The following is a 1,137,280-nucleotide window of genomic DNA, read 5'->3' as shown; positions in this document are numbered from 1 at the left end:
TGACATGGACTTTGGAACAGGGCACACATCCTGAGGTCTTACCTAGGCTCATCAGATACATAATCTCTGGTGGGCTATTACATCTCTGAACAGGTATAATTCTTCTAGGTCAGTTGCAAGGAAAAAATTGATGTTTTATGAAATAAGTATGACAGCTCTGTAAAGTGTATGTCACAGTATTTTGCTCGCCTAGTATTCGTGCATTCTCTTCTAAACTGAGGAACTGGCTGCCTATGGTGGCATGTCCCTATAATCCCAGCACTGGGAGGTAGAGGTGAGAAGATTACCAGTTTGAGATTACCTTTGGCCATCCAGAGAGACCCTGTATTATTCCCCCACACACCCCTCAAAAAAAAAAAAGTGTTTCTGCTTAGAGGATGTCAAGATGAATCTGCACAGCTAATCTCTCTAGATTTTTCCTTATTCCTCTGACTCCACAAAAATCTTGAATCCTGGATTTTACAGACCAGCTTTTACTCAGGAGTTTGCACTTGCATGTGTCTGTGTGTGTGTGATGCACACATATGAGTGCCCACACACGTACAGGATCTATTTGTCTCTGTCCCCTGTGCTGGGGTTATAGGCATAGGCTGCTGTGCCTGGCTTTTGACATGAATGCCAGGAACTCAAAGTGAAATCCTCAAGCTTGCAGAGCAAGTTCTTAATTATTATTATTATTTCTTGAAAACACTTTTGTATTGTACTTGCATCAGTGTTTCTCTGAACATATGGAAGTGAAACACATGCATGCCTGGTGCCACTAGAGGCCAGAAGAAAGTATTTGTACTGTAGTTATATAGGCATTTTTTTAGGAGCCATGTAGGTGTTAGGGACTTGAACCAAGGTCCTCTGCAAGAGCAGCAAAAATCCCAACAAGTGCCCTTAACTCCTGTGCTATCTCTCCAGCCCCATCCAGGCCAGTCTTAATCAAAAGTAATCTACTCTGGTCTTCTATGATGGTGTTTACTTGTGAGATCAAATATTGCCTTGGGCATGTCAATTTGGATTCATTAAATATGGAACTAACTTATATTTCAAGTTTCTTCATATTTCTTCATTCATGCTATAGTTAAATATGAGCTTTCCCGCCTCAATTTCTCTGGGTGAATTTTTTTTTTTTTTTTTTTGTAAGACAGGGCTTCTCTGTGCATCTGTGGCTGTCCTGGAACTTACTCTGTAGACCAGGCTGGCCTGGAACTCAGAGATCCAACTGCCTCTGCCTCCTAAGTACTAGGATCAAAGGTGTGTGCCACCACCACACCTTTGTGTGCTAGGATCAAAGGTGTGTGCAAGGATGAACTTCCTGTTGCCAATTCTACCTAAGTAAGTATCTAACAGAGATGCTAGGGGTTTTTTGTTGGTACACTTGTGGTTTTGTTTTGATTTTTGAGACAGGATTTCTCTATGTAGTCCTGGCTGTCTTAGAACTCTCACTGTAATCCAGGCTGGCCTTGAACTCACAGAGATCTGCTTGCCTCTGCCTGCCCAGTGCTGGGATTCAAAGCATTCACCTCCCCCACCAACTGACCACAGATGCTAGTATTACTTATAAAGTAGAAGAACTATATTTTTTCAATGAGGAAAGCTATCTTTTCTGTTTAACCACTTCATTTTTCAGATTAAGACCAAAATATTCACAAGACATTTCTAAAGTCATAGATAGAAACTCACATCATTCAATAGTTTGAGAGGTCCTAGTGTTGATTAGTTTGCATTTGGGCCTTTGGAAAGTAAGAGAAATGTAGGAAGGGGAAGAGGTATGTCAAAAGTCAAATAATAGACTATTTTATTTAGGGAAAAAGTTCAGGTTGGCCTGAGAAGTAGAAATGAGTGTCAAAAAGGATGACGTGGGCTGGAAAGATGGCTCATCGGTTAAGAGCAGTGGCTGTTCTTGGAGAGGACTTAGGCTCATTTCTCAACACCCGAATGGCAACTCAAAACTATCTGCAACTCTAGCTCCAGAGGATCCCGACCTCCATAGGCATCAGGTTCTTGCCTGCACACAATGCACATACATACACACACAAAACACCCATATACATAAGCTGTGTGTGGGGGGGGTTCCGTGGGAGAGCATTTTCCTAGCATGCTTAATAAGGTTCTGTAGTCCAACCCTAGGACCAAAGAAAGGGGAGACATGTATCCATCGTGAATGATCCACTTGGGATAGCATTGATAACCATGTTGATTAATTAGAAGTTTTCCATTTTTATTGATGGTCAGACAAGAGCAGACTTGTTTCTCTTAATTCTCTCAGTGTCCAAGCTTAGGTATACAAAGTTAAAAGGCAAAACCCACAAAGGCCATAATTTACATTTAAAAATAGAGGAGGGTCATAGTGACCTTGAAACATTTATTCATGGCACAGTGTAATACTTATTTCAGTGGTAACATGATGTTTGTTTGTTGTTGTTGTTTCTTTTGGCTTTTTGGAACAGGGTTTCTCTATGTAGCCCCCTGGCTGTCCTGGAACTTGCTCTGTAGCCCCAGGCTGGCCTTGAAAGTATTCATCTGCTACCTCTGCCTCTTCTGGGATTAAAGGCATACACTTTACCACTTCCCAGCATTCTTTTATTTATTTATTTATTTATTTCCCCTTGACACAGGGCTGGTGATCTTCTAGGCTCTGGCATGTATTTATATTAGGCTGGTTCTGTTTTTTTGAGACAGTCTCAGGCTGGCTTTGAACTCCTAATCCTCCTATCCCACTGCCCCTGTGCTGGAATAATGTGTACATCATAACACCTGGCATCCTCTAGCAGGTTTATTCCACATGGTCACTCCCTGGACATGCCACCTCCTGGAGGTTTGAGAATCTGTATTGAGGATGTGGGTTAACACAGCTGCAGACAACTTTGGTAATGGGAATGCAAAACTACGTTCCTGAAGGGCGCTCTCTGGCCCTAGGAGGGGACACGAAAGACAAGGACAAGAAAAATTATGAGACCCATGTGGGTTTTGGTTAGTTTCTTTAATGAACCAACGAACCCTCCTCTGAGTATGGCAGGGAAGGTTCCTTGGGGTAGGGTTGGGGCACTGTTGTTTCAAGCATCATTTGCCAAGAGGGGCCCTCCCGTGAAACTCTCAGGGAGAACTGGAAATGGGAGCGGAGAACCCGTCCGCGTGTCTGCGGTGCGGCCAGAGTGGAGACCCCGGCAGAGAGCCAGGGAAGAGAACCCCGCATGATCCCTAGGGTGGACCTCGAGGCTAGGGGACCGAGGAACGGGTGCAGCACTAAAAGAGGGTGGCGCCGTTGGGCCTGGCCGAGCTTCTCGGCCAATCAGCCCCATTTATCAGCACCCTTAGGCGCAGAGAACTGTTCGGAGTGCCTCTAGGATTCCACACAGGGCCGAGAGGTGAAGACGACAGCTGGCCGGACGTGGGAACAGCGCGGTCCTGTCCCCAGCCGGGAAGGGCCTCGGGGCGTCGAGGGTTGGGGCGGGTGAGCGGGCGGAAGAGGGCCTAGGCGGGTGGGTGGGGCCGCGCGTCGCAGACGACAACGCGCGGCTCTTGGGGGTGGAGGCTGCGGCGCCTGCGAGCGAGAGAAGGGCGGGGGCGCAGGGCGACGCGCTGGAGGGGCGGGGGCGGCCGGGAGGGGGGCTCGGCTGCGTGTGCCAGAGCCGGCGGGGGTGGCGGTGCGTGCGCATGACGCGGGGGGCAGGGCCCCGGCCGCGCGCTCCCGGTCCCGTTGTTGTTGCCGCTGGAGGCATCTCCGAGGCGCCGGGATCTCAGCGCCGGTAAACGCCGGGCGGCGGCCACAGCGTGCGCGGCCGCGCCTTCTGGCCTCGGCCCCGGGCCTCATGCGCTAGCCCCGCGCCGCGCGCTTCGTAGTTGGGGTCTCGCCAGCCCCGCGCGCCAGCTCGCCGCCGCCGCGCCGCCCCGGGCCCTGGCTGGGCCCGCTTCGGGCCCCGCGCCTCCGGAGCCATGAACTTCCAGGCGGGCGGGGGCCAGAGTCCTCAGCAGCAGCAGAGCCTGGCTGCTCCGGGGGGCGGCGGCGGCGGCGGCGCGGGGGGCGGCGGGCAGTTCGGCGGCGCGGGGCCGGGAGCCGGGGGTGGTGGCCCCTCGCAGCAGCTGGCCGGCGGGCCCCCCCAGCAGTTCGCGCTCTCCAACTCGGCCGCTATCCGGGCCGAGATCCAGCGCTTCGAGTCGGTACACCCCAACATCTACGCCATCTACGACCTGATCGAGCGAATCGAGGATTTGGCACTGCAGAACCAGATCCGGGAGCACGTCATCTCCATCGAGGGTGAGCGGAGCCGGGGGCTGCGGGAACTGGGGCGCGGTGGCCTTTGCAGCGCGGGCCGGGGGCTCCTCGGCCCCGGCCCGGCCCCTCTCTGGAGCTCGTGGTCTTAGGGAGCTGAGGTTCGCGATTTGCTAATGCGCGCTGCAGAACCCTGGTCCACGTTTTTCCATGTCTCACACAGGAACACTTTTTTTTTTTTTTTTTTTTTAAGGGGCGGGGGTTTCGGTCCTGTGCTAGTGGGCATCTTTTTTTTTTTTTTTTTTTTGCTTTTCGTGACCCGGGATGTGAAGGTAGTTGTCGCTCCAAAGACTAATGTGCGAAACCGCCAAGGACCGGAGGGCCTGGGGCCACATCAGGCCACATCTGGCCAGCCATGGTCCGGCCCGGTGGGCGCGCGGGGATGACCTTAGTGGGTCGTGAAGGTGGGGCAGATGCTTGGGAGTAATCTTAGTTGCTGTCCTAGCCCATCCCGGCAGTAGGGGTGGAGGATCAGAGCCTCGGCTTAGTGGATGGCAGCCTTCCTGGGCCTCTCCCGCAGGCTTCGGAGGGTGGCGCTCCCCGCGGCTCCGTCTCCCGACGCACACCCACCCCCACGCTTCTGCGGCCAGGCGGGCCTGGCCTGGCGCAGGGCTGGGGAGCTATGGCCGCGTGGGAGGCCCTGGATGGTCCCTCTAAGCGCTGGCTATGCCCTTTAACCCCCAGGACATTCATGCCTCCTTACCCCCAGGCATACATCAGGCTACCGGATGCTGACTGACCTCCACGGAGGTCGGGCCTGGATCTAGGGGGGGACTGTAAACCCCAGGCCATGTGTTGCTCCTAACAATGCTTCTTCCTGTGAGCACTTGGGCCCTGAACTCTGTCCGCCGAAGGGCACATTAATTGGGGGGCTCACTGCTGGCAAGAAGCCCTAAGATATCTGGTGTAGTGGAGGCTGGCTGGCAGTAGCAACAGGCACCCCGGTGGCAGTGTTGACCTTCTAGCAGGCTTGGACAGATGGGCCTCGCCCTAGTCCATCTGCTTCCTTTTCCAGCTCTGCTTGAAGGGGGACGCCCACCAGCAGGTGGTGGGTTTTGCTTCAGTGGCAATGCAGGGAGAGCCAAGGCCAGTTGCTGCTGACATGGAGTTGGGAAGAGCATGCCCTCTATTTGAGCCCTACAGTTCAGATTGTAAGCACCTTCATCTTGTTTGAGGGTTTGGAACCCTCTGCACTTAAACAGCCCTGCTTTGCCTTTTGAGGAGCTACCCATAGCTGATGAGATCTTTTGTGGGTAGAGCCCCCCCCTCCACCTTTAGATCTGGCCCTTTTATTGTAACATTCCTGTCTGACTTCCTTTTGATCTTTTCCCAGCCTCTGTTCTTCTCTTTTCTCTCAAGGCAGAGTTCACTGTGAACTAATTAGGTGAGAGAAAAAAGTCATTAACATGGATTTGAGTAAATGGCCTGATTCACTGGAGATTGGGAGGTGGCATTTGTGTGAGCCCAGGGTCTTCAGAAGAGATAGATTTTTTTTGTTGTTTTGTTTTCTTAGAAGAGATTCTGTTCTGGTTTTGTTTGTTTGTTTGTTTGTTTGTTTTTCCTTAGATTCAGAGAGGGTGAGGTCAAAAAAGACTGTTCTCAAAGCTTCCCTGTTCTTAGAGGAAGTATGGAGTTCCCCAGTGATTTCTTCTGCCTTTTTGGGAGAATGAAGCAACTTACTGGACTCCCAACAGTGAGAGACAGGGACAGGGAGAAGGAGAGAGAGAGAGACAGAGAGAGAGAGTTGGGGAATCAGCTTTCTCAGAGACTTTCCAGAGTAGAAAAAGACTGGCTGAGCAGGCTCCACATCTAATTCCTGTTTATTAGTGTTATTAGCAACCTAGGTCATCCCTACTCACATACCAGATTGGGCATCTTCAGTGCAAGTCATGGGCCCAGGAAGTACTTGGTTTGGTTTTGATCTCTGTCCCCAGTTCAACATGATAAGCAGCATTCCCCCTCCCAAAACCCTCCCCCAGACAGCTTCCCCATTGTGGTTTGGAAGTTCCCTACCATTCCATCTGCCTAGCCTAGAAGCTTTGTATCACCATCATGAAATCCTGGGACCTGACGGATCATTGTCACCAGACTGACCCAGCTGCCTGTCATACACCGTCCTCAGTTCTGCCGTCCCCACCCTGCCCCTACCCTTCTGTCTGGGAGCGCCTCCAAGCACCTTCCATTTTCCCTTTCCAAGCCTTTCCTGGGAACCCTTTTTTATTTTTATTTTTTTACCCTCGCCCTACTGGCTTTCACACTTCTGTCGACCCAGCTTTTCTAGTGACTGCAGGCTAAAAAAAAGCCCAAACCCAACCAGCCAGACTCCTTCTCTAGTGTTCAGCCCTGTATGCTTCCTGCTGTAGAATTCTCCATCTGCCTAACCATATTGATCTATCTGTTCTATAAGGCAGTGTTCCCACCTTGCCCAGAGTAGAGAGAGAACAGCATCTTGGGCATATCCTTGCTCTTTCTGTTTAGACTGGGCCCCCTAAGCCCAGCAGACTTAGGCTATTACATAAACATAGGAGCCTGTGTTTTAAAGGATTGAGCTTCCTTGTGCAAAGGGCTGACTTTTCACTGTGCTTCAGTTAAACTTTGAAAGTCTTATTTGTCTTATCAGAAGGTGACTGCCAGAGCCATTTAAAACATTGAAATTCCTTTCCTACTCAAGAGGGAACATCTGCCCATCACTAGGCCCCAGGGAATGAAAGAAGCACCACCAGTCTGGGCCTGGAAGCCAGACTACTTGCAGGATCTTTGAGTCACTCAGCCTCACCAGTGAGAAACTGAGGCTCAGAGAAGGGAGGCACCAATGGGAACCCAGCCTGATACTTGGCTTGCGATTGGCACATTCTCCCTGCCAGGGAAGAGTAAGTCTCTTGGCCGTGTCCTAGAAAGAACACAGGGACACCAGGGTTTCCACTGATGGCAGTGAGGAGGGAAAGCAGACACTAGACCTAGCCATCCAGGAGCCCAAAGAAGGTGTTGGGAGAAGCAGCTTCGGCCGTCCCTCCACGAGGTTTAGGAAGGCACCCTTGAGTGGGTGTATGTCTGTGGGGGTGGGGTAGCGGGGCCTGCAGCCCAGCTCAGTTTCCGTTTTGGGCTCTGGGCCTGGAAGTGGACAGTGCCTATGTGTGCATGCCATATGGCTATTATTGTGTATGCAGGAACCCAGCTTTGTCTGCTGCGTGAAACCTCTTTGTTTTCCCCCAGTGTTTGTGTTTCTTCAGAGAGGGAGAAGTTCCGTTGAGCATTCCTGCCATCTCCCTGGATTGTTCTCAGCCTCATTCACGCAGTTCCCACTTTGCCTGCCTTCCTACCCAGGGTGTGGGTTAAGTGATATCCCAAAGGAACCGGAAGGAAGAGATGCAGGCGTCTTCCTGTTCGGTTCAAGCCTCTGCCAGACAGAGAAGGGGCCAGGTGTATTGGGAAAGCCCAGAGGGAGCAGCAGGAAGAGAGGGTTTCAGCCATAGTCCCTGCCTGACCGGCCTTGGATGTTAGGGCTGCCTTTTCCCATTGTTCTGCAGTTTTTCTTCCCATACCCCTGCCATAAGGAAAGGATGTGGAAGCTCCTGAGCTCTTAACTTTGCTGAGGTTTTCCTGGCAGCCCCAGCTTGTAGGTCAGGAATGGGCTGGAATCTACTTCTATCACTCTATGAGTCCTGCAGTTAACTATTTTAGTGGGGAGGGCCTATTGGGGGCATGGCTGCTTATGTAGGACTTTGCACACAAGGGTTCTAGAAATTCTGAAAAAGAGGATATCTATGTGAGGTACAAAAAGTGGGGTAGGCAGCAAAAAGTGTATTTGTTCCCAATCCATCTCTTTAACTCCTACTAGGTGGCCCAGTTGTATCTGGGACCTCAGAACACAGGAGAACAAAGGGGAGGAAGGAAGAAGAGACACAGTAAGGGCTGGGCCCAGCTGCCCTTGGGGCATGGCTCAGCAGGCAGGAGGTGTCAGAGGGCACTGGGAGTGGTAGCAATGAAGTGGGGTGTTCTGAAACCAGGGCGAAGGTGGGAGCCCTGCTTCAGGGTTCGAAAGGACAAAGGAGGCCATGCTTTCAGACTGTGACCTCAGGAAAACTTCCCTGCTCCATGGGAGCCCAGTGCCTGTTCATACCTCCCCCATCAGGGAAGCAGTCTTTGTCACTGAGAAACTGAGAACCACCTGCTTTCATCCCTGCCCACCGTCACTTCTCTCCTCAAGTGTGAGCTGGGCATGGTGGTTGGGAGCGTTTCCCACCCATGGGGGACAGGATTGTGTTGGGAGCGTTCTGAAAATGTATATGTGGTGGTATTCAGGGTGTATATATATATAAAGTGGGTCTCTGTGGCTGGCCTCTGTGTTCACAGAGGACAGATGAATGAAATGGGCAGGGAAAAATCTTCTTTTGCAAACTTTTTTTCCCTACAATATAGTTTGAGCGTGTTTTTTACCCCTTCCTCCAATTTCTCCCAGGTTGTCTCTATCTCCCTACTCACTCAACTTTATGTTCTTCTTCTCTCCTCTTTAAAAAGTTAAAGAAACAAACACATATACCAATCCCCACGAAAGCAGAAACTAAAATATGCAAGTAAAAGATCAAGAAGAAAAAATTCCCAGCTGGGTGTGATGGCACATGCCTATAATCCTAGTACTTGGGGAGGCAGAGGCAGGGGTATGGCTGTGAGTTCAAGGCCAGCCTGGTCTAGAAAGAGAGTCCAGGACAACCCAGGCTGCACAGAGAAACCCTGTCTCAAAAAAACAAAAACAAAAACAAAAAAAAAAAAAAAAAAAGAAAAGAAAAAAAATTTCCCATAATGGGCAAAAATACCACAGAGTTTGTTTTGTGTTGGCAAATTACTCCTGGACACGGGGCCTGCTCTGAAGTGTGGTTAATACACCCCATCGGAGAAAACTACATTTTCTTTTTGCTAGGGAATATCAATTGTAGATAGAGCTCTTGGCTAGTGGTGAAGCCCAGGTCCACTTCCTTCTCTCAGCACTGGGACCCCGTATGTCTTGAACCTGTACAGGTGGTGTGTACATTCTCACATTCTCTGGGAGTTTATGTGTGCATCAGTGCTGCTGTGGTGTCTGGAAGGCACAGTTTTCTTGGAGTCATCCATCACCTCCAGCTCGCACAGTCTTTCTGACTCGTACATCCCCTGCTGAGCCTTGAAGTTTGATAAAGACATCCCGTTTAGAACTGAGTGATCTAAAGTTTCTTGCTCTCTGCATATAGTCTAGTTGTGGGTGTCTGTTAGCTGGGAAAGGAATTTTTAATGTTTTCTCCTATTTTTTATTTATTCCCATCTTCCAAGATCTCAAGAAACCTTGGGAGTTGATGCTTCCTTCTGCAGGACATAGGTGGCCTGGGAGGGTTCAAGCAAGAGTGAAGCAGTCTTGCATGAGAGTAGTCCCCACCCACCATGTGCCTTTGAGGCCTTAGCCAGCTGTTAGCACATGTCATGTTGGCACACATGAGGGGAGCTCTAAACTTGACAGGCAGGTGTCACTAGGGAACATGTTCTTGGGTTCTTGGGGAGACAGATACCTTCCTGCTCCTCATTGCCTGAGCATCAGTCTGTATGGCCACATCCTCTTTGTACCATCGCTCTGCTCTCAGGTAGACTGAAGTTAGTTTAATCCTATTGGTTTGCCGTACCGCAATCCTCCACCTCACAGTGTGGGCCCAGGACAAGGAGCCAGTTCTGGGGTGAAGGGAGGACAGGAAGGTGAGTGGGCAGATGGGGCAGGTGTGTTTTGTACCAGTGCTATCCATGCTCCTTGGTCTTCAGCTGTGTCTTGAAAGCAAGGCAAAGACTTCCTCGGAATTGCAGAGTTCCCCCTGGTTTTCCCTCAGTGTCCTTTCCATTTAGCACATGAGGTATCCTGGTTCTTAGACTAGCCTCCCGGAGGCCCCACTACAAGCCATGGAGCCTTGCCCGGTGTTCCTGATCCTCGCTGAGTGTACCAGAGAAGGTTTGGCCAGGTGGGCACATGGTTGGCCCACGTATATGGCTCCAAGGGAAGCTTTTGCAATTCAAACTGCCCTGGAGTTCCAACTATTAGAAACTTGTAGAATATAGAGCTAACAATGATCCAGGGCCTCCTCTTCCCTGGTATACTTTTTTTATGGCTATCTCGAATCCTCGACTGAAGCACGGCTTCAGTTATCACTTTCACTCAGCCGAGTGCATGGAAATAGCATACATGCAGAGATGCTTGCCCCAGAAACATAATAGAACATGTTCTTTAAAAAAAAAAAAAATCTCATTTGAGGACTGGAAAGATGGTTCAGCAGTTAACAGCACTGCTGCTCCTCCAGAGGACCCAGGTTCAAATCCCAGCATCCAAATGGCAGCTCACAACTGTCTGTAACTTCAGTTCCGGGTGATCTAATACCCTCACACAGAGATGCATGCAGACAAAACTCCAATCACATAAAAACAATAATAACAAAAATAAATACATCATTTAAAAAAATCTCATTTGCGCCACCATCGTGGTGCACACCTTTAATTCCAACACTTGGGAGGCAGATCTATGTGAGTTTGAGGTCAGCCTGGTCTGTGTAGGGAGTTTAGCCATCTAAACCTTCATGGGGAGACCCTGTCTCAAAGTAAACAAATAATAAGCCTTATTTGAAGGGCTGAAGAAATGGCTCGGTGGTTAAGAGAACTTAGTGCTCTTTCAGAGGACCTGGCTTAGTTTCCAGCATCTGCAGTGCCGTTCACAACCATCTGTAACTATAGTTCTAGGGGAGCTGATAGCCTTGTAGGCGTCAGACACGCGCGTGGCACACATATACATGCAGGCTGTTCCAGTTAGGTCTCTGTTGCTGTGATAAACGCCAGAACCAAAAGGCACTTACATCATCACACAGCTTATAGTCCATCTGGGGGTGGGGGTGGGGGTGGGGGCGGGGTCAGAGCAGTCACTAAAGGCAGGAAGCTGGAGGCAGGAATGAAGCAGAGACCACAGAGAGGATTGCTGCTCACTGGCCTGCCCTCCAGGCTTACACTCAGTTACTTTTCCTCATTTTTTTCTTTCTTGCTTTTGTTTTCAAGACAGGGTTTCTCTATGTAGCCCTGGCTGTCCTGGAACTTGCTCTATAGACCAATGCTGGCCTCGAGCTCAAGAGATCCTCCTGTCTCTGCCTCCTGAGTAGTGGGATTAACGGTATGCCCACCAATATGGCTGCAGCTCCCTTTCTTAGTTAACTCCCAGGACCATCTGCCCAGGGTTACAGCACCTGCAGCTGTGCCACCCCAGAACGAACCACATGCTTGCCCCCAGGCCAGTCTGATGGGGGCAGATTATCAGTTGAGGTTCCTGATGCTCAGGTGACTTTAGCTTGTTTACAGAACTGTCTAGCACACAGGTAAATATGTACACACAAATATTTTTTTAAATATCTTGTTTTAAGTCAGACACAGTGGTGCACTCCTGTAATCCCAGCGCTCCTGGAGGCAATCATAGGCAGATCGCCATGAGTTCGAGGCTACCCTGATCTATAAAGTGAGTCCAGGACAGCCAAAGCTACACAGAAGAAGCCCTACCTTGAAAAACCAAAAAAGAAAAAGAAATCTTGTTTTAATACATGCTTATGTGCTAAAAATAAGTATGTGTGTGTTATAACCAACTCATACAACAAGGGAAGTTTAACCATAACTGTCCTGCCTTCCTACCTGAAAGTGGCTGTCAGGAGCATCTACCATGCTTTTTTGTTGTTGATGATTTTTTGTTTTGTTTTTTGAGACACAGTTTCTCTGTGTAGCTTTGGCTGTTCTGGACTCACTTTGTAGACCAGGCTGGCCTTGAACTCATGGAGATCCGCCTGCCTCTGCCTCCCAGAATGCTGGGATTACAAGTGTGTGCCATGCACCCAGTTGCCATGCTTCCTTTTTAGGCTCTTTTTCCTCTGTGGCTTTTGGTGGATTTTTGTACTGCTAGTTTTTACAGAATTTTTTGGTTTGGTTTGGTTTTGTGGCATGTGCACCCGAGTATGTGTGCACCTGTGAAGGAAGGAGACATCGGCAGTGAATGTCTTCTGCAGTTGTTCTCTGACATTTTTTGAGACAAGGTCTCTCACTGAACCTGGCCTCACAGATTGAGCTAAGCTGGCTGGCCAGCAAGTGTCAGGGCTACTCCTGCCTTATGTCTCTCCCCAGCGCCGTGATTCCTGGTGCAGTCACCATGCTCAGCTTTCCTATGTGGGTGCTCAGGATTAAATTCAGGTCCTTATGCTTGGCTTCTTTGAGACTCACTGTGGTCCCAGCTGGCCTAGAACTTGCTTTGTGATGGAGGATGACCTTGAACTTCAGCTTCTCCTGCTTTTTCCTTCCCAAGTGTTGGGGTTATAGGTGCACAGCATCATGTTGGCTTTGCTCTTTAAAAATACTTATTTTATATGCATGAGTTTTGCCTGTGTATGTGAGTGTACAATACTATGTACATGCCAGGTACCAGAGGAACTGGAGTTATGGATGGTTCTGAGCTGCCATGTGGGTTCTGGGCACTGAACCCCAGTCCTCTGCAAGAGCAACAAATGCTTTTAACTAACCACTGAGCCATCTCTCCAGTCCCCTCACCCCCACCTCTGTTGGTGGCTTCTGTTTTGTTTGTGGCAGATGATGCCAAAGGTCCAGATACTTATAACAAGATACTCATGCCAGTTTGTTAATTGGCAGCTGCCTGGGCAGGGAGTGAGGATACTGGGTCCCTGTCACAGCTCTGCTTATGCTGGGCTGGGACAGTTCACTCCATGGCTCTGTGCCTATCTCTCCAGAGCTGTATTTCAGTTGTGTCCCCCTAACAAGTGTACAGTTAACAGTATTTGGAACCATTTCAGGCTTGGCTCTTGGGACAGCTGTTAAGTAGGGGACTGAGGAGGACTCCATGCTCAGTACAAAGCCTTCTCTTTGGTGGCTTCTAAAATGTCTCACCTTAGAACCCCCAGGGAGCTCACCAATGGAATAGAGCCCGTGGGAAGAAGGAGAGCTTCTATGCCTCAGTTGGCACATTTGACATGTCTCAGTGTGCTGAGGACAACAGGATCATACATGAACGAGGCCAGTGCCTGGCACAGGGCCAGCCCATGTTGATGGTAGTCTTATTCCAGAAGGCTGTGTCAAATCCTATTTATGGTAAGGGCACACTGTTTATTACCTAGCTGTACATTTGTCTGATCATTTCCTTTGGATGATTTCCCAGATGAAGATGGTAAGATACAGAGTGTGCACATTTTGAGGACTTCTGCCACTGCTCTGACTCCCAGGGGTAGAGATAGCCTTTTCCCCGCCCACTTACTTCCCCGGCAGAGGAGAAAAAAGCCAAAAAGAGAAAGATGAAATGGCTTTTCCTGTTTCCACCTGCATTTTTTTGGTTATGGCTTATTTGTTTTGCTACTTGATTGACTTTAGTAGGAATCATTAAAGGTTTGTTGGGCAGAGGATAGAATGCTTGTTTATCAAATAGAGTCCTGGCTTCTATTCCTGGCACATCACGCGCGCGCGCGCACACACACAAACACACACACACACACACACACACACACACACACTTTACACACACTTTATTCTCATTTGATTTAATTCTGCTCCTTTGTACAGGTTGCTTTGTTACTCCTGTATCTGCTCAGGTTTAAAGTAAGTTTAAACTCTCTTGGTATTGATTTTTCTTAATTGTTAGTTTCTGTTTTCCAGGAGTCATCCCCCCGCCCCCACACACAGGGCTTTCTTGCCCGCACTTTGCACTTTGTCCCATGGTGCCGTGAGCAGGGCCCCTGATGTGTCTTCATGACCATGCTGGTGCCTGGTGCTTTGTTTGACAGTGTTACTTTTTCTTTCCCCAGCTCCCCTCCTTGCCACAGTTGGGTACCACCCACAGCCCTACCTCTTGCTTTTTAATTTGATGTTGCAGTGGCATGTGTATCCAAACCCAGCTCAGGAGTGGGATAAAAGCCCAACCCTGAGACCAGGAGCCAAGATGGAGGGTGAGAGGAATCTAGATACCTCAGGTCTTCTGTGTGTTCCTGCCAGGTAAGGCATCAGAGGCACAGCAGTTCTGTGACAGCAAATGTCACTTTTTTAAAAAAATATTTACTTTTTTTTTTTTACAACTTATTTATTTTATATCCTGATTGTAGCCCCCTCTCTCAACTCCTCCCAGTCCACCCCCTTCCTCCCACTTCCCCCATCCCCTTTCCCCTAGTCCACTGAAAGGGGGAGTTCCTCTCCCCTGCCATCTATGCCTTGCTTATCAAATCTCATCAGTACTGCCTGGATCCTCTTCCTCTCTGGCCTGGCAAGGGTGCATCACCAGGGGCAAGCGTTCAAAGAGCAGGCAACCGAGTTCATAACAGAGGCAGCTCCTGTTCCCCTTACTCGGGTACCCACATGGAGACTGAGCTACCTATGGGCTACATCTGAGCAGGGGGTCTAGGCCCTCTCCATACATGGTTCTTGATTGGTGTATCAGTCTGTGCAGGACCCCTGGGACCAGATTTTTTAGCTTTGTTGATTTCCTTATGGGGCTCCTGTCCCCTCCATGTTCTTCTATCCCCCTGTTCCCATCCCTTCTGCCATAAGACTCTCTGCTCTCTGCCCAAAGTTTGGGTATGAGTCTCAGCATCTGCAAATCCCTGCAAATATCACTCTTGTTTGGAGGGTATTTCCTGTTAGAGACAACTTAGCTATCCTATAGTTCTTATTCTGAGGAGAAGCTTGAAGATTTGTTTCCCATGCTCATGACTCAGAGCCCTGCTGCTTGTCTCAAGATTATTCTCCAGTTTCTACATTGGAAGAAATAGTGAAAGCTTTTAAGGAATGGCGTCAAGAGCCATGTTCCATGACTGGTGAGGTGGCTCACAGTTTGAAAGCACTTGTTGCACAGGCCTGAAGCATCTGAGTTCACTCCTCAGAACCCACAGTTGAAGCCAACTCCTTAAAGTCACCCTTTGACCACCCCACCCTGGAGGATACACTTGTACGCGCACACAAAGTGTCAATGAGATGACTCAACCAAGCCTAACAACCCAGGTTTAATCCCTGGGTTCCACGTAGTAGAACCAGCTTTTGCAAGCTGTGCTCTGACCTCCAGTGTGTGCTATGACTTGCATGTGTGGATGTGTGCATGTACACAAAATAAATAAAATAAATGCGTGGTAAAGTGATGAACAAATAGCTAGAACTGTGTTCTGGAACCAGACTGAGCAGTTTAGAATGTCAGAGCTACCCTTCTGCTCTGCAGCTCTGTGACCTGGGATGATTCCCGCAGCCTCTCTCTGTTGGATTCATCTTTGATGAGATGTGGGTAATTGGCATCTAGTTCACAGTATAGGTTATGAGGCTTAAGTAACTAAAAATAGCTGAAGCTGGGGAGAAGACAGAGCCAGGAGGGCCTTTATTGCAACGCAGGCTAGGGGGTTACTGGTTTTGGCAAAGCTGCTAGGAGATAAGGACCAAATGAGATCTCAGGGGAAATGCTCCCTATTCTGCAGGGCAGTTTAGGGTGTTCGGGGGTAGCCCAGGAAGGTTCCGATGATGGGTACAGACTCAGGAGCCCTGGGTCTTTGGGCTCTGGGTCTTGCATACAGCTGCAGCACTTGCTTTTTCTGGTTTTACCTCTAGATGGAAGCCTTGTTAATCCAGCGCTGTCAGTGAGGCCTCTAAGGTTGTCCTCAAACTGACAGTGACCTTGACGGCTGATACTGCCTCTACCTCCCAAGTGCTGAGATCACAGGTGTGCACTACCATGCCTTGTTTATGTGGGCTGGGGCTGAACCAAGACTTTGTGCGTGCTAAGGAAGTATTCTGCCTAATGAGCTACATCCCTAGTCCTGAGTTCTCAGTGTGCCTATGGCTGGTTTTCGTGGTACAAGAAAACAGTATTAGTTACTTTACTGCTGCTGTGATAAAACACCACAACCAAGACAACTTTCAGATGGAAAAGGTTATTTGGGCCTGCCCAGTGGATAAGAGTCCATCCTGGTGGGGAGGCACGGCGGCTTACATCTTCAGACACAAGCCCAAAGCAGAGAGGGTGCTGAATAGACACGGTGTGATCTTAGAGCCCACACCAGTGACACACTTCCTCCAGAAAGGCTGTGTCTCCTAACCTCCCCAAACAGCACCACTAAATAGGAACCAAGTGTTCAAATATTGTGGCCTGTAGGGGACATTTCTCATTTACCCCACCATAGCATGGAATTTGTAAACTATAAGATAGCCTATACTATTTGGTTGTGAAAATTGAAAGCGTAAGCATGTTGTTGTTTTGATTCACCCTCTCAACGTCTTGAATTTAAAATGCAAACATAAATAGGCCTTTTCTATAAATATCCATTTTCAGTCAGTCATTTAACTAGTTTCTTTTTTAATGTTAAAGATTTACTTTTATTGTGTGTGTATATGTGTAGGCTTATGTATACAAAAATCTATATGCATTAGTGTGTAAGTATTCATGGAGGCCAGAAGAGGGCATTGAATTCCCTGGAATGACAGGCAGTTGTGAGCTGTCCCATGTGAGACCAGGAACTAAACTCGGCTTCTGCAAGAGCAGCTCTCACAACCACTAAGCTGTCCCTCCAGATGGTAACAAATATTTTTACTTACTTTTTGTTGGAGGACGACACAGTCTCCCTATCTAAGGATAGCTGGCCTCAACCATGCAGCCCACATAGCAGCCTTCCTGCCTCAGTGGTGCAAGGGCTTGGGATTACAAGCAGGAGCTCCCATGCCCCACCCACTAAGTATTTCCAGAGCACCCACCAAGGCGACTGACAAGGACATCCCCCTAAGAGCACTACAGTACACCCCAGTAGGGCGTTTTTTAATTCATTTATTTGTGTGCCCGTGTTTGCACACACATGTGCCATGGTATGCACACATGCAGAAATAAGAGAGCCACATTGGGAGTCAGTTCTTTCTATCACGTGGACCCGTGGATTTAATTCAGGTCGTCCTGCTTTGCAAACACCCTTACCTCTACTGCGCCATTTTGCTGACTGGCCTTCCTCCTCTCCCCACCCTTCACAGCGCGTAACCCTCTGCGACCCAGAAGTGTGACTTTTGTTTGGAATAGTTCAGATGTTAAGGGCTTTCCTTGTTCCCAGTGTGGGAGCCGTGCTTCCCACCTTTCTGCCCAGAGAGAGATGGACGGTGACTCTGCCCTGCTCCTGGGAGACTTACGAAGTGTGCCAGGCTGGAAGGCTGTGTGGGATTCGCATCTGTCAGAGCCTGGTTACTTGTTAGGGTCTTCCTGGGAGTGGGTGAATGAACTAGAAGCCTCTCCCATTCTGGCATTGCAGGCAGGGACTATTGTAAGATCTTTTGTTTGTGGTAAGAAATGTCAAGGCTCTCCCAGCAAGCTGGTACTTTTCTCTTGGAAATGGGAGGCACTGAAGGAGCCCCCCAGCCCTCCCCAAGGTTTGTTCCTTGCTTTGTCTATTACCAGTTCCTGGCAGCCTCAGTGATAAAGGAGAGAGTGCTAAGCCAGGGAGTGTCCCAGCATGCTGCAGCAGCACGTGCAGATGCCAAAGCTGAACCCAGCAGCCAGCAGGGAGCCTGTGGATGAGTCGGACTGTGTCATCCTTGGTCATGCTGATGTGACACCCCAAGCCTCCTTCAGCCTACTGAGGCCTGAGTGATCATCTTGTTAAGAATTAATTCTTGCCATCTTTGTCACTGTTAGGGGAGATATGGTCCTGAGCCTGTTTAACACATTCAGCTCCTTAGCACATCTGCTCCAGAGACCAGAGCCAGCTTCCTGCCAGACCTAGAGCCCAGAAGATTCTTGGTGTGTGTACTTCTCCTGAGCCCTTAGAACCCATCAGAAAGCCTTTTATGTGTGGGAGGAAACTCTCCTAGTGGCCACACCTTTGTCCATGTACACTGGGCTCGGTGTCCAGCATCTACCCCAAGTCCATCTTCAGTTTGTGCATCCAGCCCCTTGCCCTTGCCTGCAGCCAGGTGCCACCTGCCCTGCCCATCACTCGGACCTGAAGTGGCCATCAATTAAGAGCATTCTTCTTGGGGCTGGAGAGATGGCTCAGTGGTTAAGAGAGCACTAGCTGCTCTTCCAAAGGACAGGGTTCAATCCCCAGCACCCACATGGCAGTTCACAACTGTCTGTCACTCCAGTTCCTAGGGAGTTACACAGACATACATGCAGGCAGAACACTAATGTACATAAAATATAAATAAATACATTGTAAAACTTAAAAAAAAAAAAAAAGCTGTTCTCAGCTGTGTTGCGGTTTGGGGGAGTTGCTCTCCTGGACTCATATGAGCACATTGTCATAGCACATCTTGCTCACATTTTGCTTCTTCTGGCAGCTCCTCACCCAGCCGGGTTCACGTTGCCTGTCTCAAATACAGAGCCTTCCCTCCTCTGATAATGTCCTGTGACCTGGAGCAGCTGTTGCCATCCCTAGCTTACCTCTGCTTCCTGATGGAGCCTGAACTCTATACCTGTTGCAGAGCTGCCCAGGCCACTCCAGGTCCCCTACCCTCCCCAGGCAGGTCCCCTGCCTGCTGTGGTGGGTCCTTGAACCTCCAAGGAGCCTCTCTGATTCCTCGTTGGGTCTTCTGAGCCAGTTCCTCGGGCACAGCTGAGGAGAGGCCTTCCCGATCAAGGAATCATGCTCTGGAATCATGGAAAGGGCTGCTGTAGGGACTGTCCTGCATCAGCTGCATCCAAGGCGTGGGTTTTCCTAGGCTACCACGCCAAGGACCTACACATCCTTCTCTATGGGCTAGAGTCGGAGAGGCCATTTATGGTGGCTGATGTGCTCCTCTGACTCATGCCTGTCCATGGTCAGAATGCCACAACAGCCAGTCACAGTAAGAGTGCCAGAACAGCCAGCCATTAAGTCTTTGGTTGTTTTTTCCTTTTTTGAGACAGGGTCTCCATATGGCTCTGGCTGTCCTGGAACTCACTATGTAGACCAGGCTGGCCTCAAACTCACAGAGATCTGCCTTCTCCTGCCTCCCAAGTGCTGGGATTAAAGGTGTGCACCAGCATACTTGGCCATTCATGAGTTGTGACTAGCCCAGTAGCTGTGGTCCATCTTAGGTAGGACCAGATGGCCAGGGGAAGAGTGATACAATGAGTACCCTCCATGGGTCCAGACTTGGGACTGGAAAATCACAAGAGCCCTGCTTTTGAGCTTAGGCTAGCCCAGGCCTCAAGGTGGTACTGGGAGGAAAGCCTATAGGAAGCAGGGTACTGCCCTCCTTGTTTGGTCCCTGGCCACTTGGAGGTGGGTAAGCAGCTTGGCGATTCAGGTCATTGATGGGGTCAGAGGACTCAGGTGACAGGTGGAAGTAATCAAGAGAAAGAAGGAGGTTTACGGAGTGGTGGCCATCTTTCTGTGTGGGGTGGGGGACGGTGAGCCTCACAGAGACCCTCTGAGTATGAGTATCAGACAGGGAGAGCCCATTGAGTCCAGGGAGGGGACTACCCATAGCATCAATGCAGAGACCAGGCTCAAGTCCTCATGGTTACACATGAGCCCTCCTAGCTGAGGACAGCATGGGCCATCTCAAGTTTATGTGTTAGCATCTTCCTTCCTCTGAGCTATGAGACCTCCTTCCCAGTGTCTTAGCTCTGCTGACAGGGATACATCCCATGGGCCTTGTTAAGCAGTAGACCTTGATAGTGCCTGGGGTAGGGTAAGGAGAAAGACTGGCCTCTTCCTTATAGGAGGCCTAGAATAGGCCCAAATTTAGGAGGGTGGGGACAGCAACCAAGGGAGCTTGGCAGGGGATCACTTCCTGGATACTCTGACTTGGCCATTCCTTTTTTCCTGGGAAGCCTGGGATGGACTGATACAGTCCAGGAGGAGAGGACCATGGGGAGAAACAGGGCTGGCCGAGGTGAGGTGTAAACATGGAAACAATAGTGTCAACAGCCTTTTCTCAAGGTGCCCCAGACTGGATCAACAATACAGTCTGTTTCTGTGACAAGCTAGAATATAAGTACTGAGCCAGGCACCCAGGCCGGAGGTGGGTTGTGTGAGTACTCTCTCCTTGCTGTAAGCAGGAGATGGGCACACACGGATGTTAGTGTGATGGTAAGCTGGCATCAAAGAAACACTGTTTTAAAAAGACAGCAAAGTATGTTGTGTTAGCAGGATCCCCAGGGCACAGAATTAGGGCTGGGGGTGGGTGCTGCCTAGTGGCCCTGGGGGCAGGGTGTCTGAGCGGATGTTGCTAGTGGTTACTAGCCTGCCACTTTGACAAGCATAGCCAGACGCAGTTTTACTGGAGTAGTGATTTCGTTATGAAAATTGCTGCCGTAATGTGTTTTAAAACCACATAAACGTGCCACCCCTCACCCCAGCACTTTTTGTGTTTGTGCTGCAAATGTCACAAGATTGACAGCTCTTGCTGTGCATGATGAGGAGCTGCAGGATTTTATGCTGGGGCTTCGGGATCAGTTCTGACACCTCAGGTAGAAAAGCAGTGAGAGAGGGACATTGGTCTGGCACTTGTGGTGGCCCAGATACTGCCATTCTCCTAACAGTGTAAGTTTTGGGTCTTTTTCCCCAAGGTATTATCGACTCCATTTTGCAGGTAGAGAAACTGAGGTATGGAGAAGTTAAAGAAATGCTTTAGGCTCATTATAAAGCGTTTGAGACTGGGTAGTAGCAAGCAGGTTTCCAGAGCTCAGCTCCTGCCCTGTGTAAGGTAGGTTGTGGGGGGATACTTCCATACCCTGGAAATAGTGTATGCAGCCCTTCCCTCATGGCATTAGTGTGTCTTGATGGTCCTACCCTGTGATAGTAGTCCTGCTGGCTGTGGGTGGAGAGACTGCCTCTCCCTCTCCCTGGACAGACATCGCTCCTGTCTGGCGGATGGCAGTGTTCACATGTTTTAATCCATTACAAGCCTATCAGTATAATTACCTCCCTCATCATGCAGTGTGCGTGTACTGGATAAGCAGCTAACACGCTCCGTTTTGCAGAGAGCTCCTGCAAGCTGTTCAGAACCAGGTTTGAAAAACCCGAGAGAAAAGGAGGCAAAGAACAGGACGAGAGAGACATGAAAATGAAACTCACGTAGTCAGTCACCACAAAAAGATGCTCTCTCCTAGCAATCAGAGAAGCACATCCATGGAGACAGGAGCTGCTGCATGCCCTGTCCACTGAGCGGAACTGGAAAGGCACGCAGCGTGCTCACGTATAGCATGGGTGCATTCCACGCTGCTGGTTTATGACTGGGATTTTGGATGAGTCCCATAACGTTCATGTAGCTGGGGTGACCCTGAACTGATCCTCCTGCCCCACATCTCCCAAATGTTACGGTTTTGAGTATATGTCATCGTCGAGGGTTCGTGGGGTCCTGGGGGCTCCTGTGTGCATCTAGACAAATGTTCTACTGGCTAAGCTCTAGCTTCACCTGCAGACCCTTCACTTTTTGAGACAGGGTCTTCATTATGTAGCCCTGGCTGGCTGGACCTGGATAACAAGCCCTGGACCTTGTTATCCTGTCTCAAAAATAAACGCACTCAGCTAATTCCTGGAACTTCAGTGCCTTTTTAAAAACAGTCTCACTCTAGTTGCCTGGCTCCGGGGAGCCAGTCATGTCAGTCCTGCCTCAGCCTAGGATCCTCATGACAAGCTGTGTGTGTTCAGTTTTGAAGGAAGAGACCATTAAAAACATTCACACAAAAGGAGGAACTGGTGAGGGATGCTGCCGCAAGACCACTCCCTTCGGCTCACAAGGATCTGAACTGGGATAAAGAGGAAGAGCAGGTTGGTCCTCTACAGCACGTGAGAATACACTATAGTCTCCTGCAGTTGCCAGGCTGGCCTCAACTCACTGTGTAGCCAAGATTGATCCTGAACTTAGCTCCTTCTGCCCTCCGAGCACTGGGACAACAGCTGTGCTTTAAGGGGCTAGTTTATGCTATGCTTCACCAGAACAGAGCTACATCTCCAGCCTCACCGTGAAGATGTACATTAGCATGGTTAGGCCCAAATGTCCCCTTTTCGCAAGGACACTTGTCAGGGTCAGGTGCCCACTGCACTCCAGTTTGACCTCAGCATCTTTTTAAGAAGGTGTACAACAACACTGTTTCCACATGTTATGTCTGAGATCTAGATGTAGGGCCTCAAATCTCCAGCGCACCCAGCTTAGAAGGCTAGAGTAAAGGTAGAGGGGGCCACCCTAGGCTTGGCTGCCTTGGCAGGTGTGAAACTACAGGCCTTGGGCTGAGTTTCTACCTAGCCCATTAGGCATGGGGCACCAGTTTTAATCACTCACATCTTCGTGACCCTTACCTAGGGGTCCTGAACCTTTTACTGCTCATCTGCTCCCCACCAGGCCCCAAGAGCCTATCATTGCTCTGTGTACAGCTTGAGCTGGGAAGGTGGGAGTCTTCCGTTTTATATACCAGATCTGAGGTTCGGCAAGGTTGTGATGAGTGTAGGTGGTCACATAGCTAGTAGGTGCCTATATTAGCTGCCTTTTGTGTTGCTGTGATCAAATACTTGGCAGAAAGCAGCTCCAGGAAAAAAAGGTTTACCTTGGTTTGCATTTGAGTGTGCCATCTGTCACAGTGGGGAAAAACAGAAATGTGGGCACAGGGCATCAGAAGTCGGGGAGCACGGAGAGATGACTGCTGGTGTTCGACAGTGTCTTTACTCTGTCCAGGGTCCAGCACATGGAATGGTGCCTTTCCATCTGTGCCTTTCCACCTGAGGAGTCCTCACAGACAGGCTCACAAGTTGATAATCAGTGTTAAGCCATTACAGTGCTGGGAGGTGAGTTTGAGCCCAGGTATGCCCTTTGACTTTGGGCCTGGGTGGATTGTACCACTGTGACTTGCTATCAACACTCTCCCCACCAGAAACTCTCTCCTCGAGGCCCAGCTCCTTCTTAAGGAAGAGTCCTGGTACACAATTCATGTGTTGCTAAAACTCCAGTGGGGTTCTGCTGGGAAACCAGACACAGTGAGGAGTGCATCTCAGAGTGGAGAGTTAGGGGATGTTGACAGGAATCACTGAGATCCTGTGGTTTTCCAAGGGGAGGGACAGTCCCACTGAGACCCAGGTGACCAAAGGACAAGGTATAGGTGGAGATTGTATCATGAAATAGAGGCAAGGGGGTGATAAGTGAGACCAAGCAGGGTCAGAGACATGAATGGGATACAGAGTGTTCTGTTGGAATACCACAACTGCAGGCAGTGTGGTAGCAGATGGGTGTAAGACCACCATTAGGAAGAGGATACGGTGGCATAGGTGGGCTACTGTGCAGAGGACGCCCTTGTAGGAGGAAGTGCTGATAGAATGGCTAGGATTTTTATGGAGGTGGTGGGAACAGGCTTTGAGTGCTTTTGCTTCTTTGGCTTGAGCAACTAGGGGCAGATATCTGCCGTTTGCCTGGGAGGAAGCAGTTTGGAGGTGAGTTGTTGCTGCAGTTTTTAAGAAGGCAGTGTCCAGTGACTGGTTTCTTAACCCAGAGACTCTTTACTTGAGTCCCTGACATCTGACCTGGATACATGTGCTGAGGGAAGAAACCCCCCCCTACTACCCCAAGACACATCAGTCCTACCCACCCTGGAGGTGGTGGTACATCACATGCCTTTACAACTTAAGAGCTGAGTGTATCCAGCCCATGGGCCCTGCGGGGCTAGCATGCCTGCTGCAGGGAGATGCTCTGCTGCCACCTTGTGGCCAGAAAGAATCTGGCTGGTCTTGGCGGCCATACCTGAAGACGGCTAATGCCCATCCACTCCACAGGAGGCAAGGTGTTTGCAAGCTTTGGTTTCCAGGCAAAAGCTGTTCCTTCTTTGTTTTGTAGAACGACAGCCACCAGTTTGCTGTGGATAATATAGGCTGTGGCAGTCACTGTGCTTATCAGTGCATTAGCAAGCACTAGGTGACTGCAGACCCAATGGAAGCCAATGGGAGTTAGGCATCGCTGCTCTTCTCTGCTGAGCAAGCAGTGTTCTCTTCCCAGGTATGTCTCACATCTCATCCCTGCCCATGGGACTGCTCTGTGCCGAGACACTTCTGTGCAGGGGTCTTGAGGCCCAGGCTGAACAGGGCCAGAAGGCTTGCTCAGTGCTTGCCTGAGCACACTCTGGCCAAGGAAGAAGTTGCTCATCCTGACCTAGAATGCATAGTCAGGGTCTGTGAGAAATTCATCACTAATCCTTCAGAAACATCCAAAGAGCCACTCAGCCCCTGTGGGACAGATGCAGTCTGGCTGTGAGAAACGGCTGCCCTGAGAGTGCTGGTTTTGTGAGGTTTGATCCTGTTGAATAGTTCCAGTACAGAGCTTTCAAGGTCAGCCTTATTGCTTATAGGTAATGGCTGTGTGGAACAGAGCTGTGGTTGTCACGAGCATTCAGAGCAGGTGTGAGTGTGGGTACATAGCTAGAACCCGTCCCACCCAGCTGTTCTCTCTTTGCTAAAGCAACCCACCCATTAGGTATCTTGTCCTCTATCCCCTTAAGTCCTCAAAGACTGGCTTCCCAGCTACTGTATTGTGCTTGCATTCTTGGGGTGGTGGGCTGTAATGGTAGTCTTTTCTTCTGTGAAAGAACAGTTCCTGTGTGTGGGTTAGACAGGATCGATAGATGAAGGCAGGGCACTTAGTTAGGGTTTCTATTGCTGTAATAGACGCCATGACCGTAAAGAACTTGGGACAGAGAAGGCTCACTTTGCTTACACTTCCACAACACAGTCCGTTACAGAAGACAGTCTAGGCAGGAGCTGAAGTGCTGTTTACTCATTGGCCTGCTCCTTCTGGCTTGCTCAGCCCACTTTTTTTTTTTTTTTTAATTCTCGCATCCCTACCTCAGCTTCCACTTCTTCCATTCCTTTCCCTCACTTCCTCTCACCCAGATCCACTCCTCTGTTTCCATTCAAAAGACAGAGCAGGACTCCCAGGGATATCAACAAGGCATAACAAGTTACAATAAAACTAGGCACAAACCCTCACATCTAGGCAGGACTGGGCAACCCAGTAGGAGGAAAAGGGTCCCTAGAGCAGGCAAAAGAGTCAGAGGCACTCCCCACTCCCACAAGACCACCACACTACATGACTAAAACATGTAGGCAGAGGACCTAGGGCAGACCCATACAGGCTCCCTGATTGTCACTTCAGGCTCTGTGAGCCCTATTCAGTGGGCCGTGTTCTTGTGGTGTCTTTGACCCCTCTGTCAGCCCACTTAGAGTACTCTGGGCCATCTGCCCAAAGGTGGCACCGCTCAGATCATGAATCAAGAAAATGTCTCCACAGATCTGGCAGTCTTTATTTTTTAAATTTACTTTTATGTGCATTGGTGTTTTGCTTGCATGTAGGTCTGTGTGATGGCGTCAGATCTTGGAATTACAGTTTTGACCTGCCATATGAGTGCTGGGAATTGAACCCGGATCCTCTGATACAGCATTCAGTGCTCTTAACTGCTGAACCATTTCTCCAGTCCCAACTTGGCAGCCTTTTTTGTTTTTTTTTTTAAGACAGATTTTCTTTGTGTAACCTTGGCTGTCCTGGACTTGCTTTGTAGACCTTGAGATCTGCCAGTTCCGTTACAGAGACCTGCCTGCTTCTGCCTCCCTGAGTGCTGAGATTTCGGGCATGTGCACCACTGTTACCAGCTCAACTTGGCAGTCTTAAGGATGCATTTTCTCAATTAAGATTTCCTCTTGCCTGATATGTCTAGGTTTGTCGAGTAAACAAAACCAAAATCAGCACAGCATGTCAAAGTAAAAAGACTGCATTTTTCTGGTTGGCTTAGGAAGGTCGGCTGACTTACATTAGAAAGTGTGAGTCAAGATCTCTGGGGTTGTCTGATCCTGGGCCTGCCTGAGATCCTGGGAAAGGCTCCTCTGTGGAACCGCCTGTTACATCTGTTGTTAGGAACAGGGAGGCAACCATCCTCTCCACTCTTAATAACTACTCCCACGAGAATGCAGAATGCCCCAGAGATCCAGCCCAGGACTTGAAAGTCCCCAGCTCCCCCTTCTGGGAGCACCTTGATTGGAGGGGCCCTGCCTTCCCAGGCATTCCCCTCACCCCAGCCCCCTCAGGAATGTGCTGCTCTCTTTCATCTCCTAGTTCTCATAGGGACCATGGGATTCTGGAGCTGAAAGGAACTTGGAGTTGGGCTGGGTTGGGTGGAGGCCACCTGGGAGGATGATCAGTGTCGGGGTCACTCAAGCACTACCCTAAAGTGGTTTCTTCCGTCTGTTCCTGGTGCCAGTGGTTGTCATCTTTGGATGATGGAAGCTGGCTGTCTGGGCCAGGAGAGGAGTGATATGGCTGGTGCAGTGTCTGTCTATCACAGAGTGGAGCATTTGCTCCGTCCTGGGATGAACCTGAATTTTCTCAGGACTGTGTGCAGCCCACATCCCTGATGCCAAAAAGCCATTGGAATTAGGGGTGCCTTAGTTTACAGTGTCAGCCAAGGCAGGTGAGGACCACAGATTCTCCCACTGCTGTTACCTGGACCTGGCTAGGTAGCAGGGTCCTCGAGAGTTTCTCCTGAGCACTGAGGTTTACCTTTCACTTTTTCCGCTTGCCCTTTGGTCTAGTCCAAGCAAAATAGTGTCTTCTGAGTTTTATAATATCCAAAGGAAAAGTCTGCCTCAGCAACAGCAGCTGCTGTAGCATCAGAGCACTGAGATAGGGTCACTTTGCTAAAATTTCCAGTCTGAAGACAGCAGTCTGCAGCTCAGAGATGGCATAAGATTTGTCTATATCCTGGCTCAGAATTTGGGCTTCTAACGAATTTGTCTGCTCTGGAGACCTTGGTCCTTCCTCTTTGAAGAAGGGGGAAATGGTTCACTTTTCTACAAACACTGTGCCTTGTGTAGGGTGTGCTTGAGGACTGTTATTTATTTGGTGTGCTCTTAATGACAACTCCTCACCTACCTGCCTAGTCCTAGGAGGAGCCCTGGCTGGAATTTCCTGTTTTCTGAGCGCTCCTAGGGGCTGCCCTAGCAGGCCGGCTGTGCTGCGCCGCCGTTCCTGGGTGTTCCAGGCCAGACTTGCCACCTCTCCTGGTTAGGCTGGCTCTAGGCCCTTCCAGGTCTGGGCTTGCAGGCTTGAGGTGGAGGAGTTGAGGGACTCTATAGGCCCGCACCAAGGTGCCCAGAGGCCGGAGGTCCGTGCGCCCCCGGCCGCGGCCCCGGCCCGGGCCCAGCCCCGCATCCCTCGCCATGGGCCTGGCCTTCGCCTGTGGGCCCTGAGCATGGAGCGGGGCTGGCCGCCGGGGGAGAGCTGCAGCGGGGAGCGGCCCGCCGTCTGCCGCCGCGCCCTCAGCGTCTGCGACTCGCTGGACCTGCACAGCTCCCCGGCCGACCGGACCGCCGCCGCCCTACAGGCCGCCTTGTGCGCCGCGCGCGAACAGCCTGCGCGCCCACGGAGCGTGTGCTCCGGGACTCGGGGGTCGGCGCCCTCTGGCGCGCGCAGCCTGCTGCTCGGCTTCCTGCGCCCGCGCCACGGCCGTCGGGGCCCCACGCCCTCGGAACCTCGGGGCTCGCCGCCACCCAGCCCTGAGCTCAGCCCCGCGCCTACCCGGCGCAGTCGCGGCCCTGGGGAGCGGGCGGCCAGGCCCCGGCCCACCAGCATGACGTTCCTGGAGGTGAACCGTCTAGAGCTGGCGGCGTCGGAGGCGCCGGGCGCGGGGCTTGGCCGCACGGGGAGCTCGGGCTTCCTGCGGGGCGCGTCGCTGTGGAGTAGCCAGCGCTGGCAGGTGTTCCGTGGTGGCGGCGGGCGCGGCGCGGAGAATCCCCGGCGCGGTTTGTCTGCGCTCAGGAAGAGCTTTAGCTTCCGTCTGCGCCGCGGCCAGGAGATCCGGCGCTCCGAGTCGGGGCTGCTTGCCCGGCCACCCCGCGCACGCACCCGCAGCGACGGCGATGCCAGCTCCCTGGGTACTTTCCCAAGCCGCCGAGACCTGCTGGGCGCTGACGCCCCGTGCGCGCCACCGGAGCCCGGCCGCCCCCGCGCCGCCGCCAGCCTCTGGAAGCTGCTCACCAACCGCTTCCGCCGGAGGGAGCCCGCGCCCGCAGCGCCGCTGTGGAGCCGTCGGGCAGCAGGGGCCCCAGGACTCCTGGGCGGGCAGAGCGGTAAGGGGGAAGGCTGTGCGCCGAAGTAGCGTCTGGTTGAGTCTGGCAGAAATCAGTTTGTGTGAGAAACTGTCGGAGCCTACCTGATAGAGACGGGTGGGTGAGCATTGCCTTCGCCGGCCAGTTGGTATGTCGAGAGTCGTTAGAAGGGCCCAGAGAAGAGAGCAGTGGTATAGAATTCCAGGCAGTGGCACTGCCCATAGCATCCTGGAGTGGCATCCTAAGAGACCTGAGTTCCAGTGCCATCCTCTTTCTATACTGTGGATACAGTATGGCTGGCTGCTCAGGAAAGAGGTTCTCTACTGGGATGAGAGAGTTTCCTAGCTGGGGCTTGACCTCTCTAGCTGCCTCTGAAGCTGAGGTCAGGGACTGATTGTGGACTTAAGCGAGATAACACTGTGAAACATCTGTGGGCCGGGCCAATGAGTGGGAGCTGGGCAGGACAGCAAGTACTGCCCAGACAAAGCCCAGGCCAGGCCATCTAGAACTTGCTGGCTCTCAGGTCACAGGCACCTAGGAGCAAGAGGTTTCCCTTGGAAGGACTTTGAATCTAGGGGCCCAGTGGTTTTGAGTGTGGTCTAATGAAAGGGAGCCTGGAGGCTGTCTTCTGCAGAGGTGCTGGGGAGAAGGCCTAGCAGGGCCTGGTAGATGTGCCTCATTGGACCTGCCTTTACAGAACAGGGCTAGGCGAGGCTCCTCCCTCTTCGCCCTGGCTCAGGAATGTGGTAGGTGGCCCCACCCTTCGAAGGGTGAGCTGTTCCTACTCGCAGGAAGGAGACTGGTCCCCCTTGCCAGGGCCCTGCCCATTTTGGGTCTGGTCTGAGACCTGCTGGAGTAGCCTCTTACCTGGGTGAGAGGCATCCAGGCAGCAGGCCAGGTGAGCTCATGAGGAGTCTCCTAATGGACCAAGCAGGGTCAACAGACCTAGTACAGGCAGGTTGAGCTTCAGCTCACAGTCCTGCCCTGAAGACTCTTTGTTCCCTAGGGAGTTAGGGGTGAGGGTCAAGGCCTCCTGGAGGACAGTAATGTCTGGTCTTGACTGAGGGGTGTTATAGGTGGCAGGTGTGAAGATTCGGGCAGGTGTGTGTGTGCCACAGTGGCCCTGATGGATGGCTCTGTCTTTGCAGATTCATTTGTGAACAGCCAGGAGTGGACCCTGAGCCGCTCTGTGCCAGAGCTTAAAGTGGTGAGTGGGCCCAGGGAGGTCCAGAGGCCCTGTGGCTGGGTGGGCCAGGCTTCAGGTTGTGGTTCTGCTGACTTCCACTCTTTCCCCTGTTGCCTTACTCCCTCCCCCTGGCGTTCTCTGGGCCTCTCTCTACCTTTCCAACCTGCACATTCCTTCCTGAGCCCCGGGCTCACCTTTTCCTCACGCCTTCTGACCATGGCTTCACCCGTTCCTCTTCTGCAGGGCATAGTGGGGAACCTGTCTAGTGGGAAGTCAGCCTTGGTGCACCGATATCTGACAGGCACCTACGTCCAGGAAGAGTCCCCTGAAGGTGAGCATCACAGGCCAGGCCGCCCAAGAGGCTGGCCAGAGGTTGCCTCTGCCCCCACCACGTGTCTGTGGAGGCCTCTCACTCCTGTCCCGGCCCATCCTCTCCTCTTCTCCCCTGGGAACCAGGGCTTCTGCTCATGCCCGCACACGTGCATACCCTCCCCCCATGTTCTCCTTTCTCCACATTTGGTCCTGACCTGTACTCTGTCCTAGGGGGTCGGTTTAAAAAGGAGATTGTGGTGGATGGCCAGAGTTACCTGCTGCTGATCCGAGATGAAGGCGGCCCCCCTGAGCTCCAGGTGATGCGCCTGCTGACTTGCCTGCCTAGTGCCCAGCTTCCCCAGGGCCAGCGGGTGCTCACTGTGCTTATCTCCGCAGTTCGCTGCCTGGGTGGATGCGGTGGTGTTTGTGTTCAGCCTGGAAGATGAAATCAGCTTCCAGACGGTGTACAACTACTTCCTGCGCCTCTGCAGCTTCCGAAATGCCAGCGAGGTGCCCATGGTGCTGGTGGGCACACAGGGTGAGGCAGGGATGGTGGTGGATGAGTAAAGTCTCCAAAAGCAGGCCATGAGACCCCAGCTCCCACTCCCTGCCCAGCAGACTCCTAACTACCATGGGACTTAAACCCGTGGTCCTTAATTTGCTTTTCTCTGGATGATTCCCAAATGTATGTGATTATTGTGTCCAAAGTTGTTATTGTTGTTACTGGAACAAGGTCGGTCTCTGTAGTCCAGGCTGACCTTGAATTTGTGGTTCTCTTGTCTTACCCTCCCAAATCTAAGATTATAGGCATGTGCCACAACACTGGGCTGTGTCCACATTTGTTTTCAGTGCATGAGCAAGGACTCATTATAAAGCACTGGTTTGTTTTTACTCAAAGAGGCAATAATCGAATGAGACAAGGTCTAGGCACCTGAGTTCTCCATGTTCTGTGCACCCCGCTTGGGCCTCTCTGCTGGCCCACCAGTGCATAACCCTCTATTGCTTCTCAGCCAGCTGAGTGAGTCCCCATTTCCAACAGATGCTATCAGTGCTGCCAATCCCCGGGTCATTGACGACAGCAGAGCCCGCAAGCTGTCCACAGACCTGAAGCGCTGCACCTATTACGAAACCTGTGCAACCTATGGGCTCAATGTGGAGCGAGTCTTCCAGGATGGTAACTCAGGACCCCAGAGCTGGGTGCAGGGTGGCTCCGTGGCAGGCGCTGTGCGTACCCGGGGAGCTGCCGCGCTGGACAGTAACTCCTTTCTCCGGCAAGTAGAGTTGACTCTGCTCTTCCCTGCAGTGGCCCAGAAAGTGGTAGCCTTGCGGAAGAAGCAGCAGCTGGCTATCGGGCCCTGCAAGTCCCTGCCCAACTCGCCGAGCCACTCGGCCGTATCTGCTGCCTCCATCCCAGCTGTACACATCAATCAGGTGCGGTTGCCTGCCTGTACCCCCTGGTCTTGTTTGTGTGTGTCTCAGCACCTCCGGCTCATCCTCACCCTTGCTCATATCTCTCGACTCCTAGCCTTGCTTGTGGCTCCAGTTCAATTCTGTTTAGCCTGCATGGCTGGCCTTGGTCTGGCCTTCTCCTTGTGGTGACTGCTCCTTGTCCCAGTCTCTATCTCCTTCACTCCACTGGCTTTCCTCTCAACTACTCTACTACAACATCACAAACACGTGCTTGTATGAACTCCATTACATGGCCTCCTGAGCGACTGCTTATGAAAGCCTTGCTTAGCAGGCACAGAGAGAAAAGAAAGTTCTTTCCGGAGTGCTTACCCTTCTTCTCTAATGGGCAAACACTTCCACTTGGTTGTAGGTGCAGTGCCGTCTTCCCAGAGAGGGGGAGGCAGCTCACATCCCCAAGCCCACTAAGCACCTAGGCCGGCCCTCTGCCCAGTGGCAGTCTCTGTGTTAGAAGGGCAGCACATCCTCATGAAGGTTCTTGCCTTCAGCTCCACTTGGAGTATGCCGAATCTGAGCCGGTTCCTGCCATTGCATGTCCCACCATACCATTTGGACACTTGTCTGTACCTGGGTTAAGTTTTGGCCCTTGACATGTGGACCAGTGCCTTGTTCTGTAGCTGCACACCCTTCCTGCTCTGCCTCACTGCCCTTTGCAAGCCCAGAGTCATCCACGGTGGTCAGTGATCAGCTACTGTGCTTTCCAGTGGCAGCTTGGCCACAGCGCCAGGGACTCTTCTTAGGACTTCTAAGGCACGAGGATTCTTACACCGTCCCTCCATGCAAAGGCGGGATGAGGCTGAGGTGTAACACCCTGCCCCTTTGCGGTGGGCCTGATCATGGGAGGCTGCTGAGGGCAGGGGCGGTGCACTCCCTTGGCCAGTCTAGTGTTGGAGATGGGCCTGGTGCTCTGGTGAGGCCTGATTTCCATGCACCATCTCTGTGGTCCTGGAAAGACACTTCTGTATACTCTCTCCATCCTATAAGCATTTTTGGCTTTCTCGTCTCCTTTTCCATTACCCATCTGCAACGTATTGTGCCCAGCAGCTTTTGCTCTGTTCTGCGCTACACTTCAGCCTGTTCCTGATGCCTTCTATGTCATAACACTTTGTCAAAGTAGATCTCAGACTGCCCAACACCCTGAGCCCAGCCCCAGCTCTTGGAACCCATCGCCCAGCCTTCTGCCTCTGACTTTTGAGGATTCAGAAAGGGTGACCTACTTTCTTGTCCCAGACCACCTGCAAACCATGATGCCACTGTTTGTTTACTTTCAGGCCACATCCCTGACTTTGTAATGTTAGTTTGTGCCCCTGTTTTAGCTCTCAGGTTGGCACAGCAGCAGCCCCACCCACCCAGTTCCTTCCAGAGCCTTGGTACAAAGGTGCCAAGTTTCCCATAGTGACAGCTGGATGCTGTTGGCCTCCAAGGAGATGCCAGCTCCCCATAATGCCACCTTTAGGAGCCAGTGGCTCTTCTGCTGTCTCTTGTGCTGTGCCCTTTTCCCTCTGCTCCCCAGGGTCACTCTCAGCAGCCCTCTCTATTCTTAGGCCACGAATGGCGGCGGCAGCGCCTTCAGCGACTACTCATCCTCAGTCCCCTCCACCCCCAGCATCAGCCAGCGGGAGCTGCGCATCGAGACCATCGCTGCCTCCTCCACCCCCACGCCCATCCGCAAGCAGTCCAAGCGGCGTTCCAACATCTTCACGGTACGTGCCCCATCCTCCTTCCTGCCCAGCCGCCATCACAGCGCAGGCAGGGCTGCACCGAGCTCCCGAGCAGGAGGGCAGGCCGCCCCAGGTCAAGAGGACGCAGTCTCTCTCACACTTAGATACACAGGGCTCCTCGGTTCCTCACTGGACCCGCAGCATCTTCCAGGCCATGCCTCTGAGCCCAGAAGGGGCTCCCCTCAGACCTTCCCCTGTGCACATGCTCACCCCCTGCAGCCTCCCGCCCTCCCAAACCCTAGAGTTTCTGTATCAGCTTGGAAGGAATCTTTGGATTTGTGGCCTAACTTCCCTGACCCCCTTTGATTCAACAGCTAATGAACCGGAGGCCGGAAGGCTGTTTGCCCAAGGCGACACAGAGGGTTAGCTGGCCGAGCTAGAGTCCCAGCCAGGCCTCCCAGTCCGCCTTCCGGCTCTTTTTCCGTTACCCCACTGCCGAGGGGAACATTCATGCTTCCCACCCACCGCTGTGATTGGTTTAACAAAGGCTTAGCCATCTTTTCCTGGGCTTCACCACGCTGCCTCGTGCCTCCCGCTCAGGTTTGTCCTGTCTCCTTGTGAGCTCCTTGCCCTTCCCTACCAACCTCATGCCCCTACCCGGGGTCCACTGAACCTCCCTGCTCAGAGTCAACCCCTCAGCTCTTTGGCCCCTGAGCTTGCTGCTCCCCATCCCAGTTTTTACACACCATGCCCACCCCGCCCCAGCTGTGGCCCTTCTGTGGGGCTCTGGCTGGACTGTTCCAGGAGCTGTGGGCAGACAACAGGTGGGTGAGCAGCCTGTCCCTCTGTATCACTCCACACCTCTTTCTGAGAGCCAGGGTTTGGCTCTTGGCCTGGGCCTGTATCCAGCTGGCCAGGCTAGACTTTCTGGACCCTGCCCAGACAGAGCCAGTGCCCCTGGGCCTCTATCCTCCATCCTCACATCTGCCCTGCTTGACATACCTCTGCCCTCATCCCTCTGTCCGCTGGCTCCTGGTGTGCGCGCTCACTGGCCTCTTTCTGCTGACAGCTGCTGCTGCTGCTGCTGGGGCGCACTGTGCTTATGCAGCTCCAACCCTCCCAGACCCACAGCTTCTCCTTTCTGTTCTGTTCCATCCATTGAGATATGCAGAGCATTGGTGGCTGCCTGCTTGTGTCCACACCTGCTGCTGCTACTGCTGCTGTAAAGCCCTTGGGTGCCTCTGTCACAGTGACCACCATTGGTGCCCTCCACAGCCTATTCCCCAACATCAACATCCTGTCTCAGTCATCCACTGCCTTGATTCCATTCTTAACATCCTCCCATCTTTCCCCACTGGCTGGTTCAACATCAGGGCATCCCTGCCTCCCTGCTTGGCCTTCCATGCCTGACTCCATGGCCTCTGAGTGCCACAGGACCTTCGGGCTCCCTCCATGTGTACTCTGCTGCCTGCCTGCCTCAGCTGTGCTGCCTTGCCCTACCACACCCCTTGCTGCTTCAAGCACGGCCTTCCCTCCAGGCCTTTCCATTTTCTCCATCTTCACAGTAGCGACCTTATTTTTTTCTTTTCATCGTTTCCATGGTGAGCTCACTTGCGCCATTGTCCCTGAGGCAGCCTCAAGGCATGGTCAACTCTATGGGTGTATCTTGGGAATTCACCCCATCAAGGCTGTTGGGGCCACCCTTCCTTCATCCCTCCTAGAGGAGTTACTCCTGCTCCAGGGGGATCCTGTTTTGTGCTGCCTGTTCTGTGACTGGTGACTCCTTGGTGGGCATGGTTGTGATGTCCCCGGTCTCCCCTTCATGACTCCATGTATTTATTTGTTGCCACTCTTGCCCTGGTTCCAGTTCCCACCCTTCATGGGGAGGTGCCACTCTGGGCTCCTGGGATTTTCTGGTAGTTGGCAGCCCCTTGGCTTACCAGCCTGGCCGGGGTAGGCCTCATGACATTCATCCTGACCAGCAGTTCAGTCTGGAAACCCAGTGACAGCAGTCCATCCTCTCTCCTCGCAGGGCCAAAGGGGCCCGAGGGCTTTATTTAGCCCTGGAGGGTTCTGGAGGCAGGAGCTGTCTGTGGAGCTGCTGGGCAGCGATTTAATCTTTACCAGTTTGGCCCAGTTCTTTCTGCTCCCCCTGCTGGGCTTTCTCCCACATTGCAGTTGCAGCCCTTTGTCCCGCCCCTGTGCCCTAGCTGGGCTCCCGGCAGCCTGGGAAAACAGGAGGGACGGGGCCCGGGCAGCAGAGTGGTGAACATTCCCTGCTGACATGGACTGCTGGGCCACAAGTGCCCAGCAGCTGGCGGCCTCCTCCTCCTTTCCTTTACCTATCCTCCTCCTCACATCCTCCTCTTCATCCCGCTGCTGCCTCTCCCCAGGCGCCTGGGTCTCTGCCCTCACCAGTGCTGACCGACTTTTGCGGGGCTTAAGTATAACTTGCCAAAATCTTTATTCTTTCGATATTTGCAGATATGTGCCACTGTTTCCAACTTTTCATCAACAAAAAGGCCTTTCCAACTCCTTCCAAATTAGAAGACCAGGTGGTGACACACAGCACCTCTGGACATTCCCCCTGTGCGGGGCCGGAGGCGGGCCGGGCCCTGGGACTGCTCTCAGATGAGAAGCGGCCGCCGAGCTCCCCGCTCCAGAGACCCACAGGAACCTTTGTAACTAACCCTACCCCCAGGGAAGGCTAGGAACGCCGGAGCCCGCGCTGGGGGCTGCCGGGGGACCAGGCCCGGCTGGATGCTGCGCCAGGCTCGCTGAATGGAGAAGAAGGGAGCTCGGCCCACGCCGGCCGGCCAAAGCGACGAGGCCCAGAGGGGCGGGGTCACTCAAGCCCGCTGGCCCAGCTGCTCCTGGGGGGAGCTTTCCTGCCCCTCCCCTCCTCTGCTCCTTCCTGCATGGACTTCTGCCGTTCCTGCTCCTGCTCCGGAAGCCGCCGCCACCGCGCTTGCCTTGCCCCCTCTTTTTGGCCCCTCCCCCTGTTTCCTAGGATCCGCATTTGGGTGGACTCTGCCCCAGGAGCTTGGCAGGGTGCAGGGCCTCTTCTGGCCTTTCTCCTCTCTCTCTCCATCCACTGTGCCCCTCGGGCCACACCGACGCGCTCGGTGCCATGTGGTGTCTGTGCCGCAAACGAGCACCTGCCCGCTCACTTCTGGACTTTGCTATCCCTGGTTGTCGTGCCCTGTGCTCCTGGCCAGCCCTCAGCCCCACCGGGCCACCTCTCCTTGCCCCTCCCTTCACTTAACATAAAACTCCAGACCCTGGGCTGCGTGCTCATCGCGCCCTCCGTATTTCATGTCCTTGCTCTTTGTGAGGGGCGGGCCCGGCTCAGTGACCTGTGCTGCTCTGTATGGTGCCGTGTGTAAGAATAAACCCATTGGAATACTCGTGTCTCGGTTCCTTCCCGACCCGCCGCCCAGGCCCAACCCAGTGCTAGGGCTGCCCAGGAGAGGGAGGAATAGGGGAGGGAGGGGACGTGCAGGCGGGCAGTTCTCCCCCAAAGGCCCCAGACCTCTAACACTTGCCTTCTTTTCTCTTTCAGTCTCGAAAAGGTGCTGACCTAGACCGGGAGAAGAAGGCTGCTGAGTGCAAAGTAGACAGCATCGGGAGTGGCCGGGCCATCCCCATCAAGCAGGTCAGCACCCCGTCTCCTCTTGGCCCAGGAGTCTTCCCAGGGCCTCCCAGGTGGTCCTTTTTTACCAAGGGACAGGTGATCCTGGTCTGAAGATTGAGGCTCAACTATGCGGTCCCTAGGCAGCTGCCTTCCCTCCTCATTACCACTGGAGAGCAGCAGAGAGCCGCCTGCGGCCCTCAGTTGCCTTCCAGACCTGATGGGTCTTTAGTGCAACCTGGAGAGGTGATCTCCTGGCCTCTGAGCATGAAGAGGCATGAGGGCAATAACGTAAGCGGCTGGGCGCGGTGGTGGCACATGCCTGTAACCCCAGAACTTGGGAGACAGAGGCAGGAGTATCTACAGTTTGAGCCAGTATGAGCTATATAAGGAATCCCAGGTCAGGTCCACTTCATAGCAAGACCCTGTCTTAAAAACACAGTCCAAAAAGGTGCATGAGTAAAAGGCAGTACTGAGTGATGATCCCATCCGGGGATGCACTTTTGCAGTTGTGAGCATCTTTTTTTTTTTTCTGATTCCAGTTACTGTTGCCTCTGTGTGGACTCAGGGCTCACTGCTTAGGCTGCAGCCTATCTGGGTTATTCCCTAAAGAAAACTGGTTCCCCTTCCTCAGCAGCATCCCTGTCATGTCCCAGGAGACACTCTCTTGGGCATCTGGCTCCCGCAACTTTGTGTCCCTTCTTCTGTTCCCTAAGCCTCAAGTGTAGGGGTTGTGTTACTGATGTTCCATTTAAGGCTGGGCTTTCCATGGTCATTTAAAGATTTATTTTTCTGTCTATCTGTTGATGTGCCTTGGAGTTTTGTCTGCATGTATATCTATGTGAGAGCGGTGGATCCTCTGGAATTGGGATTACAGATAGCTGTGAGCTGGGAATTGAACCCAGGTCCTCTGGAAAATCGGCCAGTGCCCCTAACTGCTGGGCTGCCTCTCCAGCCCCTGGCCTCCTCCCATGGTCATTTCATTTCTTTTGACCAGCTGTGCTTCACTCTAGCAGCTGCACGTGGAAGCTTCTCTGATCGGGGTGAGAGGTGCTTAGCGAGAAAGCATGTGACTTTCTGTGGCGCCTTTTCAAGAAAAAAATTAGAGATGTCATCGTGTGATCTCTCTACCACCGCCGTTCTGAGAGCTCGAGGTCATCCAAGCCTCCTGAGGGGTTGCATGGGGCTGATGAAGGTGGTAGTTCGAGTGTCGGATAGGAGCCCTGGCCAGTGTTACTGAGTGGAGGGGTGGTGTTTGAATGAGCAGGCCTCTTCTAGGAATTTGGTGTGCCAGATGGACCTTCTTGGTACTGCTGTGGTGCAGGCCGTCCAAGTATCTGGTGGCTGCAGACGGACATGTTGCCTGGTTTTGACCCGGGCAAAGAGCACTAGAGCCAGGTTTGGCCAGGACCTGTGGGTAGGTTTAACCCTTCCAGGGTCCATCGGCAGTGTGAGCTCTTGGGAGCAGCCAGTCCCAGTGTCTGCATCATGTGTTAAAGTTGGAGGGTTCTGATGCTCTGTGAAGGTGTATTTAGAAAAACACATTCCAGGAGGCTAGTGAGGGTCCAGAGGGTGGGGCAGGGATGGGGCCACATGCACACCCTGCTCTTTCTCCTGCTTTCTTTTCTTCATCCCTCTGTTGATTGAATTTATGTCTGTCGGGGGGCCATTCCAGCTTGGACAGTCTCCTGGGAGGAAAGTCGCCCGAAAAGGCTGCGGGCACAGAACGGCAGCAGTGAAAGCCTTCTCCCTCCTCCTGTCCCTCTGTCCGGCAGTGTGTTCCTGTCCTGTTTATGGCTTGATTCCAGGAGGCAGGGGCCTTCTGTTGCTGGTGCGCTGTGGCTGCAGCCTGGTCACCTGCCTGTGTGGGAGGTGGCTGGGGGAGGATGGCAGGCCCTTTCAGAGTGGTGCTGTAATGTTAGCACACACACCCAAACAGGTTTGATGAGCGAATGAGAACACTCTTCTGCCTCAGCTCCCACTGGCCTTCCTCTGTGGGGCTTGCAGTAACTGAATGAAGGGTGGAGGGGTGAGGGTGTCCCGTCAGCCTGCAGCCTGGAAGTCAGGTGGTCGCTTGGGTTTTACATTCCCTAAGCTTCTCAGAACGGGCCCTCCCGCATTGAGGCCCCGGGAGCTATCAGGCCTGTATCTGTCTTTTGTACAGGAGATGCTATTGCTCGCTATTGAGTCCACCTAGGGAAGTGGAGGGCTACTGTTGGAGAGGCCCCGCCCATGAGGGATGGGGACCGGCGCTCTCCGCTCTCCGCTCTCCGGAGCACCCATTCGGCCCTCCAGGGTTTGCTTCGACCTTACCCACCTATCAGGTCCCAACTCCGCCACGTTCGTGGCCCCTCCCCTTCCCCCGCCCTCTTGTCCTGTGCTCCCCGTTTCTGTTACTTCCCCTCCCCCTAGCTCCTGCTGGGAGTGGAGATTGCATTTCAGTTGCCATTTGCATTCCCAATCAATCCGGACTCCGCAATTAAGTCGGCTGGCGGAGCTGGGAGGGAGGCGGCGGCGGGAACTGGTCCTCTGGGGGCTGTCGCCTCCGCACCGCTCCCATTCCGCCCCAGATTGCTTCCTGCTCCGCGGTGCGCAGCCGGCCGGCCAGGAAGGGAGCGGGAACCCCGCAGCTTCTCTTCTTCTTGGAACCCGGGCTGGAGGGTGGGGACAGCAAGGCTGGGCTGAGGGCGAGGGTCAGGGTCGCTCCGCCGCCCCCTAGCCCGCTGGTGAGTCCTGGGCGCCCCGCCTACGTACCTTGCTAACGAGCCTCATTAAGCAAAAGGGGGCCGGGCGTCCTGAGCTGCCTCCGCAGTCTCTGACTTCTGACCCGCTAGCCAGGCGGAGGAGGACCTGGGTCGGTCCGGTGAACTTAAGACGGCTCTGGCCCAGAGAGGCTCGGAGCTGTTGTGGTTTTTGGATGTTCCCAGCCAGCTGGTGACGCGAAGGCAATGCCCATCATCAGTGACGAGTGCAGGGTTCAGGTGTGAGAGGCCTGGAGCTGGAGGTTGGGTGAAAGGAGATCCCCGTGTTGAGCAACAGCAAAAGTCGTGAATCTTCTGAGGTCTCCCAGGAGACCTACTGTCCCTCCTCTTTTCCTGGTGGATGGCTGTCCTCAGAGGCCGCTTGCCCTTGGGAGCCATTGCTAAGGGTCAAGGAGAGAGAGTAGCTTGGCTCCCCTCCGCTTCTGTAGCTGGCCAGTGGCAGAAACACTACAGCCACAGGCAGGGCACCAGGCAGTTTTCAGGGCTCTTCACAGACGGTAGTTACGACTGGGAAACGGATGGCTTTAAGAAATACCTCAGGCCGTCTTCAGAAGCTCCTTTTGAAGGTTGGGTTCTCACCATCAGGAAGCAGGGTATGTCCCAAACTCTGCAAGTGTCATTGCATCTCCCGAAGTGACAATTGTCTCTTGGAGATGGTGGGAGGAAGAGGAAGGTGGGGGGGGTTAATTAAGGATTTGAGACGGGTTGAAAAATGGGAGCTGGGAAGGTTTAGCACCCTTCCTCAGCTCCAGTTTGCCCCCTAGTGGCCAGGGGTGAGAGCACTTGTAAATCCTTGTATTTTTATGTAATCTTGGCTGGCTGGCTGGCTGGCCGGCCTGCCTTGCCTGCCTTTTAACTTGTCTTGAGCCTCAAACTCTCAAGCCTTGGGGCTACAGGCAAGTGCCACTGTTCCCGCCCTTAATCACATGTTCTAATCTCATCCACTAGGTCAAGAAGGACCCAAAGGGAAGTGTGTGGTTGAATCTGACACTTGGCCTGCTCATTGGCATCCCTCCATGGCCATTTTACTGGCTGGCTGAGGGCAGGGGCTGCTGTTTGCCTTCACAAATGGGCACTATCACCCTTTACTCCCCACGGGGAGACCAGAATGTACTTTTCTGCTGTCCCAGCAATGTCTGTCAGAATTCCTCCCACCAAGTCTGGTCTGTGAATCTAACCACATGCCTCTTCCTATCTGTACTGGGTTGGAGGCTTTGGGGACCAGGCCCCAGGTGTCCGTCTGTAGTGCTCGTGGTCCCACCTGTTCTCCTGTGCTGTGGTCTCGGAGCAGTTCAGAGGGTATCTTTAAGGACTATCAGAGCAGGTTTCTCCCAGGAAGGAGGAAGGAAGGCTGTGGGTGGGTAGTGCCCACCAGGCTCTATATTCTTCCTTCGCTTCTTGATAGCTACACAGCACAGTCTTGGGGAGGGGTGTCTTTTTCCATTCTTCCAACAGACACTTCTGAGCATCTGCTATGGCCCAGCTGTTGTGCTCGGTGTTAAGAATTATTAACAAATAGCCCACCCCTTCCCAGAGGCTCTGGGCTTGCCTCAGTTGGTTTTATTTAGGACTGGGCATTCTATGGTCATTTAAAGATTTATTTATTTATTTGTCTGTCTGCCTGTCTATTATTATGTATGTCGTGTGAGGGTGTTACTCTCTGGAACTGGAGTTACAGATAGTAACTTACCATCTGTAAGTTACAGGGACTTGGTTTCCCTCCACGCCACCCAGAGCTCTGGGCTTGCCTCAGAGGGTCCCTAGCCCATCTTTAAGTCTGCACACGATGTCGGGAAGGCCCTGCCTGACAGGCACCAGGGTTTGCATTTTCTGACCATTACCTTATGCTCATGGGCCTTGCTCTCGTCCTGGCCTGTTGGACTTCCACATTTGAAGAGCCTAGAATGGCAGGCCTTGTGGTGTAGGCTTGTAATCCCAGCTATCCAGGAGGAGGCTCAGTTCCCTGGAGTGTAGAGTGTGTTTGGAGCCACCCTAGGCAGTTTAGTCAGAGCCTGTTGTAAAAAGAAAGCTGGGATATGGCTTGGTGGGAGTTTACTAGCCAACAGGTGCTGGGGACAGGGAACGGCTTGGCTTACATAGGTAGTTTGGTGGCTGAATGGGAGGCTTGAACTTCTTGGTGCCCAGCATGGGGTCTGGGCATTGTTGTGACAGCTAGGGGATTTTTCTACCTGGAGCTCCTTTAGGAAGTAGATGATGACAAGAAGCCTTTGCAGTTGTCCTTCTCTCTTGTAGAGCCTTCTAGCATAACAGTGGCTCAAACTGCTTCCTATTGGATGGCCATGGGAGTAGGGCCAGTGGGAAGACATGTCTTCCTGCCCTCCCTGGTGCAGCTGGAAGGCCTTAACCCCTCTGCCCAGATGCAGACACAGTAGTTTCAGCAGGAAGCAGGGTGAGAGGTTGAGTTACCTAATCATGCCATGCCTTCCTGTGCTGGCCTGCCTCCTGGGCTCTGGTCAACTCCCTGGCATCAGAACCCAGAGAGATCTTTGGGATGGTCTCTGCTTGTGAGAGGGCCCCTGACCCTGGGGCACAGTGCCCCACAGGCTGACTTCTGGTCTGTAATTATACCTCTGTTCCTAGGGGATCCTGCTGAAAAGGAGTGGCAAGTCCTTGAACAAGGAGTGGAAGAAGAAGTATGTGACGCTCTGTGACAACGGGTTGCTTACGTACCACCCCAGCCTGCACGTGAGTCCGGGAGAGGGGTGGGGCGAGGGAACATGACAGAGTAAGGACTCCTGATGATCCCATGGGGTTTCCTTGGAGAATGCATACCACAGTAGTTTGGAAAGGGCACAAGACCTCGGCTTTGCCCTTCCAGTAGAGCAAGCTTCCCCACCAGCTCTGCTTAGCTGGTACTGTGGGGCTGTCACGGCCAGCCTGCCCCTCCCTTGCCAGCCATGCTCTGTGTCCCATGTAACTATAGAGCTTCTGTAGCCAAGGGTGTGGATGTTGTAAAGCAAGCATCGGTAGTTGGCCATGGCAACGAGAAGCACTAGGTTCCTAGGGATGATGAGTGAGCCAGGATGTTGAGTTTAGCCTAGGAAGAGTAGAAGGCTCTGGAGGACACATGTCCCGTGCCCCAGCAGTGGGGACATGGGTGTTCCAGTGATTGTAATGTGGCCCCTGTGGCAGCTCTCCCTACCCTCCTTCCTTCTCCTCCCCTCACTGCGTGGCTCCAGCACACAGCTGTCACCAGAATCCATCTCTGTCACCACCCCACTGTGGGGCTAATGAGTTCTCCTGTGAAGCCCCTCGAGCACAGCACGTGGGCCAACCCCACCTCCCCCAACCCCCGCCCAGAGGCTCTGGGCTTGCCTCAGAGGGTCCCTAACCCATCTTTAAATCTGCACACGATGTCAGGGAGGCCCTGCCGACAGGTGCCAGGGGTTGCATTTTCTGACCATTACCTAGTCCTAAGAGGCCTTTCCAGACAACCCTCCAGAGAAAGAGACCCGGTGTGGACGTGGGCCTGGGCAGGGCAGACCTTGGGGGCTCTCCATTCAGGCCAGGTTATAGCCTGGGACTCCTATTGGTCTAACGCTCTCCTGATTCCTTAGGGCACTGGCCTTTCCCCTTAGCTCAGGGAACATCAGTTAAATTAATCCTCTCGGTTCCTGTGCCAGAATGCCAAGTAGGCATGGTCCCTGAGAGATGGAGAAAGGCCCACATCCATCTCCTCCAGCAGGCTCTCTTCTCAGCTTGACCTACCCTCTGTCTCACACAGCCCTTAGCCACCTCCCATGCCCTCAAAAGACAGGAGGAGGCAGTTGGCTTTATTCAGGTGGCACTAACTGCAGAGATAAAAAGTCTTAGGCCAACAGAGTGCCCTCTGCAGGCTCCTTACCATGGAGCCATGTACCTAGGGAGGGCTTTGTGCTAGACAAACAGTAGATTCGGAATCTGAGGTGTCCTCCGCAGTTTCAGGAGAAACTGGGCTGTGTGTTGAGCCAGAAGCATGCTAGCACCTGCCAACTCTCATGAGTCATGTCTCACCCTCCGTCCACCAGGCAGGCGGCATATGTTCTCTGCATGTTTACATCTGGACCAAGGAGCTTGAGAACTAGCTGACTAGGACTGCTGCCTCCCTCCTGTGTGGGTGGCCTCAGCCTCCTCCTGCCCGCATCCTCAACAGTGGCTTTCTGTTATGCAACTACGGCTGGCTGTGGTGGGGTCTGTCCCTTTTGCTAGACCTTGTACCAGGCATTGAAGGGAGCCAGGGTGAAGAGGGACGGAGACCTGCAGGGTTGGTCAGTTATCTCAGGCTAGGCTCTGGTTTTGGAACCAGAAGGAAGTAGGGAAGGAAGTAGAAATGTTGTCTCTACAGCCACAGCTGGAAAGTAGTGGCTCAGTGGGTATGTACCATGTTAAAGCCACCCAGCTAGTAACTGAGCCACCATGTGGGTCCATCATCATCGACGTTACCCAGATTTGCCAGTTTTTGCCAAGAACACTTACTTCTTGTACAGACTGAAGAGTCAGAACAGACAGTAAGTCAGGTGAGCTGCCATGGTCCTGGCTGGGCATCGATTCCTAGGAGTCCTTCTTATCATACTTGTTACACTGTGTGCTTCAGCGGCCTGTGACTTGCAGACCCGTCCTGATGCCCATGCAGGGTGGACTGTAAGAGGTGACAGCCAGCCCATTGGCCTGGCCTCTTGGGTTCTAGCCCTCCAGGTCCCCTTGGGTCCTGTTAGGATTGTGTGGCCAGTGCCCTCAGTGGCCCATCAGCAGCTGCTCCTCAGGCAACCAGAAAGCAGATCCTTCCCACTGGATGTCAGGAGGCACTGGCAGAGCAGGCAGCCTGGCCTTGCCTTCTCGTCAGAGTTGCTAGCTCCCTTGAAAGCTTCCTCCTGGACACAGCAGGAAGTTATGAGGCTGTGCCTCAGGCCCAGTTTGTCCCTGCACTCCTCCATTTCCTCTTCGCCTGGCCTGTGGCTTTGGCTTATCTGGCTCCCCTCCTGCTGATGCTCGCTTGCCTCCGTTTCCCATCTGCTACCTTCCTTTAACTTCAGAAGAGCTTCAGCACAGCAGTGACCTAGCAGACTAACCTGCAAGAATTGCAGCTCCCTGAGATGCTGGGATCTTAATCTTGACACTGAGAGAGAAAGGCCTCATCGATTCTCAGCCCTTTGGGGCGAGATCAAATGAGAGGAAGGACCTCCAATCACCAGAGGCCCCTCAGGACTTGGGCCTATCCGGCTGTCCTAAAGGGGACAGGTCTCACCTGAGAACCAGGACCACAGCATTTCAGCCCCTCCTACTAATGGAGGTGGCTGGGCCCAGCATGTAGAGCATGAGTTGGTGGGCAGGCCACAAGCTTCGAGCCTGAGAGCCCGAATCTCGACTCTCGCCTGGCCCAAGAGAGCCTGCCACAGCCTCCCCCGTTTTGCAGCCAGCGGAGCCATTCACACAATCACCTTCTGTTAATTCTATCTGCAACATCAATTAAATTGTTTGTAGAAACTAATTGAATGTGGCTTAATCACACATCTTAATAGCTTTCCACGCTCTGAACTCGTTGTTAATTCCAGTAATAAAACGAGATGAGAACGCTGGCTGGGTAATTAGCGAGGAGGCTGGGGAAGAAATTGCTGTTTGATGGTGGGTAATAAAGGCAGCCGTGGTGACCGCTCTCCCGAGCAGCCGCTGCCACCACCATGCTCCCCTGTTCTGCTGACGGAGGGAAATGCTATTGCTATCTGCCTGAGGTCCCTGTTCCTGCTGCTACTCCTCCAGGCTCCTCACCATGTCCTCCAAGTCCAGGCTGTGTCGTGCAGCCCAGCACTTGGCCCAAACTTCTGAGGACCCACAGGATATGGTGTAGTCAGATGCAGAAGTTGGGCAGTCCTTTCTCTGCCAGCCAGCTTGTAGCTCCTTGGCCCTGAACAAAGTCCCTCTGCGCAGCTCTTGTTCTTGGCCTAGGGTCATTTTCTTGTGCTACATCCCAGCTTTGAGCATCTCAGAGCTTGAGTGGGGCCTGAAGACCATTATAACTGCTGTGACCTCCTTGCGAACTGGAGCAACCCAAGCCCCTCCCTCAGGAGAGGGACTACAGCTGGGCCTTTGGCCCAGCCAGCTGTTGACAGTTGTCTGGAGCAGCCAGTGCAAGATGTGGTTATGATGAGGATGGGCAGGGTCCTGAGATGAGACTTAAAACATTTAAATGGAGATAAAGATTGAGACAGTGAAGTTACATACTGAACATGAAAATAAAGACCAGTGCCTGGTGGGGCAGGGAAGGGTCAGATGAGGCACAGCTGAGCTCTGGCCCCCCTGCTGTTTTGGGTGCTGGTTACTTGGAATGTGACCTCTGGTGTAGTCGGGTGCTGGTGAGGCCCAGAGCTCAAGCTAGAGCTTTGTGGCTATATCACCTTGAGGCCGGAATTGTCAGGGTCTTCCTAGATTGGAAGGCTGTTCTCTGACTTCTTGGTAGATTGTTCTGTGGACCCAAAAGATGAACAAAATCTTGGAGCAAGTGTGCCTGAGCCAGGCCTTGTCACAGGAGAAGACAGAGCAGGGAGGCACAGACACAAGTCAGGGTACTAGGAGCAGGAGTTGTTCCTCCCTGAGCACACCTGATGGAGGAACAAAAGTTGGATGGTTCTGAGCCTTACTTCTCTCAGGAAGTTATATAACACCAAAGGAGAAATTTTTGTTGTGCAATATGGAGATTGAGAGCTTGGCTATCAAGGAGTTTGATAAGGATGTGGAAGTCAATGTCTGGAGAGAGGTGGGAAGTTATAGTCAAAGCCAGTATAGTCAAAGCCAGGCTCCAGGTCAGGTCCAGCTTTAACCAGAAACTACAGGAGATTCTGTAGTGTTGGGGCCATGACTAGTAGGCAAGCCAAGATTGCTGGCTCAGAGTGTCATATATGAAGGACAGCTTTGGGAGTCTGCAAACCAGAGCTTGGTCCAGTTCCAGTACCTGCTGTGACCTTGAGCAGATTAACATTCCTAAGCCTCAGTTTCTTCATCTCCAGCATAAGGGCAAAGAACACTCTGGAGACTGAGACAGGAGGATTGTTGTGAGTCTGAGAGGAGCCTGGAAACTCCTCAGTCAGTTGGTTGGGATTTGAAATAATATTGATGATATAATATTAAATGTAGATATATTGTGCATAACACACAGTCCAGGACAGGCAAATGACAGTCCGATGATGACAAGTCCTACTGACAGAAAGCCCTTTGTGTGTGTTAATACACTCCCAAGTCCTGCAAAGAGCGGCAAAGACTGTTCTATAAACTATTCATAAATTGTTATCTGGGGCAATCCTAAGAGTTGGTTGCTCCTCAGTGCCCAGGTGGGGGTGGCAGCTTGTGATAGGAGCATCCTGGGAGCTGAGGGCTCCGCAGCCACATGGGAACTCTGTCCAAACTTTTATTTCTCTACCACCTAAGCCATCTCTGCTTCTGGCCTAAGCCTTAGCTCAGCTCAGCTCCAGAGACCTTTGCTTGCCCTTTCGTCTTGTCTTCGTAGCTGAACTCCACCCCTTTGGGCACCATGGAGACTTGGGTGTAATCCACACTTGTAGATTTGGTTGGGCCTCAGACCCTGCTTTTTGAGACCAAATGTGGCCCCCTATAGACAACTCCCACACACACCAGTTAGCAGTGAGGGAAGGAGAGGCCTAGACAATGAAGGACAGTCAGTGCTGGAGACAAGCTAAAGAAAGCCTAGCCTAAAGCATCTTCTGTCCCCTCTACACCTGTAGGATTACATGCAGAACATCCACGGCAAGGAGATTGACCTCCTACGGACAACAGTGAAAGTGCCAGGGAAGCGCCTCCCCCGAGCCACACCTGCTACCGCCCCAGGCACCAGTCCCCGTGCCAATGGGTTGGCCATGGAGCGGAGTAACACACAGCTGAGCGGGGCCACAGGTGAGGTGGCTGCTGCGTGGAGAGCACGGCAAGTTTGGGAAACTCGGGGAGTGGCTGTGAATGGGCCTAGCAGGACAGGCTGCTTCTCAGACACGCACAGCAGCCAAGGTCACGCTTGAAGATCCTCTTCACCGGGAGTCATGGCCAACTTACAGACCTGGTGGAGCTTGTTGAGGTAGCCTTGGCTGTCAAGTGGGGTGTAGGAGCCTTGGGCCTGGGGTGTGGGGACAGCTAGTGATCCTAGGACCCACCTCCTTGCAGTTTTAGGTAAGGCAGGTCAGCAACTCAGCTTGCCACAGGAGAAGCTTGCCTGGGGAACCAGGGAACCATCTCAGGTGAATGCAAGGTCTCCGCACAGAAAGCACTGCATCTAAACCCACTGGTTCAGACAGCAGCACTGTCCTCTGTCCACCATGGGGAATAGAGTGTCAGGGGCTACAAGTTGACACTTGTGTCTGGGCAGCTTTTCTATGTCTATGGTGTGTCTGTGTGTGCGCGTATGTGCACGCATGCACGCACGAGTGCAGGTGTTCGTGGGGCCAGAGGCATCAGATCCCCCAGGCGGTTGTGCATCACCTGATGTACATACTGGGAATCAAACGTGGGTCCTCTGGAAGAGCAGTGTGTGCTTTTAATCACCGAGCCGTCTTCTGGTCCCTGGCCATACTCTCGCCTCTTCATGTAACACTGTGGTTTCGGGGAAGGCCTTCTGTCCCCAAGTCCTGGTGCTACTCATCCTCCCTGGACCTCCCTCCCCTCACTCACTTCCTTTGCGCACTTTCTTTAGCCTGGGCTCCTGGGCGCTTCTGCGGAGCTCATTGTCCTCCACTGTTACATCTTGCTTCCCCTGAAGCTGCTGCTCAGGACACAAGTGTCTTACCAGTGCTGACCCTGTGCTTTGCCCCAGAAGTCCACTCATGGCAACTTGGATTTTCCCCTAAGATGTGCCGCTTTACTTAGGGGCAAGTGAGGAGGTGGGGAAGGTGTGTGTCATGGATCCCGAGTGAACATGGGTGTGCCTGAGGATACTGAGTCCCGTGGATGGACAAGACAGACCTAACAATAAGGACTTGTGGACTTGGCGGGGATGTGAGCCAGGGCCTTGTGCACAGTAGGCAGGCGCTCCAGTGCTGACCTCTAGCCCCACCCTCTATGAGTGCTCCTTGTTTGAAGCTAAGGACCTTATGTGGTTGGTCATTCTGAGTGGGCTGGAGGGGTGGAGAGGTGAAAGGTGGGCCAGATAGTGGTTGTCTCTGAAGCAGGCGCTGTGGTGATTATTGTCATGTTTCATGAGGAAACAAAAGCTCTGGAGAAGCGAATGAATCCGTGTGTGAAATCCTGCTGTAAGCGTGGGATCTGGGATTTACTCTGTTGCTTCTTTTAAACCACCTGAGCTGAAAATTGGGAGCTCTTGAAGTGTATGCAGGGAGAGCTCTAGTGGGCAGCGGGAGGGAAGCAGGCCAGGGAAGAGGCAGTCCACCTCTGTGAGAGCCTGCTGAATGGAGTAGGCTGCAGAGCCTTTCTTGGGGCAGAAATACTGGGTCATATGTTGTCCTCGGTGCCAAGCCACTGGGAGGCTTCCAGAGCCCCATGCGGTCAGCCTCAGCATGGGCTTTCTTAATACCACAGGAGGGAATAAGGAGGGCAAAAAGCAAACCTTTCCTTGAAGGTGGGTGCCCAGAGGAAAAGTGGGAGAAGCAAGATGATGCCCCTGGCCTGTCCCATCACCTCCTGCGCCCACCTAGCCATCACCTAGGGCATGCGGGAGGGAGCCCCAGCAAGTTGCTCCTGTAATTACTGCACCCACACACAGAAACACATGGATGACGCTTCCCAAGCATGAGTTCCCGCTGCCGCATGCTGACACCGACCCTCATGCACACTCACACATGTCTCTCGCTCACCGGGCGATGTTAACATCTCATTATCTTTGTTACTGTAATTACATTATCCGCTGCTTTATGCAGAATTATCCTCGGAGGACTAATTGATGGCTCCATGTTTAATTCATTAATCATTAGCATCAAATTCGACAATTACAGTGCACACTGATTGTGGGATTGCAGGCGTAATGAGGGGAGAATTAACAAAGAAAAGGGAAAGCACTTTCCCTCCCTCAGGGTTTTGGGTTGGGGGCTTGGGGAGGAAGTTGGGCCTATGATACCTTTGGTGGGGCAAGGGATTGGGGGGGTGTTTCTTGGATGCTTTGGAATCCGAGAGGTACAGGGACTAGGAGGAAGTGAGGGAGAAGCAAGGGGCTGGACGTGGGAGGGTGGGACCCGGGACCCGAGGGTGGAGGCTGAAAACTGGGTGTTGGGTGTGCTGCAAGACTTAGTGTATCCGGTCATCGTGGGCGACACAGCAAATACACCTCATCAAACTCATCCCTCCCTTGAAGGGCCACCGAGCATCTGCAGGATGTGGCCTCCCCTCTCTTCCTCTTGCAGCTACTGCAGCCCCCTTGCTTTCTTGTGCATCCAGAAATCAGGTTCACATGCTTGCCTGCTGGGCCGCAAGGCCTCGTGTTTAGTATTTCCCCTTTCCGCTGCCTACCTCCTCCAGCTCTGGCTGGCTCCAGGTTTCACTCGAATCTCCACACTGGAGCTTCTCAGGAGGCCTAGACCATTTGGTCCTAGGTGCTCTGGCCATTTCTTCCTGGCCTCATCACCTCCGTCAGACTTGGGGACACTGAGGAAGGAAGGAAGGAAGGAAGGAAGGAAGCATAGATTCCTAGGCCCTGTAAGTGACACGGGCTCTGAGGCCCATGGCTGTTGCCAGGCTCTCTGCAGAAGGCCTCTGGCTGGGCCCTGGGTGAGGTCAGAGAAGGCTGAGTGTTCACCCTTTTTGCCCATGGAGGGCTGTTGCCTGCCCAGCCTGGGACTCCTTAAGCCTTTGATTCCCCTTTGCTCTGCCATTCTTCCCTGATGGGAACCGAAAGATTAATTTTCTCCAGCCCAACAGGATAATTACTAATACTAATTAGACATAATTACTTGAATTTGATACACTTATTTCTCGTCAGAATGGCAGCAAAGCTGAGGCAAAGCAAATGACATATGTGGACCAAAATGTTAGATACAGGGACCTAAGTGTGGGGCAGGAGTAAGGGGTGACAGGTTGCAGCACTCAGCCTTGGCCGGGAGACCTCAGGCATGATGAGCCCTTGCCTCTCCCAGCTCTCAGTCACAGTGACGAGTGTGGTCTTCATATTCGTGTAGAAAGGAGGGTGTTAGGCTAGAAGTCTCCTTCTGGTGTGGAGTCTGCGGGAGGCCTTGGAAAAGCCCAGGCCATCCTTTCTGGTCACTGTCCTCCTGGAGTTAACTCGGGCTCTGCCCTGCCACCTGTTCATAATGTTATCTCTGCAGCCCCCGCCTGCCCCTCCTCCCAGCCTGATCCTTCCCCCCTCCAGGTGCCCCCTACTCGGCCAGCAGCACATCCCTGCATTCCGAGCGCCCCCACAGCAGCTCAGCATGGGCTGGCGTGCGCCCAGAGGGGTTGCACCAGCGCTCCTGCTCGGTTTCCAGTGCCGACCATTGGAGTGAGGCAGCTGCCCTGCCCGCCAGCTTGCAGCACCCTGGTGAGTGCTGGCTCCGTTGCTCCCCACCTCTCCTGGCATCTGCCCAGATGCCCAGGAGCCTGGGAGACTGATGGGGCGGGGCCCAGCGGAATCTTTGAGGGCTTGTTTCAGACTGCAAGGCAAGATACCTCGGGCTCAGTCTTCTCCACCAACAAGCTTACCAGCTTCTCTGGCCCCAGGCCTAGGCCTGGACCCTCAGCAGAGACTGCAGGCCTGTGCTTTGTAGCTCCTCCTTGCTGGTGGCACTGCTGTATCCCCATCAGCCCCCTGTGCAGTGAGCTCATCAGCCTCTCGGCAGGGGTCAGGGAAGCAGAATAGGGAGACTGGAGGCTTGTACGCAGTGAAAACCAGTCCGGGGCAGCACGGACGGGCCACAGCGACGGGGTCCGAGTCCCTCCAGGGATGTCCTAGAAGGCCCTCTTCTCAGGCGCTACTCTCTTTATTGGGCCTGCCCTGTTCAAAGAGCAGAAACTGCCTCTCATCCTGTTTCCTGTGCTCCTCCCAAATCTTACCTCCTCTTACCCCCTAACTTTTTGGCCACAGAACCTTTCTGCCCTGTTTGCCCGCCCTCCTGAGCCCTACTCACTTGGGTACTTCTGCTTTTCTCCCAGGGACCTTCCCTAGACACTCCCCGCCCCCCACCCGACCCCACCCCACCCTCCATGTGCTGCACCGCTCTGTTCTGTGCACAAGAGCCAGCAGAGCCGCTCCATGTCCCCATCCGAGACCACCCTGGGGAAAGCAAGGAGCCAGGGGCCATTCCCTTAGGTCGCAGGCCCATGGCCTGTCTGGTGTTGGTAAAGTCCCTCTGTTGAGTCTGGAAGGAGTTAGTCAGGGAGGGAGGGAGTGCGTCTGCCTCTAATGAAGTTTGACATTTAGTGGTGAGCGCCGGGCGGGGTGTGGGAGCCGAGCTTGATTAGCGCGCTCTAATTGACAGTAATTAGGCAGCTCCCTGATTGTTTCTAATTCTGCTATTAATTGTGAGGAGCGGGGAGTGTGATTGAGGATAAATTTGGTGCGGAGCTGCTGGGGCTTCAGCTCCTGTGAGTTCCCTGGGCCGCCTTCCACCCCTCCAGGCTGCAGAAGCACTTCTCTGCCTTCACCCCGCTCTGCTCAAGTTCCCAACTCTTCTTAGTTTCCCTCCTTCAGGGCACAAAGCTTTGGGGCTGGGAGGCCTGGGCAGCCCCGGCCCTCCCCACACCCTGTGCCCCGCCCTCCTCCCTTCTCCCACACTTCTCCACCTCTCCCCTCACCAGCCAGTGACCCAGCTGAGGTACTCAGTTCCAGCCCCAAGCTGGAGCCTCCCCCATCTCCCCACTCCAACCGGAAGAAGCACCGCCGGAAAAAGAGCACCGGGACCCCCCGACCAGACGGCCCCAGCAGTGCTGCTGAAGGTTAGGGGGACCCAGAGGTGGGCAGTGGGACCTGGGTGTAGTACCCTAAAAGCACAGTTGTTTCCAGGGTAGCTGGAGGAAATATTTCCTATGAGTGAGCCCTGAAGTGAGAAGTTCACAGCCCTCTGGAACCTAGACTCCTCTTTACTTGGTCCCTTCCTGTTGAGCTTGCTTCTGTCATTCCTGAAGGCAGGCAGCAGGGCTGGTTCTCTGCGTCTCGAGTTAGCCATGAGTGTCAGGCTTGCTGGGGGCATGGCAGGTGCCTCACACACGGGTAGGGTTGGCTGGTGCTCTCTGTAGACTCCTGGGAGCAAAGGTGTTCCAGCTCACAGTGTTCTTCTGGCCTTTCTCATGGTGTCTGTTGCTATAACACCTCTCCTCCAGTGTCTGCCCAACCCCTCCCTCTCAGGGAGCTTTTTGGTCTTTACCTAAGTAGCTTCTGTGGACTTGCAAGTTCTTGTCTCTGTTCTGACTACTCTGGGGATGGGTGTAGTCAAGTGAGTCTGTGACAGTGATGCAAAGTCATGGTGGCACAGTGTCCACTGTGGTCTCGGAACCCAAGACCCACAGAGGGGTAGAGCTCACGGAGTTTAAAAGCTGAGTGTGAAAGCAAGGGACGTACCTGGAGAAAGGAGGTATCAGTTCATACATGGGAGAAGGCCGCTTTCTTAAGGGTCCTCCGAGGAGGAAGGTGAAGATTGCCAGGGGTGTGGCATCACTGAGGCGAGAGGCTGAAGGCACAGAGAAGGAACAAGAACTTCGGTTCAGGGATGGCCTGGGCAGAAGGCATGGCTCACCCTAGGGCCATATAAGTACTGTGTCTCTCTGGCCCCCATGACAAGTCACACTGCCCTTTGGCAGTTGTTTGGGGCAGTGGCCTCTAGGAATAGATCTGTCTGTCTGTCTTCCGGGCATCTGGGGGAGCAGAGTAGGATGGTAGAGCGCGATCTCTGGGGTCACAGTGCAACCCCAGGGCTTGTTACTACAGATGTCCTTGGTTCTTGTTGGTTCCCATCCTCCAGTTCTCCTGGAGAAAACATCTCTCCCCCACCCACTTGCCCTTCCTGCCTGCCTGTGCCAGGGCAGTGGGGGAGGGGCCCAGATCCCAGGAGCCCTGTGCTGACGCCGTCCAGAATATTGGGTTTAATGAGCTGCAAAATGAGGAGGCTGCAGCTGACACGCACGGATGGTGCTCGCACCCGCCTCCTTGCCCAGCATGCGCCTTCTAGCACCCGTCGCATCCTTCTTCAGACACTTAGCTCGTCTCTCTCCAGGATGCCCCATCATGGTGTCCATTCCTGGTAGTATTTAGGAAGCCAAGCACTGACACCCGCCATTTCCCAACTCCACAGGTGGTTACAAGCAGGGGCTCAAACTGGTCTGGAGCAGTCACAGTTTCCCTGCTTGCAAATAGTCCTAAACAGTGTGGCCCTAGGGCTGCGATGGGCATTTTTGAGGGTGAGGGTGAGGATGAGTGTTGGCAGAGGAGGGTCTGGATGGAGTTATGGCAGTGGTGTACCTCTGGATGTGTGTGCTGGCCAAGAGCCCTAACAGGGCAAATACCCTCTCCCCAGAGGCAGAGGAGTCCTTTGAGTTTGTAGTAGTATCCCTCACCGGGCAGACCTGGCACTTCGAGGCCTCAACAGCAGAAGAACGGGAGCTGTGGGTGCAGAGCGTGCAGGCCCAGATCCTCGCCAGCCTCCAGGGATGTCGCAGCGCCAAGGACAAGGTTGGCATTGGGGTGGCAGAGCCTGGCCGGGGTGGAGCCGGCGGAGGGGTCTTGAGACTGATCGATTACCCTTCTTTCTCGTGCCTCCTGGCAGACCCGGCTGGGGAACCAGAACACAGCCCTGGCTGTGCAGGCCGTCCGCACGGTCCGTGGCAACAGCTTCTGTATTGACTGCGAAGCCCCCAGTGAGTACAAGGCCAGTGGAGCTGGGTGTTCAGGGTTCAGGTGGCCAGAAGAGGTGGAGGGATGCAGAAGGCCTTCTACACTGGCCCTCTATCGGTGGCCCCTGCCGTAGCTTTCTCCTTCTGCCCACCTAGATCCGGACTGGGCCAGCCTGAACCTGGGCGCCCTGATGTGCATCGAGTGCTCAGGGATTCACCGACACCTGGGGGCCCACCTGTCCCGAGTCCGCTCCTTGGACCTTGATGACTGGCCACCTGAACTGCTAGCTGTCATGACTGCGATGGGCAACGCCTTGGCTAACAGTGTCTGGGAGGGAGCCCTGGATGGCTACTCGAAGCCAGGCCCCGAAGCCTGTAGGTGAGCCAGTCTGCCCGAGCGCTGCCCGGGAAGGATGCCGGGCTCCCACTGCAGGGGCCGGTGGAACCTGTGGCAGCAGCAATATTACAAGGGTTAAACTGCTGTTGCTCGGCTTGGCGGTTGGACCCTGGGGGTATCCCTCCCCTGCTGGTGCCTGTCACTCAGGCGCCTCACAACAACAGGGCCTTTTCTGAGCCGTTATCGGCAGGTCAAGGGCCAGCAGGAGGCGCATGCGCAGGGTCCATATCGCGGTGTGCCTCCTGTGTCCAAGCCTGCATGCTGAGATGGGGAGAATGGGTGGTAGATAGGGTGGCCACGGCCCCCTCTCAGGCTGTCACCTGCTTTGTTCCAGTGCCACCAATCTCAAAGAGTTCAGACAGCCTGATAAGCTGCCATGAAGGCCTGCTTGGAATCCTTCTGCTCTCTCTGTCCTCATGTCCCTACTGGCCCCAAGGGTTTCCCCTCAGTGTCCCACCCTTTTTTGCTCAATACCATCCCGTTTATGTGACCCCCTGCCCCTTGAAGGCCCTGGAATCCCTGGGGCTCCTCTCTGCCTTCATTCTCACCATTGCAGTTGTCCTCCCTGTTCCCTGCTTAAATGTCTGCTTCCTTCCTGACTACACACACACACACACACACACACAATTTGGACCGTTTCCTTCCTTGCCTCATGCCTTGACGGACCTGTGCTTGCAGAGAGGAGAAAGAACGCTGGATCCGGGCCAAGTATGAACAGAAGCTCTTCTTGGCCCCGCTGCCAAGCTCCGACGTGCCACTGGGGCAGCAGTTACTCCGGGCTGTGGTGGAGGACGACCTGCGGATGCTGGTGATGCTGCTGGCCCACGGGTCCAAGGAGGAGGTGAACGAGACGTACGGTGATGGCGACGGGAGGACAGCCCTGCACCTGTCCAGTGCTATGGCCAACGTGGTCTTTACGCAGCTGCTCATCTGGGTGAGTCTGGTCCCCTCTGGCCTGTTCTGGTCTCCCCCTTCCCGCCTTCGAAAGTTGCCTCTCTTCCCTGATAGCTAGGGTCTTTTTTCCAACATGATGCCAACTGCGAATGTGCTTTCTCCTGCAGTATGGGGTGGACGTGAGGAGCCGTGATGCCCGGGGCCTGACCCCACTGGCCTATGCCCGCCGGGCCGGCAGCCAGGAGTGTGCGGACATCTTGATCCAGCATGGGTGCCCTGGGGAGGGCTGTGGGTTAGCACCCACTCCCAACAGAGAGCCTGCCAATGGTACCAACCCCTCCGCAGAGCTGCACCGCAGCCCTAGTCTCCTATGAAGCTCAGGAAGAGGGCAGAGGGACCAGAAGGACTCCGTGGCCTGGAGGAAACGGATGGAGAAGCAGGGACGTGCAGTGAAGAAAAGGAGGAGATGACAAGGGTCGGGGATGGAGGAGAGGTTTGGGATCTGAGCTGCAGCAGAGCAGGCGTGTGTTGTTCAGCCCTCTGCCCTATGGTGCCGTTAAGGGACAGAACCCTTCGGAGGTACCTGTGAGGAGATGGGGGGCAGGACCTCTCCCTCCTCCAGAACCCTGCCTCCTCGTGACAGCTCCCACAGTCCTTCCCTGCAATGGGTGGGGAAGGACAGGACACAGGATGGGGGTGCCAGATGAGAGACAAGGGGCCGGTATGTGAGTCCCATGTAAAATTTGTACATTGGAATATTTATGTTCGTGTATATATGTGGTGTGTGTGTATGATGAGCCAATAAACCAGGCTGTATGTGTGGCCTCATTTCTCCTGTGCCTTGGTACCCCGACCTTGCTGGCCCCCTGCTCTCCTTAGTTACCTCCTTCCGCCAGTTCTTTCAGTCTCCCTTGGCAAGGGTAAAGCATGACAGGGCAAAGCTGCGTCTGCCAGAGGCGGCATGCCCTGCCTCCTCCGATGTGCGGTCTTCCCCTCCCTGCCCACTTCTGAAGACCCCCAGTGGTCTCTACTGTGGCAGAGCTCTTAGTGACCACACCCTGCACTGGCCAGTTTGCAAAGGCAAGGCCTTACTCCCTCCACAGAGACTGCAAGAGCCCCGTGGCCTGTGCTGGGAGAGACACTCGGGCAGCATCCAGGACCTCCAGCAGCCTTCTAAGCTTAGCCTGCACAGGGCGAGTGCCCAGATGCCCTCCTCTTCGTGCTGTACCTCTTTGTTCTTGAGAGAAACCCCAGGGAAACACCTCTTCTAGCTTAGGAGGGATGTCTCCTCTTCCTGGGATCACCTGGCTGAATGGCCCAAGTTTGTGCCTGTGTGGTAGGCTGGTGCTCTGCCTACACACTCGCCCACGCATCAGTTAATAATCAAGTAACGATACTGAGAGGAAACCAGATTTTATTTTTTTTTTCATCCACATCTCCCTTTTCAAGTCTGTTAGGAGCCGAGTCAGGACGGTGCCATGAGTAGGTAGGGGACTGACTAGCTCTAGACTCCCTAAGGACAAGCTGCGTAGCACTGTTGAGGCTTTATGGGAAGCTAAAAGGCCAGGTGCCAGCCACTCCCCGGCTCTTCTGCCCAGTGCGCATCCCCCCTTCTCTCAGAGCCTGGACAACAGCTCTGCCGAAGAACAGCTTAACCCCTGCCTTGGCTTCTCCCATGTAGATCAAGCATATGGGTCAGAGAGTTGACTCTGAGGTGTACCTGGCTGGGAATATGTTTGGGTCTGGACTACATATTCAAGATTAAATTCCCAAGTGACACCGAAAGTTAGTTTTCCAAGGACAAGGGAGAGACGGCCTATGCTAGATCTATGTCCTCACCAGAGAGTTGCTTGGGAGAAAATGAACTGCCAAGGGCAGACAATCTTGGTCTCATACGAAACATTCAACGTAACTGAATGTGACATTGACTAGTTTGCCCCTCTTGAGTCTCCAGTGGCCAGAGTGGCCTGTGAGGCAGGCCAGGGATATGTGTGGGTTGTGCCTCCTCGCCTCCCTTGTGGGTAATTGCCTTATCCATAGCTTGTTTATTCTGTTTTCCTAATCCATACAAGTCATGTTTCTCCCCAAAAACCTAGTTACCACAACCACAATGGCAGCCTCAGTGGGGCACCGTAACAGTCTCCTTTCCCCAAGGTCTCTGCAGATAGCTAGAGCTCTGCTACTGGGATTTGCTTTGTCTGCCCGTAATCTCTGCCCCAAACCTTCCCAGAACCATCCTGGGCTCATTCTCGTCCTATCAGTTTGGCAGTGGTGCCTCTTAACCCGTCTTCTTCTTTAGTAGAAGAGGCTGCCGGGAGCCTAACCCTTCACAATGTAAAGGACAGGAGAAAAATGACTAAGGTTGCAAGGACAGATAGGCTATGGGCCTCTGCCCCAGGCCCTGGCGTGTGAGCTAGCCACGGATGGCAGTGATGAGGCTGTGTCCCCCTGTGCTCAGGTGAGTGAGCCTCCGGTCCTGCCCTAGTCGCTGACAGGACAGTGTCAGCTGAGCTGAAGTGAAAGTGAAGTGAGTCCCTGAAGCGAGCCACCTCTCCTAACGAGAAGACACCAGGGGCAGACAGGTTTACCTGTTCACCGGAAGTAGGGGCACAGCAGCCCCCGGTGGGGGTGGTGTGCGCTGTGGAGGGATGCTTAGGAATGGAAGAGGGGGCTGCTGAAGACCCCGTGTTGGTCATGACAGTTCCGTTTCACGCCTCGGCACGCCCTTCCACTAGAGAGCAGGAAGATGGCATCTTCACAGAGCAGTAGGATGGGACAAACGGGGTGAGGCTCAAGGAAACAATTTTCCCAGTCTCCCTTCAGGGTACAGACAGACGAAGACAAAACAGTTCCATATATACAAACTTTACACAAAATAAATAAGGAACTGTGGCCCCAGGCTGGTAAGCACCCAGGACTTCCTCCCCCTGCCAGAAGCTATCCCCTCAGGCCTTAGCCGAGGGACCCTCTGGGCCTTGGGTATTTCTTATCCCCACCCCAGGAGTTCACTTCTGCTTCAGAAGCTCTCTGGGATCAGATTTTGAACGCTGCATCCCTTGAGACCCCTCATTCTGAGGTCTCTAGAACAGTTTCAGGCCAAGTCCTCATGTCTGCAATCCAGGGAGTGCAGCTGGCCTCCCCCAGAGCAGGCCCCTCTGTCTGCAGCATCCAGCGAGGCTTGGGCAGGCACAGGTGCAGATCCTTCGCCTTCCGGTCCCCAGGAGCCTGGTCGGTCAGGGCCGGGCTCCCTGCTCCATCTGTTGGTGCTGGCTGCGCACAGCAAACCTGTTGACATGCACGGGAATGGGCACTACAATCTTGGGGTTTCTCACAGGCTCCCCAGAACGACTGCTCACATTGCCAGCCTTGATGCGCTTCCACTTGGCCCGGCGGTTCTGAAACCAGATCTTCACCTGCACCTCACTGAGCTTGAGGGCGTGGGCGATCTGGGAGCGCTCGGTCAGGCTCAGGTATTTCTTACAGTGAAACTCCTTCTCCAGCTCCAAAAGCTGCTCACTGGTGAAAGCCGTTCGCCGCCTTCTGCTTTTTCCCCCAGGCGTGGTGACTCCCGTGGCCACTGGAGCCCCCTCCTCAGCTCCAGTCCCCAGGCTTCCCTTCAGCTTCGGTTTAGGTCCCAGAAGAGCCCCTGGGGCCCCTGCAGAACTGTCCAGGAAGCTGTCCTCGCTGTCACCGCCTGAGCCCTCCTCCTCCTGCTCGCTGCCTGCTGGGTCTCCTGCTGGGACCTCCAGCTTCTCCTCATCTGAGCTGTACACCTTCCCCTCTGCTGTGGAGGTGGGGTGGGGCGTGGAGAAACCAACAGATGGGGAAGGAGAGGGCAAGGAGAAGGTGGTTTGGAAAAGGCACATGGAAGCATGGCCAGGAATGAGCAATTGACAATAGGAACAGCACATTCAGAAAGTTAGAGATGGGTCAGAAGGAGAGAGGAAGGACATCGGGGAGGAGTGGGAAAAGGTTTAGGAGAGACAAAGAATGGGAAGAAAGGTTTTAACCAGCAGACTTCACTACGGAAAAGCAGAGAGGCAACGTGTAAGGCAGTGACCCCTCAACTTTCCCACCACCCCACTGCATGCCCCTTACCATCTCCCAGCTTCCTCCAAATGTGGTACCATCCAAGATCCAGCACGTTCACACCCTCCCTCCAGGCTGGCTGGGAGGGGTAGGGCTACACATACACATAGCCTTTGTGTCCTTCCAGGAATCCTCTACAGACCCTGGGCTGTCCTGGAATCACTTTGTAGACCAGGCTGGTCTTGAACTCACAGAGATCTAGCCTGCCTCTGCCTCCCTGAGTGCTGGGATTACAGGCGTGTGCCACCGAGCCCGGCTCCTGGTTCCTGTTGTTAACCAGACCGCCCTGGTGGACAAGCCCCAGCACAGCCACTTTCTTTTCTGTGGCCACACCTTTTCCCTGTCACTGGGTCCCCTGGTCCCTTTCTAGGGCTAATCCTTAATTTCAGCATGCCACCATCTCTTTTTGGCACAGACACCTGGCCACGGCTGCCTATAGCACCAATGGTGACTTCTTGAGGATCCATAAAAAGAGCTTGGTGTCAGCAAGGGAAGGCTGGAGGGAATGTGGGGCTGCTGGAGAAAGAGGCAGGCAAGGGGAAACTACAGAAGGGAGTGTGGGAAGGCATCTTGACTCTAGTGGGTGACTGATCCCAGGATATAAACATTTTAATCTGTACTCAGTTCTAAATTTAAATCAATGCCTGGTTTTATTGTATCTACTGATGTCTTTGCCATGAGTGGAAAGCAAGGCATTTCAAATGCTTTCAGGGCCAGGGAGATGACTCAGCAGGTCAACGCCTGCTGTACGAGGAGGAGGGCCTCAGCATAGACCCTCATAAAATGTGGTCAGGTGGTGGTGCGTGCCTAGAACTGCAGTTGTAGGACCCAGACTGGCAGGTCCTGGTGGCTCACTGGCCGACCAGCCTAGCCGAAACATTGAGCTCTAAATTCTGGGAGAGATCTGTCTCAAAAATAAAAATAGAGGGCCAGAGAAATGGCATAGTGGGTGTTGTCAAACCTGATCACAGCCGGGTTAGATCCCAGAGACCCACACAGTGAGAGGGGAGCACCAGCTGTACTGACATTCAACACTTTCACACACACACACACACACACACACGAAATTGCCTTCATATGTACCCACCCATTCAGTCTAACACACCTGCATACACTGTACGCAGGTACATACCACTCACACATACACACTACACACACACAGACACCCGAGTGCACACACACAAAGTAATTTCCTTTGAATATTTTTTTTTCAGTGTTTGAGTTTCTACAAACTTCTCTATTTTCTGCCCAAGGAAACAACAGAAATCCATCACCCAGTAGGAAGAACGTGGAGGCTGTAAATTAGGAGTTCGGTGAAAGTTAAGGCCGGATGGGAATAGTAAGGCGACCCTCATCTCCACATCACCTACAGGATGTGCACCCTCCCAAGGCGTGCTCAGAGCTGAGACTCCAGCTCAAACTGGACCCCGGGTGCAGTGAGTGGTGTGCAGAAGGGGTGCACGAGGGCAGAGCGCCCCACAGGAGGGCACGTGACAATGCTCCTGCTTTTTGCAGCCCCTCCCTCTGGGCCCGGAGTCAGCAAGCTGCTTCCTCCTCCCAGTGAGCCCACACCTGTTTCTCCATGCCTGCTCCTTCTCCTCGGGATCCATGGAGCCTTTTGCCTCAGAGGCCGTGTTCTCCGACTCCTCTACTGCAGTCAGCATCTTCAAGTTGCCCTTGCCCCAGCTTATAGCAGCCAGCCAGGCTCCAGACAGCCCCTTACCTCCCATAAGCAGCTTGCCAAGCAGGGGCCTCGTGCTGTCTAAAAAAGTGCCAACCCCCAGGGATGTCCCAGAAGTAGATGACGCACCTTATCACACTCACTCATCACCCATGCTTTCTTCTTTAAGCCTTGGCCACAAACATTTTGTTTTCTGCAGGATTTGGGGCCCGGGGGCTAGAGAGATGGCTCTGTGATTACAAGCACTGGCTGCTCTTGCAGAGGACCAGAGTTCTATTCCTCGTGGTTTACAACCATCTGTAACTATATTCCCAAGGGATCTGACGCCCTCTTCTGGTCTACATGGAGACTGCATACAAATGGGGCACAGACATACACGCGGGCGAGCACTCACATACATAAAATAAAAACAAATACATCTTTTAGTAAAGATTCAGGACATAAACCAGGCGGTGGTGGCAGATGCCTTTAATCTCAGCACTCGAGAGACAGAGGCAGGTGGATCTCTGTGAGTGCGAGGCCAGTCTGGTCTACAGAGTGAGTTCCAGGACAGCCAAAGCTACACAGAAGAACCCTGTCTCAAAAACAAAACAAAACAAACAAACAAAAGATTCAGGGCATGGGTGCACTCCTTCATCTTGCTAAGGGATCATGTTCACATTCTTTTTTTCTTTTTCCCCCCCACAGACTCAAATTTCTCAAGTCCCAAATGGAAATCTCAACCTTCCTCCAACCTTCCTTTTGCCTTTATCATTCTTCCCGACCTGGCCTATCAGCACCCCTCCTCCCCATCTTCAAACTACACCACGACACTGCTCTTTATTTCTCCCTCTCATGCCATCCACAACTCCCACAAATCCGCCTTTCAGAGCTGGGCCCTCCATCATCACCCCCTCGCCAGCCTCTTCCAGTGGCTTTCCTGTCTCCTGCAGCCTTTGTCCCCAGCCCTCTCCGTGTCAGGGATACCCTACTCCCTCCACATCAAGCACTGGCTCCTTCCCTCGCTCCTTCTTCCTTGTCATCCCCTTAGAGTTAAGATGCTTCTTGGACTCATCTGCTGACGTAATATGTGACATCAACTTCATTCGCTTTATTTAAAAAAAAAACAAAAACAAAAAACAAAAAAAAGTCTCTTCCTATTAGAATATAAGTTTCATAAAAATATGGATCTCAGTCATATTTTATTCACAGTTGTAGCTTTGCTATCTTAAAAATTACCTATAGAGCAGGCATTTAATAACTGCTTAACAAAACAAAACACCTATTTCCTGTGCATGAATGCATGCTTTACCCCCCCACTCCTACCTCCTCTTCCCCTATTAGTTCCCTTCTCAGCTCTCCTGAGATACTCCCTTCAACTCTGCCCATTCCTAGCACCGGCTCTCCTCCCCTGCTATTACCCCCCTACCCTCTGTCCAACGTGCCTCAGACTTTCCCATACGCAGAGGAATCCTGTGGGACCTTATGGTGTTAAAAGAAGTGAAGAAAATCTCAACACCATGACTACGTCTTACGGCCTCAATTTTTAAAACATACTCTGTACTAATTAATAATACGTTAACAAAAATTTAGCCCAGTAGCGCAATGTTTTAGACAGTATTAAAAAGGCAGAAACTGGCTTTCAGGGCTTGAAGGAAGGAACCATTTAGTACAGTGCCAAGCCCCCCTAGGGGGGGCATCCAATAAATCTAAATTGATGATGATTGAGAGGAAGCTCCCAGCTCCTCAGTCTGGCAGAGGCCTCCTGAGATCAGCTCATCCATCCCTCTGTCTTCAGACAGAGCCAGAAGCTCCAGCCCACACAAGCAGGCCACCCTCAGCACCGCTTTTGAAGCCACACAAGGAGTGAGGGTTCATGGCCTCTCTCTGTTTCTTGGTCCCGGTGGGACACTGAGTGGCAGGGGCAAGAGTTTCTGTCTGCGCCTTTCTGATGGTGACATTGAAGACTCTGATAAGCTACCTCTAGACCGAGATGGGGGCGGGGCAACCGAGAGGAGCACACAACCACAGGCCTCAGAGGACAGCTTTGGAACAATGAGGAGAGATCCGTAAAAGGGAAGGAGGAAGGAAAGGAAAGGGAAATGCACGCAGAAAGGAGCCCGAAGCCAGAGAGAAGTGGGGTTGGGAAGTGGCAGAAAAATTAAATGGTGGGCCAGACAAAGCGAAAGGCTGAGTGTCATGCAGAGATGGGAAAAATGGGGGTCGGGAGCTATTAAACAGTCACATTCCACTGTCACTTGCCCTTTGCTCCACCAGACGGGGACGTGCTGAGAACCAGGATGGAGTCAGAGACCAGGAATGAATGAGTGACTCAGCGACCCCCGGAAGAGAGGCCCTTGGCAGGCAGGTGGCCCACACAGCTTACCACTTCCACATAACTTAGTTAAGGAAAGAAATGCAGGAGTTGGGGAGCTAGCTCATCACAACCACCTTAATTCCAGTTCTAGGGGACAAGATGTCCTCTCCTGACCTGCCTGGGCACCAGGGATGGATATATTCTGCATACACACATGCAGGCAAAACACTCACAGAAAATAAAATGAATAATTTTAAAAAAGAAGGAAGGAAGGAAGGAAGGAAGGAAGGAAGGAAGGAAGGAAGGAAGGGAGGGAGGGAGGGAGGGAGGGAGGGAGGGAGGGAGGAAGGAAAGAAGGAAAGAAGGAAAGAAGGAAAGAAGGAAAGAAGGAAAGAAGGAAAGGCAGCTGGGTGTGGCAGCACGCACCTTTAATGTCAGCACTTGGGAAGCAGAGGCAGGCAGATCTTCATGAATTCTGGGCTAGTCTGTTATATACAGACACTCGGTCAGGACTATAAAATAAAACCCTGCTTTTAAAAAGAAGGAGGGAGGCCAGGTAATGGTACACACCTTTACTCCCAGTACTTGGGAGACAGTGGCAGGCAGAAGGAGGAGAAGAAGAAGAAAAGAAGATGAAAAATGCAAGCTACTTTCATTTTATCTGCCTTATAATGGATATTACTGAGTTAATGGTAAAGGAGTCAAAACAAACAAACAAACAAAAATCACACATTTTTGCTGATGACTGAAAACTAGCAGAAGCAATAAGCCTGTTGCTTACTGAGACCAAGTCTCTTAAAGCAGCTCTGTGCTTGGCACTCAGGCTGGCCTTGAGTTTGCAGCGGTTCCTGCTTCTGCCTCCTGAGGGATTGCATGGGTTGGCTGACCATGTCTAGCTGTCAAACCTTTCTGATAAGTTTTCTATTTGCAAAATTTGATTTAGAGATGTCAGATCCACAGAAGCAGGTTTCCAGTTGAAAATAGACTTAGTTGAACATTTAAAAAATTATTTTGATTGTTGTTGCTTTTTGAGGTGGTGTCTCTCTAGATAGCTCTGGCTGTCCTGGTACTCTGTAGACCAGGCTGGACTCAAACTCACAGAGATCCACCTGCCTCTGCCTCCCCAACGCTGGGGTTAAAGGTGTGCGCCACCACAGCCACCTTCCATTGAGCATCTTATAAATAATGATTCTGTGGAGGAAATCTTCAACAAAATAAAAAACGTTTTAAAGTGAAAGTAACCTGACTGTGCCAGGGAGGTGGCCAAGAAGGCAAAGTCCTGACCTCACGTGGAGAATGTTAAGGCAGGCGCCAGAGCATGCACTAGGCTCCGTGTGCATCCAGAACCTTCGGAAAAGCCTCTGTCTCTGGACAGCGTAGGAGGCAGCGAGGAAGGCTGATTAGGAAACAGGCAGAGTTCGTGGGACTGTTCCTCATGGAGTTATTGTCCTGGGAACCAGAACTCCACAAAGCTTACTCCGAGAGTTGATGGCAAGAGGGAATGTCCCCCCCGCCAACTGAAGGCAGAGACTGTGCCCAGGCTGCGCTGTGCACCAACATGTGGACAGTGGCTGCTTCCCAGGGGAAGGACGGCAGCTCCAGAGACTGAGCAGCCCCTCAGAGGGAAAAGGCCAGTGTGTCGAGGCCTCAGTGGGCTTTCCCTCCCACACCCACTAAACTGCGGGCAACTAAGAAATGCTGAGCATGGGAGAGACAGTCTTCTCCAGAGAAGAGCCTGCCAATTGGTTATCCAGTAACAAGTGATCAGCCCTGAAAACATACATACGAGTAATATTATACAGACCAAGCAGGTTGTATTCAGTAATATGTATGTATATGCATATGTACATCTAATAACAATCAATGAAAAAAGAGGTCATTAATTAGAAAGAGCAAGGAGGGGAATATGAGAGGCTAGGGAGGACGGAAAGGAAAGGGACATGGTGTAATTATATTATAATCTCAAAAACAAAAGGGAAGAAGGGATCAGTCAAGCTAGAGAGGAGCGCAACAGCCACACAGAGTCTGTGGGAGGTAAGGGCATACACAGCACCAAGACTGAGCATGGCAGTGCGTGTCTGAAATCTGGGAACCAGGGAGGTCAAGGCTGGGCAGTGGCGAGTTGAGGCCAGCCTGGAGCAGCACCAGACTCGCCTGCTAAAGAGGGAAACCCTGCCCTGGAGTCACCAAGGATGTATGCCACTGGAGGAATGACTTTAGACTCACTCCTCAGGAACACTCCCAGGCAGAGCTGTCCCAGCTAAAGCCCTGTGGTTGCTTAGCGGAAAGCAGCTGTCTGCATGACTGGAAGAGCCCCATAGTTCTGACTTCTCTCTTCTTGAAAAACAATAGCACTCACACTTCCCTACCTAGTTCCCAGGACAAAGACCCTCCCTCCTAGCCACTCATTCGTTCCCCAACAGGTGGGGTCAAAAGGTGGGAGAAACCCCTGGTCATTTCCCCAAAGAGCCCTGCATTTTGCAGTCCTCAGGTCCGTGGCCTGCCAGGTACTGTTACTGAACCCCTCCTTTGAGGGCCAGCTCTGTCCTTGCTCATGCCTCTGACTTGCGCAAGGGCAGCATGGCACTGTCCCTCTTGATATGCCATAGGGGCATCCATGACTTTCACCTCTCGCTCCACATGAACAGGAGGACCTTCACTACTCATGGCCATCCTGCCTCTCCCAGCTTTGCGACAAGCTCAAGGTACTTCCAAGTTCCCATGTGACCCAGTTAGTTTTTCTGTCTTGACACAAGCCAGAATCATCTGGGAAGAGGGACTCCCAGTGGAGAGATTTCCTCCATCAGATTGGCCTATGTGTATGTCTTTGAGGATACACACACACACACACACACACACACACACATCTTGGGCAGGCAGTCTTGGATTTTGTAAGAAAGCAGGCTGAGCAAGCCGTGAGGAGCAAGCCAGGAAGCAGCACTCCTCCATGGCCTTTGCTTCAGTTCCTGCCTTGGGTTCCTGTCCTGGTTCTCCTTGGTGATGGACTGTGATTAGGACATAAAAACCATATAAACCCTTTCTACCCGAATTGCTTTTGCTCATAATGTCTTATTGCAACAACACAAAGCAAACTAGGACACCACACTTTTTCAGACCCAGCAACCTTCCAGGGCACTGTACCGTCACCATTGCCCAGAATGCCCTTGTGTAACCTTGCACTTTTCAGGTGCTTCTCCATGTTTGTTTCTTTTACCTTAAGCCACTTGCTGACGTACAGCTGCTCAGCTCCGTCAGCACAGCTGGCAGAGCCACTAATCCTATCTTCCCGTGAGGGAAATAGAATTGCAGAAAGAGCAAATGATTTTCCTAAGTCCCGCAGCCCAGGACACTGTCCAGCACCTCAGTCTCCTAGCATTCATCCACGTCTTTCCAGCAAATTTTGTCCCGCACTTGAAGGAACAGCTCTTTCCTAGTCGCCGCCACCTCCACCCCCAAATCTGTAAAAATGCTGTTTATTTTATGTGTGTGAGTGTCTTATCTGCAGCCATGTCTTTGTACCAAATGTGTGCCTGGTGCCCAAGGATACCACAAGAGAACATCCCCTGGGAACAGAGTTACAGACAGCTGAGCTCCGACACGTGGGTGCTGAGAATTGAAGCCAGGTCCTCTGAAAAAGCCACCAGTGCTCTTGACTGCTGAGCCATCTCTCCAGCCCTAAATAGTCTTCTTATCAAATCCAAGGGTGAAGCCTCATTTCTTTCACTTACACACAGACTCTAATTTCATCACTAAATTACACCTAATGCGTTCACAGAGATTCCTGAAATTGCCACAGAAGAGGGCCTGTTGCTAGACGTCACCTCGTCTTTAGCAGGTGAATGCTCCCATTCCTCCCAAGACAAAATCCCCACCGAGTCTTTCCTGCCCTTGCTAGCGTGTGTGGTAGAATTTTAGCAGTTGGTGTTCTTTTTCCTTGAAAATATCTTTTCAAGGTCTGGAGAGGTCAGTCTGCGGCTAGAGGCACAATCTTCTCTGGCAGAGGTCCTGAGTCCAGTTCCCAGGACCCACTTCAGGTAGCTCACAATGGCATATAACTCCAGGGAGATCCCCTGTGGGCATCTCGTTCACATCCACGTATCCACAGGCACACAAACATATGCACACAGCCACATACAGAGACATACACACTCACACATATACATACCTCCCCCCCCACACACAGAGAGACAGAGAGAGACAGAGAGGCAGAGACGCACACAAAACCACACAATTAAAAGAAAGTTTTTTTAAAAGAGAAAAATAATATGGTGGTGCACACTTGTAATCCCTGCATCAAGGAAGCTGAGGCAGGAGGATGGCCAGCCTGGCCTACAGGGTAGGACTGTCTCAAAAGAGGAGGAGGGGCTGGGCTGGAGAGATGGCTCAGCCTTTAAAGGCTGGGTTCCCGACCAAGAAAGGAGGAAGGTGGAGGACTGGGGCTGTAGCTTACTTAGGAGAGTTTGACTAGCGTGCATGAAGCCCTGAGTTGGATCGGCAGCACTGCATAAAACCGCATGTGCCGGTGTGTTTACCTGCACAGTGGACTGAAAGCCAGTCAGGAATATACGGGTCTGTCTCGGAAGGGGAGCTTGCGGGGTGTAGCAACAGTGAAGAACACTGCTCATCCAGAGGATCTGGGTTGGTTCTCAGCTCCCATGTTGGGTGGTCCACAACCTTGTGTAACTACTTTCTGGGAATTTGATGCCCTCTTGTGGCCTTTTTCAGAACCACACTCATGTTGCCGACACACACTCATACTCATACACACACATACACACACACACACACACACACACACACACACTATAAAACAAAAAAGATTTAAAGGCCAGCTATGAAAACAATTTCACTTTAGTATCAGAGTTCTGTGCTTTCTCTTCTGCCTCATCCCCAGCAGAGCTTCCTTAGGTCGGAATCAGAACAAAATGTCACAGCTTTGTTGAGAGGTAGAAGTTTTCCAACTCTGCCTTCCTCCTTGCAGGTCTGTCTCTCAGAAGTCCCCAGCCCCCGAGCTCTTCTCAGTCCTCGGCTGGCCCTAGAGGAACCTGGGCTCCTCTCCACTGCGCTTCTTCCCCACCCTGAAAGACACTAGATTCAAGGTTGCTTCCTGCCTCATTTCTGGGCCAACTGGACTCTGTGCTTTTTCCTTCTCCTTTTGCTCAGTGGCAACACCCTTCCTTTAGGGCCTTGTCTCTCTTGGATTACCCGGAACCAGGTAGCGTGTCAACCACATGTCTCTATGCTTCTGCTCTCGGGTTAGCTTGTGGCTGGGTGACACCAATAACAACTCGTTATCCCCTGAGCATGCGCACCATCCTGACTTGCACACGCAGGAATTTTTGAGTAGGATTGCGACAGTTGAGAGCTGCTGGTGCCGTGTCCTCTCCACGTCCCTTTAGATGGAAGAGAGTAAGGGCCTTGAAAGAGAGAAGTGAGGAGGAGCCAGACTGAAGACCTAACTTCATCTGCAGTTTGGGTGTACTCAGTACTTTGCAGTTCCACGAGTCAACAAATGCCCATCTGTTAAGAGCACACGCTGCTCCTCCGGAGGCCCTAGGTTTGGTTCCCAGCGCCCACATCCGGTGGCTCACAACTCTGGTTCCAGGGGATCTGATGGCATGTGGAACACACACATACACTCTCTCTCTCTCTCTCTCTCTCTCTCTCTCTCTCTCTCTCTCACACACACACACACACACACACACACACACACACTCAAGTGCACACGCATATAGTAAAATAATAAATAAATGAATTTTTTAAATTAAGGTTGAGCTACCATTACAAGTAATCTATGTGGTATAGTTAAATAAATGCTACCATCAGCCTTTACTCGCAGCACTCGGGAGGCAGAGGCAGAAGCAGGCAGATCTCTGTGAGTTCGAGGCCAGCCTCATCCACAGTGAGCCACAGTGAGAGTTTCAGGACAGCCAGGGCTACACAGAGAAAACTTGTCTGGGGGTGAGGGTGAATGCAGAAACAGCAACAATCAGACACAGAGGCGTGAGGCCCTCCACCCCACACTCACAACACCCCATCCAGCACCCTGGCCTTGTGCCCTGGAGCTGTTCCTCAGAGCGCCACCTAGTCCAGAATTCATTTGGACTCCAACCGTCTCTGTAATCCAGCAGAGTAAGATTAGCATCATCGAATCAACAGCTTTGCTCCTAGCACCAAACTGAAACATGGAGATAAGCCTGTCGGGTTCTGGCGGAGAGAAAAGGCAGGAGAGGAAGGGAGATCAGGCTCCAGCACGGGAGAGGCCCTGGGCCAAAATAAGAAACAGGGAAGTTAAAGAGAAAGAGCCAGATACCGACACGACGTGGTGGCTCACATCTGTAATCCCAGTATTTGTGAGCCTGAGGCAGGAGGACCGTGCTCAGGGCCAGACTGGCCTATAAAGTCACTGTGTCTGCTCCCTCAAAAAGGGAAAATTGGAACCTGCATTAGAGTCGGCATGACGTTCCATGCTGCCTGTGCCCTACAAAGTTCTCTGACGACTGTGTCCATCATCATCCCAGAGATATCCGTCTTTCTCAGTACTGTTCCCTCTTCTACACCACCCCCGGTAAAGAGGAAAGCTACTAGCTAACAGCTAAGACAATGACAAGTCTTTTCTTCTATCTATCTATCTATCTATCTATCTATCTATCTATCTGTCTGTCTGTCTGTCTGTCTGTCTGTCTGTCTGTCTGTCTGTCTGTCTATCTGTCTGTCTATCTTTATGTGTGTTGGTGTTTTGCCTGAATGAATGTCTGTTTTGGGCATGCATGCCCGCTGTCCATGGAGGCCAGAAGACAATGCTGGATCCCCTGGTACTGGAGTTACCAAAGGTTGTAAGCCATCATGTGGGTGATGGAAATAGAACCCAGTGCTCTTAACTACTGAGCCATCTCTCCAGCAGCTCCCCCTTTATTATAGGTTCATATAGTCCTGGGCTGTCCTCAAACCCTCAAACTTAGCATTTGTTAAGGATGACCTTGAACTTCTAATCCTCCTGCCTCTACCACCCTAGTGCTTAGATTCAAAGTATGCACCACCACACCTGGTTCTGGGGATCTGGCTCGGGGCTTCATACATGCTAGGCAGGCAATCTGCTGGCTGCTTAGCCCTCCAGAGATACTTCCTTTAAGTCCAGGACTCAGCGTAAGGGTCTTCCTATCTACCTGGTAACTCTGAGATGACCCTCATTTTCCTGTAAAGGCCACTGGGGTTTTACAGGTTAGCTGGGCCATCTTCCTCACGGAGGCAGCAACACTGGGTCTGTGCCTACCGTTGCCAGGCACCACCTGTCCCGGCGACGCTGCACTCCTCCCTTTGCTAATACTCCATTCCAGTGTTAGCTGACACACAAACTGAACAGGCAACCACAGGAAGGCTGGGCACAGTCTCCACAGCCCAGCTGGCTTCTCCTGCTCTTGCTGCAACCCTCCACCTACACCAGGGCCACAAAGAACCCACCTCCTCTTTTCAACAGCTTTGCTCTGACAGCTATGCACAGCCATAGCCTGGTTCCTCCTCCCTAGTCTCTCAGCCTTAGACCCAGGCCTGACCTCACCACTTCATGCACACAGCCAGCCTGCCCCTCCCTTCTCCATGGCCACTCTATGTTGGGAGGCACAGAATTCTCTCAGACCCCTTGTTCAGGGTGCCTTGAATATATATTAAATATCACACACACACACACACACACACGAGCTTCTGGGTATCAGAAGAGGCATTAGGTCGCCTGGAAGTGAAGTTACAGGCAGTTGTGAGCCACCACATGGATGCTGGGAACCGAATCCAGGTCTGCTGTAAGAGCAGAAAGCGCTGTTAGTGGCTGAGCCTTCTCTCCCCCCAACCCCTTTTAATAAAAGAACAGCTCGTCAATAAAGGCATCTTTAAAGATCCAGCAGAATCGTAAACCAGGCTTGATGGCTCGCACCTCTCACCCCAGCTAAGAGAGAGACTAACACAGGAGGACCGTGAACTCCGGGCCAGCCTGGAGCTCTTACGGAAATAAGCAAATAGACAAGCAAACAAATGAACAATAAACTCAAGCACATTAAAAATAAAACACTTGCACAGCTGGAAACAACCTTAAAGATAACTTAATTCAAACCCCTAATTTAACCGATGAGGAAGAAGAGAGGCGATGTGGCCAACCAGCTCAGCGCTCTGCACATAGGTGCATAATTTACAGGATTCTGGCTCCCAGGGCTTTTCCCTGTCTCTCCCTACAGCTTCCCATGAAAGTTCTAGCTTTGCCATGACCCCTATTCTCACCCCTCTCTTCTGCATTCAGTTCAGAAACCTGCTGCTGCTGCCCAGCCCAGAAGTGTTTTGCTGTTTGCCCCCAGCCCTCAGCCTATGGTTGCACAGTCCTATTCCTAACTCATGGCTTTGACCAGCATGGACCCGTCTCTCCTGAGGAAGTCTGAATTCAACCTGCTCAGTCTGCTCACAGTAAGGCTGCGCCTCTCTCCCTTAACCTGCCTTCCCCCGCAGCCTCTGCAGCCAGTGGCCCCTCCGAATTCCTCCAAGCCACTAACTCTCCCCACTCGTTCCCCTTCCCTGTGTCTGTGCGCGGGCGGGCTGTGTTAGGCCTCCACCTCTAAACCACCCCCACCCCCACCCCCCACCCCCGCTTACACCCAGCTCCTTCCCCCCACCTAGCCGCTAAGTCAGTGCTTCTCAGTCTTCCGGATGCCACCAGCCTTTACTGCAGCTCCTCCTGTTGTGGTGACCCCAGCCATTAGGTTACTTCTGTTGCTGCCTCGTCACTGTGACTTTGCTGCTGTTGTGAATTGTAATGTAAATGTCCATTGTCGGATAATCTTAGGCAACTGTGTGAAAGGTTGCTCAGCGCCCAACTCTTCCAAGTAACGCTGTCACCTCCACCTCAACTCTTCCCTCATCATGCCCATATCAGCCTCTTTCCTTGTACACCTGATTTCTATTTCCTAATGTCAAGTCAGCTAATGCAAAAGGCCCAACTCTTCTACTACGTTCGAGGGAGAGCCCTTGCCTGCAGCTTCTTACAGTGGCCTTTAGCGCAACACAAAGCACTTTGCTCGCAATATTATCACGCCCTCTCCTTTCCAACAGAAATATTTTCATCATCATCATCATCACCACCACCAGCAGCAGCATTGAGTCAAAGGCTCACTGTATAGCCCTGGCTGGCTGGGAACCTTCTATGGAAACCAGGCTGGGCTCAAACTCACGGAGATCCACCTGCCTCTGCCTGTGGAGAGCTGGCATTAGAGGCATGCATCACCATGCCCAGCCTTATTACATTAGTATTTCTTCTTCCTCCTCTTCTTCTCTTCCTCTTCCTCCTCTTCTCATTTTTCTCCTCCTTCTCCCTCTCTCTCCCCCTATCTCTCCTTTGAGACAGGGTCTCATGTAGTCCCAGGCTGATGTTAAACTTGTTCAGAAGAAGAAAACCCTTGACTCCCTCCCTCTATTCCTGGCTGGTTCCTCCAGCTGTCCTTGCCTTTCCCTCACTGTCCACAGTCCATTCGTCCTGCCTATTACTCCGAGAGAAAGAAATTTTCTTTTTAAACTGGGAGTAGTGGCAGACGCCTTTAATCCCAGGCAGGGGCTGGTAGATCTGGACAGCAAGGGCTACACAGAAAAACCCTGTTTTCAAAACCGAAAAGAGAGAGAGAAAAAAAGAATCCTCTTCCTCATCTTCTGTAGTAAATGCCTCCACACTTGTGTGTGCGGCTACAGAAGCTACTTGTCCCCACACAAGTCAAGGCGTCACAGCACTGCCAGCCCCCAGCAAGTCTTCGCCGCTGCCAGAAGGGTCAGACTGCAGGCCTGAGGGGTTCTCTGTACCACGCACTCCCTGGCAGGTGGAGAAGGCACACCAGCCCCTTCTCAGCCTCAGCGACACAGCAGAGTACAATCTGATGTCGGAAACACAGTGATCAGAGGCTCAGAGTGTGAACGCCTCTTGGAGAGGCCCCTGTTCTGTCCCTGCAGCCTCGCCTCTACCTGGAGCCAGGTACAGAGCATCCGCTACCTCTTCTGACCTCAGAGGCCGTATTCATGTGCAAATACTCACACACAGTCACGCATGTATACATATAATTAAAAATAAAATAGCTTTCTTTTTATTTTTATTGTGTAAATTTGATGGCGTTGTCTGAGGCAAGGTCTCAACCATGTAGCTCTGGCTGGCCTAGAACTCACTATCTTTTTTTAAAAACAATCTTTTAAATTTATTTGCATGCACCACTATGCCTGGCAAGAGCACTGTCTAAGAGCCCAGGCTGGGTTCCTAGCATCCACGTGGTAGCCCACAGTCATCTGTAACTCCATTTCCAAGGTATCAGATGCCCTCTTCTGTGGGCACCAGGCATGCACATGGTGTACATACATACATACATACATGCAAAACATTCACATGTATAAAAAAATTTAAATAAAAATTAATTAAATATAAAATCTTTAAAAATAGCTATCAAATATTTAAACTAGAGCTTGTCATAAAAATCTCGATTCTTCATTAATCCAAGAAGCATTGTCTCTCCAAAGAATGTAAACTTTCATGAAACATGTTTCTATCCATGACAAAAACCTGCGTACTGCTAATATGTAACTGCCCTGTCCTGTCTACAGATTCCTGACAGGAGGCCCTTAGAGTTCAGATCCCTACTTTACACATTTGGTCTAGGGATTGAAAGGGACAGCAAAGGTCCCCTCCCTGGCCGGGCATGGCACATAACTTTAGTCCAGAGGCAGATAGATGACAGTGGCTTCACAGTCAGCCTGGGCTACAGAATTCCAGGCCAGCATGAGTCTGTTAAACAAACAAACAAACAAAGCAAAATGATAACAACAAAAACGCCATCACCACAACAAACAAACAAACCCCAGGCAAACAACACACATACAAAAGCAATGAAAACTTTTGATCTAGATGAGGAAAGAAAAGCCTAAAGAAGTTATGGGACAGTGGCTCTCCCAAAGTGTCTTGAACATCCTAGTCTATACCAAACAGACAAAAAAATATTCTCTAATTGAAGCAGGCATCTTAGCAAAATAACACGGGGAAACAGTGACAAAGCTGAGGCAACTCCCTGTGTCAGAACTGCTAAGTAAAAGTTCCTTCAGTCACATTAAGCAAAGGCAACGTTGGCCTTTTTTACATTTTCACAATTCTGTGACTGATTTATTTAGGTGTCTGTGTGTGCATGTGTATGAATGTCACCGGACAACTTTTGAGGGTCCAGCTTTCTCCTTTCACTGTGCAGGTCCCAGGGCCTGAACTCGGGTCTTCAGGCTTGACAGCAATAGCTGACACCAGCTCTCCCACCCCAAATTCATCTTTAAAAATTAATGGAGCTCTGGGTGTGGTGGTGCACACCTTTAGTCCTAGCACTGAGGAGGCAGAGGCAGGTAGATCTCTGTGAGTTTGAGGCTAGCCTGGTCTACAAAGCAAGTCCAGGACAGCCAAGGCTACACAGAGAAACCCTGTCTTAGTGGTTAGGAGCACATACTGCTCTTCCCAGCACTCATGTCAGGTGACTCAAACTGCCTGTAGCTGCAGCTTCAGGGGACCCAACACTCCTCTGGCTTCTGTACACATATACGCACGTAATTTAAAAATAAAATATTTTAGAAATATAAAATAAAAATAAAATGTAAGAAGTCAGTGGAGCAAGTGGAGCAGAGTGGTTCACACCTTCAGTCCTAACCCTTGGGAGGCTAAGGCAGATGGAATGCCGGGAGTTTGAGACCAGCCTGGGCCACACAGTGAGTCTGAGGTCAGCCTGGGAAACAGAATGATGTACTGTTTTAAAATAAACAAGAAGTCAGTGGAACAATCACTCTCTCTGTGCACTTTCTCAAATGTTCTAGGAAGATATATTCTAGGTCTTTGTCACTTAAAAAAATCCCCTCAGCTGAGTGGTGGTGGCACACGCCTTTGATCCCAGCACTCGGGAGGCAGAGGCAGGCAGATCTCTATGAGTTCGAGGACAGCCTGGTCTGCAAAGTGATCCCTGGACAACCAGGGCTACACACAGAGAGAGACCCTGTCTCAATAAAATAAAATAAAATAAAATCCCCTCTTGTTTTTAACAGCAGAAGTTTCTGGCTCTATAGCATGTCATCTCCCATTTCCTTCTCATAAGTAAATATCGTATCTTGACAGTCATAATGGGCACCTATTCAGAAATGAATTAATGGTCATCTAAAAATGTTCCCTAGCTATAATCAGGAGCTTAGCTTACGGCAATCAGCTCTTGAATACCACACTCCTCTGAAGTTTCTTGGTCTCCTTCGTGATTACCATTATTACTGCAATCTCCATTCGGAAATTAGCAAATCCTCACCTGTTCAGTTTTTAAAAGACAGTGCTCATTCCCTGCCACCTCTCAGGGTGGCCGCTCACACGCTGTCATCCTTCACACCACCATAGCTACAAATGTTTTCATTTGTTCAGCGTCCAACATAGATGTCACGTCTCCCGTCTCCCATCTCCCTGCATTTTTATCACCCACCCCCACTCACTGTCTAAGCTTTTTCATTCAGGCAGTCCAACCTTCGAGTAGAATTCTCCAGATACTCTCGGTTTGAAGTCTTGCTCTGTGTTTTCCCCGAAGGACAGTTTGGTGTGTGTGTGTGTGTGTGTGTGTGTGTTTTCCCCAGCACACAGCATCCTTTCCAGCAATTGGCTGAGTGCTGAACAGTCATATCTGGCACCCAGGTCAGCTGTGACTGTCTACTCTCAGCCAAGGGCTCACACACTTTTTCAGACCCCCCAAGACCAGCTCTGAACCTCCAGGTTGGCGTTGAATCTGGTCTTGTCCTTGGAAGCTCCCTGCAGTCTTCTGCATGTTTCCTGAGGTGCTGAGGACCTGCAACCCCATCTCCTTCCTCCCTTGCTCTTATGAGTCTGTGCTTACAGATCCTTAGGATGTGCCTGAGGTACCTCCCCATCGGTACCTTAGACAGGGCTGGCTTGAAGAGAGCTGGGAGGTAGAATATGAACTGGCTTTCAAAGAGGGTGGACAGAGGATACAAACTATGCCACTCAGATATTTACATGCATTAAGCTGAGATGATATTTTGGACATATTTGATCAATACGATGGTCATCATTCATTGCCCTAGTTTCGTTTATCTTCTTAATTTGACAAGTGAAAACCTTGAATATACTTAGAATATACATATTAATATGTGGCTCCCTTGACATTTCTAGTAGTCAGTTATCACTACTTTGGGGTCTTCTGTTGGCACACACATGTGGAAGGCAGCCATGTGCGTGCGTGAGAGCATGTTTTGTGTGTGTGTGTGTGTGTCTGTGTGTGTGTGTGTGTGTGTGTGCAGAACTCAATATCTCGCCCATGCTGGGCAAGCATTCTACCACCCCGATCTATTGATCCATATTTAATCCCCACTACTCACTCAAAATTCTCTCCTCTCTATCATACCTATGAAAAGGCTGCCCCCAACTAGCCACACTCTAAGCCTAAAGCTCTTTCCAATCTACCATTCTTAGTGCTTTTTCTACCCATCATTTCTTCACATAGTTCTTCTTTCTAACATAGCTTTTACCCACACACTCAAATTATATTGAAGTTCTGGGCTTTTTCTTCCTCGGTTTGCATGAAGAGTGACATCTTTCTTAATTCTTAGCCAGTTGAAATTTTTTTTTCATGTATTTCCCAAAGAATAGAATTTTTTCATTCTCCAAAATGGCCTATCTTCACTATAAGCTTCCCCACCCCCCTTCTTTTCTTTTCCCTTTAAAGCTAGGATTTCAAGTCACCCAGGCTGGCTTCCAGCATATGTTTGACTTTGAACTCCTCATCTGTCAGCCTCCACCTCCTAGTTAGAGGTGCCAGCACGCCCAACTATTCTATAGGGTCACTTAAAGGGGCTAGCGATTACACATTAAGCATTCAACAAGTGTGAAGGAGCAATGACTTCAGCCAGGGCCACCCAGCTGTCCCCACTAAGACAACAGCTCTCCCTCTTGTCATTTGAAGAACTGTGTTCTTCCCAGACTCTTTCTGTGGAGGTTCCCGTCTCATGAGGTGCAGCGGAGAACTCTCTCACTCCATCCATCCCAAGCCCTCCAAGACAAGCCTCCCATAGAAGGTTCCATTTCCCATCATCCTCAGTGGCCATGTGCTGCTATTCTCCAGATGCATTTTATGCCCAACATTTCGGTAACAGCATTTTCCTTTCCGCAGCTGTGTCAGGGAAAACTCACACCTAGAAAGGTGGATGAGAGGCTGACAAAGGGCTGGGGCAGCTGTGCAGGGAGAAGACAGGTTCCAGTCCCAGGCCAGGACCAAGCCGGCGACCCTCGGGTGTTTCCTCTGAAGCCTGCCTTCTTTATTGCTCCTCTAGCCCCTGAGGTGATGCTACGACGGTGGGGCAAGACCTTCAGAACCCTCCCGTTACATAGCCAACAAAGCCCATTCCCCGTGTTCCAACACCAGCATACTTTCTCCTGTTTTTCAATCTTTTTTTTTTTTTTTTGGTATGAGTGCGCATGTGTGGATTACAACATTTTTTTTTCTTTTTAAGATCAGGAAATCTGTTCTCCATCACTTTTTTCTGTGTCCCCAGCCACCCATCGCCCTCAGCCCTGAAACCCCCTGTAAAGAACAATACTCCTGGTGCTGACGCTCTCATCGTGGGCTGGCACCCTTAGTTAGCTCTCCCCCAGTCTTCCAATGACAGGGCTCTTTCCTTCACACACTTTTTCAGTGAAGTTTCTCACTTTTCATTCAGCCCAGAGTTCCTCTGCCCACAGACAGCCCGTTCCCTGTTTGAAATCTCCAGACCCCTCCACCAACTTGTCACAGCTCTTTCCTTATTTCTTTCTTCTCTGAATTCTCTTCTCTCCTCTTCCCCTCTATCGATATATTTGGTTGAATAACCAGCATTGGGTTTGTTTCAGAAAAGAACCCCTGTTATACATACAGTGGAGAGAAGGGCTGAGGGCCCTGTCAGTGTGTTCTCCCGTGGCAAGGGAGGGCCCCTCAGTTCTGTTCCACCTGTGGGTTCCCTCTTACTTTCCCTCAACTCTAGGCTGAGCTCTGTGCCTGGCTCTGCCCCCTGGCTCTGTGGCCTCCACAGCGTCTCTTCAAAATCCAGAACTATCCCGACCCTTCCTTCTGGTTTCCATCCTCCCTCTTGTCCTGAAGACACTGCCTCCTGTCTCCAAGATGTTTCTGTTCTGCTTAGGGTCCTCCTGAGGAGCCGCTGCTCTGCCTTCTGATCCTCTTGGACCAACCAGTTTGGAAAAGGAATTCACAACAGATGAATCCCCTCAGCCAAAAAGTCCAGGAGCAAATAAAAAACAGAAGAAAGGCTTCTTGACAGCACCCCCGGTGTCTGAAAGAGCAAACAGCCCTGCGGCAGTTTCACGGCAGAAACTTGTTATCAGGAATTGTCTGTCCTAGCAATGACTCTGGGACGCTGCTCCTGCTCCTGCTACGACCAGCCTCCGAATGCATTGGGTCATTTTGACCGGCTGAGCAGATGCCATGAATTGTGGAGCAGAAGTGGGTTCGTCCTCGTGTGGAAGAAGTTTAAGCTCTCTATCCTTGCACGGGCTTTTTTTCTTTCTCTCTTTCTTAATTAGAACCCACCAGATTGCATAAGCCTTGATCCCAGCGCACCTGCCTCCGGCTGCATAGGAAAAAGCCTTTCGGCTTGAGGGTACCGAGGTCAGGACGAGAGGGCTTCAAGGGAACGGGTTCTGACCAGGGTCCGTTAACTACACCCTCTCTCTGTGGGGAGGGCGTCCTCCCAAGGAGAGCCCAGGGCTCTTGAATTACCTGTCGGCTGAAGCTTAGAGGGATTCTCAATTCCACGTCTTTATGCCACACCCAACTCAGCCTTTTGGCATCGCCAGTCCTGGCCAGCCCTGGTCCAACAGCCAACATGTTCCGGCAACGTTTAGATCTAGCCTAAACGAGAGCTGGAGAGTGACCTCTGCTAAGGTGAAGCCACAGGCTCAACAGACCCTCCTTTTGCCCTGCGTCCACAAAGCCCGCGCCCAACCGTTTGAGTGCTGAGGGGTCGACCCAGAACGCGCCCCCACGTCCTACAGCGACAGCTGCCCCAGCATGCTGTCTGTCACCCTAGGGTCCTGCTGGGGCCCTCGGGGATCCCTCGAGAGAAGAAAAACGAAGGGATCCGGAGAGAGAGCCGGGGCAGGGCTTGCGGACCACAATGCGGCGGGAAGGGAAGCGGGCGAGGCTGCCGGCGCCCCGGGGCCAGGGCAGGGCGCTGGGCCCCGGAGGCGCGAGCTGGGGTCCGGCGCCCCAGGACCTCCGCGCTGGCGGCGGGAGTTCCGGACGGCTCCCGGGCCTGGGGGGGTCCTGGGTCTGGCCCGGGCGGGTCCCCGCACTTACCCGGCAGACTCGGGAAAGTCTCGGAGAAGTGCGGAGGCTGGGGCGGCGGGGGCTCAGCCACTTTGTCGCGCGCCGGCAGCGGTTCGTCCGAGTCCAGCGCTCCGTCGGCGCGCCGGGCGGCGGGCTCGGGGTGGCCCCGGGGGGCGGCGGCGGCGGCGGCGGCCGACAGCTCCGGGGGCCCGTAGTAGGCGTCCGGGGGCTCAGCGAAGCTGGGCAGCGCGGTGGTTAGGGCCACCATGGAGGGCACCGCCTGGCCCAGCCCCGCGCAGAAGGTGTTGCCCAGGCGGCCGGCGAACGAGGCGAGCGGGGCCAGCGGGGGCAGGCCGGCGGGCAGCGGCGCGGGGGCCAGCGCCTGCGGCAGCACGAGCGGCCGGTAGGGCACGAACATGGGGTAGCCGGTGTAGAGCAGGTGGCCCGAGCGCGGGGGCGGCGGCCCGATGAGCGAGTCGATGGAGAAGGCGGCGCCCGGGCCCCCGCCGCTGCCCCCGGGGCCGCCGGAGCCCGCCGCCCGCTGCATGGCGCTGCCCCGGCCCCGCCGTGCGCCCCGCGCCGGCACGCAGGGCTCGCCGCGGGCGCGCGGGCCGAGGTGGCGGCGGGGCGCGGGCTCGGCGCGGTGTGGCTCCGGCGCCGCGCTCCCTCGCTCATAAGGAGGGAGGGGGCGGGCGGGCGGGCTGGGGGTGTCGCCCTCCGGACTCATCCATCTTCCTCAAATTACGCTTCGCTGGCTCCCTCCGCCCGCCCGCCCGCCGCCGCGCCCGGCTCCCGCGCCCCGGGGCCCCCCGCGCGCCTTCCCAGACGCCCGGCCGGCCCGGGACCCCCGCCCTCCCCCCCCCCCCCGCGGCCCACCCAACTATTAGTAATGCAGATTGATGAGGCCGGGCCCGCCGCTTTGTGAAAGTTTGCGGCGGCCGAGGAGGAGGAGGAGGGGGAGGAGGGGGCGGCAGCAGCTGGCCCGGGGCCCCTCCCCGCGCCCGGACCTGCTCCGGGTTTGGCCCACGAGGCTCGGGCTCGGCGCGGCTCGGAGGGCGAGGGGGGCTCAGTGGGGCGGGGGTGAGGGGGTGCCCGGGCCGCGGGGACCGACACCCGCCCGCATCCCGCCCCGGGGCGCACGGCCCCGCGGTCCCGGGGATCCGGGCCGCGGCGGGAGACGGCAGGGGGCGCGCTCTCTGCCTAGGGCCCCTTGCGCGCCTGGGGCCCCTCGTGGGCGACCGCTCTCCCACTGTGCGCCCAGCCCCTTAGCACCCTCTGCCCCAGACTCGATTCTCCAGGCATTGGCTCTCGCCTCTTTTCCCTCCCTTCTCTTCCGTCTCCAACTCCTTGCTTCCGCGGAGATCCCTGGGCCCACACTGGGCCAAGTGTTTAACCTCCCTTCACCTTTCCCCCTCCACCTCTCCCCGACCCTTTCCATCCTTTCCCTTCCTCGCGCCCTTTCTTCCCTTTTGGCCTCCTAAATTCTGATTCCTTTTTTTTTTTCTTTTTCCTCTCTCCCAGTTCATCTTACTCTATTTTCCCTGTTTTCTCATTCCCTGCCGTTATCCGTATCCTCTCTCTCTCTCTCTCTCTCTCTCTCTCTCTCTCTCTCTCTCTCTCTCTCTCTCTCTCCATTAATTTCCCTGATTGGCTCCCTGGCTCCAGCGCGTCTGATGAGCCCTATTCATTGTCGGGCCTGACGCTCTCGACCTGCCCTGGCTGATTGCTGGGGGCTGGCCCCAGGAGCGCTGATGAGCCCCAAGGGTCAGCGGTGCTAATTATCTGCTAATTGTAGATGACTCTGCTCACCTCCCCCGTACGGCTTGACTGTCCCCCTCCTCCGATTCCCAGCAGCAAGATTTGTCGTTGTGGAGGCAGAAGTCATTGGCTTTTGGCTGCATAAGCACCTCGGGTCAGAGAGCGAGAACAAGACAAGCCAGAGTGGCGGCTCAAGCTCGCTGCAGAGCAAGCCCGACCGACAAAAGTGCAGCCTTTGGACCGGGGACTTACGCAGGTGGGGTCAGGAAGAGCCTAATGGTTGAAAGGAGCAACAGCAAAGCCAGACAAGTTCAAAAGGGTGCAGTTTAGGGGAGCGAATGATCCTAGTTAGGTCAAGAGGAAAGCCTGCAGACGCGGAGCTCCGGAGCTCCCACAGGGGACAGAACACAGTAGAAGGGAGTGCTGGATCTCGGTGGATCTGTGTGTCCCAGGCAGAAGTGCTGCGTTCGCTAGTGTGCTGAGCTATTGTCAGACCGGTGTACTCAAAACCAGCGCCCTGAAAGATACTGCCAGCAGGGTAGCACCAAGACTGCGGGCAGGGTGAAATGAGACACGCTTTGAGCTGGTTTTGTGGTAGCCCATGTTGGTACTCAGGGTCAGGAGGATCAGAAATTCAAGGTCATCTTCAGCTACCTAGTGAGTTCTAGGCCAGCCTGAACCTGAGGCCGGGCCGGTTGGGTCTACACAGTGAGACCCTGGGTGGGGGGGGAAGGGAGAGAGAGGGGGAGGTCATGCCTTCAAAATTCATCAGAGAAGTGAGTGGAAGATGGTGTCATTTCTGTGTACTCCTGATACACTTTGGGGACTATATTCACTCAATGAAAAGACTGGGGAAAAGACACCATCTGAGAGAGAGAGAGAGAGAGAGAGAGAAAGGTGCTTTAGCTTAGGTCCCCCAACACACAATAAAGAACTAGAATGTAATAAAGATGGTCTTCCGAGCAACCTTTGTGAAGTTCACCAAGCCCTCCGCAGTACTGATAATGAAGACCAGATTTCAAAAGTGTATTGTCCTTAAGGAGGAAGAGGTCAAGTGCTTGGTTTGATGGCTTTATGGTGCTGGATACATAATAGAGGCTTATTGACTTGATGAATTATGGAGGGAACTTTGAGCTACAATTACTGCAATTAAAGCTGTATGAACAGCTTCCGCACCAATCAAATAACACACGGAGAAGAGCCATTTTTAAAAGTAATTGCATTCATTTTTTTGCATAGGTAATAACATCACAGGGAACAAAATTTCCAAAGCCCAAAAGGACACATGCTACACCATCTCTGTCCCGAAGTTCTGATAGTAAATGCACACTTACACAAGCCTGCATTTCTCTGTGGCACAGAACAGACTGTGCGCCCTCAGGGACTCAAGAGGAAAGACCTTCTGAGCTCAAAAATGTATGTCACCCACCTCAAGCCAAGAGCTTATTGTCTGGCACTTGTACTCAGAGCAGTAGACTCCCTACTCAAGCTGGCAGAGAGGTGCAGTTTTATATTTCGGTACCAGTAAATCTCAGGGAGCAGCCCGCTCGGAAAGGAAGAGGCAAGTGGGAGCTCAGGGGCCTTGTGTTGACTGGGCGTACGTGCCAGATACTGAACTCCGCAACCCATTTATACCTTGCCCCGCTGGGGTCATGAAGAGTGACCGCCTCCGTCTTTGATGTTCAGTAGCTAGTATCACCTGTTTAAGGGTGACTGCTGCAGTCTGCTTTCTGTCCCTTTTATTCAGGGTGAAGCTGCGACTACACAGTAAGGGAGGGGGGCTTTGCTGGGGACTTTCAAAAAGACTTGGAAGCAAGATCTGGCTCTCCCAAGCTGTGTGGCCATGGCCTTCGATTTGACTTCTCTGAGTTTGAGAGAGAGAGAGAGAGAGAGAGAGAGAGAGAGAGAATGATCTACTCTGACTAGTTAAAAAGCAACAGTTACATGCGTGTGAGGCTGTCTCCTCCTATGAGCGTTCTGCAAAGGAAGACTATACCTGCTCTATCAGAAGGGACTCAGTCAGCAGCACTTCAGGACCAAGGCTGCTGCCGTCAAACCCAACACCACCGAAGAGCTGGCTCTTCGCCAGCAGAAAGATGGGGTCTTTGCTGCTGAACCTCTGACCATCTAGCACCTGGCCTTTCCGAAAATGGAGCCAAGGTGCTTGAGAGGTGGTCCAGCCTTAAAGAGCACTGGCTGCTCTTCCAGAGGACACGGGTTCTGTTCCCGTCACCCACATGGTGGCTCTCAACTTCTTGTAGCATCAGTTTCGAGGAATCCGAATCTCTCTTCTGATGTCCCTGTGGTGGCCTCCTCTCATGGTTTGGGGAATGTTCCTGCACAGCAATTTATGTTTTTCAGTTTTCATTTCTTTTTTGGAAATAGAGTCTCAAATGTGATTACTTATTTATATGTTTGTTTGTTTGTTTGTTTTAAACAGGACCTCACCTTGTGGCCTGGCTGGCCTAGTTCTTGCTATGTAGACCAGTAGACCAGACTGGACTCAAATTCAGATTCCCCCTACACTTGGATGAATCATTTGATCTACCTTTTTTGCTTGGTCCTATGTCAGGCCTCATCTTCTGGCCTCTCCTTCACATGCTGGCGTTGCACCTAGACACAAGGAATGAGCAAAGTGCTCTAAAGCCAAAGCCAACAGGTCCATATCTGACTCACTGAGGCGGAGTATCCTCCCACTGTGGGCCTCGTCCGCGTCTGTCCGCGAGTACCCTCTGGTGGCACTAGAACGCAACTACAGTTACTCGAGGGAGGCACGGCGTGCCGCAGCGCCCCCTGGCGTTGGTCAGGACAGGCGCCGAGGGCAAGGGAACTGGAACCAGCCAAGAGACCCGATGGCTTCTTGATCCACTGTGAGTGCGGGGTTCGGAGCGAGGGTTGTACACGAGTATCTTGAAGTCTAGTGCGCATGCATGTAGGCATTGCACCTTTATGGCGGCAAGGTTCTCGAACTCTGGCTATCTGCTGTGTCGAATGTGTGTGGTACGTGTGAGGCCACCCGTTCACAGGCGGATAGGTTGGTAGTGGGGAGGTCTGCGCCTCCAGTGCAGGGCGGAGTCCTCACGGAGGCGTGAAATTGGTTTGGAGCAAACACATTACGGAAAGCAATTACCAGGGAGAGGTTCTGGGCCCGCGGGACCATCAGCCAGGAGGCTGGGGAGGAAGCTCCCTGGCTTGCAAGTGTCTGGATGTCTAAACCTCAGAAAGGGTCTTCCTAATGCTGCTTCCTTAAGGGGCAAGGCGTGAAGTTAGGTACAGCCTCTTCGAACCGAACCAACTCCTCCGGACCTCCTTTTTTGTCTTCCCTTCTCAGCCGCTTGAAAAGGAGCCCCACACCCAGTGTCGCCCAGACCACTCTCACCCTCACACCTCGCTCTTTGTATTCTAACTAGCTCACGTGTGCTTCGTGATGACTGCGTGGCTTCTCTGAGGGCAGGGCCATGTCTCACAGACTTACACTTACTGCCTTAACCCCGGCAGTTAGGAAGCACAAAACGAACCGTGTGGAAGGGATTAAACAGAACCTCATCCGGAACCCATTAACAGGGTGCCTGAAAAGTTGTGTCCAGGGCAACAAGGTCCCCTTGGAACAGGCTCTTAAACTCATGCACTTCCAGTCCGTCGGTCCATCTGGCCTTTGTAAGCATGTCTTCTCTGAGATGTCTAACAGGTTACTCCGGCTAACACAGACCCCACCAAATCCCTTACCTTAGTATTTCCACCCACCTAGTTGTTCAAGCCAAAACAAAACAAAACCCCTGAGGCATGCTGGGTGACTGCCACACGCAGCCCATCAGCAAGCACTCTCCATCCACCACCCACAAGATTCCAAAGCTAGGCCACTGTCATCTCCCTCACATCCCACAGTGGCTGCAAACCGCTCCAGCTTGGATTCTCCGTGCAACCCCTTCCTCAAGCCAGCTACTCTTAGCCGGGCAGCCTGAGAAACACGGGCCCAGGGACTTCTCTGCTTTCCCCCACATTCTACTTACACGCTGGCTCCTCCTTGTCATTCAGATGTCAGGTTAATGCTGAGACTTCCTCAAAGAATCCAAAACAACTCCCCATTGCTGTCTCATCGCTGTCTGCTTCTGTCTATACTTATTACTGTGTGCAACTTTTTCTTGTTTGCCTAGTGTTTTCCAGCAGAGTAGGGGGGATAGAAGGCTGGCCCTAGCATCCCCTGCAGCCTTGTGCTTGCTCAGCTTAAAACGCAGGAGGCACAGCAATTATGGACAAATAAATGAACTTGTGACATCCTCCAGAACCCCTCACCTCAGGGATAAGATAGCATCTCCAGAGAGACCCACTCCGGTTGGAGAAGGACTTTCTGCAATGGGGCCCCGTCAAAACCTGGAAATCGTCTTCTGACCTCCACCTTGGGAGGTGCAGGCCTGCTGGGACCAGATAGTCTGGCTTTTCCATGGCTAAGGCTATAGACAAACCCTGGACCCTCTGGTCGTACCAAAGGCCGCTCTCCAGTCCTCAAGCCACGGGATAGCACCTGAAGCTCAGGCTGGAAAAGTGTTCTGAAGCCTGGGAACTCTGTCCAGTGGCTCTTGCCATCACAGACAACAGCATACTCGCTCAGCGCTGTGTATTTAGGTTGCTCCGCCCCTGGCTTCAAACAACCTGGCACTGCAGGGCGGGCGGTGGCACTCCACTCTGCCCTCTTACAGATGTGGAAACCTCAGAGGCTTTTGTTCCACAACAGGCTGATGGCAGAGTTGAAGATAGACCCCAGATCTGGTGACAGCTCACACTCTTCCATGACAAAACTGCGTTTAAAGAAGTGGGTTAAAGGGGCGGAAGAGATGCTTCAGCAGTTAAGAGCACTGGATGCTCTTTCCAAGGACCTAGGTTCAGTCCCCAGCACCCACATGGCAGTGCCCAACCATCTGTAACTCTAGTTCCAGGGGATTTGACTCCCTCTTCTGGCCTCCAGGGGCTACAGGAATATACATTCTGAACACACATATATTCAGGTAAAACATCCTTATGTAAAAAAAATAAATAAATAAAGCAGGTTAAAAAGCACAGAAACCAGTCGTGCCCCTGGACCTACAGAGTTGGGCGGGCAGTGGGTAAGCATGGTTATTTCTCTACACCCGGACCCCTGGTGCTTACCCAAGCCATGGCTGCTCTGTCTCCCACATACACGAGCCCTTTCCCAGCACCTCTCATCTCCAGCCCCCGGCCAGCAGCTTCCTGTCACACACCTGCCTTGCCTACCCTTCAGGCCACCTCTTCTGACAAGCTCTCACTCTGGAGGCCATTTACCTCTGCCTGTGAGGAGAGGAGCAGGTTGGCCTGAGACCCGCTGGTGGTTACTGAAGGGAGAGGTAAGCTAGCTTGCACAGGGCAAACCCATCCTGATTCTATGTGAGAAAGTCGCCTCAAGGATGGCGGAGGCGGCTTGGCAACGGTACCAAATCACACAACCTTTAGAGCTTTGGTTTCGTTTTGCTTTTTTGTTTTGTTAAGAGAAAGTCTCACCACAGTGCCGTGTGGTCACTCTCCACCCTCCTGCCTCTACCTTCCAAGGGCTAAGATAACCCCTGCACCACTGTTTCGGCTTCAGCCTAGAGATTTCCAGTGTGCATACAGGTTTGCACAGTTGCTCTCTCTCCATCAGTCTCAGCTGGCTGCTGACCTGGCCTCTTCCCTCAAGTGTGGGTCAAGGCATCCACTCCCGGCTTGTGCTGGCAGGATGGCCTCTCTTCAGTCACGTGCTGCACAGAGGCGCCCTTGGGGAGCCTGCTTTGTTCTCGAGGCAGTGCACACCTGGAAAGAGAGCCGGGGCATCAGACAACTGCAGTGGCCTTGGAAGCAGCTGGTTCAGGCCAGACCTTCCTCTTGTCTCCTGCCCCCCAAGCACAGCAACTGTCCCCGGCAGCCAGGGCTGTCCCCAGCAGCCAGGGCTCACCTAGTAGAGCACGTCCTCAAAGTCCAGCTGCAGAAAGCGGAGCAGGCGGGACGGCAGGGGAAGCCGCGGCAGAGCAAGAGGCAGGCAGTCCTCCAGGTGAGCTCGGAGGGCACATCGGCAGAGATGCTGCAGCGAGCGGGGCTGCCTCACCAAGGCAAAGAGGGAAGAGTAGAAGTGATGGTGTTTCTGCAGACAGGAGGAGGGACTCAGTGAGGACAGCCTTGGAAAACTGGTACCCATGACTCACGGCGACCACTGGGAGCCTCATAGAAACTGCCAGAATTCACTCCAGAAGGTATATTTCTCTAGATACGAGTGGGCTGCTGGGTAATTTCTAGAGAGGCCTGACAAGGCAGCCCCTTAGGGAATCATGTCTCTCAGGGCCAAGCTGAGTGATGTGTTCATGGTCCTGGATGCTGACCTGTAGAATTTCAGATGGTACCAAGCCCTTGGCCTCCTCAGGAAGCTGCACCACACAGTAGGTGTTCATCAGGACCTCGATGGTCCGCGGGGACGTGCACCAGCGATCCAACACCTGCAAGAGCAAGAGACAGGGGACCCTGTCAGGCCACGTGGATGACTGGATGATGAGAACAGCAGCTGTAGGGTCCCCAGAGAGTCTGTAGTTCTTAACACCTGATTTGTGTGTGACCTCATTTGAAAATAAGGCTTAATTTACTTGATTCTTTTTTCTTTTTTAATTTGCTTGTTTTGCCTCTATGTATGGCTGTGTACCACATATGTGCAGTGCCGTGGAGGTCAGATGAGAGCGTTAGAGTCCCTGGAACTGGAATGAGGGTTGGTTGTGAGATGGTTGAGTCGCAACACCCACAATGCCATGCTCTTCTGGATGCCAGAGGCCCAAGGAGGAGTGGCAAGACCTTGAAACTGCCAAGCCATCTCTCTAGCCCCTCTCCACAAATGTATCAAGACGGGCTCAAGCGCGCAGAGAACCACCTGACTTTGCCTCCCAAGCACTGGACTTAAAGATGTGTGCCACCATGCACTGCAAAATATTTTTAAATTACGTGTCTACGTGTCTGTGTGTGTGGGTGCTGGTTTGTGGGTGCCTGCAGAGGCCAGAAGCAGGGGGTCAGAGTCCGTGGAGCTGGAGTTACAGGCTGCTGTGAGCCACCCAGTGTGGCAGACCTGTCATTCTGGAATGCTGGAATCACAGATTTGCACATGCTCAGTTTGGAAACAGGACTTTTGCAGATTCAGTCAAGCTGATAGTCGTTAGGATGGTCTCGATCCAAGACGGCAGTTATTCTTACCTGAATAACAGGGCTTGGATAGAGTTTAGTAGTTTGCCTAGTGTTCATGAGACCCTGGCTCAACCCCCAGTACCATATAAACCGTGTATGTAATACCTGCAGTCCCAGTAACTGAGAGGTGAAAAGAGGAAGATCAAAAGTTCAAGGTCATCCTTAGTTGTATCCCAAGTTCAGAGCCCATCACAAAGGTGTCCCAATGAGAATATCAGAGTGATATGGGCACAAGCCAAGGAATACTAAGGAATCACCAAGGCTGGTGGAAAAAGCCTTGTCAGCACCTCTGTTTCAAGCTCCAGGGGCCAAACCTGGGAGCAGAGGGCTTCCATGGCGGTAAGTGGGGTACCCCATGGCCCAGTGTGGGGTACTTGCTTGGAGCAGCACCAGGAAATCAACAACTGTGGTTCTTGTGTTCACCACGGCTTGTGTTCACCAGATTCTTTTCCCAGCAATTTGCAGGCACCAACCCTTAATCCTTATCTCGATCAGAGATGGGCTGCTATTGTCCCCAATTTCTAAGCGAGGGAAACTGAGGCACAAAGAGGTTAAGAACCTTAGCCAGGTTGCAGTTTTAGCGGGCGTACCCGGCACACTGGCACCCTGCTTCTAATCACCACACCATCCTCCTCTCCCACGCCTCTCCAGGGCTCTGTCCTGGATTTTCCTGATGGCTAAAGATTAGTCCTTGGCCGGGAAGTGGGCTCCTGAGCAGATTGAAAACATCAGAGCTGGGGCTCGAGACAGCTCAGAGCTTGTCTTGCATACACAAAGCCTCTGACTCCGCGGTAAGTGCCATATAAACTTGGTGTGGGGTGCAGACCGGACTTCCTAGCATGGAGGTGGGGCTAGACGCAGAAGATCGGAAGTTCAAGGTCATCTTTGGCTACAGAGAGAGTTGGAAGCCTGTCTAGGCTACATGAGACCTTTATGAGACCCTTCTCATAAAAACAAAAGCCCTGACTGCAAAGATGCCTCAGTGGTTAGAGGTACTCGCTGGTCTTGAGGAGGACCAAGCATCTACATGACAGCTCACAACCATTACAACTATGGTTCCAAGGAATCCAACGCCCTCTCCTGGCTTCTGTAGACACCATATACCTGAAGGCACCATATTCCTGCTTCAGCCATATACCTGAAGGCAAAATACCCACACGACTAAAAATATTGTATGTTAAAAAAAACAAAAAAAAAAAAAAACAAAAAAAACCAAAACTCAGGTATGGTGGCACAGGCCCTTTAATCCCAGCATTCAGAGGCAGTGAAACTGCAGTGTGCTGTCTCCCCAGGGAGCATTTCCACACATAACCTGCACCTACTCCATCATAGGCATCAGCACATGCGCCAGGAACTTGCTTCCCAGGATAGTGCCAGTGGGCAGTGGAGCAGGTGGAAGGACCTCGTTTGGGCACAGGGGCTCCTGGAGCCAGCATTTTATGTGCTCGACGCCTCCATTTCTTGTCCTGTCCCTGAGAAGTGCTTATCAGAACTGTCTCAGCTCAGTCTGCCCCAGGCGTTGCGTTACATCTCTGCTGGAATGCCTGCTCTGTTCCCTCCCTCTCTCGAAGTCCCTATGCCAAGTCCTGCCTCCAGGAAGCCCAGGCAGTCCCCCAGCCCTCACCGAGGCTGTGCCAGCTAGCTTTGCCCTCTCTTTGGCCTGATCACTCCTTCTATTGGTATGCCTGGCAAGAGCATTCTCATTGCATCAACTTCACCCGACAACACTAGCCAAGGCGCCCTGAGCATCATACGTAGGCCACACCCCGTCCTAAGTTACACCTACACTAACCCTAGAATGTAGAGAACCCTGTTTTACAGACAAGGGAGCAGGCCCAGGAAGGTTAAGCAACAGGCACATACAGGTGTCTGGCAGAGCCTACTCTGTCTTCTCTCTCCTCTCTCTCTCCCTCCCTTTCCCTTCCTCCTTCCCTCTCTTCCTCTCTCTTTCCACTCTCTCTCCAGACAGTTTCTTGTGTAGCCCTGGCTGTCCTGGAACTCATTCTCTAGACCAGGCTGGCCTGGAACTCCAGAGATCCACCTGCCTCTGCCTCCTGGGTGCTGAGATTAAAGGCGTGGGCCACCACTGCCAACAGAGCCTATTCTTTCCATGGTCACCAGGCTTGTATCCTGCTGGTGGCGCACAAGGCCTCATGGGCACTGACTCTCTCTGTGACACTACAGCTTCCCACTTTTTCAGCAGACGCTATATGCCATGCTGGGAACTCAGGAGCCAAAGACTTTCAGCGACTCCCTTACACCCACAGGAACGAGTGTCGAAGTGGGACCCCGCCCAATCCAGGTCTCTTCAGCATCAGGCTTCTGGAGAGCTGCTGAAGCTGACAGGCCCCATACATGAGTCTCAGAGTCACCCTTGCTGGGAGAGTTGGGATCCTAGCCAAGGCTACAGGGGCTGCAGACTGTGAGAAAGAGACAAATGGTGTCCTTTATTCTGTCCCCTTCCAGGACAGCTAAGGGCCAGAGTAGGCTGGGGGCAGAGGAGGGAGGGGTCTGGAGATGTCTATCTACTGTACCAGGTCCTCTTCCTGGCCCTGCCTGGCGGGGAAATCATTAGCTGTCAGAACCGCAGTCAGATTACAGGGAATTGCTCGTCTCCTAATTATCTGGTGTTAATAGGAGATTAATTAGTGTTAATTGTTGATTTTCTTGTATTTTCCCAAAGGGGAGACCAATCTGCCGAACTCTCGGGCTGTTTAATTATTTGGTCTTGCTTAGGAATCCAGACAGATGCTGCTAGGTTTATGAGCAAAGGGGAAAAGCAAGGACAGCGGTGATGGCTTGGGGGAGCGGGGTAGGGTTAGCAGGGACCTGCCCACAGCCACCGCCACCCTCCCAAAAGGCCAGTTTAGCTTTATTCCCCTTGGAGAAAAACTGTCTCCACTCCAGGCCCAGCTGTCTCGTGTTGTAACGTAGCTCAACTTAGCATGGGACAGAGCCCCTTCTCAGGACACCCCAGCCCCGCATCTCAAGTAGAACTCGCTTCATGATTGAAACTGGAAGATGACAGGGAAAAGCTTTTTCAAAGTGTAGTGACAGCTAGCAGGGTGTGTGTTTAGGAGGGGGCCCTAAACTTTCAGAAGGCAGGGTTATGTTCCTTCCCCAATGCTCAAGGGTCTGGAGCCTTGTGGAGCAGATTCAAGCTCTGCCCTCGGGGAGGCTTGCCCACGCCCAGGGCACAACTCGCTCCACTGATTCTGCTGCCATGGCAGATGTCTTCAAACTATCTTCCTCAGCTCAGGGCCTGAAGAAGGCCCCTAAGCCCTCACTGCTGCCCTCAGCGGTCCTGCTTCTTCTGTCTTCCTGATCCTTTGTAACTGTCCCACTGCCCTCCGTCTACCTTCTTCAAGTGCACACACGTGTGTACCCACACGCACACCTGTTTGCACGCACCTGTTGCTGCGTCTCTTTCCTTATTTTTAAGCTTTCGCTTACTTGTTGTATGAAAGAAGAAACTCATCTATCTGTTCAGCTTGCTCCAAGTTGCTTTGAGAAGCAAACCTGACCCAGGTAATGGCCTTCCCCCCTGCCTCCAGCCCCACATCCCCTGTACCTTGGGGAGCGCCCCTGGCCAGACCCGGACAGCACCATGGTTGAGCAGAGCTCGCACCGTGTGCTCGGGGCTGTGGGCCAGGGCTGTAGCCGGACCTTGCAGAGCACAGTGCAGAGGCATGTGACCCCCATAATCCATGGCATTAGCGCTGACGCCTCGGGACAGGAGCAGCTCCACAACAGCTGTATGGCCGTGGCGGCAGGCCAGGTGCAAGGGCCGCTGCTGGTCCTGGTTGGCCGCGTCCGCGTCTGCCCCAACTGAGATCAGCAGGCGGCACAGCTGAAAACAGCGGGCGGCGGCGGCCTGGGCCTCCGTGGGGGATGGACCGCGGGCGTCGCAGGCAGCCAGCAGTGGGGTCCAGCCTTCAGCGTTGCGGGCGTCAGGACAGGCGCCCCATCTCAGCAGCAGGTCTGCTAGTTCCACGTGGCCCAGCCGGGCAGCTGTGTGTAAAGGGGTCTCTTCTTCATCCTCAGTCCGACCATCCACTTGCGCCCCAAACTTCAGGAGCAACTCCACACACCTGATCAGGGAGAGATGGTAGGTGAGGAAAATGGGCAGCAACCCTGCTTTTCTGCTGGTCTGAGCACAGCTAACACCCCGGGGAGCTCTGGGGAACCTCGTGGTTCTACACCCTCCTTCCATCCAGGCTTTCTCAGAACGTGAGGCAGAACCCACAGCGGAGGCCCTATACTTGCTCTCTGACTAGTGAATTCAAATGATCCTCTTGACTCCAAAGTTCTAGGATTACAGGCACCAGCCATTAGAGACCATGGGACACCTCTCTGGGTTTTGTTTTAAAAGATTTCTTTTTGTTATTTTTAATGAGAGAGAGAGAGAGAGAGAACTCAAAAGCATTAGATTCCCTGAAGCTGGAGTTATAGGCAGTCATGAGCTGCTTGATGAGGGTGCTGGGAACTGAACTCAGGTCTCTGAAAGAGTGGTACTTGCTCTTACCTGCTGAGCTACCTCTTCAGCCCCAACATAGCAGCTTTAAAAACAAACCGAGTGCTGGAGAGATTGCTCAGCAGTTAGGAGCACTGGCTGCTCCTCTTGAGGACCCAGGTTCAATTCCCAGCACCCCTATAGTGGCTTACAACCATCCAAACTCCAGTTCTAGGAGATCCTAGATCTAGGAGAATCTAGGAGATTCTGACCTCCTTAGGTATATACGAGACATACACATGTTATGCAGGAAGAACATTCACACACATAAAACAGAATAAATTAAAACCCCCAAAAAACAAAACCCCACAGCCCTGAGTTCCTCCTGCAGGATCATCCCCTACATCCCCGTGAGAGGACGAGTCACAAGCAGTTACCATGTTCTGCTGACGGCCCGGCTTCAGTCCCTGGGACTCTCATTACTCTCACATCCCAGAGGACACCAAGACTGCAAGAACTGAGGATCTTGCAAAGGTTTAGACTCTAGTCAGAGATGCAGCTGACGGGGCCTAGCAAAGCGAGCGCTGGCTGCTTTCCCGAAGCACCCTTCTTTGCTTTCCTGTACCCATGTCATTCCACCATGCCCGGCATGGAAACTTTTGTATTCTATGTATTAATTGAAATTACATGGGTTTTTTTTTTTTGGGGGGGGGGGCTTTGAGGAAACTTTAAATTACATGCATGGTTCACTCTTTCTCTCTGTCTCTGGTTCTTTGAGACATGATCTGACCTGAAACTTGCTATGAAGCCTACACTGTCCTAAAAAGCCAGGGATGACCTTGAACCTGGATCCTCGTGCCTGCACCTGCCTATGCTAGGATCACAGGTGTATGCTACTCCTCCCCGATTCGCTTTAGATTTTCACCAGACTGAGGTGGCACAGAACATCTCAACCGTAATGTGACTAACCCCATGAAATCCTCTGGAGGTGAGTGAGTTTAACAAGGGGACCAGGTCCTTAGGAGGGGACTCAAGAACGGATGACTTGCCCCTTTCTGCAAGGCATGCAGGGGTGGAGGGAGGGCTCGACTTCGTGGGTTTCCCAGGCCCCTTCTGCTCAGATTCCATGCTGACTACACAGTGGTAAGTGTGGTCTCATCTCTCCTGAATCACATGTCACAATTACGTAGGTCAAAGCAAAGGAATATTTCCCTATAAAAGATGAATCACAGACACACTTGCATGTGTCAGTGTCTTATGAGCTAAAGTTTACTATTCTGTTGTGCTTGGGATGGGACCCGGGACGCTGAGAAGACTATGCAAGCACTCCCACCAAGCCATAGTCCCAGCCCTTGAACCTAGTCCTTTTCCCCTTCAGTATGCGGCCACGGGTAACTGCAAACTCCTAACCCTCCTGTCCCCATCTCTCAAGATGCTGGTCTTACGAGCCAGCCAGGCCTGGTGATATTGGAATCCAGTCTGCCCACTGGGACTTCCTCAAGTCCTGTACAGTCTGTTGGGGCTATAGAACACCAAGCTCTCTGAGGGTAGGCCCATGCTTAGCACAATGCCCGGAACATCAGAGGAGCGCAGAAAACATTAAAACTTCACAGCAATACTGTCTTTTCCACTTTGGAGCTGGCCAGAGGCCTCAGTGAAGGCCATGAGGCTGGGTGCCTGCCCCAGCTCTCCACTCTCCCCCAGAGGAGCAGAAAAACCATCTCAGATTGAAGTTGCTGCAGTTTCTCGAGTGAGACCAATGGATGGATATCTCAGGAACAACTACATAGCAATACTACCAGCCCTTGTCCCCTTGAGAGTGAGTCCAGGATGAGAGGTCACTCACTCAAGGATCCCGGGCCCCCGGCAGAGGTGCAAAGGGCGTTTCCCATCCTGATCGGGGAGGTTGGGATCTGCTCCTGCCACCAACAGCACATGAACACAGGCAGTGTGACCTGCAGCACAGGCCTCGTGTAGGGCAGTGCGGCCCCCGGGAGCACTGTCCGGCCTTGCTCGACGCCTCAGCAGCAACCGAAGAACTTCAGTGTGGCCACGGCTGGCTGCCACATGCAGTGGAGTGGTCAGCTGCTCTTCGTATGTCAGAGACCAGAGTCCTAGGAAGGGAGAGACAGAGGCCTCAGATCCTAATGGATGATAAAGAGCTGCCAGTCAAGGGGAGGAGGCTGACAGAGGGAGAATGAAGGAACCCAGAGCTCGGTCTGCAGCCTCCCCTCTCCCACTCAGACCCTTTCACACCCCACATCCCATACTCAGAGCACGGATGTTGAAGCGGAAATCTCTCCATCGCTCTGGGTCGCTGGTATCAAAGACAGAATCAGGAGCCAGGCCAGTGCTGGAGTCCGCGAGGATTCGAGAGACAGAGCCCACATCCCCAGCCAGAACTGCCTGCCAGAAGGCCAGGGCAGGTCCCGAAGCCGTGCGGGTGATGATAGGTCCCAGGCCAGGCTCAAGGTGCTCCTCAGACCCTCTGTCAGGCTTTTCCACCAGCCGGGCACAGAGGGTATGCCTGTCACCCTGAGGCTCTCTTTGGCCCCTGCACTCCTCTGGGGACCAACTCATGACATATGGGGAAGGGGATAGTGTCAGAAGGAAAGAAGAAAAGATTATAGGCAGAGAGGACGAAGGGAGAGAGACACAGGCAGAGAAGGCAGAGGCCCTGTGTCACTCGCTGGAGCCTGACCTGGCCACGATGTCCAAGCAGGAGCTATTCTAGGCTCCACATGATTTCTATCTTGGGCCAAAGGCTAGGTTGTTGGGAAGGTTTGGTGTAGGGGAACAGCAGCTAGGGACTTGGGCTTGCCTTCAGTTCTTGGGACCTCTGTTCCCAAGGCAGCCAGCCCAGCTCCCACCTCAGGCCTCCCGACCCCCAGCTGCCTCTCACCCCTCTCGTGGCTGCTCCAGCGAGGCTCAGCTGCCCGGCTCTCCAGCAGCAAGTCAGCTGTGCTGTGAGGGGGGAACAGGTCCCGTAGCCTTGTCAGGTCCCCGGTGTATAGGGCGTTCTGCAGAGCCATGTCACGGCACAGCAGCGGTGATGACCGAGAGGTCCTTCGGGCCGGGCAGGACTGAGATCTCCAGATCTGGTAGGCAGGGGCAGTGGGAAGGCACCCCAGATTGTGTCTCCTGTGGGGAGGGGAGCTCCTTCCCCAAGGCATGGCTGGTTTCTAGGAGAGGGAGCCAAAGAAGCAAGACTTGGGCCACGCTGAAGTTGGACTGTTCAGGCAGTGCTGGGCTCCAGCCAGGAGCAGCCTGGTATGGGAGGAGCCAGGGAGCCACAGGCCAGCCGTAAATAGCACCGGGAGTCAGTACCCATATGAAAGGTTCCTGCTGGAGAGAAGGGAGAAGGGGGCAGAGCAGAATGGTGGGGAAGCAACTCAGAGCTTCACTTCCACAGAGGAATGGCACCAAGGTTGAAGCTCTGTTCTAGCCATTGCCTCTCAGACAGGAAAACATCCCAGAGAAGGAAAGGTGTGCCTAGAGCCACACAGGTAACTTGCCCCAGAGCCAGGACTGGAGCCAGGATTCTAAGCTCCTTCTTGCCTGTCACTTGTTCCATCATTGAGTCAGTTCCAGGTGACTCATCTGTGACCTCAAGGGAGGCTGTTGGTTCCTGTTCCTCGAATACAACCTTCCACTCCTGAGCCACAGCCAAAGGAACCTGGTAGAGATGGGCCTCAGAGACTCTGTGTGAGGCGTCCTCAGGGCATCTCTGCTTCTGTCCAGGAAAACAGGGCTTGGTCCTCAGGCAGCAAGAGAATCAGTCCTGTGCCCATCCCAGACATTGACCCCGCTCTGATCCTCAGTGCTCATCCTAGGTGTTGACGTCCATTCCCATCCCAGGTACCAACTCCCTGGCCATCCCACGTTCTGATTTCCACCCACTCTTGGTGCCAACCTCCTCTGCCCATCTCAGGTGCTAACTTCACTCCCTGGGTTGCCGGGGCCAGCCGGGCAGAGTCGAACGGTTCTTGAGTTGGGTGTGAGGATTAAAATTAATAAAATAAACACACAGCACACAGGAAACTTTTTAAAGGTCCAGACTCGACGGCTTTTGCAAAAGGCAGACTGCTGCAGCAAGCAGTGCCAGCAGCCAGTCTCCAGTGCTGCCTCATCCTCTGTCTCCAGCCTTCTGACCACTTTATTTATTTTGAGGAGTTACTTTAGCCAGTAAAACATCTCAGAACAATAGGTCAATTTACACAAGGAGCCTGAGGAAGAGGTGTAACCCTCACAAGCTATCCCACCTGTTGTCACAAACAAAAGAAGATGGACTTGCAAGTTCTCCTCTGCCATTAGTAAAGGCCTGCTAAAAGCCATCTCTCCGCCGAGATTTAAATATCAAAGCAGGCCGCTGAGTCACGGCTCCCGACACTGGGTGACCCCCAGCGTCACCTGCATGGCATCTCTATCCCGCCATCTTTGCATGGGCATCTTAGCTGGAAGCAATAGAGGAAGCAAGCCTTTCTGCCTGGTCATCAGCATAAGATAGACTGCTTTGGTTGAGGAAGGTGGGGGTAAAAGGCAAAGAATGGAAAAAGGGAACACTGAGGTGAAGCCGGTGGACTCAGCTCCATTGTGTCTGCCAGGCCCAGGGTCTGGGTTGCTCTAGCTTTGGGGCTCTCTTCTGGTCTGGCTCACTTTTCTCATTTCCTCTCTACAAGGTTGGCAAGTCTGCCTTCTGAGAAAGCACGGTGTCTCCCTCAGCCCTTGCTGACAGGTGGTCCTGGCCTCTTGAGTTTGCTACCCACTTTGCAGGGACCTTTGAGGAGAGAGGTTGTAACAGGTACTTTTTGCCTTGCCTGACTGAAAACAAAAAGAACAAACAACCCTCACACAACAACAACAAACTTGACAGAAACAACTTAAAAAATACAAGATTTATTTTAGCTCACAGCACAAGGGAACACAGTCCATGAGGTTGGGGCAGGCACAGAAGCAGGTACAGGAGGCGGCTGAGAACATTGCTTCAGCCATCAGAACGTACAGAGGAAAGAATACCAGTGCCCGGCTTACATTCTCTTTGATTTCAGTCCAATACCCCACGCCGCGAAATGGTTCCACCCACATTTAGAGTAGGCCTTCCCACCCCAAAATATAAAACTCTCTCCCGGGTATACCCAGAGACTATCTCCAAGGTGATTCCAAATTCTAGATCATGTCAGGGTGACCGTCAATGTCAATCATTATCCACCACAGAGGGGAAAGGCCCCGTAGTGGGCATTGCCCTCAGCCATCTCTATGGTCCACCACGGCCCCTCTAGCCCATTCCCACCTTCCTCAGGCCCTCACTCTGTCGATGCTTTGGCAAGCATAACTGAGTCTCAGGTCAAGAAGGATGTCCTGTCCAACATCTCCTCCCTTTGTAGAGAAGGAAACCAAGGTACAGACCGGTTATACAGGGGATGAGTGCCAGCGGGCTAAAGCAAAGTCAACTAACTCCCTTCTAGACACGGCATTTGTCCCTTTGGATCTTCTCTCCTCTGCCCTTCCCTTCCTGTTCTTTTTTTTTTTTTTTTTCTCCTCCTCCCTTAAGTACCTTGAGCAAGTGGAGAGCCAGCACAGGAGAAATGACAAGATAAAAGTCACAGGTGTGGTAGGAGGGGCTCTGACAGCCAGAGGTGTGTTCAAGGAGGCAGGGTCCAGGGTCAGGAAGACGTAAAGATGATGAACAGAGAAGAAAGCCCTCAGCAGCCACCTGGGTCTTTATGTATCTGTCCTGCCCTTAGCCCTGGAGGCTCCACTCATTCACCACCAATATACCATCACTTCTTTTTCTTCTTCTCCTTTGCCAGTCTGGCCTCCTCAGCCTCCTGTTGGTCCCTGCTAAATTTTATATTCTTTTTTGCCAGTGGAGTGTTGAAAAACCATTCCTGGGTTGGCAGAGAAGTGGAGATTCAGTTCGCTGCATACAACCCTCCTTTACCCTACAATGTTCTCCCATCATCCTCTCTCGCTTGGCACAGCAGGGGATTCTCCTAGTTACCTGTCATTACTTCAGGCCATAGTGTCAGCCATTTTTGAGAGGCATGTCATGTTTGCTTCCCTTCACCCCTACAGGCCTCTGTGACTCCTAAGGTCAACCTTCCTCCAGAGATGGTGACCAAATCAAAGTGCTGGCTAGTGCCGGCAGCCCGGCTGGTCCTTTCCGGCTTCTTTCCTCAGGTTCTTACACCTTAGCCCCTCCTTAGTATTAATTGTCTCTTTCCCTACTGATGTCCAAGTTCATCTACCCTGACCATCTCCTGGCAATGTAGGGGGATGGTAGGAGGAGCCCCAGGCATGAGGAGGGCTGACTCCAGGCTAGCATTGCTGAACCCACTGACCCTGGCCTAGCAGCTTCACCTTTAGGGACTCCTCCTCTTCCCTGTATACTGGATCCATCCTTGCCAGGTGCCCCACAAACTCAGACGCAACCAGTGGCCTCTTGGACATCAGAAAGAGCCGCCGTTCAGTCAGCGTCAACTGGATGGCGTGTAGAATGCGACCGGCTGTGTAGCCATCAGACACCCTAGACAGGGCACTAATATCCAGATTCTGGCCCAGCTGTGTTCCTGGTCTCCGCTTCTCTAGCAAGCGTTTCCAGAGCACTGCAGGAGGAGGAGAGAATGGAGCTTAAGGGTCAGAGAGCAGCAGAAAAGCCGAGTCCATAACCTCTGCCTGTGTCTGAGGCGATCTGGACCCCTGGAGAGCAGCATGTCTCTCCAGGAAGGTGTGGGACCTGGAGACAGGGGTGCTCTTCTAGTCACACAGCCAGTGTCCATTACACGGAGGTCAGGAGCCAGAGAACTGGACTGCTAGTATATGGCTTTTCCAGGCTCATCATTTGGTGCTGGAGCTGAGGCTCAGGGCAAGAGTTGGGGGGCGAGGAGAAGGCAGGGGCTCAGAAGGCTGCTGGTCCCTGGGTTCCATTCCTGGCCTCACCATAACGAGAAGCATAATCAGGCCGGGGTAGGAAGAGGATGCGCTCGTAGAACCGGCACAAGCCCTTCATTTCAGCCAGCTGTGGGCGCTCCGTAGTCCCTATCAGCATCACACGGTCGCCAGGGCTCAGCTGTTTCGCGGCCTTCAGGAGGTCTTTCTTTATTCTCTTTGGGTCCATCTGCCCCAAGGAGAGAAGTCTGTGGGTTTGGGGCATGGCAACAGAAGCTGTGGGACCTCTATTCCCAGAGCACACAGGCTAGGGTAGGCTTCACATCAGTCCTGAGAGCATCAGGGGGAGCCCTGTGTCCAGCTCTGAGGCAAGGAAAGTAAGCCTGATGGTGAGAGGGGGCTTGAGCAAGGTGTCGGAGACCTTTTCACTGACTTGAAAGAATTCAATGACTTGAGCAGGACTGCCAGCCTTGCCCCAGGCTCTGGGTGTCTTCACAGCCTTTCTGTCCACCGTCCTTACCAACTTTTCTTCCTTTGGGACCTTCTTGTAGAAGATTTTCTCAGTATTTCCAATCCAGATGACAGAGGGCTGAAGGACTCGGGCCACCTGCAGAAACCAGATGTCAGACATCCCTGAGCAAAAATCCCCTCCCCCCAGTCAGACCCCAGCAGCTGACCTTGGAGCCCCTAGCTTCTACTTGCTCTCCTCTGCCTCCATCTCCTCCCAGTTCCCCAGCCCAGGGGCTTCAGAGGAACCCCAGGCTCCCACAAGGGCTTGCTGGAAGGATGTCAGTTCAGATCCCTGTATCTCAGTACACCCTAAGTCACCCCCAAACTGTTAGGAAAGCTCCCCCTTCGGTTATCTCTTTCCTGAGAAAGCAACACGCTTTCAAGCTCAAGGCTGCAGACCTTAAAGACTATGTGCACCAGCAGCTGCGCCCCATTCTTTCCCGGGTATTTGCCCATCACGTTGTCAGGCGACAGGTCAAACAGGTTGGCGCCGGTTTCCGTGCACACTGCCTGGACCAACATCTTCTTACCCATGCCACGGGGTCCCACCAGGAGGAAGGATCGGACATGGGGGGCCATGGAATGGATGTCGTGGGAGCCTGGCAGGAAGGAGACAGAGCTGGAGAGGGCCAGGGAACAAAATGGGGTGGTAGGTGGCAGGAGACCCTGGAAGGTTCTGCCAAAGCCTGGGGCTAAGAGGGTGAGGCTTGGGTCTGGGATGTACTGCCTTCCCCAATACCTGAGCAGCTTCCCCAAGTCTGCCTCAGAACCCTGCATGGTAGGGAAATGTGTGTGGGGCCAGGAAGGAACTCTGCTTTCTTATGCCATACACTTCCGCTCCTGGATTATGGTGGGTGGTGTTGAAAGGCACATGATTTGGAAGGCTCATCATCCCTGGCATTTAATAAGCTTGCAGGAATGGCCTTCTGGAAACGAGACTGACTATAGGATGTCAGTTGAGACTGAGTCAGCCATGGTCTCACTTATCTCTAGGGTGGCCCAGTTTGAGTGTGACTGCCAGAAGGATCTGCGGGGGTCAGGGGTCCTGCATCCACTAAAGTTAGGGAAAAGCAGGCTTGCACAACCCCCCTTAGCCATGCTCCCATGGTCCCAACCAGATCTGGCTTTTCGCTCCCTTGGGATCCTCACCCAGCCGAAGAACCCCGTACAGTGCCACGTTCTGTCGGATGTCAAACAGGGATGGCATGGGCATCTTGTTTGCCACCCCCAGAGAGGACCCAGCATAGAGGCAATCACCTGAGGGCACAGGGAGGCGAGATCTGCTGGAAGGAGAGGCCTCAGGAAGAAGGGTGGGGGTAAGGGCAAGGGTCAGGCCGCCATGCTTAGATGCAGGGGCCTGGGAGGGGGCCTCACCAAAGTAGTCGCTCAGTGACACCAGCAAGTTCTTCTTTATGAGGCCAATAACAACAAGCTCTTCAAACAATGAGTCCACAGACCTGGGGAAGAATGGTGCAGGAGGACCCCACAGACATTAGTGAGAGGGAAACAGGGAAAAGGAAGTGGAAATGGGGGACTTTGTAGGCACAAGAAGAGAGGACAAGGGGGTGCCGAGGTAACATTCTGTGATCAGAAATGTCGACCTAGCTTCTGGGCAGCCAGAGTCAAGAGATGAGGTCCTGAGCACTGTGCCAAGGCACAGGTACCCCGCAGTGGGTACCCAGTAGAATGTGGCAGAAGCCAAAGCCCCCTGTGACAATGCCCACCAGCCTTTGGTGTCCACCATTTGAAATCTGAGTTCAGAACAACCTTTTTTTTTTCTTCCTTCTTCCCAAACAAAGTGTAGGGTGTGAATCCTCTTGTGAGCTGTGGCCCTTAAGCAGCTGGCAATGGGGGTGTTTAATACAGGCAGATTGAAGGGAGAGAACCAGTCAAAGGTTGGAGGGATACTATGTATGATGATTGTAAGCCCCATGCGTGTTGTTCTGCTTTGTCAGTGTGTGTGCGCATGTGTGTGATGTTATACAAACATGCAAGTGCATGGGTATGAACATGCAACTTGAAATCAGAGGCCAACGTCAGGTCGCCTTCCCTTGATTGCTTGCTCTCTACCTTTACTCTTTGAGACAGGGTCTCTTGCTCAACCGAAAGCCCTTCAATTTTGTTTGACCAGCTAGCCAATGAGCTTCAGGGATCCTCTTGTCCACCCCCACACCTCACCCCCTTGATTCACAAGTGGGCAATCGCCATGCCCAGCTTTTGTTCATTTGTTTATTATGATATGTTTTCAAGACAAGGTTTCTCTGTGTAGCTCTGGCTTGTCCTGGAACTCACTCTGTAGCCTAGGCTGGCCTCAAACTCACAGAGATCCGCCTGCCTCTGCCTCCAGAGAACTAAGATTAAAGGCGCATGTCGCCACGGCCTGGTGGTGTTTTCATTTTTAAAGGCAGAAACTTGGTGGACAAGACTAGGGGGTTGGACGAGGTGAAGTAACTTCTGTTCTCACATAGCAACAGAACCAAGCCCAGAAGTCAGGCTTTCCATCCCGGACCTCCTTCCCCCTACACAGAGTAAGGTGTGTGCCGAAGGGTCTGCTACCTGTCTGGGGTCAGATCTTTTTCCTTCTTCCTCTTCCCACTTCTTTTCCCAGGTTTTTTCTGGTGGGAAATGAGTATACAAGTGATTGTCTTCTATTCCCAACTCACCTCTCAGCACCCTCCCCGCCTTCCCTCGCCGGGACCCTTATCTGCCTTTGGAGGCTTCAGGAGACCTCTGGTCTCCTCCTTGTCCACAGCCAGACGCAGATTCTTCAGTTCCTGTCGCATCAGCTCATCCACCTGGGTACCCGTGAGAGGTGAGAGCGGGAGGAAGAGGAGTCTCAGCAGAAAGTCAGGATGGGAAGGAAGGGGCGATACAGCGACCAAGGCTTTCCCAGTACAGACTGGCAGGGCTGCTTCCCTTCACTGCTCCTGCCCACACCTGATCTGAATCCGCATTTTGCTCTCCATGTGATGAGGGAAGCCACCCTCACCAGCCATCAACTTGGGATGGAATTCACAAAATAGAGTCGGAGCCAGAAATCTACCCCTTAATAATCCCGGTGACCTAATCGGCTATGGGCTTTATGTGGGCTCCTAGAAGTCAGCCTCCTACCACGGATGGGTCTGAAAGATGACCTATTCCTACCCGCAGACAACCCCATCATGAGGATTAGTGTCTAGGGGTGGACCCAGGATGCTCAGCACCATGCTCAGTCTGACCATGGCTCTAGGGCCCTTCCCCTGCCCTCTCGTCCTTATTAGTCCCTGAGGGGAAAGGGTCCATTAGAGAAGCAGGGATAGTGTGGGTGATGGTACAGCAGGGAGAGCCTGGCCTTCTCACAAAGAGCAGGGGTTCACAGAGGACTGGATGCCAGGGTGGGGAACTGAGGACATGGGTAGTGAGGGGTCTGCAGTGGCTAGGCTTTCCAGGGGTGGACAGAGAGTATGAGAGAGCATCTTGAGACAAGCCTCAGGCTGGGTACCCACCTGTGCCCGGATCTCCAGTTCCACCTCCTTCCTTTTCTCCTCACGGAGGGTCTCAGAGTCAAAGTTCTGGCTGGGGTGCTTATTGTCACACCGGTTCTTCCATAGAGCTGCCCACATTTAAAAAAGGGGACACACACACACACACACACACACACACACACACACACACACCACAGTCCCCTCCTGGCCATGGCTAGCTGCCCAGCCCTGCTCTAGGCTGACTGCTTGGCTCTAGAATTCGGAAGAAAACCAGTAACGTTCCCACCCATCACACACTCCTTTAACACCTTGCCTTCTCATCCTTCGGTGCCACACCTATAGCAGATACCTGCTTTCTCCATGACCCAGGGCCCTGAGACACTCCATCCCTAGGCTCAACGCCTAGTCCCCACCCCTCTCCCCTCTTACTTGTGAATTCCTCGTGGCCAGCATTAATCACAGGGATGAATTTGGATGGCAGTGCTTTCAGCGTCACATCTTGTTCCTAGAATGGAAAGACAAGACCAACATTGCCTCCTTACCTGTGCCTATAGGTGACTGGGAGATCTTTCCAGGAATTGTCTACAGTGAAGCTGCAGGCTCTCCCGCCCTGCCCACCAGTTTCTCTGCTAACTAACCTTCTTGGGCTTTTCCTCCTTGACTTTCTTTTTTTGCTTCTCTTTTTTTTCCTTCTCCTTTTCCTTCTCCTTCTCCTTATCTTTATCCTTACTCTTCTCTTGTTCCTTCTTTTTATTCTCCTGGGCCAGGGCCTCCAGTTCTAGTTTCACCTGGATCCAACAACAAGCAGTGTTCTGGAGACCTGAGGGGATTTCACAGCAGTGGAAGAACCCAAAGCCTGGCACAGGCAGACCTGAGTCTGGAAACTGCCAAAGGAGAGATGGCTGTGAATGCAGAGATGGCACTGGGGGTCAAACAAGAAAGGAGCCCTGGGAAGGACCAATCTCCTCAGAGCCACTGCCCACGCCACGTGACTCTGGAGCCTCAATGATCTCACCAGACCACTCCTTCTTCTGGGCCATGACTGCCTTCAGCCCCATCCAGTCTCTTTAGCCACTCATCTTTTTTCTGGCCACAGCTATCTCTGTGCAGGCTGGTCCTTCCACACCCACTGCCACCCTCAGCTCACATTCATTGCTGTCTGTGTCTGTCCCCATCTCAAGAGTACCTGCTCTGGAGTCTTGTCTGAAAAGATCACGGAGGATCCCCCTGAAGCCTCATCTGGATAATCAGGGAACCGACCAGTAAGGGCACTGTGTGGATACAATAGAGTTAGAGACACAGAGGAATGGGTAGAGGGAGGGATGGATGGGTAGATGATTAACTGAGTTGACTGACAGATGAATGGATAGTCACAGAGATGGGGTGGATGGAGAGATGGGAGGAAGGAAGAACAAAGGGATGGAAGAGAAATGAAGGATGATGGAAAGGATAGGTGGTTTCGAATGGGTACCAGGGCTGACTGCTATAAGGTCGCTCCCATTACTCTTCCTGTTTTGTTCTGTCACCTTCTTTTCTCTCAGGGAAATGGGAAGTCAGGTGTGGAGATGGTCCTTAGAGTGGGGCTTGAGGTCTAGACCAGGAGTGTTAGAAGAGGGTGAGAGCTGCTGGAGAAGGGGGTAATCTCACTAGAGAGAATAGGTTGGAGGATGTGGGGGAGCTGTTTGGGGGACTGGAATAAGAAAGGGTAAGGTATGAAAGGTGGGTCGGTCGCAGCTATGGACACTGACTGGCACTCGATAAACCACTGTCGTATTTGATCCTTCATCCTCTCCTTCATGTCGGGTCCCTCAGTCTCCTTGAGAGAATTGTGGGTCTTCCCTATGGCATCCTGGAATTCCTCTTCCTTTTCCACCTGCCGGATCCTTCGTGACTCCTCCCCGAGGAAAGCCTTGTTAAGGATGTTCATTGTCGGTCCTGTCTTGTTGGTCAAGGGGATCTAGGAGAAGCAGAGAGGCCAGAGGGCTCAGGGTTTTACATAGGATGGCCCAGCCCCTATGTCTAGACACACACATGCGCCCCCACTCAGTGCCCAACACAACTACACACACATACACATATGTCTTGTGCACACACCCTCATGAACAACGGGCGTGCCTGCATCAGGAGAAATTGTGTTTGGAGTCGAAATTTGTCTGTGTAAATTACCCCGGTAATGAGTTTGCTAGATGCATCCAGGCTGCCCCCCCCAGCCCTCCCCCGTGAGCCCGGGGCCCCAGCCCCCATGCATGCTCCGCCCGTCGGCCGAGTTGGCAGCCGTTCTCACAGCCACTTTCCCGCCTCATTGGCTCCCAAATGTATTTTAAATATCACTCTGCGCAGAGACAATTACTGAAAACGCTGAGTTCACACTGTTGATGGGCCCGGGCGGCCAGGCTCATTCCTCACCACTGCTGCCGCCTCCACCCCGTTCTCCCTCCTGGGGGGTCCCTAGCAAGTCTTTGACCTCTACTCCTACACGGGCGGCCCCTAGTAGTCATCTGCCCGCACCCCAGAAAAGGCTTCCTTTTAGCCCTTCCGGCTTTAGCCTCGGCCCCCTTCCCAACCCTCTGCCTTCCAGGGCTCTTCAGGGTCCGTCCAGGGTGAAGCCACAGTGTGACGCTCACCCTGTCAGGGCCTTCGACAGAGACTGGTTGGATGGAGGAAGGGTTTGAGAGCAGAGGACACTTTAAGAGAATGGGTCTTTTTCACCCCGACTGGACACAAACATGGGCGTGTGCAACATGCAAGGCCCTGACATCCCCCATGGATGGTCGCTCTCAGCAGGGAAGAGAGGCTCCTTTGGGCTCCCAGAGCAAGCGGGGGAACCTGCCATCTCAGAAGTCCCAGTTTAGGTGGATTCCTACCCCAACATAGTTTCCAGTGTTTCCCCGAGACAGAAGAGGCCTGAGGGTACTATGGAGTGCTCCTGTTGAATCCCCTTCAGCCTCTTCTAGCTGGGGCAGGGATACAAAGTCTGGGATGCTCTGTGCCATCACTTCCCTGTCTCCACCCTCAATATTTGAGATGCTATGGGATGCCCTAGAAGGGGGAAGGATGGGAAAGCCCAGTGAGTTCCTCATCCTTATACTTCTTTCTCCCCCAGAGTGTCCTGTCCTGCCTCAGGGGAGGGAGTGGACCCCAGGACAGGGGTGCAGAGGACAAAGACAATGACAGAGAGGCCCCGGGTGGGCCAGGGAGGACTCACCATGCCAATGAACTCCATCTCCATACGCCGATTCTGCTTAATGCGTTTCCTCTGCAAGTAACCTTTCCACACCTGGTGTCAGAGACACATGCCATTTAGATACCCTCCAGGCCATGTGGCCTCAGGCCTAGAGGGGGAGCAGCAGGGGTGCCTCCTGCCGGCTGATGTGTAAAATCTTGGCACAGGAGGTTAGGGTGGGATTGGAGGAAGGAGGATGGTGGGAGCTGCTGTGTGGTGGCTAAGAACCAAACTCAGAGCCTCTGCGAGAGCGGCCAGTGCTCCTAACCTCAAGACACCTCTCCAGCCCCGACCAGCAGTTTTGACCTAAAGGAACTGGGCTAGATGTGACACACACCTCTCCAGGACTTAGCCACAGCGTGGACCAGCCTGCTTCCCAAGGTGTCAGGCACACCTGTCCCAAGACACCTTTGCCGCTTACCGTCTTGGGCTTATTGACAATTAAGGTCCCAGCTTTGGCATCAAGCTGTAGGACCACAGGCTTGAGGCACTTTCACTTCTGGGATTAACCACCGTGGCCAGCTCTGACTGGGAGAGGTTAGTCTGCCCGACCTGCTTTCTGCCTCCCACCATTACCTTCTGTATGACAATGGCTCCCTGGTCCTGACTGAATTTCCGTTGCCCAATATCCTGACTCTTCCGGTCCCGTTCCTCCTCTTTCTTAATCTCTCTCATGAAGGTGGCTCGAAGTCGGCCCTGCCTGGCCCGCTCAGCACTTTGCACTAGAATTATGGCCTCAGTCCGGCCCATTTTTCCTAAAGCCTAGCCATAACAGGGGCAAACAAAACAAAACAAAAATAAACAAACAAAAAACACACACACAAAAAAAAAAAAAAACCAAAAAACCAGTAAGACATGAGGGAGAGCTTGTACCCAGGGTGGCTGCTGAGAGATCAGTCACCAAGGATGTTCTGGGGGCATAGTCCTAGCTGCCTGACATCTGCCCTGCAAAGTGTCTGAGAGTTTCAGAGAATACAAGGGCAGCCTGCGAGAGGCTGTTGACGGCCAGTGAGCACTCTGAGGTGGGAATAGGGTAGGACAGGGCCTGTCTGTCTTGAGAAGAGATGTCGGAGGAGTGTGGGAGGGTGTTCCCCATTTACAGTAAACATGCTGGCAGGCATGAAGATGCCCTGAAGAGACGCCGGGGAACCTCTCTTTGGCTGTCAGGCAGTTAAGACAATGGACCCCAAGGAATTGGAATTTACTCCAAGAAGATCATGGAAGGAAAAGGGAAGCATTGGGAGCTAGGTGCCAGCCAGAGGGCAAGCTTATAGGCCAGAAAGAGATGCTTCCAGAGTTGTAACCATTGTCAGACCACCTTGTAGGAGAGACTGGAGCCCAGAGCATGGTGATGGGAGGACTTTAAGGGACTGCTGAGCTACAGCCTCTCATTATGTTACGAGCTGGAAGGTGAAGTCAGCATTTTTCTGTTGTGCCTTGTCCCGCCGAGGTGGCCGCACTGAGTACATCTTTTTCTGCTCTTCCCCATTAATCTGTCTAACTAGCCAGTTGAGGGCGCGTAACTGAACCTGCCTAGCTTCTCAAGATTTCCAGGATGATTCGGGCACTCTAGCAACATTACCTCCTGATGCATTAGAGGCTCCAGTCTGGCCAGAATATCGGCCAGCATCTTCTGCCGGGCCTTCACCGTGCTAGACTGCTCCAGCTGAAAATATTTGGGGATGGTAACCTCCAGGTCTGCCTTTAGCACAACATGGGGAGGAGGAAGATCAGAAACCGGAAAACCAGGCCCTCTGGCCCATCTTCTGGGTTTTTAAGCCACTTCTATTTCCCTTTCACCTAAAGACCTGGGGTTTCCCTGGGGTGGGAAGCTTATGGATTACTGTTTGGGACCCACGAGTCACCCCTTGCTTCTCCTGTCCCACATCTGGCTGAGATTAATTCAGAGAGCACCAAACCCAGCCATGCCTCAGGATCAACAGGAAAGCATTAGGGAACGCCTTTGTCAGCTGGCTGAGGAAACCTTGAGACTCCTTTGGCTGTAGAGCAAGGACTGAATCCTGGCCTCAACGGGACAGAACAGGAGAGTGCATAGCGCTGTGCTCTGGCCAAACCTCTAGAACTTAGCGGTGCTCAGAGATCTTCCACGGGTGTTTTGAGTGTCAAGCGCAGGTCTAGCTGGTCTGAGATATATTATGCATTGCCAACAAGCCCCTAGCTGATGGTCAGGGATCATCCTTGGAGAAGGAAGCCTCCAGAGGAGCCTCCTCACCCCTTCTCTGAGGTTCCCAGGTCTTCTCAGAGGCAGTATGGGAGGCCGACAGTCTCAAAAGCCCCGGAGTTCCTGAGAGTCTAAACGCCAACTGCCTCAGGTCAGGGCCCAATCCCAACCCAAGGCTCGGCAGGGACGCAGCCAGCCCACCCCCACCCTGCCTTGGGTGACTGCTCCAGCACCCACCGGGGTCAGCTTAAGATCGTGCAACACGCGATCCAGGTAGTGGGTCTCACACATATCCACGCGCACCAACTCGTCCTTGAGCTCCAGCACGCGGCCCGCCACTCCGTCCAGCAGACGCCGCAGCAGCCGGCGCTTTTGCGGCTGCACCATCTGGTCGTAGGCCATGTCGAAGCGGCGCAGCAGCCCCAGGTAATACAGGTAGAGCACTGAGATCCTGTACTGGAAGCTCTGCCGCTCCTGGCTGGGCACGGGTTCCAGCAGAGCCGGCTCTTTTTCCAGTGCCTCTTGCAGAGTCACGTGAGAGTCCTCCCAGAGGCGTTGGTAAGCTCTAGGGAGAGTGTGTGCTCATTGCGGGGTCTGCCAGCACCAAGAGGGGACAGTAGGGACAGGGGATGGGTGACTGCCTTTAGAGGACTATGAACTGGGGTTTCCAGAGGGAGTGATGCTCATCATGGTTTCAAAGCGGGCTTCCGTGAAGTGAGGGATTGTTGGAGAATGAGTGAGCACAGGTCTAGCTTGGAGGTCCAGGATACGGGGTTTGAGATCTCTGATGGATGGATGGACAAGGAGAGCAAGGACCGGTCCCAGGTTTGAGAGTCTGTGGAAGTGATAGGCTGGGCCTGGGCATTGAGTCTAGAGTCCTTTGTAAGTAAGGGTACCATCCCATCCACTCCGTGGTAATGGTCTGGAGTAGTGGGTGAGGAATAAACAGAGAAATCCATTTGCTCCCCAGAGTCTTGGAACTGGAGTTAATAGTCCAGGGGAAGTTTTAGACTGACAACCAGTTCCGGGAAGTGCAACCAAGGGGCTGTGGAAATACCCAAACCCACCCAGGGCCTGGCCACACCCAGCTCCCTTCTCTGCCCAGGCCTCTCAGGTCCAGCGAGGTCTCTGCTCTGCGCCCCCTCCGGCCTTCAGCTCACCCCTCAGACATGGTGTCTTCACACCTTGATGCTCTTTGTGAATTGGGGGACCCCGCCGAAGCTAGGCAAGGGGCAGAACAGTCTGGCTGGAAGAATTCTGACCCATTGTACCTATGTTCTAAAGCTGAGGGGTGGGGCTGGGGTGCAGGGCTGGGGTGCACTGGTCTAGGACGGTATCCCTGGGGCTGTGCACTGATTGGCCATGACTCCAGGAACGTCAGGGCAGAGCGTCAGACAACTCTGATCGTTGTTCTTGTGCTTCTCAATAAAGCAACCCTTTCTGCCTGAATGCTGGGGACCCACATAAGTGCGTGTTCCAGAGGCACCATTCCAACCACAGCTTCTCACCCGGAGGAAACTTCTGGTGGAGTCTCACTACAGCTTCAACTCCTTCCCCCTCCTCAGCCTCCCGGGAAGCAAGTGTACAGTTGCTCGCTATTAGTTGCTTTTCTGTGGTTGTGATAAAACCCCACGACCAAAGCAACTTGTAGAAGAATTTATTTTGGCTTATGGTTCCAGGGAGCTGAAGTCCATAATGAGCAGGTTGGTGGCTGCAAGCAGGCATGGCTACTGGAGCAGGATGCCGAGAGCTCACCTCTTCAACCTCAAGCACAAAGCAGGGAGAGCAAACTGCAAATAGGGTGGGCCTTTAAGCTCTCAAAATCCATTGGGATACTTACTCTAATAAGGCCACGCCTTCTAACCCCCCCAAACAGTGTCACTGACTAAGCACCAAATATTCGAAAGAGGTAGACCAAAAAAAGACATGTTATCCAACCACCACATACACTAAGACTATTCCCCCCCTGTGCTCTGCAGTCTGCCTTTAACTCCTTTTGGGAGGAATAAAGCATTGGGAATGGATCTAGGGCCTGGTACATGACAAATGCACATTCTAGCCATGGGCCACTTCCTCAGCGTGGTCTTGACTCTGAAGTATGACCTACCTGAGGTTTGGATGGTAAGAGCAAGGAAAGGCGCTGGACTGTGGTCAGAAAACCTCGAACTCTCACACTTTCCCTGGCTTTGGTTAGGGGTGGGAGACACATTTTTGGCTCAGTATTAAGTGTGGACAAGAAAGAAGGGAGAAAGTGATGGAGGAAGAGGTAAAAAAGGAAGGCAGGAAGAGAGAAAGGCAGGAAAGGGGCAAAGGCCCAGGAGGGAGGGAAAAGGAAGGCAGCAGAGGGTGAGGTGGGGCTGAGTGAGGCTCAGGCCAGATCTGGGCCTCTGGATTCTTCTGCAACTGTGGAACCCAAGTGTGAATCGCTGAGTCTCACCTTGTGAAATCTCAACATGAGTCCTTTAAAACATAAGCACTCAGGAGGCAAAGGTGAGTGGTCTGTGAGGTATTTCCTTGATTGCTAATTGATGGAGGAGGGCCCAGTCCACTCTGCACAGTGCTATCCCTAGGCAGGTGGGCTGTGTAGATAAGGAGCTGAACTTGACGCTGAGGGCAAGCCTGGAAGCAACATTCCTCTGCAGTTTCTGCTCCAAGTTCTTCCCTGTCCGGAGTTCCAATCCTGACTTCCCTCAAGGATAGAATGATTGCAAGCTGCAAACGGAAATAAGTCCTTTCTTCTCTGAGTTGTTGTTAGTCTTGATGTCCAACACAACAGGAAGCAAACTAGGACAGAGTTCATGATCAACCCCATGGCCTTGGCAAATCTCTTCCTCTTCTCCTTTCCTCAGTGTGCCTTACGCCTAACTCGGCTTCTCTCCATGTCTTCTCACAAGACTTTCTAATCAAGTGATTCCTGGCCAAGAAACAAAAGCAAAATCGTCCTGTTCCTCAATGGATTCAGAGAAAAACTGGTAACAAAATCAGGTAAAACTCCAAGCAAAGACACTGGAGGAGAACGAAGCTGGGTCTGTGAGGAGTCACACAAGGCAAGACTGAAGGTTTGTGCTGAGTCATGGTTATCAATCGATCCTACCAGATGGAGTTTTACATTTTTAACCTGGAGACTTGGAGACTTGATGGAGTTTGTCCAGTAAAAAAATGCAGAACCTTTCAAAAACAAAAACAAACAAAAAAAAAAAACAAACAAACATGTTTTCACTGGGGCTGGAGAGATGGCTCAGAGGTTAAGAGAACTGGCTGCTCTTTCAGAGGCCATGAGTTCAATTCCCAGCAACCACATGGTGGCTCACAACCATCTCTGCTTGGCATGCAGGTGTAAATGCAGACAGAATACTATACATAATAAATAAGTAAATCTTTAAAAAAAGTGTTCTCATTGCTTAAGAAGAGGCTGTAAATGCAACTTTATTTTTATTTCTACATATCGTGTGTGTGTGTGTGTGTGTGTGTGTGTGTGTACATGCCATGGTGAACATGGGAAGGTCAGAGAGCACACTGTGGGAGCCAGTTCCCCTCTGTCACTGTGTGGATACTAGTTATCAAGTACTCATCAGCCTTGGCGGCAAGTGTCCTTACCCTCGGAGCCATCTCGTTGGTCCCGTACACAAAGTTTAAACACAGTCTATGTAACTTCAAAGTGGCGCTACCCCTTGTAGGTCAGCCAGCATCTTTAGTTAACAAATGGGCAGTTAAGCAGGGCACCATAGTGCTCGCCTATAAGCCCAGCACTCAGGGAGGCAGAGGCAGGCAGATCTCTGTGAGTTTGAGGCCAGCCTGGTCTACAAAGTGAGTCTAGGACAACCTAGACTGCACAGAGAAACCCTGCCTCAAAAAAAAATGAAAAAAAAAAAGAGAAAGAGAAAAGAAAGAAGGAAAGAGAGAGATAAAGAAAGAAAGAAAGAAAGAAGGAAGGAAGGAAGGAAGGAAGGAAGGAAGGAAGGAAGGATGGGGGCAGTTACACATGCATTTTGCTTTTTCCTCCATTTGTGTGTGTGTGATTGTGTCCGGGTCAGAGATCAACACTCAATCATTTCCCACCTATTTTTTCCTTTATTATTTTTATGCGTATGGGTGTCATTTTGCCTGAACGTATGTTTGTGTGCCACTTGCGTAGAGTGTCCCAGGAAGCCGGAAGAGGGCATAAAATTTCCTTGGTTTTGAGTTAGAGAAGCTGGGAGCTACAACATGGATGCTGGGAATTGAACCTAGGAATTCTGTAAGAGCAGCAAGTGCTTTTAACTGCCAGGTCATCTCTCCACCATATATAAATTTTGACGGTATTTATTTATACAAGCAATGTCCCAGTCCCAATATTTTATCATCCTAGAATGTTCTTTTATGCCCTTCCCCCATCTCAGGCGTCTGCTCTTCCCACCTCTCCCTCCACAGTTTAATTTGGCGTAAACAATTTCACACAAATGGCTTATGTAGTACACATTCCTTTGTGTGGGATAGTCTTGTGATCACTAATTAAGGAGGGAGGACCCTTAGGCAATGCTCTCCCTAGGCAGGTGAGCCTGGTGTAAGGCAGCTGAACTTGAACCTGAGAGCATGCCAGTGAGCAGCTTGTGTGGGTGTGTCTGTGTGTGTGTGTGTGAGGAAAACTGAAAAATGCAGGGGCAGGGAGACAGAGCCATCAGACCCGAGTCCACAGGGCTGAGATGGCTCAGAAGGGCTTGCTGCTCTTACAGAAGGCCATGCTCAGTCCCTAGTACCGACCATGGTGGGTGGCTCACATTCATTTCTAGCTCCAGCTCTGTTTGTGACTTCATCTCTCATCCATGTCACTGTAGCCTATGGCAACAGCCACTGTGCTGGGAGATAGCCCAACACAGATTTAGTTGTTTGGGGAGTGGGTGTTGGTAGTGATTGAATACAGAGCCTTACTCAAATCTTGTTGTTGTTGTTGTTTTTAGACATGGTTTCATGTAGCCCAGGCTGGCTTCAGTCTCCCTATTTTGCCGAAAGGATGCTCTTGAGCTTCCACAGGCAGAATCCTAACACGCTCCATCTGCAGCTACAGCTCCTGTGAACACAGCAGTCCCTGACATCAGTGTGTCTGCCGAGGCCATGGGCTGACCTTGATATGGGCAGTACTACACCTAGGCAGGGATACGACAGTCACTATCCATTGCCAAGAATATGACAGGAGGAGTTAACAGACACCTAGCCTGTTTCTTTGTGTCAAGACTTGGCTCCCTGTTGCCATTCTCCCCGAAAGCCATTAACACAGTGTTCACTGCAACCAGTATCTCTGCCGAGGCTATGAGCTGGCCATGAGCATTAATGTCCACAGGGCTTGGTTTGGATCCAAGGCTTTGTTCATGCCAGGGAAATAGCCTACCACTGAACTCACCTCCAGTTTGACACAATTTCTTTTTTTTGAAACAGATTTTTACTCTGTAGCTTGGGCTGGCTTTGAAATTGATGTGGACATGCATCATCAAACCTGTTTATTTTATTTTATTACCCCCCCAAGACAGGTTTTTTTCTATATGGCCCTGGCTGTCCTGGAACTTGCTCTGAAGCCCAGGCTAGCCCTGAGCTCAGAGATCCGCCTACCTCTGCCTGCCAGGTGCTGGGATCAAAGGCACACACCACCAATGCCTGGCTTTGTATATACATTTTGTGGAAATATTTGAGGTTCCCCCCCCCCCCATTTCTTTTGGTACTTAGCGTGATTTGAGTGGATCTGATGGACTACAAGGTTTTCCCTTGTAGGATCTCTCACTGAATTTAGAGCCTATAAAACTGAGCTAGACAGCCTGGCTAGAAAGCCCTATGAATCCTCCTGACTACTTCCCCAGTGCTTACAGGGATTACAGGAATGAGTTGCTGTGCCCAGCTTTTTCATGGCTGCTAGGGGTTCATAGTTGGACCTTTTTGTTGATTTTATTTTGTGTGTATGTGGACATGCATATGGTCCCTGAGACTCCGGAGATGGAGCTACAGATGGTTGTGAGCCACCCAACATGATGGGCACTAGAAACTGAACATGGATCTTCTGTAAGAACAGCAGGTACTGAACCGCTGAGCCATCTCTCCACGGGTACTCGGGTCTGACCATACCGTCTCCCCTGCCCTTGCATCTTGCTGTTTTCATCGGTTCATGAACACCGGTACATGGATGAGTGATAGTTCATACAAGAGTTGCTGTGTGTTTTGAGAGTGCTGTTCGACAGGATTCTCAGCCCTGAGCGAGGAGTTGAATCATCCCTGGAGATAATGCTCTTAGAGGGAGGACTGCCTGGAGGACTCCCTAGGTTTGTCACTTGACCTGGTGTTAGCATCTGTATGGCAGTCGTTGAAGCGCTGGGCCAGGAAATAGGTGACTTTGACTGTGACTAAGGCTCTTCCTCTGTGCTAGTCTCTTTGCCCATCACAGACGCTTCTGGGTGGGTCTCCTAGACAGGCGGTAGGGACCAAGGACAACCCAAGAGGTGAGTCAAGGGGCTTGGTCAGTGTAAAATGGGGAAGTGGCTATCAGCAGGGAAATGGGAGCTGAGGTCTTGCCATTTATTCCTGCCAGAAGGCTGCAGCTAGTCAAGATCTTGTCATCTTCTTAGGGCCGCCTGGGTGAACAGCAGATCAGCTTGATCAGGCCATCACCCACCCTCTCCTGAGTCCATGCCTGACCCAACCCTTCTGTCAGATTTTGATCCCAAAGTGAAGCCACAGGTACTTGAATACTGTGACTATGGAAACCTAGAGCAGCTTGGAAAATAGCAACTTTCTGAAGAAGAGGGTCCCACAAACCAGAAACTAGTGGTTGTGCATAGGAGGGGGAAGACAGCAACAAATGCCACTTGCATGCATGTGGCAGATAGCACTGCCACCCCTGCATTTCACGAGGCACTGTGACAGCGTAGCTGCTGTTTGCTTGAGGCCAAGGGCAGTTCTGAATCCCAAACACAGCCTAGCTAATTTTAGATAACTTGCAGACTTTCTAGGCATTCTTAAAAGGGCCAAACAGGTTTTCCCCCACTGAGTGGGTGTAGGTGACAAATAGGCTGATGGGTTATGAGATTGAGCACACTTCCCTTCCTCCAGATGCTAAGCCCTTCCAACCCTGAGCTCCAGGGACTCCGGTTGTTTTTGGTTTTGTTTTGCTTGTTTTTTTTTCTGGTGGCAAAGGAGAGCCAGGAACTCGGGCTAGACTCAAACTCACTAGTGGTGGGATTCCAGGCCTCTGCCACACCTGGTTCTGAGTTCCTAATGTCAGGAGGTGGATTTGGTGGCGAGTAGTTCTGTTGAAAACCAAGTCTGGCTTCTTTCTGAGCCAGTATCGCTCCTCTGAACATAGTGAACATTCCTAAGACCCATTGGACACTGTGGAAGAAATGTGGCAAGCACCAACCCCACAGTGACACAGTACAAGGGCAAGGATTCTTTGCCTGCCCTGGGAAAGTGGTGTTGGGACAGGAAACAGTGGCCATGGTGGGCAGATTAAGCCTATTTTTCGAAAACAGGCTACAGTTACAGAGGAGATTGTGCTGAGACATGGGTGTGCTGAGCCCAACTGCAGAGCTAATAGAATGCTGGCTATGAAGAGATCCATTTTGAACTGGAAGGCGATAAGGGCCAAGCGATCCAGTTCTAAGCCAATTTTGTTATGAAGACAATAAAATCTTCAGAAAGAAAGGAAGACAGACAGACAGAAAAAGAAAACCAAGTCTGGGTGCTCAGGACAGGCTGATTTAGACCACTTTGCTCCCAGCCCAGCTAAAGACAGGTTTCTCTGGGGCTATGGTGGAACACAGTCCAGCAGTGGAAAGGCTTGGTCCCTCCACTTAAGCAGCTCTGGGACCTCACATTTTTTTTTTCTTCCTCTGTGACAGGGTTTCTTTGTGTAATCTTGGCTGCCCTGGACTTGCTTTGTAGACCAGGCTGGCCCCAAACTCTGAGATCCACCTGCCTCTGCCTCCCCAAGTACTGAGATTACAGATGTACGCAGACTGCACCTGGCCCTTTGTCACTTTTTCTTCCCAAACAGAAGTCCCATGTCTCCTGAAACACAGGTGTACGGAAAAGCATGATCCAGAATGGGGATGGAGAGGAACAACACATTCCTGTAGCTCAGAGGGCCAGACTTCTGCCTCATCAGGTCTACAGCTTGCTGAGGAGCCGTGAATACTTCCTACAGGGTGGAAAAGGCTCAGAGACCCAGGTAGGAGGTGACTGTAGCTTCCTCTTTCTTTATTGGACACTTTGTAGATGACACACAGATCTACAATGTTAAATAATTATTAAAATACTGACCAGGACTAAGGCCCTGGCCCAGAGCTCCAAACCAGAAGCAATAAGGAATGGGGGTGATGGGCTGGCGGTAGGTATTCCTCCAACATCACCAAAACCCATAAAATGAGGCTCTTGAATCCTTCCAGGGCCAGACCAGGGCTTGGGCCCTTGGGTTAACCCAGGTACCCCTGGCTGTATCTTTCAGGGCAAGATAACCAGCAAGGGTCTGGAGGGAACAGCCAGCCAAGTCCAGACAGACAGACCCAAATGGAAGGAGGGTGGGAAACGGACAGGTGCTGTCCAGCTGGAGAGAAGATGCAGCGAAGGCAGGCTGAGGGGAGAGGCTAGGGGCAGTATTGCAGCAATGCGGGAGTGCAGCCCCAGGGTCCTGTCCTGAGTGGCTGGTCAGGTGTCAGCTGGCAGTCTCCAGGTGGCATTCCTGACCCAAGCCTGGCAGAGGGCTCACACGTTGTGGGTCCTCTTGGTGAGCTGGGGCTCCTCATCTACCAGCTTGGACTTGAGGTGCTCCTTGTAGGCCAGGATGTCTCCAGGCCATTTGGTGATTGTCTGCTTCTCACAGACCCAAATCTCCTGTGCAACCTGGAAGCAGATGTTGGACTCAATCTGGCCAGTCTTTAGCACTCTCCCTACTACCCGCACTGTACTGGGCTTCCTGAAAACAGCTTCCCTGAGGCCTCACCCAAACCACACGCAGCTCACTCACACTACCTACACAGGTTCTTTGGGACATCTTACCTCAGAGTACCATAAGCAGCATTCTGGAATTTTCCAAGCCAGATCCTGCTGTGCCAATCCCTATCAGGTACCCAGCAGGCTCCTGATCAGAGGCTTCACAATCCACTCATTTTTCTACCCTAGCTTCTTTCCTCCCCCTAATCCAAATCCTTCTTACCACAACACTTTACTGCCCTCACAGAATCAGGAGATATGGCTGTCACCAGGCCACATGGACCTGAGCCTCTTCTCTCCATTTAGCAAATGTTGTTATGCCCTCTGTTTGCCACAGCTGTGCTTCACACAACCCTCTACCCTATACTCCACAGTGCACCTCAGGGCACACCTCACCTGCTGGATGAGTCTGAAGTCATGGCTGACTAGCATCATGCCACCCTCAAACTCATTGATGGCATCTGCCAGTGCGTCAATGGTCTCAATGTCCAGGTGGTTGGTAGGCTCATCCAGAAAGAGCATATGAGGGTTCTGCCAGGCTAGCCAGGCCAGACACACTCGGCACTTCTGCCCATCCGACAGGTTACGGATTGGGCTCACCTAGAGAAACCATGACATACGGAGTTGGTGCTGGTGTTACACCTGCTATGAACATGAAGCATGGGACTTCTCTCCTCTCTGGCTCCGTTACCATACTGTCGTTGCCCCACCACCACCACTTCTGCAAGACATGAGTTTAGGATTCAAGATCATACAGCAAGACAGTGGCCATGCCATTAGTCCTGAGGCCTGACAGGGGATAGCTGGAAAAATGACCACTCGGACTCTCACTCTTAGCACTGATGCAGTAACACGATCAGGTAGGCCCACAGCTTCATGTCTGTTTTCTAGGTTGCAGTTCCTTTTGCTCTCTTCTCAAGCACTCTGGCTCAAGAACCTGTCAGGGTCCCACTTACTGTCCCTTCCCGCAACCCCAGAGCACATGACACTGTACAAGAAAGGAATGAAGCAGGCTCTGGGATCGCTTCCAAACCTCGGTGTGAGGACAGTGTCCCTTGACCATCTGGCCATAGCCTCTGTTGGTCTTTCCCACCCCTCCTCTCTCACCTGCTGTTTCCCAGTGAGGCCATATCTCCCAATGATCTTTCTCATCTCTTCCTTCTCCTTGATCTCCGGGTAGCACTTCATCATGTACTCCAATGGTGAAAGGTCCAGATCCAGCTGCTCCTGTAAGTGCTGCAGAGAAAGACCACCACATTTGGAGGAAACCTCTTCAAAAGGAGGCCTAAATGGGGCCTGCTCCAGGAGGCCACCGGGACATTTGCTCAGGATCCAAGAAACAGGAAGGAGCTTTGTTTCTAGGAGTGGCTTGGACAGAAATGGTCCCTTCTTCCACCCTGACCCTCCAACCTTGACCCCAGGTACGTACCTGATGGTAACGCCCTATCTTAACATGAGAATGTTTCCGGATCATTCCATCTGTAGGCAGAAGCTAGGAAATAATATTAAATAGAATCAGGGGGGAAAGAAATAAGCATGCCAAAAAGGAATCCTAGACTAAAGCAACAAAAACACTGAGCAGGGCTCCAACAATATCCTAATCAATCTACTTCACTTAGACACAGACTACCTAATTCAGGCACTCGGTGTTAGGAAGGGCTGGGCAGATGGCAACAGATACAGGCACGGCTGCCAAGTCTACAGCCTGAGCTGATCTGGAACCCACTTCCACAAATTGTCCTCTGACTACCACACATGAATGTGCATACAATAAAACATGTGAAAGCATCCATTTAGAAGACTCACTAACACAGGCTCTTAAGGGAGGCAAAGACACACAGTTTAGTAGGTAGACATGAACAACACATCAGTAAGACACTTGATGCAGGACACCACACATTTTCTCAAAAGACACCCCGTAAGGTGTCTCTGCAGCCTAACTTAAAACACTGTCACATGCATGCGTTCACATGCACTCTGGTCATACAGATCCCCTGACCCCCGAGAAGACATCAATGGCCTTAGCACTGCCATAGGCCCTCCAGGTGGCTCACTCCACCACCCAGGCACTTCCCTTCTCCCTTAATGAAGATACTGGTAGGAGCCATGACTAAGTCCACCTTAGCACCATACCTCTCCAGTTAGCAGCTTCAGAAGCGTGGACTTCCCTGCGCCATTGGGTCCTACCAGAGCCACTCGTGTGTCAAGGTCAATGCCAAATTCTAGATTATTGTAGATGCAAGGCTGAAGTGGGTAAAGAGAGAAAGAATCAAAGGCTTGAACTTGGATCTACTCTGCCTGGCATACCAACCCCATAAGTAGAAGAACAGAAAGGGAATTACTGTCAAAGCTGACTCCATCCCACTGCTTCCATCCCCTAAGCCTGAAAATTGTCTCCGGGCAAAAGTCAGCAGAAACATTCAGCAAAAATGCGAGAGGCTCCTACTGCTGAACCTGCCTGTGCCAAGTGCACCGGCCCCCTTACACACAGGTTCCTGTGCATGTGCTCTGGCCTATACTCACCCCATCCTTTGTATACTTGAAGCTCACGTTCTGCACCATAATGACAGGTGGTGGGATCTTACCACACGGTGGGAAATAAAACGACAGTGTCTAAGAAGAGAAGCCATTTTCAGGTCAGTACTTTTTTTTTTTTAAATCCATGATTCAGCCATCTAACCACACCCCATCAGACCTCACCTTGTCACTCACAACCCTTTCTGTCAGTCCTGATGCCATCATTTTCTGTAGTGTTTTCTCTTTGCTTTGAGCCTGCCGGGCCAGCTTGGCACTGCCATGGCCAAACCTGGCAATGTAGTTCTGCAAGAGACCAGAAGGGGTGACTGGAGTGTGGGCACGAGAGACGGGAAAAGGTGTGAGGTGCACAGAAACCAGAAGCAGCAACGCAAACACAGAGTACAAAGTGACGAACTTCTTCCTGGCCTCCTCCAGCCCCTTTGCTTCCCAACAGGCGGAGAACGGCACCGCAGCTTCCCTACCTTCATGTGTGCTATCTGGTCTTGCTCCCAGTGAAACCTCTTCATCTGGTTCTCTTCCAGCTCCAGTCGGGTCTTCACATACTGATCATAATTACCCTGTAGGAAACGCCCCAGGCAAGTGCTCAGTCCTGGCTCCTGCTCTGAATCTGAGCAGTAAGAGAGGAACTGCTTTAAAACAGCAAAACGCTAACCTAGAACCTGGTTTATTTCTGCAGTGCTGAGGCACAACCCAGGGCAGGGCTCATGTTAGGCAAGGGAACTGGGAATGTATGGATGTACATTTTTATTCTATGCCTCTTGCTCAGCCAACCCAAGCCAGGGTCCATGGCAAATTCTACGGTTAACCAGAGGACACAGTGTGTCAGCAGAAGCCCTTAGCTCAGGCATGCTTACACCATGAAGCTCAGAACCTTAACCACCTCCAACTGCCCACACCACAGGCTAATGCCTTTTATGAATAAGGGTTGTCTCCCGCGAGGGAAAACAAACCAACTAGATGCAGGGTCATGCTAATTGGATTGCCATGGTTTCTATCTGAACCGAGTAAGCCCAAGACTCACGCTAGCCATCCCTTAAAAAGACTGAGCAAACAGGCCTCAGAATATGCACACAGCGATCACACTGTGCAGTCACTAAGACCATACGCTCTAGAAAGCAGTTACTAACTTTAAGTTACCTGAAGAACAGACTGATCATTAAGGATTACACAGAGAGGCTGAGATGGCTCAGTGGTTAAGAGCACTCTTTCAAAGGACCTCAGTTCAATTCTCAGCACCCACATGGTGGCTCACAACTATGTGTAACTCCAGTTCCAGGGGATGTAACGCTCTCTACTGGCCTCCATGGTCACTGCACATATGGGGTGCATATACACTTATGTAGGCAATGAACACCCACACGCAAAAAAAATTAGATTCTAGATTAAAGATAAAGGATGTATGCAAATGGATATTTTCTACAAATGACTGCAAATAAGCAGTTTCGAAAGGCAATATAAGAAACTATTAGTACTCTGCAGTGACTGTGACTATGAAACGGCCTATTTTCCCTTTTCCCATTTGAGACTGATGCTCACCATGGGATCCAGGGATCCTGGTATGACCCTTACACTTCAGCCAACACAGTGCTGGGGCCATGTAGGGACCATCACACCTGACTACTTTTCATTAGTAAAGTGTTATTACTTTTTTCTTTCTTTAGTGGTGTGTGTGCTCATCAGATGCTCAGCATCCCCATCTCTTCTAACCCCAGCTCCAGAGGATCAACACTTCTGGCCTCAGCACCCACCTACTCTCATCCACACAGAACTGCACACAGGTACACACAACTAAAATAGTAATAAAAACAAGTATTTTAAAAAACAAACAACAGGGACACCGCTGCGATAATTTATTTTCCTGTGTAGCAAGCTCTCACAACAGTGAAGGCAGCAGCACACAAGCTACAGCAGGGTCAGAGCCTTTCCCAGGCAGAGAGAAGCCAACTTCTTTGCCATAAAGCAAGCGCACACACACACACACACACACACACACACACACACACACACACACCAGCAGCCAGCTGTGCTATGATCAGAAGCAAAGGCTTTGGGACTAAGATAAAATGTGCTGCAGAACATCTTTAAAGGGCTACTTTAATCTTTAATGACAAATTCAAAGAATTAGCAGGCGCAGGAGCCAGGCACACTCACCGTGTAGTACTTCAGTTTCTTGTTGTGCATGTGGATGATGTTGGTACAGACTCCATTCAGAAAGTCCTGGGAATGGGACACAAGGACCAGGATGCGCTTGAAACTGTGAAGCCAAAGAGCCAATCAGAAAGGTCTCAAGCCAGAGCCGGTTCACAGAAAGCTACATAGCCGGACCCAGGTATCCCTCATCCTCTCCCACCCTCACATGAACCCAAGTGCCCTTGCAGCTCCTGCAACCAGCAGGGACCAAGGCAATGCTGCATTCTCTCTCTCCAGGAATCTTTTGGACAGCCTGAGCCAGAGTCTACTGTTCTGTCAACAGAATGGAGTAGAGATGGGAGTAGTAGTGATGTCAACAGTCTGTATATGCAAGTATTTAAATAAAAGGTATCCAGAACTGTGGGTGGGTTCGGATTCAATAAGAGAAACATAAACCCTTTCTATTTTCTTTTTTTCCCCAAGAGGCAGGACTTCTCTGTGTAGCTGTGGCTGTCCTAGACTTGCTTTGTAAACCAGGCTGGCCTTGAACTCACAGAGACCCAACTGCCTCTTCATTTCCAGTGCTGGGATTAAAGGTATGTGCTACCATCGCTTGGCATAAGCCCTTTCTTTTTGAAGTCAGCAATATTCAAAGTCTCTCAGTTCTTTAACTACAAAAGAACCATGTCCATATTTGCTATTATTTTTCTTTATCACATCATGAATTTAAGCATTAGACTCACTTTAGATGATTTATGTACATGTGTACACACACAAAATTAAACAATATCTTTAGCAAAGGTGCTATATTTTGGACCTATATATGAAAAACAAGAGGCTCATTTATTTCAGACATATTTCAAAAGGAGAAGAAAAAAAAAAAAAAACCCAAACCAAAAACACTCCAATGAAACAAAAAGGGTCTCTCTAACTCCAGTTGACACTGGCCCCATCTGGCCTGACTCTGGCCCCCTTTCATACTCTCCTCAAGGCAGCCCCTGAGCACCTATTTGCTTTGTGTTCTGCTACTGACCCCCTTGGGACTGAAGCTCCTAGACCCAGCCCTTACGTCTTAAGTTCCTCTTCCAGCCACACACAAGCATCCAGGTCCAGGTGGTTGGTTGGCTCGTCCAGAAGCAGCATGAAGGGCCGAATAAAGAGGGCTCTGAAGGACACAAGAGGAAACAGAGGCATCCTAAGTGCTGAACGGAAGGGGAAGCTTTCCTGTCACAGTGCTGGTCAGGTCTGCACTGAATCCTCAAGCCAATATGTTTTCTACCTGAGAGGAAGGAGGGGCTCCAGAGTGCAGCCTGACAGAGAGGTGGAAAGTGGGAGCTACAGGAAAGCAGCTTGTAGGCAAGGCTAAGAAGGCCTTTTGCACCTGAGCCTTGTGATGCAATAAGCATCCAGGTTAAACTATCTGATGGCGGTACCAGACTCTAATGAGCGGCTAGAGAATGCCCTTTTCTTACACTGGTAAAGTAAGGGACAGTCTAATGCTCTGGCTTCCAGACTGCAGTCACCTGTTGATATAAGGAAAGAAAACCCCAACTAACCGTTATATTTTACCAATGAAGACTCAGGAGCCAGATGCTGAGGTGAAAACCTACTAGCTCAGAGAGGCAGAGAAAGCACCCAGCTGATCTTACTCAGCTTATGTCCCAGAAGGAAAAGGCCAAACACCCAAAGCTAAAACCTTCCTAGCTCAGCTGATTGCCCAGGAGGAAAAAGCCAACAGCTAAAAGCCAAAAGCTAGAGGGCTAAAGCCGCCCTTCTTTTTCTCCATGCTGTCTTAAATACTCTTCAATTCCAAGTCCCTCCTTTCTGTTAATCCCCGTTAGCTGGTTACTTGCTCAGCCTCTTGATCTAAGGTTAACTTTATTATTATTAAATCCTGTGTACACAAAACTCTTAGATTAAATGTTTGTTAGGGCTGAACCACAACAAGCAAAAGATAGGTTTCTACAATTCACAATCTCAGGTGTCACACTGGAATCAAATATCCTGTAACATTTCCCTCTTTTTGTCTAAATAAACTGTTTCTCCAGCAAAAATAAACTATATACTCTCTGGTAATATATACATTCAAAATGTCCAGTCCATATATATTTAGCAACCTTAAAGAAAGTACTCTATTATCTATCCTACTTTGGTGAGTCCAAAGTTCTATACCTAAAGTTTTGTATCATAATTGCATTATAAATCAAAAACATCTTTTTTGATTTAAAAAATCTTGTTAAATCTTTTTTGTTTTGTTTCTTTATTATTTTTTTTATTCTTCTTAAATCTTGAACAGCTTGAGTTTAGTTGTAAGCCTATAAGTACCCAGTCTCCAATCCCATCAGAGAAAGATCCTGCAACAGCCACTACTCTTGAGAATGTGGAAAGAGTATGTGGAAAGAGTATTTTTGAGCACCACAGTCCAGCCAGCCCTGAGAGTTGTGTACAAAGCTCCTAAGCCAACCGGAGCAGTTTCTCATTAGCAAGTGGAGCCACCGCACTCCTGTTCAAAGTCACACAGGCAACCTTCAGGGGCCATGGGGCAGCCTCACCAACCTGCTTCCCAGGCCCGGACTCCCCACTGACAGGCATTAAGAGGGTAGAAATGCATCTGAATGTTGGTGCTCAGGTAAGGCCTCTGTGCAAGGTGAGCAGGATCAGGCAAAGTCATCAGGACAGAATCCAACGAGCACACATTCATCGCTTTGTAGGGAGAGACAAGACGACAGACCATAAAGCATACACTATTCTGCAGGACTCTCTAACAAAACTACCATCAGATGGGGCCTCTTGGCCTTGTTCCTCCAGAATCATGACTCAAAACAAGCCTCTTCTGGTGATAAAGTGTGCAGCCTCAGATACTTTGTTACTGTGATGGCAATCAAATGACTACACCTCAGTTCTCTGGGGAGGGGCACTGGCATAGTGCTAGACTACAGAAACTCACTAGATGCACAGGTTTACAGAGGTAAAAGGATAGGTGACATTAATGCGGTCTAGTATTTTACTATCATAAAAATTAGCAGGACAGAAGCACAAAAGGGAAGAAGGGCGTACGTGAAGGTGAAAGAACTTAACTACCATTTCTCTTGGGTCTCCTCAGAGTACTACTGGACCACGTGCTGGCAGCCCAGCACTGAGCACACAAGTGTTCTTGAGTACTTCAGCCAGGACACTCAGTCCAGTCCACACACCTATCCACACATCACTGATGGCTATCTCACCTGACACATGATCACTGAACATGATCCCTGCTCTATGGTGCTACCAGGGTAAACATTCCGCCTGGAGAGATGGAGGCTCCAAAGGATGAGAGGAGGAAGGAAGCTCACCTGGCGAGAGCGACTCTCATCCGCCAGCCACCACTGAAGTCTTTTAGCTTCTTGCGCTGCATGGCAGGCGTGAACCCCAAGCCGTGTAAGATCCTTGAGGCCCTCATCTCAGCCTTGTCAGCGTCCAGCTCCTCCAGCCTCTCATAGAGTTCCATGAGCTTCTCACACTCCGCTGTGGGCAGCACGCAACCATCAGCTCCCTGAGGCTCCCAGGAGGAAGCCATCCCATCCCCCCTGGGCGTGAAACCATACCATCCTCATGAGCTAACCGCTCAGCCTCCCTCTCCAGCATGGCCCGCTCTGTGTCCACCTCCATGACACACTGCAAGGGTGTTTTTTCGCTAGGAGGCATCTCACGAGTCAGATGGTAAATGTCGATGTGCTCAGGGATGGGCACTTCTCGTTTCCCGATAGCAGAGAGCAGCATGGACTTTCCTAAGGGGGTGACAGGAAGACAGCCAGCCACGTCATCATCATTCTTTACACCCATTCTTAACAGGCAAACCAGGATTCCCATTCTTTAAGTGCCTTCCTTCTTTTTGCTCACTCAAATCCCACTATCCTCTGCTCTCAGGATTCCCTTTCCAACACCCTTCAAGTCTTGTCCTACTGGTCTTCGTGAAGTCCTGTTCATTTACTTCATACCACTGCTCTCCGCCCCACTCGATTCCCTTACCAACTTCTCTAGCATCTTCTGTCAAAAACTACTCACACGGTACTACACAGCTCTGTGTCATGAGCCACTTGTTCCAGGCATGCCTGGTCCCCTCCTCACATGACTTATTTCTTGCTTTGCTAGTGCTGAATACCTACTGAGTGACAGACAACATGAGAAAAAGAAACCTCCCACCTCCCCCTGTAAGGGCCTCACCAATTCCGTTTAAGCCGATGAGGCCATAACGACGGCCTGAGTTTAGTTCCAGTTTGGTGTCACTGAGCAGCTCTTGGCCATGGAAGGTGAGCGAGAGGTTGATAATGTGGACGTCAGTACTGTTGGGGTGAGAGGCCAGGACACCGGTGACAGCTCGAGCAGCGGCTTTCTTCAGCTCAAAGTCCTCCAGCTCCTTGGTCAGCAAATCCACTTCTGGGACAGAAATGTAAGTTGGGAAGGGGCTGTGAAACAGACTCAGATCTGGTTCACAGAGGCAGAGCCCCACAGAGGCTGAGCTCAAATCATATAAAGCAGACTCAAGAGTCCCGAAAGCTTTATACCCAGTGCATGTGACACAGACTTGCCCAACACCCTACTTTCACAGACAAGTTTTACTTTGCAGCCCTTCTGATTCTAAGCTCTCTTGTCCTTCCAATGTCCTATCCCTCCCATTATTTCCCTCCTTCCCTGTCTTCCACAACTCTGGCCAGAAATAAAACTTCCCCATGGCCTAACTTAATCACACTAGATGCCTTCTAGAATTCTTATTTTGGTGCAAGTCACACACACACAGACACAGACACACACCCTACACACACACACATACCCACACATACAAATCATGGTTCCTGCAAATCAGAATAAACAACTGCAATGACTAAAGTAGACATAAATAACACTGCAAAATGACACAGGGGATAGTGAATGGGAACACAGCCATGCTAGGCGTCATCAGAAGGCACTGCCATATTGAGCTGGACTTTGAGAGAAAGTAGCAAATACAGCTTGCACAAACACTACGGTATAAGAATGTATAAAAGGACAAAAAAAAATGTGATAACATTCAAGGGACAATGAGTAGTCTACAATGAGTAGTCTACTATGCAGGAGTTTTTATGGGCACTGAAGAGATCGGAATTAGACTCTGACGCTCATTGTTTTCACTGCCATGTTTCCCCCATGTCATAGTTACCTTCAGCTGTCAATTTCACAAAACCAGGGAAGAGGGACCAAACATCAGTAGAAGAATTTTGGCCAGGAGTCATGTCTATAAGGCATTTTCTAAATTGCTAAGTAATGCATAGGGTCCACAGGAAAGCTGGCTGGCTGTGGTTGTGCACACCTTTATAACCAGCACTCAGGAGGCAGAGGAAGGGGATCTCTGTGAGTCAGAGACCAACCTGGCCTACAGAGCGAGTTCCAGGACAGCCAGGCCATTATACAGAGAAACCCTGTCTTGAGAAACAAACAAAACAAAACAAAAAAAGTCCTTCCCTTACTTCTCTCAAAGATGGACCTGGGAATATAAGAGGAAATAAACTTTTTCGTCTCAAATTAGTTTTGGTCAGAGTGTTTCATGACAGAGACAGAGAAATAAATTTTCAGAGGGCAAACTATGTTTATAGTGTGAATGAAAAGCATTATCGAATATGGAAAATACGCAACCAATCTCGAAAATATAAATAACCACAGCTATATTCTCAGAAAAATTACATAATGCAATATGTAACAACAAATTATTCTCATCGATTTAATCATTATCCCCATGACATTAACAGTACCATATTGAAGGGGAAGAGAAGGAGAGATGGCTCAGTGGTTAAGAGCACTGGCTGCTCTTCTAAAGAACCTGTGTTCAAGTCCAGCACACACATGGCAGCGCACAACTGTTTATAACTCCAGTTCCAAGGATCTGACAACCCCACATATACATACAAATAGGCAGAACACCAACCTACATAAAATAAAAATAGTTTTAACTAACTAAATAAAAGAGTACTATATGGGCCAGACGGTGGTAACTCACTCCTTTAATCCTAGCACTCGGAAGGCAGAGGCCAGTGGATCCAGCCCAGCCTGGAACTACAGAGTTCCAGGACAGCCAGGGCTACACAGACAAAAGCCCTCCCCCCACCAAAAAAAAAGTACCATATGGTAAACTGACATACATACTCACCACCACAGCTAGGAATTAAAACAGGAAATAGCAGAAGTTGCCTTCTCTTTTATTGTCTATTGCCCCACCAGGGTAGGGCAACACTCATCTGTGTTTGCCACCTCAAGTTCAGGCTCCTTGATCAGTAACAAGGTGGCACTATCTTTAACTCTAAGGCTTTGATTGTCACTAAGAAGTTTCATGGCATATAAACACATATGTCTGTAGGTTTTTCACTTTGGAAAAAAAAGAAAAAGAAAGAAAAACAAAGCCCAGGCTGACCCTCCATCTTTTTACCTTAGTCTCATTGCTGGGATTAAAGACTTAGGCATTTGCAACCAGCTCAGGAAATTCACTCAACCCACCTCCATCACCTGTGGTCTCTCTGCCATTGGCCTCCTCATTTTTCTCCTCTGCCACCTGAGGTTCTGTGACAGTCTCTCCATTTTCTTCATGTCCCTTTCTCGGCCGCTGTCGAGCTTTGGCAGCTTCCTTCTTTTTGGCTGCCTTCTTCTTGGCCAGGTCGGAAGGCATGGTGATGAGCCACAGGGGTGGTTACTGTTCTTTCGGGAGTCTGAAGAAAAACAAACAGATACTCCAAAATTCTAAACTTACTGGTAATTATGTCTGAGCCGTATCCCATCCCTCCTTGGAATTTTCCTATCAAGCCTCTGGTGCCCTACTCTTGTCCCCGCCAACTTTGTCGGGGTTTCTCACCCTCTCGACCGCTCCTCCAGCCTCATCTCCTTCCTTAGGGCTCGCGCGCCAATCCCCACCGCCCGCTGCACTTGGATGCGCTGTTCCCCCGGGGCCTTCGGTGACGGACCGCTCAGCCCCTCGTCTCTAGTTACCGAACTTGGCGCTCGCGCACCTCAGCCGGCCGCCTCCTTGTCGGATCTTCGCCAGGAGTTCATCCCGGACCTCTCTCGGTCCCTCCCCTCCACCCCGCCGACTGCTGCGCGGTTTCTCTCCGCGAGCCACGCGTCCTCCCCAGCGGGTCCCTTAGGGTCTCCGCGCTCGCTGCCCCTAGCCTCCCCCACACCCTGCTCGCCGGTGTCTCTGCCTGGGCCGGTCCTTTTCCCTTTTGGCCCTTTCCATCCCGACCCTGATCTCTCTTCCGCTTCTCCTCCCGCTTCCTGCTCACGGGTCCGTACTCTCCTCCCCTCCGGCGCCCCTTCCCCCTCAACTCACGGGGGCCTCGCCGCTCGGCCTCTGTCGCAACAGAGCTGCTCCTTGAGCTCCTCCGCGTGCGGCCGGCTCGCCAGCCAATCACGGCCCCGGGCGTCTCTTGGCGCGCTGCCGCGAAGGCTGCTGGAAAATGTAGTTCTCGAATCGTAAAAACTTAGGGCGGGACTCTCCTCAAGAACTACCACGAATCCCAGGTGTTGCGCGGTTCTGAGACGTCATCAGAACGCGCGAGGCTCCGGCTTCGGGGAGGATTAGAGAGCAAGAGTACTGTCCCAGTAGGCCTCCTTGAACAGCTGGAAACTGCAAATCCCAGATTGCTTCTCGGAGAGGTGGGCTGAGCTTACAGACAGTACCCCACCTCTAGCGGATAAGTTTACCCGGCTGCTCAACTGGTTTAGCCAGCAAGGAGTGAGACTACACTTCCCAGCATGCATCCTAAGAGAGCTGGTCCAAACAATGGGAGTAGAGAGGTGGAGGGAAAAGAAAGAGTGAGATGCAGAGGCGTCACTAAAAGTGAGGTCGTCCTCCGCAGACCACGCCAACAGAGCTGTGTTCGAGAGAGGCATGCTCGTTTCATGAAATCGAAATTGCAAGAGCTTCGTCCATCGCTAACCAAACTTTTAGAAAGTGCCAGACGTTGTTCTGAACCTTGGTATCGTAGGCGAGAGTTTCTGGGTTCCACCAGAGCCATGCTGGAAAGAGTCTAAAGTAAATGGCCCACTTTGCTGAGTTTAGCTCTGCAGACGCTTAGTTGTGACTCGTCTTGTTTCATTTCCTTTGGGTCTCACTGTCTGAAATCTCTAACAGACTTAGTGTTAGGTACATTATAAAGCCTACACCTGTAGCCTCAAAAACAAGGCAACTCTTTCTGACCCTTGTTACCTCTCCAGGGATCTGTCCACTGGTTACTTATTATTGATGGCACTGGGGGAAGCAAACCCTTACTTCCTCTGAGTACACTCTCAGGAAGTGAGCCTTTTTCCTCTGCCGTCACCACGTCCCCACGCTAAGTATAACTTATACATGTAGGTCATCGAGGCTGGGCATCATAAGCAGCTTCAGAGGCCGCCTCCTGTGTCTTTGGTAACACTAATTTTGTGAAAGAAGACTCACCCAAGGATTGCTACAGATGAGAAAAGGGAGGAAGGTGTAGGGAGTGCTTTGCTGAGACCTACTAACAGAAGTCTATTTTCTTCTGGTAAAGGTTAGCTATCTTACAGACAGCCACCCACAGCCTCCGCTTTAATTCTTTTTAATGTGCTATTATATTATATGTAGTTTAAAGAATAGACCCAAAGTTGTATCTTCGGCCCTAGGTAGAAACAAGACTTTCTGAACTGACAGGAATATTATAAGATTACTATTTAAGCAAGAGGCTTTTTGGTAATGAACAAAAATGTACTATTGCCTTTTCCTTTAAGAGTTAATTCAAGGACTGGAGAACCGGCTCAGCTGTTGTTATTGTTTTTGAGATAGGGCTTCTCTGTGTAGGCTTGGCTCTCCTGGACTCGCTTTGCAGAGCAGGCTGGACTCAAACTCACGGAGATCCGCTTGCCTCTGCCTCCCTGAGTACTGGTGTTATAAGCATGCACTGTCACCAAGCCCTAGGCTTAGCTTGCAGAGGATTAATTTTTGATTCCTAGCACCCACACCAGGTGGCTAACCTGCGAATCCAGTTCCAGAAGATCTGGTGCCCTCTTCTGGCCTCTGCAGGCATTAGCACGCACGAGGTAAACAGAGACAAGCAGGCAAGGGCTGCACATACCCACACACCCACACCCACACCCACACCCAGCTTAAAAAATTAAAATAAAAAAAGTAAGTCCAAAATGAGCTGTCAGTCACCTAGACAGGAAAAGCTAGTCCTAGACGCTAATAGTTTAAAATGCACCCACCTATTGTTCACTAGTAGCCCAGGAGAAATGTTTTCTCTTTACAGTGTTCCTTTTTGGGTCCACTGTCCACCGCTGCTTTTGAGGGTGTCCTCTTTTTGCGCTATGGTAAACTGTCTCTACTACTCTTTGCGCCTTATTGGAATTATTTAACAGAGATGACAATGAAGGGGAAACCTAGGGGAAGTCAGAGTAAGATCCCTATAACAATAAAACTCAAGAGCCAGGCGTGATGGTGCTCTAAGCCCAGCACTCAGGAGGCAGAGGCAGGTGGATCTCTGTGAGTTTAAAGCCAGCCTGGTATACAAAGCGAGTCCAGGACACCCAGGGCAGTTACACAGAGAAACCCTGTCTCCAAAAACCAACACACAAACAATCAAAACAAAACAAAATTTCAGAAAACTGACCTCACCTCTCCCCCATAATAGAAATGGCTTTCCTACTTTATTGCCTTCTAGTACTTAGAGTCAGAGATAAGTCATTTAAACACCGTTGACCCATGTTCCTAGAATAACCTCCACCAGCTGAATAGTACCGTTGGCATTTTACAATTGCGCATACACAGATTAAATACAAAGTAGCAAGAAAACTTTATTCAAAGGCCACATAACAACACAGATCATAAATATAGTCACTCTTGACCAGAATGCACTCGAGGAAAGGGGCCGGGTACTAAGGAGTGTACTACAAGTGGTTCTCCATTTTGACAGACAGATTTGAGTTACGTAAGCTTTTGCTCACTGTACATGTCCGTTTCCCATAATGCATCTGGTCTTTAAAATAGCATTTGTTCGTTTGTTACCATGTGTAGACCACGTGCACATGGGTGCCAGAAGACAACCTTCTGAACTGATGTTCTCCTTCCACCATGGCGTCCTAGGATCAAACTCAAGTCATCAACCTTTGCTGTTAGAGAGTTGTTTTTTTTTACCTGCTGAACTATCTTACTAGCCCTTTCAATTTCTGATCTGTGTGTGTGGTATATGCTCATATGTGTATATGGGTGTGTGCACCCATGTGTGTGTGGAAGCCAGAGGAGGATTTTCAGTGTCCTGTTCTGTCACCCTCTGCCTTATGCCTTATTCCCTTGAGGCAGATTCTCTCACTGAACCTGAAGCTAGGCTGGCAACTAGCAAGCCCCAGGAATCCTCCTGCCTCCACACCACCCTTCATAGCACTGGGGTTACAGGCCTATCCAGCCATGCCTTCCTTTCTATATGAGCTTTGGGGCTTTGGGCTCAGGTCCTCATGCTTGTGTGGCAAGTGTTTTCAAATGCTGAGCCATCTTCCCAAACCCCTGCATCTGATTTAATCATGTGCAATCCCAAATTATGCATAAGCATAAAATGGTAACAGGGATTCTCCCTAAAATGTGAAAGGACACAGTTTCTCCTATTGCACATGCACACAAAACCATTTCAGGCCAGATTATCCCATCTCTCTTGTTTTCAGGATGTGTCCTAAGACATGTCTAAATAGAAATAAGAAGTAATCAAGGGGTCACTAAAGCATATAACTTATTTTGTTGGGTTCGTGGTGGAAGTTGAGAAAACTCACTTCAGATACAGGAGCTTAAAATGAAAGCTTTATTTTCTGAGCTCAGGGAGGCAATCAGTTTGGGATCTGAACTGAGTCTCTGAGGGGAAGCTGTATTGCATATTTAAAGGGTGAAAACCGCAATTAGCTCACAAGGGAGCATGGGGATGGGGGCACAGTAGAACAAGATAGTCATCTCTCAAGTTATTTTTACTATCTAGACAAGCAATTCTAGCTGACCTTTAGTTTGATTGGTCCAAGTAATGTTTATGGTTAGGGCCAGCTGCACTTATGGTTGGGGAATTTCTGGGAACAACAAGGCCGTGTAGCACACTGAACATAAACACAGGTTTTGGTCAACCTGACCTGTACAGAGATTCTTTTTTCTTTATCAGCATCAAGCTGAGATGATGTGGCTGTTAGGCCTAAAATATAAGTAGCTATAGTTTTGCTACCCCAAAGGAGCAGGCTCATCAATTTTCATTGTTTAGAGTTGGTACACTTACAGGCCTGTAGAGATGGCGGTCCCAGATTTCCAACAGGTTGCTGAGTGCATTGCTGGTAGAGATGTCTGTGTAGGGGTTCTAGGTTGCCAATTGTTAGAAGATTGAATAGTCCAAACTAAGAGGAGTCTGAGGTTGCTGAGCTGATCCCTATGCTCGCCTGCCTCCTTATTAATGAAGCTCACATGAAGCTTCAGTACTTAAAAGTTATTCCTTGATTCCCGGGGAAGCTCTTAAAGATGAAGCCTTATTGAAAAGACCACACATCGGCAGAGCAGTGGTGGTGCATGTCTTTAATCCAGCACTCATCGGATCCCTGAGTTCAAGGCCAGCCTGGGCTACAGAGCAAGTTCCAGGATGGCCAGGGCTACACAGAGAAATCCTGTTTTAAACCGAGCAAGCAAGCAAGCAAGCAAACAAACAAACAAACAAACAAAAAACAATTTGAGGGGGCGGAGGGAGAGGGAGAGAGAGCTCACTGACTATACAGAAGAGTGAGTTTTATAGTCACATTTTCCACATATATATATGTCAATATGTCATCATTCATCTTCATTACTTTTTCTTGTCCTACCTTTTAACATCTTTGCCCATCATACTTTTTTGTTCATTTTTATATTTTGTGCCATGTTAAGGTTTGAAATGAAGGCCCCATCATTGCTTCACATATGTCTACATTGAGCACGCACATACACATAGGCATACAACTGGCGATGAGGCTTGTACCTCAGCCTCCAAAGTAGATAAGATGGATGGCTGAGATTGTGAACCTGTGTTACCAGGATTTTTTTCAGGGTCCCATATAGCCTCAAACTGTATAGTTCAGAATAACCTTGAACTTGTGAACCTCCTGTACCTCCTGAGTGCCGGAGTTATGGGCATGAGCAACCGTGCCTGAGTTTATATGTTCTGGAAATCAAACCCAGGGTTCCATACTTACTAGACAAACCCTCTACCAACTGAGTCATCTCCAGCCCTCTTCTCTTTTTAAATTTAGATTTTAATACATGAGAAAACATTAAATATTTGTCTTTCTAAGTCTGGCTTTGCTTAACATGACGTCCAGTTCCACCCATTTTCTTACAAATAACATAATTGTATCCTTCTTTAAGGCTGAATAATACTCCATTGTAAGACTATATTCCATTTTGTTTATCCATTTGACCATAAACTGCCTACTGTGGATAATTTAATTCCAATAAACTTAGGTGTCTTCACCTTAGCCTCGGGCAGATTTTTTTTTTAATTTATTTTATTATGTATACAATGTTCTGTCTGCATGTACAGCTGAATGCCAGAAGAGGGCACCAGATTTCATTATAGATGGTTGTGATCCACCATGTGGTTCCTGGGAATTGAACTCAGGACCTCTGGAAGAGCAAGCAGTGCTCCTAACCTCTGAGCCATCTCTCCAGCCCCCAATTTTTTTTTTTTTTTATAGCAAGAGTAGAAAGCAGCCACATTCCTCACCAAAAATATAACAAGAACAGTCTGTGGCCCAATGTTAATATCCTTCTCCTTTTAACCTCTTGAGCTGAGCCCCCTGCCCCAGTTCAAATCACCCTCAGCACCACTGTCTTCCATGCACCTACTAGGGTGGCCCATTAAGCAGCACTTAAATCATTCAGCTGCTTTTCTAATCCAAAGTCCACCTTCCTCCAAACAAAAGCATGGTCAGGCCTGTCACAGCAATACCCCAGTTCCTGGTACCCACTTCCCTCTTGGTTAGGTTTCTATTGCTATGTAGACACACCATGACCACAGCAACTCTTATAAAGGAAAACACTTACTTGTGGCTGGCTTACAGTTTCAGAGGTTTAGTCCATCACTGTCATGGAGGAAGCACGATGGCACAAAAACAACATGGTGCTGAAGGAGCTGAGAGTTCTACATCTTGATCGGCAAGCAGCAGGAAAAGACAGTAAGCCACCAGGCTTGAGCTTCTGAGACCTCAAAGCCCACCCCCTAATGATGCATTTCCTCCAACAAAGCCATACCTCCTAATTGTGCCTCTCCCTGTGGACCTATGGGGGTCATTTTGATTCAAACCCCCACACTAGGTATACACTTATCTCTATTATACGGTAAGTGTGAGTCCTTTAGACATATGCCCAGGAGTAGAGTCTACTATGATCATATGGTAGTTCTACTTTCAGATTTTTAAGGAACTTCCTTACTGATTTTCCAGTGGTCGGGCTAATTTACATTCCCACTGATACTATGTTAGTGTAGAAAGGCACTATCCTATGTCTTACCTTTTTCGGGAGCACTTATTTTTGTTTTTGTTTATTTTTTGTTTTGTTTTGTTTTTTTTTTTTGAGACAGGATTTCTCTTTTGGCTGCCCTGGAACTGCTTTGTAGACCAGGCTAGCCTTGAACTCTCGGAGATCCTTACAGGGAGCCTCTGCTTCCCAGCGCTGGGATTAAAGCCCTGTGCTCAGCATTATTTTTGTTTTCTTGACTATGGGGAGATGGGATCCTGGTGTGGTTTGGTTTGCGTTTCCCACATAGCTAAGAAAAGTTAATTTTTTCAAGTGTTTATTGGGCATTTGTGCCCTTTGAGAGCAGTCTGTTGAGTTCACTTGCCCATTTACTGATAACCCTGTTTTTTCCTTTGATGGTTAATTATTTCAGTTCTTTATATAGTTCTTTATAAATTAATTGTTTCAGATCAGTAGCTGGCAAAAATTGTCTCCCATTTTGCTGGCTCTCCCTTTATTCCAGTAATGGTTTCTTTTGCCGTGAAGGTTTGTCTTAATGTGACGTGATCTCACATGTTAGCTCTTGCACTATTTCCTGAGCTACGAAGAAAGAACTTTTGAAAAATAAATAGACCATGACACCCAGGCATAAGTGCCTTAGAAGTGACCCTGTGTACCAAGGAGGCGAGGCTGTCACTTGGTACAGCATATCAGGCAGGTAACTCCTGACACGCTCACTGCTTTGTTCAAGCCCGGCTTTCCTATTCAGAGTTTGACCTTGGGCAGAGTGCATATTTTCCTCTGCGGAGAGAGAATGACATAGGACAGTACTTGCCTCCTGTATTGGTTAGAAAGATTGTTAGTTCAGTTCTTAGGTGTCTATTAGCCAGTGAGTTCCACCAGGCCACATACACATACACATACATAAACACTCGCCCAGGCACCTGAGCCTCTGGGGAGCATGGTCTGCAACACGTCTCTGTGCTCTCAGTCTCAGAGCTGTGAGGTTCCTGGGCTCCCATGTCTCAGGACACCCTTGGGACTCTGTCCCACCTCAGAGCTGGGACACCTTCCCAATCCTCATAGGTGTGACTCAGATTTGCAGCCCTGAAGATTTGTGAGTGGCCTTTCCACCAGAGTAGGAAGGCAGGCCAACACACAAAAATAACAAGAGGAGATGAACTGAAGGTTAAATATGAAAGCGCCACAAAGAAGTCACAGTGCAGCAAGAACTGATTATAGGTTCACATTTGTCCTGGTTAGTTTTTGTCAACTTGACACAAGCTGGGGTCATCCGGGAAGAGGGAGCCTCAGGTAAGAAAACACCTCCATCATATTGGCCTGTAGGCAAGTCTGGGAGGGCATTTTCTTGATTAGTGATGATGTGGAAGAGCCCAGCCCCCTGTGGGCTGTGCCATCCCTATGCAAGGTAGTCCTGAGTTGTATAAGAAAGCAAACTGAGCAAGCCAGTAAGCAGGCTTCCTCCGTGACGTCTGTGTCAGCTTCTGCCTACAGGTTGTCTGCCTTGGCTTCCACGGACAACAGACTATTATCTACAATCCAAACACCCCTTCCTCTCCCAAGTTCCTTCTGGTCATGGTGTTCTATCACAGCAACAGAAAGCAAGCTAGGACAACATTCAAAGCCAGCCTGGGGCACGGTTTTTAGATCTTGTCTAAAAACTAACAAAACAAACAAAAAAGAAAAACTAAGAGGAAAATATGAGGAAACTGAGACCTAAGGAAGGAAATATCTTGCCCAGTGCTACCTAAGGAGTTAGTGACTAAGAAGGGACTGGAACTATAGTGCTCAGTATCTTAGTGTCTGTAAGTAACTATGATGGCTCACGTTGCTTGTCAACTTGACAGAATCTAGAATAACCTAGGAGACAAACATACTGTGAGGGATTGTTTGGGGTGGGCTTATTGATGTGGGAAGACCTACCTAAAAGTAGATGGCAGTGTTCCCTGGGCTTGGGTCCTGAATTGCAGGAAAAGGAGAAAATTGGCTGAACACCTGCATTCAGCTCCCTTGGTCTCCTGATGCAAGGGGATCAGCTGTCTGGAGCTTCTGATGCCATACTGGAGCATAGTAGGACATACCGGAGCATAATAGAACATACTGGAACATAGTGAGACATACTGGGACATCTGGGACATACTGGAGCATAATAGGACATAATGGAACATAGTGGGACATACTGGAGCATAATGAGATATACTGGAACATAGTGAGACATAGTGGGACATACTGGAACATACTCAGACAGACTGAAACAGTGAACCAAAACAAACCCTTTCTACTTATAAGTCGCTTTTGCTCAGAGTATTTTCTCACAGCAACAGGAAAAGTGACTAGTTCTGAAAGTGCCAGGTCCCTAAGATACAGCCGGTCAGAATTAAGACAGCCTGTCCGCCAAGCCCAGTGTGGTGGTACAGACTAGTGTTCCCAGCACTTGTGAGACTGAGGCAGGAAGATGGGGGTGATGTCAAGATCAGCCTGGCCTACACAGCAAGGCCTTGTCTCAAGGAAACAAAGCAGATGGCACACGTTATAACGGTAAAGCAGTTTCCTGTAAAGCAGGATTTCAAAGTTTGCGTATGGAAAATGTAAAATATCACTCCAGTACCTTTTCATAATGATCATATGTTGAACTATATTTTATTTATATGTAGCACAATAAAATTAATAAAAATTAACAAAATAATAAAATTTGTAAAAAAACTAATAAATTAATAAAGTTGATTGCACCTGTTACTTTTACTATAATAATTGTGGCTATAGCCAGGTATGTTGATGCATGATTGTGATCCTAGCACTGAAAGGGCAGGGGCAGGTGGTTCTCTGTGAGTCCAAGGTCAAAGCCATATGATCAGACCTCATGTCAAAAATACATTATAAAATTATGGTTTCTTTTTTCTTTCTTTTCTTTTCTTTGGTTTTTAGGGATAGGGTTTCTCAGAGTAACCCTGGCTATCCTGGAACTCACTCTGTACACCAGGTTGGCACAGATCTGCCTGCGTCTGCCTCCTGAGTGCTGGGATTAAAGGCATGTGCCACCACTGCCTGGCAAAATTACAGGATTTTTGGCCATAACAGAAAAAGAAGGAAAAGGAAACCTTGTGTAATGAAATAATATTTCAGTATGCTCAACAATGAAGGCGAGAGAGAATATCATGAATGTGAAAGCACACATGTATTCTGAACACTGATGTACATCTCTATAAATGATAGAGTTCTCCAAAATGGAAACTTAGTACATCCAAAGCCTGACAGTCTTCTTCCTGTCCATGTGAGTTGTTTCTTACAAACTTAGCACAGGCCAATGGTGGTGGTGCACACCTTTAGTCCCAGCACATGGGAAGCAGAGGCAGGCAAATCTCTGAGTTTAAGGCCAGTCTGGCCTACAGAGTGAGTTCCAGGACAGCCAGGACTAGACAGAGAAATCTTGTCTGGAAAACCAAACCAAAAACAAAACAAACCAAAACAAAAAAAAAAAAAGCAAAGCAAAACAAAAAACAAACAAAGGATTTAGTACAGGACTGGAAATATGATTCTGTGGTTAAGAGGGAAGACCCAGGTTTAGCTTTTAGTATCCATTTGGCTGCTCACAACATGTAAAACTCCAGTTTTAAACAATTTGGTGGCTTGTTCTGGCCACCTATAAATGATTACTGGACACACATAGTACACAGACATTCATGTAGGCAAAAAACCTCATACACATAAAATAAAAATAAATCTAAGAATTTGGCACATGTTACAAACTCCACAGAATTACTTTCTTTTTCTTTTTCTTTTTCTTTTCTTTCTTCTTTTTTTTTTTTTTTTTTTTTTAGCACAGATACAAGGATAAGAATTCTACAACTAGCCAGGTGAGGTGGCCTACGCCTGTAATTCCAGCACTCAGGGAAGCAGAGGCCAGCAGATCTCTGTGAGTTCGAGGCTAGCTTGGTCTACAAAGCAAGCCCAGGACAGCCAAGGATACACAGAGAAACCCTGTCTCAAATGAATGAATGAATGAATGAATGAATGAATGAATGATTGCACTCTTCCCTCCCATCCCCATCTATAAAAATGGTCAGGACATTTAAAGGTATGTAAGATCAGGACAGCTTTCATTTGGGATACCTTCTTACAATGTATAAGACACCACTCTTACACACATACCCTGGCACCATTTGATAACAAAATTGTCCCTGTACATTTCCAAACTGCAGCACTCTAGGTGTGGAGCTGTCCTTCCTGGGAGCCCACTGCCATCTCTTCTTTCTAGCTCACCTTGGGTTGTTCTGTGCTGGGTTCTAGCTGCCCTGGCCTTGGTCAATCTCTTTCCTCTCTCAGGGCTTTCCTGTGCTCTCTTCTTTGCCTGGAAAACTCTGCTTAATGTCTGGATAAACCTTTCTCAAACTTGGGATCTTAGCGTCCACATTCCCAATCTAATTTAATTCTTCCTGCTTTGGTTTCCCACTTAATTCTATACATACATACATACATACATACATACATACACGTGGTGTGAGTCATGTGATTGGTCCTTCCTTAATTCCCCTACTTTCCTGCCTCACTGGATTGTGTTAGTGTCTACGGCCTGTCTAAAGCAATTCTCACAGATTACAGAGTGAGTTCCAGGCTAGCCCAGGTCTTTTCTTCCCGGTCACATGCTCCACATCCGAGGCTTGTTTACCTAGTAGAGCTCCGTATTGAAATTTGAGTAGAGAAACATTTCATGTGCCGCTGGCGTTGAGCAGTCGGCTTAGGTGAAGCGTGTTCAGAAAGGGGGAGGGCACTGTTCTTAGAGCTAACAGGGTTGGGCTGAATTGGAAGCATCTCTGTGCAGGGGGGATTCACCCGCCTTAGCGTTAGTTGCCACAGCGTCAGAACCGAGCGGTGCAACAGCAACCATAGAGAGCGCGCGTCGGGAGCGAGGGGCCGGATGCGGTCACCATAGACACGAGTGACTGACAGGCAGCGGAAGAGGAAGCCGAGGGCTGGGCTGTGAGGTGGCAGCGGCTGCAGAGCGGAGCTCTTCGGCTCACGACCGGGAGCGATCTCGGTCCCGTCACCCGAGAGACGGCTCCGTCTTCGCCCCGGCCTGCCGTGGGGCTCGTGTTTTCCTGTCCCCCTGATCGGCCTGAGAACCCGCTCGGTTCTGCTGTCCGCCGCGACCTCCCTTCCGCCTCCCCGGCTCGCAGAGCCACCCACCTGGACGCCGGGCCTTCTCTGCAGTCGCGGGACGTAGGCGATTCATGTCTGTCTCCAGACTACCGGCTAGGATTCGCTTTGGGGCTTCATCTGAGGGCTGGCACGGGGCTGTTGTCGCCCAGGAAACTAGTAGGGCACTGGCTGAAGCAGGCAGGCGTCTTGTTGGAAGGTGGTGAGCCTCTGCTGGCCTTTCCGGACCCCCGCGTTTCTCTAACGGCTACTGTCTTCCTTGTTGCTTTCGCTTTATTTGGCTTTGTTTGATAGCCGCTAGCAAGAGTGGCTTCTTAGGAAGGTGGGCACCACAGCCTTGCAGGGCCGAGTGGGACGGCCTGCAAAAATGGCTCCATCAGCCATCGCATTCCTCTGAGTGGCCAGCTGTGCTGAGTCACTGTGACCGTCCACATCAGCTGAGAGAGCAGGTGTATATGCACCATGCCTGGCTGGTGATCCTAACTGACAGGGAGGGGATTACTGGAGCCTGTCAGTTTCTTTGACACCCAGGAGCTGGGTGGAAGGAGGCTCTGATCCCTTCTCCATTGCTGGCCTGCAGCAGTAGCTCAGCAGTCCCTTGAACCTGAGGAGACAGAGTGGCCCACGATATCTGTAGGACAGGACGGGCTGAGCCAGGCCCTTTTGGTCGGGCCGTTGTTTGGATGGTGCATGTGCTCTACCCTAGGCCCCTCTTCATCGTGTGCTGCTGATTTTTTAATTAGGCCCATGCTTCAGATGGCTGTAGTCCATTTTGGGTTAGGTTTGGCAGTATTGCACTTTCTTTCCTCTTTCCACTGGACTACAGACTGCAATCCCAGTAGTGAGTGGTGGTGTCCACATAGACATTGAGGGGTTGAGGGGTGTATTAGCAACATGGTCACTGAAGACCTGACAGGGAGTCGGGAAGACTCTGTGGGGATGCTGGGCCTGGAAGCCAACACACTTTGCTCCTTTCTCTCTTGCTGACCTCATTGACTCCAGGTTCCCTGGTTAAAACGGTGGGGCTCTGGCCTGGGCCCCATTACCTTACTAATCTTTGAGACTGTGGCCCTCAGGGCATCCTATGTCAGGGCCTGCCACCATGCGACTGAGCTCCCTCTTGGCTCTGCTGCGGCCAGCGCTCCCCCTCATCCTGGGGCTGTCCCTGGGATGCAGCCTGAGCCTCCTGCGAGTGTCCTGGATCCAGGGTGAGGGAGAAGATCCCTGTGTAGAGGCTGTGGGGAAGCCAGGAGGGCCGCAGAATCTAGACTCAAAAACTGGGCTGGACCAAAGCGAGGAAGACTTCAAACCCAGGATTGTCCCCTACTACAGGGATCCTAACAAGCCCTACAAGAAGGTTCTCAGGTGAGGGTGATGTGTGCATAGTCCCCTGGCACTGACCCTCATTCCAGAGCTGTTTGCTGCCGTGTTTATATTGCTATTCAGTGTTAATTTCCTGGAAACACTTGTCTTATTTCCTATCTTGCTTTGCTCCTATTTTATTCCTCCCCAAGCCCGAGAGAATCTCGCCTATTAGTGCTAATGTCCAGTATTTTTGAACAGAGCTGTGCCTGCGCTAACCACTGAATACACCTGAGTAGCCTGCCTCCACCTCACCAAGTTTAGTCAAGTGGGCACTCTCTGCGGTACCTGGTTATCAGTGATGAGGGAGGCAGGCTCTCCCCTCCTCCAACCCCAGCTCTTTCATTCCTAGGGATGTGCTGGGCAGGCTGGTGCATGCCCCCTTAATGACCCAGGAGTTGACCCCTTATCTTCTGGTCTCCCCACAGGACTCGGTACATCCAGACAGAGCTGGGCTCTCGTGAGCGCTTGCTGGTGGCTGTCCTGACTTCTCGTGCCACACTGTCCACCCTGGCTGTGGCTGTTAACCGGACAGTGGCACATCACTTCCCTCGATTACTCTACTTCACTGGGCAGCGGGGGGCCCGGCCTCCTGCAGGGATGCAGGTGGTGTCTCATGGAGATGAGCGGCCTGCCTGGCTCATGTCAGAGACCCTGCGCTACCTTCACACACACTTTGGGGCTGACTATGACTGGTTCTTCATCATGCAGGATGACACATACGTGCAGGCCCCCAGATTGGCAGCTCTTGCCGGTCACCTTAGCATCAACCAAGACTTGTACTTGGGCCATGCAGAGGAATTCATTGGTGCAGGCGAGCAGGCCCGGTACTGCCACGGGGGCTTCGGCTACCTGTTGTCCCGGAGTCTCCTGTTGCGCTTGCGGCCACATCTGGATGGCTGCCGAGGGGACATTCTCAGTGCCCGGCCTGATGAATGGCTTGGCCGCTGCCTCATCGACACTCTGGGCATCGGCTGTGTCTCACAGCACCAGGTGACAGCCCCTTCAAGGCAGTCCCAGTCCCCCAAAGGTTGGCAGTGACTGAATGATTGCTGTCCAAACTGAATTCTCGAGACCTTCCTTTTGTCCTTCCCAGATGCCAGACTGCCCCTTCAGCTCTCCCTTGCTCACCCTACGGCCCTGGGGCCATAAAAAGTGCGTATCTTTAGGGACCCCTGAACAAGCCAGAAAGATGCCTGAACTCATCAACCTCCTTATCTGCTTCCCCCCCCAGCCCCTTTTCCACACCCAGTGCACATAACACTTAAGGACAATATGAAAATGTTTTTGAGTTGGCCACCCCACAAAGTGGAAAGCTAAGAGATCCCTCTACTGAGTAGCTCTGCTCTATCACAGAAGGCTGAGTGTCCCAGAAGCAGGCCATCTTCTATACCAGCCTACTGGGAGGGCCTTCTATGACTGTATTCTCGTTGACAGTGGGGTTCTTGGGGACAGAGGATGTCCTTAGTTGCCTGCTTGCTTTCTTGGTTCCAAAATGTGGGTGTCGGAAGTAGAAGTGAAGGTTAGGGGAGCCACTGCATTTCTGTACCTTCTAAAGCAGCAGCAGTGCTAGGTATGACTGCCAAGGAGGGCTGAAGGGAGCTTTGGGAATAACAGCTTATGTGTGCAGCATTGATTGTCCAATTGGTCCCTCTAGGGGCAACAGTATCACTCCTTCGAACTGGCCAAGAATAGGGACCCCGAGAAGGAGGGGAGCTCTGCTTTCCTGAGTGCCTTCACCGTTCACCCTGTCTCCGAGGGTACCCTCATGTACCGGCTCCACAAACGCTTCAGTGCTCTGGAGTTGGAGCGGGCTTACAGCGAAATTGAACAACTACAGGTGAGCTCTGCCTGAGGGTCATGCCTGGTAGGTTAGAGGGAGCTTGAGGCAGGCTTCCAGGGAGAAGGCAGCTGAGCTGGGTTTGGGGCTGGCAGGGTAGAAAGAGGCTAACTTTCTAAATTTAGAACAATCACAGGGACAAGGGACCCTGGGCTTCAGGACACTGTAAAGTAAGCTCTGGGCTGACTTGAGTGCCCAGATTGGTAGGTAAACTCTCAGGAGCTTATGTAAACCCCTCTACAGTAGTGTTCTCCGAGACAGCAATCCACAAACTCCTAAGCTTCTAGAATTGTCTTGAAGGGCCCAAACGGCAGAAGGGAGGGGAGTTCTGTAGTGTGGGGGTCTTCAGAGGCGGGACATGGAGTGAGTGTATGAGCTTTGTGTTTTGAGATCCACTTCCTTCTGCTAAGAGCCGGATCCTCCTGGCAGCAGGTGTTTAAGGTGGGTATTATTCATCCCCCTTCTGTACTTTAGGTGAAGACTTACAGGCAAGGGACTAACTAGGTGGTTAGCCAGGCCTCTGCTGACGGAACCTCAGAGCCGGCGCCGGGAGGGATCTTTAAAGACCAGCACTAATGTTGGTTGCATTCCCTCCAACTTAGGCTCAGATCCGGAACCTGACGGTGCTGACCCCTGAGGGGGAGGCAGGACTGAGCTGGCCCGTTGGGCTTCCAGCCCCTTTCACTCCACACTCTCGCTTCGAGGTGTTGGGCTGGGACTACTTCACAGAGCAGCACACCTTCGCCTGCGCAGATGGGGCTCCCAAGTGCCCGCTGCAGGGGGCGAGCAGGGCAGATGTGGGGGACGCGGTGGACACCGCGCTGGAGCAGCTCAATCGGCGCTATCAGCCCCGCCTGCGCTTCCAGAAGCAGAGGCTTCTCAACGGCTACAGGCGCTTTGACCCCGCGAGGGGCATGGAGTACACCCTCGACTTGCTGCTGGAAGCCGTGACCCAGCGAGGGCACCGCCGCTCTTTGGCCCGCAGAGTGAGCCTGCTGCGGCCGCTGAGCAGAGTGGAGATCCTGCCTATGCCCTATGTCACCGAGGCTACCCGGGTGCAGCTGGTGCTGCCGGTCCTGGTGGCTGAAGCGCCGGCCGCCCTGGCTTTTCTTGAGGCCTTTGCTGCCAGTGTTCTGGAGCCCCGAGAACATGCATTGCTCACCCTGTTGTTGGTCTATGGGACCCGGGAGGGCCGAGGGGGCCCTGACCCATTTCTCGGGGTGAAGGCTGCAGTAGCTGAGTTAGAACGACGGTACCCTGGCTCGAGGCTGGCCTGGCTTGCTGTGCGAGCAGAGGCCCCTTCCCAGGTACGACTCATGGATGTCATCTCCAAGAAACACCCTGTGGACACACTCTTCTTCCTTACCACCGTGTGGACAAGACCTGGGTCAGAAGTCCTCAACCGCTGCCGCATGAATGCCATCTCGGGCTGGCAGGCCTTCTTCCCGGTCCACTTTCAGGAGTTCAACCCTGTTCTGTCACCACAGAGATCTCCCCCAGGTGGCCCTGGGGCTGGCCCCGATCCCCCGTCCCCTGGTGTGGACCCTTCTCGGGGGGCTCCAGTTGGGGGCAGATTTGACCGGCAGGCGTCAGCAGAGGGCTGCTTCTACAATGCCGACTACCTGGCTGCCCGAGCCCGGCTGGCTGGTGAACTGGCAGGCCAGGAAGAGGAGGAAGCCCTGGAGGGGCTGGAGGTGATGGATGTGTTCCTCCGGTTCTCAGGGCTCCACCTCTTTCGAGCCGTAGAGCCAGGGCTGGTGCAGAAGTTTTCCCTGAGGGACTGTAGCCCCCGGCTCAGCGAGGAACTGTACCACCGCTGTCGCCTCAGCAATCTGGAGGGGCTCGGGGCCCGCACCCAGCTGGCCATGGCGCTGTTTGAACAGGAGCAAGCCAACAGCACTTAGCTCCCCCACCGCTGTGTCTGCCATCGCCCCAGGAAGGGCAAGGCAAGGTGATAGACAGGTGGAGGGCTTGCCACTGTATTTTTTTAAAATAAGAAATGTTATTAAAAGTATCTTCTGCCAAACTGTTTTTAGGTCTAGGGGTAAGAAGAATCTGGGAGGCTTGTGGAGAGTGTGCCTGCAGGTTCCACCGCCATGCCCCGCTCCTCCCCCTCCTCCCTTCCCAGTCCCCAGTGACCACAAGGCTGCTGTCTGATTAGTGACCTTTAATCCAGTCCTCCCCACCCCCGCCACGGCAGCAGGGCAGGGAGGCCAGAGCCCAGGGCCGATGCCGGGCAGCAGGTCTGGCTGGTCCACAGTGACGCTCGTCCACGGGCTCCTAGGTATTTCTCACGACCAGCGATTGCTCCAGCTCCTGCCTGCGCTGCTGGATCTTTAGAGGAAGTGTGAGCAGGGGCAGGGTTACAGTGATCCTGGTGAGTGACCAGGGGTCCCCATCCCGGCACCCCTTCCCTGGAAGAGTCTGGGAGCCAGGACACGCCTGCATGGGCATGCAGGGTGGTGGACAGGGGTTGAGAGTGGGCAGTAGCAAAGACGTGACAGGTGAGAAGCAAGACGTCTCTAGGATTGAAGGAGAGGGGAGCCCCATGTTCAAGGGCCTCCGTTACCTTACAGTAGAAGTAGCGGCTGACAGCTTCCTGGGACCAGGGCTGGTGGTAGAACTCGGCGCGGCGTTCCTCTTCAGGGTTACCAGCCACATCTGTCATCACCTGTGAGGGAGCATGGGGTCTGCCTGAGTTCTGAGCTCCTCACCTGGCTGAGCTGCATGTCCATCTTTCCTTCCCCATGTGCTTGTCTTCACTTGGAGGCTCCCTGAGCCCCTATCTTCACCTTGAGATCACGGCTCTGGGAGCGGAGCAGGTCTTGGACGTAGCCTTTGGGGTCTCTGGAGAAACTTAGCATGAAGTCCCTTTGGATCTTGAGCTGATTTATGGACTCAATCGTCTCATGGATCTACAGGTAGAAAGACAATGATTTCCACCTGTGATGTGGGAGAGGAATGCAAGAAGGGGCGGGGGAGGCTTGCTTCTCCTGTAAAGGGCAGTGTCCCAGAGCCCCTGCTTCCTCTGAGTTTAGTGAGGGGGCGGGGTGAGCAGAGCCGACCTTGGAATGAGGCCAGCCTCTCGACCGTAGGGAGGGCTGTGGGTTCCTCATGTCCTAGGCCCATGCTGTGGTCTGAATGCTTTGTCCTCTCTCTCAGTTTAATGTCCCACCATAGCTCTGGGCTCAGGCCGCACCTTACTGTCCAGAGCACTGATCTCCTGCTGGTTGGCCGTGGACAGGAGGAAGCTGCTCATCTGGCCCTTCAGTGGCTCCTCTACCTCCACATCAATGTCATAGCATGCTGTCTTCTTCTGGTCTGATGGGTCCACGCTGCCAGACAAGTCCAGCCTTTGATGTCCATGGTACACCCCACAGAGGCCCAGGGCTGGGGCTGGGGCTGGGGCTGGGGCTGGGGCTGGGGCTGGGGCTGGGGCTGGGAAGGGTCCATGAAGAGGGTGGGAAAAGCAGGGCGGGCAGGAATGAGCTAATCTCTCGGTCTGCGGAGGAAGCTGGGCCGACTCACCTGATGACGTGATTGATGACAATTGGGTCAGGGGGCAGCAGCAGGGCTGTGAGGCGCTGGGGAATCTCGGAGAACTTCAGGCGGGGACAGTCAAAGATCTGAAGCAGGATGGTTGAGAGAGGGATCACGCTTGTGTGTATTTGAAAAGACAATAACTAATAACTATCCTTCCATTCTGGGAAGACCACAAGAAGTCAAGAGCAAGTCAGATCAGGATGCTGGTGGCAACGAGCCAGGCTGGAGGTGGAGAAACGGGCGTGGCTAATAGGGAGGCCAGTGTGAGGCCCTAAGTCTCCCTGCTTGGGTGTCTGTTAGTCCCTCTACCACATCCTGGGAGCAAGTCGCTTAACACCTCGGGTCTAAGTGCCTTCATCTCTAGAATGGGGATATTAACAACCCATCCCACGGGTGGTCATGAGAATTAGGTGCCTTGGCGTACAAAAAAATAAGTGAAGTGCTACATGGTAAGTGCTCAATAAACACCAACTGCTATCTCTACTCAGATTTATCTGCTGTGTTTATTTTAAAATTCATTAATAGTAGTAGTCTTCTTTGATAGACTTTTGTCAGATCAGTTTTGCAATGGCTGCCAGGCACATGTGACGGCATTGCTTTGACCACTCCTCAGTTCAAAGAGAGACCAAGAGGCAGAAAGAATAGCAAAGTAAGTTACCCGCAGTCTAGACCCAGGACTGGTTCCCCAGGGATCCCAACTCCGAGTACCAAGACGATTACATTACACGATGCTGTTACCCACCCCCGGTAGGGTCCCAGATTTGCTTCCCGTGGAGAGCAGCTGAACAGATCATGGAAGAGCCCAGACTACACCCTGCTCTTCGCTCCCAAGGCCTCAGCCCTGACCATTCCTGGTACTCAGGAACTCAGCAAGAGAAGCTGACTACCTTTGAGACATGCTTCTGCTAGGACACTAGCCCTGCTCCTGGATCCTGGGGCTCAGGACCTCCATTACCTGCTGGAAATACTTGTCTCCATTGATGTACTCCTTGTCATGGGAGTCTTGAAGCCTGTTGGTCTTCACATACTGCCACAGCGCCTGGACGATGGCTGAGCGGCTCTGGGTATGCAGCCCCAGCAGCCGGGCTAAGCGGGGGTCCAGTTTGAACTGGGGAGGCTGGGAAAAGGTTTCCGGGAAAATTAGATCAACAGGGGAAGAGGTAGGACTCTGGCACAGAGCTCAGGCCCCTCGGCAGGGTGCTCCTAGAGAGGATGGGCAGGAGGAAGATGGGGTCTCCGGGTGTCATGCAGGCACAAGGTAAAACCAACCTGATAGTCCAGCATAAGGAGCAGGGTACAACGCACACTCAGGTCCCCTGGCCTCTTCACTTGGAACCCATCCGTCTCCTGGGTTGTAGGTGTCCGGTGCCACTGCACAGGGGGAAGAGCTAGGTTACCCACAGACCCAGCTGGATTGGTGGGGCTTAGGGTTTCAAGATGCTTCTCAATCCAAATCAGCAGCTTTCTTCAGGGCCTTGGGCCAAGGGCAGAAACATTCTGTCTTACCTCAACGAGGTGGTTGTCGGGGCCATAAAGGTCTTTGTCCAGCTCAATGACCAAACTCTTGAAGAAGGAAGAAAACTTCCTCTTCTGCTTACTGGGCTGTGGGAAAGTGACAGGGACTGTGGGGGCAGAACAGGGACCATGGACACAGAATGGGCCAAGTTGGCAGCAGGCAAGTGGTATGCTCAGAGGCAGTCCTCTGTCCCCAGACTGTCCCCAGGCCCACCGGCCCCAGCCAGGGCTGACTCCCCAACTCCTAGTGCAGATACTTAGTTCTGTCCCTGACTCAGCCCATACCCACCCCAGGACACCTGGAGAGACCTGGGGCAGGACGTACGTCATCCAAGAGCTTCCCCTCTACTCGCAGCTCCCAGGAGGCAATGCTGCCATCAGAATCTTCGGCATCGGGCTTCGCCGGGTTAAAGGTATTGGAGATGTAAAGGCGCAGCTTTCGCTTTTGCTGTAGAAATAAAGTGTAGCACAGGACACGGGCAGTGTGCAACCCTCCCAGCGGCACCCTGCTGCCTCCTCCTACCCCCACACTAAGGCACCTTCATGGGCCTCTTCAGGGCCTCCTGGATGTCCACTCGCTTCCGCATGATGGTTTGATCCAGTTTCCTCTCAAATGCTAGGAGGTCCATATAAGCCTGGGACTCAGGGACCAGCTCCCGAATCTGGAGGGGGAACAAATGGAAGGAGGGCTCAGTCAATCTTGCAATGAAGAATGTGCACCCGTGCTGTGATCGCAGGACACAAAGGACATGGAGGGGAGCTGTCCGACTGATTTCAGGGTGTGGAATTCTGAGAGGGAAGATAGGACTCGTCCCCGGGATTCTATTATATAGCCTCATTGTGTGCGGATAAAAATTGCTTCTCCCTGCAGGAAAATCCCTGCATCTCATCACCAGGGAAGGAGGCAGCAGCCGGCAGCCCAGCAGGTGCAAGTGCCTGGCCTCATGGTATCACCTTAATCACACAGGTACCGTGGGTCCCGGCAAAGTGCTAAGGCACTGTGGGTACCCGGGATAGTGTCGGTTACCTCGGAACCCCCACACCTGCCGGCCCTTTCTCATGTCCAGGATCTTCTGCTACTTCCTGTGCCCTTGATCTAGCAGTCTCTTATCCCTTCTTTGTCCCGTGCCTTTAGGCCTTTGGACCACTGGCATTCAACCCCCTTAACCTCAAGCCCCATGTTCTGCCCCTCCTCCTTCCATGGCTCTCCAGCTCCTTTCCCTCAGTCCAGCCCCGCCCGCCCGCCTGACTGCCCGCCCGCCTGCCCGCCCGCACAGGGAGCCTCACTTCTTAATGAGCTTTTAAAACAAAAAGTGAAAGTGGCTGTGACGCTGAGCCCAAAGCATTGCTCCTGAGGGAGGCGGGGAGGGCGGAGCAGCAAAGGATGGGGCTGGCTGGGGGCTGCTGTGAAAGGCACTCACCCTTTGAGGGAGGATTTTGTCAGCCATCTTCCTCCTCTTGGCACTGTACATTTTTAAAAGAAAAAACCAGGTTACCATGGCGACAGATCTGGGAGTAACGAGGCCACCTGCTAAATTATCCCGACATCTCCGCCCGCCTGGCTGGGGTTCCCACAGCCTGCTTGTCTGCCTGTCTGAGGGCTACAGCAGTGATGTGGAGCTGGTTCGTCCCTTGGAAAGCAGAATGACTGATTCTTTCTCTGGCCCTGGCACCACAACCGGCAACCTTATACTTCATCGGAGCCAGGGAAATTCAGACTTAGGAGGGACTAGTGAAAGAGAAGATGCTGCCAAAAGATGGGACTGCAGAAGGGTTTGCAAAAAGCTGGGAGGCGGAGAAGACAGAGTAGAGAGAAGACAGCTTCTGAGGACCCTCTCCTCCTGCCAAGCAGAAGGCACATGCCCAAGAGAGCCTGAGCTCCAAGAAGGGAAGAGATGACTTTTCCACCTGGTTCCTGGAGCCCTCGTGGTGTGAACTGGTGGGACTTGGCTCTCCTGCTACTCTGGGCTTGGAAGGGACTGTCTTGGAAGGGAGATGCTTGTGGTCTTGGACCATCTGCTAACCAAGGGACACACCACAGTCACAAGGACCCTGGACGTGTGCGGGAGTGTTCTATGTGACCCAACACTGGAACCGCCAAGGGTAGATAGTACCTGGAATCTGGATGCTTCTCGGTTTCAAATGCAACCCAGAAAACCCTTGGCTGTCCAAGAGACTACACATCCAGCCTAGAGGATGGCTCTATACTGCCCCCCTGTGGCGTTCTCACTCACTGCCCCCTCCCTATCCAGAAATCCATTCTACGGCCAGGCAAGCAACTCATTAAAGAAAAACCAACCCATTCTTAGTCTGGGTGAGCCTCTCGTGAAAGGATTGATTTATTTCAGATAAATTATCCATACAAAACTCTTAACTTGTAAACACACACACACACACACACACACACAAACAAAAAACAAAAAACAAGGAATTACTCGCTATACAAGGTAATGATTCACTTTGTAAGAGAATTTATGGGATGCCTATGATTTTTCTTGATGTGTAAAAACTGTGTAATAATGAGGTAAAATTGATATTGCACCTTGCATAAGAACCCATCTGTTGTGCAAAAGGAAGCATGTGTGTTTGGCTAAATGCGATGCCCATCGGGGCATTACCCTTGCCAAAAGCCAGCAGGGGCCACGAGGGTGCCACTAACTTCTCAGACAAGGAAATAAGCTAGCCCGGTGGCTTGGAGGCAGAACTGGTCCCTGAGAGAGGTTCTAACGCCTCTTCACACCCACTGTGGAGGACAGGGGCTGCGGAGATCTAGAGGGCTCTGACGCCGCCTGGGACTCGGGACTGGCAGGGAGGTCTCTGAGGACCACACTTTAGAAAACACACAGCCAAAGCTCAACCCTTGGTCTATCGCCAGCCCTGCTTCTCCCCACAGACTAAAGCATCTCCCAGAACTTGGGGCAAAGGATGGGGAAAAAAGGATTTAGCAGGTGAGAGACAGAAGAGCGAGGGGTGCGGGAGGGGAAGGGGCAACTGGCAGCTAGCTGATATCGCAGCCTGACTCCACTGTGGGCACACAAAAGAACCAGACCAGTCCCCCCCCCCCTCCCCAGAGAGCATCCAAGCTAGAACGACTCGGTGGCTGCTAGCATCCTTCCTCGGCTTCCCAGCCCCACCACTCGCCCACCTGGTCCCTGAGGCTTCTGCCTGCCCGCCCCTGCCCGCCCTTCCACGCAGGGGGGAGGGGGTACTCACCTGCGGCTCCGCGCGGGAGCGGTGGGCACAGGTTGGCCCTGGCCCTGTGCCTGGCTCTGCCCGGGCGGGGGCGCTGCTCGCTTGCGGGCGGGCTCCATGCCCGCGGGGGCCAGGCCGGGTCGCACGGCGGGGCTGCCCATGTACGGGGAGCCCGGGGGGCCCATGGGCGCCCCCTGGTGGGGCATTCGGGCTCCAGACGGCATCCCGGGGCGCTGGGGGGGTGGGGGAGGGCGAGAGGTGAAGCTGAAACCGGCGCCGGCAGGTCAGATTCGGTCCCGACCCCCAGGCCAGCGTGTCTTCGTCCCCGCCCCTCTCCAAGACGGGGGGTTGGGGGGGCTGGTAACCCTGCGCCGAGCGATGAGTGGGAGTGATTGGTGGGAGGGGCGGGGGCGCGGGAATCTGCGTGGCTCTGGAGGAGGGGGCTCGTCGGCTCCTTGCAGGAAGCTAACTGCAGCCAGGCAATTGCCCAGGGCATAGCCAAGCCTCCGAGCGGTTCAAGGTAGAGCAAAAATGAATATTAATGGCGCCTTTCAACCTTTCAAAGGATGTTCACACCAGCACGGGCCTCTGCAAGCCAGTCAGAGCAGATCTTTTCATCCCCACTTGACAGATGCGGCAACTGGAGCTCAAAGAAAAAAGCGACCTCGCCAAGGTCACCCCGCTCATCCCGACAAAGGTAGCACCTGAGGGGCCACGCTCCCCACGCTTGGCTGAGGTGAAGGGCTGATCTGCCCTCATTTCCTATTGCCTGATTTCCACAGCCCACTTCTGGGGCTGATGGGCTCTATAGTTGAGCCCCCGTCCCCCTTTCAGAGTCCCCTGTTTTGGCCCACTGGTTTCAAACAACTCGGGTAGCCAACTCCAGGTCTCCTCACGCGCTGACTTCGTCTGCCTCTTTAATTTCATTTCTCCCAAGGTGATACACGAGGCTGAGCAAGGGCACCCGAGGGTCTGGTGTCATCAGACCCTGCCAGGTTTCTCCGAGGGGCAAGTGCGGAGCTGGATTAGAAGCGGGCTGCCAGGGGGCAGCGATGGTCGAAGGAAGCAGCATCTGTACTAGCATCCATATCTCCCTCCTATCTGCCCACATCAAAGACAGAACCCATTCCCACCCCACCCCAGGAAGACTAGAAACTGAAGGGAAGTGAGGCAGGCTGTACACACACACACACACACACACACACACACACACACACCCGCCACCACCACCCCTGGGCAGTCAAGACGGAGAAGGTGAAAATGCAAATGGAGTGTCCCAGACTCTACTTGTCCAGGCCCAGGAAGGGAGCTGAGGTTTAAGGAGTCAGGGGGAAGGATGGGTTCAGAAGAACAGGAAGGGTATTAGGGAGGGAGGATTGAAGACCCTATTATTTAAAGGCTGGGGATGTAGCTTGCTCAGTACAGGTGAAGCCCTGGGTTTGATCCCCAGCACCACATGATAAACTGCACAGGATGGCACACTTGTCATCACAGTCCTGAGGGGGAGGCGGAAGGATCAAGACCACCCTCCGATTCTGATATAGAGTGAGTCTGAGGCCAGCCTAGGCTACAGGAGAACACACACACACACACACTCCTCATCTCACCCTCGGGAGCAGGAAGCCCTAACCCTAACCCCCAGGCTTCCTTTCTCCTTCTGCATTGCTTATCCCAGCAGCTGTCTCTGCCCATCTTCTGCAGCGAAGCCTGTCCCTGCCTTTGCCTCCCCCACTCCACCTGACTCTGTCACTCATGGCACCAATGCCACTAGGGCGGAAGCTCAGGCCTAGCCGTTCCCCACCACTATAGAAGGGGCTCTGATCACCCAAGAACGTCCACTCCACGTTGGCCATTTTCAGTGCCATGTGTGGAGACCCTTCTTCGCTGGATGGCACTCTTTAAAGCAACTCCCCACGCAGCCAGGTTAGGAGCAGTAACTCCACCACGAAGCCACACTGCCTCGGGGATCGCAGCCCAGAAGTCCCTATGGCTACAGGACAGGCTGCCACAGCGAAGCCCTCTCCCCTATCAGCTGTTCTCCTAGCCATCAAGGCCAGACACTGCTACCGTCTGGTCTACGGAGAGGAACGCTTCCAGGGGCCCGCAGGGGCTCTGCCACCAGTACCACCTCCAGAAGAAGTCAAGATTCTGAAGGCCCTTGCCTCTCTCGATGAGATGCTGCCTGGGGTCACAACCAAATCTGGCCATAGTAAATACTTCCATCACACATCCCCAGGCTTGGAGCCCCTCACAGCCAGGCTCTCCACTGACTCAAATCAGGTGTCCTCCTCCTTAGGTTCCTGGACTCCCTCTGGCTCCTCACGCTTCTTCCTGTGTGTGTGTGTGTGTGTGTGTTCTCTAGGCCTCACATCCCCAACTCCAGCCCTTCCTTCACACCTTTGAGGTGGTAAGGTCATCAACTTCTGATGGCTGAGCCTGCCAAGGGGAGTCTCTGAGCACTTAGCTTGGGGTCCATTTCTCAAGTAGGCCTCTCTCTGCTCTGACAGCAGGGCCAAGTCCTCAGGGTCCTCCTTCTAGGATGCGGGGGTTGCCCAGGCAGAGAGCTTTGGCTCTTAGCTGCCTCCAGGGTCACCTGCTCCTAGCTCCTCAGACCCAGTCAGAGTGACACTGTCCCAAAGGATGAACAGGGACAACAGGCAGCCCAGCCCTGGCTCGGTGTGGAGTCACCACCCCGCCCCCACCCCCAGGTCAGGGGTAACACCTGGGCCCACCAGCAAAAGAATGTGCGACATGTCAGTTACAGAGGGGACCCCCCTGATGGGGGGCACAGTGCCCACATCCCACCCCTTGCCCCTGACAAGAGCCCAAGCCGACGCCTCTCTTCCCCGGCCGCCGAGCGCCCATCCCCAGCCGACCGCTTGGCGACGTGTTCGGATGCCAGGGCGCCGGCAAGGTCCCAGGGTTGGGCCGTGACCGTGCGCCCCTCAACCAAAGAGGTGGGAGAGCGGGAGCGCGCCGGCGGCCCCTCCCGATCATCCCTCCATTCAGCCCGAGCCAGCTCGCTCACCCTCCCCCGCTAACTTTCCCCCACTCACCACCCCATGGACCAGAAACTCAAAAAGTTTGCTTTTCGTGGCTTTGCGCGCCCCTCCGGCAACTTCGTCCGCGGCCATCGGGGTGGGCTCAGCGGCTCCTCTCACTCTCTCTCTCTCTTCCTCTTTCTTTCCCTTTTCTGCCTTTTTTTTCCTCCAACTCTCCCCTCTGAGTCCTGCTGGGCTCTCTCACACTTCTACTCGAGCGGAGTGGGGAGGGGGCCCCTTCAGGGCTGCCCTGACGGCCCACGGCCCACGCCGCCGCCGCCCGCCCGCCGCCGCCGCCGCCGCCGCCGCCGCGGCTGCCGCATTCCTGCACTGATAAGACAGAAATAGTCCGGCGGCCCGGGGTCTGCCTGCGACGCGGCGGGGACAGAGCAGCCCTCCCGTGCACCCCGCGTGCTCCGAACGGCGCATACAAGCGGCGAGACAAGCCGATCTGCCCGGACGCTGAGCGCTGGGCAGCGGCGCTGCGCCCAGGCCGCCCGAGGCCCGCCGGTGGCGGCGCGGGGAGGGAACACCAGGGGAGGTGACCGGGGGCTCGCCGGCCACCCTGCCCTCGCCACAAATAGTTTCTCGGTTAGGGAATTCGCCGACAGGGCCAGGCAAGGAACAGGCAGTTCCAACTTTCTTCCCCCAAGTGGCTCCTGCCGCATTTCTGAGGCTCTTTCCCCAGGGACCAGGCAGGCCAAGTAGGGAAACATTTGCTGGAAGGAATCTGAGGGGGGGGGGGGACCGAGGAGGCCTTGCTGCCGTCCCAGGGCCGGCCGCGGTGGGTGTGCCCGGCTAGGCGGGCTCCGGGCGTCCGCAGCTGTGTGTGCCCTTGTCTCGCACCCCGTGTGTCTGCACCCTTTGTGGCTGGGCGCAGTGGCTGTGGGTGTGGATGTTTATGTGCGTGCACTGACAAACGCCTCGTCTGTGTGCTTCCCTCCGCTGGAGCCGCCGTGCCTGCGCGCCTGCGTGCGGGGCAGGACACGGCCTGTGTCTTTCAGCTCTGTGGGAGTCTATTTCTGGGCTTGGGAGTCTTTGTTTGTCTCTGTGTGAGAAAGTGAGGGCAATAGGGGAAGTATTTCCGAAAAGGGGGCATGGACCGGGCTCGTGAGAACAGGGCGAGTGAAAGTGAGGAGCGGTGCCGAGCCAGGGTGGGTACTTGGCGTGGGGACCCGGAGAGGCTGGGGATGGTGAGGTCCGCCCAAGGACCGAGGAGAAAGCAGGGGTGTGGAGAAGGAAAGTGAGGGAACGCCAAAAGGGACCGTGTGGCGACAACTGGCGGACCCCGGGGTGGAGATCCAACAGAAAGGAGGGGCCAGATCCCTTGATCGAGCCCAGGCCCCGCCCAGGCCATAAGCCACGCCCGTCCCCACCTCTGAAGGAGGAGCCCGCGGGCTTTGGGACTACCAAGGGTCACGTTTATGGGCAAGCTGGGGCTGAGGCTGTCAGAATTCAGGTGGGGGAACTTGTGGGAACACATTGAAATGTGAGCCCTCAAACCCAGTATTGCACCGTGGGGTCCTAACCTTTGACCCCTCAGAAGGTCTTCATGGCTCAGGACAAGGAGCGGAGGGCATGTTCTCCCAGGAGTCTGTCTGGCCTGCACCTCAGCTTCCCGCAGGTCCCGTTAGCATGCCTGCTGTCATTGCCTTCTCAGGCGCCTACTGGAGGCGCCGGTCCAGGGTGGGCTGAGTCCAGCAGCCACAGGCCATAAAGGTGGCCGCTGGTAGCTGCAGTGACATCTCCTTGGGTCCAGCGGCTCACCTCCACAACCCCCCCCCCCCCATCCCTTAGTCTGAGTCTCTCCGGCCACTCTGTAACGCCTCCACCTGCCCCCTGCCTGTCCCATCATACTCATCCTTTGAGGCCCAGGTCAGACCCTGGTTCCTGCAGGGCGTCTTCCCTGCCCTCAATCATGGGAACACACCTTGGTCTTCTTCAAATGTCCAGTACCATCTGTCTTGTCCATAGACTGGGCTGGACTCGTATGCCTCACGCGCCTTCTGCTTCAGGTGTATTGGGTTTGGTATCCCAAAGAGGCTGTGACTCCAGAGGGCCTTGGGTCCATGTCTCCCCCAGGCCTGGGTACTGGGACTCTGCAACACCAAAAACTGAGGACAAAGCTCCCGGGCCCGTGAATGCAGTCAGTGCTCTGCCATGTACCTGAAGATGGGAGTCACCGCAGCTACCCCATCCCAGTCCTTGGAGGCTCTGGGAGTGGGGTGGACACCTCTAGGCTTTAGGAAATGATGGGTGCTCTCAACTTTTAGAGCCACCTCTTGGAGTAAGACAGACCGGCGTCTCAGCTTTGGGGCCGTGGGAAGTCTAAAGGAGAGGAACCAGATCTTTGAAGTCTTGGTGGTGAAGGAGGTTGTGGGAGGTTAGGGCTGAGTGGAAGCCAGTGCTGGGGGGATGGGGGGATATCGTCAGATCCACAGACAGGCCCTTCTCGAGCGCCCCCTCTCGGGGTACCAGGCCACACACATGGCAGCCATGGCCACACAGCCTTCAAACACCTGGGGCACACATAGGACGGGGACAAGGAGCCACATGGATTTGCACATTTAGGCACACGTTGGCCTCCCCCACACCCCATACAATGAGGTGCCCGATTCACAAGTAAGCAGACACGTTAGCATGCTCTTTAGCAGGTTGGTGGGGGACTTGTGGCCCGGAAGCCTCTCTCACAAAGGCTAGGAGCCCCACCAGCTCAGTGCCACCAGGGCGCTGGGCAGTAACACGCCGCCCACAGCGCCTGCGGAGAGCCCGGACTTCTTCCAACCCGACAGGGTGCAGGCCACACCCGGGCAGGCCCGAGAGCGTGTCTGGGGCAAGGGGAGGGCGGCCGCACGGCGGCCCGGAGCCGGAGTCCCCCCTGTCGTCCCCCCATCTCTCCTTCCCTCGCAGAAGCACGACCAGCACCAAATGGCAAAGCGCCGCTCCCCGCGCAGGGAGCGCTACGCCGCGGCCTGCGGGACGGACTGGCCGCCTCGCCCCCCCACCGTGCGGAGCGAGCGGCCGCAGCCGGTGCACTGGGGGCTTGGGCCGCCGGTCTGCACCGCCCTCCCTCCGCCCGCACCGGTCCCCAGGCCGAGCATGCGCGCTGCGGCCTCCCTCCCGGTGAAGGTCAGCCCAGGGCCCAGCTGCAGGACTCCGCCGCGGCCAGGGGAGGCGGAGGAGGGAGGAGGGATGCAGGGGAGAGACTTAACTCCTTCTCTGCGGGAAGATGGCCACCCAGCCCCAGCCGGAGCCCAGAGTCTTGTGCTCCCGCCCTCTGTGGAGGTCCCGATTGGGGACAAGGCGGTGTGTGTGTTGGGGGGGGGGGGGGTTAGGAGGGGGTGGGGAAGGGGGAATGGAAGGCTGGAAGGAGAGAAGGGAAGCTGGCTGGGGAGAGGAAGGGAGGGAGTGGGAGAGGAACAAAGGAGAGAAGAGGGAGAAAGGATATCTTGCCAGAGAGACCCCTTTCTCTTGTCAACCTTCCCTCATCCCAGCAGTAAAACTTCCCTCAGAGGAATACAATTAGCCTAATTTTATCGGGGGGAGTGTGAAGAGAGACCTTTTGGAGTTCTCAGGGCCAGGGCTCCTGATTTCTGTGACCTGTCCCATCCCTAACCTAAGCCCACACCCTTCTCCCTTGGTCACTAAATCCTGGGACATACGGGGGGGGGGGGGGGACCCAGAGTCTGATGACTAAGCTCCAATTCCCCTGGGAACTCTGACAATAACTTAGGACCAGGCCCAGTTCCTAGAAGTGGGAGAAGAGGTCACCGAGACCCCAGCCTCCACTCCTATCCCACCTGAGAGACTCAGACACAGTCCTTATGGGAGATTCCTTACAGTGGTACCTGAGTAGCAGTGAGTGTGCCTGTTGGTGTCAGGACACATTGTGCCCAGCACACAGCCTGCCACTATAAAGGCTGTCTCTGTGTGACTTTGCCTTGCTGTGTTAGTTTTTGCATGTATGTACACACATGCACACACATGCACACACACATACACAGTGAGAGAGAAAGAGAAAGAGAGAGCGAGAGAGAGAGAGAGAGAGAGAGAGAGCACACAAACAAAAAACAAAGAAAAAATAGGACACGAAAATAGTTGTGTGACCTTGAAAGAGTTGCTGTTATCTGTCTGTTCCTGCCTCCTTGGGAGTAACAGGAGAGACTTGGCCCAGGGACTCCGGGGCCTTTCCTGCTCAGAGAGCCAAGGACTCCACAGATAGAAAAGAACTGAGGCAGACAAGAGGAAGGGTGGGGAGGAAGGGGGCAGAGAGACATGGAGACATCCTCACAGCCCATGGGTACTGTTCCCAGGGGGGCCTGAACCCCTGTCAGCCACTCCTCTGTGAAGTCTGAAGGGACACCCAGCCTCCCTCTTTCCTCTCCTCACAGCCACTCTCTTCCCTCTGCCACACCTCGTGTGTGCCCTCGGCACCATACGCCATGCCATGGGCCCCCTGCCATGAGGGTAAGACCTTACCGTGGGGTCCCCAGGGTCCTGCGCCGTGGGCAGGTACATGATAAAGGTTAGCTGAATGCACGGTCCTCCTTCCTCTCTGCCTGCGTGGGTTTGTTCAGTCTAATGGGATGCTCCTTGACACCCCTCCCACCCCCACACACACCGCACACACAATGAACTGCAAACATCGGGGAGCTGAGGCTGCTGGTCGCAGAAGGAGCGCAGAGCCGGCCTCTGGGGCTCTGAGCATCCCGCTGGCCTAGAGGGAAGGCACGTTTTTTGGATTCACAGCCAGTTTTCTTTCATCCCCCTCAAGGCCTCCATTAATTAGGTGGTCTCTTGGAGCAGGTCACTCCAAATAGCTTAGGGCACTGTAAAAAAAAATAATAGAAATAATAAAAAAAGGAGCCACGGAGGCTAGGTGTCTGTTTCTCTAAGGCGATAGCAGGTGTGTGGGGCCGTGTTTCTGTGGGGTCTTGAAGGGCGCTGGCCCATTGCGCCAGCATGATTTACCTGTAGGCAGACTGCGTTAAGGGTTGAATTAGGCAGTACCGGGGGGATCAACACCTTACAGGTTTGGCTAGAGTCTAGGACTTCGATATGAGACGACTCAGTACCAAATAGAGGGAAATATGTCCTGGGTCTGGCTATACAAAGCTGCAAGCTTTGCTTTTCCTCCTCTGGAGCTTGGAGCTGACAGAGGCTCTCTGGGCCCCTCAGGTGGGACAGCCCACCATCCTCATGAAAGCCTGCTCAACCCTCCAAAGCCTCCCGCTGCCAACCTCATGTAGTATCCTAATGCCTGCTGCTCTCAGGGGAGTCAACCATGACATGCCCCAGACTTCCTGACTGTTTGATCTGTCTGCAGATGCTGGTGTGGAGTCCTCAGTGTTTGTCGCTAGGAAGTTGAGAACTCAGGAAGACGCCCCCACGGCTTCCTGGAGGGTTGCTCACGTCCTCATGTCTAACACTGTGTCCCCAGGGATGTCCCTGTCCTCCCCAGAAGAAACACCTGTCCTCATCTCCAGACAGAAGGCCGTCTGGCATCCCACTCTCCCCTGCTGAATTCTGGGAATGCAGGAAAGATGCCGAGTGGTAAGATAACACACAGAGGGCCTCATGTATGTTAAACCAGTTCTCTACCAACATGCCACAGCCAGGCCAACCTTATTCCATCAAATGTACCATTTTAAAGTTTCTTGACTATTTTTCCCTCCTTCTACCATCAAAGTTCTGTGTCTGCTGAACCCTTTTGCCAGCGCACACAGTATTGTTGTTCTCCCATCTGAAGAGGTCTCCCCTCCCCCTGCTTCTCCCAGTTGCAATAAAACTTCTCAAGAGCACGTGCATTTGCTATCTTCACTTCTTGGACTCAAATCCCAGCGGCTGCACTGAGAGTGTCCCTGCCAGGGACATCAACGGCCTCCGCACTGTCCAGTACCACCACTGATGCCCAAGCCTCATCTTGCTTAGCAGACTACAGTGTTTGACCAAGGAAACTGCTTCCTTCTCTGACGTCCTCCTGCCTCCAGGGCGACCGCCCTCAGGCTCCGCATGTGTCCCGCTCATCATGTTCCCTCTCAGTGTCAGAGCACCTGGAGAGAAAGGGCTCAGCTCCCACAGTCCTCCATTACATCTCACTGGTACCTCTGCCTCCTGCAGGTCTGTGCTTCGTAGGTACGCTGGGTTGTTGACCTCTGAAATATTCCCATGATCCAGGCCTCTCTCCCAGACTTCAGACTCCTGCGTGTAACTGTTGACCCAACATTTCCACCCAGATCTTTAATAGAGCTGCTCCAACTAATCCCACTGCTCTACGTCATTCTCTGGGCTAGCCTAAAATCCCACCTTTCTCTCATACCCACATCCAATCCAAAGAAATGTTCCCCTGGCTCTGGATCAAGAGTCCAACCATTCCTCCTACCCCACCCCTTTGCTGGCGTCCCCTGGGTCAAAACCACAAGGGCTAAGCGGTCAGCTTGCCACACCTCCTCAGCCTGCTCCCTACAGGGCAGTCAGACCACCCCCTAGGCGGACACTCAACATTGCAAGCTGCAAATGTGCTTCTGTGTGCACGTGGGAAGGAGGGGCAAGCGGTGGGGCGCAAGGCTTCCTGCAAGCTGCAGCACCTGTACTTGTCTAGAGCAAGGTACTGCCAACACCCATCAGCAAGATTCACAAAAAGGGACACTTTGTGGGTGCCTGGACGCCCCAGGCTTCCTATTTGATTTTCAGTAAGGGCCAAAGTCCTACAGGTCTTGCTCTGCCTCCACCTTCTGCTCTCGCCTCCCGATTCTCCCCTTGGGCTGCTCTTGGCCTCTTGAGGCTCTCTGGAACCCAGGAACTGCCCAGCCTCACTCAGCTTGCTCCTCGTTCTACCTGGGCTGCTGCTCCTCCTCCACCGCCTGCAGAGCGCTCACCTCCTGCAGATCTGTTCTCCTCCAGCCACAGTCTGTCTCCTGTTGAAAACTGCAGCCTTAGGCTGAGCGTGAAGGAGCAAGCCTTGACTCTCAGCATGCAGGAGGCGGAGGCAGGCTGACTTCTGAGTTTCTGGCCAGCCTGGTCTACACAGCCAGGTCCAGGCTGGCTACAGCGGGGAGTGAGACCCTGTCTCAAACACAATAAAACAAAAACCTCGAGTACCTAGCTCAAGAGATAATTCAAGGGGCATGAGTGCTTGCCTCCAGGCAGCAAGTTCGAGCCTCAGAACAAACACGGTGGCAGGAGAACGCTGACTGGGGCAAGTTGTCCTCTCATCATGAAGAAATGAATTCATTTAAAGAAAAAAACCTGCATCCTCTCTCTTCCCTCCAAGCTCCTTACTGCTTTTCCTTTGCTTGGTTTCCTCAACAGTTCTTTAGAGCAAGCCCAGCCTATGTAACCTTCCCCACCCCTACCCCTCCCCATACCCCCTTACGGTGCAGGCTCCCAAAAGGTAAGGCTTTTTATCAGTCTTGCTCGAGGATAACTTTCGCGTTCTTGGACATAGCAGAGGGTACAATCAATCAAAGATGGAGGTGGAGATACCTACTCCGGTCAGTTTTGAATCTGCAGCATGCTCCCGGGCTGGGAAAGGCGGCTATCTGAAGCAGTGTTATCTCAGTGATAACAGCACAGCTTCTCTTTGCACAGGACCAAATGCTCTCACACGCAAGGACCTGGCTACTCCTTGAAGGCCTCTTGGGCGCCTGCCTGTCCCCCTCAGGCGCCTACCTAGGAAGATTTCTAATCTAAAGATAGGGAGAATGGTGTTCTCAGAAGCGACACCAGATCTCCTGATATGAAGGTCCAAGGACCTTCATCCCAAGCTGCCTCCACAGAATCTCCTGTGGAAGGCACACCTGTCCGGATTCTCAGAGTTACACAATAGCATTCCCACCTTTCCACATCCCCGCTTTGTTAAACAATGAAGGACATCCAAAGGCTCCTCGAAGATGGCTTAATGAGTAAAGTGCTTCCCATGCAAGTAGAAAGATCTGGGTTCAGATCCCCAGAACGCGCACACAGATCTGGACCCAGTGAAGTACCTCTGTGACACCAGCATTCAGGAAACAGACGGACAGGACCCAGGCAACCAGTGAACTCCAGGTTCTGGCTCAGAAATAAAGTGGAGAAGAGCAGAGGAAGACACCTCACGTCAGCCTCTGCTGCCACACACGGGTGGGTGAGTTCAGTTACCCCCACAGGCAGAGCACACCCACAGCACACAGGCACACAAAACACAGACATGCAACCCCCCCCGCCCACCCACACACTCACACATACACACACACAAGACCCACCTGACCCCCGACACAAGACTCTTGGAAGCAGGTGCACTTAAAACGATTTACCTCTGATTATCTCTTAAAAACTTCCCCCCAAACTCAATCGCATTATTTCAAGCATTGGGAATATAAATCTTCAACGAGTTACCACCAAGTTGTCTGAAAATAATACCTGTCAATGCACAGTGTGGAGGACTCTTACCTCCTGTGTAAAAAAAAGAAAAAAAAATCTTGGCTAAATTTGGAACAAGCCCCTTGCTATGTGGCTCTTCCTGGATTACAGCTGGACACACGTGTTTATCTGTGTAACATGAAGAAGCATGTGCATGAGTCATCACGCTCAGACATCTCTTGTCTCTCACCTCAGGCTACTGTCCTTCAGAAGTGTATTGTCTTCAGGGCACACCACCTCCTCCTGCCCTCCTGGCACCACTCGGCTACCACCGGCTTGGGAGACTGAGGCTCTACCCCGGCCCTCAAGAAGTGATGTGTGTGGCAAGATGCTAGCTCTGTAGGATAGACTATGGATCTCTTTCTTCTGGCCTCCTCATTCCCTCTCCCTCCCCATGTGTGTGCATGCATGCTGCATGTTCATGTGCAAGGGGATATATGTCTACACAGCTGTGCATGTGTGTGGAAGCCAGAAGTCGACCTCAGGGGCTGTACCTCTTAGATTTTTGTTTTTGTTAGTTACCCGAAGCTTGAAGCTTATTCTAAGCTGGCTGGCTCAGAGATGGGCCTATCTCTGCCTCCCCATCACTGGATTGCAAGCCTGTACTATGATGTCCAGGCTTTTTTACACGAGCTAGGGATCAGTCTGAGGCCCCCATGTTTGCATGGTAAGCACTTTATCAAATAAGCTATCTCCGTGGTTTCCCAGATTTCTTATAAAACCTGGTGAAAGTACACTGGGTTGAAAAGCAATGGGGATTGTGTGGTGTGTCCATGACCGTGTCTCCTGGTCAAAGCTGGGCTCTGTATCTCCTTGTACCTCCAAACAGTACAGTCTGTTAGTAAGCAGTAAGGAGTGCTCCTGGGGTCAAAGGCTTTGGTGGCAGATAAGAAATAAAGTAGAGAAGAGCAGAGGAAGATACCTCTGTCCCTGTGGGCAGACAGAGGGAGGACAGGCTAGCCTTGTCTGCAGGGCCTGCTTGGTATCCCACCCCTGAGTTTTGCAAACCTCTGTCCCTAAGGCTGGCAGCTGCCCTCCTCAAGGACCCTTCTCTATGAGACCAGTGGCAGTTGGTAGCAGGCAGCAGGCCTTGCTCCTAGAACTGGCCCTTGCCTTGGTCATTCTGCCCTGGAAATCAACTATCCTAGGCCAGGGCTTTGACAGCCTGGTCTCACTGGCCTGTCATCCTCTATGTACCTAGCCCACTGTCCTGAGTGGAGTCCCTGCAGGCAGCATGGTGGATGCTCTGCACCAAGGCTGTAGATCACCTTTCTCACGCTTGGCCCCATTGGCACTGGAGGCAGGACGCTAAGCGTGGCCTCCTTAGCACTGAGCGATACTTTGTGCCAGAGTGACTTATTGTGGTGGCTCTCCCGTGCATGGCAGGATGTTTGAAGCATCCCTAGCCTCCAGTATCTTCTCCAGTATGATACTGGGCACAAAACACAGCCAGACACTGTCCCCTGCCTCTGGAAGGAGGGACTGCCTCAGGTGAGAACCTCACCTCTGCAGTCATGTCTCGGGGTCTCACATCTGGCTCAGCGCTGAGTCCTTTGGCACCTCTGAGCCTCACTTTCCTTGCCCGCAACCCAGGAAGCCCTGCCTTTGCTCACAGTGGCTATGAGGTTACAGTGTGGCTCAATGCTTTACTGACACAAAGCTGCTCTTGGTCTCCCAGAGTCACTGGCCACCTGGGCTGCCTCCACCTCACACTGCAGGCCCCGTTGATCCTGCTGCTGGCTGATCCCTGCGAGGACACAGTAGCAGCAGAAGATCCTCAGGGCCCTTCAGCTGTTGGGGGGTGAGGAGAGTGGGAAAGGCCGTACAAATACCCTGAAGGGAGCTGTGAGAGATTGGCTAGGGCTCCTAGAAAATAGCCAGGCAATTACTCAGAATGACTAATTACGCTAGGCCCTGGGATCCCTGGGGGGTTTGGACACTTCCCAAATCGTTAGACACATCCCAGCAGAGAACAGCCTCGCCTGCAGCAGTGTGCAGATGGCTCACGACATGGGAAGCCAGTGGCCTGCAACTTTAGAAGAGGCTGTGCCTAGGCTGCAGGCTGGGAGGAACCCTCAGGAGCCACACACAGTGTATGCCCTGGGCATGAACCTCAGACAAACCCACAAGGCCAACCATCCAAGACCTGAGTTGGGGCTGACAGCAGAGGCACCTAGAAGAAAGCTGGGCCTAGGGACCTAGTGCTCGCCTGCTCTGCCCACTGTGAGCAAGTGTCCACACTCCAAGAAGAGTCCTTGAGTAGACAAGATGGGTAGAGGCTTAGTGCCAGGGGCTCTGAACAGGGAACAGGAATGCAGCCCCAGACAGGTGAGGTACAGAAGCCATCTTGGGTCATCTGTGCAGAGCCTTGAACTAGATGTGGGAAAAGCCCCACCGGGGCGAAGCAAGCGTGGGCAGTAGAGTGCCATGATTCTGGGCCACAGAGTGGTACCCTTCCCTGGGGCTCGGGCTCAGGCTTTGTCTTGCTGAGGGTCTTAAAAATGGTGGGATGGGAACGGAAAGCAGGAGTCCAGACAGCCTGGTCAGGACTAAACTGGTAAGAATTACAGCTGACACACGCCATCTGCTGAGTCAGGATAGAGCCTGCTTCTAGTTTGTTTTCCTTTGTTTCAAGCCGAGAAACCTCTATGTAGCTGAGAACCACGTTGAACTTCTGATTTTCCTGATCCACCTCCTGAATGTTGGGATTGCAGGCGTGTGCCATCCAGTGCTGGTGGCTGAATCTGGGGCTTTGTTCCTGCTAGGCAAGTGGTCCACCAACTGAGCCGTGGGCCTCCTCTCCTCCACTTCTCTACTGCAGCCTCAGGCTATAGGCAAACAGGAGTGGGAGGAGGGAGTGAAGCCATCTCCAAATATCCAATTAACAAATAAACAAACTCAGGGGGTGGAGGCAGGGGAATTAGACATACCAAGCTAACCTCCACTACTTAACAAGTTCCATACCTGGGTTAGGTGAGACCCTGTTTCATAAAATAAAACAGCCAAGGGCAGGGCCTGATGTTTTGAATCAGGGCTGAGGCTTTAACTGAGTGAGAGCAGTGTACCCACCCTCCACCCTCCTCCTTCACACAGGCCCCACCTCTGCTGCCAGTGGCCCCCACAGCCCCTCACAAACATTCCACACAGCCACAAAGCCCTGTAAGTGCTTTTGGAGTTCTGCCTGCACGAAGGTCCAATCTCCCCTCCCTTCTAGCTGCATCACCAACTGGCTGCAAGCTGGCCGGTTATCTCAGCCCAGCATCTTCCATATTTTTCTGTTGTTATTAACGTCCTCTCCTCCCCCACCCTCACACCCACTACAGGGTTAAGATTAGGGTTCTGTCTCTTCCTGACCCTCCAAGCCCGTCTGTACCATCTACCACCCTAGGTCTGGGCATGACCATCTCTCTCCTGGACTCATCTCTTCACCCCTATCTCTCTCCAACTTGTTTCCCACACCATGGCCAGATCAATATTTTAACAGGTGTGACTAGGAACACAGTACATCCTTTTTAAGAACTGACAGTGGTTTCCATCACATCAACAGACTCCAAATCCTTTGTCCAGTTCTCAAACTCATTGGGCCCCAATAACCTCAGGCCTTTTGCACATGATCAGCTTTTGGGGGCTGAAAAATCACACTCCTGAAGACACAGTTCCTGCATAGAGAGGAGCTAATATCAGCGTCTGCCTTGGGCATTGCCTCAAAATGGCAGCAGCTGGGGCCACAAGGTAGAGTTGAGTAAAATAGCTGTGGGGCCTATCTCAAAGCCCAAGGCATGTGAATGTGAAGAGCTCTGCAGCGAGGTCTCCAGGACAGCCCACAGCCTGGGCTGCCACTACTGGGGGTCCCTAGGACACGAAGAAGCAGTCATCCCTAAGTGGCCCTCAGGGAGCCAACCCCCACCCAACTGAGCTGGACAAGGAGGTAGCATGAGTGAATGGCGCTGCGTTCCCACCTCTGCTGGAGGCAGCAAGCATGGCTGGGTGGGGGCTCATCAGGTGGAACAGCACTGAAGGCCACAGTAGGTTCTGCCTGTTTCCACATGAGGAGGCCTGGAGCCAGGCACACAGCCAGGGTCTCATCCCCCAGCAACTTGGTAATAGCAGTGTGTCCTCAGGATCACGGTTCGCAGAGATTTGACCTCCAGCCAACCCTTCACCCAAGGTACTAAAGGCATATCCCCCAAAACAGAAGGCAGCTATCACAGTTCCCTCCCCCGTGTGGGTTGGGTGGTGAACCCCTAATTCTGGACACCTCCAATGCATCAGAATGTGAACCAAGAAAGAGACTCTATGCCTAGATGATGGCGTCACAGGGAAGGCCCCGGTCCACTACGACCCGTGTGCTATAGAGAAGGGAAATGGGCTCAGAGCAATGCGCACAGAGGGTGTGAGAAGGCACAGGGACACTCAGCCTGGATCTGCTGTTCAAGCTGGTGTGGGCCCACTGTGGCACCCTAGTTCACACAGAGTGTCCTTGGGTACTCCTGGGGTGGACTCCTGAGACACACTGCCAGCTCACTTATGACTGTGACCTGGAGCGCGGTGTCTGTGCTCTAGAAGGCACCGATGTGACGCTCCAGACACATGCGTTCCTGTAATGCATCCCGTGGCGGGACCTCAACCTACAGACTGAATCCGAGTATCCCACAAAAGTGTCAAGACTGCACATTCATTCCACGTGAGCCTCTTGAAGGCTCGAGTCCTTCAGCTTGAAAATGGGTACACCACCACGTTGCCTGGGCCGGTGTGAACAGCACGGAGCAGTGAGATGGCACGAGAACATTGCCTTCAGGTCACGGGGCCATCACTGTAGCCCCTTTCCACACCTGGTACTCAGGCGTCCCCTATTCCCATGTACCTTGAGACCCACACCCTTTCTCCTCCCACTTGCCTGAAAGCAGTCCTTCAGACTCAGGGAAAGGTTATTTTGGTTATTCCTGCCAATACGGATCTTGGGAGAATTAGCTCATTACTCAGCTGGTTGGGAGCCTCTTGATTCTGGTACTGATACCTCACAGAGCAACCATCTCTAGCTGTGTAGCATTCCGACGTCGGGGGAATGTGGCCATCAGTCTTCATCCAAATCATTGCTCTAAGTCTTTACATTCCATATTGAAAAGGGACAGAATTGAAGAAAATCCCTTTACAGATTTCTTTGTGCCCAGTGGGCTTCCTTTCCAATTATTTTTTAATATACACATGGGATTTTCACAGCGTCCTATTTTGTAGTTCGGGCTGACCTTGAGCTCTCTTTTTTCTATACAGGGTCTTCCTGTATAGCCCTAGTCTGGGATTCAGTATGTAGACCAGGTTGCCTTGAACTAACAAAGATCCACATGCCAGTGCCTCATGAGTGCTGAGATTTAGCCATGAACTCTTGATCTTCCTGCCTTAGCCTTCCCCAAATAGAATTATAGGTATTTGCCACCCTGACCAGCTCATTCTTAGCAATATTTGATAATATTTGATAATAGTAACATCCAGCCAGTAGAGTCCTGTCTCGGCTCTGGTGGGACAACTTATGCCACTGTAACCAGCAAAGAACACAGAGCAGGCTCACTGGTCCCCTGTCTGCCCAGGGCCAGTGGTTCCATAGGCGCACACCCCTGCGTCTATGCATGCAGCCCTCCTTATCTATGATACCGTAAGTGCATGGAGGCACGCTTCAGTCAAACACCTCCAAATGAATGGACACCCACTACTAGATAGAGTTTAGCCTCTGAGGCAGCTGGTTTGGGTCCTGGGCTGAGGAAGAAAAGGGAAAACAGGTGGCAGAGTGAGGGGGGTTCAGTGTTGCTCTGGCCACACAATGCCTTTTTTAAAATATTTATTTTTGTATATACATACGTATATATCCATGCACGTGCATTCATATGTATGTGTGATACGTGGACATGTGTGTACAGGCGTGTACACAGAGATCAGAAGAGGGCATCAGGCGTCTTCCTCTACCCTCACCATCTATTCCTTTGAGGCAATGTCTCTCTCCCTGAACCTTGGTCTCAGCTTTTCTTGGCTAGGCTGGAAGCTAGCAAGCCCCGGTGATGCTCTTCTCTCCCGACTCTCAGAGCTGAGGTTGCGGCATCCGTAGGCTGCCTGGTTTGTTATGTGAGTACTGGGGTCTGAACTCTGCACTCATGATGGAGCAGCAAAACCTCTCAACTGCTGAGCCATCCCTCCAGGCCTCACACCATGTCCTAAATACTTTAATTCAGTTCCAACCTTAAAATTTGGGAGATTTCATGAGTAAAGGGAGATTTCTAGACTCTCTTAGCAATTTAATAACCTGGTCCCTGACATCGACCTGTCCATGGGGATGCCCCAGAGAAAGCTGGGAAGGGCTGTCCCTTTCAGAGAAGCCTGTTCTTCTCAAGGGACACGTTCTCAATTCTCCATATGGCCTCCCCATTCCTTATTTTAGGGGTTGCAACCCAAATGCCCCTCAGGGCCCAGCAATGATTACAAGAGAGTAGCATGGGCTTTTTGTGAGATGATAAATAACTTTTGACCTTGGGCCTCGGTGCTGGGTGTAAAAGAGGAAGGGCTGGGTTGGAGAGGGGTTTATACAAAGGGTGGCTGTTTGTCCTTCTGAGGACCAGCAGGGTTTGGGCACGACATGACTCTGAGCGCCGGATGTGGTGGAGACACCCCAGTTGGGACTCATGCCCTGTCCACTGGGAAAATTACTTAGATTTCTGAACCTCGGTGTAATCGTCTTAAAACTGCTGGCAATCCTAACCGCATTTATACCGCAGTGTTCCGAGGCTCAACTAAGCCAGGAAACATTTTTAATAACAATCAGGAAAGTCAAGCCACACTGGCTGCCGCTCTCCGCCCACCTGCTGAGTTCTACTTCCTGCAGGTGCCTGGGTACTGCTGAGGAAGCAGGTAGGGGCTGGAGTATCTCAAGAGCTGGGCTACTGCCCACTGAGGGGGCCACCTTCAAGTGTCTCCGACACCTGTGCAGTGACTTAGTTGATGGAGTACTTGCCCGACATGCATAAGGTTTGGGGTTCAAACCCGCATAAAACACGACTGTAATGCCAGCTTTGGGGAGGTGGAGGCCGGCAGGTCAGAAGTTCAAGGCCGTTCTCAGCTACACAGCAAGCTGAGGGTGTCTCAGCATTTTCTTCTGAAATAAGAGGCCTAACAGAGCAGCTGTAAAGAGGGGAAACTAAGAGAGGACCAATAAGCACAGGGATGAACTCTTCAAGACTGGGTGGGTTAGAAGCGAACCCGATTTGGGAGCTGGAGCTGTGACTCAGCGGTAGAGCTCACGACCCAAGCTGCGACTCCTCGCAGCACAAACGAGGCAAAGAAAAACTTTACAAAAGGCGAGAAAGGAGGACTCCCCAGTATGCTGATGGGAAAGACTGGGGGGTGTCGGCAATAAAGATGAACTAAACTACTAAACTACGATCAATTCTTAAGAGGGGTGAACAGGGGGAACACGAAGCTGACACCTTGAGCAGAGGCTGGGACCCAGAATCAAGGGGGCTGGTGCCCCAAAGGCTTGCAGAGGACACCCGAGGAGGCCAGGGCTGAGGAGCTATTCTAAGCCACCTGGGCGCCAGCGGTCTCCCAGCCGTAGTTTCATGCATAACGTTCTGCTCTCACGCATTGAGTCATTACAGAAAGAAAGGCTTCGTGTCCAATTTTGCAAACAAGACACTTTTTTCCCCGCCCCTTCTGTGTGTGTGTGTGTGTGTGTGTCTTTAACTTACTATGTAGTCCATGCTAGCCTTGAACTCGAGACAATCCCTCCTGCCTCAGCTCCCTGAGTGTGGGATTGCCATGCCCAGCTCAGGCAGCATTCATCTTCTATGACAAGTCTGTCCAGCCCTCAGGGAGCCTCTCTAGAAGGGCAGAGCTGATTATTCCCCAAAGGAGTCAGGATGTGTAGCACAGCAGGTTGGGATGGGACTGGGAGCAGGCCTACTCTCTGCAACCCCTGAGGTCCAGGCCAAAGTCAAGGCCGGGAAACTCTGTCCCATAGCAACAGTTGAACACGGAGTGAGTCTGGCCTTGGAGAGCCATCCGACAGGATTCTGCAGGAGCTGGACCAGTTGGTGGGGCCAAGAGCAGAATGGGCAGTAAGGTGTCAGCAGGCAAGGCAGGGCCACTGTGAGGCCAGCTGTACCCACAGGGACCTTGGCTCCTCTGAGTCAGGGCCTCCTCTGTCCTATCCACTACTGTCTCATTCATCTGTTCTTCATTCCAGAAATACTTTTCCTACTAGGCAGGAAAGCAAGCACCCGTGCTAAGCACAAAGCTGTGCCACTGGGCTGCCTTTGGGTTTTCTTCAGAAGTAAGAGTTGGGGAGAGATAGGGTGGTGATAAAGTAGAGGCTGAAGGGAAAACTGAAGGAAGAAAAGGCAACTGTACAGTGTAGATCATATCTTTAAGGAACACCACAATTAAACATTTAAGTTTTAGGAGGTGCCATGAGACTTACGTGGGACTTCACTTCTAATCAGGGGTGGGAAAAGACTCACTCTGAGTGACATATAACTGAACGCAATTCACCAAGGTGAAGGATGGAGGACGGCCATGGAGGCAGAAGGGGTAGCAAGGGATGGCAAATTTGAGGCCAGCCTGGGCTATATGAGACCCTGTCTCAAGGAGGGAAAAGAAGAAAATGGAATGGGGATAGAAGCAGAAAGTAAAAGTCAATAAAAGGGGTCTGAAGAGATGACTTAGCAGTTAGCACTTGCTGCTCTTGCAGAGGGCCTGGGCTCCGTTCCCAGCATCTGCCTGGTACTTCACAACCATCTGTAACTCCAGTTTCAGGGGCTCCAACATACTCTTTGGCCTCTGTGTGTACCAGGCATGTACACGGTAACATACATACATACACACACACATACAAGCAAAATATTCATTTACATAAAAGAAATAAATCTAAATATGTCCTTTAAGTCAATAAAAGAGCATGGTGATGGTCCTGAAGGACAGATAAGGAGGTGGATGATGACAAAGGTCACTCCCAGGTCTGGACTTGAATACTGATGACACTGTCTAGCAGTGCGGCTTGCCCCAGTACCACTGCCGAGGGGACCCTCCCTCTTTCGTGTGTTCACAAGGGAATTTCCACTCCTCAGGAGATGATCCTGGATTAAGCCTTCTCCTTCTCTGCACACCTCCTTCCCATCTGACAGAAAGGGGAAGGTATAAGTCTCACTGACAAGGCCAACAGGGGGATGGCAGCTTCCCCCATGGTCAGCCCTGTTCTTTTGGGGAACCCATATTCGACAGGCCATCTGCTCCTGTTCCCACAATCTAGGTGCCTGAGCCCCAGTCAGAGAAGGGTGGCCTTCCACATTCAGGCCCCATGGTCCAGCCTCCTCCATTGGTCTAGCCTCTCTCGGTTAATGAGTTCCTGGACTCTGTCTGGGTCTTGGAGTGTCTGGGTTCTAAAGGGAAGGAGTATGGCTGCCTGGTCTGCCTTGTGCCTCAACTTACCTGCTAGACATGGAGATGTCTTTATTTTCTAGCAGACTCTCAGACTGTGACTCTGAACTTACCCCGGACTTTAGACTGACCTCCCTCTCTGCCCAATGTGTATCAGACATACAGTCACAAATACCAACATAACAATTATTTCCTGAAAACAGCAATCCCTTCCGCTGGTTGCTCTAAACAACTTGATTTTAATGTGTTCAAGTTTTCTGCCTTCCTGCATGTATGGACGTGCACCACAGGCATGCCCAGTGCAGGTGGAGGTCAAAAGAAGGCAGCGGATCTGGACCTGGAGTCACAGAACCGAACCCCGGTCCTCTGCAGAAAGCAACAGGTGCTCGTAACCTCTGAGCCACCTGTCCAGCTCCTAGTGGCTCTAAACTGCATCTTCAGGTTAAGCAGGCTGCATAAAAGATCTATACAGCCAGGCGGTGTGACAGTTCACACCCCAGTGCCAGGATACCGCCGGGACACTGTTGAAGACTTTGCTCAGATTCGTCACACGAGTAGTCCTTATACAACCCAACAAGAGTCAGGCCCGAATAACAGTAGTTTGATCAGTAGTTAGGTTTCGGCGTAAGGGAGGCTGAGTCTGGAGACAGGAGTCACAGAACCGTGGGAGTTTGTGCTTACACTGGCCTCACCCATGGCCACAACACATTTCCCTTCCTCATCTACCCTCAGTACCAATTTTCCTTGCATCGTTGACTTTGCAAGGCCCCCAAGCCCTTTCTGGAGCACGGCAGAGTGGGAGTACATCTGCCTGAGGCACCTTCTCTCTGCTTCTCTACCCTCCCTGGGAGCGCCCTGTTCCTGCCTCCGGGCCCCAGAATGTTCTTTCGTCTGGAGAAATGGTCCAAATGGGAATCAATCCAAGTTTGTAAATTCCAGTACAGGCATGTGCGGAACCAGGCTTGGGAGGCACACTCTCAAATTCCCTAGAAGTAAGGTTAGGTCACAGGGAGACTGGTTTCACAGCTGAGAAGAAAGGGAACAAGGGCGTATGTCTGTTTTCCAAATGGTAGCACAGCCCAAGCGGGCAGCCAGCTCTCCCACCAGGTCCCTTAGGAGTTTCCTAGGTTCCCCACATCCTTCACCATCGGAGGATACTGGGGACAAGAGCTACAGTCCCCAGAAGATGACCCTAGGCTGAGCGTCCACCAGCAGCAGGCAAACAGGGGCCTCAGGTTGGCCCCTGTGTTTAGTCCAGAATTTCAGAATCCTACCAAAGCCCAGGGTACGTCACACACCCACCTCCCAGAAGCAAAGACATCTCCCAGTGACACCTTCCGCTCATTGCCTTTGCCACGTAGTGCTCCCTAGCATTTGCAATGGCACACCGAGTCCTTGGGGCCGGCCACTGCACAGCTCGCCACCGGGTCACAGAGGCGCCTGTGAACCTCCAAATGCCTGTTCACGTGCCTGGCCAGCAAAAGCGTGCCGTCAAAACACGGGAGGGTTGGCTTCATGTTCATGTGACTCTCAAATCGAAAACCAAAGGAGCCATACGCTTTGTCACCTCATCTCTGGCAGGGGGGGGGGGGGACAAGCATGCTGGAACTCCCCAGCTCCCCAAGGAGTCATGTAGTGACCCAAGGCCACTTATCACTGCTTCAAACCCCCAGTCTTTTCAGGCTTCCTTCCATTCTTCCCCCCACCCCCACCCCCACTGCTCAGCCCTACAGTGAGATCATGTCCTTCAGGTAGCCACGCGGGGCCTAACTCAGGACACCCAAATGAAGCTTAATGAAGCTTATCACAGGATGGACAGCTTCTGTGCACCTGCTGAAGACTGAAGCAGCTCCTACCTTCATTTCAGCTTCCTCTGACTAACTAGAACCTTAGGATGTGGAGCCTGAGCCTGCTCTGGGGTGGGCTGTCTGGACCCACCTGAATACCACTGGCTTTGGGAATCTTTCCTACAACACCCCCATAGACTTACGAGGAGGTCCCCCTGTCACCTGAGGTGCTGGTCGGGCTGTGGGAAAGGAGCTGAGAGAGCTGACTTTTCAGCGGGCAATAAAGCATCCAAGGCTCCCCGTATAGTAGGGGCACGCCCATACCATGCTTGTTTCAACGTTCTGGGTACCACGTGACTCTAACACTCCCGAGCCAGGCTGGGCTTACCCAGCTGGCAAAGCCCTATATTATTTCCCCTGAGCTGGGCCCAGTTGTGTGTTGGGGAGTTGGGGAGAGTGTAAGGGACACCCACTTGCTGGCGGCCTCCTCTTGCCCCACTCTGAGGAAGTGGAGGCTGAGAGAGGCCTCACACATCCCACAGCTCAGGCCTTCAGGAAGCCCTGTCTTCCAAGGTCCCCTTCAAGCTGCATCCATTCATTCAGGGCTTCCCTGAGGTCCCCCTCCTTAGAGGTCCACAGCACCTGTGGCATTCCTTTCAGCCCTTTCCCATATCCAGCAAGGTTTGAAAAGTGGCCTCCCTTTCCTAAGCTCTAGAGTGTCCCTCAGGACAAGGGGGAAAGGCTGTGAGACTACCCAAGGCCTCCTCTTCTATGGAGAGAGTAGAAGCCTGAAGCCTGCATGGTGGCAGAGAAGAGCTGCCACCACCCCCTTCTATCATGACTAACCCCTTGTCTGAGCCTCTGCAGGGCTTTGAGAGGTTCGCTCAGCCTGTCTGTAGATTACCCAGCCTGGGATGTGGCAAGCACCAGCAGGCTCCTTCCAGGTAATGGGGATCACCGGGAGGCGTGTGAACCGAGAGACGAGAGACGACAGGCATCCAGGAGTCTATGGATACTGAGGAGCCAGGAGAAATCAGACCCATAAGCCCTTTTCATAGGAACTCGGCTTTCATGTAAACTTGTTCCTGGATCAGAGTGGCTTTGAGAGGCAAGACCTAGGGGCTCCTAGGGAGGCGAGGTGACTCTTGTAAGTATTAGCACAGATGTGGGGGAAGGTTTTAATGATGGGTGTCATCAGGTTCAGGAGAGTGCAGAGAGACTCTGTGTGAACATCGGGGACCAGCGGGGAGAGTGGGCAGACCGCTGGGGGCGGGGAGCAAGGCGCTGCCGGAGCCTAGAGCGGACAGGCTTTGGCTGAAGCTCCTGCTCCGAGGCTGGCAGGGGAGGAAGCACCTACCTGTACCACGGTGGGTAGGTGCTGAAGACCTGGAGTCATAGATGGCAGGGTCCCGGAACTGGGGAGTCATCCAGTGCCCCCTTGGTGCCCCGGCCCAGAGCCTGCCACGACTGTAGCACCAAGGGCCATGCTGGGAGGATCTGAAAGGAGAGGGCTGTGGGAGGAGTGGCCTGGGTCCTGAGTCCCAACGCAGGCTCTAAAGGGCCTTGGGGGAAGGCTACATTCCAGGTCTCCTCTCGGCGGCCCTCAGGAGGTCTGAGGAAGAATATAGGGAGTTGTGCAGAAGGGGACAGGCCTTGAGGCCAGCACGAGCCAACCTCAAGGCAGAGCACAGGTGGGAGCAGCATGTGCCTCACACATGGACTTGGGTCCAGGACAGAGAACTTCTGCCAGGAGCTGAGACCCCAGGCAGAGAGCTGTCTCTAACCAAGGAAAGCAGGCCTCAGGGGTGAGAATAGAGCTTTGAAGCGAAGAGAGACCTTCTGGCCAGGATAATACCTAACATCAAGGCAACCCCAGTCAACTACTTGCTCCAGGCTCTCCTGGACGCACTGCCTTCTGGGTTCACCCAGGTCTGGTGGCCTTTCCCTCCTGGGAAGAGCAGGGAGTTCCCAGGCATGGGGCAAAGAGTGCACAGTGCCATAGGTGGGGCAGGGGCAGGTTTGAGAGTGGTCCAGGAACACGCAGAGCAGATGGGTGGAGATCTGTTGGCCAAAGGTAGAAGGCGGAGTGGGCCCAGCTGAGGATGCTGAGGTGGAATGTGGGACGCGTGACAGGAGAGCCACGGGGGGTACGCGGTAGAAATGTGTGCGTAGGGAAAAGACTACAGTTTGAGGCTGAGGGTGGGTGTCGGCAGGCAGGTAAGCGTCGGGCGATAACGGGAATGGGAGAGGGTTGTCCAGGAAGGAGGGTAGCAAGTGGAGTTTGGGAAGGTGCCAGGCAGTAGGCAGTAAGGAAAGTGTCAGGTAGGGAGCGAGTGAAAGGATGAAAGTGAATAGGGCAAGTGAGAGACCACTGCCAGGAGAAGCAGGTGGGGAACATGCTAGGCAAGAGGGAGGTGCCAGGCAGTGGGAAGGAGGGTGGTGCCAGACAGGGAAGGGAAGGTGCCAGGCAGCAGGGTGCCAGACAAGGGTGGGGGAGGGTCCACAGGTGAAGGGGGGAAGGTACCAAGCAGGGGTGGGAAGAGAGGGTACCAGGTAGGAATGAGGTATCAGAGATGGGACTGGATGGGAATTGGTAGAAGGGGTAGGAAAAAGAGGTACTACTAGGTTAGGGAGGGTGTCAGGCAGGGGGAATAAAGAGAGTCAGGAAGGTAGGGAACACCAGAAAAGAGGAAGATGACAGCAAGGAAGAAGAAGGATGCCAGAAAGGGAGGAAAGGACTGGCCAGGTAAAGAGAGGAGGCCAAGCAAGGGAAAGCAGGGAAGTGCCAGGTGGGTAGAGGAAGGGGATGCCAGTCAAGGGGATGAGGTGCCAGGTGGAGGGAAGAGGGATGCCAGGCAAAAGGGAAGGATGCCAGGCAAAGGGAGGATCAAGAATGCCAGGTAAAGGGAGGAGGGATGCCAGGTAGAGGGAGGAAGGATGCCAGGCAGCAGGAAGAGGAATGCCAGGCAGAGAGAGGAAAAGGAATGCCAGGCAGGAGGAGGAGGGATGCCAGGCAAGGGGAGGAGGGATGCCAGGGAGCAGAAGGAGGGATGCCAGGCAGGGAAGAGAAGGGATGCCAGGCAGAGGGAGGAGGGGGATGCCAGCAGAGGCGAGACAGCACTGCCAGCAGGGAAGGCGGGGGCGCTGGCGCTGCGCGGCTGGGCGGCGTGTTCGCCTAGGGCCGTGGGGGCCGTGCGGTGCGGGTCGCTCACCTGCTCCCTCGGGACCCCGGCCCGGAGCGCTGCTGCCCGCCCTCCGCTCCACGCTCTGCTCGACTTGGCGCCTGCGCCGCTGCAGCCTGGAGCGGGGGAGGCGCAGGGAGCGTCTGCAAAGAGCTAGGCACTCAATAGTGAGTTAGGGATCGGAGCAAGAAGCTTTGCCCCATCCATCCGTGTGTCTGGTGTTCAGCACTGAGCCCTGAGGCAGAGCCCTTGCTAGACCCAGACCCACCTGTGGTGAACTTCAAGCCTGTGTACAGATATCTTTGAAAATGCACCTGCTCACACACAGTGAGAACCTCCTAAGTGCTGCAGATGTTAGCTACCAAGGAAATTCTCTCCCCTACGGTAGCGTTCTGTGCACACAGTGGGAGGAAGGTTTTGTATCTTTGCAGCTCTCAGGACCCAGTTGAGATCTCCGGTGTAGCTTGGCTAGTTGACACAGACCTTAAGAAGGGCTTTTGGAAGGTAGGGCTGGCCAAGCCTGGCTCCAGTCACCTCTGAGGTCTTCCCAGAGTTCCACCTCCAAAAACCAGACCCCAACTAGCAGAGTATCTGACACTCTGACCTGTAGAGCAAATGGGTTCAAAGAGCTGAGCAAAGGCCAGTGTGTGTGGGAAGAAGCCTGTGAGAAGGAAACACAGACCACAGAGAGTAAGCCTGCTAGATACCTGGGAGAAGAGGACAGTGCCTTCCTCCAACCCCCAAGGATGTAGCAGACAGCAGGGAGCTGTGGAAGACGCTTAGGTCAAGGCCCTGCCCTGCTCCCTCGGGTTTTCCTCTGGAGAGGCCTGGCTGCTCCACTCACCTGGTGGACACTTCCGCCTGGCTGTGCTGTCCCTGGCATCCATGGGTCTCACAGGCATGAGCAGAGCTTTCCCTATCTTCCTTTCTGTCTCCTTATTTTATATTGTCCTAAAACTTTAATCATGAAAAAATAGACATAATCAAAAATTTAACATTTTTCATAGGTTTACTTTTATTTGAAATTACATGCACAGGTGAACAGGTGATAGCAAAGGTTAGAAAGGAGTTGGCTCCCCTGGAGCTGGGATTATAGGCAGTTCTGGGCTGCCTAACAAGGGTCCTGGGAACTAAACTCTGCAGGAGCAGCACATGACTTAGCTGCTGCTTAACACCTCTCCACACCCCCTTCCCTTTAAGGCAGGATGTCAGGTAGCCCATTCTGGCCTCCGTCTCGCTATGTGGGAGAGGATGCACTTGAACTCCTGATCCTCCCGCATCTACCTGAGATTACAGTGCAGGCAGGCAACTCTCCCTCTGGTCCTTGTCTACAGGCCGGGGACACCCCTCTTCTGTCCTCCTACTCAGAGCTGGTAGGGTGACACCCAAGGACCTCGGGTCTGGGTAAGATGATGGGGAATGAGTCTGGCACCCTGGCATTTCTCAGTCTGGTTAGAGGGAACGATGTCAGAAACGCCAACGAGATTACCGCAGTGCTTACAGTCTTGACTGTAACTCACTCTTCCTGTCTCTCTGCCACTCTGGACAGGGACTCTGTAATGATACCAGGAGGTAGGTCAGCCTGGGCTTCCCGGCCACGCCCAACACCTGACACCGAGTAAGAGGCAGGTTCAGGAAGTCAGGGCCAGCACCACACCCTGAGATGCCTGTACAGGGTGAGGCAGCTTAGGGGGGACCAGGCTGGTGTTGGACTACGCTACAATTGAGGTAAAATTGTACCCTCAAATGCTGCATTTGTAATAAGGATTTGGAAACAATTGAATTTCACCAACACATAACACATCATGTCAACTGAGTGACAGGCATAAATAGGTGCCTGGGGAAAAAAAAATTACTTAATCCTTTTTTTTTTCTTTTTTTTCTTTTTTTTTTCTTTTCTTTTTGAGACAGGGTCTCTCTTTGTAGCCTTGGCTGTCCAACTCACTTTGTAGACCAGGCTGGCCTCGAACTCACAGAGATTTGCCTGCCTCTGCCTCTCTGGCTGCTGGGATTACAGGCGTGCACCACCCCGCCTGGCATTTAATGGTTTCTAATGACATACCAGTAAGAAGATATATTGACCTAGAAGATTCGCAGCTACAAGTCAAGGAAAATGGAAAGAATGCCAACACCTGTGAGTGTTAGCATGTGCAAGCAGGTACATGTGACTTATGTGCTGCATATGTGTGTGTCACATATAGTCTGAACGTATGCAAAGCAGTCCTCCAGAAAGATGAAAAGAGAAGGCCACAGTTTCTCATAGTCTTTTAGATATATGTTATTTATTTTTCTGTGTGTGTGTATGTGCGTGTGCGAACATGCTTGCGCATCCATGCCATCATGTATATGCAGGAGTCAGAAAACAACTTTTGTGAATCAGTTTCTCTCCTTCCACAGTGTCAGTCACAGGGCTCGAACTCAGGTCATCGTGCTAGGCACAGGGACCTTTGACTCTCTGAGTAATCTTGCTCCTTCCTTCCTTCCTTCCTTCCTTCCTTCCTTCCTTCTTTCTTGGTTCCTTTTTTCCTTCTAAAAAAAGCTCCCATGTAGTCCAGGTTGGACTCAGACTTGCTGTGTAACAAAGGGTACCCTTGAACTCCTAACCCTCTTGCCTCCGTATCTGCTGAGTGCTGGGATCATAGGCACACATCACCAAAATTGCTTTTTTGCAGGGCTGGGCATCAAACCCAAGGTCTCGGAGGCAGCGAAGCCAATCCCCAGGCTCCAGCTTTCACTCTGAGCACTGCAGGAACTCAGCACTGCAGTTCTGCCGGCTTCAACAACTGTGTAATGATGGCACCTCCACTGTAGTGTCCTATGGAAGAGCTTCAGTGACCTGAAGCCCTCTCCCTGCTCCACATATCCATCCCTCTCTCCCATACCCAAGCCCCTGGCAACTGCTAATCTTTTACTTTTCCATGGCTACTGGATTCTTACAGCACTGTACACTCCTGGGCTCTTTCAGTGTAAGTTTCAACTTATTTATTTATCTATCTTTCTATCTATTTATTTGTTTTAGCCTGGGATAAGATTCCATTACACACCTACCTCAGTTTGTTTACTTAGATTCCTGGGTAATTACCATCAAGTCAGCTCAAAGGTCCTGGCTGACTGTCAAAACCCCCTCTGAAGGCATCCAGAGTCACAAGGCCCTCTTTTGGCCTTCTGACCTGTTCCCACCAGAGAGACTCCTCACCAATACCCTGGGAAGGGCCTCCTCTTCTCTTCCATTGATTTAATGGAAGGGTACGGTGTCTTATCAGCACCAATCATTATTCAGAGTTAGGCATTGAAGTACACTGTGAACAAAACAAACCCAAAGTTTCTGCCCACTTGGAACTTATCAGATGAGAAAGACGGATAAGAGGCAAGAAAAAAAATGTGATTTGTCCACTGTGGCCATGCAAGACGGGTTCAGCACTCAAAGCTCAATCCAGGGGATGGGAATAAGGTAACCAAAACTACAGAGGTAGTTTTAAGATCCTTTTGTAAGCCTACTACTTTGTAAGCTCTTTTTAAAATATAATAATAATAAAGTCAGGAGCAGTGATGCACACCTTTAATCCTAGCACTGTGGAGGCAGAGGCAGGCAGATCTGTGAGTCTGAGGTCAGCCTGGACTCCAGAGCAAGTTCCAGGACAGCCATGACACAGAGAAACCCTGTCTCAAAACAAAACAGCCAACCAACCGAATATAGATAATACAGAAAGAGGTGGCTTGAACACAGACAACCTGTATGGGTTGACAATGCTTCCCCCAGAAGACAAAGGCTATCAAATGAAAATCTTGGTGTCGGGCGTGGGACACCTGCCTATAAGTTATTGGTCAGGGAGGTCCCAGAGCACCCTTCCCATAACAGGCTATTGCTGTTCCTCTTGGATGCCCACTAGAAATAGACGGTAAGACCCCATTCCTGAGGGTACTATACATTTGGATGCAGGACATAGAAAAATCAAGGTAAAACTGACCTGAAAACATCCTCCCTGCTGGCTGGCTTCCATAACGTAGCAGTAAATCCTGAATGCTCCAACACTGACTGCCAGACAAGAAGAAATAAAGGCATGAAGGTTATGGATGCAAACAATGACTTTCTGGTTGGGGTTTTGGCTTGCTACACAGAAAGAAATACACATCTGGTACAGTAAGCCTGGTCAAAAGCAGGAAAGGTCCTGGGTCCTAGGAGGAGAACCTGCTGCTGTTCTGCTGAGTGGACACAGGGTCAAACTGCCTTATCGCTATTTATCTTTATGCCCTTGTGTTAACACTGCCTTCAGCCTTAGTCAGAGAAGCTTCTCTCTGCAATGGGCAGCAATCAGTGCAGACGTTCATAACTGATCGGAGAGGTGAGGACAAGCAACTATTGAGTGCTCAGTCCTAAATTGGGGCTGTATCCCACTACTACCCCAGGCTCACGTAACGTTACAGAAGAGAGGGTAGAAAGAGTGTAGAAGCCACAGGAACAGAGTGCTGTGAAACGCTGTCTTCTGGACATGACATGGCCATTTCACCCACATGGACTCACTGAAGGTATTGTTACATGCACAAGACAGCAAGAACTGTCAGCATCCTCAGCAGGCAGACTGAACTAACTGAACTCAGGAAAGGGGGGGGACGAAGACACATGAGGACATGTTGGGGAGTGCCAGTGGTATGGAAAGGGGTGTTGGAGATGGATAGGCTGAAGATGTGTTGTATACGGTATGAAATTGCAAAGGATAAGGATATTTTTAAACCTCTGTCAATTCGATTCATCACACTCTGAGCTAAAGAAGAAAAAAAGTGGGATTACATTAACCAGTTCAGGAGACAGGCCCAACGAAATTCAACATCCATTCGAAGGAAGAACACTCAGAAAAAGCATGCCTTTAATCCCGCACTTGGGAGGCAGAAGCAGGTGGATCTCTGTGGGTTCGAGGCCAGCCTGGTCTACAAAGTGAGTTCCAGGGCATCCAGTACTACACAGACGCCCTCCACCCCCAAAGAAAGACAACTTCATCGTCTCGATGAGGGCAGCTGACACACAGTGAGCACTTTTCCCTGAGACCAGAGGAAGCACGGATGATGCCTGCACCACCCTCTGCCTGGAGTGCTCCTGGTAGAACAATACAAGATGGGAAAGGACATGATCAGGGCCAGAAAGAAGAAACAGAAACGTCCCTGTCTGCCTACAATACTGTCGTGTAGGAAAGCCCAGAAGGTCTGCCAAAGGTTTAATCAGAAACTCAGTAAAGACTTTTTTTTTTTTTCTAAAGGTAAGGTCTCATGTAGTCAGGCTAGTCCCCAACTCGCCATGTACTGAAGGATGATTTTGAACTCCTCAGTTTTTCTGCCTGCCTCTGCCAAAATCCCAGTGAGTATTTTTGTAGAAATAGAGAAAATTATTCTAAAATGTGTACGGAAAGGCAAAGGAGGGGAATAAATGGCTCAACAGTTAACAGTATTTGTTGCTCTTCAAGAGGACCCAGGTTCAATTCCCAGCCCTACATGGTGGTTCATAACCACCTATAACTCCAGTTCCAGGGAATATGATGCCTTCTTCTGGTCTCCATGGGCACTGGGCACATGTATGGTGGACAGACATACATGTAGGCAAAACACCCATACATACAAAATGAAAATAAATCTTAAGAAAAAAGAGAGGCAAGGGATATATTTTTGAGATAAAAGTGTCACCCAGTGAGAAGGCTCAGGTAAAAGTAAGCTTGGTGAGCTGAATTCAATTCCTGGAATCGATGTGAAGGCGGAAGGAGAGAACCAACTCCAAAAAGTTGTCCTCTGACCTCCACATGTGCATCTGGTGTGTGTGTGCGCGCGTGCGTACACACACACACACACACACACACACACACATACACACAGCTGAGTAATAGTCTCTGGATAGCTCCAAACTGGAAAGGACCCAAGTGTCCTTTAGGAGGAAATTGGCTGGATGGTTGTACTTCCAGGCAGGAGAATATTACTCAGCTGTAAAAAGAAACATTCTATTGATGAACCGAGCTACATGGGGGAATCTTAGGGTAACCGCAAGGTTGTTTCAATCTTTTGAGTTATTGGAAAGTGTGAAAAAAAAAGCCAAGTGAGTAAAAAGAAAAGTTACACGTTGCATGATTCCATTTATATAGCATTTTTGAGATGGCAAAATTATAGAGATGGAAAACAGGTTAGTGGTTGCCAGGAGTTAAGAGGGGCTGGTGAGGGAGGAAGGCAGGAGAAATCCTGGGGGAGGGGAGAAGCCTGTCTGCACGCTTGAGCTAGGCCCACAATGGCTCCCAAAGCCGTGCCCGTACCCCAATGCCCAGAACCTGTGCCATCTATTTTGGAAAGGCCTCTGACTTGTTACTAAGCTCGACTCTGAAGAGAAGAGGAGCCTGGCTTACCTGGATGAGCCCTAAATGCCATCGTAAGTGTCCTTCTAGAGTGGGCAAAGGGCTGGGAACCCGATTCCATGGGTAACGCGCTTGCCTCACAAGCGTGGGGACCTGAGTTGGACTCCCAGAATTCATATAGAAGATCAAATGCAGTGGCACACACGTGTAATCCCACTGATGGTGAGACACAAGGCAGGGACAAGTGGGTCCCTGAAGCTTGCTGTCCAGCCGCCCGGGACCTTCTTTCTGACGATGCGTGGAAGGTGCCTGAGATATGACACATGATGGCTTCCCATGCTCTAGTGCTCACACACACACCCACGTGAATGTACACACATTCACACACAAAGAGTGAGGCAGAGGGAAATCTCCATCTCTCTTTGTTTCTCACATACATGTAGGCACACACACATATACACACATTCACACACACACACATACACACTCACAGATGGAATGAAGACAGAGCACAGAGATGGGTCAGGCCTAAAGCCAACAGAGGTAAAGGAGAGGCTCTGCCCTGGAGCCTCGGCAAGGAGCACAGCTTGGCCTATACCTTGACTTAGGGCTTCTGGCTTCCAGCTTTCTAGGTCATGGCTGTTACAGCAGCCACCGTGAGCTAACTGAATGTATGGCCAACAGCCTGGCTGAAATATGTTACTGTAGTTTTGCAAGGTGTTATCACTGGGGGACAATGGGTGGAGACAGGCAGGATCTGCTCATGTTCTCATAGGTGCATGTGAATCTGCGCTTATTTCCAAATAAAAATTTTTTAAGTGGTCCGGGGACTTGGGGGTGTAGCTTAGTTGGGAGAGTGTGTGCCTATGTGCACGAGGTCCCGTGTCTGATCATGTTTAAACCAGCATGATCTTACACTCCTGCAATCCCAACACTCAGGAGGTAAAGACAGGAGAATCAGAAGTTCAGAGTTATCCTGGGCTATAGTGAGTTCAAAGTCAAGACCATCTTGGGCTACATGAAACCCCGTATTAAAATAAATAATAAATAAATAAATAAATAAATAAATAAATAAATAAATAAATAAATAAATAAAGAGCTGGAGTATTGGCTTGACAGTTAAGAGTCCTTCTGTATAACAGTAAATACTAGAGTCTGGAGCCCAGCACTAACATACCAAACCGGGCATCCCGTACACACGCCTGCAGCCTCGGCTCCTCAGTGACAGACACAGGAGGATGGCTGGGGCTTGCTGGCTTTCTGTCTAGATGGAAGATGATAGAGGAGGACACCTAACACCTTCTTTGGCCTCCATATCTGCACACACACACACACACACACACACACACACACAATTCCAAAGATAATAGGCAAATATTAATAAAGCATAAAAGGAAGGGGAGGATTCTCTCTCTCTCTCTCTTTCTCTCTCTCTTTTAGACAGTCTCATCCTATAGCTTTGGCTGGCCTGGAACTTGCTGTGTAGACCAACCTGGCCTCAGATTCGCTGAGATTTGCCAAGGCATGTGCCAGCACACTGCACTTGGGAGGGAAGATTCTAATATGGGTTAGGGGAGGGCTAGCAGGGCTCATCTCTGGGGGATCGAGCTGTGTCTATGGAAACCACAGGAAGATGTCAGGGTCCCTGGCACTGGGGATGTGGGTGCTAGGAACCGAACTTCTTTTGCTCTTGACCAGTGACAAATCTCTCTCTCTTTTCTCTCTCTCTCTCTCTCTCTCTCTCTCTCTCTCTCTCTCTCTCTCTCTCCTTTTTAAAACAACTTCCCGTGTACCCCAGGCCAACTTCAAGCTCACTAGCTAGCCCAGGCTGGCCTTGAACTCCTTGATCCTCCTGCCTCAACCTCCCCAAGCACTGAGATTACAGATGAGCACCATCACAGTCTGGCTAGGTATTTTTAAAATAGGGAGATTGGGCTGGGACAATGGCTCAATGGGTACAGCACTTCCATGTGAGGACCTGAGGACCTGAGTTTGAATCCCAGACCCCACCTATAGGTGGGCATATCAGCATTTATAACCTGAGTTATAGATATAGACAGTCAGACAGACAGATATATAGACAGAGTTATAACCTGAGTGCTCCAACAGCAAGATGAGATGTAGAGACAGGAGAACCCCCATGTGGAGGTCAGAGGACAAGTCTGTTCCTTCCCTCTAGCATGTGGATTCTGGTTGACAGGCTTAGCAGCAATCACCTTTAGCTGCTGGGCCCTTCTGACATCTTTGCCCCTAGTGTTGCTCTGCTCCTCTCACTACCGCTGACAGGCCTCTCCCTTCTTCACACTTTGCCCAGAACTGCTCTGTCAATACAATCTCTGATCTGGGCCCCTCCTCTTTTAAGCCCTTACTATAACTCTCCATCAAAACTATCTGGCTCACACCTGTGATCACAGCACTCAGGGAGGCAAAAGTGGGTGGATCTCTGTGAGTTCAAGGCCAGCCTGGTCTACAAATCCAGTCCAGGACAGCCTAGGCTACACATAGAAACTCCTGTTTCAAAAACAAACAAACAAAAATCCAACTTACCAACCAAACAAACAAACAAACAGACAAACAGAAACATCTGGCTTTGGCCTGCCTCACTGGCGCTGTCTCCAGTGTCCCACGTGTGTCCTTCTACTGTTTCCTCACAAGCTCTCTCACCTGTGTCCCATCCTTGCGTTGCGGGTGATGACACTGCGAACATCAGGACAGATGGCTTTTCCAAAGTCTCTCAGGGGACATCATCCCAGTCCTCAGAACAGCTGGCCACCCCCCCTCACAACTTCACTTCCTACTTTTAAAATACGATTTTATTTTTGTTGTTTTTAATGATGTGTATGGGGGGGTGGTAAACGTGGGGGCTTCCTGCAGAGGCCAGAGACACCAGAGTCCCCGAGGCTGGAGTTGCAAACATGGGTACCTGGGAAATGAACTCAGGCATGTGCTTTTAACTGCTGAGCCAGATCTCCGGCTCCTCTCCCCGACTCCCACTCGACTCTTTGGCTTTCTGGGTCCTTAGACTCCTAGAGAAAAGTCCTGGGTGTATAAGCACAGGAAGGGCAACAAGGCAGACAGGGATGAGGAGGGGCCTTATGTGAGACGTGGGTGGAGATAGGCAACCATGATGGTGTGAGGCCCTAACGTCAATGGGGGACTGAAGGGCATAGAGAGAGGATGTGCTACAGAAGCCAAGTAGGGGGGTCAGGACCCACGATAGGACATACCCAGCAGACATCACAAGAGCACTTGGCCATGGCCCAGGTCACTATATGTTCCCAGATCCACCTTCCGGGTCTTCCACCTCCCGCTGAGGCTGTCATTGACCAAATACAATTAGAAGCCAGAAAACAGGAGTGGCCAAGGCAAGATGGGAGCTGCAGGTGTCAGCACACAGCAGAAGGCCCGGGTTTGAACTCTGGGGGGACAGTGAGAGAGTATGGCCCTTGCTTTGAGGAACAAACACCATGTCCCCGCCAGCCTTTGGACCACTGTGAATCATTTCCCTAGTTCTTCCTACAGTGAGGACTGAGATTAGTGACCAGCGTTGCCATGGAGAAGTTATTGGGAGAAACTGGACTCAGACGCTCCCCATGCGGCAAAGCTAGCGCTCTCAGCTGGCTGCTGTCCACCCAGCCTGCTCTCCACACTCTTCTGTCAGTGTTGGCAGTTTGGCTTTACCTCTCGGGGCAGCGAAGGTCTTCACGTCCTCCAGCCGTTGATGGTTCTGTCATTTAGGAGCTACCACATTTTCACCCTGGCCCTCGTTTTTGGAAAAAGAGAACATCAATGGGTCTACCAACCCTTATTCGGCGTCAGAAGTCATTCCTCTGAAACCAGGGGCCCAGCAACCTGCCAGTCCAAGGAACATCTAGGCAGTGGCTGTGCCAGCTGCAGGAAAAGCCTGAACGGGAGACTTGCCAATCAGATGAGGCCCAGAGCATGCCCACTCTATAGAATCATTAAGACTCTTCAGGCACGTCCTTGGGTTTGATTTCCAGCACTGAATGAGCCAGGCATGGCAGGGCGCACCTGTAATCTCAACACTCAGGAAGTGGAGGCAGAAGTTCATGGCCACCCTTAACTGCTTTGGGGAAGCCCAGACCAGCCTGAGCGACATGACATTCTGTCACAAGAAAAAAGGAAAAAATAGTAAATGTGTGTATTTTACCTGCACCATCACACATACAAAAAAAAAAAAAAAAGAAAAGGAAAAATTAATCACTGCTACACCTGTCATGTGGACTAAAATCAAGAAGGCAGGGCAACGAGCGTGCCAATGGAGGGAGAGCGAGGACCGTCCTGCTCACTGCTGGTGGGAACCAGGACCTGGCCAGCATCAAAGTCCGGCAACCCCTCAACAGGCGCCCGCCACCTGCTCATGGCCCAGCATCCTCTCCTGAGGTATCTAGCAAGACACCTCAGGGAATGAGCCTTCAAAGGTCTGTGGAAACCCCGCCTGGGAAGGCCCCCATGCACGAGGAGCACACTGGGGAGCTGTCCTGAGTTCCTGGGCGGGAACCCTGCCCTCTGTCATTCCTAAAGGGCTCCTCTGGAGTGCCTGCATTTTTACAGAGATGACTTAGCTCACCAGAAAGCTCTGACAAAAGGAGGAGTCTGAGGCTGCGCCTTCAGCCTGCCCAGCTGTCGCTGCCTTCCAGAAAAGGGGCTGGAGACGGAGCTCTTGAGCCAGGACTTTCTGGAGCATCCAGGCCTTGGGGGAAGGAGCGTGCACAGAAGGAGGGTGCCAGCCCCTCCCCCGCCCCAGTTCTCTCCCCCTCCCCACGGTGATTGTCTCTTTTCCTGGATATCCATCCGTATCCGTATCCGTCTTGGCTTGTTTGTTGATTGGAGTCAGTGTCTTGCAATGTAGCTCAAGTTAGCCTTGCACTCCACACCTTTCTGTCAAAAATGAGGTTGTCAGTTTCAGCTCACACAAGGGTAAGCAGAGCACTTCCCTGGGTTCTGTAAGTCATACTCACAAACCAGCCACGGGGGACAGAAGTGAGGAGGGGTGACTTGGAGCTGATCAGGCTGAGCTGAGACGGAAGTGACAGGCTGGGACTTCAGTTAGCATCTGAAGTAGGACAGTCTAGTGGACTGACCCCTCAACTGACCCCTCAAACTGCAACCTCTGCCGCTGTGTCCTGGTAGAAAGTATGCCTTAGCGTGTTGCTCTCTGTTGCTGTGGTAAAACATTCTGACCAGAAGCAAGTGGGAGGAGGAAAGGGCTTATTTCAGCTTATGCTTTTCAGTCCATCCTGGAAAGAAGTGAGGGCAGGAACTTCAGGGCAGAGCCTGGGGGCGAGAACTGATGCCGAGGCCATGGAGGAACAATGCCCACTGGCCTCTCTTCCCGCCTCGCTCAACTTGCTTTCTTCTACCATCCAGGATCCCTGACTCGGTATGGCACTGCCTGAAGTGGGCTAGGCCCTTCCGCATCACTCATCAATCAAGAAGCCACCCCAGAGGTCCACATAACTGGGGTTCCTATTCTCAGATCACTCTGCCTTGGGTCAAGTTGACAGAAGTCTAACCAGGACACAGTGTCGATTGAGTGCAGCCGAAGGATCTCAGAAGCTGCTCAGGGGTGGAGAAGGGCCCAGCTGACCTGGTCACAGAAGCTATGGCAGCCATCTAGGGAGCAGCAGTGTGCTCTCAGCCCAGACATCCCCGAGCGGGAGAGAGGATGACGCTGGCATGCTGAGCCAGGGGCACTGTTCTACAGCACAACATTGACCGACCATTGGCACATGGGCCCACACAAGAGGCTGTATTTTCTAGGAAAGTGCCCCTCTGGCCCACCAGACAGAGCCCAGGGTTCTGGGGGAGGGGAAGCAAGCATTCACGGGATGGTCATTTGGAAAAATGCTGAATGAAGCGTTCTCACCCCCAGCCTCAACCCTCCGGCTGCTAGATGGGTGTTTCTGGCCTCCTCGTTTCAAATCTCTACCATTTCTCCTGGGCTTAATCTCAGAGCAATGGAATGAGTGTCTCCTAGGGATACCCTGTCCATTGAACAGACTGGGAGCCCTGCTTGGGGAGGGGAAGCAGCCAAGTTCCCTGGCCGTTGTCCTAAGGTCTCTCAGTAGACCGCAAGTGTAAGACCAGTGGATTTCATGGGTGTGAACTCGTTGCCATGTGCATTTTCCCATCGTGAATTCTTTGGTTGGAGAGGATGTGTGAGTTACCATGACAACATATAGGGCACTCTGAAAAATCTTCGGATGGTGGTGCTGGCAGAAGGAGAGCGAGGGTGCCTTCCTGAAGGAGCGGTGCAGTTGCCATCAGCCTGCCCCTGGGTGGCTGGCTAGTCCCTCCCCTTCTAGAAGGTGCAACATCGGGACTTGAGCGCTAACCTCTGCTCACCTGAAGCAACCTGAGAACTTTCCGCTGTAGGGCTCAGTGAAGGCTCGGTGACAGAGGAAAGGGACCGAGTGAGTGACAGTCACAGGACAAAACTGTAATTTCTCGAGCCTGATCACAGCTTCAGAGACCATCCCTTGCAGCTAGCGCCGCCACGGAAACTGACCTAGCATCCAGGCGTTTCCTTAGGACGCCTCCATCCACACGCTTGCTGTCTGCAGACACCTGACTGCAAAGATCCTAACCTCGCGGCAATCTGCTGACCACTATTCACCAGTGTAGAGCCACACCCCAAGCCGGCTCGAGAAGACAGGCTGTGAGCTGAGGAAGAGGAGAAATCGCCAGCGTCTGAACCCAGATATATTTGTGCCTTTTAGACTAGTGCGTTTGTCCTCACATGCTGTCTTGACTGCTGCCGTGCAAACTGCACCGACTCCGGAGACTCCCTGCGTGGTGTGCAGTCCTGCCCTACCTGAAACCCAACGGATCCTCTGTTCTTTATCGGGTCTGGGTTCAGATTTCCCCATACATTTAGCCTTTCCAAGGCTCGTCATTATTACGTGACCGTGTTTTCATCTGGTTCCACTTTTCCTTTCTTCTAAATAAACTGCCCTACTCTCCCCTTCAATGCTGATATGTTTGTGAAAATTCTGGGTTTTTTGTTTTGTTTTGTTTTTTTAACTTCATGGATGTTGTGGCACCAGTCTGTAAACTTAGTCCTGAGGCAGAGGCAGGAGGATTGCCCAAGTGTAAGAGAGTCTGCACTATAATGAGATTTTTATCTTGATTTTTAAAATTTATTAACTAGTTTTGCTACAGGGTCTCACCATGTAGCCCCAGTGGACCTAGCTAGAGCTTGCTCTGTAGACCAGGCTGGCCCTGAACTCACAGACCCAAGTGTGCTGGAATTGAAGGCACCTGCCACATATCTGTCTTTTTTCATTCGTGTATTTTCATTTCTGATTTGCAACCTTTTATTTTTGCAGCCGTGTGTTTCCTCCCCTTTGCCTGGTGTTAAGATCCCTTTGACTCTGGCTTTGGCAGGCTGTAGACAGGAGACAGGGTGTGGCTTCCACAGTGCTTATTCTACTTAGAGGTCAGGCAGGACTTCTTACCTTTCTTCCTGATTTAAAAGTTCTCTCCCTGGTACATCTACACAATGGAATATTACTCAGCAATGAAAAACAAGGAAATCATGAAATTTGCAGGTAAATGGTGGGGCCTGGAAAGGATCATCCTGAGCTGTCCCAGAAGCAGAAAGATACATGGTATATACTCACTCATATAGACATATAATATAGGATAAACCTACTAAAATCTGTACACCTAAAGAAACTAATCAGGAGAGAGGACCCTGACTAAAATGCTGGATCCCCATCCCGAAAGACAAAGAGGATGGACATCAGAAGAAGAAGAAAACAAGCTAGGAACCTGCCACAGAGGACCTCTGAAAGGCTCTGCCCTGCAGACTATCAAAGCAGATGCTGAGACTTATGGTCAACTGTTAGGCAGAGTGCAGGGAATCTTATGTAAGAAGTGGGAAATAGTAAGATCTGGAGAAGACAGGAACTCCACAAGGAGAGCAACAGAACCAGAAAATTTGAACACAGGCGTCTTCCCAGAGACTCATACTCCAACCAGGTACCAGGCATGGAGATAACCTGGAACCCCTGCACAGATGTAGCCCATGGCGGTTTAGTGTCCAAGTGGGTTACATAGTAATGGGAAGAGGGACTGCCTCTGACATAATCTGATAGGCCTGTTCTTTGATCACCTCCCCCTGAGGGGGGAGCAGCCTTACCAGGCCACAACAATGCAGCCACTCCTGATGAGAACTGATAGACTAAGATCAGAAGGAAGGAGAGGAGGACCTCCCCTATCAGTGGACTTGGGGAGGGGCATGCGTGAAGAAGGGAGAGGAAGGATGGGATCGGGTGGGGAGGAGGGAGGAGCTTATGAAGGAATACAAAGTGAATAAAGTATAATTAATAAAAGTTTAAATAAATAAATTTTTAAAGAGTTCTCTCTCACTTTCAGTTAGTGTGTAACTATGTGTGAGTTGAGTGTGTGTGTAGTCAGGGAAGAATTGGGGGGTTGTTGTTTTTATGTGTGTGTGGCCTTGGATGTTCAGGTACTGGCTCTGTAGACCAGGCAGGCTTTGAACTCACAGAGATCTGCCTGTCTCTGCCTCAAGATAGTTGGGATTAAAGGCATGCAGCACCACCAATTGGCCAGAGGACAGCCTTTGGGAGTTGGTTCTCTCCTTCCGCTGTGTGGCTCCCATGGACTGAACTCAGGTTATCAGGTTTGGCAGCAAGTTTCTGTACCTGCTGAACCATCCCGTTGGCCTATATTTCTCTTTTTGAACATTAAAATAAAAAGGATTTATTTCTTTTGGAGATGAGGAGGTGGCTCAGTAGTTGAGAGCACGGGTTGATCTTCCAGAGAACGCAGGTTCAACTTACAGCACCCACGTGGTGGCTCACAACCATCTGTAACCATATATTCGGGGGATCCAATGGCCCTTTTTGGCTTTCACAAACACCAGGTGTGCAAGTGCTACTCAGACATACATATAGACAAAACATCTATGTTAAAAATGCTAAAAATACATTTTTTTGTAAGATTTGTTTGTTGCTACTTTATTTCTGAGTGTTAGCTGCATGTACGGCCAGCAAGCAATGCCCAGGGAGGCCAGAAAAGGCTCCTCTAGAACACAGGTGCCTGGGAGCTGCCTTGTGGGTGCTGGCAGTAGAGCCTGGGTGGTCCACAGGAACAGTAAGTGCTCTTAATTTCTGAGACACCTCTCCATGCCTCATTCTTGAACATCGTTATTTTAACTTGTGTCTTTTTTATTTTCTTTCTTCCTTTTTCTATGTAGGGTCTGGCTGTAGAATCAAGGGTGGCCTTGAACTCATTATGCAGCCAAATTCCTGGGAGCGTGTGACTTTCCCAGCTCAGGATTTGAGGGCTGGGATTGCATGTAATCACCGTTGGCTCTTCACTGCAGGGAAAGCCTTCCCTGACAGACTCCCTTTGTTTACTTTGCATACTTTGTAAACTTTGTATAATTTGCAGGAAAGTGTCGGGGCCCCTGCTAAGGAGCTCCACCAGCCAGCTTCAAGTTTTGCCTCTGGGCTCCCCCTACATCTTTCCCTGGGTACCCCCTCTTCATCTCCCCTGGGTACCATCCCCTGTGGTCCCTGAAAAGGGCACTTAGATCTTCCTTCAGGCTGTGCTGCTGGCCTATCTGCACCTCCAGACAACACCACCTCAGGGTTCCAGAGCAGCTGAGGCTCAATCTCCACAGCCCTGGGACCTGAGATCAGGTGCCTGGAGAAACTGAGAAACTGAAGCCAAAGAGAAAGCAGCAGCACCTGAGGCCTCAGTTATGGCTGCTGCTGACAGGGAATCCAGAGAGAGGGAGGCCTGTTCAACAGAGCTAGTCTGTGAGCTCTGGTGCCATCTTTGTGGCAACAATGCATAAGCCGGCAATTCCTCCGAGGCCGGCAGCTTTACATGGTCTGACATTCCAGTCAGAACGAGAAACCTGACCCCTTGGTATAAGTTCATGGTTCAGTGAAAGAAAGTTGTTTAGTTTAGAGTTCCAGCCTGTGTAAAAACTCCCTTAGGACAGGGGTTAATAGCTCTATCCCCAACATTTCTCTGTCAAACTGGCAGTTCCAGCCTCAAACTGTCATAAAGGTTATCTCCAGCCCCTCAGTGGGACTATTGCCAGATTTATGCTAATTTTAGGTGAACAAGGCTGAACAAAACCCCACCAATCCCTAAGCTTACCCCAAGCTCAGGACTTGAAATCCCACCAATCCTCACCCTGGAACTCTCTGCCCTAGAAAGCTATGCCCTTAAAAAAAAACAAACAAACAAACAAACAAACAAACAACCTCTATATAAAGGCTGTGTTTGCCCAGTTCTCTGCTGTCTTCACTTGGGAGAAGAGGCAGCCACTTCTGGATGTATCCCTCCTCTCCTGGATTCAACCCTTTAAGAAATCTCTTTTAAGAAATTCACTGCCTGATGTGACTCTCTCATTGGAAGAAGCAAAGGAAAAGAGAAGAAAGAAGAAGGGAAGGAGGACTGGAACTTAGTCTCCTAGGGTCCTCAGCCCATCAGGGGTTGGGGTAACCCTCCCCTGAGAGCCGCAGCCTCTGTGCTGAGGAGGCCTCCTCTCAGAGCCGGATGGTTCCTGGGCCCCCGTGTCACAGGATACTCTTTCTTTGGGACACTACCCCACCTCAGAGCTAGGATACCTTCCCAGGCCTCTGAGTTATGGGTTTCCTTGACACCTTCCCATCCAATCAGAAAGGCCAGCACTCACCACTACACCCAGCTAACCAATTCATTTAAAAATGTGTCTAGATCACCGAAGAGTCTATTGCTATTTTCTGCTCTTCCTTTGGTTTTCTGTAATCAAGTCTTGTTTTTAGTATGTCTAGTATTTTTTGTAACAGTTTTATTGAAAGATAATTGAGACACACTAAATTGAAAATATTTGAAATATGTAAATTGATGACTTTTACCATCATCATAATCAAGATGGAGAATGAATAGAATGAACCTTTACATCATCATGTAAAGTTTCCTTGTCTTTTAGTAATTTATGAATTTCCTCTCCCGTCATCTCTAGGTAACCACTGAATTATCATTAAACTGAATTTTCTAGAAGGCAGATCACCTGGTAGCACTTCATTTTGCTTCTTTCCTGGGGCATTATTTTGGAAGTTACTGTATAATTGAATGTATCAATAGCTTGTTTTTTTTTTTATTGCTGATAAATACTATGTATCTGCCTTTGATGAAAATTTGAGTTACTTCCAGTTTAAAACTATTTTAAAAGAGTCCCTGAGCTACTCTATTTGTCTATTTGTAGAACCTCGTCTTCATGTTGTTTGTACAAATGCTTGGACGAGAAATAGGTGAATCCTATGAGAGGTACATGTATGTTCTTGTTTGAACCTAAAATGTTCTCAGAAGTCTCCTACAGGAAGAGCTTCATTGGCAGGTAATAGGCTCTGGGGACATGACTGGATCATGTGATGCCTGAATCACGAGGCCCCAAAAGACCACCACCAGGAGTCAAGTCCGTTGCAAAACACATGAGGATCTTTTTATTACAAGCTACAGCTTGGGCTTACACACCCTCACTGCCGAATCAGTGCTCAGGTTTGTTAGATGATTTAAAGATTCCAGTCCCTCCCAACACGCCCAAAGCAGGAGGATTCCTGCCTGGCAAGCATCTATTGGTCGAAACACAAAAGGGATGTTGCATTTTGAACTGATTGGCTATAGGAAGGTCCCCAAACTATTAGTGGTCTGGCTTCCCTTCCTAGGGGGGAGGGGCCAGTTTCCTAGCAACTGTATCTCTAGTGCACAGGAAAGAATGCAGTAAGGCTAATTCTTCCCCTCAGGGCATTAAGGCTAGTTCTTCCCCGAAGGTGGCTAGACATATCTCCACTTGGCTGGCCTTAATTCAGGCTTTAAACTTTAAAATAACAGACACTGATTTTTAATCCTTTGGTCTCTCAATAAGGGCTCTGACCTTATCAGGGGAACTAAACCATTTATGACTTCATAGTTGAGTGAGGTAGGACCTAGTTGGAGGAGGCAGTTCACTGGAGACTATGCCTTTTAAAGAGTGTATCTTGGCCCTGGCCCCCTCCTCTCTGTGTCTGCCTCCCGGTGGTCATGAGGTGAGCAGTCTCCCTCCACCAAGCCCTCCCACCGTGATGACTCACCAAGAAACAGCTATAACAGAGCCTTCTGACCACGATTAAGTTTCTGAAACTGTGAGCCAAAAGAATTTTTGCCTCCTTTTGAGTTATCTCAGTCATTTTGTCACATGAGGCAAGTGGCTTACAGAGTATGTTTTTTCACCTTTCCATGAACTACCGAGCTCTTGTTCCCTGACATCAGTAGTGTGTGAGGGTCCCCTTTGCTCTGCAGCTCTGCCAAGGGTCGCTGGAGTCAGTCTTATCTTGGCTGTGTCTCATAACTTGTTTAAATTTCGTTTTCATCTTTCTTAGTGACCGGAAATGCCGAACATCTTTTTATAGGTATCTGGGCAGGTGTCTATCCAGATGTTTTGTTCACTACCTCCCTCTTTAAGAATGTGTATTTGAAAAAGAGGCTGCAGGTGATACAATATCCTAGTGTTACAGTGGCAGACAAATGGAACATGGCCAGGTCATCCTGGCCTGGTTAAGGATGGGCTTCAGGCTTCGTGCAGGCTGCTGCTCTGTGCTGGGCTTACCCCAGTCTCACAGCTCACTAGCTGGAAGCCAGTGCTAGTTAAAGGGTTCTTTCTTTCTTTTTTTAATCTCATCGTGTGTGTGTGTGTGTGTGTGTGTGTGTGTGTGTGTGTGTGTACCCCCACATATGTATGTGTGCACAATCATGACACCTGTGTGAGGTCAGAGGACACCTTGTGAGAATTGGCACTCATCCCACGGTGTAGATCCTGGAGATGCAGTTCAGGTTCCCGGACTCGGTGGCAAGTGCCCTTCCACACTAAGGGTCTTATGCTGAAGTTTTCTTTATCACTGTGAGAATGCACCTGAGAAAACAAGAAAGAAAGGGCTTATTTTGGCTCACGGATTCAGAGGCGTCCTTTCCATGGTCCCTTAGCTTCTTCGCTTTGGGCAGGTCCTTGAAGCGATTGGGAACATGGTGAGAAGCAGCTCACATGCTGGAGGACAGGAAACGGAAAGGATACTCACTGTCAGGTGTCCCCCCCCACACACACACACTTCGTTCTGTTTATGTCCCCACCCTACGGGATGGTGCCACGTACATTCACGGCCTGGGTTCTTCCTCGATTAATCCTCCCCGGAAATGCCCTGACCCAGAGAGCTTCACTAATCTCCTGGGTGATTCTCCATCCAATCAGGTCAAAGGTCAAAATCATCCACTACAAAGCGTGGAGGTTCACTTTCTTTCTGCCCGGTTGGTTCTCTCACACTTTAAGACTGCTGAAATGCGCTAGACAGTGGCGGCGCACACCTTTAGTTCCAGCACTCAGGAGACAGAGGCAGGAGATTTCTGAGTTCAGAGTGAGTTCCAGGACAGCCATGGCTCCACTGAAAAACTTTATCTCGGGGTGGGGGGACTGCTGAAGTGGCTGCTTTGGAGCCATTAAATGCAGCTTTCTGTTTGGTTGCTTTTCCCTCTTCCCAAAAGGCCAAGGAGACTGAGGCAGTACCATCTCCGGTTGAGGACACAGCTAGAACCTCGGCTCCAGAATCTCAAGGATATCTAGGCGGCTCCCATAAGTCTGCGGAGTTTCCTGTCCCTAAACTCCGGAGTGTGTCTGCCTCCAGCAGGCAGGGGTGTGGTCTGAGGTGAGTCTTGTTCATGTCTGGGGTGGCCCTCACTCTTCAGTCAGAGAGGCGAGCGGGGAAGGGAGGGGCACTGGTAAACTGCTGGGAGAACGGAGACTTTACCACCCGCCCCTGCAGCCTCGAGCCTGCGGATTCGGCCTCGCTCCTCAAAATGCCTTGCTCAGGCTCATGCGCCCCCTAGTGGCCCCTGAGGGAGGCGTGCTCTTGAGAAAAAAAAGACGCTAGCAGCAGGCATCAATCTGGGCTGATTAGTAATTCTGGGATGGACCCTGTGTCTTCATATTTTGTTTGTTTTAATTTTAACTTTTTTTTTTTCCCCAGGGCTAGAGAATGAACCCAGGGCCTCGTAGATGCTAAGTAAGTGGCCTACTGCCCAGCTAATATTCTTAACCCTTAAAAAAATGACTGTGAATGAAGAGATAGGTCCGTTGATAAAGTGCTTTCCACACAAGCATGAGGACCTGAGTTTGCATCCCACATCAAAAGCCCCTTTTGATCCCATCACCAGGGAGGTGGAGGCAGAAGGCTGTGGGGCATGCTGGCCAGCCAGTCTAGCCTGATCAGCGAGCTCCAGATCTATTGACAGATCCTGTCTTCTAAAAATAAGGTGGAAATCAACTGAGGAAGGAACCTAATGACAACCTCTGGCCTCCACACACATGCACACACTGTCTCCTAAAGGTAAAGGCTCTAGCTTGCTATGTAAACCAGGCTGGCCTCAAATTCACAGAGATCCATCTGTCCTTACCCCCTGGGAGCTTCTTAACTCTTAACTTGCATCGCCATCCGTTCTTTTTACAATCTATACGTGGTCAGGGCTGGGGATGTGGCTCAGCTGATAGAGTGCTTGCCCAGCATTCATGGAGCTCTGGGGTTCCCCAGAACCACATATACCAGGTATGGTGCTGTATGCTTACAAATACAGTCCTCCAACGGTGAACAGAAGACTATTGGAAGTTCAAGGTTATCCTCCACTACATAGAAAGTTCAAGGCTAGCCTGGAAAACAGGAGAGCCTGCCTCAAAACAAATGCACCTATAAACATATTGCTGTCATAATTCATGCTTTTAAAAATCACATGTTTTCTCAATTTCATCAAATATGCAACACTTAAACATCAAGTACCCTTGTAAATGTCTTTTTATTTGGTTTATTTATTTGTTCATTTACTTATTTTGAGACATGTAGTCCATGTATCCCTGATTGGCTTCATCTTCTTCTTTTTTTTTTTTTAAGATGTATTGGTTTATTTATTATCTATACAATGTTCTGTTTGCATGTACACCCTGTGTACCAGAAGGGGGCACCAGATATAGACAGTTGTGAGCCACCGTGTGGTTGCTGGGAATTGAACTCAGGTCCTCTGGAAGAGCAGTCAATGCTTTAACCTCTGAGCCATCTCTCCAGCCCTGGCTTCAACTTCTGTTTGGAGCTGAGGCTGACCTTGAACTTCTGTCCCTCCTGCCTCTCTCTCCCCACTGCTGGGATCACAAGCCTTCACTACCACACCCAGCTGAGGCAGTACTGGGGCTAGAGCCCAGGACCTCAAGCACAACCCAAGCACTCTACCGGCTGAGCTGCATTCAGCCTTCCTTTTTTAAATCTTCATTTATCTTATTTGTTTTCAGATAAGCTCACTCTGCAACTCAAGCTGTCTTTGAATTTGAGTCAGTCCTCTGAACTTCCGCGTGCTGGAGTTACAGGCATGAACTACCACCCTCGGGTCGTAAATGTCCTTTTTGTGCAGGTTGGGAGGCAGGGTGCCTGCAGGCTAGATCGTGCAGTTTGTGATCAGCAGTCAGCTAGGAAGACACCGTGTGCACAGCAGGATGCCAGCCTAGGAGGGGTGGCCAAGCCCCTGAAGGTGTCCATCCTGGGCTCAGGGAACTGGGGATCCGTCATTTCAAAAATCATCGGGAGCAACGTGAAGAACGTAAAGAAGTTCGCCTCCACAGTCAAGATGTGGGTATTTGAAGAAACAGTCAATGGGAGGAAGCTGACGGAGATCATCAACAGTGACCATGAAAATGTCAAGTACCTGCCTGGGCACAGGCTGCCGGAGAACGTGGTGGCCACCCCGAGCCTCAGCCAGGCTGTGCAGGATGCCGACCTGCTGGTGTTTGCCTCCCCCAACCAGTTCATTCGAACAGTCTGTGATGAGATTGCTGGCATCGTGCCCAAGAAGGCCCTGGGCCTGTCCCTCATCAAGGGCATAGAGGAGGGCCCCGAGGGCCTGAAGCTGATCTCCGACATCATCCGAGAGAAGGTGGACATAGACGTCAGCGTGCTGATGGGGGCCAACATAGCCAACGAGGTGGCTGAAGAGCAGTTCTGTGAGACCACCATCGGCAGCAAGGTGTTCCAGAATGGCCTTCTCTTCAAAGAGCTGCTGGAGACCCCCAAATTCCGAGTCACCGTGGTGAAGGAGTCGGAGGTAGTGGAGCTGTGTGGGGCTCTAAAGAACGTCATCTCCCTGGGGGCCGGCTTCTGCGACGGCGTCCCTTGCGGAGACAGCACCAAGGCTGCTGTCATCCGCCTGGGCCTCATGGAGATAATTGCCTTTGCCAGAGCTTTCTGCAAGGACCAGGTGTCCACAGCCACTTTCCTGGAGAGCTGTGGGGTGGCTGACCTCATCAGCTCCTGCTACGGGGGGCGGAACCGCAGGATAGCCGAAGCCTTCGCCAGGACGGGAAAGAGTATTCAACAGTTGGAGAAGGAGTTGCTGAACGGACAGAAGGTACAAGGGCCGCAAACCTCTGCTCAGACGTACCACATCCTCAAGAAGAAGGGGCTGCTGAACAAGTTCCCATTATTCACAGCGGTCTATCAGATCTGCTACGAGGGCAGGCCCGTTGGAGAGCTGCTATCCTGTCTGCAGAACCATCCAGAGTACAGGTGAAGGGAACAGGGCACGGGGGTAGGGCTCTACCTCCGCCATCTTAGGATCCCGCGGAAACCAGGACGCGACCGTGAGACATTTGCCTGGTTTTCTCCTATCTTGGACACATGTGAATTATTATGAGACAGCTCCTTGGCTGATGTACTACTGGAGAACATCTACACATACACAATGAATGTGAATGAAAAAAAAATGAAAGAAAAACAAAGCAAAGGAAAAAAAAACCAGCTTGGTAGTTTGAATCAGGATTCTAGTGAGATTGGGAGTTGTTTCTTGTGTCTGTGTGTGTGCGTGTGTGTCAATGTGAGTGGGGAAGCATAGGGGTCCTTTCTGGTGGAATGTGTGTTTACATATTGCATACGTATTGCATGAAGAATGCATGCTGTGTGCACGTGAGCGCGTGTGTGAGGGAACTAGCTTATCAGGTGGTGCTCCCCATGCCTTGCTGGCTGTCCTGCTCTAACAGTGACATGCTCCTCTGTGGGGAAGGACACCCTCCCTGAATGCCCCTGTGTGATATCACAGCAGTCCATACCCACCAGTGGAGTCATTCCTTCTTCCATGTTTGATTTTGTTGGGTGGTTGTACTGGTTAGTTTTTGTCACCTGGGAAGGAGGGGACCTCAGTTGAGGCCGCCATCAGATTGGCCTGGGGGCGTGTCTGAGGGCATTGATGATTGATGATCTTGATTGATGGTTGGTGTGGGAGGGTCCAGATCACTGTGGATGGTACCATCCTGGGGCACGTAGTTCCGGTTGGTTTAAGAAAGCCATGAGGAGGACCAAGCAGTGTTCCGCCAAGCTTTCTGCCTCTGCTCCTGCCATGACTTCCCACAGTGACACAAAAGCCAAATAAACCCTTTCATCCATTATTTGGCTTTGGTCAGTGTTTTATCACAGCCACAGAAAGGAAACTAGAACAGAAACTGGTACCAGACACGGACTATTGCTGTGACAGACCTGACCACATTGTTTTGGGGAGGATTGTGGAAGCATTTGGAGCTTTGGACTAGGAAAACCCATTGAGTGCTCAGAGCCCGTAAAACAATGCTGAGAGCAGTGCAGACGATGGAGGCCTGGCCTGTGATGGCTCAGAGGGAAGCAAAGAATCCATTGGGCTGTTAGTGGAGATTTTGACTTAAGAGGCTACAGTGTGTCACACCTGTACCACTCCCCTCCCCCCTGGGGCAGGTGGGAGAACTGGGCCCCTGAGGTCAGGAGAGCAGGAGAGCTGGCCCTACCCCTCACTGGCTGCAGTACTTCTGAGAGCAGGCTGGGCACCTCCATTGGGCACAGTAGAGCTGACCCTGGTGGTGAAGGCAAGGGTGAGCTGGCCAGAAAGGATAGGAGAGCTGGCCCTGCCTCCTTGCTGGCTGTGGCACTGGGTGAGCTAGCTGGAACAGTGGTGGAGAGAGGGATTGGGATGCATGATGTAAAATTCACAAAGAATCAATAGAAAGTTTAAATAATAATCTGTGGTTTGCCGGGTGTGGTGGCCCACGCTTTTAATCCCAACACTCTGGAGGCAGAGGCAGGCAGATCTCTGAGTTCCAGGCCAGCCTGGTCTACAGAGTGAGTTTCAGGACAGCCAGGGCTACACAGAAAAATCCTGTTTTGAAAAAAGCCAAAACAAAAAAGAATCTGTGGTTCTGGTCAGCTTTGGTTGAAGAGTGAGCTGTGGTTGACCGAGAGCAACAGCACTGGGTAAACTTTTGTGTGACCGGGACAATCAGTGCTGGTTAGCTAGGGCTGAGAACTCGGCTTTGATGAAGAAGAGATAAGTATCATCGGGGTAAAAATCTGAGACATGTCCTCAGGGTCAGCACACAGAGGCTATGGTCTAGAGGGGCCTAGGCTTCATCTCCAGCTTGTTGCTGAATTTGGTGACATAGAAGGGTCTCCCACGTTACTGGTTTTGAAGGCCTGAAGGGGTCTCGGAGAGCAGCTGAGGCTTGGTACTGTATCGTGGGGTTGAAATCTCTGCAAAGTGGCCAAGAGGCCACTGGTAAAGGGGAAGCCTCAGTTGTGGTGAAGAGATCAGGATTGGAGGTATCATGTGACAGGATCAGAGTCCCTGAGGAAACCAGGAGAGGCCACTGGAGATCACTTCACTGACTCATCTACACCCTGAGCCAGTCACTCACCTCTCTAAAATCTGCTGCTTGCGGCTCCCAAACACCAGGTCTTAACAGCGTGGCCGGAGCCTAGGCTTTGCAAAGGTGTTTGCAGTAGGGCTTAAGTTAAGGATGTCGGCACAGGGAGACTAGTCCAGATAGCCCAGGTGGGTTCTATATACCACAAAGAATGGCCTGGAAAGAGACACTGAGGAGAAATCAATCTCTCTGCCCCCTCTCTCTGTCTCTGCCTCTGTCTCTCACTCACACACACATTAAAAATGCTGGGGGAAAGGTGCTTGTTTTATTGAGTTAGGAGCTGATATTTACAGACGAAGCAATGGTTAGCCTTTTCACTGTGCTAATCTGTCTTCTTTTGTATAAATAAGAATTTCTTCTTTGAAAGCTGGGACTCCCCTCCAGTTCAGGGAAAGAGTTTGGGAATTGAGGCCGCCGGCTGAGCGGCCTCTGGCGCCACCTGGCGTCCACCTTGGGAACGAGTCTCTGGGGAGCGCCAGACCCGCCTGGCGCTTGACTTGGGTCTTGCACCGGCTTTGGAGAAGCAACTGAGCAGCTGCAGCCTCAGGCCCATTTGGTGCACCTAGCACCACCCTAGAAGCCTTCTTGGCACCCTAGCCAGCCGCGTTCTCGTTCTCCCAGGGCGTGCGTCTGATCCTAAGGCTCCGGGCCCTAGGGACCAGAGGGCTCTTTTCAGCTCACTGTCCAAAGACAGTGAACCAAGGACGACGACTTTAAAAATAGGAGAAAAAATTTAAAATAATACATCTCTAAAAATATACAAAAATCTCCCAGAACTAATTATCTCACGTGTGCAAATTGAAAAGTCCTGGACAGTACTCAGGGAGTGACATGGCATGTGACAGTGGCATTTTTTTTTTTTCTGGTTGGGACCAACCTGTGTGTGAACACAACAGAGTGCTAGCTGGATCTCCTTACATCTCTGGGCAGTGGGTGGAATGCATCCAGCCTGGTCAAGCTAGCTAGCGTGGGCCCTTGGAGAGCTAGGGCTGCACGCTGCTCCTCATTCAGTTTGTAATGACCCCCAAGTGCTGACTACTCAGGAGGCTCCAGGAAGGTGGGGCCTATCCCAGGGCTGGTCCAGACCCACCTGTGGCAGCCAGCTTCCTTACCTGAGACTCGTACAGTGAAAACAATGCCCTGCCCCTGTGTTCAGCCTCATCGAAGCCCCACCACAGCGGTTAAGGAGCCTCAGGCACTAGGTACGGCTGATAAGCAGGCAAGGCCTTTCTCCTACCTGCTTCCCCAAGAGCTGAAGGGCAGGGGGCCCTGCTTAGGGGTTCTCTGCGACCCTGCTGGCCCAGACACAATCTAGAGCCCCTTCCATCTGAAGGTTACCTGCTCAGTCCCGGGGGTCATTATGGGGTATTATCCAGTTGTAGAAAGAGGTATGTGTGCTGTTTGCAAAGTGGGACTTAACCGCCATGGTTAACTGGGTTTGAGCTTCTGCCGGAGGGGCCAGTTTTAAAGATGATCACTGATTCTCCAAGTCAGGTCCTTAGGTCCAGTCCCTCCCCGCAATGCAGGAAGGTCTCAGAGAGAATGCCAGCGTTTCCACTTGCTGAAAAGATTGCCGGTAAGGGCGGCCAGCAGTAAATGCTGATTGGGGCTGGGTCACCTCCTCCTGGAAGCAGCTGCCCATCTCATGCCCCTTTGTGTGTGTGTGTGTGTGTGTGTGTGTGTTCACGTGTGTGTACATATGTACACATGTGCAGGCGAGCATGCATGTATAGTGTCCAGAGGTTGATGTCAAGTGTCTGCCTCAGTCACTCTTCACTTTATTTTTTTAACTTTAAAATTTTTTGCTTTATATTTTTTTGATTGTTTTGATTTTCAAGATAGGGTTTCTCTGTGTAGCCCTGGTTGTCCTGGAACTTGCTCTGTAGACCAGGCTGGCCTGGAACTCAGAGAGAGCTGCCTACATCTACCTTCCAAGTGCTGGGGTTAAAGGTGTGCTCCACCATGCCTGGCTTTTCTCCTTCTTCATTATTTTTAATCCTCCGTCTCTGCGTGAGTAAGCACACGGGAGTGAGGTGTCTGTGGAGGCCAGAGGTGTGAGGGTCTCCTTCATACAGGCAGTGGTGAGCTGCCCAGTGGAGGCAGTGGGCACAGAGCTCTGCCAGGCAGCATTCTTAACCCCTGAGCCGTCTCGCCAGCCCCTTTCCAGCTTGCTTTGGGAATAGGCCCTCTCGCCTGGAACTGGCCGGTTCACCTGAACTGGCTGCTCAGCAAGCCCCCAGGGATCCTCCTGTCTCAGCCTTTCTGGAGCTGGGATCACAGGCGTATGCTTCCAGGCCAGTGTAGTCACCGCAGATGTGAGATCTGTTGTGCTAGAGCCCTAAATTGCCACACTATGGGAGGGGGTGCTGTCTTAGTTTGCTTTCTGTCACTGTGACCAACGCCACTACCAAAAGCAATTCACGGGGGGGGGGGGGGGGTTACTTGGCGTAGAGCTCCTGATCACAGGCCATTACCGGAGGAGGGCAGGGCAGGAACTCACACAGGGCAGGGACCCCAAGGCAGTGGTGGAGGAGTGCTGCTTACTGGCTCGCTTGTTCAGCCTCCTTTCTTACAGCACTCAGGACCACCCACAACGTGCCGAGCCCTTTCTCGAGAATTGTTAATCAAGAAAATGTCCCACAGACTTGCCGACAGGCCAGTCTGTAGCGTTTTTTCCCAGCTGAGGTTCCCTCTTACCGTGTGACCCCGGCTTGGGTCACGTTGACAATAACTCCCCAGCACAGTCCTGTGCCCCTCCTTGGCTCTGCGATTCTGCGGTCTGTTTGTCTCCCCCGGCCCTTACCGATTTCATGTCATTTGCATCTGCAGCCTTTTAGGTTATTTAACTTGTAAATTTCCCGAAATAATTCCAGCTCCGTGACTCCTGGAGTCCTGATTGCAGCGTTTAGATTTTTTAGTATTCTGCGCACCGCGTCTGAAAGGTGTCGGTACACCTTCCCCAGGGCAGCCAGAAGGCACGGTGAGCGCAGATGGGCACGGCATTAACTGCTTCTCTCATTACTCTGTCAAAATACCTGGCAAAAGCAGCTCAGGCGGAGGAGGGTTTGCTTCGCCTCACGGTTCGGCATCCAATGCACGCTGGCACGGTGGCGGGGGCCTGGAGCACCTGCTCACCACGTGACCAGGGGCAGAGGAAGGTGAACGAATGCTTGCGCTCAGCTCGCTCTCCTGGCTGCCTCCTATTTATCTCCTTTTCCCACTGTGGGACCCATGATGAGGCGCCACCCGCATTCAGGTGGGTCTTCCCTCAGACAAGCCTCTCTGGAGACATCTTCAGACATGCCCGGAGGTGAGTCTCCTCTGAGTCTGGTTGACAATCAAGGACATCGTGGGTGTCCGCTTTCCCTGCTCCTGGCTGTCTTTGGGACATCCGGCAAGCTCCTTCCACACCATGGCAGCCAAAGAGGTGCCATTTCTCCCGCCAGGCTCAACCACAGCCCACAGCGGTGATGCCCCTCATCTTGTTATCAGTGAAGGAGTCTACGTATGGCCCACGTTTCCCAGCCCCATGGGACAATGTCTCACATGGGACAGTGATCAGCAGCCCCTCCTTCCCAGCTTCATTCCTACCTTGGTAGACAGATCAGTGTGGAAAGATAACTGTGTGTTTCTCCAGCTCCCTTCTTCCTCCGAGACCATCCTGGGCAGCAGCCATCACCCTTAGGATGTTGTCCCTCAGTCTTCAGGCCCCTCATTTCCCCATACCCATGGTTATATTTCTGTGCCCTAATAGCTCTGGCTTCTCCTTCCGGCTGAGCGGGAGTCACCAAGTCCCAGAGAGCTCACCATGGCTGCCCCCACGGCCCGGCCTAAGCCCCTAACGAACCACCTCAGACTTACTAATATCCAGCAATTACTTTCTTGTGCTCTCAAGGCACAGGCGGTCAGAAGTTCTGAGAGGGCAGAGGGAGGGACAAGTTGTCCCCGCTCTGCCAGGCTGGGTCACCTGGGATGACTGGAAGTGTGTGTGTGTGTGTGTGTGTGTGTGTGTGTGTGTCCGTCTGTCAGTCTGTCTGTGTGCATGTGTCTGTGTATGGCTGGGAGCATGCGGAACCATCTTCTCTCACATACGGCCTGGCAGCTGGGACTGACAGTCAGCCAGAGCCCTGCATATGGCCTCTTTACAGGCTCCCTGTGTACCAGCTGGCTTGGGCTTCCTCACAGCCTGGTGGCTGAATTCCCAGAGACAGGCCCCCAAGGACAGTCCTGGGGGACCCGGGCAGTCACATAGTGTCCCTTTTACCACGCCTTCTGGTTTCAGGGAGCCAGGATTGCTGCTGTAGTCACTCAGATGGAATGCAGCCACCCCCCAGGAGCTCCAGCCCCATCCCCATCCCCTGGCCCCAGCTTGGCTGTTGCGCAGCTCCTGGGGACACGGAAAGGGTGAGTTGCTGGCATGTCCAACTTCTGGACAGGTGAATTTCCCTGAAGAAAAGATTTCCCCAGCTCTATAAAGACAGCTGCTTGATGACCCAGGAGGAGCTGCAAGCTCCAGACCAGCATTGAACGCAGACGAAGGAGGCCAGAGAAAACCCATTGCCTTCTGCCCTGTCGGTGGCTGGTAATTTAAGTGGCAATAGACTACTCCCTTGTATTTTGTTTTCCTCTGTCCTATACAAGGTGGCTTTTCTGATATGAGATAGAGATTTTGTGTTTTGTTTTAACAAGCATGCATGGTTTGGAGAAGGAGGGAGCCACGTGCCAAACCCAAAGCCAGCATTAATTTTTAATTGAATTGGGCCCACATAAAGACCATTTGCCACTTATGTCTGAAGAGGGCAGCAGAGACAAGCTGTAGGTGGGTGATACCACCTACTCTCTTGGGACATTTTCTCTCTGTGACCAGCCCTTTTTTTTTTTCCCCCAGATGTTTCACTTGTCCAGTGGTCTCTGGATTCCTTAGTTGGATGTTTTTATTCTCCTGGAAATATAAAAACAAAACTCTGCCCCAACCCTAACTCTGGAGGTTTCCTTTTTTGGCAGGTTATATCTTTCCTAGAGCAAAATGGCTTTTGGCAACACAAAGAGTATGATCTTTCAATTGATATTTTTAAAATTCCTTTGAAAATTTGAAACTAAATATGCCTTAGTATATGTGGCTAAATATACCTATATTCTGCTTTCTCTTTATATATAAATTCAAAATTTAAGTATATTCATTTTTAGATCAGAAAGGACATTCACTTTGAATTTCAGCCTGTCTTTTGCAAGTGGCTTTTAACTTTAAATCACTGTAATTGCTGTGTGCCTGCCTCTGCCTCCCAAGGGTGTGTGCCTTCCTGGCACTAGGATTAAAGGTGGGCACCATTGCCTGGTTATGAATTCCTCATAATAGTTATCCTCATAGGGTTGCCCTGGTTTCATTTGGTTCTCCATTTTCTCTTACTTTTTTCATATTAGGGGTTTAAACTTTCAAGTTGTTTGAAAGTGTAATCTATCGTTCTTAATCTGGCAAATTTTAATATTTTAATCTTAACTAAACGAGTTGCCACTTGTGTCCACTATTTCATTATTTTCGTCTGTCTTGCCTGTATGAGTTACATAAAATTTGATGGTTTTGCTGTTTTGCCATTTCCATTCATGCCCCCATAACCAGATATCTTTGCCATTTATCTGCCAGTTCGTGGTTTCCCATTTTGAAGACCATATAGCTAAACCATTGCACAAGCACCACGGACTGGAAAAGATAGATATTTCCCCTTGCTTTCTTAGTTGTTTGTCTTAGAGCCAATAGTGCTGTGCAGATCTGGGGGTTCCTTTCTCAGTATTGGCTTTCCATTATGCTGCTTTCCATTAGTTAAACCAGGCGTCCCTTTCAGAGGAGAGAGGACCGGAGCCTCAGGCACGCCCCTGCAGAGCGCCCAGGGAGCTGCAAGCCGTGGGCGGCACGTTACTCCGTGAGCAACGATCGGAGGAGGGCAGCGACCCAGTCCAGCGTGGTCTGTGGTCCCGGGACAGGCTGAACAGAGCAGAGTGGGCTCCGACACCGCAGCCTCTCAGACCCAGCCACCAGTGCCACCACCTAGCTGGCGGCGCCTTCAGCCAGCCCGGCCCAACACCTGCCCCTAGGATTCGGAGGCGCAGCCAGCAAGACGGCTGAACAGCAGAGGGAGACAGAGAACACACACGGAAGGAATCCTAGCACAGCCAAACTTCTAAACAGTTAAAAAAAAAAAAAAAACTTGAAAATGTGCTTAGACGCTAAGAAAAAGGTAAACGGTTGTAGAAAAAAATAGTTTGAAAGTAATAAAGTGAAGTCCTTAAAAGAGAGTTAAGTAATATAAAAAGAATAAGCCAGGTAAAGATGAAAAAAGGTTTTAAACAATTTAAATACAGAAAAAAGATATTAAGTTAAAATGCAGTAAAAGAGAAATACATTCTTTGGAGAAATTAAATTCTCCAAAGAAAGGAGAAAGAAAAAGTAAACTCTCCAAAAAAAAAAAAAAAAGAGAGAGAGAGAGAAAAGGAAAAACATAGAAATCTTTCTTTCTTTCTTTCTTTCTTTCTTTCTTTCTTTCTTTTTTGAGATAGGGTTTCTCTGTGTAGTCTTGGCTGTCCTGGACTTGTTTTGTTGACCAGAGTGCCCTTGAATTCATAGAGATCTGCCTGACTCTGCCTCCCATTCTGTCATGGAAAGAAATATCAACTTTAAATAATAAAATAAGGTCTCCGAACAAAGGAGAAAGAAAAATAGATACACATGTTTTAAAAGATGCATAGATGCAAAGAAAATAAACAAATGGAACATAGACAGTCATAGAAATGTTAAGCTTAAATAATCAAATCTTCGTAGAAGGGGAAAAAGTAGAGAGAGTAAAAAAGAAAGCATTTTTCCATGTTAAAATAAAAATGGAAAAAGCTGTAAAAGAGGGTATTTTTGAGCCCATATAATTTTGTTTTGACTGTCAGCATAGAAATAATTATATGTTCAGTAATGATTGTAATTTTATATATCCTCTTTAAGAGAGATCAGAAGAAAACAGACTTAGAGAAGAAAGACTGAAAAATTGAAAGCTAGAATGAAGGCCATAAACCAGAGATTATAGGATTCTTTAAATCAGAATAAAGAATCTTCAGAGGAATTCAATCTGGAGCCTACAGTGACAGAAAAAAAAAAAAAAAGCTAGTCCCACATGAGAGAAATCCACAAAAGCGTAAGGAAATTACAGCAGGGCAAACTATAGAGATGCTAGATAAAAGAGCAGCTTTAGCTACAAACCAGCACAGTCAGACTAGATATTATATTTCTATTAAGACTGCATTCTGTTTAATGTCACCTTAAAACAATGTCGTGCAATAGCTTGTGTGTTACATTTTGGAGAGTTTGGAAAACTAAAAAATGTATACAATACCACAGGTTTATATTCAGAATTCCAATGGGCTTTTGCCTTGAATTCTGAAAAGAATGACTCTGAGATTGCACATTTGTTAAAGGTGATGACTATCTTAAAAATGCCTTCACAGATTAAAACTGATGATGCTTCAACATATGTATCCCTTAGAATACAACAATATTTTAGGTACTATGGCATAAAAAAATGTTATAGACATATCTTACAATCTTATAGGACAAACAACTATGGAGAGATCTAATAGAACCTTAAAGATAAGTGCTCATAGAACAGAAAGGGGACATGGGATCTCCCAGAAACAGATTAAATAATGATTTGTTGACTTTGATTTTTTAATATGTCATTGAGACAAATAATACAGCTGCTGAAAAGCACTAGATTTTAGAAAGGACTGCTGAATTAGATCAGACTATAGGAGTCCTAACTTCAGAATGGAAGAAGGAAAATATGTTACATTGGAGAAGAGGCTTTGTACTTGTATCAACAGGAGAAGAAAAATTATGGATTCCATCCAAATTGATAAAAATCAGATATGACTGGAGTAGACTCCCTCCCTCCCACCTCCTCTCCAGGGAGGGGGACACCTTGATTGCAGATAGGAAGAAATCAAGAAGACCAACAAAACAGGTAACATAATTATTTGCTGATCCCTCTACATGGGAAGAGCTCTGTGTCAGCCACTACTTCAATTAGCTTAGCCAACAAATCTCATTGGCTACAGAGTCCTCAGGACTTATCATGCCATCCTTTCATGTGGCACAGATAAAAATTTATATTACAGTTTTTTATACAGTACAGACTGGCTTATGAAAAAAAGACAGATGACTTTCTGCTCAAGCAAAGAGCAGAAAACCATTTTTGCTAAATTGTGCACACAGCACATTTTATACATGTATTTGTGCAAAAAAAATGTATTACCTGTAAAAGTTACAAAATAAAAGGACCAGATACCAATGAAGTTAAAGTGACCCTAACAAGATTCACCCGCAAAGAATCTGAGATACTATGACATATTTATTCCAGCATCCTACTTGATTAAGCCTTACAAACTACCTCAACAGATGTTCCTCAAAAATCTGCATCCAGAAAAATTTCTATATGGCTAGCTAGATTGTCCAGTACCACAGATTGTTCTAATCAGTTCTTCAATTAAGCCCTGTACTTGCACAGCACACAGAACAACAAATGGCACAACTAGCTCTTCTAGGACTTAGCCATCACCCCCATTTTCTTGCCCCCCCAAAAGAAAACTTTGGCCCAACAACAGCAGGCAGAAATTTTAAGAGAACAATGCCCCATTACCCAAAAAGGGCTGGATAGTTTTTTGTTGTTCTATGGGTCATGGATGCTTGTTGTTGTTAGAAGGGGGTTGTTTGCAAGTTGTTAAATGGTCTTGATCAGGGAAGAAACAAGGTATAGCAGCTTATCTTTCCTTTGTCCTTATTTCTCTCTTATATAATGTTAAGGGAGAAAAGAGGGGATAGGAGGAAAAGAAAAAAGGAGGAACATAGGAATAGTATAGAAATAATAGGATAAAAGTGTAAACTATTGAATCTACTCTTAAACTAAAAATAACTACTAGTCTCGAATATTTTACACTGATATAGATTATTGTATATTGATACACATTTAAAGTTATTTTGATACACATATGTTGAGGATTGTTTTGATGCTTTATTTTGATGCAAATTACAAGCCCTCAAGATTTGGTTACTGCCCCAATACACCTTCCTTATTATGTAAACCTACCTGATTGGCCTCTACCTGTGCTGGGCAGAATGGAGTAGGCATGGCTAAGATTCCCAGGCTTTAGAGGACAGAAGAATCATGAGAAACAGATGGATGGGAAGAGAGGAGGAAGGAGGATGCAACTATGGGTTAGCATGGAGAAGAAACCACATGGGCCAGGAGGAAGGACTCCAATAATGGTGTGAAAAGGATGAAGAATATAATCAAGTATCTTGGGATTATGGATGGAAGGTTGCCCAGATAAGGATGGTTAAGGCAGATGGCATTGAATGGGGGCTGGGAAATGGATGATGAGGTTATTGAGCTAGCATAGGTAGCAATATCTGCCCAGCCTAAGGTAATAAGGCAATTAAAATCTAACAGGTGTCTGTGTCTTATTATTTGTGATAGCAGATCAAATAATACCTCCACAATAATTATAAGCTAATAATAAACATTACATAGCTCAACACTCATTTTTATTTACAACAACACACATACTATAGATATTATGTATTATGTTTCGACTCTTGTATAAGATATTTTTCCCATTCAACTCATTTAAGAATGCAATGTGAAGATCTCAGTGTCATTATTTGGGAGCTAGAGAAGATGATTAGAAAAAGTCCCCAATTTATCCCGTATTTTACAGAGAAAATTTAAAATCTTGACTATGATAAAAGTGGATTGTATAATAGAAAGCTTTACCGGAGTTAGACTAATAATTTATCAGAACTCCACTGATTAATGTTAAAGCTCTGAACTTTTGAAGTCTTAATACAACAGTTTCATAACAAGGGGAAGAAACCTGAAGCATTTTTCATTCCTTTTACATATCTTAAATCACTTCGTTATCCATGAGACATTGCTCACTCCATGAGACACAGGTAGTTGATTGCTGGGAGCAGCCACTGGAAATAGAGTTTCTTTAGATAAAGGAATAGTAAAGACTTACTTTGAAACCTCTTTTCTCAGTGTGATAATGAGATAAGCTGTGTCTAGACCTAATAGTGGCAGCTCTATGAGGGTGAGGTGTGCGGCCTGATTTTTACACTTGAAGAGGACTGAGAAGACATTTGAAGCCTCAGTCAATGCTGTTAAAATGATAAATCCTTTACTAGTCTAGTCTTCAAACCCATCAGAGACTGAGAAAGATAAATTTCACCCAAGAAAGCAGAAACTGAAGACCACACAGCGTCTGAGTCTATAAAAATGGCAGAGGCTGCTATCTGGACAGTCAAGTCACCCAAGGTTCCTCTGAGGTTGGTGGAGCATCTTTCTTCGGCCACCAGGCCCAGAAGATTTGACAGACTTTCCTGTGAAATAGGAACTTAGAAGGACTGTCCTACTTTCTCTAGGCATTGAGGTCAATCAACTTCCTGGTGTCCTGCTTGTCCACAGTTTGGACAGAATGCTGAAGTGATCGAGGCAAAGGGCAGTTTATAGCCCAAAGGCCAGCTCTGCCTTATTGATGCAAGCTTTGGGTAAAGGTTCTTCTGTGTCCAGCATCTTCTTTGGAGGAGATTAGGGGTGCTGCCAGAAGCTGATGTGTCCATCTATCACAAAAAGCTTTTTTTTTTCATTAAAACATTTTAAATGCCATATTCTGCAGATCTCTGAAATGCTTGAGGACCATCTGTCTAAATAAATAAACTTTCCTTGTTTCTACTTACTTACTTTGAAAATGTATACACGGGGCTTAATAAGGCTTATTCCTTAATTAATTGTACCAGTTTTTAGCTGGCTCTTGAGTTGGGGTATTGCTCCTCCGTCTCAAGACCCAAGCATGCTTGTTTAAAAGTGTCCTCCAAAATCTCTTTCTCATATCAGGCAAGCCACCTGACTATGTGACAGAGAAAAGAGCAAAATGAAATAGAAGGGCAGATTATTAACAGTGGGGACAATATACCAATCTGGATCCTGAGGCCCAGATGGAAGACAACTCGTTATGACCTACCTCTTCCAATTTCCCTGATTGATGGTCAAACTTAAATGTCTAGAGAAACGACCCCTGACTCCACAGGTTGAAGTCTTACTAGTGGCCTTCAAGGTATGCCATGAGAGAGAGGAAAAAGCCTGAAAACAAAAATATGCTAGTGAAGCCCTTTTGACCAGCCATAGCAACTGTCCAGGTTCCCTGGTCTCCCAAAGTCTAAGAATCTCCAGATCCCTGTTTCAAATGAGTTCTGGAGGGTTTCTGGGCCCAAGTCTATCTGAACACTTGTAAAACATCCAGAACATGTACAAGGTGCCATCAAAGGGGGCATTAGTCTGTTGACTGCCCCCATGTCCTTCATGGCATGGGACATCAAGCTCAGATGGCCCTTCAGCTGACCTCCTAGGTCTGGCCATGGATGCCTGAGGGATCCCTGGCTCCCTAGGTCCAACCACTGCCATCTCTGACCAGGAGCCTTGGGTAGACATTAGAGTCTGAGGATGATCCATCTCCTTCCTTTTGGATACCCAGACCTGCGGGAAGTTAATGCGGTCCAGTCCAGGGAACGCAAAGTCTGTTCCCTCTCCTGCCCTCGTCTTTAGTAAGGCTACTGACGACGCAGGAACAAGCAATCAATCCTCGGTCCAAAACCCTCAGTCCGCGAACCTATCCGCTAAAGAGCTCGCTCGCTCTCTCTCATTCTAACGACTCCTGAGCCTGAGGCAGGAGGACTGCAAGTTCAAGATCTCTTTGTATTACAAAGTAAATTCAAGGCCAGCTTGGGCAACTTTGTGATGGAGTTTTAGGAACCCACATCTTGTTCCCCTATAGTCAGGGTGGTGGAAGAGCTTTACCAGCCTCACCAAACCCTACCAAATATATCACCCTGGCTCAATACTCACTCTCTCTTCACAGTGTCAGGGGACCCTCTGACCTCTTAAGAAAGATCTTCTGTGCCCCACTTGTTCCCCTTTCAATGCCCCCATACTCATGGTTAAAAGCCCAAGGGAACCTAGCACTTGGTTCAAGATCTCTGACTTACAACTCAGCGGTGGTTCCTCCTCACCCCATAGTGCTGAACCCTTTATGCTCTACCATCCCCTCAGAGACATTCCATTTCTCTGACCTAGACCTCAAGGGTATCTTCTTTTCTATTTCTCTGGGCCCCAAGGTACAAATTATCTTTAATTTGGTCACTCACAGTTCCCACCATCAAGACAAAATTCAATTCTTCTTAGGGATGGCTAGCTTATGCTCTCAGATTCTTCTTTCTCTCTTCTCTCCTGCCCCCATATGAGGCAGCCCCTGGCCCCTCATATTAACCCCTGCTTGCACCCATTGTTAAGCCGTTGTGTAAGTTTCAACAGGTCCTCCCCCAGGCCCTGGCCCTACATCTTCTGAACTTAACTCCCCCTTTTCACCCTATGTTATAGAAAAGGAGGACTATGACCTTGGGGTTCTAGGTCACCAACTGGAACCTTCCTTTGTTCCCTTTGCATACTTATTAAAAAATTGGACCTAACAATCCAAGGGTGGGTCCTGGTCTGTGAGTTCTGGCCACAGCTGAACTACTTCCTATATGCAAATCAAAAAGATTAACCTTCAGGTTACCCACTACAGTCATCTTTTTCACCATTTATCCCATCCTAACATACTGAGAGACCAAAAAGATTAAAAATTAGCAGATTAAGGCCTAAACTATTTGGGTGGAGAAGTCTAGTAATGCCCTGAGGGGAAGGACGGCCTTACTGCATTCTTTCCCCACCTACTAAAGATAACAGTTGCTAGGAAACTGGCCCATCCCCCTAGGGAGGGACACCAGGTCATTATGGTCTGGGGACCTTCCTAAAGCCAATCAATTCAAAATGTAGCATTTTGACCAATAGATGCTTGCCAGGCAGGAATCGCCCCTGCCTTGGGCATGCTGGGAGGAACTAAAATCTATATATTACCCAACTAACCTGGGTGCGGCACGCTCAGCTCCCACCGCTTCAGCGGTGGGGCTGTGTAGCCCAAGCTGCAGCTTGTAATTTTTCAATAAAAAGATCCTCATGTGTTTTGCAACGGAGTCGATTCCTGGAGATCTTTTGGGGGCTCGCGAACTGGGTATAACAATACAAAGGTCTCCAACACAACCCACTTCAAGAGTCCTCTTTCTTTGGGTGCACTTGTAGAGGATGCTATACTTACCTTTCAGCCATGCTTGCAGCCCAGCATTCCAAACTGACTCATGTTACTGACTTGACTCTCTTAAAGTGTATACAGGCCATTTATTTCTGCTGGCTTCTGCCACCTATCATATTTGGTTCCAAATTCTAGAGTCTTCCTCTCCAGAAGCTTCTTTCCTTCACCTGCTCTAACCAACCAATCATCTCTCCTCGCCTACTCGTTAAGGAGCCTTCCTCTGGCTCCTTGAACCTGCTACACTCTCTGGAGCCTCCCCATGTGGGCATCTTTCTAGTTTTTAAGACACTTGTTCTTCTTCTATTGGTACCTTCCTGTTTCCTTACCTCCTCCCCCTAAAAGCTGCCTGCTAAGACCCACAACTTCCCTTCTGGGCCTCTGCAACCTTGTCTCTCCTGCTTTGCAGCTCCGTCCTGGAAGTTTCACAGGCTTCTCTATGCCCTCCTGGGCGTCTTTGCCTCTCAGCTCCCATTTGGAGCTCATAGAAATTTCCTCCGGAAGAGTTTGTTTTGTGACAATTTTTCTCTTCCTTCATGGACTCTGATTTTATTAAGGCCTCACTCTGTTACCAAAAACAGCTTGGCCTCAGTACAGTTCAAATGGCCAAAATTGGCATGCTCAATTTTCAATGATGGCAACTTCTGTCACTGTACAAACAAATGATCCAAAAAAACCCCCAAAACTTTTATATTCTAATTAAAGACCCATGTCACACCAGACATGGATATGGAGGTCATTGTTAAACTTTACTATGGCATCCATCACAGTCACCTGTTGGAGCCCACTGGCAGAGTCCAACAGTACCTGAGTAGGGACAGAGAACTGAAATGATTAAAGTGGGATCAGCAGCCCCAAGTTTATTCCACAATTCCCTTTTATAGGCAAAACAAAAACAAGGCACATCAATACAAGAAAGAAGTTCATGGAAATGCCAAACTTGTTTTCTTCTAAACTACTTCCCTGTAGCAGATATGGTCCAAGGTCAAACAAACAAGTTTTAAGGAACTTGTCGAAACATCCTCTTATCTCTCAAGGTGAAGACAAGGGTAAAAACAAGTGTTCTTTCGCTGAATACTCAATAACAAAGCAGCTTGATAAACAAGCATCTCTCCACAGCCACCCCTCAGGCATAATCAAAATACAGAGAGATCACACCCCACTCTCTCAAACCCTATGAACAGACACAGTAGAAGTGGTCCCAAGTTCCCGAAGGTCCTCACATCCTGAATATCACACCTTTTAAGTAACATTGACCCCCAACCCCTCCCATCACACCATCTCTTGCTTCAGACCTTAACCTTGTATATTAGCTACTGAATAATGCTCTACCTGGCCACTTTGAAGAATACTGGCTGTGTCTCCCTCCTGGGTCAAACTCATGAGCACCATTTGTGCCTCGCCCATGTCTTACTAGATTCTCTTACTTCCCTGCTTCTTAATTGCTCTAAGCCAAATATCACTACCAACCCTTATCTCTCCCACATCTCTCTCTTCAATACCACAGACTGCTTTAGTTCCTCAGTGTGCTCTGTGGGCACACTGGATTCTGCAGACTGTAATAATATCTTAACCAAGCCACCTATGCAGAAACTTCACACTGCCTCAATTACCTGTGGCAGTGTATATCTCTGCCTACCTACTGGGTGGTCTAGGACCTGTGCCCTGGTGTTCCTTTTCCCACAGCTAGGAGTAATGCCCTATGAAGAATCCTTGCCAGTTCCCATCACTGGGTTTATAGTGGCACAGCGTGATAAATGAGACATTCATGTCATAGCCTTTCTAGAAGTCCTGGGCGTAACCACTTGCATGACCACTGGAGCAGCAAGGTTAACTACTTTCCTAGCTATTTGCCATAGGTTTTCATTTAAGTTCATCCAGGATCTCCAATGGGTGGCTCAGACCATTCTCACCCTCTGGGGACAAATAGACTCACTGGCCTCAGTAGTGTTACAAAATCTGTGAGGATTAGTTTACTAACAGCAGAAAGAGGTGGTCAAAGTTCCTGCCTTGACTTCCCTCCAGTGACAGTCTGTAACTTGGAAATGTAAACCAAATAACTTCCTTCCTTTCCTACGATTTAAAAAAAAAAATTTACTTATAAAAGTGTTCTGCCTGCATGTACACCTGGACGCCAGGAGAGTCACCAGATCCCAGTATAAATGGTTGGGAGCCACCATGTGGTTTCCTGGGGATTGAACTCAGGACCTCTGGAAGAGCAAGATGAGCCATCTCTCCAGCACCCCCTCCCATTATGCTTTTTTGTCAGGTTATTTTTATCACAGCCATGCATATGAGACTAGGACAATGAGTAAAACCAAAAGTCTACCGTACTGAAATCATGAACCCTTACAACAATCTCCTCTGAATTCCACCTCTTAGTAACTGCATTCAGTTCTCTTCCGTAAACAGAAAAGGAAAAAATGGTCTTTACTTTTTAACTCTGTTTCCTCTTTTATATGATGATGAAACGTTTTTAAATTATCTGTGGTTATGGATGCAACTCTTCAAATATACTGAAAAGCATTAATTCACATAGCTTAAATTTGAATAATTATAAGCCATATGCAGTAGCTCTCAATAAAATTGTTTTAAAAATGAAAATATATGCTACCTTAACCCCAGGAGAAAACTTTAAAATCATCTACAGAAAGACGGATTTATAAAAACGGAGCGGGAGCAGGATCTTTGGGAGGAAAGAATCGTTTCCCTTCGGGAAGTAATCTATTACTTAGTTGCAAAGAAGAAAAGGTAATGGCCTTAACAATTCATTTCGAGTGGTAACAGTTACCTACAGATTTTCTTTTCTCGGGTTAACTCTCAGTTACTTTTGCTTGATATTGAAGCTATGTCAGTTTTGGGGGCATTGCAAATTATTTGCAATCTGAAACTCATAATAACTTGTCTAGCTCCTGATTCATAGAGGCCAGACTCTCAGTGGGTCTGTGCTGGACTCTCGCACCTTGTGTGAGAAGCGGGTGCTGAATGATCCGTGGAGCCTCACTGACAGGCTGGCAGCTGGCAAGCTCCTTGTTGGGGTTCCTGGGCTTTCCTCTGGATGCTCCTTCAGGTTAGCTCAGGCAAGAGAGGTCTCAACACCAGAACACTGTTCCGTTTCTCAAGGGGGTAGCTTAGCTCATTTCTTATGCCTGCTTGGATTTTCCCTTACCTAGACGTAAGGACACATGCCAGTTAGACACTGGTGTTTTTCACAGCGCTGGGCAAAGCAGACGTCCATAGACACTGTATTCACGGTGGGAACGGGTGGAAATGAGTAGCAGGACAGCTGGAGGCGTGGGGATCTGGCCTACCTAACTTCATCAGGAGCAGGGACCCTGGTGTGCTTGTGTGCCGCACCTGGAGGGGGCTGTGAGGATCCTTCAGTTTAGGGGGACCCCCCCTAGGCCTAGTGGAGGGAAAAGGTTCAGGAAAACAGTCTTGCTCTACCCTCTGTCAAGGCTTTTTGGGGAGCAAAGCCAGATTCGATTTCTTGTGACCTCAGAAAAACTGGGTCTAGAAGTCCGAAGAGTCGGTTGCCTGCAGCTTCTAGGCTGGCATTGCCTCTCCCCCATTCCGCACCACGCCCCTTCTGCCCCCCACCCCACTCCCGCCTCGCTCCCAGTCCTCCCCCTCCACCTAACAGCTCCACCTCGCCCCTCCCCATATTAGTCCTAGCCCGCAGGCTGCAAGCCCCGCCCACAGATCGCCTGACTTCCATCACGGCCCCCGCCCCACCCCCTCCGTTCCACCGGGCCACACTAGTCCCGCCCCTCCCACACTCTCCCTACCTCCATCTTTGCCCCGGCCCCGCCCCACGTCAGCCCCGCCCACCAAGTCCTGGCCCCGCCCACAGCCGCGTTTTCCGGGCTTCCTTCCTTTCGGTCCCAGTCTTCCGCTCGCCATCGTAGCTCCTCAGCCCCACCCCTCCATGCAGCCCCCACCCACGGCCCGCCTTCCGGACGGCGCGAGGGGGCGGGGGCGGGGCCGGCCTCACCCGGAATGAAAACAAACGGCGGCCTCTGCGGCATCCGGGCACTCGGCAGGTCGCGGCTGGCTCGGCAGTGGCGCAGGTGAGGCGGCCGCGGCGGGCGGCGACCCGGGCCTGGGCTAGGCTGCGCGGCCGGGCGGGCGGGCGGACGCTGCGGGGCGGGCTTGGGAGGAGGCGGGAGGAGGTCGCCGCGGGACCGAGGCGAAGGGACGGGCGGCTGCGGTCAGACCGAGTTGCGCCAAGCGCTCTGCCCCGGGGCTGACGTGTGCGGGCAGCGGATCGCGGTGGGTGACAACGCGAGCTTTCTGGACCCGCACTGTTCTCGCCGCCTTCCCTTCTCCTTCGTTTAAATATGAGAACCTAATCGCGTGTTATTTCCCCGAGAGGGAATGTGTGTTGGATGTGTGTGAGGCTGTGGACAGTCTGGTTTGATCCACTGCAGAAGTGAAAATGAACATTTCAACGTTAATTCCTGACGTTTCACTTTCGGTTCTGGGCGCTGATATTCAGGACTTAGGGCCTTTCCGCGTCATGAAGTGAAACGCCCAGCGACATACATGAGACACAGTTCTCCAGTTAAAATTGAAAGCTGGGCCATTTAGATTTTCTTCCTTTTGAACCAATACGTGTCATCTGTTGCCTGTATCTAGCGTCTCATACGTCTGAATTCAGGATTTATTTATTTATTTATTTATTTATTTTTGAGACAGTGTCTCACTATGCAGTTCTGACTGGCCCAGAATTCAATATGTAGACCAGACTAGCCTCAAACTCATGAAGGTCTGCTACCTTTTGCTTCCATAATTCTGAGTTTAAAGGCGTGAACACTATGGCCGGCAACGGTGGGTTAATTTTTTTTTTTTTTTTAAACATTAAATCTTACGTTAAACCGGGCACAGTGGGGCACGCCTTTAGTCCCAGTACTTGGGAGTTAGAGGCAGGAGGATCTCCGAGTTCAAGCCCAGCCTGGTCTACAGAGTGAGTTCTGGGGCAGCCAAACCTAAGTAGTGGAAGCCTGTCTTGGAAAACAACTGAAGTATGTTGTGCAGATCTGGCAGCAGTGTGGGACACAGATGAGGATTGTGATAACCTTGGTTCCTTTTGTCAGACGGTGTACTGGTCACAGTCTGGAAGGCTGTTCTTAACCCTCTAAATAGCTGGGTGCTGGTAAATTATCCCTGCCACCCTCCTTATGAGATGGCAGTGATCTGGGAGGCACGGATGGCTCAATTGATGAGGCTCCTGCGCCTGAATCTGAGAGTCCAGGGTTCAGTTCCCTGCTACCTTTCCAGGCAGCCCCTGGAAGTTTAAGAGTGGCCCACACTGTGGTTCAGAATTCAAACAAAAGAAAATCTGAAAATAAATTACATGGCGGTGATCTTTTTCTCAGAATTCCGATAATGAATCTTGTGTTTGGTGGTTTAAGAGACTAGTGTTTGCAAAACAAATGCTCCGACATGTGCCTTGCTGTGAGGAGCAATTTGTAAGTCACCACACTTGGCTTAAAGATCAGGTGGATTAGACTTTGGATGCTGTAAAGTATTAGCCCTCCATGGGGGTGGGGAGAAAGAGACACTTAAATTATATTACCACATTTTTTCCACTTTCTGAACTTGATGTTCATTAATCAGGAGTGAGTAACTTCCTACTTTGTTTGATTTGTCAAACCTTGAAAGGATTCACCGCCCATTCCAACCGCCAGTGGCTCTCAGCAGCCTCCCCCTCCTCCCCCCAGAGGAGCAGCTGTGCTGGTGGGAGATGTAGAAAAGAGAGGTTACATGCTAAGGACAAGCAGCAAGGGATTGTGAGACAAAGAGTCCATACTGAAGACAGATGTCTCATGGCAGTTCTGGCTTCTTTTGTGGTTTTACAAACCTGGGGTCTGGGGCTTCCCAGCAGTAAAATGGCCCAGCTCTCTACATCAGTCTAATTAGATTGAACAACAGATGTAAATGTGCTATTGGGCTCCCAAAAGTACCAGTGAAAACAAAACCAAGAAACAAATCACGTGAGCCCTGTGTGATGGCTCATGCCTGTTGTTAGCCAGGCACCGTGTAGGCTACAGCTTTGAGGTTTGGGGCAGCCTGGGCTACAAAGTGAGACCTGGTCTCAAACAAAACAAAAATAAAATAACACAAAGTGAAGTAGTGTAAGTTATATATTGTTTAATTTTACTCATTGAAAAATTTTTTTGAAAGGCTGGCCTGGAACTTATATTGCTCTACTTGTCTCTGCCTCCCAAGTGCTGGGATTAAAGGTGTGTATCACTGTACCTTGTTAACTTTTTAAGCTTCAAAGTTTAACTACATAAACATTACTGATGGTTCAAAGCAGCCAAAGTGTAAGAGAATTTATAAGCTATAGATTAGGTTGCTAAAGGGTTTGTGTTGTCTTTTAAAAAAAAATTATTTTATGTGTTTGGGAGTTTTGCCCATATGTATGTCTGTATACCAGAATAGGACCTTAGATCCCCTGAAACTAAAGTTACAGGTAATTGTAAACTACCATGTGGGTGCTAGGAACCAAGCCGAGGTCCTCTGGAAGTGCAGCCAGTGGTCTAACTCCTGAGCTGTTTGGCCATCCCCTTTTCTTAACTTTTTGAGAATAATGTCAGCGTAAGAAATTGAGAGGTAGGGCTGGGCTCTTACTGAGCAGAGCTCAGTCCCAGCACACATAATAGGTAATATAAAACAGGAGAGTATACTACTCCTTGCTACATATTAGCGAGTTTGAGATGGACATTTTAAGCTGGGTATGATCCTGCATGCTTTTAATCCCAGCCCTTGGGAGGCAGAGGCAGGCGGATCTTTGAGTTTGAAGCTAGTCTGGTTGACACACTGAGTTCCAGGACAGTCAGGGTTACACAGAGAAACCCTGGTTGGAAAACAACAACAACAAGAACAGAATTGTTCTTGAATATGTTGCCTTTCATATAACTGAATACAATAGTTTAGGTTAAGCTAACAGAGGCACAAGGGGGACTTTACTTTGCAGAATACCTCAGTGGATTAGGTAACCTGGAAACCATTTTGAAATGTAATGTGGGTTTTCTTGATTTACAGCTTTACTTTCAAGGATGGCACAGAAGAAATATCTTCAAGCAAAACTGACCCAATTTCTAAGGGAAGACAGAATTCAGCTTTGGAAACCTCCATATACTGATGAAAATAAAGAAGTTGGTTTGGCCTTGAAGGTATTTTTCACTTTTTGTTTTGTTTTGAGACAGGGTTTCTCTGTGTAGCACTGAACTTGTTTTGTAGACCAGGCTGGCCTCAAACTTACAGAGATCTGCCTGCCTCTGCCACCCGAGCACTGGGATTAAAGGCTTGAGCCACTAGTACCTGGCCTTTAAAGGTATTTTTTTAACATTTATATCTTTTGCAATGTTGTACCTCCTTAGTAAACACTATTCTGAAGTCACCAGAAATTACCAGGCACAGCTGTGGAAAGTTTGAGAAGCACCAAAACCATTAGTCATGCACAAGTTCCCACCTTTTTTTTTCAGCCCTGTGAATCCAGGGCTTCACACAGGCTAGGCAAGCACTTCACCATGAAACCACTCCCCCCAACCTCCAGTTCTATTACTGGCATGTCGTTCTTTTTTTTTAATAATTTATTTAAATTTTTTTATTTTATGTGCATTAGTATGAAGTTGTCAGATCCCTAGCAATTGGCATTACAGACAGTTGTGAGCTGCCATGTGGGTGCTGGGAATTGAACCCACATGTTTTGCAAGAGCAGACAATGCTCTTAAGCACTGAGCCATCTCTCCAGTGGCATGTCATTCTTATGTTACCTCATTCCCCAGGCATTGTATTACTCACCTGAGCCGTAATATAGCAGCTGGAGAAAATTATAAAGAGAAAAGGGTAATTTTGGTTCATGGTTCTGGGGGTTCCTCAAGCTTGAGTGGTCCTGAAGCTTTGGGACTTTGCCAAGGGTGGTGACAAGCCTCAGGTCAAAGATGAGGACCGTGCTGCCAGTCCTGCCAAGCACAGCACACACAGTCATGCAGTCACAGGATGTGCTGTTTCTTGAGAGCAAACGGCTGCAGAAGCAGCCTTGGTTTGGCTAGTGTGTGCTCCTTTGACTTTTCTGAAAGAGTGCACTGGCAAGCAGTGTGGAATCAGCAACAACCTCATACCCCTGCATTCAGCCAGCCAGGTGTGAACCAAACTCACACCTCGGGCATATCACTCACCCACAGTCTCAGGGCATCCCCAGTGGTGAAGGCAACTTCTCCCTTCCTGAGCCAGGAAGCTGAAAAGGGAGGATGTGTCCAGTGGGTTCCCTGAACCCCTTGCAGGCTTTTCCCTCAGGGACCTTCCCACCACCAGAGGTTCTACCACCTGCCAGCACTGCCACCCTGTGCATTAAGCCTTTGACACAGAGCCTTTGGGAGACATTCAGACCTTGGCATGTATGTGCTATTTTTTAATGCCATTTGAACTTGGCTTGCTATGGTGTCTTGGCTAGAGAACTAGTGAGACATTATAAAAAGACACTGATCTTATCTGCAGTTCCTGGCAGAGCTATAGCTCTTGAGAATGGCCAGGATGTCAGGAGCATCTTGCATCCTAATGAGGCTTGCTGGCTCTAGCAGCCTTAGGAGAGGGACAGTTGCCAGAAGGAAGAAGCCTTGATTAGAAGCTGTGTGCTTTCCAGCTTCAGGGAGGGAAGGGGCTAATCAAGGCTTTCATCATCAGTGGCCCAGGATTTAACCAGTCATACCTGATAGCATGCCTCCATTAAAAATATGTAAGTGATGGCTCCCAAGATTCCTACTTTAGATACCCAGGACCTGGGTAGCACACTCTCTGGGGCAAGGACTCCACCCAGGGCCCAGCACGTGTCCCTCTGTTTACTTGTCATCTTTGTGGGTAACTAGAATCAGGACTTGTTCTGAGTCTTTGTAGCAAATTGTCAAACTTGGGAGCCCCATACTTTGTAGCCAGTTTATGAAGGAAACCTGGAGACTGTGTGCTTGACACCCGGTGCAGGACATGGGGTGTTCTGTAGGACTGCACCCCAAGACCTGTGAAGTCAAGGGCAGATTGAACTGTTGGCTCCAAAGTTAATGTCAGAACTACCTGCTATCAGAAGAAGAAAATACCAGTTTTAGGTAACTAGGGTGATGGTTGGTTGGTTGGTAGATTGATTGGTGTGTTGTTCTATTTTGGCTTTTTGAAACAGGTTTTAAAACTGGCTTCAAACTCCCTAGGACCTTTAACCCCTGATCTTCCTTCTCCGCCTCTTGCATGCTCAGATGGCAGGTGTGTTCACCATGCTTGGGAATCTTTCGACTTTTTAGAAAGTGATACTTTCCTATGTTTATGAACTGAGGGGAGAGGGGCCGAGCACATGGGGACTCAGAGGACAACTTGCAGGAGTCAGTTTTCTCCTTTCACCGTGTGGGTTCTAGAAATAGAAAGATAGCTTTCCTGGTGGCAGGGAGCCATCTTACTGGCCCTGAAATTAATTTTTAAGGTTTTTTTTTTAAATTATATTTTATAGTGATAAAAATAACAGGTATTCCCGGACTGAAAATAAATAGAGCTGAGCCTAGTAGTACCCCCCAGAAATCCTACCAGTCTGCAGGCTAAGGCAGGAAGCTCACCTGTTCACGGGCAGTCAGCTTGTGTACAGTCTTGCCCTGAGACTAGGTGAGAAGATATGCTTGAGGTGTGAGTTTGGGTCACACCTGGTTGGCTAAACACAGGAGTCTGAGGTTGCTGCAGCTTTCTACATAGTAAACTATTTCAGAAAAGTCAAAGGAGCACACTCTAACCAAACCAAGGCTGATCCCGTAGCCGTCTCCTCTCATGAAACAGCACATGCATGACTGAGTGTGCTGTGCCTGACAGGACTGGCAGCATGGAAGACACGGTCACACCAGCACCTCCACAGACATGCAACATGGACATTAAAATGGCCACTTTGCAGTACCTACTACATGGAGGCTTACCATCTCCTCAGGCACTGGGCACACATGTGGTGCACAGACACACATGCAAGCAAAACACTCACATATACTAAATAATAAAATCTTTAAAAAAAGAAAAATATAAATGAAAAAACAACTGGATGGTGGTGACCTTTTATCCCAGCACTCTTCCCAAGTGGATCTCTTGAGTTTGAGGCCAGCCCAGAGCAAGTTCCAGGACAGCCAGAGCTACATATACAGTGAAACCTATGTTCGTGCATGCATTGATGTGCCTGCGCGTGTGTGTACACACCAAATGCATGACTGATGTCCTTAGAAGTCAGAAAGAGGGAGGAGGACGTTGGATTCCCTGGAACTGGAGTTATGGATAGTGGTGAACTACCATGTGGCTGCTGGGAACCAAACCCAGGTCTGCTGGAAGAGTGACAGATGCTCTTACCCACTGAGTCATCTCTTCAGCCTCACAGCTTTTTTAAAAATAAGTTTGTGGCGGGGGGGGGGGGGGCGGGGGGATGCTCATCCTTTGAAGGTTAGAAGTCAGTTATGGGACTTGGTTCTCTCTCACTACCATGTAGGGCACAGAGATTGACTTAGAGAGTCAAGGTTGGCTGCAAGTGCCTTTACTTGCTGAGCCATCTTGATGGCTCTTGTTTACTGCCTCTTAGAGTAATTTCTTAATATATTAAGATCACAGGAGTCTCAGCATATCCACCCTCCTTTCATCCTTCTGGAATAGTCCCAGTTTATCTCACTCTGCCTATGGAGCTTACTCTTTATAAGTGTTTTAATTTCTTCCTGAATCTTCCCCGCGTGCCCAGATTGAATTTCAGTTCAGAGGTGGGGCAGGAGCCTCTGACAAGCCTCTGCTTGTCAAAGTTAGTTATGTTGCTTTTTGGGGAGGGGGTGTTCAAGACAAGGTTTCTTTGTGTAGCCTCAGCTCTCCTGGACTCACTTTGTAGACCAAACTGGCCTTGAACTCACAGAGAACCACCTGGCTGTGCCTCCCAGAGTGCTGAGATTACAGGCGTGCTCCACCGACGCCCAGCCGGGATATTATTTTAAAAAGCAAAACCAAACAAAACTTTTGTACTGATCCTCTATTGAATTGCATCTTTTTGGCTTTTTCCTCATAGGACCTTGCTAAGAAGTACTCTGCCCGGCTAGAGTGCTGTGAAAATGAAGTGGAAGACATAATAGAAGAAATCCGATGCAAAGCAATTGAGCGCGGCACAGGAAATGAGCACTACCGTACAACCGGTATTGCCACAATTGAGGTGTTTCTGCCTCCAAGACTCCGGAAGGTGAGTAACTGCCCAGTGCACATTGAGGCTAGCTTAGTGCTGTGATCAGGTGAGCTGGGGTTGTGTTGTTGGTTTGGTGTTTTGGGACAGGGTCTTTCTCTGTGGCCCTGTCTGTCCTGGAACTTGCTTTGTAGACCAGGCTGGCTTACTCAGATGCTCCTGCCTCTGCCTCCCAAGTGCTGGGATCAAAGGCCTGCACCGCCACGCCCATAGAGCTGTTTTTGTAAATCTATAAGCAGAATGCATAAGGGACTCCATGTGTTAAAGGCTGATGATATAGACTTATCCTGGCACAAGCCTTGAAGTAAGCTTGTTCTTGTCTAACCTTCCAAACATGGGTGGCAGAAATGGGGCGTGATGGGGCACATTGTAGTCGCTGCACTTGGGAAGCAGAGCAGGAGGATCCTGGCGTTCAAGGCCAGCCCAGGCTACCTGGGACCCTCTGTCTTGAAAAACAAACCAAAAACAATGTCACATGGGCCAGGGAGATGGCTTAACAGGTAAAGGGTTTTCTCATCAAGCCTAGTGATGGGGGTCTGTTCCTCAGAACCTAAATGGTAGAAGGGGAGGACTGACTGGAGAGATAACTGAAAGTGAAAGTGCCTGCCATGCGAGCACAAGGACCTAAGTTCAGATCCTAAAATCCATGTAAAAAGCCAGGTGTGTCAGGGTTCCTGCAACCCAGCACTGGGTAGTGCAGGGTTAGGCTGTGGAGGGGTCTCTGAAGCTCATTGGCCAGCCAAGTCAGTGAGACTTTAGAAAATAGAAGAGAGAGAGAGAGTAAGAGAAAGAAAGAAAGAAAGAAAGAAAGGTGGAGCTGGGCGTGGTGGCACATGCCTTTAAGTCCAGCTCTCAGGGAGTATGAGGCAGGCAGATCACTGTGAGTTCAAGGCCAGCCTGGTCTACAGAGTGAGTTGAGGACAACCAAGACTACACAGACAAACTGTGGGAAAAAAAAAAAAAGGTGGAAAGTAATCAAGAAAAGACTCCATCAAGCTGTGGGTTTTACGCACGTGCTTCCGCATGCACACCTACACCGACAAATACAACCACAACACACCAGATATTATAAGACTAACTTGAGGGTGAGCACTCACAGTAGCACCACTTATAATGGCTAAGGTAGAGACAGCCCAGCTTCCATCAGGAGAGGTATCCACGTCACAGAAGACAGCTGCGGGTACAGATACGCAATGCTAATAGTCTACAGAATGAGCTCAAAGATGCAGAAAAGACCGAGGCTATATGGGCTTGCTTATGGGAAATGTCTGAAACAGACAACTTTGTAGACAGAAAATAAATGGCTGCAAGGCTGGGGAGAAGAGGGATGGGGTGCAGGCTAGGTGTCTAGTGAGGGGTGATTGGTGGGAGTGTTCAGAGAGTCCATTAAACTATTTTTCTCATAAGATTTTATTTTTAATTATGTGTAAGTATGTGTCTCTGGGCTTGTGCACATAGCACAGTGTCCTTAGAGGCCAAGCATAAGTTGGATCCTCTGGGCTGCAGTTAAAGTCAGCTGTGAGCTGCTGGCGTGGGTGCTGGGAAGAGAGGTCACGTCCTGTGTAAGAGAAATATATGCTCTTAACCACTGAACCATCTCTCCAGTATCGTGAAATTTGATTATAATGTCTGGTCATGTGACAAGTCCCACTGAGCAGCCAAAGAATGATCAGGTCACCGTCTTGGTCTGTGCTGGACTATGTCTATGTCCGACATGCTTCTCCGTACAGGCAGTGTTTTGGTCCTTAAGCAGTACCCTGAGTTTATATCCTAACAGCACCTTACACCTTCACATGCAGGCAGCAGTTCAAAGTGTCACACTCAAGTACATTTTGTTTTGTTTCTTTTGGCAACAGGATAAGAAAAGCCTGTTGGAGACCCACTTGCATGTCACTGGTAGAGACCTGAGGTCTAAGTGAGTATCTGAACTATGAGTCCTGGCAGGTCTGTCCCTCTTACCTGCTAATGGATACTTTCATCTGTCCTGCAAGCTAGACATTTGGCCCTCCTCTTTCCCTTCCCAGCAGAGGAAATGAGACCCGGAGGGTAGGATATAAGGTCATGCTGGGCTCATACTGCTAGGTGAGAGGCAGCATGGCTGCCTGAGGCCTGCTCGTGGGAGCTGCTTAGTTGTAGTGCAGCTTCTGGAGAGTTGCAGCGTGGGGTGCACGGAGGAGGTACCCAACATGAACTGGAGTGAGTAGCTGAGGAATGGAAGCAGGAGCCAGCTGTGACTTCAGCACAGGCTAGCCAAGCCAAGTGTTTGTTGAGCGTATTTGTCTTACTTCTTTAGCTTCTATGGTGGGTGCTGGAGAATCAGAAACTATCGCTGGTTCAGTGCCCACAAGTAGACAGTAGTATAGGATAGCCCTAGTTGCAGGGTCCTCAGAGGATGCTGTGAAGTACAGCAGGGATGTTTTTGACTCATTTCTCAATTAAACAGCCCTGTAATCATCAACACAGAAACAAGTTTAGAAACAGCTTGTCTCACGTGTCCTCCAGCAGCCACCCATTGTGCTAGCTTACCAGTAAGTGGTGCTTACTGGTCAGTAGGGGGAAGGCCAGGGTGTTTCTGAGTTAAAAGGTATAAAGTGGAGAAGTGGGCGTCATAATCTAAGTCTTTGTGGTAGGTAACAAGTGACAAACTTGCTTTCCTGGAGCTCACTCTGCATTTATCTTATAGAATAGCTGAAACTTTTGGATTCCAAGAAAATTACATCAAGATTGTAATAAATAAGAAACAGCTTCAACTAGGTAAGTCACACCAAAAGTGCACCTGACGGAGTGCCTTTTCATCGTTCTTTGCATCTTTTCCTCGATTGTCTGCTATTGAAAACTGCCTGGCCTGTTGCATTTATTATCTACAGTTGATTGTGTTAAGAGTGTACCAAAATAAAAATGTAAGATATTGACTGGCCTGCTCTGGCTAGTGGGGAAGGGGGACGTTCATTATGGTCACATAGAATGTTCCAGAACGGAAGTCTGTGCTGGTGGGAGGATTGGGGTTACTCATAGTTCCCTCCAAGGGAAGAGAGAACCCTGAGACAGACAGAAGGCCAAGGCCACATTGGAGCACTCTTCTTGAGAAAGACAGAAGGACAAGGCCACGTTGGAGCACTCTACCAGCAGCCAAGAGAACTGAGTGGGGTCTGAGTGTCAGTGGAGAGTAAACAGGAGCCACGAGAGTCTTCTAGCAGTGACTCTCAGCCAGGGAAAATGTCCTCACGCAGGGGACAGTTGACTGTCTGAGGAGACATTTTGTAATAATTACTGTGGGGAGCTGCACTCCTGTCATTTACTGAGTCAAGATCAGAGTTGCTGCTAAATACAAGAGAGTCCCCACAGCTGCCCACATCACAGACTTCTGCCCAAGGGTTGAGTGCTGCCGAGAAGCCTGTGAAAATGAGTTTGGAGTTCGTCCTCAGGGAAATGGAAGGCACTAATACTGCAGAGTGGCACACGGGCGTGTGTGGCCTACAGATGCTGGCTGCAGGCTGCAGAAGGCCTGAGTGGAACTGTAGAAGTATTGGTCTTCAGCAGCTCAGGTGGTTTCCGAGGTCTCATGGATCTCCAGGGAGGGTCTGTGGAGCCTCAGGAATCTCGGTTCCACATTTCTAACCATAGCCTGTCCCAGTCTTTCAGAACCTCTAGCTGTTTCCTCACATGCCATGGGTGCCTTTTCTTGACATCTCATTCCTGTGTTCTGCTCTTTACTGGACAGATAATCTTAATTTTGATGCTGTTAAAACTAAAGCTGGGAGGTGGTGGCTCATGCCTTTAAATCCCAGCACTTGGGAGGCAGAGACAGGTGGGTCTCTGAGTTTGAGGCTGGCCTGGTCTACGGAGTGATTCCAGGAGAGTCAGAGCTCCACAGAGAAACCCTGTCTCAAAAAATTTTTACAAGAAAAATCTAGTCAGGTAACTTGCCGCCCTTTCTCTTGACTTTTGTATTTGAATGTTAGAATGGTCATCAAGTTTCTGGAAAAGGAACTTAGGAAAGGAAGCGCTGTAAAGGAGCACAAAGAACAGAAGTGAGGGAGGACAGAGCAGGAGCACAGGAAGGAAAACCAAGCTGAGCCTTCCTTAGCCTTTGGAGATAAAGAAGAGGCTGGCATCTGTCTGCATGGACTTACCTCTCTTTTTTTGTTTATGTGTATTTCAGCATCCTTTTTTTATTTATTTATTTTTTTTTTCAGGTTTGTCTGTTACATTTGCCTAACCTTTTCACTAGACTGGCTACTCCCCTTTGTTCTGTTTCATGGGTTTCTGTTCTTGTCTTAATTTCTACTCATTCTCAGAGGAAATTAAGTCCTAGAAAAACAGATGATGAGTTAGGTCCATTTGTGGCCTCTGCTGTTCACCATGGCCAGAGCTGTCCCTGCTGTCCTTACTGCCCTGTGGCTTCTTGAGTTATTTACTCAGCTAGGGGTTAGCAAAGTTTGGGTGTGGATTACACTTTCTCATTCTCCTTTTATGCCGCCTGGTGTAGTGTGCTGAAGTAGTCATTGCTTCTGTCTGGTCTTAGAGTGAAGAGAGGAAAAAAAAAAAAAAGGAAACAGTGAGTGTGGTCTGCAAGTGTGAATGAATACAGGTTTTAGAATTCCATTAGAATTCTATTTTCCAGGCAGGTGAGATGATTCAGTGGTTAAACAACCCTGCCAAGCTGCTGACTTGAGTTTGATCCTGGGATCCCACATGGTAGAAGCAAAAAAAGGAGCTTCTGCATGTTGTACACAAACACAAGTATGCAACTCAGACAAACCACCCCACACTCTTGTATCCACACACACCCACACAAATGCACGCCTGCACACACACACACACACACACACACACACACTTAAAAGTTAATTAATTAATAAAAAAAGAACTCCATTTACCACAGGAAATGGACTTGCCCAGGAAGTTTGTGTGACAGGCAATTCTGCTGTTCCCAGGGAAAAGCCTTGAAGAACAAGGAGTCACTCACAATGTAAAGGCTATGGTGTTAGAGCTGAAACAGTCTGAAGAGGATGTGAGGAAAAACTTACAGATAGAGGAAGAGGAACAGAACGAGGCTGAGCTGAAGGAGAAGCGCATTCAGAGGACCAAAAGGGGACTGGAGATCCTGGCGGAGAGAGGTACACAGGCTTGTCATCCCCCTGACATACATCAAGGCAGCTCACAGATAGAGTGCTGTGCCTGCTGAGGAATCCCTCCCCTCAGTCTAGCATCTCAAGTGTAGTCACTGTCACTGCTCTGTGACCCTGAATTAATGAGGCTTCTATGGCTTTGTTGCAGCGGAGATGGTAGATCCGGAAACGATGCCTTACTTAGACATTGCAAACCAGACAGGCAGGTCAATCAAAATTCCCCCTGCCGAAAGAAAAGTAAGTCTGGGCTTTGGCTCATTGGGTGGTTGTCAGAATGGGAAGCAGGACAGGCCTTCGTAGAATGAAGGGTTCTGACTAGAGATCAAGGTCTTTTTAGGGATTTTGTTTTATTTTGTATCTTTTTGGTATTTAAATGACTATTTGAATTATTCTGCTTAAGAATTAAGGGACAAGAGGAAAGACTCAGCTCAGCAGGTGAAGGTTCTTGCTGGGCTGACCTGAATTCTATCCTCGAACGTACATGGTAAGAGGAGAGACCTGACTCCTACAAGTTGTCCTTTTAATTCACATACACTCTGTGCACAGCTGTGCCCATACACATAGACACACACACATACAATAAAAGATTAAAATAATAAAATGAGGTTTTAAGCTGGGCGTGGTGGCGCATGCCTGTAATCCCAGCACTCGGAGGCAGAGGCAGGTGGATCTCTGTGAGTTTGAGGCCAGCCTGGTCTACAAAGTGAGCCCAGGACAGCCAAGGCTACACAGAGAAACCCTGTCTCAAAAACCAGAAAAAGAAAAACTGGGTTTGGAGGGCCAGCAAAATGGCTTAGCAGGTCAAGGTGTTTGCTGTTCCATCTCAGGAAGCTACATGGTGGAAGAAGAATCCTGAAAGTTGTCCTGTGACCTCCACACATGTGCTGTGGCGCAAATGCTCATGCATACCCATATACACACACGTAAAGTAGAAACGTTGCCCTGCGCATTCTGGCATTGTCAGATATTTTGGAAGTGTGATGGGGGATTGACATTCAAGTCTTGATAAGCAAGGAACCCCAAATCAAAAACAAAACACAATCAAAAATGAGTGTTTGGTAAACTTAGTTACTTACTTGGACAGTCTTGCTACTTAGGGCAGGCTGGCTCCTCCTGTATCCTCCTTCCTCAGTGTCCCCGTATGATCACAGCCCACACTGCCATGTCTGCAGATGCTCCTTAGAAAGGTCACAAGAATGACTGGCTGCTCCCACCTAGTCTTGAAAACTAGACACAGATCTAGAGCAGCAGGTGGAAGCAGCCTGTCGCCGCTCTGCCTGGAGCATGGCTTGAGAGGCTCAGTTCTTCAGCAAGAGAAAGCTCTAATTATATCTTAGTTAATTTGGCTTTTATGTGGAATTGCTTTGTTTTTTGCCTTGTTTTTCAGTAAAGCTAATATGCTTTTTAATTGTTTTATTAATGCTGTTCTAATTTTGTTGGAAAGAGCTGTTTTTTAAAATTTACATTCTGTTCTAGGCCCTTATGTTAGCTATGGGATATCATGAGAAGGGCAGAGCTTTCTTGAAAAGAAAAGAGTATGGAATAGCCTTGCCATGCCTTCTGGATGCTGACAGATACTTCTGGTAGGTGCTTTTATATTCAGCAGATACTAGTTTAAGGGAAATCCTCACTCCCTACCCTGGCACCCACTTGTCTATAACTGCAGACTGATTTTTACCCTATAGGTGAAGCACTATAGTGCTTTCTTAGAGTAAGGAGTTAAGGCACACACCAGTTTATGGATGTTTCCTCCTTTGTATTTCTAAGCAACCCTCTTCCCTGAGGAGAATACCCATTCATTTTCACCCTAGTGTGTAGGCTGTGCACCCGCAGTTTGCTGCTACTAGAGCTGTCCATCACACTGCTCCCCAAGTTCTTACATGAGGTGTCAGTGCAGAAGGCGCTGGCCTGAGCCACATTGCACTGCAGACTGTAAATGTGACACTGTCACTCTTCTGTGGTCACTGCTGGGTTTCTCTAAAATGAAGCATTTATTTCATAAGCTCTTTAATTTTGTTGAAGTGTAGCATCTACAGGAAAAAAGCAAAGTGCCTGGCTCCTTTCAACTTCCTAGTTTTGCAAATTTAGTTGGTTCCTCAAAGGTGACCAAACTGAGGTCTGTTTTGTTTTGTTTTGTTTTGTTCCCCTTCACCAATATTAACTGGTAAAGCTAAGAGTAAATTCCTGCTATCTCAGCACTTGGGAGATTGAGGCACAAGTTGTAGGCCAGCATGGCTACCCTGCAAGACCTTGCCTCTACACATGTTTTTAACATGAGCTTTAACACATCTGATCTATGTGCTTCATCCGTCTGTGCTTAGCTTTCCCATCTTTGGCTGGGCCTGGTGTCCTTCTGCCCTGGTGCTGATAGTCTCTGCAGTTTATCAGGGTTCCTAGTTCCTGTTCATGGGAATGGCAGAGAACGTAATTTGGGCATGTTGGAATTAAGATAAACTTGATTCTGTGAAATAATCAGCAGCCTCATGGACTTGCTGTTTAGTGAGTTCCCATGATAATCATCTGTGTGTCAAGAAGTGAATATAAATGTTTATGATAGGGCTTAAATGTGTAAATTCCAAATTAACTTATATAAAGAAGAGACTTACTGTCCCAAATGTTCAGAGGAGATGGAGGGGCAAGGCACTGAGAAGGTGGTCTGAGCCTCAGGTCTTGCCTTGTCCCTCTCTCTGCTTCTTCATATATACATATATATATACGTGTGTGTGTGTGTTTCCTCTTCTGATGCAAATGTTGGAGACATAAGTGGAGGCCTTAAAATTGAGCAGTAGTTTTCACATCTTTGTGTAGCTGTTCCTGCCTTGTTAGTAGAGAGGATTTCAGATGTATTGAAGGGAAAGGCTGCTGTACTGAACTTGCATAGGCTCATAGTCTGCCATAGTAGTGTCAAGAAATAGTTCTCTTGATTCTTCAGATCTCGGAAGACTCCTCAATAAAAACACTCATGTCATCAGTTTGACACATCAGTACATTCACTGAGTAGCAAGTGTAATGAAATAATAACTGTCAGTGCCTTTAAAGTATGTATAGTTATCTTTTATGTCATGAATGCACAAGGTGATCAACATATAGAGAGCAAGGTTTATTGGCTCACAGTTTTAGAGGTTTTAGCTTGTAACCAGTTGGTCCCATTGCTTTCCCCTGTCCCTCTGTCTTTACTGCTTTGTGGTGCGAGTACATGGCTGAGGAATGGAACTGTTCCCATTAGGGTTGCTGGAATACCAAAAGAAAGAGAAAAGACTGGCTTCTCACAATTCCCTTCAAGGACACTGTCTTAGTTAGGGTCTCGTTGCTGTGAAGAGACACCATGACCAAGGTTGGGACTGGCTTACAGTTTCAGAATTCAGTCCATTATCCTCATGGCAGGAAGTGTGCACACATGGCATCGTGCAGGCAGACATGGTGCTGAAGGAGCTGAGAGTTGTACATCTTGATCCAAAGGCAACCAGGAGGTTCTTTTCCACTCTGGGCGGAGCTTGAGTATAGGGGACGTCAAAGCCTGCCTCCACAGTGACGCACTTCTTCCAACAAGGCCACACCTCCTAATAGTGTCACTCCCTATGGGCCAAGCATTCAGACCCACGAGTCTGTGGGGCCAAACCTATTCACACCACCACAGATACCCACAATGACATAAAACTTTCTACCATGTAGCAGCTCTTAAAGATTTCACTCACTTCCAGTGTGACCATACATAATCCCAAACTGTCGTACATGGCCCTTGGGGAGCGTTGCAGTCATAATGGCCAAGAATTACCTGTTTTCTGTGGGAATCTGTTATGGCCAAAGTGTCTTGTATACTTATATGATCTCTATTCATGAAGGAAGTTAACTGTAACAGGAGCCCTGGTGCTGTTGGAAGAAACCTTGGCATTCTGCTTTCTTTCCCTCTTTCTCCAAGTAAGCAGCAGTTCTTCATGCCTTTTACTCATCTTATGTACAGTTGCTACAATAGTTTCTGTTCTGTGTATGAGAGAGAGAGACAGAAGTGTGGTGCAGAATCTGTTAGGGCCGAGTGCTTACCATGAGACATACCCACAGCCCTCTTTGCCTACTTGAAACTAAATGTGGGAGTTTTGTTTTCAGCCAGGATGGAGCAGCAGGACTGTGTTACTCTATCATGGGAAGGACTTAAAAAGCCTGGCAAAATCAAGAAATCAGTAGCTTCCCAGAAGTTTGGGATGAGCAAAGGCAGGCAGGACTCACCGTGAGCTAAGGTAGAGCCAGGCAGCCAAGGAGGCCAGTGAGAGTGCCTAAGGCTCCCCTTGAGTCTCCAGTGAGATGACCAGCACATACTGGGAAGAAACCACCCACTGTTGGATAGGGGCCACTTGGAAGAAGTAGCAGGGGCATCCCTTGGTGCCCACAGAGGATCAGGAGCAGTTTGTGTTGGTATAGAGAACTCTGTGGTCCTGCCCTGCCTCTAAGCCTTTCATCAATAGTAGGCCTCAGCCACTGTTTTCATGTAATGTTAATAAATCCCTAACAAGGCTCAGTATGTAGTAACCAAAACATACACTTCCCAATTACAAACCTGCAGTCCACAGTGAGACTAAGAGGGAGACAGTCATCAGAAACAGCTCCAGAAAGTACACAGAGGCTGCGGTGAGTAATTAAGCATTGAAGCAGCAGCTATATTCCTTGTGTTCAAGAGGATGGTGCAAGCCGGGCGTGGAGGCTCATACCTAAAACCCCAGCGCTCTGGGAGGCAGAAGCAGGTGGATCTCTGTGAACACGAGGCCAGCCTGGTCTACAAAAGAGAGTCTAGGACAGCCAAGGCTACAGAAAGAAACCCTGTCTGGGGTGGGGGAGATGCCCTGGGAGACGTGCAGAGGACCCATAGTGACTCCTGTGATAAAGAGTGGAAGCCAGGCATGGTGGTACACTCCTGTAGTCCCAGCACTCAGGGAGACAGAGGCAGGCAGATCTCTTGAGTTTGAGGCTGGCCTGGCCTACAACTCAAGCCCACGACAACCAGGGCTACACAGAGAAAGTCTGCCTAGAAAAAAAGAAGAAAAGCAGAGAGTCCCCACCAAGGAAGTGCATGGGGTCCAGAGCAGGCCTGGTAGAAAAAGTAATAAATGTGAAAGCAGTGAGAGACCGTCCAACATGACATAACAAAGATTATTGAGAGTTGGGAGAAGGCCTTGAAAGCTATACCAAGGCAATGACAGTCTGCTTCCTTAAAGCCAGTAATAAAACTGGGAATGACTTTTAACCAGCTTTGAGAAAAAAGATCCTTAAGCTCAGTTTATCATTCTTGAAGTTAATTCTCTTTACACATTACATAAGAGTCAAAAACTCACTGAGAACATAAAAAGCTCTACTGGGTTGGAGAGATAGCCCAGTGGTTAAGAACACTGACTGCCTTGACAAAGGACCTGGGTTCATTTCACAGCTCCCTCTTCAGGTGCTCTGCCACTACCTGGGAATCTAACACCCTCTTCTGGTTTCCACAGGCACTGCGTGAGCACATATGTACACATATAGACACACAAAGTAAAAGAAAATTTAAAAAATTTTAAATTCTGTTAACCAATCTTTTTAATAATTTATTTAATTTTATGTGCATTAGTGTGAAGGTGTCACATCCCTTGGAATTGGAGTTACAGACAGTTGTGAGCTGCCATGTGGGTGCTGGGAATTGAACCTGGGTCCTTTGGAAGAGCAGACAGTGCTCTCTTAACCACTCAACCATCTCTCTAGCCACCTCTGTTAACCAACCTTAAGTTAACTTTAGTGCTTTAATTTTTATGCTGTTTAAACATGAAAATATATCGAATAGCAGCACTTTTTGCAAATCAAGTCATTATTAATAGAAATACACTTTTTTGAGACAGTTTTCTCTGTGTAGCTCTGGCTATCCTTTAAAATACGGTTTTATGCTAAATTTTTGTTTTAGACTTTACCTCCCCAGTTGGCATGATCAGGTTCAAAATTAGGCTTATCGGTTTCAAAATTATACTGTGCAGGTGTTGGTTTCTTTTCTATTGAGATAAGGTCTCCTTATGTAGCCTTAGCTGTCCTAGAATGCTAGGTAGACCTGGCTGGCCTGAAGCTCAAAAGAGCTACCTGCCCCTGCCTCCTGAGCACTGGGATTAAAGGGATGCACCACCACTCTCAGCTGGAGACTGAGGTTTTGATCTATTTTGGTTTTGTGTTTTGGCCACATGTAAATTGAGTTCTGGGTCCCACTGTTCAATTTATTTTCAACTCAATGAAGCCATTTCTGTCCCTGTTGTTGCTGCTTGTCCTGTAGGCATTGAAAGGGCCTTTAACAGGCCTCAGACGTTAATGAGCGGCAGAGTACCTGTTGCATTCTGTGACTGGCTTGGCATCATGTCCCAGAAAGCTGAACCTGTCAGGGTCCAGATCAGGGCGTCTGTTTTGATTTGAGAGCAGTCTCCACCTATAGCTTCTCTGCCTCTTCTCAAAGTCAAATTTTCAGGCTGAGCTGCAGGTTTTGAGAAGCCCTTTCCCTGGAACTGTGTGTGTTTGTTTGTGTGCGTGTGTGTGTGTGTGTGTCAGTATGTCAGTGTGTCAGCGTGGCATGTATATCGTCAGACATTCGTGATGAATAGGGAAGTTAGAAGAGGCAGGGAAGAAAGCATACAAAACCCTGTTTTGTATGTTCTTTCCTCCACTGGACTGTTTGCAGCCTAATGTGGTGATGACAACATCCATCTCGTGAGTTCTTGGATGTGCATATGTCGGTAAGCAAGGCAGAAAGCTCCCGTTTGACAGCATCCCATTGGAAGCAGATGGGCGAAACTTTGGAGTTAACTGTGTGGACTGTGGTTGCAGATGTTCTATCTTGAGATCCAGGTCTCTCCTATGTGCTGAGCATTATCACAACTTAGAGTATAAATAAGCAGTTTATGATAGTGTCTTCATTCCTTTCTGTCTGCCTCAGCCTGGTATGGGCCCTCAGGAACAGCTAGGCATTTAGCCTGGTGTTTTCCAGACTGTTTTCCCAATGAGAAAGTCCCTGAATATGAATGTCTTGTCAGAGCTGTCATCAGCTGGAGCATTTTTAGGAAGTTGGGGATTTCGGGCTGTCTTTAAAGCCACATGTCAGCTTTTCATGCATGTTAGACTCTACCAGGGAGATTTTAGTACTAGGATATTCAGCTCTGGGTGTGGAGAGCTTTGTTATTGTTGCCCTAATTAGGTCCTCAGCATCAGTATCCCCAAGAAAAAGACTCCTCTGTCTTGGTGATTATAATTCACAGCCAGGGCTGGAAGCCACTATGTGCTGGGCCAGATGCCACCATGCTGCTCTTGAGAACCCTGCTATCCTTATCCGTTCAGAGGATCCATATTGTAAATAAAGGCCTTATTAGTTAATCCTAGAAACACACCAAGAGCTAGAAAGCCTTCCAGGGACCCCCAAAGGGCTGAATGGCCCAGCAGTGGCAGCTACCTTCTCTTGCAGTGAGTGCAAAGAGCTGCTGGACACTGTGGACAACTATGCGGTTCTCCAGCTGGACATCGTGTGGTGCTACTTCCGCCTGGAGCAACTGGAATGCCTTGATGATGCAGAGAAAAAGCTGAACTTGGCACAGAAGTGCTTTAAAAACTGTTACGGAGAGAATCACCAGAGACTGGTCCACATAAAAGTATGTTGCTGTGTTTGGTGTTCTGAGCCCACTTCTGGGGCACGGTTATTCCATCCAGGTGTGGAAGCTGCTGCCAGAGGTGACTCATCTGGGCAGGAGCAGATAATACCCTCTTTGTAAACCAGAGCTTTAGCAGGTATCCAGTGTTAGGAGTCTGGCTGGCTTTTATTTTGTTTTGTTTTGTTTGAAACAGTCTTGTGTAGCCCAGGCTGAGTTCCTAATCCTCTTGCTTCTGCCTCTGGAGTGCTGGGGTTGCAGGTGTGCACCACCATATCCAGTTCAGTCTCGCTGCTTCTGTGGTGGTTTTTAAAACCACTTTACTAATTGTAGACCCTGCTTCTAGTCAGTCTGCCCAGGAGAGAACAGTGACTTGTGGCTTAGAGACAGGTGTCCTGCCTGATTCCTTCCGTACGGAAGGGGTACTGCATGGGCGTCTTCACAGTGACAGTAGTGGTGCCCTGGACGCTTCTGTGGAGACACGGGACAGCTACAGCAGTGAGCATGCTACTCTTTAATTAGAAATAAGACACCATATTCTCTTTCTCCCAATAACTGCAGGGAAATTGTGGGAAAGAGAAGGTGTTGTTTTTAAGACTCTACTTGCTTCAGGGGATTCGACACTATCACAGTGGAAATGGAGAGGAGGCTCGGGAGTATCTCAACAAGGTAAGAAAGGCCCCACCTTCACCTGTGACTCGGCAGTGGAATGCCCTGTTAGTCATGCCCACGCTGCCCTGTCAGAGCCCTGCATCTCCCTCTCTTGCCCTCCCTCATGTGTACCTGTGAGAGTTCAGGCAAGGTGCTGTAATAAGGACACATCAAAATGGCAGTGACTTTAATTGGGTAGTTTCTGCCCTGCCCTCTAGCATGAGCTCTGGCGGTCTTGGCTCCCATTGTTCCTGCTGGTGCCTCTGCCACCAGCAGAGAGGGCCAGAGAGCTAGAACCGACAGTTACATGGCGACTGCATGCAGTTGACCTAGTGATCTGCCAGCCAGCCCAGCTGCAAGAGAGATAGATGCCATTCGCAGCTCAGGTGTGTGGGTTTTCCCCCTTTGTTTTGAATAGGATCTTCCTGTGTAGCCCAGATGGCCTTCGCCTTCTGATTGCTGGGATTATAGGCATGCATCACCACAGCCTGCTAAGCTCAGGGAATGTGTTACAGAAAGAAAGGAACAGTCACTCTGGCACTCCTACAACACTCAGCCTGCCTGTTTGTGCTATATTATGGGTTGGTTATGCAGGCAGAGATAGTATTGTCTGTTTCATTCTGAAGGCAGCCAGGTCAGACTAGCTTAGCTTCTGTCTGAGTCTCACACACAGTAATTGTTACTGGGTAGCCGCACTCATGGGCTTTGGCTTTGCCAAGCTTTGCTGTTGTTGCTGTTACGTTACTCTTCTGCTTCTTCCTGTTTGTAGGCACGTCAGCTCTTCAAAGAGCTGTACATTGATCCGTCAAAAGTTCACAACTTGTTGCAGTTGGGGTTCACTGCCCAGGAAGCCCGGCTCGGCCTGAGGGCCTGTGATGGAAACGTGGACCATGCAGCCACTCACATTTCCAACCGTAGAGAGGTGAGTTTTCACTTCTGTCTTCAGTGCCCATGAGGCCTGGACCCTTTGAGGAGGTTAAGAAGCAAAGGCATTGCAACTTTATTTCTGAACTGGTGGAAAGACTGGAGAGAATACCAGAAGAGGTATGAATAAGAAGAATAAGAAGGGACTCTGGGTCAGGAGGACAGGAATACATTGTCTCTTCTTTTTTTTTTTTTTTTTTTTTTTTGAGACAGAGACTCACGTAGTCCAGGTTAGCCTCAAACTTGCTCTAAAACCAAGGGTAACCATGCTGGGCAAGCATCTACTGGCAGAGCTGCATCCCCACCACAGTGTCTGCATCGTGTCAGCTTGAACCAGGGCAGCTTCAAAGTGGCTGTGAGGCCACTATGATAGTTTAGGGTTGCCTTCTTGCCTGGAAACATGCCAGATCACAGAAACAAGGTCTTAAAAGCTACAGTCATTTATAGTAAGTATCCAGAAGAAAGTTTTAGAATTCTATGTTGGAAGGAAGGGACCTTGTCACGCCAGTTGTCCAACAAACTGAAGTATAAAGAGCTAGTGACATGGTCAGTCTTCTCTCAAAACTGGAAACTGAGTCTCCTAGGGCCTCCAGCCAGACCTTCTTGTGTGAATCCCGTTTTCCAGGGTAAAGTACAGCATCCCATGGGCCTCAGAAGGGGTAGAAGCCACTGCTCATTGTAGGGGTGGGACCATGGGTTGGTTGTGTAGTAGCCTGTGCAGGGCTGTCTCCTTGCACAACAGTCAGCCCTTGGCTGTCATCCAGTCATTGTCCCTGGACCTCGCTGCAGAAGTCAGGGACAGGTTAGGGGAAGCTGTGCAGTCTAGTTCAGCACAACAGGGAGTGCGCTCACTGACAGTGGCTCTCCTCCCTGCTGCTCCACCACCATGACTGCAGTGTAATACTTAGTAGTTCTTAAGTCATTCTCTCAGTTGTGATGTTGTTCTGTTCTACCCATTACTGCCTGTGATGGTAATCCACAGTTACAGATGAGGCAAACTGTGGCTCAGTTTGCCTGTGGTGGGAGGGCAGGGAAATGGCTCAGCAGGAAAGGCCCTCCCTGCCAGGCCTTATGATCTGTTTTATCCTCTGGGCCCACATGGTAGAAGAGAACTGGCTCGTACAGGTTGTCCTCTGACACACACATACATAAAATAAAATAGTGCAGAATCGCTGTGGTACATAGGACACTGGCACCTAGCACCACAAAAAGAAATGAGCATATGTGCATGTGTGTGAGCATGTATATGTTGTACATATGTGCACTTCTGAATAGTTGTAATCTTAGAAAAAGCCTGAAGATAGTGATCCCGGGGTTAGGTGAGCTGGTTGCTCACGTCTGTCTCTGCTCCTCCCTTTTGTGTATGAATCACCAGTCTTGTGCTTCTTGCTGACCAACCGGCCTAGGACTTCTCACTGAGGCTGATATGAGCTGAGACCACTCAGAGCCCAGCTGAGAGCTGGTCAGGACAGGTGGTGCTGGGAGGGCACTCCTGTGCCACAGAAGAGCAGTCCCTGGGGGGTTGCTGCCTCAATTCCTGCTGCTCCGGGTTTGAGTTTGTCACAGAACTAAACGGAATAGATCTCTTTTTTCTGTTGATATTAGGGATAGAACCAGGGTGTCACTCGTGTTAGGCAACCACTCTACCCCTAAGTGACATTCTGAGCCCCTTGGTATGAATCCCTGTTAACCCGAGGCTGGGATGACCTTCCACCCCACAGGAAACTCCTGCCGTGAGTTATTGTAGCTGTCTACCTTCTGATAAGGTGCAGCACTGGCTATTTCCACTCGGGCCTGAGCCCGAGCCTAACCCTGTCCCTGGCCTCCAGCCACCCTTCTTGGCAAGAACAGGTAGAGGTCCCTTTTTGTTTGGTTGCTCACCAGCCCAGAGACCCTGAGACAGTGCAGAAGAGAACCTCAGATTCCTGTGTGGCCTCTACCTCTAACTCACAGGGCCTTGTTTTCTAAAGGAACTGGCCCAAATAAGGAAGGAAGAGAAAGAGAAGAGGAGACGCCGCCTGGAAAATATCAACTCTCTGAGAGGAATGGGGTACTCCACACGTGCTGCCAAACAGGCCCTTCACCAGGCCAGAGGCAACCTGGACGATGCCCTGAAGGTAATGCCTCCGGCTTCAGTATGAGCAGCTGAGTGCATCCACCAGCCTGCCTCCAGGCTGACTCTGTTTCCATACCCTTTCTGTGCTCTTCCCTCCTAAGCCTCTGTGTAGACACAGACAACTTAGCTGTCCTCCAGCAGGGCCAGAGTGATGGCCCTGGGCAACTGGCCTGGGACATCGGTGACTGTACTTTGCAGCTTGAAGGGATGGGTCACATTTCAGCTTAAGATAATGCTTGTTTGCATATCTGGCTTTATTTTTTGTGGTACCTCTTGGTGAGAGGGGCTTTTTAAAGAAATCTCCAGAGAAACGGAGCAGTGGTAGCACTTCCTGGCCCGGCTTGGTCAAGAGGCACAGTAAGCCCTGTGCTTCAACTTGGGCACTTCCACAGATGAGTGGTAGACAGGTGGGTACACGGGGCAGGGCAGGGGCTATGCCCTGGGGAGCTGCCCTCTGGACAGTGGGGGATGGGCTTTTGTCCTGGAGCTCTTGGGATGGGGACTGGAGCTAGAGATGGACTGGACAGAGGCAGGGACCTGTGCTACAGGCAGCAGAGCCCGCCTGCACCCCTCTTCTGTCTCCAGCCTCTGCCTCAGAAAGACCCCCTTTTTCATTTTTTATTCATGTGTGTGTTTGTTTTATTTTTTTGAGACAAGGTTTCACTATGTAGCTCCAGCTGTCCTGGGGCTGGCATCAAACTCAGAAATCTGCCTGCCTCTGCTTCCCTGGTGCCTGGGGTTAAAGGTATGCACCGCCATGCCCAGCTCATATATGTATATTAGATTAGAATATAATTTAAATATGAAGCTTGAGGTTTTTGGATTGAACACAAAGCACTGGGAAGTCTAGCCATCTGAAGAAACGGTGAGGTGGAGACAGTTAATTTGGGGAGATCATGAAGCTGGGGAGATGCCAGTTATAAGTACTTACCTTTCACGCATGAGGACCTGCGCTTGATGGCCAAGTAAAAATGCCAGCTGTGGCAGGGCACATCCTAGTGCTGGGAGAGTAGAAACAAGAGGCTCCCTGGGACTCCCTGGCTAGCCAGGGGCCCCCTTTTTGTGCAATCTGCACAGCCTTCTGTGACGCTCTGCACTCATTTGTCCCCAAGCGCATGAGTCTGAGCTGTTTGGCTACATGTGAGATGGTGGGCCGTGCGGCCACATTAGGCTGAGGAAAGGACGCCCCTGTGCTTTCAGATTCTCCTCAGTAACCCCCTTTTGTGGTGGTTACAAGACTCAGATCCTGAAAACAGCCGTCAAGCAAGTCCTTCCCAGGAAAGCATCGACCAGGTGAGTGGCAGGTGTTGCACTCCGGTGATGGGCAGGGCTGGCCGGTGGCAGGGTGGCGCGTGCTTCTGCTCTGAGCAGGGCCTACCACCCCTGGGAGGACCTTGGCATATGCAGTGGAGTGAATGTGGATGGGGGTCTGAAGGAGAGGTGCTTCTTAGAAGGGAAAGCGGATAGGCATGGTAGCGCGCACCTTTAATCTCAGCATCTAGAGACAGTGGCCAGTAGGTCTTTGAGTTCAAGGCCAGGCCAGGCCTACGGAGCGAGATTTCCTGAAAACAGCAAGAACTGCAGGAGGGACCCTTTACCTTCGTTTCTCATTTGCCCCTTTCCCATGCTCACTGCTACATCACTCCTATTTCTCTGCCTGGGACCTAAGAGGATGTCACTGTGTCCTGTGAGACTCAACTTACCTAGCATATCATGAGGCTTCATCCACCTGCACTTGATACCACACTTGAGCATGTCCCATGTATTGTGGCCGCTTAACTTGTGATACTCATGATTAGATTTTCATGACACTTGCTTTCATGTCCTGAAAGTGAGTGCCTACAAGGACCTGTTGGGCCAGGTCTTCTGAGGCCTTTTCTGCACTGCCTGGTGTCTGTGAGGGCTGAAGAAAGGCGATCTTTAGTTACAGATGCTTTCCTAGGAAGCAACGTTACCCTAGCGGTGCCCTGAGGTGACAACACAGATGTGGTGGTCCACATGAGAGTGTGAGCTGAGCTCACGGTCACAGTCCTAACCCTGTGGTCTCTCCTAGCTGGTGTACATGGGTTTCGACACAGCAGTAGCTGAAGCTGCGCTAAGGGTGTTTGGAGGCAATGTCCAGCTGGCAGCTCAGACCCTTGCGCATCATGGAGGAAGCCTCCCTCCCGACCTGCAGTTCTCGGGAGAGGACTCTTCCTCCTCCTCTTCCTCCTCCTCCACACCGTCCACATCCCCATCTGACTCTGCAGGTAGGTCTGATGTCCGGATGCCTCACTGATGGCTGCACTGTGCCAAGTCTGCACCAGTGGCAGCTGTGAACCTGAGGCAGAGGCAAACTGAAGGCTGAGGGAGCATCCCTGAGGTTCTGCCAGGACAGGGTGGCTACCAAAGGCACAATTAAGGACACCCCTCTTCCAGGGTCCTGCTTACCCTGTGCTGTTTCACTGCAGGAACCTCTAGCGCCTCTACAGATGAAGACATGGAGACAGAGGCTGTCAATGAAATCCTGGAGGATATTCCGGAGCATGAGGAGGACTACCTGGACTCCACTCTGGAAGATGAAGAAGTCATTATTGCTGAGTACCTGTCCTACGTAGAAAGTATAAAGTCTGCCGCAAAGAACAACTGAACAGAAATAAGTGCTACATTTCTGCCTATAAATTCTGTCGTTGTGAATGGCTGAATACAGCTCTTTGTGTTCCTCTTGCTTTTCAACGGTTTTGCTCCAAGTAGGCTTCCTCCTCAGGTTCAGGGACCCAGCATAGTGAAGAGACTGTTGGTCAGAGGACAGTCCAGGAGAGGGAATTCCCGGCCTAGCTCTGCTCTTCCCTTCCTCCTCCAGGTCTGCATCCCCGACTCTGCCACTTCGTTGGTTCCATCCACAACTGAAAAGCAGGCTCCCTAGAGGCAGGGTGTGCTCCCTGGGAAGGTCTGTAGAGGGACAGGGCGTCTGTCTCCTGTCTTCTCAGCTAGCCCTCCTGTGCACTTTTCCCCTACTATCCTGCTGCTGAAACTGCCCTCCTCCACCACCACCTCTGCTGTGCAAGCTTACCTCAGCCCTCGCTTGCCTGCCTCACCCCACAGAGTTATAGGCTGCAGTTGCCATACCAAATGGTGGCAGATACTTAGATCTTAAAATGTCAGTGTTTTGTGCTTAGATCAGTAAATCTGTACTTAAAATTCAAGGTTGCAAATCAGAGTTTATATGGATTCTAAATTCCTCATACAAAGTAAAAATCTTTTATTAAATGGAAAAGTTTTAAAAGCTAACCAAAGCAAGTTATTTTTAATTATCTCTACACTGCTGTCAGAGAAAGCTCACTGACAGCTGAGAGACTGCTGAGGTTGAAATGTGCTTTCTCTCCTTGGGTTTTGTGTAGCCGGGTCACAGAAGACTATTCCTGAAGGGGCCTGACAGCCTTTGGTCGGTTCATCCTGAGTGTGGACCAGACAGATAGCCTTCTGGCACCCTGGGCATGGTAGAGTCAGATGGGGCATGGGCCAAGTGCCACTGTTCCTGAGAGCCTTTCATTTCACCTGAAGCGTTGGCAGCAGACGAGACTGGACAAGCGTAATTGTCTCTTGCTTTCTTTCTAATCACATATATTTATTTGTGTGGGGTATGGGGCAAGCATGCCATTGCACAAGTCTGGGCATTCAGAAGACAACATGTGGAAATTGGTTCTCTCTTTCCACCGGGGACTGAACTCAGGTTGTGAGGCTTGGTGGCAAGTTTCCCTCCTTGAGTCATCTTGCTGGCTCCCTTGCTATTCTTTGAAAGTGGTTGATGCTGATGAAAATAAATTGAATGCAACTGAATGTCTTTGGCGAAGCTGCAGTGAGTTGCTTCCCCATTGTTCATGTGATCATTCTGCTCTGTGGCAGAGCCCTTGTTGGGCCCATATGTGATCTATCTCCAGCATCAGCAGAGAAGGACACCTTTGAAAACCAGAGTTTAAGCCAGGCGTGGTGGTGCATGCGTTTAATCCCAGCTCTTAGGGAGGCAGAGGCAGGCGGATCCCTGTGAGTTCAAGGCCAGTCTGGCCTACAAATCAAGTCCAGGACAGCCAGGGCTACACAGAGAGCCCTGTCTCTGTGGAAAGGAAAAAAAAAAGGGGGGTGAGGGAGTCAGGTGTGACATGGCAAAAGGCTGTGAGGCAGGCCATCAGAGTCTTGTGTCTTCCCAAGTGCAGGCTGGGGAGAGTTGCCTTCAAACTGATGGCCAGCCAGGCACCGTCCTGGGCGTGGCACCAGCAGTGCTTGCTAGCTTCCAACTGTTAAAATGCTGGTGGAGAGCACTGAAAGCCAGGCCGCACTGCCATGCCAGCAGGAGGCCACAGGGAAGAGCTGAAGCCGGAGAGTGAGCAGCCGGTGGGATGGGGTGTGAGGGAGAGTTGGTACAAATCCTGTTTTGGACAGGGTAGGGGAAAGAGACAGGTGAGAGGGACTCATGGGTTGGAGGGAAATGGTTCTATGTGCACCAAGAGCATATGTTGGGGGAAGGAGGGGAAAGGCCTTTCACAGAGCCCCACACAGCAGGCAGGAACTTGCCTTGAGCTGGCCAAACACCCAGAGGTTGGAGGGCCAGGGCAGGCATTAAGTATGGTTTTAGGGTATGAAGTCAGCCTGAAGCTGTGTAGTGATGTTCCGGGTTTGGCCTGGGATCATTGATACTGCTCATGTCACTTGTCAGATTGTCTTGCCCTGGTGAAACTACCATGCCTATCTGTTCTGGCCAGGTATCTGATAGAAAGTCCCGTTCTTTCCTCTGGCCGCCTGAACATACACCACCTGCTTTCTTCTCAGAGGCTAGGCAGGCACTCTACCACTGAAACACACTCTGCCCTGGTTTGGCCAGAGGGGACCTGTGGCTCAGCATTCAACCAGTCTACACATAAGCAGACTGAAGGTGCTGGGAACTGGGAAAGAGCGCAGGGCATGCCCATGTCTGTGCTAGAAACCAGGATCTCTATGCTGGAGAAGTCGAAACCCAGTGGTTGTGCTGGGTCAATGCAGAATATCCCAGTGTTTTTCCAGGAACATACACAACAGCCCATCCCAGGCTCCAGACTGAGGGAGGCGCCCATCCTTCTGGCCACCCCTCCTGGCAGAGTTCTCTCTAGGGGAGATAACCATAGGTTGTTTGTTTGTTGGGAGTAGTGGTATGCACACCAGAAGAAGGGGCAGGCAGACCTGTAAGTACAAGGCCAGCCTGGTCTGCACAGTGTTCCAGGACAGCCAGGGCTACACAGAGAAACCCTGCCTCAATTAATCAATATCTCAATAGAAAAAAGATACACTTTTACATTTAAATTATATTGTATCTCGTGTATGGCTATGTTCAGGTGCCCATGGAGGCCAGGAGAGGGGGTTGGATTCCCTGGAACTAGAGTTAAGGTGTTGTGAAAGCTCAGCTTGGTGCTAGGAATCCAACAATGTTCTCTGCGAGAACAGTGAATGCTCTTAGCACTGGGCCATCTCTTCAGCCCCAGTGGCTCCAGCATATGTGCAATGACTCCACCACACCTGACCATACTGCTGGCATTTCTGCACAAGACCAAATGGCCCTACCTAGCTTTTAACTCAGACCTTGATAGGAGAGAACCCTGGATTCATCTCCAAAGGATGGATGGGTGCTCCAAGGCAGAAGGGCCTCCTGTCAAGCAGGCTGACTGAGAGCAGGTTCCTTGCTCCCTGTCTTCTAAGGCCACTGCTATATAAATGACCTTGGTTCTCGACCAGAAGGGGAAATGACACAGGCCAGGTATTGGAGGCCAGCTGTGACAAGAGGCCAGTAGGCTTCCAAAAGGAAACCAAACAAAGAATACACTTAGAGCACTTTGACCGAGGGGTATTTGAGTTCTTCAGGAGGGTCCTCATGGCACATTTCTGGCTAATATGACAATCTGGCTCCATGGCTTTTATAGGAAGGCCTGTTTTCTCTCAGCAGGGAGGGCCTGGCAAGCACAGGCTTCAGCCATCAGAGCTGGAGGCAGGTGAGCTAAAGTCCCTGCCTTGGCTGTAAGTGTCCAGGTGGCAAGGCCATGGGGAAGAGGCACCTTCCTCCACAGTGGGAAAGGTTCTGAGGACAGGTGCACACCCTGTTAACAAGCCACTGCAAGCCCAGGAACACAAAACGAGCGAGGCCTCAGGTTTCCACCGTCTCCTCTCCAGGCACTCAGGCTGGCTGCAGGGGTGTGGGGGCCGCGCAGGCCACCTTGTTGCTAAAGAGGCGCGACAGGCTACGTTTGGTTGCTGGCCTTCGGGGCAGAGGCGGCACCGACTGGAGGCCACGTACGTCCCAGAGGCGCAGAGCACCGTCATGAGATGCTGTGTAGAGCACCTGGCCATGCACCTGTGGGCAGGCAGGACAGCTGTTGGCCATGAGCAGACCCCTGGAGTCTCCTCCCTGGGGGAGGCCCCTGGTTTCTCGGGGGCAGCGGGGAGCTGGGCAGGAAGGCTCCTACCTGGAGGCAATTGATGATGAAGGTGTGGCCTCGGAACACCCTCTGCAGCACTCCGGACTGGGCGTCAAAGGCCCGGGCGCAGGCGTCTCCGCTGCCTGTGAACACTGTGGACACACAGCAGTACACTAGGCCCTTCCTGGCTGCCACTCTGCCACTTCCCCAGGAACGGGACAGGGTGAGAAAGTGGTGTGGCCTCCTAAGGGTCAGTTGGAAAACATCTGGAAGCCTTGTGAAGAGACACTCAAGCTCTCGTTCCTCTGGAGTCGGGAGGTCACTGAGGGCCCCAGGACATCTGTGTGGTATAGTCTGACTGCCATGCTTTTCTTGACTTTAAGCCAGCTGGTGCTGTTCTGAGTGGCCCTGTCCCGCAAGAACCTCTGAGGGCCAGGTACCCATCTTATACCCTATTGGCATAGGCAGCTCTCTCTACCACCTCCTGCAAGCTTTCCACCCTGCCCATCCATCACCTCTACCTACAGCACCAGCCACAACCCATCCGCCCTCCTCAGAAAAGGATGTGGCCTTGAAGCAGAGCCTAGACTCCCCAGAGCTCACCTGTACCCCACAACCCACTTGCCTCCCTCCTTGGAGTTTTCCTGTCATAACCTGGCTGAGTGGTGTTCTGGCATCAAGGACACCAGAATCCCTGGAATATTTGGTTAAGACAGATGGCTGAGTGTCAGGTCATGGTTTCTGGCGCAGTGAGGAGGCCAGTGACCCCTCTGTAATCTGTGCTGGTAAGGCTGGTTCTGAGGGCCGCCTCGAGCAGCACCTGTAGGAGTCAGTGGCTCACGATCCCACACGAACTTTCCCAGAAGCTACCCTGACCCTGAACAGGAGGCCAGCAGGTCACACTGCCGACAGTGAGGAAGCATGGAGGTAATGGGGAGACAGAGGGGGAAAAAAAAAAAGAAACCACATGAGGCCTGTTAGTGAGCAGAGAGCTACTGCAGTGGCTGGGATTGAGGTTGGAGAAACTGTAGGTCCGGCTAGGAGCTAAGGATGGCCACGAGTGTACGTCCATACCCTTCAGTACCCCTGGTGAGGGAGTGCGCCTGGGTTCCCAGCAACCCCACTTGCTCAGTTTTAGCTGTCAGCTTGACACATGCTACAATCACCTGCAGAGAGTCTGAGTGCAGAATTAAGTAGATCAGGGGAGCCTGAGGCATTTCCTGATTGTTAATGGAGGCTGGAAGACTCAAGGTGGGAACATCGTTTCCTGGGCTGGGAGCACCACTGTTTGAGCCTGGCCCTGAACTGCTTGAGTGAAGAAAGAACACTGAGCAGAAGCGACCAGCGTGGGTGTGCTCACATCTCTCCGTTCTTGACTCTGAGCATGCTGTAACCAGCTGACTCAGGTTCTGTTAGGACCTCCCTGCAACCTGGAACTAGAAGACAAACCTTTTCCTCCCATGTTGCCTTTTGACAGGGTATTTATGGTAACAACAGAGAGACCCAAGGCCACCTTGTATTTGCCACGGTGGGGCTAAAGCCAGCATCTCTAGGCTGCCCCTGGCCTCTGATCTATTTCTCCCTTTGTCTGTCTTTGTTTGCACAAACTTCTCATTGGCTTAAAGGTCCAGGGCGCACAGGGACCTGGGGAGGGAGTTTTCTTGCTGAATTTCCTCGGTCCCTTTCTTGTTGCTCCCCAAACTCAGTAGTAGGGTCTAGATCCCGTGGGGCTGCTGGCCACCCCAAGTAGGCAAAGTTGGGAGCCAAGCCCATTCTGCAGCCTTGTTGGCAAAGACCAGGAGCCAGGCTCTGTGTTGGTGGGAGGGGCCCATAAGTGACTTCAGCGCAGCTGTTCCAGTCGCCACCAAAGAGAGGGGCACAAGAGGCCACCTGACGGTGTCTGGGAGCTAACCTTTCTGTGCTCAGTTAAAAGGGTGGTCCCTGGCCAGGGAGCAGAGCTATGCCCATGCTAATAAGGCTTGAACAAGGGAGGAAGGGAAAAGAACTTTCCCATGTGAGGCTAGCTGCCTAGGGTGTGCTGGGCTCAGATGTCCATTCTCTCTTCCCTCAGCACCTTCACATGAAGTCAAGTTCATTCTCCACTGGAAAGAGCCTTGTAGGCCCCACCCTATGGCAGTCTAACATCTCCTCTGTTAGGCAGGAAGGGGACAGCCATCAGTGAAGCTGAGGAGAAGGTGATGGAGGCCCAGGGGGTGGCCATGTGAGATGTGGAAGACAGAAGGCTTCCTCCCTACCCAAAAAGCCATTTTACCCAGAGTAGCCAGGATCCATCTCTACAGCCACAGCCCACCTCAGACTGGGATGCTACCTCTCCTGCACAGAGGGGTCAAAACTTCAGGTGGGGTTTCCAGATCTCAAAGGGACCTACTCACTTAAAAAGAAAAAAACAAAAAAACAAAAACAAAACAAATGTCCCTTTGCTCTTTTTTCTGCCTCAAACACCACGAAATTGTTGGTTCTCCATGAGCCACCTTTGAACCATGTTGCTTCAACTTAAGATGTGTGCTGAAGAGGAGGAGAAGGAGGTTCAGCCACTAGCGCCCAGATCTCCTATCAGTTGTCAAACCTAAGGCCAGGTGAGGTCAAACCCATGGGTCCTTGAGCCTGGTCGCATTTAAGATGTTACTGCCTCACCTGGAGAATTAGAACACGTCCTTGAGTGCGACCAGCTAACTCAGTCAGCAGAGACTCTTAAAATGTCTCCTCGAGACATGCTTTTGACCCTAGGACCCTTGCGTCCAGGTCTCCCACATTCTTGTAAAGGTGAGAAGGAAGCTGCAAGCCCTTACTTGAACCTTCCGTGCATCCCTCTTGGGGAGCAGGTGCATGGAGAGGGGCCTGCACCACCTAGGTTACCGGTGACATGGGAAGTTAGCCACAAAGCATGCAGGCATGAGAGAGGCAAACCAGGAAAGAAAGGTAGGGTGAGCAGCCTGGGGTGGCGTGGGTGGTGCTAGGACAAGACACTTACAGGTGCCCGCGTGGTACTTGAGGGCGCTCACGCTGTGTCTGTGTGCCGGGAATGTGCGTACCCTCTCTCCGGTGTCAGCCAGCCAGCACTTGACAGTCCTGTCTGCGCTGCCCGAGTACAAGAGCCGATCTGTGAGCTGTAGGAAAAAGAGGAGGATCAGCCCATTGGCCTTGATGGCCCGGCGGCCCTCAAATTGTTCTCTGCGAGGTAGGAAACACTGGCAGGTCTCAATGGGGAAGTCGGGGTGAGCCCAGACGGTGTCCCCACTCCCCACTGCAGCACCGGACTGCAGTGGGCTCCTCTGTCCTCTAGTGTGCCTGGACCCAGAAGGCAGAGCGCCCTCAGACAGAGATCCCCCAGGAGATCCCCCAGGCCCCAGACAGCCCTGCAGACAGCTGCCACACAGACAGGGCATCTCCACTGTCTGGCTGCTCCCCCACAGACTCCCTAGGAAAGCCTTGGTCCCCAGCTGATGACACTCAGGAGAGGGAGCAGAGCCTCCGGAGGACACTGGGGAAGCCTTGTCACCAGCCGGCAAGCTCAATGCCCAGACATAAACAGATGCCCTCTGTCTGCCTACACCCTATCTTCACCCACAGCGGTGACCCCCAGTACTCCTGGCAAGTGGGGACACACTGAGTCTTGCTCCAGGTGACAGTCAGGTTACTCCCACACTCACAGCTGGCAAGAGTCCTAGAAGGCTGTTGTCATCATTAGCATCTGTTAAATGAGAAAGCTGGTGCTGAAGAATAGGAGAGCAAACAATATACTACCTCAAATACAGCAGCAGAGGCCGCGTGCGCAGACCCTCCTTGGCACTCCTAAAAGCTGGAAAGTACTGTCTCCAGGGGAAGAAAAAGGTCTCAGCCAGAGACAGAAGCTCAGGCTCAGGAAATAGAGACACAGGACAGGCCTTAAGGAGTTTTGTTGAAGTGTGTGTGTGTGTGTGTGTGTGTGTGTAAGCATGTGAGCTCATGTTCCTAGCATCCCTGCATCCGTGCAAGTAGCTCACTAGGTTATCCTGTCTGGGCAGCAAGACAGAGGGACTCGCCTGTCCCTGCCTCTCCAGAGCTGGGTTTACAGACATGTGCCACCATACCCAGCCTTTCTACCTGGTACTGGGATGAACTCAGGTCCTTAGCTTGGACAGCAAGCCCTTGGGCCACCTCCCCAGCCCTGTTTTTTGAGACAGGATCTCACTATGTAGCCCAAGCTGGCTTCAAATTCCCTCCTGGCCGACAAGACACTCGGAGCCCAGGTATTTTCAACCACACTCAGCTCAGGTCAGCCTGTGAAAAGTCCCTCTCTGGCCGGCCGCTTCTGTGGCACTACCTCCCCCATCTGGATACACTTTCATGAATCTTCCTCTTCAGCCAATTTAGGGTCCATTTTCCCGGCAGGGCCTGCACTGCTAGGGTTGAATGTATCTTTCCCAAAGCACAGGCTGGACACTTTCTCCCCCAAGCATGTGGGGGTAGGCTGGGGCCAGGCATAGTGACGCACACCCTTAATCCCAGCACTCCGGAGACAGAGGCAGGTGGACCTCTGTGAATAGGAGGCCAGCCTGGTCTACAGAGTGAGTCCCAGGACAGCCAGGACTACCCAGAGAAACCTGTCTTGAAAAACAAAAAATACCAAAAAAAAAAAAAAAACCAACCAAACAAACAAAAAGGCCCCAAACAAACAACCCTCCAAAACAAGCAAACAAGGAAGACGTCTGGATCATGAGAACCCACCCACTTCACATGTGAGAGAATGATGTCCTGATGCTATGAACAGACTGACACTCTGAGCTGAGGCTACCAATGGCCTAACACTATTCATGGGCTTGAGTTCCCTCCATCTCCACCCTTCAACAGGGTGGACATGCAGTCGGGCAGCACTGGACAGGTCTCACCTCCAGACAGATGACAGAGCCCTGGTGCTCCCGGAAAACCCGCAGCTGCTCCCCACTCAGGATGTCCCAGGCGCGGACGGTGGCATCCGTGCTGCCCGTGAAGGCTGTGTGGCTGGAGACGTCCAGCACGAGGCACAGCACGGCTCCCGTGTGGCCCCGAAGTGTCTGGTGGCAGCAGCCGCTGGCCACCTGCCACACCTTGGCCGTGTCGTCCGTGCTGCCAGTCACTAGGAGGCCGCCGCCCATGGCTGCCTCCAAGCAGGGATCGCTGGGCAGGTCCTTGGGAGCAGAGTAGGCTAGGGTCAGTACGCAATTGCGGTGGCCCCGGAACTCCTGGGACGCTTGCCCTTTGTCCATGGTCCACACACGAGCCGTCCGGTCATAGGAACTGCTAAAGAGCTGGTCATCTGCAACTAGGATCCTGGGGGGAAGAAGGGAGGAGGTCAGGCTCGGAACACTCATGGGCTAGCCTTGGGCTAGCCTTGGCACTGCAGCTGCTCCATACCCACTTCCCAAGGTCTAGCTCTAACAGCAAACTTCCACCCTCAACCACTCTGTCATCCACCATCTCCCCTTCCACCCCCCACCCCTCACCCCGTGACAAACCTGCTAGCCTGACATTTGCCGGGTCCATGTCTCAGGTGTATGGACCCATATAACACTCTATCCGAGCCAGATGCTTAGGAGGAAGAGGGGAGAAAGGAGCGAGGGGACACAGGCTTTCTGTTTAAAATAGGGGGGAAACATTCAGGAAGCTGAGGCAGGAGTGTGCTCAGGAGTGACTGAGGGAGGCGCCAAGGCTGTTAAGTTCCCCAGCAAAGCCCACAGCAGGAACAGGAACACTACAGCTCCAGGGCGCAGGCCAGACCAGCAGGTGCAGGGAAGGGGCCTCAGGGAATTCTGGGTAGGTATCAGAAGGGGCAATCGTGCGGCACAGGGCTTAAGTGAGGAGTGTGCTCTCACAATGCCAAATGCTACAGACTCCCCAGAAAAACATGCTTGTCTTCAGAGAACTTTGCAGAGAACTTCCAAGGGCGTGTTCATACAGCCTTGTCAAGAAGTCTCCATTCACCAGGTATGACCCACACCTACAGTCCCTGCACTCGAGAGGCAGAGGCAGGAGGGTCTCTGAGCCTGAGGCCGGCCTGGTCTAGTTCCTCTGAACCCCCTTGACAAGAATCCATGATGTTGTGGGGGACAGGGTGCTCTTGGGGCACCGGGGTTTGCAATGGTGAATCTGTCAAAGTGATGAGATTTGGGATCGCCATGGAAACGAGCCCCTGGCACATCTGTGAGTCTCTAGATTAGGTTAACTGCAGTGGGAAGCCCCAGCATGCCATGGACGGTGGTCCTGAGCTGAATACAAAGGCGGCTGAGCCTCAGCATGTTCCCCTCTGCTGCCTGGCTGTGGACATGATGCGGCCAGCGGCCTCATGCTCCTGCACCATGCCTTCCCGCCATGCTAGACTGTGCCCTCTAGCCTGGCTTCCTTTCTTCCTTACGCTGCTTCTTCTTCTTTTTTTTTTTTGGGGGGGGTGGGGGGTGGGGGTGGGGGGAGATCAAGGAATTGAGAAAAGAAACTAACACAGGGGTTAAGCAGGCCCCGTATGGACGTGGCGCAATGTACAGCAGGGAGGCTAGGCCACCGAAGGATGCTTGAAGCTCACATGTAGCCCCCAGATCTGAAGAGACCTGCGTTCTGAGCTCTCATCCACTTGGGAACACATCAGTGAAGTATGTCCTAGGTATTGTGGGTTTGGAACTGCTGCTACTAATGGAAAACAGCGTCTGTACGCGTGTGTAGGTATATGTCCTCTCTGTGCATGTCGATGGGCACAGATGGCGCATGCATGTGGACATTTCCATGTATATGTTCTTTTAAATGCATCTCAGTTATGTATGTATTGTGTATGTTTATAGGAATGTTCTTGTTCACACATGTGCATGTTTCATGTATGTTGTATGTCTAGGTATGTCCATGTGCTGTGCCTTGGTGTGTGTTATGTGTATTACCTGTGTGTGGGCATGGATACCAAACCTCGTAGAGCGAAATTTCTGCCTTGTTTAAAGACGATTCCCCGGTCAGCAGCCTGAGCACACACTGATGGTCTAAGGGCATGACTCACCCACCTAGGTTGGCTTCAGACTGATGCCTCAGTTTCCTTCAGTGACAGTTTTTGTGGACTGGGAAAGGGGGAATTCTGAGCAGGGTCTCACTCTTGGCCGAGTTATCTGGAGCTCACCCTGTAGCCCAGGCTGGCCCTGAAGCCTGAGATCACCCTACCTCAGCTTCTCCAGTGCTGGGACAACAGACACAAGCTATCAAACCTGGCCAATGGTAGGTATCTTCCTGGGAAGAGGCCAGTTTGAACTGAGAGCCGAGTTCTTCTGGCTCTACCACCTCCTACAGACACCTCCAGACTGTCCACCGACCATCTGCTGTGGCCTGTAGAACTGTGGTTAGCTTAGGGGACTAATCTGCCTGTCTGGAGGCCCATGCAGCACCCACAGTTCCCCCCCTGGCTGCAGCACATGCCTTCCTCTGTGTCCACACAGAAAGGCCCTTGGGTCTTTCCCAAGCAGGGGCCCACCTATCAACGTGACTTCAAGGGTCCCTACGCTAGGCATCAACTTGGGACTTGGGAACCCAGGACAACCATCGTTTGTCCTAAAAATGAATTTGTCAGAATTTGAGTTTGTCAGAAAATGAATTTCCACTGCTTGGGTCCAACCCAAATGCAACAAGAAAAAAATCCAGACCCCCAAGAAGGCTAGGAGTCCCTCAGCAGCCACGAGAAAGGAAGTTTTAAAAATATCACCAACTGCATCTTCCTCCTTCTCTGAGCCCCCGCTGCACCCCCGGGGTCAAGCAAGCACCCTCCTCTGGAACTTGCTCCCCATCAAGTGGGTGCTGTAGCCCCAACAGCGCTCCTCACACACAGAGCGAGCGGCAGTTAAGGTGTGTGGCTCCCCGGGGAGCACAGACATAGAGGTTAACGATGCTTCTTTCCTGTGACTCCCGGGTCCAACACCCTGCTACCACCAGCACTCAGCCGCACCGCTCAAATCGGTCTTCCTGACTCCCGCTGCCGCGCCCGGCTGACCTGTTTACGATGGACGTGTGCCCTCGGTACACCTGCAGACACTGCCCGGTCCTGACGTCCCACCTCCGGATGGTGCAGTCGGCACTGCAGGTGAAGGCAGCTTCATCCTCCAGCTGGCAGAAGGTCACGTAGCTCTCGTGTCCTACAAGGAGAGGAAGTGTGAGCTGACCAGGTCCCGGCTCTTGTTTTCCTGTGTCTGCAAGCAGATCAAGGAGAGAGAGAGAGAGAGCATCGGAGGAAAGTCTGGAAGAGACCAGCCCTCCCTCTATTATGCAGGCGGGGGAAATCTTAATTTGTAGCCCAGGCTGGGCTTGAACTCACAATCCTGCCTCAGCTTCCAGCCTGTGTGTGTGTGTGTGTGTGTGTGTGTGTGTGTGTGTGTATAAAAGAGAGATACATACACGTGTGCAAGTGGACACGTGGCGAGAATGTCAGGTCTGATCTACCACTTTCTGTGTCCCCTTGAGAATTTCTTCTGAACCCGGAGCTAGGCTGAGGATAAGCAAGTCCCAGTGGTCCTCCTGTCTCTGCTCTCCGCAGCACTGGGGTTACAGCACTTTTTACGAGGGCTCTGGGGACTGGAACGCCGGTCCTCGTGTGGGAGCAGCAAGCACTCTTAGCCGCTGAGCGTCTCCCTAGACAGAACTAAAGAGCTGGTCATCTCCAACTAGGATCCTGGGGGTTAAGAGGATCCTAGTTGCAAGATTTTGTAGCTCAAGATGGCCTTGAACTCTTGATTCTCCTGCTCCTACGTCCCAGGCCCACCGTTGGGATTAAAAGCATGTGCCGCCACACCCAGGCCTTTAATCTTATTTGAGAATTTCCATTTCGTGGCTGGAGTCAGACAAACAGGAATTTTAGACATCTCCCAGGCAGGATCAAGCTGATTAACTTTTATTTTAGGTCCTGGGTTAAGCTTAGCTTGGAAGAACTCGACTTCCTGGGTTCTAAGAAACAGAATTTTAATAAAGAAAAGCTTACATTCTTCCTGGAGAACACATGCCAGGCTGCTCTGAAAACAATGCAAGAATTAAGTAAACCCTTAAGAAATGGCAGATTGTGTTTCCCCCGAATACACAAGTTGATGAAAAGTTGAGGGCAAATCTGTTTGGCAAAACATAGCCCAGATTTTTGCCAGAGTTTATAAATATTTTTTAAAGCTGTCAACAAACTTTCCCTGAGACCAATCTGCCTCACCCGCCCCAATGCCTCATGGGGGCTGACGTACCTCAAGAAAGGCAACCAAGGTGTGCCAAGCCTGCCAGGCACTGTCGTGGGCATGACTCCAGGGCTCCCTAATGACTTGGTATGGGAATTACCTCCATTACCCTAACCCTAACCCTAATAACCCTGGATGGGCGTCGACACCATGGCCCCTAAGGACCCTGAGCGAGGGCTGGCTGAGGCCCAGAGCAGACTGCTCCAGCAGCGCCCAGCTGCTCACAGCCCATCGATACAGTGGGTCAAGTGCAGGAAGGAGCCATAAATTGAACCACGAAAAAGTACTTGAGAGCCACATGTAGCTATTGAGCAACGGCACCCCGATTCTGTGGAGCTGTGGACACGGCCTGGCAGCTGCAGACCTGAGGTGTGGGAAGCTGTATGGCACGTTGGGGTTGGGGGGACTGAACACACAGATCACAAAGGAAAGAGGCAATAAACGAAAGTGCCGGATTCCAATGTAAAACACCCTCATATATGGCTGCAAGCCAGACTGACCTGGCAGCCCCTGCCCTCTGCCCTCTGCAATCAGGCACTGAGCCAAGTGAGGGTCCCACAGTGCTCAGGGCTGCTAAAGGCAAGCCCCTCTCCAGTCTCCTATAGCTCTCCCCAATCAGCAAGCACACCCCCCCCTAGGTCATGGGTCAGGGTCTGCCAGCAGAGAGCCTGGACTCTGCTGTGCCTGTCCCCTTGTCCACATCCCCAAACCCCGACCCCACCCCGGTATACTGTAATCAGACAGCTGGGCCAGACCCAGGGCTGGTGGGGTCACCACAGAGGGTGGGAGGAGCTGTGTCTGCCAGTGCTGGGCCTATCACCTCCAGGGACCTCAGCTTTCAGCTGCTGGAATTGTGCAGAATAAGCAAAAATGCCAAGCTGAAAGTAAATATCTTCGAAGGGATAAAGAATGCAGATAAGATGCAGCTATTGCTCTCTGAAGAGCAGCCCTGAGGCGCCTTCGGAGGCAGCGGCCCTGCTCGCCTCCCTGGGCACTGACTGAGGGCTTGCCAAGACGTGCTGCTCCCTGCACATAGGAGATGTGGCCTAGGACCCACAGGGGACCCCAAATGCAGCATGGAACAGGGCCTCTATTCCCTGTCACTTCCTCACCGGGCCCTTGGAAGTGCAGGCATTGTAACTTGTAGAGAGTTGCTGCACGGCCCGGGGTCTTCTCACTTCCAATTGGGTTCACACAATGGGAGACTTTAGGCTAGAATGTTAGCCTGGGCTCTGACAGAGGGAGGCCTGAGACTGGTTTCGGCCCGCCGGTACAGGTCCCCTTGCCCTAGAGGAACCTTCTCTAGGCTGTTGTGACTGCATCTCCTCAACGAGAAGCAACGACCCAGTGGTTCCCCTTTGTGTTTATACCCTGTCCCCTTTTTAAGATGCTCGTGAATTACCCTAGGTCAAGGAAGCCAGGACCCTGACTGGCACAGACCCAGATGTGCCAGAGCAGACATTGCCAAAGGTACCAGGACGCAGTCACTCGGAACTGAGAGTTGCATGAGAGCTCTCTGGATTTGTGTGTGGGAATCGGACCCATCTGCTCCCAGCCTTCAGAACATGCATCAGGGAGCCTACCATTCACCCAACAGTGGCCTCCAAAACGCTAGAGATGCGTGCCTATTGCTGTGACTAAAACAGGACATTTTCCTTCTTGAGTAGATATTGTTTTCCCTGTGTGGAGCAGCCCGCCTGGAACTCCTCTGCGCCCTCGGCGCTTAAGAGCACTGGCTGCTCTTCTGGAAGACCTGAGTTCAATTCTCAGCACCCACGTAGCAGCTCATAACCAGCTGTAACGTGAGCCCTCTTCTGGCATCAGGCACACATGTGGTACATAGACATACACTCATACACATGAAATAAAAGATAGAAATAAAATTTAAATGCTTATGAATTGTTAGCTTGTAAGAAAACAAAACAACAACAACCCAGGTACTTCACCACCTCATTCGGCCCCTGCCCATATGCCTCTTTTCCATTAGCACTTTGCTTGAGCCCTGTCCAGAACTTCCAACCATGGCTCACAGAGCACGGTGAGGCCGGAGAAGGATGTGGAGCCTCCACAGTGGGCTAGAACCTTCAGGCCAAGTTCCCTACTCAATTGGGAACCAAACAGGACAACACTGACTTCTCAGGAGGTTTTCTCAGGTCAGGATCTAGGGAAGTGTTGTCAAGGATACTCCTCAGAGGGGAAAGAGGGAGGCTAGAGACCATCGCCATCCTAGCAATTCTCTTTCCCAAAATAAGTGCCAATCCAGCTTTTTTCACCAGAGTTCACCCATTGCATCTGAAAGCCATCCCACCTCTAACTGTGTCTGTCCACAGCGGGGAAGCCTGAGCATTCCGCACCCCATTTTTGCTGCCCTGAACTGGCCAGCCCAGCAATTTACCCAGAGACAACTCTCTTTCTTTTGTCTCCACCCCAGTCCTCGGGCCCAAACTTCCCCAATCTCTGTAAAATGCTCAGAAAAGCCTCCAGTCCCGACAGATTCTGCTGCTGAGAACTGAAAAGGAAGCCTGAACACATGCCAGTCGCCCACCCCAACCACTCTGCCCAGGAAATCAAGGATGGCCCAATTAAAGCCCGAAGGTTTTAATTCCACGGCCTTTGCAAGCCTAAGGCTACACAAGGAGTCAGCCCTCCACAGGACCAGAAGGATGCCTGCTTTCACAGGCAGTGCACAGGGATGAAGGCTGCCTCTGGTTGGCCATGGGGCCTGAGCACAACTTTCCTGCAGCAGGACCCTGAGGAAAAGCAGTAGCCACAGCAGTGGGCTGCTATGGACCAGCCTTGCAAATGTTGGGCAAACCCAGATGCTGAGGCCACGCCCTCGCCTCCAGACAGCATCCGGAAAACACAAGGCGCGCTATATATGGGTGGGTACTTAAGGCTGCCTTTGTCCATTTCTGGTTCATAAACTGCTCTTAGCGGGGCTTGTGGAGATGGCTCGAGGAGGGAGATGGCTCGGCAGCTAACAACACTCGATATTTTTCCAGAGGACCTGGATTCAATTCCCAGCACCCACATGGCGGCTCACAACTATTTGTAAGTCCATTTCCAGAGTATTTGGTGCCCTCTTCTGGCCTTCGTGGGCACCAGGCATGCACTTAGTGCACAGATATAAATGAAGGCAAAACACCCATATACATAAAGTAAAAAATTTTAATTAAAAAAAAAAACAGTATTGATACTAGTCTATGAAATTTAACCATATAATAAAGTATACAGACATACATCTTAAAATTAAGGTGTGAAAGAAGCATTAAGAGATCGTTATTAATTAGGTGTGATGGCACATATCTGTAATCCTAGTAGCTGGAGAAAAAAGAATGAAGACTACCACAAGTTCAAAGCTTGCCTGGTCTACACAGTTCCAGGTCAGCCAGGACTAAACAAGGAGACACTTTCTCAGCATCGGTGGTGATGCATGCCAGCACCTGGGATCTCCAAGTTCAAGGGCTAGCTTGGTCTTCAGAGCAATTTTCAGAATGGCCAGGGCTACACCGAAACGCTGTCTCTCAGGAGATGGGATGGTGGAGAGACAGTGTCTCAAAAAGCTAATAAAAAGGGGGCGGGGGGAGATGCAGCCTGGTCTACAAAGCGAGTTGTTAAATAGCCAGGTTGTTAAACAGAGAAACCCTGTCTCAAAAAAAAAAAACAACAAAAACCAAAACAAACACAAAAGGGGAAGGGTCTGGAGACAGCCAAGGGTTTGCTGCATAAGCATTGAGGACCAGACTGTGATCCCCAGACACTGTTATATGTGATCGTCATCCTGGAGCTAGGAAGGTAGAGACCGGCAGATTTCCTGTTAGCCCAGCCTACTCGGCAGGTTCCCAGTCAGTGAAAGACTACCCCATCACCACCAAAAAAAGTAGGCAGTTCCTGAGGAACAGCACCCAGGGCTAACCTCTGGCCTCAATACACTTGCAAAAGGTGGGCGCGTGGGGAGCTGTCTGACTATTTTTTTCCAGAAGGGGGGAAGGTGAAACAGAAGCTAAACAGTCACTTTAACAAGTTCAGTCATCATCAGGTTTGGTTTGTTTTTTGAGACTGGGTTTCTCTGCGTAATAGCCTTAGACTGGCTGTTCTAGACTTGCTTTGTAGAACAGTCTGGCTTCGAGCTCAGAGATCTGCCTGCCCCTCTGCCCCGCCTCCCGAGTGTTGGGTTTACAGGCACGCACCACTGAACCCGGCCCATAATCAGGATCTTAACAATAGAAAAAAAAAGACAATCTTTGTCCCTTTTATCCTTGCAGGTTTGTTTGTTTGTTTGTTTTTCAAGACAGAGTTGTTCTGTGGAGCCTTGGCTGTCCTGGACTTGCTTTGTAAACCAGGCTGGCCTCACGAAGCTCTGCCCGCCTCTGCCTCTCCAGCGCTGGGATTAAGAGCATGTGCCACCAATGCCTGGCTTGTTTTGTTTGTCTTTGAGTCAGGGTTTCTCTGTGTAGCCCTGGTTGTCCTGGAACTTGCTTTGTAGATCAGATCTACGTGCCTCCTGAGGGCTAGGAGTAGAGGGCTTGGATTAAAAGAGTTCACCACCACACTGGGTCCATTGCACTTTTGAAATACCAGGCTTTAGAAAGACTCAACCCTGGTGGTGTTTGCCTTTAATCCCAGCATTTGGGGAGGCAGAGGCAGGCGAATTGCTATCCAGCCTGGTCTACAAAGTGAGTCCAGGACAACCAAGGCTACACAGAGAAGCCCTAGACTCAACCCTGGCAAGAACAGGCTGAGCAGGAAATCTCCAACAGTTTCCCTTTCAGTGGGCTGGCTCTCCACTAGGCCAGGTCAGGCATCCCTCGCTGGAAAGTTGTATTAGATTGTGTTAGATTTAGGGGACACAGTACTGTGAGGGACGCTAAGTGCCAGCCAGAGCTGGTGCAGGGGTGGCCCTGGAAAGTTGGCAGGACTCCAGAGCTGACCTGAGACAAGGCCCTGGGCCAGAACCAGCCTGGAAAGCCTAGACTTTTTCTGGGGGGAAGCCTCTTTGACAAACAGGGGTACCACTGGAGTCATGGGCGTAAAGTCTCCGCAGGCTGGCTGTGCCCTGCAGCCACGGAAAGCCTGGTGAACATCAACTGAAAACTCCAGCCAAGCTTGGCATGGCATGGCATCTCTAATCTCAGGTATTCAGGAGGCAGGGGCAGGAGGATCGATTCAAAGGTACAAGGTGAGTGTGCTGGATAGTTTCATGCCAACTCGACACAAGCTGAAATCACCTGAGAGGAGGTACCTCAGTTGAGAAAATCCATCCATAAGATCGGGCTATAGGCAAGCCTGGAGGACATTTTCTTAGTTGGTGATTGATGGGGGAGGGACCAGCCCATTGTGGGTGGCACCATCCTGGGCAGGTGGTCCGGGGTTCCATAAGAAAGCAGGCTGAGCAAGCCATGAGGAGCAAGCCAGTAAGCAGCACCCTCCATGGCCTCTGCTCCAGGTTCCTGCTGTTTGAGTTCCTGTCCTGCCCTCCTTCAATGATGAACCTGATGAACCATACTGGGGAAGTTTAAGCCAAATAATTCCTTTCCTCCCCAACCTGCTTTTGACTGTAATGTCTCATTGCAGCAACAGTGACCCCAACTAAGACTGAGTTTGAGACCAGAGGGTGACATGAAACACCGTCTCAAGAAACCAAAATCAAACCAAAAGCCAGGTCCAAGGTTCTCCTCTGGGAAATCTTTGGAATCAGGCCTAGGAACCTGCACTCCTAACAACCCCAGACAGTCCTTTCTTTGGGAATCAATGCCTGTTTTACTTAAGCTAACAGCCCTCCTCCTATGTGGGGCCTGTGAGTGGGTGCTGGCTGTGTGGGGGGAGGAATATAGGCCGTTTTGTAGCCAATTCCCCATCTTCACAACAGCTCCCAAGTACCTGTCCTCCCTTTGGCGCCATGAACTAGCTACCTTATACTGTTTTCGCTTAAAACTGATAGCGTAGGAATGATGCCTTTTGGAGGCTAACGCTCTGCCTTGCTGGAGAGGCTTGGGGGCCAGGCCACCCAGCATTTGCATTTGCTGACCGTGGTGGAAAAGCTGGAGATAAAGAGCTGCACCTTATGCAAAAAAAAAAAAAAAAAAAAGCTTGGCGTGCCTCCTCAGATCTGCCTGTGCTACTGCAGAGGCCAACAGCCAGCCTGGGGGACCGCAGGGTGCAAGGTGAAGAAGCACCCAGAATTTAAACAGAATACTAACCAATAGGTGGCTACGTAAGACACGTTATACATTTCCGTGCGTGAAAGTCCCCGTTTCATTTCAAATACGCAAGATAAATTTGACCCCACAGAAGTCTGAATCAATCCCCTTTCTTTTGGCCATACCTGAGATGAGGTTAAAAAGGAGGGACTGGGGTAAGGGTGAGGGGGTAATTTCAAATCTCAAGGGTGCCCTTCAGTCCTGGGCAAGTCCCTAACAAGGTGGCCCCGGTTCCGTGTAAGGATTGCGTGGAACCGGCTGACAAAACGATCTTGCACTGGGGTGCAAGCGCCTTTGTCGCCCACTCTCGGACTCCCACGGCTTCCCTCCAAGAGTTCAAGGGCTGGGGGAGGAGCCCGGGAGAGTGCGGTCCCCCAGGGCGGGACAGGTGAGCGTGGAGAAAGGGTCGCGAGCACGCGCGCCGGTCTACCTTGCAGGAGCGCGCAGCACCGGCCGTCCGCGGTGCTCCAGAGGCGAGCCGTGCCATCCTCGCTGCCCGTCAGCAGGCGCTGCCCGTCCGGGCTCAGGCTCAGCCAGTTGATGCCCCCGCGGTGGTCCGCACAGACCCTCAGCGCCGACCCGCTGCTCCCCATCTCCGGGCCGGGGTAAGAAGGGGCTGCGCCCGGCTAGAGAGCGGTGCTCCAGCGTCCGCTGGTGGTCCCGGTGGGGCCCGTTCGGGCAGCGGCCATCGCGGGGGACCCGGGCGCCCCCGCTCCTGAAGAGGCTCGCAGCGCCTCGGGGGACAGGGACCGACTCACCACCGATGTCCTCCACTCCCTCAGCCCCGATGCAGAGCCCCAGGTGAGACCTCCCCTACTCAAAACCGTCTCGGGGCACAGGGAGGCGCCCCCACCGTGGGGTGCGCCCACGGGGTCTGAAGCGGGCAGAAGAACCCGGGAAGCCGAGCGCTGAACAATGCAGGCCAGCCTGGCTCCTCCTCAGAGACCACCCCCCAACCTGTCCCCTCCCACTTCTCGGGCCTCGCGCCAACCCTCACCCCAAGACGTCCTCCGGGAACAGAACTCAGATGCTGTCCGGGACCCCAGCTGGGGACCGCTCCCACGGTCTTCACCTGCGACCCTCCCAGCCGCCTAGGCCGGGTCCTGTTCCCTGACACTCCCGCTGTTCCTGGCCCCAGGGCCCAAGGCGAACACAAGGTGGGCCAAAGGGTCTGGAGTACTGGGGGAGCCCGAGTCCGCCCTCCGTTGGACATCACGAGCACACCCCGAATTCTACTCGGGCCCGGCTGGGGAGGGCTGGATCTCGGCCTTTGGGTATACGGGGCAAGACCTGAGGTCAGGTTCGCCCCTCCTCTATCCATCACCACCCCACCCCCTACGTCCTCAGCTGGGCGCACGCCTCTGAGGTCCCACTGAGGTCTGCAGGAATCCTACACCCAGCCCGCAGCCCTCCCGGAGCTCAGTCGGCTGGTTCCTATTAGAGTAGTTCCGGGTGCTGACTTTGCTGGGGGCGGGGAGGGTGACCCCCCACTCGGATCCTCCAGGTCCTAAAGATAGCAGAGTTTCTCGAACCCTCCAGGGCTCTTTTTGGAGTCCAGGGAGAGAGGCAGAAAAGAGATGGTTTCCGGGAGGCAGTCCCCAGGGTGATGTGATGACCTGCCTTGCCCACTCTGGATGACCCTGTTCAGTTCCAAGAAAACCCCAGAATGGGTCCCATGGGTCAGCCGGCTTTATTCCCCTAGTGGCGCAGCCAAATACACGTATTTTTTTTTTCTTTTCTGTAGCTCTCAAATCAGCTTAGGAGACCTATCTGCAGACACAGAGGAGCCAGCCGAGGGTGTTCAGGAGTGTTTTGCTGGGATCTGGAGTGTGAAGGCAAGTGGCTGCTGGTGACCACAGAAAGGGTAGGGGGCTCAGGAGCCTGAGTGTCCCCTAATTCAGTGTCCTGAATTCATCTGTACGCTGACCTTTAGAAGGCCTTGGCAATGATAAAAATGCTAAAAGTCGACAATATGAGCCAATGCAAGACAAGTTCAAGTATATAAATACAGGTTTATTTGGAAGCAGTTCTTCACCGCAATGCAGGGAAAGGGGCAGAGAGAAAGAGGAAAGAGAGACAGAGGGAGGAGGAGGAAGAGGAGGAGGAGGAAGAAGAAGAAAGAGAAGAAGAGGGGGAAGAGGAAGAAGGAGGAGGAGGAGGAGACGAAGAAGAAGAAAAAGAAGAAAAGGGGAACCAAAATATCATCGAGGGAGGAATGGGGAGTTCAGGGTAGAGGAGAGGACAGGGTATGCCAGCCACACCCTGCAGCAGGTAGGGACCAAGGGATGCTGGGAGACTCTGGGAGCCAGTTCTGCTCTGCTTTGGTCCAAAAGGCCCCTTAGCTGCTTGTCTGAAGTCCAACATGATCACAGGGCTGTGATAAATGGTGGGTAGCTGGTGACCTCACCGTACAGGTGAGGTCAGGGGCGGAGGAGTGTGTGAATAACGGGCATCCTAGAGCAACCATCCTGGAAGGGGAGCAGAGGAATGATGAGACCAAGACTGTTTACCTAGAGAGGAGTCCGCAGATGGGGGGTGGGGAGGAACCAGCGTTCTCTCCACTTACCACTTGTAGAGGAGTTTAGGAAACAGCAGGGGGTCGGGCAGGCCAGTCACCCTGGGGAAAGAGCTACATTTCCAAGGTCTGAGCAAAAAGGGACTCCTACACTTCTGGTTTGTCCACCAGTCCCCGTGGAAGCATCTGGGTGCCTCCTCAGCCCCAGCCTGCAGGGGAACCAAATGTTACCGATTCCAGAGCCCACCGATGGAGCCCTGCTGACCTCTGCCAGCTGCCTCTGTCCAGGATGGAGAGTTCTCATCCCTGCTCTCCATTCCTCATTGCTGGGCACATCTGTGGATGTTAGAAATAAGTTCAGGGTCGCAAAGAAAAAGACCACCATTTCAACGGCAGGGTCTGGATGAGAGGGCTTAGAAAGAGCGAACACATCGAGATAGGAAGTGTGTTTGTTTTTATTCTAACTCAGGTGGTGATTGTGTCTTTTCCCCACTGGCTTCGGTCCAGCTTTATTCAACTGAAAAGAATTTGGCTCCTGGGAAATGAAGGAGGAAGGAGAAGGAGGTCACTGGTCCAAGGAGAAAAGGGTCACTGCTCTAGGCCATCAAATTCCTAGAAAGGAGTGGTGGGCCTTTGTGTAAATAAAGGCTTTACTAAGTGAAGATTAAAGCATTTGCAGAAAAGTCTTACAAAGTGGGGAGATAAAAATTTTTTTGTTCTGGGCTGGAGAGATGGCTCAGAGGTTAAGAACACTGGCTGTTCTTCCAAAGGTCCTGAGTTCAATTCTCAGCAACCACATGGTGGCTCATCACCATCTATAATGAGATCTGCTGCCCTCTTCTGGCTTGCTTGCACACATGCAGGCAGAGTACTGTATAAATAATAAATGAATCTTTTTTAAAAATTACTTCCTTGTCCTAAACGTAAGCTTTATAGTAGTGGATAGAAAAGACTCATGTTTGCTCTTTCTGCCAGTGGAGCTGAGAGCCATAAGCCTCATTTCCGAGGAGGATTTGTACCCAGGGGCTGTGTGGTTGTGTAGTTACCGTGTTGGCATGGGTCATGTCTATAAGAAGAGCTTTCCTGGAGACAAGAACTTTGAAAGCAGCATCCAGTTCACCTAGAAGCAACAAAGCCTGAGTTCCAGAAGCCAGTTAGGTCGGCAGCAAAGCTGACGTCAGCAAACACTGCAGTGTGGTCCCAGCCTGCAGGAGCCCGTGGTCTCTGAGAGCTAATTGGTTTTGGAACGGAAAGCACCGTAACAGAGGCTCTGGAGGGGTGGGAAAGAGGACAGACACTTTCCGAGAGGGAAAGAGCAGGCTGTTCAGAAGAACCTCAGCATCAATGGGAATAACCACCTGGTGCCGGGAGTGACCATCCCAAGGCCACACAAGATAGCTGCAGAGTCCCCTGTCAGGAAGATTGATCCTCTGGAGACTCTGAGAAACATCTAGAATGGTGCTAATCTCAAGGTGGGCGGGGGGGGGGGGTAGCAGAGGGAAGCACCCTCTGGGGTCCCTGTCATGAGCTCACACTGTCAGAAACATAAAAGTTACATTTGTGTCTTCTCGCGGTGTCAGAATTTATTGAGGAACAAGGTGTTGCAAGTGGGGTAGTTTGTCAGACTAGTCCTCCCACCATGCTCTCCTTGATAGTCCAGAAGGAGGCAAACACGGGCTTTTATTCAGTCTTAACTCTATTAGCATTAACTTTCAGATTATATAATGTGTGTGCATATATATACGTGTGTGTGTGTGTGTGTGTGTGTGTGTGTGTGTGTGTGTGTTATAGAATGGTTAAAAAGGCAAGGAGTTTCAAAGAGGCCTGGGATGCCAAAGCTGGGAAACTGATAGGCATACTGACTGTGTGGGGGTGGGATATCAGGCCAGCTGGCCCGCTCTGGAGAGGGCCTGCAGCTGCTCTTGTAGCGTCCAGCTGCAAGGCCAGAGCTGAGCTACAGAGCTGAGTCCAGCTGTGGATGTGACAGGACAGGACTGGGAAGAGAGTCATTAATGGGTAATGGCTATAGGTGGATGGACAGGCCATCTAGGTGGCTGAACACCGAGGCAGAAAAAAACAGAGTAGGCTGTGTCAGCAGTGAGGGTGGAGCTGAAGCCCCCCCCCCCGTGCAGTGTGGAGTTCTCTGCCTGTCTACCCTTTGATGTGCACATCAGGTAGTCATAGGGGCTATTGCCAGGCCCCCAGCGAGAGAATTACACCCTATTCTTATGTGTCCAATAAGTTCTAAGGCCCTGTTTTCCTGGCATGGTTTTAATATGCTCCTGTGCCCAACAGTACTACTTTACCCCAATAGATTCGTACAATGCCCACCCCCTTTTTACTGCCAGGGTGTCATTTTTCATGGTGTATTTCATGAGCTGTGACAGACAGATGCACGGTCATCCTCCGTCCTCAAAATGGATCCCAAACTGCTTGTGAAATGGGATCTTTCAGGGCAAGGCAAGTCTGAAAAGCCATTGCCTTACATAATGGGAATGAGTTTAGGGCAGGGCCCAGCTGGACCTCACCAGCACCCAAAGGGAGCCTCTTAGCCTTCTGGTACCAGCTGCATTGCTGGGGGTGAAAGTGACCATCATCATTGTCTTTGCTTGGGTACCATGTGCTAAGTACGAGTATTTTTCAAGAAGATGGAGGTCTTTCCTGTTTGGGAGTTATTCCCAAAAGAAGAGCTCAGGGGCTCCCTGTATGATCTGCACCAGGCTGAAAGTGCACAAGCCAGGAAATATTTTAGAGAAATGGGGTTCATGGTGGTGGCTCCAAGGTTGGCTGAAGAAAGGCAGGCTCGATCTAGAGGGTATAGTGAAAGAATGCAAAGGATGGAGACGTTTGCTTAGGCTTATATTGCTGAGCAGGAACCAGCAGAAGGAGACAGAAGAAGACAGCAAAAGAGAGCAGAGAACCCCCAAGAGGAGGAGGAAGACAGCAAAAAAGGAGAGGTTGACCTTAAGCAAGAACACCTGGGGTGAGTGTGAGGGGTGTCCTCCACCCCAGGGGCAGTTCCTGGAGCCACACACAGCTTCCTTATATTGTTCTTTAGAGACAAGGTTTCTCTGTGTAGCCCAGGCTGGCCTCGAACTCACAGAGATCCACCGGATTAAGGGCGAGCACCGTCACCCAGGTGGAATGTAATCATTTAAAAACTATGTGCAGCCAGCTTTCTGTCACTATTACAAAACGCCGGAGGTGAGCTTAGGAAGAGAAAGGGTTTGTTTTGGCTCACAGTTTTGGAGACTCTGTTCCCTGATCTGCTGACCCAGCTGCTACGGGCCTGGGGGGAGTTGGTGTAGCATGCTGGAGGCATGGAGAAGCCAGAGAACACAAGGAAAAGAGGAAAGACCTAGGAAATCCCCATCCAGGGCACCACTCCTACACCCAGCAGCATCGCCTTGGGGCCCTTAATCTGAGGATTAGGGGAAACACTCAAAATCCAAACTTTTGTCCGTCAAAAGGCAGTTTCAAGCCCACAGCTGTAATCTTAGCCCTCAGGAGTCTGAGGCAGGAGGATTGTGACTTCTAGGTTGCCTTGGGGAACTCAGAGATCCTTCCTCACAAACCAAATAGTATGGGGAACCAAGGTATGGGGAACAACTGTTGAGAAATCGAAAAGGACCCTCGGAATGGAAGAATCTCACAGAGCTGATCAAAGTTTGAACGCAGAACACACTAAGACTTCTTCCTGCTTTATGGCACAAGGACTGGCGGTTAAGAGTGCTGGCTGCTCACACAGAAAGACCAGAGCTTGTCTCCCAGCATACCGGCTTCCAGCCTAAGTGAAAAGCAGTGAGCGCCAAGTTCAGGAAGAGACCTTCATCAAAGCCACAGGGTGGAGAGTGATGGGAGGCACCCAACACCCGCATGCACACCCATCCATACACATGTGTGTGTGATTGTGTGTGCCTGTGAACCTCATGTGCAGACATGCACACACAACTCGTGTAGACATTTTTCCAAAAATAGTTTACAAATGGCCGATGAGCGATTGCCGTCCATGCATCTGTAGGACCTGGTGGGAAGATGGAAGAGCTGGCTCCCCCACACCGCCGTTTGACCTCCACGCATGTGGTGTGGCCTGGTGAATCCACCTATGGATAGGATGATATGTAACAAATAGCCAATGGTTAGAAACAACCCCAGGGTCCATCGGCTGCTGAGCGAGTGGGCATCAGAGTGTGGTGGACACACAGTGGGGTGTACAGCGTGGCGGACCCTGAATGCTTTTCTTTATGGTACTCGGGATCAAACCCAGGACGTCATGCGTGCTAGGCAAGTGTTTGTCCACTAAACGTTAAGGGAGAGAAGTCATGAGAGCTCACGCGGTAGGTGATTGTGTTTTGGTGACAGAGGATGTGTGCACAGAGAAATGGTCACCTAGAGTTGGGCGGGTCTGAGAGAGTATGAGGGGATGTTGTTCCACTCAAGGGTTTCTGTTGCTGTGGTAAACACCTTGACCGAAGCAATTTAAGGAGGAAAGGGATTATTTCAGCTTACATTTCTAGGTCACAGTCCGTCACTGAGGGAAGTCAGGCAGGAATTCAAGCAGGAACCAAGAGCTGGAGCTGAAGAAGAAGCCATGGAGGAATGCTGCTCACTGGCTTTCTCCTCATGGTCTGCTAAGCCTGCCTTCTTTTGCCAGGATCACATGCCCAGAGGTGGCGCCACGCGCAGGTGCTGGGCCTTCCAACCTCAATCGCTCACCAAGAAAATATCCCACAGACTCTTCTACAGTCTTACAGATGCACTTCTCAGCTGAGGAGTCTCTTCCCAGATGACTCTGGCTTCTGTCAAGTTGGACAAACAAACAAACAAAACCCCACAACTCACCAGGACAAGCGTGCTGGATAGAACATACAGGATTTTCTTTGGGGGGTGATAAAAAGTTCTAAAATGGCTGTGTTGATGGTACACCCGCTGCTGGACTATTCATGTTACAACATGTCAATAAAGTTGTTTCTCAGAAACATGAGGCCTGTGGAGGTCACTTTGCCTCCACAAGGATGGCCATAGCCTAAAAAATGGAGGACCGCAAGTGTTGACAAGAACAGGAACCACTGGAGCTGGCAAGAGCATGAACGAGTGCAGCCACTTTGGAAGTTGTCTGGTTCCCTCACTCAGGCAAGTAACTTTGACTCTGATCCTAGGAGTTACCCCAGAGAACTGAACATGTGTGTCCAAACACAAGTGCAGATGTGAAGGCTCCCCGTGGCAGAGGCGGAAACAGCCTCAGGTGCCATCAGCAGACGAACGGGGAGCCAGGTGCTGTGTTCACTCAGGGAGGTTTTACTCAGCAAGGGAAGAGCTTAGAAAGCATTCTGCTGTGTGATGGCAGGTGCTGGCTCAAAAATCTCAGAGTCTGACCAAGCAGCTTATTTTGCTTACACAGTAAAACTTTGGGAAAAGGTCTTCTCGTGATAATTATTTTAGTAAAGACTCAGGGATGGCCACATCTAAACCTCCTTGCAAGGGACACACATCTCTAGAGCAAAGCACCTGCGACCCTTCCAATGACTCCTAGCGACTGGTAACCGCTCAGGCAAAGGGCCTCAGAAGGAAGGATTTGTAACAAGCGTAAGGATGGATTCTGTTGATGGAGGATGACCTCTTTCATAAGGATGGGTCGTATTCACAGGGAGATAAAGCTCAGGATTAGGGCCTAAAAAGCTGTTCAGGATTTTGGGGGTCCAGATGAAAGCTGACTAAGTAGAATACCAAAAGATCACCAGATTGTTAAACAACATCCACTCCCCGCCTCCGGGTGTAAAGGCATCATTCCTTCCCTTGAGGGAAGAAAAAGCGTCCATGTTTCACAATTCTCGTTCCTCCAGTGCTTCCTATAAGCTGTGCCTCTTACACACACGAACATGTGCACAGAAAAATAGTATTTAAAAACTAGCACATCAGCCTTTGGCACCCCGCACATGCACGTGGGAGTTGCTGGGGTGCAGAGAAGCCTAGAACAGAGACCCTCATCCATCTTCAGCTAGTTCTGGGACCTGGCCTGCCCTAACCCTCCCCCAGCTCATTGCCTGCCCCTCACACACACCCTTTCTTTCAGCTTGGCTTGAGGGATCACCGCCCATTCCACTCAGATTCAAAATAAAAAAAGAGGTTTAGAAAATCCAGTCTTAGGCTGATGAAATGGCCCAGAAGTAAAGGCCGTTCACTGCCAGGCCTGAAAACCTGGGTTTGAAACGCGCATAGTGGGAGAGAACTGACTCCCACAGGTTGTCCTCTGACCTGTGCTACGGTGTGTGCACTCACTGGTGTTTTTTTGCTCCGGTCTCACTGGGAAGTGGTTGCACACACACTTAATCCCAGCAGTTGAGAGACGGAGGCAGGCGGATCTATGTGAGTTTGAGACAGACCAGCCTGGTCTACGAGTGAGTTCCAGGATAGCCAGGGCTACACAAAGAAACTGTCTCAAAAACAAACAAACAAACAGCAACAACAAAAAGTCCAGTCTCCCTCATATGGCCACTGATGGCCCCTCTGGGCCTGAGACCATGTGGGCACGGGGGTGGGGGTCTAGTCTGCACATGCGCAGGACTCTCTGTGGTCACCCCACATCCGGCCCTAGAATGTCAGCCCTTTCTGGGTCTCTGACCAGGGCTGTGTTCTGTAGCAGCAAGCCAGCCGGTAACCTCCCACCACCCACCCCAGACTCCCCCTTTATCTCCTGCAGCCTCATCCCAGGAACTTCCGAGAAGGCAGAGCCAACTCCGAAACGGGGCTGCAAAGCTTCCAACACGTGAACTCTGCCCCCATTCCCAGCCAAGAGGGACTGACAAGGACCGATAGGCCTCCTGCCTCTCACTCAAAAGAAGCAAAACCAGACACACAGAACGGTTGTTTTCAAGACATAAGCCATCAGGGATTGTGGACGCTAGCAATCCCAAGGGATGGGGAAAATGAGGTCCAGGCTACCGCTGGGCTGTAGCTGCTGGGCTGGCTCACTGCCTTGAGAGACTTCCAGACCACAGAGCAGGAAGGGGCACCCTGCAGGGCCCAGTGGACATCCTGAGGGAGGGAAACAACCAAGTATTTGGGGCAGCAACATGGCTGCTGTTGGTAGGACAGAGGAGTGAAGAGAACAATGTGTGTGTTTCTGACCTCGAAGATCCTCTCCAGCAGTTATTATTAATTACATTTCACATGTTTAAAAAGCTATGTGGGGCCAGGGTACAGCACAGTAGCAGAGGATGTGCCCAGAATACTTGGGGCTCCAGGTTCAAATCCTCTCTCCCCTCCCCCCAAACTATTGAAAATATGAGAGTCCTCAACTGAGTTAGAGATAAAATATCTGAAATTAAGCAACAACCCTGGATGGGAATTGACAGCTTATTAGATGTTACGGAAAATCATGAACTTGAAGTGTGGACTTCAAGAAATGAGACACAGAAGGAAAAAAAAATACTTGAAAAAGACAAAGAGGCTATTAAAAATAAAGAAAACCAGTGATGCAGAACAACGTTAACCAGCATGAACCAAGTTATCACGAGTCTTAGGAAAAAGAACAGAGGGAGGAAAACTGTTAGAGGAGGCAATGGTGGGAAAGTTACCACACCGGAAGATGAAAGTTATAAATCCAGAGATCCAAAGATCTCAGTGGACCTCAAGCACAAGAAGCAAGGAAAGATGGGCCAGAGAAGTGGCTCAGCGGGTAAGGGGACTGGCCACCAAGGCTGACGACACAAGTTCAGTCCCCAGGACTCACCCAGAAAGAGGAAACTGACTGGCATTCAATCACACAGATGCATACACATAAATAAAAATAAGACTTTATGGGGGCTGGAGAGACGGATCAGTGGTTAAGAGAACTGGTTGCTCTTGCAGAGGACCTGAGTTTGGGTCCCAGCACCCATAAGACAGCTCACAACCATCTACAATTCTAGTTCCAGAGGTCCTGATGTCCTCTTCTGACCTCTGTGGGCTCAAGGCATGCACACCACCACAGACATACACAGGCAAGACACTCGGGTACATAAAATAAATGAGTATATAAACACGCAAATGAGTAAATGATATTAGGACTGCAAGATGGTTGAGCAGGTGAAGGCACTTGCCACCAAGCCTGAAGACCGGAGTTCAGTGTCTGGACACACGAGACAGAAGGAGAGAACAGCCTCCCGCGAGCTGTCTCCTGACCCTGACACACACATTGTGGCATGCGCGTATCCACCTCCCAAATAAGTGGTTTTTGGTTTTGTTGTTGTTGGTTTGCTTGTTTATTTGAATATTTTGTTTTTTGTTTTTTTTCACCAAGACAGGGTTTCTCTGTGTAGCCCTGGTTGTCCTGGCACTCACTCTGTAGACCAGGTTGGCCTCGAACTCAGGGATTCACTTGCCTCTGCCTTCCAAGTGGTGGGATCAAAGGCTTGTATAACCGATATTTGACCAAAATAAGTAAGTGTAAAGAAAAATATTTTAAGATCTGACCCAGTGGTGGTGCACGCCTTTAATCCCAGCAGAGGCAGGTGGATCTCTGTGAGTTCAAGGTCCGCTTGGTCTACAAAGGGAGCACCAGGACAGCCAAGGCTACACAGAGAAGCCCCATCTCAAAAATCCCAAAGAAAGGAAGACATGACCCAGACAAGGTTTGTGATGCACAGGCTTAGCGCTGGAGAGGCAGAGGCAAGTAGACCGCTTATTAGTCTGGGCAGCCTGATGTACACAGTGAGGTCCAGGCCTGCTGGGGCCACATACTGAGATCCCGTCTCTAAAAGAAAAGGAAAAAAAACAAACACAGACTCAGAAGAAACAATTCAGAAGTCACTAGTTCACTCTCTGGGCTGTGGTGGCGGTTTCCCTAAGTGTGTGCATCTGTCAAAATATATCCAGATCCCATCCCAGACACAGCTGTCACACACTCTTCACATGAGCCTCGGCAGACCCAGTAGGGCTTCTGGTCAGGAGGAACAGCTGTGAGAGACTGTGCGCCAGCGTGCACGCGAGAAGGTGTTCTCGTGTGAGTGTTCACGTGTGCTAATGCAAAGGGAGAACGTGCTTGCATATGGATGCATGAAGGCTGCGAGTGCTCCCGTGAGAGAGAGAGAGAGAGAGAGAGAGAGAGAGAGAGAGAGAAAACACGCGTGCACATGCAAAGGTTTGTGGGCACGCACATGCGTCTTGAGAGAGAAAGCGTGTGTGCGAGTATGTATCTGCGCATCAGTTGGATGATAACGCGAGCATGGGAGCACACGTTTGTAAAGTCATATGTGTCTGAGTGAGAGGGCCCAGGAGGGAGCTCTGCTTTCGAACCCCCCCAGAAGCTCGCCCTGCGCGCAGAACGATGATGCTGCAGCTTGCTCCCTGAGGAGCTTCTGAGCAAAGCTTCACACGGCTGGGCTGCTCAGCACGGGCATTCTCTCCCTCTCTGCTGGGAGCCAGGGCGGCAGAGCCCCCACCAGGCCTGCCTTTTGCAGCAGTAGGCATGACAGGACCTTGAGTGGTGGCTGCAGAAAGCTGAGCTTAGTGCGCATGAGCAGGAAAGGGGCTTTGCCAGAAGGCCACTGAGGACAAGCAAGAAGAGTGTCTAGGGACACAGAGGGCAAAGGAAGGAGAGCTTCCCACGGCTGCTGGGAAGCACAGTCAGGGCTTCCACAAGAGCAGTATGTGTCCTTAACTGCCAAACCATCCTCTCTCCAGCTCTGGTAGTGTCCATCTCCGACAGAAAGTTTTAAGGACTCTGATATCTACAGCAGGCTTCTTTGTTTTTCTTTTTCACTTGTGTGTGTGCACGTATGTGATATGTATAACATGTTCATACTTGTGCCCATCTGTGTGTAGGTGCCAGCGTGCACGTGCCATAGCACATGTGGGCAGGTCAGAGGACAATCTCATTTGTTGATCCTTCTACCTTGTTTGAAGCCGTCCCAATCGCTTGCTTGGCTTTGGGAGATTTTCCCGTCTCGGCCTCCCATTCCGCTGGAGGGGTGCTGGGATTAAATCTGCAGCGAGTCTAGCGTTTTTGCACAGATTCTGCGGATTCAAACTCAAGCCCTCACAAAGTACACAGCAAGCACTTTACACACACAGTAGTTTTATTGGCACCTAATGTTGTTGCAATGGAGGGTCGGTTCACACCACTTTTGCTACACATCACAAGGTCCTGGAGCAAGACAGCAGCCTGAGCTCCTTGGGGCGGTGAGTGTGGGTGGGGGCGCCTTGGCGATGTCCAGAGATTTCCGTTCAACTATGGTCGAACATGCTAATTGTTTCATGGAGTTCTTATAGTAACAGAACCGAGAAAGTCATAAATGAAGAGACTTTTCAAATCCATCAGGCATGCGGGTGTGTGGCTGTTAATCTTGGAACCTGATGGATTTGGAATCACCATGGGAACAGGCCTCTGGGCATGTCTGTGGAGGAGATTCTAGACTGGGTTAACTGAGGGGGAGGAGCCCACCGTGGATGGCTGGCACTGTGCCCTGGCTGGGCTCCTGGACCAAATAAAAAGTAGAAGGCAACTTGAGTACCAGGGTTCATCTCTGCTACATTCGCATCACTTCTCCCAAGAAGCTGGACTCTAGAGCTAGGGCACCTGTACTAGCTTAAGGGCCCAAGGAAGGCTCTGTATAGATGGAATGGAGAGTTCGTCTGGGCTATAGCCACCTCTGGTCCTGTGGGAGCTTGGGGGAGCCTCTGACTATACAGATTATGTAAGGGTCATTTGGGGAGCCCCTGGCTAGAAGGGTCATTTATATTACTAGCCACTTCTGGTCCTGGTTGTAGAAGCTTGCTGTGGCCCAGCCCAACAGATGACACAGACCACCGGGTTATTAATCACCTCCAATTCCTAGCTTTCTGGATGGGAAGAACAGGTTTTATGTGCATTCCTTTGAGAGGACAGTCCTGTATGCTTAACATTCCTGGTTTCCCCGAAGCTCTGAGTACGAGGACCTTCATGCTGTGCTCCCAACAACTTTCCACCTGTTTTTTGAGGGACGTTTGCTCACTGAGCTGAAAACTTAGCAATTTGGTAAGACTGGCTAGTCAGCAAGCTTTGGGGTTCCTCCTGCCTCCCCGCTGCTGAGATCACCACACCTTGCTGGAGAGATAAACGGTGCTTGAGAGGTTAAGAACATGGCTGCTCTTGCAGAGATCCTGAGTTCAGTTCCCGACACCCACACTGGGTGGTTCACAGCCATCTGTATGTAATGCCAGCTCCACTGAGACCGAGGGCTCTGGGATCTGTAGGAATTTGCTCTCACAAGCACAAACCCACACGGAGATTCATAAACCCACACAGGCACAGACAGATACAGACATATGCACGCATCCACTCATGCACAACTAGAAACAAGTCTTTTTTTTTTTTTTTAAGCCAGGTGGTGGTGGCAGAGGCAGGCAGATCTCTGAGTTTGAGGGTAGGAGGCTAGCCTGGTCTACAGAGTTTTCCAAGACAGCTTGCTTGTGCACCAGGGATTATTCTTGAATACGTCACGCCAGGAAACTATTTCCTAAAGTATACCATGTTTAAATCTGTTGGGAATAAGCTGCCTGGCAGCAGACTCCCTAAAAGGTTTAAGATCCGGAAGGCGTAGAGCTGATGTTCAGCAAACCTCGGAACCATCATTTCCTCACTGCGGGAACACTGCTGAGCCTGGGCTTGTGAACACTGGCCTGGGTCCAGACGCCCCCAGGAGAAGCTCTTCTCTGGCCAAGAGCCCAGGAATTGCTGTGTGTGAAAAAAAAACTCATTCTTTTATCTTTCAGACTCAAGAGAGTCATGTGGCCCAAGCCACGTTCCTGCGTTGGCCCAATCAGGGGTCTTCTCCAGCAAAGAACATGACTCCGTGATGAACTGTTCACCTAGTCCTGCCTTTTCCTGTTACTGTTTTAAGCTTTTTCCCCAGAGATCTCCTCAAAGGTTATTTTATTTTGTATTGTTTTTAGATAGGAATTCATGATGTATTCCAGGCTGACCTCAAACTTGGGAGCCTCAATCTCCCGAGTCCTTGAAATACAGGTGTCTGTCAAACCAGACTCTTACATCAAGTTTCTCTATGTAGTCTTGGCTGTCCTGGAACTCACTATGTAGAACAGGCTGGCCTCGAACTCACAGAGACCTGCATGCTTCTGCCTCCCAGAGAGCTGGGATTAAAGGAATGCACCACCACCATACAGCTTCATATCTCACTTTTTTAATATATAGCGCTTTGCTGGCCTAAGGGAGAGCCCAGAAGCCTGTGAATGAGTGCTTAGGGGGTGTGTGTGTTGAGGCCTGAAGCTATAGAAAGCTTCCTTTAATGTACAGTGTCCATTTCTTTGTTTATTTGTTTGTTCGAGATAGGGTTTTTCTGTTATACCTCTGGCTGTCCTGGCATTCATTCTGCAGACTAGACTCACCTTTTTTCCATAACAAAGGGAAGAAGCAAGGCAAACCAGCTTTTTCTCACCAATGGGATTTTGGTGGTGTGGATAGAAAGGGTCTTTGTGGCTACTCATTAAAGTGCTTTAGGCCTCAGCCTGAGTCCTACCTACTTTCTTTCTTTCTTTTTTAAGATTTATCTAGTATGTATACATTGTTCTGTCTGCATGTACACCTGCTCGCCAGAAGAGGGCACCAGATCTCATTATAGATGGTTGTGAGCCACCATGTAGTTGCTGGGAATTGAACTTAGGACCTTTGCAAGAGAAGCCAGTGCTCTTAACCTCTGAGCCATCTCTCCAGCCTGAGTCCTACCTAATTTTAAACCCGTTCTGTGACAATGGCTGGCCCCATCCCACCCAGACAGTATAGACACGTGGTCTCACAGACTGGAACACTTAGCCCCAGCTGACCTAGCACCAACCACTCAGGCTGACCCACCCTTTCAACAAAGGGCTGCACACGTCTGAGCTGGACCCAGGCTCCAGCTCCCTGGATCCACCCCCTTACCCAGCAAAACGCTGCGCATGTGCCAGCCGCTCCAGGGGTGTCCCCCCCACATTCTAAGAAAGGAGCTGCACATTTACAGGCTGCCGACGCTGTCCACCCTGCACACACGTGCAGAGGAGTCACGAGGACAGGTTGCAGCTGGTCTCCACAGGACTGTTTATGTCACAGAGGCACAGCAGGTCCACAGGCGGCAGGGAAGCCAACAGCCTCTTTCTAAAAGCATGCACTGTACAGGACAGGCTTAGCAAGGATGGAAAGTCACTCTGTGTCTTGGCTGACACCAGGCTGTCGAGGTGTTGCCTGAACAGGGCTTGGGAAAGTTGAGTTAGGCTCAGGTACTCCACCTTGCTCTACGGTCAACCATTAAGGTTCCAGTCAGGGCACCCCTCCCCACACTGCAATCAATGGGAACCATTAAGATCAACAAAAAGGTGACAAATGGGATAAGGGCTATATGAGACACACAGGGCAAGTAAGACCCAGTATGTTGGAGGGTCAGGAAGGGTACCACAGTTGTGTGCCAATGGCTCTGAGACTCTGAGTACCTCAGCAAGAAGGTGAAGCTTTTGTCCTGGGCAAAATCCACATAGCGTCAAATCGACCACAGCCAGTATGGCTGCGTGTACTGCTTGGTGGCAGTGGGGCCGTTCACACCACTGGGGCCACACTGCCACACACCCCCCAGTACTGCCTCTTCTCCAGCTGGTGTGATCTGAATGTAGAATGCCCCCCAACAGGGTCAGATGCTTGCACACTTGGCTTCCAGCTGGCGGCACTGTTTCGGGGAGATTGTAGAATCTTTGGAACGTACAGCCCCGCTCATAGATATGGGTCTCTGGAGCAAGCCTTGAAGACAACGTATCTCTGATTCTGGCTGGGTCTCCCAGCTTCCTTCCCCATCAACTGACACTATGTAAAAAGGCCACCATAGTCTGGCTACCGTGACAGACTACACCTACACCCTCCGAAACCATGAGCCTAAATACACCTCCTAAAAGTTGCTTCTGAGGGTATTTTGACACAGCAGTGAGAAGAGTAACTAACACGTCAAAGGGAATTCAGCGGTAGCTGGTTTGCTTGTTTGTTTGATTTGGTTTGGTTTTGTTTTTGGAGGCAAGGTTTCTCTGTGCGTAACTCTGTCTGTACTGGAACTCTCTGTGTAGACCAGGCTGGCCTCAGACTCACAAAGATCTGCCTGCCTCTGCTGGGATTAAAGGCATGAGCTGCCCCGCCCCACCAGTGGTTTACTTTTTATTTGACTGTGGTGTGGCTAGAATCCAGAGCCTCACACAGGTAGGCAGGTGCTCTGCCCCTAGACACCCTCAGCCAGGAAGACTGTAAGCTGGATTGCAAGAATTGTGTTGTCCCATACAGGTTTTGGTTGAAAACTCTTCTGAGGATCCTAGAGGGAAGCCAGGCATTAGGGCCTAGCTCTGCTCTGAAGGCTTTCCAGCCAAGGAGTGGCCAAGTAGGACACAGCTGGAGATAGGGCAGAGGGAGGCCAGGGAAGGGAGGGGACAGAGACTGTAGCATAGTCCTGGTATGGGCTGAGGAGGAGGGAGAGACATACCACCGACATGGCTAGACATCAGTGTGGGCTTCAAAGAGAAAGGTTTTCCCTGTGGCCTGACTGGGCTTGCTAAACAATGCCTGTGGATGCCTGGTCAGCAAGGGGCCTGAAGGATCACGAAGGACTCAGGGTTGAAGACACAGGAGATGGCTCTACAAGGCCCCAGTTTTCCAAACCACAGAGTGGAGACAGAAATATGAGAAGCATGTGCGGGACTAAGGGCTCTCTCATCCTCGGTCCATCGGCCCCCTGGATGGACTTCAGATAAACTGCACAGCTGCCCACAGGCTCTGCAGCGGGGAGCTTGTTTTTCTTCTTTCTGACCAAAAGCAGATTTTACTGACAGATTAGCAAGCAGGGGGCTGGGGTGACGGGGAGGTCACCCGGGAGTGCAAAGCTGTGTGGAGCACAGGCACGAAGGAGGTGCCTCTGTGCCCGGGAGCTGGGAGGGAGGCAGGTTCAGGAGGAGCCCCCCGCAACTGGCTTAGGCAGCAGGGCGGGGGAGGAAGCCCTTTCCCCAAGGTGGGTAATCAGCCCACTGTGCACCTGTGGAAGCAGGCACAGGGCAGGTCTGAATGAGAGTGCCGAGTCCTGCTGTGACACAGTGCTTTCCTGCTCCCCTCAGGTACGTGGCCATTTCACCCTGTCCGGCACACAGCTGCACAGCACTAGGTACATACATGCTGTGGTGCAGCCTCGGCCTCTCCTCGTAGGTTGTTTGGGTTATTTAGTTGTGTTTGCTGTTTGCTTGTTTGTTTGCGGACAGGCCCTCACTCCTGGCTGACCTGAAACTTGCTGTAGATGAAGTTGGCCTTGAACGCGCAGTGGCGGACCTGCCTCTGCTCAGGGTTATGGGGCCTGCATCATCATGGCTGACTTTCGTTCTTACATATGTACGGTGCCTATAACAGACAGGACTGCGTCTGTTTCACAGAGTAAGAACAGGCCAGCAGAGGTTTCCGGTTTTCTCCAAGTTCAAGTCAAATGTGCCGATATATGCAAATGTGTGGCTCAGTGTAGGAGCAAAGGGTCTGAATCCTGCTCACTGTGTAACCTTAAGGAAATTACTTCATCTGTCTGAGTCTAACCACCTCATTTGTCCAGAGGTGATAATAAGCACCAGTGTTATTGTATATGTCAAGTAAAGCTGCATGAACTATATCTACCACAGGGCCTGGCAGAAAATCAGTGCTCAGTGAACGCCCCTAATAATGCTGTCCTCAGTGTAAGCAAAAGTGTGAGCCCCTTAGCTTGGACAGCTGGACTCTGCTCTCCTCAGAGGTATGAGTGGGGGTGGACAGTGTGGCGGAGGAGGGGAAGGGCCCTGACCTCCTCAGGGAAGGCCTTCTGACAGACAGGCTCACCCAGGGCGACAAGCTGACTCCAGCTCTCTCCCGCAGAGAGGCCTGCTGCTGTTACAGACAGGCGAGACACCCAGGCTTGACTAAACAAACTCCGCTCCCGAGGGGAAACACTGAAACCGGAGAAGGGATCTTGCTGCTTTTTCCTGGTGCTTTCTTCAGGTCTTTGGCCAGAGCCTCACGGGGATGGAGGGTCCGCTTGCGGAGCTCTCGGTCCCCTCGGCTTCAGTGGCTTCTCAGTGGTACGAAGCAGGAGTCGGAGAACCCTGGGGACACACACTCCTTCTGGGCATTTGGGTGGCAGAAGACGTCCCTGTGTTTCTCTACCCAGAGACTGCTTAATAACGCTCTACCTAGAACAATCCTCTACTGTCCTGGGGGACGCAGGAGATCCCCAGCACATTTATAGGACTCACCTATCTTTGTCCCCTGCCCAGCTCCTGGTGACAGCATCATCCTTTGTGAACTAAGTGATCTTCAATAGCATTCTTTTTTCCATTTCGTTCAGTGTAGGGAGGTAGAGATAGAGATGAGACAGGAAAGGCGGGAGACACTGGTCGGGCGGGAAATACTTGGACTACCATCATATATGGGGAAAAAAAACCTTCAAGGAGCCTTTCCGCTCTCACTGGGGAGCTAGGCCGAACAACGCTGGCCTTCGATGGTGTGGACGCTCTTACCTGAAACCCCACTCACTGCATGGGCACAGGAATCCCTTCCTCCATTCCTAGGAACATGTTCTCCAGATTTGCAGCTAGCCCCAAGGCGGACCCTGCCCGCAGGGAAGCTCTGTCTATTGGCACCTGCGGCTGCGCGAAGGAGGAGGCCCAGTGATACCTTGCAGGGACAGATGTTGTCTAGAGCCTCTGGACCCTGAGAGCTTCTCCCGGGTCTCCATTCCTGGTATTCCTGGGGCAGACTCCGACCCTCTCTTTCACCTGGCCCCGCCCCTCCCTACATCAGCCCCTTGACCACGCCCCCTTTCCCTGGCCCTCCTCTTCTTACCAACCCCCCCCCACAACTCACCCCTCTTTTCTCCGGCCCCGCCCCTCCTCTTCTCATCCACCCCACCCCCTTCCCAGCAACCTCCGGGCCCCGTCCTTCCTTTACTCCCCCGCCCCGCCTTTCACCTCCCCATCCCGTTTCCCAACAGTGTTTTTCATCTTCTAACCCCCCCAACCCCTCGCCCCTCCTCTCGGGTGGGGCCCCGCGGCGGGACAAAACACCCTGCTGCGTTCTGGTCGCCTCCGCCCTCTTGCGGCCTGGGCCCCCGAGGCGACGGCCGCTTTGGCTTGGCTTTGGGAGCGATGGGAGTTGGCTTCCTTGCTCCAGCAGGCTTCCCCGTGCCCGGTTGGGGTCACCAGCCGGGGAGGGGCCCAGAAAGCACTCCGAGGCCGGCCAGCACTCCGCTTTCAGGATCTTTATTGCCTCCGCGGGCCGCGCGCACCCGGCTGGGACTAGAAGAAGTTGAGCACCCGCCGGAGCGACTGCACACGCGCGCTGTGGGCCTCCCAGTCCGAGAAGCTGCGGAACTCGCCCCTCTCCACCACGTACATGCGGCCGCGGTAGTTGGGCTCCTCGTAGAGGACCCACCTGAAGGCCAGGGGAAGGGCGGGTCACCAGGAGGGAGCCACGCGGCTACGCCTCCCTGGTCCCGCCCCTCTGTTCTAGCTTCTCATTGCCTTGAGCACAGTGGATGATTCGGGTCTGGTGCTGGGGTAGGACAAGATGGGGACTGCCTAGTAACTGACCGACCATGACTAGGGCGGGAGTGACTCGGTGGTGCACTTTGCCCAGTCACCCACCGAAGGGCCGTTTGCATGGAGTACCCAGCTCCTGACAGCATGCCTGACACCAACTGGGGACCATTCCCACTGTGTGTCCACTCCAGGGACTCAAGCCAACAGTCCTGGTGTGGCCTGTGCTCCATGCAAGCGGACTGTGTTGCCTTCCTTGTGAGGTGAGGTCTGGCATAGGCTCCCTTCTGTTGGGGAGGAGTATGCTCCGGGCCCCTGGTCCTTTACAGCCCAGCCGGCTGTGACGCAGGTGAAATACACCATGGGCCAGGGGTGCGGAAAGATTGATGGAGAAGACCAGGAGGGTGTTCTCCATCTAGGAACAGTGTAAGGAAGAGATTCTCAGCAAGTGTAGCACGGTAGGTAGAGCAGGAAAAGTCGCCGTGTGGACCGCCCCCACATTTGGGGGTCAGGGTGGGGGCTGGCCTGGGGAACTTTAGAGAGATGGAGAGGTGCCTCCAGGTCTGGCTGCACCAGAGAACTGGCAGGACCCGCGGTCAGGGGCTGTTTCTGCGCTTCAGACTTGAGCTCCGGCCCTCCCCTCCCTCCCTTTCACCACAGTAGAAAACAAGCCTTGGCCCTTTAGTCCAAGGTTCTGCTCATGGATGAACTCAGAGAAAAAGAGAGACCACTAAAGACCCCAGAGCCCACTTCCCTAGCCCTCCACTCCAAGGTCATCAGAGGCCTCGTCCTGACCCCTCACCTAGTAAATGGCACAGTCTGGCTGTAGGAAGAGCAAGGGTTGAAAACTAAAAGAAACGGGGGGGGGGGGGGGGGGGGGTGAGGGAGAAGAGGCGCCTGCTGGAGATCAGAGCAGGCCTTCATCATCTGAGCCTCCCACCACATCGCTGGAGAGCCCCGCTATTTGGTAACACCCCAGGCCACCTTGGAGCTCTTGTGGACATCCCGAAAGGGAGAGGGGCCTGGCAGGCACAACAGCTAGTCCTCTGGCTCCTCACTCACCTGTCTGCATTGCAACTCCTGGGGGAAAGCAACGGAGAAAGGGGTCTCTGGAGAGGTGGCTCAGCAGATAAGAGCACTGGCTGCTTTTCCAGAGGCCCCGTGTTCAATTCTCAGCACCCACGTGGCAGCTCATAATTGTCTGTAGCTCCGGGTCCAAGGAATTCAGTGCCCCCTCTGACCTCTGTGCATGGTGACCAGGCATGCATGTGGGGCACAGACATGCAGGCAGGCAAAAACGAACGTAAAAAATACAAGGATTTTCTAAAATGCAGAGAGGTGGAGGCCTCAGTCTAGTAGGGTGTTGGGGAATGTGTCTGTTTTCCCCTCCGAGCCGTCTGGGACAGAGGTACGAGGGACACTTCACTCCTGAGCCGGCATGGGACCCAGAAACAATGCTCTTGGGACATGGGAGGTAGTTAAGGGGCTCTGCCTCACTGCCTGCCAGGTCCCTGAAAGGGCTCCAGGGACCCAAGACATCACCATCTACAAAGCTACCTCTGGACCCTTGTAAGGTTTATAACATGTAAAGGGTTAATTAGGGTCATCAGAGATAAACACAAGCACACCCTGGATCCAACTCAGAGGCCCACCATCTTGGCCTACACCTCCTGACCACTGAACCTGGCTCCTCCCAGAAAAGTGGAGATTAGAGATCATATGCCCCTCCAATCCGTGTTCGCATCTGCCTTCCATCCTCCCCCTCTGGTTCTCCAGGGTTGGTAGGGGCCTATGTCCTGGGTCTTGGGACATCTTCCTTACAGGTGTATGCCTCTGGCCTCATGAGACACAATTTAGTCCATGAATTTCTCAAAGCAAATTGTTTTGGACTCCCAGGTAGCCTCAGCTTGGGGGGTGGGGCCAAGATCAGGTGACCTGGTAGCTATGGCTTTGCTGTGTGTGGACAATGAACAGGTGCCCAGAGAGCTGCCACACGTGGCAAGCACTGGGTTCCGACAGCTGCTTTGGACGGGAGGAGACAAGCAAATTTCCCAGATACTCTTGCTTATCCTAGGGGAGTTGGAGCCCACCCCTCCAACAAGCTGGTGTGGGGTGATAGCCACCAGGTGGAAGGGTGAAGGTTAAGGGTCATCTGAACTGGGAAGATGTACCCTCTCAGAGCAGGTGAGGCCGCTATATAGCTTCGTACCCCGTAAGTTGGGGTTCTCTTGAGTCAAGTGACAGCCTAGAAGTTCAGTCTTGTAGCAGAGATGGTCACAGCTGCCTAAGTGCTCCTTTCCCTGCCTTGGCACACCAGAGGGGCGGTCTCCGGGGGCCTCTGAGGCCCTGTGACCTTCCTGAAAGCCAGATGGGCCAGTAGCTATTCGCTACTTGCTTGGAGTATGTTAGGCATATGAAGGCCTGAGAGGGGCACCATGCCCACCCAGGGGGTCTGACGCCTACCCACCATGCCACGCCTGCTGCGCAGCCCCGCTGTACTCACGCTCCATCCCCATACACCTTGATAGCGTTGACACAGCTCTTGGCCCAGCCCCGGCTCTGCAGGAAGGGGCAGTCCTCCAGGAACTCCAGGCACTGGCCTGTGAAGTTGCAGCCCTCGAAGATCTCTATTCGGAAGTGCTCTCCGTGCTCCAGGACCCAGGCAGGTAGAGAAGGAAAAGGGAATACTCCGAGTCTCTCCTCCCCGTGCCCGGGTGGAAAGGAATGTAGGATGACTCCTGGCCCTGGGCTGGGCTGGGGAACCACTGAGTTCGCATCCCAGCACACACACACATTTTCTTCCATGGGATGTGGTGGGAGAAAGGACCCTCTTACTCTAAGCCACTGAACTTATCCAGTTTCCATCTTTTACAACTAAGGACCCAAGGTCCAGTGAGGGCTTGCAAGGCTTCCTAGAGGCCAGCACATGAAGACCAGAGCAGGGGTCACTGGTTCCCTTCAGGCATTCACTTACGGGGCTCATGTCCCAGCTCTGGCTCCTCCACCCTCAGCTGGAGGCCACAGGCAGGCCTCCAAATGATAATATTTTAGAAGTGTAATAGAACCCTTTATGAAAACACCAAGCCAAGACATCTAAAACACTGACTCTCATTTGTTGGAGGTCCTGCTGGTTTCAACACCATGAGGTCACCAGCACGCTGCATCATCCATCTCCCTGTGGAATCCGGAGGACAGGGGACTCCCCCACCCCACTGGCCAGGTTCCTGCGAAGCCTGGATGGCTCTGACAAGAACAGCCTTCAGGAGATGTCTCGTGTAGTCTTCATATAAACAGCATCATGCGGCATCCAGAGCCAACGATTCTATCGCCTCTCCCCAAATGCCCACTTCCTGGCAGAGACACCAGGAAAGCATCCCTTCAATGAAATGTGCCGGAGCCCAGCTGATTGTGTAAATGATGTAGAAAAGAAAGGGGCCCCCATGCATAGTGGCACCTGTCCAGACTCCTAAGGCGCTGGCTAGAGCCCCAGGGAGCTGATGAGAGCCTGCTCGCGCTGGTCCTGAGAATCATGTTTTCCACCTAATGGACAACACTTGGAGCGGGTCTCATACCTGTGACCCAAGGGGCCCTCATTCCTCAAATCCTACCCCAAGGAGACTTGACAGAAAGGGTATTTCTCCAGTGAGGAGCAGTGCCCCTCATTTACTCTCCCTCCACACACCGGGCCAAGCTGTTAGTTGCGAACATCTGTGCAACTCATGAGCCCTGTCCCTGTTTTCTTCCTGGTCCCCTTGGCACTTTGGCTTTCTCAATTATCCATTCCAAGTTCAGAGTGTTGTAGGCTTGCATAAGGCTACCGGGACACCTGCATGACTAGATGCCCATGCTCAAATCAGCCATGGTTGTGTGTGTGTGTGTGTGTGTGTGTAAGTCAGAGGGCAATACTGGGGTCTTCCTCAATCTCCATTTTTTTTTTTTTTTTTTGAGAGTCTCTTGCTAACCTGAAGCTTCTCAATTTGGCTAGACTAATTGGTCAGCCGCCCCCAGGGATCCTGCTGTCCCCACCTCGCCATCACATCTGGCTTTTTCTGCAGCCTGAGGATCCTAATTCAGGTCTCCGTGCTTGCAGACACTCTACAAGCGAAGCCATTTCCCCGACCCCTAGTTTTACTTTGGAGGAGTGCATCCCTGTTCAGTGACACTCCAGAAGGATTTCCAGCCTTTGACATTTAGCTACATGCTTGGCTCAGATCGAAAAGGATTCCTCGGCGACTCCCCGGGGCTCCTGCATTGTCTCCAACCCTTCCCGGTCCTCACAGCATCTTCTGCTCATGCCAGGTGCGTCTCTCAGTTTTTAATATTTTGTAGTTGGGAGGTGCCCAGGGCGACCTTCCACTACTTGGGCTGGCAGTTCCCAGCCCCCAGGGGAAGGGACTCACTCACCATGCCCACAGGCCGACAGGAGCCCATGTGGTCATTGTGACCATTCCAGCGGAAGAATTCCGGGTAGTCTCCGTGCTCCAGGATGAACTGCTGGCCTCGGAAGTCAGGGTGATCAAAGCAGACCCAGGCTCCACTCTCCACCCGGATGGAGTTCACTCGGTTCATAAAGCCTCGGTCCTGGAAGTTGTCACAGTCCCCAAAGACCTCCAGCTTCCGTCCTGTGAAGTGCTTGCCCTCGTAGAGAGTGATCTGGAAAGGCCAGGTGAGAGCTCGTCGGGGCTTCTCCACACCTGGGTCCCGCCTGGCCTCCTGCATGTGCTCACACAGGTGCAGGGCGTGCTCAGCATGCGCTTGCTCACACACACAACACTCAGAATAGCGGTTTTCAAGGCAGAAATGTCATGCACAACAAGTCATAACTCAATACTGAGTTTTCAAAAAGTGAAGTACCTAATACTGAAATTCCAACCTCTCAACAACCCGTTGGGTCTAAATAACCGTGGTCTCAGAGGGACTCTGGGTTGGGGCGTCTCTGTGTCTGGGTCCCAGCACCCTCAGTGGTACCCAGACTTCCGTGCCTGCCCACCACAGTAGATGCCTGACGCTATTTGCTGATGGGGCAGAGAGTGAATAGTCACTGGCCAGCGGGCTGACGTCAGGCTCCACTGGGCTTGCGGTGAAGCAGACACAGTGGCCAGCTTTCTGCGGATGGGGCTTTCTCCTCTGTCTAGGTGCCCGCTTAAAACTGGACAGTTTTCAGACCTGCACTGTATCTGTTAAACTCAAGTTTGTTATTATATATGACACACACCATAGCATTAAGGAAAATGTTTTCTAAGGCGTAAATGTCATGCAGAGCAAGTCACCTCAACTCAGCATCATTTGTTTTTCAGGGAGTAAAGGTTCTAATGCTGGAACCTCTTTAAATGTGGGAGCTAGAGTAGGGTTTCCAGGCGAGGGCTAAAGGCCACTCATCTCCTCACTGTCGCGCCCCTCCCCCCACACCCCATTTTTTTGAGACAGGGTCTTTGTTGTTTCCTTGACAGCCTTTCTCTGGGTAGCCCTGGCTGTACCATGTAGACCAGACTGGCCTCAAACTTAGAGACCCACCAGCCTCTGCCTTCCAGGTGCTAGGCCTGAAGGTGTGTAACACCACTGCCCGGCTTTGAGACAGTCTTAGTTATCCCAGGCTAGCCTTGAACCTCTGATCCTTCTGCCTCCATCTCCTGAAAGCTGAGGTTACAGCCAAGCACCACCAGGCCCGGTTTGTGCACTGTTGGGGATAGAACCCAAAGCTTTATGTATTTAGGTAAACATTCTGCCAACTGAGTGTGTCCTCAGATCTTTTGCTTTTTCTTGGACACACCTTTGAATAACAGGTAGGTGGTCAGACTTGGAATTTTATGAACCCTTGGCAGTAAAACTGAGAGGTTATCATTGTCCCAAACTAAATAGATGGGGCAACCATAGCCTGCAGATCACTCCCCATCATAGGAATTCCCATCACTCAGTAACTCCCTGGTCCTCAAGAACTGTGGTCTCAGAAGGAGTCTGTGGAATAGTCACACACATCATCCAGAAATTGTCATCATTTCCATCTCACTAATTTCCACCCTTCCCAAAGGAATATAGCCCTGTGCACATCAATCCAGGGTTCCTTCCTTTCCTGCTCTGCCAGGTGCTATTTGTTACTGAAGCACACCCCAGCCCATGCAGACAGATCAGTGACGTTTCCCACAGATGTGCTTGCTGGGAACCTTTGGCAGCCAAAGAGTTTCTGGATCTGCTAGGACCCGGACACTAGAGGAAGGGACGGGATAGCCACATCAGTGGGTGTCCTTCCTGCATAAGGCAGGTCTGCTTAGGGCCTCTAGGACATTCTGGAAGATCTCAGCAGTCAAAGGATTTGGAGGTTCCCTCCAAGTTCCACACACTTCAGAGAACACAGCCTCCAGTCAAGTGGGGAGAGGAGAAGATGCTGGAGGATGAGGGGACAGAGGCCACATTCCCTCTCTCTCTCTCTCTCTCACACACACACACACACACACACACACATACACACACACACACACACACACACACGTAGTGAAGAGACTCTCCACCATAACGCCCATCAGAGATTCACCACTCCAAGCATCGGCCTGATCAAACTCCTCCTGACTTGGGGATCCTGTAAAAGAGGGATGGGGAGCGCGGGTTTGACCTTCCTACCCACACACCCCAGACACGCCCTCAACCAACAGAGGGAGGTCGCCTCATTCAACCAGCCCTGCTTGACTTTGTCACACCCAAAGAACATCTGGGATCAGTCTGTACCCTCCCCGCGCGCGCTCACGCGACTAGGGGTGTGGTCCCCGAGGCTACGGGCACACTCACCTTCCCGGAGCGCTGCGCCATGGTGTGTCGCTGGCAGCGGCGAGACCCGAGACCCGGTATATACTCTGTGGCGCCTGCTGGCTCAGCGCCGCCCAGGACAAAAGATTTGCTTGGCCCGGCACCCGCGTGTTAGTGCTGTCGGGCGTGCTAAGCCGGCGCCCTGACCTACCCGCCGCTCCAGAGTCACACACAAGTGACCTAGTCCTCAGTGCCTCTTGATCCGACCCCTCCTGGCCAGCCCACTGCTGCCCCGCTGAGTCAGGGCCTCAGCACCTCTGCTTGGGAGAGTCCCCTTAACCTCTTGTTTTGCCCCTCAGAGCCCCTGACCTGGGCTCTCGCCCTTCCCACTTGGCTGCAGACTCTCAGGGTACTCCTGACTTCTCACTTTTCTGGATAAGGGATGGAGTCCAAGTTTCCCAAGGGCAACACTAGCTGTGGACCTCTTTCTCCTCTGCCTGGTGCGGGGGCTGGTGCGGGGGCTCCCAGACTCTGCCCCTCCCACACTTACTCCAACTGTCGATCCTTTTTTCCCCCATGAAGATCCCAGGTGACACCTGCCTTGACTCCTGCTACCCGTAGTAGTAGGGCCCTACCTACAGGACTTAGCATCCAAGTGTTTTCAGTGCCTGAGTCCTAACTACAGACCACCCGGATGCCAAGGATTCAAGGTGTCAGGATTTGCCAGGCCCGCTGGTATTCGGAGTATATTGAAGCCTCAAGAGTAAACACAGCTGCTGGGGAGCTGAGCTGGTGGCCCTGGGATGGGCTCTGAGATCAAAGGAGAGAGCCGCTGCAGGAGGCTGAAGGGTCCTAATGAGCCAAATGGGGGCTCCTGGGAACAGCCTGTGGGCTGCTCTGCTCCCAGGAGAGAAGAGAGTACTTTTGTCAGCATTGCACAGAGAAGAGCTTCAAGCCCAGGGGTTTGCTCTGGGAAGTTACTCAAGGCAGACAGCAAACTGCAGGTCACCCTTGACACCATCTCCTGAGCACCACCACCAGGAACAGCCTGTTGCCTTCCCAGGCACCCACACTCCAAAGCACACCCACCCCATTGTTTGTCTCTGATTACTGACCTGAGGGCATAAAATTAAAACAGTATTCTGCCAATCTAGAAAAAGGAGAGACAGTGTGTGTGTCTCAGGGACAGCCTCTGGTGTCAGTCCTTGCCTTCCACCCTGTTTGGGAAAATGGAGTATCTTGCTGTTGGCCTAGCAATTTCTGGGAACTCTCCCGCCTCTGTCCTCTCTCTGGCTGTGGGACAGCTGGGTTCACAGATGCTCCACTGACTCCATGTGGGTTGGGCTCTGAACTCAGGTCTTCATGCCTCCATGGTGTATTAGTCAGGGTTCTCTAGAAGGCAGAACGTGTGCCATATATACGTATATACACATATGCACAGATATATATATATATATATATATATATATATATATACACACACACATATACACTAACCTACCTCCATGGTGTACTAGTCAGGGTTCTCTAGAAGGCATAATATACACCTGATAGATGATAGATAGATAGATAGATAGATAGATAGATGATAGATAGATAAACAGACAGATAGATATGTTGTGTGTGCATGCGCGTGTGCCTGCCTGCGTGCATGTGTAGGGAGGGAGAGAAAGAGCGAGGACTTATCAAGCTGGCTGGGTAGTCCCACAGTGGCTGTCTTCACACTGGAGAGTCCGAGGGCGCCTTTCAGCAGGGCCAGTCTACTGCTGAAGGCCCGAAGGAGTCCCAGAAAGACACCAGCCTTCCATCCACACTGGCAGGCCGAGGAAGCCAGGTCCTGGCGTCAGCAGGATAGATGCATCCCAAAGCAGTATAGATTAACTCGTCAGCTAGATGTAAAGGCAAGCAGGCAAAAGGCAAAGCGTGGCCCTTTGGGGTTCATGATGGCAGGGCCACCACTGGAAGACACTGCCCACATTCGGGTGGCTCCTTCCATTTCAGTTAATATAATCAAGATGCTCTCTCACAGGTCTGCCCAGATGCTTGGCCTCTAAGTGGTCCTGTCAAGTTGACAGTCAGTCTTAACCATTAACCGTCACACACAGCAAGAGCTGTCCCACAGCATCTCCATAGCCCAGACGTTTAATACTAAGCATTAACCCAGATTAATTACTGATTTTCTTCTTATATGAACCTGGCATTTGTACTTGGCAGTCAGATGACAGCTAAGGTTAGACCATCTCCTGTGATGCCAGGGAGTGGGGTGCTATCTTCCTCAATGTTTAGAGATGGACGTGGTCCGTGAGAAAAGGCTGGGGTAGACAACAAGAGGCTTGTGTAGCCCATTAAAAATGTCTGCAGCTGAGACTATAGCTAGCTAAGTGGGAGAGTATTTGCCACTCACGTGCAAGCGTGCCATCGCTGTCAGTATGGATATACATTTACACATATTCGAAAATAACAGACATTGATTCTGAAGAAAGTTAGAGGCCTCTTATTTGCAGCAAAGAAAAATCAGGCACCTTTTATTATGGTTTCAAATACAGACTTTGCTTTTTATTTTTATTTTATTTTGGTTTTTTGAGACGGGGTCTCTCTGTGTAGCCTTGGCTGTCTTGGACTCCCTTTGTAGACCAGGCTTGGCCTTGAACTCACAGAGATCTGCCTGCCTCTACCTCCCAAGTGCTGGGATAACAGGCATGCACCACCACACCCGGCTAGAATTTCTCAGGCTTAGCCAGGCAGTGGTGATGCACGCCTTTAATCCCAGCGCTTGGGAGGCAGAGGCAGGCAGATCTCCAAATTTGAGGCCAGCCTGGTCTACACAGTGAGTTTCACGACAGTCAGGGCTACACAGAAAAATCTTGTCTCGAAAAACAAAAACAAAAACAAATGTTTCAACTTAATTTTCTGTGTGCATGAATGTTTTGCTTGCATGTATGTCCATGCATGTTTGGTATCTACAGAAGCTGAGAGATGGCATTGGATCCCCTGGAACTGGAGGTACAGCTGTGAGCTCCCATGTGGGTACTAGGAATTGAACATTGGTCCTCAGGAAGAGCAGGCAGAGATGCTCTCAACCTCTGAGCCATCTCAGGAGCCCCATCAGGAAGGGAGGATTCTTGACTTTACTGCAGAAAGACTTTGAGGATGAGCCAATATGAGGCAGAACTGGAGTTTATTAGGAAGAGAGTTCACAGGGGTTAGTATAAGAGGTGCTGTGGAGAATACATACCTCAGCGTGAGCGCGACTCCTCCACACTCACACCTGGGTATGTTAGCAGTAACTGCATACAGGGGTTTTGTTCATTTGTTTAAAGATTTACTTATTATGTATACAGTGTTCTGCCTGCGTCTATGCCTACATGCCAGAAGAAGGCATCAGATCTCACTGCAGATGGTTGTGAGCTACCCTGTGGTTGCTGGGAACTGAACTCAGAACCTCTAGGAAGAGCAGCCAGTGCTCTTAACCTCTGAGCTGTCTCTCCAGGCCTGCAGGGAGGTTCTTTAAAAACTTTATTATTTGCTGCATGTTAGTGTACAGTGACATCTGGCATTTGTGTGTGCGTGTGCTCCTGCATGTTCTTGAGTGATGCATGTTCACCACATGCGTGGAGGAGCCTGACAAGGTCAGAAGGGGATGTTGGCTTTCCTGGAACTGGAGTTACAGGCAGGTGGGAGTCGCCATGTGGATGCTGGGCCTCCACACAGGTCTTCTGTGTGAGCACCCTTAACCACTGAGCCATCTCTCCAGCCTCAGGGGCATACGGTCTTGTAGGTTTTGGGACACTATTGAAAGAATTTCTTTTTTTTTTTTTTTAATTTTTGTTTTTGTTTCTCTCTGTGTAGTCTTGGCTGTACTGAAACTTACTTTATAGACCAGGCTGGCCTCAAAGCTCACAGAGATCCACCTGCCTCTGCTGGGAAGCTTCTTTTTTTAAATTTTGTTATTGTTTTTTTCAAGACAGGGTTTCTCCACCTAGTCTTGGTTGTCCTGGAGCTGTTTATAAACCAGGCTGACCTTGAAACTCAGGGAGATCTGCCGGCCTCTGCTCTTGAGTGCTGGGATTAAAGACATGTGCCACCACTACCTGGCCTTTTTAAATTTTTTGTCTTTGTGGTTTTGCTTTGGTTTTTTGAGACAAAGTTTTTCCCTGTAATAGTCTTGGCTGTCCTGGAGCTCTCTTTGTAGTCCAGGCTGGCCCCAGACTCACAGAGATCCTCCTGCCTCTGCCTCCCAAGTGCTGGGATTACAGGCATGCACCATCATGTCCAGCTTCTTTTTTACATTTTTTAAAAATTATGTCTATACATGCATCTGTGTGGATTTGTACAGGCGTGAGCGCAGCGCCCAAAGAGGCCAGATGAGGGCGTTAGATCTCTGGAACCAGAGTGGGTGTGGGCTGCCTGACACGAATGCTGGGAACCCAATCACCTCCTTGCAAGACCAGCATATCTTAGTGGTGTCTAAGGAATGCCTCCCCAGCACCTCCCTTCACCCCTTTACAGTAGGTGAGGTTCTAGGGCATCTCCTGCCCTAGATACTGCACGCACAGTTGCAATCTGATAAGGGAAAGCCATGGACAAGGTGTCAAGACAAGCCTTTTACTGTAAAAGGCTGCTCCTGCGGGATTCCTAGGAATTTGCAGGTTTATAGCTGGGGAAGGAGATAGTAATCTTGTGTCCTCAGGCCTTGGTATACAGGCAGTTCACTGCTGCCTTCACAATCTTATCTCAGACAGTTCTGTCTGAAAGGAATGTTGTCACTGTCCAAAACCTTCAGTAAATGTCAATGGTGCTGGAATCCTTCTCCCCTGGTGAAAGGCTTCTGCCAGACTGGCTCTCCCTTGTGTTCTTTTCGAGAACGCAGGCTCTGGGCGCGTGTCCCAGGCCGGTGACTCTTGTCTTCCCGCCTCAGGCCTCCTGGAGGCAAGAAGACGGAGCTGATGTGAGGGCTGAGGCAGGAGGTTGGGAGTTCAAAGCCAGCAGGGGTTAAGTACAGTAAGCACAGGGCCACATAGCAAAACTATCTCAACAAAGGACACAAAGTCAGGACTGAGAGCTCTGTACAGATCTTGTTAAGATACTTCTTATCTGCTAAGCCTTCACACCCGGTGGCTTACAAGTGTTGGCTCTGTCTCTGTGGGGCTGCCTAACAAGGCCTCCATGTCAGTAAAGCATGTGTTGTTGTTGGGGTTTTGTTTTTTTTCGGGAAAGGGGTTTCTCTGTGTAGTCCTGGTTGTCCTGAAACTCTCTCTGTAGACCAAGCTGGCCTCGAACTCAGAGGCTGGCCTGCCTCTGCCTCCCAAGTGCTGGAATTAAAGGCGTGTGCCACCACCGCCTGGCCTTATTTAATGTTTGCCTGAGTATATGTATGCACACCAGGTGCCCTCAGAAGCCAGAAAGGAAGTCCCTGGGGTTAGAGTTGCAGATGGTTGTGGGCCATCACGTGGGTGCTAGGATTCGAACCCTGGTCTTCTGGAAGCTCTTAACCACTGAGCCACCTCTACAGCCCTCCTTTCACCCACCTGTAGACCCAGCTAGACTCTGAGAAGAAAGCAGGGTTTTGAAGCTGTGGTGGAATCCTGGCACACACCTGCTGTAATTATGTCCTCCTCTTCCTCACTTCCCCGGGGCTCCATCCACTCAACACTGCTACAGGACAGTCCCTGGAACTGTTGATAATCTTCCTGTCCTCATAGTTTGCTTTTCAACCCACGACTCAGATAGGTAGGCTGCTGTAGTTGTCACCTTTTTTCAGACTGGCTTTTTTTCTTCTTTTTTTTTTTCTAGGACAGGGTCTTACATAGCCCAGGGTGGCCTCAAACTTGCTATGCTATGGAGCAGAGCATGAACTGATCTTCCTGCCTCTACTATGAGAGTACTGTGATTACAGGTCTGTGCCACACCAGACCACGCTGGCTTCTTTCACTAAGTAACATGCATTTCGAGTATCACGTGTGGGGCTGGAGAGATGGCTCAGTGGTTGGGAGTACATACTGTTCCCAGCACCCACATCAGGCAGCTCACAGCTGCCTGGAACTTCAGCTCCAAGGGATCTCATTTCTTCCATAAGTAATAATTAGGATTAAGAAAACAAAATGTTTTAAAAAAAGATTTCTTTTTAGCACTGAACAACATTCCATTATTTGTCTGACATTGCTTTTGAGTGCAATTTCTGCTGTAATAATAATAATAAACCTGAGTGTGGGTAATTTATTAATATCAAGAGCAGAGGTTGTGACCTGGAGTTCCGGAGGCTCCTAGCAGGTCCAGGGCAGGAGGGCAGCCTGGGCCCGGGGACCTCGGAGCACAAGCCTCCAGCCAGGCAGGGCAGCACAGCCCGATGGCGGCTTTGAGTTAACTGAGGTCCGGCAGGAATGAATGAAGAGTGCAAAGCAGGAGGTTGCTCAGCATGGGCTCGGGGCCTTCCGGTCTGAGCATCTGCCCCACGTTCCTGAGGGCCTAGCCTGGGCATTTACACCCAGAGCCATCAGGGCGTAGATGCTCCAGTGAATGAACAAACGTGGGCAGGCACTTTCAAGCGCCTGCAGTCAGGACTGTGTTCTAGAAGACCCCGACACCCGTCCGCGATCAGCCATGTGTCCCCACAGTTCCTGCTCCTCCTATTCTATGGCAGGGAGAGGACCTGGAGTCGTTCTCCCAAGTTAGGGGCCAAATATCTGCGGAAATGGACCTGCTAGGGCAGGAAGGGTGAACTGGATCTTGGGAGGCCAGGGTTTGGGAAATGACAGAGGCCGAAGCCTGCCCCCTCGTGGTGATCTCGGTAACTACATCCCACCGTTTGGGGAGACTACCACAGTCTGTCTGCCTGCCTGTCCGACCGTCTGTCCCTCTTTTCTTCCATTCCTGCTCCCCTTCTTTCCCTTTTTCTGAGACAGGGTCTCACCACAGAGTCCTGTGTCGCCTGGAACTCCCTATGTAGAACAGACCTGGTCTGCGCAGACAGCGGTTCTCAACCTTCCAAATGCTGTGAGCCTTTAATACAGTTAGTTAGTTCTTCATGTTGTGGTGACCCCAGCCATAAAATTATTTCCGTTGCTACTTCATAACTGTAATTTCGATGCTGTTATGGATTGTAATGTAAATAGCTGGTTTCCCATGGTCCTAGGTGACGCCTGTGGAAGGGTCGCGACCCACAGATTGAGAACTTCTGAAATACGTCTGGGGAGCGGTCCTCGATCACTTTTCATTTCTGTCTCTCTAAAGAATACATTCAGCTATCTTGGGCTTTAATTTGCACTTAAGGCACAGATTTTGAAGTCAGCCTGTGAGTCATTATCAGATGAGGAAGTGCAAACACAGTTGAAGAAGAGGGAGCTGAAGAGGCAGTATCTAAAACAGGGGCATGGATGGCTAAAGCTGTGTCCTAACACAGCAACAAGCGGGAGTGATGAGCGCGCTATAATTAGCCACACGGGCAGATACATAAAATGTGCTTTCAGATCCTCAGCCCCCTCCCACCTTGAGCCCTCCCCACAAGCCCCGCCCCCTTTCTGTGTGACCTTGGGCACGGTCCTGGGCCTCATTTTCCACACCTGGAATGTGGAGCCACCATCGCACATCGCAAATCAGTGAGTGTTCAGCGAGTCCTGGTTGACGCCCTGCCGCAGGGAACACCGTGGAGCCTGAGGTGGTGGCCCAGGCCTTTAACGCAGCTGTGGGAGGCAGAGGCTCGCCACAGGCTCCAGGCTCACTGAAAGATGTGGTCTCACAAAATAACAATGAAGGAAGACACTTGATGGCAACTGCTGGTCTCTGCACAGATGAGCCCCTGTACACCAACACACATACACACTCTTTCTCTCTCTCTCTCTCTCTCTCTCTCTCTCTCTCTCTCACTCTTGCCAAAACTGAAACTGCACCACTCAACAGGAACTTCCCATTAACCCTTCCTGCAGCCTCTCTACACTCCTGCCTTTTTCTTTTGTTTGTTTGTTTTGTTTTTTAAGGCAGTGTTTATTTGTGTAAACTGTCCTGGAGCTTGCTCTGTAGGCCTGGCTGACCTCAAATTTAGAGATCTGCCTGCTTCTGCCTCCCAAGTGTGGAATTAAGGGTATCTAACTATCTATCTACCTACCTACCTGTCTGTCTGTCTGTCTATCTATCTATCTATCTATCTATCTATCCTTTCCTTTCCTTCCTTTTTTCTTTCCTTTAGATTTTTTTCAAAACAGGGTTTCTCTGTATAGCCTTGGCTATCTAGGGACTTGCTTTGTAGACTAGGCTGTCCTCAATCTCAGAGATCTGCCTTCCTCTGCCTCCCAAGTGCTGGGATTAAAGGCCTAAGCCCCTGCCACCTGGCTTGTGACTGGTTTATTTCATAGAGCACAGTCTAAATTCAGAGATGTCAGTTCCCTTCACTTTGAAGACTGACCAATATTCCACACATGTAGATATCATGTTTCTGTTATGTGTCATTGAGAAAAGCCAATGCAAGAGTTAGAGGCAGAAAACCGCAGAGGAATGCTACTTTCTTGCTGGCTTGCTCACAGGCTTGCTCACCTCCAGCTGTCTTTCTTACAGCCCAGGCCCACCTGCCTAGGAATAGTAGCTCCCACCACGGGCTGGGCATTAGCACATTATCAATCAAGAAAACGTTCCATAGACGTGCCTGTGGGCCGGGAACAGCTCCTCAGTTGAGGGTCCCTCTCCCCAGGTGTAACGTGCTGACTAGGACGAGCCATCACAGGTGGCTCCCACATCTGCCCTCCTGTGAAAAGTGAGTGCTATCTGAACACAAAATGTGTGGCTCATCTCAGGGACCCCCGCCAAACTGTCAGGCATCCAGAAGGATAATGGCAAAATACAACTATTCCTGATTGCAGTGCCACTCGCATTTAGCCACCCCAGACTGTCACTGACTGCATCGAAGAGAGAAGTACGCAAGAGCAAGCCCAGACGGAAGAAGTGGGATTTGAGAGACAATAGCTCAGACAGTGATAAAATATGCTGCTTTCAACGGGCTGTTGGCAGTCTTTCTAAAAAAAGAAAAAGAATTAAAAAAAGAAAAAAGTGTGTCCTTATAAAAGGGGAAGTTAAAACTATGGACTCTAATAAGTCACGGGGGAAGCTCTTCTTTAGTGTGGGGTGACCATTGGGGGTGTCAAACTCGGGGCTTTGTGTGTGTTAGGGAAATGCTCCACGCTGGTCAACATCCCCATTCCCCCCCACCCCCGCCTCTGCCATAACTGTTTTTAAATGCCTAGTTAACTGTGAATGATGGAGATGTGAGGGTTACCACAGCAAGGACTGGATTCTAAATGTCCAGAGGGAAAGGGGACTTCCTGGATACCTTCATCAGCCAAACAGAATATTAGAAAGAGGAGCCAGAGAAAACAACAACACACAAACCAACCAACCAAAGCCCAGGGCCATGGAACAGCCCAGTGGGGAAAGGGACCTGCACCAAGCCTGACCACCTGTGGTGAACTGACGTGACAGTCTCCACAGGCTCACGTGCTTGCCTGTTCCGTGCCCAGAACTGTCTGGGAAGACCTAGAAGGCTGGTCTTGCTGGAGGAGCCCCCTGGGGTGGGCTGTGAGGTTCCAAACCCCCAGAGCATTCCCAGTCAGCTCTCTCTACCTTGTGGTTGTGGAACAAAGTGTAAGCCCTCGCCTGCTGCTCCAGCGCCGTGCCTGTGCCTGCTCCATGCCCACCTGCCTGATGACATGCTCCCCTCCGTGATGGTCATGGGCCCCAGCCAACCTTCTGAAACTGGAAGCCCCAAGTAAACCCTTTCTTTTATAAGCTTCCTTCATCTTGGTGTCTTATTGCAGAAAAAGCAAAGAAATGGAGAGAGCCCCTGAGTTTGATCTCCGGGACCCCCATGGTGGAAGCAGAGGCCCGAGCCCTTGTCTTCTGACCTCCACAGGAGCACTGTGGCATGCCTAATCCCAAACATACAGAATAAACGAGTGAAGATGTAAGCAGAAGATAAATAAAGTGTTATTTGAGGCATAGTCTCGCTGTGTAGCCCTGGCTCACCTGGAATTCACTCTGTAGACCAGGCTGGCCTCAAACTCAGAGATCCACCTGCCTCGGCCTCCCAGGTGCTGAGGTTAAAGGCATGCGTCATTCTGGTTGGCAGAAAAAGATGTCAAACTTTGGAAGGCTTTTGGCCACTGGACAGGGTTTGGGGGGTACAGTGGGGGCTACACAGTGAGCAACTAAGGTCTGCAACTTACTTCTCAGGCTGAAGACTCAGGATCCCAGGACCGGGTCCCCATGCCTAACCCCATCCCCTCCTTGCTCCCTTCCTTCTCCCACTTTTCCTGCCTCAGCAGCACCAGCCCGGGAGTGTGGGCTATGGTGAGAATTCATTGTATGGCTCCTTCATGCCATCCTTCCCAAAGCGGGAAGCGTTGGCCTTCCTCTTGCTAGCTGGCAGATTTATGTCACCAAGAGATTTTCTTGATTCTCAGGGGCAGGGTTGGTGGCAGACAGCATTGAGCCACACCCTGTATTTGTTCTTGACGGTCTCCAATGCCGCTGAGCCCTCAAAGGGATCTGAGGCCGTTCTGACATGCCATGATCCCTGTCTTTGTGAGTCACACAGTCCCTGGTTCAGCTGTTGCTGCAGCTGCCTGGGAAGGGACATAAGGGCTCTCTCCTCCACGGGTCTACACAGAAGGAGTAAGGCCCAGAAGCGGTTATGTGCACTGGAAAAGTGTGTGCATTTCACAGATGGGATGATTGCACAGCTGGCAGCACGTGGCCACAGCCAGCCCAGGCTGCTCCTTCGAGCCTGGCTTCACACCAGGTCTTCCAGGGAGGTAGGGGCTGGGGGCAGCTCCGAGCATCGCTGAGCATCTGTGCCAGGCAGGTTCCTTCACAGCCTAATGGATGTGAACATCAGCACGGAAAGGCAGCCTTTCAGCTGCTCCAGCCACCACAGCAGGCTGCTGCAGCATTTTAAGGTACAGTTCAGGATGCTTGCCTCACCCTCAAGGCCACGTGAAAAGACTGGTGATATTGCCAGCCCATAAGCTGTATAGGGATGAAAAGACAAAGGTTGCCGCTGCCCAGACCTTTGGGCAGCAGAAAGAACTGTTTGGAAAGGTCTTGATTACTGAGATCACGGTATTTGGAATCTATGCTGTCTCTTGTGAAAGCATGTAATCATACAAACCATAGAGCCCTGGGGTCAATGAGATGGCTCAGTGGGTCCTAAAAGTACTCACTGCCAAACCTGATGACTGTTAAGGTTAATTTTATAAAGCTGTGTTTGTTTCTCTTAGTTTCTCTCTTACCCTAGCTAACATACAAATAATTGAGACTCTATTATTTTAACAAGCTCCACAGCACAAGAACTGAGCAATTATTAACTCTGTTTTTAACTCTCTAAGTTAATTTGACTCTTCCAGCGTGCATCCAAGAGAGACTTGCACTTCATGGCTTTGCTTGCTGAGCTCTCTTCTCTCCTGGTCCTTTTTGGACATCTGCCTAAGGCTTAATCCCCTACTATCTCCTCTAACTCCTCCTCTCCTGGGTGGCAGGAAGTCCAGCCCTATTCTCTTCCCGGCTCAGTGAAGAGAATTGGCTGTAAGCTGCCTTATTAGCATATGAAGGGACAATTGGGGAGCAGTGTTTACACAACATTGAGATAGGAAAGTCTAAGAACAAGGATTGCAACCAGATATGGGGGGAGGTACATAATTAATCTTATGCCTATACAGAGCCAGATTTTGATCCCCAGAAGCCTCACAGTAGAAGGGAGAACTGACTCTGGAAAGTTGTCCTCAGACCTTCACATAAAGTAAATAAAAGTGTAATAAAAATTACACCAAACATCCTCCCAGATAGTCGGGAGGCTGAATCAGAGCTGAGCTCCAGGCCAGCCTTTTGAGAAAGGAGTCAATCCTGTGGGAGCTGCTGTGGGACCTTCAGCATCCGCCTGCTTCCCTGATGATGAGCCAAGGTCTGGTCAGCAGAGCTTGCCTAAGTTGCCAACCATTGGCTGGGGCTCATTCTACTGCATTGCAATAGCAGCTGGGGGGTGAGCTCTGGAGGTCCAGCCAGGGATAGGGGACCCTGAGCCTCAGCCTCTTGATGAATGAATAATGGCGAACTTGCATTTCTATTGCCATGACAGCAGAGACCGGTGTTCCTGATGCCACACAGGTCAGGTGTGAAGGGTTTTCCTCAGCCTTTGCAAGCTTGTGTGGAGAGGCCATTTGTGAGTCCATCCTGCCTGAGTGTATGTGGAACTTGGGGGCAGGCTCACGTTGCTGTGGGGAGTCCGGAGCACCCACCATGTTGGTGACTGCGAGGGAAACAAGGAAGGTTTGCAAACTGGATTCTGATGGCATCTCAGGGAGGCCATCAACAGTCACCTATAAGCTGTGACTCAGGTGTCTGTCAAAGGCTCTGGAAACACCCAAGCTTGCAGACTTTTGATTGACACAATATCCAGCAAAGTTTTATGGAGGAAGAGCAGAGTGCAAAGGAGTAGCCCAACAGCACACAGAACTGGGTAGAACTGGGGTACCTGAGTCTTACTCAGCCCAGCTACTAAACTCAGGAGCCTGGCTGTCAGGCTCAGTTGTGTTCAAACAAGGTTCAGTGAAAATAATGGGCTAAGAGGAGCCAGCTGCCCCTTGACCCCTCTGAACAACAGGCCTTCCCTCTGGAAATAGGGAGGGTACATGAGATCAGAGTTAACTCAGCCATGCTACTGCCTTTCAGTAAGTGGTCAGAACAGGGAGACAGCAGGAAGAAAGGCAAGAACACGTCATTTTGCTTCATGTAAAACTTTCCCCTCGGAGGATGGAAAGGAGCTAAAGGCAGTTCCGGAATTTTCTGAGAATGCTTTGGAAGGCATTTGGCCTCAAAGATGTTCAACAGAGCTGGCCTGCAGAATAGCTTTGGGCTGAGGCACTCAGTTATCAGGCCCACGGACAGGACAGATGTTTTTTTTTTTGGAGGGGCACCCCTCTTCATGATCAGTCAGAAGCAGCAGCACATCCTGGGGCCCCTGCATAATGCCAGATTGGCAGTGCTGCATTGTGAGTCTGCCTCAGCCACAGCAGTTGACACCAAGTGTGGAGAAGCCTTTCCACACGATAGAAAAGGGACTGATAATAACCGAAGGCCTGGCTTTGCCACACAGTGGACAAATGGCAGGCTGTCTGACTGCTAATGGAGTCAGGCCAGAGGTGTATACACATTCCACACCGTTGGCCATTGACCACGACTGGCCTCAAAGTAACCTTCCTAGAGCTCTGAAATGATCATCTCCAGCTCTGCGCAGAGCATTAAGGCTGGCCAAGTGCTGACAGCAGGCCTCTCCACAGAGTCTGTGAGCTAACAAGACTACCTTTAAGAAGTGAAAACGGCCACACACAAACACGTGAGAACTCATCACTAGAGGTCCTGCTCTGTAGGAAATATTACGGTACCCTTTAGGCTGAGACAAAGGATCACTAGGCAGAAACTGTAATTTCCACAAAGAACCAAAGGATATCTATAAAGGTGTGAGACAGAGGTAAAAGAGGGCTGTAGAGATGGCTCAGCAGTTAAGAGCATATACTGCTTTTTTGGCAAAGGATACAAGTTTGGTTCCCAGCACCCAGGCTGGACACCTCCCAACCTTCTGTAACTACAGCTCCAGGGTATCCAATGCTTATGGCTTCCATGGGTAATCATACACATGTGCACATACCTAGACATACAATTAAAAATAATAAAACTTAAAAACAGGTAAAAAGATGACAAACAGGGATGGTAGGAATTGCTGAAGAAGGCAGAGGCAGAAGGATCTGGAGTTTGAGGCCAGCCTGGAGAACAGTTTTTACACAGAGACACCCTGTCTCAGGAAAAAACAAACAAACAAACAAACAAACAAACAAACGATTTATTAAGATGACAAATGGGACACACACACAGACACAAACCTTTTTTTTCCATGCCAGGGACTGAAGCTAGGACCTTCTGCACAGGAAAACTCTGTCCTATTCCCGTTTTTCCCCCCTCCCAATAGGTTTTTTTCTGTGTAGCTTTTGCTGTCCTGGAACTCACTCTCTAGGCCAGGCTGGCCTTGAACTCAGGGATCTGCCCATCTGCCTCCAGAGTGCCAGGATTAAAGATGTGCACTACCACGCCCAGGCTCTCATCTCTCATCTTTGTGATAAGTAATTACAAGTCTGGTAAAGGCACTCGGTACAAGAAAGTGTCATTTCATGACAGTAGCAGCAGAAACAATGGCAACTGGATGAGTTACACACACCAACTCACTTTCACTAGCTACTGAAATGAACTTAGTATTAATCTGAGTTGGAGTGTTAGAATTAAGACATTACGTGTAGTTATCAGGGTAAAGAGAACTACAAAAAAATATCAAAGGAACTTGAAGCAGTTCAGTAGAAAGGTTCTGCTTTACAGCTCCAAGCGTGTGACATACGGGGAGTACAGGGGGCTCTCTGGTCTAGTAACAGCGCACATACTTGCAAGGACCCTGGTGATTTTTGGCTGACATCTGCTGTTCTGAAAGAAGTACCGGGGCTTGAGCACACAGGGTGCTTCAGGTGACTGTGGAAGCCTCTCGAAGAGATGAAGACAGAGGGAAGGAAGGGCGACTCTCCTGGTTCTAACAGACCGCAGCAGTGACGGGTGAGCTTAGAGCTGTGGAAGCGTCAGCAAACCTACTTGGCCCTGGTGGTGCTTAGTTTGGGTTAGGCAGAACCGCCGAAGCTAATCGATGGAGGAAGTGTGTTTTATTCACGACAGTGCTGGCTCAAGTGTTTTAAGCTGGAGGGTGTGCAAATGAAGATCTGGATGGAATGAGATGGAGAAGGGAGAATACAGGTGGGCCAGTACTATGGTGGGCTGGATGGGTGAGCTGCAGATAGAGGCCAGAAAGGGTGCTAGTCAAGCACCCGTGGATAATGGCATCACTTCCTGAAACCTTAGAGGCTACCACATTTTTCAGAAAAATCAGTAATAATACATCGGATTGCTGTATGGTAAAACACACCTGCTCTACCAACACTTGGAAGACTGGTACAATGACTGAGTTTGAGACCAGCCTGGGCAGCATAACAAGAAACAAAAAAAGGAAAACAAACAAACAAACAAAAAACCACACTAGAAATGCCTATGAGAAAATCCATGTAGATAAACCTGGAGCCCAGGGATGAGGGTGGGTATAAGAAACTCATCAGGCATAAGAGTTTGTTTGCCTTTAAAAATTCTTTTCTTCTCCCTCTGCTTCCTCCAACAGAGATCCTTCTGCCTCACAGGTATGAGTTAAAGCTGAGTAAAATCAAGGCAAAGGGTAACAGCACGAAAGGCCCAGTGAGAGGCTTAACCTCTCAGCCAAGACTAGTGGGGCAAGAAGTCACTGGAGGACACATGGACCAAGACTCAAACACAGCAGCCAAGTGTGTGGAATGTGACCAGAAAGACGGCAGGACACAGGGATGGTGTCTGGGGCTATGAGGCTACAAGCATGTTTAAGGAAAGCCTATGGAGGGGGTTGCCTTTGTAGGAAGAGCCGTCAGACCAGGGAGGGCATAGCAGATGGCTGCTTTAGCAAAACTCCATGTAAATCTTACCTCATAATGCGATTTTACTTGTAATTTGAATTTTCATCTTGAGCTGTGAAACATAAACCTAGTTTTACATGTTTCCTGTAGCTCCGTGCATCTAAGATTACTTTCATATGGCACCAAACATTACCTCTTTTGACACAGTATCTAGGGCTCCCCTATTTCTCTAGACCTTGTCTGCAAGGTCCAGGAAGCCTTGTGTCTCTGCCTCCCCAATACAGGGCTTTTCTTTAAACTGGGAATCTTAAATCTTGGGTCCTCATGTTTGCACAGCTTTACCAACTGAGTCGCCCACCTTAGTCCCTGCAAGACATCTGAGTGGTAGCAGTATTTATTGGCCACAGGGGTAAATGGAAGGAGGGAATCCAACAGCTCTCACTCGTGGGCGGTGCCCACACCTGGTCACCACCCTACAAGGACACGGATTGCATGTCAGCTGTAGCATTTGCTTGGTATTAGAAATGGCTGTGAAGTTTATCTGGGAAGGGGCACCATTTGCAATGCAAGCTCACCTTCCCTGCAAAGACTCGGGGAAAACTATGGGAAAAGGGGGCAGAAAGAATGTAAGAGCTGGAGGATGGGAGGAGTGCTGTGAAATGCTGTCTTCTAGGCATGACATGGGCACTGCGCTCATGAGCTCAACGCAGCTATAGTTACTTGCAGAAGATAAGGGCAACAAGATAAGTTAACATTCCAATAGGTGGCAATAACTGGACTCAGGAAAGAACATGAAGATGTAAGAGGGACGTGTTGAAGGTGTCTGGGGCAAAACGGAAAAAAGAATCAGTAAACTTTATGGCCAACCAGTGGTAGCTTTTATCCCAGCACTCTAGAGGCAGAGACAGATGAATCTCTGAGTTCAAGGCCAGCCTTGAATATAGAGCGAGTTCTAGGACAGTCCAAGCTACAAAGAGAAACCCTGTATGTAGACCCCCACCCCCCCATACATAAAGAAACCCAGAACCACAACAAAAAGGCCCCCATGCCACTAAGATCTCTGGTCTGCTCGAATTCATCCCTAGCATCCACTGGTGATACAAGTGCAGCCCTTGGCTGTTAGCCTGCTGGCCAGGGGCCACAAAATCACAGCAGGCACCCACCCTGGAGGCTTTATTCTGCTTGGGTTCCTGAGTGTCAGGAGAGAGATTCCCAGAGTATGACTTTCTGTTTGTGTTTGAGACAATGCAGCTCTGGCTGGTTTGTCATTCCCTAGGAAGAGCAGGCGGTGTCCCACCATGCCCCATCCCACCATGGTTCCTGGGCTAAAAACCACATCAGGTAGCACAAAGGATGAAGGTTTGCAGCTATTTTATTTACAAGTATACATTTAACACAATGAAATAAACACTGATATATTGAAGCCTAGTTAATAGTAGTGTAACATGTGTATCATTTTGATGATTACATTATTTTAAACAACAAACTACACTGAAAAATTAATGCCGATAAAATTCTTGGTCATAATATTAAGAAATACAATATATAAATTGAAAATATGATTGTTTAAAATTTGAAAATGGAAGTGAACTCATTTGGACAGAGTCAGACGTTAACATAATCTGAAAGGGGAGGACCTCTGACCCAAATGACATCTTTCAGGTTAACAGAAGAAAGCAGAAGCATAGTTTTGTCTTCAAGGATGACGAGCAGTTTGCTTCTTCAGGTGGACTGTATTCCCAGTGTCCTCAGTTCTGCAGCAGAATTGTCACATCACCGAGCATGAAGACTTTCCTTGTGAAGCTGCTCCATCAATCTTTTCTGCTTCCAAAATTATCCTTTTAAAAACATCAACAGCAGTCTGGAGAGAATGTAAAAACAGTGACAGATTAGTTCTCAGTAGATTCTAATAGCTGCTCATGACCAACAGGACTGTGGAGAGTAATCACCGACCTGTATTCAGGTCCAGACAGAAGCCTCACAACCCCTAGTCTTCCTCACAGCAACTAGCACTTCCGCTCTATTCTGCCCCATACTCTTCCACAATGCTTTCTGAACATGTGGGGTCCCGCTCTACTGCTCAACTCTGACTTCATTTTCTCTTTGCGGCTCCTTCCTAAAGGTCTCGCCCTACCACTCCAGGACCCCATAGCACCAGAGGCCTCCAGCAGGGGAGGTGCATTTCTTGCCCTTCCTGCTCCTACAGATCCACCACTCTCTTGGCATCCCCAAACTCCCAGCCTTGACTCCTTTCTCACCCTGTCTCCCCGGGCTGCCTCTACAGAAGCCTGTATAACTTCCATCACCCAGAGCTGGTCCTCTTGGGCACCATGCCACCAATTACAAACCTGTCTAGCCAAGTTCCTAGTAAACCCTACTCCTTCCAGTCCTGACTTTCTTTTTTCTAGTGACTCTCATCCCAATCTTAGTCCTGTAGTCAAACTTCTCTGGCCACTTTAGAAAGATCTTTTTCTTAAATACAAGCACTATAGTCATGGAAATGAAAAGCTATTGTTTTTTAGAAGAACACCTCATTACCAGGAGTCAATTCTAACATCTATTTTACATGTCCCAACACTAACCTGCTAGCTCACAAAGTCTACAAGGCTCAACCTGGCAGACCTGGTCCCTGACTACTTTGACATTGTTCCTGTCCTTTGGCTAACCACTTTGTTCTTTTCTCTGGATCAGCTTTTGATCTCACAGCACTGAACCTCCTTACTCAGCAGTGTCTATCAATACATCAACACTGGCTGGCCCTGGGGACCATGTGCTGCAGCTGCTCATTTTGGACCTGTAGCAGGAGCACAGCAGGGGCCCTTGATCCTGCATCAATCACGTCACCTAGATACAGTTCCTCAGCTTACCTCACCAGAGAAGGCTTCGAGCCTTGGCCCTTCTTATCTCTCTCCCTGACCTTGGCTGATGGCTAATCACTTGCTCTATTACTGGAAAACAGAAGCTGCCTTCCCAAGAGAACACCACATTCTCCACCACACCACTCACACCCTCAGCTTCTATCCTGTTCAGTTTGTGCACCGAACTGCAAGCCAGTCCCAGGTCATCTCTCTTGAAAGTCACCGGCTTGGCTTATCTGCTTATCAGAATGCAATGCTCAGGAAAAGGGCAGTGCTCTGGATAGGTCTGTAATTGGCTCTACTGCCAAGACCATAAATTATAGTGACCTCAAGTTCTCTAACTTCTTTGGATGTTAATTTTTCTCATTTCTAAAAAGGGATAGTTCAATAGATAATTCTGAGAACAGAGTAGACAAGTAATAAATACTTAATTAAAACTGCATGCATCATCAGAGACTAACCTCTACTCTTGATATGTGGATTTCACTGCCTGTGAACTGAGCTGATGCACACAGATTGAACACTGAGCATAGAAATAAACAGATCCAACAAGGGGGCATAAAGGTTGAGTGAGCTCATCTCAGATCAAAAAGAATGGCTGAGAGAGCAGACAGGACCTTCAATTCAGCTGAAGCAATAAGGAGGGGGTCAGGAGGAGTGGACCTGATTAGACCTTAAGGCTGAGGACTTTCTTTATGGGAAAGGAAGAGCAGGGCAGAAATGGTCTGGGCAGACTCTTTGCTCCCTGGCCTTGACAAATGCAACTAGCTACCCCTGTGAGCCAGGAGTTTCCTTAGAATGATGTTGCAGAATATTTGATCCCATTGTGAACCATAAAAATCTGTTTCTTATTTAGTGTGGTTCAGCCCTAACATACACCTTTAATCCAAGAACTTTGTTTTTTGTAAACAGGTGATTATGGCTGGGAATTGAACTTAGGACCTTTGGAAGGGCAGCTAGTGCTCTTAACCTTTGAGCCATCTCTTCAGCCCAGAGTTGAAGGGTATTTAAGACATCGTGGAGAAGAAGGAGCTCTCCAGCTCCTTGACTTTAGCTCTCTAGCTCTTAGGCTTTTTCTTCATGGGCTGTTGGGTGACCTAGCAGGCCTTCTTCCTGGGCCATCGGCTGAGCTAACAAGCTTTTAACTTTAGGCTTTTGGCCTATTCCTTCTGTGACGTGAGCCGAGTAGGAAGATCAGCTGGGTGCTTTCTCTGTCTCTCTGAGCTAGTAGGCTTTCACCTCAGCACCTGGCTCCTGAGTCTTCATTGGTAAAATAGAACAGCTGGGTTTTTTTTTTTTTTATAACAGAATGGTAAAGCCACCTTAGTAGTGGATCAAACAATGATAAAACTTAAATACTATGAACCACCAGAGGATACAAGGGGACAATGGGATGTTTTGAACCTAAGAAAATGTCCTCCTCGTGCTTAAAGAAGCAGTACAGGTTTGTGTAGAGTGACTGGAAAGAATAGCATAGGCTGCCACATGCTAAGGACTTGAACACGCTCTAGAAGAGGCCAAAGTGTGAGGTCTGTAGCTTAAGGTCAGGCAGCAAAGGGGCAGAAAAGTGAGGGGATGGAGGCACCAGTGCAGCATGGACACCATAGGTCTGGGCAAAAGAACAAGTTTAAGCTGAAGCTATGAATAAGCAGCAGCAGCAGCAGTACTGCGAAACTCTCTAGTACAGAAATGACACTCTTCTTAAAGGGAGAGTCCCAGGGCTAAAATTGGCTAAAACAACTCTTAATTATTGTGTTAAAAATAACAATGCAACGCCAAGAGGAAATAGAGCTTGGTTGGCTGACTAGTTTTATGAACTCTGCTTGTCACAGGCTCAGGCTCTCACAGAGATCCCTATACCCCACAAGGGCGGGGGTCCCTCATAGAAAATTTTTCTAAAATGAACTTAAAAGTAAGCCAACAAATCTTGTACTCCAAAGAGAAAAAGCCTCCCCCTCCCCCACAAAAACTGGATATGCTCACTCATCATTCTCAGAACCAATCCATTAACTTATTTTTCTTATTAAAAAAATCCAAATGAGAGATTGTGGGCCTCTAGAATGGCCTGTGCTCAAAGGTTTTAAATGATGACTTCCTGGCTGTCCTCTGCTTGCTGTGCAAAGATGCTATGCCACCATTTGTTCTTCTTTCCATGGGGTTTATCTGCCTCCGACAACCCGACAAGGGCCTGGGTGAGGCGAACACTGTCACCCTCTTGCTGTTCCTAGTCACCCAACTGTGTCTGAACTGTGGATTGTGCAGAAGAACCTGCCGGCCATAGTTATTTGACCATATCTTGACTAAGAGCTTGCAGTGCAAAGCCAAGACAGTGCATTACTTACAATAAAAGGAATCATTTATGAAAAAACACAACAAACAAAACAAAAGCCATGCATCTGATCTACTTTCTACTGAAAAGGGAGAGAGTTAATTAACACAGTTAAGCACCCTTGTCTGTGCCTTATTTTTGTTCTGGCCTATGGACACAGAGCCACGGGAGCTGTATGTCCCTTCTCTACATACAAGTGGCTCACCACAGTACAATATTTCTCAAATGTAAAAAATATGAGTATCTTTCTAAAACACTCCGAGGTTGGTATTATAAATGACAGAAGTCTAAAAATTAAATAAGCAAGATTAAAAATGACAAGTAAAATCCCAACTGGAGGAATATATATGCTTATAATTAATGAGCCTGACATAAAATTAATTTTAGAAACTATATACCTGATTTTCTTTCTTTTCATTTTTTGTTTTGTTTTGTTTGAGACAGGGTTTCTCTGTGTAGCTTAGCTGTTCTGGACTCACTTTGCAGTCTAGGGATTAAAAGTGTGCACCACCGCCACCCTGCATACCTGATTTTCTTTAGCAGAAGATTCCAAAAAAGCTGCATTCCAAGATTCTGCCAAAGCCTTTCCTTCTTCATAACTGATCACCCTAAAGGGAGAAGAAAACTCTTGATTCTTTGTTCTCTGTCATTTAAAAGCTACAACTAATATATCAAACAGGCCCCATCTGATCAACTTTCCTATCAGCAGAATAATGCGATATTCGTAATCAGGAAGCCATACAGGAGGACTTAGTTCTGCCCAGGCTAGGAACAGAAAGGACAAGTCTCGAGGGTCATCTATGTGCCAACAAACTCCAGCAGGTTAAGGAAAGTGACTTTTCATTACTGTAGTACTGACCTGGGAAAATCCCACTTCACTTGAGCATCAACCAGCCCAGGCTACTCTTACCTCCTCCCAATGCTCTGCCACTGGGCTCCTTGGACTTGGTGTCGCTGGCCCTGCTCATCACTGGATCACAACTAGCACACAAAGGTACTGTGTGAAAACTGAGTACCTGTCTCAACCCCAAGAGAATTTCCCAGTTTACTCCTTGTTGTAAATAAGGGTGACATTTACACTGTATACTGCTTATGCTATTCACAATGGGAATACTTTTGTCATGAGAACAGAATTTAAAATGGCATTTTGGTGACTATAATGTCCTTGGATTTAAGAGCTACATACCTTTCCATATGCAGGTCTTTCTTATTTCCAACCAACATAATGGGTATCCTATTAGGAGAAAACACAAGAGGTTAAGTTGACCCAGCCTTTCCAGCTTAGGAGGTGCTGATATACATTTCTAGAGAGAGACACAGCGCTACTTACTGCACTTTCCCCACCATATCCAACAACTTGCCGTGAATAACTTTAATTACTTCAAAACTACAAGACAAAAAGCATAGAAAGAGGTGTCACTTTAATGGAGAAGTTTAAAACTTACATTTATAGTAGGAAAAATACAACACAGATTCAGAAGAAGGGGTTACCAACTCTCTTCACATATGACACTCAGCATGCTTAGTGAGACTACTCAAAGTGAGGCAGGTTCATGCCGTCTAAGTCTAGCACTGGGCTGACAAACCACAAGAACATCTACTTTACCCTCAAACTACATCTACTGAAGAACAAAATGTTTAAATGGAAATCTGGAGACTTTTTTTTTTTTTGAGGTGGTTTTCCATAGTGATCAGCCCTGTTCCTTCTTCCTCTCTCTCTCTCCTTTTTTTTGAGACAGGGTTTCTGTGTAGCCTTGGCTGTCTTGGACTCGCTTTGTAGACCAGGCTGACCTTTGAACTCACAGAGATCTGCCTGCCTCTGCTTCCCGGAGTGCTGGGATTAAAGGTGTGTGCCACTACCACAGGCTTCAGATTGACTTTTCTGTTATGTATATATGTATGTTTGTCTGTGGGTACCTGCATAGTCTAGAGCAATGGAGCCCCAGGAATTGAAGTTATAAGATGATATGGACTGCCATGTAGGTGTTGGGCAATTCTCCATCCTCCTTCTTTATCCTTAATAGCACTTCCTAGACTTTTACCTAAACCCACAAACTTCCATAGCTCTAACACCCTTCTTTGCAATGGTATCAGAGTACCAACGTCAGGGCAGACATAAGAAACTCAAAAAGGCCCAAGCTTTGAACAAAAACTGCTGAACACATCACATACACTGTTAATAATAAAAAATTAAGCAGTGGTGGTGCACCACCTTAATCCCAGTACTCAGGAGGCAGAGATGGGTGGCTCTCTGAGTTCAAGGCAAGCCTGGGTCTACTCTGAGTTCCAGGACAGCCACTGCTACAGAGAACCCTGTCTCAAAACAATCAAACAAACAAAAAAATTAAATTAAATTTTATTATACTGAGAATTCTGATTTCTTAAAAACACACACACACAAAAAAATTATAAGAATATGCTTTCATTTTAATCCCAGGTGTGCGGATATGGGGCTGCCTCAGAGTGCCTGCAGCAGCTGACTATGATTTGCTCGTGCTCTAGCAGAGGCATGATTTTGCCAACTGCAGATAGTTTCTGCGATGGTGTGACTATAGAATTCTGTCAACTTTACAGGGGTAAGTTATATAAGCTAGGGCCCTGTAGGTGGGGTTGTTGGTCATTCAGGGAGGTTGTTTGCAGCTTGTTAGTAGTTGTGCTCAAAGAAGAAACATAAAGGAAAAAAAATTAGATTCAGGGATCTCTCTCTCTCCCCTCTATTCTTTCTCTCTTATCTAATGATAAAGGGTAAAATGGGAGTGGGATAGCGGAAAATAAAAAGTGGGAAAAAGAAGAACCCACAAAGTAGAAAAGACAAGCTACATTATACCCCGCTGAAGCTCACCAATAAGGGCACCTCTATTTTTATAAGCTGCACTTTGGATCCAAAGTGCATTTGCCTACACTGAAAGAATTACAGTAGCCAGTCACATGAGAAATATCTGAAAGGCTGGGACTGGGTGAGAGCCAGTGGGAACCTCTCTAGTAATTGCACCTTCTGTTTTCTCATGGTGACAGTTGACTCTTGTGATTGCTTAACAATGAGCTGAGGAATAGAGAGATGGCTCGGAGGTTAAGAGCACTGGCTCTTCTTCTCAAAGGTCCTGAGTTCAATTCCCAGCAACCAGAAGGTGGCTCATAACCATCTATAATGAGATCTTGTGCCCCCTTCTGGTCTGCAGGAGTACATGAAGGTATAATACTGTAAAATAAATAAATAAAATGTTAAAAAAACAGTAAGCTGAATATGCCAATAGTATTGAATGCCATGAGGTTAGGATCTAACAATCCTTATTTCCATCTTGCTGCAGATTGATTTATTTTGTGTATAAGTCCTGACAAGGTGGGTCATTTAGTAGAAAAATGGGAATGGTTTCCAGCCAGAAAAGTAAGAACAGCATCCAGTAAAGCCTACATTGACAATCCTGGAAACACCCTTTCCTAACCAACCCTCCTGACAGGCCTGAAACAGAAGACCTAGCTATGCTACACCCATATTCCTGAGCCAGAAAACTAAGATCTCTAAAGTGTTTCAAGCTTCCACATTTTCAAGTTGTTTGTTATGTTTCAGGACAGAATCTCAATTAAAAGCAAATAAACCATTGCTGTCTTCAAATAATTTCATTTCTATCACACAAAAACCAAACAGCATTAGTTTTGTGTTTTTTTGTTTTTGTGTGTGTGTGTGTACAGTTGTCAGGGTACAACTTTTGGGAGTCAGTTCTCTCACTCCACCTCAGGTCCTGAGGCTCAAAATTCAATCTTTGTCTTGTGACCCAAGTCTCAAGCAGCCCAAGATGCTGGCCTCAAACTTCCTACCTGTCTCAGCCTCCCATGTGCTGGGTTTATACATGTGTTACCATGTCAGCTCTCATTAAGCAATGTTTTAGACAAGAGAGGGTATCTACAATGGATCTAATTTTGAAGATGGCACACTATGGCTCTGCCAAGTGGCCTGCCCTACACTGTTAGAAGGATTAGATGAAAATCCAAAGCTTTCATTCTGTTTCTGATCTATAATCATTCCCCATTTCTGGAATTAGGAACAGAGAACATTTTGCTTTATGCTGTCACACACACACACACACACACACACACACACACACACACACACACACACACCAATCCTAAAGGGACTTCATGATGTAAAGGAATAATGTAAGACTTCTACTTTACGACACATAATAATAATAATGGTTCTGACTGATAGGTAAACAGACAATATGAGAGAAAGATAGATCTGCCCACGTAGTAGCTGCCTCTAGCCCATAATCCCAGGATTTGGGAAGATGAGTCAGGAGGACTGCTTCATACAGAGAGAGAGAGAGGCCGTCTCTTAAAAAAACAAAAGAGCAATGGCTCAGCAGTTGAGAGCACTTGCTGTTCTTGCAGAGAGCCTGGTTTCTCAGCATCTGTGGCAGCTCACAATGGCCTGCCAGTCCCAGGGGTCTGACACTTCGCTGATCTCTAAGGGCACAGCACACATGTGGGGCACAGACATGCATGTAGGCAAAACACTCATACAGATAAAATAAAAATTCAAGCTTAGAAACTTAGTTGTGAGCAATAAACTGGCTTTCTTAAAGACAAATTTTACTAATATATCTCTTGGAAATTCGTAAATCGTATGTATTCAGTTTACAGATTTCTGACATGTACACTTTTTTTTTCTTTAATTTCTCATTTGAGCCATTGAGGTTACTCACTAAGCAATAGTTCAAGCTACGCAGAGTGGCACACGCCTATAAGCCCAGCACTTGAAAGGCTGAGGCAGGAAGATCAGGGCATTCCCAGCGACAGAGTGAACTTGAAGTTAGTCTAGGCTACTTGAAAGCCCATCTCAAACCAAACCAAAACAACAGAACTATCAGCACATATTCCAGTGCACTGAGGGAGACACGGTCTGAGCCACCGGCCCTGCTCACACGTGGCAGCTTTTGGTCGGCTGTGCACGGAGCTATGGTTTTCTCAAATCTTTAAGATCTTTGGAGAACAAGTTTCTGAATTTTAAAAAATGAAACTGTCTGTGTGCACCACTGTGTATGTGTGGAGGTCAAAGCATGATTTTTAGGAGTTGTTTCTCTTCTACCATGACCATAAGCTCATGGGATAGAACTCAGGTCCCTGAAGCTTGTGCAGTGAGTACTTTTACCTACTAAGTCACCTTGCCAGCCAAGTTTCCTTATTTTTAAAATTAGTTCAAGGCGAATTAGTTCACACTCACACCTAATACTGGGCAGCAGCAGCAGATCCTTAGTTTAGGTCCTGATTCCATAAAAAGGAACACGCCAGCTGAGAACCAGCATTCACTGTTCTCCGATTCTGAATACGATGTGACCACCTGCCACAGCCCCTTCTGCCAAGGGATGAACCAAATAAACCCTGTCATTCAGGGGATAGTGGTGTTCACCTTTAAGACCAGTTGTTGGGAGGCAGAGGCAGGTGAATTTGAGGCCAGCCTAGTCTACAATACAAGTTTTAAGCCAGCCAGGGCTATATAGTGAGACCATTTGTCAAATAAACAAATCTACTACTGAACAGATGAGGGCTCTGAATAAGTTATTCTAAAACCACATAACCAAAATCTTTGTAATCACTATAAAATGAGTACTAAATCCATAACTATTTAGGATGTTCTTAAAAATGGAAAAGATCAGCTGGGCATGGTGGCACAGCTTTAATCCCAGCACTCATGAAGCAGAGGAGCAGAGGAAGGTGGATCCCTGTGAGTCTAAGGCTAGATTGGTCTACAGAGTGAGTTTCAATACTATATTATCATAGCTACACAGTGAAAGCCTGTCTCAAAAAAAAGAAAAAAAAAATCAGGTCCCAAATTAGTAAGCACAGAATGAAAAAAAAAAAAAAGTTAATGGCTTAGTGAAAGAAAAAAAAATACGGATTAATGCAGTGTTTATTATAGCTTCTTGGATGTCCCCAGAGTTATTTCTACATTTCTCCAACTGTTTTTCCCAGGAATACAGAGCTGGCTAGGTTCGTTTTAACTCAGGTATAAGCAGTAACCAGCTGCAAAGGGTCTGCTCACAGAGCTGCCAGTTTCCAGATATACATCAATACTTGAAGGTATGAGCTCCTGCCATGGAGAAAAATGTAGACACACACATGGAGGAGAAAACTATAATTTCTGTTGGCAATAGTGTGCAGTAGTTAAGACCCTAGACATTGCACAATAAGAAAACTACCAGCCACAGGAGGCCAACTGAGCACACGAACTGTACATTAACTAAGAAACTGAACTTTCAATTCTGTTCATTTGAGCTGATTTTATTTTGTCTTTTTTTTTTTCCCTAGCTCGGAGGACCGAACCCAGGGCCTAGCAAGCACTGTACCACTGAGCTAAATCTCTAACCCCTTGAGCTGATTTTAGTAGCTACCTTCAGCAAGGATATGGAACAATTCTATCACTGCAGTCAAGTTTACTGTACAGCTGGCCTTGACTGTGGAGTGGAAGACTCAGGCATGAGTCAGTGTCATGTATAGCCTAAGCAACCTTGGACAAGTTACTTCACCAGCTGGTCCTTTAATTTCTTTCTACAGAAGGTGAGAAACAAAGCATCTAAGAAGGGTTACTTATGGTAACAGTTAGTGATGGGTTATTTTAAATTTTTTCTTTATTGTGTACATGGGTGTGTATGCAGTATGGTTGACCTCAGATGCCTTCCTTAATCACTCTCTAACTGATTTTTTTTGAGACAGGGTTACTGAACCTAGAGCTCGCTGATTGGCTAGACTGGCTGGCTACCAAGCCCTAGGAATCCTCCTGCCTCTAAATCCCCAGTGCAGAGATGACAGGCACAGGCCACCATGCCTGGCTTTTACATGGATGCTGTGAATCCAAGTCTTCACACTTGGGCAGTTAAAAATAGTTATCAACAGAGCCATCTCCCCAGCATCAGCAATACATCACCAAAAAGGCAGACAGTATGAGAAATTGACATTTTACACACCAAGAAGGTATCTACCAACACTGGTATTTCCATAAAGTCTTCAAAGACAAACTATTTCCATTGTTATGAGTTCTCTTTGCATATTCAGCCACATCTGTTTTGTCTCCTCCAACAAACCTTTATGCTACAATGGATGCAATCCCCAGTAACAAATGTGTAGCTAAAGGAACCAAAATCAATTCTCACTAACAAAACAGTGGCTGCATTTTTTCAGTCAGTAAAACTCCATCATTCAAAGGTCTCGATTCGATTCATAAATCCACAGAACGAAACATTCAAACAAACTCAAGTCCCTAAATTGTACTGGTAAGTCAATTCCATATAAATATAGCAAAACACAGAAAACATAAACCAATTCACTATTTCCCTTTCAAATAGCAGGAAAGCTGGGATCACATTCAGTTACCACCTAGGCAGTCTCAAAAAAACAGATTTTATCCTATCAGTGTAATGGAATTTACTGAGGACTCTACTTCCTGTAAATAACCTGATTGTTTCACAAGAAAATCACTACAATCATTTAGTGTAATAACCAATTCTAACTGTTACTATTAATTCTATCACAATCTTTTTAAAAGGGTCTATCTATGTATAGTAAATAAACTCAAGCAAGCAGCTAGAGTCTTACCTTTTGATTGATGTAACAGAATACACAAGAATATAACCATTAATATCTATGGAGTATGTCTGAGGAAAAATGGAATATTCATCCTGTGGAAAAAAATTAATTACATTTGAGTACTCTTCACAGAGCAGAGCAAACGATCTTTACCCCAAGTTTTTAATGTATTACTTTAAGAGATTAAATCAAAGAAAATAAGTTCTATGCCAGATAGAGCTGTAAGACCCTGCCTGGGAAAAAGAGGAGGGGGAAGTGTTTAATTTATGACGAAAATATTAACATTTCCAAAAGACTTGTATCATGGTCTTAAAGAAAAATATGCATGATCATGGGACAGTCAATGATTAATGCTAAGTTCGCATTTGAACAGACTAATAAAGATGGATATTTCTGAGAAAGGAACAAGCCTGCAGGCATGTGAATGAGCCCATAAAGCTACAGTACTTAGCTAACTCACACTGGCTCATGAATGTATTGACTAGAAAAAAATGTAAAAAGACACAATTATGCATGGGAATTAGGTACACAACAGTGCCCTTCAAATCAGCACGGATAAAAAGTAACACAAAAAAATGGATAAAAAGTAACACAATTACAAAGCCTTTTTGGGATTCAGTATGATCTCTTAATATGTACTTCAGCAAAAATGTGTTCTATACAGGAATCAAAGATTTAAAGTTAAAAATGGCTTGGCTGTAAAGTGCCTGCCTTGTAGAGCATCAAGAACCCAGTTGAGATCGAGCACCTACATAAAACCCAGTATGGAAGAATACATCTTGTAAACCCAGTATTGGCCTGTGTGTGGACACAGGCAAGCCAAATGCTTGGGTTGGAGGTTTAGTAAGAGATGTCATCAAAAAAGACAAAGCCAACCCCTGCTCAGATGTAGCCCATGGCAGCTCAGTGTCCAAGTGGGTTCCCTAGTAAGTGGAACAGGGACTGTCTCTGACATGAACTCAGTGACTGGGGAAGAGGGATTGCCTCTGACATAATCTGATTGGCCTGCTCTTTGATCATCTCCCCCTGAGGGGGGAGCAGCCTTACCAGGCCACAGAAGAAGACAATTCAGCCAGTGCAGATGAGACCTGACAGACTAGGATCAGATGGAAGAGGAACAGGACCTCTCCTATCAGTGGACTTGGGGGTAGGGCATGGGAGAAGAGGGAGGAAGGGCAAGGTTGGGAGGGGATAAGCTGGTATACAAAGTGAATAAACTGTAATTAAAAAAAAAAAGAGAAACCCAAGGGCACACGACATTAACCCTTGGTCTTTACATGTGTGCTCGCCTACTGTACCCCCACACCGACACAGGATTTCCTTCCATGCATGCTAGTCATCAACTACAATGGTAAACTAGGACTTCCACTGCAGCACTGCATGGAAGCAATACTGACAACGTAATAGGCCAATAGTTCTGACAGAGCCAATCGCCGCCTGTGGCCGCCAGGGGCTGTGTTTATAGGATAACCTCCATGATGGAGATCTATCTCTTTTTTTTTGGATAAAGAGAGGAAAATACTGTACCTGCATACTCACTGCGCTGTGCCTTAAGTTTTATTATTTATTTTGGTAAAATTTCATTTTTTTTTTTTTAAATTTCATTTTTAACTATAAATATTTAAAGCAATGCCAGGCGTGGTGGCTCACACCTGTAATCCCAAAATGACAGAAGGCAGAGAAAGGTGGATCTCTGAGTTTGAGGCCAGCCTGGTCTACAAAGCTAGTCTAGGACAGCCAAGGCTACACAGAGAAACCCTGTCTTGAAAAACAAACAAAAATATATAGAGAATTTTTTTTTTGAAACAGGGTTTCTCTGTATAGCCTTGGCTGTCCTCAAACTCATGGAAATCCAATTGCTGCTGCCTCCTGAGTGCTGGGATTAAAAGTGTGTGCCACCACAGCCTGGCAAAGTACAACTTTTAATGATAAAAATGGTTATATTATAAAACTGTCAAATGTATCTACTCTATAGCTTTTAAATATAAATACATTCTTCTAAAGCTCCCATACTTTTTTTTTTTGAAGTTTTAATGTAGCCCAGGATGGCCTGAAATCTCTATGTAGCAAAGGATTCATCTGAACTCTGGATCTTTCAACTTTCTCTTCTTTAAGGTCTGAAGTATAGGCCTGTGCCAGGCATGGCGGATAATTTAGGTTTATTCAAACACCTCGCCTTAAAATTAGGTCAAACTAAATGGATTTTTTGTTTGTTTGTTTTTTTGTTTTGGAGACAAGGTTTCTATGTGTACCTTGGCTGTCCTGTACTTGCTCTATAGACCAGGCTGCCTCAAACTCACACACAGAGATCCAGCGGCCTATGCCTCCCTGAGTGCTGGGATTACAGGAATGGGACACCACTCCCGGCAAAACCAAAATGTTTCATGCAAACTTAGCAAGTTATATTAACCACATGCATCATTTTCTTCAGTTAGGCAACTAAGCCACCATGATGGTCATGTAGTGTATATAATGTATTATAATGATGTTCTAGTCAACAATGAACCCTACAGCAATGGCAGTCTCATGAAATTTAACTGAGCTGTAAAATTCCCACTGCCTGTTAATGTCACTATTGCAGTGGGATCTTAGCATTGCAGCACAGCGCATTACACTGTTTGTAATAGTGCTAGAGGCTTAAGAAGACTATATAGTCTAGTGATATGAAAGTATAGGACAATTATGTGTACCGTAGGCACATTTAGTTCTATTTATTTATTTTTTTTTTGTTTTAAGACAGCGTTTTTCTCTGTGTAGCCGTGACTATCCTGAAACTCACACTGCAGACCAGGCTGTCCCTGAACTCAAAGAGCTCTACCTGCCTCTGCCTTCTGAGTGCTGGTATTAAAGGTATGGGCCACCACTGCCAAGCAACATTTATTTTATTTAGAGGCAAGGTTCACTATCCTGCTACAGTCTCCAGAATGCTGGGATTACAGGTGTTGTGTGTACAACTATATCCTATTACCTACCATACATAATTCTTAAAACATTTAAAACACTGACTTACTATTTTTGTGTTCCTGGGCCTGCATGAGTTTAAATGCATCACATGTGTACAGGTACCTACAGAGGCTGAAGAGGGTGTCAGATCCCCTGGAACTGGAGCTAGAGGTCACTGTGAGCCATCCAATGTGACCACAAAACTCAGATCCTTGAAGAGCAAGTGTCTTAAATACTAAACTATCTCTCCAGCCCCTGATACATAATCTTGACAATGGTGAAATCTCCTAAAGTCCTACTTTTCAAAATGTATCCTTGTTGTTTTTAAGTAATGCGTGGTACAGTCTGTAGTGATATAAAGTACAAAGTAAAAAGTACTTGCTATTTATTATGAATATCTACGGTGTACATTTTTCCTAAAATATGCAGACTACTGTATAAATTTATTATGTAATGACTTTGAGATAAGGTCTCGTTAAATTTTTCAGGCTGACCCTTAACTCTAGTGATCCTCCTGCCTCAGCCTCTCAAGCAGCTGAGGCTACAAATGCATACTAGTGGGCCTGGCTACAGATTACTTTTAAAGAATGTGTCTTTTGGGAAGCCAGAGAGATGGTTCAGTGGCTAAGAGCATTGGTTGCTCTTCCAGAGGATCTGGTTCGATTCTCAGAATCGCATATGACAGCTCACAACTGTTTTAAACTCTAACTCCAGGGTATCTACTGCCTTCTTCTGGTCTCTGGGTGTACTGCATGTATGTGGGACATAGACATTCCTGTAGACAAAACATCCATGTATATAAAATAAAGTATAAAAAATAAAAAAAATGTGCCTTTATCATCAGCCCATATTATTTACTACCAGACTCAGACCCCAGAACTGATCAACCTGAAGGCAGAAGTAGGAGATTCATTATCTAAGTTTTTTACAGAGTAAGGATGAACAGCAGCAGCTGGAGATGCCCTGTTTCACTGCTACAAACTCAACATCCAATATAACCTTAAAAAACTATTAATATTAGTAAAAGTGAGAATTATTCAAAGTAGTCAAATCTGAATGGATTACTCAGTAACAAAAGAGCTCACTAGAGTAACAGTGGCAACCCACAAAATACACACTCCTCTCTGAGCTAGGATCCTGTCAGTTCTATTAGCTGCATTATCAGACCATTAAAAACACTTACTGTTTGATGGCCAACTGTACATTTATGTTTAGAGCAAAGCACTTCCTTAGAAGAATGCACTTGTGTTGATTTGGAAAGCCACAGGAAGACACTTCCTCCCCAGCTCTGCTTAGATGTCCCCTTTGGTCTGAGGGACATCACGTCTACAGAAACCTCAACCTAACCATCCTGTGGAGGCTGATAACAGAAAAGCAGCAGGCAGTAAAACTCATTCTTTGTCTGCAGTTCACTGGGTAAGTAAGAATAGCTGAGACTCAAAGCCCTCTCCCCCCTTTTTGAATCAGGGTTTCACTACGAAGATCAGGCTGGCCTTAAACTCACAAAGATCCATCTGCCTCTGCCTCCTGAGTGTTAGAATTAAAGATGTATGCTACTATGCCCCACCTGACGTAGCTCCAGACTTAGCCCCCACTTTCTATGGACTTTAAAAAAAAAAAAGGTTCCAAAAATACAAAAGCAGACTAAAGGTCAGGTAATGTCAGAGTTCACTCTAAACATCTTTGCCCGGGACCCCAAGTTTAAACCTGGTTTACAAACAGCAGAAGCAGTCTCCTTCACACTAAATGTATCTTCTTTCAGGTAATAATAAATAGTCTATTCAGCCACAAAGACAGAGAGAAGCCCCCAAAATTAGACTTAATCCTACTCAGAGATTCCCCCTTCTAGTTCTAAGAGAGGTTATGTTTGTCTATGCCATTGCCAGAGGCTGTTAGCATCTCTTGTTTGAATAGGGCCCACTGCATACTCTTTCAGAAACTAGAATGGGTCTGTGGGATTAGAACTGCTAGTGTCTGACTGATTCAGCACGATCCATCACAGGCTCTGGGTGCACAGGCTGGGGAATAAAAGGCATATGCCACAGTACTCTAGAAACTCAGAATTAAACACATCCAGGGTTTATTTGCTTCCAAAACAAAAACTCCGGGTTTCTCCAGAGCTAACAGCACTTAGTTCAGCTACTTCCTGCTTCATACCATCCTTCTATGCTTACTTCAAACATATCCTGTACTTAGAAATTAATTTCTTCTGCTTTAAGTACAGGATATATCCCAATATTTTAGCTCCATTTCAATATGCCCAGGTCCCATTAAAAAAAAAAAAAAGCCTCCACCATTGCAGTGATTACACCACTCACCCACCTGCTGAACTGACCCTCTGTGACTCTACGCTGCAAGAACAGGAAGAGTTAGAGCTTTCTGAAAGCCCAGCTCTTTATACTCCCCACCCTCCAGTGAACAGGGACAAATTCAGTTTAACAAAATGGTTTCTAGGAAAGGCAGAACTGGGTGCTATGGAAACAAGGCAGCTAAGTTGTCAAAGGGCTTTTCTGTTCCCTGGAGTTCTCTTACTTTTCCTTCTTTGTCCCAGGCAGTACCCCAGCAATGCATTCCATACATCACTGCCTCACTGATTAACCTCATCAACCTGAGGGCTTTTTTTTCCTTTTTTGTGCAGAGAGATATGGAAGAACTTAACTTTTGATAATTACTCATCAAATCAAATCCACAATTAAATCTGACTGTCATACAATCTAACTAATCTGATGTTTCCTGGCTGAAGTCCTCATAAAATGAAATAAGTTTTACCTCTTGCCAGTTCCCTGAGACATATTTTTCTCATGACGTAGGAAAATACATACTATGGAGGGTCAGAGGGAGGGAAGTAATATGACTTTTTAATATAGAATTAAATTTCAAAAAAACCATTAATCTGTAGTGGGTGCTAACCCTCACTCTGCTAATAATAAAGTTAAAACAGTTCTAAAGTAGAAAAACAATTCCTCAGAGATGTGCCATGTGGTCTCACAAAAGGCCAGGCAGACAGATCATTAACATTCTGCTGCACCCACAGCCGGAGATCTGGGAGTGTGTGTGAGGACGCTGGGCAGACTGGCAGACCAGCCGAAGGAGATTCTGAGGGTCACTTACCTGGCCTGCTGTGTCTACAAGCTGAAGATGATACTCTTGACCATTTACTGTGATCAACTTTGTAAAAGCTACAAAGGAAAAGAGAATGAAAAAATAGTTTAAATACATTAACTCTGGATTACTTACAAATTTGAACAATGACTACTGATCAAACTGGGTCCCTAATTATTTTGGCAGAAGTTGGCATTAATGGAAAATGAACAAGCTTCTGTCTGTACAGTGTCTTTTTCCTCCATGAGCCTGCTAGGAACTGCTAATGAAAATCAAGCTTGGGGAAACCTTGAATCCTTTCCAAAGGAACTTGCAGTCAGGCAATAATAATTCACATTCTATAAAACCAAATGGCTATGCTGTGGAGCACTCACTCTCTCTCTCTCTTTTTTGTTTAAAGATTTATTTATTTATTATGTATATAATGTTCTGCCTGCAATATATGTCAGCATGCCAGAAGAGGGCACCAGATCTCATTATACATGGTTGTAAGCCACCATGTGGTTGCTGGGAATTGAACTTGGGACCTTTAGGAAGAGCAGCCAGTGCTCTTGACCTCTAAGGCATCTCTCCAGCCCCCACTCACTCTTATAAACAAGTGAAATATGCTATGTAAAGCCTAAGTCTAAAATGAACCAAAACCACAAAAAACTTCCATAATTCACAGGAACTCTGGTGCCAGAGCACAAAGAACTAGTAATAACTGAAGTGCTAAGAAGCTCCAGTCCATTGAAAAAGCAAACAAACACACACCAACAATTTTATGGAAAGATAACGCAGCAATGGAACAGATGTTCTAGGCTGAGTCCACCATTCCTTTTCAGCTTAAAGATCTAAGCAATTTGTCACAATCTTCTTTCCAGTAAGAATGAAAAAAGTCAGTTCAGAATTTCAAGGGGACATGCTTCCAAACACAAGAGGGAGGTCCAGTAGCAGAAGCCATCCCTTACTTTTGCAGCAGAAAGAGGTCTCAATATGTCTCACAACCAAAAAGAAAAGCAAGAGACAAATGGAAACTATTCAGAAAACCAAACAATAATGAGAAAAGCAGGGGATTCCATGCAAATTCTAGGTGCTTGAAGGAGGAAGTCCTAAGCTGATGGGCAGGTTCACAGACATTAGCCTTGATGCTTTTCTGGAAATGGTCATATTAAGAAATAGATGAACCAAATGAAAATGGAACAAGATTAATTCAAGATAGAAAATATGCGATATAAATTCACTGATAGCTGGGTGTAGTGCCACACATTAAAAAATCCCAGCATTAGGGAGGCAAAGGCAGGCAGATTTAAGACCAGCTTGGTCTATATAACAAGTTCCAGGCCTGCTGGAGCTACACACTGAGATTCTGTCTTAAAACAACAACAAAAATTCTCTTACTCTATAAAAAAAAGAGTTGTACTCTGATTTCTAAAACTTGGGATCACCTACAACGTAGGAGCCTTCAATCACTGTCAGTCAGGGGGCAGTGACATATATCTATGAGAAATTGTTCAGCTAGAATTAAGAAGTCATGTCCCAGGCTTGATGCAAATTATGTAAGAAACACTGGTGATGAGAAAAAAAACAGCTACACTTAATTAGAACTAAATAGCTGTAGTTGTCACAAGGTATGACACAATTGTTTTGATCAGATTACTGAAACAAAGGCTCATTTATTTACAAATACCTCCTGGGTACTACTGTACCAGCAGCACTGTTCTATATACCTGGGATGCTCCAAGTCCCTGATCTTGAGCTGACATCTCAAGATGGGAAGGGAAGAAGGGAAACCCATACAACTACCATAGAACCTGGTATTGTGTCTAGGAAAATGGCACCAGGAGGAAATTGTATTAAAGGAAAAAAACAAACAAAACAAAACAAAAAAGTCAAGGGGGAGGGGAGAGGATAACAGAGATATAAATGACCAAAACACATTCTATACATATATGAAATAAAAGACACCCCCCCAAAAAAAAACAAAAACAAAAAAAAACCAAAAACCAGTTAAGGCAGGCAGTCTAAAATATGCTAGCAAAGTTGTGAAAAACAAGCAAAACTGAACACAGGGAATCTGGGCATAGTAGTACTTACCTGCCCAAGCACTCAGAAAACAGAGGCAGGGTGACCTCAAAAGAAGTCCCAGACCAGCCTAGGATACATGTCTAGACTGTCTGCACCTCTGCCCCTGACCAGGTGAAGCCTGCAAGTAGGCTAAGATTATTTACTAAGTAAGTCTTATGCTAACAAAAGTAATGGGTTTACTTCGGCATTTACAAAGTAAGACAGTGTCACTAAGGAATGTTAAGCATCCTTAATTCATATACACCAAGACAGCTCTCAGCAAGCCATGTAACAAGGGATACATGTAACAAGCTTGGTAACAGGGTTACTCTTCACCAGAACTTCCTAACCACAGCCAAGCACCTTTAATCCCAGCACTTCGGGGACCAGCTTAGTCTACAGAGCGAGTTCCAGGACAGCCAGGGCTACACAGGAAAACCCTGTCTCAAAAACCAATGAAACAACAACAACAACAAAATATTCTAACCACAAATGACAGTGCCAACCAACCCTGAGATGGCACAGGTTATAAACTGCTCCTGTTCTTGCTTGTAAACCATAACCCTAAGTTGAGAACACATTGTTAGGCTAACACCACAGAAAAGATAACAAAACACATCTGCACAAGTAGTACTTCTAGTCTGTTCTCTAAAGCGGGAAAACACAGGGGGTTTTTTTTGCTTTGTTTTGTATTTTTTTTTTCAAGACAGGGTTTCTTTGTGTTCTGGACTCACTCTGTAGACCAGGCTGGCCTTGAACTCGGAACTCGGCTTTTGCCTCCCAAGTGCTGGGAATAAAGGCACGTGCCACCACACCCAACTTCGTTTGTTCCCTTAATTTATACTAATTCTTCTATTACCCTGTAACTACTTTGTTTTGAGACAGGGTTTCTCTGTGTAGCCTTGTCTGTTCTGGGCTCCGCTGGTCTATACCTCCCTGAATGCTAGGGTTAAAGTTGTGTGCCACCGTGCCTGATTCCCTGTAACTACTGAAAATGAAGACGTCCCAAAACTTTATTTTACAGACATAGGTATGTCACAAGTGTGCCACTTATGAACATCTGCTATTAATAACGTATTCTATAATGATATATAATCATTATATATTCTATAATGATAAAGGCAGGTATAAAATAATTACTAGTTTCCACCTTTTTTTTTTTTTTTTTGGTGGTGGTGGGGGGTTTGAGACCAAGTCTTAATACGTAGCTCTGGTTGGCATGGAACCTTTCCTTTCTTCCCAGTTCATAGATACCACTAAACAATGCTTTCTTACCAAATAGTGGAGGAATTAAATAAGAGTTTCTATCTGACAGGACTATGAAAATACAGTAAATAGAATCCAGTGATAAGCCCCCATCAACTCTCAAGGGGTATTCAATTTGATAATCATTTTTGCTCTTGCCTGCAGACCTTATTGAATTAAATATTATGAATTTAACTTTACGATGATAATGTCTTCACTGCTGAACACCAAAAGAGGAAAAACCCAAAGGCACAATAAAGTGTGATACTGACACCCTTCAACTAGTCAAGCTGGTTTTCCCATATTCCTAAGTGCTCAGAAGGCTCTCACGCGGAATAATCAGTTAATGGGCAGAGATCAACTTGGAACTCAGGCAACAAACACGGCCACCACACAACACACTCTTCCCCAACTAACTCTCCACCCATAAAACCCATCCAAACTCCCATATTTCCAGAGGCCAAAACTTTAAATTCATATACTCTTCCCACTGTCCTGTAGACTCTCAGTCTTACTGAGAGTCAGAGTGCATCAGTGTGTCTACTGCAAACTCAGGAGGTAAAGGCCAACATGCTAGTCACTAAGAACCTAGTTGCTAATTCTGCTTCCATCTAACATGCTAACGATATACTCCCATTTAAATCTGTTCCTAATGACAAACCCTCTTATCAGTCCTGGTCTCAAGTACTTGACACCTTAGCTCCAGAGTCTAGCAGGAGGCTCTAAAATAGTGAAAAAGGACAGCCCAAGTTCCCAACAAAGCAGCTGCTCTGGATGCACTGATGACAAACACAGACTCCACTCCAAGCATCTTTAAGAGTGTCAGAGGCAACAAGTAAAGGCTGTGGCTGGTTCTGGCTATATGTGCCCTTTCCTGCATGTGACATGAAATGCAACAGACTTAGAGACAACTTCTGTCCAATGCTATAGCACCTGCTGTGATCCCAGAATAGCATGTTTCCCAACAGCTTCTTTCAAGTCTTTAGGACTCAGAGAGCAGAGTGCTCCTCAAGGTAGAAGGGTTTGGAATGTTTTCATTCTTTTCAAACCTGACACCTATACAAAGAGTTCCTGCTGAATGAAGAGGGTGGGGATAAAAATAAGACTGTTCTCAATTCCTTTTTCTTAAAGCCGATTCTGTATATGAAAGTTCTACCAGTGTGGGAGCAGGTTCCTATTGATCGGGATATCACTTTTGTCATATGAGAGGACATAGGAACTGAATATAAAAAAGAATTCAAGGCACACTGACTAAAATTTCTCCAAGTTTTCTTTAACTCCCCCACTGGAGAAAAATAAAGTTAACAGACCTCCATGACTCTACAAACAGTATTTGTGTAAAAAAAAAAAAAATGCATTCTCAGTTCCTAAGTAATTGAAAACAATACTCACTGTTTTCTATGGTTGGGTCATAGGAGTCAACAAATTGGCCTTCAACAAACTGAATTGTCAGTGAGGACTTTCCTGTAAAAGAGAACATTTAGACTTATTGGCACACTTGGATAAAAAGAACTGTTTTACAAAAAGCCACTCTAGGACTAGAGGGATGGTTCAGTGATTAAAAGCTATCTGAACTGAAATCTAGTTTGATTCCAAGTACAAAGTTGGGCAGCTCATAACTGCCTGTATGTCTAGCTCCCCTCCCATACACGCAGTAAAAAATAAAGCGTTGATAACTAAATACAAACAAAACCCAAAGCAAAAAGCCAGGAGATGAAGAAACTGAAGATATCATGGTTTACCACCCATCTTAGTAATTTCAAAGGTGAAATAGAATTAATTTGCTTTCTATGAGCTTAACCAATTAAGCTATTACCATGTAAATGTTTTTTTTTTTTTTTTTGGTGACATTCTTAAGTATTACTGTATTACTAACGAATAAGCATATGCAATAGTAAGGGACAATCCTTTTACAACAGAAGAGTAGGAGCTGGAAAGATGGTTCAGTGGTGTAAAAAAAAAAAAAAAAAAAAAAAAAGCAAAAGCAAGCAAGCACTGGCTGCTTTTCCTGAGGACCCAGGTTTGATTTTCAGCATTCACTTAAGAGGCTGACAACTATCTGGAGCCTCTTTTGACCTCTTTGGGTGGGCAACAGGCATATTGACTGATAAACACACACATATGCAAAACATTCATAATCTGAAAATAAAAATCTAAGTAGAGAACTAAATGAACAGGCAAACAAAAACAGAAAGAGATGGGCAGGTGCAATTCCTGAAAATTTTCTTTTCTTTCTGTAATTAACCAATTGGTTTTTGCGCATGTATACATTACATGGGCTACGAAAGCCAAAGGACAGTCTTGGATGCTGTTCTGGCATACTGCCCACCTTTTCTCTTTTTATATAATACTGGCTGGACTAAGGCCCTACCAGTCTTCCACTTCCCCATACTCAGGATTACAAGTGCTTCCATCACAGTTGCCAAAGACAACAACAACAAAAAAAAAAAAAAAAAAAAAAAAAGAAAACTGTGGGAACTGCAAAGTACTTTACCAACTGAGTTGTTTCCCCAGACCCTGCAATTATATATATACACACATATTAATTAAAAAAAGGATTTATTTATTATGTATGCAGTATTCTGCCTGCATGTACTCCTGCAGGCCAGAAGAGGGCACTAGATCTCATTATAGATGGTTGTGAGCTACCATGTAGTTACTGGGAATTGAACTCAGGACCTTTGGAAGAGCAGCCAGTCTCCAGACCCCAATTATACTATTAGTGTATATTAGTTTAAAAAATACAAAAAAATTCAAAATTACAACATTCATGTTAATATGTATATAATGTACTTTAATTATACTCCTACCTCTTCTCACTCTCTTGTCCCCTTCCCACCTCTTGGTAGTCCCCTTCCTCTTAAACAGTCACCCTTCTATTTTCCTATCTCTCTCTCTCCCTCTCCAACCCCTTTCAGTCTTCAAGACAGCTGTCCTGGAACTTGCTTTATAGACTAGGCTGGAACAGGGGCACAGAGATCTGTAGCCTCTGCTCTGCTCATTTTGGAATGCTGGGTGTGTAGCATCACCCAGGACAAGAAAGTAAATCCTTTTTGTTTCGTTTTGTTTTTAAATACAGGGTTTCTCCTGTAACCCTGGCTGCCCTGTAAATTCTTAAAGTAAGCTTTAAATGCTATGCTGTCCCTGACACCTGTTGTCTTACTTCATGTGTATGTTTTTTTTTATTACAGATGGCTGTCACAATGTTACTAAGTTATCAGCTTTTAAAGAGCAATCTGAAAAAAACTGTCACACAAGCATTTTATTTAAAATACTCCTTTAATATTGAATTCTGTTCCAATGGTGGGAACAGGCCTAGGGATGTCCGAACAACTGGTGATGAATTCCACAGATCACCAGTACAGAACTTGTATGTTGACATATCAAGAATTAGAACTTTAACTTCTTGCTCCCGGTCTGCTTCCTTAATACTTCCTGGAACATGTTAGTACAGGGTCCATAACTCATGAAGACAAGAAGAAAAGAGCCTCGATTACTTTTGTCAGGAAGCAAGAAACTGTATGTTGCTCATAACACTGCCCAACTCTTCTCTTTCAATCCACAGAAATTATTACATGTCTTCTACAGGCTTGCTAGGTTTAACCCCCCCCCCTTATAGGCATTTCAACTCCAACTCTATACTGCAGGTAGGGGTGTACTTCGTGTTCCCTGCATCAAACTCTGAGTTGCACAGCTCACAGGCTGGGGAGTATCTTCACACCAAGGAGCTGTAACACAAATTAATTCACAAAAAGTAGCACCCACCCACTGGAAAGACAGAAAACCTCCCAGTTGGCACTCATTTACTCCCCACCAGTGGCTCAGTCCTTACTACAGTCGGGATGAGCTCCCAATTCCACCACAGCACAAAGAACCAGAGCTGCCAGCTGAATCCGCTTCTCTGAGCTCATCAATTACCCTGTGACCTTCTCAGGTCCAGTGACCACTGTTCTCCTCTGCCAACCTCCTGCTGCCTTGACCTCTTTATTCCAGCCACCAGCACTCCCAGATTTCTGAGTGTATGACTCATTCTTGTCATCCTGTCATGAGCCCAAATGTCAGTTCTCCAGGGAGACACCCTGAAAACCACCCCACCTAAGGTAGCACCTGTTCCTAACAGTCCTCCTGTGGTTATTTGTCATCTCTTCTCAGCACTCCGAGCCATCTGGGACAGTCCATCAGTCCACTGAGATCAGCCTGACACCCTGCAGACACTCATTTCAAATGAACAAAACCGAGGCTCAGGCCTCATCTCTTCTATTCAGATAGGTTAACAAAACAGTTTCATTAGCATTCACTGGCCCTACTAAATCATGGATCTGACCATAATACAACAGCAGCTCAGGAACTACAAAGTTAAGTGGATTGTGTCCAAATGAGACCAGGTTAGACATGCTACCAATGAACAAAGACAGCAAGGGGGAAAAATTCCTCTTATGTTAGTAAAACCGACAAGTTTGGAAAAATATTTTTTTAAAAAACTCATTTCCTTATTTCATGTTTGAATGTTTTGCCTGCAAGCCTATGACTTCAGAGGTCAGAAGAAGATCTTTGATCCTCTGGAACTGGAGTTACAGATGGTTGGTGAGTTGTCACGTGGGTACTAGCAATCAAACTCTTCCTCAGGAAGAGAGAGCAATTAGTGCTTTTAACCACTGAGCTATCATTCCAGCTTTCCCCGCAAAGAATAGTCTTACTTATGTATATCTACATCTAATACAACCAACTGGAGTTGGAGAATTTTTAAAAATTTTTTATTAATTACAGTCTATTCACTTTGTATCCCAGCTGTAGCTCCCTCCCCTATCTCCTCCCAATCCCGCCCTCCCTCCCTCTTCTATGCTCCTCCCTCAGTCCACTGATAGGGGAGGCCCTCCTCCCCTTCCATCTGATCCTAGTCTATCAGGTCTCATCAGGACTGGCTTCTTTGTCTTCCTCTGTGGACTGGTAAGTCTGCTCCCCTCTCAAGTGGAAGTGATCAAAGAGCCAGGGAGTTAGAGAATTTTAATTAGAAAGAAGAGAAAAAAGTTCTTTATAAAAAAATTAAAATCACATTTATTTATTTGCACACACGTATGCGAGTGCAGGCATGCACATGGCAAAGTGCTTGTATTGAGGCCAGAAGACAACCTGAGAAGCTGGTTGTCTTCTTCCACCGTGTGAGTCCCAGTAATGGAACTCAGGTTCTTGGGCTTGGTGAAAAAAGTGCCTCTACCTGCTGAGCCATTACTTCTGCTCAAGACATTTCTTTCTTTCCCTTGGTGGCCCGCTCCCCACTGCCAGGGTTTCTCTATGTAGCCCTGGTCTGGAACTTTCTTTGTAGACCAAACTGGCCTCGAACTCACAGAGATCCACCTGCCTCTGGCTTCCAAGTGTCGGGATTAAGAAAAGCATGTGCCGCCGCCGCCGCCACCACCACCACCACCACCACCACCATCACCCAGTTCCAGACATTTCTTAAGAGGCCTTAAGGTACTTTAAATACTCTTAGGAGGGGACAGTCTACATGCTTCCTAACAAATGGAAAGTTAAATGATCTCCAAAGTTAAATGGTCAAAACGTACAAATTAAAAAAAAAAGATTACAAAGTTTTGTTGTTGCAATTTTAGATGTAGATCTAGATTAAAATAGTGGAAGAAAGTCAGTTGTGGTTATGTACACCTGTATTCAGCATTCTAGAGGCTGAGTAAACAGGGAGGAAAAAGGAGATCGAGAAGATAAAAAAAATACGCTTATTTATACATAAATAAATATATTTAAAGTTAAACACATCTTAATTTATTGTCTGAGAACTTCATACATGCACACAATGTATTTCGATCATATCCACCTCCTCCCACCATTAACTCCTCCTGGGTTTCCCCTCACTTCTCAACTCTAGGTCCTTAAAGAAAAATTCCCGAGTCCAATCAGTGCTGCCCAAATACGTATAGGTATGAGGCCACCCACAGAAGCACGGTCAACTTACAAGGACCATACTAAAAACAAAAACAAAAACAAAACAAAACAAAACAAAACAAAACAACCCAGACCTGACATCCCCACCCTGCAGCCACCAGCTATTAAAGAGCTCCTGAGCTGGGGTCTGGGATCATGTGCTAGAATGCTGATTTGCTTGATCTTGTCCAGCTCTTGTTTGGGCAACCACAGCAGCTGTGAGTTCCTGAATGCAGAGGTCCTATCTGTCTAGAGACAGTTTTATACCAGTCTTCGCTGACCTCTGGATCTTAAATCTTTCTTCCCTCTCTTTCAGATGTTCCTTGATTCTCTCGGGGACAGAATGTGATAGATATTCCATTGATGGCTGAATGCTCTAAAGACACTTATTCTCTGCATCTTGACCAGTTGTGAAGAGACACTCCATTTAAGTGTTGCATATTCAGAAGTCTCTATTTTCATTCTAATGAGAAAAGTTAACCTGATACAGTAACAAGTCATTTTGGAAAAGGTAGATGAGGTAGTCTAAAGAACAGTCCATTACTATTGTCCTGAGTAGGCAGCTGGTTAACAGAATTTAAACCCTAGCTCTTTAGGGTGTTAATTCAATTTCTCCTTCTACCTGGCCCCTGGAGGAAAGGTATTATTCGTTAGGAGAAATGGAGCTCTGAGCAGCTGGGTCTCCCTTGGGTCTCTCCTCCCTTGGACTTTCCTCCTCAGGGGGGATCACTAATTACTGAAACCATGATAGGAAGGATACACTTAGCTGTTCCGCTGTCTTCATTAGAGAGTAGAACAGTAGACAACAGTCAATTAAATCTCCACTCATCAACACAGAATGGTCATCCTTGTCACTAAAACACAACATCCGTGTTCAGCCCTGCTATTGCACCTTAGCTGCCAGGGACACCACTGAAACAGCAGTTCGGCTCTTGTGGAAAAGTCAAGTTCTGTGTGTAGTATAATGGCAGCTACTAAGTCAAATTATATTCTTCACCATGACCACCTTTTACAATTACCCCTCACAATACCTAACATTTACTTTGGCTTTTGTTTCTAACAAATGTAGATTCTAAAAACACTAGCTACTTGCCAAAGAAGAGTCTGCAAAGATGGCCATGATCTAAATTTGTGCAACCTGAGGGGGAAACAATCTTTTTTTTTTTTTTTAATTTTATTTTTTCTTATCAGTTACATTTTATTAACTCTGTATCCCAGCCGTGTCCCGATCCCTCATTTCCTCCCAGTCCCTCCCTCCCTCCCTCCCTCCCTCCCTCCCTCCCTCCCTCCCTCTTCTCCTCCCTGCCCCTTTCCAAGTCCACTGATGGGGGGGGGGACCTCCTCCATTCATCTGATCCTGTTTTATCAGGTATCTTCAGGACTGGCTGCAAAGCCCTCCTCTGTGTCCTAACAGGGCTGCTCCTCCCTTGGGGGGGTGGGGAGGCCAAAGAGCCAGTCATTGAGTTCCTGTTAGAAATAGTCCTTGTTCCCCTCACTTTGGGAAACCAATTGGTTACTGAGCTACCACAGGCTACATCTGAGCAGAGGTTCTAGGTTATATCCATACATGGGAGGAGCCAAGATGGCGACTAGCATTTTTTTTTTTTTAAATAGGGTTTCTTTTCTGTATCTCTGGCTGCCCTATAATTCAATTTGTAGACCAGCCGGGCCTCAAACTCACAGTGATCTGCCTGCCTCTGCCTCCCTGAGTCCAGGACAGCCAAGGCTACCCTGTGTCAAAAACCAAATAAAATAATAAAATAGTTGTCTTTATTTAAAAAAAAAAAAAAAAAAAAAACCACACACACAGAAAATAATTAACTCTCAACTTTCACTAGATAAGAAGGATACCACATTGGTTTGTGTTTGTTTGTTCACTTGTTTTGCCACAAGGGCCTGACATACCTACAGAACTGCAACTGTTTGCTCTTCCTGTTACACATTTGCTTCAACTTTCACTCCTACTTTCAGCAGTTATAGTCAGAAATGCTTCAGTAGCCAAGGTTAGCTCACACACCATCTATTTTTGTTCTACTTCTACTAGCTGTATTTCTATAGTTCCAAGCTTGGGAACACTGCATTCATCCTTCAGTAAACTTTTAAGGTCTTTGTAAAAGAAACAGGAACTGGTACTGCCGGATAGTACTGGCTTGAGTGACCTTATAAGGTAGAGAACCGTAAGAAGCCCAAAGGGATGCACTCTTTAAGTGTTTGAGGCAGGAGTGGCACACGGAACAAAACAAGTCAGAGACACAGGAACCAAGTTGCCCACTAGGAATATAGGGTAGGGAGAGAGAGAGGCTGATGAAAAAATAAAGATGGGGTAATCTGGAGGAAGGAAGAAAAACCCAAACATTATGAGCCTCCCTTTATATTCTTAGACAAATGAAGACTCCACTCCTGAGACAAAACGTTGTGATGGTCAATTTGGTGGTATCAGTCACCTAGAAGACGTAGCCCTGGTTATACCCATGAGGGTGCTTTTGAGGATTAACTGAGAATGTAGTATTCACCCTGCCTGTGTACAGCACCATCTCATTGGCTAGAGTCCTGAATGAGTAAAAGAAAAAAGGGCAAAGCCCCACTGAGCACAAACACTCATCATCTCTTCCTGACCACAGATAACAGATAAGCTGTCTCACATTCTTTCCCCCTCTCTTCCACTACAGACTGTGTCCTAAAATTGTGAGCCAAAATAAATCTTTCTTTCCTCACAAACAAGGAAAATAACTAATACAAACAGCCAACCTGATCTACAGTGTGAGTTCCAGGACAGCCAAAGCTACACAGAAAACCCCCAACTCAAAAAACAGAAAGCCAAGTGTGGTGGCATGCTGTATAATTCCAGTACTAGAAAGGCAGAGGCAGGTTATTGGCTGCAGTTTCCTGGCCAGCTGACTACCCATTCTATTTGGCAAGCTCTGGGGAGTGAGAGACCCTGTCTCAAAAAATGACAAGGTGGATAGGGAGTGAGGTGTGTGTGACACCTGAGGCTGGCTTCTGAGGTTCATGTGTAGAAAGGCAAGTTCTTTGCCTAGCGCATCTTAAAAATATATCAATGTGAGTTTCAAGTAAAAATGGAATAATTTTGCAATTTTTGCAGAGCAAAACAAACAAAACCCAATCCTTTATGTCTATCGTCATTCCCCATTTCTAGGAATCCACTCACTTCACCTGTTAGTGGTGGCTGGATGGGAGGCAGGAGGCAAACAGAGAATACTGATGATAAGGTCTGTAAAACATTCTGATTTCAGAAACATTTTAATTAGTAGAAATACAACAGTGGGTGAAGGCTTAGGATTTGAATTTAAGATTATGGTATGAATCCCATGAGATGAAGGTTAAGTTCTTCAGGACTCCAAATATGGCAATATCATGTATAAAGCATAGCACCTACCAAATATTCAATACATGGTTATTAAATTCTAGTACAGTATTCCCTGATTTTCCCCAAATTATAACCAATACAACTTGAGAGGGGGAGAAAAGTTTGTCCAGGAACCTACAACTATCAAGGCTAAAGTAGTATTGATATAAAACAGGCTTTAAGATTTAAGGAGCAAAGAGTCTAGAAAAATCCATACACAGGATTGATGAACTGACTTTTGGCAGATGTGCAAAGGCAAGTGCTGGGATTATAAGTGCATGCCACCACACCTGGCTTAAATAAATACCGCCCGCCCGCCTTTCTTCCTTGGCAGGGTCTCATGTTAGTCTCACCTCAAACAAGGATGACCTTGAGTATCTGATTCTTCTGCCTCTACCTCCCAAATCCTGGGATTACAGGAATGCACCACCTGGTCAAATTTTATGTGATGCTGAGGGGTGGAGCCCAGGGCTTTATGCTGGCAGGCAAGTACTCTAGCAACTACAACCTCAACCCAAACTGTTTAACAGAAAACTCACGTGAGACCCTGTTTTATTAGAATTTGCAAAACACTTTCACATGAATCATCTCACTTGTTCTCTGAGTTAAGGGGACATCATCTTGCTTTCTCACACCCATTCCTAAACTTTAAAAATAGATGTTGCTAGGGGCTAAAAAGGAGGGGGGGTGTTAAAGTATGGTTATCATTTGTGATAAATACAATGCAAAATAAGTAAAACTGGTTCAAAAAAATTATTAATTCAAATACCATTGTGTGGGGGCTGCAGAGATGGTTCAGTGGTTAAGAACACTGGCTGTTCTTCCAGAGGACCCGGGTTCAATTCCCAGGACCCACATGGAGGTTCACAACTGTCTGTAACTCCAGTTCCAGAGGATCTGGCATCCTCACACAGACATACATGTAGGCAAAACACCAGTGCACATAAAACAGAGACCCTGCCTCAAAATTAAACACACACACAATACCAAACGCTACTATAAAATGCTTCTGAGGAGAACAAGAATATATTTAAGCATGCCTTACATGAATGACTGAGTTAATAAAATGAGGAATTTTATTGTCACAGTTATTAAACTAAAAGGGAGGAAAAAGTGCTGTTTAGGAAGGCCAGGGAATTGATTCCCTCAAGATTTCTGAAATAGAGTATTTATCCTCTAAGATGACTTACAAATAAGCCAAGATAAAAAGACAAGTAACAGACTTGATAAACTACAGAAAATTAAATATCTGTCAATGAAGAAGAATAAACATTTCTAGATTTGGTCCAAAATAGGTGGGCAAGCTATGAGTGGGCAGAAAAAAGAGCCCCTCCTCCCAAACAAAGGAGGTTGGCAAGGTAACTCAGGATGTAAGAGTGCTTGCCACCAAGACTGAGATCTGAGTTCCATCCCTGTGACCCACATAGTGGAGAGAACTAACTCTTCCAAATGGCCCTCTGATCTCCACATTTGTGCTATGGCAAACACATACAGGTTTAAAAAAAAAAAAAAGACAAAAATTAAAACACTAGTTTTGATGTATTAAACAACATAAAATTGAAAAATTCTTAAAATACCCATTTGTCAGCTAAACATGATCATATTTACAAATAAATTTCTTAAAATGTTATTTTAAAAAATCTACACCAGATAGGTGTGGTGGCATAAGCCTTTAATCCCAGCACTCGGGAGGTGGAGGCAGATCGATGGATGTGACAGAAGTTCGAGGCCAGCCTGGTCTACAAAGAGAGTCCAGGACAGCCAAGGCTACACAACAACAACAACAAAAACTATAACCAATTTTATTCTAACATCAATTTACTTCTCTAGACACCTTTGCTGTTCAGTACTGTCCAGGAGCCACACGGAAACAATGGCTATCTGAAGACTAGCAGGTAGCTCTGACATATGCATATAAAAGTTTGGAGATTAGTACGAAAAATACTTTTAAATTTTATGTTGAAATAATATTTTGGACATATTGGGCTAAATTAAATCTCACTGGTTTCCTTTTATTTTCAACTGGCTATGAGAAATCTGACATTACCTGTGCTGATACTGTATTGCTCTTGGTCAGTGATGCTCTGTATATATAGGCGTCAGGGGACAGTAGTATCCTATTTGTGTAAATCCTTGGTTGACATTAAAGAACAGAAGAGGAAAACATTAGTTCCCAGCATGGCCACCTGTAACAGAGCTGTGAGGTTATTGCTAGGACCTCTATAACCAGAAGGCAGGCAGCCGTGATTTGGTAGGTGCCAAAATGAATCCTTTCCAGCCTCTAGCCCTGGTCCTGACAGTGCCACTTCATACTAGCAGCACACAGATTACACTAACAGTCCTTACCAGAGGCTGGTCCCCTCGGACACCCTGTACAACTCTTTCTGATTCTGCTCCTACCTGCCTCACTTTCCCACAGTACAAGAGATATTTCTGGAAATGTAAAATGAATTATGGTCCAGGGCCAAATTTGGCTCAGAATCTGTTTAGTTTTTGCATAGCCTATGAGTTAAAAGCAGGTTCACATGTTTTTCTACCTTTCAATGGCTGCAAGAAAAAAGAAAAAAAAAAAAACCTAGTATTTTATATCAAAATATAAGATAAAATTCCAATTTCAAACCCATGATATAGTTTCACTGAGACACAACTACAGCCATTTGTCGATGTACTGTCTTCCTCTGCTTTTACACTACAAGGGCAAAGGAAAGCAGTCACAACAGGAGGCATCTAGCCTGTAAAGCTTTAGGTTATTTACTATTTGGCTTGCTGCAGAAAATCAGCCAATCCCTAGTGTAGATGCAATGTAAATTTCAGACTATACTGGCCACTTGAATTTTGTGGGCCTTCTCTCTAGGAGCATTGCTGGGAGTTGGTCTGGCCTTATGCATTCAGTTGTTAAATACTGGTCCCCAAGATCTGGGTACAGTCTAGACTGATCATTCTCACAAATACTAAGTGGTGATGAACTCTGCTCACCAATATTCTCTGACTGATTAAATGAAGTTGCTGAGAGCTTAGGTTCCTGAGCTTGGGGTCAGGTGGGGAACATGAGGGTGGGGAGGGATAAGCAGAAGAGGAAGTAGGAGAGAAGGAAGTCACCATGGAACAGTATGGATCATGAACATGTGGCCTGATGGAACAGAAACAGCCCAGGCAGGAACAATTATGGCAAGTAACTTGGGGTGTGTAGCTGGAAAATAGCAAAATAGCTCAGAGAATTGATACCTGTGCAGTTATGGTGTTTTAAAGCTTTTATAAATCTAAAAGGTCTCTGTCTCAATTATTCAAGTATTTGGGAACAGGTAGAGAAGCCCTCTAGAGTTCAATAACGCCCCCCTTTAACCCTGTGTAGCCCTGGCTGTCCTGGAGCTCACTCTGCAGACCAGGATAGCCTCAAACTCAAGAGATCTACCTGTCTCTGCCTCCCTGAGTGCTGGGATTAAAGGCATGCATCACCACTGCCTGGCCCGGGAGCATTCTTAATGATGTTATGATTCAAATCTTTATCCAGCACACAAATATCAGCACCAGACATTACTCTTTGTATCCAGGATCATAAAGCACATGGCAGTTCCCTAAATCACACTAAAGAAGCTTCTCAACAGATGGACTGGACAATGCAGATTATTTTCTCCACTGTCACTCATGCCATGGAGATTAGTCATCATTAGTGAACTTTTGGCAAGTGTGTGTGTGTGTCTGTGTGTGTTCTGACAGGCTCTCATTGTGTAGCTTTAGTTTGGAAGCCACTGTATGGGTGACTAGGCTGGCCTCTAACTCAAAAGATGCACCTGCCTCTGTCTCCAGAGTCTGGGACTAAAGGCATGAACCACCACACCTGGCACTGTACATTTTAATTCAGTCACTTATAAAAAATATGGATAGTAAAATGAACCGATAGTTTAATCTCTTTACAGTAGGTTTCAAATACAGATTTTAAAAGCAGCCAAATAGGAGCTTCCAAGACAGGGCTCAGCACGTAGAGCAGACTGTGTTAAACCACTTTACCCAAATTTCATCACTAAGACCCACGTGATGGAAGGGAAAAAACCCTTTCTTAGGTTGTTCTCTGACCTCTACAAGCACACCATGGTGACTAAAGGTACATATGCATTTACATGTTCCCAAACACGCACAATTTAAAAACATTCCTGCTAAATATCAACTAGGCACATTAATAGAAAAGACATAAACTTAGAAAAGTATTAAAGTAAAAGCCAATACTTGCATCCTGTGTACAAATGATTGATTATGCCATCATGTATTTAACATTCAACTCTTAACTTTGAAAAAAAATTGTTTCAATTTAACAAAATTGTTTAAAAAAATCAAATCCATCAGGAGTCTTTCTATAGACAAGCACAACAAAGAGAAATGATAGGTTGGGCTCAATTCTGGGCATATTACAGTTAAGAACAAAGCCATCATCAGGACATGTGGGAACTTATTTCATCAAGAGCCCATCACTCTGCTCTAACTATCCACAGGAAAATGCAAAGGCTAGAAACTTCCTGGTCTGAACTAATTTAGATTTAAAATACCTAGCCAGGTATGGTGGTGCATGTCTTTAATCCCAGCACTCAAGAGGCAGAGGCAGGCAGATTGTGAGTTCAAAGCTAGATTGGTCTACGTAGTGAGTTCCAGGACAACCTGGGCTACGTCAAGAAACAAACAAACAACAACAACAAAAAAAAAAAAAAAAAGAAAGAAAGAAAGTTCTCATGCCCTATCATGTTGGGGTAATCTTTTTGTGCACTGTGTAAAGGCTGTCTGTATTATTCAGTTATTATTTCTATACTAGTAGATAGCTGAGTGGTGTCCGAATTTTGATAGTTATTATTATGGCTCATCACCTGCCTCAGTATTTTGTAAACATACACCTTCCACACTAGCTGATTAGTTAAATAAAGATCTGACTGCAAATAGCTGAAGCAGGAGAAGGGAGGATGGAACTTGTAGGCGGAGACAGAGACTTTGGGAGAATTAAGGGGTGAGAAGATTCACCAGTGTCATAGGGAGACAGGTGCTGGGACTGAATGAGAGAGAGGTAATGGGCCACATGGTGGCTTGGTTAATTAAGTAGAGGCAACCCAAGCTAAGGCCTAAGCTATATAAAAATTAATAAATGTCTGTTTTTATTCAAATGCTGGCGGGTCCAAGAAAGTCCAGCAATACTATCGTGAACTTTAGAAGCCCAAGAAAATTCAGCAAATTTGAAATGTAGTAACAAAATCCAAAGCTCTTTGTGTTTTGTGCTGTCAATGTGACATAAAAGTACCAAGCAGTTGGCTTCAGTTAGTTTGACTAAGAAATTCTGAGAGCAGTTTATCAAGTGTTAAGAGTTAATGTGATACTTTGTAACAAACCAAAGACCAAAAACCATGACTAAATTCAGTTTCCATTTAGTGAACTAGGTAACAATCCACTTATGGACAATATTAGAGGTTAACAGTTCATTATTTTGTACCTTCAATTAAGAAAAACACTGCACATTAATGATTTCCTGTACTACAACAGGTAGCGGCAGCTGGTTCTCATTTTGTGATGCAGCTGCTGTTTTTATTTCTGTAGCTCCCCCAGCTTTCAGTGAGGCTTGTATTTATAAAAACCACCTTTTAGCACACTGGCAGTATGCTGCCACCAGCAATTTTATTTAATCTTTGGAAACTTCACTATTACCAAGTACAAAGACAACAACATATCCAACGTGCATCACAAGAGGCCAAGGGAGCTTGATTCAGTTCCTTTTGCAACTCACTGCTTACTACTCAGCATGAATGACTTTACAAAGTTCCTTTGAGGCACTGCATCTTGTGCCCGCCTTCCCAATTTCATTTCTTACTCTCACTTCATTATGCTTTACCACCCCCAGCTTCCTTCCGTTCTCAATCATGCCAAGATCTTTCTTGCCTCACTATATCCTTCTTACCTCTTCGTGCTAGAGAATCTCTTCTAGGTGGCTCTTATTCTTGCCAATTGTATGTACAATGCACCCACTTCTGATTCAACTTTATACAACAGTGAGTAGCAAGATCCCATGCTGTGCTCTTTGGACTTCTGGAACCTTCTCCAAGACTCAGAAGGTGGAAACATCACCAAGTCAGCCATTGCATTGTGCTCACATTTGTACAAAAGATGCAAATGCAATGATAATGCCTGTGTGGGCACCGCTCAGCAGGAAACAAGACAGCATATATAAGCCAAATGGTGAATCATTTTATTCTCTATCACCACATCCTCACAGAGGGAAAAGAAACCACTTTCACCTACTAACATCCTTGAGAATACAGTAAGAGTGATTAAGTTTACTGGGTCTTGACCCTTGCACATCTTTTTAGTATTCTCCAAGAGGGTCAACAAGATGGCTTACCAGGTAAAGGTACTTACTATGCAAGTCTGGAGACCCACGAGAAAGTGGAAGGAAGTAAGAGACTCCCAATGAAACTCCTTGACCTGACAGCCATGGCAGGCGCCCTGCCACACGCAGTAAACAACAATCCCCCCAAACAACAACCACTGTGTTTGATGAAATGGAATGTCTGAATAAGCACTTCTGCTATACACAGAAATACGACTGTCTCTAAAACAAGCACAGGCTACGAGACGTCTGCACCAGCTGTTCTTATCTTTTTAAATTAGAAGAATGATAACAATCATTAAGTTCAAATCTGGCAGATCTGAGACATTAAAGAAACAAGATCTCAGCTGGGTGGAACAGTATTCATGTAATTTTGTCATTTGGAGGCAGAAGCAGGGAAGTTTACTTAAAGTTGCAGGTATGAGTTAGGGCCCCATTTCCCCTACTGCCCTCCCACCCTTCTGAGTGGCGAAAGGAGCGCACCAAGTCAAGCAAAAACTGGTAGTACAATGTCAAAATTACAACTGTCAAGAAGAAATCAGAATTTTGAAAAGCTACCCTCCAATCCCCTTTTAGTGGTATTGGAAATTAACATAAGGCCTAGAACATGAAAAGCAGATGCTCTATCAATGAGCTAAGTTCCTGGACTGTTTTTATTCTCGAGTTACCCAGGCCAGCCTTGAACTTGTGATCTTCCTCCCTTAGACTCTCAAGTAGCTGGATTAACGGACCTGTACCGTTCCAGCTTGGAAAAGTGTTAAAAAATTTTTTTCAGATTACAAGTATTTTTAATGTATATGGCAAAAGCCTGCATAGATGCTTGTATATATGTGCACTGCCTGAGGACGCTGTAAGAGGGCACTGAATCCCCTTAGAACTGGAGTTACAGCTTGTTGTGAGCTGCCCATGGATGCTGGGACCTGGAACCCAGGTCAATGTTCTAGCCCCTGGAAAAGCTTTTCACAGCACTTCTGTACTTAAAGATTTCTCTGAGGTTGGGGACAGCATTAGCAAATGTAATTTTTTTTCATGAGACAGGACTTCTCTGTAAAATAGCCATAGCTGTCCTAAAACTCATAGAGATCGCCTGCATCTAGGCCTCCTGAGTGCTGGGATTAAAGGCATGCACACCATGCTTGGCAGCAAATGTAATTTTAAAGTAGCAGCACATTAATGTATCAACACAGATCTTCTTAACAGTGGACCAAGACCTAAGTGTCACAGTCCAGAATCAGTCAGGTATGAGAGCTATTCTGAGTGTCACGCAGAACAATGTGGTTTAATGCAAAGGGAACAAGAGCAAACTCAGGTCCCAGCATCCAAGTGCAGCTCACAACAGGATCTAACTCCAGTTCCAAGGGGATTCAGTGGCCTCTTATGGCCTCCCTAGGCAGCACACACATGCAATATACAAGCATTCATGCAGGCAAAATACCCATATACATTAAAAACACCTCTCATCTAAAAATTTTTTAAAAACACTTTTCCAGGGTGGGACTGCAGACTACACACAGTACTGACCTAAGACTAACCACTGACAGGGGTCAGTGAGATGGCTCAGGGTATAAAGATCTTTTCTGACCAACTTATCCCTGGGAGCCACATGGTCAAAAAAAAAAAAAAAAAAAAAAAAAAAAAAGAAAGAAAAAAGAAAAAAAAAAAGAACCAATTTCCATAAGCTGTCCTCTACCTTCAAATATATCCCTACCTCAAATAAATATAATAATAGAAGATACTAAAGACACTATTGGTTATTACTTATAGAGGTTTAATGAGCACCAAAAATACACTAACATCTCAAAGAGCTATTAAAAAGCCAGTTTTCAACCAGGTCGTTGTGGCACACACCTTTAATCCCAGCACTCAGAGAGGCAGAGGTAGGTGGATCGATGTGAGTTTGAGGCCAGCCTGGCATACAAAGAGTGTCCAGGACAGCCAAGGCGACACAGAGAAGCTCTCTCTCTAAAATCCAAAAAGAAAAATCAAAATCAACCAACCAAAACAACAACAAAAAAACCCATCACCCATTTTTAACTATTTATTTATTAAAGGCTAATTTTCACCTCATACTGCAATAAAATTAGGAGCAGATGAAAACTCACTGCTTTAAAAAAATCAATTAAGATTCTTTCATGGTGGCTGGAGAACTAGCTCAGGGGCTGAGAGCATTTGCTTTTCTTACAGAGGACCCAGGTTCATTTCCAAGCAACCGCACAGTAGTTCACCATTACCAGCAACTCCAGTTCCTGAGGAATGCCCTCTTCTTGTCTTAAAGACATGCATCCATGCAAAACACTCACACACAAAATAAATCAATTAAATAAAAAAATCCTTTCAAATCTATCAAAATCTAGTTGCTTTACGGGCAGAAATTGGCAAATTAGTCCTACATACACAGGACTAAAATAGGCAAAACAAACAAACAAACAAACAAACACCCTCAAGTTAGAAGACTTCTATCCCTATTGTCTACGACACCACAGTAATATAAGAGAGACTGTAATGATATGAGGACAAACAGATCAGCCAAGAACAGCAGAAGGAAATCTATGCCCATTTCATTTTCCTTTAGGAACTGAGGAAAGAACAGTCTTCTAACAGGCTGGGACAAGTTGTACCCTTCTCTTACGCCACATATATTAACCTCAAGCAAGTTATAAACCTAAATGCAAGTGCTGAGTATAAAAAGTTACACTGTTTTGGATTAGGTCGTTGAGTTCCCTAGATGACACACACACACACATACATACACACACACACACACACACACGCACAAAGTGCAAAAGGAAACAGTAAAACTGGACCTCACGCAAGGCCCTGGACTCAATCCTGAGCACCAAGAGAAAAATGGAAACAATTTCACCACCACAGATGGAAGAAATTGTTTATAAATCATATATATCCTTGAAGCCTAATAGCATGTCTAAAGCCAAACAGACAAAGAGTTGGTAAAGATGAAGACAAATTCCAAACTTCATACATTACTATTTGAATGTAAAGTGAGATGTTGAAGAAAAAGTTTGACAGTTCCTTAAGATGTCAAATGGGGATACCACATGTTCCAACAATTCTACTCTTAGAGAACCAAGAAAAATGAAAACACAGGAATGTTTGTAAAGAGATGCGTATAACACCATTATTTGTAAGAGCCAAGAAATAGAAACAATTCACGTATCTAACAGGAAATAAACAAAATATAGCACAAACTCATATTAATAGAATATTATTCAGCAACAAACAGGAACAAGATATGATGCCTTTACATGTCATGTCCAGAGTAAGTAAATCAATAAAAACAAGGCAAATTAGTGGTTGCTGGGAGCTGAATGGTGAAAACTGCTAAAAGCAAAGGATTTCTTTGCAGTACATATGGATAGATAAATGTGGACATCCCCAGATCCCATGTGGCAGAAGGAAGCTGTCCCCTGACCTCCAATATGCCTGATGTAGCATGCTCTCCCAGCAAATGAATAAAATAGTAAGCGTTCACTTCAGCAGCACATGTACTAAGATTGGAACCATACTGTGAAGCCTTCCATATTTTAAAAAGGTTTATAACATTTGGCTGTATAAAATCATATTCATAAGTGTGAGCTGTGCTTATTCTACAGAACAATGAATAGAATTGATAATGCCTCACAAGTTATTGGACTACTCTGCTCACAAAGATACACATCACACACTAAATACACATCAAGTTTCACACACTGGTAGGGTTGTACATGGCAAGTAATGTTTAAACCATTTTTTGTTTGTTTTTCAAGACAGGATTTCTCTATGTTACAGAGCCCTGGCTGTCCTGGACTTGCTTTGTTGACCAGGCTGGCCTCGAACTCAGAGATCTGCCAGTTTCTGCCTCCTGAGTGCTGGGATTAAAGGCATGCACCACCAAACCTGGCTAAACCACAATTTTTTTTTTCTTTTCTTTCTTTCTTTCTTTCTTTCTTTTTTTTTTTTGAGACAGCGATTCTCAGTGTAGCCTTAGTTGTCCTGGACTCTGGTCTCAAACTCAGAGATTCCGCCTGCCTCTGCCTTCCCAAGTGCTGGGATTAAGGGTGTGTGCCACTATGCCTGGCTAAGCCACAATTTCTTAAGAAACACAGAGACAAAAGCAGAAGCACTGAACTTTTGTGCCCAACCAGCACACTGCCTTGCACAGTTTTCCATGGGTTCTGGGGATTGGAACTGAGGTCTTCACAGTTGCATTGAAAGTACCTTAATTCACTGCATTATCCTCCCAACCCTCACATTTCTCAGATTGTATCAGAAAAGGACAGGGTAATTTAATGGGGCAGAATCCAATGTGACTGTTTTCTATTCAGAACAATCAAGCTTGTCATGATACCTTTCCCTATGAAGATTCCAATAGCATCGGTCTCATTCTTACAAAGTAATTCACCTACTCTTGCTGAACTGCCATTCACCAAACCATGCCCATTTCACTTTATAAACTTCCACATTCCTGTGATCCCATTCCTCTTAGCAATATGAGGATTACATACAACAAATAAGCTCTTGGAAAGATGGTCTAAAGACAAACTCAATTACCAACACTCTGAAACTCTACCAGACTGAAGACAATTTACTTTCTGATGGTTTTGATTGGCTCCTCACTACTAAGACTCCTCAGCTGTAGCAGCAACAATTCATCATGAGGAAGCTGCTACGTATGGCCACTACCAAAATAAACACAAAGGACCGCCCTAAAAGTTAGAATGAATTACACGTGACACTGAGGTGACTTGTCCTTAAAAGCTCCCCTACTGCAACCACCAGAAAAATACTGCAGGAAGGAAGCTGTATGATTTTAAACCCTTTTGGTGGGTTATCAATGTTTCAAAACAAATGAAAACTTGAAAGCCTAATAAAACAATCACATTTCAGCTTTTGCTGAAGACAAACAAGTCTGTGGCATGAAAAAGTAACAATGCCAAGCATTCTAGTCAAAACAGTAAACAGCATGTAAGCAAGAGAACACTATATAAAAGGCATGGCTTCTGGTAGAGCCTATTTCTGTGCTTTATTACCAATCAACACAACGACCTAGAAATACACACACACACACACACACACACACGCACACACAAACAGACACACAATCTAGAAACATTGAAATTTCTATATTTTGGCACCAAACACATCTCTAAATTCTGAGAAGTCTGAATAGTGGGTAATTCCCCGAAGAGAGGCTAGTGCGTGCAAGCATGCTGGCAAAAGGCCAACCCCACTCCTCTGCAAAGAATCCAGAAACTATATAAAATATTCTTGCTCATATGAAAGTAAAGTCAAATGCAACACTGGGAGCAATATAGTCTCTCCAAAGTATGTTTTACTTTAATCATTACTCTTAAAAAACAAAACAAAACACTGGGGGCACCATAAATAGGTCTACAACCCTGTGTTCCTCTGCATGCTAGCACTGCACTAATAGCAGCCTAGCACGAAGGTTTGTGAGGAAAAGGCTAGGAGTAGCCAGGCACACCTATCCCAGCTCTGGCGAGGCTTTCACAGGGAACACCAGTCCAGGCTATTCAATGGGTCCAGGACCACCTGGATTACATAAGACCTTGACTAAAAAATCAGGATGGCTTTCTATTGCACAGAAGTTCCTTGGCCAAGCAGACAAAACACTAGACTTACTGAAATCCACTGCCATTTCAAAAAATTTCAGAATAAGATCCAGACCTTTAGAATATTCTCTTGGATTGAAAACAGGTAGCCCGGCTACTTGTGAGTTGCCTTCAGGATTACTATCTTAGCACTCTGTATATTTATCTGGTTAGAGGGTGCTCAAATATTTGGAGGGAATTCGAAAAACAGACAACAGTACGGTGATCCAGACAACCAACAACGGTTGTATCAAGAATTTCATAATGGTGTTTAGTAAATGGTCTCTTAAAGAGTCACTGAAACCTCAATTTCATACATCTAGGGTTGCAATGGTAAGTCAGTCACCTACTCTTCCCGAAAGCGAACACCTGTACTGTACCATGCTGGAGTTGGTGACCTGTCTACTGCGGGCACTTCCATCTCACACTGTCTCTGATCTTCCATTTCCTCCCTAAGGGTTTTCTACAGCTCTCGAAGAAGAGATGGTGAAAGTATGAGTAAGCAGGCCCAGAGTGTTAGTAAAAGAGCACAGACCACGGCACCAGCAGTGAAAAGCAGGGGTGAGAAGGCAGAATGGAAAGTCAAAGGGGTGGGGGTCCGTCCAGTGGGGAAGGCTTTCCTAAGGCAGTTAGTCACTGTTCCTGCACCTCTGTCCACAATCAGCCGCCCCACCTCCCACTTGCTTCACCGCTCCTCCGTGGTCCTCCCTCTGGCAAGTGCACATTTTCGGAAGACAGTTTACATCTTTCAAAGGTGATATATTCCCAGGTTCGGTCAAAGCCAATAAAGCAGCATGGTTAAGTTCAAACGTCCTGTTTCAGACAGGATGGACTGAATACTACCATGCTCCCTCCTCACCCCCACCCAGGCCCCCTTCTATTCGGCCAAAGGTAACTGCTGGGAGCAGCTTCAAATGTATGTCATTCGCTTGGTGGTGGTGCTGGGAAAACAAAAGGACTTTTGAATTACTTTAACAGCCTGGTGCCGAGTGCCTGGCCTTGTTTCTCCTCAAAAGAAAAAAAAAAAAAAAAAAAAATAGGACACGGACTTCCGAGATGTCTTTCTCGCCTTTCCTGCGCTGGCCGTCAGCTGCTACCTAGCCGGCTCGAGAGGGGCTCAGTCTCGGTTTCTTCGAGACAGAAAACTTGCCCTCTGCGGCCAAAGCTCCGGGAAGTTTCCCCGTCTTTCTTTCAAAGGTTTAACTTCTCCACCGACGGAAAGGTCACATGGAGAGGTTTCCTTTGTTGAAATGCCCGGGGCTTGTTCAACTGGGGTGGCTGGCGGGTGGGGAAGAGATCCGGACTCCAAGGAAGGCGGGACAGATTCGGGAAGCCGACCGGGCGGCCCCGGGCCGCAGCACTCCGGGGCCGCGACTCGTACGCCGAGGGCAGGGGCCGGCTGGCTCGGCCCGCGGGGCCCCGCCACCCGCCCGCCGCGCCCGGGGACTAGGAGGGCGCCGCCGCCTCCGCTCAAGATGGAGGTTACGAAACGCGCGCCGCCCGCTCGCCCGCCACATGGCCGCGCTGCCACAAACTTCGCAGGCCCGGCCGCGTCCGGGGGCCCCGAGCCCGGCCCCGCCGGGCCGCCACTCACCCACAGACCGGTAGCCCAGGATGGCGATCTTCCGGGACTTGGACTGCGGCATCTCGGCGGCCTTCTCAGCCCGGGCCCAACCACATCAACCGCGGCGGCGGCGGCTCCTCCGGCTCAGGCTCTCGGCGGCGGGGGCGCCGGGGAAACGCGGCATACAGAGCGCGGCGGCGGCGGGCGCGGCTGCCTCTCGCTCGCTCCCTCGCTCGCTCGCTCAACCGCCCAGAACCGACCGCGCGGGCCCTCCCCCCCACAACACGCCCACGTGACCGCGCGCGGCCGCGTCAGCGCCGCCTCCCGCCGCCGCCTCCCGGCTCGGAACGCGCGGGGGTGCGTCGGGGGAACGTTTTACTTTAAAGGGAAAAAGCGGAGACGCCCCAAGGCCCCCGGAAAAGTCACGACCGAAACTCGCTGCGTCATGACCCTCCCACCCACTTCCGCCGCTTCTTAATTACGACAGTTCTGCCCGGGCGCTGACTGGACGGCTGTCAGGCCGCCGCGCGCTGACGCGATGGAAACCCCGGCTTTAATGGGGACCGGGAGCGGATGGAGCCAGGGAGAGAGGCCGCCCAGCGGGGAGCTAAAAATACATTCTGGCTGCGTTTGCTCTGCGGGGCGCCTGCCTGGTCCCAAAGTGTCGCTCTACCGGTGGGTGGGCGGGCGGGGAAGAAGGGCGGGAGGAGGAGGGAGGGAAGAGGCCACGCAGCTCCTCGGTGATTGGCTGGTGTGGGGCGCGGGGGCGGGACCGGCGGCGAGGAGCGCGGTGATTGGTGAAGCGCTCAGCCGTTGGCCAGGTGGCGCCTGCCCTCCCTTAAAAGGCGCGAGGCGCGCGGCCCCGGCCGGCCGGCTGCGGGTTGGCTGTCACCTCTCCCGAGGTTCCTGTTTATGCTTTAAATTACCGGCCCGCTCTGTTGGCGTTAGGCCGGGCTTCATGTGGGTGGTGACTGAGCCTTGTCCGCGGCTGAGGGCCGGTGGGAAGGATGGAATCTGCGCGGATTCCAGATGTCCGAAATTTCGTGGAAAGCAGCGCGAGCCGGCCGGTCCCCCGGTGAGGACTCCGGCGACACGCGGGGCAGCGCGCGCCTCGCGCAGGGAAGCGCACGCGTGGGAGCCCTGATGCCAGATCAGCGCGTCTTTTCTCGCCGAACACCCGAGAGGTTATTTCTGGAGAAACGTGTAAGCCAGCCATTGTCAAGAACGCTGAGGAGAAGCCGGAGGCGCCGCTGTCTAGTGTGGGCGAGCCACGCCTGAAAAGGGAAGGCTGGCATAGTTTCGGCAAAAGGCGTACTGGCAGAGAGCCCTTGTCTCTGGAGAACTGGAGTTGGGACGTCCCCATATTGAAGAGCAGGGAGGAGAGCCAGTCCCCAGGCCCAGTTCATGGAAGCCCAAATGAAAAGCTAGGCCTGGAAATGAAGGTGCTGAGAGAGAACAGCGCTCTTGCCCTTCATCTTTTGTCCTTCGTGATAGACTTGTTTTAGGCTCTCCTGTAGCGGGGCTGCCCTGGAATCCTTAGAGATCCACCTGCCTCTGTTTCCCAACGCTGGAATTAAAAGGCTGTCCTACCTCGATCTTCCGATTCTCTTAACCCAAGTGCTGGGACTACCTGCTTCCAAACCATGGTTTCTCTGTGTAGCCTTGGCTATCCTGGACTTGCTCTGTAGACCAGGCTGGCCTTGAACTCACGGCGATCTGCCTGCCTGCCTCTGCCTCTGCCTCCCTGAGTGCTGGGATTAAAGCCATGCAGCACCACCTCCATCTTATTTTTTAAACCAGATTTGGATAAATTTATATTTATCAGATGTCCTAATCCACCACTATTCTTAAACCCAAAGCACTAAATCCCTTGGTGAATGTAACATCGTTAGGGTTACCGTAAAACAACAACAACAACAACAACAACAACAACAAAACAGAAAAATGGCTCAGCCAGTAGAAGCACTTGCTGTGCAAGCCTCACAACCTGATTTTGAGCTGTAGATTCCAATATGGAAAACAGACTCCCAAGGGTTGTTATTAGACCTCTCCATCTGTTCTTTTTACCCACACATCTGCACACATGTGCGTGTGCATACACATACACACACCTACTACGACTAATAATAAGACTAAGACTAATAGTACTACTAATAATAATAAGTAGAGCAGGAGAGCTGGGTGGTGGTGACACCTTTAATTCCAACACTTGAGAGGCAGAGGCAGGCAGATCTCCGTGAGTTCTAGGTCAGCCTGGTCTACAGAGTGAATTCCAGGACAGCCAGAGCTATACAGGGAAACCCTGTCTCAAAAAACAAACAAACAAACAAAAGGATACAAACAACATGAAACATCAGGCTATGTATAGTTAGGATCTATGTCTATTATGTATACTTATACATACATGCTATTGTGTTCTGATATCTGCTCAAAAATATCTTCCTTTGAGTTCCTTCAAAAAGTCTAAAAATACTGTTTTAGCCTAGGAATATTAGCAATCAGGTAGAAAAATAGTTATAAAGTTCAAGAATTTTCTAGTTGCTGTCTTAAAGCTCTTTGAGGTCAGATTTGAGAATTTAGAACATCTGTTGTTCAAGAGTGGCTTGAATTCACCTTCATAGATGGCGCAGGAGGCTGGAGAGATGGCTCAGTGGTTAAAAGCAATTACTGTTCCTGCAGAGGCTAGAGTTTAGTTCACAGCACCCACCTGATGGCTAATAACCAGCTATAACTTCAGTTCCAGGGGACCTGACATCACTTCTGGCCTCTGTGGGCACTACATATGTATGGTGCACAGATTCATACATGCAATGCAAGATACATGGCTCAGATTACCTAAGACGGTAGATACCAACAGTATGCACTCATAGAAATATCTGATGACAACCAGACAGGAGCAAATTCAGCAGAAATGCTCTTTCTGTCGTATCCAAAGTGGCATGACCAGCTGAAAAAACTCCTTAAGCGCTTAAGCACCTGGAAAAGTGGCCGTCTTCAATCAGCACCCCAAGGTTCCGCTGACACAGCCTCAGCCTGCCACCCTTTCCCTCTATGTTCTTTTACTTCGTTCCTCTTCTGTGTGCCCTAAAACTCTGAAGCATTCCCTTTACATCTCTAGAGAGAGAACATAATTAGTTCAGTTAATGACCATGTCCCTTGAGGTGCTCACGCTAAACGTGTGTCTTGGGCAGATAAGTCTTTGCCGGCCTCCACTTCTGGGGTTGGTGGTTATTGTTTAAAACAACCAGCCTTATATTGTAGTATTTATTAATGGCTTTTTGTGAACATTTGCAAGATACCAGATTTATAGTTGTGATATAGTTTCATTCCATTTTATTTATTTGTGTGTGTGTGTACATAACATGGTATATTTGGAAGCTAGAGGACAGCCTTTGGGAATCTCTTTCTCCTTCCACCATCTGGGTCCTGAGAATCAAACTCAAGTCTACACTTGAGTAGAAAGTATTGTTACTCTTCGAGCATCTCCCCTGCCTGCATTGCAGTGTTTGTATTCCCTGAGCCTCCTTTTCCCCACCCCGTTATTGGATCAGACGATAATAAAAGCCCTTGGGTTACCAAAAGAAAATTGTAAAATTGCTTCTCACGGGAAATCTTGACATTAACTGAAGTAGACATTTAAGAGTCCTAGTGTTTTGCTTAAAATATTTGATGACAAAGGGGTGGATGTGAATTGGACTCATCGTAATCTCGCAAAACTCCAATCTGACTGACTTGTGATGTTGCAGAGAAGGTGTTCAGTGCAGACTTGAGGGAACAGACTTGAGACAAGCCCGTCTATGATGTGGGCAAGTTGTGGAAGTCAGGGGGTCAGCTCTTACCTCTGTCTACAGAGAGGGCCTCCTCAGCAGAAAAACAGTCCTGTCTGCAGCATTCAGGATGCTACATCATATTGGAGAAGGCAAGCCATGCACCTTTTACTGGGAAGGAAATCTTGCCTTCCCTGAGCAGGGGCTCAACCCAGTGTACCTCTTGAGATGTGGAATTAATGGGATGCTCAAAGGAAAAGGGAAGGGGCTAGCTCCAGGTCCTTGGAGGAAGACACATGTGCCAGAGGACACTGACCTCGCAAGGCAAGGGAGACAGGTCTAGGCTATGTAGTCACTGTAAACTGTTCTCCTTTCATTAGGTTTTGACTTGCTTCTCCCCCAAAAGGGCCTGTGAAAGTTCAATCCCTACCAGAACACTCTTAGGGGAAAGGAGTACTGCAGGTCTAATTTGTTAAAATGAGGTCATGCCATAGTGACCCCCAAGCCAGTATAAGGAGTGACCTTTTACGCCAAGAAGACACAGGCATGAGGGAAGATGGTCACTGTGTCAGAGACTAAATTGCTCCTGGGATTGTGTGAAGCTGGAAGAGGTGAGGAAATATACTCCCCATGACCCTTCAGAAGGAACATGGTTCTGTCAACACCCAGATTTCATATTACGGCTCTCTTAGAGTCCTGGGGATAAATTTCCATTGTTTTAAAGCAACCTAGTTGGCAATATTTCGTCACTGTAGTCACAGGGAATTGCAGTAACTCTCCTCAGATTGGCAGCAATCTCTGCCCTCCGCGCCCCCATTTTTTTTTCTTTTATCTGTTTTGTTTTTGTTTTTTGTTTTTTTGTTTTGTTTTGTTTTTTCAAGGCAGGGTTTCTTTATGTAGCCTTGGCTGTCCTGGACTCACTTTGTAGACCAGGCTGGCCTCGAACTCACAGCAATCTGCCTGCCTCTGCCTCCCTGAGTGCTGGGATCACAGGCATGCCCCACCACACCCGGCTTGCCGGCAATCTTAATTCTAAGTTTGAATGTGGTTTCTGTTGGGTTTCAGACCTGGGCCAAATGGCTGAGGTGCATATTTAACATACCAAAGTGGACCTGGCCTCCAGGTTCTCCCAGCATCCCTCAGTTCCTACCTGTTACAAGGCATGGCTGGCCTGTCTCTGTCTCCCTCCCCTTGGCGGCCTCCCTGGCCTCCTTTCTTGGGACCAGTGAACCCACCCAAGAGCTGCAAGCAATAAACCTGCCTTTCTGCTTTAACCTGACTTGAATTGACTCATTTCTTTATTGCTTTTTTCGAGACAAAGTTTCTCTGTGTAGCCTTGGCTGTCCTGGACTCACTCTGTAGACCAGGCTGACCTTGAACTCACAGAGAACCCCCTGCCTCCGCCTCCCCGAGTACTGGTGTCACAGGCTTGCGACACTGCACCTACCTTGAATTAGCTCATTTCATCAGTTCAAAAAACCTATTAGTTTCCAGGGCCCCTAGACCAAAAGCTTCTAGCTTTCACCAGCAAAAGGCTGCTGACCCACGCAGAGCCAGGCTGTGGAGGTTGTTGGCTCAGCAGCTGGAGCAGAAGGCATGCTTGTTCCTAAGAACCTGGAGATGCTTAGGAAAAGCCAGGAGGCTGATCCTTCCCAGTAAAACAGGTGATGGCTTGTGGTCTCGTGTGGATTATATATACCCTTCAAATGTGCCTTCGATGAAAATTTAGTCATAGCTATTCATAAGCCATTGAAAGATATCATCAACACTTGGGGTGTGCAATCAGCGCTGGCTCAGCTCATGGGAAGGGCTGGCTTAGTACTGCGTTTCTTCCAAGCCACCATTCTACGGGAAACCTCTGTGAGGATGAAAGAAGAAAAAAAATGAGGCAATTTTTAAAAATGTTTTTATTTCAACATAAAATAATTGGTCTTTGTTATTGTATAATGTATGGACTGGTCACGATTCTATCACTTGATCTGTGTGACAGTGGCATGTCATGTCAGGTACGGAAGTGTCACCTCAGTGAAGTCACAGCAGTTTCTTCAGTGCTGAGTGCTCAGAATGTTGGGTCTTGCCTATCTCATAGTTTCTTGTTTCTTTTTTTGAGACAGGGTTTCAGTGTGTTGCCCTGGCTGTCCTGGAACTCAGTTTGTAGAACAGCCTGGCCTCGAACTCAGAGAGATCTGCCTGTCTCTGCTCTGCCTCCGCAGTACTGGGATTAAAGGTGTGCAGCAGCACAGCCTGGCTTCATTTTACGGTTTCATAACTGTCGGCACAATGAAGGCCAACCCTGACCACCTGGCAGGGTGTGCCACACGCCCAGGTTTACCTTGCCCCCGTTTCTGTCCTGTTCAGTCTCTCCTCTTCGGCAGGAAGCCTCTGTGTTCAGCTGCTCCTATGCAATGGGAAGTAATCTTTTATGTTATTTCCCTTCTGCCTGAGAATTTCCTCAGCATTTACTGTAGTCTCTTAGGCACAAATTACCTATCTGAAAATGTCTTATTTTCTTTAGAAATGTACAGATTTACATACAATCTAAGAAATAGCACGGGAAGGCCTTTTGTATCATTACGCAACATGTTGCATAAGTATAGGTAACATCAAGATTGAGTTCCTTATGTCACATTTAGAACTCAGCAGCTTTAACGTGTGTGTGTGTGTGTGTGTGTGTGTGTGTGTGTGTGTCTATATACACACTTCTTTCAATCTTACTACAGGTGTAGATCCGCATAACCTCTCTCATGGTTCAGATTTAGAAAGTTATGTCACCATAAAACCTTTCCTTGTCCTAACCTTTTATTTCCTCTTCTCCTCAGCACTGGAGAGATGGTTCCATGGTTAATAGTGAGCACTCCCAGAGATCTTGAATAGCCTCCTGGTCAGTCCTCCAGAAGCAATTCACGTAATTGGTGAACTTGGCTTACACACTGGGAGGTGAGCCACCTTTTTCTACACTTGTTTGCATTTTTGCTTTAATGTCTTCTACAGAACTAGGTCCTTTGGTGTTTTAGGAGTTTCCCCTTCTTTTTTTGAAGCACTCTTGACCCTTGAACTCCAGTGTTGATGGTTTTAAGTCTTTTCCATTCTGCTTTGATTTTTGTGTATTTTTAGCTGGCGATTTCCTCACTGGAGTTTCAAGATCTCTGGCAGAAGTCTCTTTAAGAAAACAGTTTAAACACTGAAAGATTCCAGCTTACTTCCTGACTGTCATTTTGTGAGTACTTAACCTCCATATTTACTAAATGTTGTCCAAGCTTCCATGGCCAAGAATGTGCTGTCTAAATGCTGGTTTCATTTTTTTAAGGATAGAATTCTGCCCTTCACTTGGTCTTAAGTATGGAATGTTATGACAGGACATAGTAATAATGGAGGTCAGACATGGAAATGGTGTGGAGACAAAAATAGACATGTGAGATAAACTCAGTATTTCAATGAAGAAGAAGAAGAAGAAGAAGAAGAAGAAGAAGAGGAAGAGGAAGAGGAAGAGGAAGAGGAAGAGGAAGAGGAAGAGGAAGGAGAGGGAGAGGGAGAGGGAGAGGGAGAGGGAGAGGGAGAGGGAGAGGGAGAGGGAGAGGGAGAGGGAGAGGGAGAGGGAGAGGGAGAGGGAGAGGGAGAGGGAGAAGGAGAAGGAGAAGAAGAAGAAGAAGAAGAAGAAGAAGAAGAAGAAGAAGAAGAAGAAGAAGAAAAGGTTCCCAGCACCCACACAATGGGCAGCTCACAGCCACCTATATCTCCAGCTTCAAGCACTCTAACACCTCTGGCCTCTGCAGGCACCTGCACTCACACGCACATATCCACACACAGACACATACACAGAAAAGTGATAAAAATAAATCTTTGAAAGAAAGTAGATAGTGTGGTGTGCTTTAGGGTCGGGACCAACAGCTCCAGGTTCTCCCAGCATTCCTCAGTCCCTATCTGCTGCTGGGCATGGCTGGCAACTCCACCCTCTTCCCTGAACTTTCTAGGGCAGGGGCTTCCCCTCCTTCTCACCATGTAATCTGGACATTCAGGAGCTCTTACTTTTTTCCTCCCTCTTCTCCCTTTGCGTGGTGACGAAGAGCTGCTTTCAATGAACCTACATTTATGTACTTTAACTTACATGAGAAGCAGTCCCATCTCCTCGTTGTTTGTTTGTTTGTTTGTTTGTTTGTTTGTTTTTTTTTTTAATTTTATTTTTTTTTATCAGTTACATTTTATTAACTCTGTATCCCAGCCGTGTCCCGATCCCTCATTCCCTCCCAGTCCCTCCCTCCCTCCCTCCCTCATCTCCACCGTGCCCCTTTCCAAGTCCACTGATGGGGGGGACCTCCTCCCCATTCATCTGATCCTGTTTTATCAGGTATCTTCAGGACTGGCTGCAAAGCCCTCCTCTGTGGCCTAACAGGACTGCTCCTCCCTTCGGGGGTGGGGAGACCAAAGAGCCAGTCATCGAGTTCCTGTTAGAAATAGTCCCTGTTCCCCTCACTTTGGGAAACCAATTGGTTACTGAGCTACCACAGGCTACATCTGAGTGGAGGTTCTAGGTTATATCCATACATGGTCCTTGGTTGAATGTCAGTCTCAGAAAAGACCCTGTGCCCAGATATATTTGGTCCTTGTGGAGCTCCTATCCTTTCCCCATCAGACTAACTCCCCTTCTTTCTTATGATTCCCTGTACTCTGCCAAAGGTTTAGTCATGAGTCTTTGCTTTGAAAACACTGCTAGTTAGAGTCTTTCAGATGCTCTCAGTAGACTCCTGTCATACGTTCAATGCACATCCCATCTGTCTTTCTAAATGAGGATTGATCATCTTACCCCATGTCCGCTCAATTGATTATCTTTTTTAGGTGTATAGATTTCATTATGTTTATCATATCTTATAGGTCTATATAAGTGAGTATATCCCATGTTTGTCTTTCTCCTTCTGGGATATTTCACTCAGAATGATCTTTTCTAGATCCCACCATTTGCCTGCAAATTTCATGATTTCCTCCTTTTTGATTGCTGAGTAGTATTCCATTGTATAAAAATACCACAATTTCTGTACCCATTCCACCGTTGATGGACATCTGGGTTGTTTCCAGGTTCTGGCTATTACAAATAGAGCTGCTATAAACATGGTTGAGCAAGTGTCCTTTTTGTGTACTTGAACAAACTTTGGGTATATACCTAGCAGTGGTATAGCTGGGTCTGGAGGAAGCACTATTCCTATTTGTCTTAGAAAGCGCCAGATAGCTTTCCAGAGTGGTTGTACCAGTTTACATTCCCACCAGCAGTGGAGCAGGGTTCCCCTTTCTCCACAACCTCTCCAGCATGTGTTATCGCTTGAGTTTTTCATCTTGGCCATTCTGATGGGTGTAAGGTGATATCTCAGGGTCGTTTTGATTTGCATTTCCCTGATGGCTAATGAGGATGAGCATTTCTTTAAGTGTTTTTCTGCCATTCGATATTCCTCTGTCGAGAATTCTCTGTTTAGCTCTGTTCCCCATTTTTTAATTGGATTACTTGGATTGCTGCTTTTCAGCTTCTTTAGTTCTTTGTATATACTGGATATTAGTCCTCTGTCAGATAAAATTGTTTGTTTTTTTAATCATAGAAAAAAGGGGGAAGTTAGTTCATAGGCAACCTGCTTCTGGGTTGCCTAGTAACCAATGATGTCATCATGTGTCGCCCACCAGGTTGTGTGCCAGACCCAGTTCAGCTGCACATGCACAATCTATAAAAGGACCAACCGGACATTTTGTCTCTCTCTTACCTTCCTCTCTTACTCTCCTCTCTTGCTTTCTCCACCTCACTTTCTTTCCTGGGGACCCCACCATGTCTTCCTTTCTTTTTCCTTTCTATTTCTCTACCTCCGTCCAATAAATCCCTTTCATATAATATGTGTTGTGTGTGTGGATTATTTTAAAATAAATACCAACATGTTGTCATCAGATAGAGAATTTTTGGTAGACTCTGCTGTGTTTTCTTCCCACATCTTAACCAATGTCCCGTTTCCTTCCAGCCTTCCTTTTCCTCATGAGGAACCAGCTATCCTCTCCATGTGCTTCCGTGTACTTTCAACATTTCTCTTTATCTTTGGTGTTCAGTAGTTTGCCTAGTATGTGAGAGAGGGTCTCTGTGCAATGCATTACACCATTTCCCTTCCACCTTCTGCACATAGTTTCTTTGCTTTTTTATGCTATTTAAAGTTTCCTGAACTTCCAAGTTGTGAATTATTGGTTTTATGTGATTTGAAAAAATTTCCAGTCACCATTAAAAAACAAAAAACAAAAAACCTTAATTACCTTCTATGGTGGTTTGAATGAGAATGGTCCCCATAGACTCATATATTTGCATGCTTATTCCTCAAGCTGATGAACTGTTTGGGAAGGATGAGGGGTGGCCTTGTTGGAGTAGGGGGTGGGCTTTGAGGTTTCAAAAGCCCAAACTCTCTCTTTCTGCCTGCTGCCTACAGGTTGTGCATTTCTCCTGAGCCCACACCACACATGGCAGGTGAGGGGCAGGGCCAACTCTCCCAAGTGCAGTAGCTGGTGAGGGGCAGGGCCAGCTCTCCTGCACATACTCCATTGGTGCCAGCTTGCAGGAGGATCTTAAATCAAAGCCTACCTGAGCTGCATGGGGAGATGCTGCTCAAAAAAAATTAATTGTTCATATATGCACAGGTCTGTTTCTGTACTCTCTTCTGTCCCATTGATTATTTGTGTGTCTTTATATCAATACTATAGTCTCAAGATTACTGTAGTTTCATAATGAACATTGAAAACCGATAAATAATTTTATTTATTTATTTATTTTTTTTGTGGTGTCAGGGATCAAACCCAGAGCCACAGCACTCTAAGCAAGTGCTTTTTACCCCTGAGATACAGCCCAGCCTCAAATCAAATAGCTTATATCTCTAACCGCTTTTCCCCCCAGAAATGTTTTAGCTGGATCATCTAGGTCCTTTATATTTCCATATGAATTTTAGAATTTTCTCTGAAAAAAAAAAAGCTTTTCAGGATATTTTTTTAAAGATTATGTATATGAGTGTTTGCCTATGGTATGTTTGTATACCACATGTGTATATGATGCTCTTGGAAGTCAGAAGATGGGCTTGGATCCCTTGGAACTGGAGTTTCAGATGGTTGTAAGCCACCATGTTGGTGCTAGGAACTGAGCCCATGTCCTCTGGATGATCAACAAATACTATTACCACACTGGGCCACAGTTCCAGCCCAGCTTAACAGGAATGTGACTGCCATTATTTTCATTATTTTGAATCTATGAAATCAAATTTTTAGAAAATTTAAAATGTAATAATCTTGACTCTTCTTATTCATAAACATAACAATCAGACTGGAGAGATGGTTCAGCGGGTAAGAGCACGGTCTGCTCTTTGAAAGTTCAATTCCCAGCACCCACATGGTGGCTCACAACCATCTATACTGAGATCTGGTGCCCTCTTCTGGCCTGCAGGTGCATATGCAGATGGAGCACTCATACGTAAAATAAATAAATCTTAAAAACAAAACAAAACAAAAAACCAATAATAAATAAATACAACAATCATCTACTTATTTAACCTAATTTTTTTCTCAGCACTTTTTAGTACTCTTCAATGTATATGTGTGTACATATATATGTATATGTACATATATACTTATTTATATAAAGCACTTAATATTTTGATGCTATTATGAAGGAGAGTTAAGTTTTAACAATTTTTGGTTCCTTACTGGCACATAGAAACAGAACTGATTTTTAATCTGGCAACTTTAAAGCCTCATTTATTTTACTCCCTAGTTCATTCCATCTACATAGATATCATGCAGATTTTACATACTGATTTTAATTTTTGATGCTTTGTACATAATTTTCCCTTTGTGCATAATTTTCCTCTTTGTCCTCATGGTTTTGTATAATGGTAACTACAGGATTTTAGTTGAAGGTTTTCTCATTTCCTGGTGTGCAGATAAATTCTATTTCTACACAGATAATACATTTTCTCAAAAGTTTTTTTTAGAGTTTACCAAGATGATCCCATTGTGTGGGCTTCTCACTTCAGCTTTTTCCCCCTGAATTACGCAGATTGACCTCATTTGGTAATGTCTATTAGGTCTTTACATGTTGTTGGATTAGATTTGTTAGCAGTTTGTTACTATGACTGTTAATCTAGCTATTCTTTCCCCGTTTACATAGCCTCTCTCTGTGTGGTGTATGCATGTATTCCTGGGTGAACCTGTGGAGGCCAGAGGCCAATCATTAGACACTTAACTTTTTGAGACTCTTTGACTAAACCTGGAGCTCATGAGTTTGCCTAAGTGGGCTGGCCAACAAGCTCCAGGACCCACCTGTCTCCATTCATACTCCTTGCCTAGTGCTGGAGTTACAACATGGTGCTACACCTAGTTTTCATGTGGGGCTGGGGATTTGAACTTAGGTCCTCACACTACATGCGTTTTTATCAATTGAGCACTTCCCTTGTAATTTCTATGTCTGGTTTTGTATCTGGGTTGTCCTGGCCTGGCAGAATGTATGGGAAAAGGCTTCTTCTTCAGTTTTCAGAAAGAATTTGTGTAGGGTTGGCACTAATGTCTTCTTTATAGAGAAGAGATGTTTGTGTTGTCTGTTTCCTCTTGTATGAGCTTTGAAAATTTGTGATTGTCAGGGGATTCATCCATTTCACCTAATTATCAACTTTATTCAGACAAGGTTGACTTGTTATGATTATTTCCTTATTACCCTTTGAACACCTATAGCTATGCTGGAGGCATCTGTCTCACCAAAGAGCTTAGAAATTGTGTCTTTTTTTGCTTTTTTCTTGATTGTGTCATCTAGACTTTAAAGCTTTTAGAAGGTTATTAAAGCCGGTTAACTTCTGATTTCACAGACCTTTATTTTTTCTAGCTTCTGTTATAATAGGCCATCAGATCCTACCATGACCGATACCATGTTAGAGGCAACATTATGGCCTTAACACAGGTTCAAACACCTGCCAAAATGGAACAAAGACCTAGTCCATAGTTCTAGCTAGTTCTCCAAGTAAAAGGTCCCTAAATGTACTAACCTTGCTTTTTGGCTTCTGTAGCTGCACTTCTTGCTAACTGAAGTGTGTCAACCAGGATGTGGTTTTTGTGCATAAAAGACAAAGAGCTGTAAGGCTCTGTATTGAGTGCGTGATTTGGGAGAGTTCCTCATACTGGAAAGGAGGATTTTCTTTTGTGCTTTAACAGTGTCTGTGTGATGGTCTCTGGTGGGCTTACCTTGCAACATCCTGGAAGCCCCAGCCAGATCCCCAGAGACTGAGAAACTGGGACACTGGAGTTTTAGATCCCCTCTGGGGTGATAGTGTTGAAAACAGACAAGTTTCTATAGGGTGCACACCCTGAGATGTTCCAGGGCCCCATGAACTTCTCCTGCCCTTAGGGTACTAGAGGCTCCTAATGCTGCCACCCTAAAATAGGAAATCACAGAAAGCTGCCTGAATCTGTCACCTCTGGAGGTAGTCTGTTTATGGAACCTTCTGAATAGGAAATCTTAGGAAATAAGGACAGTAGTGAGAATTTTGGAGTTTTGGTTTCTTTAAGAACACACAGAAACATTATAGGAACATGTTTTCCTTTTAATCCCAGTTATGAGATATGAGGCTGTTTCACAGCAGCTGACTATGATTTACCTCGTGCTCTAGCAGCGGTGTAATTTTGCCAGCTGTAGACAATTTCTGTGGTTGGGTGACATTTGGAATTCTGGGGTCTTTTCAGAGGGCATGTAAATGCTAGAGCCCTGAGAGGTGGGTTGTTGGTTGCTGTTGGTGGAGGTTTGTTAAGTAATTGTGCACAAAGAAGAACCAACAAGAAGAAATTAGATATCCCAATTTGACCCAAGGAACTCAATGTCCCTAATCAGCAGGAAGAAGTCTAACTATAATGTCACCGTCACCCCCTTTCAAAGCCTCACTTTATCCAGGGATCTCTTTCCTTTTCTCTCTCTCCTTTTTTAGGGTGCTGAAAGGGTGGAAGAAAGAAGAAGACATGAAGTAGCAATTGCTGGCTATGAAGGACAGCCTTATGCAAGGCTGGACAGAGCCCTAATTCTAGTGTCTGGGATCCACATCACTGGAACTCATGGTTTAAGTCTGTGTGGTGGTCATCTCTGGTTGTCTTTGTTGTTTGTTTGCCTGTGTAACTTCCTGTTTTTCTGTATGTTCTGTTGGTTGGGGAAACAGATCTAAAATGGGTATAAGAGTGAGCAGTTTCAAGACACCATCTGAAGTGTTAAAATACTCTAAGGAAGGTTTTGTGGATGAGGACAGATGTGGTGTCTGTTTCTCTCTATATATATCTGTTTATTATTATTATTATTATTATTATTATTATTATTAGAGACAGGGTTTTTCTGTGCACAGAATACATGTACTTCTCCCATGAGCAGGGGTGTAGGGCAATCAACTGGAATATGGGCAATGTTCCAGAGTGTACACCCTGACAAAACTGATTCCTTCCCCAGTAGCCTTCAACGACCTAGCTCCTCAGGCTGGCATGGGGCATCTGGAGCACACCCTATCTGTATTGGATCGTTGGCCGGCTTATCTTGTGCCAGTCTTGATGCAGACAACCACAGCTGTGAGGTCATGAGTGAAATGTCCCATCCAGAAGACACCCTACCAGCCAGCTGTCCTCTCCAACCTCTGCTCTAACAATGCTTCCACCTCTTCCCGGTGTCCCCTGAGCCTCAGGGAAGAGTTCTCACTTAGGGTTGATCTGCTGTGTATTTAAAAAGGAGCTTGCACACATACATTTTAAACGTCTTGATTTGCTGGAGCTGTGGACCATTTGGTAGAGTGTTTTCCTAGCATGCATCAAGTCCCAGGCTCCATCCCTGGCACCACAGAAATCAAGCGTGGCAGAAGCAGGAAGATCAGTTCAGGTGCTCCTCTGCAACACAGAGAGTTTGAGGCCAGCCTGAGACACATGAGGCTTTGTCTTGAGAAAGTCTTCAATACCTGGATTGGCTTCCAGCTAAGCTGACAAGGGACTAGAAGTAAGTAAACTGTTAAAAATGGGCATCAAGGGCAACTCTTTCTGATAAGCAGTGGCTTCATGTAAAAGTCACATAAAGGTGAGGTACGCTTTAACTTTCAATGTAACTGTATGGTCATAAACACAAATACAAATACAGGCATGGTTACACTCTAATCACAGAACCCTAGGGGCTAAGGCAGAAGGATCCTATGTTCTGGTCTAGTTTGGACCACATAGTGAGACCTTATCTCAATATATATATATATATAATGTAATGATATATACATATATATTATTTGTACATATTTTATATAATTATATATTATATAATATATTATATACATCTTATATATTGTTATATTATATACTATATAATATTAATATAATATAATATAATATATAATAAGATAATATAACAATATATAATTGTTATATAACAAGATAATATAACAATATATATTATAATATATTATATATAATATATAGTATATAGTATAATATATTATAATATGTAATATTATATAATATAATATGTAATATTATAAGTATATATAAGTATATATGTATATATTATAAGTATATGATTATAATTATATATTATTATATATAATAAATAACCAACCAAAACCATAACAATTGGCCCAAACAAGCAAATGTAATTTAGTGTCTGTTAAGGCTGAATGTATCCTTGAACTCTAACCCTGTGTGATACTATTTGAAAGTAGGACCTCTGGGAAATAATCAGGTCACAAGGGTGGATCCTTGGTAAATGAGGTTAGTGCACGCATATATATTTTTTCTGCAGGTGGAAGGCCACACCTTCTCAAGGTTCTATAACCTCTCCATGTGGGGCCACCAAATGTGGGCCCAAATATTCACATACAGAAGCCCCTGGGGGACATTTTCCTCACTGAAAGCACAGCAGGAGACGTGAGGGTCCTGGCCTCCCCCTGCTCCCTTGAGCTCAGCATGATCTTGACAGGTAGCAGAGTGGCAAGTAGCAACAATCCTTGGAAAGATAACAACGGGAGGCAAAGCAGCCGGCGTGTGATCGTGGAAAGTGTGGCTGAAAGAGGAACAACACCCGTGACTCCGTGACTCCGTGTGGAAGACTTTATTGCCAGGCTGGGTAGCTCACACTTTGATCTCAGCACTTGAAGGCTGAGGCAGAATGATTGCCGCAGCTCGGGCTCTCTGGGGAGTTCCAGGCTGTCCTGTGGAAGGCTTTATCTGTCACCAGACAAAACAATCTGCTTAATCTCAAACCTTTGAAAGAAAGGGCTGTGCTTAACCATTGTGCCACGTTGACTGGGAAGCCAGTTTTACGGCAGAAATGGGCTGTCACCAAAGCAGTGACTTCAGTGTAGAACAAGAACTCTTGGCTATAACTCTTGCTGCTCCAGCACCAGGGAGATGGCTCAGTGAGTGCATGAGCTTGCAATGAAGCTTGATGAGGGCAGTTCCTGGAATCCATAGAGGGTAGAGCTGAGACCTCCATTCAAACACACACACATACCATACACACACACACCACACACCACACACACACACACACCACACATACACCATACACACACCACACACACACCATACACACACCATACACACACCACACACATGCGCATCATACACCATATATACACACACCATACATACACACATACACACACACCATACATACACACACACACACACACCATACATACACACACCATACACACACACACCATACATACACACACCATACATACACACATACACCATACATGTACATACACCATACATGTCCATACACACATACATACACACACCATACATGTACATACACACACACACATACACACATACCCCATGCGTACACATGCAATAATAGTAACTGAAGAAATTAAGTTCCCGCTCTGCCACTAAAATGTGTACGGTCTTGCACAAGGTACTTCAATCTTCTGCACCTCTAAGGCTTCGTGAAGACTGGGCAATGTCCCCACACTCTCCGTCCCCCTTCTCCTCTTCCGCCTTCTGTGGTAAATGCTGGCTGTGTGCATATGATATGGCGCTGAAGATGAGGTTTCTTCCCAACTTTCCCTTCAAGTTGTCCTGCATGCTTACTCCCCCCAGACCCTTTTACTTAATCTTAATTGGCTTCAGCTAAAGCTTTCATTACTGGGTAAAGACCAACTTCGCTTTGATGGCAATGGGGAAAAGGTTAGTTATCTCTGTCTTCTCAAATGAAAGCAAACAACAGCGCCGTCACGAAAGGAGTCTCCAATGATTCCCTGAATTAAAAGCTGTCCTAGCTGGTACCTCCAAAGCTTGACCTTCAGGGAGGCGGCTCGACAGAAGAGAGAACTAACTATAGTAGTTAAGAGCTGAGGGAGGCACAGCCAGCTGGAGGGGACCCAGTGGCAACCATAAGAGCAGCTTTTGGCTGCAGGAAGAAAGTGCACGGATCGCAGTGGGCTGCATGAAGTCTAGCTGGGATCTGTGCAGAGGCGGCTCATCAAAAGTCTCCATTGTTAGCTGGATGTGAGCATGACCGAGCTTACAAAACAGGCTGGAGGAACATTGTTGGCGTTATTTTTGAAAACTATTTTATTTTAGGTTCTTAAATCCCTTCCTCCCTTCTCCACCCCAATCCCTTCCAACACCACAACACCGGGTAGGAGAGAAAGAAGGTTAGTGGGGAGAAGGCCCGTAGCTTTCCTTAGGTACTTGCTGCTGTTTAGGGTCGTTGGCTTCCTTGGGAGAAGTCCAACCCTCATTTCAGGATACTGCTAACTTCTCGTCATACTGCATTAGCAGCGACCAGGAGCAGCAGGGGAGAAGTGCCAGCAGCCTTCTTCCCTGGATCCCCTTCAACACTCTCTGGGCTGTGACATTCATTCCCTCTCAGAGTCCTCGGATTTAAACCAACTGCAACTGGCAAAGAGCCCCTCTCAGAGGCCGCACAAGGCAAATAGTCTGCTGCTGTGGACCATCTGAATCAGTCCCACATCCCACACCTGGGATTAGAACAAAATCATATTTATATATCATAAACCAAAACTTACACACACACACACACACACACACACACACACACACACACACTAAGAAGCCAAGCCAGTTAAACTGTGTGTGTATGTTGTATGTCTATTATATATATATATATGTGTGTGTGTGTGTGTGTGTGTGTGTGTGTATGTGTGTGTGTATTTTTGGGAAAAGATCCCCCTATGCAGGCTGGGGAAGTCTGGTATTCACTACGCAGCCTAAACTGGTCTGGAATTTATGGTGACCGCCCCACCTCTGCTTCCACACTGCTAGGAAGACAGCGGTATGTTACCATACCCTACCAGGACAGCCAGTTTCCAAGCTGACCTGTGGCCTACTCAGCTCTGCTCCAACAGATGAGCTGTGTTGGCTGGCACAGGCCCTCAGAGAAATAGAACGGAAGGTGTGAACAGTCAGCTATGGAGACAGGATGGTAGCCGGGGGACACCCAGGGAGATAGAAGCCAGGAGGTGACAGCCGCCATGCAATAGAGACAGCACCCATGGGGCTATGTGATGGGTTGCAGAGGAGTGAAATTGTAGGGTACACTGACTGCTTGCTGCTGTTCTAGGGAGACCCCAGAACTGGGCAGAAGAGCCGTGTGGAGGTTCCCAGCAGCCTCCCTTCCTAGGCTATATCCCGGTGACAAGTGTCTTGGTCACTGTTCCATTGCTGTCAAGAGACACCATGAGCAAGGCAAAACTCTTATTTTAAAAACAAAGCATATAGTTAGGCTGGGGCTGGCCCACAGTTTCAGAGGTTTAGTCCATTATCATGGTGACAGGGAATATAGCAGCATGCAGGGAGGTTGCAGAGCAGTAGCTGAGAGCTTTACATCCCGACCTACAGGCAGGCAGAGAGAGAGAGAGAGAGAGAGAGAGCGCACCTGACAAGGTCACCTCAAAGCCCACCCCCAGTGGCACACTGCCTCCAGCAAGGCCACACCTTCTAATCCATCTAATCCTTTAACAGTTCCACTCCCTGGCCACTAAGCATTGAGATACATGGGGGAGGGAGGCATCCTTATTCACATCACAACCGCAGTCCAGTGGTACAGAGTGAGGCCTCGAAGGCTCCTCAAGTTGCCGCTTTCTCTGAGTAGGATCCTGTCACTAAGGCCACCAGCCTGTGACCACCTGTCAGGCGTTTGAGACCAGGCCACCCTTTGCTTTCAAGCTGGCCGTTTCCATTCGTCACTCTTGGTGTCCCTGAGTCAAGTACTGGCCTTTGTCAATTGTAGGGCTTTATCAGAGTCCGTGCCGGTGAGAGATGTGTGGCCCAGCTCTTAACAGCCCTGTGGTGGGAGGGTAATTGAATGTATAAATCAGAGATGTCCTGGGACCTATATGGATCCATTAACTTTTGTGCTGTTTCCGGTGTGGAGGGTGGACTCCAGAGCATTTCAGGCTGCGGAGTTACACCCTCAGTCTTCTTATTACTTCCAAATTTTGGATTGTGGAAGTGAACTTTTTTGATTACGACAACTGCCAACATTTCATGAACCCTCCTGGTGCATTAAGTCATTTGGCTTCAAATAGGGTGAAGTGTGAGCAGAGGCTGGGTGCTGACTCATGGTCATGGGAGGCCTCTTCAACCAAAGCCGAGCTCAGAGCTGGGCCTTCCCTTAGGGTGTTCACTGAAAGAAATTATGTTCAAAGAATTAGTTTTCACTTATGCATGTTAAAATATGGATAAAAACCCTATCAAACGCTTATAAATTCCAATAAGCAGCAGTTATACACTGTCAATAATTTTGTATAACGTATTTCTAGAGTTTTTAAAATTTAATTTATATATTTATTTATTACAATTTATTCACTATGTATCTCCACTGCAGCCCCCTTCCTCATCTCCTCCCAGTCCCACCCACCCTCCTTCTTCTCCCCCTTTGCCCTTTTCCTCCTCCCCTGATAGGGGAGAACCTCCTCCCCTTCTATTTGACCCTAGCTTATCAGGTCTTATCAATGCTGGCTGCATCATCTTCCTCTGTGGCCTGACAAGGCTGTACCCCCCCCCCCAGGGGGAGGTGATCAAAGAGCTAGCCATGGAGGTCATGTCAGAGACAGTTCCTGTACCCCTTACTAGGGAACCCACTTGGAAACTGAGCAGCCAATGGGCATCCTTTGAATAGGGGGTTTAGGTCCTCTCCATGTGTGGTCCTTGGTTAGAGTATCAGTCTCTGAAGGCCCCCCTGGCCCAGGTATTTTGGCCCTGTTGTTCTCCTTGTGGAGCTGCTGACCCCTCCAGGTCTTTCTATTTCCCTCTTCTTCCATAAGGATTCCAGCACTCTGCCCAAAGTTTGGCTATGAGTCTCAGTATCTTTTTTGATACCCTGGTGGGTAGAATCTTTCAGAGGTCCTCTGTGGAAGGCTCCTGTCCTGTTCTTTGTCTTCTGCTACTTCTGATGTCTATCCATCATCATTCAATAAGGACATTTGCTCAACTGTGTTTATAGCAGCTTTATTAATAATAGCCAGAATCTGGAAACAGCCCAGATGTCCCTCAATTGAAGAATGGATACAGAAAATGTGGTACATTTATACAATGGAATACTACTCAGCAATTAAAAACAAAGAAATCATGAAACTTGCAGGCAAATGGTGGGAACTAGAAAAGATCACCCTTGAGTGAGGTATCCCAGAAGCAAAAAGACACACATGGTATATTCTTATTTATAAATGGATATTAGACATATAATATAGGATAATCATACTAAAATCTGTACACCTAAAGAAGCTAAGCAACAAGGAGGACCCGAGGGAAGATGCTTAGCCCTCATTCAGAAGGGCAAACAGGATAGATTTTTTTTTTTTTTTGAGGCAAGCTCTTGCTCTATAGCCCAGGCTAGCCTCAGGCTCACAATCTCCCTGCTTCAGACTCCAAGTGTTGTTGTGCATACACACATTTTTAACAACCATGCCCATAAAAGGTTGAATGCCAATCACTATTTCACTTTATTTTTTAAAAAATATATGTACTTCAGGTAGGTTTTGAGCTTAATCTGTAGCCAAGGCTGGCTTCAAACTCTTCTATCTTCTCTCCTTTACCTTTCACATTCTGGGATTATGAGTATGGGACACCACAGCCAACATAAACAGAATCCTTTATTAGGCCAGATGGGCATTTAGATTTTATAGAAAATGCTTGAGCCGGTTGGTGGTGGCACCCCTCTTTAAACCCAGCGCTAAGGAAGTGGAGGCAGGCAGAGCTCCTTGAGTTTGAGGCCAGCCTGATCTACAGAGTGAGTTCCAAGACAGTCAGGGCTTCACAGAAAACCCTGTCTTGAAAAACAAAAAGAAACAAATAAAAAACAAAACAAGCCAAAAAAAGAAAGAAAAAGTTGACTAGGATCAGAAGGAAGGAAAAGGGGTCCTCCCCTATCAGTGGACTTGGGTAGGGGCATGCATGCAGAGGGTGGAGGAAGGGAGGGATTGGGATGGGAGGAGGGAGGGAACCATGGGGGTGGGGGGGGGATACAAAGTGAGTAAAGTGTAATTAATAAAGCAAAATAAAATAAAATAAAAAAAGAAAGAAAAAGAAAAGAAAAGAGGAAAGAAAGAAAGAAAGAAAGAAAGAAAGAAAGAAAGAAAGAAAGCAGTAAAGAGTAAAGGCAATAAAATCGGCAGTCTTGGGCAGTTAAGAGCACTGGCTGTTCTTCCAGAGGACCTGAGTTCACTTCCCAGTACCCATACAGCAGCTCACAACTATCTATAAATCCAGTTCCAGGGGATCCAACAGACACACCTGTAGGCAAAACACGAATGCACATAAAATAAAAATAAGTTATTAAACTCTGTAGTCTTTCTCTACTATCGCTTTAATAAACTCAATAGACAGCCCTCATGATTCTTTCCTGAGAGATACCTGATGGGAATGCTCTCAGTCACACACACATCTCCAAACCCTCCAAGGCCAAACTGTGCCAAGCTAAGAGTGAGGTTTGGAGCTGGAGGTGTCCAGGGGCGTGCCTCACCTGTTGGTTGGTCTCTCCTGTCCTTTCTCCTTGCCTCCACCTTGGCCTAGGACGTCTACCCACCCTACCCACACGTGCTGGGAACCAGGAGTCAAAGAACACCCTTCCTTATGGCACATCCAACAGGAGAGTTACCTCCTAATAGAGGCTATTTCTAGAGAACTCTCCCTAACTGTAACCTGAAGCAGATACTGTGCCTGTCTGGGGGAGAGTGACTTTGGTAGAGGACTGACCTTTGACATTGTTGGCTTCTGATGATGCTACGAGGGAGGCCAATGTTTTCCAGTGTGATTAGGTCATCTCTGGGAAATGCTCACTTTACTTCAGATTTCCCGGGGTGTTGCTCTTGGCGCACCCATGCTGCCTGCCACGTGAACCACTGTGCTGGTGGAAACCCATGAGGGGATGAACGGAGCTTGCCTTACTCCTCCGCAGTATCTGTAGGTGCTAAAAAGAATCAGAGTCTTCACAGGTTAGCACAGTGACCGATGGAGTGCACACTGGCATTCCAAGATTGGGTATGGGAAGACTCAATTTCTGCTTTCCCAGTTACTTGCACCTGTTCACCATGTGAATGTCCCCAAGTTCACTGTAGTTCTTTTCTCTCCTTACAAAACACAGTAGATTCCTTCCTAGCCCTACATCCTCTTCTACGTTACATTTTCCTTCTGGGAGTCAAAAACTCCAAGCACCACCAGGAAACTTGACTGCTGGGCGCTGAACAGACGCTAGTGTTTCTGGTACTCCCTTTCTGTCTTCCTTTCAATCTACAGCTGTGTAACTTTCAAGCCTGGTGTTGGGAGGCAATTTGCTTGAGTTGAGGTGATCCAAATACAGAAGTAGAATGAGGTGGTGGGAGGAAACCTGCTCATGGACGCCCTCGCTGAGTCTGGTCACCAGACTTCTTCAGAGAGGTCTCTTTCTTTTCTTTTCTCTTCCTTTTTTCTTTTCTTTTTTCCTTTCTTTTCTCCTTCCTTCCTTCCTTCCTTCCTTCCTTCCTTCCTTCCTTCCTTCCTTCTTTCTTTCTTTCTTTCTTTCCTTTCTTTTCCTTCTTTCCTTCCTTCCTTCCTTCCTTCCTTCCTTCCTTCCTTCCTTCCTTCCTTCCTTCTTTCTTTCTTCTTTTTTTCCTTCCTTCTTTATTTTCGTTTCTTTTTTTGTTTTTTGAGACAGGATTTCTCTGTGTAGTCTTGGTTGTCCTGGACTTGTTCTGTAGATCAGGCTGGTTTTGAACTCAGAGAGGTCACTTTCATCTAGATTTTGTTTTGAGGGAGAGTTTCACAAGAGCAAAGCTGAGAGTATTAGTAAGAAATACTGTACTTAAGACCCGCTGTGAGACGCTGTCAGAACAGGGCTAAGAGTATAGCTCAATTGGGTGAGCATTTGACTGGCAAAGACAAAGTCCTGGGTTCAGTCCTCAGCACCTCATTAATGGAGTGTGGCTGTGGGTGCTCATGATCTCAGCACTGGGGAGGTGGAGGCAGGAAAGGAAGTTCAAAGGTCGGGAGCAAACCCAGGCACATATGCATGCTAGGCAAGCACTGTACTGCTGAGCTATGCCCCCAAGCCTCAGTACACATCGTTAGGAACCTCTAGTTGATAGAAAGAAAAGAACTTTACATAGCCAAGCAGTGTATGAGGGCTACACTGGTTTTACTTATACAAAATAAGTTAAACAGAAGGACCTCAGAAAGGAATTAAAGCCACATGGGCTATCCTAGGACCTCCCCATGGTACCTGTTCGATTGACTGGTATTTAAAAATGGATAGGGATAGGGAATTTTTAACCAGTAAAGGCAAAACACAAAACCTAATTTTTGTAATGGGCACCTAGAGAAAACTGTTCTCAGCAAGTGATGGTATGTAGTCAAGAAGAAATTGAAAATGTATGAAAATTGACATCGTCCTGGGCTAGAAGGCAGGCCTCAACAGATTTCCAAGTTTCTGCCGTTGACCACATTCTTCCACCACACGCAATTAAGTTAGAAATCAATAACAAAAGCAGAAAGAGAAGCCACGACTTGCAGAAAACAGGAACTATCTTTTTACATAATTCATGGGTGAAAGAAATCATAAAGGAAATTGAAGATGCTTAGACCTGGGCAATGCTACAAATGACCATGGAAACTCAAAGCTGATGGGCACATTGAACTTTGAACCTCAAGCCTGAATGTTAATAAGCTTGGCACCCTCCTTAAAAAGTCAGCACAGGGACAGGACAAGATCTGGGAAGGCTGAAGGGATAGGAAAAAAAAAAAAAAAAAGCTGAAATTACAGAGGCAGAAAAAATACCAGTAGTCCAGGTTTGTTATTGTTGAGTCGGCGTCTCAAGGCGGCTGTGGCTGAGGCCCGTCTTGAATTTGCAGTCCTCGGGTTTGGCTTTGCTGAGTGTTAGGTTACAGCCATACTACACTCTGCTGGCTTTAGTATTGTTAGTAAGGCACTATAAGAGTTTTGGCTTTTGTTTTGTTTTGAAATAGGGCCTCCTGTAGACCAGGCTGGCCTAGCACTTGCTTGTAGCTGAGGCCGGTCTTGACCTGATCCTTTTTGCCTTTACTTTCCAAGGACTTGGATTGTGGGTGTACAGGGCTGGATTTGGACCTCAGCTCTGGGTTCAGTTTCAAGAACCTGCCTCAGTAATTAAGGCAGAGTATCACTGAGGAAGACTCCTGACCTCAGTCTGGGGTCACACACCCACACCCACAGACACATGGCTATTGGCATACACACATGTACCTATAACATACACATGCACATTATAAAAAGGAGGAGGAGAAGACAGACAGTTGCTTGATTTTGAACTTGGTATGAAGAGATTTGTTTCTTTTCTTTTCAGTTTTTTTTAATTGTTAGTTTTTCTTTTTATGTTATTTGTTTGTTGAGACAGGATTTCTCTATGTAGCACCTGGCCATCCTGGAACTTCCTCTGTAGACTGGGCTGGCCTCAGACTCACAGACATCTGCCTGCCTCTGCCTCCCAAGCGCTGGGATTAATGATGTGTGCTTCCACTGCCCGTGTTCTTTTTAGTTTTTAAATTATTGTTTTCTTCTTTTTAATTCCGTGGTAGTAGCATCATTTTGCATTCTAGCCTTGAGTGTCGAATGGTCTCTCCTGGGGTCAGTGAGGCATGAGCTGAGGTCTGCGTGACATATCACATGATAGCTGGAGATTTCTGTCACATCCTCATGTCTTCCCCTCAGGGACCATACCCCAGAGGCTGCAGAGGACTCAGAGGTTCCAGGCTGCTGATACAATCTGCGCTCACTCGCTTTCTGACAAAGCATCCTTGAGCTACAGTGCTAGTTTCACAGAGGACTGGAACATTAAGACAATTTTTAAATAGAAGGAGGCATGCATTTAAAAAAAATGTTCATGAGGTAGTGGCGGTATCGCTTTTAATCCTAACACTCAGGAGGCAGAGGCAGGCGGATCTCTGTGAGTTCAGGGTGAGCCTCATCTATAGAGCAAGTTCCAGAACAGCCAAGGCTACACAGAAAAACCCTGTCTTGAAAAAAACAACCCAACCCAACCCAAGCAAGCAAGCAAGCAACCAACCAACCAACCAACCAACCACCCAAACAACCAACTGAAAAAAAAATAAATGTTCACACTTCCTAAGAAAACTGCTTTGCTTGTGTGAATAGACTTGGCCTCCATAGATTCATGTGTTTGAAAGCTTGGCCCACAGGAAATGGCACTATGAGGAGATGTAGCCTTGTTGTAGCTTGTTGTGGCTTGTTGGAGGAAGTACCTCACTGTGGGGGCGGGCTTTAAGGTCCCAGAAGCTCAAAACCAGGCCTAGTGGCTTCCAGTTTTTTGGCCGCTGCCTGTGGATCAAGGTGTAGACTCCTCAGCTCCTTTTCCAACACCTGCCGGGACACCACCGTGCTTCCTGCCGTGATGTTAATAGACTAAATGTCTGAAACTGTAGGCCAGCCACAGTTAAATGCTTTCCTTTGTAAGAATTGCCGTGATCATGGGAACACTGATTAAGATGACTGTGCTTGGTTGGTTGGTTGGTTTTCGTTTTCTGAGCAGGGTTTCTCTGTGTACATTTGGCTCTCCTGGACTCACTTTGTTGCCAGGACCACCAGCCCAGGGGTGGCACCACCCGACATGAGCTCAGCCCTCCCCCACTGATCATTGATAAAATGCTTTAGAGCTGGATCTCATGGAGGCATTGCTCTCTGAGGACACTAACTTGTGTCAAGTGGACAGTCAAAAGCAGCCAGTACATGGGTTATGAGACATTTTAAAGGCATTTTAAGAGGGTGTGGCCCATGCAGGCCCACCACGCTCCAGGGGCGGACTCCATTCCCAAGAGGATGTAGACAGCACAAATTGGCCTTGAGTTATTGAAAGAGAGAAAAAGAGGAGGAGGACAGAAATGTAGATATAGAGAGGATCTGGGAGGCATAAATACATGGTATAAAATCCTTAAAGAATAAATACCAGTATAATATTTTTAATAAAGACATTCTTAGCTGGACGTTTTGGCACATGTCCTTAATCCCAGAACCCAGGGAGGCAGAGGCAGGTGGATCTGTGTGGGTTTGAGGCCAGCCTGGTCTACAAAGTGAGTCCAGGACAACCAAGGCTACACAGCAAAACCCTGTCTCAACAAACAAACAAACAAGCAAAAAAGGCATTCTTGGCACCTAGCCTGCTAGGCTGAGGATGGCCAATCTTTTCAAATTTGTGTCCTCAGTCAATCCCCATGCCCACCTTCCCTTAATCCTCTAATTCTGTTTGCATTTTCTTCTTTTTTTGGAGACAAAACAAAACAAAACAAAAAACATTTCCCTATGTTGTCCAGGTTGACCTCAACAATTCTCCTGCCTCCGCCTCTTGAGTAACGAGGACTTCAGGTGCATGCTGGTGTGTCTCTTGAGGGACTGCAAGTAAAACCTTCAGCACAAATGTACTGAATCCCCCTACCCTGAAGCACAGCCTAGCTCAGCATGCAGCCTGCTGGGGTCTTGGCTGTTTTCTCTGGTCATCATTAGCCCAGGAAAAGATCTAGATTCATAACTGTAAGCATGGTTTGTACCGAGAGGGTACGGATTGTGTCCTAGTCATGTGTTCTATTGCTCTGAAGAGACACCAGGACTACAGCAACTCTTATAAAGGAAAGGATTTAAGTGGGACTGGCTTCCGGTTCTGAGGTTTGGTCCATTGTCATCGCTGTGGGAAGCATGGCAGATATGCTGGACATGCAGGCAGACAGACATGGTGCTGGGAAAGTAGCTGGGAGTTCTAGATCTGCATCTGTAACTTCAGGAAGAAAGCCATTGGGCCTGGCTTAGCCTATTCAAACCTCAAAGCCCACCCCCAGTGACACACTTTCTCCTACAAGGCCATGTGCCTCCTAATTCTTCTCAAGTAGTACCACTTCCTGATTTCAAATATATGAGCCTATGGGGCCATTTTTATTCAAATCACCACAGCTTGTTTTTTTTTCTTTTGAGACAGAGTCTCTGTGTAACCCTGGCTAGCCTGAAATTATTAGATCAGACTGGCCTTAGACTCACAGAGATCTGCCTGCCTCAGCCTCCCAAGGGCTGAGATCAAAGGCATGTGCCACCACACATGCTGAATACATCTTTAAAAAAAAAAAATCACATTTATTCCTGTAATCCCAGCACTCAGCGAGGCAGAGGCAGGCTGATCGCTGTGAGTTTGAGGCCAGCCTGGTGTTGTACAAAGTGAGTCCAGGACAGCCAAGGCTACACAGAGAAACCCTGTCTTGAAAAACAAACAAACAAAAATATTTTTATTTATTTATTTATTTACTGTGTGGGGTGGTATGTGTGTTATGTGTGTGTTGCATGTGCCTGGGTGGAGGTAAGAGACCTTGTAGGAGTTGGTTCTACCACATTCGACCTGGGGATAAAAATCTGGTTTGGTTGGAGGTACCTTTGCCAGAACTATGGAGTAATGTATAAAAAAGTATTAACTTTTACTACTTTTAACTCTTTTCTACTTAAAGTATTATTTTCCACAAGTGAGGAGTTTCTAGTAGATGAGCGCTTGTTCTTTGACCCAAACCTTACCCATACTGTCATAGTCATGCTAACCCCAAACATTTTTCCTTAATGTCAAAATCCAGTCAGCATCTCTGAATTATCAAGTCATTTTAAGGGTCCCATATTGAATTTGACTAATGTGGTCTCATTCCCTACTCTCTCCTACTTGACTTTTACTTTGTTGAGGAATATGGACCATGTGGGGTTGGTTGGCTTATAGTCCTCTGTCTCAGTTAGGGTTTCTGTTGCTGTGATGAAACAGTATGACCAACACCAACATAAAGAAAGGTATTAATTCTGCTTACACTTCCCTCACACTGGTCATCACTGAAAAAAGTCAGGGCAGGAACTCACACTGGGCAGGAACCTGGAGCAGGAGCTGATGCAGAGGCCGTGGAGGAGTGTGGCTTACTGGCTTGCTCCCCGTGGCTTATTCAGCCTGCTTTATTATAGAACCCAGGACCACCAGCCCAGGGATGGCCCCACCCACAATGCGCTAGACCCTCCCCCCTCAATCACTAATTCGGGATATGCCCTACAGCCTGATGTTATGGAGGCATTTTCCCAATTGAGGTGCCCTCCTTTTAGATAACTCCAGCTTGTGTTGAGTTGACATAGAACTGTCCAGCACACTCTTTCATTGGTTATAATGCATAAACTCAAGCGATACTGAAATTCTCTCAACCTGGAATATCTTTTTTTCCCCTCCCACACGGACCCAGCATAGTACGGACTCATGGGAAAATGATGCTCCCAATGGTGAGAGGAGATGGATTCCCCATCTGCTGTGCGGGGCCAAGCCACCCTTTGCTGACTCATAGGTTGTTTCTGTATTTTTAAGGCTTGGGTTTTGAGCTGGGCGGTGCTGCACTCCTTTAAACACAGCGCTCTGGAGGCAGGGGAAGGCAGATTTCTGTGAGTTCAAGGCCAGCCTGGTCTACAGAGCTAGTTCTAGGATAGCCAGGACTACACACAGAGAAACCCTGTCTTGAAAAACAAAACAACAAAAAGACTTGGGTTTTGATTTTATTTAATGCCTCTTCTCCAAAAAGGTGAGCATGCGCGTCAACTTCGCACTGCAGAAAAGCAGCCTAGGAGGCATCTCTGTCAGCTTTGGTGGCTGCCATGACGCTCTATGACAAGCTGGGCGACTTCCAGCAACAGAACATTCTCAGTCTGGAGGCTGCAGTCTGAACCCAAGATCTGCAGCCTCTGGGGGTGGGGGCGGGGGCATTCTGTCTTCTGAGCTTCTGGCACTACTGCCAAGATCTGTGACTTTCCTTGGCACACTGGCTGCGTCACTCCGTTCCCTGCTGACGTTATCACATGGCTTTCTCCCTGTTGTCAGTGTCCAGATTTCCCTCTTACATCACGGACATCAGTCCTACTGGATGAGTCACCCTCGTGACCGCATCGTAACTTGATTCTTCCACAAAGACCCAGTTTCTAAATCAGGTCAGTGTTGCCAGCTCAGTCAGGCACGAGGATATTGGAGTCTTTGTGGGAGACAGTTCAACCCACTGCAGCCATTTAGGACAGGATGGTGTGAACTCAGCCAAAGCATTAACATGCTGTACAATAAAGATGGCATGTGAAGACTGACTTCATACGGAGGTGGGGTGCAGCTTGGTGGTAGAAAGGCTGCCTAGTATGTATGAAGCCTTGGGCTTGGCTCCTGCACTGGAAAACAAAAACCAAACCAAACCCAAAACAGAGGGGCTGGCCTGTGGTAGTAGGGCGAGTGCCCACCTAGCATACACAGGTTGAGCTCTGGGTTCAGTCCTCAGCACTGCACCAACTGGGTATTGTGGCACATGTCTCTTACCCCAGCACTCAGGAGTTAGAGACGGGGGGAGAGGGGGTCAGGAGTCCATCTGTCTTTGGCTACATAATGAGTGTTAGGTCAACCTGGGCTACTCTAAAGCCCACCTCAAACAGAAAATTCCTCCCCAGGTGAGAGTCACAGAGCTGTTTGCTGGCAGAGATCTGAGGCCAGGAAGGCACTGCCCCTTGGCCTCTTGCCCTCTTCTGCTGGCTGAAATACTTCCAGGAACTCCTCACGTGTATTATCTTAGGAGCAGCTTTTGGGCTGATTCCTAATCAGAAGTGTCAAGTGCAAAGGGGGCCTGCCTAAGGGCTGAAGCACAGAGGAGGGCAGGAGGCAAAGGGAACCACGCCTATGAGGCAGGGACCGGTCCAGGTGTTGCTTGACAGCAAAGCCCAGGGCTGGGCTTCGGGGAAGGAGCGGTATCATGCCAACTTCAAGGGCGGGGTCATAGCCCGGCAATATCAGAGGAACCAGACGCCTGGAGGTTTAGGTGAAAACTCCCAGCCAACAATCTAGGACCCAGCCGATCTAGGAGCTAGAAGATGTGTGTATTCTAGAGGACTCACGTTCACCTCCATGTCATTCCAGATCAGCTGTCCTGGGCACAAGGAGGCTCTGCTTCTGGCTGGACGCCTAAGGGTGGGTCTTGGCACTTAGGATGATTGAGGGCATAGGGGGAGGCCCGGAAGCTGGGGTGACACGTGGCTAGGCTTGGTGATTTCTGTGTCTTACTGAAGGGGGTTCAGGTGAACTGTTGACAGTGGCAAGTAGGGACAAATGTGGGTTATTGTCTTCCCCGTGAAGGCACCTCAGAAAAAGGGATGTGGGGCGGTGTCTTTCAGATTGTGCATTTGTCCACACGGGAACTGAGTTTCAGACGACTAGCAGCTTTATGATGTTTTGTTGCTTTCTTTCAAGTATCACCTTCAGCCACCACTGGTTCAAAGGGGGCTGTGTGTGCTCTTCATTTGTCAGGAAATAAACTGATACCTTAGCATACACACGTACGCAGGGCCTTCTTCTTCAGCCCAGACTGGCGTTGGGATGGAATGCTGGGTTGGGGGTGGGGGTGGGGGTGGGGGACAGGCGCTGAAGCTGGGAAGGTCTCTGCCTTTACCTCCCATGTGCTGCAGAGGCAGGAGTGTTGTGATGAGTCTCTTAAAGGAGATTTATTTATATTTCGAGTGTATCTGTGTGCCACAGGCATGCAGGGCCCAGAGGCCAGAAGAGGATGTTGGCTCCCTGGGAGCTGGGCTTACGATGGTTGGGAGCTGCTACATGTGTGTTGGAAACCGAACCCAGGTCCTCTGCAAGACAAGTCAGTGCTCTTAACTGAAGCCATCTCTCCAGCACCTTGTGTGACAATTCTTAATTAAAAATGTGCATTTTTAAGCTGGGTTTGGTGGCACATGCCTTTAATCGCAGCACTTGGAAGGCAGAGGCAGGTGGATCTTCAAGTTCAAAGGCCAGCCTTGTTTACTGAGTTCCAGGACAGCCAGGGCTACATAAAGAAACCCTGTCTCGAAAAATAAAAATGTTTTTTTTTTCCCATTTAATAATGAAATTCACAAACTAAATCTTTTTAAGTTCTTTTCTGGTGATGGGTAAGAGGCAGATGGCAATTCATGTACTCTTCTTATCTGAGAAGAAATCTAGGTGGGAAACTCCATGTAGAATCTTAATTTGCACATGCTCAAATATATGTTATTTTAAAGAACTTTAGCAAACTGGTAGATAGGATTTATTTTAATTTTCAATCTGGAAAAAAAAAAACCCAAAACACAAAACCCCAAAGTCTGCTCATATATACACACATATATACATATATATATGTATATATTGTCAACATTTTCAGAGCACTGACATGAGGGAACATTGTTTCCCTTTAATTGCATGACAATACTGTTTTATGTGTCACAATAAAAGTTACAAGCGTCTTGTCAGCGGCCACACAAACATCATGAGTTTACATTTCAACACAGTAAAAAAACACAGATGTCGTCCGGCACTTCATCCCTGCGATCACGGCCCCTTTTCATCAACATCTGAAAAACCCAAAAGTGGCTGTCTTTAGAAGGCACAGCCTTTCCAGAGCCAAACTAAAATCAGGAGATTTCCACTTAGGAGAACAACCAAGGTTTTATTTGTGGGCATGGTGAAGTCCACTCACCGGAAGATGAGAGTAAAAATAAATAAAACTTGCCAAGCCAGCCTCGCTGACACGGTGGCCAGGACAGGACACGCAGCACTTTCAGGAGCATCACCACTTGAAGTTTTCCGTTGCCTGTACTCAGATTACAGCTTTTCAACAAGTCGAGTGGAGGGAGATCGGGTGAAAGGTCTGAAGATGGTCACATTCGGGATGGGGGTCTCTTCAGCAGCACTCTGGGCGTGCGGCAGCGGCGCTGACGTGCTGCGTGTTTGGACGTAAGGCACCGTGATCTGGACGTGCCTTTCACTCACTCACCGTCACCTGCTCCATCCCAGTGACTTCTTTGAAATGAAAAGTAGTACTAATTTCAGGACACAGTGCACTTTAATGACATACAGCATTGAAAACCCCTCAGATGGGTCTGAGGACAGTCTGTGGATGCAAGCCTGAATATTCAAGCATATAAAATCTTTTCCTATGCTTACAAATCACTGGAAAAATACCCATCGCTAAACCCTGATATACATTCTTAGCCATTTTATTCTTTTCTATTGCAGCCAGTGTTCATGAGGCAGAACGTGACCCCGAGACTTTGTTCAAGTTCTCCTGTGAGGGCGTCTACATTCACGGTGGTCATTCAGTCTCTGGCCCTTTCTGTTTGGCACCTGCCAAGAAGACGGAAAGTGCAAGTTTCAGCGCTTGGACTCACTGCAGGTCCCCAGCACAAGCTGCTCCCGCCCCGCCTGGCAGTGGCTAAGGACAGCCCCACTCCCTCCCGCCATCACTCTGGCTCTGAGCTTTATCACGTCTTGCCATTTTAAATGTCAGATTCTGTTAGGATTTCAGCTGCCATATTTTTTTTTTTTTTTTTTTTTTTTTAAAGCATATACACATCTAAAGACAACTGTGGAGCAGCTGCAAGTGCCTGCTGAGTTTTTACGTGGGGTGGTAGGCACAGCTACTGTGCTACCCAAAGCATCTGTCTAGCTTTCATTTGAACTCTTTAAACATTTTTATGTGTATGGGTGCTTTGCCTACACCCACATCTCTGCACCATGTCTGTGCAACACCCAAGGAGGCGCCAGAGAGGGTGTCAGCTTCTCTGGGAGCAAAGTTACAGGTGATTGTGAGCCACCATGTGGGTGCTGGGAGCCAACCTGGGGTCCTCTGCAAGAGCAGCCAGTGCTTTTCACCTCTGAGCCACGCCTCCAGCCGCTGGCCTTAGCTTTCTGAGGCAGGATCTTGCTCTGGAGCTCAGCCTGGCCTGCCTTCCGAGGGCTGGGCTCCACCTGGGCCTATTAGGGCAGGCCACACTTAACTTTGAAAAGAGATCCAAAGGCTCTTTCCAAGGGGCTAAATGAGGGCCTGCCCTCAACTCTGCTGAGATGCCTGTGTGCCTCAGTCCAGGGCCTGTCCTTGATGGCACTACCTACCTGTGGGGCTCTGTCTACCCAGACAAGAGTTTTCTCATTTGCATGGGAAGTGTCTGTGCCAACCACAAGCTCCAGGTTAACACGACTCCCCAGCCAGGATTGCTTGCAACACAGTAACTGTTCACTTTCAGCGCTTTATGGTACTCTAAGGGATGAGTACCAGATTTCCCTTCCATTGTTTTGGAAGTACTAGGTTCTTTCCAACTTTAAGGTTGTAGTGGTTTGAATGAGAATGACCACAGTGGCTCAAGTACCTGAATGCTTGTCCCCCACTTGGTGGAAGCTGGGAAGGGTTAAGAGGTGTGGCCTTGTTGAAGGTGTGTCAGTTGGGGTGGGCTGTGAGATTTCAAAAGCCCGTGTCATCTCAGTTAGTGCTGTCTCCCTCTTGCTGGCGGAGTAGATGTGCGCTCTCAGCTACTGTACCGGTGCCATGCCTGCCTGCTACCAAGCTCCACACTGCACAGACTCACCCTCTGAAGCTATTAGCCCTCAGTAAACCCCTTCCTTCATAAGCTGTTTTGGCCATGATGTCTTCACAGTATTAGAAAAGTAACTAAGGCATAGGTTTGTAGTATCAACACAGTCATACATGGAGAACTCATTCATCTGAGGCTTGGCTGTTCACAATTATGAACCTTACTGTGAACTTCAGGCGGTCAGTCTGAAAGTGACCACAGAGGCCCATCTGCAGATGTATGTTTTGGATTCAGCACCTGGGGGTGGGGGCCCCACATGGTCCCTCATAACTTTTTATTTGTTTTTTTGAGGCAGGGTTTCTCTGTGTCGCCCTGGCTGTCCTGGACTCACTCTGCAGTCCAGGTTTGGCTTGAATGCATGCAGATCTGCCTGTCCCTCCTCCCAAGAAGACTGCTGGAATGAAAGGCATGCACCACCACTGCCCAGTTCATCTCTCATAAGTTCGGCATGAAGCTGTTGCCGGCCAGGGCCCACGTGACGGTGACTCTTTAATGGGGTTGGTTCTGTGGCTTTTGCTTGTGGGAAGTCGGGCAGGACTATCGCACATGTTGGGGACTCTTATGGTGGGTGGCTTTAGGGAACAGACTAATTACAAAAGCTAGTCTTAGCTGAGACTGGTTTTCAAAAAGCAATACCGATACCATATAATTGTCCATAAGTGGACACATGAGTTAATGATTAACTATTAGAGTTCAAAGTATGTGCCACCTATGGTCACGTCTGCTTTGGGTCTGTGACCCTGTGGAAAAAGCTAGTTGGTTTCTGTGATACCTCTGGAGAGGTGGGAAGGGGATGCAAAGAAAATGTGAAGGAAGGATGTGACAGTGTTTTGGGTCCCATCAGGCTATCTCTTATCGTAAACACACAGCTAGCTCTCCGCCTGTGCCCTCCACCCCTGCTCCTCTCTACACTTTCTAAAAATTTTGCTCACCCAAGAAACACATCTGAACTTCAAAATGAAAAGGAAAGCCAAAAGAGTCTGCAGAGCAGAACACACACAGCCCTGCTGTGTGGGCGGGAGACGACTTCAGCACCTCAGTGGCTGTCCTGGAAATCTTCACTAGATATCTATCTGTCTGTCTGTCTCCATCCCTCCCTCCCGCCTATCATCCCACCACCTATCATCTGTCTGTCTGTCTATCTATTTACCACCTACCTATCATCCATCCATCCATCCTTTTTTTTTTTTTTGGAGACAGGGTCTCTTTATGTACCCTGGTTGGCCTGGAGCTCACTATGCAGACCAGCTGGCCTTGAGCTCACAGAGATCCTCCTGTCTCTGCTTCCCGAGTGGCAGATTAAATACATGTGATACTATGCCGGCTTGAAATCTGCCCTTTTTTTTACCTGCTGGTGTGAGGATCAGGGCTTGCAGGATGTCTGACAGGGAGATAATACCCACAATGCTATCCGCTTCACTCACTACCACCAGCCGATGGACCTGCAAAGAGAGAGTCCAGGTGTGAGTTTACTGTGTGTGTGTGTCTGTGGGCACTCGCCCATGGAGGTGAACACAGAGCACAGAGGGTTTTTTTTATTTGCTTCAATTATTTTTATTTATTTATTCTGCATATGGGTGTTTTTGGCTGCATACATGTCTGTGCACCACATGCATACAGTGCCTCTGGGTGTCTGATCCCTTGGAACTGGAGTTACAGGTGGTTGCGAGCAGCCATTTTGGTGCTGGACTCTAACTGTGTCCACTGGAGAAGCAGTAGGAACTCGAAGCTCCTGAGCCATCTCTCCAGCCCCACGTTGTTTTTTTAGGTAGAATCTCTCACTGAGCCTGAGGCGGCCAGCAGTGCCCTGGGTCGAGACCTTTGAGGCATCAGTCAGCCTTAGCTCCTGGCACAACACAGGACAAGGGAGGAGCGACAGAGGACGAGATCTGGCTTATATAGTTTGTCAAAGGATAATGTTCTGATGTCATAACTTGCTTTAGGGTTAAAAAAATGAGTACTTTGGGTATCTATCCAGTGTCAATCAACAGAGATTTCTTTACATAGGTTCTTTAAAAATACTTTCAGGCCCTTCAATGATCCTGTGACATCAGCACTGTAACTGATTTTAGGATGAAATGATGATTTACTTTACATATTTTCATCGTGTTTATCATGTATGGGGGAGGCATGTGCACTCACACACCACAGCGTGCATGTGGACCTCAGACCATAATTTATTGGAGCTTTTCCCTTCTACCTTATGGATCCCAGGGACAGATCTCGGGTCATCAGGCTTGGAAGCAAGCACCTTTACCCACTGAGCCCCATTACCAGCCTCAAATGACGGTTTACACATCCAAGATCAGAGGGAAATTACCTTTGTCCCAGCAGACAGAGATGACTGTCAGAATAAGTCTGAGGAACCTTTTTAAGGTACTCTGCTTGTCACACAGGCCAAGCGTGGCAAGCACACCCTCAGAGGCGTCATCTGATGAAGGGGTTTGATTAAGAGACAGAGCTGCTACAAGTAACTTGAGAAAACAATTTACATGCTTATTTCTCTTCAGTGGTTTCTTCCACACCACAGACTTCCGTTGCCCTCCACCACGGCGTACAACAGCGTGGGCACTCTCCAGTGTCCCTGCATTAACTTCAACTCCACATGCAGCAGGAGCTACTGTGGTCCTGCTGTGTGCATCTGGCCTTTTCTCTATGCAAGCACGTGACCGGCAACTCCCAGACTCTTACTGGCCTCGGTAGTTGGCCTTTTCTCATGGCAACACACCACTCGTGGTTTAACATTTACGATCTCCTACAAGATGATCTGCAGTTCTCACAATGGATTCTATCACATGGGCCTGCCCTATTCCTGCTTATGACCTAGGGAGTGTACATTAGTCTAAGGACATTCGTGAGACATTACGATGCATTCCTAAACGTGTTAGAACCTTCTAGAAAACAAGGGAAGATTTTCCATTAAAATGCTGTGCTAGAGAGCAAAGAAAATAGCTGGGGAAGGGGAAGCTGAGGAATGAACTCGGATGCCAGATGGAGGCTGGATTCTTAGGACAGAGGGTGGAAGACCTGAGGGCTCGGGGAATTCTAGCAGCAACGGCTCTCAATGCAGCCCCCGACTTCACACATACAGCTCTCACTGTGGAAGTTACGGGTGCCTCTTAGTGGTCTCAAAGCTAGTCGGGAACTTTGCCTCTTAGGTTGCACATCTATACTTGTAATATCAAGACATGCCTGTCGTTAGGAACTCATTTTATTCAGTAGGGAGTGTTGTAGTAGGAACAAAACTATATCCTTCAGTCCTTGAGAATAACACTTGAGGGGAAGGGGCTGGGGAGGGACAAGGGCACACGATGCCAGTCCTGGGCCTAGCTGAGAAGAAAGGAACGGTAGTAGGAGTGAAAAGGTGGTGTGACCGCTCCCTTCCAGGGAGCACTGTGCAGGGAACACTTGAAAATCCCACAGTCAAAAAGCACAGGCAATGTGGGGGCTACTCAGGCTGGGAAGGCCCACACAGTTTGCCACTCACTCACTTCAATCAAGGGTAGAGAGGAGAGAGCAACAAAATCAATGTTAAGACGTTGTCTGGGGCCCGTAAAATGGCTCAGGGGTCAAGTGCTTGTCAAAGAAGCCTGAAGCCCTGTGTTCAATCCCTGAACCCACATAAAGGGGAAAGGGAAGAAATGACTTTCATATATGTGGGTGACTCGTGTGCTCACACACACACACACACACACACACACACACACTTAAAGTTTCATTTCACCTTATTATCATTTACTTTGTTAAAATAATATTATACTTTTTTTTTCCCCCTTGAGACAGGGTTTCTTTGTGCAGCCTTGGCTATCTTGGACTCATGTTGTAAATCAGGCTGGCCTTGAACTCACAGAGATCCCTGTCTCTGCCTCCCCAAATTCTGGGATTACAGGCGTGTGCCACCACGCCCAGCTGACGGTGCACATTTTTTTTCTTTAAATTCACAGATATTCTGACAGGATGTACCAGCTAAAAGCTCCTGGGAAACATTTGTCTTCTCAAGTACACATTTTTTTAAATACTGTGAAAGTATCTTACCAACACTTTCCATTCACAAAAAATGATCAAATTCAACTCAACTCAAATGCTTTCACACCTGGGTGCCAAGTACTGTGCTGGGGTTCAGAATGGCCACGAACCCGCTCCCATCCTCCGGGACCTGCCGCCTGCCTCCTGGGGCTGTGTCTCAGTCTCCCAAGCCTTCTGCTCACTACTTGTCGCATTTGCCAAAGCACAAGTGAGGGAACATGTGTGCCGGGCTGGGTCTCTTACCTCAGCTCTTACTATTCTGTCCACGATGGTCTCCAGTGTTTCCAGCTTACTGCACTTCACCACACCCTCAAAATACTGTGAGCGGTGCTGCAGGGCCTGCGTCACCGTGATGTCTAGGTTATTGTATGTTTTCTCAGCAGCAAGATTCTGTAAGAGTCATAGGAAAAAACACATCCTTCATTTCCATTTGGATGAATAAGCAATTTGATTTTTTTTTTCAACCAAGACAAGGCTGTCCTGGACTCACTTTGTGGACCAGGCTGGCCTTGAACTCACAGAGTTCTGCCTGCTTCTGCCTACCTGAATACTGGGGTTATAGGCATGCAAGACCACACCTTGTAGGTTTTACTTTATCATGTGTGTGTGCATACATGCATGTCTCTGTGTGTGCATATGACTGCATGTGTGTGCAGTGCCCACGGAGGCCGGAAAAGGGTATCAGATCACTTGAAGCTGGAGTTACAGGTGTTTGTGAGCCCCCTGACACGGGCATTGACACCTGGGCTTTGGTCCTCAGGACTGAGCGTCTTAACTACTACGCTGACTCTCCAGCTTGCACGTCAAGCTCTAGCAGGGCTTTCTGACAGGCTTCGCCCACTCTTGTCCACTAAGGCTCCACGCCACACATGCGTAACATCTCTTGAGAAAGCGACTAACACTTGCAAAGGGTGAGATGCCTCACAGGGAGAGCGCCAGCGTCAGTGTTTCCCAGTGGGTTCTCAGAGCTCGTGGACTCTATGAGGGAGGCGTGGGGGACAGTCAAGATCTAGAAGAGACCCATGGAGTCCCATCAAGTTTAGTGGGTCCATTCGCCCAAGGTTCTAATGGAAAGATTTTTGGTATCCACTGTGTTAAACAGAATGGGTTGAACTGAAAGACTTGAGGCAGCTGTAAAACCATAATTAGTGGCAGGGTCAGAACTGCAGCAATGTTTGTTGTATACATTTCAGCTACTGAACCTGTTTTCCTTCCAAACAGTGTAAAACACAGAAACTACATTTAAGACTGTGTGGGAAAGAAGGTGCTAAAGGCGAAGATGTAGCGCGAGTGAGGAAGCTCGTGCTGACCATCGCGGATTTGCTTCACGTAAGGCACGCCAAGGAGACTGTAAGGCGTAGCTCTGGTCTCTTAGCCGTCTCCTGAGGGCAGTGTCTCCCAACCTGAGCAGGAGTCTGCACTGACAGGGACCCAGCTCGTGCGTTCCTAGAGCACGGCCACAGGCAGAGAAACCCCACAAAGAAACATGGCTGCTTATGGTGCATGGGCTGTAGGATAGAGGCAATGCAGCCCATCACGCAGCTCGAGGCTGGTGTAACATCAGCACATACTTACACACAGTTCACTGGTAAATGAACGAATAGTAGAAATGTCACCACTGGGAGGAGACTAAAATTCTCTCACTCAGAAAGTCAGAAATTATTACATCAGGGAATAAACAACTCAATCTGGTTTTGGTTTTCATTTGTTTTAAGATGTACTCTGAATGACAGGCTTAAAGACATGAAAACATACTTACAATTACATCAAACTTGGAATAAATATCTACAACTTTCCCTAAAAATGAAAACATATGTTAGAAAAACATTTTAAGAACAGTAAATTATTTAAAAAAAAAGTCTTAAGTGGGTAACTATGTGGATTAAACAGTGTTGAGTAAAACAAATGGGCTTATTTAAAAGGGGTCATTCAAAAACGAACCTGAGATGGTATTTTAATGGGAACAGGAAACAGACTGCTTCCTAATTGCTGGCTACGGGAACTGCGTCCCAGAGAGCATTTCTCTGCGGTTGCCTCATTCCCCACTCCTCCCGGCCCACCAGCAGGGCAGCAGGCGTGGCTGGGATGGCCGCACATACCTGACTCATCCACCACAGGCAATGCTGATATCCGTCTCTCCACAAAGATGTTCAAGGCTTTGATGATGGGAGTGTCTGGGTGAATGAAGGCAATGTTGTGGTACGTTCCTATTCCAAGCTCGTCCAGGTTCTGCTTCATGAAGGCAGGCTTTGGCATATCAGACATCTGAGCAAGGAGAGACATGAGAATGCTCTAGGTCCCTAGCATACCCTTCCACACTCATTTTTCCAGATCCGAATGAAAAACTATGTTCAACAAATTAAAGGGAGTCTTTCCTAACCATCAGCTTGGTGTCTCGTTGTCATCAGAGGATTCTATATCACAACTGTCTCCCTCAAACCACTCATAGCTCTACACCTTATCTTCCTACAAAAAATGATCCTGTGTATTCATGTTTTCCCTTTCTTCTCACCAAAGCATTGAGGAGAAGATGGGATCAACAGGTCTGTCTCAGGAATTATGCTGAAACCCAGCATAGAAAGAATGCTTTATTCTTAATCTACACTCGGCCCTGGGACCTGAAGTGGTGCTAAGGCCTGTGTGTCTGCAGATCTCAGGCCTGACTGGCTGAGGCTAAGCTGTTCTTCCTTCCATCCCACCTCCATGGACTGCACACTCCCCAAATGAATGCAACTTCTGACTATTAAGAACAAAGAATAAGCCAACTGAACACAGCAGAAAGAAGCTTTAAAACTTAGCTTTCTTTTTCTGACTATTTCAAAGGAGGAGGGATAAGCTGGAAGAAAGTCTAGGATCAGGTTGGATAGAACAAGTAAGTTTATGGTTTCAAAGATCCACCTTTTAGAAAGGGCATAGTTGACGCCATCCTCCTGGTGTACCTTATAATTATCAGGAAAAGATGAACAATTAGAAGAAACAAAATGTTCAAGTCAAAGAGTTCATCAATATTCAAATCATGAGACTCCTAGAAATTTAGAGAAAAAAAAAAGAGAGAGAAAGACCTATTAGGTCATCTAATCCATCTCCATAGGTGATATTCCCGTTTTAGAATGCTTGCTTTCCATATGCCTGGAGGGGCATCACTCCCTTTCCCCAAAGTGACCCTGACAACGCAGTAAAAGCTAGGGCATTAGTGTTTCTTTATTTAAGATATGTATTTTTATCTGAGAACCCCTGGCGAAATATTCTGGCTGCAAAGGTTCTATCTGCCATATTGGTCCAAATTTAGGCAACCCTCTTTCTATAGACTGGATGAGTGCACCAGCAATGGTGTTAACATCACCAACTGGACAGGGCTGCGTGAAGGCAGCTGTTGCACAAAGCTCCCAAGATAGTGCCAGCTATTGGCCTGCTGTCACAGATGGGCTTGAGGGACTGAGCACCTGCCCTTTCACCCAAGCACTTGGTCCTATGACACTTCAACAGGAAAGGCTGTCACACTCCCTGGCTATTGACTGATGGACGACACCCTCGCTCGCTCTTTCTCCTTCAGTTGCCTAGTAAATGTGATGGGCTTTTCACAAATTCTTTTAACATTTATTTAAGCAGAAAATGCAATGTGTCTCTGGATGTTCTATTAAACTATGTGACCAGTTAGGTTACCAATGCATGTCTCAATCACTAAACCCTTGACACCTCTGTAAGCCCATAGCCCTGCAAGGCTGCATCCAGGAGAGCAACTTGAGCCCTTCCGTAGACTTGCACGCCTAGTTGGTTCCTGACGGGAAGCTGCAGACAGGATCCTGGGAAAGCCCCTTGGAAGCATCTTTTAAGTATTTATTCCCTTCAGCAAGATGACTTTAGTGATCTTTCTGGACCTGCGCTGCTCCTCCTAACTGATGACCTCACTCCACATTTAGACAGGTGATAGATGGGGTGGGGCATAAAAGCCTCCCAGAGCTTTCCTGCTCCTGTGGAGCCTCCTCTAATACTACCTGTCTCAGAGGTTGGGAACACAAACCACAGAAGTCCACTGGGGAGGTGTCTCTTGCTCCCATCTGACCTGCCTTCGTAGTCTCTGGCCACTGCAGCTGAGAATGATATAACCCCGCAGATGGTGGATTTTATTTTTTTTTGCTCATGTTTCTAAAACCATGTCCTCAACAAACGCAAACCATGTCCTCAAACAAAGCAATCTCTGCCCTAAGCCCTGGCTCCACCCATCTCGTGCAGCAGACCTCGGCGAGACTGACTTACAAACTGCTTTAGCTCCCCGTGCATGGAGGCGATACAATGCCCATCTTCAAGGAACATTCCCCGTTTTTATTACTTTAATACTAGGACTAAGAAATGACGGCATTTGAGCTGTCGTCAACGTGGACAGCACACAGCGCACACGGTAGTGAGTTGAGAAACCGAAATGTGAAATGGAGACCTTGGAACTAACGTTTTCCTCTACCAAGAGCGACAGGAGTCCGTTTACTTGACGTAAGTGACAGCTAATACAACTGTATCTTTAGGGACTACTTACAAAAAGCTGGAGGAACTTGAGGATTCTTTTGTGGGTAAGTATATAAAGTGCATTCCCACTGATAGGGTCAATAACTGGCAATCTGTGGATTTTATTTTTGATCAACGAGTATACAGCATCGAAGAGGCTGCGGGAAAAGCCATTAGAATCATTAGGAGGCTTTCAAGAAAAATCAGAAAAACTTTGGACCACCCCTGTTTTACAGTATTTTCACTACTTTTATATTAACAGACTGAAGTTCATTAGCTTAGAGTAGTCATGGCAAAGGTTTACATGGGAGATCTCCGTCCATCTTGGTGTATCTCGAACTCAAGAGGGAAACATGGACCCCCAGAATGGCAGGATTTTAATAGCGTGCCCAGGGATTGTGTTTGAAAGAGGCAAGGCGCGAGCCCTCAGGAAAGCCAGCAGTGAGCCCAGCACTGAGGCTGGGTACCAGACTCCCAGGGCACCTGCCTGCTCTGCCAGCACACCCTGGGGAACTGCCCTATTTGAGTGTCCTCATAGTTCTCTGCCACCTTTGCCAAGAGGCCCATGGGGTGTATCTTCCCCTGCCATCTGGAAATAAGGTAACAAGAACAAGTGTCTTCTCTCTCTAGAACTCTTAGGCTTTAACGGTATTTCCTACTCTGTCTGTCTTGTGTTGAGAGCCAAAGGCTGAGCCCAGCAGCTGCTTTCCCACCAGACTGGGCCTGGTCCTGCTTTGTCCTTCCTGCTCCTTCTAGGCTGGCTCTGGTCTGCACTGAAATCACTGTGAGAATGTTCCATCACTAATCCCAGTGTCTAGCTTCTCAGACCGAATGCTGGGGGTTAAGAGTGAAACACTGAGTTCAGTAGCTGTAATAGGATTCCTCTACTGCCACTGCCACAGAAGAGCTAGATGTTCAAAACTGGCCTGGATGACCAACCTCCCAGCCTATTACCAATTACTTGTATTTATATGACTGTTCCACTCCTCACTCTACTCCCTTTTCCTGCTTCAGGTCTTGATAAGCTGTCCAGGCTAGCCTTATGCTTACTAAGCCTGTAGCTAGGTTGGCCTTAAACTTGCCACCCTCCTAGGTCAGCCTCCCCTGAGTGCCAGGAGTCCAACTATGTGTTAACTACGTGCCTGGCTTTGCTGTGATTTCCAACACTTCTCAACCTCTGGCATAGTATTGGATTAAGGAGGCTGGCCCTATGAAGACTGGGGGTTATGTCTGTCTACTTCTAGTTATCCGTCATGGCAATAAAACGCCTAAATGGCAAAGAATGCTTTCAAGTGCGGGAGAAAAAGCTTCCATGTTTACCTGGCATCTGGAGAAATATTCACCAAAGGCTTGAAGGTTTCTTGTAAGTACAACTCTGCATTTGTAGAAGGAAAACAGGCAGTTAGTTACAGATCTGCTGTGTGCAATGCTGCTTTACATTCAAATATCCTCAGCTGACAGAAAATAACTAGATGAATGAGAAACTCAAATAAAAGATAATTTAATTTACCTCAAACTACTATTGCAGTCATGGTTATTTTAAGCAGCCTCAACTGTTTTTAGGACATGCCTTTAAAGAAAAATCAAATGTAGGAATAACCCCCCCTCCCGATATTTCCACAGACACTGATAACATCAGGAAAATCTCTGATGCAGAGAAATGGGCAGCTGCCATTGGGTCCTATCAAGTTCACATTATTATCATGAAATAAAACATTTACGGAATCCCTTTGAGTGGATTTTCATAAGCTGGGAGACAGTATCACTTTAACCGGTGTTCTTCAAATGATCTTGTTTTATTTCACTAAATCGATGCTCAAAACCCAGGGCATGTTGGGAATCTTGCCAGCATGTGCACGTTTTCTTTGTAAAGAAATCGACTGTCTTTGGTTTGCTGAGGTCGGCATACAGAAGGTACCTGAGACCATCCTGCTATTATCACATCTTCAAACATCACTGTAGCTAGTAGGAGTGTAAATATAGCTAACCCCGGTCGACAGAATGCCTACAGCACAACTGGATGAGAAGTGCCTGTCTTGGTGTTGTTAATCATGTCATTGACAGGCCATCTGGATGCTGTGCTGCCTTAATTCATTTAGCTTGCCTTGATAAAGCCATGCTCAATAAAACACACCCCTTGGCAAGTTTTCAAAGCCACGAAATTAAAAGGGCCTGCAGAGGTCTGGAGAACTCAGCAGAGGTTGCAATTTCTCAGCTACCTCTGAAGGCTGGTCATTCTCTCAGCTACCTCTGAAGGCTGGTCATTCTCTCACATGTGATGGGAAGAGCAAAACCAGATTCCTGCTGTGTAGCTACAAAGTTTCCTATGTGCTCCTACCCTTTCTGCTATGGCTTTTTCTTGAGCACTGGCCAGGGCTCTTAGGCTCTGATCAGTTGTGGTCCTCTGATTTGTCCCATGTTCTGCCCTGTCCACTATGAGTCTTTGAGATGGCAGCAAGAGATTAAAATCTGGTCCTGATGTATGCAAAAATAACATAAGTGTACAGAGTGAATTCTGGTATGGCAAACAGTTCTTTTGTCCATATGAGTGTGTGTATCTGCATGTATGCATATTTGTGTGCGTAGGTCAGAGAACACCTCAAAAGCTCTCCACCATGTGTTTTGAGGGACAGAGTCTCTCACTGGTTCTGGCCTTGCTGGTTCAACCAGGCCGGCTCATCACTGAGCCCCCTGTCACTGCACCTCCAGTGCTGGGGCTGCAAGTGCACATTGCATGCTTGGCTTTTTTTTTTTTTTTAACAAGGATTCTGAGGACTGAGTGCTGGTTCTCAGGCTTGCACAGGCAGCACTTTACTCCCCAAACTATCTCCCCAGCCCAAGAGTTCCTGAAATGATTTCCTTGTAATTCCATCTGAACCATTCAGATATAACTTTCTTGTCCCAGTTTTGCTGTAGTGGTAGAAGAATAATTCAGCTTTAATCGGACAGCTTGCTCTCCTAGACTCAGGCCACGGTGACCAGATGTCTGAGGCGATGCTCGCTGGTCAGCTCACTCATCTCTACAGCTCCAGGCCTATGTAAGGCCACACATGTGTGGCTACTGGAAACACAGTCAGTCATAGATGAGCAGCATGCAGTTAATATGGAAGACCCTCAAAATGGAAAAGAAACAAGCAGAGAGCTGTAGCCAACAGGCTATAATTAAGGGCAGGAAACGACCCGAGACAGCAGAACGCACTTTTCACGCATTATCTCTCCCAGACACTGAAGAGGTTAAGGCGCAGCAGTGCTTACCCCTCCATGTTTCGATCTTATGTTCCTCTAATTCATAAATCTGTACCTGCAAATAAGAAAAAGCCGTATCTACACGGTTGCCATTAAAAGGGGCCCGCAGCTACACTCCTGTTAATCTGTTTATAACGAGACAATTCGGGGACAGAGGAGGATGTATTTTCAAGTACTAAAAAACAGCTGTAGCCTGTTTACATACTTACATTTTAATAGATTTTTTTTCTAATTTTTAATTTAATAAGTGACCACAGAGATTTGCTATATGGTATCTGATGTCCTTTATCACATATAACAGAATATTTACAGTTGTGTAAAAAAACTTCATTTTTTTCTATTTTTTTTTAATCAAAAAAATTAGTAAGCAGTTGAAAGTTAATAGGTTTCATGGTGACATTTCTGGTTTGTGTGTATGCATCAATACATGCCATTCTTAGTCATTTTTTCATTGGCCTCCCCCACCTATTCCCTCTAGATTTGTCTCCTTTCCTCCCCTATTTTCATGTCATATATATTCCTTTATACTTCCTTATTCCTCACTCATGCTCCCTAAGGCCCCTCCCTCCCTCTCACAGTCTGCTCTCTACTTTTGTGTCCTACATAGAAAGATCTTCCTTCTAGAGTTTTCCTCATGAAGAAATCCACTTTTGTATTTTATGTGGGAATTACAGTCATGTGCTACTCGGTGACAGTTTGATCAAATGATGGATCACAAACATGACTGTAAGAACCCATCGATGTTGTGGCCGTTTCAGTCTGAGTAAAGACACTTTGCTGGGTTTATTCGTCGATGAGACACTGCTTGGAAGAAGCTCCCTTGTTAAATACTGCAGGTTAGTGGACAATGGAGAAACATTTGCCTTTTCCATACCCTGTATAGTAGAACTAGTTATGTAGAACACACAACTGTCCTCCCCACCACAGCAGACAGGACCAAAACCAAGCAGTGTTTGATTAGGCCAGACTGGGCTCCAGTTCAAATCGCCCTTCTAGAACATCTGGGCTAGGTGCCAGGGTGTCTGCCACCAATGGTATCCAGAATAGCTTTTTCCAACTGGGCAGGAAAGAGTCAGAACCGAATTTCTTCAATTTTGGTTACTATGTCCTCTTTCCTAGTTTCCTTATAGTGGCTATAAAACCATGAAGGAAGGGCTAGGGCTGTGGAGGATGGCCTAGCAAGCTCAATGCCCTGGGGTTCCCCCAGAACTGAAATAAATAATAAATGTAAATCCTGGATGATGATGAGTGACTATCAACTCAGAATACCAGGCCTGCAAAAATAAAGCCCTGTAGCCACTTTATCTCCGGGTGAGGCGCCTAGGCCAACCACTGAGAAGAAGTGGGGGAGGCACCACCCTTCCTGGTCCTAGCAGATAACTACTGCACACACCACCACGCTGCACCACCATCAAGCAGCAGGAACTTATGTCAGGGCAAAAAATGAGAAAGGGCAACTCTACAAGCTGAATAAAACAGTTATTACCCCCCTCCCCACCCTCAGGCCTTCTCCAAGCCTCAAATAAATGGCGTGAGACCAAGCTCACTGATTACTTGGACTGGAAGTCTTATAATGACTTCCTATGTATTACACATACTGGGGAAACCCACCCCACCCCGGCCACACACACAGTGAGGTCCATGCCGCTTACCATAGGTGATTTATAGTATCTGTGTAGTATATTTATGAAATCTGTAATCGTGAGCATTCCTGAAACAAAGAATCACAGGTTAAAAACAAAACTAAGGGGCTGGGGGTAGCTCAGTGGTTAAAGCACCAAAGTGTGAGGACAGGAGTCTGGATCCTTAGAAACACTGGCAGATATAGTGGCCCACTTTAGACAGCAGAGACAGGGGACCTCCAGAGTAAACTGGGTTGTCAGACTAGGCATACTGGCAAGCTCTGGGTTTGACTGAGAGATCCTGACTCAAAGAATAAAGTGAACAAATGATAGAGGATGATTCCTGGCATCAATCTTGGGCCTCCACACACATGCATTCCCATAGAGTGTATACACACACATACACACACACACACACACACAACGTGCGTATACATACATATACACACACATGTAAATTTGCATATACACTGCCCCCCATCACATGCAAAAGTTCATATACACACACACACTCACAACACACACACACCCATGGAAAAAGACAAACAAAAAGACATGTAGAAGGAAAGCTTCCAGTGGCAAGTGAACTTGCGACATTTACTAGAAAATCTTGCAAAATACATCTCAAAGACCTCAGGATCAGTCTAGTACACTAAAGAAAAAGCATGTATTTCCAACACTAAACTAGAAATGCAAACTGAAACTTAATGGACAGTATGATTGGCAGATTAAGAGAGAACTAACTAATGATCATAAAATACCGCAAAGAACTGTAACTGCATGGGCTCCAGCAGCAGATGGAGAATTCCCTAAGTGTGAGGAAGTGGGACTTCTGGGTACTTGGGCTGCTTCCTGAGAAGCATTCTGAACACAATGGGTTTAGCAAAGAGTTGCCACTCACTCATGCCTACTATCTGCTGGAATCTAGAACTGTTGACGGTGAAAAAAAAAAAAAAAAAGAAAAAAAAGGAAGCTTTCCAGAAAAACGGTACAGTGCAGAGGGAGAGGGTACTTAAATAGTTAATTTCAAAATAATGTTCTGAATGTTAGAGCAACAGCTACTGACTGTGGCCAGCTGAGACAGGGTTCACCCAGTCGGAAGGCTCGAGCCTTTCCCCTTTCAGTGCTAGGGTCACGGGCAGGGCCCGCACATCCTGAGCGAGCCCCGTAACCGTGAATGACATCCCTGGCTCTTGACTACTGAAGACAAGGTCTTGCGACAGCTTAGGCTGTTGCAATCCTCCTGCCTCTTTGTCCCAAGTGCTGGGATAACGGGGCATGAACCACCGTATCCAGGGCTTACCCAGCATTACTCAGCTTAAACGATTTAGCAGACACTGATGGTACTTGAATTCTGACAATTGCTGTCATTTACAAGGTAATGATGTGCAGTGACACAGCCCGGAGCAAGTGCCTCCAGGACATCGGACCACACCTGTGCTGACTTCCTTCCCTGAGCCTCCAGAAGGCTCAGAAATAGCTAATGGAAAAGCCACTACCCTCCTCCCCATAACAACAACCACCCCCCCCCCAAACCCAAACCACCTGAAAAGCAAAAAAGACTGCAATAAGGTTACAATACTGTCTTAAATTCACTAGTGGTTTGGTCTTGTCCAGTATGCAAAAGCCAGAATGTTCTTCAGTTTGGAAAGTGTCTGTCAGGCTGAACTAGCAGGGATGGAATTACTGGAGCGCTCTGCTGGAAAGGTCCCTTCTCAGGAAGCCTTCCCCAGACATGCCACTCACCTACAAAGCTCTGCTTTTTACTTTCCCACAGCGGCGCTGCACGGACTCCGTTGGCTACCAAGGCAAAGAAGGCCTTTTTGACCTGCAGAGAAATAAAAAACAAAACATCCTTTTAAAGTCCACATTTCAGGAGGAAAAGAGCCTCAACTAAGGGTTCAACCAAATCTTACCAGGAATTACCAATGACAGGTGGTATGAGTTTGGCAGGCTACAAATAACATTTGTTAGCAAAATGTTTTTCTGTAAATAAATACCTCAAGCTATTTCGATGTATCTAAGCTTTTGTAATTGTAGCATGACACTGTCACCTTTGCAAAGCTCATCTAAAGCAGTGCCAGCAAATAAAAAAAAAAATCACAAAAAACCCTCATTTTTCTTTTGCATGTACGTGTATGTGTTGTCTGTAGGTGTGCGCATGTGCGGAGGTTAGAAGACGACTTCAGGTGTTGGTTTGGAACAGTCTGTTTTCTTTGTTGCTGGCCGCTTCCCACACCAGGCTAGCTGGCTGACACGTTTCCACAAACCCACCCATCTGTGTCTCCAATCTCTCTATATAGGAGCAACAGATTACAGAGGCATGCTACCAACGCCAGCCTGCTACATGGGTCCTGGGGATTTGCACTCAGATCCTCACACTTGTGGCAAATGATTTGAACACTCAGATGTCTCTTCAGTCCTTGTAAGATTTGAATGAAGGTTACAATTTTGTGCCCAGCCACACTCAGCAGCATACTCTGGGTCACACATGGCCTACGGGCTGCAGGCTGGTCACATCTGGTAGAAGGAGTGGGGATTATTTTTTTGGAAACTGAAAGGCAATTAGCTTTTTATTTTTCTTTGCTGTAACTAAATATACAGATTTTCTATAATTAAGATCATACAAAATAATTAAATATCAGCCTAATTTCTCCCATGTGTGATGGATAGAATTCATCTGAAACATAGTTATAATACATGTATTTGAAATGGTAATTGGCTAGTATATTAAAAATCACAGCAAATTATGTTTTCCCATCCCCCCCAAAGATGAGAAAGAAAGGCTTACAGTAGCTATCGCTGCACTTTACAGCACTAGAGACAAGCATGAGCTCTGGGGCCAAGGCAGCGCAATCACTGGTTTGTGTGTTAACACAAGGCACTTTGTTCGACTGTAACATAACATCCTCAGGGATACTGTAAGGTGTCACACTTGATTTATTAAGAGCCAAAAGCTCAGGGCTGAAAACAATTCTCTAAACAACAAATGCAAACAAGGAAAACACCCCGTGATCATTAATAATTCAAGATACACACATGAAACACTAAAACATTATTCAGAGCTGCTGCTGGAGTGTGGACCGGAGCGAGAGTGGTCCCCAAATGCCTATGTGGGAGGAAGTGGGGTCACTGGGTGTGGCCCTGAAAAGGACATTGAGACCCTATTCGCCTTTCTCTTTGAGATAGGGTCTTCCTGTGCAGCCTAAGCTAGTCTAGAACTTGGGATCCTTCTGGGTTTTAGGATTCCAAGCAGCTCACCACTCCTGGCCCTTCCCTTTCCCTTCTGTCTCTTTGTCTCCCACCACCATGGGGGTGAATAGGTCTTCTCCACCACCTGTTCTCACCATGATGCACTATGCTGCCACAGTCCCAACCAGACCAGGAGGACTGACAGTTTGTGGCAACCTGAGGAACTGCCATAATCAAGCCCTTCCCTTTGAGGTTGTTTATCTGGGCTATTCTGTCTCCATTTAACAAACACATGCTTTTAGGTCTTCTCTGACATGATTGCCATTTTTTTTTTTTTTTTTTTTTTTTTACTATATTTACTTATTGTGTGTGTGTACAGGATGGCTCATGCTACAGTATATGTGTAGAAGTTAGAGGACAACTGTGGCAGTCAGGTCTTCCTGCCATATGGGTCCTGAGGATTGAAAACTGGTTATTGAGCTTAGGGGCAAGCACCTTACCCAGTGAACACCTTGCTGGCCCATGAGCACTATTTTAAGAAATATGTTTGAGCTGGATAGTTTTTAAATTAATTTACTTATTCACTTTACATCACAGCTATAGCCTCCTCTCCTACTGGTTCCACCTCCCTTCCTCTTCCTCCTTCCCCCTCCCCTCCCCTTCAAAAAAGGGGAGCCTTCCCCCTCAACCCACTCAAGCACATCAAGTCACATCAGGAGTGAGTGCATCCTCTTCCTCGGTGACCTGGCAAGGCAGCCCTGCCAGGGGAAAGTGATCAAAAACCATGCAACAGAGTCCTTGCCACTGGATAGTTTTATGTCAACTTGATGCAAGCTAAGATCATCTGAGATGGGGAGACTCAATTAAGAAAATGACTCCATAAGAGCAGGCAAGCTGGTAGGGCATTTTCTTAGTCACTGATGGGGAGGGGCCAGACTACTGTGGGTGGGGCCATCCCTGGGCTGGTGGTCCTGGGTTCTATAAGAAAGCAGGCTGAGCAAGCCAGCGGGAGCAGTCCAGTAAGCAGCACCCTCCACGGCCTCTGCATCAGCTCCTGCCTCCAGGTTCCTGTTCTCAATGCTTTCAACGGAACTGTTAGCAAAATCACCCTCTTCCTCCCAAGTTGCTTCTGGTGATGGTGCTCTGTTTCAGCAACAGTGACCCTGACTAATACAGTGTTTGAGCACAGCTTTTATTAGGAACCACAAAAACCATCCCTGTTGTTTGTACTACAGGCTGTCCCTGCTGGATTAATTTTGGGAGTGGAATTCTTTTAATCAAAGATGTTAGATGAGGCACTATTTTTGACATTAAGAGTGGAAAAACATCCACCCGGCAGAAGAAACCTATGGAAGTGGGAGCTTAATTTTTAAAAAAGATTTTATTTTTCTTTTATGTGTTTTGCCAGCATGTCTGTATGCACACTGCAGGTATGCAGTGCCCGTGGAGGTAAGAAAAGGTGTTGGGATCTCCTAGAACTGGAATTGCAGGTCGTTGTGAGCTGCCATGTGGGTGCTGGGAACTGAACCTGGATCCCAGAGCAGCAGGTGTGATTGATTAACCACCGAGCCAGCTCTCCAGCTGGGCGGGGTCAATATTTATGTAGGCTGACTGACTACTTGAAAGCAGGAGGAAATTCCGGCTTTCTCATGATCAATCAGCCTAAAACCCCTGCTCCCAAGTACGTCACTTACAATGTTCCCTGGGCTGTGAAATTAAACATGGAAGAGGGGACTGAATAGTACCAATTCATGTTTGTTTGTTTTAAAGATGGAGTTTTGTAGCCCAGGCTGGCCTCAAACTTCTGATGCTCCTGTCTCAACCTGGCGAGTACTGTGATCACAGGCATGCCCGAAAGCACACGTGGCTCAAGCACTGGTTCTGTGTGTGTGTGGTATGGGTGTGCCACGGAAGCGTGCGAGTCCCACTCATGCTGCTGGAGGACTACTCTCCTTTTCCGGTCTCAGTGTCAGATCTGTTCTCCACAGCACTTCCAACATTGCAGGCAGCCTGGTAATCTCTACTATCTCTTATTGCATCAGGATGTGATTCATCTGTGCAGAAATCAGACTCGGTTTTGTACAGAGACAACATTCCATAATCTCTAAAGGATCTTCCTCTAATCATTATTTATCTCACCCTTTCTGGCTCATGACCATTTTCCTTGACAATGAAAGCAGCACAGTAGAAGGGCTCCACTTTCTACAGCCATACCAGGGCACCAATCTTGAGCAAGGGGACCAGTTCCTTCCCTTCCTTCCTTGTTTAGCTATTTAACAAGAACTTTAATGGCCCAAAGCCCAACTTTAGCCATTAAATACGAGGGTCCTGTCCTCTAGCTTTTTCCAGTCTGGGCCATCTTACCTGGAACACTGGGCTATGGCCATGACACTTTCACATACAGAGTTCCATGTTGGGTGCCCTCTCGAGGGGACTTGCAAAGTGGGACATGAGGAACTGGACATGGGCCCTGACCCAGACTAACTGAATAACCACTTTTCCTTGTGCATCTTAATTTTCATCTCAAATTAAAATTATAATGTGCATCCCGCTTTTCAGAATAGCCTTCTATTTTAGTTTTGATGACATGGACATACACTTGTGTGTGTATATTCATTTTAACTCCCCTTCATCCCTCCTCCCCACTTTTTGAGATGGTCTTCCTATACAGTCTTGGCTGGCCAAGAACTCACTGTGTAGACCAGGCCTGACTTGCAGCAATTCTCCTGCCTCTGTTTCCTAAGTGCTGGGGTATAGCTTTGACCTGCACATTCCAGAGGCTGGCCTTACCCTCAGCCTCTCATGGCTGGCTTGAAACCCTGTGACAAGCTTTCTTGGATGAACATGACACAGGCCACTCATTCTTCTCAAGACAACCCCAGCCAGCCTTGCCACTTTCTTGCTGGGGACAGGTTTCACCATGCCCTACAGCAGGAAATAGCTTACACACAGAATGAACTGTTACACCTCGCTCTCTTACATCTGCAGAAACCTGGAGTGGATGCGTGGGGCAGGCCAGAAAGGAATGTAACACCCAGCCAGTGAATGGCCCGCTACAGGAGGGCTTATCAGAAACTGCTTAATTACTGTTTAGCCCATGAAGCTGAAGAGGCTCTAGCTGCTCATCTGCTGCCTCAGTTCAGGACATGCTCAAGCCATGGTGAACGAGGCTGTGATACTGTCACTTCCAAAGGACCATGAAGACAGGAACACACGCTAATTCCTCAAGGGCAATCTGCATGTTGAGCCCTGGGACACACAATCTATAAGCTGTGGAAGGATGGAGCTGTTGAGGATGTATCTTAACTTAGAGCAGTGCGGTGCCACTAAGCTCCGTGAGCCAAACACACAGCAGCATACGGCGCCTGGAACAGCCTTGCTGGTTTCATGGGAACGGTATTCCTGGGCAGAAGACAGCCAGTGCAGGGGTCAAGCCAAGACAGGTGCAGGTACCCATCAAGGGCAACCAGGGAGCAGCGGGAATTAGAATGGTCTGCCTCCACAGGGATCTTTGATGGTAGCTAACTGATTCGTATCCCAGGAATGAAACAGATCCAACCTTCTCATTTAGCTATTTAACAAGAACTTTAATGGCCCAAAGCCCAACTTTAGCCATTAAATACGAGGGTCCTGTCCTCTAGCTTTTTCCAGTCTGGGCCATCTTACCTGGAACACTGGGCTATGGCCATGACACTTTCACATACAGAGTTCCATGTTGGGTGCCCTCTCGAGGGGACTTGCAAAGTGGGACATGAGGAACTGGACATGGGCCCTGACCCAGAATGCCGTTCCAGTCCTCTAGTCAGCACGGGAGCTCTGGGAACAGGGAACAGGCGGTGGGTCAGCGAGAGCTTGGGTCGCCAAAAGCAGAGCGGGGCTGTGGGCTCAGGCTGTGGGCTCAGGCTGTGGCTGTCTCCTCTGGCCCTGAGTGGGTGACCCTAATACCTCAGGAAGCTCTCCAGGGGCTTGCTGGCTTGAGGGTAAGAACAGGTAGAGCATCCTGGGGGCGTACGGAGTTTGATGACACCAGCTGTCACCACACGACTCTCACTGGGTCTTCTGGAGGTTGCAGGTACACATTTATATGTGTCAATGACACTTGTACTGAAGGCCTTTAGAAGTAATTTCCCCCAGATTGTAGCCCGTGTAGCAAGCTCAGCTGATCCTCTGCTGGGCCTATGACACAGAAAGGTCAGTGCTTAGACAGCTGCACAGAGCCTCCACCAATAAGAAAATCCACAGCAGAAAGACATCCCGATACAACCATGCCTGCACGGCTATTTATTTCCATTTGGGAAGCCGTTCCTGGTTCATTGCTGGGTCCAGCAGAGACTCAACAGCTAACCATGCAGCTCTGCCTTAGCATTCCCCGACCTGAGCTGGCTGTGGTGTTCATGGCGCTGCTCTACCGTCACATGAGACGGTGCTTGCCTTCCCTGAGGTGTGATGACACCAATGCCTGCAGTGTCTTCCTCTGGCAGGAGCTCGGGCTGGAAACAGCTGGCCTGTGGCTATGTTTCACAGTGTCCATGGGCAGCATGATGGGCCATTCCAGGGTGTGGTGGTGATGATAACCCCTTAGTGGGCACTATTCTATACTATAGGTTTGATTTCTGCCTCCTTGGGTCTGAGGGATAGCAAGGGGAGTCTTGGACCCTTCAGTTAATGACAGTATTAAACTTAGATGGGTGGCTGAGTTGATCTCCCAAGATCCAAGCTGGAAAGCCTTGTGCAAGAATGTTCTTCTTCCCTTGTCTATAGGTGGCACAGTGTTCCACTCTGTTCTTACTTGTCAGTGCTATCCTCTAGCCTTGGAGCATCTCCCTTTTAGTTGCCTTGGAAATGGCTTTCTTTTGTTCACCAGGTCCATTAAGCCTTTTATAACTGTGATCATTACACATGCTGTTTTACATCCCCCTTTAAAAAACAAAACAGTCCGGGCACAGTGGCACACTCCTGTCATCCCAGCACTCGGAGAGGCAAAGGCAGGCAGATCTCTGTGAGTTCAAAGCCAGCCTGGTCTTCAAAGTGAGTCCAGGATAGCCAAGGCTATGAAGAGAAACCCTGTCTCAAAAAACAAAACAAAACAAAAAAACCCACAACAAAACCCACAATAAAACAAAACATAAAATTTCAACAAACTTCTTCCTTTCTTGTCTCTTCTTCTCTCAAGTAGCCCAGGCTGGCCTCTAACTTAGCATATAGCTAAGGATGACCTTGAACTCTTAATCCTCCTGCCTCTATTTCCCAAGTGCTGGCATGCAGGTGTGTGCCACTACACCTTGCTCTCTTTTCTTATTCTCCTCTTCCTCCTTTTCTTTCCAGACAGGGCTTCCCTGTGTAGCCCTGGCTATCCTGGAACTTGTCCTGTAGTGCAGGCTGGCCTAGAATTCACAGAGATCTGCCTGCCTGTGTCTCCCGCGTGCTGTGATGTGTCCATTTCGGAAGTCATTAACTCAACAGAGAGCTCTGTGTACTGAGAATTTTGGTTTCTTTAAAAACACAGAAATGTTTTGGGAATATGTTTTTGTTTTAATCCCAGGTGTGGAATATGGGGCTGCTTCAGGCTGTCTATGACTGACTATGCTTTGCCTCATGCTCTGGCAGAGATAGGATTTTGCCAGCTGCAGAGAGTTCCTGCAAGTGTACCATGCTTGGAATTCTGGGGACTCTTGAGGGAGTATCTAAGTGCTACAGCCCGAGGCGGCAGCAGGTGCTGCTCTTGCTGCCGGTTGCTGTTGCAGTCGGCTGCTCTTTGTCAAGTGGTCGTGCACAGACACAAGTAGAAGAAACTGAACATCCTGATAGCAAAGATCAAACCTGCCCCAAGGAGCTCAACGCATTAGTCAGCAGGAAAGTCTAACAATATCAACGCCCCTTTCCCTTCTGACCTTGTTTCTCTCCTACCAAGTGTTGGGGGCTTTGAAGGGTAAAATAAGGGTGGCAGAAAAAGGAACCCACAAAGCAGCCAAAACGCTGATACACCTCTGGATACAGGGGGGCATTCAGGCCCTTCTGTCACTTTGGTCCCTGCCTGTTTTCTTAGCTCTCAGGGGTGTGTTAAGGACCACTACTGTAGTTGGTCTTTGTCGAGAACTTCACGTACATCTTCCTCTTTTGCTCTAACCAATACCAACATGCTGCGTCTCCTTGTTTATCAATTCTAGCTCCCTCCGAGCTCAGCGACTCACAGGATAAATGACTTCTGGATAGGATGTGCACACGGCTTCGGCTAACGGCAAAAGTGATTCTTACAGTATTACCGACCTTGGGCATCCGGAAATTTTTCACATATTACTCATCCTGGCTAAATTCTTAATTCCAAAGAGTCAACCCCAGGGCACAGTAAAATCTAGATAAACAGTGGATTGGTACTTGTGGCAGTTTACTTAAATGTGAAAGGTCAAGAGCTGCTGCTTCTGAAAGGATGAGTGGGGAAGACAGGGCTGAGGGTGCAGTGGGCTGGGCCAGTAGTTTATTTTGGGGACTTGGAATGTCTAGTGATTTATCTACTGAAATCTGTATCAATAGCTGTAGAGACATTTCTTAGAATAACTTTGTAAGGCCCACTTTTCCTATTGTAATCATATGTCTGCTTTCTGTCCTATGTCAAAGGATCAGAGAGTCTTAGGGGCTTACAGGGACCCTGAGGATCACCTGAGAAGACCCTAAGGGTTACCCGAGGGTTATCAGATTCAGTGAGAATCTGCCAGCTCACATGTGTTAAAGCCCACTTACAAAACCAACTGTATTTCCATAAATTAAGAAAAAACTTTTGGCAATGCAATTAAGCAAAAGCAAAAACCACTTCTGTCTTCCGATTGGTTCCATGTGACAGGAACAGAGGCAGGAAGAATGGTTCCAGTGGTCTGATGCTTCCTCTAACATGTAACATGTAGGAAAAAGGCAGCGGTAGGAGGTGAAAAGCAGCCAGGTAAAGCTGGAGAAGCCAGGTAGGCCTCTCCCAGGTCAGTTCTGGATAAACTTTTCTGGGTGCCCAGGGTTCCATTTTGGTTTAGGTCGAGTCTGCCCCCTGCAGGCTGTTGTTGAAATCACATCATGCTGGCTTTGGGTGCCTTCTCTTTCTTCCCATACAGTTGGGGTTTTTTTCCTGGGGAAGCATACCCTTCATAAGCCACTCGCCCACAAGTTCTTGGTTTAGTATCTTCTTCTTGTAACACAAGTAAAAGCAATCTGGTGATGTGGTGTGTCTGTGTGCATGCACATGTATGCATATGTATATCATTCACTGGATATAACATGATTATTACAGTGAACATGTAACTTAGAACTTTCAAATGCAATTATAAGCCATACTGATAAAAAAAAAAAAAAAACGAGCGCCAATAAACACAAATTTAAGAGTAAAATGATCAGGTTAAAATTTCCTGTTGGAATAGACAAATAAAGTTCTTTTTCAAGAAATTATCCACCTCAACATCTTTTCTAATATTGATCATATATTTACTGAATAACCAAGAAAGACAATCAGACCCCAGGAAGGCAGGACAGTTTAGTACAAATAGGTTTAGGCTCCAACCCATGGCAGACAGGCCTGGTTCAAATCCCACACCTTACCACACCACACTTACCACTTACCACACTTAGTCTGTGGACTAAGCTTTGATTTATGTTAAGCTAGAATTCAATTTCTGTGTTAGTAGAATTTGCTCAGCCATAGTGAGTTCCTTATGAGGTTACCATGGGGATTCAGACAAAACCTCAGCCCAAGGCCTGAAAGAGCTCCGGAGAGGCTCGCTGCCATTGCTGGATTGAATCACTGTGCCAACAGGTGCCCCCGTGAGCTATCAGAAGCCAGGTATACTCACTTGCAGCGTAGTGTCAAAGACAACAAGCTTTGAACTGGTTGGAACGATGTCATAACACTTGTGTGACCTCATGAATCGCATATAAACGCCACTTTCTGAGTCTTCTGCTAAAAAGAAAAAGCAATGGGTCAGTTCTAAAAAACTGCTCCCACTTCAGCGGATGGAGACGATGTATCCAGAAGACCCACTGCTAAGAACTTGATGAGAAGAGGCTATTCCTTCTACCTCAGGACTGTGCTGGAAGTCCTAGGTGGCATAACAGGATGGGGTGGGGTGAGAGAAAGGCTTACAGGTTGAAAAGAGCCCCCCCAACTATTTGCATATGATACACATGACCCCCAAATGCCTGTGGGCAGGCAGGCAGTCTCTCAATGGAGTCTTCCTCTGAAGACGCTACGTTATTTTTCTTATCAACTTTCACTTTCTATCTTGTTGACGCGGATTGTACAGTATAAACTCTATCTTCCTTCCTTGACAATCTCTTTGAATGATCGAACTCTCACTCCAGCAGTTAATTAACTAATTCAGCTTACAAATAACCACTGCATATGGCTTAGTGCAGGTTCTTCCCAAAGCTGACTCTTAAGACCAAAAGGTGAGACAAGGGTAGAAACCCTCAAAATAAGGCTGCCCCACCAACAGGTTACAGTTTGACATAACTGGAGGCAAAGGCGTGAGGAAAGATGCTCCAAGATCCTGGGTACAGATCTGTCTTCCAGCAGGAGACAGCGCCCATGCCCTACGGGTCAAGGGTTATTCTTCGGGTATTACCTGTAGTTTTTCTGCCCTGAAGCACAACTACCAAATGCCTATGGGCAGAGATGGTGAACTGGAACAGGGGTTAGACAGAAAGGATGTGCACATCTCGGCCCCTGCCACCTGTCCCTCACAGCTCCCAGTGTGTCAGGAGCCCCCACGGGAAACACTGCAGGAACCACCACGAATGCTGTCCTCACGCGGTTGAGCACACTGCCGAGCACAAGGTGTAGGCTTGCGAGGGCTTGGAGCCAGTGGTGGCTGAGCACATGAGTAAGCGGGCGACACTGATTCTCGAAATCCTTACCTACCAGAAAAACAGGGTCCTTCCCAGAAAGAACAGCAACACCGAGAGGCTAGGGGAGAAGTCAGGGAGGCTCTGATCCACCTCTACCATCACAGTAGCGGGGTTTTCTGCTCTATGGGCAAAATCAGTTCTGTACACTGCACTTACCCAGCACCCAAGTTACCAGCTGCCTGCTAAATAAGTACGAGTCCAGGATTCAGACAAGTGAAATCAAGACAGACACTAGCAATAACAAAATATAACCCCGAAGGGCACTTTACAGGACACTTGTTTCAGGAGTTAAATCAAGCCTTTTGGGTCAGAGTGTGGATCAGCAGTAGAGTATTTGCTTCTCAGGAACAAGGCCCTGCATTTGAGCACCAGCATCCCCACTAAAGCCAAGCAGACAAAACAGGCTTTTCATAAGAACTCTGAACACTGTACGTGTCTAAAAGAAATATTTCTAAAAAACCTACGTAGCAGGATTGATTAAACCTATTTTTAAATAAAATCTGTAAATTTTATGTTAGACATATTTTGAATGTAACCACTTAATTCCTCATGACTGAAAAATATTTAGGTGTATGTGTGTCTATGCTGAGTGTATGCCACATGAGTGCATGTGTCTACAGAAGCCAGAAGAGGGCATCAGATCTGCTGGAGCTGGATACACGTGGTTGTGAGCTACCCAGGGTGGGCACTAGCAATTGAACTCCAGTCCTCTGGAGGACCAGTAAGCACCTGTAATTGCTGAGCCATCCCTCCAGCCAGCCCTTCTTTCTCTTTTTATTCCACTGGCTCTCCTGGTTAGAGTAGGTCTATCCTCTTGGTTACTCCTCTAGAAATCCCCTCTCAGACTCACTCAGAAGTGTGTTACATCAATTCAGGTGTTTCATGGCTAGCGAAGTTGACAATTAACAATCACAGGGCTTGTGAGGTGGCTCAACAGTCAGGGTACTTGCACCAGAGCTGATGACCAGAGTTTGCTGCCTGAAACCTACATAGAGGTGGAAGAAGAGAAGCAAGGCCACAAAGTCACTCTCTGACCACCACGTATGCACGTCACATCATCCTTGCTTCACCTCATGCACACACAGTAAATAAAAACTGAAATAAGATGAATAATCATAAATCTACTGTTGTCAACCTGACACCTGAGTATCCCTCCTAAAACGGAAACATTCCACCCTTCATTTCTAAAAGGCTCCCATTAACTGCTTAGACATCCAAGCCCAGGTCTCCTCCCAGGCTCAACACAAACTCAACTACTGTGCCTGTAAAATTAATGACAAGCTGGGCATGGTGACACACGGCTACAGTCCCAGCACACAGAAGGCAGAGGCAGGTGGATGTCTGTGAGTTCCAGGCCAGCCAGAGCCGCAAAGCAGCTGCATATTCCTTGACTCCACCTTATGAGAACCTCTCTTCTGAGCAGACTGAAGTCACTCAAATTTCTCTGCTTTCATTTTTGCTCACATTCTGATTATAAAAGCAGCAAACAATGCCTGTACCACAGATGGACGCTGTGTTGCCTTGAAATTTCCTCCATCGGGCACAAATTCTTTGCCAGAGTGTGACATGAATGGTGTTGAATCCGATTCTTACTGGCATTCTAGTCATTTGAGCGCCCAGTAGAAGAGCCTGTTAAGCCTCCAAGTGTCACGGTATCATCAACACTTGCATATTCCCTACATCTCTGTCCCAAAGGCTTATCAACTGTGGAACCCTGCAGTTAAGGTCGAAGTCTGGCATTACCAAAAAGCCCCTGAGCTCCATGCTAAAATGACAAGACTGACTCCCTTCTTCAGCTGGGTTCCCTCCTCTCCTCTGGCTCTGGGAACCCTCAGATCCTCTAAGAAGTGTCACATAGCCCTCAGAGAGATTATAGGCCCAACTCTTTCCTGATAAGAAACCTGTTCAGTGTGCACACCTGGGGGGGTTCCTAGAAATACCCTCCACGATAATGAGACGTCTTGGTGCCTTAGCTTTCAACCAATGATCTTTTTCTGTTCCTGGAGTTCTTCTTCTACCCTCCCCCCACAGGATAATTAAGTACTGCATTCCCTTTCTTACGAAAGGACTGTGCTGCTTCATGTAAATGAAGTATCTCTGGCACTCCTAGCCCCAGGGAATCAAACACATTCACCCCTGAAGCCCCTCCCACTGCCAAAGGTTTATAAGTCCCTGTTTTTTGAGGCAGTGTACCCATGTGAAGTACAGCACTTTAACTAACACAGGCCTGTGCTGTTCTGTGGGCTTTTTCTTTTATTCCCTTTGGGCCCACCTATGGAATGGTACCAGCCACAACATCCAGAATAAAAGTTTTTTCCTCAGTTGATTCTCTCCGGAAGTGACCTCAGACACACCTGGAGGAGTGCCCAATACACATAAGTACACAGGTGAGATTCATCATACAGCTGCTCCAGCATGCTTGTCACAAATAATAAACCAACCCTGACACAGGATTATCAGCTTTCACTTATTAGGTGTCCACTTGACATACCCTAGAGTCACCTGACAGGAAAGCCTCAACTGAGGAATTGCCTAGTCAGACTGTCCAATGGCTAGTCCAAGAAAGGTTGTCTTGATTGTTAACTGCCACTGTGGGCGCCATCATCCCTTGGGCTATAGAAAGAATCTACCTAAGCTTGAGCCTGTGAGTATGCCAGTAAGCAGTGTCCCTCCATGGTTCCTAAGTTTCTCCCTTGACTTTTCTCAATGATTGATTGTGACCTGGAAGTTAAAGGCAAATAAACCCTTTCCTCTCCATATTGATTTGGTCATGGTGTTTGTCAGGAACAGAAAGGAAAAAAGATCATTAGGACTTCTTTATTTTTCCCTTCATGGAGCCCAGTCATAATAGCCCATAATCACCATGCCTGCTTTCGTTCCTCCACAGCAGTCACTTAGACTTCCCACAGTTCTTAAGGGCAGGTAGACAATCTGGGGTTTTCCTCACCTCACATCAAGGACACAATAGCCAATGTGGCTATCTCATCAACTTTATCACCAGGCTGAGGATATCTTCCTCAGGGTCCGTATTCTCCTTTCTGTGTTGTGGTCTCCTCTAAGAAGCCCACACTCAGAAGGTGAACAGTTGGGTTCCATAAACCTGTGTAAGCTATGGTGCTCATGTCTGTCTTCACACAGTCCAGAGTCTGCTCTGGCTCTGCCTGCCTGCCTCCCACTGCAGCCTCTAATCACTCTGATTGAGGAAGGAGGCCTTGTTAAAAATCTGTGCCTTCTGGGTTAAAGGAAGGGGTGGGGAGCCAAACTCCCTCTGAAAAGATGTCTTATGCAGCCTCTGGGTCACAGGAAGCCATGTTCCCCACTGTTAACATCTTGTTTTACTATGGTATACTGCTTACAAAGTGAACCCACAGAGTGAGCACAAGCCAGTTATACCCAAAGTCCACACTGCTCAGATTTCCTTGGTTGCCCTCATGTGCTGTTTCTGTCTTACCAGCATTCCACACCACGCTCAGCCATGTCTCCTCAGGTGTCTCTGGCTGTGGCAACTTGTGGGGGCCTTTGGAGAATGCCTGACCACTAGAAGCCTGATGCTTTTCTCATGAGTAGACTGACTTTTGAGGAAGATCTACAGTGTTCTTAAAAAATGAGAGAAATATTTCAAAATTAAACAAAATGGTAAACAGGTGACACAAATGGTAAATGTCCATGGTGTGATGGAGGACAGACCACCACTGATCCAGAGCGCAGTGGTGTTTATGCAGCTTTCTGATTCTCAGAGGAGCCTCTTCTGTCCTTTGTATCACAGTGAAGCCCCAAATTGCATTTAAAAAGAGAGAAAAATAAGTAATTTGGGGTTAAACAGGAAAAAAAAAAAAAAAAAAAACCAGACCAAACAAAGAACCCACCCCACCCAAAGCATCCTGAGACGGGGAAGTCCAGGCTTAAGCCCTTTTGGGATTGAGCGTCCCAAGGTCTCTCCCTCTCAAATGGAACAATGTGGTGTTTTCCTCTTGCTTTTGTGTCTTGCACTGTTAGGAGCACTCTGACGGGTACTTACGGAACTGGCTGTCTACTCTCTGAACTGTGCGTTAGCCCAGCACTGCTAAAGAGCAGACCACACTGCAGCAAGCCTCCCTACAATGTGATGTAAAAGAAATCTGCAATATGCAACATCCAAGTGTAAATGCAAACCACGGGAAACACTGAATGGGTAGATGTGCAAATGAGATTTTTCTTTCTAACCCTGGATCTGATGACCTGACAATATGGACTTAATGACTTGATTTCTGTCCCATCTAGCCCCGTTCACCCGGCAGAACCAATTTAATTCAAGTTTTAATTTCAAGTCTAACTGGAAGCCACCTGTCTTCCTCTACTGTGACCTCCCTCCACCCCATACCCCTTATCATGTGGTTGGGCTGTAGAGGAATTTTAATCCAGCAATATGGCTGCTCTGATCACTTCTGTGTGATCCAGCTGGAATGCAGACAAACCCTTAGCACACACTTTTAATCCCATTGTAGAAGGAAGCATCCATGTTTGAAAATTATGTCTAATTGAGAGGCAGAAAAGTGAAAGATCTGACAGAATGATATGCCTAACTCACACTCGAAGAGAGAAAACAGAGAAACACCTTAAAGAGCGGTGAAGGGAGTGAGAGGGTTGGCAGCACAGTATAGTGGAACTGAGATTGTGGCAGGTCAGTTGGTGGCAGTTCAGTTTGTGGAAAGGAGGCAGTTTCACAGGCAGAGGTTTTTTTGTTTGTTTGTTTGTTTTTTGTTAACAAAGGTAGGTTGAAGAGAGAACAAGCTAGACACAGGTGAAGACAGAAAGAATGAGCCAGAGAATAAGGAGCCATAAGATTAGAACATATTGCCAAAGTTAGTATGAGGCCAAGCAGAGCAATTCAGTCAGAAGCTGAGAGAAGCTAGTTTGAATCAGTCAGTTAGGAGAGGAATTTGAGCCAGAACTTCAGCTGAGTTGAACCAGCCAGCCAGAGCTCAAAGTTCAGAGTTCACTTATTGCTTACTCAGCAGTAAGTCTCAGAGGTCTCAGAGGCTAAAAACATTCTAGGCCTAGGTTATATTGTACATAAGCTAGAAGCTTCCAAGACTAGGCCTAAGTTAGCAGACAGAGGCAGTAAGCCTCATAGATGACAATTACATCAGGCAAATAAAAGCAACTTTTACATTGTAGTCATACCAGTGTATCCTCACTGTTTAACATAAGCTAGAAGCTTCCAAGACTAGGCCTAGGTTAGCAGACAGAGGCAGTAAGCCTCATAGATGACAATTACATCAGGCAAATAAAAGCAACTTTTACATTGTAGTCATACTAGTGTATGTTTCAAAGGAAACATGTGGACTTTAAGAAGGTGTTTCCAAGGAGTCTCACTGTGCCTTTGAACATAGGTGCTCTTCTGTTTGTGGTCTATTGTATCCTTTCAGTAGCGGGTAGAAGAGTGACATCCTGCTCCCAGAATGGCCACATAAAACATCTGAATGCAAATGTTGTGTAGTTAGGGATTTTCAGATGTTGGATCCTTACACAAGGCAAGGAGCTTGGGACCAGACCATCCTGGACTTGGGAAAATGACATGCCCTCATAAAAGAGAGAAGGGTCGAAAGAAACCCAGAGAGGAAGACGAAGACAGTGCTGGACATCAAGGACTGCCAGCCACCAGCAGAAGCATAGAGAGAGAGAGTTGGGGTGGGGCGACAGGAAAAGAAGAGTTGGGCAGACAGATAGAGAGATAGACAGAGGGGTGTGCCTGGGAAATATTCTCCTCTAGCCTCTAGGGCTGCTGATAACTTATGTCAGACTTGTGGCCTTCAAAACTGTGGGAGAATAAATTTCTGTTGCTCATTGAAGATTTGTTACAGAGGCCTCAGGACACTCATATACCTTCAAAGACCATTTCAAAGAACACTTCCTCCCGCAACACCTTGCAGTTGGACTTAATTGCTGCCGTTCCGACACGTCCATTAGTGCTTTATGAGCAGTTCCTGGCGGGAGCACTCACACGCCCGCTGTATTTATAGGCCTGGCTCTTCCTGAGACTGTAAACTGTCCAGGTCAGTGAGCACGGCCCACTCTTCTTTACATCCCTGCACTCAGCAAGTTCCCGTATGTGTCAGATCCAAGTCACTACTGGCTAAATCATAAGCCACTGGAAAAAAATGCACAGATCAAATATGACAGGCGCAAGCAGAGACCCGGGGTTCTCGGCCGATTCTGTCGGCGACAAAAGTGACAACAAGCAGATTAAAAAGATTACAGCAAAAGCTCCCAGGATCCAAAAGGGAAGGAGGGAACTCTTACAAGTTGTCCTGACCTCCACATGAGCACTGTGGCATGGCTGTACCCTTCCCTCAAGGATCGCTGCTGAAGCTAGACATAATGACAGGTAAATAAACGTTCTTCACAGTATATGCCTTTATAAAATTAGGTTATTAGAGAGGAATATTTGGGGAAGAAAGTATCACTGAAATAATGACCATATGGAAATAGCCTTGTGATTTTTTTTTTTTTTAAAGCAAATCAGTTTTCTAAAGCTTAACAAGTGGCGAGTATACTTTATAATGAAGCTATTTTCTAATTCTGGTAGGAAACATGGAATTAAGATTTCAGAAAAAAGTTGAGTGTGGTAGTGTACACCTTTAATCCCACCACTCAGGGAGGCAGAGGCAGGTGGATCTTTGTGAGTTTGAGGCCGGCCTGGTCTACAAAGTCCAGGATAGCCATAGCCAAGACTATACAGAGAAACCCTGTCTCAAAAAACCAAAAATAAAAAAAAAAATCAGAAAAAAATTTAGAATATTTATTCTCTCTCTCTCTCTCTCTCTCTCTCTCTCTCTCATTATCTATGTGTGTGTGTGTGTTTGCCCACTGGTATGCAAACAGAAGCCATAGGAAGATGCAGAGTGTTTTCTCTTATGGCTCTGCTGCTCTCACTGCCTTGACACAGGGTCTCTTACTGAACCCAAAGCTCGTCATTACAGCTAGGCTAGATGGCAGACGGCTCCTGGAATCTTTCTGTCTCCACCTCCCAGTCTGGGGTTACAAGCATATAGAGTCATGTCTGGCTTTTTGTGGGGGTGCTGGGGATTTGAACTCAGGTCCTCATGTTTGGACAGCAAGTCCTCCTACCTACCGAGCCATCTTGCCAACACAATATATATTCTATATATTCTAAAATTTCTGAATATAGCAACTAGACCAATCCAAGTTCTAGAGGCACTCACTGTATCATAAATTATTAATACTTTTCCCAATCTGACTTCCACAGAATTTTATTATAGAAAGAAATTGCAAAAATAAAATGTGTACACTGCTTCATCTTTTTGGTCTTAATTGGGTGAAAATAAAGAGGATGTTCACTATTACTGTGTTAGTCAAGCAGAGACATGAAAAGAGGATCAAAACGGCAGACACCAAAATGAGGGCTAACAGTATAATGGCTTCCTAGTGAGCATTAATCAAAGTTAAATGCAGGATGGTCGATGAGGCGATGACTCAGAAATGGACTCCAGGCTGCCTTGTGTGTGGAGATAATGCCTGCTGATTAATTCACTACTGTGATGGATACCTCCGTCTGCTGACAGGATCTAGAAGGTCCTAGGAGACAAGCACGTGGGCATGTCCACAGAGATTAGCCAGACTAGGTTAACTGAGGAGGGAACACCCAGCCTGTATTCGGGCAGCAGCAGTCCAGGGGCCGGGAGCCGAGACTGCACGGAGACAAACGGGGCAAAGCACCGGCCTTCCTTTCTGTCTTGACTTCGGATGCACCCACTGTCACAGTGGACTGTGTCCCCTTACACTGTGCGCCAAGTAAACCTTTCTTCATTTAATTTGCTTCTTGCCTGGTATTCTGTCACAGCAATGAGAAAAACAACTAATACAACTCTCAACTGGACAACATCACCAGGCATCACTGGTCTGAAGCCAGGAGCAGCCAGGTATGTTGAGCGAAACCATGAACATATTCAGGCTGCCCTGACCCAAATCCCACCAGGACGGTTCCAGGTCCTGTCCTGGGACTCTTGCTTAGGCTAGGAGGAGGGCTGTCCTGTCACTCACTCTTGGGAACAGGCACACACTGACTGTTAGATGGCTGATCTCAACCAAAATGGGGTGTGTGTGGGGAGGCCATACCCAGCCTCACCTCTGTAAGCTCTTCCAGGTCTCCTCAGATTCAGGCCACAGGAGGGGTGAAGTGCCAGGCTGTCACAGCACATCGGCACTGGTGTGAATTATCCCAGCCTCACTCACCCTTGAACAAAGTCCACTCAGAGGGGTTGCTGCTCACACTCCGATCTGTGGATGCCTTGAGGTGCCATAACATTCTGGTTCTGTTGTTCGATTTTGTTTTTCAACCCAGTTCTCCACCTGCCCACAGACACCTCTAGAAACCAAATGATCTCTGACCATTTGTGTGTGTGTGTGTGTGTGTGTGTGTGTGTGTGTGTTTCTTGTCAGCACTGGGGATAGAACCCAGAGCCTTAAAAAAAGTACTCTCCCACTGAGGCACACCAGCCCTGACAACCTCTGCTTTAACTTTAAAACGGATATGGAAGCTGAGAAGAGGGTGTCTAGAGGGTAGGGACCACACGGTGACAGGCTGTGAGGTCAGAATGCTGGTGGGGGGGGGGGGGAGGCAGGGTGAGGATGGATAGAGGGAAATACGGATCTGGATGCTCACTGGGTTCCAAGTCTAGAGGACGACAAAGGGGCTAGTATGGGTCCTGCAGTATCTCGACAGTAATTTACACCTGTTGCCAGTCATCACTATTTGAAATAGCATGAAGCATGAAGATGTTTCCAAGAATAACAGCACAGAATGGCTAAATACCACAATGTAAGTAACAATTGTGATACACAGTAACCAATACTGCGGCCACTTAGCAGAAGCCACTGTGCTGCTCTAAGCACCGGCAGTGTTAGCCCCGCGCTGTCTGAGTCCCTATGGAAAGGGAAGTCATTACCCCACCCCACAGATGAAACCTGGGAGTTCAAATAACTTCCTCCACAGTAACAGCACTATTAGTGAGAAGCCACGGTTTCTGACATCCTAGACTGGACCAGGGCACGGTGACTGAATGAGGGTGGAATCAATTCAACATTACATAGAGATTCAAAGTAAAAACAGAACAGAAAATCGAAGTATGTGCCTTGTGGGCCTTGCAGAATAGGGGCAGAGAGGGAAGAAGAGCCTGACCTGGCCCACAATTAAAAGGAATAAAAGGGTTCGGAGAAGGGCAGGTATCTGTGGGGTCTTGTGGGAAGTTTGGTAAAACTTCTGCTGCTGGTTGGGGTGCGGCTGGAGGCTCTTCTGGCATCTGGTGAGTAGAGGCTGTGTGTGCCCATTCACATGGCAGCACATAGCCAAATGTCAGTAGAGGCCAAACTGAAGCCCAATAGTAGCCTGGCTGGCTTTTTCATATAGTGTGTGTGTGTGTGCAGGTGTGTGTTTGCACACGTGTGTGTAGGCATAGAAAGGCCAGAAGTCAGTCTCAGCTGTCGTTCCTTAGGGCACCGACCACCCTGGCTTATGAGACACGGTCTCAATGAATATGGATTTCACAGGTAGTTAGGCTGGAGGGTTGGCCAGCGAGCCCCAGGGACCCTGCAGCCACTTCCTGGGATTTAAAATATACACCAGCAGGCCATACTTGTTGTTTTTAACAAAATCTCAGTCGTTCAATTTTACCAATAGACTCAGGAGCCAGATGCTGGGGTGAAGGCCTGCTAGCTCAGAGAAGCAGAAAAAGCACCTAGCTGACCTTCCTCCCCAAGGAATCCCCACCTAACAACCTCCTTCCAACTGAACGCCCCTCCCTTCTACTTCCTGTGCATCTCTCTGTCCCTCCTCCTGACTTCCTCTTACTCTCTCTGTGTTTTGTTTTTAAATAATCCTACGTTCACTTCATTTCATCTGGTTGCTTGCTCTGCCTCTTGACTTATGGTTGACTTTATTTAATCCTGTTTAAAACAGTCAAGCAGAAAGCTCTTGGATTAAAGGTGTGTTAAGCCTGAGCTATATCACAAGTAGAAATAACACAATCTCAGGGTTCAGAGTGTAATCAAATATCCTGCAACACATACTTTTTTGTTTGTGTGTTTGTTTTTTGAGACAGGGTTTCTCTGTGTAGCCCTGGATGTCCTGGAACTCACTTTGTACACCAGGCTGTCCCTGAACTCAGAGATCCACTTGCCTCTGCCTCCTGATTAAAGATGCATGCCCTCAAGGCCATACTTTTCTTTTTCTTTTTTTAAAAATGTGGCTTCTGAGGACCAAACTTAGGTCTTCATGATTGTGTGACAAGTACTTCACTAAAGTATTTCCCCAGCTTCTTTAATTTCTTTCTTTTTTTTTTTTTTTTTTTTGGATGGGGTCTCATGGATCCCAGGATCAAATTGGGTATGTATTGAGGATCACCTTAAACTTCTGATCCTCCTGCCTCCACCTCCCAGGCGCTAAGATTACAGGTTTATGCCACCACGCATGGCTCAGAGGGTGCTGGTGACAGAATCCTCATACTGTGCATGTTTGGCAAGCACTCTACCGACCGAACTACATACCCACCCATATTACACTTCACCTACTTATATGATTTCGAATCATATATATTGAATCATATTCAGATGTGATTCAATTACTTTTTCTCCTGTGGTGATTGGCAGAAGGGTGTAATAAAACAGGAGGATTCACACCAGTGATAATCACTCAAAAAATAACTGGAAAGTTCTTAAACTTATTGATGCAGTCCCTGTCTTGGTTACTGTTCTTTGCTGTGAAGAGACAGTACAACCAGCCTATAAAAGAAAGCATTTAATCTGGGGTTCCTGGATTCAGAGGGAGCATGGCGGTAGGCATGGAGCCAGGGCAGTAGCTGAAAGTTTACATCTGACCCACAAGCTTAGGCAGGACAGGGGGAGCAATAACGGGGAATGATGCTAGTCTTCTGAAAACTCAAAGTCTACCCCAGTGACACAACTCCTACAAGGCCACCCCTCCTGTCCTTCCCAAACAGTTCTACCAGCTGGAAACCTACACACAAACACACACACACAAACACACACACACACACACACACACATATATGCCTATGGGGGCTGTTCTTATCAAAACCACCATAGTCCCTCTTTTCTTTAATTTTTCTTTTTTATCTTATGTGTGCAAGTGTTTTGCCTGAATGTCTGTCTGTATATGACATGTTTGCAGCGCCTGTGGAGGCCAGAAGGGGGTGTCAGGTCCTCCGGATCTGGAGTTACAGACAGTTGTGAGCCATCATGTAGATTCTGAGAACCTAAGAGCAGCAGACTTAACTGCTGAGCCATCTGTCTAACTTTGTCCTACTTTTCTTTCTTGTATATTACTTTTGAGATTCTGTTGACAGTTAAGAAGCCTCTCTAATTTCTGACACTTTGTGGTTTCCCTCACCTCTTGAATAGACCTGACAAAGGTTTATTCATGTTATTGCTTTCTCTAAGAACAAGGCTTCATCTTTGCTGAGCAGGGCTACTTTTCTAAGAGATTTCACTGTTTTCTGTCATTTCAGCAGATTTTAGGTGGGAAGACGGATGAAAGAATCAATTCAGCAAACCACGGGTGGGAGGTCCAATTTTGTCAGCCAGTGTAGGTGAATCCAAGATGAGTGTATCTCCAAGTCCTCAGAAAACCTCACTCGTGCTCTGCAGTTAGATTCTGAGACAAAAGGCTAATTTCAGCGAGGTCCACAATTACGTACGTAATGTCAAGGGTTAGCAACAGAGCCTCTCATTATAGGTCCACTGCTTAGCCCCATCATGGCTTGCCATTGATCATAACAACCAGAGATGCTTCCGTCAGGAGTTGCTATTTCAAGTCATCATGTGGGGAAGCCGTGCACAGGGCCATCACCAGCTATGAACACTCTACCAGTTCACAGGCCTGGGAGGCCACATGCCAGTCTGTTCTAGCAGGGATTCAAGTTGAGTGGGAGCCTAAGTGGAAGGGAGAGGACTGAACCTAGCAATGATCTGTAGCTACCCTGCCTTGTGACCATCAGCAAATATTAGTCCTTCAGTAGAGAAGCAACTTTTCTCAGTGTCCCATTTCTCTCTTCTTCTCACTCCTCGAAACCCCCTATCATCTCCCCTCCCTCCCCCTTTCCTTTCTCCTTCTCCAGCCTTCATAATCAACACAGAATTCTGTGACCAAGTGTATGGAATTCCTGCCCGCTGCCCACGGTGTCTTCAGGACCCCAGCTGCTGCATCCTCTCATCAGTTCAGTTCTGACTCTGGCCACCCGGGATGACATCAGATCCACAGGTGTCTGGTTCAGCCCAGCTCTGCCCACAGCCCTGCAGATCCCAGGTACAAATCTGCCTCTGAGCTCCCTGACTGACTGGCTATAAACGAGGTTCCCGAGACTCTCTCCTTAGGATCCACCGATTTTCTAGGTTTATCACAAAGACATACGTGGAGATGTAGTAAGGAGGGGAGCAAAGGCAGATGCACTGAGCTTTCACAAACCTCCATGTATTCAGCTACCTAGAAGCTCTCTGGACTCTCTGTCTTTTAGGGTTTTTAATGGAAGCCACTGCTGATTTACCTTAGGCTGCTTTCTCCTCCCCAGAGGCTAGGAATGGGTCTTAAAGTCCCAATCCTCAACCCTCTAACTCTGTACTACTCTTCCTGGTCACTAGCCTCACCCTGAAGCTATCAAGTGACAGCCAGCCAGCAATCAATATCAACAAAGAAAATGACTTTGAAGACTGAAGATTTTAGATGCTGTATCCCAGGAAAAAGGAGACAACATGGCTATATCTGACCACATCATCAGAGCTTAAGCCTGAACTATTATCATTACTATTTTTTCTTCTTTTGTTTTTGCTTCTTTGAGATGGGGGTCTCCTCTCACCCAGGCTGCGTGAAACTCACTATGTAGCTCAGACTAGATCTGAACAAGTGGGACTCCTACTGCCTCTACCCTTGAGTGCAGGGATTACGGCGCGTGCTACCACACCTGGCTCTTTATTTGGGGATGATAACATCACCCTTCTGCAGGGTATTCTTAGTGAAGAAGGTAAACACAATCATGCTACCATGGCAGGTAAAGGGGCAGCAGCCACAGACATCCACCAGACAGCAGAGATAAAGGAGCTGGGTCTAAGAGCTTTTTAAACCCTCTTTAGGGCAGTCATTACAGCTGCTGTTTATAAAAGCATCCTAGATGCTTCAGTGAATGCTGTGGTCTGTTATTCAACGCACCTCACAGAAGCTGGGTGCTGTTATGGCTAAGTTACCTGGAAGAAAAAAAAAATAAAGCTTTAAGTACTCTGTTTAAGAGCTACTGAATGAAGGAAGGGATCTTAATTTAGGTCTGGCCATGCTCTTAGTGACTATGACACTAATTATACACACATTTTAAAAACGGGTGGGTCATCCGTCCAGATTCAAAGCTAGGACTGCCAAGAAGACCAAAGGCTACACAGCCAAGACACGTGAGTGTGTTTGCCTGCATCTTCAGGTGGCCATAATAACAGTAAATCGTAGCAGTGTTTCTGCCACCTCCTCTTCTTTCCTTTCTCCTTCTGGACCACTACATAGCTGAGCTTGACCTGAACTTCCCGACTCTCCTGCCTCCAATTCTGAGCTAGGATCACAGGCATGTACCACCTTGCCTGTTTTATATAGTGCTGAGGATCAGACCCAAGGCCTCCTCATGCCATGTAAACATTCTACCCACTGAGCTTTGTCCCCAGCCCTAAACATCCCATTTCAAAGAGAATATACCGCAGCATGATTTATTCAGTAAGTTCCTGTTAGCAACCGACTTATAAATAACCAATGTATAAACCTGAAACAAGTGGGAGAGATCAATACAAAGTGATGTGATGTTAAGTTTAGATCCCAAGAAATAGTTCAAGTGGGACGGAAGACAGCAGCTCACTGAACAGACTGATGAGCAACTGCAGTTCAGCCCAATGGATCCCAAATTAGCTCCCCACGACTACTTTCTCCTTTATTATCAAAGACAAGTCAAGACTCTTTTTCTCTACCCTTAGCAGAACACACCTCATTCCCACAAATAAAAGACCTAGAAGACCTCCGTTCAGACGCAGACTCTGCAAGTGAGCTCCACGTCCTACTTGCTTGAGCACCTCTGACATGTCTAATCACCAGACACAGCATGTCCGGACTGCAGAGGTGGCTGGAGATGTGTCTTCATCTCGAGAGACTTGGTACCCCCACTGTCCTCCACTTCATCTGTCATTATTAAAGTCACATCTCCCTCACCCCCACAGTGCCTTCAACACAGACAACTCATGTTTTCAAAAGATCAACCACCTGCAGTACTCCAGGCCTATGTGTGAGTGTGAACGCCAAAGCTCCCAATCCATGTAACATATATTTACAGAACATGAGGTCTCAATTGCTACAGCACCACTGCCAGGTCCTGTAAGGACAAGCTTCTGCCTTGATTCTTGGAGCCTGAGATTTAATAACAAAGAAATGCACATGACCCCATGTCTCCTTAAAGTACCCAACAACTATGGGGGCACCGACATACTCTGTGAACTCTTATCTGGGGCTTACACTTGCAAGCCTTTACCTTTTTACTTTCTTCCTCTTTGCAACGAAAATGATAAGGCTATCCACCTCCTATGGTCATCTTAAGGATTAGGTTAAGCGTGCAGGGTTTAACAAGAGGAGAGGGAAGAAGAACCAGAGAGGAATAGTCCTTGAGAAGACACAGGCCTGGGGGAGGTGTGTGTGTGTGTGTGTGTGTGTGTGTGTGTGTGCACATTTGATGTGTGCCAAAGGACCTTAAAGAAGGCTGGAAGGGCTGATGCCAGGAGGAAGAGGGAAGGAAGGAATTGGGAGGGAACCCTAAGGGCAGGGTGGTCATGGAAAGCTTATAGGCAGGACTGGAGAGGGCAGAGCAAGCTGCAGAGATCAGCTTGCAGTTCAACTGAAGGATGAAGAGGGCTGGGCTGGCAGGAACAGGGAGGCAGTGCTGAGAAAGCAATCCTGAGAGGTTGTGGGTCAGACAGCTGGGAAAATATCATTCTCTTAAAACTGGAGGAGGGGATGCCATTCATCAAACTAAGCTAGCAGAAAGAAGGAAAGAAGGAAGGAAGAAAGAAAGGAGAAAGAGAGAAGAAAAAAGGAAAAGTATGCTGGTTAGAGTTTTGTTTGTCAATTTGACACAAGTTGGCTCAAGTGGAAAAAGACCTTTAATTGGGAAGATACCTCCACCATATTGGCCTACAGGCCAGACTGAAACATTTTCTTGATTAATGACTAATGTGGGAGGGCCCAGTCCACTATGGGTGATACCAACCCCGGGGCAGGTGATCGTGGGTTGAAATGCAAGTTGAGCAAGACACGAGGACCAGGTCCATTTTTCTATGGCCTCTGTTTCAGGCTTCTGCCTCCAGGTTCTTTCTCTGACTTCACTCAGTAATGGCATGCAACCTGGGAGCTGTCAGATAAAATAAACTCTTTCTGCCACAGGCTGCTTTTAGAGCAAGAGATGAGGAAGGCATGGGGATTAAGCACGGGACTTGTGGCAGGTCTTGACAGCTAGGCACCTGCGGAGGACAGAGGCCTGGCTGGAGAGGAGTATTTAGTGTCCTTAGACACTAAGGTTTCTTGGTAATGAAACCTAATGCTGGGCAGCATGCAGGCTGGTCAGAGCCAGGGAGCAAGCGCTCTCTTGGGTGAGAACCTGTGTGAAGCTAAGTGGGCCTCAGATGGGGCCACGGGGACATGTGGCATCTTCCGTTGAGCAAGGAAGGGACTGCATGGAGCTGTGAGTCACGCCGTGTTATATTTGCTGCGAAAGAAAGAGAAGGATCCATGGAGGGCACCAGCAGCCAGCCATGGTGAGGAGCCCGCCAGGGACCAAGCCACCTCTCCATCCCTCTCATAAAAAGTAAAGACGAGCTTTGAAAGGCGGGCATAGGGCAACTCTGGACTACGGGTAAGAGGGTGATGAGGGCTGATTGCTGCTCACTGGACTTGGGAAAAAGAAGTTTCTACTGACCTTGGCAAGTCTGGATGCAGGCTAGGATTGGGATAAAGGATAAACAGGAAGTGACCACGGTTAGAGGGCTTTCTGAAGGGAAGATGACCTCAGTTTGGCCTCCAACATGGGCTTGTCTCTAGGTGAGTACCAAGTGGGTATGCCAACTTAGTGAGGACAAGTCAGCTCTTCCCTTAAGTTTCCTCCTCTATGAGATGGGGTGGTGGTGGTGGTAATGGTATGTGCCTTAGGATTATCTTCAATTATGCATCGTCCCCTTTCTACCTGACAGGTGAAGTGGGAAGCCACAGTGATCAAACCCACAGGCCCACGACTCTGGTGAGTGGGCTGGTGGAGTTCCAGCTGGACAGAGATGGTGTCTGGAGGCTGTTTCCCACCAGGCCTATAGGGTAGTTAGACAGTCTTCTGGTGGCACACTCACGTGGCCCTAGCTAAGGATGGGAGGTGCTACCTTGGTTCTTGATGGCTTTCTAGTTGGTTCTGGGCACTTGTAAAGCCTGGTGATTAAGTCCCACTTTTTGATACCCAAACTCCTATACACTTTCCTGTTTGTTTAAACAAGTCAGAGATTCCCCTCCGCCCATTTTCAGGCAACACAACTTTTTCCTGCCTGTCTGTTTTAGTGTTGTTTGCACTTCTAGAATGGAATCCCATGTTCTCGGCAAAGTATAGTTATTTACTTGGCTCATGATTTTGGTGGTGGGAAGAGCGTTCATGTCTGCCAGGTGTCCTACTGGCTGTGTCCTAACAGTGAGGGAGGCATCACACGGCGGCTGGAACAAGGAGTGAGTTCCACAGCCAGAGAGGAAGCAGGAGAGCGGTGGGGCTAGCTTGATCCTTACAGGCTGCCCTTGGAAGAACCAATCTGGGACCAGCATCAATCCCTCCTGAGGTGTGTCCCAGAAGCTTTATCACCTCACTGGGGCCTATCTCTTAAAGATCTGCCATCTTCCCCTGTTACACGGAGACCAAGATTTCATCCCGGAAAGTTCTGGGGGCCAAACTCCCTCCAAAGCATAGTTTACAGGACAACTACTGTAGCTCTGTTAGTCTCAGATGGCATTCAGCTGTGTTAGGGCTTGACTTCAAATACACTAAAACATGTGGCAAACATGCTAACTACAGGGAGAGCGGGCGATGCAGGAACACTTAAACTACAGATGTTTCACACAGTCTTAGCTACTCTGGTGGTCAAGAACCAATATATCCCTGCCTACAAACTCAACAAGAGAAGGGAAGGTCGTAGTTCAGAGCACACATCCTCAGACCTTCTGGACTTGTCGTTTTGACATGTCTACCACCAGAGGTCAGCACCTCTCACGTCACAGCCCACAAACCGCAGGCTGACTCTGCTGAGCCCCTTTTCATAACCCCTGAAAGCCTGCTGAGAAGGAACAGCTTCAGTTACTCCCTCCCTGCAAAGGCAATTGAGCCATTTCTAGTTTCCCATTCTCATGAAAATTTAATGCCACATGGAAACTGTGTACTTATTCGTGTATGCAATCCTGTGAAGTGCCAGAGACTGCTGTAACGTCCAAGGTGTGCTGTCTCCACAGAGAAGCCCTCTTTGCTGACCTCTGGACATCACCTCCCATGAGGTGAGAATAACAGGTTACTAGTGGGCAGGTCACTGGATGCTCTAGAGTCTGATTTCTAAGCAGGAATGAAAAGCAAGCAAGTGGTCATGAAATGCCAGGCCTGTGTCTGGCACAGACAACCCATAGTGATAACAATACTAAAACAAAGCTTCAGGAGGCTCTGTGGATTAGCCAAGGAAAGGCAGCCAGTCCTTCACATGACAGGGCCTCAACTCTTGAGATTTCTGACTGGGAAATGATGCTTCCTCTCTCACACTAAGTGGGCCCTGTTATTTCGTGTGTGTGTGTGTGTGTGTGTGTGTGTGTGTGTGTGTGTGTGTGCGCGCGCGCGCGTGCGCATATTTCAGCATCTGGGTGCATATGCATGTGTGGGTAAAGGCCAGAGGTGGCTGTTGATGTCTTTTTCAATTGCTCTCTACCTTACTTTCTGAGATAGGGTCTCTCATTAAGCCTGGACCTTGCCAATTCGGCTAGTCTGGCTGGCCCAGGGATCTGCCTGTCTTCACCTCCCCAGTGTACAGGGATTTCAAGCCTGCACTACCATGCCCAGCTTTTATATGTAGGTGCTGAGGCTTGAGTTTGGATCCTCACGTTTGCCAGTTAGTTTTTTGTCCACTTGACATCAGCTAGAGTTATCTGGAAAGAAGGAACCTCAACTGAGAAAATACCTCCATCATACTGGCCTTTAGGCAACTCTGTGTGGCATTTTCTCAATTAATGATTGATGTGGGAGGGTACGCCTACTGTGGGGGCTGCCAGCCTGGGCAAGTGGTCCTGGGAGATACAGAAAAGCAGGCTGAGTGAGCCATGGACAGCAAGCCAGTAGGCAGCTTGCTGAAGCCTCTGCTTCAGTTTCTGCCTCCAGGTTCCTGCCCTGACTTTCCTTCAGGATGAACTATAGAGCTATAAGATGGAATAAATCCTTTCTTCCCCAAGTTGCCTTTGGTCATGGGGTTTGTCACAGCAAATAAGAAGCAAACTAGAGGGCAACATTCGAGCAACCAAACATGTTACTGACTGAGCTATCGCCTCAGCTCCTTTCTTGTTTTTGGTCACTCTAGATTCAGTAGGCCAGGCCTCCCACAGCAAGACTGTGTGTGAGTAAGGTATGGCAACAGCTTGGTAAAGCACCGTGAGGGCAGGACGGAAGCCAGGGTACAGATGGGACAGATGATGAAGGGTGAGGAACTAATCAGCAAGGGAAGACCCCGCAGCAAGTCCCCTCAACCTCTGCAATCCTCCAGGCTGTGGGAACCACAGGACGGAAGCTGAGAACGAACCTAAAGCCTGAGAGAGGTGCATAGTGGCAGGGTTCTGGCAGGCTGAACTGCCAGGAATGCAACTGCAGGGAGATGATCTTTGAAGCACTCAAGGCTGCGTTTAGAGGCTCAGACCAAGCCAAGAAATAAATTAGAGGCAGTTAAGACAAATAAACACAAGTGCTAAAAAGATGCAACTCAGTCGTAGGGTTTAAAAAAATAAATAAAGCAAACCCATAAAGCGATGGCTCTGGAGAGGTTCTGTCCTCACAGCTTTGCATGCATTAGACCACTGAAGTACAGACATTTAAGGTGGCCATGGGGATCCTAGCGGTAGATGCCAACAGAGCAGAACATGGAGACAGGGAACAGCACACAGGGAAAAGAGATTTGGGGTGCTCCTTGAAGCCATGGTAAGACTGGTGGGAGGCAGAAAGGGTGACAGATGGGCTGACAGACATGGGGAGCAGGGCTTGCCATGCTATGTCTAGAAGCCAAATCTGACCCGTTTCATAAATCGGTTTTCTTGGATCCCAGCCCTGCCCACCGCCACTGTAACTGGCCTTGGTTTGCTTTCTTGTAATAAGGGCAAACTGAGGAGCTATGACAAACCCTGGGATCATATAGCACACGAGGCCAGGCCCCTTTGCTGTATCCAAAGACCCATGACCTGGGGCCTAGCTCTTTAAAGAGAAGCCTGTGAAGCAGCAGAGAGGCGGCCCACCAGGGCTGGGCAGCAGGAAGCATACAGGCCCCATCATCCTGCATCTGCAGAACTGAGGGGCGGGGGGATGACTGCTTTTTAGAAAGGTCTTAGGAGACTCTTCTGCACAGGAAGGCACTGAGAAGATGCAAGCCTACGCTGACGCACAGACAAGAGAGCCGTGAGCAGGAGCATCTCCCTAATCAGTGCTGTGGTCCGAGGATCACAGTTCAGGCTAACAAGGCCCCCAGCCTCGGCCTCGCCGTGCCGGTCTCCCTCCCACCTCTTCTTTCCCCCCAGCTTTACCAATACCTTTGAGTGCCTTCTGGAACAGAGCTGAAGTTTATTAGAAAATCTGGCATAACACTATCAGTTATCACGTACTTCTCTGAACAACAAACATTTCGTCTCTAGGTCATGCCTCCAAAGCCAACGTGTAATTGAAGGTATTGACTGGGTAACAAGGAAGTTGAAAGGTGAACCAGGGCACACTCAATCTGGGCCTACTCTGCGGACGGCCAGCATGGGTCCCGAGATATCTAAGGGTGTGAGTCTCACTGTGGTGACTTCTTTCCCCCCTTCAAACAAGCAGCTTTTCTGAATTTCACACGAATGAGCAATTTAAAGTTCCAAGGAAACAAAACACTGTTCAGGACTATTCCGCCAACACCATTCCCTCTTCCGGCTCAGCTTGACAACTTCCAAGTAATTGTCTAACATTCTGCCTTCTTAAAAATCTAGACTCATTTGACAGGGTTATTTGTGAGATTCAGCTTAAAAGTAATGACGGTAATCCAGATAAAAATAGATGGGTGAAAAGGGGACACTCCTTCATTATTTTTATTTTTAACATGCTTGCTTCAATACTGTACAGGCATGGGCAACCGGGAGGTGACAGAGTGCGCAGCTAACTCTGACATAAATCTCCAGGAAAAGAAAAAAAAAAAAAAAAAAAAAAGACAAGCCTTGAAACCTGCACTAAGCAGAACCCCCATGTGAAGATTCAATAGTAAAAGCTTTTAAAGTCCGTGGATTTGGCACATGGCTAATGACACTTAATAAAAGTAACATTTACAAAGCACTGACTATGGGTTTTCCCTGTCTGAGCACCACAGTGCAGATGGTCTCATTTAACCCTCAGAGTATTAGGACCTTGGATCCATTCTACACAAGAGGAAACTAAGGCAGAGAACTCACACTTGTCTGCAGACCTGACAACCAAGTAAGAGGTGTCGATGAGATATGAATGTGAGTCTGGGTTCTCCCACCTAAGGCTCCACTCTGAGGGTCTCACTGCAGCCTCTAAAGGTTTAGACATCCCACACCATTCACTCTGCGGCCAGTGGTCACTACTTGCTGGGCAACAGAGGAACACTAAAGGGTGAGGAGGAGATGCATCCAAATGAAGTAAAGGCTTTTCTTCTGACAGGACAAAACACAAATGAAGCCCAGGAAAATTCTGAAATGCACCATTTGTTGATAATGAAGACATTTCTACAGATGCATCATCTTTAGGCCAACATATTTGTGAAGTGCTACAGCGAAGCTATATCAGGCACCGGCCTAATGCTATCAGGGAAGCACTCCCCAGCTGCTTGAGCATGCTTATTTAAGTAATTGCCTGAACATAAATGAACAGGGGTATTAAAGTAAAGTTGGCACCAGGGACGGCATCCACACAGCACATTCTTTGTTCCAGGCCCTTCGTTCTGTCAGTACTCTTGGAAAAAGGAGCAGACGCTAAATAAATCATGGAAGTACACGAGACTGCATAAGGCCTTTTATAGTCACCAAATGGTCATGCATCTTATATAAAGTTCGTTTTTGACTTCCCCATTTAAATGTTAGCAACCTCAAAAATAAGATGCGGGCTATTTACCTGTAAAAAGATACAACTAGAAAATAGGGCAGGAAGAAGAAAAACCAGGTGACAGGAGAGGAGACAGGACGGTCAAGTGTGAGGGGGTCGCCCAGACTCAAACCAGTTCAGTCAGCCACTTCGGGTTTGCTGATTTAACTTTGCCCATTGGGGGAGGGGAGACACACCCTACTGGAGGTATTTCCACAAATGCAGATAAGGGAACCGGTTTGTTATTTGAAGGCACGGGCTGTCGGTGTGATTCCGGGGTGTCCCGGGAGCGCGCGGTGACATGCACAATTAGGGCTGCCTGACACCTGGCTCTCGCGGAGTTCGGGTGCGGAGGACAAAAGGGCCGTTCCTTGGAGCGCGCGGGCGGCCGCTCCCGGGAGCGGGGCTGCGTCCCCCGGAACCCGGCTGCGTCCCCGGGAGCGGAGCTGCAGTCCCCGGAGCCGGACCGCCTCCCTCACAACCGGGCGGCATCCCCGAAACGAGGCTGCGTCTCCGGCAACCAGGCTTCATCCCAGGAACCAGGCTGCATCCCCGGGAATCCGGCTGCTTCCCCGGGGCCGGGTGCCTTCCCCAGAGCGGGGCTGCGTCCCCAGGAACCGGGCTGCATCCCGGGAGCCCGGTGCTTCCCCCGGAGTGGGCTGCAGTCCCGGTGCCCGCCGCCGGCAGCGCAGGGCGCGGGTCGCGCACTCACCTTCCTCCTGGAACTCCAGCTTCTCCAGCATGCCGGCTTCCGCGGGTCCCGGGGCCGCCGCCAGCGCCGCCTGAGGGGGAGGAGGAGGAGGACACGGATCAGCATGGGCCGCGGCGCTCCGGCTTCTCTCGCCCCGGGAGGAGGGGCCTGCGGCGGCGGCGGGCGCGCGCGGCAGGCCCGGGCGGAGCGCGTCCCCGCCGAGGCCCCGCCGCCGCAGGTGGGCCGCGATGGCACGCTCCGCTCCCCCCCGCGCCTTTGGTTCGGCCCGCGAGCGAGCGTGGGAAGGGGAGCGGCGGTCCCGGCGCTTCGCCCGCCGCGCGCGCCAGCGGACACGCGCGTCCTCGCGCAGGTGTGGGCCCGTGGGCGCCCGCCGCACCCTCGGCGGGGGCGCGCTCCGCTCTCGGGAGCCCGCGCTGGCGGCGTACCGCTCCCTTAAAAGGAGAGGCCGCCCGCGGGGCCGCGCTTCGCCAGCACTTTGGCGCGCTCTCCAGTCCCACCCCGGCCCCCACCCCCACGCAGCGGATCTCTTAACTGGCTTCCTCTGCGAGCAGCTCGCTCTTTCCTCACCGCCGCAGCTTGCTGCCAAAAGTTCACACAATTTAAATCTGGCCCCGGGCACGCCCGTCACCCTGGACTTGGGTATCTGAGACTTCCCTATCGCCAACTCGGGTTGGCAGGCAGCGAGGCTGGCAGCCGTCTGCTGCCGGGAGGGGCAGCGCCGGCCCGGAGAGGCCCGAGGCTGCCGACGGCCAGCAGCACCTGCGGGGCCACTGACCTCTGCGGGAACTTGTCAATTTTACAAACCCAGAAGTAGGAAATAGAGACCTCTTTAGTCACCTTAGATGACTAAGGTCAGTTCCTAAACCTAAAGCTGTTTGTCATGCTTCGGAGTGGCAAAACTGGACACTTCCGAGTTCAGGAGCACGCGGTTTCAGGGCTCTCCATCAACCAAGTACAAGGGTTGAAGGGCAGGTTGGAAAAGAGGCTCTGAGGTCGGCAGGAGAATATGAGGTGGAGGGGAAGAGCCGGGAATATGCTCAAAATACTTTGTATGTTGGGGCTAGAGAGGTGGTTCAGTGGTTAGGAGCACTTGCTACGCCCACATGGCAGCGCATAGCTGTTCCTCCAGTTCCCGGGGAGCTGGTACTCTTTCTGGAGTCACTGCATGCAGGAGGTGCACACAGACACATGCGGGCAAACAGCCATATACATGAAACACAAAAAATAATTCTTTTAAAATTACAGTGTGGGGCTGTAGAGATGGCTCAGCAGTTAAGAACATCTGTCCTTGCAAAGAACCCAGGTTCAATTCCCAGCGCTTACATGGTGGCTCACAACCATCTGTAACTCCAGTTTCAGGCAACCTGACATGCTCTTCTAACCGCCTTGGGTACCAGGCACACATGTAGCGAACAGATATATATGTAAGCAAAACACTCACATAAAATAAATAAATCTAAAGGAAATAAAAATAATTAAAAGGGGGTGCTGCAGAGATGGCTCAGGGGTAAAGAGCACTGGCTGCTCTTCTAGAGGGCCTGATTTCAATGCCCAGCAACCATATGGTGGCTCAAAACCACCTAAAATGATATCTGGTGCCCCCTTTTGGCCTGCTGGCATACATGTAGTCAGAGCACTGCATACATAATAAATAAATAAATATTTTTAAAAAAAGTGCTGGTCTGTGGTGGCGCATGCCTTTAACTCCAGCACTTGGGCTATCTCTGTAAGTTGGAAGCCAGCCTGGTCTACAAAGTGAGTCCAGGACAGCCACGGCTCACAGAGAAACCCTGTCTCGAAAAACTTCTCTCTATATCTATCTATCTATCTATCTATCTATCTATCTATCTATCTATCTATCTATCTGGTGCATGTATGACATTCTCAAAGAAGAACAAATTAAAAATATTAAGAGACTACTTGGGAAGAAAGAAATGAAACCATCCAACTGGCAGGCTTATCCGCATACAAAATCCCAAAGATCCTGAAAACAAACCAAACTTCTACAACTAGGAAGATGAGTGAGATCACAATGAGTGATCTACAACTAGGAAGATGAGGAGCGACACACTGCATCTGGTACAATAAAAATAACTGTGGAAGTTGATATCAAATATGGTTTACAATCTCTGCAAAGAACGTTAATATACAAATAAACATAGGCAGCCACATACTGAGTGTGTGTGTGTGTGTGTGTGTGTGTATATATATATATATATTTTTTTTTTTTTTTTGAGACAGGGTTTCTCTGTGTAGCCCTGGCTGTCCTGGACTCGATTTGTAGACTAGGCTGGCCTCAAGCTCACAGAGTTCGGATCTGCCTCTGCCTCCTGAGCTCTCAGATTAAAGGTGTGTGCTCACGCCCAGCTCTGAGTTTATATTCTAAAAATTTTACAGTGGGTAAGGTAGAAGCAGAGGTACTCCATGGGGGTAGGGGTGAGGGGTGGGGCACATCCCAAATTCAGGGTCTGGAACACCCAGCATAAAAATGTCAGTTATCCTCCAAGGTCATCACTGGGGATTCTTTCAATTCCTGTCAAAATCCCAGGAACTTTGTTGATTTTAAAACTTTGCTGATTTTAAAACTCACACAGGAAGCTGAAAGCTTTGGCATACTGGAAATAACCAAGAATGAAGTTGGAGGAGTCTGTAAAGCCAACAGTGAAGCTTCCAGTTAGGGGCCCGAGAGATGCTCAGTGTTTGAGTGCCCACTCTTGAAGAGGATGGCAAGTTAAGGCCCAGCACCCGCATCAGGTGGCCTACATCCGCCTGCAGCTCCAGCTTCGGGAGCCTCTGGGCTACCTGCACTCAAACTCACAGAGAGACACATAATGCGCATAAATTAAAAACAGTAAGAACAGGCTGGGTGGTGGCACGTGCCTTTAATCCCAGCACCCAGGAGGCAGAGGCAGGCAGATCTCTGAGTTTGAGGGCAGCCTGGTCTACAGAATGAGTTCAAGGACAGCCAGAGATACACAGAGAAACCTTGTCTTAAAAAACAAGACAAAGCAAAAACCCAAACAACAACAAACACAAAAACAAAACAAAGCAAAACTCAAAGATGACAACAACAAAAAACCTCGTCTCAAAATAACCAACCAACCAAAACAAATGTTTTAACAAAGCTTACAGTATAGCTGTAGTAATCAGGACTGTGTGCTATCAGCAGAGGAATAGATGTAATAACCAACTGCTCTCCAGAAATACACTCTAGCAAGTAAGTAAAATCAGCTTTAATAAATGCATGAAGACAGCACCTTAATCACCAGGGGAGCACTTAAATATCAGAACAAACGAAAGAAAACAACCCAAACCACCCCAATGTAAACTTCAAACATTATCTAAACATTAGCTCAGATTTAGACGTAAAATGTGAACCTTTTTAAAAGAAAAATTGAGGAATTTTTGGGTTCTAGGATTAAGCAAAGAGACTCACACCAAAAACTCTTTCCATAAAAGGGAAAGATTGATACCTTGAATCTACGAAGTGGGAGAAAATATTTGCAAACCACACAGTCAACAAATGACTAGTGTAGCGAATACAAAAAGAGTGCTGAAAACTCAGAGAAAATCTAGTCAGGGTATAGGCAGAATGAATGAAGAGACAGTTCACCAGAAGGGGCTGTGGCGGGGGGGGGGGGGGAGGGGAGGGCAGTAAGTACACGGCAAAGGATCTGTAAATCAAATATATGAGATGTCGATATACACCCGCTAGAATGAAGTAAAAATTGCAACAGCGTCAAATGCTGGTGAGGACAGAACTAAACAAACACTTCTGCATGGCCGGCGTGGATACAAAAAGAGTGAGGGGCTGAAGGGATGGCTTAACAGCCAAGAACGCTCGATGCTCTTTCCCAGAAGACCCGAGTGCAGTTGCCTGACTCACTCCAGCTCCAGGGATGACACCGCTGGCCTCTGAGGGCACCTGCACTCATGTGCACAGCCAGACCCACTGAAAGACTTGCACACACACACACACACACACACACACACACACACCTAATTAAAAAGAAATCTGAAAAAAAAAAAAATCCAGAGTGAAAAGTGTCCTGAAAACATCTTGGCAGATTCCTAGGCACAGCTACAATCACATCAGTTGTTTTCTTGAGTATTTACCCCAGGGCAACTAAAGCTGTCCATGTACTCAGGAAGTTCTACAGCGACGTTCACAGCAGCTGCCCTTCCAAAAGCCTCAGCTGGAAGTTACAGACGCCTTCCAATGGCTGACTGGTTAAAACGCAGCCAACCATCTAACACCATGGAACACCAGGCTGCAACTTCAAAAGGTTCACCAATTATTTGTGCAAAAACTTGGGCAAACTGGGCGTGGTGGTGCACACCTTAATCTCAGCACTCGGGAGGCAGAGGCAGGTGGATCTCTATGAGTTCTAGGCCAGCCTGGTCTAGCCACATAGTGAGTTCCAGGCCAGCCAGAGCTACATAGTGAGATCTTGTTCAAGAAGCACTTGAACAAGTAAGTCTTCTAGAGTTACACTGAGTCCAATTGAGCTGTCTCTAAGGACCTGCCGACCTTCCATGTGAGGCCAGTCTCCTTTTGTCTCTATTGGCTCATACACATGGGATGCTTCATACACATGGGATCATTTATTGTCGTCTTTTGTCACTGCTTTCTGAAAACGTTTTTCTTTTTTATCACTGTATAGATTCCACTATGCAGATACATCACATTCCTCAGCTGATGAGCATTTAATCTTGGTGGTTCCCACCTTCTGGCTGGTATGAACATTAATGAAATGTTCACATGTCTGTGTGGACATGTATTTTCATTTTGGGGGGTTAAAAACCCAGGAATGGAGCTGCTGGGTCCTATTCTATTGGCAATTTCATGTTTAACATCTTGAGGAATGGCCAAATTGTGTTGCACTTAAGAGCATGGGGTCCCAGCTTCCATGGAACACACGGCAACTCCACAGTGTATCTTGCAACTACACCTAAACATTGCCATTATCTCAAAGGAACAAATTTGGTGATGAATGTTTAAGTGCTAAGCATTCTCAGACTTCAGATTTTGCCTTCTAGTTCTCGTGGTAATGTTGGTACAGTTTAAAAAAAAAATCCTTTATTGGCTCTTTTTCTAAAAAAGATTCTTTTTATTTTATGGGCTTTGCCTTAAAATATGTATGCGCACTATGAGTGCACATAGTGGCTGCAGGGACCGGAAGAGGGCTCTGGATTTCCTGGAAGTGCACGTAAGAAAGGTTGTCAGCAACCATGTGTATGCTGGGAACTGAACCAGGGTCCTCAAAGGGCAATCCGCCCTCTTAACTGCTGAGCCATCTCTCCAGTCCCCCTTTCTGGTTTCTTACTGGTTAGGACCACATCAATGTCACCTTTCATTCTAATGAGCTGTTTTCTGGAAGACAGACATGGATAGGAAGGCCCCTATTCCCTACAAAGTGGTCCTCAACTAACAGAGAATGGGGCTACAATTAGCTAGCTCGTGTTCCTGTTACTCCCTTGGTAATGGATGTGCAGCTAATAGCCTGAAATATAACTATTTCTATGTAAATAAGCTGGTGAAGTAAAATTTATGTCCATGGGTTTTTACTTGGCCTGAAAACATCTTTCTCAGAAAGACAGCTATAGACTGGTAGGAAAAGACAGATGAAGTCTTGTTTTATCACACAGTCCTTTTCAAGAGGTCAAGGGCCTTAAAAGTTCTTAGCTACCTGCATGAATGTCTACAGGGTCCAGAGAGGGCTAGCCAATTCATGGGCAGAAATGATTTCAAGTTGGTGGTCCTCAGATGCCCTTCTATGGCAATGTTTTCTTCAAGTCTCAGCAGACTTTCTGCCAGACTTAATTTTAGCTGCTCTGGACAGACAGGGAAAGCCAGAGCAGGAAAGGGCTGCGGGGGTGGGGCTGTGGGGGTGGGGTGGGCTAGTGATCAGCAATGCCCCCTATGGGAAGAGAGGTAGGTGCTAATGATACCATCCATCCTAGTGTATCAGGACATGGGCTACTTGGAAGTAGAAAAACCAAAGGAACCTCATACCCCAAGTTTCCTGACAGTCAGTCTGAAGCAATTCCCCCAGGAGAACTGGCTCTCCTGGGGCCAGAGGCATGTGGAGACAGAGGCATGTGGAGACAGAAGCATGTGGGGTTTCCCTTGCTTCCATGTGACCACAGGGGACCTTTCTATCTGTATGCTTTTGGCCTCTGCAGCCAATATGAGGCTCCAGGGTTCCAGCGTGGTGGAAGAAACAGTTTGCTCTGAGTTAGATTTTACTGAAGGGATAGCTGCAAAAGTTGGAACCATTACAAATTCGGTGTTCCGGTCGGTGGAAAGGGTTGAATTATTAAGATCTTACATAATTGTGCCTGGGTACTGCAAAATATAGTATTCTGAATAACTCTCGGAAGGAAAAGCTTCACCTTGATGCGTAATCATAAAACTGTCCCCCCAAAAGTACCCCTAATGTACCAAGGTTCTGTGAGGTTGCTCTGCCTTAAAAAACAAAGAAAACAGAAATAGCTACTGTAAGAAATAAATTGACTGTAAATTCAGGTAAAGGAGCGCCTCAATAATTTGGTGCACTGATTAGAAGTTGCTGCTCATCTCTGATTGTCTCTGAGTGACTCTGGCTGCCAGGGCACCCTCCCTGGGATCCAGAGGGCCCTCATTTCTCTCTTCCTGCTGCCTTCTCTAAACAGCTGCCTCACACTTCTGTGTACAATATGCCAGCACAGAGCTAGCCTGGGCTCCACCTGTTCCTGAAGCTGGGAATGCTGCCCAACACGAGATCCCAATCTTACTTAAAACAGTATGAGATTCGTTGTTCTTGTTTTTGGACAGGGGCTCAATATGTAGCCCTGGCTGGCCTGGGATTGATAGGTCGACCAGGCTGACCTTGAACTCATAGGGTTCTGCCTGCCTCTGCCTCACTAGTGCTGGGATTAAAGGTGTGCCACCAAGCTTGGCTTTTTGGGTTTTGTTTTATGATTAGATTGCTGGTAGATGACGGCATCTGATTTGGTGTTGAGGCTGGACACTCTTCCTTGTTCCTGGGGTAGGCCATGTGCTCAGGCAGGACAGTGATGACAGTGTGGATTTGCTCTTCTTCCCTGTTACTGGGCTGGGCCCCACCTGCTCCTTTAGAATTCGTCTTTACCAGGATCCTACAAGTCTCTTCTGATCCCTCCCCACCAACTGTGTTCCTCCTGCCTTCCTATAATATAAATGAAAATGGCCCCCATGTTTGAATGACTAGTTCCCAGTTAGTGCAACTGTTTGGGAAGGAGTAAGTGGTGTGGCCCTGTTGGAGTAGGTGTGACTTTGTTGGGGGAGGTGTGTCACTGGGTATGGGCTTTGAGGCTTTAAAAGCCCATACCAGGACCAGCCTCTCTCTCTGCCTGTTGCCTGCAGAACATGATGTAAAGCTCTCAGCTACTGCTCCAGAATCAGGCCTGTCTGCTTCCTGCCATGATGATCATGGACTAACCCTCTAAAACTGCAAAGAAGCCCCAATTAAATGCTTTTTGAAAAATAAGAGTTACCTTGGTCATGGTGTCTCTTCACAGCAATAGAACGGTAACTAAAACATTTCTGTTCTTCACAGTTTGTCTGGTCAGTTGCTTCTTTTTGATTATTTCCTTATTTACTTGTAATTGAATGCCTTGATTTCCAATACAATCTTTAAGAATTCTATATGAAAAGGACATGGCTCAGCACTTTACTGCTTGTCTTAATTAGGGTTTCTGTCGCTGTGAAGAGACACCACGACCACAGCAACTCTCACAAAGGAAAGCATTTAACTGCGGCTGGCTTACAGTGTCAGAGGTTCAGTCTATTATAGTCACGGCAGGAAGCATGGCAGCTTGCAGGCAGTCGTGGTGCTGGAGAAGGAGCTGAGAGTTCTACCTCTCCATCAGCAGGCAGCAGGAAGAGAACCGCTTGAGTTTCTAAAACCTCAAAGCCCACCCACAAGTGACACACCTCCTCCAACAAAGCCACGCCTACCCCGACAAGGCCACACCTCCTAACAATGCCACTCTCTATATGGATGAGAATTCAGACACGTGAGTCTGTGGGGGCCATTCCTACTCAAACCACCAGACTATGGAAGAGTTTGCTTCTTAGCACCCACATGAGGTGGCATGCAAGCACCTGTGTTGGGGTGATCTTTTTGTGCACTGTGTCAAGATTGTCTCTGTAATTCAAATGCTGCTGTCTGCACCAGCAGAGAGCTGAATACAGACAGGACTTTGGTATTGCTAAGCACCACCTGTCTCAATGTTTTGTAAACACTCCCTCCAACACCTTCTGATTGGTTTAATAAAAAGCTGAAAGACCTTTAAGTAGAGGCAGGAGACGAAGGTGGAACTTCCAGAGAGATAGGAATTCTGGGAAAGAATCTCAGGCAAAGTCTCCAGGAGGACACAGAGGAAGAAACAAGTGCCAGGACTAAGAGACTTAGAGGTAATGGGCCAAGTGGCAGAACTTAGGTCAGACCAGTATTGTCAGGTTAGAATCGCTGAGAATCTGCCCAGCTACAGTGCTTACACTGATAATAAAAATACTAAGTCTCTGTGTTACTATTTGTGAGCTGGTGCACCAAAGAAAGGCCTTTTTTACACCTTTAATTCCAGCTCCAGGGTGACTGGACAACTCTGGCCTCTGAAGACACAAACACTCACATGTACATACACATACACAGATATAATTAAAAATAATAAAAAATAAGATTAAAAATAATTCTACAGAGGCAGGCAGATCTCTGTGAATTTGCAGACAACCAGGACAGCCAGGGCTATACAAAGAGAGCCTGTCTCAGAGAGAGAGAGAGAAAGAGAGAGAAAGAGAAAGAAAGAGAAAGAGAGAGAAAAATCTATATAAATTGTTAATTTGACAAATACTTTTAATTTTATATTTTATATATTTCTCCAATTTCAGATATATAAAACTTAAAACCTTTCTCCTTTATTGTACTTCCTTCTTGTTGTTGTTTGGGATAGGATTTCTCTGTATAACTCTGACTGAACTGTGTAGACCAGGCTGGCCTCAAACTTAGAGATCTGCCTGTCTCTGCCTCCCAAGTGCTGGAACTAAAGGCGTGTGCTACCACTCCCTAGCTCCACCATAGGTTTTGATAGAGGCTCTTTCATTGGACTTGAAGCTCAGTTTGGCCAGACTAGCTTTCCGGTGAACTCCAGGGATCCCCCGTGTCTGTTTCTTCAGCACTAGGATCACAGGCATGTGCCACTATGACCAGCTTTTCATGGGAATGCTGGAAATTGAACTCAGGTCCTCATGCATGTGTGACAAACCCTTTCCCAACTAAGCCATGTCCGCAGACCCCTAGGTTAAAAGAATACATTTAGAGCTGACCACCAGCAGCCTCCACATCTGCGGAGTGTAAGGAAAGAGAACTATTTAAGCCCAGGAGATTGAGGCCAGCCTGGGAAGAGCTGTCCTGTGGTCAACAAAACAAAGAGAAACCTAAATTTAGGATGCAGTCATTGGCCAGACACCCGGCTGGTGAATCTCTTCGTTCTGTGGGCTACCTTTCCATAGTTCCCTAACCATGGAGGACCAACCATTCTCGGCTGGAATGAGATCCGAGCGATCCTCGGATCTTGACTGTTGGCCTAATTGGGTTGAGAAGCACCTAGGTTAGTGAAGCCCCTCGGGTGTACCACCACCTCTCTTTGGGTGTGAGAGTTCAAGGGGCACATGTGGCCCCATTGGGGGTGGTGCATCACATAGGCAGGGCCAGATGAATAAAATGGGGAAATAAAGATTTCCAGTGAGCTCAGGCATGCGTCCCTGCTCCCACGCTATGTTCCCACCATGCTCTCGGGCACTCACATCGTCCCCTCCAAACATACTCCCAGACATTCATCTCCCTCCCTGGCCCCCTGGCTGCTAGGATATGCTCCCACCGCGCTCTCTGGTCCGTGAAGACTGAAGGCCAGAGACCATTAGTCAAACTAAGCCTTTCAATTTTATAAACTGTTTCTCCTAGGCCAACATGTCCTTCTAATATTTGCGTTTTCTGTGTGAGTGTGTGTTTTTCCTTGCCTTCTCCCTCTCAAGCTGTGGTGATTTACTTTAACAGCCTTCTAGAAGCTTTAATTTTTCCTTTGTAGCCTTCAATCCGGTTGTATGTCACCACAAGAGTCTCCCCCACAAAACTGAAAGTTCTGGGAGGGGAAGACTGTTTTTCCTTAATGTGGTTGGTTTGAATAGGAATGACTCCCAGAGAGTCGTATGTTTAAATGCTTGGCCACAGGGAGCGGCAGTATTAGGAGGTGTGGCTTTATTGGAGGAGGTGTGGCCTTCTCAGAGAAAGTGTGTCACTGTGGAGGTGGGCTTTGAGGTCTCCCTTCCTCCCTCCCCTCCTCTTCTTTTCTAAGACAAGGTCTTGCTATGTAGCCCAGGCAGACTAGCCAGAAACTCTCTCTGTAGCCCAGGCTCATAATACTCTTGTCTCTGTCTCCCAAGCACTGGAATTACAGAAGTGCTGTTCTTCCTTTGAAAAGTACTATTAGTGGCTGTGTGTGTGTGTGTGTGTGTGTGTGTGTGTGTGTGTGTGTCTCCGAGGACAGCCTGTTCTACACAGCTGATTCCAGGACAGCCAGGGCTACATAGAAAAATCCTGTCTCAAACAACAACAATAGCAAACTAACCAACCAAACAAGAAGTGTTTGTTTTATAGCGTCTTTAGGTTTTTCTACATGAGAAAGCACATCACTCAGTGCCTTGTACCCATAAATCTATAGTTAACAGTTTCCTACTAAATGGATAAATTTACAAATCTTAAAATGTGTGTGCACATATTTATTCAGAGTAGAACACAGCATAGTAATTGTGCCTTTATTCATATATATATATATTTTCACATACACAAAGCACAGTGTATATATTATACTATCATTTGTAATAGAGAACACAAGAAAATATTTTTCCTACTTTAAACTCGGTGAACTGTATAAGGGTGACGTGCACACTATACAAGGCTGTGGCCCCTCTGGATGCATACTGCTCCGTGGCAGAGGATTCTGTCGGCTGCCTGCCTAGCAGCCATTACTCCTCCACTTCCCTTCCAGAATGTTGGGGTTCACATCCTTTCCACACATGAGTTGCACTGGCTACAGTCTTTCTGGAGCTGTCCTGAGTGGCAAGGGAGAGTTGGCTTCACCGTGAGTATGCATGTCTATCCATCGTCCACTTTTGTCATAGGAGGGCCTACAGCTGAGAGCCACTGAGGGCTCGGTGCCTTCAGATGAAACCACAGCTAATAGAGGGCTTGGGTCCTGGGTGATGTCACTGAGCAGGTCTACCTATGTCTCACTTTGCCTGCGGCCTATTCTACCCCTGAAACTGCAGAAATGGAAAAATGGTGACCTTTTCTGTGGAGCCTGTTTGAGGCAGATTCTGTTGCCTTACAGTTCAAACCACGCCAGGCAATACTGGCTGCTGTGTCAGAGACAGGGCACACCTTCAGGGGGGTCAGGGTCTAACTCAGTGGAGATAATATTCGAAGTCTGGAAGCCAGAGTCCTCATAAGGAGAACTAAACATCCCTACGAAGTTGAAATAGAAGAAGTTCCATCTGCAGAGAAAGTGCAGATGCTGAAGAACTTTTTGGAATGGGGCTTCCTTCAAAGCTGTATTGAGGTGGCTTGAAAAATTCCACTTATTTATTTATTCTGTGTATGTGCATACCGCAAGTGGACAACCTGCAGGAGTTAGTTCTCTTCTTTCACCACTTGGGCTCAGGTCATCTCCATAGCAAGAGCCTCTAACGCTGAGCCATGCCATTGGCCTTGGGTGGAGTTTGAGGGAAGGAAAAGGGATGAGATGCTTCAGATCTGGTTCTGATTGAAAAAAAAAAAAAAAAAGTCCTGGAGGGAAGGATGCTTTGAGACCACAGGCAGGCAGGGAGTGGCTGAGAGAGGGACAGTCTCAAAAAATCCGTGGGAGATTGGATTATCATCTGCACACACACAATAAACACATAGACAGAAGGGACAGAGAAAGGAAGTGTGCCTGATGACCACAGTGTGGCCTCCTTGACTTTAATGGGAACAGAAGAAACTAGGCAGTAAGAAATCAAAGCCTGCTTTTAAAACTATCAAGTGTGACCTATGCATGGACCATGAAAGCCATTTAATGGGCCAACTACCATAAAACAATAGTTTATTTCCTTTAAAATAAATGAGGATGGAAAGAACGATTTCCATTGCAGGTGATTCAGGGTAAAACTTTCACAGAGGACCTTGACACACACACACACACACACACACATCTTTATTAATGGCAGGCCAAGATTTTTCTCTTATTCTTGCTTTTGATCACTGATGTGCGCCAAAGAAGAAAACGGTGCGGATGTGCTGTGGCCTCTTGTTTTCACAGAATGTCACGTATGCACAGGACACAGTCATGGTGTTGTTAAGTGTGATCTTCCTTTCTCCACCATAGACTGCAGCCTCTATACTGGATGGCAACATGAGGCCCAGAATAATTTAAACTAGTTCATTCTTAAGTTGCAAGTCAGCAAGTAACCGAGTGAAAATTAGTCTGCCTTGCTTGCCACATTGGGGTGATTTTTTTTTTTTTTTTTATTTAAAGACAGGATCTCATGTAAGTTAGGTTAGCTTCCAACTTTGTAGCCAGGGATGACTACAAATTTAATGTTCTCACCATGAAGACCTTTCTTCTTCTGACTGGGGACATACCGGTTGCCTCAAGATCCTGTTACCTTGACTTCTCCACCACAATGGACTGCAACTTGAACTGTGAGCCCAAACTAAATCCTTGAGCTGCTTTTATCACAGTGACAAGAAAGAAGCTAGAGCAGAAACTGGTATCAGGAGTGGGGTCACAGCAACAAGAAAGAAGCTAAAGCAGAAACTGGTATCAGGAGTGGGGTCACTCCTGTGACAAACTTGATCTTTTCCCCTTCATTGGGAATGTTTCATGCCTGGAAGGTGAAAAGGTTTAGGATTTTGGGTTGGAAAGAATATCATGCTAGAAGCACGGGGAACTTAGAAGATAAAGAATGCTGAGAGAGAAATGGACAGTTGAGGCCCAGCTCATGGGGTCTCATGGGGGGGAACAAAGACTCAACCAAGATTTGTGGCAGGAGCTATTTCTATGATATTTTAGCCAAGAATCTGAATTCATTCTACTTGTGTGCTGAGAGCATGAGAGAAGTTGAATTTAAGAATGATGGATTAATTTGATTTGCAGAAAAAATTTCTATCAGAAGAGCATTGAAGCTGGTGCCAAGAGAGGCTGTAATTGTTTTTTTTTTGTTTTTTTTTTTTTTTACTATTCTTTTTTTTTTATTAATTACACTTTATTCACTTTGTATCCCCCCATAAGCCCCTCCCCCCTCCCCTCCCAATCCCACCCTCTCACCTCTTTCTTCACGGATGCTCCTCCCCAAGTCCACTGATAGGGGAGGTTCTCCTCTCCTTCTTTCTGATCTTAGTCTATCAGATCTCATCAGGAGTGGCTGCATTGTCATCTTCTGTGGCCTGGTAAGGCTGCTCCCCTCTCAGGGGGGGATGAGCAAAAAGGCCAATCAGATTATGTCAGAGGCAGTCTCTCTTCCCATTACTATGTAAACCACTTGGACACTAAAACTGCCATGTTCTACATCTGTGCAGGGGTTCTAGGTTATCTCCATGCATGGTACTTGCTTGGAGTATGAATCTCTGGGAAGACCCCTGTGTTCAAATTTCTGGTTCTGTTGCTCTCCTTGTGGAATTCCTGTCCTCTCCAGATTTTACTATTTCCCACTTCTTACATAAGATTCCCTGCACTCTGCCCAACAGTTGTCCATAAGTCTCAGCGTCTGCTTTGATGAGGCTGTAATTGTTAAAGAGCTCAGTCCCACTGGAGAGAAACCACACGTGCTGGTGGTATGAAAGGTGTCCAGAGGGCAAAGATCCCACCTGTGAAGACTCCATCTCACGAAGATCCACTTTTACTTACAGGATGAAAGCACAGGCTGAGAGGCTCATGCCATACACCATGGAAAATTCATTAGTAAGATTCAGATTCCAAACTCAAATAACTGTGAGCTTGGCCTTCCGAGGCTCACCCAGGGTGCTGTGAATGACACTGGGCGATGTGAAATAGGCCAGGCACAGACAGACAAACACTGAAAAATCCCCCGTAAGCGTGGAATCTTACAAAGTGCCACCCCGAGAAATGGAGGGTAGCATGGCGGTTACCATGCACGGAGTGTGCGGCTGTTGGGGTGTACGACTTTTGTACCTCAGGAGAAGTAACTTCTGGTGACCCATTCTACTACATGCTGACTACAGTTAAGAAAAAAGGTACAGTCTGAAAATTCTGGAAAGGATTTAATGTTCTCACCACGAAGAGTTAATAAGAATATGAGCTTATTATATATGTGTTAATTAGGAGGATTTAGTCACCCACAATGCAGAGGTCACACTGTATCTCCTAAAGTGTCGCCAATCAGTTGTCAGTTTAAAATAACAAAAGTCCCAGAAACAAAACTGTCATTTGTCAAGAAGACTACCCATGTTTACCAAATAAGGCTACTGAACACAGTCCTCCCTCTCCCAGCCTGTCTGTGTGAGGCTGGAGTTTCTTCATGTTTCAGGCACAACAGCATGTGGAAACAGGTGTCAGCCGCAGACCTGAAACTCCTACTGTATTCTCTTAACCAGGCACTTCAAAGATTAATGACAACACAAGAGCGTGTCATTCTGATATGGCTCAGTGGGTTAAGTAAGGCACGTGCTGTCAAGTCTGTTGACCTGAGTTTGATTCCACCTCATGGAAGAAAGCAGAGGAGAACTGGTTCCTCTAAGGTTCTCCATACTTGTGCCATAGCACATCTGTACCCTCACTCCACACACACAGACTGGTTTTTATTTAAAGGACAATTTATCACGTGTAATGGGTTTATTCCTGGTGTTAAGTGGGTTTAACGGTTTTATGCTGAGGTGTGTAGGCATTCCTTCTGGTTTTTATGGAGATCACTGACTATGAGCTGAGAAAGCTTTAGTCATCAGCACACAGCACAGCTTCCATCAGGCTCATATCACTTCCACAGACCAACCTCCACCCCTTGTCTCACAGTATTAGTCTTTCTCAATGTGAAAAAAATGACTGAAATTTGGTTATTCAAAAAAGAAGTCAATGTTTTGTGCTTAAGCACTTTTTAATATACATATTTAAATGCGAGAGGCATAATGGTATTCCAAGGCCCATGAACAGAACTTTAATTACTTTCAGCTCAAAAACATGATAACATTTGTTCTCCTAATGGAGTTCTGGATCATTATTGGAACACACATAGTTAGTAAACCCACTCATTGGCAGGACAGCCCTGTAGCTCCTTGGCTCACCAGGATCCTAATCACAGCTTGGGAAGTGTGATATATGGGCTGGCAGAAGTGATTTGGTCATTCTTTTTACATTTTTGGGTCTTTTTACAGTTTTAAAAATAAGACTTGGTTTTTTTTGTTTTTTTTTTCATGCATGGAGGTGTCTGTGGAGGCCAGAGACTGTTGGTCCCCTGGTGCTGGAGTTACAGACAGCTGTGAGCCACCATGTGCTCAGACCAAACCTGGGTTCCCCACAAGAGCAGCCACCGTTTTTAAACATGGAGCAATTACTCCAGCCCTTTTATTTAAAATGATTTTTAAAGATGTATTTGTTTTATGTATATGAGCATTTAGCTTCATGGCTTCATGGATGTAGCACATGTGTGTAATACCTGTGGAGGCCAGAAAAGGGCACTGGATTCTCTGAAACTAGAGTTACAGATGGTTGTGAGCTGCCATGTGGGTGCTAGGTACCAAACCTGGGTCTTCTGTAAGAGCAACAAGTGCTCATAACCACTGAGCAATGTCTCCAGCAACACACACACACACACACACACACACACACACACACACACACACAGTCTCACTATGTAGTGTTGCCTGGTCTGAAACCACTATGTAGACCAGGCTGGCCTTGAACTCACAGAGGTCTGTTTGCCTCTGCATTCCAGGTGCTGAAATTAAAAATATGTACCATCATGCCTGGCTTCCATCTCTTAAAAAGATTTAATGTTATAGGCTTATATGCTTCCAGATCCTTTGAGGCACCAAATAACAAAAACCTGTATTTTTGAAGTAGAGGAGAGGGGGCAGGCAGGAGGGAGACTAGGGGGATAGGGGAGGGAGGAAGGGAGAAATAGGGAGAGAGAAAGAGAGAATTCTGTTTGGTGGGATGCCTTCCTTATGTTTTACCTGCTTAAAAACTATTATTTTCTCATTATTATTTTAAATACGATTGTGGTTTTGAAGGGAGAACTTACTGGTGTTTTATAAATACTGGGGTTTTCTCTACTGTTTTTGGGCAAACAAGCCAGTCATTCTGTCACACACCATGGCCACTGGGTGAAAACGGATAAGCCAACCAGAGGGAAGGCTGTTCCTATTTACCACTGTCTCCAGAGGAACACTTCCACACGAATATGAAGTTCAGATGGTGAAGGTTACGCACATCAGGGCTTCCAATAGAACCGTCCATGGCCACTCCTTCCCTCTCTGTGAGCGACTGCTTACAATGTGACTCCCCCCTCCCTGCCCTCTGATGCTGCTAAATCACACCGTATCAGTTTCTTCTCCACTTATTGCTTTTTAAGGTATGTATGTGCATGTGTGCGCAGGCATGTGTGGTGTGTGCAGGTGCATGTGTAGGTGTGTGTGCGGGTGTGTGTGTGGGTGTCTGCGGTATGTGCAGGAGGCCTGAAGTTAATGCTGGTGTCTTCCTTCATCGCTTTCTCCTTCTCTTGCTAAGATAGGGTCTTGCTGAACTCAGGGCCCTCAGGTCCAGCCTCTCTAGCCAGCTTGACCTGCGGATCTCCTTGGCTCTGGTTCTGGAATGCTGGGTCTCACAACTGATACTTTTCGTGCTCATTTCAAAAATCCTTCCTACATAAAATCTCATGACACTGTATCAGTATTGGTCTTTCTTTTTGTTTTGCTCTGATTTAGCAGTGACAGGAGACGCTCATCTTTCCTTCAATGACCCTCCTTGCTGAACTCATGGTAGTTTAAGGGTGAGCCTCCTGGTTTGACCCCCTCCTTTTCTTTTTAAGTAAGTGCGTACGTGCGCATGTGTGCATGCAGGTGGGTTTCACATGTGCGCATGTGGAGGACAGAGAAGAACCTGGAGTATCTCCTCACAGATGCCCTACCTCCTTTGAGGCAGGATCTCTCATTGTGTGGAGCTCACCCTTGGTCCAGAGCATCTGGGTAGTCAGCCTCCACAGGAATCCGTGCGTCTCTGCCTTCCCGAGGCTGGGATGACACACACACACACAACACCAGACCGGACTCAGACCCCCACACCTGCATGGCAAGTGCTTTACCAGCAGAGCCGCCTCCCCGGCCCCAGCCCCTTAGCTGACTTTTATCTTTGTCTTTGGGATCTACTTTCCAGGCGCAGGCTCAGCTTCACTTTACAATCTGATTTGATAGCGCCCTGCTCTTGTTTCACAGAGGTGCCTCCTTGGGCTACTTCCGTCACCAGTTTTCTGTTGCTTTTGCCTCTGTCTTCTGTAATGGGTTCTCCTTAAACACTTGCTATTCGTTAGCTTCATTTGATGGGATGCTCTAGAGAGAAGGCTGGGGTTCTTTAGGATGTAAACCACCGACAGACAGGCTTCGCTCTAGTGTAATAAAGGTCAACAGATTCTGAGCCTGCTGTTCCCTCCTCTACAGGGAAACTGACTGTACTCTCTCTTCCTTGGGTCATGGGACCTGAGAGCAAGCTCAGCAGTGAACATTTGGGGGACAAAGCAGAGGGCACAGGAGCTGATAGGGGTGCTCTGTGGTCCACAAATTTTTTTTAATTTAATCTTTCATTTTACAGAAGCTATTATTCCTTAACTCTGTCTTACTTATTTTACTAATATTTTTAAATTGGCATGTAGTAATTTTACATATTACGGGGCACTTGTGACATTTTCATTTTTGTGTGAGCTACCAGGGCCTTATGTATGCAATAACTCTAGCTCTTAATCTTTGCTCTGGGAAGCTGTATTTCTGTGCAGGAATTCATAAAGCAAGATTACCCTCATATGACATCAAGTGCCCGGGTTTATTAATTGCCCCCTGCCTTCAGGGTAGCTGCTGCCTTCAGCCTGAGTCGCCATGATCATCTTTCCACAGACAGCGAGTTTTACACTGTGAAAAGAGAGGCACCCATCAAAGGAAGCCTCTAGCTGCAGCAGTGGAGTGTTCGTGACGGCAAAGGCAGGAGGTCAGGGTCACAGACACCGCAAAAAGGAGCTACCACAACTATTCAGTTACTGGGTGCTTGTTTATCCAAGGTCTTTGCCAATACATTTTTGTTGTCTTGGGTTCAAACATTGCAACTCCACTCTGAGATTCTATTCTATTTCAAAACTCTCCTAAAGAGAATGCAACCTGCAATTTAAGTTTTAGGTAGTATTATTTTATTGTAGTTGTCCTAAACAAGTTGCCCCAACACTCCTCCCTGAATTAAACAGAAGACTTTCTGGAGGTGGAGCCAGTATTGGAGATTGAACCTAGGGCCTGACACATGCTAAGCAAGTGTTTTACCACTAAGTTATATTCGCAGCTACATTTTTAATTAAAAATGTATTATGATACAGGTGCTCAGAGCCCCTGACTTCACTCTGTAGTACAAGAACTATACACACCAGTTTCTGTCTCCCAATAGCAGGGATTGTAAACTATGCCAGTCAGTCCAGCTACAAGATTTTCTTGAAAAACGTTACGACGTCAGATGATTTGACTCTTCCCCTTTGTTCTTCCCCTCCTCACTGTCAGCTCCACAGTACTGCTCAGAGGAGGCCCAACAGGGCTCTGGTATTGTGGGGCAGTCAGATCAAGGAAGGACACAGGGACATTCCTTTCAACCCCTTGAGTTCTGCAGGTCACAGATCGAAGTGTTCAGGCAGTCTGTTACTCAGGGTCAGACACAAAGGGGTTCGCTTGGGGGATCCCCAGTGTGGAGGGAGGGGGTGGCTGGGTCCTATCACTTTTCCCCCTTACTCTTACTGTACTCAGGCTGATAGAAGAGAAAGGGCCTGAGGCAGGACACTGCAGGCAGATAAGAGAGGAGACAGTCAAAGAAGCTTGGCACATGCTGTGGCTGAGTTTGGCCTTGAAAATGTAATGTTCCCAACCAAGTTAAACCAGAGGAGAGCTACCTGTCTACACTACAGGCACTACTGTGACAATCTGTGAACATTTAAATTATATCCTTACTTTTCTGTTCATGTGTTATTTCCTGAAGAGAACAACGGTAATTTTATTTTATACTTTAAAGGACATTGAGTCAAAACAGCATGACTCTGAGGAGAAGCTCAGTATACATCGTCACCCTCCACCCCACCGCCTCAGTCTGCCTCTTAGGCCGGACCATCTTGAACAAACCACACATATGAAATCATATATGCACTTATTGATCTGGGCTATAGAAACACACACATGTCAAATGCACCTTTATCCATTTGACATGGCCAGTAATGAACTGTGTTTTGAACTCTGGAATTTTGCGATGACTGAAAACTAAATCTGATTTTTTAAAACTGGAAATTTCGGTCAGACAATATAATGCTTATAGCTATTAACATTTGTGCTGGGCAGCTGTTGTCAACTTGATAAAAACCAAGACATATCTAGGAAGGCAGGGATCTCAACCAAGGAATTACCATCAGACTGGCTGTAGGCAGGTCTGTGAGGGATTTTTATTGATTAGTGATTGATGGTGGAGGGCCCAGATCTCTGCGTCACTGTTACGCCTGGTCAAGGTGGTCCGGGATGTGTAAGAAAGCAAGCTGAGCAAGCTAGTAAGTAACAGTCCTCCTTTTCCTCTGCATCAGTTCTTGCCTTGAGGTCTTGCCCTGACCTCCCTTCACGATGGAATGGGAACTCTGTTGTTTTTGGATATGGTGTTTAGCACAGCCATAGAAACCTAACCAGGACAAGATCAAAATTAAACAAACAGCCTCTATGGGGCCAGGGAGATGGGGTAGCAGTTAAGAACACTTGTTGTTCTCCTAGAGGATCTGGGTTTAGTTCCCAACACCTACACGGTGGTTCACAACCAATTAACCACAGTTCCAGGGGGTCCCATGTCCTCTTATGGCCTCCATGGGTACTAGGCATGTATGTGGTGCACAGGCTTACATGTATGTGAATCACTTCTCCACATATAATAAAGATAAACAAATATTTTAATCTCTTAAAAAAGATTTAAACTTCCAAAACTCCTTTCTTATTGCTATGTAAGTATGTATGTGGATGCCGTGAGTGTGAGAGCAGGTACCTATGTGCCATCGTGTGCTCATGGGGGCCAGAGAACAACTTCTGGAGGTTAATTTTCTCCTCCCATGATGTAGGCTCCAGGAACTGAACTCAGTTTGTTAGGCTTGAGTGGCAAGTACCTTTACCCACTGAACCACCTTACCGGCCCTGCTATAAGATATAAAAACAAATAGGCGTATTGTTGCTTATTATAACTACAGAGAAACATAGAATCCAGTGTGCAATCAAAAACTCGGTGTAATATAACTAAAAACTGATAAAGGATGACAATACAAAACAGGCTTCCTGGGGCTGGAGAGATGGCGGTTAAGAGCACTTGCTGCTCTTGCGCAGGGTTCCTAACACTCACAGAGAGGCTCACAGTTACCTGTAAGTACAGTTCCAGGGGACCTGACATCTGGCCTCTGAGAGCACTGCCAGCATGTGGCTCACAGACATACATATAGGTAAGCCTCAGCACACATAAAGTAAGATTTAATATTAATCCCATGATACACTTAGCCATGCAGAAGCCTTTGACGGATGGTTATTTTTGGGTAGCATCAACCATGTTTGCAGCTTTATTTGTAATAGCCAGAAGCTGGAAACAACCCAGATGCCCCTCAACTGAGGAATGGATACAGAAAGTGTGGTACATCTACACAATGGAATACTACTCAGCAATATAAAACAAGGAAATCATGAAATTTGCAGGTAAACGGTGGGAACTGGAAAATATCATCCTGAATGAGCTGTCCCAGAAGCAGAAAGACACACACAGTATATACTCACTCATATAGACATGTAATATAGGATAAAACTGCTAAAATCTGTACACCTAAAGAAACTAATCAAGAGGGAGGATTCTTGCTAAAATTTCCTATCCAGAAAGGCAAAGAGGATGGACATCAGAAGGAGAAAACAGGGAACAAGTTAGGAACATGCCATAGAGGGCCTCTGAAAGGCTCTGCCCTGTAGACTATCAAAGCAGATGCTGAGACTTATGGCCAATATTTGGGCAGATTACAGGGAATCTTATGAAAGAAGTGGGAGTTAGTAAGACCTGGAGGGGACAGGAGCTCCACAAAGGAGAGCAACAGATGCAAAAAATCTGGGTACATGGGTCTTCCCTGAGACTGATAGTCCAACCAAGTAGCATGCATGGAGATAACCCAGAATCCCTGCACAGATGTAGCCCAGGGCAGTTCAGTGTCCTAGTGGGTTCCATAGTAATGGGAATAAGGGCAGTCTCTGAAATGAACTGATTGGCCTGCTCTTTGATCACCTCCCCCTGAAGGGGGAGCAGCCTTACCAGGCCGCAGAGGAAGACAATGCAGCCACTCCTGATGAGACCTAACAGACAAGGATCAGAAGGAAGGAAAAGAAAACCTCCCCTACCAGTGGACATGGGGAGGGGCATGCGTGGAGAAGGGGGAGGAAGGGAAGGATTGGGAGGGGAGTAGGGAGGGGCTTATGGGGGGATACAAAGTGAATAAAGTGTAATTAATAAAAAAATTAAAAAAAAATTCTCGGGCTGGAGAGATGGCTCAGTGGTTAAGAGCTCCGACTGCTCTTCCAGAGGTCCTGAGTTCAATTCCCAGCAACCACATGGTGGCTCACAACCATCTATACCTTTTACTGCTCTCTTCTGGCACTCAGGTGTACATAAAGATAGAACATTCGAAATAAATAAATAAAATCTTTAAAAAAAAATTCTCAATGCTCCTTCCTGATTTAGGAGTCAGACATAAGGTGACTGCATGGGGCCTGCAGCTTACTTCAAGTAAGGATGCGGAAGCCCAAGTGCAACAGCGACCTCTCAGGAGGGCACTTGCCCCACCCCCACATCTTGCTGCCGATCTTAGTTAAAACAAGCAGCTGAGGACAGGGCAAACTGAGCCTGCGCACCTTCGTGTCCTCGGAACCCCAGGCACACACAGCCTTGGCAGCACTGGTGCAGCGGTCCACCCCTGCACCTCACGCCGATGGCTGCATGCCCGGCACAGCGCGCAGGCAGGCTAGGTTTGACAAAATGGAAGGAGTGTGGATTGCATTGGTAGCTCTCCCTTCAAGCCATGTCTCTACCACTGGCTGCTCATAAAGTTGTGGGTGGTTGCTGTGTTTTCCTCAAGTTTGGTTTATTACCTGTCAAGAGTAGAAATACCACTCTCTTTGCATGTCTGGGATTAAAAGGAATTAAAGGGCATAGGTGTGCCTGGCTTCTAGCAGCTTGGGCAAGTGGGCTCGGATGGACAGCTCTCATCCTATATGTAGAACTACGCAGGAGGGACCCGCTGCAGTGTCCTGTGGTGTCTTTTGCTTTAAGAAGTAAAATGTGCAGAGCATCTTAAAGTAACTGACAAAGAAGAAACAACACCGTAGTCAAAGAACTGCGGAAAAATTATGCCATAGATCCCAGAGCAACCGCCAAGAGTTGTCCTGGGCATTACCCAAGCTCACTGAGGACTATTTTAAGACACAGCATGAACTCTCACTCATCATTTGCCATCAAAATCATCTACTGGCATTCAGCATTGACAGCAGGATTGTCCCCAACATATCCATGAGCAGCACTCCTGGAGATGGCTCTGACTAACGCATATAGACCTATCGGTTATTTGAGGTGTAGGTTGATGAGGGGCCAGACGACATGGCCTGACAGCTGCCTGTTGATATCACAGGTCTAAGGTGGAAATGAGACTCAGCATCTTCCAATTCCTGCCTAGTGACAACCTGAGTCACCAGAATGAAAGGTGATAAAACTGATGAGAAAAAAAAAAAAAAAAAAAAAAAAAAAAAAAAAGGACCAGAACTGGCTGGTTTACAGGTCCTGATACCATACTGAACCCCATGAGAACCCGTGGCCCCCTTCACTGCTAGGGAGCATCTGTGCAATCTGTTCTCTCTTCACCTTTCTTGGTGATGCTGCTTGGTTCAGAGCAATCAACCCTGAGCTAATGAACTTGTTAAGAATTGACCTTTTCTCATGCACTCAACAAAATATTAATCTTTTTAAAGTCCCATGTATCCCAGGCTGACTTTGAACCCCATATAGAGTTGACAATGACCTTGACCCTTTTTTTTTTTTTTTGTTTAATTTTTGAGACAGTCTCACCGTGTAACTTTGGCTGTTCTGGAACTCACCATGTGGACCAGGCTGGTCTTGAACTCACAGACGTCATCCTGCCTCTCCCTCCCAAGTGCTGGGGTTAAAGGCATGAGCCACCACATCTGGCATGACCTTGAATTTTTTTTTTAAGATTTATTTATTTATTATGTATACAATGTTCTGCCTGCATGTACACCTGCATGCCAGAAGATGGCATCAGATCCCATTATAGATGGTTGTAAGCCACTCTGTGGTTGTTGGGAATTGAACCCAGGTCCCCTGGAACAGCAGCCTGTGCTCTTAACCTCTGAGTCATCTCTCCAGCCCCAACGTTGAACTTTTGATTCTCCTGCCAGTTGCCCCTGAGTGTAAGAATTACAGATGCAAGGGCTTTGATTACCCAGGGCTTTGTGCATGTCAGACAAGCACTCCCCCACCTGAGCCACAGCCCAACATGTATGTGTAAATGCAATTTGATTTAGGTGGGAATTTGAAAAGCAGTCCAGGGCCAGTGAGATGGCTCATGGGTAAAGGCGCTTGTCATACAAGGAGGCTGGTGACCTGAGTGGCATCCCCAGAACCCACATAAAGGTGGAAAGAGAGAACTGACTCTACAGAGCTGTCCTCTGACCTACACACACACACACACACACTGGCACATGTGCCCACCCAAATAATAACTAAAAGTAAAAAGTCTTCTCTTTAGCTACCTTTCTGTCACCCCACTCCCTGTTTTACTACTGTTTCTAGCTTCTGCCTCTATCTTAGAAAAACTGAAAATGGACTTTGCCTCCAGGGGAATCCATGGCCTGATCATTTCCTCCCTCTCAGCTACCTGCTGACTGTTCCCACAGAGGCTGAGTTCCTAAAGACACAGGTGCTGAAAGCCCTTTCTGTTCTCATTCCTGCCTTAGAGAGGGGCAATGGCTATGTGTTTGTGCGGGCGCTTTTCTCTCACATCACCGATGTCCTCGAAGAGGCGTCTCTACCTGGCCATGTCAGCTGCCTGTGGACCCGATACGTGGGTTGAACAGTCCCTGCCTCACGGCTGGTGGAAACAGCCTTTTCGACAGTTGCCCAGTTGAAAGGTTGAATAGGTGGGCAGGTGGTGTGCCACATCTACAGACAAGTGCCCAGGGAGTCGGAAGGGTGGCGTTCTTTTAGCTACTGAGAGCAAGCCTCTGTGCTGAAGCTGGCATTTCTGCTTGCTTCTGCTCACTTCATTCTAGCGTGCCAGCCACAGCCTCCTGGGGCATAGCACAGCTGTGCTCACGCACACCAAACACTAACAGAGCTAACAGAGACTTATCGCCTCGGCTCATGCTACCGGTCTTAACAGGTACGTTACACTAATGCTCTGTCCCAGTTGAGGATTGTGAAATTCGGGCAGTGCCATGGACCAGTATGGTTTGTTCCTTCCTAAGCTCACTCTGGAGCTTGTGAGGTATTAAAAGGGTGGAGACTTAATCCAAAGTAACATTTATTGGTGGGGTCTGGATTGGATAATCATGGGCGGGATGCACTGGCTAAGTCTGGGTGGCTTCATATGAAAGAAAGACTAGGGGCGGGAGAGTGCCTGCCTAGCATGCAGGAAGCTCAGGTTGGGAGCAGACATGGCGTGGGTTTTATGTCCAGCCCTGCAGAGAACAGGGTGCGGTGGAATGCTTTGGATGGTGGAGGGAGGGGGAGCAAGGTCACTCTTGGCTACATAGCCTTTTGGAGTTAGCTTGGAGAAATGAGCCCCTGTAAGGAGAGAGAAGGATAAGGAAGGTAAAGAACAGAGTGTTAACATTGTGTTAACAGCAACAGAAAAACACACTATAAGGTGCTGTAGTTCCTCAGACTGTGTCCAGGCCTCTCCAAGCTGAGCTTCAATAGTCAGACATTAGAAAGGAGGGAGTGGTCAAATTCAGCTCTAGGGATAAGAAAAGATAAGGAAACCCCCATCTTCCTTCTGTTCTTCCTGACCTCTAAGCCTGGAGTCAAGTTTTGGCGGGAGAATGCTCAAAGCCTTCCATGGCTCACCGGGTGCTGAAACCTCACATCCTCAACTCCTCACCCGAACCGGATCGCTAGTGAGCAACTCTGGCAGAGCACACCGCTCTCATCCAGCCATCAGCCGATCTCCGAGATGACCCCGCAGTGTGGTACTCAGGCTCTCCAAGCCAGTCTCACCACTGCCTCTATCTGTCTTGTCTGTCTGACTGTCTAGACAGACTGTCTTTAACAAAGACATTCTCCCAACATTCTTCCCAAGGAAGACAGGTGCCTGATTAGAGCATTCAGCGTCTTGCCTGGCGTGGTGATGACGCCTGTCAGCCGACACTTGGCTCGGGCGTGGGCCTGTGAGTCTGACACCAGCCTGGAACACATAGCAAAACTCTACCCATCAACGAACAGGTAGATATATATTAAGTGAAATGGTGACAGGCCAGACAATCTCTGTGAGGTTGTGCCCTGTTAACTGTCTCTGCCTCTACGGTGAAGGGATAATGTAGGCTGGGCGGCAAGACACCACGGCACTGCTTTCTACCTGCCTACAGGTTCTGGCTTTATTCTTTAAGCTTTTCTCTACGCCATCAAGGAAAACTGAAGTTTCCTTTTCTTTTTTTTTAAAGCTATGGTAAAACAGAGCACTTACACTTGCCATTAACCATTTCAAGCACACAGCCAGTGGCGGTCACACTGTGTGCTGACATCTCCAGAGCTCTGTCCATAGGAAAGAGAAATGTTGAGACTGAAACAGAGACATGAGCCTCAAAGTATAGTTTGTAGAAGACAAGGAATTTCATTTTATTTACATGTTTTTTTGTTTGTTTGCTTTAAGATGTATTTATTTTTTATGTGGATGAGTGTTTGCCTGCATGTATGTCTATGCACAGTGAGTGTGCAATGCCTGTGGAAGCCACTAGATGGCACTGGATCCTCTGGAGTTCAAGATGCTTCTGAGCTGCCATCTGGGTACTGGGACTAGAACCCCAGTCCTCTTGAAAAAAGTATGAGCCATCTCTCCAGTTTTCCTTTTTTGTTTTGTTTTATTTTCCTCTTAAGACAAGCTCTTGCTATATAGCACAGGCTAGCCTTGAACTCTTGATTCTCCTGTGTTAGCTGTATAATGCTGAGATTTTTCAGGCATAGGCCACTATGCTGGGTTCAGAATGTTATTTTTATTTGTGGTCCATTATAAATTTTATTACATTTCTTGTAATAAATTGTGTGTGCTTATGTGTGCATGTGCCATGGCACTCCTACGAAGGCCAGAAGATAACTTGTGGGAGTTATTTCTCTCCTTCCACCATGTAGGCACAGAGATTGAACTCTGTTCATCAGGCTTAGTGGCAAGCACTTTTACCCACTGAGCCCTCTCTTGCCCACCCTCACAATATTATTTTATTTGTTTGTTTTAGACAGGGTTTCTCTGAGTAACAGCCCTCGATGTCCTGGAACTTGCTCTGTAGTCCAGACTGGCCGCCAACTCACAGAAATCTGTTTCTGCCTTCCAAGTATTGTGTTTAAAGGTGTGTGCCACCTCTCCCAGCTCAGAACTTTATTTTTAAAAGAACAAAACACCTCTCTAGAGGCTTCTAATGTAAAAATGATTAAACACAAAGAAAGGAAAGAAATGGCCTCATCAGATCCAACCGTGAGAACTGAGTAACCTCTCCAATCTGTGACAAAGCAATGCGAGTGGTGGGCCTGTAGTGGTCTCCTGCCACAGTGTGTGTCCAGGAAGCCTGTGGCAGGGAGAGAACTCCCGGATGAAGACTTTCCTCAAGAGGCTTCTATAGAGCTGCCTGCCTTCATTTCAGGTCTGCACAAACTCACTCTCTCCTGTAGTTATGCCTGAGCAGGGCAGTAGAGTCCCCAGGGCCTCACACAACAATGTATTAGGGTCCCCTGCCAAGCATCAGAAATAGGAAAATGTGGGTGACAGGGCCGTCTCTCATAGCCAGGGTGAGGGGAGTGGGTGGTCACTCATTAACTGGGCATGCCTGAGTGCTCAGGGGGACTGCAGAGGAGGCTTGTCCCGAACTTTTCCATCACCCGCCATGGCTCATTTCCACAACATCATTAAGGCAACACTATTAATACTGGTGTTATGGTTTGTGTCCCTGTTGTACCAACGACATTTCACCAGCTCCTGCTAATGCTTTTCTAAGTGCTGGGAGTGAGGCGAAAGCCCTGGTTCTGAGCTGAAGGAATTCTCATCTAGATGCAAATTGAGGCAAGCCATCCATGGTGCATGAGTGGGCAGTAGCAATTTTTCCAGAGTTTAATGTTCAGTTCTAGCTCTCACCCCCAAACCCAGTGCATTTTCACACAAATATATTGGCAAAGCAGTCTCCCTTTTTAGAATTTAACTCTTTTCTTATCCATTCCTGATATTCTGAGTCTTGATCCCTTTGACTTAATCTGAGGTAAAAACTTCTGGTTCCCCACCTCCCTTGCTCTTCAGACTTAAAGATATTGGCACCTGATATCTCAAATGTTCCAAAAGGAAAACAAACAAACAAACAAACAAACAAACAAAACATTTCCTCCCCCAATAAAACATTCTGTCCTAGAGGGAGAAGAGAGGCTCTGGAAGCTAGGGAAACCTACAAGGCTTAAGAATTCCTGAAAATTACAAGATTCACAGGACCCCTCCTAAGGTTATACAAGAGGTAAAAATTGCTTCTTCTGAAGTTGCCTGTCCAGGGCAGTTTTCTTGAGTCATCTTCCTGCTAGTGACCTTCCACTGATATGGTTGCCTTGAGACACCCATTTTCCTATGAGTCGTCTCAAAAAACTCAATAATTTACTAAGCTAGACTTGGGTGGAGTGGTTTCTTTGGTCTTTGGTTGTTGCTGTCTGTGGTGAAGAGACGCTCGTTAATGTCTCCCCAGGAAAAGTCAGTCAATAGTGCCCAGTAGAGCTTGCCTTTCACCTACTGTACTGTCCTGGATAACTAAATGGTAATATCATTCACCCTTTCCTGCCCAAAATCTGTAACATTCACTCCTCCTCCCACATGACGCCTAACTGGGAAGCACTTAGCCCAGCCAACTTTACCACACAATCATTTTTAAATCAGTGCTTTCCTGTAGAAAGCACTAATGCGGCCCATGGCTATCCTGTGGCTGCTACTTAATTTCCTGGTTTCTTGCTTAGTTTTCTTCATGAACTCTACCCTATAGTCTGTTGCTAGCAAAATCTTTTCAGAAACTTAATTTCTTTTGCATGTGTCAGTTATGCATGCACACAGGTATGTATGTAGGTGCATGAACGCATGTGTGGAGACCCAAGGCTGACATAGAGACTTCTTCAATTACTCTCCATGTAATTGAGACAGGGTCGGCCAACTGAACTCTAACTTGCCCACCCAACTAGTCTAGCTGGCCAGTTTGGCCTGGGGAATCCCATCTCTGCTTTCTGAGTGCTGGAATTACATGTGGGTCCCACACCTACCCAGCATCTATGTAGGTTCTGGGGATCCAAACTGTGGTCCCCATGTCTGCCTTTCAAGTGCTTTACCCTCTGGATCATGTTTCCCAGCCCCTGAAGGAATCCTTTCACTAGAGGCGGGTGTAGCCCACATGTTTGTGTTGGCTAGATTTCTATCCCTATGAAAAATATCTGACATCATTAACTTGTAACTGTTTTGGCTCACAGTTAGGGAGGTTCCAGTGTGATTGGTTGGCCCACTGTTCTGAGTCCTTGGCAAGGCATGTACTCCTGACATGCTCCTGACAGGAGTATGTGGCAGTCATACCACTTACATTACATCATGAAGACAGACAGGAAGAGGCTGGGCCTACTTTCTTCTTCAAGTAAATGCTCCTAGTGACCTAAGGGCCTTCCCACAAGACTCTACCTCGTAAAGGCTGCACTACCTAACAACAGTACTATTCTGGGGACCGAGCCACAGGAGTGGCATTCTACATTCAAACAGTAACAATTTCTCTAAAAATCACACAGAGACGACAGTGACAAGTTTGTGATGACCATCTATGTCCCTGCCTTCAAATGCAGCCCATTCTTACCTAAGGACATGCAAATCCCACCCAGTCTCCCTAGCCGTGTTACCCAGTCTCCTCCATCAGTTTTGAAGTGACTTGCATGGTTTTATAATCTTCTGGGGGAGAAGAGGCACAAGCTTCAGTTAAATTCCCCAATACATGTCATCCAGGCTTCCAGGGCCTCCGGGAGGCAGGCCCACTGCACTCAGCGCTCAGCCTGGCTTCACCGCCTCAGAGCAAAGCTCTCCTACTTGTCTCCTGTGTTTCTGGGGACCGGGTTCACCATGCCCTTTGCACTGGACCTTCTCACAATTAATCGCACACTAGTATAAAGGGAAGCTTTGGCATGGATTTGCCGGGGATTAGCAAACTTCTGAAGAAAAGCCACATGGAAATCCCTCAGGCTTTGCTGGGCTGTGATTCTAGCATGGGATGACACAGGGTAGAGATGGGAGGATAAGGACGTGCCAATCAAACTTCATAGAATGGAGTGATAGGCCAGATGTGGCTCATGGGACGGGGTGGGCCAAGCCCTGACTTAGGCATATAAACTGAGAGGGTGAGTCACCATGAGTTGGTGAGGCAAGATTTCAGCACTTGTCTTCACAGAGTGTGAAAATATGCTGAGAACATGGCTGTGGAGCCCAGTGGCTGTGGTTCAAATCTTGGCTTCCACATTTGCTAGCAGCTGAGTCCTTCAATGAGTAATTGTGCATAATTATCTTACGGCGTCCATGTCTGAGGCAAGCTCTATTTCTCCATCTAGGAGAGGCATGGGGTGAGAGGGCGTAGACACAGGACCTGTAAACCAGCCACTCTCACCACTGCAGAAATAGCCTTCCTTGCCCCCACCCCTCCGGCTCATCCCTCACTTCTCTTCACACCAAGCCTGGCAATACAACAGCCCACACTCTTGGTCCATACTTTGCTATCTCACATTCTCTCAGTAACCCTGCCACTTGGCTTCCACTCCTGGCTTGGACTATAATCCATCCTTCCTTCCTTCCTTCATCTCTCCTCCTCTCCTTTTCCTTCCCCTTCTGTTCCCTTCCATTTTCTCCTCCCCCATCTTCCCTCCACCCCTTTCTTCCTTCTTTCCTCTAATTAAAAAAAAAAAATGAGTGTACAAAGTGATGGGATTAAGAACTGTGGCATTTTCACATGTGTTTTTGGTTGGGCTTCCCCCAACTCTCCAGGCTCTGTGTCTGCCTCCTGCTGGTTCCCTCCCCCTTCTTCCTTAATGTCACATATATTCTATTTTCCTTTCTTTTTTCCATCTCCAGCATCACTCGAAGACTGCTTTTCCTCACCTCATGTTTGTTTTGTGTTCCATATACCACACATACACACACACACACAAACATACATACTCACATAGACACAGACACACACATGCACACACACACATACATGCACAGACACACACAATACTCACATAGACACAGACACACACAGACACAGATGCACATGAGCTCATAAACACACACACACACACACACACACTCACATAGACACAGACACAGATGCACATGAGCGCGTGCGTGCACACGCGCACACACACACACGCACACGCACACACACACACACACACACACACACACACACACACACACACACGATTAAACCCCAGGATTTGCATAGCAGGGCAGAGTGTATTTGTCTTTATTTCATTAGCACACAATTTCCCATTCAATCCATCTTCCTGCAAACACTGTGATTTCATTTTTCTTCATGGCTGGATGAAATTCCACCATGTAAATTTACACCACATTTCTCTTCTCCTTTTATCTGTTGGTGGACACCCAGGCTGGTTCCATTTCTTTGCTATGGTGAACCATACAGCAATAAATACGGATGTAAAATATACTGTGATCGTTCCTTATATAAGAAACACACAGTTAAGGCTGAGGCAGGTGATACTTTCTATTCCACCAGCCCAAGATAGGGCGGACAGCCATTGCTGCTCCAGCCTTCAGCGGCGAGACTGTTGGGAGATCACTATATTGAGCAGCAGGGAACACCCATCTCTCTACAACACCAATATCCTATAATAAGCAGCAGGGAACAGCCCATCTCATACAAGGCCAATATCCTAAACACGGCCTCTTCTTGGCAGTAGGCAGGGTTACTCATTTAAGATGGAAAATTCAAGGAAGATCCTACAGTGACGGCTGCCATGGTTAGAGGACACGGACTGACATGATTTAACCATGTGTCCTATGTTGGCTCAATAGAAGAGTGAAGTCATCCTGGAAATCTCTGTGTTTATTTTACTCCACTTTGTATCCCTGTGATTGGAATAGTACTGAGCATGGCCTCCTGTCCTGTGGATATTCAGAAGCCCTTCCCCCTCTGTGAGTTTTGTTATAAAGAGAAAAGGAGGAACACTGCTTGACTGCCTTAGCTCCAGAGTTGTTCTTCTGGGAGATCCCTTCTCCCTGCTGGGGAGACTTTCAGGGAAGGGGTTATCAAAATCACCACTGAGTACTCAGTGCCTGGGACAGTGGCCCACAAATAAGACGGTTTTAGGGGAATTACTTCTCTGTGGGCTCCTGGGGACATGGGAGAAGCAGGCAGGAGGAAGGGATTTGCTCAGGTGGTAGAGTGCTTGCCTATCACACCCTGACTTTGCTTCCCAGCCAGGTATGATGGGGGAGCACACACCTGGAATCTCACCACTCAGAGATGGGGTATGGAGAGATGGAGAGGAAAAGAGACGGGGGGAGGCAGAGAGGAGAAGGAAAGGCAGGGAGGAGAGAGAAAGGGAGGGAGGAGAGAGAAAGGGAGGGAGGGAGGAGAGGGTGAAGGAGAGGGAGAGAGAAAGAGAGAGAGAAAGAGAGAGAAAGAGGGAGATTTGGTGTATTCTTGGCACTCAGCTACCCTGGAGAAAATGATATGCAAGATTCTCGAAGACTCAGAGAATGGATGGAGCTCCTGTCTTGGGCGCTGCCTTCTTTTCTGCTCCTGGACTGAGGATCCCAATAGTTCAGGAGTCCAGGTAGCTAGGAGAAAAGCTGTTCTCTGGCTATCTTGTCACAGTGATAAAAAAGCTCCAGCTTTGTGGCTCTCACATGGACTAGGCCTCTCAGCAGCTCCTACTCTTTGACCCAATGTCAAGCCCCTCCACACTATTTTTAAAACATCTAATCTGTAGTGAGTGACGAGTGATAGAAATGTTAGTTTGCCATCTCTGGACAGACACATTCCAAGGCAGGTCCTTATCAGGCTGTCACTGGGTATTTGAAGTGGCAGACAGGAATGTAAAATCAAAGCAGTATACATAAAAACTCAATGTAATGCAATTTGAAATATTTATAGATTTCTAGAGTGCTTTTCTTCTAAAACCGAAAAATAATGCAGGGTTGGGGATGTGTCTCTTTTGGTAGAGTGCCTGTCCAGCATGCACAAAGAAAGCCCTGGGTTTGATCCTGAGCACCACATAAAGCAGGCACATAGTAGGTCAGACCCACAATAACAGGAGGATCAGAAGTTCAAGTTTGTTCTCAGCTGCACAGTTTGAGGCCAGCCTAGGATATATGAGACCCTGTCTGAAAAAAAAAAAATTAATTGGTACATTTTTGCATGTGTTTACGGGCACAGGATGATGGCTTGCCACAGGTACGTAATATGTAATGACCAAACCAGAGCATAAAGCTTTTCTGTCTTAAGATTGGCACAAAATAAAAGGCTGTGTTGAGACAGCACAGTCCATAAAGTGCTTGCTATGTTAGCATGAGGATTTGCCATCAACCCCCAGCACCACCATAAAATACAGGCACTTGTAATCCCAACACTAGAGAGGTAGAGACAGGAGGAACTGTGGGGCTTGGCCATCCACTCTAGTTGAATCAGTGAGCTGCAGACTTGGTGAGGAACCCTGTCTCAAAATATAAGCTGGTGAGTGCTAGAGAAAGACAACTTGGGTCAGCCTCTCACCCCCACATGTACGCACACACACATGCACACACACACACACACACACACACACACACAGCTATTCATCTCAAATAACCTTGAAGAGCTGACTAGCCAGACACCCCCACCCCCACCAGTATTCAGGCTATGTAAACCCAAAATCTTGCCAATGACGTTGGTTGACACAATTTTAAAAGAGATTTTCTTTCGCTCAGGTCACTTTCCCACAAGGAAATGAACGTTAGCTATTTATTATCATGTAACAATTCCCCCCCATATCTCAGTGGCTTCAGACAGTAATTATTATCTGACTGAATTGTCTTTCAAATTCATTATCCTTCATTTATCTGTGTTCCGTGAGACAGAGCCTTTAAAGTGGTAATTAAGGCTAAGGGAGGGCCTTGGAATGCAGCTAGGTGATCACTTAGACGGCACAAGGCTGTCAGATCCATTCCCAGCCTTGACAGGAAAGCTGAATGATGTCATAGGGTATCCCAAAAGGACTGGGGTCCTTACAAGAACGGGAGGGGGTAGGAAGGATGCAAGCACCCAGAGAAGAGGCTATGAGAGAACACAGCCAAACCTCTGTAGGCAAGGAGGGAGGCCTCCAAGAGACCAAACCCTCCGGATGCTGGACTCTGTATTAATCAGCTTTGTATCACCACGATGGAACACTGGGCACAAGCTGCTTCTGAAGTCAAGTTTATTTTGGCTCACAGTTCTGGAGATCCAACCTCATGGGGCAGGGCTTGATTTCCATGGGCTTATCGTGGGGCTTACGGTCTTTTCTTTCCTCCCCTCTTTCTGAGATTACTCCCTTAATACTAATACTCCAAACTCTGGTCTAGAGACTCTGACTTGAGACACAGTTCAAAAGTGAAATTCTAAGACCAAGGGAGTAGCTTAGTGGTGGAGTGTCTGCTTACCATCATCATCAGCAGCAGCAGCAGCAACATGGCCTCAATGTTTTATATTTATATTAAGATGCTTCCAGTCCTGGATTCTTATGTCCAATTCTAGTTATACTCTTCCCCTTAAACTCAGGAGCCACAGTGCCTCACTGTCCCAGGGCCGCCTGACTCCTACTCACTGCTCTCCCAACCCAGCAAATCCACTCCATCTGGTCAAGGCAACATTTTTAGAATCAGCCTTGACTCTTCCTTTCCTCCTTGAATTAATCATTCACCAAATTCCAAATGCCTTCTGCTTCTTCCTTCCAGTAGCTCTCTCTCTGCTACTGTATTCTCTCTGCCTTTACCTGCTACCAGGCCTGGACCACTTCCCGCTGCCTCCAGCTTGCCTCTGCTCCTCCACACTCCATCCCATCTCTACAGCCAGACAACATACACTCTGAAACGCAAAGCTGTTCTTCCCTCCTGAGAGAGCGGTTCTGCCTTCTACTCACCAGGACAGAATAGATTGCTCCCCCATAATAAGTAGACAGGTTCTAGCATGTTTTATAGTCCTCCTACCCCTATTTCCAGGCAAAGCACTTTCCTTTGTCAATTAGTGGCTAGTTATTGAAGCCCCATGTGTCATACACAGGGCTGCTGGTCCAGTGGGGGAGTTTCATAGTCTGTCCCATGAGTGTTGCTCCTGGATACGTCACCCCCTCACCCAGGCTAGCCGGAGACTAACACTGGGCTTCACACACTCTGGACAAGTACTTGACCAAGACAGCCTCCAGCCAGTATTTATTTGCTAAATAAATAAAGGATTTCAATAAGTGCTCTCGCTAAGGACTAATTATTCATCCTTCTTTCCAACTTTAGAATAAAATTCATAGGAGCTGACTTTAGAAAAAATGATCTTCATGGTCCTCGTTTATGGAAAGAGCAGAGATAAATTATGTTGAAATATTTTTAGGGCCCCAGAAATCTTCAAGCAGTGCATATCTCTCCATAAAGATTATGCCAGTAGTGAAGTTAACAAAATCAGCCAAGCTCTTATGGAACAGCACATAAATTAAAGGCATTCAACAGATCCAATTATAAAGGGATGCATTTTGTATGAATGTCAAATAGCTCCTGCCCCACTGTGGCTCCAGCTGCTGCTGTAGACAGTGCAGGCGGGGCCACCTTCCCAGGGCAACATTTACAGATGGTTAGGTGTGTTAGTGGCAAGTAGCCAGTGGGGACATCCTTTCCTGATGTGTGTGTGTGTGTGTGATATACCTGTGTGTGTGTTTGTGAGCATGCATGTGGAGGTCACAGGTGGACATCAGATGTATTGTTCTGTGGCTCTCCACTTTGTATTAGAGATGGGGTCATTTCACTGAACCTGAGGCTCTACCTCAAGTTAATTAATTCAGCCAGCTGGAGGGCCAGCCATCTCCAAGCACCTATTGTCTGAAATGGGGTTACAGATTTGGGCCGCTGTGCTCAGCTTTTGCACAGGTGCTGGGGATCCGTATCCAAGTCCTCATGTTTGTGTAGTTTGGACTATACCTGCTAAAGCCATCTCCCTTAGCCCTTCTTTTCCAACTTTTGAAACGCCTAATTTCAAAACGGGAGTGGGGAGCCATGGGTGGCCACCCTGGTTTTCTGCAGCTTTAAGTAGACAACTCCAGGGACAAGGATCCTGCTGTGCCATTGTAAACAAGCAGTTCTGTGACATCAATGTATCCACACTGTCATGAGCTATCATGACATCCATCTCCAAGACTGTCCTATCTTCCCAAAGGGAAACTTCCATTAAAAAACGTCACCCAGGGCCGGTGAGATGGTTCAGTGGGTAATGGCGATTGCTGCCAAGCCAGAGGGCCTGAGTTTTATCTCTGAAATCCACACGGTGGAAGAAGAGAGACTGGAAAATTGTCACCTGACCTCTGCACAACGCTCTGACACACATACGACACCCCACCCTCCAATGTAATTTAAGAAAATGTCACTCTCTCCCCTCAGCCCCTGGGAAACCAGCACTCCACTTTCTGTTTCTATGAAAAGGACAGGAACTTTATGTAAGTGAGACCATGAAGTATTTGTCATTTGCTGTCCGGCTTACCTTACTCAGGATGACAGCCTTGGGGTTTATCCCTGTCCATAGCCAGTGTCTGACTGACACCCAGTTCCAGGCAGTTACGGGTCATTTTTTTTCTGGAAGTTTCTCTTCTGTCTCTCTGATTATTTAAACTCCAGGCTCAGCTCATCTGGTACTATGTCAGCTCCAGTCATTATTCCAGCCATCAACTTTCCACTCTGACTCAGCTATTTGCCCAACTACTACTTAATACACTGCCAGTAAGCATGTAAGCTCTGGAAGACAGAGACAGTGTCTGGCAGTTTAACCCTTGCTATGCAAATGAACACTGCCAAGCACCCTTTAATTAAAGCCCTTTTGAGTAAATGGAGGAGCAGTCATGGTATGTTTTTTTGCTTGGCAAACACATTTTCTCCCCAAGGATATCAACTGTTGTGGGCTGTACAGTGTCCCCTGAGAATATGTTGTTGTTTTAACTGAAGTACCCGTGAGTGGAACTCTTATTTGGAAATAAGGTCTTTGTGGTTGTTACCAGGTTAAAGGGAGCCATTGGGGTGAACTCTAATCCAAGATGATTAGTGTTCTAAGAAGAGGGACATTGGGACACAAGCAGACACAGGGGGAAGGTGGCTTAGGGGGTGGAATTAGGATCTAGAAAAGCCCCCCACCTCAGAAGCTAGGGGAGAAAGGAAGCTTTTGGAAGCAGCCCCACCCAAACACTCACTTTGGGCTTTTAGCTTTAGAACCATGTAGAAACGCAGTGTGTGTTTGGGTACTTGCTTTCTTCTCCACAGGTAAAGAACCTGTCCATTTAACGGACTGCAGACTGGAAATATTTGAAACAAGACTGTCTCTGTAGTAGATATGCATTTTTGTCCAGATGTCTAAATGATGCATAGAGCTGACACTGTGCTATCCAAAGAGGCTTTAAAAATCTAAAAATTACCTGTGTGTCTGTCAAAGCCATGCCATTTTATAAAGGGATGGAGCCCACAAGGATCCCACACCCTTGGGGGCCTGGAACCACTCTCCAGTGGCAGCCTGTGCTTTGTTGTCACCGCCCCAGAAACAAAAGAAAAGAAAGGAAAAGAAAAACCAACACGACTTAATGGCAGGGCTCCATCTATGCTGGCGTGTCCTCTGTGGGCTCAGAGATGACTCTGAGAGCACCTAACTCAGACTAAACAGGTTAGCGCCAGTAGGGACGGACTCCACGCTTGGGGCACTATGTACGCTTGGATAGTATCTATGTGTGGGAGGAATCTGTCCTCTTCCACCAACAATCCAGACCTTCTCAGCTAATCCTCCGACAGCCACAAAGACCTGCTGTCCCCCATCCCTCCAGGTGACTAACTTTCCAAGAACCTACATCAAGTCAGTTTATGGTAGAGCTTAAACATTTAGAACATAATCCCTGTCTTTCTTTTTAAACTTCTTCTGCTTTACTGGTGACAGTTTAACAACCTAGTCAAGGCAAATCCAACTGGTGCATCCAAGGTACGGGTCTTAAGAAGCAGAGAGAACAGACTTTCTCCTCCCCATGCTCCCAGGGGAGAGAATGGCACAGCTTCTCCTCTGATTCCTACCATGTCACCTGCCCCCTGCATGTTTTTCTCAGCCTGTGACTTAAGACAGCACAATTCACAAATGCTAGCAGTGTGAGGCCTCGGCTGGTGTGGGGAAGCACCGTCCTCTCCCCTGTAGCCCAGCCCAGCCCCAGGAAGAAGGTTCCGACTTACGGTTCTTAGAGGAGCATGGTGTGTGGGGGAAGCCAGCGGAGGCCGCACTGGACTCTGGAAGGCCAGGCAGAAGCGCTGGCCGGTGTCCGGTGGAGACGAGGAAGCATAGATACGGTTCTCTAGGCGTTCAGGCTCCTGCTTGTAGGACTCCAGGGGGAATGGGTGCTGCTTGGTCACTTGGGTGGGTGTTGACGGAGAGGAGGAGACACTGGAGGCTGCAGGGAAATGACAGAGCTCATTAGAGGTGTGGCCTTGGTAGGGAGAGGGTTCTCTCCTCCTGAGAGCCCATATCTTCCTCTGACAAAAACAACCCTGAAAGAGTAAATGTAAAAAAACCAGGCAAGAGTTTAATAAGTGCATTCACAGCCTCTTAGAAGTTCAGGGATCAGAAACGCCCTCACCATCCAGGCTGATGTGTGAGCAGGGCCCCTTGTTGTGGGTGTTCATAGAGTCCTGGTGTCATCAGGGCTTGCCTCTTCTACCCTTCCACATGGTCTCACTCCCCCCTTGGTCAATACTGCTTGCTCTCTTCCCTCTCCCCACCATTCATGTGCCACGGCAAACACCATGGAGCCATACTGATGGAGGTTGCTTACGGGGAGATGCAGAGAGCTCAGCAGAACCAAGGTCACTGTTGCAGAAGTCACAGGACAATATGGGTGAACAGGAAAGTGCTTGCCTTGCCAGCACAGGACTTGAGCTTGGAGTCCACAGGAGAGAGTGAGGCTTGCTCCTACACATGCTCTCAGCACTGGAGAGCGGCAACAGAGGCAGGCAGATCGTTGGGGCTCGGGCAGCCAGCCTCACCTACTTGGTGATGCTCAGGGAGGTCCTCTGACACTCATGTGCGCATGCACACAAGAGATGCGGGATGTAAACATTCTTGGCAATACAGTCTTGTCTTAGGAACACATTGTGAAGTACATGCCAGAAAGAGGCTGAGCTTTAGATGGACAGGAGAAGGGAGCGGTAGGAGAGGGGCTATCATAAAAGGCTGCATGGGGACTGGGGACATGAATCTGCCAGAATAAATGTTGTTCACATTCCAGGGCTCCTGCAATCCCAGAAACTGTTTTTGACAGACAGCCATCATTTGTGTATTCCCAATTACATTGTCAGTTAACTGTTATATGTTATATACAGTTAACTGTATGTCCTTCCAGTGTATCCCTGGAAGGACATACTGGAGACTAGTGGCCAGTACTGTGAATGTGGCTCTATTTAGATACAGGGGTTTTTCAGGTTAATCAAGTTTGGCTGAGGTCCTGTCGGTATGGGCTGGGCCCGATATAGTATGGTGAATGTCCTCATAAATGAGGAGGTGTTTGGACATGGTGGCACATGCCTTTAGTCCCAGCACTCAGGAGACAGAGGTAGAGGCAGGTAGATCTCTGGGAATTTGAGGCCAGGCTACTGTACGTAGTGAGTTCCAGGTCGGCCAGGGCTCCACAGTGAGACCCTGACTCTAAAAAATAACAAAAAATTTCAAAAAAAAAGAAAGAAAGGGATACAGATGCATACATGTTGTGCTCTTGTGCATGCACACGTCTCATGCGTGTGCACATGCGTGCGTGCTCACGCGCGCACACACAGAGGAAGAGAGAGAAAGGGAGAGAGAGAGACAGAGAGAATATGCTACAGATCCTTGGAGCAGAGGGCTATCTGTGCACAAATATGAGAAGGCAAGGATGGATGGCAACCCCAGAGGCCAGAAGGGATGGGGACAGACCCTGCCCTTGCATACTATGAAGGGGGCACGGCACTGCCTATGCCTTGATTTTGGACTTTTGCTTTTCTTTCAGATAGGGTCTCATATATCCCAGGCTGGCCTTGAACTTACTATGTGGCTGAACAAGTCTTCCACGTGGTACTGGCAGAATGTTTGGCATTGTCCTCTCAATAGCCCATTACAAGCCTTCTAAATGTAAATGCCTGTCCTTCCTCATCTGCCCAAAATTGAGTCTCTGAGATTATCATTTTAAAAAGCAAGCTGCTGGTGGTAAATGTCACGCAGCCTTCAGTGCCAAAGGGCAACCCAAAGAGGTGGATCAAGCATTGTCCTGCTGCTGATTGGTTCAGACTGAAACGTAGCTTCTTGCAGAATAAAGAGCTGGTAGCCCTGCTGAGGGGAGAGCTGATGGCAGGAGGGCAGAGGCAGAAAGGCTGGAACAGATCCACCTGACAAGAGGAGGCAGGCGCATGGACTGGAATGAAGCAGGGAGGTAAACAGACAGAGCCAGGTGGCGGGGATGCCATGCCTGGGAAGTGAGGTTAGTTGGATAGTAGCTGAGAGTCTGCCCCAGCAAAAGGCTTTAAACTATAAAGGTGTCTCCACGTCTTTTATTAAGCCTCAAGCAGGTCTCCCCAAATGCCCCCACAATACAGTATTGCCTAAGCGTTTCCCTTGTGGGCATGCCTAACCTCTGATGGGCACAGGATGGGGGCTGATGGGGTTCAACAGAGCAGGGTGGGCCAGGTAGGCAGGATTAAAAACAAACAAAGAAAAAAACCTGTGTCATGTACATATTCTAAAGCTCTTCCCTGGCAAGGCAATGAAGGACAGCGGTTTTCATGTGTCACAACAGGGCCAGTCCCCAGTGATCTCCAACTCCTTCTTGGCCCACAGTGACAGAAAGCACTGATAGCCAGTGTCCATGGACCACAGACAAAATTTCCTTGGGCTGCTGCTGGTAAATCCCAACACCTAGGAAGCAGAGGCAGGCGACCAATGTGAGTTGGAGGCCAGCCAGGTCTACAAAGCATGTCCAGGACAGCCAAGGCTACACAGAGAAACCCACCTAGTCTCCATTCGGACTTTCTGGTCCAACTCACATCCCCACACACATTTTCAAAGACACAGAGTACCTCTGTGGAGGTCTTTTTCTTTTTTTTTTAGTTTATAAATGTTTTTTAATTAATTAATTTTTTTAAATTACAGTTTATTCACTTTGTATCCCAGCTGTAGCCCTGTCCCTCATCCCCTCCCCAATACCACCCTCCCTTCCTCTTCTCCCATTCCCCTCCCCCAGTCCACTGATAGGGGAGCTCCTCCTCCCATTTCATCTGACCCTAGCCTGTCAGATCTCATCAGCACTGGCTGCACTGTTTTCCTCTGATCAAAGAGCCAGCCACTGAGTTCATGTCAGGGACAGCCCCTGTTTCCATTATTAGGGAACCTACTTGGAGACTGAGCTGCCATGGGCTACATCTGTGCAGGGGTACTAAGTTATCTCCATGAATGGCCCTTGACTGGAGTATCAGTCTCAGAAAAGACCCCTGGGCTCAGAGTTTTTGGTTCTGTTGCTCTCCTTGTGGAGCTCCGGTCCCCTCCAGGAGGTCATTTTGCCGATCAGAACTACAGAAGTGGAGCTGGGGAGACGACGGCTCAGTCAGGAAAGTGTTTGCTTTGTAAGAATAAAGACCAGAATTTGATCCCCAGAAACCACTTAAAAAGAGAACAAAATAAACAAACAAAACAGGCAGAGTGATGTGTACTTGTAATCCCAGTTTTGGGAGGCAGAGACAGGAGGATCCCAGGGCTCATCCAGCCTACTTGGAAAATTCCAGGCCAAGCAAAAGACCTTGTCTCAACAAACCCGTCAACCAACAACCGACAAACAAAACTAAAACAAGGTGGATGCCCCCTGAAGAGCAACCCCAGGGCAGTCCTCTGAGTACACACGCACACCCACACCTGCTTGCAGCTCCGCAGATGAACACACACCCACACTCACACGGGCATGCTCACACGGGCATGCTCACACGGGCAGACACGTTGGTTTATTCCTCAGAGCTGCTCCTCCTCACCCAGCGTCTGAGGTCACTACTCTGCGAATTCTAACAGGACAGCTCACATCCCAACTGCTTAAGGAGTGGTGCCATGACAGGAAGCGGTTAGCCTCGCCATCCTCTCCATGTGAGGAAGCTGGCAAGTAGAAGAGGCAGAGAACCTTTGGCGTGGAATGATGCCATCTGGAGTTTCTAAGGAGGGGGAGAGGATTTTTATAGACAGTGTTCACATCCTGCCGATCTGCATACGTCCGCAGCATCCCCGGAAGGATGCAGAAACATCAGCTATCTCCAGGGAAGGGGACAACCACAGGGAAAGCTGTTCACTGACACCTTTCCCTTCTCCCCTGCTTTACAATGTGGGTACAGTGATGTTCAACCTTCACTGTTGGCTTGGCTGGATTTAGAATCACCATGGAAACATATCTCTGGGAGTTTTCCAGAGAGCTTGACCTGTGGGTAGCATCCCATGGACTGGGTGTCCCAGGCTGAACAAAAGAGGAAGCGTGTGCATCAGCATTCGCTTTGTTTCCAGACTGCAGATTGGATGTGCCCAGTTGCCTTCCCCTGCTGCCATACCTTTCCCACTACAATGGACTACACCCTCGCGTGAGCCAAAACAGACCATTCCTTACACTGTTTTCCTCAGGCATTTGGTCATAGCAACAAAAAAGGTAATTACACAGGAATGTATTATGTATTTTGAAAATTGCTTTTTTTCTATCCATTGATCTTCTATGAGCAGCTGTGAAGCCATGCTCTTGCCCACCCCATGCCCTAGCCTCTCTCCAGCTCTGTGCAGCTTCCACCAGGGCCTTGTCATCCTGAGCTGACTGCTGTCTGCAGAGGAAGGCTCCCTCCTTTCCTCTCTGTTTCTACATCTCTGTCTGTCCATCTTTGCAAGAAGCTATCTGCTCACACCATTCCCCCGGAAGAGGCCCAGTCACTGCTGTGTGAGGGGCCTCACAGACAGGGAAAACTCGATGCTGGTCCTATGATTGGCTAACACTCAAGGAAGGCAGCTTGCTCTAAAGGGCTCAGGGAGGCACGAGCCATCAAGCTTCTCCCATAGTCCTGATTCTTTGTAGGCTACTTGTGCAAATGCTGGAAGATTCTAACGCACATCTACAGAGGCCAGGAGAGAAGGCTCGCGGTGGAAGGGCGCAGGAGCACTGCTAGTTTTGACTGAGCCTTCGTGGGTGAGGAGCAACAGAATGGCCTTTTCTGCTGGGATAGTTACCCTCCTTTTGATGTGGGTGGTAACTCTCTTACCTCCTCAAGAATACTCTGCTGACTCTAAGGCCACGAGATGTTCTCATCTTCCACCCGGCCTGCCCCACCTCTGCTCTGCTTTCCTCCCTGAGCCAGGAACTCCCACGGGGACACAAATGCACAGTGACTCCATAGGCTGTGTCAGGCAGCTTTCTGTGACTTAACATATACCCATTATTTCATAAGTCATTTCACCTGACTTAACAGGAGAAGAGGATTACCCTGGCTTTTGGTTCAGTTTATGATGGGTTGGCATGCTGCTTTGGGCCAGTGGTGGTGCAGTATGACAAAAGTGTGTGGTAACTGCCTACTTCATGGCCATGTCACATGACAGAAGTACAAAGAGATGAAGGAGCCACAATTTCCCTCAAGGAAACATGCCTAGCCCCTACTGCTTAAACTTCCCACCAGGACCAAGTAGGGGACCCAGCCTTCAACACGTGGGTCACTGGGGAGCATTCTAGATACAGAGCATGGCAGGGTGAGGGAGGGAAAGGTATGAGGTGAAGGGACAGCTGAAATGCCAGATGTAGGGTAAGGCTCACATGCACATTTATAGAGAAAGTGTGACTAGTTTAGGGGTTCAGGGAACAACCTTACTAGAATAAAAAACATGTCCCTTCTTCTCCCTGGTAGGGGGAATGTCTTCCTGCTGCCTGGAGAGTCCTGCCACACACTCTGGGTTCACCTGCCCCTCAGTCACCTACACTTCAGATGTAGGAGCTTGTGGTCAGACGACACTGAATTACTTCTCCGCTCCTTCTGTCAAGTAAACAGCCTAGTTCATGCATTTTCACTCCAGCTCCCAAACTCCTTTACTGTAAATAAATTGAGATGCCACTGAGGGAGAGGGACAGGATCAAAGACACAGAATCTTGTGAAATTCCATCTTAGCCATGTGAACTGTCTCTGAGGGTTGGGGGAGGCACTTCACAGGCCTAGAAGAAAGAGTCTGGAGGTGCCGAGTGCCTAGAAAGGGCAGGAAGCAGTGATACGGAAAGGGTGAGGAGAAACTGGGCCTGGAACTCTGTGTGTTCTCCATATGTAGGTGGGCAGGCAGATTTCCCTCCCAGCTAGTAGGAAATGAAGGGCTAAAGATCAACTGTCATCACTTCGGTGCGGGCTTCTCGGTAGTTATTGGGGCATGGCTGTAAGACTGGTGAGGGCATTCCATTCCTGAGTGATTTTCTAGCTGAATATTGGTGTGACCATTAGTAAATCAAGGGGCAAGAGGGAGAATGCTGTTTCATGTCTCAATTCTCTTTACAACCCAAAGGTGCAGCTGGACTAGCCTTTTGATGTTGAGACAGGTGCTGTCATTTATAAAGTTCCTGCTCAATAACCATACAATCAAGTCACAAAATAAAATCATAAAAGAATCTCATGTTTTAAGTGTGCTTATGACTGTGTGTTAGCCCACATTCATGGCTATGCTGGGTGTGTGCTGTTTATACAGACTCTCTACTGCCATTTCACTGGACAGACTACAGCCTGGCTATCCACAAGAGCAGGTGCCTGTTCTGCACAGCAGTAGTGCCCAGCAGCTTCTGGGGCCCAGCTTGGTGCAGGAGGAAGGGGAAGCCAGAGGCCCATTTTAGGTATGGTGGGGGGGATGGACAAGAGCAAAACTAAAAGCAGACCCCGCACCTCCGAAATATCGCCTGTGTTAAATGCACATGCCCCTGAGGCAGGAGGGGCTCAGGGGGGAGCAGCCAGCCCGTAGCCAGGACTGGGCAGCAGCTGAAGCCTGGGCCTTCCACCTAGAGAGCATGGATGGTCTCCAGTGCAGATGACTTTCATACAAGGTGGGCGATGCCCATGGTAGCCTAAGAAGGAACCCAGATGGTCCCCTTGTTGGGTCTCTTCTGAGAAGGCGTCCCTCCGCTGCTTGTGAAGGGTTTTGCTGTGGGCAGTTGTCAGCTCTGAGGGTGAACAACAGCTTTGATTTTTTTTTTTTTCTGGCTGCCGCCAAGCCCATGAATAAGGCCAGTGAGTGAACAGAAGTGGACCCTGGCAGCCGCACAGAATGCCAGGCAAGTGTCTCCAGACACCAGGGAGCCATGAGCCGGTGACTTCACAGGGCCTGGCTGGCCCCGCTGCTGGTGGGAGCTGCAGCTGAGAGTGGGCGGAGAAGAAGGCAGGACAGAGATGTCAGTGGAAAGGAGTGAGCACTGGCCTTCCAGACCGCTGGGCAAGGCGGAAGCAGAGGCCTCAGCTTCAGAAGCTCTGGGCCTGCATTTACCCCTAACTCACCATGGGTCCTGAAGCGAGCCCACCTCGTATGCCCTGACACAAAGAAGCCAAGCGGCCCAGTTGGCTATGCCTGGGCCCTGCTCCCTCTGTTCTGTGTGAATGGACCAGGCTGGAGCCATGATACAGCACTGGCCTTTGCATGCGTGGGTGACAGAAGGGGGACAGACTTCACTTTGCTGACTGCAAATTTAACAGGCCAGTCCCGAGGAAGAACAACTGTTCTCTTGACATGGATTGGGGTGAGGGGCTGTCAGTGTGGCCTTTTGAAACACAAAGTGTCACAGTGATGAGGGCCTGGTTAGTGTTCTTAGTTTTGGGGATACTGATGCGGGCCACAGGAAAGCAGTGGCATAGGACGTGTGCTGGGAAAAAATGCTATAAACAGGGAGAGGCAGAAACCCTTATTGCTGGAGAACCATGCACTGTCAAAGGGATACAAATCACCAGACCATGCCTGATCACAGTCGATGTGTACGACACTGGAGTCTGAGGGGCATGGCTGCAGAAGCAGACAGCTGGGGTTTGTCTGCATAGGGTGTCTTCCCACTACGACGGCTCTGCTGTATCATTTGCAGTATCAGGATTTGAACCTATGGCTTTGCGCATGATAGGCGAGCCCTCTTATCACTCAGCCACTTCCTCAGCCTTCTTACTTTTGAGTCAGGGCCTCACTAACTTGTCCAAGGCTTGCTAAGGATGGCCTTGAACTCACTCTGTAGCCCAGGCTGGAGCTGAGCTCGCCATTTTTCTACCTCAACTTCCCAGGTAACAGGATTACAGAACTTTGCCATGTGGTCTGGCTTCTGTTTTTTTTTTTTTTTATTTTTTTATTTTTTTTTATTTTTAAAGATTTATTTATTTATACATATGACTGCTCCATCTGCATGTGTGCCTGCATGACAGAAGAGGGCATCAGATCCCACCATAGAGGGTTGTAAGCTACCGTAGGGGTGTTGGTGATTGAACTTAGGACCTCTCTGGAGGTGCTCTTAACTGTTGCGCCATCTCTCCAGCCCCTTCTGTTGTCCTTTTTAACCTTGTTTCCAGGTGACTCTCTGGCCTAATCGTCACCCAGTCCTCCCACACTGCCCTTCAACCCTGCACTGTGGGACGTCAAAGGCAGGCATGCCAGCTTGGTGGCCCTGGTGCTGCCCTCAGGTGCCGCCCTGCAGGAGTGGAGGGGACGCACTGCCCGGGCTATCACAGATTCCTATTGGAGATGGGAGGAAGTGAGTGTGTAGCAGTTCTCCCTTCTCGCCACCTGCCTTGGCCCCAGGCAACAGCTCTCTTGACCCCTCTCCTGGACAGGCATGGGTTTCTGCTTTTGCATGCTCCTAGGCTTAGGCAGGCCTTGACCTCTTTTCCTTATTGGCTCTGAAACCACCACCACTCCTCTTTGAAAAGGCAGTTTGGAATCCAGCTAAACGTCCCTGTTCCCTGTTCTTACAGATGCAACCTCAGCTTCCAGCCTTCTCTGTTGAGGGTGGAGGTCGGCCTGAGCTCTGGAACAACCCTCAGTCCCTAGCTGTGTGGCCTCTGGTGAGTCAGAGCTCCGTGTCTAGGTTAGTACTTAAAAATGAGCAGGTCTGCGGCCATACTACCCTGAACACTCAGGATTCTGTCTGAAAATGAAAGCTATCCTAGCGAGTTTTGTGATGATTATGAGGTAGAAGCAAAGAACTCCAGAATGACCAACAACTGTGTGCTGGATAGTCAGTAGGCACCTTAATAAAAGATCCCAGGAAAAGGGCAGCTCGTCAGGAACCCAAATCCATTTAGCTGTCTCTGACCATCTGACTGACTCTGGGAGGAGTCACTTCCAGCCACCCTGTGCTCCCCTGACCCTTGGCCTAGTATCATGAGGGTACAGCAGTCTTTCCTCCTTAGCAGACAGGGTTTTTCCTTTGGGAAGTCCAGGTCACAGCCACCTTTTGGTACCCTTGGCCATTAAGCCAGAGTCAACCAAGATGGAGTTGGGAAGCCCTTCTTCTAAGGGGGTTCCAAGACAAGCTGGCATTCCATCCACAGTAGTTTAAGAAATTTGAAGGGCCACAGGTCATAAGGGCCACTTCTACGTACCACACTGCAGGGATCTGGGTGGCAGCTTAGCTGGTAGAATGCTTGCTAGCATTCATGATGCGCTGGTTTTTGCCCCAGCACCACATAAAACTGGACATGGTGGTGCATGCCTGGAATCTCAGCATTTGATAGGTGGAGGCAGGATGATCAGAAGTTCAAGGTTATCTTCCACTAGCAAACCAAGTTTGAAGCCAAGACCTGAGAAACATGAGACCCTGTCTCCAAGACCAACTACTCAACCAACTTCCAAAGCAACCAATGCATAAAACAAGCCCAGTCCTACGCATTAGCTCGACCACTTACACTGTTTCTCGGGTATTACACCAAAGTGACTTTTAGGCTAACACATTCTTTTTCTCCAGGGCTGTCTTCCACACTACAGCCTCCCACCCATGACTTCAATCATTTTATTCTTTCTCTTTGACCTACAATTTGAGTTGCTAGGTCACCCTTCTAGGCCACTGCTCCATTGCCTGCTTTTGGTGGGATGCATTCCAGAGTGATCCTGTCCCATTCCACCTGTCTTCATCCCTGGCTCCAGACTGGGAGGAGCCTGTGCCTGCCATTGCTGTGTCAGGCACACACATGGTTCTGGGGCCCTTTACAGGCTCTAAACAGACACCACTTTAACATTATTTTTTTTTGCCATTTGTAAATGAATCAGTATTTTACAGGTCCTGAGGTTTAATTTCTAATATAATGGATAGAGACACTTATGACCACATAAACAACAGCTCCTTGGCATCTTCACTCATTTTTTAGAATTACAGATTAAAAATTTCTCACTAATATATATTTAAATAAAACAAAAGGGAGGAGAGTGGTATATATTTCTCATGCATTATAAATATCTTTAATACATAGGTCAAGAAAAGATGTTAGATTCATGTATCACCTATCAGTACCAATGTTCTTTCCTGATTATGTTCCTTTTCTCCCTTGATGATTTTTGTAGGCCCCCTTAGCCTTGTGACAGTTCAAGTCCCTCAGCTGGGACCACACAGTAAAACACAGACCATCTCTTGTATGTATTTCATAGAATTCTATGCTTCCCTCTTCACTAACCAAATCCCAACACTATGAAGGCTAAGGACCATGGCTTGGATCTGGGTCCTTTTTGGCCAGGATAATCTGTGCACAATTACTATTCATTGCTCCATCATTCTCCCTGGAGGTGTTTACATTTTAATGAAAACAAAAGGAGATGACACAGAACAGAACTCCCAGGAACCTCTTTACCTAGGGTGCCTTTATCTATAGTGCAATATGACCAGTCAGAAGAAAGTTACAGATGATATGGTACAAAGTTGACCTATTCCAAAACATGTATTCCTCAGACACATAGTTGGCATCAACTAGATGCTAGTGAGGCAGTCTTAGAAGAGCAACACACAAGGGCGGCAAAGCTTGGATGCAGCAGCATGCTTTGACTTTTAATAAAGCAGCGTGCCTCACTAGGATCATAGGTCAGCAAATGCTACTAACACATCTGAAGACACAAAAGAGTGTTAAAGGCAGTTGACTCCAGGGCAAACAGTGGAGACCTGTGGGAGAGCATTTCTATCCCCAACTGATCTTAGCACCATTCCTCCAGACCTTCAGTGTTGTTGTTGTTTGTTTGTTTTATCTCAACTCTTCACATCAACCCATTGTGCTTTCTTGATGAAAAAGCAACAAAACTGGGGCACAAAGAAGACCTACCCCGTCAAGCTGCATTTTAATAATGTACTGGAATAATCGTATTTATAGTCTCCACCCCTATGTTAGCTAGGCTTCTATTGTGTGATAAAACACTGACCAGAGGCAACTTGGGGAGGAAAGGGTTGATTTGGCGTAAGTACCCCAGGTCACGGTTCACTGAGTAAAGGCAGGGCAGGAATACAGGTAGGAACCTGGAGGCAGGAACTAAAAGCTGATGCCACAGAGGAATGCTACTCACTGAAGTGCTTCTTACGGCTTGCTTAGCTGCTTTCTTATACAACTCTGTGCACCGGCACAGGGTGGCACCACATTACCCATGGGATGGGCCCACCCGCATCAATCATTAACCAGGAAAATGCTCCCAAAGGCTGGCTTGCCCACAGGCCAATGTGGTGGAGGCATTTTCTCAACCTCAGTTGAGAAATCTTCCTAAATGATTCTAGCCTGTGTCAGGTTGACATAAAACCAAACCACACATGAGGCCTGTGGATCTCGGGCCCTGAAGGTCTTTTGGTTCTGCCCTGTGCAGCTGGGTTCTCCCCTGCTGGGTCCTGAACAACACGCTCTGCTGACCTCCCAGTGGAAGCCAGCACCCCACGGCTGCTCAGCAGACCTGCCATGCTGCAGAATGCATCCCTATCCCTACCAGCTCAGGCACATTGGGCAGCGAGGTGGCCGGATTGCAGCCAGGCTGTGTCCAGGTGACAAGTGTTTCACACCTCAGCAGACACAGCTGCTGCCTGGCACCCTGACTGACTGGCCAGTGCTGGCTGAAAAGGGACTAGCCTGGGCTATGCGCAGGTTCAACAGAGTGGATAACTCAAGGGGAATCCTGGTGTTTCCCAGGTACAGGCTTGACCTTGAGGTCTGAGCTGGGCTGTTGGTTTCTAGGTCCTTCTTGGTGTCTCCTTGCTTACACTCTCCTGGGCTTTAACTCAACTGGGGTAGAGTTAGACTTAATGGCTTCAGTGGTCAGGGATGTCACGGGGAGGGAGCATGCTCAGCTGTGTGCTTCTGCTCCTGAGGAAGGTCTGGCTCTAGCATGTATGGGGTCTGGGTGCATCCCAGGCTGGTGGTGATCTGTCTTTAGGAGGTTCTAGGTCACAGATCTCTGATAAGTCTCCATAAGTTTTCCCACTGAACTTGGTAAACATTCTGCCTGTCTCCCACGGAAAGGTTTCATGCAAAACCACTGGTCTGGACCGTTCCCAATGTCTGTCCCTAAAGAGCTCAATGTCACACACTGAGCAGAAGGTGTCTTGGCTGTAGGGTCAGTTGAGATGTGCTGGTCTCTCCAGGACTGAGAGTATGAGCATGAACTATTGCTTCTGGCTTCCTGCTTCTTCTTTTTTTTAAAATGTGGATTTGGGATCTGAACTCAGGTCTTCATGCTTGCATAGCAAAGACTTCACCACCTGAGACAGCTTCCCAGTTCTCATTATCTATGTAGAAAACCAATTACCTTTATTTGTGTACATGTATGCTGCAGTGCATATGTAGGGGTCAGAGGGCAACTTCAGGAACTGTTGATCCACCATGTGAGCCTAGTCCCAGGCAGGGATCAAACTCAGGTCGTTAGGCTTGGGAAGCAAGCGCCTTTACCTGCTGGGCATCCTGTCAGTTCATTCCCATCACCTCCTTTTGCAATGATGGAGGAGATCTAGGCCGAGAGGTGAAGCTTCAGCCCAGAGCCCACGTCAGTCACACAGCTACATAGGCATCCCTCCTGTGCCGGCAAAGCTTTCAGACACAGATGTTACAACCACTGTCAGTCCAAACCACAAAAGGAAGGAGGCTCTCCAGAGAATGATGCATTGACAGGGACAGAAAAGCTTTACAACAAGAAAATGTAGGCTATATTAAATTATATGCCCGTGCAAAGAGGCAGGGGCATTTTTTAAAAGTCAAAGTGAAGAGGACATCACAAGTAATTTTGTACCAGTATCTTGGCTATCAGGGTCAGTAACGAGGATGGCGGCAATCCAAGCTGAGGCCAGGCAGTTGCTGGGCAGATGTCTGCACAGATGCAAGCACTGTGCAAGGCTGTGGGAGCCTCTGTGCAAGGCTGTGGCTCTGGCTAGGTCTTCTGTGGTCACTCTTGGAGTCACAGATGTCCTTCAGATGTGTTCTTAGACGGAGACTGGCTGCCTACCCAGGACCAGAAAAGTCACTGTAACCTTGATTTCTCTGTGATATCTGATTACAACAGTATCACTCGGGCAATGGCCACAGCACGGCTGGGTGCGTAGTGTAGCCAGGCACAAAGCAACAGAGCTGTGTTGTGGGAGAACTTGGAACTGATCCTGCTGAGTGGGGTCCAAGCCTGAGGAAGGTCAAGCGGCCACTAGGCCTCCAAATATAAACTTTCTAGAATATTCCTGGCTGAGTGGGAAACCCCATGCGGTACTCCCTCACTGCACTGAGGATGCTCTTCTCTCTCTGGCCTCTCTGGGAATTCCTCATTCTGAACCAGTCTCATGGTTTCAGCTTCCTTCCCTCCCTCTCACTTGTGACAGTGTCTGTGCGTGTGCTTGACAGTCTCTCATGTAGCTCAGGATAGCCTCTACTCATCCAAAGATGACCTTGAAATCATACTTCTGCCTCTACCTCCCTGGTGTTGGGATGACAACCACACACTACCACACCTGGTTTTATTCAGTGCTGGGGACTGAACCTAAGACTTTGTGTAGCCCAGGAAATCATTCCATCAACTGAGCCATATCCTGCATAGTCCCAAGATGCGGTTCTTAATCTTGCACAGTCCCAGGACCCCTTGACCAGTAATGCTTCACACGTGAACCCCAGCACACACAGTCCTTGCTCCTTCTGTTTTTGAATTAACTTCAGGATATTTCCAACCCCAAAGCTTGGCTTCTAGAAAGTGTGCGCCAAGGGGTCAGCAAAACGTGCCCAGGGAGCCTCTCCTACCAGTGACTTAACTCTCACCATGCCAGCTTCTAGTGGCAGCGGTGCCCACTCTGCAAGTCTGAATAACCAAACCTGAGACTTCAGAGGAACTCTGTTACTTTCCTCATCATTATGACAACATCCCTGGGGGAAGCAGTTTAAGAAAGGAGAGACTTACTTTTGGCTCACAGTTTGTCAGGGAAAGCACCATGGCTAGCAGGCTCTGTCAGGCTGCGTCATGATTTGTTCTTATTTTGGTCAATTAGGAAGCAGAGCACTTGGGCCAGAAGAAGGCTACAGACCTATAGGCCAGTCTCTAGTTGGTCACATCTACCAGCCAGACTCTGTGTCTTAAAGGTTCCAAAATCTTCCCAAACCACAACTCCAGCTATGGGCCTACTGGTCAAACCACAAGAACTGTTCAGACTGTAATAGACCCTTGCCAGAGGAACACAGGGTAGGAAGGAGCCAGTAGAAAACCAGAGTGTTATCTGTCTGGGACCTGCTGTCTGAAGTTCCTAGAACACGCCTTGTAAAATCTGAAATTGTACCTTGTCCTTTTCTGCCCTTTTGGTCATGCCGCTATTTGAACTGATTCAGAAGCATTGATGGCAGTTTCTCTCCACTGCAGCCACAGGAGCCCCTGCCTGTAAGTGTGACTTCTCAAGTTATCCCTGCCTCTCTAAATATTTAGTTTGATTTTATGTGTCTTACCTGCATGTGTGCGTGTGTAGCACATGAGTGGAACCAGTGGAGGACAAAAGAGAATGTCCAATTCACTGGAACTGGAGTTATGGATGGATGTGAGCCATCACATGAGTTCTGGGAACCAAACTTGGGTCCTCTGCAAGAACAGAAACTACTCTTACTGCTGGGCTGTCCTCCTGTCCCCTGAATGGTCTCCTGATAGTCCTACCTTGAACCTCCTCCTGGCAGGTAGCTTTAACCTACAGGTACTGCCTTGGACCACCCCAAACTCCAGGCCCTGGGCTCAGAGCATCAGAGCAGGTGAGAGGGTGTTAGATGGTCCCAAGTGGGCTCTGAGCTACTGTCCCTCCTGAGGTGTGTCCCAGTTTTCCAGGTGTGCGGCAATCTGGGGAAACCATAACACACTTTCATGTGAGAACATGAGACATAGACCATAGTATAGACCCCCCTTCCTGGGAGGGCCGTGCCCAGCAAGCAGGAGAAGGCCAGGGCTGGCGCCGGGGAGACAGTGCTGAATGCCCTCTGGCCTAGCTCCCGCGTGGTGTGCTCTCCCTGGGCAATGGCTGGTGGCCAGTATGGGCATTCCCTTCCAGGAGGCTGGCCACAGACAGCTGCCATAGAACTCTGACCAGGGCTCTCTTGGAGCTCTGTGGACTCGATACTTTATCTGACGCAGCCTGCCAGGCCCTTGGGGTGTGAGGTGCCAGTGAGACTGGGGAGGCTGGGAAGGTGTCCAGACAACTTCTGTGCAGAGCCATTCTGAGCACTCAGCTGCTCTCCTTCCCAGAATGAAAGAGACTGTGAGTACTGGTCACTGGCCTTAGCGACCAGTGAGGGAGAGGCAGGGGAGGAAGGTCCACTCCTATGGGAGGAAGTGGAGGATATTCCTGGTGGGGACATGGGGACTGCCTTTTCAAGATGGTCCAGATCTAAACCCTAGCACTGATTGGGGCCTTTCAACGCACCAACAATGTGAGCGTTCAAGGCCATAAAAGAAGATGACAGTAGCCCAGTGGATCTTTTTCTAGTGTTTTAAAAAGAGAGATAACAGCTGAACTGGAAGAAACCCAGCCAGAGACCCCCTTTCCCGGTGTCTGATGATCAGTGAGCACCACTGTTAGATTATGCTTCACAGGGAGAACTTGGTCCTTGACAGGCAGGCCTTAAGTGGCAAGGTCCCCCGTTCCCTTGCACATACTTCACCCACCTGACCCACTGCATCAGTGGCCCAGCTCTCCTTTCTCCTGGTTCAAACCTTGCTTAGCCTTTCTGCCTGATGGAGGCTGGCCCTGACAAGGTCACTGAGCATAGTCCACAAAAGGGAAGCAGCCACTTACAAGCCGTGGGGGCTGGGGCAGGTCTTCAGATTCAGCAGGAACTTCTTGTGTGTGTGGCCTCCACACCACTTTTCTCTCTGGATTTCTAGAGCCAGAGCACTGCTTAGGGAAACAGGACTTTCCAATGATCTTAATCCACCACCCAGCTCCGGCCTCTATCACTGCTCTGTGCAAAAGTCTTCTCTGCTTTCTGGGGCATCACCCTTCCATCTGCTTGCTCATTCCAACATCATAAAGCTAGAGTGTGCTGTGGTACTACTATTTCTGTGCTAGGGTGAAGCCCAGGCCCCAGTGTATTCCAGGCCAGTGCTTAGAATACCGCTCATCTCCATCCTCAGCCCTTCGTTTTATTGAGATAGGGTCTCACTATGTAGCCAGCCTTCAGGGTGCCAGAGCTGCAGGTGATTGCTTATTTATGTATCTTGTTTCCTCCACTGAGCATGGATGCTGTGAGTCTCCCTTGTCATCATACCTCCTGCATAGCACGCTCCTGGCACATAGTTCCCACTCAAGAAATACTGGCAGTTCTTATATGTGACACCTTTGTTTAACAATGTTATCAAGAGGCACAGGTCACGAAAGAACAAACGGATAAACTATATTGTATCAGAACTTAAAACTTAACCGAAGACATTAAAAGACAAGTGTCACAGAGAAGATATTTGCCAATTACATGTGGACGCATAAAGGCTTGTATACACAATATATAAAGAACATTCAGGCCTGGAGAGACAGCTCCATGGAGAGGGGGCTTGTTGCACAAGCATGGACACATATCCTATAGAGGCTGCATGGGTGAAGAGACAAAGGCATCTACTTGGGCTCCTCGGAGGCTGGGTCCCAGTCCGATCTGTGATGCCTTTGAGTAGACACACTCTGTAACTCAGCGTTCCCTGTCACCAGAGTCTTGGCTAGAGGGGCTCCCATGAGGACCTGGCTGAGAACAAGTCATGGGACAGCCCACAACATCCTCCTTGACTGAGCAGCTTGGTGCGTGGGGGCTGCAGCAGGAGGGGGGGGCCCATGGCAGGAATGTGCTGCTAGGAGGCCCTAGCTGTCAGGAATGGGCTATCTAGCCCGTGGTACTTTGCCATAACAATCCAAATAGACTAGCACACACAGAATAAGCTAATTTGCTGTAAAAAATTAAAAGTTCTAAAGTTCTAATTGTGTGAGAGGCAGCTCAGTAGTTGAGCACACATTGCTCTTGCAGAGGACCGAAGTTCTGTTCCCAGCTCCCACTTTAGGTTGCCCACAACTCCAGCTCCAGGGGATCTAACCCCCGTGGCTTCTGTAGGCACATGTACTCATGTACACACACACACACACACACACACACACACACACACACACACAATTAAAATAAAAATAAAATACATCTAAAACATTCATACAATGTCTAAGTTAACATTTTAAACTGTACACACATGATTATACAAACAAAATTTAAAAATCAAATAGATCTGGACCCCTGCCCACATGGTGTGGGCTGGGTGGAAGATACTCAGAGGTCTGGGTACCACTAAGATGAGCAAGTAAATGCTGGAGAGATTGAAGAGAAAGAGAAGCAGAATGATGTGTGCACGAGGAAGAGAGGTTGAACTGAGAAACAGCTTGATGTGAGTAGCTAGAGCTGCCACCTAGGTCATGGTGAAGCCCCAGCCTGTGCTGCCACTGAGGGCTGTGTCTGGGTGCATGGCCCTGCAGCAGCGGGGGGTCTGTGTCGATGTCTGTGGCCTGGCCCACGTTACCACCAAAGGCCATGCAGATGTCCCTGATCTGGGCTGTCGCTTGGGGCCATCTGATGTGTCAGAGGGCTGACCAGAGCTAGCCCCGCCCCTCACCAGCTTTAGCACTCAGGAGAGTAAGCCCAGACAGCACAGTAGAGGTGGTCTTGGTTGTTGGTGGTGTAGGGGAGCTAGCCCCGCCCCTCACAGGCTACAGCATTTGGGAGATCTGGAGGGGCGGTGCTAGAAATATGGCTCTGGTGGTGTGGGTGCAGGAGAGGAGAGCTGGCCCCAGTGGCTGAGTGCTAGAGAGCTTGCAGACTGACTAAGTCAGATACCACCCAGGCCCAGATCCAAGGCTTTGAGCTGGCCCACTCCAACATCTACCCTATCTGTGAACTGCTGTAGCAGGTGAAGGGGCCAGTCTTGCAGATCCAAAGCTGCAGGATTTCATGACGTGGGGCAACAATAGTTACCCTGAGAGGAGTCCCTGTGAGGGTCCACCATTGATGGTGTAGCAGAGGCCAGAAGCCTTGAACCAGGCCAATGACTTACTGCAATGAATACCTGCAAATTTATTATTTTTTGCTTTCTTTTTGGATGAAGGGTAAATACGGAGGGATGGGGGATGAATGGGATTGGGGTACATGATGTGAAATTCACAAAGAATCAATAAAAAGTAATAAATAAAAATCTATCTGAAACAGTCATACAGTGTATAATTTGTCATTTCAAAGTGGGCAGCAGTGATGTGTAACATTCACGCTGTGTCGCCATCACTCCCTGATGATGAAGATGAAGCAAGCGCTTCATCTTCCCAAGCACGGGCCCCACACTCACTGGTTCTTTCATGACTGGTTTATTCTGCTTACCCTGTCAAGGTTTGCTCATGTTGTCCTGCCATTCTGCTTCACACTACACAGAGGGCTTCTGGGTCTGCTCCCCCCTCTGGCTGCCTTAGCGCAAGGAGCACACACCTGAATGTTTTGCTGGGGTGGCCCCAGGTCCTCTTGGTCAGAACATGTCTCAGCCTGTGGGAATGCTGGCCCTATCCTCCAGGGATCTGGGGGGGGGGGGTGTAGGTGCCCAGCCATGGTCAGAGAACTAGGCATGGTCGGCAGGGCCAGGCAGGAAGGAAGCCCAGGGCAACATCAGACTTTCTTGTCCTTCCACAGCCAAGTTTCCGAGGTGCTATTTGAGAAGCCCTGCCAAGGGTAATGTGACATTTACATGACACCAGGTGGGGCTGCCCTGGTGACATAACAGGAGGAGGAGGGTGTGTCTCCGGGCACGGAGCCCACAGCTCGGCACAGTCTGATGACTCCATGTTGTGTAAATTAAAACACTAGTCACCTGCTCCTCCAAGTCACAGCTGAAACCTGTGCCTTCTGATGTGACAACAAAATCACCGTGTCTGTCACCTCTACCCGGGAACTCTTCTGCCTTCCTCCCGAGTTCTTTCCTAAGCAGATCCATTTGATGGAATGGAGTATTCGTGGGCTGCCTTGTTGGATGCTATGCCAGGAGCTTGACTGAACTGGCAGGCAGCACCGTCCTTTGCCCTCAAGGGCTTCAGCAAGCAGTTCTACCCTCTCATCAGCCAGGACTGCTTCCTATAGTCGGTGTTTTTGTCTGGACTAGTCAAACCTCCCTTCTGCACTGGGACATCTGCACTAGAAAGCAAGAGGCTTTACCCCAAAGTATTCCCAAGAGTGTCTCTTGACAGAAGCTGTAAAGCCTGGGGCTGGCCTGGTTCTTAGGTGAGGAAATGGCCGTCTCTGGCCTGTGTATCTTGCAACTAGGTCCTCTTGGGGGTTTTCATTCCCTGAAGATGGGTGGGAATCATGGGTACTGCCTCAACAGGAAGACTGGCCTGGGGAAAAGTCTGGGGCTGATGGGGTAGGGGGCCGTCCCCACTGTTGTCTATGTGATATAAGCTCTTCATGGACTGATACACACAGTATCAGTCTGGGTTGCCCAGCATGTCCATGATGGACCTGGGGTGGGTGTCCCCTAGGAGCCTCTTCTCCCACCCCCTCATAGCTGCCCAGTGCTTTCAGTCTCTTCTAGTTCACCTCATTCCTTCCTCATGCTTGATGTGGACTGTGTGGACTGTGTAATGCATATTGTGATGGACTGGAAGCAGCTGCAGCTGACTGCCTAGCTCATGGTAACTGTGCAGTGCCTGAAGCTGAGCTCCCACGACTGTCTGCAGGCTTCCCCCGCCAGGCTCAGGACAGCATCATGAAGTGGGTATGGTAAAGTGGCTACTAGGGTGGCCTGGAGCAGGGGAAGGGAAGGGCTTTGGGGGAAGCAAGACCAGGCCTTCTCTGAAGGCCCAAGCCTACTGAGTCACTCAGCCCTGAACACCTCTAGTCCTTTGACTCCCCCGGCTAGGAAGAGACTATCTTTCATAATCAATGAAAGGTTAAGAAGTCGCCTCTCAACTCAGCCCTCCTCCTTACATACCACACCTCCAGAAACACAGTGTCCTGCATTTCAAAGCCCAGGGTGGGAAGGTGGTTTGTAAATCGGGGGAGCAAGGCTGGAGAGGCCTCTTGTTCCAAGTCAGTTCAAAAGAACACACCTCGAGAGCAGGCCAGGAAGGAGCAGGCTGGAGAGGAGCCAACCAAAGGTGGTCACCAGTACTGGGCTCAGCCTGGCTTGTAGTGGGGAGTCAGGACAGCTCTTCAGAGCACAGGGAAGGCCTCCTGCTTATAGCCCAGAGATTACCCTTCGGGCTTAGTTTCTCTTCCCTTGCTCACTGGCCTCAACGTTTCCATGAGGGAGATGGAGAAACAGTCAGGAAGGGGCAGGTGGCCACAGCCTCTGGCTTATTGAGAGGTAGGCCAGGCTACTCTCAAGGGCAGCTAGCTGATGCCTGTTTTGAGGGTGACATGAAAGCCCTCCCCCCCGAAAGGGTACAGAACCAAGCCCAGCCAAATGGACAACAATCTGGAGGACATTTGAGTGCCCCCCCAGGATCTGGTTGGGGGGGCAGTGAGACTAAAAACTGCACAGCTGCTTGTGGGGGGGCCGTAACTGGTAGGTAGGGAGGAGGGGGTGGGAGCCAATGGTGCACTTGGGAGCATGAGTTGGACACTGTCCATCTAGGGGAGTTTAAGCAACCTGGCCAAAGGGCCCTGGGAACGGGCTGCTTGCAGTCACCTGAGGGAAAGAGTAAGGTCCTGAGCTGCGGCAGCATGTAGGAAGGATATGAAGGTCAGGGGACTGGGCAGTTGGACAAATGCTGCTGCAGGCATTTATGGGTTTTCCAAATGACACTGTGTTATCTGTCTGCTAGGGACGGGGCACTAGGGTCCAACTCTAGTGAGGGTGGGGGACAGAAAACGGACAGGTGTTCATGGAGTAGCCTCTTGATGGAGCATCACAGCCCAGAAGATGGCCTTCACCCAGCCTTCCCACACCACTGAGACAGTGGTCCGGGGTTACCGGGTGGAGAAGTAAGGGCAAATGGCCAAGGCAAACAAGCCTTGAGACATGTGTTTGGGGACCTCTTGCCATGGGTAAGAGCAGAGGAACAAAGCCAGGGATCAGAAAGTGTCCCCATGGAAGCCTGTCTCCATGAAGTCCTGCAACCGGATCTTCTCATTGTGACAGAAATGACACAGGAGTTAAGTACTCAGCCATAGCATCAAAGGAGAGTTAAGGGAAAATACCCCTCTAGTCGGCAAAGCTTTCTAGAAACTTTGGGGAGTGGCTCTAAGTACCCTCTGAGGCCTGAGGCCACCTCTTCTCAGGCCTGTAGTGTCTCTGCCAAAGGTGCCTCCCTGTTGCCTGGAGAAGCTGCTACAGAAACCAAGAGACAAGCCATACCGAGGACAAGGCTACCGAGACTATTTCTGGACAAGGAGGGGTCTTCACCTCCCTGGGTCATTCACACACTGAGTGTCCCCATAATGGATAACTTTCCCTGGATGGCCCTGATATGGGCTGAGACCTCAAGGAAATGCCAGCTGCAGGCCTGAGGCCTTCATGGTCATGTTCTGTTCTTAGCCCCTGCTGAAAAAGACAGTCAAGGTGGCAGAAGGGAACTGGGTGGAAGTGGTGGTGGGGCTGAGATGGAGTGCTCCCCCTCTGATTGCCTGCACCCTCCTAGAGCAGGTGGAGAGCTGGCATCCTCCTGCCTGGGCGTGTCCCCCTTGACTAAGAAGTGATAGAGTCCTTTTGATTTGAAATTCACCAGTTACCAATGGGATGGCAGTATCAGCGGGCACCTACAGTTTCTGAAGCAGGATGCCCCTCAGTTCCTGTGCTTAGGAGAGCAGAATAAAGCCAAGGAGGCAGCCAGGGATACATGCATGGAATTGTTTGGACACAATACCAGGAAGCGAGTGAGCCTGCCATATCATACTCTTCTGACAAAAAAAAAAAAAAAAAAAAAAGAAAGGTATTCAGACAAAAATGACCATGAGAAGAAGGCTGGCATCTCGCACACACACCATGAGCTTGGGGCTGGTTCTTGAAGGAGGCTGGTCTTTGAGAAGGATTAGGACTGAGATAAACTGGGGGAGCACATGAGGTAGACAAGAGGTGGTGAAGGGTGCAATGGCTTGATGCATAGATAGACATGCACAAGTCCCTGTTCCAAACTACAGAAGCCAGAGGCCTCCACGGAAGACTCCTAGATCTGCCGTGAGTTTGCTCAGGCAAGATGAGTGCGCGACAGGCCTATAGGACTCTCACAGTGTGCTTCTGAGCAACGAGGCTTTGATCCCTCAACCACAGTAGGAAACAAGTCTTTGAGGAAGTCACTGCAACTGGCGCTTGCTTCTCCTACAGTGCGAGGTGGCTCTCAGCAGCTCCCTCTCTAGTCTACAGTTAACTTAGTAAACTGGAAAGAGCTGTGCTAATAAGCCAGAGTTCTCCTCTGGGCGCTAGAATAGTGAGTTAAACTGAAAACTTGGGGGTTAGAGTTGCTCCCAGAACATAGTGTGAGGACCAGCAAGCTCGGCTTTTGCTGTCAATGCCCAGGCTAGTGCAGGCCTGCACAGTCCCCAGGAGTCTTTTCACAGGCATCCCTGGCGACACATCCATCAGAATGGCCAACATCAAAAACCCAAGTGACAACACATGCTGGAGAGGTTGTGGAGAAAGGGGAACCCTCCTCCACTGCTGGTGGGAATGTAAACTTGTACAACCACTTGGAAATCAATCTGGCGCTTTCTCAGACAACTAGGAATAGCGCTTCCTCAAGATCCAGCTATACCACTCCTAGGCATATATCCAAAAGAGGCTCAAGTACACAATAAAGACATTTGCCCAACCATGTTTGCAGCTTTATTTGTAATAGGCAGAAGCTGGAAACAACCAAGATGTCCCTCAACTGAGGAATGGATACAGAAATTGTGGTACATCTACACAATGGAATATTACTCAGCAATTAAAAACAAGGAAATCATGAAATTTGCAGGTAAATGGTGGGAACTGGAAAGGATCATCCTGAGCGAGCTGTCCCAGAAGCAGAAAGACACACATGGTATATACTCACTCATATAGACTTATAATATAGGATAAGCCTACTAACATCTGTACACCTAAAGAAACTAATCAAGAGGGAGGACTCTGACTAAAATGCTCAATCCCCATCCCGAAAGGCAAAGAGGATGGACATTAGAAGAAGAAGAAAATAGGAAACTAGTTAGGAACCTGCCACAGAGGGCCTCTGAAAGGCTCTGCCCTGCAGACTATCAAAGCAGATGCTGAGACTTATGGCCAACTGTTGGGCAGAGTGCATGGAATCTTATGAAAGAAGTGGGAGTTAGTAAGACCTGGAGGGGACAAGAACTCCACAAGGAGAGCAACAGATCCAAAAAATCTGAGTACATGGGTCTTCCCTGAGACTGATAGTCTAACCAAGTAGCATGCATGGAGATAACTCAGAACCCCTGAACAGATGTAGTCCATGACAGTTCAGTCTCCTAGTGGGTTCCATAGTAATGGGAACAGGGACTGCCTCTGACATAAACTGATTGGCCTGTTCTTTGATCATCTCCCCCTGAGAGGGGAACAGCCTTACCAGGCCACAGAAGATGACAATGCAGCCACTCCTGATGAGATCTGATAGACTAGGATCAGAAGGAAGGAGAGGGGGACCTCCCCTATCAGTGGACTTGGGGAGGGGCATGAGTAAAGAAGGGGGAGGGAAGGTGGGATTAGGAGGGGAGGTTTATGGAGGATACAAAGTGAATAAAGTGTAATTAATAAAAGTTAAAAATAAATTTAAAAAAAGGGGTCAGGCTTCTGAACCCGGCCCCAGAGGTCCAGATCCATCCTAGGATTGGCCTTCTCAAGTAAGTTTTCAGGCTGCTGGCCTGAGGGCCAACTGAGGGCCACCTGCTCTAAGAGGTCATCCAATTCCTGGTAAAGACTGGATTCTTGGCCACATATCCTGGGCTCTGAAAGAAGCCTTTGGGTATCCAGGCTCTAGTTACCTTCTGCTCCCACACTCCTTAGTCTTAGAGTCTAGAATCTATAGAGAACCCATGGGGCTGCCTGGGGACCCAAAGAGTCACAGAGCATGCCTTGAGGCCAGGGAAGAAGTCATGATGGTAGCTTACATGTACCACTGGAGTTACACAGCCACTGAGGAAGGCCTGCAGCCATCCCCTCCTCAGGGCCTTTGGCTCAGGGCTGCACACTGCAGCAAACCCATGGCCCTGGCCAGAGTCCCTGGGCCTGAAGGGTGGCTCCAAACATACATGATGAAATCCCCCAGATTCTCCCTCCTCCATGCTGCTTTGATTCAGTAGCTCTGGGACTTGTGTCACCCGTGTTCTCGGTGCTCAGCAGCCAGCTGCATGTGGCCTAATCCTACCAATACTGCACAGCACTGTGAGGAGCACTCCTCTGCAGAGTTCCACCACACAGTGCTCCCCAACATGACTTTGTAAGAAGCCACAAGTAATGAGCAGGTTTTCATACATGGCGTTAGCCCAATCTCATTTCCACACTCCTTTTTCTGTGTGTAATTGTTCATGTATGTGGGTACCTGTTTGCATGTATTGAGGCATGAGGTCTTGGGTATCTTCCAAGATATTATTCTCCACTTTATTTTTTGAGGCAGGGTCTCTCTGAGCTGATTCAGCGCTTCCGGCTAGACAGAAAACCTCAGGGAACCTTTAGACCTCATGTTCCTGCACTGAGATTACTGGTACATGCCACTACGCCTGGCTTTAAAAAGTAGGTGCTGGGCGCCCAACACCCTCATGCTTTACTAACTAAGGCATCTCCCCAGGCCCCCAATTTACATTCATCACATCCTTGTCCTAGTTCTTCAAAAGACAAAGGGAACCTTCCATGTCAAAGAGAAATGGAAACCAAAAGGTATTTACTGGCTTTTCTCCTTGACATGAAAAGCAGACTTGGCCACGAAGCACAGCATTTTCATTGGTGTCGACGGGAGGTGAGCTAGAGGACAGGCCAACACTGAACCCAAGAACCCGATCCATAAAACAAGACCCCTCCTGCAGCCACGCCAGGTGGCTCCCGTCTGCTCCTCTTATCTTTCATGCATGCTCATCTTCTCTCCCCATCTGCCAGGAAGTGTTCAAGAGCACTGCCACAGCCACACTCCACTCAGGCATATACGGCTTTGAAGTTTAACACTCACTTAATAATTCATTCCTAGGGATGAAGCGTTCATCCACAGGCCCAAGAACCTGAGTTTAAGTGACCTGGAGAAAGTCCTATGTCACATGATTAGATTATAGGACCTTCTCATAACTAAACATCAGAATACAGGCCTGGGGCACACAACCCCCAAAGGTAGTGAAGGTTTGCTTCAGGGAATGGTGTGGAACAAGGAGGGGCAGTTAAAAGTCCACAGGATCACACGTCCTGGGCGTGAGTGCCGGTTGTTCTTGGCATGCCAGTAAGAGATAAGCCTGTTTCCTTTTGGGAGACACCAGAGAAACAAAGGGTTCTAAGCTTGTGAGCATCTAGAGAAGAAAGTGAAGTGAGTGTCCAGCCCTTCAACGGCACAGCTTTGTCTGGGGGCCTTCTCACACAGACTGTCCCCACTCTACTGATGGGACCATTCCTTCTCTTAGCTTTGGCTGGAGGACTGACAACTGCTTGCATTCCTTAGTTGTTCACTAATTAACTGAAGCCCAAGACACTCTCTTCTCTTCTACTGTGCTTAAAAAACTTCGCTGGAATTGGGGAACTGGTTTGGTAGTCAAAGTCCTTGCTATGTAAGTGTGTGGGTCAGGGTTTGGATCCTCAGAACCCACACAAATGCCTGCAGGTGTGGTGACCTACCTTTAGTTCTAGCCTCGGTAGCCTGGGATAAGGGATTCCCAGAGCAAGCTGGCCAGCAAAACTATCTATATGAGTGAGCTCTGAGTTCTTGAATGAGGTGGAGGAGACAACAGTGGTGGACTCCTGAAGCCAACTTCAGGTCTCCTGATGCATTTGCATACACGTGCACATGCACCCTCATACATGTGCCTCCACACACAAAAAACATGCATATCATATATACCCACAACACACATACACATAAACACATGAACATGGAAAAAGAAAAAGAAAATTGTTTCACCTGACTATAATACAGACAAGGCCACAAACCAGGATGGAACAAGCGAACAGATCTGTACCAACTGGGAGCATCCTCAGAGAAGCGTACAGCCGCCTCCTTCAGGCATCCTGCCATGCTAATGGTCCCTGTGCTTTGCTTACACTTGACTTGCCCTTTCTAGGCAAGAGCGCGTGTGCTATTTTATTTAACATCAGTGCTCTCTTGCTCAGAAGCTGCAAACCAGCATCTCCCCAGCCCAAGAACATGAACTTACCACCACGCAGTCACTGTTTCTACTGCTGACAGGTGTCTGTGTAGTTTCTACTCTGGGATACTAGGAATGATGCTGGAACATTCCGTATATGAACGCACCAGAATTTCTGCCTGTGTTTGATGTATTTATTCAACACAAAAGTTATTGAGGGATAGGAGAAGGAGAGGGGAAAGAGCTAGCTGGGAATTTGTGGGAGGACCTAAGATGTCTGGGACCCACGTAGCTAACACCATGCACCCACATGGTAGGTAGGTATTTAGGGACCTCTGTGCCTCGGAATGCTCAGGGAACCACAGGTGAGGGAGGCTGGTAAGCAGGTTTCGAATCTAAGCGAGACGACTTCAAGGCAAAATGAATAGAAGTAAGAGTCAGATGCTTGTCCAGAGAGAAACTGTACCCTGACTGCTATGCTCCGCAGGCCTGCTCTGGCAGCCTCAGTCTGTGTGAGAGTTCCCGAGTGTGTCAGATACTATCTCCTGTAACTGACAACCCCAGAATCATCAGCCAAACTGCACACATCCGTGATGACTGACAGGCTGAGGCCTTTGACTTTGCAACATTCTGATAAAAAGTCAAAGAAATCAGGTTGAGCTTTCCCCTGTACAGAATTGGGGTGCCTGTCAATCACCTGTCAATCTCAGTGACTAAGCCCTGCCTAGGAAACCCCTCTGCCATCAGAGCTGGCTGGCCAGGAGTCAGCTGTTCTTTGCTCGGCAATATGAGATAAGCCTGTTTCCTTCTAAGGGACAGCAAAGAAACAAAGGGATGTAAGCTTGCTGCTTCTGTGCATCTGCATGAATGTACACACACACACACGCACATGCACACACATGTGCAGCTATGAGAAGTGGAAGTTAATCCTGCTGGGAAAGTTGTCTGGAGAACACTAACCACTAGGCAGGTTTATCTGTGCAGGTTAAACATATATCCCCATGTGCCCACAAACATCTGTTCAGCACTAAACTGACCTTTCGGAAAGCTGACTGTGACAGACAGAGTAGGACTACCTGCCTTTGTCCTGGGTCCAGGCCTGGAGCTGACCTCAGCACAAAGACTCCATGTGAGTGTATGCAGCGAGGTGGCGTGGCGCTGTCTGTGTTATCAGTGGGGTTGAGGACCATCTGGGAGGGACTTGGGGAGGTTGTGATGACCCTAGAATGCTTCCAGCTGGCTCTGAGTATTAGGAGGCCTGGCAGGCCAGCTCCTGACTTCCTTTCTTTTGGCGGAGGAGGTATTGGTGCGGTTGTGCTTGTGGGAGCAGCTGTGAAAATGGTAGATAAGGGAAAACGGGACTTCAGAGTGGAAGAGATGCGACAGTTGAGTGCAGATGCTTGTGCAAGGGTCCAGAAAGAAACCCTTCTGCCTGCCTGGGCCCTGCCTGCTGTGAGCCCCTAGAGGAGCATCCTGGGGTTGAACGAATATTGGGGTTCCTGCTGCGCTCAGTTCCTGGGGTCCTAATCATGGACATGGACTGGGCTTTTCTTTCCGATCACACTCTGAAGGGGGTGTCCCACGTTATGAAGCCTCCTGGGCAGGGAGGGCTGGCTTCTGAGAGCCCTTTCCTAGCACCACGTCACCACCTGCCTAGATGGATGATCTTATGCACCAGTGGCAAGCCTCTACCAGCTCTAGCTCCTGAGGTTGGTGTTGAGGGTTCAAGCTTAAAGCTGGAAGGGGAGAAGATGAAGGGAGGGACTTATGGTGGACCTGAGCTGTGCTTACACAGAAGTGGGAGGGGCCTGGGCCTGACGCTCAGTAGTGTGAGTCAGTTCAGCAGATGTCATCCTAGGGAAAACCAGGGGCTTCCCCTAGGCCACACAGCTGGTGTCTGAGTTTTCTTCAGCCCTGGTGTCTGGCTCAGCATCTTCCAGCCTCCTCCCTGACCTCTGACCTCAAACATGGAAGAAGTGATGAAAGCAGATATCAAGCGAGGCTGCAGAGAAAGTTTCTTAGTTCCAGGGTGCTGCAAGCTGGCTCCGGTCTTACCCTAGCTTTAACCAGTCAGGTCCTCCAGAAGAATTGACCATGAAAGGGTCCAACCTTTGTCTACCTGGGTCAGTGACTCATGGAGATGGTCTCAGGAAACCAAGCTCTCTACTCTGGGAAGAGTGCAGCAGCAGTCACCTGGGCCTGCTCTGCCTCCAGAAGATGCATGCTTGACAAAGAAATTTATGGCTCTTATAGATTCCAAACTGAGATCTTCCCTCTCTCCTTAGAGGAGAAACCTGGGCCCACGTGGGCTGCAACGGGAATGGACACAGGTGCAATGATGGCGGTCCTAGCCACAGGTGCAATGATGGCGGTCCTAGCCAGAGCTTTGCACCGGATGTCCTCTCCTTTTCAAATCTGGTCATCTGTCTGGAGCCAGCTGTCTTGACAGGGAATGAATGGAATGGGGTCCTGTTACACATGTCCTTAAGATGTCTAACCACTGGAAAGAAAGGGACCTTCATCATCTGCAGCCCAAGGCTCCATGGACAGGAACTTCACCACTGGCAGCCTGGAGTCTCTGAGAAGGATCTTAATTATCAGCAGACTGAGGTCAGTCACACAGACAAGGCCTTTACTGGGGTCGTGTGACTAAACCCAGCCCTCTGCTCTGACACTCTCATGTAACTCAAGGTGCAGCTGTATTGGTCAGGCAGCCACTTTCTGCAGGAGAACGCAAAGCTGTGGTCTCTTCACTTGTCACTAGCCAGAGACCCCAGAAGGCCCATTCTTGTTTATTGCCACTATGGAGTCATGGGCATTGCTACTGGGCGGCCAAAAATGTGGCGCTGCACTGTAACTGACATTCTCATTCTGTCCCCCACATGCATTTCAGCTCCCCAAAGGGCTTCCCAGCTCAGGAGGGCCCTGTGGATGACTGTGGGCAGCTGCTGCCTGTGCCCTTACCCATACCTTACTGGGCATTCCATAAGCAATGCAGTTCTCTGTGTTGAAGCATGGCTATCTGATGCTACCACCCAACCCCAGGCATTCAATGTCAACAGAAGGAGTCACCATGACCTGGACTGGACCTTGAGTTCACACTCTCCCTGCAGCAGCAAAGATCAGGTTAGACAAGGCAAGTTGGGGGTGGGGGTGGGCTCTGGTTGGTCAGGGCTCAGAGCAGCTATGCTGTGGGAAGGCCAAGTCTCTAAGGTGACCACAGTGGCTGGTGCCAGCACATTCAGAAGGTGGCTGTTAACAGAGATCAGAAAGACTGAAAGCACACAGGTGGGCATTCACTGGAAACCCCTCTGAGGCCCTAGAAGACAGAAGGGATGTGAGAGGAGAGTGTGGCAAGGTTCCTGAAACACCGTAAGTGAGAGAGGAAGGTAGGAAGTGACTATCTTCTCTAAGGCCATTTGGGGCCACTTGGCTGAGCAGGACATACACCTAGGGTTGTCGACCTCCAAATCTCAAATTGCTTTGCCCCTCCAGTTCTCCATGGAGCCAGCTGCTGGTAGACACATAATGAACAACTTATTATTTTTACTGGCCTGACAGAAGCCTAATCAATAAGTTCAGAGTTTTGGTTAACTGCTGATGTCAGGGCTTCTGCCCTTGGAAAAACCTGTCCAGTGAGATGTTTATTAGCCTCTGAAACCCAAGATGTTCTTGCCACAGACAAGAGTGGGAGTAATGAAGAGTGGCAGTGGTATGTGCACCCAAGTCCCCTGAGGAGTAGCGTTGTGGCCCCACAACACAGACATGTATTGGTTATGCTGGGTTTTGAGGTACTAAGCCAACTGAGTAAAGGCAGGGCGTGGCCAGTGGTCTTCATGGAAGCCTGACATCACCTTCATTTAGAAGCAGCCTCCTCCTTAGAGTTGGCCCTTTGGGGGCCCAGCCAGTGAGAAGATAGCACCCATGCTAAGCTGTGTCCCCGTTTCACAGCCTATGCCCCAGGTGATGCTGGTAGTGAGCAGAGGCCAACGAGACAGACACCATGCCTGGTGAACCATACAGGAAACTTGCGCACACACAAGTCACATCTGATCTCCATACATACACAAACACATGTGCATATGTAACTGCATAATAAGGTATGCAGTTACACCCTCCCCCCCACCATTGTCATACGCATGCCTGGCGAGTACAGGAGGCCAAGTCATTAGCAGTGCGGGTAGCTTGTGAGTTCCACGTAAGCAGACCCTAATCTCCTTGGCTCCAAGTTCTGCAGCGACTGACACAGAGAAGTTCAGGTACCTGGATGCAGAGGCCTAACAGACCTGACCCCCACACCCTCGGCAGCACTCATTTCCTATCACTTCTGTCCTTCCCAGGGCCCTGGAGTCTCCTGTGGTTGACGGTGACAACCGTGCTTCCGGCTCAGGGGCTTTGAACTGACTGCTCCTCATTCCCCACATACCCCCAACCCGCTCTCAAACGCGCATCTCTCACCCAAGTTTCAGTTCACAGAGGCCAACCTCTGTACTAGAGAGAGGTCTCCCACCCGCTTCCATGTACTTCATTTTTCTTTGTTCAACCAACACATTAGAGGAAATATAATACTATCCAACTTGCTTCTCCCACTAGCAAATAAGCTCTAGGAGGCCAGGAGCTCTTACACATAGAGCACTGGCAGTGCCGAGTGTAGGGTTTGGTCACGCGAGTTGTTGAGTACTGACAGTCTCGTGCACAGAGGACAGAGGTATCTGAAGCCCCCTTTCTGGGGTTCCCCGGGCCTGGCAGAAGCCTCAGACTTCCTGGTGCAGCCCCTGGGGGGTGACGTGTCTAATTCTCAGGTGACAGAGCAGCTGTGGGGATCCAGTGTCAGGGTGTGACTGCTGTGGCAGCTGAGTGTCAGGTGCCTCCTGGGACTCCCGCGGCCTCTTCCAAAGCCAGCCTGCACATGCTGTAACGTGACTAGGCGGCTTGGCACGCTCTACCCTCCTTCGCCCTCCTGGCACCCACCCGCTGCTGCCGGACACTCCCAGATCTTGGGGGTGGGGGTAGACTGTACAGGGCTCCCTCTTCTGGGGAGGTGCTTCGCCAGCTGTAGCCAAAGAGGACCAAGTGCCTGAAGCCAGAACATTCCATGCACTTGATCAAAGGGTTGGAGTCACATCTCTTGTCTCCTTCCTGGAAATGACTATTCTCAGGCTCTAGATAGCTGCCAATGCTCACACAGGGACATCTCTGCGACAAATGTTCTGGCCTTCAGGGGGGAAAAAGGTCTCCCTTTCCTGACACATGTCACAAAGCAAAACTGCCCATGAACCAACATTTATGCAGGACCAGCAAGGGGCTGAGGAGGCAAGAAACACTGCCTGACCTGAGTCACGGCCTCCTAGACTCCAGTTAGGTCCCCGTTGTCAAAAAGGGAAGCCAGACACAGAGCATGCTAGTGAGCGTAAACCATGCTTGCTCAGTCAGCAGGGCCATGTTTTATGGAGGAACAGTGGGAAGGCAGAAAAGCCTCCTCCTGCCTGCTGCTGGATGCTTCTCACAAAGTCTGAGGTCTCGTATAGACGGACGGTTACATATGGCTTCAGGCTTCAGGGTGCCTAGTCAAGCAAATTCACTCCTCACGCTGGCACCCCACATTTGCAGAGCACCCTGTGCTCATGGGAAGGTGTGTGCGGGACGGGGCAGGGCAACATCTGGGTGTGTGTGAGGTCCTCTCAGCTCGGACTTCGAGCGGCAGTTTCCTAGTCTCTGATTTCACTTTGGAAGCTTGTAGGCAAAAGAGTATGTAGGACACAGAGAAAGAAGACGAAAGGGAAAATTCCAGAAGGGCAGGGGCCAGTGAGAAGGAATGCAGAGCCTGACTTCTTGAGAGACTGAGTATGCTGAGCTGCAGACCCACGTCCCTTCACGGCTTTGTGGACACCCTTTTCTGAGGCTCTCATCTCCCTGGCCCTCAAGGCAGACCCTCCTTCTTAAATTCTCGGGTTGGAGTTGTTTTCCTGACCAGCCATCATGGTGAGTCAGCAGTTTTTAAAGGGAGGGTGCCAGTTTGCTCTCATCTGTAACAACTTCTTTCATTTTTGATAGAAATAACCTAAGCACACGGAAGAAACCGGAACACCTGAGAGTCCCCTTCCCTGAACTGCAACAGCTCTCCGCTCAGGAAGGCAGTGCTTAGGTACAGCCACGGGGACACCTGCATCATAGAAAAGGCACACCTCTAGGGCTGGGGCTGTAGTTCAGTGCTAGGGTTCTTGCCTAGCATGTATGGGGCCTGGCACAAAACAAAATAAATAAATAGGAAGGAAGGAAGGAAGGAAGGAAGGAAGGAAGGAAGGAAGGAAGGAAGGAAGGAAGGGAAGAAGGAAAGAAGGAAAGAAAGAAAGAAAGAAAGAAAGAAAGAAGGAAAGAGAAAACAAAACAAAACAAAACTGAAGCTCCTACACCTTCCCCACAACGAAAAGAACACAATTTAGGCATCAAGTCCCAAGAAATAAAGTCCAAGAATTCCCCCTACTCCCCATTATCGAAGGGTTTTGAGACAGTGAAGAGTGGGCGCCCTTGTTGGGGTTGGAGGTATCTGGGTGGGCTCCTGGCTCTGCACTTTCCCATCTGAGTAATGGAGGAGGTTTCTTCTCAGTAATTGTTCCTATCAAAGCATGAATATTTCAGGGCTGCCGAGAGGAATACGCAAGCATGGCATCAGATCAAGGCTCCTCAGCATCTGGGGACATTGCTTACTTTTGCATAGTTAGCAGTGTCTGGCAAGGGTTCCCTAAGATGAGGAGTGCTTTCATCTCAGGCTATCCTCTAGCTGTCCCCCAGCAGAGGCCCTTCAGAGTTTCTGATGAGCACGAGTCACCAATAGAGGAGAAAGCAAACATCAGGGAAACTTTCCCCAGCAGAACATTCCTCAAGGAGGACAGTGTCCACCTCTACTCTAGTGAAACAAACCTTGAAAATTCCAGGTTGGTGGGCTGGAGAGACAGCTCAGTGGTAAAGAGTATGTGCTGTTCTTGCAAAGGGACCCAAGTTTAGTTGCCAGCACCTACATTAGATGGCTCACAACTGCCTGTAACCCTCTTACAGAGTCTGAGGGCGCCTGCACTCACAGACCTGCACATATACACATAATTAAAGATAAAACAATATAAATAAAAGGCAAGACCAAAGGATAAGGAAGGATGGAATGCAGGTGAAAGAATGCATGAGTCATTAAAGAGGATATAAAGTGAATTGTTTTTCTAGTTACAACTCTTGTTTCTTCCTCTTTCTCTCTTTCCTTCTTTCTTTTATGGTGGATAAGTACATAAAAAATGTAATTGTTAGTGAAAGTGTAAAATCCTATTTGAAGGTACATGGCTTCAAAATGATCATTCTTAAATTTCTGAAAAAAAAATATTAATTTCTTGTGTATGGGTGTTTTGCCTGCATGTATGTATATGCATCATGTGTGTGCATGACTGCAGAGGCCGGAAAAGAGAAAGAGGAAGGAGAGGGCAGGTGGGTACTGTCATGACAATGTCACACTCAAAAGTTCTCTGTGCTCCCAGGGCACTTTCCTATCTGACGGCCTTCAAGGGCTCCCTGCAGGATTCTTTTTTAAAAAGGGAACAGTTGCATTTACAGATAATGTGACATGTCTTGGACTTTGTTTTAAAGTGACTCTGGAGGCTGCTGAGATGGCTCAGAGGGTCAAAGTGCTTGCAGCGCTAGCCTGAGGATCAGAGTTCAATCTCCTGATTCCACAGTGGAAGGAGAGAACTCACTCCCAAGGGCTGTCCTCTGGCTTCCACACACACCTTGTGGCATGTTTTCCTCCTAACCCCATTCCCCATAATAAAAATTATCCGCAGGCTGGGAATGGTGTGTTTGGTGGGGGAGATGATGAGTTTGCTTAGCTGCTGGCTAGTTGCCCAGCTGGCCAGTGGATGGTGTGCTCTTCCACGCCCCTTCTCTTACACACCATTGCCTTCCTAGAAATACTTTCACAAAGAATATTTCCATGATTGTACTCACCTCAGTGTGCTTACCTGGGGGCTGCTGAGCCTGGGGAGACACTGAGTCACCAGTCAGGCTATTCTGTACCTCAAGTCAGCTAATAGTTTCCCAAATGAGTGTGTGGTAGGGGTACTTTGTTATTCTAAGCCCCTTTGTGACCACGGGGCTGGGTTCATGTGTGAACCATCAACTCAAGTCAGCCCACAGTGGATTAGCCCCAAACCTCAGGTCTCTGAAGTTCCCAGGCCACACCCATTTCTGGTGTTCAGCCCAGAGTTCAACCTAGTCTTCATACACTTCACACACACACAGGTGCTCAAGGATCAGTTATGGATGAAGAGGGGAGGCATTGTTTCCTCATTGTGTGGGTGTGTGTGGAAACTGAGGCTTAGACCCAATCAAGTAATAACTTGGCTTCACATAAATTCATTTTGCAAAGCCTCTGGATCAATAAAATTATACTTGCTAGTGGTCTGAATCCCTCTAAGAATGATTTCTACAATAGACAGCCCTGCAGAGAACACACAGTTTCGAGCTAAGCCACAGATTTAAGAGTCCAGAGCAGGCTCACCCAGGCCACACCCACAGCTCTAAGACTTTTTAGGGAAGCAGGTGTGGCAGAAGGGGAGAGTAGCAATGAGCTTCTTGTAAGAACCTGGGGCAGTAAAAGCCCAGAAGAGGTTGCCCCTATAAAGTTTACTTTTGAAAACATAGAGGATGCACTGAGCTATTTGTGAGTATTTGCAAGAGACTGTACCTATGCAGCTTAAGAATTGGGGGAGATCTACAAATGCCGCTTCTGGGGACTGATGTAGGTCACCTCAAGGAGTCAAAGATAATACTTTTACTCCAACCTTCTGGAAAGCTTATGGGGAGTAGAGAGACTTATGACAGTCAAGGGCACCAAATATGAGTTTCAACTGGGTATCATAGGAAGGATTGCCCAGCCACACACTTCTAGATGGTACCAGGTTCCTACCTGCTGATGGGGTAAAGGGATCCTAATGTTCCAGTGTGCCCCCGCCCGTGTGGGTGCCAACTGGAATGAATCAGATCTGACACAGATGCACCCTATTATGTTCCCAAAGTGCTGTGAGAAGTAGGGTTTTGAGTGTACGAAGCTGATGACCCAGCATAGCTCAGGTGAATGCCTAAGAAAGTGGCCTCAAGTTGGTCCCTGGGCAACGGGCCTTAATTTTGCTTGGTCTCTTTCTCAGACTCACTCCCGGTACTGAAGAGCTCCTTGTCATTCTTCTTGTCCAGCCAACACTGTATGCATGTTTATGGGGATGCATATGTGTTTGCACGTGTGCACATGTAGGCCCATGCATTTGGAGGTTAGAGGTCAACACTTTTTGAGGTAGGGCCTCTCATAGACCCTGGGACTCACTGATTCTGCTAGGCTAGCTGGACACTGGGCTCTAGGGATGGCTCTGGGGAGGTGCCCATCTCCAGGGTACGGCCATGTGGGTGATGGGGATCCAAACTTTCCAGACAGAGCCATCTCTCTGGCCCCAACCTTGTATATCTACCAAGTGCTGGGACTCTGGATGGGGAAAAGAGAGGCCTGAGAGGAGGGTTTCTCGGTGTAGGTTTCCTCAGCCCTCTGTAGCACTGGCATGTCGACCTTGGGCCTGACTGATGATGTCTTCTGCCAGGCTTAGCTTCTCTGCACAGCGTCAGGTACTCAGCAGGACCGCCTGGTTTCCTGAGAAGGGGTGTCTCAGCTCAGGCTGCCTGAACAGAACAGGTTGTGTGGCATACTGTAACCTCACCATTCTAGGGCTGAAAAGCCCAGCAAGGTCCAGGCATGGTGAGGGTCCTTGTCCCGGTTGGCAGATGGCTACCTTCTTGCTGGGTTCTCAGATGGTGAGGCGTAAGCTCTCTCTTCCTCTTTGTCCTGTCGGATTAGTGTTCCACCCTCTCGAGCTCAGGTGTCCTTAATTACTGTCACACTGCAGGTGATGTCACACTGCAGGCAACCCTTCAACTGTGAATTCTAAGAGACGTGATGCACCCCAGAGCTTAGCACAGGACTGCCATGTGTTCCAGGGGCTCAGGACTGGCTGTGAGGCCTCTGCTGTCCCTGCCTCACAGGACACCATGGGACTTCTCTGGAAAACTCTGCATCCTGGGGACTCTGTAAGCCACTCAGTACCCTCATATACATTTGTTGGGGGGGCACACTATAATTAGCCACAGTGAGTTTCAGAGCCTGTGGCTAAGAGCTGGCACAGAAATTGCATGGTACCCCCATCCTGTGGAACCTAAAGCCAGCTAAAGTGCTAGGTTTTCTCTGTCTGGAAAGAGGATCCCTAGGCTCTTGCTCATACATGTCACTCCGTATACACGTGTTCATGAAGACCCTGGGTAGATGGCTCTGTGCCCAGGGAGGGAGACAGGATGGTAAAATGTGCTGGCTCAGGTGCTCAAACTGTGCTCTGTGGAGTTAATGGGAGGAGCATTAATTGCAAGCAGTAAGAGATGGTGGTCCTGCCTGGCCCTTACTGCGTATGCAGCCCCAGCTCAACTTCCAGCATAAGCTCTAAGCTTGGACAGGAGGGAAGGTGAAGGTCATGTTCTACTCATTTCTCTTTGTGATGTTACCCCCCACCCTGGACTGCTCCCAGCCAACCTCTGGGTACTAGGATCAGCCTCTGGGGGTGAGGGGAGAATGTGATAAGTACTGCCCCCTCCCAGGGCCCCAAAGGTTCTCTGAGCCTGCCTCCTTGCCAGCCCTTCCCAGGAATCACTTATCCACTGAGGACTTTGTCTCCCTTTTGTTCTCCCAGGACTTCCTCTGCACACAGACAAGGTCTCTGGATGCTGGCTTAGAAATCACAGAGTGTGTGGTGGACCTTGACCATGCACCCACCCTCCTGTCTGTACCCACCGAGTGCTGGGGTTATAGGGCACGCAGCATACCTATCGTCCACCAGTCTCTGTGGGGGGATCTCCAGGGTGCCCCTTTGTCCCCCACCCCCACCCCGTACCCCACTGTCCTGATCTGGCTATGCAAAGCCTACAGGAGCCCAGGGCTCAGTTCCTGGGCCCCCCAGATCCTAACTCAGTCCTCCTGGACAGGATGTCATCTTTATTGCTTCAGGCCTTTCTCTAAAGCTAGGGCCCTCCATATGAGGGGGCCACACTGCCAGATTAACTCTGGGCTCCAGAAGACTGGCCGAAGTCCCCAGCCTCTCCCTCCGGCTGCTTCGAGCTGACCGAGCTCAGGGAACCTGCTCCATGGCTACCACTTGATATTATCTATCAAGATGAAACTGCATTTGCTCTTCCATTCAGTGATTTTATACACATGGATTTGTCCCACACACATGCCAGAGATGCGACTTTATTTATTTATTTAGCTACAGACTTACTCTGTTGCTCAGGCTTATCTTGCACTGCTGGGCTCCAATGATTCTCCTGCCTCACCTTTCCTGAGTAATGGCTGCAAGCCCCTCCCTACCCCGATGTGTCCCAACAGTTCGTAAATAAATAGCAAAGGGCTGAGAAATGGTCCATCTATAGATCTGCACGGTTCAAAACCTAACAAAACAATAAATGAAATGCATAAAAGCTTGAAGAATATGCAGGAAGAAGCCTTATGCTTAGGTCTGGCACTATGACCTGTTTGTCTGTCAGAACTAGTCTTCTGCAAAGGCCACCACTACTTATCACAGAAAATACTTCTCCAAGGACAGCTGCCTGTTCAAAGTCACGCTGACACCATCCTTGTTACGATACTTGTGGGCAAAGGTTACTATTTCAAGATAATCGATGCTCAAAGCCTGATGATCTGAGTTCAACCTCTGGAACCCCCAAGGTAGGAGAGAACCAACTCCTGCAAACTGTCCTGTGATCTCCAAGCACTAACACATACTCCCTAGCACACACACACACACACACACACACACACACACACACACACACACACGAATGAATGTAAAACAAAAACAAACAACCCAACCAAACAAAAGAGAACCAAATTCCCCAAATAACCAAGGCTATCTTCATTTTGCCTTTAGAATATCCCCTTGCTCCGGCTCCTTGAATCCAGATTACTGGAGAATGCATTTCCTACTGTTTGGCATGTGGCGCGTTAGGTCTAGGCCAAGTGGCTGAGGTACCCATTAGTGTACCAAAGCAGGTGCTGGCCTCCAAGTTCTCTCTGCATCCCCTTCCTCCCCCCCCCCCCCCCCCCCGCCAGCTCCTCTGGCCCCTATATAACTCAGCCATTTTGCCTGTCTCTTGATCAGTCTCTCAGCCCAGGCCACCCCTCTTGGTCAAAGGCTCCTCTCCCTACTCCCTTCCCCGTTCTTCTCAGACGTCCAGGCTCAGGGTCATGTTTACTTTGGACTCTCCCAGATGTCCCTGCCTCTGGCTATGCTCTCCCTTTTATCTACAATAAACTTTCTCCTCTGACATACCTAGGAGCAGTCACACCCTTTCTTTTTCATTTCTTTTTTCTTCATTCAGGGAGGAGCTTTGCTGCTCAGAGATGGATGTATTCACCTTTAGTACACTTTCCGTTGTGTGGGCAGACATAATCGAAGGGTTAAAGAACACAAAGCAGAACAAAATATACAGCATGCTATCATTCATATCAAATAATAAGCTCCTGAGTGCCTGGGGTGTCTCTGAAGGGCTGTAAAGTGACTTGCCTCCACGCAGAGACGGGGACTGGGTTCTAGAAGGAAAGAATGTGTTATGTATATGCCATGTTGGGTTTTGCATGGGTGAATATACACATGTGTAAGATATGCATGCTTGTGTGTGTGCACACATGTGTTTGTGTATCCATGTTGCTTCACCTGCCTTCCATCTTGTCTTCTGAGATGAGGTCTCTCACTCTTTGGGAGCTCACTGGTTAGGGTAGGCTGACTGGCCAGCCAGCCCTGAGATGTCCCGACCCACCTCCCCAGCACAGATATTAAGTCACATATGGATATTTTACACGGCTTTTGAGGATTGCACTAGACTCAAATGCTTGTGAAGCTGGAACTTTTCCAACCGAGCCTCTGCTCCACTCCGTAGCTCTTACTTTTGCCATACACTTTTTGAGTGTTTTAATACCTTGTAATACCTGTTTAACTACACACATGTTTAGGTAATCCCTCAAACATTTAGCATGGGGCCGAATGCCATCTTCTCTGCACAGATGTAAGCATCACTTACAAACAGGAATGATGGGACTCTACCTACTTCAGGCTTTCAGAATCCTCTGTCTGACAACAGTCCTGTGGCTGCAGCACCGTGGAAGGTGGAGATAATGAACACAGGTCTTTGGCGAGAGCTCTCTTGGGGCCAAAGCTAAGGACTACTTCCCATGTGGAGCTGGAGAGCTGCAAGACCTGCCGGCCAGCTCTGTGCTGAAAGGACTGTTTGAAACTTCCTCTTCTGTTCACACCAACAGCCTGCCAAGTTCTTCCTTCCCAGTCTGAAGGGCACACTGCCCTTGGCTACCTTTCCTCCACTCTACAGCAAAGCCCACACCCAGGGGTGGGAATGGCTCGGTGGTGGTGAGCACCTGCTCAGCATGCCTGTGGCCCTGGGACCCGCACTACACAGACACCACCACTAACCTCCATTCCGGAAGAGTCTGGGCCAGCCACCCATCCCTTCTCCCCCAGAGTTCTTTCTTGGGGCACACCCCTCACTTCGGAAAGTGCTGAGGCTGGGGGTGGCAGAATCACATCAATTCTGAAATACCAGCAAGGCTCCGGTGCAGACTTGTTGCTTCAAGAGGGTCTGTGGGTCTGAAGAGCACAGGAACCCATGCCGTGGCCTTCCCACCACCAGCAGACAGCTCAGCACCACAGGACCGCAGCTGTCACTGGCACCTTCTTATTTGGGGTGTGCTGCTAACACGTACCCAGACTGATTAGATAGGCAGCGCCCAGGAGTCTGATTAAATGGCATTCCTCAGCTCTGTAAAGGCCTGTCAGCTCTCCAGCTGGATCTGAGTGTCTCCATCTACAGCATTGTGCCCTTTCCCCTTCACTAAGGGCACCGGGGGCACTGTCATTTCCTATGTGGGTAACCTTCCCCCTAATGCACAGCCACCTTGATAAAGGCTAAAGGTCCTTTGTGGGGAATTGCTGGGAGAAAGCATTGCATTACATTTGCACAGTGCTGTGTTGGAGTTGGGGTGGGGGGACAGCTGCACTTTTACTTGAGGGTTCTGACTAGAAACTGATTGAACAGCTAAACTTTCTGTTTGTTTGTTTTTGTTTTTTGAGACAGGGTTTCTCTGTGTAGCCTTGGCTGTCCTGGACTTGCTTTGTAGACCAGGCTGGCCTCATACTCACAGAGATCTATCTGCCTACCTTTGCCTCCCTCTGCTGGGATTAAAGGCGTGTGCCACCACACCTGGCTCGAACAGCTAAACTTTAACTCCTCTTCCCGCTCCTGTATCCCTGCCTCCTGCACATGTGTGTTGATATGCATTTGTGTATTCCTATATGCACATTGCCTATGGAGGCCAGAGGTCAGCTTTGAGCTGTGTTCTCAGGAGCTATCTACCTTAATTTTTCCAGATAGTATTGCTCTGGAGCTTGCTGTTTTGGCTAGACTGGTCTGTTTCTGCTTTCTCACAAGTGTGTACCATCATGCATGCCCAGCTTTTTAAGATGGGGCTGGGGATTGAACTTAGGTCCTTAGTCTTGCATAGGAAGTACTCTACTGAGCTATCTCCCTAGCTGGATTCTGCTTTTTATGATTTGAGTCACACTGGCTCATCTGAACTCGAACTCTGACCTCTGATGCTAACGTAGATGGTCCTGTTTGTTTCACGTCTGGAAACCACAGTATGCACTTGCTAGCACTGCAGATTGTCTCAGGACTGCTTTGATGGCTGCTTTGACTCTGCTGTCCCTACAGTTCCCAGGGGCCAGATGCCTAGAACCTGTGGACCTGGTAGCTTGTGTGAGCTCTTGGTGATTTGGGTTGGCCTTTACCTAATGGTGCCTATGAATTTCACACCTTCCGGCCTGGGAACTCTCCTGGCTCCTCTTCTCTAAGGACCTTCTCTATGGTATCCCCTGTACTGTAGACCTTAAATGAGTTTGAGTGTGTGCCTGGCTCTCTGACTCACACTTAGGGGCTGCTTCAAGAAAGGTCTTCTTGAAGGACGGTTTGACAGAGGAGGCAAAGCAGTGCAGCCTGGACATCTGTTTTACACAGCAGATTGTAGGAATGTTATGGACCCCCGAGTCTCACCATGTCACTCAGCCTGTGCCCTGGGACTTTTAGTTGGGCAGTCTGAAGTCAGGTACTTCAGTTCTCCGTGGAGAATTCTGGGCTGTGGTGTCTCTGGTGAGTGCAGTGCAGCACCCCTGGCCTAGATCCACCAGGGGGCGCCGAGTGGGCCTGTGTGGGACTACGGATGCCCACCAGGGACCCAATGCTTTCACCAGAGATGGATGCTCTGTACCCAGTCCCAGGCTGAGAGGAAGGACACAACTGCTGCTTTGCTTGTCACTTCTGGAGAGGGGCTGATGTTTTCAGAAGGTGTGACGATAGATAGGACACATGACACACAGCTCAGATCCTGTGACACAAGACTGCATGTGCAAAAGGGGTTTCTGAGTGGTGGAACATTACTCATCCTTTCAGGGATGTATGCGAGGCAGTATAGCATGGCGGAACCTGCCAAAGCATGAGAAGGAACCCAACATACAACAGGGAGAGCTGACACAGCATAGAGATGCAACATAGCTCACAAGCACCTAAGGGCATTGAACAAAAGGAATGCAAGAAAAGCACTGCTCAGTTTCACTCTGCAAGGTCCCAGAATCATTAGATTCATAGAGACAGTGGAAGGGGGGGGGGATGCCAAAGACTGCAGGGATCGCTGTGTGATGGAGGCAGCTGGGGAAGATGAATTCTGTGAGGAGAGGGGATGGGGCACCGTAATACGAAGGTGCTTAGGATTTTCAAGCTCTACACTTCAGGTGATGAAAAGGGCTTTTTGTTTGTTTGTTTGTTTTTGTTGTAGTTGTTTTGTCTGTTGGTCACATAAAAGAAGCTAGAGGAAAAGGAAGGAGAGGAGGAGGGAGAGGAAAGGGAGGAAAAGGAGGGAGAAAGAATGGAGAAAGGGAAGGAGGGAAAAGAAGAGGATGAAGGAGAAGAGGCGAAAAGAGGAAAGAGGAGGAAGAAGAGAAGGATAAAGGTGGAGGATACAGAGAGGAAGGAATAGAGGAGGAGGAAAGGAAGAAAGGAGTGTGGAGGAGAGAAGATAGGTGGAGGAGGAGAGAAGAGAAAGGAGAAAAGAGAAGAAAGGGAAGAAGAGTGGAAGGAAGGAGGGATAAGAGGAGGAGATGGGGATTGGGAGGGGGCAAGGAGAAGAGGAGGGTGTCTCCCTAAGGGTTCCTGGCAGTGGGATCTGGAAAGCCCCAAATACAAGCCTCCCCCAGCAGCCCCTGGCTGTTCCTGGCCACTCCTGTCATCCAAGCCGTCTGCATTGTAAGCAGTGCTCATGCTTATAAATGTCCAATACTGTTCCAACTCTACCTCAGAGAAGCCCCACTTGCCACATCCTCCATCAGCTCAAAAACCCGCCCCCAGGGAGGGGCTGAGGGAGGGGGCTACAGCTGGGATGCAAGGTGAATAAGTTGAAATAAATAAAATAAATAAATAAAGTTTAAGAACCCCCACCCCCAAGAACAAGGAAGGCTACCGTGCAGTGCAATCACTCGTGTGGCAGGTGTTCAGGGGCACACACACTTGACTCACTGAGGCAGCCCACTAGAGGAGGTGCCATCAACCCCAATCTCAGATCCAGCAGCCATGATTCGGACCCAGTAGGGACTGGTCCCACTTCCTTCCTGAACAGCCCCGTTCCAGAACAGTTTGCAAGCACTTTGAGATGCTTTTGAACGTTTATGATTTGGACAATGTGATCGAATCCATCGCGAGTCACTGTATACGCAGTTACAGGGAGGGGCTTCCCTGTCTCCCCACAGGACCTCGAGAATGAACTAGCACCCTCCCTCCACCAGTAGATGGATGGCCCTTCAAATATCCGAAGGCTCTCCTTCTGCAGGCTCACTCCTGAACAGCTGTCCCACCATGTTCCCAAGCCTTCCAGGATTCCATATGCCATGACTAGGAGCTCTCACGCTGTCCAGCGAGTAACATCCCTGCCCTCAAAACTTACAACCCACAGAAGAATTAAGACTGAAAAACTGAACAAGCCAGGCCTGGGGGTGCCCACTCACAACTCCAGCACTCAGGAGACAGATGTGAGGTTAAGGCCAGCCTAGGATACACAGGAGACTGTCTAGAAAATAAAGCAATGCTCCCAAACACAAAACTGCCTAGGGTAAACTATGCTTTGGTTCCGAACAGGAAGAAGACAGCTGAGGCTTGGCACATGGGGAAGAGCCAAGTCACAGCAGCTCTGAGGACACTCCAGGTGTGTCCCCTCCCTCCTGGTCTTTCAGAGAGCCCAGCAGGTGCATCTCTGCCTGTCCAAGTCAATCCAGGTCCTAGTAACTGGATGGGGAGGGTCCTGCCCCGCTCTCATTTTCATCCATTTTTCTATATTAGGGATGAGATGGTCTATTTTTAGTGTGTGGCTGGTGTAAGTCAGGGGTTGCTATAGCAACAGTGAGTGGCTACAAACCCAGTGCTGCTTGGGTTCCCAGTCACAGAGAAATCCCAACACGGAGTCCTGACAGGAATGCAGCCTCGGAGGATGGAGCGACCCTGTCCATGCAGGTTCCTGACTGCTGTCTTCATGGAGTGCCTTGGGCAGGCTGAGCCTGAGTCTTGCTAGTAGAAAGTGAATACGGGCTCGGGACTGAGAGAAAAGCTGGAAAGCTGATTGGGAACGGATGCCAAAGCTCACTCACAGGTGAGGAGAGATTCCTGCGGTTGTGCAGACCTTAGACAATAGGTAGAGGGGGCCGGTGTGCACTGCTGGGAAGCCCAAGATAGCGGGTGGGGCCCCTGCACATGGCCAGCCAGCGAAGCAAACTGTACGTGCTGAGACAATGCATTATTTTGTTGGTTTGCTGAACCTGGGTCCGCTATAGCCCAAGCTAGGCTCAAACTCACTAGGTAGCCAAGCATGACACCTCGAGCTCCTGATCCTCCTGCTTCTGCCTCTCAAGTGCTGGGATCACAGGCATGAGCAATCCTAATGACAGTACTGGGGATGGAATCCGAGGCTTTGTGCATGCTTTTTAATCTACCTGCTGAGCTACATCCCCAGGCCCCACTACCCACCTTCTAAGGCTTGCCTCTGAGTGCACCTCCCACCAGGGACCCCAGACTAAAGCCAGCAGATACACAAATGTCAGGAGGAGTGTGAGAATGAACCTGAAAACTGCTTGTGCCCATCCACAAAGGATGGGTGTATGTATGATCTGTGTTCTATGCAGCCTGTGGCCTACCTGATGACAGGGAGGCCAAGCTCCCAGAGACACCGCTTCACTCAGAAAGTATATGGAAAAGAAGCCAGGAAAATCAATGTCTACCTTTACAGGGAGACATGTTTTCAAATGTAGGTTTTATGATGACTTAGGGGTAGTGAGGCCAGTGGATGAGGAGACAGCTTCTCTGGAAAGACAGTTTATTATAGTCCCAAGAGAAGGGAGTGTGTCACAGGCATGGAGGGGAGGGGCATGAAAGGAGTATCAGGCCTTGTCAGGAAGCAGAGGAGAGCCTTGGCTCTTGTTTCCAAGAAGAGGAAAGGTAAGGTAGGCTGAGCAGACAAAGACTGGCTTCTGTGGATGCATTGGTGGGACTCAGAGGTCTCAGGGTTATCTGTCTGTCCCTGGCCTCCGGTGACTAGAGCCCCATGGGGTAGGTGTGTAGAGCCAGGGCTCCAATTGGTTACTGTGTATATAAAAAGGTGGACTTCTGGGCAATCCTTGGTAATGACTGGATAACTCTTGCGGGGGTGGGGTGGGGGTGGGGAGTAGGCTCCTTCTTTAGTCAGGGAGGACCATGTTTAAGACAATCAAAGGGTGGGGACTTGGCTCCATCTAACAAAAGACTCAAAATTATCCTTACTATAAGCTGTAACACCCATTGTTCTGTTGTTTTTACCTTTAATTTCCAAGTAATTTTATCCCGATGGCACAGGAAGGTTTCTCCTGAGAAAGCCAACGGGAGGGGAGCTGACTGCATCCAGGTAGGGAGACTCTAGAGGAAGGGCCTGAGCTCGGAGAGCTCTGAGTCTAGCTTCTCCAGGGCCTCACACACAGCCCTGCCTGTGGTTTGCTTCCCTGAGTTTCTCAGCCAGGATGAAGCTGATTCACTTTCTCTAAATGTCACCATCTGCCCCATCCTGAAAATCAAGGTCAAGGCTGGTGGAATTCTCAGGTCCTCCTCCACTGAACTTGGCCACAGAGTGTCCTGTCTGAGTGTGTGAGATGAGGGTGCAGGGACATTTCCTCCCATCCAGTCTTAGGAGAGCTTTCCCCACTGATTAAGTCTATATTCTAAAAGGGCTCCACTGCCTTTGAAGGCAGACATTCTCTTACACTTTTATCCTGTTCTGGCCAGAGTCTAATTATCTATCTATCTATCTATCTATCTATCTATCTATCTATCTATCTATCTATCTATCTATCTATCTATCTATCTAATCTATTCTACTATCTATCTATCTATCTATCTATCTATCTATCTATCTATCTATCTATCTACCTACCTACCTACCATGTACTTACTAGTATGCACAATAAAAAACTGGGCAACTGAAATTCATCCGGGGAAGTACGTACTTGTTTGTATTATTCTGAGCCTTCTGACAGCTTTTCAAATGCCCATGATGGACCTCCTCATCACTGAAATTACTTCCGCAGGCCTCTCTCATGGTACCAACCAACAGGAAGAGCACATCACTCCAGCCCATGGGAGCGGCAACTCTGAATTCCACAAGGACTGTTTCTGGCTTGACTCCCAGCAAACTGAAGGTTCCTGGGAAGAAGTGTAGATGAATGTTCTCTAAAGAGCCTGCCTTTGTGTTAAGACCTTCTAGATGGTCTGCTTTACTGAGTATGGGTGTCACAGCCTTATGGAGAGATGGAATGTGGATCAAGAGACTAAGGGTCGCTCCATGTGGTGGCAAACACCTATGCTCTGAGCCCATCTGAGACATGAGTGAATTGGATAATGAGGCCTATCAAAAAGCAAACAGTGAAAGGGCCAAGGCTCTACTGGGTGGCCTTTGGCCCCTAATGGCGCCCATGTATCATTAGCCTTTGCCTCTGGCCTGGGCTTTTTGTGACTGCTGGATAAGAAAGACCCTCATGTATGCTGAGCTGTTGGGCCTCTCACCCCTTCCAACCTAGAGGCTAGGAATGAGTGGGCACCTGCTTCCGGTAGAAAGTGTCTCTACCCTGCTGAAGACTACATCAAAATTTTGGAGGAGCACCCCCCTCTCTGTAGCACACCTACAGCCCACCCACAGAACAGGACAGTCCTGCCACCTTTCTTTTGGGACTGTCTTTGGGGAACCCATGTCATGAGTAACCTGAGTCTATGTTCCAAACCATGATGTCTGATGTTTGTGCTCACAGCAAACTATTTTCTTATTTCATAATTGTTATTTTTCTTTTTCACCTTGACAGAAAATACTAGATGTTACATGAATTATTTCCAGGAAAGCTCTGAGAAGGCTGATTTACGTTAAGTCTTGCTAAGTGTTTTCTCTCATTTAGGAAATCAGCCGTCGTTGGTTTGTGTTATCTCTTCCTGTTCGTAGTGGGGCCCCTCAAGCACCTCAGGCTCCAACTCACCAAAGCTTCCCTGTGAATTCATCTGGGGCCATTCACCTGCTTCCTGCTATAGCAGGACTCCCAGCCCTGGGCCCTCGGCCTGACCCCATCTAGTTGGTACTTAATCTGATGGCTACAGTTCCTGTTTCTGCTGAGAAGCCCCTTCAAGCTGAGCCAAACATGACTGGGATCCTTGGGGAGCCAGTGCTCCCCTGTGACTAGGACAGCACCCAACCCTTGTCTAAGTTTAGGAAAAAGCAGTAGTGCCCACAGAGGCTTGGGGCCAAGGATACAGGGTGTTGCGAGGAATCGCCCATGCCTCTGAGAACATGCAGTGTTGATTTGTTCTTTAGAGTATTTGGAACTCACATGTTTTCCCTTCTCAGTTTCTGGAGCATAGATCACAATGGAAGGAAGGATTCTGCTTCTCTCTGTAGGAACTGAGCTCTCGTGTTTTTCCAAGGCACTGGAAACTGTGTGATCATCTTGGATGCATGGCTCTTTGTTGGCCAGGCTTATCTCAAAGGTGGTGGTGACAGCATCAGGGATGGACTGTGGCCTAAGCCAGGTGGTAAGCCAAGCTCTGGGCCATGGAGCCCTGAGAGGCATCTCCTGAACTCACACCCTTTCCTAAATCCCCTCTCCCTACCCCATCCCTCTCCTCCTCCCTCTCGATTCTGTAGGCATATCTTCTTTTGTCATATCTTCTGTCACTGCAATGTTTCTGGGCCTATGACCCTTTGTCCTCTATTGAAAGTTTGCTCAGAACCTGGGTCTTCAGAAGAGCTACCCCACAGATCACACTGCTCCTGGGGTCCCCAAGCCACCCAGCATGTTCCCCACTGACAGTCCTGTGCTCTCTCAGGCTTCCTGGCATTTTTCATTGGGCTTCTGTGGGTCAGTTTCATCTTCCTGACCTGTATGCCTTCCTGATCTTGGGCGCCAGAGACGGGAACAGGAAAGGGAAAGGTCCACTGGCCCTTGTCTTTTTCACCCTCCTTTCCTTGGCCTCTCTGCCATCATTGTTCTGAGGTTCCATCATTGAACTGCCTGAGGAAAGGCACCTCAGCTACTCTGCTCTTTGCCACTGACTGAATGACTCTTGAGTGGTTCTTGGGGAGAACCAAATTGGGAATTGGCCCATTTCTGTGTCTAAGCTACAAGTGGATTGCTTCTGCAGAGAAATGGCCGGTGGCCAGGAGCTAGGCCTGGCGCTGTCTAATAAATGCTAGACTCATAAACTAGAGACGAGCATTTCTAAGTGGCCAGTGGCTAACTCCTGGTCCCAGACACCACTCCATTAGCTACTGAGGTGTTACTATCCTCCTAAGAAGGCATTCATCCTAACAAATTAGTTCACAGTGTCTTGAGTCTTCCATGTGGTACTGAAAGAATGGACAGCAAGTCTGGCAGGGACTAGGCTTGCAGGGGCATGTGGAGGAAGGCAGGGTTAAAGCTCAGCTCAGCCTTCTCCTCACTACAGCTTTAGCCATAATTCCTACCCTCAGGAGCATGGCCCTCTTCTCCAAACCCTAGGGCTTCACCTCACATTGGTACAGAGTCCTGCTGTTGTCTGTAAGATGGTGTTGAGGTGCTCAACCGTGCTTCCTTCTGTCCTGCTGCACTGGCCTGCAGGTGGACCTAGGGACATTGAGAGCCTTACTTCTCCAGTCACCTGGCTCTTTCCACCTGGCACGTTTAGGTCTTCTTGACCACAAACTGACTCCCCCATACGGTCACGCCAAGTGCATCTATCCTTCACCCTCCTTTTAGACAGTACAGCTTGCCTAACCTACGACAAAAACCCATCCATTTGTCAAAACGAGTCATTCGCAAAGGGACGAATGCGGCATAGTTCCACTTTTATGTGTGGTGAGGGAAATCAGAGGTCAAGGTTGGGTGTCTTCATCTGTCATTCCCCACCTTGAGTTTTGAGTCAGGATAAGACCTGGAGCGCATGAATTGGGCTAGACTGAATACCTAGGATCTGCCCGTCCCTCGCCCCATCCCACTCCAGTGTTGGAGCTACAGATACGCACCTCATCTTGCCCTTACATGGGTACTGAGGATCTGAACACAGGCCCTGCTGCTGGACTGCAAGCACTTTATTCACTGGGCCATCTTCCCAGTCCTGCTTCCCGTGATTCTCCTGCTATGAGGGGACATGCCAAATTCAAAAGAGATGGGGGTAGAGTGATGGTGGCCAGGGACTGGGTGTGTAAGGAGTTTAATGGGTGCAGAATTCTGGTGAATGATGAGAAGCTCTGAGATGGACAAGGGGTCTGCTGCTGAGTGATGTGAATGCCCTCAATGCAACCGAGTCACAAACCGCCATGCCATGTGGTGGCGACAGCAAGTGATATGCTATGTCTATTCTGCCACCATTAAACAGATACTCTCACGGGGCTGTAAGTCCTACACAGGACTGACTTGCTTGCTTCTGTGTCCTCAGAGCAGAGTGGACCCTGTAGAACTGGCAGAATATGGGTGATGGCTGGGCCTGGAAGTGGGCACCACCGTACATTCTCCTGTGCATAAATGAAAACTCCCACTATGAAAAGTTAAAAACTGTGTTGGGGTATTTATAGAAAGTTCACTCAGGAAACTAGAAGCCAGGGCCAGCAGGTAGCAGGGGTCAGAATGGGGCTACAAAGACAGAGTGAGGATAATGATGGGAGAGGAAAGAACAGAACAGGCAGACAAAAGACTTGCTTCTTAGCCTTGGCCTCTGAGGCAGAGCTCTTGATGTTCTCCTAGGGCCATATACAGTCAGGGTCTGTGCCACCAGATAGCAGGACCAGACAGCTGTGCCAGCAGGGCTTGCCAGTGCAGAGGGAGAGTACCTACCAGGGAAAAGAATGATGCTTCTCACAAAGCCATGGCAGATCCTGCTGAGCTGGGCTAGGGGAGGAGCCACGGGTAGGCACAGGTCGGGTCTCATACTAATCAGGTTTTATTTAATTCTGCTCAGAAGTGCAGAGGGTGGAAACACAGCTATGTTGCTTGTCCCTTATCTGATTAGTCCGGTCCCCTCCTAATCTCCTCTTATATCACTGCTGTTATCTCCAAATGCTCTTTGTTGGCATAATCTGGATCTCTCTCTACTGAAGAGATGAAAGGAAGGTGTATGTGGAGATTTTCTGTCTGGTACACACAGTGTGAAAGTCCATGTGAAAGTTTTGCCTTTGTGTAGTCCATGTGGCCACAGGCATGAGGACCAGTGTTCAGATCCTTAGTTTCATGGTGAGCCCAGCACTCAGAATTATCCAAGAGGATTCCATTACTGGTCCAGGTGGTCAGCTTTCCAGTGACAGCCTCATGCTTCCTGATGGAAGACTACCCGTGGCCCAGTGTCATTCCCTCAGTGACAGTGGGCAGAGCTGAGCCCTCTGCTAATCCTCTTCAGCTGTTCTGGGAGGCCAGGAGGCTCTCGGGACAGCTGAGTGGAGGTGTGTGACTGTGCAAGCGTGCACAAATGCATGTGTAAGTGTGGAGTTTGCTCACAGTCCATGAACCTATGCATTCGCATACACGTGTAGATGCGTATGTGCATGTGTTCGAGAGCAAAAGCACGCCACTGGAGAACAGGGAAGACACTGGATGGAATGAAGTGCATCTTGTCCCCACAGGGAGTAGCTCTGCATGGTGGGATTAGAGGGACAATAGTCTCTGCAGAAGACAGGTGTACTGGATACTTTTATGTCAACCTGACATATCTGAGAGGGGGCAACCTCAATCCAGAAAATGGCACCATAAGATCAGTCTGTAGGGCTGGGCAGTGGAGGCGCACGCCTTTGATCCCAGCTCTTGGGAGGCAGAGCATGTGCAATCTCTATGAGTTGGAGGGCAGCCTGGTCTACAGAGTGAGTTGCAGGACAGGTTACACAGAGAAATCCTGTCTTGAAAAGCAAAGCAAAGCAAAACAAACAAAACAAAAACACCAAACCAAAAATTCTCAATCAGCGATCGATTGGGGAAGGCCCAGCTCATCTGGGCTGATGGTCTGGGGTTCTATAAGAGAGCAGGCTGAGCAAGCCATGGAGAGCAAGCCAATGAGCAGCATCCTTCACAGCCTCTGCCATCAGCTCTTGCCTCCAGGTTCCTGCCCTGGCTTCCTTCAATGATGAACAGCCATACTGAAGTGTGAGCCAAACAAACCCTCTCCTCACAACTTGCTTTTTGGTCATGGTGTTTCACTGCAGCAATTAAAACTCTAAGACAACAGCTAGCTGCAGAGGAGAGAAAAAGGGCAGCAGAGGCAGGTGCTGACCACCTTAGGCTCTCCCTTGAGACCCATGGATTAAGTAACAGGCAGGTACCTCAAACTCCCCCAGAAGAAAAAGTTGTGTGAAATTCCACATGGAGGAAAGGACACAAAACCAAACCCCAAAGTAGCACTTCCTAGACAGCCAGAGCGACCTCACTGGAAAGCTATCATTTTTAAAGAGAGAAGGGGCAGGGTTGGAGATCACAGGGTGAACTGTGGGAGACATGTTTCCCCAGAGACCGGGAAATCCTGGGTGGAGACCTGAATGGTCTCCCAGAGTGGGCTGAGTTAGCCTAGCGATGTACGGAGGAAGCTTCCTCAATAGTTCATGGCCTTTCCCCTTTATTCAGTTGCTCCAGACCTGGCATTATGGAGCAGCTTCCCAGATCTTGGTTCGGTGTGATGCTCTACCTGACTCCACACCAGCTTGAGCAGAATGGCAGGTCTGCATTTGTGCCCTGAGCTCCAGAGGAAGGCTCCGAGAGCCCCACATCCCTGACCCAAGGGGAAAGCTGGCCTTTGCATACAAACTTTTCTATGATACTTGGTGGAGATGAAAGTATTGTTTCTGATCTCAGCAGCTTAGAAGATGGGATGACAGCCAGCTCTCACACACCAGGGCAGAAACCACTGTCTGGCACACATCAGGCCTTTAATAACAGGTCTGCTTGCCTGTCCCCATTAGCAAAACTAGACTTTCGTTCAATAATAGAGTCAGATTTAATTCTGTAGTAAATGAGTATTTACTCCTTCGTTATCTAAAACAAGTCTTGTTTTTAGACGAATCACTGACTCTCTGGTCTAGACAGTCCTCCCTCCTTCCCCCACTTCTGTGTCAGACAACCCATTCCTCTGTAGAGTCACTACCCCAGCACTAGATGGGATTCTGTTCTTTGGTTCACTTTGCAGACTTTTTTCTTTCATGAGACTGAAAACTCCTCCAGGAATCTCCGTCTCCATGCTGGCCCTCCTCAGACCACTGAGGCTCTCCAGGGCGTTGATGTATAAGATGTGACATGAGGTACCATGCCTGTGACAAACTTCCACCACTTGAAATGTCACATTCTACTGTTATTTTTATTTTTATTTTTGAGACAGGGTCTCATGTAGCCCAGACTGGCCTTGAACTTGCTATGCAACCAGGATGACACTGAACTTCTGATCCTCCTGCCTCCAGCTGCCAAGTGCTGAGATTACAGCTGTACCACCATGCCCAGTTTTACTCAGTGCTGGGGATCAACCCCAAGGCTTCATACAGGCTAGGCAAATACTCTATCCACTGGGTCACACCTGCAGCCCCAGCCTCAGATTCTTAAAGCATGACAGCTGCCATCCAGGGCTGAGTGGTCACAAATCATCCAGGCCCCTACGAAGTCGGGAAACGTGGGCTCCACCTGTATAAATCCATATGATCCGAGCACACAAGCCTGCACATCAGCAGGTCCCAGAAACCGCAGCTATGCGGCCAGCTCTCCCAGCTGTGCTTATGTCAGCCTCATGAACCTGAGGTCACGGGTCCCAGAAGCAGTTTCTCCCCAAGGAACACAAGACAGGCAAGTGCTTTCCCTTCCAAGTAACCCTCTGTCCTCCAGTTCTCCTGCCAGGGACCAAGGAGGCGGAGTCCCTTCCTCTGAACACATGGGTTTCTCTCCACACACATTTCATTTGTAATAATACAAGCTCACAGTTGCTCTTCTTTAAGCCACTGCTTTTTCCTAAGCCAGGAACAATCCCAATTGATCCCTAAACCACACAGATTCAGGTGGGCTGCAGAAAGAAAAGAGCTTTACAAGGAGCAATGATGTTGGCTGGGAGTCATACTACTCCTAGGAGCAGTATGACTATTAGTTAGTACTCACCCTCTCACCTTAACCACTGCCTCAGGGTTATGCCCAGAGCCAGAAGCAACAGCTGCCCAGAGTCACACATGTGTACACATGCACATGCGTATGTGCGCACACACGCACGCACACACACACAAACACACACATACCACGGGACCATTAGAGAAATAGAAACGATGGGATCCTACCAAAAAGGCCATGGGGTTCCGACTGGCGCCGCTGGGTGCTTCGGCTTTGGTCCTTGGGTTTCTTGTTGCCCCTCAGACTTCCAAAGCGCTTCATGAGTCTCTGCGGCCACAGAGGCGGTGGCAGGTGAACATAGCAGGACTTGAAGAACCAGTGTGCGCCTCGGCTGGGGGCTGGGGGTTCACCAGAAGGGGAGCAGCATCAGCTGGCAGGTGCGGGACACCTGGCAGCCGCAGCTCACCGCTGCTGAGAGGAAGTCAAACAGCCTGTGGGTCCTCACCAGGAGCTCTCCAGTGAATATGAGAGGACGGTCACACTCCAGGACCGGCCTGACAGCCACAGGTACTCTCACCGCAGTTCCCACTCAGGCTCCTGAGACTCCCGAGCGGAGCAGTCCTGACTGGCAGCACCTCTCCTCTCCCGGCAGTATCAGCTTTGCCTGTCCTTAAGTAGGCAAGAAGCCACTGGCGACATGAACAGAACCTTGCAGGGGATCTGTTTATGTAGTCCAGGTTACCAGCTCACTGACAAGCTCTGGGTTATTTATTCTCTTTCAACCTAAAGCAGGAGGGGAGCCCAAGTAGGCAGAGCCGGCACTAGCCTGCTAGTCATGTGAAGATCTGCGTGATGTCTCTTTAAGAAGACTGTAAAAGGAAACCACCCTGTACAGACAATTCTTGGCACCAATTGGCCAGAGCACATTCTCATTATGACATGACATCACGCAACTATTTTGATGCATGTGCTTCAGGGCTCTGAGAACTAGAAGGCTCCAGAGGCTGCCTGGAGGAGAAGCCCGAGAGCACAAGGGCTACACACTGCTGAGTCGTCTTCGGCCCTCACTCCTCTAGGATACACAGAAAGATCACAGAAAGAAAGAGGGTGGCCTTAGGACTCAGCAGAAGATCTCAGACAAGCAGGGAACCTGGCTTGCTAAGAACTGCATGACAGAACTCAGAATTTCGAGGGGCTTTCATTCAACTCCTCCGATTGCAGATGGGGAAACTGAGGTTCAGGATGGGGCTGCGACTCACCCAAACTCCTGCAGCCAATGGCAGAGACAAGACAGGAATGATAATCTCATCATCAGCCAAATGTCCAGTCCAACAAAGCACGAAACCTCTAGTTCGTATGTGTGTCAGAAGAGAGTCAAATACCAGAGAGGGGAAGCAAACTTTTTTTTCTGATAGCTTTTACTGTAGAGGAGTTACTTACTGTTACCAACTAGCCTTGTGACCCTGAGGGAGTCTCTTCCCATCTGGGGGACCCAGTTTCCACCTTTGTTAGCCAGGACGAGACTAGGTCAAAGCAGGATTTCAAGTCTAACAGTCTGGGGTAGAGAGATGGCGCAGTGGTTAAGTGCATGCTCTGCTTTCAGAGACTCTGAGTTTGGTTCCTGGCACCCATGGCAGGTAGATCACTAACACTGGTTACTACTCCAGCTCCAGGGGAATCGGACGCCCTCTTCTGATCTCCATAGGTACTTGCACTCATATGCACAACCCACACTCAGGCACACATAAATATAATTAAAAAAAAAATCAAGTTCCAATAGTCTGAATGAACGGTAATATCTGTGGATTCTCCCCCAAAGAACCAGTCGCCTAATAATCAGTTAAATGGCTCCCACCTGAGGATGACTAGCCTGGATCTTCTCAGCTCTCTGTTTAGATGGTATCACCTTCAAAAACTGCACTGAGGATAAACGGGGACAGGACTCAACCCTTGAGGAGGCCCCAAAGCCACAAGAAGCCACTGTGTGTTCAAACCTGGTTGCTCTCTGTGGGCTTGTCTCTCTCTCTGGCAGAGTTCAGCACTGTCAGTTCCCATCTGCTCACTGTGAAGCCCCTAGGAGGAAACTATGGATTGCTAGCTAGAGCAACAAGCTGTAGAAGAGCAAGCTTGAGGGGGTTTGTTAATAGGGCCTCTTCCAAGATGAGGGAGATCCAGGATGCCACATAGTAGGGGTGCTAAGGTTTGAATGTAGACTGTCCTTCACAGGCTCGCAAGGCCCCTCACCTGGTCTCCAGCCAGTGGAACTGTTTGGGGAGGTTGTAGGACCTGCTTTGTCTGTTGCTGGTCCATGTCACATGGACACACTGCTGCCTTAATCCATGCTTTCCCCACCATGGTGAACCGAACCCTTTGAAACTAAGAACCAAAATAAAGCCTTCCTCCACTCAGTAGCCTCCATCAGGTATTCAGTCACAGCCAAGAGAAAAGCAGCACCAGGAAAGGACAACAAAATCTCAGGGCCTGCCCTAGACCTGCTGTCCCCCCAGGGCCTCCTGTGGCTAAGTGCAGAGCAGACAGAGGACAAACATTTGTTATCTCATGCCTGTAAGGGCCTCAAGCTGTGGAGTGGTTGTCTGTGTTTTCGGATCTGTCTTCCTCACCTTACTGCCTTGGCCTTGTCTGTGGTCATCCTGTCCCTGACAATGGATCAGGAAGCTGTAGTGTTTGCTTCTCTCCTGTTGTCTCTGCCCAGCTATCCCTCACTGTAGGAAGGTTAGTGTTTGTGCTGGCTGCTGTGAGGCAGGGAATCTAAGCAAGGCCTGGGCCAGCCCTAGGACACTGCTGGGGTGGCTCCCACTTTCCATGGTTTCCATTCTTGGAGTACACTTCATATTTTCTAAACTGCAGGTGCAGCTGATTCAGTACTTTGGCCGTCAGAAGCCAGCCTCCCAGTCCTGCCCTCATACATTAGCCACATGTCTCCGCAGTCAATGTATAGTGGCCCAAACATACTTTGACTAAATACTGGAAAAAAAAAAAAGAAGCAGGGAGATTTTGGAGTTTCACATTTAGGTTTTTGAAAATTTAAATAAACCCTGCTTACAACGAAATTAAACTTTTATCAGTTTAAAAATAGTGATCCAAGCTGGGCATGGTGCACACAGCTGTAATCCCAGCACCTAAGGAGGAAGAGGGAAGTGGATCTCTGTGAATTCAAGGCCAGCCTGGTCTACAAAGTGAGTCTGGGACAGCCAGGACTACACTGAGAAACTATATCTCAAACAAACAAACAAACAAACAAACAAACAAAGTGATCCAGACATGGTGGTACATACCTTTAATTGTAGCATGGGGAAGCCCAGGCAGGGAGATCATGAGTTTCTGGCCAGCCTGGGCTAGAGAGTAAGACCTATACCCAAACAAAAATGCAAACAAAACAAAATAAAACAAACAACAACCTAATAAGGAAAAAGTAGCAAAATGCTAAGATCTGTCTGGAAGGACCACTGAACACACATAAAGAGGAGGCATGTTTGAATAAAATATTATGTGAAAAAATGTTGGAACGTTTCTTAATGTGTGCACGCATGCATGCACGAGAGGGGAAGTGCATGTGCTTGTGTGTGTGTGTGTGTGTGTGACGTGTGTGTGTGTGTTGGCTGCCTTCCTCAATTGCTTTCCACATTATCTTTTGAGACAGTGGCTCTCATTGAACCTGGTGCTCTGCTAGACTGGTTGGCTATTGGTGAGCCTCAGGGCTCGTCTTGCCCCTCTTCCTCAGCATGAGGAAGCTCAGCACGCAGCTGGGTCCAGCTTTTGATGCGGGCTCTAGGGATCTGAACTGAGGTCCTCGAACCTGTGGGACAACACTTCATTGACTGAGCCATCTCCCCAGCCAACAGTGTAAACATTCTCACACTGGAAAATAAGCAGAGTATGTGGAAAGAGATATTTCAAGGTTTAGTGACTGAGAGCACATGAGTTTCAATTCATACGGAAAATAAACAGCAAATGGAGGCAAGCATGAGGGCCCTGTGTTTATCTGGAGGTTCACTCAGCAAGTGGTGATTAAACTGGGGGAATGTTCTAGGCAGCTGCTGATTGAGCGGATTTGGGTGCTGTAAACTACTCAAAGACACTCCTGTTCTCCAAGAACGGTGTTTTCATTCTCAAAAGAATAACTACCATTTACGAAGTCTCTCACAGGCCAAGCAAGGCACCGGGCGATGTAGCACTTGTCATTTCGCTCTGCCCCTATAAAGGTGGAAGGGCAGGCATCCATAGCATGTGGAGAGTCAGAGGAGAAACTTGGGGGGGTCACACAACTCACAAGCCAAGGTAGGGGCCATGTACTTGAACTCCCAATCAGATAAATCCATACCATTCTTCTGACTGTATACAATACAACACCAGGGCCCATGGTCAAACCCCTCTCTGGCTCCCCCAGGCCCTGCCTCCAGTGAGTTTCTTGGAAGAAAGAGAATATGCAATTCTTCATGTTCACCTTAGACCTTCAGGCTGGAAGGTTTAAAGGCAAAAGAGCCAAACTTGAAAAGCTTGATTTGCATCCCAGTCGACCTTACAGGCCCAAACATCCTCACATGAGCCTACGACAAGCCAGGGGTTGCTGATCTAACTTACAGGTAAACCCTGTGTTTGAAGTGCCAGAAAGAACAGCCTGTGTCACTTGGGGACTTCTAGATGGCTGAGCTCAGGAGAGGAGTGAACAATCCCTCTGCATGCTGGGACCAAAACTCACTGCTCACGGCTTTGCTCTGAATCTACCCCACAGGAGCACTTGAGGTCTTCGTTGAGGAACATAAGAATGTGACCAATTAAATGAAGGGAAAAAAGAATTCTGTGTCCTTCAGGGTCACTGGCTGCTACTGAGGGGGATGAGGAGGAATTGGCAAGGTTCAGCCTGAGTTCTTCTGGCCTGGCACCAATGTCTACACCAATGCAGTTTTAGGGGAGGGAAGCTTTGAAAAGAAGGATGGGAGAGCTCCCAGAGTGGAGCTGTATTTTAAAGTGGCCTGGGTCTTTACAGCTCATGCCTTAAAAACCATAGTCCTGAATGCAATAAACCAGGGATAGGAGTGAGCCTGGGGATACCATTCTGACACTGGTTCTATATGATTTGGAGAGAGGTGCAATGCTAGGGGATTTAAATCATGTTTCTTTGTTCTACTTTTCGTGTGTGTGTGTGTGTGTGTGTGTGTGTGTGTGCACGTGTAAGCATATTTTGCATGCTGTGGGTGTATGTGTGTCAAGGTGTGTGCTTGTGTATATGGAAGTAAAATCCTAGGTTGGTGTTACTCAACAGCACTTCCGCTTTCTTCACTGAGGCAGGGTCTCTCAGTCAAACCCAGAGCTCACAGATAAGGCTAGCCTCTCCGGCCAGCTTGCCCAGAGTCCCTGTCTGTGCCTTCTGAGGCTGCACTTACAGGCAGGCCCCCACACCACCCATCATTTATATGGGCTATGGAATCCCAACTCTAGTCTTCATGCTTGCACAGCAAGTCTCTTAACCTCTGGGTCACTTTTCCAGCCCGTAGCTGTAGGGATTTTTTTTTTTAATATGTGTTCTTTAAAAAAAATTAACACATTTTAAATTAAAATAGAATTACATCACTGCTCCCTCCCCACCCTGTCCCTTTCCTTCTTCCAGCCCCTCCCAAGTATCCTCTCCTCCAACACTTTCCATGTCCCTCCTCTCCTCGAACTGACAGCCTCTTTTCTTTATTGTTCGTACACATAACTGTACACAAAAATAGGTAAACAATGTGCTGAGTCTGTTTTTCTTTGCACGTATATGGTTTCAGGTCTGACTACTTTGTATTGCATAACCAATAAGCAGGCTCATCCCTGGGAGGCACTAATTCTTCTTCTCCCAGCAGTCATCAGTGGCCTATGGTCCTTTGTCTAGGAGTGGGACCCCATGGAAATTTCCATCTTCCATTAGCACGTCTTTTGGTATTGCCATTGTTCCTGTCTTGTTTATGTAGCCTTTTCCAGGAAGGACTGTTTCACAGCAGACTTCCTGGATTTCTGGCTCTCACAATTTTTCCACCCCTTCCTTCCACCATGTACCTTGAGCCATACATCATACCCCACAGATACTTTCTAGCAGTGTTCGTTGCCACCCTAATTACAATAGCCAGGAAATGGAAATGAAAAGAGTCCCTCTGAAAATGAAATGTCCTTCAACAGATGACTGGATAATGAAAATGTGATACATATACACAGTGGAATACTATTCAACTGTAAGGAAAAATGAAACATGAGATTTTGGGGTAAATGGATGAACCTAGAAAACACACACACACACACACACACACACACACACACACACACACACATATACATGGGCGCACACATGCACACATGAAACGCATGCACGCATGCACAGTTCTTAGCTCCAACTCTTCAGATATAAGAGCAGCTCTCATCTCTCATCAAAAAAGCTTCTCTTTACAGCACATGGAGACTGGCACAGAAATTCACAACCAAACATGAAAAAGCAGAGATGGACGGACCGTGGGGGCCCAGCCCCAGTGGATACATTCATATGTGTTCTCACTGTTGGCTATTGGTTTAAATGTGCAGCTATAAATCTGCACTCGGCAACAAGAAAGATTATTGAGCATCGAAGACTACAACCTTGGGATAGTTCATTCTTCCAGCTCGCACCATCATTTTATGTCTTGTCTGTTAATTTTCTCTCTAGCTGGATGAAGAGGCTTACAGGGATCCCATCCCATAGGAGAACCGGGACCAGCACCTACTGGTGGAGGCCTTGCAGGTGACAGCTGCAGTGAGGGGAGCCAGGGAAGCCGGTGGAGCTTCCTGGGAACAGCATGGCCTGTCCCTGGGGAACGCAGAGGCTGCCTGTCCTGGAGTCCAGGGAGGGACTGTGTCAGCTCTCTATCCTTTGCAGTAAAGCACTGCACTGCGGTGGGCCACAGGACGCCCACAGGCTTGGGTCTTCTTAACCCGGATATGCAGGTTTTACAGGTTTAATGGATGCCACAAGATCTATTACAGCAAAAGCCAGACCGTTCAATAGATAGGAGTGAGGGGGCAGAAGAGGCCATGGTCACGGACGGACAGTCAAAGGAGCTGCAGACAGCCTGGGGCTCAGTCCTGCACTCCAGTGTATTAGAGGGGGGCTCTCGTGCCCCGGGGACAGCACATGCTGCAGGCCACACCTCTGCGCTGTGGGTGTGGTGAGCGCACTGTTACAGTCCTGACAGCCACCTGGTGACCCTGAAACCTGAAGCACGTGGCGAATAGCCTATTTAGTCCTTGGAGGGCCCCTGACGGTGACTGACTCTGCTTCCCACACATGGTGACTTGCTAAGACATAGAGACGCTTGCTGTCCAGTAAGCTGGGCATGATTTAGACTTGGGGCTGGGGCCTATCCAGAACTCTTGGTCTCTGCTGCGGACACCATGGTAGCTGCCCAGCTTCTAGCTGTACTCTAAAGGACTCCCTCCCACACATAACTGTGTAGAGAGGACTCTGAGTGCTTTTGCCTCTTCACGTCACCTGGTTAGGCAGTTTCATCCTCTTGCTGCCTGGAAGCCCACGGAATGCCCAGAGATTAAAATTACATGTCAGAGAAGCCCGAATCCTTCATTACCACTGGAGCTACTCTGGCTGTCACGACAGATTTCACTAAAATTGTCACAACGACCTAGAGGGAAGAACAGCAGCCGAGACTCATGCTGACCACCTTAATCTATTCACGTGAAGGGTGTCTCTCATGCTAGTGCAGAGTTGCGGAGGCCTGTGGGCCACATGCCCCAGTACCGGTCCCACCACCCAGAGGTCACAGCTTGCCTGGTAAGTGACACTGTCCATAAATCCTGAGTGGACAGACTTCTCCAAAGCACTTTCCTACGTTTTCAACATGGGAAGAGGAGGAAACCAGCTGCTATTGTTCAGTTAGGGATACCCAGGGTCAGAGGTTCACCAGAGCCTCCAAGACCCCAGAATGGCCCGAAAGAGAGCTGGAATCCTTGACCTGCTCCATGGTTCAGGTAGAGTTAGGATGCAGCAGCCGCTTCTCTGGTGCAGGGTTGTAAGAACAGCAACTGAGGACACACCAACAAAAATCTCACTCTCAATCCTTTGAGGGTTGTGACACTCACAGGGCCTGAGAGGCTGAAAATCACCCAGGACCCTGAGAGGCTGCTGCCAAAGACAACATCGGGGTGTGAGGTACAGATCCTCTTGGAGCAGGGAGCAGAATGTACACTGGCCAGAGCACTCCTGCCAGTTGCAAAATAGTGTGTCATATTTCACGGAGAGTTCTAAAGGTCGTGTTGCACTTCGTTCTTAGCGAACTCGCCCTTGGGGCCTCCCCTAGTCCTTCTTCAGGGGCTGTGTCTGAGTCACACCTCTGAGACATGGCCCTCCCCACCTGACTCAAGCCATGTGGCTCAGAGTCACCCCAGCACACTCAGGGTCACACCTAGCCTTGTGGCGCCTAGGGGAACTGGAGTTGGGAGAATGTGAGTGACAAGAGAGTGTTTGTTCTGGCAAAGATAAAGCACCTCGGCTCACCCGCCTCAGCTCACACCAATGGCATCTAAGCCCACTGAGATTCGATGGTGGCCACAGGGAACCCTACAGTTAAAAGCGCAGACAAGTGCTGAGGGCTTGAGGGCCTGGGTTAGGATCCCCAGAAGCCACATAAAAAAGCCAGGTGTGGCTGTGCATGCCTGTATTCCCAGCAGCAAAGAGAGTAGAGGCAGGAGGATTGCTGGGATTTGCTGGTTGCCAGTCTAGCTGAACCAACACTGAGGCCCAGCCTGGTTCAGAGAGATATCCTGTCATCAAGGGAATAAAGCAGACAGGGATAGAGGAAGACACTGGTACCGAGCTCTGGCCTCGCACACACTCCCATTGGAGTGCGTGCACCTAAACACAAATGTACACACAAGTGAGACCTAACAGTGATAATTATTTTCAGCTAAAATGTAGGCGCCAGAAAGTACAAAATCCGTAAATCTCAGAGAGTCTCGAAAGGGCAACATGTGCCCATGCAGGGCTCCTGGGGGCTTTATTCAGTCCTTTCTTGTGGTCCCCATATTCTTGAGTGGACAGACACCCACTCAACAAGATCTCTGTAAAAGCATATCAGACTCAGGGCTCCAAAGGCCCCAAAGGCAAGTGGGAAGGACAAAGATCGGCTGCTTTGTGGCCCAGAGTACAGATCCTGGGTGCAGAAGCCCTGGAGCAGTAGATCTTAAGGCCAAACATCAGGCCTTAAGATCTGATTAAAGCAACAAAGTACGATAGGAATGTGCCCCAGTTGAGATGGGGAAAGAAGACCTGTAAATTCCCACGCTCAGCCAAAAGCCAGCATCTGGCTGGCCCAACCTCCCCTTCCAGGTACCTAGGCAGGGATGCTGTTTTCTGGGACCTGCGGTTCCTCTGAAGGACCCCAACTACTTCTGCACTCATTCCCCTGGAAACTCAATGAAAGGAGTTGAGAACTTGCGGTCTGAACCAATGGCTGGCTGCCTTGGAGTGGTTTCTTCTCAAAGTTAAATACATGATAAAATGAGGTTGCTGATAGAAAGGTTTACCCTTCAGGTCAGGTGCAGCCCCTGAGGGAAATCTGGGTCCACTCACAGGCCTGCAATCTTTAGCGATTTAAACGGTTTTCAACATGTCTCCTATAACACAACAGGCTCAGTCCACTCAGAGGTCATAAAGGGATGATAAAAGATAATGTGACAGAGACATCTCATAAGCTGCAGAGCATCAACTACTGATGCTGACAGAAACTGCTGTTGCCACGGACTGTGCCCTGGTCTCCACTGGTGTCCGCTGCCCCTCTATCTCCACCTTAGCATCATACTTCTGAGATCAAGCTGTAATCACTGGCAGCCACGTATCCTTCATCCTTTCCTCTTCCTTTATTTCAACCAGTTTAAATGTCTACATGAAGCAAGCACAAAAGGGCAACACAGTAAGATAATTCCGGTCATCATCAAAACCGAACATTTTTACATCCAAGGATTTCATCGAAACAGTAAAGGTGACTCTGAGGAGAAAATATTTGCAAGACACACATCGGCAAAGTGTTCACAGTTCAGAATCCCCACAGATTAGTAGGAAAAAGACAATTAAAAAATGGGTAGGAAGGGTTGGAGAGGTAGCTCAGTGGTTAAACAGCACTAGCTGTTCTTTCTGAAGACCTGGGTTCAATTCCCAGCACCCAAATCAGGTGGCTCACAATTCCCTATAACTACCGTTTTGAAGAATCCAAGGTCCTTTTCTGGTCTTTGCAGGCACTTGCATGTATGTGCTGCACATAAACTTACTGTCTGTCTGTCCTGTCTCTATCTGTCTCTCTTCCTTTCTCTGAATCTTGAAGAAAAAAAAAATGGACAGGAAGCTTCATCAGACACTTCCCCCAAAGAAGAGCAACAGGGCCACACACATGCTTGAGAAAAAATGCTCATGGGAACCATAAATCCTAATCACAAATGTGAAGAATTTCTACTGACAAAAGAGATGGAGAAAATGGAATCTTAATACATTGCTCCTGATAATTTAAAATGCCACATCGATCGTGAAGACAGTTTGGCCATTCCCCAGTAAGTTAAACACGGGATTCCTGTATAACCTACTCATAGCTGCCTACCCCAAATATCTGAAGACAGGTATTAAAGCAGCCAGCATTACAATAGCTACTCACGAAATTCAAAAGGGGGAAACCACCTGAACATTCATTGATAGATGAGTGGGGAAATAAGATGTGGCTTATCTATGCAAGGAAGTATTAGTCAACCCTGAAAAGCATGAATGGTATGATGTACAGTTTCCAAACAAAATGTGACATGAAAGGAGCCAGTCACATTATTAGACTCCATTTTCACATCAATTCCAGAACAGGCACAGCCACAGAGACAGTAAATAGGTTAATCTTGCCAGGTTCTAGGAGTGAAGGGAAGAGAAGTGATGGGTAACGGGGTAACGAGGTTCTGTTTGGGGTGACTGTTAGTTTGGATCAGGGCTTTCCATACTGCTGGCCTGGTGCCCAGCGTGCGACACCATTGGGAAGTGGGGTCTAACGGAAGAAAGGTCACTGGCAGTGGGCCCTCGGAGGGAACATAGCCAGCTCCTCTCTGCCTCCTGAACACCACGAGGCAGAAGCCTCCATCGCCACATACCCTCCACATCCTCTAGGGAAAATGCCCAGTCCTTCCGCAACAAGCTCACCTGCAGTCACTTATGTAAATCACCACAGGCCTGAAGCAGCCATGGGCAGGCGCCTGTTAACCAAAAGAAGCCTTCCTCCATAGTTACCTACGTCAGGTGCTTCGTCACGGAGACAGCTGACACAGTGATGACACAGCCCTCGGACTAGAGAGGTGACTGTACAATGTTGGGAATGCGCTCAATGTACTTCCTGCACATTTTAAAACTGCACAGAAACTACGTTATACAGTATGTACGTTTAGCCACAAAAATATAGGAAATCCATACATTCTGGGGGAAATAAGAAGTATAGGTTCTCCTATATCTGCATTTCTTTTTCTTTCCTCCTCCTCCTCCTTTTTTTGGCTTTTTTTTTTTTTTTTTTTTTTTTTTTTTTTTTGACAGGGTTTCTCTGTGAAGCTCTGGCTGTCCTGGACTTGCTCTGGCCTCAAACTCACAGTGAGCCTTCTGCCTCTGCCTCCCAGAGTGCTGGGATTACAGGCATGCGCCACTGCGCCTAGCTCTCTCTCTGACAAAGTTTCTGTATGTCCTTGCTGTCCTCTCTCCTGGCCTTTGCTCTGTAGCCCAGGCTGGCTTCAAATTTAGGAGATCCGCCTGCCTCTGCCTCCAGAGTTCTAGAATTAAAGGTGTGTACCTACATGCCGGCTGCTATCTGTATTTCTAACAGTGGTAAATATGCTTGCGATACTATCAAGGGCAGCCTCATACATTCTGATAATGATATCTGTCTCCATATCTTTGGTTATATTATTTCAATGGTATACTTTTCACATAATATTATTATACATAATATTCATAATATTCTGCTGTGTGGATAGGCTGTCTTTATTTAATTACTCTCCCATTCATAAGCATTAAATTGTCTGCAATTGGTCTGCTGAGAGGCTCCAGAAGCAATGGAACCCCAGTAGCAGGAAGCATTCCCAGGGACAACTTCTTTTTCCTTCCTTCTTTCCTTCCTTCCTTCCTTCCTTCCTTCCTTCCTTCCTTCCTTCCTTCCTTCCTTCCTTCCCTCTCTCCCACCCTTCCTCCCTCTCTCCCTCACTCCCTTCCTTCTCTCTTTCCTTCGTCCTGGCTGTCCTGGTTATCCTGGAACTTGCTCCACAGACCTGGCTAGCCTCGAACTCATGGAGATCCACCTGCCTCTGCCTTCTGAATACTTAGACTAAAGGTGTGCATCACCATGCCCAGGCCCCAACATCTTATTTCTAATTGCTGTTTGCCACCATCAGTAAAGTGTTCTGTGGAACACTCTTATGCCACTGAACAGTAGTGAGATGGCAAAAGTGTTACTTGGAGAAGGGGCTCATTCCAGAGTTGGGATAATCTAGGAAGACGATGCATACAACATTGTGGGGACGGTCGGGAAGACCCAGGGGCTCCTGTTGGACAAGTCTCAAGGTGAGCATCAGAATACGACAATGGAAAAATCTAACTAATTAACTAAAAATCAAATCCACAAGTCCAGACATACACTTATACAAATATGCACAGACACACAGAGAGACATAAATACACACATGCAAGCATAAATGTGCACATACATATACACACAGGCACACAAGTATATATATGCATACACACGCATATACATATACATGCATACACATATACTTATGGGTTTGTATTTACATGGGTACCACATACATATCTACACATCACACACACACAGAGACATACATATATAAATGTAGGCACACACATACATGCACACACACACACACACACACACACACACAGGAAAGATGGTAGATCTTTTCCTGAGAAAAACTCTCCTTTCAACCAGCTAATGCAGAATTAGTGATGAATTAGAATATCACTCTTTGGCAGCCATCACAGCCGTAATTCGAGCAAGATTCACTGATTGCTGCTGAAAGTAGCAAGTGAAAGTTGGATGAGAAAGGGGTTGTTTACACACTATTCTGAGCACCTGCCCCAGAGCGCTGACGGATCACACAGGGAAATGAGCACTTTATTAAAGTGGAGAGCCTCACTGGGCAGACAGGTCCCGTCCCGTCCCCAGGGCTCCTATCACCAGGAAGGTGCTGGAACAGTCACAGGCTGCCTGCCGTGAGGCCCAGGCACAAGGAAGCAGGTCTGCAGCTTGCCTGCCAACAGCTAACCCCGAATGTGATCATGAGGAAGTGCTGGGTACACCCCAGTGAGGCAGCCACACAATAGCTGGCCTGCGGCCTGGACCCGCTGGGCAAGAGTTGAGGTCATGGAAGATGAGACAGGCAGAGGAACTGTGGGGAGCTGGGGGGTAGAAGACACGGGGTCACAGACAAGGTCATGTCTGGGGTGCTTCCCAAAAGGATGTCATTAAGACAATTTAGAGTGCAAACAAAGCCTGAAATACAGCTAATCATACTTTGTTGACAGTTTCCTGGACTTGAAAGTTACACTGGGGAGGAGCCACCGTGTTTTCATAAAGCCTTTAGGGGTTAGGCCATGGTTCTCAACCATGGGTTGAGACCCATTCGAGGGGGCAAATCAGATATTTACATTACGCTTCATAACAGTAGCCAATTTATAGTTATGAAGTAACAAGGAAATAATGTTAGAGTTGGGGGGTCACCACGACATAAAGGGACATAGCGTTAGGAAGGGTGAGAGCCCCTGGGTCAGGGGCTGCTGAATCTATAACTTACTCTCGGTCACTCTGAATCTATACAGACAAGTACACGGGCACGGGGTGGGGGGAGGGGAAACAGACGGACAGACAGAGGTCAGAGCTAGGCAAACTCGGAGGGATGTTAGCTTAGTGAATTAGGTGAAGAGCACAGAGACCCCTTTAGACTGCTTACATTATTTTACTGTGTATGTAGCGTGTGTGTGCTTTCGTCTGCGGTTGCACACATGTTCAGGCGCATGTGTACCTGTGTGTGCGTGCAGGAGAAGTGGGATCGGGTGTCCTCCTCTACCACCCTCCACCCTATCATTATTATTATTTTGTAAAAGGTTGAATTGCCAGAACGGAATGTTACTCTAAAAAAGGACTTGAAAGAGGCGCAGCTCGCTAGGGTGTTTGTCTAACGTGCGCGAAACCCTGAACCCGACCCGTTACAGCACGTACAGGACCACCTATAATCCGGCACTTGGGAGATGCAGGTAGAAGGATCAGAAGTTCAAGGCCATCCTCAGCTACGAAGCAAGTTAGAGGGTTGTAGAAGAACCGTATAATAGCCTTATAACCTGCCTCAAAACGGGAGCAGAGCTTGAGCAATGAAAGGTGAGGACAAAGATGCCATTCTTACTAGCAGCCTCTTTTGTTGTCTCCAGGAGAGCAGGAGTGTCCCTCCCGCAGGCTGTGGAAGACTGGAAGGCTGATAGGATTCAGTTCCAATGCCCACCGCTGGCTGGCAGGGACATGAGCTCCTTCTAGGGGGACAGGGGAGTGGTGGCCACCAGAGGGCGCCCTTCTAGACGGCACTAGATGCCAGGCCACATAGTTGTGCCATGCAATGGCTGCACTTTTCAGGAAACCCGGATGCCACACATACTTTTCCTTTCTTTGTGGACAGGCTGGATGAGTCACATTTTTCAGAAGGCTGCAGAGCTGCCAGCTGCGGGGATCTGGAAAGCTCCAGCTGTAGCCAGTGAGCACAGGTCTAAGTGAGGTTGGCTGGCCAAGGCTGGGTGAGCTGTGGCCTCCAAGAAGGGAGCTGTGCCCCGTGAACAGGCCAACCAGAGTAAATCTTGTTTTGCTGGGCATTGAGCAAAACTCATGCTAAGTCTGGACCCTGGCATCTTGAAGACACCCAGATTGTTGGCCCCTGTGAACGGTGTGCGTGTTTCCTGTTCACATATCCCCCATGTGCCCACCTGCAGACCCGCCTTTTTCCAGGTACAGCCTTCTCCCTTCACTCATGCCTGCGTTTACTGCCTGCCTCAATTTGTCCTCCTGCCCCTTCTTGCTGTGGCCAGCCTGGCCCTGGGCCATTGCATCAGAGACCTGAGTGAGGAGGCAGCCCCTGTGGCTGCTAAGAGGGTCCTTCTAGGAGCAAGGTGGAGCTCCACTCCACGAGGGCTGCAAGGGGAGAGCTGGCCTGGCTCCCGGGTGGGCGTGGCATGACATGCTGCACCCTGGCTTCCTGGAAAGCACCGCACTCCTCCCAAGAATGTCTCTATCAAGAGAAGTGTGCCAGGGTCTCCTCCCTGTTACCCTTTCCCCACCCCACGAGCTTCCTCTTCTCAGGTTCTTTCTCTGGCAATACTTCAGTAAGGCTAGAGATGCCCATTCTCTGTCTCTCTAGTGTTGGAACTATTGTCCAGGCCCCATGGGGTCATTTGAAAGATAACCGAAAAAGACACACCATCGGAGACCTATGATGGTGCCCAGGCACCCACCACACGTGACTACAGACAAAGAAGGAAGCATGCCAGGGGGACCTGAGACCCGGGCTCCTGTCAGGGATGCTGCTACAACTCTCCATTATCAATCTGCCTGCTGCTGTGCGCTGAGAGCACCGGGAGCAACCTAACAGGTCTGTCACCAAGACCCAGGTTGTGACATGGCCCCACAGTCATGCAATGTCCCCTATGTACCATGTGTTCTCCTATCCGACCCTTGCTCTTCGATTCCCAAGGACCACAGACCCTGTAGTGAGACGCCTGGGCTCCTTCTCGTGGGGGCTTTAAAGGTCAGGCCTTGGGAAACGTGCCTGGCTTGTGTACGGTCCCTACGACTTCCATTCCTTTCGGGCAGGCCATTGCTCAGGTTCCAACCTGGCTGTTCTACATTGTCTTTCCCCCCCCCTCTCCCACCCAGGGAGGGAGGGCTTTGTTCCTAATCTCTGGGTCGCCTCTCAGGCTCTTGTGGGTGTGTCCGCTCTCCTTCACCTCACAGCCACAGGGCCGCATGACTGCAACCACCTAAGCCCAGGCTAAGCCCATCTGTTTTTCAGTACACAGAAGTTGCACTTTGCTGCAGGCCCCTGTCTGGCAGGGGATGTGAAAGGTGTCCTTAGGAGGAGGCGCTGGAAGGTCGGCAGAGTGGTCTTCTGAGTGACCAGCTGTGCTTCTAGTCCTCAGGGGTGGAGGACCGAACTTACTTCCTTTCAGACCCAGCCCTTCTGTTACTGCTCCGTACTTGGGCACAATGGCCCACTGATCCACAAAGGCTGCCCCACTGCCCCGTGTTTGTTCTGCAGGGCAAGCTGGGGCAGGGCCCCCTCAGCCCTGGGGAAGCCCTTGGCATGTAAATTGTAGACTTGGAGACTCCAAATTGAAGCCTTGAAAGCTGGAGTTCATTCTTCCCCACACAGCACAAAACCTTCAGCGTTTTATGGGAAAACAGACTTTTATTTGAAAAATAAACTCCCAGTTGCTGGAGTATAAAGGAAGGGCTGTAGGGGAGCCAAGACTGCAGTGGTGTGAAAGGGCCCAAGTCTGAAATAAACCCATCCGAAAGCTCATTCGAATTTCAAAGGCTGTCACGGAACACACTCTGATAAAGACCCACACTCGGAGCAAGGGAGTCATGTCCAGCCACCCTGCTCAGGACTACAGGGGGGTACTCCAGCCACAAGCAGAAAATGAAATCCCTTTCGAGGTTCAGAGCCCACATGAACTCGTCAAGACTGAGTTAGTCTTGGAAACCTGAGATAAAAAAGATACCCTCCCCATCTCTGGCCAGAAAGCATGGCATCAGTCCCTGCATGCAGTTGATTCTCCACGCCCTAGCCAGACCCGCTGGCAGGCGTTCCCCACGCCTCAGCTTCTCTGACATCTAGGGTGGTATTTTCCAGACTGTGATCGTTCCCTCCACCCAGGTCATAAAATCAGCTGTGTGTATTTGATAAAGCATGCTAAAATAATAGAGACACAGAAGACAACCCAGGGGAAATCCTGTGTCAGGAGAAGGGCAGTATGTACTAGATGATAACATCTTATGTAGCCTCTGTGTTTGTGTGTGTGTGTGTGTGTGTGTGTGTGTGTGTGAGAGAGAGAGAGAGAGAGAGAGAGAGAGAGAGAGAGAGAAAATGCTGTACAGGTATGTGACTGCAGTATTCAGAGGCTGCCGTCTCAGCTGTCCTCCCCCTTTGAGACACTCTCTCACTGAACCTGGGTCTCACCAGTTGGGTTAGGCTGGCTGGCCAGCAGGCCCCAGGGGTCTCTGCCTTCCCAGCACTAGGACTGAAGGGCTGGCCACCATCTCCACCCACCTCTTGTTTCTAGGGCTTGAACTCAAGTTCTCATGAATGCAAAACTGAATCACCTCCCAAACTCTCAAATGCATCTCTTACTGCAGATGGCAATCAAGAAAAGTTTCATGCTGCAGGGAGTGCATGGCTTCATTTGCATGCTTGGTGCTCAGATTTTCTACTACTGGGCAGATGCAAATTGCCAGGGGCCTTTTGATTGTCACCTGTCCAGCCTTGGGCTGAGGTCATGACCTGAAATAATGTTTGTGTAATCAGAAGAGGTGGATATCCAGGTCAGGGATTCTTTTAAAATTATTATTATTCCTTTTTTTCCCCTCTAGCAGGACAAAGGTAATGGCCCAAAGCCCAGCCGGATCAGTTTCATCAGCAACAGTCACTGGGTGCAGACCACCGCTCTTTAAGATAAGATGCTATGTATTGCTCAGTGGGGCTGAGGAGCTGACCCAACACTACCTCTTCTTTCTATCACAGCTGCACGGTCATGGAGGTCCCCCTGACACCGTGGCTGACGTTTGTGTTCATGCTAGCTACAAAGTCCATCTGAGCACCCTTGCCAGGATCTTTCTGATCTGCAAGAGAGGAGGAGAGAAGTAAGAGGAACTGGGTCTGGGTCTCACAGCCCGTAAGGGGTAGATGGCAACAAGGAGACTGCGGTGTTGTTGAAAGCCAGTCTTTCCTTCCAAGTTATAGCAGCTTCCACCGTTGGCCCAGAGGTGCAGAGCACTCCCGTGTCGGGGCCCTCGGTGCACTGACTGGGGCACTGGAGGAATGGCGGGGTGGCTGTAGAAAGGGTAGGATAGGAGCAGCTGGGAGAAGAGTCAAGCAGAGGAAGAGCTCAGCACATGGTTTTCAGAGACAAGCAAGAGAAGCCGGCCAGGAGGCAACAGACTGCAAAGGTCTTTGTGATGACAGTCCACTCACATGCTGGGGCTGATCAAGCCGAGCAGAGTCAGGCAAGGATTTCTAGAGGAAACAGGCCGGAAAAGGGTCTAGAGTCTGGAGCCCATCGGGCTGATCCAGGTCTGATCCAGGTCCAGGTTCTCAGATGGTTCTGGTCCTCACTCCTATCTCTACTCTGTCCACTCCGAGAAGTAGCCACACAGACTCCTGCAAAGGGCATGCCATTCCTCTGGCCCACATCTGATGGTTTCCCTAATCATTCATTTAAAGAGCCCTGGGCTCCACCAGTGAGGCCCCACCCTCCTCTGGCCACCGGTGGCTAGCTGTTATCATCCTCAGGCCTGGCCACACTGACCTGCTCTCTGAGGACTCAAAGGACGGGAAGAAATGTACTCCCATCCCTATGCCAGGCCTGTCATCTTCGAGGCTGTCTGTCTGAGCCCTCCCCGCCTTCATTCCCTCCTGGACCAAACATCTTCCCAGCAGAGAGGCTGCTGCTGACTTTCCTACATGTAGCGGCGCCCCGCACCCCCTTGATGTGTTTTCGTAGCACTCAATGACACAGCATGCTGACACCTAGGGTACATATGTAGCCCCCTGCCCGCAGGATGGAACCCTCGGGTGGGCAGGAACAAGCTTGTTTGCCACGGCCTTCTCAGTGCCTCCCATTTAGCAGGGCCCTGTGAGGCCCAGGCTGAATATCAGAGGGTGGCATCTTCTTTGTAGTCTCCTCATTCTCCCGGGACAAGACGGACAAGACGCAGGGACAAGAAACAGGGCTAAGAAACAGGGCTGGTTCTGCTTCTTCTTTTTTTTATGTTTTAAACCTTTTATTTACATTCTAATTTGTTAATATCTCTACTAGGGATATGGTCTCACCTTCCAGCTGCTCAAGAATACAAAACTACCCCCAAAAGGAACTAAGAAATACATAAGAACTTTAATTAATCTGAACAGAAGCACCTGCATTGAGAGAGTAAATATTTTCCTTTAATCGACAAAAAGAATTTTTTTAGTCCTGATCATGGATTCCCTTTTCTCTGCTCCTCCCAGTTTCTCCCAACCTCCACTCTTAACTGGATATACTACCTTTGTCTATCATTAGAGAACAGGCTTTTACAGGGTAATTTTAAAATAATAAAAGAAAAGAGAACTAACACATCAGAATTTTTTAAAAACTGAAGGGGAGAACAAGAGAAGGCAGGAGAGACCCACATTTACACACTTAGGAATCTCATTAAAACACTAAAGCGGGAGCCATAATATTTATGCAGAGTACCTTGAGTGGAGCAACGTAGCCAAATATATGCTATGTCCCTCTGTAAGAGCAGTGTCTAAGGGGGTTCCATAGTAATGGGAAGAGGGACTGCCTCTGACATAATCTGATTGGCCTGCTCTTTGATCACCTCCCTCTGAGGGGGAGCAGCCTTACCAGGCCACAGAAGATGACAACGCAGTGGTTCTGCTTCTTTCCTCCGTGCAGGACTAGAGCGGCTCCTGCCTAAGGCTCAGCATGTGAGGCTGTAGCACCCCCTAGTGGTCACAACACCACAGAGCCAGGAAAACATAAGTAACCAACAGTGTGTGAGTAGAAGCAGATTAAAGAAAACTTTCAGAAAATGAAGGTGAAAGGAGACCAATATGAAGGGCATCTCTCCTTGAGTGTGGGAGAGACTTAGATGGTGTTGGGGCTGTCCCAAGTGATTGAATGTAGGTCGTGGAGGCTTAGTTCGTCTCAGTGACATGAAAACCTATCAAAGATGAGCTTTTTAGGGACGGGTAGATAACCAGCTTGGTGAAGTGTTTGCTGTGTACATACGAGAACCTGATTTTGATACTCATGACATATTTAAAAAAAAAAAAGCCATGTGTGGTGGGGCACACTGCAATCTCAGCACAGGGAGGGAGGAGACAGGAGGATTCCTGGGACTCACTGGCTGCCAGAATAGATGGAGAGACCCATCTCAAAAAATTGAGGTGGACAACAACTGAAAAATGAATCTGAGGTTGCCTCTGGCCTCCACACATACGTACGCGCTCTCTTCTCTCATGTGTGTGCGCGCACACACGTGCAGAGACACATGTACAACACATGCACACAAACACACAGAGACACACCTACATCACCCACATGTCACTCATACATACCACACACACCACAGACACAGACATGCATGTATACAGACACACATGAATGAATACACACACATCACACAGACACATACACACGGGCATGCACACACACGTGAACTTTTTAAAAGATAAACTAAGATGGGATGGGAGGCACAGAGAGAATCTAGAAGTGACTTTATGACAAGGTTTGGGCCCGATCTCTTCCCACCCAGAAGTCTGCGCGAGGAGCTGGCCTTCCAATCCCTTCACCCAGGGAGACTTTGCCCAGCTGGCAAGTGATAGACTTACTAAGGTGTTTACAAACTGTCTAAGTTTCCAGCCTCCTGACCTCTGACTGGTTGCTTCTCTGTGCCAGCTAGTGTCCTTGTCAGAGAGAGTACAGCCCCCACCTCACTACCTACCTTTGGCGCTGCTCTGTTCTCCTCTAATGGGGGAAGTAAAGTTTGAACTCCTTTGCCCCACTCCAGCCCTCCAGCCCTGTTTTTTGGAAGGTCACCATTTGGAAGGACGGTGCACCTTGTCCAAAGCTCACTTGGGACAAGTGGGAGAATGCATTCTGGTGCTTTGGTGGGCTGTGTACAGAAACACGTGACCTGAAGGAGTCTGAACACCAAGACAGCTTTTTATAAAAATGAGGAAGCCAGCAGACAGGCTACCTTCTTGATAGAAGCCACCTTGAGAATTGTGCCCACTTTGTGCTCAGCCTTCTTTGCCCCTTCTTCTGGAAGCCATGTCCACCATGGAGGGAAGAGGATGCCTCATGCTTTTCGTTGGGAGTTGGCATCTACTCTTTAAATGGCCAGACAACCTCTGACCTCACTGTGAAGCAGGGTCCTGGCCCATGGAAGGGACACTGCAACTGGATCAGGCCAGCCCTGTCCCACGCCACCTCGGTGCCTTAATAAAGCAAGATATGAGGAAGAGGGAGCACAGCTGTCCGAGGGATTTCAGGTCTGTTACCACCTGTGGGTAGGGACATACCACACACACTGGGTAGATGTGATGGGCTTTGGGTAACAAAGAGTCTAGGACTGGTAGGGAGAAGGCAAGAGGAATGTTCTTCTGTAACCAAGGATGGGGAGCATGGCCAATGGCCCAGTTGCTGTGCTGGACATGACCTCGTAGCGTGTCATGCCAGAAGAAGGCTTAGTGGCTTGACAGTAGTGATGTGTGTGTGCCGCATGGCAGCACACACAGGGAAGGCTGTGTGTAGCCCTTCAGTGCGCCGTAAAAGAGACACCACCAAGGACAGAGTGTTACTTAATTCAGGTCAGCAGTCTGTAGGCCAGGACAATCAGTTCACTGATTCCCAAGAGCAAATTCCAAGGGCTGTGGGAGAGAGGCAGATTTTGCTGGGCACACACTTATCTGGGGCCAATCAGATCACACACACCAGCTGCCACCACCAAGCTTCCTGTGATGGTTTAATCTTTTGTCAACTTGACTGGGTTGAGCAACACCCAGGAGATGGAGTTGCACACCCTGGGTGTCTCTGTGTTTCCAGAGAGGATTAGCTCTGTGTGTGTGTGTGTGTGTGTGTGTGTGTGTGTTACGGGGAAGTGGTACTGTCTTATGTGCTGTGAGTCTGGCAAGAGCAAGTCACACGCTTTGTGAGCGGGAGCAAGCCAGCTGCCTGCCTCCTGAGCCAAGTGTCAACCTCCACCTCGCAGGCCTGCTGAGGCTTAGAGCAAGCCGGAGTCCCACCGGGAGCTTGGGCTAATGGGCGCTGTGAGAACATGACTGTCCCCACGGCAAATGTGCCTATAGAACAGGGAATTCTCTAAACAGTCCAGAGGGGACCCCGTGGCTGACTCCAAGAGGACTAGTGGCCTAGTGAAGACTATGAGGTCAAACAAGATACACCGCCTAAGTTAACAGTATATAAACCCGCAGAACATTCAAACTTACCAAACCAAGTCTACTACCCTTTGCTACCCGTCTGCCTCTCTTGTGCCCTGTGAGGAGCAAGCCCCAAGACTCGGTACTCAGTATTCAGTCCCACCGCTCTCTCATGCTGTTGTCAACCAGATACGACGGGCCAGAAATGCTCTCCCTGGCCCATCGCCCACCTGGCAGGAACTCCAGGCCACCACCACAAACTCCTTTTGCTGTCTGTGAAGAGTGGGCACACTCTTGAGCCTGAGGTCAACGCTCCTCCTTCTCAGCCTTCACTGAACGTGACTGACCAGATTCAGGGGGCTCGGGGACCCGTCAAGTACAGCCCTTTACCACATGTGGTCACCACTTCCAGGCTTCGAGTTGCCTAGAGGAAGACCTGAAAAGCAGGTGGCCTGCGACAGTAGAACCTTGTTCCCTCTCCATCCAGAGGCTGGTGGTCCGTGCAGGGCAGAGTGGGCAGGGCACACTTCCAGGGAACCCCATGGAGCAATGCTACCTTGTCCTTAGACTCTGGCATTGCTGCCATCTCTGTGTCCACTGGCTCACAGTGGTGTCACTCCCAGTCCTGCTCCTGTGTCACAGGGCCTTTCCCTCACTAGTATCAGCCACACTCGACTAGGGGCCACTCAGTGACTTCACCGGAACTAATGACATCCACAGTGGTCCTCTTTCTAAATAAGGCTGCGTTCCGTGATGCTGAGGGTTAGGATGCCAACCGACTCAGTGTTGGGAGAGACACAAGACAACCCTTAACAGCTGCTCTGACAATTAAATCAAACTGTATATCCAAAACCTTCCTCCCAGTCTGAAATGAATGTGGTTTGCCTAATTCCCCACTGGCTTCAGCCCTCTAACTTGACTCTCGTCCTTTCCCTTGCAGTCCTGACCTCACAGGACCATATAGCACTATGCTGCATGAGGTGGGTCCTGACGGTGGTGGGTGACTCAGGCCACCGCGGCCCTAAAGCAGAGATTGCAGACTCACTCTCACCTCCTTTCTTGGCAACACTGGGTAAGTAGGAACACAACAGACCGCCCAGAAAAGCAAGTGGACCACACCGTCATGGTGACACTGCTACTTAACCTCGGCAATAAAATAAGGGGCGGTGGGGGAGGGGGAGCAGAGTAGAGCCTCAAAGTCTGTCCCGACAATTTCACCTACAGCAATGAAAAACTGCTTAGAAAATCCACTACTTCCTAGCAGCGGTGGGTAAGGGTATGGCTGAGCTTGAGGAAGACGTTTCTGGAAGATCTGTCTAAAGGAGTTTCAGAGACAACCATGGCGGCCGGGAGCTTAGGAGAGTGGAAGGGTTGGGAAATGAGGCCAAAGCAAAAAACTCATTCAGCAACCTGCACATGGGCACATGAGACACCTTTGACTTATCTAAAAGGGGCCAAAGGTGACGGGAAATAACCCCGTCAGTTAAGTGCTTTCCAGGCAGGCATGAAGACAGGAGCTCAGGGAGAGAAAAAAGGCAGGTGCAGCAGCTGTAAATACAGCTGGGGAGACAGAGACAGGAAGATCCCTGAGATTTGCTGGCCAGCCAGCCTGGCCAAACTGGTCAGGTTCAGTCTCACAAACAAACAAGTTGGAGAGAGATGGAAGAAAATTACTTTATTTTGGCCTCTGGCCTCCACACACACATGTACACGCACACTCATTAAAAGTCCAATAAAGAAGGTAAGAAAGCTGGGATCTCAGACCAGCTGTGCAGGGAAGGTGTGGAGTTTGGAGCATATTGGGAAGACAGCCCAGGGCAACCTCCTTCCTCCTGGTGCAAGTGACGGTCCAGACAGGATATCAAAGGATTCCAGTTCCCAGACAGCTAGGGTGGCCTTCTAGCTAGAAGGTATCCACTTGCTTGTTTGTCAAGAGGTAGCTAGAGTGTCTGCACTTCTCAGAACTGACCCAAGAGTTCCATGTGTAGGGCAGGGCACATGGAAAAGGAAGCACATGACCCGGAAGAGGAAACTCTGAGGCTGAACACTTGGAGAACACCTGGCCGGGCTGATGGTGGAGAGGCCTGAACTGTGACCTGTGCTTACCCTGGCTGCCACCCAGAGTGGACTCCTGTGCTGGCTTTACTTCCAGGAGAAGGGGGGATGCCTGGGGAAGACTCCCAGGTGAGGCACAGTTCTGCTCTGCTAGCTGAGCCCCTCAGCCTTGGCTGTAGAAGAATGGGAAGACCCTTCACCAGGGGTCATGAGATGTGACGATGTGGAGGGCCTGAACCACCTACCTCCTCTTTCAGTCAGGACACCAAAAATTCAAAACGTAATGCACTGTCTATGAGGGCCTGGCTGTTGTTGCTGTCTTTTATTTAAAAAGTGTGTGTGTGTGCGTTTGACACATGTTGTGTATATAGGTGCCCCCAGAGGCCAGAAAGGGCTGTCAAATCCCCTGGAGCTGGAGTTGCAGGTGGTTGTAAGCTGCCCCGTGGGTGCTGGAAAGTTGAACTAGGGTCATATGGAAGAGCAGAAAGCACTCTTAACTGTTGAGCCATCTCTTCATCCCACTGTTGGTGAGCCATCAGCGATGGCTGCTTCTCTCGGCTGTCCTGTTAATCAACGGGTTGGGTACTTGTGCCAGGCACCCTCACACTTTAGAACCGTGAACTCCCTGCCATGTTCTTCCCACCAATCCCGGGCTTTTGGCTTGTGGTTCTTATCCAATTCTAGTCCAGTCCCACCTCCAGCCAGCCTGGGAGTTCTAGTGCATTCCAGAGCCCCAGTGTCAGCAAGGCCATCAGGGCTCCAGAGGGATGGTGCTCCTCAGGGGTCTCATGGATAGGCTAGGCAACCAGCTTTCGCTATTTTTCTTCTTCATCTCTTAACAGAATCAAGAGTCAGGCATGGAAGCACATCCCTGTAGTCTCAGCACTCAGGAGGCCGAAGCCCAAGGGACCCCCAAGTTGCTATGCTACATAGAGAGACCCTGTTCAAAAGCCAAAACAAATCCTAAAACAAGTAACAGAAACAAAAAGAAAAAAAATGAAGAAACTAGCCGGGGTAGGAGTGAGATGGATCTGAGACAATCAAAGGAGGCAAACTGATGTCAAAGAAGGTCAGAAACCCCAGGCGCTATGGGTGTGGCTGGCATGAGGGTGGATAGATTCAACACCTGAATTTGTGTCCCCCTCAGAACCTCAGATGTGACCTTGTTTGGGGATAAAGTCCTGGAAAATGTAACTACTTAAGGTGGAATTACTTAAGGTGGAATTACTTTAGTGTACAACAGGCCCTTCGTCTCACGTGACTGTCATTGTTTTAAGAGAAGAGCCACACCTGCAGGGCGAGGGACCATACAGCAATGGGGGCAGAGCGTGGGAGTTACATCTGTGGTGCTGGGACACAATACAAGGCAGAAGCAACAAACAGGCGGGAAATTTTATTTAGGCTCACGGCTTCAAAGGTTTCGGTCAGTCAGTTGTGGTGGGGAAGGCCACGGCAGCAGGTGAGAGCCCAGAGAGCATCAAGAATCAGGGCTGGACAGAGGAGGACTTTGCAGCCAGTCTTGAAAATACCTGACAAAAGGGAGTCATATGAAAGGGGAGGAGGTCCTCCCCTACTAGTGGACTTGGAAAGGGGCAGGGAGGAGATGAGGGAGGGAGGGTGGGATTGGGGAGGGAAAGAGGGATACAGCTGGGATACAGAATTAACAAAATGTAACTAATGAGAAAAATAAAATGATTTAAAAAAAAAAAAAAGAATCAGGGCTGGGATATCTCCTTAACAGGCCAGCCCCAGAAACTTACTTCTCCCAGCTGAACCTGAAGGTCCCACAGCCTCTTCAGGCTGCACTGCCTGCTGGGAAACAAATGCTCAGAACATGCATGAGCCTGTGTGGACATTTCAGATCCAAACCATTACAGAGATAGAGTTATGGGCTCTCAGAAGCTGGCCACAGGCACAGGACAGGTGTTCCCCACGGCAGAGATGGGCTAACATGCTTCTGCCAGCACCCTGACGCCCGCCTCTGGATAGTGAGATGCTCCTCTGCTGCTGCATGTTTTGTGTCTTCCCCATCTGTCAATCACATAGCCTTCACTGTCCATCCCTGAGTGACCGGGACAGCCTCTCTGTGCTACTCAGAGTATAAAGGGAATAAAGGACACAGGCCAAGGATGCAATTCCGTTTTCTGGACTGAACGAAACAACAACCACGTATTCTTGCTATCAAGTCCCTGGGAGCCAGCAGGACCCTTTTTCTTCCTGAATCCCTAGCTGAGTTGAGTTCTTTCCAAAATTCGGATACCCCAAATCCTCCCGGTAAATGGCTGTCCTTGTTTTAAAAAGCCAGAAGGGATGCTAGGTGTGACGGTGCTTGCCTGTAATCCCAGCATGTGGAAGGTAGAAGGATTATGAATTTGAGGCTACCCTGGGCCGCACAGCAATTTGGGCAACATAGGAAGACCTTGTTTCAAAACCAGAACAAAACCGCAGTAGGGTGACAGCACACTGATGGGGACCAAAACCAGCTTCAGAAACAAGGCATGACACCCCCCCAAGGTCTTTTTGTTACAAATGTGGGCCAAAGATAGCTAGCACGCAGTGCAGACAGGGAAACTGGGCTGTTATATGATTACTGTCCACTCTAGACGAAAGTGGGGCAAGCTGATCAGACACACAGCTATTCCTGGTAAAGAGGCCAGACAGGAACACCCTCTCAGGACTCTGGGGTATGAGCAATGGCCCCCTGACATCGCTGCAATGGACACAGCGGGGTCATGGGACTGTGAAAGAAAGCCCCCGCGAGCCGTGAAATGAATTCTGGAGCAGGGAGGAGCAAGATGTTGTCTGGGTTCTTTCATGCACAAATAGGTGTTCCGGGCTCAGGGAAACTGGACACTTAGTCTATCCTCCACGCCAGCCCCACACCAGGCCAACCGGAACTGCAGCTGGAGGGGTCAGGCAATGTGCTGCATGGGCTCTGGCTCCAGACATGCACACTGGGTACCTGGTGGATGTGAGGAAAGCCCAGGAGCTGTTCATGGTGGTCCAAGGGCAATAACATGAGCAGCTGCTCTGGAGAAAGACTTCATCTGGAGAAAGTCTCCCCCTAGGCCAGAGGCTTCCCCCCAAGAAGCCAAGTCCTCTCAAACCAATCAGTTTTCCTCAATTTTTCAAGGCTCAGAGGCATTCCATAATTTTTCCTAGGCCCAATTCATGGCTTCCCAGGAAGATGGAGAAAAGGATAATTCATAAGCCCACCTGGCCTGAATACAGTAGGGCCTTCTAGAAGACCAAAATGGAGGAGGCAGCATGGACTCCTGCCCGGGGCGCTAGAAAAGGGTGTGTGATCAGTGATCTCATCAACAGTGAGGAGCCTCCTCCAATGGTGAGGAGCTGCGGTACCCAGCTTTGGACACATCCCGTAGCGTTCACATGGCCCCATGCCCATGCTGTTGACAGCTGTCTGCTTTGCTGATTTGGGACAAATTGATACCCAGGCTTACAAGGACCATGCACTGTGTTGGAGTTTGGCTCGGTACAGATTGTAGGCCCTGTGCCGAGGAGGCGGCAGCATTAGTCTCTGGAAGGGGAAGTAGCCAGGCAGCACAGATGCACTGGAGTGTGGACACAGAACACGGACTGTGGGCCTCACCCATGAGAAAGCTTCTTGGAGTATGAATGAGAAGGACCTGAGGCATCAGCCTCTGCTTCTGAGCCAGCCTCTTTCCCTGTGCCTTGGGAGCGAGATATTTCAGGAGTAGTTGCTTGAGGGTGAGGCTCTGTGCTCTGCAGCCTGCAAGTTGAACGTAACCATCAGTGAAGCTTGATGGCGCCTGTTCTGCCATTCCATGTGTGTACCTTTGCTTAGGACCCTAAGAAAGGGTGCTGGGACTCTGAGGAGGTCTCCAAGGAAACACAGACCCTCATGTCAGTATTTGACATTTGGCAAGACCTGGCTCTTCATAACAGCAAGTACTGGGCAAGTCGGCCCAGGTTAAAGCATGCACCCCTGTGCCCTCTGCAACTGCTCCTGCACCAACTATGGGCACTCCTACCCTGGGGGTACACATCTGGGCGCACCAAGTTTGCACAGTCCTGCCCTGAGTACACACCCAAATGCATGCCTTGTGCTAACTCTCCCTGGGTCGGTCTCCCAGGTCAGCCCTGGGCCACCTCACACAGTCAGGGAGCCTCTCCAGTGACTCCTTTACCCAGCGTTTCCTCAGCCTGGTCACATCACACATCCTGGTGCTGGCCTCCATCCTCAACACTAGCCTTAGATGTCTGCTCTGACCTCTCGTCCCCACCTCCAGAGACACCTACCACAAGGCTCATCTTAAAACACACATTTAACTTTTAAGGCAGGCCTAGGGGCACAAACCCGTGCTCCCAGCTACTCAGCAGGGTGGGGCAGGACTGCAGGCTGAAAGCCTGCCTGGGTTTCACATGGGTCCGAGGGCAGCTTTGAGACCCTGTCTCTAAATGAAAAAGTAAATCAGGGTAGGGGTACAGCTCAGTGGGGAAACCTGCTGAGCACAAATGAGGGATAGAGGCTCCAGCTCCGGGACCACAACTATTCAAACAAACAAACAAGCAAACAAATGCATGCATGGAGCACCTACCAGAAATGCCTCAGAGAAAGTAAAGGTTTCCTTCAGCCAGTTCTTTCTGGCTCCTTCAGAGGAAGTGGGCCCATCTGTACCTCCCTTTGGATGCTGGCTCCGGGACTGCATTTCAGGAGAACATGTCTCAACGCTATCCAAGCTTGTGGGGCTCTATCACCCCATTTCTGGAGGGACAGGCCATACAACGAAGCACAGCTGGCCCTCTTCATCTGTAGATGCAACCAGCCTCAGGCCAAAGCTATTTACTTAATTGCCTCTACACAGAGTAGGTACAGACTCTTTCTACAATTCTTGTAACTGGTGCATGTATGTATAACTGGGGGGAGGGTGCCAGTGAGGTTGGAGGACAGCTCTGTGGAGATGGTCTCCTCTTTCCACCTTTACATGGGTACTGGGGTTGGAATTCACACTGACAGGATGGCAGCAAGTGCTGTCTTTGCCTGCTGAGCCATCTCACCGGCTCTTTCCCTAGACTATAGCACGATGTATTTATAGACATAACTATTCATATAGCAAGCACATTATGGTAGGATTTATAAATAATCCATAGATGATTTAAAGCATATAGAAGGGCACTGGAGAGACAGCTCCACAGTTAAGAGAACTGGTTGTACTTCTAGAGGACCCGAGTTCAATCCCTAGCACCCACATGACAGCTGGCAACTGTCTGGGACTCCAGTCCTAGTGGGGAACTCCTTCTGGCCTCCTCAGGCCCTACATATACATGGTATACTGGCATAACATGCAGGCAAAACATTCACACACATGAAGATTACAAATGCTTTTTTTAAGTATATGAAAGGAGTATATGGGTTTAAGCAAATGCTACATTAATTTTATATAAGGGAGTTGGGCAACCCCGGGCTTCGGTCTCCTCAGTGGATCCTGCAACCAGTACCTTTTGAAAGAGTAAGGGACAATTGGATGTGAGAATCTCAGGGTGTGGTCCAGCAATCAGGGGGAAGCTCTCTAGTGCTGGAACATTCTGCTCCTGACTGGGCTTTGAGAATGCACAGCTTCTTTCCCTGGGTAACACTGGCCTCCTGGAGCACTGTCCTACCAGCAATGCCTCCGGCACAGAATCATATCATAGTTTGTGTACCTCAGGTTCACGGAAACGCAAAAGAGCTGCCATCCTTGGGACATGGCCTTGGGGCTACTGAGCACAATATCCCACAGACCACTTGCACACACAAAACAGCAAAGAAAGGGAACCCTCCTAACTCGTAACTCAGGAAAGACTGAAGTGTCTCCACAGCTGGTCTTGCAGACAAGAAACACAGATGCTACCCTTTCCATGGAAAGTTTCTTTCCACTCTCCATGCAAACATTCTCAAAAAAAAAAAAAAGGGGGGGGGGCGGAGATATAGGCTGAAAGGAAGCAAGATCCCTGTCTGTGGTATCGTGAGTGTGGAATGGACCCTTTGGGCTCCTGCTGAACACATGATCCCCAGCTGTGAGACTGTCTGGGAAAGCTGTAGACTCTGTAAGAGGTGGAGCCTCAAAAGAGGAAGGGTCACTGGGGGTATTAAGGGTGTTGAACCTCTTTTTTTTTAATTTTTCTTTTTCTTTCTTTCTTTTTTTTTTAAAGCCTGACCCTACTTACTGTTTAGTCTCTGCTTCCTGAGTGTGCATGCTATGTGACCAGGCAGCCTCCTGCTCCTGCTACTATGCTTTCCTCACCATGATGGATGTGCCCCTATAGAACTGTCAGCCAGTTGCTTTTGCCAGGATCAGGAAAGAAACTGAGACGCACCCCTACTTTCCAGTGGCCCTTGGCCTTTCTTATGGTCAGCAGTGCTCAAGCAACAACATTTATCTTCAGACTACAAGTAACATATGAGTCAGAAGGACGCTGTTGCTCCAACACACATGTTCCCTTCATGTTTTTCCAGCCCTGTGCTTCCAGGTGCTCAGAGCCCCAGAGAGAAAAACTCAGGCTCCTCCATAACAGAGTCAAAGCGCCCAGCTCCCAAACCCCAGGGACAGAGCCACACCAGGCAGCCCTCTGACCTTGGCGGCAGGCCTTCCCTGAGCACTGGACGTGAAAATTGTCCTCCCAAATCAGATGTGAACCTCTTCTAGTTCATGCCCCTGAGTTCACACCACTGAGCACACCGCTCCAGAGGACTAGCACAGGCAGTGAGCAGCGGGAAGAAATGGATGTTACTGCAGGGAAGCCACGGCCCAGCATCAAGTCATCGGCAGCTCTGTGGCTCTGGCGCATAGGGAGTGCCCCTCGCAGCCCAGCACCCACCTGAAACCATAGCATCAATGTCTTACTTTTTCGGGACCGCGAGAAGAACCTGATGCCCCCCGGAGAGGTAGATGGGTTGGAGCTGGGTGAAGACTCTTTGGATGAGGAGCGGAAGATCCCACTGAAGCTCATGCGGCGTGGCGAGCGTGGAGGGGACTCCTGGTAGGAGAACGGGAACACGGTTTTGGGAGAGCCAGGGCTTGTCTTGGGCCTCACGGGAGCAGACACAGGGCTGGAGGGCCGGGGCTGGGGGCCCCTGGAGAAGAGTCCTCTGGAGGGGCTGCCTGAGCTAAAGGGACTGTCCGCCTGCGGAAAGACAGAAAAATGGGTGAGGTCACAATGCTCCAGGCACTCTAAGCTCTGTCTAGAGTACACCTGCCACTACTGTCCTCCTTGCTCTCACCAAGCAGACAGAGACGCAACCCTGAGCTCTTCCACAGAGGTGACAATGGAATGGTCCACGTGTCAGCCGTGGATGCCCAACCCTGGGCTGGAGCCCCGGGCCACCCTGTGCAGCTGCCTGACAGGACCCTTGGTGGGGGGAAGAGTGGAGGGGCATGAAGGTGAGGAGACAGAACCTAGCACTACTCCTCCTTTCTTGACTGCCCCATCCGTATCCACTGACTGTTCCCTGGCTGGCTTTTGTCCCTGAAGCCTCTCACTTGTCCTTTTCCTGATGAAACAGCTGTGGTTCTCTGCACCCCATCCAAGGAGAGAAAGCATGAGCCTCCACGATCCAGAATGCACACTGGAGCTTGGGCTCACTGGTGAGGGTTCTGGTGTGAGGAACTGACAGGTTTTACTCCAAGTTATGGCATGTTAATGGCAGAAGTCAGGAACAGTGCTAGCAAGATCCCAAATTTCATCACCCCAAAACCACAGCTACAGGATGAAAAGTTACCAGGTACCATAGCTTTAAGCCATGGCTTCAGCTCACAGCCATTCAATATCTGCTGTGGGGAATGTACTCAGCAGCTTACTTCTAGCAGTCTGAGTTTTGACCTCAGCTCTGTCCCTTACTGTGACGGGATGATACTTTGTCTTATTTACTCTGTTTCCTTCTCTGTGACATAAGGACAGTCATAGCCTCTGTGTTCATATGATGACATCAGGACAGAGACTGATTTGCAGCAATGACGTGATGTGTGGTGGTCTTCCCTGGTCCTACCAGCTAGTTCTTGCTACTTGTGACGCTGGGACCAAAGGGATCCAAGGGGACCCCAAGTCAGCAACAGCAAAGAAAGTAACTGTTATAGGCTCAGGGGACAAGGATCAAACCCTGGAAATGCTGTACGCTGGTAACAACCAGGGCCATGCTAAGAAGGTGAGTCCATATCTCTGTCCCGGAGTGGGTGCGTGGACCCACCAGTAGAGGGTGCCCCTGAGCTCCAATAGCAGGCACCTCAAAGATTATGAGGCCCTTGTGGGGACACCTCTTCAGTGACCACCAGTTTCCAGAGGGCACCACTCTGCCATGACTCTCCACCTGACCCTACGGACCCGGTGCTCTCACGATCTTGGTACCTAATCTTTCCTGAATGGCTTCTAAGAATGGCAGAGAATGGAGTGTGACCAGGATCTTATAACTGACTCACCTCCTCAGAAAGAAGTTCAAATTAACTCTCCTCCTACTATTACAAAGATCAATTAGATCCCCTGCCTCTTCAGTTTGGCCACCATCCCACTTGCCTATGGGATTCTGGATGACTTCCGAGAGTACCCGAGAGTACTTTTAAGGCAAGAGGCTCTTCAGGTGGCAGGTGGATTGTCATGGGGTAAGGAATGGGGACCAAGAGATCCTTACCTACAGTAGAAACCTCACATACCGGAAACAGAGAGTCTCCCTAAAGCAAGCTGATAGACAGAGGCCTGAGCTTGAGTCCTGAACTATCAGCATGGATTCTGTGCCTCCTCTACACAATGAGGATGCCAGACTGCTTCAGGGTCTACAGAGATGACAGTTGTGCTATCCACAGGAGGGATGTTTAGCATGGCTCCTGGTACAAAGGTGGTCCTTCAAACATGACTGACCAGCAGCATCACTGAGCATTAAAGGGTTCTTGATAGCGAAGGGACTTGTAGTGATTTGGAAAAGGAGGAAGGCTGAGTTTCAGGAATGGCTTAGTTAGCTACATGGTATGGGGACCTGCTTCCTGACTGCAGGGACTGTGCTGACTCCAGAGCTAGGCACTCACTGGCTATCAGGTGTGTGTGAGGTCCACCATTCTTTATCACTGGAGTCTGATGGCAGAAGGAGCTACCTGGGATCAGAGCAGATATCATAAAGCTGACGAGTTTTCTGATCTCAAGGCCCAGCTCTAACCCTGGCACTACACACCTCTTGTAGCATTACAGAAAAGTTTAGGGGACCAAATAGTCAAGGCCAGGCAGAGAGGCCAGAGACAGACTCACCCTTGGAGTCCCTGAAGACTGGCCCACAGCACTCCTCCTACTATGCTTTGTGGCTTGTCCTACACATGAACTTGGCCTGATGAGGAGATAGTGTACCAGGCAAATGTCAGCATTCAGCTCCAAAGAGAAGACAGAGATAGAAAGGGAAGCAGTAGGCCCCCAGGAGACCACAGAACGAGGTGAAATACCAGCAGCATGAAGCAGATGAAGGAATGCCCGGGACAACACAGACACCTGTCACAGGGACCCTAGGTCAGAGAGGACCCTGAGGCGTAATGATGGGCAAGGTAAAGGAGCATTCTGGAGTGGGATTGGAGAAGAACCCAGGTCTCAGACACAGAGAGCTAACTTGTGGTCTACCAGGAACCCATAGGAGGAGTTGAGTTAAATTCCATAAAGACTTGGATCTTTTTTAATTGGCAAGGGAGTCCCCAACACCTCACTGTCAGAATCCATTCTATATTCAGAACTGCAGGCCCCAGGAGTTAGATACTCAGCCTTCATGCCAGAGAAGGGATCCACAGAAAACAGACCTTCTACTTTCTTCCCCTAAAAATGGCCAAAGAACAGAGGATGCTGGGTCCTGCCTGGACTCTCCCATAGAGACCTGGCCCTGCTGATCACATCCTTCCCTGCCTGTTTCCTGGATGGGGCTGGCAGGGAACAGCAGACTGTGGGCGCCTCTAGAGCCACCAGGGATGGCCAGGCCGGGGCTATTAGGCTAGCTGAAGCAAACTGATACTCTGATTAACATAAACTGGCTGGCTCTCTGAGTGGGGGTGAGCCTCCCCCAACCCCCATGTGTGCATGGCTTCAGAGGCACTAATGGAGATTCCCAGACAGGGCAAATTCCATGCTTGTCAGGGGGCCACCAGGCAGGACACTGAGAAGAGGGCCAGCCCCTGCTCTGGTATTATCTTGTCTTTCCACCAAATAAAAGAGGAGGCAGTGAGAGAGAAAGAGCCCGATATTGGGCTGGCTTAGGACTGACCAAGAGGGTTTGGCAAGACAGGGTATCCGTGCTCTTGAAGATGGAGACAGGCAGAGATCAGAGGTGAAAGGAGCCAGGAAGGCAGTTAGGGAGAGGAAGGGCCCGCCTTAGAATCCAGGGGTGAGTCCAGCTATTTAGGCTGGAAGAGCTGAAAGTGGGGTGGCTGCACTAAGTTCCCCGGGCTCCCGAGTGGTGATCTCAGAGGTGAGGATGTGAGGTCAGTCTTCAGTCAGCAATGGGTAGAAACCAAGTGCGGTCTGCAGCCTGGTCCAGGGGAGCATGCCCTGTGAACAATGCATGGGTGCTCTGCTCTGTGGACTCTCGTGTCCTGCCTGTGCTGGTTGCCCTTGCAGTACTGCTGGGTTGCAGACATCTTCTGCACCTGTTCCTTAGTGACGTCATCCAATCCCCAATCCTGGTGGCAAGCACAATTCCTAGCCCCCGGCTGGTCAGTGGGAAGATCTGCTCAGAGAGAGACTGTTTTGTCTAAGGCTACAAGTAGACTTCTGGGGATGAGAGGGCTGCTGGGCAGTGATCGCAGGATCGGTGCATGGGGAGGAAACCCAGTCAGTCACTTGTTCGCTGTCTGTTGGGCCATTCCCCAGACTCCTCAGCTGATTAGTCACTGCAGTGCAGGTGACTACCCCGGAGCGGGCAGTCAACAACGATTCTCCTTGGCTGGTTCTGACTCACATGGTCAGCTCACCAGAGTGTCACACAGAGACATGCTACTATGACAACGAACGGCTACCTCCTGAGGACAGGGGACATGGGAGTGTGTAGAGAGGAGACAGGGGAGTCCCACTTCCCTACTGATAATGTGCCCAGACAACACCTTGGATAGTCGGGAGCACTGGTGTGGGATACGTTTGCTTAGGGTACTTCCCTGATTGGCAGTGCCCTGAGTCTGAGGTTCAGGATGTTAAGGTACAGTGTGAAACATGCTGGGCTAGCAGTAAGAAACCTGGGCTCTGGTCCAGTTCAGTTGCAAATTAGTCATGATAGAGGCAGTGGTGTTTTTGGTTTTGTTTTTAATCACCATGATGATGTTTCTGCAGCTAAAAACAATGAGTATGGTATGGGACCCCAGGATCTTTGGACAAGCCTAGGAGCAGGAGTGATGGAAAAGAACATTTTTCATCAGCCTGTGAGACGATGAGGCTGGTTACATTTAAGTTGATATCAAGAACCATAAGAAGTGAGCTCCTGTCTTGAACACTGAGTTCTTGGCTCCAGCTTCACGGCCATCCACATTCGACACAAGTGAAAGCGACTGGTGACGCGAGCATGGAGTGCCTCATCTGTGGTTCCTGGCCTGTCACCACGTCCACTGCCTGTTCCCTTATCAATGCCTTGCTGCCAGGAGAGCCCAGGAGCATCCCTCACTCACGCTGGGCCTCTGTCATCACAACTTCAGAAAGGGCCAGACATGGGTAGGACTCTAACTGAGGTTCCCTCAGGTGCTCCCATTTTGGACAAATCCATGCCATGAAGAACTGAGTAGGGGCAGAGGCATGCCTTTCTGGGGCAAACAGGGAAGTGTTCTACATGCCTGTCATCTCCCTGTGTCCTGACTGTCCCCTATGACTGTCGCCCACGCTAGAGGCTCCTGAGGGCTGAGAGACAACAGCACGCAGGTAGCCTCAGGCGTAGGAGGAGGTACTCTCTGGGGTGGGCACTAGGTTGCAAGACCCATGTCCTGCACACCAGGAAGATCCCCACATCAACTACTGACCCTGGCACACCTTCCCACCCCACAAAGCTGCTCAGGAGAGGCCCTGCCTCTAAGCTGCATCTAAAGGTTGCTGACATGGGAGAGGAGGGTGTTCTGCTGGTCTTCTACAGCATCTGCTGTGGCACTGCCACTGTATATGCCAATCCTCCTGGGCACGGTCTGTCCTTCCCAGGGCACATAGGGTGGGCTTGGCTAATTCTGAGCCAATGTGGAAGGAGGACAAGTATGCCTCCATGACTTTTCCCTCTCAGCTGACTTCCAGTGCTGACCATGGCCTTTCTCTGGACTTCTGGGGCCACCAGGAGGATCCCCAACACCCTTGGAGCATTTCTGCCTCCGCTTCAGTTCCTGTTAGGTTTTTCCATGCAGGAAAGACTGTGTGGAACATAACAGGGCAGAGGACCAGAGGGCCTGACCTGGCTACACTACAGGCTCTGAGTGTGATGGCGCCTGCCAGCCCAGGCCTCAGGCCATTTTCTGACAGTCTTTCTGGCTGGGTCACAATAACTGCTAATAAAGTTGTTTGGGTAGGGCAGGGTGGGGCAGGGGCTGACTGCCAAGTGAGCCTCACGGGCCTAAAACCAATTTGTTAATTCAATTGTATGGGATTCAAATGCTCAGAGAATAGTCTCCCTTTTTCCAGGATGGGAACTCCTACCCTAACCCAAGCTGGAGAGCATCCAGCAGGCCACTCAGAGATGCTGCAGCCCGTCCCTACGTGGGTGGCAGGATGCCACTTCCTAACTGCAGAGGAAACCTGCAGGCTGCCCCTCTTTTTGACCACCGCTGTGATTTCTTACCTTCGGCCACCACCACTCCCTGACTCCTTGCCTGGCTCTGCATTGCTAACAGCTTTGGCTATGGCATGGTTTCTTAATGGTAGAGAAACTGTGATGTGAGGGAGGAGAGAGTGAGCTAAAGAGGGAAGGGCAAGGTCAGGGAACATGTCAGAGGAGAGATAACCTCACCCCCGAGGCCTGTGGGCACAGAGGCAGGATAATGCCACAAAGTGCAGCTATCCGCAACTTAACTGCTTTTAGCCTCATCTTAGCTATTTGGCATCCCAGCTCAGCTCACTGCTCGTCTCCCTCTTTCATATCTGCTCACTCCAGGAGACTGGTGATGGCAGTCAGCCCACAGTGAGGACAGGAGGAAGGAGCAAAGCCCAGAGGGTGCAGGGATCAGAGCAGCCAGCAACACAGGAGGCATGGCCCTGTGAGGGGAGCTGTCTCCAGCTGGCTCAGCCACAGCCACCCCACATGTTGATGGGAGCCCCATAAAAATAAACCTGGTAGGGTGTCTTGGACTCTGCTTGCTTTGGGAGCCACTCGGGTGGGGTGGTGAGAAGCTTCAAAAAGGGAGGTCTTACCTTCCGGGAAGAATTCTTTTCTGAACTCTCCACATCTCCATCCAGGAGTGGCATGGCAAAGGAGCTCAGGTCCTGGGAGGAAGAGAGAGCACAAAGTCAAGGCTGTAGGCCCTTGGGGCAGGTGTGTGCACCCTAAGATCTAGCCAGTAGGGAGACACAGTTATAAGAATCCTAGTCAGAATGAAGTAGTCTTTGTTTGTCTTTGTTTTTCGAGCCAGGGTTTCTCTGTGCAGCCTTGGTTGTCCTGGTCTCACTTTGTAGACCAGGCTGGCTTTGAACTTACAGAGAACTACCTCTGCCTCCCTGAGTGCTGGGATTACAGGCATGTGCCACTACACCTGGCTAGGAATGAAGTATTCTCAAGAGACATCGTGTCTCTCCCTTTGGCTACTGGACTACTGAAATGATGGAAGAGAGAAATTGGTATTTCTTCAGGAATCTCAGTTTCCTGAGGAAAAGGCTTCAGTGTCAGCCCAGTCTCTAGTAAAGAGATTTCACGTCATTCTGACAAGCTGTCAGACTGCTTTGCAAAACACACTGGAGCTGAGACAACTATGGGTTAAAGATGGGCAGACTGCGCCTCAGCCAGAGGATGCAAACCTCTTGCCCTCTATTTAAATCTTCAGTTTCATGCCCTGAGTCAGCCTTAGAGGGGAAGGCAGGTCACAGGGCCTCTTTGTTCCTCTTCATAACATGTCCGCATTGGGCAAATACGTTTCTGCTTTTCACTATTGCTTGTCTATTCAACTGGTATACTGAAGAAGCTCTGAGCCTCGGCTAAGGATGCCAGCCCCAGCCCTACCAACTCCAGCAACATAAGGGATGCTCACCTATATCTCCATTACCTTCCAGGACATCAAGCCCAATGCGCAACAGCAGCCACTCCCACCCCCAGCAAGCTAGAAGGAAGACAAAGCCATAGACCAAGAGAAAAAAAAAAGGAGTCAAGGCAGGCAGGCTGAAAGCATAGTGGCCTATCTAGATACTACTGGGCAGTGGCAGACACATGGGGTATAAAACATGAGGCCTCTTTGAAGCTGTCCAAGGAAGTGTGTCTTCTGGAAAGATGACCACACTTGTGAGGGTGCTGCTGGAGCTGATGAAGCTTAATGACAGCAGTAGAGGTAAATGGGATGGGGATTCTAACAATTTCTTTTCCTATTGCTGTGATTAAATGCCCAGACAAAATGGGTTTCTTTTGGCTCACAATTTGGGTACAGTCCATCAGGGAAGCTGAGACAGAGGGCAGGGCACTTAAAGCAGCTGGTCACACCCACCTGTAAACAGGATGGTGGGTCATAACATCTGAGTTTCCTTCATTTCATACATAGTTCAGAATACCCACCCCAGGGAATGCTCTGCAAATAGTTAGGATGGGCTACCTTAGTTAACCTAATCAAGATGTGGTCAAGCTGACCAGTTAACACTGTCACAGGAGTCTAAGGCAGAACGAAGAGCAGCAGGTAGCTTGTCCCCAAGTCAGCTATAAGGCAGAGGCATCACGCTGACTCTCCAGCCCTGCTCTTCCTGTGCCCTGCCTTGGAAATGCCTGCACACAGATGGGGGCACCCTCAAGCCTATAAAATCACCATCCTTAACACTTCATTTTTGTCTATTATTAAATAATTGGAGTAAAAATATACAATAAAAATTAGCATCTGTGCTCTCTGTCTCTCTGTCTCTCTGTCTCTCTGTCTCTCTCTCTCTCTCTCTGTAGCTGGAATGAACCAGAGTTTTGCGTATGCTAGGCAAGCACTGTGCCACTAAGCCACCCCCATCTTTCAGCTAATCATTAAATACATAATTCAGTGGCCATTAAGTTACTCGCATCATTTTACTTCCATCACTATAACTGTCATGGCTGTGCTATGTCAGAAACAGGCAGACATGATCATGCTTTTCTACAAAATCCACATTTATTGGGTAACAACTAATTTATTACCTACATCAGTTTCCTTGGCTAGAATTTGTCAAGTAGTCCTCTTTTCCTTCATAGCTGGCGGAGGCAAACATGGGTTCTTTTATTCCAGTCTTAACTGCTCATATTAGCCCTCTGCTCACACATTACATATCACACAGTAAATATATCTCTGTATACAGATATATGTAGGTAACTGAATGACTATGAAGGATTCAGGAGGCTAACAGAGTTCAAGGAGTTTCAAAGAGGCCTTGCTGAAAGGCAGACGTGGGAGGCTGATACAGATGCAAAGGGAGGCAGCAAGAGATGTTAGATCAGATCCAAACCCAGTCTGAGGCAGTGTTTGCAGTTCCAGCCAAGCCACAGGGTCAGAGCTGAGCTAAGCCTCAGAGTGGAGTCAAGCTGCAGAAGTGTTTGATGTTGGGTGTAGGGGCTACAGAGGCAAAGGCCAGAACTAGCTCCAGAAAGACAAATGGGTAGACTGGCAGACAGAGACGTGAATAGGCTTCATCAAAGCAGTGACCAAGTCAAGCTTAAGTTTCAGACAGTTGGGAGTTCTCTGCTTATTGTTCCTACGCAGACACACTGGGATGACTGGAATAAAATGCCCTCATCGGCTCATGTATTTGAACACTTGGTGCTCAGTTGGCGGTGCTTTTTGGGAGATCTAGGAGGTGAGGTCCTGCTGCGGAAGCATATCCCTGGGGTGGCTTTGGAGGTTTAAGAGCTCCTGCCATTTCCAGTTGCTCTCTCTGCTTTATGCTTGTGGTTCAAGATGTGAATTCTGTTTCCTCCTCCTGCAGCCATCATGTCTCCCTGCCATGACAGACTCCGTCCCTCTGGAACGATGAGCCCAAACAGACTCTTGTATCTTTAAGTTGCCTTATTCATGTGTTTTATCATAGCAATAAAAAGTCACACACACATACACACACACACACACACACACACACACCTCACCTGGTCAGATGACAGGTTAGTGGGACCATATCCCCCTTGGTGCCTGGGTGAGGAGGTTACACCCTTCCATCAGTCTGGTGTGTTGGATAAGTTCTTATGCCTGGTTTTCCTGATAGGATTTTTTAATATTCTCGTGTGTTAATGTGGACTCCATTTACTTTGATAAATTGATAGGGTGGTATCATTTTACTTTTTAGGAATCTGTCATTTATCAGTCTGTGCCGTGGGTGGTACTGGACAGATGGTGCTGTTTATGTGCCTGCTGAGCTGCAGAGTAATTTTCCACTCTCAAAAGCAGTTTTTTAAATGGCATCTCTCTGGGCAAGGGAGTGCCTGAAAGCCATTGTTCTACACAATATGGAGTAACTGAGGGCAGGACACGGATTGATCAGAACAGTATCTATTTCCATAATCTTTTCATCTCTCTAAGAAGAAATCGTAATCATCAACACCAAATCTTCATCCCTCCCTCCCAAACACTGGCAACATACTCTAGCTTCATCTCTATGAACCTGAGAACTCTGAGATCTGCAGAAGAGGGAATGGACATTGCCTGTCTATTGCTGGCTTATTTCAGTCAGCACAGGCCCTCAAGGGTTGGGAGTCAGGCTGTGAGATAGTAGGTGAGGTGCATCAGAATCTCTTTACTCTATAGATGAATGCTTTCCATTGCACGGCAGACCACATTTTGCTTGTATTGTCTATAAGTTGATGGGTACTGGGGAAGCTCCAGCCTTTGGCTCACTCCCAGTCTACAAATTGAAATCTTGACCATCCCGAGACTTCAGAAAAGAGCTGTGCTTGGAGGTGTGCTCTTTATAGACACAATTAAGGTGAAGCAAGATCATCAACAAGAGTGCTAATGATCCAACTGGAAAGGTACACTAGAAGAAGACATCAGTACATGGACACACACAGGTGTATGACAATGTGAGAACACAGGCAGAAGGCTCCAGCTATGAACCAAGGCGGGGCAAGGGGTCCTCTGTCTGCACTTTGACCTAAGACTTTTGGCTTCCAGATCTGTGAATAAATGAATTATACTTTGTTGTGACAGTCTAGTTTGTGGCTTTGCTTTGATTCTTTCTTGCTGTATATAGAGAAGCAGAATTGCTGGTCACAGGGTGGTTCTATGATGTGATAGCACACTAATGTACTGTTTGCTATAGTGGTGTTGTCATTGTACTCTCCCATTAACAGTGTACACATTTCAATTTCTCCACATTTCCTTCATCCATCCATCCATCCATCCATCCATCCATCCTTGTATGTATGTTCTATCTATCTATCTATCTATCTATCTATCTATCTATCTATCTATCTCTGTTCATCTACCTATCAATCTATCCATCTGTCTGTCCTATCTATCTATCCTATCATCCATCCATCTATCTATCTATCTATCTATCTATCTATCTATCTATCTATCTATTGTCTGCCTGTCTATCATCTCTCTGTTCATGTACCTATCAATCTATCCATCTATCTGTCCTATCTATCAAGCTATCTCTCTTTCTCTCTCTTTCTCTCTCTCTCTCTCATAGTACCGGGAACCGGACCCTCAGTCTCATGCATGCTATCCTGAGTTCTGTCACCATATTCTAACCAACCTTTGTATTTTCTTGTTCCATCTGGTATCTCTCCGTTCTACTTATTTGCATTTCCCTGGAGCCTAGCAGCTTTCACTTGCTACCGGGTCATTTGTTAGTCTCTGGAAAGAGGTCCATTTAGGTCCTTTGCCAATGTCTATAATCAGGTTATCTGTTGTTGGGCCATAGGAATTCTTTATATATTCTGGACCTTAATCTTTTATCTCATATATGAATGCAGATATCTTCTTACTCTGTGTGTTGCTTTTCCACTCTTCTGGCTGTGCCTGGGGATGCAGAGACATCTCTAAGCTGATTTAGTTGCTTTATCTATTTCCCCCTTTGTTCCCTCTCCTTATAGTGTTATAGCTAAGAAACCACTCTCAAATCTAGAATCTTGAGGCTTTTCCCAGACATCGTTTTTTACTAAGGTACATTTAGACTTCTGATTCATTTTGAATTATTTTTTAATATGGTCTCAAGTAACTGTGCATTTTTTCCTTTTGCATGTAGGTATTCAGTTTCTCCAGTTCTGTTTGGTGAAAATATGGCCCTTTCTTATAGAAATGTCTTCGCACATTGTCAAAAGTTGAGAAAGGGCTCAGTGGATCAAGGTGCTTGCTGCGAAGCCTAATGGCCTTGGTTTGATCCCTGGAAACCATATAGTAAGCAAACTGTCCTCTGACCTCCACACATGTGCTGTGGTATGTGTACACAAACACTCACATGTAAATTTGATCATGCCAGTGTTTCTGTTGCTGTGATCAAATGCCATGACCAAAACCAACTTGGATATGAAAGGGTTTATTTCATCATATAGTTTATTTCCATCACTGAGGAAGTCAGGGCAGGAACTCACGTCAGGCTGGAACCTGGAGTCAGGAGCTGAGGCAGAGGTCCTGGAGGGCTGCTGCTTTCTGGGCCTGCTTTACATAGCTTGCTCAGCCTGCTTTCTTACAGAACCTAGGACCACCAGCTCAGGTGTGACCCCCAACAATGGGCTGGGCCCCTCAGTAACAAATCACAGTAATTACGAAAATGCCCTACTGGCTTGCCTACAGCCAGATTTTTATGAAGGCAATTTCTCAGCTGAGGCTCTTCCTTCTCTCAGATGACTCCAACTTGTATCAAGATGACATAAAACCAGCCAGCACAGATTATCAATATGAGAATTTCCAGACTCTGTATTTAGCTCCAGTCTGTATGTCTGGATTTTGGCTGTTTTGTTTTGTCTTATTATTTTATGCCAGGACCACAGTTGTTTTTATTTGTTTGTTTTGAGACAGGGTTTCTTTATGTAGCCTTGGCTGTTCTGGACTTGCTTTGTAGACCAGGCTGGACTCGAACTCACAGAGATCTGCCTTCCTCTGCCTCCCCAAGTGCTGGGATTCCAGGCATGCACCACCACACCTAGTGACCACACTATTTTTAAATATCATCAACTTTGTACTAAATTTGAAACCTCAAAGTGAGAGGCCTCCAGTTTTGTCCCTTTTCACATTCATTGTTGTTATTTTGGATTCATTGAAATTCCATGTTAACTTCAGCATTGATTTTCCTATTTTTGCGAAAAACAGGAAAAGTGACTGACAGAGCACATCAGATCTACAGGGTGCTCTGAAAATGCCTGGCCCGTGACATGGGATGCATGCCCGGGGGGGGGGCAGCCTTCTTGCACTTCCTTCAGCACCATCTTGCAGTTTTCTATGGAGCCCTCCCTTCCCTTCCTCCTCAATCCATCCCTTCTTTCCGCAGCTGGGGTCCAGGCCTGCAGCTTCCCTCGCACAGTCCTACCCGGGGTGAAGCAACCATTCTAACGTTTCCACCGTCCCATTCCAGTCCATCCTCTCGGTCTCCACTTTTGGGAGAGCCACCCCCCAGGTTGTGAGTGAGCCCCATGCCGGAGGGCACCAGGAGCTTTGCCATGGCACCGGCAAGAGCTCCAGGCTCGCAGCCCTGAACACCTAGTGGGCTGGCTCAGCAGCACATGCAGCACCCCCCCTCCCCCGCTGCTATGGTTCTCAGCCCTGGCTGCACAGTGGGGTCACCTGAAAGCTTGAGACCTTCCACAGACATCCCATAGATGGGAGTACAGTGCAGCGAAAGCATTGGCCAGTCTGTGCCTTGGGGGCTCCCCAGCTCCCTATTACGGTTATTCTAGTCAGCCATGGTAAAGGGGATCTCACCTGGGCCCCGCAGGTTCCCATCCATGCTGCACAGACCCGCTGCCTAAATCTGATGTGCTCTGAGCCCTCACCCTACCCTCAGCCACGGCCAGGGAGAATATTTGTGATTTTCCCAAACTCAGCAATGTGCTGTATACACTGCGCCTGGAAAGGTCCTCAGTGCCTCAAACTCTTCAATCCAAGCTCCCTCTCCCATAGCTTCCCAGGCACTCATTCCCTGGGAGCTGACCGGAGCTTAAACAGCTACACAGGGACAGTGCCAGCCTCGCCTCTCCTGGCTTCAGCACAGGCCTAGACCTGGCACTAAAGTGGCCCACTGCTATCTTGCAGGGCTGCTGCCCTTTTCCATCATCTGGGCTGTTCTTGCTCTTCCTGCCTACCTCACCCTCAAATGCTGGTTCACACAATGAACTCCTCCTAAGTATCAGCAAAGCCCCATTCAGACAGACTCCCTGGCCCGGTCCCACCCTGAGGCAGAGCTAACTTCTCTCATCTGTGCTCCAGAAGCTTCAGATGAGTCTTAATTATGGGACACAGGGCTCTGGACTAAAATCACCTGTTGATTTCTATAACCCTGAGTCTGTCGGGGGAAGGGGAAAGCCATTCACCTTGTCATTGTCTGTACCACCCTGTGGTAGGCAGTTGGTCCCTAATGTGTTTGAATTAAGTCCTGATCAAGCACCTCCTTTCCCAGCAGCCAGTGTGGAGGGGAGGGCGTGCAGGGTGTGCAGAAGGCTAGCGGGCAAGCAGGCCCCTGTAGTTTCCATCACATGTGTGTGTGTGTGTGTGTGTGTGTGTGTGTGCGTGCGTGCGTGCACTGCCTTTCTCATTGCTGCTTTGAATGAGTAGCATTCACCCCTGGCTTCTAACATCTGCTCTATAGCTGCTGTTTTCCAGGAAAAAGCCTGTCCACAAACATTTGTTCATCCCTTGAATGAGCACCCCCAAGAAGCCGAATGCTTTAGCAACACAGGCAAGGCGGCTTGGGGCCTACAAGATGTTCTGCACAGAGCTGGGATCAGAGTGCTCTCATCAAGTGTTACTTGCGGCAGCATGAGCTCATGTAAGTGTCTGATCAGGCCATCCATGGCTCCTTGGTCGGCTTGGTCAAGCACCCACCAAGTCTCCTGGCACTGGTGACTGGCTTTGCCTGAAGACTCCCAAGCTGCACATTCTAGGACTCTAATCTGGGCTCTCACCTCTCAGTGTTCATCATGATACCTGTGCACCCTGGGGGACTTTGTGGGAAAATCTCTCTCTGCAGCTATGTAACCTGTCAGCTTGTAGAAGACGAGGCCCTGGCTTCTCCGCTCAGCCAGCTGCGCAGCCATCTAAGAGTCCTAGAGCTTCCCTGTGCGCACAGTGTAAGTTCTAAACCGCTACCCGAGGCTTCCTTTGCTCCTGTTTTCTGTCTACTACCGGCCCCAAGCTTTCTGCTCACAGGCACACCGGAAACACATCTTCTGGGGCTACACAGAGACAGGGGGGTGGGAGCGGAGATGCTAGCCAGAGGCAGCCTCAGCACTGTGACATGCCCCAGCTGCACGGAATGTATTAGCCCGACATTACCAGCCTGGTGGTGACCAGCTGGGTCTCCGGAGAAAGTGAACTTTCAGGATTTGGATGGTTAAAGTCACCTCTTAGGAAACCCCAGGAAACTCCTGAAATGTAAATCAGCTTTAAAATCAGTCTGTTGGCTTTTCCAGCCTCACCCGTCTTTGGAAATACAATGCCAAGTCTACGACATAAAACAAACAAACAAACAAAACTGAGGTTTGAAAGCCAGTGCCACTGCTAACCTGTATGTTGTAAAGGCGTTTTGTGTGTGTGCACTCACACACAAATGTGCAAGATGCTCACGCAGTCATTCCTCAGATGTTCTCCGCCTTGTTTTTTTGAGACTGGTCTCTCAGTGGACTGGAGCTCACAAAGCAGGCTAGGCTGGCTAGCCAGAGAGCCCCAGAGAGACATGAGTGTCTCTGACTTGCAGCAGTGAGGTTATAAATGCTTTTCACAATGCTCACATATGTCATCAGACATGGAGAAGTTAAGCTGGGGCCTAGTTAGAAGCTCCAGCCCTACTGACTAGAGTTTATGGTATTAGAAAGTTATGCTAATGCATGCTACTGAAGGAGAAAAGTGATCATCAATATTTCCCAGCTACAAACCCCGTGACCTACAATAACTGCCTGCGAGATGTACTGGCACAATAGTGGCACAAATGTTATGTTAGTGACCAGCCACTTTTAGATGGGATTTAAAGGTCACTCCATGAGATGGAACTCAGGTCTGACACCGCTAAAGTGGCCAAGAACCTGAGACTAGATAGATAGGTCATAGGCTTTGGAGAAAACCTAATACTCTTGTTATACTACAGGAACATAGCAATAAAGTGACCCCTAATGGCATACTCCTATATCCGGGACCAGTGCCATGCTCAGCCCTCAGCAGAGAAGCTGCTTCTTGCAATAGATGGGAATTAACACAGAGACGCACAGCTGGACAAAGTGTGGAGAGCGAGAGATTTGGTCCACTCAGCCCTAAATGGTATATTTCCTCAAAGCCCTTCCCTCGAGGCTCAGAGATACATGCAGAAGAAATAACTGAATTAATGAAAACAAATAATAAAAAATAAATTGCTTCTCATTTCGCTGGCTTTTGTTTTTCTTTTTCTTTTTTAACATAGATTCTGAGGGTCAAGCACAAGCCCCTGTGCTGGTTTGGCAAATACTTTACCAGCTGAGCCAGTCTCTCCTGCCCAAGTTTTTGTTGTTTTTTGAAACAGTCTCATGTATGCCAGACTTATGTCTTCAGACTTACTGTATACCCAAGACTAGCCTTGAACTCCTGATCCTCCTTACTCTACTCCCAAATTCTAGGATTTCAGGGGTGCGTCACTACACCCAGCTGTTCCTCAACAGGCCCGTATAGCAACAATACAAGTGGGGAAAGCCGGTGACATTGTCCCTGTCTATAGAAGAAGATGCTGAAGGCGAGAGTTAAGCTATCTGCCCCAAACTAGACAACGGAACAGCAGCACGCAGGCCCTACAGCACAGCTCTACCTGCTCACAGCTCAGAGACCTTTACGATAGACTCATTCACTTCCTTGGGGGAGTATTCCCAGAAACAAAGGACAACAAAAGATCAGGGGCTTTGTGGACATGCAGGTCTTCCCCTCAAGGCCAGCATCCTGGACACCATACCCTCAAAAGAAGAAAAAGCAGGAGGATTTTACAACTCAGAGATGCACTACCAAAAAGGATATGAGACAGACTTTCTTTTAAGCTCTTTCTTATAACTAAAAGTACTTTGTACAGAAAGTACAGAAAGATTCAAATATCCTCAGCCAAAATGATCACTTCACACTTGAGCACTGTTTTGCAAAGCTCTCCACCTGGATACCATTTCCCCAGCCTCCCACTTACCTCTTATCTTAGCATTTCCCCATACGATAAACTGACTTGGAAATGCTTATGACCACCTGACTCATGGATTCTTAAAGGCTGGGGTGTGTTTCTGATTTAGCCTTGGCCATAGATGCTAAGGAAGGGACACAATCTGATCTGTGTGCCGAATGTTCTCTGTCTTTACAGAACTCCAGTGTTGTTGCAGCTGGAACACCCCAGCAAGAGGGCTGACAAAACTGCAGATACAGGACCAACAGAACAGCTGCCAGGGTCCCCTGCCTCTGAAGGACACAGGGTCTTAGATGTCAGGGTCATGGTAGAAAACACTGGTTTGAATCCTACAGGGCTAGGAATACATCTGAGATAACTTTTATTTTCCACCCTGTTGAGCAGACTTAAGGACCCAGAGCACCCCCTGGAGCTAACCTGGGCTATGGGCCAAGGATCCTTCCCAGGCGCAAGGCAGAGAGGTGAGGCTCTGCTCCCTGTTTATGCTTGGGGATCTTGGGCATGCTGGCACTATGGCTTTCCTTTCTGTCAGATGAGAGGGTTTAAGAAGATAATTTCAGCTCACGTGGTTTGTTTTCAGCTGGACAGCAAGAAGGTTCGGGAGCTTAAAAGAGCCCTGGAGGATTCAGGACAGAGGTTATCTGAATCACAGAACATGTTTCCTATCCCACACTGCCAATGACGCCGCAGCTCTGCACTTTAGATAGCTGCTCTCACCCCCAGCACATGGGGAAGGAGTGGTCTCCAGGGATGCTCTGCAGAGGAAGTATTAGGACACTTACGCTCCTGGCTTTCCATCTCTCTGTGCCTCTTGATCCATGCCTTAAATCCAAACCCTTATTTTCATAATTGATCTAAGGCCCTTGATCCTAAGGACCTGGGCATCCGTGCAAAGTCAGTACAGTGCTAGGGGACACTTGCTACGACCCATAGCTCAGGCTCCTGGGTTTTTCCCATCTGGACTTCCTGTTTCTAGCCACCTTTCCTACCCAGAGTCATGGACATGCTGGGTGGCTCCTATGTCTCAAATTGCATCTGAATCTAAGAAGCCATTATGGTTTGAGCCTGCCTCCCTGGCCATGACCCTGGCAAGCCCTTTAGGTGGGAAGTGGCTGCATTTGAGCCAGTCTTATGCAGCCTCTGAAAACCACCAAATGGGTGGTTCTTGTACTGATGGGTGGTGGGTGAAGGCCAGAGCCATGGTCAATTGGCGGTTTTGAGAAACTCTGTTATATAACTGCTCTCAGAGAAAGGAGGAACAAATATGGAGTCACCAGAACTGGGTAACGGAGGGACAGTAGACAAATGAGGGCGAGCCTAAACTCAACCCTCACAGAATTTCTAGGGTGATGGATTAGGACCCCATTCTGACTGTCGTCCAAGAGATTTCCTGATGTCAAACCCATACTCCCTACCTCTACCCACTCACATACATACAATTTTTTCCTCATGCAGTCACCCTCCCCCCTCACCTAGACCTGACTGACACCTGGATGGACAGTCATTGCCCTGGTATCCCCAATTCCTTACCAGCCTATGCCGACAGTGGCTTCTCTAGTAGGCTAGCAGGACCAAACAATAAACTTCTTTTGTTTGTTTCTCTGAGAAAGATTCTTACGGTACAGCCCAGACTGACCCTCCTGAGTAGATACGTGTCACTATATCTGGTCAGCTGGCTGGCTGAGCACCACCCCACGCCTTTTCTTGTGTTAGTTACTTTTCTTGGCTTTTTACCAAGTACCTTACAGAAAGGAAGGGTTTATTCTGCCTTGCAGTGTGAGGACACAGTCTATCCAGCTGGGAAAGCTGTGGGTTTAGGAGCTTTTGGCAACTGGTCACATATCCCGGGTAAGAACGCAAGAGAAATGGACACCTGTGCTCAGCTCACTTTCTCCTTTTCAGTCAATCCAGGATCCCAGCCCATGGAATGGCACGGCCCACAGTTAGGGGGCATTTGTCCTCCTCAGCTAACCCAGTTTACAAACTGCCTCATAGACATGCCTAGAGGTTTGTCCCTGAGACTTTAAGTAAACAATCATGATTTGCCGTCACAATTCTGAAAATGAGCAGCTGCAGAGTCCTCAAGCCATACTGCTGAGATGTCCCACGCCCTCCCTCCTGCCTCTTCCTTCATCCCCTGATAACATTTCACATGCAGGAAATCATTTTACTTCTCAAGAGCCTCAGCCTCCCAGTCTTCACACCCTCGACACCGCAAGGGGGCAGCTGTGAAAATAACGGCCTGTTGCAAAGGCACTGTGCATCCTTTGTACTGCTCGTGACCAAGAGCACAGTCTGGCCTGATGGCCATGGCTGTGGAGAGAGCAAAGGGCACTGCTCGGGTCAAACAGGCGGTAGAAGCCATGGTCTCTCCTCTCCATCCAAGCCTGTAGGCTTCTGCCTCCCTCTGACAGGAGAGCTGATTTTCCAGGCAGAAGGCAGGGTGGTGATTAATGACCTGCTCAGCCATTCTAAACGAGGCCTGACGGAGCCTGCAGCTACTCCTGGTGTCTCCGGGACTCGGCTAGAGGTACACGGAAGCTCAGAAGGAAGGACTGGTTTCTATACACTACATCTGAGGACACTGTCCAAGGGACCATGTGTCTTCTCTGGCCTGCTCTTGACTAGTCATGTTGTAGGATGCCTGAGGACCATCCACATTCTCTCCATGTTTCCAGGCCACCTCTTGGGGATCACCTAACTCAGGCCCCGAAGCAGCCTCTTTCTAACAACTGTTTTCAGGTGGGGCTGAGTCCCGCCTCTGCTAACCACTGAAGACTGGGAACTCCAGTCAGTCTAGTGTCATCTCCTTCTAGCCTTGCTGTGAACCTCCTGGGAGAAGTGAGAGTAGGCACAGGGATGCCCACAGGGTTGGACTGGGTGGAAGCCATAGGGAGCTGAGTCACTTTCCATAGAGGATGAGGCAGGACACTGCCTGGGATGGGCCCAGCATGCCTGGGTGCAACAACTGAGCGATGCAATCAGTATAGCCATCTCCTTTGACTACCCCAGACATCTTTACGGCTCCCTGCAGATAGTACTGCCTGGTTATAAGTTGTTTCCTCCACTCAGAACAACTTTCCTCTTCACAGGGGCCACTGTAGACCCTAGCCAGGGAAAGGGACGAAGAGGATGTTGTGGAACATGGAGCTGGGTGACAGCTAATTGGTATGTCCACTGGGCAAGCCCAAGCCCACTGACTCTCTCAGGCAAATCAAGGCGGTGTTGGGAGCATGCCCTGCAGACGTGGCTAACGTCAGTGAGCTACAGGGAAAACTGTGGCTGGACCACTTCCAATAGGCTGCAGGCCTGAGGGGTACTAACAAAGACTTCCAGAAAAAGGAACAATTGCTTCATGAACAGCATCTGTTCATGAGTTTTCACACGGTCAGTTTGCTCTGTGTCTTTGGGATGTCCCCACCCCAACAGGCTCACATCAAACCCTTTAAATAAAAGGCTTTTATCTATTATAAAGATTTACATATAGTATATAATCAACATATTACTTTATGATTAGATACTCCTTAATATGCACGTAAAGTATATTTTAAATAGGAGAAAGATCTATTGATACATATCTATCTCCTTTCTATATCTCTCTACCTATCCATTCATCCTTCTATCCATCTTCTTTTGGAGGCCTTGCCTCTGTAGCACCGATTCTCCTACCCCTGAGCTGGGGGAACAGAGCAGAGACATAGGACCATAGTGTGCAGCATTTGAAGGTGCCTGGGCTACTTGTGGTGAGAGGATTCCTCAGCTGACAGGTAGTGACTGTATCTGCAGAGTCATCCCTTTCCCGAGAACCAGTGTGAAATGGCTGGGTGTTAGAGGTTGGTCTGATGTTAATTAGGGCCTCCAAGATCTTGTTCCTGCTCAGAAGAGCACCTTCTCATATAAACCTATTCTTGTTGAGTAAACCTGCCTGAGTCATTATATCTGATTGGTTGATTTAACAGCCTATACCTGGACAGGGCAGAATGGGGTAGGCATGGCTAAGGTTCTGGGGCTTTGGAGGACAGGAGAATCACAGAAGAGAGACAGACAGGAAGACAGGAGAAAGGAGGATACCAGCATGGGTTAGTGTGGAGAAGAAACCACGTGGGTGAAGAGAAAGGACTCCAATAATGGTGTGGAAAGGCCCAAATGAAACATAAAAGCAAGTATTTATAAGACTGTGAATGGAAGGCAGAACAGATGAGGATTATGGTGGATGACACTGGATGGGGGCTGGGAGATGGATGGATGGTGAAGATATTGAGCTGGTGTAGGTGAAATAGCTGCCTGGCCCAATATAAATAAGGCAATTATAAAATCTAACAGGTGTCTGGGTCATATTAATTGGGATAGTGGGTTACATATTACCACCGTGATAATATCAGGGCTAATAATAAACATTATATAGTCCAACACATGTTTTTTATTTACTACAACAGGTTAGTAAGGAGACAAAGGTGGAATGTGAGGGTGCCTGTCTTGGCAGTATTCGCACAAGCGGGAAACGGTCAATGAACTACTATGGAAGAACATTTACTGTGTGTAAAGGAAACTCCCTGCTTCCCCTCTGTGGCCAGCCCATAAAATGGGATAACTATTCTTTTTTCCTAGCTGGGTAGGAAAAAAGCCATGTTGGTCTCCCCTGCATCTCAGTGCATGGGAATGTAACCAAGTACACCCTCCTTTCTCCACACACCACACCAGTCAGCATGCAACAAGGGATACCACTTCCTCCTTACCTCAGGGTCTCTGGCTATTCCATGCTTCTAGATGCAGGGAGCGCCTGAAAGGATCCTGTCTTTCCCTTTGACAAATGGGCACTTTGACCATGCTAATGAGTTCATGTAAGAGGAAGAAGAGCATTCAGACAACAGCTCGAACCACCAGGGTAAGGGAATTGTGTTCTAATGGGTATCTTGGCTTGCTTAGGCCTTCTGCAGCAATTACAGGCAGGCAAGCCAACAGCAAGATGGTCCTTATTGCCAGGGCTCTTCAGCTGTGACACCCCATGATTTTACTAAGGTTGGTTTTCAAAGGCCAGCGCTGGGACTCTTGAAAGGGCTGATTCCACTTTCAAAAGGCCAACTGACAGCCAAGGCTGTGTCCACCTCAGAGGTAATCCTTTGTGGGTACCAAAGCACCTTTCCAGAAGCTTCCACTACATGCTCAAGTCAGCATGCTCTCCCTCCCTTTAAAAGAAAATCCCAATGATGGGGGACACGAGATGCTGCCAGGCCTATCTTTTGGTGCACAAGCCCAGACAGACTGAGGTTCCCCAAACCTTCTTTTCTACCTGTGCTGCCCCATGCTCCCCACAAGTTAAACTAAGCTAATTCTGAAAAGTGAACCAGAATAAAACTGGGCCTGAGGACATATTAATCAGGTCATGTGTACACAGGAGGAGCCTGTGCAGGAGAGGCCTCTTCTAAACAGGTGTTTAGGGCTCCCTCTCACCTTTTGCCACCACCACTTGAATGACGTGGGCTCTGGAATGGGACATGATCTCAGAGATGAAATCCAATGTGTTTCTAACTCTGCCCTTCAGAACATGCGTGTCCTGCATGCTGAGTCAGGAGAGTCTTGTCAAATACTCCTCAAGCCCCACGACACTTCCCACCCTTCTTGTTTCACCTTCCTGCTCTAGGCCTGGCTCACAAAACATTTTTAAAAGCACCAAAGAGTTCCCAGGAAAGAGAAAATACTAAGAAAAGGGGAGGGGGGGCTTCCCTCTGAGAGCCTGAGGAGACACACCTTCATTCATTTGCTCTCTCTCTCTCTCTCCTCCTGGGGGTAGGGTTGGGAGGCTTGTCCAAAGCATTTGCTGACTGATAATCCCAACCTGTCAGTGGACCATGAAGTGGATTTAGCAGACAGTGCTGTCACCAAACACTGAATTTGAACAAATCTCAGGCTGGAGAGACTGCTCAGGTAGTAAAGTGTTGTGTAAGTTTGAGCACCCAAGTTCGGATCCCTAGAACCCATGTAAAAGCCATGCAGAGTATGGTTCAAACACACCTCAAACTCCAGGGGTGGGGAAGCAGAGAAAGCAGGTGCCCGGAGTTCACTGAGTCAATCTAGCCAAGTCCATGAGCTCCAGGTTCAACAAGAGACCCTGTCTCAGAAAATTAGGTGGAAAGTGATTGGGGCAGACACTGACATCAACCTCTAGCCTCCACAGACAAGCACATATGTACAGTACATGTGTATACATGGTTACCTACATGAACATGTACATATACCATGAGAGAGAGAGAATGAGAGAACACATCTCTCGGTTATATAAGGCTCGTCTCTTGATTATTCATATAAACAGAGTCAAACATCCTATTTCTCACCCCGCCCCTATTCTCACTTCTCCCAGGAGGGTCTCAGCAAGGCTGGAAGGAGTCAGGAGTCCCTGCTCTTCAGGGGTTAGCTTAAGCTGGACTCAGCCCCGCCTCACAACAGTTGTTAGGAAGAGGCTGCTTCGGGGCCTGAGTTAGGTGACACCCGAGAGGTGGCCTGGAAACATGGAGGGAATGTGGATGGTCCTCAGGCATCCCACAAGAACATCTGGATACTCTACCTTAGAAGAATCTGAGAATAGTGAGGTCAATTTCAACGAGCAGAGAAGAGCAGATATTCTGTCCCCAAGATACCAGGAGAGTAGAAACACAGCAGATGCTGCTTTTCCTCTCCTGACCCCTCTTTCAATTTGTGCCCAGAAATATGTACACAGTAAAAGACCACAGACTTTCATCCTTTGCCCACCAGGCAGGGATAGTTTTCCGGCCACCTTCTTTGGTTCCTCCCCTGGCCTGTTGCCTCAGTCATTGTTCCATTGCTGTGAGGAGGCGGGTAACTCTTATAAAAAGAAAGCATTTAATTGGAGGCTTGCTTAAATTTCAGAGGTTTGATCCATGATCATCATGACAGGAAACATGGTGGCATGCACGGCAGGAATAGCAGTTGAGAGCTACATCCTGATCCACAGGCCAAGAGAGACGCTGGTCTGGTGTGGGCCTTTGAAACCCCAGAGCCCACCCTTCCTTCAACAAGGCCACACCTCCTAATCCTTCTCAAATAGTACCACCCCCTAGTGACTAAGCATTCAACTAGATGAGTCTGTGGAGCCATTTTTATTCAAACAACCATACCTGTGACTAGAGGCTCTGCTGTTCTCAACATCAGTTGTGTATATTTTCTGAAATGAAATATTTCTTCCTGGAGGGAAGTTCCTTAATTCAGAAAAATAAATGAAGCTTACAAGGCTCGGGAAGTAAATATGTCAGAATTCATATGTCTCAGGAAGTTCATAAAGCTTAGAAGACGCGCAAGGTCAGAGAGATAGCTCAGACTTGCTGCCGTGACTGAAAGCCTGAGTTTGATCTCAAATGGTGGGAGGAGAGAGCCCACCCCTGCACGCAGGTTGTGCTCTGACCTCCAACTGTGCCATGGTATACACATTAATATCTGCCCCCTCCATACACACACACACACACACACACACACACACTAAAATCCAACCTAAAAAAAGATTGAATGGCTCCTCTGCAAGGTTTTAATATAAGGGGAAAACTGAGGAGAAAAGACTCTCAGCCTCTCAGCCCTGGAAGCCAGGGCGTGGCCTTCATGAGCCAATGCTTACGTTGGGCGCCCTTTCCAGTGATGCCGCTGCCTTGGGGCTACCCACACTCCTTCCAGTAAACCCGATGAACTCACTGGTACACTAGCTGTACTTGAGTGGAGTGTTACTCTGGCCTGTGGCTTGTTGGTGTCCAACCCTTGGGGGTTGTCTGGGTGTTCATTCACATCTCCTCAGGAAAAGTCACACCGTGTCTACCGCTCAGGTCCTGAAAATCACAGCATCCCTAGATCACTTCCCAAGAGTGGCCCACCTAAGTGGTGTCTGTCACCTCTGTGCCAACCTGACTTGAGCTAGGCGTTCCCCCGTGTCGTGTTCTAACGCCTCACCAGATAATCAGGCCAGTTGGAGACGTTACAGCTGGGAACAGGCTGAAATTCTCCCCACCCCTGTGTTACAGGACCAGGTACTTAGATGGCCCAGCAAGTTGCTCAAAGCCACGTGGCAAAGCGGTGCCCAGTCCAGAGCCAAACCCTGGTCTTGTTATTTCTAGTCAGGGTTCCTCCCTGTCACAGCTGCTCTTTCCACACATGTGACTTTCTCCCAGGGGCTTCCTTTGCTCCAGATGGCAACACGAAGGCCCTTAGAGTTACAGCTGTAAATGAAGTCCTCAGCACAACAGCTGTACCAGGCACATGTGAGTGTTGGTCATGGCGACCCCCCAAAGGCAGCCAGTCTTTCATGTAAGTCCTGTGGGCACCTTTGCACCTATCTTCTTCAGCAGTAGGAAGGCTCTTGTTCAAAGTCACCCTTTGGTCACTTGTCATGTTTCATGAACTGGCTACTTCCTAGGAACTGTTGGCTGTGACCATTGGGGCAGGTGCTGCTATCATGTTCTATCATGTTCTCTATCATGTTCTCCTTTTTATTGCAGGTTAGTATACACAGATGAGCAGAGAGGCTCAGGATGAGTCTAGACGGCTGCAGGTATGTGAGGACTAGCCAGGAATGGGAGATGGTGGTACAGGTTCCCTTCTAGCTGAATCCTGAGGGCCATACCCGCTGGCATATGCTACTAAATGTCACATAAACCTAGGAGAATGTGGCATGCTCCTGCAGATTCCTGTGTCGACTGACAGGGCATACTCCAAGCAACTCCATGTTGAGGTAGAATCTCCCATGAGGGAGGTTACTGACGCTCCAAATGACTTTTCCGTTATCTCTTGAGAAAACTATTTTGGAGTCCTTGATCATCATCATTATTAATAATTATTATTATACCCAGTCAGTAACTATTGTTTAAGTTATTTTTTTTTCCAAATCAGTACCTATTGTTTAAAAAGCCTCGTCCCTGCCCACCACCATCTCTGTCCTGAGTTCTTCATTATTGCTTATATAACTTTGGGGAAGGGTCTTATGAACCTCGTAGGTCAGGAGCTCACTGAGACTTGTGAGTTTTCTTTACTTCCTTAAGAAGGGTATTTAGGACCCTCTGTCCCAGGCCATCAGTGTGCAGCTCTAGGAATGCAATTAGGGTAGGCCCCAGAACTACGGCAGGTACACCCTGACACAAACAGTTTTGGGTGTAGAGGGGCAGATGTCAATGAGACACGGCGGCAACCAGGGCTGGTCTGGTCAAGAAGGGATGCGTGGGTTTAGGGGCAATCGGGACTGTCCCATATGCTACCACACAGGGGGACGGGTAAAAGCATACATTCTCAAAACCCTCAGAACACACAAGCCCGAGGGTGAGCCCTCGTGGTAACTGTGGACTTTAGGTGATAACACACCCGGAAAGACTCAGCACTGGTAACAAACGTAGCTCAAGAAGGTAAGATGCTAGTAATGGGAGAGGAACATAGAGGGACTCTATGCTTTCTGCTCTAGTACTCTATAGAGGTAAAAATGCACCCCCAATTTTTAAAATTTCAGACAAAGCAAACTTCTAAAGATGGACATATGTGCCCTGACAATCAGTCACTGGGGTCTGGGCAACTCACCATCGGTTATACTGCAGAAGACAACAGAAAAACCATCACCTAGCCAGGAGCCTGCCTGGAGCACTTCAGAGGTATCCCAGATCATTGCTTTATATGGACACAGGAGCCTAGAGGCCTTTCAGATGGCAGAGAAAGAGAGTAGGTGCCTCCTCCCAAGGTCAGCAGGCCGAGGGTTCTTTGTAAGACAGCCTTGGACATATAGGATAAACAAGGCAAGGGACGCTTGCAGACTGCCTGACAGGGCAGGGCACTGAGGAGCTTACCCACAATTCTCAGGCTCCTGCCTTCACACACTATGAAAAGGCCAACCAGGTGGTGTCCTGAGAAGCCCTTGCACATATGGGGTGGAATCCAAATCTGAGGCCCTACTATGCAGCTGGAGTAACGGTGGGGACTAACTGGGGCAGCGTGATGCGTGATGCTGGCTTCCTACTAGGAGACACATGGTTGCTGAGGAATCTAAACAAGGAAATCACTGGGCTTTTGTTTTCGGTTTCTTTTTTGTTTGTTTCTTCTACCAACAATCCCATTCCATGCTGGAGGGGCTTGTTATATAATGGAGGGAGGGAGGAAAATGTGTGCAGCCAAAGTCACTAGACAAGATCAGCTGTGGCCCCTGCAGGGAGTCAGGTACAAACAACAGGGGCTTGTTTATGGCTTTGCTTTTCCAAGGAAGAAAAAAGCCTGCTTCTCACATCCCCAGTCATCTCTGGGGGCTGAGTGTGGATCCCTCTGGAAGGAGGACCTGGTCTTTGTACTGTCCTCATCCCCCTCCCTCGTTTACAGGACCCAGTCCCCTTGGAACTGAGAAGTCTCCCTGAGACTATCTTCAGAAGCCAATCTTCTCCCCAATAGGGACCTGGCTTCTTTAATTCCAACTGGAGGACTCCATCAGGTACTGCATGTGGTGGTCCCAGGGCCAGGGGCCTCTGGATGGGTTGTCCACTGTAGAGTCAGGAAGAAAGCAATTCAGAGGTCTCAAAGCCTCTGAAACAAACAATGCCCTTCCCTCCAAGGCTGGCTGAGGAGAGAAATGCCTGCAAGCCCAGCAGAGACCAGGAATCCCGCTTTCCTGATGATCACCTGTGCTGGGGTGTGCTTTGGTGAGGCAGCTGTCCTTGAGTCACTTCTGCTCCTGCAAGTAACCCCTCACCTATGTTCCTGTAAGAACCCCAGCAACTCCTCGTTCATAAGGTTGGACTTCAGTGGTATCCTCACTTTGGTCTGTTGTCAGTTCCCTGTCTGGGGTGAATAAACATTTGTTCATGTCTTCCTGGGAATACTGCCACACACCACCTCCAAATGTTCATATGTTGGAACTATGATCCCCAAATCATATATTAATACTACTTAGAGGTAGGGTCTTTGGAGGTGAATAGGACTATATGAACTCCAGAGGGTGGGGCTCCTACAATGGGTAGCATTAGTGGCTTTTGAAGAAGAGGAAGAGAGACCTGGGCCAGCATGCTGCCTGTCTCATCATGATCACCAGTTTGTGATGAAGCAAGGAGACCATCCCTGACAGCAAGGCTGACACCATGTCTCTAGGACTGTGAGTGAAATAAACCTTCATGCTCTATAAATGACCCAGCTTTGGGCATTTGTTATAGCCACAGACACAAGAAAGGACCACATGCTCATGTCCTTTTGCCCTTTACAACTACAGCATCCTGGGGACATCTCTCTCCAGCTGTATAACTTGAGGGCTTTGTGTCTTAGGACCTTGTGCCCAAAGTGAGTCAACCCTACCTTAATAAATAAGATAGAAGAGTGATGGAGGATGCTTCCTCACATTAGCCTTGGGCCTCCATATGTACACATACCCCCACCCCTACACACAAGCAGGTTCACACACATGCAAACACACACACACACATACACACGTGCGCTCATCACATGCACATACATGAAGGTGGGGAAAAAGAAGTAAGATCACTTGCCATCCAAGCTCAGGTGACGTGGGGCCTCGAGGCTTCCTGTGGATCTGGATCTGGACCTCTTGCCGCACTCACACTCGGAGGACCCAGCCACTGTGTGGTTGGTCTGACCACCAAGCTAAGACATTATGGGGAAGCTCGTGCCAGCAACACAGACAAGGCTGCACAAAGAAGGAGCCACGCAACCAGTGGAGCATCAGATGTGAGAGGGAAGGAGCCTCTAAACTGTCCCTGCCTCAGCCACGATCTCACAGAAAGTGCAAGTGAATCCCAGTGTGAGCCGTTCTGCTGAGCCAGGCTGCCTGAGCCCCGCCAAGAGGCCTGAGAGGCAGTTCCAAGCCATGTGTGTGAGGGTAGGGGGAGCTGGGGGCATCACAGGACCCGAATGCTAAGTACCATGTCAAAGTCACTGCAGTTTCTGCTTCCTGGTTTAAAAATGTAGAATCATAGGCGTTCCTATCAGAAAATGCATTCACATGCGGAAGGGTGAGCTAGCACAGGAAGATTACTGTGCTGCGTGGGAATCATTTGAAAAATGCCAGTCATTACTTTAAAATACTTGGCTGATTTTAAGGGTGAGAAGCTATTATTATGGGGCCTAGGGAGGGAGGGACAGACTCTTCTTTCTCAGAGCACTGATTGGAGGGAAGAGGGGAACTCAACACACCACTCACAAACAAACAGGGAGAGGACAGTGTGGGCAGGCAGAATGAGGGGACATGCTGAACCCCCTGGTGACCACATTAGGGACATAGAAAAGTTGCCAGTTAGCTGAGAAACATTTTTGTGTGCTCTATGGTGAGCTCCGAACATCACTCAAAAAAGAAAGGGGAGGAGGAGGGCAGACAGGCAAAGGAAGGAAGGGAGGGAGGAAGCAGGGAAGGAAGGAAAGGACGAAAGAAAGGAGGGTGGGGATGGATGAGAAACGGCAGGCAGGCAGGCAGGCAGGCAGGCAACGGTGAGGCCGGGATCTCTGGATCTCTGGCCTAGCGTGGCTTTGGCGGTTTTCTCTTTGAAGTGGTGGAGAGGAAGCATCTCCCTGTGAGGGCTAGTCTCTCTGCACTCAGCTAGACTCTTAGCAACCTTGGCCACACTGACTGTCTAAGGCTAAACAAGAGGGCTGATGCCAGGAACGACTACATGAAATCATCAATTAGCAGACCTTCCTATGAAGTCTTCCAAACCTGAGGATGATGGGAGGGAACAGAAGCCCCAAGAAAGTCTAAAAATACATCTCAACAGCCAGCTGTGTAGGTCAAGCCCATAACCCTAACTCTCAACAGGCAGAGGCAGGAGGATTGTTCACAAGCTCAGAGCCAGCCTGGTCGACAACATTAGTTCTGGGCCAGTCAGGGATACACAGTGAGACCCTGTCTAAAGAAGAGTACACTGCAAGCCTGTATGGTGGCTCAGTTCTGTAACCTCAGCACTCAGGAGGTAGAGGCAGGAGGATCAGGAAGGAGCTCAAGGCCAGCCTGGGCTACATGAGACACCATCTTTAAAAAGTACATTGCAGATACCAACATGCTCACTCCTCAGCTGTGCTGGGCCTGGAATCTAGGGGTATGTGGGATAGACAACCGATCAGCCATCTGCAGATGCCTCCACTCTGCATCCTGGGATGCGGAGCCAACTTTTCCAGGCCACGAGGGTAGAATCTTTAGGAAGCAGCCAGGCTTCGGGTGATGACTCACAGGATCCTCAGTTCAGCTGGCCTCCTATGCCAGAGCCCCATGGGCCTGTCAGACCTTCCTCTCCTCCGCTGAGAGGGAAATGGCCACTATTACACACTCTGGAGCCTGGCTGTATCATCTAGAAGAGTGAATCGTTAGGTATCAGGGCCCACGTTCTCCCAGAAGGTGAGTGCCCAGCAGTGGGAGCTGGCACAAGCTCACATAAGGGCTGGCACTGCCTGTAGCCAGACCCGCTTATTTAGGTCAGGGCAGAATTGAAGATGACTCAGAACTCGTTACGCCAAACCCTTTTCTGAGGTGGTAGATCCTGGATTAGCCAATCTTGGAAGATGACCCTATAAGCTGAGGAGAAGAGATGAAGCTGCATGGTGTGGAGCTTACCAAGCAAGGCTGGCACCTGTGTAAGGCCACTGACGGTCAGTGCTAACTATCCATTCAGAATGGAGAATCGCTGGGAGATGGGCTTCTGGGTGTGATGAGGGGAGATTATCCTGATTACATTAACTGAGGTAGGAAGCCCCTCTCACTCTTCATTCCCTGGTTGGATCCTTGTTTGAGCTGAACAACAGCAGGCATCCATCACTTTCTGCTTCCTGGTTGTGGATGGGATGCGATGAGTTCCCACTCTGCCCTGACTTCCCCAACACAGTGGACTATGGCTGAAACAAAGCCCTTTTTCCTGAGTTGCTTTCATTGGGGTGTTTAATAACAGCAGGAAAAGAAACCAACACAGCCACTACTGGAAGCACGGTGATAGGGATGCCCAGACATGGAAAGACCTGAGAGTAGGGAGGCCTGAAGGTATGGCTCCCTAGTACCATCTCCCTGTAACCTGCCTCATTTCCCTCTAGGCAGGTAAGATGCATGGGACGTCCAAGCCCCCAGAAGACAGTGGCTACTTAAAAGCGTGAGAATTGTGGGTCCTGGATGGGTATCTTTATGTTTCTCTGCCTGAACTTAGGAGCTGCCATTCCAGAATTTGTCTAAGTAGTCATTACTGAGACCCCAAATGCCACAGGCTGGAGTGTGATGCTTGGATTTGCTTTACTGTCACGTGCAGGTGATGGTTACAGGATGCACTTTTGTGAGAGCGCTCAGGTAAGGCACAGTCGGCAAGCTCCAGGACTCTGGATTAGGCACAGTATGGAAGTGTTTGGGATTACTAAACAATACACTTCAGGGTTTTGTTTTTGTTACTGGCATGTCTATCTCTCACCACAAGCACAACTGGAGAATGTGATCTGTGTGAAGTTGCTGGACTCAGTGGCTAGTTAGAGCCTGGGCAGGAGGAGCTGGGCATGTGAACAGGGACGAGAGAAGCTGGTTGTTAGGGCACACGAGGCTTGTCTGGGAGGTTGCCAGGTACACACCCGACACTGGGGGAACCCAGGATGTCCGTGTTAAGGGATGCATGTGACACCGGAGACAGGCTGTGGAGGGACATACACTTGAGCTCTGCTCTGCCAGTGAAGCGCTGATGGGTTCAGGCGGAGTAGGAAGGACAGTTCTCATAAAGCAAGGATGGCATTGGAAAGGAAGACAAAAGGTAAAGAGGAAAACAGAGGCTTCAGACTCCTCCTCACAAGCCCGTTTTCAGAGGTGGCCCTTGTAAACAGTGTGTGCCTATGGCAGTGTGGCCCCATGCCCTGGTTTCAGGAATTCTGGGAGGCCTGATGAACAGCAGCTGATGGGGCCACCAAGGGGTGGGAGTGAGCCTGAAGGAGCACCTGGGACTACTCGAAGGGACCTGGGTAGAACAGAGAACCTGGGTAGATCAAAACTCTCCCAGGCTACCTCTTCCCCTTCCAGGTCCATCTTCCTCCCAGTCATCCCCCTGCAGGGTATGTTGGAGACTGATTCCTGAGCACACTTTAAGGTTCTAGATCTGAGCAGATAAGTGTAGGATGACTCAGAGAGAGTAGGTGGTGACAGATGCTCATGGCCTGCTCTCAGTGGGCCTGGCCAGGTCTTTGGAGCTCATATCTGACATTAAGGGACAAATCCTACCATCCCTCGAGGACTCTGTTCCAAACAAATGACTCTGGCCAAGAGCAGCCCCTTCCCACGTACTCTACCTACAAATGGCACAATTCGTGACAGGGCCATGTTGTGTGACAGGAATCCAACAGCTCTCATTCCCAACACCCATGTGGGTTTGGAGGGCGTCTGTGTAGGCTGCCAGCTGTGTCACTGGCCACTTCCCACCTTCTAAGCACAGGAATCCACCTGCCAAGCTGAGTAGACATGGCTTTGGGCACCAGAAGCTCTGGGGAAGAGGAACAAAGGATGACACTTGACTTTTGCATAAGCAGAAATCACCCATCTGCTGTTTACTGGAAAGATATTTCTAAGCATGTCTCTGCCCTTTCCCTGCTCTGGCAAGAGCAGGAAGGATGGCCTATGGGTTGTGCTTTCTAGAAAGTGCCGGAGCTTACACCCCAGAGCCAAGCAGGGTAGAACATTCCCTCCCTGAAAGAGGAGGGGAGCCCCACATTGCTTTTAGGGCCCTGATCAGCTGGAGGCATTGGCCAGTCCTGGGACAACATTTTGTTCATTTTCCTTGATATCTTTTCCTCAACACAAGCTATTCCACACAGAGTGCCATGTGTCCACCTGGGCACTGTCAGGAAATCTGAGAATACTGCAGTCTGACAGGCTTGCACCCCAATTTCATGTCCAGCCTACAAACATGGTTCCATATGTGACTTGGCTAACACAGCTTGCAAATCACAGAGACTGCCTGCAGTAAGATCAGCTGTCTGCCTGATGGAAAAGCAAGAGGCCCACACTTTCCTGAGGGTTGGGGCTTCATGCCTCCTCAGCTCCTGATTCTGAGACTGCTTCTTTCCCCAAAAAGCAGCCAAATGAAATGTTAGGAACCCTCCACTTTCAGGACTCATTGACCAGAAACAAAAAGGCAAGCCAAGTCTGGCAGTTCAGGCTTGTAACCCCAGGTACTCAGGAAGCGGAGGCAGGAGGATCATAAATTTAAAGCCAGTCTGGACAACTCAGTGAGACCCTGTCCAAAAAAAAAAAACTGGCTGGGGATTAGTTTAGGGCTAGAAAACTTGCATTCATGAAGCATTAGGTTCAAACACTAATAAAAGGGAAAAGAAAGAAAAGGGGAGGGGAGAAAAGAAAGAGGGGAAGGGAGGGAAGAGAGGAGAGGGGAAGGGAGGGAAAGAAAGGAAGAGGAGAGGGGAAGGTAAGGGAGGGGAAGGGAGAGCAGGGGAGAGTTAGGCTAAGGAGGATAAGAACCCCTGGGTCCCTGACCCTCCACTGACCAGAGAACCCCACCTGGGCTGCTGGAACCTCCAGCAGATGTTTGGTAAACAGACTGTGGATGGCCCCGGTCCCATCTCCTTTATCCCACTTACTGGAATCAGCTCAGCAGGCCCTCCCTCACTGCTGACTAACCAGCTGAAGCCATGATGAGGCAGATGGCTGCCTCCTGTGAAAGCAGCCAGACAGTAAATGCCACCACACACCTCGCTGGCAAAGGACCCTCAAAACAAAACCTGAGCTTCATTTCCCTCCAGTTTCTCTCCCTGTGTCCCCTGGCTACAGAGAAGTGTTAAAAGAGACAAAGAGAATTCACAATTCTAGAAAGCTCATGCAGACACAACCATGATCTTCAGGGGAAGTTCACTGCCGAAGAAGGATTGGAATGGGATACCTCAAGACGAAAGGGAGGAAACCCCTTCCACTGGCCATGGTATGACAAGCAAGGCAGGAGGAGGGGAATGGGGCTTGGCTCTCACCAAGGACAGTACGTCACAGTGGAGGCTGAACAGCTAGAAAACTACAAGACCCCAAAGCTCTTTCCTCTTCATTGTCTATTGGGTAATTTCAGTGGTAAAGCCCAGAAGCTCTGGCAGAAACAGTGCACTTACAGTACTGCTTTAGAAGGTGTTTTGCTGGGCTCTGTGTGGCTCCGAGGAAGCACACAGCAACTGAATTTCCCCTTAGACAGCAGAGCCTGATGCTTGTTAAGTGTCTACCACGTGCTGGGAACTGGGTCTCGGTCAACTGATTGTAGACTTCACACCAACCCTGAAGCAGACATGCTCTTCTATTAGAAACAACAACAACAAAAATGGACTTCAGAAAATAGGATGATTTGTACACAGCCCCAGCTACTTGATAGAATACAAGATCCTAAGTCCCATGCCAGAAATTGTAGGGGGTCACCAGGGAACAGCATTGGGGCTAATAACTCAATTACATTTGCTTGCTGGCTGGCTATGACAGAGTCTTACTATGCAGCACAATTCTATTGCTGTCTGCAGTTCTACACAGCCCAGACTGGCTGCCTCTTCAGTGCTGAGATCACAGCATGTGTGCTACCGTGCTTACCCTCTCCTCTTTAAAAAGAATGTTGTTTAGTGTAGATGAGCGTGTGTCTGTGTAGCATGTGCACCAATTGTGTGCATGTGTCTGCAGAGGCCAGAGGCTGTTGGGTTTCCTGGGGATGGAGCTCCAGGTGGTTGTGAGCCACCAGATCTGGATGGGAACTGAGCCCAGGCTCTGTACAAGTGCTCAGCCATCTCTCAGCCTGTGTGCCATGCAACCCTGCCTGGCCTCAAACTCACTTTGTTGCTAAAGACGAGTTTCTTCTCCTGCTTCTACCTCCCAAGTGTTGGGATTGCAGGAACCAAACTTCAATCATACTTGAAATTCAAATTTTTGTTATTAAAACTAGAACCTACAGACCCACAGAACCCCTTTAGAGTTCATGGACTTACATAAGTCATGCTTGTGACAGGGATGTTTAGTCCAGATCGACACATGACTAGCTGGAAAGCACACAGATTTCATGGCTTTTGTGTCAACACTCTCCAGCACTGGTGTCAAATTGTCAAGAATTGGGGACAAGCCTATACACACTTTGGGGGCTGAGGAGGTAGAAACACAGCTTCCAATTCCCATATATACTGTCTCTACAATCTCTGCAAGCTGTACAAGTTCATAGGGCCTTAATTCCTATGTGCAAGACAAGGAAAACATCCCAGGATCATCCTGAGAATTAAAACAGTAAGTAGCCATAAAACCAAAACCAAAACCAAACCAACCAACCAACCAAACAAAAAGACAAGCGTGGAGCCGGTGCCTAGCATGTGGTTAGTAAATGTGAGCTGCAACAGCTGGTTAAGAGATAACAAGGAACTAGATAGAGACAGGCATTAAAACCTCAGCTGATTGCTGGGAGCAATCAACTTGAATCGACTGGCCGAACACAACACTCAATAATGCACAGAAGAAAACATGCAGCAGTGATATAGATTGGATTAGCTCTCGGGCTTAGTCAGAGTGATGGAAGGCTCTGCTAGAAGGAGGTGGGCAAGATGGGTCTCTACAGCATCCTGTGAGATGAGAGACTTGATAGATTAGAAGGGGCTGAGAAACCCAGGAGTTGTGTTAGTTATCCTCAGACTTAAATAAAAAAACAAATCAAGGTGGTTCAGTAGGTAAAAGTGCTTGCTGATAAGCCTGATGACCTGAGGTCGATCCTAGGAACCCATATTGTAGAAGGGAGATGACTCCCCCAGGTTGTCCTCTGACCACATGCATGTGCACACACACATACCACATTACCACACACACACACACACACACACACACACACAAATGGATGCTACAAAAAAAAGTTCAAAGCACCCAGGGTTTTCAGGGAACCCTGGTCAGACAGTACCATTGATGGATGAGGTCAAGACCAAACACCTCTTCTCTGAATGCTTCCTGACTGGTCCACAGGGCTTAAGGCTTAGTTTCAGTCAAGCATTGGGTTTAAAACCTTCCTGAGGACAGGATCCAGTGAGGGACCAGGCATGGAAGCTGGTGACAAAGCTCAGCCCAGGGATCTGGTCCACTAGTGGCCATCCTTGGCTGCTCTGTTCCCTGCTCCCTAGTATAAAGACCAGGTGGGGCCTCTGGACACTCGCTTCTCTTAGGGTTCAGCGTTTATGACTTCAGGGGAAACAAAGTACCCTCCTTATTCCAGATTCTCCATCAGTTCACCAGGGAATTGGACCTTCTAACTTCAGTTTCCTCTTTTATGAGTTTGCACCTGCCTCAAGGCCTTCTGTCAGACTGAAATATTCCAACAGCCAAATGGAATCCAACCAAAACCTCACCTCAGGTTTATCTAGTACTTGGATGTTTCCCATGCACATTGGAGAAACAGCCAGAAAGGTGAGGAGTCCCTAGACCCGGCTTCTGTTCTGGGTCCACAAAGCAAATGTCAGGAGCAAGGTAAAGGAGTCATGGGCCTCAGGGAACCACTGCACCTGTTACCTGTGTGTCAAATCCCTAGGACAGCCACTGGCTGGCTGACTGAACCCCTGCTTTAAAGCTCCCCTCACATTACCCTTACTCTTCACACCGAATGACACCTGAAATTCTCTACTGTGTGCATTTGGGAACCTTGTGCACTTTTTGGAGCCTTTGGCCTAAGCCTTGTCTATCTCCAGGTCTGATGATGCTTGCTGGGAACAGGCCCCTCCAGAAGTCTATACTGAGCTGATGTAGATGTGTTGCTGGCTCGACATTCTTGAGTCATTTAGCGCCTCCTCTGTCCTACCTTGGGCTGTTACTTAGAAACAGCACTGAACCTCCTAAGACTTCCTATGACACCCAGGGAATTGCTCCTAATCACAGAACATGAGGGTCAGGGAGTGGGATCACGGTTCTATGTTGAAGTTTTCTTTGGGCATAACTGGTTCAGCATGTGGAAGGGAATTATAAGCAACAAACAAAAACCCAAACAAGATAGCAGTGGCTCACAGTAAGCGGGAAGCATCAGTTTCATTTCGGAGGAGGGTGGGTGGGCAGGGCCCCTGTAGCTTCTGGGTCCTTGCCGGGCCCCAGATCAGCTTGTCCCTCCAGAAGGCTCTCCAGCAGCTGGGCTGTCAGCCTGCTGTGTTCCTGCTGCAGAAAGGAGGGCTCCCAGCTTCCTTTCTCTGCTCCCCCTCCCTCCCTTTGCCTTCCCAACCACTTCAGTTTACTGAACATCTTCTTCCTCAAGTCAGACAGGCAACAAGCAGGCCCCACCTTCCAGCGGGGGACTGGCCAGCCCTTGATGTGTTTGTGGTCTAGACAACCCCAGGAGACAGCATGGGCCAGACCCAAAGTCCCCTGTAACTGTTCCCAGTGTTTTCCATTTGAGTCAAAATCAATGAATGACTCAGGGAAGGGGAAGCAGAGGTAGAGGGGAAGGTGGGGAGAAGCCCTCAAATCAGAACTTGTTGTGGACAGCCCAGTCTTTGCTCCCTCCCCGAGCCTGGCAGGGAAGGGGGCCATCTCTGCAGAGGAGCAGTGATGAACACGCCCCCACACACATCCTACCTCCTAAGGTATTCCCTTTAAGTCATGGGAGAAAAAGTTATGTAAGGAGCAGACATACAGCTCCAGTGGAGCGAAGGAGTGTTTTGTTCAGCCTTGAGGTGTTTAACTGTATAAGAGCCTCTGGGAGAACAAAGCCCCGGTCCACATCAGTCTTGCATACAGAGGTGAAAAGATGCACCACGGAAGGAAACATGGGCACAGGGAGAGCGTGCAACCACCATGCATTTAGGAATCCAGCCAGGAAGGTGTGCTTACTCAGCCCCAAGGGTCCCAAGGTCTCCTCTTCTGGATGCTGTGGGAGGAGTAGCGGCAGACAAGCTGCTCTCTCAGCTCTGACAGGTCCTGCCTTCACCTTCCAAAGGCCAATCCAAGAAGGGGTTTCATGACCCCCTCGGCTCAGGCGATTTCTAAGGTTTAGAAGCTCTCAGGAGCTGCTGCTTCACGCCTGCAACAGATGGGGACTGGAGCTGGGCGTGTTCCCAGTTCCCAGAGCAGCGCAACAAGCAGCTGGCAGACAGCGTGAGCTGGCCCGAGACAGCGCAGGCGACAGTCCTGTTGGTTAAAGCTAGTTTGTTGCTTGAGATGATGGCAGAGCTCGGGCAGATACCCTTGCTGTCTGTCAGGACTGCAGGAGACTGTCATTAGCACCTGTGTCGGGGGCTGCCTGCTGAGGAGGCAACTGTACCACACAGGCAGCCAGCAGGAGGGCGGGCAGAGCTGAGCCATGGAAGTACAGGCAGTGGGATGAACAGAGGAAGGAATCGAGGTCTAGAATGGCAGCACGGCCCCCCATCCTGTCCCCACAGAACTTCCAGCGAAGGCTAGTTAACTTTAGAGGAAAACAGCAGGCTGCCTTCTGCAATCAGGCTACATCAGGACTCTCAAGGAAATCCTTGTCCTTGGAGGACAGAGCATGCAGCTTTTCTCTCTTGCAAGAATGACTGCTCCAACCTCAAAGGAGCTCTGCTAGTGAAACCCTCATGGATACCACATCCCCCAACTCCAGTCAGACAAAGCAAGGCCACGCCCCTGCAGGTGACATGAGGCCTGCATGTTGTTCCTGTTTTCTGATGCCTTTGCTACCTGTTTGCCCCTTCAGAAGCACAGAAGAAGCCTCTGTCGCCCCTTTCCTGGCCACTCTGCCTCCTGACCAAGACTGGCACTTTCCTGAGTGGTTTGGCATGGTGGGCTCTACCTACTGTCTTCAAGGGGCCAGGAGTACGATACAGCTGTTCCCTCCTAACAGGCATTCCCCTGTCTGTGTGTCCCACTACACCTGATTAGAGCAAGTCCTGGGACCTTTCAAAAGACTCTCAATGCCCAAAGGTATGCCTGATGCCATCAAAGATTCCTATGAATGTTACCCAAGACAACCTTGGGCAATGTAAGATTATGAGATATGTGGATGTCTGTGTATATGAGGACATGCTCAGATGTCCCTCAGGAGTCATTCACCTTGTGCTTTGGAGAATGTCTTTCTCTCCAGAACCTGGGGCTCACAGATTGGACTAGGCGGGTTGCTAATGAGCTCAGAAACCTTCCTGTCTCCACCTTCCAACACTTGGACTGCGAGTGTATGCCACTATGTCCGGCTTTTAATGTGAATCCTGGGGGTCAAACCCAGACCCTCATGCTGTTTACCGACAGAGCTAGGCAAGCCTGTGGCTTTCTTGAGGTCACTTTCAGCCCAGGAAGGCAACAGGCAGCCACTATTCACCTGGTAGGTCATTCTGAGAGCTAAGAATTCAAAGGCCTGAGAGTTAGGAAAGGATGTGGAGGAGCAAGCACCCTTGAGGCCAGGCCCTGGTTCCAGCTGCCAAAAGAAGCCAAGCAACTAGAAAGCATCATGCTAGCTGAAGCTCTCTTTTCTCTTCTGTAACCTTGGTAATGTGTGACATGATGGACCTCAAGGTCCTTTCCAGACCTAAACTGTAAAGTTCTGTGACCACAACCCATGTCTGTGCCACGGCTCAGTCATTTCTCTGGGCCTCAGTCCTGCCTCTTAGAAAACCATCTGTGTGGAAATATCGGCTCTGAGCATCTCCCAGGGCTGCTGTTGGGATAATGGATGAACAAGCATTTGGACAAAATGAGCATCAGCTTGAGATGTGCACTATTATTCTAGAACCAGAGGGCAGCACCAGAATAAACACAGAGCTTAGCGAAAGCCATGCCATATACCACTGAGCAAAGGGCTGACATCCTGAAACCAGCCCCCTGGGCATGATGTGAGTGGCCTACCAGAGATGCAGCCAATCTCAATATTTTCTCCTGCTGGTTCTCCAACTAGCCTTGCTGGGTGAGCTGGACCTGCTTTATTTTCTTTGTGCTTTATTCCAAAGCATATAAACAAGCCCGGATTGGGGGGAAGCTAATTTGTTTTGCCTGAAAAAACTGGAAATGCCAGGGGGATAGAGGGTACCAACAAGTGAAGGTTTGCTTTACTTGGAGGCACGAGCCTGAGAGTGACTTATGGGGAGCAATGGTTTTCCACAGCTCTGCCTGCCAGTGATTTCTCGTCTTGGGTCAGGCTATCACTGAAGATATTGAGGAGCAAAGACAAGTACTGTGCCCTGAAACTTCTGCACACACGTGCAGCCTTTCTTCACCTGTGTAGAGTCTTACTCCTACAGCCTCCACTGAATGCTTATGTGGTCTATGTTTTCCCCTTTGGGATATGAGCCTGTCTGCCTTCTCCCCTTAGAAGGCAGAGGTCAGTTCTCTTGGAAGACAAATGCCACTAGATAGAAGGTCCTGGCGGAACCTGAACACCATTGCTGGTACCTCCCAGTCTCAGAAGAAGCCATAATGTGATGTTCCCAACACAAACCCCAGCTCCTCCCTCTTACTTCTCCAAATGTCACTCTCAGTACCCCTCCCAAACCTCAAAAGAGGGAAAAGCAATAAAAAACAGAGAAGCTTTGCCAGCTCTGGCTGCCTATAGGACAAACTCTTTGTAGGGATATAGCCCAAAGGAGCCTCATCCTCTCACCTCTTGGGCCTGCCCACAGCTGTCACTCAAAGTCCTCACAATCTTGGCCTACCAGCAGGACAGAATCCAAAATCCCCCCCTATTGAGGCCCCAGCCCAGTGAAGGCCCCTTCCTGGCAACTGTATGCAGACAGACAGTCCCCTCTTGCACTTGATGTTTTCATTGTATTCACAATTCAAGATGCATCATCTGCCGTTCCAGTCGACATGTGTGGAGTCCAGAGCTGGACACTCGGTGTCCTCCTTGGTTTCTGAGGCAGTGCCCCTCACCGAGTCTGGAGCTCGTGGATTCAGCTAGAGTTCAGCAAGGCACCCTGAGATCCCCTGACTCTGCCTCCCCAGCCCTCTCCAGCATGGACTGCCCCACTCCTACCAGTTTTTGGTTTTGTTTTCCTTTAACGTGGGTTCTGTAGATAAAAAACTCAGGTCATGCTTACAAAGTAAGCATGCTAACTGAGCTATTTCCCCACCCTCCTCCCTCAAGCTCTTTTCCAACAAGGAAACCGAGCTTCTGAGAAGCTGAGTCACCATGGTCACTGTGCTGGGCAGTCTTGGTTGTCAGCCTGACACACCTGAGAAGAGGGACTCTCCACTGAAGGATTCCCTCCATCAGACTGGCCTATGGGCAAGTCTGTGGGGCACCTTCTTCATTGTCTATAGATGGGGGAGGGCACAGCCCACCATGCTATCCCTCAGCAAGCTGGTCCAAGGCTATGTAAGAAAACTAGTTATTAGGGCATGCATTTCATGGCTGTCTTTCTGTTTCCGAGTTACCTCACTCAGGATGATTCGTCTAGTTCCATCCATTTGCCTGTAAATTTCATGATTCCTTGTTTTTAATAACTGAGTAGTATTCCATTGCATAGATGCAGCACAATTTCTGTACCCATTCCTCCGGTGAGGGACATCTAGGTCATTTCCAGATTCTTCCTATTACAAATAAAGCTGCTATGAACATAGTTGAGCAACTGTCCTTATTGAATGGTGGGACATCTTTTGGGTATAGGCCCAGGAGTGGTATAGCTGGACCTTGAGGTAGTGCTATTAAATCTCATTCAGAATGGCAAACAGGATAGATAGCAGAAGCAGTGGAAGGGAGGAAACAGGATGGGAGCCTACTATAGAGGGTCCTCTGAAAGGATTTACCCAATAGGGGATTGAAGCAGATACTGAGACTCATGGCCAAACTTGGGTAGAGTGCAGGGAGTCTTATGGAGGAAGAGAGGGTTGGGCTTAGAGAGACATGGAGGGGACAGGAACCCCAGAAGGAGACCAAAGAAACTAAAAGATCTGAGCCCAGGGGGTCCTGCAGAGACTGATGCACCAGCGGAGGACCATGCATGGAGAGGACCAAGACCTCTTGCTCAGATGTGGCCGACTGGCAGTTCAGTCTCCATGTGGAGCTCTGAGTGAGGGGAACAGGGGCTGCCGCTACCATGAGTTCAGTTGATTGCTCTCTGATAACTCGCCCCTGATGATGCAGCCTTGCCAGGCCACGGAGGAAGAGGATCCAAGTAATCCTGATGAGACTTAACAAGCTCATCAGGGTAGGACTGAGGGTAGTTGATGGAGGTAGCTTCAGTCGAATAATGAATAAATTGTGAAGAAAAATTAAAAAAGAAAAAAGTTTGAAACACTGTCTTCAAAGATACAAAACACAGAAAATCTCAAGCTACGCACAATATTTCCTGAGCCATACCAGTGACACAGAAAACCAGAAATCCGGAGCACACTTGTATAACTCTTGTGCTTTCTACTCCTATCCGTGGATAACAGACCGTAGGACCTAGCACAAACACTTGCCTGACCCCACACCATCTTTAGCCATGCACCTGTAAGTTAAATACAGAGATGCTGCTCAATGAACCTCTGTTCTCTCTCCGTGGTGTTATGCTACCCCTACCTTACAGCCTGCACTCTCAGGCCTGCAGGGTCTGTGGGGGGCGGCCAGAGGCCAGGGCAGCAGTTAGTGTGATGCGGAAGCAAGAGGGGGCTCTGTCCAGGTATCGTCCCTGTACTCAGCAACTCTGTGTGCTACGCAGAGTGGTTTAGTGGCTTCTGAAATGGTGACTGGACACCCACCCTCTGGAGAGGTCCGCTGGATCCTGCAGGAAACCTTAGCACTGTGCAGTGACTGGCTAGCCAGGCAGCTCAGGGAGGGCTAGAACCCCTGCACAGCTGGCTTGTCCCCATGCTGCCCTTCAGCGCAGATCCCACTGACCTGAGCCCTTAACCTCAAACGACCCTTCTGCGGATCTCTGCCATTAAAAACAACAAAAACCTTTGGGCTAGGAGTGTCACTGCGTAGCGACACACCTGACACAGCACTGGGTTTGATTTCTGCAAAAACGAAACAAAAACAGAAGTGCAGCTCAGGGAAAATCTGCCAGAGGGCAGCAGTGAAACTTCCCCTGAAACCCAGAACAGGTCTGACCTGACACCTAAAATTATCGAAGGAGCTTGAAAAATATTCTAAGGTTTCTTTTGTCTGTGTCATGCCATTCTGTCGTAGCTATCAGGCAGCGTATCTTCCTCTCCCGGGGCCAGAAGCTACCAACATTTACCACAGTAACTAGATGTTTGCCAGACCTCTGAGATTAGAGTGCCAGGCTCACCACACAGCCAGTTCCTGGCACTCTTGTCAAACAGTTCTAGAATTCCTAGACGGAGCTGGCTGCTAGAGCAGGCCTGTCACTCCAGGTACTCAGGAGGCTGAGGTAGAAGGGCAGAAACTTCAAGGTCAGTTTGGGTAAGGAATGGAGCAGACCCTGTCTCTAAATACAAAGTCTAGAAAAGGGGCCGGGGCTGAAGCTCTGAGGAGGAGTGGCTGAGTAACATGCATGCAGCCTGGGTTCAAGATAGCCTCCAGAACGGCAAAGACATTAGATCTGTCCATACTTATGCCATGCCTTTCATAGAACAGTTGTTTTCATCTTTTGAAGCCTTCTCTGAATGCTGAGTGGTCTTAAAGAGCCTCGGGCTACTGCCTGGAATCCCACATGTGGAAACTGGCCCCAGGGTCACCAGCTCCTCTGTGACTAGCGTGTGGAACAGCCTGATCCTTTCATTCAAAGCATGCTGTGTGTACCACAAGTTCATGTATGGACTGTATCGCTCATTCGTGTTTGAATGCGCCACCTTCCAAAGCACGGACTCACTGCTATCAAATGAGCTCACACACAATAAACCCTTAGTCCCACAAGACCGCTAGGTCTTGCAATCCCTCAGCTAGCAGCTGTAGGCCAAGGTAAGAACCAGGAAACACCTGATTCTTACCCTCTATGCTTGATGAAGAAGAGACTAGCCCCATCCACTTTGCACGTGGCTGAACCAACCTGACGTGTGTACAATCCAAGGCTCAGAAGTCAGACATGAGAGGGTTTTTTCATTCGTGCAGTGGAGCCCTTTGTCATAAGATGATGCATAGATGGCTCAGAGGTTAAGAGCACTGGCTGCACTTCCAGAGGTCCTGAGTTCAATTCCCAGCAACCACATGGTGGCTCACAACCATCTATAATGAGATCTGGTGCTCTCTTCTGGTGTGCAGGTGTACATGAAGACAGAACACTGTATACAGAATAAAAAAATAATCTCTAAAAAATACAAGAGATGATGCATGGCATTTAAGGATTTGGCATTAATAAGACCTAGTCACACACACACACACACACACACACACACACACACACACACTCATATTCATCTTGGTCCAGGCCTCGCCTCCTCCTTCTGCCCCTGTCCGGATGACTGATACACCCACAACACAGGAAATTCTGCTCACATCATTTTAGATTAAGGTCTCCACTCCTGTATAAGGGGCACATATTCCTTCCACTGCTCCACCATCCCTGACTGAATGTGACTGTCTCACATGAGTTCATCTGCCAAGCCAGAGTAAAGCGCCCCAGACCTGAGGAGTGAGAGCTGCGTCTGGGACAGGAGTCCACTCACAGCATGGGCACAAGGAAGAATGTACTTATATCTGTTTCTTGGTTAGGGCAGGTTGCCCCTGCTCTGTCTCCTGGGTCTCCTCCTAGACTCAAGCTCGGACACAAGAAAAAGAGAAGACAGAGAGGATACCCCTGACAGGGCTCCAGCACTGGACTTCAAAAAGGGAGTCACAGAGATGAGGAACAAGCAGGCTGGAGTCGACAGCAGCCACTGGAGAAGTTTCCAGAAGGAAAAAAAAAAATCTGCTTTTGAAGCAGATTTCTAAATAAGGGCTTCATGAAAAGAGTAAGGTGGAGGTGGGGAAGGAAAGCCAGTGCCTTGAGGCCTTCACACTCAGTAAGGCCTTCCCTAGTACTACCTTTCTCTTTGGTCCCAGATAGACTACAAAGGTTCTAGAAGGCTCTGAGGTGCTGCAATTAGGTCTCCCTTTCAGCTGCAAGCTGGACTGGGTGTTAGGTCATGTGCAGTCAATGGCCAACAGGCTGGCTCATCTCAGGTACTCCAGTTCTGAAGGTCTGTGACCTAAATCACACCCAACCCTTGTGGCTGAGCAGGAGACTTGGGCTGCCATTCAGCAGGCTCAGGCTCCAGCTTAACCCAATCCACGGGAACACAATGGGTGCCTAACAATTTTCCACACTTGCAAAAGTAACTTTTATTTGCCTGATTCATTTGTTGTCTGGAAGGCTTATTACCTATGCCTGCTAATTTAGGCCTAGTCCTGGAAGCTTCTAGCCTCTGTACAATCTAACCTAGGCCTAGAACGGTTCAGCCTGTGAGACATACTGTTGAATAAGCTCACCCTTTCTTGTTCTTTCCATGCTCTGGGCTGGCTGGTTCAACTCAGCTGTTCTAGCTCAAACTCCTCTCCTAGGTAACTTATTCAGTCTTTTCTCTCATTCTGGCTTTTCTCTCATTCTGTCTTAACCTATGTCTAGCTTGTTCTCTCTTCAACCTGTCTCTGTATATTTGTCCTGGTAAAACTGCCTCTTCCCTCTCTGCATTGCCCCTTAAATAGCTTCCCTTTGGAAGTTGGATGTATCCTATTCTGTCAAATCTTCTCTGATTTGTCACTTTTTTTCTGCCACTCAAATAGACATCCCTTTCAAACATGGGAAATATAAATTGCTCTCTACATACTTGGCCTCAACAAGGCCACCCTGTGTTAGGCACTGCAGGCTCATCTTCCTGAGTACACTGTAGAGGGTGAGAGCCTTACCTGCCCTTCAGAATGGACTCTACTTTTCTGTGGTTCAAATCCTGCTGTTGTCACAATTGGAGGAAAGACATTTGACCTGTTAAGCCTCATTTTCCTCTGCTGTCCAAGGAGACTGACAGACATACCTACTTCAGGGTACAGTAAGGGTTAAATCCACAGTGCTAGAGAGATGGCTTGGAGCTTAAAATCATGTGCTGCTCTTGCAGAGGACTAGACACACACCCACACATAAGCAAATATAAAAATAAAATCTTTTAAAAATGCACACACATGCATTTGTACTAATGCACACACACATATCAAGTTTTGCAAAGTAATGTGGTCCATTTTGGTGAAGTGTGCATTGGATGTTAAACAGACCCCAATTGGAGGTGTTGCCTACAACAAATGAAAGTGGAGGGAACCACCGAGATTGTAAACCTTAAACAAGGTAGAAAATGGAAGAAGGTAAATCACTGGAGGTTCTGGTAACTCTCCTTTGGTCATGTCTGGAGTAGGACACTCAGGTCCTACCAAGCCTGGGCTGGTATCACAGCCTGAATGTGCACACTCAGGAGAATGAAATTCTCTAGCCTACGATGACGTGGCTTCAGTGGGTCAAGGACAGGGCTTCAGAAGCTTTGCTGATGCTTCAGTCTCCCCTCATCAGCTTGCTGACCATAGCTAGTGAGCTCTGATTTTGCCAGGCTCTGCCCTATCCTGAGGGAGCTTTGGAGCCAGGCACGGAATCAAAGTTCAGACATGCTTCTGCTATCAGCTGCAGAGAGGAAGGAACTCCAGTGAACTAGGTGGGAATAGGTCAGACGAGGGGTGCTAGAGAAGGGCAGGTCCAGGCTGAGTGCCATGCTGCAGGCTTGGGCAGAATATGAAAGCAGGAGGAAGTTCAGGACAATTAGGAGCAAGGCTCAGCAGCCCTCAGGCAAGGTGGACATGGCATGAAGTGGGTGGGTGGGGAGGAGGGTCACTCAGCACAGCAATCCAGTGGCCCTGTGCACCCAGCCCTGAGACTTCAACCTGTACCCTGCAAGTCAGTCAGATCCTTCCCTTTTTGCAAATTGCTCTCGGAGGGAAGGGGCACCATGAATCCATAATGGCAAATGTTTGGCTCTGATTCAAAGAGCAAACAGGAAAGCTGGCCTTCTAGCAACCTCTTAGCTCATGGAGGCAGTGCCCTGAATATCTAGGACTCCTGAGTCCTGCCAGGAGCTGGCTCTCAGCCTGTCACTCAGGAAACCCAGCTTCTGCTGTCAAAATGCCCCCTGACCTCAGTTTGTCAGAAACAGGCAAAGTGACCAGGGCACAGGGCCACTTTCCTCCCAGGCAGTGTGAACCTTTTGCAGCTACCCAGGTTTAAGAGCAGGAAACTGGGAAGAGCAGGAAAAACCTGTAGCCGTTTTTTTAGCTAAGAGATTCCATAGTGGGTCTTCTTTCCAAAAACTGAATCAACATTAAACGTGGGCTGAGATCTTTAAACCAGGTTAGCCATTTTATAAAGAAGCTTTTCCCTGTTGCTAAGAGCTGCATGCCATTCCCCCAAGAAAACATCAGAGTTAGAAGCCCATAATACAGAAGTCAGCCTTTCTTACAAATAGAGGCTGCAGAACACACCTATTTATGGGCACTCACCCAGCGTCTGGCACCACAGTAAATCTCTCTCTGCCCAGAAAGTCTGGGACAAAAATGTAGATGGTAAGTAGTGAGACCTACGCCCTGGGCCTTGTCAGTCTCTGTGGCAGGCTGTCACTGCACATTTACCTGCAGAAGTGGCAGTACAGGAGTTGTTGGGGGTGGGGTGGGGGTGTTAGGATGTGTATGCAGGGGTGGAGAAATTGGCTGCCTCAGCTTGCTTCTGAAACCCTTCTTATCCTAGTTCTAGGATCCTCATCCTGGGCTGAGCCCAGAGCAGCTCTGGAGGGTACCAACTTGAAGGAGTTCAAACCTACCCTTAGTGGCTCAGCCAGAAGTAAACACATTCAAAACATTGATCCCACTCGTGATAACTTACTAAATCAAAACTGCTGGGGCTCAGACAGGAGCCCTGCCTACAGCCCACTGGTTCAGCTCAGCCACCTCACTTGCAGTGAGAAGCAGGGAAGGGTCAGAAGGGGCTCTAAGGGAAGAGGAAGTCAGAAATCTGTCCTCTCTTATGAAGGAATGGGGCTCGGTTATTCACGAGCAGTGGGGATTACTTGAGCTCAGGATGTTTATAATATTCCAAGGCTGGAAGCTTCGTGGTTGGCTTCAGTCAAGGACCCAGTTCAGGATGTATTTTGTTCTCCCTGTGTTTCTACTCTCTGTCGCCCTGATTCCCTGAACATCCTTGATCGTTCCAAATAGGATCTTCAACTAGTCCAGGATGGCTTCTAACTCCTCATCGAATCAAGAATGATCTTGAACTCCTGGTCCTCGTGCCTCTCCCTCAATAATGCTTGAGGAAGGTTTATTCAGTGCTGAGGACAGAACCCAGGACCTTGTGGATGCTGGGCAGGCACTATGCTAACTGAGCCTCACCCCAGCTACTGACATTCCAGTTTGAGGAGACACTTGGGACTGGTTCATAGTCCCTGGGTTCCCAGCATTGCTTGGGAACAATACTGAAGGATAATATATGACGTCATCAGATTGGCTGATGGTAAGTGCAGAGAATTCCTACCCGGTGGCTAGAGTGCATTAAGCCATGATGGGCTATGGTCACCTCCCCGTGGAGCCCCTCCATCCCCCATCGTGACTGGCCATGCAGCTAGCCTGGCCCGGAAGCAATGTGTGCTGCTTCCCAGCAGAGCCATAAGAACTGTCTTGGGACTGGAGAGATGCTTAAAATCACTGGCTGCTCTCCCAAAGGACCTAAGTTCGATTCCCAACACCTACATGGTGGCCCACAACTGTCTATAACTCCAGTCCCAGGGGATTCTACACTCTCTCCTGGCCTCTTCAGGCACTGTACACACACATTCAGGGAAAACATCCATGTATGTAAAACAAAATTTAAATTCAAAATTTTTTTATTCAAAAAAACTGTCATGTGCCTGATACCCTTTTCTTGTCTCTGTCACAGCACAGATCCAAGCAGAGACTGATCCTTCAGCCTGGGGTTCCCAAAATAAACAGGACCTGGGGCAAGGCCATTAGTACAAGAGAGAAGTCTGTGGCTCAGGACTGTAAGTTACAGCACGTAGGAAGTAGAAGCAAGAAGATCAAGAGTTCAAGGTTATCCTTGGCTAGATCAAATTCAAAGCTAGCCTAGGCTACCAAAGACAGACATTGTCACAAACAGCCCAAAAGTCTGTCTATTGCTTCCCAGTGAGCACTTGGGGTCTTTTGGTTCTGCAGGTACCTCAGCTCATACTCACTATTTTCCCCACCTATCTGTATTTGAATCCTTATGAGCCTGAGGTGACCTGCTATGAGGGAAAGCCAGGTACCCGGATTACTAGCCCAGATGTCGTTTGTTTTTGTTTTGGAGACAGGGTCCTACTCTACAACTGGTATTAGTCCGGAAGGCGATGGTCCTCCCCTCTCAGGACCTCTGCTGCTTCAGTCACAGGTGTGCCACCACACCTGGCTACCCAGCCACCAGATATCTTTAAAACAATGTGACAAAGGTGACCTTTTCCTAACCACACATAACCTTCCATTCCTGGAGCCACACAGCTGCCGTGTGCTCCCTCTCAGCTGGATCTAACTCAAAAGTATATCAGGGATAGTTCTTATGTGCCAGGCTCTCTGACCAACAAGGGCTTGAGAGGGACAATGGCTTTGCCTCAGCAGGAGAAACACAGACTACACAGAGGGCCACATTTTAGAGAGACAGGAAACTCCCTAGCTGTTTGTCCCACAGCCTGCTGCCACCCTTGGTTGCCTTCCCACTTGAAGCTGGGTGTTTGTTCAGTGTGTCCTTTCCATTGGAACAAACACTTAGGTGAGGGCTTTTCCAGCATCACAGACAAGGTGTTTCAAGCTCCTGTCATCATCAGCAAGGTCACGCTTCCTTCCTGCCCTAAGACCCCTGCACTCCCTTTCCTGTCCCAAAGTGCCTCCAAACAACACAGCAAGCTTGGAGCAAACACCAGCTCCTGGCCAGCGCTCAGCATGGCCGGTGAGGTTGGTTTGTTCTGGACAGTCCCGGGATAACACAAAAGGCCCCACATCCCAGGAAACCTTCCATCTTTGACAGTGCAGGCAGCTGATCACCCTGGTAGGGAGAGGATCCAAGATGTTCATCCCCTAGTCTCACTCAGCCTTCATCTTCACAGGTCATCACCTCTGTGAGGTCTGTGCTCAGATCCCTGTGGCTTGTGTGTGTGTGTGTGTGTGTGTGTGTGTGTGTGTGTGTGTGTGTGTGTTATGCATAAATGTGTACAGAGGCCAGAGGAGGACAGAAGTACCCTGTCTGTCACAATCTCTGTCTTATTCTCTTGAGACAGGGTCTTTTAAGGAAACTGGGAGCCCAGGAAAACCCAGAAATCCTCTTGTTTCCACCCTCCACAGCACGGGAGTTAGTGCATGTCCATGTGCAACTTCTAAAATTTTTATCTTATGTGCATGGGTGTTTTGCCTATATCTATTTATACATGTGTACCACTTTCATGCCTGGTGCCTACAGAGACCAGAAGAGGGCATCAGATCTCCCAGAACTAGAGTCAAGACTGTTGGGAACTACTATGTGTGTGCTGGGAATCAAACCCGGGTCCTCTGAAAGAGCAGTCAGTGCTCTAATTGGTAAGCCATCTTTGCAGCCCCTTCCCTAACTTTGTAAGTAGGTGCTGGGGTTCCAACTCAGGTCCACAAGCTTGCAAAGCAAATGCTTTGTGGTGGTTTGAACAAGACTGGCCCAATAGACTCATGTGTTTGAATGCTTGGCCCATAGGGAGTGGTACTATTAGGAGGTGTGGCCTTGTTGGAGCAGGTGTGGCCTTGTTGGAGGAAGTGTGTCACTGTGGGGGTGGGCTTTAAGGTCCTATATGCTCAAACAACACCCAGTGTGGCACACAGTCTCCTTCTGCTGTCTGTAGATCAAGATGCAGACCTCTCAGTTCCTTCCCCAGTACCATGTCTACCTGCACGCTGCCATGCTTCCCGCCATGATGATAATGGACTGAACCTCTGAACTGTAAGCCAGCCGCAGTTAAATGCTTTCCTTTGTAAGAGTTGCCATGGTCATAGAGTCTCTTCACAGCAATAAAAACCCTAATTAAGACATGCTTCTAACCACAGAGCTACCTCCTCACCCCTAAGTCCTCCTTTTATAAGGACAGCAGTCTGACTGAGTTAGGGCCATGTACTTAACTAGTTATATCACTTTCAAGTAAGGCCACATTCGGGTGAATGAGGGTGGGACTTAGGATCTTGGGGGTGGGGAGTGTTTTAATCTGCAAGAGTAGATACTTAGAAAATGTCTAACAAATCAGACCTTCCTCTCCCCCTCTCTCCCTCCTACCTTGTGTCCCAGACTGCCCTTGAATTCATAAGTAGCTGAGGATCTTCTGCTCATACCTCCTAGGCTGGGATTACAATAGAACCAGAGCTTTGTGCATGCTTGGGAGCACTCTGCCAACTAAGCAGCAGCCCCAGCCCCCTCCTTCCCCTTCTACAGCATCACCCTCCTCTCTGTTCACAGCTGGTCAAATGTACCAAAATTAGGTCTGTGGTGTGTGAGCACAGTGCTTCATCTATCTGTCCACTCTGAGGTTAAGCTGCCCCAGCTGCAGGACAGGAATCCAAAATAGGTTTATTTCCATCCCCTTCCGCAACAGCAGCCGCCACAGCTGTTTATAATTTGATAGCACCTTGGTCCAGGATCACTGCTCCTCTTTAAAACCATGATGAAATGTGTGGCTGACCTTGTGGCCCACTTCCAAGAGTGGGCACCTCACCCTCCTCCAGTCCAGATGCATTTTTAAATTGCCATGGCTTACTGTCATTGCACAGACAGACTCATGGCTCGTGGTTCTGAATCCTAATGCAGGGATTGCTCCCCATGTTTTCTGGTCTCCGTTAAGACACTTCTGGCACTTGCCAGGCTCCCTGGGTACCAAGGCTCTCACAGGCTGGGAGCTGCTGCCAGGGGTTGCTGGGGATACTGTGAGGCAAGACAGCCAGGCATGCTCATGAAGAAAACAGAACCTGTCCCATGAAGGGCAGCCTTGTCACTTTCAGGTTAGGTACAACCAAGAAGGGAGACATTCCACGATGGGGCTCTGCCAAACACAGAAGCCACAGGTATGTCCCAAGGACCAGTGTACCCAAGCTGAAATACCTACAAACAAGTCTAATTTTGGAAACACACAGGACCCAAGGCATGTCACACTGGTTAACTCACCCAGAACTCTACAGTTTGTGTGCATGCACACGTGTGTTTGCGTGTGCATGTGTGTGATCTCCTGACTATAGAAGCTGGAGGTTGATGTCAGTACCTTTCTCTATCATGCTCCATGATATCCATGTTATGTTTGTTGTGTGTGGTACATGTACATGAGTGTGCAATTATAGGAACCAATGTGGGCCACTGTGCCACTCCAACCAACTTCGGCCTCCTGTGAGTTTGTGGTTCGGGGGGGGTCCTCTAACATGTTCAAGCCATACCCTTTGGACTGGAGTGGGGTACGTGGCCTGGTCTTGAGGGTCCCCACCTTCTTCTACTGGCTGGCTTTTTGTTAAAGTAAGTCTAGTCTGAGGAGGCCTCTGCGTCTTGATTCCTTTCATAAACTGTCACCTTATATAGTGGCCTGAGAGTCTGCCTCCCAGAATCTAGTTTTAGAAACTTGATACCCTGAAGGGATCCTATGTTCCTGGTATTTGGAGGTAGGTCCTTTGAAGGGTATCCTAGTTAGGGGTACTTTTTCTGTGGTGAAACACCATGACCAAGAGCACGGTGGGGAGAAAAGGGTTTGTTTTTTGGCTTATGCATCCACATTGCTGTTCGTCATTGGAGGAAGTCGGGACAGGAGCTCAAACTTGGCAGGAACCTGAAGACAGGAGCTGATCCGGAGGCCAGAGAGGGGTGCTGCTTACTGACTTGCTCATCCTGGCTTGCTCAGCCTGCTTGTTTCTAGAACCCAGGACCACCATCCAAGGGATGGCACACCCACAGTGGGCTGGGCCATCCCCCCTCAATAACTAATTAAAAAAAAAATAAAAAAGCTCTACATGCTTTTTCAACCCTCTCTTCTGGAGGTATTTTCTCAACCAAGGTAACTTCCCCTCAGAGGACTTTACCTTGTGTCAAACTGACATAAAGCTGGCCAGGACAAAGGGCTCTGCTCAGTGAATGAATTAATTTGCTCAGTGGATGAATGGGTTGCAGTGAGTGGGAGTGGGTATGGCTCTTTGGAGTGTTTGGCCAGACTTAATGTCCTCGGGACATGGTAGTGTACCTACCAGCAAAAAAGCCATTTCTAGAAGTAGCTATTTGGCCTCAGAACTTTCCAACTCCTAAGACCCATAAGAAAGTTTCTTTTCTTTATAGTCTTTGATAATTTTGGAAGCGATCTTGAGCATTCTGTTATAGCAACAAAACATGGACTAAGATGGTATGGAAACAAACTGAAAGCTTACCCAAAGAGTATGTGAATTTTAAAGAAAATACAGATTAGCTGAGTAGCAGCCAATGATGGCTGTGGACTGCTGAGGTCATATTCAAAGGCGGCACACATAGCTAAGATCCACTAATGCTCTCTCTAGCTCACTTCTCATTTCTACCTGAGCCTCCTGTAGTCCAGTCAGCTGCCTCTCTGTAAGTTAATGCCCATTCAACTACACCCTCTAAGTTAAACTCATTTACAGTCTTCACCTAACAGCTGACTGCTTGGCTTAACAGTGTGGCAAGTCCGTGTAGAACTCTGAGGAGATACAGGGGTGGAAGGAGAGGTGGGGAGTCAACACCAAGGGCTCAGCTCAGGCAAGTATGCAAAACGCCGCACACTGAAGCCACTCTGTCCAATGGCCAGCATTCTTCTGATGGTTCTGTTTAAATTCATCCTCCTGTGTCTTTGGCTTTGAAACACTTCTGGGCCCGATGGCTAAGGTAGGAGGGACACAGGTTTAACACTAGCCTGGGCTGCAGACATCCATGAAAAACGCAAGCCTACATGGAGCCCCCACCCAATCTATCTCCCCTTGTTGACAGACATCACAACAGATCGATGCTATGTGATACACTGGGGGTCACAGCAGGGCAGAGTGAGTCAGACCCAAGGCACCAGTCTACCCTGATCCACCACAATGGGAGAAAATTGGTTAGGTCTGGTATTTTTAATTAAGAGAAAGTTCAGTTTCTTAAAATAATATCACAAATATTTTGAGATGACCTTTAATTTCATGGGAATAATTCAGAGGACAAGGAAGAGAAAAAGAAGGAAAGTAGACAGGGAATAACCGTGGGAGAAAGAAAGTGGACAGCTCCAGAGGAGAGGGTAGCAGAGTCCACCAGGCAGAGAAGAGACTCCCGTGGGCAGGACAGGTGGAGAGGGAGCACGTGGCTGGGAATACTCAAGGCTACACGGAGGCAGAAGGAACAGGGAGAGGTGCTCCGGTCTAGTCTCATCTTTACTCATGGTGGTCCCTCTGTTTCTAAAGGTAACGACAGCAACACAGATCCACAGCCAGAGGAATGCTAGCAACAGCTCCTCTGGCTACACACATTTCCACGCTACAGAGGAGACTGCACAACAACCTGGAGCACCTTGGACCTGGGCAGGCAGCCGCCCTGCCTGGCTTAGCCCCTCTGCCTTCTGCGGTCCCCTCAGCACCCTGGTTGAGTAGCCTCAGCCTATCACCCTCTTCTCAAGTTTCCTGGGTGTGTCCTGACTTACTGGCCACAGAGCACCAATCAGTCCTTCCTAGTCTAGAGGGGAACACACTGGGCCTTTGCTGCCCCCAAATCCAAGCGTGCTGGCCTCAAGTCTTACAGAGAAAGATTTTTTTTTGAGAATAGAAAATAAGTGATATTTCTGTCATGAGCCAATAACAGACATCAACCAGAAGACAGGTGGAAGATCCAAAGGATGAAGAAATCAAGTAGCAAAGGATAGCAAAGCAGGTGGCATCTGGCAAGCATCTCAGGAGCCATCCACAGTTCCTGTCATCTATCCTTGACTGATCTCTTTGGGCCTCAGTTTCTCCACCTAGGCTATAATGTCTGTCCACAAACCTTACTTGACAAACATATGTGAGCCATACTTGGGTGACATATGTGAGCCATCCTGCTTGATCTCCCACAAGTTGCTGACACATTGTTGGAATTAATCGTGGTTGGAAGCCTGCTATTGTGTCCCCTAAAAGAGCTGCCCACTCAGCAAGGTTTAAAGAAATGTTGCCCCTGGCTTTGGGATCCACCAGCACAAGAAGTCTCTGAGCATCTGATTTTTATTTGGGATCCAGAACTCTAGTCTGCCCCATTTGTGACCTCTGGGTGCTAAAGCCAAGCTCACCTGCAACATCACTGAACCACTAGAGAGAAGCCTTCACGGAGCCTAAAAGGGACCTGGCTAGAGAGCTCAGCATAGCCTCCCTTCCCAGCTGACACCATCTGGCCAGGAAGCCACAGCAGAGGAAACTGAGCTTGGTGGCTTTAGGCAGCAGCGCTGCACCTATGTCCCCAGGATTCTGACAGAATCAGGTAGGGAAGACTTGACTTCCTTCTGACAGGCATGTGGAGGCTTGAGCTCCTAGCTGGAACACTGTCAGAAGAGACCTGAACCTGAACCTGTGTGTCAGGCCTTGCAAGCATTATATTTTGCATTACATCTGTAATTACAGAGGTAAATTTTAGAAAGACATTATTTAGGTCACCTGCTAGTAGAAGCAGATTCATCTCCTAGCCACTGAGAGCCATGTCGGAGCAACAGCTGATACAGTAGTCTTAGTCACTCTCCTATTGCTGTGAAGAAACACCATGACCAAGTCAACTCTTATAAAGAAAGCATTTAACTGGGGGGGGGTGCATATAGCTTCAGAGGCTAGCCCATTTTCATCAGGTGGGGGGCATGGTGGCTCACAGGCAGAAATGGTGCTGGAGAAGAAGCTGAGACTTCTACATCATGATCCACAGTAGAGAGAGAAAGAGATATACACAGGGCCTGGCAGGGGCTTTTGAAACCCCAAAGCCCAGGCCCCTCCCTCAGTGACACACTTCCTCCAACAAGGCCACACTTCCTAATTCTTTCAAACAGTTTCACTCTCTGCTGACTAAGGATTCAAATATATGAGCCTTTGAGGGACATTCTCATTCGATCTACCACAGCAGCTGAGCATTAGCCCTCAGGGATGATGGGCTTAGACAGACAATGGGCTCTGAGAGCCTAGAAGCCTGCTACCAGCCCTGCTAAGCTACCTTTGAGGTGTGTCCAGGGAGTGATGGGAAATGTGGATGATGATGGTAGTAGTAATGGTGAGTGATGATGGTGGAGATGGTGAATAATGATGCTGGGTGACAGCAGGCAGCGATGGTGATGATGGGTAATAATGATGATAATGGATAATGATGACCATGGTAAAAATGAAGGTGGGTAATGATGGTGAAAGTTGGTAATGATGTAAAAGGTGTATAATGATGGTGATCATAGTGAGTGATGATTGTGATGATGGTGGTGAAGGTGGGTAATGATAATGGTGATGGTCGGTAATGATGATGATGAATAATGACATCAGAAATAGACAGAAATGGTAGCAATGGTGGCTAAGATGGCAGTGTAGGATCAAAGTAATGTGACTAAGAATGATACAGGCTGGGGAGGGAAGAAGATGCTTCCAGCAATGACTTAAATCTTGCTTAGATGCACCCTATCTGTCAAACCCTCTTGTTGGTATAATGTTCTTGAGGAATGTATACAATTTACCCTTGTTCATTCAAATGCTGATTTCTCTACCCCACTATCTGGTTTCAATCCAGACATTGCATTGTGATGTTTATTCTAAGCATCACCTGTCTCGTGTCTCATGTTGTGTAAACATGCCACCATTTGTTCTCTGTATTGTCAATAAAACAACCAGCCAATGCTCAATGGAGAGAATAGGGTGGGACATCCTGGTCCAGAGGGGAGGAGAAGGAAGAGAGTGGGGAGTGTGGGAGAGCAGAGATTGGCAGGAGAGGACTTGGAAGCATGAGGAGAGATGAACTGGACCTAAGATAATGACTAAAAAGCAAGTATAATGTGCGAAATCTGAATGGGAGGAAACTATGTGGGCTTGGAGGTTTAGGATGGAGTAACTATTGCTCAGCATTGTGCTCTAGGTTAATTAAATAAATCCTACTCTCTGTGTGGTGATTTGGGTATGCAGATGGTTTAGCAATAGCCACGGATTAACTAAAAGATAAATCAATATATACTAATAACCAACAACACTCTCTCTAAGCAGCTCCAACCTTCAGAATATAGGTTGAAACGTGAAACAGGGGCTTCCCTTCATGGTCCAACTCTACTCCAGCCCTCCTAGAGAGTGCTTTGCACTGACCTGGCTCGTTTGCTGGTCTAGTGTTCATGCAGCCTTGAAGCCAGTACACAGGCATTTAAAAACAATGGGCAAGCTCTCTGGGCTTCAGACCAACACAGGCATCCACATCCACAGGAATTCGCAGCACTCTGCGCACGGATATATATGCTTATAGTAACCACAATGAAGATTCTGGGGCCCGCATGCCTAAAGCCTGTGATAACTCAGAAAGCTGGTGCAGAGCAGGGCTGGGTTTCATTTTGCAATGTCCCAACGATTCTACCCATCAGATGCCTCCTTTAAGCTCTAGAGTTTCTGCAGGATGTGGACCCACCATTCTCAGGGAACATGGCATGGGACCATTGCCAGTTTGGCTCAGCTATCCCATGGCTGTAGCTGTTGCTATGCTTTTCAAAGCTGTTACTTTGTTATTTCCCCCAGAGTTTAATAAATCATTCACTCCTCCAAAAAAAAAAAAAAAAAAAAAAAAAAAAAAGCTAACTTGTGGAGTAAAGTTGAGCCACTATCTTCCTGGTGTGTTTCCAAAGAGGATGAATAAATTTTTGCCTGAGGCTTTTGTTTCCACAGCAGTGTATTTGAAATGCCGGTCCTATCTCATACCTCTCTCTCTTTCTCTAGCCACATTGGTGGGAGGTGGAGAGGAGGCTCCCAAGGAAATTTAAGCTGGAACTGGGACAACTTTATTAGCTTAATTAATTCTCAATTAAATGAAGAAGATAAATTCATTTGGAATCAGCTGTCTTAAGAATCAGGCCCAGTTAAAATATCTTGACCCAGACCTCTGCTCTCTTCAGTGGTTAACAACAGATGAAACTTTGTGCCCCTTTCTTGCTCATCCAGGGACAGGTAACAGAAGGCTCAATCATCCTCAGGCCCCTGTCCCTCAGGCCTCACAGCAGCCAAGGAGAGAAGACAAGCCACCCTGAAGTGCTCTGGCTGCAGTGTGCAGAGCCTACCAGGATGATGCTCAGGAGGGAAGCAACCATTTGAAATGGTTTTGGAATCTCTCCGTGAAAACACCAGGGCATTGAGCAGAGTGTCCTTAAGCCTAGTCTCTGGAACTCTGGTGTCATTGTGGGCACATAGCAGCAGCCATGCGGCTGGCCCATGCAACTGAGCAGGTGTTGACAGCAATACTCCTCCTCCAAGGCCAGGCATCCAAAAGGAGCCCCTGAGCTGTTGGGTCTTCCTCTGTCCAGGAGCAGAAAACTCTGGGGTGGTAAGCTGAGGCGAGATGGGCCTGACAGGGATAAAAACCCAAGTAAGGAGAATCGCCCCCTGGCTAACATTCCTCATTCCTCCATGAGTCCTCTGTTTCTCTTTCTCAAGTCGTCTTTTCTAGCTCTTATCTCCAGTCTCCCAATCCAATAGTCCATCCTCCACATGGGCTCTTGGAGCCTGAGTTCTCCACAAAGCATCCAGCTAAGGCTGTCTCCCTGATGTCCCTGCCCCCCCCCCCCGGCTCTATCCTGGGACTTGCTTCACTCTCTGAAAATATGATTCCTTTGCTTCCAAAGTGAGGTTGAGCCAGTCCTGAGAAATCCAAGTTCTTTAGTGCTGGGGATTGGCCCAGCCACACCCCAGGCCCACCCTCCTTGCCTAGGCATTGCCTCGCCTTGTTCTCACATAATATGCTTCATTCCTCTGCCTTATCAAGGCAAGAGGTCTTACCTCCGTGGCTGACTCCAGGCAGAGAGGACCTGGAGGCCAGCACAGGCTTCTGAGATCTAAAAGCATCATTTCCTAGCTCCACGAACTGGAATCATGCTGCACTCTTCCACAGGAAGGATTTACACCACAGCAGTCAGGAGGCACTGCACATCAGAGCCACTCCATAGACCCCCTTAAACATGCAGTGTAGAAACTGGTCAAAGAGAATGTGTGTCAATGGAGAGCTCAACTACAAATGGGAAATCTACATACCTCCTCTTCCCCCAACCCCCAAACTCAGGGACAACTGAATAAGAGAAATCAGGGGGGAGATTTTAAGAGCCAGAGATCAGGCTGGACAGGAGTGAAACTATGCCTTCTGCCTCAGCTCACAGAGCTGCCATTGCCTTGTATAAGCCCTTCACAAGATCAAAGTCAGCTCTGCAGTTTGGAGCAGGGTAAGGGGTCAGGAACCTTCACTCCTAGGAGAGGAGCTACAGGCAGTTGATGGCTTCTGGGGGAGAAAAGGTCACGATTCTGTAAGGGTGTGGGCCTGGCTGGTCAACCCTGTCAGTGGATGGCTCAACGCTTGCAATGCTTCGGACAATGCAATCTGGTCTTGGTGGGTTATGAAGGCAACAGAAAGCTGTGAGGGGATGGAGCGTTGGCAGTGAATCAAAGGCTCCAGAAATAAATTTCTTCCTTTTTTCTTTTTCTTTTTAATTAATTACAGTTTATTCACTTTGTATCCCCCTATAAGCTCCTCCCTCCTCCCCTCCCGGTCCCCTTTCTTCCCGAATGCCCCTCCCCAAGTCCACTGATAGGGGAGGTCCCCCTCTCCTTCCTTCTGATCTTAGTCTATCAGGTCTCATCAGGAGTGGCTGCATTGTCATCTTCTGTGGCCTGGTAAGGCTGCTCCCCCCTCAGGGGGAGGTGATCAAAGAACAGGCCAATCAGTTTATGTCAGAGGCAGTCCCTGTTCCCATCACTATGGAACCCACTTGGACACTAAACTGCCATGGGCTACATCTGTGCAGGGGTTCTAGGTTATCTCCATGCATGGTACTTGGTCAGAGTATGAGTCTCTGGGAAGTCCCCTGTGTTCAAATTTTCTGGTTCTGTTGCTGTCCTTGAGGGGTTCCTGTCCTCTCCAGATCTTACTATTTCCCACTTCTTACATAAGATTCCCTGCACTTTGCCCAACAGTTGGCCATAAGTCTCAGTGTCTGCTTTGATAGTCTGCAGGGCAGAGGCTTTCAGAGGCCCTCTGTGGCAGTTCCTAGGTTGTTTTCTTCTTCTTCTGATGTCTATCCTCTTTGCCTTTCGGGATGGGGATTGAGGTTTTAGTCAGGGTCCTCTCTCTTAATTAGTTTCTTTAGATGTACAGGTCCCAGTAGGTTTATCCTATGTTATATGTCTATATGAGTGTATATATACCATGTGTGTCTTTCTGCTTCTGGGACAGCTCACTCAGGATGATCCTTTCCAGGTCCCACCATTTACCTGCAAATTTCATGATCTCCTTATTTTTCATTGCAGAGTAGTACTCCATTGTGTAGATGTACCACAATTTCTGCATCCATTCTTCAGTTGAGGGCCACCTGGGCTGTTTCCAGCTTCTGGCTATTACAAATAAAGCTGCTACCATGCTACAAACATGGTTGAGCAAATGTCCTTATTGTGTACTCCCTTTTGGATATATGCCTAGGATTGGTATGGCTGGATCTTGAGGAAGCGTTATTCCTACTTGTCTGAGAAAGCACCAGATTGATTTCTAGAGTAGTTGTACAAGTTTACATTCCCACCAGCAGACTTTTTTTTTTTTTTTTTTTTTTTTTTACTTTACCCATCTTTGAGCATTTCTGTACAGAAGCACAGACTGATTCTGAATGTCTTTGGATGTAACTAGAAATGCAAAAACAAAAGCAAGTGTAACAGATAACTTTAAAAGTTAAGATTAAAAACTGTAATTAATATAAAAAATAAACATTAAAAAAAGTTAAGATTGGATTTAGTTAATATACACCATCTCATTTGACTTTCACAACTCAAGTGGCCAACAAGGTTGGGTCTCCGGATCAAGCCAGTGGAGAGTGGTGGCTGGTGTGCACAGAGTGGGTCCAGGCAAGGCTGCTGGCCAAAGCTTACTGCTCCCAGGATTCCTGGTCCTCTGAATAAAGATGAAGTACTGTTCGGGTCATCTTGGGTGACCCTGGAGTTAGAGGAGGGAAGGAGCACGTACCTCCCATGCCTGGACACATTGCAGGGATAGAGAGGTGAGGTATCTAGGATCAGGTTTCAGGGATGGCAATGCTCTCCATCTCCCTGATACCTGGCCCTTCCGTTCTGTGAGAGTCTGAGATACGCAAAACGACTCTAGGGAAACCTAGAGTCGAGACTTTTTCTGTGTCTCACTTTCCTCAGGCCTTTGCTAGTCTCCAGGTCTGGGGCACCTAGGAACACAGGCAGACTGTGAAAAGCATCTGCCCCTGCTGTGTTCCTGCTGGAACAGAGCCCCACAATTGGGGCAGGACATAAAACCATGGCAATATATTGCCTTGCAGTTCTCAAGGTCAAAAGTCCAAGATGGAGGTTTGCAGAGAGTCAGTTGCCTTTGAATCTTGTAAGGGAAACTCCATTCTGGCTTCTCTTTGCTCCTGAGAACCTCCAGCTCTCTACCTTTGTCGTCACACGTGTACTCCGGGTGTTTCTCTGTTTTTTTGGTGTCTGCCTCTTCCTCTCCTTGTAAGGATGTCAGTCACAATGGATAAAGGCTTACCACATTCACTCACTGTATCTACAGTGGCTGCGCCTTCTAAGGCATATTCTGAGGAGTTTGAGGCTAGGACATCCACATATCTTTTAGGGTGACACAATTCCCCCAACATTTGTCATTGCTGAGTGGTTGTGCCAACAAAGGTTCCCAGAAAGAGGCCATACTGCCAGCCTGAGCATTCTGCCAGGCTGATCTGATTAGACCTTCAATGATAGCAGAATGTTTGAAATGTGGAAGGCCCAGAGCCCAGTTACAGTTCATCTTTGGTGATCTTCAGCCCCCTGCCCATTCCGTGCTCGTCCCTGTGTCTGACCTAACATCTTGTGATTAACAGGCAAAATTCCTTGAACTGCACTAACTTAACAGACCACTAATTCTACCAAGGTGGAGAATGTTGTCAGGTAGCCTCTGAGGCCTAGAGCAGAGCTTCCCCACCTCGCTGTAACCGGCCTACCTGATGTCCCCACCCATGTGCACAGAAGCGCCCTGTTATGACTGTTTTTGCTCTGTTACTACAAAAGCTTCATCGAACTATTACAACACAGGAACATGGAATTTGGGGTGACCTGAATCTGCATTCCCAGGCCATGTTAACTTCTACTTGGCTCCAGAATAAACTACCTCTTCTCCCCTTTGAGGTGAGGGCTGTGTTTTCACCTTGACAGCTGTAATCTGAGGAGCTTCATTTGCGCTGTTTCACTCCACCCTACTACCTACCAATTTCCAGAACACGCTGTGGCTGTTAGAGTCTCTCTCTCGGGCTGTGGGATTCCTGCACAGGAAACATGAGAGCTGCAGGGGTATGGGGGTCAGGCAATGACAGGGAAGGGTCTACAGAATGAGGCGAGACAAAGGTGGGGAGCCGCGCCACTGCGTATTCACTCCAGGCACTCTGTCAACCACCTGGAGACCTTGGCTAGAGACTTTCACCTTTACTCTTAATTCAGCATTCCAGAAACTCCCTGGGAAGGAAAACATGCCCCTAGGGGCACTCTCTACTAAAAGATGGGGTAAAGTGTGCCCGCTTTATCGAAGTTACAAAGACACTAGGCAGTGGATGCCATATTCCCTGGGGAGAGAAGGAGGGGGCATCAGGCAAAGACGAACTGGTTCTAGGCTCTATCTCAGAAGAGCCCAAGTTTGGTGGTAATTTATCCTGTCAGAGATGGAAAACCACAGCTCAAGAAAAGTCACCTGCCCTACTAGGTAAATGGGCTTAGGCTCACACCATGCAGAGGAATCCAGAGCCTGGATCTGAGTCAGATGGGAGACTCTGAAGTCCTGCTCTTGTCTCCACCACCTCCTTTGCCACGTGTCAAGAGAAAGATGTTCCTTCAACTGGCTCTGCCATTGTCCTACCTCACCCAAAACTGAGTGCTAGGGGAGAACACAGAGACCAAAGACAATGCTAGGGTAAATCAGTTCAGGTCACTGAGGTGTTTTGTGAGGGGGCAGGGTAGGGACAAGTGGGGTGGACGGGGTGGACAGAGTGTTCACATGGGTACATGTGTTAGGCTTATGTGTGAGAAGACCAGAGGTCAATTTGAAGTGTCATTCCTCAGGAGCCATCTGCACTGGCTTTAGAGACAGGGTCTCCCGCTGGGATCCTAGGCTCACCGATCAGGCTAGGCTGGCAAGCACTTAACCCACTGAGCCTCTCCCAACTCCAAGTCACTGAGTTTAGTTTTGTCTAACGCCAGGGAGGTGAAGGGGGATGATGAAGACCAGTTTCCCCTTTTGGTTTCTGATAATCCTGTTGGAAGCAAAGTCTGTCAGTACAGAGGGGAAGCCCTCAGTCGGCAGCTGCAAGGTCAGACTCTCTTCTTCAGCAGTGTGTTAAGTACCTTGCTTTCTTGGTGTCTGAATGTCAGCTGCAAGGGAACCACTTGTATCCTCATCACTGAGACAACTGGCATGTAAGGTTCCTTTCACCGGCCGAGGGGGGAAACATGGAAAGCCAAACAAAGCCAACGCTGGGGAAACAGACTATAGCACATGTTGGTTAGCATAATAAAGCCAGAAACCTTCCTGTGCCAGCCGGGAACACAGCCCTCCAGAACCAGAGCAACTTCTGCAGCCTGCTCAGAGAGTTCTCTTCTGAGGCCTGTGGGCTTGCTGTCTGGCACTCAAGCAGCTTCTGCTTTTGCTGAGCCACTTCCCCTTCTAGAACCGGCTGGTCTGTGCCCTCCCTCATTATGCCAGGCTCTGCTCATCTATTCCCCACCCTCCTATACTGTGCCTCTGTCAGTGACAGCTGCCTGCTGTGAGCCTGTGTATGATGCTGGGCACTGGGGAGGGATCTGTGTTATGCACAACAGGTCAGAGCAGCCCTGATGCTCACTCTGCCAGGGATGCTTGGCTTTTCTCCAGAGGTGACTGCCCAGGGACAGCTCCACATTCCCAGTTCAGCAAATCGTGCTGGCTTTTGGATTCCTCCTCATTGTCTAACCATTAACCCTTGACGCACAAAGATTCCTGAGCCCAATGCTTTGCTTACTGGAGAAGACTAATGGGGCAGAAGGGCCATGGTGAATGCTTCTAGAAAAAAAAAAAAAAAAAAAAAGCACAGGATGTCTTCCTCATCCATAGACCCCTCTGGATCTCACATCACAAACATCTTAATCTTCTATTCTGTGAAGTATACTTATATTCTACCTATTGCCTCCAAATACAGACTATGACACCCCACTACCTGTTTGGGTTAGTAGGAGAGGGAAGCCAGGCCCTCCTGCTCATCCAGGGAAGGGGCAGCTGGCAACATAGCCACCTGTGAGCCCTGAACAGAGCTAAGCAAAAAGGGTTCCGAGGAAGGCTACCCAACAGTACTACACGTGCCTGTGAGTCTGACCCACAGTCTACTCCCAGGTTCTAGAAAGCTGCCTGCTCTGAAGCATGTTGCTAATGAACACAGCTTTATCCATGAGCAAATAGATACATTGGGTGAGGAGCACCAGGCCAGATTGAGACACCATTAGCATGTGTGCTACAGTAGGAATAAAGATAGCCCCAAGACTGTGACCCCTAGTTGGACTCCCAGGGAAGAGGTCTGAAAGACTATGCCAGGACCAGTAGAGAAATGTTTGGCACCATACAACTTGCTCTGTAAGTTGTAGATGTTTCCATGGGCCTCGAGCTCTGAGGAACTGTGCAGACATTGACCTCTCTCCCTCATTACTCTCCTGTCTCTTCTATATCATCAACAACAAAGGAGAAGAGAGCGAACAGCATAGACACTCCTGGATCACCATCCCAGCTCTGATAAAACTTTAACTGCCTCCCACAAAATGGAGTCCCAAGGGCTCCCTCTGTGAATCTTGAATCTCTGAAATACTTCTCCCTCTCTCCCTTGAAGCCTTTGCCCCACCCTGGAAATGTTGGGGAGGGACTCTTTTCTGCTTGAGTTTTTTAAAAACAAGTGGTGATCACGACAAAGCCATCAAGACTTGGATTGCCATGTGCTACCCTTAGGCATGGCCTTCTGGAAGAAGGAAGAAAGGCCGGCTGCTGGATGGGTGTAGCAAGAGCCTGGAAAAGGGAAGTGAAATTGGCAGGCTCGGCAGAGAAGGAGCCGGCAAGATTACAGGGTTGTCAATGGATGATATGCACTTTCCAAACTCAGCTGTTTAAAATGGTTCTAGCGGGTCATATGGTGGGTGAGCCATTACCTGGAGAACTCTGTAAGGTTATCATTTTGAGGCTTAAAAATGGTCACCTATTGGACACGACTCCTTTTTATCTGCTACCAGCCACTGCTCTTCACTGTTCAGCAAGCAGTGGCTTACACCAGAGCCTCTGACCCCAACTCTGGCCCTTCTATCAGACCACGCTGCTTCCTTCCAGTTCCCACAGCAGAGCCTCTTGCTGCACGGGTGAGGAAGCTGGAACCTCCATGCTAGGCCCACTGCTCTAACTCCACTCCTGCAGAGACTAGTCACCTGGGTGACTAGTCAAGGACCCAAAGGCAAAATCCTATCCCACTCTTGTTCTGCACGGTCAATCTTGCTGCTCCTATTACACAGGAGAGCAGAGCTGACCCTTAACTGATTCAAAACTATCAAGTATTCAAATTCTGTATTTGGAGCCTGGATCATATTATACTGTGCATATATGTCTCTTTACATGGTCTCCCTACAAATACAGACAGGTGCACATACACCATGTACATGTGAAACGCAGATGTGTGCATGTACACATATGACCCTCCAGTACCTAGCAACATCATGTTTTAAGGTTGAGGAAATGAGTTTATTAAGGTCTCTGACCTCCATCTCGGCTGCATATGAGCCCCAAGGCAACCGTGCCTCTTTGCCCAAGGCTCTTTGAACACCTCTGGGCATCCTCTCTGTCATACCACAAACACTTGGAGGCAGATTCTGCATGCTCAGAGACAAGAGCTATGTGACATTCCTGCCAAAGCCAGGCAATGAGACTTTAGCTATCAAGGGGTATGGACCCTAACAGCAAGGCCCTGGGGCCCTCTGACAATACCTCATTTACAAAGCCAAGTAAGCACCATAATTCAGCACTTTCTGGTCTCAGGGCCAGAACTCAGGGTATGGGGCACAGCCAAAAATCAGGATGCCAGGCTCACAGGTTGTAATTCTCACACTACTGCCTGAGTGAGGTCTCAAGCCAGGATCATACCCAAGGCCACAGCGAGAGAAGGGAAAGAAGGAGCAAGGAGGCAGCTTCACTGCCCAGCTTCATATGGCTATGGGTGCCACTGTTTATATATTCAAGGGTGACATCTGGAGTAGAGGTCCCCACTCACCAACACACACGGGTCCATACACCACTGACCAGGCAAACCACTCAGGCTCCCGCATGCTTTCACTCGGAGAATCTCAGCAGGCAGACAGATGCATACGATTGCACCATAAGGAAAAAGTGGGTGGGCAGAACAGGGAGGGGAGCCCGTGGGCAGCAACCAGCGTGATGGGAGCAGGCCCAGAACCATGCCCACATCTCTACCATATGGATCCCATGGAGATGGCTTGTTTGCTTGCTTAAATAGAAGTTACCTCATTCCAATGACAGCTATTACCATCGTCTCTACTATCAAAAGAATGAAATACGGTAAGATGAGAAAGACTAAGGGCTGAAAAGCAGCAGCAATGGGAGAAAACAACACACATGTGTGCACACACGCATGCACAGCATCATCTGCTCTTGCCAGATTTGGGATACATTTGATCCTTGGTGTATCTCCAGTAAACGAAGGAAGATTATATTTTATTTTAGTTATATATTTTTGAAGCACAGTTTCATGTAGCTCAGGCTAGCTAGCCTTGAACTCACTATGTAGCTGAGGATGACCCTGAATTTTCAATCCTCCTGCCTCCACCTTCCACTTGCTGAGTTTATAGGCATGTACTACCCTCTCTGTTTATGCAGCTCTTGGGATAGAACCCAGAGCTTTGTGCATGCTTGCTAGGTAAGCTCTCTACCATCTGACCTACAGTACAAGAATGATGATTTGTTTCAAAGTCATAATTCGCTCAGGTTTGCTTCTGGCTCAGCTCTTTGTATGGTGTATTTTCATGACAGCCAATTCACTAGTTCAGAGAGATGCCAAGGAGCCTGTCAATAATCACCCAAATAGTGAAATGGGCAGCAGGAGAGAAGCCAGACCCACAAAGCTTCTCTTCCTCATCACCATCAACCCAAGGCCTATAACGCCAAGGAAACCAGATCAGGGGTGCCAAGATACATCCATTCAGGCACAGGCTTTCTTGTGGGATTTTGCCTTCTTAATCTCCCCCAAGTAGGACATGAAGGGGAAGCAAGAAGAAATTTTGATGGAAAAAACATGGATTTATAAGACAACCCACTGGGTTCAAACTTCAGCCCTGACCTCCCCAGCTGTGTCCCTTGGGCAGATGACTCATCCCACCTGAGCCCCTATTTCCCTGATTATAAAATTGGGCAACAAGCAGAACCAGGTCAAGCTTTGATGGGCTAAGTGACAGGACGTTTCAGAGAGGTTGGCATGGCACCAAGTGCTGAAGAGCATACAGCAAAGGCAGTGTGTATGTCTCTTTCAAAGATGACCCAGGGCCTGAGATGCAGCCCTGTCATGCACACCAGAGTCCCAGTGGAGCTGGCCCGCCCAGGGTTGGCCGCTGCAGCACCAGGCTCTAGAACTGGGTCAGAAGGCAGGTTTTTCCAGCCTGGTGAAATTTGGCTCTTAGGAGACTAAATAATAGAAGGAAAGGGACAGTAGGAGAGAGACAGAAGAGAAAGAAAGGAAGAGAGATGAGCAAAGGAAAAAGGAAGATGGTAGAAGAAGAAAGCACTGCTGGACTGCAGCCCCAAGTCTTAGTACAGAGGGCAGTATTCTCCCAGGGCTCCAAAGACAGCACACCAGCACAGTAACTGGAAGCAACATTAGAGAGGGAAAGATTCTAAGCGCCATCCATATTTACAGGGAGCTGATTATGTATCATTTCCATAAAACATGACCACTAATGCTCTTCGGGAGAGTGGGATTCAAATACCAGTTAGGCAAGGGGCCCTTCCAGGAACATAGAGAACAACCACAGTGCTGCTGGAAGATGACAGGAGAGGTCAGAGCTGGAAATTGTCATTGTTCTTGGCTGGGTGACATTCAGGACCTTCCTTTCTGGCTCCTACGTGCCAGAGTATTGAGACTTACAGAGCCCCACAAAAAAATGAGGAACAAGGCACATGCAGGGGTTTGCCTGGCTCCAGACTGCATACCCAGCAACAGCAGGAGGAACTAGTGAGGGCGGCTTGAAGACATCTATAAATCTGTCTATAAAAATTGCTGGCGATAAACACCTTCCTCCCTCTACGCATTTTCTCAGGTTGCACATTGCCTTCCAGCACCATCTGTCTGTTCAGCCCAGTGGTTCAGCATGTGGGCTCAGGTGCCAGACGGCTCCGGCTTGCTGCCTGGCCTTGCTGCCCCTACCGTGCGGGTGCGTCTGCAGATTTTCCCACCTGCATAATGGAAACAACAGTAGTACCACCCACGTGGCAACTATTGAGATGGAACAGGCCATGCAGAGAGGTGGTGGTGGAAGGGGTAGCCCAGGGCGTTCAGTCTCTGCAGAATGACCTTTGTCTGACTTTGACAATCAATGGAACCAGCTACCAGATTGATGAAGCGCTGGAAACCATACCCATCTCACACACTCCCCATCCTTGACCAACCTGATTAAGAAGTCAGCTGAAGCTCCTGTGCTTCAAGAAAAGTGGAGACCGTTTTAAATTTGTACTCATGCATGCCTGGTGTCTTCTGACATGTGCTAGTCTCCAGGTACATGAAGACATGTGTTCAGGATTGGACTGACAGTCTGGACGGGTATTAAACACCTATGCTTCACCCACATTTCAACTCTGTACTGCTCTTCTTCCTGTCCTCTCTTCTCCATACTCTGAGGAAGATGGAGAAGGATTAGGGAAAACGGAAGGTTCTGCCTCCCCACTGGTCTTGAGCCACACCATGCCTGTTGCTGATTCAGTTCACCATGGCTACTTCCAAGCACCCTGTGATTTGAGTTTTCTAAGGCTGAAATGTATCTGGCATGATCCTGTAAACGAAGGTGCCTCGGTAGACACTAAGGCAGTGTCCATGATGAGATGATGCGGGCTGTGACAACACAAGAAACATAAACCCTGGAATGGGGTGGTACTAGGTTCACCCCCAGTGACCTTTCCTTCTTATCCTAGTCAGAGTTGACAGCAGGCCAGAACATCCCTGGCCTCAACGATCCAGTTTTTAGAAACCTTTCAGAGCAAAGAAAACTCTAGAAACCCAATGACAAGGGGCTGGCCACTTCTCAAGCCCGTCACAGGCAGCTTGGGAAAGATAGGTCCCAAAGACTCCAGTGCAGACAGAAGTTAAGGTACACTGCCGGTGCTTCCTAGCAAACTCGATTCCCAGGAGCTGTGGTACTGGGGAGCCAGTGGGTCACCAGGTGGGGAGCAAGCTACAAATCGAGCCCGGCTGCACAAGGTAGCGAACTCAACTCTGTACAGCCAGACCTTTCTGATGTGTAAACACAACAAAACCTGGGACAAAGAACAGGGGAAAGTAGCTTGGCCCTATGGGGTGACTCTGTAAAGCTGGCGGAGCGAGGGAGGGAGGAGCCCAGGCCTGAACCTGAGGGCTGAGCCCAGTGCGGTGCCATTTTTACATGCAGCTGACAGAAATGTGCTCAGATGATGACAGAAGTGAGCCAACGCAGAGAACTAACCTCCTAGGGATAAGGGCAGGGGAGTAGACATTAAAGAGTGCTGCCCTGACCCAGGCTAGTGCCAGCCTATTTATTCTCAATTCCCAGTGGAAGCTGCTATTTAACATTAGGTCACAGCCCTACTCCCTGCCCAGGGCTAAGCCTGGCCCCTCTTCACTGTGCTTCACGCTGACTCATGTGACAAGTGAGTGTCCCCTGTACCCATTTAGCAGAAGCCATATTGTGGTGTCAGGCAGGAATTTGAGTTCTCAGAACTCTCAATTCAGTGTGCTGGAATGAAGACTGGGGTGAGGCCCCTCTCCTGAAACCTGTGTCTTCACAGCTTCCCCCCAGCCTGTGACTGTCCCCACAACCTCCCAGTACATCGAGAGTCACTCCAGCTCCTGTAATAGCACCCCATGATGTGACCCTCTAGCTCCTGCAATGTGGACATAATTCTATGCTCGCTAAGCTAGGGCTTAATATCTCATCCCACAACTCAAGGCAGCTTTTTCTCTAGGCCCTGGGCTTATCTCAGCATAAGTAAGGAGCGCTGCCAGATAAATCTGGAAATGTATCCAGCCAAAGCCTTATACTGGATAAAACCAAGCACGTACTAGCATATCCAACTGACAGTGTCTTCCACCACAAATGCCATCCCAGCCCCCCAGCTGTGTCCTTAGCTCTCCAGTGAGGGAAACACTTCCTAGAACTTCCATGTCTTGCCCATTCAGTATGGAATCTTAACTTTACACTCTCAGTCCCGTGAGGGGATCATTATTCACATTTTGCATGTAAGAAAACTAGCTCCCTAGTACCAGGAACCAAAGTCAGAGGCCATGAGGTCGAGGGGACAAACATGCTGAGACTGTGGTTCTGCGCCTGATTCCCCGAGTGTGTGCTCACCCAGCCACATCCACCTGCTGTGGAGTGGGTGGGCACCGTCCCACTTCCCTGCTCACGCCAAGGTTCTGTTCTTGAGGATCTGCCGTGAGTGACAGCCAAGTCCCTACTGGAGCCCAGCAGGTGGCTGCTCCCTCCTCCCACAGCACAGGAACTCGAGGTTCCTGGAGCTGGTGAGGCATAAGGGCTGGTGCCCGGCTCTTGGCCCCAGGACCCCCTCCTCTGTGTGTTAGGCCAGGTGCCAGACCAGCGTCCAACAAAAGGATGGTCTTGTCACCAAAATGGCCCCTGGCGGAGTAGCGGTGCTGTTTCTTGTCAATTAGCTTGCACAAACGACCCAAACAACTTTCCTAGGTAGGAAACAAAAAAGAAAAGATAGAGACACAGTGATATTACCAAGATATATATTCTCATTAAGTCACTGGAGCTTTCTGTGTGTGTGTGTGTGTGTGTGTGTGTGTGGCTGTGTGAGCACACACGAGCACGCTACTGTGCACGCTCAAGTTCATGAGCGTACAGGTGAGTGTATGTGTGCATGGAGAGGGTCAGGGGTCAAGCCTGAGTGTCTTCTCAGTTGTTTCTACCCCTCACTGACCCTGGAGCTCCCTGATTTGGCTAGGCTGGCTGGCTGGCTGGCAGCCATCTGTCTTCCCATGCCTCTTCAAGTACTGTCAACACACCTAGTTTGCCTTTCACAATAGGTTTCAAGGATTTGACTCAGGACTTCTGAGATTTTATCACAAACACTTTACAGACTGAGCCATTTCCCTGGCCCCTCTCTTCCAAAAAGTGGCTTTCACAAGACTCAGATTTTGAGAAATTAGTGTCTAAAGACAGCTACACGTTTTGATTCTCAGAGACAGTCTTGGTTTGTTTAGTCCATTCTTCACTCCCTAGCACCAGGGCTTCAGGGCAGTAGGAGGCGCTTTCTCTGGGCTGCCCTGAGAAGCCATCTTTGAAGAGGCTCAGGGTCTGATTAAGGAGACCAGAGGATACACCAAAGACAAGTAGGCTCAGAAGAGATGGCTGCTAATGTTCCCCAAAGTTTTCTCCTCTTCACGGGGATCATGAACACAGCGGCCCAGCCTTCTCCATCTGGAGGCAACTCCAAAGGGCATCCCACTTCCAGGATGTCCCTGGGGGGCTGACTGGGACATCTGTGGTAACACAGCCTGCTTGTATGTCTGGTTCAGTCTGCTCTTCTTTCCTCCTTCCACTGCAAGGCCAAAGCGGATACTCACGGGTCAAGAAAAACCTTGAGCAAGGGAACCCAGTTCACTGAAGGGTTGCGCCATCGTTTAACAAGAAACAGAGACAAGTGTGCCCCCTTGACCTCCCAACAGCAGTGAATCCAAAGCCAGTGTTGCTACCCCCAGGACTCTGCCTTGGTCCTTTCCTGAGCACTAGCATTGGCATGACCATAGAAGATGTAGAACAGCCCAAAATATGTCAGGCCAACTGCAGCGTGGGCTATGCTCACCTCTATCCCAACTGTTGCTCTGAGCCAACCCAAAACAGAACTCTTCTATTGTCTCCTGACCTCTAATCAAGAAGCAGGGGACGTGGGCCAGGCAGTTGGCCTCACCTGTAGCCTTGAGGAATTCCTCTCTTCTCAACCTGAGTTGAGAAGACCTCAATTATAGTAGAAGACCTGAGTTTGAGACCCTGGTTTGCCACTAGCTGGAGAGCAGACCATGGTGGATTCCCAGGAAGCACCACACGCCCTTCCTCCTCTCCTGGTTGTTACTCAGCAATCCAACGGAAGGCCAGCTGGCCAAGTTCTTCTCTTACACTGTTTGGTACCACTGTTCAGTGTTTCTCTGTCGTACAGCTGAGAATATTTTATTACTTGTGCCCAAAGGTCATTTCAGAAATCTCAGACTACATCTAACAAGCAAGAATGGTGTGGGGACAAATAACTTCTCTATTCTCCTGTTGCTGGCTTTTCTCCTGGGCCAAAATACCACCTTGGACACTCACTCATCTTTGCTGGTAAAAACAGGATGTTATCAAATGCCTACGTGTGGGAGAACCAGCTCCCCCAGAACCTCTTCTCCCACACTCATGTGAAGACCCTTAAAGAGCATCCTGGATGCAGGGAAGGCATGGCCAGCTGGAGAACCAATCTGTTGGACTCTGTGGTGCTCAAAGACCAAGGACCTCCATGGAACAGTGCAGCACAGACTACATTCAAGAATAAGGATGGGCAGACCCCATGTCCAGACCTCCATGTGTGAGCTTGGAGCTGAGTTCCCTTGTCCCGTGCCCTGTCGCAGTGGTCCATCTGTCCCTGCCTGACGAATGCTGTGAACAGTTGCAGTAGAAGTAAACTGTTACTCTCACTGAGCACCTACTTTCTGTTCCTGCTCAGACCTGGTTCCCGTTGGTGGAAATGGGCTCTAACTACCAGAGAGTGGCTTGGTGATGGAGGCAGATGCTTGAGTCCTGGAGTCTTCCTCTACCCAAGGACATATTACTGGCAAGTGGGCAGTCTGATGCAGCTGACCTCTTATTTTCCACACTTGGTGCTCTTCCTAGGGTTCCCTGTGCTGTGTAGATGCCTTTCTCTATTTTCTTTCAATGGCCCTCCTCAAATAAAACCTAGAAAAAGGTATTGCAATTCCTAGTCTCCACTGAGGGCTGTGTACTGTTACCATTGAAGGAACGCAAGACAATCAACTAACCCTAGACTGACTAGGAAGACGTGAAAACACTTCTTGTTTGTCATTATCTGTTCCTCGGCCCATACTTCATTCAGGAAACTTTACAACCAGTTACTATGGCCTGGAAAACTTTCTGAAAAATAAATGGGCTCTGAGGTGCTGTTTTTTGGCAGTTGTTTTCTCTCCCATTTCCCATATCCTCCCCTTTGATCCACTCAGCTCTCTGCCAGAGATGTTCAGTTTCTTGGCACCTTTTGCTTTTGTGGGCACTCCAGACACTTGGAAGAGCCTAGCAAAGAGTCTCACCCTCTCAGCTCTAGGATTCTTGGCTTCCTCCATTTCTGTGTCCACCTCCTTTAACTTAAAATATGAAAAACAAACTCAACCACCCAGGAAACACCCAGTCTGCCCATTTCTTTCTTATCCCACCGGCCTCAACAGTCCCAAACTTGTCAGCATCTGTTGGAATACGGCACCGACTGATAAAGAAGCGCTGAGCACTGAGGTTAGAGCAGGCCTTCACTTGCTTGGTTGATCAGCTGTGACCTCACTCAGAGATCAGTAGGGGAGCCACGTGAGAGGGGAGTCATGTCCCTTGGGCTTAACCACAGGGAACTCTCAGAGGGCTCCACTGCCACCCATGGTGTGCTTGTGTAGCCAGAGCCAACGAAATGGTTAAACATTAGCTCACCACGCATGGCCCACAAGCAGAGAAGCACCTCCAGCTGGACTGCTTATTCATTCAAATTGTACTCGTCTCTCCTCTACCTACTTTGAAAATAACTAAATCTCCATCCTTTACTTCCTGTTGACAGGAAGCCTTCTCTGCCAACTCATGGCTTGCCACAGACCAATGGGATAGTATCTGGACCACAAGGCTCCTGCCAGCGCCCTGGTGTTTTGGTGTTCTCTAGTTGGGCAGTGAAGTTGCTGATGAGTGTTCAACAGAGACCAATTTGCTCTCAGTAGCACTGGATCCCTAGCTGTTTTTCTGTGAGGCAAAACCCTGTCCTCACTGAAGGAAGCTTGTTGCACAGCAGCCCTTGGGCATGGAAGTCCTTTGAGAGGGCAGTCTTATAGTGACCTCCTCTGTGTCAGGAAAGCAAAGAGGAAGGATGCCACAGGGTGAGGGCTGACCTTTGAGAGAGAGGGAAATGACCTGCTGGATACGTAGATAAAGAACTCCACATCTGTTGCCAGGTAGGGTGACTACAAATCCTTTCAAGCCTGTGTTCTGGGTCCTGTGCCAGGTGGAAGGTGCAGAAATGGCAGCTCAATGAGCCACACTATCCCCAGTCTGAGAAGCAGAGTCCTAAGGCCAAAAAGATCTGTTGAAGTTCTAGGCCTCAGCACCTGTGTATGTGACCTTGTTTAAAATAGGAGCTAAACCAGGGTGATGTCATTAGGGTAGACCCTAATCCTCTATGACTGACTTTCTTTAAAGAGGAAGACAGGTGAGCAGAGCCACTAACCCCAGGGGAAAAGGCCACCTAAGATGGAGGCAATGTTGGGGTGATAATGCCACAAGCCGAGAGATGTGGGGCTTCTAGGCAGTACAAGCAAGGGGAATCCTCCTCTGGGGATAGTAGGGAAGATAGAGTCCTGCTAACACCTTGACACTGGACTTTTGGCCTTTAGACCCAAGAGAGGTAGGTTCTTGTGGTTGCACATCACCTGGAGTGTGGTGCTAAGTTACAACAGACCCAAAAACCTAACCCAATGTGGTCCCTTCCTGCGAGGCATGATAAAAAATGTTACCTCCTCTGTTCCAATGTCTCTGTTCTAGGGACACGCATGCAGGCATTGGGGAGCAAGTGAAGTGTATCTTAGCCTTGCCATGAGGGGCCCTTGTGTCCTGTTTTCTGCTGCTCCCCTGCACTGTTCCCTCCACCATGAAATCTTAGTATGATGGGACTGGGAGAAACCTGAGTGTGTGATGAAGACTGTGGGGCAGCTCTGGGAGCCACCCTTCTCTGTCTAAAACACCACTTCTTGGCCCTGCAGTGTAGCCTCTGAGACTCACATCCTGGGGCTGGGGGCAGACAGCCATCAGGAGAATGAGGAGCATCTCTGCCTCCTCCCAGTTTTCACTCTGCCATGCTTTCATCGGTCCTGCTCTGGGTATACGTTCTAGTCATTCTGTACTTAAGATCACTGAACATTAGTACATGCTAGACTAGGAAGATCCTGGCTTGCTCTTGTGTCTGGTACCTGCAGAGCTGCATCTTGCTTTATTTATGCTAAGCCTATTATATAGCAGGCACAGTGCAAGGCCTGGGGACTGGCACCAAGATGTCCATGGCCCCTACCTCCCTATACAAGGGTAAGGGTAACCATCGGCACCTGCTTTCTGCTTTCAAATATGGCAGATTGTAGAGCCTTAAAGCTCTCTCTCTCTCTCTCTCTCTCTCTCTCTCTCTCTCTCTCTCCACTACATCTTCTGAAAGTTCTCAAGGTCTGGTTGACCTCTGGGGTCAGCTGGTAACTTAGCTGGGGTGGAGGCCACAACAGCCCTGTTCATGTGCCCAGGTGACTTCACAACAGCAGGCAATGGAGGACAATGTGGCTGTGTGTCTAGCAGACAGCTCAGGCAACCTCAATTCAAATGGCTTCTCCAGTCTTTTGGTCACAACAGGACTCAGGACTCAGGACATGGAGCCACAGAGTGCCTCCAGACAGGAGGGCCATAGGTCACAGTGGGAAGAACTTGAGTACAGTTAATAAACCAATAACTAAACCTCTAGATCTAAGTAATGTCATTAAATAATTGATACATACATGATTTTATTATGTACTGTTTAAGCATGTGAATTTTAGTATATCCACACACTCTGTCAGATAGTAGATAAACACACAGATATACACACACATTACAAACAAGGTGGGAGTAAAGTCGCCATTGGATTCTAATGCTCAACTGTACGGGTGGTGTGTCCAGCTGACATTCAGTGGGAATGCTGTGCCCACATTCACTGGCCAGACCTCTCACATGAAGATGCTGAGACACAGTATTTAGGCTTTGTGAACAAACCTGGAGCCACAAGACTTCTGGGGACCTGCACTGAACAGCTGAAGCTTCTGACAGCTGGGTCCTCTAGAAGTTTATGTCCACAGATACCCCAAGATGGGAAGGCATTGAAGCATGAAGAGGCTGACTCACACTGGGCTCCTCCAGCTGCTGGTTAGTCTTTACTTGGAAGCCAAAAATATTCTGTCATTGTCAAACAATCAGTAGTGAAAGGGCAGTTCTTCTAAAAAATGGATGGAACAGTGTGATGATTTATGAACGATAGATGATGAATGGATAGAAAGAAATAGATGGGCAGCTGATTAATGGATGGAGATAACAGATAAGGAATACACACATGTATGTAACATGCATACATGACTATTGATGCATTGATAAACAGATGAATGAAGAAAATACACGAATATTTGTACAGATTAGATAGATGACAGATAGATAGATGTTTGGATGTATGATTAGATAGATGATGGGTGAGTGGTTGGATACATAGATGGACAATTTATACATGGGTAATTTGGAAAATTAGGAAGATAACAGGTGATTGTCTTAGAGTTTTTATTGCTATGATGAAACCCAATGACTAAAAGCATGTTGGGGAGAAAAGGGTTTATTTGGCTTACACTTCTAGATCACTGTTAATCACAGAAGTAAGTCAGGACAGGAACTCAGACAGCGATAGAACATGGAGGCAGGAGCTGATGCAGAGGCCACAGAAGGTGCTGCTTACTGGCTTGCTCACACAGCTTGTTCAGCCTGCTTTCTTATAGAGCCCTGGGCCACAGCTCTGGGAAAGCCTGGGACCTTCCCCCATTGATTACTAATTAAGAAAATGCCTTACAGACGGACATTATAGAGGCATTTTTTCTCATTTGAGACTCCTTCCTCTATGATTCTAGCTCATGTCAAGATGACACAAAACTAGCCAGTACAGTGATGGATGGTCAATAGATGAAAGGAAGGCTAGAGGGATAGAAAAACAAATGACACAAAGAACCAATGACATGAGAACATAAAAAAATGGAACCTAGAAACCAACTCTTTTTAACCCCACGAGACATAAAGAATCCCTTGAAGAACTTAGTAACAGAATTGTGGGTCTTGTCTCAGCAATTTCAATTCAGTAGGTTTAAACTGACACCTAGGATTTGATATTTCCAAAGCATGTTAAACAATGCTATTACTCTTAAGTTGGTTCAAGAGCCACGCTTTGAAACCCCCTGCCCTAAACTCCAGCCATCAAAGGGCATGCACAAACCAGTCTCGGTCAAGGTCAAAACTGAATGTCTTCCCCAGGCTGCCATTCAGGGTGTTTCTGTGGTGAGAGGGACAGAGAGCATACTGCCATTTGGTCCTCCAGCCCCAGTGTCAGAAAACAATTCCTATTCTCATGCTCTGCAAGGAAGCGTGGTCACAGGCCCACCCATCACCAGCACGGCACAGAGGGCCTTGTGGGCTCAAGCTGGGCAAGACTGCCCTGTTAGCTACACAGCATGTGGCAGGCATGTCTTGAGCAATGGGCTAACTCAAGCCCAGTTGTGCCACCACAACCTTCCCACTGGCCTGCTGCTCTTGGCTCCATTTTTAGCCTCCAGCAACACTGAAGGACTTCAAGAGCTCCTCTCCCGAGAGGGCCAGGAACATGTGCATTCTGTCACTAATGCCTAGTAGGTGAAGAAGCCAACGTCTCTGAGAGCTTCGGTGTCATACAAGATCCTGCCTGGCTCAGGTCCTTCTTGTCTTCCTCAGAGCATACCCCAACCACTTTCCCTCACCAGAGGGGCCTCAGACTCTGACCCCTGGAAGCCTACCAAAGTATATCATTTTGCTGGCCTTTCTGGCTACTTCTTGTGAGCTTTTGTCCCTCACATTTTAATGGCTTCTCAGTTTAGGCTTGGGTCATGCCAAGAACATGCTAGAATGTCCCAACTTTGACTCTGGTTTTCAGTATTCACCTATCAGTCCCTTAGCTAGTGCTGGATTTTGCCCTATTCTGCCACACACATCACCCCACTCTCATGACAAATACACATGGGTGGGGGAATCAGCTGCTCCATTTGGCCTCAATTCAAAGTGGCTTATCAATGGGCAGTAATTTCTTTCCCCCATTCCATCCTCTCTCCTTGTTATGCCACTATTTATTTATTTATTTATTATTTTTTTTTTTATTGAGATCCATCTGCTATCTAGCCCGGACTAGTCACCATGCCCTGGCCTCTTTCTTGTACTCTGGTATGCTTATAATAACCATATGAATTCACAGCACTTTACACTGTCAAGACTTTCCCTATTTATTATTTTATTTCATCCTCTCTACAAAGTAGACAAAACTTGGCACCATTTTCAGAGACAAACAGGACAAGCTGAATGGTTAAAGGGCCAGCTCAAAAGGTCAGTGTTAAACAGATCTTAGCAGCAATTAACTTTTAAAAATAGTTTTAAGATGTCTTTCATGGGCAAGTAATAAGGAGTGTTTTCTCAAATAAAACCCCTTTTTCCCATATGTTCAGGTCACCCTGGGCCTCAGATGGCCACTGCTCCCCGAAGCACCCCCATTAGCCGTGTGGGGCTCCAAACCCCAAGTCTCTCTACTCAGCACTGCCCTCCTGGACTGGAATGAAAAGAAGATAGGGGGCATCTAACAGAAAGAGCTTGGGGCAAACCCAAAAGGAAAGGCTTACGACTTACTCTTCAGGGCGAAAATGAGTGCTGGTAAGCCCTGTGCTATGACAGGGATCAGTGTCGATGCCATCAGGCAGCACTGGCAGGGGGTGGGGCTCACTGAGCTGCCTGGCATGTGCGTTTGTGAAAACCTTTGCCTGGTCACCACCAGGATGTAAGCAAGTAGGGGTTCCCTTTGGGTAAAGCTAAGGGCTGGGGCACACCTCCTTCGACCTGCTCCCCCATCTAGGGAGGGGAGAACAAGCACCCTTGGATGAGACAGATGCTCAGCATTGTGAGCAAGCTACTCTGCATGCTTCTCCCTCTGGCTAAATCAATGTCACCAAAGTCCAACCAAGGTGGCAGCGTGATCTCGGCTAAAGTTAGCAGCAGCCCTGTATAAACGAGGGTACCTCAAACCCCCAAAATCCACAGAGACCCAAAATATTCCTGGAACCAAACCAAGAGAAGCATCGCAAAGGGGCCTCAGCTGTGACTCACATGCACCCTGAGGAAATTGGGGTAGCGATGGATAGCCATTTGTGGGTGCAGCCACACCGTGGCCCCCCGCAGTGTCCCCACCCACCACCCTTTTCCTCGGTCCCTGGCGGTGGCGCACAGCTCGTCCCGTTCTCTCCTCTCCCCTCCCCTCCAACACACAGAACCGCAGTCTACACCATCCTTTTTCAACAAAACAAAACGACTCACCACCACCCCTCCCCAGCACCCGCACCGGCCGGATCCGGGGCTACGCCCAGTCCTTCACCAGGCAATGCGCACCCGGGTGCGCGCTCCGCGTCCCCGCGTCCCCGCTTCCCCGCAGACACCCCTGCCCCTGTTCCAGACAGTCCCGTAGCTCCGTGAGAGTGCGGACCAAGATCCAACCTCGGGCTCCGCGGCCCAGCTTGGGCTCTGCCCCTCCCCCTCTCCAGCCTCCCGAAGGGACAGGAGGGACAGGACGGCGCGCGCAGGGTGTCCCGTGTTAACCGCCTAGGCGCCGCCGGAGTCTGGAGCTCCAGGAACAGGACTCACCGGAATGTGCACTCGCAGTGATCTTCTCTTCAGGCCAGGGTTCTTCTTGCCACTGCTCCCGCCAGGGCTGGAAACCTCTTTCTTCTTCTTGGTGTCCATGGCTGCGCTTCCCATAACTTTAGCCAGAAGTTAATTCCGGTGCCTCGTCCCCGGGGTTCGGTCCCCTCACTGCCTCCCAGGGCTGCTGCCGTTACACTGGAGCCGCGCGCTTTTTATGACTGTCCTTCTACCCTGAAAACACCTCGTGGGGACTTCCGCGGGGAGGGCGGGTGGCGCAGGTAACACGCGGGGCTCCACCCGAGGGGCTGGCGGTCAGCGGAATGCCGGATTGGAGCGTCCTCTTTCTCCTACGGAACCATCGGTTGCAGAGTCGCGGCCCGTGCTGCTTTTGGTTACGCGTGGCACAAGTCTCGTGTTGGGTGACAAAGTTTTCCTCCTTCTGCAGAGCAAAGCAACATTTTCCACCTCTCGGCTCCTCCCACAGATTCCCAGAGGTAATCGGCCAGGCAGGTGCAATTAGCAACAGCAATTTGGAAAACAGCCTTCCCGTGATTGTGCCTTGTTGGAAACGGTGGTCAGAGAAAGACACTTAGGAGAGAAAGGCATAACCCTGGGCCGCACAATAAAGCGGCAGGGAGCCTGGGACCCGGAGGGCCTCCTCTCTGCCGAGAGGGAGGGCAGAGGGGGAAGAGGAGGTGCAAAGGCGAAAGCTCCTCGCAATTGGGCTGGCGCGTGGCCGCAGGAATGAACTGTGGCAGCGGCTGGCTGGGTTCTGCGGGCCGAAGGGCGCGCCCCAGTCCCTAGGGGAGAATGGGGCAGGGCGCCCGCTCCGGGCGGCCTCTGAGCCGCGTCCCCGGAGACCCGGGGAACTGTAGGGGCCGGGCCTGGCACCGACGCAGGCTCCGGGAGCGCTGGGCGGTGGAAGGCGGCGCGCGCGTTGAACAGGAAGTGAGCGGCGTGCGGCGCCACTGTCCCACTCCACGCCGCCCACGCCGCCCAGGGGTGGTCGCTGAGCATTATCTGTCTCAAGCTAAGCCGACTCCGGACTGGCCCGGAGCTCATTTCTGATCCATCGGGTTTTGTAGTGTCTCTGCTTAGGTCTGACCCCCGGAAACACACATCTACACCCCAACCACGCCGCGACTGAAGCCCCGGAGTGTGAGTGGCTCGGGTGACCGCACTTGCTTCGCGCATCGCCGTTTCCCTGCGGCTTGGGAACCCCCATCCTCGTCCAGAATGACGTAGCAAGTGCAGGCTTTCCTCCACGATCCGGTTCTTTTCAGCTTCATCGAAGGTTGCACAGCAAACCTTGATCCTCAGTGAGCGCCAAAGTCCTAAAACCATGGGAGGAAATGAGTACCTCGGACCTGAAAATCAGGGCGAACACACCATGTGCTCTGGGACTTTCGGAGCTACTGGCTGCAGATCTGGCACTGCAGGGGAAACCCAGGGCCCTGGTATTCCTTCCAGGCTGCTCAACCTTGGGCTTCTGGTGTGAGTGAGGGGCGCACTTGGGCTCCTGTTCGGAGTTAAAGACCTGGTGACACCAAAGGTCCCTCCAGCAATATGAGGCTGACATTAGCTGATCAGTAATCAGTAATGCACAGGCATCACTCAGAGAATAAATGTGATAGGGGTCGCTGGATGAAGACACGATGGGGCGGCTGAGGAGGTGGCCTTAGCCTCTCTTCCTGCTCTCTTACATTAGGGGATGTGGTTAGCATCTCAAGAGACCATGATTTAGGAAAGGATCTGTCTGTTGCATGAGAGATAACCTGGGTTCAGCTATCTCCTAGATTTCCACGTTTCCAACCTAGTTCCTACAAATTAGGTAAAATCCTACAAGTGTGTGTGTGTGTGTGTGTGTGTGTGTGTGTGTGTGTGTGTAGTGTCCAAGGAAGCCACCCTCAGCCACTAAAAAGTCACTCCAGGACTGTCAAGTAAGTGTAGCTTGAAATGTTCATCTCTGTCATGATGATTTGCCAGGTGCATAAATGGCACCACATGATGAGAAAAATCGGCTTTGAAAGAAGTAGACACCAGAGGAGACCAAGCTGAAGAGAGAGAAAGGCTCTGAGGGAAATGCTTCTTAGACCACTTGCCTTTGTGCACTGCCTCCGTGTGTGTGTGTGTGTGTGTGTGTGTGTGTGTGTGTGTTTGTGTGTGTACTTGCCTATGTTAACTTGTGAATGCAAGAGGTTAGTATGAGGATGTACTCTTTAATCCTCTCGCAACCTTTTTGTGGTTTGTTTGTTTGGTTGGTTGGTTGGTTTTGGTTTTTCAGAAATAGGGTTTCTCTGTGTAGCCCTTGCTGTCCTGGAACTCACGCAGTAGACAGGGCAGCCCTTGAAATCACAGAGATCTGACTTTCAAGTGCTGGGATTTTACTTTTTGGAGTGCATACTTTGAGGCCTTGGAATCCTAAATCCAAATACCGGGACTAGAGATGGCTCAGTGTATAAAAGTATTTGCAAGCAAGCCTGACTGAGTTAAATCCCCAGAACACACATGAAAAGCTGTATGCAGTGAGGTGCACCTGTAACCCCAGTGCTCCCATCAGCTGGTACACGGTGCCACAGCAGTAACAAGAGACCCTGTTTCAAAAAGAAGGGGAGAACTGATTCCTGAAAAGTTGTTCTCTGACCTCCATGTGAGAGCCATAGTACATGCCTACCCATATACACACATGCACACACACACACAGAGAAACAGACAGAGACACAGAGAGAGAAACTTTTAAAAGCACTTACTATTCTTACAGAAGATACAGGTTCTGTTCTCAGCACCATATCCCAGTTAAGAAGCAAAATGCCAAGACTGTAAGTTAATATAAAGTTGGTATGATGGTATATGCCTAACCTTCAGCTACTGGGGAATCGGGTTAAGCTCATTAGTTCAAGACCAGCCTATGAAACAGTGAGGAGAGGTAGGGAAGGAGGTAAGGGAGAGAAGAAGAGAGGAGAGGAAAAAAATGAGGGAAGGGGAGAGATTTTCTCTCCAGACATTATATTAGGGACATTAATAGTTTAATTTCACTTAATCTAGCTTTTCAACACTCTGCATTATTTTTCCATGTTGCCTGTTAATATCCCCTTTAAATGAAGGTGACTTTAAAGATCATGGGTCACCTTTGTGAGTCACTGAGAACTTAGAAACCCTTATGGATTTGAAGTTTACACCTACCGTTGTGCTCTGGAGAGTATAAATTAGAAGGCCTCTTTGGGATCTATAGATGAATGTGCTTTGTGAAGTCCCATGCTTGCTGCCACTGGATACCATGTTGGAAAGGGGACAGTAGTGTGTGTGTGTGTGTGTATGTGTGTGTGTGTTACCTGGAGGACAACTTCTATGCCATTCTTAGGAACACATCCACCTCCTTTTGAGATAGTCTCTCATTGGTGGGGAGCTCACCAACTGGGCTGGATTGTTTGTCCAGCAAGCCCCCAGGGAACCTCTTGTTTCTGCATTCCCAGTACTAGGATAGCTGTGTGTCAGTGTACCATCCATGTCATCCCCCAGCCTCAGGAATCAGCATTTTGATGACCTCTGACATGTAGCACTGCAGAGGATACTTTATGTTAATGATCCAATGCCTATCAAAATCTTTTGAAAGAACTATCTTGAGCACTTTGCAGACAAAGATGGCCAAAGCCCGGCTGCTGGCTCATGTTTTGTATTCATTTAACTTCTGGCTGTTGGTTGTCATTGCTGTGTTTTTTGGGACAACAACAACAACAAAAAAAAAAAAAAAAAAAAAAAAAGGTGCCTCTTCTATTTAAAAACCTTTACACCAGACTTACAAAACTCTAGGAAATGTCTCCAGGGTGACCTTGAGCAAACAGCTTAACATCTCAGCTGCCATGGTCTCCTGGCCTGTGACACAGTTGGTGAGTTGTTTAGAACACAGTGACTTGGTTCTGTGCAAAAGGCAGCCCTTGGAGAATGAACTAACTTCAGGGCTTCTTTAAATGCTGTGGCAACTCACTGCACGCCCTACTAAGCGGTCATTATCTAATGATGACAACCAAGACAGAACCACATTCCTTTAAGCTTACTCTCCTTTAAGCTTGGGAGCTGATGGTATAATCAATCTCAAGATGACTTCTGCTCTCTGAATCAAAGGACGTTATGGATAGTGAATCTCTAGGGACCTGAAGGAAGGACCCAGAAGGAGTAGAAACTCTACCTGGGAATGGCCTATCTCCGGAATGCCCCTCTGGGCCTGCCACCTCTACTCTGCACACCAGGCTTCCCTTCACCCATAAAGCCAATTAGACACAGGTGATCAATGAAAGCCACGAGACTTGTATCAAGGTAAAGGTGACCTCTGTAGCAATGTCATCTCTTCAGAGCACAGCCAGGATGCTGACAACTCAGTGTCTATGCCCACGCTCAGCAGTTCTCCAGTGACAGAATCAGCAAGCAGGGCTTGTATGGCCTGAAATCTGTCTGTCTGCTAAACGGAAGCAGACATAATCCCAGCAATTATGCCCCATCGAAGGGCATTCATCGTGTTAACAGCACTAGCTGGGAATAAGGACCCAATTCTGCCAGTGCCTGCCTTCCGTATTGCTACTCAAAAAATAAGATGTTCTGTTCTAGTTTTTTTTTTTTAAATATATTTTATTTATTTAGGGTGGGATGCATATCATAGCACTAGTGTGAAGATCAGAGGATAACTTCATAGAATCAGTTCCCTCCTTCCAGCTTTGTATGGGTTCTCTGGACTGGACTCGGCTTGCTAGCCTATGTGGCACCACGTGCCTTTACTCACTGAGTAAAGGCCCCTGATCTAGTTATCCAGCCTCACCTCCCATTGGGCAGAAAGGCTTAGACTCAGGTGCTAGAATGTGTGTTCATCCTCTACTTAGTTGTGAGCGTTCAGCATGCAATAGGTAGAGAGATGAGTCTGAGAAGTTGTGATTCTCACTGTTCCCAGAATATGGTCCATGACTGATTTCTGACCTCTTATTCACCTGCCTAGTGGCACATGGTGAAATAATACATATTAATCACTGATTTCCTCAGCAAATAAAGTTACCTTGGTAATTAACCCAGTCTGTAGTTCCAATCCTGCAATACAAATCTGATCTGTCTTAGATGTCAGCAGCTCTGACTTACAACACTAGGTGACCTGTGGCTGGCATCCAGACACGGGCTCTAGAATACCAGCAATGTCTTTTTAATGAGACTCCAGGAAGAAATGAATTTGTATACTGTCCATGCCCTTGGGGTAGGCAGCATGAGGTAAATGGAGTGACAGTGCACACAGGCTTAGAACCCTTGACCTCTAAGCCTCACAGGAAGGGACACGTACCACCTGGGCCCTCAGAGGAAGAATGTTCCTCCAAGAAAGGCTAGGCCAAACCCACGCACAACCTTGCCAGAGTCCATGCCTGCCCTTGTCAATCAGTATCCATTTGCCAGGCAGCAGATCCCACAGGGACACTCAGTCCAAGGACTCTTGGCATACAGGGCACCTCAAGGACATGGTGGGCTTTGACAACTCTCCTTATGCCCTCTGAGTCAAAAGGTAATGTATGAAATGTTTCCAAACAGAACTGTAAAGTCTTGTGAGGTCTTGGGAGAGGAGAGGAACTTTCCAAGCAGGGCCTTCCATGTGGGCTTGGATGAGGCTCCTTTAAGAATCAGTCACACCCACAAAGCTACAGACCTTTCTCCCAAAGGCCCTGTTGTTTTCTAGCCCTACTTTTCACAACCTTTTACCTTCCAAATTAAAAAAAAAAAAAAAAGGCATAACAACAACGCTCTGGTCTGGCCCGCTTGTATGCAAGGACACTTTCTTCTCATTGTGACTTGTTTACCCATGATTCAAGGGCTTCCTAGAATTTTAGGCAGATGGGTAAAGATGCTGCAGCTGGTGGACAGCGGGTGGCTACAAGGTTCACTGCCAACACACAGCATGTGCAAAGGGATGCTGGTCTCATTGTGGGCAATCCTGAGCCCAGCAAGCTTCATGGTGACTTGTGTGCTTGGCAAGTCACATAACTGAATATGATGCGAGGAGCTGTAAAATAAATAAATAAAAATTCCAGCAACGGTAAAATGTTTCTGAAATTGTAATTAGTAAAACTGAATTCAAAACTCAAATGCAGAATGAATCTGGGCTGTTTCTGGCGGCCCTCGCCTGTGTCACACACCACTGCCCCACTGCATCTCTGCTTCTGACTGACCCCACAGCACCAGCACTGTGGGAGCCACCTAAGCTGTGGGGGACACCTCAGTTCAGATTCAGGGTTCTGTGGATCTATGGATGGCAGGGTCTTTACTGTGTATACAGACGTCTCCGTACTTACAGAAACTGATTTAATTGCAGTAAACAGGTCTTTGAGTATTTCCCTATTGCTCTTCTTCAGTATGCATCACATTAGTGTATGTTTGGACAGCTCTGTGTTGTGTTTGATCTTTACAACTGCTGTTTGGGTTGCAGACTTTGAGGTTTTCTAAAAATCCACTAAGTGAGTTTTGGCTTGGGATGAGGACAGAATTTCCAACAATTTCTGAAATGGCTCTAAACATACCCCTGGTATTTTACACTAAGTATTTATGTACACGAAGCAATGTTCTTAGCAGTGTTCTCAACACATCAGTCAGCCCTGGAAAGTTAAAGAAAGAGGTGCTTCCCAAAGACTCTGTGGGACCCTTATCCTTGGAAATTTTAAATGGTCACTTAACATTTCCAGAGCACTGTGTCAGGACCACTCCTATGGGGACTGATATGCATGTCAGCAGTGTGGAGACACAGATGGCGTCCACCCACCCAGTGGACTTCCCTGTAGCCTCTTTTTCTAGGTCCATTTCCTCTCTTGCTCAGCTCCATACCCGGGTCTTTGGACTTGCCCAGAGGGAGATTGTACATAGGTCAGCAGACAGGAGTATGGGAGGGGCAGGCCAGAGGGGTTTCATCTCTAGGATCTGCGAGTTGGATTTTTGATGAGAGGGAGTGTACAGGAAATCAAATGATTTGGCACATGGACATTAGGACACTGGCTGTGTGCTGGGTGGGGTGGAGCACCTGTTGGGAAGGCCATCCTGGAGAGCAGAACAGTGTCTGAGCAGAAGCCTGGCTGCAGGAAACTCACAGGCCATGGAGAAGAGAGGACACCATGGTAGACACCTGCTTCTACAAGCTTGGTTGAACAAGACAGCAGGCAATGGGGTGGTGGGCAGAGAGAAGGGCTAAGGAGAAGGCTTTCGTCTTCCAGTTTGAGGACTCTGGCAGCATCGTGCTGATGCCATGATTTCTGGGGGGGGGGGGGCAGGGTAACAATGATAACTGCCCAAGAGAGTGGACAGAGCTACAGCAAGTGTAGCAGGCCCCGCATGGAAGCCATTCGGTCCCCGTCCAGAAGTGCCCTTCACAGGCAGCGGGGGAACCAGGCTCGTTCCTGAGTGCCCATCTTCCTCCAGAGAAGAAGTCATATCACATGTTGCCACAAGGAAGGTGATGGGGAGAGAGGTGGCAAAAAAAAATGTGGAGGAGAGGAACATGAAGCACTCATTCAGGGACAGCTCACCATGTGAAAAGCACAGTTTACCCTGTGTTTATTTATTACATACTTGTGGAAGAGATGCCCTACTGACAGGGGTGGGGGTGCCTACTGGAGAGCAGTGCACACTCCATGCCACACCACATGGAGTAACCAAAGCTTAGTAGCATGCAGGACAGAAGCTCAGCTCAGGCACGGATGCCCGCTCTGTCCCTACTTTTGGAGGCTGTTGGCCTGCACAGTCACCCCCAGAGCAGCCCCTTTGCCAGAACAGGCCACTTCTGGCTTGATCCCCACCTGCTAGGTGGAAATCAATCTCATGCTTCCAGTGTGCATTTTCTGTGAAGGAGGCCAAATGTCGCATTTCCCTTGCCACAAGCTTCCTGTGAGAGGTCTGTGGTCCCTGTTTAGCCTCCTGCTGGTGGCTGGTCTTTCTCTTGCCTCCCTGTACAAGCTCTTTATGTTAAAGGGTCTTGGGCTGCTGAACTCAGCAGGTAGAGGCATTTGTCACAGCCATGCCCTGGGATTTACACGGGGGAAGCAGAGAGCCCAAGAGTCCTTCCATCTTTATATGCATGGCATACACTGCCCCACTCCCTCCAAATAAATGTTTAAAAAAAGTTCTGAGGCTGTAGCTCCCCCTCAGTGTCAGAGACTGCCTAATATTGTTTGCCTTGTCAGGAACACTATTTTCTGTGCAGAATTTTTTCTTCTTATAGGTTTCATTTTACTTTTATGGGTATGGAGGTTTTCTGCCAGATTTATAAGCATTTTTCCTACTTCAAAATTATTTCTAAAACTACCCTTCTAATTACTTTTGAATACTGTTATGGTTTCATTTCCTTTATTCTCTCTCTATCTCTCTCAGGAAAATCTTCACTGTACAGTCCTGGCTATCCTGGAACTCCTATGTAGACCAAGCTGGCCTTGAACTTACAAAGATTAACCTGCCTCTACTTCTCAAGTGCTGGGATTAATAAAACCATGCTCAGATTGAATTTATTTTAGATTTTTATTTTATTTGTGTGGGGGAGGAAATGAGGGAGGAAGAGAGGAAGGGAGGAGGGGAAGAAGGAAAGGAGGAAGAGAAAGAGAGAAAGAAAGGGGGGGAGTTTATGTCACATGTATGTGGGTGCCCACCGAAGCCAGAAGATAGCATCAGGTCCTCTGAAACTGCCTGGTGTGGGTGTTAGGAATCAAACCCAGGTCCCCTGGGAAGCAGCAAGAGCTCCTAATCACTGAGCCATCTATCTCTGTAGCCTGGTTTCTCTTCCTCTTTCCCTTCATCCTTCCCTCCCTTCCTTCCAACTGCACCATTTTACATTCAAATCTTAATTCCTCTGGTATTTATTTTGAAGCTGTGAAGAGTGGGAGAAGGGGATGCCTTATTTATTAAAAATGTAAGTAGTCAATGTTATTTTTGGAGATTTTTTTCTCATACTGCTTTGTTTGCATTTTTTTTACCTTACTAATCTTTTGATTATATATTATGGTTCCCAATTTTGTATTTTTATGGATTTTGTGTATGTATATCTACATGTATATGTTTCTTGTGCTTTTTTTCTTTTTTTAATTTACTCTTTTTTGCCTGTTTATTTTCTAGAGAGAGGGAGAGAGGAGAGAGAGAGAGAAAGAGAGAAGACATGGAATTGGATGGGTGGGGAGGTAGGAAAGTTCTGGGAGGAGAAAGCATGGTCAGAATATATTGTAAGAAAAATACTTTCAATTAAAAAAGTGTTAATCCAGTTGGGCCTGTCAATCCCCTGGCCAGATCATCCCTCAAGAAAGATGATTCAGTAAAGCTCTGCAAAGGAGATGGGAGGAATAATTATCCCCTTAATGTGATAATATACTTCCTTCCCAGAAGCCCTTCCCCAGTGCAGACGCTTGAATAGCTTTCACTGCAGTCTGCCAGCTTTTCTGAGTCCCCCCCGAAAAAAAAAGCATACCTTTCCTTCATGTTCCAGCCAAAGTTCTAAGCATGTTTTCTTTCCCTGGCATCATAGGCCTTTTCACTCTTCTCTGAAGCTTCCCCACCTACCTCTTCTGCAGACCTCTATTAACATGGCTTTTTCTCTTCCTCTTCTCCATCTCCTTTATCAGGCAGCTGCTGAGATTAATGGCTTGCCTGTCTTTGTCACTTAACCACAAGTAAAACTACTCTAAAACATAAAAAAGAGAAAAAAAATGTGAGTTATGCCTGCCAGGAGTGAGCCTGCTCCTAGTCCTGCGTGGACTGGCACTTGCTTGCCAGCTAGTCCAGCCTGTGTTCTCTGAGCCTTGGTATCTGATGGGAAGGCAGACAGCTGGGCAGGAAGACAGCCAAGGTATTTCCACCAGACAGTCACTGACTCCGCAAAGGATGCTCTGTCCCTCTCTCTACATTGTCGTGGAGCAGAGACAGACACTGAAAGTGTGTGTGATTGGTCCAAAGAACCATTGCTACTTCTTCCTGCATCCAGACACTAACTCCCTACTGAGTGCATATCGACAGAAACCTGTCTCAAGTGGAGAATGTCAAAGGCACATCCTACTGATGGCAAATCAATAGCACTGCCCACAGAGGAACTTGAAATGAGTGCATGCTAAACATACAAGTAGGAAAACACAATGAATTCATGCTTATCACAAAGTAAAGGACAAACACATGGTACTTTCTGTTTTAGAGTGTTCAGAAATGGAGGCCATGTAATACTTACAGAAACTGCTCCTCTCTCTCTCCTTTTCCCTCTCTCTCCAGGTTCAGGAGGCCACAGATCTGTCTGTCATCCCCATGTCACCAATCCTTGATGCACTCATGGGATCGTTAGCCTGGTAGCAGTAGTATGCCAGCTTGGCCAGCCTCTGGTGCCCACAGACTGCTCAGATGCCATGTTGTTGTGGGAAGGGTATTTTTGAAGATAAAGTTATATCACAATGTAGGGATTATAAAGCAGACCACTGTCCATGATATGGTGGGTCCCATCTCATTAGTTGAAAATCTTAAGAGCAAAGGCTAGGATTCTCCCAAGAAAGGAGGGATTCTCCCTCCAGAAATCCTCAAAGTTGAACCTGCAATCCTTAACTAACTCCCAGCTGTCCTTTCATGTAGATTTCAGACTTGCTGGTCCCCACAGCAAGCCAATTATTTAAAATCAGCCTCTCCCTGGACCACACCTCATCTTCTTTCTTTCTGCTGCTTGGAAACCTACAAGTTCCATGCCAAGTGGCTCCCTGACCATCCCCGGAAGACTTGTGGCCATGGAGGACACCTTGTGAGAAGGGCCTGTGTGGCAGGGCAGAGGCAGCAGACTCCCTGTGTGCACAGCAGGGCTGCTTCACAGGCAGATGGCCTTGTGACTGAGAGGATTAGGTGAGGAACTGTGAAACCCAAGCGCTCAGATCCCCTCCAGGAAAGAACAACTTCCTTTGAGCTGAAGAAAGCCTGGTTCACACACACTGACTGGGCTTAGCCATGCCCTTCGTTGCTTTTCACATTACCTGAACAAGACAGAAGTAATTACAGAAGCCAAGCCTCAGAGCCATCTAGAGTATGCTGTCACCACTGTGACAGGTAATCCCCCTGCACTGTAACCAGATAACCATGGAGTGGGAGGAGGGGCTCAACAGTGAGCAGGGAAGACTCGCTTTCTTTTTTCACCCTCTTCCTTATTTTTCTCACCCTAATGTCTCTTTCCAGATTCACAAATGGTTGGTTTTAGAGTTAAAGAGACAGCAAGCACCCTGGTTTGTGTTCACTTCTTTACTTTCATTGTGTGTGTGTGTGTGTGTGTGTGTGTGTGTGATAATTAGATATCAACCCCCAAGTGTCACTCCTCAGGTGACATCTATCTTGTTTTTTAATTGGGGTATCTCTATCACTTGGCCTGGAGCTAGCACAGATTTGGCTGGCCAGCAGGCCCTAGGGGGTCCCTCTTTTGCCACCTCCCCAGGACTGGGATTACAGGCTCTGGACACCACATCCATTTATTTTATTTTTATTTTTATTTTATTTTTGTAGATGGGTTCTGGGGATTGAACTCAGGCCTTCATGGTTGCATGGCAAGAACCTTACTGAGTTACATCCCCATCCGCAACTACACTGACTGTAATGATAGCCCCATTGCTGAAGATATATTGGAACACCATCCTAGACAATTACGGGTTTTGACATATAAGAGGCAAAAACATCAACGTCCACATGTGCCTGATGGAAGCTAGCCAAGTTACCCAAGCTCAGAAATGGGCCACTTAAGATTTTTCCTGGAGGCCAGTGTGAAATCCCTCAGTCACAGTCTCCATCCACCCTCCAGCCTGTGAGTCCTGCTCTCATCCTCACCAGTGGAAGCTCAGGCCCGCTTCAGGCTGAATACTTGCTGACCTCTCATTTTATCTCCTTTCCATTTTATCTCCTATCCCAGCTGTCACATAACACTCGCCTCTACCTGGTGTATACGTCAGCTGGGATCCCTGGAGAGGTGGATGCCAAGAGATGATACATTTAAGAAATGTCACAGGAGATGCTCATGAGGAAAGGGGGAGACAGGGCTGGATAGAATGGTTTTAGAGATCTGTTTTGATATCTGAAGGACAGTGATGAGAGGGATAGACAGAAAATGGCTGCCATTGTAGCACAGACCACAGGGATAACCTTCAGACATAAGGCACCCAGCAAAGAGGGGGTTAGGTCCCTTCTGCAGAGTGAGGTTGCTTGAAGTTAGGGAGAGGGTGGAGACTGCTAAGGTGAGGTCTGGATTACGTGCCAAGCATGCCTGTGCTGGGTTCTTGGGAAGGGGAGCTTAGCATCATGTTCATGCCTCCGGTCCCTGTGCCCCACACAGCCATGTTCCCAAGGCTCTCTCAGCTTTTCATTCCAGAAGAAAGTTAGAAGAGGAAGGATGAGAGTGATATAAACTCCACTGCTGTTTCTGGGGCTGAGACCACAGCAGCTGTTCAGTGTCCCCTACTGTTCCTCATAGTACTTATGGGCAATGTGGTGGTTAATTCAGGGTTGTGCCCAGGTCTTGCTCCTGGGAACCTAAGCCATGGTGATGCCACCCTCCTCAAACAGATCACTGCGTGTAAGGGAAGAGCTTCTACACAGACTCCTCCTGGGTCACGGGGCAGAGGCAGCCCTATACCAAGAGTGACTCTACACAGCTGATCTCTACATAATGGGGTCAAAGTGTCATGGTGACAGCTGTGGCCTATGGTTCAGTGGGATCTTTACTGGATTCCTTTGAGAGTATCCCTTGTGGGACCATGGCTTCATTCAGGCCTGGGACAGAAATGCTAGTGGACATTTGCAGTGACCCTCCCAGTTAGACCACGTACCCATTAAGCTTGGGCTGTAGGCTAGCTGGACAAGGACGGTGACGACTTGTGGGTGGCCTGTTCTGGGATGTCTTCTCAGGTAGCCTATATCATCAGACTCATCTTTTATGTGCATGGATGCTGGGGCCATTCAAATTGATTATGAGTCTCCCAGGACCTGGATCACAGTGAGTCCCAAGGTCAGGTGTTGCCTCTATTTCTGCATTAGCTGCTGATGCTGTGGCCTTCTGTCCAGTCCCAGGCATGATCTTATGTCGTGCCTACTCTCACAGCTGACACTACAAGTGCCACGGCAGGTTCTCTGGGAGGTCGACTAATGACCATCTCTAGGCTGTAACATTACCCTCCTCTATGACTGCTCAGAGCTTCTCGACCCAGCTCTTCTCTGGCCTCATACATAACTCTTCCCAGCACTGTCTCTTCAGGAGCAGAAGCCTGATCTCTGGCCAGTGTACACACTGTTGGTAGCTAAACTATGCCCCTTGGAAAGGCATTAAGTACTATATTACTAGCCTGCAAAGCAAGATTTACCCACTGATTCAATAGTAGGAAGCTTGTTATAAGGGTAACCAACTGCTTTCTGATTGGAACGGAGGCTCATTGCACAGAAAGCAATGCTTTTACTGTAAAACTGGTCCAAAGCCATGCTAGGAAAATCATAGGTTCTAGTGGATTAGTTACAGCTGTTGCTTTGCTAAATAGACATTATGTGCTCATCAAATCACCTTCTTAAGAAACATGTTTATCCCCATAAATGAGTATTGCTTTTAGATTTCGTCAAAGAAGCTTCCTTTAGCAGCAGGCAATAGTTACTGCACAGACTCTCATAACTGGTCAAAATGCTGAAAATAAATGCCTATTGAATGCTCAGCCAAAAATAAGACATCTATATTATCCTCCCAAAGCTCATGGAACATCATAGAAGAGAAGGCAGAACAGACAAAGAGCTAGTAAATGGGATGGAATATTGTGGCTGCTTTCTGAGATGGCATGATCATTGCACTCTTTTAGAAAATAGTTTTATTTTTAGTCATGTGAATATGTGTATCTGTGTGTTTAAGTGCAGGAACAGAGACAAGAGGTTTCAGATCCCCTGAGTTGTATAGCAGTTATAAGGCAGTTATGAACCAGCTGATGTAGGTGTTGAGAATCAAACTTAGGTTCTCTGTTAGAGCCATATAGGCTCTTAATCATTGGGCCATCTCTCCAGCCTGGCTATTGCATTCTTCTGCTCACAACAGTGAGTGTCTGCATAAGACCTGCAAAAGACTGGGCCCATCAGCCCATCAGTTCTCCCCCAACAAGCATGAACTCATGGCATTTACAAAGATGGTCTTTCCAAATAAGCGGGGCTAGGAGTACGGCTCAGTAATGGAGAGCATGCTTAGCAAGCTCAACCCATCCACCAGAAAACCAAATCCTACCACCAAATAAGCCACACCCACATGTCCTTCAATCCAGGTGTGTGTGTGTGTGTTGCACATGGGTGTGGATCCGCTTGCATGTGAGAATGGAGGCACCATCTGTGGTCTCAGCCCTCATTCTTCACAGCCATGTTTGATTTATAGCTATATCTCATCTTGCTCCATAATAGGACCCCAGGCAATGGCTGCTTCCACCATCTGCCAGGAGGTTTGTTTCTGTTACACTGTTCTGGGACTGACTTGATTGCTCATGTCAAGAAGCCAAGTCGGCCTGGGCCTCAGACCTCAGAGTGTGGTATACAACAGGCCCCAACACGAGATGTCTAAGGCCTGCAGGGAGAGGCACTTTGGCTTATGGGTGCAAATCTACTAATACCCAGCTATCCATGACCAACTTCCAAACATCTCCTGACTCCAGGAGATCCCAGAAGTCCTTGGGTCTTCAAGGACAAGCCCTTAGCACCTGATCAGGCAGTTTCAAAACTCTGAGAGTACCTGGGAGTAGGATGGTGGTAAGGTTAGAAGTGGGTAGGTCTCCAAGTTTAAACACATCTAAGCCCCAAATGCCCCAAGTCCTTTGTTCTCAGTAACTTTACAAATGGAGTAGAAGGTCTTGCCATGTGACGGCTACACACAGAAGGGAACCACAAGGACCCATGGCAACCATCAATCACAGGCAATTTGCCGCCAACGTTTTAACAGCACCTTTGGTGCTGTGAGCGCCAAGGTTTAGTTTTAATTAGGGCAGAGTAGCTCATCTCCAAGCTAGGCCTGGGAATTACCAGGTTCTCACAACACATCGTGTAATTTGGCAGAGTGGTTTTCCAGGGAACTGCTGGAGTTATGGGGCTGCCTAAGGCCAGCTGTGCTCTGCACTGTCCCACTGCACTGTCCCTGGGGAAGCCTCCGAAGGGTTCATTCTGACCTGGGATGCAGAAGCCAGGAGGGCAAAAATAATGTCCTGGAATAGGATCACAGGAACCTCAAAGCCCTCTACCCTCCATTTCTTTTTTTCTTTTCTTCTTTTCCCTCTTTATCCCTCCTTTTTTTTTTTTTTTTTTTCCTTTCCTTACAGAGTCTCATGTTATAGCCTGGGCTGATATGGAATGCCTTACATAACCCAGGCTAATCTAGAACTTGGCAATCCTCCTACCTCAGAAAAAAAAAATTTTTTGAAACAATGTCTCATGTAGCCCAGGCTAAGCTAGAACTCATGATCCTCCTCCCTCCAGTGAGGAAGACAGTACCTCAAGAGATCAAAGAACGTTTGTTAAAGTTCATGGAGCCACAGGTGAGTACTCAGGCCCACCACTCGGGACTGCCACCAGCTGCTGTGGAAAGCACTGTATCTCCTGCTCCCAGGTCAGATGGCTCTGGTCATATCCCCTTCCAGAACAAGGCTAGGCTAGGCTATACATTCAGCTTCCTCCTTGCCCAGTGAACATTCACTATGTGTTTCTGTCTGTTTAATATTGAAGGAGGGAAGTGCAGGAGCCTGTGGTTATAGACGTAAAGCCTTCTGCAAGCATGAAGGGCTCATTATTATGCTGACACCACTGACATCTAAGTCGCCTCCATACCTGGAAGTTGTACAGATGCTGTTTTCTCTAGTGCAATCTTTGTGCCACAGTCACAAGGCAGCACACTGCCTGGAGGCCACAGAGTTGCTGGTAACAGGAATCTTTCAGCTCATTGCATTTTTGCTTTAGTGATTCTCTTATATCTGCTTTATACACAATCTTACTTCTTTCTTCTACAGATCACACTTTCTTTCCAACTCTGAAATTATGGCCAGGATCTGTGTCTAAAGTAAGAAGGTCATGGGAAATACCTCAAGAGGCAGCTTACCCCAAGATAAGGACGCGTCACCAGGATGCACCTCATTCTGTGGCCTATTTCTGCCTAATGTGTACCACATTCTCTGGGATACTGGGGTTAGTTTTCTGTCACTGTGCAAACATCCAAGGTAATCAAATCAGAAAGGGAGTACCTTGGCTCACAGTTTCTGAAACTCAATTGTAACCGCACCTCACAGTGGGAAGATGGGACTTTTGCTAGGATACAGCCTTCCCTAGGTCGTCATCACAATGGAGCCAATATCATTGTGTTCATTACTGTTCTCACTGCTGTGACAGAACACCTGGGAAAAGCAGCTTGAGGAAGGAAAAGGTTTATTGAGGTTCACAGTTTAGAGGGACAGGGATGGGGAACGTGTGGGCATGAGGCAGTGGCTCACATGTTGTGTGTAGTCAGGAAGCAGAGGGCAGTGAACAGTTAATGACTCCTTTTTATTCAGGCTGCGACCCTAGCCCACAGAATGCCGCTGCCCACAATTAAGGTTGGGTCCCCCCACCTCAGTTAACCTCATCTAGAAAATCCCTGTCTCCACAGTAAGTCTAGGGCCTGCCAGGTTGGCAATGGGTATCAACTGTAACCCCACTGGTTCTTACCTTCCTAGACTGACAGCTGCTGTGCTGGACACTGTCTCATCTCCAGTGTATTTGTCACTGGTAGTTATTGTCATGACATTGAAAATGAAGGAACCTACACTCTAGAGATTAAATGTCATGGCTGCCCTCACTCAGGAATGAGGCAGAGTCAAGACTTTAAGCAGCTCTGCTGGCTGGAAACAGAGTCCTAAGACCAGAGTGTAGGGGCAGCACCATCAGCTCAGGGATCCTGCTCTAGAACACTGACTCCAAAGCCAATCGGCCCCTATGTTCCTGTGACCACAACAGATTCCCCAGTCCCTACTCCCATAGTAACTTTTACAAACACTTGCCTCCCTCCCTTGCTCCTAACTTACAACCTTCCTATTTCTCCAACAACTGAGCTAATCAGAAGTGACTCTTTTTTTTTTTTTTCTGGCCCCACCTCACACAGCCCCTGTGCAAAGAAAAACCTTGTCTTCTGGCTTAGCAAAGCACCCAGGTGGTGTGTGGGACATGCTTCCTTGTTCTACCACACAAGCCATCATCCTGCTCTTTCAACAGAACACACATCTGTGTCCCTTTCTCCGATGTGACGGCTCTCTACCTTCCTGTACAATGCAAGCCCCCTTGAGGGCTTTAGGAAGTACAGATGAGAAACCTAGAGTGCTGACAGGTTGGTCTTCTGATTGTCACCACTGGCTCCAACACTGCTCTTCCTTCTTCCCCCTCTTGACTCCACATCCCCTTGGCTCCCATTCCCTACTCTGCTCTCCTTCACAGCAAAGCTCTGCAAAGCCTGTCTAGCCTGCCCGCCTCTCACTTCCTTCCTGCTTTTCCTTGCCAGCTCCTGCTCCAATAGGACTTGCTGCCCATTCAACCAAATGCTATGGCTGCTCTGTGGCTATGCCAACATGCCAGCACTCCGCACTGACAGCTGGTCTCACCCACAGTCCTATTCTTTGCATGGACTCCTGCCACTCCTGCCACCCACATTCATGGCTCAACCCGGGCCTCTTTCCCTCTTTCCCAAGCCGCAGCTCCTGAGTCTAAACATCTTGCCAGCTCCCTTGGGCTTCTTGAAATCCTGATCAGACATTCTGCTTGGGCTCTCTTGTTACCTAAGCTGGCCAATCTCTGTCGCTCAAGTCCAATCCAAGTTGCCCTAACTTTTCCTTCTTCATGCTCATGCCCACCCACCAGCAGATTCGGATGTCCTACCAACCAAAGGGCTCCAGGTCTACACACCCACCCTCTGCTGTGCCTGTTGAGTCCAAACTGGATCATCTGTTCCCATTCTCATGCTATCCCTTCATGATCAAGCCATACTGTTAGAGTGACCCTTTGCCAATTCCTACTAAAAGGCTCCTTTCCCTAGGCTGGTGGCAGTTGGTCCAGCCATAGGTTTGCCTGTCTTTACCTCCTCAGAACTGTGCCCCATTTTTTGTTTGTTTATTTTGTTTTCTTTAGATTCTGAGTTGTGAACTGGGTCCTAGTGCTGGTGCCATAGCACTTCTTAAACTGAGCCATCACCCCAGCTCTCCACAGTGGCCTTTGTGATTCTCCCCACTACTCTGACATCTTCTTTCACTGTTAATCCCTTCCTTGTCTCCATTCCTGCACCAACACACTCCTGGCCCCCTCAGAACTTTTGCTCATGATCTCTGCCTGTACTCTTCTTTTTGTAGCTGTCTAGACTTACCTTCCTCTTCCCTCAGCTCTTCTCAAAGGTCTCCTCTGGTAACTCCTCCCAGACTGTTAATTTAAAAATAGAAATCCTAGGAGTAGTATAGCTGGATCTTGAGGTAGCACTGTTCCTAACTGAGAAAGCGCCAGATTGATTTCCAGAGTGGTTCTACAAGTTCACATTCCCACCAGCAATGGAGGAGGGTTCCCTTTTCTTCACATCCTCTCCAGAATGTGTTGTCACTTGAGTTTTTTATCTTAGCCATTCTGATGGGTGTAAAATGATCTAAGGGTCACTTTGATTTGCATTTCTCTTTGACTAAGGACGTTGAACATTTCTTTAAGTGTTTTTCTCTGCCATTTGATATTCCTCTATTGAGAATTCTCTGTTTAGGTCTGTACCCCATTTTTTTTTTATTGTATTACTTGGTTTGTTGCTGTTTAACTTCTTGAGTTCTTTATATATTCTGGATATTAGCCCTCTGTCAGATATAGGATTGGTGAAGATCCTTTCCCAGTCTGTAGCATGTCGTTTTTTTGTTTGTTTGTGTATTTGTTTGTTTTTCTGATGACGGTGTCCTTTGCTTTACAGAAACTTTTCAGTTTCATGAGGTCCCATTTATTGATTATTGATCTTAGAGCCTGTGCTGTTGGTATTCTGTTCAGGAAGTTGTTTCCTGTGCCAATGAGTTCAAGGCTCTTCCCCTCTTCTAACAGGTTATCCAAAATATGCTCAAGTATACAACAAGGACATTTACTCAACCATGTTCATAGCAGCTTTATTTGTAACAGCCAGAATCTGGAAACAATTCAGATGTCCCTTAATTAAGGAATGGATAAAAAAAATTCTGGTACACACAATGGGATACTACTCAGCAATTAAAAACAAGGAAATCATGAAATCTGCAGGCAAATAGTGGGAACTAGAAAAGACTATCCTGAATGAGGTATTCCAGAAGCAGAAAGACATACATGGTATATACTCACTTATAAGTGGATAATATAATATCCATAGACATATAATATAGGATAATCATATTAAAATCTGTACACCTAAAGAAGCTAAGCAAGAAGCTCAATCCTCATTCAGAAAGGCAAACAGGATAGATATGGGAAGAGGGAGAAAACAGGGAACAGGACAGGAGCCTACCACAGAGGGCCTCTGAAAGACTCTACCCAGCAGGATATCAAAGCAGATGCTGAGAATCATAGCCAAACTTTGGGCAGAGTGCAGGGAATCATAGGAAAGAAGAGGGAGATAGAAAGATCTGGAGAGGAAAGGAGCTCTACAAGGAGAGCAACAGAACCAAAATATCTGGGTCCAGGGGTCTTTTCTGAGACTGATACTCCAACCAAGGATCATGCATGGAGAGAACATAGACCCCCTGCACAGATGTAGCCCATGGCAGCTCAGTGTCCAAGTGGGTACCCTAGTAAGGGGAACAGGGGCTGTCTCTGATATGAACTGAGTAGATGGCTCCTTGATCACCTCCCCCTGAGTTGGGGGGGGGTGGAGGGGCAGAGAGCAACTTTACCAGGCCACAAAGGAAGATAATGCAACCATTCCTGATGAGACCTGATAGGCTAGGGTCAAACAGAATGGGAGGAGGACCTCCCCTATCAGTGGACTGGGGGAGGGGCATGGGTGCAAAAAATGAAGAGAGGGGGGGATTGAGAGGGGTTGGGAGGGGCTGAGGGAGGGAGCTACAGCTGGGATACAAAGTTAATAAACTGTAATAAATAAAAAAAATTAATTAAAAAATAGAAATCCCCTTTCCTGGTATCTCTATCCATCTTTTTTACTTATTTTTCCCATAGCATCTGCCATCTCCTAATATACCATATAACTTTCACACACATTATGCTGGTTGCCTGCTCCATAATAGGTCTTAAGCTTTCTGAGAACAGAATTGTCTGTTTTGTCTAATGCTCCAGAATCAAGATCAGTGTCCAACCTCCTGCAGGTGGTTGGGATATGTTTGTTGATGCAAATCCCAAAGTAAGGAGTTCATGAAGGGTAGTGCCCTTCACTGTGAAGGTCGGCAGTCAAAATTACTACTGCTTGGCATTGAGACTACGTCAGGGAGCCTGAACAAAGTCTGAAAGGATTAAGCTTTGTAATTATAATAGTACTTGGAATAAACTGCAAATGAAATCCCGGGGGCATCTCATCAGAGCTACTATCAGGTAATAGGAGGGGCAAGCTCTGAAGAAGTCAAACTCAAGGTCAGGGCAGGGAGTCATGATAGGAAACAGACAACTGTGTTAGTGTAACTGGGTTGGTGATGGCATTCGGCAGGGCAAGGGCTGCAGATTCTGGCTTCTAGAATCTCGGTGCTGTAGCAAACTATTAGCCCTGTCATAACAGCCAGAGGTAAGGGCCATCTACAGCTAAACAGTACTTGCTGCACATGCCAGCAGAGCTGCATACATGCACTCAGGCCAGCTGGAACTGCATGCATAGGACCTATGCAGGATCAAGCCAGCCAAAGCTCTATCATAGATGGGAGGAGCTCATAAAGCCCCACCCTTTGCTGAGAAGTTACTGGCAATTAATGGCTGACAGGGGAGGGAGAACTGATTTTCTTCACGGACGCAGCCCCTGGCGGCTCCCCATGCTCCAGTGGACATTCCATACTGTGCACACACAGGCACTGCTAAGGAACCAGCATATTCATTCAAACAAGAATAACACACGAAGCAGGTAGGGAAAAAGCGGGATAGGGAAGGAATGGGAAGGGGGTAGATGTGATAAAAATATTATATGCATGTAGAAATTCAGGCCACAGAAGATGACAATGCAGCCACTCCTGATGAGATCTGATAGACTAAGATCAGAAGGAAGGAGAGGAGGACCTCCCTTATCAGTGGACTTGGGGAGGGGCATTCGTGAAGAAGGGGGAGGGAGGGTGCAACCGGGAGGGGAGGAGGGAAGGGCTTATGGGGGGATACAAAGTGAATAAAGAGTAATTAATAAAATAAAATAAAATTTAAAAACTAAAACTAAAATAGAAAGAAGAAGCTTCATTCAATAGAATGCCCCCTTCCTCTGTTGGTCCCCATTAAGGAGGTCTGTGGCTTACAGTGAGTGTGATAGTCATGTCACCTGACATGGCTCTTTGCATACTAAGGGAAATCTTTCAGGAGTGGAGGTGGGGGTGAATTGGGGGTGGGTGGGTGGAGAAAGCCTTGCTGATCAACAGTCCCTGAGGATGTGTTGTTCCTAGTCCTAGCAACCCTGGTGATCATGCGTCACCATGACGACAGTGCCATTCCAGACAGAGAGGATTTGAGCCCGTGAGATGCAGACCTGCTGTTAGCACTTTTCAACGTCAGTCTGAATTGTGGAAACCACAACCTTTGCTCTAGGGATCCCAAGGTAAAAGCCATAGACTCACCCTCAATAAAGGGGGGGGGGGGGGACAGCTCGGGAGCATGCTCAGCTTTGCTCAAACCCTCTCTGAAACACAGCTCATTCCCCATACACCCCTTTCAGCTTCCACAAACCAGCTTCTACCTTGCTTTAGCCAAATCCTCTCACCCAGAATTTTATAACTGCCCTAGGAACACTGGTATATAAACCATGAAACTGGAGGGTGAACTCACATGGAATTTTGTGGAAACCGAGGCCACTCTGATTTGGCACGGGATGTATTTACAGGTCAGAATAAGGTAAAAGATGTGAGGCTGGCTCTCATCCACCACATAGCATGAGGCAAGTTCCTCACTCCTGTTATCTGTCAAACAGAGTGATGCTAGATGCCTGTGATCTCAGCACTTGGTGGTGGAGGCCAGCTTTGGCTACAGATTGAGTCCAAGTCCAGCCTGGGCTACATGAAATTCTATCTCAAAAATAAAAAATAAAAAATAAAAAAGCCAAAACAAAATAAACAAAGGACGTGGCACAGCCTTGCAAACCTCTGGAAAGAGGTGATTAGAGTCAAGGGCAATTGAGTGTTTAGTGTGGAAACAGGCAGAGATGCCCCAAGCAGAGCTGCTGTGTGTGTGATGAGGACTGGAGGTCCCTGTGACCCCGCACATGGGGTCGGGGTATCAGGGCGCTGGAGAGGAGCTCAGCAGTTGTGAGCACTTGCTGCTCTCACAGAGGACTTGAATTCTATTTCTAGCACCCCTATGAGGCAGCTAAGAACTGCCTGTAATTCTGCTCTGGAGACTCACATGCCCCTGACTTCTGTGGGTATCGCATTCACATGCTCACATGTGCTAGCACACACACAAACACAATTAAAAGTAGTAGAATAAAGCTCTTAAATTTTTGAAAGAAGGAATTCGCGCTTTTTCTGGTGGGCTATGGAGAGGCCGGTAAAGCTGAGAAACAATAAAGGCTACCATGAGCTTATTTTACAGATTAGAAGTCTTGGGCATAGGATAGCTAGGTAACTTGCTCAAGGCTGCTCTGTTACCAGGTGACAAGTCTAGATTTGAACTCTAGTTTTATTTGATCTCGAGCTTCCACAGTAGGAATGTCTCTGGGATCTTGATTGGGAGTTCACTGAATCTGTAGATTACTTTTGGTGGGATGGTTATTTTCACAATATTGATTCTGCCAGTCCATGAGCATGGAGTTTGTGCCAGTTGGTTCTTGTCAACTTGACATAAACCTAGACTTATCAAAAAAGAGGGAATCTTACTTAAAAAAAAAATAAGCCTTTGCAAATCTATAGGGCATTTTCTTGACTAATTATGTGGAAAGGTCAGCCTACTACGAGCGGTACTGCCTCTGGGCACGTGGTCCTGGGTTATATAAAAATGCAGGCTGAGCAAACCATGGGCCGCCAGCCACTGAGCAGTGTTTCTTCAGGTTCCCGCCTTGCCTTCCTTCAGTGATAGAGTATGGCGTGAGCTATACAATGAAATAAACCCTTTCCCTCTCAAGGTGTTTTGGCCATGGTGTTTCATCACAGCAGAAACTAAGACAGATGTCGTTCCATTTACAAGTGGCACATTAAAGTCTTCATTGTAGAAGTCTTTCATTTCCTTGGTTAGGTTTAAACCAAGGCACTATAGAGGGGCAGTGCTACTGTGAACTGGACTGTTTCCCTGACTTCTTTCATAGCGTTTTTCATCAATATGTAGGAAGCCTGCTACTATTTTTGTGTGTTCACTTTGTATTTTCTCTCTTTCCTGAAAGTATTTATCAGTTCTAAGAGGTTTGGGGTCTTTAGGGCATTGGTTCTCAAACTGTGGGTCACGGCAGGTAGAATAACCCTTTGGGGTTGAATAACTTTTTCACGGGGTCGCCTAAGACCATCTGGCATATCAGATACTTATATTACAGTTTATAGCAATACCAAAGTTACCGTTCTGAAATAGGGGCAAAGATTAATTTTAGGGTTAGAGGTTGCCACAACATGAGGAACTGTTTTCTTAAAGGTCACAGTGTTAGAAGGTGGAGAACCATCGCTGTAAGGTCTCCCCTCTCCTCCCTTCCCTTCCCTTTTCTTTCTCCCCTCTGTCCTTTGGTTTTTCAAGACAGGGTTTCTCTGTGTAGCCCTGGCTGTCCTGGACTCACTTTGTAGACCAGGCTAGCCTCAAACTTGCAGAGATCTGCTTCTGCCTCTGCTTCCCTAGGTGCTGGGATTACAGGTGTGTGTTACCTCAACTCAATGCTGTAGGGTCTCTTATAAAAAAATCATATCAAATGCAAATAGGGGAACTTTGGCTTAATCTGTGTCCATCTTGTTTCCTTCTCTTGTCTTACTGCTCCGGCTGAGACTTCACGCACTGTATTGAATACAAGTAGAGAGAGTGAATGCCTTTGTCTTGTTTCTGATCTTAACTAGGAGTGCTTGGAGTTTTTCTCCACTTAGTATAATGTTGGCTACAGGTTTGTTGTAATAAGAACACTTGTCCATTGTTATTATTTTTATTTGTTTGTTTGTTTGTTTGTTTTGGGTTTGGGTGTTTTGAGACAGGGTCTCTCTGTTGTAGCTTTGGCTGTCCTGGAACTCCCTCTGCAGAACTCAGAGATCCACCTGCCTCTGCAACCCTGTTTGTTTTTTGTTTTGTTGTTATTGTATTTCATGTTTAGTCTTAAAACACTGTTTTAAACAGCTCAGACTGGCCTCAAGCATTATATAGTGAATGAGGACCTGGAACTCCTCTTCTACTTCTTGAGGGGAGATTACAAGCTTCTACCATGGTGTCCAGCTCAATTCTTAACTCTTTACCCTGTTGATTATTTATTTACCTCATTAAGACAATCATGACCCCCAAAATCAGAAACTATGCAACTGAACATCCTTTGGTACTTTATTTTCCCATCTCTTGCCTTTCACCTGGCAGGCTTCAGTGGGTTCGTGGCCCCGGCACCCGCAACAGCAGGCCCTTGGCTCTTCTATTCTGGACCATCAACTGACCGCAGTAGCATGGGAGCTACAAGTTGAGGGATGAGCACTGGGTGGTCACCAAGGATGGAGGCTTTTACTGTGATAATTCAGTATCAACTGGGCTCAGAAGGCCAAGATTTTTTTTCACCACAGGGACAGAAAGAATTAGCAACTAAACCTTTGCAGAGTCAGGGTCATGCAGCTGGCTAGGTGAGCGTATCGCTGAGCTCTGCTGTACTTTGATCTGCTTTACTTGATTTAGGCTTTAAGCTAGCCCTCTGAGCTCCTAAAAGTTCATCACATGCCAAGTCAAGGCCCTATTTCCTACCGAAAAACCACATTAGAGGAAAACATTAGAAATCTCCACCCCCTCATTTTCTCATCTCAAATTCAGTCCTGTGAGTAGCTTTCAAAGAGACACACACTCATTCCTCATCTTGCCACATGATGCTCATGGCCTCAGGACACTGCCAGCAAGACAGTAACCACCAGATGCAGATGTGACCCTGCAGCCTTGGTCCAGAACTGTGAGCCAACATAAACTTCTTTTCTTTAAAGGTCCCCAGGCTGTAGTGTTGCCTTCTTAGCCATAGAAAACACCAGCACAATCATCCATTTGTCTATCTTGAGTTTACAGAGAACAGTTGGGTTTTTATTTCATGTTTCTGTAGTCCACCTGCGTCTTCTTTCTTCTACCCTAAGATAAGGGGTAGAAGGAGGGGGAAAATAAAACATCCCATAATGACTCATTCATTTTACCCTGAGATTCTCAGGATTAATTTACAAACACATAGATTAAATGTGAACACTAAAACATTCAATAAGAGCTGTGGCTGTAGCTCAGTGGTTGAGCACTTGCCTGGCTATGTCATTTCCCTGGCTTACTTGCATACCCCTTTGCACTCTTTCTTCACTATGCTCAGACCCTATCCTGGAGTTACAGTCTCTCAGACACTCTCCTAGTTTTACAACTGATCATGTATTTCTTTAGTCCACGTTTGAACTCATGTGTCTGAAGCTTATCTTGTAGTAAATTCCTTACAGAGAAGAAGGGAACACTAGTTCTCAAGCTTGCTCATACTGGTAGGATATATGATCTCGTTTTGGATAAAGTACCTCAGCATGCATTAGGCCTGGCTTCCATCCCAGACCACAAGCAAACAAACAATCCAACTGCGGTGGTTTGAGTGAGAAAGGTTTCCCATAGATCCCTGTATTTGAACACTTGGTCCCAGGCTGGTGGCACTGTTTGGAGAGGTTTAGGAGGTGCAGCCTTGCTGGATGAAGTATGTCACTGGGACAGGCTTTGAGAGTCTAATATCCTCTTCCAGTTTGCTCCTGTGGTTGAAGATGAGCTTTCAGCTTCCTGCTCTTTCTGCCATGTCTGACACTTGGTCATGCCTTGCCACCATGAGGGACTCGTTTTAACTCTGCATGAAATCCTTGGAGCTATGTGTAATAGTGCAGGCCTGTAGTCTCAGGCCTTTGGAGGCTGAGGTGTGAGTTGATGCCTGGGCTATGTAGCAAGTTCTAGGTCATACAAGGCTACAGAAGACAACTCTTTCTCAGTTAAGGAGGAGGAAGAAAAGGAAGAGGTGTTGATTCTTGGTTTCTATTTCCCAAGTGCCTTAACCATGTTATCCTATGTGTAACGTGTTGCTGCTGAAAACTCTGATAATGGACTTTTTCTTTTCAGTTTGTATAATCAATTTCTGGTGTTGATCTTCATGGTTTGGTATTCCCGTGTGCTTTCTTGCAACATGTTCATTCAAAAGTATTTCAGAGTGTACCTGCACCCTGGGTGCCACTGCCACTGGCTGTCCAGCATTGCCCCCAGCCCAGCCGTGCCTCCAAGCCAGCTCTTTCTGTGCTCAGTGTATGTGCTGGCTACCTAGAGCTGATTCTCTGCTCCCGAGCCCTGAAGTCCATGGGCCCCTGCAAGTGCAGCTGGGGTGCTCTGCACACTGAAGGAGACACAGCTTTTGCTGAATTCTTGACTCATGAAACCAAGAAAGAAAATCTAGCATGAACCCTTTCTCAAGATGCCTGGAGACTGGGAGCTAGAAGTGAACAGGATGGAGGTAAAATTATTGTGCAAAGTTGCTGGAGAAAAGCTCATTGTCAGTTCCGGTATTAGCAACAGCATCCCTCTGACATTTGGTGGTGAGGATGAGCCCTCACAAGGGCAAAAGTCTGACACTCATGAACAAAAGCTACTTTGACATCAGAATTATGCTTTGAAATGGCTGTCATCCTAATATGACAGCAGGAAAAAGGTTAAGTTTAAATCATTGCTGTGATGCTTCCACTTACTATTCATTTCTAGTTTTTTTCCGTACAGATCTATTACTTGTAAATGTTATATAACACAGTGATGACAAATAAAACTGATTTCATCTCCCCCAAGGGAAGAAATGTTTTTAGGATATTTCTTGTTTCACAGCTTTAGGGCCTTTGTTTTCCCCCTGCTTCAGTGCTTCTTCCCCCAGGGCACCTGGATGTGTGGGTCTTCCTCTTCTCTACCTCTTGTGCTCCTGCTCCTGGATCCTTTTCCTTCTTCTCTGTCCCTTTAGTTTCATTTTAAGATTTAATTTTTGTTTTTCTTATAAGTATGTATATATGTATGTATGTATGTATACATGGGGACATGTGCATGTGAGTGCACGTGCTGTGGAGTTCAGAGGTCACCAGATCCCCTGGGGCTGGAGTTACAGTGGTTGCAAACCACATGCTGTGGGTGCTGGGTACCAAACTGCAGTCCTCGTTAAGAGCAGCACCCACTGCTAACCACTAGGCTTCTCTCCAGCCTACTGCTCAATTTTTGTAAGTTACCCTTTCCTCCCCCCTTTTTCCCCCCTGTGGGACTATTTCTGCACTTACCTGGCCTTGTGTTTATTCTAATTAAACTTCTGTGAGTTATTTCTATTTTTATTTCTGTCAATTTGTTTCTGAAATTTTCCTGGCTTCAACTTACGCATCTTGTGTCATTTTTCTTTTTTTGACAATACATTCCAGACTGGGATGCATCTCAACAGCAGAGCACTTGTCTAATACACACGACGCCACAGGTTCAATCCCCAGCATTGCAATGAATAAATAAAGGATGAAAATGTGTTACTTTCAATCACCATCAATCAATACCTGACTAAAGCAACTAAAGGAGAGAGGGGCTATTGTGGCCCAGTCTGATGTCCAGTCCATTATGATGGCGAAGGTGTGATGGCAGGAGCTTGAAGTGGCCGGTCACATTGCCTTGAATGAGTTAGGGCCTCTCACTTTCCTTCTGCTTTTCATGGGGTGGGAGTGGGAGCAGTTCCTGACTTTTTCCTTTCAGTCTTGTTCTGTGCTCATGTGACAGCTTGCCAGCTGAGACATGCTGGCCTGCTTCCTGCCTTCATTTGGAAGAGCTCTCTCCTCTGCTGCTGTTACCCTGATTTCTTTAGTCGTCTCCTGAGCGTGGCTCTATGGGCTTCAGGAGCTCAGCAGGCAGAGCTGATGTGAACTGAGCACCCAGGCAGGTTAGGTTCCTCTGGGTCTCACTCAGAGCCTGTCCTTTCCCTGAACTCTTTCACAGGTGCTGGCACTGCACAGTCAGCTCACCTGATGCTATTCTGAAATCTATGGGGATGCCTTGATACCCGATAATCTTATAAATTTTGTATATGGTTTTGTTTTCTTTCTCTCTCAGCTCTGTCTACTCTTACTTAAAGATTAGGTTATTTTGTTGTAGCATGTGTTGGAAACTATAACAGCAGATACAGAAAAAAGCACAGGAGTGTGTCCCACAAGACGCCCCCTCAAAATAGAAGCGTCAAAGGGTGTGTTGCTACTACCATCCTGAATCTGCCCATAACTCCCCTAGAATCTCTTCTTCATGGCTTGAGAACACTTATCCCCAGAAAGGCCAATGAACTTTAAGTCACACAGTCAGGGGAGAGGGAAAGCAACATCTGAACCTCTCCTGATGCTCTCATCCCCTCCACGCCCCATACTTTAAGTAACCACTCTTGCTCTGGCAATTTCCAGCCTTTAGAGTAAAGTCTGTTTCTCTGATCTAAGCTAACATGTCTGAACATGGTTGTGAGGGGCTATCGACTTGAGTATGGACTCATACTCCCTGAGCAAACCAACTGCTAGAACCTCAGTGACACTTCTAATTCAGGGTTTGAGCATTAAATCTTCTGGAACACGTTCCTGAACATGTTACAACCCCAAACTGGAGAGTGATCAAGAGACAGCCACTGTGCCATAGTGGTGAAGGCTGGAACACCCACTCTGAGAAGTAGGCAGGGCTGTGCTCCTTTGTAACCTGAAGTTGGCTCTCCTCATCTCTCTTACGTTCTGGAAGCTTCCAGGAGTCGTTGGTGTCCTTGGCAGCAGCTGCATCACTTCAGCCCCTCATCATCACAGGCGCTCTCCCTATGTGCCTCTGTTTTAACCCAGCCATCTACTTCTAGGGACATTGGTCATACTGGGCCATAAAAGTTCCAAAGTGGCCTCTTCTGAACTGATCACAGCTGCCCTACTTCCTTACAGAGTCACATTCTTGAGCAGTGGGCATGGGACTTTCAATGTGTCTTTTAGGGGACACAGCTGATCCCATGATACTTTCCTTCCTCCCACATCAATGACTGGGCAATCTTTTTGCCCTTTTGCTTTATAGGAGGGAGGAGAGACCTTGACAGCCCTTCTCACTTCTGTGTCTTCTAGAAGCCTTAAGGCAACTGGTTGTGGACACTATGCTGTAGTCAAAAACAGGAGCAAGAGGAGGCTTCCTTGCAGATGGAGGTGGGTGGGTTTCAGAGCAAGCGGCTGCTCTGCTTGGTCCTGTTCATGTCTCTTCTCTGTGTCCTCAGATCCCTGGTTCCTGGGCAGCTGGGAAGTCATGAGAGCCACTGAGTTTGCTGGGACACTGATCTACAAGAGTCTATCTCGTGACTTGTGTCCTATTATTTCGGTCCTCCTAAACAGTCATGTGGTTTAGAAGTTAAGAGGAAGGCAAGGACCCTGGAGGAGTCTGCACACCAGCATATGGCCATGGTTCTTTTTATGCAAGTCAGTGGAAGAATCTCTCAGGGGGCCTCAGGATCCTGCCCTAGGCCATAGAAATGACTAGACAATAGGAGGTGTCTGCTAGCCCAACACTGTGAGGGTAATCAGCCAGGACAGCCTCAGCTTCCCGACCTGTTGAGTGGAGGTGACAGCGTTACATATGGTGTTGCTTAAGACTGAGAAATGTAGGTCTGCAGCTCAGCTGGCAGAGTGCTTGCCTATCATGCACAAAGCCCTGCCTTTGGTGTCCAGCACCACATAAAATCAGGCATGGTGGTGCGTGCCCATTAACACCAGCCTTCAGGAAAATCAGAAGTTCAGGGTCATCTTTGGCTATGTAGTGAACTGAGGCTATCCTGAACTATTTATGTTTTGTTTTAATGCATGTGGAAATAATCTGCAAAACAGCTATAAAATAGCTGTTCTTGGCTACAATAGCCTGATAAGGTTTGCTAGGATACACCCTGGAAACCCTCAGGCCACTCCTGCCAGGGAAGCAGGTAGGCTAACTACAGTTCCTTACTTCTCCCTCAGCTCCTTCAAGTCCAACCCCCAAGTCTCATCCCCAGCTCTGCAGCAGACAACCTGCTGTGGCCTCTTCTCACTCTCATCTCCCAATCCCAAGGAACTAAGCAGATCCTGCTGGACACACTGATTTCCTTCCTTCTGTGGACTGTCTCAGTCCCCTGCTACCACCCTTCCCCATTCCTAAGTGTGGTCTCCCAATACCTAGAAAAACATTTACCCAGAAACTCCAGCGGCCACAACTATCAGGTCCCAGAAGAATTTCCTACCAGGAAAATTCAGCTACCATGCTCTCTTAAGAACCAGAGATGGCAACAGAAACCAAGGAATGGAACATCTGCCCAACAAAGACCAGGCCAGATATTGGCACCTAGAATTATAATCTTGAAATCTTCTACATTAAAATGCCTAAATGCCAGCATAAAAACACAAGTCAATAACAGGCAGGACAATATATCTCCAGTAGAGCCCAGCAACCCTACCACAGTAGGCCTTGAGTATTGCAACATAGCTGAACCACAAGAAAAAGACTTTAAAATAGCTTTATGAATCTAATACCTATTCTTAAAGAGGAAATGAGTAAATTCTTTAAAGAAACCAATGAAAACACAAACAAATAGTGAAAGAAAATGAATAAAACAGTTCAAAATTTGAAAGAGTAAATAGAGTAAAAATAAATAAATAAATAAAACCTAAACTGAGGGAAATCTGAAAACAAAAAATTTAGAAGCTTGAGTAAGAACCTCAGAGGCAAGCCTCACCAACAAAATAGAAGAAGTGAAAGAGAGAATCTCAGGCACTGAAGACACTATAGAGGAAATAGAAACTTCAGCAAAGAAAATGTTAAATTAAAAAAGAAAGAAAGAGAAAGAAAGAAAGGAAGAAAGAAAGAAAGAAAGAAAGAAAGGAAAAGAAAAGAAGTCTGGCATTAAAATCCATGAAATATGGAACACTATGAAAATACTAATTCTAAAGTCATCACAAATAGGAGGAGAAGAAACCCATGTCAAAGGCATAGAAATATTTTCAGCAAAATCATAGAAAAAATTTTCCCTAGCCAAAATAAGGAGATGCCTATTAAGGTACAGACTGAACCAGAAAAGAAAGTCCCCTCTGCACATAATAATAATAACCCTAAACATACACAACAAAGACAGAATATTAAAAGCTGCAAGGGGAAAGACCAAGTAACATACAAAGGCAGACCTATTAGAATAACATCTGAGCTTTCAACGGAGACACTAAAAGCCAGAAGGGTCAGGACAAATGTTCTACAGACTCCAAAAGACCACAAATGGCAGTCTAAGCTATCATGTCCAACAAAATGTCTAATCTTATTTCTCCATCTATTAAAACAAATGTAAGCAATATTTATCTATAAATCCAGCCCTACAGTAGGTGCTAGGAGGAAAATTCCAACCAAAAGAAGTTAGCCATAATCAAGAAAACAAGAAATAAATAATCCCAGAGCAGCAAATCAAAAGAATGAAAACAAGCACACATACCACCATCACCACCACCAGCACCACCAGAACAACAACAAATAACAGGAATCAACAAACGCTGCTCATTTTTATCTCTAACCATCAATGGTCTCAATTCCCCAATAAAAAACAACACACTAACAAAATGGATGCAAAAACCAAGATCCATCTTTCTGCTGCATCCAATAAATATACCTCAATATCATGGATAAAAATAACTTCAGGATAAAAGAATGAGAAAGGATATTCCAAGCAAGTGGACCAAAGAAGGAAGTTAGTGTAGCCATTTTAATATCTGACAAAATAGACTTCAAACCAAAACTAGTCAGAAGAGATAGGAAAGGACATCACATTCTCATCAAAGGAAAAATCCAGCTAGAAGACACTGCTGTTCTTAATATCTATGCACCAAACACAGGGGTACTCAAGTTCATAGGAGAAATACTACAGCTAAAATCACACCTTGTCCTGCATCCACTGATAGTAGATTTTGGTTGGGAGCCTAGCCTTTAGCGGCTGAGCCATTTCTCCAGCCCGATAGTAGGAGATTTTAATACCCAATTCATCAATAGAAAGGTCTTCCAGATAAAAACTAAACAGATAAATGCTAGAGCTAACAGACATTATGAACCGAATGGACCTAACAGATAGTTACAGAACATTTCACACTAACACAAAAGAATAAACCTTCTCAAGATGGAAGAACCAGTACCTGTGGCAAGAGCTGTGCTAGAGAGGCGTGGCTTCTCATCAGACACCAGACACAGGGCTGGTGATCCCAGGAAACGCCATGGGTTTTAAGATGTCAAAGTTGTTAAATACTGAAGGAAGTCTGTCTTAGAATTGGTGGCCTACAAGTTGCTGTGTCACCTTTTGAGGAATTGTGGTGTGACATCACTGGGGAGAAAACACACGTGCACACACAATAGCTGCTGGGTCAGACCAGCCTCTGCTGGACTATGGAAGGAACAGTGGCTCTCCAGGATGTTAAGGGTTAATATTGCATCATGAAGTGCAGTCTGGACCAATGTCACTCACACAGAATTAAGGAGGGTCACTGAGAAGTGTGACGGACAAGCACAGGAAAAGCAGTGTGGCAAAGGAAGATGGGTGTCAAGAAGGACGGACAGGCAATAATAAGGCAGGAAAGGTCATCTGATCAGATTATGGTCACCTCTAGGGCATGTGGACTGTAGTCAAAGGTCTAAAGAGGTCTAAAGAAGTGAGCATGGCTCAGAGTCATCTAGGAATACTGATCTGGTGGTAACCTGAGAACCTATGGGAAGAAGAGACCGTGGGGGTGGACACCTGTCCAAGAGGCAGCACCAGAACCCCGGGCGGCAAGGAGCAGAGCAGGAGTGTGGAAGGGATGGCAGGAAACAGAAAAGAGCCAGCAGCAAAGCTGGTAACAAGTGTGTGGGATGCCAGAAGTCAGGAACCAAGAAAGCTTTGTGACAGTCCTGAGGGCTGATTTCCCATCCCAAGCGTTCTTGAGAATGACAGAAATCACCCCTGCACCCCAAGGTGATGCAACCCACCAGACATTCCAGCTGGCAGATCCTGCTGTTTGCTACAGTTCCCCCTATTGTGTGAGTATGTGAATGTGTGGTGTGTGCACATGTGTATGCATGCACGTATGTGCACCCGTACGGAAGCAGAGGCTAGACATCAAGAGGAGGAGATCAGGTGTCCTGCTCCAATGCTCTTAGCTGTATTCCTTTGAGACAGGGTCTCTCACTGAAACTAGATCTGGGCTGGCAGCCAGGAAGCCCAACCCATCCTCCTGTTTCTACCCCATCCCTTATGTTAAGGTCATAGGCATGAAGTAACTCCAAGCTTTTTACATGGGTGGCAGAGATTTGAACTCAGGTCCCTGTGCAGCCATGAAACCATCTTCCCAGCTCAGTTTCTCCTTCTCTAACTTGCTGCTTATAATGTGTATATCTTTAAAGATGCGTGCAAGGGAAGAAACCCACATCCTGTGGTTATAAGTACAGCAGGAATCTCCTACACAGCCTTATTTGCTAGTGTAACAATGAAATGCAGGAAAAGCAAGAGCATACCAAACGACCTTTATAAAAAAACCAAGGAAATCAGCAGCAGGCCCAAGGTTCCAGTCTCCACTGATGTACCCCGTGTTTGTTTACTCTAGACCTTACCACCTTTGAAGAGATCAAGGGGCTGTGAGAATTCTCAGGCACCTTATGAATTCTAGATAATGGCCCTGCACTCTGCTCCACCTGAGAGATGCTATGCTTGCAGGGGAAGAACTCTTGTTCTTGAGCTCTGTGTCCAGCTTTGAGATGCTGCTGGAAGAGCATGGCTGGCCTACTTATCATGCAGGGGTCAAGCCTTGCCTGTCCATGGCCCCTGAGGCCTTCTGCATCCATGGGACTCTGAAAGGGTGCATTATTTTTTTAAAGCCAATGTCCAGGGAAGCCAGGGGTGTGGGTCATTTTGTTTTCTTGCCCACACTTAAGGGGTAAGTCTGGCTGCACTCTATGTGCTTCTAATGGGCTCTTAGCTGTGTCCATTAGTGAGGAGATGAATTATTGAACATTTTGTAGATGTTGATGCTAGGCCCTATTGCACAGGATAGAAATGCCATGGAGAAGAAGATTCTAGAAGAGGAATAGAGATATGGCAATAAACTAGTAAAGATTATTTTGATGCAGATGGGACTCTGAAGAAGATGCGCAGCTGCCTGGCACAAAGGGCTGCTGAGCTCTGCAGACAGGGAACGCCCATCTACATAGACCAGAGTGATGAGGAAGGAGCCTGCAGCGACTGAGAGACACACTGGAAGCAAAACAAGGAACAAAGACACCAGCCCCAAAGCCAGGGAGGCTCAGGCAAATGCCAGGGGAAATGTCAGCCTCATGGCAGTGAGGACAGGACACAGAAGCACAGAGTCCACCAATAACCAAAGTATATTAGGAGAGACCCAATCTGCTTTCCTCTGTAACACAACCCCAGATGCAGGTGGACACTGTGGACGCGGGTGGATGTTGTGGATGTCATGGATGTGGGTGGATACTGTGGATGTCGTGGATGCGGGTGGATGCTGTGGATGCGGAGGATGTCGTGGATGTGGGTGGATGCTGTGGATGCGGGTGGATGCCGTGGATGCGGAGGATGCCGTGGATGCGGGTGGATGCTGTGGATGCGGAGGATGTCGTGGATGTGGGTGGATGCTGTGGATGCGGGTGGATGCCGTGGATGCGGAGGATGCTGTGGATGTCATGGATGCCGTGAATGTTGTGGATGCGGGTGGATGTCATAGATACAGTGGATGCCGTGGATGCAACAGATGCAGGTGGTGCTGGTGTATCCCTGGATACAAGTGGATGCTGTTCCCTCAGCTGTCCCCAGTAGGTGTTGTCACAACAGAGTACCCTCAGTGAAATGGTGGGGCAAAGACGGACTGACTCAGGGTGAAGATAGCATGAGGACAGAGGAAAAACTAAACCAACAGATATGGATACATCTTCCCCTGAATCTTGAAAGTAGAGTTGGGCATGGGGTCGAGATAAGGATTAAACGTTTTGAGGTGCTGCCAGGCACGGTGGTGCATGCTTGTAATCCCAGCATTCTTGGAGGCAAAGGTAGGTAAAACTCACATTCTGTGAGTTCGAGGCCAGCCTGGTCTACAAAGCAAGTCCAGGACAGCAAAAGCTACACAGAAAAACTCTGTCTCCAAAAAAACCAAAATGAAACAAAAAAGTTTTGAGATGCTGATGTGGGTCTGAGAAAGACAGCTGAGCAGAGAGCATGTACAGAGGGGCAGAGGTTCACACTGTTGGAGAAAAGGCAGGCCAGGCCACAGGAGTAAGGCCCGAGTGGATGCAGGCGGGGACTTTGCATACCAGGCTTCATGTTGGTCAGGCACAAGCCAGCACTAACAGAAAGCAAGGTGTGAGCACAGCCATGCCTGTGGTGGAGTCACGGGGAAGACAACAGGTTCTCTTTGTTAGAGGGTCTGTCACAGCTGAGGTATGGAGATGGGGGAGGTAGGACAGCAGCTATGGAGGAGGAGATTTAGAAAGAGACAGAGGTACTCAGGGGTGATCAGGGAAGGCACGGATGCCACAGGAGATCAACATGGAGGGAGAATCTAGCTCCAGCCAGCACCCTGCCTCCTGGGGGCATGCTTAGGATTGAACATTGCTGTTGTTCTTCTAGAGAGACAAAGGAGACAGGGGCCTCAGTGAGTCACAAGGGGCAGTTAGAATGACAGCTAGGTGAGTGGGGCCAGAATTGACAGCAGGGGTAGCAGGAAAATGGACACATACGTTAAAGGGATCATCAGTCTCATACATAGGACCCTTGTTGGCAGGGGCTGGATATACAGAACACATGGGTTAAGAGGCATCAGCAGGTAAGAGTGTGAGATGGAAATTTTAGATGGGGACAATGTTTGGTTATCACAGTCTAGAATTCTGCCATGTGAGCCAGTGACCAGATGGGAAGAACCGAGAAGGCAAAGGAAATGTGAGGCCCAGGCACCGTCAATCCCCATGAGAGCTTTGCTTGTGCTGAAAACTTCTCATTACTTTATTTTTCCCGTGAGGCAGGACATAGAAGGCAAAGGAAAGACAGAATTTGCCACCACCACTTGAGGACACAAGATTGCAGAGGCCAAGGAACAGCTGGGAAGCCTGCCTGATCACCCTTTTGACTTCTGACACTAGCAGGGGCCTGATGCACAGAGGAGGGAACACAGAAACTAAGGTGAGAACAGCATAGGGCACAGTCAAAAGCATCTTCCAAGAGGATATGGAGCCAGGAGAAAGGAAGCCAAACTTCTGCACCTGTCTAGGAGGTGGGACCCTAGCATCTGCCATGCACACCTGTGGAGAGCATCAACAGGAAAAACATCTCCCTTAGAGACCGGGAAATTCAATCTGAGATGGGAATGAGAGAAGGAACAAAGGAACAACATTAATGAAGGGAGTCTTCTGAACTCATCAACTGCCATCATAAGACAAACAAAAATGTACTCCCATTTCTCCCCATTAGGCTAGGAGCACATTTTTTACTTTGCCAACATGATCATTAAGCTTTAAATATAAAAATACTGGCTGGGGCTGTATCCCAGTCAGTAGAGTGACTGTCCAGTATACACAATATCCTTGGGTCAATTCTGCATCATGGTATAAACTGAGCATAGGGAGGCTTGCCTGTCACCTAAACACTTTGGCTACATAGAGTTAAGTCTAGCCTTTGCTACATGAGTCCCCATCTTCAAAGCAGGGAAGGGAGGCTGGAGAGATGACTTAACAGTTAAGAACACTTGCTACTCTCCCAGATGACCAGTTTTGGTCCCAGGACCCATGTCAGGGGGATCAGACAATATCTTCTGGCCTCCAGTTACCCCCACTGGAGTAAGGTGTCCATACTCACACAGAGGCACACACGTCCATACACTTAAGTAAAAATAAAATCTTTTTTTTTAAAGGAAAGGAATATTTCACAGGATACAATTCTTCCAGGTGAATCAAGGCTTTTCCAATATTTGTTAAATATTGAACAAAGTACCTGGAGAATTCAGTGGAGCTGACAAACATGTTTGCCTTGCCAAAGGAAGGCCCAGCTCCTTCCATTGTGGATTGGGTTTCCTTCCATTGTGGATTGCTGTGGCTTGATGGAGGCCAGAATATGGATCCACCTCTGTGCATCTGCCTAACAGAGTCTCGGATGGTAACAGCTGCTGAAGGAGGATAGCGAATAACAACCGCAGAGCCATGATGATCAGTGCTGAGTAAAACCTGTCAGATCCCATGTCCCCATTTTGCACAAAGCCAGCTGACCTTCAGAACTGTTAAGTCTTGAGACCTGGGAAGTACTGGGGCTAAGAGCAAAAGCCAAGTCTGTCACTATAAAGCCTGACCCTTTCCCATGAAGCTTCAGATAGGATGATGTGTTCTGGGAAGTTACTCATGATTGTGCTAATACCCAGCCTTTCTTCTCTCATGTATTCATTCTCTTAGTCTGGAAAATGCTAATTGAGTCCCTTCTCTGTTGCAGACACTACTAAGAGCTGGAGCCATAGAACAAGGAATGTAGTTGACCAGGCCTACCAGGGAGTCTCAGAGAGCCAACAACTACAAGGTGCTGAGTGCTATGAAGAGTGTGTGCCAGTCTAGGGAAACCCAGTTTCAAAGCTAAGGCAACTGAAGAAATACCTAGCCACAGCCTCGCTGCTTAACAATAGACTCACTTAGCACCATGGCCCACAGTAGAAATGGCCATTGCTGGAGATGGGTGTTTCCTAGACTAGTGGGAAAGTAGGCACAAAACTGAGACTAATCTGAGACCCTGCAGTCTGCTTTCTGCCTCCTCCCTGCTTGTGCTGCATCTGTGGTGCTGCCCTTGTGGGCTACACCTATAATCACCCGACTTCTAGTCTATGGTTGTGTGGACCCATGGAAACCAAACCAGAAGCTGGTCTGGAAAGACACCAAAGTCGGGAACCTGTTCCTCCCATGCCATCCTGGTGGGTGGTTTTGACCTGTCTGGGTTTTTCATGCCCACAAAGCCTGGTGGCTCCCACTCCAACCCCTGCCACCATCTCTTAGCCTTGCAAGAGTGAAAAGGTATTTTGAAGTCACTAACCCCGGGTCCTACGTCAGCCTCCTTCACCCTTGTAAACAGTTCAGTATTGATTTTTTCTCAAATTACTTAAATGACCTAAATTGTGGGTGCTGGGACCCTGATGAATACACATCTGGTTTGGGGTCTATGCTTATTTTGTTGTCTTCTGTGTTTTGATACCTCTCTATAATAACTGCTTTGGCAGTGTGTGGTCAACACACAACTCCTTATTTTCTCTGAGAACCACCTCCAAATCACAGTGTTAGCCCAGGATCCACATTTTTTTCAAGTAACCATAATTGACTGGACTAAAGGCCAAAGGTCAATTAGGCTAACCAAAGGCTATTCTAGAGCCTCAACAGGACCAGATTTCTGTCAGCTTTGGCAAGTCAATCTCACAAAGAATAAAGGCAACTTGGCGGAGGAAATGGAGGAGACTCTTAACTCAGAGTCCATAGTCTGAGCACAGCCCACTGTGATGGTCAGTCTTGGTTGTCATTTTGACTGCATCTACAACCAACTAAAGCCCAAGCTGCCAGGTACACCTGTGAGGCATGTTCTTGACCACATTCCCTGAAGCAGGAAGACCCATCCTAATCTTGGCAGCACCTTTTGGTGGCAGGCCAGATAAAAAGACATGGAAGAAGGAAACTGCTTTGTGCCTGTGTGCCTTCACGTGGCTGGCAAGTGCCTCCATCCTGTTGCTGAGGCATTCCTTCACCTGCATTAGAACCTACTTATGGGGATTCCAACATAGAAGGAAGATGAGCAATTCTCCAGGTTCCTCCAGGACTCCAATGTCAGGCTGCCTGGACATCAGCCTTCTGGTTTGAACAGCTACAGGATTCTAGGCCTTTCCATCATGAGACATCCACTACCTGGACTGTGATTACAGACTCACCATAAGTACCAAAAATAGTACAGTGAGTCTTGGTACCCTTCCCAGTACTGAAATCCTATCCTGTACCTACAGTGCAGTCCCAACACAAGAAAACAGGGCTGTTGAGATAGTTCAGTCAGTAAAGTGCTGGCTGTACAGGCATGAAGACCTGAGTTCTTTCCCCAGCACCCACATAAAAAGCTAGGTGTGATGGTGCACATTTGTAATTCTAGCACTGGGAAAGCACAGACAGGCATGATCCCAGGGGAATGACCAGGTGGCCCTGGTCATCCAGCCTAGAATGATTGTCTATCCCCAGAACCCGACTGAGCCCTATATTAAAAAACAAGCAAACAGTAAGAACAATATGCATGACTCCTGAGGAATACTTGTCTCAAAAACCAAGATGGACAGCTCAGAGGAAGGATACCTGAGGTTGACTTCTGGTACATGCACACACACATGCACAGGTAAGTAGAGCACAGGAGACTGATGTTATTGTGTCATTGTTAAGTAGACCAGGGTTACTCAGTTGTATATGTAAATTTTATTCTCCTGATTTGTCATCTGCCTCTGTCTGATAGCCCAGGCCTAGTTCCTGAAGCTTCAATACAATCTGATCTAGGCCTAGAATGTTTTCATCCTCTGAGACTTACCCTTTCAAACTCTTTCTGAACTCTGGCTGGATGACTCAACTCAGCTGTTCTGACTCAAACTCCTCTCCAAGCTGACTGACTCAAAACTGGCTTCTCTCTCATTTTCTGACGGAATTGCTCTACAAACTTTGGCAATAAGCTCTATTCTTCTGGCTTCTCATTTTCTGGCTTGTTCTGTCTTTACCTATGTTTACCTTTGTTTGTCTAGCTTGTTCTCTCTACAACCTGTCTCTAAAACTCTCCTGGTGAATTCCATGCACTGAAATGCCATGAACTCAACTCCATTGCACTGCCTCTCAACTCACTGAACAGCACTGACTAGACTCAGAGATCTGCATGTCTCTGACTCCTGTGTGCTGGGATTAAAGGCCTGTATCACTATGCCTGCCCCAAAGCTTTTCTTTACCTGAAACTTGAGTTTAAGGTTGGCCTTGAACTCAGAGATATGCTTGCCTCTGTCTCCTAGAATTAAAGTTGTGTCTGTATTCCAGCAGATTGCACAGACCTAGAATGTCTTTAGATGTGATCTCATGTTCTGAATTAAACATTCAGTTCTCACGACATCTTAAACATTTATTTGTACATAAATGAGGTTAGTGGTGTCTGTAATTCTTCTAATCAATCGAGTTCCAGTGTGAGAAAAGAGCTTCTATTCCCTGGCTATCCCCACCCTGTCACCATGCCACTCTGCATCTCACTAGCCCCTTCCTATGGCTGCACTTTTACTGGTAACTGGAGTAATGCACTGTCATATGCATGCCACATGTGGATCAGTGATGAACTGCATGTACCATATGATAGTATCTATGATATCTAGAATATGATAACAGACCTGAGGAATTCTTATCATGGAAGTGTTTATTGTACCCTTTCTTTCTTTAAATGCATACACACACACACACACACACACACACACACACACACACCCCACTGTGCTACAGTTTCTTACAGCAAAATGCTGGGCAGGTGTGCAGCCTGGATGTATAGTAGGGCCACAAAACAGAGGTTTGTATACACAAATGCTAAAGTCATCTGACAATAATTTTCCATAATTTTTCCCAACTGTTAAGTAACACTTGACTGTAGCCTTTTGGGCTGATTTCTTTTTATGAAGCTCAGTGCCATGGAGGTCTTCGAGGCTGCTGTTTGTGCTGCTATTTGAGAGTCCAGCCCTTATTTCTGATTACATTGTGCAGATGTGCCAGAGTTTGCTGGGTCTTTAGTTTGTAAACAGACACGTTATTTCCAGTATCTTTTTCTGACATATTAAACTGCTATACCAAAGGTGATTTTTTTTTTATACTTTAATATTACGGGGATAAATGCCTCTAAGTGCTCTCTGGATCATACGGCAAGCTTACATCTCGGTTTTTGTTTTTATTTTGAGACAGGTCTCACTATGTAGCACTGGCTTGCCTGGAGCTCACTATGTAGACTTGTGGCCTCAAACTCATAGAGATCTGCCTGCCTCTGCCTCCACAGTGTTGGTATTAAAGGTGAACTGTGTACGCTCAGACTACACTTAGTTTTACAAGACAACAATCTCTCCTTCAGCATCATCTTCACACTGGCCACCAGCTTCGACCATTTGCCTTCCACTGATCAGCCCTGAGAGGTCATTCTCCACTCTCCTGTTTTGCTTCTCTGGCTACAGGGTTTCAAACGTGGAAAGAGAGCCATGACATGTACACACAGGCACACACACAAATAAATAAGTAAATGTAAAAAACAAAAACAAAAACAAACCTTTCAGTTTCTCTTAGGACTTCATCTGGGACCAGCATCAAATGTCTTGATCTAGACTGGAGAGATGACTCAGCAGCTAAGAGCACTTTTTGCAATTATAGAAGACTTGGCTTTGATTCCAAGTACTAACATGGCAGGTTCAAAAACATCTGTATTTCCAGTTCTAGGGGACCTGGCACACTCTTCTGACTTCCACAGGTACCAGGCATGTTTGTGGTGCACATACATACATTCAGGTAAAACATGCACATGTATAAAATAAATGTAAAAGAAAAAATTTTAATGTTTTGTTCTGTATTATGTGAAAATACTCTCTTGGCATTTAGAGCCATACTCCCCTGGTCAGGCAATCTGCACACATGTTGTGTTCTAGCATCCTCTGGAACATATCACACAATTACCCATGTTTTCTGGATGCTTCCCTCACCATTGGCATGTAATCTGTTCAAATAAGAGTCTTACAACTCATCAACACTGGCTGAGCCTGGCCCTAGGCTACATCCATGTCACATCTCAACTGTCACACTGTCACCCTAACCTTCAGAACCACTTGTGCGCAGGGCACTGTCGGCACCTCCTCAGGGTGAGTGTGATTTATTGTGTGAGGCAGAAGGTCAGGGTAGGGCTGAGACCCCAGGTTCTCTGCCACTGCCCAGTGCCTATCGCAGCCTTCCCTTGGCCCCTGCTGTGCCAGTGGTCTTAGCTGCCGTAGTTCAGCAAGCAGGGAGCCTCTTCCTAGTCCTTGTTTCTCTGAACACACTGTGATCTGTGAACTCCAGTCCTTGATGGGTCCTCAGCGTTCTGCTCCCCACCTGCTGTAAGTGTGACCAGCTGGACAGCAGTCGAGAACGTGAATTTGAAGTACAGGTGACGTAGTATCAATTATTTTCCATTTGTGTGCCTGTTTCCAAGGCACACAAAACCCTTCAGTGCCCATACCTCTGTGAGCTGCATCTGGACTAGAGGGGACTGAGTTGCCAGCAGAAAGCAAGGGACATGATGCCCAGCCATCCCTAGTGTCAGTCATAAGGACACCTGCAAGCCTCCACTTCCCTGTTTGGGGAAGTCCTGCACATCTCAGAAGAAGGTCAGCTGCCCTACTGGCAAACCCAGGCAAGGAAGCTACATGGGGAGACAGGAAAAGGTTGGCGAGGACCCAATCATCTCATAATACTCCAAAGCAGCTCCATCCCATAAAGGCCACAGCTGAAGGACCATGTGAGACACATAAATAACCCTTGAGTCTAGTCAGTCCACAATCAGGAGTCTCAGTGGCTAGGAGAGATAGCTGGAGAGATGGCTGAGTGGTTACTAACACAGGATGCTCTGGAATTGGACCCAGGTTTGAGTGCCAGCACCCACACAGAGACTCACAACCATCTGTAACTCCAGTCCCAGGAAATCCAATACCCTCTGATATCCTCTTTTGGCTTCCATAGGCACCAGGAATGCAGGCATTTATGCAGGCAAATGCAAAATTGTGACATGTAAAAAATTTTTTTTTTTTATTTTTTTGAAATAAGCAGCAGCTGAACAGCTGCCGTCTTAAGCCACTGGGAGAGGTGTGGGATGCTTCAAAGAAGCAATGGACTGCAATGTGCAGTGCTTTACAAGGCGCCCTGTACAGGACCCAGAAGGTGCTATGACTTTATCAAAATGACTGATGTACTGAGAGCTCCTTTGAGGCTAATCTCTTGAATGTGTTTTTACATATGGGTCTTGAGCAATCTGAATCATCTTTCTTCCCTCAGTGCCCACTAGAATGGAGGCTGTCTCTGTTCCTTGTCCCCAGCAGCTATTAAATCAGAGAAATGCAGGCACAGCAGGGACTGACCCACTACCATAGCACCATACTCCACTGGCTGTTCTGTTACCTCTGCTAAGCCAGTGTTGGGCTCACGTGGCCTGGGAGCTATGTAAGGAGCATCTTGTGGCTCTAAGGTCTAAAAAGATGTCATCAAACTGATTGAATTTAGAATCACCTGGAAACATTGCGCAAGGTGTGTCTATTAGAGATTTCACTCCGGCCACAGAGCATCATCCCTTACAATTATAAATCATTATAATACTATAAAATTTACTTTGTGAGTTTGTATCTGTCGTCGAGTCAGTGCAAGGATTTCAAACTTTCACATAATTAAAATACTTTGCATTTGTGACTTCAGAGAGCTTCTCTGATTCATACAATGGGATTCTACAGGAGGAAAGTGCTTAAACACCAGGAAATGAGCTTATCTATGGAGACCACATGGCCTCCTAGGAGGTGGCATGGAGGAAGGTGGGAGGAGCTGTTTCAGTGTTATTATCAGCCACTTCTCTAAGCTACTCCAGGCTACTCAGGGGCTGCCAAGGGGAATGTGGGTGCCACCATGAGGCCTGTCGGGTGAAGGGAGGCTTTGGATGCCAGGTTTCTAGGGACTCTTCTGGATGTGTTAAGACACAAACACAGTCACTGGAGAGTCCTCAGACTGGCATGAGCTGGAGGCCGACATTCGGCAAGAAGACTAAAATGGGCTGATGGCACTGGAGTCAAAGCCAAAGTGTCTCTTGAAGAATGACTGTGGGGGATGGTTTGTGGAATCCTGTGGCCTCTTCCAATCATGGTTTGTCATGGTCACCAGACATGACACTTGGCATTACACCATACAGAGGTAATGCCAAGTGCAGCTCAGTGAAAGTAGGAATCCATATATACCCATTTACTCATCCTGTAAACTGTTCTTAGGAGCAAGACCTCAGGTTATGAGCCACCAACAAGCTAATTTCTTTGAGAAGCATGTGCCATCATGGGGCACACAAGAAATGCAGAGAACAATGAACAATGCTAGCAGAGCTGAGCTAAACCCTGGAAGAAGAATGGGGCCTGGCTGGCTAGTGTAGCAGGCTAGCCGAGTTGTGTGGCATCTGGTATGGGGCCTGGGGAATGCTCTCAGCAAGGACAGATAAAGGAAGCCTGTGAGGGAGCACATATAGAGCGGGGGTCATGGAGGTTAGACTAGACCAGGCAGCTTTTTATACCGTTGGTATAATAGCATTCAGTCCTTTAACCCCAGCCCCCCAAAAAAGTCAACAACGTCTTGAGTTGCCTATAGGATGATGTGAAAGAAGGCAGGGAGAGGGAATGCCAATCCTTCACACAGACGAGGGAGGTACAGCAGGCCTGAGAGTGAGCTGTGTTTGAGGATACCATGGAGTTTCATGACTCCTACAGTTGAGGAAGGGTGGCCAACAGCAAGCATGATGCCAAGAGCTTAAAAGCCAGGTTAACTTTGGCATCATGGGAGAATACAGGATAGACCTGAAGGAAGAAGGAAACAAGTTTGGCTTGTACCTGGCAGGCTCATTATGCTGGAGAGCAGGAATACATAGACATGAGCAGACTGGCATGGAATGTAGAGGGTGAAACATACTGGAACCAGAGGCAGAATCATGAGCACAAAGGCACATGGTGCCACAAGTGAAAAAGACTATCAAGGAGAAAATGCCAAAAAAAAAAAAAAAAAAAAGAAAAAAGAAAAAAAAAAAAAAAGATGGCAAATATATGATACACGTATCCCCAACCTCCTCTCTGTGCTCATGGTAGACACTGCTAATAAATCCCAGTGTTCTTTCTTTCAGAACCCAGTGATGTACAAGGCAAAGGCAAAGGATGTGAGGAAGGGAAGCCTGGTAACAGTGGAAAACATTGCAGTGAGGTCCTACAGGGTGAAGTCTGAAGTAGGCTCCTGCAGGCTGACATCTGGGGAGTCACTGATCATTTTTCATGTTCTCTTACAGAAACTGGGGAGGGGTGCAGAGGCACGTGGAGGACCAGGCTGTCAGCTGTGTTCCTCAGTAACTTTGTTTTTTGAGACAAGCTCTCTCACTAAACTTAAAAGCCACTGATTTGGTAAACTGGCTGGCCAGCAAACTCAGTGATCCCCCTGTCTCTCTTCCCAGCTCTGTGATTAAGGCACATATCACCATGCCTGGTTTTCACAAGGGTGCTGGGGGAGGAGCGTAGGTCCCTATGCTTGCTCAGCAAAACCATTACCAACTAAGCCATCTCTCTAGGCCCTAGAAACTATTTTTTTATATATTGTTGTTATATTTTTAAGTAGACCAGGATGGCCTCAAACTCAGAGATCTGCCTCCCTCTGCCTTGAGTGCCAGGATTAAAGGTGTATGCTACCAGGCCTTGCCCTATTTTTTTATTTTTTAAATATTTTTAACTATTTGTTTTAACACTCCATCTATATTTTCTTTTATAAACATAAGCATGCCAAGTTGAAAGTGCTGAATAACAGAGCAAGTAAGCCCCAATACTTTATTCTCACTGGTAATATTTGCTGCTTTTTTCCATAGATACGTGCCATTGCATCGAGGCAACTGTGTCAGATGTACCCTCTGCATGTTGACTTTTCAATTAGCACATCATGTCTGGTACCTACCTCTCTTCACAGCTCATCATGTGGGCAGCTTCTAAATTTGTTATTAAAATAACGACTACAAGAAGCAGTTTTAATACATAATTTCCATTTAAATTTGGATGTTTACTTAGGATTGACTTCTAGAAGTGATCAAAATACTTAAGCAGTTTAAGACTCTTGATATAATAAAACTCATTTCAGAAACATTATGCTAATTGGCACTCCCACCAGAGTCTAGAAGTATTTATGTGACTTCACGGTTTTTAAGTATGCTGTTTTCCCCCCTAGGCCCACACAGATCTTTTCCCCCATACTTTTTATATAAACACATTGATCTAATAAATGTTTATCAGCATATATATACGCCGTGCATACATTTGTATATATTTATGTACACACACACATATAGATTATTATGTTTATCCAAATAACCATAATGATCTGGACACCAATATGAGTGCAAACAGCCAGCATGGTGGTGACATCTGTGATCCCATGGCTCCAGAGGTGGAGGCAGGAGGACCAAGTCAGAGTCATCTTCAGCTACACAAAGAATTGGAATCAGCCTGGGTGACATATAAACTCATCTCAAAGCAAAACATACACAAAGATTACTCTTCATAAAGGCAGCAGTTTTTATAACCCCTTCCACACGAACATGATGGTAAAGCTGATGCCTTCATCAGAGGAAACCAACACTTACAATATTTAAAAACAAGGTAATGAAGCAGGGGTGGAAGGCGAGAGAGCTGGGAGGGAGAAGGAAATCCAAGAGAGTGGGGCATTGCTGGGACAAGCTGGAGACTTGCAACAGGGTAGGCTACTGAGAGCATATGGGGTGACTCCAGCTGAGACTCCTCACAGCAAAAGACATGGAGATGAAGTGTCCACCTTCTAGCCAGGTGGGACTTCCAGTGGAGGAAGGAGAACACCAACCCACAGAACCTTCAACCAAAAACTTACTCTGCCTACAAGATGTACAGGGATAAAGATGGAGCAGTGATTGAGGAAGTGGCCATCCAACAACTGGCCCAGCCTGAGAACCCATGCACTGGGAGAGAGCCAACCCTTGACACTATTAATGATGCTATGCTGTGCTTGCAGACAGGAGCCAAGCATAGCTGTCCTCTGAGAGGCTCCACCCAGCAGTGGATCAAAACAGATGCTGAGATTCACAGCCAAATATTAGGTGGAACTCAAGTGTCTTGTGGAAGAGTTGGGGGTGGGGGAGAAGGACAGAGGACCTGGAGGGGACAAGAACTCTACAAGAAGACCAACAGATGCAACTAACCTAGGCTCAAGGAGGCTTACATAGAATGAAGCACCAACCAAAGAGCATGCATGAACTGGATCTAGGCCCCCAACGTGAATGTTAAGTGATGGGCAACTTGGTCTTCATGTGGGTCCCCCCTAGCAAGTGGAGTGGAGGCTGTTTCTGACATGGACTCTATTGCCTGATTTTGGATCACTTTCCTCTGGCTTGGCTGTCTTGTCTGGCCTCAATGGAGGAGGATTCACATGGTCCTGATGTGACTTGATGTGCCAGGGTTGGGGGGGGGCTGATCCGGGGAGGGGTGGGAGGAGACAAAGGAAGAGAGTGGGAAAGCAGGACAGGGAAGAGAGGAGAGAGGGGCTGGAATCAGGATGTAAAGTGAAAAAATAAAAATTTCAATAGTTTAAAAAGGGGGGATATAGGAATGCTGTATAGATAATATATAAAAATATACAGCAGAAGAAAAGGATAGATTATTAAATGTGCTCTTCAACTATAAAACTTGTCATTCTCAAATATTTTTAATTCATTGGCACGGAATTCTGTATATTGTTACAGAAATAGGGTTATTTTTGATACATGGGTATATAATTTTACATATTGATTCAAATATAATGTTATTTTTAATACACATATGTATATGTTCCTACTCTGGTACGAGGTATTAAACCTATACAATTCATTTACAAACGTAAGATTTACTTCCAGTCCTGTTAAAAGCTGCTACTACAAACTGTTGAGGATAATTAACTTGTACAAGTTAATGGTTAATCAATCACACTCATGGTAATGTCAGATACTAGACTAGTTTATGACAGAAATATGTGTCCTTGGTTGAACAGATAGTAAATATCTAGAAACAAGTAGTTTGCCTATTGATATTTACAATAGATAGATAGATAGGTAGATAGATAGATAGATAGACAGCTAGATAGATATGATTATACACTATGTAAATATAAATGTAAATAGATGGTCCTCAAAATTTTCCAGGACTTACAGAATATGGCATTTAAGGGTATTTTTTAATTTAAGGTTCTTTTTCGACTTGAGACATGTCAGATCCTGGCAACACCCCCAACCTACCTCAATAAAGATGATGAGCATCATAAAATTAGTGGCAAGCTAGCCACTGGGCAAAAATGCCCCAGCTCTCTCTACAGACAATACATTGTTCAAAATAAACAAGACTTGGACACAGGCTGAGTTGACTGCTGAGCTCTGCCATGACAGGGTCAGCAAGTCCTTCATATTTCCTGCTTCCCAATTATGTCTGCCAGATATACTGAGCCAGAAAGCTAAAGATGATGCTCCAATGGTTTAAAGAGAAAATGGGTGACTGACCAGGCAGTAGGCTGTCTCTGTCATCTCTTAGTTTGGGAAGCTGCTTGCCTGCACTTCCTACTTAAGTAATAATTTTATTCCTTCTCAAGTCTCTGATGGGGTTGAAGACTAGAGAGTTATAGTTTCACAGCTAGACTTAAGTTGTTTAGGATTTAAGAAAATGTTTTAAGGTCTAGAAAAATGTTTTAAGTTGATAAATATAAGATATGACAGAGAATAATTTAAGCACAAAACTTTAGACTTACCTAGATAGGATTTTCTTCAAGGTTACCAAATACAAATGAGCTAAACATTTTGACTGGAACTTTTACATATGGCTTTCCTGATTGTTTCTTAAGTGTTCTTATTGTACATAGTTTATTATAAATAAAGTCCATATGCATTTGGAAAAAAAAAGTCAATGAGTGAGACACTCTCCCAGCACTGATTTCATTCTTAGAACAACTACCCAGTATATTGAATAACATGAGCCAGTTTCACCAAGGAAGGAAACATACTTAATTATGTTAATTAGCTTACCCACGGCCATGCCATCAATAAGTGGTAGAACCAGAATTCACACCCATTCCTGTCTTATCTGAAAATCTCTGATTTCCTTCCTGTGAACTATTTTACAGGGAGGTAGAGAAATATAGGGAAAGAGGGTGAGAAAGAGGGGCATGAGGGAGGGGGACAGATAGGGAAAGAGGAAGAGAGGGGGTAGAGGAAGGGAAGAGAAAGACAGAGATGAGAGAGAAAGGCAAGGAAGAAATGAATGGTTAGATCTTGAATGGTCAGATCACTGAACTGAAGTAGAAGGGAGCCTGTTGTTTCCAGAGACTCCTCCCTAGTTCCTGGAACCCTCAAAAGCAGTGCTCCCACAGCTATCAGTGCACTGACCTGCTCTTTCTCTGGACACTGGCCTGACACTTCACAGAAAACCGGGCAGCTGGCAGCTTATTCCTAGAGGACCAGGTCTCTTAGGACAGAGTTCTCACTGAGACAGCTTTTGTTCTGCAGTTCAGGACCTGAAATGTATAGGACCTTGCTTGGAACTGACACTTAAGATACTGGCATTGTGGCTTCTAAAATCGCCTGGTATTGAGAAATAAACTGTGATAGACCCTCCCTGATTCCCTGCCTTTTCAGCCCACCCCTGCCCCCTCTTACCCCTGTTCCACTCTCCCTTCTCTTCTTCCTCCTTGCACCCGTTTTTTTCTTGGATGTCACCAGCTTGCTTGCTATCATTTGGATTGAGAACGCTCCCCAAAGGCTCCTGTATTTGAGGCTTAGTCCTCAGCTTAGCACTCTCGGGAGGTGGGGTGGTAGAACTTCTAGGAGGTGGGTCTACAGGCTGGACATACGTATGTCCCCACTAGGGCTCATGACCTCCCATCACGGGCTCTGAATTCTAGCCCGAGGAGGGGCCTTCAGATCTAAGCGGAAAAGGGGCTCGTTATTCCCCTAACAGCCACTATCACTGCAGTGGCTCATTTTGCCTGGCAGTGGGTGGGTAGTGCTGCATTTAGTGTCCAAAGCTGAGCAAGACTGTTGATGGCATCTTCCCCCCAGCACCCTACACAGCAGCTTCTGGCAGCGGGGAAGGCTGGCTAGCACAATTTCAGCTTCATTTCTGCATCCTGCAACCAAAATTAGTGTTATTTTCCCTATGAGTCTTTTAGATAATATTGAAAAAAAGAGAAACAATATTCATATATCTGTTTCTTAGTGCAGGTGTTCTTTAAAAACAACTTTTTTTTACATGTTTAAAGCAGTACTTTTTTTCTTTTTTTTGCATTTTTTGTTTATTCTTTTTTTAAATTTATTTTTTATTTATTACAATTTATTCATTTTGTATCCCAGTTGTACACCCTCCCTCAGCCCCTGCCAGTTCCTCTTCTCCTACCATGCCCCTCCCCCAGTCCACTGATAACAGAGGTCCTCCATCCCTTCCATCTGACCCTAGCCTATCAGGTCTCATTAGGACTGACTGCACTGTCTTTCTCTGTGGCCTAATAAGGCTGCCCCCCCACCTCAGGGGGAGGCAATCAAAGAGCCAGACACTGACTTCATGTCAGAGACAGCCCCTATTTCCATTACTATGGAACCCACTTGGACACTGAGCTGCCACGGGCTACATCTATGCCGGGGTTCTAGGATATCTCCATGCATGGTCCTTGGTTGGAGTATCAGTCTCAGAAATGATCCCTGCACCCAGATATTTTGGTTCTGTTGCTCTCCTTGTGGAGCTACTTTCCCCTCCAAGTCTTTCAATCTCCCTCTTCTTTCATAAGATTCCCTGCATTCTGCCCAAAGTTTGGCTATGAGTCTCAGCATCCATCAGCTTTGATATCCTGCTAAGTAGAGTCTTTCAGAGGCCCTCTGTGGTAGGTTCCTGTTCCCTGTTTTCTCCCTTTTCCAATGTCTATCACTTCGTCTTTCTGAATGAGGATTGAGCACCTTACCCAGCATCCTCCTTCTTGCTTAGCTTCTTTAGGTGTACAGATTTTAGTATTATCCTATATTATATGTTTAATATCCACTTATAAGTGAGTATATACCATGTGTGTCTTTCTACTTCTGGATACCTCATTCAGGATGGTCTTTTCTAGTTCCCACGATTTGCCTGCAAATTTCATGATTTCCTTGTTTTTAATTGCTGTGTAGTATTCCATTGTGTAAATGTACCACAATTTCTGTATCCATTCCTCAATTGAGGGACACCTAGAATTGTTTCCAGATTCTGACTATTATGAATAAAGCTGCTATGAACATGGTTGAGCAAATATCCTTGTTGTGTACTTGAGCATCTTTTGGATATATGCCTAGGAGTGGTATGGCTGGGTCTTGAGGAAGCACTATTCCTAATTGTCTGAGAAAGCACCAGATCGATTTCCAAAGTAGTTGTACAAGTTTACATTCCCACCAGCAATGGAGGAGGGTTCCCCTTTCTCCACATCCTCTCCAGCATGTGTTGTCACTTGAGTTTTTGATCTTAGCCATTCTGATGGGTGTAAGGTGAAACCTCAGGGTCGTTTTGATTTGCATTTCCCTGATAGCTAAGGATGTTGAGCATTTCTTTAAGTGTTAAGCATTTCTCTCCCATTTGCTATTCCTTTATTGAGAATTCTGTTTAGCTCTGTACCCCATTTTTTAACTGGATTACTTGGTTTGTTGCTGTTTAACTTCTTGAGTTCTTTATATATTCTGGATATTTGCCCTCTGTCAGATGTGGAGTTGATGAAGATTTTTTTTCCCAGTCTTTTTGTTCTGATGACAGTGATTTTTGCTTTACAAAAGCTTTTCAGTTTCATGAAGTACCACTTATTGTTGATCTTAGAGCCTGGGCTGTTGGTGTTCTGTTCAGGAAGTTGTCTCCTGTGCCAATGAGTTCTAGGCTCTTCCCCACTTTTTCTTCTAACAGGTTTAGTGTGTCTGGTTTTGCTGGTCTAACTGGATATCTACATGTAGAAAAATGCAAATAGATTCATACTTATCACCCTGCACAAAACTAAAGTTCAAGTGGATCAAAGACCTCACTTTTTTTCAAAGTAAGTGTGTGTATGTGTGTGTGTGTGTGTGTGTGTGTGTGTGGTGTCTGTGTGTTTGTGTGTGTGTGTGCATGTGTTTACAGGGGTATGTGTACATGAGTGCAGATGCCTCCGGTGGTCAGAAGAGGGTACTGGATCCCTGGAACCAGTCTCAGGTAGTTATGAGCTCCCCAACAAGGGCTCTGGGAATAGAAGTCAGGTCTTTTGCAAGAGCAGTATGCCCCCTTAACCTCTTAGTGACCTTTCCAGACCCAGTTCTTCCTACTTTCTGTTGCTGTCTCTACTTCTGGCACTCACCCAGTAGATCATGCTTGAAGGGCCACACCTGAGGAAGGTGGGTATGCTGTGACTCCCTTTTGGCCAGTCTTGAGGACTTCTGATGAGGGGTTTAGGATTAAGCCTGTTTCCCTTTACTCCAGCAGTGTCTCCCAGAGGAAGCAGCTCATACTACAAACACACTGTGGAACAGAGAACCTATTCTGTGGGTCATACACATCCAGAATATTTCCACAAAAAAGAATTTTGGCTTTCAAACTTTTCTCTTTGTAGGGTTACTTTTCATTTTAAAAGTTATGGTTAAAATGTTACACCAAACCTAAAATTTGCCATTTTAGCTAACCTTCAATAGATTAGAGACATTTAGTATAGTCACAGTACATTGTTAAAGGATATTTTTCCCCATTGTGAATCCCAAGATTGTGAACTGTAAATACCTGTTTCATTGTGCTAAGGCTCAGTCTTTGATCCTAGGGCTTTCTGTTTACTGTAAACAAGTGGTGTGGCTCAGCCTTAGCACACACCTTTAATCCAAGAGCTTTCTGTAAACAGGATTAAATAAAGTTAACAAGAGGCAGAGCAAGCAACCAGACTGACAGGAAGTGAAGATGGAAAAAAAACCAATAGAGAATGAGAGGAAGTCCAGAGGATGAACAGAGAGACACAGGAAGTAGAAAGGAGGGGCTTCAAGTTGAAGGGTAGTTAAGACACTGTGGGAAGGGCTTTTTCTTCAGGGTTGTCCGCTGAATAGAAAGGTCAGCTGGGTGCTTTCTCTGCCTTTCTGAGCTACTAGGCTTTCACCTTAGCATCTGGCACCTGAGTCTTTTTATTGTAAATCAAAGGACTGGGAGTTTCTTCTTTATAACAACAATATATGGCTATCACTATTGTCCATTTCAACAACAGTTCCCAACTTCCCAAACCCAAACTCTACTACCATTCCACACTGACCCCTGGCTTATCCTCCCCTGCCCCTGGCAAGTACCATTTTACTTTTTAAATTTTTAATCTTTATGTGTATGGGGTGGGATATGGGGTTGCTACTGGTGCCATGTCACATGGTTGAAGGTCAGAGGACAAGATAGAAGGACTTAGCTTCTATCTTGTTTGGATAGGGTCTCTTTGTCATTTGCCTAACCCTAACCCTCTAACCCTAACCCCCAACCCCTAACCGTAACCCTAACCCTAACCTTAAGTAGCTATCTGGCCAGAGAGCTTCCAGGGGTTCTCATGTCTCTGCTCCCTGATCTTGCTGTAGGAGCGCTGGGTTTCCACACATGCTACCATAGCTGGCTTTTTCATGAGGGCACTGGAAATCTGAGCTTAAGTCCTCATGCTTGTGCATCAAGTACTTTACCCACTGGACCATATCCCTAGCCTCACCACCCCACTTTCTGCTTCTATGAATTTGACAATTGTGAGGGCCCTGTAGAAGTGGAAACACACTGGATTTGTCCTTTTGAAGCTGAACATTTCACATAATGTTCTTAGGGCTCACCCTGGCTGTAGCATGGGTCAGGATCTCCTCTATCGCAACTGAGTGGATTCACCATAGTTTGCTTATCCAGTCATCCCAAGTGGACTCTGGTCCTTAATTTAACAAACATTATTCATGCCAATGATGAGGCAAGCACACTATTTGCCACTGGCCACATGACTGCTGCGGACAAAGTAGAGACTGGACCTCAGAGGTGAAACTCTGCTGAGTCATCATTCAAAAAAGAGTGATTCCTTCTTGTTTGAAGAAATCATTATTGCATAGACTGTTCTCAACTTATAAATCCCCACCATTAAAAAAAGAAATCCTCACAGCTGTGTAGAAATGAATTACTAAATTGTGGGAACAGTCATGGAAAAGCTTGAAAACCACCATGCATGTCATGAATCTTCCAGGGGGAAAAGGAGCTCTGATAGCTCTGTCATGTCTGGCCTGTGGCTGCAGAAGCGCCTCTGAGTGCTGGGAGGACAAGGATAGAGATCCTAGTAACTCTTCCCATCCCCAGTACCAATGACTCCAGTGCCAATGCGGGTGCCAATGACACCATGTGTCTCTGGCATGTTTAGGCTCTTGACACCATTTCCTCTGGCTGCTGTTTACTATGAACTCTGCAAAGACTTAAATGTTTTGTTGTTTTGTTTTCTAAAACAGGGTCTCAGTTTGTACAGGCCTTCAATTCCTTATACAAGCCAACACAGCCTTAATTTCATGATCCCTCTGCCTCAGTTTCTTAGGTGCTAAAATGTGGCAAATTAAATTGCTTTTATTGTTTTTAATTTTCCTTTCCTTTCTTTCTTTCTTTCTTTCTTTCTTTCTTTCTTTCTTTCTTTCTTTCTTTCTTTCTTTCTTTCTTCTTTCTTTCTTTCTCTCTCTCTCTCTCTTTCTTTCTTTCTTTCTTTCTTTCTTTCTTTCTTTCTTTCTTTCTTTCTTTCTTTCTCTTTCTTTCTTTGAAATAGAATCATAGAATCTCATGTAGTCCTGGCTTGCTATGTAGCAAAGAATGGTCTTGAACTTTGATCATCCTATCTCTGCCTTTTGAGAACTGGGGTTACAATCATGCTCTACCATGTCTGCTTCATCCAGTGCTGGGGATTGAACTCAAAGCCAGGCAAGCACTCCACCAACTAAGCTACCTCCCCAGCCCTAAAATGTATTTCCTAGAAGCAAGCTCCGTTTTGCCACAGGGCTCTGTGATCAGTTCTGGAGTGAGTAGTAAGAGAATAGGTTTTCTCACCAGAGAACTATGGGACATAACCCCACCTGCTGCCCAGAACGCCCAAAGCAGTATAGGGTGCTAGTTTTCTCACTGAGCATTTGATTGGTGAGTTATTCTAGATCTCCCTCTTGTGGGCCATCAGTGAAGTAAAATACACCATTTACTTTTTTTTTTTTAATTCTTTATTAATTACACTTTATTTACTTTGTATCCCCCCCCTGTGGTTCCCTCCCTCCTCCCGTCCCAATCCCTCCCTTCCTCCACCCTCTGCATGCATGCCACTCCCCAAGTCCACTGATAGGGGAGGTCTTCTTTTCCTTCCTTCTGATCCTAGTCAATTAGGTCTCATTAGGAGTGGCTGCGTTGTCTTCTTCTGTGGCCTGGTAATGCTGATTCCCCCTCAGGGGGAGGTAATTAAAGAGCAGGCCAATCAGTTCATGTAAGAGACAGTCCCTGTTCCCATTACTATGGAACCAACTTGGATACTGAACTGCCATGGGCTACATCTGTGCATGGGTCTTAGGTTATCTCCATGCATAGTCCTTGGTTGGAGTATTAGTCTCAGGAAAGACCCCTGTGCTCAGAATTTTTGGTTCTGTTGCTCTCCTTGTGGTGATCCTGTCCTCTCCAGATCTTACTATTTCCCACTTCTTTCCTAAGATTCCCTGAACTCTGCCCAAAGGTTGCCTATAAGTCTCAGCATTTGCATTGATAGTCTGCAGGGCAGAGCCTTTCAGAGGTCCTCTGTGTCAGGCTCCTGACTTGTTCCCTATTTTCTCCTTCTTCTGATGTCCATCCTCTTTGCCTTTCTAGATAGGAATTGAGCATTTTAGCAAGAGTCCTCCCTCTTGATTAGTTTCTTTAGGTGTACAAATTTTAGTAGGTGTATCCTATATTAACCTTCTCCAAAAGAGACCATATAGTTGATCACAAAACAAGACTCAACAGATACAAGAAGATTGAAATATTCCCTTGTATCCTAGCTGATCACCATGGAATAAAGCTGGACCTCAATGACAAAAGTAGCAAAAGGCCTCCACACACATGGAAACTGAACAACTTGCTACTAAATGACAGCTGGGTCAGAGAAGAAATAAAGAAAGAAATTAATGACTTCTTAGAATTCAATGAAAATGAAGGCACAACATACCCAAACTTATGGGACACAATGAAAGCAGTGCTAAGAGGAAAGTTCATAGCACTAACTGCCTTCAAGAAGAAATTCGAAACATCTCATGTAAGCAACTTAATGGCTCACTTAAAAGCCCAAGGAAAAAAAGAAGCAGACACACCAAAGAGGAGTAGACAGCTGGAAATAATCAAACTCAGAGCTGAAATCAATAAATTAGAAACAAATAAAACAATTCAAAGAATCAATGAAACCAAGAGCTGGTTCTTTGAGAAAATCAGTAAGACAGACAAACCCTTAGCCAAACTAACTAAAAGGCAGAGATAAACTATCCAAATCAATAAAATAAAAAAGGAAAAGGGAGATATAACCACAGAACTGAAGAAATCCAAACAATAATCAGGACTTACTTCAAAAGCCTATATGCCACAAAATTTGAACATCTAAATGAAATGGACAATTTTCTTGACCGATTCCACATGCCAAAGCTGAATCAAGACCGGTAAACCAATTAAATAGTCCTATATCCCCTAATGAAATAGAAGCTGACATCATTTACTTTTAATAAATGTGATAGTGAGTATTATTATAGGTTGTAAATTAATTGCTGTGACTTCTGTAAATTGATCAAGACTTTAAAACTTTTTCTTTTCTTTTTTCTTTATTTTTGGGGTGAGGATTGAAACAGGGTTTCTCTATGTAGCCTTGGCTGTCTTGGACTGGTTTTGTAGACCAGGCTGGCCTCAAACTCAAGAGATCTGTCTGCCTCTGCCTCTGCCTCTCTGAGTGCACTACTGCGCCCAGCCCTTAAAAGTTTTTATTTTAAAATATTACTAACACAAACTGTGATTAGAGTGTAATATCAAAACATATGTCAAACCATCATCATTAAATCTTAACATTCATCTTATATTATTTTATTCTATTTATTTGTATATGCAAGGTGTACATAGCACCTATGTGGGGGTTAGAGGACAGCTTGTGGGATTTAGTTCTCTCCTGCCATGCATGCCCTAGGGACTGAACTCAGGTCATCAGGCTTGGCTGTAAGTGCCTTTACATACTATAACTATTTAGCTATCCCCCGTATTTATTTTAGATCTAGTATCATAACATCTTCTACAATTTGAACTTTATTCTAAATTTGTATTTATTGCGCACATACTTATCGTTAGACATCCAGATACATATGTGTCAACATAATACAAGTTATCTTAGAGGTTTTTAATCTTCTGAAAAAATGTCAGTGTGCATCTTTTGTTCCTTCTAATTACACTTCTGAAGTCTCTCACTGTGGTAATTCCACTGCTTTTCCTTCAAGGCATGTATCTTGCACATCTCTTAACAAAACTTATGAATCTTAACTATTAAGAGAAAGCTTTAGGTAATGGAAAATAACAGAGCTGATCCATCATCTAAGCCTCAACAGCTACTTGAATTAAAGATAAAGGTAATGAGTGTTTTCTACTTTCCCAGGAGTAGGAATGTAGATCCACAGACTGTGTATTACACTTGTTCACATTTATGTTACTTGAAAAGGAAATGACTTCCAAAGCAGAGCAGTCAGAACAAATCAAAAGTGAACACAGACACAATAACACACATGCACATTCATACATGCATGTACACACGCATGCACATACATGCATGCATACACACAATAACACACACATATGCATTTGCTCACAGATGCACACGGGCACACCTACAGTAAAGAAAAAAAGGAGATAAATTATTCACTGATACTCAGTTCACAGATGACACTCAACGACTGTCAACCATGAAAGAAACTTAGTTTCTTCAGAAATCAGAGAAATGCAAATGGAAACCACACACCTTTGCATCTCTTGGTGGCTGGGCTCCTGCCATAGAAGCGTAGAGCAAGGAGCCTGTTTCAGGACAGGCCCTGGGTAAGACTGCTACAGCTTGTTAGGGGATAGGAGGGGTAGATGGGGTACTTCCATGTCTATATTGTAGTGGTATTCCTGTGCTCTATAGAAAAAAAAATCAGCATATACATGGCATTAATCGCATGCACATGCTGTTACGGTTTGTTTAGTCTGAGTCAGTCTCAGGCAACCCAGATGCCCCTGTAACAGGGCTGATATCAGCACCTAACTTGACTCAGAGTTTCAAGAAGTACCAAGCCCATATCCAGAGAAAGAGGGAAGAATGTAAGAAATGGTAACAAAGGAATCCCAGAAATCATAAGCCTCAGAAATGTGGGTGGCCACCTAAGTGGAGGGGCTGCCTCTGTGCTACACACATAATGTATATGTGTATATATGTATATATAATACTATATATTATTATATATACAATCTGCCAGCTGGAGATGAAGCGGGGACAGATTTCTGGGCTATTAATCCAATGCCAGCTCTGTGGATACTGAAAGTTTGAAGATTCAGTTCCCACCTCTGCTCGTTGTAATCTGTGACTGGCAGGCAGCAGCAGCTCTGGGAGTCTTCTCTGCTCAGGATATTCTTCTTCCAAATCTGTATTTGGCAACTGGGACGTCAAATCAATGACCTTAAAGATAGGAAGTGAAACATCACCACTTCCTGGCTCTGGGCTGGTTGAGGTCTTTTTGGTTATGTTTTTGTTTTTCTGTGAATTTGCTGGATTTCCTTCTAAGAGCCCTGCTGCCTCCTACCTCCATCCAGATTCTCTACTCCAGCCCCTGGGTTAATCAGCTTAGGGATCCTTGTACTCCCTGACAATCATCAAAAGGCCAAGTGTCCTGAACATGGACTAGGACTGGAGTGGAGCAGGACTTCAGTTTAAAGTGGACACAAAGAAGTCCTGGTAGCACACACCTAGACAGGAGACCCATGAATTCAAGACCCGTGTGGACTTTAAATACAGACCCTGTCTCAGATGCAACAATAAAAACAAAACGATCCAAAGCCTTACATAGCTAGGTATCAAAGATGCCTTCAGACTTACAGCAGCTGAGATGGTTGACATCCTACCTCTCCTTCTCAGGAGGACTCTGAGTACATGACACCACAAGGACTAAATTTAAAAGGCAGAAGACAAGATGAGCAGGAAGTCCTGGGGAAAGATGAGAGGGATAAGGGAGATCTGGCAAGCCCTGTAGGCAGCTAGACCAGGTTCTAGCTGCTGAAAAGACAAAAAAGGAAGATGTAGGAGGAAGAGAAGGTGAAGGGGAGGAGGGAAGGAGGGATGCGGGGAACAAAGGCAACTCCTCTTGCTTGGCGATCCTCATGCAGGCTTCTTGTACCCTTAACTCTTCTTATTTAACCTAAAGCCTGACCTCTCCAAAGGCAGTCGGTTTTTCCAGGGATTGGCAGTCGTAGGAAGGCAATCAGTTATGTTTTGTTTGTTTTTACTGGGCATTTAATCATTAAACTTAAATAATCAGAAAATCCAGAATATGGAGAAGCTAGCAATGCTAGACACACTTGTAATTTCAGCCCTTGGGATAAGGAGGGCATTGAATCAGGAATACAAGGCCATTCTTAGATACACAGTAAATTCAAGGTGAGACCCAATTTCAAACAAACAAGCAATGTCAAGAATACTCTTAAGAAGCCAGGCTGGAAAACAAGAAAATCATGAAATTTGCAGGCAAATGGTGGGACCTTGAAAAGATCATCCTGAGTGAGATATTCCAAAAGCAGAAAGACACACATGGTATATACTCACTTATATAGACCTATAAGATAGGATAAACATACTGAAATCTGTACACCTAAAGAGGATAAACAAGAAAGAGGACCCAGGATAAGATGATCAATCCTCACTTAGAAAGATAAATGGGACGAACATTGGATGTAGGAGAAAACAAGCAACAGGACAGGAGCCTACCACAGAGGGCCTCTGAAAGACTCTACCTAGCAGTGTATCAAAGCAGATACTAAGACTCATAACGAAACCTTCGGCAGAGTGCAGGGAATCATAAAAAAGAAAGGAGAGTTAATATAACCTGGAGACGACAGGAGCTCCACAAGGACCAAATATATCTGGGCACAGGGGTCTTTTATAAGATTGTTTCTCCAACCAAGGACTATGTATAGATATAACCTAGAACCTCTGCTCCAATGTAGCCCATGGTAGCTCAGTATCCAAGTGGGTACCCTAGTAAGGGGAACAGAGACTATTTCTGACATGAACTCAATGGAGGGCTCTTTGATTTCCCCCCCTTCTCTGAGGGAGGAGCAGCCCTACTAGGCCACAGAGGAGGACTTTGCAGCCAGTCCTGAAGATACCTGATAAACCAAGGTCAGATGAAAGGGGAGGAGGTCCTGCCCTATCAGTGGACCTGGAAAGGAGCAGGGAGGAGATGAGGGAGGGGGAGAGGGAAGGTGAGATTAGGAGGGAATGAGGGAGTGGGATACAGCTGGGATACAAAGTTGATAAACTGTAACTAATATTAAAAATAAAAATATATTAAAAAAGAAACTTAAAAATAAATAAATAAAATAAAAGAAGCTGGGCTGGAGAGATGGCCTAATGGTTACGAGCAGGGACTGCTCTTCCAGAGGACCCGAGTTCAATTCCCAGCACCCAGCACCCAGCACCCATATGGCAGCTCACTATGGTCTGTAACTCCGAGATCTGACACTCCCACACAGACATACATTTAAATAAAACCACCAACCCACATAAAATAAAGATAAATAAACTATTAAAAAGAGAAGCCTCATCCCTCCTCTGCTTCCAGTCTCCTCAGGTGTGAAGTGATGACTTGGCAAGGTGGTTTCCCTGAGGCCTCCTCCAGTTTGGATAGTGTATTATTTTAAGTAAAAGTTGAGAAATTCTCAGAAAACTGAGAATTCAATTATTTTAGAAATATGTCAGCAGAGGGTGGCAATTCATTTCAGCTTCCCTTATGATTTAATTCAATGATCTCTGTCCAGAAGACCTCTGGGGTTCATCTACATTGTATTTGGTCCAACCACCAGAGAAGCTCCCACAGGCTCAGAGCCTGCCTGCTTTTCACACATGTCATCAGGGACGATCCCAAGAACTTATTGTCTCCTCCCACTTCCCTTCATTCATCTGTTTCTCACAGTACTGTTTGAAAAGATTACTCTTTGGCATAGGAACCAAGCTATCAGCATCAAAAGTCTTCAAGCAGACTGTTTATCATTACGTCACTGATAATCTGAGTGAACGACTGAGCCCTGTTGTGGAGATAAACATGGTTTTGTTCTAATCCCAGGTGTGGGATGTGGGACTGAGTCAGATGGTCCACAGCAGCAGACTGTTTGCCTCATGCAGGCTCTGAGAGGAGCTCTTTGCCAGCTGCAGATAGTTTAAATCTGAGGACTCTGGAGAGAGACTAAATACTGGAGCCCAGAGAGTGTGGAGCTCCAAGAAAGAACAAGGCTCCCCCCTTTGGTTGTTGCGGTGATACAAGGAGTTGGAGATCTCCTGATTGGATTGGACTGACTCCAGGAAACCTCATGACCCTGACCAGCAGGAAGCAACTAAGAGAACTGCATCCCTTCTCCCACTACCTTTCTCTCTCTCCTACCTGATGTTGGGGTGTTGGAAGGGATTGGAGTGGAATAGGGAGAAAAAGCTAAAAGAAAAATAAAAGGTTTTTAAAGTACGCCTACAGAGCCCTTGGCTCTACATGATTTTCATCTCTAGAGCATCTCGTGCCAGAACCAAAGTTTTCTGGGTTGTCATTAACTGCAGACAAAACTGCCTGTTCACTCGAGAAGCCACTGATTAACATCTACCCACTACAATTTTGGTATTAATTATCTGGGAGAACTGGTTTTAAGTGTCCAAATCTATGCATGGGAATTGAAGTTAAAAAAAAAAAAAAAGTCTTGTGGGCAGGGAAGCTGAGTGAAGTCCTGAGTCGATGTGTGTTGTTGACATGAGTATGGCCAATGCCTCAGTACCATAGACATGGCCAATCCTTCTGCTGACCCAAGTGTGAATGTTGACAGTGCATGCACAATATGTTCACCAATTCCCAGAAATTTGTGGTCTGAAGACTGCTCCCCTACAGAGACTGCTCTTACTGAGATTACCCAAACCTGCCTCATCTGATTGCAGTAACCCCACCTCCTTGTGCAACAGCCTGTTCAACTGTATGTAATAAAATACGGAGCTTCTGTGCCGTGATAGCTCCATTGGAACACCCAGCTCCAGCTTTTGTTGTTATTGGGCTGTGTGTGTGAGAGAGAGAGAGAAAGAGAGAGACAGACAGACAGAGACAGACACAGATTTCTTCATTCTATTGCCCCTACTCAGGGTTCTGGAATATAAGCCAAGCAAGGACACATATCTTGGCATTCTCTCTGAGCCCCCATGAAGTTAAAAGGTGAAGCTCTTTCATTTTCTTCTCCTGTCTTCTTTCAGGTGCTAGCTGAAGCTTAAGTTTGCTTCCCATAGTGCAGTGATTCTCAGCCTTCCTAATGAGGCATCCCTTTAATACAGTTCCTCATGTTGTGGTGACTGCCAACCACAAAGTGATTTTCATTGCTACTTCATAAATGTGATTTTCTAGTTATGAATCATAATGTAAATATCTGATGTGCATATCTGATAGGTGAACCCTGTGGGGGGGGGTCAACCCCAAAGGGTTGTGACAGGTTAAGAACCACTACTCTAGTACTTTGGGCTTTTCTATTCTTCCTCTAAAGCTTCCTTTGCAAGCATGTGTCTCTTGTCATGTAGCTGACCTCCTTGCTTACTGCATATGGCATGACTCTCTCTAAGAATTTATAATAAACGTCTTTGAAACTAAAGAGAAAAAGCAAAGAAAATAAAACAACGTTTTTAAGGCTTTCCCTTGTCGATGGCTTGAGCATTGCTATAGCCTGTTTTTCTGTATCTAGGGAAGAGCCTGTTTCACCACTTGGTGCCAGCTGCCTTAGTTAGTTCAACCAGATAGCACAGTGAAGATGAAGTACCTCCTTCCTCCAAAGAGCCATATCTCACCATTGTGCACAAACTTTCTCTTCTTGCTCTAAGGATTACAATCTGTGTCACATAAACAAAAGCGTGACTTTACATAGAAGCCATCACTGCATGGTTTCTCAAAGTCATCCTTGTTGCACTAGTAACTTTTTTCACTGTAGTAACAAAATACCTGACAAGAAGTGAATTGAGGGAGGAATTCTTGGGCTCATGGTTTCCGAGTGTGGTCTCCCATGGCAGTGTGGCAGGAAGGCGGTGGCAGTGGAAGTAACAAGCTGCTTGTTCACCTCTCTCCACACCCAGAGACAGAGGCAGGATGGGAAGCCATGTCAAGGTTGACTGTGAGCCTCAATGCCCACCCAACAGAAAACACCTGGTTCTGGTAGTGTCCACCTTCCAAAGATCTCACAACCTCCCAAAACAACCCAACTGGGTCTCAAGCCAACTGGGGACCAACTGTTCAAACATGAGCCCATAGGAGATGCTTTACCTCTAAACCATAATAAATATTGTTGATTTATTCAAACTCAGGAGCTGCAGAAGTAGGACCTAATTGATTCTTAGGAGCTGTAGTCTGGAGGAAGAGTCCATGGCTCTGCACTGTGTTCTGAGGCAGGCAGGGAATAGGCGTTAATGTAGGCTACTGAATGCCGAAAAAGAGCAAGGGCTATGTGGTCAATGGAGTATAAGTAGAACAGACATGTCCAGACAGCAGAAGTTCAACAACCTCCTGATGTACGTCTTGTCCACTTGTTCTGGTCACGCCAGATGTCTTTGGTCAAAGTGTGGAGGTGAGCAAAGGTCATGTTTCACTCAGCAGCTGGAACCCTGCATTAGAACTGTCCTTTTTCTGGCATCCAAAGTCCACTCTGTGAAGCTTTATGTAATGACTTTGGTTTGGCTTCTTTCTGCCTGACATCACTATACTCTCTCCAATCCCCACCCAACCCCAGTCTTGGGCCCATTCTTGAAGACAGGAAGCCATTAATGTCAGGGAGATGCCTTTCATGTTATATCTGTGTGTTTTCTGAAATATCAGCCACTTCTGCGGGATAGGGTCACTACATGGTTAAAGGAGAAAGCCTACCTGTATCCCAAATGACCAGCTCCTAAATGATGGGTGGCAATAGAGATTTTGAACAGTTGGGTGACTGGTGCAGACAGAGAATAGGTTCTCCATAGAGCTTTCTCCAAATATTTTATTATTTTATAGGTATGGGCATTTTGGCTGCATGTGTGTATGTATGCCCACATGTGCCTAATTCCCACAGAGGCCAAAAGAGGACACTGGATGCCCTAAAACTGAAGTTACAGATGGTTGTGAGCCATCGTATGTGCGCTGAGAACCAAACCCATGTCCTCCAGAAGAACAGCACTGCTCTTAACCACCAACCCATCTCTGCCGTCCCTTCATGGGGTTTTTAAGACAAGGCAGAGCACAGGTTGGTAAAGCTGGCCACTAACATCTGGGAGGACTTGGAGGTAAGAAGAAAAACTGGGAAAATAAGGAGATCTTTTCAAGCCTTTGTCTTTGAAACGATATACCAGACAGAACCAAGGGTAAGCCCAGATGAGCTTACTGGAAGGAGCCTGAACAAAGACAACACTAAAACTAACACCATTTGATTGACTGTTAATGTTTTTTTCAAAGATTTTTTTTTTTATGTGCATGTATACCATGTGTGTGCAGGTGTCTTTGGAGGCCAAAAGAGAGTATCAGATCCACTGGAGCTGGCTTTGTGAACTGTCTGACATGGGTGCTGAGAATTTAATTTGGCTCCTCTAGAAGAGCAGTAAGCAAAAACCAATGAACCATCTCTCTAGTACCCTCCCCAACCCCCATTCCCCACACACTTTTGTTGTTGCTGAGACAGGGTCTCACTATATACCCAGGCTGACTTCCAACTCACAGAGGCCCACATGCTTCTGTCTCCTGAGAGCTGAGATTAGTGGTATACACCCTCATTCCTGGATAATGATCTCCCCTTCCCACTTTTGAAAAAGAGTCTTATGTAGCTTAGGCTGGCTTCAAACACACTATGTAGTTAGTCAAGGATAACACTGAACTTGTGATCCTCATGCTGGGATACTAGGTGTGCCCCACCTCACTAACTCCTGAGATAACAGCCATCCACCTCGGTGGGAAAGGTTTACTACGTAATTGGGCTTATTTTGTTTTTTTAGAATTGTCCAATACTTTATCCCATAAACACAGAGTAAGTGTTCCCATGGCCTGAATGGAGGAGGCTGGTTTTCAGACAGGAAAAGATTGAAGAAAACATCAACAAAGAAAAACAAAACAAGTTATTTCAAAATTACTTTCTCCATAAGATGGGGGCAGGGAGGAAGAACAACAAGAAAATAACTGGTTAAGGCCGGGTTACTTTTATTAAGGTAAAGATGGTGACAGATCTCAAGTGAACTGAGTCTGGCAACAGCCTGATCGTGGATTTTTGGCTGCTGAAAATAACAGAACAATCAGTTCATGTGGTTTGACCACTGAGTTTGGTGTCTTATTACAGCAAGCTTAGCATGGTATCCATCAACAAAACAACTGGCTGATGTTGAAAACAAAAGTAAATCTCCAAAAAATGCTCAAGGAATGAAGTTCCCACAAACCCTGCATGTCTCATGCTTTTTCTCAGGTATGCCGCAAAAGAAAAAACTAACAGTTCATGAAGAAAATCTGAATTCCAAAGGGTAATAAAGACTGACAAAAAGGGGTGTGTGTGTGTGTGTGTGTGTGTGTGTGTGTGTGAGGGAACCTTCTGGCGTTTGTGGTTCTGAGAACTATGAGCCCAAATAAGCTCTACATTAAGAAATATGTGACCAGGAATCAGGTCCGCATTCAGTGGTAGGGACTGGTGAATCAAGTCTGAAATATGTAGGCAAACTTAAGGACTGTTGTGCAAATGAGTACCTAGATTTATGCTGGGGATCATCAAGGCCTTCATACATGCTCCAAGGAAGGGTCTAGAAAGCCCCTACCACTCCCCCCCACACACCTCTTCCTCTATTGAGCTGACACAGGTATGTGGTTCCAAGCAATGCACTGAGTCAGCCTTCAGGGGGAGAGGTCTAATTTGCTCAGATTCCTGAGGAAGGAATTTCACGAGTCCTTGACTGACCTGGAATACTGCCATATAAATGTTGAGCAATAGATTAGAAAGTTTAAGTTAAGGCAACCAGGTGGCCCCTGGTCTCATGTTTCATTTTCTTGAGGAATTCTGAATGACAGCTGTTTTCTTAATCTTATTTCACAAGAGCTAAACATTGGGCCAAGCCTACATACCCTAGGTTTTGACCTTGACTCTCTTGAGGCTTTCTGTTTCCTCAGCTGGGGAGGAAGGACTTTCAGGCAGTAGTTAAACTAGGCCCCTTTGAATTCTAGCGTCCTGGTTTCTAACTGCTTGCTGGGCTTCCAAGCAGTGACCTCTGTGGGCCAACAATGCCCTGTGTGAGATCACTGGGCTCTGAGAGACAGCTTGCGGTGGCCTGTTGAGCACTGCTTCGGCAAGGCAAGCCAGCATGATCTAACACCATCTAGAAAAATTACATCTTTTCATCCTTCACAGACCAAATTTCACTTATGACTCTGCTTGGCAAATAACTTGCTTTCAGAGCTGCCAGAGTGGCAACTCATTGACAGGTATGGGGCTAGGATAAAGACTCAGGCAGTCCAGGCGCCTGGACCAGTGGGAGCAGTGACCTGCTGGAAGTGGGTTCATGGGCTCCTGGGGAGCGGTACTGAGGCTGATTCATCAGAAGAGAAGGGCGTCACTGTGGCTACGCCTCCCTTCTGGGAGAAAGGTTCTGTGGAAGCTCCAGCTGCTGAAAAGGGGAGTCTCTGATATACTCTGTGTACTGTTAACATTTATAAAAATAATAATAATAATGGAGAGGAAAGCCTTTAAAGTATGAGAAGGCTACAGGGTCTGCCTAGAGAGCATTATCGGGAAGAAAAAAGTGTTACAAAATATTATTTTTAGAAAAATTCGTCATGGCATCAATGAAAAGCAAGGGCACACTCTCCTGATTGTAAGATCTCATGTTCATGTGGGGAGAGGGCGTGTCCACATGTGCCTTTACCCTGCTGTCTTCCCCAATCACTTCATCCAGTTTTTAAATTTTTGTAATTAATTTTTAAGGAAGTTAAGAGTTTATTTTGGCTTACAATTTGTAGGGATAGAATTCATCCTGATGGGGAAAGCATGGAAACATTGTGACAGGAAGAGTGGTTGATGAGAGGGCTGTGGACACAGCCAAGCACTAGAGTGAGCTCCTGTGCTTAGGCTGAGGGCGTTCTCCTTGTCAGTCACCTGGGACCCCAGTCCAGGAAATGACATCAACCATATTCAGGGTGGATTTTTGCACCTCCGTTAGCCTATTCTAGATAACCCCCACAGGTACTCTGAGAGGCTTTTCTCCACAGTGATCCTAGACCCTGTAGAGTTGTCAGTGTTAACCATTACAGGGAAAGGGGACTCTGGCAAGGCCCTTTTAGTAAATTATGCTAAGAGCCAGGCAGCTAATCCCTGCACTCAGGAGGCAGAGGCAGGCAGATCTTTGAGCTCGAGGCCAGCCTGGTCTACAAAGCAAGTTCCAGGACAGCCAGGGCTACACAGAGAAAGCCTATTTAAAAACAAAACAAAACAAAACAAAAAAAAAGAAAATCAATTAAAAAAAATAAGCTATGCTGACAAAAGTATGGAGTGGATGTTATCATTGTATTATTGTTGGTTAGGGAAAGTTTCACTACACACACTCTAATCCATGACTGTTTTGTATACAAATTTTATTTATTTTATGTATGTGAGTGTTTTGCCCGCTTGCATATACATTAACTATGCCCAATGCCCTAAGGGGACAGAAGAGGCACTCGACCTCCTGAAACTGGAACTACAGATGACTGTGAGCTGCAGTGTGAGTCCTGGGCCCCAAATTCAACAAGGGCAGCAAGAGACTGCTGAGCCAACTCTTCAGCCATGGTGCACCTGGCTTCTATGTGGGTGCTTGGTAGGCAGCTTGATGCCTCATGCTTGCAGAGTGTGCACTCACCCACTAAGCCATCTCGATAGCCCTAAAGTATGCAAGTGTGAGGGTGTGTGTGTGTGTGTGTGTGTGTGCATGTGTGAGTGTGTAAGAGAGATTGTGAGTGTGTGTATGAGAGTGTGTGTGTTACTGTGAGTGTGTATGAGTGAGAGAAAATGTGTAAGAGATTGTGTGATTGTGTGTGAGAGTGTGTGTGAGTGTATACAAGAGAATGTGTGAGTGTGTATTTGGGGGAAGGGAGTGTGTGTGAGAGACTGTGTGTTTAAGAGTGTGTATATAAGAGAGTACTGTGAGATAGTGTGTATTTGTGTATGAGGTGAAGGGAGTGTGTGTGTCAGAGTGTTTGTGTGTTAGAGAGTGTATGTGTGAGATAGTGTGTGTGCAACTGTGTGAGAGGGTATGTATGAGAGTATGTGTAGGAGAGTGTATGTGATAGTGTGGGTAAGAGAGAGTGTCTGTGACAGTGTGTACTTATGAAAGCAGACACACATGCTGTGGCAGGTATATAAAGGCCAAAGGCCAAAGTGAGGTGTTGCTCCTCACCTTCAGCCATGTTTGATAGTCTTTCTGCTGTCCACCACTGCATACGTTGGCCTAGCTGACCTTTCTTCCCAGGCTCTCCTGTTGCTGCCTCCCATCTCTTCACAAGATCACACGTGTAGAGTACAGTGCTCAGTGTCTGAGGATTTGAACTCAGGTCTCAAACTTGAATAGCAAGTGTTTTGCCCACTGAGCTATCTTCCCAGCTCAAGTCTCAGGTTTTAAAGCAAAGCCAATGGATAAAGATCTAGGTTTTGTGGTATTTAAACATGCGTGCATGTCTATCCATGTATATGTCTGCGAATGTGTACACACCGTTTGTGTCTTCCTTTTGCTCTCTGCCTTGTTGGTATTTATAATTTACATGTATCCTCACTGCAGAGGAGAAGAGGAAGCCATGCTTTTTCTGGAAACATGTTCATTCTGCTCTTGAGCTTAGTCAGGTTTTGACTAGCTATAGAAATCTAGGTTTGAGATCCCATTTTGAATTTGCAGCCACTTCTCTATAGTCTTTCTGAATATGATTCTGCCGCTGAGAAGTGTAATGTGATCCGTTGTAAATGTCAGCTCTCCTGGGATGTCTCCTCATTGGTTGCACTGTGTTCTTTATTGATGTTGGTCATCTAGCCTCCATTTCTGATTCTATTTTCTAGAACTCATTGCAAGTAAGATGGTCCTGAAAGAATGCCCTATCTTTCTCTGGGGTCACCCCTCACTTTCTGAGTTTCCTGTACTTTAGAAAATCCCCTTCTGTTTTCCAGTCTTCTACTGATTTTGCTGTGGCAGGCATATTTTAAATTTCAACTGTCCCTTTTGTTTTCTGATGTCCTTTCTCTGGTTCTTTGCATGTGGTATTCTTGATTTCTCAGTTTCAGTATTTTGCAAGTTTTGGGTTGTTCCTCTTTTTGTGGCTCTCCACAGATTTTTTTTTTTTTTTTCCTTTCTGGAGGTTTTTCTCAAATGCTGTGGTGGATCCTTGGCATCTGTATCAGTCCATGTGGGCAAGTGGAACAAAACATCACAGACTGGCTGGCTAACGTTTGTACTTCTTTTCACAGAAGTACAAGATCAAGGCACTGGCAGGTGGCTTCCAGTTAAAGCCACTCTTCTGGATTCACGTATGGCCCCTTCTTGACAAACCCTCATGTGTTCTTTTCTCTGTGCATGTATCCTGATATAAGGTCACCAGCTCCATAGGATCAGGACCTAACCTATCCTATAAGCTCATTTAACCTTAATCACCTCCCTAAAGGCTCTTTCACAAATATGATAATGTTGGTGATTAATGATTTGACATAATTTTGGAGAGTCATGGTTCTCCAAAAGTCCATATCAGCATTCCATTCCACCGGAAAAGCAGGACAAACAAGCTATTGGACATTCTGAGTATTGGAGCAGCTTTGGCCATGAGCCTATCTTCAAGGTATCTGAAGAAGAGGTAGAATTTGTGGGAAGCTCTAGAACAACTGTTCTCAACCTGTGGGTCACAACCCCATGGGGGGGGTGTGTCTCATATCAGATATCCCACATACCAGAATTTAAATTACAGTTCATAACTGTAAAATTACAGTTATGAAGTAACAACAAAAATATTGTTATGGTTGGGGTCACCACAACATGAGGAACTGTGTTAAAGAGTTGCAGCTAGGAAGGTTGACAAGCACTGCTCTAGAACCTTTTTGGCCTTTTCTCAGGTCCATCTCCTCCTACAGAAGTTCTCCCTTCCCCCACCTCAACCACAGCAGCCTCAACTTTGCTATCTTGTGTATATGTGGTGGACATGAGGACTCTGCGTGGTGCCTAAGTTCCCCATCCAAACGTTTTAAATGTCTCAGTTTCAGCCCTGAGCTTCCCCCTGTGGGCGGAGCCTCTTCAGTTCGTTCATCCTGCCTGGGCTCTTCTGTGAACTGGGGTGAAGAGAGGCACTCTTCTGACTGCACATGTGTAGACTTGCCAAGGTCCCACTCACTCCAGCAGCAGCTCAGCCTATCTCTACTGCACAGTCCTCTCACTTCCCACTCAGGCTGTGGCCTCCTCTCTCCTTCCAAATTATGAGCACATGTTAAAATCTCACATGCCTTGGCTGTGGGTGTGGCTCATTTGGTAGAGTGTTCTAACATACACAAACCACTGGGTTTGGTCCCCAGCACCTCCCATACCTAGGCATGGCAACACACACCTGTAATCTTAGCACTCAGAAGGTAGAGGCAGGAGAACCATGAGCTTATGGTCATCCTTGGCTACTAAGTGAGTTAAGTGAGCTTGAGGTCAACCTGGCCTACATGAGACCTTGTTTAAAAACCAAACCAAAGCAAAAACAGAAACGAAACAAAAACTCACTTGCATTCATGGTTACCAGGCTGTTCCCATGGGAGTGTGTAGCTTTGTTTTCATTCATAGTTGAGTCAAAGGATGCAAACACATGCAGAGCACTGCTTTGAAAGAAGTCTCTCAACATACTGTATCACAAATGCTCCATGTGCATCGCCAGGCTCTGCGGGTAGCTCTACCACACGGACTGCAGAACTTTGCAGGAACCAGCACTAAGAGTGCACAGGCTCTGCCTTTTCCTCCTGGCAGGCCAGAGCTGCTGGGCACTGTGCAGCATTTGCTCACAGGCTTCCCCAGGCACCTGCTGCATATGAGCAGCCCTAAACAGGAACACTACTCATAATGTTCTGCAAATTACACTATGCCCTTCTTGCTTTTCCCCCTGTGCATGTGTGTGAGTGTATGTCCATGTGGGAGGTTTATATGCATGTGAGTACACGTGTGATGAGGCCTGAGGTCAATGTTGAATATCCTTCCTTTATCACTCTCCTCATCTGTCCTTTGAGACAGGGCTTCTCACTGGACTTGAAGTTCAGTGATCTGTCTAGGGGAGGTGACCAGTGAGCTTCAAGGATCTGTCTCTCTGCCCTCCTTAGCACTGAGGTTGCAGGCACATGCTGCCCTGTCTGGCTTTTTAAAATAAATTATTGTTTATTAATTACAACTTATTCATTTTGTATTCAAGCTGTAGCCCCCTCCCTCATTTCCTCTTAATCCCACCCTTCTTTCCCCTTCTCCTCCCATGAACCTCTCTAAGTCCACTGATAGCAGAAGTCTCCTCCCCTTCCATCTGACCCTAACCTATCAGGTCTCATCAGGACTATCGGCATTGTCTTCCGCTATGGCCTGGTAAGGCTCCCCGCTTAGGGGGAGGTGATCAAAGAGCCAGCCACTGAGTTCATGTCCGAGACAGCTCCTGTTCCCATTACTAGTGTACCCACTTGGACACTGAGCTGCCATGGGCTACATCTGTGCCGGGGTTCTAGGTTATCTCCATGCACGGTCCTTGGTTGGAGTATCAGTCTCAGAAAGGACCCCTGTGCACAGAATTTTTAGTTCTGTTGCTCTCTTTGTGGAGCTCCTGTCCCTTCCAGGTCTTTCTATCTCCCCCATCTTTCATAAAATTCTCTGCACTCTGTCCAAAGTTTGGCTATGAGTCTCAGCATCTGCTTTAATACCCTGCTGGGTAGAGTCTTTCAGAGCCCTCTGTGGTAGGCTCCTGTCCTGTTTCATATTCTCCCTCTTCCCATGTCTATCTATCCCATTTGCCCTTCTGAATGAGGATTGAGCATCTTACCCAGGGTCCTCCTTCTTGCTTAGCTTCTTTAGGTGTACAGATTTTATTATGTTTATCCTATATTATATGTCTAGTATTCACTTATAAGTGAGTATATATACCATGTGTATCTTTCTGCTTCTGATATACCTCACTCAGGATGATCTTTTCTAGTTTTCTCCATTTGCCTGCAAATTTCATGGTTTCCTTGTTTTTAATTGCCAAATAGTATTCCATTGCATGTCTGGCTTTTTATGTGGGCTCTAGGGATTCAAACTCAGGTCTTCATAATTGCCAGCTTCAGGGTCCCTCTCCTTGCTTCCTGCTCATCTCTGTGGCTTTAAAATATGCTGCATGACAGCTCCAGCTGATTAACTTCATCACTGAAAGGACAGCTTCATTTTAGCAATTCTTCTGCTGAGAAAAGCTTTGATTGTATCTGCCTGGGAATGTCAACATCACAATGAAGACATTCATGTGTGTGTTAGGATAGGCATCCATACCTTACCTTCACCGGTTAGAACTCAAGCCACTGAGTCCATTCACCGTGCCCTCAACAGGGGGCCATGGTGCTCATCCCTGCTTGTTCTCTCTTCAGCATCTAACAGTGCATGCTTTTACATTTCAGTCTGGCTGGTGTCTGATCAGAGTGTCAGAGGTCTACACTCTCTGTCCAAGTAGGTTGGGCATGGATAAGAGATGATGATGCTCTTCCATGTTACCTCCTCTCTTTGAGCTGTCTCTCTCTGCTCAGAGGTAGGACAAAGACTTTTATGCTGCCTATTTCATACTGACCTATCTAAATGTTGATCCTATGGATACTGTTTGAAGAATTTTTGTGACAGAAAAGATATAAATTCTTTGTACTCAAAAAAAAAATCAAAGTGATTGTTCTTAAAATACTGAAAACAGCCGGGTATGATGGTGCATGCCTGTGATCCCAGTACTCAGGGAGACAGAGGCAGATGGATCTCTGTGAGACAGAGGCCAGCCTGGTCTACAAAGCAAGTCCAGGACAGCCAAGGCTACACAGAGAAACCCTGACTCAAGAAACCAAAAAACAAAACAAACAAATAAACAAAACCCACCAAACACAGAATTTACTCCATGTGGACAGTTCTCTAATACAGCTTCTCTTTCAATGATCTTCCCTAGAAACATTGGAATTTAAAAATGTGAAATTCACGATGAAGAATATCACACTTCGATGTTTTCTCTATGGATCCATGACCATTGGGCTCTGGACAGCTCTGCTACTTTCGTTTTTAAAGTACAATTATGAGGACAGACATCAGAGGAAAATCCAGGAGCCCAGAAGGGCTAGGTCACTTGGAAATGTGTACCAGCAAACCTATGACTCAAAGGAAACTCCCAAGCAGAACACTAATGGTAAGTTTGATGCAGATGAACCTGGAAAGCCAGAATTATATCTAGGGTCAAACTGTGTTTTTCTGTTAACTACTTTCAAGGGAAAACATATTACAAATTCAGCATTTGGAAGAATAAGAGAATGCCCTCCTTCAGGTAATTTAACTTCCAAACTATAAAATATTTCATAGATGGATATATTATACATAGAATTCAATAGAGCATTTACACACACATTTACCACCTAAATTTCTCGTTTTTGTGTAGTTTGCAATATTGGCTTCAGGCAGCTTTCTGTTTTCCTCAGAAATGAATTTCAACAAGTACAATAGAAATATCACCCCCAAACCTTCTCCACCTACCAATGTCAAAGACAACTGTTGTCTGAATCCAGCAATGTCATTCCACATCCTCTGCATGCTATTCCTTAGTTCTGGTACTGCATAGTTTAACATATCTGTAGACAGTCTGTGTCAATATTCTCTGGGAATTTGCTCCCCCTAACACTCACTGTTGTAAGATTTGTGCTCCATGGTCACACGGGATGAACGGTTTGACAAAATAAGTCTCCAAAGATGAAGAGAATAATAAAGAGACCGTGAACGGCTTGAAGGCAGATGTGTTCTGGGCTCTGGGGGGCTCTGGAGCACTACTGGCAGTGTGAGGAGAGTGGGAATGGCCCTCGCAGCACTTCCACCCCTGCTTTCTCTCTTCTCTGTAATTCCTGAGTTATAGTTAGCTGTATGCTTACACCATGGACCCCTGAGAATCTTTCTATTTCCAGTTCATTTCTCTGCTGTTCATACCACACCAATCCAGTTGACCTGATCTCAGACTCAGAGGCTCTGCTCTGTGGAGTTTAACTACTACTTAGAGTTACCCTAACTCTACTTAGGTTAATCATCATTCCTATCATTTCCTTTTGGTTAGTTTTGTCCCTTAGCTGAGCTCTCCTTTTTCTGTCAGCTTCTAATGCTGCTGCAGTGACTGCTTTAACATCTTAGTAAGTTTGGTCCAGCTGTTTCAGCTCAGTGTTGGAATCTATTGGCTGTCCTTTTAAATTCCATTTGGGACTTTCCCAGTTCTTGTTACGACATTTTTTTTTTATTAGATCCTGGACATTAAAGATACTGAGAGGTGGGACTGGAGAGATGACTCAACCATTAAGAGCACTGACTGTTCTTCCAGAGGACTGAGGTTCAATTCTCACCACCCACATGGCAATTGTCTGTTAACTCCTGTTCCAAGAGATCCAACTCCCTTACATGGATATACATGCGTTCTGTTGCAGGATATTTGATCCCATTATGAACTCCAAAATCGTGAACTGTAAAACCCTTTTTCTTGTTTGGTGTGGTTGAGCCCTATCACACACCTTTAATCCAAGAACTTTCTGTTTATTGTAAACTGGTGATTATGGTGTGGTTCACCCAGCCCTAGCACACACCTTTAATCCAAGAGCTTTCTGTGCACAGGATTTAATAAAGTTAACCCTAGGACAAGAGGCAGAGCAAGAAACCAGCTGACAGGGATTAAAGAGTAGGAGGGACTTTGAATTGAGGAAGGGCTTTTGGGGCTTTTAACTCTATAGTTTAGGCTGTAGCTCTCTGGCTTTTTGGGCCTTGGGCTATTGTTTTTTGTTTTTTGTTTTTTTGTTTTTGTTTTTGTTTTTTTTTTTGGCCTTTTCCTCCTGGGCTATCAGCTGTGCCAGTGAGCCTTCTGGGTTTTTTCCACCCAGACCTGAGCTGAGAAGGAAGGTCAGCTGGGTGCTTTCTCTGTCTCTCGGAGATAGTAGGTTTTCACACCAGCACCTGGCTCCTGCGTCTTTATTGGTAAAAAAAAAAAAAACGGTTCCGATTTTCATTTTTTAAAACAGTCAAAACACTAATGTACATAAAATAAGTTATATAAAAATATATTGAGAGGCATTGTAGCATGATTCCAAGCAGGTTCCCTTCACTGAGGTGTAGGACAAGTATAAGCAAAAGGAGATTGCAGTGTCTGTCACTCATAAAAGCCAGTGAACAGAGGCAATAATTGAATCTTAAAACTTCACTTTATTCAGGCACCAGCAATCTGAGAGAAGAGAGGATTAATATCCTGAAGGTCTGCCTTTCATTAAATGTCCAGCCCACATTTTATGTAGGAGGGCGGGGACAGAGGCTGTCAGTTTATTCAGAGTTCGGCCTTGACATCCTGGTTAAGGTGGTTGACCACAGTTCTGAGATTTCTTATAAATGTCTGTTTCTTGTTGTTACTTCTTTCACTCCTCTAGCATTCTGTGGATGTCTGGGCTCAAGTAAACAATGGATATAGTTAATTGCTGCTGATATCAACCTTGTACTCCCCCAGGGACATTTGGTCTAGCACAGTTACCTCAGAACAAACAGACCACGAACAGTGTGTATGTGCTAAGCTAGGAATATGTTAGTGATGATTCCCTTCTGCAACACCGGGTTTAAGTGTCATACAGCACAAAATGTGAAAATGCTGCTATGGGTCCCTTCTGTCCTCTACTGGAAGGAACCTGTAGGTATGTGTGTTCTGACCACTCTACCCTGCCCTACCTGCCTATTGTGCTGTGTGCATACCATCTCAGGTAGACAGGCACCATGAACACTCAGCTCCCTGAATTTGTTTGGAGGTCCTAGCAGGAAGCATAGCTACTTGGTGAAGACCCATTCTCCTCTACTCAGGGAAGGTCAACCTCTTTGATCAAGAGTGTAGCTTTGGGAGGGATGCACATGGAGCTGTGAGGAAGGAGGAGGGACGCCCACCCAATCAGCCAGATCAGCCAAATCAACCCTGGTGATCAATGTGGTGACAGATATTTCGGCCATATCACCCATACTTCCAGCAAGAGAGCTGGCCCTAGCTACAGTGGCCCCTGGATATGGCTATCACTTGGGAGAGCAAGCCTCACACTTCACCTGGGCAGCACAGTAGAGCTGGCCCTGTGAGGGCACGAGAAGGAGAGATCTGGCTCCACCGCTTGCCAACCTCAGCTTAGGGTGAGCTAGATGGGACCGTGCTGGGGATATTGCCCTGGTGGTGTGGGTGCAGGAGAGTTGGCGGGCTGACCAGCTTAGCTATTACTCAGGCCCAGATCCAGGGCTCTGAGTTGGCCCACCACAGCATCTACCCGTGGTATGTCCCATTTATGATCTACTGGAGCAGTGAAAGAGCAAGTCCTGTAGATCTAAAAGCAGCAGAATCTCCATGACACAGGGCAACAACAGGATACTGAGAGGAGTCCAGATGAGGATCCAATATTGATGATGTAGCAGAAGCCAGAGGCCTTGAACCACTCCAATGACTCATTTCAATGAATGTTTGCAAGTAAAGATGTGTGGGACAAAGGGACACACCATGACACACTGCAGCTTCCACAGCAACATTTTTTTGTTTTAGTTTTTGTTTTCCTTTTCTGGGGAAGGTTATAAGGGCGGAGGGCAGATATGAAGGGACAGGGAGATAAGTGGGGTTGGAGTACATGATGCAAAATTCACAAAGAATCAATAAAAAAGGTTAAAAAAAATAATCCAGCTTCATTTTGGTTCTCACTTAATGCTGACTTTTACAACCTTGTCACTGGGCAGTGTCAGCTTATCCTGCCTCTCCTCCCCTCCTTGCAACCCTTTGACATGAAGGGTTAGAAGACTCAAATGCCCACTAGTCTTCACTGGCACCAGGTTCAAAGAGAAATAGAACACCAGCTATTCTGGTTCACACTGCCCACTCTGTCTCATTGCTGCCAGACGAAAGTGAACGTTCAGTTCCCCCCTGGGCCCCATGAGAGGCTTGGGAAAGTAGAAAGCTACTGGCTCTACCCTGCCCCATTTTGCTGTCAGGGGGGGGTTGAAGGTTCAACACCCACTATCTGCTATCAGGTGAGGCTAGAGCTCCTCCCCGTTCAGTCTCCCTACACCAACCAGGAGGGTGAGTAGAACTGCTGACCAATGGGATATGAGGCTCTGCCTGGCCCCACTGACACCACCAGGTAGGGCAAGAGGAATACTACTGTTTGCTTCCTGAGGGTGACGTGCAAAATCTGGAACAAGTTTTGCAAAGGTTTTTGTTTTGTTTTGTTTTGTTTTTGTTTTTAGGCTATGCTTTTCCCCAGCTCTGTCCTAGGCTAGGGAAATCAGTTTATTATCTTGGAGGTTTGCTGATGATGTTTTATCTGTGACTATTTTTTACCTGGAAACTTCTGTAGCTCCTGTGTGGCATTTATGAAATATGTATGTATCTTATTTATACACAAGTGTGTGTGTGTGTGTGTTTAAGAGAGACAGAGACAGAGAGAAAGAGACAGGGAGAGAGGCCATCCCCTGGACTGCACATTGTTCCTTGCCCGCTGATTTAAATCAGGTGACTAGCTGCTGCTGTGCCTTCCCTCCGTAACAGACTTCTTCTAGGACTGTGTGTCAAGGTAATTCCTCACTTCTTAAGCTGCTTTTTGTCAGGGTGTTTAGCACAGCAAGAGGAAAAGTGATTAATGCAGCAAGCAAGGTGGAGTGTCTTTCTTCATCTAAAATTAATGACAACACTTAACTAAAAAGTCTTCTTTGGTTTATGTAAATGCTTTGTCATGGGGGGGTAGTTTAGAGTCCAAGAAAATGACTGTTTCAGAAAAATTCAGGATAGGGTTGCTCTTGTTACTTGCATTAGTGTGACAATAGTAAGCTTTTACTTACGTGACTCAAATTACCTTTTCTTGCAGATGAGATTGACTTTTCAAACCCAGAATTTCTTGAAGGATTAGTGCAATATGGATTTAATGCCGTTCTCAGTAGAAGATTGGGCGTCGAGAGACAGGTGCCGGATTCCAGGGATGAAATGTATGTTTTCCCACTAACCAGACTTTAATCTTAGCATGTTAGAAGTCCTGTAGTGTAGATTCCTATTCTTAGCTCTTTAAGTTGGGCAATGTCAAGCTTATGACATTTGTGGAATAGAGACCACCTTCCCCACAGGCAAAATTGGTTCTAGAGGTTTGGAAGAGCTGGAGGGTTTTCACTCAGTCACCAGCAAGGGCTTCTGGCCAAAGCATTAATTCCCAATAGAAGATGCTTGGAACATCTACCTATCTTTTTTGTCAAATTCTGCTTCATTTTCATTGTCCTTCAGTTGTCGGTGTTAATATTAACTGTGGTAAAATACACATAAAGTTGCTGTGTTAATAATTTTCTAGGGGACAATTCAGTAACACTAAGCACAGCTATTTCTCCAACAAGGCCACATCTTCTAATAGTGCCACTCCCTATGGGCTTTGGGGGGTCATTTTTTTTTTCCAAACCACCACATTACACTCTCTGGTTTCCTTAGGCTTGTAGGCATATCATAATGCAAAATGCATTTAGTTCAACTTCAAAAGTCTCCATAGTCTAAAACGGTCTCAAACTTGTTTAAAAGTTTAAAGACTTTTCTGAAATTGATGAAGTCTCTTACCTGTAATCCCCTGTAAAATCAACATCAAAAAGTAGACCACATACTCCAGAAGATAATGGCATAAGATACACATTACCATTAGAAAAGGGAGCAGAGTGAGGACATGCAGGACCAAAGCTAGACTGAAAACCAGCTGGGCAAACTCCAAACTCTGCACCTCCATGTCTGATGTCAACGTCCTCTTTGGACCTTCAACTCCTTTCAGCTTTCCACACTGTATCACACTTCTCTCTCTTGGGCTGGTTCCACTCCATGTTAGCAGGTCTCCTCAGCAGGTATCCCACAGCTCTGGCATCTCCACCATCTTGGGGTCTCCAAGGCAATCCAGGCTTCACCTTCACATCTTCACACAGTGGCTTCCCTAGGCTTCCATGCAGGGACACCCCGGACACACACCTGGCCTCAGCAGCTTTCCTGAGTCACTGAGGGAGATTCCATAACTCCTTTATGGTATCCTTGACTCCCAGATCCATCGAAAGCTGCCAAGTCCTGCTGCTTGCTGGGGCTGGAACATGAACCCCTCATTCAGTTACATCTTCATTGTTTTTCTGTTTTCAATGTTTCCTTCGCTGCCTAAGCTTGGATGTTCTGGAATTCACTCCATAGTCTAGGCTCCCCTTGAACTCAGAGGTCCACCTGCCTCTGCCTATAGAGTGCTGGGATTAAGGGTGTGCACCACACCCACTGACTGACTACTTAAGGTTGCATAACCATTTGAGGTGCACATCTCTAGGGAAGACTAATTCTCCATCCTGTCTTTTCAGTCCATCTCTTTCTATGTCTCTCCAAATTATGGTATTTTCCATTTTAAAAATTGTATTTATTTAATTACAAATGTAGTTACAAACGTGTGTGGGTGCAGGAATACAAATGTACATACCACAGGTTGGTGTGGGGGTCGGTCAGAAAACAACTTGTAGTAGTTGTTTCTCTTCTTTCACTGAATGGAGTCCAGGGATCAACTCAGATCACTGTGTCCCTTTACCCACTGAACCATCTCACCTGTCCCTAAACTTTTAAGGCTAAATAATGTTCCATTGTGTGCATCTACTTTACTCATTCATCTTCTAATGAGCACTTTGGTTGATTCCGTATCTTAACTACTGGGATACTGCTTCAGTAGTGTGAGAGGCAGACAGCACTTCTATAGCCTGGCTTTACACCTGAGTGTATATCTAAGAACAGAGTTGTTGGGTCATGTTGTCCTCCACAATGGCTGTGCCAATCTTCCTCTACATACTTATTATTTTGATAATGGCAATTTTAACAGATGTGAGTTTTAGAATCTCATCAGTGTCATCATAGTTTTGACTTGCATTTCCCTGATGATTAGGGGCAGTGAATATTTTACTTTATTGAATATTTTTTCACATACCTAGTGACTACTTGTTGTCTTCTTTTGAAAAAGGTCTACTAGGCTTGCTTGCTATTTTTTTTGTTTGTTTGTTTGTTAAGACAGGGTCTTGTCTATTCCAGGCTTGCCTTAAACTCACTATGTAGCCAAGAATGTTTTTTAACTTCTGATTTTCCTGCCTCCATTTTTCAGGTCTGTACCAATATGCCTAGTTTTATGCTATGCAGTGCTAAGTTCTAACCCAGGGCCAGATGAGCACTCAACCCTCTGCTAATTTCTGACTCTATCAGCAATCTGGCTCTCAGTCCCTAGTTAGATGTATAATTTTCAAGTATTTTTTGCTTATTCTGAAAGTTTTCTCTTCATCCTGTTGATAATTTCTTTCGTGGTGCAGGTTTCCAGTTTTGATGTCATCCCATTTGTTTATTTTGGCTTCTATTGCTGTGCTCTTAGGTCACATCCACTTGAGTGCAGACTATGTGCTTGCATAGGCACCACTACCACTCCAACCTGTTAAGATCTTTCCTGGTTGCCACCTCTCATGGTTTTTATTCCTTTGAGCATGCTGCCAGCTTCCACTCAACAGCTGAACATTCTCCATCCAACGGGGATAACAATTGGGTCAGGATAAACTGTCAACTGTAAAGATTCCTTTAATCCATGTTTATCCTGCAGGTAGACACACTGAGATTCCTGTTGGCTCATCTGCCCAGTGCCTCCTGATCTGTAACTGTCCAGAAAATATTTCCCCTTTCACATGATTGCAGTGGAAATGATGATTTTATTCTTTTGATCTCACTTGTCTGGGCCTCGTTAATTACCTCCATACTGGCCTAAGCCAGTATGAGCCAATGAAGTTTCCCAGAAATTTCTGTGGATGGGGAAAAGAATGTCCTTCTGATCTAAGTGGGGCCAGCAAGGTGGCATACGCACCTGAGATTAATCCCTACCTGACCCTGAAGCACACATGATGGCGGAGAGAAGTGACTCCTAAGTTGTACTACCACCTCCACATGCCCACCATGCCATGCACTTGCCCCCCCTTGCCCCACACAAAACAAAATAAATAAAGGTTAAAAACTTAAAGAATTTAGAGACAGGATGGAGAGATGTCTCAGTAGTTCAGAGTACTTATTACTCTTCCAGAGGACCGGAGTTTACTTCCCAGCACCCATGCCAGGCAGCACACAACTACCTCCAACTCTAACTCTAGCTCTAGGGTATCTGATGCCCTCTTCTAGCTCCACAAGTACTTGCATGCACATGTGTATGCACACATAGATGCAGATACATACACATAAATGAGAACATTTTTTTAAATTAAGAACATTTTGATAATTTTTTACTCTTTTTAAAGATGTATTTATTTATTATTTATACAGTGTTCTGCCTTCACATATGCCAATAGGCCAGAAGAGAGCACCAGATCTCATTATAGATGGTGGTTCCTGGGAATTAAACTCAGGGCCTTTGGAAGAACAGCCACTGCTCTTAACCTCTGAGCCATTTCTCTAGCCCCATAATTTTTTTTTTTAATGTACTGTCATTGTACTGTCCTAGTTAGTTCGCCAAAGTAAAGAAAGCAAAAGTAAGGGTTGGCATTTGAAGAAGGCCCCAGAACACTCGAGGCTTTTGGATGAGTAATTCTTGTCCTATTTTTCTTGCAGATGTCTTGCAAAACACTACCCACCCAATCTACCTACTGCCAGCATAATCATATGCTTCTATAATGAAGAATTTAACACCTTGCTCCGAACAGTTTCAAGTGTGATGAACCGCACTCCATATCCTTTCCTTGAAGAAATAATTCTGGTTGATGACATGAGTGAAATTGGTGAGCAAACACTGACTGTCTATTTGGAAGGTGGCATTCTTCTCTAGTGATACTTAAGATTTGTTTTTGCTTGGAGTGGAGGGGAATGGTCTCATGTAGCTCAGGCAAGCCTCACCTTGAACTCTTGACTCTCTTGTGCTGGATTCATGAGCACACTCCACCATGCATGGCTTGATACTTATACGCTTTATACTGAAGATGTTTCTGGTGGATGTTGAGGGGATGCTACACCTGATGCACTCATTACATTTGGTAAGAAGACTGACCCAGACCCTGTCATGATGGGTCCATGAGATCAGCACAATGGGTTAGCCTTAACTTTAGGGATCATTTTAGAAAGAAGTGCCATCTAAATGGAGGAAGCACAGATGAGTTGGGGTTTCCCAGATGTACAAGAAGAAAGTATGTTTTAGGTGAAAGAAATGGCAGCTTAAAAGTCCAAAATGAGACAAAACAAGGGTGAACATGGATACTTCTGCATTTTGCAAAGTTTATGCATGAGTGTAGAGTTGGAAGGATGTAGGAAAAGGCATAAGGGTGGAGTTACTTAAAGGGGGCTACTCGGAAAGGTATTTTTGAAATTCTATCTCAAGAACATGGGGAGCTATGGCTGGGAACGTAGCTCAGTTGGTAGAGTGTTTGCCTAGCATGCATAAAGCCTTGGAGTCACTCTTCAACACTACACAAACTGGGGGTGGTGGTGTATATCTGCAATTCTAGCCAGGGAAGTGGAAGTAGAGGGTCAAGAGGTCAAGGTTGTCCTTGGCTACAGAGCAAGTTCAAAGCCAATTTGAGTTACATGAGAACCTTGTTCAAACACAAATAATGAATGAATGCATAAAGAGAACAAGTTAGGGTTTAACCTGGGGAGATGACCTAATCCAGGTACTTCACAGGAAGGAACTTGATTGAAACAACTGGAAGTAGGTGATGATTCCTCTATGCTTACTTTTTAAAGACAGAATAATGATACCAGAACAAAAGTTTAGTTACCCATGCTTAGACTCTGAAATTGACTGTTTGTTTGTTTGTTTGTTTAAAACTGAGTATCGACCTTAGGTAAGTTAGGAGTGCCAGGATAATGATGTCAAAATTGGGTAGATTTCAGGCCTGCAAAGTCACCTAACCTACTGGGAAGTTAGTCTATGAGGAGAAAAAAGGCATGCTGAATAGAAATGACATTCCAGGAGGGCCATTCTATGTGAGTGACACTAAGTTGCTCTGGCTGTGACCTAAGCTAATGTTACTATATTTGGAAGTTACTGATATTGCCCAGGTGCCTATCATACAGCATTTCCACAGGTGTCATCACTATCTGGTCTTGTACATGGGATGGGGATGGCTGCTTCCTCCTTCACCCACACTGCTTTATCTGCTCTGTAGGGCTGAGATGTTTGCAGTTAGATGGGCAGGAAATCCAGGGGAAGGTGGGTACAGGGTGAAGATATACCTGCTGGCCGGAGGAGTTCTGCTTTCTTACTCAGGAGCTTGCAAATCCTATAGTGCACACACACAGTTCCAGGAGTGACCATGTCTGCTAGCCTTTCAGCTCAGCACCTAGAGTCTAGAGACATGGTGGTCTCTTGTCAGTTTGACAAGGTAGCTTGATCAACAAACACTGATCTGAGACCATGTGCCAATAAGACCAGGTTGTTGGTAAAGGCATTCTTCCTGGTTTTTAGATTGATACCTGTTGCTCCATCCTCTTTGGATCAGGTGAGCTGTTGGGCCTCTTCCTTTAAGTCCATTCATGCGGACTCCACCCTCATGATCTAAAAGTAGCAACTCCAAATCACATTGGTGATTTTGATATATGTATTTGGAGCTGGTAGAGACAAACACTCAGTCCATGATCTCTATTGACTTGCTCATATATATATCTTGCATTTTAGTCCTCTTCATAAGAGCCCAAGAGGGTCATTCCCGATTCCTGAGTGTGCTGCCAGACCATCTTCTCTATCATTCCTTTACCTTAGCCTCAAAAACAGGATACAAAGTGTTGTGTTCCAATGGAACTCAGGATTAATATATTCATTACTTTAGTTCAGAATAACTCTATCATAAATTGTGTAACAAATCTGACTGAAAACTAGACATGCCCTCAGAGAGTGCCAATGGCTTCCTCAGCTTGAGGGAGTTGGGGTTAGGTAGCTCTTGAACTTGCTTGGTTTTATAACTCACCTTCAAGTCATTACAAAATTAGAAGAAAAACTGATCACAGTACAACTTGTATAGTTAGTAGTAAAACCAGGTAACAACAAAAGCCTACACTTTTTCTACTAAATTTTAATAATGATTTAGTAAAGCAAAGATATATCACTAGACACATAAAATTGGACAGTTTGATTATGAACCACTTTTCATGTGAATTTGAGGCTAAGCAGGGACATATTAAAATCTATGCAATAGCAGTTTTTTATTGGTCATAATGATAACTGTTTAAATTTCTATATAGATGCATTTATATATAGATGCATCTATATATAAATTTCTATAGACAATTTATAAATTGTCAAGTGTCAATATTTTTCCCAGATGATTTGAAAGAGCAACTGAACTATCACCTGGAACTTTTCCGTGGAAAGATTAAGTTAATAAGAAACAAAAAGAGAGAAGGCCTCATCAGATCAAGGATGATTGGTGCCTCCCGTGCCTCAGGTATGAACATCCTTTCAGGCCATGAACTGGTGTAGTAATTATTTTTTCTGTTGCTGTCACTAAGTAGGAAAAGGGTTCATGTGGCTCATGATATGAGGGTACTCAGCCTGTGTCTGCATGGAAAATATGGTGGCAGGAGTGGAAGTTGACTGGGAACATCGTGTTTGCACTCAGGAAGCAAGAGTGAATAGGATGTGGGGCTGAGCTATAAAACTTTAAGGCCCACTACCAGTGCCTCATTTTTTCAGTAAGGTTCTACCGCCTAAAGGTTCTATAACTTTCCCAAACTGTGCCACCAACTGAGTCCAAGTGTTCAAATGCAAAAGCCTGTAGGGACAGCTATCATGACATGGGGAGTCTTCCTTTCTGCATAGGAACAGTCCTATGACATAGCACATGTCACAGCAGGCTCAGATTTTTGATCTTCCACTACCTCCAAAATATTCTTCTCTAAAATGTCATCTCATATGGAAGGCAGTCTTTTACAAAGGCCATGGCTTCAGTCCCATCACAAACTGAGTTCCCCTGAGAATAGACTCCAAGATGGAGTTTTAGATGAATTTTAAAGGATATCAAGAAAAGCTCAATGGAAGTTCCCTCAGAAGTTTATTAGTGGGGGTAGGGGGGGAGGGGAAGGGACAAGATGGCGGCGCCAGGAGAACACTGTGTCTGAGGAGCAGGACATTTTCCGTACAGAGACCAAGAGACTGAACTCTGGGCCCTAAAACAACAGCGATCGTGTTTCCCAGGTGAGAGGAAACCCCCACGGCGTGGGAATCAGTCCAGTCCACTCTCAGGCCACCCAGCCAGAACCTGGAAGAGATCCGTAGAACAGGCACTAGGTCCCCGGACCAGAGCCACACGCCTGCGTGTCCTGATCGCCTTCCCAGGCTGAACAATGGGCACAAAAACACCAGAGACTGGGAGTCTCAGTCTCAAGAAAAACCCACGGGGAAAGAAGGCAGTGGGACTGGCCACGGGTCACCCAGTCTTTACCTGGAAAAAGTCTCGCAGACTGGCGGGTACGAGCCGCCATCACTGAAATGGGCTCCCTCCGCCAGCAGGGAAAGTGGCTGCGCGCTCAGCTCTCAGGCACAAATAGAGCTGTATGCCCCAGGGCAACAGAGACTGGGAGTGCCTGTCAGGAGTAAACCCCACAAGGGAAGGAAGGAACCGGGGTCCCGAATTAGGTCATCCAGTATATCCCTGGGAAAGGTCCCGCAGACTAGCGGGTGGGCGCATGGACAGCCCAGAGACCTGCTTTGTACTAACTATTCCTCACAGACAGAACAGTGCGCCCCAGGACACCAGAGACTTGGAATCACTGTTGGGAGAAATCCTCACAGGGAACGAAGCAAAGGGGATGGACTTAAGCCACCCAGTATATCCCCTGAAAAGTTCCCACGGACTGGCCCAACCCAGGGACCTGCTATGCACCAGATAGACTGCTGTTACCAGGAGAGCAGTACTCACCCGCCACAGATTACTGCTTGGGTACTGGGGCACAGAGCCCCAACCTCAGACCTACAAAAGCCCAGGATCCCCGAGATCAACCCCCAGATACTGCTCCAAGGGGCAACCACTTATCCCTAACAAAACTGACCAAACCAAGGGACACACAGGTTACAGCAGCAGCTCACTAAATTCACAGCAAGAAACTCAGAGGCAGGGCAGCTGTCTCCAGGACTTCTCTGGATGAGAGGAGAGCCCTCTCGACTAACAGGGACCACAGTTACCACTCAGGTCTCTATGCCTGAGGTGAGCTGTGGCAACTCCTGAAAAACACCAGCCATGCAGTAACTATACCCAAAAAGCTGAGGAGGCTTCTTCCAGGAAAAACTATCTTCCTGCCAAGGGGATTCTGTCTACCACAGGATTCCAGGAACGACCAGAAACTAACTCCAAACACTATGATAGCCCAATGGGTAGAGGCCAGTGTAAAAGCTCAACCAACAAAAGACAGCAATATGGCATCTCCAGAACCCAGTTATCCAGGGGCAAGTAGCCCTGGACACCCCAGCATAAATGAAATTCAAGAAGATGACCTAACATCTATGCTCATGAAGAGGATAACAGAGGAAACAAATAAAATGCATAAAGAACTAGAGGAAGATCAACTCAAACAGATTATGGCGATCCGTAAAGAAATAGAGGAATATAAAAACAAGCAGATTATGGCCATCCGTAAAGAAATAGAAGAAGATAAAGAAAAACGGAGTATGGCCATCCGTGAAGAAATACAGGAAGTTGCAGCCAAACAGTTTGTGGACTTTAGAGAGGAAATACTTAAATCACTGAAAGAAATAAAAGAAACAGAGGATTGTTCAAACAAACAGCTGAAGGAATTGAAGGAAAACAGGAAAATACAGTCAGACAGGTGAAGGAAATCAACAAAATGGCTCAAGACCTGAAGATAGAATTGGAAAAATTAAAGAAAACACAAATGGAGGAAATTGTGGAGAGAAAGAACTTAGGGAAGAAAACAGGAATTACAGAGGTAAGCATAACCAATAGACTACAAGATATGGAAGAAAGAATTTCAGGTGTGGAAGATACAATGGAAGAAATTGATGTATCTGTCAAAGAAAATGTTAAATCTAAAAAATTCCTGACACACACCGTCCAAGAAATCCAAGACAACATAAAAAGACAAAACCTAAGAATAATAGGAGTAGAGGAAAAAGAAGATTCCCTCCTCCAAGGACCAAAAAATATTTTCAACAAAATCATTGAAGAAAATTCCCCCAACTTAAAGGAGAGGACAATAAGAATACAAGAGGCCTATAAAACACCCAATAAATTAGACCAGAAAAGAAAATCCTCCCGCCACATAATAATCAAAACGGTAAGTATACAGAACAAGGAAAAAAATACTAAAAGCTGCAAGGGAAAAAGGCCAAGTAACATATAATGGCAAACCCATTAGAATCACACCTGACTTTTCAACAGAGACTATGAAAGCCAGAAGGGCTTAGACGGATATCATGCAGACCATAAGAGAACACAGATGTCAGCCCAGGCTACTATACCCAGCAAAACTCTCAATCCTCATAGATGGAGAAAACAAGATATTCAATGACAAAAACAAATTTCAACAATACCTACAAACAAATCCAGCATTACAGAAGACACTAGAAGGGAAAATACAACCCAAGAAAACTAGCTACTTTCAAGTAAACACAGGAAATAATTAACCTCACTACAGTAAAACAATAAGCAACCAAACACACAAACTTATAACCACAGCCAACATCAAAATCAAAGGATCTAACAGCCACTGGTCATTAATTTCTCTCAACATCAATGGACTCAATTCTCCAATAAAAAGACACAGACTAAGAGAATGGATGCGTAAACAAGACCCAGCAATCTGTTGCATATGAGAAACACACCTAAGACACAAAGATAGACATTACCTGAGGATAATGGGATGGAAGACAGCTTTCCAAGCAAATGGACCCAAGAAGCAAGCAGGAGTAGCCATTCTAATATCTGATAAAATAGACTTTCAACCAAATTTAATCAAAAGAGATGGGGAAGGACACTTCATACTCATTAAGGGAACATTCCACCAGGAAGACATCACAATCCTGAACATCTATGCCCCCAATACAAGGGCGCCCACATTTGTAAAAGAAACATGATAAAACTTAAACCACACATAGATCCCCACACATTAATAGTGGGAGACTTCAATACCCCACTCTCAACAAAAGACAGGTCAACAAAACAGAAATTAAACAAAGAAACAATGACCTCTAACAGAGGTCATGGATCAAATGGACCTAACAGACATTTACAGAACCTTACACCCAAACACAAAAGAATTTAACTTCTTCTCAGCACCTCATGGAACCTTCTCCAAAATAGACCATATAGTGGGTCACAAAGCAAGCCTCAACAGATATAAGAAGATTGAAATAATCCCTTGTATCCTATCTGATCACCATGGAATAAAGCTGGACCTCAACAATAACAGAAATAGCAAAAAGCCTACACACACATGGAAATTGAACAACTTGCTACTAAATGACAGATGGGTCAGGGAAGAAATAAAGAAAGAAATTAAAGTCTTCCTAGAATTCAATGAAAATGAAGGCACAACATACCCTAACTTGTGGGACACAATGAAGGCAGTGCTAAGAGGAAAGTTCATAGCACTAAGTGCCTTCAAGAAGAAATTTGAGACAGTCCATTCAAGCAACTTAATGGCTCACCTGAAAACCCTAGAAAAAGAAGAAGCAGACACACCAAAAAGGAGTAGATGGCTGGAAATAATCAAACTCAGGGCTGAAAACAATCAATTATAAACAAATAAAACAATTCAAAGAATCAATGAAACCAAGAGCTGGTTCTTTGAGAAAACCAACAAGATAGACAAACCCTTAGCCAAACTAACTCAAAGGCAGAGAGATACCATCCAAATCAACAAAATCAGAAATGAAAAGGGGGACATAACTACAGACACTGAGGATATTCCAAACAATCATTAGGACTTACTTCAAAAGTCTATATTCCACAAAATTTGAAAATATAAATGAAATGGACAATTTTCTTGATCGATTCCACTTAACAAAACTGAATCAAGACCAGGTAAATCAACTAAATAGTCCTATATCCCCCAAGGAAATAGAAGCAGTCATTGAAAGTCTCCCATCCAAAATAAGCCCAGGACTAGATGGTTTTAGCACAGAATTCTACCAGACCTTCAAAGAAGAGCTAACTCCAGTTCTCTTCAAACTATTCCACAAAATAGAAACAGAAGGAACACTACCAAACTCACTCTATAAAGCTACAGTCACCTTGGTACCTAAACCTCACAAAGACCCAACAAAGAAGGTGAATTTCAGGCCAATCTCCCTTATGAACATTGATGCAAAAATACTCAACAAAATACTTGAAAACCAAATACAAGATCACATCAAAGATATCATCTACTATGACCAAGTAGGCTTCATCCCAGGTATGCAGGGGTGGTTCAATATATGGAAATCCATCAATGTGATCCACCATATTAACAAACTGGAAGAAAAACAAAACAAAACACATGATAATCTCCCTAGATGCCGAAAAAGCATTTGACAAAATCCAATATCCATTCATGTTTAAAGTCTTGGAGAGATCAGGGATACAAGGCACATATCTAAACATAGTAACGGCAATATACAGCAAGCCTATAGCCAACATCAAACTAAATGCAGAGAAACTTAAAGAAATCCCACTGAAATCAGGGACAAGGCAAGGCTGCCCACTCTCTCCATATCTCTTCAACATAGTTCTGGAAGTCCTTGCTAGACCAATAAGACAGTTGAAGGAGATCAAGGGGATACAAATTAGAAGGGAAGAAGTCAAATTACCACTATTTGCAGATGATATGACAGTATACTTGAGTGACCCCAAAAATTCTACCTGGGAAATCCTACAGCTGACAAATACTTTCTGCAAAGTGGCTGGATACAAAATTAACTCAAAAAAATCAGTAGCCCTCCTGTATACAAAAAACAAAAGGGCTGAGAAAGAAATTAGTGAAACAACACCCTTCACAATAGCCACAAATGACATAAAGTACCTTGGTGTAACCCTAACCAAGCAAGTCAAAGACTTGTATGAAAAAAATTTCAAGCCTCTGAAGAAAGAATTAGAAGACATCAGAAGATGGAAAGATCTCTCATACTCATGGCTTGGCAGGATTAACATAGTAAAAATGGCCATCTTACCAAAAGCAATCTACAGATTCAATGCAATTCCCATCAAATTACCAACACAATTTTTTACAGACCTGGAAAGAAAAATTCTCAACTTCATATGGAATAACAAGAAACCCAGAATTGCTAAAACAATCCTCTACAATAAAAGATCTTCCGGAGGTATCTCCATCCCTGCTCTTAAGTTGTACTATAGAGCAACAGTTTTAAAAACTGCATGGTACTGGCATAGAAACAGAATGGTGGATCAATGGACCCGAACAGAGGACCCAGAAATAAACTCACACACTTATGGACACCTGATATTTGACAAAGATGCCAAAACCATACAATGTAAAAAAGATAGCATCTTCAACAAATGGTGCTGGTCCAACTGGATGTCTACATGTAGAAAAATGAAAATATATCCATACATATCACCCTGCACAAAACTGAAGTCCAAGTGGATCAAAGACCTCAACATAAAACCAGACACATTAAATTGGCTTGAAATAAAAGTGGGGAATACCCTAGAACTCATTGGTACAGGGGAAAACTTCCTGAACAGAACTCCAACGGCACAGGCTCTAAGAGCAACAATCAATAAATGGGACCTCATGAAACTGAAAAGCTTCTGCAAAGCAAAGGACACCATCATCAAAACAAAGCGACCTCCTACAGATTGGGAAAGAATCTTCACCAACCCTTTATCTGAGAGAGGACTCATATCAAGTATATATAAAGAACTAAAGAAGCTGAAAAGCAGCAAACCAAGTAATCCACTTAAAAAATGGGGAACAGAGCAAAACAGAGAATTCTCTGTAGAGGAATACCGAATGGCAGAGAAGCACTTAAAGAAATGCTGAACCTCACTAGCCATTAGGGAAATGCAAATCAAAACAACCCTGAGATTTCACCTTACACCCATGAGAATGGCCAAGATCAAAAACTCAAGTGACAACACATGCTGGAGAGGCTGTGGAGAAAGGGGAACCCTTCTCCACTGCTGGTGGGAATGTAAACTTGTACTACCACTCTGGAAATCAATCTGGTGCTTCCTCAAGATCCAGCCATACCACTCCTAGGCATATATCCAAAAGAGAGAGGCTCAAGTACACAATAAGGACATTTGCTCAGCCATGTTTGTAGCAGTTTATTTTTAATAGCCAGAAGCTGGAAACAGCCCAGGTGCTCCTCAACTGAAGAATGGATGCAGAAATTGTAGTACATCTACACAATGGAATATTACTCAGGAATGAAAAATAAGGAAATCATGAAATTTGCAGGTAAATGGTGGGACCTGGAAAGGGTCAACCTGAGTGAGCTGTCCCAGAAGCAGAAAGACACACACGGTATATACTCACTCATACATACATGTAATATAGGATAAAACTGCTAAAATATGTACATCTAAAGAAACTAATCAAGAGACAGGACCCTGACTAAAATGCTCAATCCCCATCCCAAAAGGCAAAGAGGAAGGATATCAGAAGAAGAAGAAAACAGGAAACAAGCTAACCTCTCCCCCAGGGAGGGCCTCTGAAAGGCTCTGCCCCGCAGACTATCACAGCAGATACTGAGACTTACGGCCAACTGTTCGGCAATGTGCATGGAATCTTATGTAAGAAGTGGGAAATAGTAAGATCTGGAGAGGACAGGAACCCCACAAGGAGAGCAACAGAACCAGAAATTTGAACACTGGAGTCTTCCCAGAGATTCATACGCCAACCAAATACCATGCATGGAGATAACCTAGAACCCCTGCACAGATGTAGCCCATGGCAGTTTAGTGCCCAAGTGGGTTACATAGTAATGGGAAGAGGGACTGCCTCTGACATGAACTGATTGGCCTGCTCTTTGATCACCTCCCCCTGTTGGGGGAGCAGCCTTAACAGGCCACAGAAGAGGACAATGCAGCCAGTCCTGATGAGATCTGATAGACTATGATCAGAAGGAAGGGAAGGAGGACCTCCCCTATCAGTGGACTTGGGGAGGGGCATGCGTGAAGATGGGGGAAGGAGGGTGGGATCAGAAGGGGAGGAGGAAGGTGTTTATGGAGGGATACAAAGTGAATAAAGTGTAATTAATAAAAATTTTTTAAAAGTTTATTAGTGGCACTATAACATCAGCCCCTAGATAGCAATGATGGGACCCCAACAGCTGATAACCTTCCATTCTGGAAAACAAAGGGACCTTTTTGTTGTTATGAGTTGCCAAGGATGATGGCTTCCACATGGTATGATCCAGCCCACATGTTAGGAGACAGCAAAGTTATCATTCAAGGTTGTCTTGGGCTCTGGAAGCTGCAAGAGGAAGGAGAGGGCTCCATTGGAGAGGGAAGAGTTAGACTTGTGGGCTGATGGCCCTGATCTAACCCTGAGCAGGAGACCCGGGTGTCCACATCTGTACAGGTGTAAGGATAGCAAGCTTGGGGTGGCCAGACTGTGGGGCCCACTCCCAGGGGACTCTGACAGCAAGATGAGGATAGTTCTGGGCCTCATGGAGTGCCCAGATAACCTTATGTAAATGTTCATGATGTAGACATTTGTCTTGTCACTCAGTTAGCTCATATCTTCCCTCTCCTCTCTTTCTATACCCCATGCTAATAACTATCTACATTCAAAAGCAAAATTGATTCATAATATTTCTGTATTATTTTCTTATACTTTGCTTTACTGATTTCATAAAATGGATAATAGTGTTTTATTTGTTTTAGGTTTGGTTTGGTTTTTGTTTTTCTCTGTGTAGCCCTGGCTGACCTGGAACTCACTCTGCAAACCAGGCTGGCTTCAAACTCACAGGGATTCACCTGCTTCTGCCTCCTGAGTGCTGGGATTAAAGGCATGTGTCACCACTGCCTGGCTAGTTTTGTACTTTTTCTGAAAATCAATATAAAACAGATTGTGTTAGGAAATTAAGCAAAATTATTATATATTTTGTCATGCACTGTAAAAAAAAATCTAGATTTACTATGTGTGTCTTTCTGCTTCTGGGATACCTCACTCAGGATGCTCTTTTCCAGTTCCCACCATTTACCTGCAAATTTCATGATTTCCATGTTTTTAATTGCTGATGTAGTATTCCATTGTGTAAATGTACCACAAATTTTTTATCCATTCCTCAATTAAGGGACATCTGGGTTGTTTCCAGATTCTGGCTATTACAAATAAAGCTGCTATGAACATGGTTGAGCAAATGTCCTTGTTGTATACTTGAGCATATTTTGGATATATGCCTAGGAGTGGTATACCTGGATCTTGAGGCAGCTCTATTCCTAATTGTCTGAGAAAGCACCAGATTGATTTCTAAAGTGGTTGTACAAGTTTACATTCCCACCAGAAATGGAGGAGGGTCCCCTTTCTCCACATCCTCTCCAGCACGTGTTGTCACTTGAATTTTTGATCTTAGCCATTCTGATGGGTGTAAGGTGAAATCTCAGGGTCGTTTGATTTGCATTTCCCTGATAGCTAAGGATGTTGAGCATTTCTTTAAGTGTTTCTCTGCCATTTGATATTCCTCTATTAAGAATTCTCTGTTTAGCTCTGTACCCCATTTTTAAATTGGATTACTTAATGTGTTGCTGTTTAACCCCGTCAGATATAGCGTTGGTAAAGATCCTTAAGACACACATGGTATATACTCAGCAATTAAAAACAAGGAAATCATGAAATTTGCAGGCAAATGGTGGGAACTAGAAAAGATCATCCTGAGTGAGGTATCCCAGAAGCAGAAAGACACATATAGTATATAATCACTTATAAGTAGATATTAGACATAGAATATAGGACAATCATACTAAAATCTGTACACCTAAAGAAGTTATACTGGAGGACCCTGAGTAAGATGCTCAATCCTCATTCAGAAAGGCAAACAGGGTAGACATAGGAAGAGGGAGAACACAGGGAACAGGACAGGAGCCTACCACAGAGGGCCTCTGAAAGATTCTACCCATCAGGGTATCAAGGCAGATGCTGAGAATCATATCCAAACTTTGGGCAGAGTTCAGGGAATCTCAGGAAAGAAGAGGGAAACAGAAAGACAAGGAGAGCAACAGAACCAAAAAAAATCTGGGCATAGGGTCTTTCCTGAGACTGATACTCCAACCAAGGACCATGCATGGAGATAACCTAGAAGACCTTCACAGATGTAGCCCATGGCAGCTCAGTGTCCAAGTTGGTTCCCTAGTAATGGAAACAGGGGCTCTCTCTGACATGAACTCAGTGGATAGCTCTTTGATCATCTTCCCCTGAGGTTGGGAACAGCCTTACCAGGCCACAGAGGAAGACAATGCAGACAGTCCTGATGAGACCTGATAGGTTAGGGTCAGATGGAAGGAGAGATGGAGCTCCCTTATCAGTGGACTGGGGAAGGGGCATGGGAAGAGAAAAGGGAGGGAGGGCGGGATTGGGAAGGAATAAGGGAGGTGGCTACAGCTGGAATACAAAGTTAATAAATTGTAATAAATTAAAAAATTTAAAAACATAGTTCTCATTTCCCTCAATGCAACTTGAGGTACCAAGCACATAGAAAACATTCAATGAATCCTCACTGCATCCAACTTGCATTGGGATTGAATATTTTCCTCCAGGGACTGTGCTGGCTAGTTTTATGTCAACTTGACAAAACTGAGAATAATCAGAGGAGGGAGTCTCAAGTGAGAAAATGAGCGCCCCTCATAAAGGATGTAGGCAAACCTGTAGAACATTTTCTTAATTAGCAACTGATGTGAGAGCTTAGCCCATTGTGAATGGTGCCACCTCTAGGCTGGTGATCCTGGACACTGTAAGAGAACAGACTGAGCAAGCCATGGGAACAAGCCAGTAAGCAGCACTCCTGCAAACTGACTGCCCGTTCTGTTTGAGTTCCTGTCCTGACTTCCATTAGTGATGGACTGCGATGTGGAAGTGTAAACCAAATAAACACTTCCCTCCCCAAGTTGTATTTGGTCTTTTTCTTTCTTTTTTTCCTTTTTTAACCCTTCCTTCCTTCTTTCCTTCCTTCCTTCCTTCCTTCCTTCCTTCCTTCCTTCCTTCCTTCCTTCCTTCCTTCTTCCTTCTTTCTTGCTATTTTGAGACAGGGTTTCTCTGTGTAGTCATGGCTGTCCTGGAACTCATCTGTAGACCAGGCTGGCCTCAAACTCAGAGATCCGCCTGCCTCTGCCTCCCAAGTGCTGGGATTACAAGTGTGAGCCACCACCACCCAGCTCCATCATGTTTTTCATCACAGCAATAGTATCTCTAGGACAAGGACTGACTCTAGTCTGCTCTTGCTTACAGGGGACATCCTGGTGTTCTTGGATAGCCACTGTGAGGTGAACATAGTCTGGCTGGAGCCCCTGCTACATGCCATTGCTACAGACCACAAAATGGTGGTGTGCCCTGTGATCGATGTCATTGATGACTTCACCCTAGATTATAAGGCGGCTCCTGTTGTAAGGGGAGCTTTTGACTGGAGCCTGAGTTTTAGATGGGACAATGCTTTCTCAAGTGAGATGGACGACGACCCAGAAGGACCAACCAAACCCATTCGGTAAGATTCTTCTTGTTTGGGGGACTATAGTGAAAAAATCAGTGTTTTATTTTGCCACTGTTTTCTCTCTTTCTCTTTATTTCCTCTCTTTCTTCATTTTTCTTCTTTTTTTTTTTTTTTTTTTTTTTTTTGAGACAGGGTCTCTCAAAATAGGCCTGACTGTCCTGGAACACTTTATACCAGGCTGGCCTCAAACTTACAGAAATCTGCTGCCTCTGCCTCCTGAGTGCTGGGATTACAGGTATGTACCACTATGCTCAGCTTGCTTGTTTCCTAAAGTATTGAATACCAGAATTTGGTAGATGCTAAATTTGTTCAAATGACACTGTCCCTTGTGCTCCACCATATTCAGGAAGCTACCATAGCTGTTTAATGCTACCCTGATTTTCAATGACCACTGAGAGAGTGTAGAGAAATTTTAATCCACCACATGGCTGCTCTGGCAGGGGATCACATCCAAAGACATTCTAGGTAATCCAGCTGGCATACAGACACTCTGGAACACAGTATGATCTGGCTGGAATACAGACATGACCTTATTATACACCCTTAATCCCAAATAATGAAGGTAAGGTTAGTTTATAGAAGAAAGCAGCCATGTTTGAAAGTGACATCTAATTGAGAGGCAGACAAAGTGACAAATCAGAGAAAGATTTGACAGAAGGAGTCAGATATAGGACACGGCCAACTCTCATGAGAATAGGACAAGGAAGAGGGGACACTTAAGAACAGTGCAGACAGAGAAAGGTATTTCTTACCAGGACAGTTTTACAGAGACAGGTGGCAAGAGAACAAGCTAGACACAGATGAGGACACAGTGAGCCAGAGAATGAGGAGCCAGATTAAAACATTTTGCCAGAATTAGTTTGAGGCCAGGTAAAGCAATTCCGTCAGAAGTCAAGAGAAGCCAGTTTGAGTCAGTCAGCTTGGAGAGGAGTTTTGGCCAGAAAAGCTGAGTTGAACTACCCAGGCAAGGTTCAGAAACAGCAAGAAAGGCTTGGGAATGGCTCTCATCCCCTCATCTGATGAAATAAAATCATTTGTATGTGTGTATGTGTTTATATGAAGTGTGCTCACACATCTTTGTGTGCATGTGGAAATAAATCTTGAGTGTGATCCTCAGGAGGTGTCTGGCCAAACCTGGACATGCTACTCTTAAGAGGCAGTCTTGGCTCATAATTCGAGGATGAAATTAAAACAATGTAGAAAGTAGAAGGGAGAGTTGTGAAATTACATAGTAGTTCATGGAAGAACCCTCTGGAATATTACATAGTTCTGAAGTGTTGACCATGTAGGATCAGCCATCTTCCTGAGCACTTCACTGCCCACTTCCCACTGGAGACTGCTCAGCCCCAGCATGCCTATTCTCAACAGAGACTTCACATTACACCTGCCTATTTCTCTGGCTGTCCCCAGAGATTAGGCTTTCTCAGCCTACGAGGTTGGGCCCACAAAAAAGGAGATCAGCTGCTAGTTCCCTCTTCCACCCACTCTGATGGTACTGAGGATAGACAAGATCCCTGCTCTTGGATGTGCACAAGCTAGTACTGGGAGCCCTGTCATCAGTGTTCATCTGTCATCAATGTCCACCTGACATCAGTGTCCCTCTCTGAAACAGGTGTAACATGTATACCTTGTGTGCCCTTCAAATGCACGAGACTCTTCACAGTTGCTTTTTAAATACTTTTATTTGTGAGGGCAGCAAGCAGACTCAGCAAGAAAAGGCACTTTCCAATCTGGAAACCCAACTTTGATTCCCAGGACCCACATGGAAAACTGACTCCTGCAGGTTGTTGTCTGGCTTTCACACACACATACCATAAAACATACAAGTACCCATACACATACTGTTTTGCATCTATACAACTTTAAAACTTTCTTCTCTGTCACGTTAACTATATATACACAAAATAAATTAATGTTAAAAATATTCCTATGAACTTAACATGATCTAAGAAGACAAGCCCTCTGAATGTGCCTAGGAAGAGGTTTCTTGACTGTTAATTGAGGTAAAAAGCACCTCTACAAGTGTGACTGGTACCATCCCATGGGCTGGGCCCTGGACTGACTAACAGCAGGAAGCTAGCTGAGCATCAGTATCTTCCTCTACTTCATGGAGGTGCAATATGACCACAGCCTCACACTCCTGTCATCATGACGTCCTGTCACCCTGGACCTGTGAGCTAAACTGACCCTTTCTAAGTTGCTCTTGCCCAGTACTTTGTCACACTGCACTTGCTGCCTGACTGGCCTCCCCACAGGGGTGCTAAATGCATATCTCACATTGGTCTGAACATTAAGCTTCCTATGAAACCAGGACTTCCCATCTCTGTGGGCAGCAACTCTGTCTGCAATGTGGAGAACTCCAAGTATCAACCTAGATTCCTGTCATCTTCCAATATTCCTGTCCTACTCATCAGCAAATCTGTTACGACCATCTTCAAGCTAAACCAGTCACCAGACATCTTGTCTACCCTCATCATTATTACTTTATTATTACATTATTACTCATCATTATTACCCTTGGCAAGGGCACAATCCCCATACATCATTTTTCTCTAAAATTACTGTGATTTCTTCAAACTGCAAGCAGTTAGGAGGCAGAGGTAGGCAGATCTCTGTGAGGTCCAAGCTAGCCTAATGTACAGTGAAACATTGTCTCAAAAAAAAAAAAAAGGTGGTAAAAGTATAGGTTCTCTGCTTGCTGATTATGGAAATGTGGATGTAATGTGACTAGCTCCTTCAGGCTCCCTCTGTCTTAACTTCCTCTCCTCACCACAATGGACTGTATTCTTCATAGGGAATGAGTTAAAGTCCTGAGTGTGTACTGCTGATATGGGCACATCTATGCCAAAGACTCCAAAGCCTCAGCCACGGGAGTGGCAAAGCCTTTTTCCTCCCCCATGGGCTTAGAAAGATGGAAAAGTCTTCCTTAGGTCCCAGTGTGAATATTGACTGCAGAAAATGTCTACCATAGCCCTTGCTCCATGTTTAAGGCCTGAAGACTGCTCCCCTACAGAGACTGTTCCAACTGAGAGATGAGTTAAACCTGTGTCCTTTTCAGCTTTGTATAATAACCCCACCTCACTGTCCAAATATAAACAATACGCATACTAAGCTTCCAGAGCTTCTCTATCAAAGCTACCAAAGACCGCCAGATCCCAGCTTTTCTGGGTCAATGCACCTGCGTGTCTGTCCATTCTTTCTTCAACCCTTGTCAGAGTTCCAGGACCCGGGCCATGCAAGGATGCAGAACCTCCCTTATGTTGCTTTGTCACAGTACTTTATCACAGCCACAAGTAATCAATACAAGTAACCCCATTTTTTGTTTTGTTTTGTTTCGTTTAAGGCAGGGTTTCCCTGTGTATCCTTGGTTGTCCTGTACTCACTTTGTAGATCAGCCTGGCCTTGAATTCACAGAGACATGCCTGCCTCGGCCTCTCAGAGTTCTGGGATTATAGGCACGTGCCAAAATGCTCAGCTTTGTAATACCATCTTTTGCCATACAACAAAGTCAAAACAAATTTGATATAAATGTAAAACCCAAAATTAGAATGCTACTAGTTGAGAACATATGTTATGACATTCAACTACTCAAAGATTTGGTGACTATGGATCTGAAGAGCACAGGACATAAAAGTAAACATGGAGGATGGGGTTGCAACAGATTGAAAGCCCTTGCAGAGTGAAGGAAAAGTCAGCGAAGCAGAGAGGACACAGGATGCAAGGAATGCCTGCAGTTGTATATCTGGATTAACACCCAGAGCATATAAGACACTCAAAAATAGCAAGAAAAAGTTCAAAAATTAGTCAGAAGACATGAATACACATTTTTCAAGATAAAAATAGAAATGGCCAATGGTATGTGAAAATGTCTCAGTATCCCTCCTTATCAAAGGATATAAATCCAAGCCCCATTGAGCACTGGCTCATTCCACTAAGACGGCAAAGTCTTGTCTTCTGTGGAAACGAATGTAGCTAGACACTGGAAAATAGTGTCACAGTTCTTTCAAAATTAAAAGTAGAATAACCTTATGGCCCAGCAATCCCATCACTGACAATATGCCTAAAGGAATGAAGTCAGTATGTTTAAGAGACCCTCATTCTTACTCTAGCATGAATAGCATCCATGAATCAACCTGCCTCTTACAGCTGAATGGATAAGAAAATGTAGGGCATGTACAAAGGGGAATAATGTTCAGCCAATAACATATGAAACTCACCATCTGTAAAAAACATGGATGAACTTAGAGGCCATTATGCTAACTGAAATGAGCCAGTCATAGACAGATAGGCACCACACCATCTTACACAAGTGGAATCCAAGAGTTGATCTCCTGGAAGTGCAGAGTGAAATGGTGGCTACAGGAAACACAGAGGCCAGAAGAGAGCAGCAGATCACCTGGAGCCTGAGTTACAGGTGGCTGTGAGTTGTCTGGCCTGGGTGCTGAGACCCAAACAGGTCCTCTGAAAAAGCAGTAAATGTTCTTAATCAATGAGCCAACAATAACACTTTATATATTTTTAGAAGAATTAGTATCACTATCTCTCTGGAATTTATTTAATGTTTTTTACTCCTTTCTAGGTCACCTGCAATGGCAGGAGGAATTTTTGCTATACACAGACATTATTTTAACGAACTCGGGCAATATGACAAGGGGATGGATCTTTGGGGAGGAGAAAATGTGGAGCTTTCACTAAGAGTAAGTCAGACTTCCTTTTGTTTCCCCCACGTAGTTACATTTGTACAGAGAGAGTGAGAGCTGATGTTTCATTTTGTTGAGGTGAATAGAATCCAGTTTGTGTCTACTGGGCCACAGCCCTTACTTACCCTGAGCAAGAGTGCAATCTGACTTTTTTCCATGAACGTGCAAGACTGTTCTGGTGCCACATACAAAGGCATGCAACAGATGATTGGGCTCCCTGAAAACACTGGATGGGACATTAAAGTCCCTGACCATATGCTTTGTTATTTTCAACACATGGTTAAAAACAAACAAACAAACAAACAAAAAAACTGATAAGAAAATGAAATCTGTGGGTTCTCTTCTCATTGTCTTGATTGTTATACTTCCCCCTTTTTTTGTTTTAGATTTGATTTTCTCTCCTCTTTTCTTCCTTTCTTTTTATTTCTCTTCTTTCTCCTTCCTTCCTTCTTTCCTTCCTCCCTTCCTTCCTTCTTTCTGATAGCTGGCCATTTCAGTCACTAAAAGACCAGGTCTTGGCTGCCTTATTATTTCAGAAAGTTTCTCACTAGCCTGGAATTTGTTGGTTAGGCCAGGCTGGCTTAGGAACACTCCCATCTTTGCCTCCTTGGTGCTGGTATTACAGGCATGCACCACCACACCCGCTGTTCTTTTTTTTTTTTTTTTTTTAATTTTTTATTCTTCAGGCTAAGCATTCAGAGCAGAGTACCCCCTGCCTTTTCTTCCTGCAGCAGTGTCTACTGAGAACCGCATTAGTTACTTTCCCCACCCTATGACAAAACAGCTGACAAAAGCAGCTTGATGAGGGTTTATTTGGGCTCACAGTTTGAGGAGTCCATCACAGTGGGGAAGAACTTTCAGTGGTTCGTCACACTGCATTCATATCAGAAAGCAGAGAGAGAGACGGAAACCTGCTCAGCACACTTTCTGCTTTCTCTGCTGTGAGGACACCAGTCCATGGGATGCTGCTGCCCCGTTAGCGAGGGTCTTTCTACCTCACCGAATCCAATGTGGATGCTTCACCCACTGACATGCCACACGTTTGTCTCCTGGCCAATTTTAGATCCTGCCAAGTTAGCAACCAAATTAACCATCATAAGGACACAGGACAGTGTTACAATAGACCAGTACAGTGTGAAAGTAACTTCTGACGTTATGGTCTTCCATTCTATCAGGGTACAATTATTTAATTTTATTTGTGATAAACACAGTGGAGAAACACAGTACTCTGTGGTCATGTAAAAGGCAAACAGAGACATTTTTTCGTTGAGGTGGCTTCCACAACCCTCCTGAAGAAGCCCTTGAGGTGTACAGGATTAAATGTGTGGTTTGTTGGACAGGTTCTTATGCCTAACTCACACTGCTGAAGCATTTTACAGACACTTAACTTACTTAAACCCCACAGGCCTGTGGGATGGCTACTGCCATTATCTTTTACTTTTAATGAGAAAACAGACACAGAGAACTTACATTCCTTCCCAAGTTCACAAAAACAGGAAGTACTTTGTTTCAGACCTACTGATTCCTGCTTCCCATAGAGATCTACTTTCCAGTCTTGGGGCCCTTCTGGCACGTCTCTACTATTTCTTAGTCAATTCTAGCACGCATATGTGTGAGAGAAGCCTCCAATGCCCTGAGTTTGCTTTGATTGCTGAGTTCCATGGCTGCCATGGATCATGAAGAGGAATAACTCACTAGATACTCATGCAGCTATGCTTTACGACCAGCCTTTGAATGGTTCCCAAACCAGCTTCAGATTTTTGTGGTTTAACAATCCTGGTTAGCATCCAACAGGCCTTGACCACCTGAAGTCTCAGCTTGCCCATGTTCTAGTACCTGGCATCCCTCCATACTGCCAAGGTGTGCTACTCTGAAAACTGAAACACCTTGACTTCTGCTCTTAGAGATGACCACTTAGGGAATTCCATTTCCTGGCCTCACCCCAAGACTGAACTTGTTTTAGGCTAGCCTTGAACTCAGGGATCCACCTGTCTCTGCCTCCCATGTGTTGGGATTAAAGGCATGTACCTCTGTGTCTGGTTTAAGACTGTACCTCTTTAGATATAGATGCCAGCTTAAATCCTACTCAAGATCACTAAAGCCTGTTGGGTGCTCTGATATGAAAACAAACCATATATCCACTACAGAGTTCTCACACATTGACATAATGGAAGTTTAGGTAGATTTCCAATACTTTCCTCCTACGTGAGCCAAGTATTTCCAAAACTTTCCATCACTTTCCATCCACTGAGTCAATGGGTTACGCTTCTTGGTTCATCTGCCCTGAATTTTAATTGCTAAGGGTATTAGGAATAAGTCAGTTATCATCTCAGTATTGGTTAGTCTGTGTAACAAAGTAGCTCAAAGAGAAATGGCGTAAAATAGTAATACTTACCTTTCTCTGGCATCTGTCCAGGGTGGCGGGAGTGACTCAGCAGAGGCTGACTGGGTTGGCCTTTAGTTTCCGGTTTTAGTTGAGGTCTGGCATCATTTCCACGAGTAGCTGCCACATGGAACATGTTCTTCTCACACTGAATGGTGGGAAGATAAAAGTCAAGCCATGGCACATGGCATATTCCAGCTTCTGTAGTCATGATGTGGGCTGACATTCTCTTGGCCAAAGCCTGTGAAACACAAGTCCAGAATCAATGTGTTCTCAGACCCAAGATAAGGAAAGGCAAGTGAGCAGAATTTGAATCTGTCATTCTAGGTTTGTGAAATAAACTAAGTCAACGTAAAACTGATTTAGATGAAACCCATGTTAGCAGAGCAGTGATGCCTCACTTATCAGTTCATTTTTGTCAGTAAATTTTAATTGATGTGAAAAACTGCCTCAAAATGCAGTAGCTTCAAACTATAAGCCATCATTATTCCTCTCAATTCTTGGTGTTATTGTAGCAATGCTAGTCTTGGCTAGAATGTCTGATATTTACAGATGTTGCTGCCTCTATGTTCACCATCTAGAATGCCTTTTGCCATATGACTGTCTCAGTACCATCTGGGCAACGAGAACCACTTGCCCATTTGTCAAGAAGGCTGGCTCAGGCTCACTGACACTGAAGAGGTCAAAGAGAAAAAGTTACAAGAGGGATCAATGTCTAGGAAGCTGCAAGTACTTTTCAAGCATCATGTACTCTGGGCAAGCACTCTCCCAACTGCTTTCTTTTCATCCTAGTTTTACTCTAGATTTGCTCCTAAAGGGGACACATGAATTTGGATATGCCCTATTCTGTGATCACTATCACTGTAGGGATGGCCACAACTCTTTCTCTATCAGGGATAAAGGGCATCTGTGGCCAGCCTAGTGATGTGGTTCAGCTGGTAGAGTGTTGCCTAGCATGTACAAAGTCTTGGGTCAACACCCAACCCCACACAAAACCAGGCATGGTAATATGTGCCTTATAATCCCTGAACCTCTGGAAGGAGAAGCTGAAGTTCAAGCTCATCTGTACCTATACTGTAAGTCTGAGGACAGCCTTGGCTACATGATCCTATCTCAAAACAACAAAATAAAACAAAAGAATAAACAAGCAGCTATCTGGGACCTATGAAAATTGGATTAAAATCTACTGCTTTCTTCACAAAGGTTTTAAAGGAAATTTTTAGTTTTATTACCTACTTTTTTTAATAAGTTGAATTATGTATATTGTTCTATGAATAATGGTCATAGCCTCTTAAAACCAATGAACATCTCAAAAAACAAACAAGGGGCTAGAGTGATGGCTGCTCTTCTAGAAGGCTGGAATTCAATTCCCAGCACCTACTTGGCAGCTCACTGTAATCCCAGTTCCTGGGTATCCAATTCCCTCTTTCAGCCTTTACAGATACAAACACATATGCAAACAAAATACCCAGATATAAATATTAAATACATTAACAATGTATTGGCTTTTCAAATTTCTTTCTTCTTTCTTTTTCTTTTCTTTCTTTCTTTCTTTCTTTTTTTTTTTTTTTTTTTTTTTTTTTTTTTTTGAGACATGGTTTCTCTGTGTAGCCTTGGCTGTCCTGGCCTCACTTTGTAGAACAGGCTGGCCTTGAACTCAGAGATTTCCCTGCTTCTGCTTCCCTGAGTACTGGGATTAAAGGCGTGTGCCACCATACCTGGTTTTTAAATTTCTCTAGTTTTTCTTTTAAAAAGCAAATGAAACATAAATCTTTTCTGACAGCTTTTGTGGCATGATGATGCATCCAGAACAGATATATATATATATATATATATATATATATATATACATATATATATATAAACAACTATTTAGTTCATAATTTCCAATGAAAATGAGATCCAAACAGGACACAAACAACCGTACCACTGGATAGGCCAATGAAGGATCCAATTGTTTGGACTTTTGGCCTAAGGCATTTTTTTCTGTGTCTCCAGGCTGAACTTAAATGTCATTTTTAGTCAAGACAATCTTGAACTTGTGATCTCCTTACCTCTACAATTCCTGGTGCTGGAATTGTGGACCACCAAGGTAGTACTGGGGGATGAGCCCAGGACTTTGAGAGAGACAGACAAACACTGTACCAATGGAAACATATTCCAAGCCCCACACTATGTTTTAATGAACAGCTACCTTACCATTACTGCTTTCTAATGATTAAGTGAATTTCCTCAGATAAAATATCTATAAAATCAGAATTTATGGTCTTGATGAGTTATAACAGAAAATCCTCAACCTGGTGTTGTGGTGCACACCTGTAATCCCAGCACTCAGGGAGGAAGAGGAAGGCATATTGCTGTGAGTTTGAGGTAAGCCTGGTCTACAAAGAGAATCCAGGACAGCCAAGGCTACATAGAGAAACCCTGTCTCAAAAACAAAACAAAACTAAACAAAACACGAGGATGAAAATGTATGAAAATGCAGAAGGCTGGGCCCAAACCACAGCTTCTGGATGAGAAGGTGTCAGTGGTCCATGGGTTTTCATTTCTACCAGGCAATGTTGGTGTTACTGGAGTCCAGGAAACAGAATGGCTATAGCAATTATACCATAACAAGAACAAATTATATACATTCTTAGAACCACATTCTTAATTTGTAGGGCTGGTGAGATAGCTCAGTGGGTTATGCCATTTGCCACTAAACCTGATGACCCCAGTTAGAGCCCTCAGGTCCACATGCTGGAGAGAACCAAGTTCTGCAAAGCTGTCCTCAGACCACATGCACACTAGGGCATGTACACCACAAATAAATACATGCAAAATGTTTCTGAAGGTTAATTTGTGTGTGTGCACGAGGAGGGAAGGCATGCATCGCCACAGCATGTGTCACAGCCTGCAAGAGTCGGTTCCCTCCCTCCTCTACGGGGTCCCCGGGTGGTTAGGTTTGGTAGCGGGCCCCTCTACCCACTAAGCCATCTTGCCAGCCCCTCTGTGTTATCTTTTATAGTAATTGGAATTAGAAACTTATAAAATTCTCAAGTGAGACTTTTATGTTTCCATGTGTGCAAATAAGTGTGTCTGCACATATGTGTGCAGGTGCATGCCTATGCATGCAGAAATCAGAAGTCCTCCTCTATTGTGTTCCATCTTTATTCCCTTGAGACAGGATCTCTTGGTGAATCTGAAGTTCATTATTTTTCTGCCATGCTAGTATCCAGTAAGCCCCAGTGAGCCGTTTGTCTCCGTCCCATCCCCTCCAGCACAGGGTTGCAGGTGTGTGCAGCCATGCCCAGCTTTCTATATGGATACCAGAATCCAACTCAGGTTCTTGTTCTTGTTGTAGAGAAGTGCTTTTAACCCATCGAGCCATTTAAAACAGTTTACGTAACTCACAGGAAGACAGTAAACCATCTCAATGTGCATGTTTGTGTGTCCACACACACACACTTTAGTTACACTGACTAGCCCCAAGTTTTAGGGTGTACATTTTCTATATCTGACACTTTTCAATGACTGTATCTTGCTTTCACATAGTGAATGAAGTTATTATAATATGTGCTGTTCAGTGTTTTATGTTTAAACTACAAGCAACAGAACCCATCCAGAACTTGCCTTTCTCTTGGTATGGCTTACACCTAAAAACATGTAGCAGGAAAGAGAGCCACTGGCCACTCAGAACTCAAGTTCTTGGGCTGGACTTCCTAAACTTGAACCGGAGCTCTGCCATTCAATTGGAAAAACTTCTTAATCAACCTGTATGTTAATTTTCTTATTTGTAAATGGGATATGATCATAGCACCTACACTGTAAGACTCTAATGAGTTTATAAAGTAAATGGAATATATACTAGAGATTAGGCTAGAAGTGTAGCTCAACACAGTATAAACCAAATGTGGTGGACACCACTACAATCTCAGCACTAGGGAGGTAAAGGCAGGAGGATCAGAAATGCAGTGTCATTCTCAGAGAGTGGGTTTGAGGCCAATCTGGGCAACCTATCTCGATAAGCAGCCGACCAACCAAATATTACCTGTGTGTGTTCTAAAGCAGCTTCCAGTTACTAGTAAAATAATCAGTTGTGGTCTTGTCTAGATTTGGATGTGTGGAGGCCAACTCTTCATACTTCCTTGCTCTCGTGTTGGACATATCATTAAGACACAGAATAAAAATAATCTTGGATTCAACAAAGCCCTCTCAAAGAACACACTGCGAGTGGCTCATGTCTGGCTGGATGAATACAAGGTGAGCGGTGCTTCAGATTGCGGAGAGTACTTTCTGGGCTGGTCTCGATACTCCACCCCCTTTCCAGATCCAAACTGTATTCTTTCCTGTTTTTTTCTAAGTTAATGGAGAACCTTCAATTTCCCACCCAGTCATCACCAATCTTGCTCTCAACTGCTTGTTCTTAAGTAGCTGTTTTTCAATTTGTTTTTTAAGTTTTAATTTTAGGAAAATTCCAGTTTCTCAGAAATAAAGAACCTGCAGTCTTTCTCCCACAGCTAGATCTATTTATCCTCGGGGAACTACTCTTCCCCACCACTGGCAGAGAACACTCCCATCCCTGCTGTGGCTGATTCTTCAGGTTTTCCTACCAAGCCACTACCTGTTTCCTAGGAGGTGTGGCTACAGGTCTTCTGCTCACATGTGAATTCCTTTTCTATCAACAGTCAAAGATTTCTATTGCAAGCTATGCCCCTTGATGATGTCTGTCCTGAGGGTTAAACCCTTGCTGTGTTCTCTAAGAGCACAACTCTGTCTAGGTAAGACAGCCACACAGTAGGTCTCTCAAAGTGTGTCCTATTCTTTATCTCATGTTTCTGCCCCAGCTTACTTTTCTGTTGCTGTGATAAAACACTGACCAAAAGCGACTTGGATGAGGAAAGTTATTTCTCTTACACTTCCACATCACAGACCATCATCCAGAGATGCCATGGCAGGAAGTCAAGCAGAGACCGCAGAGGAAAACTGCTTAGTGGCTTGATCTCCATCACTTCTTCAACATGCTTTCTTACACAACTCAGGACCAGCTGCGGGATGGCACCAGCCATAGTGAGCTGGACCTTCCTCTAACAATTAGCACTCAAGCAAATGCCCCACATGCAAATCTAATGGAGGCAATTCCTGTCTGGAGTCCCTCTTCCTAGGTGATTCCAGTTTGTGTCAAGGTGACAAAAACCAGTCAGCAGTTTTTATAATTAAAAAATTTTAATTAATTGTGTATTTCTCCTAATCTAACACATTAAAATTATATTGTTTCAAATTATGCATTTCCTTTACATTTATTAATTTGTTGTATGCTTAGCACACCTGCATGTGTGCCATGGTGCACATGTGGGAGGTCAGGAGACACCTTATGAGTCAATTCTCTTCTTCTACTATATGAGTACTGGGGGGATGAACTCAGGTCATCAGGTTGGGTGGCAAGTATGTTTACCTGTTCAATATCAACACTGCAAAAATAAATTCAAGATCACTCATAAAGTGAGTGTTGATGTTTGCAGTGTTGATGGTCCCTTTCCCCCATACTTGTGAATTCTAGTCATAGATCTAGGCAATTGAATTGTACACTGTAATTACCGAGTGACTACGTCTCATAAAGGATGCTCTGGCAAGCTAATTTAAAAATATATAATGTGAACCAAGTGTGATAGTACACACGTGTAATGCCAACACATAGGAAGCTGATGCAAGAGAGTTATGAGTTTGAGGCCAGTTTTGGGTAAAGGCTGAGATCATACTTGAAAAGTTACATATAAAACAAACAGATTGTATCAAACTAAAGTATGGTACAAGAGAAGGCTTTGCAATGGGGAGGCTCACCCAGGCCTTTACTTCTTCAAGATGATGGCATCTTCCCCTGCTTTTAATTATCCACCCTGGGAAGCAGGTGGCAAAAATTTACAAAACTCAAGAATCCTCAGGAAAAATTCAACATAGCATGTACACACCACAGTCATTTTGCTAAGGAAACCCCCTCTTTCACTTAACACTGTTGCTATCCTGTGTGGAAACAGAATAATACACAGATTAAAAACATAAGGGTTCTGAATTAAGAGAGAGCCCCTGGTCTATGTAGAATGAGTCTTTACCACAGGAACAAGGAATCTGGCCTCATCCTTACCATTTATATCAGAATACATTAAATAAACAAAAAGCACCAGTGGCTGGGGACAGGGCTCAGTTGGCAGATCACTTACCTAGCATACAGGAAGCCATGGGTTCATCCCCAGTTCCTCATCAACTAGGTATGGTGGTATACACCTATAATCATAGCGTTCTGGAGGCAGAGATGATTTAGAAATTGGTTGTAAATGGGTTTAAGGATATATTTTAGACCCGGTCTTGAAGTACAAAACAAGACAAAATAAAAACTAAGCAGCTAGGGAGTAAAGAGATGTCTCAGTGGTTAAAAGCACTTGGCTGCACTTCCAGAAGACCTGGGTTCATTTCTCAGCACCCACATGGCAGCTCCCACCTGTCTGTAACTCCAGTTCCAGGGCTTCTGATACTCTCACACATACATGCATGCAGGCAAAACTCCAATGCACATAAAATAAAAATTATAATAATAAACAACTAAGCAGCTGTGGTCTTAGAAAGGACCAGTACAGACCTAACACCCCCCCTCCACACACACACACTAGCCTGTTTTCTCATGGACTTTGCTTGCAGGGTAAATGCTCAGTCTACACATCAACCTCATGAAGAAACTTGCCCGCAGTCACAGGGAATTGATAGCAAAGCCATGAATGAGCCCCAAGCTGTTTAGCCAGAGTACTTTTAATTTTGTTACACCATGCCACCATACCAGTTCTGGAAGTGTGGAGGTGCAGGACACTAAGTCTCTGAGTGAGTACAGGAGAAAGAAGCCCCTGGAATGGGAAACTGTGCCTTTCCGTCTCCTAAGAAACAGGACCCAATCTTTCTGGATCCCACTGTGTTAGCCATCACAGTGTCATGGTGGATATCATGATGGTACCGGGATCAGAGCTGAGGTTGAACGTTCTCATTTCCTGCATAGAAACGCTATGTGACACTATTCCTGGGGATATGCAAACAAAACATCTACTGGCCCCAGAGAGGGGACTAATAACAGATAAAAGCAGAGATTCCACCGAGTACAGCTTCATGAACCATGGGTTTTATTGCGGCTGCTTAAAGGAATATGAGTGAGGGGTAACTTACAGGAGTAGAAATGACTCAAAGATAACGCAATCACCAAAAGCCCACCCCTGGGGCTCTAGAAATGACTCAGTGGTTAAGAGTCCTTGCTGCTCTTCCAGAGGTCTTGACTTTATTTACCAGTACTCAGATCACGCAGCTCACAACTGCCTGTAACTGCAGCACCTGAGAGGCTGACACCTTCTTCTGGCCTCTACAGGGAATATACTTGTGTGTATAAACCCTCATACTGACACAAAATTTGATTTTTAAAAAGTCCATCCGAGCATGTGTGATAGGTCATAGGATTTTTAAAAAGTCCATCCGAGCATGTGTGATAGGTCATAGGAGCTAGGAACCTGGAGCATGCTAAATAACCCCCAGGCAGCTCAAAATGTTAGTCTTTTCTAGGGAGTTCTGGGCCGACTTGAAGCAGATGAACAGTTTTTGCTGGTCTTTGCTTCTTCCAGGCTTCTCGGCTGATCTGAGCGAGCCTCTTCTAGGCAACTCAGCTTGCCTGAGAGTCTCAGCAGTCTTTATTGCATGTACATAGGTACGTGTACACACATGCACGCACACATGCACGCACACATGCTTGAAGATGGAGAGGCCTAGTGAATCTGGTCATTTTCAGGGACTTCCTGAAGCTATTGAATTGTTTACTTGTTGAGCTTAATGAGCTCCCTGAAGAACAGAACGTTGCTCTACATTCTTTTAACAACTTGTCTTAAAATATCACCTCCCCTCTTAACATCCTGTGTCTTACCAAGCTTTCCTAGAAGATGGGAAGCTTTCAATCTTACAGAAAACTGCTATATAACAAGAGGAAAGGGGATTTTTATTCCAATGATGAAAACATGTCCCGATATTTGCTATCATGACCTGTTACTAAAAATTTGTTTTGTTTAATAAAATGATTCTTTGTTTTCATTTAGGAAAATTTTTTTCTTCAAAGACCTTCTTTGAGATATGTATCCTGTGGAAACATTACTGAGCGTGTTGAATTAAGAAAACGACTGGGCTGCAAGTCATTCCAGTGGTATCTGGATAATGTCTTTCCAGAGTTGGAGCCATTTACACAGACTGATGAAAAAGATAAACAATCCTTTTCCTTAATAAAAGGATGAAAAAATCCTTTAGTTCTTCAACATATTGGCACCACAGGACAAATTTGGAACATCACAGAATTATGTGAAATGCAATTAAAAATACAAGCAGAGTGGCCAATCTCTCAGGAGTGCCTTTCTCTACCTCTAGTGACAATTCTCCCTTTGTTGCCCTCTGCCACTGGGGTTCTGGGCATAAAGACCTTGGTATTAAAAATGTAAGCTATCTCAGGGTTCAAAGCCTGATATATGACTGACCCAGAGAGAGTATATTGCTTGTGATTATTTGACCAATTCACTTGGCTGTGATGGTCCATAAGAAGCTGCTCTGCTCTTGGAGCCCTCACCAGTCTAAGGAGCTGACATGGGTTGCCTTAGGGAAAGTGTTCACAGAGAGCCATGACTGGTGCACAGTGGCTGTGTTGGATCAAGCTCCTTTCTTGCAACCAGTGTAGAGTCTAGGGCTGCCTCCTGGCTTGGTTTTGGTTCCTAAGTGTCTGATGTCCAAGTCACCATGGCTAGGTGTCTCAGTTAAGTTCTCCAGGCAGGTTCCCCCTTTGTTCCTGTTGGCCTTTCTGTCCTGAGCCACTCTTCTTTTCTGCATCTTTGTATTTTCATGTCTGTGCCCTCTGTCCTCTGGCTTGTGACCCACAGCTTTCCTGACACTTCTCGAATTATGCCCTGTTGTTTTCTAACCAGCTGTCAGTGTGCAGACAGGTGGCTGGCTCCCTTCCTGCCATGCCCACAGACTCCTCAATGCCTAAAAAGTGCTTTTTTTGGAGTTTAGGGAATGCTGTAGGGTTCAACCTGGTGAAGGTGAGTTTAAGACGGCCAAAGGGTAATTCATAAACTCTATAAAAAATGAGGGAAGAAACACACTGAAAGGCCAAAAAAGGAGACAACTGACAGGATTGCAAAACGTAGCCAATGCAAACATAACCTAGACCAGTTTCTTCATCACTACCATAAAGTTTCTGAGGGGTTTCTAGCAGGATTAAGCATCCAGAATGCTCACTGTTGTCCTGTGTTTTGTGAGCTTCACCCATTTTAAAATAATAGGTGAAGTGTGTAATCTTCATTATCACTTTGATGGGATTTGGAATCACCTAGGAGGCATACCTGTTCTGGGCATGTCTTTTTTTGTTTTGTTTTGATTCTTGCTCTTTTTTTGTTGTTTGTTTTTTGTTATTGTTTTGTTGTTTTGCTTTTGTTGTTGTTTTTTTGAGACAGGTTTTTTTTTTGTGTGTGTGTGTGTAGCCTTGGCTGTCCTGGAACTAGGTCTGTAGACCAGGCAAGCCTCAAATTCACAGAGATCTGTCTCTGCAGTGCTGGCATTAAAGACATGAGTCACCACTGCCCTGCTCTGGCCACATCTTTGAGAGTGTTTTCGAAAGAGTTTTAGCTGAGTAGGAAGAACCCACTTGGAATGTTGGGTGGCCATAACACATGAACAGGGACCAATTTCAATAAAAAGGAGAATGTAAGGTGAGCATCAGCCTTTGTCTGCCTCCTGGCATGAAAGCTGCCTTAGACTTCTGCTGCCATGGCTTACCCACCACAATTGAGGCTGTACCCTCAAATTGTGTGCCAAAATAAACCCTTAAGTTGTTTTTGTCAAACACTGTCACACAAACAAGAAAAGTAACACACACATTGTGATGGTGTACAAATAGCACTCTATACTATTGCCCTGGCAAGAGGGGACCATCCCTGAAATAGCCACTAGTCCCAGTAAAGATGAATGGCTGTGTGAACAAGATTGGAAACTAGGAAAGAGACTCTTTTTGGCACTGTGACAGCAACTGTTTGACTGAGGGCGATGCATGGAAGGACACAAGTAAGGGTCATTAGGACCTCAGTCCTGTGGAGAGATCTAGGTAGTATCACTTAGCATCCTACACCCTGACAATACTAGTAGATATTTGGCAGGGCCAAATATTTGTGCTACTGTGACCACAACTTAAAAGGAAACATTTATTTTGACTTATGGTTGCTGAGGGTCCATTGCATAGTTGCATGGCCTCTGAGCTTGGGCAGAACATCAGGATGACAGAAGTATGTGGGGGAAGATGTTTACTACATGATAGACAGGAGGCCCAGAAGGAGACTTGGACCACTGGACCAGGTAAGAACCTCAAAGGGGCATCCCCTGGATCCTCCTTCCTCTAGATTGGCTCCACCTCTTAAAAGTCTCCAGAACCTCGGGTACCACCAGCAGGCACCAAGCTCCACACACAAGCTTGTGGGGGACACTTCAAGTCATCACAGCCCGTTAATGAAGAAGGAATGTGTCTAGCTAAAACGGTTCGTTAATTTGGTTCATGTGATGCTAGTTTCTTAGAAATAAGGGACACAAAATTTTCTCCCTACCTATGCCAGGTTTCTCTACTAGACACCACGAGACAAGGGTTTAACATTTTTTAGGGTACCGACTCTCCAGCATTTACTTCCGAGATGACGGGATTAAAATATTTAGATATCTGTCAATGTAATGCAGCATTACTGGGCCATAGGCCAAAACCTTACCATTCTGTAAGAGCTGCTAAATTCCCTCTAGCCCGGTTGTGCTTTTTCTCACATTCTTCCCGTGAGCAAGTCGTCGTCCCCCTCTACAGTTAGTTCTCTCCGGAGTGACGGTCAACTTCACTGACAGGAAAGCACTGAGGCCGGGTGGGAAAGCGCTCAGCTCCACGCTAGGCGGGGAGGAGCCGGGGCCGCGTGACGCTAGGCCGGGGCGGTGACGTCACCGCGGAGGCGGGGGAGTACGTGCAGCGACGCGAGCAGTGGCGCCCGCTCCGCAAAGCTGCGTGTCCTGGGCCGTGTCGCGCGCCTCGGCTCGTGCGGCTCGGCCCGGGCTGTGGCTGGAGCGACGATGCCACGGCTCGTGTCCCGGAGCGCCGCCATCCCGGCCTGCGGGTGTCGCGGTGAGTAGCCGGGCCGCGGCGCTTGACCCCGCGCGGCCTCCGTCGGCGCCGGAGCGTGGACTGCGGCCTGAAGCGCTGCGGCTGCTGGAGCTGACTCGGTGGCCTGGGAGGCCCGAGCTGCTTCCGGCTCCCACCGCAGTGGTGGGCACTGCACGGGGCCGAGCGCCGGGTAGCCTCCAGGCGGTGTTGTGATTTACGGAAAAAAATACTGGTTTTTATCATTATTGCTGTTATTACGGTCGGTCAATGCGGGTCAGGATTTAGACCGCGTCTACACAGGAGGCTGGAAGACAGAAAGGATGCTTGTTAAAGAAACTGCCTTCCATAGTTTCCACACCCCAAACTAATGCATTAAATGTAAAAACAGCAAGCCCCGCCCCTCTCTGCTAGCTCTCCCCCTGTGATAAAAATATTGGCATGCTTCATTTTTCCTATCAAAGATTAGGGTTAGTCCTTTTACTTATTGAGAGCTATCGTGGTCATGTTGATTGGTTGGTTATATTTAAACATAAAATGAGGCTCTAGAGACACTTTATAACAAAATAGTATTACTTCGCACAACAGGAGCAGGCCCAATTTGAAATTACAAAGAAAAAAAATTTCTTTTTAAATTTGAAATACTGGTTTAGGAAAAATAGGAAATAACTTTTTTTTTACCCTAAGTATGTGTTTGCCACAGAGCTCTTCGAGTGAAATGTCAGCAGAGTAGTTCATGCTTCTTTTGGACAACTGCCCTGCAATGTTTGTTTGTTTGTTTGTTTAAGACAGGGTTTCTCTGTGTAGCCTTGGCTGTCCTGGACTCATTTTTGTAGACCAGGCTGGCCTCAAAATAACAGAGATCTGACTGCCTCTGCCTCTCTGATTTACAGGGAGGGAGTACAGGCCTGCACCACCACGCCTGGCTTTGCCCTGCAATTGTATCTAATATTCCTGTGCTGTTTCTTGCCAGGAGTTTTCCTTCGCAGTTTTATACTACTGTCTTTCCTGCGTAGCATGAAGTTTATTGTTTTAACAGTATACTCGAATGGCACAGAGTACATTCAGAGTGTTGCGTTACAGTCAGTGCTGTATATTTCCAGAATAGTTGTGTCACTCCGGATAACACTGTACCCTTAGGGAAGGGACTCCTGCCCCTTCAGTCTCTGAATTTACCTGGTTTAAGCACATCATTGTTAAGTGGAATCCGTGGTCTTTCCTTTCAACCATGTTTATGTGTGTCTCTTTGAGACCTTGTGTTGGCTATTCTTGGTTGTCAGCTTGAGTACTTCTGGATTTAACTAAAACTCCCAAATGGCCGGCACACCTGTGAGAGATTTTTGCTTAATTAAATCATTTGAAGTGGATAGAGCCGGTTCTAAACTACGTCTTGGAGGGGAAGATCTGCCTTGACTCTGGACCACACCTTCTGATAGCAGTTTAGATAAAGGGGGTGGGAGAAGAAAGCTCTCTCTCTGCCTGCTTGCTTTCGCCCTCACTAGCAAGTCCTTTCCTTCGCTGGCTTTAGAGCCTACTTCTTCAGGATTCCAGCTGACCCGATGGGACATCCAGCCTAGTGAACTGCTGGATTCTTGGACCTTCCTTTGGTAGACAGCCACTGTTGGACGAGTTGGACTACAGCCCTGTAAGTCATTCTAATCAATCCCCTTTCTGTAAATATGGAGCAATCCATTCTGTAACTTCTGTTACTCTAGAAAACCTGCTTTCATTCTTTGGAATTGGTCAGTTCATAATTGAAAAGCCTCTGCTTTGGAGGCTTTACCTGTACTAACTGCTGACTCTGAGGGCTCCATCTCAACACTTAGCTGACTGTTCCACCCCGTAACCTTTGTGGCGCTTCATATAGCTCGTCAGCACATCATCTGGATGTTCCTTGGGACCCTTTCGTAGGTTCTTTCTCTCCAAAGTTCGGTGTCCAAAAATTCAGTATGTGCTCTGTGTACCTGTTCTCCCTTAGTTACTTAAAGCTCCTCTGTACCAGTTTTCATGTAACTTAAACTGTAATTCCCATGAGTCAGTTAAGATTCTGTGTGAGGCCTGGATTCCAATGTGAAGTCATCTTCCTATCTTGAGTGTAACATCTCTAAAACCAAACTCACTCCTAACTCTTGTTCTGTGTCATCAAGACTTGAAAGGTTGGTGCTATAGTCTCTTCTCCCTTAGGGGTGTCCTTCATGCTGACCAGTATAGATAGTTGGCCTGTGTTCTACCTTCCCACTCAAACTTTCACAGCCCAAGGTCAAGCCAAGATGGCTTCTCCTTGGGATTGTTTTTCACGGATTCCTTGATTCTAAACATTTTCTCCTTCTACCCCAAAATGTTTTGTGTACAGCTGTCAGGACTCTGTTCCTAATATAGAAGGTAGAATTGCTTAAAGACACTAGCCAGCTATTTTCATCCCACCTCCCAATATGGTCTCACTCTAGCACAGAGTACATTCTTCCTGCCTCAGCTTCCCAAGTGCTGGCATTAGAAATGCCCAGTTCATTAGGTCTCTGCATTTCTGCCAAGTTTGCTCTCAGGGGCAGAGCCCCAGCCTATCTTCCTGTGATTAATCATTCAATTTCCACTAGCTTTAAAGCCCTCATAATCCCTTGACCAGTTAACCTGTTAGTCTTTCAGGTAGGGCTGGAGAGATGGCCCCCATGGTCAAGAGGAAATGGTGAAGGCGAGGAGCTTCCAGGACTCGGCCTAGGTTAGCAGACAGAGGCAGAATCTTACTTGACAACTGAAGCAGGCGAATAAAAGTCCCTTTTGCACGTTTCCAGCTGAGCATTCTGCTGTTCAGATACATACTTGTAGAGGTGTGGTGGAGCCTGCGTGGCCTTCTGTGGAAAAGTTGCTCCAATGGAGCTGTTGGTTCTCCCCACTGCTTGTTCCTCAGGCTGCAGCACCTTCTCACTGTCCCTGCCTCTCTGGGCTTACTGGGGGCTGCTGTTGCTCAGTGGAAGAGCCATTGCTCAGAGGAGGCCCTAACAGTGACTAGGCTCTTTCTGTCCTGGCTTACTGGACCTGCCAGGTCTCCGGGGCCTTGTGCCTTAAGGAGGCTTGCTGGCTGCCTGTCCCTGCTGTTCTGTTTCCTGGTGTACGTTCGCTTCTTTCTCTCAGCAGCATTGCTTTGAGTACTTCTGCAACTGAGCCATGTTAGTACTGTAGCATTTGTTTTCTTTTTGGCTTTAAGGAATATTGTTGTTTTTATTAGGCTGAGTTGCCCAAGCTAGCCTTGTAATCTGGTTTGAACTCTGCTGCCTTAACAGAGTTTCGATTCTACTGCCTTAGCTGGAACATATCAGCAGAGGCAGGGACTGGGAGATGCCAGAGGAGTTCTTTTAGAGACCTTTGCTTAGGGAATGCTGAGGTATTTCACATTGAAGAAGAGACTTTCAGGACCGGTGAACATGAGGCAGAGGTGGGATTTATAAAGATTTATTATGTTTATTCTCTTTCTTTTCTTTTTAAGACAGGTCTTATAGCCTAGGTTGGCCTCAAACCTGCTGTGTAGTCAAAGATGATCTTTAACCTTTGACTCTTCTGTCCACCTCCCAAGTGACTGAGTAATAGGCATGGACTTCTGTCTCCGCTGTGCCTTAAGGATGCTTCAGGAAGGATAGCACCCACATGTGGGTGTGGCTTCTTACAGGAGAGTCACATTTGAATGTCTTGGTCATATATCTGTGGTGTAGGTGCCTTCTGAAGTTGTTTGTATATTTGGCATATCACTGTAGCTCAGGCTGGCCTGAAACTCACTGCAGCACATCCGTCTCATCCTCCTGATGGTTACCATTCCCTTCCTGGTTTTTCTTTTCAAGTAAATGAGATCATGGAGTACAACAATTTCTGAGATGTGCTTGACAGTATGTCGGGGTGATAAGACTGAAAACATAGGCCAGAGAGCTGGAAAGATGGCTCATAAGAGCCTGGCTGCTCCTCCAGAGGTCCTAAGTTCAATTCCCAGCACCCACTTGGTGGCTTACAACCATCTATATAATGGGATCTGATGCCCCTTTCTGGCCTGCAGGCATGCACATGGACAAGGACTCATACATTAAAGAAATACATAAATTAAAAAAAAAAAAAAAACTACACAGGTCAAAGGAATGTAGGTCACAAACATTAGACTTGACTGTAAAGATGATTAAAGGTTTGTAATACTGTTTCTGAGAATCTCAGAAAGTTAGTTTTATAGCTGAGGCAGTGGTCATATATGCTTTGGTTGTAAACATGATCCTTGTTATTTTAACACTTTAAAATAAAATTATCATTTGTTTGGTAAAATTAGTTGAATTTTTACTTCTTCTAAAAAATATTTTCAAAACATTTATTTACCTTTATTTTATGTGCAATGGTGTTTTGCCTGAATGGATGTCTATGTGAGACTGTCCAATCTTGGAGTTACAGACAGTTGTAAGCTGGTATGTGGGTGCTGGGATTTGAACCCGGTCCTCTGGGAGCGCAGTAACCACTGAGCCATCTCTCCAGCCCCGTTTTTGTCATTTTTAATGATGTGTATCTGCATGTGAGTGCAGACGCCAAGAAGACAGAGCTGTTGGATCTCTAAGAGCTGTCTGACATGGGTCCTCTGGAAGAGCAGCAAGTGTTCATGTTAACTGCTGCGCTTTAGCTTCAGTCCTTAACAGTCTGTTTTTGTTTTTGTTTTTTCTTTAAGATTTATCTTTATTTTATGTGTATGAACATTTTGCCTCTATGTATGTTGGTGCACCACATGTGTGCAGTGCCCACAAAGACCAAAAAGGGGTGGAATTCCCTGGAACTGGAGTTGTAAATGGTTGTTAGCCACCATGTGGGTTCTGGGAACTGAACCCAGTTTCTCTGCAAGAGCAGCAATTTGTTCTTCACTGCTGCTCCAGTTCTCCAGCCCTTATTTTAACATTATTTGAAATGTCTATTATCTGGCTGTGGTACCACATGCCTTTAATACCAGCTCACAGGGAGGCAGAGGCAGGCTGATATCCTGAGTTCAAGGCCAGCCTGGTCAACAGAGTGAGGTCCAGGATAGCCGATGCTATACGGAGAAACCTTGTCTTGAAAAACAAAAAAAGAAAAAAGAAAGAAAGAAAAGAAAAAGAAATGCCTCTGTTTAAAAGGATTATTGTCTCAGTACATGTCTTCACAGTTGTGTCAAACAATTGACTGTTAGGAGATGACAGGAGGCAGGGTCCCTTTCCTTTCCATGTCCCTTTAACTGGCTCCCTCTTTATCGTAACTTAGCATCACACGCCATCTTGCAATGCTTGTTCTGTATAGAGAAGAGATTCATCAATACTAGCGGGCTGTCAGAAGGCCTCTCCCAGGGAGCATTTGGTGTCTGGAATGTAACTTGCTCTGTACTTTTCCTGTTCAGTGCTCTGCTTACTGCAGGTTTAGTTGCTGGTGCTCGGTGCATTCTTTTAGTTTCCCAGCACACAGGTAAGGGGTGAAGGGAAAACTGTGTGCTTTGGAGTTGTCGTCACCTGGTAATTTCAGAGGGTATGAGGCACAGCACAGCTTACACCAGTAATTGAGCTCAAATGAGCAGCTGCGTTCAGATGTGGCATGTCTCTTTTTATGGAAAATACTGACAAACACTTGCTCCTTGACAGTTTGTATACGGTGTATACTTCAGCAGAGAACAGCTGGGAACTACTGAAAGGTAAGTCCTTAACATTTAAAGAGACATTTTAAACTTCATTAAGCATTATGGGAATTGTTTGTACTGAGAGCCTTCTGTTAGACAGGTTCATCTCATTAGCCATATGCTACAGTCTAGTTTGTGCAGGGCCCACGGATTCAGACTGTCAAGGACTCAGAGAAGAAGTGCCCTTTGATCTTCCATTTATAGAGTATTTGCTCAGTGTTTGCCTTTTCTCCAACTTTACAAGTTAATGAGATCAAAATACCCATCTTTCCTTCCAGGGTGCTCCTAACACATTGTTTTCTTTGCACACATTTTGGAATGGACATCTCCTTTGCATCTGAGTAGGGAGAGACCACTCTATTACATTGAAAGCCTTAGACTACTTCTTTTTCTTCAAGGTTTTTCTTCCATCATGGAGTGTTTTCCTAGAAAAGTTATAGTTTAGCCTTACTTATTAAATGATTGCATATACTTTATAGAATGTGCGTGAAATAAAAACAAATAGAGTTAGCCAAAATACCACTAACCAGAGCCTATTAATGTTATTTCCTGATCACCGCCAGCAGCTATTAACAACAGCAGTATGCAGACTAAAAATAGGCTCCAGGGTATATATCAGAAAGCAGCCCTGGCCATCAGCTATTTTAAATATTTCCTTTTGTTTATCTGTATCTTCCTAGATCTTAAGTGCAGTATTGAGATGATGAAACATTCAGCACCCCCTGGTAGCTTTTCCTGTGGAATCATTTAGTGATTTTTTTTTCTTTAAAGGTGTTATTTAATATGTTATTATGCTGTGAGCTTCGATAGAAGATTAGTGGAAAGAGGCAGTATTATGTAGGTCAGAGTTTTAACAGCAAATTCAGGTATGCTTAAACTGTTACTTAATAAAATTGTTATTTTATTAAGATGAATTTTTCTCGTTTCTGGGATTTCACAGTAGTGCCAAGCAAGGGAAGATGGTGTCTAGCTTCTTAGCCTTCTGCTGCCCCCAGTCTATTCTCTTTTCTTCCTTTCACCAGAGGAAATGACCCTTCTTCTCCATGGCTCAGGAAAAAGACTAGAAGCCAAATCAGTTACTCTGCTTATGACTTAACTGGTCCTTGGTTTGCATTGTTGTTCTTTTCGTTTTCTCTCTTTGGTCTTTTGGTCTTTTTTTCTGAGGAACTTGTTTGATAACAATATTTTTTTTCTACAATGATTTTCATGATTGAATATTTTTGTTTTGTTTTTCTTTACTTAAGAGGGTTTCTAACTGTAGCCCTTGCTGTCCTGGAACTTGCTCTGGAGACTAGACTGGCCTTAAACTCAGAGATCCACCTGCCTCTGCCTCCTGAGTGCTGGGCTAAAAGGTGTGCCCCACCACAACCAGCTTCATGTTTGAATTTTTTTAGAACTTGTGTCAGTTAGAGTACATTGTATTTTCATTCACACAGTAGAAGGAGAATTCCTGCAAGTTGTTCTCCGATCTCTATATACATATCATGTCATGTGTGAGAGTGTAAATATACTTAACATTTGTAGGATTCATTTACTCTTGCTTAGAGAAGAACAAAAGAAAGCTGAACTAATGGTATCCATATAAACTTTCAACGTGAGAAGTTACAGAGAAAAACTGCCCTTGAAAGCAATGGAGTGGTATATTTTCAAAAGTACTGTTCTGCGCACTGACACCTGTGTGCTGTGCATGTGGAGGCCATTTGGTGTCATTTTTAATTGTTCTCCAACTTACTTTGGAGGTGTGGTCCTCACTGAGCCTGGAGCTCTCTGATTGGTTAGGTGAGACGGCAGCCATTGAGCTCCAGGGATCTATCTGCCTTTCTCTGCTTTACCTACACTGAGATTACAGCTGTATAGAAGTTCACCCTGAGCAATGCCCAGAATGCAACTGTGGCCTACATGCCCTCTCAGTGAACATTTATTTTTATTATCCATATGTACTCTGCTGGTGTCTGAGGTTTCACATTGCTCAGAATCTATATGTCCAGTAACTTTTAGAGCAGAATATACTTTTAAAGAGTATCCAAGCAAGTGGTTATTAATTATTAACGCTCACCACTGATCAACATTTGGGTTCGAGAAGATGGAAGATCTTTGTGTTCTGGGGTCTTACGATGGCTCTGTGGGTGAAGGTTCTGTGTGAGGTCTTTGTTACTACCTTGTTTTTATTGTGGATGTATTATTTATCTAGATGTCTTCCCTTCACAGATCTGTGTAGTGATTGTTTTTAAAACTAATTTTTTTAAAGACTTATTTATTATACAGTGTTCTGCCTGCATGTGTACCTGTATGTCAGAAGAGGGCACTAGATCTCATTATAGATGGTTATGAGCGACCATGTGGTTGCTGGGAGTTGAACTCAAGGCCCTTCGAAGGGCAGCCAGTGCCACTCTTAACCACTGAGCCATCTCTCCAGCAAGAAAACAGGAAACAACAACAGGAGCCCACCACAGAGAGCCCCTGAAAGACTCTACCCAGCAGTGTATCAAAGCAGACCCTGAGACTCATAGCCAAACTTTGGGCAGACTGCAAGGAATCTTATGAAAGAAGGGGTCGATGAAAGACCTGGAGGGGACTGGAGCGCCACAAGGAGAGCAAAAGAACCAAACAATCTGGGATAGGGGTCTTTTCTGAGACTGATACTCCAACCAAGGACCATGCATGGAGAGGACATATAACCCCTGCACAGATGTAGCCCATGGCAGCTCGGTGCCCAAGTGGGTGCCTTAGTAAGGGGAACAGGAGCTATCTCTGATATGAACTCAGTAGATGGCTCTTTGATCACCTTCCCCTGGGGGGGGGGGGTGTAGCCTGACCAGGCCACAGAGAAGACAATGCAACCATTCCTGATGAGACCTGATAGTCTAGGGTCAGATGGAAGGGGAGGAGGACCTTCCCTATCAGTGGACTAGGGAAGGAGCAAAGGAGGAGAAGAGGGAGGAAAGGTAGGATTGAGAGGGGACAAGGAAGGGGGCTACAGCTGGGATATAAAGTGAATAAATTGTAATTAATAAAAAAAAAGATTAACTTTCAAGAAAAACCCTCTACTCTATTTGGGGTGTTTAGGCCTCAACCTCCCTTCCAGCTTCTTAACCCTGTGGAGGAGAGAGATTAGTGTGGAGAGAGGGCCCCTTACTTCTCCTAGCTGTTAGGGTCGATGGGTCATTTAGAGCTCTATACCAATCTCCATCAGCCATAGATGCAGCCAACGGTCTTCTTCAAACTTCTTTTCAACACTTTTCTGAACTGTTTCACCCCGATCTGTCTGCTCCAAACAACCACACCACCTGTCTCTGTTTTCTCTAAACTGCTACACACCACACGCCAACACCGAATGCCACCCCTTTCCTTTCTGGGCCCTCAGTGTATATTCAGAGTCCTAGAGCACGCTTCTCTTCATGCAGCATTTTTACCAGCTGTTTACCGGCTGGCAAAGGCCATGCCCCGTACGAGACCACAGGTGTGGGCAAACTATAGCCCAACTAAAATCCCACACTTGGGATTAAAGCAAAAACATATTTACATAACTGAGTTTACAAAGAAACCAAAACTTCCATTACAGATCTGAAATTACCCTTCTGTTGATAGGTGTTTGGCTTCTCGTTTTCCAACCACAATTCAGTGCATTCTCTCAGCCACTCAGGGACCTTGAACCTGCCAGCCTGTTTACATTTTTTACAGGTTCTTCCTACCTCATACCCTTGTGCCTGGCTTTAATCTATGGTTTCCACTATAGTCATCATGCAGCTACCATTCAGTGAAAGAGAAACATGAAGCCACACAGCCTTCTCCACTGCTGAGCCTGTCAGTGAGTCATTCACTGACATCCAATTTTGACTATTGGTTTTATTAACCACTTATGTTTCTCACTGAAAAGTTTCTCACTGGTTGTTTGGCTTGGCATTAATTGACCTTAAATTTTTGCTTTGATCTTCTTTTTAAAAATGTTCAGCCTTGGACATTTGAAGTAAGGGGTAATTGCCAGTAGAAAAAAAATAACAAAGATACAAAGCAAAGATTGCTATGTAGAGGCTGGACTTGTCATTTGTCATAGTAGATTAGATTAGATTAGATTAGATTAGATTAGATTAGAATTTCAGGTTTTGATTTCTGCTTGGTTGCTTACCTATATTTGCTATGGACCTTTTCATATTGGATTGCTAATCTCTTTAAAACTGGTGTCTCTGTTGGTTCTAAGCACTGTTATAGCCAATAATAGAAGTGGTTGATTTTATAAATGCCTCTTGTGTACAGTGATTTACAACCTAAAACACATTCTCAGTCATAACATGGTTAAGGCTACTTAAGAGAGTTGTTAAGGATGAGTACATCTTACTGTCCTTGATATGGGCTGCATTGGCTCTGATGATGGCGAGGCGGTGTTTTGTGACGACTCGAGACAGAGTTTGACAAGCCGTATGAGTGGGCTCTTTGGATAAAAAACCTTTTCATTTTGCATGTATATGTTTGCAGGCAACCAAGATGGGGAAAAAACAAACAAAAAACCAAAACAACCAGAAATGAGATTATGAGTCAAATGAAAAGACTTTCCTGTTTTCACCACAGAGACTGTTATTTAATATTAAAATTTTGTCAGGTTCCTTAAGTTGTCTCTTTTATTTTGCCAGTAATAAATATGACTATTGTTCCAGTACCATTTTCTTACTGTTGCTGAATAAGCTGGTCATGGCTTCATGTAGAGCACTAAGGTATTGCCTGATCCAACAAATTAGTAGTGATATGTTTAGAAACTTCTAGCATTTTGGCAAGCATACTGATAGTTGTCTTACCCAGTCTTTCATTCATTTCAACAAATATTCATTAAACATTTGCTGTCAGGACATTCTGCCAGGAGTCAAGCAGACCAAAGGGCTCTTGCTCCCGTGTTTCTCATCTTCCAGTAGGAGCTAAATGTGACAAGCTAGATGAAAAAGTAGCTCTGTGTGTATGAAGGAAGACTAGGTTTGCCATCTAGCATCTGAGTTGCACTTGAAGGTAGGTGCTCTAGGTATAGGCCTTGTTAAGAAGGCCATATCTGAATAGGACGTAGGTGGGCAAAGGAGGCAGCCATGAAATCACCCAAGGAGAAGTATTCTAGACAGGGAAGAGCCAGTGCTCAGTATGATTGATGTACCAACCCATATGGAAATCTCTATCTAGACCAAAAATATGTCAACCGTCCTGGTTTTGATATCAGGATATTAAAAGCCTCTGAAAGTGAAGTGGAGAATGTCCCTTGTTTCCTGTTGTAAAGACAGCTACGTCATACGCAGGTCATCTTCAAAGTTTGCTAGCTTAGATTTTTGCAAGTGCAAAACCACCTACATTTTTGTTGTTGTTGTTGTTTATGAAGGCTTAACATTTAAAAGGACTATAAATCATCTAGGCCATCTTGATTTTTCACAGCTAGTGCTCTTCTAGGAACTAACATATTGCATCTGAATTCACAGACAATTTTTTCTCTTCTTCTCTTCTCCTCTCTCCTTCCCTCTCCCTCTCTCTCTCCCTTTTCCTCCCTCCCCCATTCTCCTTCCAAAGAAACCATATGGAAACCTACAACTGTAGAAGGTTTTAAAAATACATTTATACTCAGGTATAGTGGTGTATACCTTTAATACTGGAGGCAGAGGGAGGCAGATCTCTGTGAGTTCAAGGTTAGGTTGGTCTGTGAAGTGAGTTCTAAGACAGCTAGGACTATATAGAAAGACCCATTTTACAAACAAATGGACACTAAAAAACCATCTGTACAGAGACATAAAAAATTAAAATGGAGTTATCCTTGAGGGGGTATCCAACACCCCTATTAGACAGCTACTAGGGCCAACAAATAAGAACTCCAATGCCAGGAATGCTTTTCTTCTTTTGAAGTTGGAGGTTCCAAAGACCCCAAAATATTGCAGGTTATTGTCATTGCTCCTTCTAATATTTGAGTGATACCTTATTGTTCAATACACTACATATTTTAGTCACAGAACATTCACTCGTGTTCTAGTTCTCCAGAAATCAGCTGGTACTGACTGGAAACTTTAAACTCCTGGCTAGCTTTCATAAAAGTGTTGAAACTGCTTTAAATGCCACTGGAAAAGAAAAGTAAGCATCGGTCATGCCTGGCTGTGAACTCTTCCAGCTACAATCATGACTGGCCTGGCAAGACATGGCTACTAGGGCCATGGCTGGATTTAAGGCTGGTACCTGGCACCACTATTGGACTGAGAACCTGTAGCAGGACAGATTGAAGGCCCTAGGAGAGAACCTACTGCTGTTTCTTTGCTAAATAGATATAATAAACTGACTCCTACTGACTTACAGTTACCCCCATAGATTACATCACAGCTCCAACCCCCAAAGTTCAGAGATCATTGTGGAAAGAGGTGGGTGGAAAGAGTTGAGGAGCCAAGGGGAGTGGATGACCACAAGGAACCAGTGGCTTCTGGACACAGCAGGACAGCTGCACGTATGAACTTACAGTGGTTATATCAGCATACACAAGACTTGTTAAGTCTGAGCCAAACCAAATCCCATCATGAGAAGAGGAGGTCCTCCCCAGTTGAGGTGCTATCACAAACTGTTATCTGCTGGGAGAGGAAGGGTCAGCTTTCTCTAAGAGTGTAGCCCCTGATAAGTCAGCCACGGTCCTTCCAGTGGAAGGCCACATAGCCAAGAATATTGGGCTACACAAATTAACATTGACAGGCTGTGAGGTCGCGTGAGGGCCACTTTGTTTTTTTTTAAGACAGGTTCTTGCTGAGGCCTGGGCTTAAGCTGTTAGGCTAGGCTAGTGGGCCAGGAAGTCCCAGGGATCCAGCTGCCTTCACCTTCTCAGCCTTGGGATTACAAAGCATGCTACACTCAGTGTTTACGAGCATTTGTTACTCTTGGAGATGACCCAGGTTGGATTTCTATATCCATATGGTAGTTCACAACCATTCCCTAATTACAGTTCCAAGGAATCTGATGTCCTCTACTGACCTTCATGGACACCAGAGACACATGTGGTGACAAAGATACATGGAGGCAAAATACTCATAAGCTAAAAGTAATGAATCCTAAATGAATAAATTTATTCAGGGCTTGCCACAATTTCTGGTCTTTTCCATTGGTGCTGTGGATCAAATTCGAGTCCTTCTACAGCAAGCACTTTGTAGCCATGGAGGATTTAGTTTACGATTAAAAGGATAATGATATCAGTCTGTACGGTGTTGCTAGAAAGTAGAAATGCACAGCATAGCTCTGGAAGGTCGGGAAAGCTGTATTGTCTGTGGGCCTTTTAATGTGGAGCTGTTATACAAACATTTCAGGTGGAATTTCAAGTGTGTCATTGGCCTGGAAGTTGCCTAACCTGACTGGCCAGCAAGACACAGTAATCCACTTATCTGTCCTTAGGGCTAGGACTGAAAGTATGTTGCCACACCTGGCTTTTTACATAGATTTTAGGGAGTGAACCCAGATCTTTACAACTGAGATCTCTTCCCCACCTCCTTGAATCTTGCTTTTAAAGGGCTCTAGACTTGGCCAAGATGGTGAAAGTCAGGCTGAAAAGAAACAAATGTCAATGCTCACCTGTAATACAGAGTTGCTTGCTGAAACAGCTGTATCCTGAGACTCAGAAGGGCTTGGCTGTCTTTCTTCATGTCCACTTTGGGTGGCTCCATTCTGTATTAATTTGCAGGAGTCCATAGTCGAGGTAGGAAGGCTTGAGGAGAACCATCTTTAAATGTCAGTTTTGTTACATAGTTGGCGAGGTTCAAAGCAGCATGCCTATGGCCTGACTTCAGCATCCCATGGCCTTCTGAACACATTGTACTTTTGTTTTTTATTGCTGTTTGCTTGTTAGTTTCCAGCTCCTAAGCCAAGATGCTAGGCAGTTAAAATCTTTCTTAGTTGAAACTCAGTGTTTGTCTTAAAGGTCATTACTCTGCCTTCCCATGTTGTTGCAAATTTGTGACTTGTTTTTCACTTCTCCAACCTTTCTTCCAGAATGTTTTCTTGCATCTGCATTTTTCATGGATATATTTAGTTTAAAAGGTACTGTCAGCTGACAGGGCAGCTCATTTACATTGTAGTCAGTTTCAGCTGCTCTCTTTTTTTGTATTACCTTTTTAATTTTGCTTTGAATTACTTTTGTTTTTTAAGTTGACTTGTGAAATGTCTAGTCATTCTTGGTTGGCAAATAATTTTAAAACATCTAGACTGAGGGTATAATCTTCAGGATTAATGTTTACAGTGAGGTTTACTGATTAATTTGCTTTGTCTTGTTTTTTTAGGAATGATTTTAATAGGCTGTAGAAATAAGTAATTTTTAAGTTATATCTTGTGCAGACTCTCCTATGCAAGATTTCCTAGATTGCATTTCCTTGTCCTCATCCTTGTCCTCAGCTTACTTGAACTATTTTATGTGTGCTGCTGTTTGATACAGTATTTTGCTCTGACTTTGTTTTACATGACATTATGCAGCACAAGTTGGTCATGAACTCAGGGTCATCTTGCCTTAGTCTCCCAAGTGCTGAGAGTATAGTTATAAGCCACCACTCCTGGCTATCTCAAAGAAACTTTACATGTTCTGTGATGGTACACACAGCATTTGAATTCTATTTGTGAAAAGTCAGAGCTTGAAAGCAGTGACCGCAGTGAAAGCAATTCAGAGCAAAGGTGAGGAGTGTTCATTAACAGGGCAGGTAAATAAGTCAGCTATTTTGTTGCCTTGTTTTTCTAAATGTTAACACTTTGTGTATTTTGTACCTCTGTTAACAATAGGCAGGGTGGTTTAGGGATTGTTAAGTGTGTTTAGCAACTGGTTGAGGAGTGTTCTGGAGGTCTGACATGGGTATCTTTATTTTTTAGGAAACTGAAAATGGCCCTGGAGCTATGCTAGGTCTATAATGGGAAGTGTCACAGTTCGCTATTTCTGTTATGGGTGCCTTTTTACATCTGCAACCTGGACTGTTCTGCTTTTCATTTATTTCAACTTCAGTGAAGTGACCCAGCCCCTGAAGAATGTGCCCATCAAGGGGTCTGGGCCTCATGGACCATTTCCCAAAAAATTCTACCCACGTTTCACTCGAGGTCCGGGTCGACTATTAGACCCACAGTTCAAAGCAAACAGAGTTGACGACGTGATGAATAATCATGTGGAAGATCCAGATGAAGGCCTCTCAAAATCCTCCTCTGAGCTGGGTAAGTGATCAGGTCTGTGCTCCTCAAATCGTGTGATCCTCAAGACTAGACATTTCCTGTTGTTCCCGTAGTTACATGGTTTTTTTTAAATCTGTACAATAGCTACTGACAGAAAAGCTGTTTAAACCCTGAACCAAAGATCATAGGAACCCTTCTTTTGTCTTTATTTTTTAATTTTTTGGTTTTTCAAGACAGGGTTTCTCCGTGTAGCCTTGGCTGTTCTAGATTTGTAGACCAGGATGGCATTAAACTCACAGCCATCCACCTGCCGCCTTGCCTCTGCCTCCTGAAGTGCTGGGATTAAGGCATGTACTACTATGCCTGGCAGAAGCCCTTTATACAAAAGTTTGTGTGTAAATTTTTGTGGGGCATGGGTATATAAAAGCTTGATGAGATTGGGGCCTGCTGGGGTTCATTGGGATCTAATCTGTTGCTTTTATAGAACATTATCAGTATTTTTCCTCTGGTCACAGATAAATTTGTCTCATGATTATAAAATATGGGTATTTTTGTTTGTTTGTTTGTTTTTTGAGACCAGGTCTCACTGTGTAGCTGGCCTGAACAGAAATCTGCCTGCCTCTATCTCCTGAGTGCAGGGACTAAAGATATGTGTGCCAGCACATAAGAAGATATTCTTAAGAAAGTGGTTTTGAGCAGGTGTTCATGATTAAGGCACACGTGGTTTGCATTAAATTGATAAAAATCTGACAGCAGCCTCAGCTTATTTGAAACCTGAAACTGCAGTCAGTTTAAAAAATATGGTGGTATACTCTGATTACAATGGTGACGTCAAGGCTTCTGGGAGACCATCACATCATAATGGCTATTAAGATCATCTTTTTCAGACGTAAGGCAATTTTGCTCTCTTTCAGGTATGATTTTCAATGAACGTGATCAGGAATTGAGAGACCTGGGCTACCAGAAACATGCGTTTAATATGCTTATTAGTAACCGATTGGGATACCACAGAGATGTGCCAGACACCAGGAATGCAGAGTATGCTCTTTTTTTTTTTTTTTTTCTGATGAGTTCCAATGACAGTGTTTTAATGGCAGTGTTCAGATTTTGCACCTAGTATTTGTCCTATCAGAATGGTGAGCTGGATCCCACTCCTACCCTTGAAGCCCATGGTCTGAGAATGTAATGATGTAGTTTTAGAGCTTGCTCATGTCTTTGGACATTCCAAGTCAATAACCTGAGCCTAAACTTCAAAAAATATTTATTTTATGGCAACGGGGAATTAAAACTAGTGAATTACTGTCTTTTTCATAATATTTTGTACTTTCTTTTCTTTCTTTCAAAGGCGTTTTGTTCTGCAGTCAGTCATTCCACAGACAGATGTTTGTTGAGCACCTTTAGTTTGCCATATAATACACAGGCTCTGGACAGAATAGGATGCAGGTTGTTTTGTTTCGTTTTAATAAAATGAAAACCCCAACCATTCTATTTTACTAGTAAAGACTCAGGAGCCAGATGCTAGGGTGAAAACCTGCTAGCTCAGAGAGGCAGAGAAAGCACCAGCTGACTTTTCTCAGCTCAGGTCCAGATGGAAAAAACCCAAAAGGCTGACTAGCTCAGCTGACAGCCCAGGAGGAAAAGGCCAAAAACACCCAGGGCCAGAGGCTAAAGTCTAAGCTAAAGCCCCCAAAAGCTCCTTCTTCTTCTCCACACTGTCTTAAATATCCCTCAACTCAAAGTCCCTCTTACTCTTTAATCCCTGCCAGCTGATTTCTCACTCTGCCTCTTGACGCAGGGTTAACTTTATTAAATCCTGTGTACAGAAAGCTCTTGGATCACAGGTGTGCGCTAGGGCTGGGTGAACCACACCATAATCACCAGTTTACAAGAAGCAGAAAATTCTTGGATTAAAGGTGTGTGATAGGGCTCAACCACACCAAACAAGCAGGGTTTTACAGTTCAGTTTTGGGGTTTACAGTGGGATCATATATACTGCAACAGATGCAGCCCTTTGGTTCACAGAGCTCAGTCTAGTCAGGGCAAGTTATTGCAGAAGCATGAGACAGGGCTTAGATCGGGGCCGGTGGAACAGCAGGGAGGGGCCTCAATGTAGCAAGGCCTTTCCATGGAGAGACAGCACAGAGGGGCCTCTGAAGTGTGAGCGCAGCATGCTAAAGGAACTGATTCATAGCAGCTTTGGCTGATCGTGGGAGAGCTGTAAGAGGCTGGAGCTAGGTGGGATACACACTCCCCGGAAGGCTGTGAGCCTGAGGAAAGGAGGCAGGGCGCTGGAGTTTATCCCCCCTTTTTGCTTTTGTTGTTTAGTTTTGTTTTTGCTTTTAGAGACAGGGTTTCTCTGTGTAGGCCTGGCTGTCCTGGACTCACTCTGCAGACCAGGCTGGTCTCTAACTCACAGAAATACACCTTCCTATGCCTCCCAAGTGCTGGGATTAAAGGCATGCACCACCACCAGGCTGGAGTTACTAACTGCTGTTGTTTAGAGCCGTCTGTCAAGTAGTTAGTATGTCCACTCTGTCATCTAAGAATACCGAAGTTTACTCAAATCCTTTTTACATTTAGGTAAAAACTCAACATTTCAAAGACAAAGTTATTATGTTTCCATTTGACCCTCATTGAGCAACTGGATAAGCCTCTAGTGCAGCTCATGCAGTGATTTCATGAACAATAGCGCATTGTGTAACTTCTCCACCAAGAGAGAAACCAGGCTTTAAAGGGAAAATTAGTAACATGGTGTGAAGCAAAGAGTAAACCACAGTGTTTTCATAAATGCTTAAAATCACTGTACTGCAAGCAGGAAGCAGAACAAGGTGGCAGGAAATAACCCAAGACATTTAAGCCCCTTAAAACACCAGATTTTCTTACTTTGATAAAGGTGCAGGGTGAAGTCCTACCCGACTGACCTGCCCGCTGCTAGCGTTGTTATCTGCTTCTACAACGAAGCCTTCTCTGCATTGCTGCGGACTGTGCACAGTGTTGTGGACCGCACGCCAGCACACCTTCTTCACGAGATCATCCTTGTGGATGACAGCAGTGACTTTGGTAAGTGGTCTGTGAAGGGTCGCCGTTCACCAAGCTTCTTTTTCACGGTGTGATGCAGTTGCAGCTGAGCTTACAGCCTGCCCATTGATCATAGGATTATTTTGCTGAAGTTCTTCATCTTTGTAATCTGTTTACAGTGTTATCTAAATTCACCCCTGGGGAATTTCCCTTGGTTTGCTTTAAAAAATGCCCATTATGAATTAAGCTCCAGCTCATAGGAAGTTATGAAGACTTCTGCTTGCTCTTCAACCAGCTTCTCGTGTTGGTTGTCTTTTATACTTACAGTACAGTGTAGAAAGCAGAATTCCACAGTGGAGAAGTGTCAGCTTATCTTCAAAGTTGCTGTCAGCACCAGCACAGCCTTAAGAAGCACACTGCATCACCCAGCAGCCTCTGGTGTTCCCTTCAGAGCTATACTCTGTCTTGGTGCCCTTGTAACCCTTCCTGGAATCTGATAACCTCTGATTTTGTCCTTTCAAAAGTGTGATATAAATGGATATCAGTATGTGCCCTTTCGAAATTGGCGCTTTTCACTTGGCAGAGTGCTGTGGCCCATGCTTAGAGCGTAACTCTGCTACACCAGTTATCTCCTGAATAGAGTGGCCTGCATTCAGAAAGTTATTAGATGTTCTTTGAATGCCAGTTTTCTGAGAATCACTACATATTTTATGCACCTTTCTTCAACTGTAGATTTTTGCAAAGAAAAGTTTTATACTGTTGAGCTCTCAGCTTCCTTCAAGGCGAGTGGGATCCGTTTTATAAAGATGGAGATCCCAGAATAAATGTGCTGTGGTGGCACACACCTCTAATCCCAGCACTCAGGAGGCAGAGGCAGGCAGATCTCTCAGTCTGAGTTTCAGAACAACTAGGGCTACACAGAGAAACAGAGAGAGTGAGAGAGAGAGAGAGAGAGAGAGAGAGAGAGTGTGTGTGTAGATTACACCTGGTCTGCCTGGCTTCCAGCCCTCTCCCTGCACTGCAGTCAGTGAGGGAATGCCACAGAGACATGTTTCTATGAACTCCGCTTGTCTTTAGACCCTCTGCAGGAACAGGAGAGCTGTACACCGGCACACTCATGGACTGACGAACGAGCACAACACCCGTGAATTATGAGACCATAATACCCAGACCTGGAAGTATAGCAACTTTAAAGGAGAAAGTTTAGAAAAGTTCAGACACCAAAACTCACCTTTTTTGTTAGATTTGTTTTGTTATTTTGAGACAGGGTCTCTCTCTGTAGTCCAGGATGGCCTTGAACTCACAGAAGTCTGCCTGCCTCTGTCTCCCAAGTGCTGGGGTTAAAGGTGTGTAACACCTCACCTGGCTTAGACTTCTTTCCTTTTTGGTTTTGTTTTTTGAGACAAGGTTTCTCTGTGTAGCCTTGGCTGTCCTGGACACACTGTATAGATCTGGCTAGCCTCCAACTCACAGATATCCACCTGCCTCTGCCTCTGCCTCCTCAAGTGCTGGGATTACAGGTATGCTCCACCATCCCTGGCTAGAGTTCTTTTTTAATGACAAGAGTGTCTCTTTGTAGTCTAGGATGGTCTCAAGTGGCTGTTAAGCCAAGGTGGGCATTGAACTTACAGGAATCCTCCTGCCTCAGCCTTGAGTCTGGGATTGCAAGCAAGAGCTTTCATATTTAGCTTCATTTCTGACACTGTTGTAGAAAGACACACCTAAGGCAGCAATTCCTCTTGGCTGGGTTCCGGCTTCTACTCTGGGTTCCTTTTTCCTCCCATAGAGGGCACTAGAATGCTCTACAGTGAGGCAGAGTCGAGCACATTTCTTTGATCACTTGTAGATTTTGGCAGATACAACTTTAGAAATGGAAACCATGGCATATGTCTCATGGTAAGTGAGTAATTATGGAACTGTTCTTTTCAGATGATTTAAAAGGAGAACTAGATGAATACATCCAAAGATACCTGCCTGCAAAAGTCAAGGTCATAAGAAATACGAAGCGTGAGGGCTTGATCCGAGGACGGATGATTGGAGCAGCCCATGCTACAGGTATAGTCCCCTGTGGTTCTGTGGTGCTGGGCACCTACAGAGCCAAAAGAAGCCACGCATCTTAGTTACTTCTCTGTTGCTGAGAAGAGACGTCACGACCAAGGCACTTAGAAAGAGAGCGTTTAATTTATGGCTCATGATTTTAGAGGGTTATTCCATGACTTACGGTGAGAAGCATGGCAGCAGGGGTAGCTCGGAGCTCTCATCTGAGCCACAGAAGGAGACAGAGAGACAGAGACAGCTCTCATCTGAGCCACAGAGACAGAGCTAATTAGGTCTGGCATGGGCTCTTGAAGCCTTAAAGCCCACCTCCAGTGACACACTTCTTTAACAAGGCCGTACCTCCTAATTCTTCCTAAACAGTTTCACTCAATGGGGACCAGGCAATCAAGCATCACACCATGTTTTCATTGGCTATTGCTCGAAGAGTGAAGAAGCTTGTTTGGTTTGGAAAGATTTTATAGCTCTGACCTGCTACTCTAAAGCGCAGAGTACAGAAATCACTGCTAGAGTTCTCACTGGCCTGTTTCTGTAGCAGTCTACTGGTTAATTAGAGGCCTTTCAAACATGTTTTTTATCTTTCGTTCTTACAAAAGTAGAAAAGTCCAAGCCAACACATAACTGAACTTTTAAAAATTTAATATAGAAACACTTGGCTGGAATTCTGCTCAAATGTGAGTGTGGCGTGCTCATCTCTGGAGTCGGTGTCAGGATTTATTTGGTAAATAAGATTGGTTTCCATAACTATCAACAGTGATAGCACAGAGGTTTTCAAGCCTACATCCTCCACCTTATGCTAATCTCTCTGAAAAGCAAAGAACAGGTGCCAGATTTCACTCTTCTGCAGAAAATGCACTCCTTTTTTGTTTTGGTCCCAGGCTGGCTTCATACTTGCTAAGTAGCTGAGGATGATCTTGACCTCTGAGTCCCTGCTTCTACTTCCCAACTGCTGGGATTACAGACATGCACCACCGCAGCTGGATGTCTGTGCTTACCTAGAAAGACAGAGTGTAAGGTTTATTGATCGTGACTAAGATACTGTCCTTTAAAAATGTAGACAAATGAATTTGTTTAGAGTACCTCGTGGGTGTGTGAGAAATCATGAGGGCTGCCTGTCCTTCATAGTGGTGTCAGTTACATCAGTGCTGTGAGCTGCTCTGCTTCAGACCCACCCCACCCCAGGGTCTGTGATGAGAAGCACTGGGCACTGCAGTCCACTCTAGCCATGGCCCAGTGCACTTGGTAGGCTTAGTTGGGACTTCAGTTTTGGAATTTTGTCTTTTCCTCTAAAAAACTGTTGTGACCTGAAGGAGTAGACAGGAAAGGAGAACAGCGCCTCCACATGCAGTCAGAGCCAGTGCCCCAAGGTCAGAGTGCTACAGCTGACTCCAAAGGCTAAGGGAGCTGGCTGTGCCGGCTCATTGAAGGTGGTGAGCTGGAGAGAGCTGAGGAGATTTGAAGATTGTCCCATTTGAGCCACTGTGCTGTTGCAGTATACATTTACTGTTCCTCTGTGATCTGGTTGTCTTCATTCAGATAAGGAAAAGGGTCTGTCAGGCTCAAGCTAGTTTGAGGTCACCATGGCACGCTTGGTGTGGCCAGGTGGAATCTTACTGCATTTGGAAAAAGCACTACTTTCAGCATTAAGAAAAGCTATGAAGACATTTCTCCTTAGAGAAACCCCGACCTCGTTTCCTGTTGAGCGCAGATGGTGCTGAGGAGCATGTTTTCCACAGTAGGTGAAGGCTAGATGCTTTATGTCCACACTGAGTTTCTGGACAGACAGGGAACTATGTGACTCATTTGTTTTCATCACTGAGAACTTTGAGATATTGTCAGTAATTGGTGTTTTAATAAGTTCTGTCAAATCTACTCTGATGCTTATTTAGAATAATGCTGCTCTCTGCTAACATTTCATGTTTCTCAACAAAATTTAAACTTATCCAAACCAACGGAGTCCCTCAACTGGGGAATGGATACAGAAATTGTGGTACATTTACACAATGGAATACTACTTAGCAATTAAAAACAAGGAACTCATGAAACTTGCAGGCAAATGGTGGGAACTAGAAAAGATCATCCTGAGTGAGGTTTCCCAGAAGCAGAAAGACACACATGGTTTATACTCACCCATAAGTGGATATTGGACATATAATATAGGATAATCAAACTAAAATCTGTACACCTAAAGAAGCTAATCAAGAAGGAGGACCCCAGGTAAGATGCTCAAACCTCATTCAGAAGGGCAAACAGGGTAGACGATGGGAAGAGGGAGAAAACAGGGAACAGGACAGGAGCCTACCACAGAGGGCCTCTGAAAGACTCTACCCAGCAGGGTATCAGAGCAGATGCTGAGACTCATAGCCAAACTTTGGGCAGAGCGCAGGGAATCTTATGAAAGAAAGGGGAGATAGAAAGACCTGGAGGGGACAGGAGCTACACAAGGGGAGCAACAGAACCAAAAAATCTGGGCACAGGGTCTTTTCTGGGACTGATACTCCAACCAAGGACCATTCATGGAGATAACCTAGAACCCCTGCACAGATGTAGCCCATGGCAGTTCAGTGTCCAAATGAGTTCCCCAGTAAGGGGAACAGGAGCTGTCTCTGACATGAATTCAGTGGCTGGCTCTTGAGGGGGCCAGCTTTACCAGGCCACAGAGGAAGACTATGAAAGACAGTTCTGATAAGGCCTCATAGGCTAGGGTCAGATGGAAGGAGATGAGGGTGGGGCCTACAGCTGGGATACAAAGTGAATAAATTGTAATAAATAAAAAAAAAATTATATAAAAAAAAACAGTCCTCACCCTGGCTCACATGTATCAAGGAGATTCAAAGACAACAGGAAGAATTTTTTATATTTTGCTAATTAGAAGGCTGACTGAGGGCCTTGAAGTGAGCTTGAGGTAGCACAGTGGGACTTCAGAAGAAAGGATGACTTGACGCGTACAGATGGTACCCACTGTGCTTGGCACAGCAGTCCAGACGCCACCCTGTAGGCCCCTCCTCTTTGCTGGTTACCATAGTGGTTACCAGTTCTCAGAGATGCTGAGACACCAGTTAGAGGGAAGTATGGTCTCTAAGGCAGGAATGCACTCAATTAGATACTTTGAGTGACTATAATAAAAGTGGGCTCCACCACTGGACACTGTCACTACACCAGAGCAAAATGGGTCTTGCTGTCAGAAGGAGAGGAGGAGTCTCCTGAGCTGCCTGACAGCTTGGTGGGGTCATGCACGTAGTTTGTACCATCTCTGTGAGAAGTGTACATTTCAGAGAAAACTCTTGGCCAAAGAACTTCCCTGAGCTGGCAGGCCAGAGAGTAGTTCTTGGTGGGGGTGGTCATGGTGGCCGGCCATCCATGGCCTGTGCCCTCCTGCCTATACTGGTCAGCTGCATGTGGGCCAAGTATGAGGCGCCACTCCTCCGTCTTCTCCTTTCACCTCTCCAGGAGAAGTCCTAGTGTTCCTGGACAGCCATTGTGAAGTGAATGTGATGTGGTTACAGCCCTTGCTGGCCGTCATCCGTGAGGACCCGCACACTGTGGTGTGCCCTGTGATCGACATCATCAGCGCTGACACGCTTGCTTACAGCTCATCTCCAGTGGTTCGAGGAGGTTTCAACTGGGGGCTGCACTTCAAGTGGGATCTAGTTCCGGAATCTGAGCTGGGGGGACCTGAAGGAGCCACGGCCCCAATAAGGTAAGAGAGGTTGGGAGAGTCAGCCCCAGCAGACTCTCCTTAAAGAACAGGACAGTAAGGAAAACTGCTTCTTTGTAAGGGGTAAAGGTCTTGACTTACCCAGTAAAAAGAAGTTTGAAGCTGGGCAGTGGTGGTGCACACCTTTAATCCCAGCACTTGGGAGGTAGAAGCAGGTGGATCTTTGAGTTCAAGACCAGCCTGGTCTACAGAGTGAGTTCCAGGATAGTGAGGGCTACAAAGAGAGACCCTGTCTCAAAAATACAACAGATCTTGGTTTTGTTTATTTGTTGGTTTGAGACAGTTTCTCTGAGTAACACCCTTGGCTGTTCTGGAGGTTGCTCTGTAGACTGGGCTGGTCTGAAACTCAGAGATCCTCCTGCCTCTAACTCCAGAGTGCTGGAGTTAAAGGTGTGTTCCACCTGCCTGGCCCAATAAAGATTCTTCAGTGGCTTAGTTTTATATAAACCCATCCAAGAGTTAAGGATAAGAAACTGTCAGTGCCCGTAAGTGCTGTGTAGTTTGTGAGAGGTGAATATGTAACTTTCCCGGGGCGGTGTGTCACCCGTGTGCTGTGTTCTGTCAGACTCGTCTCCAGTTCATCACTACAGGCTGCATAGCTCTTAATCTGAGGCCAGAAGTGGTTTAGATTTCAGATTTCTTTGTTGCATTTTGGAATATTTGCATATCTATGATTGGATATGATTGGGATGAGACCCAAGTCGAACTGCAACACACTTGTTTCATACACTTTTGCACAAGATGACAAGAAGTCATATCAGTCTTTTTAAAATGTTTTTGAATTTTCATATAAAATATTTTGGTCATATTCTTTACTCTCACCAACTTCTCCCAGATCTCCCCTCCCTACTCGGTCAACTTCATATTTCCTAAGAAACAAACACAAACAAAACAAAGTACACACAAAAACACAGAGTCTGTTTTGTGTTGGCCAACTATTCCATTGTATAGGGCCTGTTTTGGGTATGGTTGATATACAGTATCACTCCATTGAAGAAAATGATTTTCCCTTTTCTAGCAACTATCAATTGCAAACACCATCTTGGCTGTCTTATTTTTGATTCTTTTGAAGATACTTTTCCCCCCCAAAAGTGCTTTCCAGATGTGTAAATAGTTTTGTTTTGTTTTAAGATAGATGAGGCTCATGTTACGTAACTGTCGTGCCTGGTTTATGCAATATTTGGGATTGAAGCCAGGCATTTCTGACTGTTAGACAAGCCCCCTTACCAACTGAGCCACATCCCTGCCCCATGTGTAAATGTTTTCTAGAGTATCTGCTTTCCCCCAAGCTTTCCATCTTGTCTTTTATCTTGAATGCATTGAGTAGTCATTTTGAAGTCTGATAGCTTCATAATTAAAACTCGTTTAATCTATTTTCATTGTGGACTGTTTCCCTCTTCTGTGGTTTATCTCCCTGGTTTCCTGATTATTTATCTGTCTGTTCCTTCGTTAGACACTCTAGAGTCTTTGCTGAGTGTTCTGCCTCTCTTCTGCCGGCGGTTTGGCCAGTGGAGCTCACCCATGATTCCTTAGCTCTAGATCAGGAGGTCAGAAGCCTGGAAGCTGGGATTGAGCCTTTGAGTCGTGCCTGCTGTGGCTTTCCTCATTGCAAGATGGGCTGGCTGCTGCAACCTCAGCAGTAATGGCATCCTTTGGCAGGCTGCTGTGGGGGGTGAAGGGACCCTCACGTGTTTGAGAAGCAGCAGAATCCCTGGCTTAACCAAATGTCAGTAGTGGCCCACCCTTCCACATGTCAAGTACCGTGGTTCCAAACACTGAGAGTTCTGAGAAAGCTCTAGCACTACAGGTGTCACTGCTGTGCAGTCATCCACTTGAGAGTCACTGCTGACGTCTGGTCTGTCCTACTCAGAAATTGACACTGTCTCTGTGGCAGGCCCTGGACTCAGTCTTTGTCCCAGGCCATCAAAAGGAATTATAGTCATTTCAGTTAGGTTCCTGTCAGAGTTTGGTTACAGTAAGAAAAATACTTTGATACTTAAGAGCATAACCTTAATACAGCCTCAGCAATCCAGGACATTTAAGTATGTGGCCTAGCTCGTTCCCTAGTAGATGAAAATGTTTCCTCTTTATCTGTTATGCTCTATTGTTTACCTAATCTCCTGTGCTGCAGAGTCACAGCAGGTAACTGGTTCTATTGAATGAGCACAGGCTGTGTTCCTCTTTTAGGTCACCTACAATGGCTGGAGGATTGTTTGCCATGAACAGACAGTATTTCAATGACCTTGGACAGTACGACAGTGGCATGGATATCTGGGGAGGAGAAAATCTGGAAATCTCATTTCGGGTAATTTTGGTTTGGTGTGTGTTCTGTTACTAAATTGTCTGTAATGGAATATAATTGCATTTTAAGGGCAAAGAGAACCTCTTGAGCAGTGGCCCCACCTAGCACCCAGCTCCTGGACCTGTCTGCAGAGTCCCTGACAGCCCACAGCATGGTAGTTACACACATCTGTTTATAATTTTGAAAACCTATTACCACATAAAGGGCCGTTTTTCTCCATAATTTTTCAGGTTTATATAGATACCATTAGTTCAGTTTTCCTTTGTTCTCTTTTTAGCAAAAATAAATGAATCCTACAAATGTTAAGTGCGTCTACACTCTCACACATGACATGGTAAGCATATGGAGATCAGAGGGACAACTTGGCAGGAATCACTTCTCTCCTTCCACCACAGAGGTCTTGGGGATTGAGCCCAAGTTGTCAGGACTTTTTGGCAAATGCTTTTATCTACTCAGCCATCCTGTCAGCCCTGGAACTAAGTTCTTTAAAAAAAAAAAAAATTCTGCATGTGTGCATGGACATGTACCCACATGTACTGTGGTGCTCATGGGGAAGCCGGGGCACAGCATACAGGAGTTGGGTCTCCCCTTCCACCATGTGGGTCCTGGGGAGTGAACTTGAGTCATCAGGCTTGGCGGCAGGCATTACTTTACTCACTGAACCATCTTGCCAGCCCCAGAACCAAGTTCTTCCGAATCGGAATGACTCTATATAGTTTATAAAAACACTGTTTAGAGCTGTGGCAATGGCTCTGGTTGAAGCACTTGGTCCTGCAAACAAGGGTAACGGGCTCCGGATCCCCAGAGCCAATGTAGATGGCAGGCCAGCATGGCTGCTCACCTGTAATCCCAGCTCTGGAAAGCAGGCACAGGATCCCCAGAGCAAGCAGGCAGGTGAGACTAGCCATTCAATGAGCTCTAGGTTTGATTGAGACTCTGCCTCAGAAAGTAGTGGGTAGAAGTTGGGCACTGTGGCACATGCCTATAATCCCAGACTCTGGGAGGCAGAGTCATATTGATCACTGTAAATTTGAGGCCAGCTTGGTCTACAAAAGTAAATCCAGGACAGCCAAGGCTATACAGAGAAACCCTGTCTCAGGAAAAAAAAAAAAGGTAAAAGAGTGATAAAAGATCCCCCCCTTTAAAAATCGATCTATTATTATATAGTTTATGTATATGGGTGTTTTCTCTACACATATATCTGCACACCAGAAAAGGGCATCAGATCCCATTGTATATTGTTGTGAGGCAGCATGTGAGTGCTGGGACTTGAACTCGAGACTTCTGGAAGAGCAGCCAGTGCTCGCTATTTATTTATTTATTATAAATTATTGACTTTGTATCCCAGCTGTAGCCCCCTTCCTCGTCCCCTCCCAACCCCACCTTCCCTCCCTCTTCTCCCATGCCCCTCCCCCAGTCCACTGATCGCTATCTCTTGAACCCCAAGCTTCTACTGCATGGGCCAGCACATATGCAAACATATATGCATATGTAGGAACACCATAAAACACATAAGAAAAACAAGTTTTCTTAGAAACAAAATAAGTACATGGAAGACCAGTTAAGAAGTGTTCCTTGATTTAAATCCTAAGAGCAAGCCCATTAATTCAACAAAAGATAACACAGTTCACACACATGGGAGCAAATGAACATTTCAGAATTGGTTACATTTTTAATTTCAGACAGACCTAATTTTTAAGTGTCCTACTTTCTCCCGAGTAGAGAGAGAAACATATGTAAGTTGCGTAGCCACCATTCATAAAGGTTCATCCCATGAAGATGCTTCAGTCTGAACTGACAATCATGCCTGTTTGCTTCTGGCTAGATCTGGATGTGTGGCGGTAAGCTCTTCATCATCCCTTGCTCAAGAGTAGGGCACATTTTCCGAAAAAGGCGGCCCTACGGATCTCCTGAAGGCCAGGATACCATGACACACAACTCCCTGAGACTGGCGCATGTCTGGCTGGATGAGTACAAGGTGAGTGTCTTTGGCCATTGCTTTGGTAGTGGCCTTTCACTCCACTCTTGCCTGTTCTCCTTGGTTCACCTTCACTGCCGGGCCATTTCTCCCCAGGCTTCTTTGTGCTCAGCACTCTTGGGGGTGGGCCTCACCTGACCTCCCAGGGTGACGCCATAAGCACAGGAAGCAGCTCTGCCTTGTGTGCTGATGCCTCTGGTCCCAGCAGAGCTAGGGACTCCACAGAACTGGGCTGTGTTTCCTTGCCCACTGGACTTCCCTGCTCACTCAGGACTCCTCTCCCATGGCTTACCGTGTTTTACAACTTTGTTTTCTGTGCAGCCTCTTTATCACATATGATTTATATGTCAACGTTAGAGCATTTTGTCACATGAGAAAGGAAGAGAGTACTTTTCACTTGTCACTTCTACCCACAAGGCCTAGACAATCGCTTGTCCATCTCCTGGCTCCAGTCTCTTCTAGACTCTCACGTGTGCCTTTCCTCTTCTGCGGCTGTCGCTGGGCATTTGCGTCTAGGCTGGCCTGTGTAGCTGCTCTTGGCACTTCACCACTTCCCATTGCTCAGGGATACTCTGTCCATCTGTTCATCTGGTGGACATGTGGGTTGTTTACATGTTGTCTCTGTCTCTTGAGACAAGAGTTTTTCTGTGTAGCCTTGGCTGTCCTGGAACTCCCTCAATAGCCCAGGCTGGCCTCGAGCGCACAGAGAGCCGCCTGCCTCTGGCTCCTGGGTGCTGGGATTTACATGTTCTTATGAAAACGCTGCTGTGATTATTTCTGTGCAGTCACTGAGACGGGTTGGTTTTGAACTGGTGCCTTCACGTTCTGGGATTAGAGGCATCCAAGCACCAGCACGCCTGGCTGAGTGCCTTGGCTCTGGCTTTGGAAACAAAGATGACTGAAGTATGCAGTAATCTGCAGCCCTAACAGGCAAGTACATGGCAGCAATGCCCAGGCTGTGATGTCCTGAGGAGGAGGGACCTGGGAGCGGACGCAGGGCTCAAAGCATGCTGAAGCTCTGTCTGTCTCCTCCCCCTCCTAACCCAGAGCTCCTTGTGAACTTGTTACCATCCCTGCCTGACTGTGGCTTGCTGACCTCTAGGCTCTGGCTGCCTGCCCAGGAGGTTTGCAGGGCCTAACTCATCCCAAAGTCAGATGAATATAGGCACTAACTGTGTTTGCTGCAGACACACTAAAGTCTATGCATGTGTGAGCAGCACCTATTCAAATGGAGCCAAGGATTGTAAATGGTAAAATCAGTCAGCAGGGCTTGGGGCCTATGTCTCTAATCCCAACAGGGACAGCTGGTGTTAAGACTAGCCTCATCTACATAGTGAGCTTCAGGCCAGCCAGGGATATACACAGTGAGACCCTGGTTCAAAAACAAAACCCCACCATTATGACTTTAAAAGTATGCCACTATTTAACTTTCCTGATGAAATCATAAATTATTGTACAGTGAAGTTCATCAGTATTTGGAAGAATTGCATAGCCATAGACCAGTGTCTGTCTGTCTTTTTAAAGATTTATTTATACGGTATTCTGCCTGCACATATACCTACAGGCCAGAAGAGGACACCAGATCTCATTATAGATGGTTATGAGCCACCATGTGGTTGCTGGGAATTGAACTCAGGACCTTCGGAAGAACACAGTGCTCTTAACCTCTAAGCCATCTCTCCAGCCCCAGACCAGTGTTTTTCAAATAACTAATACATGTTATAAAAGTCTTGCATGTGTAAAATGATCATTCAAAGAGAAAACAAGACCAAATGTGAATCTCACTGATTCTCATTTCATATCATAACTAAAATGTCAAAGTGTAATGGTGATCCCAGCTCTGGGGAGGCTGTGGCTCTCCACAGCAGTCTGAGCTGCATGTTTGCACTGTCTCAAAACAAACAAACAAAAAAACCTACAAATAGCTGTTATTTGTTAAGCTGTAATGCTTAATATAAGAACAACTAGTTATTTTAATAGCTTTAAAAACATTCCTGTCTCGCCTACATTTTTTTCATGAGGTTGTGTGTTTAAAACAGTAAGGTAGCTCTGTGGGTAAAGCGCCTGCTGTGCCAGTTTGCTTCCTGAAATCCTATCTAAGGTTGAGAGAACCAACCCCAAAGAGCTGTCCGCTGACGACCACAAATGCACAAGGCCATGAGCCATGTACCCCTGCCATGAGCCTAGAGCTCCCTACATAGACCAGGCTGATTTTGAACTCGCAAAGATCTCCCTACCTCTGCTCTGTAGTGCTGAGATTAAAGATGTGTACAACCATACTCAGCTCAGTTTTCATTTTTAACAAGGTCACTATCCATAGCCAGAATCCTGCATCTTCAGTTCATGTTGAGAACAGAAGACCCAAGGCCAGAATTTGAGTCACTCTTTCCACATAATCTACTGAATTAAGTTTCCTCCACTTTGTCTCCTGTGAGATATATATATATATATATATATATATATATATATATATATATTGAATTTGTGATATGTTTAGTGAGAGGCATTTGGAAAGTTCCCATTGCTATTTTGTGATATTAAGAAAATACAGGACAGCCAGCCGCAGTGTCACACACCTGTAGTCCCTGCACTCAGGGAGGCAGAGGCAGGCAGATTTCTGTGAATTCCGCCAGCCTGGTCTACAAAAGTCCAAGGACAGCCAAGGCTACAGAGAGAAACCTTTCCTCGAAAAACCCAAACCAAACAAACAAACCCCACAGGACTGTTTTCCTCATAGAATGCACAATATATTTCTAACAAATTTCTTTTTCTTTTTTTTTCTTTCTTTCTTCCTTCCTTCTCTCTCTCTTTCTTTCTTTCTTAACTTAGGAGCAGTATTTTTCCTTAAGACCTGATTTGAAGACGAAAACCTTTGGAAATATCAGTGACCGTGTTGAACTGAGGAAGAAATTGGGCTGTCAATCATTCAAGTGGTATCTGGATAACATTTACCCAGAGATGCAGATTCCTGGCCCAAATGCCAAACCTCCGCAGCCCATTTTCATCAACAGAGGACCCAAGCGCCCTAGAGTCTTGCTGCGTGGAAGGGTGAGATGGCATTGCAGAGTTTCTCTGGGAGGGGTGGAGCAGTTAGAGTTTCTGAGGTCCTGTGACTCTAGATTTAGCTCAGATTTAATTTTATTCTTTTGGGGACTTCCCTCTTCTCAAGCAGAAAAGCTTAGAAATCTTAACATGTTTGCTGTTTACACCAAGGTCAATGCATTTCCCATTCCGTGTATGCGTCCTCCAAGCACAAAGGTGCTTGGGACGCCTGGGACTCCTCAAGAGCGCTGTCGGCAGCCGATCTTTGCTACTTCATGGGTTCTTCTGTTTCCCATGTTTCCCACCTTTTATCCCCACTCCGGGTCTCACCCCCTAGCAACAGAGAAGAGAGAAACAAGGATGGGGATGGGGGAGATCCTTGAATCTAATTTCTTATCTTTATGTTTCTTCTTTGACCATGGCTACTAGCAAACCACAGTCAACCTCTCTAAACAACGAACCACCACCAACTGTGCCCCTCGGAGCCCTCACATTTATGTACCCAGAATTTTTTTTTTACTCTGAAAGTTCCCAGAATTCCAAATGTCACACAATTGCAAAAACTATCTGCAGCTGGCAAAACCACGCCTCTGCTAGAGTAGAAGGCGAATAATGGTCAGCTGCTGCAGAGTCCGAGGCAGCACCATCTCCCCATCCCTGGGATTAAAACAGAAGCGCATTCTTACAGTATTTCTGTGCTTTTGAAAGAAACCAAAGTTCCAGAATTGTCACTACACCTGTCCTCTTTTGCAGCTCTACCACTTGCAGACCAACAAATGCCTAGTGGCCCAGGGCCGCTCCAGCCAGAAAGGAAGCCTGGTGCTGCTTAAGGCCTGTGACTACGGAGACCCAACTCAGGTGGGTGCTCCCTCCCCGTCGCCCTGGGAAGGGAGCGCATGTGGGCAGACTCGAGCAGCAGACGTTTGGTGCCCTGACTTCCCTCAAGCTTTAGTTTGCAAATGAGCTCAGAGATATTTAATAACAACCACTTCGTCTTCTCTCTCTTGCTCTGCCTCTGATCTTTGCTTGTCAGTTGTTTAGACTTGTTTTCTTCTCTTGGTGTGGGGAGTGTTCTTCTTCAAACCTTAAGACCTCAGTAGATGAACCGGGGTCAGATTTTCCTGATCAATTTTTTTTTTTTTTTTTTTTTTTTTTTCAATGCAGTTTATTCAGGAACATTGAACAATCCTCGGACCCCGGGGAAAGCCAGCCCACAGCTTAAATAGCCTCTGGGTAGCCAACCCAGGCGTGCCACGGGGGCAATGCAGATAGGTCCACATACATGGAAGCAAGCCAGATCCTCGGCCTTAGCCAAATGTGGAGTTGTTCCTGACAGAGAGCACTCACCATCGGGAAGGTGGAGGGAGGAAGCATTCTGCAGCTCTCTACAGTTCCCCCTTTTTGTTTTAGACGCATCAGGCAAGAGTAGAGGTCTGATCTCTGATATTAGAAATAAATTGGGACTTTGTACAGATGTTCATTTAGGTGTCATCCACCCAAAGAGCATCGGACCCGTCCGATACCTTTTTCTCAGAGGCGGGACCTGGGGCATCAACCCGCATGCAATCAGACATGCTCTTCTCTGGGTCCAAAGCGGCTGACCCTGAGTGCAGTGCTTAGCCTCGCATCCTGAGCGTATCATTTTAGCTTTTTATGGTATCCAACCATGCTTGGGGAGAATGTCTTGCTTCAATGGCTGTAAAGGCCTGAATGAATGAAAGTATGCTGGACTTTGTGTCACTAGCATACAACATGAGAATTTTTCCTGCGCTGCAAATCTGTCTAAACAATTGTCGAGCTATATTTTAGGTAATTGGACTGGAGAATTCGATACTACGATGGAGCAGCTGAGAGTGGCCATTGTCACAGTAAATTCTACCGGAGTGGACGCAGGACTAGCCACAGGATTATCAACATGGATTGCTGCAGCCATGAATCATCTGAAGGAATGGGCGGGCATGGGAGTGTTAGCAGGCCTTCTGGTGTTGGTCTCCTTGGTTTGCCTGTGGTATATATGCAAGATTAGAGTCTCACAACAGTGTGATGCAGCCATGATCATTCAGGCCTTTACAGCCATTGAAGCAAGACATTCTCCCCAAGCATGGTTGGATACCATAAAAAGCTAAAATGATACGCTCAGGATCCTGATCAATTTTTACAGCTCATTAAATGACACTGCAGCAAAAGTTTGGTTCATTTCATCCACTTACTTTCACTTAGCTTGTCTTTTCGATATTAAAATAGAAGCAAATAAATCCTTCCCTTATGTCACTGTAATTTCATGGCCTAACCATGATATAAGCTGGGAGCTCTGTCACGGCTGGCCCATGTGACTGTCATACCATGTTGGTGGTGCATTGGCATCACACAGGAGTGGGAAAAACCTAGGCCTTTGATACATGCAGAGCATACTTGCACATTTCTTGCGTCTACTGCTTTTACCTGACTGAGTACATGAGTGTGCACACATAGAGGAATGGAACTGAGGTCATGGGCCTTGGCAGCAATCGCTTTTCCCCACTGAGCTGTCTAATGGGCCCAAGTTAAATGGCTTTAAATGCAGTGAGTTCTGGCCATGCAAGACTACACTAATACTATAGCTATTCATAGTCAACGCATAGTGAACATGGCAGTTGCTCAGCTGCACTGGATTCGGGTGGGTGGTCAGTGCTGGGTCTGAAACAGAAGCACAGGATTGGAGCAGGGCTTTCCAGCACGTGCTACAGAGTTTCTCACTGCAAAATACTCATTCTGTTTGAGGCCTGGGCCTAAAACCAAGATTATTCACATTCACACCCAAGGGAACCCCTGCCTCAGCGTGTTCCAGATGAGACCCTCACTGTTCAGCTGACATTTACTATCACTGCCTGGAACTGGGTTGTGACACTCTGCAGAAGGGCTGGCCTGGACCACCTGAAGCACATCTCACCCAGCAGATGTGGGCTGTGGTAAATAATCAGCTTTCCATGCTCTTGCCCATACCTCTTGTGGCTCCTTGGAGCTTTATTAGGTCTGTGAATTAAGAGGACTCTGTCAACAGACCCTAAAACTGGAAACAGTGACCTGATCCCTTGAATTCAGTTAAATCAGATTGCCACTGCCTGGGTTCTCCTGGGTAACGCTATGCTAAGTTGGCTGAGAAGAGAAAAAGAGGAGTGGGTTTGTTTTGGGCTCAGTTTTGGAGGGCTGTGTCTATGGTTGAGGTCACAGCAGAGGGGCCAGTCATGGTGGGAACAAATGGCACAGGAAGCCCCTCTATTGCCTGTTTAGGAATGAAAGAGCACAGAGCTCCACACTCCCCTTCAAGGACACTACCCAGTGACCCAGAGACTTCTCTCTAGGCCTCTCTCACCTCCCAGTTTACTGTTCCAGATAGCTGAGGTGGAGCCTACATTGTGAAGGCCTTCATTCCAGTACCTAAAGCAACACTTGTTTTTTAAATATATATATTTGCTTTTGTTACTAGATCTGGATTTACAATGAAGAGCATGAATTGATTTTAAACAACCTCCTTTGCCTCGACATGTCGGAAACTCGTTCATCAGATCCACCCCGTCTCATGAAGTGCCACGGCTCGGGAGGGTCCCAACAATGGACTTTTGGGGTGAGGAGCTTGCTTACCAATGTGGCCCGCCAGGAACCTGGGCTAGTCCTGGTAGTTATACATCTTCCCTGTGTGCTGCAAGAATGTTTGCTTTTAAATAAAAGCAAGTCCTTTTTTCTTGCTTCTTTCCAGAAGAACAATCGGCTGTACCAAGTGTCTGTTGGACAGTGTCTGAGAGTGGTGGACCTGATGGACCAGAAGGGCTCTGTTGGCATGGCGATCTGCGATGGTTCCTCCTCTCAACAGTGGCGCCTAGAAGGTTAGGGCGGGCCCTGTCTGAAGACAACATAATTCGCCCAGTTTTGTCATACCTGCCATAAATCAAGGTGCTTTATGAAGGATGTTGGTGGAGTGTGACCACCTCAGGAGCAGAAGGTGCTTCACTGGAACTTGGGTTATTTCTGAGCTGCTGTTAAGGGTTCTTGTTTATCCAGGGAAAACAGAAAATAATTCTAAAGAGTTGTGACTATACAGAGCAAACCCAGGAATGAGACATTTCTATTTGTATTTATGTTCCCTTATTCTCCCTTGGAGATGGAATGGTTTCTGTCTAATCAGGAACTTGTCACAATTTCCTTTCATAGAGGACTTCATAAGAGATTTTTCACCCTACTATCATTTGATTAATGTTCCTAATAGATTTTAAAAACTGGCTGCGTGCATATTACTTTTAGTTTCAGAAGGTATCATGTATGTTTAAGAGGCATTTAACTATTATAAATTATTTTGATGACTTAATAGGCTATCTACATTAAATAAAGGATCTTTTTGATCATTTAACTAGGATTTTTGCCTCTTCTATCTTCTGTCTTGCTCTATGGGGTTGGACTGTGGTCTGGATGACCTGGGAATGTGACAAGAAATACTTCACGATTCAGCTGACAGCCCATTAAGGTAGACAGCAGTTTGTTAGCCTGTGGAATTCTCTTCTAAGTAGACAGATCTCACTCAGAGAAAATTTTCATAAAGTCTTCAAATACTTAAGCATCAAAATATAAGGTGATTCCCTGCCCCATATTTTATGTTTCTAGTCTCATGTTGCAGAAGCTCAGTGATATTATCTTAAAACACAAACACTTCATACCCTATATACATTTGCAACCTGCACTCTAAGTCTTGTCTGTAACAGATTACTTGGTCCATCTAGGAAGCAAAAGGCAGTGAGTGGCTTTAAACCCAGCAATGATCACACTGAATGCCATGTTACTGAATACAAGGGTTCCTTTAGGACGTAGGATTGAATAAGCCCAACTGCATTACCTGCAAGAACCTCAGTATAAGAAGGAATGGATGGGCAGACACTGTGGATAAACATTACCCACACATCTACCTGGCGTGGAAAGCAGCTTCCAAACAAACATGCGTGTCTGCCTGCAAAACTGAGACAGTTTAACATGTCGTCTTTGAAAGCCCGGCAGACACATAGGAAAGCGGACACAAAGAGCATAGGACACTTCTCATGTATACATGGTCTGTGTCAGGCAGACCTACCACAGTCCAAGGTCAACTATAAAACCTCCAAATAGTTTGAAACTGATCCACTTGTGGGTCAGAGATGAAATTGAACAGTTGGATGAAAACATAGCAGAGTGTATGGCATGCTACCAAAGTCCTTGGACATTTCATAATGTCACCTTAATAGAGATTGTCTTAAAATCCGACCTTAGACAAACAAAAAGGAAACTGGAAACTCAAGGCAGAAATATGAAATGTCAGAATAGAAATGAAGTAGGAAACAGAATCGATCACACTGCAAGCCAAAGGGGGAAAACTTGGTGTCCTCAGGAATGAGAGTGGTGGCCAGCTCACAGATGTCGCTGAGCGAAGGGAAACATAACGGTACAGCAGTAGAGAGGTGGGTAGGTCTTACAAAGCCGCATTCCTCACAGGGCAGCCAGTGGACTCAACGACTGTCCACAGCAGCTTTCATTTATGGCCCAAACTGGAAAAAGTGGCAGAAGCAGCCTGACAGGATATGATAAAAGATAGCAGAAACAGAGAGAAAGCTAGTTGAGATGCTGTCCTGTCACCAAGCCCCTCAGCGGGAAGGACAGTTACAGTACCAGTCTACCACAGGGCTCCATGAGACCCCTGGAAGAATGCAGAAAACAATTCAAGGGTCCAAGGATCTGAATCCTCCTCAACAGCGTCCTGACTCTTGTGCTCTTAGTCTAGGCTTTGACTTAACACTTCTGAATGCCAGTGGCAGAGATGATTCGCCAGCTGCGAACTTCAGAAGCTGTGCGCCTTAGTGTGCTCATCTGTAGAATTCTGGCAACCCAAGATTATTGGTTTTTTTGTACAAGAGGCCAAACATTATCTGTTATGATTTAATTTTAATCCACATAGAAGTGTTGGTAGGGAAGAGGGAGAGAGCTAGGAGAAGGAAAATTCCTTAGGATAAGAAAGGACATTAATAGGTAACCTTGTTAATGTGGAAATTTTATGCAAAAGGTAGGATTCCTGTGTTATCTCCTTTTTAAAAAAAGATTTGTTTATTTCTACATATGGGTGTTCTATCTGCATGTATGACAGAAGAGGACACCAGATCCCATTGTAAATGGTTGTGAGCCACCATGTGAGTGCTGGGAATTGAACTCAGGACCTCTGGAAGAGCAGCCAGCCTCCTTGTGTTATCTCTTAATTCAGGAGCCTTGTGCTTAAGACCCTAGCCAGAGCAGTCCAGCAAGATGGGCATGGACTTGGTAAATGAAGCAAGAAAAGTGTCTTTATCTGCAGCATGTGACCAAGTATGTAGAAACACCATAGAAAGTCTTCAAAAATGCTTGCACAAACTGTCCCTGACCACAGAGCTGCAATCCCATTGCTTTCCAACCCCACAGAAGCAGAAATGCACACCCAGCCAACCATTCTGTCACTTTCAATATTCAGGCCAGGCATATACCTGTAATCCCAGAGGCTGCCAGATCTGAGCTCACCGCAGAGGCTAGCACAGCTATATAATGAGACCCTGCCTTAAAACACGAATATCCTACCCCATCCCAGACCACACACCAACCCTCCAGACAGTATACTATATCCAATAGAATACTTGATTTGCCCAAACAGCCCGAAGTGGTGCCTGTGTGGCATCTAGATGAGGCTAAACAAAGTCTGCCCTTGATTCAGGGATTCCCTCCACCTCCACACACCAGGGGTGCACACTGCACTTACCAGGGACTGATGCTAGGCACTACCTGCTGAGCCATCTCCCTGATCCCAACTCTGCCTAGCTTACTGGAAGAACTGGTTCTATCTGAACAAAACTGGACTGTAATTGCCTCCATCCTCAAGGGAACACAAACTTGAAAGACAGATACAGGTCTGGGTCTAAAATGAAAAGTAAGGAGGGAAATGCAGAGTACTTTCATGGCTTCAGAGTAGAAAAAGACCTGCCAAACAATGCGTTAGCCTTGAAATATTAACTCAATGGGACTTCACCAGAACCAAGCACTTGTTCAAGACAGAATGCGAATATGAAAAAGCTTGAGACGTATGCTGTGTGTGTACAATACTTTAAATTCAATTGTTCAGTCCCCAGTTTTGTAGACATCAGTCCCCAGTTTTGTAGACATGGCTCATCACACGAAATGGTGCCCAGTGTCACGATCACTGAGATGCAGCTTTACATGCATCAACATAGAACAGACGCTCCCTGCCACCGCCACCAGGGGCAGGAGAGGATATGAATCAACTGTGACAAAGGCTGCAGAGTATTTCTCAGGTGAGGAACAGAGCAACAAGTAAATAAGGTGACAGGACAAGAGACAGCAGTGCATTAAAGGAAAGAAAAGGAAAGAATGTAACAGGAAGTTAACTTCACCTGCTGTGAGGCAGAAGTGCAGCACAGTGAAATCTGTTAGGAGACAGATTGGACTGTCCTCCGAGGACAGTCCCAGTGACCCCAGTAGCACATCTTAAATTTCCTACCACCTCCCAAGTAACACCAGGCTAGGCCAGAGCCTCCTACACATGGTTCCAAACTACAGCAGGCAGGAACTCTCCTCAGACATGGGGTCAACTGGGGTAATTTTTAAGAAGTCAGAAAGGACAAAGCAGAGAAGAACTAGGGTAGGGAGTGTGTGTGTGTGTGTGTTTGGGTGGGGGTGGGGGTGGTGGGGTGGGGGTAGTGGTGATGGGGGATGGGCTGAGTGAGTGAAGCAGGGTATACATCCCAAGAGGAATTTAAGACTGTGCCGTAGGCAGAGGTTCTACCGAGGAAAATGAAGCAGGGCTGTATTTTTTGTGGCTAGAATGAAACTGAGTTGGAAGAACACTCTAGAAAACAGTTTTCAAAAACTTGAGTCTGGTTCTTCAGAAGAGAGAAAACGTTAAAACCCAACCCGAACGCACTGCACCAGGGGACGAGGACGGGTGTGCAGCCACTCCGGGAAGCCCTGCACACCACGTACAGGCTTCCCCAGCAAGATGGGACAGCACAAAGGGCTGGCAATAGACCAGAGACCTAGCTGAGGTGCTGAGATGCCAGATTCCAGGTCATAAGGGAAATCCGAAGACACCGTTAGCAGTAACAGGGGACACTACACTTCACCATGGTGTAATGCTACCCCACTGGCTTAGGAGTCTGGAGCAAAGAGAAAAAAACAATACCAGTCTGCTCACCTGGTGAGGGAACCACTCTGCTTGGCATCTGTGTCTGGTGTCCTTCGTATGCAGCAAAAACTTGTAGTCTGTCAGATGAGAAGGGAGACTCATCCCAGGAAAACAGTGATCCACAAACAAGGGTTAGACAAGTTTAAAAGGACAGTGGCCAACAGTGTCACTTCGGGTAAGGAAGGTAAGAGTGCAGTGAAACTAACCTGCTTTTGCCAGAGACAGCTCTGAGGCCAGGCTCATTACGCCCCAATATACCTTTGCCAAAGTGTATGTACAAGGTGCCAAGTGTACAGCCAAAAAATTAGGTAGCTGATGCACTTGACCAGGCTGGAGCGAAGTCTCGAGACTGCTCCTGTTTTCATGCTTAGGACTCACTGTGAGGATTAAAAGCTAGACCCCAGGAGGCCCTGGAAGACATCAATGCTGCCCACTGGACAGATGCTGGCGCTGCACGTGGTCTTCTGCAGTCACCCCGACATCCTTTCCCATGCTCTCACTGCCCCGGGACAGTAGTTAGGCAACTAGTCTAGTGGTTAAGATTCTTACCCTTCCTGGCCTTGATAGGTCGTGAGGAGCCAGCATCACTGTAATAAACACAAGCACCATTTCCTTCCCTCAGCACCTGATACAAAGTGTGTGTTTGGAGGCGGAAAGGATATATGACACCAAGGGTTTCTCTGTATAGTCTTGGCAGTCCTAGAACTCATTCTGTAGCCCACACTGGCCTCAAACACTGGCCGCCTGCCCCTACCTCCTGAGTACTGCACCAGGAATTTGGATTCTTGATGGCTTCCTTCTTCATTCCTGAGAGATGCTCTTGTTTATGTGCATATGTAGCATAGGCTACAGGGTCAAAATCTCCCTGCTTCACAAGAGATTCAGGGTGTGTGCCACCATGCCTGCCTCTCAACAGCTACACTAAGTTAAATGTTAAGTCCATTCAATCTGACAGTTCTCTACAACACAGTGGAAAACTGAAAAGTAGCTTGAAGGAAGGAAAAGGAAACAAAGCCTGTCGAGGTGGCGTAGCAGCAGCACACACAGGTGTAGAGCTGTAGCCCGTCTTCTCTGGAGATATGAGGGGAGTAGGAAGGCTGCTTGTGCTTGGGCAACACAGCGGGACTTCATCTCAGACACGAACTGATAAACAAGAACAGGCATCAAACAAGCAAATAAACATGAAGAATGACCTTTAATCTGTCCTGTTGCACATCTGACACAAGTTCTCTTATTTGACTGAGGGAGACCACCCCCAGGGGTCATGGCTTAAATTACATCTGAACATCTAGACTAACAATTCTGACAGACACCAAGCAGAACCAAACTCCAAACATGACCACAGCCCGCAGACAACACAAGGCAGATTCTATAGATGTAAAATATTTTATTTGTAAATGGTGATCTTCTAAATCTGTGTCCACAAATTCCAAAACCCATAACACTCTGTATACTTCAAAAAATTCAATTTTTGCCAACATTAGATACTATTATACAGAACAGAAAACAACAAAAACCCGGTAGGACAAATACTGGTAGGATGTCAGAATATTGTACAAGAGAAGAAAAATATTCAAGAAACAAATTTCATACAGCTATTTATCAAGAGAAAAATATATACAATTGATTTATTCTGTAAGATAAAAATACATCATGCCATATACATTACAAGCTGCGAGCAGAGTCACTGAATGTACCCACAGCTCACAGTCCACTCGAATTGTGCACACAAAAACTTCATTTTATACTTAGCTGTGAAGTGTCAGTACCAGAATTTTAAGTACAAAATAAAAAGCTAACCTGGTTCAAATGCTGATTAAGTTTCTACAAGCAAACACAAAACAGTGTTTTTTTAATTAAAGAAATGTAAACAAACAGTTCATACAAACACATTTTAAAATTACATCTTCGAAAAACCCTATTGCCGGAGTCCTGCAGCTGGGAGCATAATCACATCTCTCACTCTCTCCATCTCTCTCTCTTTTTTTTTTCCTTTTCAAATTTTTTATGTTAAATAGAAGGCTAAGGAGTTGGGTTAGGTCCCTGCTACATGACTCTATGTTTACATGATTCTGTGTGATTGGAAACAAAGTTCTAATCAAAACTACTTTTGCTGAAGAAAAAATTTCAGCCTCCATTTGGGTTTGTGTTTAAGCCGTTATTCACAGTTATCACAAATTGTAAGCACAAAAAAACCTGACTGAAGAAGTAGGGATGCAACAATATAATATGAAACATTAGTTTAGATCACCGACAGCTATAAAAGTGTAGTTGTAGCACACGCGCTGCACTGTCAGAAGTTAATGTAGAAAACAAGCACTAAGACGGTTTCCAAAAAGCCCAGGCATACCAGGGCAAAATTTTGGTTATTACATAATTATAATGGCATATTTAATAACACAAAATTATATTGTAACATCCCTACCATGGTTATAAGCACCCGAGCTGCTGCAGCGCCTGGTAGCATTTGGTCAATAACTATTTTTATACTGTTTTTCTCAAAATATTTACATATTTGTACAAAGTAACAGGGTCTGTTAGTTCTGCAGGTAACAGCAGCAGCTTGGCTTTCTTCTAACTTTTATTTAAAAATAGCTTCATTCACTTATTCAATAATAAATACAAAAAGTTTCTCTTATTTTACAGAAATCAAAAACTACAATAAACTGACTCATGGAATCAAGTATTCAAATGTATTTAGTGCAAGTTATTATCCCTTAGCTCTACCCTAAGGAAGTCATCTCAGTACATTCCTTGATCAGTGGTGTCCACTTTAGTTAAACTGAGGGCCTGCCCTGTCAGTAAGGCGTGGCCAGCACTCTGGACAGCCCCCTTCGCTGGTGATTTCAGTCTTACATTCATAGGAAGGCCCCCACCCTGGGGCAGGGCAGCCGCCGGCTCTTAGCCCCAGTAAAAGTTTCTCCTTAGTGAGACTAACAAAACAAAACAAACAAAACCCACCCACAAGGAAACAAAAGGAGGGAAAGAAAAGAAAAAGAAAAAAAAAGTGCTGGACCATTCTGTGAGTCTGATGACCCCAGAGCACAGCAAGGCAGCCACAGCTGGCTCCCCTTGCGCTGTGCTTCCTTCAGACAAAGGCCGAGGAACCAGAACTCCCAGAAGCTGTTTCTCAAAAAGTCAGAAAACAAAATATCTTTCTGTCTGCAAAATCCAATTAAGTGTTGAGTCGCCTCTTCCTAGGGACGAGCCGCCCGCTGAGATAGCAAGGAATGCATTCAGTTCATCCACTTCCGGCAGTTCACCGCTCCACAGTGACACGGAATCTTGTGCTGGTCATCTTCAAAGTCGAACTTATAGTCATAGCAAAGCTGCCCACAGCAAAGACAGTGTGAGGCGGGACAGTGCCCACTCCCATCTCCCCTCTATTCCAAAACCAGCAGGCAAAACAGACACAAGGCAAACAAAGCAAGACTGGGTTTGTTGAGGTCCCATGGAACCTTGTGGGACAGGGATACCCCAAAAAGCAAGTAGAGCTACAAGGGCTATACTTTAACAGGAAGTTGATTTGTGCGAAGGCTGACCTGGATGTGTTGGGTTTCTATGACTTTTCCTAGTATTCTCTCTACCACTTTGGGTGAGATGAGGACCACACTCCCTCAAAGCATAGGAGGCTCCCCTGGTTTGGACAAAGATGAACCTTGCCAACATCACGGCTTTCCCCTTCTTTTCCTCGTGTGGGCAAAAGCCTCTGAAGAAGCTGACTCTACTCAAAGGTCCCACAGACCGATTCACTAACTAGAATTTGCTACCACCGAGAGATGGAACACTGAGGGATCTACCATAGAAATGATCTGGGGCTGTATCCATTTCCCTTCACTGTTTTTACTACCAACATTTGTACCTGGCCTAACATCTTTGTGACCATAGAGAGCAGTTTAGAATGTTAATATTTACCTCCATCTTCAGCATCTAAAACCTACTGATACCTCATGTCTCACCAGTTAATGCAATGATTGAGGACTTTCTTTTGTCCTGTGATGACAAAAGTCAATGCCATCTTTTCCACAGTGGAATGTGATGGAGTTCAGGATATCATGAATCTGAGGTTTCAACCATGGCCACTAACATTTGGCTCAGGATGAGCTAGTTGTTCCCCTCAGAGAAAGAGCTATGTTTTGGGCCAACATTCAAAGACTAGGGAATTCTTACTCAAATTCCAGGCCAATCAACTGGGTGGTTGGGAAACAGTGTAACTCCCACCATATAAGCTTTATACCCCTGCCCCTCTAGCCCATACCAAGTGAGGGAAGTACAGTAAATCTCGAGTCTTTCCTAGTTCAAACATCAGCCACTGTCTAGAACACTGCCCAGGAAGGAAGGGAAGTACACTGTGGAGCAGCTGTGTTGGGAGAAGCAGCCACTGCCGTTTTTAGGTGTCTGCTGAGCAACAGGCTCGGGAAACCTACAGGGTATATACAAAATGACAGACGGGAGAGTTCCTAGGCTGCTCCGCAAGGCCTGTCTTGGAGTGATGCCCCTGAGCTGTGGCACCAGGGTGTCCTTCTGTAAACTGTACAGTGAGTCCTAACCTAGCCATATATGTACGTTCCTAATTGTAAAAGCAAGTTCTAAGAAAATTAAGTAATAGACATGATCTCATACTCTGCCCACAGATGACTGGGGCTTCATCACAGTGAACACACCCAGGCTTCCCAACACCATGGTCTTCCCCAGAGCTTTGTAACGGACACCAATTCCAGATTTAGGGCATTAAATTCAAGGTACTGATGGCATGTGTGAAAGCCAGAGCCAGAAAATGTAAATGAAGCAATTAAGGCTAACAATAATCTTAGGTGAAATGCTACACCAAAGCCACCTCTAAGAGATACTAAGAAACAAATGTCAAGTCCTACATGAAACAAAGAAAACACAAATCAAAACACCCACATTACATTTATGATGTGAACTTTTCTAAGTGTAAAAATAAGAAGTCAGAAACATGTGACTCCCACACTCCTGCCTGCAGCCTTTCAAGTAACATATTATATGAATCATCAAGTCTTGGCAACTGCCCTCTAGAGGTCAGTGGCAGGCACCATCTGAGAGGGGCTTGTCAGACTATCCAGATTAGGGGACAAAGGAGGACCCTACATGCGGCACTACGTGGTGGGTTTCATGTGGCTTTATGAACTATCACATGGAAGAAGCTGGCACATGAATGTTTGAAGTGAGATGGCGAAACTCTGGGCGAGGGACAAGTTTCTAAGAATAATGTGACTGAAAAACACAGGGCCATGAACTGCCGCACCCTGATGCAGACACAGTCCCTCTCCTCCACCCCTTACCTCTTCTCCTTTCTGGATTCTCCTGTTAGAGCTGATGATAATCTTGTGTCCTCTCTCAAAGGTCACTACTTCAGCCACACAGTTAGGGGCACATGAATGGTTGATATACCTGCACACATCAGAAAACTGAATGTGACAACAACGAGAGGAGCTTTCCCCACCTAGTGGAAACTAATGACAATTCCATTGATGTACTAACAAAGCCAAGTACAAAGTCCTCCTCCACTGTCCAGCCACCATGGGAACATGCCTACCCTAGCAAAGCCCTCTGGGTCATGGTCCTCCAGCCTCACCTTGCAGGCCCTCCTGTGAGTGTGGCATCAATCACGTGGTCATTGTCCATGCGGAACATGTACACACCTCGGTTCTAAAAAGAAGGTAGGCAGTCATCATGTGATCTGAAGCTCCTTCGCCTCAGCCAGTGCGCTGGAAGCACCCTGTCACATTCCTGTGGACCCTACCAGACACAGCTGATATATGGACGATGTGTCCAGTGAACAGCAGATGAGGTGCTTGTAAAACTGGGGTAGTAATCTATATTACATATGGCAAGTAACACCAGCTACAAAGAGATGACAGTGAAGGGAAGAGACAAGAACTACGTAAGACTGCTCAGGGTGGCTTCTGTTCACAACTGAGCACATAGGGTTGTGCTTTTCAGATGTCTGCCTGTAGCCAATTTATACTGTACCTGAGACTCATAAAGCTTCTCTTTCCGGTTTGCAACTTCATTTCGAATAATCGTTCCAATGTACTCGATAACCATTGTGTGTTTTTCAATATCTCTAGCAGCATACAGGCCCAGTCCCTACATGGAAGGAAAAAGGATTGTAAATGTTCCAATATACCCAACAGACCTTTATTCTCTTCATAAAAATGCATTGCCCTTGGAGTCTTGTCAAAAGCCATATTTAAGGTTTCCAACATTCAAGTGAGGGCCACTGACTGTACTGCTTTCTGAAACTTGAAAATCTGACAATGCTGCTCCTTTCAACTTTAGCATCATTACACTGCTCTTGTTCTTACTGTCCTCAGACATGGATTACTGTCATGATGGTGGGGGAGGGTTAACTATCTTTGAGTGATCAGCCTCCCATGCAAGAATAACTTAGCATGTCCTATCCTCTCTCTGTCCTGCCTTGGTCATCCCCACTACCAGTACAATGAGCCAAATAAGCAGTAGTTGACAAGCTGCCCATTCCCAACATCCTATATCAGCAACACCAAATGGATTAAGACAGTCTCTGTAAATGCTACTATGGACCAGCTGGCTGCATTTTCCACTAGGCTTGCTACATTAAAGGCACTTCATCTAGTGATATACATTGAACAGAACAGGGGGAGGGAGAACTATAAGGAATTATGACTACTACAAAGTACTTTCAGATTTGACTTTGAGTTTCCTAGAAATAATGGAATACAGCAAAACAGAAAACATTACTTTGCTCTAATTATCAGGAAAGGTAGAAACTATTCAATTTTTGGAGTTTTTCCCTAATAAAAACATTCCGAGGCTATTAAAGAAATGTACAGCATGTTGCCCCCTAACCTCCCTATTGGGGATTGATCCTGGGGCTTCACGTGTGCTACAAAAATCACTGAATCATCAAGTGATACATTCTCATCTCTTTTTAAATGTTTTGAAACAGGATCTCACCAAGTTGTCCAGGCAGTCCTTGAACTTGTGATCCTCCTCCTCAGCCTCCTGAGTGGCTGGGATGACAGAAAGCCTGAACTGCCAAACACACTGAAGCCTTATTTGGCAGTGTATAAGGTATAGACCACTGCCTGGTTAATCTTATAGTTATATGTCAGAGTGGCAGCAAACCAAGTTGTAGGGAAGCAACATCCTTTAAAATGTAAATAGGAGGGCTGGAGAGATAGCTCAGAGGTTAAGAGCACTGGCTGCTCTTCCAGAGGTCCTGAGTTTAATTCCCAGCATCCACATGGTGGCTCACAATGATCTCTAGTGGGATCTGGTACCTTCTGGCATACATGCAGTCATAACACTGTATACATAAATAAATTAATTTAAAAAAAGTAAACAGGGACTGGAGAGATGGCTCAGTGGTTAAGAACACTGTCTGCTCTTCCAAAGGACCAGGGTTCAATCCCCAGCACCCACATGGCAGCTCACAACTGTCTGTAACTCCAACTCCAAGGGATCTGACATGTCCACACTAATGGACATAAAATTAATTTTAAAAAATACAAAGTAAAGAAATAAATCACAATGTTCATAGATAATCTGCATTTTATTGCCCTAATTTAATTTGGCTTTGTACTTTCAATTCTGACCAGGGGAGAAACGGTGGAGAAAAGGAGGAATTAAAATCAACTCCAGCTTATGGAATCTGCCAGAGGCTCCTCACTGAAGCGCATAGTGGGTAAGCGAATGATGCCAGCATGTCACTGACTTATCTTTCAAAAAGAAAAAAAGAAATCCACCTATGCAGTTTGATTGGTTCCAGTGACTCAGATCAAAGCAGAACATAAAAAGAATGTGGGTGTAGATCAGTATTGTTTGGCTGTTTCTGAGAACCTAAGGTATGGTAACAGCAATGACTTTCAAGTTTAACAAAGCAGACTGTATGCTAAACAGCATTACAGTAAATGGCTACACAATGAAAGAAAGTAAAAAAACTGACATTCTTTGTATAGATTAAAAAAATCTAAGAGAATACAACATATGGTGTGTATACAGAAATGATACAAACTTAGATGTTTGCTCTATATAATAAACAGACAAAAAATTTGTAATAAAAAAGGTACTGGAGTTCTTCTGGTGAGCATAAGATGTTTTGTACTGGAAAACAACTAATGCTGCAAATTAGTCAAAAAGACAAAGATTATAAAACGTATAATTCTCAAAAAAGCAAGTCCAAACGCCAGTCATGAGAAGATTGTCCCACAAAAGTTAGTAGCTGTGATTAAGACCCAGGTCAGAGGCTAGAGAGATGGCTCTGTGGTTAGAATGCTTCTTCCTCTTCCAGAAGAACTGAGTTGTCAGGTCCCAGCACCCATGTGGAAGCTTACACCAGCTTTTAATTCCAGCTCCAGGGGACTCAATGTCCTCTTCTGGCCTCTGTGGACACAGTTACTCATATGGCGCATATACCCACAAACAAACAAACAAACAAACAAATTTTCAGTGACAGCCTACACACACCAAACTGACAAAATATAGAAAGGTGAGAATACCTGCTACACGAGAGAAAACCATAATAGAGACACAGACTGTAAGAGGAAACCAGTGATTATGGCCTTTTTGTAAAACAAAAAGTAAGTAAATATAGCTTTAGACAGAAACTTCACTCTTTGGATTATACTCTGGATAACTGAAGCTATCAGTACACAAGAATATTCATGTAAGATACTGATGGTACAGTGTTTGTGGTGAGACACTGTGAAAAGCAGTGCAATGGTGCAATGACAGTTCATTGTCATGAAGCACCACACAACTTAATGAGAATATGATGGGAGACCTCAGTTAATGTAGAGAGCGCTGTGTGTTAGTGGGGAGAAGTGAGTGTAGATAATATGATTCTATTTTTAAATGTGTGTATGTGTGTGTTCCTAAGGTATCAGCACAGGAACACTTCAAGTAGCTACTAACATTACCACAGTCACTGAAGAAGCAAGCAAAGAGAAGAATGGTAAGAGAAATGACAGAAAGCCAAAACTCTCAAAGATGCCTCAGGTTGGCCAGTGAAGATGGTTCATTGGATCAAAGTGGTTAATTCGAAATCCTGACAACCTGAGTTCAAGCACGGCAGATCATGTAAAGATGGAAGAAGAGAACTACCTCGTGGAACTGTTCTCTGACTGATACATGTGCATGCATAAACACACCCTCATCTATGTCCATGGTAACAAAACATAAAAAATGATTCAGGTTAATTATGAGTTGAAGACATAGTCAAGAACCTACCAAGCCCCTAACATAAGGACCGCAGAAGTTGACAAAGTAGGAGCTTTACACTTCCATTTTGGGATGGGAAAGGTGCTGATTACACTCATCAACATTAGGACTACAAACAGAATCATGAAGAGTGCAAAGAGATTGTAGATGATGGTTAAAATGGTTAAGAAAGATCAGCAGATAAAGTAAAGGACATTTCAGAAGAGCAAAACAAGGAAATAAAAAACAAACAAACCTTAGAAGATAGGAAAGAAATCATAAGACAGCAGGTGTTCATCTAGGTCTGAAGTTGGCAGCTCTTCCAGAGCTGGATCTGTGGAGGTGGATCTGTCAGCCTCAGAACTCCTGGGTGATGCTGAGTGTCTGAAGCTATACTTAGGGAGACCAATGGTGGTCTCTGGGTAAAAACAGAGAGCAGAGGTCAGGAACAAAGAAGGCTACTCAGTCTGAATGTCCCAGTGCTTTAGACTGAAAGGATTCATCAAGAGAAAAAAGTGGTAAGTAAAGAGGACCTTATGCTAGACACATTTGCAGAATGTCTAAGAACAAGAAGAGTCTGGAAGCTACCAGTAAGGAGGAAAGAACTTGGACTCAACTCCTTAGAATCTGGATTGCTGATCTAATTTCTACTGTATATAGAAACACTGATTTCCAGGGAGAGATTGGAACTTGGAGGGGGATGGGTGAAGGAACAGAATTTTATGGTGGGATGGATCTCCTCAGATCTGAGGAGTGACTCAGGCACTGATAGATACTATTCAACAACATAAGGAACTTGGGGACTGCAGGAGTTGACAAAACAGGAGCTTTACACTTCCATTCTGGGACAGGAAAGGTGTTGATTAGACTCACGAACATTAAGACCACAATTCAGGAGGTGAGGACTACAGCTTCAATTTTAAATGCTCAGTCAATGGGCAGCGTTACATTTAGATACTCCTGGCACTGTCTCTGAGAAATGTGCAATGATTTCTTGAACAGGAAGGATTCAAAAGATACAGCTTTCAAAGCTACAATGTCTCATGAGAGTATTTACTGAGTTATTTTGTCATTGCTTAGACACAGTAGGTAGGCCTGGATCTCCTAAGTCCCCAGATTCTACCTTCCAAATGCTGGCATTCACTTTTGCTTATAAACAACTCTACTGAGCTATTAAAAATTCAGTGCATGCAAAATCTAGTGCAACCTGGTTCTCCACAGCCTTGAACAAGAAAGAAAGAAGTGGATTCCCAAGGCCTGCCTTCTACTCGAGGTCTAGCACCAAGTTCTAAGGCTACATACAAACCAGAGTCCTCAGGTTCTGAACTGACCATCAAAGTATGATTCCAGGGCTGGGGTTAGCTCAGTGGTAAAGCACTTGCTTAGTACACACAAGGTGCTGGGTGCAAATCACAGTACCACAAAATTAAAAAAAAAAAAAACAACAACTAAAATCCAAACCTGATTCTATCTCTGCAGCCAATGTGCAGCAGCTTTTCATACTGGGTACCAGCATCTTGAGATCTAACTCAACTCCTTTCCTCACCTGGATCCGAGACCGAGCCAGGTACACATTAGATTTCCATTCAGTCTTCATTCTCCGGTACTGTGATGACTTGGAGTGGACGAACTGCTTACTGTAGGGTGCATTCAGCTCTCCAGTGACTGTGCTCTGGAACGACTTTGAGGTGCTGGTGCTATTCAAGGTGTGAGGCCTATGGATGATGATGTACCAACAGGAAAATAAAAGGACAACTGAAGACACTTCCGAATAATGCGAAAGCCAAGTCAATTAAAAGTCTTACTGACGGAGACACAGAAAGCTGCCTAGCAGAGACAGTGCATCTGAAGTTGTCAGGCACATACACAGCCAGAGACAGCAGGGTTTGTAAGCAGCAGACAATTCAAGCACAAAACCCACTAAGGTGCCTAGAAACCCTGGGCTGTACTATGTGAAGATGAAACAAGATACCTTAACACAAACCTCTTGACATGAGCGCTCATTTTGGGTTCAGAACGGGCACAACCTGTGGGGTTAACGGCAAGGGGAAGCTCCATGAGAGGATTACGGCCATATCGGAAGGTGTAGTTTTCACATGCCTCAACCCCAGGTAGCTAAAAAAAAAAAAAAAAAAAAAAAAGAAGAAAAATACACAAAAGGATAACTCATTAGCCAAGAATATAATCTTTGGCTGGGAAAAAGATGGCCCAGGGAGACAATATAGAATTTTCTTTTTCCCTAGTCAGTGACCTATTTAATGTAATGAGCCTGCAATCATAACTATTTGAATAATGTATAAATCCAATTTCAAGCAAAACTTGGTAAGCTCAGGGCACTTTTTCTTGAGGTGAAGATTAACTCCCAGAAGCAATACACCCATCAAAGCAATCCTGCATATACTTAGCATCTGATGTTTCAGTTTACAGACAGGAAGCAGTGGTCATAATCTAGTGAATGTGTTTGTTTGTCTGGATGTTTAGAGCAGTTGGAGGTCATTAGGCAGTTTAGTTTCTGGATCACTTCTCTCTGTCAAATATGATCATGACAAGAGGTTGCCACTGTTCTAGCAGTATTATTAAGTTATGCTTGAAAAGTAATTGATATGTTCAAAGGTTTTCTTTACTTTCTTTAAAAAAAAAATACTCCATTTTTCCTGTCTGTGTTTATGTAGACAGAGGATGAGTGTGCATGTGTGTATACACAAGTGCCGTGGTGAGCCTTTGGAGGCGACAGGACAAGCTGTGGGAGTCTTTCTGTCCTTCCACCACAGACACTGGGTTGCACTTGGTTTGTCAGGTTTAGTAGCAGTGCCTTTATATGCTGCGCCACCTCACCAGCTTGGTCGTCTTTGCTACAACATTTTCTTGTTTACTTTTTTCTTTTTGCAGTTCTGAGAATTGTACCTAGACCCCCCAAGCATTCAAGGCCAGCACTGTACCATTGATCTAGAGCCTTAAATCTCTTTTTTCTTGTATAAAATTCCGAGATAGGGCCTCACTAGGTTGCCCAGACTGATCTTCAACTTACATGCCTACTTCAGCAGCCTACATCCCTGAGACTGCAGGCCTTCACCACCAGGACTGGCTCTAAACTATAGTTCTAATGAACTACACTTCTCTAGGGTTGCACAGAGTCACTGACAAACATACCCACATTCAGAGAAGACACTAGTCAGTGCTGCTGCAACCTACTGCTCTCTGGGAGCACCTGCCCCTAGGACAAAGAGAATGTCAAGGAAAGTTAAGAAAAGGGGGGAAAAACTTTGCAAAACACCAGAACTTCAGCAGGACAAAGGTGTTTTCTCCACCATGTAGATAAACAGGACAGATGACACTAGCTGCTCCTCTGAGAGACTTAGCTTCTCAATTGACTACCCACACTGATGTTCCTGAGGAGAACATACTGCCATGGGAAGCTGTGTCCTAGAAAGCAGGAAGTTTCTGTGGGCAGCATAGTGAGCATGCTGGGTCAGCAAACAGTGACAGGGATACTTACTGACTCAGCTATTCGTGCCACTGCCGAGACAGTCAGGCCAAACAGGTCTTCTCCTTTCAAATACGCGGGGAAAAGCTGCAGCATTTCAGATTTTTTCCTTACGCATGCCACAGGCTCCAAAATTTTATCCCAAACATCTATATATGAACAAGAAAGTAATTTTTACGATCAATTTCCTTATAGCTAAACAAACAAACAAAAAAGACGGGACACAGAGCAAAACCAAAAAAGGATGAAGAAGAATAATTCACAAAGACCTCCTAGTTGAATTTCAAATAAAACTGAGCAGCAATGTGACAAACAAATTTGTTAAATGGCAGCAACTTATTTCAAAGACTTAATGAAATCTGGGTGAAAATAATGCCACCTTAAGGACATCAAACAATAAACTGAAAGAAATAGGTGAGCTCAACTGGCTACAGAACAAAGAAAACCTTTGGTTAATGATTCAATTACAGATAGGCATTCCCTCAGGTGAGAATTAAAACACAGAACTGGCAGTTTCTTTGGAAATATCTTTGGACTGCTCCATATATTTTTAGAAACTGTGAAAACATTTAAAAAGCAGCTCATATACGTGTGTGTATGTCTGTGTGTGAAAAGATAGACATGCCCAGGAGTACAAAATGAAGTTTGTAATTCCCAACTCTAAATCAGAAGCTGAGATAGGACAAAATCATAGTGATGCTTTAGATATGGTCCCTGCTTTCTAGTAAATGACCTTGAGTTGGGCTCCAAGATAAATGACAGACAGGCCTTAACAACTCTTCTTCTCAAACCTGTACAAACTGCAGATCAAAGAACAAGGTGTGCGAACACAAAGGGGCTTAAGATTTGCATTGATAAATTAAAAAAAAAAATCCTCATGAAATGATCATGGAAAAAACAAACACTGACATGAAACATCCACTGGCCTGACAACAGCACACAAGGAGCCTTTACCTTTAGGTGATGAATCACTTAAGACCAGATCCTCATGGCCTTGCTCTACAATCCTGATGACAAACACTGGCCGCCCGTCTTTCTCCTCAATGGAGCACAGGTAGCGGCAGCGCCGGTTGGCATAGCGAGTACTCCAATATAACCGGCTGGCTTCATAGCCCACTGGGAAGAGTGCTTTAGGAGAGTGGAATGCTTGCATCTGTTGTGGAAGCAGCTGACCAATGGTGTGGAAGATGAGGCTTCCAACACGAAAAGTATGGTCCCGCTCTCCCCGCTGCACAATGCTGGCAATCTGCCGCACCTCATCTCGTTGCACATAGACCCTCCTGAAGACTGCAAAGTAACTTAACTCTTGCTCATGGATTCCCTTTGGTTTGTGCATGGGGCAAAGCATTGTTTTGTCCTTAAAAAACATGCATTGTGCTTTAATGGCGCAAGTAAAATGATAAATGTTGGTGCATCGAAATCTGTGACATCCACTGGTGGCACCTGTCTTATGACAGAAGACACATTTCATTTGTAGTCCTCTCCTCAGTGCTAGTTCAACATTTATTAAGGCACCAGCCTGTGTTTCATAGACCTCTGTGGACCACAGAGCACAATTCAAGTGGACCCACAAGTCCAAGTCAAGGTTGAGCAGCCTTGCTGGTCCATCTGTTAGCCCATCCCCTTCTTCATGACAGAAGCAACACTTCCGATAGTCTTTGGGCACAGGATCAGGTTTAAGAGATGTGCCCAATTTCCTTAGAAACTCATCAATTTCATCCTCACAGGGTGGTTTAAAGGTCCCCTTGGGGATGACAATATGAATGCTCCATTTCTTCCATTTCATTCCTCTCCACTTTTTATTTAGCGGTCTGCAATCTTCAAGCCCCCCATGAACAGTCCTCAGCCGTGGCTTTAACTTGACTGTCACCTTGAGCTCATCAGGCTTGGACTCTACTTTGGCTGCTTCAAAGGCCGGAGGGAAAGTTATGGGAGGTGATGCAGGAGGGGAAACTTTTTCTTGGAACTGAGGGAGACAGTGTACATCCAAAGTGGAGATGTTGTTGCTGTATTGGTGAAATGCTTTGGAAGGCTCCTTCATTGGGGACTGTGGCAGTGAAGGAAGGGATTCCTGAGCAGCAAAAAGAAACCATGAGAAAAAGGAGAGGTTCACATGCCTGTAAAACAATTCTAGTTACAGTGAGAAGTTCAATGGTCTATGACTTAAGGGGGCAGGCATAATTAATAAATATTTAGGCATAGCAAGTTGACGTTGAGCACTGAGAATGACTAACTAGGAGTAACTGAAGTTGATAAAAGTAAAGGGTAAGGGCCCCCCATGTTTCCCCTACAAAGTCACAATTTGGAGACTGTTCCGCTCTTGAACTTTCTTGGGACATCCCCCTTCCTAACTGTAATGAAACCAAAAAGAATCAATGGTTTCAGAAGATCTAATACAAATTTAATTTGTACAACAGATTAAGAACATGTTTTCAAGAACATGGCAGTATCAACTACAAAAGGTTCATCTCTACCAATTAAATTTGCCTGTTATTCTTGGGCTTAATCAATTGATGAAAAACAAAAAAAGAAAGGAGCACCGTGTTAGTGAGTGAATCACTCAGATTCTCTGAGCCCCTCAGTAAGACCAGCTGGCTCAAGGTGTTAGGCCAGAAGAAAGGCGCCAGCACCTCTTAGGTATGGTACAGACTATCAAGAATCAAGAAGAGCAAATCCATATGCTTCTCTCTGTTCACATCCTCCTCCTAAAAGGTGGCTCATATTAAATCCAGAGTGTGCCACAATACATATCAGCTTCAGAAACTACGTGATGAAAACCCACTCCTATTCTATAAGAATTAATTTTAATTAAAAGCCTAAATTTGTTTGTCAGCTTGGATTGTATTATATTAGGAACTAAGACATGTTAAAAAGTAGTATGTTTCTTGAATGCTTTTTGTGAAAGTCATATTAATGAAATTATCTTAAGCAGTAATGACTGGAAGTGTTATATGACAGGCATTTTTTTTTCCTTCAAAATACATCATGAAAAATGTATCATTTGAGAGCTGGAGAGATGGCTCCCAAATGGTTAAGAGTACTGTCTGCTCTTCCAAAGGACCTGGGTTCAATTCCCAGCACCCACATGGCAGATCACAACTGTCTGTAATGCCAATTCTAATGGATCTGACACCTTCACACTAACGCACATAAAATAAAATTAAAATAAATTATAAAAAAATGTATCATTTGAACAACTACATTGTTAGATATACTTAATCTGCACACACTCATACAGAGTGAGTGGCTGGACATTCACAAAATGATTTCTCTTACAACACAAAAATAGACAGAATTTTCTTTTTTAGAAACCTTTCCACCTGATCAATAAAATAAAAATATTTAGCGAGATGTTTATAATCAGACAATACAAGATGCTAGTTCTACTGCTCTATTTAATTCTACACTCTTAAAATATAGTTGAGCTCGGGGTATTGAGAAGGCTCAGCAGTAAGAGCACTTGCTGCTCTTCCAGGGGACCAGAGTTCAGTTCCCAACACTCATGTAGTGCCTTCTAAGTGGTTGTTCCTTCATGCAAGGAATCAAATGCCCTCTTCTGGCCTCCAGAGGTACCCGCACACATGCTATATACACATGTTCATACTACACATATACACATGCAAATAAAATTAAATCTAAAAAAAATTTAAAAGCTTTTTAAAAAAGAAAATACGATAAATCTGTATGTGGCAGCACACACTTGTAATGCCAACACTCTGAAGTCTGAGCACCTTGAGCTACATAACAAAACTCTTTCTCAAAATAAAAACAAGATAGCCAAGAAAGAAGGCAAGTGTGCTTTGTGGGGGGGAGGGGTGTCCAGCCAGGCAACAGGCTAAGGTAGGAGGATTATGAATGCAAGGCAGCTCTAAGACTCACCTCAACAATGAAAATTAAAAGGGTATAGGATATAACTTAGTGATAAAGTACTTGGCTACCATGTACTGGGCCCTAAATTTAACCCTCAATGCCACTTAATAAATAAATATTAAAATGTAATTTGCACCTTTCCGCTTTCTGTCAAATAGGCTACTTTATAGGAAAATATATAGATAAAGACTGTTTAAGGCTTGTCTATCAACTCAATCACCACCTGATTAGGATTTCCCTATAGAAGCTCCCTGAGAAGGGGACATGTACCCTTAAAGAAGAAATCCCTCATTATATACTTTCCTCACTTTACCTTGTTTTCTGAGGTTTTTGCTTGTGTAGTTGATGAATAAAGAATAAAGCAGTTATTACTACAAAAGACAATATCCTTTTCCATCCTTTTGGTGTTTTCTCGGGAACCCTAAAAAGCAAAGGGAAATGTGTGGGACCTCAGTAAGACACAAGTTAATAAAACCAGCACCCCACAGACTGCTAATTCTCAGATGATATTCAAAAGTGAGTGCCCTCTATCTTCCAATCGTGATGGCACTGTCCCAATATTCACCCTATGAAAAATTTCCACCTAAAAACTAATGCAGAGCTAAGAACAGTGGTGCACACCTTTAATCCCAGCACTTGGGAGGCAGAAGGAGGTAGATCTATGTGAGTTCAAGGTCAGCTTGGCCTAGGACAGCCAAGGTAGATAGACAATGACTCAAAAAAAAAAAAAAAAAGCCAGAAACTACACTGTCCATATCTCCTTATATTCTGAAAATGTATCCCTCATCATGAACCATTTCAAGGTCTGCTATAACTATTTGGTTTGAAGCTGAGCATATCTAATATGTGCCTATATATCGTATCCCACTAAGTACTTTGTCCTGATGCAGGGGTCACTGCCAAGAAAATAGAGCTAGAGTTGGGTCCTAAAAAGAACAGTAAAGTACCTTGTTCACAAAGGTCAGATCTTTGAATGACTTCCGCACACCACTTCCAAGAATAACCACTTTGCAGTGACAGCACCACTGTGGTCGGAGCGATGCACTGTCTGCTAGACCATGACTAGAATCTTTATATCCAGAAAGACCTACAGGCAATGGACTTTTGTTAGCAATTAAAACTGACCAAAGATACAGGTAGCACACAATATAAATTAAACTATACCAATCTATTACAATTTGGATTACTGACTTACATTATATTATGCTTTACTAAAAATCTTCCTAAGCAATGGTGACAGGGCATCTAAAATTTGACAGTGAAGTACAAATAAAGGAAAACACCCACTCCCAAATAGCTGAAAAAAGAGGCTAGCCTGAAAGAATCAAGCACAAGCAAAGCACTAAGATCCTCAAATAAGTATGAGAGAGAACAGATCCACTTCTTGACAGGTACAGTAATACTCCAAGTTCTATGGGAGACAAAGAACAATGGGTAGAAATTACTTATGTGATTTACAGCAGAGAGAAGTAAAAGCCATGGCATATATATTCACAAGAGCATTGTGAGTAATGCTTGAGGGATCAGACAAGCAAGTCTACACAGAGGGCATCTCCTGAGATACAGGATAGAAGTCAAGGCAGAAAATGGTAGGAGAAACAAGAAAGAAGCAGCCAGCAGCTAAGATTACAAAGAGTTCAAAACTTTTAACATAGGTAACTTTCACAAAGAGTTCAAAGATAAAGAAGAAGATGCAGCCAGACTCAAAATATAAGTTTAGGGCAGACAAAATATTACAAGGGATGTGGGGGATGAGGAGTTGGTGAAGAAAGGGCTGGCACATAAGATGCCAGTAAGCCAGAAGGAAAGCAACTTTCTGGCAGGCCTAAGGAAGATGTGCTGGGTCTCAGAAATGGGACAGGCATCCCTGTGAGAAGAAAGATGCCCTGCAGAGGATGTGCAAAGGCAAACTGAGCTAGTGATAGCAGCAGCAACTGAGCAGAATAGAATAAACTATCTATGGCCTTATCTGTACCACCCGGAGCAGGCAGATTGTGGCAAGTGGATCAGGGATATAAAGAACAGAATTTGCTAAAGGGTCAGCAAGTGGAGTCTTCCAGCAGCCTGAACAGAGAGCTATAGTAAGTCTTGCTGCCAGCATGATGCCATAGGCCCAAGCATAGAAATTCACATCACACCACAGAAAAACAACAGCCAGAGAAGGTTAACTTATCAAAGACTACACAGTAACACATTGCCTATTACTTGTTAAAAATTAAACTGAAATTTCAAAAAGAGCAGGCTTAACTTTTTAACTGAGAATGGATTTGGGGTTAACAAAAAGCTCACTAGCTCACCATTGCTTGCTGGAGGAAACGGTACATTAGGCTGCTTCAGACGGTAAGAGCTTGCTAATCTGGGAGGATTTGAAGATCCTGGTGCAGGCCCACGAAGAAGCAAATGCTGTCGATACTCCAAACCTGGGTTTACTCTGTGGCTACTGACCAAACCCATGGATGGAACATCTGGAGCATTACTAACCTCATAGCTGTTAGGAATTCGTACATGAAGGAGGTCGGAAAATGCAGCCACAACACTGCTAATGTTCTAAAACAAAAAGTAAACATTGTCACTCACCTAGAAGAAAAATGAGTCACTGAGGAGAACTATATACTTAGGATAATGCTATCTTTCTGAAACATGTAGTACAAAATAACCCAACCACTTCTTTTTACTGATTACTTTGATTTAATGAGCAAATATTTCTTATTATATTGAAATATCAAGTTGTTTCTAGTGAGTACATGTAATCAGTATATTCAACCATATAACCAAAGGAGTATTTAAAAGTTTTTTGCAGAATATTTTTAAATTTATTTATTTATTCACTTTGTATCACAACTGTAGCCCCCTCCCAACCCCACTTGCTCCCTCTTCTGCACCCATGCCCCTACCCCAGTCCACTGATAGGGGAGGTCCTCCTCTCCTTCCATCTAATCCTAGGCTATCAGGTCACATCAGGAGTGGCCTGGTAAGGCTGCACCCTCCTCAGGGGGAGATGATCAAAGAGCTAGCCACTGAGTTCATGTCAGAGATAGTCTCAGTTCCCATTACTAGGGAACCCACTTGGACATGGAGCTGACACAGGCTACATATGTACAGGGGTTCTAGGTTTTATCCATGAATGGTCCTTCTTTGGAGTATCAGTCTCAGAAAAGATCATGTGGCCAGATTTTTTTTTTCCCCTCTCCTTAGGGAGCTCCTGTTCCCTCCAGGTCTTTCTATCTCCTCCTTCTTGCCTAAGATTCCCTGCACTCTACCCAAAGTTTGGCTGAGTCCCAGTTTCTGCTTGGATACCCTTCAGAGTCCCTCTGTGGTAGGTTCCTATCCTGTTCGCTGTTTTCTCCCACTTCCGATGTCTATTTCCACTTGCCTTTCTGAATGAGGACTGATAATCTTACCCAGGGTCCTCCTTGTTGCTTAGTTTCTTTAGGTATGCAGATTTTAGTATGATTATCCTATATTACATGTCTAATATCCACTTATAAGTGAGTATATACCATGTGTGTGTCTTTCTGCTTCTAGAATACTGCACTCAGGAACCCAACTACTTTTATTTAAGCTTAAACGTATTTTCATGAATACATAAAGCCTTCTTAAACAGAAATCTGCAGGGTTTCAACTAGCACTGGAATCTAGCTACCTTGGTATCTGACAGCCCTACAGGATATGGTAACAGGAAATGAGTAGGGTTTCACTCACTGTTGTACTTATGGGAAAACTGACTTCTATTTATCTAGCTCCGGCAAAAAGGTCAGCATGCTTCTCAACAGTGCAGCTAAGGCTCTGTTCTGCTGATAACCAAAACATTACATGTTATACTATAAGTCTGATCTCCAACAATGTCTTCATAAAACTTGGGAGTTTTTTTTTTTTTAGATTTATTTTATTTTTTAAATATTAGTTACAGTCTATTAACTTTGTATCCCAGCTGTAGCCTGCTCCCTCATTCCCTCCCAGTCACACCCTCCTTCATCTCCTCCCTGCCCCTTTCCAAGTCCACAGATAGGGGAGGTCTCCTCTCCTTCCATCTGACCCTAGCTTATCAGGTTTCTTCAGGACTGGCTGCAATGTCCACCTCTGTGGCCTAGCTAGGCTGCTCCTCCCTCAGGGGGTAAGGGGGGGTGCAGGAAGGGGGGAGGGAGGTGGTCAAAGAGCCAGCCACTGAGTTCATGTCAGAAATAATCCCTGCTCCCCTTACTAGGGAACCCACTTGGACACTGAGCTGCCATGGGCCACATCCGAGCAGGGATTCTAGGTTATATCCATACATGGTCCTTGGCTGGAGATACAGTCTCATAAAAGACCCCTGTGCCCAGATTTATTAGGTCCTTGTGGAGCTCTTGTCCTGTCCAGGTCATACTAATGCCATCAAAGCAGATGCAGAGACTTATAACCAAACCTTCAGCAGAGTGTAGGGAGTTTTTAAAGCTAATAGATTGTTACTGACTGCAGAAAGTATCTACTGCTTTTGTAGACTCTTTTGTAGACTATGGTTTTTCAATGGTGAATTTTTACAACATAGATTATTGTAGAAAGGCTTCTTTCTAGAGTTCTCTAAAGCATACATCCTTTTACAAGAGCAAATAAACTCTCAGCTCCTGGTTTGTTTGTTTGTTTGTTTTGGTTTTGGTTTGCTTTGTTTTTGAACTTAATAGTACTCAAGAGCACCCTGAATGTCTGAGGTGAATCTCCACCCTTCCTGTATATTTTGTTCTGCGACCTCCATTCTGTTTCATTGTTAAGTACTGACAGAGTTTCAACAATGAGATTTTATCTTTTACCTCAGCAGCTGTAGGATGCAGGGTGATTGCTACAGATATAAGACCCGATCTGGGACCATTTGGGGATGAACCAAAAGGTGAAGTAAAAAATAAAGTGCCTGGCTCAGTTTTGATGTCATTTCTTCTTGAGTCTGAACCTAAAGGGGGAGAAAAGAGTATTCATAGCTTTCAAAGTAAAAATATTTACAATAGTAACTTGGTAGACTAAAGTAAACTTACTTTTCCCAGAAATGCTCGGAAGAATTGGAATGATGGGTGACGGCACCGGTTCTGGAGGCTCCTCTTTCACCAATGACAGATCTGGGTACCTGTTCACCTCGACACCAACGACACTCTCAGGAGAAGATGAGGGGACAAAACTGTCTGGAGTGTCCCGGTCACCATAGTGGTCCTGTATCCTGAAAACAGAGCACACACATCATAACGCAATTCCACTGGACTTTTCACCAACCCCACAGGTACCACAGGAAGGGTACTCTCAGCAGTAACAATAACAGCAACCAGATGGGTTATTACTCTGCTAAGAAAATACAGTAAATAGGTTTACCTACAAGCAGTACAGATGGCTATTCTTTTAACAAGGCTGTAGACTGAGGTTTAGGGACCTGCTAAAAAGAGATGTTCAGACTGCAGCACAGCATAGGAAACTGATACCTTTTGGATGTGGGAGGTGGGAGGGAGTCAGTGAGGCTAAGAGGCAGGCTGAGGCTGTGTTGAACTGTTCAAGTTTATAGTTGAGTCACACCTCCATGCAACTACAGATACATCTGTCCTGTTGCTGCTGTCTACAGTGGCAAGATGACAGAAAACAGTTTCTGTGGTGTTTTCCGCACTTTTCTTAACAAAACACAGTGAAAAAAGAAAAGAAAAGAAAAGAAAAGAAAAGAAAAGAAAAGAAAAGAAAAGAAAAGAAAAGAAGGGAGTAGACTTCCTTGTTTTAGTCAAGGCTCTGGTTTACCATGGAGATGGTGAGGCCTCAAGCTCAGGCCATGGATTTTCTCTCATTTTTCCTGCTCACACTGAAGGAGACCTGGAAAAGGCTGCTGGGCAGTCATGTAAAACCCAGGGGCTAAACAGACAGCACATGCAAATTCCCTAGTGAATCTTTTTGCAGGATGGAAAGAGCTTCACTCTACTGGCACAGTAGGAATTCTTAGGTGTGAGGTAAAAGAGAAAGGAGACCTACATTCCAAACCCTAAGTGACACTTCCATATGGCTAGAGAAAACATCTCTCCTATTGCTGCTGTGTACGGTGACAAGTCTTCTTATTAATAAAGGAAGAGACTTAGATTAAATGGACATATCAGAACACAGGCGTTCATCAGATTTTCCAGGAAAAGATAAAATTCGAAAGACGATCATGAGACTCTTAACTAGTTGGTTAGTACAATTATCTAGTAAGGGAAGCCAATTCTCCCAGTAAGATTCTTGGGGGCAAAAGAACTAAGACAAATTGGTGATGAGCTTCCTGCAGCTCAGAGCTATTTTTTTCTATGATATAACTCTGGTATCTAGGATGGTAGTTTCTCATTTTAGATGTCTAAAAGTTCAATATATCCAACAAATCATACAATGAACTTAGAAAAGGAAGCTCTAAAGTACTTTACATGGACTTTTCTCATGACTTAATGTCTTTTTTATTATTATGGTGTATACTGCTTAGATTAAATTAAATTAAAAGACGCAACTAAATTTTAAAAAGTAGCTTCTGACACTAGAGAAATGTTTCAGTGCTAAAGAGCACTTCCAGAGAACCCAAGTTTAATTCCCAGTATGCACAGGGCAGCTTACAACCTGGAACTGCAGTTATGCATGTCATACTCAGACATACATGCAGACAACACACACATGTTTAAAAACTGGCTTCTACCTTAATTCTTCATGATTATTATGAGGTGGTGTTGGAAGTGAAGCAGGAACATCCACTGTCTTCGGGCCTTGAGCAATAGCTCGAGCCAGCAAGTCATCCTGAGGTCTGAAAGGCAGCTGAAATGGCTTCGGTCCTAAACTTCTGCCAACTGCAAAAGAAAACAAATAGAATCAAAGTATGTAGGACAAAGCTGACACACAGCTGGAACTGTCAGTTCTGCAGACATTTCACTATATACAGCTTTCAAAGAAGATTCTTCAGACGTGTAAGATGTGGATGCTATTATCATACCTTCATGGCTCACCAACACGCCAGCTTTTCCAGCAAGTTCTTCAGTCGTTGCAAAACCATTTGCCATCTTCTGGCAAGCCATAGGAGGTGGTGTAGGAGGAAGAGAGGCAGGGGGTGTTGGAGGATTACTTAAATTATTCTGCTGCAGGAGACCAAAAAATTTTAAATTATATGCTACTGAGCAAATAGCATTGACCTTGCTAAAACCTAATTCTGTGAATTTTTAGCACAAGGAGCAAGGCTACAAGAAACATAATCCAGGGGTATTTCCATTTTCAAATACACAACAAAAATAAATACACACACACACACGCACACACACACAGGACCATGAGGTCATCAGAATGGGATGTTATCCATTTGCTTACTTGGCCCAGCTTGAGCATTCAGCTTTGAAATGAAGAACCCAATTTTTGTTACACTTAGTTTTATGTAACTGTTCTCAGCTTTCATGATTACAACAACCAATAAAAAGCAGCTTTAAAATTGAATAAGTTGCAAAAAGTAGCTAAATGGTCATTTATTCAATTCTTATTAAAATGTTTTCATTTATGAAAATGCAGAATTTATCATCTTTAACCTATAATTTCAATTTGTGTCTCAAATATGAGAACCTGGACTGTCCAAGATCTCTAAAAGAAGCAAAAAGAGAAAAAAGATAATACTAAAAGTACCAAATATATTAACAAATACAGTTCATTTCAATTCTCTCTCTCAGCCTTACAGTTGTCACTAGTTTGTCATTTATGGCTCGGTCTCCCCAATGAATGCTGGTGTCACCTGTAATAACTATTCATAACCATGCAGTGAAGGGAGATTATAAGAAGTAACACTGAAGAGCACCCTGTACTGAGGAATTCTAACTGGAGAACAGGCCATAAGGACAGCAAAGGAAACATGAAGACGGTTATCCTAACAACAAAAGAAAAGCCACCAGGAAACAGACACTCTCACGTATTTTCTCAAAACAATTGTTTTTTATAAGTCAGATGTGAAATGGTCTTATGATGCTATCATAAGAATATTTAAAAATAATACTTTGATTGACTTTATGCTATTTTGGTAACCTAAGAATTAGTGCATAATTTCAATTAGCACCTAAATTATTTAATGGAATATATTAAAACTTTTAAGAATTCATTTTCCAAAATCTAACCATACATTTTATTCCCATTATGTACCATCAATTCAATTCATTTTAAGAGTTAACAAAGGTTACAAGGAAAAACGTGTTTCCTTTACTATGGAAAGATATAACGGACATATTCTACCATCTATATTCTTATCTCTAGGAAATTCCAAGCACACATGCTAGAAACACTTAACCAGATACATTTTTTAATCTCTTAGCTGAACCTAAGTTTCAGTGAAACTTGGAGACTTCATGTAAACTAGATGCAAAACTAAGCCACACTCCCCAGTGGTGGGAAGCTCTCCAACACGAAGCAAGGCAGCACCCTGGCAAAGAAACATACCTTGTAGATCAACTGAGAATAGTAGTCTGAGACCCCTTCAAGGGCGGCACTGCCAAAAGTTCCTAGAAGTCGAGTCCCACTATTAAATTGGCCACTGCCATAAGGAAGAAAGTGCGCAAAGTTCACTCCAATGATCGGTTCCATTAGAGGGAGCAGAGAGAGCTGCTATTAAAAAACACATTTAAAAGTAATGTACATGATTAACAAACATGGAAGTGTTTCTGGGCTTCCTAAGACCTGAAGTCAAATAAAGACTGTGAAAAATAGACTTAAAAATTTCCAGATCAGGGATATACATCAAGTAAGTTTTATTCCCATCAGTTAGAAAGATGCCGTCATGTGCCTTGCCAGAAAAACATGCTCCTCATCTTTTTTGCTCAGTAAGAAGCAGGGCAAGAACTGAGGCCAGGCACCAGCAATGAAAAGGCAGTGGGGGCAGAGGTGTGCCCCTCCCCACTTTTATAATAACTAGAAAGGTGTAACAAGCAATGAAAGTTTAATGAGAGTCCATGGCTGCACTTCTTTGGGTCCAGAGTCACAAGAAATGGGGAATACAATGTTTCCTGGTGTTGAGGATGTTCCTTCTGAACACAGGTAAATCTTGGCCATCACCTACCAATATATCAACTAGAATGTAAATCTCAAGTGCCAATAAGATAATGTGTGGGTTTGCCAGCAACTAAGTTTATTAGGTTTCCTGTCCAGATGTTCTTTATCCCTGTAGCTCTCTATTTTAATTAGAAACTAACTGTAACAAGGTGAAAGCTTCCGTTTCCTAGGGCTGAAAAGGCACTTGCTCTCTCCCCTCCTGGAAGTAGCAAAGGGCTGTTCTGACAGCTCACCTGTTTCAAGTGGGTGAAGGAGTCAGAGCTGGAGTACACAGCCTGCTTTTCCTCTTCATCCTTCTTCCTTTTCTTTGAGCGAGGTGCTGCTTTCTCCCCAGTCCTCTGAATCCGTTTGCTTCGCTGTTTCTTGGTTTCACTTCCTCCATCTGTTTTTGGCAACTGGCTGTTGCCACCTCCAAAACCACCTTGCATTTGAGCCCCCAAAGTTTGCTAATGTAATTGGAAAGGTTAAGAAGTAAGTAACTACCCACATGTTTGATCTTAGTTCATGCTAGAGCAGCTCCACCTCGTGACTCATATTTCTAACATGGCATCGCATGTTAAAGAGGGAAGTTACACAGTGAAGTTGTTTTCTGAAAATAACTGTTCCCCCTTCCCTCTACTTTCAGGTATATTAAATATGGCAGCTTCAGCATCGTAGGAAAGTGCAGAACTACTGGATACAAGAGTGAAGTATGGCTCCTCACTACCTAAGCTGGTGCAAAGGAGGCACCAAGACAGATGACTGGGCAGCTTCTATACAGTGGCCTTGGTGATTTATTTTCCCCCTTAGAAACTAGGACCTGTTATCATGAGATCTGGAGCTAATTCACAGGCTCCAGGAACATTTTAAAACCCAAACATCAAAAGTGAGAGAACAGCTGCTAGAAAGCAGTAAGATGTTCTGCTCCTCAAACTAGTGTCAAATCCTACATTTGACTGAAAAACATAATGGCTATATAATTATATAGTCAAAAGAAGAAAAGAGATGACAGCAAGTTAATCTTTCCTTTGCTTTTAATAAAGATTCATTTGTTTAATGTGTATGGATGTTTTGTCAGTTATGTATACAGGGTATATACACCATATGTATGCCTGGTGCCTGTGAAGGTCAAAAGAGAGAACTGGATCTTTGGAAACTGGAATTACAAATGATTAAAAGCCAGCACATGGGTGCCAGGAACCAAATCCAGGTCCTCTGCAAAAATCATAAGTTCTCTTAACCACTAAGCCATCTCTGTCTCCAGCCCCCTTTCCTTTTACTTTCATGATCACAAAAAAGTGAGAGTAATATAGGCCTTGAGAAATGTTTTACCTAAGTCTTTAGGTAACAGTATCAAAATGTAGGAATACTTTTCATACTTTATTTGTAAATTTAGTATCAATGATTTGTTTTTTAAAATTTACTTATTTAATTATATAAGTATTCTACTTGCATGTGTGCTTGCATCACAGAAGAAGGCATCAGATACATGGTTGTGAGTTACTATGTGGTTGGTAGGACCTGAACTCAGGACCTCTGGAGGAGCAGCCTCTGCTCTTAACCACTGAGCTATCTCTCCCGCCCTATCAATGATTTGTTAAAGACAACTATGACTGCAAAACTTAGTACAACCAATTATTTAATTTTTGAATGTTTTGAAAATTTGAGTTTTTGATTATGTTCTAAGTAACATCTCATGGGTGGCAAAATAGATAAATGGAAATAGGGTAATGATTTTAGCCTATGAGCCATGCAGTCTGTCTAAACTAGTGGCCCTGGTATAGTACTCTAAAGCCAGCTGTATGATTTTTATAAATGGGTTGGCCATGGTCCAATAATACTTTCAAAATTCATGAATGAAGTTAAATTTCAATTATCACAAACTACTACTTTTTCTTAGACTTCTCTCAACTACTGACAAAAAAAAAAACACTCTTAGCTCTTACAACAAAGAAGGGAGGAGATTGAAGCAGGCTTATACTGCTTATGCCTGGGTAGATCCCTTCTTCTCCAAGAGCAGTATCAGAGAAACTCAGCAGCCCTTGGGACTGATAAGAAATGCAGATTCTCTCATCCAACGGCCAACAAATGAATCAACAATTTCGGTCTGAACAGTCCCACCAGATGATTACATAAGCAGGCCTGCAGCATTTCTCCAACATTAGTACATTGGCTCACCAGGGCAATTTGCTGAGTTTAGGACTACCGCAATACAACGTATCCGGTGTGCTGTAAAACCACCCCAGGTAACACGGATGGCTGCTGTCCTCAAAGACTGCACTCTCAGGAGCAAAGGCCTAGGACTTCTGTAATTGGCTTATGAGAGACTGACCAGGTAACCATGTTAAGTATGCATAACTCAGCCACTTTAAAGGCTTTATAGATATTACTCCTAATTTTCGAAGTTACTCTATAAAGTAAATACAACTATATTTTAAAGGACAAGTATAGAAGATCACAAAAGAGTTTGAAATACTTTGTTTATTATTTTGGTGTTTTGAGTAAAAGTTTCACTTGTGGCACAGGCTGGCCTCGGCTTCTCGAGTGCTGAGATTATAGGCATGGACCACCATATACAGCTTCATGTGGTTTTGGTTTTTGTTTTACTCACAAGGGCCAAGAGCATACATCTCACACTCATTCTAAGTTTCTGCTCATATCTTAGTTTCTGCTTTTTATACTTGACATGTGCCTGCTTTCCTATGAGAATAAATATTCCTGTCTGGCCCAGATGCCACAGCAAGTGTGCTGGGAGTGAACACGTGGGCACCCACACCTGGGACTGCTCAAGTTCAGGAAGCTAGTTACAGGTTTTCAGGGCTAAGTTTCACAAAAGAAAAAGACATTAGAAAAAGATAGTTGAAAAGAAGGAATAGCAGCACATGGGACAGAGGGGAGTGGGCAAAGGGCTGAGGTCCTGGGGATGAGGGCATTCAGTATTCACGGAGGCAAAACACCATGGAAACAAGCAGCCAGGGACTGGGCCAGGGTAGCATATTTAAATGACTAGAAAAGCACAACCACAAGATGTACTGTATGCATGCATGAAACTCTCAAAGACTAAATTAAAAGAAAGGAGAGACCACAACTGCAAGTTGGATAACAGTAAGAACTACTGAGGCAACTCTCAATCTCTACTGAGTGATAGGAGACAACAGAGTATAGCCAATACTTGCAAAAAGACAAGTTTCATTATTCTTAAAATTTCAAATTTGGACAAGAAAAAACACTACTGCACTTCAATTAAAATGAAAAAAATTATAAAATCCAACCTGAGCAGCACTCCAGAGAAGCTATGTCAATGAGCTAAAAACTATCGCTACTTCTGGAAGACAAGGAGCAAAGCAACAAGCAGACCTATTCCAAAGACATGGAAACTACTGTTTGTGCAACATCCTAATGAAGGTCACTGAAATGGGGATAACTCTGTATTCAAAGTGTGCATTAAAAACAGCCTATCATACAAGCGAAAAGTAAATCCAATGTTAACGCTTAAAATGGGTAGAATATTGATACATAGAAAACTATAAAGATGGAAATAGTATGCGCATCTAAAATTATGTTATTTTTATGATACAACAGGTTTCCAATAAGGGTGATCCCTGAGCGTACTCAAGGAAAGTAAGACAAGTACAGGAGCTGTCTTCTAAATTTTAAAGTGGCTAATGGAAATTATGCACTTATTTATAATAAAGATCCACACATACTTCCTTTGCTATAGTTAGTCCAATTTGGTTGTGATAACCAACTGAAAGTTACGTGATACATTACAATATGTCTGCTTTACATAACAAGCAAATACGTTACTCATGTTTTATAGATAAAAGTAAAAACATGATTCCATACATATAAAAACAAAAAATGATTCTTTGAATAAGAAAGTTGCAATATAGTTTTAAAATTACTAATTTGTTGATACTAATATGCGATACTAGCTTAAAAACAAAGGCAAGTTGTAGTTTACACAACTGCCACTTACCAGTCCTTCTGCTGGGTTCTGCTTCTCAACCAGCTTACTATCCTTTGCAGAGCTGTCATCTGAGGAGAAAGTGCCCTCAGGTCTCTGCGTTAGAAGGGAAGAGGCCTTTTTATTTTTTAACAAGTGCTTCAGTAGTTCATTTCCTGTATCTCCTTTGGTAACAGGGGCTCCGGTAGAATGCGAAGGGCACTGAATTGAGGAGACAGGACTAGCCATGGTGTCTTCAACTTTACTACCAGTTTTCTCTTCCACGTTGGTCTCCTCTTGACGTGGGCATGGCTCGGTCTCAGCCTTTTCCAGCTTTGTCTCTTCAGTTTTGTTGGGGGTCTCCACAGAAGGCTTGTCTCCCTCTGAATTAGCATATGTCTGTTGATTTGGAGGTCCTTTTATGACTTCACTGCTGGGAAGTTTGTTTTCTGACTCTATACAGGGCTGGCCTGCTGCCATATTGGGAGTGGGTGGACGGACTGGCTCCACTGCCTCCTGTTGTCTTTGCAGAGGGAGCTCATTGGGTGTGCTCACTGCAGGAGTGGAGGTAGTTTCTGAGAGGCTTGGGGTAAGTGGAGCAATGCAGTCTGAGTGGGGGGTTGACGGTGCTTTGCTGGATTCTGCATCATCATCTTTTTTCTTTTTTCTTGCTCTTTTCTTTTTTCCCTTTTCTTCTGGAATTATGTCAGAATACAACTGAATGAGAGACTGGTTGGATCCTGAATAATTTTGTCCCTGGGTTACAGCAGGGTCTTGCCCACATGGGAAATTGCTATTAGCTACTGGAGGAGTTCCTGGTAAAACTGGTGTGAATGGAGGCCTCAATGGGGACTGCTGAAAGCTGGACCCAGAAAGACTTCCATGTCCTTGCTTAACAGAATGAAAGTTTGGGCTCCCGCCAGAAGCAGATGGTGAATCTGGAACAAAGGGGGAAGGTCCTACTTGCCTCCGTTCATTGGTTTGCATGAAAGTTTGGTTTGGGGGTGAATTAACAGACCCTGGTTGGACATTCTGCTGCTGTAAAACTGGCCCCATTTGCTGCTGGTGCTGTGGAGAGTGCTGAAGAGGTTTGGGGGGTTGTAAAAAGTCGCAAGATCTGTCAGAACTGTAGAATGGCATCTGGGACATGGGTGTCCTGTTTGCTAGCTCAGCACCCATCAGACCATGCTGTTCCATTTCCATCCTCTGCTGCAGAGTTCTCTGTCTGTCTACTTCTTGCATCAGTTGGACTCGCTGTCTTTCCTGCTGTTCTCGTAAGCGTTCCTTCCGCTCTCGCTCTTGAAAACTTTCACTGAAAGGGTTGTTGTCATCAAATTCTACTCGAGGTGGTGGTCCGTTCTGTGGATTTGCACTTGACACTGCCCCTGGGGCTGGTGTACAAGTTTTTATAGACAGTTGGGCAATTGGGGGCTGAATCCTAGGAGGATTGAGGGGGAGGTGAGCAGGAGCACTGTTAGGTTGCCATGCAGGTAAACTGGGCATTCTAGCAGGGCTAGTATGACCAGAGATAACTGCTGTGTGCTGCTGGTGCTGAAGCTGCTGTGGCACCATGGGAAAGCTGGGTTGGCTCATGGTGGGTGGAGTGGCACCTGGAACTAGAGGTGGCTGGGGCTGAACCCCTGGCATGAGAATGGGAGGGGCTAGAGCACACTGTTGCTGCTGCTGTTGTTGCTGCTGTTTGATCCGATAATCTTCAATCAGTTCAGCATGCTCTTTCTGTTGCTTACGAATCTGAAACAATAACGGTAATCATTATTCATGAATATACAAGGTAGGCACCACACTAAAACACTGGCTGATAAATTTTTGGCCTATGAAGTGAATTAGATCCCTGGGACCAACATGGCAGCCAACTCCTAAAACTTGTGACCACACGTGTGCTATGGCACATTTGAGCATGTGTGCACACAAACAAAAATGTCATTTTTTTTTTTACTTATCAAAGTTCTTTACATATTAAATATCCACAGAAAATTCAAAAAAAATTTCAGAAGTAAGCATTAAAGTCACCTCACAATCCAATTAAACTATAACACATCTAGTAGTAAGATAAAACAGAAACATCTCAGTACAATGCCAAAGTTACACTAATACACAAAGTTAGAATAAACATTTAATATTTCTTAAATACATAAAATGACAAATTTAAAAGAATTATTAGCACATATGTCATTCCGTCTCTTAGATTAAAAAGACAACTTTCTGAATAGAGCACCAAAAGCAAAGGCTCTAAGATCAACAATCAATAAATGGGACCTCATGAAACTGAAAAGGTTCTGTAAAGCAAAGGACACTGTTGTCAGAACAAAATGATAGCCTACAGATTAGGAAAATATGTTCACCAAATCTAAATCTGACAAAGTTAATATCCAGAATAAAGAACTCAAAAAGTTAAACAGCAACGAATCAAGTAACCCAATTAAAAAATGGGGTACAGAGCTAAACAGAGAATTCTCAATAGAGGAATATCGAATGGTAGATAAACACTTAAAGAAATGCTCAACATCTTTAGCCATCAGGGAAATGCAAATCAAAAGGACCCTGAGATTTTACCTTGCTCACCCATCAGAATGGCTAAGATCAAAAGCTCAAGTGACAACACATTCTGGAAAGGGTGTGGAGAAAGGGGAATCCTCCGCCACTGCTGGTGGGAATGTAAACTGGTACAACGACTCTGGATATCAATCTGGAGCTTTCTCAGACAATTGTGCTACCTCAAGATACAGCTATACTACTCCTAGGCATATATCCAAAAGATGCTCAAATATACAGGGACATTTGCTCAACCATTTTGTAGCAGCACTACTTGTAATAGCCAGAAGCTGGAAACAAGCCATATGTCCCTCAGTGGAGGAATGGATACAGAAATTGTGGTACTTTTATACAATGGAATACTACTCAGCAATTGAAAACAAGAAAGCACGAAATTTGCAGGCAAATGGTGGGATCTAGAAAACATCATTCTGAGTGAGGTATCCCAGAAGCAGAAAGACACATATGGTATATACTCACTTATAAGTGGATATTAGAGATATAACATAGGATAAACATACAAAAACCTATACACCTAAAGAAGCTAATCAAGGAGGACCCTGGGCAAGATGATCAATCCTCACTCTGAAAGGTAAATGGGATGGACATCCGAAGTGGGAGAAAAGAGCAAACAGGACAGGATCCTACCACAGAGGGCCTCTGAAAGAGTCTACCCAGCAGGGTATCAAAGCAGACCCTGAGATTCATAGTCAAACTTTGGGCAGAGTGCAGAGACTCTTATGAAAGAAGGGGTTGATAAAAGACCTGGAGGGGACTGGAGCACCACAAAGAGAGCAAAAGAACCAAACAATCTGGGGTAGAGGTCTTTTCTGAGACTGATACTCCAACCAAGGACCATGCATGGAGAGGACATAGAACCCCTGCACAGATGTAGCCCATGTCAGCTCAGTGCCCAAGTGGGTACCCTAGTAATGGGAAAAGGGACTATCTCTGACATGAGCTAGTGGCTGGCTCTTTGATCACCTCCCCCTGAGAGGGGTACAGCCCTACCAGGCCACAAAGGAGGACAATGCAGCCAGTGCTGATGAGACCTGATAGGGTAGGATCAGACAGAAAGGGGAGAAGGACCTCCCCTATCAGTGAACTGGGGAAGGAGCATGGGTGCAGAAGAGGAAGAAGGGTGGGATTGGGAGAGGATGAGGGAGGAGGCTACAGTTGGGGTACAAAGTGAATAAACTATAATAAAAAATATTATAGACTTATAAAACCCTAAATTTTATTTGTGACATGTTCAAATTATAATTTCTGAAACTGAAGTGAGTATTTTAAAGTTTGTAACTAGATTCTTTTGATTTGTTTTTTGCAGTCATCCTGGAACTTGCTCTGTAGACCAGGCTGGCCTCAGAGATCCACCTGCCTTTGCCTCTGCCTCCTAAGTACTGGAATTAAAAATATGCACCCTTACATCTGAATTTTTGGGGAGCGGGGAAGGGGAAATTCTTAATATATACTGTCATATAAGGCTTGGCAGCACACACCTTTACCCACCAAGCCATCTTGCAGCTCAATCATTTGTTTAAGAAAACATCTCTGTTATGCACTATAGGGAAAGGGCATTCAAACACAAAGCACATTCAGAGGCCCATACCTTCTCACTTAGAAAACTAGGGAAGAAAGGTACAAAGTGATACACATACCTTTAGAATACATTTGTATTAATATTACTTTTTGTATTAACAATAGAATTTACTTTCTTGGATTTCACATGCGGCTAGCACTTTAAAAAATTAAAGTGCTTGGCTTCCTCTCCAGTAGTGTAAACATTTTACCTTTTTGGTTTTTCTCTTTAAACTTCTTTATGTATGTGTGGATACCCACATACCACAATGTGGGTGTGCAGATCAGACAACAACTTGAAGGAGTTACTTCCTTTCTTCTACCACCTGAGTTCTGGGGATTAAACTCAGGCCAAAAGGCTTGAGAGTACATACCTTTACCCATCACACCATCTTGCTGGTCCATTCCTACCTCAATTTGATCTTTCTTCACTCTTTACTTGTTAGAACTAAGAAATTATACAAGACTGATGACCAGAGGCAGTGAAATGTACAGAGCACATGGAACAGTATGTGAGATACATACAGGTCCTCCATGCTGTGTGTGGGAATGTGAACACACATGTATGTAGAGGTCAGAAGCCAACTTTCAGTGTTGATTCTCTCCTACTGTGTGAGTTCCAGCAATCTAATTCAGGTTGTCAGGCTTAGAAATAAGTGCCTTTACTTTACACAATGAAGTGTATTAGGAACACGTCTCTGACATTTCTCACTACTTGTAAAACATTCCTAACTGTAGGGATTCTAACTCTGTGGAAGAGTGCTTATATGGTGTGATGGTTCGCACTGTCAATCTGACAATCTAGCACACCCGGGAATTGAGGCTCTGGGTATGCCTATGGGGGATTACCTTGATTGTGTTAACAATTATGGGAAGATCCGCCTTAGTTTTAGACAAGACCATTCTCTGAGTAAGGGATCCAAAACTATTTAAAATGTCAAGAGTGAACTAAACGCCAGTGTGCACACATTCGACTCTGCTTCTTGACTACAACTGCAATGTGACCAACTCCCTCGAGCTTTCTGCTGCTTCAACTTCCCACTGTAATGGACTGTATAACCGGGAACTGTGAGCCAAAATAAATCCTTTCTTCCTAAATTACTATTGTCTCAGCAGCAGGAAGAGAAACTAAGATACCCAGTAAGTGCAAAGACTCTCCAGTGTGTACACACAAAAGTCTGTTACCTATTTTCTTACTGTGTTAATGGCAACTGTGTATTACGAATGTACCTGTGTAATTTTTTAAATAAAGTATACTATTAGCTCACAAATTTCATTAATTTGCAAAAAACTAGGCTTTCATCAAAATTATGCTGCTTTTACTTAGCAGGACACTTTTGAGATATAATCATCAAAGGCAAAAAATGACTAAAAATAAATTATGTAAGTATCTGCTTAAAAAAGAATATTTGCCATCAATAATCACAAGTCCAGAGAATGAATCCAGAGAGAAAAGAAGCTCTCATTCTGTTTGTTATTCAATGAGAACAGTATAGCCACCAAGCTGTAGGTTCATTGTGTTGACACTTGAGACTTGGAGGAAGACAGTTGAGTCCAAAGCCCTAATCTAACAGTTAACAAGTAAGCAAGGATGCCACATGGCTGACACTAACAACTTAACAGTTTCTTTAGATGTCAAGTAGTGATAATAATAATTCCTTCAATTTGTAGACAAGGTCAAATAAGACAAAGGTGTTTCCTGGTGTGTCCACCACACAGTGAACACTTCTATTTCTATGAACCAATATACGTTGACTCTATTTTGTTTGCTTCTAGAATTAATATTTGGAGTTCTTTATAACTTTAATCTTCAAAAACCCTTGGTGTTGGGAAGTGATGCCTTTTTCCTTCTCCCTCCTTGAGATAGAATTTCATTGTTTTTTATGTGCCAGTAGGAACCTCAGCATTTTCTAGTAGCTAGGATAATTTAAAGTGATTTTAAAGCTACAACTTTTTGACCTTGAACAATTCTTAAAAATACTTGGTATACTGAGAGAAGAAAAGAGCAAAATGGTTTCATTTTTTGGAAATCGGTCCCTTTTCAAGATATTTCCATTTTTCTCCTCCCTCTTTTACTCTGGTACTGTTTTGAGGACACTGGAGAGCGAGGTTAGTATCTCATGCATGGTAGGCAAGCCCTGCACCACTCTATCATAACTCCGCCCTTCACTTCAGTACTGATTCTTAAGATCAAAATGAGAAGTAAACATAAAAATATACCACGAAAAAGAATCGGAGTTATTGAACTTTCACTATAAATCGGAGAGCCAAGGGCATGGTAAAGTTAAACATACAGTCAAATAAGAACTTGCCAGATCTGATTCTTGTTTCAACCTAAAGCACCTCTGTAGGCCTCATCTTCAGTAAAGCCTTAGTCCATCAAATGATGCGAGAGCATATGTACTGTACAGCAATTTTTTTGCTCTTAAGAAAACAAACAAAAACAAACAAACAAAAACCAAAACAGAGTCTTACTACATATCCCTAGCTGTCCTGGAACCCTCCATTTGGACAAGGATAGCCTGGAACTCATAGAGATCTACCTGCATCTGTCCCTCAGGTGCTGGGTTTAAAGGTATTTGCCACCACACCTGGTACAGTGATTTTTTAATTCAACAGAAATAACTACTGTTGCCAATCATTCCAGGGTTACTAGAAGTGTATAAAATAGAGCTAACCCAGAGTTATAAGAGTCAGTCTCTTTAGTGGCAGCCAGTGAGGCAGTAAATGACAAGCATTGCTTAGACAGGAATAGGCAGTCACTTCCTCGTTTAGTAAGAGGCCTTAGAAAAGTGTAATTTGCTTGCCATTTAACAGCATAAACCAAAATCCTGAATGAACGCCACACTAAAACAGCTCTCTAGCTGCAGATGGTTTCCGTTTTACAAATCTGGCTATTACCTGCTCAAGTTGTTTCTGAACCATACTCTGCTGCTCAGTGACATGTTTGAGCTGCTCTGCATCCTCTTCTGGGAATTCTCGCCCTGCCTTCTTGGCCGTGCGCTGTTTGGCTGAAAGGGCTTTCTTAGATTTTCTGTGTGCACCAATTTGTTCTTCAAGATACTTCTGTTGCATCTGAAGAAGCTGCTGCGTCTCCTGTAGCCATTCTTCATACTGCTTACGTTGAGAATCATCTGGGGGAAAATCAAAATTTCAAGTGTGTTAATGTTCTAAATAGTCAATGATTATTAAAAGTTAAACAAGTTCATTTGTAAGAAGATAGTTTCATTGTGAATATTTAAAAGAAAAATTGAAAAAAATTCTAAATATTAGAGTCCTTTATAACTATGAAGTATCAGCTTTTTGAAAATTGTATTTACTCAAGAAAGCCAGAGAATGCTTGACTGAAACACTACTTAATGCTTCTACGTTCTGCAAGTCCAGTCTTCTAAACAAACCATCAAATGATCTGATCTATAAAACAAACTCTCTATAAAGTTGTATGTGCATTTTATTAACAATTGTACAGATTGAAGAGGCAAGGAAGATATATCCTACTAACATCCAGAGCATGGATTAGGTAGTCATTTCCCATGCTGATTTCTCTCAATTTTATAATGTCTTCCCTACAACTTAGTAGTAGAGGAAAAATGTATGCAACAGGGAGATGAAACCCAGAAAAAAGAAACAGTTTGAAGTCTACATTTTATAAAGAAAATACATTAAGTTAAAAACACTAGTAACTTCCATTAATTTTGTAATATCTATGTCTACAAGGGGAGGTAATAGCTAACCAAGCAAAAATTTTCTCCACTCTTAAAGACTGCTGAGGCCTCTCCCCATTACATCTTTGTCTTATACTAATATTCCCTCCTTGCTCTCTTAGAGCACTTTATTTCATTGATGCCAAGTCCCCAAAAAAGGTCATCTCATGTAGTGAAAAATTCTGAATATTCCTTTTTGACTGACTATAAGACAAAGAAAAACACAATCCTAGAAGGACATTAGCTGAAAATAACATCAATGATAACAGAATATTGTCATACATTAAGATCCAACCAAATCCAATGGGCACAATACAGCCAGAAAAAGCCAGTTGGTTACAGTAGTTTACTTGTTTTTAATACAAATATGTATTCAAATTATGATCATAATTAATGTGGGGGAATTTCAAAAGGTCAGACTTTGGGTTTGTTCCTAAACCCAGAAGTACCAGTTATGTATGAATGTGCAATCTAGTGCACTCAATTTGAAGGGCATTTGTCAAGAACAGGCTTTTTCACAAGGTTTCAGAAGTTCTGCTTCTGGTAGAATGAGACCTACCGCAAGGAAAGCCTTTCTGGTTTCTGGAACCAGGAGAGCAGAGGTGAGCAAAATGAAAGATAATGGTGAAAAAAGTTAGCTAAACAGTCTGAAGATTTCAGAAAGGTTCAGTTTGAGGGAACGTTAAATGCTATCCTGAACCACCTTGGGACCCCTAAGGACAGCTAGAAGGGTTCAGTGGCATCTTGCACACTTGACTTTCACACCATGCTACAACCCAGCTTCTTTTAAACATATTCCCTTTGTTTTTCCCCATTTAGTGTCCTTGTCATAGGCAGACTGTCATGAGAGCAAACATGGTTTAATGCGATAGATTGTAAAGTGCCAAATCTATTTAAAAAAGAGCAACAATGTTGAAGAAAATAGGGTAGATGATTTTCCTGCATTAAAGTATTTATTTCTAATTAATTCTTCATGCATAGCAGAAAAAAGCAATGAAAACACATGCCTTGATGTAAAGTTGCCTAGACGACAGTGAACTCTAGTAAGAGAGGAGGGCACTCAGGCTTATAGTAACACTCTACACTAACTCCGAGGTTTCAAAACAACACAAATAGAGTCAAACAAGCAATCCCCAGAAAACAGGTAACTTATTAGATTTATACTTACTTACAAAGCCTGGACCAAAATTTGGAGGATTAGGCCTAGAAATCTGATGTGTTATACTGCCATCCTAAAATAAGTAAAATTTACAAATATGTTTAATTTCATACTTCAAATTAAGAGGGGGAGAACTTCAAAATGAAGGAAAAAATGAAAAAATAGAAAAATTTTAATTTTCTAAAACATCTTTAAAGTTTTTCTTTTCTTATAAAAACTAGAATAAATTAGTTGGGCAACAGTTTAATAACTGAACATTTATTTTTATCTCTGAACTATATTTTCTGTATTTAGTTGAAAAGCAAATAATGAATTATTCATCTGAAATATAATACTAGGTTAAATCAAATCTTGTCATGGTTAAGCTAAAAATCCACATGAAATCTGATGTTTTGATGATGCCTACCTGTTTTCTTTTGTCAGTCAATTCATAAATACATGTTCTAGGCTCACTAAACAATACTGTATAGCAAACAGCTATTATAACGAGAATTAATGTAGTACACATAGAAAGAAAATGCACTCATTAGAATGTTAGTCTTGTGTTCTAATACCTTGCTTCTTTAACAGTGATTGAATAACTGATAATTTCACAATTTCCTGGCAAGGACCTGATAAATAGAATCTTGAAAAAAGTATTTTCCCAGTTGATACAAGTTCTTTTATACAGGAGGTATATTCAACAGCCAGATGTGGCATGTTCAATCTTACAGTAGTGTAGGAAAGCTGGTGGCATATTTGATAGAGCAGTAAAGAGGCTCAAGAACTTGCTGACAGTACATACTGAATACATGGTAAAAAGAAGAATTTTAAAAACTCAGCTACAACACTTATGCCTTTCCAGTGCATCAAAGGGTGTTTCTATTTCTTAATAAGAAAAAAACATAAATTATTGGTATAACAAATATATTATAACTGGCAGAGCATAAGATAACTCCAAAAGCACAGAGCAAGGTCCCCCTGTACAAGGCACACAACATGTTTTTAAAATCAGCATAGAAAATACCACACCAAGGGAGTTATTGTTCCCAGACTTCATACCATGAACACAGCATCAATGTTTACACTTAAGAGTTGATTATAAATGTTCAATATTCAAAAAACATCTCAAGGAATAATTATACCGAACAGAATGATTACAGATATTTTCCACCTACATTTTTTACATTTTAAATGTAATGGATTACATGTTTTACATTTTAAATGTAATGGATTAATTCCAATTGACAGGATAAAAATTGTCTTTCTGGAGTAATAAATGAACATAAGTCCAGAAGACCAACACACTTAGTCTCCTTCCAAGTGACTTTCTATCATTAATATGTGCAAGTCCTTTGCAGAACTCTAGTTTTTAAAACTCTGTCTTTTGTTTATATAGTGACACATCTTTATTTGACTGTGTTGCCAGAAGCTCAACTCCTATTCCTTTCTAGGAGGGGCTTCACTCTAATCTGGGTTGGGTAAGACATAGGTCCGTGTGTCCTCCACAAATGAGTGAGTCAAGCAGCATTACCTGAGACACAACTTGTGGCACCAGACTCTGGCCTTCACTGTTCTGTGCTCCAGCCACTGATGGGCCCATGAAGGGGAATCTGCAAGGGAAGGCACACAGTATCAAATGATGAGCTTAGAACCAGGGAAGAGAAGAGTAATAGCAATGCTCCCCAATGGAGACTTACTACAGCTACCTTGTGGGTGCTCAACAGATCCCTTCTCTGAAATCCATAAAGGATGCACCCAGCATCCTTCTATCACTCTGGATGAAAGCTCAGAATGACTGACTAGTCAACTGTCTTCATAGGAACCAGTAAGGCAGCGTAAGAAGCCAGATAAACTATTCCAGAGCTTGCGTTCTCACAGAATTCACCAAAAATATTTTCTATGAGACAATTATGGTGAAAAATCTAGCTTCAAAGTACAAACTAAAGAAAATTTTTCCACTTGCAATCTTTATTAAAAATGAACAGATAGAGAGCATGGTGGCTTACAAGAAGAGGGTGAAGGAGGAGGAATGCCACAAGTTCAGGGCCAGCCTGAGCTACATAAGAGTTCCAAGCCAGGGCTAGAGAGATGGCTCAGAGGTTAAGAGCAACGGTTGCTTGTCCAGAGGTTCTGAGTTCAATTCCCAGCAACCACATGGTGGCTTATAAGCATCTATAATGAGATCTGGTGCCCTCTTATGGTGTGCAGGGTGTACATCAGAGCATATACAAATAAATAAACAAGCAAATAAATAAGTAAATAAATAAATAAATGGATGAATAAGTGGGTGGATGTTAGGAAAAAAAAAAAAGAGTTGCAAGCCGGCTTAGACTACAGAATGAGACACTAAGGATTTGGATGAGGGTGAGGGTAGGGGGTGCTACTTAGCTCTTTTATGAAAAGAAGTATCTCAAAAAATTTAATAATTCTCACATGTATTTGTATCTAATGATCAAACCAAATTTAAAAAATAAAACTGATAACTAACCTCTGTAGTTATATCCATCTGGTGAAACATTATTTATTTTAATTAAACCAATAACTGGCACAGGAGCACTATGGCTTATTTAAAAACAGGTCTGTTCTAATAAGTCACTGACTAGCTTTAACATACACATAGAACACAATTTCAAAATATATCCCAAATACTGTAAAAAAGTTTTTAAATATTAGGCTTTAGAGTATATATTTGTGATTTCTTTCTCAGAAGTCAGATACATTTATCTCCCTTCTCCCTACTATAGCTCTGGTACAAAACATTATCAACCCAGTTATCACTCCCTGTCTGCCATCATCATTGAACATACCACAGTACTCTCAGATGGGACAATCTTAGTTCTGCAAAGGACTCAGAATAGTCACTAGTACACTTACCAGGTGGCTGACAAAGCATTGCATGTCCAACGGGCACAGACACAATTAGGTTGAACACACATGAGGTGCTGAGAGTTCTGATTCTGATGCCCATGTTTTACATTAAGAGTCAAATAAAATTTAGCATTTTCTTGACTCTGAGTATCAAGTTAAAATATATTATTATTTATTAGCAGTACTATACTCTCACTGGTAGGAAACATCAATTTCCTATTAAATGTTGGACATACCTAATAGGTCATGGCCAATCATTACTTTGGAATTATGGTAGTTACAAAACTTACAGCTAAGTTTATTAATATACTATGATACACATATCATAAATATAATCACAGATTAGTAACTATGTAACAAATGTAGTTCATTTCTTTTTCAATTTTGTATTTCTATTATATATGTATATATATGAAGAATTTCAAAGGTTTTAAGATTAAAAAGGCTTCAGAGGAACCATGTTAATAAATCTAGCTCAGTAATAAAAATCTTTACACACCACTATCTCTTTGATCTCAAAAAAAGCATCTTAATCATACTTAGAGTATCACACAGATCTCTATAGCATATGCCTATATATTCAGTCTATATAAACTCTATATTCAATTCTACAATCATTTACAATCCCTTTTATAATTTTCCAACAAGATCATTACAATAAATTGAGGATCTGTTTACTCTTCGGACAGAAGTCAGAAACAGCAATATAACCAAAGAATCATTCAAGGTGCAGGTCAAAAACAAACAAACAAACAAACAAACAAAAAACATGCAGACACCATCTCTGATTCAGCAGATCTATAGTAAGGTAAAAACAAAAACAAAACAAAACAAAAAACTGCATGGTGGGGGATGGGGGAGTTAAATAACCCTGAATGTACAATTTTCATCTTTCTTTTGGGTATTAAAACTATGCAACTATCCAACTCCCTGTGTCCAAATGTCCCATAAGTTGCTGTTTTCCCTTCTCTATTTCAAAATCAGTTGGAAGTTTTTATTTCAGAGATGAATTTGTATTTTCCTTAACCAATGAGCTTTTCCAATGAAAAAACTCTTAGTGCTAACATTTCTTTAAAGAAACACATACACACACACACACACACACACACACACACAGAAGAGATAGGCAGACAGGCAGGCAGGCAGACAGACAGACAACGCTTGAATTTCCTCAATGACCAAGTCAGCCTTCCCAATGTTTATTGTCCTTAAAACTAATGAAAATTAGTTCCCTGCATCTGTATAACATTTTATGGCTGGTCATAACCAACTGAATTTAAACACTCCTCATGTCCAGAAGATAGACTTTTGAGTTTTTATAAGCTCTTTCTAAGACTCAGTAGTGTGTTCGTGCACATCCACATGCCCAGGAAGATAAATAACACTTCCACCTACCTGCTCATTACCATTGGTGGCATGCCCAGATTGTTCTGTGCCATCACTTTATTTATGCCTTTAAGGGCCACCATTTTGGCTTTCATTATAGGATCTGTAATTGCATCAAAATCTAAAAAAAGAAATGTATTTTGACATTACTTATTTCATAGTTTAAGCTCACGGTTCAAGATTTAAGAAGTGGTAAATTGCACCATAACCATTACATAATTTATAGATTCTTATACTTTATTGTTTAATAACCAGATGTTTCTATACTACATAGGGGAATATAAAAACACTAACAACCTAATTCTGAACTTAGATGCACTTCAGGCATCTATAACTGAAGCCTATTTTAATACATTAGTCCTATAGCAGGTAGAACAAGTCTATCAGTCTATAGGTGATCATAACAATAATGTGCAGCAATAAAATTCTCATTGGTTCAAACATGTACGTGCTAATTAGAATGAATCTTTAGTCAGGGGGAAAAAGGAATGAGAATCTGCAGTTATTTACAATACTAAAGAATTCCATTAAATTAGTTAAAAGAAAGGAAAAAACCCACCAATGTCTCCAGGATATGCCTACATAAAAAAAGTATTGAGAAGACACTGAAAGAGCATCTGCCTGCATACATGTGAAAAAAGAACCTTGTGATAGAATTTGTACTGCATGCTGATACAATGAAAAAAATATTCCTTAGATATGTGCCAGTTGACTTTCAATTCTTATAGGCAAGGCACTAAAGTATTTGGGCTGCAGGGATTTGTATTTTTCTTAAAATTAATAAATCAACAAAAATAAGTTGAACAAAGATTCTGTAAGAAAAACTAAAACAAACAAACAAACAAACAAAAAGAATAACACCAAAAAAAAAAATCCCAACACTTTACCAAATACTTGTACACAAAAGAGCAAGAAGCTTTATTTCTATCATAATTCCCTTAAATTTATCTTCTCCCGATGCTGAAGGGTCAGTGGTAACAATTGGCTGATAAAACTAAAAAGGAGGACTGGTTTCCACTGACACCATAAAAAGCTGAACTGATTGAGGAAACAATTTCATGGTTTCATCATTTTGACAGATCTATCTGGAAGAAATCTGAAATTCCTGTTTTCAGTTTAAAGACACAAGAAGACAGAAAATTATCACTGTTCTATTCCAAATGTAATCTCAATAATGAACTCTTACAGGTATATTGCATATACTCAAATGCCCCCAGTAATTTACTTTGAGATAAAAGGAATTTCCTACCAATGTTAGGGAAGAATGGTTCTGACCGTTGACGAATCATGGCTTGCATTTGTCTTTGCTGCTGCTGTTCCTGTCTCTCTTGATCCAAAAGATCTTGTAGAAGCAGAGGCTGTTCCTCTAGAAGGAGGGGCCTCTCTCTGTTCTGCAGGGCTAATGTTTGAGGAACCATTAGCTGTTGAGGTCCAGAAATGGCACTGGTGTTGGACTGGTTTGTGAGAGGCACAGTTTGATTCGTAGGTTTCCCTGTCCCTAAAGTATGGTTCACTGGTGACTGACCCTGAATGAATCCTGGATTTACTGGCATACCTTGAGAAAAGGCATGGTTTACCCTAGGGAGCACTGTTACATTAGAATTCATTGTATTATCCAAAAGAGGGCCAGGTGGTGCTATTAAAGTAGGAGGCAAACTTGACCCATGAATGGATGGTGAAATTGGCAGAGTTGGTGGGGAAGACCCCAAAGGTCTAATGTCTGAATTATCACATTTTTCATTAGAAAGTAAACTTGAGAGGACGGGAGTTGATCCAGTTATGTCACAAGAGTTCATCACATCCTGAGCTGGCAGTGGAGTGTCAATGGCATTGACACCAGAACCAGCATTTTCCCGATTATTTCTATTCTCAAGCATATCTGGATCAGTAGGCAGCAAAGAAGTCTTTTCCCTGTCACTCTGGTCTGTATGAGCAGAAGCCTGTGAGCACAAGTTGTCAGCATCACCTTTATTGTCATCACTTTTTTTAATTTCACTCTGTGTTTCTTCTTTAGAGTGTGGAGATAGGACTTCTGTCTTTATCTCACTGGTACCACTGGATTTTTTCTGTGGCACATCGTTATCTTCGAGAACCATAGTTTTGTCTTCTTGATTCTTTTTTTTTGGTTCAACTGATATACACTGATTCTCTAGCTTATCATCAATTGGAACATTAAGGTCTAATTCCTCATTGAACATGCTTTTTTTATCCCCCAAGTCAAGTTCTGGATCTGTGTATGCAATGATATCAAATTCCCCTGACCTTAATAGGTCATCCAGGTTAGGGTCATTTGTTTCCAAGTTATCTAAAGTGTCCAGGTCATCACCCTTGCCATCCTCTGTGTCTAAATTTAAGTTTTCTAGATCTTCATCATCCAAGTCTTTCACTTCAACTCCTTCAAGGTCTTTCACATCAAGGTCTTTCACAGAAGGATCATCAGAGTCTAGTTTTTCTTCCAAACCATCAGAGGACTGACCGATCTGTAAGGTATCAGGTGTTGTTTCAGCTGGGGTAGACGTTGACAAAGGAGCCTCAGAAAATTCACCACCTAAGGGATGACTTAGAGGCCGCATAACAATAGAAGCTTGGTGGGCAGGATGGCTTTGCTCTTGCTGAGAGGGTGGAACCTGCTCTAAATCTGGACGCACAGGCATCTGAGTAGGTAGACACTGGGAAGGCTGTCTCACAAGGTCTGTGTGTCGAGGGGCAGAAAAATCAGGTCGGGGAAGGAAATTTCCATGTCTAGGATGAGGTGACTCTATAGCACTGCCAGGAGAAGCAGGAAATGGCAACCGTGACCTTCCTTCAGGAGTTCTATGCCTCAACTCAATAAATGCTTGCCCTAATATGTTATGCTGCTGAACTGGTACACCCTGTGGTGGAAAATGCTGAGCAAGTCCAACCGGATTATTTATTGGTGGGTTATTTGAAGGTCTAGGCATTTCCATTGACATTGATCTTCTTATGTGTGGAGGAATTCCAGATCCTTGTATTTGCTGAGGAGGTACATGGAAGCGATCTTGGCTTGGCATGAGTCCATGGTTAGCTCCTGGAAATCCAAATCTAAAAGCCAAAAAAAAAAAAAAAAATTTCAAATAATTAAGAACGATGATCAATTTAGAACTGAGATTTAAAAAAAAAAAGTTTTAAGTTAGTCTATAGTTTAAAAAAAAAAAAGATACTGTTGCTAAGCCCAATGACAAAGAAAACATAGGAGACTCTGAGAGGAGCTGGGGGAAGAAAAGAGCATGAACAAAATACATTAAATAAAAAAACTTTTGAGAGAGACAAAACTGAGACAGAGAAATGGCTCAATGGGTAAAAGTAAACAATCTGTAAACAATTTGAGTGTGATTCCAAGGACACATGAAGGAGAGAACTGATTCCACAAAGTTGTTCTCTAGCTAACACACATAGCTTGTGGCTTGCAAAACCAAATAAAAAATTTTATAAGAAAAAGAAAGACACTGACTGGGAGGATGGCTCAGTTCAGTAATTACTGAACAAGCATGATGACCAATTTTCTTTTCTTTTTTCTTTTTAAAATTAATTTACTTACTAAGTACAGTTTATTCACTTGTATCCCAGGTGTATTCCCATCCCTTATTCCCTCCCACTTCCACTCTCCCTCCTTCATCTCCTCCCATACCCCTTCCCAAGTCCACTGATAGGGGAGGTCCTCCTCCCATTGCCACTGACCCTAGCCTGTCTGGTCTCTTCAGGGCTGGCTGCCTTGTCTTCCTCTGTGGCCTGGTGAGGCTTCTTTTTCTCCCACTGAGGTGATCAAAGAGCAGGCCACTGAGTTCATGTCAGAGACTGCCCCTGTTCCCATTACTAGGGAACACACTTGGAGACTGAGCTTCCATAAGCTACATCTGTGCAGGGGTTCTAGGTTATCTCCATGCCTGGTCCTTGTCTGGAGTAACAGTCTCAGAAAAGACCCCTTTGACCAGATTTTTTGGTTCTGTTGCTCTCCTTGTGGAGTTCCTGTCCCCTCCAGGTCTTTCTGTTTCCCCCTTCTTTCATAAGATTCCCTGCACTCTGCCCAAAGTTTGCTATGAGTCTCAGCATCTGCTTTTTTTTTTCTTTTTCTTTTTTATTAATTACACTTTATTCACCTTGAGCTACAGGGGTGACAACATTTTCTATAACTTGCACACATGTAAAAACACCAAGCACAGTGGTGTACACCTATAATCTAGTGCTGTAGGAAGGGTAGACAAGAGTATTTCTAGGGTTCACTGGAAGCTAATCTTGACACATTGGTGAGTTCTAGGCTGAATGAAAGCTCTTATCTCAAAAATATAAGATAAAGAGTGGCAGAAGAAGACACTCAGCATCAACCTCTGACTTCTACCTGCACATGTACATAAACACTACCTCCTCCCCACACGTTTTAAAATACACAAAACAGCAATGGGTGCAAACTACAACTAAGGTAGAATAAAAAGGGAAATAAAGACTATAACAGACACAGGTATAAGATTAAATCGTGTATCCTCTAAAAAGCACATGTTAAAGAGCTCTCTCCTTACAAGACTGGTAAATGTGAGTTTGTCTTACATTTTGGCCCACTCTGCAACTCAACTGTATCACTCAAAGTTTCTAAAGGGAGGCACCTTTCCAATCTGCAACTCTACAAACATCTTACAATTTAAATGTATCATCATCATCTGTCACATCAGATGAAACTTCACTAGGATGCAGTAGTTACATTTTGGAAGATACAATTTAGCTGACATGATAAAGCAAATCATTACAATTAATTCTGTCAATACTTTGTAACAAAAGTTCTATCAAAAGTCTGTAGAGTTCTTAGAGGAAAAAAAAGCCTGTGAACTCTTCTTAGTTAAAAACAATAATGACTATATCTCAAGTGATGAAAGAAATAAAAAACTGTTAACAACTTCTTGCCTAACAGTAATGCTACCTGTCCAGTTCCTTCTTCTGATATCAACTCAAATCTAGCGGGAAATTAAAAGCATTACCTGAATCCATGAGGTCTCATCCCCATACCAGCAACCTCTGGAGGATAGGGTCCACGCTGATCTTTGGGGAAAACTGCATATCTAGGTCCTAGAGGAGGGATAACAGGTGACCGAATGTTCCCAGGATAGGGAGGTGGAGGTCGAGTGAAAGCCTGATTGATGCTCTCTGGTTGCCAGTGTGGAAGGGGCATTGGGTGAGGTACTACTGGTGTATCCTGAGGCCCTTTTTCCTGGCGACTAGCAATCTTCTTCTGCTGTTGTTGCTGGAGAATGATTTCACGCAGCTTCTGACGCTAAATGGAAAGAAACAAAATTGCTGGGATTTATAATTAAACATTTTTTTAAACTCTTAACATTTCCATTATGTGACTATATTAATGTTTAAATTTTCAAAACATTTTAAAGTTAAATATAAGTAGTAAACACACGGACCTCAAAACTAAATAAATGACAACAAATCCTGGTGATTTTGGTCTTTTTTTACATGGCCATATAACCACCATTAAAGTGAGAGTTTTCGTATTTAAAGATCTTCCAACAAATTCATGAATAATAAAATTATATCTAGGTTAAATCCAATTTAATTGTTCTTAATTTTAACATTTTCTTTTCATTTGATAAACTCTAAAGAATAACTTAAAGAAACTTGTAAGATTGTGTAGAATAAACTACCATTTGATTTAATGAGGAACTTCAACATATAATCTATTTAAAACATCTGAAAACACTGCAGCGCTTACCTGTCTCTGTCTCTCTGTGTCAGCTTGAGACATGTTCATGGTGTTCTGTGTATCATTTCCTCCTGAGGTTGGAACAGGTCCAGGAAGCTGGGAGACACTGGAGAACTGCTGTCCTTGGGAGCTTACAGGAAGGTTTGAAGATGTGCTGAAGGTTCCCTCTGACCCAGGACCTGGACGGTCAACAAGATCGCGGACAACTTGACTAGCTCCAAAAGAGTCAGATTGGGGCCTGGGAGTCATTGGAGGCTGATCGTAGGGGTCACGAGCAGCAGACGGGGAAGCATGACTGAATGTGTCTGTAAGGCCAGGCCCAGGTGGCCTGGGTGTCTGGGAGCATGTATCAGGTGGCCTTATCAAAGGGCCAGGTAAACCTGGTACTCGGTTTTGTGCTGTTTGCAAGAAAGGATCCTGGTTTGGCATGAGGGTTGGTCTTGCACTGGAAGACCTAATAAAACCCTCTGAAGTCCTCGGCCTTGGTGTTGCTGGTGGCTGAGAATAGGGAACAGAAATTCCAGGTCTTGGTGTCCCAAGATGATGAGCATATGGATCAGTGTGTCTCTGATTTGCCACAGATGTAACAAACATGTCTGGCTGTGGAGAAGGCCTGGGGGTTGGTGGTTGTTGACTATACGGATCAATAGTGTTAGGCCGGGGAGTACCAGGAGGTTGAGAATAAGGATCTGGATTGGATCGAGCTGTTCCTGAGGTTTGAGAATAGGAGTCTAAAACAGGGCGTGGAGTTCCTGGGGGTTGCGAATATGGGTCCTGAGATGCTGACCGTGATATGGTTCCAGGCTGAGAAAAAGCCCTTGAAGAATGAGTAAAAGATTCACTCATTGCTGGGTGTGGAGTTAGGGGAGGCTGGGTATATGGATCATTGGACTGACTATGAGAAAAAGTATCTCCTGGCCTTGGTGTCAAGGCAGGCCTTTCATAAGGGTCAATAGAGAGTCGTCTTGATGCCTGTGACACAGGCCCATATGGATCCTGAGATGGAGGTGGGTGCAGTGGGGTCTTAAAAGGCCCATTATCCAGAGGGGTAGGTGTCAACAATGGTCGTCCATATGGATCAGATAGCCGTTGCCTTTGAAAGGCATCTGTTCTAGGAGATGGTTTAGGAAAGTGATCACTGGTTCCAGTAGCTAAAGGACCTTTTGTAGTTTGTTCTGAAACCACAGGGGACCTAGAAAGGCTAAAAGGTTTAGGAAATTGATCTGTCATCATGGGCCTCGGTGTATCTGGAGGCTTTGCATAGGGGTCACTATTTGCCATGGAGGAAGCACATACGTCTCTGGCTGGGGATGGCCTAGTGGCAGATGTTTCATTCATCTGAATGGACCTAGGTACTGAAGATAAAGGCACACAGTTTTCCACTGGTGGAACAGAACTTCTTCTGGGAAAACTATGGCCCCCTGGAGGCGGTCTAGGAGTACCAACCATTTTTGCATAAGGATCGACTGGAGATGGTGGTCTGGAGTGAGACGATCCAGGTGAAAACATCTGTGGAGAAGGTGGCTGAGAATTCTGGGACTGAGAAAGACTTTCCTGAACAGGTATTCGAGATGGGGTTGAAGGTGGGGGTGGGGGCTGTGGCTTGACAAACACATCATCTGAAGGTGTGGAAGCAGGGGCACTGGATGTGTGTTTGGAGAATAGATCTTTATGGAATGTCTGTGCAGGAGATATATTCCCATTGCCAGGCTGAGGTGTCAAGGGACTCTGTGCTCCACTACTTGGAGTATCTGAACCAGATGCTACTAGAAGGTGCTGAGAAGCAATTTGCTGTTGCTGTTGCTGTTGCTGTTGCTGTTGCTGCTGCTGCTGCTGCTGCTGCTGCTGCTGCTGCTGCTGCTGCTGCTGTTGCTGCTGTTGCTGCTCATTCTTGACTTGTTCCAGCTTCTGTGTGGCTTCAATTTTAGCTTGTTGCTTACTTTTCTGACGCATTTGCTGTTATGATAGGAAAAAAAGAAAATAAGAAAACAATTATCACAAAGAGAAAGGCAGCACAAAGTTCATCACCTGGTATCAGTAGCCAGCAGATTGTTTCCAAGTAGATAAATTCTTAACAACAAAATAGATTATCATCATAGCATGCCCCATTTATACCTATATCAATATATTATTTATAATATTTCAATAAGTATATAAAAACAATTTGAATATATGCTTTGCCAAAAATGGCAACACTTTTCAGGTTCTATTAAGAATTACATTCTGAAATGAAATAAATACCTCTCTTCTACAAAAATCTAAAAGCTAAATCATCCAAAACTCTAATACCTGTCTAAACTTCCATTCCTGCTCATGCTCCGATTCTCTCTGCTTTAAAGGATCTTTAAAAAGATCTGAATCAATGCGGGCGCTGGGATCGATGCTGTCTTGCTGTTGTTGCCTCTTCATAGAATCGTTTGACATCTGAACTTTATTAATACGTAAAGCAGCTCTGTTATCTCTGGCTTTTTGCTTTGAAAAAAAGAAAAAAAAAATGGGACATTTTTTTTTAAGATATTAAACTTGTGCTAAATAGTTGAAGTATTACTCTTTAAAACTGATAGTCTCTGCTAAGAAAAGGACCTGGACAGTAAGTAACTAACCTTCTACACAGTGCATGCTACTAGCAAGTAAAGACATTTCTATATAAGTATTTGAATTACTGCAAGAAACTCCAGTGCAATACAATATATTTTATTATAATTCAAAAACATCATTAGAACACAGAAAAATTAGCATGTCCCTAAATTTAAATAAGAAAATAGCAAATTGATACTCAAACCAAAAGAGCTGCAAATCTGAAACTTACCAACAAGAAAAATTAGACAGAAAAAATTCTATCATTACAAAATTTAAGATAAAACAAGCCATAGAACTGTCCCTTAGTTCAACCCAAAGTTATTATAACTGAAAACTGGTACATGGATGGTCACATAAAGGATAATAGCATTTTTATTTTCACAAAACAAAGCTTTATTGTGACTGCAGCTAAAGCAAAGGTTCAGCTCAGCAACTTAGAAGAAAATTATTCACTATGATTTCCAGCTATAGTGATAGTTCAGAACTCCTTAAAGGAAGTCTCAATATGTTTTTATCAAGATGTATAAAAATTCTCTTGTAAATATCACACACAAAAAGAAAACTAATTTCATCTTTAAATGCAGGACTATCTGTTAGGAGATAAAACAACTTTAAGGTGAGATGAAAATTGTGCTCTTAAAATACTGGTCTATTACATAGATTTAAAAAAATGTTATGATCTTTAGTGAAATAAGATGAGTTAATATACAACTTAAAAATAAAGCTAACTGCTAGTTTTTTAACTATTAACAAGTATTTTCTTTTCATTACCTAAGAAAAACAAGTTTCAAATATTGTGCTTAAAGATCTAACACATAGGAATTATTTAAATACCACATATGGTGCTCTTTCTTGAGAGCTGGCTTTTCTCCACAACTTGGCAATTTGTTTCACTCGAGTAGTCCAATCTGCAAAGGCACAGAAGACCACTCTCAGAAATATGGTGATACAGAATTGGAATAAAAGCTACTTATGAACTGCTTATCATCTTACTCAGATCATATTTTATAAAAAAAAAAAAACCCACGTTGAATACCAATAATATAAAAATCAGAAATCTGAACTCAAAATATTTTAAGTTCCAGCATAAAATCACAACTGGTGATTCAGTCTTTGTCTAAACAAAGCACACTCAAAACATTACGGTCAATTAGCTTTCAGGTTTACTGTATCAGATGTAGAGGAAGCAAATGAAGATCTTGTTTGGGCTTGGATTCCATGTCTGAGACTGTCTCGCGATGGGGAGTGGAGAGAGAGGGGGTTCCCTTGCTGCTGTTCTGGAGGGTGCGAATATGAGTACTAGTGTCCAGGTGGAGGCTCACAACCATCTGTAAGTACAGTGCCATGGGATCCAACACCCTCTTCTAGGCTCTGTGGGAACTAGGATCACTTAAAGGGGAGGAGTGCATGAGCCCCCACACCTCCCTGAGGAACTGGTGACAGTTGATGGCTTCTAGAGAAAGGAGTCAATTTTCCTTACGGGTAGACCCCTAGGAGGTAGAACATATTCCAGTGGGTGCGTCCAACACCCCTAGGAGGATGCACAAACTAGATTTGGTGGGTTGTTTTGTTTTTTAAAACTGAAAGGAGAGGGGAATGAATATTAAGGAGGGGTTGAAAGTAGAAAGAACGAATAAATATGATCCAAATACATTGTATACATGAGAAAACAAAGATTTAATAAAACTTTTATTTAATCTAAAAAGAGAATTGCATGGACTACCTCATACTTGAGCATTGCTAGGACCTAGAAAACTAACAATTTCATTAACTAAAACCAGTTCTGGGAAATATACAAATGAGCACAAGACCTAGGGTTACTGGGTACTAAAGTAATCTTTGCATTGTGGGCAATCTGGTCAGATGAACATGTGATGACAACAAGACTTTCTAATGTACATTTCAAAACAAAGGCATAGCATTAAGAGAAAGCTGGTAAAATCGAGAAGCATGACTAACCTGGAAATTCTTCCTTTAAATTGGGGAAATTAATATTTGTGTAGAGAACTGGTGCAACTGTTGCCATCTCACCAAGAGCCTCCTCCTTCTCCCATTTCAGTGTGCTCCTCTGGGCATTTGACAGGGTGTCATTTTCTCCTTCCATAGGTGGAGCTGTTGGTGCCCAAGAGCTGTTAGGATCACTTGCAATTGTACTAAATGCTGGACTTTTATCCCTGGAAAAATAACAAAACCCTTTCACTTTATAAACAAAGTAACTTTCTACTAATACTGTGTACAAGTACCACTCTCCTTATGATTTGTTACAAAATAGCTTTAAATATGCTTGATGATCTTAAGTAAAATAGTGAATGTAACAAATACTAATATCATGCACAATAATTTAAAAGACTAAGATAGAACAAAGGTATAGTAAAATTTAAGCTTCCATAGAAAGTAACGTTTATAAATACCTGACATCAGTATAAGGGGATTGTGCTATAGCAGGGAAAGTGCCCAATCCACTTCCAGGAGGCAAAGAATTATGTGGAAGATGAGGACTTGGTCCAATAAGGCCATTCAAGAGTGGCATCCGGGAAAAAACATCTTAAAGGAAGAAAAACAATAATTTATTTTACAAACTATTTATAAATGACAAGTGGCAAAAACATTTCTAAATAAAACCTCTTAATACTATTTTAAAGTAGTACTTTTTTAAAAATTATACTACATAATATGATCTCTAACACCTACATTTCCCTAATTACGTTATATTATATAAACAGTTGTACAGTGCAAGTCTGGAACTTTTAATTCCAAGTCTGGAACTTGTTAGAAGCAGAACTTCCGATTGAATTTGTGAAATGGAGGTATTCTTATGTATAGTGATTGGGATAATATATATTTTGTTCTCTGGACATACATGCCCTGGTAGACAGTAACTATTAAATACACCATTCGTTATGAAAACAATGAATTATAATTTTGTCTTTTCACTACTTGAAATTCAGCTTCCAAGAGCATTTTCAATTCTCTTGTCAAACACTTTCTCATCTTCTCCTTAAATAAACATTAGGCAAATTTTCCCATGCTTCCCGCTATCAAATACTAACTACGATCATCCAACGTGTCTAAACTACTTTAAATAAGCTGTCTTTTCCCAGCAAAGGCATGGAAAGAGTTGTGCAGGAGCTGGTTCTCACCTTCTAATGTAAATTCCAGGGACTGAATTCAGTCAAGTTTCATAAGGCCTTACCCACTTAACTGTCTTACACATCTTTCAAACAGCTTAAAAGAGGGCTAGAGAGATGACTTAGTTGTTAAGAGAACTGGCTGCTCTTCCAGAGGAGCCAGGTTCAATTCCCAGCACTGACATGTCAGCTCACAACTATCTGCAAGTCCAGATCCAGGGGATCTGACTGACACTCTCGCATAACATGCATGTAGGCAAAATACCAATGCACAGATATGCATGCATAATTACATACATACATACATACAAACATACATACAGCAGTCTTGCATCAGCCTAAGAGTGCTGAAGCTTAGCACACCTGATATACTGTTAAAGAGGATCACATTCTTCAACTCTGCCTCACGTATCTAAGTTAAAGCACTTTGTAAAAAGAACCATGTTGATAATGACTTCACAGAAAGAACTGAACACTTATCTAACATTTCCCTTTAAAAAAATCCACTTACTTTATCTAAACCTTTTTGAAATTCCACATTTCTGCTTTTTAACTTTCTATATTACTGTTAACAACACTACACCCTGCCTCAGTTTCTTCTCATTTTAAATGGGGTTACTTCCATAATTCACAGAGATAACATCTTTCAGGTACTGTACTCATCCACCTAATTAATTTTACATACTGTCTCTAATGACAAGATCACATGAGATCCTTTGTACCCTTTTCACTTTTCGCTAACTTCTCCCCCACTCCCACCCCCACCCCTAAGACAGGGTTTCTCTGTGTAGCCTTGGCTGTCCTGGACTGACTTTGTAGATGAGGCTGTTCTTACATAGATCCACCCGCCTCTGCCTCCCCCAAGTGCTGAGATTACAGGTGTGTGCCACCACACCCAGCTAACCTTTTTTCTAAAATTAAGACTTCACATGAAGTAGTTTCCTAATAAATCAAAGTCTTCGTGAATGAGTATATTTGTAACTGATTTGATCTCTAAAATATATACTTTCAACTATGAAATAAATGAAGAAAGTTTGCTTATATAGTGAGAAGAAAAATACTGAAGAATTCTTAATCATTTAAAAAGCACAAGAAAATAATTGCAGTGCTTCTCAACTTTCCCAATGCTGCAAGACTTTAATATAGTTCTTCATGTTACTATATTATCCATAAAATTATTTTTTGTTGCTACCTAATAACTATAATTTTGCTACTGTTTGATTTGTAATGTAAATATTTTTGAAGGTAGAGGTTTGCTAAAAGGGACATGACCCACAGGTTGAGAGGCGCTTAATTAGAGCAAGAAACAGTTATGAGCAAGTATTTTAGCCAAATGTAAATTAAATGTTTAGTATGGCAAACTTCAACATCAATTTACATATAACAGCTAGACTGGTCAAAATTACAAACATTTCTAGTATTTATGCTTTGTAATTTTTAGTGTATACAAAAAATGGATAGTAAAAGGATTTATCTGTAAATTTTCCTTTGTATGAAAGAGGGTAAAATGTAATAAAGATACTATTGTATTATACAATTCAGTACACTAAAGTACTAGCAAGGAACACAGATGTTATTTTTTTTTCATTATTAAAACATATACATCTGTAGAATGCTAAACTCCTTTCCTGGAGAGTTGATACCTACGGTACTAAATCTCTTTTCCAATATACTCCTATAAATCTTAATTCTTGATTACTGTATTTCAATTTTCCAGAAAGGAAAAACCTGAAGTCTTGAACTTACATTTCACTGCAAATTCTTACTAGTAGGTAAAAGAAAATTGGCCAAACAAAATAAGCAAATTAAAAAAAACAAAAAACAAAAACAAAAAGAAAACCACCTCCCAGAAATTTTAATATGGGCAAAAGCTACATGACTGTATCTGAACATAGATCCTATGGTAAACAAGATGAGTCCAGTCTTTGAAGAGATCACAATCTAAGAAGAAAACTGATCACCCCAGAAAACATGTATAGTTGTGCCACAAACTACAAATAAAAGTATATGGGGTAAAAATAAGTATGCTTAACCTCTGAGAAAGTAACAGTCAAACTGAGGCCAGACTTATTGGGTGCAGTTGCTGGCTGGAGGGTATGGTCACCCAAACAGAGTAGTCACCACGTAGGGATGAGCAGAATGAACAGGGAGCTATGGTGGGACTGGTAAAGAGAGGCCAGGCACCATGACAATTTACCTACTGCAAATAAAGCAGTAAGTCTGTTCTGGTATCAAGATGAATCATGTGACTCAGAGAATTTCAGGGGACTGTGACTAGAGGTAGTATTTTTCAATCATTATAAAAGTGGGTTTGCTCACATAAGCTTGTATACATGGCACTGAGGAACAGGTGGGTGTGCACATGCGAGCGCGTGAGCATGCCCATACTGGAGCTGGGGAGGTACGTCAATTAGTAAAGTGCTTGACAAGGAAAACAAAAAGCTAGGACTGAGGTGGTTAGAAGGCTGAATGAATACAGCTGCTTGTTGCCAAGCCTCACCACCTGAGTTAGGTCCTCAAGACACAAATGACAAAAGGAAGGCACCTACTCCTGTAAGCTGTCCTCTGTCTTCCACATGCACCACAATGTACATGCTCAAACAGCTATAAAACATAAAATAACTTAGAAAAATTTAATGGGACCCAAAAAATGGGCCAGCAAGATGGTTTAGTGGATAAAAGCCCTTCTTGCCAAGTTGGACAGCCTGAGTTCAGTCTCTGAGAATCACCTGGTAGAAAAAGAGCCTTCATTCCTGCACATTCCTCCAACCTCCATGTGCATGCCAGGGTCTGAATGCACAGGCACACAAGAAAGCAAGCATGTGTGTGGGTGTGTGCATGTACATACACACAAGCTCAAGCACACATTTTCTACACTCTCACAGATAAGTAAATAAAACTGGGCACTGTGGCACTCCCAACAAAGCAGCTACCTCTTAAGGAACACCACATGAGACTGACCCTCTCTGCACAGTTTTACACACACCGGCAAATACACACACAAACAAATTCATGCTTAGACGGTTATAGAATACCCTGATTGTGCATTGGCAATAGCTGTGGTGGAGGGGGAGGCTGTGGTAATGGAGCTGGCTGAGTGGTAGCAGGACTAAGTACAGCAGTAAACAAGTCTTCAACATCCTTTCCTCCAAGCTCTGGGTAAAATAATCACAGAAATAATATGAAAATTATTAAGGTTATTCTATGGGGAATGCCATCTTTTATAAAGTTTTTACTTTATAAATAGAGAATAGAAACATACCTGGAATTTTATATAATTTTCCAAGAATTGCTCCTGGAATAAAAGTAATATTAACAATTACCTATTCAATATATAAATATAAAGTAGTATTTAATTAATAGTGAAATTATGAAAACAAGGCCAAACATAAAATTGCATGCAAAAGCTTTAAAAGTCATATTTACACAAGTCTCTTAGAAAGCCTAGATGTAGGGTAAATATTTTACCATCTGTGACCATTTTGTCTAGCTCAGGACTGAGGATCCCATCTAGCTGCTCTTCACTTAATGGTCGTGAACTCTGACTGACACTTGGCTGAGGCAAAGAAGAAGCATCATCAGCAACGGGGCCAATATCTAAAAGAACAAGGTGAATAAATGAAAAGGTGAGTCCAGAACATGCACAAAATGGACAATACTATCTATATGTGTTAACACACAACACTGTGATTTCAATGAAGCCTGCATTTTTGAATTATAATTACCAAGACTCTGGTGGTACTTTGAATAAGAAATTATTAAATGTAGCTACAATATATCTTTGAGTTAAGTTATCTTTTCACCAATGTAAATATATTTTCTTAAGAACAAAAGAACAAATCTACTTTCAACTTGGCAATATCGGTCAAATCTAATTTCCCATAAGAGGCCATTACATGAATAACTTATCTAACATAAAAAAAGTGGTATCATTGTACAGGTCAACTGTCAAATGCAAATATGAAACAGGAATGGTAAGTTTTAGCATAAATTCATTCAAAGATGTACACTCATTATTAAAGCTTAATAATCATCTTTCTAAAATAATTTCATTTATAATTGTAATTAAATTCTAAAAATCTAAATTATGTCCATCACGTTATAATACCTAATAATAGTAGCCTATCATCTATTTCTTTATACTGTCTTAATGCCATTAATCTTACATTTTTGTATGCTTTTATTTAATTTTGTATTAGAAACTATTATTTAGGATATATTGCAAACTACTATTATATAATATGTAACAGCAAAACCATTCATTAAAATTATTAAGAAAGTCATTGAGAGCACTATGCTTTAGCTGTACACAAGAAGACAAAGGCAAAGTATGGATTAGTGATGCATTAGCACTACTAACAAACACGCATGCACCTACAGGCTGCTCCAGCTGAGTCCACTACTAAGAAAGACTACTACTTCTAGTCAGTCCCATCCATCGCTCAGTTCTTACCAAAAGGGAAGGGTGAGCTCCCAACCTGGAAAGTGCATAAATCAAGACCTACAAGACCCAAACCAAATAAAATGGATGATTACCACAGAGGTGGGAAGGAAGGGAAAACACACAAAAAGAAGAGAAAGTACAGCAAGACTTTTAAGGCAACATGCCTTAAATCTGATGCAATTAGAAAGGTAACAGAAAGGAGCAAACTTGCTATGTCACCTCCTCAAGCCAGACAATCAAGGAAGAACAAATACTGGCTTCTTTGACACCGTCAAAAATAAATAAATAAGATTAAAATAAAAAGAAAGAAAAATCAAACAAAGCAGAACATCAAACTCACTTCCATTGCTGGGGGGGGGGGGGAATCAACGTGTTCTGAATCCACACACCTCTCAAATCACAAAACAGAAATCAGGCAAACAGTATTCATGTATACCTGAATGATCAACTGATTTTGCAAGATCATCTGAGATTATTCCAAGAATGTCATCATCTGTGTTTAAGACTTCAGAAATATCAGCTAATGGGTCATCAGCCGTACCTAAATGTAGTAAGTATATGAAAATTAAGTATTTTCCTAGGCATGAAATTCTAAATGTCCTAGTATCTAGAGTACTGCAACGGCTGAGGCAAGTGGCAGTGACAAAAATTTAAAGACCATCATGACTTCAAAGGATTAAAAGTAAAGGTACTTTATCTTTTGATTAACAAAATATCAAAATTTGAGAATCTGTTCCAAGACTGATGTATGTTGGCAAAATGTAATAAAAAATAAAGTCCTTTAAGCAATAAAAATAAAATCAAAATCTTATAAAAATAAAAAGTAGCTCATTACTTAAGTGGCATAACTAAGAATGACATCTAGAAAATACAGGACAATTTTAAAAACATAAAACTCAAACAGCACTTTGAAATGTCTAGTAAAGACAATGTAGGTACCACACTAATACTAAATTCTTTCCCTGTTTGAATACTCATTAATAGTTCACTAAAAGACTGTTTCAATACCAAAGAACTGTGTCTATTAACATTGTCTAAGCCACTGGAACAAGATGGAACTGTTAACAAATGACCTGTCCTCACAGGGCTCTTTCTTAAAAATAACATTTGAGTAAGGAAATAAAATAGGCCCTGAGGGCTATGTCTAAAAAATAGGCAGAAAAGACATTTCCAGAAATGCCTGGCCACAAGTAGATTTTGATTCATTCAGTTTTTCAGTCTTTATTTAATTTTTGTTAACATGCAAAATGATTTTCATTCATGTGTATTATATGTGCTCATCTCACTGCCCTACCAGGTGGTACCTTCTGTCTCTATCTTCTCCCTTATGTTCTCAATGTGCATGCATCATACATACACATGTGTATGCATATATAGGATAGCTAATCTCACAAGAGAAAACATGATGTATTTGTTATCTAACCATGTAACTACCTCCCCTAATTTTAGATTCCTTTCTTGCCCGACATAAAAGCCACATACTTCCATGTCATATATATGTACACATTGTCTAAATGTAAATTCTGGATTTGAAGAAAAAAATGTGACATTTGATTTTTCTCTCTCTGGTTATTTTGCTTAAATCGTTTTGTTTATTCTCCATTAGATGTATAGGCGTTCATATGTGCACAGGTGTATGTGTGATGTTTACTTTACAGCCAGTATCTGTTACTGGACAAACCGTACTCCCACACCTTTAGTAATATGAAATTACAATAAACACGAATGTGCAAGTATTTTTGGGGATTTTGACTTCAGTTCTTTCAGGCATATACTGAGTAGTAGCACGAATGGATCATATACTAGTTTTCAGTTTCTGCATAAACCTTCATAATGATTGCCATAATGGCTATAATAGTTTCCAATGCGCCCAGTAATCTCTACGAGTTTCATTTCTACTGTATCCTTGTCAGCATATGCTACTGTCATTGTGAATGGAAGGAAATGGAATCTCAGCATAGTTTCAATCTGTATTACTGGCCACACACATCACTTTTTGAGACAGGATCTCACCATGTAGCTTTTGTTATCCTGGAACTCCTATGCAAACAAGTTTGCCCTTGAGCTAACGGAGATTTACTTGCCTCTACTTCCCTACCATGTTGGGTTAAAAAGGTGTGCCAACACACTCAGCTAATATGCTTTTTTTTTTTTGATAGCTAAGACTGTTGAACATTTTTAATGTATTTATTAATCACTGATATTTCTTTTTCTTTGAACACTGTCTACGTCATTTCCCTGTTGACTGACTAACGTGGGCTGTTTTGGTAGAAGGGGGTTGTATTTAGATTTTAGTTCTTTGTGGTATTTGTTTATACATTAATTCTGTCAGATACAGAGTGGAAAATATTTTCTCTAACTCTGTAGGCCATATTCTCAGTCTACTAAGTGTTTCCTATCCTGTGCAGATCCATTTTTATTTCATAAAATCTTAAATCAAATCTGAAATTGTTTTTTGTGTTATTAGTATCCTTTTTCAAAAAATTCCTTCCTTATGCCTCTACAAAGCACTTTCCTAGTGGTAAGTTTCAAGTCACACAGTAAGTTTCTGATTCACTTTTAATTGCTTTTTCTAGAGTAAGAGATAGAAATTGAGTTTCATGTTCTACATGCAAATAAGCAGATTTCCCAGTTTTTCTTGTTGAAGATGTTAGCTTTTCTTCCACTTTTGGTTTTGGACAACTGTCAAAAATCAAGTAACTGTAACTGTGTGGGTTTATTTCTGGATCCTCAATTCTATTCCACTGTTCTATGTGCCTATATTTTGCGCCAGGATCGTATTTATATTGCTATGTATAATTTGAAATCTGGTATTATGGTATATAACTCCATAGCAGCTTCGTTCTTTCTGCTAAAGACTGTGCTATTTATTCAAGGGCTTTTGTGCTTTGGGTTAAATAAGACACTGTGACTTATAAAAAGAGTACAATGGTCTACAGACTTTAGCAGTAAGGACATTCCCAAAATATTGATTCTGTACATTGATAAACATGATAGATCTTTTCCTTTCCAAATTTCTTCCTTCACTGTAAAGGTCCTTTATGTCGCTCATTAAGTATATACCTGTATATTTTTGCTTCAATTTACTGTGAACAAGATGAGTTTCCTAACATTATTTCTTAGCAAATTTGTTATTAGTTTATGGAAAAGCTACTGATTTGTTTTGGTTCTTAGTTTTTGTTGTTTGGTTTGGTTTTTGAGATAGGGTTTCCCTGTGTAACCTTAGCTGTCCTGGATTCACTTTGTAGGCTGGCCTCAGACTCACAGAGATCTTCCTATCTCTGCCTCCCAGAATGCTGGGATTGCAGGCGTGTAGGCGTGCATCTCTGCACCCAGCCAAGTTACTGATTTTTATGTGTGTATAATTTGTTTCTTGATACTTTGCTGAACATATTTATCATATCTAAGAGTCTGCTGGTAACACCTTTTAATGCAGGATTAAACTGACCACAAATAATGATAATTCCTTTTTGCCCTATTTTATAAACATTTTTAAATTTATCTTGCTTTGTTTCTATACCTTATCATTTCAAGCACTACACTGTACAAAGAGCAGAGATGGTACTTACTCTTACCTGAGGGAATGCTTTCAATTTAGCAAATTTAGTACGTTGATTTGAGTTTTCTCTATTATAACCTTGTAATGATGAGGTAGGTTACCTCTATATCTATTAAAGAATCATGAAGAGATGTTGAACTTTGATTTCTATGGATATATTTAAGTTGTTAATACTCTCTGGATTTGGATGGTAGTGGCACACACCTTTAACCCCTAAACTTGAGTGGCAGAGGCAGGAAAATCTCTGGCTTTGAGGCCATCCTAGATTACATACAGAGTGAGTTCCACAACAGCCATGACAAACACAGAGAAACCCTGTTTTGAAAAACCAAACACAAAACAAACAAGTAAAAAAAGCTTCATCATCACTAATTACTTTGGATCTTCTCCCTCTCATTTTTTTGTTTTTTTTTTTACTTTGGTTAAAAGTAATCAAAAATAATCTCTTTTAAAAAACAGATTTTGTATGGGGAAAGGGCAGATAGAGCATGCATAAGCCTCAGTCTGTGTGAGAAGATCAGAGGAAAGCTTGCAGGAATTGGTTCTCTCTATCTGCTATGTGGCTCTTAGGAATCAAACTAGGGCCATAAGCTTAGCAACAGCAGGGGTAAGAGAATCTCTGGAGTTGGAGCCCATAGAGAGTTTTGGATCAGCCAGGGCTACATACTGACATTCCATTTCAAAAGAAAAGACCATCTACATTTAGGGTTACTATTTAGAGGAATTTGTTAATTCAAGTAATTTTGTTGGTTGTTTTACTGACTGGTTCGATTGTTGGTTCTTATCTTTCTCCACTGTTTACAGACCTTAATAAAACAAGATTAAAGACCTAAATAAAACAAAAGACACTGTAGGAACATGGAAATCAGCTATAAAGTTCCTGGGCAGAAAGGACTTCTGACACAGAAGGCCAGAGTGGTTAAAGGAATCACAGGGGAGAGTCAAAGAAATAAAGGTGGTAGTAATACAAGCCTGGGCAATGTTTGAAGACTGTGCTGAAGGGGAAGTATAACAATACTGAAAGACATAAGCAGAACAGACCTGTGGAGACACTACAAGTCTAGGGACCTTGTGCAGTATGAAGGACAAGTAATGCAAGTTACCATTCTGTAGTAGAAAAATTGAAGTAATTGATGTTGAGTTTGGGGTCAAACCTATGGATAACTAAAAGGATAAGTGTGAAAAATTTAAAAAGGGAGGAGATTATTCTCAGGATTTTTAACCTAATCATGAAGGAAAACAATGATACTTTTACTAAGGCTTTCACCTCTCAGCTAAAGGTATTTGAAATTTTAAGCTTTTTAATATATTTAAATTAAAAGCAACAGATTTTTTTTTTAATAACATGAAAGTAACACTTCAAGGGCTACAGAGATGGCTCAGTGCTTAAAAGCACTTTTTGCACTTACAGAGGACTCAGGTTCAGTTCCCATTACCTACATGGCAGCTAACAACCAACTATGGCTCCAGTTCCAGGAGATTCAATGCCCTCTTCTGGCCTCCATGGACAGTGCACACATGTGATGAACAAAACACTTAAGCAGGCAAAATAGCCACATATATAAAGATAAATAAATCTTTAAAATATTTACACACACACACACACACACACACACACACACACCCCAGGACTGGGGAGATGGCTCAGTAATTAAGAGCACTTGCTCTTGCAAAGAACTAGGGGATGCCCAGCAACTACGATGTGCTTTACGAAGACCTAGAACACCAGTTCCAGGAGATCCTAGCTTTCTCTGATATCCTAGTACACCAGCCATGCACATGGTACACACATACACATGCAGGTAAAACATCCACATATGTAAGAAAAATACATATAAAATTTAAATACATATTTTCATATCTCAAATCAAATACATGTATGAAGTACTCTTTACAAATTGGTCCATTTTTTAAAAAAAGCACTTATGAGGGGTCATCTATGATTTCTCAGTGTGTGTGTGTATGTGTGTGTTTGTGTGTGTACACGTGCCTGCCCTTGTATATGAAGAGGACACTAAAAGCCAACTTCAAGTGTCATTTATTGGGGGCTACTCACTTTGCTGTTGGACACAAGGTCTCTCATTGGCCTAAAGCTTACTAAGTATATCAGCTAGGCTGGCTGTCAAAAAAAAACAAAAAACAAAAAAACAAACAAAAAACCTGGGAATGTTCTTATATCCACATTCCCATACATGTGGAGATACTTGTAATCCATTATTGGGATATGACTATGCCGAATTTTTTAACATAGGTTCGGGAATAAAACTCAGAGCCTCTATCTTACAGAGCAAGTACTTACTGAATAAGCATTTTTGCTTATTTTAAAGAAATGAAATCCTAGTATGTAAAAATTAGATCATGAATTTTTTAAAGACTAAGTTTTTAAAAGTCCACCCATGGAGCCAGAAAGATGGTTCAGCAGATAAGAGCACTAGCTGCTCTTTACAGTAATCAGGTTCAATTCCTAGCAGCCACATGCCAGCTGACAATCAGTTTTAGGGTATTTGTGCCCTCTTCTGGCCTTCATAGGCAACATTTGTGAAAAAATGCATACATATTCAGACAAACATTCATACACATAAAATAAAAACAATTTTTTAAAGTGTGTCCTTGTCTGATGGTTGAATAGGCTACATGAAGAGAAATGTACAAAAAGGCAACTTGCACTCATTAAACTTTCCATATAAAGGGTAAGAGTAGGTAAACTGAAAAAAAAAAAGTTTTGAAATGAGTGCTATTCCAGTTTGCTAAGTTCTGCTTACTGAAAATCGTTGCCTCTTAAGTTTTGTGGGAAAAAAAATTTGTATCAAACTCTCTCACCTGTGTCCCCATCCAACTCAGACTTTATCCTCACAAAGTCAAGGGCAAGTAACTTTGATTTAGCTCAAGTCACATGTCATAATACTTATAACATAGCCATTGAAATACCTAGTTTTTATACACAATGCTATAACATATACGTAAAAACAAGTGCGAACTTAAAACAACATATAACAAAAGATTTTTTGTTTGAATCTGGTAAGACGGAACAAAAAGAACACTTCAATTTTCCATCCTTCTTTGTTAAGGATGATGTAGAATTACTTTTTATGTACCCAAGAGGAGGTAAGACTGCCTGCAATTGTTTTAAGGAAGTCAAATCAAAAACAAAAGTTTGAACAAGTTGTTCTTTGGTATCTACAACAACTGTAGAGACACAAGAAACGTTGGGTACACAAGTCCCTTATTAGACGTTTGTATTTGCAGTTGCAAAACCTACAGTACAAGAAAGTAAACTGTTTATCATGACAGAGCAATGCTGAGCAAAAAAAGTTTTAATTACCTAATGACAGAAGTCATTATTCATTACACCTTTACTTAAAATTTTTTCTAAATTGAGTTTATAATATTAAAAACTAACAAATGGCATAATAAAGTGCCAGAATAACATTGCAGTATAACTGATACTATTATAGAAGTCTAGAAGAAAAACCAAACACTTCGATCATAACTCTTAAAAATCCAACAAAGCACTTAGAGCCTACAATACATAAAAACACCTGTTTCCCTCTTTGCCTCACTTTATTTTTTCTTAATGAGGCAAGGATCTCATGTTGCACTATGCCTTTGAATTCACTACATAATAGAGTATATCTTGAACTTGATCCCCCTGCTTTCACTTCTGAAATGGGAATATAGACATATGCCAGCTAATCCAGTTTCTAAGATGCTGGGGATGAAACCCAATGCTTCATGCATGATAGTGAAAGAGTCTACCAATTGACCTTCATCTCCAGTCTTGTTCATGACCGTCTTTAAAAGAACTGTACATGTAAATTTGGTTGGACAGTATGTATGTGTGTGTATACCTGTGTGTGTGTGTGTGTGTGTGTGTATGTGTGTGGTAGTGGACAACTTCAGGTGTCATCATCACCACCCTTTGACACGGAGTCTTACTGATCTGAGCTCATAAAATAATCTAGAAGGCTAGGAAGCAAACCCCAGGGATCCTCCTGTTTCTACTTCCTCAGTCCTGGGATTACAAGTAAACACTACCATATCTGGCATTTTTATATGGGTTCTCAAGGTCAAACTCAGGCCTTGTTCCTGTAAGGCAAATGATATTACTACAGAGCCATCAGCTCTCCCTTTTCTGACCTTTAACAGTCCTTACATTTCCTACATCTACACAGTGGTTCTCAGCCAAGAGCAACTTTGTTCACCAACAATTTAAGAATAACTGGAGACATACATTTGTTTGTTTGTGGAGGTTTTTGGAGACAAAGTCTCACAGTGTAGCTCTGGCTGGCCTAGAACTCACAAAGAGCTGCTTGCCTGTGTCCCTGTTCTGGGATTAAAGGTGTGTACCACTGAGCCCAGCTAGAAGACATTTTGGATACTCACGACCTCATGAGGTTGGAGGTAAAGATAAATATACTACAAGGCATTTAAAAGTCCCTTTTCACAACAATGAACTAAATGGCACAAAGTATCAGTAGTAGAAATGATACGTAGATATATCACTGTATTTACAAAAAAAATTGTTGACTGTGGGCATTCATTTTAGAGTTTTTGACACATTAGAATTTCTTTAGGTTGTGTAACTGGGTAAAGTATAAACTGAAAATTTTCTCTCACAACTCCTGATTTTGGCCATTATTATACTGGTACATTAATTTGACAAGTCATTTAAGAAGTCTTACAGAACTTTCTACTAAAAAAACTACATTTACTGAATATAAATTATACTTCAATAAAGGTGATTTTAGTAATGCATATGGTAAAACAAAATTATTCCTTCGAGTGTTTTATAATAACTAGAAAGTAAATGTCATGTGGCATAAAGAAAACACCTGTGAATTAATCTACGTACCCTGAGTTCCAGGTTTTGCTGAGGCAGAAGATGAACTCAATAGCAGATCTGAGGAAGGATCCAAGAAACCTGCTTTATATGAAAGCTGAGCTGCATCTTCTGATAGATTATCTACACTCAGCTTGTTCTGTCTGCTGGTATCTAGAAGATCTTTTCCAAAAAATGCTTCCTAGACAAAGATGAACACATAAGAAAATTAGTTCTAAATTCTATAAAGCTAACATTATCTTGTCATCATTTTGACAAGAAAAGCTTTGCATTTAACAATAAAAAACTGAATACAGAAATACATAAAGATCCTGTCAATTTTGTAAAGGTTGTGAAATTAATTTTGATAGCTTTCTCAAAAACCAAATTAAGCAATTATAAACATAATTGTGTCAAATGTTTTTCTAGAAACTACAAAATAATTCATTTTTTAGAGAGTAATTTACAATCAAATTTTAAAACTGAGAGATGTGCAGTGTTACTGGCTCTTAAATTCACAGCACGGGCATAGGCACAGACATAGGCATCAGTATTTGTGGAATACCTGCTAAGGATAACACAAGATTCTGATCCATTACTGTAGGATCTACACACCTCTAATGTCTACAGTAATCTCATACTGAAGCATATATTCCCATCAGAGTACTTATAAGTCTGAAAAACTTCAGACCGTGTATGGAACATTTGCAAGCAATGACAGGATGATGGCTTTCAGTTCATCTTCTCAGATGAACACTTCTCCACTAGAGGGGTAGTTCTTTAAAGTGAGTTCTTCTCAGAACTCCTCAGATATCAACACAGAAGGCAAAAGGAGGACCTCATGACTCCTCTTCAAGTGCTTCAACCCAGCAACCCGGAATTAGGATATTTTCTTCTCTGTGGCCTTTCTGTATAAAGGACTCCAAAGAGTTTGCAGGAGCTAGCAACATTTATCATTTAAACATAAATAGAAGACTCACGGATACTTTTTGTTTTTCGAGACAGGGTTTCTCTTTGTAGCCTTGGCTGTCCTGAGCTCACCTAGTAGACCAAGATGACCTTAAACACACAAAGACTGGCCTGCCTCTGACTCCCTAAGTGCTGGGATTACAGGCATGTGCCACCATGCCTGGCAGTACTTTAAGTAAAAATGGCCCAATATTCATAGTAGGTAGATGCATAGTTAGTCACACTACAAAAAGAAGTGGGGCAGTGGATTGTTGTTACTTGCAGCACTGGAGTTTGACTCTGGATTTGAAACTTGGGCCTCACAAGTTAGGTTGAATATCTATGTCTGAGGTAGATCTCCAGAACAAAATTCAGATTTTAAAAACATATAAAGAGGACTAGCACTTGCCATGAAGCATGACAATCTCAATTCAATTCCTGGGAATCACACAGAAGAAGGATTGTCCTCTAGGCCCCACTTGTGTGTCAGGTGATATGCACAAATTGACTTGGATGTACAATGTGCACAAGCACACATACAAACAATAAACAAATATTTAGAAGCATATAGACCCATATGATCAAACAAAGGTTCTGAAGATACTAGATACTGGAAAGATAAGTCCAACAAAATGTGCAAATGCAGACTTCTGTAAGACTATAAAATAAAGTATACAATATTTCAGGGTCAAAAAAATGTGCTGGCTGGTCTTATTTCAACTTGACACAAGCTACAGTCATTTTGGAAGAGGGAACCTCAAATGAACCCTTTCTTCCCCAAGTTGTTTCTGGCTATGGAGTTTTAAACCCTAACTAAGGCTAAGTTAATAGTATTACTTTTAGAAAGGACATTGAAGGGCAGAGGAGTGTACTAAATAGTTAAAAGTGTTTTCTGGACTAATGTGGGGAACTAAGCTAGAATCCCTACAACTCCTTTAATACCAGCACAATAGCACATGTAAGCAATACTGTGTTCCTATGGCAAGATGGAAAACACAGATGGGAGAATCTACACGAACTCATGAGCCAGCTAGTAAGTTAAACAAAATCAGTAGACAAGGAGAACCTGTGTCAAACAGGATGCAAAGTACACTCAGCATATTAAATGGTCCTCCTCTCTATTTGTATGCCATCTCTATTTGCATCCTCTCTCTATTTGCGCACACGCACATGTGCACGCGCACACACGCACACACGCACACACACACTGAATTGAAGTCTGAGAGATTCTATCTTATTCAATTTTTTGAGATTTTTAAAATGAAAACTATATTTGAAAATCTATGAAGCTATAATAATAAAGAATGCTGAAGAACATAAAACCTATTTAATGTTTACAAATTAATCATTAGTGTAGTCCCTTAAGTATAAACTTTAATAACCCAAGACCACCATTAAACAACAGTTTTAATTTTAAAAAAATACAGTATTTTAAACAGGAAACAAGTTAGGAGCCTGCCACAGAGGGCCTCTGAAAGGCTCTGCCCTGCAGACTATTTACAGCAGATGCTAAGACTTATGGCCAACTAAGGAAAGAAGTGGGAAATAGTAGGATCTGGAGAGGACAGGAACTCCACAAGGAGAGCAACAGAACCAAAAAATCTGAGCATAGGGGTCTTTCCTGAGACTCATACTCCAACCAAGTACCACGCATGGAGATAACCTAGATCCCCTGCAGAGATGTAGCCCATGGCAGTCCAAGTTGGTTCCATAGTAATGGGAACAGGGACTGCCTCTGACATGAACTGATTGGCCTGTTCATTGATCACCTCACCCTGAGGGGGAAGCAGCCTTACCAGGCCTCAGAGGAAGACAATGCAGCCACTCCTGATGAGATATGATAGACTAGGATCAGAAGGAAGGAGAGGAAGACCTCCCCTATCAGTGGACTTGGGGAGGGGCATGCATGGAGAAGAGGGAGGTAAGGAGGGATTGGGAGGGGAGGAGGGAGGGGCTTATGGGGAGATACAAAGTGAATAAAGTATAATTAATAAAAATTAAAATAAAAAATACAATATTTTAATGATTCATGATGACTTTCTTGCTACTTATCAAAGTTTATAATGTTTAAAAGAGTTTGTTTTTTTATTCCTTAGAATTAACATCAGAGAGAAGCTCCACGTGGTTTTCAAGTAGACATTGTGAGTAACTCCAAGAATGAACCACAACTACCAGAGTACAGACCTTAACGGACAAATTATCATCTAAGAGACAATGTAGGAGTCGGTTTTCTCCTTCCCAAGGGTAGTCAGGATCAAACTCAAGGCATTAGACTTGAAAGCAAAAGCTTTTACCTGCTGAGCCATCTCTCTAGATTAAGATTCAATATTTTTAGAAATTCCTTTAAAACCAGACATGTTGGCTCATTCCTGTAATTCCAACACGGAAGCGATGGAAATGAGATACATAGCTATATCATCCATGGCTACACATCAATCAATTTGAGGCCAATTCAGGTAAAACTGTCTTTAAAATAAACAAAATAAGCTGCACAGTGGTGGCACTTTAATCCTAGCACTCAGGAGGCAGAATCTAGCTTAGTCTATACTACATGGGAGTGATCTACACAGGAGTTCCAAGACAGCCAAGGCTACACAGAGAAACCCTGTCTTGAAAAACCAAAATATGTAGATAGATGATAGCTAGCATAAGCAAAATAGAAAAAACAATCAAACAAACTACACAGAGAAAATAAAAACCCCAAAACAAATAAACAAAAAAGCAGGGAAGGAAAAAAATGTCCAAGAAAGAATGTATTTAAGTACTCTTTCCCAAACAGCTGGCTTCCATACTTTGGTAATCAGCTAAAGGAATTTCCTAAGTATGGATTATAGATAACAAAAAGATCTATAGGAGAAGGGAAAGACCACCTTCCCAGTATATCCCAAAAATAATGTCAAGAAAGGAGGAAAAGGAGCCAAGTGCGCCTTTTATCCTGGTTATTAAAAATCTAAGTTCACTGATATGTCACCTGTTCATATTAAAAAGTTAACATGGGGCTGGAAATGGAGAGATGCATTAGTAATTGTTGTTCTTTCAGAGAGTCACAGCGCCAATATGGGGGCTCAAGTGTATGGAACTCTGGTTCTAAGGGATCAGATACCTTATTTGGTTCTCTGTGGGTACCAGGCAATGATGGGACACATGAGAGTAAAAAAATAAAATAAAAAAAATTAGCATTTCACTTTTCCTTGTCAAAAATATGCAACTAAACGCTTATTGTTATTGTTGTTGTTGAACTGTCAGAACAGTTTTAAATGAAGGTTTAGGAGCAAGAGATATTCTTCAGTTAGTACAGTGCATGTCAAGATGCATGAACCTCAGGGCCAAGACCAGTAAGCCACAAGACATGCTGTATGTATGAATGAATAACAGGAGGAAGATGAGAGTATATATTATTTTTATGACTCAAGAGCATGGTATAGCGGTACATATCTTTTAACCCCATCATTCAGAAGACAGAGGTAAACAAAGTTCTGTGATTTCAATGGCCAGCCTAGTCTACATAGCAAGCTACAGTGATCCAGGGCTGCCTAGTGAGAGCCTGTCTCAAATAAGGAGAAGGTACAAATTAGAGGGAAGGGCAGAAAAAGAAGCACAAAGACAATAAAAAAAGGGGAGGGGGGAGAGATTGGTTTTCCTACGATAAAATTTTGTTTTAAAAATAGTATAGAAGCTGAGGAGATGACGCTGAGTAAAATGCCTGTTATGTAAGCAGAAGAATTTACGTTCTCAAGGTACCAAGTTAAAGCAAGAGATTCTACTTACTCAAGGCTGAGTGGATATGGGGGGATGAGCAGAGATAGGTGGAGCCCAGAGGCTCACTGGCCAGCCAGAGCAGGCCTAACAGTGAGTAACCTCTAGGATGAGCGACAATACTCTATGGCAAAAAGTGAGGTAGTGTCTGGTAAGATGGCTCAGCAAGTAAAAGCATTTGCTGTGTGGGCCTGACAGTCAGACTCCATAGTGGAAGGAGAAAGCTGACTCCTAAAAGCTGTTATCTGTCATTAATGGTTACCCCTTAGCAGGCACTCTCATACACAATAATACTAAATTTTAAAAGGGAAGTATTTATTAAATATTAAAGGAAGAGATCAGATGTGAATTTCTTTTTTCTTTTTATTATAATTTATTTTATTTAACAATCTAGGAAGCTCACAGCCATCAATAATTCCAGTGCAATTTCATGTACTATTGGGAATTCAGAAATCTCAGTGGAGCTGTTAGCATAGTAGACCTTGCAGGTAAAATACATGCATATTTTCGATAGCACGAGCAAATGCATGGCTATAAAACTGACCTCACTGGTTCATTCTCAGCAAACTGCCCTGGCCTACTCAACATGGGTTTTATTATTCCTGTTGTTAACGCATGTTCTCTTTTTACAATAAATTCATCACCGTCAGAAGATATTAATTTGACATACATGGCATCAGGGCCTTCACAGCCACCATAGGTTTTCTCTTCCTCCATCCATTATGTTCTTATAAACTTTTACTTGATGCCACAGGAACTTTAATAGTTTCCTGGAGAGGCTGATACATAACAACTTGTGTCTGAATAAAGCGAGTTGTGTTCTCAGATGTGAATTTCTAAGCACATATACACAGGCTTACTGTTCATGCACAGCTCTAAACACAGACACACAAACTCTGACTGAAAGGCTAAGCACTTCAACAGTATATAGCCAGTAAGATGCTGATAGTCTAGGGGTGGGGAGACAGTTCAATAGCTAAAGTGCTTGCTGCATACACATGAAGATCTGAGCTCAATCTTTAGAATTCTTGTTAAAAATTCTGGTGGCCTATGCTTGTAAATTCAGTGCTGAGGCTATACTTGGAGTTTACTGACCAACTATTCCATCTCAATCAATGAATCCCACATCATAATGAAAGAGTCTGCATAAAAAAAAATTAAATAAAGGTAGACACCTTTGGAACAGCCCTAAGATTGGCCTTTGACCTCTACCCACAGTGCATGTTGTTCACATCTATACGTCTACAAACATACACAAAATCAATGTCAGTAACCTAATTACTAAAGAAGAAAACTAAGCAAGCTACCTGGTAATTAAAAATTATTAAAACAACAACAAAATATGTTAGAAGCCTGGTGGCACACACCTTTAAAACTGGCACTCAGGAGGCAGAAGCAGGAGGATCTCTGAATTTGAGGCCAGTCTGTCTGGTATACAGAGCTTAGTCCAGTATAGCCAGGGCTACACACAGAAACATTGTCTTAAAAAAAAAAAAAAAAGTAACTAGTGGAAAGTTAAAATATGCATATTTTAAGCAAGGTATACGTTTAGAACCTATAAAAGAGATGGATCATAGGAATAGTGTGTTAAATACTAAAATTAAGGTAATTCAATTTTTACATGTGAAGAGATAAAGGTGTAGAAGAAATACTAGGAACCTAAGTATTAGGTAGCAGAAAGTGGGGATATTTGCAATCTATCCTACTTCTAACATGGCATTTTTGCCAATATATCTTTGAATTCTTCTGTGACTTAATGTTTACAAAACAAACTAGAAAGGTTAACTCTTTTTTGTGGTAGCCTACATTTACTATCTTCTTCAAAATTATAGATGTATTTGGAAAGCACACACACACAAAAAAAAAAAAAAACCCACAAAAACAAAACAAAACAAAAAAACAAGGTGGGCAAAGGCAAGTGGATCCCTGTGAGTTCAAGGCCTACCTGGTCTACAAAGTGAGTTCAGGACAGCAAGGGCTACACAGAGAAACTCTGTCTCAAAAAACTAAACTAAACTTAAAAAAAAAAAAAAAAAACAACAGTTTGTTTTAGCCAAGTATAATAACAAACACTTTACAATTCCAAAACTGAGGAGGCTGCGACTGGAAGATCAGGTATTGAAGACCAGTTTGAACTTTATAAAAACAACCTGTATCAAAAAATTTGCAAAAGTTCTTTGTTTCTCTTTGGTTTAATACCATGTGGCAAACAATTACTAAACCTATGATTTTGGCTGCTGGGAACTTTTCTAATTGTATTATACTGATAAATTGCAATATCAATAGGAGCTGGTTTTGGCATGTGTACATATATGTATGATTTTAAATAGTATTTCCCATCCTGAAAATGTCTTCATTATGGTCAACAGCACACTTATAAGTAAGAAAACATAATTTATATATAGACAGGCAGACAGATAGAACAAATTTATATGGCTAGAACATAGGTCAGTACAGGCTAACTGTCTGTGTTCACGAGAACGAATTTATATGGCTAGAACATAGGTCAGTACAGGCTAACTGTCTGTGTTCACGACTCTAACCCTGATCCCCAGAACTGCAAGCACATGTGTGTACATACACACATCCCTTCATGAAAAAAGAAAAAAAATCAAAGCACACAAAAATCCAAATTGTTCATTCTTTGGTGAAGCCTGGTACAATGAATGTCATTTATGACAATCAGTGAAAACAGAATGAACAGAATGTCAACAAAAACAAGCATTTTTTTAAAAAGCATTCCCTAAATTAACAAACCACATAATAAAATTAAGGAAAACATTACTTGTAAATAAGCAGGAAAGGTTTCTTCAAGCTTATTTTTCCTTTTTCGGTATCTCTTCTTTATTTTTTCAGTGCTTTCAGCAACAGAAACAGGCTCATCAACTAGAGTATCTGGTAACTGCTCATTCCAGCCTGAAAAAAGAGCCATGTTTATAAACATGTAGCAGATACTTTCCAGATATATGATCATTTCATAGCATACCAAAATGCATAGCTATACATAAAGAGACAAGCGTTTACTTCACACACAAATCTAAATTTTAAACATCTTGAAAATTCCATTCCTTATCTATTTAGTATTAGCACAATTCCTATCCTTTCTTTTTGGAGGTGGGGTCAGGGTTGGGCAGGGTCTCAATAACTAGCATTTCCATGCAAAGTAAAAATATAACTTGTTAAACAGTACATTTACAGATTTCAAAGGATTAAAACACCAGATATTAAGAACTATGAGGAAATGGCTACTCACAAACTACTAAAGAAATTTCAGTTAGTATGGATAGCACCTTTCTGCAGCTGCAACAGTTTATGAAAAAAGAAGTACTGATAAACATAATGAAATCTGTACACCTAAAGAAGATAAACAAGAAAGAGGACACGGGATAAGATGATCTACCCTCACTTAGAAAGAAAAATGAGATGTGCATTGGACATAGGAGAAAACAAGTAACAGGACAAAAAAGCCTACTGCAGAGGGCCTCTAAAAGACTCCACCTAGCAGTGTATCAAAGCAGATACTAAGACTCATAACCAAACGTTCGGGCAGAGTGTAGGGAATCATATGAAAGAAGGGGGAGTTAGTATGACATGGAAAGGATATGAGCTCCACAAGGACCAAATATATCTGGGCACAGGGGTCTTTTCTGAGACTGACACTCCACCAAGGACCATGTACGGATATAACCTAGAAACTCTGCTCTGATGAAGCCCATGGTAGCTCAGTAACCAATTGGTTTCCCATAGTATGAAGAACAGGGACTATTTCTGACAGGAACTCAATGGCTGGCTCTTTGACACCCCCACCCCAACCTCTTAAGGGAGGAGTAGTCCTGCTAGGCCACAGAGGAGGACTTTGCAGCCAGTTCTGAAGATACCTGATAAAACAGGGTCAGATGAAAGGGGAGGAGGCTTTCCCTATCATTGGACTTGGAAAGGTGCAGGGAGGAGATGAGGGAGGGAGAGTGGGATTGGGAGGGATAAGGGAACAGGATATAGCTGGGCTACAGAGTTAATAAAATGTAACTAATAATAAAAATTAAAAAAAAAAGTAATTTATCATACCATGGAATTTGTTTTATCTTTTCTATAAAATATCAGACAACTCCCCTGAGAAGTTAAAAATAGAACATGGCTCTAAAGTTTGTAGCAGTAAAACAAAACAAAAACACTGAATTTGTATAACACAGGGAGTTAAAAGTACTTTAAGATTGAGCTTACATAGCTTTAGAAAAATAGGACCTCAAGACTAAAAGTAACAGAGGCATATTTCTGAAAGAAAACACCCCCAATGAAGTTCTTAAAAATTCTAAACAACCAACACACACACCTCTCCAAACATACTCACTCTTATAAAAGCATAATCCAAAATGAAGCCTTCTGTCCACTAAAGTGGGAAAAAAATAGAATAGCCCCTACCCAAACAAGGATAACAACAACAACAAAAAGCCAAAAAAAGAGGACTTTCTATGTGATAAATAATTAAATAAGCACATAATGTGTGCCTTTCCATTAGTAGACAATTAAATAATTGAGTAATATAGCCAGACACAGAATGCTATCAAATGGACAAAGACTTCAGAAAATTTATATTCCAAATCCATTACATGAAGAAATAAAATGTAATTGAAAGTAGAATGTATACTGTAAAACTATAAAATAATTAAACACTAAAAAGTTAACAAAAGTTTTACATTCCCGCCAGCAATGGAGGAGGGTTCCCCTTTCTCCACATCCTCTCTAGCATGTGTTGTCACTTGAGTTTTTGATCTTAGCCATTCTGATGAGTGTAAGGTGAAATCTAAGGGTTGATTTGATTTGCATTTCCCTGATGACTAAGGACATTGAACATTTCTTTAAGTGTTTCTATGCCATTCTATATTCATCTTTTGAGAATTCTCTGTTTAGCTCTGTAACCATTTTTTAATTGGATTGCATGATTTGTTGCTATTTAACTTCTTGAGTTCTTTATATAGTCTGGATATAGGGTTGGTGAAGATCTTTCCAAACTATAGGCTGTCATTTTGTTCTGACAACAGTGTCCTTTGCTTTATAGAAATTTTTCAGTTTCCGGAGGTCCCATTTATTTATTGTTGATCTTAGAACTTGTGCTGTTGGTGTTCTGCTAAGGAAGTTGTCTCCTGTGCTAATGAGTACAATGCTCTTCCCCACTTTTTCTTCTAACAGACTTTTAGTATGTCTGGTTTTATGTTGAGGTCTTTGATCCACTTGGACTTTAGTTTTGTGCAGGGTGACAAATATGGATCTATTTGCATTATTCTACATGTAGATACCCAGTTAGATCAGCGCCATTTGTTGAAGATGCTATCTTTTTTCCCCATTGTATATTTTTGGCATCTTTCTCAAAGATCAGATGTCCATAGGTGTGTTTATTTCTGGGACTTCTATTCTATTCCATTAATCCACAACCCTGTTTCTATACCAGTACCAGGCAGTTTTTATTACTGTTGCTCTATAGTATAGCTGGAGATCAGGGATGGAGATGCCTCTAGAAGATCTTTTTATAGACGATGGTTTTAGCGATTCTTGGTTTCTTGATATTCAATATGAAGTTGAGAACTTTTCCTTCAAAGTCTGTAAGATTTATGTTGGTAGTTTTATGGGAATTGCATTGAATCTGCAGATTGCTTTTGGTAACATGGCCAATTTTACTATGTTAATCCTGTCAAGCCAAGAGCATGGGAGATCTGTCCATCTTCTGATATCTTCTTCTATTTCTTTCTTCAGAGACTGGAAGCTTTTTTCATACAAGTCTTTGACTTGCTTGGTTAGGGTTACACGAAGGTACTTTATGTCATTTGTGGCTATTGTGAAGGGTGTTGTTTCCCTAATTTCTTTCTCGGCCCATTTGTCTACTGTATACAGAAGGGCTACTGATTTTTTTGAGTTAATTTTGTATCCAGCCACTTTGCTAAAGGTGTTTATCAGCTGAAGGAGTTCCCTGATAGAATTTTTGGGGTCACTCAGGTATAGTATCACCAACAAACAGTGATACTTTTTGACTTCTTCCTTTCCAAGCCTTGCCTTGTCCTTGATTTCAGTAGGATTGATTTAAGTTTCTCTCTGTTTTAGTTTGCTGTTGGCTATAGGCTTGTTATACATTGAAGAGGATGTGGAGAAAGGTGAACCCTCTTACACTGCTGGTGGGAATGTAAACTTGTACAACCACTTTAGACATCAATCTGGTACTTTCTAAGACAATTAGAAATAGTACTACCTAAAGATCCAGCTATTCCACCCCTAGGCATATATCCAAAACATGCTCAAGTATACAACAAGGACATTTGCTCAACCATGTTCTTAACAGCTTCATTTGTAATAGCTAGAAGCTGGAAACAACTCAGATGTTCAATTGAGGAATGGATACAGAAATTGTGGTACATTTACACAACAGATTACTACTCGGCAATTAAAAACAAGGAAATCATAAAATTTGCAGACAAATGGTGGGAACTGGAAAAGATCTTCCTGAGTGAGGTATCCCAGAAGCCAAAAGATTCACATGGTATATACTCACTTGTAAGTGGATATTAGACATATGATATAGAACCATCATACTAAAATCTGTATACCTAAAGAAGCTAAGCAAGAAGGAGGACCCTGGGAAAGATGCTCAATCCTCATTCAGAAAGGCAACCAGGATAGACATCGGAAGAAGGTGAAAACAAGGAGTAAGACAGGAGCCTACCATAGAGGGCCTCTGAAAGACTCTACCCACCAGGGTATTGTAGCAGATACTGAGACTCATAACCAAACTCTGGGCAAAGTGCAGGGAATCTTATGAAAGAAGGGGAAGAAAGAAAGCCCTGGAAAGGGCTTTCTGGAGCTCCACAAGGAAAACAACAGAACCCAAAAATCTGGGCACAGGGGTCTTTTCTGAGACCAGGCATGGAGATAACCTAGAACCCCTGCACAGATGTAGCCCATGATAGCTCAGTGTCCAAGTTGGTTCCCTAGTAAAGGGAACAGGGTCTGTTCCTGACATAAACTTAGTGGCTGCCTCTTTAATCACCACCCCCAGAGGGGAGGGGAGGGGAAGGGAGGGGAGGGGAGGGGAGGGGAGGGGAGGGGAGGGGAGGGGAGGGGAAGGGCAGCCTTACCAGGCCAGAGACAAATACTATGAAAGACAGTCCTGATAGGCTAGGGTCAGATAGAAGGGGAGGACCTCCTCCCCTATCAGTAGACTGGGGAAGGAGTATGGGAGGACATGAGAGAGGGAGAGAGGGCAGGATTGGAAGGGGATGAGGGTGGGGGCTATAGCTGCGATACAAATAAACAAATAAAAAATTGTATTAAAATGTTTTAAGGGTAACAAAAGAGAAATAAATAGTATTTGAAATGAATTTGCTTTACTTTTATTAGACATAAATGAAAATGCTGAACTAAAATACTAAAAAATGCTAAACTAAAGATATTATGTGGATAATTGAAAACACAGAAATTCTTTAATTATGGATTCTTAAACTCCTATAAGGTCAAATCAGAAACTTCTTGAAAATAAATATAATTTTTCCTAAAAACAAAAAGGAATCTCTAACTTTTTGAAATTCATTAAAGTTTCAAAGAAAAAAAAGAATATTTTGAAGACACGGTGAAAATATCTTCAATTTTTTAAAATACATAAGCATACAGCTTTTTATTAAAATGATAACAAGCACTTTTCAAGGTGAAAACACGGTGGAGGACTTCTTGGTTTTAAGTTTTGAGATAGGATTCTTCTGTATAGCCCTGTGTGTCCTGGAACTCACTCTGTAGTCCAGGCTGGCCTTGAACTCAGAGATTCACCTGTCTCTGCATCCCAGATGCCAGAATTAATAGTGTGTGCCACCACTGCCCAGGCAATAGAACATTCTTAACTCATACAAAGGTCTATATTGAACAATGACTTAGCTTTCTTAAGCAAGGGCGACAAAATATACTGATAGATTAATAAAATATAATCCTTGTGAAGATTTGTTGAACAATTACATAGCCTGTAAGTTTAAATTGTATATTAAGTCATAGGCAAAGAGAGGCCTTAGTTAAAGTGGGAAGAAAGTATCTGATACAACTAAGTAAGCAAGTCCCTTTACTCTTCATATTTAGCACAAGAAATGTTTAATGGAGGGAGTGGTAAGACCATAAAAATTCAAAGAAAAGGTAAGGAATTTTGTAGAATGTACACTTAGCACTGAAGTACCTGGGTGCCATCCATAGCAATGAATAGAAATGGGGGAAAAAATGTGGTGTTGAGTGCCCACAATTTTATCACTGGGGGGAGGCTAAGGCAGGAGTATCATGAGTTTGAGGAAGCTATTGGCTATGTAGAAAAATAGCCACCAGCCTGAACCATAAGAATAAACCCCATCTCTCCCTCCCATTCTCCCCTCCCAACACAACCCAAAACAAAAACAAACAAACAAACAAAAATCTCTTTATTTTTTTCCTTTGGTTTTTCAAGACAGGGTTTCTTTGTGTAGCCTTGGCTGTCTGGACTAGCTTTGTAGACCAGGCTGGCCTTAAACTCACAGCACCACCTGCCTCTGCCTCCCCAAGTGCTGGGATTACAGGCGTGTACCACCATACCAGGCCAAAAAAGAATCTCTAAAGAATATAGTCTATTGGATTGAAACCATATTTTTAAGTCTATGGCATTCAAATCCTTCCACCAAAAAGAACCACAATGCTGTATGTAGCAGTATCATTTTGGTGACAATTCATTCTAACAGAGTATCAATCCCAAGAAGTTAAACAAAACAAAAACAAAAAAATAAAAAATAAAAAAATTCCACACTATACCATCATCTCTGCTAGGTAACTGCTCAGAAATAGAGCCTGAAGAATCTTTTCTGACCACAGATCTCTTGGCTTTTCCTTGTCCTGTTCGACTTCTTTGCCGTACCATAAATCCACCAATACCTATATAAAACAGAAATCACATAAAGTGATAAATAATTCTCTCTAGAATTCTATATTAAAAAGAATGGCTTTGTCATTAATGGTGAACTTTTTTAAAAATTCAGTGTTCTGTTTAATGCAAGTTAACAATTCTATTTTTTTGCATATGTATGGGTATGTGGTATTTAGGCCAGATTATATGTGTGGGGCATACACACATAGGGGTATGTACATATATGTGCATGTGGAGGCCAACAGCTGACACTAGATTTTATCCTTAATCTCTCTCCACCTTACACAGTGTGGCAGATTATTTACTTGAACCAGAGGTTGGCAATCCAGGATCCCTTGTCTCTGACTTTAGAACACATGGTTTATAGCACATGGTAGCCCAACTAGCTTTTCCATCAGTCCTCATGCTTCCATGGCAACCACTTTACCTGTTGAACAATTCCTTCAAATAAAAAGTTCTTACCTATAATCGAAATGAAAGAGACTGAACTAAGCTTCTAATTCATGACTGAAAACAGACATTAATACATGGGCTTTGAAAAGGCTACAATTTCTTGAAATGAGACATTTCAATACTTTTTTTTTTTTTTTACAATAAGGTGTTAAAAAACAACAAAGCAGCTTTTCTTCAACCCATGAAATAGACTGGAAAAGAAAGATTTAGGGGTAGAGAGATGGCTCAGTGATTAAGAACACTTTCTATTCTGTCAGAGAAGCTGGATTTGGTTTCCAGCACCTACACTGCATCTCACAATTCCCTCTAACTCCAGTTTTATGATACCTGACCTGGTACCCTCTAGTGTCCATGGGCTCCTGCATGCATACAGTACACATAAACTATCATAAGCTCACACACATATACAGAAATAAAAATGAACTAAAAATATTTTCAAAAGAGCTCAATTACTCATGGAATCAACTGTTCTACAAATTCATGAAGTCAGAAGAACCTCGTTTTGTTCAACTTTGAGCCTACATAATTACTGAAGTTTTAAAACATAAAACTATTAGAAAATGAATGCTTAAAAGAGAATTGATGAAGAACAGTATTTATACTACTTCTAAAGCAACTGATAAAGAAAATACATTAATTGCTTTAAAAGTTGAACATAAATAAAAACCAACTAAGTACCATTACAGTTAGTTCCATGTAAAAACTACACATATTCCTGGTTATTCAATTAAAGTCATTATTATTATTGTCGGAATTGTTAATATTAGTAAATTAGCCAAGTTTTGTTACATAGAAATGTCTAGCTTGGGGCCGAGAGAGATGGCTCAGTAATTAAGAACACTGCTGTTCTTCCCACTCAGTTTCCAGCACCCATATGGTGGATCACAATTGTTTTAAACTCCATTTCCAGGGGATCTGACACCATCTTATGGTCTCTGTGGTCACTAGGCACTCACTCACACAATGCATTTATATACATGCAAGCAAAACACTAATACACAATTAGGAGTTTAGTTGATATACTCTACCTGGTCTGTATGGTTTTCTTTTCCTCTTTTTTATGCCATCTGTTCCTTCTACTCCCTTAGTTTCATCATCTCCAGCTTCCCGCTCAGGGCTAGATTCTGATTTTCCATCACAATCCATAAGTTCTCCTTCTAGAAAATGTAAATGTACAGATGAAACTGGGCAAATCTATCAAATACAGAAAACTTAACCAAAAAACAAAAAGCAAAGAAGAAAAGCAAAAGATCCCCAAGCCATACTAATCCTCTGTGCTTAAAGTAACTGAGAGGTAAACAGAAAATGGGTACGTGCCCAAGGGATAGAGATGGGACTCATATGCAGTGCTGTATTCCCATGGAATTTGACATATGATTAAGAAAAAGGAAACAGGCACATGGCGGGGGGGGGGGTGTGCATGCCTTTGATCACAGTACTTGGGAAAGAGGCAGGTGGGTCTACAAAGAGATTCGAGGCCAGCCTAGACTACAATATGAGTTACAGGGCAACCAAGATTAGAGAAACCTTGTCTCGAAATAACAAAAAAGGAAAGAAAAAGAAAGAGGGAAAAAAAAAAAAGAGTCAAAAAGATACCTATCACTCACTTTGGTTATTTGGTAATCTTGTCTGTAACATAAGAATTAAGATCTAATACATCTGTCATACAATATGCATTTAATAAATACTACTGAATGACAAAACGTGATGGGAAAGTGATTATGGTTTTAATTTTAAGTCATATGAAAATAATCACCCAAAAGAAATCATCCTCAGAAATAAAAAAAACGTAATTCCTGCTATATTTAATGTTGCTACTAAAATTACTTTGTTACCTCACAATTTCAGATAGAAAGACCTTGTAACATTTATTTTGATCTAGAAAATGTTTACAAATCACCAGTATACAAAGCTTAGAGGACTTATGCTGACACTTTAGAAAATTCTCACTAGCAAAGTGAATTACTCTGAATGTCCCAACTTACAAGCTTCACAAACATAATGCGCTTGAGATTTCAATCACAAAAGCATTTCAATACAAGAAAACATGCAAACAGAAGTCTAAGAATATCACTCAAAGAGGGGAAGTGTCTCAAAAAGAGTTCCCTTAAGCACTATGACTAACCCTTACAAATACATATCTTTCAGAAGTTTTTTATACAATACTTCTTACACATGTATCCCAAGGAAAATTAATCACTATTACCTCGACTATCATCCATTTCACCATCTCTTGAATGTTCTGACTGGATGTCTGGAGGGGTCTGAAGGACAGCCACACTATTTTGATTTATAATTTTCAATTTCAATTTTGGTTTTGTCCGTTTTCTTCTTGGAACTGTAACTGTGAGACTCTGTAACTGAGTCATCCCTGATTCAGTCAAACAGACACCATCCTGGGTATAGGTCTTAGGTGGATCTAAAGTCAAACAATCCCAAGAATACAAATTTAAACTTGCATTTTAAATTGACTGGTAAGTTGATCACAAAATCTACGTAGCAAGAAAACACAACTATGCATCTACTCAGCAATTATCTACAAAATGCTTAAACTGATGATGTTCAATAACACTAGAAATACTGACAGCCTTCTAGGACTACAGGCAGAATGTTAATGAAAAAAGTGGTCCTCCTGAAAGCATTTTGGCTTTCATAAATCTTGACCACTTTTAGGAAGACGACACTGAAGATACAGGTATTGCTGCAGCTGCTCAATAACAAGCTTTTTCCTAGTAAAAACAAACTGTAAGGATCATTTTATGTAAGAGAAACAAAACTACTTCAGAAGCCCATGTGGAAAACCAGCATCAATATGACCAGTTACAAAGACAGGCAAAAATCCTGTAAAGATCCTGAACCCTAAAGTACAGTGATATACACATACTGGAACCCATGATAAACCCACTGCTTTGTATGCTAACTAAAATATTAATAAGATAATTAATTCTTCAGACTCAAACTCTTAACATGAAAACTTGCTTATTAAAGCAATTTTCACACAGTCCAAATGTTTCTGTATCAGAAATATTGTCTAAATAATAGTTAAAAAGAATCTCTCATAAAAATGTCTTAGTTATCAGAGAAAAAATTAATACTATATAAATGCTTAATTAAATAGGATTTCTACTTCTTCTAACTGACAACTAAGCACACAACTGAAGTGAAGGAAAGCATGATGCTAACAGTTAATCCAAAGAATTATTATTTTCATTATTATCTGAAATTTATAGAACTACAATTTCCACAAAATGAGATAATAAGAACCTCTCATACATGAATTCTAGGAATAAACATCAGACAATTCACTTAATTTCATATAAGAATCAAGCCAGTTGTTTAAGAATTAAGCATATGCTTCTTAAAAAAAAACTTTATTTTTTTCAAATTTTACCTAGCTCTTTTACTTTTGTGACAATCTGTGCCACAAGTGAAGAGTCACAGCAGTCTGAGGAAGGCACTGAAAAGAAAAACAACAACTCAGGAAATGTTTGAAGAAAAAAAAGACTTATACAAGATTAAAATTCCAGTGTGTGTAGACATATCATTCAGCAAATGTGTGAATACTATAGGATGTTAACTATTGGCGGGGAGGAAGGGAGGGGCCTCGTACATGCCAGTCAAGTACTATACCCATATGCTCAATCCCAACGCCAAAATCATCTTTTGGGTTATCAAAGGTATTATGTGAAAGGTATTTCACAGATTAGTTTTGACTTTTTTTTTCTTCTGAGAAAAGGCCTCACTATACAGCCGAGCTTATCGCATAGCCTGCCCGGTATGCACCATGTAGCACACATTAGCTTGGCTTCACTATCCTGCTGCCTCAGTCTCCCCTGGCACAGGGATTACTGGTGCCCACTACTACACTCAGCTTCCAAAACATGGGGTATAAAAAAGAAAACCAGCTGAGGACATTGAGCATTCTTTGAGTGTTTCTCTGCCATTAGTCATCAGGGAAAAGCAAATCAAAATGACCCTGAGATTTTACCTTACGCCCATCAGAATGGCTAGATCAAAAACTCCAGTGACAACACATGCTGGAGAGGATGTGGAGAAAGGGAAACCCTTCTGCACTGCTGGTGGGAATGTAAACTTGTACAACCACTTTGGAAATCGATCTGGAGCTTTCTCAGAAAATTAAAACTAGTACTACCTAAAAGATCCAGCTATATATACACCACTCCTAGGCATATATCCAAAACATGCTCAAGTATACAACAAGGACATTTGCTCAACCATGTTCGTGGCAGCTTCATTTGTAATAGCCAGAAGCTGGAAACAACCCAGATGTTCAATTGAGGAATGGAGACAGAAATTGTGGTACATTTACACAACAGAATACTACTCAGCAATTAAAAACAAGGAAATCATGAAATTTGCAGGCAAACGGTGGGAACTGGAAAAGATCTTCCTGAATGAGGTATCCCAGAAGCAGAAAGACACACATGGTATATACTCACTTATAAGTGGATATTAGACATATAATATAGGATAATCATACTAAAATCTGTACACCTAAGGAAGTTAATCAAGAAGGAGGACTCTCGGTAAGATGCTCAATCTTCATTCAGGCAAATGGGACAGACGTCAGTCAGAAGAGGGAGAAAACAGGGAACAGGACAGGAGCCTACCACAGAGGGCTTCTGAAAGACTCTACCCTGCAGGGTATCAAAAGAGATGCTGAGACTTATAGCCAAACTTTGGGCAGAGTGCAGTGAAAGAAGTGGGAAATAGTAAGACATGGAAAGGACAGGAACTCCACAAAGAGAGCAACAGGCCCAAAAACCTGGGCACAGGGGTATTTTCTGAGATTGATACTCTAACCAAGGACCATTCATGGAGATAACTTAGAACCCCTGCACAGATGTAGCCCATGGCAGTTCAGTGTCCAAGTGAGTTTCTTAGTAAAGGGAAAATGGACTGTCTCTGACATGAACTTATTGGCCTGCTCTTTGATCATCTCCCCCTCAGGGGGATGCAGCCTTACTAGGCCACAGAGGAAGACAATACAGCCACTCCTGATGAGACCTGACAGACTAGGATCAGAAGGAAGGGGAGGAAGTCCTCCCCCATCAGTGAACTGGGGGATGGATGGAGAAGAAGGAAGGAAGGGTAGGATTGGAAGGGGAGGAGGGAGGGAGGGAGGACAGATGGACAGACTATTCCTCTTGAGGAAAGGCATTGACAAAGACTCAGAAATGAAATGCCATTTGAGTTTGTGGATTGGAAGATTCAACTGTGTCACAAGGCCTGTGTAACACGTAATGGTCTGCAGTGCCCACCAAAACAGGCTGTGTACAGTAAGTCTGTTGCTCAGTGATACAAAGAGAATAAACTGTAATTAGTAAAAAATTAAAAAAGAAAACCATCATAAAATTAATGGGGGATTTTCAAATACAGTAACTCCAAAAGGTTAAACTCAAGAGAGCAAAATAGTATGTTAGAGCCTATATGTATATGCTTCCTTTTCTGTTTACACAAACCATTTTAATACAATTAGAACAGAAAGTATATGGTAGTACAAAACAACTTCTACTTCACAAATCAAAGAGATACAGTTTAGTTAGTCCCTTACCATTTGACACAGGCATATAGGGTCTGCACATGCTACAATCAAAACCAAGGTCTGCTACATTTTCCACTTCCTCCTCAGTATTTAAGTTTTGACAAACTGCATGCATCCACCTTTAAAAAAAATTTATACATTTAAAGAAAGTAAATATACTAGAAACTGTATTCTTCTTAAACTTGTAACAGGGTTTTACAGTCCTCTAATCTAGGGTCCTGAGTCTCAAATGTCAACCTTCTATGTGTCCCTAACATCTCTATTAACCCACAAGATCCTTCCTTGTATTGAAAACTCAGAAAAAGAAATGAAAATAAACACTAAGGAGGAAGCAAACGCTCATTATTAGGGCAATTTCCACAGTGATCAAATGCTGAAAGACAAAGAAGTGGTCAAGCAGGAATTCAGAAGGGTGCAAGTAGCATTATGTGTCCGCCTATGTGCCACCTGCTGCACCTAACCAGCAACACATACACTGTGTGCCAAGTAACGATGACCTCAGAGCAGCTTGTAGCAAAGTGCCACAGAAACTACACAGCTTATTTACAAAAAAATACTGCAGCACCAATGAATTAAAACTAACACTGTGCGTACAGTGCTGAACTACTAACAGTTGATAAAAAAAAAAACAACAAACAAACAAAAAAAAAAAACAATGAAAGCAGTCTGCATTTTGGAGGTTCACGTACTAATAAGGAATATCAAAGAGTGTGTCTCTAATACCTATGTTTAAGATCTGGAGCTTTAGGGGGAAATGGTGATCAGGGAAAGAGTATAGGAGACAATTTTTAGAATCTACCAGAAGATTCAGAAATTCTCCATAAAACAGACATATATGCAAGCACTAATTACGGATCTAATTTGAAGAGACTGATAAACAATCAAAAAGTCCCCAACTGAAAATCTCAAGTGTCTGGAAGCTTCTAATAGAATAAAATTCCAGAAAGGAAAGTTGGTTCCTTAAATTTATGATTAAAGAAAGTAATTTTCTAAATTCCTTTACTGCATTTGAGAAAAAAGCTTAAGGTAGCAAAGGAGGTAGAGGGGCACATACCTGTCACATTGTCTACACTGCAGAATAAGGTCTTCCTCTCTGTAATTCCGACAGCAGACGGGGCAGGAAGACAAGCTGGCACAGGGAGCACACTGTGTGTAATTGTTTTGCCACTCACATCTCAAACCTGCAGATGTTGCTCCACAGTGTCTGCACCAAACACACCTGAAATCCAAACCCCCCCCCAAAAGTCTCAAGTTTGTTTTCATATTAAAGTGTGAAATATTGAGAAGGTATAAGTACACAGAATGAAAAAAAATAATTTTACAAATGTGAAAATTATCTGATTAGCAATATGTATCACACCAAGTGTGCATTATATGATTAAGTATACATGACTAAGTTCAAAACTTGGAAGACTGACAAGGTAACATAAATCCTAGGGTACCATTTGCATTTCCAGCCTCCTTTGGGAACTGTCTGCAATGGAGGGTCTAGGCAGTAGGTATGATAGCTTATGTCACAGTCATCACACAGCAAGAGTCTTCCTGGGTCAGTAGCCTTCCCACAGGCCTCACATACCGTGCACTCAAGACATCTCCAACCTTTGCTAAGAACCACTTTACTGATCTGAAAAACAAAGGGGGAGGGGGAATCCATGTGATTGATTGATTTACTTAACTTAAAAATCATTGTTTTAAACTAGGACATTGCATAAATTACTACTAATGTTCATACCTATCGAGCAGGAGCAGGTACTAGTGGCCCAATGCTCAGTAGGGAACATTTGCACTCCTGAAGGGGCCCATCTGATCAGCATGACCATTTGAAGTGGTGCATATTTTAGCAACATGAATGTCCACTAAACTATCCATTGCTTCAGACTTACTCCCATGGTTTTTACACATAGGGTGACTGGATTTTAAAACTGAGTAAAACTGCCCTGCTACTACTGACAAAATTTGAAACTACATCAACAAAAACCTCTAAGTATTATGTTTTTATGAATTCATGTTTTTGAAATCTGTGGTCATAATATGGAAACTTATCAAATAAAAAAGGTGAAAAATTATCATAGCAAAATACTAAGTTCTCAGAGACAGTTTATGGTCTTTCAGGAGTTTTAGGACATGGAGTTGGGACTTATAGGTCACCTTTACTAATTTTTTCTGTCTGAGAAACCTGATTGGTAGAATTTTTGAAAATCTCTACATCTCTAATAAAATCATCAAAGAAGCTACACCATGGAAACTTAATACACTTGGAATCAACATCTTTTGGTTTTGTTGTTTTGTTTTGTTTTTCAGGCCAGGGTTTCTCTGTGTAAACAGACCAGGCTGGTCTGAAACTCAGAGATTTGCCTACCTCTACATCCCAAATATTGGGATTAAAGGTATAAGCCACCACTGCCAAGCTTTGAATTACTACTTGAAGATACTAAAAAGTATAAATCTCCAAGTCACACTGACATAGCAAACAGTAAAAGTATATAGTAAAAATTCAGCTCATGTGGAAGGAGAACACCTAAAAGCTACAGAACTAATTCTAGAAGAACAACTGTCTATAAGGATGTCTTATTTGTTACAAAAGTACAAAGGTACGTACGTACAAAGCTTTCCATCTAAACCAGATGTTAAAACAGAATAGTAGTGCAATGTACATATTATACAGAAAAGACTTTGCAAAAGTCTAATACTTAACCTAGCTAAGTGAGTCAGTAAGTAAGAAGGCAGAATGTGATTTAAACATATAGGAATTAGAAATTTAGTTCCTGCTCATTCCTAAAGTTTACCTAGAAACATATGGAAGAGATTAAGGATATGTCCCAAGAAAAGGCCGAAGGACTGTGTACAGCAAAGTTAAGGATAGCAAGGAACCACATGCCAGATGCTATGGGCATAGATTAGACAAGGCAATACAGTACTACCAAAGGAAAAAATGGTATTTGAGAAAGCAATATGATAGGATGGCATATGTGCAGTGGGCTAAAAACAAACAAAAAAATGTAGAGTTACTTATGGTTATAATCGTCTTACTATTAAAAATCCAGAAAAAGACAAAAGCCACAGTTCATTACTTATATCTGCAGTGAACACTTACTGCATAATAGCCGGTATTTTTCTGATTTAACTATGCAATGACACTGTACCGTAAAGATGTAACAGAAAGACATGAACTCTCTGCTGAAAGACAAATCCAAATTTGACTATTCAGAGTAGTGAGTCGGCAAATACCAGACATTGCTAATGCAGCAGCACCAGCTTATTACTGAGAACTATAGAATTATCCACATGAAGAGGCCTGAAAGGAGTAAATGTATGCTGCAGATGTAGAGCTTAGTAAGCTGGGGTTCTGATGTTTAAACAACTCTCATTACTTTGATTAGCATATTGATTTCTTTTAAATGTCTGAAATTACCAAATTATAATATATTACTTGGCAAATGAAGAGCCTGAAAGGAAAAGCAGAGTGGAATAGTACAGTAAACAGCATGCTGTTCTGCAACTGGGCAGCCAGCAAGTATTTGAGATTTTGTAAGCCCTGCAGTCTGCTGCAGCTACACAATTCCTCCCTGCAACTTCTAGGGGGGAAACACTATAAACACCTGTAACAAAAAGCACAGCTATGTGTTCAATGAAAGTGTGTGTGCAAACTGGGTAGTGGCCTACTATGTGCCACCCCCCAGCTTAGAATAATAAAATGTGAGACAGAGTTGAAGTTACGTAAGAATTTGATACAGCTTGGCCAAATGTATTAAACTGCGGATCACACAGATTAAGAATGTGGTCTCTGAGAGGGGCAAACATGAGGCCGAGTCTTGTGACACTTTGTTAATTGACAACTAAGGCTCTGAACACTAACCTTCCACATGTACAAGACATAGTAAGGACCTACAGCAAGAAAAGAACACCTACTAGGAATCTGGAAGCAGAATAACACCCAAAGCTCACCCAACGTTGAAAAATGTGTATCTAAACAAATTAAGAGTGTGAAGACACCGCTGACCAGGTGATGGGACACAGTCCAGAGACTAGGAAGGGAAATGACTCAAGACAGGGGGACTACACTAGAGCAGCAGCTACCAAATGCTCCTGAAGACAGAACCATTTTCAAAGTACTGCTGTTGCTAAGGGTTAGTTCGTCGGCTGCACCCTAACTTGTTCGAGTTTCACAGTATTTTAGAAATTATATGACATAACGTGATAACATTATATTAACATTAAATAAATAATGCTTCTATTTTCTTGTATTTTAAAATACTCCCAGTTTTAGCCGGGGGCAGTGGTGAATGCCTGTAGCCCCAGCACTCAGGGAGGCAGAGACAGGTAGATCTTGTGAGTTCAAGGCCAGCCTGGTCTACAAAGAGAGTCGGAACAGCCAAGGCAACACAGAGAACCCCTCTCTCAAAAAAGAGCATTACCTAGGGTGTATGTGTACATGTGCACAGGTGCACCTATACAGGTCAGACAACAGGACCCCCTCAGCAGTCCTCTTCTGCCACCTTATCTGGGCTTCTAGGGTGAACTCAGGTAAGCAACCTTGCTCAGCAAGTGCTTTATTCACTGAGGCAGCCCACCATCACCTTGTGTTTCTCCAATTAGTGGAGCTATAGCATTCTGTTCTGTTCAAAAGAGAATCTGTGGTACAAAAGAAACCACATGTAGCTAGAAAAGCATGTATTTAAACTCTACCTGACAGCAATTAGCCAATAACAAGTTGAGGTTTTTCGTTTTACATTCTTAACTATAAGCTTCAATTAGTTTAGTTGAAAATGAGAATTACTGAGTAGTTTAAAAGAATTCATAGAGTTCTTGGTGGTGCCTCTAAATCATAACTTTCCCCCTAAAACTGCTGCCATTGTAGCCAAAGGAAATGACCATATTAAGACATCATTGAGCTCAAAAGACTTTATAATCTCATCTTGAAAGGAATCATGTTCAATATCCTTAACCAGTATTACAAAGTCAAATCTCAAGGCATTTAGAATATAAAGACACAAAAAAAATAGCTTCATTTTTAATTGGCTTTAAATAATTTGGGAGTTAAATTTTGTCATTAATATTTATTGTGAGTCAACACCAAAGGGATGGAGAAGTGACTGCCACTGCATGAGGAGCTCAGTTCTGTCCTTCCACTTTTACCTGTTGAGCACCTCACTAGCTGAGAAGAAAGATATGGTACCATGAGCAACAAGTTGAGAATGCCTGCATATAGTAACTTTACCAGTCTCCCACCTTAGATAAATTTCAATATTTCATTTTGAGTCCTAAATGCATACAAGCTAGTGTTAGTTTAAGGGAATAAAAAGCTAGTGTACTTATAACACTAGTGCCTGCCGGGGTTACATGAAACTTTATTTCCTATATCAACATCTTGGACAAATAAAGGCATCACACAGAAAGCAAGAAAAGAGGGGATTAAGTTAAGAATGATCAACAGCCAAGAAGTTTAGGTTCATTCTTATCCCATGTTACATCAGAATCAGAAAATGGTATGTAGTACACAGGAGGCTCCTACATCTACAGCTGAACACTGAAACTTCCACTGAGCACCCATTACTTCACTCAAAAATTACAACAACTTTTATTAAAAATTGGTCTTACAAAAAACTCATTTCATTAGGAGATACTGCAACATGCCCATATTTAGGTAACTTTAAAACCAAGTACATGGTTACCACATAAAATATCTAATAGAAATGCTTACAACTAAAGAGTTGAAGGGTCTTGGTTATTAAAGAATTACATTAAATATAATACTTGTTTTGGCTATAAGGGAAAAAGTGTGTGGAGAAGGACTGAGGAACCTGAACAAGGAAGAGACACGGATAGTCATACAACATGACTACTAGTTCTTCTTTTATCAGGGGATCAAAAGAGCAGAAACAAATTAACGCCTCAGTAAATGGTCAGAAGATAAACTTTAAAGAGTAAATACCTACATTTTTATGCCTTTTTCAATACAACAACAGGATAATTTGCATAATTTAAAACCACAGATGTTTAGGAGAAAATTTATTGAGGAAATAAACACTTAAAAACTCCATCAGTGGACTGGGGAAGACCCATGGGAGGAGAAGAGGGAGGGAAGGCAGAATTAGGAGGGCATGAGGGAGGGGGCTACAGCTGGGATACAAAGTGAATTAATTGTAATAAATAAAAAAAATTTTAAAAGGAGGGATAAAAACAGAGTTCAGAACTAAAATATTGCCACATATGTATACTAGCAACAAATACTTGATTTAAATATGGAGAGAACCATATTATTGTTCAAGCAAAATAAAAGTTTATATACCTTTGTTGGCACTAGTGATACGGCTTGAAGGGTAAACTCCTTGCCACCAAGACTGACAATCTAAGTTGATCCCCAGGACCCATATACATGGTAGAAGAAGAGAACTAACTCCCACAAGTATCCTATGACTTCCAAATGTCTGCATTCATACACATGCAGGGAGTCACACATGAATAAATGAATAAATAGAATAATTTTTATTAGAAATGTTTTTGTTAACTCATTTAATTTAAACATGCTTACCTTAATACTGACACAATATGGATGGTAACACTGACCACACTGTGAACAGGCAAGTAATCTTCCTTCTGCTCCTTGGCCAAAACTACCACAAACTACACACATATCCTGAAAATTAACAACATGTAAAGCTATTTTAAGATTAAATTATTTTTTTTATTTATTACAACTTAAAATTTATTACAATTTACAAAGTGAGATTTTTCACTTTGTAGCCCCCTCCCTCATACTCTTCCAATCTCACCTTCCCTCTGTCTCTCTTTTCCTCCTCTGCCCCTCCCCCAGTCCACTGATAGAAGAGGGGAGGTCCTCCTCTCCTTTCATCTGACCCTAGCCTATCAGGTAAGATTAAACAAATTTTTAAAATATATTCTTATTTAACATAGTACTATAGTCTAACTGGATGATATCTATGCAGATAGGAAAGATTAAAATGGGGAAAAAATTAAGTTCGAACCTGATGCAAAGTGAACTTGTCACTACTAGAAAACAAAACAACTGTATTGTGCATAGAGTTTTCTTCTTCGTCTTTATTAGCTGAAATATCTGCAGCAGACACCTACAAAATGCAAAAAAAAAAAAAACCATCATGCTATGTTACTTAATTGTATTACACTTAACTGAAAATTTTTATCCAGAATACAATTTTTGTTCATGTCTAGACTAACAACTCTTTACATAATATTAATTGAAAAATACTTTGACTCATAGTTAAACATGGTAATGTACAGTATAATCATAGCACTAAGGAAGCTGAGGCAGGAGGATGATTAAGTTGGAGCAAGACCTTGCCTCCAAGGTTAAAAGTCATAATGATTTTTTTTTAAATTTCACACAGGGATTACTTTAGTCATACAAGCACCACAGATAAAGACAAATGAGGACCCCAAAGCCTGTCTTATTAATCTTAATTATCCAGACATTCTAATCAAGAAACTATAAAATTATAACCTACTGTAAATATGTGCAATTCATTTTTATTGACACTTGAGAACTACACCGTGATTAGCTGAAGTCACATACACTGTAATATACGCAGCAGTCAAAGACTCAGTACTAGACTCACAAGAATGTAAAAATAGCTAGTTACCAATCTTATATACCTTACATGGGAAAATGGTAATGACTGAAATATAGGAGTCATAAGGCACATTAAAATTAAATTTTTTAGTTCACTGTAACTTTTTAAATGTTGCTCCCAAGAAGTTTTAAATTTCATATTTGGTCTCTACTCATTTCTGTTAAGTGGTACTATTTTAGAATATTATTATTAGTTTATCAAAATGTCAGAATTAGCAGACCAAGTACCAACTACAGGTGCTCAATTCTGAACTTAATTATATTTCACCAAATCAAGTGGGCACCAACTAGATTCTTACTATATACCCTGCCCCCACAAAAGCTTCAATTTAGATTCGGTAACAGGGAACAGGAGGCCAATAGCAAAATTATGAAATATGATCCTCTTCCCTTAAAAAAGTTAAAACCTACACTGAACATGTTACAGTAAGGGGCAAAATAGAAATAATAAAATATTTTTAGCAGGGAATGGATGAAATTTTAGCTAAAAATATATTACTATAATATTTTAAATTTAAACACCTATAAAATCAGTTTTAATCAATATTACTAATACGATGTTATGATCAAAGCACAATTAACAGCAATTTAATGTCATAAAAACTCTTGACTACAACTGTAAGGGAAACCATTAAGCAACATAAACATTTAATCTGGAGGCATGACCAGAACTTCCAAAATGTTTAAGACATGTGAACTAGCACCAATCCTGCATCAGCCTCCCAAGGGCTAGGATTACAGGCACGAGCCACAAGAAACTCAGATTAGTCATGTATGAAGAGGACAGTGGGAGGTGAAGCTGGGGAACCAGAGGGACATCACAGGATCCTGGTAAGACTTAAGAGCTCAATGTCTTCACTGTCTTGATGTAGTACGGTTTTCAAGGGTTTATAAACAACAAAGCTTATTAAAATGTGTGTGTGTGTGTGTGTGTGTGTGTGTGTGTGTGTATGAGTGTCAAATCTCTGTACCCTCACACCAATTATGTCTCAATAAGTCTGTTTCCTTTTGAATCTCATTTTTTGAGACAGGATCCCACTATGTAGTCCCTGATGGCCTGGAACTGACTTCGCAGATTAAATAGACCTCCAATTCACTGAGATCCACATGCCTGAGCCTCTCAGGTGCTATGACTAAAGGTGTGAGCCACCTACTCAGAAATAGATCTGTTTTCAATTTACTTTATATGAAACAACAAAAAAAAAAATCCAGAATCACAGTTTTTTTGTTTCTGGTTAGTAGTAAAACTGAGTAATTTCTTGCTTTTTGAATTTAAGATGGCATTTAGAAAGTGATAAAGAGAATTTCAGTTAAATAACAAAGGAACTATAAAAATATCTGCCTATATTTATCAAATATATACATATATATTCTTCTGTCTCTGTCTGTCTGTCTCTCTATCCCTGACCCTATCCGTCTCTGTGTGTGTGTGTGTCTCTCTCTCTAGCTCTGGCTGTCTTGGAACTCTCTATGTAGATAAGGCTGGCTTTGAATTCACAGTGATCTGTCTGCCTCTGCCTCCTGAATGCTGGAGTTAGAGTGCAATACCACACTCAATTCAAATATATTTTTCAATGTACATTTAAAGAATACCTCAAAAAACGTACCAATCAGTAAGTATTTATCAATCCAAAATAGTTATAAAATCTTGGGAGGACATCTCTGGACAATTCTAGTTTTTTTTTTTTTCTATAGGTCTTATAATACTTACAGAAACTGTAATAACAAAAAAACTTTAAATGCCACCATAACAAACAGGGGCTGAAGAGATGGCTCAGCACGTAAGAGTACATATTATTTTTGCAGAGGATTGAAACTTCAGTTCCAGAAGATCTGACGTCTTATTCTGAACTCCTAGGGCACCAGGCACTTACATGGTGTGTAATATATATATGCAGAAAAATACTCATACACATGAAATGTAATAAATACATTTTTTAAAAAGAATTTAATAATAATATTTTTAATGAAAAAAAATTCACTCTTGTAGAGTTGGCATAAAAAGATGCCAAAAGAAAAAACAAAGACAAATCAGAAAATAACCTGAGCTGACTTCCAAAATTTAAAAAAAAAAAAAAATTTATCAAGAAGAGACATGGTAAAACTTAGAGAGGTAAGACTATTCCTGGGACAAGGATGGAGCCAACCTGCTAGAAATGAGAACATCACCAATAATTACTACTGGGATAGTAAGAACATAAATCTCACCCCAGGTAATACAACAGCTCCAAGTCCACTCTTTAGTTTAGACCTGCCTCTGCCACCTCGTCCTGACAGTCCTGCACCACGAGGTCTCCGCTTCCCTGGAAATCCAGAACCTCGGCCCTACATTAACAGATAAAGATGAGTTAATATTTTGTAAAAGACCGAAAGAATTTAGAAATCCATATGTCAGTAAAATAAAATATTTAATGTTATACAAATATTTACCTTTCTTTTATAATTAGATGATACATATTAATAGGCCACAGTTACTACTTCCACCTTTAAATATGTATCCACAACTTATAAATAAAACTACTTAAAGCTGTAGAATCAATGTTGCCTCTATCATCCTGACTGTTTCCCATCAGCAGGTGTTGACACTATTTTTAATTCCCTACACACCTTCATTCTAGGTGTGTAGAGCTACTATCCCAAAACAGACAGTTCTATATGCACAGACTATTTTCAGTACAAAGTAGGTATCAAGAAAAACTAACCTCTCGGGAGATGAGGAACATTTACTGGGCATACAATATGCACTGATCTGAGCAATTTTTCCTATCAATAACCCACAAGGTATCATCATTTCAAGGATAACTGTACTGATGGTAAAAAGTGTCAGTGACTTCTACAAGGTCACTGAGGTGGCAAGGGGCCCATCCTCAATTCTTAGTCAGTATTCTGAAATATTACGAGGGCTCAAAGTTAATTTTTACTAGTGTGAGGCACTATTCTTCCTGTCATGAAAATGTTATCAGTAGCCTTTACTATTCAATAGCTCTTACAGAAATTGAACATCTCATTTTAACACAGTATTCAAAGTTGCTTTATATGTTAATAAAATTGACATAAAAGCAAAATAATTAACCTTAAAAATAATGTTTGAAATAGGAATAACTTATCTAAATTTTCACTAACATAAGAAAAAGTCATACAGGAAAATGTTAAATTCCATATGATCTTAAGCTATAAGTACCAACCAACATAACAGCCCTGACTCCACTTTGGTCAGATTTAAAATTATATATTACTAACTGAAAAAATTCATCTTATAAGCAGATTGTGTGTGTGCATGCATATATAAGTTAGTCAAGAAACTTTTTGTTCCTTGTAAGTATGTTGTATTTTCATCTGATACCCTTTATCAGTTTCATATGCTGATTGAGAAGGATAAGTTCAGGGTCCAAGTACTATGTTTATGTTGGGAGAATAAATCATATGAACAAAGGGTTATGGAATTGTGTTTTCCCCTTCAGTTTTAATAAGTACAAACAACTTCCAGCTCCAAAATACCTCTCCTTGTACTTTCTTTACCCACCCTGTTCTTTAGGTCTCATGAGAGTACTCAGTTCTGAACAAGGGATAGCCAGGGTAGGACTACACTGGACAGATTATTTTTTAACCGAAATAAAAGGGTGGCTTATGGCAGGGTGGAGTATGAGGAAGAGTTAAAGCCATAATTAAAAGTCAGGATTATAGAAATCTCTCAGTTTATTACCCCTAACATCCATTGGTACAGACTAAAAGTAAGTACAATTGGCAGCATTTGCTACATTGAAAAAGTTATTTTTTACTCTCTTAAGTATTTAAACCTGGATATAGTGGCACATGGCTATAGTCCCAGCACTTGGGAGTCTGAGGCAGAAGAATCTGGATGGAATTCAAGGCCAGTCCGGGCTATATAATGAGACCAATCTCTAATCAATCAATTAATTAAAATGAATTAACTAAAACGATGCCACATTACCTTGAATGATTACAGTTATCTGGAAGAGCATAAATGTGCCCTTCCAATTATAACAGAAATTAAGAAAATATACTCTGAAAGTCTTCTGAAATCTTTCATTAGTCTAACTTAAATAGCTCTATTCTAGAAACATATTAAAAATGAGGATAAGAAAAAAATCTTCTTTAGTCAATAAAGTATTTTGACTTTCAAGATGATTACTTTTTAAAATTTTTGCTTCAAAGAGTTTCACACTACTTAACTTGATCAAGAACTGGAAAGGCATCATCACCCCCGACACGGAGGCCTCTGTGACTGTGAGGTGAACATGCACAAGGAAACTCCCCGACACTGGGGGTATTTCCTGTGTCTGTATGTAATCAATGACATTTTATGACATCATAAATTAATAAATTCCTAATTATACTGTATTCTATATGACAATAATTTTCTCCTCAAAGAAATACTTATAACAACAACAGAAAATCAGGCAGAAAAAGGCATTAAAAATGTATCTTTAAAATACTCCAATTTAACTTCCTCCTCATCTAGATCTTTAAGTGAAGAATGTTATAAGGCAAGATTTCAGATTTAAAAAATGTCTCTGGAAGCTGAATCTAGAAAAGAAAAGGTTTAATTCTTAACATCCATATAGAACAAAACAAACCAGAAAGAAATGATACATGAATGTAAATGCAATTTTATTTACCACTTTGATGCTCCAAATGGCACTGCCAGAAAGTTGCCTGGGTTTAAAAATTTCCCGGCCTTCTGAAATGTCTGGGGACCAGGAAGGTGGGCTCACTGTATTATGGTTACTCCAAGCCCCCTAGGATATGGCAGGTGAGAAAATAGATGTATAAAACTCAGCAACATAAAAGATCAAAGCCAGCAACTAAGGAATTTAGGACAGCAAAAGCAAATGCAAACGTATGGAAAATTAGGACAAATTGCTTCAAGTTTGGGAAAATAAACTTATCACCTAAAGTGACTTTAACTCAAATGTTTGCAAGCATAATTACATTAAATATTTAAGTAGAATTATCAATACAATAGAGTATAGTAAAAATCAAGGTTTATATATCAGCACTGACTCATGAACTGTAATTATAGTACAAAAATAAAAACAAGTCAGTCATAGTCTAAAAATTAAGACTAGAGAAAACTATTCAGAGATTATATTCATCTAACAAGTATGTCTATTGCAAAAGGAGGGAAGAGACAATCTTAGAGAGTGTATGTTCTATTCGTTGGTGTAAACAGCCAAACCAGTAGGCTAAAACACTCAGAATGAATATTTGCACCTTGGATGATTTTTATTTACGGGGATGACATCTTACAGTAATTATACCCAAGGAGTTAGGTTGAATAGTTAAGAGATTAAAGCAAATTGTCCTAAATTTGCAAATTAAAATGACTAAGGTGCCTAATATACAAGAACCAGTGTCTCATTAAAACTGTTAAAATTAAGGCATCTCACTTCCAAGTAACCACATTGGGCAAACTCGACTAATCTGGTGAAGAGCAAGAAAAATTTTTATTCCACCAAGGAAATGCTTTAAAGAAAAACACAACAAATGTCAAACAACAAAGATCCTATTTTTGAATCAGGCAATTTAAGAACTCATGATTATTTTACCAATTAAATGACAAAATCTTAAAACAAGAAATATTGTACTTACCAGGTTTCTAGAACGCTATCAAACTAGTAAGAATCCCAGTAATAATAAACATGCAATCACTAGTTTAAATAACAAAAGATAAGCACATGACCACCAACCCAAACCCACAATGAAGAGTTGATAAAGTTTGGAGGAAGAAAAAGAAAAAAAAAAAAAAAAACACAAGGGAGAAACTAACTCCACCTCTAACTCACACTAAAGAGCCACATTTTTTAAAGCCAGCAATCACTCTGTGGTATGTTGTCTAGGATAATTAAGTTCTCTCTCAACATCACTCCCCTGACCACACTTTACCCAAGCTCAGTTAACAAGGACATATTCCTCTCAGCACACAAAAGCCAACCATTCCTGCTCACTATCCAATTCCTATGCCATCTTCCTTAGTAACCTCCATGCTGTTCAAAGTCCATTCTCTGTTCTCACTTTACTCAAGACAGCTCTACTGATCTGATAGTAGCACACCTCCGTGATGACTTTTCTCCAATTCCTATGCAAGTTCTTCCTCACTGACACCTGAAGCCCTCAAGTTTCCTAAAAGCGGAAACCCAAATTGTAAACACTATTTACAGTAAGGGTTTGAAATACCATCTTGGAAACAGTTGTCTTCTACACTTACAGATCCGAGTTCTAGCTTTTACTAACATCTCCAAGGAAGTATAATTATTTTTTCAATTTCCTTAATACCTCCATTATACAAAACAATTGTGGGGGTTTGAATGGGAATGGCTCCTGCAGGCCAAAGACTACATTTGAATACTGGGTACCCAGTTGGTGAACTTATTTGGAAAACCCTAGGAAATATGACCTTAATGAAAGTGTGTCATTAGCAGCTGAGGTTTGAATTTTCAAAAGATCTGCACCATTCCCATCATGCCCTCTGTGGCTCAGCTTGTAGATAAAGATGTGAGCTCTTGGCTATTGCCCCTGAGCCATGCCTGCCTGGCTGCTCATGGATGCTCATGGATTATAACCCATTGTAACTATAAGCCCCAAATCAACCCTTTCTTCTCACAACAACAGAAGAGTAACTAACACAACTCTAATACATTTCACATCTACAATCTCTCCCATAGCTGGTTTCATTTGCCAGACTTTCTCATTTTTATGTTATCTAGTGTTTCTGCTCTGCTTTCTATCAACCCTTCTATCCAAATCATCAGCAAACCTAAAATTTATATCATTTTGTCTCTGGCTGTTACACTCCCCTCAGCATTTCCACTACTAGCACACATGTCCTGCCTGCCACCATCTTGCATGCTATCTGCTCTTAACAGTTAGGTCTTTCTACTTCCCTCCACCCCTGCCAGAGACTCCTCTAGACTTTGTCTGCCTAACAACTAAGAAATACAAATCTTACTCAGCAAGGAACTAACCTATTGTGAACCCTCTGGTTGTGCCTCAGTTCACTTAGAAGGCAAATCTTTCCAACTGCTTTCCCTCCACCCACATCATATATCATATATGATCTCCCCAACATTATCTCCCCACCTGTGCATTCTTCCTCCCCTGATTTCCTTACTACCCATAAAAAAACTGTACTCTCAACACTCATGGCCCAACTGACACAGCTACTTCCCACTTCCCATCTTTTCCAAAATGGCTGGCTGCTTCTAACCCTTTACTTAAGAACTTGAGTGTTTCCTTGCCAGAAGCCCTTCCCCTAGCAATAAATGATGCACCATCTTCTTTATTGAATCTGCAGGCTGCTTTCACTGCATCATCAATGACATGCTCTATTCTTATCATTTTATTTAGTGGTAGAGAAGTAGAGGCAAAACATAGCTCAACTTTGTCCTCTCACTACTTCTACTCGCCTGTCACTAAGAATATTTCCTTAATACACACCTTATATTCTTCTTGATCTTTTAACATTTTATAACTACTATAAATTACCATAAGAAGTAACTCTCCAAGATAAAAAGAGTATTAATTTTTTCATAAATAAAAAATTTTTGGTGATTATATATTATTTATCCCCACTTAGGTTAGCTTTGATGCCAAAATTGTGTCCCAGTTCAGAAAGTATTTTACATTTCATACAACATGGATGAACAAAATGAAGAGTGTCCTAAACCAAGACAATCTGGATGTCAATACAGGAATAATTAGGGAACTACTTGGCTGCTATGAAGAATTTATATAATAAAAGCTTAGGAGTCATGTAATGAATTTTTAATAAGTATATTATCATTTGAACACTACAAGCTAGATTATATGCAGTTTTAAAAACGAACTGAAGAAAAATCATGATTACATGTATATATTTTGACACAGAAGAAATTACCTAATGTAACTGTTTAGACCTTAAAAATGAAATACAAATGTAATTATCAAATTTCATCTTTTACTTCCCCCCTTTGAGGGAAAGAACTTACACAAAGCTCCACGAAAAGGTTAGTTGCCACTGGCAGGTATGTACTTGCCCACTGCACCATGTTCTGCCTAGTGACGTAATCACAATGTAATTACATGGACTAGGCTATAAACATAAGCTATGACCCTTTTTGTTCTCTGTTGTGTCGTGTGTTCTGTTCAACAACTACTAACCGCTATTTTTCTTTTCCATTGTATTTCTGCATGCATGTGTACATAAAAGAGCTCCTCAATAAACACTGCACTGTCCTATCCTATCAAACACTCCAAGCTCATCCAGTTGTCTAAAACCTTGGATTTCCTTACCTCCAAAACAAATTACCAATCCACAATACACTGTTACTATTAAACAATCTAAAACTGGAATTAAGAACAAGAGTCCAAATATAATACAACAAGGAACTGAAAATTGAGAAGAGCTCTACATAACCAAGCTGCTATCAAATCCAATAGAGATTATGAATATTATTCAACAGAGATTGAACTGGTTATGGAGAATTCAGAAACTTATAAACATATAATATAGGCATTACAGGACTGTAAGGATAGAAAAAAAGGGGGAACAATAATAGTAAGTGGAAAAAATGTTAGGGCCAGCTCTCTATTTAAAGTCAAATCTAATCTCAGGTTTAGGAAATGGATAAGACTGCTCCAAATCTGAGGCCAGCCTAGGCTCCAAAGCTATAGCCTCACCACCTCCTTTCCTCCAAAAAGGGAAGAAGAATAAGAAAGCAAAACAAAGAGAAAAAAATATAGTAGGTCAACCCTATTGACATGTGTCCCAGGGAGGACTTTTGTCTTATGAACAACCAGAGAGGGTTTAGTACTTCACAGGCAATTTCACACTTCTAAAAAACTGGGTTCACTTTCCCTCAACACTCTATGCAAACAAAGGTCACTCTTGAAAAATAAATCTGATTATGGGAATATGAAAATACTTGAAGAGATGAAACAAAAGAATGACAACGTACAGAGACAGGAAATGAACGTTTACCAGCTGCCTTTTGGTAAACATACTTAGGCTGATGATGCTGTAGCAGCAACACCTCATTGTTATGACTTACATAAGTCTTTTTACATAAAACACCAATGTCAGCCACAAGTGACTTTAATATGTTTCTAATATTATGGCTCACTTAGCAATGATTTAGGCGATAGCTTTAGAACGACCACTACCAGCACAAGGAAACAAAAAGTTTGATATTTCTAGTCCAAATGTGTCTTCAGCTCAGCAATGCAAAGGGCTTATATTACTACATGCAACACACACACTTTTAAAATCATCTTTAAAGAAAATACAAACTAGCAGACAGATAAGACAAGGACAAGTGGAGGTACATGCCTATAACCCCAGCACTCAGGTAGCAGAGGCAGAACAGGATGATTGCTCCAAGCTCGGGGGTAGCTATGGCTATACAGAAAGACTCTGAATCAAGGAAAAAAAATTTTTTAACTGCAAATAACTATGAAACATGAAAAATGAAATGGAGTATGATATGTAAATGAAATAAGGGATTTGAGAAATTAAAACTTTTTTCCAAGCCAGGTACAGCGGTGTAATCCCAGCACTCAGAGAAGCAGAGACAGGCAGGTTTCTGTGAGTTCAAGGCCAGCCTGGTCTACAAAGTGAGTCCAGGACAGCCAAGGCTATACAAAGAAACCCTGTCTTGAAAAACAAAAACAAACAAACAAAAAAATTTCTTTTCCTATTTTTCAACACTTTAAAAAAGCTTTCCCCGTAGTATTCTGTTCAACACTTTACAAAACAAACAAATTTAATTTAAACAAACAAACAAAACCAGCAGAGGGAGGCAAAGTCTCCATCTCTAACTCAGGACTCCACTTTCAAGGTTCAGGTGAGAAGCAGAAGCCATTTTAGTTACACTAGGGTGGGGTCATTACACAATGTTGGAAAAGACACTGGAAATCAAACCTGGAGATCCACATCTGTAATCCCAGCAATCTTGAGGCTGAAGTTGGACTATAAGGAGTTGCAGGCCAAGATGGCCTCAGACTTCTTCCCAGAGCATATATAATGCAGTAATTTAATAGGATGCAAAATGATAGGAACCAGAAGTGAATGTGAGAGATTAAATTTTCTTTTGATGACTTTTTGTTACAACACAGAACTACTTAACTGCTATACAGTTAATTTTATAAAATAACATAAAGATGAATTAGGGAGAACACTGCTTTGTGAAGAAAAAAAATAAGGAATAACAGAGGCCAAGCGTCAAAACATATTCAAGGGAAACACAAACACACACACAAAATATCTTAAGGCTGAGAGATGGTTAGGTGCCTGCTGCTAAGCACATGCCCTGAGTTTGATCACTAGCACTGTCTGACCTACATACGCACATAGACATATACACATTACTTTTTGAAGTACTGTAGTCCATTGTGTATTTCTTTCCCAGAGAGCAAGGGCTAGTCCCTTTGCCTTTGGTGTAATTTAAATTTCAAAGAATAAAAAAGACACATGGTTTTTTAAAGCACCTTTACAGCTCTGAAGTTAGTTGATTAAGATTAACATATTACCACTACTAAAAAGTCAAATATAATTTAAATCACAAAACTCAAAATTCCAAACAAACACTACAAAATAAATCTTCCCTACTGTCTGATATCTGAAAGCAGCCATTGTGTAGCCATTGCTAAATAGCGTTATTGTAATCTTAGTATTTAATCCCACTTTAATCTATTTAGAAAGAACTGTAATTCATCCCTAAAATATAAAGATATATTTTATTACTTAAGAACAATGACAAAGCACAACAAAGAGAAGCAGCTCAGAATCCCAGCATCGGGAAGGCTCGGAGTAGGACAACTAACCCAAGAGGGTCTGGCCCTTACAACAAGACCTCTGGACACACTACCCAGCACACTCAAGAGGTGTGTCCTTCACGTGCTAAAAACTGCAGCACATTTTAAGATTGTTTTATCTAAAGCTACTAAAAGAAGTCTACCTTGAAAAAGAATTTTACAAGACTTAGCATTTACATACAGAAACATCAAAATAAGAAATTGTCCAGCATAAGATTTCCTGTTTATGCAGTTAAAATATATTACAAAGAAAGTAAATGTTGTTACTACAGACACATAATTTTACACTTGTGTTTTTGAAGCTTTAAGAATACTCTGGAACTAAAAACATCTTAAGAAGTGTTTTCTATACGAACTAAAATCAAATAAATCATATTTTTATATTCCAAAGTTACATTCTCAGTTAACAGCATTTTTAAAATAATGCACCTCTTCCAAAACAAATCAGTACTGAGTTTTGTGGATGGAAAAGCTGCCTTCTAAACCAAAGCTAGATGTACCTTTTACATATTAAGTGATTGTTGCAATATCTTTCCTGTCATCATTAATATCATCCTACCTGTTTGGACCGGGGTCTACCAGGAGAAAATTTTCTTTTGGTAATAGCTGGTTTACCCATGCCAATTTTTGGAGTGACTGAGATGTACGTTGTTGGCATGATGCTTCCAGCAGCAGCACTGAGAGCTGAAGGGTAACTGTGCAGCATGTCACATGAAGGCAGGTCTGAACAGAGTGTTGAGGAGGAAGACACATCTGCCTTGCTCAGGTCAGTTGCTGATGAAAATGGCGATTCTTCCTCTGCATGTAACTTTAGAGATTTATCTCCCTGGCATGAACTATCTTTGATACAACTGTCAACAGCAACAGTCATTTCAAAATCCACACACCCAGTAGGAAACTCAGAATTTTTCTTCTGTTCCATTTCCTCCTGCACTCTTTCTATCACCAAAGGTTCCTTAAAAGATAAGGAACTTTCACTGTGTGGGCACAGGAAGGCTTCTGGTGCAGCATACTCCGTGGATGATTTTGGAGGGCTTGGTTCTTCTTTAGATGCCATGTCAGGGTCCTCTGACAACTGCAGTTGCTCCTGCAGCACAATGGTCTGGTGGAGAGGGCCTTCGCTGTTTTCTGTTACTTCCATTCTGTTTTCATCTTGATCTTCCTCACAAACATGCAGCCCTTTAGAACATACTTCGGTTTTTTTAATATCAATTTCATGAGAAATCTCATTTGCCAATTCAGGATTCATTTTATTGTCAGATGGTTCTATAAAATTTAGAATATGGGTGACGTTAACTCACATGCAAATTGCAAAATGTTTAACAATAAATAGGATTATCCAGCTAACGTACAACTTGTAAAGTATTCGAGAAATAAAATTATTGAAATAATTAAAGCAAAATTTTCTTAATAGTTTATGGATTAAAATCAATCATGTGCCTTCTGAAAACATGGCTTAGTAAGATCCTTAGAGTGAAAAGTAATTTCTGGTTAAAAAACCCAAACAAACAAAAAAACAAAAGTCTCAACTATTAATATATTTCTATTATATACATGACACATTTATAATTTAAGCACTTACAGATTGAAAATTATGTATGCAAAGTTAAACTCTCTCTAAAGCAAGTAAAAAACAATATTAAGTGAAATGCTAAACTTTTAAAAGGAAGCCTAGCATAAAACATAAAGATACAGTGTAAACTCAGTGGTGATACTGTTTCTGATAGGTGTTCAAGCACACCAAGGCTTCCTTTGATTATTACCTATACAAATTAACATATTCAACACATATCCTAGATTATAATCCTTGTTTATGCTCAATGTCACAACCTTTGACATTAATCTTGACTACTCTATTAATATGTCAAACACTGCAGTATGTATGGACTGATAAACTTTAAACCAGAGTACTAATTTATTAAAATTGGGTGTGGTATCACATGCATTTAATTGCAGCACTTGGGAGACAAAAGCAAAAAAATCTCTATGAGTTCAAAACCAACCTGATAGGCTAGAGAGAGAGATCCTGTCTCAAAACAGAAACAAAAGTCAACCTACCTTACATACATTAGGGGTCTCAATTGGCATGAGGCCTAAGGGACTCTAACAAGATAGGGCTACTGAAAATGAGATATATATTCCAAATGCCATTAAGGCTATATCAATGAAGACACTAGATTCTTCATTTATTATTTTCAAATCTGTGATTAAAATTAATGTATTATCTGTTACAAAACCTCACATCTCACTCCTGCTGTAACGAAGACTATGTGAAGATAAAAAAAAAAATGTCAAACAATACACCCTTTGCAGACAACCTGTTCACCGTCATTCAGGTTGAGGAAAACTTTTACTGGACAACTGTCTTATAATACAATTAAACAATCTGAACATAAAGCTTACCAGAAGTGAGGAGACCAACAGTGTCAGGGTTTTCTGGTGGATTACTTTTCTGGGGCTCTTCAGTACACACCTGAACTGCTACAAATAACATTATAAAATCTTTAAACAAGGAATTAACACTTCTCTAACACTGCTGTCTCTATAGTAACTGAATATGAATTTCACTATAAAATGCCAATTTCAAAATGAGCACAAAACAGACTGCTATTATGTTAGTTATATACAAAGATAAAATTAGGAATCTGTTTATGTACATATATGCTATAACTTATTTTCTCAAGTTACATCTGAATGGAGTATAACTTTTAATGAGTTGTTAAATGTGGCTACTTAAAAATTAAAAACCCCAACTGTATTTTTATATATTTAACATAAAGCTTCATCTAAAAAAAGAAAAACACTTAGAAAAGCTCATAATTTAATAAACAATTTCCCCCAATATGAAATTTTACTAATTATGCAAGTTCGGTAAAGCTATTATCAATACTGTAAAACTTTAGTTGAAACATTTTTAAAATATCTCAATAGCACTACTGAGAAAATGGAAAATTTTATTATATCAAATTATCTCGGCAAGAAATACCTCATAATCTGCAATAGCTTAGTTCACAATTATAAGAACACAATGGACTGCTTTTTAATGAAAATCACTTGGTCCTTAAACAATGTTACATATTCATTAGTAAGATTAGAATACAACTGAACTATAAATATAGTTATGCCAAAGATGATTTTTCTAAAAGGTTCCTCTACCACGGAGCCACATCTCCAGGCCTTATCTAAATAAATTCTAAGAAAATACTTGCATACTATCTATTTTCTTCAAAAATATTAGCAGTCTTACCATCTGGAACAATTCCAGGGCTGGACTGGTGATCATTCCCATCTTTATTAACTGTCTGCTCCAGAAACACCACTTCATCTTCAGGACCTTCAATTTCCATTCCATTGGCATAATCTTAACAAAAAAATGATTAATTTTTTACCTCGGAGTTTTTTTCCTTTTATTATCCAAACCAAGAACTAGGTCCTTATTTTAATGAGGATAAATTATCAATAGCAATGTCATAGTTTTTCTTTAGATTTTACTTTGTTAACCACATGCATGTTTACATCTAAATACATGGACATTATAACCAATTGCAAGGTTGACTGTGTGACTATTTAAAGCAAGCTTTACAGGCTGAGGGTATAGGTCAAAGGTAAAGAGGCCCTACATTCAATATCAAACACCACTCAACCAAAAAACAAAAGACAGAATTTTTATATACATAAGATAACAACCATGTTCTTATTTTAAAATAACATTCTACTATTATATAATGATATGTTAGTAATTATGATTTTTCTACCTAGGTCTTTTGTAGATGATAAAAAAAAAAGGACTTGCATAACACTGATAGAAAAACAATCTGGTAAGTAGTTCTATTTCTTTGCCCTCTTAGAATCTAGTTAACATGTTTATAACAACAAGAAATTCATTTTAAAACAAACAAACGACTGACTACCTAAACAAAATTGAAAGCTTGTTCAGAAAAAGATAGGCTGGACTATGAAGACAAAAACACAGGCCACAGCTAAAGAACTGTTGGTTCAAAAAACACTGCATGCTTCTCCATTCTATACCTGAAATACAAGTTGGAAAGAAGCTGGATTTTATTTTTTATTCACTTAATTTTGGTCACTAGAGTCAGATGACCAAAACAAAACAAAACAAACAAACAAAAAATCCCTAAAGCTGCAAAACTGAAAGCTAAGTGTAGCAGTACACACTTATAATCCAAGCATTTGGGAAGCTAACACAGGAGGCTAATGAGTTCAGGGTTAACCTGGACTACTCATTGAAACTTTCAAATATAAAAAGACAAGGAAAGAGAAAAGAGAGGGAAGAAGAGGCTTGTGAAATTAAAAATACAATGAGAAATAGTTCTTGTTCCCCTTACTTTGGGAAACTACTTGGTTACTGAGCTACCACTGGCCACATCTGAGCAGAAGTTCTACGTTATATCCATAAATGGTCCTTGGTTGAGTGTCAGTCTCAGAAAAGACACTGTGCCCGGATATATTTGGTCCTTGTAGAGCTCCTATTCTTTCCACATCATACTAACTCCCCTTCTTTCATATGATTCCCTACACTCTGCCGAGGGTTTGGTTATGAGTCCTGTTAGGCCACAGAGGAGGACTTTGCAGCCAGCCCTGAAGATACCTGATAAAACAGTGTCAAATGAAAGGGGAGGAGGTCCTCCCCTATCAGTGGACTTGGAAAGGGGCAGGGAGGAAACCAGGGAGGGAGTGTGGGGTTGGGGAGTGAATGAGGGAGCTGGATACAGCTGGGACACAGAGTTAACAAAATGTAACTAATAAGAAATAAATAAATAAACCTACACACTTATGGACACCTGATCTTTGACAAAGACACCAAAACCATACAATGGAAAAAAGATAGCATCTTCAACAAATGGTGCTGGTCCAACTGGATGTCTACATGCAGAAAATGCAAATAGATCCATACTTATCACCCTGCACAAAACTGAAATCCAAGTGGATCAAAGACCTCAACATAAAACCAGACACATTAAATCGGCTAGAAAAAAAAGTGGGGAATACCCTAGAACTCATTGGTACAGGAGACAACTTCCTGAACAGAACACCAACAGCACAGGCTCTAAGAGCAAAAATCAATAAATGGGACCTTATGAAACTGAAAAGCTTCTGTAAGGCAAAGGACACCATCATCAAAACAAAGCAACTGCCTACAGATTGGGAAAGAATCTTCACCAACCCTTTATCTGACAGAGGACTCATATCCAGTATATATAAAGAACTAAAGAAGCTGAAAAGCAGCAAACCAAGTAATCCACTTAAAAAAATGGGAAACAGAGCTAAACAGAGAAGTCTCTGCAGAGGAATATCAAACAGCAGAGAAGCACTTAAAGAAATGCTCAACATCATTAGTCATTAGGTGAAATGCAAATCAAAATAGCCATGAGATTTCACCTTACACCCATCAGAATGGCCAAGATCAAAAACTCAAGTGACAACACATGCTGGAGAGGTTGTGGAGAAAGGGGAACCCTTCTCCACTGCTGGTGGGAATGTAAACTTGTACAACCACTCTGGAAATCAATCTAGCACTTTCTCAGACAACTAGGAATAACACTTCCTCAAGATCCACACACAGTATATACTCACTCATATAGACATACAACATAGGACAAACCCACTAGAATCTGTGCATCTAAAGAAACTAAGCAAGAGAGAGGACCCTAACTAAAACAATCCCCATCCTGAAAGGCAAAGAGGATGGACATCAGAAGAAGAAGAAAACAGGAAACAACCTAGGAACCTGCTACAGAGGGCCTCTGAAAGCCAGAAGAAGAAAACAGGAAACAAAATAGGAACCTGCCACAGAGGGCCTCTGAAAGCCTCTGCCCTGCAGACTATCAAAGCAGATGCTGAGCCTGATGGCCAACTGGCGGGCAGAGTGAATGGAATTTTATGTAAGAAGTGGGAAATAGTAAGAGCTGGAGAGGACAGGAACTCCACAAGGAGAGCAACAGAACAAGAAAATTTTAACACAGGGAACTTCCCAGAGACTCATACTCCAACCAAGGACTATTCATGGAGATAACCTAGAACCCCTGCACAGATGTAGCCCATGGCAGTTCAGTATCCAAGTGGGTTACATAGTAATGGGAAGAGGGACTGCCTCTGACATAATCTGATTGGCCTGCTCTTTGATCACCTCCCCCTATTGGGGGAGCAGCCTTACCAGGCCACAGAAGAGGACAATGCTGCCACTTTTGATGAGAACTGATAGACTAAGATCAGAAAGAATGAGAGGAGAACCTCCCCTATCAGTGGACTGTGGAGGGGCATGCATGCAGAAAGGGGAGGGAGGGTGGGACCGGGAAGGGAGAAGGAAGGGGCTTATGGGGGGATACAAAATGAATAAAGTGTAATTAATAAAAAATAAAAAAAACTTAAAAAAAAAAAGGAAGGGAAAGAAGAAAAGATGAGTGAGGGGGAGATTTTATGAGAAGTAAACTCTAAATGTAAACATGGATTTGGCCTCTCCTTTGACTCTGAGTGTGTAGTCCATGTGTCTAAAACTCAGTATGATGGCATCATCGTGTGCACACTGCAAACGTGTTCAGAGAAACTTATTCCCTCAGTATTTTGCTTTGTTTAATTCTGCCTCAAGAACAGAAGAATCTGTGTGTTCTGATGATTGATTGGTGGATAGCTGTCAATGCAGTGACAATGAGATGAGGATGGACAGAGTTATCAGCGTACTACACCAGAAGGGGACACTGGACTTCACAGCCTCATATGTTCTAGAGCAACCAAGAAATGGATATATGGTCCCCAGGGCATAATGATATTTTCTGAAATTATATTCTAGAATTTGTATGTATATTTTTCTAGTAAGAGTTTCAAAATGGTTAATTCATATTTTCAATGTAATTTCGATTCTAACGTAAGATAAAGATCACAGAGTGTTTAAGTGTTTAAGCATGGTGGTAGCACCAGAAAACAAAACAAAACAAAAAAACAATGAGAGTCGATACAAAAAGTTTCTTTATTATAAATGAAGCAATATGTTAATGATTAATCAACATACTACTTTTTAAAAGGTGTACACACACACACACACACACACACACACACACACACAAGTATTACCTGTAGGTAATTCAGGCATCTCTACTTCATTCCCTGGATGTAATGGATCTATTTCAACTCCTAAGTGTTTACAATACATGCAGATATATTCTTCTTTAAGCTGAGAATCCAATTCATGATCAGTTGGTTTGTCACATTCCAAGTGAATCCATCTGCAGTGATAAGTATATTTATATAAAAACCTCTAATTTAAATCCAAATCAGTACCTAAGGAAAGGGAAGTCAATTGCTTAAAAAGAGAGAATGGTTATAATAAGGTTAAAGATAAGAAAAAGTTGATTATAGTGGCTGGAAACATCTAAAAAATTCAAAGAAAATGACATTTGTAAACATCATTACAATTACATTGATATGTTTTCCTTCTCTTTAGTTTTCCCTCAGTGCTCATTTCTGATCTTGCTTATTCTTATCTTTTGCCTATCTGCTTCATTATGTCTATCAGATTCATTAAAAAACATAATATGCCATGTATTGTGAAGCACGCCTTTAATCCCCGCACTTAGGAGGCAGGGGCAGGAGGATCTCTGTGAGTTTGAGGCCGGCTGGTCTACACAGCAAGGTCTAGGCCAACCAGGGATTAATGCTAAATCTCTATCCCCAAAAAAGTGGAAGGGGAGTGGCTGGAGAGATGACTCAGTGGTTAAGAACAGTGTCTGCTCTTTCTAAAAGGACCCAGGTTCAATTCCCAGCACTCACATGGCAGCTCACAACTGTCTGTAACCCCAATTCAAGGGATCTGACACCTTCACACTAATGCACATAAAATAAAATATATATTATTTTTTTTTAAATCAGATGCAGTATAATCCCAGCACTCAGGGAGGCAGAGGCAGGCAGATCTCCGTGAGTTTGAAGCCCGCCTGGTCTACAACAGGAGTATAGGACAGCCAAGGCTACACAAAGAAACCCTATCTCGAAAACAAACAAACAAACGAAAAGCATATTTCAATCAATTCCACCTTTATCAGCACTCAGCATTAACAACACAGTAAAGAAAATGATCACAAGAGCCAAGGGATCAAGAAGCAGCTAAATGGGGCCGCTGTTTCTTCTTACCTCTTACACATATTGCAGTGGAGCATGTCTGTCTGCAATTCTGGATGGTAGCACTTTCCACAAAAAGGACATAAATTATCCTGCTGTTGATAACAAGTGTCGCATATCAGACAGTTGTGATGCCACTGAGAACTAGATCGCGTGCCACACTCTATACATATTCTGCAATTCTAGACCAAGAAAAACAGAAACAAAAATGTCGCTATACATTTGTAATGGCAGTTCTGATGTAAATCTTTTGGAAATAAACAAAACATTTATGGATTATATGTTACTTTTCACATCAATTTATTTTTGAAAAAGCAATGTGTCTTGAATGGTGGCTGATCTCACAAAACTGCACTAAAACTATAAGAAAGTTTTAGAGATTAAAGCTACTCGGAAAAGCAAACATGGAAGAAAAAAAAAAAACAAACACATAGCAAGCCAAATTCCAAAGATGAAACATAATCTACAACAAGGAAGCAATCAGTCTACCAGGAGATACACTCCTAGAGAAAACTGATTTTCCCTATCCCTAAAGTCAACAATTTCCAATAGCTCAGCTAGGGTAGGACTTAATGGCCCATGTCTCCTCTACACAATGGGTTCTGTATAGAAGTTATAGACAACCTCCAAGATTCAGTTTACTCCTGCTAGATTAAGCTCAGGCTTGGCAATGAGCACCTTCACCCTCTCAGGAAGCTCAGCAGCCTTCATAAATAAATAATTTTAATATCTGAAACAGTCCTCATTATGGCAAAATGAGGGGATCTGGTCAATAAATGAAAAAGAGTGTTACAGCTACAAAAGGAAGACACTTCCCAAGAAGTCATATCATCAAACAACAGCTTCTAAAACCTAGGAAAAACTTTGAGGACTGAAATATCCATATGATCTTAAAGTGTTTCCTTCCCTACTGTTGGATTATTAGATATAAAGAATAGAGAATCCTAACCAGGTAATTCCAACAGGGACTGAGAAGCATCTGTGTATCCTGCCGTGTTTAATACCGTGAGGACACCTGCACTACTCCAGCAATCTAACCATGAGGAAATAATAAAGACAAAATGAAGACATTTCTATATTGGGGGGGACTAGGTTCTTTTAAAATGACATGTCAAAAAACAAGCGCTTCCAAAAAATCTTCAGATGAAGGAAACAAACAACCAAGACCTAACAATTACCTAGAATCTCTAACATCAACTAGATCTGCAACCTACCTGGGAAAGGGGATACTATATGCAACATTACATCACTCTAAATAGAGGGTAAAACAGATGAAACTGTTTCTGGAGTTGTAAGAAATAAGTTTCTGGAGTTGTAGCAAAATTGTGTTTATGGAAGAATATACATTTGGGGGCACCATGCCCAAAAAGAATATTCTTATATTTTTATAGACTGAAATATGCAAAGCTAGAAAGGGCATTGTATAGATAATCGTCAAAAAGTGGAGTGGGCAGGAGGGTAGCTCCTTCACAGAATCAGTCAAACAAACAGGGAAACTCACCTGAGTAAATACATACAACAAAGATTAGAAAACTGCCTTATTCTGCACCAGTGGGAAGTGCTTCTTCTAGACCAAAACCCCTAAAGGGAATGCCTACTTGCCTCTGTGAGGCCACAGACAATGAGCCTTCTACTGTTAAGTACATGAACAAATTATAACTAAAGACTACAGAGGACATTTTTTTGAAAAAAGATTCAGTATCATGAGTTGTTCATCTTTCAAACAGCTCAGAGAATAAACCTTCCAATCGAAAGCTGTGAAAAGCAATGAGGGTGTGCATTACAGCATAAGTGCAACTGGCATGTGTAAATCCCTAAATAAAATCCTCAGCAATAAGAAAAACACCATGACAGCTAAGTGGATACTGTCTTAATGCTGAGTGTGATGCAAGGGCTCTTTAAAATTTCCATCTCATAACAACAAGTATCATAATGAGGGAACTAAGCATTCTAAAGCCTCACTGAAGCAATTAGGTGTCCCCTTTAGAAAGTTCTAGACTAGAAGAAGTGCTTTAAAGATCCCATCTCCATGGTGAGTGGTAGTGCAGGCTTTAATTCCAGCAGTGAGGAGGCAAAGGCCAGCCTGGTCTACAGAGCAAGTTCCAGGACAGCTAGAGCTGCACAAAGAAACCCTGTCCCAGTATTCCTATAAGTTTGAAAAATTATGTACCAGTGGTATACTCAACAGTAACATCTGTAATTATCATGCTGGAGGAGGGTGGCAGAATATGATAGCGATCAGATCAAGGAGAACGGGGCAAAAGAAAGTGAGGGCAGATTGGGGAATACAACATTTCATAAAAAATTACTAAGATAATAAAAACAATAGCAAAGACAGTAATGATTTGATAGCAAGAAACAAAAAGTATCTAGCTGCTAGTAAGTCTAAAAAGAAAATAAAGAACTGAATATGCTGTAAAAGACAAGGAAATATGCCAGGCAGTAGTTGCACACAGCTTTAATCCCAGATTCAGGAGGCAAAGGCAGGTGAATCTATGTGAATTTGAGGCCAGGCTCGTCTATAAAGTGACTTCAGGACAGCCAAGGCTACACAAAGAAACCCTGTGTTTAAAAAGGGAGGGAAAAAAAAAAAAACACAAAACACAAACACACAAGGAAGTATTTTAAAATGTGAAAACGACAAAAGCACCTCTCCAGTCCTGTGAATGGCCTCATTATAGACTCAGTGACCAAATGCTCCAGCCATAACTAACTAATCAGTACAGCGCAACTACCGGGCCTGAAAACAATCAAGATTACCAAGAGTAAAGATCACAAAGCCCTCAAACAGAAAAATAAAAATTAAATTCAAAAATATAAATAAATGACTAATTAAATGGGGGCAACACACAGAGGGCTACACTGTGGACTAGATCCTTCCCCAGAGCCATGTGGGTTCTGAGGATTAAACCCCGGTCCCCATGATTGTAATGCAAGGGCCTTTACCCACTGATCCACCTCATAGGTCTCAGAAGAACTGTTTCTAGACTGTAAAGTTTGTGGCAGGGTGGAAAAAAGTTTCCTTCAGAAAAATTTGGATTTTTTTACAAATTAGTAAATAAAGACTCAAAAACAAAACAAAACAAAACAAAACAAAACAAAACTGAAAGCATTGTGAACTTGGGATTTATAGAAAAGACACAAAATCTTTCTTAACATGTAATCCAGGCTGGCCTAAAACTGGTGATTCTCCTGTCTCATGCAAGTATGTTATCACCATGCTAGGAAAAACATGTATTTTGACAATGAAAAGTAAACAAGATTCATAGTTTAATTTGACCAAGCCAAAAAAAAAAGTACCATTTTAATTTCAACTAATCTAAACATTTAGCTACTAAATCATTTAAAATGCACATTTGAAATGGCATAGAAGGCTATATAATAGAAGAATGTTAAAATATAACATTAAATTGGTGAACAGGCTATTTGCTCATATTACTAGGTAAAGGTTCAAAGGGAGAGTAGAGGTAGGGCTAGGGAGCAATTACACAGGATAGAATAGTTTTTCACTAATAAAACATTGGCCCAACCTGTGTGATAAGTTTAGTTAAGGGAGAAAGACAAGATATTGATAGAACCAATAGAAGTGATGAACTTTATTAATTTTGAAATCAGCTAGTCAAAATATAAGTAAAAAGGGGGTTTATGTATTAAGAATATAACAAGCACAAACACAGTTTTAAAAATCACTATTACAGGTGTGGAAGTATTTGCTTAAAAGCCTATACCATCCCACAGGCCTGCAACCCCAGCACTCATGAGACTATGGTAAGCTATAGATTTACCACCAGCACCAGCCAGAACTACATGATGCATACCTGTCCTCGAAACAAAACAAAACAAAAAGAAAAAAAAAAAAAAAACCTTCATTAATTAAATTCTGAGTGCAGCAGAAGTATGAACTCATTCCCATACATAAGGTCAGGATCACACACAAAGTTACAATTGGCTCAAGTGCAACCAAAGCTGTAATCAAAAAGAAAATTTATAGCCTTGAATATTCTGTTTCTTTCAAAAAGAAAAGAAAAGAAATCGTTAATTCACCTTTGTATTTCAGAAAAGCTGTGATATGTAGTGAAGATCAGAGTATATATCCAAACACTGTGGTTTTCTCCTTAGCTGGATCACCAAGAGAAGAGGGAACAGCCTCTGATCCAGGCAGAGAAGGAGCTTCAGCCCACAGGCTCCACCCTCCAGGTAGCCACACCTGAAACTGCTCACACCTCACCACTCCAGCTACTACCTAATAGGGTTCACTGGGGCTCTACCTAAAAGCTAGATAGAATGCAGCCTCCAATTCAAGGTGCCAATCCTCCCCAACAAGAAGACCATTTCCCTCTGTGCTTCTTCACTGCACCACACTCACAGCCTGGGCACTTTCCTTATTAGCACCCTCACTATTCTCAAACAGTGTGAAAGCTCAAGAAAGCCATCCCCAAGAGATCTGCGTGAGGCAGGTTGGTGCTTCCCTCACACAGTCCACCACTCTCTCTCCTGCTCTGATGAAAACCTTCCCTGCTCTGTTGGGTGGGTTCCTCATGCCTTCAGTTCCAGGTGCTGCCTCCACAGCATCACTACATGCCTCCAAACAAATAATACACTGGACAATAAAGCCAGGAGTAGATACACCAGAAGCCCAGTCTTTAGTGGGCCAATAGGACAAGAACATGAGGCTGCCGCAAAGTCAGAGATGATAACTCTACCAAAAACTAAAACAAAACAAAAAACTTAAGAACTGGGACTTTGTCAAGGAAATATTAAAGCTGGGAGGCAAGATGATACACCTGTGATCCCTGCAATAAAAGCTGAGAGAGCACAAATACTAAGGCAAACTGAGCAACAAAACAAAGACCTGGGGAAACAAAGTGGGGAAATGAAAGGTAAAATAATAAAGAGGGGGGATGAAAATAAAAATTAAAATAAAACTTAACAACTCATGTCGGGGATGTCACAATTCAGACTACTGGAGCTGCATTTATTTACATTGTCCTGGATGTTATCAAAAATGTAAGAAAGAAAAGAGTTTTGTTTTGTTTTTTTTATTGTGGCAAAAAGACCAGTCATCTGGACACCACAGGAATATGACACTGCAGTCAGTGTCATAATCTTCATATCATACTCCTGTCTTGCACATACCTACTTACAGAAGGTCCATTGCCAATAGCACATCAACAAACTTCAGTGCAGAACTGTGGCAATACTGGACTGATAGGCCAGTCTGTTACAGACTGTTACAGATTCATGGTATTGAATCCCTGAAGCAAAGTTTTCACTCTGTTATATAACATCACAAGGTTAAGTCTACAGACCCATTTTAAACTTGGTCTAGCTATCACCCTCCCGTTTCAGCTTGTTCCTGATTTGGTGCTGTGTCCAGAATGCTAATGTTCATTCTGGTGTTTGAAAAGAGTTGGTACACTTCATATAAATAAGATTAACTGGCCACGTGACGGAGCTCACTGTAACTACAAGGAACCCGAAGTCCTGCCCCTCCACCACTGGTATCCTCACCTCCAGAAGGCCTCCAGTCTGTTTCAGAGACTAAGAGATCAAACTCAATAAAAATGTTTGGTGTGTGTCACCCTGGTTTATTTCTGGGAACAGCAGAATGTTGTGGTTGATAGAATGAAGCATAACAATGAATGGGTACCTTGGCCTGTTACCTATGATCTACAGGAGAGGAGTGACCACTGTATCAATTATCAGCCTCCCATGGTGGAATAACATGTTGTGCTTAGGAAATCACCTGAGTCTGAAACTATGTTCTGACATGGCAGCTACCATATAAAATACTTGAAATGTGGCTGGCAAAACTTTCAATTTCATGTGTTCTGTAGGTTTTTAAAAACAGAAATAAGATGTGAAAAATTAGAAAGAAAATAAAGTTCTCAACTTTACAGTGATTGCCAATGGGTTAAATGAAATACAGTTTTAAATTATCTAAACATGATTTGTATTATATTTCTATTGGACATCACTGGTCTAAAATATCTCAAAGTAAACAGTTGTGGAAACAAAAATGTTAAGTCTAGTGTCCAAAAACAACCTGTTGGCTTTTTGTAGTCTAATTAAACCAAATTAATAACCAGAAGTTTTTTTTTAATTATCAATACTCTTTTCTTACACAAAAACTTTGTATATTCTCTGCAGCAAATTATTTAGTCAAAGTACTGGATTGGAAGATACACCATCTTTTTAAGTGATATACATTTTTAAAGACAGAAGATCTGAATGCCTGTCTACAAGTAGAGATAATTTACCTATCCACTAAGTCTTCACCAACTATAAATCTAAAATTTATACTTAGCTAGTACACATTTCAAAGGGAGAATATGAAGAAATGTAATGGCTATTTGACTGTAATGTAATGGCTACATAACTTTAAAAATTTTAGTAATGTTTGTTTGTTAGTATCTTCCAAGAGAAAAAAAAATAGTTACTTTTACTGAATGAGCTGAGAATTTAAAGTAAACTCAAATTTATACTTTCATAGAAAGGATTTTAAAACTTTGTGCTTCTGAGTATGTAAGTCATAAAAGGTTATTGCTTACTTGGTACTACAAAAAGGAATAGTGCCTAAGTAGGTAGAGCTGTCAGGCAATTGACAGGGCTTATAGACAGTTATGGAAAAGGCTTAGTAAATTCCTGACAAACTTTAAAGTGACCAGCATTGAACAAACACCTCCAGGTCTTAAGAAAACAGATAAAAAGAGCAAGTCCTATCCTGCCACCTTCAACACAAAGCAGATGGTTCTCTCAAAGAGTGGCAAGAAAATGAAGAGCCATTCTGCCATCAACAAGTCACCCGGCAACATTCACAAGGCCATCAAGAGTGGGTTGCAGGGGTTGGAGAGATGGCTCAGTGGTTAAGAGCAGTGTCTGCTCTTCCAAAGGACTGGGGTTCAACTCCCAGCATCCACATGACAGCTCACAACTGTCTATAACTACAGTTCCAGATGTTCTGAAACTCTCACACCAATGCACATGATATAAAATTAAATAAGTTTAAAAAATCAACAACAACAACAACAAAATCAACAACAGTAGGTTGCAAGAAGTATGCCCTTTGTGCATTAAAATGAATGAATAATGAATACATGGATAAATAATAAGACTGGAAATTTGTCCAAAGGAAATGGAAACTCCAGGTGAATGTTGATAACAGGCTCAACAAAGCTGTCTAAGCAAAAGAAATAAGAAACAATAGTCCATACTATATCCATGTACATTTGTCCAGAAAACTTAATGAGACTGGGGATTCACCAAACAAGCACTATACTTCAGTGACCTATAACCCTGCTAACACATTCAGGCAAACAGTCAATATGAATGAAAACTGCTAAGTGTCAAATAAAAGTATAAAACTGAAAACAAGAGGGGAAGGGTTATGTAAACAGATCTTCGAAAGTAACCTATCAGATCAAAATATAAGCAATTAAAACAATCGATAAAATAATCATAGAATTTGTCTAAGGTCCCAAACCAAGAGACCCTAATGTAATAGGCATACTTTCAGCACTGAATAGAAGGCAAGAGGCAGTCGACTGATGACTTCAGGACAGCATGTGTAAAACAAGACTCTACCTCAGAGACAGAGAGAGAGAGATTTAAAAAGTATCTAAAACATAAACATCAGAGTCAGTAATCACTTATTTAAAACTACCTACCATAGGGTAGGGAGAACCTCAAAATTGCATGATTCTAAGTAATTAACACCAGTGTACAGGTAAACACACAGTAACAGGCACAATAATAGGTGTATGTACAAGTCCAACAGTTGTAGAAACTAATGAAAGTGGTAATCAATCTAAACACAATGTATCTGGTCTCTGAGCTTTAAGTTAATAAATTTTAAAGGGTATATTTTTCAGTTTCATCATACAGAGAATTCCCCTACTTCAGAAGGTATCTGGAAATACTGATAAGTAACATAAAGTTAAGTTATTTTATGAAGCATCATACAAAAAATTAGTTGATAAATTCATACCGTATTTTAATAACTGTCCCAATTTATAAACAATCCAAATGTTTGCCAACAGGTGATTCAGTAAAAACAAAAAGGAGAAACACAGTCAAAAAGGCCTTCACATCCCAACAAATATAAACTATTTAAAGGCATTCCTACAAATTTCTAGACCATGAACAGTAATCAATAATGAGAAAAGCAAAGCTACCTGGAGAATGACAGAGAAGCAACTACGCAATCAAGAAAATTTCCAAGAGACTTCAGGAATTTTTTTCAAGCAATGAAAAGAGCTCATTATAATGAAAATGATAACTGATAGTAAAATGTAGGTGTCAAAACACAGACTTTTAAAAATATAAGTTGCTATATATAAATTTATACATCAAAAACTCAATAAGCTGATCGTGTAGAGGTGATAATAATACACTTGAACAGGAATATTGTGTCAGCTCTCTATGCAGTTCATATAGAGGATATATAAAAATGAACAAAAAAATGACTTACTTTGCATTTCCAGCCATTGGTTGGTACTGATTTCATAACAGGTTGAAGACAAAAAGTATGATACCCCTTGTCACACGTATCACACACAAGCATCTTGCTATCTTCTCCCGATTGTCTAAAAATTAAGATAGCATTATCCTTAAACCTATGCAATCCCACCAGTATACATGAAAACAATGAGTACATAAAACTGCATAGTCCACAAACACTTCAGTGTCTGCTGTCTTCATATAGAATAGGAAAGAGACTGCCTTTCTTCAGGAATCCAGAAAGACCACCCTACTTAAAACTTTCTCCTACCATTAGCTTTCCTTAGTCATTTCACAATCACTATAGAGGAGGTGTTAAAGCAACTTTCATCATTGTTTTTGTTGTTGTTGTTTAATACTCATCCTTTAGGGGGAGCTGTAGCTGCTAGCTATGCTGTGTTGAAAGAACCTAACTTTGATAGGAGAAACTGGAAAGACAAGTGCATGTAACCAAAGGGGACAGAGTCTGTTGTAACATTTGTGTGACACCACACATTATATCATATTCTGATCTGTCATTTGTATCCACATTGCTGTTTTCTAACTTATGTCACCCTCAAAACAAGTTTTGGGTGTAAAAACAGGAGTGAAAAATCATCAAAGATGATGATCACTGTGAGAACTAAATAGAGTGCTGGTTCAAAAAGCGTAGAATGTCCCTTAAATAGTATATGCTAAATATTTTTTATGGGGCTTAAAAAAAAAAATTAAAGCCCAAGGAAGGCCACAGGGATCTATCCTGCCAATGACCTATTCAGCCTATCCACCCCAAGCCTCTAAATAAAATGGTTTGACACACAACACCGCTGCTGCTAAACAACAACAATAATAATAAAAACAGGACTGGCAAGATGGCTCAGCAAGTAAAGGCATTTGCTGCAAAGCCTGACCACCTGAGTCCAATCCCTGGAGCCCACATAAAGGTAAAAGGAAAGAACTAACTCCACAGAGATCTCCACTAGTACAGAAACACACAAACATACATACATACACACACACACACACACATGTTGTTTGCACATGTTGCCCACTACCACCAAAAAATGAAATTCTAAACACTGAATTATTAAAAAAGAAAAAAACTGTTAAAATTATGAGTTACAATTCAAAGTCTTTCTCCAAACACTGTTTTACACCAAAACAGGGTACCCACTCTGCATAATAATCTGTCTCGATGCTTAGCAAATCATTAGGATTCTTAGATACTAAGAATTTAGGACACATGAAAAAAAATGGAAATTATAAAAAGAGTTGAATTATGAAGCAAACTTAAGAATAAGTAAATAGACAAGAAGATGTGTCACCAAAACCTCCAGTTATAGTTCAGTTCAACAAACTCTACAAAGTTTTATCTCTGACCTTTTCAACTACATGAATAGATTTGAGGCACTTCACAAGAAATGAAGCAAACACCAGGCGAGGTGGTGTGCACCTTTAAGCTAATCACTGGGGAGGCAGAGGCAATTACTAGAAGTAACTGTCTTTCAGATTAACATCAAGATGTTATCAAGGCAGTAGGAATAGAACAGAAATTCAAACACAGCACTGTTTTGGAGGTTCAATGTTCATAACCTATTTCTGCAGTTACCGCTTTAGTATCCTATTATACCTCTTCCCAATTCCAATCAATAAAATGTTTTATTCTTCTGATCTCTATTTTAACGTAATATCATTTATTAGCAATTGTGTTTAAGCACGGTGAGGTTTTTAGATATGCTTCAAATTAACAAGTTAGTAAACGTAGTGGTAGTGTAGGACATGGTGAATTAGTATGACGACAGCTTAAAATATAGAAATGGCTTTTATATATATGAGCTTTTAACACCAACCAACAGCATTTCACTGAAAGTCAATACAAACTCTTGAGCTGAAATTAGAAACTTACTTGCAGTTCTGGCACACTTTGCACTCAGGACACTGCCAACCCGCACGTTTTAATGGAGTAACAGCTATATCCAGGCACATCCCATGATAATGCTGACCACAAGTAGTACAAAAGAATTGATCTAAGAGATCTCCCGGGCTGTCACACACTGCACAGTTTGCATCTTCCTTTGCTATAATTAACAGCAAAACAATGAAATTGTTGTATTATAATTTAATATTTTTTCTAGGTTAACAGTTTAAAATCACTTAAAGGGAATTTACATAAAAATCTCCCAGACATTTGAAGCTATCCACAGTCACAAAGTCAGAATAAGTTTGCACTAATACACTACAGTGTATTATAATTTAAATTTAACCATATGAAATTTAATCATGTAATTCTGTAAACATTTCTGCCTATATCTAATTGAAACTATAAGCCGTTCTTAGTTTTATACTTTTAGTAACAATGGCAATGCTGGTCATTTAGGTGACACTCAGTACATGCATTAGAAAGAACAAAAAACAGGGTGGAAGGAGGGAATAAAAAAATCATCACAGACACTTGTAGCATTAAAATAAGTATTTTATTCATATTAAATTCTAGGAAACTTAAAATCAAATAATACAAAATTAGAATGTTAATATTAATTAGATTGTTGTGTTTCTTAACTGAAAACAGACTACTCCAATCAACTTAGGGATTTTTTTTAAATACCAAAAAGTATCTTATGTAGAGCATTACTGATGGAAGGCATACATATATTCACATGTGAATACAATTAATACACTAATTGAATAAACTATATTGATTTCATTACAAAAGCATTAAAATAACATACTTATAGACATCACTCATGCTTGAAATGGATTAAAAGAGTGCTATCAGTTCATTTACTATTTAAAACAAAACAAAAAGAAAATATTGTGCTTTGGCCCAACATACAACTAAATCTATGTACATTACAATATAGGAAAAGAAACAATGTATTCTAAAAAGCATACCAACTCTAATGATGTAAATATGCCAATATAACAAATTTAACAGGCAATGTTTTCTCTTGACCAATCCAACCTAATTTACTGTTGACCTTCTTTGCAGGTCAAGCATCATGAAACTGAGTGGTAATCTATTCCTTTTACTTACACCAGAAGTCAAGAACACTTTCCTGCTAAGGGCTATATAGAAAACAGGTTTTATAAGTCATAGCAGTCTCTGTCATACAGACTTAGTTTATTTTTACTTGAAGTCTTTTAAAAACATGAACACAATTCCTAAATTGGAGGAAATAAAAAAACAAGTCCTAAGATTTGGACAGAAGTCTAGCTACACAACCACCTTGTACTTTAATAAGTACAAGGCTACTTTAATAAGGCTACCAACAACCGCATGAAATCCAGCAGTTACTTTTTAGACTGCGCCATACTGACACTCAGCAAAATTTACACTACTCCTCATCCCCGCATTTACATTCCCTTTCCATGGCAACTCAATCTTTCCTTAGGGTCCCTACAGCATAAGGACTGTACCTCCTTAACCACTCGAATACTGGATACTCTACAATCCATCTTTATCTTTCTTTATGAAGTCAGCACTTCTGCTGTGCTTGTATGAATACTTCTTTGATGTTCACAAAATGCTGATACTAGAGCTCGAGAGATGGCTCAGTAATTAAGAGCACTAGGTGCTCTTCCAGATGACCTGAGTTCAGTTCCCGGCAACCACACAGTGGCTTACAACCATCTATAATGAAATCTGATGCCCCTTTCTGGCACTCAGGTCTACGTGCAGATAGGGCACTCACACATACATAAATAAAAAATTATATGAAAAATGCTGATACTCCCAAATTTGTATTACCAACCTATACTTCTTTTATAAACTTCAACCACTTATTATCAAGCCTTACACAGCTCAAGACCAGATGTTCTAAAAACACTAAAACTTAACATCTTTAACAAATTATTTATTTAAAAAAATCTTCCTTTTTCTCAAAAAAAAGGGTAAAACCAGAAACTTTAGCATCATTTTACTATTAAACCCTCCCCATCCCAGATCAATTTAACAGATCAATTCTTTCTATTATATTTTCCTTCAATGTTTACCATTTAGCCCATGTTTTCTTAGTATTATATCTTCTAAATAAAATCATTCCTGCTTATGATTCTATTCTCTGTAAATCATCATCTGAACATGCAAAGTACAGTTTCAAAATCCTAACTGTAATCAACAGAGCCAATCAAAAGGGCCAGCAAGGCAGCTTAACTGGCAATGGTACTTGCTGGCTGACCTAAACTCAATCCCTGAAATGCCTATGGTGGAAGGAGAGAGCGAACTACAACACAAGTGGTCCTCTGGTTTACATGCATACATACACAAAGATACACACACACACACACGTTAATTTGTTAAAAGAACCAAACTCTGGAGCTGGAAATGATCACATATGTTTGTAATCTCAGCACCTAAGAGGCGGAAGCAAAAGGAGCAAGGTTTTAAGGTTGGCCTCAGCTACACAGGTAGAAGAGAGTTGGACTGAATTCCGTAGGACACTTATAAATTATAGCAGAAGTACCACAATTTACACAAACATATTAATCTTAGTGCCTCCATTTTAACCTAAAGAAAAGATGAAATTTGACTGAATATTCCTTTTCTCTACATGTTTGAAAGAAACTAGTAATAATTTCCTTTTTAATAGAGCATGAGGTGTTCTTCTTAATATTAAGAAAGAGTGCTAGTATGCACCCATAAAAAAAAAACTATGCTCTTCAAAATGAATTTTTGTCACTCTAATGTTTTTTAGAAAAACTGGAAAGCAGCTGACAATTAGATATTCACTTTAACTTGATATGAGTTTTCCAGGAACATGTTAAAATTTTAAATCTGTAAAATTGCCTAGAGTTTGCTATTCTACTGCTCTAATTTGTCATGTAGTGGCTGATATATTTAATCCAAATTGAGGTGTACAGTAAGTATAAAATGGATATGAAATTCCAGACTCTTAATAAGAAAAAATTTGATGTCTAAAACTTTTATATTGATTACATGTTGAAATATTAATACTTGTACAGTAATTAAAAATGCTAAAATTAATTGTGAATATTTTTCACTCGTTCAAACGTGCTATCAAAATTTTTAAAATTATTTATATTGCTCCCATTATGCTTCTATCACCAATACAATACTATACACTCAAACTTGCACTACAACTCCAGATATCAGGGTTGAAGAGACTGCTGTTTATTTTGTACTGTTTTCTCTGAAACCCCTTCATGACAGTCTTGTCAAAGAAACACCTCATAGGCTAGGGTCAGATGGAAGGGGAGGAGGACTGCCATTATCAGGGGACTGCAGGAGGGACACGGGAGGAGAAGAGGGAGGGAAGAAGGGATTTGGAGGGGGCTACACCTGGGATACAAAGTGAATAAATTGTAATAAATAAATTAAATTGAACAATTGCTATAAAACAAAATATATATATCATTTACACCCATATAGCAAAAGACAGATCTTTGGTTATTGATAGAGTAGAAAGGAATTATCATGTTCTGTGTGCACTAAAACTCAAACACTAGTAGAAAAGGAAAGCAAAAAACACCACTGCAGACAAAAGATAAGTAAGATAGTTGGGCTGTGAAATAGCAACATTGGGATATCTATCCTACCATCAGGTCTACAGAGTTCACAAACAAGGTGCCAGGAAGTGTGTGATGCTCCTAGAGATAATATTCGGACCAGCACTGTAGAGACTCAACTTTAAGTTCTTCCACTGACTGTGTTCTTCTGTAAACAACACTGAGTACCATTTAACCTTTAAAAGTAACTGCTTTTTTTCAGTTAATAATACAGTTAAAAATGCTATATACTCATTAATTCTTCTACAATGGTGTTTTAAACTTTTTTAAACTTAATAGTTTAAAATATGCAAACTGAGTTTTTGAGAAAATTACTTTTTTGAAATTAATACCAATCAAATTACTGGTTATAGATTCCTACAAAAAAAAAAAAACTGTAACAAACAAGGTGTAGTGGCACATACTTATAATCCCAGCACTTAGAAGGCAGAGGTAGGCAGATTTCCTATGAGTTCCAGGATAGCCAAAGCTACAAAGTGAGATCCTGACCTAAGAAAAAGAGATGAGACCCTTCAGCAAAAATTTCTTAGAGCACTGGGATTATATACTATCTTTTTTGTTTGGTTGCCTTTTTTTTTTTTTTTTTTTTTTTTTTTTTAAGAGACAGGAGGTCTCTGTGTAACCATGACTGTCCTGGAACTCACACTGTAGACCAAGCTATTCTCAAACTTGAAGATCCACCTGCTTCTGCATCTCAAGTGTTAGGATTAAAGGTGTGTACCACCACTGACTAATAATGATTTCTTATTCTTGAGAATTTCATATTATTACCTTTTAATTCAAGCAAAGCAATTCTCCAAATTCACACATGGTGTTATAAGTAAGTACCTAAGTGAATTTGTGTCTGCATGTGCAGTACACTTACATCTTTCGGGAGCTTGATCAATGTGTTCTGGACAGAGGAGGAAGAAGTGACTGAAGTCCTGAAAGGTGCCTGCTCCTGCAGCACATGGGTAATGGTACATCTGGGTACATTTCTCTTCACAGCATTTGATAGTGGCTCCAAGGTGTTTGCAAAATGCACATCGCTACAAAGAGAAAAAGGAGAGAAATCACTTTACAAAACAGTGAGGGGGGGGGATAAGAAGATATAAAGAAACACCTGTACCTTACACTACTAAAACATCTGAAATCTGTACACACAAACAAGGCACCAGTTAAAAATACTAATAATTCCGGAAACCCAGTTCATTCATATTCTACCAATTCGTATTAAAAAGTTAGTAATTCACTTTACCTTGTTAAAAATATTGAGCTAAAGTGGATTTTGTTGCTGTCCTTGCTGTTACATTGGTAGAACAATTTCTGTTTTTTTTTTTTTTTTTTTTTTTTTAGTTTTATCAAGACAGTCTGCTCTGGATTCACTTTGTTGGCCAGGCTGACTTCTAACTCACAGAGATTTGCCTGCCTCTGGCTCCTAGAGGCAGAACAATTTTTAAAGCAGGTTTAGGGAACTATGGATGTTGGTACAGTGTTTCCAAGATACACGAAACCCTGAGTTTGAAATCAGCAAAACCACAAGAGCCTATGTATGTATGTATGTATGTATATATAAATGTGCGTGCTTGGGGGAGATAGCTCAGGGTTAAGAATATTTGTTGCGCTTGAAATGATCAAACCAAGGTTCGATTCTCAGCACCCAGATGGTAGCCTCAGTTCCAGGGGCTCTAATAAGCATGCATATGGTGCAGGCATGCAGGCAAAACATTCATGTAGATATACACATAAAAGTAAAATAGGTATTTTTTTTTTTTTTAGAAAAGAGAAAAGCCAGTATAATAATAGAAGGAGTGAGGAGAAATAGTGATTATGTCGACAGTTGGGGGAAAAAAAAACCTACAAACTTAACTACAGCACTTGTATAGCACTACAGTTCTATACAAAAGATGGGAATCATCTGGGTATATTTCATTTAGCTTTCCATTTCAGTCTCTCACAGGTGAATACATAAGTCTTGTTAGAGGTTGTTGGTCTGACGCTTGAATTTTGGTGCTAATAACAGACCCTCAAGATCTCACTGCACAAAAAACCCAGAATTGCTAAAACAATCCAATAAAACAACAGATCATCTGGAGGTTTGTCTCCATCCCTGATCTCAAGCTGTACTACAGAGCAATAGTAATAAAAACTGTATGGTACTGGCATAGAAAAAGAATGGTGCATCAAGGGAATCAAATAGATGACCCAGAAATAAACTCACACTCCTATGGATACTTGATTTTTGAGAAAGAAGCCAAAACCATTCAATGGAAAAAAGACAACATCTTCAACAAATGGTGCTGGTCCAACTGGATATCTACATGTAGAAAAATGAAAATAGATCCACATTTATCACCCTGTACAAAACTAAGTCCAAGTGGATCAAAGACTTCAACATAAAACCAGATACACTAAACCTGTTAGAAAAAAAAAGTGGGGAAGAGCCTAGAACTCATTAGCACAAGAGAAAACTTCCTGAACAGAACACCAACAGCAAAAGCTCTAAGATCAACAATCAATAACACCAACAGCAAAGGCTCTATCAACAAACAATAAATGGGACCTCATGAAACTGAAAAGCTTCTATAAAGCAAAGGACACTGTCATCAGAACAAAACGACAGCCTACAGACTGGGAAAGGATCTTCACCAAACCTATACCTGACAGACGGCTGATATCCAGAATACATAAAGGACTAAAGAAGTTAAACAGCAAAAAATCAAGTAAACCAATTAAAAAATGGGGTACAGAGCTAAACAGAATTCTCTGTAGAGGAATATAGAATGGCAAAGAAACACTTAAAGAAATGCTTAATATCCTTAGCCATCAAAGAGATGTAAATCAAAGTGACCCTGAGATTTCACCTTACACCCATCAAAATGGCTAAAATAAAAAAATCAAAAGACAACACATGCTGGAAAGGTTGTGGAGAAAAGGGAACCCTCCCCCATTGCTGATGGGAATGTAAACTGGTATAACCACTTTGGAAATCAATCTGGAGCTTTCTCAGACAATTAGAAATAGTGCTTCCTCAAGACCCAGTTGTACCACTCCTAGGCATATATCCAAAAAGTTGCTCAAGTATACAACAAGGATATTTGTTCAACCATGTTCGTAGCAGCTTTATTTGCAATAGCCAGAACCTGGAAACAACCCAGATGTCCCTCAGTGGAGGAATGGATACAGAAATTGTGGTACTTTTACACAATGGAATACTACTCAGCAATTGAAAACAAGAAAGCATGAAATTTGCAGGCAAATGGTGGGATCTAGAAAACATCATTCTGAATGAGGTATCCCAGAAGGAGAAAGACACACATGGTATATACTCACTTATATAGACCTATATATAATATATAAACATAATGAAATCTATACACCTAAAGAAGATAAGAAGAAAGAAGACCCGGGGTAAGATGATCAATCCCTCACTTAGAAAGACAAATGGGATGGGCATTAGACATAGGATAAAACAAGTAACAGGACAGAAGCCTACCACAGAGGGCCTCTGAAAGACTCTACCTAGCAGTGTACCAAAACAGATACTAAGACTCATAACCAAACCTTCGGCAGAGTGCAGGGAATCACATGAAACATGAGGGAGTTAGTATGATATGGAAAGGATAGGAGCTCCACAAGGACCAAATATATCTGGGCACAGGGGTCTTTTCTGAGACTGATACTCCAACCAAGGACCATGTATGGATATAACCTAGAAACTCTGCTCCGATGTAGCCCACGGTAGCTCAGTAACCAAGTGGATTTCCCTAGTAAGGAGAACAAAACGACAGCCTACAGACTGGGAAAGGATCTTCACCAACCCTATATCTGACAGAGGGCTAAATTCCAGAATATATAAAGTAACAAATCAAATAATCCAATTTAAAAAAATGTGGGTACAAAGCTAAACAGAGAATTTTCTGTAGAGGACTATCAAATGGCAGAGAAACACCTAAAAAAAATGTTCAATGTCCTTAGTCATCAGAGAAATGTGAATCAAAACAATTTCACCTTACACCCATCAGAATGGCTAAGATCAAAAACTCAAGTGACAACATATGCTGGAGAGGATGTAGAGAGAAAGAGGAACCCTCCTCCATTGCTGGCAGGAATGTAAATGTATACATCCACTTTGGAAATCAATCTGGTGCTTTCTAAGAAAATTAGAAATAGTGCTTCCTCAAGATTCCAGCTCTACTACTCCTAGGCATATATCCAAAAGATGCTAAAGTATACAAGGACATTTGCTCAACCATGTTCTTAGCACCTTTATTTGTAATACGCTGGAAACAACTCATATGTCCCTCAGTGGAGGAATGGATACAGAAATTGTGGTACATTTACACAATGGAATACTACTCAACAATTAAAAACAAGGAAATCATGAAACTTGCAGGCAAATGGTGGAATCCAGAAAAGATCATCCTGAGTGAGGTATCCCAGAAGCAGAAAGACACACATGGTATATACTCATTTATAACTGGATACTAGAACTTTAAGACAAGACAGCCAGTCCTGATGAGACCTGAGAGGCTAGGGTCAGATGGAAGGGGAGGAGGACTTCCCCTGTCAGTGGACTTGGAGAGGGGCATGGGAGATGAGGAAGAAAGGGAAGGAAGGATTGGGAGGAAATGAGGGAAGGGGTTCAGCTGGGATATAAAGTGAATAAACTGTAATTAATATAAAAATAAAATTTAAAATAAATATATAAACCTTTTAAATTTTTTTTAAAGATCTGGTTACAGTCCTATCCTTGTTCTGTAAACCCTATAAATAATGTAAGACATTATTCCTGACTGGTTAATAAAAAAGGCCTGTACGTACCTGGGCAAGGCAGAAGGAAGAAGCATGGCTAAGGTTCCTGGGCTTTAGGAACAAGAGAATCCCTGGAAGCAGACAGACAGATGTAAAGAAAAGAGGAAAGAGGATGCCATGATGGGTTAGGGTGGAGAAGAAACCACATGGGCTGGGAAGGACAACTCCAAGGATGGTATGTTGAAGAGAGATAGGCCAAACAGCAATGATTAAGATGGATGACATTGGATGGAGACTAAGAGGTGACGGTGAGGTTATTGAGACTGCATAGGTGGAATATCTGCCCAGCCCAATGTAAGTAAGGCAATTATAAAACCTAACAGGTATTTCTGCCTTATTGATAGTGATAGCACGTTAAATAATATCACCCTAATAATTATAGGGCTAATAATAAACATTATATAGCCCAACACCATTTTTTTTTTTGCCAACAAATCACAAATTATCTCATATTATTCTTGCTCTATTTTCACTGTGAGGATTTCTCAGCTTCTGTTCTATAGATTATTTAAGCAGAGAGATGCCTGCCTGAGACATACTTCTACCTCATTTATGCCTTTATGTTTTTTTCAACCTAGTCCAAGATCTTAGAGTAAAGGCACCACACAATACATTCTCTCTCCACCTATATGGCACAGTAATACACAGCTAGCTTTAATGTCACAGGGAGGCAGTAGCAAGTAGGTTTCTGTGAGTTCAAGGAACGCCTAGTCTACAGAGTGAGTTCCATGATAGCCAGGGCTATATAAAGAGAGACCTTGTCTCCAGAAGGAGGAAGAGGAAAAGGAAGAGGAAGAAGAAGGGGAGGAGAGAAAAAGGAAGGGAATAGGAGGGAGGAGAAGGAAGCAGGGAGGGAGGGAGGGAGGGAGGGAGGGAGGAAGGAAGGAAGGAAGGAAGGAAGGAAGGAAGGAAGGAAGGAAGAAGGGAAGGAAGGGACCTAAAAATGCTTTGATCCAGAAAGGCCTGTAGTCATATATCAAAGCAACTTCATTTTGGTAACAGCGCTCCTAAATGTCAATAAAAGCCTAACTAAACCCTCATTTAACAGAGAAAAATATGCTCTTCAAATATTATTGTATTCCCTGTATCCTAATACACTTAATCTATACTCTGCTAATCAGAGAATAACAGCTTTTTTTTAATTTTCAGTATTTTCTACATGTCTAAGATTATCATATGCTATTGAACATTTCCTCACTATCAGTTCACTGCAAGCAGGACTCTTGCATTATCTTCTATACAATTTGAATTCAACCCCAGGAACCACTGAAGATTACTAATTATATCTGTCACACTTTAATTTCATCTAATGTCCAAAAACACACTAACAATATACATTGCAATTCTATTTTTAATACTAAGAAGTGTTACTTTGTGAAACAGAAAAGAAAAAGTCTCATTTCTCTTTATTGATATAAAGTACAATAACCAACTGTTTCTACGTGAATTATATTTTTATAATAAAACTTCCCAAAGAACCTAACTTTCTTTGGTATATTAACAAACCAAGGATTACCCATGAGAATCTATTCACTCTAAATGTGCCACAGAAAGATCAAGAAAATGTTAATCAAAGAAAGTGCAATAAATTTACAGAAAAAAAATTATACTTCATTGACAGAACAAAATATTTCCTGACAATTGCTAAAATCTAGGATCCCTTATTTTGAAACCATATGGCAACCTGTGCAAAAACCTTTTACAATAAATTACCAATAAATGAGTTTAGTGCAAATGCAGCAGAAAGCAAAAAATAATGATCCTTTTCCCAAAGTCTATGTCATTTTAGAAACACTAGTATGTTCTCTTAATCTTAACTTTAATTAAAAAAAATTATCTGGCATTAATACTCTAATATGAAAAGTACTGAGATTTATCCAGTACACTAATTTGCAAGATTATAACTGTATCAAGAAAAAAAAACAAAAAAAAAAAAAAAAAACATGGAACTGCACTAAAATGAACCTTTCAAGCACTTCTGCCGGAATAACATAGGCAATAAGAATATGTGACATTAAATGAAAATTGACATGGTAGATAAATGGTGGAATATGTCTTTCTAAACCATAAAATTTAGCTGTAAAACTACAGAAAATATCAAAGAATACATTTTCACATGCAATTTCTCTTCTAAAGCCAGCACTCATACGCCTGGTACACGTGGATGACAGCACATACCTATAATCCCAGAACTTGGATGGCTGAAGCCATGAGTTCAAGACTAACATGGGTCACAAGTCACAGTGAGTTACAATGCCAGCATGGGCTAGAGACTCTGTCTTGAAAAACATAAATTAAACAGAAAAATTGCTTTCTCCTTTTCTACTTTGCACAACCATTAAAAAACAAAAACAAAGGATAAGCAAAAATAATTGTAATAATTTGGTATTGATACAAAAAAATTTAAGAGCCAATTAAGAGTCTATTAGTAATTATATAAAGTCTTTAATTATAAACGGTATTTCCAAAACTTAAATTGAACTGAAATGGTGACATCCAAAACCAAAAATATATAGTATAAAACAAAACAACAAAACCAACAACAAAAGTTAAAAAGTGTATAATGAAAAAAGCAAGCAGACAAACAAACAAAAAAACAACTGTGTAATGAAGGGCTGGAGTAGAGGTTCAGTAGTTTTCCACCAAAGGACCAGCGTTCAATTCCCAGCACCCATATCAGCAGTTCATAACCATCCACAAGTCCGGTTCCAGATGATCCAATGCCTGTTTCTGGCGTGCAAGTGAAAGACAGGCATACATACAGATAAAAAAACATCCATACCTATACAGTCATTTATTCATTCATTTATTGTTTTTTTGGGAAAGGGTTTCCCTGTGCTGCCTTGGCTGTTTTGGAATCGCTTGGTAGATTAGGCTGGCCTCAAACTTACAGAGATCTGCCTCTCTCTGCCTCCCTGAGTGCTGGGATAACAGACTTGTGCAACCTTGGACATAAAATAAATTTAAATGAAAAAAATTTTAAAGCTTTGTCATTAACAAGTTTAAAACATGTTGAATTGTCTACTAAATACTATATATATCAACTATACAATACATTTTAAGCCAAGTGCTCTAAGAAACATTATCACTAAGGTTTCCATTTTCCTATGAATATGTGTGTGCTTTGTATGGTTCACATGTTGGGTACATGTGTCTATGTGCACAAAGTAGGGGCGTGGTTGAATCAGGTATTTTCCTTGATCTCTCTCCACTTTATTTCATGAGGTTGAGACTCTCTCTGAACACAGAACTCAATAATCCCAGTTAACGTAGCTAGCCAGCTTAACCCTGGGAGTCGTGGAATTATAGGAGGGTATTTTGCCTCCTGGCTTTTATTTGAATTCTAGAGATCTGAACTCTGGTCCCAGTGCTTACATCACAAGAGATCTCTGCACTGAGCCACTTCTTCAGGGCTCTAAAGTACCTTTTACCAATCATCTCTCTTAGTTATTAGGGTACTCCTACAATGTAGTACTAAGGAATAAAGAGGGACACTGATAATATAAACGGGTGATAGAACATCACCTACCTCGCAGGCACAAGGACCTCTGTTCAGTACCCAAGAGTAGGCTTGTTTGGACAATGAAGGAGTTGGTACATACCCATAATCCTAGCTATCAAGGAAGCTGAAGCAGGAAGATCACAGTTTTGAGAAAGAGTAGGAGAGGGTGAGGAAAGAAAAACTAAAGACATTTACATAGAAAATTTATCTAGAAGGTCAATAAATGTTCAACAAGAACATTAGGAAGAAAAAATAGGTCATTATTATAACAACATTCTAACTGAAATTTTATGGTTCCTAAGGAAGAACATTTAAGCATAATTCCCACATAACAAACAAGAGCATCTTTGTCATTTCCATCGGTCTTTGCACTTCTACAAAAGTGCCCAGGCTTAATCTCTGTCACAACCATTCTCTCAACTTCCTAAATATCTGCTTGACAGCCCCTGTCAAGGAACAACAAAATTTTAATATAACAAGGCCAAGTGTAAGTTTTGGGAAGTGTACACACACACACACACACACACACACACACACACACACGCACAGCAAAGAAAAGATCAACATCAATACTCAATTAAAAGGAGAAAAACAAACATCTGTGAAACATTACTTGCAGGCTTGGGATACAGTTCAATGATACATCAATTGTCTAGCATGTTAATCCCCAGTATGACAGCTTAAAAAATTATTTAAAGTAAAATTGTAGTTTCTGTTAAGCTAACATTCAAGTTCACAATGATAGAAACAAAATAACTTTTCTATTAAAAGACAGTAACTTTCCAAAACTTCTTCATACATACTTTTTTTGGAGGAGCAAAACATGATTCTATTAAGTTGCTAACCCTTACCCTTGCCTCCCCCCTCCCCACAAAGAAACTATGTGAGTTTACACACATATTAACATATAAAAAATAAGAAAGGTCCTAGGGGCCACAAAAGATGTCAATGCAGCCCTCCTGATGAGATCTGATAGACTAAGATCAGAGGGAAGGAGAGGAGGACCTCCCCTATCAGTGGACTTGGGGAGGGGCATGCGTGAAGAAGGGAGTAGGAGGGTGGGATTGGGAGGGGAGGAGGGAGGGGCTTATGGGGGGATACAAAGTGAATAAAGTGTAATTAATAAAAATAAAAAATAATCAAAATAATAATAAATAAACAATGATGTGAAATTAAAAAAAAAAAAAGGTCCTAGGGAACCTCCCTGTTGTCTCTGCTGGAGGTGAACACTCCAGGGGCACTGTCCCACAGGCTGCTTGTTGCTGTGAGATCTAATGGCAGCTGCTCTGAATCCACTGCTGGCTTCTTTGGCCCCTCCAGGTTCAACTACCAGTTTGCCTCTGGCTGCTTCTGAGCTGGAAATTTTGAACCTGTAGTAGTGGCATCTCTTCAGTCTGCATGGCTCTGGCTCAAGCTCATGCTGGAAGGGATGCTTCCTCTCCTGACAGTGCTTCTTGTGGGCAGGCCAGTCCTTCTGCTTGCACTGAGAGCCATAGTATTGAGCTAACTGGCAATGCCCACAAATATTGAACTCTCAAAGCTGCTTCTCAATCACCATCCAAGGAGGAGAGTAATGACACTTATAGCAGATACAGGAATTCTCTTCCTCTCTCACCACATCCCCACTGACACTAAAGTACCAGGTTATATTCAGTTCAAGACATTTCTTTTATAGGGTCCATGGGAAACTGCTGAATTGCAGGCCAATATAAGCTTTGCTACCTTTGTTTGTTGTAGGTTTCTTCAGTTTTGGGTTGCCAGCCCCATGGTACCAGCTGCAGGTTGTCCAGGGGTTGTCTAGGGGATTGTCCACAGTCACAGCATTGAGATGTACCACCTAAAACCTGGGAGCCACATCTCTCCTGCATCGTTCCCATTGCAGCTCATACAGAACCCTGCCTGAGCCCCTTCCTTGGATTTTTGTCAAAGGCATATGTAAATACCTTAGAAGCCATTTCCATCAGCATCTACTGCAATTCAAACCTCAAGAATCAGCTCTCCACCAGTGGTATGCCTTGCTCCTCCATCAGTGTATATTTGGTCTTCCTGACCACCTGACAGAGCCACAGGTGTCCCAGTTAAAGAAGGCCCTCATGGCTGAGCCTGTGCTCTCAGGAGGCTGAACACGCTGCCCCCTCAGGAGGACCTCAACTGGGCTAGGCCATAGAAGGAGCCCACACTCTGGGCCTGGGCAGGCTAGCCAGGGCAGATGAGGTTGGGCTGGGCTCAGGCCACTGCTACTGCCTTGTTCCCGCTGGACCTGCCACACCTATTCAGATATACTTTATGCACAAACACACATAATATTTTATCTATCTGTACTGTGTGTACACACCTACGGTAGTGGTTTCAAAGAGACTGGACCCCACAGACTCACCCTTTTGAATGTCTGGTTCCCAGTTGGTGAAACAGGTAGCATTAGGAGGTGTGTCACTGAGTGTAGGCTTTGAGGTTTCAAGAGACCACACCAGGTCCAGTTTCACTTTCTCTGCAATCTACCTTTGTATGAGAGTGTAAGCACTCAGCTATTGCTCTAGCACTGTGCCTACATGCCAGGTGCCTTGCTCCCTGCCATGACTCACTCCCCGAAATTGTAAGAAAGACCCCCAAATAAATATTTTCTTGTGTAAGCCATGGTATCTCTGTACAATAACAGAAAAGTAACTAATACACCCATAAATAAAAGCATTAACGTCTAATTACGCAGCAACATACTTTTGTATAAAATCATCCATCTCAAAGAAAATCCAAATATCAACAAATAAAATAACCATCCATTTGAATTACAAATTCAAAGAATATAACTACAAAACTTACAAATTATAAAAATAAAAGCTTTCTAAGGACTAGAGGACAGGGATGGAAGGGAGAGAAAGGAAGGATGGAACCAGGAAGAGATGAGGGAAGGGCCTACAATCATGATGTAAAATGAATAAATTAATTAAAAAATAATTAGCCAGGCATGATAGCATGCCTTTAATCCCAGCATTCGGGAGGCAAAGGCAAGTAGATTGTTGTGAGTTCAAAACCAGCCTGGTGTACAAATGAGTCCAGGACAGCCAGGGTTACACAGAGAAACCCTGTCTCAACAAAACAAAAACAAAACAAAATAAAAGCAACTTAAAGTTAAGCAATAATACTTAATGAAAGTCCATAATTTTTTTAAATTAAGGAAGGTAAACATTTGGTCAAAAATTCAGTGTTTGACTAACATTATTATTGCAAGCAACTGAGTGAAACACTGCATACAAAGAGTTTGTGTTTGTGTGTACATGTTAGCATCAGAGTATACAAGCCATGAAGCACATGCAGAAGTCAGAGGACAACTTTGTAGAATCAGTTCTCTCCTTCACATTATGTGGGTTCTGAGAGTCAAACTTGGGTTGCTGCGTCTGAATAGTGTGTTCCTTTACTTGCTGGGGTGTCTCGCCAGCCCAAATGAGAGAACTCATATTGGACCTTCTTTTGACTCCCAGAACTCAATCTGTATCAAAAGCTACTTTTATCTACCATCCACTATCAGCATCCAGTGGCTAGTCCCCAGAACACTAAGTATCTGCTGAGACTTTATGTGCCTCTATTGCAGTAGAGGTCCTATAAGAGTCTTTCATCATCAGGAACAGTCAGTACCAGAACTGTAGAGCACAGTGCCACCACACTTTAGCTAAGAGACTAGAAAAAAGGTCTCTTCCCCAGGTCATTGCCTTGGGTCCTCAGCTGAAAAACATCACATTTCCTACCACTGCTCCTTGGGAGCTAGAGAAGGACCCATTTAGGTTTGACAGCATGAAAAACATGGTTGCCAAGTCCTGACATCACACACATTCATACCATAGAAATGAGGAACAACTCCATTACTTGACCTCCAGGTCCAAAACTAGAACTACCATCAATCACAAGCAACAGCTGCACCTATGCGACTACAGTGTACCTGAGGACAGGACCACAGCTAGAATCCAAGCAGACAAATCCAAGTATCCAGGGAAGGATACTGCAACAGCCACAGTGTTAGAATGACAATTATTGTGGACAGAAAGCCAAAACATTCGGTTAATTCAGAACAATGACAATTCCAGCAACATGGATCCAAGTATCTCTTAAGTTTGGGCTGACAGACCCTAGAAAGAAGTATAGTATTTTCTACAACATAAGGATATCAACAGATGCATGAACAGGCCAGTGCCACTGGAACTGGATTCAACGGGACCTGAGGACATACTCTTGTACAAGCCCGTATCTATTGAAAATTCTTAAAATTACTTTCATGAACACTAAAGTTTAGACTACTGAGCATTCATTACATATACAGGAATTACAAGAAAATTACACTTTTGAACTCATTTATAACCAAAAAACCCACTCAACTACTACACTAGATCTCACCTAAACAATAAAGTATTTTCCTGTAAAAGCTATGCCTCAAAAATGGGAGCAACATCTATTACACCAAATGGGAGATGTGCAGACATTAAGGAAGAATCACAAGAAACAATGCTCTAGCAAAGCAACTGGAAAAGAAAACGATACGCAAGTTGCAGTATTATACTTCCAAAGGAAGACATTAATTCACCAGCAACAAATCGCCATGGGGAGGAAATCGATGAAATGCCAAAAGAAGGACTCAAACAAACATGGAAGAAACTCATAAGATGCAAGGAAAAAATAAAGTAACACAACAATGAGAGAGGAAATTCATGACTCTAATGAAAAACCAAGTAAGAAGGAACAAAAGAAATACTGAAATTGAGAACTTCTACCACTGAAACAAAAAATATAACTGAGAGCAAACATAAGAAAATAAACTACTGTAGAGAAAGAATGCCTGAAATTCTGAACAAGTGTGAAGAAAGAAAGGAAAAAAAGAGAGGCAGGGAGTGAGCAAAGACTATGAGTCATGTGACTCAAATTGATTGAACCAATATTCTTATTTTAGAAATTATAGCAGGAGAAAATGAACAAGGCTCTGGAACCCAGTTAGTGAAGTGTTACAGCTGAAAGCCTATAGTCTTCAGAAAGACACACACATCACAACTTCTAGAGTAAAATGGCAATTTTTGGTGTTGGTGAGGCTGTGACACCTCCAGCACTGTGGAACATAATCAAAACAAGGTCAGTTTTCTCGTTCTCCAAGTATCAGTATGCTTTTCTTTAAGGCTGAGCTAATCTGGGGATCTAGTGAAAAATAAATTACAGAACTTGGAAGTCAGCTTACTACAGTCCCAGGGTGAGAGAGCTTCAGGGGGCAGTTGTGCGAAGAGGAAAGCACCAAGCTACTTTAATACTGTGTGTGTGTGTATTTATATTTATATATATGTGTGTGTATATATATGTGTGTGCGTGTGTATATGTATGTATGTATGTATATATATATATGCACGCATGCACAGCTAAGTTGGTTTTGTTCCAAGGATACAAGGATGGTTCAACATACACAAATCAATAAAATTTAGTGACAAGAAAAAAAACCTGATTACATCAAGAAGTACAAAAGGCCTTTGAAAATGTTAACATCCATTCATGAAAAAAAAAAAAAAATCAATGAAGAACCTGGGAGTAAACCAAAAATGAAAACAAGACATTACAGAAAATTAAATTTTTCCTGAAAATTTGGAATAACTCATGATTCTCTCCATTCTTATTCAGTATAGAGCTTGAAGTCTTGGCCATACAATATGGCAAAAGAATGAAAAAAGACAAATAGGAAAAGAAGTAAAATTATTCCTATTTCCAGATGATATGTGTTAAACTTAGAAGATACTAAGGACTCAGCCAGACAGTTCTGTAGATCTGATAAAACACTTCAAGCAAAGCAACAAGATACAAATGCAACATGCAGAAGACACACAAACAATAACAAAACAACCCAAAAACTTGTATTTCAATATGTCAGTGAAGAAGGGGGGAGGGGCAGACAGGAATTAAAGTTGGTCTACATATCAAGTTCTATACCAGGAGGGGCTCCCTAGTGAGACCATGGTGGGTGGTAGGCTGGTTTATCTAAAATTCATATACAATATCTTTTTTAAAAAATACAATGAACAAACGATGTCAAACAACTTCTTCAATGGCAACTTAAAACATTTAAAAAATTAAAAAACTAAAACGATGCCAGAAAACAGAAAAATTATCAATAGTCATACAATGGCAGGATTTAAACTATTAAAATGGTTATATTACCAAAAACGACCTACAGATTTAAAAAGCAATCTCCATCAAATTTCCAATGACATTCTTCATAGAACTAGAGTAAACAATGCTACAATTCAAGGGACAAATAATATACCATAATCAGATAGACATTAATGAAAGTCATCACTGTAAGAAACATCTAAATGTGTCATAATTAAAAACAAAAAGACGAATCTGGTGGTGGTGGCACCTGTCTTTAATACCAGCACTTGAGAGGCAGAGGCAGGCGATCTCGGAGAGGCCAACCTAGTCTACTGAGCAAGTTCTATCTAGAACAGACAGCCAAGGTTACACAAAGTAAGCCTATCAAAATAAAACAAATTTTAAAAAATAGAAAACAATAGTAGGTGGCACTATGTAAAGCACCCTGGAAATGGCTACATGAAAGACAAGAAAGTTAACTACTTACATGAAAGAAAACTAACAAAGTACAATACTACTGAAAGGTGGAAAGGACAACACCAGAAACAGCACAAAAACCAAAAGCACAGAAGGAATTTCACACTAACCAATAATAACCTTGAATGGAAATATATTAAGGTCACCAGTCAATGGCCTTAAACAGGCCAAATGGAATGAGCAATCGAGTGAGTGAGTGAGTGAAGATCTGATAAATTTATACCATACAAGAAATTTATTTTGCTGGGTGTGCTGGCACACACCTTTAATCCCAGCACTCAGGGAGGCAGGTAGATATCGATGGGGCCAGCCTGGTCGAAAGAGCCAGTTCCAGGACAGCAAGAGCTCCACAGTGAAACCCTGTCTTGAAAAACAAAAACAAACAAACAAACAAACTTATTTTACTGGCAAAGAATCACATAAGTGAAAAGGACCTGTAGACCAAGATAAACCTCTTCAGCAAAGAGAAAATTGAGTAGGGGTAAATACACTCATCACCTCAGATAATTAAGATTTTACATTAAAAAAAACTATAAAGAAAAAGAGAGGACTGGAGAAGTCTCTCATGGATGAAGTATGGGCTGTGCAAACTTAATGACCAAGCTTGGACCCTCGGGACCAACACAAAAGCAGAGCAGGCTTGGAGATCAGCTCAGGAGATGAAAACAAAAGGAGACCTAAGAGCAACCTGACCAGCTGGATTAGCAGAATCTTCACACTCTGGATTCACTGAGAGGTAAACACCTGATGTCAACCTCTGACCTATACACATGCGCACACATACACACACACACACACACACACACAAACACAAATAAACACAAACATACCACATACACACATACAATTAAAAGAGAGACAAGAAGGCCAGTATATGCTGGTGAAATGAACACATAATATATTCTAGGATCAATCACATGCCAGGTCACAAGTCAAATCTCCATAATTTTTTTCAAAAAACTACAATTACATCGTGTATCTTCTTATGCAACAATAGAATGTAACAAATCATGGAGAACATACAAGTTCATGGAAATAAATAATGATTATAAATAACCAATGAGTAACGGAAGACATTGGAAAGACTTAAATTACTGCAACAAATGAAAATTAAAACTTGTATTAGACAGAAAAGGCAGTACTAAGAGGGAGGCAAACACAGAACACCAAAAAATCAAAACTGTTTTCTGGAGCTGGAGAAATGGTACTTGCTCACGCAGAGAAACCAAGTTCAATTCCCAGCAACCACTCAGGGAACGTAAAACCAGTTACATAAATCCAGTTCCAGGGAATCAATGCTCTCTTCTGGCCTCTACAGGCACCTGCACACCCATCTCTCTCACACACCCACAGCCACATGGGGTGGGGGGTGGGGGGTAGACAGAGACAGACAGATAGAGAGTGAGTGAGAGAGAAAAACAGAGAGACAGAGTCCAGAGTCAGGAAAAAGAGACCTCAAATGAACAACCTGATAATGCACTCAAGGAGACAGAGAAACAAGAACAAAACAAGCTAAAAAGTAGAAAGAAATTGGAACAGAGGATAAGTAAATAAAAATATACTTAAAACCAATCAAATAGTGGGTACATTTTAAAGATAAAGCTGAAAGCTTTATCTTTAATTAATGTTTTAAAAAAGTGAGAACATACCCGGCAAAGTGATACACAACTTTACAACTTTAGTCCCAGCACTCAGGAGGCACAGGCAGGCTGATCTCTGTGAGTTTGAGGCCAGCCTGGTCTACAAAGAGAGTTCCAGGACAGTCAGGGCTCTACAGAGAAACCGTGTCTCAAAAACCAGAGAGAAGGGGTGGACGGCAGATGAAAACAAAAGGAGACCTAAGAACAACCTGACCAGCTGGATTAGTAAAGTAAATAAGTAAAGCCAGAGATGAAACAGTCTATTGAGATCAAACAGTCATCTCAGTAGAGTCAGAAAAATACAATTCAACAGGTTCTTTAAAATGATCTATAAATAACATGAGGGAACATACAATCAAAACACCAAGATTCCTGGGTGGTGGTAGATGCCTTTCATCCCAGCATTCGGGAAGCAGAAACAAGTGGAGCTCTGAGTTTCAGGTCAGAATGATCTACAGAGTGAGTTCCAGGATAGCCATGGCTACACACAGAAACCCTGTCTAGAAAAATAAAACAATAAACAACTTCCCTCCCCACAAAAAACCAGAACAAACAAAAAAAATCACCAAAAGAGATATATGAAAAACAGCCAATGCTATACTGAATGGAGAAGAGCAGAAAACCATTTTCTCTACAATTTGAAACAAGAAACGGATGCCTATTTAATATGGCCAAAATCTTAGCAAGAACAATCAAAAAAGAGAAAGAAACTGGAAAGGAAGAACTCAAATTATCTATGCCTGTAGACAATGTGATTGTAAATAGGAAAGGCTAAATTCACCACCAAAAACTTGTTAAATCAATACATTAAGGAGTTTTGGTATATAAAAGAAGCACATAGTGCTAGATGCATAGTAACTCAGGTGGTTCAGTGCTGCCCAGCATGCAAAAATCCTGGGTTATATGTCTAAAACTGCATATGCCAAGCATGGTGGCACACACCTGTAATACCAGGATTCTAGGTGGCAGCAGGAAGATCAGAAGTTCAAGATCATTCCGGTTTATACATACCAAGTTCAAAGCCAGTCTAGGATGTATAATAATATCCTTTAAAAATAATAATAAATGCACATAGTTGAGTGTCACAACAGACTAAGTATAATGTGTTCCAATGTGATTTGATTAAAAAAATAATAATAAATAAAGCCAGGCATGGTGGCATACTGCTGTAATCCCAGTACTTAGGGAGGCAGAGGCAGGTGGATCTCTGTGAGTTTGAGGCCAAACTGGTCTACAAAGTGATTCCAGGAGAGCCAAGGCTACACAGAGAAACCCTGTCTCGAAAAACAAATAATAATGACAACAATCCATAATGCCATACAAACACTACACTGCAATGTCTCTTTTCTCTTTTGTTTTTTTAACCTGACTACTATGCATTTGGTCTTTGGCTTTTGTTTGGTTTGGTTTCCCTGAGACTTAGGCCTTGAATTTAATCCTCTGGGTTCAGTAGAGTAGACGGTAAGAACCTATTATTTTTAGGCTTCCTGGTCTACACAGAGAGCCAGGTCTATACAGACAGACCTTGTTCCAAAATAAATAAGACAGTGAAACCTGGAGAGGTAGTTCAGTGGTTAAGAGCAGCCACTGCTCCTGTACAGGACCCGGGGTTTGGTTTCTAAAATTCATGTGGCAGCTCAAAAACATTTGTACATTCCAGTTCTAGGAAATCTTGATGTACAGACAAAAGCAAACAAAATACCCATAAGTATTTCTTTAAGATGTTAAATATAAAGATGTTGATGAGCTAAAATAAAAATCTTTAAATTGGGCCAGTCATCTACATAGCTCAGCAGGAAAAGGCTCTGTCACCAAGGTTGATCTCCAGGCCAACATGGGGATACATACAAATTGTCCTCTAACCTCCTCATGCATGCTGTATGGCTCATGCTCATCCATCAGCAAAATAAATACCATCTTTTTTACATCCTTACATTTTTTAAAGGCTTAAGTTAAGGATAGTCAATAGAATTGGGAATAGAGGATCTGCTAAGATGGCTCAGCCAATAAAGGTGCCTGTTGTCAAGAAAATAACCAGAATTCAATCCCCCTCTTTCTCCTCTGATATCTGCATTATAACAAGGTAAGTGCACACTCTCACAAATACACATTTACATGAGCACATAAACAGCACACAAAATAAACTAAAATGTAATTTAATTTTAAAAAATGGTAGTATACTAGTATCAAATAAAACTTACTTTAAAAAGAACGTTTTCTGACATTTACAAACAAAAGTATCTTGGGCACTATCTTTATTTACTGTGCAAAATTACAAAGATCATTTGTATAATTCCTAGAGTGCTTAAATCTCATTAAAACTTAAGACTAATTCAATACTGTATCCTAGGAACACTTCAAGAAACAGTACAAACAGCAGTAGCACATTGATTCTTACACTGAACCTACAGAGCATGTTCCAGGAAAGCCAGGGCGAGAGAGAGAAACCTAGTCTCAAAAACACCACTGAATGAATGAAGGAATGAATCAATCAATCAATCAATCAATCAAACTCACTACATGAAGCTCAGCATAGAGGCACACACCTTTAAACCCAACACTTTGAGGCAGAGGCAGGAGGACCTCTGTGAGTTCAAGACCACCGTGGTCTACCTAATGAGTTCTAGCCAAGGCCACCTAGAAACAGTCTCTAATTAGATTAGATAGATAGCATCAAATGTAGTTCATAATTCTCATTTCATTTGATAATTTTTTAATTTAAATGTGAAGTATTTAACTTTTGAGTTAACTGAAATAAAATCTTATACAAATTACACCCTTGGTATAAGTTATCAATTTTGTGTTTTGAGAGGTTTCCACTACAGTACACATTTAGTAAATAATTCTACCAAGTAAAATTTCACACTGGATAAATGTTAGAAGATTGTAGGACAGGACGAGGGATGCTTAAATCCCTGGATTCTATCTACTTCACCACACAGATAATGAAGTGGTAAAAGGTACAGGATCGGATAGGCAAGCTCATCCTCCACCACATACTAAATTCTCAAAAACAAAACCAGATCAAGCAAAAATTGTAGTTAAATATTTGTTTCTTCTACTCACTTCTGTGCTCCCTGAGACAACAGCTTTGTCCACGTTCACTAATAATGGCTCTTCCATTTGGCATATTCCCAGTGACCACTCCACACATCGATGATGAGCCCAGCAAGTGCCTAAAATAAAGGAAAAAAAAAAAAAAAAAAACCAAAGCAATAAATACTAAAGGTATTAATGCAACTTGGGTGCAGGGGCACATGGCTATAATCTCAGTACTGAGGAGGCTGTGGTAAGAGTCATTCAAGGCCCGCCAGCACTATATAGTTACGTGATTTTCAGGCTAACGAGGACTATAGAGTAAGAATTATCTCAAAAATGAAACAAACAAATCAAGATGTGTAAAAATACAGTGAGTCCTTACGTGATTCCATTAGCCTTTCTCAAACGGGCTCTGACTATGACTTGGGAGTTGAGAGTAAATATTTGGGAACCTTTCAAGAATGCAAAATCACAGAGCATAATTGAGACTCATTAAATCAATATGTCTTCTGCTACAGTCCAGTCATACATGCTTTAATAAGCCTTCCAGGTGATTCTGATGTACACATAAGTTTGGGAATTATTTAACTACTAATTATTTTTCCACAAACAAAATTCACTTAGTCATTTTATTTAAACACTGTTCTATTTAGTATCTTCATATAAAATGAAAAGAATTAATACGAAGTTAATGACAAGAGGAGTATGGCAAATTAACAATATCTACACTTCTATTCCTCTCAATCCCAAGCAAGAACACCCATCTGTTTAAATTTTCCACTGGACAGCATTTGCCCTACCATCAGTTCAACTGCAATTGACTTAATTTCTCACAGTGCCATCTCCTGTGACTCACCATATTGTTATAGTAAGGAAAATACATGAGGCAAAAGCCTGCACTTCACTCCCACCAGTAAAAGGCCTGGCATAAAATGCTTCCTACGTTTTCACATAGCTCTTTAAAGTTTTCTCTTTCAACTGTCAAATACCTATGATAATCAAATGCCTAATCAAGCCAACTTAACTATAGCACTTTTTATGCCCTACTTAGATGATCCTACTTATTTCTAGAATTTACTATTGAAAAAAGCACCAAAATATAAATGATCCCAGAATCAAGTGGAAACTGTTACTGAAGAGAGGTCCCTACCTGTGGAATCAAATAAGGCTTGGACATCAATGGCATCTGGAAGGCCAACCAGACTCAGTTCATCCCATAACTTGCCAGCCTGATCCTCAGAAGAAGTCTGAGTGCTTACACTTACACAAGAAACTACATTCTGCTGGGGAGATCGATCTCTAAAAGAAAATTACATAAGATACAAGCTGTGAAAGAACAACTAGAAAAATCATATCATTTTATAACAATGAGTACAAGGTATCTCAAATCAGCTCTAATTACCAGGTTACAGCCACAAAAATTAAGAATCCATTGTTTTTATTATTCACAATATTAAAGTGAATGTTACACTATTTCATGTAAGCAACAGTTAAGAAAGTATCTCCTAACCAAAGGAAATATGACAATTGTAGTTATAAATTCATTTTTTTCCATTCGTTAACATACATAACTCATTCTATCCATGAACCCATGTTTTAAGAAATATAATGAAAAGGGTTTTGTTTTTTTTTTTCAGTTTTACATGTAAAACATGAGAAAATTTTAACATGCATTATCTTAACACAGAATTGGCAAGTAACTTAGTGTGCAAACAGAATATTTCCCAGGGAAAATGAAAACCTGTTTGAGTATTAAAAAGGGAAGCTAAAATGTGAGCTGCAGCTTCCTCATGGTCCCATGACAGATGTCAACAGCTGCTTTGTGGCATGATGTTGAATTAATCTCAAGACTTCCCCTCACCAATTAAAAGCAAAACTGACACAAAAGGCCTGGGAAATAAGAAAGATAGCATAAGAGAAAAAAGTAAAGAACAATGTTGAATGAAATGTTTATGACATGGAAGACTTGGGGACTGGCAAATCATAACACTTTAACTATTACTTAACACCATTTGGTAAAAACAATTATTATATTCAATATTAAATATGGAAAATAAAATAATTACCACTAAAACTTCCCCCTAAAAATCTAATGCTTAAGGTCATGAGATTTTACAGCAAAGTCACTATAGGACATAGGTCATAACTCACTGGACTTTTAAATGCTGTATATTTATCATGAGTCCTATTAAAGAGAAAATTAGCATAATAACTAAAGATATTAAACTTTTTATACCTGGAATTGCTGTAAGAAAAAAGGAACAACATAGCTCAATAAGTACATTTAATTATCAAATATATTTAAAATAACTGGTAATTTCAGTTTAGCATTACAAATGCACTGAAATGTTGAAAATGCTATAATAACTTTAAATTCAAATTTGAATAATTGGCTATTAGAAACTCTTTCCTCTCTCCAATTCTACAAATGCCCTATTTATTACTACCTTTGCTATTTTATTGGGAAAAAAATAAAGGAGAGTAAACACTACATTGTGTTTAGCATATTAACGGCAAGAGAAATTAAAAAAAAAACAACAAATAAATGAATAAAATCAATGGCATGACCAACCAGTCTATTACTAATCAGTTCCTAGCCAGAAGCTTAGTCAAATTCAGCATTCCCATGTATTATGTCAACAAAAAGGATGACAGCAGGAAAGAGATTGAGAAGCCAGTTGCAGGCTGGAGAGATGGCTCGCCAGCTAAGAGAACCTGCGTTCAGTTTCCAGTACACATGTGAGGCAGCTCATAACTGCCTAAAACTTACCAGAGAACCTATGACCAGAGACACACATAAAGACATGTAATTTAAAACAGTAACAATTTAAAAGGGAGAAGCCAACTGAAATACTCACAAAATTTCAAGCTATAAACACACCCACAAATATCAAAATTAATTAGCTATTTATACTTCAGTAGTAACATACATTTTATAAATATTTAAAATCATTACTAAGCTAAATTAAACCATCTACCCTTACAAGACTGCCAAACATTCTCTGCATACACTAATGAACTTTTTATTATTATTTAATAAACTTAGTAAGTACTAATTAAATTCAACTTTTATTAAGCTTTATCTACTTTTATAAAATTATCCAATCTCATAAATTTTTTTCATTCAAAATTTAATGGAAAATTGTTTATAAAATAAGTAAATAATGCCAAATTCTATTTCCTACAAAAGAATGTATAATGGTCATTATTCAAGACAGAACACAGAAATGTAAGATATAGCCTGACCTATACCATTATATTTGCTAACTACTGATAGACATTATAAGCTTGCTGGACTTTTGGTACATCATATTAACATGTGAGAATTCAGTTGATAGCAAAAGTAAGGTTCTTACATATGACGTAGCTTGAAAGCAGAAAAATCATAACTACAAATACAACACCTCTAAGCTTCCTTAAATCATCCCAACTTCAAATTCTTTATGAAAAAAAAATCTTACATTTCACTTTATACTTTGAATTTTCAAATACGGTAGCAATTTTAAATGATGATGATAGCATAACAATGCTTTAACACTTAAACTTCCACAAAAGACAGAGAGACTCTTGGAAAATTATAAAATTATAAAATTCTGTCATCCTCAAAAGACAGAATTGGTCAGGATTCCAAGCTAAATTAATTTTAATTATTTGTTTATTGTGTGTGCAAGATACCACAAGTGTATGAGAACTTGTGCAAGTCAAAAGAGGACACTGGATGCCCTAGAGCTGAAGTTGTGAGCCACCCCATGAATGCTGGGAATAGAATACAGGTGCTGTACTCTTAACGACCTGCCATTTCTCCAGACCATAAATTAATTTTTTAAAGGGTGTGTGTATATGTGCGTGTGTGTACATGCACATGTGTGAGGCTGTAATTACACATGTGTGAGGGTGTCAAGAAAAGCTAGAAGAGAGAGTAGACTATCCTGGAGTTTCTTACTGCTGGTAGTGAACCTTTTAAACTGAGTACAGACTACCAAACTCTGGTCCTCTACAAAGAACAGCAAGAGCTCTTAACATGTTGACATATAGCCATGTAAACATTTTAAATTTTTTTGCATTTATTCTTTTTTTTATAAATTTTTTTATTATTAGTTACATTTTATTAACTCTGTATCCCAACTGTATCCCGCTCCCTCATTCCCTCCCAACATTTTAATTTTTCAATAGTACATTCTATAACAGGGATGAAAACAAAGGCAAACAAGGAAGTGACATATTTTAATGAGGTTATAGGCTAGCTCAATATTCTCCAAAATATATGTATTCATAAACTGAGAATAAAAAAATAAATGAAAGAATGCATGGATGATAAGAGGAATATGAATAGTGTTGAAACTCTGGTTTGGGTACAACATTGCATTCTTACAAATAAAAGCCAGTAGACCAGAAGGAAAGGAAAAACTACTTCATTATGTTTTCTTCCTTCCATTTGTAAATTCCATTCGCACCCTTCTGGCTTATGCTGTCTTTATTATATTTTCTTCCAGAGGAACTTTTGTTATCATACTAATTTTGATAACAATCATGTAAAATAAAAAAATGGAGAAAACAACCATTTGCTCGGTCAGGGCAAAAATCAAAAAGTTCTACATAAATATGTAAAATACAATAAAAACCTGTTCAATACTAACAACCACAATTATAAATTAATAATTCAAAATTGCTTACTTTCTCTGTCCTCTTTGTCTTCGTGGAGCTGAATTCTGTATTCTCTCACAGGTCCCACTGCTGTTGTCATCGATGTCCTTGTTAGAAGGATGATCTTTCCAAGGTAAGATAAGTCCAGGTGTTACTCTGAATTGTTTCAAGTCTCCTTGTCCTAAGGAACTTTTCTCCCCACAGTAACAAAAAGCGCAGAGCTGTTCACTGGTAAAAATGAAGGGAGAAAGACAGTGAAGGAAAAAGTAGCTTTATGCAATACCTTAGTTATATTTTAAACTAAGTTTTTTAACTATATTTTCCAGAAACTATATTATGATTATATATATTTGCAATTCTACTTCTCTATAGCATAATTTATTGGAAGATTTCATTTTTTTTCTGTGAGAACATGTTTAAACTTAAAAGATTCCTTGAGAACATTTTAAATTTATAGAAGATTTCATGTGACGATATAGACACTATTTTAACCCCACATATATATATAGTGTCCCCATGAGAACAAATATAAGCAAATGTGGTTGCTACAACTAGCAAGTGAATATTGATGTCAATACTGTTGAAGTTCATAGTTACTAGACTCTCATTTGGAACACCACAATGTATTTAGCTGTCAGATCTCTTTAGTCTCTCAGTTGGGATAAGTTTTCAGAGGATCCTTGTTTTAAATGTTTCTTTTATATATTCTTATTATTTTTATATTAATTACAGTTTATTTACTTTGTGTCCCAGCTGTAGCCCCCTCACTCATTCCCTCCCAATCCTACCCTCCCTCCCTCAACTCCTCCTTGCCTCTCTCTAAGTCCACTTATAGAAGAGGACCTCCTCGCCTTCCATCTGACCCTAGCTTATCAGGTCTCACCCAGACTGGCTGCAATGTCCTCCTCTGTGGCCTAGCTAGGCTGCTCCTCCCACAGAAGGAGCTAGCCATAAAGTTCATGCCAGAGACAGTCCCTGTTCCCCTTATTAGGGAAACCCACTTGGATACTGAGCTGCCATGGGGTACATCTGAGCAGGGGTTCTAGGTTATATCCATGCATGGTCTCTGGTTGGAGAATCAGTCTCAGACAAGCCCCTGTGCCCAGATACATTTGGTCCTTGTGGAGCTCCTGTTCTCTCCAGCTCTTACTAACTCTCTCTTCTTTCATGATTCCCTGCACTCTGCCCAAAGCTTGGTTATGAGTCTCAGCATCTGCTTTGATATACTGCTATGTAGGGTCTTTTAGCCCTCTATGGTAGGCTCCTATCCTGCTTCTCATTTTCTCCTGCTTCCAATGTCCATCCTATTTGCCTTTCTAAGTAAGGATTGATCTTCTTACCCTGGGTCCTCCTTCTTGTTTAGCTTCTTTTAGGTGTACAGATTTTAGTATGTTTATGCTGTCTTGTCTTAAAGTTCTAGTATCCACTTATAAATGAGTATATACCATGTGTGTCTTTCTGCTTCTGGGATACCTCACGCAGGATGATCTTTTCTGGATTCCACCATTTGCCTGCAAATTTCATGATTTCCTTGTTTTTAATTGCTGAGTAGTAATCCATTGTGTAAATGTACCACAATTTCTGTATCCATTCTTCCATTGATAGACATGTATGTTGTTTCCAGGTTCTGGCTATTACAAATAAAGCGGCTACAAACATGGCTGAACAAATGTCTTTGTTGTGTACTTGAACATCATTTAGATATATGCCTAGGAGTGGTATAGCTGGATCTCGAGGAAGCACTATTCCTAATTGTCTGAGATAGCGTTAGACTGATTTCCAAAGTGGTTGTACAAGTTTACATTCCCACCAGCAGTGGAAGAGGGTTCCCCTTTCTCCAGAACCTCTCCAGAATGTGATGTCACTTGAGTTTTTGATCTTAGTCATTCTGATGGGTGTAAGGTGAAGTCTCAGGGTCGTTTTGATTTGCATCTCCCTGATTGCTAAGGACGTTGAGCATTTCTTTAAGTGCTTTTCTGCCATTCTACAATCCTCTACAGAGAGTTCTCTGTTTAGCTCCATACCACATTTTTTTTTAATTAGATTACTTGATTTGTTGCTTTTTAACTTCTTGAGTTCTTAATATATACTGGATATTAGCCCTCTGTCAGATGTAGGGTTGGTGAAGATCCTTTCCTAGTCTGTAGGCTGTCATTTTGTTTTGACGACAGTGTCCTTTGCTTTACAGAAGCTTTTCAGTTTCATGAGGTCCCATTTGTTGATTGTTGATCTTAGAGCATGTGCTGTTGGTGTTCTGTTCAGGAAGTTGTTTCCTGTGCCAATGAGTTCTAGGGTCTTCCCCACTTTTTCTTCTAACCGACTTAATGTGTCTGGTTTTATATTGAGGTCTTTGATCCACTTGGACTTTAGTTTCGTGCAGGGTGATAAATACGGATCTATTTTCATTCTTCTGCATGTAGACATCCAGTTGGACCAGCCCCATTTGTTGAAGATGCTGTCTTTTTTTTCATTGAATGGTTTTGGCTTCTTTGTCAAAAATCAAGTATCCATAGGTGTGTGGGTTTGTTTCTGGGTCTTCTATTCAATTCCTTTGATCCACTATTCTGTTTCTATGCCAATACCATGCAGTTTTTATTACTATTGCTCTGTAGCACAGCTTGCGATCAGGGATGGAGATAACTCCAGATGATCTGTTGTTGTAGAGGATCGTTTTGGGAATTCTGGGTTTTTTGTTTCTCCATATGAAGTTGAGAATTTTTCTTTCAAGGTCTGAAAAGAATTGTGTTGGTATTTTGATGGGAACTGCATTGAGTCTGTAAATTGCTTTTGGCAGTATGGCCATTTTCACTATGTTAATCCTGCCAATCCATGAACACGGGAGATCTTTCCATCTATCTTCAATTTCTTTCTTCAGAGATTTGAAGTTTTTCTCAAACAGGTCTTTCATTTGCTTGGTTAGAGTCAAACCAAGGTACTTTATGTTATTAGTGGTTATTTGTGAAGGGTGTTGTTTCCCTAATTTCTTTCTTGGCCCTTTTGTCTTTGATATACAGGAGGGCTTCTGATTTTTTTGAGTTGATTTTGTATCCAGCCACTTTGCTGAAGGTGTTTATCAGCTGAAGGAGTTCTCTGGTTGAATTTTTGGGGTTGTTCATGTATACTATCATATCATCTACGAATCATGATACTTTGACTTATTCGTTTCCGACTTGTATCCCCTTGATCTCCTTTAGTTGCCTTATTGCTCTAGCTAGGACTTCAAGTACTATATTGAAGAAATATAAAGACAGTGGGCAGCCTTGTCTTGTCCCTGATTTCAGTGGGATTCTCACAATTTTCTCGCCATTGAGTTTGATATTGGCTATAGGCTTGCTGTATATTGCCTTTACTATGTTTAGGTATGTGCCTTGTATCCCTGATCTCTCCAAGACTTTAAACATAAATGGGTGTTGGATTTTGTTGATTGTTTTTTCAACATCTAAGGAGATGATCATGTAGTTTTTCTCCTTCAGTTTGTTTATATGATTGATTACATTGATGGATTTCTGTATATTGATCCACCCTTGCATGCCTGGGATGAAGGCAAGATTTAAATTTTATTTACATGCAGGTATCTGTAATGTGTCTGTAGGCTCCCATCAATGTCAGAAAGGGGCATTAGATCAGATCTGCTGGAGATGGAGTTACAGACTGCTATAAACCACTCAACACTGGTATTAGGAACTGAACTTAGGTCCTCTGGAAGAGCAGCAAGGGATCTTACCCACTGAGCCCCCTTTCTAGTCCCTTTGAGGTGGTTTTAATTATTTATTTACTTACTTATTGTTGGGGTACTAAGAATCAAATCCAAAGCTTTACACAAGTTTCTACTACTAAAGTAGCTCTAAACACAGCATGAATTTAAAAAAAAATCTTTGTGGATCCAGGCATGGATTCTCATGTGTGAGAATCATGAGTATGCCATAAAATGCATGTGGAAGCTAGAGGACAATCTAAGGTATTATTCTTTGCTTTCTACTTTTTTGAGATAGGGTCTCTGGATTCTTCCCAATGTGTACACCAGCTTAACTCTTAGCCAAGTTCCAAGGATTTTAGTGTCTCCATCTCCCATCTCCCATCGGAGCACCAGGATTACAGAATGGTATGCCACAAAATCCTGCTTTATCTAGGTTCTGGTGATACAAACTCAGGTCCTCATACTTGCCTGGCAAATACTTTATTCACTCAGCTTCCTCAAAATAAACCTAAGTATTAAATCCAAGTATGCATGTCAAAAGAAAACCTAAATATTAAATCTGACAACCAAATACCTAGACTCTGTAAGGCCTATGCTAACAATGTATATTTAGTATTTTATAAACATCCTTTATATATACTATATACATATATATGTACCACACAGTATGTATGAAGAAAAATAAGAAAAGGTTTAGTAAGTTTTTGAGTTGTTAATGGATTAAGGGACTTGGAAAACTAGCTGGAAGAAATATAATACTGTGAGGCTAGTCTCTATGAGGATGTTAGAGCAAACACATGACATTATCCATCCATGAAGACCAACAAACTCTTATCTCATCATGAGTGAGCCAAAATGTAAACTAAGAGCTTCAGATTAAAAGAAATGTAAAAATATCGATATATTACCTGCAACAAAGATGACACACTACTGCACAATACTAAAGTACTGGACACAAACAAGAATTACAAACAAGAATATTCTGCAATATCTGCTCAAATCCTCAGTAAAAACATTATTGTGAAAGTAAAGTCTACTAAACTTAAAAAGAAACAATTATAATAACAGACCTTACAGAACTTCTCCTCTACAATATTTTTCTTATGAGTATGCATGAACTGATGAATGTAAACACACACACACACACACACACACACACACACACACACACTCACCGAACTACTGTGTGTGATAGATAGAGAGGGTCTTACTATTTAGTATGGCCTGAATTCACTATACAGATTCTCCCTCCTCACTATGTCTGACACATTTGTACTTTTTCATAAAGAAAGAAAATATTCTAAAAATAGATAACACATTAGGCTGCAAAAGCTAATGTATTAGAAATTATCATTATCATACAGATAATAATCCTTTTGGTCAAAATGCAAATCAAAGTGTATAAAATGAAGCTAAAATCCGAATCAAAAGAACAGTTATAAACTTATAGAAATTAAAAGTTTAGATGTTAATTTAAGTTTTCTACAAAAAAGGCTGACCAAATTTCAATGAGGACACGGACAGAACAACAGAAGAAAGAAGACTGGGAGCTGGAGAGATGGGTCAGTGGCTTCAGAGGACCTGTTGTCCCAGAGTCTAGCTGCCAGCACACACAGCTCACAACCATCCATGGGACACGTGTACTACACATACATGCATCCAGACAAACAGTTGCATAGAGAGAGAGAAAGGAAGGGAGGGGAGAGATCAGTAGATAGAGACAGACAGATAGACAGAAAGACAGGTAAGATGTTTAAAAGAGAGCAGATTGGGATTAGTACAATAGAAATTAACAAGATAAATATGACCAAAAAAATCAGAGCACAATTCCTTAAAAATATCTCTGGGAGAACAAGGCTGACAAAGTGCAAACAAGTTTCCTAGAATGGACAAAAATAACCACATAATAAAATAATGAATGCTTACTCTTCCTATTTTTTTAATATAATGGCAAAATCATAAGCTAACCTAATTTGGCAACATAATTAAATAAAAAGCATCCTAAGAAGTAAAATTATTATTATTTGCCAATGACAAAAACTAATGTATATAACCAAAACTATAAAGGCTGCATCCAAAAACTGTCAGAACTAAAAAATACTGTCAAGTTACAGGACACAAAATCAACATACAAAAATCAGTAGTGCTTCTGTATGCTAATTAATAAGCTATTTGAAAAATCAGAAAATAATCTCAATCACAACAACCAATAAATAAATAATTTTATGTAAGTTTAAGCAAGTAACACAAGATTTATAAACCTGGAACTACAAACGTAAAAAATTTTTAATTATAAAGAACAAACTTTAAAAGCCAATATAGACAACATGCCTGTAATGCCAGCACTCAGGAAACTGAAGGTGGAAGAATGCAAGTTCCATGCTGGCATGGGTTCAGTACTGAGACCCTGATGGAAGATGACAAATGGAAGAAGAGGACAACAAAGCTAAAGGCATCATGTCCTCTAACTTCAAAGCACATTACAAAGGGATTATAAAACTATGTATCACCAATGAAACAAGATAGGAATCTGAAAAATAAATCCACGCACTTACTACCTAGTCTGTGTTTTCCAGAAATGGCAAGAGTACACAATGAAGAAATAAGGAGTTTTCTTTTTTTGTTTTGTTTTGTTTTTTCCAAGGTAGGGTTTCTCTGTGTAGTCTTGGCTGTCCTGGACTGGCTTTGTAGACTAGGTTGGCCTCCAACTCACAGAAATCCACCTGCCTCTGCCTCCCCGAGCACTGAGATTGCAGGTGTGCACCCCCACACCCAACTGAAATTAGTTTTCAATGATTAGTGATAGGAAAACTGTAAAGCCAAATGCAGAGAAATAAAACTCCCATCTCATACCACAATGCAAAACTCAACTCAAAATTGATAAAGGCTTCATTTTGAGATCTGAAATTTGTAAAACATACTACTCATTTCTTTTTTCAAGGCAGGGCTGTGTAGCCTTGGCTGTCCTGGAACTCTGTAGACTAGGCTGGCCTGGAACTTAAGCGATCTGCCTGCCTCTGTGTCATGAGTGCTGGGATTAAAGGTATGTGCCACCAAATCCCAGCAAAGTACTTCTCTTTTATTTAGAAAATATTTAAACCTCTAAAATATTGGGGGAAGTGAACTAAGTAAAATTAATACCTTTGAAATACACTTTTCACCTACACGCATACTGGAGTTAAAGAATTCAGAAGGAGGACTCTCTCAAAAGGTAACTCTTGTGACAGATGACACAAAAACTCCAAAGAAATAACAGAAACTGGATAGAGTTTATTCAGAAGCAGTAGAAGTTAAACCTAAGGACAGACCACCAGGACCAGCCATCACAGAAACAAGAAAACCTGAAATGCTAACTACAACCAAAATGTCACATTTAAATATAATTGCCATTAAACTTAGTGACAACCAGATCTAACTAACATTTGACAATAATTTTTACAACTAAATTAGTCTGTGGAAAGGTAATGAGAAGGAGAAAGAAGATAAAAAGATAATCATAGTATCTGAAAGACAATAGATTCAACCAAGTCAGCATGCCAAATCAAGATGAAAAGAGATTGTGAGGGCTAACTATGAAGATGAGACCAATCAGGGACCAACTCCTGAGCAACAGGGTAAATACTGGTGTCACTTGTTGAATGAGGAGGCAGAGGAAGAGGCAGAGAGAGAACAGAGGAAGAGGCAGCATAAAGAGCAGTCCGGAACACACTGTGGGCGTTGTGTCTAATGTGCTTCTAAGTGAGGCAGTTACCCAGACAGGGAGAAGAGTCTGGGTTTCAGGAATGTGGCCTTACTGGGAACTGAATTGTGGCTCATAAGGACAAAAGCAAGACTCCGAGCTATCAGATTACATGCACTTTCCTGAGAAGAAAAGAAAGGCAAAAGGCAGACAGGATACTCAACAACCCTCAAAATACAAAGGTGGAGCATCTTCACAAGATTCTACAGAGGATAAAATGAGGAGGGAAGAATGCCAAAAGCAAAACAATGAAAACATTTTAAAAGACTGAGAATATTCAAATGCCAATACTTTCATAGTCTTATTGAGGACTTCAAAATAGAAGCCAAAAAATATAAGACATGAAAGCTGAACTGATAGGTTATAATATCCCATATTTAATTACTTTTTAAAAAGTCCTTATCATAAATTTAAAAAAAAAAAAAACTTACACCTAGGCAGTGGTGGCACACACCTTTAATCCCAGCACTCAGGAGGCAGAGGCAGGTGGATCTTTGACTTTTAGGGCAGCCTAGTCTACACAGAGTGTTCTAGGACAGCAAGAGCCTCAAAAAGAAACCCTGTCGGGGGAGAAAACAAACAAACAAACAAAAAAAAAAAAACAAAACACTTTTATCATTACATTATTTATTTTGTGTGTATGAGCATATGTGCATACAGATCAGTCAGAAGACGCTGTACTGAGTCAGCTCTTTCCTGAAGATAAAACTTGGGTCATCAAGCTTAGCGGCAAGTACGTTTATCTTATGAGGCATCTCACCAGTCCCATTTCTTTTAATTTGTTGTTACAATTTTATTTAGTTACTTAGTTTGGATGGAGAGGGGTCCTTTCTTAAAGAATGAAGAGAGGGTAAGATTATGAATGTGTTGGGGCTAGAGCAATGGCTCAGCGGTTAGGAGCACTCTTCCAGAGGACCTGGGTTCAAATTCAAGCACTCACATGGCAGCTCACAACTGTCTGTGACTCCAAGATCTGACAGTCTCACACTGACACACATGCAAGCAAAACACAAATGCACATAAAATTGAAAAAAAAAAAATTAAGTATGTTAAGGATATAAATATCAGAATTTACCTTTTTTAGCAGCTTTTTAAAATGTGTTTAAGTGTTTTGCCTACATGTTATGTATATGTATCACATGTGTGCTTGGGTATCCACAGATCAGAATCCCCTGGACTAGAGTTATAAACAGTTTAAGTAACCATACTGGTGCTAGGAACCAAATTGGTTCCTCTGAAAGAACTGTTTCTCAGTCCCCACAGAACTTAATTCTTTATAAGGCGCTCTTAGCTCTTTCTTCAGTCAGGAAGAACATATAGGTAATGTCAATCTAACAGTGCGACAGCCAAGTGTACTCTCTACTCTCCCCTCACCAAAGTACACTCACTGCACAGCCATCTTCTACGCCAACTACACATGGAGATGTGGAGATCAAACTTAAAGGTACTAAGATAATAAAATCCCATCCGAATCCTCAACTGTGTCTCCCTGTGCTTTCTCTACAGTCAATTCACCACCCTTTCCCCTGTCAACCGTCTCTAATTTAGCTGTCTTCATTGTCTGACCTGATTTTGGCTTCTACACCAACAGAGACCAGGGAGTTTGCAGATTCCTCAGACACAGACCGCTGAAGACTTGAGACTGGCTGTTTGCTGCTATCCACTTCTGCTTCAGCATCCTCTTCCATCGGCTGTTCTTTGATTTCTGTGTCACAGTAAACAAGAGGATATAAAGAATCATTTTGTGTTCAATCACTGAAGAATTTATCTACAAAGCACATACATACATAAATACACACACACACATACATACATACACACACACATACATATACATACACACACATAAGGAAAAAGTAAAACAAATGACAACACTTCACAAATAGGGAAAGTTAATAAACACAATTAGTGTCAGTTTTCTACCATAAAATAATCATCAGAATTGCATAAGCGATGGCTCACTGTGCCTTGAGACCAAAGTACAACTGACTCAGGGAAGTTCCACACTAGAAATAACTGTTTGAAAGCTCATTCTCAGGAAAGTACAGTTGATCTATAAAGTAAATGTATTTCAATGTGGTTCATTTACGTTTCTTCACATTCTATAAACCGAGACTATTAATTTGATACAATCAGTATACATCCTAGTTACTTGCCATTCTAAAAGCTAAGTATGTATATGTAAAGAGACAGCTCCTGGGTTGGAGAGATGGATGGCTCAGAAGTTAAGAACACTGCCTGCTCTTCCAAAGGTCCTGAGTTTAATTCCCATCAACCACATGGCAGCTGATAACTATCTATAGTGAGGTCTGTTGCCCTCTTCTGATGTGTATGGCAGAATACTGTATAAATAATAAATAACTCTTAAAAGAGACAGAGAGACAGCTCCTTGATTCTGCTGCCTTTTAAAATTCTCCTCAGGACTCAAACTCCAGAAACTTTATAGATACTTTTGAGGAAGCATTATTTTGAGACTTTTATCTTACTTTTTAAAAAATGTGTATGAGTGTTTTGTCTGCATATATGTATGTGTCCTTGGAGGCCAGAAGAAGTAGATATCCTAGACTGCAGTGACAGAGGGTCATGGCCAACTATGTGAGTGCTGGGAACCGATCTTAGGTTCTCTGCAACTGCAACAAGTGTTCTTAACCACTGAGCCATCTCTTCAGCTCCCGTGAGGTTTTTAAAACACCTCTATCCCAACACTCTTCTCATTAAATAAAAAGATGTCTATTGTCTTTCACACTGCATTACCAGAATAAAGAGACATCCCTCCTCTATCAATGCTCCTGACACAATTCCACAATCTTAGACAAATCCTTATTTTCTAATTGAAAACTTATTTAGATCTTTCTACACAGTCCCCAAACAAATGAACAAACCTATAAATCATGTCTCAAGTACCAATTTGATCACCTGACAGGTATTTAAATATTATATAAAGGGCATTTCTCTTTTATTCATTTGTCAAATTATGCTCTATGGTATGCTTCATAAAACTATTTATGAGGATCAAGTAGCTTGAGTTCAGACAAGGTGTCATATGCCTGTAAAACACAGTTCTTGAGAGGTTAAGACAAGAGGACAGTGAGTTCTAAGTTACCCTCTGATACATAGCAAATTCCAGGACAGCCTGGAACTAAAACCCAGAAAGAAAGAGGGGAAGGGGGAGGAAGAGAAAGAGAGAGAGAGAGAGAGAGAGAGAGGAGAGAGTGGAGAGAGTGGAAAAAAGGAGGGAAGGAAGGAAGGAAGGAAGGAAGGAAGGAAGGAAGGAAGGAAGGAATAAAATAATAATCTACTGTCTCTTCTTCAGATGATTTCTTTGGACTCCCAAATGCAAGTACAGCCCTTTAGCTGCAGAACTTTATTATTATCTGGGTTGCAGCAATCTCCTATGGGCTGAATAACTTTTAAGCCTATATATACAGCATTAGGTCCTCACGAATATCCCAGACCATACTTTACAAAACACTAGACACAGCTGTCTTAACAGCTTGAAACTTCAACTCTCACCTCTCACATCACAACTTCAATTTTATCTCCCTTATTTTTGTAAGTATCGCCTAAAGTCAACATAAATTTTAAGAAAATATTTGGGAGAAAAAATTAAATAATTATGAAAACTGTTAGTTATAAAAAGTACTAATTCTATCAAATAATATTAATGACATGAAACAACAATAGTTTGGGTTTTCTTAGCTAAAACAGCACAAAGCCAAACCCCGCATGGTGACACACACCTTTAATCCCAGCACTTGGGAGGCAAAGGCAGGTGGATCTTTCAGTTCAAGGCCTGGTCTACAGTTCCAGGCCAACCAGGGCTACAGCTACACAGAGAAACCCTGTTTCAAGGAAGTGGAAGGGAAGCAATATCCTTTTTAATAATGGAAATAGAAAAAAAAAATGGCCATTGTTTCTGAGGCTTGTCAAGGTATCCTGATTACCCTACAGAAATTTTGCATATAAGATACTTAGCATCAAATCAATAAAGTATATATTTATATCATATATAAAGAGACTAAAAATGTAATGATTACAATGAAATTATAAATTTATATTGACAAATGAACCCATGACTGGATGTATAGATCACAAATGAGAGAAAACATATGTATCCCAACTAAGTATATCGAGCCAAAGTATGTAAAGAACTTGAAAGATGTAGAAAATAAAGCACAAAGTCATATCCAAACAAAAAAACACCAATGTGCAAAATACATGCTCATCCTCCAAGTTTTATGTTATGTAACTCGATCAATCAGAGACCATACACACAGCTAAGTATGTCAGTTGCTTAGCAAGTCACAAAACAGGTAGCAACTATGCCATTTCTCTACCACACCAAATAAAGCAAAGTATTTGCTCTTGGTAAATTTATGTTTTTTTTTTTCCCAATGGACTAAAACAGACCAAACAGCTAACCCAAGCCACAAAGCCGCCAATGAGAGCAATGCTCCAAGAGATTGCAAAGAACCAGGAGAGAGAAAATCAAGTTCATAATCAATCACACAGTGAGCAACGAAATCTCATCAACACAACCTTTCATGAATAAAATACTACATGAGGGTCAAGTGAGATATCTTGGTAGATGAAAACCTTGATATACAAGCCTGATAACCTGAGTTCAATCCCAAAACCCATATAAAGATGGAAAGAGAAAACACTCCACCAAGTTGTCCTCTAGTCTCCACAGATTACTGTGGCACCAGAGAAGCACAGCAGGAGGAAAAGAGAAGAAGAACAGGGAGGAAGGATCAATGTTTTCAGACTATGTAAGAGAAAATTTAGTTTTATATAACCAACTGCTATATTTTTGACGTTTCTATCAGAACAGTTCACTTCACACAAGTTAACACAGACATTAGTATCAGGAATAGAAACTGGCATAACAAAAAAAAACTTCAAAAAATTAAGTGTCTTGCTTATCAGACAATGAGTCAGTAACAATGGGATTTTAAAATGAAAGTAGCTGATGCTTTTTATGTTGGTACTAATCTTTGAGGTGACAGGAACCTGAAGTAGTGACTTAGAAAGCAAATAGTAACCAGAGTCTATACAGTGAGATACCTAGAAGTCAGAAGTTACTTTATGTTGCCTGCTCTCTTCAGCTTTCCCAAAGAGAGGAAGGAATCCCATTCTGTTAGCATCTCTGCCTCTTGTGCTTTGCACAAAATACTAGACAATGACATCTATAAAATGGCTTTATGGAAGCACTTCATAAGTGGGACATCAAAAAGTCTGTGGGATGTATTTAGTGCATCAAGTGACCAGGGGTAAGGCCAAGAGGAGTGTACACGTAAAAGGACATGGAAACAACGCTTCCGAAGCTGCAAACATGAATGTGCGCCTTTACATGGCTGGATCTACCTATCTTTAAGAAATGGATCCAGGACCAGTTCTAATCTACGACAGTAATATCAAGGCTAGCTCTCAGTGTTCTCTTTCTCAGTCCAGAGGCTGTATCCAGGATCCTAACATGGAGTTGCTAAAGAAACTGAAGGATCTGATAAAAAGTGGGTCTTATTTCTGGTCTAGCTTTTTTTGGTTTGACTTTTCAATGTTTAATCAGTAAAACGAATATTGAAACTGCTTCCTAGAAAGCAAAAGTTCTAACCACAAAACATAATAAGTACCCCTAAATTTACTAATCTATCTTACACTCTTCATATGGTAAAATAAGTTAGATCTTACTATCTGTCCCACTCAAAGCAGAAAATTATACCCTCGATGACCCCTCCACTTTTCCTAGTCCTACTCTTCAAAAATTGTCAGTTTGGTATTGAGAAGTGAAACATAATGCTGTAGCTGGGATGTTAACAACTAAAGATCCAACCTGTGATCTCATACAGAGCATACCTGGATGAGTAAGTGAAGCCCAGTGATAAAATATTCCAGCTCATTTAACTGGCCACGTTTTGCTTTTCATGGGGTCTTATTTGTTCAGTTACATGCATTCCAATTTGAAGAAGACAGAAATAACAATTTTCTTATCTGAAACTGGAAGAAGACAGCATGGAAGGTGGCTCAGTCAGTGAAGTCCTGCTATGCAAGAATTAAGACTTGAAGTCAGATCTCCAGAATCCACATAAAAAGCTGAGTGTCTATAAAGCCCAAAGCAGATCCCTGGAGCTCATGGCCAACTTATGGTCTCCCGATTCAATCTGACCCTGCCAAAAAGTCAATGTGTGGGATGCCAGGCATAGTGATGCCAGTCTGGTCTACATAGTGAGCTCTAAGAAAGCCAGGGCTACACAGTGAAAGCAAACAAACACACCAAGGTAGGGATCAATAGAATAAAACACTGGACATCAACTTCATGCATATAACATCACTTCCTATGGAAACAGTTGTTGCTCATGAATACAGTTTTAATTAACAACTTGATACAACCTATAATCATCTGGGAACGGTCATGATGAGGAATTGTCTAGTTCAGGGTGCCTATAGCAATGTAGGTGGGAGATTGTCATAATTGTAAAATGACATAGGATGGTAGGTATTGTACACTGTAGGTAGTACCACTGACTAGAGAGAAGAAAAGTAGCTGAGAATGGCAGAAAATGCTGGAGAGATGGCTCAGTGGTTAAGAGTGCTTACTGCACCAACACACAGCAACTCAAAACTACCTGTAACTCCAGTTCCAGGGATTCAGCACCCTCTTCTGACTTCTGTGAACACCAGGCATGTATATGGTACAAAGACATACATGGATCCACACACACAAATATCCATATACACAAAAATAAAAATAAATGAATCTTTAAATATAAGTAATCCAAAGCATTAATGGCAAATATTTTTCTAAAAGAAGAAAGCTGAAAGCTCTCTTTGCTCTTAGCTGAATATGATGTGACTAGCTCCTTGAGTTCTAGCCTTGACTATTCTGAAACAATAGACAGTAACTTGAAACTCTATATCAAATAAGCCCCCTTCTTCCTAAATTACTCTTTGTCAGGGCATTTTATCACAGCAACAGAAATTAAACTGGATACCTCTCAACTTTAAACCTGACCTAAATAAGCACAATCAGTCCCACTCAATCACAAAATGCTCTATAGCCAAAAAGGTGGAGAGGAGAAAAAAGGGAGCATGAAATACCTTTATCTATCACCAAGTGGTTAATTCTCTAGCCACTAGGTGGCACATGTGCCGTGTAACTAGACCACAGAAGAATCTAATCCACAGTAAGAAAGCTTCTAAAAGCACTTAAGTATCTGTACTTTGTGAAGCATCACTAGTTATATGCCCTGCACTTGGAGGATACAAAGAAAAATGAATCTGACCTCTGACTTTATGTAATTATACATCGCTTTAATCCTTTAAGACCCACACAACTTTTACTTAACCCTAACGAGTTAGTTTTTTTAATACAAGTTTTTATTATTTACATATAATTTTTAAAATTAATTAAAAGAAAATCTATAGCTGTAAACTTTACAGTATGTGGTACACTTTGATAGTAAAGTGATTATTACAGTTAATAAAATTATCTTGCCTATTGTTTCACAATTTTATTTATTTTTTTTTTATTTTTCTTTTTCTTTTTAGTTACAATTTGTTAACTCTATGTCCCAGCTGTATCCCGCTTCCTCATTCCCTCCCGCTTCCTCATTCCCTCCCCCTCCCCAATTCCCTCCCTGGTCTCCTCCCCTGCCCCTTTCCAAGTCTACTGATAGGGGAGGACCTCCTCCCCTTTCATTTGACCCTGTTTTATCAGGTATCTTCAAGTTAGTTTTAAGATAAGAGACAGTTTAAATCACGTGGCTTGAAATCCAATCATCCACAATAAATAGACATCTTTAACTCATCGAGGGGCTCCCAATATGACCATGCCAACTTACTGAACTTTTGCCCTCAAAATTAAATATATAATGTCTCCTGGTATAAAACAATCTTTCAGATAAAAAACACAATGCATGGCTCCAAGGGTAAGGGTGAATTGTTATTAGGTATATGTACACAGTTGATGCTCTGGCTAGACATTCACACAATGTGTTCTATGCTACTCCTTATGTCACCTACAGATTTTCTTCCTTGTGTATATTAAATAGCCAGTTTGTGAATTATACCCATGACTCTTGATGTAGGACCACAAATTATTTTTTAAAACAATTTAGGACAAAATAGAAAGAGCACACATTCATTATTGGCTCCTATATTTGTGCTAAGCAGTTAATATTTCATTTCTTTAGACCATCTATTTATAACAGAATTCTGGGTAACTATTACATTCACTGCACTGTATTCAAATGGATTCAACACAAAAATAGAATCAGGACATCTAGTCTTCACAGATCTCTCTCAGAAAGAGAAAATGGAGCAGGCACAGTAACTGACATGATAAAACCATGCATATTTGAGCAGAAATGTAGTAGCATTTGCCCAGCACACAGAAAGCCTTGTGTTTAATCCTTACATCACACCATACTAATCCAGTCGTGCCTGTAAGCCCAGAACTCAGTAGGTAAAATTAGCTTGAGCCTACCCTGAACTACATGGGGTCTTGTCTTTTAAAAAGGAAAAAAAAAAAAAAGGAAAGGGGGTGGGGGATACAAGATTAAAAGCAAACGTGTCAGGTAACTTACAAACCTATAACTCTAAATCTGGAGGATCCAATGCCTCTCACATCTGCTCCCAAATTCATGTCCACATACTCAAACACAGATGACACAAAAACATAATTAAAAATAAAATTAATAATAATGGGCAATAGTGGCACATGGCTTTAAACCCAGTACTCCGGAGGCAGAGGCAGGTGGACCTCTATAAGTGTGAGGCCAGTGTGCTCTATACAGTGAGTTTCAGGACAGCCACCACTTCATCATAAGGAGATCCTTTTTCCAACAGATAGATAAGATAGATAGATAGATAGATAGATAGATAGATAGATAGATAGGCAGGCAGACAATAAATAAATAAATTTTAGGTGTGCACATAGTACAATGGGGTTAAAGGAGTAAGTACTTAGTATAATTAATTAATAAGATTAGAAGCCCAGCTAAAGCTGTAAGAATAAATAAAAATTCACAAACAGTTCTCTGTGGTCCTCCCCCCTCCCCCGCCTTTTTTAAAAAAAGAACAGTATCTGACATAGGATACTCATTTTAAAAATAAAGACCAAAACGCTGAGTCAGCACTATGGTCATCGTGTCAGCGTGAGTTCAGGCACCCAGTACTCAGAGAAAAAGGCAGGTGCAGCAGCGTACCATCTGTAAACACAGAACTAGGAGAGAAGTTAGTCAAGTCAGCACAGCCAACTGACTGCCTTCAGCTTTACTGAAAATGTAATTAATTAATTTTTAAGGAATTCCTTAAAAGTAAGGTGGAGAGCTACTGAAGAGGACACTTGGTGTTGCCCTTAGATCTCATAAGCACTCGTGTGTGTGTGTGTGTGTGTGTGTGTGTTGGCATGCTCACTCACCCTTTTATACATATATAGAAAGAGATAAAAGAATCAAGTCTCAAATAGAGCTTCATTGCCTGTGTTTGTTGTACACTTTTTTCACTGTAGGCACACTCTAACTGTATCACATAAAACTTGTTAACAAAATTATTGGTAAAAACTGAAAATGAAGTTTTACTCTCACTCTTTAACTATGATGAAATAAGACTGAGTAGAGAAAACATTTAAATTAAAGGAAATAAGACACTTACTTCAACCAATTAGAAAATTATTTCCTTAGAAAGCTAAGAAAATTCTTAAGCCAGGTGTGGAGGCATATACCCATGAGCTAAGGAGGTTGAGGGCAGCTTGGGTTATATATCAAATTTGGGCCTTCCTGGGTTAAATACTAAAATCTGAATGAACTCTACAAATGTACTCAACAAACTCACACAAATTAGGGCCTATTAGACTGTGAAGTACCTCTTACACCACAGAGTTCAAGCATGCCCTCTTTCAGCACACTACTCAGGACATTACTTCAAAGCATCCTCCTTTCCAATGGGTTTTAAAGATTCTAGGTGGAAAAGAACATATCTTTATTTTTAATAATCTCCAAACATTACAATTAAAAATTATTAAGAATATGAGCTGGGAAAAAGAAAAAACAGAAACTGAGGAGACTGTCATTGCTATCTAACATACTTTGCAAGAACTGTAAAAAGTTCAATAGAAGCTGGGCATGGTGGCACATGTCTGTAATCCCAGAAATCTGTGAGTTTGAGGCCAGCCTGGTCTACAAAGCAAGTTCAGGACAGCCATAGCTACACAGAGAAACCCTGTCTCAGGGGGTAGGAGTGGGTGAGGTGATCTCTACAGAAAGAACACTCACAAATTTGGGTCTACATAAAGAAAAGAACAGTATCTCAAATGCAAAACAGTTAAAGTAAATACATGTTTTTTAAACCCTTTTTTTTCTTTTTTTGAATTTTATTTTTTTCTTATCAGTTACATTTTATTAACTCTGTATCCCAGTCGTGTCCCGATCCCTCATTCCCTCCTAGTCCCTCCCTCCCTCCCTCATCTCCACCGTGCCCCTTTCCAAGTCCACTGATAGGGGACTTGGAAAGTCCCATTCATCTGATCCTGTTTTATCAGGTATCTTCAGGACTGGCTGCAAAGCCCTCCTCTGTGTCCTAACAGGGCTGCTCCTCCCTTGGGGGGTGGGAAGGCCAAAGAGCCAGTCATTGAGTTCCTGTTAGAAATAGTCCTTGTTCCACTCACTTTGGGAAACCAATTGGTTACTAAGCTAACACAGGCTACATCTGAGCAGAGGTTCTAGGTTATATCCATACATGGTCCTTGGTTGAATGTCAGTCTCAGAAAAGACCCTGTGCCCAGATATATTTGGTCCTTGTGGAGCTCCTATCCTTTCCCCATCAGACTAACTCCCCTTCTTTCTTATGATTCCCTGTACTCTGCCAAAGGTTTGGTCATGAGTCTTTGCTTTGAAAACACTGCTAGTTAGAGTCTTTCAGATGCACTCAGTAGACTCCTGTCATACGTTCAATGCACATCCCATCTGTCTTTCTAAACGAGGATTGATCATCTTACCCCATGTCTGCTCTCTTGATTATCTTTTTTAGGTGTACAGATTTCATTATGTTTATCATATCTTATAGGTCTATATAAGTGAGTATATACCATGTTTGTCTTTCTCCTTCTGGGATATTTCACTCAGAATGATCTTTTCTAGATCCCACCATTGGTTTACAGTTATCAATTTGCCCAAATTAATACTGGCAAAACTACATTAGCTATGTATGCTTATATATTTCCATATATGTATTTTCACAAGTAAAATGAATGTCAACAATAATGCAAAAAGAAGAAGGAGTTTCAGCACAACAGTGGCTTGGTTTTTTTGTTTGTTTCTGTTTTGGGATTTTTTGTTTGTTTAGTTAGATGGTTTTGGTTTTTTCTCAAGACAGGTTTTTTCTACAGAGCTTTGGCTATCCTTGAACTCACTCTGTAGACAAGGCTGGCTTCAAACTCACAGAGATCCACCTGCCTTTGCCTCCCAAATGCTGAGATTAAAGGTGTGTGCCACTAGCACCTGGCTACACAATAGTGGTTTTTAAGGCTGAACTTGGAAGGTGTAAGGGAAATGGCTCAGTGGATAAAGTACTTATTATACAAGCATGAGGACTGGAGCTTGGATCCCGGCATCCTATTTACCAGCCAGGTAGACATCTCAGCCTGTTATCTCAGCCCTGAGAAGGCAGAGGCTCATGTATTGGACAAGATCAGTAAGCTGCAGATTCAACTTGAAGACCCTGCATCAATAAATAAAGAGGATGATATCTGAGGTCAACTCAGGTTTCCACACATATGGAAACAAGCACACATATAAGTGCACATATGTACACACACACACATACACAAAACAGTCTTAACACAGTCTTGTATTAACTATAAACATACAATGCAAACTATAGGAAAACAAGTAAAAAGAGCAATGGGCTATATGATATGTTAAGAAAATTAAAAAACATAAAATGTCCAATTAAAAAAGATAGTTGGACAAGATGGCACAGCACTGCAGTCCTACAAATTGGTGAGGCCTTGCCTCCAAAAAGGAAAGAAAACACAAAAGGTTAACAACAGTAGAGGACAGCATCTATTCCTGCAAAATTTGCTATAGGCTAGAAAGGTAGATGAGTAAGTTTAAAAGACTTAGAATTCTTGCATGAAACAGAGTTCAGCTACCAGCACCAATGCTAAGTGACTCACAACCACAACATAACTCCAGCTCCAAGGAAGGATGGGATGTCTCTGGTATCTCATGCACATACCCACACAAAGACACATGCACACAATTAAAAATAAAATTAATTTTAAAAGAAGACTCTCTCTGATCGTGTTTAGTGTAAATGTACCAATTTGAAGAAAGGTTGTCAAATGGATTAAAAACATGAGCCACCTACAAAATGCTAAGAACAAGCCTACTTTGAACATAAAACTCATGCAAATTAATAGTAAATAAGTGAAGAAAAATATCCTATCCTTACATTATATTGCTGATAATGCAAAATGGTACAGAAACTTGATGGTATACAGGTATATACAAAACTAAACAATTCTGACCATATATCCAACAATTACGCTACTTAATAGTTACCCAAATGGGTTTAAGATATAGCCACACACAAAAAATACCTAAAGCAAAATATATTGATTGTAACTCTATATGGTAAACCTTTGAAATTATCAATAAGCAATCCAGTGGGTGAATAATCAGCTATAGTAGCAAACTATAGATTATTAAGTGACAGAATGTATCATCAAGTTGTACAATGTGGATAACACCTATGGTTCCAAGTCAAAGGAGGCTAAGACAGAAGGACTGCCTTGAGTTTGAGACCGGTGCACAATATGTTTCAGGTAAGCCTGGGCTATGGAATAAGACTTTCTCACAGAAAACACATGCATGAGAGAGAGAGAGAGAGAGAGAGAGAGAGAGAGAGAGAGAGAGAGAGAGAGATATGAAAAGAGGAAGACAAGAGGAATATGCAAATACATGTTATTGCATGAAACAAACCAGTCTGAAAAGGCTGTATGCTGTGTATTTCCAACTACTAAGACAATAAAATTAATATGAACTTTCAGAGGGGAGGAGAGTTTTAAGGCAGTTAAACTACTCTATGATAATATAGCTAAATGTAATTACGTGCTTGTCAAGAGACAATGCACATCACACAAAAAATAATCTGCTTATAAATAATGTATTTGAGGATATTGTTGTATTTGCCTACTGTTTTATATTTACACAACACACACAAGAGAGACAGAAACAGAGAACAAGGGCGTACGCGCACAAGGGAGAGAGAGACAGAGAGAGAGATCACTTTATGGCCAGTAAGATGGTTCTATGATCAGTGGCTAGCTCTTTAATCACCTCCCCCTAATGGGAGGGGGGGCATCCCTACCAGGCTACAGAGGAAGACACGAAGCCAGTCCTGATGAGACCTAATAGACTAGGGTCAGATGGAAGGGGAGGAGGACCTACCCTAGAGGTGGAGGAGGGACACGAGTGGAGATGGGATTGGGAGGTGACAAGGCAGCAGGCTACAGCTGGGACACAAAGTGAGTAAACTGTAATAAATATTTAAAAACAATGGTTTTGGTTACAATACAGGAAAAAAAAAGGTGGTTCTGTGAGTAAATGCACTTGCCACCAAGCATGATAATCTGAGTTAACCCTGGGACCCATACTGTGGAAAAAAAGAACCAGTTCCCACAAGCTGATAAACAAAAGTAAGTGAATAAATAGAAATTTTAAGTACATACACAGCATTAGCAACAGATGTACATTTACCCTCACAAACATATAACAGATACACAAAATGATCTTCTAAAAACCACAAATATTAACCTAAGACTAAGATAGTAAACAAAGGATTTTTACAAAATAGAAAAGCTAACAGTAATATACTTTTTTCCCAATGGTAACCTTGAATATAAAAACAAGTTCCTCTAATGAAAAAGTAAAAACTATCTAATGGACCCCTCTCCACTTCCCAAAAAAGTGAAAACAAAATCCACAAATACTTTCTGCACCAATTATAAGCCAGGTACACTGAAAGGAAAGGGATCAAGAAAGCTTACCAGATAAATAAAAAACCAAGAAGTCAGGAGTAATAATACTTAGATAAAACAGACTGGCATAAAAAAGAAAAATAAATAGGTCACTATATAATGAAAAGGGGATCAATTCAACAAAGGAAATAACTGTTGATATATACACAAGACCCAAACACTCAATAATATAAAACAATAATTAAAAGTAAAAGGAGAGATAGTTTCAAATCACAGCTTAGGACTTAAACAGAATCCACAACCAAAAAAAAAAATCAACCAATATTAAAGGGGGCCGGGGAGGCTGGATTACTACTTAACAGTTAGACTGTTCTAAAGAACCCAGGTTCAATTCTCAGCACCTACAAGGCAGCTCTCAATGGTCCATAAATTCAGCAATAGAGGGTTCAAAGCTTCTTCTGCCCTCTGTGAACACAGGAAACACACATACACATAAAATAAAAATAGACCTCACCTAAAAAAAGATAGACAGAAAGACAGACAGAAAAAAAATTTAAAGAGAGGATGGGGTCTGAAGAGATGCCTGAGTGGTTTATTTTCTAGTACCCCACAACAGGTGGCTCACAGCACCCTATATATAACTGTAGTTCTAGGAAATCTAACCTACTCTTCTAGCCTCTCCTGGCACCCTTATATGAGTGGGGTATGCACGCACACACACATACACAGACACATACTTTTAGTAAAAATATCAAATTACATTATAGCGAAAATGAACAGACATTTACACATTATATCATCCAACACCTCTAGAATACACATTGTATTCATCTCTAGGACGGACCATGTCCTAAAGCAAGCCTCAGAAGACAGAAAAAAATTAAAGGTATAGTATACATTTTCTTTTCTATGGTGAAATAAAGCTTAAAACATTATATATATAAATATATATATATAATAAAGTTACATAAAAATTAACATGCTCTTGAAATCAAGAGAAAATTTAAAAATTTTTTAAAACGAAAACAATAAAGACAAACCTAGTGAATTCAGCAAAAAAAAAAAAAAGAACTAAGAGAAAAGTTTGTAGCAAGTGCCTCCCCATCAACAAATAAACAACCTAATGATGCAACTCACATTACTATAAGAAAGCAGTCCAAACCAAACCCCATGATAGAAGGAAAGAAACCTAGACATCAGACAATAAAAAAGATGGCAGAAAGGAAGAGAAGTGAGTAGAAATGTTACACTGCTGACATGATGATGTACAGCTGAGGCAATGGTAAGTATAAGGCTAGCTTGGCATATACAACTAGAATCTATCAAAAAAAAATCTGAAAGTAATATATCACAATTTTTGAGGGGGAGAAGTAGGAAGAAAGGGAGGGAGGGAAGGTTGGATGGGTAGCTCAAAAAACAAATATATTATATAGCTGACAACAGAAACAAAAAGGATCACTAGAGACTATTAAGAACAACTTCGTAGAGGAAAAAAATGAACATATAGTCAATTTAAACTGAACCATGACAGAATATCTCAGCCAACCAATAATAAGAAATAAATGTTAATCAATCATTAAAAAATGTCTCTGAAGGAAAGGCCTGAGCCAAACAGTTAAAGTAAAAAGTTATTTATAAGTCCTATAGGGGAAGAATTCTTCCAAGTTCCCTCATTCAGACCTCAATTGTCCTGTTTAAAGAAAAGAAAGGGAGGGGAAACAGACATACAGGCGGGAAACATTAGCACACAAAACATGGCAGGACAATATCACTAAAAAGCATAGATATGAGCGATGGTGGTGCACGCCTTTAATCCACGTTAATACCTTTGCACCAAACACAAGGGCTTAGGTTCATAAAAGACACACTACTTCAGCTTAAATCATATATTGACCACTGTGTACTGAGGGTGTGACTTCAATAGTGGGAGGCTTCAATACCCGACTCTCACAAATATACATGTCATCCAGACAAAAACAAAGCAGAGAAAAGCTGCAGCTAAATGACATGGTAAACCAAATGGACCTAAAAGATATTTACATAGCATTTCATCCAAGCACAAAAGAATATACCTTCTTCTTAGCACCTCATGGAACTTTCTACAAGTGACCACATACTTGGACACAAAGCAAGTCTCAACAGATAAGGGAAAAAAAAAAAAAACTGAAATAATCCCAGCATCCTATCTGTCCACCATGGATTAAAGCTGAATACCAATTACAGAAAGCTTACAAACTCCTGGAAACTGAATTCATTACTGAATGAAAAATGGGTCAGGACAGAAATTAATAAAGTAAAAACTTTCTAGACTTGAATGAAAATGAAACCACAACATGTCCTAACTTATGAGACACAATTAAGTGGCTTCATTAAAAAAGATAGACATCTCAGATTAGTAATTTAATAACACATCAGAAAGATCTAGAAAAAAAAAGAGATAACATCCAAAAAGAATAAATGGCAAGAAATAATCAAACTCAGGAATGAATTAATAAACTGGAAACAAACAAACAAAAAATTAAATAGAATCAATGAAACAAAGAATTGGTTTCTTGAGAAAACCAGTAAGCTGACAAACCCCTAGATGAATTAACTAAAAGCTGCCCAGAGAAAATTCAATTAAGAGAGGTCATAACAGACACCAAGGAAATCCAAAGAATCATAAGAACATACTTTAAAGACCTGTACTCCACCAAATTGGAAAATCTAAAAGAAAGAGATAATTTTCTCACTATACACCACCTACCAAATTTGAATCAAAATCAGGTAAGCAATTTAAACAGGTATATAACCCCTAATGAAACAGAAGCAGTAATTAAACTTACCTTTAGAGAAATTTTAATTCACAACATGGCTGCTCTGGCAAGAGATCACATCCAAACACTTTCTAAGTCTGTGTGAACTGGATGTAATGCAAGCACAGCTTTAACCCAGGAGAAGAGGCAAGCACACCTCTCAGTTCAAGGCCAGCCTGTACAGAGCAAGTTTCAGGTAAAGAAAAGCTTAGGTCCAGACATGGTGGTACACACCTTTAATCTCAAACAATGACCGTAAAGTCAGTTTGAAGAAGGAAGTACCCATGTTTGAAAGTGATGCCTAATTGAGTGGCAGAAAAAGTGATGAATCAGAGAAAGATTTGACAGAACAGGATATGGCCAACTCTCATAAGCGAAGCTAATTACAGGCAATGCAGAGGGCAGTTTTACTAGGAAAGATATACAGAGACAGGTTGAAGAGAGAACAAGCTAGATAGACATTGGTGAAGATTGAATAAGCCAGCTATGAGTTCAGAAAGAACAAGAAAGAGTGAGGTTACTAAACAGTAAGTCTCAAAGGCAGAAAACATTCTATGCCTAGGTTAGATTGTACACAGGCCAGAGCCTTCCAGGTCCAAACCTATTTTAGCAGACAGAGCTGGTAAGCCTCTGAGATAATAACTTGAAACAGGCGAATAAAATTTCCTTTTACACCTACCAACCAAAAAAAGCCCAGGGCCAAGTGGCTTGCTTTTAGAACAGCCTTCTATCAGCATTTCAAGTAAAAGTTAACCCCAACATTCCTCAAATTATTCAACAAAAAAGAAACAAAAAGAATAAGGCCCAATCCTTTTTGTGAGGACATAGTAACTAATACCTATACCACATAAAAAAAAAAAAGATACAGAACTTCCCTTATAAATATAGATGCAAAATTTCTCAATAAGATACTTGCAAACTGAATCCAAGAACACAGGAAAAAGATATCCACCATGATCAAGTAGGCTTCATCCCAGAGATGCAGGGGTGATTCAACATATGCAAATCAATATTGTAACCTACCATATAAACCGACTAAAAAACAAAAACCACATGGTCACCCCATTAGATGCAGAATGGGACTTTACAAAAAAAAAAAAAATCTAACACTCCTTCATAATAAAAGTCCTTCATAATAAGGAGATTAGGGATGCAAGAGAGATACATCAACAAATAAAAACAATTTACAACAAATCCACAACCAACACGTAAACAGAGAGAAACTCAAAGCAAAGAAACTAAAATCAGAAACAAGACAGGGTTGTTCACTCTCTATACCTATGGAATATAGTACTTAAGTCTTAGCAAAAGCAGTAAGACAACTGAGGGAGATCAAAGGGATATAAATAGAAAGAAAGGAAGTCAAAGTATCTTTATTTGAAGATGATAATGATATATATAAGTGACCCCAAAAGTTCTATTGGGAAACTCTTACAGCTGTTAAACACTTTCAACAAAGTAGCAGGATACAAAACTAACACACAGAAATTAGTAACCTTCCTATGTACAAATGACAAATGGACAGAGAAAAGAAATCAGGGAAACAACACCTTTCACAATAGCTTCATATAATATAAAATATCTTAGACTAACATTAACCGAACAAGTGAAAACATTTATGATAAAAACGTTAAGACATTGAAAAAAAGAAACTGAACAAAATATCAGAAGATGGAAAGATTTCCCATGTTCATGGATCAGTAGAATCAAGATAGTAAAAGTGGCCATCCCACTAAAACAGTCTACAGATGCAAGAAATTCCCCACCAAAATCCAACACAATTCTTCACAGAAGTTGGAAAGACAGTTTTCATACTCATATGGAAACAGAAAACAACCCAGGATAGCTAAAACACTCCTGAATAATAAAAGAACTTCAGGAGGTATCGCTATGCCAGATCTCAGATTATACTACAGAGTTACAGTACTAAAAACACCATGGTAGCTGGGTCTGGCAGGACATGCCTTTAATCTCAGCACTCAGGAGGCAGAGGCAGGTGGATCACGATGAGTTTGAAACCAGCCTGATCTACAAAGTGAGTTCCAGAATAGCCAGAGCTGTTACACAGAGAAACCCTGTCTTGGGAAACCAGAGCTAAACAAAAACAAAAACTCACCATCATATTAGCACAAAAACAAACATGTTTATCAAGGGAATTGAACTGAAGACCCAGAAGAACACACCTATGGACACCTGATATTTGATAAAGAAGCCAGAAATACACACTGGAAAAAAAACAGCATCTTCAACAAACGATGCTGGTCAAAATAGATAGCTGCACTTTTTGTTTGTTTGTTTGTTTGTTTGTTTGTTTGTTTTTTGAGACAGGGTTTCTCTGTTGCAGCCTTGGCTTGCCTGGACTCTTAGGAGACCAGGCTTGGCCTCAAACTCATAGATCCATTTGGCTCTGCCTCCCTGAGTGCTGGGACTAAAGGCATGCACCACCCCACCCAGCTTAGATCCATACTCAACACCAAACAAAACTCCAAATGGATCAAAGATCTCAACATAAAGCAAGATACACTGAATTTAAAAGAAGAGAACGTGAGGAATAGCCTTAAACTCATTAGCACAGGAAAAGACTTTCTGAACTCATTAGCACAGGCACTAAGATCAACAATTAATAAATGGAACCTCATGAACTGAAAAGCTTCTGAATGGCAAGGGACACTTATTCGGACATAGTGGCAGACTACAGAATAAGAAAAGGATTAATGTTAGAACTCAAAAGACCCATATCTCATGAAAACAAATAACCCAATAAAAAATGGGGTACAGATCTAAACAAAAAATTCTCAAAATAGAAAACTCAAATGGCTGAGGTATAAAGAAATGTTCAACTAGCCATCAAGGAAATGTAAATCACAACTATTTTGATATTTCATTTTATGCCAATAAGAATGTCTAAGTAAATAAAAACAAATGGGTGTCATGCTGGTGAGAACACGGAGTAAAGAGAAATGACTTCTCCATTGCTAGGGAGAGAGAAAACTTGAAAATATGAAAATCAGTACGGGGGTTTCTGAGGAAGATAGGAATCAATCTACCTCAAGATCCATTCTTAGGTGTATACCCAAAGAATGCTTCATCCTAATACAGAGACACTTATTCAACCATTAATGCTTTATTCATAATGCCCAGAAATTGGAAACAACCTAGATGTCTTTCAGTGGATGAATGGATAAAGAAATGTGGTACATTTGCAAAATGGAGTATCACTCAATAGTTTAAAAAAAATGAAATCATTTTTATTTTTTAATATTAGTTACAGTTTGTTAACTTTGTATCCCTGCTGTATCCCGCTCCCTCTTTCCCTCCCAATCCCACCCTCCCTCATCTCCTCCCTGCCCCTTTCCATGTCCACTGATAGGGGAGGACCTCCTCCCCTTTCATCTGATACTGCTTATCAGGTATCTTCAGGACTGGCTGCAAAGTCCTCCTCTGTGGCCTAGCAGGGCTGCTCCTCCCTCGGGGGCAGGGGGGAGGTGTCAAAGAGCCAACCATTGAGTTCATGTCAGAAACAGTCCCTGTTCCCCTTATTAGGGTACCAACTTGGATACTGAGCTACCAAGGGCTACATCTGAGCAGAGGTTCTAGGTTACATCCATACCAAAAAAAAAAAAAAATCACATATGTTTTTCAATGATATATTTATGTTTCAGCAAATGCTCCTTATCATCTTTAACAACAATGGCTGTTACCTGTAGTATTAAAGTTAACACTAGCAAAAAAAAAAAAAAAATGTTAACACTAGCAAAGCAATTTTTGTTTATTTTCCTTAACAACTCCTTTAATTGATATGCCCAATGCTAGAAAGTGTGTGCGGTTAGTTTTAACTCTGGTAATTTTTAATGAAATGAATAAACATAGAAATTGTACAATAAAAAAATGAGATCATGAAATTCACAGGTAAGTCGATAGAGTTAGAAAAACATCATCTTGAGTAAGGTAACTCAGACCCATAAAGACAAATATGGTATGTATTCACTATAGGATGTTAGCTATTAAATCACTGATAAGCAAACTGCAATCTGTACAACCAGAAAGGTTAGGTGGAAAGTAAGGGACTAGAGGGTAGGGTATAGTCTCCCCAGGAAGAAGAAACAGAATACACAGTTTATGGATGGATAGGGAGGAGTTTAGAATGGGAGGATCAAATGAAAAGAGGGAGGGGAAACGGGAGGAGAGGAAGGGAATAAAGATGAGGACAATTAAAACTAAGAGCCATTTAAACCAGGTGTGGTGGCACTAGGCTATAATCCCAGACTTAGGGAGGCAAAGGCACTCAAATCTCTGAGTTTGAGTGAAACCGCCTGGTCTACAAAGTGAGTTCAGAAGAGCCATTTGAGGGGTTGTATGAAAACTTCATACATTAGAAGTTTCCTTTAAAAATATATATATATCAGGGCTTTAAAAAAAATAACAGGTCCTTAGCACCCCTTTAATCCTAGGACTGGGGAGGCAGAGGCAGGCAGATCTCTCTGAGTTCCAGGATAGACAGAGCTACATAGTGAGACCCTGTCTCAAAAAAAAAAAAAACAAAAAAAATTACAAGTCCTTTGCATATATATTACAGCTTCCAGTTTTGTGGTTTTATGAAATTCCTGTGTGTTCGAAAATATGTGGATCTCTGCTCTATATGCATTTTTTTTGCTTTTGCTTAGCCTTTTTCCTTGTTTGATTGTTTTACCCTATTCCAATTTCTTATTTTTGTTTTATCTTACTGTATTTTGTTTTATTTTTATCCTTATTCTTTTTTAATTAATTTATTTTTTTATAAATTACAGTTTATTCACTTTGTATCCCTGCTGCACCTCCCTCCCTCATCCCTTCCCAAATCCATATTCCCTGATCTCATACCATGCCCTCCCCCAAGTCCACTGATAGGGGAGGTTCTCCTCCCCTTCCATCTGACCCTAGCTTGTAAGGTCTCATCAGGACTGGCTGCATTGTCTTCCTCTGTGGCCTGGTAAGGCTGCTCCCCACTCAGGGGGAGATGATCAAAGAGCCAGCCACTGAGTTCATGTCAGAGACAGTCCCTGTTCCCATTAAGAGGGAACCTACTTACACACTGAGCTGCCATGGGCTACATCTGTGCAAGGGTTCTTCTAGGTTATCTCCATGAATGTTCCTTGGTTGGAGTATCAGTCTCAGAAAAGACCCCTGCACCCAGATTTTTATTTTTTATTTATTTATTTATTTATTTGTTTGTTTGTTTGTTTGTTTGTTTGGGGGGGGATCTGTTGCTCTCCTTCTGGAGCTCCTGTCCCCTCCAAGTCTTTCTATCTCATCCTTCTTTCATAAGATTTCCTGCACTCTGCCCCAAGTTTGACTATGAGTCTCAGCATCTGCTTTGATACCTTGCTGGGTTGAGTCTTTCAGAGGCTCTCTATGGTAGGCTCCAGTCCTGTTGCCTGCTTTCTCCCTCTTCCAATGTCCATCCCATTTACCTTTTTATTTTTATTCTTTAGAAACCTACTTGTTTTCTTTTCTTTTTAATTTTTTCATTATAGACAGGGTTTCTCTGTGTAGTCTCAGCTGTTCTATACTCACTTTGTAGACCAGCCTGGCCTAGAATTTGTGGAGATCCACCTACCTCTGCCTCCCTGAGTGCTAGGATTACAGGTGCCAGCCCATCTTGCCCATTTGATTTCTAAAGAGAGAGAGAAAGACTGGATGCAGATGGGAGGGGAGATGAGGAGGAACTGAGAAAAGTAGGAGTAGAAAACATAATCAAAATATATATGAAACAAATCTATTTCTAATTTTTAAAAACATGTCTACAGCACTCAAAATAATCTATACAGTCAATGTAATTTTCAATAAAAATACCAATGGTATTCTTCAGAAAACTAGAAAAGCTGATCACATAAGAAAAGTCCAACAGGCCAGGCAGAGTGGTGCACACCTTTGATGTGAAGCAGTTAGGCGCATCTCTAGGAGTTTGGCCCCGGCCTGGTATACATAGTGAGCTCCAGGCCCAACTGTGCTGTATGTGAGGCCCTGTCTCAACAAAAGCCTTCAGAACCAAAAACAATCCTGAAAGGGAGAAGAGGGAGGGCAGGAGCAGGCCGATCTCTGAAACAGGCTACACTGTGAGTTCCAAGACAATCAGGGCTAGAGAGTGAGACACCTGTCTCGATAAAGAAGTAAACTAGCTAGCTAACTACTCAGAGGTAAGCTGCAGTGTGCATCAACTGTCTCTTCTAATGTGTTACTAAACAAGACAAAGAGCAACATAGTAAGTTTTCAACTGAAACAATTGTGATATGCATTCCTACAACCTAAGGGTTTTTTTTCCTCCCTAAGACTATTTTCCTTAGCTGAAAGAGCCGGAAGTCCCTAGAGAGAAGCTGAATTTCTATCTAGGAGCAAAAAAGATTAAAGATAGACCTCAAAAGTATTCTTTCCAAAAAGCAATGAACTGTGTAGCTTTCAGAAAAGGTACAAAATAATCGCGTTGAAAACATCATTCAAAAACTTTAAAGGAGGGCGTGGTGGCACATGCTTGTAATCCCAGCACTCAGTGAGGCAGAGGCAGAACTCTGAGTTTGAGGCCAGCCTGGTCCACATAGAGTGTCCTACACAGCCAAAGCTACAAAGAGAAAACCTGTCTAAAAAAAAAAAAAAAAAAAAAAAAAAAAAAAAACTTTAAAAGGAGCTGGACATAGTGGCGTGTCCCTTTAATCTCAGCACTTGGGAGGAAGTATGTTTAAGGTACCTAAGAGCTCAGCACAACAGAGACTAATGATTTAAACCAGGACTTCATTATACCATTAGCTAATGAAGCATTTTGCCTCCATGTTCATATTAACAAAAGCTTTGAACAAATACTTAACTTCACAAGTCAGAAATATAGTAACAACATAAAATGAGCTTCTTTCAGAAGATTGTAATTTTGCTTTAATAAAAGGCACTCATATATACAAAATAATTCAAACTAAGTAAGGACTCAAGTAAAGAAATGAGAAAGAGACCTCAATTTTTCATTCTATCAGTAGACATCAAATAATTTAAACAGATAGAAGACTTTTAAGAGTTTCATATACAGACAAATGCTACTTGCAGTATATAGGAAAGTATAAATTATTATGTATTTTATCAAAATTCTCATTAAGATTCAATACCTGTTTCCACAATATTTTCTGTTTCTGTGGTCTCCAGCCCATCCATGCTGTCCTCATCTTCCACTGTAGATTTTCCTCTACTTCGAGGCCTATAGCAAAAAAATAAACACATAAAGTTTAATTTTTTTGCTTGGTTGGTTTTTGAAACATCTCACATATAAGCCAGGCTGGCTTAGGGCTCCTGATCTTCCTTATCATCCCAGCTACTGAGATGTGTAGCACGAACTACCCAGATAATGTTAAATTTTAAGGCTTAGGTTTAAACACCCTATAAAGCACATTCCTATACTTGGAATGTATAATAAATAAAATTTAAGATTTCTCCAGCATAATAACATACCAAGTAATAAATATGTTTCCTTCCTTAAAGGTTCCTTGTGAGGATAGAACCAAATTAATAAATATCTTAAGTTTGGAAGTACTTATTCAGGGTTTTACCTCCTTTGAACTGACCTTTCCAAGACTCCCTTGTGTATCCATTACTAGCTTCTAAATTTCTAGTAAGTTCTTTACAAAGTTCAGATGTGAAAAGGTTGTAGTCTATACTCAGTGAACTTTAAAAGTGACAACTGAAAATTCCACTTACAAAAAGCTCATGTATTGGGCCAGCAAAAAGATTCAATAGGGTTGCCTCCAACCCTGACCACCTAAGTTCAACTCCTGGGACTTACATGGTGAAAGGAGCAAACCAACCCCTGCCTGCAAGTTGTTCTCTAACTAGTGCTCCATGACTCTTACATGTGGACATGCATACACAGAAACACAGAAATAAATCACATGTAATAAAAGACTAAATAAAAGTTAAAAAAACAAACAAACAAAAACTAGATTATGTAAATGGCTAGATCTTCAAATTTTTAATACCAGCCCTCAGGTCTCTATGAGTTTGAGGTTAGCTTGGTCTATATACCAAGTTCTAGGGCTATACAGGTGGACCAAAGTCAATTAATTAATTAATTAGTTTTTCTCAGTATAATGACACAGAATAGAATATAAAAGATGAGCACAGTCAATATAGCTTAGTGGTGGTGAATTTTTCTAATGTGTACAAAGTCCTGGGTTCATCAACAACAGATTAAATAACTAACTTACTAATTAATTGATTAGATGAGATCAGAAAGTGGACATCTCAATCATCAACTGCAACAGACAACACGATTTTTTTTCTGTATGTGACAGTTCATTTATGCAAAAAATACTTGATTCCATGCCAAGCACTCCTCTAGGCATATTTAGTGGCCCTTATGCATTAGTGATTCTCAAAGGGGAAAGGGTTGAACCCCAAAAATATCTGGCAATGTCTAAAACATTTTTTCATTGTCACAATATGGAGTAAGGAAACTACTCATCCCAATCAGTAGATAGTCCAGGTGGTGCTGCTGCTAAGCATCCTATAATGCAGGAAGTACCCCTGCCAAGATTTCAGCTAGTCCAAAATGTCAACAGTTTATAGAGATTAGGTTCTATTCTCTTCTCTATCTACAGCAAAAAATTGTATGAGTCCCATTTTTACCCTCTATTTTTATAATAAAATAGAAACCATAAAATATTTAAATACATGTAGACTAGAGAGATGCCTTAGCAGTTAAGAGTACCTCCTGATTTTTCAGGACCTGACTTTAGCTGCCAGCACCCACATCAGGCATCTAAAAACCACTGTTACCTCTAGCTCCAGACAATCTGATGATACACTCTTCTGGCCTCTATGCATACACATACATATAAATTTTCTTTCTTCCTTTTTTTTTTTTTTTTGTTGTTGTTGTTGTTTAGTTTAGTTTAGTTTAGTTTTGTTTTGTTTTGTTTTGTTTTGTTTCTCTATGTGGCAGGGCCCTGGCTATCTGCCTGCCTCTGCCTCCCAAGTGCTGGGATTAAAGGCATGTCACCACCTCTGGCAATTTTCTTAATCTCAAGAAATATTTTTTTAAAAATGTTAAGTGGGACTAGACACTCTATGAATCTTAAGGTTTGGTCAAAGAAATTATCTCTTGGCATTTTAAGCTAAAAGCTTTAAGCAACATTTGATTGGTCCGTTGAACTCTTTATAGTAGTGAATTACATTTTGCCAGTTCTTTGCATGCAAATGTTTCCATTCCATTCCCAGTACAATCACCTGAAACATTCCACTACCTGGCTTCTCTTGAATGGAGTACCTTGATCTACCTCTTTCCGAAGATATATATCTTACCAATTCTGCATTTTCAGTGGTCAAAATTCAAAAAGGATCAGGCAAAATGGCTTAGTGGTTAATGGTCATTGTCACAAAGCCAGATTACCTGAATTGAGTTTCCCACATGATGAAACTATCTGACCCCCAAACATGCACAGTGGTACATATCCATGTAGCAATACAAATACTCAAAATAAACTTGGGGGAAAAAATCCCTAAAATTTACAGCACAGTGAAGAAATATCCAACTCCCAAGTTTAACCTTTTTGAACAATTGATAAATCTATCTTTCCATCTTTCCAACATTCATCTCTGGAAGATACTTTCTCTCCTAGATAACTTATGAAACAAATAACCATTTTAGATGGAAAATATGAACACATTTTCTTAAACATAAATATATAGCTTCTACAATTTTCAAGGTAAGTAAAAAGGTAATTTTTCCTTTGAAATGGAATCTGTGATGCCAAGTATGGTGGTTTGAATAAGAATGTCCCCAAAGGGCTTATCTATGTGAATGCTTAGTCACCAGAGTGTGAAACTCTTGGAAAGAATTAGAAGGATTAGGAGGTGTGGCCTTTTTGGAAGAGAGATGTCACTGAGGGTAAGCTTTGAGGTTTCAGAAGACCACACCAAGGCCAGCGTCTCTCAGCCTGTCTCAGCTACTTTTTAGCACCATGCATGCCATCGCACACTCCGCCATGACGATAATAAACTAAGCCTCAATAAGCAAGCCCTCAATTAAATGTGTTCTTTCATAAGAGCTGCCTTGGTCATAGGGTCTCTTCAAAGCAAAGTACACTGACTAAGGGTTTCATGCCTCTGGCATTGAAGCTTGTGTCACCACACAGACATACACTACTAGTAAAATCAGATTGCTATAATTATTCTTTAGTGATATTTGTCATCATTAAAAGTCATTAAAGGGGCTGGAGAGATGACTCAGCATTTAAGAACTGCTCTTCAAGAAGACCGAGGTTCAATTCCCAGAATCCACATAGCATCTCACAACTGTCTATAACTCCAATGCACATAAAAGAATAAATAAAATTAAATAAAAAATTTAAAAGTTATTAGAATTTATATAATCTTGGCCCAGGAATACAAGATGAGGCTCTATCATGAGAAAATAATAAAGAATGCAAAGTCATTAAATGAAGGGTATTCGCCCAAGCACTGTGTTTTTATTGGTTTGAATTAGAACTGTCTCCCATAGGCTTAAGTCTTTGAATACTTAATCTCCAGCTGGTGGCACTGTTTGGGGGTTTAGAAGGTGTGGTTTTATTAGAGGAGGCATGTCACTGGAGGGAGGCCTTTTGAGTTAAAAGGCTGGCACAATTTCAAGTAAGCGCACTATACCTGTGGCAGTAGTATTTAGCAGCACTCAGGAGGCAGAGGCAGGTGGGTCTCTGTGAGTTTGAGGCCAGTCTGGTCTATAGAGTGAGTTCCAGGACAGCAGAACTGTTACACAGAGAAATGCAGTCTCAAAAAACCAGGAGAGAAAAAAAAAAAAAAAAAAAAGGAGTGTACTGAATTCCCACACACTCATCACCAGTTTCTATACTTAAGAGTCCACGGTGAGCTCTCAACTTCCTGCTCCAATTACCATGTCTCCCTACCATGACAAATTCTAGAATAGTGGTTCTCAACTTCCTACTGTTGTGATGACCCCCTCAAACATAAAATTAATTTCTTTTGTTGCTGCTTCATAACTGTAATATTTCTGCTGTTGTTATGAATTTTAATGTAAATATCTGGTAAGAAACCCCCAAAGGGGTTGCAACTCACAGGTTGAGAGCTACCATTCTAGAAGCATAATCCAAAAAATAAAACTTTCTTCCGTAAATTATCTTGGTCATGGTATTTTATCAGAGCAATAGTAAAGTAATGAATATATTATTTACGTCTCAAAAAACTGACTAAGAAGGGCTTGCAAGATGGCTCAGCTGATTAAGGTACCAAGCCTGACAACTTCACTTCCATCCTTAGGATGCATATAGTAGAGAATCAACTCCAGCAAGTTATCCTCTGACCTGCCATGTAAGTAGCATGGCACATGTGCCCCTTCCTACACACAAAACAAATAACTGAAATTTAATTTTCAAATGATAGGGTACAAGCAGAGATTTCCCTGTCCATCAAGAAAAGACTACTTAGATGAATCATTTAAGTGATGATACTCAACAGCTACTAATGACATTCACAACTATAGTTAATGACATAGAAATCTTATGACCATCTTTCCTATGTGAAAAAAAAGCAATTTCCCTGTATATTTTCTATACACATACACGGTGTGGGTGTAGAATAAATCATACCAAGTAAAACCCTAACATAATGGTACAAAATGTTTTCCTTGGGCGTGTGTGTGTGTGTGTTGTATTTTGAGTGAGTGTGATTTTTCTTTTCTTCTCACTAGAAATGTAACTTTTTAAAAACAGGAGGAAAGTGTTGGGGATATTGTGTATGCTGGGCAAATGATCAACAGAGAGCCACATCCCCAGTTCCTAGAAAGATAACCTTAAGCCAATCAAATTTCTTTCTTCCTGCTGCACTTTTCCTCATCTGTTAAACAGGGATAATGGTATCTACTTCATGGACAGATGTTAAGTATGTTAACTACAGTATCTACCTCACTGACACATTAACTACAGTTAAGTAGTCAATAGTTACCTACACTTATATGCATCATCTTTATTCCTATTAGTATGATAACAAAAGAAAATTGATCCTAAGACAGTAGCAAAGACTCCTTAACAATCAATAGCTTGGTTTTTTTGTTTGCTTTTTCGTTTATTGGTTGGTTGTTTTTTTATTTTAATATATGTGGGTGTTGGCCTGTGTATATGCCTGTGCACCTTGTGTATGCCTGGGGCCCAGAAAAGTCAGGAGAGGACATAGGATCTGCTGAAAATGAAGTTACAGGTAGTTGTGAACTACCATTTAGGCACCAGAATCAAACCCAGATCCTCTTCAAGAGCATCAAGTGCTCCGAATTGCTTGCTAAGCCATGTCTCCAGACCCCAACCACTTTATAAAGAACCTCAGTTCAAGCCTTACCAGTTGCCCAATATTAGCATAAAATAAAAAACTAAGTAAAACTCTAGAAGGCTGAATGGTAAAGGAGAGAAATGAGTGAGAAAGAATGGAACAAAGAAGAAAACTGCAGACACAGTTCAAAAGAAGATAACTACTTTGGTCCTGCCAAGGACCCCCAACCCCTTTCTCCCTCTCTCTCTTAATATTTAATTATGTATATATATCTATGGAGGAGTATGTGCAATGTGTATAGGTTTCTGCAGAGACCAGAAATCTGATGCCCCTGGAGCTGTGAGCCACCCAACATGGGTGTTGGAATTTAAACCCAGGTGCTCTACAAGAGCAATACACACCCTTAACCATGAGCCATCTCTCCATCCCAGTATATTACTTCTTATAGCAATCATTTAGATTAAACCCTGCAATGTCTTTCCCCCAATCTTCACTGCTAAATCAAAACTATTCCTTTCCTTAGATTGACTTAAAATCCATTCCTCCGCGGCAGTCTCATCTCTTGACTGGTACCAGGCTTGCTAGACTCTTGGCAAATTCTTCCATTACAAACTCACTCACTTGGTGCAGCTTTTGCACAAGCTACTCCCTCTGCCTGCAAAGTAACCTTGACCTCCTCCAGGGATCCCTCAATCAAACAGGTAGAAATCAAACCCATAATGCTTTTCTGACCTGAGCTTGGTGGTTCTGCTCCAGAACACCTGCAGGGACATGTACCATCATACTGCACTGAACTTCTACTAGCCAATGACACCTTAAAAGGAATCATACCATTTCTGTATGCTGCCAATATTTTACTGCACAGAGAAAGAATATAAGAAGAAACATCTATCACTGCAGGAAAATGCTAATGAACACACTGATTATATTAAAACTAAATGAAGGGAATTAAGAAAGAATCAAACCTTTATCCTGCCTTTCCTATATGAATAATTACAATGGACAAACAGTCAAGAGATACTGGTCAGCCAGGCCTGGTACACACAGTGTACCAGGTACCCTGAAGACTGAGGAAGGAGGATCACTTGAACCCAGGATTCAGAGCAAGGCTGAGCAACATAGCAAGATTCCATTCAAAACAAGCAAACTGAAAAGGGAGACAAGGGGCTTATAAAAAGAAGTCTATCAAATTAACTTCACAGCTAGAGAGATGGCTTTCAGTTAAGGGTATTTGTTCTTACAGAGGATCTACCAGAATCACATCAGATGATTCAAAACCTCCTATAACTCTATTTTCTCTTCTGGTCTCTGTGGGAACTGAACACGTGGTGTGCGCACACACACAGACAAGCTACGTGCACATACACATTAATTTCATTTTGTTTTCCTTTTTAAAATTATTTTTGTTTTATGTGTATATGAGCATTTGCTTTAGTGTACATATGTGAACCACATGTGTGTTGTGCCTGTCAAGGCCAGAAAAGGGTGTTGAACTAGAGTTATAGAGCTACCAGGTAGTTGCTGGGTACTGAACTTGGGTCCTCTGCACAAGCAACATGTGCTATTAACCACTGAGCCACCTTTTTAGCCCCCAGATATTCTTTTAATTAAAATTTTAACTTAAAATTTTTGGTATGAAGTTGGAACTAAGATTTTTTTTTTAATCCTTACTTTTTAAAAATAACATTCTCAATTACTTATAAATAACATTATGCCTGAAACTTGGTTCAAAATTGTGCAAGAAGACAAGAGTATAAATGAAATAAGGCAGTCTTTGTTCTCTACGGAAGGAGAAAAGAAAAGCTGACGCTGGATAGGTAAAGAGGTATGGAGGATCCGTGAGGAAACCAGGGAGGAAAACCTCAGAATATACTGTATAAATTTTCAATTTAGAAAAAAAAGTTAATTACACATCTGCAACTACTAAGCAGTATCTATGCTTCCCACTTAACACCAGTATACTAAAAATATGGTGCAAGACCAAACAAGTTTCCTAAAATGTGACAGTTCTTCAGCTGAGTAACAATCCATTGCTCGCATTGGATCCATTTCTTTCTTTCTTCCTTTCTTTCTTTTCTTCCTTCCTTCCTTTCTTTGTTTCTTCCTCCCCCTCCCCCAACCAAGATAGGGTTTCCCTGTGTGGTCCTGGATGTCCTGTAACTTGTTTTGTAGATCATGCTGGCCTCAAACTCTCCGAGGGCTACCTGCCTCTGCCTTCTGAGTGCAGGGATTATGCCCAGCCATTGTACTTTCTATTACATATGAAAAACTCTATAAAAATACAACACTCACCTTTTTTAAGCAAAAACATCTATTTTTCTATAAAATATATTTTATCAAAGAATAATAAATGAAGACTAGTGTGTGTTGCTGTTTTAGGTTAAGTGATGACAGTATAGGGATGCATTACATTATTCTCCGCATACTTGCACAGGTCCCATGTGAAGACTGCCTAGTTCAAATTCTGGCTCTAGGACCCTCTGAGCCTCAGATGCTTTAAAAAAAAAAAAGGTCTCTATTCATAAGATTTTTGTAACAACTAAATGTTAAGACACAGTTTTCCTAAAACACTCTCTATCTACATTCTCATTGTCATCACTGAGACTACAAGGGTCTTATGAACCCTCTTCCAGGCACTTCAGAGAGTACATGGGCAGTCTGACTGGCTTCTTTTCCTCCTAGGCATTCAGCTGGTTGACATTTTATAACTTCCCTTACATGTGATTGAGATGAAAGCAATACTGACAGAAGCCACTTATCCACTCCCACAACTTGTCCCCAAACCTCCCTCTTACATGCAATCCATCACCTCTTCTCTTCCTGGCAAACATCAATGCTTGCACCACATTTTAACATCAGGTGTTGACATCAGAGATTAGGCCAAGTTCGACATAGCTAAGCTACTGAGATAAACCTGTGATTTTTGCCAGCATAGCTCCAACTAATCTTTGTGGATTCAACACAATATTCAACATTTTACAGAAGGGAAAAAAAAAAAAAACAATGACAAATTCAGGAATTAGCAGGGCATAGTAGCACAGGCCTGTAATCCCAGCAATCAGAGGGAGGGGGTGTCACAGCAAGAGGCCAGTGTGCTCTACCCAGCAAACTGCAAGCCAATCAGAGCTACACAGACAAACCCTACCTCAAAAAGAAAAGAGAGTCAAGGAGATAACTCATTGAGTACAAGTGGTTGCTACATAGACCTGACCAGTCTGATAATTCTGAGCTCATATAAATGTCCTGATGGACTAGCAGGACTCCTACACTAGGAGACAGGAAGCAGAAAAAAAAGAGAATCAATCCAGAAACTGGTATATGGAGCGCAGCAGCAGAAACAAGAGACCAAACCCTGCTCAAAAATAAGGTGGAAGGCAAAAAACCAAATTCCAAAGTTATTCTCTGATCTACATGTGTAACCCACACATACTATATTATACTTTTTAAGACAGGGCCCCTATATAGGCATGGCTAGACATAGAATTCACTAAGTAGACCAGACAAGACAAAAACTTTTAAAGTAAAAATAAATGGGAGAAAGGTAATGAGATAAATAAAGCAATTAAGTCAAGCACACACCTGTAAATGCAAGTGCTGGGAGGCTAAGGGAAAAAGATAGCCACAAGATCATGATGGGTGGGTAGAGAAAATATTACAAGAGACTGTTTTGTGCATTCCCATTTGTTTCATTTGGTTTTTTTAAGAACCTTATTTATTTTTATTTTATGTGCATTAGTGTTTTGCCTGCATACATGTCTGTATGTGGGATCCCTTGGAACTGGAGTTACAGTTGTGAGCTGCCATATGAGTGCTGGAAATTGAACCTGGGTCCTCTCAAAAAGCAGACAATGCTCTTAATTGCTAGGCCATCTCTCCAGACCCCTTTTCCATTTGTTTAAAAAAAAAGACAAAATTATGCCAGCTGGGTATGGTGGCATACATCTATGCCAGTCCAGAGCTTGGGGTAGTAGTATGACAGATTTGAGGACATCCAAAGCTACACAACAATGTTGACTCTTAAAAATAAATAAATAAATAAATAAATAAATAAAAGGGGTGTACACACATACCAAAACTACAAAAATTTAAAAACATTCAGTTGTAACATGCTTGGCTGGCATGCATGAAGCCCTGCGCTCTATTCCAGGAGCCACATAAAAATAAGCATTGTGGAGCATACATGTATACCAGCAGTTGGTGGGAGTCAGGAAATCAGAAGTTAAAGTAAAGATGATAAAGACAATTTTGGAACACATGATATCCTGACTCAAAAAATAAAAAAGCAAATATTTATTTTTCATTGCACAGGACATCTTATCTACAAGCCAAAATTATGTAGAAAGAAATACAAGAGAGTTTCCAATGATTATCACTGTGCTTGCGGTTTATACCATTTGTTAGTTACAATGAACACATACTTTAAAATAAGCCAGGCATAGTGGTGCATGCCTTTAACCCCAGCCAGCGCTCAGGAGTCAGAGGCGGGTGGATCTCTGAGTTCAAGGGCAGTCTAGTCTATAGAAAGAATTCTAGAACAACAAAGGCTGCAAAAAGAGACCCTGTCTTGAAAAATAATAATAATAATAATAATAATAATAATAATAATAATAATAATAGTATTATTATTTTTTAAACTTCAGAATAAGTTATGCATGATTGTATATGAATATATCTATGATTTATAGTAATGTTAATTGATCAAAATCAAATTTGTATAGTATCATCTTACAAGGTAAAACATCAAGGCTGAGGTAAAATAAATATTAAAATGTTTTATAATGAACATATCTGATCAATCTTATTAAAGTGGATATATAAATATTTGTTTTACATTTTCTTTGAAGACATTTTAATGTGTATGGGTGTTATGCAAACCATGTTCATACCTAGTACTCTTGGAGGGCAAAAGAAAGTATCAGAGGCTCTAGAACTGGAGTTAAAGCTAATCATAAGCTACCTTATGGATGCTGAGAATTGAATTTAGGTCTTCATTAAGAGCAGTACGCACTCTTAACCACTTGCCATCCCTCCAGCCCACTACAACAAATAAATATATTTAAATAATCATATGCACATTTAAAAAATAAATATGGCCCACCCAAAAAATCTACATTGTGTGAAAATATGGCCCTGATGATCCAAAGCTGCAGGATCTCCATGACATGGGGCAACAACAAAATAACCAGAAGTCCCAGTGAGAATCCAATATTGATGGTGTCACAGAAGTCAGAGACCTCAAACAAAACCAATGACTCATTGCAATGGGCTTTTTCAAGTGAAGGGGTATGAACAAAGGGGTATAGTGTGTATACTGTGACAGACTACAGCTTCCATGATGACATACTGTCTGTACTTTGTTTTGGTGTGTGTGTGTGTGTGTGTCTTACTTTGTGGGGAGGTTGAAAGAGCAAAAGTGGAATTCAAGGGGATAGGGTGATGAGTGGGACTGGGGTGCATGATGTGAAACTCACCATGAATAAATTAAAAAGTTTTTTAAATAAATAAATGTGAGCTGGGCATGGTGGTGTGTGCCTGTATTCCCAGTACTTGGGGAAGCAGAAGCAGGCACATCTCTGTGAATTTGAGGCCAGACTGGTAAGCAAATTTGTAAGCAAATCCAGGACAACCAAGGCTACAAAGAGAAACCCTGTCTCAGGAAAAATAAATAAACAAATACATACATGCATGCATACATACATACATACATATATAAGTAGATAGGATGATGGATAGATGAATGGATGGGCAGATTGATAGATAAATAAATATGACCTGATCAAGGTAACCATATGCTTTTTTTATGTGTGAAACTGCATTATAATCTGAAAGAATGCCTGAGATTTTACAAGCATTAAAAAAAAAACAAAAAAAAAAAAAAACAATGTGTTCAATTTTAAAACATTTCTCATCTTAATTCAAATTTTATAATGTTTGGTAGACTAGTCTTTAGACTGTCTTCAATGTTTTCAGCCCTTCAGGAGAGTAAAAGGCAATGCAAAAATCAAATGTCATTAGTAAGAAGACTCATTGTGCCCTAAGCAATATTATATTAGGCTGATTAATGCAGCACTTTCCTCAAAACAGTACTGCTAGTGCTGGAGGTGTGGCTTAGTTAGAATGCTTGCCTAGCATTTAGGAAGTCCTGGATTTGATCTATACATAAAACCAGGCATGTATCATATGCCTATAACCCTAGTATTTGTAAGGTGGGGGCAATAAGATCCATTTCAAGGTCATCTTCATGGCATATTTAAGACCTTGGATCTGATCCCCAACTACTACCCAGAAGCCCTCCCCAAAAATTATTAATTGAAACAGTAAGTTATTTTTGGATAGTCTCAGGGAGTTAGTTCAAGAAGATTTTCAAACCCCAAAATCCTCAGATAGTTCTTCGCAAATATGGTCTGACACTTGCGTATAACCTTTGTCCTTATAGTATGTGTCATTTGCTTAACAAGGATTCTGATATTTACATATAATCTTTGCCCTTGTAGTTCATGTCATGTTCTTGGTATGGGGTCTCAACATGTGGCTCAAACAGATCTTTAACTCTAACTAAAAGTGACTCCAGCAGATTTGCCTGCCAAGTAGTTGAGACTATAAGCATATGTCACACTGCTATGTGTGCCTGCCCTTAAAATCATCATTAGAGTCCTTAAACACCTAATTGGATACAAATGCTATGCAAAGAGATAATTTAGTATATTGTTTAGGGAGAAATGACAGGAAAAAATTCCTCATGTTTGTTAATTATGCAATTTTTTAATTGCCTGTTTCCAATCTCTGGCTGTGAATCCCTGGACACAGAATCTATGAATACAAGATGCCTAATTTATTTTAAATGCTAACAATTTTGCATTATGTTTACCATAACTTCCCCAAATTCTAGTAACATGGCATGGAAGGGGGGTGCTGTTTCACAACAATACAATCACATAACCCAGGCTGGTCTGGAAATCCGTATGTATGCCAGTTTGCCCTTGAACAGGATCCTCCTGCCTCTGCTTAAGTGCTGGTACTAGAGACATAGAGGCATGTATGTAGACAAAACACTCATATAGTAATTTTTGCCTGCATGTATGAATATGCACCCATATATAGCTATGGATGCCTGTGAGCCACCATGCGGGTATCAAAACCTAGTACTCTGTAAGAATAGTGAGCTCTTCTAACTGGTAAGCCTTCTCTCAAAGTCCTGATTCTACACTCCTTATTCATTGATTCTCTGTGTTAGCATGTTGAGATCTGAGAAAGAGCTCTGAGTTAGTCCTCTCCTTCCATTATGTAGGTCTACAAGCATGGCATCAGGCACCTTTACATAATAAGCCATCTTGCCAGCCACATGCCCAGCTTATGCAGGAATCGAACTCAGAGAAAGATTTCTACTAACTGAGCTACATCACTACCCCTAATAATGCTATTCTAATTAAAATATTAGGATCACAGGCATGTGCTATCATGTTCAGTTTAAACAAAATGTTTTTAAATATCCTGTTTATACTCACTGAGTTTTTTCTGATTGTTTAAAAATGAAAGTAAAACCACTCCACTAAAAAATAAAAAAGTATAACAGTTTAAAGGCCTTGAACGACATAGCTACTGAATAAATAATAAGATGAACATGAACACAGATTTGTGTTTTCAAAAATATCTGCCTGACATTAGTAGAAAGGATACTGCAAACAATTTGGTGTCCATAGGTCAGAGAAGAATAAATGCTTAAGACAAGTTTAAGGATGACCAAGAAGCCACAATATTTTTTTAATGTTCTCAGAAATAGGATTAGTGAGTTGAGAAAGACAACAAAAATATGTACAGCTTCTATGTAGTTGGAACAATTTGAAAGAAAAACCAGATGATCCAAGATCTATTTTTGCATCTCTGCATATGAAAGTGCTTACATTTACTGACATGAAGATAATACGAGCTATGTGGAGTATAGGTAGTTGTGTGGGTATTTTCAAAAGTGGTCATAAGGAAATAGTGAAGGGAACTGAGAAGAACAGCCACAGAAACACAAAGAGGGAGATTTCCTGTAAGAACTTGTTTAATGTCCGAGGTTACTTGTAGAAGATACCTGCCTGACTGTAACAATCTAATAACCAACAGATTGCAGACATTGCAGCGGTGAGTTAGGAATGACAAACCAGAGCGAGGCACGGTGGCACATACCTTTGATCCCAGCACTCAGGAGGCAGAGGCAAGAAGATCTCTACGAATATGAGGACAGCATGGTCTACAAGCAGATTTCAGTACAGGCAGGGCTTTTACACAGAGAAACTCCATCTCAAAAAAGCAAAAAAGAAAGAAAAGAAAAAATGGAGAGAGAAGAAAAAGGAAATCGAAAGGAAAGGAAAGAAGAAAAAGAAAGGGGAAAATAAAGGAAGGAAAAAAGAAGGAAAGAAGAAGAAGGAAAAAGGAAAAGAAAAAGGAGGATAGGAAGAAAGAAAATGGAAAGAAAGGAAGAAAGGGAAAGAAGGGGAAAAGAAAGGAAAGGAAGGAAGGAGGAAAAAAGAAAGGAAAGGAAAGAAGAAAGAAAAAGTAAAAGTATAGGCATAAATAATGGATTGGAACTAAGAAGATTAGTTCTGGAGATAAACAACACATGTGATGCCCAGAGAGGAAGAAGGGTTCAAGAATTAAGAGTCTCTTTTTTGTTAAGATTAAAAAAAAAAAAATCAACCTATCTATCTATCTATCTATCTATCTATGTATTATGTATGAATATTCTATCTGCATGTATGCCTACATGCCAAAAGAGGACATCAGATTTCAATATAGATGGTTGTAAGGAACCATTTACTTGCTGGGAATTGAACCTCTGAGGCAGTAGACAATGCTCATATCTACTGACAGCCCGAATTATGTACGAGTCTTTACGAAAGCCAAGCACAGTGTTGCACACCTGTGATCCCAGCATTCTGGGAGGCAGAGGCAGGCAGATCTCTGTGAGTTCAGCCCAACCTGGTCTACAAAGCAAAAGGCTACACAGAGGAAAAACCCTGTCTCAAAAAAACAAACAAAATAAAAGGAGTCTTTCTGGGAAAATAAAACTGCACCATACACAGCAGCTTACATCCTAAAATCTAGCATTTGGAAGGTGGATATGTTTGAGGCCAGCCTGGTCTAGAGATAGCAAATTTAGGACAGCCAGGGATACATAGGAAAACACTATCTCAAAAGAAATAAGATTAGGAAAAGTATTTTGGAATATGAGTTTGAAATGGTATCTACAGCACAGGCTGAAGATGGCTATGATCATACTGTTGTCAGTGAAGATGGCATACGCCACATTCACTCATGCTATTAAAACAAAACTACAATGCTGTGGTTTTGTGAGGGTGGGGTTTTTTTTCTTGTAATAAATTAATTTTATTCTATGTAAAACCTTTTCAATTGGAGCTGGAAAATACTTCCAATAGGAAAAATACATTCTAGAATAAAGACTATAATTTTTGCCTCATTTTCAATTATACTTTATAGGAAAGGCTGAGTTATTTTCAGAGTGAATTTGTCTGCTAAAGATGTAGGTGACTGTACAAGCTTTCTTGGGCTACCATAACAAAGTGTCACAAACCACATGGCTTCAAAGAACAGTTTTTTCTGTCGTACTTCTGGAAGCTGAAAATCAAAAAACTCAAGAGATTGACCTAGATGTTAGTATCTTGGGATTCTGAGGGAAAAAATCTGTTCTATGTCTTATCTCCTGGTTTCTGTGGTACCAGAAATCCTTATTAATGAGGCCTGTCTTAAGGCTTTTAATTTCAACCTTTGCTTTCTTCATCTGATGGTCAACTCCGTCTAGGTACAACCATCACTGGACTTCGAGACTATCCTATTCTAGAGTTTCCTCATCCCAACCTGAATGCATTAAAGAACCTATTTCCATGTTTTCCCCAACAACGTCACATTTTTCAGATTCTGAACAAATACATATGAGGGTGTTTTGTTTTTTTTGGTTGGTTGGTTGGTTGGTTGGTTGGTTTGATTTTGGGTTTTGGGTTTTGAAGACGGGTTTCTCTGTGTATAACCCTGGCCATCCTGGAACTTGCTCTATAGAGTAGGCTGGCCTCAAATTCAGGGATCTGCCTGCCTCTACCTCCAAAGCGCTAGTGCAGCCATTGCCCAGCATAAGGGTGTGGTTTTTTTCTTCTCCCACTTAACCCAGTACAGTAATTTTAAGAATGTTAATAAAAGCATAGAAATTTTACTTCTACAATTGTTAAAGCAAACACATTAGAAACGTTTTAACTTTTTTTTTTTTTTAGGGGTTTTGTCTCTGTGACTAAAAGCTTTAGTAAATGTGGTGGTTAATTGCCACCTGGATGGGAATAAACGCTGCCTAAGAGATTTCTAAAGCATACCCTTGTGGTTTTTAGTGGCATTTTCAGATTAACTGAGAGAAGACTTGCCTGAATGCAGGCAGCACCATTCCATATACGAGGAAGCCTTTGAAATATAAAAGGGGGGGGGGAGTCCTTTCTAAAGTCAGCCCAAGCATCTTTTTTTCTGGTTCCTGCTCACCCTGAACTTAAACTTTAGTTTAACAGACAAATTTACCCTGAAAATAATTTACTCTCTACCTCTACCCCACAATCCCACCCTGTTTTTGTTCCAGCACATAGACAAGCAACCAGACTGAATCATCTGAAGCTGTGATGTAAATAAAACCTGTCTCTTTAGGATGCTTTTCTGAGGCTTTTGTTTGTTTTTTTGTTTTGGTTTGGTTTGGTTTTTGGTTTTGGTTGTTTTGTTTTGTTTTGTCAAAGCAACTCAAAAGAAATTTAACACAGAAAATTGGTATCAGAAATATGGACAAAGTTTTTCTGAAAATGAACAAATTAGTAACTAATGGTTATAAGGAGAGAGGCATACTGAACTAATTTTGTAACCCTCAAATTTAAAGGTTGAAACCCTAATGCTCAACTACCCTAGAATGTAACTTTATTTGGAAATAGGGCTGCCTTTAAAGATGAAATGAAGTTGAAATGGAGTTAAGATGTAATCTGATGGGGTGGGGAGCAGTGCAAAATAGAAGGCTCAGAAGTTGCTCTTTCAGAAGAACTGGCTGGGTTCAATTCCCGGCACCTGTATGGTGGTTCCCAGCCATCCATTAACCCAGTTCCAGAGGATCCAATCTCTTCTGACCATTATTGACACCTCCCACAACACTGGTGCACATACACACATTCACACAAAACTCTAACATAAAATGAATAAATCTAATTTGTAAATAAAAACCAAAAATGACGTAGTCTCGGGCTGGTAAGATGGCTCAGCAGGCAAACGCACTTGTTACCAAGCCTGACAACAGGAGTTTGAAACCCATCACCTACATCTTACAAGGAGAAAAACCAACTCCCACAAATTGTCTATCACATAGGTATGTGTATACAAGTATACACACACACAGTAGTAATTTTTTTAAACAAGAAGACATCACAACTCAACAAAAAACCAAGACTAGGTCAGCAGACAGTCAGAATACAGCTATCTGCAAACCAAACTGAAAGGCCAAAAAAGAATCAACTCTATTGGCTTGGACTTCCAGCTTCCAAAACTGTAAAGGGAAAAAAGGGGAGGGGGAGTGTCCTATTATTTTAAGTAGCTACTGTGGTATTTTGTTATTGCCACAAAGAAACTGATGAGAAACTAAACAGTACTTTGTAAGATACTTTCCTGAGGATTTGAGAACTAGATTGAGAAACATACACACCAGCTGAGTGCAGTCAGGAATGCCTGTCATCCCATCACTCAGAGAGGTAGAGTCTACAAAAGTGAGTCCAGGACACAGGACAACCAAGGCTACACAGAAAAACCTGTCATGAAAAAAAAGAGGCAGCATACATACCAATGATAATATGATGAGTACTCTCATACTGAGGAAGATATGGTCACTGTATCAACTACAAACCAACAATCAGACCACAGGAGTTAGGGTGTGTGTGTGTGTGTGTGTGTGTGTGTGAGAGAGAGAGAGAGAGAGAGAGAGAGAGAGAGAGAGAAACATGCACTAAACTTTCTTGATAAGTTAGCACAACAGACACTTAGATCCCTACCAATTTTCAATTAAGGAAGTACAGGCCCAGAGAGATTAAGTAAGTGGCCATGGTCAGTTTTGAAGCGGAACCACTGACAGACGTTTCTTTTTCCCCCAACTCCTCTCAGATCTTTCTCACATACCCACCCACCTAAAGTTCTGGCTTTACTATCACTTACATAATTTAATACACTGGATTCCTCAACAATAAGAGGGTTCTGAGTGAAGCCTCCTGTAATGTCAGAATTAAAAAGCTGAAGTAGTATTACTGTAAGTTCAAAGTCTGTCTGAACTATATAGTGAGTTCTAGGTGTAAGACCTTGTCTCATAATAACACTGAAGGATGAGAAGAAGGGAGAATTAAATGATTTACATAAAAGTGGTTGAAAAAGGACCTATAGCACACAGAGACTATTATATACATGTTAATAATCTTCTAGAACGTCAACCTCTTATTTAATCAGTTTCTTCAGTGGACTAGTCCACATCCAAAGAGAAGTAACTCAATTCTGCTTCATGTCTCTACTAAACACACACACACTGTGATATTCAATTTATTTTTAAAAAGATCCCAATGTCCCTCTCTGTCACAGCTGCCTGAGTTTCTCATGGGTTCTAAAGATCTGAAAGCTGGTCCTCACACTTAAAATCAGGCATTTTATCCACCGAGGCATCTCTGTAGTCCCAAACTGTAAGTTTGTAAGACGAATTATAATACAAGGGTAAAGAAAATAAAATTTTAAAGTGCCTAACATCTAGTCAAGGGCAAAACATCATTGAAAATAAAAAACAATCACCGGGTATGGTGGCACACACTTTTTATCCCAGCACATGGGAGGCAGAGGCAGATGGATTTCTGTGAGCTAAAGACCAGCCTGATCTACATAATGAGTGAGAAACTCTGTCTTGAAAAACCAAAGTAAAAAAGAAAAACTGACTCTCCCTCTAAATCTCCAATAAAAAGCACTGCATGGAACTAGAGAGATGGCTCAATGGTTAAGAGCAGCTGCTGCCCTTCTTCTAGAGGTATCAAGTTCAGCTCCCAGCACCCATGTAAGGCAGCGCACAATCACCTGTATATGACTCTAGCTCACGGAGGTACAACACCTTCTGGCTTCCACCTAAACCAGTGACATACGAACATACCTACTACATTCAACAAATAAATAGCTCTTTCAGGAGGGAGGGTTACAATACCTTCTGGTTTCTACCTGTACCAGCATGAATATGACATATGAACAAACATACATGCAACAAATAAATAGGCCTTTAAAGGGGGTAGGGTAATTCAATACAAAGAGAACATAAATAGGTGAATATATTTTAAGTTGTGAGATAGCTTTAGGAATTTTATGGCATAAACCTAAATTAATTTCCTTCTTAGAAAATGTGTTTTTAGCAGAGCAGTGGTAGTGCATGCCTTTAATCACAGCAGTTAGGAGGCAGAGGCAGGCAGAGATATCTGAGTTTGAGGCCAGCCTGGTCTATAGAGTTCCAGGACAGCCAGGACTACACAGAGAAACCCTGTCTCATCCGGCAGTTGTGTCACACACCTCAAATCCCAGCACCCTGGAGACAAGAGACAGGCAAGCAAGCCAGCATAGTCTACAGAGAGAGTTACAGGATGACCAGGGGTACACAGAGAAACCCTACCACACATGACACAGTCCCACCTACCACATGGAAGCACGCCTAGTCAAGGACCCAAAAGAACCCAGAGAAAAACTTATCAGAGCTTCGGAAAATTTTATATTCCAAATGAAAGCATTATGTGGGCAATTACCATCTTTGCTGGCTATGGTTATTGATGTGAACCCTCTTTTCCTCATACCCTCTATCAATCCCACCATAAATTCTTTCAGCTGTACCTGAAAACATGCAGAATCACCTCAACCCTCTTACTCTACTCTTGCTCTAAACCCTCTCTCCTGGTTGCTTACATTTCTCTTAATAGTAGGCCTATTTCTCCCTTTATCCTCTCATTCTCTTCTCAACATAACAGCTAGTATAAGCCTTCGCGCCCCCCCCACCTTTGAGGTACTAGAGGCTGCACCCAAGGCCTCACTATACTAGGTAAACACTCTTTATCACTGTCAGTGGCCTGATTTTTAAATAAGCCTTTTAGGTCTCTTCTCTACTCAAAAGCTTCCACAGGTATCTCTTCTCATCTAAGTGTAAGATAAAAATTAAAATTAAAACAAAACAAACAAACAAAAAAGCAGAAGATCTCACAATACAAGGCCTGTACTCCCAATACTTTGCTTACTTGTCTTTATCACACTGCAGCCATGATGCCTCTTTTTGGTCAATTCTATGAACTCACGCACAAGAGCCCTTTTGCACTCAATGCTCTCTATGCCTTAAATGCTACCCCCCCACGTGCCTACCAGCCTTTTCACTCTACACTCTCACAGTGCCTTTAAGACTCCAAGCCATCTTACTGAGACTCCCAATCAGCTTAAATTACTAACCCATCCTGTCTAATACTCTATTTTCTCCACAATATTTAACATTTCAGACATGTTTACCTATGTTTGTCTCCCTCATTTTCATCAAGTTCCATGAACTTTGTTTTCTGTTCACTTCTATTCCCCATGCTTACATTATTTTTTTAATATACTATAGGTCCTGAATAGCAACCGTCAATAAAGTGAGAATGAAAGGGACTTCTCTAAGTCCTGACAATCTCTTTTGCTACTGAATTATACCTGTAAGGTAAGTTTCTACTAGTTGAAGTCATTTTTTAGTTGAGGTTTCTGATATTTAAAGCAAGAAGTACCTGACACATGACCTAGGTAGGAATTTGTGTGAAAATAAATACAAGTAAAATTAAACTAGTGGGGCTGAAGAACCCAGCGTGGAGTGCTTGTGTACTGGCACACACAAAGTCTTGAGTTCTATTCTCATCCCATCACCCAAAAAAGACTATACTGGGGATGTGCCCCAGTTGGTAGCATGCTTGTCTGGCATGAATTAAGCCCTGGATTCTATCCACACCCAAGAAAAACTGTGTATGTGCTCATGGTCACAGAACCTGTAAAGTGGAGACAAAGACATGGTAGCTGAGATGATAGTTCAGCAGGCAGGAAAAGAACGTCTGTTACAAGAATAAGGACCTAAGCTAAATCCTCAGAACTCACAATTAAAACAAGAAGACACAGGGCCACGTGGTGATAGCACACACCTTTAACGCCAGCACTCAGATCGCAGAGGCAGGCATATTTCTGAGTTTGTGGCCAGCATGGTATAGAGTGAATTCCAGAACATCAAGGGTCACACTGAGAAACCCTGTCTCGAAAAAAAACAAAAAAAACAAAAAAAACAAAAAAAAGGAGGACATGGATGGGGCTGGAGAGATGACTGAGTGGTTAACGACCTGAGTTCAGTTCTCAACACACACATTAGGTGGCTCACAACTGCCTGTAATTCCAGTTCCAGGAAATCTAAAATTCTTCTGGCCTCCATGGGTACGCATATGCATGCACACGGGCAAATGCAAATACACACACACACACAAATAAATATAAAAAAATGTGAATTTTTACAAAAGCAGGATATGTTGCTTATTTGTCAATGGCAGCACTGGAAAGGGAAGCAAGAGGATCTCAACACTACCCTATCCAGGGCTAGGGTTCCAGACATGTGTGTACTTGGTTTTTATGTTTGTGTTTTGTTTTGTTTTTGTTTTCAGTACCAAGCACTGAACTCAAATGCTCAGGCACTTTATCAACTGAGCCATCTCCTCAGCCCCTTACTGCACTATTTTTGTTTTTCTTTTTGTTTGTAGCAGGGTCTTCCTCTGTAGCACCACTGGCCTGGAACCCATAATCCTATTCAGCCTCTTCACTGCTGGGATAACAAGTATGCACTAACCAGCATATACAGTTAAGAAATTTTTAATTTTACACATGAAATACTCACTAAAAATATAATACTCTACGACTCACATTCATTGCCAATAGCTAATGATAATAATAATAATAATAGTTTACTCTGACAAGTGCTCACTCCACCTCACCTCTGGAAATCATCTTTACAGGCATTTCTTTGCCCACACCCAGTAAGTGCTCCTGTGATACCATTTAAAGCTGAGAAAAGCTCAGTAACATGACCAGCTCCTTATCAAATGGCTACTAAGCAGAAAGACTAGGGTGTGAGTCTAGTCTGCCAGTGCAACACACAACAGAAGAATACTAACAGCCCACAGACATCCTGCCAAAAGTGAGTGTTCTCCAACATGATGCTTACACCAGGTATGACATTTTTCTTAAAATAAATTTATTTAAGCTGGGTGTGGTAGCACACCCCTGTCGTTCCAGCACTCAGGGAGGCAGAGGCAAGGTAGATCTCTGAGTTTTGAGGCCAGCCTGGTCCACAAAGCAAGTCCAGGACAGCCAAGGCTACACAGAGAAACCCTGTCTCCAAAAAAGCATTTAGACAGACAGACAGACAGACAGACAGATATTGACCTGATCAGGGTGACCATACTTTGAGAGAGTGTGTGTGTGACACACTGCATTATAACCTGAAAGAATGAAAGAATGCCTGAGATTTTACAAGCTTAAAAAAAAAAAAAACAATATGTTCAATTTTACATTTCTCATCTTAATTCAAATTTTATAATGTTTGGTAGACTAGTCTTTGGACTGTCTTCAATATTTTCAGCCCTTCAAGAGAGTAAAAGGCAACGCAAAAAAAGTTTTTTGCATTAGTAAAAGGACTCACTGTGCCCTAAGCAATATTATATTAGGCTGATTAATGCAGCACTTTCCTCAAAACAGTACTGCTAGTGCTGGAGGTGTGGCTTAGTTAGAATGCTTGCCTAGCATTCATGAGATCTTGGATTTGATCTATGCATAAGCACATGCCTACAGCCCCAGCACTTGTAAGGTGGGGGCAACAAGATCCATATCAAGGTTATCCTCCATGATGAGTCCAGGACAGCCAAAACCACACAGAGAAACCCTATCTCAAAAACCAAACAAACCAAAACATTTATTTAATTGGAGTAAAGGGCACAGTGCACATGTGGAGGTAAGAAAAAAATTTAAGGAAGTAGGTCCTACCATGTGGGGGCCAATCAACTCTAGTTGTCAGGATAGACAGAGAGTACCCAGCTCAGCCTCCAGAGTGTTTCGATTAGAAGGCTTGAAGAGCTCAATTGATAAGGCTCCCGACCCTAAATCTAAGAGTGTTGAGATTGCACACTCCTACACCTGACTCATCTAATAGCATTTGTTGGAGGAAGGGGGGGGTACTATACATTGAAATAGGTCCTATACACATCAGGCAAGAGCTCTCCCACTGAGCCATATTTCCAGCTTTCCATCTAACAAGTTTTAACTGTCATTTCATTTTGATCTTTTTTTTTGGGGGGGTCACTTTTTCCCCCCAAACTACTACTTGAATATTGTTCATTCTGCCATAGGGCAAAACCCTAACCCAAAAAGGGTTAAGTGCTGAGGCCTGGCTCAGTAGGTACGTGAGCTTACTGTACAAATATGAGATTAAGAGTTCAGATCCCCAGAACCTAGGCAAAAAGGTGGGCATTTCTTCTTTCCTCTACCATCGAACACCACCCCTGATTCAGCTTCTCACCAGGTCTTCTCACAAGACTTTCAGAATTAAGCAATTCCTGACTAAGAAACAAAAACAGTACAAGGCAATAATAAACTTGATAATCAATTAAATGATTATCAGTAGGAGAATGATTAGTTAAAATACCTCCAACTAAGTTTGAACCTGTTTATGGACTCTCATAAACATTTTTGTCCATAGATGGGAAAACCACAATCAAAAAGGCAACTTTCTTTTCCTAGCCCATTAAATCCATTAGGAGATCTTATCATTGTAGCCTTCCAAACATGTCAGATCATTTCTTTCCTTAGCCACCATCCTAACTCTACACTGAATCTACCAATATTACTTCAACAGCCCTACTGATCTGCAAGATTAAAATCCTCCATTAGGTTTTCATGAATTGATGACAAAACCCCAGCTCCTGGATGAGAGAGATGGCTCAGAGGCTAAGAGCATTTGCTGTTCTTCCAGAGCATGCAAGGTCTATTCCTCCAGCATACATGTCAGTCAGCTAACAATGCCTGCAACTTCAGTTCCAAGGAATCTGACACCCTCTTCTGGCCTCTGCAGGCAACAGCACAAACATGCTAGATACTCACAGAGACATGTAAATTAAAACACAAATAAATCTTTTAAGAAAAAAAAAATAAACTTCTCATCATGCATGCAGTCACATGATCAGCTCCCCAGGCATGCAGTCACTGTATGATCTTTATCATGAAAGCAATGCTACCTGATCAGCTCCTCACCATACATGCAATTACTCCATGAACAGCTTCTCTTTATGAAGTACACTATGTACTTCTCAAATATGACTTCCTACAGTGCTCCAATTACAAAATAAAATAATTTTTTTAAGAAGTGAGTGTCTCCTGAATATGACATGCCCATTCTGTTTTATAGCTCTCACAATGAACTATGTTCTTACTAAAATTTCTCCCAACTGTACTAGAGCGATGGCTCAGAGATCGGGAGCACTTACTGCTCTTGCAGAGGACCCAGGTCCAATTTCCAGCATCTACATGGAAGCTCACAACTGTCTATACCTCCATTCCCAGAGGATCCAATGACCTCTTCTGACCTCAGAGGGCACAAGGTATTTATGTATATACATGCAAGCAAAACACATACATATAAAATACTCTAAAATAAATTTAAAAAAATTTTTCACAACTACTTCATCCATCAAAAAAGACTATTTCAGTGTCATCATAAAACAGACTTTTCTGACAACCTGACATCTCTCAGACCACAAATACTGCCAATATATTACCATATGTATTTTTGTTTATAGCACTTATCCATATCTGTGTCTCTCAGCAGTAAAATATTTTCTCCATAAAGACAGGTGCTAGAATGCCAAATGTCTAACCTAGTGGGTAAAAGAGATTACAACATAAACACTGTGACCTGAGTTCCAGCTCTGGAAGTTGTCTTCTGTCCTTCACTTGCATGCCATGGCACTCAGGCACCCAAACTATCTATCTATGTCACATACATACACACCACCCTACTACCAACACCAACACACATACACACACACATACACATACACACATACACACATACACACATACACATACACACACACACACGATAACAATTTTTAAATTTATTAAATAAAACACTACAATCCTTGGCATAAATTGTATTCAATTTGTACCACTTGATCAACTTTTTTAATTTTACACGTATTGGTGTTTTGCCTATACATGCACAAAGTATGTGCACTCCCTGAAGACACCAGAAAACAGCATTGCATTCCTCTAGAACAAAAGTTAGAGTTATTAACTGCCATGTGGAGTTTCGGGACTCAAACCTGTGGAAGAGCAGTGAGTAAGCCACTGAGCCATTTCTTCACTGGATAAATTTTGAGTGACATGAGAAATGTTTTTTGATGGTTAATTATAACTGTTATCCACTTGACAGAATCTAGAATCACCTAAGAGATGGGCTTCTTGAATATCAGTGAGGGGTTATATTGATTATGTTAACTGAAGTGGGAAGACTTGCCCATTGTGGGTGATACTATCCTCTGAACAAGGGATCCTGGACTCAACAAAGTACAGAAAGCAAACTGAGCAGCAGGCATGCATTTGTCCATCTCTGATTCCTGATTGTGGATGCTTCAATTTCCTGCCTTTACTTCCTCACCAAGATGGACAATACTATAAACTAAGATAAATACTTTCTCCATTAAGCTGATTGTCAGGGAATTTTATCACAGCAATGGAACAGTAACTAAGATGGACATACATGTGCTAAAATAGAAAGATACTCAAATAACTGTGAAGGGACAAACGCAAGTAAAAACTTAATATATGCTGCATTACTGAATTAGAGTACAATAAGCATTAGTACTCGTGTATAAATACAAACAGATTAAATGTGGCATTTCACTTTTTAGAGTTCACTTCGCTAAACTCCATATGATTCTGTCCCTTATCTCTTATGTACTACAAAAAAAAAAAAAAAGCATGGTAGGTACTCAATTTTTGCTTGTTTTTATTTTTATTGTGTACAGTAGAACCTAGGGCTTCCTCATACTAGAAAAGCACTGTACCACTCGCTGAGTTCTACCCTCAGCTTCAACCTCCTAAAAATCCAGAATATCTAAACCTGCCATTGTCATTCTTATGTTCTAATATTCAGAAATGGTAGATAACTAAAATCTCTAAGTTTATTTCTTTTTGATCCAATACCGTGTTATGTGCTGAAAGAGAATCATCTGACTAAACTAGCAGTTTAAATGCTGGGCATGGTGGCTTTATACCTTTGATCTTAGCACTCTGGAGGCAGAGACAGGTGGATCACAGTGAATTTGAAACTAGCCTGGTCTACATAGGAGTTCTGAGTCAGTCAGGCCAACATAGTTAAGACTCTGTTTCAAAATACAAACAAACAAATAAATAAATAAATGCCCAGCAAATCACACATTTACCTTCCTTTAATAATAGACCATTTCAATGAAAGAAAAAAAATATGTTTTTAAGTTGTCTCAAAAAACGGGAGCCCTGGAAGAGATTGGCCATCATAACACATAGAAGACTGAGAGAGAGGAGCTGCCACATTAAGGTGCACAGTAAATACAGACACAATGTAAAACCTTATCTCACAAACAAAAAAGAACATCTAGACAATATTGAAGAATTTCAGTTCAACAAAGTCAGAACAAAAGTTACACAGTACACCCTTAAAGTACAGTTCTAGGGAGGTAGACCCTCCCCCCATAAATACCCCCAGTCAGGAGGTCAAGATCATCTCTGACAATATGGGGCTTTTTTTGGCCATCTTCGGCAACCTGAGATTTTTCTCACATAAATAAGTGAATAAATAAATAATAAAAGGCTCTCAAAGGAACTTGAATAAAACTTTTAAGGATGACATATACTACCCACAAAGAAATAGGAATTACTGTATCACCTATCTGGAAGAGAAGCAGACAGGACTCTGTGAGTTTGAGCCTAGCCTGGTCTACACAGTGAGTTCCAGAACAGCCAAGCTCACACACAAAACAAACAAAAAGAGTCACTGTATTAAATCAAGCAAGTACAATGAATAATGATGACAATGAAGCAATTCCCTCAAAGCTTGGATAGAGAATAATTTCAATTTAGTTGATCTTGAATAAAATAATAGTTGCCAGGCACCGTCACAAGCCTTTAATCCTAATCAGGTGGATCTCTGAGTACAAGGCCAGCCTGGTATACAGAGCAAGTTCCAGGACAGCCTAGGCTATACACAGAAACCCTGACTCAAAAGACAAAACAAAAACAAAACGGTTGCCATATATTAGTTGCCTCAGCTATTAACAACATATATAACATAAAAATGATTTTGCTACTTTAACAGTCAACTCATAAATAGAATAAAAGGGAGTATAGTTGAGAATATGTTCTTATCCTTGGCAGTGTGAAAATGTAACTGGTCAGTCACATCTTTAATCCCAGCATAGGGATTAAATTGGGAAGCAGGGACAAAAGGATCTCTATGAGTTCAAGGACAGCCTGGTCTAAACAGTGAGTGCCAGGACTACAGAGAGACTGTCTTAAAAAAAATAAAATAAGCAAGTTTTAAAGATTTTTCTGCAAGATAAAAAGGCTTTTTTTTTTAAATTATGTTTAGTTTTGCACTTTTATTTTTTCTTGATGTTTAAAGTAGTTTTGCAGACAACAGCTGAAGAAGATGGCTATAACATCATATGTTAGGCTATTACTACTGTTTCTTTTTCAATTTATTTTACATGTTTAGACATGAGTGTTTTGCCTAAATATAAGTATGTGCATCACATATGTGCCTTGTGCCTCTGGAGATCAGACAATGACATCAGATTTCCTAAAACCCAAATGGTTGTGAGGTACCATATGGTGTGCTGGGAATGAAGCCTGGGTCCTCAACAGAGCAACAAAAAAGCCATCTCTTCAGCCCTGGCTATTTTGCAGAACAACATTCGCTTAAAGGGAATAAAGGTTTTTTGTTTGTTTGTTTTTAAACACACTATGATTTACTTAATTCTCTAAAATATAAATTACGTCGTAAGGAAGCTTCCATAAGATAACCATTCAGTCATTCATTCATTTTTGGTACCATCAACACCAGTAAACAAGTTAAGGGCAACTGTTCACAAGGAGAACACATGTACACCCTTAAGCAGCCAATCAAATATGCCCACCGAAGAAATGGCCACAACCAATTTCAGTCACAAGGCCACTTTTCTCTTTATCCATAAACATAACCAAAAGGCTACAAAAAAAATTTGCCATAAAGAATAGAAGACTGGGGTAGGCAGATGGCTCAGTGGATAACAGTGCTTGTTCTACAAAGCCTAAGGGCCTGCCTGCGTTTGGATCTCCAACACCCACGTAAAGTCAGGCATGACTCGACATGCCCACAACACCATCGTGGTCAGTAAGGTATCAGTGACAAGTGGATCCTGAAAGTGCAATGGGGGGCCTGCCAGCAGAGCCAAAAAGGACACTTCCTTCCACTTCAGTGAGGGACTTTGTCATAAGAAAGTACACCCACTGGAGAATGTAATGTCCTTCTCTAGCCTCTACATAAATGTACTTGGACACAGGCACCACTTATGTGCATGTCCATACCACATACAAAACCCAATATATACACACAAGTATAAAAGTACTTAAAAAGTTTGACACATAAATAACTTTTTGTTACATTATCATTAAAACAAAGCAAATAAAAAGTGACTTGGGTTTTTATTGTCCGTCTGTCTTTCTATCATCTGAGAAAAGGTCTCCCCTATATAGTTCAGGCTGGCCTAGGACTAGAATTCTTCTCTCTCCTGGGTTCTGGCTATAAAGGCTCAACCCATCCCTCACAGCTTTGGTTTAGCATTCTTTTAATATGGCACTGAATGGTTTTGTAATATGTAATGGTAATGTCTTTGTTATTTTATATTTTGTATAGGTTATTGTTGAAAATATGTATACAATGTAACTCTGTAGCCGGCATCTGGGGCATGTGGTTTAATCACAAAGGCAGACAAGATACCTGAGTTCCAGTTCAGCTAGACTACACAGCAAGACCCTGTCTCAAACATAAACAAAAGTAACTCTGGAACTGCAGTAATAATGATTTTATAAAAGGTACACTTATATTAGAAATAACAGTAATTTATTTAGGCATATATACCTTAGGGCTGAGGATATAGCTCAGTTGGTTTAGCACTCAAAAACAGGGTCTAAGGGCTCACACCAAAAATCCTAGCACTAAAGATATAGAAGCAGGAAGATGAAAAATTCATTCATCCTTATCTATACAGCTGGATGAGGTCCCAACTGTGGCACATGGGGCCCTGTCTGAAAGAGTTACTAGGGTTTGGGGTGGGGAGAGGTTGTTTTGTTTTAAGGCAGGCTCTCATCCCTCCCCCACCCCCTCTACTAGGGCTTGGGGGGGTTGTTTTGTTTTAAGGCAAGCTCTCCTTTTTTTTTTTTTTTTTTCCTTCTCCTTAGGACTAACCTGGAACTCACAGAAATACACCACCAGCCTCTGTCTCCCAAGACTGGAATTAAACGTCTGGGGCTGAATAGTTACATTTTGAAACTGTCTTGTTAGAATACTTTGCTTCCAAATCAAAAATACTTACATGGAATATATAGCACACACGTTAATGTTCTTTAATTCTACTTTTAGAAAAATGCCCAAGCCAAGTTTGCACATGTATGTATGATTCAGGGTATAATAGTAATACCCTAAATTTTGTTGTTGCTGCTGTTGTTGTTGTTCTGGTTTTGTTGTTCTTCTTTATTTCTGCTTTTCAAGACAAGGGTTTTTCAGGAGCTCTGGCTGTCCTGAAACTGTAGACCAGGTTGGCCTTGAACTCAAAGATTCATCTGCCTCTGCCTCCCTAGTGCTAGGATTAAAGGTGTGTGCCACCATCATTTCTAAATTCATTTTTGTAAATAACACACTGCAAGGTTTTACAAGGTGGGAAAATCTAACTAATAAAATAGTTCAGCTGTTCAAGTGCTTCTCTAGTGGGGCAGTATGTGTCTGTGATCCCAAGGCTGGGAAAGCAGACAGGAGGATCACAGAAGCTTGTTAGTCAGCCAGTCTAGCTAAATCACTGAGTTTCAGGTTTAGTTAGAGTTCCTGTCTGGAAAATAGGTTTGAGAGGGGCTGGGAAAAGGACTAGTGATTTATGCATTTGCCATGCAAGTATGAGAACCTGAGTTCAAAATCCTAACCCCATGACAAAGCCAAGCACAATAAAGAATCCAGAAGATGGGAGACAGGAAAATTCCTGGAAGCTCATAGGCCAGCTAGCCTGGTTTATTCAGTAGCAAAAAAGAAAGGAGACTTTGTCTCAAACAAAGTTTTCTTCTGACCTCCACATGTGGGTATGCCCATGTCTGCACATACACATACATGTACTTATACACACAACTAACGCCACCTGCTACCAATATTAAGTATCTTAGGAACAAGTCAACAGCCTAAATATAAATCTGATTATGGACATAATGAAATTAACCCTAAACTCCTTTTAGGAATGGAACCTAAGGCTTCACATATGATAGGCAAGCACTGTGCCCTAAGCCACATCTCTAGCCCTCTATATTGTCTTACAATGTTATAATTTAAAAGAGACCATACATAGGGCATGAGAGGTGGCTCACAGGTTAAGAGCACTTCCTATCATGAGTTTGGTCTACATAGCAGGTTCCAGGATGAGCCAAATATTGAGACCCTGTCTCGAAAATAAAATAAAATAAAAAGATATAAAAATCTACTACTTACTGTGTTGGCTTTACAAAAAATATAAAAAGAAAAAGACGAAACAAACAAATCTGGAGTGTAGGAATAATTTAGTGGACTGCTTACCTAGCATGAAGCAAGCCTTGGATTTGATGTTCAGAAGCACACAGCATACACAGTACAATGAGGGACCTATAATCTCAGCATTTGAGCAGCAAATGCAGAAGGACTGCCTTAAGCTTTAGGTCACAGAGTGACAACCACCACCACCTGCCCCAAGGGAAAGGAAAAAATAAAACAAAACACAGCATGATGGGGCACACCTGAACTCTATCAGCACAAGGTAGAAACAAAAGGCTCAAAAGAACTATCTGCATTATTTGATTAAAACAGAACCAAATATTCATCAATAAAAATGCTGAAAATTTTTCATCCTTAAGGCTTTGATGATATAATTCAAACTGGCTTTTATAAATAAGTATATAAATATGCATTTATTATTACTATTTATATTCTAAATATGTGTACCGTTTTTGTTTTTATATTATGTGTTTGGGTCTTTTCACTTTATGTACCACATATGTATATTTCCTGTGCAGCCAGAAGAAGACATCGGGTGGCCTGGAACTGAAGTTGGAGACAGTTGTGAACCTCCATATGCGTACTAGTAATCAAGCCCCGGTCCTCTGGAAAAACAGCAAGTGCTCTTGACCCTAGCCCCCAAACTATATATACAAACACATCTCATTCATACTGGAACTGAGGACTGAACTTAGCGATGAATACCTGTAATCCCCACAGCACTCAAAACATTGGTGCATTAACATAAGGAATTCTGGGGCCAGCCATGGCTAAACAGTGAGTTTGGGGCAGCAAGAAATACATGAAACCATGTCTCCAAAAACAATTAAAACTTAAGAAAAATCAATCACATAACACTGCCAATCTAATACCACTTGAGAAGACTACTTTCAGCATCACCTTCCAGCATAACAAGGCAGGCTCTTCATTAAATCCTACCAATATTATCCCACAGTAGCAGGAGTAGCAGTAGCACAAGAAAAAAATAAACAAACAAGTATAGCTAGGAAGATGGCTCAGGCTGCTCTTACAGAGGCCCCAGGTCCAATTCCTAGCTCACAACTGTCAGTTCCAGCGGCTCTGGCATCCTCACACAGACATGCAGGCACATAAAAATGAAAAATAAATAAATAAATAAATGTGCAGCTATTAAAACTCCCTTAATCCCTGTACTCAGGAGACAGAGGCAAGAAGACCTATGAATTCAAGGCCAGCCTGGTCTAAATATCAAGTTCCAAGACAGCCAATAATACATAGAGAGATCCTGTCTTTAAAAAAGAAACAAATTTAAATTTAAATTTAAAAGACTCCTTGCAGTGCTCTGACAAGTTCTCCTATGGCTATGAGAATCGGTGTGGAGTGGGGGAGGAGCACGGGCGAAAACACACAGAAGGGGAGGAGAGGGATGGACGGAGGGAGGGAGAAAATAAGAAGAGGAGGAGATAGGTCGATGGAAGCTCCATTAAAGAAAGTAGATCCGACAGACAACAGGCACCTTAAAAAAGTGGAATGGATTTCTCTAAAGCCCAGATCTGGGATCCTACTACAGAGCCAGCAGAGACTGCCTGCTTGGTTAACTCTTTGCTAACCATGCATAGGTACTTTCCCCTCTATGGTTTAATTCAAAACAAAACAACAAGTGCAGCTTATTGTTTTATACTATTTAAACTAAAAAAGTTTGTTGGAATCCCAGGACATAAAACAAAGGGAAACAATCACATCTTTGCATCATCTCACTTCACCAAGTAAAAACTACTTAGGTTAACCCTTTCAGAAAATCCCTTCCAATCCATGTTGAGGAACATGATTTTTGATCTGTACCACAAACACCCAACTCAGGCTTTTTACTCCACTACAGCAGACTCTTCCAATTAGCTGCGGAAGCTTTTCACTTTAAAAAGTCAAGATGCTATAACCAGCTTTTCTTTTTCCTCATATTTACAGACATTTATCATGTTGTTAAAGGATATAGAAAAACATACTTTTTCCAAGCTTCAAAACAAGCATCTACAATTACAACAATTATCCTTCTACTCATAATACTCATTTTTTTTCAACTCTTTTTTTTTTCTGCTCAAAGAGCAGAGAATCATCTTTTTTTATTTTTATTTTTTATTAATTACAGTTTTTTCACTTTGTATCCCCCCTGTACCTCCTTTCCTTCTCTCCCAATCCCACCCTCCCTCTTTCCCTCTTCCAGTCCACTGAAAAGGGAGATCCTCCTCCCCTTCACTCTGACCCTAGTCTATCAGATCTCATCAGAACTGGCTACATTGTCTTCTTCTGTGGCCTGGTAAGGTTGCTCCCCTCTCAGGGGGAGGTGATCAAAGAGCAGGCCAATCAGTTCATGTCAGAGACTGACCCTGTCCCCATTCCTATGGAGGCCACTTGGATACTGAACTGCCAAAGGCTACCTCTGTGCAGGGGTTCTAGGTTATCTCCATGAGTGGTCCCTGGCTGGAGTATCAGTTTCAGAAAAGACCCTGTGCCCAGACTTCAACTTTCTTATCCTTAATGAAGCTGGCTAAATGGAGGGGGGGGTCGTATGTTTGTTTTGTTTTGGGGGCTTTTCCCCACTGGCATTGAACAAAAGACTACTGCCACCAAGGCAGAAAAAAAAGAAAGGAAAAAGAAACCTGATGTTGTTGCTCTAATAACTAATAAATAAGCTTAAATAGCAACTTAAATAACATAATCATGGTCTTAAAGTACCAAAGAATTCTTATTTTAAAACAAAGGAAAGTTTTAAAGATTAGAGGCCAGGCTCTGACTTCCCACACAGACCAGGTAAAGGATGGTTTTCATTTGCTTTAGGATTCTGAAACATCCTACCATTCAGAGCCCTCACTCCTACGGACTATCATTACTTTCCACAAAATATTCTCATCTAAAATGTTACAATTATTTCACAAAACTTGAGAATAATAAAATCCAAGGAGTTGTGGTTTAAGATAAAACAAAGGCAGTAGATTGTTACCCAATTACTAAGTACACTGACAGAGGCTTATACATAGACAACAGCCCCAGGAAAACCAGGCTTTGAATCATATCAAAACCACCTTAAAGAACAAACCTTTTATTATTATTATTATGAAAAAAATTAAATGTCATCCCAAAGAAAAATCTTCAGAGAGCACAGGAGAAGGGAGGGTAGGATGGGGGAGGGGGGTCTACAGCTGGGATACAAAGTGAATAAACTGTAAATTAATAAAACTAAAATTTTAAAAATTGCTTCAAAAAAAGAACAATCTACAATGAACTGTGAAATTATTCTAAATAAATGTGCTCAGAAGACACAATGCAAAACTTTATATTCCTTTCCAAGTCCTGTAAGTTTGAAACAGAAGATTTTTGTCTACCTTAAATTAAATTTACACTAGCAATTTAGAAAAAGTATATGAAACACAAAGATTTACCAAAAAAAAAAAAAAAAAAAAAAAAAAAAGACTTTCATAAAAATAGGGACTGGTGGCCAGATGAGAGCATGGTTGCACAAACCTTTTTATTCCTACAGCTTAGGGGAAGAGGCAAGTAGATCTCTGGGTTCAAGGCCAGCCTGGTTCTACAAAGTGAGTTATGCCAGAACCATATAATAAAATCCTGTGCCCCTCAAAAAATAAAACACAATAAATAAACACAAACACATAGACACTTAGGCTGGAAAGGCAGCACAGTAGGTGCGTGATTCCTGCTCTCCCTGAGGACCGGAGGTGGGGTCCCAGAACCCACACTGAATAGCTCAACCACCTGTAACTCCAGTTCTAGGGCATCCAATACCCTCTTGTTGCCTCCACGGGCACTCAAATGTGTAACATACTCATATTCTCTCTATTCAGTCTCCTTCCCTCTCCCTTTCTTTCTCTTTCTCTCTTTCTCTCTCTCACACACACAAGCACACACATACACAAATTAAAAATTTTAGACCTTTTTTATGAAAAATGCATGTGGGAGCCAGAGAAATGGCACAGCAAATACAGTGGCCTGCTGTCAAAGCCTAATAAACCAATTTGTGTTCCTTTGTCTCAAATGCAAGAGAGAGAACCAATTCCTTTCGGCTGTCTTGACCTCCACACAAATACCCATATACAATTAATGAAAAGTAAATAAAAAAAATTTTAAATAATGAATTGGCAAAAAACATTTCTAGTAATGGATTTCCTCACATAATCACTTTAGTTTCATGCCCTTCTCTAACACAAATCAAGATGCTGCACAAGGGCATATTCTATAGACCAGAATCCTGTCAGTAGCAAGATTAATGAAGTATTGACTTTCACTAGCTTCTCACCGCTCACTTATTCCACAGTTCCCTTCTCAGGATCCTCCCTCAACAACTCCCCTAAATTTCTAAATTCATCTACAGAAAAAATTACCAACATCTTTATGCATATAAAACACTGTGGAAGCTCGAAGCTATACTTGGTTAGCAGCTGGAAACAGAAATGAAAGACAAGAGTTACAGGAAAGTAGGACACAAATGGCAGAAGCAATAAGTAAATAACATGTTTATCTGTGACATTCCAAACATTTAACTATTTTTTATTAAAAGCATAAATAAGGGGCTGGAGAGATGGCTCAGCAGTTAAGAGCACTGGCTGCCCTTCCAGAAGTCCCGAGTTCAATTCCCACTAACCACATCGTGGCTCACAACCATCTATAATAAGATCTTGTGTCTTCTTCTGGCCTGCAGGTGTACATGCAGATAGAACAATGTATACATAATAAAAAAAATTTTAAAGCATAAATACTTAAAAGCTGGGCCAGTGAGGCATCTCAGGAATTAAAGGCCAAACCCGATGAGTTAATTTGAGCCCTGAAAACCATGTGAATGAAGAAAGAGCCAACTAAGTTGTCATCTGACCCCTAAAAGTCCCCCCAATAGACACAAAAATCTTTTAATTAATAAAAGTTTAAAAATACATATATAAATATATACATACATATACATTTATGTTATAAAAAGAGCCTAAAGTTGCCAAGCAAATAGAATAAAGGTCATCACTAGAATAAAAGCCAGTCCTATTGGTATTATAATATGAGGTCCCATTTTTTAAAAGTTTAAAATTATTTAAAAAAAAAAAGCATCTCAGTAAACTAGAAATTTGTATTTATAAAAAAATATAAAATATAGGCAAATGCCATTATTGGTCATGAACCAGAACTTATTGCTGAAGATACCACATGCTCTAGTTGAAGGACACTTTTTTAAAAAAAGCTAGAATAAGATGAAAGTTTCTCTTCTGCTGGATAGAGGCTACCAAGGCAACAGTCTTAACTCAACTGTGGCACCCACATACTATCCAAACAGTAAAGATGTACCCATTGGTATAGAGGTAAGCAAACCTTTTCTCCATGAATTTGAGGCCTGCTTCACATCCAGCACTATAACTAAAGCCCATCATAGAGGAAGTTATAGGCTCCAACTGGGGAAGTCACTAATGTTGTTTTGCTAAATGGACATGTTGTGTCCATCAAAATGTCCTCCAAATATTTAAGTTTATGACCACGAATTAATGCTGCTTTCAGCTTTCAGAGATAACTTTTTGCAGTGACGGTGGCTAACTACAGACTCATAACTGATCAGTGGGCACAGAGGTTAAATGACTACTGAATGACATAAATGGGGCATTTATATCATCCCCTCCAAAGCTCAAGAAATATCACCCACAATACTCCCAAGTAGAGGGGGTAGAGTGTTATGAAACATTATCTTAAAAGTAAGAGCAAGACCTGAAGAAGACTGGTACCTGTCAACATCCTGCCATGGAGGCAGGAGAAGCTCCTGAGGTACACTCTTGCCCAATGATCAGTAGACAGTTAATAGTTGCTAGGGGACAGAAAAAACTTTTTCCTTAGTGATGTAACTCCACATTCACACTCTACTGTAATGAAATTCATTGAGTAATCAAAAAATATATACAAAAAAAAGACATGAAAGTAGAAGAAGGACTAGTTAGGAAGAGGAACAGGAGGAGGACAAAGGTTATGTAGATGTATGAAATATGTCATAATGAGACTGGGCATGATGGTGCATGTCTTTAACCCCACCACTAGGGAAGCAGAGACAGAGACCTCTGTGAGTCTGAGACCAGCCTGGTATACACAGTGAGTTCCAGGTCAGGTGGGGCTACATAAAGAAATCCTGTCTCAATATACCAAAAAAAGGAGGAGGAGAAAGATGCAGAAGAAGGGGGTGGGAGGAAAGAAAAAGAAAAGAAAGAAAGAAAAGAATACATACATATACACACAAATAGTGGGGCTGAAGAGATGGCTTAGCAGTTAAGAGCACTGGCTGCTCTTCCAGAGGACCTGGGTTCAATTCTTAGCACCCACATGACAAATCCCAACTGTCTATAACTTCACTACTAAGGAGGGGTCCTCTTCTGGCCTCCAAAGGCACAGGGATGCATGTGGTACACAGACATATATATTCAGGCAACAACATTATTAGGGTTGCTTCAGAGCAGCTGACTATGATTTGCCTTGTGCTCAAGCAGAGGCGCGGTTTGTCAGCTGGAGATAGTTTCTTGTGTGATTTCAACGTTTGAAATTCTAGGGACTTTTCAGAGGGTATAGAAATGCTAGGGCCCTAAGAAGTGGGGTTGTTTGTTGCTGTTGGTCACAGTTTGTTAAAAGACAAGAAGATTTTAGTATGTTTACCCTATATTATATGTCTAATATCCACTTATAAGTGAGAATATACCATGTGTGTCTTTCTGTTTCTGGGATACCTCACTCAGGATGATCTTTTCTAGGACCCACCATTTGCCTTCAAATTTCATGATTTCCTTGTTTTTAATTGCTGAGTAGTATTCCATTGTGTAAAAGTACCACAATTTCTGTATCCATTCTTCCGTTGAGGGACATCTGGGTTGTTTCCAGCTTCTGGCTATTACAAATAAAGCTGCTATAAATGCGGTTGACCAAATGTCCTTGTTGTGTACTTGAGCATATTTTGGATATATGCCTAGGAGTGGTATAGCTGGATCTTGAGGAAGCACTATTTCTAATTTTCTGAGAAAGCTCCAGATTGATTTCCAAAGTGGTTGTACAAGTTCACATTCCAACAAGCAATGGAGGAGGGTTCCCCTTTCCAGCATCCATTGTCACTTGAGTTTTTGATCTTAACCATTCTGATGGAAACATACTAAAATCTGTACATCTAAAGAAGCTAAGCAAGAAGGAGGACCCTGGGCAAGATGATTAATCCTCACTCAGAAAGACAAATGGGATGGAGATTGGAAGAAGGAGAAAACAGGAAAAAAGACAAGAACCTATCACAGAGGGATTCTGAAAGCCTCTACCCAACAGTGTTATCAAAGCAGATGTTGAGACTCATAACCAAACTTTGGGCAGAGTGTAGAGAATCTTGTGAAAGAAGGGGGAGATAGTAAGACCTGGAGAGAACAGGAGCTCCACAAGGAGAGCAACAGAACCAAAAAATCTGGGCACAGGGGTCTTTTCTGATACTGATTCTCCAACCAATAACCATTCATGGATATAAACTAGATAACCTAGAACCCCTGCTCAGATGTAACCCATGGCAAGTGGGTTCCCTAGTAAGGGAAACAGGGACTGTCTCTGACATGAGCTCAGTGGCTGGCTCTTTGATCATCTCCCCCTGAGTGGGGAGCAGCCTTACCAGGCCACAGAGGAGGACAATGCAGCCAATCCTGATGAGACCTGATATAAGCTAGGATCAGAAGGAAGGGGAGGAGGTCCTCCCCGATCAGTAGACTTGGAGAGGGGCATGGGAGGAGATGAGAGAGGGAGGGTGAGACTGAGAGGGAATGAGAAAGGGGGATACAGCTGGGATACAAAATGAATAAACTGTAATTAATATAAAAAAATAAAATTTTATTTAAAAAAAAAGAGACAAGAAGAAGAAATTAGATAGCCTGATGGTGAAGATCAAACTTGTCCCAAGGAGCAATCAGCAGGAAGTAGTCTAATGATAATGTCAACCCCTTTTTAACTCCTGACTTTATTCAGAGATCTCTTTCCTCTCTGTCCTTTTGTCTCTCTTCTCTAGTGTTAGGGAATTGTAAGGGAAGAGAGGGTGGAGAAGGGTAGAAGAAAAACCCACAAAGAAGTAAACCAATGGCTACAGGATATATATTCAAGCAAAACACCTATACACATAAAATTAAAATAAAACACATATGTTGGAAGCATTAGGTGTGGCAGTGCACACACCTTAATCCCAGCACTCTGGAAGCAGAGGCAGGCAGATCTCTGTGAATTCAGGCCAGTAAGGGTCTACAAAGTGATTTAGTTCCAGGCCAGCCAGTGCTGCACAGTGAGACCCTGTCTCAAAAAACAAAAAGAAAAAGAAAAAAGGCCACCATGATGGTTCTGCAGATAGACACTTGCTGCCAAGTGTGAGGACCTCAGTTCAATCCCCTGGGACCAACATGGTGGAAGATAATAAAGGAGCCGCACAAGTTGTCCTCTGACCTCCACACTCAAACACCCACCCACACATGTACATGCACACACAAATTCAAGGAACATAGTAACTTTAAAAAAAAAAAAAGAAAGAAAGAAAAAGAAAAGTGGGAGAGCAGTATCTCAGGGTAAAGGCACTTGCTACCCAAACCTGGAGACCTTTATTAAGTTCCCAAAACACATGTAAATATAGAGAACTGATTCCACAAAGTTGTTCGATGACCTCCACTAGCACTCCATGCCCTCACACTCAGCAAAGCACATAAATAATAAAACAAACAGAACCAGAAAGGAAAGAACTGGGAAAACAGATCAAATGAACAGTTTCTCTATTAAGAGTAGCATAGAGCATTATGGCAAACACCACTAACAGCACTAAAGCAGAGGCAGAGGCAAACTCTGTGAATTTGAGGCCAGCCTGATCTACATGGTAAGTTCCTGGACAGCCAGGGCTACAAAGAGACCCTGTCCAAAAAAAAAAAAAAAAAAAAAAAAGTAGCATGGAAAGGGATGATTTATTACTTTTTTTTTTCTGTGTTCCAAATTTTGTGCAATAAAAACTTAACTTTAAATAAATTTTAAGATTTTTTGGGGGGGAGGGATTGTTTGGGTTTTTTGGTTTTTTGTTTTGGAGGTTTTTTCGAGACAGGGTTTCTCTGTGTAGCCTTGACTGTCCTGGACTCACTTTGTAGACCAGGCTGGCCTTGAATTCACATCCATCTGCCTCCCCAAGTGCTGGGATTACAGGCATGCACCACAGCCTCTACCTCTTTGGAGACCAGGCTGGCCTAGAACTCATAGAGAGCCGCCTGCCTCCATATCCCTGAGTGCTGAGATTACAGGTGTGTACCACCACACCTGGCAAAATTTGAAATTATTAAAGAAAACCTCCACAATTAGAAATCTATACATTACATCATGATAGCAGGAAAAGAAAATGTTCTACTAGGATAATACAGCTTACATTTTTAAAAATGAACAAAATTTTTTTTAACAATTTAGTTTTATTTTATGTGCATTAGTATTTAGCCAGCATGTATGTCTGTGTGAGGGTGTCAGATCTTGGAGTTACAGATCTTGGGAATTGAACTCAGGTCCTCTGGAAGAGCAATCAGTGCTCTTAACCACTGAGCCATCTCTGCAGCCCCACAACAAAAAAAAAAAAAAATTTAAATGTATATAGTGTAGCCGGCTTTTAATCCCTGCACATGGGAGGCAGAGGGAACCTGGTCTACAAAGTGAGTTCCAGAACAGCCAGAGCTACATAGAAAGACCCTGTCCTGAAAAAAACAAAATATGTAAATAAATGAGAAAAAATGATAATCCTAAATTAAGCTCATCCTTTAAAACTGAAACACTATTTTAACTGAAGTTCAAGTCACTCCCAACCTCTCACTGGGTATACCAGAGACCTTGAAAAAGGTAACCTGTATTTGAAAGCATCCTCTAAATAACAGGGGTAGGAAAAAAGTGTCCTGATCAGGATTAGGATCAGCAAATATTAGGATTGGAAATACAATGAGATCTCATAGAAATCTGATTAAAAAAAAAAAAAAAAAAACTTCTGGTAATTAAGAAAGTCTAAACATTTCTCTTATAACTATCAATAAATTCTTTGGTTTGATTATTTCCCAACAGCAGTAAAGGGTCATCAGTAAGATCACAAGACACCTGGTAGAACACAAGCTATTGGCAATGTCTGCAGACTCAACAGCTCCTGCCTGCCCAGGAAGAAAGAGATAAGGAAGGAACTCAACAGACAGGTAAAATGGCTTAGCAGGTAAAGAAAGGCTTGCCATCAAAGCTTTATGACCTGTCTTTTTAATCCTCAGGACTCACATGATGGAAAAGAACCAACTCCCACAAGATGTCGCCCAATTACACCTGCACACAGGTAAATAAATGCCTCAAAAAAAATTGTTTTTAAAGGAAAAAAAGAGTCAAGCATGGTGGCCCACACCTTTAATCCCAGCACACTCCTGGAGGCTGAGGTAGGCAGATCTCTGTGCACTAGAAAGAAAGCTAACTAACTGTTAAGAGTAAAAGGCTACTTACTAGAGAGGATAAGGAGACAACAGAGAAAAAACAAAAAAAGCCGGGGGAGTGGTGGGGAGTAGGGATTGGCTACACAGAGAAACCCTAGCTCAACAAACCCAAACAAACAAAATCCGAGATTTTGGCTTGGGTGTTATGTTGATGACATCCTGTATGAAGAAAATCCTTAAGAATCTATAAAACAGCAGTAAGAAGATTTAGGAAAATAAAAGAAACAAGAGCCATAAACTACTATAATTTCTATACACTGGCAATAGCTTATGAACGCAAAGGTTAAAAAGAATTAAGCTGGGTGTGGTGGCACACACTTTTAACCCCTCTGTGAGTTGAAGGCCAGCCTGAGGCCAGGTTACTTACTACCACAGTAAGTTCCAAGACAGCCAGAACTATGTATCGAATAAAGCTGGACAGTGGTGGCACACGCCTTTAGTCCCAGCATTTGGGAGGAAGACGCAGACACATCTCTGGGAGTTGGAGGCCAGCCTGGTCTACAAAGTGAGTCCAAGACAGCCAAGGCTACACAGAGAAACCCTGTCTCAAAAAAAAAAAAAAAATTAAAATAAAAAGAAAGAATGAGAGTCCAGTAGTTCCTCTGGCTGCTCTTCCAAAGGAACAGGGTTTGATCCCCAGCAACCGACACGGCAGTTCACAATTGTCTCTAACTCCAGTCCCAAAAGAAGCCCTCTTTAAGTATCACGAAGGTACATGGCACACAGACATACAGACATTAAAAAATACTCATATATGTGAAATAAAATCATTTTAAAAACTAGTAAAAGACTTGTACCCAAAAAATTACATGAGCCTGGCAGTGGTGGTGTACTCCTTTAGTCATAGCACTGGGGAGACAGAGGCAGGCAATCTCTTGTAAGTTCAAGGCCAGCCTTGTCTACAAAGCTAGTTCCAAGACAGACAGGGCTGTAAAACAAAAGAAAACAAACTAACAAAAAAAACCTGTATCAAAAAGAAGAGAGAGAAAGAGAACCATACACAACAAGAACCAACCCAGTGGAGTACCCTTTTAATCCTATCAGAGGAAGGCAGGCAGAACCCTATGCTTTCAAGGTCAGCCAGGGTTACATACAGAACAAAAACAACAAAAAGAAAAAAAAAAAAAAAGAAAGAAAGAAAACTATCTTTTTGTTTGTTTATTTGTTTTTCAAGATGGGGTTTCTCTGTATAATTCTTGTGCCCTGGAACTCTAGGATTCAGGAGAAGGAGCATCATTTTCTTCTAATGGTAGAGCAGCTGATAAACTGCCTAAATTCAGAAATAAACCTCCCACCCACAAACAAATCTGATTAGTTTTTGTGACCACAAGACATCAAAGTAGGAACAGAGTTTGTTAAGAAGGTAAGCAAGAATGAGGAATGAGAAAAGGGAATGAAGGTGAAACTAACTAGAATTCATTTATATGCATGTAAAAAGCTGCTAAAGGAAGAAAAGAAAGCAAAAAGAGAAATTACTTGTTAAGTTTTTGTTTTGTTTGTTTGTTTCTGTGCTAAAATCAAAGCAAGCCCCTCAAATCTCTTAAGTAAAAAGCTTGCTCTCATTTGATATTGATAACCAAGCAACAGAATCATTAGTTATGGTTTTATCACCCCTGCCAAGGTTATTTTTCTCACAAATATGGTTTTCCTGTTTAACATCATCGATGGCTTTCTACTGTCCATGGTAAAACATTTAAAGGCTGCAATTCAATCTTTTCCTCCTCCTTCCACATAAGGCAAGAGTTAATTTAAATCCCAGGGGATAGTTACATATACAAGTCTTTGCAACTATGACTGTCCTACTACAGCTCTTTTACCTGTAAAACTAGGTCTGACAATAAAACTACTGTCATATACTATCATATACCAGCCATGTACAAACTTCTCATTCTCCAACACATCCCTTACCTGGTTCTCTTCAGTAGTATGTTTTCATTCAAGACTTCAGAGAGCCAGGTATGGTGGGTCATGCCTGTAGTCCCAGCATTCTGAAAGATGAGGCAGGAGAATTGCCTCAAGTTCAAGGCTAGGCTGGGCTACAGTGAGAGAATTTTTCTTTTTCTTTCCTTTTTTTTAAAAAAACTTTTCATTGATTCTTTCTGAATTTTACATCATGCACCCTAACTCCACTCATCTCCCCATGCTCCATATCCAACCTCCACCCTTTCAACCTCCACCCCAAAATAAAACAAAAAGATAAAAAGTAAATAAAAATCTCACCGTGGAAGCTGCAGTGTGTCACAGTGTGTCACACAGTATATACCCTTTTGCCCAAACGTCTTTACTTGCAAATGTTTATTGCAGTGAGTCACTGGTCTGGTTCTAGGACTCTGATGTGGATCCTCACTGGGACTTCTCTCAGATATCCTGTTGTTGCCTTTTGTCATGGAGATCCTGCAGCTCTAGAGCTGCATGACAGGCCCCTTCATGAGCTCCAACAGCTCCAGATGAAGTAGATGTTGGGGTGGGCCACCTCAAAGCCCTGGATGTGGGTCTAGGTGGTAGCTGAGTTGGTCACCCTGCCTGGCCAGCTGTCCTGCACCTGGGCCACCAGAATCAGCTCTCACTTTGAGAACGGTAGGGCCAGCTCTCTTGCCTGCAGCAAATGGCAAGGGGCAGCACAGGCAGCCATACCTATAACACCAGGGCCAGCTCTATCACACTGTGCAAGCAAGGTGAATGAGACCTTTTCTTAGACAAAAGGAAATGGGGTAAGAGAACTCCCAAAAGCAAATGATGTACACCAGCACTAAGGAGGCAGAGGCAGGCAGATCTCTGAGTTCCAGGACAGCCAGGGCTGCATAGAGAAAGCCTGCCTTGAAAAACCAAAATACATACACATATACAATAAATAAATGTTTTTTGTATTATTATTACACCCCCGGCCTCCCTTACAGGTACATCTACAGGTACTGTGACCTCTATGTTACAATTATATGTTCAAGCTGAAATAGAGGGTGCTTTCAAATATTTTCTCTCATTTTTTTACATAGTTACTTTTTTTCAGACAGGGTTTCTCTATGCAGTTTTGTAGCCCAGACTAGCCTGGAAAACAGAGTTCCCTGCCTCTGCCTTCTCAATGCTGGGACTAAAGGCATGCATCAGTATTTTCCCTGCCATGTATGTATGTGTACTACATGCATGCATGGTACTCAGAAAGGTCAGAGGAGGGTATCAGATATCATGGAGCAGTCAGTCCATGTGAGGAATAGAAATCAAACTTGGGTCCTTGCAATAACTAGTCCTCTTAACTGCTGAGATATACACACCCACACGCATGCACGCACACAAGCATGCATGCATGCATGCAGGCTCTCGCACATTTTTGAAACAGTGCTAGCCTCGAAGATCCCAAACAGTGCTGTTTTAAATGGCATTTTAAATGGTCACTATTGCTCTGTGGTCTCTTCCATTCTATTCCATGGCATCATGGATGGAATCTTAAAGCAGATACCCTAGAAACACAAGAGACAAGTCTCCAGTGAGTGTCTCTGCAGTGCAAAGGCGCCATACACCACCTTAGCTCCAACCTACAGAATTTGATAGGAAAAATAACAATAATAATACACACTCAGTTAAAGACTCTTTTATTCTAGAATTTCTATTTTAAAAGGGGGGTGGAGCAGAGAGACAGATGGGAGTGATGGCACAATGTTTGGGTGGCAGGGACAGGTGGATCTCTGTGAGATCGAGGCCAGCCTTATCTTCATAATGCCATGTTAAAACAAAGGCAGGGGTTGAAGAGAGGGGGCCACCTAGTCCTTACTGACACCCTATTTGTCAAAAGAACCAGAATAGAATCTAGACCTCTCAACAAAGTACAAATGTTTCACTATGTATCAGATGTGTTTAAGTAAAAAACATAAAAACCTAACTTTTGGAGGAAGTCCTAATTCTTTAGCTACTGGGTATTTCTAATCACAGACCTATATCTATAGTCACATAATTATGTTTGAAGGAAAGCGGTTTGAGACAGACTATGTACCCAAGGCTGGCCTCGCTCATACGGGATCTGTAGTAAGGATGACATTGAACTTCTGATTCTCTTGGCCTCACCTTCCCAGGGATGAGACTGTACTACAGGCACTGGAGACCAAACACAGGGCTTCATGTATGCTAGGCAACATTAATCAACAGTCCTGATAACAGCATTTTAAAAATATTAAATTCCTTAACAGGAGTTTACATCAAAATACCTTAGAGAAGGACCAAAGGTATCAGGAAACCTCATTTAACTATCCCAGCAAAAGAACCTGGAAAACAGTCATTATCGTTTGTATCAGACATACTCTGTTAAGAGTCCCTTAATTCATAAAACTATCTCCTTTCATTATTTTAACAACATTTGCCTGTATAATTGTGTGTGTGTGTGTGTGTGTGTGTGTGTGTGTGTGTGTACATGCTAAGATACATGTATAGTGGTTTCTCTCTTTCCACCATGTGGTTCTCCTGGCCTAGACCCAGAATTGGTGGTAAGCATTTTTACCCACCAAGACATCTTACCAGCCTGGTGTCCATTATTACTATTCTTTGTTACTGCAAACAAACCATCATATTTATTCATGATTTCACAATCTTGGCTGGGTTCAGCTGAGTGGTAACTCTGCTACTCTTACCAGTGGTTGCTTTTGTGACTGCATTCAACCAGAAAGTCAACCCTGCTGAGACTCTGGAATAGTCAATCTGGGAACCTCTCCATCTCCACAGACTCTCCAGCAGGATCTGACCCAGCTCCTAGCACTGCAATCACTTAAGACTCCAAAAATGCAAAAGAAATGGCTGCACCCAAACCTAGTCAAGTGTCCTTTCTGCTGCCAAACAGGACTACACAAGACACAACCACAGTACTACACAACAGATTAACTAGAAGTAAGTATGGCCCATGGGGGGTAGGAGGTTGCTTATAAAGGCAGACACCATCTTTTTTTTTTTTTTAATACTATACAGATATCACCTTTATGTATATAAAACCCACATACACACTTTAAGGTCTTTACCTGTAAACTGATTAAATCTTTTTTGTTTGTTTGTTTGTATAAGAGCCTTGACTGTCCTAGAACTCAATTTGTATACCAGACTGGCTTCAAGCTCACAGAAATCTGTCTACCTCTGCCTCCAGAGTGCTGAGATTCAAGGTGTATGCCACTACATGTGGCTGAGATCAAATATTCTTAAAAATCTCACTTAGCCTATCATGTTGGTGGTGCATGCCTTTAATACTGGCACTAAAGAAAAAGAATCAGGCAAATCTCTCAGCTTGAGGCCAGCCTGGTCTACAGAGCAAGTTCTAGGACAACCAGAGCTACCCAGAGAAACCCTGTCTCAAAAACAAACAGAAATGGGAGACAGAAGCAGGTGGATCTCTGTAAATTCCAGGCCAGCTTGGTAGACAAAGTGAATCCAGGACCACCAAGGCCACACAGAGAAACCCTGTCTCCATAAGAAAGGAAAAAAATTATATATGGGAAGTTTTGTTCTCCCTTATTTTTTGCCAGGCTCTACTAAAGGGTGGGACTAAGAACAAAACCATATGGACTACAATGACAACTTCTTTGCTTCTAATGTAATAGGTTACAGTTAAACTTAGAAAGCAAACATTACCAAATATGAACTATGGAAATGGGGCTCAGCATGTAAAAGCATTTACATCTCAGGCCTGAGTTCAGTTCCCAGAACCCATATAAAGGTAGAGGAAAAAAAAAAAAAAAAAAAAACAGCTCCACAAAGTTGTCCTCTGCCCTCCACATATATAACCACGGCTGCCCACATAAGCATGGTTGCACATACATCAGACATGTATGTGTGTATATATATGTGTGTGTGTGTATACACAAATATATACATACTAATAAACTAATTTAATTATAAATTAAGAATAAATGAACAAAGTTTTTTTAAAGATGTGTCTGGCATGATGGTGGAGGCCTTCAATCCCAGAACTCTGGAGGCAGAGGCTCAAAGGTAGCCTAGTCTCGTCGTTTCAGAGTTACATAGTGAGACCCTCTCCCTCAAAAAAAAAAAAAGGAAATAAAAATCAAAATACACTGTATACAGGATCAAACTCTCCAAAAAGTAAACTTAAAATAATTATCTTTTGTAGGACTTAACATGCAAGATATTTCTATTACTGATCTATATCCTTAATACAAGAAATCCTTTTAGTACTACCTAGTAAGTCTCATTTAGAAAAGTTTATTAAAATCTTGACCAGAGTTACATTAAAAAATTCCACAATACTGACATTTATAGGTTTGGGTAATAAAAAAATTTTAAATCATTTTGTCATAACATTACTAAGTTCAGAGCTTTCCTAGGGAGTTACTCTTCTTCATAATGAAAAACATTCGGTAAAAACCCTGCTCTGAGCCTGACCTGGTGGCACATGCCTTCAATCCCAGCACTTGGAAAGCAGATGCAGGTGGTTAGATTTCAGTGAGTTAGTTCCAGGCCAGCCAGAGACAGTACGTCCTGGCTTCAAAGGTGGAGGACAGACCTTGCCTCAACACTCATACAAGCACAGCATACACATAAAGAATAAACTAAATTGCTAAAAAATTACTGATTTCCCCACAGAATTTCTATTTCTCAATAGTAAAATAATATTTTGAGTTATTAACCTTTGCCAGGCACCCTAATCCCAGAGTTAGAGAGGCAAAAATTGTAAATTCAAGGCCATCCAGGGCGATATACTGAGACTGTCTCAAAAGCAAAACAAAACAAATTAACTATTTTTTTAATTCAGAAAGTACATCACAAAGTATAAATACGCTGCCAAATCTTTTTCTATATATAAAATCAACACGAGTTTAAGCTTGTGTGCTTTTTATAGGACAGGGTCACCATTAAACTTATACCTTTACAACTCCTGAGGTTTTCCTCAAGCCAACAATGCAGCAAGCAGCCTCCTACATTGGTTCCCACAGATTTATCTGTCTTGATAAAAAGCTGCACTTGCTAGTTATGGTGCACACCAGTAGGATTTGCTGAAGGACGCAGAGGCCTAAGTTATAGGCCAGCCTGGGCTACACATTTTTGCCAGGCAGCAGTGGTGTACTCAGGAGGCAGAGGCAGGTGGATCTCTGTAAGTTTGAGGCCAGCCTGTTCTAGAGTTCCAGGACATCTAGGGTTACACAGAGAAACCCTATCTCAAAACTTCACAGTGGAGATCAGAGGTGTAGTTCAAGAGGTTAAGAACTTGCTAGAGTGTGAGGCCCTGCGTACATGCCCGACAGAAGAGGGGAAACTGCAAAGTAGACCGCAGCTAGGAAGCAGGTTCAGGTAAATCACATCCGTAATTACCTATCCTGAGCTATCCCTACAGCCCCAGATACTTCTTGAGCATTTCTATCCTCTGGCTATCTATATCAGAAACTTTCATGCTCCTCTGCAATGAATGCTAAAACTCTCTCTTCTCTGCCCCATCTCCAGGAATCTGCCCTTTGCTTTTGCTATGACACTGCAACAATAGCACATTATCTCCGCCTGTAGGTAATGTGTCTCTTCATACTTTTTATCATGGTTTTTCTTAACTACAGGTGGAGCCAGGTGTGGTGGTGAGGCTACTGGAGAGGCTACTAAGTAGACAACAGAAAAAAGATGTAAGCAGCCAGGCGTGGTGGCACACACCTTTAAACCCAGGGGGGGTTCCTGAGTTCCAGGCTAGCCTGGTCTATAGGCCAGCCTGGGCTGTAAAATAAGACTAAGGAGTAGAAGGAGCTCAGGACCAAGCCCCCCCAACCCCCCTGCTAGGAGATCATCTCAAAACAACATGACTTAACAGTAAGAACAAACAAAAAAAGAACTGTTTTTTGCTCACTTTTTCTCCAAGGCCTTAAAAGACTATCATTCAGGATCTGACTGAGTCTACAACACATTTAAAATGCCTAAAAGTTGATAGCCCTGACTATAGGATAAAGCTTAAATTCATTAGTGCAAGAACCACTCACCTTGATCCTCCTCCCTGTACTGAGCCTCTGCCTTCATTCTCCAGGAAAATACTCTTAACTTCCCTCAGAAATAACTGTGTCCCCTCTGCTCTCCCAAACACAGTCTCACTTTCTCATCACTCTACTTGGCTAACCCTTACCAACCCTTCAGGGTTTAATTCAAATACTACTTCCTGTAAACATTCCAGGACTCCAGGACTCCATTTGGCTGGTGACTCTTCTCTTGCAGTTAACTGTTCATGATATTCAACATGTTCTGTAAGTGAGTTACATGTGCCAAAAAAAAAAAAAAAAAAAAAAGGGAAAATATCACCAGAGCTAGATGTGGTAGAACATGCCTGTAAAAGTTGGGAGGCAGAGGTACCCGGGAGGCATAACTTCATGGCCAGCCTGGTCTACCTATCAAATTCCAAGTGAAAAACCGATACAGTAAAATCCTGTCTTAAAAAAATAAAAAAGTGAGCAGAGGGTCAGCAAGATGGCCCAAAGGTGCCTGCCTCAAAGCCTGGCCATCTGGATTTGAGCTCAAGTCCCATATGGTGGAAGGAGAAAACCGATGTCTACAAGTTGTGCATGGACCATGTGTACGTGTGTTTATGTTCCCACACCCACACACATATATATAAATACAAATTAATTCATCTAATGTTAACCCACAAGGTTATTTTAAAAAGTAAACAGAGGGGCTGGAGAGTTGGCTCAACAGTTAAGAACACTTGTTGCTCTGCAGAGGACCAAAGTTTGGTTGCCAGCATCCACATGGTGCCTCAGAACAACCTATTAACTCGAGTTCCAGGGGACCTGATTCCTTCTACTGACTGCCTCAGACACAAGCATGCATGTGATGTAAACATACATGCAACCAAAACACTCATCCACATAAAATAAATAAATCTACAGTGTTTTTAAAGTAAACAGAAAGTTTATGTCGTCTCAAACTGTGCATTTTACATAGCTCCTGCTACCTATAGCAGCAGCAGCAGCAGAAGCAAAGCAAAATATCTTTTACTTGAGGCCTTTCTAATATATTAAAGCAGAAAAAGAGCTGTGTCATTCTTGTTTCTCTAAAGTTATGCTCTTAAATCTCTCACAATCAGCAAGAGATTAAAACTTCCAATTTCAGGCTGCAGAGACAGCTCGTATTGAGAGAACCCACTTCTCTTGCAGAGGACCCAAGTTCGATTCCCACACTCACAACGGCAGTTCACAGCCGCCTTTAATTCTAGATCCAGGGAATCCAGCACAGCCTTCTGGTCTCTGCATGCACCAGGCACTCACACAGTGCATATACATACATGTAGGTGCTCACACATACAAATACAAAATAAAAGTAAGACTAGAGCGGTGGTACACGCCTTTAATCCAAGTGCTCAGAAGGCAGAAGCAAATGTACCTCAATGAGTTCAAGCCCAGCCTGGTCTATACAGTGAGTTTCAGACCAGCCAGGACTACATAGTGAAACCCTGGCTCAAAAGATTAATTAATTTAAAGTAAAATTTTTTTTAAATCTTTAAAAAAGGAACTTCAGGTTTGTCAGAAGGTAGTGGCACACACTTTTGATACCTTTGTTAAGCAAAAGCAAGCAAATCTCTGAGTTCAAGGCCTTCCAGGATAGCCAGAGCTACACAGAGAAATCCTGTCTCAAAACACGCATGCACACACCCACACAAAGAATTCAGATTCCAAATTCAAGATTGGTTTTCCTACTAAATACTTCATAACCACTAGCAGCACACACTGATATGGAAGGCAATCATAAAAGAAAAAAATTATGTCCATTTTACTTGATAACTTTACAACTTATCTTGCCAAGAAGTTCTGAAAATAGTTACTGGGTATAAACATGATAAAGAAAACATTGTAAGAGAAGGAGAGAATTAATCAGCTTGCTAAAAACAACACAGAAAAATATTTAGGGGCCAGTGAGGTGACTTGGTAGCTAAACACACCTGCCATGTAACCTAGAACCCACATGGTGGGAGAGAACTCACCTACTCCCACAAGTTGTCTGCCATGTATGCTCGTGGAAGTCGTAAGTCCATATGCACACACATCTGTGCACACACATATAAATAAATGTAAAAATACATCTATTAGAAAGTTTACTCTATGGCATCAATTTTTTTTGCCTAAGAGCATCACAGATGACAAGCAAAAATCTAAACTCTATCTATCAAGGGCAGCACACATCTCCCCACCAGGAAAGCAGGCATTGAGAACTTCTAGTACTCTGTGTTCTTTATAGGATGCCTGTTGGTTTAAGACTGTATAGCTCTGGTTAGCTTGGAACTTTGTTATGTAGACCATGCTGGTCTAGAATTCAGAGATCCACCAACCTCTGTCTCCCAAGCGCTAGGATCCAAGGTGTGTAACACCACAACTAGTTAAAGATATTATGTGTATGAGTACTTGCCCAAATATATGTATGTGCACCTTATAAACTCCCTAACATGGGTATGGGAACCAAACCCCCATACTCTGGAATAGCAGCAAGTACAGTTAACCACAGAGCCATATCTTCAGCACAATCTAGTGTTCTTTATACCTAAAAACTGACCATATTTATTTTGGAAGGGCAATGAAGTTCCATGAAAGCTCCTTAGTGATAAGCTCATATTGACTTAAAAGGATATAAAAGCTGGACAGCCACTATCTGATCAGAGAAACCTGTGGCCCAGAGAATAACCTGTAGTTTTGCAAAACAAAAAGCAGGTAAGGCAATGAGTCTTATATATAGTCTTGTAATCAATTTTTAACTCTGCAAGCTGACTACAAATCTTGCATCATAGAATTAAGTGGGTAACAGGAAAATGTAATCATTTAAGAATGAGAAATTAAACTATTCGGATACTTTTAAATTTTCATGGAAATCTGTTTATCAACTTGATATATTAACAAGCAATGTAAAATTATAAGACTAAAAACATCATATTCTTAAATATTAAAAAATCCTAGAATAAGCCAACAGTAAACTACAGTGCAGCCAAGTTAAAAAACAATCTCTCCAACAGGAAAGAGAGGCTGACAGTCCTAAATCCAGTTTTCAATTAAATTTGAACATTTTGGTACCTCCTATGGAGCAGAGATTAGTAGAGATAGTTAATTAGGTAGGTAGACAGACAGATATATATAAAATCCCCATATATCTGCTAGTTTAAAAGTAATAAAAATTAAGAATTATTGTTTTATCAGCATGGCTATGCATACCTACATACAATTCCTCCTGTGGGAGGCGGGGAAAAGAATACTGAAATCCTAGGCCAGCTCAAGGTACATTCCTCAAGGTCAGCCCGGGATACATAATAAACCTTATCTTTAAAAAAAAAAAAAAAAAGGTAAGAAAGGGAGGGAGGAAAAGGAAGGGGGGAAAAGGAATTGCTGGAAAGGAAGGAAAAGAAAAACAAATAATTGCTATCATAAATATTATATACTTGCATTATCTCAAAATATTTGAATATTATGGGGGAGACTTTTCATTAAACTGTACATATAGTATGAAAGGACAATCGTCTATGGCTTATTTGAAGTTGTCAGGTAGGAGAAATTTTGTTAGAGAAAGAGTCTTACAAATACAAAGTAACAACTGTTACCCGCTGCACTACAAGACAACCTTCTAAAACACCAGCCATTGTTTCTGGTTTGTCCATAACAGTAACACTCAAGCTGTCTGTCTCTCCAATAACAGTAAATGCGGTCTGAAAGTGATTCAGGGCACAGATCCCACTCAGTAAGAGAGTCGAAGGCAGTATCTCAGAAATCCTGTCCCTGCCACCTGCTGCTTCAACATTTCCCATTCACCACTTACCATCCCTGGCATCAACTTTGATGACCTAACAAATATGGTAGAATACTTAATGGGCTTCCCACTAAAACCAGGTGTGGTAGTTAACAGCATTTAATCCCAGCACTCAAGAGACAAAGGCAGGCAGGTTTGCAAGATCCAAAGCCAGCCTGGTCTACACTGCAAGCCCACAGTGAAACCTGTCTTTAAAAAAAAAAAAAAAGAAAGAAAAGAAAAGAAAATTCTGTTAACATTAACAGAATTAGACTTCTGATGTATACTGTTTTACCAGGGGGTAATAGTATCTCAGGTAAAGGACAACTAAATAATCTTCACAATTTAGGAAAAATTTCAGACAAATGTAAATTTCACTGTGAGTTACAACTTGATATTTGTACAACAGGAAACTCCTGCATACGTATCTACTTTTAAAATTCTACCTCAAAAGAGTAACACCTTCAGTTCAAAATACTTGCTTTTAGGTAGTTAACATAATTTTAGTATAATTAGTTAATGTAAAATCCATTAACTATATAGCCTATGCCTTCTAAATGTGACAAAACTTCAGCTAGCCAAAATTATAAAATACTTGATATGTTTACTTAATTGTTAAAAATTCAAACACAATAATTTGCAGTGCATGGTTACCTTTTTCAATCCAAAGACAAATGCAAAAATCTTCTTTGTGTTATAATCAAACTAGTGTAATAAGGCCTTTTTTCTATCTGACCCTAAGTTAGTAATCAACACTTGTAATATTAAAACTTTTATATCTATTACAACTCACAAAAATATTTAACTTCCAAGGGGAGTGGTGAGGCATGTCTTTTATTCCAAGGCTAGGGAGGCAGAGGCAGGCAGATCTCTGTGAGTTGAAGACCAACCAAGTGCCAGGCTAGCCAGAGCTACATAGAGACCCTGTCCCAAACAAACAAAGGATATTAACTTTCATTTCTTTAGTGCACTGTTTGCAATTCCACGTTATTCATTTACTACAAACCTAAATCACATTTGTTACACATCAGTTTCACTTTCAGGGTCTTCACTAACTACAGGGTCTTTTCCACATGGATTCTAATATGGTGCAGAGATACACAATCAAAAACCTCCTTGCCTTCCATTTCACTCAGCAGTTTCCATTTACGTATTTCAAAATCAATTAAAAGATTCCACTCCCTTCAAAAGATACCTAATTTTAAAGAATTTTAAAGCTGGAAGCCAGTTACCACTACATTTTACTTCCCTGTAAAGAATTCTATATTGCTTTTCAAATCTAAAAAAAAAAAAAAAGTTTAAGACTGAATTGGCCTAAACATTTCCTAAGGTTTTGATAGCCTATACTGTCATTCTTTAGAAAAATGTTTAATTTCTCAAAAGGCCATTAGTGCTAAGAACTAAAGTAATAAAATTGCAGTAACTTAAGTCAACCTTTCTTCCAGTTCAGGGGAGTCTCACTAACACAACTTAACTCATGTCAACAAGGAGGCACAGTGAGTGTGTGCCTGGGCATTTGGCTGTCGTGGCCCTGGCACTGCCAAAATGAGCACTTGTATGGCTACTCTAAAAGGAAGAATTTAAATGCAAATATAAAACATATAACTTATCTCAAATTAATGTATCGTAAGATATGTAAATGTTATTTTGTTGGGTTTTTTTTTGGGGGGGGGTTCTATGTTTTGTTTTGTTTTTTCAAGAAAGAGTTTGTCTGAGAGGCCCACACTCCTGGAACTAGCTCAGTAGACCAATTGGCCTTGAACTCCACCTGCCTCTGCCTGCGGGGTGCTAGGATTAAAGGAGTGCTTTATTACGAATCCTCTTATGAGGTGTAGATGTTTTTCAAACAGAGAAAATGGGAAAGAACTGAAGCAAAACTCAGATGTAGCTTAATTCCATGTTGCTTTTTGTAACAGTATTTGTTATTAAACTGACCAAGTCCAAAGTTACTTAAAACTCCACATACCTTCTCCAAATTTCAGCCAAGGCAGTCATAATGGTATTTTATGCAGGACATCACCTTACAATGTAACAGACAAAATAAACTCTTAACTTTGTATCACAAAGAACCTAATGTAATAATGTATACATCCTCTATACAGTGCTTCTCTCAAGACTTCTCACATCTAGGCAAACGCTGGCAGGCAACAAAACATGGAGGCGACTGAAGGCCCTGGAACATTTAGTTGTAAAAGGATAGCAAACCCAGAAAGAAAGGAAAAAAAAAAAAAAAAAAAGGTACACTGGGACAAGAGCTTAGTTGGTTCACGAAGTCCAGGCTGCTTACTATCACCAGACACAACAAATGAATGCACGTAAACCGAAGAAATAGCCTAGCCATAAATGTGCTGGCTTCTTCCTGCAAGTCCCAGCGCACCCTTCCACCGCCAACATTTCAATGAGAATATCATACAATGAAATGAGTAAGCAACACACGCCATTCTGCAACTTTGAAAAACGGGTCACCAATCTTTCGCAGCACCCCGAAGAACCACAACAGCTGAGCAACTCACTCACTCACTGGCACTAAACCGGGTTCCTTCATTTCCAAGCCAAGTTGTCGCTTGGTAAAGACAACACTTCTTGGCTAGTTCATCCACGGGGCACAGTCCTCACATACGCTCAAAAACAATCGAAAGCCATTCCCTGCCCTGCTGGAGTTGAAGTTACGAGTCGAGCGACGTTTAAAGCTGTCTCCCCGAAACAAAGTGTTCTGGGCCGTCACCGCCGCTTAGGAACCCGGCCGCGTCCCCGAAACTCCGGCTCGCTCACACCTGGGCCCGTGCGATCCCGAGCGCCGGCTGCGGAGCCGGGCGGTGCGGTTCGGGGCGGTGGGGGATGGGGAGGACAGGCTCGAATGGCTTCCTAATGTATCATTAAGGAGTAAAAAGCACCGCTCCGGGAGCAAGAAAAGTTAAAGGAGCCGCGAGATGACAAAGAGCGCCGGCCGTCGCACCGGGACCACCCGGCCGCGGCGTTTGACAGCTCGGTCCCTGGCGACCGCAGCTTTGTGGCTCCGAGCGGCCGGGCCGGGCAGCAAGCTGGGCGTGCTCGGCGGGGCGTGTGCGGACGCCCGGCTAGGCCCTGGGGAAGCGGCCGGGCGGTTCTCCCAGAAGCGAGGCCGAACTCCAAAGTAAAGTGCGCGGCGCGGGCCGGCGGGACCTGCGCGGGCGCCGCCGAACCGGGCCGCGCCTGGGCCGCCCCGCCCCCACCGGGCCGGGGGCCTGACAGCTCCGGGCCGCGCCGCCGCTGGCCGCCCGCCTGGCTCCCTCGCGCTCAACTTACTTCTTTCTGGCTCTCTGGAAAGGGGAAGCGCCATCTTTGCGAGGCCGGCCCCGAGGTCTTTTGTCTGCGGCTGCGGGGCTCGGGGCCGGGGCTCCGGGCTCCTCGGGGGGTGCTGGCGGCGGCGGCTGCTGCTCCGCGCTCCGGTCCTCCTCCGACGACATCCTAGTCACCAGGAAAGACACATGGATCCCGGTCCTCCTCCTGGGGGGCTCCTCCCGCCGCAGCGGCCGCAGCCGCCGCCGCTGCTGCTGCTCGAGTTGCTCCTCCCCGGCTCAGCCTCTCGCATTTCCCGCAGCCCCGGGAGCAGCAGCAGCAGCAGCAGCAGCAGGTACCGGGAGAGGCGGCAACATGGAGCTAGCAGGACACGCACTCACACACATCGGCGCGGGCGCGCGCACTCCGCGCGCAGGGGCCGGCGGGGGGCGGCGGGCGGGCGGGGCGGGCGGGGCCGGCCGCGCGGGGCGGGGCGCCGCGGCCGAGGCTGGGGCCGGCGGGGCCGGGCCGGAGGGCGGCGCCGAGCGGGGCGGGGCGGGGCGCGACGCGGGCGGCGCGGGCCGGGGGCGGCCGCGGGGGTCTCCGCCCGGCCCCTCCCCCAGGCCGCCCGCGGCGGGAGGAGAAAGGGCCGCGGAGGGGGGGGGCGGCGGGGCGGGGCGGGGCCGGCCACCCCTCCCCCGCGCCGTCAGCCCGTCAGGCCCACGCCGCGGCGAAGTTTTGACAGCTGCTCCAGTTGTTGTGGTGGGTTCCGGGGTAGCGCGAGCGCCGGCCCCTCGGCCGCGCGCTGGGGATCGCTCCCTGGCGCGCGGCCGGCCCCGCCGGTCCCTATCGCTGGCTCGCTCCCCCGCGCCCGGTCCTCGCTCGCTCGCTCGCTCGGGATCGCTCCCTCGCCCTAGCTCTCGGCTCCGGCGAGCTCGGCTCCCTCACGCCGGCTTCCCCTCACGCCCGCTTTCCCTCCCCGGGGCAGCGGAGGAGGAAGTTTTGCGGCTGTGCGTTCACCACGCAAACAACACACGCGCAGGCCAGCGGCCGTCGCGCGAGGCCCGCGCCCGGGTCCCCCGGGGCGACCCGCACCACAGACCTCTCAAACTCGCCGCCGGCTCGCCCACACACAGGCGCCTCCCGCCCCCGCCCCCCGCGCGCGCCTGCCACTCACGGGGCCGGCTCCGCGCATGCGCCGCCCGCGGCCCGGCCGCCGCCGCTGACCTCACCGCCCCTCCCCCGCCCGCTCTGACGCGGCGGCGGCGGCTGCCACTCGGGCCCCGGCGGGCGCTAAGCTGCGGATCCTGCGTCCGGGATCCGGGTCCGGCCCGGCCGGGGCGGGGAGCGGTGTAAACACTCCGGAGCGTGCACCCGCGTGCGGGGCGCGCACGTGCGTCCGCCACCCCCTGCGGGCGTGGGCCGCCCCGGGCCTCGCGCAGCCCCACGCAGGCTTCCCCGGCGCGGCTGGGCCGTCGCGGGACGGCGCTCGCTCCGGGCTCCGGCTGCAGTTTCTCGGCTCGACGTCACGTTTTAAACGCTGCGAGCCCCGGAGGCTGCTTGACAAAAAGCCAGGCGGGCAGGTTCAGAGAAATAAAACGTCTTCCACGGACAGAAATGTATCCGCGTGGACGTTGTGTGTGCTCAGGAGATAAAGATGGAAACGCTACTAAGCTGCCTCCCATTTAAAATATATATATTCCTTGCAAACGGGGCGACGCCGGGCTGCTCCGCACCGGCTTTGCGCTGTGGGTTGACGTGCGGGAGTGGGTAATAGCAGACATGGGAAAACAGAGCTGTGCAGCGGTGTGGACGCTTAGGGTAGACCGTCAGCCGCCGAGCCCTGCTCGGAACCCGGAATCCCCGCGCTCGAGCCTGTGATCACTGCTTCCCATTCTGGACAACAGTTTCACTGCTCGGCAAAAAGAATACACTTGTTCCCAGAGGTGGCCCGTCCCCTCTCCGGCCACGCAGTAGCCAGGTTATTAACATTGAACTGGGCTTCGAGTCCGGATCAAACTTTGGCTGGTTTCAGAGCAGATTGCAGCTGTAAGCGTGTTTTATTCTGAGGTGGTTTTTTTTTTGTTTTTGTTTTTGTTTTTTTCCCTAATGGCTGAAATAAGAAATTGAGTCGTTGAGTCATTTGAATTTCTTCACGGTTTAATCCCTGCAGGCCTTTTGAGCTTTGCTATATGCACAGTCAAAGGAAACTTGGAGAAAGGAAGAAAGCTGGCGTGATAAGGTAAGCCACAAATTAAAAGGAGAGAAATACAATGTACTGTGTCATGTAATTATTAAATAAAAATATATGAGACACCCCTTTTTCTTTCCACACATTTTCCTTTACATAAATATCTTTTGGAAATTGGACTTTCTAAACAATTTTCTTAATTTTATTGTTGTGCTAATATATATTGAACCCAGGGATTTCCCCACACTAAGCAAGTACTCCACCCCTGAGTTTTATCCCTATACCAGAATCTTTTTTAAAGATATTTTTATTTATGTATATGTATTTATGTCTGCATGAGTTTATGTGCACCATGTATGTGCAGATACCTGTGGAGGCCAAAGAGTGTCCAACCCTCTACAACTGGAGTTACAGGCAACTGTGAGCTGCCAGTTGGGTACTGAAAATCAACTCCAGCCCTCTCTGCAAGAACAGCAAGTGCTCTTAACTGCTAAGCCATCTCTCCAGCACCTTGACCTGGCTTTTAAATATAAACTTTTCAAGTAAGCTGTTTATTTTTTATACTAGAAAAAGAATAGTATTCATCTAAAAGAATTAAAACACTACATTACATTAGTGTTGCTATTGTTAAGATAGAGAAATGGACATGAAGCCAGGTGTAGTGGCACAAGCCTTTAATCCCAGTACTAGGATGGCAGAGGCAGGTGGATCTCTGTGAGTTCAAGGACAGTATGGTCTGCAAAAGACAGTCAAAACTATGTAGTGAGACTCTGCCTTTTAAAAAAAATGGGAATGTAAACTAAGTAAGTTTTGTTGTTACAACCCTAAGTAAGTTAGGGTTGTACATAATGAAATTTGCAGTATTTGGCTTCAGATATATAGTATGTAATGTAATTCATAAATTAAAGCAAAAGAGCAAGTTGATAATAGAATGTAAAATTAATTTTAAAAAACTATAAAATATAGCTCAGAAACAAATAGACTAGATGGTACAAACTTATAACCTAGACTTGGAAGGAAGAAGCAGGAGGATCAATAGTTCAAAGACATTTGGGACTAAATAGTAGAGAGGAAGCCAGTTTAGGAAACATATAAGACCCCATCTCAAAAATAAGAATGATACAGAGACTGATGATATAGACCAGCAGTTAAGATCCTATATTGTTTATGCAGAAGATTTGGGTTCCACTCCTAGCACCCAGAGAAGGCAGTTCACAACTGCCTGTAACCCCAGTTCTGAAGGAATTTAATACTTTTGGCTTCTGTGGGCACCTGCACTCATGTGCACAGACACACACATACATACACATAAAAATACTAGATAAGATAAGAGGTAGGGGTGGGTAGCTGGTTCAATGGTTAAGAGCATTTGCTGCTCTTCCAAAGGAACCAGGCTCAATCCAGCCCACATAGAGTCTCAGAACTGTCTGTAACTTCAGTTCTGGGGGATCTGACACCATCTTCTGGCCCCCATCAGCAGGCATGCACATGGCGGACAGACATACTAATAAATAAATTTAAAAAGACAGGATTCAGCCAGAAAGAGATGGTGCACACCTTTAATCCCAGCCCTTGGGAGGCAGAGGCAGGCCGATCTCTGTGAGTTTGAGGCCAGTCGGGAATACAAATTGAGTTCCAGGAAAGCCAAGACTAAACAGAGAAACTCTGTCTCAGAAAAAAAAATAGCAAAAACATAATTCCCAAAAACATGGATGCTTTGCACAATTGGACATAGTTCTTATTTTTGAAAACATAAAATGTCCTATACCGTTTCTCCTTTTATATGTGCTGCATCAAATATAAATATTAGTTTTGGAGAAAAGGAAAAACTTGGAGATTAAAATATTAGTCTCTAGTACTGAGACTAGAATACAAATTTTTTCTGTAGTGTATCACCTGCACAAAGCTATAGATCAACACAGATCTATAGCTGTTCTGTTTTGAAACATGGTCTTGCCATATAGTCAAGTAGAGTTCCAGAACTTCGTGTCTCTGAGCTGTCCTTCAGTTCCTGGTCTCCTGCTAGTAGAATATATGTATATCACAAGTCACTCCTAGCAGAGAGTTACAGGGAAACATAACAGACAGAATAATGTAGAGTACATAGAAGGAGAAAACTAGAAGTCTGAGCAGCAATGCTTCCAGAAGGATAGAGGATGAAAGATGATTAAATTGAGGTACTGACTTTAAATCTGCATTCCTCTAGCTACTGTACGTAAGAAAGTCAGGGTCTGGTTTTTTGTTTGTTTGCTTGTTTTTTGTTTTGTTTTGTTTTAAGACTGTCTCAAAATGTAGTTCCAGATGGCCTGTGTCTCCTGTGTACACTAAGCCTGGTTCAAACTTACAGAGAACCTCCTACCATGTATCAGGGGCTATCTTCAGAGGACCAATAGCAGATTCAGTAGTAAAACTGCCATGAGCAAACATAAAATATAACCCAGAATGCTGATAATGGTGCTATGGTCGGACCATGAGATTGCTCCCAATACAATGTTCAGAGGTAAGGGCTTTGGGAAAGTGACTGGACCAGTGCCTTGGTGAACTCATACTTAGATGGCATTATTGGAGGTGATGAAACTTAGTATGTGCGTGTTGGCTGGAAAAAGTAGGTCACTGGGGGTGCCCTTGAAGGTGTAACTTGACCCTCTGAATCCTCTCTTTATTCCACCTGCCCTGTAAATGTTCTTCCTCACCAAAGGCCCACAGCAAGGAAGCCAGCCAGTCATGAACTGACACTTCCAAAATCAAGAGCCCGAATAAATCTGCTTCCCATAAATTGTTTCCAAGTATTTTTGTTGTTGTTGTTGGGATTTTTGTTTTTGTTTTTGACTTTTTTTTTTTCTAAGACAGGGTTTCTCTGTATAGCCTTGGCTGCCCTGGACTAACTTTGTAGACCAGGCTAGCCTTGAACTCACAGAGATCTGCCTGCCTCTGCCTCCCAGAGTGCTGGGATCAAAAGTGTGCATCACACCACCTTGCCCTGCTTGTTTTGTTTTTGTTTTGTTTGTTTTTATTGTGACAAAAGTGACTGATGACTGACTCAAAAGCATTTGAAGAATTTATTTAGTACAAGATAGGTTTTCCATATCAGTCACTCAAATTATACCTTTCAGGGACTAGAATGGCAGAAATCCAGAAGGTTTCCTCCAAGTGAACCATCAGAAAGACTAGAGGGAAGCTGGGTATAATGACATCTATACAGCTTTTCTGAATAAATAGGCCAGGTATATAATGCATGCCTCTAATCCCAATGCTCACAAGGCAGAGGCACGCAGATCTCTGTGAATTTGAAGACAGTCATGATTATAGAGTGAGACCCTGTTTCTAAAATAAATAAATAAATACACTTTCTCACTGTATACTACAAATTGATCTTAAACTCAAGGTCCTTGGCCGGGCATGGTGGCGTGTGCCTGTGATCCCAGCATTCTAGGAAGCAGAGGCAGGTGGATCACTATGAGTTCAAGGCCAGCCTGCTCTGCAAATCAAGTCCAGGACAGCCCAGGCTACACAAAGAAACCCTGTCTCAAAAAAAAAAAAAAAAAAAACACAGTTCTCTTCATGTACTATCCTAAAAATGTTTTTGTAAAATATGCACCATTTTTAAAATATAGCAGATAGGAAATAACTATAGCAAGCACCTCTAAAGAACTGCATTACAAAGGTCTTTTCATTTCTATACCATGTATACCATTCTAAATATTGTACTCTTTCAGGGTCCAGCTAGTACTCTCTTAATCATACATAAATACTGGTGACACACACACACACACACAAAGAAAACATCTCAGGAAACAATATGCAAGGGTGATTCCTCAAGAATATAGGAGACCAGTGACTCCATGTAAATTCAAAGTTCAGATACATTCTTTCCAACTGATAACCTATAGATGCCCCTGGGCGTCTTTGATAAGAGTACAATCTTTGTTTTGTTTTTAGTGACTATGAAAGCATCCATAAGGCTCTCTCTACAGGTCCACCATGACTGCTGTCCTCCTGTTTTTCTGTGAAAGCTGAGTCTTAAGTTCCTTGGGTTTGTATATCCTTGTTTGCTTTGCAGTCAGTGCTGAGGATCAGAGGAAGGGCTTTGTGCATGATGGGCGACTGTCCACCAATGATCTACATTTCCAGCTGGGTTTAAAAACTTAAACAGTATATCTTTTTTGTGCTGGTACTTTTTCTGTTAAAGTTGCATTTTGTGAGGGATGTAGTTCAACGGTAGAAGCCCCACATAACCGCATAACATGTACTCATTCTCATCACTGAAAAAATACATTATGTGTATTAGTTGCCATAAGATATGTCAGTAATGTATATACATAGGCCCATGAATTGGAAAACTTAAAGGGGAAAAAAAAAAAAAACAGAAGAAAATAAGCAAAACAATCATCTCCGAAGGGGGATGGGCTGGAGACATTGCTCAGTGGATAAGAGCACTGGCTATTCTTGCAGAGCAAGGGGATTTGATCCAGCTTCCACATGGCGGCTTGCAACTGTCTTTAAAATATCTTTGAGATCTGATGCCTTCTTTTGACTTCAGAAGGCACTGCACACACCTGTGGTACACAGACGTACAAGTAGTCAAACACTTATACATAAAAATTTTTAAATTAATAATTTGTGTATGTACGTGGGAGAGAGAGAGGGTCTCATTCATGAGCTCTGTTTGTTCTAGACCTTGTTATGTAGACCAGGCTGGCCTAGAACTCCGAGCTCTCCCTGCTTTTACCTCCCAGAGCCAGTGTTAAAGGTATGGTATTAAAGGTATGCACCACCACAGGATACCTCCAGTGTAGGCTTAAAACCATCGTGTAGTAAAGACCAACTAGATCCCTTCTGTTTATCATTAAATCTCTGTTTCTCAAGGATTGGGCTGTGCTTCACCTGTAACCTTAACTACAAATGCTTCAGCACTGCCTATTCCATGAAACAATGTTGCAGGTATTCAATCCCATTGTGAACCCTGATATTGTAAACTGTAAAAACCTGTTTCTAGTTGTAGAGTGGCTCAGCCCTAGCACACACCTTTAATCCAAGAACTTTCTGTTTATTGTAAACTGGTGGTTGTGTGTGACTCAACCCTAACACACACCTTTGAACCAAGAGTTTTCTGTGCACAGGATTCAATAAAGTTAACCCTAGGTCAAGAGGCAGATCAAGTAACCAGCTGACAGGGATTGACAGAAAGGAGGGCCATTGAGAGAAAGGTTATTTAAGACTGTGTGGAAAAGAAGAGGCTTTTAGCTTTGAACTTCAGGCTTTGAGCTTTTGGACTTTTAGCTTTTGGCTTTTTCCATCTGGTACATGAGCTGTGTAAGAAAGGCTTTTTCCTCTGGGAGGTTGGGGGTGAGTAGGATCAGATGGTGCATTCTCTGCCTCTCTGAGCCAGCAGGTTTCCACCCCAGCATCTGGCTGTGGTGTCTTTATTGGTAAAATCAAACAATTGGAATTTTCTTTATTTTAATAACAAAAGAGCAATCATATCTTTGTTTCAAAAAGTTATTATCACCACCTTGCTGCCCTATCTTTGTTTAAAAAGGTTACGACTGTGGTGGCACACACCTTTAATTCCAGCACTCAGAGGCAGAGGCAGGTTGTTCTCTGTGAGTTCAAAGCCAGCCTAGTCTATAAAAGCAAGTCCAGGACAGACAGGGCTTTGTTATACAGAGAAACCCTATCTTGAAAAATGAAACAAACAACAACAAAAACCTTGTCTTCCTCACATGCAATGCTGACCTCTTGAACCCTGCCTTAGAGGGAGGAAGCCCCTGTACAAGAATTAAATTAAAGCTTGCTTCAATTAATTTGGCCATGATGATTTGAGTAGGTAGTCTTTCTCCTCTATTCTTTGAAGTTAACACACATCCGGTTTCACATAAACTTCTTAAAGAGATGAGTGCTAGAGCTCACCCTCATGTGTGAGTTTTACATTTATAGTATTTCATCCTGTGTACAAAATCATTTTTCTACCAAGACAAACAAATATGAAAAGGACCAGCAGGCAATTAGAAAATAAACATAGGACAAAATACAAATAGAAATATAAAATATTTATGTCCGTTGTATATAAAACCCTAGTTTTACTGTATCTGTGGGATTGGTGGAGGGATGGAAGACATCCCAGCAGACAGCTATGACCAGAAGGCAACCTGGAAACATGCCAGCAAATACTCTACAGTAGTTCTGGAGAAACAGAGGATGGCTGTGACTGGACAAGTCTTATTCTCTTTTCTCCCCTCTTCCTCTTGCTGTCCTAGCTTCATCTCCTTTAGAAACACAGAAGACTGAATGCTGTTAGATGCATCAAACGATGCCACAACAAAATGAAACAATCCCAGCAGTTTAAGACACTACTAATGCTAATATGTCTTCTTCATTGTCCTGGAGGCCAGACACCCAATGCTAAATGTTGACAAACCTGGTTCCTTTTAGTAGATGCTAAAGAAAAAAGCCTCCAGCCTTTCTCCAGTCTCTGCCTTCCCCTTATCATATGGTTTTTCCTGAGTATCTATCTCTCGTCATCATCTTTCTCTGTATCTGTGTCTTCTTTTCTCAGGAAACCAGCCTTGTTGGACTTAAGACCCTCAATGAGCTTTTATGTCCTCATTTTAGTGAACAGTATATACAAAGAGTGTTATTAAAAAAAAAAAAAAAAAAAAGGTCACATCCATAGAACATGACTCTTGGAAAAACAAAGTTCAGCCCAATGTAACCACCAAGCAGTCTCCTCCTTCCTTACTAGATCAAAATGCATGTTGTTAGAAGGGCTGGGGTTATCAAGGCCCTGGGTTCAGACCCTGCACAGACCCCTTACACATCTTTGCATACAATGTATATAGTTAGGAAATGTATGTAGCAGACTAGCAATGGGCAAGCTCCAGGGGTGTCTTTGCTGTTGTTATTTTTGAGATAGGGTCTCATATATCCGAGGCTTTCCAGGTAACCAGCTGGCCTTAAACTCCTGATCTTCCTACCTCCACCTCCTAAGTGCTTAGTCCACAGGCCTGCACTACCATCCTGGACCACATCTTTTGACATGAAAAAAAAAAAAAATTTATATCCAATCTATTTCTCAGAAGAAAAACAGCCCCTTCAAAATAAAACTAAGATTTGGCAGTTCTGCAGTTACCTTGAGCTATGTAGAGACAGATTTAACTACAACAAAACAACACAAAAAACAAGCTGGGAATATAAGGTAGTTGGTAGAATGCTTGCTTCAAGTACATGAGGCCCTGGGTTTGATTTCCCACACCCAATCATAAGTTTTAAAAAGTCTGTTGGAGCCTGTATTATGAAACTCTGTCTTGGGAGGCAAAGACAGATTGGTCTTATCACTTTCTCCTATGCTGTGCCTCACACAGCAGAGAACTTTGTAACAAAACTGTGTGTGGATGTGGTGTGTGTGTGTGTGTGTTATAAAATAGGGGCTGGAGAAATGGACAAGTGTTTAAAGGTGCTTGCTGCTCTTCCAGAGAACCTGAATTTGATTCTCAGGACCCATACCAGGCACATCACAAACTTCTGTAACTCAAGGGCCAGGGCACTGACACCTTTGGACTCCCTGGGCAACTGTACTCACATGCATATATCTACATGCAAACACACACACACACACCATTGTTGGTATAATGTTCTTTTGGAATGTATACACTTTACCCTTGTTCATTCAAATGCTGATTTCTCTCCCCCACTCTCTGGTTTCAATCCGGACATTGCATTGTGATATTTGTTCTAAGCATCACCTGTCTCAGCTTTGTGTAAATATGCCAAAATAAAGCAACCAGCCACAATGTTGAGCAAGGGAAAGGAAGCAGTGGGAGGAGAGGCTGTGAGAACAGAGGTAGGAGCAGAGTCTTGGAACGTCATGGAGAGATGGACTGGACCTAATATATCACTAAAAGCAAGTATAATGTGGGAAATCTAAATGTTAGGGAACTATGAGGGCTTGGAGGTTTAGGATGTAACTACTGCCCAGCATTGTGTTCTAGGTTAATTAAATAAATCATAGTCTCTGTGTGGTGATTTGGTTATATAGCTCTTTAGGACTAACAGCAGCATTAATAAAAGATAAACCAATAGTAAATATTAATCGTCACTTACAATACACCATCACAGAGATTTGTTTTGTTTTGTTTTTGTTTTTGTTTTTTTTTTTCAAGACAGGGTCTCTTTGTGTAGCCCTGGCTGTCCTGGAACTCACTCTATGACCAGGCTGTCCTTGAACTCAGAGTTCCACCTGCCTCTACCTCCTGACTGCTGTGATTAAAAGTGTGCACCACCATTGCCAGGTTAACACAGAATTTAGAATAATAAAAGTAAATCTTACGAAAACAGCTAGGTTCTCTTCAGACAGAGGCAGAGCCCAAAGCCCCTAGGTTGGCGTCTGGATTCCTTGGACTGGTACGGTGTGTCCGAGATAGCAGCCCCCTCTGCCTTCCAGCTGTTTGGCCAGCTCTGTGCTCCTCTCCCCTTGGTCTATGGCTTTTAGTTCCAGCCAGCTGAACCATTTCTGGGGACCAACAGGCTTCTCTTTGTCATCCTGTGACACTTTTCCCTTTTACCTGACCAACTCTTTTAATTCTTGTGCTGCCACTTAAGACAATGTCCATCTTTCACCTCTGTTGGCTCCATAAGGATGGTCCTGTCCCTCTCTGGATGGATGTAGAGCAAGGCTTCCTGGTCCTTGTCTACTCTCAGCCCCTTTTTGCCCAAGAAAGTGTGTGCCTGGAACTGGCTAGCCTGGAACTCACCATATAGACCAGACTGGCCTACAACTCTAGAGATCCACCTGCCTCTGCTTCCTTTAACTTCTTTGGGTTGGTTTTAAAAACAAGTGTTTCATTGTCCTAAGCTTCAAATGTAATAAATAACCAAGGATGCCCTTAAACTCCCCATCCTCGATCCTCTTGCTTCTACTTTCCCAGTGCTCAGATTAAAACCTGTGCCACTCCTCAGGCTACTATCTTAAATTGTAATTTTTAAAGTCAAATATTCTAACATAGTGCAATACAGTGATATACAAGCTGATACATGCTGGGGAATGAAGGTAGGAAAACAGTAGGTTAGACATCTGTTTTCTGTAATTAAACCACTTTTTTTCACAAGGACAGAAAACTTTGTACAGTGAAAATACTGCAGTTCATAACATACAGTTACCTCCAGTCTGAGGTGTTTCAGTGAACTTCCAATGCTGTGGCTTTGCATGATGGCATGGGTAGTGGGTTCCAGGTATGCATGTCCTATCTTCAAAAGCCAGGCTGCAGAGAAACTGCCAAACAGGGAGCTGTCAGAAACGACTGGGGGCAGGAGGGATGGCTCGGCAGTTATGAATACTCGCTGCTCTTTCAGAGGATCAGAGTACAGTTCCCAATACCCACTTCAGGCCGCTCACAGCCACTTGTAACTCCAGCTCCAGGGGACCCAACACCCTCTGTGGGATGCTGTAGACATTGCTGCATACATGCACAAATACATACATACAGATGAAGTATTTTAAAAGGAAATGCCTTGAATTTACTGCCCTTTGATATTTTTTAATATTCTTTTTTAATTAAAAAAAAAAATTGCCAGGCAAGTGGTTGGGCACACCTCAAATTCCAGCACTTAGGAGAGAGAGGCAGGCAGATCTCTGTGAGTTCTGGGCCAGCCTGGTCTACAGAACGAGTTCAGGACAGCTGAGGCTACACAGAGAAAGCCTGTCTTGAAAAACCAAAATAAATAAATAAATAAATAGATAAATAAATAAATAGTATAGGAGTTTTGCCTGCATAAACCAAAAGAGGGTGTCAGATCCTGTGGGACTGGAGTTGTGAGTGCTGAAAATTGAACCCACATTTTCTAGACGAGTAGCCAGTGTTCTCAACTCCAGCCCCAAATCTTTGATGTTTGTCTGTTTGCTTTTGTTTTTTGAGACAGGGTCTCTCTGCTTAGACCTAGCTGGCATCACACTCACAGAGATCCTCCTGTCTCTGCCACCTGAGTGGTAGGATTAAAGGCATGTGCCATCACTCCTGACCATTTTTTTAAAAATGAGAACAGAGAGAATTAATCTTGGTTCATATTTAACATTTAATAAATATTTCTTGCGTATGCATGTTTTGCCTATATGTTTGTGTGTGCACCCTGTGGGTGCCCGAGAAGGTCAGAAGAGGATCCCCTGAAAGGTTGTGAGCTGTCGTGTGGATGGCTGGGAAATGAAGGTCCTCCAGAAAAGTAATCAGCGCTTCTGCCGTCTAAGCCCTCTGCCCTTTGGTTTTCAGTTCATTTTGGTTGTTACAGCTCAGAAACCATTTACTCTTGCTACCTTCAGTTACATGATCCATGTGGGGGTCAAAATCCACATGTTAAGAAGCGGGGGTCTAAGGATAGGGAGATGGCTCAGTGGATAAAGGGACTTGGGACCAAACCTGATGACATGTAAACAATTCATCGTGGCCTCAGGGAGTAGCATTCAGGGGGCTGTATACTTGGTGACACAAACTTTCAGAAGCCTGTTCCTAGTAGACTCTCCAAAAGCATGATGTCACACACCTGTAATTCCAGCTCTCATGAGGCTGAAGTAGAAGAGTTTTGATTTCTAGGACAGCCTAGTCTACACAGGGATTATGAGGTGAGCCTGGGAATACCGAGCTCTTATTCAAAAATAAAAACAAAATCCAGGCATGGGTGGTCCATACCATTAATTACACATATGGAGACAGAGCCAAGTAGATCTAGATGAATTTAAGGATCAAAAACTGAGCATGGTCACACACATCTACAATCCAGCACTTTGGAGTTAGAGACAAGACATAAGTTCAAGATTATCCTAAACTACCTAACAAATTGGAGGCCTGTGCTATATGAGACTGTCAAAATTTAGAGAAAGAAGGAAGAAAGAGGAAAAGATTTTAAGTTTTATTTAATATTTTGGTGTTTTGCCTAGGTATATCTGTGCATCACTTGAATGCCTGGTGCTCTTGGAGGCCAAAAAATGGCACGGGATCCCCTGGAACTGGAGTTAGAGACAGTTATGAGCAGCCCTGTAGGTGCCAGGAACTCAGCCAAGTACTCTACAAGATCAACAAGTATCACTAACTGCTGAACCATCTTTCCAGCCCCTGGTGTGTCTGTGTGTTTGTGTGTTTGTTTTAAAGAGAGAGAAATGGGGCTGGAGTGATGGCTCAGTGGTTAAGAACACATACTGCTCTTCCAGAGGACCTGAGTTCAATTCCCAGTACCCATGTCAGGTAGCTTGCAACTGCCTATAACTCAGCTGCAAGGGAATCTGACACTGTTGGCCGGCAGGAGCGCGTGTATACACATACACATAATTTTAAAAATAATAAAAATATACCCTTGGAAAGAGAGAGGAAATCAAAATAGTTGCCCATGGGCCAGCAAGATGGCTCAGTAGGTGAGGATGTTTGCCTTTAAGCCTGATGACTTGAGTTCTTTCCAAAGAACAAACTCCCAACTTCCCCAAGTTGTCTTCTGTCCTTCACAACACACACCATGCATGTGCTTCTTCACACATAAATAACTGTTTAAAAATGTTGTTTAATATGTGTATTAATATATTAATATAATAATATGTGTGTGTGTGTATATATATATATTTTTTAAGTTGTCATTTTACCTAGTTGGGGAAATACCATGATCTCAAGTTGGTTTTCCTGAGTGATATTCATCCATTTGACTGGAGATTTGCTGAATTCTGTGGTTTTTCCCAAATTCAGAAAACTCAACTGCATTATTTGTAATAATGGGGGACTGTGTTAAAGCTCTCCCCTGTCACAAAGAAACAAAAAGAGATTGTTCCGATATTATCTCCTTGGAGACATACACTCTCTGAACTAAGAAAACATTGAAAGGAAAAGTATTACCAAAAAAAAAAAAGTCATATATAATGTTTGTAAAATCCGTATTTGTAAAATTGTGTGACTATCATTATTCTTGCATATAATATGCATAAAGTAACAATGTTCATGAAGAAGTAGATAGTGAAGATGGGGTCTCAGGTTAGGTGGTACAGTGCTTGCTTGGCATTCATGAAGCCCTGGATGCCATAAGCCAGGCATGTTAGCGTTTGCCTGTAGCCTCAGCACTTGGGAGATGGGAGTAAAATGAGCAAAGTTCAAGATCATAGTAGGTTACAAGTGAGACCCTGTTTTGAAAAATGAAGAGGGTGGGGAGGAGACTATGACAGTGAGCTGGGCCTAGCAATTCACAACTAACCCTAGCATTCAAAAGGAGGAATGCTGAGTGTTCCAGGCCAGCTTGGTCTACAGTTTGAGACCTTATCTTAAAATAATCAGTGCCTGCAAGATGGCTCAGTGGGTAAGAGTGTTTGCCATCAGGCCTGATGATCTGAGCTCAATCCCTAGGCCTAAATGGGTAGAAGAGAAAACCAGCTCTCACAGTTGTCCTCTGATCTCCACACACACATGGGCACAAACAAAATAAAAACATAATATAAAGAAAAAGCTAAGTGTGATGGGATGGGTGATGTGTAGTGCTTGCTGGTTGATGCAAGAGAATCAAGAGTTCAAGGATGCTCTAGTTTGCTTTTCTGTTGCTGTGATAAAAACACTCTGTCCAAAACCAACTTAGAGAGGGGAAGAGATTATTGGGCTTATATTCCAGGACACAGTTCATCACTGAGGAAAGTCAGGACAGGACCTCAAGCAGGAACTGAAGGGCACAACATAGGAAAAGGCTGCTTGCTGGCTCACTCACTGCTCTCTTTCTTGTACCAGCTTAGGCATGGTATGGCCCATAATAGGCTGTGCCCTGCCCTTCCATCAGTCATCAACAAAGATGATACCTCTCAGACTCTGAAATGGAAAAATCCGACCTAATTCTTCATTTGAGTCTCACTTTCCCTTGATGACTGCAGGCTGTATCCAGTGGACAAGGAAACATGAACAGCTCGGGCCAAGTACGGTAGCACACACCTTTAATCCCAGCACTGGGGATGTAACACAGGAGGACACTTGTGAGACCCAGGCTAGCCTGGTCAACATAATGAGTTTCAAGACAGCCAATACTATTTAAAGAGACCCTGTCTCAAAAAACAAAACAGGACAAGAAGGAACCTAACCAGCATAAGGCCAGCCTGAGCTATATGAGACCCTGCCTCAAAGGAAAAAAGTAAATGATGGTTACATCTGGGTTGGGATTCTAAATGACCTTTACTTCCTAGGCTCTGTGCACTTTTGTTTTCTTTCTGTTTGTATCACTTCCTTTGTTGTTTTTGTTTAAGAGAGGTATTGAAATATAACCCAGCACTCTAGAGGCAGAGGCAAGCACGTCTCTGTGAATTCATGGCTAGCCAGTTCCAGCCCAGCCATAGATACCTAATGAAACCCTTACCATAGATAGATAGATAGATAGATAGATAGATAGATAGATAGATAGATAGATAGATAGATAGATAGATAGATAGATAGATAAATAGATAAGAAAGCCCAGGCTGGCTAACTTGCAATCTTCCTTCATCATCCTTTTTTGAGTTGCTAGGATTGAAAGCGTGAGCCACCAGGCCTACCTTCTTTTTGTTATACTTTATTTCATTTTACTTTACTTATTATTTTAAAATGTGTGTGTGTGTGTCTGCAGATGCCAAAGACCAAAGGTATTGGGTCCCTTGGAGCTGGAGTTAGCTCCAAAGGACCCATATGCCACCAAATTAGCTGCCAAATGCCAGGTATGGGAACCAACATCAGGGCCTCTACAAGAGCAGAGCAAGGGTTTTCTCAGTGAATTTACATACACTGATACTTTCCCCTTTTCTTGCAGCTGCTCTTCAGTGAAAGTATGAAAACTATGCCCACCATTCTATCATAACCCATGCTTCTGCAGTTTCAATTTCTGTTTCTCCCAGGGACAACTGCCAATGAACATGAAAAATGGATGGCATTGTGACTTCCCTCCAACCTGAACTGGCACATTCATCCTCCCACCAGGCACTGTCCCTCACACCGATCAAAGGCTGATCACAGTGATTACTCAACAAGTATTTGTTAGACCATCAACGTCATTAATTCACCAAATCCAGCAGGAATAACGGAGAAAGACAGAGGGAGTTTTCTTTTTTTTTTTTTTTTTTTGGTTTTTTGAGACAGGGTTTCTCTGTATAGCCTTGGCTGTCCTAGACTCATTCTGTAGAGCAGGCTAGCCTTGGATTCACACAGATCCTCCTGCCTCTGCCTCCCTGAGTACTGGGATTAAAGGCTGGCACTACCACACTCAGCTTTCACTTCTTTCTTTTCAGTAGTTTTTGTTTTGTTTTGTTTTGTTTGTGGTTGTATTGCTATTTTGAGACAGGATTTTTGGCTAGCCTGGAACTCACTATGTAGACCAGGCTAGCTTTGAACCCACAGAGATCTTCCAGCCTCTATCTCCCAAGTGACTGGCTTTGTAAATTTTTGTTTTGTTTTTTAAACAGAGTCTCACTATGTAGCCTAGGCTGACCTGGAACTCACTCTGTAGCCCAAGCTGGCTTTAAAAAGTGATCTTGAGCCAGGTGCAGTGACACATGTCTGTAATCCCAGCACTCTAGAAGGCAGAGGTAGGTGGATCTCTATGAGTTTGAGGCCAGCCTGGTCTATAAATGAGTCTAGGACAGCCAAGACTACGCAGGGAAACCCTGAAAAAAAAAAATGGAGATTTGTTTTTATTTGCTTCTCAAATGAAGGGATTGAGGGTATGGACCACCAGCATCCAGGAGAGTGGGCCCCCTGCCTCCCTTGAGGAGCAGAGTAGAGCTGGCCCTGGTGGTATGGATGCAATGAGCTGGTTTCAAGGACATGAGAGTGGGAGAGCTGGCCCTTACTGACTGAGGCATTGGGTGAGCTAGTCTGGGCAGTGCTGGAGAGCTGGCCCTGGTTGGGTGGGTGAAAGAAAGCTGGTAGGCTGACCAACTCAGCTACTCAGATCCAGGGCTTTGAGATGGCCCACCCCAATATCTACTTCATCTATGAACTGTTGGAGCACACGAAGGGCCTGGTCTGCAGAGCCAAAGCTGTGGGATCTCTGGGACTCTGAGAGGAGTCCCGATGAGGATCCAGAATTGATACTGTAGCAGAAGCAAGAGGCCTGGAACCAGACCAGTGACTCATTGCAGTGAACATTTGCAAGTAAAGATATGTGGACAAAAGGGTATTTTTGTGGAACACACTGTGACACAGCTTCCATGATGATATTTTGATATGGTTTGGTTTTTTGTTTGTTTTTGTTTTGTTTCTTTTGGAGGTGAGGTTGCAAGAGCAGAAGGCAGATACAAAGAAGCAGAGAGAGGGGTGGGATTGGGGTGCATGGGGTGAAATTCACAATCAATAAAAAATGTTTTTAAAAAAGATGTGGGCCACCATCTCCAGTTTTTTGTTTGTTTGTTTTTTTGGAGACAGAGTTTCTCTGTGTAGCCTTAACTGTCCTGCATTTGCTTTGTAGACCAGGCTGGCCTCGAACTCACAGAGATCTGCCGGCCTTTGCCTCCCTGTGTGCTGGGATTGCAGAGATGTGCCACCATGGCCTGGCCATCCCCAGTTTTTAAAAAAGATTTTTTTTTTTAATTTATTTGGGTGTGGGTATATGCAAACAAACACTAGTCCCCTGGAGTTTGAGAAGTAGGCAGTGGTGAGCTGCCCAGTGTGAGTGCTGGGGTTGGATTCAGGGTCTTCTGTGAGAGCAGTTCAGGCTATGATTTGAGTTTTGTTTTGTAACAGTCTTGCTGTGTAGCCCAGGCTAGCCACCACTTAAGGCAATCTCCAGTATTTCCCTCCCAAGTTCACAGAGCCCTCCATTCTGCCAGGCTTTTGTTTTGTTTATTGAGACAGGGTCTCACTACATAGCTCTGGCTAGCCTAGAATTCCCTATGTAGCTATCAGGCTATCTTCAAACTTGGGGCAATCCTCTTGTCCCTGCCATATAGGTACTAGAATTAGACTTTGGCCAGTTTGGTTTGTGTCTGGGGGTGTTTTGTTGTTGTTGGTGGTGGTGGTCTTTGTTTTGTTTGCTTTATGAGCTCTTCTCACTCTGGAGCTCAGGCTGGCATGGAATCTGTGACTGCCTAAATAACCAAGTCCTGGGATTACAGGCATAAACCACATAGCCAATTGTGTCATGTTTTTTTTGTAACTTCTGTTTTTGGTTTTGGTACTATGTAGGACAGCCCCAGCCTCAGTTCCCCCTCAAAAACAGTAAAGACAGCCAAGAAGGCTTCCTTAGGAACTGAGTGTTTCTGGATTTTCAACACTAGGGGTATTTGGTTTGTTTGCTTTTGTTCCTGCTATCAGAGTCTCCTGAAGCTAACTGTCCCTCTGTGACTTCATTCCCTGTCTCTGGTTCCATTTGCTACTTTGTGACTTCATCAGAGGTGCAGTTTAGCTCATGTGGGTCAGAGGACCCAGAAGCCTGTTTGTTCAGACTCAGCTTTGGAGATGGGTCTAAAACTGAGCTCTCTGTGCCTCATCCTTGGGTGAAAAGCAGAGGTCTACTTGCAGCTGGCTTCTGAATGTAGCAGGTGATGTGCATTTGGCTTCTGGAGCACCTTCAAAGGTAGATGCCAAGGGCGTGCCTGCCGTCATTTCCAGAGTGCCTCTAAGGGTTAGTCTAACCCATGGCTGTCCCCCCATACTCCCAGGCCACACAAAGCAAAGTCCACCCAGCGATAGTACTGCCCCAGCGGCTGGAGCCAGGCCTGGAGAAAAACCCCAAGTTTCAAGGAGAGGAACAGTCATGCATAACGAGGGCCACAACTGCAGCTCAGACCCTAGCCAATATCATCCGGCCTTGTTTTGGCCCCTATGGCCTGCAGAAGTTCCTGGTGAGTGCCAAGGGAGAAACAATTCGTACAGGGCATGCAGCTGCCATCCTCAGGGCTCTGGAGCTGGAGCATCCAGCTGCCCAGTTTGTTCGAGAAATGGTCCAAACTCAGGCAGAGAATGCTGGGGATGGCACAGCCTTTGTAATTCTCCTGACAGAAGCCTTGCTGGAGCAGGCCCAGAACCTTCTCTGGGCCGGTCTAGCCCGAACCCAGCTTCGAGAGGCCTTGGCCACGGCCACTGCAGAAGTCCTGACGGTTCTGCCTTCCCTGGCCATCCGCTCTCTAGGGCCTTTGGAAGACCCTTCCTGGGCCCTCTATTCTACCATAAACACCCACACCCTGTCCAACAAACCGTTCTTAACCAGGCTTGTGTCTCAAGTCTGCTGGGCTAGCAGAGAGCCAAATGGCAGATTCAAGCCTGAGCGAATTGGCGTGTGCATGCTACAGGGTGGAACTCTGCTTGACTCCCTAATCCTCCCAGGGTTAGCAATATCTGGGAAGCCCTGTGGACAAAAGACAGAGGTGACAAGTGGTGCCAGGGTGGCCCTGTTCATTTGTCCCTTTGGTCCGTCAAATCCACTTACACTGGCCACACCCAGTCTCTCTAACATGGAAGAACTACTAAGATTTGAGAAACAAACCGAACTTGTGGAAAAGGAAATAGAACAACTGGCCACTATGAACATTAATGTGGCAGTGGTGTGGGGGCAAGTTAGTGAGAGTATGGTGTTTCGTGCTGACATGTATGGCATCATGGTGATTCAAGCCCAGTCCCGGAAGGACATGGTTTACCTGAGTGAGACGCTGGGTACCCCTCTGCTGACCCATCTGCTTCCTCCCCTGGAGCCCGGGAAGTGCCAGAAGGTTTACAAGAAGGAGCTGGTAGACAATGCGGTGGTAGTGTTTGAGTGGCCACATGAGAATGCACCTTCTCTCACAGTGGTCCTCAGGGGGCCCACCATCCAGGGACTTCGGGGTGCAGAGCAGGCGGTCTACTATGGCATTGATGCATTTTCCCAGTTGTGTCTAGATCCCAGAATGCTGCCGGGAGCTGGTGCCACAGAGATGGCTCTGGCAAAAATGCTGGCAGACAAAGGAAGCCGACTGGCAGGCCCCAATGGTCTGGCCTTTCTAGCATTTGCTCAGGCCCTGCGTACTCTCCCTAAAACCTTGGCAGAGAATGCAGGCTTAGCTGCCCAACACGTGATGGCAGAAATTACTGGAATTCACGAAGCTGGGAACTTCCTCGTCGGAGTGGGAACAGAGGGGATAATCAATGTGGCTAATGAAGGGGTATGGGACATAATGAGGACCAAAGCCCAAGGACTACAAGCAGTCGCCGAGCTGGTGCAGCAGCTGGTAACTGTGGAGGAGATCATAGTAGCCAAGGAGACTCCTGTCTTCCAAAAGGTCAAAGAACCCACCTCCACCTCAAAGATGAAGGAATCCTCATCCCTGAAAGAAAAAGTCTTTGGAAAGTACGAATATCGACATGCTAAATAAAGTATGGATTATCAGAATTACACACCGATCTCCAAAATACAGATGCTCTCCTTGTTTCTGTCTCTCATGTCTGGGACTTCTATAGCTGCTTTCCTTCCTTTTCTTTTTCTTTCTTTCTTTCTTGCTTGCTTGCTTGTTTGTTTTTGTTTTTGAGGCAGAGTTTCTCTGTGTAGCAGCCTTAGCTGTCCTGAAACAAGCCTTGTAGACCAGGTCAGCCTAGAAAGTCAGAGATCTGCCTGCCTCTGCCTCCCAGAGTGCTGGGATCAAAGGCATGCACCACACCTTCTGGAGCCAGTTTCTTTTTATTATTATTATTATTATTATTATCATTTGTTACACTATATTAAATTTGTATCCTGGCTATGGTCCCCTCCCTCATCTCCTCCCAATCCCACCCTTCTTCCCTTTACCCCTATGCCCCTCCCCTAGTCCACTGATAGAGGAGGTCTCCCTCCCCTGCTATTTGACCCTAGCCTATCAAGTCTCATCAGGACTGGTTACATAGTCTTCCTCTGTGGCCTGGCAAGGCTGCATGCTCACGCACACGTGTGCGCACACACATACACATACAGACACACACACACACATACCCCACACTCCAGGGTGGTGATCAGCCAGCCTGCTACTGAGTTCATGCCAGAAAAAGTCCCTGTCCCCTTACTAGGGAACACACTTGGAGACTGAGTCTATGGGCTACATCTGAGACAGGGTTTTAGGTCCTTTCCATGCATTGTCCTTGATTGGGGTATTATTCTCTTCAGGGTGCCTGGGGCTCAGTTTTTATGGCTCTGTTGATCTCCTTTTGGATGTGTTGGTATGGATATGTGCATATGTGTGCAGAAGGTACCCACAGAGGTCAGAAGAATATTTCAGATCCCCTAGAGCTGGAGTTGTGAGAGACAATGTAGTACTGGGAATGGAACCCAGGTCCTCTGGAAGAGCAGCTGGTGCTCTTAACTGCTGACCTGTCTCTGCAGCACATGAAATCAGGCTGCAGAACAGCAAAGATGTGTGGGGTGGTGCAGGCCTGTACTCCCAGGGAGTACAGAAGGGAGGTGGGCACAGAAGGATAAGCAGTTCAACCTGAGATTCAGCTATACAGTGAGTTCAAGGTCAGTTTGGGCTTTTGTAAGTAAAACCTGTTCAAACAAACAAACAGGTAGAAATGGGACTTGGTTTAGTTGTTACCATGCTTGCCTAACATGCAGAATGCCCTAAGCCCCAGCACCACCCACAAACACCTGGAATTCCAGCACTTGGGAGTTAGAGGCAGGAAGGGCACAAGTTCAAGGTCACCTTCAACTATGCAGTAAGCATGAGGATAGCTTTGCTCTGTAGGACCTTGTCTCAGATGAGATGCAAGGAGAAGAGAGATACTTTTTAGTAACTTGGCTCCATTCCAAGTCTTTTTTTTTTTTTGGTGGTGGTGGAGTTGACAGGTTTCTCTGTGTAGTCCTGGCTGTTCTGAAACTCACTCTGTAGACCAGGCTGACCTGGATCTCACAGAGAGCTGCCTGCCTCTGCCTCCTGAGTGCTGTGATTAATGGCATGTGCCACCACTGCCAGGCCCACTCCAAGTCTTGACTTTTCTATATCCTGTTTCTTTCCATCACTCCTGTTTCTACAATAACAGTAGATGCAAAGGTACAGTTATTATAGAATTTTAAATTGAATACCTAAACTTTGGGGTGGAAAAAAAAAGTACAGCATCTTTTCTCAGCTCTTAATATCCCTTCTAGACAGCGCTTGTAACACTCTAAAAGCACCAGTCCCAACGTAGAAGGATGGCCAGTCATTCTCCAGTTATCCAAAGAAAAAGAACAACATCATTTTGAGATGGAAAAAAAAAATTAAAAACCAATGTAGGAAAAGAAGCCATAAGCAAACAAATTTAAGTTGTATTTTTATTGGTTTGGCTTATTTCTTATTTTTATTTAATTTTTTTCTTATTTATTTATTGGCTTGGTTGTTTATTATTTACTTATTTATTTTGTTTTTTTTGACAGGGTTTCTCTCTGTAGCCTTAGCTGTCCTGGACTAGATTTGTAGACCAAGATAGCCTGAAACTCACAGAGATCCACCTGCCTCTGCCTTTTGGGTGCTGGGATTAAAGGTGTGCATCTCCAGGCCTGGCTCCTAGCACAAACCTTTAATCCAAGAGTTTTCAGTACACAGGATTTAATAAAATTAACCCTAGGTCAAGAGCAAGTACCCCGCTGACAGGGATTAACAGAAAGGAGGGCTTTTGAGAGAAGGGTATTTAAGACAGAGCGGAGAAGGAGGAGCTTTGAGTTCTTTGGCTCTTTAGCTCTTTGGCTTTTAGCCCTCCAGCTTTCTCCTCCTGGGCTGTTGGGTGAGCTAGCAGTCAGGCCTTTTCCTCCTGGGCTGTCAGCTGAGCTAGCAAGCTTTTGGCCTTGAGCTCTTTGGCTTTTAGTTCTTGGCTTTTTCTTTCTATGATGTGAGCTGAATAGGAAGGTCAGCTGGGTGCTTTCTCTGCCTCTCTGAGCTTGTAAGTTTTCACCCCAGCATCTGGCTCCGTAGTCTTTGTTGGTAAATTGAATGGTTTGGGCTTTTCTCTCATAACAACAGCCGTGTGTCTTTTTTTTTTTTTTTTTTTCTCTTTGCACCTCTTTCTTAGCCCTTATGCATATATTTAAAACATACTTACAATGAGAAACCATGACAGAGAGATGACTCAGCAGTTAAGAGCACTGGCTGCTCTTGCAGAGGACCTGGGTTTAATTCCCAGCATCCATTTGGCAGCTCACAAACATCTGTAACTCCAGTTCCCAGGGCTCCAACACCCTCTTCTGGCTTCTGTGAGGACCAGGCAAACATATGGCACACAGATTTATTTATTTATTTTTGGAAAGAAACCCATTCCCTTAGCTACCATTATAGTACCCAAATCATAAGTACCTCTATCATGGACATTATCAGAGACATATATATCCCTGTGACTGGGGACAAAAATTTATTTCAAAATGATCCTTTGAAACTTTTCAGGGTGACAGACAGGACAGCTTATCAAATAAAGATATTTGCTGCTAAGCTAACAACATGAGTTTCATTCCTGGGATTGACACAGTGGTGGGAGAGAACTAAGTGTCCTCTAATTTCCGTATGCGTGCCTCAGCACACACATGCACATACACACAACTGCCAAAATGAAAACATATGGGGATGTGCCACGGTGTCTGAGGTCATCCTTGACTCCACAAGTTTGAAGCCAGTTCGTACTACCAGATATTGGGGGATGATGGTCTTGTGTACCGTGTATTCAGATGCTGACTTCTGTGCCCTGACACCTGATTACAGTCCTGACATGAGCAGAATCGTGATCGCTGAAGAATCTCTTGTATCGATGTTGTGTGAACATTGCCCCCAATTATCTCTGATTGGTTTTTAAAGAAGCAGATTTATCCAATAACTGGGCATAGGAGACAGAAGGTAGGAGTTTTATACCCTGTTTAGGGGGCCGGTCTCAGGTAGAGGGAGAAGGGAGGAAGAAGGCGCCATGAGGAGTTTGCTATGAGGACGAGGGTTATAACAGAAAGCCAAGGCAAGACTGAGATAGCAAATAAAACAGCACGTGGCTGGGAGGTAGCCTGACTAGAATAACTGGGTTAGAATATAGGACTATTCTAGGATAGAATATCTGCCCAGTTATAGAGCTTAAAGCTTGTTAAATACATCCAATAGGTCTCTGTGCCATTATTTGGGACCTAGACAGGTAGCACAAAAGTTCCTATTAACTCCTTAATTCCCTATCTCAAACTTTTTTTTAATTAAAATATTTCAGCCGTGCTGGGCAGGGGTGGCATGCACCCAGCATCCAGGAGGCAGAGGCAATCGGATCTCTGTGAGTTCAAGGCCAGCCTGGTCTACAAAGCAAGTTCCTGTCTCTGGCTCCTGAGTGCTGAGATTAAAAGTATGCACCACCACTGTCTAGTCATATAATATATTCTGATTATGGTTTCCCTTTCCCAGTCCAAACTGTTTTTCAAGATAGGGTCTTGAAAAAAATTTTTCATCTGCTAAAAGACATCATTTGGACCAGTGAGATGGTTCAGCAGGTAAAGATTCTTCTGCCTAATGACCTGAGTTCTACATGTAGAACCCACAAGATAGAAGGAGAGAACTGACTCCCACAAATTGACCTTTGAGCACCATGTACTTGCTATATTGCTATGGCAGGTGCACACACACACACACACACACACACACACACACACACACACGAGTAGAAAAAGCCATGATTATGCTGTAACAATATAAAGATGGTTCCTCATTTTGGTTATAAATCTAAGATTCCAGAGAAAGGGATTACAGGCATACAACACCTACACAAGGCTATAAACCTTCAGACACTCAGACTTGACATAGTTGTGAGAACACAAATTTTCCCCTAGGGACAGTGATATCACACAACATCAAGGGTGGCAGGAAGCCAGGTAGCTCCAGACAGGGCCCAAGGAAGCAATAGCTATAACTCAGACCTACCTTCATTCCACTCCCACTCCCACTCAAGGCTCCTGGAATGGACCCCAGGCACTACCCCCTGGCAGTGCCCCTGTGTATCTCAGGTTCTTTTAGTCTGGGCTGATGGCCATTTCTGTCTGGCAGCCTTCCGCCTGAGCTCTCTCTCTACCTCATTCTTGAGCTGAGAACCTGGAGTGTAAACACCAGTTACCAGTGAGGACTGAGCTGTCCCTGGTGTCAACCCACGAAGCTGATGGACAACTTAGAGTCTGAGAAACATAGACCTGGGCAGCAATTCCACACCACTGTGTCTGTTTATCCTAGACAGAGTAGCAAGGTCCTTAGTGACATCTGTGTCATCTCCCGACACAGGACTCAGATGCCTTCTCCTCACCATGGAGAAGTGAGCCCGAACTACACCTCAGCTTGGCAGACCCTCATCTGCTTCTGGAGCTATAGGATGAAGGTCTCCTCACAAGGACTCAGTTTCTAGCCCCTCACTTCTAGCTGGCTCCACTGTCATCTTCTAACATGTACTTTTATTCCATCCCAGAAATGGCAACTCCTGGGGTTCGTCTCATTCTGGTGGATCTGCCTGTTTTCCCAGATCCCTCCTGGTATTGCTCTCAGGGTTGCATTCTTGGTGAGATGGTCTGATGAGCTGAAAGTAGATGACAAGATGCAGAAAGACGGAACAGGAATGAAAACTTCTAGTTAGAAAAGGAGGGAGACAGGAGGCTGACCTGGTGGGGATGGCAGCCCATTCAATAGTAGAACAACGTGTTGTCTCTATACCTTCCTCCACAAAATCCTTCACAGTCCTTAAGAAAAGCATTATGCATTCCAAATGTGTGCATTGGGGGAGGGGAGTGAGCACAGCACAGTCTTAACATGGAAGAGGAGGTGGAGGCTAGCCTGTCCCTTCTTCAAGATCTACACAGATCCTTCCCAAGGGCTCCTCCTTTCCACAGAAGGTCTTCTTTCCAGCATCCTTTGCCTGTCTTCACAGGTTAGGCACTCTTGGCCAAGGGATTGAGAAAGCCAGAATTCAAAAGAACAGGAGCTACAGACAGCTCATAACTCAGTTGTTAAGAATACTTGCCTAATGCATGGAGAGGACCCAGACCCCCTGCTCAGTTTCCAAGTGGGTTGCTTAGTAAGGGGTACAGGAACTGTCTCTGACATGAATTCAGTGGCTGGCTCTTTGATCAGCTCCCCCTGGGGGATGCAGCTTTACCAGGCCACAGAGGAAGATGATGCAGCCAGCCCTGATGAGACTTGATAGGCTAGGGTTAGATAGAAGGGGAGGAGGTCCTCCCCTATCAGTGGATGAGGGAAGGAGTATAGGGGGAGAAGAGGGAGGGAGGGATTGGGAGGTGATGGAGGGGGCTATAGCAGGGATATAAAGTGAATAGATTGTAAATTAATTAATTAATTAATTAATTAATAATTTTAAAAAAAACAATACTTGCCTAATGCTAAACATGATCTTTGTGAACTCCAGGTCAGCTTGATATACATAGCAAGTTGCAGGCCTGAAAAATAACTAGATAGATAGATAGATAGATAGATAGACAGATAGACAGACAGAATAAACCACTTTCTGATTGGATTACATCTACCTCCACAAGGTGCAATTCATACCTGGCAGCATTACTTGGCTAAGGACCTGTCTCTAGCCAGGTCCTAGGTCTATGGGAGAATCTACTACTATTATACTGCTTTATGGACATAGTATTAAAGCCAATTTTTAGGGAATCATCACACAAACTAATGCATCCTTCAACCCTTTTCTGAGAAGCTGCTATTTGCAGTAGATGGTGGTTAACACAGTGACCCACAATTGGCCAAGGTGCAGAGAATAAGAGACTGCAGAGAGCTCAGTCCTATACTCCGCTATCCCTGCCATGGCTCGGGGATCATTGCAGAAGAGGACAGAAGCAGTATGAGAGCCAGAGGCAATAGCATATGGCCCGTGGACGTGTTAGCATACCTGAACATAGGAACTCACCACAGTGGCTGTAACAGCTTGCACATGATCTGTGAAAGCCCAAGACAGACCAAATCCCGGCATAGACAGGTAAGCTAGGCAGGAAACCACAGCCCTAGCTAAGGAACTGTAGGTAGCTGTCAACTTGTGGGATAGAGAGAACAGTCCTCTACTTACACTGCCCAGTAAGTGGACCACCTCAGATGGAACACTACACAGCCAAGAGTATTTGCATAGCATACATTGGTCATGAAGGATTAAAAAAAAAAAAAAGATAAAAAAGAACAGTGGTCAGGAAGTGGTAGCTCCTGCCTTTAATCCCAGCATTAGGGAGTCAGAGGCAGGCAGATCTCTGTGGGTTCAAAGCCAGCCTATGAGTTTCAGGATAGTCAGGGCTATGTAGAGAGACCCTATCTGGGGGACAGTTGGGGAGGGAGAAAAAAAAAAAAGGAACATAATGCTTTGTGGGTAGGACAAATGGGGGTGGTTCTGGAAAGAGTTGGGATGCAATGATCAAAACATGAAACTCAAAGAACTAAAGAACATTAAAAATATATCTTAGGGCTAAGAAGATAGCTTACTCAGTGAAGGGCTCCCCTAGTCAGCATGAGGCCCTGCCTTTGCTTCCCAGACCCTATGCTTAATAAAGAAAAAGGACAATTTAAAACAAACAAACAAAAAACAAACTTTTTGAGACACAATAGGGCAGAGGCACGTCTGAACTTACAGAGCTTGTGATAGTATGCACTAGACACACACACTCAGCACTCTTGGCTTACAGTGTCCACTGACCTCAGAACACCGAAGGGCAAGGCCCCTGCTCTGGCTGCTTCCCTGAGTTTATCCTCTTGGCAGGCACCCCAAGTTCTATGCCGGCAATTCTTCCTCGGCAGAGAATGAGCTCTGTCAGACAAGCTCCAAGATCCTCACGAGGACCCAAAACATCACTTCATATTCCATCCCTGCTTTCATTTTGATGGTGGTCCAATATTATTACGCTGTTTACAAAAGGCAGCTGGACTGCACCATTGTTTTCCCATTTAAAATAAAGGCTTGCAAAAGTACTTCTGATGCTTTTTCCACTAGATTTTGATCTCAGAAAAATCTGTCCTTGCCTTGATTGTTGGAACTTAATGGAAACATTTCAAGATATACACAAATGTCACTGAAATTAGTTTTTAAAGGAAACTAATAAAGTCTGTTGCAAGGAAAACACAGCAGAAGGTGAGTTTTCCCAAGTGTGTATTTTCATTTTGCCCGGTGCTATGGCCAGCACTGTGAAGAAAATGAAAACATCGTTGAGAGCAGAAAAATAGAGAAATAGTAATACAATAAATATTTATTGTCATGTGTGGTGTCACAGGATGATCCCCCCCTTCCCCCCCTGCAGTATTAGTATTTGGAAAAGTGAAACAAAAGGATTAAGAGTTCAAGGTCAGCAGGGTGTAGTAGGTCATACCTTTAATCACGGCCCTGCTAAGGAAGAGGCAGGCAGTGTGAGGCCAGCCTGGTCTATAAAGTGAGTTCCAGGACAGCCAGGGCTACACAGAGAAGCCCTATCTAAAAAAAAAAAAAAAAAAAAAAAAAAAAAAAAAAAATTATTTTATGAGTGTTTTTTCCTGCATGTAATGTATGAATACCACACATGTGCAGAGAGTCTGAGCAGGTCAGAAGAGGGGGACAGATCCAGGTAGATGGCTGTGGGCCACCATGTGTGTGCTGGAATCTGAACCTAAGTACTCTGCAACAGCAGCAAATGCTGCTCCCCCTTTTGAGACAGGGTTTCTCTGTGTAGCCCTGGCTGTCCTGGAACTTACTCTGTAGACCAGGCTGGCCTGGAACAGAGATCTGTCTGCCTCTGCTCCCCTGGGAGCTGGGATGGAAGGCATGGCTGTGAGTTGCTGTGGGGTGCTGGAAATAGAGCCCTGGTCCTCTGGAAAAGCAGCCAGTGCTTCTAACCATTGAACCATCTTTACAGATGAGATAGCCAAATGGGTTCGTGCTCCCCAAGAGAGAGTAAGAGAAAGTGACAGAGACATGCCTGGTGTGGGCATGGGCTCCTCAAGGGAACCTAGACATTAATATTAGCCAGATACACCATTCAGGTGGTTCTCCAGCTAGATCTCAAATGTTCTTACAAAAGCTTTCCTCATCTTTTTGTCTTTTTTGATAACTGAAATAGTACAGTATCTCTAGCGAGGCCTCTACAGAGCTATCTATAACTGGTAAGGTCACAGGACAGATTCTATCCTCCCTCACTCTCCACCAAGGTCCATCAGTGCAGAACTGAGGATAGGCTCAGGCTTCATCTCAAGACCCAAACCACCTCAGAGCCATACCACACACTGCCCCTCGGCCCTCCAGGTGGCAAAGGGGTAGGGGTAGGAGAGCTTTCTCCACCATAGGCAGCCCCTTCCCCCATCTCTCATGCGACAATCTTTTTGGTAACTCTTTTTAGAAGATTAAAAGAAGCCCAAGGGGCCAAAACACAAAATACCCTGCAAGCTGCCTTTTCCAGACATGTCCTTCTAAAGTAGGTACGAGATGGCCGTGGTGTGTAGCTATAATCCAACTCTGGGTAAGAGCCTCCCTTCCTACATACTCTCTTTTTTCATCGCAGGTTTTTTTCTTTTTTTGTAGTTTTTCAAGACAGGGTTTCTCCGTGCAGCCCTGGCTGTCCTGGCCTCGCTTTGTAGAGCAGGCTGTCCTCAAACTCACAGAGTCTGTCTCTGCCTCCCAGCTTGCTGGGATTACAGGCGTGTGTCACTGCATCGGGCTCATACCTACTCTCTTGGGACATCCAGAGCTACACTTCAATTGCAGGCATCAGCAGTTGATCCAAGTGCTGCAAAGACCAGTAGAGGTACTTACTCATTTACATCAGGGCAAGCCCACCCACAGAATGCACTTGTTCCCTGACACCCTGCACCCCAACCTCAGCACACCAATAGTAACAACAGTCCGAATATAAACAGGACTTCATCCAGTTCTCACACCAACCCCGAACATACGCAACACCACTATTATCAGTTTCACAGAGGAAGAAACTGCGTCTAATGTGGGGGTTGGGAGTGGCTGTCAGGTGTTCTAGGGACACCTATGCAATATGACTTCCCAAATCTAAACCGTATACATTCTTCAATTTGATTCATGCTGAAACGACAAAGCTAGTAGTGAGCGTTGTTTAAGAACCTAAAATGGCTGGGAGTGGTGACGCAGGACTTTAATCCCAGCACTTGGGAGGTAGAGGCATTGGATCTCTGAGTTCAAGGCCAGCCTGGTCTACAAAAGTGATTCCAGGAAAGAGAGCACTACACAGAGAAACCCTGTCTCCAAACACAAAACAAATCAAAACAGAAACAAAAACAAAAAAAGAAGAACCTGAGAGGAAGCAGTTGATGACAGGACTAAGCCTCCTAATTCTCCTAAACCCTGTTGGCTCTTCCATTCCACTATCCTTCTTTCCAGTGATGAAAACCTAGTCCAATCCCTGCCCTAGAGGGAGAGGACCACGTGGCTCACCAGCACACACGGTCCCGCCCTGCCCCAGGGCGTGCTCTGCTAACACTTCCATTCTCCAGGCAGAGGGAACTGTGGCTTGGAACGCAGGAAGCAGAGCATCTTTGAGCTGGAGGTGCACTCAGTGCAGAGTATTACCCAGCTTACAGGAGCCCTGGGACCCTGTCCCTAGTTGGGGGCAACAGACTTGGACAGAAAATTTTAGCTTCCATGGCTCCTGGAAGTGTCTCTGTGACCCTAAAGGGATACCCACAGAAATTTTATTTTTTAATAATTTTATTTATTTATTTTTTTACTGAAAATAATTTTTTTCATATAATATATTCTGGTTATGGTCTATCCACCCCCTCATCCCACAGGAGTCTTGTTTGGGATGGTTTGGTTTGGTTGTTTACTTTTTATAAACAGGGTCTCATGTAGGCCAGGCTGGCCTCCAATTCACTTGGCTGTTAAGGCTAGCCTTGACCTGGTGACTCGCCTGCTACTAATGCAACACCACACCCAGCTTTGAACTGGGTAGTTGTCAACAAATAAAAGTTCATTTCTTCACCTCTAAAACTGACAATACAGACAAAGACATGGAATCATTGAGACCCAAAGTTAACCAGCAGTCGCTGAGCACACTGCATCTTTGATACAGGTAGTAAAACATTTAAACTCTGGGCAGCTGCTCTATGCTCTCCTGGCCAAACCCTGTGTCTTAGGAAGACCGGACAGGTCCAGCCACTGAAAGAGTGCTAGAAAGGGAGGGAGAGGTGGGAACCTCTTTTTCAGCGTTCCTGCCCTGCGGGGTGACATTTTCCCACCTCCGGGTCTGGCAGCTGGGATCCAAGAACCATCCTGAGAATTGGACTTCTTCCCTTCCCCCACTGGAACTAGCATCCAGCAGAGCCGGGAGCTGCCCTGGGGAAAGGGGCAGGCTGCCAAGTATCTGCCCACCTGGGGCCAGGGCCAGGTCGGACTCTGCAGTCTGTGCACAGCCTGAAACAAAGTGGGCAAAAGGGTGTCCTCGAGTCAACAGGCTTTGCCTCTCATCAGGAAACAACAGGAAATAAAGTAAGAAAATCAAACTGTTTACAAGAAGAGCTTCTTTCCCAATTCTTATTTACAGGTGTGTCTACAGCATGGGGTAATCCAACAGGAAGGCTGGTCCGCTTGCTCATTGGATCACACCTAATGGAGTCATTTGTTTACTCATTGAGCATTTGTTAGGCACCTGCCCTAGGAAACAGAAAGGGCTCAGCTTGGAGAGAGAAGGGGCGCCAGCCATTTTAAGTAAGCAAGCAAGAAGACTTCAGACTGCTGCTCCCTTTGAAGGAAGTAGCCGGGAAGACAGTACCTGGTTGGGGGCAGGGAGAAGACCTATTTCAGATACAGCTGACAATTGAGCTGAGCCACCTGAGAAGTCTGAAGAAATGCTGCTCCAGGCAGGCCAGGAAGCATCAAGTGCAAAACGGGAGATGGGAGCCGCCCATTCACGGTCCTCAGTGTGCCTAGGCCGCCGGTTAGCTTGCTCACCGGGCCAGGATCGGGACCTGTGAGGACCCGTGAGGACCCTAGAGAAAGTCTGAAAGGCTGTTGAAAGTGCTACCTCTGGCCTTAGGAACACCTTAATGAGCCATCAGCGGAATCTGACCTGGATGCACACAGATCTACTTCAGTGATGTTTAACAAAGTTACTGTTATCTTCCTCTCTACCCCCACTTTGGGAGGTGTGGGGGTCTGGGTCTCCTGTAGCCTTGGCTGGCCAGGAACTCCTGGCTTTATTTCAACGCCCGTAACACAAGGATTACAGATGTGCAACACCACACCCAGCAGGGGTTTTGTTTTTGAGCTGGTTTCAAAAAGCTCATAACTGAGCTTGAACTCCCCAAGAGGCTGGCTTTGAATTCCTCTTGCCTCCAAATCCAAAGTGCAGGGGATTAGACAGCGCCCCAGAATACAGGGTCTCAATATACAGCCCTGATTGGCCTGGAATCTGCAACCCCTCCGGAGCTGCCCGCCCACACCCAGTACTGCAGCAAAGGCTAGGACTCCTCAGATAAGTTACTCTTGGAGGCCAAATTACACGTATGCAGTTTTATCTGCTTAACTCTCAAAAATGATTTTTTAAACGCCTCAATTGTAAAGAAGTACACGTGCGAATTTCAAAATTGCATGAATAATAGAAATTTGTCTGTTATCAGGAAAGAGAGCTATATTCTTGGAGTAACAAATTTGATCAATGCAGCCTCAGCACCCCAAGAATTTAAGGTTAAGATCACTGGCTGCAGCTACGACAGTTGCTCACGCCTGTAATCCCACCACTCAGGGGGGCAGAGGCAGGCGGATTTCTGTGAATTGGAGGCCATTCTGGTCTACAAAACAAGGAGAGAGTACTGGATGCTCTTCCAAACGACCTGGGTTCAATTCCCAGGTCCCACATGGCAGCTCGCCACTGTCTGTGACTCCAGTTCCATGGGATCCGACACCCTCACACACGTACAGGCAGGCAAAACACCAATGCACATAAAATAAAAAAAAATCAATTAATTAATTAAAAAAAGGAACCCAATCACGGGGTGGCGATGGCTCAGAGTTGGGTGCTCCTCCCAGCTCCCAACTCATGTGGCCGGCACTCAGCAGCATCGGTACTCCCCACAGTGCAATTAGCGAGTTCCAAACCAGTCAGTTACAGAGTGAGAGATAAAATCCTGTCTCAACCCTCCAAACCCAACACACACCCAAAGAAAATCTCCATCACCACCACAAACAAAAAATGCCGTCCTATCTGTTCGAATGATCGTGGCCATCTACTTCACTCAATATTTCCTTTCAGGCTCCAGAACCAATTAAAATGTCGATCCTGACGTTTATCTTTTAACCTCTCTCTCCCTAGATTCGCTATGAGGTCTGTTCCACTCAGCGGAGGTTAGGGAGATGTGAGGGAATGAAGGCGAGGTGGGTGACGAAGGAGGAGTGGAAAGGGGCTGAGGGGGATCCAGAGGCAAGTGGCGAGCACGGCTGCACCGAGTTTGGGACCGCGACCAGGTATGGAGACCAGGCTCCCAGAACTCGCAGAGAGCAGGAAGAAATGCAGCAAGGAGAGCAGACAGAAACCTGGAAGGCTCGCGGGAACAGACTCTACAGCGATCAGCTGGGATCTGCGCCCGCCGAAGGAGGCAGGGCGCCTGGCACGAAGGCCCAATAGGAGAACGAGCCAGAAGAAGGGCGGTGCAAGGCCGAGGGAGGACAAGTCAGGGTGGGGCGGGGCCTCTGCAGCACAGCCAATGGCAGGAGAGCGGTCTGGGACCACATGGCCAATGGCAGGGCGAGCAGGGTCAGGGCGTGGCCTCTGGGATGAAGCCAATGGCAGGGAATGCGGCCTGGGCGATGCCAATGGGAGGGCGGGAGCGGGGGAGGAGCCAGACCCGGAAGCCGGTGGGGGCGGGGAGCCGAGATGACAAGCTGTCAAGTCCAGTTCGGGACGAACTAGGTCACGCGCTTCTTGTAGCTCCGGCGCCCCCGCCCCGCGAGGCCCTGCGGGTGGCCCTGGAGCCCAGCCGCTCCGCTTCCTCTTCCTGCCCGCGGGTGGGGGCGGGGCGGACACCTGCCGTCCGCAGGCCGGCTCCAACCTCCGGGGTGCCTAAGGCCGCCTGGTCCGCGGGGCCGCGCGCGCCGATCCGCCCGGAGCCGGCTCGCCGATCTCCGGCGCTGGCCGTGGGCTCGCGGAAGCGCACGGCGCACTACTTGACGCGGAGGGATCCGGCTCCGTGGTCACCTGTCCTGCACTTACCGAGGACCTCCGCCTAAGGGCCAGTGGTTACGCTGGTCCTCTCCTCCGAAGTGCAATGGGTGCAGACCGCTGCAGACGACCTCAGAGTGGCGCGGACGCCCAGCCAGCCACTGTCACGCAGCGTCCCTTACGCTTATTCGCCCAGACTCTCGCAGCCTCGGGGGCCGCGCCGGGGTCTTTCCCGGACTCCCCATTCAAATGATGCGAACGTCCCCGCACGACACCAGGACTCTGCTTTAACAATGCCCAACTCTGCTCTTCTAAACTGCACACACTTAAACATGGCATGGCCACAGACGCTGGTTGGCAATGCTACGTTGAGATTCTGCTCTAGTTACTTAAAATGCTTCCTCACAGCGAGACGACAGATTACAAACATTTAATTTTCGTACTTTTGCCAATGACTATTTTGTGAACATTTCTAATCAATATCTCTAGATTAAAAAAAAAAAAAAACCAATGTTAACTCAAGCGCGGTGAAGCACGCCTTTAATCCCAGCACTCAGGGAGGCAGAGGCAGACGGATCGCTGCGAGTTCAAGGCTAGTCTGCTCTACAAAGCCAAGGCTACACAGAGAAAACAAAACAAAAAAAAATGAATAAATGAATAGTTAATCAGTAAAATAATTCTTGTGCAATATGCATAGATGTAAACTTTGACATTTGCAATTTTACATTTAAAATAGCCTTTATGTGGTTCTCACTTGGAGCCCCTCCCACTCTTGGGATTCTTTCACTTTAGGTTTTGATTTAAACATAAAAAAATGAATTTACTCAATTACCAGTTTTGCATTTGAAGAGCGGTCTTTCAGTACTACCTACACAAGGTGGGAATGGAAGTTCAACCTTGTTAAATATTAAAATTCAACAAGATAGGCCTTTATTGTGTGATAATTATCTTTTCATTATAACTAATTTTTACACCTAGCCATATTGCTCCTGGCTTTAATCAATGGTGTTAAGAATCCTCTGTCTTGCTGTGCTCAGTGGTGCAAGCCAGTAATCCCAGCATTCAGGGAGGCAGAAGCAGGGGATCTTTGTAGTTTTAGGCCAGCCTGGTCTACAAAGTGAGTCCAGGACAGACAAGGCTACACAGAAAAACCCTGTCTCCTTTTCTTTTTCTTATTCTTTTGTTTGTTTGTTTGTTTTTCGAGGTAGCCCAGCTGAAGGGGCAGCGGCTTGGAGGAGGAGGAAGACTGCCTGTGCTCTTCCTGGCTTGCTGGTTACCTGGACTTCTGGATTTCCTCACAGAGGATATGGATATGGCCCAAAAGAATTCTACAACCCTACCCAGCAGGAAGAAGTAAAGAGGGCTGCATTCCCTTTCCTTTATAACCTTCTCTTTCCCCTACCCAGGGTTGGGGTGTTAGAAGGGAGGTATGAGCTTTAAGGAACCCCCCAAATAAAGTAGTGTTTGAAAAACTAGCACCTACAAACATTTGCAGGTAAACATGTATGGACAAAAGGGTATACTGAGTGACGCACAGTGGCATACCCATGATTCCATGGTGAGATTTTGTTTTGTTTTGTTTTGGGGGGAAGGTTGCAAGGGTGGGGAGCAGATATAGTGGGATGGGGAGATGAGTGGGATTGGGGTGCATGATGAATCAATAAAAAGTCTATTTAAAAAAGAAAACGGGGCTGGAGAGATGGCTCAGTGGTTAAGAGCACTGCCTGCTCATTCAAAGGACCTGGGTTGAATTCCCAACACCACCTGGCAGCTCACAACTGTCTGTAACTGCAGTTCTGACACCTTCATACCAATGCACAAAGAATAAAATGAAATAAATTATTTAAAAAAAAAAAAAGAAAGAAAACAAGCTGGGCATGGTGGCACACACCTGTAATCCAGCACTCAGGGACGCAGAGGCAGGTAGATCTCTGAGTTTGAGGCCAGCCTGGTCTATAAAGCAAGTCCAGGACAATGAAGACTACACAGAGAAACCCTGTCTCAAAACCAAACCAAACAAAAAAGAAAGGAAGAAAATAGGGCGGCAGAGATGAGTATGCTGACCTGGGACTCACACTGTGAATGCTGCCCCCGCCCCACAAAATATATAAATAAATGTATTTTTTCTTTCTTTCTTTACTGTGTACAGTTGGGTATGGTGATCCAAACTATAATCCTAGAACTCAGGAAGCCGAATCAATCTAGGTTACATATCTGGTTCGGAGCCAACTTGGGTTAAAGTGTAAAACCATGAGACATTTAGGAGCTCAAAGACGATTGGTTTCTCATCAATGAACATATGTTAAAAACTAAAAGGAAAGATGACAAAATTAGAATGGTTCCAGGTTTCGGACAGTGTTCTGTGAGCCTGTCATTCTGTACAGCCAAAGGAGAAACTAGGATGTGGGAGTGCAGCTCAGAGGCAGGGTGCTTACCTAAAATTTGCAAGAGGCCTTGCTTAGGTCTGGTCTACAACCTGGGGCGAAAGGAAAAACGATAATAACATTTATATACTATCCTAGGCTATTTGTTTTTGTTTCTTTCTGTGTTTTTGGCTTTTCGAGACAGGTTTCTGTGTGTAGCCCTGGCTGTCCTGGGACTCAATTTGTAGACCAGGCTGGCCTGGAACTCACAGAAATCTGCCTGCCTCTGCCTCCCAGGGTGCTGAGATTATAGGTGTGTGCCCACCACCACTCCCAGCTTCTATTGCATCACCACACCCAGCTAATGAATGACCACTTTTTTGGGAGGGGGAGGGAGGGTGTTTCAAGACAGTGTTTCTCTATGTAGCCTTGGCTGTCCGGGCCTCACTTTGTAGACCAGGCTAGCTTCACACTCACAGAGATTCCCCTGCTTCTACCTCCTGCAGTGCTGGCATTACAGGCATGCACCACTGTGCCTGGCTTAATGAGCTCATTTTAACCAGTTACCTCCTCAGAGATCCTGTGTGCAAATACATTCACACTCTGAAATCCGGAGGTTATCTTTTGGACATAGGAATTTAGGGAGACAACACAAATCCCTCCATACCTGGAAGTGAGGGGCTAGTAGAAGGTGGCTTATTAAAGACAGTAGGTGGCTGACCTTCATAACAAAGCTGGATCTTTGGCTGCCAGGGAGATAAGTGCCCTAAGAGATGGAAAGAAGTTCCTAGGCGACTTAGTTCTTGGAAACTTTTGGCTAATTGGCTCTATAAGTATTGCAGGCCTAAGCTGGGCACGGTGGTGAATGCTTGTAATTCAAGGAGGCAGAGGCAGGTGGATCACTGTGAGTTTGAGGCCAGCCTGGTCTCCAAAGGGAGTCCAGGACAGCCTAGGCTACACAGAGAAACTCTATCTTGAACTCACCATGCCTCCCCACCCCCCAAAAGTGTTGTATGCCTGAGGCAGGACAGAAAGACAAGGATTATTAATTAATGGAACATAGGAAGGGAAAAGGGGTCTCTCCAGACTTAGGTAGCTTGAGAATCACCGATTCTAGGACAATTAACATTTGCTGCAACAATTACAACAGAAGAGACAATACGCCTTTTTGAATGAGAAAAGTACATGACTGCTTCTGGGTATGGTGGAGGAGATAGTTTATTACAGATATGCATGAGAGCATAGCCAGAGGCAGACACATCTGGGAGAGTCCAGCGTGGTCATGACCCTGAGCCATGTGGTTAGAGGGGGATGTGTAGCTTGTCTTGGCTACTTTGTGGATTCTTTTTTTTTCTCACCATTTAATCCCTTTCCCCCCTCCTTCAACCCCTATTACTAGATAGGAGAGAAAGAAGGATAGAGGAGGAGAGAGCGAGGGATCCTTGAATCTAATTTTTAATTTGACCCCAGGGTAACAAATCGAAACCAATGCCTCTGGATGACCACCAGCCACCAACCCTGCCTTTCTCGGGACTCTAGCATTTGTGCACCCTCTGAAAAGTTCCCAGCAGTACAAATGTCACACCATCACATAAACTAACTGTAGTTGGCAAAACCACACCTCTGCTAGAGCATGAGGCAAGTCATAGTCAGCTGTTTCTGTTAGGCCCAGCAAGAGCCTAAATATAAGAAGGTATGAAGAGAACTCAGGAAACTAATCATCCATCGATGCAAAAACGCAAGAGACTCTTCTTAACCATTGTACAATGGGGTCACCCCTGCTGGTCAGCTAGGAGTGGCACCGGGAGACAAAGAGCTTAGGTTTTTAAAAGACACAAGGCAGGAATCTCCTGGGGTTGACTTCTTGGCAAGTTAGGATTGGATGAAGTGTCTAACTTTTAAAATAATTGGTTAGTTCTGGTCACCCTTAGGTCCAGTCAGCCCTGTCGTAAATATCTGATCTTCAAGTCAGTTTGGAATTTCCTGCCATCCACAGTTAAATGGGGGTGGTGGTGGTGGTGATTAACTCATCCCATGTCTGTTCTGAGGAGTGGGGGTTACAGGCTTTGGATCAAAGGTCAGGAGAAGGATTGGGGCCATTTGGCCCAGTTTCCAAACAAAGCCCATCTCACCGGCGCCAGCCAGTGATTTTTTTCTCCATTTAGTAGAGATCTCTGCTTGTTCTCTTTCTTATCTCTGCCCTCACAGATGGCTAATGCCAGGAACTTTTACATTCCTTGGTTCTCTGGAGAAGCACTAAGAGGCTTTAATTAACATGGGCCTAAAACTTGCAAATATAAGTTATAAGGCAATTAAAAGAAACATAGGTTACAAAGTTAGTCTAATTCTTTCATTTCCAACAGTCTTCAGCAGCCCCATATCGCCACACTTGGGACTTAAAAAAAAAAAGGGATAACTTAAGCCAGGCACGCCAGGCACGCCAGGCACGCCAGGCACGCCTGTGATCCCAGCACTTGTGGAGGCAGAGGCAGGCAGATCTCTGTGACCTGTGCTTAAGGGCGGGACAACGAAGAGCCCGTAAGTAAAGCCTGACTCTCCTCAGATATTTTCCAGGAATTTCGAAAACAGGACTATCAGCTTTTGTTTACAGTAAAAACACCTGAACTTCAGTGAGCAAGGCTTGTGACCTGGGGTGTGACCTTATCAGCAGGGAACTACCCAATGACCTCATTCTCAGCAACCTTTGAGCTATTCAGAAACCACCCAAATCCAGGGCTCTCCCCACTGAAAAGCCCACAGCCACACCGGGGTGCTTCTTGTCCTTTCCCTGGCACCCCACTTTCTATCTGCCGCCGCCCCCAGGGATAATTTGTATTAAGCTCCGTTCCTGCTAGTAACTTCATGTTCTGCCTCCCACTAAGTCTTTTCTGCAGTGAAGTCCAGAACGGCAGCTTCTCCATAAACAAGAACTCTGAGAAGTCAGGCACCACCAGGGAGGTGGAGCTGTTTCTGGCCCCACCTATTGGTGCTTAAGGGATCAAGCCAAGAGTAGTGGCTTACACCTGTCACCCAAGTCCAAGAAATGCCTAAGGAGGAGGATACTCTCAAGTGTGAGGCCTTGGCTAGAGTAAGACCCTGTCTCAAATAAAGAAATAAAAATTAAAAATTGGGGGCAAAATTTCTGCGCCTTTAACTCTGGTGGAGTCAGGAGGACCAAACAGTGAGGAAAAGTTAAAAGATGAGATGAGACGCAACATATTTCTCCCTCGACATTTCTCAGGGCTTGGGTGAGGGTCCAGATTCTAAAACAAGATCAGTGTTTTAAACTTTGAAACAAGGTTTCTCATCCTACATCACAGAGTAGCTTAGAGCTCAGGTGGCTCAGGCTGGTCTTGAACTCACAGCAATCCTGCCCCAACCTCTCAAAGGCACTGGGCCTGGTTCATCTCTCATTTCTCCCCTTCCTTCCCCCGCTCCCTTCTTTTGAAACAGGATCTGACATTGTGGGCCTGGAATTCATCTGTAGCTCAAGATGGCCTTAAACTCTCACTGATCCTTTCTCTGCCTCCCAAGAGCCAGAATGATAGGCATGACCCGTCTTTAGTCTAGGTGGATGATTCAAAGTCTATGTACTGCTAGCTCTGCCTGTTTTTATCCTAGTACTCTGAGGCAGAAGGGTCTTAAGTCTCAAATTTGAGCCCATCATGGACTATAGACAGAGACCCTGGCCAAAACCAACCAACCAACCAACCAACCAACCAACCAACCAACCAAAACCTCCAGGCTCAGCACACAAAAGCCTGCACTCTGGCCTAGCCTCTTTGCCCAGCTAGAAGTGTTTTTCTCTTTTTTTTCCAAGAGATTATTACAGAGACCCAACTGATCAAAATGCAAAGAATAAGTGACAGTGGGGTGTCCAGTCCTAAATGATATATCTGCAGCACCCCCTAAGCCGAGCTCAGTCAAAATCATGGAGGGGAGGGGTTGTAAGAGCCGGAAGTGCAGGCACCTGCTGTGACACAAGGTCATCTGTATCCCAGGGAAGCTGCACCATTGAACTTCCAACAATACAGTTGTGGGACAAGACACCAGCTGACCTGCCAACATGGCATGCGGAAATCCCACCCGGTCCCATCCCGAGATGGAAAGCTACGTGCGGCAAATGGCTGCTGAGAGAGGAAAAGTCAATCTTCCTCTTCCCCATAGGACTCCCCCATAGGTTGTTCAGTCCTAAAAGGTAAGCCCCAGGAACATGTACATACAAGCAAAGTAAAAGGACTCAGTGGGGTGTGTGTGTGTGTGTGTGTGTGTGTGTACATGTAACAAATGGACAGGGAAAACTTTCTCCTAAGCTGGAAAGGACTGACAAAGAGTTTCTCTCCCCTTCTCCCTTTTTTTACATTTAAAAATTTTATTTGTATGGATGGTTTGCCTTCATGTATATGTATGTACCATGTGTGTTTACAGCATGTGTGTTCTTGGTGTCCAAAGAGGTCAGAAGACAGAATCGGCTCCCCTGAATCTGGAGTGTCGGATGGTTGTGGGCCCTGGGAATCAAACCTGGGTCCTCTGCAGGAACCGCAGTTGCTTTTCACCTTGGAGATATTGCTCCATCCTCCATTTCCCTTCTAAACTGCAGCATGAAAGTCAATTAAGAGGAGTCTTCCACACTAATAGGAAGTCTCAGTTTTGTTTTTAAACATTTACTTATTCGTTGTGTGTGTGCACGTGTGTGCACTGGGCCTGTGCCCCAGTGTCATGATGCATTTGTGGAGGTCAAAGGACAACCTGCGGGAGTCAGTTCTCTCCCTTTACCATGGGGATTGAACTCAGGTCATCCGGGTTGGTGGCAAATACTTCCACCCCTCAGCCCTTTTCTCCCTTGGAGTCCTCACTTTTTCACCACAGGCCCCTCTTTATTGAGCTGGTTTGTTTGCTTGCACAGCATTCTTGGCCTGTGGTCTGAGGACCTCTGGGATCCTGGAGACTTCTTCAGGGGGGTCCAACTTCATAACCATGTGACGACAGATTGTGTTCGTATAACTCAACCAGAATCATACACAATTAGATCCAACGCAGATACGAGACCCCAGCTGTCTTCTGTTAAGCTCAGCGCAGAGATTCACAGAACTGCAAACCAATACTAGTCTGAATTATTTTCTTAAGAACGCACAAACTGGGCATATTAATTCATGCCGGTGGCACATGAGAGGTGGGACACAGGAGGATTGGGAATTTTAGGCCAGCCTCAGCTACATAGTGGGTTTGAGGCCAGCGGGGCTACATGAGGCTCTGTCTCAAAAACCCCAAAAGAATCTACCAAAAAATAAAAGTAACAAGCAAACAAAAAGGTGTTTTTTTCTACATGAGTGCTGGCCATCAGGTAAAGGTGCTTGCCAAGCAAGCATCGCAACTTCTAGAAGCCACATAAAGGTAGAACAGAATTGTCCGCACACGGTTGTTCTCTGACTCCCACCAACACATGCCAAGCACACATTCCATAATAGAAATAGGCAAACAAATGAAATCAACCTATTATGAGTATATTGCTCTTTTTTGAGACAGGCTATCACTGTGTAGCCACGGCTGGCTTAGAATTTGCAGGGCTGACAATGCTCGCCTCACATCCTGTGTCTCTGATGCAGGAGCCATGTGCCATCCTGCCCAGCTTCTGCTCCTTCAGAAGGAACTAAAAGGCTGGAGGGATGGTTCAGGACTGCTCTTCCAGAGGACCCACCCAGATCTCAACAGCCACACGGGGGTTGGGGCTCACAACTGCATGTAAATTCAGCTCCACTTGGGTACCTGTACCCATGTGCATGTATCCACACAGAGACACAATATATACATGTAATTAAAAATAAAGTATTTTTTTGTATCTGTACTTCGTTGTATGAGTGTTTTGACTGCATGTAAGCCTGCACCGTGAGAATGCCTGGTGCCCATGGAGGCCAGAAAAGGGCACTAGATGCCCTGGAACTGGAGTTACAGATGGAGACCTGAACCCAGGTCTTTCATGAAAGCAACAAGTGCTCTTAACCTCTGACTCATTTTTATAGCCCTCCTCAATAAAATAAAACTTAAACAATAAAAATTTAGAAAGCCAGATGGAGGCCAGCTGGGGCAACATTATGGGATGCTTCCTCAAAAGAAAAAAAAGAAAAGAAAAGAAAAAAAAAAAAAGAAAGCCAAATACAATGGCATATACCTGTAATCCTAGCACTTAGAAGGCAGAGGCAGGAGAATCACTGTGAGTCTGAGGCCAATCTGAGTTAGAGAAAAAGAATATAAAGTATATATTTATTTATTTTCATTTACTTTTTTTGTTTTGTTTTGTTCTTGGAGACAGGGTTTCTCTTTGTAGCCCTGCCTGTCCTGGAACTAGCTCCGTAGAACACCAGGCTGGTTTTGAACTCAGAGATCCACTTGCCTCTGCCACCCAAGTGCTGGGATTAAGGGTGTGTGTTTACACCTGGCTTCAGTTTCTATTTCTTCCTTTCTTCCTTCCTCCTCTTTCTTCTTCTTCTTCTTTTTGTTTGTTTTAAGAGACAGTGTTTCTCTGTGTAGCCTTGGCTGTCCTGGACTACCTTTATAGACTAGGCTGCCTTGAACTCTCAAAGATCTGCCTCCCTCTGCCTCCCTCTGCCTCCCTCTGTCTCCCTCTGTCTCCCTGAGTGTTGGGATTACAGGCGTGAGCCATGGTGCCTGGCTTATATTTCTAATACAGTAAATATCAATAAATATAACCAATACGAGCAAATCTCCTTTGGAACACTGCCATCTTTAAGAATATAAAAGTGTTCTGAAACCAAAATCTCAGAAGCCTGTGTGTAGACTCTTCTGCTGCGGAGAAGGCCCACTGCTGACGCCTTTTCTGTTGGCTGGGAGAATCCATGTGTAGCAAGCCACAATGATTCTCTTCTGTGCAGCACAGCAGTTCCTGTGGTTAGCATCGTGGGTCTTGTGGACATTCTCGACTGCTGGCCCTCAAGCTTCGGGATGGGATGATGCTCACTGAAGAGGGTGGGGTCTGCCTTTCAGACTAGTTCCCTAGTGACTCTAGTTCAGAGTTCTCATGCTGGGAACTGATCCAGAAACCACGGCTTCTAGGATTTTCCAGTCTGCTTTGCCAATTCCATTAAGTAATTATATAATTTTTTTTCTGAAACACAAGTTGGACATTAAAATAAAATAATAATAATAAAAAACCAGAGCGAGGTGTGGTGGTGGCGGCTCATGCCTGTAATTCCAGCACGTGGGAGGTAGAAGCAGGAGGATCAGGGGTTCAAGGCCATCCTCAGCCACATACAGCCACTGGAACAGGTAAACTACAATGGAGCCTGTTCCTGCCCTGCTGAAGGTACCAGGCTTGCTGACACTTTGGCTTCTGGCCTCCTGAGGAAACTTTCCTACTGAGACCACAACCCGGCTATGTGCAATTTTGTGCCCTCCTAGCCACCCCTTGGCTCTTGGGGTTCCTGGTTTTGTCCAAGCTCTTAAGTAATACACCAGCACCAGAGGGTGCCAGGCCTAAGGGTGGGGCGCGTAATGTTTTCTGGAACAAATTTTGAATAGTGAGCTATGAGAGTAAGTACATACTTTCTTAGTTCTGTTAAAAGATTCTCCTGAACTGCTGGTAACCCGGCTTTGCAAGGGCCAGTGTGGAAGACTAAGCAAGCCTGTGGCTCTTCGCGGTCAGTAAGACCATCTCCACTCCCTCTAGTCCAGCTCTCTTGAACCTCACTCTGCAGTAGAAGCAAGTGGCCTTTGCTTTGGATGAGAGAGGCCTTAAACAGATGTACACCTTTAATCCTGACGTAGGAGGGCTAGCCTGGGTTTGAGGCCAGCCTAGGCTATATAGTAAGTTATAGGCAGCTAGGGCTACATAACGGGAATCTGTATTTAAAAATTAAAACAGAGCTGGCTGACACCAAGTCTGAGCACCTGTGCTCAATCCCTAGGTCTCACATGACAGAGAGAACCAACCTCTGATCTCCACACACAGGCCAGGGCCTGTGCCCCACTGCCCACACATCACACATGAAAAATAAAGGTAACAAATGTTTAAACGCATTCTGTTAGTCCTAACATTAGGGATGTAGAAGCAGGTGAATCTCTGGGAGTTTGAGGCCAGCCTGGTCTGTATATTGAATTCCAAGCTAGTCAGGGCTACACAGTGAGACTCTGCTAAAAATAAAATAAAACCATAAATTGAAACTAGGGAAAAAAAAAACAGTGGGTAAAGAGCTGTTTATAAAAGCATAAGAATGTTAGCTAGGGCAGGCAGTGGTGGCACATGCCTTTAATCCCAGCACTCAAGAGGCAGAGGCAGGTGGATCTCTGTGACTTTGAGGCCAGCCTGGTCTACAGAGAGTAGACAGCCAGGGCTACACAGAGATATCCTGTCTTGAAGGAAAGAAAGAAAGAAAGAAAGAAAGAAAGAAAGAAAGAAAGAAAGAAAGAAAGAAAGGAAGGAAGGAAGGAAGGAAGGAAGGAAAGAGTTAAAGTTGTATGTTTATAATCATAGTAAGAAAATTATAAGTATTTCAACAAGGTTAAAAAAAAATCATTGCCTGCATGGATAGTGAACTGTCCTCCAGGCACGGAGGATGTAGAGATTTGAGAACTGGTGTTTTGAGGCTAGTCTGGGCTATGGAGTAAGGCCCTGTTACAGACAAAAACATAATAACCTTTTCTTAACAAAAGAGCCAGTTCCAGGCCAGCCTGCTACAGAGTGAAACTTTGTCTCACTAAACCAAAAGCAAGAAAAGCCACCCAAACATGCTTGAGATTGAGGAGATGTCCCAGTGGGTGGCCTCTGCCACGCGAACCTGAGGGTCTGAGTTTGGAGCCTTAAAGCCAGGTTTCTAACGGGCCAAGATGTCGTACATTTTTAATTCTAGCACATGGCGGGGGGGGGGGGGTCAGAAACAGGAGGATCCCTGGATCTCACTGACCAGCAAGTCTGCTGAATTAGCAAACGTTGGGTTTAGTAAGAGCTGGTATCAAAAATAAGGTACGGAATGATTGAGGAAGGGGTGCAATGGAACCTTTGGCCTCTGCTTACATGCATGCACATACATCTGGGTGCATAAGCATATTAAACACACACACACATGCACACACACACCTTGTTGAATGAGTGAAGGAATCTTTTTTTTTCTTGTCTTAGTCACTGTTCTATTGCTGTGAGGAGACACCATGATCAAGGCAACTCTTAAGAAGGAAAGCATTTAATTGGGGGATTGCTTACAGTTTCAAAGGTTTGATCCATTATCATCAGGGCGGGGCGCATGGTGGCGTTCATGGCACTGCTGAAGTGGCTAAGAACTACATCCTAATCTGCTGGCAAAGACAGAGAGAGCGAGAGAGAGCGAGTGAGCCTGGTGTAGGCTGACCGTAAGTGACACACTTCCTCCACACCTCTTAATTAAAGTAGTGCCACTTTCTGATCACTAAGCGTTCAAATACTTGAGCCTATGGGGAGCTTTTCTCATTCAGGCCATCACATTCCACTCCCTGACCCCAAAGGCTTGTACCCTACCATAGGGCAGAACTGTCTTCTATCCAACTTCAAAAGCCCCCATAGTCCATCACAGTCTCAACCCTGTTTAGAAGTCCACAGTTCAGAGTCTCTTCTGAGATTCATGGCAATCTCCCCTTAAAAATCAAAATCAAAAAGCAGATCACATACTTCCAACTTAAAATGGCATAGGATATTCATGACCAGTCCAGATGTGGGGGAGGGAGCCAAGCCTCAAAGCCTTTGAGATTTGCTGCCACTAGCAGGGAGGGAGGGAGGAGCCCAGAAGCCCTTCCTAGAGCAGGTCTGTGGACCCCACTGTTCTGATGCCTCTTCTTAGGTAAAGCAAAGGCTTACGCTGGATGTCTCCAGACCAAACTGCTCCAAAGCATGCACTCAGAAAGCTGGCTCTGTCCACCTGTCCACTGCAGAAGCTGGGCTAATTGCATGAGAAATGGTTTCACTGAGCCACGACCACAGGGAGTAAAAGAGCCCATGGTAAAGCCTGTGACAGACAGGTGGGACTTTCTGTCACTTGCAGAGGTGAATCTGAAGTCAGCCAGAAAGGTCAGGAGTACCAGGCAGCTCAGCAACACTCTTGCTTCCCCGTGTCCATTTTCCCTCCTTTTTCCTCCCTGTCTTCCTATTGCTCATGCCTATCCCCTTTTAAAATTGGTTTTGTGGGGCAGGCTCAGTGGTTAAGAGCATAACTGCTCTTTCCCAGCATGTACATGGCAGCTCACAGCTGTCTGTAACTGTTGTTCCAGGGGTTCTGACACCCTCACACAAAAAACACCAAGGTATATAAAATAAACATAAGTTATTTAAAAATATAAAATTGGTTCTGTAACTACTCAGGCAGAAATGAAGATATTATAAAGAGAGACTCTAGTACAATGTTTACCCAAAGAAATGGGAATTTTCCCAAGAATCTCATGATGGAAGGAGAGCTGCCACAGGGGTGGGGGGATTTGTGTCCTGAAAAGAGATTTCACACAGACCCAACAACTTGTCAGACCACCTCACAGGATGAGACTGAAACTCTGATGATGACAGGTCTGGTGATGTGAATGAAAATGGCCCCCCATAGGCTCATATATTTGATGCTGGTCCCTCGTTAGTGGTACTGTTTGGGAAGGGTTAAAAGGTGTGGCCTTGTTGGAGGAGCTGTGTCCCTGGGGCTGGGCTTTGAGGTTTCTAAAGCCCATACCATTCCCAGCTGGCTCTCTGTGCCTCATGCTGTGGGTCAATTATGGCTTAGTCAGTTACTACTCTAACACTACCTCTCTGCTGTCATGCTCCCCTGCCATGATTGGTCATAGACTCTGGACCCAAAATACCACATTTAAATGCACTAAAAAACAAATTGCCTTGGCCACCATGTCTCTTCATATGAAGAGAAAAGAACTAAGATAATGGTCAGTGAGAAAAGAACTAAGATAATGGCCAGTGGCAGACAGGACCACACCTTGCCAGGATTTCTTAAATGTGCATATTGGTCTAATTTCAGGACCACAGGTGTAGGGAGTTTGCCAGATCTTTTTGACCCTTTTCCCAATGTAATCACATCAAGTAGGTTTCCTTTTCCTGTTTTCCACATCTATCTATCTATCTATCTATCTATCTATCTATCTATCTATCTATCTTTTGGTTTCTGAGGCTGTGGTGGTTTGAAGGAAAATGGCCCCCATATGGAATGGCACTATTAGGAGCTGTGACCTTGGTGGAGTGGGTGTGGCCTTGTTGAAGGAAGCGTGTCACTGGGTGTGGGCTTTGAGGTTTCAGAAGTTCAGGTGTGCCCAGTTGGCTCACTCCCTCTTTCTGTTTGCCTGGTAACTCAGATGTAGAGCTTTCAGCCCATGGCGGAAGTTGTAGTGTGTGTCCCACGGTATATCCCTCACGTCCACACATTTTCACCTGCAAATGTTCATTGCAATGAGTCGTTGGTCTGGTTCGAGGTCTCTGGCTAATGCGACACCATCAATAGTGGATTCTCATTGGGCCTCCTCCTGGTGACCCCGTTGTTGCCCTGTGTCATGGAGATCCTGCAGCTTTCAATCTTTCATGAGTCCCAACCATTTGCAGGTAATATAGATTTTGGAGTGAGCCAACTCAAAGCCCTAGATGTGGGACTGGGTGGTAGCTGAGGCGGTCACTCCGCCAGCTCTCCCTTATCTGCACCACCAGGGCAAGTTCTCCAAAACTGCACTCTCTCCCTTTCTGAGGTGAGGAAGGGTTGAGATGGTTTCTTCATGTACCCCACACCTGCCTAAAATTCAGTCTCCGGTCTCAACCTCCAGAGTCACTTTCTTTCTCCCTGGAGGGGCAGGGGCTGGCTGATCTGGAGAAGCCTGTCCCATAATTCTTTAAGGAAGTCAGCTCCAGAGAGGTGGACTGTGAATCCTGAGCTACACAGGAGCTGAGAGCAGGGAAAGGGCAGTTTGGCTTTGGAGTGGAGACCAGCCAGCTTGAGCCCTTGTCAGAAGCACTGGGGCTGGAGCTACCCGGTCTTGAGCTACCCAAGCTCCCAGGAGTTTCATAAGCTCTTTGATCCAAAAGATACAGAGGAAATCTCTGTATCCAAATCTCTCTCTCATATCAGAAGAGCCACCTGGTATGGGACAGAAGAAAACAAACAATAAAGGACTATTCTATTGCCATTGATTTCATAATCTTTTGGTTTTCATTTGACTCTCTAACTCACCCTCCCCCCCGACAGGGTTTCTCTGTGTAGCTCTGACTGTCCTGGACTTACTTTGTAGACTGGGCTGGCCTCAAATTCACAGAGATCCACTTGCCTCTGCCTCCCAGAATGCTGGGATTATAGGCGTGCACCACTGTGCCTGGCTGACTCTCTTAACTATTTTTAAGGTATATATCTTGTTTCAAAATCTATAAGGTTATTATGTATATATAAACTTTCCGTTGTGATACTAGTAGCCATACAGAGTATTAATTAATTCTAGAAATAAGCTTCATCTATCTTTCTGTGTATGTTTTTAGGTTTAAGTCTGAAGCAAGTAACTAGGAACAAAGTTTGTGTACCTTGGATGGACTTACTAGATTATGGTCCTCAAACCTTTCTGAGATCTGCTGACTACAGCATTTAAAGTTTTCTAACACTCTTGACAGTAACCTTTTAGGTTTCCGAGAAGATGATCGTTCCCCAGCGACGAATGCACAGAAAACTGTGCAGTGCTTCTGCTGCCTGGTTCTATGCACAGCAGACACCTTTGAGATGACTGTTTTGTTCTTCCTGGTCAGGGTTGCCACTAAACTGACAACCACCACCAGAGATCAGCTTCAGACTACAGACTGCTTAGGACATTCAAAATGCTGCATTCCTACGAGACTACCACGAACATTTTACAGAACTTTGAACTCAAAAATACTTAATCCTACAAATACCAAATACAAGCAAGTTGGACATTGTGGAAAGCCTAGCAAAAATTGCTTCATTTTGGTTAACAGCTTAACTGCATTAGAGTTAGAATATTTCCTTTTTATTTAGACAAAAAGGGGGGATATAGAAATAATACACGAACAATGGAAAACTTCTGCTCACAGATATTTGCATATTGATAGAAAATTAAGGTTATCTTTTGGTCACAGCATATTATGTGCTATTTTTAAGGTGTTGTACCTATGTAATTCTTAAAAACTCGATGTGAGGTTCTAGCCCTTTTGAAAGCTACTATCGCAAACTGTTTAGGATAATTGAGAAACGCAAACCAGTCTTTTTTTAAGATTGAAAATTTCAGTTTGGCTCAGCTGAAGTCACTAAAGCTTAGACTAGCTCCGCAGGTTGTGGAAGGTAACTAAATGAAGCTATGTTTGTGCTCCTCTGTGTGGGCTGAGCATCCCTGGCGATTAACGCTGAGACTCATCTTCAAGCATGAGGGTGAGTTTCCCCGACTGTCACTGATTGATCTTGTTATACGTGGGTTCTAACCAGAAACTCACTAAATGTTTTTGTGCCACTGAGAGCAAACATTCACACTTCTTGGGCCCACCCACACTCTGCTCCAGGGTCATATATATAGCACATGACTTTGCTGGGGAACAGCAACATGAAGTTGGATCCTACAGTCCTAGGTCAGTGCCTTACTTCTTAGGAAACAGCCTGACGTGGTGGAAAACTCCTCCTGAGAGAGAGAGAGAGAGAGACCGAGCGAGACAGACAGACAGAGAGGGAGGGGAGAGAGACAGACAGAGACAGAAAGAGACAGAGAGAGGAGAGAAAGATAGACAGAAAGACAGAGAGTAGCAACATACAGAGGGAGACAGAGAGTAAAGGGAGACAGAGTGAGACCGAGAGACAAAGAGAGGAACAGACACACACACACACACACACACACACACAGATTGCCTAAGGATTGACCTTTTGTGTTATGAAGCCTTCCTCACATCTTAAACAGAGATTAACTTTCTACCTTTTATTTTTCTAAGCTGGATGAGCCTAAATCTCATGTGTTTGTGTCAGGAATGTCTACAATAATTGCTTTTCATTGTTTTCATGTGTTGCTTTGTGTCAATTTTTTTTTTTAAACAAACTGGTCACCTCCGTTCTCTCTTTTTCAAAATACTCATTTTTGTTATGAAATTATTTTTGGCATGCCCAAATAAAATGCACATACAAATTTACAAATTTGAGTATTAGAATGACGTTAAAAGGCCTGATATATGCATACTGCCTTATAAATTTGAATATTGTAAACTTTATTAAACTTATTAAAATGGTATCTTTGGGTCTATTAAATGTTTCATAAAGCCTTAAAATACTACTTATTTATATAAAATGATGTTCATTAAAGTCACAGATAATGATTTCATTAAGCCATAAAATTTAACGTATATACATAGATTTTTGACAAAAATTTCCTTACAAAATATATTCAATATAAAAATGTTACATATAAAAGTTATATATATTATATAAATGTTTTATATGTACATAAATGTTTTCAACTGTATAATAGTAACATAAAGTAACATAAAACTCAGCAGTTTTCTATTCCCCATTTTTTTTTTTTTTTTGTATTTTGAGACAGGGTCTTTCTACATAGCCCTGTCTGCTCTGTAACTTACTCTGTAGATCAGGCTGGCCTAGAATTCACAGAGATCCACCTGCCTCTGCCTCTAAAGTGCTGGGATTATTAGAGGAGTACACCGCCACTTGTGTCTCCCAATTTTTTTTCCCCCAAAGACAGGATTTCTTTGTATAGCACTGTCTGTCCTGGAACTCACTATGCAGACCAGGCTGGCCTTGAACTCACAGAGATCCATCTCCCTCTCTGCCTCTGGAGTGCTGGAATTACAAATGTGCACCACCGCCATCTGGCCCAAACATTCTTAATATAAAACTGCTTAAGTATAACATTCTTTATTAATGTTGGATTGTGTCTAAATTAGTATGCACATATTATATATGTTTATTAAATTAATTTATCATTAAATATGATTTAATTATTATTAAATACATAAACTGTTAAATATTATATGTTTATTAAAGGTCTTTGTAAGCTGGGCAAGGTGGTACAGGCCTTTAATCTCAGCACTCTTAAGGCAGAGGCAGGCAGATCTCTTGAGTTCGAGGCCAGCCTGGTCCACTGAGTGAGTTCCAGGACTGTCGGGGCAACATAGAGAAACACTATCTCGAATAAACAAACAAACAAAATAATCTTTGTGTTGTTTGCTTTTCACAATGAAAGTCATAAGAAATACAATCTCAACAAATAATGATCAAAATCATATAAAAATGTGTCAGACTTATATGTATATGCACACTGTCTACATATGATTATATATATATATATACATATATATACATATATATATATTAAACATAGTTTAATTAATACCAAATTGGCTTGAAAGTAAGTGCTCACGTACCTCGGCCCAACTTCTTCTTAGCTCATCGTACAAGTAAAATTTCAAGAACAAAAAAAAATTACAAAAGACAAAAAGAGTTTATTTAATCAATGTGGCCACACAGGTAAACAAAGGTGGTCCTAAATCTTTCTTCGGGACAGTTAACATAGTTTTTAAATTTTTTTTTTAATTTTATTATATTTTTAAGCACAGGATAGACATAATCATACACTCCAGCCAAGAAGTCTGTCTCCTGGATCTTTATCTCAATTTCTGTTCTACCACATGGGCCCTGTTGCTTGAGGACATGAAGTACCTTGAAGAGATGATTTCTCCAAAAGCCAGGCATGAGGTAGCATGCCTTTAATCCCAGCAGCGGAGGCAGACACATCTTTACAAGTCTGTGGCCTCTGGTGAGAGCAACTTATTTTTTTTCCCCTATGGTTTTAGTTTGTTGAGACAAAATCTTAGGGACAAAATCTTAGGTAGCCCAGCTGGCTACCTAAGATTTCCAATTCACTACATGGCCAAGGATGACCCTGAGCTTCTGTCTCAATGTCGTGAGTGCTGGGATGAGAGACGTGTGCCACCATGCCCAGCTCATACAGTGCTGGGAATCAAACCCAAGGCCTTGTGCCTGCTAGCCATATGGGAATGCTGGGGTATCTTGAAGAGTGAAGGTTTCCTTGGGGAGCTAGGGTCCTGGAAACCTAATAGTCACTAAAGCTTTCCAGAGCCATGCCTGAGTTTTGGGGTCATCCTCTCTCAAAGCAGAAGACTGAAATTCACAGACCGTGGGGGAGGGGTTGAGTTTTTTTGATTCTTAGGTAGGAGTTTAAGTGAGAGAGACAGAGGGCTACAGAGATGGCTCAGAGGGTGAGAACACTGGCTCCTGTTCTTACATAAAGAGGATCCATGTTTATTTCATTTTATTTTATGTGCCTTAGTGTGAAGGTATTAGATCCCTTGAAATTGGCATTACAGACAGTTGTGAGCTGCCATGAGGGTGCTGGGAATTGATCCCGGGTCCTTTGGAAGAGCAGACGGTGCTCTTAACCACTGAGTCATCTCTCCAGCCCCAAAGAGGACCCATGTTTATTTCCCAGCACCCATGTGGAGGCTCTCAACCATCAATACCTCTAGTCCCAAGGGATCCAATGTCCCTTCTGGCCTTTGCAGGCATGTCCACACATTCGGGCAAAAACATCCATCCACATGGAGTAAACCACGAAAGAAAAAGAGGAGAAAGCCATGCCACATCAATTTGGCATGGAGATCAAGCAGCCACATGGCAAGGTACAGAGTTTCTGATGAAAAGCAAAGAAGCCCAGAGAGGCAGAGAAATATACTTGGGCCCTGGCCAGTGTCTGAAAGAGAAGACAGAAGAAAAAAAAAAAAAGTAAGAATTCCGAAAGGCAGGAGAATCCAACAGAACCTCAGGCAGCTCACAGGAACCGTGCCTGAGAGGTGGGGGCAGGAATTCTGTGAAGGAAAAGTACCTCATCTCATTAAAGTGATAATTATTCCTCCTATCTGTTTAACACGCTTCAGGTGAACCCATGTTCTGTCCTAGCTAAGAGTGGTCCCTTAGTTCAGGCATTGACACACCCTACTGGAATGTAGGTCTACCCGGGACACAGAGTTCAATCTCCTGACGAGAAGGAAAGTTTCTCTCTCTCTCTCTTCCTTCCTTCCTTCCTTCCTTCCTTCCTTCCTTCCTTCCTTCCTTCCTTCCTTCCTCTCTCTCTCTTTCTTTCTTTCCTTCTCCAGTTTTTTGAGGGTTTTTCTGTGTAGTTTTGGCTGTCCTGGACTCGCTCCTGTAGAACAGGCTGGCTTTGAATTCAGAGATCCATCTGCCTCTGCGTCACCATGCCCAGCTAGAAACACTTCCTTTTTAAAATTTTATCTACTTTCTTTCAATTTTTATTTGTTTGTTTGCTTGTTTTTTTGAGACAGGGTTTCTCTGTATAGCCTCAGCTCTCCTGGACTCGCTTTATAGACCAGGCTGGCCTTGAACTCACAAAGATCTGCCTGCCTCTGTTTTCCCCAAGTGCCTGGACTACGGATGTGTGTCACCTTGCCTGGCTGGAAACAGTTTCTTAATGGGCTTTTACTGCTACAATAACACTAAGTAAGTTTTCTGCCAATTGAATTACATCTGTATCCTGTGTTTTTGACACAGTCTCAGGTAGCACAGACTGGCCTGTAACTCACTATGTACCTGAAGATGGAATTCCCACTTGGGATCCTCCAGCCTGGCCTTTCAAGAATTGGGATCACAGTGTGCTCTACCGCTTAGGGCTCTGCTCAGAGCTTCATTTGTTGATTGATTTTGAGACGGGGCCTCACTGCTGGGATTAAAGGTGCAGACCACCACACCCATCTTGCTTATTTGGTTGTTTGTTTATTGTATACATACATATCCATGGAGGACACAGAGGCTAGAGACCAACTTTGTGGAGTCTGTTCTCTCTCCCACCTTTATGTGGGTTCCCAGGACTCGGGTCAGCAGGGCTGTGCTGTGAGCATCTTCCTGGCTGAGCCACCACACCACCTCTCTGGAGCTTTAGAGAAGCAAACAGTCTCTTTTATTTCTTTTAACCATGGCATCACGCCCTCACTGTAAGGTCTTGTTGTGCATTTCCGCCACTGGATGCTGAAGAAACACGTGTCTAGGTGATACTCAGTCATGTCAATTGCACCTAAGTGTGGGCACCAAAGGCTATCTCAGCAGGTGGGTCTCCGGGAGGTTTACTCTGCTGTCCAGGGTGCTGACACCGGAGACACAGGAAACAGTGACTCCCGGGCTGGAGCCTGGACTCAGTTGGTAGACTGCTTGCCTAGCGTGCATGAGCCCCTGGCTTCAGCCCCCCAGCACCCTATAATCCCAGCTCTCAGAACCTAGAGGCAGGAAGGTCAGGCGTTCAAGGCCGTAATGCTTATTGTACATCAGAGAGCTGCTAAGCAGGAGGCAAGCATCTCTCCCTGAGGCCTTCCCTGGTACAAACACCACACTTGGCACGCATACCATACTCTGTGTGCCACACCACACTCCGACATGCTCTACACATACACACCACTCTGTACACACACACACACACACACACACACACACACACACACACACACTACTTTTACACACCCCTGCCACATTCCCCACTGTCATTTTGGTTCCTGTGCTCACTCTCTTTCTTTCTTTCTTTCTTTCTTTCTTTCTTTCTTTCTTTCTTTCTTTCTTTCTTTCTTTCTTTCTTTCTTTCTTTCTTTCTTTCTTTCTTTCTTGTTTCTGTTTGTTTGTTAGTTAGTTTTTATTTGGTTTTAGTTTTTCAAGACAGAGTTTCTCTGTGTAGCTTTGGCTGTCCTGGCTGTAGACCAGGCTGGACTCAAACTGGCAGAGATCCTCCTGCTTCTGCCTCTCAGTGCTGGGATTAAAGGCATGTGCTGCTACCCCTGGCTTGCTGGGCTTTTTCATGCCACTCTCTCCTGTGCCACACCACAGCAGCAATCCCCAATTTCAACCTCCCCTGTGTCCTGAGCCCCTCCGATCTGCTCTCAGTGGTACTTCAGCAGCTGTATCTTTTGGATCAAAGAACTTGTGAAATTTCCTGAGAGCTTGGGTGGCTCAGGACTGGTGATCTCCAGCCCCAGTGCTTCTGACAAGGGCTCAAACTGGCTGGTCTCCACTCCAAAGCCAAACTGCCCTTTCCCTGCTCTCACCTCCTGTGTAGCTCGGGATTCACAGTCCACCTCTCTGGAGCTGACTTCCTTAAAGAATTATGGGACAGGCTTCTCCAGATCAGCCAGCCCCTGCCCCCCCAGGGAGAAAGTCAAGCAGCCACTCAGCTATTTGAAAGAAATAGCTGAGGTTGAGACGGGAGACTGAATTTTAGGCAGGTGTGGGGTACATGAAGAAACCATCTCAACCCTTCCTCACCTCAGAAGGGGTGAGAGTAATTTCTCTTTTCAGGCTCAGCTGCTAATTCCATCCATGGTCACCATCATCTCCTGCTGCTGAAGATATTTTAGCCAACAGAAGATGGCACTGAGCCCCTGATTCCCTGGGCAAGGCCCTTGATTACCTACAAGAGGTAGAAAGACTCACTAGGCACCTGGATTTATGTGGTATAGTAAATTCCAACAATAATGAGAATGCAAAGAATAACTTTTTAATATATATATATTCTAAGAGATTTTTGAGCCAGGCATGGTGGCCACACACATTTAATCAGAGACCGGTGGATTGCTGTGAGTTTAAAGCCAGCCTGGTCTACAGAGTGAGCCTCGACAACAGAGATTTAATTTTATTTTTGTGCACGGGTGAGTGTCTGCTCAACCTAACGGGTGTGCCTGGCACCTGAGGAACTGGCATTACAGGTAACCACGTCCTAAGACGTGGATCCTGGGAACTGAACTCCCGTCCTCTACAGCTCTACCAAGCAGGTGTCACTCTGTAGCCCAGGCAGGCTTTGAACTCGAAACTCCCCTGCCTTTGCTTCTAGCTGTTATGATGATCCGTTCGTGCTCAGTACGGATATACTTCGACTCTCAGTGCTTTGCGTCACCCTGCTTTGGGGAACGCTGCTTCAGAGAAGCTCTGGAGAACGCTGCCTGCTGCTCCTGCTGACCCCCCGCCGATGCTGATGCTGGGCCTTGGTGTTGCTTTTGCTCTTGCTGGATTGCTGGTTTGCTGTTTGACAGGACTGCTGGTATCCTCCGGCGAAGACTGCGATCGCCCCAGGGAACTACTTCTAAAAAGGTCCACATCTCCTGTCCCTATTAACCTTCTTCCTCTCCTACCTGGTGTTGGGGTGTTAGAACAGATTGGGGTGGAGAAGGGAAAAAGAGACATAAGGAACCTCAGATAAAGTTAAGCTTAAAAAAGTCACTTCACAGTGTTCAAGCTGCTCCACTTCTTCTCTCCCATCTGCCCACCACATACTTGCACATTTTGGTGGCTCTTGCTGCAGGCTGGCCACGGGGCTGGCTGGCCCCTGGGCGACATCTTCCAGAAAGCTGGTGTCCATGGTTTGTACCGTGCCATGCACCGGAGGGCAAGTCTGTGAGTGGCATGGTGGTCCATAGGCCTCTGTCTGTCTTCCTCTTCCTGGGCTGCACTGTGTGGTCGTAGGTGGGGTCCTGTGTGTCTATGGCCTGCTGTGGGCTGGAGGAGGCTGGTTTGTGGGCATCTTTTCATGTCCATAAAGCATGGCTTGGTAGAACGTGGGTCTCTATCTGTCTTTCTCCTCCTGTGCTGTGCTGTGCTGCCTGGATTTGATTTCATTTTTATGACTCCTAAGCATAAGACAGTTTTGGCCACCAAGCAGGTATCAAGTTAGGGCGAACAAAGGACAGCCATCTGCTCTGCTCCTGATTATAAGAATACCGCCACCACCAACGTGCCCATTGCCAGTGTATTGGATGGAACTTGCCATTTGAAGTTGCAGTCCTCTGTGTCCTGATAGCCATTCTGGGCTCGGCCCAGGAGGAGGACCCAACAGAGCCTGATTTCATCTGGAGAGTGTCTTTAGGCATAGATGCCCTTAACCCTGTCTGATATATGGCCTTTGACACAGTTCCCTGCTAGCTCTCCCATCCCTTCACCTAGAGGATAATTAAGTGCTATGTTTCTGTTCGAATGATAAGAGCATGCAGTTTAATGCAAATCAAGTATCCTTGAAGAGCCTAGTTCTAACGAATTATGTACCCTAACCTGGGAGGTCCCCATCTACTCCCCTGGGGGTATATAGCTTTTGTTCTCCGGAATTCAAGTTGAACAATCTCCTTGAAGTATTTCCTGGAGGTTGTTTCTGACCTCTTCTGAGCCTCGCCTTCTACTCCTTCTGCCTTTGTGGCCAACGGCCCCCAGGGAGGAGGAGAACCACACCAGAGGGGTGGTTTTTGTTTTGTTTTGTTTGTTTTTTGAGACAGGGTTTCTCTGTGTAGACAAGGCTGGCCTGGAACTCAGGGATCCACCAGCCTCTGCCTCCCGAATGCTGGGATTAAAGGTGTAGTGTCACCCAACCTGACCCAATATTTTCAACCTGATCGGCTGAGTTCCTTCATGTAAAAGCCAGTGGGCAGGAAGGTCCTCTGTCCTCTCCTCTCCTTCCCGTCACTACAGGGAGGATGCTTCTGAAAGAGTGTGCTGTCCCGCCCCTCAGTTCTGTTTGATCTTACTGGCCCCTGGGGCTTATCCCAACAGCCAGCAGATGGGCCAATGAGCCTATCACCCAAAGGCATTGCCACCTGCAACCCTCTGATACCCACACTGGCCTGGAGGAGGGGTGGCCTCAGTGGCTTGGTGGGAGTGGAGAATACTAGGCAAAGAGCCAGCAGCTTGGCAGGTACTCTGTTACCACATGGAACCTCACTGATGAAACAGAAATTATTAAGAATTTAAGAATTCAGCCAGGCATGGCAGGCCATGATTGTCATCCCAAAACTCTGGAAACAGAGGTGGGGGATTATTGCAAGTTCTGGGCTACATGGAAAGATCTTTCCCCCCCGACAAACAAACAAACAAAAGCTGGGCTATCCCTCAGTTGATAAATTGCTGGATGAATATACAGGAAAGCCAGGGTTTGATCCCAGGCACATGCCTGTAATCTCTTGGGAGGTGGAAGCAGGAGGATCAGGAGATCAAGGTCAGCCTTGGCAATGTAATAGCCTGCCACAGCCAACCATATAAATAAAGAAAACACCACGAGCACCACGCACCCACTGGCCCCACCAGTCCCATTGGCACCACCAACACCGCCAGTACCTTTGGCCCTATTGGCTCCACTGGCACCATCAGCATCAGAAGGGCCACCGACATCAAGAATTTGAAGCTCCTGACTACAGAGCATCCACCACAAACACGCTTCTCTGTGTCACCAAGTGGGCTGCGTGTTCCTAGAAGTTGTGTGGTATCTGCTTGTTTAATCTCCAAGACTCATTTTACAGACAAGAAAGGGTTTTAGAAACGTGAGGTTGACTCAAGATGGCCAGCTCTGAGTGGGTACCTCAGGGGTCCAAACTCAGCAGTCCGGCCAGAACTGGAATTCCTACCCTGCCTTCAGATGACGGCTCTTAGCAGAACATTTTCAGGAGAGGCAAGCATTTATAGTTTCTGAGAGTCAGCTGGCCTGAAAGCATTTCATCCTGCCTCCCCTCCCTCATCTGGCTGGTGCTTTCCCAAGGCAGAGTGTCTATCAGTTGAGGACTGGGCATCTGGTGTCCGCTGGGGCAGGTGGAGCTGGTGTGGGCTGTCCCTCTTCCCTGGTGCTTCCTAATTAACTCAGGGAACACAAAGTCCCTCCTGAGATTTGAGGCCCTGGCCTATCATGTCAAGAAAGCTTAGTGAGCAGCCGTGAGTGTCAGTCAGACTGGAGGTAACCTCCTGCAACTTTGCTTGAATTCTTAGTGTCCACATTGGCTATCTTTTTAAAAGCAGACAGGATCTTTGAAAATACAGTCTCAGAAGGATAACGGATTCCCTGCACCTGTTACAGTAGCTGTCACCATGAAAATAATTAAAATAATGACAGGGGCTGGGAGCAGAGCTCAGCTGGCAGCGGGCTTGCCTAGTACACAAGAAGCCCTGGGTTTGATTCCCAGCACTGCACAACTGGGTGCGGGTATGGTGGCGCATGTCTGTAATTCCAGCACTCAGGAGATGGAGGCAGGGGAATCAGGAGATCAATGTCACGCTTGGCTACTTAGCAAATTCACGACATCTCCGGCTGCTTTTCAAGTTGGAGACCAGCCTCAGCTATCTAAAACCCTGCCTCAAGAAAAAAACAAAACAAAGCAAAACACAAAGTAGCATCAACAGGCAAACACAGCACAGAAGGGTGTGTGGTGTGCCTGTGTGTGTGTGTGTGTGTGTGTGTGTGTGTGTGTGTGAGCCCATGTGATTGCTAGAAGGTGTCAGGTTCCTCTGACATCCCATTCCTGGCCTTGTGACTTCCCTGAACTTCCACCTTACTCTAATCTTATTTATCTTTCCTGACAGGAAGCCTGTAGGCCAGCAGTTCTTCTTGTGGGCTGGTCAAAACAGGTTATATCTAAAATGGCTGCCAGCCTGTCGCGTCATCATAATTCACTTATATGTTAAATGACACATCCTCCAATGCCAAGATGTGTCAGGGACCCAAAGAGCCATCAAAGCAAACAGACAGAGTGCTTGGATCCAGGGAAATCTTCACCTATTCCAGGAAAAGATGTAACTGCCCTCCCTTTTACGTGACCCCCTGTCCTTCTTTGTGTGTCTTTGACTCCTGTGTCCCCAGCAGGCTGAACAGTTAGCCACGTGCCTGCATCCTGTGCTCACGCCCTCAGGGCTGGCTCACCAGTCCTCCCCCACCCCCAGGACCAGCTCTGCTTGGGGATGGGAGGTGTTGAGTGGGCTCCTCTCCCCAGTGTTGCAGCCAGTGAGGGCCCAGCTCTCCTAGGATGCCCAGCTGAGGGGCAGGGCCAGCTCCGCACAGCCTCGCCTGTTAACACGGCCCCAAGGCGGCAGCCCAGACCAGGGATATCCACATAGCTTTTGGTGGTCCCACGGGCCACAGACATTGAGACAGATCCCTGCTGTTGCAGGGCTGTGGCTGGAGACATGGCCGCAGGTGGCACTACAGGCTACTCACATCAGGCTGCTCCTCAGTATCCTCAAGCTCCAGTTCTGCCTCTCTTTATCGTGCGTACATCCTTCTGTTTCTCTCTTTTCTATCTCTCCACCACTTACTTGCTCCCCTCAGTGGTTTCTGGGGCCTCTGGGTGTCTTCTGAGTAGCACTGGGTAGGGGTGCTCTTGGGAGCACTCCACCTGCCTATGCCCGGCCACTTTATTATTATTATTATTATTATTATTATTATTGACACAGTTTCTCTCGATAACTTTGGCTGCCTTGGACCAGGCTGGATTGGGACTCACAGAGATCGGCCAGCCTCCGCCTCCCTGGGATTATAGGCATGTGCCACTGGGCCAGGCTCACTTATTTTGTTTTCAAAGACACTTATGTGTATCAGTGCTTTGCCCGCATGTACGGCTGTGCACCGTGTGTATATAGTGCTCACGGAGGCCAGAAGATTTTCTGGAACTAGAGTTACAGATGGTTGTGTGCTGTCTTGTGGGTGCTGGAACAGAGTCCAGGACCTCCGGAAGAGCGGCCAGTGCTCTTCTGTGTATGCCTGTGTGTCCCTGTATGTTCACGTGAGTACAGCTGCCTGTGGAGTCCAGAAGAGAGCTGTAGGTCTCCTGGTGCTGTAGGTGGTTCTTTGCTGCCTGACCTGAGTGCTGGGAACTGCGTTTGAGCCTTCGCAACAGCCGTAAGCACGTTTAACCGCTGAGCTCTCTCTCCAAGCCCAAGGCTGCCATCTTCTTGAGAACCAGAGATAGCTGTGACTAGATACTGAAACGGTAATGTGAAAGATGCTGAGAAATTTCCAGAATGGGGATCCAGTTCCCAGCCTCTTCCAGGGCCCTTTGAGGCTACCCTGGGAGTGTCTCTGGGGAGGGTGGAAGAAAGGAATACTAGAAAAAGTCTCAGCATATACTTAACAGTCTACTGACTCCTGTGTGTTAAAATCCCATTTGTCAGAGTTGGGCTGGGGACACATATGCTTTTAATCCCAGCACTTGAGGGAGGCAGCGGCAGAAGGATCTATTTGAGTTCGAAGCCAGCCCACAAAGCAAAGCCAGTCAGGAGTAACCACACAGTGAGTCCCTGTCTCAACAAACAAAAACAAAACAAACAGCAGAAAAGCCCAGCCCATTTAGCTGTAAACTGTATTTCTCTTGAAATTTTCTGTCGCCTCTCTCCATTACTATCATTGTTAATTGCAGGCATTTGACTTTTTTTTAAAGATTTGTTTATTTATTTTATGTATACAGTCAGTGCTCTGATTTCATGCACACCAGAAGAGGGCATCAGATTTCAGTATAGATGGTTCTGAGCCACTGTGTGATTGCTGGGAATTGAACTCAGGACCTCTGGAAGAGCAGCCAGTACTCCTAACCTCTGAGTTATCTCTCCAGCACCCTCCCCCTCCCCCACAGCATTTGATTTTTGCTTGTCTGGATGATCCTCCTGCCTCCACCTTCCAAGTGCGGAGTCAAGCCAGGCTCACAGGTCTTGGGAGAAGTTCAGACACAAGAAGTGTCTCTGTCCTGTCTGCTTGGCCTCTCTTTTCAGGCCCTAGCTTAGGGTTGTCACAGCTGTGTTCTCCTCTGGAAATCTCTGGAGGGACAGATAACTTGCTTCTCAGCAGGCTAGTGTGGAGGTCAGGCTGAGCAAAATTCTAGGTGTGAGTCAATGGCAGATTACTCACCTAGGGAGTTCCAGGGCCTGGGGTCATCCAGCTGTGAGGTCATGAGTGGTAGAATGGCTGCTTGCCATCCACAAGGCTGTAGGTTTTAGCTCAGCACTAAAAGAAAACAATATATATATATATATTTTTAATGTATATTTGTATGATGTATATGTGTGTATGTGAATGTGTGACATGTATGTGTGGTTGTCCAGAGGCCAGACAAAGGTGATGGAGTCCCTGGAGCAGAGCTCCAGACGGCTGTGAATGGTCTGACATAAATGCTGGGGACTGAGCTCAGGCCCGCTGGAAGAGCAGGAAATGGTCTTAACTGCAGAGTCATTTCTCCAGCCCTGAAGAAAACATCTCAAAAGTCAGAAAGGCAAGGACAGTGGGCCAGCGAGATGACTCAGCAGGTGAAGGCCCTGGATGTCTGCTGAGCTGAGTTACTCCCGAGAGCCCACACAAAGGTGGAAGGAGAGAGCTGACTCCACAGGGCTATTCCTTGAGCTCCTCGGGCATGTCATGGCATGCGCGCCTTCTTCTCCATGCCACTCCAAATAAATAAATAAAAACCAGTTAAATGTTAAAAAGCATGAGGCAGGAGAGCACTGGCTGCTCTTACAGAGAACCTGGATTTATTTCCCAGCACCCACATGGCACCGTTTGTAACTCCAGCTCCAGAGGACTTAACACCCTCTTTTGGCCTCTGAAGTCACAGGCACTCATGTGTTACACGCACATACATGCAGGCACTCACAAACATACTTTTAAACTCCTTTTAAAAATTGAGAAGATAGAAGAAGAAGTATGATAAGGTAGAAAGGAGAGGCTACATAAGCCAAAGCTTCACGGAGCAGCATTCATCGTAATCTTGTTTCAAAATAGAAAGATGAAGAAGGGTGATTTGGTGGGAGGGACTGTTTAGGAAAGAAGTCAATTTACCATGGCTTTGCTTTCACTTTCTGTTGCCAAGAAGGCTTTCATGAATCCTGGAGTTGAAACAGAAGTGTCTGCAGAAAGCTTCAGATCACACGTAACACAGTCCCATCTGTTTCACCCTCTCCGAATTAGCGCTGGAGCTTGGTTCTCTTCGTAAATGTCCCGACATAGCTTCGTTCCCGCCTCCTACTTTTATTATCTGCAAATCACAACCTACAAAATAATTTGAGCTATTTTTCCATCCTTCTTAGTAGTAAGCTGGGGAGAAATAAACATTTTAAATGTTCTAGTGCAAATATGTATGCACAAGAATGTTTACTGTAATTGCAGAGATTGGAAACAAATGTTTATTAATTGAAGCTGGCTTGGGCCAGAATGCTAATTCATTAATAATTGCTAAAAGAAGTGAAATACAGATGTGTGTTTGAATATGTGTGTGTGTGTGTGTGTGTGTTTGAATATGTGGGTGTGTGTGTGTGAGAGAGAGAGAGAGAGAGAGAGAAAGAGAACACAGAGAGACAGAGATCTGACATACAAGTTTGTATACGGAGAAAAGCAAGCTGCCAGGCCTGATGGTTCACACCTGTATCCCCAGCACAGGGAAAGTTGAATGGACAGAATTGCTTTGAGTTGGGGGTAGCTTGGACTCACAATGAGTTTGAGACCAGCTATGGCTGCAGAGTAAAAACTGACACCCCTCCCCACAACAACCACCACCACAGGAGTGAGAAGCAGACAGATCTGAGTTCTAGGCCTACGTAGCTCTGGGACAGCTAGGACTACATAGTGAGACCCTGTCTCATACCTAAACCCAACCTTCCAAAACCCCCAAACAATAGACTAACAGCCAGGCTGACCAATGGCTCCCTGGGTAAAGGCCCTTACTATGAAGTCTGACAACTTGAGTTTGATTCCTGGGACCCACAGGGTGGAAGGAGCTGATTGAGGCCCCAAGCTGTCCTCTGACCTCCAAATATGTGCTGTGGCTTGTATTGACTCCAAACTCCTTACCTGAATTTCTAAATCAGTCAATAAAAAAATATATATACATACATATTCAATCAATATATAATATATTATTGACATGTAAATAATACATTGACTATATGATCAATAAATATTGATTATAAAACTCCTAAAGCAATCAATAAATGTTTATTACTAAAACATTAAAAAACAAACACAGCAGAAAAACAAACAAATAGGAAAAGCAATGAACAGTCTTATCTACAGGGAAAGCTAGCAAGCGTTTTAAAGTTTTGTCTTTTAATGCATCTCTATGCAACAACAATACAGTCACCTAGGTACAGGGGCAGCGGGTAGTGGGTGCCAAGTCACAATTTTCTCCCCTAGCTCCGTGGTCCGAATCTACAAGGCTATGTAGGTCTATATATTATTTTGGTATTAAAAGCCCACTCTTTCCACAATTTGATGCTGGCAGTCAAGATGGCACCACAGAAAGACAGAAAGCCTGTCCTGGTTGGCTTTTGGTCACATTGATACAATCTAGGGTCATTTGGAACACCGATCTCTCAGTTGAGAAAATGCCTCCATCATAAAATTTGCCTGTCTGGGCTGGAGAGGTGGCTCGGGGGTTAAGAGCACTTGTTGCTCTTGCTGAGGACCTGGGTTTGGTCCTGGGCAGATCACAGTGGCCTGTCATTTCCCTTCTGGCCTCTGTGAGCTCTGCATAATGGGGTGCACATACATACACACGGGCACACACATATTTGCATTTAAAAAAAAAGATTTTACTGTAGGCAAGTCTGTAGTGTGTTCTTGATTGGTGTGAGAGGGCCCAGCCCACTATGGGTGGTGTCAATGCTGGGCTGGTGGTCCTGGGTGCTTCATGAGAGTGGGTTGATCAAGCCATGAGCAAGCCAGTAAGCAGCACTCCTCCATGGCCTATGCATCGTGGGTTCCGCCTCCAGGATCTGCCCTGACTTCCCTCAGTGATGGGTGTGACCTGAGAGCTTTCAGCTGAAATAAACCCTATTCATCTTAAGCTGCTTTTAGCTAGGGTTTTATCACAGCAATGAAACCCTAGCTAAGACAAAGCCAAGGTCAACCTGGAAGCTGAATTTAGACCTTACTTATCCTGGAGAAAGTAGAATTCTTTAAAAGAGCGATTTAACAAGTTTAATTACATATACATTTATTTGTGTGTAATTGTGTGCGTGCCACAGTGTATGTGAGTGTGAGAGCAGAGGATAACTTTCAGAAATTGGTTCTCTCCTTCTACCAGGTGGGATCAATCACATGAGGCTTGGCAACCGGTGCCTTTACCGTCCCCACGCCATCTTGCCAGCCCCGAAGACAGAACTTTTGATTCTGGGATTTTTGCAGGCACCTTCTCTGACATTTACCTAGGGCTGAGTTTCTTCCTAGTTTAGAGTTTTTCTTTCCTATTTGAGAACAGGAACAGTTTCTATGGGAAAAGGTTACAATCAATGGAAAACCTGGAATCTTGGGAGTGCTGTCTACATCAAAGCCTTCACGAATGAAACCACCACTGTTCTCTGGAGTGTTGGGAACATCTTCCCCAGGAGAAGCTTGGTACTGGCTCCACACTGCATCTGACAGATTCACTTCCAGGTCAAGATGAAGATGGCCGGAGTCTGAAGGGAGTCAGCCTCTTCGGATGGGGCTTTCCTTCCTAAGAAAACAAAGTATATTTGAGAAAGAAACGTTTGGAAAAGGACTTTTAGTTACCAGTGAATAAAAAAATCATTTTACTCTCCTTTACAAATGAAGCACAAGCCAGGTATGGTGGGCCCTGCCTTCAATCCCAGCTCCAAAGGAGGCAGAGGCAGGCAGATTTTTGAGTCCAACACCAGACAAGGCTACATTGTCTCAAAGAAATAAATACATAATATCTAAACCAAAGCAAAAGAATCCTACATTACCAAACATGGATCATATACCAGCAAATGACACAAATGAAGGGTCATAAGCATTTTTTTAAAGATAGGGTTTCATGTAACCCAGACTGATTTTGAATTTACTATGTTGCCAAGGCTGGCCTGGGACACCTGTTCCTTCTGTCTTTACCTCCAGAATGCTGGGATTCCAGAGGGGAGTTCAGTTTTATGCTGGACAGGGGATTAAATTGAGGAACTCCTGGATGCTAGACAAACACTCTCCCAACTAATCCATACATATTATTTTGATACGTAGCCCCAGCTGGCTTCAAACTCAAAACAATCCCCCCCCCGCCTCTTCCTCCCTAGTGCAAATATCACAGCATATTTATTCCTGTCAGTGTGTACTTTTCTCTCAATGAAACAGAACCTTTTTATTTCTGAGACGCTGACCAAAGGCTAAGTGTATGCAACCCCAAACCACAGGCTTATAGTACAAACGTGTTCTCTCTGGCCTCAAATTCAGTCACATTTGAAATGAACTATCTTGAGAATATTTTGGACTACTTCATTTTAAAGAAGCTTTATTTGGAGTTCTTAAGAATTAATTAAATCCTTTGCCTTCGAACTTTAATTCTTCTACTTCCGGAGTGTTATCTATGGCAGTGATGAAACTGCTGACACTTGCGTCTTTTGCCCCTAGAGCAGAGGCATGGGGACATTGGAACCAGACAGAAGCTGTCCGAAGGTTAGTTCTTTGCCTTTCACTGCTCAAGCTCTACACCCAAATTCCTAGAACCTCTTTCTATCTCCCACCCTCCCTTCTTTCTCCTTCCTTCAACTCATTTTTTTTTTTCTTCCTGAGACAGGTATCACCCAAGCTTGGCCTCCTGATTTTCTTGCCTCAGTACAGAGAGTCCACGAACGAGTTCACCTTTTTCTCTCACCCCAGCTTCCTTTTGTGGCATCAAGATGGGCTGTGCTTGTGCCTCTTCCATCGAAGCCTCTACTTTCACCAGACACCAAATAGCCGTCATACCTTTAGGACATGAAATGCCTACAGAGGTGCTTCAATGACTATAGAAAGGCTTAGGAATAAATTTGAGAACCAAAGTCACCCTGGTGTCACTGTGGTTTGATGGCATTGCTCAGTGGTCCATTTGGTCGAGAAGCACAGGCACATGTCTACTAGTCACATCTAAGAAAAAGCCAAAGGCTGGAGAGATGGCTCGGTCATCAAGAGCATGCTCTGTTCTTGCAAAAGACCTGGGCTTGGTTTCTAGCAACCACAGGAAGCACACAATGCTGTTAATTCCAGCTCCAGGGGATCCGACACCTTCTTCCAGCCTTTGTATAAACCCCTGCACACACACACACACACACACACACATTAAAAAAAAATTCTTAAGGCTGGGCAGTAGTGACACATGCCTTTAATCCTAGCACTTGGGAGGCAGAGGCAGAGGCAGAGGCAGAGGCAGAGGCAGGGGCAGGAGCAGGGGCAGGGGCAGGGGCAGGGGCAGGGGCAGAGGCAGGAGCAGAGGCAGAGGCAGAGGCAGGCAGACTTCTGTGAGTTGGAGGCTAGCCTGGTCTACAGAGTTCCAGGACAGCCAGAGGACATAGAAAAACAGTGTCTTGAAAAAACAAAACAAAACAAAAACACATGGGCTGGAGAGATGGCTCAGGGGTTAAGAGCACTGGCTGCTCTTCCAGTAGGCCCTGAGTTCAATACCCAGCACCCACAAGGTGCCTCACAACCATCTGTAATGGAATCTGATGCCCTCTTGTGGTGTGCATGAAAACAAAGAATTAATATACATAAAATAAAAACAAAGCAAAAAAAAATAAATAAAAACAAAACAAAACAAAAAACTTTAAAAGGAAGGAGATAAAATCCACTGGCGAAGAGGTGTGAGCGGTGAGCTTCTGCTGTAGCCTCGCCCTGATGCTGCTGACTGTAATAACCATCCTAAAAAGCCTCCTTGCCAACTTATTTTGTGGCTGTTGTTTGAGACAGAGTCCTATGGAGCCTAGGGTGGCCCTCAAACTCCTGAACCTCCAGTCCCTACTTCCTGAATGTGGGATTACAGCGGTGTGCCATGCCTGTCCCTTGCCTCACTGTTCAGACCTTTGCTCTGGTTGTCATTCATTCTCCTAAGGGCCAACAGTCAGCTGGAAAGCAATGGCCGAAGAGGTGTAATTGATAGACTCCAGCTTCTATCCCATCCTCATCTAAATGGTGGTTTTCCTCTTGGTCCCGGACTCTGCTCTGAGAAGCAGAGATGAGTAGGTTCATTTCCTTCCCTTTTCTTTCTGCAGTGCTGGTCATCATCACACCTGAGGCCTTGCACATGCCAGGCATATGCTCTCCCACCGACCTACATCTTCAGCCCAAGGAGCTTCGTTTCCACGGCTCACCTGGAAAATGTTCAGCAAGGTGGTCAGGAGAGTGGTTTTGAAGAGGACACTTCCAAGTCACTGCTCTCATCACAGAAACGTGTGCCCGGCTGCAGGCATGAAGCTGGTTACATTCCTGGTGAGGAAGGACCATACTTACTATTAAGTCTAACACTGCATTTGCCGGGATGCTCAGATCCAAGTGATTATGGAAATGGATATGTCAAAAAAAAGGAGACGCTCAACTGTCCAGCCAAAGCTCTGTCAGTTATGTAACATGGGATGTTACGGAGACTGTCCACTCTGGCCTTTTCTTTTCTTTTCTTTTCTTTTCTTTTCTTTTCTTTTCTTTTTCAGCAGAGGATCAAGGTAGAAGAATGGAAGGCAGTGGGCATGGAGCTCAGTTTATAAAGCCCTTTCCCAGCATGAACTACCTCTGGGTTCCCCAGCATAAACCAGGAGTGGTGGGGCATCCCTGTAATCACAGAACTCAGGAGATAGAGGCAGGAGGATCAGGTTCTGGCACCAGGCTATCTTTAGCAACTTAAGGGCCAGCCTGGGCTACAAAACAACAATAAACACCAAAACATACAAAAAGAAATGATTTGCTGGGAGTGGTGGTGCATGCCTTTAATCCCAGCATTTGGGAGCAGAGGCAGATGGATATCTGTGAGTTCGAAGCCAGCCTCAGGACAGTCAAAGCTACATAGTGAGGTCCTTTCTCAAGCAAAAACACACACAGAAGAGACTTGAAAAAAATACTTTCTAGGTCCTAAAGCTCAAGACCATGCCTAGGGCAGGACGCAGCCTCTCAAATTCTCCTGGGAGAGGCTCAGGTACCGGGAGGGTCCGCTGTGTGAGACTTACCTTAATTTTACAGCAGTTCTCGGCACACCGTCCCAGGCATGTTCAGAAAACCTTTGGGAATTTCTCATCCCGACTCTCCCAAATGCTATTTGCTTGCTCCCCCTGCTTTGCCCCCACTTTCCTCTTGAAAATGCCAAGTCTCTCTCCAAAGCTCCGTATGGAGCACAGCTTATACTTAAATCTGTCTGGCTCGTGGCAGGAGTCTGTGTAAAATCTGCCTTGCCTCCTGCAGTGGCAAGCTCTCCTTCTCTTTGACATTAACTCACACACACTCATTAACTCACTCCGGCCAGGCAGGCGTGGTGGCACACACTTAGAATCCTAGCACTTGGGAGGTGGAAGCAGGATTGGGACTTCAAGGTCATCCTTGGCTACAGAGCCAGTTTGGGGTCATCCTGGGCTCAATATAGAGATCCTGTCTCAATGAACGCAAGCCAAGGCTGGAGATAAAAAATTTGTGCCTGTCATTTGCAAAGCCCTGGGTTAGATTCCAATACAACTGAAAACCCATTAAAGCAAAAAACCCAAACAAAACCAAAGGACAACAAAACCCTCATAGCTTCAGTGAGTGGGACGCACAGGGGACACTTGGCTAGGACTTGCAGTGCACAATGGCCCTTAGAATGAAGACTGGGCTGTGGAACCAATGATGGGGATTGGTGGGTCTGCTTCGACAGCGGCCCACTTGCCTGACTAGCTTCAGGAAGTGTCTGCTTTTGTCACATGGCCCTCACCATAGGGTCAGAGAAGAGACAAAAACGGGGAGGGAGCCACACTCTCCAGGGCCACTGCTGTGGGCCTCACACAGTCACTTCAGCAGGGAGGGGACACTGTGGGCATGTCACTGGGGCCCATCCGGAAGGCTGGCTGCCTAGGCCTCCGCAAGAAGCTCCCAGGGTTGGAGGTATAGGCCTGGCGGGGCTCAGTGTCTGCCTGCGCTTGATGGGCTGTGGCTCAGTGAGAGAAAGAGTTAACTTGCCCTCAGAATCATTTCTCACGGGATAACTCATCTGCCAGGCTCTGGCCCAAGTCCTAGAATCGGGGCTGCTTTCTTTTTTTTGGGGGGGAGGGGTGGTGCTCACAGCGGCGGTCTGCGTCTCTCACTGCAGAGGAGGTGGAGGAGATGGAAGAGGACATGGTCAGGTGGCTCCTGCAGAGGCTGGCTTGGACCAGTCCTGATACAAAGGCACCCAGGATTTGGAAAGGAAGAGGTGAGTGGGGGAAGCTGGCAGGCGGCCCTGGGAGGGAGCTGGGTCTAGCTCTGCTCCTTTCAGGAGTTCTGCACCTGATTAACAATTCGGCTCGAGATGGACTGAGCTGCTGGAGCCTCTCTCCATTTAGGAGTGCCAGCTCTCCCCTTCTCTTGGGGCAACTGTGAGTCCAGGGTACCTTGGGTTTACCCTGAAAGAGCGGAAGAGGCTGACTCACTTCAAGATCAGATGAGGAGAGACAAGAGCCATGATTATGAGAGGAAATCCATTTCAGCGGCCTTGCTGTGGGGCTATGGATTCGGCTGGGCTGCTGGTGTACTTGCCTAGCATTTCAGGTCCCGAGTTCAAACCCCAGCACTGCATAAACCAGACACGGTGTCACACGGCTACAATCCCAGCACGTGGGAGATGGAGGGAGTGGATCAGAAGTTCAAAGTCATCCTCAGCTACGGTATTAAGGGTGAGGCCAGCTTGGGCTACATGAACCCTGTCTCTAAAAGAAAACAAAGTCAACGAGTAAACCAACAGAAGCCCCGTGGGCCCTTGACTTTGGGGAATCTCTTGTTTTCCTCAGTAAGTTTTATTCTGAGCAAAATTTTTTCTTTCAGGAGACAATCCTTGCTTCTATTCAGCCTTCACCAGAAAGAGAAGGTGGCCAATGTGACAACCAACCAGAGGTGGCCCAGGGTTGCTGCTGTTAAAACACAAACACCAAAGCTCCTCTACCTGCCACCCCCAAGAAGCCTACTCCTCTGCCCTGAGTACTGTGCCCTTTTCCTTCCTCAAGCTTTTTTAATGATTGCGGATCTTCTGATCAACCCTGCTTAGATGGAACCCATGTTTCTTCTCTATTTTTTCCCTTCCGGTAAGAGCAAAACTTTAAAATGTTTATTAAATTTTTTTTTTCACGTGTATGGGTTTTTTGCCTTCATTGATGTAGGTACTCTTGGGTCTGTACCTGGCTCCCACTGAAGCCAGCAAAGGATGCCAGATCCCCTAGAATGGAGTTAAGGACCGCTGTGGGCTGACATGTGGGTACCAGAAACGGAGCCAAGGTCTTCTGCAAGAGCAGCAAGTACACTTAACTACCCGGCCACCTGTCTGGTGATTAGTATGGCACACGTGTGCGTGTGCGTGTGCGTGTGCGTGTGCGCCACAACGTGGAGGTCAGAGGACAGCTTTGCGGAGTTCAGTCCTCCCCTTCAGCGTTAGGCGGGTTTCAGGAACTGAACTCAGGCTGTTTCCATAGGGAACGGCTTTACCCCCTGAGCCGCTGACACGGTGCCAGGACCGACTTTTTAAATCGTTGATGAGCTGTCCGAAAGACTGCTTCCTTGTTTGGCAGTGTCGAAATGAGCTTTCAGTCAAAGTAGAGGTGCAAGGGCAGGTGCGAGCCCTGTTCACCTGTGCCCCTCACCCTGCTCTACCACTTCCGCCCACTCTCCTCTTGGCTTGGCCTGTGCTTCCTGTCCCCGTGCTTTCTACTTTCCTCTGCCTGCTTCCAAGTTGTTCTTTATTCAGCTGAGATCCAAGGATCTCCCTCAGAGAACACAGATCACGGTGGGCTCCTCTGGCTTGGCTGCCAAGGCCTCCGTGGCGGCCTAGGCACCCGCACAATGGCCCTTTATGTGTCTCTCTGGCACTCCTTCCTGGCCCCAGCTGCCCCCATGCTCTGGTTTTCCTTAGTCGACTCTGCAGCATTTTCCCCCCCAGTTGGCTTAGTTATTACCGTACAGGAACAAGGAGTCTAGGAGCAAAGAGTTGGCTGCCAGGCCCCAGTATGACATCACCAAGGGTCACAGGTCACAAAGGGCAGAGACTTTGCCTTCCCAGTGAGGGACAGAGATAGGACCTTTCTCTCTCTCTTTCTTAACGTTAATTCTTTGTGAATTTCACACCCTGCACCTCAATCCCATTCATCTTCTAGTCCCTCCATAGCCACCCTCTGCCCTTGCAACTTCCCCCACAAGAAAACCAAACCAACCAACCAACCAGACAAAAAATCTCGCTGTGGAAGCTGAGGTATGTCACAGCGTGTCACACAGTATGCCCTTTTGTCCAAACATCGCTGCTTGCAAATGTTCATTGCAGTGAGTCACTGGTCTGGTTCGAGGCCTCTGGCTTCTGCTACACTGTCAGTACTGGATCCTCACCAGGACTCCTCTGGGATATCCTGTTGTTGCTGTGTCATGGAGATCCTGCAGCTTTGGTTCTGGAGGACCGGACCCTTCATGTGCTCCAGCAGTTCAAAGATGGGGTAGATGCTGGGATGGGCCAACTCAAAGCCCTGGATCTGGGCCTGGACGGAAGCTTGCCTCGTTCAGCCTGCCAGCTCTCTGTGCCCCTGCCATGGGCTACCTCTCCTGTACCCAGGGCCAGCTCTCCCGCACTGCCCAGGTGAGGGGTGGGGCCTATCTCTTGACCTAATCAGCCAAGAACAGTTTTTTCTTCTTCTTCCCTCCCCTCCTCTCCCCTTCTCTCCCTTCTCTTCCCTCTCATTCCCTCCCCTCCTCTCTTTTTTTCTCCCCTCTTCCTTCCTTTGAGAAGCTTTGTTATATAACACAGGTTGGCCTCCAACTAGTGATCCTCTTGCCTCAGCCTCCTGAGTACTGGGATTACAGACAGAAGCTACCAAACCTACTTCCTACCAGCCTAAAGGATTTCTAAAATTCCAGGAAGTGGAGCCTGGAGGAGGCCACCCTTCTACTCCAGCTTATGTTTGCGTGAAGTGTAAGGGGATGGCCCTCACTTACAGGAATATCAGCACCTCCTGGGGGTTTCCAGGGTGTCAGGTAGCTGCTGCTATGAACACCTGCTCCACAGTAGGAGATACATAAATTAAACCTTTCCATTTGTGTAACTGGTCTACACTTGAGTGCTCACGTCTCCCAGAGAAGAGGCTGAAGTCAGCAGGACAAATGCGGGCCACCAGACCAAGAGAGCCAAGCGGCTTTGCTGCCCCCTTGCTTTCCTCTCAACAGCAAGGGTCTGTTTGTAGAGCATGTGGCTGGAGGGTAGATGTGGAAGGGGGGAGTAGCGGTGGGGGATGGGTACACATGGCTTGTATCATTGCAGTTGATACACTGTGGAGGAGGGCAGCAGGGAGTCCATGTTCAGGTTCAAGGAATGTTGGTCATGATCTGTTACTAAATCCAGCCTTGGGTTTTGTTTGTTTAATTCTTATTTATTTATTTTTAATTTGATGTGCTTTGGTGTTTTTGCTTACATTTATGTCAGTGTGAAAGTATCAGATCTCCTGGAACTGGAGTTATAGACGGTTGTGAGCTGCCTTGTATAGATGCTGGGAACTGAACCTGGGTCCTCTGGGAGAGTAGCCAGTGCTCTTAACCACTGAGCCATCTCTCAGGCCTCATGGGTTCAAACCCAGCACTGGAAACCCATTGCTGGGGGCATGGACTGCCATATTGTGGGGTTGGTGTTGACCGGCACCTGTGTGCTGGTGTGTGGTAAAATATACATCATGGTGCATACCTTCATCCCAGCACTGGGAAGGCTAGGATGAAAGGATCACCTCGGGTTCCAGGTCAGCCTGCGCTAAACAACAAGGCTCTGCCACAAACAAGCAAACAGGCAGGGGGATCAGGAGTTCAAAGTCATCTCTCTTTACATGGCGGATTTGAGACAAGCCTGAGCTGAGGCCCTGTCTTAAAACAAACAAACAAAAACAACCTCCCCAAACAACAAAAACAAACAAACAAACAAAAAAAAAAAGTGTATGCTGATGCACACCTTTGATCCCAGCATGCAGGAGGTAGAGGCAGGTGGATCTTTGTGAGTTTGATGCCAACCTGGTCTAAATAGTGAGTTCTAGAGCCACAAGGGATACACAGTGAGACTCTGTAAAGAAAAGAAAAGAAAAGAAGAAAAGAAAAGAAAAGGGAAGAAGGAAGGAAGGAAGGAAAGAAGAAAGAAAGAAAGAAAGAAAGAAAGAAAGAAAGAAAGAAAGAAAGAAAGAAAGAAAGAAAAAGAAGAAAGGAGTGAGCTCCTCATGATAGTAATCCCAGGAAGCTGAGGCAGGAGGATCACTGTGGGTTTGAGGACAGTCTGACTACAGTGAGTTCTAGGATACTCACTGTACAGATTTCTGCAGCATGAGCTATAGAGTAAACCTAAGAACATAAATGTATTCACATCTCAAATTCTATTTTATTTACTTATACATATGTATACTTGTAAGTATATATATATATGTATAGAAGTATATGTATATATATATATATATAGTGTGTGTGTGTGTGTGTGTGTGTGTGCATGCTATAGCACCCATAAGGAAGTCAGAGGACAACTTGTAGGAGTGTGTTTTCTCCCTCCAATGTTGGGGTTGCTGGGAATGAACGTTGTCAGACTTGATGGCAAGTTTTGTCTTGAAGGTCCTATATGTATTTCAATATACCTGTCTTAGTAGTTGACCAGATGCTATGGACATCCTCAATTCCCCCAAATATGTGTGCTCTGGTTCCTCCCTGGGGCCACCTTGAACTTGTTACCCACTTGCAGCTGGGGCAGGACCCACCTCTGTGCTCACTCGTGTCTGCTGTCACATTTGTCACATGTTGTCACGTGACCGCAGGCAGGCCAGTGGCCACACTGCGTGCTGGCAGGCACGCTTGCGTGGAGCACTGTTGTGCAGCCTCTGAGGGACTGATTCGCAGGCTGTGAGCGCTGGGATGGCAGGCTAGCGGTGCTCAACCCGCGCCTGGATCACCCGCCATCCTGCTGGGAAAGTTTCCCAAACCGAAGGCACGCTAAACTTTCCTGGTTCTCACTAGTGCCACACAGACCCCTTCCTTTCAAAAAGCAGCAAATTCACTTAAAAATAATTCAGGAGAGATTGATGGGACTGTGGAATTGTACTGAAAAATATGACCTCATTAATAAGTCATGAGTCAGGGCCAGGCTATTAGATGGACGTGCTTCTGTGTAATTAGAAGTCAGGGCACGGAGAGCTAATAATGGCACGGATTAAAAAATTAAAATACTTTCCCTTTATACTTTCTGGGCTGCACTGACAGACTCCTTTCGAGAGAGTCCAGAGAGAGACCTCTTTCAAGAAAGCCTTATGGGCAGACAGGTAGGGAGCACAGAGAAGGCCCTCTAGACTTGGCCTTGCATTGTTGAGTGTGAAAGTGGAAGGAACAGATGTTGAATTTGCAGCACACACGGGATGCGCCCAGTGGGCTGTTTTTTGAAGGCATCTACCACCTCACAGACAATGCACGGAAAGAAAATGTGCACATTTATTTTAATCCGTTCATTATTACTATTATCATTGTTATTTCGAGACAGCACACTGTAGCCCAGGTTGGCTCCAGACTTGGCAATCCTAAACAAGTGAACCTAGCAACATCTGGGGCTGGGGCCATGGCTCACTGGGCAAACGCTTCCGCTGAAAGCTGGACAACCCGAGTTCAATCCTCTGAACCCATGCAGAGCAGGCAGATGTGCTAGCTCACACTGCAATCCCAGTAAGCTGGGAGGTGGAGGCAGGGCCCACCCGGAAGCTTGTGGACCAGGCAGCCTGGGGTAGGCAGCACTTAGAAACAACGAGAAGGACCCTGCCTCAAAACAAGATGGAGGAGCTGCAGAGATGGCTCCACCACGAAGAGCACTTGTTCTTTTGGAGGACCTGGGTTCAATTGCCAGTACCCATGTGGCGGTTCATATTGCCCATAACTCCCAGCCCTCATCTGGTGCACATTTACACACATTCATCTAAAAATATTTTTTTAAAAAAATCTTTCCTCTCTGTCTCTCTCTGTGCATTCTTTGAGACAGGGTCCTACTATGTAGCCCAGGCTGTCCTCAGACTTACCTCCTGCCTCACCCTGGGTTCTGGGATCACAGGCATGTCCACCATGCCTTGCTTAATCTTATTCAAATAACCTCATTTTTGGCTTTATCCACTTTCTCTATTTTCTTTTTGCTTTCTATTTTACTGACTCACTATTTTCTTCTACTCCATTCTGTGTTTTCTGATAGTCCTATTGTAACTTTAGGTAGCTGCTTCAGTCATTAACTTTTAGTCCTTCTTTTTTAACAAAGTACTTAAAGTTGGATATTTCCCCCCCAAAATGCTTTGGTCGAATCTCATTAGCTTTATATGGTATCAAAGGGAATCAACTCATCCCATTTTGGGGGTCTTATAAGAACACAGATAAGCACACATATACACTAACTCTCACATCCACCCACCCACATACACTCACACATGCACACGCACACACGATCATTAGTTAATTGTACTTTGAACATGGATAGTACACAGTAACTCTTTCACTTCATGAGTAAACAAATGAAATGTGTTAAGTTTTAGCAAGAGAGAAAGGGATTGGAAAAGGCGTCTTTAGCACGCCAGGAGAGCAGCGGGCACAGTGCCAATGGAACCTATCTAGTTCGGCTTTTCTCTTCTCCCTCCTTCCCTCCCCTTCCTTCTTCCTTCATCCCCTTCACCTTCCTCTTCCTTCACCTTTCTCTCTTTGAGACAGGGTCTCAGGAAGCCAAGGTTATGTTCAAGGATGACCTTGAACTTCTAACCCTCCTGCCCTCACCTTTCCAGGGTTGCTATAGCTAGCCTTGCACACCTGGTTTACTGTGGAGCTGGGGCTGGAAACAGGGGTATCATACAGGCTGGGCTCCACCCACTGGGCTACACTCTCAGCCCACAGCCTTTCTTTGGATTAGTGTCTGTCTTTTGTGGCCAGCCTGCACTCCTGACACCTGGCAGTGGCCTGTCTGTTTACTCGTCTTGCTCATGTACCTCCAGTCTTCCCTCTGTGTCTGCCATCTGCTTCCCAGACCTTTGTGGATTCTGAGCTGCCATTGCTGTCCTGGTAAGTTTATTTTTGATTCAGTTGAGAGAGTCTCTGTAAGATTTGCCTGTAGGCGGGTCTGTAGTGCATTTTCCTAATTACCCGGTGTGGGTGGCGCCATCCTGGTTTAAGCAAGTTGAATAAGCCAGTGAACGGGGGAACAGCACTTCCCCCCTGGCCTCTGCATCAGTTCCTGCCTTGAGTTCCTGCCCTGACTTCCCTGGGTGATGGGTGGATTACAAGTTGTAGGATGAAATAACCCTTTCCACCCTGAGTTGTGTTCGCTGTCGGTGTTTACCCACAGCAACAGAAACTATCCGAGGCAGCTGCTAAGGCCAACCCTAGCTGTCCTTTGTTTACAGGCCCCTCGTGTCTGGGGCTGGGCTTGGCCTGTTCCTCTAGTGTCCCTGATGGCAAGGAACTCACTCCCCACCTCTGAAACTCAGCATCATTTCAGTGCTGGACATCGTCACCTGTGGAAAGCCCTAGAGAAGAAAGCACGGTGGAACACGACCTGCCTTCTCTTCCTTCTAGTTTTCTTTCCTCTTCCTCCTCCTCATTCTTTTGTTGTTATTGTTTTAAAGTAATTTGTTTATTTTTATTTTATGTGCATTAGTGTTTTGCCTACATGTATGTCTGTGAGAGGATGCCAGATACCCTGGAACTGGAGTTACACACAGTTGTGAGCCACCATGTAGGTGCTGGAAATTGAACCCAGGTCCTTTGGAAGAGCAGCCCACGCTCTTAACCACTGAGCTATCTCTCCAGGAGTTATTGGTGTTTTGAGATAGGGTTTCTCTGTGTAGCCTTGGCTGTTTTGGGACTTACTCCATAGACCAGACTGGCCTCAAACTCATAGAGATCCACCTGCCTCTGTCTCCAGAGTGCTGGGATTAAAGGTGTGTGTCACCATCGCCCAGCTCCTTCCACAGTTTTCCATTCTTATTTAATTTACATATTTTATTTAATTATTTAATTTACACATTTAAATTTTACATAATTTAAATATTTACATATTTAATTTACATATTTTTAAGGCAGGGCCTAACCAAGTAGCCCTGGTTAGTCCAGAAATCAGTATATAGAACAGGCTGGCCTCAATCTCCTAGAGATCTCTCTGCCTCTGTCTTCCAGTGCTAGGATCAAAAGCGTGCGCCACCATGCCTAGCTGGCCTGGCCCCCTCGTTTGGATACAGGGTCCTGTCTAGTTCGGCTGTCCTAAACCTCACTGTGGAGACCAAGGTAGCTTCTAAGTCAGTGTTCTGTGGCTTCTGCTTCCCCCGAGCATGAGCTACCATACCTGGCTCAGTCCCCAGGACCCACGGAATGGCTCACAGCCCTCCATGACTCCAGTTCCAGGGCATCTGGCGTGTGCCGCCATGTCCAGCTGGGTGTGTGCCGCCATTCTGAGGAGTACTTAGAAGTCTTCTTTCAGGCCAGGCAAACTTTCCCCATTTCAGAGGGGTCTGCGCTGTGCTTGCCCTAGGGGCCGGGAAACAGGGGGATCCAGCGTAAGCCACAGCACTCCTGCTGCTGGTGGGGCCGTCCCGGGTGAGGCAGGAACCCCCGGCGCTTCTTCCCTTCAATTGAAAACCAGGGAGGAAGGAAAGCTATGGACTCAGGTCAAACACTCCATAATTGCTCAGTCAGCTGGCTCATGAGTCTTTTAGCGTTCCCTGTTGTATTTGTGATCTGCCCGCCATTTCTTCGAGACAGTCTAGTGCTCCCATTTTTTTTGGATTTGGAATCAAGGCAGTCAAACAGGTGCCTGCTTAGTGCAGTGAGAACCGTGTCAAGTCATTCCTAATGGTTTTCCATAAAAAAAAAAAAGGTAGTTGGGAAATTCAAATTTGTGTCTTCTCCAGCTTTAAGCTGGTTTTCTTTCCTCCTACTTCTCTCCTCTCTGTGGACTGAAATTGCGCTAGTGTCTTCTCCCATCTCTGTCCACTTTATTTACTGAGGCAGGTTCTTGCTCAGAGCTTGCTCAGAGCTCTGGCTAGGCAGTTTGCCTTGGGAGCCCATCTTTGCCTCCTGAGGGCTGCTGGGAATAAAGGTGGCTGTCAGCCTGCCCAGCTTTTATGTGGGTTCTCAGATCCAAACTTTAGTCTTTACACTTGCATGGTAAGCGATTAAAACAACCCCCCCCCGCCCCATCCAGAAAGGCCCTACTTTTAGACTGTGCCATTGTCTAAACTAGAAGGAATGGTCAAATTATAATCTGAATTATTTATCTCTGAGGGCTGGCTGTGGCAGGGGACTGCCTGTGACTTCTCTACCTAGGAGGCAGAGGTAGGGTTGCTTTCAAGTTTGAGACCTGGTTGAGGCCTGGTTGAGACTTTGCCATCAAAAACAAACAAAATATTCTTATGGAATGTAATGGTTGAGAAAAATAGGTGGGGGGAAGTCTTTCTGGACACCAGGATGGGGAGCGTGTGGGTAGGGGTACAGAGGTGCTGGTCTGATGCCTCTAAATCATGTCATGTGACCTCTCACTTATTTGGAGGTGGTGACTGGGTAGGTTAGGGTGCCGAGTCTTGGGACATTTGAAGACCACAGCCACACTCCAGCAGTCACACCAGACAGCACTCTGGGTTTACCAGGAAAAAGCTGGAATTTCTTCAGGAACCTTTGGTCTTGGCAGCAAAACAAACTCCCACCCTCCCTGGGGGTCAGCTGATAGCAGAAGGGAGAAGACAACAAGGTCTAGGGAGCTCTTTCAGGGAGCTCCGCTCCCTAAAGGCTTCCAGGAAACCGAGAGTAAAATCCCTGGATAATCGAATTGTTAAAAGTGGTTACACACAGGTTAAACATTTCTCAGACGTCTGACCTTTTCTGCTTGCTGAGCCAACAACGTGAAACTTATATTTGTAATGTAATTTTTACTATTTGTTTAATTAAAAAATTTACATCGTGTGTGTGTGGGTGGGTGTGGGTGGGGGTGTGGGTGTGGGGGGTGTGTGCATGCTTATATCATGGCATGTATGTGGAGGTCAGAGGACACTTTGTATGAGTTGGTTTTGTCCTTCCACCATGTGGGTCCAGGGGTCTGGACACAAGTCACAAGTCACGGGGCTAGACCGAAAGTGCCTTCAACAGCTGAGCCATCTCACTAGCCCTTATTTTCCTTTCATTCCAGGTGGGCCCCGAGGCTGTGGCAATCCTGAGCTATTCTTCACGGTCACACCCAGTTTCTCATGATTGTCTCAGAGTTAGTGCTGGTCCTGGTGGCTGCATGGTCAGTGTCACAGCACCAGGCACAGCTGAGCAGATGTATAGATGAACTTCGGTAGGAAGGACAGGCACAGGTGTCCTTTAGGAAGACTCTGGTGGGTGGCCGGAGCCAACCGCCTACTTCTCTATGGTAACTTCTGGGAATTTCTTCCAGCTCAGTAGAGAACTTGCATAGATGAGTAAGTCCCAGGTTCAAGCCTAGTATCACAAAGTAACAACTTGATAAAAACAAACACACAAACAGCTAACTAAATTAGGCTACCTACAGTGGCACTCGGGAGGTACAGGCGGGTGGACCTCTGTGAGTCTGAGGTCAATCTGATCTACATATCAGATCAGATATGTAGGTCTGGGCCAGTCAGACCTACATAACGAGAACTTGTCCCCCCCCAAATAAAAACAAACAAACAAAAAAAGTAGCTATGGATATTCCTTATCTCAACTTAATAAAAAACTGTAGAGTAGGTGATTGGTGGCCACACTTTTCAGCACAGCACTCAGGAGGCAGAGGCAGTTGGATCTTTGAATTTGAGGCCAGCAAGGTCTACAGAGTGAGTTCCAGATCAGCCAGGGCTGCACAGAGAAATCCTGTCTTAAAAAAAAACAAACAACACAACAAAACAAACAAAAGAGCCATGCATGGCATTACAAACCTTTGAAAAGTAAAGGCGGGGTATCAACAATTCAAGGCTAGTCTCTGCTATAGGACACACCTGGCCTCCATGACACTCTCAAAAAAACTAAAACAAAAATTTGTTTAGCCTGAGCCAGTCTCCAGTACGTGAAGCAGTATTTGTTAAAATGCTCTTCCTGCAGGGGCTGGGCAGGTGGCTCATCCAGCAAAGGCTTGCTGTCAGCAAGGACCCCAGCTTGGAGCCTCAGCACCTCCTAAAAGGCTGGGTGCGGTGGCACATTCCTGTGAACTCAGGGCTGGCAAGGTGGAAGCAGGAAGCTCCCTGAGGCTCGCTGGCCGGCTAGTCTAGCTGAGTCAGCTCGCTCCAGGGGTAGTGAGAACCCTTATCTCAGAAAATAAGGTGGGGAGGGATTGAGGAAGTCTCTTAAAGTCAAAACCCTTATCTTCACATATATTGTGTATAGATGCATATATTTGCATGCAGGTGTGAGATTGCGCCTGGGCGCTCTCTCTCTCTCTCTCTCTCTCTCTCTCTCTCTCTCTCTCTCACACACACACACACACACACACACGCAAGCACATACTATTCTTCCCTCAGAGAGTTTACGTTCCAGGGGACCTGAGCCTCTACTAAAGCAAGAGTGACTTTCTGGGTTCAGGCCACCTTTGCGTGTGATTTGAAAAGCCACAGAAGAGCCGGGCGTGGTGCCTATAATCCCAGCATTCTGGGAGGCAGAGGCAGGTGGATCTCCTAGTTCCAGGCCAGCCTAGTCTACGGAAGTGAGTCCAGGGCAGCCAAGACTATACAGAAAAACTTGAAAAAACAAAAAAACAAAACAAAACAAAAAAACCCAAAGAGCCAGAGAAGACACCTGTCGAAACCTGTTTCCTCAACACCACATCTGATGTCACCATGCAGCTCACCGCTTTAACAGAACCTCCAGTCTGTGGAAGGCTCACCCACCCGCAGGACAGGGACTCATGCAGTACCTTCTGGGATCTGCCCCTTGCCTCCACAGTGAGTCCAACTCACCCAACCATGAGAGGTGTGGCAGTACAGAACAGAAACTTGTGGGTGGCGTGGGAGCTAGGACACAACGCTGTCTCTGTGTCACACACAACTCAGGCTTCACCCATCTGTTCTGTCTCCAAGACCTGCACTCAGAGAGGCGAGAGCTAAAAGGTTTGGTTGGTTGGTATTTGCTCCAGGCAGGGTCTCACTATAGGCCCAGCCGACCTCAAGCCAGCTTGGGCTCCTCAGTGAGAGCGTGTCAAACAAACAAGCAAACATCCATTTCCTAGGCACTGGATTTGAGGATTTTTTTCTTTTTTTTTTTCTTTCAAGACAACTTGTCTGTCCTGAACTCACTTTGCCGACCAGGCTGGCCTTGAACTCACAGAGATCCACCTGCCTCTGCCTCCCCGAGGGCTGGGATTACATGCATGTGCCACAGCTCCTGGCTGATCTGAGGACTTCTTAAGATGGCATGCCTTTTAGGCTAGAACTAGAATACTGGGTGGATAAAAAATGCTTGGGGCTATAGCGGAAGTTACGCCTGTTATTTCAAGTGGGTGACATCTCTGTCCCCAGCCTGCTGAAAGAGAATGGGCTAAAACATACTAGTTGGATGAATCAGAAATTACAGGAATTTGGATAAGGGGGACTCTGAAAACATGACCCAGTACAAACCAAAGGCTGAGTGCTCCCACCTGGCAGAGACAGCTTGGAGTGACACACAGAGCCAGGCTACCCATGTCAGCCATAACAGGGAATGTGGACTCTGCTAACAGCCTGCTTTCTGACAGGGTTTCTGAGTAGTTGAGAAATGTTTTTGGGTTTGCATGCTCTTGTTTACCAGTGACAGGATTGTCTCAGAGGGCCTCGGGGCTCTGGGCCACAGTGATGACTGTGGTTAGAACAATTTTCATCTTATGCCACTCCCTAGGGGGCAGATCTAGGGAGGGGGCTGTTTGCTTTCTTCCCTGACATTTTTACTTTAGAAGCTCGGATCAAAATGAAGGCGAAGGCGAAGGCTGAGGGTAGAGGCCTGGCCTGTAATTCCAATATTTAGGAGGCTGAGGCAGGAGGATTCTGGGTTTGAAGCCAGCCTCTGCTACATAGTGAAACTTTGCCTCAAAACTAAGGTGGGGGCTTGGGTGGGGCTTACAGGAAAGAGCAGGGGTGGGTGGGGTAGGGTGTCAGTGTATTATTGGGAACTGGGCTGGGCTTTGTGGTACCACAGGTACAGATCTGTGCAAGTGCTTCCTGGGGGCGGGGCTTAGCTGTAGAGTGCTTCCTGGGTGAGCCTGGTGCAGCTTATGAATCTTCCCGGTCTGACTTTGGGCAGCCCCCTCCTCGAGGTGGGTCCACTGTGTGAGTGGGACCACGTCACCACCATCAGGCCTTCACAACTGCAGGCCAGCCCTGAATCCAGGATGGGTTACAGACCCCACCTAGAAGTCAGAGTGAAGAGGTTATCTGTGCCTTAACCAAGCCAGCAACATGGACTGGTAACACCTATGTTCAGAGAAGACGAAACGACTTTCAGCTGATTAATTTCTTACTATTGCAGCAAATAAATCACTTGGCTTGTTAATCTGTGGCCTTTAAAGTTCTTTTTCAGGCGGATGGAAAATCATCTTATGCCAGCAGTGGCAGCAAGAGAGGTCTTTGAGATCACAGGGTAAATGGCTCCGCCCAGAGGAGAGTCCGGGGTCAGAGTGGCTCCAAGTAACATCAATGCTCCCCTCTTCTCAGGTACCCCAACAGCTCCCAGGGAGCCTGTCAGGCTTGCAGGAGGATGGAGGGCGGCCTGTTGGGGACAGTTAAAGAGCTGGGAATATTCCCATAGACTGAATCTGGAAGGCGGGACTCCTTCCTTCCTGGCACACTTTGTAATAAACAAAACCATAGTCTGTTCTCCTACCCGGAGAGAGTCCACACTCCCCATCCATCCTCTAGGTGAGGGTCCATTCTGAGGAAGGCTAGAACACATCCTGAGCCCCTCCCCACCCCTGAGGCAATCCAGTCTAGTTTCCAAGTTGAGGCACTGCTCCTCTCCAAAGCCTTTGCCAGACACAAACCTTTAAGTGACAGCAGTAGCATTTGGATAAAAGAACACCCTTTCTAAGTTCTTCTTAGTCTCTTGTTTTAGTTTTTGAATAGGGTCTCGTGTAGCCCAGGCTGGCCTTGGACTCACTATGCAGACTCTGACACCCAAGAGCTGGGGTCATAGTCACATGCCACCAAGACCAAGGTCTTTCCAGTCCTGTCAGATATGACAAGCAAAGATTTACTTAGGCAGGCCTAGTATTAAATGTATCTAATCCCAGGCCTTAAGGAGACTGATCTATAGGGATTGTGAATTCAAGACCTATCTGAACTACAGAGTAAGTTCAAGACCAGCTTGGGCAACTCAATGACACTCTTGTCTCAAAATAAAATTTAAAATGGGGCCTGGAAAAAACAACAAACCTGAGGTGTGGTGTTGAGATGGCTTAGAGTGTCAACGCACCTGCTGAGCAGATCCGACAGCCAGGGTTTGGCTCCTGATCCCAGGCGGAAGGGCGGAACAGAGCCTGGGAGAAGCTTCTTCAGACCACGCACACGTAAGAGTAACATATTCAAAAATACAAAAACACAACGTAGCGCAGTGGACAACTTGCCTGCATCGCAGAGCTCTGGTTCATTTGAAGAGTTGTAGGGTGAGGGGAAGAATAAAGCGGCATTTTAAGGTAAGGTCGTGGGACCCTTGAGATGGCTCAGTAAGTAAGTAAAGGTATTCACCATCAAGCCTGATGACCTGAGGGGCCCCTCGGAACCTACACAGTGGGAGGAGAGAACTGACTCCTTCATGCTGTCTTCTGACCTTTGCACATTCCCTGTGGCCCGTGTGTCTCCTACCGAAATCACATGTTAGAAACAAACAAACAAGACGGGTCTCTTCAATGTTTCCTAGGCTGGCATAGGATAGTTGAGAATGACCCTTGCTTTCTGATCCTTCTGCCTGTACATCCCTAGTGCTGGGAATACAGGCACGGCACCAACCCCAGTTTAGGCCATGCTGGGGATTGAACCCCTAGCCATGAGCATAGTGCGCAGGCAGATACCAACTGAGCTACACCCCAGCCCAGTATCCTGGTGCTTTGAAAGTGAAACAATGAAACAATTTTATGTACTAAAAAATCACTTTAACAACACAGGCCGCCTTGTAACTAGTAACCATCTCCTAAGTGCTGGGAAAGTGATGGCTTTAACTTTCTTCCTTTAGTCTACTTAAGTTTCTCTCTAAATCCAACATAAAAATTTAGTGACAGGAACATGTCATTTGTAAATAAAAATGTGTAAGCAGAAAACTTCAGAATGGAGAACCTATTGGGACCAAGATGTGAAAAACAGCCCTGGTCTCTTGATACCTTTTCAAAGTCCACAGGGGTGGGCAGGGTTTGAGAAAGCCGTGATTACAGCTTATGCTTATCATTATAGCAGAATTCCCAGCGCGATGCGGGGACTCTTCTGTGAGGGAGGCTGCTGGGGAGGGAATTGTGAGGAGACGTGGCTTTCTGTTTTTAAGTCTGTGCATCAAAATCTTAGACCCAAGTGTAGACTCTGGAGAGGAATTAAGATCTACTGTGGTTTTGGTTTTGACCAGCCTGTCGAAAGGTTTCAAGACCCTTATTTTGAAGTTTGTGGCTCAAAACCCTCTTGTCTATCCCTCTATGGGGACAGAGGGGTCCACAGGCGAATTGTTGTTCGGAAGAAGATGTGACTGCCCTGGGCTGTGGGGTGAGGGGGTCTGTGCATTGGTGGCTCAGCACAGACAGTCAGAAAGGGCTGGTGGCAATTCTCAGGAACAGCCTGAGGCTGTACTGTGTTCAAAGATACCCCAGGACTCATCTCGAGGGCTTTAGTTGGTTTGAGTGGGAGAGACTTGCTTAGCAACTCTCTTTGCCCAACACTTTTATCCACTCTGGGTCTCTGGACCATGGCTTGAAGAGCACTCGCATGTGTGTTTGTATCTGTGTGTAAATCCAAGTGTATTAATTTCTTTTTGAGACAGGGTCTCCTATAGCACAGGCTGGCCTAGAACTTGATATGTAGCAAAGGATTCAGTCACTTAAATATAGTAATTTAATGTCATTTAAAAAAAAAGGTATGGTAGTGCACGCCTTTGGCCCTAGCATTTGGGGGGCAGAGGCAGGTGGATCTCTGTGAGTTGGAGGATAACCTGATCTACATAGTAAATTCCAAGGTAGTAAGAGTAATACAGTGATTCTCTCACATACACTCACACCTCTCTCTCTTACAAATACACACACAAATGACACAAGTAATCAATCAGGGCTGAAGGATGGCTCAGCAGCTGACAGCACTTTCCAGAGGATCCGAGTTTGGTTCCCAGCAAAGACCTTGTCAAGATGGCTCACAACCAACTAACTGTAACACAGTTTTCCAGGGATACTGATGCCTCTGGCTTCTGAGGACAACACAGTAGCAAACACAAGTAGACACACATAAACACACACTTAGAAATAAATCTTAAAGGAACCAACCACTCAATATTAAAAAGGGCTACTTATTCCTTCTATCTATTTAGCATGGTTTATGGTGAACTCCTGACAGGTTGTCCCTGAGCCAGATGATAGACTAGCCTGGATGGAGTGCTAGATCTCTACCTAGTTGCTCAGAAGGGAGATCAGCATCTCTGGCTCGGGCTTTTCCATCACAGTGCTCTCTTCTCTGCTCTGGCACCCCTCCTCTCATTTTATATCGCTTACTTATCCCCCTTTGCACCTGAGCCCTGTCCATACAGCTCTTCAAGGTAGAGACCTGACCTCCCTCAAAGTCCCACACACCACCCCAAGAGCCAATTCAGACAGCTCTGGTTCCAAGCCCACACTGTCTCTGCTCTCTCCATTCACATTTTTTTTTTATCTACCTGTACAGATGCCAGACTAAAGGCCCGAACATTCATCTGGCCCATCTTAACAGCTAGGGAGCTAGCCTTTGATCACACTGATAGAGTCCTGAGGCAGAGGTTTCCACAGTTCCAGCTCCAGGGACTTGAACAACACACTGTGGGGTGAGTAGCTGAGGAAGTGAAGACATAACTACGGACCAGCAGGAGGAGATGGATCCTGGCAGCATTGCTCAGAGGTTTTGGTAATGGGAACTGAAGCTAGGTTCATGCATGAGAAACACGTTCTTTGTCGCTGAGCCCAACACAATATCATTAAAGATGACCAAGCTGGGGCTGGGGAAAAGACTGGGCACAAGGCTGAGGAGAAAATGCTTGCCGCACAAGCCTGACAATCCAAGGTTGTCCCTAGAACGCCTAGCAATGGCTGATACGGTGGTGCGCATCTGTACTGCCAGCACTCCTATTCCTTGTCTGCGTTTGTCTAGGTACACCATGTGTGTGCCTGGTGCCATGGGGCCAGAACTGGAGTTACAGATGATTGTGAGCCACCAAGCGGGTGCTGGGGCCTGAACCCAGATCCTCTGCAAGAGCAACTAGTGCTCTTAATCATGGAGTTTAATCACACCTTCAATCCCAGCATTCAGGAGACAGAGGCAGGCAGAATTCTGTCCATCCAAGGCCAACTTGGTCAATATATTGAGTTCCAGTACAACCGGGGCTACATAGAGAAGATCTGTTTTATTGCTGTGAATATACTTCATCACCAAGGCAACTATTATTAAAGCAAAGTACTTAAGAGGTTTCCGAGGTTAGTCCACTGTCATCATCTGGGTAGCATGGTAGCTGGAGAGCAGAAGGGGTGCAGGAGAGGCAGCTGGGAGTTCTACATCCTGATCTGTAGGAGGAGAGAGAGATTAAGCCTTAGAAACCTCAAAGCCCACCCACAGTGACACACTTCCTCATCTCTCATCCTTCTAATCCTTTCAAACAGTTCCACTCCCTGACGAGTAAGCATTCATGAGCCTATGGGGCCATTCTTATTTCAGCCACCACAGACACAGATACATACACACAATAAAACATACAAATAAACCTTAGATGTCTAGGTGAGGATTCTACTTAATGTGAATTTTGGGTGAACATAAGGGCCAGCTCATCAGACCCAGGGGAAAAGCTCTGGGGGTCATGTGGTCTTCAATGCAGACCCTGATGTTACTGAATTAGTTTATATATTTTTATATTTTCTGAGACTCTTACATTTTCTATGTAGCTGAGGCTGGCCTTGAATTCCTGATCTTGCCACAACATCTATCTGAAAACTGTATGTATGTGTTGGGGAGTTGTACATGTATGCATTTGTGTGTGGAGGCCAGAGGTTACCCTCTGGGGTCACACCGTAGGCACTGCCCACCTGGTTTTTTTGAGACAGGGCCTCTCACTGGCCTGGGGATTGATGATTAGGTTAGGCTGGCTGGCCAGCAAAACCCAGGGATCTGTCTGCCCCTGCTGTCCCAGCTAGGATTACAATACACGCCACCTGCCTGGCTTTTTCACAAGGTTCTGGGGTTAAATTCAGGTCCGCACACTTGCAGGACAAACAGTTTGCCAACTGAGCCTCCCCTCAGTGGCTGTCGCCCGCTTATTTTATTCCATTTCTTTTGGACAGCGTCTCACTATGTAGCTGGACTGCCTGCGAATGTAAAACAGTGTCCCTGCCTCGGCCTCTCCAGAAAACCAATTTGGTTTACTATTAGTAGTACCTGTGTGTGCGCATGTGATGCACACACGCCATGGCACTTGTGTGAGGTGGGATGGCGACTTTTAGAGGTCAGACAGATCTCTTCTCCCACTGTGGCCGCCAGAGTTTCATGGCAGGCACCATGAAACCGTTCAAGCTACCGTGCCAACCCATGCCTGGGCATTTGAACTTTGGATTTTATTCCTTGCTGGTCTGGAAGACAACAGACTGGATTAAGTGAGGCTATGACAAATGGCGGCTTCCACTGCGTACCACAGTTTGAACATAACGCGTTGTCTACAGGCTCCTGTATTGTAGGGCGGGACGCCATCTGCTGGGCTGTTCAGAAGCGATTGGATTGTGCTGGCTCTGGTTTCATGAATGGGTTAATCTGTTGATGGACCCATAGCATGGTTGGGAGGCAGGGCCTGGTGGGAGGAAGTAGGTCACTGAGAGGGTGCGTTTGGTAGACTTGCCCTGTCTTTGCCCCATGTCACAAGTGTCCTTCCTCTGTACCACCCAGGAGCAACGGAGCCAAGCGACTGGACTGAAAGCCTTCACCCATGAGCCCAAATCTCGCCTTCCTTTAAGTTGTTTTTGTCACGGGAATGAAAAGTCTGACATGGTGAAAGGGGAAATTCTGAAGAAGCTTTTCAAAATGGAGGGCAAAGGCCAGACTGAAGCACAAATCCTGCGGAGGCCTGGAATGTGAACCTTGGTTACTTGTACCCTTTGACCTAACACCTTTGGGGAGATTGACAAAGATATTGTGTCTAGAGGCTCGAGACACACATCACAAGGTCTCTGGACTCTGCTTTATGGACATTGCTGCTCTGTTTACACCATGTGGGTGGTATGTCTTGCGGGCCCTGCTCCTTCTCAGCACTCAGCAGCCCACATCAGCCCCCACTGCCCTGCCTGCCTCAGAACACTGATTCAGAGGTATGCAACCCTCTCTCCAAACTACCTCCCAGGACCCAAACACAGCCTTCTTACTCTTGCAGTTTCTGAGTTGGGATTGATCAATAGCACTTAGAAAGATTACTGGCTGTGTGGACAGCATGGAACAGAAGTATGTGAGGAATGAGGCACCATTATAACAGCCTTTATAAAAGCTGCGTGGCTGAAGGGAGATGGAGAGAAGCAGATTGACCTGGAATAAACAAGTCTTAACAATTGTCCTGATAGCATCTGAAGATGGTCTGAACTCAGGGAGGAGTGGAGGATCGTGGGTAACTCTGGCAAGAGCAGGTTATCAGGGAGGTGGGCATCTGCCTGACCTCTGGTAGGGAGAGCACAAAGCAGTGACAAATCTGGAGCAGCAGGGAGGACCAGAGATGTGGCCCTCAGCACTCCCATGGGGCCTACGGATGGATGCAGGAGCTCCCTGGTGGTAAAGGCAGACTACGGGATGTGACTTCCTGGGGAGTGGACTTCTGTAAGAGAGAGGTAGAATGACTTCTACACCTGAAAGGATGGGAGGGAGCTGGGCATTGGTGCCCACCTGTAATCCCAGCCCTGGAGAGGGGAAGGTATGAGGATCAGGCTCAAGGCCACTCTTAGCAACATAGTGAGTATCCTGGTATCTTAGTTGGAATTTTATTGCTGTGAGTAGACACAGTGACTAAGGCAACTCTTATAAAGAAAAGCATTTAATTGGGGTTGGCTTATAGTTTCAGAGGTTTAGGTTTACCATTGTGGGGAGAAGCCTGGCAGCCTGCAGGCAGACACGGTGCTGGAGAAGGAGCTGAGAGTTCTTCATCTTGATCATCAGGCAGCAGAAGGAGACTATGTGCCACACTGGGTGTAACTTAAGCATGGGAGACCTCAAAGCCCGCCCCCTCAGTGACACTCTTTCTCTGACAAGGCCAGACTTCTAATAGTCCCACTCTCTACGGGCCCTAAGCATTCAAACAGGTGAGTCTATGGGGGCCACACCTGCTCAAACCACCACACCTGGCTAATATTCTATTCTGTCACCTTGGCATAAGCTAGAGTCGTTGGAGAAGAAGGAACCCCATTTGAGAAAAAGTCTTTATTTTCCCAAGAAATGTCTTATTCCTGAGAAAATGTCACATGGTCCCGTAGACAAGCCTGTAGGAAAATTTTTAAATTCTTAACTAGTGATTGATGTGGGAGGGCCCTTTCCATTACAGACAGTGCTACCCCTGGGCAGGCGGTTCTGGGTGGTGCAAGAAAGCAGGCCGGACAAGCCAGAAAGTGCGATCCTCCCCAGCCTCTGCTCCAGTTCCTGCCCCCTGGGCGCTGTTTGAGGTCTTACTCTGACATCCTTAGTGACTGCATGACCTGAGAAGTGTAGGGTGAAATAAACCCTTTCCTCCCCAACTTGATTTGGTTGTGGCATTTCATCACAGCTGCAGAAACCCTGACTAAGATGGTGGGCTTGGGGCCAGAAAGGGCTATTTTCAAAGGAAAACTAAAATAGGGGGAAGGGCACTGGAGAGACCGTTTCAGGGGTTGAGGGCACTGCTCCAGGTGTGGTGGTGCACACCTTTAATCTCAGCACCTGGGAGGCAGAGCCTGGCAGATCTCCTTGAGTTCAAGGTCAAGCTATACTACAAGACACAGAGACACCTTGTCTCCAAAAACAAAGCAACAACAACAAAATGCAAAAAAAACCAAAAACCAACAAAATGGTACTGGCTGCTCTTCCAGAGAGCATAGGTTTGGTTCCCAGCACCCACATGGTGGCCCACCAACTTGTACCCCACTTCCAGGGTGTCCAATGCTCTCTTCTGCCTCCTTGGGCAGCAAGCACATGTATGTTGCATTTACACACATGCGGGAAAACCTATTTATAGAAATAAAGTAAAAAATGATAAAATTAAAAAAAGAGAAAAGTTAGAGAAAGGAAGAAAGGAAGGAAGGGGCAGCAGGGAGATGGCTGCGTCAGTGAAGTGCTGGCTGTGCAAGGGGGTCACCTACATTCAGTCCCCAGCAGCCATGTCTTCTAAAAGTATCATCATCATCATCATTATTTTAAAGGCTAGGATGGGAGTGTGCATGTATAATTCCAGTGCTGGGAGGTTGGGACAGGGGTATCCCTGGAGCATCATGGCCAGTTAGTCCGGCCAAAGGAAAGAAAGACCCTGTCTCGGAGAATAAGGTGGACGCTTGGGCAGATGGCTCAGCAGGTAAAGGCTCCCACCACCGAGCCTGCTCTCACTATGATCCCAGTCACACGGTGAGAGGAGAGCACTGAGCCTACTTGTTCTCCACACGGGCACCATGGCATGTGTGCGTTCCTTTACCACCCCACACAAGTAAATACATTTCATAAAGTAGAACTTTTATTCAAGAAATGAACCACGAATAGACCTGTGTGTCAGGAAACAGCCTTGACGGAGTTGTACAAAGAGAATTCCGAGTACTTGCGGAAACTCCAAGAAAACAAGAGTCTTGTGACTCCCAGTTTCTTCAGAAACACACAATTGTTCTTGGAATGTGCTTCTATGCCCCTCCAGGTATAGCAGATAAGAGTGAGTTCACTTTAAATTACTCCTGACCGCTGGCTACTGGTATTTGTTTATGTGCATCTGTGGAAAATGCGGTCCTGCCATGTGTGCTTGTCCCTGTCATTGTATACTTTACTCAGGTGACTCTTAACATCGAGTATAAATCGTCTGATGCTCTGAATGAAGCTGGGTATCGTGAGATTTTATTTATTCTGCCTCATGTTTAGGCCTGTCTTTCCCAGGTTCGTGCCACCAAAGAGAGCAGTAAACACTTGTTATTTTAAAATAAAAACTAGAAAAGTAAAGCGGAGAAGAAATTAAGGAAGATGGCAGCACTGGCCTCTGACTTCCACATGTGCCTGTACATACATTCACAACATTTTATTTTATTCACAAATAAAAGATAAAGAATAAATACATAGAGAAAAATTCTTTTCTGAAAATTTAGATTTTTGTTTTAGTTTTTTGAGATAGCGTCTCCCTTTGTGGCCCTGGGCTGGGTTGTTCTGGAGCTTACAGACATCTGACAAGCTGTAGGTTTTTGAGAGAGGACAGATATAGCTGGCACAGAAGGGGAGGAAGAGTCGCCTGGTCCTCCTTATGGAGGAGAGGTGACTGTCCTACCCACCTCTGTCTTCTGGACCCATTCCTCTGCCGACAACCTCCTCTCTCACAGCACCGCTCTTACTCCCTTTATAACCAATGCTGCGGATATTCAGCTTCTCTTACTGTCTTAGTTTCTTTTCTGTGGCAGTAAGTTGGTCTTGTCCGAGGAGGAGTTTATTTAGCGCACAGTTCCAGATTACGGTGCGTCACGGCGGAGGAGTCATGCAGGGGGAGCTTGAAGGAGTCGTGCTACAGTCAGAAGAGAGCAAAAGACGAATACAACTATGCTCTCACGGCCCAGGATCCCTGCCAGGGCACTGCGGGGCTTCTCATGTCAGTGTAATCAACACAGTACTTCACGGGCATTCTCAGAGGCCCTTCCCACGTGACTTCAGTTAACAGCAACCATTACAACTCTACACATTGTCAGCCTTACACTCAAACCCATCATTTTAAGCCATGACCTGTTGGCTCCATAACCACCTGATAATTAAAAATTAACCCTGTCTGACTTTACAGGTTCCCATAGGCATCTCTAGCTCCAACATCTTTACAGTGCAAAGTCTCTTGACTGTGAGCTCCAACAAAACCAAAACCAAGTTACACTATCTGTCCTTTCTCCCTCTACGTCTCATACACGTGCACACACACACTGTACATTCACACACATTGCACTCACACATACACACGCACTATACAAACACAGATGCACCGCACACATGTACACACACTGACCAACTCCTCCACACACTGCACACACGTACACATACATGCACAAGAACACCCAGACATATTGCACATACATGCACACACACACACACACTGCACACAGCGGACTTACTGCACACACACCCATCTTCAAGAGCTTACAGTACCTAGAGAAGAATAAGGAGACCCAAAACAAACAAACAAACAAACAAACAAACCCCCCCCCCACAACAACTCCATATTTAGACAGGTGGGAGCAAAGGGAAAATTCTGCAAGATGTCAGCAAGGCCCAGATTACATCCAAAAGAATGAATGTGAGAGCAACTGTCACCAACTTGTGGCCTGTGAGAAGACAAAGGAGTTGATATCAGACAAGTACTGGGGAAAATATTCTGTGTGTGTATGTGTGTGTGTGTGTGTGTGTGTGTGTGTGTGTGTTACAGGCAAGGTCTCACTCGGTGGCTTAGAACTCACTGAACTCACTCTGTAGACCAGGCTGACCTCCAATTCACAGAGATCCACCTGCCTCTGCCTCCCATTTGCTGGGATTAAAGGTGTGTGCCATCCTGCCTGGTTTGAAAATCTTGACGTGGGGTGTTTTTGTTCTTAATCTTCCATTCATCGTTGAGAGTGAAAACAGACATTCTTGGCCCTCCCAAGGCTAAGAGGCTTTTTGACTTACCGCTACAGCTCCACTCTACAAGAATGAATTCAGGGCATTCTCCAGGGAGAGAGAGAGAAGCCAATCTTTGAAGATTAATTCTTCCAGAAAATGAATGTGTATTAAAAAAAAAATTAGCAAGAGTTTTTTGTACAAATAACTACTGCTTGTGAAGTGTGTTGAGGCTTGGAAACGGTACCCTGTTTGGACGTGGCGATTTGTGCCTATAATCCACGCATTAGGAGACTGAGGCTGGAGGCAACAGAACCGACAGCCTGCGTCATACAGCAAGAAAACATGCTAGAAAGCAAACACCAAACCGGGACCAGGGATATGGTTCAGAAGGTGAAGGTGCCTGCTACCAAGCCCTGAGTTCAATCCCTAGAACTCCATAGCAGAGAAAACTAGCTCCCATGTGCTGCCCTGGCCTGCCACGAACAGATGCACACACACACACACACAAATTAAAAAGTCCCAACTGCCACCAATATGATAACAAAGCCAAACTACACTCTGCAGGCCCAGGAAAGCAGCTCCCCCCAACCCCAGCATGGATGCCCTTACTCAGACCAAGCTTTCTGTCCCTTGATCTGCAGACCTGGGTCCCAGGTGCAGCGCAGGGTCCCCAAACAAGTTCGCCCTAACTGCTTGCTGTCAGTCCACAGCCTTCCAGAATGCCAGCTTTTTCACAGAGCCACGCTTACCCTCTCTGGGAGGCTACCGAGGCTGTGGTGGCCCTGGCTGGGTGAGGGACAGCCAAGAGGGTTTTGTTCCCTGCCAATTCTAGAGGCAAGTTTGGCTTGTGCTCCTTCCCAGGGCTTCTGGGAAATGTGCCTCTCTGTCTGGCAACTCTGCCCTTCGGCTGAGGCCAAGAACCCTCTGAACAAAGTGTCTGCTGCTTACAGAGCGATGGCGGGGGGCGGGCACATTCTTACTTCCTGTCTGTTGCTTGCCAGGTGAGACTTCCCTTCAGCATTCCAGATTAGGTCAGAGACTTAACAAAGCAAGCAACCCACCCCCGTTAAGCCCCACAATAGGAGCCGCAGCTCACTAGGCTCTGGCAGAGTGTCGCTGCCTCATCTGGATGACACTGGACGCCTCAGCCGTCGGTGAGCAATAAGAAGCTGGCAACTAAACTATATTGCCACACCTAGTATTTCAAAGAACAGGCCAAACCAGGAAGTCATCAAACCAGGAAGCCATGCCTCCCTTTCTACTGTTGAGGGTGGGACAAGGCCAACTGGAGGGCAAACTCCACCTCTTATTTCCTTGAACACAGCATAATCTTTTAGAAAGGTAGGTGTGTATGTGGTGTGTGCAGGTAGGTGTGTATGTGGTGTGTGCGATTGTATGTGTATGTGTGTAGGTGCTTGTGGGTGCAGAGAATCTCAAATCTGCCTACTGATTTCTAAAATGACTTGGATTTCCAGAAAAGCTCAAAAGCAGGCTAAGACCTATAGGGGCTCTGCCCTGGCTGGGCTACACATTCACTGTCCCTTGTAGAAAGGAGTCCAATCTATTTGTATCATTGCAATTCCATCTTTAAGGTTCACCCGATTCTGTTTGTTTTCAGAGATGGGTCTTATGTAGCCCAGGCTGACCCTGGATTTCAGATTCTCCTGCCTCTTCTCAAGTGCTGGTATTGTAGAGGTGTGCTACCCCTCTCTCTCCCGAGTTCTGGAACCATACCACACTAGTTTACATGATGCTGGAGACTGAACCCATGACTTTGGATGCAAGGCAAGCACTACACGACTACAGCTCAGCCTCCTTTTGTCCAGTTATAAAGCTGCGTGACTTGCTGTACTTTGTCTGTGATAACTTCTGGGTTCCCGCTCCCACTCATTTACTCACGTTCCCTGTCCACATAACTTGGCTTTCACACGCTGCTGCTTTCAAGCCACCGACCCTCTTATTTCCTAAGGCCACCAGCCTATCTGCAGGTATTTCTCCAGTGTCCAAAGCAGAGGACATCACAGCACCTGAGGCACTCATAGCATGTTGGGGAAGACAAGCAACAGGCATGTAAACAGTGCACGCACAGATTAATTCCAGATGTGGACAAGTACTGGGAAGACCCTCCGAGTGGCCTGGGAGATTCAAGCTAAGAACATTTTAGACAGGAGAAACAGCAGTCACCCAAATCCTGAGGTAGGGCAGGGGGTATCATGTCTGAGGGATGGAAAAGACTACTATGGCTGTGGCTTGGTACATGTTAGGTAAACAAAGTCTGGAAGGCTGTGAGGACCCAGTCACACAGATCTTTGGAGTTTTTTCTAAGTACTTTTATCTAAGTACAATAAAAGGCAAGGGTGGCCTGTCAGGCATGGCAGCGACAAAGATACAGTTCTGCTGCCTCCCATAGCACAGCAAGGAGTTCTTTCCAGAGGCCTGCACTTAGACAAACCCACAAAACAATTTCAGACAAGCCAGTATGAAACGAATTGGAGTTTGTTTAAAACAGAAAGATGCTCAGGGGAAGAATGGAACACATCCAAAAGCATGGCTGTGAGCTTCTCAAAGACTTAAAAATGTTTTTACAAGAGCTCTCACTATGTAGAGCTCAAAGGTCTGCCTGCCTCTGCCTCCTGGGCGGTGGGATTAGAGGTGTGTGCCACCACTGCCCAGTGTCAGACATGGGGCTTTGAGAGAAAGAGATAAACTCAAGGAAGGAACAGGACATAGCTGACTGTGAGAGAGGGCTGGAAAGGGAGAGCTGAGATTGGGAATTGCAGCGTCAGCCCTTACACCATTTTGCCGGTTCTCAAGGTAAATCTTAAAGTGTTGCGAAGAAACTTTCCTTCCTTTTCTTTCTGTGTCTCTGTGTCAGTGTGAGTGTAGGCCTTGTGTGCAGATCTGCAGAGGCCAGAAGAGGGCATCAGACGCTCTGCAGCTGGAGTTACAGGTGGTTGTGAGCAAGCACGTGGGCGCTTAGACCTGCGCTCAAGTCCTCGGCAAGAGCAGTAAGAACTGCTAACTGCTGAGCCAGCCCTCAGCCCCTCCTTACTCTTTTATAATGTGTCCTGTCTGGAGCCATAATCATAACGATAAAGAAAAACCAGGATCCATTGGGTTGCATGAGGGGTTCAGATAACACCGTTTTGTTTTGTTTTTAATTGTGAAGGGGGTTTCTGGTAAGATTCCTAGAAAATAAAAGTTTTAGAGCAGGGGAGGAAGAAAGGCATTAAGCAAGTGTTAACTATGGAATTCTTTATTTTTTTTTAAGGGATTTGGTTATTTTTATCTTGTGTGTGTGTGTTTGCCTGCAATGACTGTATGTGTACACGCATGCTCACACCTGTGGATGCAGAAGATGGCATCAGATTCCCTGGACCCGGAGTAACATGCTGTAAACTGTCCTGTGGGAGCTGAAAACTGAACCCAGGTCCTCTGCAATAGCAGAAGGTGCTTGTAGAGGAATTTTAATTCAGAACATGGCTGCTCTGGCAAGCAATCACATCCAAAGACCTGCTAGAATACAAACATGCCTTTAATATCAGGAGACAGAGGCAAGCAGATCTCTGAGTTCAAGGCCAGCCTGGTATACATCAAGTTTCAGGCAAAGAGAAGCTTAGGTGCAGGCGTGGTGGTACGTGCCTTTAATTCCAGCACTCAGGAGACAAAGGGTGAAGATCTCTGAGTTCTAGTCAGTTCTGTTCAGACAGTTTGGTTGAGTCAGTGAGTTGAGGGGCAGTGCAGTGGAACTGAGTTCATGGCAGTTCAGTTAGTGGAATTCAGAGGCAGTTTTACTGGGACAGATTTACAGAAAAAGGGTGAAGAGAGAGCAAGCTAGAAACAGGTGAAGACAGGATGAGCCAGAGAAGAAGCCAGATTAGAACAGATTGCCAAAGTTGGTATGAGGCCGAGCAGTACAATTTAGTCAGAAGTGAGAGAAGCCAGTTTGAATCAGTCAGCTTGGAGAAGCGTTTGGGCTGGAACAGCTGAGTTGAACCAGTCAGCAAGAGTTCAGAAAGAGCTAGAAAGGTGCGTATATTCAGTAGTAAGCCTCAGAGGCTAAAGCATTCTAGGCCTAGATTAGAGTTTATGGAGGCTAGAAGCTTCCAGGACTAGGCCTAGGTTAGCAGATGGAGGCGGGAAGCCTCGGAGACAACAACTAATCCAGAATAAAAATGCTTCTATAAGTGCTTCTAACAGCTGAGCCATTTCTCCAGCCCAGTTGGAATTCCTGACTCTCAGATGGCAGAAAGCTTCAATCAGACCAAGGTTAGGTGCTCCTCCCCTCTCACGTCCATAATTTCACATCGTTGCATCTTGCCTCAGTTTTCAGAACAGAGAGGTGGCCTCAACTATAATCGTTTACTGTGTGATAGGTGCTCTCCTCTCTATTCAGAAAGGAAGCATCCTGCAAGAATGTAAGAAAAAAAAAATCCTATTTGGGGCTGAGGATGGAACTCAGTAGTGGAGCCCTTGCCTGGCCTGTGAGTGGCCCCGAGTGTGGGTGAGCCCCAGTACCACAGGCCCCTCCACAGAAGAAGCTGTGGTTGTCTGGGCTGGAAGTGTTTGCCTTGGGCCCCTGGGATTGTTTTCAATGTCTGCTAAAATCTCCTGTCAGGGAATTAAGGACACACTCACCTTCTCCCTTTGCCCTTTTCTTCTGAAGCTATGACAGCTTCTAGGGGAGGAAATGGGAACTGTGTGGCAGTGCTCTTACCTTTTCCCTTCAGGTTTTTCTGCACGGACCTCACCTGTATGGCAGGCTCTTCTCACTGCTCTCACTTGCTGCCTCCCCAGCTCTAGCCTTCCCTCTGCATGAGGTGGGGGTGGGGGTCGGGGGAAGGGCCCTCTTTTCTCCCATTCATTCCTTTGCTTCCTTTTAGGAGCCCATGCAAGGCTCCCCCAAGGCTATGGTTGGACCTCTGTGCTCTGTTCCTGTAAATCTCCTTGCAGGAATGAAGACATTCAAAGGAGACACTTGTGTCTCTCCATTTAGCTACTGGACTATTGAAACAATGGACCCTGAGGAGCTGGAATTTCCTCAGGAACTTCATGCTGGGGGAGGAAAAGACTTGGAGCCTGATGTAAGCAAGAGGGAGGGGAATGTGTTTCCTAGGAAGAGAGTTCATGCAGTTCTCACAGTGGCAGGCCATCCTGCAGGAGAGACTGGCGCTCACAAAATGATGAGTCAGTGATGGGCAGGACCACACCACCTGGACAGCTTAGTTATGAAAACCTTTCACCCTCTGTTGAAGCCTAAGTCTCAAGTCAAGATACAGAAGACGGACTCGGGGTTGTGCTTGTCACCAGACCTTTTTATCTGCTCCTCTTCCCAGTGTGACCACACTAAATGGAATGGACCCTTCTGTGCTTTTCTCTTTCACTTGTCTCTTGAGGGCTTTCAGAGGACAAGTGGCCATGCCTAGCTGATTAGAGCAGCCAGGCCCAGGCTATGACCCTAACTCCTGGCTACAGCACCCTCTTGTCTCTTACCCTCTGCTAAGAGTTAAGGGCTGTCACCAACCAAGTTGAATAGTCTTTGTGGTGGTGCATGCTTGTAATCCTAGCACTTAAGAGGTAGAGTAGGGAGAGGGGATCTCTGTAACTCAACCTGTATGAGAGAGAACAGAGAGGTGAAAGGGAGAGAGAAAGAAAAACAGAAACAGAGAGAGAGAGAGAGAGGGAGACAGACAGACAGACACAGAGAGAGAGAGAGAGAAATAGAGGAGAGAGGATGAGAGAGACAGATAGATAGAAAGAAGATATACTGTCTATACTGTCAAATGCCTTTAGTCCCAGCTGAAAGCTGAGGCAGGAGAACTGCTATGAATACAAGGCCAGTTTAAGATACAGAATAAGTCTCTGTCTCAAAAAACATATGAGGAATCACAGGAAGGTGGTTTAATGGGGAAAAGTGCTAGATGTGTAAGCCTGATGACCGAAGCTTGACCCTGGGGACCACATAAAAGGAAGGCATAACATTATAACCCCAGAAGGGAAGCAGAGATGAGGGAACTGACAGGAAGCTCCTGGGCTAGGAAGCCTGAAGTACAATATGCAGAGACTGAAACACGAGAGACCCTGCCTCAAAGGTAGAATGTAAGACCTGACTCCTGAAAGCTGTCTTCCGACCTCCATATCCACTCCATGGCACACGTGCATGCACACACACAATAAATATATAACAAAGAAATGTTTTTCTTTTTAAAATAATGATACAAAAATATCATGTTGGGAATAAACCTTATGTTGTATTTCCTGGTACTATGGGAGGTGGAGAGCTAGGTAGAGATCGGACTAGAGCTCAGGGTTTTGGCATGTTGGCAGGGATGGGGGTAGAAGTGGGGTCCTCTGCTCCTGAGTCCTGCATTCCATACACCCACTTCCCGAAACCAGGAAGGGAAAGGTCCCAAAAGTATAGCCTTCTGCTTTCTTCCCTCTTCTTCTGTCTCTACTTTCCCCTTTTCACTCTGTAGCCCAGGCCTGCCTGGTTTCTGTTTATTTGCTTGCTTGTTTGTTTGTTTTTGCTAGAGTTTAACGTGAACAGGAGAGTCTACGCCTTGGTCTCTGGTGGAGGCAGGCCCCACCCAGTCAGCACCAGCCTTAGTTTGGTCCATGCTGCAGCAGACTGAAAGCCAGTCTCGAGGTTTTCTTTGAACCTGTCAAGGTTCTGTGGTTCTGTTCTTTGCTGGCCAGTGTAACAACGGTGACAACGGCCAGGTTACTTACTTTCTGTAAAGCGATGTGACCGCCAGGTTAAATGCAGAGGTATGACATAGATGCACACAAGTATGACATGATGGAGAGCAGGGCACCATGCCAGCTGGACTCTTCCCTCAGGACGGGCAAAGCTCCTTTTCTGGTGTCCACCCGTGGCTCTCTCATGAGGCCAGAATATCCAGATCCTCTGGGACTAGACTTACAGACTTACAGTGTGAGCTGCCGTGCGGGTGTTGGAAATCCAACCTGGACCCTCTCTGGAAGAGCAGCCAGTGTGCTCTTAGTCACTGAGCCATCTCTCCAGCCCCATAGATGTATGATTTGCCCAGGGGGAAAGCAAGGTTAGACACGGCCAACAGGGGTGACAGGGAAGGACATCGAGCTCTGCAAGAAACACAGCTGTGCTCAGAGTCACTCAATTTTGCCTTATTACCTCCAGACTGATGGGTGTGTGTGTGTGTGTGTGTGTGTGTGTGTGTGTGTGTGTTCCACATGGTTCACAGACAGAGTGCCAGCAGAGTCCCAGGGGTTCTCACTACTCAGAGCACTGCTCAAACACTGGCATGCTTACCTACAGGCCACTGAAAGTCACCCACCCAGACCCTGGGATCAGGACTTCTCTGCTTTCCTAACCTGCTCTGCTGGCTAGTTTTAAGTCAGTTTGACACAAGCTAGAGTCTTCAGAGAGGAGAAAGCCTCAATGGAGAAAATGTCTCCATAAGACTGGACCATAGGCAAGCCTATAGGGCATTTTCTTGATTAGTAATAGATCGGGGAGGGCTCAGCCCATTGATGGGGTGCTATCCCTGGGCCGGTGGTCCTGGGTTCTCTAAGAACGCAGGCTGAGCAAGCCAGTGAGCAGCCCCCTCCATGGCCTCAACATCAGCTCCTGCCTCCAGGTTCCTGCTGTTTGAACTTCTACCCCAACTTGACTTCCTTCATTGAGGGTCTACGATGTGGAAATGTAAGCCAGATAAACCCTTTCCTCCTGAACTTTCTTTCGGTCATGGTGCCTCATCACAGCAGCAGTAATCCTAACTAGGGCACCAGCTGTGGAACCTTGGGCCTGTCAGTTTCTGGCCTCTATTCCCTGCACTTCTTTAAAAAGGCATGAGCTCATGCCTGTAATCTTAGCTCTCAGGAGGCTGAAGCAGGAGGCTGGCTGTGAATTTGAGGCATGTCGGTCTATTCAGTGAGCTCCAGACCAGCCTGGGCTTCATGACTAGATCTGACTCAAACAACAAAAAGACCACAGAAAGGGCCATCATGGGTGAGAGTGAGGCCCATCTCAATAAGCAAATGAAGAAATGGGGTGTGTAAGTGAGGCGCCTGAAAGATTAAAAGAATATACAATAGTTCTATGGATCACTGTCACCTGAGGCCGAATTACACCCAACCTCTGACTGTCCCACACGCATCTGCCCCAACAGACTTCAGAGCAGGCTCTTATGGCTTCAGGGCCTCACAAGCTGAATTGGCATTGCTGTCATGAGACAAGTGGGCAAACCAATCCCTCCTTAGACTGGAGGTCCAGGATAAGCCCCTTTCCAACCTCAGAGAGGCACATTTCACCAGCAATGATCTGAAACAGGCTTCCCAGCGTCTCCCAGTACCACTACTGCTCTGACAAGGCAGGAAAAAAAAAATAGAGAAAAAGACATGTACTTATGTTCAGCTGCCATTTACTCAGCAGGGTAATTAACCAATTAATTATTCCATGGCTGTGCCAGTCAAGAGCATTTCTGAGTGTTTACCGTATGCCTCCTCATATTGTTGGATGGCTGAGCAGCGAGGGTGGGAGCCTTGTAAGGAAACTGGATCTGGGGAGCTGACAGAGGCACACTCCAAGTGTGCCAGGTGCCAGCCGTGGGACTGAGTACCCAGCTGGGCATCCCACCTTTCACCTTCACATATCCTCAGATCAAGTCGTCCCTAGGCTGGCTGTCCTTTCCCTTCCCCACGTTTTTCTCCCAGCCTGTTTTATTTACCAGAGTTTTCTACCCAGCCAATACATGATCATTAATTTTTTTTTTGAGATGCATAGTTCATGCATGCCAGATTGGCCTTGGATTTGTTGCATAGTGATGCTGAACCCCTGACCCTCCTGCTTGCATTTCCTAAATTCTGGGGTTGAAGGCATGTGCCACTGTGCCCAGCTTCTTCCTGTGCAGCTTGCTCGTGGGTTAGGAATCATTCAGTGGATGGTGGCCTGCTGTGCCCTCTGTGGATTAGAAAGATCAGGTGGAAGAGCGTCTCAGCAGAAATGCTGCTCCCTTTGTTCATGTTACTGGTGGGGTACACTAGCAGCTCTGCTGTGTTTTCTCCTGGGTGTTGCTGTGGACGTCCCGGTTTCCAGCGCTCCAGGGAGAAACCCTGGCCTGCCCTGGAATATGAAGTCTGTTTGATGTGGGAACAGTTGGCCTTATTCCCCAAAAGCTGTTCCTGGGTGTAGCTGCTGAGAAATGGTAGATTACCTGCCTTCCTCAGCAGCCTTCTCTCCTGAGGAGAAGTTTCAGGGACTCCCGTTTTTGAGGTATTCACCAGAGAAGACCACTTGGACCCAGGATCAAGGCAATAGAAAACCTTGATAGCCAGCTGGTGACAACATGGGGTGGTCGGGACTTGAGTGCAGTCCTGAGCTTTTCTCAGTGGGGAGCTTTCAAGCCCTCAAATCACATCCTGGGTCGACACACTTCACTTAACAAGAACAGTTGGTCAGAAGAACTCCAGAAGCCAGAAAGCAAGGTTAGTACATTCAGGGACTTTCCCGGAACGATGGCCTTGGATGAATCAGGCCTTGGTTCTTGTTTTGGCACGTGGTGTGTCTATATGCTGGGTTCCATCATGGTGTCAGCTGTGTTAAGGTCTGGTGGCCTATCATACCACAGCTCACTTTTGCAAGTGAAGAGGGAGATCCCTCCTCCACAGCTGAATCCCATTCTTCTTTGACTCTCATGGCTCCATCCTAAGTACAATGTCTCCTCTTCCCACCTATACTCCATGTTGGGTATTAAGACCTGACCTGCACTGTGTAGCCCAAGCTGGCCTTGACCTCGTGGCCGGTCCTCCTGCCTCCTGAGTGCTGGCATTACAGGCACCCACAACCATGCTTTGATATCCTCTGACTTCTTTTAGACCAACCTGGGAACTGGTGGGATCTATTGGCAGGCAAGGGCTCTTGACACCAAGCCTCAGGATTGAGGTCAATGCTTAGGATCCATGTGGTAGAGGATAGAGCACACTCCACAGAGCTCACACACATTTTCCTCCAGCCCCACGTAAATAAATAAAACATAAAACTTTCAACTTCTATTTCACCTCTGGATTTCTCTTATGTGTGTCTCTTTTTGTGAATGTGAAAAGGGCTGTTCTTTGCCTGACTGAGGTCAAGGAGGGCAGTAATTCTACTATGGGGACAAATTTGTGTAGTTTTCACATTCTGCCCTTTGTATTAGGGGGAAAATGGTTACAACGTACAGGGCAGAAAGCCAGTTCTAAAGCAATCAGTGGATCTGAGAGGCCACGCGTCAAAGGAAGCGGGGAGATTACAAGCATTGTGGGTTAATTTTATGTGGGAGAGACTCCAGTCAATAAAGGAAGATTGAGACATGCAGTTGCTCGGTTGGTAGAGATTTGCCTGGTATGCATGAAGTCCTGGGTTCGATGCTCTGCACTGCTAAAACCACATGCCTGTAATCTCAGTGTGGGAGGCAGAAGAAGATCCAGTTCGTTTCCAGCAACCAAAGGCTTGCCAATCAAAGAGGTCCCCTGAGCTTGGCGCCTGGTCCTCCTGCATCTTCAGCCAGGCACAAGCCTCCAACAATGTCCTGGGACAGAGTTGTGCAAGCTCTTATCCCACACCTCTGTTTATCAGGAGATGGTCCTCTGAAGACACTCAGGGCTGGAGAGATGCCTCCGTGGTTAAGAACACTTGCCCTTCTTGCAGAGGACAGAGTTTGGTTCTTGGCACCTATGTCAGATAGCTCACAACTGCCTGTAACTCTAGCTCCAGGGGATCCAGTGTCCTTTTTCCAGTCTAGAGGTACCACACATACCCACACATTCTCTCTCTCTCTCACATATAAACAAAAAAATTTAAAAAGAAATTAACTTATTCACTCCCTAAGTTCCTGTTTATTTTTAACTTTTAAAATTACATTTTCATATTTGTGTGTGTGTGTGTGTATGTGTGTGTTTAGAGGCCATAGTGTCTTAATTTGGGTTTTATTGCTGTAAAGAGACACCACGACCATGGCAACTCTTATAAAGGAAAACATTTAATTGGGGCTGGCTTAGAGTTTCAGAAGTTTAGTCCATTACTGTCATGGTGGGGAGCATGGTGGCATTTAGGCAGACATGGTGCTGGAGGAGATGAGAGTTCTCCACCTTGATTCGCAGGCAGTAGAAGGAGACTGTGTCACATTGGCCAGACTTGAGATTATAAGACCTCAGAGCCCATCCCCACAGTGATACACTTTCCCAGCAAGGCCATACTCCTAAGAGTATGGCCACTCCCAATGGACCGAGCATTCAAGTACATGAGTCCATGTGACCAGTCCTATTCACACCGCCACACAAAGGGTGCCTGAGGAGATCAGAGGAACACTGGTAGGTGTTGTCTCTGCTTCTACCATGTGGGTTCTGGGGTTGGCAGCTTGGCAGCGCCTCTGCCTACTGAGCCACCTCAGCAGCCTGTGGATTTTTATCCTACTTTTGCTTTGCTGTGATGGCATCCCTGCTCCACTGCACCTCTATAATAAGTCTTAAAGTGAGGCTATAAAATTCCTCCAGCTCAGCGGCTGGAGAAGTAGCTCAGTGGTGAAGAGCACTGGCTGCTCTTCCAGAGGTCCTGAGTTCAATTCCCAGCAACCACATGGTGGCTCACAGCCATCTCTAACAGAATATGATTCCCTCTTCTGGTGTGTATGAACAGATCACTCACATACATAAAACAAACAAACAAACTTCTCGAGCTTATTTGAGTTGGGCTTAACTGGCCCAATTGCAATGAATTTCCATGTGGAGTTTTGCCTAGGTTTATGTTTATCTAATAAACAAACATATTTCTCTGCTTAATTGGGTCTTCCCTCCTTTGTCTGTAATTACATCCTTTGCTGTAATTATCACACCTAGGATTTCTCATATCTTAATGTTACCTGATCATGACTTTTCAAGTCCCCAATTCCAGAACAATTTCCAACTGAATACACTGTACCATCCTGCTAACATCCAGTCACTTGCCTTTTCATAGATTCCACCATGTTCTCCACAGAGACACCATGTTTTCTGCGTCGACTTTTCTCTGGTGGAACGTACCTCACAATGTTGAGTAGCTGCGTTGAGAGCACACGGACTTGCTTTGATCCTGATCTCGGTGGAAGGAATTTCTGAGTTACCTCTGATGTTAACTTGTGCACAACCCATGTTGGAGACAGGGTTTGTGTCACCTAGGCTGGCCCTGAGATCCTGGTCCTCCTGTGTCTTACAGGCATGTGCCCCCACACCTCACCTTCTGTTCTTATTACCCGTGGCTCCCAGGAGGCAGAAGTAACAGGTGTCCCTCCTCTCTTATTTTGCCTAGTAGTCCAACGTGAATATTCTGAGTAATTTTCTGGGAAAATGCAGTGAGCTGGTTTGAATTTAAGCTCCGCCCCTCACTAACAAAGCAAGGATCCCCGTCTTAAATTAAGATTATGGGATGTACGTGAGAGTGATGGGTACCGTGCTCAACAGTGGGGGCTGTGAGGTAGGCACAGCGCCTCTGAGCTTCCCCGAAAGACAGAGGTTCGGACAGCCCTGAGCGAGCACCATGCTCATGTCACTTTGTGCTGCTTGGAGAGGTTGTTAGGATGCTTCTGAAAGTCACAAGTTGGACTGAGAACATTGTACTCTTGGCAGAGGATACTAGCATACCTGCAGCGCGTCATTCAGGGGGTAGAGATAGGAGCTCATCCTTGGCTACCTAGGGAGTTGGAGGTCAGCCTGAGCTAGAGATCCTGCTCCCAGGCCTGCCCCACACTCTACATCCTTACACTCTCTGGGCTCTCGCAGCATCCCACAAAGGCCTAAGCTCTGGGACAGCCCCCAGCAAATGGGAGTGGGGCAGCCTCTAGGCTTGTCGAACAATTGTGTCGTGAGAGTGCATTCCTCTTTGGTATGGCAAGTTATTGTCAGTGGGCAAACGTGTGTGTGTGTGTGTGTGGGTAGATGGCCGCAGACATCACTTTTCTCCTCCTGAAAACAAAGACGGAATTTATGACATGGTCTCCGCTCTTTTTAGAATTATATTAATTTGTGTGGGGAGGGAACATGTGCCTCAAAGCATGTGTGTGTGTGTGTTGGGGGAGGGGGTGTTTGGAGGACAAGCTGCAGGAATCAGTTTTCTATTTCCTCCATGTGTCTTCCAGGGGCCCAACTCAGACGGCCAGGCTTGGCAGTCCAGCCTGTGCTCTTAATGGCTGAGGTTACATGTACATTCTCTTAATCTTCATGAGCTAGTTTTTCAGATTCAGAGCCCAACTATCTTCTCTTTTAACCTAATGTTTAAAAACTACCATGTCGTGGTATATAATGCATTTTCATGTTGTCTATGAATCAATTGATCAATGCGGCCATCTGTGCATACACATTTTCTGTGTGAGTTAAGCTACTTGAATGATGTCGAAGATGTAGCCTGTTTCTAAGGGTGGTATGGAAGTACCTTCTGCTAAAGTTGTGGGGGATGTGTGTGAGGACAAACACTTTGGAAAGTCTTTGTTAGTCATTGCTGGAGGAACTGCTAATCAATCAATCAATTAATTAATTAATTAATTAGCAATGAGCAAATGACATCCAGTGGGGAAGCGTGGCTTAGCTCCCAAATGCTAATTATTGGCCCC

General features: G+C 45.9%; 17 protein-coding genes, 8 long non-coding RNA genes and 3 pseudogenes across 69 annotated transcripts; 14 read left to right on the top strand and 14 right to left on the bottom strand.

Moving 5' to 3' along the window:
- Positions 1 to 3,906: 3,906 nt before the first annotated feature.
- On the top strand, positions 3,907 to 56,212 carry Agap3 (ArfGAP with GTPase domain, ankyrin repeat and PH domain 3). 8 transcript variants are annotated; one of them, XM_021659329.2, is made up of 18 exons: positions 3,907 to 4,246; positions 29,460 to 29,518; positions 29,741 to 29,828; positions 30,041 to 30,126; positions 30,206 to 30,347; positions 30,849 to 30,983; positions 31,113 to 31,240; positions 32,821 to 32,979; positions 36,500 to 36,592; positions 41,932 to 42,036; positions 47,064 to 47,232; positions 50,642 to 50,809; positions 52,066 to 52,203; positions 53,778 to 53,932; positions 54,027 to 54,117; positions 54,250 to 54,472; positions 55,169 to 55,424; positions 55,552 to 56,212. In XM_021659329.2, exons 1-18 carry the CDS (start codon positions 3,925 to 3,927, stop codon positions 55,756 to 55,758), a joined length of 2,724 nt encoding a protein of 907 aa, XP_021515004.1. In that variant the 5' UTR covers positions 3,907 to 3,924; the 3' UTR covers positions 55,759 to 56,212. The 8 variants fall into 8 exon arrangements, with proteins under 8 accessions (XP_021515004.1, XP_060229805.1, XP_021515007.1 ...); XM_060373822.1 differs by lacking the exon at positions 52,066 to 52,203; XM_021659332.2 differs by lacking the exons at positions 50,642 to 50,809; positions 52,066 to 52,203.
- A 575-nt stretch (positions 56,213 to 56,787) lies between these two features.
- Gbx1 (gastrulation brain homeobox 1) lies at positions 56,788 to 80,555 on the bottom strand. 2 transcript variants are annotated; one of them, XM_021659322.2, is made up of 2 exons: positions 79,827 to 80,555; positions 56,788 to 59,168 (listed from the first exon to the last, which is right to left on the bottom strand). In XM_021659322.2, exons 1-2 carry the CDS (start codon positions 80,521 to 80,523, stop codon positions 58,618 to 58,620), a joined length of 1,248 nt encoding a protein of 415 aa, XP_021514997.1. In that variant the 5' UTR covers positions 80,524 to 80,555; the 3' UTR covers positions 56,788 to 58,617. The 2 variants fall into 2 exon arrangements, with proteins under 2 accessions (XP_021514997.1, XP_060229942.1); XM_060373959.1 differs by having other exon boundaries at positions 56,788 to 59,165; positions 79,827 to 80,411.
- Positions 80,556 to 87,497: 6,942 nt separating this feature from the next.
- On the bottom strand, positions 87,498 to 96,449 carry Asb10 (ankyrin repeat and SOCS box containing 10). Of its 2 annotated transcripts, none has more exons than XM_021659354.1 (5): positions 96,119 to 96,449; positions 95,063 to 95,330; positions 92,335 to 92,854; positions 87,920 to 88,033; positions 87,498 to 87,684 (listed from the first exon to the last, which is right to left on the bottom strand). In XM_021659354.1, the coding sequence occupies exons 1-5, from the start codon at positions 96,387 to 96,389 to the stop codon at positions 87,499 to 87,501; spliced, it is 1,359 nt and encodes a 452-aa protein (XP_021515029.1). In that variant the 5' UTR covers positions 96,390 to 96,449; the 3' UTR covers position 87,498. The 2 variants fall into 2 exon arrangements, with proteins under 2 accessions (XP_021515029.1, XP_021515028.1); XM_021659353.2 differs by lacking the exon at positions 96,119 to 96,449 and adding an exon at positions 95,487 to 95,913.
- A 2,547-nt stretch (positions 96,450 to 98,996) lies between these two features.
- On the bottom strand, positions 98,997 to 110,654 carry Iqca1l (IQ motif containing with AAA domain 1 like). Its single transcript, XM_021659746.1, has 19 exons — positions 110,644 to 110,654; positions 109,721 to 110,048; positions 108,884 to 109,003; positions 107,878 to 108,063; positions 107,284 to 107,355; positions 105,827 to 106,035; positions 105,265 to 105,349; positions 104,741 to 104,866; positions 104,508 to 104,583; positions 104,100 to 104,206; positions 103,323 to 103,409; positions 103,171 to 103,229; positions 101,989 to 102,071; positions 101,764 to 101,871; positions 101,014 to 101,213; positions 100,625 to 100,711; positions 100,156 to 100,333; positions 99,577 to 99,821; positions 98,997 to 99,104 (listed from the first exon to the last, which is right to left on the bottom strand). The coding sequence occupies exons 1-19, from the start codon at positions 110,652 to 110,654 to the stop codon at positions 98,997 to 98,999; spliced, it is 2,475 nt and encodes an 824-aa protein (XP_021515421.1).
- A 1,708-nt stretch (positions 110,655 to 112,362) lies between these two features.
- On the top strand, positions 112,363 to 112,517 carry LOC110562858 (large ribosomal subunit protein eL39-like; annotated as a pseudogene).
- Positions 112,518 to 117,672: 5,155 nt separating this feature from the next.
- Abcf2 (ATP binding cassette subfamily F member 2) lies at positions 117,673 to 130,573 on the bottom strand. Of its 2 annotated transcripts, none has more exons than XM_021659755.2 (15): positions 130,431 to 130,573; positions 129,605 to 129,813; positions 127,304 to 127,516; positions 126,685 to 126,867; positions 126,433 to 126,604; positions 124,170 to 124,265; positions 123,122 to 123,224; positions 121,432 to 121,527; positions 121,133 to 121,252; positions 120,956 to 121,045; positions 120,566 to 120,676; positions 119,862 to 119,924; positions 119,540 to 119,668; positions 118,829 to 119,032; positions 117,673 to 118,342 (listed from the first exon to the last, which is right to left on the bottom strand). In XM_021659755.2, the coding sequence occupies exons 2-15, from the start codon at positions 129,771 to 129,773 to the stop codon at positions 118,205 to 118,207; spliced, it is 1,887 nt and encodes a 628-aa protein (XP_021515430.1). In that variant the 5' UTR covers positions 129,774 to 129,813; positions 130,431 to 130,573; the 3' UTR covers positions 117,673 to 118,204. The 2 variants fall into 2 exon arrangements, with proteins under 2 accessions (XP_021515430.1, XP_021515431.1); XM_021659756.2 differs by lacking the exon at positions 130,431 to 130,573 and adding an exon at positions 130,111 to 130,430.
- A 10,930-nt stretch (positions 130,574 to 141,503) lies between these two features.
- Chpf2 (chondroitin polymerizing factor 2) lies at positions 141,504 to 146,962 on the top strand. The gene is made up of 4 exons (XM_021659749.2): positions 141,504 to 143,099; positions 143,525 to 144,089; positions 144,754 to 144,936; positions 145,539 to 146,962. Exons 1-4 carry the CDS (start codon positions 142,819 to 142,821, stop codon positions 146,838 to 146,840), a joined length of 2,331 nt encoding a protein of 776 aa, XP_021515424.1. The 5' UTR covers positions 141,504 to 142,818; the 3' UTR covers positions 146,841 to 146,962.
- A 124-nt stretch (positions 146,963 to 147,086) lies between these two features.
- On the bottom strand, positions 147,087 to 179,161 carry Smarcd3 (SWI/SNF related, matrix associated, actin dependent regulator of chromatin, subfamily d, member 3). 4 transcript variants are annotated; one of them, XM_021659752.2, is made up of 14 exons: positions 179,041 to 179,161; positions 177,186 to 177,325; positions 153,208 to 153,419; positions 151,416 to 151,458; positions 150,534 to 150,656; positions 150,304 to 150,442; positions 149,986 to 150,101; positions 149,749 to 149,850; positions 149,435 to 149,596; positions 148,465 to 148,562; positions 148,136 to 148,271; positions 147,729 to 147,851; positions 147,506 to 147,607; positions 147,087 to 147,270 (listed from the first exon to the last, which is right to left on the bottom strand). In XM_021659752.2, the coding sequence occupies exons 2-14, from the start codon at positions 177,222 to 177,224 to the stop codon at positions 147,217 to 147,219; spliced, it is 1,449 nt and encodes a 482-aa protein (XP_021515427.1). In that variant the 5' UTR covers positions 177,225 to 177,325; positions 179,041 to 179,161; the 3' UTR covers positions 147,087 to 147,216. The 4 variants fall into 4 exon arrangements, with proteins under 4 accessions (XP_021515427.1, XP_021515428.1, XP_021515426.1 ...); XM_021659753.2 differs by lacking the exons at positions 177,186 to 177,325; positions 179,041 to 179,161 and adding an exon at positions 160,707 to 160,760; XM_021659751.2 differs by lacking the exons at positions 177,186 to 177,325; positions 179,041 to 179,161 and adding an exon at positions 156,243 to 156,465 and having other exon boundaries at positions 149,986 to 150,081; positions 150,320 to 150,442.
- Positions 148,559 to 152,566, top strand: LOC132649698 (uncharacterized). Its single transcript, XR_009588190.1, has 4 exons — positions 148,559 to 149,128; positions 149,231 to 149,543; positions 150,289 to 150,407; positions 150,866 to 152,566. It is a non-coding gene; the product is annotated as an uncharacterized LOC132649698 (long non-coding RNA).
- Positions 179,162 to 200,765: 21,604 nt separating the features above from the next.
- On the top strand, positions 200,766 to 202,076 carry LOC110565712 (glycerol-3-phosphate dehydrogenase 1-like protein). The gene has a single exon (XM_060373979.1). It carries the CDS (start codon positions 200,766 to 200,768, stop codon positions 201,957 to 201,959), a length of 1,194 nt encoding a protein of 397 aa, XP_060229962.1. The 3' UTR covers positions 201,960 to 202,076.
- A 19,124-nt stretch (positions 202,077 to 221,200) lies between these two features.
- Nub1 (negative regulator of ubiquitin like proteins 1) lies at positions 221,201 to 248,838 on the top strand. 2 transcript variants are annotated; one of them, XM_021663457.2, is made up of 15 exons: positions 221,201 to 221,399; positions 224,393 to 224,510; positions 228,395 to 228,562; positions 230,419 to 230,477; positions 231,246 to 231,316; positions 233,500 to 233,682; positions 233,843 to 233,931; positions 235,171 to 235,277; positions 241,148 to 241,331; positions 241,890 to 241,997; positions 242,749 to 242,901; positions 244,874 to 245,020; positions 246,220 to 246,312; positions 247,073 to 247,268; positions 247,470 to 248,838. In XM_021663457.2, exons 1-15 carry the CDS (start codon positions 221,329 to 221,331, stop codon positions 247,646 to 247,648), a joined length of 1,926 nt encoding a protein of 641 aa, XP_021519132.1. In that variant the 5' UTR covers positions 221,201 to 221,328; the 3' UTR covers positions 247,649 to 248,838. The 2 variants fall into 2 exon arrangements, with proteins under 2 accessions (XP_021519132.1, XP_021519131.1); XM_021663456.2 differs by having other exon boundaries at positions 221,203 to 221,399; positions 224,380 to 224,510.
- Positions 243,076 to 247,581, bottom strand: LOC132649711 (uncharacterized). Its single transcript, XR_009588206.1, has 2 exons — positions 247,450 to 247,581; positions 243,076 to 246,922 (listed from the first exon to the last, which is right to left on the bottom strand). It is a non-coding gene; the product is annotated as an uncharacterized LOC132649711 (long non-coding RNA).
- A 2,210-nt stretch (positions 248,839 to 251,048) lies between the features above and the next one.
- On the bottom strand, positions 251,049 to 268,385 carry Wdr86 (WD repeat domain 86). Of its 2 annotated transcripts, XM_060373930.1 has the most exons (7): positions 267,848 to 268,385; positions 267,281 to 267,584; positions 259,432 to 259,627; positions 256,328 to 256,748; positions 254,431 to 254,566; positions 251,487 to 251,590; positions 251,049 to 251,374 (listed from the first exon to the last, which is right to left on the bottom strand). In XM_060373930.1, exons 2-7 carry the CDS (start codon positions 267,441 to 267,443, stop codon positions 251,198 to 251,200), a joined length of 1,197 nt encoding a protein of 398 aa, XP_060229913.1. In that variant the 5' UTR covers positions 267,444 to 267,584; positions 267,848 to 268,385; the 3' UTR covers positions 251,049 to 251,197. The 2 variants fall into 2 exon arrangements, with proteins under 2 accessions (XP_060229913.1, XP_021519134.1); XM_021663459.2 differs by having other exon boundaries at positions 259,432 to 259,573; positions 267,281 to 268,377.
- An 18,220-nt stretch (positions 268,386 to 286,605) lies between these two features.
- Crygn (crystallin gamma N) lies at positions 286,606 to 294,153 on the bottom strand. The gene is made up of 4 exons (XM_021663454.2): positions 293,672 to 294,153; positions 291,296 to 291,544; positions 289,395 to 289,540; positions 286,606 to 286,787 (listed from the first exon to the last, which is right to left on the bottom strand). Exons 1-4 carry the CDS (start codon positions 293,690 to 293,692, stop codon positions 286,652 to 286,654), a joined length of 552 nt encoding a protein of 183 aa, XP_021519129.1. The 5' UTR covers positions 293,693 to 294,153; the 3' UTR covers positions 286,606 to 286,651.
- Positions 289,843 to 294,744, top strand: LOC132649713 (uncharacterized). The gene is made up of 3 exons (XR_009588208.1): positions 289,843 to 291,190; positions 291,307 to 291,557; positions 294,212 to 294,744. It is a non-coding gene; the product is annotated as an uncharacterized LOC132649713 (long non-coding RNA).
- Positions 294,745 to 310,489: 15,745 nt separating this feature from the next.
- Positions 310,490 to 354,338, bottom strand: Rheb (Ras homolog, mTORC1 binding). Its single transcript, XM_021663458.2, has 8 exons — positions 354,105 to 354,338; positions 332,632 to 332,703; positions 327,958 to 328,025; positions 321,913 to 321,995; positions 315,653 to 315,709; positions 315,509 to 315,556; positions 314,849 to 314,930; positions 310,490 to 310,996 (listed from the first exon to the last, which is right to left on the bottom strand). The coding sequence occupies exons 1-8, from the start codon at positions 354,154 to 354,156 to the stop codon at positions 310,904 to 310,906; spliced, it is 555 nt and encodes a 184-aa protein (XP_021519133.1). The 5' UTR covers positions 354,157 to 354,338; the 3' UTR covers positions 310,490 to 310,903.
- A 285-nt stretch (positions 354,339 to 354,623) lies between these two features.
- Positions 354,624 to 363,678, top strand: LOC132649747 (uncharacterized). 3 transcript variants are annotated; one of them, XR_009588264.1, is made up of 4 exons: positions 354,624 to 354,749; positions 360,661 to 360,778; positions 360,956 to 361,058; positions 363,506 to 363,678. It is a non-coding gene; the product is annotated as an uncharacterized LOC132649747 (long non-coding RNA). The 3 variants fall into 3 exon arrangements; XR_009588265.1 differs by lacking the exon at positions 363,506 to 363,678 and adding an exon at positions 361,154 to 361,344; XR_009588263.1 differs by lacking the exon at positions 363,506 to 363,678 and adding an exon at positions 361,149 to 361,344.
- Positions 363,679 to 385,413: 21,735 nt separating this feature from the next.
- Positions 385,414 to 751,792, bottom strand: Prkag2 (protein kinase AMP-activated non-catalytic subunit gamma 2). 8 transcript variants are annotated; one of them, XM_060374088.1, is made up of 17 exons: positions 751,640 to 751,792; positions 740,859 to 741,087; positions 564,317 to 564,388; positions 557,836 to 558,115; positions 473,382 to 473,596; positions 435,338 to 435,407; positions 412,162 to 412,268; positions 402,887 to 402,968; positions 401,171 to 401,229; positions 399,528 to 399,573; positions 397,593 to 397,647; positions 396,304 to 396,430; positions 393,872 to 394,037; positions 393,532 to 393,569; positions 392,016 to 392,162; positions 389,095 to 389,188; positions 385,414 to 386,502 (listed from the first exon to the last, which is right to left on the bottom strand). In XM_060374088.1, exons 3-17 carry the CDS (start codon positions 564,368 to 564,370, stop codon positions 386,471 to 386,473), a joined length of 1,572 nt encoding a protein of 523 aa, XP_060230071.1. In that variant the 5' UTR covers positions 564,371 to 564,388; positions 740,859 to 741,087; positions 751,640 to 751,792; the 3' UTR covers positions 385,414 to 386,470. The 8 variants fall into 8 exon arrangements, with proteins under 8 accessions (XP_060230071.1, XP_060230072.1, XP_021513468.1 ...); XM_060374089.1 differs by having other exon boundaries at positions 740,859 to 740,994; XM_021657793.2 differs by lacking the exons at positions 740,859 to 741,087; positions 751,640 to 751,792 and adding an exon at positions 637,450 to 638,077.
- Positions 517,231 to 520,518, top strand: LOC132649701 (uncharacterized). The gene is made up of 2 exons (XR_009588197.1): positions 517,231 to 517,728; positions 519,689 to 520,518. It is a non-coding gene; the product is annotated as an uncharacterized LOC132649701 (long non-coding RNA).
- On the top strand, positions 715,175 to 749,234 carry Galntl5 (polypeptide N-acetylgalactosaminyltransferase like 5). Of its 2 annotated transcripts, none has more exons than XM_060374093.1 (8): positions 715,175 to 715,247; positions 715,971 to 716,088; positions 719,720 to 719,886; positions 722,422 to 722,544; positions 733,505 to 733,757; positions 738,343 to 738,460; positions 744,939 to 745,088; positions 748,943 to 749,234. In XM_060374093.1, exons 1-8 carry the CDS (start codon positions 715,214 to 715,216, stop codon positions 749,132 to 749,134), a joined length of 1,155 nt encoding a protein of 384 aa, XP_060230076.1. In that variant the 5' UTR covers positions 715,175 to 715,213; the 3' UTR covers positions 749,135 to 749,234. The 2 variants fall into 2 exon arrangements, with proteins under 2 accessions (XP_060230076.1, XP_060230077.1); XM_060374094.1 differs by lacking the exon at positions 748,943 to 749,234 and adding an exon at positions 745,758 to 746,082.
- Positions 751,793 to 751,892: 100 nt separating the features above from the next.
- Positions 751,893 to 787,304, top strand: Galnt11 (polypeptide N-acetylgalactosaminyltransferase 11). 3 transcript variants are annotated; one of them, XR_009588273.1, is made up of 13 exons: positions 751,893 to 752,037; positions 757,635 to 757,684; positions 766,511 to 766,843; positions 767,716 to 767,839; positions 769,695 to 769,861; positions 771,749 to 771,874; positions 775,325 to 775,574; positions 777,780 to 777,897; positions 779,720 to 779,872; positions 782,702 to 782,920; positions 783,668 to 783,772; positions 784,079 to 785,862; positions 786,381 to 786,518. XR_009588273.1 is itself a non-coding variant. In XM_060374085.1 (13 exons), the coding sequence occupies exons 3-13, from the start codon at positions 766,549 to 766,551 to the stop codon at positions 786,780 to 786,782; spliced, it is 1,827 nt and encodes a 608-aa protein (XP_060230068.1). In that variant the 5' UTR covers positions 751,893 to 752,037; positions 757,635 to 757,684; positions 766,511 to 766,548; the 3' UTR covers positions 786,783 to 787,304. The 3 variants fall into 3 exon arrangements, 2 of the variants coding, with proteins under 2 accessions (XP_060230068.1, XP_060230070.1); XM_060374085.1 differs by lacking the exon at positions 784,079 to 785,862 and adding an exon at positions 786,651 to 787,304; XM_060374087.1 differs by lacking the exons at positions 757,635 to 757,684; positions 784,079 to 785,862 and adding an exon at positions 786,651 to 787,304 and having other exon boundaries at positions 751,900 to 752,037.
- A 5,004-nt stretch (positions 787,305 to 792,308) lies between these two features.
- On the bottom strand, positions 792,309 to 1,029,836 carry Kmt2c (lysine methyltransferase 2C). Of its 16 annotated transcripts, none has more exons than XM_060373825.1 (61): positions 1,029,448 to 1,029,836; positions 973,866 to 973,954; positions 951,529 to 951,667; positions 942,557 to 942,754; positions 939,033 to 939,181; positions 937,910 to 938,019; positions 919,185 to 919,347; positions 914,700 to 914,871; positions 912,786 to 912,900; positions 904,328 to 904,497; positions 903,272 to 903,423; positions 899,430 to 899,543; positions 898,586 to 898,663; positions 896,742 to 897,448; positions 890,011 to 890,130; positions 887,579 to 887,695; positions 884,748 to 884,849; positions 884,294 to 884,398; positions 879,204 to 879,385; positions 878,816 to 878,980; positions 877,771 to 877,880; positions 875,587 to 875,652; positions 874,402 to 874,614; positions 873,224 to 873,352; positions 871,631 to 871,750; positions 865,617 to 865,747; positions 858,161 to 858,329; positions 850,186 to 850,290; positions 849,759 to 849,806; positions 848,774 to 848,902; positions 848,568 to 848,600; positions 848,341 to 848,460; positions 844,589 to 844,721; positions 844,137 to 844,351; positions 843,012 to 843,085; positions 841,887 to 842,069; positions 839,607 to 841,553; positions 838,867 to 839,159; positions 835,128 to 836,941; positions 833,888 to 833,999; positions 831,156 to 831,234; positions 829,652 to 829,715; positions 827,681 to 827,913; positions 820,682 to 822,400; positions 816,957 to 817,169; positions 816,115 to 816,279; positions 814,640 to 814,781; positions 814,349 to 814,496; positions 812,697 to 812,875; positions 812,478 to 812,614; positions 809,991 to 810,240; positions 808,641 to 808,780; positions 808,007 to 808,114; positions 804,778 to 805,894; positions 803,836 to 803,972; positions 802,312 to 802,454; positions 801,886 to 802,054; positions 797,130 to 797,246; positions 796,732 to 796,805; positions 796,439 to 796,547; positions 792,309 to 794,461 (listed from the first exon to the last, which is right to left on the bottom strand). In XM_060373825.1, exons 1-61 carry the CDS (start codon positions 1,029,606 to 1,029,608, stop codon positions 794,369 to 794,371), a joined length of 14,988 nt encoding a protein of 4,995 aa, XP_060229808.1. In that variant the 5' UTR covers positions 1,029,609 to 1,029,836; the 3' UTR covers positions 792,309 to 794,368. The 16 variants fall into 16 exon arrangements, with proteins under 16 accessions (XP_060229808.1, XP_060229812.1, XP_060229811.1 ...); XM_060373829.1 differs by having other exon boundaries at positions 802,324 to 802,454; XM_060373828.1 differs by having other exon boundaries at positions 814,640 to 814,778.
- LOC132649676 (elongin-C-like) lies at positions 861,527 to 864,723 on the bottom strand (annotated as a pseudogene).
- On the bottom strand, positions 927,811 to 928,592 carry LOC110541942 (zinc finger MYND domain-containing protein 19-like; annotated as a pseudogene).
- A 911-nt stretch (positions 1,029,837 to 1,030,747) lies between the features above and the next one.
- LOC132649692 (uncharacterized) lies at positions 1,030,748 to 1,046,917 on the top strand. Of its 2 annotated transcripts, none has more exons than XR_009588182.1 (4): positions 1,030,748 to 1,031,490; positions 1,031,594 to 1,031,662; positions 1,031,976 to 1,032,153; positions 1,045,476 to 1,046,917. It is a non-coding gene; the product is annotated as an uncharacterized LOC132649692 (long non-coding RNA). The 2 variants fall into 2 exon arrangements; XR_009588183.1 differs by having other exon boundaries at positions 1,045,391 to 1,046,917.
- A 1,215-nt stretch (positions 1,046,918 to 1,048,132) lies between these two features.
- Cct8l2 (chaperonin containing TCP1 subunit 8 like 2) lies at positions 1,048,133 to 1,049,936 on the top strand. The gene has a single exon (XM_021636883.2). The coding sequence runs from the start codon at positions 1,048,212 to 1,048,214 to the stop codon at positions 1,049,919 to 1,049,921; it is 1,710 nt and encodes a 569-aa protein (XP_021492558.1). The 5' UTR covers positions 1,048,133 to 1,048,211; the 3' UTR covers positions 1,049,922 to 1,049,936.
- Positions 1,049,937 to 1,094,851: 44,915 nt separating this feature from the next.
- On the bottom strand, positions 1,094,852 to 1,099,874 carry LOC132649715 (uncharacterized). 2 transcript variants are annotated; one of them, XR_009588211.1, is made up of 3 exons: positions 1,099,793 to 1,099,874; positions 1,097,865 to 1,097,979; positions 1,094,852 to 1,095,241 (listed from the first exon to the last, which is right to left on the bottom strand). It is a non-coding gene; the product is annotated as an uncharacterized LOC132649715 (long non-coding RNA). The 2 variants fall into 2 exon arrangements; XR_009588210.1 differs by lacking the exon at positions 1,099,793 to 1,099,874 and adding an exon at positions 1,098,711 to 1,098,890.
- On the top strand, positions 1,099,584 to 1,100,793 carry LOC132649714 (uncharacterized). The gene is made up of 3 exons (XR_009588209.1): positions 1,099,584 to 1,099,921; positions 1,100,052 to 1,100,381; positions 1,100,530 to 1,100,793. It is a non-coding gene; the product is annotated as an uncharacterized LOC132649714 (long non-coding RNA).
- The last annotated feature ends 36,487 nt before the right edge of the window (positions 1,100,794 to 1,137,280 follow it).

Source organism: Meriones unguiculatus, chromosome 21 (genome assembly GCF_030254825.1).
Source record: "Meriones unguiculatus strain TT.TT164.6M chromosome 21, Bangor_MerUng_6.1, whole genome shotgun sequence".
Classification (NCBI taxonomy): Eukaryota; Metazoa; Chordata; class Mammalia; order Rodentia; family Muridae; genus Meriones; species Meriones unguiculatus.
This window is presented reverse-complemented; position numbering and strand designations above follow the sequence as displayed.

Bases quoted from the DNA above. Each gene is read 5' to 3' on its own strand.
- Agap3 (XM_021659329.2), top strand. From the start codon at position 3,925: ATGAACTTCCAGGCGGGCGGGGGCCAGAGTCCTCAGCAGCAGCAGAGC. The intron at 29,519-29,740 runs GTGAGTGGGCCC...CCTCTTCTGCAG, and splicing joins CTGTGCCAGAGCTTAAAGTG to GGCATAGTGGGGAACCTGTC. The intron at 36,593-41,931 runs GTCAGCACCCCG...CTCTGTTCCTAG, and splicing joins GGGCCATCCCCATCAAGCAG to GGGATCCTGCTGAAAAGGAG.
- Gbx1 (XM_021659322.2), bottom strand. From the start codon at position 80,523: ATGAGTCCGGAGGGCGACACCCCCAGCCCGCCCGCCCGCCCCCTCCCT. The intron at 59,169-79,826 runs GTAAGTGCGGGG...CCACCTCCACAG, and splicing joins GACTTTCCCGAGTCTGCCGG to CAGAGGGGAAGGTGTACAGC.
- Asb10 (XM_021659353.2), bottom strand. From the start codon at position 95,796: ATGAGTTGGTCCCCAGAGGAGTGCAGGGGCCAAAGAGAGCCTCAGGGT. The intron at 92,855-95,062 runs GTGAGTGACCTC...CTCCCTGATCAG, and splicing joins CGGGGGCCCGGGATCCTTGA to GTGTGTGGAGTTGCTCCTGA. The intron at 88,034-92,334 runs GTACAGGGGATG...TTGCTCTTGCAG, and splicing joins GGCCAGGGGCGCTCCCCAAG to GTGTTGGATCGCTGGTGCAC.
- Iqca1l (XM_021659746.1), bottom strand. The intron at 103,230-103,322 runs GCAGATAAGGGT...ATTTCCCACCAG, and splicing joins GTCTCCTGAAGCCTCCAAAG to AAAAAACCTGGGAAAAGAAG. The intron at 101,214-101,763 runs GTGAGGATCCCA...CCTTCCTGCCAG, and splicing joins GTACGGGGTTCTTCGGCTGG to GCTCCCACGACATCCATTCC.
- Abcf2 (XM_021659755.2), bottom strand. From the start codon at position 129,773: ATGCCTTCCGACCTGGCCAAGAAGAAGGCAGCCAAAAAGAAGGAAGCT. The intron at 121,528-123,121 runs GTGAGTGTGCCT...CGTTTCCTACAG, and splicing joins AGAAACTGAAGTACTACACG to GGTAATTATGATCAGTATGT. The intron at 118,343-118,828 runs GTGAGGTGTGCC...ATCTGCTTCCAG, and splicing joins ACTTCAGACTCATCCAGCAG to GTTGCACAGGAGATTTGGGT.
- Chpf2 (XM_021659749.2), top strand. From the start codon at position 142,819: ATGTCAGGGCCTGCCACCATGCGACTGAGCTCCCTCTTGGCTCTGCTG. The intron at 143,100-143,524 runs GTGAGGGTGATG...GTCTCCCCACAG, and splicing joins CCCTACAAGAAGGTTCTCAG to GACTCGGTACATCCAGACAG. The intron at 144,090-144,753 runs GTGACAGCCCCT...TGGTCCCTCTAG, and splicing joins GCTGTGTCTCACAGCACCAG to GGGCAACAGTATCACTCCTT.
- Smarcd3 (XM_021659750.2), bottom strand. From the start codon at position 156,320: ATGGCCGCGGACGAAGTTGCCGGAGGGGCGCGCAAAGCCACGAAAAGC. The intron at 148,272-148,464 runs GTGAGTCGGCCC...CTTGTCTGGCAG, and splicing joins GTCATCAATCACGTCATCAG to CGTGGACCCATCAGACCAGA. The intron at 147,271-147,505 runs GTAACGGAGGCC...CTTCCTCTAAAG, and splicing joins GCCGCTACTTCTACTGTAAG to ATCCAGCAGCGCAGGCAGGA.
- LOC110565712 (XM_060373979.1), top strand. From the start codon at position 200,766: ATGAACTACCACCCTCGGGTCGTAAATGTCCTTTTTGTGCAGGTTGGG.
- Nub1 (XM_021663457.2), top strand. From the start codon at position 221,329: ATGAAAACAAACGGCGGCCTCTGCGGCATCCGGGCACTCGGCAGGTCG. The intron at 233,932-235,170 runs GTAAGTCTGGGC...ATTCTGTTCTAG, and splicing joins TTCCCCCTGCCGAAAGAAAA to GCCCTTATGTTAGCTATGGG. The intron at 241,332-241,889 runs GTATGTTGCTGT...CAATAACTGCAG, and splicing joins AGAGACTGGTCCACATAAAA to GGAAATTGTGGGAAAGAGAA.
- Wdr86 (XM_060373930.1), bottom strand. From the start codon at position 267,443: ATGGGGAGCAGCGGGTCGGCGCTGAGGGTCTGTGCGGACCACCGCGGG. The intron at 256,749-259,431 runs GTCAGCCGGGCG...TCTTCCCCCCAG, and splicing joins CACACGTCCATCGTAAACAG to GATCCTAGTTGCAGATGACC. The intron at 254,567-256,327 runs GTGAGACCTGTC...TTTTTCCTACAG, and splicing joins GCTCTGTCATCTGTCTGGAG to CTCACAGATCGGCTCTTGTA.
- Crygn (XM_021663454.2), bottom strand. From the start codon at position 293,692: ATGGCGCAGCGCTCCGGGAAG. The intron at 289,541-291,295 runs GTGAGTGAGTCC...TGGGTCCTGGAG, and splicing joins CCTGTCGGCCTGTGGGCATG to CACGGAGAGCACTTCCGAAT. The intron at 286,788-289,394 runs GTGAGTACAGCG...CCTGGCCTTCAG, and splicing joins AAGGTGTATGGGGATGGAGC to GTGGGTCCTCTACGAGGAGC.
- Rheb (XM_021663458.2), bottom strand. From the start codon at position 354,156: ATGCCGCAGTCCAAGTCCCGGAAGATCGCCATCCTGGGCTACCGGTCT. The intron at 321,996-327,957 runs GTAAGTGACCCT...TTTTTTCCACAG, and splicing joins TTGTAGACACAGCAGGCCAG to GATGAATATTCCATTTTTCC. The intron at 310,997-314,848 runs GTATGCAGGGTG...CATTCTCTCCAG, and splicing joins CTTCTGCTAAAGAAAATCAG to ACTGCTGTTGATGTTTTTAA.
- Prkag2 (XM_021657793.2), bottom strand. From the start codon at position 637,563: ATGGGAAGCGCAGCCATGGACACCAAGAAGAAGAAAGAGGTTTCCAGC. The intron at 402,969-412,161 runs GTGAGTATACCT...ATTTCTCTGCAG, and splicing joins TCTTTGACACTACGCTGCAA to GTCAAAAAGGCCTTCTTTGC. The intron at 399,574-401,170 runs GTAAGCGGCATG...TCTTATTTGCAG, and splicing joins GATACTATAAATCACCTATG to GTACAGATTTATGAATTAGA.
- Galntl5 (XM_060374093.1), top strand. From the start codon at position 715,214: ATGAGGCTCTGCCTGGCCCCACTGACACCACCAG. The intron at 716,089-719,719 runs GTATGTTTTCCC...TTTTTCTTGCAG, and splicing joins CCGGATTCCAGGGATGAAAT to ATGTCTTGCAAAACACTACC. The intron at 733,758-738,342 runs GTAAGATTCTTC...ACTCCTTTCTAG, and splicing joins GGACCAACCAAACCCATTCG to GTCACCTGCAATGGCAGGAG.
- Galnt11 (XM_060374085.1), top strand. From the start codon at position 766,549: ATGGGAAGTGTCACAGTTCGCTATTTCTGTTATGGGTGCCTTTTTACA. The intron at 767,840-769,694 runs GTATGCTCTTTT...ACTTTGATAAAG, and splicing joins CCAGACACCAGGAATGCAGA to GTGCAGGGTGAAGTCCTACC. The intron at 777,898-779,719 runs GTAATTTTGGTT...GCTTCTGGCTAG, and splicing joins ATCTGGAAATCTCATTTCGG to ATCTGGATGTGTGGCGGTAA.
- Kmt2c (XM_060373825.1), bottom strand. From the start codon at position 1,029,608: ATGTCGTCGGAGGAGGACCGGAGCGCGGAGCAGCAGCCGCCGCCGCCA. The intron at 843,086-844,136 runs GTTAGTCATGCT...GTGCCTTTGCAG, and splicing joins TTTAAAGGAAGAATTTCCAG to ATTGGACTACTCGAGTGAAA. The intron at 812,615-812,696 runs GTAAGTTTACTT...CTCCCCCTTTAG, and splicing joins TCCGAGCATTTCTGGGAAAA to GTTCAGACTCAAGAAGAAAT.
- Cct8l2 (XM_021636883.2), top strand. From the start codon at position 1,048,212: ATGGCTGTCCCCCCATACTCCCAGGCCACACAAAGCAAAGTCCACCCA.